This window comes from Scyliorhinus torazame, chromosome 17 (assembly GCF_047496885.1).
Source record: "Scyliorhinus torazame isolate Kashiwa2021f chromosome 17, sScyTor2.1, whole genome shotgun sequence".
Taxonomy (NCBI): domain Eukaryota; kingdom Metazoa; phylum Chordata; class Chondrichthyes; order Carcharhiniformes; family Scyliorhinidae; genus Scyliorhinus; species Scyliorhinus torazame.
Genome location: NC_092723.1, coordinates 136,021,302 through 136,843,955, shown reverse-complemented (window position 1 = coordinate 136,843,955; position 822,654 = coordinate 136,021,302). Strand labels below are relative to the sequence as shown.

General features: G+C 46.6%; 1 protein-coding gene and 1 long non-coding RNA gene across 3 annotated transcripts; one reads left to right on the top strand and one right to left on the bottom strand.

Moving 5' to 3' along the window:
• Positions 1-15,314: 15,314 nt before the first annotated feature.
• On the bottom strand, positions 15,315-547,252 carry LOC140394174 (protein kinase C beta type). Of its 2 annotated transcripts, none has more exons than XM_072481123.1 (17): positions 546,928-547,252; positions 546,801-546,832; positions 252,026-252,108; positions 152,527-152,638; positions 150,867-150,995; positions 145,773-145,929; positions 143,952-144,086; positions 124,040-124,139; positions 117,877-118,023; positions 113,432-113,605; positions 101,870-101,961; positions 98,356-98,418; positions 92,746-92,884; positions 85,293-85,373; positions 84,869-84,976; positions 52,660-52,800; positions 15,315-18,096 (listed from the first exon to the last, which is right to left on the bottom strand). In XM_072481123.1, the coding sequence occupies exons 1-17, from the start codon at positions 547,089-547,091 to the stop codon at positions 17,944-17,946; spliced, it is 2,010 nt and encodes a 669-aa protein (XP_072337224.1). In that variant the 5' UTR covers positions 547,092-547,252; the 3' UTR covers positions 15,315-17,943. The 2 variants fall into 2 exon arrangements, with proteins under 2 accessions (XP_072337224.1, XP_072337222.1); XM_072481121.1 differs by lacking the exon at positions 15,315-18,096 and adding an exon at positions 43,070-44,130 and having other exon boundaries at positions 546,928-547,246.
• On the top strand, positions 368,904-390,882 carry LOC140394175 (uncharacterized). The gene is made up of 3 exons (XR_011935826.1): positions 368,904-368,988; positions 376,673-376,810; positions 390,565-390,882. It is a non-coding gene; the product is annotated as an uncharacterized lncRNA (long non-coding RNA).
• Positions 547,253-822,654: the final 275,402 nt, after the last annotated feature.

The window sequence follows — 822,654 nt, the reverse complement described above, 5'->3', positions numbered from 1 at the left end:
TTCCCCGCTCCCTCCCTCCCCCCTCCCTCCCCGCTCCCTCCCCCTCCCTCCCCGCTCCCTCCTCCCTCCTCCCTCCCCCCTCCCCGCTCCCTCCCCGTCCCCTCCCTCACCCCGTCCCCTCCCCGCTCCCCTCCCTCCCCGTTCCCTCCCTCCCCGCTCCCTCCCCATTACCTCCCTCCCTCCCCATTCCCCTCCCTCCCTCCCCATTCCCTCCCTCCCTCCCCCTCCCCGTTCCCCTCCCTCCCGCTCCCTCCCCATTACCTCCCTCCCTCCCCATTCCCTCCCTCCCCTTTCCCTCCCTCCCTCCCTCCATCCCCGTCCCCTCCCTCCCTCCCTCCCCGTCCCCTCCCTCCCTCCCCTCCCCGTCCCCTCCCTCCCCCTCCCCGTCCCCTCCCTCCAACCCTCCCCCTCCCCGCCCCCTCCCTGCTGCCGCCCCGTCCCCTCCCCCTCCCCTCCCCTCCCCGCTCCCTCCCCCGTCCCCTCCCCGTCCCCTCCCTCCCTCCCCCTCCCCGCTCCCTCCCCCTCCCCGTCCCCTCCCCGCTCTCTCCCCCCTCCCCGTCCCCTCCCCGCTCCCTCCCCGTCCCCTCCCTCCCTCCCCTCCTCCCTCCCTCCCCGCTCCCTCCCTGTCCCCTCCTCCCTCCCGTCCCCTCCCTCCCTCCTCCCCCTCCCCTCCCCGCTCCCTCCCCTGTCCCCTCCCTCCCTCCCCCTCCCCGTCCCCTCCCCGCTCCCTCCCCCGTCCCCCTCCCTCCCTCCCTCCCCCGCTACCCCTCCCCGTCCCCCTCCCGCTCCCTCCTCCCCTCCCTCCCGCTCCCTCCCGCCCTCCCTCCTCCCTCCTCCCTCCCTCCCCTCCCCCTCCCCGCTCCCTCCCCGTCCCCTCCCTCCTCCCTCCCTCCCCCTCCCCCTCCCCGCTCCCTCCCCGTCCCCCTCCCTCACCCCGTCCCCTCCCCCTCCCTCCTCCCCCCTCCCTCCCTCCTCCCTCCCTCCCCCCTCCCTCCCTCCCTCCCCGCTCCCTCCCCATTACCTCCCTCCCTCCCGCTCCATCCCCATTACCTCCCTCCTCCCATTCCCTCCCTCCCTCCCCTTTCCCTCCCTCCCTCCCTCCCTCCATCCCCGTTCCCTCCCTCCCTCCCATCCCCGTTCCCTCCCTTCCCGCTCCCTCCCCCATTCCCTCCCTCCCTCCCCATTCCCTCCCTCCCTCCCATTCCCTCCCTCCCTCCCATTCCCTTCCTCCCTCCGTTCCCTCCCACCCTCCCCGCTCCCTCCTCCCCGTTCCCTCCCTCCCTCCCCGCTCCCTCCCTCCCGTTCCCTCCCTCCCTCCCGTCCCCTCCCTCCCTCCCATCCCCTCCCTCCCCGTCCCCTCCCCCTCGTCCCCTCCCTCCCCGCTCCCTCCCTCCCCCTCCCTCCCCGTCGCCTCCCTCCCACCCCGTCCCTCCCCCTCCCTCCCCCCCACCCCGTCCCTCCCCCTCCCTCCCCGCTCCCTCCCTCCCTCCCCGTCCCTCCCTCCCTCCCTCCCTCCCCGTTCCCTCCCTCCCCCTCTCCCTCCCTCCCTCCCTCCCCGTTCCCTCCCTCCCCCTCTCCCTCCCCTCCCCTCTCCCTCCCCTCCCTCCCTCCCTCCCCGTTCCCTCCCTCCCCGCTTCCTCCCTCCCGTTCCCTCCCTCCCTCCCCCCGCTCCCTCCCCATTCCCTCCCTCCCTCCTCACTCCCTCCCTCCCCGTTCCCTCCCTCCCCGCTCCCTCCCTCCCTCCCTCACCCGCTCCCTCCTCCCTCCTCGCTCCCTCCCTCCCTCCTCGCTCCCTCCCTCCCCATCCCTCCCTCCCTCCCTGCTCGCTCCCTCCCTCCCCGTTCCCTCCCTCCCCGGCTCCCTCCCTCCCGTACCCTCCCTCCCTCCCCCGCTCCTCCCTCCCCCTCCCTCCCTCCCCGCTCCCTCCCTCCCCCTCCCTCCCCGCTCCCTTCCTCCCCCCTCCCTCCCCGCTCCCTTCCTCCCCCTCCCTCCCCGCTCCCTCCCCATTCCCCTCCCTCCCCCGTTCCCTCCCTCCCTCCCCGTCCCCTCCCCGCTCCCTCCCCCCGTCCCCTCCCCGCTCCCTCCCCCGTCCCCTCCCTCCCTCCCCCTCCCCTCCCCGCTCCCTCCCCTGTCCCCTCCCTCCCTCCCCCTCCCCTCCCCTCCCCGCTCCCTCCCCCGTCCCCTCCCTCCCTCCCCCTCCCCGCTCCCTCCCCCGTCCCCTCCCTCCCTCCCTCCCCCGCTCCCCCTCCCCGTCCCCTCCCCGCTCCCTCCCTCCCCCTCCCTCCCCGCTCCCTCCCTCCCTCCTCCCTCCCCGTCCCCTCCCTCCCTCCCTCCCCCGCTCCCCCTCCCCGTCCCCTCCCCGCTCCCTCCCTCCTCCCTCCCCGTCCCCTCCCTCCCTCCCTCCCCCGCTCCCCCTCCCCGTCCCCCTCCCCGCTCCCTCCCTCCCCGCTCCCTCCCTCCTCCTCCCTCCTCCCTCCCCCTCCCCGTCCCCTCCCTCACCCCGTCCCCTCCCCGCTCCCTCCCCGTCCCCTCCCTCACCCTGTCCCCTCCCCGCTCCCTCCCTCACTCCCTCCCCGTTCCCTCCCTCCCCGCTCCCTCCCCATTACCTCCCTCCCTCCCCATTCCCTCCCTCCCTCCCCCTCCCCGTTCCCTCCCTCCTCCCTCCCCGTCCCCTCCCTCCCTCCCTCCCCCGCTCCCCCTCCCCGTCCCCTCCCCGCTCCCTCCCTCCCCGCTCCCTCCCTCCCTCCTCCCTCCTCCCTCCCCCTCCCCGTCCCCTCCCTCACCCCGTCCCCTCCCCGCTCCCTCCCCGTCCCCTCCCTCACCCTGTCCCCTCCCCGCTCCCTCCCTCACTCCCTCCCCGTTCCCTCCCTCCCCGCTCCCCTCCCCATTACCTCCCTCCCTCCCCATTCCCTCCCTCCCTCCCCCTCCCCCGTTCCCTCCCTCCCCGCTCCTCCCCATTACCTCCCTCCCTCCCCATTCCCTCCCCATTCCCTCCCTCCCTCCATCCCCGTCCCCTCCCTCCCTCCCTCCCCGTCCCCTCCTCCCTCCCCCTCCCTCCCCCTCCCCGTCCCCTCCCTCCAACCCTCCCCCTCCCCGCCCCCTCCCTGCTGCCGCCCCCGTCCCCTCCCCCTCCCCTCCCCTCCCCGCTCCCTCCCCCGTCCCCTCCCTCCCTCCCCGTCCCCTCCCTCCCTCCCCGTCCCGTCCCCTCCCCGCTCTCTCCCCCTCCCGTCCCCTCCCCGCTCCCTCCCCGTCCCCTCCCTCCCTCCCTCCCTCCCCCCTCCCCTCCCCGCTCCCTCCCCTGTCCCCTCCCTCCCTCCCCGTCCCCTCCCTCCCTCCCTCCCCCTCCCCTCCCCGCTCCCTCCCCTGTCCCCTCCCTCCCTCCCCCCTCCCCGTCCCTCCCCGCTCCCTCCCCCGTCCCCTCCCTCCCCGCTCCGCTCCCTCCCTCCCCCTCCCTCCCCGCTCCCTCCCTCCCTCCTCCCTCCCTCCTCCCTCCTCCCCCTCCCCCTCCCCGCTCCCTCCCCGTCCCCTCCCTCACCCCGTCCCCTCCCCCCTCCCTCCCTCCTCCCCGCTCCCTCCCCATTACCTCCCTCCCTCCCCGCTCCCTCCCCATTACCTCCCTCCCTCCCCATTCCTCCCTCCCTCCCCTTTCCCTCCCTCCCTCCCTCCCTCCATCCCCGTTCCCTCCCTCCCGCCATCCCCGTTCCTCCCTTCCCGCTCCCTCCCCATTCCCTCCCTCCCTCCCCATTCCCTTCCTCCCTCCGTTCCCTCCCACCCTCCCCGCTCCCTCCCTCCCCGTTCCCTCCCTCCCCGTCCCCTCCCTCCCTCCCGTCCCCTCCCTCCCTCCCTCCCCGTTCCCTCCTCCCTCCCGTCCCCTCCCTCCCTCCCGTCCCCTCCCTCCCTCCCTCCCCGTCCCTCCCTCCCTCCCTCCCCGTCCCCTCCCCCTCGTCCCCCTCCCTCCCCGCTCCCTCCCTCCCTCCCCCGTCTCCTCCCTCCCACCCCGTCCCTCCCCCTCCCTCCCCCCACCCCGTCCCTCCCCCTCCCTCCCCGCTCCCCTCCCTCCCTCCCTCCCCCGTCCCCTCCCTCCCTCCCCGTTCCCTCCCTCCCCCCTCTCCCTCCCCTCCCCTCCCTCCCCCTCTCCCTCCCCCTCCCCTCTCCCTCCCCTCCCTCCCTCCCCGTTCCCTCCATCCCCGCTTCCTCCCTCCCGTTCCCTCCCTCCCCGCTTCCTCCCTCCCGTTCCCTCCCTCCCTCCCCCGCTCCCTCCCCATTCCCTCCCTCCCTCCTCACTCCCCTCCCTCCCCGTTCCCTCCCTCGCCCGCTCCCTCCCTCCCTCCCTCACCCGCTCCCTCCCTCCCCCTCCCTCCCTCCTCGCTCCCTCCCTCCCCATCCCTCCCTCCCTCCTGCTCGCTCCCTCCCTCCCCGTTCCCTCCCTCCCCGCTCCCTCCCTCCCGTACCCTCCCTCCCTCCCCCGCTCCCTCCCTCCCCCTCCCTCCCTCCTCGCTCCCTCCCTCCCCGCTCCCTCCCTCCCCCTCCCTCCCCGCTCCCTTCCTCCCCCTCCCTCCCCGCTCCCTTCCTCCCCCTCCCTCCCGCCTCCCTCCCCATTCCCTCCCTCCCCGTTCCCTCCCTCCCTCCATCCCCGTTCCCTCCACCCGTCCCCTCCCACTCCCTCCCCATTCCCTCCCTCCCTCCCCTCCCCATTCCCTCCCTCCCTCCCCATTCCCTTCCTCCCCATTCCCTTCCTCCCTACCTTCCCCGCTCCCTCCCACCCTCCCAGCTCCCCTCCCAGCTCCCTCCCTCCCTGTTCCTTCCCTCCCCCGTCCCCTCCCTCCCTCCCCGTCCCCTCCCCCCTCGTCCCCTCCCTCCCCGCTCCCTCCCTCCCTCCCCCGTCTCCTCCCCTCCCACCCCGTCCCTCCCCCTCCCTCCCCGCTCACATCCCTCCCTCCCCGTCCCCTCCCTCCCCGTTCCCTCCCTCCCCGCTCCCTCCCCTACCGTTCCCTCCTCCCCCGCTCCCTCCCTCCCTCCCCGCTCCCCTCCCCGCTCCCCCCCCCTACCGTTCCCTCCCTCCCTCCCCCCCCCTCTCCCTCCCCATTCCCTCCCTCCCGCCTCGCTCCCTTCCCTCCCTCCTTCCCGTTCCCTCCCTCCCTCCCCTGCTCCCTCCCTCCCCCTCCCTCCCGTTCCCTCCCTCCCCGCTCCCTCCCTCCCCCCCTCCTCGCTCCCTCCCTCCCCCTCCCTTGCTCCCTCCCCGTTCCCTCCCTCCCCGCTCCCTCCCTCCCTCCCCCTCCCTCCCTCCTCGCTCTCCCTCCCTCCCCCCCCCTCCCCCGCTCCCTCCCTCCCCTCCCTCCCCGCTCCCTTCCTCCCCTCCCTCCCCGCTCCCTTCCTCCCCCTCCCTCCCCGCTCCTCCCCATTCCCTCCCTCCCCCCCGTTCCCTCCTCCCCTCCATCCCGTTCCCTCCACCCGTCCCTCCCCACTCCCTCCCCATCCCTCCCTCCCTCCCCTCCCCATTCCCTCCCTCCCTCCCCATTCCCTTCCTCCCCATTCCCTTCCTCCCTACCTTCCCCGCTCCCTCCCACCCTCCCAGCTCCCTCCCAGCTCCCTCCCTCCCTGTTCCTTCCCTCCCCCGTCCCCTCCCTCCCTCCCCGTCCCCTCCCCCTCGTCCCCTCCCTCCCCGCTCCCTCCCTCCCTCCCCCGTCTCTCCTCCCACCCCGTCCCTCCCCTCCCTCCCGCTCACTCCCTCCCTCCCCGTCCCCTCCCTCCCCGTTCCCTCCCTCCCCGCTCCCTCCCTACCGTTCCCTCCCTCCCCCGCTCCCTCCCTCCCTCCCCCGCTCCCTCCCCGCTCCCCCCCTACCGTTCCCTCCTCCCTCCCCCCCCCTCTCCCTCCCCATTCCCTCCTCCCGCCTCGCTCCTTCCCTCCCTCCTTCCCGTTCCCTCCCTCCCTCCCCTGCTCCCTCCCTCCCCCTCCCTCCCCGTTCCCTCCCTCCCCGCTCCCTCCCTCCCCCCCTCCTCGCTCCCTCCCTCCCCCTCCCTGCTCCCTCCCCGTTCCCTCCCTCCCCGCTCCCTCCCTCCCTCCCCGTTCCCCTCCCTCCCCGTTCCTCCCTCCCGCTCCCTTCCTCCCCCTCCCCCCCCCCGCTCCCTCCCTCCCCCCCCATTTCCCTCCCTCCCCATTCCCTCCCTCCCCGCTCCCTACCTCCCCATTCCCTCCCTCCCTCCCCGCCCCCTACCTCCTCCCCGCCCCCTACCTCCCCATTCCCTCCCCTCCCCCCTCCCTCCCCCATTCCCTCCCTCCCTCATTCCCTCCCTCCCCGCTCCCTCCCCTCCCCCCTCCCCATTCCCACCCTCCCCCGCTCCCTCCCTCTCCCTCCCCGCTCCCTCCCTCCCCGCTCCCTCCCCGTTCCCTCCCTCCCTCCCCGTTCCCTCCCCTCCCTCCCCGTCCTCCCTCCCTCCCATTCCCTCCCTCCCCCGCTCCCTCCCTCCCCCGCTCCCTCCCTCCCCGCTTCCTCCCTCCCTCCCCGTTCCCTCCCTCCCCATTCCCTCCCTCCCCCGCTCCCTCCCTCCCCGCTTCCTCCCTCCCTCCCCATTCCCTCCTCCCCCGCTCCTCCCCCCATTCCCTCCCCCCTCCCTCCCTCCCCATTCCCTCCCTCCCCCGCTCCCTCCCCCCCATTCCCTCCCCCTCCCTCCCTCCCCCGCTCCGTCCCTCCCTCCCCCGCTCCCTCCCCCCCTCCAGTTCCCTCCCCCGCTCCCTCCCTCCCATTCCCTCCCTCCCCCCCTCCCCCGCTCCCTCCCCTCCCCTCCCCGTTCCCATTCCCTCCCTCCCTCCCCGTTCCCATTCCCTCCCTCCCCCTCCCCCCCTCCCTGTTCACTCCCCCTCCCCGTTCCCTCCCTCCCCATTTCCCCCCCCCCCGCTCCCCCCCTCACCGCTCCCTCCCTCCCTCCCTGCTCCCTCCCCGCTCCCTCCCTCCCCCGTTCCCTCCCTCCCTGCTCTCTCCCTCCCCATTCCCTCCCTCCCCGCTCCCTCCCCGTTCCCTCCCTCCCTCCCCCGCTTCCTCCCCGTTCCCTCCCTCCCTCCCCCGCTTCCTCCCTCCCTCCCATTCCCTCCCTCCCCCTCCCTCCCCCACCATTCCCCCGCTCCCTCCCCGTTCCCTCCCCCGCTCCTCCCTCCCCGCTCCCTCCCCTCCCCCGCTCCTCCCTCCCTCCCCGTTCCCTCCCCCGTTCCCTCCCTCCCCGTTCCCATTCCTCCCCTCCCTCCCCATTCCCTCCCTCCCCCGCTCTCCCCCTCCCCGTTCCCTCCCTCCCGTTTCTCCCTCCCCCCCCCCCCCCCTCCCCGTTCCCTCCCTCCCCGTTTCCCCCCCCCCCCCGCTCCCTCCCTCCCTGCTCCCTCCCCCCTCCCTCCCTCCCTGCTCTCTCCCTCCCTCCCCCGTTCCCTCCCCCCTTCCCCTCCGTCCCCGCTCCCTCCCGCCCCCTCCCTTGAAGACACAGGATTCTGCAATGTCTATGAGCTCTGACAAGATTCTGGCAATAGTACTGAAGACTTGTGCTCCAGAATCTTGAATACCCTACACAGCCCTGCACTTACCCAGCAATGTGACAAATCGGCCCCATCAGTCTACTGTTAATCATCAGTAAAATGATGAAAGGTGTCATCAAGTGGCACTTGCTTAGCAGTGAACTGCTCACTGACGCTCACTTTGGATTCGTCCAGGGTCACTCATCTCCTCCATGAAGCTACAATTCAGGACTACTTGCATCGCAAACAGGATAAGCAGCAAGTGACACAACCTTGGTTCAAACATGAGTAAAAGAGCTGAATTCCAGAGTTGAGGGGAGAGTGATTGCTCTTGACATTCAAAGCAGCATTTGATGAAGCATCAAGGAGCCCCAGCAAAACTGGAGTCAAGGGAATCAGGGATGGGAAACTCTCCATTGATTGGAGTCATACTACGCACAAAGGATGGTTGTGGTTGTTGGGGTCAATTATCTCAGTTTCAGGACATCACTGCAGAGTTCATCAGGGTAATGTCTGTAGCACCATCGATCACACACGAGGCGAGACGTAAAGAACTTCAATCGAGGCTTTATTGAGGAGACTTGTTCAGACACGTTCCCCAGCAGCTCAGTCCCAGAATGCAGCTGCGGGGATTAAACCCAGGTTCTTATACCCCTATCTGGGTGGAGCCCAGTAGGTGGAGGATCCAATCGGGATCCAGCATCTGTCCTCCAATAGCTCCTCGGCATTCCTGGTGTACCGTATTACCCCTAATACATACCACCACATTCTCCCCTTGTTAAACAAGAACCCCGGCCGGGTGGTAGGGGTTTACAGGGGTCGGTACCATTAACCATTGAACTATATACAATCATGCCGCTTTTACTGGGCCACCGAATTATTCACATTTTACCCGATTTGCAGCGTTAACTATTTACAACAATGCCGCTTTACTGAGCCACTGAATTATATACATCTTAAGTCGATTCGATGAGTCGAGATGGTGCTCTGGTCACCCTTTCCGATCGTCTCAGCCCGGGTGGTGGTGATGGTGGTGCTGGCTCGGGTCCGGTCGACTCTGGGAGCATCGCGCTGTCCCTTTCTGTTTCCTTACTCCTGGACGGGCCTGGGAGGAGGACCGATCCCCCCAGGAAGGAGGTGCTGTGGGGTGCACCGGCGGGAGTGAGGGGGTGGTGATTGGTGTTGGGGGTGTGTGGGGAGCTCCGGCGGGAGTGAGGGGGTGGTGATTGGTGTTGGGTGGGGGTGGGGAGCTCCGGCGGGCGGCAGGTCCCGCAGAGAGACCGTGTCCTGTCGGCCGTCTGGGTACGCCACGTAGGCGTACTGCGGGTTTGCGTGGAGTAGATATACCTTTTCCACCAGTGGGTCTGATTTGTGCGCCCGCACATGTTTCCGGAGCAGGATGGGTCCCGGGCCGCCAGCCAGGTCGGAAGTGACGTTCCAGAAGCGGACCTCCTAGAGAAGACAAGGAGGCGCTCGTGAGGCGTTTGGTTAGTGGTGGTGCACAGCAGGGACCGGATAGAATGAAGGGCATCCGGGAGGACTTCCTGCCAGCAGGAAGTTGGGAGACTCCTAGACCGTAGGGCCAGAAGGACGGTCTTCCAGACCGTTCCGTTCTCCCTCTCTACCTGTCTGTTCCCCCGGGGGTTGTAGCTGGTCGTCCTGCTCGGTGCTATGCCCTTGCTGAGCAGGAATTGACGCAGCTCGTCACTCATGAAGGAGGACCCCCTGTCGCTATGGATGTAGGCGGGGAAACCGAACAGGGTAAAGACGGTGCCGAGGTCTTTAATGACTGTGGCCGCGGTCATGTCGGGGCAGGGGATGGCGAAGGGGAAGCGGGGGTATTCGTCAACGACATTAAGAAAGTACGTGTTGCGATCGGTGGAGGGGAGGGGGCCTTTGAAATCCAAACTGAGGCGTTCAAAGGGACGGGAAGCCTTTATCAGGTGCGCGCTATCTGGCCTGGAAAAATGCGGTTTGCATTCTGCGCAGATTTGGCAGTTCCTGGTGACTATTCGGACGTCCTCGACGGAGTAAGGGAGGTTGCGAGCCTTTATGAAGTGGTAGAAACAAGTGACCCCCGGGTGGCAGAGGTCCTCGTGGAGGGCTTGGAGACGGTCCACTTGTGCGTTGGCACAAGTGCCGCGAGATAGGGCATCGGACGGCTCGTTCAGCTTTCCGGGACGGTACAAGATCTCGTAGTTGTAGGTGGAGAGTTCTATCCTCCACCGCAAGATCTTGATTTTTATCTTGCCCCGCTGTGCATTATCGAACATGAAGGCTACCGACCGTTGGTCAGTGAGGAGAGTGAATCTCCTACCGGCTAGGCAATGCCTCCAATGTCGCACAGCTTCCACTATGGCTTGGGCCTCCTTTTCTACTGAGGAGTGGCGAATTTCCGAAGCGTGTAGGGTCCGGGAGAAAAAGGCCATGGGTCTGCCCGCTTGGTTGAGCGTGGCCGCCAGAGCTACGTCGGACGCGTCGCTTTCGACTTGGAAGGGGAGGGACTCGTCGATGGCGCGCATCGTGGCCTTTGCGATATCCGCTTTGATGCGGCTGGAGGCCTGGCGGGCCTCTGTCGACAGGGGAAAAGTAGTGGACTGGATTAGTGGGCGGGCCTTGTCTGCGTACTGGGGGACCCACTGGGCGTAGTAAGAAAAGAAGCCCAGGCAGCGTTTCAGGGCTTTGGCACAGTGGGGGAGAGGGAACTCCATGAGGGGGCGCATGCGTTCGGGGTCGGGGCCTATCACTCCATTACGCACTAAGTAGCCCAGGATGGCTAAACGGTCGGTGCTAAACACGCATTTTTCCTCGTTGTAGGTGAGGTTGAGGGCGTTAGCGGTCTGGAGGAATTTGCGGAGGTTGGCGTCGTGGTCCTGCTGGTCGTGGCCGCAGATGGTGACGTTGTCGAGGTACGGGAACGTGGCCCGTAAACCGTGCTGGTCGACCATTCGGTCCATCTCTCGTTGGAAGACCGAGACTCCGTTCGTGACGCCGAATGGAACCCTTAAGAAGTGGTATAGCCGCCCGTTTGCTTCGAAGGCAGTGTACTTGCGGTCACCGGGGCGAATGGGGAGCTGGTGGTAGGCGGACTTAAGGTCCACGGTGGAGAAGACCTTGTACTGTGCAATCCGATTGACCATGTCGGATATGCGGGGAAGAGGGTACGCATCTAGCTGCGTGTACCTGTTGATGGTCTGACTGTAGTCTATGACCATCCTTTGCTTCTCCCCTGTCTTCACTACTACCACCTGGGCTCTCCAGGGACTATTGCTGGCCTGGATTATGCCTTCCTTCAGCAGCCGCTGGACTTCGGACCTGATAAACGTCCGGTCCTGGGCGCTGTACCGTCTGCTCCTAGTGGCGACGGGTTTGCAATCCGGGGTGAGGTTCGCAAACAGGGAGGGCGGTTCGACCTTGAGTGTCGCGAGGCCGCAGCTAGTCAGTGGGGGTATAGGGCCGCCAAATTTGAATGTTAAGCTCTGGAGGTTGCATTGGAAGTCCAAACCCAGGAGGGTGGGAGCGCAGAGGTGGGGAAGGATGTACAGCCGGTAATTTTTGAACTCTCTCCCCTGCACCGTTAGGTTTGTGATGCAGAACCCTTTGATTTCAACGGAGTGGGACCCCGCCGCCAGGAAAAATTTTTGGGTGCTTGGCCGTATTACAAAGGAACAGCGTCTTACCGTGTCCGGGTGAATAAAACTCTCCGTGCTCCCCGAGTCGATCAAACACGGCGTTTCATGGCCGTTCACCAGCACCTTTGTCGTTGTCGTCTGGAGCATCCGGGGCTGCGACTGGTCGAGGGTCACCGATGTCAAACGTGGTTGGTGTATCAGACCCTTGTCGTCAGGCAGTGTGGAGCCGTCCACGCCGGGGTCCTTGCCTGTCAGCCAAGATGGCAGCGTCCATGGATCGCACGCGGTTGGGGGTGGACAAAATGGCCGCTCCCATGAGTCGCACGTGGCTGAGGATGGACAAAATGGCCACTCCCATGGGTCGCACGCGGCCGGGGGTGGACAAAATGGCCGCTCCCATGGATCGCACGCGGCCTGTGGGTAGGAAGATGGCGGCGCCCGTCCCCCCCTCGTGGTGTCCGGGGTCCAAAATGGCGGTGCCCGTTGGCCACCCGTGGGTCGCTGGGGGGGGTGGAGCCCATGGTCCCATTTGTTCCCCGGAGATAGCGGCGACCCCACGGGACTGGCACACCGCTGCATAGTGCCCCTTTTTACCGCAGCTTCTGCAGGTGGCTGACCGGGCCGGGCAGCGCTGGCGGGGGTGTTTTGACTGTCCGCAAAAGTAGCAGCGGGGGCCCCCCGGGTGGTTTGGGATTCTGGCTGCGCACGCTTGCGGAGGGGTTGCCGGGGGTCGGTCGCGGCGGGGGTCCACGGAGCCCAAGGGGCTGCAGCGCGGTCGGGGGCATAGGCGCGGGCGTTTTGGGAGGCCACGTCGTGGGAGGCTGCAAGGGCCCGTACCTCGGTGAGTCCGAGAGAGTCTTTCTCTAAAAGTCTCTGGCGAATTTGCGACGATGCCAAACCTGCTACGTAAGCGTCTCTGATCAGGAGGTCCGTATGTTCGTTCGCCGTAACCGCTGGGCAGTTGCAGTTTCGTCCCAGGATCGTTAGAGCGTTGAAGAAATCGTCTAGCGATTCCCCGGTGATTTGTCGTCTTGTCGCGAGCTGGTAGCGTGCGTAGACCTGGTTGACGGGCTTAATGTAGATCTCCTTCAGCAAGTTGATCGCCTCTGGGAATTCTTCCGCGCCCTCGATGAGTGAGTAAATTTCGGGACTCACCCTGGAATGCAGGACCTGCATCTTCTGGTCTTCTGTTGGTCTGCCGGGGGCTGTTCGGAGGTATCCCTCAAAGCACGCCAGCCAGTGCTTAAACGCCGATGTTGCGTTTGCTGCGTGGGGGCTGATTCGCAGGCACTCCAGGGTGATCAGAGCTCCATATTCCTTTTTAAGTCTGCTCAATAAATTGTAGCACCATCGATCACACACGAGGCAAGACGTAAAGAACTTCAATCGAGGCTTTATTGAGCAGACTTGTTCAGACACGTTCCCCCAGCAGCTCAGTTCCAGAATGCAGCTGCGGGGATTAAACCCAGGTTCTTATACCCCTCCTATCTGGGTGGAGCCCAGTAGGCGGAGGATACAATCGGGATCCAGCATCTGTCCTCCAATAGCTCCTCGGCATTCCTGGTGTACTGTATTACCCCTGATACATACCACCACAGTGTCGTAGGCCCAAACATCTTCAGCTGCTTCATCAATGGCCTTCCTGCCATCATAAAATCAGAAGTGGGGATGTTTGCTGATGATTGCATGGTGTTCAGCACCATTTGCAACTCCTCAGACAGTGAAGCAGCCATGTGCAAATGCTTGGATGTGGACAGTACCCAGGCTCAGGCTGACAAATGGCAAGTAACATTCACGCCACACAACTGCCAAACAATGACCATCTCCAACAAGAGTGAACCTAACCATTGTTCCTTGACATTCAAAAGCATTTCCATAGCTGCATCCCACACTATCAACATCCTGGGGTTACCATTGACCAGAAACTGAACTGGACTAGCCATATAGATACTGTGACTACAAGAGCAGGTCAGAGGCTAGGTATCATGCAGCGAGTAACTCACCACCTGACTCCCCAAGTCTCTCTACAATCTATTAAGTAAAAGTCAGGAGTGTAATGGAATACTGTACACTTGCCTGGATGAGTGCAGATCCACCAACACTCAAGATATCGACACTATCCAGAACCAAGCAGCCTGCTTGATTGGTTCCCTCATCCACAAACATTCACCTCTATGGCCAAAAAGGAAAACTTTTTCCAATGTACCTGGGTCTTGGAACACCAGGCTCAGGGAGACACAAGAGTCCAGAAGGTAATCCGGTTTGAAGCAAGAAAACGCTGCAGAACCTGGTGCACGACATTGTTCCAAATGGGCCATTTGAAGAAATGCTTTCGCAGATTGCTGATGCTTTTGTTGCTGATGTGGTGAATGCTGCATGTAACTGGTTCGTCACCACTGGTTAAACACGCTGGATGTCACGGATGTTCAACTGCACCAGTGCCAGTGGAATATGTGGATGCCAGGATCTAGTTCAGGTGAGACTGGACCATGTGGGAGGGCCTGCACAGCTGCAGCTCCTGGATGGAGAATGGCACTGATACGTGGAACGAGTAACACATTGATGGACAGATCATTTCTACGGCAAAGTTCTGGACATAACACATTCTCAGGCTTTTCCTCCGTTTCTGTTGAGGAGGGGTGATACCGTGTGTTTGATTTTCTTGTGAAAATGAGCTGATAGAGCTTTGTATTGGTACCAATATGGAATGGTGATGTTTCCTAGTTGTTTGATGGTTAGTGTGACATGTGGAATGTTATGTAGTTGATTTTCAAATCTTTGTTACTGTTGATTGTTTAATAAACAATATTTCCACTGAAGCACAGTGGCAGCAGTATGCACCATCTGCAAGAAACCCTGCAGGAACTTACCAAGGCTCCTTAGTCAGCACCTTCCAAACCCACAACTGTGACAATCTAAGACATGGGCAGCAGATGCATGGGAAACATCACCAGCTGGAAGCTCTCCTCGAAGCCACACCATCCTGACTTGGGAATATATCATTTCTTCACTGTCACTGGGTCAAAATCCTAGAACTTCCTCCTAAACAGCATTGTGGGTGTTCCTACATCACATGGACTGCAGTGATACAGAAAGGCAGCTCATCACCACCTTCGCAAGGGCAATTAGGGGTGGCCTAACCGGCTATGCCCACATCCCATCACTGAATAAAAAATGTTTGATTATCCCTTTGATACAGACAAGTGCCACAACAATATCTTCGGAGACTTTCGGGTGACCAGTAGATATATGGAGAGATTAGCAGGCACCCTTGTAGACTATTACCCTTTTAAATTTAATTGAACACTGCAGTCTTATGGTTAGATGTCTGCAAAGCTGACAGTATTTGTATTGTCGAAGGCCACCTAGCAAGGTGACATGTTAAAAAGAATTCTGTCTTGGATGATAGAAAAGTAATATATGCATAGGAGTGTTAGAATACCTTTGCTAGTTCTTGAATTTATTTAGTGCTCTTCAGCTCAAGGGTTTGATTGACTGATCTATCAGGATGTGTAAAATAGAAGTCACTGAAAGGAATATTGGGAACTAAGAAAACGTGGCAATATTGGGAAAAACAATAGATATTTCTGGAACTGAGACCTCAGAATGCAATGTGGCGCTCACCTGTTTCCAATATTGTTGTTGAGATGTGGATTCAATGGTGACCGCACAGCATTTTGCTGTGCGTGTTGCTGTCAATAATAGTTATCACATTTTTAATAAATCTGTGACAATCTACACATTATAATGTGAATCCTATTATTTTGTGGTGTAACATAAGTAACTACATTCACCCTCAATCAGGTGCTCTCACTGAAACCAGTGTAACATTGGGAATATCTTTGTGCTTTGGACCTCTTTCTACAGGAGCTGGCTGAAACTGACCACAGCCTGAAGAGAGGAGACTTTAATTGCCTCAATATGCAGTCAAAGCTGAGGGGGAAATTATTTAACCAACACTGAGTGCTAACTTGTTACTCAGGTATATGGTGACCAATTTAGCCCGATTGCTTGTACCATCTGTGTAATATGCCTCGATTCATTGAGAGACAAAGTTAATTCAGCAGAAGTCATGTTAAAGCATTGCCATATTCAGACCAATACTGATGTCACGTGATTGTAGTTAGTCCCACCAGGTGAAGGCTCTCTACCTTGAGTGAATACTCCAGACTTTGTTGCAAATGTTTCATTATGGAATTTTATTTCATTGTTTGCGATAGAACTCAACATTTTGGAAGCATTCGTGCATGAACATTCTGCCAACAACAGAGACGGACACATAAGTCATGCAAATCAATTCATCCAGTAATTATTGCAATACATTTTTGTTTAATTTTTGGCAAGCTTCAAAACACATTAATTTATTTGCTATCAACTGTACGAACACTCTGTGATCCTGTGAAAAAGGAGATGCATAGACGTCACAATGAAAGAAACCTTCAAGGACATTACACTCCATGAGATGTAACTGAACAGAAAACATTTACATCCATAATATGGAAGACACTTCTTAAAACTTTAGACTTAATTCATCCATGGTTAACCTTGTCTCATTCTCTTTTCATTGCCCATTAATTTTTACCCCAAAGCTGTCCTTAGCACCAAGTCCCATACCTTAAGATTATCATAGAATTTACAGTGCAGAAGGAGGCCATTCGACCCATTGAATCTGCACCAGCTCTTGAAAAGAGCACCCTACCCAAGGTCAACACCTCCACCCTATCCCCATATCCCAGTAACCCCACCCAACATTAAGGGCCATTTTGGACACTAAGGGCAATCTATCATGGCCAATCCACCTAACCTGCACATCTTTGGACTGTGGGAGGAAACCGGAGCACCCGGAGGAAACCCACGCACACACGGGGTGGATGTGCAGACTCCGCACAGACAGTGACCCAAGCCGGAATCGAACCTGGGACCCTGGAGCTGTGAAGCAATTGTGCTATCCACAATGCTACCATGCTGCCCACATGATTGCTTGAATTTTCTCAATATTTGCACCCAGAGCCACACATAACCTATCTGGAAATCAATTATGAAGCCTCAAAGGCTGTGGAATTTTGAACATTGAATCAACTATGCTAATATCCTTTTAAAAAAATTGTTCCTTATTCAACATCTGAATGTATCTCAGCCCATAAACTTGCTTCATCCACACGTTCAGGGTAGGACTGATGGGAGAACCAGGTTCAATTCAGATAAGTGAAGATTGCATTGTGGAATCTTGAACTCTTGTACCCTGGATAATTAGTCCAAAGCATTGGTTTACTAGTCCGTAACATTGGCCATTATACTATTGTATCCAAATATAGGCTATAAACCAAAGAATTTGATTAAATTAAAATAAATTACAAGATCTTACAGAAAACATCTTTAATATTGGAGTTCTTTCTGCTGGTTGGTCTCAGTGGTAGTTAATGAAAGGAAGAGGGACTTCATTACACAATTATGGTAGTATCCAAGGAGGTGTGGGGGGGGGGGAACACTTCAAATAACAATCAAGTATTTTAGGTGTAGGAGAACCAGACCTGCCATATCTTTTTATTAAAACAGTAAAAAATATACACAAGGCCAAACGCTACAAACACTAATTTTGTGTTGGAGAAACAGGGTACCCTCCCCTCAGTACGGGGACGGGGGTGGATACTAGACCGACCAGCACAATTTCATGGTTCAACAAATTGAGTGAAAATAGACAAATTATATGCAACACCTTTCACCTGTTACTGGCAGACCTCCCGATTAGCCATTGACTGATTGCCTTGTGTTTGATTCACATGTTTCCAGCCTTATTCTGATTTGCTGCTGTTTACTGGGTGGCAACCATCAAAGTGTGATGGCTGAAATGAGAGAAAAATAACCGTGATGCTAACAGGAAGTGCATACTCTTGGTAAAGTTTTAAATATATTTTTGCTTGATATAGCTGTAAATACAATATCAAAAATGTTTTTGAAATGTGAATTAATTCCCCCCCCACTTAAAGTGTCTTATGGGGTACAGTTGGCATTATTTGGGTGTTAGGCAGGCAGAAAGCACACGCTCATTACAAGTTGCAAGTGCGCCAGCTGCCATATTCGTGCAGGCATCCAAGGGCTCAGGCCCAAAACAGGCGTTAGCCTTTTACATATGCAAATAAGGGGTCTGAGGTCTGTTTGCCGCTCCCTGTGCAAGATTGAGCAGCTCTGAATGCAGTGGCTTGAAACCTCTTTGCCCACAGGGCCCCCTACCTGCCCCCCCCCCCTCCCAAGTGGGCATTCACTGCTTTCATGTAAGTTGGGCGTGCGCCAGATATTGTTGTCTACACCCACTTTGCACTGGCCTGAATTTCTAGGTATGTTGCTTACAAGATCCTTCCAGAACGACTCTTCTTATTCCAGCTCCAACATTCACCTGGGCTCTGGAGATAGGTACCACTGCCAGTGCAGATCTCTCAATGTTCCATTGAACGGTGGCTACTTTAGAAATTAAAGTTTTGCATTGATTTTAGTCATCACCAGGCCCTGATTCTTCACCCTGCCTTCCCCTATTCTGCCTGTCGGGATTTGGGATCAGCAACAGGTCAGAATTCACGTTCCAATGTCCATTTGTTTATTTCACATGTCTCTGCGATTCTGGCCACTATCCGATTATTATTTACAATCACCGAGACAGAGAATCAGGTATAAAATGTCGAGTGGCGCTGTATTAAAACCTCATGTTGAACTCGGGGTCTGGAGGAAGGAAGATCGATATTTGAAAACATTTGTGTTCTGTGTTTCGGATTAAAAGTACAACTGCAGCTTTGAAGAAATAAGCCTTCACCCGATTCCTTAAACCTGAATAACAAATTCAGGATTCACATAAGAAAATCCTGCAAATTCATTCTGATCCAGGTTCATGATGAAGAGTTTGTCAGTGGGTGTGAGCTCCACAGGCTGGCGCGTGAATTCACGGTCAAAGTTGCCGGTGTCTCTGTGATTTTTCTGTCAGGAGAATAAAAAAAGAATTTTCAGTAAATGCGCTTTTGCAACATGTGTTTGGCAACAGGATTTACTGCTGTCTCACCGTCAGATGACAGTGTAATTCTCCACCGTTTATCCGTCGCTGCAGGAACCTCCCCTCATAAAGGGAGCCAGGGAGACCAGGACTCAAATAAACATCGACCTATAGACCAGGTGCAAGGCCCACTCTGCAAAACGACACAAACCAAGGTGGGTAACATCAAATTGCGCTATGAGTGACCATCTCTGTTAAAAAGGTGGTCTTATTATCCTCCCGAGCTCTCACCATAATTGCATCAACACCTTGCACGTGAAGAGCAGAAATGGGCCAATCGGTCCCTGGAGCCCCCCTCCCCCCATAACCTTTCACCCCCTTGCCTAACAAGAATCTATCTACCTCTGCCTTGATAATATTCAATGACTTCACTTCCACTGTCTTCTGAGGTAGAGAGTTCCAAAATCACACAACCCTTTGATTAGAAAGAATTATCCTGATCTCTGCCCGAGAAGGATGACCCCAAATTTTAAAACAGTGCCCCCTAACCCTGGGCACATCCCAAAGAGGAAACACCCTTTTCATAAGACCATAAGACATAGGAGCGGAAGGCCATTCGGCCCATCCAGTCCACTCCACCATTCAATCATGGCTGATTTCAACTCCATTTACCCGCTCTCTCTCCATAGCCCTTAATTCCTCGAGAAATCAAGAATTTATCAACTTCTGTCTTAAAGACACTCAACGTCCCGGCCTCCACCACCCTCTGTGGCAATGAATTCCACAGACCCACCACTCTCTGGCTGAAGAAATTTCTCCTCATCTCTGTTCTAAAGTGACTCCCTTTTATTCTAAGGCTGTGCCCCCGGGTCCTAGTCTCCCCTGCTAATGGGAACAACTTCCCTACATCCACCCTATCTAAGCCATTCATTATCTTGTAAGTTTCTATTAGATCTCCCCTCAACCTCCTAAACTCCAATGAATATAATCCCAGGATCCTCAGACGTTCATCGTATGTTAGGCCTACCATTCCTGGGATCATCCGTGTGAATCTCCGCTGGACCCGCTCCAGTGCCAGTATGTCCTTCCTGAGGTGTGGGGCCCAAAATTGCTCACAGTATTCTAAATGGGGCCTAACTAATGCTTTATAAAGCTTCAGAAGTACATCCCTGCTTTTATATTCCAAGCCTCTTGAGATGAATGACAGCATTGAATTTGCTTTCTTAATTACGGACTCAACCTGCAAGTTTACCTTTAGAGAATCCTGGACTAGGACTCCCAAGTCCCTTTGCACTTCAGCATTATGAATTTTGTCACCGTTTAGAAAATAGTCCACGCCTCTATTCTTTTTTCCAAAGTGCAAGACCTCGCACTTGCCCACGTTGAATTTCATCAGCCATTTCTTGGACCACTCTCCTAAGCTGTCTAAATCTTTCTGCAGCCTCCCCACCTCCTCCATACTACCTGCCCCTCCACCTATCTTTGTATCATCGGCAAACTTAGCCAGAATGCCCTCAGTCCCGTCATCTAGATCGTTAATATATAAAGAGAACAGCTGTGGCCCCAACACTGAACCCTGCGGGACACCACTCGTCACCGGTTGCCATTCCGAAAAAGAACCTTTTATCCCAACTCTCTGCCTTCTGCCTGACAGCCAATCGTCAATCCACGTTAGTACCTTGCCTCGAATACCATGGGCCCTTATTTTACACAGCAGTCTCCCGTGAGGCACCTTATCAAAGGCCTTTTGGAAGTCAAGATAGATAACATCCATTGGCTCTCCTTGGTCTAACCTATTTGTTATCTCTTCAAAGAACTCTAACAGGTTTGTCAGGCACGACCTCCCCTTACTAAATCCATGCTGACTTGTCCTAATCCGACCCTGCACTTGCAAGAATTTAGAAATCTCATCCTTAACAATGGATTCTAGAATCTTGCCAACAACCGTTGTACATATTGGTACTAACGACATAGGCAGGAAGGGGCATGAGGTCCTGCAGCAGGAGTTCAGGGAGCTTGGCAGAAAGTTAAAAGACAGGACCTCGAGGGTTGTAATCTCGGGATTACTCCCTGTGCCACGTGCCAGTGAGGCTAGAAATAGGAAGATAGAGCAGCTAAACACATGGCTAAACAGCTGGTGTAGGAGGGAGGGTTTCCGTTATCTGGACCACTGGGAGCTCTTCCGGGGCAGGTGTGACCTATATAAGAAGGACGGGTTGCATCTAAACCGGAGAGGCATAAATATCCTGGCCGCGAGGTTTGCTAGTGTCACACGGGAGGGTTTAAACTAGTATGGCAGGGGGGTGGGCACGGGAGCAATAGGTCAGAAGGTGAGAGCATTGAGGGAGAACTAGGGAATAGGGACAGTGGGGCTCTGAGGCAGAGCAGACAGGGAGAAGTTGCTGAACACAGCGGGTCTGGTGGCCTGAAGTGCATATGTTTTAATGCAAGAAGTATTACGGGTAAGGCAGATGAACTTAGAGCTCGGATTAGTACTTGGAACTATGATGTTGTTGCCATTACAGAGACCTGGTTGAGGGAAGGGCAGGATTGGCAGCTAAACGTTCCAGGATTTAGATGTTTCAGGCGGGATAGAGGGGGATGTAAAAGGGGAGGCGGAGTTGCGCTACTGGTTCGGGAGAATATCACAGCTGTACTGCGGGAGGACACCTCAGAGGGCAGTGAGGCTATATGGGTAGAGATCAGGAATAAGAAGGGTGCAGTCACAATGTTGGGGGTTTACTACAGGCCTCCCAACAGCCAGCGGGAGATAGAGGAGCAGATAGGTAGACAGATTTTGGAAAAGAGTAAAAACAACAGGGTTGTGGTGATAGGAGACTTCAACTTCCCCAATATTGACTGGGACTCACTTAGTGCCAGGGGCTTAGACGGGGCGGAGTTTGTAAGGAGCATCCAGGAAGGCTTCTTAAAACAATATGTAGACAGTCCAACTAGGGAAGGGGCGGTACTGGACCTGGTATTGGGGAATGAGCCCGGCCAGGTGGTAGATGTTTCAGTAGGGGAGCATTTCGGTAACAGTGACCACAATTCAGTAAGTTTTAAAGTACTGGTGGACAAGTATAAGAGTGGTCCTAGGATGAATGTGCTAAATTGGGGGAAGGCTAATTATAACAATATTAGGCGGGAACTGAAGAACATAGATTGGGGGCGGATGTTTGAGGGCAAATCAACATCTGACATGTGGGAGGCTTTCAAGTGTCAGTTGAAAGGAATTCAGGATCGGCATGTTCCTGTGAGGAAGAAGGATAAATACGGCAATTTTCGGGAACCTTGGATAACAAGAGATATTGTAGGCCTCATCAAAAAGAAAAAGGAGGCATTTGTCAGGGCTAAAAGGCTAGGAACAGATGAAGCCTGCGTGGAATATAAGGAAAGTAGGAAGGAACTTAAGCAAGGAGTCAGGAGGGCTAGAAGGGGTCACAAAAAGTCATTGGCAAATAGGGTTAAGGAAAATACCAAGGCTTTTTACACGTACATAAAAAGCAATAGGGTAGCCAGGAAAAGGGTTGGCCCACTGAAGGATAGGCAAGGGAATCTATGCGTGGAGCCAGAGGAAATGGGCGAGGTACTAAATGAATACTTTGCATCAGTATTCACCAAAGAGAAGAAATTGGTAGATGTTGAGTCTGGAGAATGAATACTTTGCATCAGTATTCACCAAAGAGAAGAAATTGGTAGATGTTGAGTCTGGAGAAGGGTGTGTAGATAGCCTTAGTCACATTGAGATCCAAAAAGACGAGGTGTTGGGTGTCTTAAAAAATATTAAGGTAGATAAGTCCCCAGGGCCTGATGGGATCTACCCCAGAATACTGAAGGAGGCTGGAGAGGAAATTGCTGAGGCCTTGACAGAAATCTTTGGATCCTCACTGTCTTCAGGGGATGTCCCGGAGGACTGGAGAATAGCCAATGTTGTTCCTCTGTTTAAGAAGAGTAGCAAGGATAATCCCGGGAACTACAGGCCGGTGAGCCTTACTTCAGTGGTAGGGAAATTACTGGAGAGAGTTCTTCGAGACAGGATCTACTCCCATTTGGAAGCAAATGGACGTATTAGTGAGAGGCAGCACGGTTTTGTGAAGGCAAGGTCGTGTTTCACTAACTTGATAGAGTTTTTCGAGGAGGTCACTAAGATGATTGATGCAGGTAGGGCAGTGGATGTTGTCTATATGGACTTCAGTAAGGCCTTTGATAAGGTCCTCATGGTAGACTAGTACAAAAGGTGAAGTCACACGGGATCAGGGGTGAGCTGGCAAGGTGGATACAGAACTGGCTAGGTCATAGAAGGCAGAGAGTAGCAATGGAAGGATGCTTTTCTAATTGGAGGGCTGTGACCAGTGGTGTTCCACAGGGATCAGTGCTGGGACCTATGCTCTTTGTAGTATATATAAATGATTTGGAGGAAAATGTAACTGGTCTGATTAGTAAGTTTGCAGACGACACAAAGGTTGGTGGAATTGCGGATAGCGATGAGGACTGTCAGAGGATACAGCAGGATTTAGATTGTTTGGAGACTTGGGCGGAGAGATGGCAGATGGAGTTTAATCCGGACAAATGTGAGGTAATGCATTTTGGAAGGTCTAATGCAGGTAGGGAATATACAGTGAATGGTAGAACCCTCAAGAGTATTGAAAGTCAAAGAGATCTAGGAGTACAGGTCCACAGGTCATTGAAAGGGGCAACACAGGTGGAGAAGGTAGTCAAGAAGGCATACGGCATGCTTGCCTTCATTGGCCGGGGCATTGAGTATAAGAATTGGCAAGTCATGTTGCAGCTGTATAGAATCTTAGTTAGGCCACACTTGGAGTATAGTGTTCAATTCTGGTCGCCACACTACCAGAAGGATGTGGAGGCTTTAGAGAGGGTGCAGAAGAGATTTACCAGAATGTTGCCTGGTATGGAGGGCATTAGCTATGAGGAGCGGTTGAATAAACTCGGTTTGTTCTCACTGGAACGAAGGAGGTTGAGGGGAGACCTGATAGAGGTCTACAAAATTATGAGGGGCATAGACAGAGTGGATAGTCAGAGGCTTTTCCCCAGGGTAGAGGGGTCAATTACTAGGGGGCATAGGTTTAAGGTGAGAGGGGCAAGGTTTAGAGTAGATGTACGAGGCAAGTTTTTTTACACAGAGGGTAGTGTGTGCCTGGAACTCGCTACCGGAGGAGGTGGTGGAAGCAGGGACGATAGTGACATTTAAGGGGCATCTTGACAAATACATGAATAGGATGGGAATAGAGAGATACGGACCCAGGAAGTGTAGAAGATTGTAGTTAGTCGGGCAGCATGGTCGGCACGGGCTTGTAGGGCCGAAGGGCCTGTTCCTGTGCTGTACATTTCTTTGTTCTTTGTTCTAATCGAGGTTAGGCTAATTGGCCTATAATTTTCCATCTTTTTCCTTGTTCCCTTCTTGAACAGGGGGGTTACAACAGTGATTTTCAAATCCTCTGGGACTTTCCCTGACTCCAGTGACTTTTGAAAAATCATAACTAACGCCTCCACTATTTCTTCAGCTATCTCCTTTAGAACGCTAGGCTGTAGCCCATCTGGGCCCGGAGATTTATCAATTTTTAGACCTTTTAGTTTCTCTAGCACTTTCTCCTTTGTGATGGCTACCATATTCAACTCTGCCCCCGACTCTCCGGAATTGTTGGGATATTACTCATGTCTTCTACGGTGAAGACTGACGCAAAGTACTTATTTAGTTCCTCAGCTATTTCCTCGTCTCCCATCACAAAATTACCAGCGTCATTTTGGAGCGGCCCAATGTCAACTTTTGCCTCCCGTTTGTTTTTAATGTATTTAAAGAAACTTTTACTATCATTCCTAATGTTACTGGCTAGCCTACCTTCATATTTGATCCTCTCTTTCCTTATTTCTCTCTTTGTTATCCTCTGTTTGTTTTTGTAGCCTTCCCAATCTTCTGACTTCCCACTACTCTTTGCCACATTATAGGCTTTCTCTTTTGCTTTGATGCATTCCCTAACTTCCTTTGTCAGCCATGGCTGCCTAATCCCCCCTCTGATAACCTTCCTTTTCTTTGGGATGAACCTCTGTACTGTGTCCTCAATTACTCCCAGAAACTCCTGCCATTGTTGTTCTACTGTCTTTCCCACTCGGCTCTGCTCCCAGTCGATTTTCGTCAGTTCCTCCCTCATGCCCCTGTAGTTACCTTTATTTAACTGTAACACCTTTACATCTGATTCTACCTTCTTTCTTTCAAATTGGAGATTGAATTCGACCATATTATGATCACTGCCTCCTAAGTGCTCCCTTACTTTAAGATCTTTAATCAAGTCTGGCTCATTACATAACACTAAGTCCAGAATGGCCTGTTCCCTCGTGGGCTCCATCACAAGCTGTTCCAAAAAGCCCTCCTGTAAACATTCAATGAATTCCCTTTCCTTGGGTCCACTGGCAGCATTATTTACCCAGTCCACCTGCATATTGAAGTCCCCCATGATCACTGTGACCTTGCCTTTCTGACATGCACTTTCTATTTCGTGGTGCATTTTGTGCCCCCGGTCCTGACCACTGTTAGGAGGCCTGTACATAACTCCCATTATGGTTTTTTTGCCTTTGTGGTTCCTCAACTCTACCCACATAGACTCCACATCATCTGACCCTATGTCGTTTAGTGCTATTGATTTAATTTCATTCCTTATTAACAAGGCAACCCCGCCCCCTCTGCCCACCTCCCTGTCTTTTCGATAGGTTGTGAATCCCTGGATGTTTACATGCCAGTCCTGAACCCCCTACAACCACGTCTCTGTGATGCCTACCACATCATACCTGCCAGTCACAATCTGGGCCACAAGCTCATCTACCTTGTTCCGTACACTGCGCGCATTTAAATATAGCACCTTTAATTCTCTATTGACCGTCCCTTTTTGTTTTCTTAGTGTGGTGGACCTTGGTTTACTGAGCCTTTCCATACACTGTGTCATATTTTGTGGGATGGGGACAATCGTAACCACTCTTGAGTTTTGTCTGTTCGTGTTTTTTTGTATTCCTAAGCAGCTACGCTTCCCACTGATTACTTCACCTCTTGGTTCCCTGACTTTCCCTTCCCCCCCAATCTTTAGTTTAAAGTCCTCAGTTTAATGTTTCCCCATCCACCTCGTCAATAGCATTCAGAATCATATACACTTCAGTCAAGTCACCCCTCACTCTTCTGAACTTTAATGGAAACAAGTCCCTCTGCCTGCCCTCATTCCAGCTATCAATCTAGTAAACCTCCTCTGAACCGTCTAAAATGTATTTGCATCCTTCCTTAAATAAAGAGACCTAAACTGAACATAGTATTCAAGTTGTGGTGTCACCAATGCCATCGTCTAACATCCTTACTTTCATGTTCAATTCCTCTGGTGGTAAAGGATAACATCCCACTAGCCTTCTTGATCACACGCTGTACTTGCATACTATCTTTTCTGACTCATTCATGAGCATACCTAGATCCCTCTGCACCTCAGAATTCTGAAGTCATTCTTCATTTAAGTGGCTTAAATGATAATTTATCCAGATCGGCCATCGATATTCGGACAAACCCTCACAAAAATTCAGTCACAATTCGTGCAATACCTGTACTATTTAGAGGACAATATATCTGTCCTGTATTATGTCAAACGTCTTAACTGGTTGAAAATTACCGCATTTCTCATGAACTTGAATACAAACATAATTGATCCATATTCATGGCCAGTTCCGTCTTTGATTAACTTCTATTCCTGGGAGCAGTAGAGTTGAAAATTGGGCTTGCTAAACATTTCAGCACTGAGCCGCTTGGCAGTGGGCAGTACCTGAAAGTAACATTTCAGACTGCAATCAATTGAGTGTTTGTGTGAGTGCTAGTGGACCAACAAATTAACTGAGGAAATGAAATGAAATGAAAATCGCTTATTGTCACAAGTAGGCTTCAATGAAGTTACTGTGAAAAGCCCCTAGTCACCACATTCCGGCGCCTGTTCGGGGAGGCTGTTACGGGAATTGAACCGTGCTGCTGGCTTGCCTTGGTCTGCTTTTAGCCCTGTGCTAAACAGGCCCAAGGACTGGGGCAATGGGTCCCTCTGGAAACTAGCAAATACTGGGTAATGGGTTATCCGAGAGCCAACTAATGTGGTTATCCGGAAGCTGGCTCTGAGGTACTGTGATTGGTTGGGAGCTGATACCGAGTACTGTGACTTTCTGGGGACATTATTGGGTAATACGTCTGTCTGGGAGTGACACTGGGTAACGGGGCAGCCTGGTGGCAGACACTGGGTAACGGGACGGCCTGGTGGCAGACACTGGGTAACGGGACGGCCTGGTGGCAGACACTGGGTAACGGGAATGCCTGGTGGCAGACACTGGGTGACGGGAATGCCTGGTGGCAGACTCTGGGTAACGGGACGGCCTGGTGGCAGACACTGGGTAACGGGACTGCCTGGTGGCAGACACTGGGTGACGGGACGGCCTGGTGGCAGACACTGGGTAACGGGGCGACCTGGTGGCAGACACTGGGTAACGGGACGGCCTGGTGGCAGACTCTGGGTAACGGGGCGGCTGGCGGCAGACACTGGGTAACGGGACGGCCTGGTGGCAGACACTGGGTAATGGGACGGCCTGGTGGCAGACACTGGGTAACGGGACGGCCTGGTGGCAGACACTGGGTAACGGGACGGCCTGGTGGCAGACACTGGGTAACGGGACGGCCTGGTGGCAGACACTGGGTAATGGGACAGCCTGGTGGCAGACACTGGGTAATGGGACAGCCTGGTGGCAGACACTGGGTAACGGGACGGCCTGGTGGCAGACACTGGGTAACGGGACGGCCTGGTGGCAGACACTGGGTAATGGGACAGCCTGGTGGCAGACACTGGGTAACGGGACGTCCTGGTGGCAGACACTGGGTAACGGGACGGCCTGGTGGCAGACACTGGGTAACGGGACGGCCTGGTGGCAGACACTGGGTAACGGGACGGCCTGGTAGCAGACACTGGGTAACGGGGCGGCCTGGTGGCAGACACTGGGTATTGGGACGGCCTGGTGGCAGACACTGGGTAATGGGATGGCCTGGTGGCAGACACTGGGTAATGGGATGGCCTGGTGGCAGACACTGGGTAACGGGACGGCCTGGTGGCAGACACCGGGTAACGGGACGGCCTGGTGGCAGACACTGGATAACGGGGTGGCCTGATGGCAGACACTGGGTAACGGGACGGCCTGGTGGCAGACAATGGGTAACGGGACGGCCTGGTGGCAGACAATGGGTAACGGGACGGCCTGGTGGCAGACACTGGGTAACGGGGCGGCCTGGTGGCAGACACTGGGTAACGGGACGGCCTGGTGGCAGACACTGGGTAACGGGACGGCCTGGTGGCAGACACTGGGTAACGGGACGGCCTGGTGGCAGACACTGGGTAACGGGACGGCCTGGTGGCAGATACTGGGTAACGGGACGGCCTGGTGGCAGACACTGGGTAACGGGACGGCCTGGTGGCAGACACTGGGTAACGGGGCGGCCTGGTGGCAGACACTGGGTAACGGGACGGCCTGGTGGCAGACACTGGGTAACGGGACGGCCTGGTGGCAGACACTGGGTAACGGGAATGCCTGGTGGCAGACACTGGGTAACGGGACGGCCTGGTGGCAGACACTGGGTAACGGGACGGCCTGGTGGCAGACACTGGGTAACGGGGCAGCCTGGTGGCAGACACTGGGTAATGTGGCAGCCTGGTGGCAGACACTGGGTAACGGGACGGCCTGGTGGCAGACACTGGGTAACGGGACGGCCTGGTGGCAGACACTGGGTAACGGGACGGCCTGGTGGCAGACACTGGGTAACGGGACGGCCTGGTGGCAGACACTGGGTAACGGGGTGGCCTGGTGGCAGACACTGGGTAACGGGGCAGCCTGGTGGCAGACACTGGGTAACTGGACGGCCTGGTGGCAGACACTGGGTAACGGGACGGCCTGGTGGCAGATACTGGGTAACGGGACGGCCTGGTGGCAGACACCGGGTAACGGGACGGCCTGGTGGCAGACACTGGGTAACTGGACGGCCTGGTGGCAGACACTGGGTAACGGGACGGCCTGGTGGCAGACACTGGGTAACTGGACGGCCTGGTGGCAGACACTGGGTAACTGGACGGCCTGGTGGCAGACACCGGGTAACGGGACGGCCTGGTGGCAGACACTGGGTAACGGGGCAGCCTGGTGGCAGACACTGGGTAACGGGGCAGCCTGGTGGCAGACACTGGGTAACGGGATGGCCTGGTGGCAGACACTGGGTAACGGGGCAGCCTGGTGGCAGACACTGGGTAACGTGGCAGCCTGGTGGCAGACACTGGGTAACGGGACGGCCTGGTGGCAGACACTGGGTAACGGGACGGCCTGGTGGCAGACACTGGGTAACGGGACGGCCTGGTGGCAGACACTGGGTAACGGAACGGCCTGGTGGCAGACACTGGGTAACGGGACTGCCTGGTGGCAGACACTGGGTAATGGGACGGCCTGGTGGCAGACACTGGGTAATGGGACGGCCTGGTGGCAGACACTGGGTGACGGGACGGCCTGGTGGCAGACACCGGGTAACGGGACGGCCTGGTGGCAGACACTGGGTAACGGGGCGGCCTGGTGGCAGACACTGGATAACTGGACGGCCTGGTGGCAGACACTGGGTAACGGGATGGCCTGGTGGCAGACACTGGGTAACGGGACGGCCTGGTGGCAGACACTGGGTAACGGGGCAGCCTGGTTGCAGACACTGGGTAACGGGGCAGCCTGGTGGCAGACACTGGGTAACGGGACGGCCTGGTGGCAGACACTGGGTAACGGGACGGCCTGGTGGCAGACACTGGGTAACGGGACGGCCTGGTGGCAGACACTGGGTAACGGGACGGCCTGGTGGCAGACACTGAGTTACGGGACGGCCTGGTGGCAGACACTGGGTAACGGGACGTCCTGGTGGCAGACACTGGGTAAAGGGACGGCCTGGTGGTAGACACTGGGTAACGGGACTGCCTGGTGGTAGACACTGGGTAACGGGACGTCCTGGTGACAGACACTGGGTAACGGGACTGCCTGGTGGTAGACACTGGGTAAAGGGACGGCCTGGTGGTAGACACTGGATAACAGGACGCCTGGTGGCAGACACTGGGTAAAGGGACGGCCTGGTGGTAGACACTGGATAACAGGACGCCTGGTGGCAGACACATGGGTGACATTCTCCGGGCTCCCAGCCATGTGGTTCTCTGCGGCGGGAGTCAGCGCACCGTTCGCTGGCAGTAGGAGTCTTTGCTCCCGCCACTGTCAATGTGAATTCCCATTGAAGCTAACCCATGCCACTGGGAAACCCGCATGTGGGGTTGTGCTATCGGCAGAACGATTGAATCCCGACGCCAGTCAGTGGCCGGAAATACCAGCCTGGGTTATCGGACTGCCTTGCGGCAGGCCCTGGGTGGCGGGACGGCCTTGCGGCAGGCCCTGGGTGGCGGGACGGCCTTGCGGCAGGCCCTGGGTGGCGGGACGGCCTTGCGGCAGGCCCTGGGTGGCGGGACGGCCTTGCGGCAGGCCCTGGGTGGCGGGACGGCCTTGCGGCAGGCCCTGGGTGGCGGAACGGCCTTGCGGCAGGCCCTGGGTTGTGGGACGGCCTTGCGGCAGGCCCTGGGTGGCAGGCGGCCTTGCGACAGGCCCTGGGTGATGGGACTGTCTTGCGGAAGGCCCTTGGTGATGGGACTGTCTTGCAGCTGACCCTGGAAATTTACTTGGTTCTATTTCCAAGAATCGCACAGTATCACTGACTCATTAACCGTATGATCTCCCCGCACATCACACAAACATAGGAAATAGGAGCAGGAATAGGACATTTGACCAACCGTGCTGTACCATTCAACTAGGTAGTGGATGATCTTCTACCTCATTCTCACACTATTTCCTTTTCCTTTATATCTTTAACCTAATCAACCTTATATCTGGAATCAATTCACCGTGACCAATATTTGGTTTATCAGACAGGATCAGGAAATGTATATTCTCAGAAAAGAAATTTTCAATGCAAATGATTTCGTAAGGGAGACTAATTTAATTTCAGGTGATGCAAGATCAAATGCTTGTCCTATTCCTGCCCCCCAAAAACTTTAAATTATTCACTTACCTGTGCTGTTGTATTTCCTGCCCTAAATGTAGTCCTTGGTGCGACCCATTCTGTGGCTCAGCTTGAAGAGTTGGTGGAATTAGGGTCATACAACATGCACAGGACCTTGATTATGGAGGCACGGGCTGCCTGCAAACCAATGGGCCCTGATACACAGATACAGAATAGAGCCCCCTAATAAACACAGAGCAATGATGCTTCCAATAAGCAGATTAGAGAGCCCCTTCCCCCCAAAAGATAGGAATCCTCAAAAATGACTTGAGAGAACCACAAAGAACACAGAACTGACGCTTCTAACAAATAATCACCAAAGACTCCATTAAAAACAGACAGGAATCCCTAATACTGATGTACAAGAAAACCCTGATAAGCATAGAGTAGACACACCTCACAAATAACATCAGACACCCATTAAAAACATATTAGACATAGTGTGAAATGGCCAGCTGGAAAAGGAGGCGGAACTGGACAGCACAATATTATTCGTATCCACCTTCTTTTACGAGAACCCTGATGAATCATCCCACGCTCTTTCAGGGCTGCCATTTCATCCCTGACAAGTCATCAATTACAAAACGACCAGATATAGTCTCATAAAAACATACTGAACAGACCATAATAAAGGGACCACAGAAACCCCATACATACACAAGCTGGAGTGACATAAGAATGAAGATCTGCCACAGACTCAGGGCAAACACAGAAACACAGACGAGCCCCCAATCAATGCAAGTAAGCCACAATAATGTAGATTTTTAAAAAAACTTACAATAAACGTACACTAGAAATATTGCCAGTGAGGAAAAGATCAGAGCCTCCAAGAAAGAAAAATCAGTGCAATCAAAAAATGACCTAGCAGATAAACCCAACTAAATATCTCAATGGATAAAGGCCAGAGAATCCAAAAAAATAGACCAGGAACCACCCAATAATGACAAATGAATACCCCTAATATACAACTAACATGGGCGGCATGGTGGTGCAGTGGTTAGCACTGCTGCCTCACAGCACCGCGGACCTGGGTTCGATCCCGGCCCTGGGCCACTGTCCGTGTGGAATTTACACCTTCTCCCAGTGTCTGTGTGGGTCTCACCCCCACAAACCAAAGATGTGCAGGTTAGGTGGAATGGCCACGCTAAATTGCCCCTTAATTGGAAAAAAATAATTGGGTACCCCAAATTTAAAAAAATATATACATCTAACATATATCGACCAGAGACACCAAGATATACAGAGCAGAGACCCCCAAAAACACTGATTTGAAACCCAACATATAAAGGTGAGGGAGCCAGAGAAATATAGACCACACATCAACATAGACTGACTATACACCTCAACATATTTAGATTAGACACCTCAACAAATATATAGAATACAAGCCCCAAGATATATAGACCCAAAGATATACAGAGCAAAAACATCACAGATCAGAAATTCCATAACATGCAGACCAAATTTCTCAATAATTACAGATGACAAGCCCCAACATTTACAGACCAGAGACCCCGGGATATAGAATTGTGGAACCAAGGCGCCCAGATATAAAGGCCAGAGACACCAAGATATACATATGAGATCAGACGAGAGATCTCAACATACACAGACCAGAGATCCGAACACATACAGACTAGACATCCCCAGACCAGAGATCTCAACATACACAGACCAGAGATCCGAACACATACAGACTAGACATCCCCAGACCAGAGACACCTAGATATACAACAAGAGATACTTTCCTGATCTCAACATATACACATCAAAGACCCCAAAATATATACATCAGAGACACTGGATATAAGGACCAGAGATCCCAAGATATTAAACCCCAAGATGTACAGACACCAGAGATGTCAACATATACAGATCATAAATCCAAGATATACAGAACAGACCTCAAGATTTACAGATCAGAAATATCAACATATACAGATCAGAGACTCCAGGAGAATATCGATCAGAGACACAACATATATAGATTATACACCCAAGATAGATTAAATAAAAGCCTCAAAATATCCAGATCAGGCAGTCCAAGGTATGCCACCAGACCTCAAGATATACAGACAAATCAACGGATCCTTAGAAATACAAAAATCTCAACCATATATAGACTAAAATTCCCAAGATATACAAACCCAAAGTTATACACTCCAGAAACAGCAAAATGTACAAACTAAAGACTTCAGAAATTCAGACGAGATATACCAAGAATTACAGAACAGATACTCCAACAAGTACAGATTTCAGACCGTAACAAAGCCAGTTGAGGGATCCATTAAAATATAGCATACACTTCTCAACATATAGACTACAAACCTCAACATATACAGATCTGACACCTCAACATATACTGACCAGAGACCAAAAATATATAGAAAAATCAATGTATACAGACCAGAGACACCAAAAATATGTAGACCAGAGAACAGAACATGCACAGGCTACAAAAACCCACGGTATACTGATGAAACTTCTCAAGATATACACACCAGAAATCTCAACACATATATATCAGAGATCTGAACATACACAGACTAGACAACCCAAGATATACAGACCAAAGAATCCAATATACACAGTCCAGACACCCCAAGAAATACAGATGAGAGACAGTAAGATATACATACCTGAGATCTCAACATGTAAAGATCAAAGATCCCAAGAGACACAGACCATGGAAGTTCAACATATACAACATAGCCTAATATACATACAAGACCCAAGATTTACAGACCAGGGACCCCTAAGTGGACCAGAGAACTCAATATTTTCAGACCACCAACTTCAAGATATACAGAACAAAGAACCCAGGATATAAAGACCAGAGATCTCAACATACACAGACCAGAGATATCGAGAAATACACTCTAGAGTCACCTAAACCAGACAGAAAGAGATATATACCCAAGATCTCAACAGATATAACACAGAGATCCCAAAGGTATGAACACCAGAGATCCAAGATATCCAGACCAGAGACCCAAAAATACAGACCAGAAACATCAACATATACAGATAGCAGCCCCCCCCCCAATTTATATACACCAGAGAATTCAATATATACAGACCACACCCCCAAGGTGACCATGACCTATATAGATCAGTGGAATCAAGATAGATTAAAAGCTTCAGGGTATGCAAACAAGACAACCTAAAAAAAACCACCAGACTTCAAGATACATCCATATATACAGATCAAAGATCTCAAGATATACAGACCAGAGATCTCAACATGTACACACACCAGTGACCCCAAGACAGGCCTGACACCAAGATAAACGGACCAGAGACCCCAAGACATACACACCAGACACTGCACAAATTACAGGCCTAAGATTTCAACATATATAGACCAGAGGCATCAACATCACAGAGCCCTAGAAATACAGACCAGGACTCACAACATGTACAGCCACAGACCCCTAGATATATAGACCAATGATCTGAACATATAGACCCAAAACGGGCCAAGAGCTCTACATATATAGATTGCAAGACCCAACATATACAGACCAAGGATATCAACATAAAGAGACCAGAGAGATATATAGAGCAGACACTTCAACATATATAGTGCAGGATCATCAACATATATATACACCAGTGACCTCAACATATACAAACCAGAAATCCCCCAATGTACAGACCACAGGTCTCAACATATACATATCAGTGACATCACACAAACAAAATCTCTCTCAACAAATACGGACCACAATTCTAAAGAAATACAGGTTAGACCAGATCAGAGACTGCAAGAAATATAGACTAGAGGCTTCAACATACACAGATCAAGACCTGAACATGTACAGACCAGAAATTCCACTTCCAAAATACAGACTGGAGCAAGTGTTCCTCTGCAGTATCCATGAAAAGAAGGGATATTCATTCACGGTGTACTAGATTAAAAGGGGCATTGATGCATTGCTTCCTAAGAGGAGACAGTTAGTTATTACATGGTGCACTTCCACCTCTTCTCACACTCTTAGATGAGACATTGATAAATATGAGAGATAAAAGAAAGCATTTAAAATTCAAGATTGTTAAGAGGGGCATTCTTTTAGTGAACTTAGGTATGGTGATGTCCCTTACTGAGTAAGGAATGTAATTTGTTCTGTGTATTCTGGATAGCAAGTGGGATTCCTGGAGTGCATGCTGGGCATATAAGGATATAAACACAGAATAATGCATGTTGTGTCATGAAAAATTATTTATACTGTAGACATTAGTTAACAGTATATCCTGAGGGGGAGACTGTCAAATAGTGCAGATCAGGTAATATTATACCATTGGTGCCATTTGCACTAATTAATAACACAAACTAAATAATAAGAAATAACTAATACTGCATACACTTGAGAAACAGAAAATGGCCCATAATATACACAAAGTGACAATGCAAAGTACAGGAAATGCTTAATAATGTACATATGGTGTAATGAGAAACTATTAATACTGCATACACAAAATAATAGGGAAAATTGTGATAACATGCTCACAGTAATGATGCAAACTGAACAGGAAAGGATTAATACTGCATACAGGAAACTGTATGTACTGAATAACAATACAAAATGAGTAACAGAAAATAATATTGTACATGAGCAACAGGAAATTATTTTTGAAGTACCACAGACAGCAACACTGCAAATGGGCATCAGAAAATAATATTGTATAAAGCGGTAAAAAAAATGATTGATAACATACATATTGAGCAAAATTCAGTATAACATAAATTAATACTGTACATGAGTACAAGAAAAAATGATAATGTACGTATTAATAATACAAACTGAGTAACAAGATGTAATTGATACCATATATACGGTGTTAAATCAGGGTGAGGACATATTGTTACATTTGTGTTATATTTGTTAAAGTCTGGGTGAGGTAATTGAGGGTGTGGTAAGTTATTAAGGATGTTTACATCAATCAGACGTAAGTTATGTTTGTGTCAGTGTATTTTATATTTGAGTGATATCAGTGAGGGATGGTGTTACACAATTTAGGGTGTAGTCTTCATTGCTATGTCTATGAGAGTTTTCATGTTAATAAAGGAGTGCGTCATATATTCACTAGAACATTATGAAAGGGTTTTGAAAGGGTAAATAGTGACAGATTGCGTTGAGTTCATAATAAAGGCACAGATAATGGTTATCATTAGAAGAATGAAGACGGAAGTTTGAATAAACCTTTTCACAGAGAATGCTATTAGAGCACAGATTGATTTACCATAAGTGACCATTGAAAGGGAATTTGATATGTATTTGAAAAGGAAGGATACAGGAGGATAATGGAAAGGACAGGGAAATGAAATTAGAGTAAATGGCCCCAGTTGATGAACTCGTACTGGTACAGGTGGGATCACTGAATGGATTCTTCCAGCGCGGTAAATTCTGCAATGCAATGTAATACTTTGCATTATATGTATTAAATTTAATCAATTTTAATAACGCATGTGTACAGATGACTGCCTGCAAATTCTCATGGTCCAGAAAGGACCTCATTAGTTAAAGCATCTCCACTCAGTCGAAACTGCATTAGGCATTGGAGCCTATACTGCATTTGACATTGTTCTTTTGTGAGGTCCAGTTAGTTATGTCCATTGAGTAGATCCACCATCTGGAGTAGCTGTGCATCCTCTGCGCCTGGACTCTGGCATCACTGTCTCTTCAATGTCCCACTGTGTCCTTGTTACGAGGATAAAGGTCCATTGAAATATTCAGTGCTCTGTTCCAACTCTGGAATCTAGCCTTCCTTCAGAAGGCTATATTTTTCATGTCTGGAACGATCTGCCTGGACTGTATGCAGAACAATACTTTTCACTATATAAATCTAAATCTTATTCTCACTGTGAATAGGGAACTACTTGATAATCCCACGCCGAGCTAACATGCATGAGTTTAAGAGGAAATAGACTTTTAGAATGTTCTTTTAGCTCGGCATTCCATTCCTGGGTGAACCTTTACAATCACAGTATGCCTGAGTGTGCAAGACTTGATTGAAGTAGAGAAACTCACAAAAGGAAACATGTTCTTGATAAGTTTCTAACTTTTTTATGTTCTTTACCCATCTCTACCTCTTTAAACAAAGCTCTACCCTTACCTATCACACTGTTAAATTCTACGCTTCTTTATCCGTCTCTTTACCACTCTTCCCTTCCATCTCTATCCCTTCATGTGTTCCCCTCTCTATCTCATTCTCTACATTTTCTGCAGCATTGTCTACTTTCTCAACCACCACTCTACTGCTTACTCACCTGGTTATTAATCTTCACTGACAACATGATGTAACCCCAATCATTTCAGACTGCGCGGACGGACGGGAGCAAAAATATTTTTTAAATAGCGGCACATCACCATGAGGCTGTTTCTTTAGCGACTCCTTTACTAGGATGTTGGCGTCTACTGGAAACTAGGGGCGGCACGGTGGCTCAGTGATTAGCCGAGGACCCGGGTTCGATTCCGGCCCGGGGTCTTTGTCCATGTGGAGTTTGCACATTCTCCCCGTGTAGGGCCAACCCAAAGATATGCAGGGTATGTTGATTGGCCACGCTAAATTGCCCCTTTATTGGGAAAAAAGTGGGCACTTTAAATTTAAAAAAACGTGTACTAGAAACCAGAAACCAATGAAACGGTGCACACCGGGTAAAGGGTGTAATTTGTGTTGTGTATTCTCGATTGTCAGAGGTATTCCAAGCAGACTTCTGGTTGCGGCTATGCGGAGCTAAGCCGCACGATTTGGCAGCTCACGCTACTACGGACTTTCGGGCTCATTGGAGGAGCCCCAACGGAACTTTTTTGACGACAACACGTGGGGAAGTGAAGAGAGAAGTCCCCCTCCAACTTTTATGGACCGGACCAGAAGTGCAACGGCCAACAAAGCGGCATTGGAGCAGCGGGAGAAGCGAGGGAAAAAAACAAAATGGCGGCGGCCGGGGACAAAGCGGAGTGCGGGCCGGAGCTGCAGGAATTCATCAAGCGCTGCTTCGAGGAGCTGCGCAAGGAGATGCTGGCGCCTATGCTGGCGGCAATTGAAAGACTAGGGATAACCCAGAAGGCCCACGAGGTGAAGATCCAGGAGGTACAGAAAAGAGTGAGTGAGAATGAGGATGAACTCTTGGGCTTGGTGGTGAGAGTGGAGCGGCACGAGGCGCGACACAAGAAGTGGGCGGGAAGACTCGAAGACCTGGAGAACAGGTCGAGGAGAAATAATCTGCGGATCCTGGGTCCTGAAATGGGCCAAGAAGGAGCGAAGCAGGATGTGGGGCAATGCAGAGACCCGAATATACCCGGACTGGAGCACGGAGGTTGCAAAGCGGAGAGCGGGTTTCAACCGGGCCAAAGCGGTGCTGCATCGGAGTGAAATTTGGAATGCTGCAGCCAGCGCGACTGTGGGTCACATACAAGGGCCAATACTACTACTGCGAAACGCCTGAAGAGGCGTGGACCTTTATACAAACTAAAAAGTTGGACTCCAACTGAGGGTTTGTGAGGGTGGGGGGTGTTTGAGGGTTGATGTGTGATGGTTGTTGTATATAGGAGGTCAATCACGCGCAGGAAATGTTACATGGGCTGGGGGAGAGAGACAAGGCCACGACAGGAGCAGCGCCAGAGGGGGCGGGGCGGGCTTTGGAAAGCGCGGGGTTTTCCCCGTGCGCGGGAAGAAAGGCGGGAAGGGGAACAAAGGAACGTATATTGATTGGGAGACTACCACACGGGGGGGTCAAAGGCTCAGCGGGGGAAGCCGGGGTCAGCAGGTGTCAGCTGACTTACGGGAGTGATATGGGGGGAGCAAAAAAGCTAGACAGGGGTCTAGCGGGGGAGAGGGGAGGGAAAGGGGGGGGGGAAAAAGGGTTGCTGCTGCATTCGCCGAAAGGGAATGGGACACAGAAGATGTGGTCGGGACGGAGGTCCCCCGGCTGGGGGACTGGAGGGTGAGGGAGACGCGGACACGGGACTGGCCCAGAAAAGGAGATGGCTAGTCGGGGGTGGGGGGGGGGGGGGGGGGGGGGGGGGCGGGGTGAGAGCCCCTCCAATCCGGTTGATAACGTGGAACGTGAGGGCCGGTGAAGAGGGCTCGAGTGTTCGGGCGCTTGAAGGGACTGAAGGCGGACGTGGCCATGCTCCAAGAGACACACCTGAAGGTGGCGGACCAGGTCAGGTTAAGAAGGGGATGGGTAGGACAGGTATTCCACTCGGGACTGGACGCGAAGAATAGAGGGGTGGCAATTTTGGTGGGAAAGCATGTGTCATTTGAGGCTAAGACTATCGTAGTGGATAATGGAGGGAGATATGCGATGGTGAGCGGTAGGTTGCAAGGGACGTGGGTGGTGTTGGCAAATGTATACGCCCCGAACTGGGATGATGCTGGATTTATGAAGCGCATGTTGGGGCGCATTCCGGACCTGGAGGTAGGAGGCCTGATAATGGGAGGGGACTTCAATACAGTGCTGGACCCAGCACTGGACCGCTCCAGATCAAGGACGGGAAAGAGGCCAGCGGCGGCCAAGGTGCTTAGGGGGTTTATGGATCAGATGGGGAGAGTAGACCCATGGAGGTTTGCAAGACCGCAGGCCAGGGAATTTTCTTTCTTCTCCCACGTGCACAAAGCCTACTCCCAGATAGATTTTTTTGTTCTGGGCAGGGCGCTCATCCTGAGGGTGGAGGGGACGGAGTATTCGGCCATAGCCGTTTCGGACCACGCCCCGCACTGGGTGGAAATGGGGCTGGGAGAGGAGAGGGACCAACGCCCGCTGTGGCGGCTGGATGTGGGACTGCTGGCAGATGAGGTGGTGTGTGGGACGGTGAGGGGGCGTATCGAAAGGTACTTGGAGGCCAACGACAACGGAGCGGTGCGAGTGGGGGTGGTATGGGAGGTGTTGAAGGTGGTGATCAGGGGAGAGCTAATCTCCATCAGGGCTCATAGGGAGAGGACAGAGGGCATGGAAAGGGAGAGGTTAGTGGGGGAGATTTTGAGAGTGGACAGGAGATACGCAGAGGCCCCAGAGGAAAGATTACTTGGGGAAAGACGACGGCTCCAGACGGAGTTTGACCTGTTAACCACGGGGAAGGCGGAGGCACAGTGGAGGAAGGCGCAGGGGGCGACCTACGAGTACGGGGAAAAGGCTAGTCGGATGCTGGCACACCAGCTCCGTAAGAGGACGGCAGCGAGGGAAATAGGGGGAATCAAACATGGAAGGGGAGCCACAGTTCGGAGTGTAACGAAAATAAACAAGGTATTCAAGGCCTTCGATGAAGAGCTGTACAGATCCCAGCCCCCAGTGGGGGAAGGGGGGATGAGACGATTCCTAGACCAACTGAGGTTCCCGAGGGTGGAGGAGCAAGAGGTGGCTGGTTTGGGGGCACCAATTGGGTTGGAGGAGCTGAGCAAGGGTTTGGGGAGTATGCAAGCGGGGAAGGCCCCGGGGCCGGACGGGTTCCCGGTGGAGTTCTACAGAAAGTACGTAGACCTATTGGCCCCGCTACTAGAGAGGACCTTTAACGAGGCAAGAGAGGAGGGGACCTCTCTTGACAATGTCGGAAGCGACAATTTCCTTGATTCTAAAGCGGGACAAGGACCCACTGCAATGTGGATCGTACAGGCCGATTTCGCTCCTCAATGTGGACGCTAAGTTATTGGCAAAAGTGCTGGCCACGAGGATTGAGGACTGTGTCCCGGGGGTGATCCATGAGGACCAGACGGGATTCGTAAAGGGCAGGCAATTGAACACTAATGTGCGGCGGCTCTTAAACGTGATAATGATGCCATCGGAGGAGGGAGAGGCGGAGATAGTGGCGGCTATGGACGCGGAAAAGGCTTTTGACCAAGTAGAGTGGGAGTACCTCTGGGAGGTGCTGCGTAGGTTTGGGTTCGGGGGAGGGTTTATCAGCTGGGTTAAGCTCCTTTACAGAGCCACGGTGGCGAGTGTAGTGACGAACCGGCGGAGGTCGGAGTACTTTCGGCTGTACCGAGGAACGAGGCAGGGGTGCCCCCTGTCCCCCCTGTCGTTTGCATTGGCGATCGAACCCTTGGCCATGTCACTGAGGGAGTCTAATAAATGGAGGGGGGTGGTCTGAGGGGGAGAAGAGCATCGGGTGTCGCTATACGCGGATGACCTGTTGCTGTACATGGCGGACCCAATGGAGGGGATGGTGGAGGTCATGCAGACTCTAAGGGAGTTTGGGGAGTTTTCGGGCTATAAGCTCAATGTAGGGAAGAGTGAGCTCTTTGTATTACAGGCAGGGGACCAAGAAAGAGGGATAGGGGACCTACCGCTGAGGAGGGCGGCGGGGGTTTTTCGGTATCTGGGGATCCAGATAGTCAGGAGTTGGGGGGCCCTACATCAACTGAATCTGACGAGGTTGGTGGAGCAAATGGAGGAGGATTTCAAAAGATGGGACATGTTACCGCTCTCGCTGGCGGGTAGAGTGCAGTCGGTCAAAATGGTGGTCCTTCCGAGGTTTCTGTTCGTGTTTCAGTGCCTCCCCATCGTGATCACCAAGGGCTTTTTTAAGAGAATAGGTAGGAGTATTATGGGGTTTGTGTGGGCGAATAAGACCCCGAGGGTAAGGAGAGGGTTCCTGGAACGCAGTAGGGACCGAGGAGGGTTGGCGCTGCCAAACCTAGGGAGCTACTACTGGGCAGCAAATGTGGCAATGATCCGCAAGTGGGTTATGGAGGGAGAGGGGGCGGCATGGAAGAGGATGGAGATGGCGTCCTGTAAAGGAACGAGCCTGGGGGCATTGGTGACGGCACCGCTGCCGTTCTCGCCGTCAAAGTATACCACGAGCCCGGTGGTGGCGGCAACGTTAAGGATCTGGGGCCAGTGGAATCGGCACAGGGGTGCAGTGGGAGCCTCGGTGTGGTCCCCGTTCAGGGGTAACCACCAGTTTGTCCCGGGGAAGATGGACGGGGGCTTCCAGAGCTGGCATCGGGCGGGGATTAGAAGAATGGGGGACCTGTTCATTGACGGGACATTTGCGAGCCTAGGGGCACTGGAGGAGAAGTTTGAGTTACCCCCAGGAAATGCCTTTAGATATATGCAGGTGAGGGCTTTCGTGAGGCGACAGGTCAGGGAATTCCCGTTGCTCCCGGCACAAGAAATTCAAGACAGGGTGATCTCGGGTGTATGGGTCGGGGAGGGCAAGGTGTCGGCAATACACCAGGAGATGAAAGAAGAGGGGGAAGCGCTGGTAGAAGAGCTGAAGGGTAAATGGGAGGAGGAGCTGGGGGAGGAGATCGAGGAAGGTCTGTGGGCTGATGCCCTAGGCAGGGTTAATTCCTCCTCCTCGTGTGCCAGGCTCAGCCTGATACAATTTAAGGTGGTTCACAGAGCTCACTTGACAGGGGCGAGGTTGAGCAGGTTCTTTGGGGTAGAGGACAGATGTGGAAGGTGCTCAGGGAGCCCGGCGAACCATGTCCTATGTTTTGGTCATGTCCGGCACTGGAGGGGTTCTGGAGAGGAGTGGCGGGAGCAATATCTCAGGTGGTGAAAGACCGGGTCAAGCCAAGCTGGGGGCTAGCAATATTTGGAGTAGTGGACGAACCGGGAGTGCAGGAGGCGAAAGAGGCCGGCATTCTGGCCTTTGCGTCCCTAGTAGCCCGGCGAAGGATCTTGCTAATGTGGAAGGAGGCGAAGCCCCCTAGCGTGGAGGCCTGGATAAACAACATGGCTGTGTTCATAAAGCTGGAGAGGATTAAGTTCGCCTTGAGAGGGCCTGCGCAGGGGTTCTACAGGCAGAGGCAACCGTTCCTAGAATATCTCGCGGAGCGTTAGAGGAAGGTCGGTCAGCAGCAGCAGCAACCCTGTGGGGGGGACGTCTTGGGAAGGGGGGGGGGGGGTGGGAGAGGGAATGGGGGATGTGCTTGGGTGGATGGATGAGCAGGAGATAACATGAAGGGTGGGGGAAACTGGCATGTGCGGGAGAGAGCCAGTGCATAAAGCTATGTAAATATACCATTTTGCCATGTATATATCTTGCTCAGTGCGATTTCGGGTTATTTTGTTACGGGGGGGGTTATTGTTTGTAAGGGGAAAAAATTGTGTTGTTAAAAAACTTTAATAAATATATTTTTTTTAAAAAGAGGTATTCCAAGCAATGGAGAGCTCAATAGATCAGAGCCAGATGAATAGTGTGCACTTTACTCAAAGCTATCAACCATTTTGTTTAGTCCATGTGAATTATTTTTGTAAACTTGGAAAGTGTGGGTTGATGAGTGACTCAGGCTCTGTAAATCAACTCTTAACCCCCATTTCTTCTTCAAAATAATGACTACTTAATGTACCACAGTGCAGTTTCTGTTTATTCAGCAGAGTAAGGATTACTTTGGGATTGTGCAGAGAGCTGCTATCTATTTAGTGGGCTCAGGGTTACAGAGGGTTACGTGGAATTGCTGGTGGCTGGTACTTGAATGCCTACGTCTTCTCACCGGGTTATTACTTCCTCTGCTGGTTGATGTATTTTGTAATTTATACTGGAGGTTGTGGGGCAGAGGATTAAAATTGAGTAACTGTTTAAAGAGACTGAAAGCAGCGTGTCAGTGGGCTGACCTGTTTGGAGCTGATAGGACTCAGAACTTCTGATAAGCACTCAGCGTCAATGTGAGACAGATTTAATTAATTTACTTCCTGGAAAAGCCCTGTGGTACGGAAAACATCCAAACAGAAAATATAAGCGGCTGTTAAATAGGTGACTAAAGTGATGCTGAGTTTTTTTTTCTTTTGGGTGCGATTTTCTTTATTGTATATCAATACTGGAAAAATGTTTGGCACATCAACTGCAGGTGTTGTTAGCAACATACTACAGACAACAGTCATGCATCACTTTATTTCTTTTAAAGATTTCTTGCAAGGTTTCATGATCAGTTAAAACATGCCAGTGCCCTCCTGAAAAATTCACCAACACCCAGGCCAGTCCAAGCAGGTTAGGAGGGGGGAGACTGGCCTTCCAAATATCATTCAGCCCAAAGAGAGAGGAGGTTACTGCTTCACAGCAACATGGAAAAGGACACAGTCACAATCACTTCTAGAACTGAGCAGATTTTACAAACACTACTTTTGATTCGAACAAACACGTCAACCGTCAGGATTACATTATATTGGGAATAAAACATTTAGAAAGGAGTTTGTTTGACACATTTTAGAACAGCTGAGATTGACATCCTAAATCTTTTGACAAAGATTTTCCTGGTTCGAATTTTGCACATGGCCACAGACAGATTTCGCGAGAAACATCAACCAGAGGAAACTTTCACCAGCATACTTGCGATGTCATGGCAAGTCTCACTCTGCAGTAACAAAGTGTTATGGGGGGGGGGGGGGGGGGGGGGAATTACCATTGTGTTTTGCAAAAAGTCAAGTGAAAGAAAAGCCACTGGGTTGAGGCAGTTACATAGTACAGCTTTTGGCAATCAGGCAGCAAATAATTTTGCAAAACATCTTCATACATACTGAATATAAAGGGAAGCACCTGCGATATGAACTGGTCAGCAGCACCTGTCACAGCCGCTGTGTGCACTCTATCTCGCTGTGTGATGAGGTGATGGATGAAATACCGCAATCCCAACACGCTTTGAGAGATTTTGCAAAGCAAACATGACGGCACAGTTAACAGCCTCTGAACATGCTGCACAACCCAGAATAAGGGCCCCTATTCTGAAGGGGACATCTGACCCCCCTCTCTTTTACCCCCCATTCTTCCTCAGGCGCTTTTTAACATGTAACATCAGGATTTAGAAATTCCGTGTTAATAAAGGAGAACCCCTCGAACTCTGCCTGGTCAATATTCATGATGACCTCTTGGTCAGGTGGAGTTAAGACTGGTGGATGACGGGTGAAAAATCGATCGAAGTTCTCGGCGTTGCGCCCGCACTGTGGGAGGAGAAAGAAAAAGGATGATGGGATGGAGTGCCGCGGATTTCAAAATGGGTTAGTTCCGTATAAAACAAACTAATCTTGGAGGGTGATTAATGCAATGGACACAGATGTCATCAATTATTAACATCCCACCGTCCCAGAATAATACCAGTTACACTCCCATTCACACTCCGCTCGATCACAGTTGTCAAACTGACCAGTTATCATTTGTATCTTTTTTGTTTCCAAACTATAGCTGAACATAGGACCAGGAGGTGGCCTTCCAGCCCCTCAAGACTGTTCGGCCATTCAACGCCATTTACCAAACTCCATTCGCCTGAAGGTCTCACTAGTTCTGGGTGGGGACAGTGCGATGGACATTCAGTGCCTCTGTCCAGTGACCAATCTTCATTTAAGGGTAGGGCAGTGGATATTCACATTATAACTTTAGATTTATGGAACTTACCATTCAGCATTTCTGACGAAAGGTCATCGACCTGAAACATTGATGCTTATTCTCTCCATAGGTGCTGCCGGATCTGAGGATTTCCAGCATTTTCTGTTTTTATTTCAGTAGTTCAAAACTTGTGGCATGAAGTGGACAAGGGGGAAGAAGAGTAAGGGGGAGGTTAAACTCCCCAGGGAATGAACTGGGATGAGCCTTCACTGGGATTGTGTTGCTCTTCTGGGGCAGCCAGTGGAATGGCATCTCGAGGTGATATCCATGCAAAGCAGAGCGTCTCCTCTGGGAGGGAGTTGTAAAGGCAAGGTCAATTGACAAATCACATTGGATGTGGAACTGAGAAGACATGTTGTAAAATGGGAGCAGAGGAAAATGGAATAATGGAAGACAGACTCAGGTAAACAGGAGATGATCTGAACAGAGGTAGAAACACAAGGTGTCCAAGTCTGCAATGATAATCAATTTACATGTTCTATCAGCATGTATTCCACATTCCACTGTATATATGTATATATAAAAAAATTATATATATTATACATGTGTATACATATATATCCCTCAATTTCTTACATTCTTAATATAAATCTTCCACTTTTCATATATTACACTTCTTCATCCCTTAAGAGTACAAAAGCAAGGAAGTTATGTCAAACCCATATAAAACACTGGTTTGGCCAACTACATTTGTCTCTCTGGTTCATCGAACCCATCTCAATCCTGCTCTCCATAACTCAACAGCACACTCATGCTCCCCTCGAACCCAACCACTCCAATGCCCTCTTTCATAGATTTTACAGTACAGAAGGAGGCCATTCGGCCCATCGAGTCTGCACCGGCTCTTGGAAAGAGCACCCTACCAAAGGTCCACACCTTCACCCTATCCCCATAACCCAGTAACCCCATCCAACACTAAGGGCAATTTTGGACTCTTAAGGGCAATATAGCATGGCCAATCCACCTAACTTGCACATCTTTGGACTGTGGGAGGAAACCGGGGCACCCAGAGGAAACCCACGCACACACGGGGAGAATGTGCAGACTCCGCAAAGACAGTGACCCAAGCCGGGAATCGAACCTGGGACCCTGGAGCTGTGAAGCAATTGTGCTATCCACAATGCTACTGTGCTTTCTCCCTTCTAACCTAACCATTTACACCTCTAAAACTATAAATTGCAGCTCCTTCACTTTTCTAACTGAACCGTTCCCACATCTCATTTACATCTTACTCCTGCTCCTCCCTAACCCAGTCACGTCTCTCACTTGCTCCTCTCAAGCCCAGTCACTCCTATCTCCTGCCTGCTCCTTTCTAATCCACTCACACCTAACTCCCTCAACGTTTCTCTCAAACTCAATTGCTCCCCTCTCCCTCCTGCTCCTAACTAACCAAACTGTTTCCATGTCCTGATACCTGGACATTGCCACTTTCTTCCTCATCCTTTAAGCCACTTTCAAATCTGTCGACTCTCTTCTGACCTAATCATAATAATCATGGCAGAGAACGAGAGAGAGAGACACACACGCACACACACACACACAGAAGCGGACAAACATAACTGATAAAGATACTGATACAGGTCTAAACATTCCAAGCATGTGTTTAGATTTCACTATTGCCAACACAGATTCGGAAGCAGCTGTTGATGGGTGAAGTACTTTACTGCTGGAACCCACTTAGAAAATTACTCTTTAAGACACACACACACTAAGGTTATTATTCCTCTAGATTGTCCTGAAGCCTCCAGGAATTAAAGATTAGTACCCCTGGAAATAGCTAGGAAATGCCCAGGAGAAAATAAGTGTTTTAAATTTTCTTTGAACATTTTTGTTTATTAGTCACAAAAATATTGGAGATAGGGAAAAATAGTGAATGGGTAGGATGGCGGGGATGAGAGGTCATGTGATGAAATCTCCATGAATATGTCCATTAAAGTTGGCAACTGTAATGCATGCTCTTATACACAACACAGCCAGCAAGGCTGATCCAGGGATTCAGAATCTCAGTGAGGCCAGTACTCAGTTTAACATTCTGAGTGTTGGGATGATGTTATCCATTGTGCTGGAGCGAATTCAATGAGAGCAATGAGAGTTATTATAAAACTGCAGATTATATTTCACAGTGAACCTATGGTAAACATTCTGCTGAACATCCTAAAATCACACTGAAACATCAGGCAGATTTCAACCCATTTAGTGATTCGCTTCTACTATACGATCAGATTTTCTTCAGAACATTCAGGAACTCTCCATCCCTCCACGTCCTTATCAATTGCAAAGTATTTTAAACATACTTTGTAATTTTATATTTGTAAGACAATCGCACTGGTGTGTAAATGACTGAAATACAAAACCTTGTCCTCACAAGAGGTGTCTGCAATCACAAGTTGCAGACTCAGGTTCACACTGACCTTGAAAGCTTCAATGACTAAGCTGAGGGAATTCAAGGAAATCACAAGCCACTACAATAGGCTCTCAAATTCTATGAAATAACACATACTAGAAAGCCAGGTTTTCCTCATGTACTCACTTTCACCCAGCATTTTAAAACTGATGCTTAACTCAGTGTTCGACTTGCACAGAGAGTCCACACCTGGTGGCATGAGACAGTGGCATTACCAGGTTGTATGGTAATTTGGTGCTCTACAGTCTGTGGGGGGGTGTACGTTTGCTGGGGCATCTGCACTGGGTGCCTGTTTGTACAGGAGTCAACATGGGGTAGATGGTTATTGGGAATGGTACACTGGACTTCCGGTGGGGGCCATGGTGTGAGTGGTTGCAGGCATAGGAAAGAGCTCTTTTTACCCGATATTGGGTGTAATTTCAACAAAAAGGTGGAGTTGATGGTTGGAATAGTTTCCCCCAGGAGTGGTATGTCCGCTGGCTACCAAACCCGGCAGATGATGGCGAGAGACCTGGCCAAAGAGTTGGAGCAAACTAGTGGCGCAGAGGGGGAAGGATTGGTGCAAGGTGGAAAGCCCCAGATGGAGCAGTTGATGGCTTTCATTAAGGAGGAATTCCGCCAGCAGAGGAAAGAAATGCGAAGGCCATCGAAGGAGCTGTGGCACCCCTGAAGAGTTTGATGGAACGGGTGGAGAAATGCTTGGAGGTGCAGGGGTCACAGATTCGAGATATCGAAGGAGTGATCTTGGACCACAGCGATTATGTAGTGGCACGGGAGGCGGAGGTGGGGCTCTTGGGAAACCTTTGCAAAACATTGAGGGCAAAGATGGAGGAGCAGGAGAACACCTCGAGAAGGAGAACTTGCGAACTGAAGGAGTGGAACGTGTGAGTGCCATGAAGTACGTCTCGAGGATGCTGGCGGGGCTGGTGGTGGTGCTAGATAAGGCCCCTTAAGTGGACAGAGCACACAGGTCCCTGAGGCAGAAGCCTAGAGCTTGGGAGCTGCTGCGGGCAGTGATCGTGATACTCCACAAATTTGTGGAGAAAGAGAAGATCTTGCATTGGGCCAGGGAGAAGCGCACCTGCGAATGGGAGGGGAACAGGGTCCGAATATATCAGGACATTGGAGCCGAGTTGGCGAAACAGCAGGAAGGGTTCAACAAGGCCAAGGCGGTGCTGTACCAACGGCGGTTCAAGTTTGGGGTGCTCTACCCGGCAAAATTATGGCTGAATATTACTTCGGGACCCCAGAAGCGGCAAGGAGCATAAATTGGGGGAGAACTGAGTGGACAATGTTTGGGAACCAGGTTGCTTGTATTTTGTGATGGTTGGGAATACGTTTGAACTGGGGGTAGGGATTGGGGGATTTTCACTCCCTCCGGTTTCGAGGGGGTTCTTTTTTGGGTTTGCTGTTACTGTTGGGATTTAAGGGATGGTGGGGTGAAAAGTTTATGTGGGGATGGATGTTCCCATCCCCCTCCCTTCTGTTTTATGGGGCTATTTGTGTTTAGCGTTTGTTTGTTTGATGCAACGTGGCAGGGGGTGAGGCATGACATGGTCAGGGACGGATAAGGGGGCCATCTGGGATGGGCTAGGTACAGGGTGGAATTAATGGGGCTGGAGTTAAGTGGGGAAGATGACGGACGGTAGAGGGGAATGGAGGTGTAAACCTCCAGTAAGGTTGGAAATGTGGAACATCCGAGGACTTAATGGAGCGGTTAAAAGATCCTCACGAGCTTGAAAGCGGAGGTGTTCTTTCTGCAGGAGACACACTTCTGAGTGAAGGACCAGGTTAGGTTAAGGAAGGGGTGGGTCGGGCAGGCTTCCCACTCCCGGTTTGATTTGAAATCGAGGGGAGTGGCAATTTTAATGACCAAATAAATAGGATTTGTGAGCGTGAAGTAAGTGAGGGATCTGGGTGGGAGATATGTGATTGTGAGTGGGGTATTGGAAGGGATGCCAGTGGTGTTGGTAAACGTGTATGTCACAATTTGGTGCAATGTGGGTTTTATGAGGGGGTTGCTGGCAGCGATCCTGGATTTTGCCACGCACCAGTTGATCATGGAAGGAGATTTTAATTGTGTCCTAGAGCCGAGGGTGGATAGGTCGAGCCCCAGGTCAATGGGTAGGGTACGAATGGCAAAGGAGCTGGGTGGGTTTATGGAAAAGATGGGTATGGTGGAACCCAGGGGGAAGAGAGTATTCCTTTTTTTCGCACGTTTATAAGGTGTATTCGAGGATTGATTATTTTGTGGTGAGTTGGGAGATTTTGGTTGGGGTGGAGGGAGCAGAGTACGCAGGCATAGTTAATTCGGATCATGCGCCCCACTAGCTGGAGATTCGGCTTAGACCGGGACGAGAGCAGAGGCCGGGGTGGAGGGTTGCTTGCGGATGTAAGATTTTGTGACAAGTGCGGGCGGTGATTAAGGAGTATGTGGAGTTGAATGAGAAAGGGGAGGTGTCGGCAGCCATTTTTTGGGAAGCGCTGAAGGCAGTGGTCCGGGGGGAAATTATCTCGTTCAAGACACGCATGAACAGGGAAAGGAGGGAAGAATATGACCGCCTAATGAGCGAGATAGTGGAGGTGTTGACGCCCTCCTTTCTCCCTCGCCCTCCTTTCTCCCTCGCCCTCCTTTCTCCCTCGCCCTCCTTTCTCCCTCGCCCTCCACAATGGGGAGGGCGGTTGGGCAACTACGTATGGCAAGAGGGGTGCAATGTGAGTATCGGGAGAAGCCGAGTCGCATGCTGCCACATCAGTTGCGGAGGCAGGTCGTGTCCAGGGAAATATTGAGGATACGGAATGGGGCTGGGGATGTGGGTCGGAGCCGGGGAAGATAAATGAGGCATTCAGGGAGTATTACCAGGGATTGTACAAGGCGGACCAGGGGGGAGAGGAGGGGGACATGGGACGGTTTCTGGACAAGCTGGAGTTTCCCCAGTTGGAGGAAGCAAAGAGGCATGTGTTGGAGGAGCCCCTGGGACTGAGGAAGGTGCTGGATAGTATCAAGGGTATGAAATCAGAAAAGACCCCGGGGACGGATGGGTATCCGGCGGAATATTGCAAGGAGTTTGCGACGGACTTGGCACCTCATCATTTGGGGGCATTTAATGAAGCATTGGAGAAGGGAAGCTGCCGGAGACGATGATGCAGGCAGTGATTACGTTAATCTCGAAAAAGGGGAAAGACTCGAGGAATGTGGGTCGTATGGGCTCATATCACTGTTGAACACGGATGTGAAAGTTTTGGCTAAATTGTTGGTGGGGAGGATGGAGGATTGTGTCCCGAGGGTGGTTGCAGAGGATCAGACAGGCTTTGTGAAAGGCAGGCAGCTTGTGAATAATATAAGAAGGTTATTGAATGTAGTTATGAATCCGTGGGGAACCCTGATACCGGAGGTAGTGGATGCATGGCGGCACTTGTTCGAGCTTTAGGTCTGGGCCGAGATTTGTGGCATGGGTGCGGTTGCTGTATGTGGCACCAAGGGCAAATGTGAGTACGAATGACGAGTGCTGCAAAGCTTTGAATTAAACGGGTACGAGGCAGGGGTGCCTGCTGTTCTTTGTGCTGGCCTTAGAAAGTTAGCGGAGTGGCAGGGGACTATGAGGGGACAGAGGGAACATCGGGTGTTGCTCTATGCTGATGACCTATTGTTGTATATTTCAGACGCGCTGGAGAGTATGGGAAGGATCGTGGGCTTGTTGGGAGGTTTGGGGAGTCTCGGGGTATAAGCTGAATGTATCTTCTATGTATCTATAGGCTATTGAGTTGGATGATCAGCCATGATTATGATAAATGGCGGAGCAGGCTCGAAGGGCCTAAAGGCCTCCTCCTGCTCCCATCTTATATGTATCTATGTAAGGAAAAGTGAAGTTTTCCTGGTGAATGAGCTGGGACAGCGAGCCAATTTAGGGGGGATGCCATTTAAGGTGGCGAGGGATATGTTCAGATATTTGGGGATTCAGGTAGCGAGGGAATGGACGGGGCTCCATAAGTGGAACTTAACGAAGCTGGTGGAGGAGATGGGATACACTGCAGTTGACTTTGGCAGGGGGGGGTCCAAGTGGTAAAAATGAATATTCCGAGGTTCTTGTTTATTTTTCAGACACTCACAATCTTTATACCAAAGGCCTTTTTTCGGAAACTGGACATGATTATTTCAGACTTTGTATGGAAGGGGAAGGTGCCGAGGGTCAGGAGGACAATGCTACAGAGGCAGCAGGAGGGGGGGTGCGGGGGGGCTGGCGTTGCCGAACATGCTTCATTATTACTGGCGGCGAATGTGGAAAAGGTGTGGCGATGGTGGGAAGGAGAAGGGGTAGAATGGAGGAGGAATCTTGTAGGGGGTCCAACTTAAGGGCCATGGGGATGGCAGTGTTGCCAATGATGCAGAGTAGATATTCAGGGAGCCTGGTAGGGCAGTTCACGGTGAAGATTTGGAATCAGTTGAGGAGGCATTTTAGGGTGGAGGGGATGTGGGTGTTAACATCGCTGTGCAAGAATCATGGGCTTGATGGATAGTGTATATAGGAGGTGGAGGAAAGTGGGGCTGACCAAGATGAGGGATCTGTATTTGGAGGAAGGGTTTTCCAGTTTGGAGGAGCTAAGGGAGAGGGTAGAGCTCCCGAGAGGGAGTGAGTTCAGGTATCTGCAGGTTAGGGACTTTGCGCGAAAGGTCTGGAAGGAGTTCCCTAGGTTGCCGAGATACACCCTGCTGGAGCAACTGTTGCTTCCGGAGGTGGAAGGGGAGGGAAGAATTGGGGATATATACAGGTGGCTGGGGGAACAGGGTGGTGAGCGGATGGTGAAGATCAAGGCAAAATGGGAAAGGGAGTTGGGAGGGGAGATCAATTGGAGAGTATGGAGTGAGGCACTGCATAGGGTGAACGGGACCTTCTCATGCGCAAGGATGAACCTGACACAGTTTAAGGTTGTACACAAGGGTACATATGACTTGGGCGAGAATGAGTGGGTTCTTCCAAGGGGTGGCAGATGTGTGAGAGAGGTGTGGGCGAGGGCCAGCGAATCACGTGCACATGTTCTGGGTTGTGAAAAATTGGAGAGATTCTGGGTGGGAGTGTTCCCAGTCCTAGCAAGGATAATGGGGGAGGAGGTAGATCCGGATGCTTTGCTGGCAATGTTCAGGGTTTCGGAGAAGCCGGAGCTCATGGAGAGGAGGAAGGCCAATGTCGTGGCCTTCGCCCTCCGATTGCCCGGCGGTGAATTTTACTGGAGTGGCGGTCGACATCGCCACCAGGTTAACAACATGGTTGGGTGACCTGTACGACTTCCTGTGCTTGGAAAAGATTAAGTATGAGCTAAGGGGCTCAATAGAGGGGTTTGAGAAAAGGTGGGGGATGTTCATAACCGTTCCTGAGGAGCTGTTCGTCACAGCGGGTGGTGGGTGAAAAAGGGGGAAAAGTTGTACAAATTGTATAGTTGACTGTTGGGAAGTATGTTTCCCAGGGTATTTATGTGCTGTAACCTGTTTTGATACACGTTTGTAATGAAATACATGTAAAAAATGGGAATGGTATTATAAGACAGTACCACCCGACAGGCAAGGAGGTGCTATTCCACCGTTGTTTTCTGTGCCTCTGTCACTATAAGTTAGGACAACTGTTCAATGTTTGCAGCGTCATCTCCTGGGACAGTGTCTGGAGAAGGGCAGCTAAATACAACTTACCGCCTTTGGTTTGAATGGAGGCTGAATCTCCATGCGTTCCAACTTTTCCCAATCAATCCATCGGAAAAAGGCATGTTCCTTGATGTCTCGCTCACCCTCAGGCCCACACCCCAGACGTTTCGCTGGATGTTTCGTTAAAAGCTGTGTCCAAAAAGTATATCACAAAATAAACACAGGTGAAAATTAGCCATCCCACACATCTTAGCATACCCATCCAGAATAACTTACATTAACAACCATGTGATCCAATATCTTGAATGACAGGGTTTCACCTCAATTACCCAATCTGAAAATCCCTTCAACAATTCTTCACTTTTTCTACGAAGAAATGAAATAGTACATAAATGTTCTTGTACCGGTTTTAAATCATGCTCATTCCTGCAAGGCCTTGTCATTCTTTGTCAGCTAACTTTTGGCTGAGACATTAAACCAAAGCCCCATCTGCTCTCTCGGGGGGGGGGGGGGGATGTAAAACATCCCATGTCATTATTTTGAAGAAAAGCAGGGACTTTTCCCAGGAGTCCTGACCAATATTTATCCCTCAACAAATATCACTAAGAAACAAATTATCTGGTCATTTGCTCTTTGCAGAGGCTTGCTGTGTGCAAATTTGCTGCCACACGTGCTACATTATAACTGTGACTATATGTAAAGTAATTTTTCAGCAGTAAAGCACTTTGGGCCATTTTAATAACTGGGGGAGGCCATCTATCCCCTCGTGCCTGTTCTACCATTGAATGAGATCGTGACTGATCTGCAACTCAATCCGTATACCTACCTTTTTACTATATTGGTAACACCTTCGGCTAACAAAAATCTGTCAATCTCCGTTTTTAAATCAACAAGTGATCTAGCATCAATTTCCATTTACAAAAGAGAGTTCCAAACTTCTAGCACCCTCGTGTGAGGAAGTGTTTCCTAAGTTTACTCCAGAAAGGTCTGGCTCTAATTTTTGACATGACACCTAGTTCTGGACTCCCCCAATCAGTGGAAATTGTTTTTTTCCCCAATCCACCCTATCTGCTCCTCGAAAGATCTTGAAAACCTCGATCAAATTACCTTCCATCTCTAAATTCCAAGGAATGCGACCCTAATTTGTTTACTTTCTTGCAGCTTAACCCTTGGGAGTGCAGATATAATTCTAATAAAACTACGTTGCACTCCATCCAAGGCTAATATATCATCTCTAAGTTGCAATTCCCAGAACTGCTCACAGTCCTCCAGGTGTGGTCAAAACAGGACTTTGTATATCTGAAACACGACTTATCCTGCCTTGTATTCTATTCCGCTAACTATAAAGACTATTAGCCTTTTTGATTATTTTCTATACTAATTCCTGACATATTAATGGTCTGTATACATGGACCCAAAGTTCTTTTATCTGCAGCTTCGAATTTTTCTCACCATTTAAGAAGTATCTTGTTCTGTCTGTTTTAGAAGCAGATGACATCATGTTTGCTACATTGAAAGCCATTTGCCACAGTTTTGCCCACTCACTTAATCTATCAATATCTCATTGTACTTTTATGCTTTCATCTACACAGCTTACAATACCCCCTCTTATGTCATCAGCAAATTTGGATATGTGGCTCTCTATCTCACCACCTAAGTCATTAATAAATACAGTGAATAGCTGAGGCCTTAACACAGATCCTGGCAGGATGCCACTAGTAACATCCTGCAATTACAGTTAATGTTCATTATCCCTATTCTCTGTCTCCTGCTCAATAATTTGCCTTCAGTTCCATAAGCTTCAACCATAGCTAGCAGTCTCTAATGAAGGACTTTTGGAAGCTCAATAATATAACATCCATAGACATTCCCTTATCCACCACTCATATCCTCACAAAATGCAATTATCTACATTTGTAAATGTACAAAACTATTGGTTTTCTCTGATCCACTGATAATTTTCAAGGCATTCATAAGACCAAAAGACATAGGAGCAGAATTAGGCCACTCGGCCCATCGAGTCTGCTCCACCATTCAATCATGGCTGATATTTTTCTCCTCCCCATTCTCCTGCCTTCTCCCCATAACCCTGATCCCCTTATTAGTCAAGAACTTATCTATCTCTGTCTTAAAAGACACTCAGTGATTTGGCCTCCACAACCTTCTGCGGCAACGAATTCCACAGATTCACCACCCTCTGGCTGAAGACATTTCTCCTCATCTCGGTTTTAAAGGATCGTTCCTTTAGTCTGAGACTGTGTCCTCTGCTTTTAGTTTTTCCTACAAGTGGAAACATCCTCTCCACGTCCACTCTATCCAGACCTCACAGTATCCTGTAAGTTTCAATAAGATCCCTTATAAACTCCAACGAGTACAGACCCAGAGTCCTCAACCATTCCTCATACGACAAGCTCTTCATTCCAGGGATCATTCTTGTGACACTTTCCAAGGCCAGCACATCCTTCCTTAGATATGGGGCCCAAAACAGCTCGCAATACTCCAAATGGGGTCTGACCAGAGCCTTCTATTGCCTCAGAAGTACATCCCTGGTCTTGTATTCCAGCCCTCTTGACATGAATGCTGACATTGCATTTGCCTTCCTAACCTGCACGTTTATCTTAAGAGAATCGTGAACAAGGGCTCCTAAGTCCCTTTGTGCTTCTGATTTCCTAAGCATCTCCCCATTTAGAAAATTGTCTATGCCTCCATTTCTCCTTCCAAAGTGCATAACCTCACACTTTTCCACATTATATTCCATCTGCCTCTTCTTTGCCCATTTTCCTAGCCTGTCCAAGTCCTTCTGCTGCCTGCCTGCTTCCGCAATACTACCTGTCCCTCTACAGATCTTTTTACATCTGCAAACTTAACAACAGTGCCTTCAGTTCCTTCTTCCAGATCATTAATCTATATTGTGAAAAATTGTAGTACCAGCACTGACCCCTGAGGCACACCACTAGTCACTGGCTGCCATGCTGCAAAAGATACTTTTATCCACACTCTCTGCCTTTTGCCAGTCAGCCAATCCTCTATCCTTACCCTTAACCCCATGAGCCCTTAACTTATTTAACAGTCTCCTATGCGGCACCTTGTCAAAGGCCTTCTGGAAATCTAAATGAATCACGTCCACTTGTTCTCCATTGTCAAACATCCTTGTTACTTCTTTCAAGAATTGTCAGACATGACCTCCCCCCTTGATGAAGCCGTACTGACTCAGTCCTATTTTATCATGCACTTCCAAGTACACCGCAATTTCATCTTTAATAATGGACTTTAAAATCTTACCAATGACTGATGTCAGGCTAACCGGCCTATAATTTCCCGTCTTCTGCCTCTCTCCCTTTTTAAACAGCGGTGTTACATTAGCCACTTTCCAGTCCTCTGGGATGCTTCCTGCCTCCAGTGATTCCTGAAAGACCACCAATGCCTCCACAATCTCCTCAGCTATCTCTTTTAGGGCCCTGGGGTGTAGTCCATCCAGTCCAGGTGATTTATCCACCTTCAGAACTTTCAGATTCCCCAGAAACTTCTCCTTGCTGATGGTCACTGCACTCACCTCTGCTCCCTGTTTCTCCTGGAGCTCTGGCATCCCACTGGTGTCTTCCACCATGACGACTGATGTAAAGTAACTATTCAGTTCCTCTGCCATTTCTTTGTTTCCCATTATTACTTCTCCAGCAACATTTTCCAGTGGTCCATTGTCTATTTTTGCCTCTCTCTTACCTTTTATATATTTGAAAAAAAATCTTCCTATCTTCCTTTATATTACTAGCTAGCTTGCACTCATATTTAATCTTCTCCCCACTTATTGCTTTTTTAGTTGTCCTCTGCTTGCTTTTAAAGGCTTCCCAATCCTCTGGCTTCCCACTAATGCTCACCACTTTGTATGCTGTTTCTTTTGCTTTTATGCTGTCCTTGACTTCTCTCATCAGCCATGGATGCCTTGTCCACCCCTTGGCATGTTTCCTCCTCCTTAGGATGAATTTCTGTTGTGCCTCCCGAATACCCCCCAAAACTCCTGCCATTGCTTTCCACTGTCTTCCGTGCTAGGCTCCTTTTCCAATCAACTCTGACCAGTTCCTCCCTCATGTCTTTGTAATTACCCTTATTTAATTGTAATACCATTACATCTGATTGCAACTTTCCCTCTCAAACTGCAGGGTAAATTCCATCATATTGTGGTCACTGCTCCCTAAGGGTTCCTTTCACCTTAAGTTCCCTAATCAAGTCTGCTTCATTACACATTACCAAATCCAGAATTGCCTGTTCCCTAGTCGGCTCTGCCACAGGCTGCTTCAAAAAACATCTCTTAGACATTCCACAAATTCCTTTTCTTGGGATCCACTACCAACCTGATTTTCCCAGTCCACCTGCATATTGAAGTCCCCCATGATTATATGCCTTTCCTATCTCCGGATTCATTTTCTGCCCCACATCCTGACTACTGCTAGGGGGCCTGTACATAACTCCCATCATGGTCTTTTTACCTTTTCCTCAACTCTACCCACAGAGATTCTATGCCTTCTGATCCTATATCGCTCCTTGCTATCGATTTAACTTCATTCCTTACTAACCACCCCCTTTGCCCATCTGCCTGTCCTTTTGATAGGAAACATCTCCTTGGATATTTAGATCCCAGCCCTGATCTCCTTACAGCCACGTTACTATGATGCCCACATTCAGTTACCATATTCTTAATTACAGCTTCAAGCAATTTCCTCACAACAGGATGTTTGGTTAACTAGCCTGAAGAAAACAGGGATCCTTAGAGCAGGAGGAAAATCAGGAAGAGGGTGTTGGCTAGAAGAGATAGAAACAGAAAGTTATGGGGTCTACATTTCCCCGATTTCTCCTCTCACCGTTTCTTTTTTTTTTAGAAAATATTTTATTGAGGCATTTATAATTTTAACATTTTAAACAGAGATCCAACACACACAAAAAACCCACAATAGCATACGCAACCCCCCTCCCCACCCAAGCATAGACCCTAATTACCCATACATTAGATTCCCTACCTTATTCGTCACTTCCATGCCTCCCCTCCCCCACCCCCCGCTGACAGTCAATTTTCCTTGAAGAAGTCGATGAACGGCTGCCACCCCTGCAGTGAACCTCTTAAGGCGAACTTAATTTTCTCTAGCCTAAGAAACCCTGCCATGTCACTGACCCAAACACCAGACTTTGGAGGCTCCAAGTCCCTCCATCCCAACAAAATCCGTCTCCGGGCCACCAGGGAGGCAAAGGCCAAAATGTCAGCCTCTCTCCCCCTCTGGTCTCCTGGATCTTCCGACACTCCAACTATTGGCACCTCTGGACTTGGAGTCACCCTCTCTTCCAGGACCTCTGACGTGACATCTGAAAATCCCTGCCAAATTCCCCTCAGCCTTGGACACGCCCAAAACATATGTACGTGGTTCGCAGGACTCCCCCCCCCACCCCCCCACCCACATCTGTCCTTCACCTCCTCAAAAAACCTACTCATCCGGGCCACAGTCGCTCTGTGGACCACCTTGAATTGGATAAACATAAGAACATAAGAACTAGGAGCAGGAGTAGGCCATCTGGCCCCTCAAGCCTGCTCCACCATTCAATGAGATCATGGCTGGTCTTTTGTGGACTCAGCTCCACTTTCCGGCCCGAACACCATAACCCTTAATCCCTTTATTCTTCAAAAAACTATCTATCTTTAGCTTAAAAACATTTAATGAAGGAGCCTCTACTGCTTCACTGGGCAAGGAATTCCATAGATTCACAACCCTTTGGGTGAAGAAGTTCCTCCTAAACTCAGTCCTAAATCTACTTCACCTTATTTTGAGGCTATGCCCCCTAGTTCTGCTTTCACCCGCCAGTGGAAACAACCTGCCCGCATCTATCCTATCTATTCCCTTCATAATCTTATATGTTTCTATAAGATCCCCCCTCATCCTTCTAAATTCCAACGAGTACAGTCCCAATCTACTCAACCTCTCCTCGTAATCCAACCCCTTCAGCTCTGGGATTAACCTAGTGAATCTCCTCTGCACACCCTCCAGTGCCCGTACGTCCTTTCTCAAGTAAAGAGACCAAAACTGAACACAATACTCCAGGTGTGGCCTCACTAACACCTTATACAATTGCAGCATAACCTCCCTAATCTTAAACTCCACCCCTCTAGCAATGAAGGACAAAATTCCATTTGCCTTCTTAATCACCTGTTGCACCGGTCAACCAACTTTTTGCGACTCATGCACTAGCACACCCAGGTCTCTCTGCACAGCAGCATGTTTTAATATTTTATCATTTAAATAATAATCCCTTTTTCTATTATTCCTACCAAAATGGATAACCTCACATTTATCAACATTTTATTCCATCTGCCAGACCCTAGCCCATTCACTTAGCCCATCCAAATCCCTCTGCAGACTTCCAGTATCCTCTGCACTTTTTGCTTTACCACTTATCTTAGTGTCGTCTGCAAACTTGGACACATTGCCCTTGGTCCCCAACTCCAAATCATCTATGTAAATTGTGAACAGTTGTGGGCCCAACACTGATCCCTGAGGGACACCACTAGCTACTGATTGCCAACCAGAGAAACACCCATTAATCCCCACTCTTTGCTTTCTATTAATTAACCAATCTTCTATCCATGCTACTACTTTCCCCTTAATGCCATGCATCTTTATCTTATGCAGCAACCTTTTGTGTGGCACCTTGTCAAAGGCTTTCTGGAAATCCAGATATACCACATCCATTGGCTCCCCGTTATCTACCGCACTGTTAATGTCCTCAAAAAATTCCACTAAATTAGTTAGGCACGACCTGCCCTTTATGAACCCATGCTGCGTCTGCCCAATGGGACAATTTCCATCCAGATGCCTCGCTATTTCTTCCTTGGTGATAGATTCCAGCATCTTCCCGACTACCGAAGTTAAGCTCACTGGCCTATAATTACCCGCTTTCTTCCTACCTCCTTTTTTAAACAGTGGCGTCACGTTTGCTAATTTCCAATCCGCCGGGACCACCCCAGAGTCAAGTGAATTTTGGTAAATTATCACTAGTGCATTTGCAATTTCCCTAGCCATCTCTTTTAGCACTCTGGGATGCATTCCATCAGGTCCAGGAGACTTGTCTACCTTTAGCCCCATTAGCTTGCCCATCACTACCTCCTTTGTGATAATAATCCTCTCAAAGTCCTCACCTGTCATAGCCTCATTTTCATCAGTCACTGGCATGTTATTTGTGTCTTCCACTGTGAAGACAGACCCAAAAAATCTGTTCAGTTCCTCAGCCATTTCCTCATCTCCCATTATTAAATCTCCCTTCTGATCCTCTAAAGGACCAATATTTACCTTAGCCACTCTTTTTTGCTTTATATATTTGTAGAAACTTTTACTATCTGTTTTTATATTCTGAGCAAGTTTACTCATAATCTATCTTACTCTTCTTTATAGCTTTTTTAGTAGCTTTCTGTTGCCCCCTAAAGATTTCCCAGTCCTCTAGTCTCCCACTGATCTTTGCTACTTTGTATGTTTTTTCCTTCAATTTGATACTCTCCCTTATTTCCTTAGATATCCACGGTCGATTTTCCCTCTTTTTACCGTCTTTCCTTTTTGTTGGTATAAACCTTTGCTGAGCACTGTGAAAAATCACTTGGAAGGTTCTCCACTGTTCCTCAACTGTGCCAGGCTAAGCCTGGCACACGATGAGGATGCATTGACTCTCCTCAGGGCCTCCTCCCATAACCCGACTTCCAACTCCTCTCCCAATGCTTGCCTCACCTTAAATAGCATTGTGACGTGTGCAATTTTCCAATCTATAGGAACATTTCCTAGGCTGAGAATACTTCGGAAGATTATCGTTGGAGCATCTAAAGCGTTCGCACCTACTTCTTTTAAAATCCCTGGACGGAAACCATCTGGTTCTGGGATTTGTATCTCTTTAGTGCCATTATCGTTTTCATTCGTTATCTTGCTTAAATTATTATTGTTCTGCCTCTGTCCCAATAACAGTTTCCATGCAATGGGGTAGCACAAGTGGATATCACTGTGGCTTCAGAGCGCCAAGGTCCCAGGCTCGATTCCCTGCTGGGTCACTGTCTGTGCGGAGTCTGCACGTTCTCCCTGTGTCTGCGTGGGATTCCTCCGGTTTCCTCCTGACACCATTCCTGACTGTTACTTTACACTCAGTTCGGCTTGCTTAAATACTATTCATATGACCTTTTTCACCCGAGCCAACTCTCTGAAACCTATTATTTAAAGCCCTATGCCTGTCCTATTTATCCTTTCTGTGAGGATCCTGGTCCAAGCATGGTTCAAGTGAGGCAATTGCAGTGATAGAGTTCCTTTCTGTCCCAATGTTAGTACCAGTGCCCCATGAAATGGAACCTTTGTTTTACGCCCCCCTTCAACCACATGTTTACTTGCATGATATATTTATCCCTCTGCCAATTTGCATGTGTTTAGGTGAGGTCCTTTTGTTGAGCTTCTAGTTCTGGGTATTCTCCTACATGGACCATAACAATTGGATCCTCCTCCCACTCTCCAATATTCTTTTCAGCTGCTACAAGATGTCCCTCAATCTGGCACCAGGTGGGCATAAATCATGCGAGACTCTCAATCCTGCCAAAGGGTTCTATTTGTCTCACTGAATACTTCACAACAGTTATATTAGGCTTCCCCCTCCTCCTGCCGTCCCCCACACTTGGCCAGCATGCTTGCTGTGCTTCTGACGGTCTTTATTCATATATTCACATGTAGCAAGTTAATTGTAGCTATTGATTAGAATAACTCTTGTGCTTCCTTATTCTCCAACTTACCGGGCTCCCCTATACACAGTTGGTCATAAGACATAGGAGTAGAATTAGGCCACTTGGCCCATCAAGTCTGCCCCACCATTCAATCATAGCTGATATTTTCTCATCCCCATTCCATTGTCTTCTCCCCATAACCCCTGATCCCCTTATTAATCAAGAACCTATCTATCTCTGTCTTAAAGACACTCAGTGATTTGGCCTCCACAGCCTTCTGCGGCAAAGAGTTCCACAGATTCACCACCCTCTGGCTGAAGAAATTCCTCCTCATCTCTGTTTTAAAGGATCGTCCCTTTAGTCTGAGATGGTATCCTCTGGTTCTAGTTTTTCCTACAAGTCGAAACGTCCTCTCCATGTTCACGCTATCCAGGCCTCGCAGTATCCTCAATAAGATACCCCCACATCCTTCTGAACTCCAACGAGTTCAGACCCAGAGTCCTCAACTGTTCCTCATACGACAAGTTCTTCATTCTAGAGATCATTCTTGTGAACCTCATCTGGACCCCCATACCAACCTAATTCTGAACCTATGCCTCTCTGCAACTTGTGACAGTCTGGATCAAATTGTTCAAATACCACTCCCCCTTCTCTTATATGTTGGTGTGTCTCCAACTCAATGATGCTGAGCTAGAGAGGTTAAAGACAATCTACTGCAGATATGTTCACTCGGGACAGTCTCGCTGTCCACAAACTCCGACAGGTCAAGACACATTATTTATAGAACATAGAACGATACAGCGCAGTACAGGCCCTTCGGTCTACGATGTTGCACCGAAACAAAAGCCATCTAACCTACATTATGCCATTATCATCCATATGCTTATCCAATAAACTTTTAAATGCCCTCAATGTTGGCGAGTTCACTACTGTTGCAGGTAGGGCATTCCACGGCCTCACCACTCTTTACGTAAAGAACCTACCTCTGACCTCTGTCCTATATCTATTACCCCTCAGTTTAAAGTTATGTCCCCTCGTGCCAGCCATATCCATCCGCGGGAGAAGGCTCTCACTGTCCACCCTATCTAACCCCCTGATCATTTTGTATGCCTCTATTAAGTCTCCTCTTAACCTTCTTCTCTCCAACGAAAACAACCTCAAGTCCATCAGCCTTTCCTCAGAAGATTTTCCCTCCATACCAGGCAACATCCTGGTAAATCTCCTCTGCACCCGCTCCAAAGCTTCCACGTCCTTCCTATAATGCGGTGACCAGAACTGTACGCAATACTCCAAATGTGGCCGTACCAGAGTTTTGTACAGCTGCAACATTACCTCCTGACTCCGGAACTCAATCCCTCTACCAATAAAGGCCAACACTCCATAGGCCTTCTTCACAACCCTATCAACCTGGGTGGCAACTTTCAGGGATCTATGTACATGGACACCTAGATCCCTCTGCTCATCCACACTTCCAAGAACTTTACCATTAGCCAAATATTCCGCATTCCTGTTATTCCTTCCAAAGTGAATCACCTCACACTTCTCTGCATTAAACTCCATTTGCCACCTCTCAGCCCAGCTCTGCAGCTTATCTATGTCCCTCTGTAACCTGCTACATCCTTCCACACTGTCGACAACACCACCGACTTTAGTGTCGTCTGCAAATTTACTCACCCACCCTTCAGCGCCTTCCTCTAGGTCATTGATAAAAATGACAAACAGCAACGGCCCCAGAACAGATCCTTGTGGTACGCCACTTGTAACTGAACTCCATTCTGAACATTTCCCATCAACCACCACCCTCTGTCTTCTTTCAGCTAGCCAATTTCTGATCCACATCTCTAAATCACCCTCAATCCCCAGCCTCCATATTTTTTGCAATAGCCTACCGTGGGGAACCTTATCAAACGCTTTACTGAAATCCATATACACCACATCAACTGCTCTACCCTCGTCTACCTGTTCAGTCACCTTCTCAAAGAACTCGATAAGGTTTGTGAGGCATGACCTACCCTTCACAAAGCCATGCTGACTATCCCTGATCATATTATTCCTATCTAGATGATTATAAATCTTGTCTCTTATAATCCCCTCCAAGACTTTACCCACTACAGGCGTGAGGCTCACCGGTCTATAGTTGCCGGGGTTGTCTCTGCTCCCCTTTTTGAACAAAGGGACCACATTTGCTATCCTCCAGTCCTCTGGCACTATTCCTGTAGCCAATGATGACATAAAAATCAAAGCCAAAGGTCCAGCAATCTCTTCCCTGGCCTCCCAGAGAATCCTAGGATAAATCCCATCAGGCCCCGGGGACTTATCTATTTTCAGCCTGCCCAGAATTGCCAACAGCTCTTCCCTACGTACCTCGATGCCATCTATTCTATTCGCCTGGGTCTCAGCATTCTCCTCCACAACATTATCTTTTTCCTGAGTGAATACTGACGAAAAATATTCATTTAGTATCTCGCCTATCTCTTCAGACTCCACACACAACTTTCCATCCCTGTCCTTGACTGGTCCTACTCTTACCCTAGTCATTCGCTTATTCCTGACATACCTACAGAAAGCTTTTGGGTTTTCCTTGATCCTACCTGCCAAATACTTCTCATGTCCCCTCCTTGCTCGTCTTAGCTCTCTCTTTAGATCCTTCCTCGCTACCTTGTAACTATCCATCGCCCCAACTGAAACTTCACACCTCATCTTCACATAGGCCTCCGTCTTCCTCTTAACAAGAGATTCCACTTCTTTGGTAAACCACGGTTCCCTCGCTCTATGCCTTCCTCCCTGCCTGACCGGTACATACTTATCAAGAACACGCAGTAGCTGTTCCTTGAACAAGCTCCACTTATCCATTTATCATCTGCATTTTTAGTTTGTTGTTTTTGCGATGCATTAACTTGAACTAAGCAGTGGACAAAATTTTAAGTACTGCTGCTAATTTCCATTGCATGTATTGGAGATTTAAAACAACAGTGGGCTAGATTCTCCTCTTTGCGACGCCAGAAGCAAGAATCACGATCGGGCGGAGAATCGCTCAAAATGGGAAAATAATCGTTTTTGTGCCTGTGCTGATGCAGACGCAAAGCTGTGGTCCCTCACTGGCGACGATATCGAAGTTTGTGCCCCCACGCCGGCAGATCCATGAAAAACCATCATTTGCATGGATTTTATCATTAATGGTTTGGACATTTCATGCTCCCCGCAATGCTCTGCCCCATTTAGGCGGAAGTCTTGCTGGTGTGAATTAGCGCAAGTATTTACAAGCAAGGTCTGGATATCATGGCTGCAGAGGGGCGAGTGGGAGGCTAACAGAACTGTGAAAAAGCCTCAAATATTTTCTGGCTTGCTGGCGGGTGGCTGTCTGGGTCGGGGCAGTATTAGGAACAACTTTGTGCCACGTCTATTCTCGGGGTGTCCACCTAGGGATTGGGATGGCCTGGCTCAGACCGTCATTGCTGCAGTACTTGTTTTAAAAGGAACCCTCTATTGCTACTTGCTGGCTCCCGGCTGCTCACACTGCTGAGTGCTCACTGCGTCCTATGAATGCTCAGAGAGCCTCTGGTCATTGCTGCAGTACTTGTTTTAAAAGGAACCCTCTATTGCTACTTGCTGGCTCCCGGCTGCTCACACTGCTGAGTGCTCACTGCGTCCTATGAATGCTCAGAGAGCCTCTGGTCATCTGGAAGCTCATCCAGGCCGCCCTTCTGGATACCCTCGGATCCCAGCTGCATCATCAAGGGGATAGGCGTGGCCAAGCTCAATCAGAGGCCCACCAGGTGCTGTCACTCCTCTGAAGTGCTGCCCCACTGCATAGGAAGCAGGGGATTAGCAGAGCTCACCCCAAACAAAGGCCACCTGCACCGTTACAGTAGATGATTTGGCCTTTAATCTCTTTGGAACCCTCCATGGTTCTCCTACCCCTCTCAAGGCAGAGGCTTTACCTGTGATCCCTACCCCTTAGGATCACCAGCTGTTTCCTCCTGGTGAGGCTGGCAGCCCTGACTGCCTCTGCTACCACCTCCCAGGCATTGTTCAGGAAGGCAGGTTTGGGTCTGCAGCCCTTCCTGGGGAAGGTGTCTCTCCTCACCGGTATGGAGCTGTGGGTCTACCTCGGACTCTCAAACTCAGGAGGCACATCTTCACTGAGCCACCTTCGCGGCTGCAGTGTGTGTGAGATAAGTGGTGCACTTAAAAACACAGCTCCATTTGTGAGCCTCTTTGGCGCTAATTCTGGCCCCAGCAGTTACAATGCCCGCAGGGCAGGGAGATATTTTCCTTTCGCTCCGGCAGAGTACTGACCCGTTTAAGTGTCGTGACTTGCTTACCGAACAGCACCCGCTACAGAAGTGAATCTCACACTATTCAGTCCTGTCGGGAACACTGGGTGCAATCGAATCGTAAAGGTTCACCAAAAAGCAGCACACCAAGGCACAACATGGCACATAGAAGCCAGGAGACCCCGCTTGCAGAATCTACTCGGATCACGTCTCGCGAAATTTAACGCAATCTCATAAGACGTTGCGATGTGAATCTCGCCCATTGTGTGCAGGATCACGTTTCGGCAAATATGCATATTGGAGCGAGACATCTGGTCACACTTTACTGTGCAGTTTCCTCAGGCACCTGAGGCATTCGGATCTATCCCCTTTACCACAGCGACCGCGGGTAAGCGCTGCTCAGTTCTCGACTCCAAAACGGCATCGTGGGGGTCTCCTAGGGGATCGGAGACCCCCAGGTGCTTGCCCTCTGGGCAGGGTGATATCCTTGCACTGCTGGTGCCACCTGGACACTGCCAGCCTGCCACTGCCAAGATGGCACTGCCAGTTGGCAGGGACATTGCCAACGTACCAGGTTGGCCGTGCCAAGCTGACATTTTACGCGTGGCGGAGATTGGGCTGGGGTGGCCTGAACAGGTGTTAGGGTAGGTGCGGGGTTCCCGGGGACCCCCTTAAAGTGAGTTGAGGCTTGGTGGGAGCATCCTGATCTCTCGATGCACTGATGTCCGGCGAGCGAAGCTCCTCAGTGCAGAAAACGAGGCTACGTGCAGCCTCGGCCGCTCATTACATGGCTAAACGTGCTCACTATGGGACTTATTCCATTTTAGTTAAATTGCGCCTGCTGTCTCCTAAACGGAGAATCCTGGCCAGCATCTTTATTTCTTTCTGCACCAAATTCTCACTTGTAACAAATTCCCATTCTATCTTGTCTACATTGTCACAAAAATGTGCTTTTTGTCAAATAATGATTTTTAATTTGCTGGCTGGAAACCCAAATTGAACTTCTTAAAAGCAGTGACTAAAGGTGACTTGAGCTTACAGCAAAGATGGCTACCCAATTTGCATCACTGCATCTTTCACATTTCAATCCATTTAGATGAAGACACCATGACCGCAAAGACCCGACAAGGAAAATGAGCCAATGAATATATGAGTGAACCGCATACCCTGGGTGAAATTCTCCCCAAACGGCGCGATGTCCGCTGACTGGCGCCCAAAACGGCGCCAATCAGACGGGCATTGCGCCGCCCCAAAGGTGCGGAATGCTCCGCATCTTTGGGGGCCGAGCCCCAACATTGAGGGGCGAGGCCGACGCCGGAGGGATTTCCGCCCCGCCAGCTGGCGGAAACGGCCTTTGTTGCCCCGCCAACTGCCGCCGAAATGACATGTCGGGGCGGCGCATGCGCGGGAGCGTCAGCGGCCGCTGACAGTTTCCCGCGCATGCGCAGTGGGGAGAGTCTCTTCCGCCTCCGCCATGGTGGAGACCGTTGCGGAGGCGGAAGGGAAAGAGTGCCCCCACGGCACAGGCCCGCCCGCGGATCGGTGGGCCCCGATCGCGGGCCAGGCCACCGTGGGGGCACCCCCCGGGGTCAGATCGCCCCGCGCCCCCCCCCCCCAGGACCCCGGAGCCCGCCCACGCCGCCTTGTCCCGCCGGTAAATAGGTACTCTAATTTACGCCGGCGGGACAGGCAATTTATCGGCGGGACTTCGGCCCATCTGGGCCGGAGAATCCAGCGGGGGGGGGGGGCTGCCAACCGGCGCGGCCCGATTCCCGCCCCCCGCCGAATATCCGGTACCGGAGATTTCGGCAACTGGCGGGGGTGGGATTCACGGCGGCCAACGGCCATTCTCTGAACCCCTGGGGGGTCGGAGAATGACGCCCCCTGTCTCCATTAGCAAGGCATCAAGGCAATCACTTGAGATATTCAAGTGGTGAAGATGAGCCATTAAACCTAATAATCACTTCAACAATAGGACCCTAGCTGAGAGGGTTCTTAGACACTAACTCAACAAGCTTCAATGGGAATGCCTTAAACCCAATCACTTTAACAACGGTAACCTAACTGAGAGGGGTTTTTTCAAACATGAACTGATTAAGTTACAAGAGGGAATATACTGGGTGGTCATGTGACAGGCCCAGATGACGCTAATATGAGAGAACCTGAGTGGGGACCCTCCTCCTCTCTTCAACCCATCCTGTAAGCTTTTGAGACCTGTTTGCTGACTGCGACCATCTAGGAATGGCCCTAATGAAGTCAGATTTCTTGAAGGAAATCAACCCTGAACTACTGCCTCCAGAAGGACAGTCAAATCAGCTAGCTACATCTTTAAAATCACATCCGCAAGGGAACCAGCAGGACTACCAAAGTCATCCTAAAGCCACTCGTCACCAAACTATGGACTGTATTTCGCTGCACTCAAATTCATTTATCTATCTTTCTTGGTTCTGTAATCTACCCACGCACACACAAAGAGAGAAACCCAGAGTATATTTAAGATGGGGTTATGTATGATGAAGCTAACTTTTTTGTTAAAGAATAGAAAACCTGTCCAATTGGTTCTTTTATGATCAGAGTATGTAAGAGTTAAATACTCACTGAATTAGCAATTTTTTCACAAAAATCCTGTTACAATCCAATGAGGAATTGGAAACATGGCGAGTCATTCGACCCCCTCCTCACATGATCGTAACAATATGGTTGCAGATAGTGATTCTTTATATAAACCTTTGTGAATCACACCTAAATTATAGCTGCTAACTCAGTTTCCAGCGTCCAGTAATGAGCACCCACATCTTACAGTTGATTTGACAGTTTACTGCCACTGATTGGCAGTTTCTATAAACTAGGTAGTTTAAGGCTTGCAGTTTATGTTCACAAATTCTAAATGTTAAACTAAGTTACAAAATTCCTGACTTTAACATGGTGCTCATATCATGACCACTATGCTACCACTCTCAAGAAGTGCTCTATGAATGCATTTCTTGAAGTAATGTTCCCGATTATCTTATCTGTCCCATTTCATGTCTCGTGCACTTATATAAAGTGCTCTTTTAGTCATTTCCTTTAATATTTAAATAGTCCCAAGTTTCTCCAGTCTTTCCTTCCAATTCAGTTCTTTGTTACTCGAGATCAGCCTATTGACCATCTCCTGTCTGAATATTTCCCTTGGGTCTCTGATTTGCTGCATTTTTTTGGTGAGCTCTGGCAAAACACCTGGACCAGGTCCTCCAATGTAGCTTCCAAATTCCTGGACATCAAGACCACGCTTCTTGTGGTAAACCATTGTTGTACTTGTATTAGAGGATGTACGGTAGAACCTGCACTACAGGTTCGACTGTGGCCCCTGCCTGCTGGCTCCGCCCAGGAGGCGGGGTATAAATATGCGTGTCCTCCAGCTCGCAGCCATTTCGCCAGCTGCTGTGGGAGGCCACACATCTGATACCAATAAAGCCTCAGTTTGGATTCAACTTTCGTCTTTAGTCAAATTGATCGTGCCTCAATTTATTGCTATCAGTTTCTAAGGATGGACCTCCGTATTAAACCGGATCGCCTGCAGCTGGATCCGCACTCAAGCGACGCCAGAAAGGACTTCCAGCATTGGCTAGCTTGCTTTGAAGTGTATATCAACGCAGTGCCGACACCTGTTCCGGAACCTCAGAGGATCCAGATCTTATATTCCAGGCTGAGCTCCAAAGTCTTCCCACTGAGCCAAACTATGCCGAAGCCATGACTCGACTCAAGGACAATTACGAGCAGAAGACAAACACGCTCTTCGCCAGGCTCGCGCTCGCAACTCGTTCTCAACTACCTGGTGAGTCCATAGAAGACTTCTGGAGGGCCCTAATCCCACTAGTCCGGGACTGTGACTGCCAGGACGTTACAGCTAAGGAACACTCAGACCTCCTTATGCGGGACGCCTTTGTGACTCGAATTGGGCCAGACATCATACATCAGCAGTTCCTAGAAGGGGCCACGCGCGACCTCACAGAGACTAAAACGCTAGCGCTCTCCATGACGGTCGGCCTGCGCAATGTCCAGTCCTACGCCCCACCCCTCCTACGTTTCATGGAACTCACAGGCAGCCACCCCAGCGGGGGCGCTGCCTACCCAATACGCCTGCGCTACATGCCAGCCAGCAAACCCCGGGGGAGCCCCGATGCTACTTTTGCGGCCAGCAAAAGCACCCCCGCCAACGCTGTCCGGCCCGCGCTGCCCTTTGTAAAGCCTGTGGGAAGGGCCACTTTGCTGCGGTGTGCCAGGCCCGCTCAGTAGCTGCAATCGCCCCCCCCCCCCCCCCAAGTCACGGACAATGGGCGCCACTATCTTCACCTCTCCCCCAGACAATGTGCGACCAGTGGGCGCCGCCATCTCCACCTCCGTGCAACACGTGCGTTTCATGGGTGCTGCCATCTTGCTCCACCCCCGCAACGTGCGTTCCATGGGCGCTGCCATTTTGTAACCCCCAAGATCTTCGGGCGCCACCATCTTGTCTACCCCTCAGCACATGGACACCAGCAGCGTTCGAGGATCTGAACTCAACGGCCGCCCCATTACCCAACGACCAACCAAGGCTTGCCTCCATGTCACACGACCAGTCTCGCCCGCATAACCTGACCAACACATCCACCAGCGTGAAAGTCGACGGCCATGTGACCTCTTGCCTGCTGGACTCCGGGAGCACCGAGAGCTTTATACACCCAGATACGGTAAGTCGCTGCTCCCTCACGATACACCCCGCCAATCAAAAAATCTCCCTGGCCTCCGGATCTCATTGCGTAGCGATCCGGGGGTACTGTACGGTCACGCTCACGGTCCAGGGTGTAGAATTCCACGGCTTCTGCCTCTACTTTCTCCCTAACCTCTGCACTGCACGTATCCTCGGCCTGGATTTCCAGTGCAACCTCCAGAGCCTGACCCTCAAATTCGGCGGACCCTTACCACCCTGTGGTGAACCACTGTAATAGGAGATGTAAGGTAGGACCTACACGACAGGTTCGCCGGTAGCTTCTGCCGGCTGGCTCCGCCCACGGAGAACTGTATAAATATGCATGACCTCCAGTGCCCTGCCATTTCGCCAGCTGCAGCAGGAGGCCACGCATCTGACTAATAAAGCCACAGTTGTACCCAACTTTAGTCTTTGTGCAATTGATCGTGCATCAATTTATTACAGTCAGATTTTCCACAGAATGGATATCAGAATTAAGCCCGATCGCCTGAAGCTGGATCCGCACTCGCCAGACGCCAGAAAATACTTTACTCACTGGCTAGCATGTTTTGAGGCCTACATCAAGGCTGCGGACCCCGAGCCAACGGAGGCTCAGAAGATAAACGTCCTGTACTCCAGACTGAGGTCCAGCGTGTTCCCCTTGATCCAAGACGCCACGAATTACACAAAAAAATGGAACTCCTTAAGGAACAATACGCGCAGAAGGCGAACACGCTCTTCGCCAGGCGTGTACTCGCCACCCGCTCGCAACTACCTGGTGAGTCCATCGAAGACTTCTGGCGGGCCCTAATTCCACTCGTCCGGGACGGTGACTGTCAGGCCTTCATGGCCGCCGAACACGCGAATCTCCTCATGCGCGATGCCTTCGTGACGGGGACTGCATCGGACCGCATCCGAGAATGATTACTGGGAGGAGCCATGCTTAAACTGGCGGAGACTAAAACCATTCCGCTCTCCATGACGGTCGCATCCCGTAAAGTACAATCGTACCCCTCCCGCCGCACTGCCCACCCTTCTACTTCCTACCGCTCCTGGACCCCGCCGATGACCTCCTCAGCCGGGGCCCTGCCTTCCCAATACGCCTGCACCGCACGCCGATCCGCGCACCCAGGGGGTCCCCGCTGCTACTTCTGCAGTCAGCAAAAGCACCCCCGCCAACACTGCCCGGCCCGCGCTGCAGTTTGTAAAGCCTGCAGTAAAAAGGGCCACTTCGCGGCGGTGTGCCAGGCCCGGGCAGTCGCTGCGATCGCGCCCGCTATCGCCCCCTCCCCCACGCCAGACGCACAACAATTGACCTGAAATCCGCCTACCACCAGCTCCCCATCCGGAAGTCGGACCGGCCATACACTGCCTTCGAGGCAGACGGTCGCCTCTACCATTTCCTTAGGGTCCCTTTCGGTGTCACAAATGGGGTCTCAGTCATCCAAAGAGAGATGGACCGAATGGTCGACCAGTACGGTTTGTGAGCCACCTTTCCATACTTCGATAATGTCACCATCTGCGGCCATGACCAGCAGGACCACGATGCCAACCTCGATAAATTCCTCCGCACTGCCACTCTTCTCAACCTGACCTACAACAAAGAGAAGTGTGTGTTCAGCACGACCCGGTTAGCCATTCGCGGCTATATAGCCCAAAACGGACTTCTCAGGCCCGATCCCGACCGCATGCGCCCCCTCATGGAACTTCCCCTCCCCCACTGCCCCAAGGCCCTCAAACGCTGCCTGGGGTTCTTTTCCTACTACGCTCAGTGGGTCCCAAACTATGCAGACAAGGCCCGCCCACTCATTCAGTCCACCCAATTCCCCCTCGCGGCCGAGACACAACATGCTTTTCGCCGCATCAGAGCAGACATCGCCAAGGCCGGGATGCGCGCAGTGGACGAGTCACTGCCTTTCAAAGTAGAAAGCGACGCTTCAGACGTCGCCCTTGCCGCCACTCTTAAATCAGGCAGGCAGACCCGTGGCATTCTTTTCCCGCACCCATCATGCCTCGGATATTCGACACTCATCCGTCGAAAAGGAGGCCCAAGCTATAATTGAAGCTGTGCGGCATTGGAGGCATTACCTGGCCGGTAAGAGATTCACTCTCCTTACGGACCAACGGTCGGTAGCCTTCATGTTCGATAATACACAGCGGGGCAAGATCAAAAATGATAAAATCTTGCGGTGGAGAATCGAGCTCTCCACCTATAATTACAAAATCTTGTATCGCCCCGGTAAACTCAACGAGCCCCCAGACGCCCTCTCCCGAGGTACATGTGCCAGCGCACAAGTGGACTAACTCCGGGCCCTACACGACAGCCTTTGTCCCCGGGGGTCACTCGATTGTACCATCTGGTCAAAGCTCGCAATCTGCCCTACTCCGTCGAGGAAGTAAGGACAGTCACCAGGGGCTGCCACGTCTACGCGGAGTGCAAGCCGCACTTCTACCGGCCGGACCGTGCGTGCCTGGCGAAGGCTTCCCACCCCTTTGGACGCCTCAGCGTGGATTTCAAAGGGCCCCTCCCCTCCACCAACCGTAACACGTACATCCTCAGTGTGGTCGATGAGTACTCCAGATATCCCTTCGCCATCCCATGTCCCGATATGACGTCTGCCACCGTCATCAAGGCCCTCAGCACCATCTTCGCTCTGTTCGGTTTGCCCGCCTACATCCACAGTGACAGGGGATCCTCATTCATGAGCGATGAGCTGCGTCAGTTCCTGCTCAGCAGGGGTATAGCCTCCAGCAGGACGACCAGCTACAACCCCCGGGGAAACGGGCAAGTAGAACGGGAGAATGGGCCGTCCAGCTGGCCCTATGGTCCAGGAACCTCCCAGCCTCTCGCTGGCAGGAGGTCCTCCCTGACGCTCTGCACTCCATCCGGTCACTATTGTGCACCGCCACTAATAACACACCCCATGAACGTGTTTTTACCTTCCCCAGGAAGTCCACATCCAGGGTGTCGCTCCCTACTTGGCTCACTGCTCCAGGACCGGTCCTTCTCCATAGGCACGTCCGACTCCACAAGGCAGACCCCTTGGTGGACAGGGTTCACCTGCTCCACGCCAACCCTCAATATGCCTACGTTGAGTTCCCCGACAGCCGCCAAGATACTGTCTCACTCAGGGACCTGGCACCGCCAGGTTCCACCCCAACACCCCCCGAACCAATGCGCCCACCTCCCACCGCACCGCCAATATTGACCCCACCAGACCACCCCCCCTCCCCTTTTCCGCACAAGAGGACGAAGAGGACTTCTGCACGCTCCCAGAGTTCCCCGATGACTGGCCAGCATCAGCACCGCCACCACCGCCATCGGTACCACCTCCACCACCGCCAGCACCGACTTCGCCGCCACCGTTACGCCGCTCCCAACGAAGCACCAAAGCACCGGACCGGCTGAACCTTTGACGGACTCCGGACCATCAACATGGACTTTTCTTTCCCTACCACTGTACATAATTGCACTAATTTTATATAGTTTCACGTCACCCCGCCGGACTCATTTTTAACGGGGTGAATGTGGTGAACCACTGTAATAGGAAATGTAAGGTAGGACCTGCACTACAGGTTCGCCGGTAGCTCCTGCCGGCTGGCTCCGCCCAGGGAGAACTGTCTAAATATGCATGACCTCCAGTGCCCTGCCATTTCGCCAACTGCAGCAGGAGGCCACGCATCTGACTGTAATAAAGCCACACTTGTACCCAACTTTAGTCTTTGTGCAATTGATCGTGCATCACACCCCTTACTGTGTGCGGTCTCGCGACCCTAAAGGTTGACCCACCTTCCCTCTTTGCTAATCTAACTCCAGATTGCAAACCCGTCACCACCAGGAGCAGATGGTACAGCACCCAAGATAAGACCTTCATCAGGTCCGAAGTCCAGCGGTTGCTTCGGGAAGCCATCATCGAGGCCAGCAACTGCCCCTGGAGAGCTCAAGTAGTAGTGGTTAAATCTGGGGAGAAACACCGAATGATCGTGGACTACAGCCAGACCATCAACATGTACACACACGCAGCTCGACACGTACCCCCTCCCACGCATATCTGACATGGTTAACCAGATTGCACAGTACCGGGTCGTCTCAACGGTGGACCTGAAATCCGCTTATCACCAGCTCCCCATCCGTAAATCGGACCGTCCATACACCGCCTTCGAGGCAGACGGCCGGCTATATCACTTCCTTAGGGTCCCCTTCGGCGTCACTAACGGGGTCTCGGACTTCCAAAGGGAGATGGACCGAATGGTCGACCGGTACAGTTTGCGGGCCACGTTTCCATACCTAGACAATGTCACCATCTGCGGCCAGGATCAGCAGGACCACAACGCCAACCTTGCTAAATTTCTCCGCACCGCTACTCTCCTAAACCTCACTTACAACAAGGAGAAGTGTGTGTTCAGCATGAACCACTTAGCCATCCTCGGCTATGTGGTCCAGAACGGAGTTCTGGGGCCCGACCCCGACCACATGCGCCTCCTCATGGAGCTCCCCCTCCCCCACTGCCCCAAGGCCCTCAAACGCTGCCTGGGGTTCTTCTCATGTTACGCGCAGTGGGTCCCAAACTATGCGGACAAAGCCCGCCCGCTCATACAGTCCATCCACTTTCCCCTGACGGCCGAGGCCCAACAGGCATTCGCCCGGATCAGAGCTGATATTGCCAAGGCCGGGATGCACGCAGTAGATGGAACATTGCCCTTCCAAGTAGAAATCGACGCATCAGACGTCGCACTTGCCGCCACCCTCAATCAGACAGGCAGGCCCGTGGCATTCCTTTCCCGCACCCTTCATGCCTCTGAAATTCGGCACTCATCCGTCGAAAAGAAGGCCCAAGCTATCGTTGAAGCTGTGCGGCATTGGAGGCATTACCTGGCCGGCAGGAGATTCACTCTTCTCCATGACCAACGGTCGGTAGCCTTTATATGTTGAACGAGCCCCCAGATGCCCTATCCCGAGGTACATGTGCCAGCGCACAGGTAGACCGACTCCGGACCCTGCACGACAACCTGTCACCCAGGGGTCACAAGGTTGTACCACTTCATTAAGGCACAAAATTTGTCCTACTCAGTCGAGGAAGTAAGGACAATCACCAGGGACTGCCAGGTCTGTGCAGAGTGCAAGCCGCACTTCTACCGGCCGGACCGTGCACGACTGGTGAAGGCCTCTCGCCCCTTTGAACTTCTCAGCGTGGACTTCAAAGGCCCCCTCCCCTCCACCGATCACACATATTTCCTCAGTGTGATCGACGAATACTCCCGGTTCCCCTTCGCCATCCCCTGCCCCGACATGACGTCTGCCACCGTCATTAAAGCCCTCAATTCGATCTTCACTCTGTTCGGTTTCCCCGCCTACATCCACAGTGACGGGATCCTCATTCATGAGTGATGAGCTGCGTCAGTTCCTGCTCAGCAGGGGCATCGCCTCCAGCAGAACGACAAGCTACAACCCCCGGGGAAACGGACAGGTAGAAAGGGAGAATGGGACGGTATGGAGGGCTGTCCAGCTGGCCCTACAGTCCAGAAATCTCCCGGTCTTCAGCTGGCAAGAGGTCCTCCCTGATGCACTACATTCCATTCGCTCATTACTCTACACTGCCACTAACAATACACCGCATGAACGTCTTTTTGCCTTCCCAAGGAAGTCCACATCCAGGGTGTCGTTCCCGACTTGGCTCACAGCTCCGGGAACCGTGCTTCTCTGTAAACATGTCCGACTCCACAAGGCGGACCCGTTAGTGGAGAGGGTACACTTGCTCAACGCAAACCCCCAGTACACCTACGTGGCGTTCCCCGACGTCCGCCAGGATACCGTCTCCCTCGGACCTGGCACCAGCAGGTTCCACCCCCACACCACCCCCGGCGCCACCCTCCTCTCCCCTGTCGATCACACCACCACCCCCCCCAGGACCGCCAGTTCCCCCCACCCCCCCCCCCCTGTCCACGCCCGTCGATGAAGAGGTTTTCGGCACGCTTCCGGAGTCACCTTCGACCAGGTCAGCACCAACATCGCCATCACCGCTTCGCCGCTCTCAAAGGACCATCAAGGCCCCGGACCGGCTGAACCTCTGACCGGTCCACCGGACGCCAAGGGACATTTGTTTTGCTGTGTAAATATTAAAATCATGGGCGGGATTCTCCGCAATCGGCGCGATGTCCGCCGACCGGCGCCAAAAACGGCATCGCGCCGCCCCAAAGGTGCGGAATCCTCCGCATCATGAGGGGCCGAGCCCGAACCTTGAGGAGCTAGGCCCGCGCCGGACAGATTTCCGCCCCGCCAGCTGGCGGGAAATGCCTTTGGTGCCCCGCCAGCTGGCACGAAACTGACTTTGCCATACGGCGCATGCGCGGGAGTGTCAGCGGCCGCTCACGGCATCCCCGCGCATGCGCAGTGGAGGGGTCTCTTCCACTTCCGCCATAGTGGAGACCATGGCGAAGGCGGAAGGAAAAGAGTGCCCCCACGGCACAGGCCCGCCCGCGGATCGGTGGGCCCCAATCGCGGGCCAGGCCACCGTGGGAGCACCCCCCGGGGCTAGATCGCCCCGTGCCCCCCCCAGGACCCCGAAGCCCGCCCACGCCGCCTTGTCCCGCCGGTAAGAGAGGTGGTTTGATTCTCGCCGGCGGGACAGGCATTCCAGCAGCGGGACTTCAGCCCATCGTGGACCGGAGAATCACCGGGGGGGGGGCCCGTCAACCGGCGCGATTCCCACCCCCGCCGAATATCCAGTGCCGGAGAATTCGGCAACCGGCAGGGGCGGGATTCACGCCAGCCCCCGGTGATTCTCCGACCCGGCGGGGGGTCGGAGAATCCCGCCCCAGGATTGTATATAGTTATCCACCACCCCCGCCAGACTCAATTTTAACAGGGTGAATGTGGTAAACCACTGTTGTACTTATATTATGATGTGGAGATGCCGGCGTTGGACTGGGGTGAGCACAGTACGAAGTCTTACAACACCAGGTTAAAGTCCAACAGGTTTGTTTCGATGTCACTAGCTTTTGGAGCGCTGCTCCTTCCTCAGGTGAATGAAGAGGTCTGTTCCAGAAACACATATATAGACAAATTCAAAGATGCCAAACAATGCTTGGAATGCGAGCATTAGCAGGTGATTAAATCTTTACAGATCCAGAGATGGGGTAACCCCAGGTTAAAGAGGTGTGAATTGTACCAAGCCAGGACAGTTGGTAGGATTTCGCAGGCCAGATGGTGGGGGATGAATGTAATGCGACATGAATCCCAGGTCCCGGTTGAGGCCGCACTCATGTGTGCGGAACTTGGCTATAAGTTTCAGCTCGGCGATTCTGCGTTGTCGCGGGTCCTGAAGGCCGCCTTGGAGAACGCTTACCCGGAGATCAGAGGCTGAATACCCTTGACTGCTGAAGTGTTCCCCGACTGGAAGGGAATATTCCTGCCTGGTGATTGCTGCGCGATGTCCGTTCATTCGTTGTCGCAGCGTCTGCATGGTCTCGCCAGCCTCTGATCTCCGGGTAAGCGTTCTCCAAGGCGGCCTTCAGGACCTGCGACAACGCAGAATCGCCGAGCAGAAACTCATAGCCAAGTTCCGCACACATGAGTGCGGCCTCAACCGGGACCTGGGATTCATGTCGCATTACATTCATCCCCCACCATCTGGCCTGCGAAATCCTACCAACTGTCCTGGCTTGGTACAATTCACACCTCTTTAACCTGGGGTTACCCCATCTCTGGATTTGTAAAGATTTAATCACCTGCTAATGCTCGCATTCCAAGCATTGTTTGGCATCTTTGAATTTGTCTATATATGTGTTTCTGGAACAGACCTCTTCATTCACCTGAGGAAGGAGCAGCGCTCCGAAAGCTAGTGACATCGAAACAAACCTGTTGGACTTTAACCTGGTGATGTAAGACTTCGTACTGTACTTATATTAGAGGATGTACGGTAGAACCTGCACTACAGGTTCGCCTGTGGCCCCTGCCTGCTGGCTCCGCCCAGGAGGCGGGGTATAAATATGCGTGTCCTCCAGCTCGCAGCAATTTCGCCAGCTGCTGTTGAAGGCCACACATCTGATACCAATAAAGCCTCAGTTTGGATTCAACTTTCGTCTTTAGTCAAATTGGTCGTGCTTCACTTCTGTGCTGTACTACATTGGCTACATCATTAGACTTCACTTCATACCTCTGCTGCTCAATTAATTTGCAGCCCTTCTGCCAACACTTCGGTGATTGAGAGACTTCAATCTCCTACTGAGTTTATGATAGGTCTCTGGCTATACTGGTTTTTCAGGTTCAATCAGTCACTTGGCCAGAGAATTACTCACCTGGACAGTACAAACCTTTGCAGCTTCAGGATTTTATGGTGACCTCCAACTTTGCCATCATCTTTCTGCCCTGAAACTGATTGTGTACACATCCTGGATCTTAATTCCCAAGGGAATACCTCCATCATTGCATCCTCTGATTCTCTATTTTGAAATAGCCTCATCTGGACTTAACTCGTGACATTTGTCTCTGAACTTCGACAACAATTCATCAATGATCCAGGCTGACTCCATCCTACCTAATTTAACGTTATCTTACCATGGTACCTGTTGAAACCAAAAAAGAAAACACTGGAAAATTTCAGCAGGTTTGGCAGCATCTGTAGGGAGAGAAAAGAGCTCACGTTTCGAGTCCAGATGACCCTTTGTCAAAGCTTAGTGTTGGACAATGTATTTACCTTACCAAGACTCGCTTCCACAGCCATATCTCCTTCCTTAGTGATTGTCTTCATCTCCGACTTACCCCACGAGGATTGACAAAGGGTCATCTGGACTTGAAACGTTAGCTCATTTCTCTCCCTACCGATGCTTTTAGACCTGCTGAGATTTTCCAGAATTTTCTTTTTTGGTTTCATGGGACCTATTGACTTCGGACCGGATTTTAGCTACATAGGCAGGTAGCTCAAGTCGAGAAATCCCCAGACTCATCTCAGTTTAAAAGGCCCGAATTGCATGAGTTTCCCTCCAAAAAGGTGGGTGCAGCATGGGACCGGATCTGCCAATCTCCGAAGTGGATCCTACATGGCCACAGGAAGTTGAGTGCCAAGGCTCACCTGGGTTCTTTGATCCAGTTGTAATTAAAGTAGTTGAGCCCCTATTCCTCATATCCCCCCAACAGCCACCTACTCCCATCTCCCATGGCCCCTCATATCCTCCATGTTAACCCAGTCCCTGCCAGCCATCTCCCAAAGCCACTCATTTTCTCCACACCAACTCATGCCTGCCCCCCCCCCCCAACTACTCTTCATGGCCCCATATACTGTATGCCAACTCAATGCCCTTCCATGCTCAATTATCAAAAAATAATATACATATCAATGAGCCATTGAACAACAATGTGTGGAAATACTGAAAGAAAAACCCAACCGTTCAGAAATGGTTTGGCCAGACATCTGGGGTTCTACCTGTCCTCATTATGCACGCTTGACTGAGAGCCCAGACCAATAAAAACATGAGCTCATCAGGGATTCTGTTTTGACAAGTGAATTGTTGACTTCGCTTGATCAACATCTTTAAGTGGTTATGATAAGTTCTTTCTGTGATTTTTTTTTGTCAATATCTCTTTATGTTGACAAGATTGAGTTGTAAAGTATTTGAAGCGTCTCATTGATAATTTAATGGTCTATCTGACTGACACATTTATCGGATTGTAAGATTAAACACGTCATCCTTCAACTGTACAGAACCTTTCACTTGTATGTTGGCAGATAGTATTTGATACAGATAGGTTTCATCAAACACTTGTGCAGGTTTATGGTTTTGTCCAAATTAACTAGCCCAACCGTGAATCTGTCTGTTTTCTTAGAGTTTGTACCTGACTAAAAAGATAGAATGGAAGCAGTCAAGGGGCAGGATAGTCCCATGGGGTATCTCACTATCTGCACACAAACATAACTCTCCTAACAACAGTCAAATGCTGCATACCCCTTCTGTCAATTCCTTATGTACACCAGATTGAGAAACATAGGAAATAGGTGCAGGAGGAGGCCATTCAGGCCTTCGAGCCTGCTCCACCATTCATTATGATCATGGTCGATCATCCAACTCAATAGCCTGACTTCACCTTCCCCCGCCCCCCCCCCCCCCCCCTGCCCGGCCATATCCTTTGATCCCCTTCGTCCCAAGTGCTTCTTGAAAACAAAATGTTTTGGCCTCAACTACTTTTTATGGTAACAAATTTCACAGGCTGACCACTCTCTGGGTGAAGAAATTTCTCATCTCAGTCCTATATGGTTTACTCCTACTGTGACCCCTGGTTCTGGTTCTGGACACCCCCTCCATCGGCAACATCTTTCCTGTATCTACCCGGTCTAGTCTGCTAAAATTTTACCCGTTTCTATGAGATCCCCCTCATTCTTCTGAGCTCCAGCGAATACAATCCTAACTGACTCAATCTCTCCTCATATGTCTGTCCTGCCATCCCAGGATTTGATTTGTCACATGTACCGAAGTACAGTGAAAAGTATTTTTCTGCGGCTGAGAGAACGTACACAGTACGTACATAGTAGACAAAAAGAATAATCAACAGAGAACATTGGTAAATGGTACTTCGACAAACAGTGATTGGTTACAGTGCGGAACAAGGAGCCAAACAAAGCAAATACATGAGCAAGAGCAGCATAGGGCGTCGTCAATAGTGTTCTTACAGCGAACAGATCAGTCCGAGGGGGAGTCGTTGAGGAGTCTTAAAGCAGTGGGGAAGAACCTGTTCCTATGTCTGGATGTGCGGGTCTTCAGACTTCTGTACCTTCTGCCTGATGGAAGGATCTGGAAGACGGTAATTCCTGGGTGGGAGGGGTCTATGATCATGCTGTCTGCCTTCCTGAGGCAGCGGGAGGTATATACAGAATCAGTGTGGGGGTGGCAAGCTTATGTGATGCGTTGGGCTGAGTTCACAACACTGCAGTTTCTTGCAAAAGTCTGGTAAACCTTCTCTGCACTCTTATGTATAGCAAGTACACCCTTCCACAGATAAGGAAACCAAAATTGCACACAATATTCCAGGTGTGGCTTCACCAAGGCCCCCGAATAATTGCAGCAAGAAATCCCTGCTCCTGTACTCTAATTTTCTTGCTATGAAGGCCAACATACCATTTGCCTTCTTTATCGCCTGCTACCTGCATACTTACCTTCAGAGACTGAGGACATGCACATCTTGTTGCACATTCCCCTCTCCTCCTTCCCATTTTTGCTATTAAGGTGGATAACTTCACACTTATTCAAATTATACTGCATCTGCCATTCATTTGCCCACTCAATCAACTTGTCCAAATCACACTGAAGGATCTCTGCATCTTCCTCACAGCTCACCCACCCACCCAGCTTTGTGTCATCTGCAAATTTGGAGATATTACATTTTGTTCCCTCATCTAAATCATTAATATATGTTGTAAGTATCTGGGGTCCCAGCACCGATCCGTGCGGTACCCCACCTAGTCACTGTCTGCCATTTGGAAAAGGACCCATTTATACCTACTCTTTGTTTCCTGTTTGTCAATCAGTTTTCTATCTATCTTAATACACTACCCCCAATCCCATGCACTTTAATTTTACACGCTAATCTCTTATGTGGGTCTTTGTTGAAAGCCTTCTGAAAGTCCAAATAAACCACATCACCGGCTCCGCTTCATCAACTCTACTAGTTACCTTCAGTTTAACTTGATTTTCAGTAGAATTTAAAAAAAACTTTCAACAGATCCCATGGAGTTGATTTAGTTTTTGATTAGTTTTGTTTTTAGCTTTTAACACTCCCTAAGCCTTGTAGAACCAGACTGCGTGTAGGAATTTCCAATCAGTAATATAGTGATGTTGAGATATAAATGTGAATAGCACTTTGGATTGGTAGAATGGACTCTTCTCAATGTGACCCATGAATTTGTGTGCTTTAACATCTTTTTTTCTCATTCTCCACCCTCCCAAGAAGCAGATTCTACCATATGATAGACAGTTGTGTTTGGTTAGGCTACTGTTGGCAACAAATAGGTTAAACTATCATGAATAGCTGCACCTTTCTCACACGGGATACATGGAAAAAAATGATGCGGCACTTTGGTTAGCAATACATTTCACTGGTCAGTTATTGACAGTTTTATTGGTCCAGACACAGGTACTTGGTAGATTGTTCATTTATCTTTCCCTTCATGCTTGAATGCATCTCCAATACCCTGCTTTGAAGCTAACTACAATGTTTATAAACACTCTTGCTATGACTGACAGCTCCTCACCACATCAAAAGCAGCTAAGTGATTTCTGCTCCTCACCACATCAAAAGCAGCTAAGTGGTTTCTGCTGTGAAAACGAGGAAGTGAAGCTACTTTGCTGCTTTTGATGTGGTGAGAAGCTGTCAATCATAGCAAGAATGTTTATAGACATTGCCTCTGAGACTTGTAACAGCTGCTGCTTTAAATAAGTTTGTCTGCAGAAGCAGGTGTTCGGAAAGGGTAAGTGAAAACGCAATGGTCTTTCACTATACTGCTTGGGCAGCTCATCAGCTTTCAGGCAGCAGTGACTGATGGGGGGGGGGAACCCACTCTCAGGACTCTTGTGGGACCCCTCCCTCTGCAGCCTGGCAGGAGCTGAGGGGTATTCCATCAGTGCCCTGACCTCCTTGATCCCCCCTCAGGCTCCATAGCACGTTGGCGCCAAACCTGCTTTCCAGGCTACTCGCCATTATCCACCCGATATCAGTGTCAGTTAACCTAACTCCCGTGTACAAGCTCTTAGTATTCAGGACTTTATAGCAAATCCCAAAAGTCACAACCATGGGTGATATTTTCCACGCACCCCGCAGTGTGTTTCGTGGAGGCAGCCTACCATTGGTTGGTGGTGGGACCTTCTGGTCCCACCGATGTCACTGGGGTTTTCTGTTGTTTGCTTGCACACACACACACACACACACGCACACACACTTCGCTGGGGAACCTGTGGCAGGGGTTTGCCGTCAGTAGATCCTGCTGGCAGGAATGGCCAGAAAATTCCGGCCCGAGAATTGCCCGAACCTTTTGGAATGATGAGCAGCTCTAGTGGTGAGGAACTGAATGGAGTGGTTTAATTCATACCATTTTGGGTAATGCTTCACTTTCACTCCGACACCATGGTGTAATATATTTGTCTGGTTGGAATAGTTACCAAGAGGAAAGAGTTGACAGCTGAAAGGGCTAATCCTAGAGCTGAGTGCACCTTCATAAGAAATGAATGAATAAGCCAGTGACATGTGTGACTAAAACAGGGATTCGACACAGACATTGCATGATGTTTAAAGAACTTGCAGCCAAGCGGACTAAAGTAACAGCTACAAACACGAGAATGCTTTCAGAGAGTGATTAATTTCTATTTGTTTCACATAACATACAATTATATTAAAGAAATCTTTATCTATTTGTGTCCTATGTTTAATTTTGTTGTAAGAATCAGTTTGTTAAAGAGTTGACAGTAAGTTTTTGATTTTTATATAGTGTTCAATATTACTCAAGAGTGAGTGTTTAAAGATTTCCCATGCCACACTTATCTACTTTCCTCCTACACTTCAACTTTAATAGACCTGCAAACACGAACTTGGCCAATTCACGAAGTTAAACTGCTGACTGTGCAACTTTTTTGTTTTATTTTTGCAGCAGCTGATTCTACAGCCATGTGAGAAGTCATTGCATTATGGATAACAGATGCTGCAATGATCATCTCTTTGTTGACAGCATTCTGCTTTCCGGTTTGAATGACACTATGGGAAATAAAGCTGACAGATAGGATTTAATGTTGTTCCAATTTGCAATGGCTTCTGGGCGATTATCCCAGAAGACCTGTGCCAAAATTCACTTCAGCCTAAGAGAGCAGCAAGCTACTTAGTGCTCCGATTTGCCAGCAGATGAGTAGAAGCAGATTGGATGCAAATCCCTGGCAAGTTGTCTATCCATGCTGGGTACTCCCTGATGTCTTCCATGTGCACAGCCCATGTGTGCACCTTGTTATGCAGATTGATGGCTAACCCATCTGGGATGTTTAAACCTCCAGATTTATTTCAGAAGATGCTGCTGTCTGCTGTAAATTGCACAGTATTATAATCTGTTGTATAAGAACATGAGTTGTATACTCTATAGTTTTATAACCTAATGTATAACATGTATTGGCTACTTATTGCATTGTATTAAAAACTATACAATAAATGTATCAGTATATATTACATAGCATTGTAGTGTATAATCACATATCCAATGTATCGTACACCTCCATAGCATACCCCATGAAAGCAAAAAACACGGCCAAGAAATTCTTCAGAGCTGCTTCTACTTTGAATCCTGATTCACAGTAGCAGGGAGGAGATGTCAATGAGAGTATTTATATAGAGCTGAGGGCTGACCTGGTTTGGATCTGGGTTGAAAATTGCAACCAGAATGATGAAGAGATTTTTTTGTTCAACGTTCATCCTGAACTTCATAACATTTATCACCTTGCTGAGCTACACCAATGGTTTCCTTCGACTGAATGTGGGACTCACTAGAGAGCAGTTTGAACCAGAGATCAATCAACACTTACTCCTTTGCAAATGGACACCGCTTCTTTGGACATCGATTTGGGGTAAGTTACGTTGTGCTCCATGATAGATTGGAAAAGTTCATCTTCATCCTCACCATCAAAAGGGGGCTGGAGAGAAGAGGAAAAATTAAAGTTAGTAATGTGTTTGTAAAGGGCATGAGTGGAGAAACATGGACCCAGACACACACACAGAATCATATACAAATGGATATGCACACTGACTGGGACAAATGGGCATGCACACACAAACCCAGACATGCACAAACACAGATCTCTATGCACCACCCAAATGTTTGATATAAAAGCCATTTAAAAAAAAAAAATTCTGTTCCTCCAGCAGTCTCTACTCCCTCCATCCGACTGCCATAAACATTTATTCCAATCACACAAACCATACTGAAGACTTCAACGAATTAAACATTACCTGTCCCGCCAGCATTTCATACAGTAACACTCCGTATGCCCACCAATCCACAGACTTTCCATATGGCTGATAGGCAATGATCTGGAAAGACAGAAATTATTGCAATAGTTTGCCAGATGGTGCAGCAACTACACAAAACAAATATTGATTTAAAACATAGGACTATCTGTCCATGCTCCAATAAACTGTGCCACCATGTGCCAAGACAAGGTACATTCCTGGAAGATATGTCAGGACAAGGTAATGAAGTGTTATCTCAAGTCGTTGATATGACCAGGCTGGGCTGTAGAAACATAGCAACTATTAGCAAGTTCGACAGGAAGTGACAGATGACACTACAATCTCCATCTTTTCTTTCTCCCAGTATGGTTGTATGGAAATAGTTTGAGCAGAAAGATGAGGCGTAATTCAAGAGAAACTTTTATATGAGAGACAAAGAAAACATACTCCAAATCAATGGAAATCAGCCAGGTAACAGCTAGAAGCTTGAGGTAGGCTGGTTAAGGTTTCATTTGTTCCATTGTGATAAGGCCCATTTCTGAATACAACACAGTCCAGGCCTCGGGCACCATCATTTGCTACTTCTGATCAGCAGATTTTGAATTTGCAGTTACAGCAGAAAAAAGGCTGTGGTATTATAGGTATTACGGTACCTGATAGACTAAAGCACCATTGGTTGAAACTGTATGCTTTCTATTGGTTGGAACGTATGATAGCTCCGCCCTGCTAGGTGGAGTATAAGAACCAGTGCCACCCCAGCAGCCTTCATTCTGTACCCGAGCTGCTGGGAGAAACATCTAGCTTATTAAAGCCTTCAGTTGGACTACAACCTTGCTTTAGTGGTCATTGATTGTGCATCAATTTAATAAGCTAGTTTTTTTAAGAAGAAAGGATGGAGCTCCGAATCAAGCCGGAGAGTCTGCAACTGAGCCCCCACGCGGCGAACTCAGCGGCAATCTTTAAGCACTGGCTGGCGTGCTTTAAAGGGTATCTCGGGATGGCCGAAAACGCACCCACGGCAGAGCAGAAACTGCACGTCCTGCACTCAAGGGTGAGCCTGGAGATTTACACCCTCATCGAGGAAGTGGAAGACTTCGATGCAGCAATAGAGCTGCTAAAAGGACACTATATTCGCCCGGTAAACCGGTCTACGCCCGGCACCTGCTTGCAACAAGGCGACAAACCCCTGGGGAAATCGCTGGAGGAATTCTACCATGCACTCCTGGTGTTGGGAAGAAGCTGCATCTGCCCGCAAGTTTCGGCAAGCGAACACACGGACGCTTTCGTGGCAGGTATGCTATCTTCACAAATCCGCCAGCGTCCGTTAGAAAAGGACACCCTGGGTCTCAGGAAGGCACAGGCCCTTGCAGGCTCCCTGGACATGGCCTCCAGAAACGCCCGCCCTTACGTTCCTGACCGCGTGGCAGCGCCCTGGGCAGCGTGGAACCCCTCCGCGGCTGACCCCGAGACTTCCCCCATTCCCCCACAGGCCTGCGCTGCAAGGCGGCCTGGCAATCCCGAGGGGCCCCGCTGCTACTTTTGCGGGCAGGCCAAGCACCCCCGCTAGCGCTGCCCGGCCCGCACATCCACCGGCAAGGGATGCAGCAAAAAGGGCCATTTCATGGGGGTATGCCAGGTCCGTGCGGTTGCCGCGGTCTCCGCCGGCGAATGCGGACTGCAACCACAAACTTCTCCACGGGCCTCGTGCGGCCAGTGGTCGCTGCCATCTTCATATTCCAGGGCCACGTGCGGACCCCGGGTGCCGCCATCTTGTTCCGCGGCCACCATTTTGTGCACCCCCAGCCATGTGTGACCAATGGGAGCTGCCATCTTGGATGAACCCCCAGGACCATAGCTCGGCTGACCACGCACTGCCCGAAGAGAACTCTCAACTACTGCGATTAGCCTCGGTGACTCTGGATCAGTCTCGGCCTCGAACACTCTCAACTGCTACGACGACCGCATTCATCAACGGGCACGAGACGTCCTTCCTAATCGACTCTGGGAGCACGGAGAGCTTCATACACCCTGACACGGTAAGGCGCTGTTCACACTCAGTGGAGATAAAGGGGTTTTGTGTAGCAAACCTCACAGTCCGGGGAAGGGTGTTCAAAAATTTCCGTCTCTGCGTCCTTCCCCACCTCTGCGCGGCTACACTCCTGGGTTTAGACTTCCAGTGTAACCTTCAAAGTCTGACCTTCAAATTCGGCGGCCCTATACCCCCCCCCCCCTTACTGTCTGCGGCCTCGCGACCCTTAAGGTCGACCCGCCTTCCCTGTTTGCGAACCTCACCCCGGATTGCAAACCTGTCGCCACCAGGAGCAGACGCTACAGTGCCCAGGACCGGATCTTTATTCGGTCAGAGGTCCAAAGGCTACTGAGGGAAGGGGTCATTGAAGGCAGTAACAGCCCCTGGAGAGCTCAAGTAGTGGTGGTAAAGACCGGGGAGAAGCATAGGATGGTCATCGACTCCAGTCAGACCATCAACAGGTTTACGCAGCTGGACGCGTACCCTCTCCCCCGCATATCCGACCTGCTAAACAGGATCGCGCATTATAAGGTCTTCTCCACGGTGGATCTCAAGTCCGCCTACCACCAGCTCCCCATCCTAGTGACCGCAAATACACTGCCATCGAGGCAGATGGGCGGCTCTATCACTTCTTAAGGGTTCCCTTCGGTGTCACCAACGGGATCTTTATTAGGTCTTCCAGTGTGAGATGGACCGAATGGTTGACCGGTACGGTTTACGGGCAACATTCCCGTATCTTGATAAAGTCACCATCTGAGGCCATGACCAGCAGGACCACGACACCAACCTCCGAAAATTTCTCCAGACCGTTAAAATCCTTAACCTTACATACAACAAGGATAAATGCGTGTTTAGCACCGACCGCCTAGCCATCCTCGGCTACGTAGTGCGAAATGGAGTTATAGGCTCCGACCCTGAACTCATGCGCCCCCTTATGGAGTTCCCCCTCCCTCACTGCTCCAAGGCCCTGAAACGTGCCTAGGGTGTTTTTGCTACTACGCCCAGTGGGTCCCCAACTACGTGGACAAGGCCCGTCCCCTGATCCAATACACAGCTTTTCCCCTGTCGATAGAGGCCCACCAGGCCTTCAGCCGCATCAAAGCAGACATTGCAAAGGCCACTATGCACGCCATCGACGAATCCCTCCCCTTCCAGGTCAAGAGCGATGCATCTGACGTAGCTCTGGCGGCCACCCTCAACCAAGCGGACAGACCAGTGGCCTTCTTCTCTCGTACCCTCCATGCTTCCGAAATCCACCACTCCTCAGTCGAAAAGGAGGCCCAGGCCATATTAGAAGCTGTGTGACATTGGAGGCATTACCTGGCCGGCAGGAGATTCACTCTCCTCACAGACCAACGGTCGGTTGCTTTCATGTTTGATAATGCACAGCGGGGCAAGATAAAAAACGACAAGATCTTGCGGTGGAGGATCGAACTCTCCACCTACAACTACGAGATCATGTATCGTCCCGGGAAGCTAAACGCGCCTCCTGATGCCCTGTCCCGCGGCACATGTGCCACTGCACAAGTGGACCGCCTCCGAGCCCTCCACGAGGACCACTGCCATCCGGGGTCACTCGCTTTTTCCATTTTGTCAAGACCCGCAACCTGCCCTTCTCCATTGAGGAGGTCAGGACAACCACCAGGGACTGCCAAATCTGCGCGGAGTGCAAACCGCACTTCTACCGACCAGAGAAAGCGCACCTGATAAAGGCTTCCCGTCCCTTTGACCGCCTCAGCATGGACTTCAAAGGCCCCCTCCCCTCCACCGACCGCAACACTTACTTTCTGAACGTGATTGACAAGTACTCCCGGTTCCCATTCACCATACCCTGCCTCGACATGACCGCAACCACCGTCATCAAGGCCCTCCATAGCATTTTTGCATTGTTCGGGTTTCCCGCTTACATACACAGTGATGGGGGTCCTCCTTTATGAGCGACGAACAGCGTCAATTCCTGCTCAGCAGGGGCATTGCCTCGAGCAGGACGACCAGTTACAACCCCCGGGGTAACGGACAGGTAGAGGGGGAGAACGGAACGGTCTGGAAGACCGTCCTACTGGCCCTACGGTCCAGGAACCTCCCAGTCTCCCGCTGGCAAGAAGTCCTCCCGGATGCCTTCCACTCCATCCGGTCACTGCTTTGTACGACCACCAATCAGACACCTCACGAACGCCTCCTTGTCTTCCCTCGGAAGTCCTCCTCTGGGACCTCGCTCCCGACCTGGCTGGCAGCACCCGGACCCATTCTGCTCCGAAAACACGTGCGGGCGCACAAGTTGGTTGAGAGGGTCCATCTGCTCCATGCTAACCCCCAGTACGCCTATGTGGCGTACCCCGACGGCCGACAAGATACGGTCTCCCTACGGGACCTGGCGCACGCCAGAACCCCAGGCACATCCCAGCCACCATTCTCACCCTCCCCTCCACCGCAGCGCCTTCCAGGAGGATCGGTCCTTCCGCCGGCCGCGTCTAGGCCCACCCACCCACCGACTCCCCCCGCAGGCGCTCCCTTCCCAGGTCAACCGTTTTCCCCACCAGCGCTGTCTAGGGATGCCGAAGCTGCCATGGAGATCGAAGCCATGCTCCCGGAGTCAAAGACGCCCGAGCCGCCACCGGAGTCACCACCGAAGCTCCGACGATCACAGAGGACGACCAGGGCCCCCAATCGACTGATTGCTTCATTTTAATTGTAAACTGTAAATATAAACCATCAAATGTACATAGCTAGCAGAATTGTAAATAGTTACTAAACACTGTACGGAGGTATTACGGTACCTCCATAACTAATTATACCACGTTGCCATGTTTTGTAGTTTCAGGCCACCACACCCGCCAGACTCTTTTTTAACAGGGGGTGAATGTGGTATTATAGGTATTATGGTGCCTGATAGGCTAAAGCACCATTGGTGGAAACTGGATGCTTTCGATTGGTTAGAATGTATGATAGCTCCGCCCTGCTAGGCAGGGTATAAGAACCAGTGCCGCCCCAGCAGCCTTCATTCTGTACCTGAGCTGCTGGGGGAAACATATAGCTTATTAAAGCCTTCAGTTGGACTACAACCTCGCTTTAGTGGTCATTGATCGTGCATCAAAGGCCTACAATCACAGACAGAGCCAACAGCTCACAGCAAGCACGACTCTATTGCCCATGTATCAGGTTAATTTCAACTGTATAATAATATCAGAGTGAGAGAATTGCTAATGAGGGAGCAAGAAAATGGAGCGGGGGACACACGAAAAAGGAAGGGCAGCGGGAAAGAGAAGATGCGAGCAAAAGAGGGAGAACGAGTGCAAGCGCACGAGAGAGGACATGCAAGGGAAAGGAGTTTAGTCACAAAAAGAACAAGGGAGAGAAAGAAAGAAAAAGAGACTTGGGTCTGCCCAATGAGCTACTGCTGTCAACCTGCTCTTTAATGCTTTGGATTTGGAACATGTAGAGTAATGGGACTCCATATTGGGCAGCAAATTCTACATCTATTTCCTTGGTCAGAGGTTTATATGGATCGGGCAGGCGGGTGGAGGTGCGCCAAACCCTGAAGCACCCAAACTTGTTGGAGAAAATAGCGGGTGTGCATCCTGCCACCATCGCGCACTATTTCAGTTGGCAAACACACACGAGTGTCGAAAGCATGCCTGCCAAAAATCAAGCAGGCAATTTAACATATTAAGGGGACAATCAAACACAATTTTACGTGGCCGTCTGCTTCTACGATTGGCAGGTGGGCCAATTGGCAAGGCGGCCTTTACATTTCAGCTGCAACCTCAATCCAGGGACAGGGTGAATTTTCAGGGTTGAAATAAAACTAACAAAGGGCAGCACGGTATCATAGTGGTTAGCACTGCTGCCTCACAGCGTCAGGGACTCGGGTTCAATTCCAGTCTCGGGTGACTGTGCGGAGTTTGCCCATTTTCCCCATGTCCGCGTGGGTTTCCTCCCACAATCCAAAGATGTGTAGGTTAGGTGGATTGGCCAATCTAAATTGCCCCATAGTCACCAAAGATTAGGTGGGGTTATGGGGATAGGGCAGGGATGTGGGCCTAGGCAAGGTGCTCTTTCAGAGGGTTGGTGCAGACTTGATAAGCCTAATGGCCTCCTTCTGCACTGTAGGGATTCTAGAATTCTATGAAATGTGTCCGGGGACTGAGCTTTGTGCTGCCGAGACACTCATGGCATAGTTTTGAAATCAATATTTATTTTTTACGGGTCAGCAGCTCCCCGAGACACATCCGCAGTGGTTCTCCCCCTGAGGGAGTGCATTAGAAACACCAGCTAGCCCCCTCCCTTTTCTTGGCACCCACCCTGAATCATGTCAACAATGGATGTCAAGTGGTGCTTGGTTCCTCTAGCCTTCTAAAAGGAAAATGGCAGCTTTTAATAATGGCAGTGCTTAGCCTTTCACAGAGAGCATTTCACACTGGGTGACCATTAATTGGCCAGCTAGTGTGAAATTACACTCCGGACTGACCAGCTTCCTGGTCCGCCGGGTACGCACCCTGACGGGCCAAAAATTCAGACCTTGTATATCAGATACCCAATTGATTCCATCTTCTCTAAATAAAATCTAGTTCTGAGTAAGCAGAAAGTGACTTCAACATTCCAAGCATAAAAATATCCAATCGCTGCATCTCTTCTGAACACTACTGGAACAAAGTCTGAAATAAGACCTTGAAATAAGTATCAAAACTCATTCAGTCAGATCAATGGTAAAACAAAACACACACACCCAGAAACTGGGCACTGATAGTTCAGCTGCAACTTGGATCTTGAGAGTGACGAGCTCCTTATCCTAGATATTGCACTTGTCCACAGGATAAACATACCCCATCTGATCCTCTTCCTGGTTAACACCTCACACTCTAGTGTTTGGTTGAATGCACAGATACTGGCATAATCAGCGAGATCTCAACCATGACAACCAGTCTATACAATATTGGTTCCCCAGCCACATCCAAGGGAGGGAGTAATAAAGATCTGCAATCACTCTTTCAGAGAGCAGAAGTTGTGCATGTCTAAGGAGAAAGACTGCTCAATATTGATTGTCCCATTTCCATTGTAATGCCGAAGGAATAAAAGTCAGCAGACATTTTTATACAAAGGGTAATGGAAGTCAAAATTGTCTTTTTCAAAAGCTGCAGAATCGAATCAATCGATAAATTTCATAATTAGGATTGATAATTTTTCTTGTTGGGTAAGGGTATTCAGGAATATGGAGCTAAAGTGGGTTAAAGGAATTTAGATACAGATCAATCATGATCTAATCGAATAGCAGAACAGGCTCAAGGAATTGAATGGCCTATTCCTGTTCCTAAGTAAGCCTTCTAATAATGCTCATATTCTTCGTATTGCTCACATGCAGGAGTCAGTACTTGTTCAAAGTTAGTGTGACGCCAATGGAAAAGTAAATATTAAGTTAATCCATACCTCAGGTGCGATGTAGTCAGGTGTACCACAGAAGGTTTTGGTTGTTACCGCATCCCACATGTTCTCCTTGCACATACCAAAGTCAGCTATTTTTATATGTCCTTCTGAATCCAGCATCACATTATCCAACTTTAGGTCTCTGTTAGGAAAGTAACAGCAGTTAAAGTGCAGATAGTCATCTGTAAACATATGCTTACGTTACTTGTACAGAGAGGACACATAGAGCATGCACCTTCCCTTCTGACCGTGCCAGAACTCGGAGACCTGCTGCCTTGGTTGAGGTTCTTCGTAGATACCTGATGGGCTGCCGACAGAATCCCCATTGCTGAGATGGAGCCTGCCGTTGCCCAGTAACAAAGATCTGGCGATACTGTATTAAAAACAGAAAATGTTGGAAATACTCAGCATGTTGCGCAACATGTGGAGAGAGAAGTAGAGTTAATGTTTTGAGTCCAATATGACTCTTCTTTTCCTGGTGATACTGTGGGGCGCCATCACATGAAGCGTCCTGGAAATTAAAGGGGCAGAAATACCTGGAAACTGGCAACTTAGTCTGCTTTGATGGAGATAGAGGTCTCAAAGACAGCGGGTTGGAATGGAGAGAGAAGCTGCTGTTAAGACCATCTCCCTCTACAGATGGACCTCTTGTGGTAGATTGCAGAGAAGAATTTGTCGCGCATAAACTAAAACTATGGCTTCTCTGGAAGGGGCTGTGGGATTGTCTATGCTACAGGAAGGAAGCCTGGCTAAAGGAGGGGCAAAATTGGCAGCTCAATATCCCTGGTTATATAATCTTCAGATGCGATGGAATGGGAGATAAAAAAGGGAGGAGTAGCACTAATGGTTAAATGATCAATTCCAGTTATGAGAAGGATAATATACTAAACTGCTCCACAAACAAGGCTTCATGGGTTGAGCTTAGAAATAAAACAGAGACAGTCACACGACTGGGCACATACTATAGATCCCCAAATAGTGAAAGGGAGATAGAAGATGAAATATGTTGGCAAATTTCTGCCTGTAAGAACAAGAGGGCAACAACAGTAAGAGACTTTAACTATTCCAATATCAACTGGGATTCAAACAATACCAGGAGAAATGAGGGAGAAAAATTCATGCAGTGTGCCCAGGAAAATGTTTTCAACCTATTCGTGACAAACCCAATGAGAGGACATGGAATTCCTGACCTAGTCTTGGGGAAAGAAGAAGGGCAAGTGGGCGAAGTGACAGTTGCCGACCATATCGGGGATAGTGATTGCAATTCAGTTAGATTCAGTGTTACCATGGAAAAGGACACAGATAAAGCAGGATTAAAAACTTTTAACTGGGGAAGGCAATGTTTTCAGAAATGAGAAGGGCCTTGACTGAGGTGAACTGGCCAACACTGAAGGAGGATAAATCAGTGGGAACCACTAAAAAACCTGATCCTAAATGTACAAAGTAGACATCTCCCCTCCAAAGATAAGACTGGTACTGCTAAATCTAGACCTCCCTGGTTTTCTAGAGAACTACAGGGGAAGATCAACAGAAAAAGAAAGCATACAATAGGCGTAAAGAACTAAGTACTGCAGATAGCTTAGATGAGTATAGGAAGTGCAGGGACGAAGTCAAAAAGAAAATAAGGAAATCAAAGAGAGGGCATGAAAAAAGATTCACAAGTAAAGTTAAAGAAAACCCAAAGATGTTTTACCAATGGTGAAAGGTTAGCTAAGGAAAAAGTGGGACCTATCAGAGATGAAGAAGTGAATTTGTGTGTAGATGCAGAGGCTGTTGGAAAGGTTTTAAATGAATATTTTGATGCCATGTTTACAAAGGAAATGGATGATGCCGATATAGTAGTACAGGAGGAAGTGACATATTGGATGGGATAATCATAAAGAGAGAGGAATTACTCGAAGGGTTGGAATCCTTTGAAAGTTGATAAGTCGCCAAGGCTAGATGGATTGTTTGTAAGGCTACTGGAGGAGGTCAGGGAGGAGTTTGCAGATGCTTTGAGGACGATTTTCCAATCCTCACTGGATACAGGGGAGGTACTGGAGGACTGGTGAAATGCAAATGTGGTTCCATTGTTTAAAAAGGGATCGAAGGAAATTACAAACAATTATAGGCCAGTTAGTCTTATGTCGGTGGTGGGCAAATTACAAGAATCAATCCTGAGAGAGAGGATTAACTGTCACTTTGAAAGGAATGGACTAATCAGGGATAGTCAGCATGGATTTGCTTAACAAAAGTCTTGCCTCACAAATTTGACTGAATTCTCCGAGGAAGTGACAAGAAGGGTTGATAAAGGAAGTGCAGTGGATGTTGTGTGCATGGATTTTAGCAAGGCGTTTGACAAAGTCCACATGGCAGATTGGTCAAAAACGTAAAAGCCCACCGGATACAGGGCAATGTGGCAAACTGGATAAAAAGTTGGCTTAGTAACAGAAAACAAAAGGTAATGGTCGATGCCTGCCCTTGCAAATGGAAAGTTGTTTCAAGTGGTGTTCCACAGGGCTTGGTGTTAGGACCCTTACTGTTTGTTGTTCTATATTTGGACGTGAAGTGGGGGGCACAATTGGGAAATTTGTAGACGAGTGGTGGACAATGTAGAGGATAGCTATAATCTCCAAAATGATATAGACAGGTTGGTGCAGTGGACGATAAAGTGACAGGTGGAAATTAACACACAGAAATGTGAGGTCACGCATTTAGGGAGGTCAAACCGTTATAGGGAATACACAATAAACTAAGTGGGGTAGATGAAGTGAGAGATCTTGGCGTACAAGTGCACAGGTCCCTCAAGGCAGCAGTTCAAGTAGACAAAGTTGTAAAGAAAGCGTATGGAATTCTCTCCTTCATTGGCAGAGGTATAGAACATAAAAGTAAGGACATAATGTTAGAATTGTATAAAACGCTGGTGATGCCACAACTAGAGTATTATGTGCAATTCTGGTCACCACATTAAAGGAAGGTTGTAATTGCTCTGGTGAGAGTGCAGAGGAAGTTTACAAGAATGTTGCTAAGGCGAGAAAAATGTAGCTACGAGGAGAGATTGGAAAGGTTAAGGTTATTTTCCTTGGAACATAGGCGGCTGAGGGGTGAACAAAATTATGAAGGGAAGAGATAGAGTGGACAGGATAAAATTGTTTTCCTTGGTGGCGAATTCTACAACTGGGGGCATAGATTCAAGATAAGTGGCAGAAGGGGTTAGAGGGGACATGAGGAAGAATGTTTTTATGCAGAGGGTAATGAGAGTCTGGAATTCACTGCCTGGGTTGGCAGTGGAGGCAGAGACCCTAAATCCTTTAAAAAAGCATCTGGATCTGCACCTTAAGTGCTGTAAGCTACAGGGTTATGGACCGGTGCAGGAAGATGAGATTAGAAAGGGCACCTGGGTGTCCCTGGGCTGGCATGGACAAGATGGGCCGAATGGTCTCCTTCTGAATTGTAACTTTTCTATGGTGAATGGAGTGATGGTCACTTTGACCATGATGGTTTTTAGTTTCTCTCTTTTTAAAAAAAAATATTTTTATTCAAGGCATTTTCATATACAGGAACCAGAAGAAAACAATTCAGTAAAAAAAAAACCACACCCCACCTGCTCCCTTGACGCCAACCCCACCTCATATCCCACCTTCCCCGTTTTAACCCCATTACCTCCCCCAAACCAACCCCCCCCCCCCTTGCTGACCCCTGAAACCTCCTCAAAGAAATTAATAAACGGCTTCCACCTCTGAGTGAATTTCTCTGCCGACCTCTTCACAGCGAACTTGACCTCCTCCAGCCTCAGAAATTTTGCCAGGTCGCTCACCCACACTCTCGCTTTCGGCGGCACCGAGTCCTGTCACCCGTGCAAAATTCGTCTCTGGGCTGTCATGGAGACAAAGGCCAAAATATCGGCGCCTCTCATCCCCTGGACTCCCGGGTCCTTCGACATCCCAAATATCGCCACCTCTGGACCCAGCACCTCGGACATCACATCTGGGAATCCCTGCCAGAACCCCCTCAGTCTCGGACACACCCAGAACATGTGGATGTGATGCGCGGCCCCCCCGTGCACCACCCACACCTATCCTCTACTGCCGCAAAGAACCTACTCATCCTCGCCACCGCCATATGAGCCCTGTGTACTACGTTAAACTGGATGAGGCTTAACCTCGCACATGACAAGGATGCGTTTACCCTCCACAAGGCCTCCACCCATGTCTTGGCCCCTACCTCCCCTCGCAGCTCCTTTCATTTACGTTTAGTATCCCCCACCAGGATTCCCTCCCACTCCATCAACTCCTTATAAACATCCAACACCTTTTCCTCCCCTATTTCGTCCTTCGACAGCACCTTGTCCTGCAACCCCAGGAGCAGCAGCCCAGAAAAGGATGGCAGCCCTCTCCATACAAAGTCCAGAACCTGCAGGTACCTAAAGCCATTCCCCTTGGGCAATTCATACACTTCCTTCAGATCCTGCAGCCCTGCAAAGCGCTCAATCCCTGCCTGCCGCCACCCCCAAACCACTCATCCAGCCCCGCCGGTGCAAACTCATGGTTATTACAGATCAGTTCCCACACCGAGGCACCATCCAGCCCCAGATGCTGTCTTCTTTGCCCCCACACCCTTCGGGCCAAGACCACTACTGGGCTTGCGGAGTACCTCGCCAGCGAAAATGGTAAAGGCTCCAACAACAATGCCATTTTGGGAGATCATAATTAGTCCCAGGGAGCATACTGACCCTGATTTATATCACAAGATACCGAGCTCTTGTACAAGGTGAACTCCGCTCTAGTCAGCTGAAGTCTGAAATGCAGATAAAGATCGGTTTGACAGCTGGTCCAGATTTATAAAGAGAAGTCAAAAGATGTGCTGCCAGCTTGATGTGAAAGTTGAGTCAGTGTGATCCAGACCCCTCTCAACCACAGTATGATGTTACTAGTGAAGGCAGTTGCACACATCAGTGATACATTGCATTCATCAGCTTTTGGTGAGGCTTCCTGGAGAATCTAAGCAGGTGAGACACAAATAAGTATTTTCTAAAGAGTCCCAACATGTGGGGGCGGGGGATTGGGAGGAGCTATCTGCTTCATCCATCTGGACTATGTGAATATTAAATGCCATCAAGATTCACAGTCATGCACACCTGCTCGTCTCCAATATCACGGTGGCACAGTAGTTAGCATTGCTGCCTCACAGCTCCAGGGACCGGGTTCAATTCAGGCCTCGTGTGACTGTCTGTGTAGAGTTTGCACTTTCTCCCTGTGTTTGCGTGGGTTTCCACCGGTGCTCCGGTTTCATTCCACAGTCCAAAGATGTGCAGGTTAGGTGAATTGGCCACGCTAAATTGCCCCTTAAGAGTCCAAAGGTTAGGTGGGGTTACTGGGTTACGGGCATAGGGTGGAGGTGGGAACTTAAGTAGGGTGCTCTTTAAGGGCCGGTGTAGACTCGATGGGCCAAATAGCCTCCTTCTACATTGTAAATTCTATGATCATAAACGTAGCCCCGACCCTTGGGATTATTAGATGAATAGACCATCATTAGTGAAGACTTGCACATTTTTTTCAGTTAACTATTGATTAGCTGCTTAGTCAGCAATGATTTGTCATATGTTCCATTGGAATAAGCTGCTATCACACTCACCTATAAACGATTCCGTGACTGTGGAGAAAAAATAGACCAACAGCAATCTCAGCTGCATAGAATCTAAAAATTGAGAGACAAGTGTAAGGAATATTGCAAAGTAGACCAGTTTTTCCCAAACCTTTTCCCGATGTGACATCATTTTAACACCTAAGACTTTGCATGCTCCGCCCATCTCAGCTGTCCATCTTCACGCTCCCCCCATCTCCCCCATCCACCTTCACGCCCCCCCCCCCATCTCGGCCATCCACCTTCACGCTCCCCCATCTCCCCCATCCACCTTCACGCTCCCCCCCATCTCTGCCATCCACCTTCACGCTCCCCCATCTCCCACCACACTCCCCCATCTCGACCATCCACCTTCACGCTCCCCCCATCTCCCCATCCACCTTTACGCTCCCCAATCTCCCCACCACGCTCCCCCATCTCTGCCATCCACCTTCACGCTCCCCCATCTCCCCACCACACTCCCCCATCTCGACCATCCACCTTCACGCTCCCCCCATCTACCCATCCACCTTTACGCTCCCCAATCTCCCCACCACGCTCCCCCATCTCGCCCATCCACCTTCACGCTGCCCACATCTCCTCCATTCACCTTCATGCTCCCCATCTCCCCATCCACCTACACACTCCCCATCCACCTTCACGCTCCCCCATCTCCCATCCACCTTCACGCTCCCCCATCTCCTCCATCCACCTACACGCTCCCCATCTCCCCACCACGCTCCCCCATCTCCTCCATCCACCTTCACGCTCCCCATCTCCCCACCACGCCTCCCCATCCACCTTCACGCTCCCTCATCTCCCCACCACGCTCCCCATCTCCCCATCCACCTTCATGCTCCCCCATCTCCCCATCCACCTTCACGCTCCCCCATCTCCCCACCACGCTCCCCCCATCTCCCCCATCCATCTTTATATTCCCCCCATCTCCCCATCCACTGTCACACTTCCCCCATCAGCCCCTCCACTTTCATGCTCCCCCCCACCATCACCTCCTCCCATCTCCCCTACCGTCACGCCTCCCCACCCCCCCCACACCTTCACGCTCTCCCCATCTCCCACCCCCCCCCACCTTCACACTCCCCCATCTCCCTTCACGCTCCCCCCATCTTCCTCCCACCTTCACCCCCCATCTCTCTCCACCTTCACGCTCACCCATCTCCCCATCCACCTTCACCATCACCCCCCCCACCTTCACACTCCCCCATCTCCCTTCACGCTCCCCCATCTTCCTCCCACCACCCCCCATCTCTCTCCACCTTCACGCTCCCCCATCTCCCCCATCCACCTTCACCATCACCCCCCCCCCCACCTTCACGCTCCTCCATCTCTCCCATCCACCTTCACGCTCCCCCACCACCTTCACGTTCCCCCATCTCCCCCCTACGTGCACGCTCCCCCCCACCTTCACGCTCCCCCCATCACCTTTACGCTCCCCCTCACCTTTACACTCTCCCCTCACCTTTACGCTCACCCCTCCACCTTCACGCTCCCTCCCTCACCTTTATCCTCACCCCTCCACCTTCACGCTCCTCCCATCTCCGTCCCCACCTTCACGCCCCTCCCAACACCCCCGCCACCTTCACGTTCCCCCATCTCCCCCCACGTGCACGCTCCCCCCCACCTTCACGCTCCCCCCATCACCTTTACGCTCCCCCTCACCTTTACGTTCTCCCCTCCACCGTCACGCTCCCCCCCTCACCTTTATGCTCACCCCTCCACCTTCACGCTCCTCCCATCTCCGGCCCCACCTTCACGCCCCTCCCATCTCCGTCCCCACCTTCACGCTCCCCGATCCCCACCCCCCCTTCACTCTCCCCCTCCATCTCCCCAGTGACCCGAAAATCTCATCTAAAGACCACATTCAGGGACCAGGGCCCATATTTTGGGAAGCCACGAGGTAGCTATTCCGCGGTTAGGCACTCTCAGTCAACTGTAGCCACGGGAAAGCCATAGATTAGCTTTAAACGAGCTCTAACATTGAAGAATTATAATTCCATGATGTGGGCATTGCTGGAAAGGATGCCGTTTATTGCCTATCTCTAATTGCCTGAAGATATCACATTATTTTGCCAGGCCATTTCAGACAGTGATTAAGAACGACAATACTATGGGACTGGTATCATATATAGGCTAGACAGGGCAGCTCGGTAGGGGAGAACGACAGATTTCCTTCCCGAAAAGACGTTAGTGAGTAGCTTAGTTTATACAACAATCTGTATGGGTCACTTTTACTGATGCCAGTCTTTATAAAATTGAATTTAAATTCAATTTGGTGTGGGTCAGTGGGTATATATCTCGTCTAAAAGTCAGAATGGGTTTAAGTATCACTCTAGAGACTTCAGTACAAAATCACAACTGACACTTGTGTGCAATGCTGAGGCAATACTGTCCTGGAGGAGGTGCTGGGATTCAAACAGGACATTAAACCGAAGCCGTGTCTGCTTTTTTCAGCTGGACTATTTTGAAGAAGAGCAAGGAACGTCTCCCTGGATCCTGGCCAGTATTTATTTCTCAACTAATGTCACTAAAAATAAATGATCTGATCATTACCTCATTGCTGGATGTGAGATCCTGCGGTGCACAGTTTGGCTGCTATACTCCCCTAAATTACAACAGTGGCTACACACAAAATATTTAATTGGCTGTTAAAAATGCTTTGGGATATCCTGAGGTTGAGAAAGGCACTATAAAAATGCAAGTCTTTTTCTTTCTTCTCATACTGTCATGATGGAATTTGAACGCGCAAACTTTGGATTATCAATCCAGGCCCGTGGATTGCTAGGGCAAGGATGGCAAGTGGGAGCAGAAGATTGGCAGACAGGAGAGGGAACCAAGCACTGGAGAGGAGTAAAAAATTAAGGACTGGGAACAAGACACAACCCATGTGAACAACAACATATAGAATAGCAACTGACTCGCATTGTGCTGCAAGTCTGTAGCTACATTGCAATAAAGATTAGATTGCTTTTGTACAGCACATTCCACACAGACAGAGACTTCATTTCTATAACAGTTTACAACCTGTATGCCTCACAGGGTTTTACAGCCAATGAAGTGCTTTTTGGTGTAATCACTGCTGCAACATTGGAAACACAGCAGGCATTTTACGAATAGTCAGGTCGCACAAATAGCATTGTGATAATGACCAGATCATAAGTGACTCAGGTTGAGGGATAAATCTTTGCCAGGATAACTCCCCTCTCTTTGAATAGTGTCTTGGGATCTCTAATGTCTGCCGAAGAAGGCAGACATGGCCAGAGTTCAACAGCCCATCCAAAACATGGTGCCTCTTTTAGTACTGCCCTGGCTACACAAGGTGTCAGGCGGGATTATGTGCTCAAGTTTCTTTATTTTACAAGCTTCTCACTTAGAAGCATGAGTATTACCACTGAATCATGGCTGTGACTTTGCCTTAGGAGACTGATGGATGAAACTAGACAAATTCTGGGCTATCCATTCGGAAATGAAAAGCAAAGGGGTATTCTGCACTGAGGCAGATACTTACACCGCATGGGGCTCCTTGAATCTGCCAACCTGCTGGATCTGATACATGAGATCACCTCCATTAACATATTCCATTACAAAGTACAAACGCTCCTGATAGAGGAATAAAGAGACAGTGACAAATTAATTGTTTATACAGAAGGCAAGCTGATCATGAATTCATACATGGCTTTACAACGTAATACACTATGGGCAGAATTTAATGCTCTACCATGTGGTGTGTTTGGTGGCTGTGGCCACTTAATCAGGCAAGAGGGTGGAGACTCTACTGCCCTCGTGTCTCCAGCCCGTTTGAGGCCGTGGTGAGGAAGGTCTGTGGATGCTCTTCCCAACCCATTGCCAATTAATACCCATTACGTGGATCCCGGCCCTGGGCCACTGTCCGTGTGGAGTTTGCACATTCTCCCAGTGTCTGCGTGGGTTTCACCCCCACAACCCAAAGATGTGCAGGATAGGTGGATTGGCCACGCTAAATTGCCCCTTAATTGGAAAAAAAATAATTGGGTACTCTAAATTTATTTTAAAAATTAAAATAAAGCTGCCAGCCTCGGTTTGCACGGCAGCTCTTGTCAGGTGAAATTTCTGTCCCTGGGGTCCTTGATCCTAGGGAAAGGCCTGCCTGCCACTATTCAGTGGTACTTAATTTGGCAAATCTTTCCAAAAAGAGGGGACATGGAGCTCTCACTGATGCTCCAGCCAGCAGGTGAGATGCCATTGCTTCCACTGAATATCACCCTATGGCACCTTCAGCATTCATTGCCCAATTTCCATCTTCAGTTTGAACATGGGGTGGCACAGTGGTATAATGGTTAGCACTGCTGCCTCACAGCTGCAGGGATCCAGGTTCAATTCCAGCCTTGGGTGACTGTCCGTATGGAGTTTACATATTCTCCCAGTGTCTGCTTGGGTTTCCTCCGGGTGCTCCGGTTTCCTCCCACAGTCCAAAGATGTGCAGGTTAGGTGGATTGGTCATGCTAAATTGCCCTTTAGTGTCCACATGTTAGATGGGGTTAGGGGGATGGGCAGGGTGTTGACACTCTTCCGTACACTTCTTAGAAGCGCAGCCCGACTGCAGGGGGAGCAAGACATTCAAAGAGCTTACCCTAAACAAAGGACACATGCATCGGTGCCACTGGAACCCTCCCAAGCACATCGCCCCTTTCAGAGCCAAAGCCTCAGCAGTGACACTATCAACTCTTCCACTCCTGAGTATCATGAGCGATGAGCAAGCCACTACGCCCCTGATCCCATCCAGCCCGCCCCAGCCAGGAAACATGGCCAGCTCTCTGTCACAACCTATGTGTAGAACCCAGGCTCCACATCACACTGCAGCTAAGATCCCAGCAAACACACACGCCCTCGCTCACCCCAATCTGTAGGACCTGCCTGCCTGCACACCAGTATCTTAAGCTTAGAGCCGTATGCCTGCACTATGAACGTTTCCACCATACAACCAGTTGCCACTATCTGACAGGACAGCTCAAGGCTCACCCAGTGAGGAGACCCACAGTAGACCCCACTGGGAGAAACAGGACAGGGGATGGGATTCTCCGCAATCGGCGCGATGTTCGCCGACCGGCGCCAAAAACGGCGTGAATCAGTCCGGCATCGCGCCGCCCCAAAGGTGCGGAATTCTCCGCATCTTGAGGGGCCGATCCCTCACCTTGAGGGGCTAGACCAGCGCCGGACTGAGTTCCGCCCCGCCAGCTGGCGGGAAAGTCCTTTGGTGCCCCGCCAGCTGGCGCGGAAATGACTTTGCCGGGCGGCGCATGCGCGGGAGCGTCAGTGGCCGCTCACGGCATCCCCGCGCATGCGCAGTGAAGGGGGTCTCTTCCGCCTCCGCCATAGTGGAGACCATGGCGAAGGCGGAAGGAAAAGAGTGCCCCCACGGCACAGGCCCGCCCGCGGATCGGTGGGCCCTGATCGCGGGCCAGGCCACCATGGGGGCATCCCCCGGGGCCAGATCGCCCGCGCCTCCCCCCAGGACCCCGGAGCCCGCCCGCGCCGCCTTGTCCCGCCGTTCAAAAGGTGGTTTGATTCTCGCCGGCGGGTCAGGCATTCCAGCAGCGGGACTTCGGACCACCGCGGGCCGGAGAATCGCCGGGGGGGGCCTCGCCAACCGGCGCGCCGCGATTCCCACCCCCGCCGAATATCCGGTGCCGGAGAATTCGGCAACCGGCGGGGGCGGGATTCACGCCTGCCCCCGGCGATTCTCCGACCCGGCGGGGGGTCGGAGAATCCCGCCCAGGAGCCTCAAAGCTTTGAAAAAGAATCATCCACGCTTGAAATGTTAGCTCCCCCTCTCTCCACAGATGCTGTCAGACCTGCTGAGATTGTCCAGTATTTTCTGTTGTTACTTCAGATGCTAGCATCCACTGTAATTTGCTTTTATACTAGCTGCCTACCTGGTCACTGCTGCCATCGTGGATGCATGGTGGTGAGAGCCCAGGGAAGAACCTGTATGGCAGGAGCCTGCCCCGGAGCAGCAGGGGCCAGCTGGTGAAGCTCAAGTGCTAGCTGGCCACCAGGCCAAAGAGACAATAAGTTGTCTTTCCATTTTTTTGACCAAAATGCATGACCGCACACTTATCCACGTTAAACTCCATCTGCCACATGTTGGCTCACTCGCCTAACCTATCTATATCCATTTGTAACATTCTTATTTCCTCATTACATCAATGTGGGCTGCATGCTGGCTCATTTTCAGAATATGAATTGATCCTCTATTTAAAAAAAATAAATTTAGAGTTCCCAATTCATTTTTTCCAATTAAGGGGCAATTTAGTGTGACCAATCCACCTACCCTGCACATCTTTGGGTTGTGGGGGCGAAACCCACGCAAACACGGGGATAATGTGCAAACTCCACATGGACAGTGACCCAGAGCCGGGATTGAACCTGGGACCTCGGCGCCATGAGGCAGCAATGCTAACCACTGCGCCACCGTGCTGCAGGAATTGATCCTCAATTGAGTCACCCTATATTGAGTCACGTATGTTCATCCTTTCCTGATAAGTATAACCTCACTGTTCTGGTTATCATCCTGGTCTCCATTGGTTCTAATGCAGTGACCAGCAATGTATGCAGTGCAGTCTAACCAAAATTCAATCCAAGTTTAGCATAAATTCTGTGCATTTTATCCTACTGGAAATAAAACAAGTGCTTGATCTGCTTTTATTTTTACTGGTCTTATTAAACTGTGTTGGTACTCCCAAGAGTAATTTATTTATTTGTACTCCAAGATCCCTTTTGTCTTCTAGCCCTTTAGGTAATTATTTTCCAATTAACATGTGACCTCCTTAGTTTGTTGATCGCTTCCCTCGTTTCCACAAGTTTACCAGGCTAAACTTCCTCTAAAGCTACCCCTGACCTGACCATGAACTTGTATCTTTCGCTGATTTCTCGCTATCCTCCTCTCAGGCCTTCTCCAAGCTCATCTAATCCATGAGAGCCACCTCCTGCTCCCTCGATTCTATTCCCACTCGGGTGCTAGCTATCCAACTTCCTTGGCTGGTCTCCCTTGTAGCTGATATTTTGTGGTTTACTCCCTTCAGCCACTGTCCCTCTTCTTCAAATGTCTCCTCAAAAATCCAAACCTTGACCTCACCGTCCTTACAAACTGTTGCCCCATCTCCAAGCTCCCTATTTTCTCTAATGTCCTTGAATGTGTTCCTGATCCCCAAATATCTCCCTAATTTCCAGGGATTTCACATATCAATCCCTCTGATCAGGTTTCTATCCCTGTCACAATACTGAAACTGCTATTATCCAAGCCGTAAATAACATTCTATGTCACTATGACAAGGTAAACTGTCCCACCTCATCTTTCTCAACATATTTTTAGCTATTGACATGGTTGACTACACTATCCTCCTTTCTTCTTTTTCTGTTGGGTAGAATGGTGCTCACCTGGTTCCATTCTTATTAATCTAATATAGCTATACAAACTCAGGCTATGGCTTCTTTTCCCTCTCCATTATGTCTGGTGCCCCTACGGAGGACCTATCCTTGACCCCACTCTATTTCCTATCTCCATGCTGTTCCTTAGGAACATCATCCAAAAACATTAGCTTTCACATGTGTGACCAGCTGTCTGAACTCCTCCACTATGGCTAAATTGTTAGACTGCTTGTTGACATACAGTACTGGATGAGCAGAAATATTTTCCTATTGAATATTGGGAAGACCAAAGTCTTCAGCCCAGCTCAAAATCTTTTCACTAGCCATGAACTCCATCTGGAGGCTGAACCAGACTGTTTTTCAACCTATGTGCCATATTTGACCCTGATGTGAATCTCTGATCACATATCCACACCATGAAAACCACCTATTTTCACCAACTGATTTGCCTGTTTTAGTGCATTTTCTCATGAAACTCTCATTCATGGCTTTACTACCTCTGTACCTGACTATCTTCCCTCCATACCTGACTATCTTCCCTCCATACCTGACTATCTTCCCTCCATACCTGACTATCTTCCCTCCATACCTGACTATCTTCCCTCCATACCTGACTTATCTTCCCTCCATACCTGACTTATCTTCCCTCCATACCTGACTATCTTCCCTCCATACCTGACTATCTTCCCTCCATACCTGACTATCTTCCCTCCATACCTGACTATCTTCTCTCCATACCGGACTTATCTTCCCTCCATACCTGACTATCTTCCCTCCATACCTGACTATCTTCTCTCCATACCTGACTTATCTTCCCTCCATACCTGACTATCTTCTCTCCATACCTGACTTATCTTCCCTCCATACCTGACTATCTTCCCTCCATACCTGACTATCTTCCCTCCATACCTGACTATCTTCTCTCCATACCTGACTATCTTCCCTCCATACCTGACTATCTTCTCTCCATACCTGACTTATCTTCCCTCCATACCCGACTTATCTTCCCTCCATACCTGACTGCAGTTCACTGGTGGGCAGCCTTCCACTTTCTACTCTTGGTAACCTTGAGGTCATCCAAAACTCTGCTGCCCATGTCCTTACTCACACCAAAACCCTTTTAACCATCACCACTGTGCTTGATGACCTACACGGACTGTCAGTCAAGTAATGCCTCAATTTTAAAAGTCTCATTCTTAATTTCAATTCTCTCTGTGGTCTCATCCTTCCATATCTCAGTCATCTCCTCCAGCCCTATAATCCTCTGAGCAATCTGCACTCACCTAATTCTTGAACATTTCCGATTTCAATCGCTCCCGCATTGGTAGCCAGAATTTCAGCTGCTGAGGTCCTAAACTTTGAAATTCCCAACCTGAACCTTTCTGCCTCCCCTTTCCTCCTTTAAGATGTCCCTTAAAAGCCTACCTGTCTGACCAAGCTTTTCACCATCTATCCTAATGTCACCTTGTGGTTCGGTGACAATTAAGATATTTTATTATGGCAAAGATGTTATATAAAAACAAGTTGTCATTATTTCCCAAAATGTAATACCTCACACGTATCTGTGTTGACATTCATTTGCCAATAAAATGCCAATTCTTTTATAATAATAATCTTTATTGTGACAAGTAGGCTTACATTATCACTGCAATGAAGTTACTGTGAAAAGCCCCTAGTTGCCACATTCCAGCGCCTGTTTGGGTATACTGAGGGAGAATTCAGAATATCCAAATTACCTAACAGCACATCTTTCGGGACTTGTGGGAGGAAACCGGAGAACGTGCAGACCCCGCAGTCCGTGGCCCAAGCCGGGAATCGAACCTGGGACCCTGGGGCTGTGAAGCAACAGTGCTAACCACTGTGCTACCATGCCGCCCTGCACATTTATTGATATCTTGCAATTTGTTGCAGAACTCCTCAGTATTGACTACCTGCCACCAATTTGGGGTCACCTGCAAACTTAGAAATTATGTTTTAGACTGCTAAAGTCTAAGTCATGAATATAAGTCATAAACAGTGTTAGCTCCAGCACTGATCCTTGTGGAGCCCGTGTTCTATTTCTGTTACTTTGTATAGCCACTCAACACTCCAGCTATCCATTCTGCTACTTGTCCCCTGATTTCATTAGCTGTGATATTATTAATTGCTCTCTTATATGGTAAAGGCCTTTTTGGAAATCTAGATAAATTACATCCAGGACATAACTCTTGTCTACTTTCTCTCTTACTTCTTCAAAGAATTCAGGGGGTTGATCAAGTAAGACTTTCCCTTTTGAACTCCATGCTGACTGTTATATTATTTTGGTTTCTAGATGTTATCCTAAGGTGAAAACACTTTCACAATTGAAGGAGTTCCTTTGAACATTTCTTATCGCACTTAATCACGAGCATTTAATGTGGTACAGGAATAAAAATCATAGAAAAAGAAAGGGACATGGGAGAGTGAGAGATAGAGAAATAGAAACAGTGAGACATGGGAGGAGAGAAAGAGATGGAGGATGCGATGGGGGGGGGGGGGGGGGGGGGGGGGACACAGGTGACTAGAGGTAGATGAAGAGAAGACAAAACAGTTAAAGTGTGGGTAGACAGCTAGAGGCAGGGATGAAAGAGGCAAAGGAATCAAGGGAAAGAGATGGTAGGAGAGAGACAGATAAATAGCAAGAGAAACAGAAAACCAAATAGAACGTAACGAGATAAGGCAAAATTGCATTTAATAGACCATGATATGAAGGGCCGGTTAAATTGGAGTGGTGAACTCACCCATTGATTTGCTGCACCTATCTAGCTGACTCAAATTTTAAGTTCTTCAACGTCAGGGCGTTCACTGAAACCTGCTGGCCCCACATTGGGTCTTCTCTGCTCAAAACCCCCAGAATGCTGGGGACAATTCCCCTGGCCCTAATAGCTGCCCCCTGTCACTTGATCTTCAAACCCAGGCAGATGCTATCCACCAGCAGCATGCTAATGAGGCTGATCATTAAAATCATAGAATTTACAGTGCAGAAGGAGGCCATTCGGTCCATCAAGTCGACACTGGCCCTTGAAAGAACACCCTACTTAAGCCCAGTAACCCCACCTAACATTTGGACACTAAGGGGCAATTTAACATGGCCAGTCCATCTAACCTGCACATCTTTGGACTGTGGGAGGAAACCAGAGCACCCGGAGGAAACCCACGCAGACACGGGGAAAAAGTGCAAACTCCACACAGTCACCTGAGGCCGGAATTGAACCGGGATCCTGGAGCTGTGAGGCAACAGTGCTAACCACTGTGCCGCTGGCTAGCTGGCCTCTCTGCTAAGCCAGGCTAATCTAGTGAAAGAGGACAAAGAACAAAGAATACAGCACAGGAACAGGCCCATCGGCCCTCCAAGCCTGCGCCAACCATGGTACCTGCCTGAAGTAAAACCGTCTGCACTTACAGAGTCCGTATCCTTCCATTCCCACCCTATTCATATATTTGTCTCGATGTCCCTTAAATGCTGCTATCGTACCTGCTCCCACCACCTCCCCAGGCAGCGCATTCCATACATTTACCACCCTCTGTGTAAAATACTTGCCTCGCACATCTGCTCTAAACTTTTCCCCACGCTTTAAACCTACGTCCCCTAGAACTGGACTCTCCTACCGAGGAAAGAGCATCTAACTATCCACTCTGTCTATGCCACTCATAATCTTGTAGACTTCTATCATGTCGTCTCACAACCTCCGTTGTTCCAGTCAGAACAGACAGAGTTTATCTAACCTCTCCTCACCGCTAATGCCCTCCATACCAGGCAACATCCTAGTAAACCGCATCTACACTCTGTCCAAAGCATCCACGTCTTTCTGGTAGCATAGCGACCAGAATTGTACACAATATTTCAAATGAGGCCTTACTAAGGTCCTGTACATCTGCAACATGACTTGCCAATTTTAATGCCCCGACCGATGAAGGCCAGCATGCCGTATGCCTTCTTGACCACCTTATCCTCATGCGTTGCCACTTTTCAGTGATCGGTGACATGCAAGCCCAGATCTCTCTGCCTGTCAGTACTCGCAAGAGTTCTACCATTTACTGTATTTCTTGGTATGAAGCGATCCAGAAAAGCAGGATCATTTATCACAGAATTATCTAGTACAGAAGGGGCCATTTGGCCCATCGTGCACGTGCCAGTCTTGGGTGGAGCCATCAAATTAGTCTTGCTATTTCCCTTTGTAGATTTTTTCCTTTCAAGTTTGTGAAGTTACAAATAATGTTCTTGTCCAAAGTAAAAATAAAAATGCTTTATCTCCAGCTCTAAAACAATGTTCAAGTGCTGAGACCTCCCCAGGTCCTGCCCTCTCAATATTCTGTAGTACTGCATATCTACCACCAGAGGTCCCCATGGTAGCTCAACAGATAACTCACAATTTGCCCTGGTGGATGAAACCTGGTACTGCATAGTTTAAATTTCATCTGCAATCCTGGATCTTGGGCCTCGACAAATTTTGTATCCTTTTCACAAACTAACAATTAAAAGATAAACACACATGTTTGATGGTCACAGGCAGTACAGGCAGTTTGAAGGCAAAACATTTTCCGAGTATAATTTCCACATCTGGAAGTTATGAATTTCACTTATGGACGATTGCAAGTTACAATCTGCAACTACCAGTAAATGTTTAATTTATACTTCATGTTCAGTTATTCTAGGAATCTGTTTTCTCCTCTTCTCTCCCCCTCTTGCTGAGGTGCAATTCTTTGATGTGCACAGCTAGTTAGTAAGCGTCAGCGAGCAATTCAATCATGGGAGGAACAGTTGAGACCAAAGCTGCTCTTACCTAAAGTGCACACTATTTCCTAAATAACATCAGACTGAGAAACCTCTCATTACCTCTCAGGAGCAGAGAGGGTAAATGTAGCATTTCCTCTGGCCTAGGTCAGTTAACATCTCATTGGCCAGGCAATGAACCCAGGACTACTGTTCTGTTTGACTTAACCAGGCACAGGTTTAACCAAACTAGACCTCAAGTATAGTCACCCTGGCATTCTTAATGCTGATGTATGAAGTGGGGAGAATGGACTAGATGATTTTCCTAGACTCAACGAGGAGTTCTTGTGGTAGCCTACCCGTAAACACACAGAACACTAGCAAAGTACACCTCAGCTTCAAATGTTTTGTCATTATGTAGTTAAAATGATCACAATGATCAGGTACTACATTGTCTTAGTTTATTACACAAAAACCAATGAGGTGCATACTGTGAATAAAATTGTTTCCATAATGATCACATGACTCAATGTTCAGACTCGATGTGCTGAATAGCCTCCTTCTGCACTGTAAATTCTATCATCTGTGACAAATTTGAAATGTAAATTTTATACCAGCTGAAATCTTTGAATGAAGCACTGGATACACTGTATTGTTCTGATGAGACACAGGCTCATTGAAACACATCACAACAGGTCAGGGATCAAGAAAGATGGATTGGTTAATTACCCACACTGCAGCCACTGGAGAGATGGGATTTGTTCAAGGTCATTTTGCAGCTGATTTAAGCGGATTAATTTGGTGCTGGTTAGAGGTAGCGCTGATGTAAATGAGTTGTCGTGTTTCCATTTAATGAAGTACGTGTGTGTGTAATGTTAGCAATAACTAATGACAACAATTATGTGACTCACTGCCACTGATGCGATCGTAACAGAAGCTCTGAAATGAATGCAAATTCGCATTTTACCAGCATCTGTTTTATGTCGGGTGGGTTTTTAGCGAGTGTTCAGTTCCCTCATTCTCAGAAGTGCATTACTGGGCCCTATCTACCCCGCTCTGCTCTAAGGAGTCATGTGATGACTCACACGCCCTTTGAACCACTACAGTTAATCTCAAAATGACTGCTGCCCATAAACATTGAACACTTTTGTAAGGCATTCACCAGCTACTAATGATACTAGTACATTCCACCTCAAATTTCTTTCTCCTTTAACGTTGATATTTTGCTTGATGTAAGGGTGTGGTGTGCAAATCATTAATAACAAAAATTAACAATGCCTCCCTCATCTGAAATAGTGGCAGAGCTAAAATTAATAAAGAAACAAGGAATGTGGGGTGCTGGAGACAATACTAAAAGGAGAGAGAATTATAGTGTGATAATCCTCATGAGGACCACGAAGGATCACTTACTGATCTCCCCGTGGGGCTTGTGGAGTACAAGATCCCATGGTAACGGGTGGAGGCCCGTCCGGCTGGGTCTTGCTAGCAAGCCTTTTAAATACCATCCCAGACTCGGATTGGGAGTTCCTGTTAGTCCTGGCTGGGACACTAGTGTTGTACAAGTTAAAATAAATGTTATCTTCATGTCTCCTGGATGACTACAGATAGCATGTGTTGGGACTCTTATGTTACCTTCTAATAAGAATCGGTAGTCTGGTGGTTGGTGGGAGATGTCAAAAATATGACTTTACTGTTAATTATTCATTGCTATACAATTGAATAAGAACCAAATTAGAAAATCTCGCAACAAAAAAATCAAACAATGCAATAAAAAAGTCAAGCACATGGAAAAAAGCATAAAGCACAAAAGAAATGACTGTAAGCACAAACAGATAGATGATTCAAGAATTCAGGAACAAAGAACCTCGGCCACGAGGTTCTATTTTTAAGGGCATTCCTATCTCTAGTTTAACCCCTCATTTATGTTCATTGGCTTCTAATTTTCAGTTGAGACCTCCTGGTTTGCTCAAATGAATGTCTGTTACTCAGAGGATGATTTGTTAATCAAACATTGGACATTACTTAAGATTGACTAGTGCCTATCAAAACTAGCTTAGCTTCTGCGTGCGCAGTCTTAGGAAAGTACTGGATGTGTTTCCTCACATTTTGCTATGTTTCATAGCTTGGCAGAGACCTAGCTAAAATTGATTAGTTGATTAGACAGAGAACAATACATTCTCAGCTCTGAATACACTGGAATACAATGGTTAATTCATTATATGAGAAAATGACTTGGTCCCCACAGTCAAGACACTTTTAATATTTGCTTCTTTAGCTATATGCATTCAATTAGCCCCTCAGTATGTCTGAAAGCAATGTTTCCACATAGAAGGGTAACAGCCAATCACCTCTACCCTGAGCCCTGATGTGTATGCAGAATGGAGCAGAGGACAGGACTGAGGTCAACATCATGTACAAATTCTGAAGGGCGTGAAGTATCCATGCCTGTTTGCAGTTTGTTCAAAAGGCTCCATGAAACCCTCAAAGAATCTTGACATGTCTGTGTTGGGGCAAAAGGAAGCAACTCCTATCTTCCCAGCCTTAACTGGCCCCATCCCCAGGATGTGTGGCTGCGTCCGGAGAGTGGGTTGTAAATTTCCCCTACAATGTTGTGAATCCAAGCAATGTAGCCTCTAAGATGTGCATGTGTGGTGTGCAGCAATCTGGAATACACCCCACTTTGAAATAAACAGGCACTCACAAATTTTGACAGTTTGTCTGGAGACATTTTCGGACTAAAGTCAGTCATGACCATTAAAATATAAAGTTCCAGTGTACAAAAAGGTAGAGAAAGAACTTTGTAGACCAGCCAGCACAAAGAAAATTTAGAGAACATATTGGACCCAATCAATGCAGTTCACTCCCAAAACTGTTATTTGCAATAATGCAACTAGTAAGGGCACATTGCTTCCTTCTGCCTCCCTGACTTACCATCGTCTGGAAGCAGGAGTGGAGTTGAGTCAGGAACTGGGGCTTTCCAGGAGCAGCCAGAACTCTCTTCTCCACCATGGTGCATTCCACATCATCATCCTGGATCACCACATCCTTCTTCAGGATCTTGATAGCATAGAGCTCATCAGTGCCTTTCCTTTCAGCCAGCATCACCTGCGAGGCACAGAGAGAACATACAAACATCCTGAGTCCATGTTGGCACACTGCTGGTGAACACTACTTATGCTGGGGAATGAATTAAACACGGTTGCCAATTTCCTCCCTCCCTTCACCTTATCTCTGAATTCTGGACACCTGCTTACTGCTTGGTACTTACTGGCCATACTTCACTGTGGAGCTAAGCACTGGGTGTCTTCAGCATTGGAGGATATTACAACTGAGCTTGAATTTGTCTTTACTTAACATTTACAGATCCAAAACTTGGCAGAGTGGGTTTCTAAATTATAAAGCAGGAATCCTGACACATTTTTCGAGACAGGAGCACAGAGATCAACAGTAACATTTGCACTGCTGCCCCATCTCTCAATGAGGCTATTGCAGCACAAACCAAAGATCAAACCTGGGACTTGCTGTGTTGTGTGGCTTTGTGCTACACCAGGCCACACCTTTGACCCTTGAAATACTAAGGTGAGCTACATTGTCTGACCTTGGTAAGAAGGGTGTGGTAGATTGGAGCGTGTGGCATACCAAAACAGATGCCGGAAGTAACTTCACTGCAGTGTTAATGTAAGCCTACTTGTGACAATAAAGATTATTATTAGTAGTATACAACATAAACACAGAGGGCTTGCAGGGTAGTCTGATTCAAATGTAGAGGCTGGCTGGATTTCTGCTTTTGGAAAATGCAATTATAAACTCTTCCCTGGAATGCTGTGAACTGTTTACACCAATTCTTTGGAGTTTCCCCAGATTTTCCATTGGGGTTACAGTAATGAAATTCCCCTCGATTGCTTAGCCATCAGAAACACATTTATCTTTGAACTTTCTACTTTTCCAGCAGTACTGAATCTGTGAACATGGTCCCCACTAAATGCATTTCTTTACACTGGTGTTCCAGCTCTGTTACCAGCAACACATCACACTGCAATACTATAACACTGCCACAAAACATAATATAGCATTATATCAGCAACATGACATTGAACAACACAAAATACCAGTGACACAGCAACAAATAAAATGCAATAGAGCATCAAGCCAGCACAAAATAAAAGACATGACATAATAAAATGTAACATTATGTAACTACATACAAAAATGGACCACAAACACATCAACTAATACCACAATAAAATGACTAGAATATAACAGAATAAAATATTAAAACCTCACCATATGACACTAGAATACGAGACCAGGGATGTACTTCTGAGGCTGCATAAGGCTCTGGATCAGACCCCATTTAGAGTATTGTGAGCAGTTTTGGGCCCCATATCTAAGGAAGGATGTGCTGACCTTGGAAAGGGCCCAGAGGAGGTTCACAAGAATGATCCCTGGAATGAAGAACTTGTCGTATGAGGAATGTTTGAGGACTCTGGGTCTGTACTCGTTGGAGTTTAGAAGGATGAGAGGGGATCTTATTGAAACTTATAAGATACTGCGAAGCCTGGATAGAGTGGACGTGGTGAGGATGTTTCCACTTGTAGGAAAAACTAGAACCAGAGGACACCATCTCAGACTAAAGGGACAATCCTTTAAAACAGAGATGGGGAGCAATTTCTTCAACCAGAGGGTGGTGAATCTGTGGAATTCTTTGCCACAGAAGGCTGTGGAGGCCAATTTGTTGAGTGTCTTTAAGACAGATATAGATAGGTTCTTGATTAATAAGGGGATCAGGGGTTATGGGGAGAAAGCTGGAAAACGGGGATGAGAAAATATCAGCCATGATTGAATGGTGGAGCAGTCTCGATGGGCCGAGTGGCTTAATTCTGCTCCTATGTCTTATGGTCTTATGGCACATCATCAATGCTGATTCTCAGAATCTGGACCATTTGCCACACACATAGCCCCTCTTGCCCCTGCACATATCATATGTTTTTTTTCCATTTACTGTTACCATAGACCTTTTATGATAATGGAAGAATGTCTGTTGAGGATAGCATTGTAATTTGCAATGAGTTTCAGTGAATCCACAAGTTTGTTCTTGGGACAGTGCAGAGGGAGCTTTAGTCTGTGTCCAACCTGTGCTGTACCTGCCCTGGGAGTGTTTGGTGGGAAAGTGCAGAGGGAGCTTTATGCTGTGTGTAACCTGTGCTGTACCTGCCCTGGGAGTGTTTGGTGGGAAAGTGCAGAGGGAACTTTATTCTGTATTTCAACAACACTGCTCCTTTTAATTCATTCATTGGATGTGAATGCCACTGGCAAGGCTATTTATTGCTATTCCCTACACTACTGAATAGTTTGCTCGGCATTTCAGAAGCAGGTGGATTTCTACAATAATCCAATAGTTTCATGTGGTGGGATTTTCCGGTCACAACAAAGTCGCTGGACTCTTGAGCGGCGCTCTCCCCCACCACAACAGAACTGGAAAATTCCACCCAAGTCACCATTCCTGATATTAGCTGCTTGATTGAAATTTATTTAATTAACGGAATTTAAAATTTCCCAGCTGCATTGGTGAACGCTGGATTATTAGCTCAAGCCTCTGTATTACTAGTCCATGAACTTAACAACTATGCTACTGGACAATGCAATAGTACACCACAAATACATCAACCAATACAATAACACAAAATAACTAGAACATGCAGAATAAAACATTAATATCTGATATATGATCAATGTTGATACTCAGAATTTGGACCATTCATCTGTACTCTTGCTCCCACAGGGCTGCTTTGGGGACTGTTTGATGGGATAATGTGAAGGGAAAGTGTTTGAATGGAGATTCATGAGCAGGCCTCTCAGCATTTGGTGAGCCTGACTCAGGATCTTGCCTTGGCTGATGCGAAAGCTACCCCCAAATTAACCAAAGTGTCATTTAATTTTCCGTTTTATTCAACAAAATGATTCTGTCCAATTTGTGAGTATAATATCTCAGGATCATCAAATCTAAAAACCAAAGAATCTGGAAATTAACCAGACGATTGACTTGTTTGATTATAGGGCATCAGTAGGACATTTGGGAAAAGAGACTGGCAGGTAATGAAAATATATTCATATCTGGATCAGAGTTAATGAGATTTTAGAACAGAGAACCCTGAAGCTCCTCCTGGGCACACTACTGATTACAAACATCAATTCAGAGCCATCTGCTTGGAACAAATGCGGTGGATGTGAATGATAAACTTGAGGCCCAACTCTTGTTCATCCAATTTGGATTCATACCCTCAGGATGTGGAGTGAATGTCATGAATCCAGCTATCGATGCAGAATGTGTACCTCATTCCTCACAAAACGCATTGGAAAGATTCGGTGAAACTCCCCACGGTGCACAAAAGGAGGCACTTTTCTCTTACACATTAAAACCTGAGAATGTACAAATTACTTTCAGCTATGTCACTGCCTCACAGCCCTCTACCAATTCATTGGCTTAATCAATGTTGTATCTATTAAATGATAGGTGGTACATGCACCATGACTTTTCTCCATCATTTCCCATCTGCCATATTGAAGGTCAGACATGATTCAGTGGGTAGCAGATTTCTGTCCATATCGGGCATTAATGAAACAGGTGGATTTTTACAATAATCCAATGGTTTTGTGTGGTGGATATTCTGGTCCTAACAAAGTTGATGGACTCTTGAGCAGTGCTCTGCATTTTCTGAATCTCTCCCCCCACCTCCCCCCCCCCGCAACAGGACTGGAACATTTCACCCAAATCACCATTCCTGATATTAGCTGCTGGATTGAAACTTATTTAATTAACAGAATTTTAAATTTCCCAGCTGTATTGGTGAACGCTGGATTATTAGCTCAAGCTTCTGTATTACTAGTCCATGAACTTAATAATTATGCTACTGTACAATGCAATAGTACACCACACACATCAACCAATACAATAATACAACACAATAAAATAACTAGAACATACAGAATAAAACATTAAAACCTGATATATGACCAGAGTCAAAAGCTTGCGGTTTCCAGGCCGACACACTGGCTCAGTACTACAAGGGGGTTACACAGTCGGCGGTGCAGTCTTTTGGATGAGACGTTAGACTGAGGCCCTGTTGGCTCCCTCAGGTAGATGTAAAAGATTCCACGGCACTATTTGGAAGAGAAGCAGCAGGTTCTCCCAATTTTTGACCAAACATTTATCCCTCAACCAATCATCACTAAAACAAAAGATCTGACTCCTGCTACAATTTGGGAATGTTCCCCCCATTTGTAACGCATTGGGGAGAGCTTGTGCAAGTGTATATTGGACAGGTTACTTCCTAAATACAATAGAAACTGAACCAATGGTGCAGTGTAACTCTTACTTTCCCAAAGCTGCCCTTCCCCAGCACCATCAAGAAGTTGAAGTCAGCCAGCTTCATCCGATCCCGATTGCCATTGTTGTCAATTTTGGACCACGAGCTGGATCGTTTCTCCTCGGCTGCCTTAGAACCTGGCCCAATTCTGGCTCTCTGCAAATAAAATAAAACAGCAGCTAAAACTAAAGCTGTGGGAGGCACTTGGGATAGCCCATAGAGTGAGGGTGGCTATTACAGACTCCCAAATGTAGAAGCAGTTGGGTGTGGAGCCAGTATAGTGTGGGGGCAGGGGGGTCGCGAAGATGGAGACACAGGAGTGGACCACAAGGATGGAAGTACAAATGGGAGGCGTTGGAACAGAGCTCCAAGAACTGCTGGAAAGATACAGCCCAAGATATACTGGGGGAGGGGAATACTGTTACATTAGTGACCGGCACTGGGGGCATAGCCTCAGGATAGGAGGCACCATGGAAAATGCTGAAGATGGAGGATCAGGAGTGGGCTGGTAATGTGTGAAATGGTTTTGTAGTGCTGCATGGGATCCAAGGAGTACGAATGGCTGCGATCCCAGAAGTGACATTGGATGGGACGGCTGGGAGTCACTGGATGCGTTTGTGAAGAGATGCCATCAGTAGTTCCGAGATTAAGCTCCAGGAACGATGGGGAAGAGGACGCATGTCGAAAGAAATGCTGAGGATGTGGGGATACCGAGAGTGGTTAGAAACCATTGTGTGAGGATGCAAGATGTACACTGTTAAAGTTACCCCAGTGCAACACCACAGACAGCAGGGTTATGCAAGCAATAAAATCAAAAATAAAACAATGAATGTTGCACAACTCAATAAGAATAACATTTTTAAATTATCCAAAACCTTTGATCAGCATCCATCAGACAAGCTCAGCACTCAATGCTGTTTCTCTCCTTCGCAGAATTTGAGTAACATAAACAACAGTGTCATCTTCCTGAATGTTTTACAGGAATTCTTCCTCATTCTTCCAGCGGAGTGGGCAGAGAGGGGAGCGATTTTTGGAGGGGAGAGCTGGAAGGTAAGCTGCGTTTTTGATTTTTAAACTTACTTTTTGGAGCTTTTTTTTTCTCAGAACAGCAGGAAGTTGGCCGTGGGGAGACCTGGGAAGGTTTGTATTACCCAATAAATTTGAACGGTGAGGAAACCCGACACACTACACGTGTAGTGTCTCCCACCCTCCCTCCTCCTCTAACCTAAAAAAAACTCAGTTCTGTGAGCAGGTAAGCTATTTACTTTTTTTTTTCTTCTCTTTCTTTTTTATTGGGAGACTAAGTCGAGGCGATGGCAGCTAGGGCAGTGGAATGTTCCTCCTGCAGAATGTTCGAGGTAAGGGAGACCACCGGTGTCCTTCCTTCCTGACATCACCTGCGGGAAGTGCAGCCATCTCCAGCTCCTCACAGACCGTGTTAGGGAACTGGAGCTGGATGAACTGAGGATCATTCGGGAAGCTGAGGGGGTGATAGATAGAAGCTACAGGGACATAGTTACACCTGAGAACAAAGGTAGCTGGGTAACAGTTAGAGGTGGGAAGAGGAGGAAGCAGTTAATGCAGGGATCCCTGTGGTCGTTCCTCTCAACAATAAGTATACCGCTTTGGATACTGTTGGGGGGATTACCTAGCAGGGGTAGGCTGCAGTGACCGGGTCTCTGGCACGAGGTCTGGCTCTGGGGTACAGAAGGGAAGGGGGGAGGTAGGAGAGCACTATTTATAGGGGACTCAATAGTTAGGGGTACAGAAAGGCGGTTCTGTGGGCACAGGCGAGACTCTCGGATGGTTTGTTGCTTCCCGGGTGCCAGGGTCCATGACGTCTCGGATCGTGTCTTCAGGATCCTTAAGGGGGAGGGGGAGCAGCCAGAAGTCGTGGTGCACATTGATGTAGGTAGGAAAAGGGGTGTGGATGTAATAAACTAGTTTAGGGAGTTAGGCTGGAAGTTAAAAGCCAGCAGACAGAGTTGTCATCTCTGGTTTGTTGCCGGTGCCACGTGATAGCGAGGCTAGGAATAGGGAGAGTGCGCAGTGGAACACTTGGCTGCAGGAATGCTGTAGGAGGGAGGGCTTCAGGTATTTGGATAATTGGAGCGCATTCTGGGGAAGGTGGGACCTGTACAAGCAGGATAGGTTGCATCTGAACCAGAGGGGCACTAATATCCTGGGAGGGAGGTTTTATAGTACCCTTCGGGAGGGTTTAAACTAATTTGGCAGGGGAATGGGAACCGGATCTGGAGTCCAGCAACTAAGGTAGCCGATGTTCAGGACACCCAAGCGTGTAGTGAGGTAGTGGGGAAGGTAACACTGACAAAGGAGAGTAACTTGCAGGCACGGAGATGGGTTGAAGTGTGTATACTTCAACACAAGAAGCATCAGGAATAAGGTGGGTGAACTTAAGGCATGGATCGATACTTGGGACTACGATGTTGTGGCCATCACGGAAACTTGGAAAGAAGAGGGGCAGAAATGGTTATAGATGTTTCAATAAGATTAGGAAGGGTGGTAAAAGAGGTGGGGGTGGCATTGTTAATTATAGATAGTATAACAGCTGCAGAAAGGCAGTTCGAGGAGGATCTGCCCACTGAGATAGTATGGGTTGAAGTCAGAAATAGGAAAGGAGCAGTCACCTTGTTGGGAGTTTTCTATAGGCCCCACAATAGCAGCAGAAATGTGGAGGAACAGATTGGGAAACAGATTTTGGAAAGGTGCAGAAGTCACAGGGTAGTAGTCATGGGTGACTTCAACTTCCCAAATATTGAGTGGAAACTCTTTAGATCAAATAGTTTGGATGGGGTGGTGTTTGTGCAGTGTGTCCAGGAAGCTTTTCCAACACAGTATGTAGATTGTCCGACCAGAGGGGAGGCCATATTGGATTTGGTACTTGGTAATGAACCAGAGCAAGTGATAGATTTGTTAGTGAGGAGCACTTTGGAGATAGTGACCACAATTCTGTGACTTTCACTTTAGTAATGGAGAGGGATAGGTTCGTGCAACAGGGCAAGGTTTACAATTGGGAAAAGGGTAAATACGATGCTGTCAGACAAGAACTGAAGTGCATAAGTTGGGAACGTAGGCTGTCAGGGAAGGACACAATTGAAATGTGGAACTTGTTCAAGGAACAGATACTACGTGTCCTTGATATGTATGTCTCTGTCAGGCAGGGAAGAGATGGTTGAGTGAGGGAACCATGGTTGACGAGAGGTTGAATGTCTTGTTAAGAGGAAGAAGGAGACTTATGTAAGGCTGAGGAAACAAGGTTCAAACAAGGCGCTGGAGTGATACAAGATAGCCAGGCGAGAACTGAAGAAGGGGATTAGGAGAGCTAAGAGAGGGCATGAACAATCTTTGGTGGGTAGGATCAAGGAAAACCCCAAGGCCTTTTACACATATGTGAAAAATATGAGAATGACTAGAGCGAGGGTAGGTCCGACCAAGGACAGTAGCGGGAGATTGTGTATTGAGTCTGAAGAGATAGGAGAGGTCTTGAACGAGTACTTGTCTTCCGTATTTACGAATGTGAGGGGCCATATTGTTGGAGACGACAGTGTGAAACAGACTGGGAAGCTCGAGGAGATACTTGTTAGGAAGGAAGATGTGTTGGGCATTTTGAAAAACTTGAGGATAGACAAGTCCCCCGGGCCTGACGGGATATATCCAAGGATTCTATGGGAAGCAAGAGCCGTTGGCAATGATCTTTTCGTCCTCACTGTCAACAGGGGTGGTATCAGGGGATTGGAGAGTGGCGAATGTCGTGCCCCTGTTCAGAAAAGGGAATAGGGATAACCCTGGGAATTACAGGCCAGTTCGTCTTACTTCGGCGGTAGGCAAAGTAATGGAAAGGGTACTGAGGGATAGGATTTCTGAGCATCTGGAAAGACACTGCTTGATTAGGGATAGTCAACACGGATTTATGAGGGGTAGGTCTTGCCTCACAAGTCTTATTGAATTCTTTGAGGAGGTGACCAAGCATGTGGATGAAGGTAAATCAGTGGAAGTAGTGTACATGGATTTTAGTAAGGCATTTGATAAGGTTCCCCATGGTAGGCTTATGCAGAAAACAAGGAGGCATGGGATAGTGGGAAATTTGGCCAGTTGGATAACGAACTGGCTAACCGATAGAAGTCAGAGAGTGGTGGTGGATGGCAAATATTCAGCCTGGTGCCCAGTTACCAGTGGAGTACCGCAGGGATCAGTTCTGGGTCCTCTGCTGTTTGTGATTTTCATTAATGACTTGGATGAGGGAGTTGAAGGGTGGGTCAGTAAATTTGCAGACGATACGAAGATTGGTGGAATTTTGGATAGTGAGGAGGGTTGTTGTCGGCTGCAAAGAGACATAGATAGGATGCAGAGCTGGGCTGAGAAGTGGCAGATGGAGTTTAACCCTGAAAAGTGTGAGGTTGTCCATTTTGGAAGGACAAATATGAATGCGGAATACAGGGTTAACGGTAGGGTACTTGGCAATATGGAGGAGCAGATAGATCTTGCGGTCTATGTTCATAGATCTTTGAAAGTTGCCACTCAAGTGGATAGAGCTGTGAAGAAGGCCTATGGTGTGCTAGCATTCATTAGCAGAGGGATTGAATTTAAGAACCGTGAGGTGCTGATGCAGCTGTACAAAACCTTGGTAAGGCCACATTTGGAGTACTGTGTGCAGTTCTGGTCGCCTCATTTTAGGGAGGATGTGGAAGCTTTGGAAAAGGTGCAAAGGAGATTTACCAGGATGTTGCCTGGAATGGAGAGTAGGTCTTACGAGGAAAGGTTGAGGCTGCTAGGCCTTTTCTCATTAGAATGGAAAAGGATGAGGGGAGACTTGATAAGAGGTTTATAAGATGATCAGGGGAATAAATAGAGTAGACAGTCAGAGACGTTTTCCCCCGGGTAGAACAAACCATTACAAGGGGACATAAATTTAAGGTGAATGGTGGAAGATATAGGGGGGGATGTCAGAGGTAGGTTCTTTACCCAGAGAGTAGTGGGGGCATGGAATGCACTGCCTGTGGAAGTAGTTGAGTCGGAAACATTAGGGACCTTCAAGAGGCTATTGGATAGGTTCATGGATTACAGTAGAATGATGGGGTGTAGATTAATTTGTTCTTAATCTAGGACAAAAGTTTGGCACAACATCGTGGGCCGAAGGGCCTGTTCTGTGCTGTATTTTCTATTTTCTATGAACAGGATTCCAGCCTCCAACTCACTCTTCAAGTATCCATTATTCTAAATGGAAGCACCTGACCCTGCAAATAGATTCCAGCATTTAATTCACTTCCAGGTATTTGTTATTCTATACATAAACTTTGCTGTAGTATTTCCGCAGCAGTGTGGTTCATATGGAGTGATAGATACAGTGGACTGTCAGGCTGAAGAATAATATCCTCACCTCTAATGAATAGAATTATTTGCATTGTCCCAACATTCCTGTCCCTTTGAATTGAGTACAGTCAGTTATCAGCAAGCAGCCAGCAGCAATCACGGAGCAACACCAGGGTAAATGAGAAGTGTGAGGCAGCAAGTACAGCAAATAAAGGTTACTTAGCAGACTGATAGACAGAGATGGGTGATGTGTGTGCAGACAGAATTTCAATTAATTGTATAGATAAATGCCGCAGGCCGCAAAATCCATTTGTCTGAAGTACTGACAATAAATGCTGCTCCTCTGGGTCATTCATTGGACAAACAGTCCATCATCAGCATTTTCGTACATTATAAATAACACAGGAAAGAATAACTTTAAACTGCTTGCAACATACACATTTTAAGAAGGGTTCTTTTCAAATGTCCCACTGATCCTTCTGGTCTTGAAATCCAACATCCTGCATGGTTTCCCTAGTGTCTCATATTTCCCACGTAATATATTGACAGTCCAACTTTGAACACCCATCAAACAGTTCAGTGAGAGTTATAGGTGGGAATGTAATTGAGAGGCACCTGTGGCCTATGTGTAAAATAATGGATACCCAGGAGTGAGTTACAGGCTGGAATCTAATTGATGGATTTGGCATGAGTTACAGGCTGAATGTTAAGATTGTGTACTTACATAATTCTCCATTTGCAAGACGGTCAGCTCTCTCTGCCTGTGTTAGTTATTTATTGTATGTTGTTAAAAGAACCACTTCATCCAGCTATCCTGAATCTGATTTGTCCTGAGACTTACCTCAAACTTCTGCCTGAGCTCCTCATTTCCTTCAGAGTCCTCTTCCGGTGGCACTGGCACATTGTAATATTCACCTTCCTCCTGGCTCAGCAACTTGTACCTGTGTAAGAGGGAATTTAGTTTCTTTTTGGAACTGGCTGCATATTTTTGAAGCATTCGCAATCCTGCAATCTCAGCTTTTGAAATATTTCATAGTGTGTGAAGGCAAATTCATATCTTGAATGTAAAACATTTAGTATTAATGCAATATTTCCTGATTGTGACTTTGGAGGCGATTTAACGAAAAAAACAACTGAGACCATTCTGGGCGGGATGCAACAGGAACGACTACGCTATTGAACGACATACGGTGCGAGTCAATGGAAAGATTTCGAAGTGAATTTGTGACGGGTTTTCAGGGAACCCGCTCTGCTGGCGGGTTCCCCACCACTATCCAAGGACATCTGGTCACTTTTTTAAAACTCTGGTTCCACCAGTTTCGCCCACACTTAGGGTGCGTTCCACCGGCCGCGTTGCACTCTTGCTCGAGCGCAGTGTGGCTGGTGAATCCCAGGAGAGGCCTCTTACGGGATTCCTGGCAGCCTTCATGCCTCGCGGGATCCACCCAAGTCCCGCGAGGTATCGGAGTCAGGATCCCACCCAAAAGGAGCAGGGCAAAACGGCACGTGCCAAAGTCGGTTTAAAACGGACTTCAGCAAATTTTACCGGCCTCCCAGGATCTACCGGCCTCCCCAGGAAAGCCGCAGCCAGATGCCATTCAGCACTGGTCCACACAAACGTGGACCAGGCGGAATGGCACCTGGGGGGTCGCCTTGGCTATCGAGATCCCTGGGGGATCAGGGTCAGTGCAGGGTAGCTCCCTGGCCCTCCCCCTGGAACGTGGGCACCTTAGCACTGCCACCCTGGGACTGCCAAGGTGCCCAGGTGACACTGCCAAGCTGGCAAGAACACTGCCAGCGTGGCAGTGCATGGGTGCCCGAGTGCCAGAGTGGCACTGCCAAGGTTCGGGGCCGAGGCGGGCCATGGCCGTAAAAGAAGGATGGATGGGGGTATGAATGGTTTTGGGGGGGGGGGGGTACCTGAAGAGTGGGGACCCTCAGGGACCCCATAGCGAGGTGTCCCCACTTGGGGGAAGTGCCCTTATGTGTGAGGGGTGACTTTACTCATGGTGGGGAGTATGGGGGACCCACAAGCTCACTTAGAGATCGGAGCACCCTTTCAAAATGGTGGCTCGATCTTGGGGTTCAGCTCCTATTATGGGCCAGGGCTTTGAGAACACCAAAGTATATCATGGAGTTCACCTGACCTACAACTTTTAATAGATTTTGGTTATGGGGAGCACAAGGCCCACATTACAGGTGTAATGCAACAGAGATCTAAAGTATTTTAAAAACAAAACAATGTTTTTTCTATGAATCCGGTTAACATTTTATAAACACACAGTAAACATCTTATCAACTACCAACACTGATAACTCCCCAAAAAGATACAGTACTCTATAGGTAACCCTTAGTAACTTTCCGAACAACATCCATAAGTCAAAAAACCCTTTTTAACAAAGACAGTAGGTTTGAATTCTCTACAGAAACAGGTATTACTTTGAAATCATCAAGTGATCTGGAAACATTCTTTCGAGAGAGACAGAGATATTCACCTTTTTGTTTGAATGCAGCTCTCCAACTGAAAACGAAACTAAAACACAGAGCCAAAAAGAGCTTCCAACTCAAAATGAAAGTAAAAAGCAAAATCACATTCTAGCTCCACCCACACAATGACATCACTGCAGCCATTTGATAAAACACACTTTTCTTAAAGGGACATTCACATGACACTTCCCAGTGCTGAAAAAAAATTGTCGATTCTCCGGAAAAATTTCTAAATTCATTTATGCCGAGTTTTTCAGGGAGTTTCCCATTCAGCCCATCAAGACTACACAAACCCTCTGAAAGAGCACCCTACAGGCCCACTCACGCACCCTATCCATGTAACCTCATTACCCCACCTACCGAACAATTTCGCATAGCCAATCCACCTAACCTGCATATCTTTGGACGGTGAGATGAAACCAGAGCACCTGGAAAAAACCCACGTAGACACGGGGAGAACATGTAAACTCCACACAGACAGTCACCTGAGGTTGGAATTGATCCCGGGCCCCTGGTGCTGTGAGGCAGCAGTGCTAACCACTGTGCCACCACTTAATTAATGTGAAAGTGCTCAGAAATATTCAACTGACATAGGCATCAAAAATTATATAGCTCTTAAGCAAAATCATTTCTGATCATTGAGCATCATTTTTTTGCCTTCAAAGCACTCAGAAGTACTCAACTGACTTCAAAAGTGATAATAAATTATTCTTCAATGTGATACCCCCATGAGATCCACCCGATTGACCTCCCGTGGGGCTCGTGGAATACGAGCTCCTTGCTGAGGGGCGGAGGCCTGAGAGTGGGACTGGTTAAAATCTGCCAATGAAGGACGACCAGGAAGGGAACCGGCATTTTCTGATGGCTCCGGCTGGGACTATTTGTACTCCCCGTCACTTTGCGGCTTGAATTGACTTTTGGAATAAAACAATCTGCTTTGAACCTCTTTGGAACTCTTGTGATTGTAACTGTCATAAACAAGTTCTAGTGATCACAACCGAATTTGACCAAGTTTCAGGCATCAGTTGATATAAACAATATCATACCATGGATTTTTTGAATTCCCAGCTGATGCAGTCTGTTATGCATGCATTGTGTAGATTGCATTCATCCAGAGCCCATTGAGGCACACTATAATTTCCGGGCTTTGGTTCAAGTGGGACTGCCGGAGGTTGCAGTGCTATTGTGACCCACCATGGCAGTGAATGTCTCAGCATTAACTACTTTTGGTAAAGGAAACTCAATGGGAAAAGCCATTGACAAAGATAGACCTCACTGAAATTAGGTTCTTGAGAGGCAACACCCCAAGATTAACACTGCCACCATCACAGCCACATTAATTCTCTATTATTTCAAAGTTAATTCGGGGATATAGATAATAGAATTTGGGTAAATAGAATTGAGCTTGAAGATCAGCCATGACGTAACTGAATTTCAGAACAGGCTTTTGAGGGCTGAATGTTCTCCTCCAATGCTAGGAACCAAAAAGGTGACTGCAAAATAACCTTGCCCCGGACTATGGCCGGTGTGGTTAAACCATTCTTTCTTAACTTCCAGTGGCAGCCATGCACGAGGCAGTTTTTTTGTCCTTTTCCCTGTTTGTTGGACAGATGTTTTGGTGGAAAAAGGTGTAGAGGTGGTCGAGGGAAGTTAAACTCCACTGGTGTGGCTGGTGGATGGATCCACGGACCAGAAGTGGGTCGAGAAGAAGGGAGCTGTTAGAGCAAGAAATTCTTTGTGCGCCACAGGTGAAGATGATGGAGGGTAAAGGGTCAGCCCTGCCTGCGCAGTGGTCAACAAAGCAGCTGGTGGACCTCTTAAATGAGATGTTCACCTGGCAGAGGAGCGAAGTCCAGGAGGACCTAGCCAAGGCAGTGGAACCACTACAAGCTGGAATTGATTGGGTGGAACAGATGCTGGAGTACTATGGCCAGGCTATTCAGAAGGTGGAGGAGGCGGTGGGAGAGCACGAGGGGCAGCTTGCCTCGTTGGCGGCAAAGATTGGAATGATGCGCGAGACCCATTAGCGGCTAAAGGACAAAAGGCGGAGGATCTGGAGAACCACACTTGGAGGCAAAACCTAAGAATTGTGGGATGCCTGAGAACATCAAGGGAGCGGATGCTGGCTCATATTTAGCCAAGATGTTGGAGAAGCTAATGGGGGAGTGGGCCTTTGACCGACTCCTGGAGGTCGACTGGGCGTATTGGGTGCTGATGAGGAAGCCGCATGCAAATGAGCTGCCGAGGTCGATGGTGGTATGGCTCCACCGATTCTGCGACAAGGAGAAGACATAGCGGTGGGCAAGGCAGACGAGGTGGTACACCGCGGAAGGTAATGAGCTCCGGGTGTACCAGGACTTGGGCACAGAACTGGCGAAGAGGGGAGCCGGGTTTAATCGAGTGAAGGCTGCCATCTTTAAGGGGGTGAAGTTTGGGATGCTGTACCCGACCTGCCTCTGGGTGACTCACAGCGGCCGATTATTTTGGTACACCAGAGGAGTCGATGGAGTTTGAAAGGAAAATGGACTGGCAGGAGGTGGTGTACATTGAACTGTGGAGGTGTGAGGAGATGTTGGTTTTTTTTTCTGCCTTCTTCGTTTTTGTTGCCTTTTATTTGTTGATTATGGGAAAACCTCTTTTTTGAGAGGTCTTGTTGGGTTCTGTGGCGGGGTCTTTGGGAAACATGGAGGATGAGTGCACCTTTTTCTTATTTGATTGTTGTTTTTGATATGGAGGTGTGAGAGCGGCGGGTGGTGAATCAGTGAGGCCTCGGAGGTTTGGCACCATGTGCGGGGTGTGCCAGGCTAGCTGGGCAGGCTAGCTAAAGCCAGGGCAGTGGGGGGTGAGCAGGTGTTAGTGCAGCAGAGGGAGATGGGATTATTGTTCTGCTTGGGGGGGGGGGGGGGGGAGAGAAGAGGGGATGGGGGCTGCTGACAAAGGAGTGGTTGCTGTGGCACAGAAAGAATGGAGGTGGTGACAACAGATATCTGAGGATGGGCCTGGAGGATTGCATCATACGGGCTGGGGGCTGGCCCAAGAATGGATATTGTGGACTGGCGGCGGGTGGGGGGTGACCAGGTTGGTCACATGGACTGTGAGCGGGCTGAATGGGCCAGTCAAACGGTTGCGTGTGTTTGCTCACTTGAGGAGCTTGAACGCAAACATGACCTGTTTGCAAAAAACGCACTTGAAGGTCGGGGATCAGACTAGACTAAGGAAAGGGTGCATTGGGCATGTCTTTCATTCGGGATTAGATATGAAGACGCGGGGATGGCAATGCTGATAAACAAATGGGTGGCCTTTGAGGTGGGGATCATGGGAGGGAATTTTAACACAGTCATTGAGCGAGGGATGGACTGGTCAAACCAGAGGTCGGGGAGGGTGTCGGCGGTGGCGAAGGAGAGGAAGGGTTTCATGGAGTGCAAGGGGTGGAGGGGGTAGATTGGTGGAGGTGTCGGAGGTTGAGTGCGAAGAAGTTTTTGTACTTCTCCCATGTGCACAGGGTGTACTTGCGGATTGATTATTTTAGACCATAAGACCAGTAAGCATTGCGCAGGTCAAGGACACACAGCCTGAGTGAGAGAGATACAGACCGAGTGAGAATTTGGTAATTTGGTGCAGTGAGGTAATTCGGTGAAGAGTGGGAGAAGGTGCTTTTTCCCTACTGTTTTGTTCTCTCTCTTTCTTCGGGCCTAATTTCGGGAGCCGTTCGGAGGAGGAGGAGCAGTCTCTGTGAGTATAAAAACCTTACGGAAACTTCCTGTTTTCCAGTTTGTTTCCCAAAAGTGACGTCAGAGGGAAGCTGTGATCTGAGTGGTTGATAGCAAATCTGCCGCAAATTTTAAAAAAAACACAGCTAAACTCATAAACTTAAATTAAACTAATTAATTAATTAGTGATGGCTGGTCAGGTGATGTGCTTGAGCTGCTTGATGTGGGAGCTGGCAGATCCCATTGCGAGCTGCAGCGACCACATCTGCAGTAAGTGTTGGCTGCTCGAAGAGCTCCGGCTCAGAGTTGATGAGCTGGAGTCTGAGCTTCAAACACTGAGGCACATCCGGGAGGGGGAGACTTACCTGGACACTGTGTTTCAGGAGGCAGTCACACCTGTCAGAGTAAGTAGTTTAAATCCTGCCAGTGGCCAGGGACAGCAGGGTGTGACTGCAAGTCAGGCAGGTAAAGGGAACCAGCAGTCAGGAACTCAGGAGCCTCAGCCCTTGACTCTGTCCAACAGGTATGAGGCACTTGCTCCCTGTGTGGATGGCGAACAGGGCTGCAGGAAGGATCAGTCAGCTGACCAAGGCACCATGGTTCAGCAGGCCATTCAAGGGGAGGGAGTAAATAGGCAAGTTGTAGTTGTAGGGGATTCTATTATCAGGGGGATAGATAGTATCCTTTGTGAGCAGGATAAAGAGTCCCGCATGGTATGTTGCCTGCCCGGTGCTAGGGTTCGGGACATCTCTGACCGGCTTGAAAGGATGCTGGAGAGGGAGGGGGAGGATCCAGTTGTTGTGGTCCATGTCGGTACCAACAACATAGGCAAGTCTAGGAAAGAGGACCTGTTTAGAGATTATAAAGAGCTAGGATTCAAATTAAAAAACAGGTCCTCAAGGGTCATAATCTCCGGATTACTGCCCGAGCCACGTGCAAATTGGCATAGGGAGGCAAGAATAAGGGAAGTTAACACGTGGCTGAAAGAGTGGTGTGGGAAAGGGGGGTTCCTTTTCATGGGACACTGGCATCAGTTTTGGGACAGGGGGGACCTATACCGTTGGGATGGTCTCCACCTGAACCGAGCTGGGACCAGTGTTCTGGCGAAAAGAATAAATAGGGTGGTCAATAGGACTTGAAACTAAAGATTGGGGGGGGAAGGGAAAGTCAGGGAACCAAGAAGTGACGTAATCAGTGGGAAGCGTAGCTGCTTAGGAATACAAAAAAGCACAAAAAGACAAAACTCAGGAGAGGTTACGATAGTCCCCATCCCACAAAATATGACACAGTGTATGGAAAGGCTCAGTAAACCAAGGTCCACCACACTAAGAAAACAAAAAGGGACGGTCAACAGAGAATTAAAGGTGCTATATTTAAATGCGCGCAGTGTACGGAACAAGGTAGATGAGCTTGTGGCCCAGATTGTGACTGGCAGGTATGTGGTAGGCATCACAGAGACATGGTTGCAGGGGGATCAGGACTGGCATTTAAACATCCAGGGATTCACAACCTATCGAAAAGACAGGGAGGTGGGCAGAGGGGGCGGGGTTGCCTTGTTAATTAGGAATGAAATTAAATCAATAGCACTAAATGACATAGGGTCAGATGATGTGGAGTCTGTGTGGGTAGAGTTGAGGAACCACAAAGGCAAAAAAACCAAAATGGGAGTTATGTACAGGCCTCCTAACAGTGGTCAGGACCGGGGGCACAAAATGCACCACGAAATAGAAAGTGCATGTCAGAAAGGCAAGGTCACAGTGATCATGGGGGACTTCAATATGCAGGTGGACTGGGTAAATAATGCTGCCAATGGACCCAAGGAAAGGGAATTCATTGAATGTTTACAGGAGGGCTTTTTGGAACAGCTTGTGATGGAGCCCACGAGGGAACAGGCCATTCTGGACTTAGTGTTATGTAATGAGCCACGCTTGATTAAAGATCCTAAAGTAAGGGAGCACTGAGGAGGCAGTGCTCATAATATGGTAGAATTCCATCTCCAATTTTAAAGAAAGAAGGTAGAATCAGATGTAAAGGTGTTACAGTTAAATAAAGGTAACTACAGGGGCATGAGGGAGGAACTGACGAAAATCGACTAGGAGCAGAGCCTAGTGGGAAAGACAGTAGAACAGCAATGGCAGGAGTTTCTGGGAGTAATTGAGGACACAGTGCAGAGGTTCATCCCAAAGAAAAGGTTATCAGAGGGGGGATTAGGCAGCCATGGCTGACAAAGGAAGTTAGGGAATGCATCAAAGCAAAAGAGAAAGCCTATAATGTGGCAAAGAGTAGTGGGAAGTCAGAAGATTGGGAAGGCTACAAAAACAAACAGAGGATAACAAAGAGAGAAATAAGGAAAGAGAGGATCAAATATGAAGGTAGGCTAGCCAGTAACATTAGGAATGATAGTAAAAGTTTATTTAAATACATTAAAAACAAACGGGAGGCAAAAGTTGACATTGGGCCGCTCCAAAATGACGCTGGTAATTTTGTGATGGGAGACAAGGAAATAGCTGAGGAACTAAATAAGTACTTTGCGTCAGTCTTCACAGTAGAAGACATGAGTAATATCCCACCAATTCCGGAGAGTCAGGGGGCAGAGTTGAATATCGTAGCCATCACAAAGGAGAAAGTCCTAGAGAAACTAAGAGGTCTAAAAATTGATAAATCTCCGGGCCAGATGGACTACATCCTAGAGTTCTAAAGGAGATAGCTGAAGAAATAGTGGAGGCGTTCGTTATGATCTTTCAAAAGTCACTGGAGTCCGGGAAAGTCCCAGAGGATTGGAAAATCGCTGTTGTAACCCCCCTGTTCAAGAAGGGAACAAGGAAAAAGATGGAAAATTATAGGCCAATTAGCCTAACCTCGGTTGTTGGCAAGATTCTAGAATCCATTGTTAAGGATGAGATTTCTAAATTCTTGGAAGTGCAGGGTCAGATTAGGACAAGTCAGCATGGATTTAGTAAGGGGAGGTCGTGCCTGACAAACCTGTTAGAGTTCTTTGAAGAGATAACAAATAGGTTAGACCAAGGAGAGCCAATGGATGTTATCTATATTGACTTCCAAAAGGCCTTTGATAAGGTGCCTCACGGGAGACTGCTGAGTAAAATAAGGGCCCATGGTATTCGAGGCAAGGTACTAACATGGATTGACGATTGGCTGTCAGGCAGAAGGCAGAGAGTTGGGATAAAAGGTTCTTTTTCGGAATGGCAACCGGTGACGAGTGGTGTCCCGCAGGGTTCAGTGTTGGGGCCGCAGCTGTTCTCTTTATATATTAACGATCTAGATGATGGGACTGGGGGCATTCTGGCTAAGTTTGCCGATGATACAAAGATAGGTGGAGGGGCAGGTAGTATGGAGGAGGTGGGGAGGCTGCAGAAAGATTTAGACAGTTTAGGAGAGTGGTCCAAGAAATGGCTGATGATATTCAACGTGGGCAAGTGCGAGGTCTTGCACTTTGGAAAAAAGAATAGAGGCGTGGACTAATTTCTAAACGGTGACAAAATTCATAATGCTGAAGTGCAAAGGGACTTGGGAGTCCTAGTCCAGGATTCTCTAAAGGTCAACTTGCAAGTTGAGTCCGTAATTAAGAAAGCAAATGCAATGTTGTCATTCATCTCAAGAGGCTTGGAATATAAAAGCAGGGATGTACTTCTGAAGCTTTATAAAGCATTAGTTAGGCCCCATTTAGAATACTGTGAGCAATTTTGGGCCCCACACCTCAGGAAGGACATACTGGCACTGGAGCAGGTTCAGCGGAGATTCACACGGATGATCCCAGGAATGGTAGGCCTAACATACGATGAACGTCTGAGGATCCTGGGATTATATTCATTGGAGTTTAGGAGGTTGAGGGGAGATCTAATAGAAACTTACAAGATAATGAATGGCTTAGATAGGGTGGATCTTGATGCCTCCCAGTGTGTCCGAAATATAAAGCAACGGGTCGTCCACATATAACGTCCACAAACAACTAGAGAAGTTGTTTCCATTAGCAGGGGAGACTAGGACCTGGGGGCACAGCCTTAGAATAAAAGGGAGTCACTTTAGAACAGAGATGAGGAGAAATTTCTTCAGCCAGAGAGTGGTGGGTCTGTGGAATTCATTGCCAGAGGGCGGTGGAGGCCGGGACGTTGAGTGTCTTTAAGACAGAAATTGATAAATTCTTGATTTCTCGAGGAATTAAGGGCTATGGAGAGAGAGCGGGTAAATGGAGTTGAAATCAGCCATGATTGAATGGCGGAGTGGACTCGATGGGCCGAATGGCCTTACTTCCGCTCCTATGTCTTATGGTCTTATGCTGGCCCACCAACTTAGGAAGCAGGTGGTGGTGAGGGAGATCAGAAAGGTGAAGGATGAGGGCAGCACGGTGGTGCAGTGGTTAGCACACCTCACGCGCCGAGGTCCCACGTTCGATCCCGGCTGTGGGTCACTGTCCGTGTGGAGTTTGCACATTATCCCCGTGTCTGCGTGGGTTTCGCCCCCACAACCCAAAGATGTGCAGGGTAGGTGGATTTACCACGCTAAATTGCCCCTTAATTGGAAAAAATGAATTGGGTACTCTAAATTTATTATTAAAAAAAGCAGGGTGAAGGATGGGAGGGGAAGGATGATTCTGGACCCGGTGGGGGTAAATGGGGTTTTTGAGGAGTTTTTTTAGGAGACTTTACGAATCGGCGGGGGGAGGGAATACGGTGGTTCCTGGACAGGTTGGAGTTCCCCAGGATGGAGGAGGACTTGGTGGAGGGGCCCCCATTGGACTGGGTTTCGTTATATGTGGACGACCCGTTGCTTTATATTTCGGACACACTGGGAGGCATCAGGGGAATTATGGGTGTTTTAGAGGAGTTTGCCCGGTTTTCCGGATACAAGCTAAACATGGGGAAGAGTGAGGTCTTCTCGATCGAGGCCAGGGGGCAGGAGAGGAGGTTGGGTGAGCTGCCGTTTAAGGTGGTGAGCTTCAAATATTTATCCAGGTAGCACAGGGATGGGAACAACTTCACAAATTGAATCTGGCACGGTTGGTGGAACAGATGAAGGGGGATTTTAAGAGGTGGGATATGCTGCCGCTGTCGCTGGCATGGCAGGTGCAGACAGTGAAAATAACAGTGCTCCCGAGGCTTTTATTTGTTTTTCAGAACCTTCTGATCTTCGTCCCAAAGATCATTCTTTAGTAAAATGAATTTGTTGATCTCGGGGTTTGTGTGGGCGGGGAAAGTCCCACGGGTTAAGAAGGTTCTGTCGGAGCAGGAGAGTGCGGGCTGGCCATGCCAAACGTAATGAATTATTATTGGGCAACGAATATCGCTATGGTAAAGAAGTGCGTTGTGGGGGAAGGGTTGGCATGGGGGCGGGTGGAGGCAACCTCTTGCAGGGGTACAAGTCTGGGGGCATTGTTGACAGCGCCTCTGCCTTCCTTGACAGCCAAGTACTCCACGAGCCCGGTGGCAGGCGAGGAGACAGTGGCAGCAGCATTTGAGGTTGGAAGGTGCCTGGAGGTTGTGGGCACCAATTTGCGGTAATCATAGATTTGCACTGGGGGGCTGGATCGATTTGGAGACCTGTTTGTGGGGGGCAGCTTTTCGAGTTTAGAGAAATTGGACGAGGAATATGAGCTGCCCAGCGGGAGCAGGTTTAGCTACTTACAGGTACGGGACTATGTGAGGAAGCAGGTGACATCTTTTCCCATCTGCCATCCCGGGACTACAGGTCAAGGATGTGTCGAAGGAGGGTATGGGGAGGGCAAGGTGTCCAAGATTTACAAGGAGTTAACGGACTGGGAGGGAGCCCCGATAGGAGAGGTCAAGAGGAAATGGGAGGAAGAGCTGTGTGTGTGTGGGGGGGGGTTTGGGCATGTCCGAAGCTGAAGGCGTTCTGTCAGGGCTTCGCGGACATCATGTCCGAGGTGCTGAAAAAGGAGACATGCTGTCGAAGCATTTTGTCTTGCACTCATCGCAAGAGTACAAAATGTCAAAGGGAACAATATATATTGCATAATAAGTGGGTGCGGATTGGTTGGCAAGTCCACTCTGATTAAGTGTTGTCATGGCGAATGCATCAGGGAACAGTTAAATGTCAAGCTTTTGTTGAAATTCAAACTAGACAGGTCGACTCTGATTGGTCAAGGCATTGCCATAGGGAGTGGACCAGAGAATGGCTGTCCCCCAAGCTTCTCTTCAGTTGGAAAAGACGTGTGGCCATGCTCCTTCTGTCTGCAAAGGGCTGTGTGTAAATATATGCACCTTTAATTTTAATAATCTTTATTGTCACAAGTAGGCTTACATTAACACTGCAATGATGTTACTGTGAAAAGCCCCGAGTCGCCACATTCCGGTGCCTGTTCGGGTACACAGAGGGAGAATTCAGAATGTCCAAATTACCTAACAGCATGTCTTTCAGGACTTGTGGGAGGAAACCGGAGCACCTGGAGGAAACCCAAGCATACACAGGGAGAACGTGCAGGCTCCGCACAGACAGTGACCCAAGCCGGGAGTCGAACCTGGGACCCTGGTGCTATGAATCAACAGAGCAAACCAGTGTGCTACCGTGCCATCCCTTTCTAGCATGTGTAAGTGGGCCACAGTGGGCCCAACTGATAATCTTAAATTGTTTTTCAGTGTAATTCTTAGTACAATCAGGATTGTTTAGCAAGTGTTGTCTGATCGTGGAATCACATCTAATGCTGGACACTATGGGTGGGATTTAGTGGCCATTCAAGCAAATTATGTAATGGCCGCTAAATCTCACGAGGGGCCAAAGATGGGATTTGCACCAGCGAGATTTCGGGACGTAACCTTTCTGTGCCCTTCTTGATAACGCGATCAAGTTCACGCCCAGGAAGGACGCAAACATGATTGTCATGAATCTGAATCCATTATAATATACTTAGCGTGGTTAATGTCACAACTTCAGCCCTCATTGAATCTTCCCATCCAACCGACTTGATGTCACGCTGGCTCAAATTCTACTGCTTTTTATAAACGGGAGCTAGGCACCATGATCTCTGAGAGGGAGTAAGGAGGTGAGCACTGTTTCCACCAGCACCAGGGGTCTGTTCCCCAGCTGTGGTATTACAATTATGGACACGTGGGTTTTTAAACACAAAACAATGTTTATTCCATGAACTCAACTTAACCTTTTAAATAAACATTGGATCACTTAACACCCCTTACTGCAAAGATAACCCCGAAAATAATACAACACTAAATAATCTTTCAGTTATTGCTTTCAACATCCAAGAGACTGAACACCTTTAAACAGAAACACATCAGGTTAAAGGCATTACTATTATGAGTTTAAATCACCCAAATGATCCAGAGATAGTCTTTCATGGCAGAGATTACAGCAGATCCAGCTCACTGCAAACACAGACACACCCAAGCTCTTTTTCTCAGAACTGAAACTAAAACTGCAAAATGGCTGATCTAAAGCCCAGCTCCACCCACACTCTGACATCACTGCATTTCTTAAAGGTACATTGCATAAACATCCATTTCCTAAAGGCACTCTCACATGACAGCAGTCTGAGTAAGATGGGTGCCTCTAAGTATTTTCTATCCCTGAAGTAGAAAGCAATTATGCCCTCTACCGTCCGGATACTCGTGCTCGTCACACTAATTGGCCATCAAGAGTTAACGCTTAACAATGCCAGCTGGTGTGGCACGTGGCACAGTGGTTAGCACTGGGACTGCGGCGCTGAGGACCTGGGCTTGAATCCCAGCCTTGGGTCACTGACTGCGTGGAGTTTGCACATTCTCACTGTCTGCATGGGTTTCAGCCCCACAACCCAAAGGTGGATTGGCCACACTAAATTGCCCCTTAATTGGAAAAAAAGAAATAATTGGGTACTCTAAATTTATCCAAAAAAAAAAACCAATGCCAGCTGCCCACATTTTCAAAGTGAAGGGATTAGATGAATACTCGGGCTTCAAGGCTAAATGCTTGGGTGTACGGGATCAAGAGTCAATATAAATAGTTCCCTTTGAGATATGGTACTCTTGCAAATCTGCCCTGCTGAGTGCAAGTCATAAAGCTTTGACAGCATGGGCACAATCCAACCGTCACACTGCGCCTTAAAAATAGCTTGCTGTGGCGCAGCATGGTCGATAAAAGCCATGAGAACCCACTCCCGGTATCTACCCGGCTTGCAAAACCTACTGAGATCCAATGCGATCTCACGAGACATTGTGATATAAATCCTGCCCATTGTGGGCAGAATCACTTTTTAGCAAATCTGCATATTAAAGCAAGACTCACTTTCTAAAAAAAATATTTTTATTAAGGGTTTTTCAAATTGTACAGAAAAAAGGCAAGCGTGACCAGAACAAAAAAAACCAAACACATATCACATTATTTACATCAGTTAACGTTTGTTATTTACAATAGTTAAGGCTTCTCTTTTGACTTTCTCCAGTAGGCGTTAGTTCGAGCTGGGTCCCCTGCCTCCCTCTTCCCCTTTTCTTCCTGATCCCCCTCCCCTTCTGGTCTTCTGGCATGCCCTCTTCCTTGACCAGTTTTTATGTCTTATTCCTATTTAGTTGGCGTGACGCTGTGTATTATGTTGTTTGCTATGCATGTTTGGCCTCTATGTCTCTTTATTCACCCCCCTCCTCCCCACCTTTTGTTTGCGTTCATTGTTATACTGTGGCTTCCCTCTCCCTTCCTTTGGCTTATTGGCTGTTGGCTACAAACAAGTCTTGGAACAACTGGATGAATGGCTCCCATGTTTTGTGGAAGCCTTCTTTGACTCCCGGACGGCAAATTTAATTTTCTCAATCTGGAGAAATTCCGATAGGTCGGCCAGCCAGCCTGCAGCTTTGGGTTGTGCCGATTGCCAACCGAGCAGGATTTTCCGTCAGGCAATTAGGGAGGCAAAGGCAAGGGGTCGGCCCTCTTCCCCATGAAGTGATCTGGCTGTTCTGACACCCCAAAGATTGTCACTCTCGGGCATGGCTCTACCCTCATCCCGACGACCTTCGACATTGCCTCGAAGAAGGCTGTCCAGAACTCGACAAGTCTGGGGCAAGACAAGAAAATGTGGGTGTGGTTGGCCAGCTTCCTTGGTATCGTTCGCATTTGTCCTCCCCTTGTGGGAAGAACCTGCTCATTCGGGTTCTGATTAAGTGGGCTCTGTGTACCACTTTCAGCTGCATTAGGCTCTGCTTTGCGCACGTGAAGGTGGAGTTGACCCTGTACAGTGCTTCGCTCCAGAGTTCCCACCCCACTTCAAACCCTAGGTCTTCCTCCCACTTTTCCCTGGTCTCGTCCAGTAGTGTGCCTGCCCTTGCCCATACAGGTCGCAGCAGTCCCCCCTCCCCAGTATGTCCGCATCTAGGAAGTCCTCTAACAGCGATTGTTGCAGTGATTGTGGGTACGCTTTTGTTTCTCTATGTAGGATGTTTTTGGCTGCATGTATCTCAGCTCATTAACCCACATCAGCTGGACATTCTGCTAGTTCCTTGAATGTTGCCAGTCTGCTGTCAGCGTTGAAGTCCCAAACTGTCAACTACCTCCCATCTTGTCTCCACCTTTTGAAGGTGGTGTCCATTATGGCTGGCGCAAACCTGTGGTTGCTGCAGATGGGGGCTTTAACTGACATTTTGGTTAATCCGAAGTGCTGTCACAGTTGGTTCTACGAGCAGAGTGTTGCAATCATCACTAGGCTCGTTGAGTGTTTGTTTGGTGGGGATGGGAACGCAGCTGTGGCCAAGGCCCGAAGGGAGGCCCCGTGCATAATTCCTCCTCCATTCGCACCCACTTAGTCCCCCCCCCCTCCCCCGCGCCCCCCCCCCCCCCCCCCCTGGCAAATGGTTCTCGTTCTCTAATGTACCTTTTTGGGGATCCTAGGATTCTTCCCCCCCGACACAAACGCCATGATCAGTTTTTCTAATGAGTTGAAGGTGGCCTTGGGGATGTAGATCGGTATGGATCTGAACAGGAAGAGGAACCTGAACAGTACGTTCATCTTGATCGTCTGCACTTTCCCTGCCAGGGAGTGTGTGAGTGAGACCCACCTCTGCGAGTCCTTTTTTACTTCCTCCACCAGAATGGTCAGGCTCCATTTGTGGATCAGTGCCCAGTCATGGGCGATTTGGATCCTCAGGTAGCTGAATTTGTATCGGGCTCGTTTAAATGGCAGCCCCTCCAGCTCTGCCCCACTTCTGATTGGTTCACGGGAAGATTTCACTTTTGCTCAAGTTGAGTTTGTCGCCTGAGAAGGCTCCAAACCCTTTCAGGAGCTTCACGATTCCGTCCATGCTGCTTTGCGGGTCCGGGATGTAGTGAAATGTAGAAAATAGGTGCAGGAGGTATCAACATGATCATGCAAATTCAGTATCCCACTCCCGCTTTCTCTCCATACCATTTGATCCCTTTAGCCACAAGGACCAGGTCCAGCTCCCTCTTGAACGAACTCTATACAACGAACTGACCCCAACAGCTTTCTGTGGTGGAGAATTCCACAGCTTCACATCTCTGAGAGAAAAGAGTTTCTTCCTTATCTCAGTCCTGAATGGTTTTCCCTTTATTCTTAGGCTGTGACCCCTAGTTCTGGTTGGCCCCAACATCGGGAACATTCTTCCCGCATCTAGCTTGTCTAGTCCCATCAAGATTTTATCAGTTTCTGAGATCCCCTCTCATTCTTCTAAACTTCAGTAAGTACAAGCCCAATCGATCCAGTCTTTCTTCATATGTCAGTCCTGCCATCCCGGGAACTAGTCTGGTGAACCTTCGCTGGACACCCTCAATAGCATGAATGTCCTTCCTCAAACTAAGAGACCAAAACTGCACACAATAATAAAGGTGTGGCCTTACCAAGGCCCTGTATAACTGCAGCAGGACATCCATACTCCGATACTCAAATCCTCTTGCTATGAAGGCCAGCATGCCATTAGCGTTCCTCATCGCCTACTGTACCTGCATGCCAACCTTCAGCGACTGTTCCATCATGACACCCAGGTCTCGTTGCATTTCCCCTTTTCTTGAACTGCCATCATTCAGATAATAACCTGCCTTCCTGTTTTTGCCACCAAAGTGGATAACCTCACACTTACCCACATTATATTGCATTTGCCAAGTATTTGCCCACTCAGCCAGCCTGTCCAAGCCACCCTGCAGCCTCTCTGTATCCTCCTCACAGCACACACTGCCACCCAGCTTAGTGTCTTCTGCAAATTTGGAGATATTGCATGCAATCCCTTCGTCCAATTCATTAATGTATATTGTGAACAGCTGGGGTCCCAGCACTGAACCCTGTGGTACCCCACGAGTCACTGCCTGCCATTCTGAGAAGGACCTGTTTATTTCCACTTTCTGCTTCTCGTCTGCCAACCAGTTCTCTATCCACGTCAATACATCACCCCAATACCATGAGCTTTAATTTTGCTCATTACTCTTGTGTGGGACCTTGTCAAAAACGTTTTGAAAGTCTAGGTACACAACATCTGCTGGTTCACCCTTGTCTACTCTACGGGTCACATCCTCAAACAATTCCAGAAGATTTGTTAAGTATGATTTCCCTTTAGTGAATCCATGCTGACTTGGACCGATCCCATCCCCACTTTCCAAATGCTCAGTTATTTCATTCTTAATAATTGACTCCAGCATTTTCCCCACTACCAATGTCAGGCTAACCGGTCTATAGTTCCCCATTTTCTCTCTCCCTCTTTTTTTAAAAAGTGGGGTTACATTAGCTACCTTCCAATCCATTGGAACTCTTCCAGAGTCTGTAGAATGCTGGAAAATGATCACCAATACATCTATTATTTCTAGGACCACTTAAGTACTCTGGGATGCAGAACATCAGGCCCTGGCGACTTATCGGGTTTTAATTCCATCAATTTCCCCAATGTAATTCCTGACTAATAACAATTTCCTTCAATTCCTCCTTCATGCTAGACCCTCTGTCCCCTAGTATTTCCGGAAGGTTATTTGTGTCCTACTTAGTGAAGACAGATCCAAAGGTGCAGGTCATCTGCATAGAGCGAGACTTTGTGGTCTCAGTCTCCTCTCCGGATCCAATTCTTTGACGCCCTGAGCGCAATCGCAAGTGGTTTGATCGCTAGGGAGAACAGCAGCGGGGACAATGAGCATCTCTGCTTTGTGCCTCTGTGCAGCTGGAAGTATTTAGAGCTGGTGGTATTTGTCCACATGCACGCTATGGGAGCACTATAAAGGAGTTTCACCAGGCGATGAACCCTGCTCCAAACACAAACCACTCCAGTACCTCTATGAGGTGCTGCCATTCAACTCTGTCGAAGGCCTTTTCTGCAACCAGGTAGATGATCACCTCTGGTGTTCTCTCCCCGATGGAGTCATTATCACATTCAGCAGGCGCCTGATGTTTGAGGTTAGCTGTCTACCCTTGACAAAGCCCATTTTGTCCTCTGCTACCACCTCTGGTATGCAGTCCTCCAATTGCCTGGTTAGGATCTTGGCCAATATTTTCACGTCGACGTTTATCACCACAATGGATCTGTAGGACCCACATTCTGTTGGGTCTTTGCCTTTTTTGGGTATCAGTAAGATTGAGGCTTGTGCTAGCACAGGTGTCCCTCGCCTGCGAGTTCGTGAACATCTCCCTCAAGTGCGGGGCCAGTAATGTAGAATTTATTTTTGTAGAGGTCCACCGGGAATCCATCTGGGCCCAGTGCCTTCCCCGCCTGCATGGAGTTGATACTCTCCATGATTTCTCCCAGTTCTAGTGGTGCCTCCAGCGCCCGTTTTCTGTCTTCCCCCACAACTGGCACGTGCAGTCCATCAAGGAACTGTCTCAACCCCAAGTGCCCTGCAGGGGTCTCGGAGGTGTACAGCCCCAGGTAGAATGTCTCCAATGCTTCGTTGACCTTTTCCGGCTCCGCTACTAGTTTGCCGTTGTTATTTCTAATCTGAACTATTTCCCTCATGGCTGCCTGCTTTCTCAGCTAGTGAGCCAGCAGCCGGCAAGCTTTGCCTCCATGCTAGTACAGCGTACCCCGTGCGGAGTTGGTGCACTGCATCCTTGTGGAGAGCAGATCAAAGTCCATTTGTAGATTTTTCTTCTCTGTCAGGAGCTCTACGGTCAGGGCCTTGGGGTGTCGCCGGTCTACCTCCAGTATGGAGTCGACTAGTTGTTGCCTAGCCATCCTCTCTTCCCTGTCTCTACATGCCTTGTAAACAATGTTCCTTCCCCTCATTGTTCCCGTTGCTGACGTGTACCCCCCCCTCTTTGCCAGGCGCTCTTTCCCTTGTGGGAGATGCGCCGCGGCCCCTCTCTTGCTCATACTTTCTGGTACTAGCTTTCCCGCTAGTGTGGTGGCCCCCCTCCCAGGGTCACCCGCTGTCTATTCTCCCTAACTGCTATTCTCCTCACCCTGTCCTGCACTCTGCTGCCCTCGCTCTTTCTTTCCACCGTTGCAATTTCCAGTCCCCAGAACGAGGCAGTACTTCGAGTGTCCTTCGAGAAAGTTAATTAAATAAAGAAAGTCTCTTTGGGTGTTCTTTTCATCGCTGTCCCTGCTGCTGTTTCTCCAGCCTATTCTCCGGTCTTGATACCAGTGCATTTTAGCGATTATCGCCCTTGGTTGTTCTCTAGCCTTGGATTTTGGATGGAACGACTGGGGGGCTCTGGCTATTTATGGTGGGTTGGGGAACCAATCCATTCCCACCAGATTGGCCAGCACTTGGGACACATAGTCCGTGGGGTCTCTGCCTTTGATCCTCTCCGGCAGGCCACCTATCCCCAGGTTTTGGCGCCTTGATAGTTTTTCCCGATCCTCTATCTTTCCTGTCAGTCTCCTCTGCATCGCAACCAACCTTGTTATCTCTTTCTCCAGGATGGCGATCCAGTCGCTCTGATCTGTTGTGGCCTTTTCTGGCTCTTTTATGGTGCTCTCCTGGGCTTCCAGCCACCTCTCCACCTTGTCCAGGGCTACCTGCGTGGTTACCAGAGCTCCCCAAGCTGCCGCCCTGACTGCAGCCTTAATATCGTTTTTTTGTCTCCTCTCTAGGTTCTCTCAGTTCCCTTGAGAGAAAAGCCCTCCATCCACCCTCTGGCTCCTTGTGCAGAGTCTCCTTGCAGGAGGGCCTCCTGCCAGTCGGAAGGTATATTGTAGCCCGCCTCTCCATCACGGCGTTCAACAAACTACCAAGGACCCCCTCAGTAAATCTAGGAGCTGGTTTCCTCACAACCACCCTCCTGGTTTGAATGAAAGTGCCGTGGAGCCGTTTAAATGCACTTTGTCATTTTTCTAAAGAAAATTCCACCCTATGTTTTGAGTTTTGCGAACATGAGTTGGGTGGGTATGGTCGGTTCTTTCCCTGTTGCAAACAACCAAAGAGATGTGCTGCTTGACATGACCAACCAGTCATTGAGACTTACAGCCTACATTCCTGGCATCACCCCGGCATTGAAATTCATATACCACATTACTCATTTGTGTGGTAGGCACAACGTCTTTGTGGCGTGTTGGCAGCATTTCTCTTTTCTCAGCAATACATTAAACAGAGTTTCGTAGTTACCATCACCTTCCGTCAGAGAGAAAGGGTGAACATCACAATGCATTAAAGGAACACTCATCCACCTACCAGCCATTGGCCCCAATTTTCTGCAGCTCTGAGATTCCAAAAGACAGGGATCCCATGAAATCATTTCTGGTGGTTAGATCCCAGTCCCATATCCCAATGGAAAGCCTCCGATCCTTATCAGAATCCTTTAGATTGCTGTTGGCGGCAAACAGACGTGAAGATTCAGTTAGAGGGAAAGGAAGTTATTGGAGGAACTGCAGAGAGACTAACTAGAGTACTAAATTTGGACCATGAACATAGAACTAGAGCAACACAGTCTGCAGTGAATAAATCTTTCACAAGATCACGACCATCAATTGTGGACGTAAAACTAATTCACACTTGGAAAGCAGTTGAGGCCAGGTTTAAAAAATAACTCAGACGTAGGTATAGCTGGAAATTCTGGCATTTATTGCCGATTGCTAGTTTCCCCATGGGAAGGTGATGGTGAGCTTTTGCCTTAAACTACTGTGGCTCATGTGCTCCCATATTGCTGTTAGGAATGGGGCTTCAAGATTTTGACCAGCCATGATCAAGGAACTGCCGATATGCCTCCAAGTCAGGATGGTGCAACTCCTTCTGGGCAGTAAAGGTCACAATTATCAAAGAAGCCTTGGTGAATTGCTCCATTACATCCAGTTGATGGGGTACCCTGCAGTCATGGTGTGCAGTTTTGGAAGGAGTGAATGTATAGATGGTGGGTTGGCTGCCAATCAAATGGACTGACTTAGACCTGGATGGATAATTTGATCAAAGAAAAGGGAGCCGGATAAATATTGAGTTAAGATTTGGACTAAGGTTGATAAATGAAGTGAGGACACCAACACAGTCAGGTTCAGAGCTCGGATGTTTTGGTGCAGTTCAGACCGGTATTCACCCACACTTAGTCATTTTTTGGAGCATGGGCAATTTCTCCACGGTAAAAGCCACACTTAGAATTTGTTTTCTGCAGTGGGGAACTAAAGACACCAGCTCCTCAGAGATCGGAGATCCGTTGTTAAAGGGTGGTCAGATCTCAAAGTGAGGTTAAGGGTCCCCCCCCCCCGCCTGTCAGACATAGGCAACATCCTCAACCCTTGACGCCGAGGGACAACTTCCTCCCCCACCATCACTCAGTCCATGTGAACCCCCCCCACCCCCATGAGGGTGACCCGGCCCCACAACCATCCATCCTCATGGGCATCGGGGCATGCCCCCCCCCCTCCCCACCCCCAAGTGATCAAACCTGCTATGTGGTGACTGAGGGACCCCCAGCTTTAGAGCCTCACATTCACCCACCCCACCCTTCATAACCACCCTTCACCCCTTTCATGGGCATGGCCCACTCAGGCACTGCCCTGGCACTGCCAACATGGCACCCCTGCATGTGTCACCAGGCACCCATGCAGTGCCAGGGTGGCAGTACTAGGGTGGCACTGTCAGGGTCCAACCGGTGAACTCCAATGGCCACCGAGCTCCCGTCATGGCCATAACGCCTGGTCTCAGTTTGTGGAGACCAGTACAATTCCGCGCCTAAGTGAGGCCTCACCGATGCAGCTGGTTACTACTGGGAGCATGTGGCCTCAAACGGACTGCACATATTTAAATGAGTCTAATGGTTCATTTGAATATGACTATCTGGATTATGCCCAGTGAGTGCATGATCCAGATCACAGCGGGGATAGTGAGCCGGGTACATCGCGGTCAGCTTGGCGCCTGGCACAAAACCAGTTTTGGGCTTCTCCAGCTATGCACCAGGCACAACAGGATCAACGCTGGGCACAATTGGGAGGGAAAATCGTGCCCAATTAACTCTCTTTATTTCTAAAACTTTGTATATAATTTGGATGGTTATGTCCTTACAATGTGAAACTCTCATTCCAGGCTGGATTCAAGGAGCATTTGATGGTCTTGGTTTTCTGTTTGCTCTCACTCTTAGGATCAGGGATCAGTTTCAGCTTCACATATGGATCAGAGAGACCATTGGGGTCCATTGGAACCAAGTTCTTAGCTTCCTTCACTGTTAAAAATACAATTCAAAGAGGAAGCAAAAGATTTAAAGTAAGATATAATTTATCTTAGTATTGTCAATGTTGTTTTATTTCAATAAATATTAACTTTAGACATCAGTTTGAATGTTAGGAACTATTTCCTCCACCAAACACCCAACGACAACAATCGTAGAACTGATAGCACAGAAAGTCACTATTCAGCCCATCAGCAAGTGCTGAATCAATTAGTTTAGAGACTGGGTTCCTAGCTTTCATTTATTCTAATCATTATGTCATATTATTTGAGATGTCAGCAGGACAATGTAGAGAGAGTTTAACTCTATCTAGCCCATTCAGTTCCTGTCCTGAGAATGTTTGATGAGGCAGTATAAGAGGGAGTTTATCTCTGTATCTACCCTAGAAATGTTTGATGGGATAGTACAAGAGGGAGTTCAACTCAGCATCTAACCCAGTGGTGGGAAACCTGTGGCCAGGGGGTCACATGTGGTGCATCTGGATTCTGAGTGTGGCCCACGAAACATTTTGTTGACCGTTGCCCAGGCACAGAGTAGCCACATTCCACTGGTTTCTATCCGGTATAAAGTGGAGTGATACGCACGTAAAGCAAGGGCGTCATGATAGCACAGTGGTTAGCACTGTTGATTCGCAGCTCCAGGGTCCCAAGTTCGATTGCCGGCTGGGTCACTGTCTGTGCGGAGTCTGCACGTTCTCCCCTTGTCTGTGTGGGTTTCCTCCGGGTGTTCCGGCTTTCTCCCACAGTCCAAAGATGTGCAGGTTAGGTGGATTTGCCATGATAAATTGTCCTTTGTGTCCAAAAAGGATAGGTGGGGTTACTGGGTTACGGGGATAGGGTGGAGGTGTGGACCTTGGGTAGGGTGCTCTTTCCAAGGGCCGGTGCAGACTCGATGGGCCGAATGGTCCCCTTCTGCGCTGTAAATGCTCTGAAAAGTGAAGTGAGGTACATGCTGATTGCGCAACATTGACAAAGAGCCATGCGCTCCCTCTGCATCCAAAGTGTAATTCGTTATTTGGTTTTCACCATTTGAAATTGATGACAGTTGCATTAATATATGAATGATTAAGCATTTTCTATAACTCATTATGAAATACTCGGTGTGTATTAAATTTATTTATTCATGGGGTCATGGTTAGTGAATTTGCCGATTTCAATCTTGTGGCCCACTGAGATGAAGGAGGGCCATTCATATGGCTCACCCACTAGCATAGGTTGTCCACTGATCTAACCCATGCAGTACCTAAACTAGGAATGTTTGATGGGGCAGTGTTGGGCAACCTGCAGCCTCTGGACCGTATGCAGCCCATCAGACATTTTGTTGACCATTGCCCATGCGCAATGTTGACAGATTCCACTGGTTTCTGATGGTGTGGCCTTTTTCCTATTGGTATTACCAAAGTGATATCTACTGAAATGAGGTGCAAGCTGCTTGCATACAACATTGACTGAATGCCATGCGCTCCCTGTGTGTCCAATCAGATTGCACTGTGCAAGTAAACATAAACTTTTCCTTTTAGAATCATATAATCATAGAGTTTCTAGAGTGCAGAAAGAGGCTATGCGGCCCATCAGGTCTGCACCGATCCTCAGAAAGGGCACCCTACCTAGGCCCTATCCCCAGCCCTATCCCCCTAACTCCATAACCCCACCTAACTTGTACATCTCTGGGCTGTGGGAGGAAACCTGAGCACTCGGGAGGAAAACCACGCAGACACGGGAAAAACATGGAAACTCCACACAGGCACCCAAGGTGGGAATTGAACTTGGTTCCCTGGCACTGTGAGACAGCAATGCTAACCCATTGTGCCACTCTGCCGCCATTTGAAGTTGGAAGGTTTTTACCATTTGAAGTTGATGACAGTTTGATTAATATATGAATGAGTAAGCATTTTCTATAACTCATTATGAAATATTCGACACGTATTAAATGTATTTAATCCTATTCACGGGGGTCACAGTTATTGCTCTTGCCCAATTTAAATCTTGCAGCCCACTGAGATGAAGGAGGTCCACTTATGTGGCCCGCTCCCCAGCCTAGGTTACTTATTATTGGTGTAGAGGGAAATTGTATCTAACCTATATTGTACCTGCCTGGGAGTAAAAACAGAAAATGCTGGATCAACTTAACAGGTCAGACAGCATCTGTGGAGCAAAACAGTTAACGTTTCGGATCTAAACGACCCTTCTACAGAAACTTGCCTGGGAGTGTTTGATGATTATGATGCTCTGATTTTTAAATTATTGTTCTACTGCTAGTATTAAAACACCATCAGTCAGAAGGCCTCAGGTAGCTGAAATGGAAAGTGTCTGGTCCAACATTGTCCATTTTAGAATGCACAACACAAATCACTAAAACAAGTATCACATTTTGCAGAATTTAAATAGTTAAATGATTATCTAGTTTGATAAAGAGCTGCTTGAAGAATCTGTCCCCATTTTGTTTCAAAACATTTTTCGAGGTTAAAATTCAAAAGCAGCAGAGGGAACGCATGTTGAAAAAGAGGCAAATGTGATACTGATGTCAGAGGCTCTTCATAAAAGACCAGCAAGCAAGCGGAATGGAATTATGAATCGGGAGATGGAGTTAAAACTCTGAAACACAGAGTGAAATCTTGTGACGGCCACGCTCAAACACATCCCAGAGACTCTGCATGCAGGTTCTATGCTGTTTGAACCTCTAGTGGTGGTTTTGGGACATAAGATGGAAATCTTCAGCAACAAACCCCAAAACATTAGGAAGCAGCTCATCACATCTCTCAGAAACATTCAACATATCTCCGACACAACAGGAATGTAGTGAATGACCCATTAATCGGTTCTCTGGAGGTATTAGATGAGAGGGGAACCCTGGATGAACTAACTCACTGTTGATTACCAATGCAGCAAATGGGACCTTTAACATTGACCTGAACCATCAGACACGACCTTGATTTCATTTCACAATCTGGTGTTGGAATTTTTTGCCACATCCAGATTCAGGAGCAGCTCAGCCCAACACCTATTCCAAAATGAAGCATTGCCATCTGCTGGCTAGTTTTCAAATTACACCACAAGAAATGTTTTCTTTAAATTACATCATAGAACATACAGTGCAGAAGGAGGCCATTCGGCCCATCGAGTCTGCACCGACCCACTTAAGCCTTCACTTCCACCCTATCCCCGTAACCCAATAACCCTCCGAACCTTTTTGGTCACTAAGGGCAATTTATCATGGCCAATCCACCTAACCTGCACGTCTTTGGACTGTGGGAGGAAACCGAAATACCCCTGAGGAAACCCACGCAGACGCAGGGAGAACGTGCAGACTCTGCACAGGCAGTGACCCAGCGGGGAATCGAACCTGGGAACCTGGCACTGTGAAGCCACTGTACTGCCCCATCTTTACAGCCTAACGGGTGATCAAATCATGAACTTTTTAAAGTGTAGTCAGGGTTTTGGAGCAGATGTCTCCTCTCACCCCAGGCCCATACAATTGTACACTCTTAATTAATCCCTTAATTTTAAACTATTAATTTTCAAATATATCCAATTAAATTTTGTGTGAGATTTCTTTGATCATTCCTGCAGGTCCGCCTCATTTGTTTACAGCTGGATAAATATTTCACTAACTATGAGTTAAAGGGAAAGACAGCTGATCCAACCTGATGTGGATCACTTGCTGATGGGAAGAGGTGCAATTGGCAGTATTGCAAGCTGCAAGACAAGATCCTTCAGCTTTTCTCAAATACCCTTCAGCTCGATTTTACTTGCATTTATTTAACTACCTGAAATAGTGTGAAGAGGAGTCCACAATGACACAGGTTGTTAGAGAGCAGAAGGTGGGGCGGGAAGAGGGAGCGAGAAAAGGAATGAATTTGGGGTCGAAAGATAGAAGGAAGAAAATGGAGGGGCAATAAGTGGAGGAGTGGGACATGATGTTAATTCTTTCAACTTAATGATGAATGCTTAATCTGTGAGCCAAACCTTCAACCCAGAATTGTAAATCTACTCATCATTCCAGGTTCAATAACAAAAAGCCTTTGCATTTATATTGCAACTTTCATGACCGTGGCACATTCCAAAGTGCTTTACAGTCAATAAAGTACTTTTTTTTACTGTTGTAATGTAGAGAAATGCAGCAGTTATTATGCATGTAGAAAGATCTTAATTGTGATAATTATCAGATCACTTGTTTCAGCAGTGCACTGAAATGTGCACCTGGATTTTGTGCTGAAGTCTATGAGGCGAGAATTGAACCCACCTTTTTTGATATTCACACTAACCCCACTCAGACACATCCCAAGAGTGGTGTCATAACCCCCATGAGGACCATGGGGAAACCACCATTGATCTCCTTGTGAGACTCTTGGAATACGAGCTCCCTAGGTAGGGGGCAGAGACCAACCACCTGGGGCTCATTAAGGTAGGCGACAAAAGCAGGCCCAACTCAGGGCCTGATCAGATCTGTCCTCCAGCAAGGTCTGTACTGGGAGTGAGATGCAGTACTAAGCATGTAATTGTAAATAAATTCACCTTCGTTTATGACAGCTTCCAAACTTATTATAAGTATCAGCATGCACAAACCTTTCTGACCGAGTCAGTACAGCCCACTGAGCCACAGCGGACAATGTAGGATGCCAGTTGAGGTTACCCCATGATCTAAAGATTATCATTTTCAGGACATGTGCAGGAATGGGGACATTGCACAGCTGACCCTGCAGGTATTTTCTGCACTGCTTATGAATGAGCACGATGTTTAGTTGTATTAATATATTTCTTCCACAAGATGGCACCAATACACCACCAGTTGCTATGGTCTATTAATGTGTGCAGGTCAGAAATCTATTTGCACTGATTCCAGATACAGATTGGGCCTGGTGTAAACAGGTCCGAAGGTCAGAAACAGATTCTAAACAGTCTATGATCCCAGAAAAACCATGTTGTACTTACCTAACACAGTGAGTAGATCTTTGACTATCTCAGCCTTAATGAAAATGCGGCCCCTTCGTTCAGTGTGATCCATCCCGCACATGCTGGGCACATTGGATACGCATCGCTTGTGCACATTCATCATACAGGCTGAAAAACAAAATCTCTTCAATTTTTTTACTTTCCTCTTTTTATCATCCATCAGTTTGCCTGGTTCTTTCCTGAGAGTGCCTACCTATGCTGGAGCCAGCTGTCCTCTGGGACCTCACAGAATTGCCAGTTCTCCATGTATGATCTTAAGTCAGCAGATGTGGGCTGTTGGATCGGATCTAGACCTCACCTAACTGGGACACATATCACTATCCAGCAGAGGTCACAGGGTAGTGATCAGGCCTGGTCATTAAACTACCTTTCCACAATGCACAGATAGTCATTACCCACCCTTCCCCCTGAATAGTTGCAACTCTCCATAAGCACTCAGGATAACTGCATTGGTCTGAATTCATTTGAGTGAACTTAGCTAACACAATACAGGCCTCAATGTGGGGCCCCGTGATCAGGACCCAAATCCCCAGAATACTGTTGCTTTTTTGTTTCTCTTCCCACACTTGGTGTTGCACAGGGCTTACTTTCTTCTGTTCCCATAGCCAGTTTTTCCTCAAAGGCTTATAGCTCGAGGGACATAGCTGATTCGGAGACTCTCTCACTCTTACCACCTGTCCACCTGTGTGTTGGAAGGATTTCAATGCTCGCCGCATTATGAACGCACCTTCAAGTCCTGGAGTCGGACTCGAATCTGGAGCTCCTGGCTCAGAGGCAGGGGCGCCACCCACTGAGCCACAAGACCTTTGTACAATTACGTAAATCCAGAATCTTAATCTTCCCTAAACAAGAATCCCAAATCCCCGAATATTAGCCACACATTAATCTAAAAATATTCATCTCCAACCACAGAAACATTACCATTTAAACCCAAAAATATTAACCCCAAAACATCAAACATATCCTTCTAAGGCCATTCGGCCCTAACAGATCAATCCCCAAATTCCCAAACATTAACACTCAAGCTCAAAAATATTAACCCCCTAAACCTCAGCAAAACCTTCTCATTGCTTTAGTGAACCTGTAGTTATTGTGTATTTGTAAAAACTCCACTGTACATTATGGCATGTTTGAGACAGGAGGCTCCATTGTTCCACCCAATTATCCTCATTCCCGGTGACCCCTGTACATTCTTCATTAAACATGAAGCTTTTCAGATGTAATTGTATGGTGGTGTAGTGGTTTATTACTGCTCTAATATTCTGAGAACATGAAAATTCATATCTCACCGTGGAGAATTTGAACATAGTTTAAAACAAATCTGGAAACACTTATAAAGGAAACTTGCCATCCTCATTGGTCTGGCCTATGTGATTCCAGACTGTACCAATGTGGTTGACCATTGACTGTCCTCTTAAGTGGCATAACAATGTACCCACTTATATCTAACAATTATCAACAGTTCAGGAAGCTGGTCCACCATCACCTGCCCAGCTCTAGGGATGGGCGATAAATGCTGGCCTTGCAAGTAATACTCACATTCTCCTTTGTAAAATCTTTGCATTTTCCGATCTCTATCTGCAGCTCAGTAAGCAAGAGTGATAGGACCTAAATTTCAACCTGAATTTTTGGCACTTACTGTCACATTTCATGCCCTGGTGAATGAGGCCATACAGCAGTGAACCACAGTGGTCACAGAACGTTGGGCTGGAATAGGTGTGAACCTTAAAACCATGTTTGTTCCGGGGATCCTGGAATCAAAAAAGAAAATCAAGAAATGGGGTTAGAAGTCAGCAACAAGTAAAAGGAGCCTTTGAGGGTGATGAATGGGGGGGGGCGGAGGTGGAGAAGAGGCATTGCAGGGAAGAACACATATATACTGTTGGCTCTGAACCCATTAAAACTCATGATCGATGTAACCTAAAGCTAAACATCACAGAAAAAACAAGAGCTTAAGGCAGTAAAAGCATTGACAGTTGGTTAACAAACTGGTTTGATAGACCAAACATTCCAGTGCTTCATAGGGAGAGGTCGGCATTGAGGGTGAGGAGTTCTAAAGATAGCTGCCAAACAAATGGCCAGCAAGCAGAGTTTTGAATGTGAAGAGAGAGGTAGCTTGACAATGAAAATTATGAAGCTTGCTCAAGAGACTGAATGGTTTGCACATGTTCATAAAGTGTAAGTCATCCTAGTCCCAGGTGACCATAGGCTGCTTTCCCTTTGAGGGAATTTAACTTCTCTTTCCAGAGTTCTTGAGCTTTTCTCAAGTCCACCATTATTGTAAGACCCTAATAAAGCTGCTGGTTTTATGGCCGTTACCATAGCGATTCCAGTCAGGTAGAGTAAATGGAAACATAGATTATGGAGTATAACTACTAACATAGATCTATTGGCTGAGTGGCTTATTTCTTTGCTGTATGTTCCAAATACTCTCTGGCCCCCGAGGATCTATCTTTGTCACTCTCCAATTTCTCCACCTCACCACCATCTTGCTTGCCTCCTCCGCTGTAACTAAATGATCAGACAGCTTATTCTACATCCATACTGGAAGAGCTGAAATTTCCTCCGATAAATATTGGGAAGACGGAGGCAATTGTTTTCGGCTCCACTCCAAATTCAATTCCTTAGCAACTGAATCCATGGCTTTCCGTGACAATAGCCTGCAATTTAGGCAGTCGATTCACACCTTTCGATGTCACATTTGACCCCAAGATGAGCTTCGTTTATATTCACTGTGGTAGTATGTATTAGGGGTCATGTGGGACTGGAAGCCCTAATGTCATTGGCTGACAGATCCCGGGTCCTGGTTGGCCGTTGACCTCTAGCTCCGCCCTGAAGGCGGAGTATAAGAAGCCGGAGTCCTCCCCCGCAGGCCATTCTACTATCGAGCTGCGGGGGAACAGACACGCTTAATAAAGCCTCATCGACTTCACTCTATTCGTCTCACGGAGTCTTTGTGCGCTACATTCACATCATCGCGATGACCACCTATTTCCACAACTTAATTCCTCCCTCATGTACTGAAACCCTCACTCGTCTTTGTTATCACTAGATGGACTATCCCGGTGTACTCCTGGCTGGCCTCCCACATTCTATTCCCTGTAAACTTTAAGCAATCCAAAGATTTGCTGCCCATGCCTCAACTTGCCCAAGTCCTGTTCCCCTACCACCTCGGTGCTCGCTGACCTACTTTGGCTTCCAGTAAAGCAACATCTTGATTGAAAAATTCTCATCCTTGTTTTCAAATCCCTCCGTGGTCTTGCTCCTTTTCTTTCCCATCTCTGTAATCTTTTTCAGCCCACAATCCTCCGAGGTATCTGAGCTTCACTTAATCTGGACACTTGAGTATCCTTGAATTCAATTGCTGCACCATTGGTGGCTGTGCCTTCAGCTTCCTAGGCCCCAAGCTCTGAAATTCCCTCCTTACACCTTTATCCCTTTCTTCATTTAAGACACTCCTTAAAACCTACCTCTTTGACCAAAGCTTTGGTCATCTGACCAAATATTTCCTCCTTGTGTTATACTTTGTTTTATAAACACTCCTGTGAAACACCCTGGAGGTTTTATTACATTAAAAAACACAAAGGTTGGTGGAATTGCGGATAGCGATGAGGACTGTCAGAGGATACAGCAGGATTTAGATCGTTTGGAGACTTGGGCGTCAAGATGGCAGATGGAGTTTAATTTGGTCAAATATGAGGTGATGCATTTTAGAAGGTCTAATACAGGTAGGGAATATACAGTGAATGGTAGAACCCTCAAGAGTATTGACAGTCAGAGAGATCTTGGTGTACAGGTCCACAGGTCACTGAAAGGAGCAACACAGGTGGAGAAGGTAGTCAAGAAGGCATAAGGCATGCTTGCCTTCATTGGCTAGGGCATTGAGTATAAAAATTGGCAAGTCATGTTGCAGCTGTATAGAACCTTAGTTAGGCCACACTTGGAGTATAGTGTTCAATTCTGGTTGCCACACTACCAGAAGGATGTGGAGGCTTTAGAGAGGATGCAGAAGAGATTTACCAGGATGTTGCCTGGTTTGGAGGGCATTAGCTATGAGGAGAGGTTGAATAAACTTGATTGGTTCTCACTGGAATAATGGAGGTTGAGGGGCGACCTGAGAGAGGTCGACAAAATTATGAGGGGGATAGACAGAGTGGATAGTCAGAGGCTTTTTCCCACGGTAGAGGAGTCAATTACTAGGGGGCATAGTTTAAGATGCGAGGGGCAAGGTTTAGAGGAGATGTGCGAGGCAAGTTTTTTTTACGCAGAGGGTAGTGGGTGCCTGGAACCTGCTGCCGGAGGTGGTGGTGGAAGCAAGGACGATAGTGACATTTAAGGAGCATCTTGACAAATACATGAATAGGATGGGAATAGAGGGGTACGGACCCGGTAAGTGTAGAAGATTTGTTTAGACGTGCTGCATGGTCGGCGCAGGCTTGGAGGGCCGAAAGGTCTGTTCTTGTGCTGTACTTTTCTTTGTTCTTATTATATAAATATAAGGTGCTGTATGACAGCTGACAAATGTGAGACAGAAAGAAAAATGGAGCGAGAGGAAGCGAATAAGGTGACTTAAAGAAAGAACAAGACACATTGTAGTCAGAGAGGTACCGACACAGAGACGACAAGGAGACATGGAGAGAAATGGAGAGAGACAGTGAAAGACAAAACTGTCAGAACAAATATGTGGATGGCGTTTTAATGGGATGGATGATCACCTCCTGATCCTCTCTGATAGTGGAGAGAGTTAAAGATATAGAAAGAAAGAGACTCTGAAAGACAAAGAGCAAAGACAGAGTAAGACAGAAAACAAGAATGTGCCAAAGACAGATGATAAAAAGGGGAATGGAGGTAGAGACAATGAAATAGCGGTCAAGAATTCACAAGAATGTGAAAGAAGGTGTGTATCTTTGTTCTGAAAGGGTTGGAGCTGAAATTGAAGGTTGAACCGTCGGTAATTTCAGAAGATATTTGAAACTGAAAAGCCCAATCATTGAAGAGCAGCTCTTTTGGTTCATTTCATTTCGGACTCAGTTGCTGTCTTTCTGAAAACAGATTGGTCAAAGGAGCAGCAACGTTACAGCACAGATTCACTCTCACACACACACATGCAAATGTATACGCACAGGTACAATTCCTAGCTTAACAGCAGATTACTTCTTGCTAGCCTGTGACTTGCAGCAAAGTCAGCCCTGTGAATACTAGAACAGAGTAAACCCGTGCAGTAGTGACAATCGGTGCTCAGACTGTGTGTTCATTGATATCTAAAACCAGTACAAATCGACTGGCAAGAAGTAAAATTGTACATTCTTGAGAACAATCACTGAGAATTGAGGGACAAATGATGTCTGGGAAAATAAAGCAGACATTGTTGACAGGGATCGCTCATGCAGCATAATATACTGTAGTAATATAATCAGAGCCTAGTTTTAAGGCCGATTAAATTGGATATCTTAAATCTTAAGTCCCACTTAAACAGCTAAATCGCTGGCTGTGAAAGCAGACCAAGGCAGGCCAGCAGCACGGTTCAATTCCCGTAACAGCCTCCCCGAACAGGTGCCGGATAGGGGCTTTTCACAGTAACTTCATTTGAAGCCTACTTGTGACAATAAGCGATTTTCATTTCATTTCATTTTCATTCAAGAATTGGGCACTTCAAAAACCAGAGTCTGCAGAATCCAAATATACAAAACTCAGACAGGTTGCCGGGGCTTATCTGAAGCCGCCCCTGAATAACTCATCAAGTAATTATCGCTGCTACTTGAGATGCATTGGCCTATTGTCCACAGTTCCTGATAACCCATCAAGCAATCATCGCTCCTCCCAGGGCAGGCTCAGTTGCCCTGTCAACAGGACCATTGGGCACTGAGACCCTGTGTAGCCACCTAAGTTGGCCAACTCCCGATTTAAAATGGCGAACGGCAAAGGCTGAAGGGAAATTCAGCCAACACAGGCAGAAACCAGCAGGTGCAGGTTTGCTGTGTATTAAAACTCTGCAAAAGCCCAGACAGCATCGATACCAGCGACCATCAGCATAATAATGTAGCAGCCATCTACATACTAATGAGTATTCCCCGGGGACAAGAGCAACATTTGGGACACACAAAATTAAGCCAGACTCCCCGGCGCCAGCAGGAGCCAACACAAAAGAGGTTAACGAACACTTCAAGACCGCCCATCGATCAGGGAACCGCTCCAGTATTGGAGAAATCGAACCAAGCGATTGGAACGGAGTCCAATCACCGAGAACCAGGTACAGGGTCCGCCCCGAAAGGCGGGAAGCCCCTGGGGACTATAAGGTTAAGCCCCCAAGTTCAACTCGCTCTCTTCTTCCTGCCCGGGTCACCCAGCAACGCGAACCAACCTTGACCGTGACCGGTGCAGTGACCGCCGAAAGACCGTAAGTCTTAATTCAACGCTCGCTACGAGATAGGCGCTCCTAGCTACCAATCCGTACCAACTTCGAATCCCGCAGACTCAGAACCCAAACGAAAGGCCATTTGTTCATCTGACCTGGTGGGCCAGTCCGAAGTTAAGTATAGGCCTGTTAGTTGTAGAAGTAGCTTAGATGTAGAATTTGTGCATGAGTAGCGATTACAGTGTATAATAAATGTGCTTTGATTTGAATCTTACTAATCGGTGTATTGAGTTATTGATCATTACTTGGACTTGAATCTCATGGCGGTATCATAAAGATACCTGGCGACTCGAGAGAAAAGGTAATAAAACAGAGCAATTGAACCAACCAAAAAGTTAGCAACATTATTTGGCGACTCTGGTGGGACCCGATCTAGAAGTGGCATAACCACTCCGGCAGAACCCAGAATCTGAATTAGCGATCCAATTGGGAACAGAAAACCACAAGCGTTCAAGCAGTTCTGATCAATCCTCATAATTCGCAAGTGTGTGTATGCATGCGTAACTAACAGGGCGATAAGGTAAAACTGATAGATTTTTTTATGCAACAAAACTGTTGGGAGTTTGTATTTCGGAAAGTAGCGAAAGCCGTACCCGTATTTACAGCACCGCCTTAATACCCCTGTCACAAATTTGAAGAGCAGCATTCAGATAGGAAAGATGGCAATGCAGGCAATGCAACGCCTCATGAACCCTGAGGAATTTGCGGTCTCAGCGAACAGCAGCAGTAGAGTGGGACAATGTCCCATTTGGGAAGAGGAGATCAGGAAATATCTGAAAGGGAAAGGATGGCCCCTTTGGAGAGAATTCTGTAACAATGAGGAAACAGGTCCCGGGAGTATAGGACATACTTGGTGGGAGAACCTGAGCGAGATCCACAAGAAGAGCTGAAGGAAAGCTCGCAAGCCACTGGCAATTGTGTCCTGCTTGGCACAATTCCGAGGCACAGAGGAGGTCGTTAGGACGCTCCGGAAAGAGGTAGAAGGCATACATCGATTGAGTAAGGTCGATGTAAGTGAGGTAGAAAGAGAGAACGTAGAGTTAAGGAGGAAGTTGGCAGCAAAAGACGGAGAGGTGGAGGATGCCAAGAGAGCACACCAGTCTTGTCTGGCGCACTTGAGCAGCTTCCAGTCCCAGTATGAAAAGGCCTATCAGGACACGCAACGTGCATTCCTGGTACGTGAAGAAACCGAAAAGCAGGCAGAGACATTGCAGAGGCAGTGTAGTGACCTGAAGGCAGCGTTAAGAGCACTCCATGCTGCCACCACAGAGCAAAGACAAAGCTCACGAGACCACACAAAGTGCCGGAAGCAGATTGCAGAACTGCAATCGCTGCTTTCAGTCCAGGAAACCAGGAAAGGATTCCAGGAAACCTTTGGAGCAAAATTAGATCAGGACGATGGCCCTGATTGGGAGGAATTAAATGAAACAGCGCAGAGACATGTTCAGGTAACATGTGCGCAGGGAAAGCCACAGAAGAGGAAAGCGCCCCAACCCCCCACAGAGCAGATAGTTCAGGCTCCAATGAACCCACTAACCACCCACCGCACAGCCATATCGGACGACGCGGAATTTCTATACACCCCCCCCTTAACAGTGACCCAATTACGGGATGCATGCGATAAAATCACACCGTTCCTCCCACCTCAGACCCCCACCATTTCTTGGCCAGAGAAAAGCAGGAGGCGACCATGTACAGCCTGGATGAGCGCGAGCATGTAAAGCTCACAGTTTTGAGTCCAGACCCTTCGGTTGTAGCAGCCCTTCCCAACCCACAGAATGTAGGAGGAGGCACCCTTGCAAAAATGCATACCGCGATCCTGGATGCGATCAGGTATAACCGGGGTGACCCCGTAGATGGCCTCAATAAAGGCAGGCAAAAGAAAACCGAGCACCCCACAGCGTTCGCTGGACGCCAGTGGATCCACTTTGCAGCAGTCTTTGGAGACGTAGACCGCACCCATTTGTCCCCAGACAACATGGTCAAATGGAACCGCATCTTTATCTCCCATGCCTCAGAAACAGGACAGAAAGCATGCGCAAATTATGATCCCTCAGAGGAGACTCATAACAAAAAATGGGTAGTAAAAAGATTGTCCCGCGCCTGGGAGCAGTCTGTACAAAGCAAACCCGCAGTTAAAAATCCCGAAGAAAAGCAGGCCGACGCAGATATACAGGCAGTTACAACACACCAGAACCCCGCATGGGTGAGTGAAGGAAAGAACAGCCCCCCACCCAAGTCACAGGAGTGTTACAACTGTGGACAGTTGGGACACTTTGCAAGAGAGTGCAATGCCCCACGAAAGCCACAGAGAGCCCAGCAGACGGGCACTCTGAGTAAGAAGAAGACAGAGCCCATACATAGTGTGAGCACCCGTTCAGATCCAACGGACCTGACCGGAACGGACTGACGGTGTTCGGGCTCCCCAAATTGGGTCTGCGACACCCTTTGGGATAGGTCCGGACGACCGGTAGTTGCAGCGAAAATTTGGGGACAGCCCATCGAATTTCTATGGGACACAGGAGGGTCCCGCACCACAATAAATTCCTCCACCCTGTTTCAAAAAGACACATGGCCCACTACAGCCACCATCACCCGCAGCAGCTTTACAGGCCACTCACAGCAGGGACACATCACAGCCCCTGTACCCATTCAAATCGGCAACATCACCACCAAGCACCCCGTGCAGAACGCATTCTAGGAATAGACTTCATGAATTCCCACAATCTTTCATTTGATCCAGTCAACCAGTGTGTCTGGAAAATGGCAAAGTCTGCAAGAGCCCCCGCAACGCTCAACATAGGAGAATACGCCAACAAAATTAGCGCAGTAGGCAAATTTTGGTTCAACCCGACCACGCTGAGCACGGACAAGCACGTTAGGGCAGTTCTGCAAAAGAACAGGGCAGCATTCGCGACCCACAAACACGACTGTGGCCAGATGACTGGCTCCGTGCAAATCACAGGACCTGACCCTAGACCCCAAAAACAATATGGATGTCCCCAAGAGGCAGAGGGAGAAAGCTTATTAGAGCAGTAGCCACCACTAATAATGCCACGATTTGGCCAGTGAGAAAGCCAGATGGATCATGGCGACAGACCATCGATTACCGGGAACTCAACAAAATCACCCCCGCAACAGCCCCCACAGTAGCCACAAGTCCCGAGACCATGCTCAAGCAGGGACTCAATTCCCGATTCTTTACGGTTTTGGATGTCAGTAATGGATTGTGGTCCATTCCATTGGCAAAGGCGTGTCAGTACAAATTTGCCTTCACTTTTAAAAAATCAGCAGTACACGTGGACATGTCTGCCACAAGGATTCCACAACTCCCCCTCCATTTTCCACAGACAGCTGGCAAATGGTTTAGCCAAATTCTCTCGCCCCGAATGTCTGGTCCAGTATGTAGACGACCTACTACTGCAGACAGACACCAAGGAAGAGCACATCGAGCTTCTGTCCGAACTCCTGGAACTCTTACACTCAATTGGTTGTAAAGTTAACCCCAAAAAGGCCCAGATTTTGGAAGACAAGGTGATATATTTGGGAACAATTATCACGCACGGTAAACGTGTGATCGAGCATAAAAGGATTGACTCGATTGCTAAATTGGCCCTTCCCCAGAACGTTTCAGCCCTCCGGTTGTTTTTAGGACTGGTTGGCTACTGCCGAAACCACATTGACGGTTTCGCCAGCAAGGCAGCACCCCTCTCAGACCTCCTAAAGAAAGGAGCCCCCTGGGAATGGCTTCCGCAGCATACGGATGCTGTGGACTCTTTGAAAAGAGCACTCATAGTAGCCCCCACACTACAAGTTCCAGACCCGCTTTCCCCTTACGCTATAGAGGTAGCAAGCACAGACCGCACCCTTTCGGCCATGCTCCTCCAGGAACGGCACGAACAGTTAAGGCCCGTAGCTTACGCCTACAGAATTTTAGATGCTGTGGAGCAGGGATTTTCAGCCTGTGAGAGGCACCTGCTCACAGTATTTTGGGCAGTTCAGTATTTTTCATACATTACCGGACTGAACCCCATCACAATCCTCACAGAACACACCCCCACCCAACTTTTACTGGACGGACGACTCTAGGACGGTACGGTAAGCCAAATAAGAGCAGCCAGATGGACCCTTCTTTTGCAGGGACGGGACATCACTGTTAAAAGGACAAAGACTCACACTTTTTAAGCCGACAACCTACAGTACCCCGGAACCCCCCATAAATGTGAAATTATCTCTCCACACCACAACACAGGCCCCTTTATTGCGAACCCCCCCCCAAAAAAGATAGGTAGTTCAACCCAGAGCCCCAAGCACACAGACACGTGCGAGCCCATAAAGATATATGTGGATGGATCTTCCACAGTATTGGAAGGCAAGCGCATAACAGGATGCGGTATTTATGTCGAGGACGCGCAGGGACGCGCCCTAGAGGAAATATCATTAAAACTTCCAGGCCACTTAGGCGCGCAGGCAGCAGAGCTTGCGGCCATCGCGTATATAGTGGAACACCCAGATTCCTTCCCCAGCCCAGCAGACATATACTCGGACAGCCTCTAAGTCTGCAACAGCCTTACGGAATTCCTGCCCCTCCCTTCAGCCCCATTGCTCTGTCACATCTTAGAGAGAGCACAGAACATGACTTTTGGTATAGTCAAAGTTCGAAGTCACCATCGTTCCGCCCCCCCTGGAAATGTAAAGGCCAACGCACTGGCTAAAGCAGGTTCCAGACATGGATATTTTTGGACACCCCCCGAAAGCGCACCAGTAATTGCAGTTCAGGTCTCGCAGACTAATATCGAGGATTTAGTGCAGGCCCAGAAGCAGGACAGCAATCTCAGGGAGATTTTGAAAGGAAACTATCCAGCACCCTACGAGAGGTTTAAAAATGCTCTGACCACACATGACGGTGTGGTGTTAAAAGACACCAATTATGTGGTTCCTGAACAGGACAGGAATCAACTGATTTGTTTGTTCCATGACGGTCATGAACATCAGGGTATCGATCCCACTACAGCCCACCTCAGGCAGCTTTGTTGGTGGCCGAATTTAAAGGATGATGTAAATCACTACATCGAGAATTGTCTTATCTGTGCCCAGAATAATCCGGACAGATATGCCAAAAAGGCTGAGCTTAGTCACACCCGACCCGTTAATGGCCCCTGGACTAACCCCCAGATCGATTTTATAGGACCATTGCCCCCTTGCAGGAATGGTTATAAATATGTACTCGTGGTGATAGACACGTTTACAAAATGGGTGGAAGCATTCCCATCCAGAACAAACACGGCAAAGACCACAGCCAAGATTTTAACCCACCACATCTTTACGAGATGGGGACTCCCCCGCAGCATTGAATCCGACCAAGGTTCCCATTTTACGGGACGTGTCATGAAGAACGTCCTCACGATATTTGGCATTACCCAAAAATTCCACATTGCATACCACCCACAGTCGAGTGGTATCGTGGAGCGCATGAATCGGACCCTAAAATCCACCCTCAGAAAAATGGTCCAACAAAACACCACTTGGGATTCAGTCCTCCCTTTTGTGCTGATGTTTTTGCGAAATACAGTTTCAACTTCCACAGGTTACACCCCACACAACTAGACACCACCTATTGGCACAGAGATAATTCGTGCAGACTCGTCCGGAATGACGAGAGCGATCCAAAATCACACCATGCAGCCCCATCAGCCCTGATACATTTGAGAGTTTGGCATCCGGGAGAAGATGACAACCTTGAGTCTGACTCCCAAAACGAGAACCCCTTTGCGACCCTGTTCGCAACCGATAACTGAGGTGTCCAGATGATGTTTTAAAAGGAACCGCTTGGGAGAAAACGGTGTCCTTTCTGATGGAACCTGTAGCATGTTTTATGTTGTTTATAGTGTTTTGTTACATGTTGTTTGTCAGACCGGAATTTTTTTTTCCACAGCCCCACGCCCTTTCAGCAGAAACCTCTGAGAACTTGCCCGCAGAGACTTGTTAAGGTCCCAGGCGCCAGTTCAGAGGAACTCGTCTGTCGACGGAAACACAGACCCCCGTTCACTGCCCTTCTGGTTCGAGGGAAGAACCACTACGGCAACCCCCCACGATGACTACATTTCTTGCCCGTTCTTGTCGGTTGCTCAGGCAGTGGAGAAACGGCTTGGGACCCGGCCTGCCTGGGAACCCCCCTCTGGTCAGCTACGCTTGGGTAGGGGACACACGACATTGGTCACCGTCCTACCCGGGGACTCCATCCAACTCTTACCCGTCGCAGCCCATACGCACCTCATTTTGGAAAGTTTTAGTTCAAAAAGTTTTGTTTTGTTTTAGATAACCCTTAGGTTGCCAACTACATGCTATTTACATCCTCAAACATTTGGATGGTAAATCGCACAGTCTGTGAGACGGCTCGCACTGGTTCATTATTTGTAAGTGTGTCTTGTCCTGAAATTCATTTTTTTTTTTTTTTAAATGAGGGAGTCACACATTGTGACCAATTATAAAGGGAGTAATTGGCACTAAAGGACAGACAGGCTATCATACGAGATGTTACACCAAGATATAAACAGACACTATGCTTGTTTCCACAGAACTCCAGAAACTCCAGGACCGGAGAAGAGAAGAGAAAAGAGAAGAGAAGTGAAAGAAGAAGAACCATGAGGACATCCTCCGCGTGGTTCATCGTTATAGTGGACATTTGGTTGCGCGTGACCGTGAACCCCATGACCTCAAGCCCCCCCCAGCCGTTAATGATTCACTTCCCCACAGTACCCAGAGCCCAGACACCAGCGACACCACACCATCTTGGTGAGCCAGGTTTATAACCTGGTACTCCCTGTCCTACTTGATAGAATCCCTATTGGTATTGGCGATACTCTGCTGCATCGTGCAGATTATTCATCTGAGAAAATGGAGAAGGAGAGCCTACCACACTCGCACCCCGGTATATAGGATCAGATCCCCTATTTTCGGATACGACCAGACCCCCGACCCCCGTAATTTATAATAAAGAGCATTCGTTTGCGTTTTTGTTGTAAATAAAGAAATGTTCATGAGCAATTGTACGATCCTGAGCTTGACTGCCAAGCCAGGAAAAATGTGTATAAACTGCTATGATTTTGTTTGGATGGTCGAGGAAGTTAGAGTGATGAAATGTTTAACTGAGTGTAGTGTATTAAGGATAGTTAGAGGTTCCCATTTTCTTGTTTTGTAATGCATGTCCCTGTTTGACATAGCGCCCCTTAGAATTGTCAGTTAAACATTTTTTGTATAGTTATGGTCAGTGCAGAGGCCATGAAAGAAGTGCTCACCGGGTCAGGGAATGAAGCCAACGCAGTTATGTGATCCTTCACGCTTCGCGTTAGGATCACAAGGAGGATGTGTAGCCACCTAAGTTGGCCAACTCCCGATTTAAAATGGCGAACGGCAAAGGCTAAGGGAAATTCAGCCAACACAGGCAGAAACCAGCAGGTGCAGGTTTGCTGTGTATTAAAACTCTGCAAAAGCCCAGACAGCATCGATACCAGCGGCCATCAGCATAATAATGTAGCAGCCATCTACATACTAATGAGCAATCCCTGGGAACAATAGCAACATTTGGGACACACAAAACTAAGCCAGACTCCCCGGCACCAGCAGGAGCCAACACAAAAGAGGTTAACGAACACCTCAAGACCGCCCATCGATCAGGGAACCGCTCCAGTATTGGAGAAATCAAACCAAGCGATTGGAACGGAGTCCAATCACCGAGAACCAGGTACAGGGTCCGCCCCGAAAGGCGGGAAGCCCCTGGGGACTATAAGGTTAAGCCCCCAAGTTCAACTCGCTCTCTTCTTCCTGCCTGGGTCACCCAGCAACGCGGACCAACCTTGACCGTGACCGGTGCAGTGACCGCCGAAAGACCGTAAGTCTTAATTCAGTGCTCGCTACGAGATAGGCGCTCCTAGCTACCAATCCGTACCAACTTCGAATCCCGCAGACTCAGAACCTGAACGAAAGGCCATTTGTTCCCCTGACCTGGTGGGCCAGTCCAAAGTTAAGTATAGGCCTATTAGTTGTAACAGTAGCTTAGACGTAGAATTTGTGCATGAGTAGCGATTACCGTGTATAATAAATGTGCTTTGATTTGAATCTTACTAATCGGTGTATTGAGTTATTGATCATTACTTGGACTTGAACCTCGTGGTGGTATCATAAAGATACCTGGTGACTCGAGAGCAAAGGTAATAAAACAGAGCCAATTGAACCAACCGAAAAGTTAGCAACACCTGCCTCCTGAGACTCCATTAGCCGAAGGCGAAGGGCAGGTGGAGAAAGGAGGTGGGTGGCGACCGGGGGATAGAAATAGGCATTCCAGACATCTAGGGAGCAAAAGACTGGAAGCAAAAGACTGGAAGCAAAAGTCTGGAAGCAAAAGACTGGAAGCAAAAGACTGGAAGCAAAAGTCTGGAAGCAAAAGACTGGAAGCAAAGGACTGGAAGCAAAGACTCGAAGCAAAGACTCGAAGCAAAGACTCGAAGCAAAGACTCGAAGCTTGGTGTGTGAGGTGACTTTGACCAGACCAGAAGGAAGGAAGCAAGCAAGCAAGCCAGTGAGAATCACCTTTACAAAGAGGAACCAGAGGAACTCAGGGATCGGATCTGCAGCTTACCAAATCACTGCGGGTAGCATAGTCAAATCCTGGGTGTTTCTTGTATGTATATGGGGTAATTTATGGGTTAACTATATTTAATAAAGAGTGTTGCATTATATCTGTGTCCTACTTTGTTCTACTCAGAAATAAAGACACCGGTGTAAACTTTAATTGAAGAGCTGGTTGAAGCATCTGAATTGGACAGATACAACAATGTATTTCCAGCCCTGCCTGGGCACCTTTCCCGAGTGGAACCTCAGCAGCATTGTGATGATATGCCTGTAGATAATATTACATGTACTCAGCAGTGTGACCTCCCACCAGCCAGTGGCCATGTACTCAGCAGGGTGACCTCCCACTAGCAGGTGGTGTCCGATATAAGTCAGGTGACTTCCGGCTACCAGCAGAAGGTTGTAGGATATACATGAGGACAGTCGTGCATAAGGGTAGTTCCAGGCGAGTCTAATGTAACTCTATGATAACTTGTTCTGTAACTGCTCATTACCTTAGCACGTGTGCATTAATAAATCCTACTTCTGGCTAAGTCACCAGCAGTTCTGTAGATTCATTGCTAGACAAGAACACAGAGCACAACATGGTACCAGAGTGAAGGTTTGAGGGTAACGTCGGAAGAGACAAAGTTGAACCTAACTGGTGAACTGCGCCCTTTGGTGACTCAGCGCAGTAGCAGATACCAAAGTTTGAGATGGACGTTTTGAAGCCACCCCACCAGCTTAAAGTATCAGCTAATGCAGACGGAAACCTGCATGTCTTCAAGCAGCAGTTTAAGCTCTATGTTTTGCCTCTTGGCCTGCAGGCACAGCCTGACGAAAGACGAATTGCATTGCTGCTCACGGTGGCGGGTCCGCAAGTAATTGAAATATATAATACTTTTGCTTTTGACAATGAGGAGGACACCAACAGATACAATGAAGTAATTTGGTACTTTGATCGACATTGCTACCCCAAAAAGAATGAGACACTTGAGAGATACATATTCCACGTGTGTACCCAGAAACCAGGCAAATCTTTGAACAGTTTTGTCACTGACTTGAGGTTGAAGCCCAATCCTGTAATTTCAGTAGCCCGAAATCGTCTATGATCTGCGACCAATTTGTGTTTGGTATATCAAATGATAGGCTACGTGAGAGGTTGCTGCGGGAAGAAGATTTGGTATTGGAACAAGCAATAAAGATTTGCCATGTGAGTGAGTTGGCTGCACATCAAATCAGCACACTCAGCTCAAAGCATTTTGGCGCTAACATAGAGGAAGACGCCAGCGCCATTAGCACGTCATAAAGAAACGTGGTCTCAGTGCGGGCGGACATTTTAAGCGGCCGAGCGAGCCGCCATCTTGTACCAGAAATGTGGCAATCGACATGGCCCACCACAATGCCCAGCCTTTGGAAAAGTTTGTTCCATGTGCGGCCATGTTGGTCATTTTGTAAGACAGTGTTTTGCACGTCCTACAGTGGATCAAATCAGATCAATCGACACGGTGGATGAGATTTCTCTGGACGAACAGTTTTTCATCGATCTCATCACAACCAAGGACCTGAACAGTCCGACCGATAAAGATGGAGCGATAATCTCAAAAAATAACAACCTTACTAAGGACAAACCTGAAGTCATCAAAACTAGATGGAAAACAATGGTGTTATTGAATGACTCATTACAATCTCGACATCGAACGAGAGCCAACCTCATCAGTTGGTCCGCTTTGCACAGGCTGGACGTGCAGCTGAAAGACTTTGATCGGCCACGACTGCCGATACACCACGGCACGAAAAAGATGGAGATGATCGGTGAATGTGAACTTGAGCTTTGCATAGAAGACACGACATACATGTTACCGTTTGATATAATGGGCATGAAAAATCAAGTCCATCATAGGAGTGGATGCATGTGAATCCCTGAACTTAGTTGAATGACTGTACATTCAAGGCGATGGGTGGCTAGCGAGTTCAACAGATCCCAGCGAGATATAATAGTGCAGTTATTCGATGATGATTCAGCAGAAATTCAGGCAGAAGACAACGAATCAGAAGAAGAAAAGGAAGAGCCAAAGAGCATTCCAGATTTCTGGTTAACAGTCTTCAAGAAGGTGTATGTACTTAGTGGCATGATACAGAAGCACGATGAGCCCATATTAAAATATCTACAAGACGTGAATGTTAAATGTTCAGAGCATGAAAAGCCGAGGAGCCTCACTCTGGAGTTTAAGTTCGAGCTTAATGAGTGCTTTACAAATGAGGTAATAACGAAAATATACCAGTTGGAATTGCAGCCTGACAAGCCTGAATCTTCATTCTTTGACAAACTGGAAATAATGGGGTGCACAGGCTGCAAGTTTGACTGGAAGAAAGGAAAAAATGTCATGCTGAAAACAATTAAAGCCAAGGCGAAGCACAAACGTCGAAGTACTTGCAGAACAGTTATGAAAACTGTACTAAATTACTCATTCTTTAATTTATTAGGTCCTCCTGAAGTTCCCCAGCGTGTAATGTTAAGTAAATGTTCGGCAGCAAACCTCTTTGAAATTGGTTGCCTTCTGCACGAACACAGAATACCGTCTGTGATGTTGTATTTTACAGGAGAAATCATTGCAGACGATGCTGAATCAGATGATGAATACTACAAAGACATATGATGACTTTGAAGATGATGCGCATATGAAAGACATGGAAGGTGAGCCAGACGAAGACGAATATGAAATGTTCGTAAATCTATTTTGCAGGAGCAATAATGGGAATGATGAGGTGGTCACAAGGGATGCCCAAACCATGCTGGACACGGAGAAGGGCGAGAGCTCTAAGATGGCGCACTCTAAAATAAAAAGCGAGATCACAGTGGCTGTTACCTCAGAGGAACAGCTTTTGAACAAGCTAGTAACAGACAACATCGTACCAATCTTAGAGAAGTTTGCTCCAGAGGCACTGGGTGAATCGTTTCAGGCCTCAGAAGTGGTTTCGATAGTCGACTCCCTGATCCTCGAGGTGACTCCACCGGAAGATGAGATGGAGGAGCTGATGACTATCTCACTATGCAGCTCGGCTGCTCACGTAAATAGTCAATCAAGACCATGGTGACCCAACGCCTGAATCATCAGGGCCAGAGAGTGTTTGCATCATCATTTCTAGTGATGATGAGCCATTGATCATTACTCCAACAAGCCAAGAAGGGACAGACCTGCTGTCGTCGATGTGACTTCCATCCAGTCACCATAGAGCGAGGCGCTCCAGCCTGCAGAGGAGGGTGCAGAATTGGGCGTGGCCACACAAATACATGGAGACACGCTGGCGCCTCAGGTCCCAGCTGAGGATCCGCATAATTCTATGCACAGGGTGCAGACCAGCACTGAAATAGGGGTTACCAAACCCAAACATAAAAAGAAAAGAATTTGCAAAATAATCGTTAAAGCAAAAAGGCGGAAGAGGAGAAGAGTGGGAGAGCTCGCTCATCCCACTAACACAAACAAACGAGAAGAACTTGATATTATGAGTGACAAGCCAGAGACAGAAAACTTACAATGAAGTGGCAAACAGCCTCATGGCAAGAAACAAAAAAAGGTGGTGACACACGGCTGACCATTAAGGAGGCATCCCTCCAAAAGGCATAATTTTCAAAGGAAATGAAGCAAGAGATCGGCGTGCAAACTGGTCTTTGGAAAGGCTGGCAACAGCCCAAATGATCACGGAGTGATCCCATAAGGGAGGCGAAAGTGATGGACTCTGACCAGACATATCATGTCTATGGAGACCCTAGTTAAATCTGTTTATATTGTTTATGCTTATCACAAATGTATAAAGTAAAGACCATAAGACATAGGAGCAGAATTAGGCCACTCGGCCCATCGAGTCTGCTCCGCCATTCAATCATGGCTGATATTTTCTCATCCCTGTTTTCCTGCTTTCTCCCCATAACCCCTGATCCCCTTATTAATCAAGAACCTATCTATATCTGTCTTTCAGACACTCAGCGAATTGGCCTCCACAGCCTTCTACTGCAGAGTTCCACAGATTCACCACCCTCTGGTTGAAGAAATTGTTCCCCATCTCGGTTTAAAAGGATCGTCCCTTTAGTCTGAGATGGTGTCCTCTGGTTCTAGTTTTTCCTACAAGTGGAAACATCCTCTCCACGTCCACTCTATCCAGGTCTCGCAGTATCCTGTAAGTTTCAATAAGATCCCCCCCATATCCTTCTAAACTCCAACGAGTACAGACCCAGAGTCCTCAAACGTTCCTCATACGACAAGTTCTTCATTCCAGGGATCATTCTTGTGAACCTCCTCTGGGCCCTTTCCAAGGTCAGCACGTCCTTCCTTAGATATGGGGCCCAAAACTGCTCACGATACTCCAAATGGGGTCTGATCCAGAGCCTTATGCAGCCTCAGAAGTACATCCCTGGTCTAGTATTCTAGTGTCATATGGTGAGGTTTTAATATTTTATTCTGTTATATTCTAGTCATTTTATTGTGGTATTAGTTGATGTGTTTGTGGTCCATTTTTGTATGTAGTTACATAATGTTACATTTTATTATGTCATGTGTTTTATATTGTGCTGGCTTGATGCTCTATTGCATTTTATTTGTTGCTGTGTCACTGGTATTTTGTGTTGTTCAATGTCATGTTGCTGATATAATGCTATATTATGTTCATTCTTGTGAACCTCCTCTGGACCCTTTCCAAGGCCAGCACATAAAGAGAGTAATCATGTCTGTATATAAACATCAATGTCTCCTGAGGAAGGGCGATGTGGTAATATGCCTGTGGATTATACTCAGCAGTATGACCTCCCACCAGCAGGTGGCCATGTACTCAGCAGGGTGACCTCCCACAGGCAGGTGGCATCCGATATAAGTCAGGTGACTTCTGGCTACCAGCAGAAGGTTGTAAGGCGTACGTGAGGGCAGTCGTGTATAAGGGTTATTCCAGGAGAGTCCAATGTAACTCAATGATAACTTGGTCTGGATCTGCTTGTTACCTTACCACGTGTGCATTAATAAATCTTAGTTCTGGCTAAGTCACCAGCAGTTCTGTAGATTCATTGCTAGACAAGAACACATAACATAACCAACCTCACTGCCACCAACCTCATAACATGGAGGTGGGGAGCTCAAGGGTTAGCACAAGTGAGTCACAGTGCACAGGTGAAGGAAAAAGCAAAAGGACAGTGGTCCAGAGGTTAGTTTGATTCCCTGTTCAGCTGCTGTACCTTGAGATTTGGATCTCAAAGGGGCTGCACAGAAAAGGTGATTTTGTAATGTACCTAACTGTAGGTATGTCTATGTATGTGAACAAGTTGTCATGCGAGAGTCCTTTTAAGAAAAGTGTGTTTTATCAAATGGCTGCAGTGATGTCATTGTGTGGGTGGAGCTGGAATGTGATTCTGCTTTTTACTTTCGTTTTGACCTGGAAGCTCTTTTTGGCTCTGTGTTAGTTTCGCTTTCAGTTGGAGAGCTGCATTCAAACCAAGCAGATGTATACTGGTCTCTGTTAAACAAGGTGTTTAGATAACTTGATAATTTAAAAGTGATAACTGTTCTCTGTCGTGAATTCAAATCTACTGTCTCTGTTAAAAAAGTGTTTGGGCTTATGGATGTTGTTCGGAAAGTTATTAAGGGTTACCTATAGAGTATTGAATCTTTTTGGTGGGTTATCAGTGTTGGTAGTTGGTAAGATGTTTACTGTTGGTTCATAAAATATTAACTGGATTCATAGAATAAACATTGTTTTGTTTTAAAAATACTTTAGATCTCTGTTGCATCACACCTGTAAAGTGGGCCCCTATGCTCCCCATAACCAAAATCTATTAAAGGTTGTGGGTCAGGTGAACTCCATGACATACTTTGGTGTTCTCTAAACCCTTGCCCATAACAAAGTACTTCTGCAAGCATGTGAGTCGACTGGTACGTGTGCATGTGTGTGAAACTGAGTAGTCTGTGACTACATGCATTTACATAACCACAGATACCTGGAGAATTGTTACTTCAATGTAAAGGCTTTCCCTGTAGATCTGACATTTAACTGGTGGTTACATTCCTCAAGATTCCCATCAGCCATCCTGCCTACAGCCATTCAAACCTCTAAAAATCCCCTTGCATTGCATATTCAACAAGCAATCATTTTCTGATTGAAAAAAGGCAGAATGGTCAGCATAAGTGCACTTAACACAATGGTTCATTCAAATGTGCCACTCAATAGAGTCTTGATGCACAGGTTTATAAATAAAAAGTCTAGCAAACATTGGGAGGGTTACTGGGAACTTTCAAATGTTTCTCATTATTTTTTCAGACTAGTTCTTGGTTGTAAAGAAACAACCTCACAGTAGCCAGGTATTGCTAAGACTACAGTAAGTCAACCAACACTGACAGATTCAATTATGCTTCTGTGATGTTCATTAGGGAGGTAGTGTATCTACCAACTGTTTGAAGAAGTGGGAAAAAATCCTAAGTTTTAAATGGCACAGCACACTAGAGGACTGAACCACTAGAGTTCGGTATTCATGAGCATATCACATTTTTTTAATGCATTAAGATAGAGAACCTCAAGCAGCTGCTCATAATTTCCCAAGGCTTCCCCAACTGCATGAACTCAGAAAACTGACCCGAATAATTGTTTTATTTTTATTAGTCCCGCTACATGTAGAATTGTGTCCTCATCTTGATTCACTGCCTTTGTTTCACATTTGCTCAGAGAATTCAAGACAATCAGAGACTTGTAATCTGACACAGCATTGAGAATTTTAGTAATGCACCCTAATCTCTAGCTTATTACTCAGTGCAAAAAAGTTTAGAATGAAAAAGGAGTGTTTCAACCATCAAACCCTTTCTCTCCTTCCACATCTGTCATTGGGAAAATGCTAGAATCTATTATTAAAATGATGGTAGAAGGACATTTAGAAAATTATAGTGCAATCAGGCAAAGGTCAACATTGTTTATGAAAGGGGAATCATGTTTGACAAATTTATCAGAGTTTTTTGATGATGTAACAAGCAGGGTAGATAAAGAAGAATCAGTAGATTTAGTATATTTATCTTTACAAAAAGCATTCAATAAAGTGCCAAAGATTACTGCATAAGATAAGACCTGATGGTGTTGGGGTGATGTATTATCATGGATAGCAGACTGGCTAACTAACAGGAAAAAAAGAGAGTTGGGATAAATGGGTAATTTTCACAATGGCAAACTGCAACTAGTCTGGCGCCTCAACTATTTGCAATCTATATTAATAACTTGGATGAAAGGACCGACTGTATGGAGCCAAATTTGATGATTATATGAAGATAGTAGGAAAGCAAATTATGAGGAGGGTACATAGAGTCCGCAAAAGGATATGGATAGGCTAAGTGAGTAGGGAAATAATTGGCAGATGAAATATAATGTGGGAAAATGTGAAGTTGTCCACTTTGGCAGGAAGAATAAAATAGCAGAATATTATTCAAATGGAAAAAGAGACTGAATAATGCTGTGGCACAGAGAGACCTGGGTGACCTTATACATAAATCACAAAAACTGAGTATACAGATAAAGCAAGCAGTAAGGAAGGCAAACATAATGTTGTGCTTTCTTGCAAGGAAGATGGAGTATAAAAAATAGGGAATTTGTGTCCCAACTGAACAGGGCACTGGTGAGGCCACACCTAGAGTACTATGTGTACTTTGCATTCTTTAATTAAAAACAGTTCAGAGAAGGTTCACTAGGCTCATTCCTGGGATAAGATTGGATTGGTTTACTGTCACGTGTACCGAGGTACAGTGAAAAGTATCATTCCATACATGAAAAGAAAATACATAATAGGGCAAACATAAAATACACAATGTAAATACATAGACACAGTCATCGGGTGAAGCACACAGGAGTGTAGTACTACTCAGTAGAGAAGACGTGTGAAGAGATCAGATCAGTCCATAAGTCCATCAGTCCCTGAGAGGGTCGTTTAGGAGTCTGGCAACAGCGGGGAAGACGCTGTTTTTTAATCTGTTACTGCATGTTCTCAGACTTTTGTATCTCCTGCCCGATGGAAGAAGTTGGAAGAGTGAGTAAAGCGGGTGGAAGGGGTCTTTGATTATGCTGCCTACTTTCCCAAGGCAGCAGGAGGTGGAGATAGAGTCAATGGATGGGAGGCAGGTTTGTGTGATGGACTGGGCTGTGTTCACGAGTCTCTGAAGTTTCTTGCGGTCTTGGGCCAAGCAGTTGCCATACCAGGCTGTGATGCAGCCAGATAGGATGCTTTCTATGGTGCACCTGTAAAAGTTGGTAAGAATCAAAGTGGACATGACAAATTTCTTTAGTCTCCTCAGGAAGTATAGGCGCTGTTGTGCTTTCTTGGTCGTAGCGTCGATGTGGGTGGACCAGGACAGATTTTTGGTGGTGTGCACACCGAGGAATTTGAAGCTGTCAACCATCTCCACCTCGGCTCCGTTGATGCAGACAGGGGTGTGTACAGTGCTTTGCTTCCTAAAGTCAATGACCAGCTCTTTGGTTTTGCTGACATTGAAGGAGAGATTAAGGGCATGGCTAAGGAGGAAAGATTGAGCAAGTTGTGCCTAATACTCGCTGGAGGTTAGGAGAATGAGAGGTGATCCTATGGAAACATAGGGTGGATACTGAGAGGATGTTTCCTCGCATGAGGGAATCTAGAACTAGAGGGGATAATTAAAAAATATAGGGTCTCCCATTTAACACAAATGAGGGGGGATTTCTTTTCCCGGGATCATTAGTGTTTGGAATTCACTTTCCCATTGAGGAACGAAGACTGGGTAGTGTGTGTATTCAAGGCTGAGTTACCAGAAAGGTGAGAGCCCACTCAACAGCAACTACGTCAACACAAACTGGGCCCCAGACCGGTCAACTCTGACCACCCCGAACAAACACGGATTTTAGCATTTTATCTCTAAAATGTAAATACTATCCATAAATTTTAGTAGAAGAGTTAATCCACCATTGGTATTCTAAATCCAACTCCAAAAATACTTACAATCTTACTTCTTCCTGACCGTAATAAAGCCATACCTTGCTTTCTCTTGAAGAATGAAGTAACTCAGTCCCACATTTTCACCTCATCCAGTTCAGACTCCACAAAAACAGGGGGATGATCAGACTTGAGAATTTACATCGAGCATCAGCCATTTTGAACCAGATGTTGATAGGAACAGAGCTTGGGCCCAAAGATAGAGACAAAAATTTCTTATTCAGCTCTCAACCACCAAAGCTCGATGTTCATCCTCTCTCCTGAAAGTCAATTCCACCCCCTTTGACTGTGAGCAGCCACCAGTTTCACAGGTGAAGGGTATTTCAAATGAGGACTTCACACTTCTGAACTCTCAAGTGCTTCCTTGAAGACCATGTCTCAGAGGATGATTAGTGCATTGTATGTTCAGCAACCTTGGATGCCTGAACAGTGTATCTGGATTCTAGGAGCGTCAGCACCATAGAGGCAGCTGCCAACAATCAAATACTAAAGTTCAGGACTTTACCACTGAGGACTCCCTAATATTCCCAGCAGAGGTCTGGGGTCTAGGGGCTCCTGATGTGGCTGGGGGCAAGTGCGCAGCGCACGGTTTGCCAGCACAACTGTTTGCTGGATGGCACTCGAGAGAAGGCGGGACCACATCTGCAGGGGGCTGCCCCACACCATGAAGACCTGGCCACCCATCAGGCAGAGGAGGGGGCCAGAAGGGGAGGCCAGCAACAGTCCAAGGTGTATAGGCATTGCTGGTCTTTCCATGAGCTGATGGACAGCATTTCCGGCATAAGACTTTGTCTCAGCAGGGAGACAGTGCAGCACCTGCGCAATGTCCTCACTGATATGGCATTCCAAGGAGGAGGATGACACCTGTTCCCGGAGGCCGTGATAGTCAGTACAGCACTAAACGTCTATGCCACCAGGTCATCCCAGGGCTTGAACAGGGACCTGTGTGGCATCTCGCAGTCTTCAGCCCACAGATACATCTGGGAGGTGACGGATGCTCTGTATGCCCGGGCATCAGACTATATCATCCTCAACCTGGACCAGGCCCACCAAGATCCCCGGGCTTCGATCGATGGCATGCATGTTACCCTGCAAGCACCGGGGCATTAGGGAGTGCCCATTATGAACAGGAAGGTTTCCACAGCCTGAATGTTCAGATAGTGTACGACCACCGCCTCAGAATTATACTACCCTGTGAGCATGCATGACAGCTACATCCTGGGGCATTCAGAAATCCCCGGTGTCTTAGAGGACAACCCCAGGATGACAGGTTGCCTCTGGGGGGACAAGGTATACCCTCTGAAGATATGGCTGATGATGCCGATGCAGAGGCCTGAGACCGTGATGGAGACCCAATACAATAAGGCCCACTTGCCACCCGTGTTGACATTGAGTAGTGTATCAGGCTGCTCAAAATGCAGTTCAGATGCCTGGACCATTAGGGCTGTGCCCTGCTGTACACCTTCCAGAGGGTCTCTCCCTTTTTGGTGGTCTGCTGTGCCCTCCACGATCTGGCACAGCATCTGGGCGACATGCTGGAGGAGGCAGACAGGGGGGTGACCAACAAGAGGAGCCGGAGGATGGAGGACATGCTGCAGCGAGGGTCTGCCATGCCAGGAGAACCAGGGAGGCCCTCATCATCTCCAGCTTCTCCCTGGACATGGCTGCGTCCACCAGCTTAACACCCCCCCCCCCATCACTATTCAAGGCAGGAGAGTGATGATTACTCGCTGTGAAGAAAGCTCTGGCGGTCTTGCTAAAGCCTGACTCCTGTCTTTTTGCTGACGGTGTAATCACACCCATCCTTATGACGGAGCCTGCATCGAGAGCATAACCTCGAACCCCGTAGCCGGGGTGGGGGGGACGTGCAGAGACTTTACATCTATCAGGTGTGACCAAGTTTTAATAGTGAACATTTTAATGTGACCGATTTCAATTCCCCCTAACCACAGTGACCTCACCAGTGCCCACTCGGTGCTCCCCACACTTCTTGATCTTCCATGGTCTCGTGCTGTGTCTAGATGTGTCCCTAGGATGCACATAAGAGATCGAGGCAGCCTTCTGCTTTCAGCACCCCGTGGACTTTGATTCCATTGGTGGATGTCTTCTGGAGAGCCTGGAGCTGGAGGTGCCAGCTGACTTACTGGTGTCACTGGCACCGCCGTGCCATCTGTTCTGCCTGCTGTCCTTGAGATGCTCCAGTGTCAGGAGGGAGGAGGGTGGGGAGAAATCCATAAGAACTGGACACCACCGTAGTCTCCTTGGTGGTAGTTCCCGGTTGGGCTCCAGTGCTACTCCTCCCAGAGGGTGCCCGTAGGGTCCTGGGTGACTCCATGGGATGGAGGGGCAGCTGGAGTGAGCTCCAGAAGCCTCAGAGTAATCTGGTTCTGCCAGTCCTGGAGGCTCCCCATTGCCTGCACCATGGTGTCGCGCTCTCAGCGATGGCCCTCAGTGACTGAGCCATGATCTGGAGTGCCTCGGCAATGTCCACCTGCAACTTCGATGTGTTTCTCATTGACTGGGTAATGACATCAAGGCCCTCAGCCATAGTCGTCACAGACTGCCCCATGCCTTGGACAGCACCACACAAGACAATGACCTTGTGCTCCAGGTTTCCCACGGTGGTCGGCATCCTAGCAGTGTTGGTCGGCATGACACACATTGCTGGCACCATCTCCTGTGCCTGAAGGCTTTGGGACTCCTCCAGTCGGCCTTGCAGTCGCTGTAACGACATCCCCTCCTGAATATTATGGCCCAGGCTTATTATCTGCATCAACTCTGGGAGAACCTTGTTCAGAGGCTCGACATCTAGCTGGGACCCTGCTGAGTCCTATGATCCAGCAGACCTCTGACTGCCGATTCCCTTGGATGTTCCTGTATCCTCCTTATGTGCATCAGCAACTGTGCGGTGCTTACCAGATAGTACCCTTGAAGCCTGCCCACTAATGTCACCACGGAGGTGTGTGTCTTTGCACTGGAAGGTGTGGGTGATAGCTGTGGCAGATCGCCAGTGTGCTCCTCGGAGCTCTCCTCCAAGATTTTCTCTTGGGTGACCGGGCATTGGGGGGTGCAACTCGAGATGGCCTGGCCTCATCAGATGGCGATCCTGCAAGACAATGCGCATGTGTTCAGTGAGAGGGAAGGATATTTTTGTGAGACATCAACAACTCACTTGGCACAGGTCATCTGGGTGAAGGAACAGTGGATCCTCACTTCTCTGCGGCAGGCCGACCTCGCTCTCGGTCACTGCTCTCTCCTTGGGTTGGGGGGATCTTTTGCAGGTGGCATGTTTGGGCACCGCACCTAGACATGTGCGAGCACCACACCTAGACATATGCTGATGGGTGCCAGGGGGTTCTGAGGAACAAGATTGAAGATCAGATGTTGGGAGGGTGCGAGGTGTAGCTAGTTGATTGGGAAGTGAGGAGGGGGTTTGGAAATGAATGGGCAGAACTGATGCCAGGAGAGAGGTGGTAACTTACCCTTGCAGCTCGTTGGAGGTCATTCATTTTCTTCCTACATTGAACGACAGCCCTCCTGGTCATGCTGCCCGCACTCACTGCAGCTGCCACTGCCTCCCAGTTAGCATTGCTGACCCTGCTGCTGGTTCTCTGAGACCTTCAGGGGAACAGGGTGCACTGTCTGTCATCAACATTGTCAAGATGCCTGGTCAGATTGGCATCGCCAAAGCGAGGAGCAGGTCTGCACGCTTGTGTGTTGAGTGGGAGTCAGTGGTGGGGGGGGGGGCATTTAAAAGCAGCTCCCCCATGAGAGCAGCGAGCAGCTGAGGAGCAAGTCGGACAAATCAGATGGTGATGGAGTGAGGCATGTCGAGATTTTCATGGGGACCCATTTTTGGGATGCGGTTAAATACAGGCTGCGATCTCACCAATGCGGCCGATGTGAAAAACCCCGCCAAACCCGCCCAAAATGACAGGAAGTAGCATAAACAAGCCTTTTACAGATTCCTCCTGTCTACCAATAAACTTAGAACATGGTGAGAACTCCTCAGCAATTTTGGGTGCTATGAACCCTGCAGATACTCAATATGAAGGCATGTCAAATCCCAGAAGGGAAACTTGGAATGCTTGTTCTTAACTGTTTATTTTTATAATTTGGAAAAGATGTGAGGAAACAGATGAAACCTGGTGGGGGAAGGGGTCCGTCTTGTTGCAAATTATTCAAATAACAAAAGGTTTATGAAACTTTAAAATACACAAGAAAAGTGACAGTAACGAACCTCATTTACAATTAACTACAATAATGGTTACCCAGGCAGTATACTTAAATTACCACCCCCACCCAAATCTATCTACTTTCCTAAACTCCGAGAATACATCTTCCCAAAACAACACCCATGAGCCAAATCCAACAAATAATTACCACAGTATCTGCAGCTTTCCTTTGGCAACCTTTATTTTAGTTTAGGGTAGAACTTATGGGGTGTCATGTGAGAGTACCTTTAAAAAAATAGGTATTTAAGAAATGTACCTTTAAGAAATGGGTGTTTATCAGTGATGTCAGAGTGTGGGTGGAGCTGGGCTGCCTGTCAGCATTTTACTTTTGTTTTAGGCTGTTTGCTGCAGGGTGTGTTTTAGTTTTGTTTTCAGAGCTGGATAGCTGCAGTCACTGCCAGAAGGTGTATTAGTCTTTCTCTCTGTAATCTAAAAACTGTAAATCGATCCTTTGGTGATTTAAAACTAATAACTGCTCGCAGTAGTGACTTTATCCTGATGCGCTTCTGTTAAAGGTTTTGTTTTTAAATCGTATGGCTGTTAAAAGGAAAGCTTAAAGGATTACTTAGTGTTGTAGTCTTTGGGGGTTGTATTTGAATTAATGGGTGCTTTTAAAAAGGTTAACTTGAGTTCATAGAATAAACATTATTTTTTTAAAGCAAAACACTTTTCCACTTCTGCTGTACCACACCTGTAGAGTGGGCCGTGTGCTCCCCATACCACAATCTATTAAAAGTTGTGGGTCAGGTAAACTCCACGATACACTTTGGGGTTCTCTAAACCCTCGCCCATAACAGGGGTTTCACACAGACAGACTTCTTCTGCTCTCCTTTTCTGCACACCAACTGGATTTTGAGAGAGCCCCACTTAGCAATTGGATACGGCTATGATCTAGGTCCTTAGACTGCTAGTCTCCACTTTGCTGAACAAAGTATCTGTATCACCCTGCTACCATGCTAATGTCCTCGGTTCAGCTAAATTCCTATCAGTTCCTTTGTCATCCAATTCTTTACTTTTCATTTCATCCCAACTTCTGAACGGGGTGAAAATATTTGTAACTTTCTTTGCCAAGTGGTTATTTTTGGTGTTTGAGCAATTGATTTATTGGAAGCACACTTTTCTCCTTTTCAAAAAAACATAGTCCCCCTTTCTTTCCTGAAGGAGCTTAACCCCTGCTGGGGTGGAGGTTCCACATCTAGCCATTAGACTCCGAGGAAAACTGTGCACCCAGTCATATCAAGGTGGATTAAAGGTAATAATTTTCCAAATCAGAGAATCTAACAGCATAGAAGGGGATCATTTGGCTCAACCATCATGCCTGGTAAAATATACATCATGGTTGGTGTCATAATATACACCAGTATATCATGGTGCAGACACACACTGATGGACACACAGCAAGACCAATCAACACACAGAACACCGCAGCCAATCACCAGTTAGAGCACACTCACTATGAAGCCAGGAGGCATCAGAGTTCCTGCTCATTCGGGATGTAGCCTCTCAGAAGGACAGAGCTCACAGCTTACAGCACAGATCTTCACCATGTGCTGAGTGCATAGATGGTCAGGACAGGCATAGGTCTTTAGTTTAATCTAACATCGTGTTAACCCACAGTGAAAGTATGTTCAACGGTTTCTAACTTAATAAAATAGTGTTGCACTATTTTAAGTGTTGGTGGCCTGTATGTGTTCCATGGATCCAGAGCACCCAACACATCAGTTGGGATTCTGTGATGGGAGTCCACCCCGCTATCAGTGACGATGGTGAATTTGGCACTCAGCCAAATCTTCCATTAACTGCAGTGGGACCGGAGAATCTCGCTGCTGTGAACGGATGGAGAATCCTGCCCCATATTCCTAACTTTCACAATACAGACTTTATTCAATGTAGAATCTTAGAAATTGATTTTTCCTTTAAAAAGTGGACAGTGTGCTGCAAAGATGGCTGCTGAGGTCAGGTGACTTTTTGCGACTGCTGGGCAGATGAGAATTCATTAATGTCCGAACGTGATTCTGGAAAGTCATTAAATGCAAATGACCATGGGTGGAGTGCCCTCCCTTGAATAGGTATGCTGGACATAAAACCAGCTGAAAATTTACACGTCCTATTGTCTGGGTGTTTACTGAAGCTCAAATCAATGGTCCTACCACTCCTACCACCCCCCCGCCCACTGCAACCCAGTTTTAAAAAAAGAGCCCTATAGCTCTTTCCTTACACCTCTTCATCTCCCCATACTCGCCATGCCCCATCCATGCCACCCCCACTCACCTCCCCAGCACATCAAACACTCCATACCGCCCTATATCTATCCACCCACCTTCCAGTGTCCTTCATACCCACAATGCAAAGTTATATCCTTCCACCCACCCCTATGGCCCTTTATAGCCCCATGCCAACTTGGTACCAAATCATGCCCTCCACCCTTAGCCCTTAACCGCCATGCCAACTCACCCAGTATCCACCATGGGCAGATCTCAGGATCCAGGCGGAGATGAAATGAAATAAATTCCTACTGTCAGAATTTTTACTACAATGAAGAACTTCCATTATAGTGAAAATGGCTGATGCGGCCAGAAATTGGAAGTCCCTCCTACGAGCACAGCACCTACTATTTGCACAGGAGTGGGAATAGGCCTGGATCCGGGCCTTTATGTATGTGTTTCATGGAGGCAGCTGCCTGCATAGATCAGCAGCTGTCTTCACCCACGTCAGATTTTGGTCCCTCAGGTGTTTAAAATACCATGGGCGGGATTCTGTGATCCGGAGGCTAAGTGTTGATGCCGTCGGAAACGCCGTCGCATTTCTCGACATCATCAACACGGCCTCGGTATCAGCAATTCTGGCCCCTTTCGGGGGCCAGCACGTCACTGGAGCGGTTCACGCCACTCCAGCTGCTGATCCCGGTGTGAACAGGACGTCACGGGCCCGTGCATGCGCAGTGGCACGCCACCAGCGCGCGCATGCGCAGCGGCTTCCTTCAACGCGTCGGCCCCAACACAACATAGCGCAGGACTAGAGGGGCCTGCGCGGAAGAAAGGAGTCCACCAGCCAGAGAGGCTTGCCTGCCAATCGGTGGGCCCCAATTGCGGACCATGCCACATCGGAGGCCACATCAGAGGCCAGCCAGCCCCCCCCCCCCCCCCCGGACCCTTGCACGCCGAGTTCCCGCTGGCTGAGAGCAGGTGTGGACGGTGCCGACGGCCGCTCGGCCCACCCCGGGTTGAGAATCGGTGGGCCGGCTGCGTAGAACGGCTCCCGGCCGGCGGCGCACCAACCACGCCGGCGCCAATGGCGCCGATTCTCCACTCTGCGGATAATCTCATGCCGGCATTGGGGCGGCGTGGCGCAATCCGTGCCGGTCGCGAGGATTCTCCGGCCTGGTTCCGGGCTGAGATAATCCCGCTCCATGTGTGTAGAGAAGACCTGGTAGGTGTAGGTTTGAACTTTGTGCATTTCCATGGATAGCCAGGGAATCCCCTTTGGAGAGATCAGGTACCCGTGTGGAATCAGCTTTAAACTTCTTTTAATTATTGAGTAATTGGCAAAAAACCCAGTTCGAGCTCTCTTACTTTAAGCCAAGAGTGCCGGAGGATGGATATGCTGGACTTGCAGGGCCATTTTATTTGCCCCAACTGACATGTACACCCAAGTACCTGGAAGAACCTCTGTTTGAGAAGGTTGCATTGTGCTTTGTGCAAAGGAAGATACAAGATGGGAATGGCACTCGTGCACATTAACGCCACAGAGCCAGCCGATGTGCGCAGCCCAGAGAGAGGGTAGACGGTCAGGAGGAAGAGGTAGCACCACCGGAATCAGAAAAGAGAGGCAGGAAAACCAGGCGCTACCCTATGGGAAGGGTGTACATTCCTAGGACGTCGTACTTCAATATGACGGTGAACCATTGCGGATGGTGAAATACAAAGGTAGCATGGTCCAGAAACAACTCAAGTCACATTCTATTGACCCCAGTGGCTATACAAGGTAACCATAACTCTCAGTTTTTATGCCTCCGGTTCTTTCCAGAGCTCAGCAGGGGAACTGTCTGGTACATCCCAGTTAACAGCACACATATGTATTAAGGTGGTAACTAATACCTTGTTGGCTCATGTGGAAGTTCACTTTAGTTTCCCTGTGGATTTGCTGTCTCAGATTCAAAGAGCCTTGACCTCTCGGGTGCTGGTGTAACTGACTGCACCCATATTGCCACAAAGGCTCCAACTGACTATGTAGACACCTTCATCAACCAAACGTCCTCCCAATCATTCAATGTACAGGTAGTTTACGACCACAACGAGGTCTTCTTTGAAGTGTATGCAAGGTCCCTTGGCAGCTGCCATGACTCGACATACTAAGGAATTCCTAACTCCTTCAGCTATTTCAGCCACACCGTGTAGGTTTGTGATTGGCTTCTGGCCTTCCCATAAGAACCTGGTATTATGGGCCAGGGTTTAGAGAACCCCAAAGTGTATCATGGAGTTCACCTGACCCACGACTTTTACTAGATTGTGGTATGGGGAACACACGGCCCACTCTACAGGTGTGGTACAGCAGAAATGGAAAAGTATTTTTTTAAGCAAAACAATGTTTATTTTCTGAACTCAAGTTAACGTTTTTAAAACAGTGAACATCTTAGCAACCATTAATTAAAATACAACCCCCAAAGAATACAACACTAAGTAATCCTTAAGCTTTCCTTTTAACATCCATAAGACTTTAAAAAAACTTTTCACAGAAGTACATCAAGTTTAAATTCACTACTGAGAACAGTTATCACTCTGAATTCACCAAATGATCAAGAGATAGTCTTTACATGGCAGAGAGAACAACATTACAGCTTCTGTGGCTGACTGCAGCTCCAACACTGAAACAAAAACCAAAAAAACAGACACACCCAAGCTTTTCTCAAAGTGAAACTAAAAGCTGACAGACAGCCCAGCTCCACCCACACTCTGACATCACTGCAATAATAAACACCCATTTCTTAAAGGTACACCCACTACAGTTATTCTATAAAAACACCCATTTCTTCAACGTACTTTCACATAACACTGAGGCAGAGCACGACTATAACAGCAACAATGTTGTCAAAAGGAATACAATCAAGCAGGAAATTGTCATTTAAAAAATGTGCTCCAGGTGCCTCTGTCACTCTAGTTGGGGCCTGAGGTACGCCCTACCAAGGATATCAAGAATAGTAGTGGTGTGCTGCATGCTACACAAAACTGTGCAGTTGAGGGGCCTAGAAATCAATAACAATGAATCCATGGGCATGGGAGGAATATTATTCTTTATTGTGTCCATGCATCACAGTACTCATTCCAACGTGTTCTCTGCACACCTACAGGAGCTGTGTACATACACAAGCCTCAATTCTGATGCCGAAATATGTACCAGGGTCGCACCTTAGTCGCAGTATGCAGATGTGACCCTTCTCTTGCACCTCTGCGTAGATATGCCAAGCTACTCACCTTGCCGGAGCGCACCAGGTCTTTGAACCTTTTCCTGCACTGAATCATGAACACTGATGGACTTCTGCTTGTGGTGTTCTTCGTGCTGCTGTACTCAGGGTGGATTTCATAGTGTACACAGAGACCACAAAATGCCAAGAGTAATAAACAATGCTAAATTTATTACACTACTTATTATACAGTTCAATCACAATTCTTAAAGCAAGCAACATTATAACTACAATCTACACTGTACTCACATCTGTCTCATGCACTCTATCTTAAATTGTTCTCTGAACTTCTTCTTTCAGAGAGTTGTGAAGTTTTGGAATTCTCTCCCACAGAAGATGTTGGGGCCAGTTTGTTGGATATATTCAAGAGGGAGCTAGATGTGGCCCTTGCGGCTAAAGGGAAAGGAATATGGAGAGAAAGTGGGAGTGGGATACAGAATTTGCATCATCAGCCATGATCATTATCATAGATTATCATAAAACAAAATCCAGGGGGGGGCTTGCCCTCCCAAACCTACAACTTTACCACTGGGCAGCGACGGCCGAGCGAATAAGGGGATGGATCAAGGAGCCAGAAGCCGAGTGGGTGCGCGCGAAGAGGCCTCCTGCATGGGGACCTCCCTCTGGGCCCTCGCCACGGTGGCACTCCCATCCCCATACAAAAAACACTCCAGCAGCCCGGTGGTAATAGCCACCCTCCAGTCCTGGAACCAACTACGGCAACAATTTGACCTGACCAGAATGTCGGGTAAAGCTCCCATCTGCAACAACCATAGGTTCACGCCAGCACTGACTGACGCCACCTTCAAAAGGTGGGGACAGGACAGAAGGACACTGACAGTCAGGGACCTATACACGGACGGCAGGATCGCAACACTGGGCGAACTGACAGAGAAATTCCAGCTAGCCAGGGGGAACGAGCTAAGGTACCTGCAACTAAAAATCTTCCTACGAAAGGAGACAGGGACATACCCACAACCACCATGACAGACACTACTGGAAGAGTTACTGGACCAAGCATACTAGATAAAGAAAACTGTAGTGACATGTATGACTGACTGGTAGAAGGGGCCGACACCGTATTGGACGCAACAAGAATGAAGTGGGAGGAGGACCTGGGGATCGAAATAGGGTGGGGACTCTGGGGCGAAGCACTGCATAGGGTCGACTCCACCTCCACGTGCGCAAGGCTCAGCCTGATGCAACTAAAAGTGGTACATGGAGCCCACTAAACAAGAACCCATATGAGTAGGTTCTTCCAGGAGGTGGAGGACAGATGTGAGCGGTGCCAAGGAGGCCCAGCCAACCACGCCCACATGTTCTGGTCCTGCTCCAGACTTGTGGAGTACTGGACAGCCTTCTTCGAGGCAATGTCCAAGGTGGTGGGGGTGAGGGTGGAGCTATGCCCGAAAGTGGCGGTCTTCGGGGTTTCAGACCAGCCAGATCTATTTCTGGGGAGGAGGGCGGACGCCCTTGCCTTTGCCTCCCTGATCGCCCGCCGTAGAATCCTGTCCGGCTGGCAGTCAGCAGCACCACCCAAAGCTGCAGACTGGCTGTCCGACCTCTCGGAATCTCTCCAAATGGAGAAAATCAAATTCGCCATCCGAGGGTCATACGACGGCTTTCACAGAACGTGGGAGTCATTCACCCAATTGTTCCGAGACCTGTTTGTGGCCAACGAACAAGCAGAAGAATAGCCAGGTAGCCAAGAAACAGGGGAGAGTAGCCAAAGCATGAGAGGGAGAGATAGACCGGGAGAGGGGGGGTGGGGGGGGGGGGGGGGAAGACAGCTAAATTGCTGTTATATATTCTCTTTTTGCACTATGTTAATGTTCACTCTATTTTGCTGTGTTAGGATTATTACTATTTATTATGCAAAACTTTAATTAAATTTTTTTTTTTAAAGTCTGCACCGGCTCTTGGAAAGAGCACCCTACCCAAGGTCAACACCTTCACCCTATCCCCATAACCCAGTAACCCCACCCAACACTAAGGGCAATTTTGGACACTAATGGCAATTTATCATGGCCAATCCACCTAACCTGCACATCTTTGGACTGTGGGGGGAAACCGGAGCAAACCCACGCACACATGGGGAGGATGTGCAGACTCCGCACAGACAGTGACCCAAGCAGGAATCGAACCTGGGACCCTGGAGCTGTGAAGCAATTGTGCTATCCACAATGCTACCGTGCTGCCCTATAATAATTGCTTATTTCACAAGTAGGTTTCAATCAAGTTACTGTGAAAAGCCCCTGGTCGTCACATTCCGGTGCCTGTTCGGGGAATGGTGGTGCAAGCTCGAAGGGCCGAATGGCCTACTCCTGCACCTATTTTCTATGTTTCTATGTTTTTTTTTTAAATCAATGTCGACCCCTTTTTTTTCCACATTATAGTCCATCTTAAAAAATTTTGCCCATTATTTCACTTAACCCATCTATATTGTAAAAACTTACTTTCCTACCTATCTTCGTATCATCAGCAAATTTACTTAATACAATTGGTCCCTTCATCCAAGGCTGATGTGCCAGTTCTCTGAAAGAGCTATCCAATTTCTCCCATTCCCATGCTCTTCCCCCATAGCCCCGTATGCATTTTTGTTCCAGCATTTATCCAATTCACTTTTGAATGTTATTATTGAATCTACTTCCATCACCCTTTCAAACTGTGCATTCCAGATTTAAACAAATTGCTGCAATGGACGTTCTTATCTTGCCTCTGGTTCTTTTGCCAATTATCTTTAAACTGTGTCCTCGGGTTACCAATGCACTTGTCAGTGGAAACATTTTCCCCATATTTATTCGATCAAAAACCGTCTTAATCTCTACCATGTTATTGTGAGGTTTTCAATTCTTGCATTTGAGGAAAATAAACTTATATATGCAGATGACTAAATGACAGAGTACAATGTGTAAGAGTCATTCAGTAGGGTGCTTTGTGAATGTAGAGACCTCATAGTCGACAGTCCAATGTTGGGAAATCCGCAAAGTACGGAAATTGTCGCTTTAAACTTATTCTGCAACTCGGTCCTGCAACAACCCCTTTGGGGCTTGGGAGAAAGCAGCATGAGAGATTAAGCAGGAGTTTTCTAGATGGATCTTTAAATTGTTGTTTGTGAAACCTCTGACAGGTTGTGCAATTGAGCACCATGTTGGCTATGTCTTCATTAATACCAGGCCAATATACCGCCTCTCGGGCCCTTCGTCTGCATTTTTCGACGCCCAAGTGGCCTTCGTGTAGTTGATTAAGAATCATCTGGCGCATGCTGTGCGGAATAACGATCCTGTCTAATTTCATAAGGACCCCGTCTATGTTGGTAAGGTCATCTCGCACATTATAAAACTGGGGGCACTGCCCTTTGAGCCACCCTTCCGTCATGTGGCGCATCACTCGCTGCAGAAGGGGGTCAGTCGCCGTCTCTGCGCGTATGTGGGCCAGACTTGGATCATCAGCTGGCAGATTTGCTGCTGTCAGAGTCACGTGTGCCTCAATTTGACGCACGAACCCCTCCGCATCTGGTGGTGTGCTCACTGCTCGGGAGAGCGTGTCCGCCACGATGAGATCCTTCCCCGGAGTATAGATCAGTTCGAAATCATACCTCCTGAGTTTAAGTAAGATGCGCTGAAGGCGAGGGGTCATGTCGTTCAGGTCTTTGTTAATGATGTTGACCAGGGGGCGGTGGTCAGTTTCAACCGTAAATCGTGGCAGGCCATACACGTAGTCGTGGAACTTGTCCAGTCCAGTTAACAAGCCCAGGCATTCTTTTTCTATTTGCGCGTAGCGCTGTTCGGTAGGGGTCAAGGCTCGTGAGGTATATGCAACCGGGGCCCATGACGACGTGCTGTCTTTTTGCAGGAGTACCGCTCCAATACCAGATTGGCTGGCGTCTGTTGAGATCTTTGTAGGGCGAGTCGTGTCAAAGAACGCCAGCACTGGTGCCATGACCAGTTTGTGCTTGAGCTCCTCCCATTCCAGCTGATGCGATTGCTGCCAGTGGAATTCTGTTGATTTTTTTTACGAGATGGCGCATATTCGTTGTACGAGAAGCCAGGTTGGGAATGAACTTCCCAAGGAAGTTGACCATGCCCAGGAATCTTAGGACAGCCTTCTTGTCAGCCGGCCGTGGCATGGCATTGATGGCGCTAACTTTGTCTGCATCGGGACGGACCCCTGATCGTGAGATGTGGTCCCCGAGGAATTTCAGCTCCATCTGGCCGAAGGCAGACTTGGCGCGGTTGAGACGCAGGCCATTTTGTCGTATGCGGGTGAAGACACGTCGTAGACGATGCATGTGTTCCTGCGGAGTGGTGGACCAAATGATGATATCGTCCACATATACACGTACCCCTTCGATGCCTTCCATCATCTGCTCCATAATGCGGTGGAAGACTTCAGATGCTGAAATGATGCCGAATGGCATCCGGTTGTAGCAGAATCTGCCAAAAGGGGTGTTGAACGTGCATAGCCTTCGGCTGGCCGGGTCCAATTGGATCTGCCAAAATCCTTTGGACGCATCCAATTTGGTAAATATTTTGGCTTGCGCCATCTCGCTGGTGAGGCCCTCTCGTTTCGGGATGGGATAGTGTTCCCTCATGATGTTGTTATTCAGATCTTTAGGATCTATACATATGCGGAGCTCGCCAGAGGGCTTCTTTACACAGACCATGGAGCTGACCCATGGCGTGGGCTCCGTGACCCTGGATAGGACCCCTTGGTCCTGAAGATCCTGCAGCTGCAACTTGAGGCGGTCTTTGAGTGGCGCAGGAACCCTGCGAGGTGCGTGAACGACAGGGATGGCGTCCGGTTTGAGTCGAATCTTGTACGTGTATGGCAATGTCCCCATGCCTTCAAAAACCTCCTGGTTGTGAGCAAGGAGGGAATGGAGATTTGCGTGGAACTCAGCATCCGGGAAGTCGGATATCTCATCTGGAGAGAGAGACATAATGTGCTGTACCAGGTGAAGGACCTTACACGCCTGTGCGCCCAGTAACGAGTCTTTTGATGAGCCGACAACTTCGAAGGGGAGTGTGGCCGTGTGCATCTTGTGAGTTATCTGTAGCTGGCAAGATCCTATGGACGGGATGACGTTCCCGTTATAATCAACCATCTTGAGCCGGGATGGCGTGATGGGTGGTTTGACCTTCATGGCCTGGAATGCAGAATATGCAATCAGGTTGGCGGATGCGCCGGTGTCCAGACGGAAGGTGACGCGCGATCGGTTGACCGTCAGGGTGGCACACCACTCATCGGCTGGATTGATGGCATTGACCTTGTTGACATCGATGACGGAAACGCGGAAGGCATCCTGGTCATCTGCATCACTTAACTGGAAGTCTTGATGCGTGGGCTGGACGGTCCTGACTTGTCTGCGAGATTGTCGGGGATGTGCAGGATCCATGGGTTGAGCCGAACGACAGTGGGCAGCATAGTGGCCCATCTTGCCACATCTGAGGCACTGTCGGTTTTTAGCAGGACATTGCACTTTTAAGTGTACAGCTCCACAATTGGCGCACGTCATGACGTCACGGCGTTCGTTGCGCCACTGCGCAGTGCGATCTTGCGGTGGGCGCGCCTGCGCAGTGCGTCCCTCGATGTGGCCGTTATTTTTGGCGCGCACCAGCGCGGGAGACCGCGAAAAGCGGCCGCTGTATTCCGGGCCGTGGGTCGGGAAGTAATCGACGGCCTGGATGCGTTCGGCGTCGTGGGCGGCCTGGCTTGCCGATTCGACGGCTGGGGACCCCCTCTGTGCCAATTCGGACGCCTGAAATCGGGCAAAACGGCAGGTTGCATTCTCGTGGAGGACACAGGCTTCCACAGCAGACGCTAAGGTGAGGCTTTTTATTTTAAGAAGCTGCTGGCGTAGGCCACTAGAGGCGACGCCAAAAACAATCTGGTCCCTGATCATGGACTCTTCCAGACCCTTCCATCAGGCAGAAGATACAGAAGTCTGAAGACCCACACATCCAGACATAGAAAAAGCTTCTTTCCCACAACTACTAGACTCCTCAACGACTCTTCCTCGGATTGATCTGTTCCCTGTAAGAACACTAGTCATGTTGCCCTATGCTGCTCTTGTTTGGCCCTTGTTCCACACTGTAACCAATCACTATTTGTTTATGTACCATTTGCCAATGTACTCTGTCAATTATTCTTTTGTCTACTATGTACGTACTGTGTACGTTCCCTTGGCTGCAGAAAAATACTTTTCACTGTACTTTTGTACATGTGACAATAAATATCAATCAATTGTGACCAACTTTACAATAATACTGAAAAGTACAAAGTTCGACACTTGATAAAAGATATGGATAAAGTAGACGTGGAGCAGATGCTTCCTCTTGTGGGGCATTCTAGAACCATAGAGAGGTCATAGTCTTAGGAGAAGAGGTAGCAAATTTAAAACAGGGTTGTAAACCTGTGGAATTCGCTATACCAAAGTGCGGTGGATGCTGGAACAGTAAGTAAATTTGAGGAATTAGACAGATTTTTAATTGGTAATGGGTTGAAGGGTCATGAACAATGGGCAGGTCTGTGGAGTTATGGCCAGGAAGAGATCAGCCATGATCGAATGGCAGAGCAGACGTGCTGGGCCAAATGGCCTAATTCTGCTCCTATATCTCATGAACACTACAAGTTTTACAGACATTTTTTGAAAGGAGGTTAATAAAAAATGGAATGAAAGGAAATATAGGATTGTCAAGTCAGGTTGGATGTCTTCCTAAAGGTTTCATCACAAAACCTTCTGTCTCCAAAGCCCTGGATAATCAGTTTCATTTCCAATACTTATGTAACTCATAGACACAAGTATTCAAAGAAAAAAATAACAATGTCCCTGTGATTTTTCTCTTGACTTTTTCCACAGTCGTGTCCAGGAGATTAATCTTTAATTCCTGCGGATTTTAAGACAATTCTGGAGCGGTGGAAACATTACAGAGGAGATACACAATAAACTTTTTTCCACTGTTGGGAAAGGAAGAATTGAGGTTTGTTTTGAGAACAAGCATTTAAACAGTAGGAAACAGATGGGTCCAATGAGGTTAATGTGCAGACAACACACTTACAGGACAGTCTTAAATTATTCCTACCATTGCCTCTGCCAACACTTGGGATAAAGGTTTGGTGACTGAATCAGAATTGTGGGGGTAGTTTTGAGGCCACACTAGACATGGGTAGGATCGCCAGCAAAGGCGCAAATCCTGCGCAAACAGGGAAATGTGATTCTCAACAGCGATTGTGTTTCCCAATTTTCTCTGCCCCTCCCCATCGACGTAACATACATTTCCATCAATTTACATCTTATTAGCGGGCCCCCGCCACATAATACCCCCCTCACTGAACATTCATACTGTGCCAGGTTTGGCTAGACATAAGGCAGTCAAGGGAATGGATACCTCCAGGGGTGTAGAGGTAAATATATCCCGGGGGGGAGGGACATTAATGTGTGTGAGAGTGGGATGGGGGAGCACCAGCTATATCTCCGCGGTGTTGGTGGGGATGGAGGGGGTGGAATGCCGGCATTGAATACCGGGTGGGGAGAATGCCAGCAAGTATTGTCGGATTGGGGGGCCACTAGGCTATAGCACTGATTGGGGCACCCTTTAAAGATGGTGTCTCGATCTCTGTGGAGCTGCTTGCCGTCTGAGGCCCCACCAGAGTGACAGCATAAACCATGTCCACTCATATTTTTCTCTTTAAGAGGCTCAATATTTGGAGAGAAACCTGGTCTGTGCAACAGGAGGTTTACAGACTAGTTTTCAGTCTGAGCCTGACACTTGGCCAAATTCTAGCAAGATTCAGTCTCATTAGAAAATTATCACACAAGGAGGCCATCATGTTTGTGATGACTGGAAAAAAACTATCTTAATCCCACTTTTTAGACCTTGGTCTGCAGTCTTGTAGTTCTGGCACTTCCATGTTCATATTCAAGTACTTTTTAAATGCGACGAGGGATTTTGCCTCTACTATCATTTTAGGCTAAGTTCCGAACTCCTCTAACCACTGGGTGGAAAAAGCTTTCAACTTCCCTCTAATCCTTTTACCAATTACTTTAAATCTACGTCTCCCTGGTTACTAACTTGTGCCAACGGAAACTGGTCCGCCCTATCCATTCTCTCTTGGTCCCTCACAATCTTATACATCTCAATTAAAATCTCCTCTGAGCCTCACTGCATTCTAAGGAAAATGACCACAGTCTATGCATTTTCCATTCTCAGCAGCATCCTTGTAAATCTCCTCTGTACCCTTCCCAGTGCATGCTCATCCTTCCCATAATTCGGTTGTCGAAACTGTATGCGATACTCTAGCTGCGGTCTAATTAGTGTTTCATGCAGTTCTATCATAACCTGTCTGTTGTTAGACTCTATGCCTCGGACAATGAAAGAAAGTACTACATGTGCCTTTTTAACCAACTTACCTACGTGTCCTGCTACCTTCAGGGATTTGTGGTACTGCACTCCATGGTCCCTCAGTTCATCTGCACTTTTCAGTATCCTATCAATTATGGTGTGTTCCCTGGTCTTGCTTGCCCTCCCCAAATGCATCATCTCACACTTCTCCCAATCAAATTCCATTTCCTAATTTTCTGCCCACATGACGAGTTGATTGATAGCTTCCTCAGGCTGTAGCTTTATTCCTCATTGTAACAACAATGTCAATTTTTGTATCATCAATAAACGTCTTAATTATGCTGCTAGGTTCAAGTATAAATCATGGCTATAAGGCACAAAAAGCAAAGGACCTAGGTGCTGAGTCCTTCAAAATCCCAATAGAAACAGCTTTCCAGTCACAAAAACACGCGTCGACTAATACCCTCTGCTTTCTGCCAATGAGCCAATTTTTGATTCAACCTGTTCCTTCAAATCCCAGGGGTTTGTAATTTACTGATATTTCTGCCAAGCGGGATTTTGTCAAAGCCTTGTGAAAATCCAAATAGACTGCCTCAAAACGTGCTACTCTCTTGTTATCTTCGCAAAAAATCCAATCTACCTAGTCAGACACAACCTTCCTTTATCGAATCTGGTGCTGACTGTCCCAGATTAATCTGTGCCATTTTATATGCTGATTTATACTGTTCCTCATAATTTGTTTCTGATAATTTTCTCCTGACTGAGCTTAGGTTGATGAACCTGTAATTACTCAGACTATCCTTGCCTCCTTTTTAAATAATGACACAATGTGAGCAGTTCCCCAGTACCTAGTCAGAGAAAGTTGGAAAATGACGGTCAGAGCCTCCATTGTTTCTTCCCTTGCTTCTATTAGCAGCCTGGGTTACATTTCATCCAGACCTGAGAATTTATCCATTTTGAAAGATTCTAAACCCCTTAACATTTCCCCCCTCACTATGTTTATCCACTCCTTCTGGTGGTTGTGGGATGGAGTTGGGCCCATCATCCCCAGACACAGGTCAGAGTGGTTACAGGGGCTTCAGAGTGCCCAACAGGCTGGTTAACAGGCCGACCTTTGGTTTTCTGGAACTTTATCCCAGTTGTTTTCTGAAACATTAAGCCCTCTAGACTTCACCCCTCACATTCTCTCAAGCCCCACCCACACCCCATACATGCCAACTCCACTCATCCCCATGGTCTCTTCTAGCTCCTATGCCAACTTAGTGTCAACTTATGCCCTCAGTTACCCCCATGGCCCCTATTCAAATTTATGCAGTATCCACAATGGAGAGATCTCAGGAGCCATGCAGAGATGAAATAAAATAACGTTCTAAATATTTATTATGACTTCACTATATAAAAAACATTAATTAAGGCAATCCCATTTAATACATTAAAATTGTTTCAAGTACTTAATTCAAAAGAAAAGCAAACATTTGTATTCATAATCCCACAAAGACAGCTGAACCTTTCATAACTTCTTTTAACTGTGAATTTACACAATCCCCGACTGTGATCATGATAGTTCCTGGAAAGCAGTCAAGCAGTAATAATGCTACAATGATAGCACTTAGGGTTATATCAGCAAATATCTATTGAAAGTGCTAACATGGAGTGTTTTAACTCTCAGACACAGGCAGGCAGTTTTATTTTTCCATTTTTAAAAGGTAGGCCATTTAAATAATGGCCTTCTACACTTGACACTTCTACAGACCTTGGGCGGGATTCTCCCAGCCCTGGGCCGGGCCGGTGAATCCCCGTGAATGGGCCCCGATACGCGATTCTCCGCAGAGTGGAGACTCGGCGCCATTGGCACCGGCGTGGTTGGGGCGGCGCCGGTCGCGGCTGCACTACGCGGCCAGCCCGCCGATTCTCTGACTCATATGGGCCGAGCAGCCATAAGCAAAGAGCTGAGTCCCGCCGGCGCCGTTCTAACCTGCTCTGGGCCGGCTGGACCTCGGCATGTAAGGGTCGTGTGGCGGCCTTTGGGGGGTGGGGGGGGTCCGACCCCGGGGGGACCTCTGATGTGGCCTGGCCCACGATCGGGGCCCACCAATCGGCGGGCCGGCTTCTGTGGCTGGGGACCTCCTTTCCTTCGCGCCGGCCCCTGTAGTCCCGCGCCATGTTGCGTTGGGGCCGGCACGTTGAAGGAGGCCACTGCGCATGCGCGCGTTGGCGCCGGTGCCACTGCGCATGTCCTTGTTGGCGCCGGCGCAACTGCGCATGTCCTTGTTGGCGCCGGAGCAACTGCGCATATGCGGATTCCGCGGCGCACAGTTCGCGCCGGGATCTGCAGCTGGAGCGGCGCGAACCGCTGGCCCCCTGTAGGGGCCAGAATTAGTCATGGGAGCGGCCCGTTCACGCCATCGTAAAATGCGATGGCGTTTACGACGGCCTGGACACTCTGCCGCGGGATTGGAGAATCCCGCCCCTTGTTCGTCCTTCATAAGCATTTATGTCTCTTCTAAATATTTGTAACTCACAAACTGCAGGATACGGTCCTTACTCTCGTAAACATTAGGTCTGTTTGAACTCAGCACTGTGTTTAAATGGCCTTGAGTTTGGATTTCCCCATGTGTGAGACACATCCACCCCGTACCCACCTGGTGAAAATAGGATCTGCTAGAAATTGAGATGGGACTTTGTATCTGCGTCCTGCCTGCCATTTGTAAAGGGCCCGGAGTCTCCAAAACTCAGAAGATCTGGGCCTACATGTCCAACATATGCCCCACCTTTGTGAAAATAGATGCAAGTTATTCCTTCAGAACCTCTTCACGCCTTCTGCCCGGCACACAAGTTGCCTTTTTCATCTCATCAGTCTTACTTTCCTCAGTTATTCTCTATTTGTGTTTATAAACACATCTTTGGGCTTTCCTGAATTTTACTTGACAATATTTTTTAAAGTCCTCCTTGTCTTCCCGATTTCCTTTTGAATTTCATCTCTGCGCTTCCTCTCGGTTTTTTAGGGTGTTGCGCTTTTGGCATTTGACACATGCTTCCCTTTTTTACAATACAATAGACTTGGTTTCTTAGTGGAAATCAACGTGTTCTGAACCCTCCATCTGCTCCGTGAATGCCTTCCACTCCTGACATTGAAGGGCAAGAGAAAGCAACAAAAAGGCGGTTGCAGGATAAATTTAAACGATCAAAAGCGGTGGTAAAAGGATAAGTAAAGAAACAACAGATGGGTCTAGAGTAGCTATAAAATCTGGGTTATTAATTCAGTTTGTCTCTACACAGATGCTCCCTGACCAAGGAGTATTTTCAGCATTTTCTGTCTATATTGCCAGAATCCTCAGTATTTTGCCTGTTAGATTATGGTCTATTATCTGTACATTCCTCATTTGTTTCCCCAATTTAACAAACTTAATTGACACCTGCCCACATGAATCAGTAAGCAATTTACCAGGAATTTGTGGGAGAAAACATAGGGACAGGTTTAGGCAACTCAGCCCCTTGAGCCCGCTCAATTAGATTATAACTAATCTGAACCTATTTAGTGTCTTTGTTCTATATCCCTTACCTAACTTTTAAAAAACACGACTGATTGCTGTAATGATATGTATATATGTACATAACTAAAGGGTTAATTATAACATCTAGCTGTAACACTACCACTAGAGGGCATTACAAGATCCAGTATAAATAGCAGCTCCTAAAGGATTTTGGTCTCTTTCTATCCAGGAGTGTTTAGTAAGCAGTTGTGTATTTAGATAGCTCCCAGTATAGTTAGTATTGATAGTTGTGAATCAGTTAATTCAATCATATTCAATTAATTGATTTCTGGAGATAGTTCTGTAGAGTGTCGAACTCAGATATAATCAATTGTTACTTTAAATAAATTAGTTTGCTTAAGTTGAAGACTTGTGGTTTCTTCAGGATCACACTATCGGCATGAACAGCAACTAGTAATGATACATATTACTAGACCCAGTAATATAACATGGTACCAGGGTTGACTACAGTGAACTACCTAGAATAGATTAGTTAAGTTAGAAAGGAAGAAAAGATTTTTGCAACTTTCGGCAACAGAAGCATCACTTTCCGAAAAGATTTGATGATTCCCAGCTCGACGGACAGAACACAAGCTCCTCGACACCTGTAACTTAAGTGTAAACTGCCGTTTGTTTAAACAACAATTTCAGCTTTACTTAGAAGCTTCTGACTTAAATAACGCCACAGATGCTCGCAAAATAGCACTGTTACTAACTATGGCTGGTCCATACGCGATAGAGTTCTACAATTCATTTAATTACACAGAAGGTCAAAACAAAACAAAGTTTGAAGTAATCCTTGACAAATTCGATAGCCACTGTAAGATTCAAACCAATGAAACTTTTGAGCGCTACATATTGAAGAAGAGATTGCAAGGAAAAGATGAATCCTTTAACAGCTTTGTAACAGATCTTAGGCTACTAGCACAATCCTGTAACCTTTCTGCACTTCATGATTCAATGATTCGTGACCAAATAGTGTTTGGCATTACTGATGAACATTTAAGAGAAAAATTACTAAGGCAAAAAGCATTGACTTTAGAAATTGCAATAGAAATGTCTTTGGTTCATCAACAATAAAAAACTCAGTCCCAACAGTATTTTCTCCGTGAAAGGGCATGAAAATACCCGACAAGGCAGAGTGTGTAACGGCAGTGACGCAGATGGAGAAGATGCACATTTTGGATGGCAGCCATCTTGCGCGTGCGCATTCTAGCACCGCATATGCGCACTTCGCTCAGAAATGCGAGACGGCCGAAAACCAATCTGTGCATGCGCAAAGAAATATCATGCGTCATGACGTCAATGCAATGACGTGTACAGTGTGTGGAACCTCCCACTTTCAGAAAAAAATGCCCTGCCAGAGGAAAACAATGCTCACAATGTGGCAAATGCAATCATTATGCAGCACAGTACAGATCGACATTCGCATTTAAAACTTCCAAACCGATTTCAAGGCAGATAAATGTTAGGAGTGTACAATCAAAAGTAGAAGAGTTAGAGCAAAACTTTTCGACAGATTAAAATAGTTACTCCCTAGAAAATACATTCCTTGTAGGGATCATTGAAAAATATGAAAACTCCACAGAAGTAACTTCGCCTACCAAACCAAATAAATTCCATTACTTCAGATTCTGAATGGAACACAGTACTCAAAGTAAATGAATGCCCAATAAATTTTAAACTGGACACAGGCGGGTCAGCTCATTTGTTATCCAAGCTCGACCTCTCAAGACTCAAGTGACCTCCAAAAATTCTTTCAGCTGCCTGTAAACTTACAAACTATAATGGCAATGTTATCTCATCCATGGGATCGTGCTATTTACTTGTTTTCAACTAGGATATTGAAACAAAATAAGACTTGAGATTGTCAAGTCAGATAAATCGTTACTCTTAGGTGCACAAGCCTGCAAGGAGCCACGCCTAATTCAGCGTATTTATTCTGCAACCTCATCTCATCCTGATCTACAAAAGGATATCCAAACAGTCCTGTTTGTGTTCTGCTGCTTTTGTGTTCTGCTGCTTCATGTAGCATAAGCTGCTTCCTTGATGTATGCTTTGACAAAGGAAGTTCCAGACTATGAAATGAGTTCAACGTGTTTATTGAACTATTAACACAGTTCTTAAATGAGTTTGACTCTCTGCTAATCGAACTGTAGTAAGTCAGTCTATCTTTACAGCCTGCTCTAAGCCACGGGCTGGGTGTGATGCTGTTGATCAACCCTGATGTACTCTCTTGATGTCTGTCTGTGGAATGAGACAGAGCATGTGTGCCCTGTCCTTTTATATGGGTTGTGTAATGACCCCTTGTGGTAATGCCATCTCTGGGTGTCTTGACTGCTCATTGGTGGTGTCCTATTCTAAGTGTTCATTAGCTACATGTTTGCATATCATGACATCTCCGGTGCTCCCTCTAGTGTTTACTTAGTTGTAGTGTATTTACATTAACCCCTTGTGTATATACGATGATGCATATCACCACATCCCCCCTTTTTTCATGTTACATATTTTGTACTTTATTAAAGAAAATTGAACAAAACAGGTAGATAAGTGATGTAATGTACAAGTTATGACATTGATGAATATACAATACAAAATATTTATGAGTCCAAAATTTATGAATTGGTACAGTCGAGTGGCTTTCTTCTTTTGTTCCTGAAGTGGCGATGTTGATGTTGTCATTGCTTTGTGAACGCCGTCAGTGTTCCTGCGCTTGAGTAACCAAAAAGTCATCATGAGGTGTTCAAATGGACAAATCACTTCGTTGTCTGATTTGGACTCTTTTTTTTTTAATGCTTATGGTAGCGATTCTGTATGTCATCTTTCCTGAAAGCCAATTTGCTTGTTTGTAGTGGAGCAATCGTGAGGTTGTAAGATTCGTTGTCATGCCACGGTATTTTTGTGCTCTTGCCAGTGTTTTGAGCTGTGCAGTTACATTGTCCGTCATGTGCAGAGTTGTACCAGGGCGGACAAGCTGTTGTCCTATTGTTGTTGTTGCTTTTGTTGTTTTTGTCGTTCTGGCTGTTGCTGCCTTTGTTTCGCTTCTTGGTGTTGTTTTTGTTGTTGTTTTTGGAGGTTTGTTGTTGTGCTTGTTGCGCTCAATGACCATTCCGAGTGGAGAATTCGAGTCCTTCACAAAATTACTTGTGTTAGTGTCCTTTGTGGCATCTGCTGTTTCATTGAGCGTTTCGTCTTTGATTCCTCGGTGCTCCCCGTCTGGAGTCATGTCCGGTTCACTTGAATCATCTTTGGCTTGTTGATGCTCCCCGTCTGGAGTCCTGTCTGGTTCACCTAAATCATCTTTGGTTTCTTGATGCTCCTCGTCTGGAGTCAAAATGTTCAAAATTTCATTTTCTTGTGGAGAGGCTCGAGTGGATGAGGTTTTAATTGACGTGGTCTCACTGGACGCACTAGTAGTCTCACTTTGATCATCGAGTGCCTCTGTACATAGGAGCTGAGATCTGTCAGTCTCGCTGTGATGTTGCACACCTTGTATGGGAATTGTGAAGCCTTTGTCACTGTCTCACATACAGTGGGTAGACCTGCAGTGTCTTCTTGTTGGTTAGACAAGCTGGGTAGACTGTCAGAGTCTTCTTCTGGTGGCTCAAGTAATTTGGGTAGACTGTCATAGTCTTTCTGTTGTTCACGTGAGCGTGGCAGACTTGCATCATCTGCTACTGGTTGCTCAGATAAGGTGGATAGACCTTCATGGTCTTGTTCATGCATTGACTGCGCTTTGGAGTCTTGAGTTGCTCCCATTGTGGAGTCTGTCAACGATCTCGCTGTGGAGGCTTGTATCGCTCTGTCTGTGGAGTCTGGCATCGTTCCGTGTGTGGAGTTGTGCAGTGGTTGAGCAGTCAAGACACTCGGGTGGTATCTCACTATAGAAGGGATGAGGCACTCACACCCCGCGTCTTTCCACAGACCAATACCTACAGAGTGAGACAGGGTGTATCCTCAGCATCACACCCCAGCACGTGGCTTAGAGCAAGGCTGGTTCAGTTAGACCGAGTTACTACATTTAGATTAGCAGAGAGTCTAATTCATTGAGAACTGTGCTAATAGTTCAATAAAACACATTGAACCCACTTCAAAGCCTGGAGCATCTTTTATTCAAAACTGCATCAAGTTGCAGCTTGTGTTATTCCAAATTACACAACACAACATGATACCAGGAGTCTGTTCAATCTAGTTCGTTCAACTCAGCAAGATCCGTGATGACCAGCGAACATATACCGGCACAATGGAAAAGATTCAGGTTCCTCACCAGCTCAGGACCTCCGACAATCTCAGTGCCAACTGGTGGACATTCAAGCAGAAATTTCAGCTTTACGTCAAAGCATCAGACCCCAATGGTGCGTCTGATGCACGGAAGATAGCTCTTTTCCTCACCACAGCGGGTGATCACGCCTTGGAAATATTCAACTCCTTTCACTTCGCCGAAGACCAGGACAAGACGAAGTTTCAGACCATCCTGGACAAGTTTGACAGCCACTGTGAAGTGGACACCAACAAAATCTTCGAGCGCTACATATTCCAGCAACGATTGCAAGGTAAAGACGAATCCTTCAACTCATATTTAACTAACCTTAGACTGCTAGCGCAATCCTGCAACTTCAGTGATACCACTGACTCCATGATCAGAGACCAAATCGTTTTTGGAATTCACTCTGATCCTCAGAGAGCAGTTACTGAAGATCAAGCATATGACCCTGTCAGTCGCGAGCACGCTGAAAATCGCTATTCCCAATACAAGACGGCAGAAAATGATGGACAAGCCTCCCACGAGGCAGAGTGTGTGCAGGCCATCTCTCGGTTGTTGCGCCTCAACATTGACGAAAGCGGCCATTTTGCTGAATTGGAGTTTGGTTTGGGGGAATAAATAAAGAAAACAGTTAAAAGGGTTGGGTTAAAATGGATGCTTCAGGGGAACTTTGTGCAATTTTCTTCTGTGTCTTTATGGGAAGGACTGAAGAGTGCCTGTTATTTCTGATCTCTTTTTTTCTTGTTTAACTTGAATTGTGCTATTGTGGGGGCTGTTTATGACTTGTATAGAGTGTTTGCTTAAGTAGGGCTGATCTGGGGAAGTGGTGTGGAGGGGTCGGGGGTCGGGGTGACTGGGAACAATCGGTGGGAGACGGGCTGGAGCCGAGGCTGGGAGCCCCAGGCTCGGTGAGTGCAGCTAGTCAATGGGAGCCGAGGTGGGGGGTGTCCATATAGTTAGATTAGAGCAGGGGTTAGGTGATAGGATGGTGTTGTTGGGGGGGAGGAAAGAGAGAGTGTTGTTCTGCTGACGGGGATGGAAACTGGGCATGGTAACAGTGAGGAGGTCATGGGTGGAGCTGGCCAGGGGGCGGGCCAGAGGAAGCACGACACATGGCTGGGGGGTTGGCTGAGCAAAGGGGATGGCTGATCGGCAAAGGGCCCCCCAACCAGGCTGATCACCTGGAACGTTAGAGGGTTAAACGGGCCAGTGAAGAGGGCGCGTGTGTTTGCACATCTGCGGGTTCTGAAGGCGGACATAGTCTTGTTGCAGGCGACGCACCTGAAAGTGGCAGACCAGGTTAGGTTAAGAAAGGGCTGGGTCAGTCAGGTCTTTCATTCGGAGCTTGATTCTAAGTCGAGGGGGGTTGCGACCCTGATTAATAAAAGGGTACAATCGTGGATGGGGATGGCAGGTTCGTTATGGTGAGGGGTAAGCTCAAAGGGGTGAGAGTAGTCCTGGTCAGTGTGTATGCCCCTAATTGTGACGACATGGATTTTATTAGGAGGATGCGAGGGAAGACCCCTGACTTGGATTTGCGCAAGTTGATCATGGGCGGGGACTTTAATATGGTCCTGGACCCGAGCCTGGACCGGTCATGCTCAAAAACGGGCAGTTTGCCAGCAATGGCAAAGGAACTGAGAGGGTTCATGGAGCAAATGGGGGGAGCAGATCCGTGGAGATTTAGCCGGCCAACGGCGAGGGAGTTCTCGTACTACTCCCACGTCCACAAGGTGTATTCCCGAATTGACTACTTTGTTGTGAGTAAGGACCTGCTGGCCGGAATGGTGGGGGCAGAATATTCGGCAATTGCCATATCGGACCATGCTCCGCACTGGGTAGACCTGCAGTTTTGTAAGGACAGCTTTCAGCGCCCACCATGGAGGCTGGAAGTTGGACAACTCGCAGACGAGGCGGTGCGCGAGAGGCTGAGGAAATGCATGCAGGTGAACAATACTGGAGAGGTCTCGGCAGTGGTGCTCTGGTAGGCACTGAAGGCAGTGGTGAGAGGGGAGCTGATTTCAATCCGCGCGTACAGGGACAGGACAGATAGGGCACAGACGGACCGACTGATTAAGGAAATTCTACGGACAGACAGGAGTTATGCGGAATCCCCGAGGCCAGAGTTACTCAGAAAACGACAGAGGCTGCAGGCCGAATTTGTGGTGCTGACTACAGGCAAGGCTGTAGAGTAGCTGAGAAAGGTAAAAGGCACGATTTATGAGCATGGGGAGAAGGCCAGTAGAATGCTTGCGCAGCAACTGAGGAAGAGGGAAGCGGCTAGGGAAATAGGGAGGGTAGTGGATGGGGAAGGTAATCTAGTGGGTGATCCAGCAGGGCTGAACAAGATCTTTAGGGACTTTTATAGGAACCACCCGGGGGGGGGGGGGGGGGGGGGGGGGGGGGGGGGGGAAAGAGAGAGGGGAGGAGGAATGAGGCGGTTCTTGGATGGACTGACCTTCCCAAGAGTGGGGAGGGGGTTGGTGGACGGACTGGGGCCCTGGTCAGGATCGAAGAGGCGTTGGGGGGCCTGAAGGTCATGCAGTCGGGTAAAGCCCCGGGGCTGGATGGGTATCCGGTGGAGTTTTACAAATGATTTGCCGGGATAGTGGGGTCGGTGCTGGTCAGGGTCTTTAACGAGGCAAGAGACAGAGGGAGTTTACCCCCCAACGATGTCGCAGGCCACCATCTCGCTCATTCTGAAACGGGATAAGGACCCGGAGGCCTGTGGGTGAATCTCTTTGATTAACATAGACGCCAAGTTACTGGCCAAAATTTTGGCGACCAGAATTGAGGACTGTGTACCGGATGTAATTGTGGAGGACCAAACCGGGTTTGTAAAGGGGAGGCAGCTGGTGGCCAACATAAGAAGGCTGCTCAACGATTATGATGCCCCCGGAGAGTAGGGAGGTAGAGATAGTCGTAGCCATGGATGCTGAAAAGGCTTTTGACTGGGTCGAGTGGGAGTGATCTGTGTGAGGTACTCGGACGGTTCTGGTTCAGGGGGGGGGGGAAATCATCGACTGGGTTAGGCTATTGTATCAGGCCCCGGAGGCGATTGTAAGGACGAACAGGACGACATCGGACTACTTTAGACTGCACCGTGGGACAAGACAGGGCTGCCCTCTCTCCCCACTGCTGTTTGCGCTGGCCAGAGAGCCGCTGGCAATTGCACTGAGAGCTTCTAGGGGCTGCAAAGGGCTGGTCTGGTGGGGAGTGGAACATAGAGTCTCGTTATATGCGGATGATCTGCTGTTATATGTATCGGACCCAATGGTGGGGATGGACAGTATTATGGCAACCCTGAGGGAATTTGGCCGGTTCTCCGGATACAAACTGAACATGGCTCAGAGCGAATTGTTTGTAATTCAGGTGAGGGGGCAGGAGAGTAGGCTGAAGGGGTTGCCGTTCAGGCTAGTGAGGGAGAGTTTCCGAATTTGGGGATTCAGGTGGCACGGGACTGGGGCAGGTTGCATAAGCTCAACCTGTTCCGACTGGTGGAACAAGTGAGGGAGGAGGTCCGGAGGTGGGATGCGCTCCCCGCTGTCATTGGCGGGGATTGGTGCAGACTGTTAAGATGACGATTCTCGGGCAGCACGGTGGCGCAGTGGTAGCACTGCAGTCTCACGGCGCCGAGGTCCCAGGTTCGATTCCGGCTCTGAGTCACCGTGTGGAGTTTGCACATTCTCCCCATGTTTGCATGGGTTTCGCCCCCACAACCGAAAGATGTGCAAGGTAGGTGGATTGAACACGCTAAATTGCCCCTTAATTGGAAAAAATTAATTGGGTACTCTAAGTTTAAAAAAATGACGATTCTCCCGCGGTTCTTGTTTGTTTTTCAGTGTCTCCCCATCTTTATCCCGCGGTCCTTCTTTAAGAGGCTGAATAAAATTATTCTGGGATTTGTATGGGCAGGGAAGTCCCAGGTGAAGAGGGTGATGTTTGAAAGGAACAGAGGAGAAGGGGGGCTGGCGTTGTCGAACTTCAGCAACTATTATTGGGCGGCCAACATAGCGATGATAAGGAAATGGATGGTGGGTGGGGGGTCGGCTTGAGTGCACGCCAGTTAGCACTGAGATTGCCGTGGTACCTGAGTCGATTAGGAACCAGAATCTCGATCATCGTGCCTGGGTTCGGTTGTCACAGATCTTGCTGAGTTGAACTAAATTGATGTCACAGGCACTCCTGGTATCATGTTGTGTTATGCTGCTTCGTGTAGCATAAGCTGCTTCCTTGATGTATGCTTTGACAAAGGACGCTCCAAACTATGAGTTCAACTTGTTTATTGAACTATTAACACAGTTCTTAAATGAGTTCGACTCTCTGCTAACCTAGCTGTAGTAAGTCAGTCTATCTTTACAGCCTGCTCTAAGCCACGTGCTGGGTGTGATGCTGTTGATCAACCCTGATGTACTCTCTAGATGTCTGTCTGTGGAATGAGACAGAGCATGTGTGCCCTGTCCTTTTATATGGGTTGTGTAATGCCCCCTTGTGGTAATGCCACCTCTGGGTGTCTTGACTGCTCATTGGTTGTGTCCTATTCCAAGTGTTCATGAACTGCATGTTTGCATATCATGTCATCTCCGGTGCTCCCTCTAGTGTTTACTTAGTTGTAGTGTATTTACATTAACCGCTTGTGTATATACAGTGATGCATATCACCACAAGTTCTTGATCAGTATCCAGATGTCTTCAAAGGAATGGGCACTCTACCATTTAAGTACAAAATTTTACTTTGATTGGATGCTAAGCCAGTAGTCCATCCGCCAAGGAGAATTCCTGCTCCACTAAGAGAAAGGTTGAAGTTGGAATTAGAAAGGCTACTGCAACAAGGTACACAATCAAGAGTCACAAAACCGACTGACTGGGTCAGTTTGATGGTTTGTGTGAAGAAACTGTCAGGTGATCTGCGGATATGTATTGATCCCAAGAATCTCAATGTGAACATAATGAGGGAACACTATCCCATACCGAAGAGAGAGGAAATCACCAGCGAAATGGTGAATTCTCGCATCTTCACCAAGTTAGATGCATCACAAGGTTTCTGGCAAATTCAATTGGAAGAGTCAAGCAGAAAGCTCTGCACTTTTAGTACACCTTTTGGCAGATTTTGCTACAATAGGATGCCTTTCAGAATTATCTCTGCATCTGAAATATTCCACCGCATTATGGAACAGATGACTGAGGGAATAGACGGTGTACGTGTCTACGTAGATGACATCATCATATGATCATCAACACCAGAAGAGCATGTCTCGAGACTGAGTAAAGTCTTTCAATGCATACATAAGTATGGCATCAAGCTTAATCAAACCAAATGCAGTTTTGACGTTTCTACTCTTAAGTTCCTAGGAGACCAAAATTCAGAAAAAGGCGTGTGACCTGACACTGACAAAATCGCAGCCATTCAAGGAATGAAAGTTTCGGAGGTCAAAAAAGCAGTTCTTCATTTTCTTGGCGTTGCGAACTTCCGAGGCAAATTAATCCCGAATTTGTCCAACCAAAAAACAGCTCTGAGAAACCGGATTAAGGAATCAACGTTGTTTGAATGGCAGGTGTGTACACCAAGTTGAAGTCACCATTGCACCGATCTTAGCATTCGTCGATCCAAATAAGGAGACAAAAATTTCGACTGACGCGTCAGAACAGAATTGGAGCAGTTTTGTTGAAGAAGGATGACAACTCGTCTTGGGTTCCTGTCGCATATGCATCGAGGGCGATGATGGCAAAAGAATGTTGCTACGCTCAAATCGAAAAATAATGTTTGGATCTACTAACCAAAATTTTAAAGTTCCATGATTACGTTTATGGACTACCCACTTTCACTGTGGAGACCGACCACAGACCATTGGTGCACAGTATAAAAAAGGATCTCAATGACATGTCTCCACGACGCCAAAGAATTCTAATGAAACTCTGCCGTTATGATTTCGACCTCATCTTCACACCTGGGAAGGATCTGATAATAGCAAATGCGTTATCACGCTCCATTACTTTGCAAAGTGAACCACTGGAATTCATTCAACACATTGAATCTCAGGTACAGATATGTGCAGACAACATTCCAGCATCAGATGAAAAAATCAATTTAATAAGACAGGAGACTAAAAAGGATGCATTGCTACAACATGTCATTCACCACATCAATAATGGGTGACCGAAAGGGCAATATCCATAATTTCACAATGTTCAAGCAGATTTAACGGTGATAAATGGTCTACTTCTGAGACTCAATAGGATAGTCATTCCACTGTGTCTCAGGCCCATGATACTAAGCCAGATTCATGAGGGACACCTTGGGATTGAAAAATGTAAGAGACAGGCTAGACAAGCTGTCTACTGACCAGGCATAAATCGGGACATCACTAACATGATTTTGGGATGTGAGACGTGTCGAAAGTTCCAGCCTGTGCAGTGCAAGGAGGCTTTGCAGCAACACGAGTTGGAAATCTCTCCTTGGGCCAAAGTAGGCATTGGCCTATTTCATTCCAATGGTCGTGACTCTGTGCTCATTATCGATTATTTCTCGAACTATCCAGAGGTATTGAATCTACTGGATCTAACCTCCAAACCGGTGATAAAAGCAAGCAAAGAAACATTTTCCAGACATGGAATTCCAACCACTGTCATGACAGACAATGGACCATGCTTCGATAGCAATGACTGGGCTGAGTTTGCAAGGCTCTACAATTTTAAACACATAACATCTAGTCCACATTACCCACAGTCGAACGGGAAAGTAGAAAAAGCAGTACATATTATTAAACAACTGATTAATAAAGCTCTGGATTCTGTATCAGACATCCATCTTGCACTGCTCTCTTACCGAGCAACTCCATTACAAACAGGTTTGTCACCAGCACAAATGCTCATGAGAAAACGTTACCTGCGTTACAGTTTCCAAATCCTGATCATCTTCCAGCACTACAAAAAATGCAACAGCTACATGATTGTCAAAGATTATATTATAACATGCATGCTACCTTCTGGACTCATTATCTCCAGATGACACCGTTAGGATAAAAATTCTTGATGGAGGTTGGTCTGCTCCTGCAAAGATCGTCAGACAAGTAGCACCCAGATCACACATAATCAAAACAACTGACAGTAACATTCTACGTAGAAATCGTAGACAACTCAAAAAGATTCAACCTCAGAAAATTTTTACGGATCTACATCTGAACGAAATCATCTTTCCAGATATGCTAATCAACACTCAAAAAAACACTGACACTCAAAGTAACATTGACATGCAAAGAACTGTCAAGAAATCAGAATCACCACCTTGTTTGCTCAGAAGGTCTACGAGAAGAAGAAAGATACCTACTAGACTTAACCTTTAAAGGCTCCATCGTCAGTTTGTGTATTTGTTACTCATTTTGCTCTGCACTACATTATACATATCATGCTTTGGTTTACTTACAGTTTTACATTTTTCCTTTGTTAAAACAAGTCAGAAATGTAAAAAAAAAGGGGATGAAATGATATGTATATGTGTATATAACTAAAGGGTTAATTATAACATCTAGCTGTAACACTACCACTAGAGGGCATTACAAGATCCAGTATAAATAGCAGCTCCTAAAGGATCTTGGTCTCTTTCTACCCAGGAGTGTTTAGTAAGCAGTAGTGTATTTAGATAGTCTCAGTATAGTTGGTATTTATAGTTGTGAATCAGTTAATTCAATCATATTTAATTACTTGATTTCTAGAGATAATTCTGTAGCGTGTCGAACTCAGATATAATCAATTGTTACTTAAATTAAATTAGTTTGCTTAAGTTGAAGACTCGTGGTTTCTTCAGAATCACACTATCAGACCATCGGCATCAACAGTAACTAGTAACGATACATATTACTAGACCCAGTAATACAACATTCTCGGTCTTGGAAATTTCAAATGGCCCCCAGCATTCACAGCTTTTTATGGGGAATGTGTTGTGGATTTCCATGACCCTCTTGTGAGAAAAAGTGCTTCCTGATTTTATTTCTGAACAACCTTGCTCCAATTTAAATTTTTATCCCTTCTTGATCTGTACTCCCCCCTCCAGAGAATATGGATTCTCTCCACCTCCCCTATTGAATCCTTTTGAACTCCTCAATAAGGAGCTATGTTTATGTGACCATGTCATAATTTAATCCTCTCAGTCCCAATTAATTCTGATGAACCTGTTGAGTTATGAATCCTTTGAAGAAGCCCTGACCATAAATTTAAAATATATTGTAATAAATGTTATTTACCCAAGAAGCCCAAGTTTACATGATTATTTATACTGAGCTAGAACAAAACTATGAATCAGGTTTTAATTCCAAGGAATTAGGCCCTTGGTTTGAGAGAGAAGTTACAAAATAACTACTAAACTTCAGTCAGGATTTAATGATTAAATGAGAGAGTGGGATTTAGAAATACTGAAAACACTCAAGTGTTTTTATTAACTAAAATGAAAATGAGGAGCATTGATGGTGGCAGATTGTAAAATATAATGTTCGAGCAGGGATGACCATCCTGCTGTCCTAAGGGAACCTCCTCATAAATCAGTGCAACATTCAATACTCTGCAAATCTTATCAGCAGCTACCATACAGGAAAACAAATGAATTACTGCATACAAGGAGCCTAGAATGGCTTCCCCTCAATCATTAATGCATCCTGACTCCAGTTACTGACCTCAGTTCCTGCCTCATGTTTTGCAGTCCCAGCCTCGGGATAGAGGCCCCTGTCTCTGCACCAGATGGTGTGCAATACAGAAGGATTCTGTATACTCCAATACAAGTCCTGAACTAAGCCAATACTTTCTTTTAAATGCTGAGTTTTCTGACAGTTTCACACTTCTATGTTCCAGTAACTTATATATTCTGGAAATGTTTCAATTTTTTTTCTAATTCTGCTTCATCTGTTATGAACAATACCCTGATCACACCTCCGCTCTGTTTTTAAACAAAGAGAATCATCCAAGTTCCCAAGCTTTTGAAGTAGCTGTGATTCTCTTCTGTTCCAAAATTCTAGTCAATCAAAACACTTCCAGAAATTATCTGAAGAAATGTCCTGGTTACTGGAATAGTAATTGTTTAGTGTTACTCCAGAAACCTGGACTATTGTTCCAAAAATGCAAATTCAAATTTCACCATGGCAGTTTGAGAATTTGAATTCAGTGTTTTAAGAATTTGGAAATAAGAATTTGGCATCTTTAAAATTGATCAGGAAGCTCTTGGATTGTCATTAAAAAACTAACTGGTTCACGAATGTCCATTAGAGGTGGAAATCTGTCATTCTTACCCTGTGTAGCCAATATGTGACTCCAATCCAGCTCTAAAATCGTTGATTCTTAATTGACTTAAGTGGCCTATCAAGATTCTCAGTTGTATCAAAACAGATTTTCAAGTGGCTCACGCACCATCATCTCAAGACATTCAGAAATGGCAACAAGTGCTGACCTTGCCAGCAACATCTACATCCTGTACATTAATTGCGGATTAAGTTCATTAAGTGACGAGCTCCAGCAGATGACAATCTAGCACAGTAACAGCAGAGACACCCACATCTTGGAGGTGGGTAGAGTGGAGGGCACAGGGCTCTACACGGGGACTGTGGAGGATAAGGGTTGATTATTTACTGAATGGAAGCAGGAACTGAAGTGGTAACTTCACATCTTATACTTAAGAGATAAAATTGGAATGCAAAGTGGCTGTACATTTACAGAGATATACAGTACAAAATTAAGATTGAAATGGCTGCTTCTGACACATGATAGCAACAACAGCCCTGACCGTGTAAGATATGCAGAGTTACACTGGGTGGAGCAGAGTTGGTGGACTTCTTGATTCTAGGCTAGATTTCCTATGGATACTTCAAATACCATGGGCAGGATCTGCATCAAAAAAGTCACCGTAAAGCTTGCCTCTGCTCTGGCAGGCCACCCGCTGTCATTTAATGCTCTGAGAGGGACATGGGTTCTCGGTCTGTGGCTGGAGGCGTGGACAACCGGTGAGAAAAGAGGGCCTGTGAAAGAGGATTTTCCCACCTGAAGCTCAAACAGGTTTACTTGCCTAGCTTTCCGTCCATCATAACCTCCTTCTACTGGACTGGAAGTAGGCATTAATTGGCCATTCAAGGGCGTCAATTGTCCCAATCGTAGACTGGCCACCCAATGCCTCATCCATCACCTGATAAATTGCATTCAGACAGGGGGAGGGATAGCAAAGGCACCCTCAAAGTTTTATGTACTGCCCAGTCTCCAAACCTGTCCACAGAGGATTTTAAATTCTGTTGCATTAATGCATATTGGAAAACAGAAGAAGAATTATAGGCAGCCAGTCTTTTGATGCTATGAGATTTCTGCGTCCCTCCAGTTCTGGCCTCTTGCCCTTCCTAGATTTCTTTTCAACTTCCATTAGCAGTTGTGCCTCAAGCAACCTGGCCCCAACATCCAGGACTTCCCTCTCTAAACCACTTCATGTCTCCACACCTTTTTCCTCCTTTAAGATGCCCCTCAGAACCTATGCCCATGATCTAACTATTAGCTGTCCGTCGTATTTGTCCCAATGTATAACTCAGTGTCAAATTTTTATCTGAGGTCCTGAGAAGTACATTTGGGACATTTCATTATATTAAGGTGTTTTACAAATGGAATTTGTTATTATGTTGAATTGATTATAAAATCCCCGAAACAAATTGTTTCCTTCATTGCTGGGGCAATAATCTGACAGGGTGGATCAGTGATTTTTACAGAACCTGCATTTCAATTGGAATCATAACCAGACAGTTTCTGTAAAGGGCAGGGGATCCATTATTAAAGGTGAACATTTACGTTGCTCACTCTAGAATGGAACCCACCTGTTATAGAAAGCAAGCTATGTAATAGTGTATCAGCCAATGGACATCTAGTACAGTTTTGACTTCACCACCTACTGGGAACAGCTTGTGTTTAACCCTTTTTTGATGGAGCTTCTGTCCCTCACACTTTAGGGGAAGAATCCAACAGGAAATTGCATTCAAATAGTACCTTTAACTTAGAAAACACCTGAATCTAGTTCATAGGGGAGAGAAGTGGACACCAAGCTGCAGTGAGGAAACTCAGAGAAGATTGAAAGCATGTTCAAAAGGACAAATCTTGAGGAAGGGAGAAGGAGGCAAAGTGACTTAGGGAGACTGTTGCATTACCAGTAGCAGCTCAGATAAAGGATATTTCATGTTGGTAACTCTGAGGAGCTAAAGAAAGCTCAAATGCAATAATGTCTGAGATTGCTAAAATCAGACGGCCCGACCTCCCAGCATTAATTAATAGGAGATAAAAACAGGAACTAATCAGAAAATGGGAAACTAGCAAATCAGAATGCCTGCCCTTCAGCCACTGCCTTTTCCATAGGATACATGTTTACCATTTGAAGACGAGTCAAGTAGATGTAACTAACCAGGTTATCGTAATGCCGGTTTATGAACCTTGAAACCACATTCTGCTTCCTAACTTTCCAACTAATTTCTTTTCCTAACCTTTCCATAACACTAGCTGGGGAACACTGCACAACAAAGCATGTCTAATGATGATGATGCTAATCAGTAACATTACAGAGGGAACCAATACTTGTCTCAAATAGATTCTCTGTCGGAACATGAATGTATGTATATCCTCTCCTTTCCTTCAGCTACCCCAAACATGGGCTGGTGGAAACCAATGAAATTTATGGACCAAATACAGAATTTCTAATGAACTGTTCATTAAACATGTCAGTGGGTACAGTACTAGGGTTTCTATGAGCTGGGGATCAACAATGTGATTAATTTTCACAACATCTGGCAACCAGTATCCATTCGAAATACAAATCTGTCTCAGTTGTATGCATGTACACTCATATATATGTAAACACACACAATTACATACACATAACTTGCATTTATACAGCGCTTTTAATGTAATAAAATGTCCCCAGGTACTTCACAGGAACATTACAAAGCAAAGTTTCAAACTGAGCCACAGAAGGAGCTATTAGGGCAGATGATTAAAAGCTTGGCCAATGCGTAAAGTTTTAATGGGGAAAGGAGATGGAAGGGCAGAGAAGTTTAGGAAGTAAGTTCCAGAGTTCTAGGATCTTGGCAGCTAAAGGCAACGCCACCAACAGCGGAGCGATTAAGATTTATAATATTCAGAAGACCAGAGTTAGAGGGCCATGGATATCATGGAAGGATGTAAGGTTGGAGGGAATTACAGAAATGCGGAGGATGAAAGTTTGGAGAGGTTTGAAAACAAAGATGAAATTTTAAAATCAAGGCACTACTTAACTGGGAGCCAGTGTTGGTCAGTGAGTAAATGGGTGAATGAGAACTGGTGAGAGTTAAGACGCAGAAAGCAGACCTTTGGGGGTTGGCCTTAAGCTTATGGAGGATAGAATGATGGAACAGAGATTGTCATGGGGATTGAGACATTGGATTCATTCCTCCCAATACTGCAAAGGCAATGGGCCCTGACAATGTCCCAGCAATAGGCCGTACCCCTAGCCAACCTCTTCCAGTACATCTACAACACTGGCATCTACCTGGCAATTATGAAAAATTGCCCAGGTGTGTCCTGTACACAGGAAACAAGACAAATCCAACCTAGCCAATTACCTAGTCTACTCTCCATCATCAGCAAGTGATGGAAGGAGTCATCAACAGTGCTATCAAGTGTCACTTACTCAGCAATAACCTGCTCAGAGATGCTCAGTTTGGGTTCCGCCAAGGTCACTCAGCTCCTGACCTCATTACAACCTTGGTTCAAACATGGACAAAAGAGCAGAATGCCAGAGGTGAGGTGAGAGTGACTGCCCTTGACATCAAGGCAGCATTTTACTGAGTGTGGCATCAAGGAGCCCTAGCTAAACTGGAGTCAATGGGAATTAGGGGGAAAACTCTCCACTGGTTGGAGTCATACCTGGCACAAAAGAAGATGGTTGTGGTGGTTTGAGGTCAATCATTTCAGCTCCAGGACATCACTGCAGGAGCTCCTCAGCGTAGTGGCCTAGGCCCAACTATCTTCAGCTGCTTCATCAATGACCTTCCTTCCATCATGAGGTAAGAAGTGGGGATGTTTACGGATGACTGCACAATATTCAGCACCATTCGTGATTCCTCAGCTAATGAAGCAGTCCATGTCCAAATGCAACAAGACCTGGACAATATCTGGGCTTGGGTTGACAATTGGCAAGTTACATTCGTGCCACACAAGTGCCAGGCAATGACCATCACCTTCAAGAGAGGATCTAACCACCGCCCCTTGAAATTCAATGGCATTACCGTGACTGAATTCCCCACTATCAACATCCTGGGAGTTACTACTGCTCGCTCAGAAACAGAACTGGACGAGCCATATTAATACTGTGGCTACCAGGGCAGGTCAAAGACTAGAAATCTTATGGCGAGTAACTCACCTCCTGACCCCACAAAGCCTGTTCACCATCTACAAGGCACAACTTGGGTCACTGTCTGTGCAGAATCTGCACGTTCTCCCGTGTCTGCATGGGTTTCCTTTGTGCACTCTGGTTTCCTCCCACAAGTCCTGAAAGAAGTGCTTGTTAAGTGAATTGGACATTCTGAATTCTCCCTCACCCGAACAGGTGCTGGAGTGTGGCGACTAGGGGATTTTCACAGTAACTTCATTGCAGTGTTAATGTAAGCCTACTTGTGATACTAATAAAGATTATTATTATTAATGGAATATGCTCCACTTGCCTGGGTGAGTGCAGCTCCAACTACACTCAAGAAGCTCGACACCATCCAAGACAAAGCAGCCCACGAGACTGTTCCCCCTTCCACAAACATTCAAAACCTCCAACAATGATGACCAGTGGCAGCCTAGTGTACCATTTACAAGATGCCTTGCAGTAACTCAACAAGGTTCCTTAGACAGCATCTTCCAAACCCACAGCCACTACCATCTAGAAGGACAAGAGCAGCAGATACCTGGGAACCCCGCCACTGGAGGTTCCCCTTCAAGTCACTCACCACCTCGATTTGGAAATATGTTGCCGTTTCTTCACTGTCGTTGGGGCAACATCCTGAAACTCCCTCCCTACCAGCCCAGTGGGTGTATCTGCACCTCAAGGACTGCAGTGGTTCAAGAAGACAACTCACCACCACCTTCTGAAGGGCAACCAGGGATGGGCAATGAATGCTGGCCTAACCAGCGACGCCCACATTCCGTAAGTGAATTAAAAAATACTCAATTGGAGGAAAATTCAGCTCATCGAGTATTAGATGCTGGGCAACCAGTCACATTCACAGAATTGTATGCACACATACTCATATATGTGTGCATACTCATATAGCTGCCATAGCAAACAGTTCCCCAGTCCTTATGCTCTCTAACAGGACATGAAATTCAGCAGCATTAGACAGAGATAAGAATCCAATCTCTACAGATCCAGGATAAATACCACTGAAGATACATGAGAATAATTAAAAATTCTACTACTAGAGTAGTTCCACTTGGATAGTTATGCTATTTTCACGTTCAGTACTTCTAAGAATCTGAAAGAAAAGCAGATTCAACAATCATAAGATTGTATCTGATTACAAGTATTTATTATGTAGCTTGAAACTTCAGCTGTGATTAGTGATAACATCCCATCACCAGCTAATTATAATATTTTACAAGGAGTCAGTTTAAGAACACACTTCCCTTTATATTCCCATGTGTCAGCACAGTTTTCTTGCAAGACGTTTTACTTTAACACACGAGCTTGTTGTCAGAAACAGATGGTGAAAGAGAGGCAGAACAACTTTTGCAATACTGACACACTAGACTGAGAACTTTGTGGATTTAGAAATGACAGTGTGGGAGGAATTCCTTAATAAAAGGAAAACATTCCCATCGAGTTTAAAACCATACTTGTCAATAACCCAATAGCTAATGGACATGACTGGATACACTAAGTGTGTTCAAGATGATGTTTTCCTCGGGTCTTCACACCCTCTGTGGGGTTCCATTTAACATCTACTTAACCCTCTGCGTAGTGGTTAGACTGGATGTGGCAAGGCTTCACATCTTTGATCTAATCTGTTGGTTGTGGGATTGCACAGCTGGCTACAGAATGCTGATCCATTGTTTAGACAATAAGACCATAAGTTATAGGAGCAGAATTAGGCCAGTTGGCCCATTGAGTCTGCTCCACCATTCCATTGTGGCTGATATTTTCTCATCCCTATTCTCCTGCCTTCTCCCCATAACCCCATATTAATCAAGAAATCTCCTTATTAATAAAGAACACCAGATTTGTGCTCGAGATGCTGTTACCTACAGGGTTACAGACCAAGAACTGGAAGATGGAATTAGACAGAATAGTTCTCTCTTAGAACATAAGATCTAGGAGCAGGAGTAGGCAATTTAACCTCTCGAGCCTGTTCCACCTTTCAATACGATCTCATTCTCCTTAACCCTTCAACCAATTACTAATTAAAAATCCGTCTAACTCGTCAAATTTACTCACTGTCCCAGCTTCCATTGTACTCTGGGTAGAGAATTCCACAGATTCACGACCCTTTGGGAGAAGTAGTTTCTCCTCATTTCGGTTTTAAATTTGCTACCCTTTATCCTGAGACGATGGGCGTGATTCTCTGGCCTCGTTACGGTCTTGCTCAAGCGAAACGAGGCTGGTGAATAGCGAGAAAGGCAGAAAATGAGAACTGCGACAGGCGGCAAACAGTTTGCGACGCAACCGGCCCGTTCTCCAAGGAAAAATCCGGACCTCGCCATAGCGAGGTGAGAAACCAATTATTACCACTTAAGCCCAATTTCCATACCATTAACAGGAGCCACCCCTTATCCTGAGGCCTCTCGTCATTCATCGGCCTTCCTTCAAGTAGTCACGCTGGCGCCGATTAATACTCCTTTTTAAAAATGTGAACCTGGCTGAAGGGCTTCTGTGGAGAGCCGAGGAGGTGAGTAGCTATCTTTGCTCGCAGGCAAAGAGCACGGGGGCACAGGGCTTACCGCTCCAGTGCTCACCAGGAGAGGGAGAACCTTCGGCTAGGGGTGGGCCGCCATGGGAAAGGGGGGGGGGGTGCAGGGGAGGTGCTGTGGGGTGCAACCGCTCGCCGCACCACCATGCCAACCCTTGGATTGTGTTTGTGGTAATATGCATTGATGCATATATGTATATAGCTGTAGAAATGTACAAAGTTGTTTATCAGTACATGCAATGATAGATATGACCTCCTGCCAGTGGATGGCGCCAGACATGCATCACGTGACTTCAAACAGCAGTTTGGACTCTTATGTCTTCGCCCTTGACATACAGGCACAGCCTGCTGCTCATGGTAGCAGGTTCTCAAGCAATTGAACTCTATAATATCTTAATTTTTGATGGCGGAGGGAACAGGACTTATGATGAAGTGATTAATTACTTCAATTGTCATTGCTCACCGATAAAAAACGAGACATCTGAAAGATACCTATTCCGTACATGTACCAAAAAAGCTAATGAATCATTCAATAGCTTTGCGACAGACTTGAGGTTGAAGGCCATGTCTTGTAATTTCGAAAATCTGCATTCATCGATGATCTCGGACCAAACAGTTTTTGAAACTGTTGAAACAAATCGAATGATAGACTTAAGAGAGAGATTGTTGCGGGGGACGGGACGGGGGGGACGGGGGGGACGGGGGGGGACACACAACCTCACATTAGAGAGTGCCATCAAGATCTGCCAGGCAAGTGAGTTAGCTGCGTAGCGGATCAGCATTCTCAGCTCAATAAATGTTGGCGCCAATCTCGGAGAAGACGCTGGCGCCATAAGCACTGAGACGCAGTCCGAAAAGAACCATGGTCTCCGTGTTGGCAGCCATTTTAAGGGCACTGTGACATAGTCAAAGAAGAACTGTGGTCTCAGTGCGAGTGGCCATTTTGAGCACACCATTTTGAGCATTACGCAGCATCCAAAAAAACAAGGTCTAATTGCGGGCGCCCATTTTGGCCAATAGACCAAATCCGCCATTTTATGTCAGTAATGTGGGAATGGACATTTGCCACAACGATGGCCTGTATTTAAGAAAGTTTATCACAAGTGTAGCAGAAAGGGTCATTTTCCAGGTGATGCACCCTCGGTCCGACAGTTCTCCGAACAGAAGCGAAGAGTTTAAGTAAGGATAAATGCATCGGTACAGGGGTGCTGGAGGGTAGGTTAGTGGCGCTGTTAAGTGTAAACAATTGGGACAATGTGGGATTCGCAAAGAAGGTGTTTGGGCCCATCCTCGACTTGGACACACACTAACTGATAGTGGGGGCGGGGGGGACTGGAACTTGGTGCAGGAGCCAAGGGTGGACAGGTCACGGCCATGCTCGCTGGTCCCACCAGGGGGGCAAAGGCGTTGGCTGGGCTAATGGTGGAAATGGGAGGGATGGACCCTTGGAGGTTTCTGCACCCGAGGGAACGGGGGTACTCATTTTTCTCAGCAGTCCATAAGGTATACTCGCAGATCGACGTTTTCGTGGTGGGGAAGGCTCTGCTGGCTGGGGTTAAGGGGTCGGAATATTCGGCAATTGCAGTGTGAGATCATGCTCCGCATTGGGTGGATATGGTGCTGGAGAAGGGGGTAGCTTAGAGGCCGGGGTGGAAATTAGATGTGGGACTTTTGGGGCACCAAGTGTTCTGTGACAAAATTGAAAAGGTAATTAAGGAATATGTAGGTTTCAACTGTATTGGTGAGGTGTCGAAGGCAGTTGTCTGGGAGGCTCTAAAGGCAGTGGTGAGGGGGGAGGTGATTTTGTTTAAGGCCATGGTGGACAAAGAGGAGAGGTTGAAGCAGCAGAGGGTAATAGATGAGATGTTGGAGGTAAATAGGAGTTATAAAGATGGGGGACCCAGCAAAGCTGTTAAAGAGGAAGGAACTATAGGCGAGCTTTGACCAACCATCTACCAGGAAGGCGGTGCGTCAACTGAGACGAGCAAGAGGTGCAGTTTACGAACATGGAGATAAGCTCCGGAGGGAAGCAGCAGCAAGGGAAATTGTGCAGGTGAGGGATAGGGCAGGGAAGTTGGTGGTGGCTCCGGATGTGATTAACAAAGATTTTGATGAATATTATGAGAGGTTGTACAGGTCAGAGCCACCTGGGGGAGACCGGGAGATGCAGGAATTTCTAGATGGGCTGGAGTACCCAAGGTTAGGGGAGGGGGACAGGGCTACATTAGATGGAGCGATTGTGGAGCAGGAGATAAAGGATGCGATTGGGAGGATTCAGTCGGGGAAGGTGGCAGGGCCGGATGGGGTTCCAGTGGAATATTCAAGGATAAGCTGGCACCCCTGATGGTGGGGATGTTTGAAGAGGCAATAAACCTTGGGGCAGGCATCGATTTCCCTGTTGATAAAAAAAGATAAGGATCTGACGGAGTGTGGGTTGTATAGGCCCATATCGCTTCTGAATGTGGACGCAAAAGGTATTGGCGAAGGTACTGGCGAGTAGGCTGGAAAGTGCCTCCCAAAGGTGATAGGTGAAGATCAGACGGGGTTCATGAGAGGGAGGCAGCTCTTTACGAACGTTAGAAGGGTATTGAACGTCGTTATGGCACCGGCAGAGGGGAAGGAAACAGGTGGTTGTGGCTCGACGCTGAGAAGGTGTTTGACCGGGTAGAATGGGGTACTTGATGGCAGTTCTGGAGCGGTTTGGGATTGGAGCAAGATTTCTGGACTGGGTAAAGCTACTATACAAGGAGCCGAGGGCGAGTGTCCGTACAAACAACATCAGCTCGAGATACTTTTCTCTCCACCGTGGTACTAGGCAGGGATGTCCTATGTCCCCCTTGCTGTTTGCACTCGCGATTGAGCCGTTGGCCATCGCATTAAGAAGTTCGGGGGTATCGAAAGGAATAGTGCGGGAGGGGGGGCGGGTAGAGCATAGGGTGTCCTTATATGGTGTCTCAGCCGGGGGTGGGGGCAGCGGTGGGGGGGGGGGGTGCTGCCATTCCGTAGGGCAGGGACTCACATTTGGTACCTGGGGATGCAGGTTGCCCGGGAGTGGGGGGGGACTCCGCAGGTACAACATTTCTAGTTTGGTGAGGAAAGCGAAAGCTGATCTGGCAAGGTGGGATGGTCTCCCTCCGTCACTGGCGGGTCGGGTACAGGCGGTTAAAATGAACGTGTTGCCGTGATTTCTGTTTATTTTTCAATGCCTGCCAATTTTCCTGCCAAAGGCTTTTTTCAGAGAGACTGAGGGAAGGATTATGTCGTTCATATGGGGAGGGAAGGTGGCCAGAGTTAGAAAGGTGCTGCTACAGAGGGGAAAGCAGGCTGGGGGTCTGGGTCTTCCGAACTTGATGTATTACTATTGGGCGGCGAAGTAGAGAAGGTGCGGAGCTGGGTCAGAGGGGTTGACTCCCAGTAGGTCAGAATGGAGGCGAGTTGGGCAGGAGGTCAGTATAGAAAGCGCTAGCAACAGCGCCACTCCAGATAGCCCTGGGGAAATACACAGGGAGTCCGGTAATAATAACTTCATTGGGAATTTGGAGGCAGTTTCGGCAACACTTCAGGTTGGGGCAGGATCAAGGGAAATGCCGATTCGGGGGAACCACAGATTTGAGCCAGGGAGGTGGGATGGAAATTTTCAGAAATGGGAGGAGAAGGGAATTAAGACACTGAAAGATTTGTTTCTTAGGGGTTGGTTTGCAGGACTTAAGGAGCTGGAAGCGAAGTATGGGCTGGAGCAGGGGAAAATGTTTAGATACATGCAGGTTCGAGATTTTGCCAGAAAGGAGATACATGGCTTCCCGGTGGAGCCGGCCTCCACATTGCTGGAGGAGGTGCTGACGACAGGGGGACTGGAGAAGGGATAGTGTCAGCGGTGTACGGAGCTATTTTGGAAGAGGAAAAGGCACCACTGGAAGGGATCAAAGCAAAGTGGGAGGAAGAGTTGGGAGAGGATATGGAGGAGAGGTTCTGGTGTCAGGTGCTCCGGAGAGTGAATGCCTCCACCTCGTGCGCGAGGTTGGGGTTGATACAGCTGAAGGTGGTATACAGAGCACACCTCACAAGGGCGAGGATGAGCCGATTCTTTGAAGGAGTAGAAGATGTGTGTGAACATTGCCGGGGGGGGGGGGGGCTAATCACGTTCATATGTTTTGGTCCTGTCCAAAGCTAGAGGATTACTGGAAGGAGGTTTTTAGGGTAATTTCTAAAGTGGTGCACGTGAAACTGGACCCGGGCCCCGGGAGGCCATATTCGGGGTATCGGACCAGCCAGGGTTGGAAACGGGTGCGGAGGCAGATGTTGTGGCCTTCTCCTCGTTGATCGCCCGAAGACGGATCCTGATGGGTTGGAAAGCAACCTCTCCACCCTGTGCCCTGGTGTGACGGGGGGCCTTGTTGGAATTCTTGACTCTTGAGAAGGTTAAGTTTGAACTGGGGGGAAGGATGGAGGGGTTCTACAATTCATGGGCATTATTCATCATGCACTTTCAAGAACTGGATAACATCGAACATTAGTTGGGGGGTGGATGGGTGGGAGGGTTGGGGGTAGGGGGGCGGTGTGTGCTGATGGTTAGTATGGGTGATTTCGGTTTTCTTTTTGTCATTTGTTTATGTGAACATGCAGGCTAATGTTTGGGGTTTGGTGGGAGGATGGGATCGTTGTTATTGATATGGGGATTGACATATTTGTTACTGATTATTGTTTATTGTTGGTGGGTGTAAATTTGGGAGAAAATGTGAAAGAGGAGGAGAATAAAACATTGAAAAAAAAGGAAGCATCGACAACCAGGCTAATGTGAGCATGATTGTGGATAGCGACACAATCAGTTCGACCAGCCAAAACAAATACGTTTTTCTGGATATTTGCAGCCACAGTGAGGCAAATGCGGGGACCATTGAGGACATGTGGGTAATCCTACTAATGGTCAATGGCACAGGAGCAAGGGCCAAACTGATCCCATTAACGGAGGTGCAACGGCTAAATGTCAGGCCAAGAATCGTCCCATTACAATGGTCATCAGATCCTAACAAAAGGGGCATGCGAGCTCGAAATCGCCGTCAAGGATGCAACATGTAATATAGTATTCTCCATAGTGGAGACAGACCATGAATCTCTCATTGGAGCTGCAACATGTGAAGAACTGGGGCTCGTCAAGAGGGTGTATGCTGTAGCACACATGATGCCCCGCAGACACATCTCAGTGGAATCGATTTTGAAGACCTACTTGGAGGTGTTCCAAGGTTTTGGCATCCTGCCCTTTACATATTGCATCCAGCTAAAAGAGGATGCGAAGCCGGTCGTGCATGCACCCAGACAGGTGCCGGCTCCGCTCAGAGGCAAGCTGAAGGCTGAATTACAGAGAATGACAGCCTTAGGCGTCATTAGGCACATAGAAGTGCCCACTGACTGGGTCAACTCCATGGTGGGTGTAAAAAAGAGAAATGGCGACCTGAGGATATGTATGGGCCCCAAGAATCGCAACCTGAACATTAAGAGGGAGCACTACCTTATCCCGAAGAGGGAAAAGATCACGTCCAAAATGGCCGGAGCGAAGTGCTTCAGTAAACTGGATGCATCACGAGGCTTCTGGCAGCTTAAGCTCGATGGTGCAAGCACAAGATTGTGTACCTTCAACACACCCTTTGGGCGTTACTGCTTCCAACGAATACCGTTCGGCATAATCTCGGAGTCTAAAATTTTTTATCGTATCATGGAGCACGCAGTGGAAGGACTACCAAGTATTTGCGTCTAAGTAGACGATATTATAATCTGAGGGTCCACGCGTACGGAGCATGATGAAAGGCTTCTTCAAGTCCTCCGAAAGGTAAGCAAGGATGGCCTCAAGCTCAATCAGAAAAAATGTCAAATCGGAGTTGACGCCAGCACCTTTTTCGGGGATAGGCTCTCGGCAAAAGGTGCGCAACCAGATAATGAAAAAAATCAAAGCCATTCTAACGATGCCATGGCCCACGGACAAAAAGGGCAAAAATTAAACTGCAAAATGGCTGACCTGACCTCAGCCCCACCCACTCTCTGACATCACTGTTTTCTTAAAGGTACATTGCTTAAACATCCATCTGGCAGAGCAGAAACAGCTAAAGACGCAGTCCTGCAAAAGGTCGTCAAATGTCTCAGAGAGGGCTGGCCTGGAGGCTCCTTCTCTGCATACTACAATGTACGTTCCTAGCTTAGTGAGGCAGATGGTCTGCCGCAGACAGAATTGTCATCCCACATTCATTGAGGCGACTCGTACTTAAGAAACTGCACGAAGGGCACTTGGGCATTGAGAAGTACAAGCGCAGGGCCAGGGAGACGATCTATTGGCCGGGTATCACCCAACTCATTGCAGGCAAAGTCGACCACTGCGACATATGCCAGAAATTTTGCTGTAAACCAAGCAAGGAGCTGATGCATGTGGGTGACATCATTGCCAGTCTGTGGCAAAAAAGTGGGTATGGACTTGTTCCATTTCAATGGAAGTGACTACCCAGTTGTAATTGACTACTTCTCCAACTATCCAGAGGTGGCGCCGTTGGCGAACGCGACTGCTCGCTGTGTAATACAACATGCCAAAGCGATCTTTGCCCAGCCTGGCGTGCCATCTATTATCATGTCAGACAATGGGCTGTGTTTCAATAATTATGAATGGACTGAGTTTGCCCGCCTCTATGACTTCAGACACATCACCTCCAACCCGCTGTGTCCTCAATTGAATGGAAAGACGGAAAGGGTGTACACAACGTGAAGGAGTTGCTGACGAAGGCTCTTGATAGTAAGGGAGATATGTATTTGACACTACTCGGTTATCGCTCGGCAGTACATGTAAATAGACTGTCGGCAGCACAGCTGCCCATGAACAGACAACTGTGAACAACCCTGCCTTCCATGGTGGCTCCCACTGTAAATCGGTGATTCAAGGGGAAGCTGATCCTTCAGAAGTAAAGCAGAAAGGGATTTATGACAGGTCTACGAGGACGCTCCGGCCACTGCAGCTAAAGGATACCGTCAGAGCTGAAGACCCCAGTGGAAAGGGCTGGGCAAAACTGGTGAAGGTCGTGCGACAGGCAGGTCTGCACTCATTCATGGTGATCACGGAGGAGGTTCACTACTGCGTCGGAACCAATGAGCGCGATTAAAAGTACAACAACCTTTCGAGCCGAACCCAGTGGAAGAATTTGGGTGTAATCCTAAACTTGTGGAAGGCATCGACGGTCCAGCAGAGCCAAGAGTTAATGATGCATCTGCAGCGACGCATGGGGAGAGACCTGCAACAGATGAAAGTGGGGCACGCTCACCAGATCAGCCATTGCTCAGGAGGCCGACCAGAGTAAGGCGCAAAGTCTGACAGGCTGAACTTATGACACAATGTGTATCACATATGTTTGTAAATATCAATATCTCCAAAGGGGGTTGTGGTGATTATGCATACATGTCTGTAGCTGTATAAATGTACAAAGTGGTTTATCAGTACATGCAATGATAGATATGACCTTCTGCCAGCAGGTGGTGCCAGACATGCATCACGTGACTCGGCAGTTGGTAGTAGGATGTACAGTAGGACAGTCACACTTAGAGTAGCTCCCGAGGAACTGGAGTAAAATTGTTTGAATATAGAAGTGTTAGCTATCTTCCCACGTGTTTGACAATGAATCATCGTTCTGGTTGAACTATCATATGTTCTGAATGTGTCTTTATCATCGGGGGATCCATGGAACACAAGTGTTTACCCATTCCAGGGGCAACCTTTGTCCCTGCCAGTCAGGCCACTGTCCATCCATAACTCCCACCGACTACCGAGGCCTCTGGCCATGCGGCTGAAGGCTATTGCTAATAGGGAGTTGGCAATCGTTAAGTGAGCACTTCACACAACCCAAGTGGATTCCCATGGGTAGGTGGGCCATGTAGCAAGTGGGAGTCATTGCCTAGCATCCCAATCAGACCGTGATGCCTGGACACTGTGCCTGAACACTGCGGGAGGCAACATCACACACGCAACAGCCAACACCCAAACACCCAGGGAATGGAACACAGCTCCAGGGACATGTCCACGGGGAGCGAACCAGCGGTCCAGGTGGCGTTACGAGTGGGGTCCAGGGTCTGGAGTCCTGTGAGTAGGGGGCCCGCTGCAACTGGAAGTGTGTGGGCAGGCCGTTCAGAGTTGGGAGGAGAGTGAGGGGAGGGATCAACGGGGCAAATAAAGGGTCCCGGGGTGGGAGCAACTGCTGTTTGTCAGTCTAACACCCTCTCCCAATTCCTTAGATATTGATTGCTATGGCAGGGATTTTGGACAGCAGAATTTTCCCTAGTGGTGCTGCTGCTTGGCCGTGTGGCCAGATGCTGGAGAGAGAGGCAACAGCAACGCCTGCAGATGCTCGGGGCGTTGGCCCATGTGCTGGATCCCGTTCTACATCCTGAGGATCCGGCCACTCATCAAGCCAGGGAGGGACCCAGAGGAGTCGTCCCGCGACGGCCCACGGTGCACAGACGTCGCTGGTCATTCGAATAGATGACAGACAGTGGTGCCGCAGGAGACTCCGCCTCAGCAAGGAGATGGTGTGGCACCTGTGTCATGTCCGTGTGGACCTGGAAACACATGAAGGAGGACGACACCTGCTCCATGTGGCCGTCAAGGTCACCGCAGTTCTGAACTTTTGTGTCTTGGGATCATTCCAGGGCTTGAGCAAGGACCTGTGTGGCATCTCGCAGGCCACAGTCCACAGGTGCAGCCGACAGGTCATGGATGCCCTATATGCTCTGGCGAAAAATTAAATAAACTTTGACAAGATGCCCAGCCAGCAGATTTCTCTGCCATCATTACGATGCCCCAGGCCCAGGGGGTCAGGATGGCACGCATGTTGCCCTGCGCTCACCGGGCCATCTGGGGGTGCCCGAAGTTAAGCGAAAGGGGTTCCACTCCCACAACCTACTGCTCATGTGCAACCACCAGATGAAGATCATGCATGTGTGCACACACTTCCCGGGGAGTGTCCGTAACAGCTACATTTTGTGGCAGTGGCTCATCCCCGGCCTCTTCTGGCGCACCCTCGGCTGGGCGGCTGGCTCTGGGTGTCTAAGGGATACCTGCTGAGCGAAGACATTGCAGGGTTTGTTGTGTTTGGTCCTTTGTACTTTACGAAGGAATCCACCAAACACTTTGACTTGTCCGAACCAGAATCTTTTATTGAGTCTCGTGTGGTAAGATAGCAATCTGATACAGAGTACGTTATCATGGAGTCTGCGAACTACTCCTCTGGAACTCGCACCTAGCACTGACTATTCACATGTACGTCGTATTACCCTTTCAATCTTCGTCTGAAGATGGCGGGATGTGTCTCCCCTTATATCGGAGCCTCAGGCCATGTGGCCTTAGCCTAAAGACCGCATGGTGCGCCTTTACCGCCACCTGCTGGTTGGAGGTCACACACCTTCCAACTATGATATAGTCCAAAGGTATATCACCACGGGGTTGACTAAGCTGCGTGAAACATTGTTGTGACTGCTGTCAAGGTTTGATATTGGGTGGTCCATTTGGTTTTATTCTTATTATAGTTTTGTGTTGCACTTTGATACAACAGAGTCGCTTGGTGGACCATTTCAGAAGGCAGTTCAGAGTCAATCACATTGCTGTGGGATTGGAGTCACTTGTAGGTCAGATCAGGTAAAGATTTCCTTCCCTAAACGACATTAGCAAATCAGATGGGGTTTTTGTATGACAATCCTATAGTTCGATGATCACCATGACTGGTGGTGGTTTAAAAAAAAAAGATACTTGTTTTTAATTAGGTGCATTGAAATTAAACAGCTGTCATGGTGAGATTTGAACTCATGTCACTAGATCATTAGTCTAGCCCAGAACATGACCAACATGCATTTTGAAATTATCTCGTCACTCCTACCCGCTGGGCCTACAATTCTTTGTCCATGTATACAAAATAACAGCAATCAACAGGAAGACACTAGAACCCTATCTGATACTCCTACCTGCTGGGACTTGGCAGTTTTTCTTTTTACTCTGGCCACTGCACATTGCGACAGTCTTGCTTTTCTTTAGCCTGACTTGTATTGGTCAGTGTTGAGTTACTGAACGGGTATATCCAATTAGCTCCATTGATGCAATAATGCTCCCAATATTGCAGCAGCTCAGTAACAGCAAGTAAGAAACACTGGCCCAATTGCCAGATACCCAGGATACCAAGTCAAGCTGCTATCAGATAGGGTTTTAGTGTCTTCCTGTTGATTGCTGTTAGTTTGTATACATGGACAAAGAATTGTAGGTCCAGTTAGCACCTTGTTTCAGCTTAGGTCCCCATGTTGATTACATTTGAGCAGAAGAGGAGGCTGGGAGAAGTGAAATGGTGGAGGAGGACAAGGCGAGGGGGACAAGAGAAGGTGAATGAGGGAGGGGGAGATGAATGAAGGGCGGAGGAGACTGTAGACCGTGTGCTTCTTACTCAGGCGCTGTACTGTAGGCGGCATTAAATTCTTGGTTTTACTCCAGCTCTGGGCCGTGGGAGTTTTTGATAATCAGGCTGAGAAACCTGCTGTCATTATCAAGAGAACATTTGCAATATTTGAGAGGAAGAGGGGCAGATGCATTAGAATGTCGGCTCGTGCCTATTTAATGATTTTCCTGAGGATTCTGACAGATCCTTTCTGTTCAGGAAATGTGGAGGCATCAGCTGCTCAGTCCCTGACTTGATGGCTTTTAACCAGACAAGAAAGGATTTATCTTTCCACTAGAACTCCTACAGATAAATATATAAAGGAATTATGAGTGGATTTCCTGTTCACTAATGTCCCACTTGTACTGGAGGTTTAAACTATCGCACAAACCCTGTCCCCCATGCTGCTGTGTCCTAGTACTGCTTGAGCCACTGCCATCCATGTGCCAGCAGAAACTTCTCAAATACTTTTTATTTTTCTCTCTTTAAAACTCAAAACGCAAGTTGGTGCAGAGAAAGAGGAGAAGCATTAATGTTCACCAATTCTCTTCTACAGACCCAGCTACAGTTTTCAAGCCTGATTATTTGGACCAGTATTTCCTTACTGAGGAGCTATTGTGCTTTCCACAAATAATGGCAATCTTTAATACATAGAAATTGCCCCTGTTTACCGCAGTCTCTCTAACCATCAGTGAAAACCAATTAACTTGCACAGCTTCACACCATCATGTGCCAGGGCAACAAGACTATTTTAAAACTTGAATCTTGCAGCCTTCTAACCCATTGGTTAGGTTTCCTTTCCAGATTGTGAAATGATTGTTATAATGTTTGCCAGCCCACTATGGATTCTCAGCCATTGTACGATGCTAATTGGACAGCTAGTAACAGAAAAAGAGCAGAGTTCAGTCGTGTGATTTCTCTGCCCACATTTTCAGCCTGGTGTTGTTTTTGCTGGGACAAGGCATCTGTGCTTAGTATACTCGGATTTGAAAATTCCTGTCTGTCACACAGCATTCAGTTCAGGACCCTACAATTCATGAAGGATATATGGATATTGAGGGGGTACAGTGCAGAATGCCCGAGAAAGTCCTGCTAGCCATAATTCTTGACCAAGAAGGTTTCAGTGAACCTGCAAGCCAGTCATGTTGTCCCTTTAAGAGCCCTTGTGTTTAAATGCTCAATCCCAGTTCTCACCGGATAGATGTACAACTCTATTCAAAGTGAGCAACTGATCCCCGATCAACTTTTTGAGAGTCTGCATCACATGCCTTCACTCGTGGAGTGAAATGCTCAAAATCAAATTTGTTTGGCTTTTGTATTTTGTAGATATGCCCCCAGATCCATACTCTCATTATTTTCAGGTTGAATTTCATATTTCAACCTCACCTGTACCAAATTAACTAAACGTGGGGGTGGGATTTTCTGGTCCTTCCTGCTGGCGGGATTTACATGTGTCACTGAAGTCAATGGCGGAATTTTTCCAAAATTGCACAAAGTGCTTGATCAGGTGATAAAGCGGTGTGAAAGTCACTGGCTTCACAGATGCCTTTGGTCACTTGATGCAACAGCATTCTGTGCAATTTCAACGTGCTGGCAAAGATCTCACAGCAAGAATAGCAGGATGGCTGGCACTGCTGCCTCACTGCACCAGGGGACTCGGGTTCGATTCCGACCTTGGGTGACTGTGCAGAGTTTTGCACTTTCTCCCAGTGTCTGAGTGGATTTCCTCCAGATGCTTCGGTTCCTCACACAGTTCCAAAGATGTGTAGGTAAGATGGATTGGCCATGATCAATTTACTGGTTATGGGGATAGATGGGTGGAGTGGGCCTCTTTTGGAGGGTGATGCAGACAATAGGCTGAATGGCCTCTTTCTGCACTGTCGGGATTTTGCAGGCGGGGGGGGGGGGGGGGGGGGGGGGGGGGGGGGGGGAACCTGGCTGCCCCCTCACGCCTCGCTGTCATCAGGGCTCTCATCCTTTTCTCCCCCCCCCCCCCCCCCCCACCCCCCCCGCCGAAAATGGAGGAGGGTTACCTCCCCTGCTAGAGCCCCCTTGACACTGCCCCTGGCACTGCCAGGGTTCCAGAGGGCAATGCCCAGCCTTTTTCCCTGAACCACTGAGGCCTCAAGGAAGCTTTCGCCCTTGGCATGATCATCACAGATGTTGTCTGCTTTTGAAAACCAGTAGTGGTTTGCGCCACCATAATGTCTTGGAGGTGGGTGGGGAGATATGCTGTGGATGGACCCTATGACATAAACCTGTTTAATTATACTAAAGTTAATTCAAATTAATGGAAATAATGTTCTCATGATCACATCAGTGGTGCGTGGGGCTAGGAAGATCTCAAACCAATATTTCACTGGTGTAAATCCCATTTTGGCTCTCTTGAGAGTTTTAGCGGCCATAACGGATTTGCGCCTGCAGCAAACAAGGCCGCTAGCTCTTGCCCAATGGATTTGAAGTTTCAACAGCTTCCAATATTATGTCAAACTAAGATATTAATTTGACTCATAGTATGATGGACGAATAATACAGCAGTTGGTCTTTTACCTTCAGCAAATTCTACATACAGCTTAGTAGAGATACAAACTCCTTATAACTCCCCCACCACAACTGTTTCGGCTGTGTCCATTTGTACTCTTTTGGAGGCTGATCCAATAATCATTACCTGTCATTAATAAGGCAATTTAGCTTAACAATGCACTTGCTGATACAGTGATAGCAGAGAACAACAAAACATTTGAGGCCAAAATGGTGGATCATAACTTCCAAGCTCCAGGGTGTCATCGCTAAGTGGGTACTTCAAAGATGTGCTAGAGAGGGAGTTTCCCTCAAAGATGTGCTGGGGAATCCCCCTACGCCACCCTGGGAGGTTCCAAACAATGTTTGCACAGTAATTGCCTGGACAATTGCCCCGCACCGTGAACCATCTGAAAATTGTGATTTCATTAACAAACTTTGGATGGTTTTGACTGTGTTACATCAATAGTTATCCAGGAAGAATTAAACCACTCAGGACAGGACATCCCATCCACATGGGACTTCCTCCAACCCCCAACTATGCCCCCATAAAAGACCTGGCCAGACTTCCCACGCCAAGGCCTGACCCCAACCCTCTTCCCCTTGAGGCCCGATCCAACATCCTCCCTCCAAACTCAAGGCCTTAGCTGACCTGGCCCAGACAGACCAGACCAACTCCCCACTCCAAAGCCTACCCACCTACCCAGTATACATTGTGTCAAAGACCTTTAACCTTGGCTGAATCTTTAAAATTACCTGGTTTATGTCATCTAGTGCTATGACTCCACAGCCCTCGATGCAAGGCCCTTGGAGCACATTGCGCTTCCCAGACCTTATCCAACCCGCGTTAGGAGTCAGGTGAGATAGGATTGCCTGGACTTCAAGGTAAGAACTTTAAAACAAGAGTGGCAACTTGACTCAAATGTCACCATTGGAAGTTACAGCAGTATCCTAATTGCAACAAATGCAAGATTCCAGTTAGTCTTTCACCAAAAACTTTAAAGGAATCAAAACTGCCCACCGTGGAACATGAATCCATACATGTAAGTGTCATTTTTGGTGAGTTTGGCGGGATGTTTCTCGCCGGCTTTTTCGGTGAGATCCAACCCAGTATTTATCCACTTGGGGGCCTTGGGGAGTTTCTCCCAATCTAGCCACACTTAGAAATTTTTTCAGCAATGGGGAGCCAAACTCACTGCGAGACCAGCTCCTCAGAGAGTGGACTGCCATTTTGAAAGGGTTCCCCAAAGTCGAAGTGAACTTGAGACTACCCCACACCCCATTGGCAATGGCACTCCATGCGCATATTTTGAAAAAATAAATTTAATGTACCCAATTCTTTTTTTTTCCAATTAAGGGGCAATTTAGAGTGGCCAATCCACCAACCCTACACATCTTTGAGTTGTAGGGGTGAGACCCACGCAGACACTAGGAGAATGTGCAAACTCCACACGGACAGTGACCCGGGGCTGGGATCGAACCCGGGTCCTCAGTGCCATGAGGCAGCAGTGCTAACCACTGCACCACTGTGCCCCCCAGCCTCCCCCCCCCCCGCCCCCTGGGCATCACCCCACTACGGGATTGCTGAGGGGGGGGGGGCCCCACTTTTCAGGCCTCCCAATCCCTTTTGGGCTCACCCTTTCAAGACCCCCAACCTTCAGGAGGACTGCCCTTCACCCCCCCCTCCCTTCACGCCCCCCTCATCCCCCTTTCACGGACATGACTCCTCTCACGCCCCAGCCCTTGGCAGTGCCACCCTTGGGAGTGCCACTCAGGCACCTTGAAAGTGCAGGGTAACAGTGCCAAGGTGCCTGGATGCCAGAGGGAAAGCTAGGGTGCTACCATACCCTGCCCATGACCATTCAGGGCCTCCATTGGGCTGGGAGACCCCCCCAGGTGCCGCTACCTCTGGCTCACATTTGTGTGGACCAGTGCTAAACAACACTGTGGCGAAGTCTCCCTGACATGGGCGTTAGTTCTTGAGCCACGGGAGAATCTGGGTGCGACATATTTAAATGAGCTTAATGGCTCATTTAAAAATGTATGGGCGTGATGTAACCAAAAATAATCAGAGTCTGTTCTGGGTGGGATTAGTGGGGTTGTTCCTGCTTTTTAATGGCACTCTGTTCCATCGGGTCCCAGAAAGAATGTTTCTCCCCCTCCCCCACTGCACTTTGGCGTAATTTCCTGCACTGAGCTCAGACGAGCGGAGCTCCTCAGTGCAGGAAAAGATCGGGATGCTATTTTTAAATGGCACCCCAATCTCGCGACCCCCTGGCACAACCCCCGGACTCCCCAACTCATCTGTAAGAGGGTCCTCAGGCCGCACGTACTCACATCATACGGGCAGGGCACCCCCGGGCCCGATCCTCAGCACTGGACCAGCAGCGCAAGGGTGCCAGCCTGTCCAGAACCCGATCACCCGGGGGTCTCCGATCACATGGGAGATTCCCCCAAGTGCCATTCTGCCTGGTCCTCGTTAGTGGGGACCAATGCTGATCGTCGCCCGGCTGTGGCGAGGCTGATAGATGCCGGGTCGCTATTCGACCCGGTGCTAGCACGCCCAAGTGGTTTTCCAAACACATTTAGCGGGTTCCAGATTGCGTCATTGCGTGAGATCTGATTAGATCTCGCAAGGTGTAATGGCTGTCGGGAATCCCGTGGAGACATCTCCCAGGGTCTACCAGCTGTATCCCGTTGATTCCGACCAGATGCAGCCAGTAAATCGCGTCCGAAATCTGGATCTCGTCCAACGAGGGTGAGATCCAGATTGTGAGATCTCGTTAGAGGCCGTTCGATCGCACCCATACATACTAATTTTGTTAAGAGTTTGGTGTTGTGATTGATTTATAGTTGTAGAATATAGAAGTCTGATTGGGAACACTTCCCTCCCGAATGGAAAAGATATGGGCTGAATGAGGACATTACAAGCAAGGTGGACAACGAGGAACAGGTGGATGTGGTGTATCTGGATTTCCAGAAAGCATTCGACAAGGTGCCACACAAAAGGCTGCTGCACAAGCTAAAGGTTCATGCGTTAGCATGGGTAGAGGATTGGTTAACTAACAAAAAGCAAAGAGTGGGGATGAATGGGTGTTTTTCTGGTTGGCGATCAGTGGCTAGTGGTGTGCCTCAGGGATCAGTATTGGAACTGTAATTGTTTACAATTTACACGGTTGATTTGTGTAATGTGTGAAAGTTCTCAGATGATACTAAGATGAGTGGTAGAGCAAACTGTGCAGAGGACACAAAGTCTGCAGAGGGATTGAGATAGTTTAACTAAGTGGGCAAGGATCTGGCAGATGGAGTACAATGTTGGTCATGTGAGGTCATCCATTTTGGTAGGAATAACTGTAAAATGGATTATGATTTAAATGGTAATTTTTTTTAGCATGCTGTTGTGCAGAGGGACCAAGGTGTCCTGTGCATGAATTGCAAAATGTTGGTTTGCAGGTGCAGCAGGTAATTAAAAAGGCAAATGGAATATTGTCCTTCATTGCAAGAGGGATAGAGTTTAAAAATAGGGAGATTATGTTGCAGCTGTAATAATCTTTATTATAATAATAATCTTTATTATTGTCACAAGGAGGCTTACATTAACATGGCAATCAAGTTGCTGTGAAAATCCCCTAGTTGCCACATTCCGGCGCATGTTTGGGTGCACTGAGGGAGAATTCAGAATCTCCGATTCACCTAACAGCATGTTGTTCGGGACTTGTGGAAGGAAACCAGGGGTGCTGGTGAGGCCACTCCTGGAATACGGTGTACAGTTTTGGTCTCCTTACTTGAGAAAAGATGTACTGTTACTGGCACTGGAGGAGGTGCAGAGGAGATTCACTCGATTGATTTCGGAGTTGAGAGGATTGGCTTATGAGGAGAGACGGAGTAGACTGGGACTATACTCATTGGAATTTAGAAGAATGAGGAGGGACTTTATGGAAACATATAAAATTATGAAGGGAATAGATGAGATAGAAGCCGGGAGGTTGTTTCCACTGGCGGGTGAAAATAGAACTACGGGCATAGCCTCAAAATAAGGGGGAGCAGATTTAGGACTGAGTTGACCTCTTCGCCCAAAGGGTTGTGAATCTGTCAAATTCCTTGTCCAGTGAAGCAGTTGAGGTCACCTTGTTGAATGTTTTTAAGGCAAAGATAGATACATTTTTGAACAGCAAATAAATTAAGGGTTATAGTGAGCAGGCGGGTAAGTGGAACTGAATACATGAAAAGATCAGCCACGATCGTATTGAATGGTGGAGCAGGCTTGAGGGGCCGGGTGGCCTACTCCTAGTTCTTATGAATATCATTGAAGGAATAAACATTCGATTGTCTTTGAGATTTTCCTGTTATAAGTCAGAATCTATCATTGAAGAAACAGCTTCCCAACTATATATTATTGTTAAAGGTCTTGATTAGAATTCAAGTTTCAGAGTGACATTTTAACTGTTCCTTTTGTGTTATGTTACATTGTGTAACATAAGCTGCTTCCTTGATGTAGTCTCTACGAAAGGATGCTCCAGACTATGAAATGAGTTCAACGTGTTTATTGAACTATTAACACAGTTCTTAAATGAGTTTGACACTCTGCTAATCTACCTCTCTAGTAACTCAGTCTAATTATACCAGCTTGCTCTAAGCCACGTGCTAGGGTGTGATGCTGCTGCTGATCGACCCTGTCTAACTCTCTAGGTGTCTGTCTGTTGTCATGTGAGAGTACCTTTAAGAAATGGGTGTTTAAGAAATGTGCCTTTAAGAAATGGAACTGCTTATGTTACTGAAGTGATGTCAGAGTGTGGGGGGAGCTGAGCTTTTTGAGTTTCAGTATGAGAGAGCAGCTTGGGTGTGTCTGTGTGTTTCCAGTGAGCTGCATGAAGAAAACAAAGGGGCTGTAGCTGAAGTATCCAAAAGCAGCAGCACGGTTGAACCCTTTCTCACTATATATATATTGAATGTAACCTAATGTGCTCCTGTTTGAAGGTTGGTTAAGTCTTTTGGCTGTTAAAAGGACAGCTGAAACGATTACTTAGTCTTTGGGGGTTATCTTTGAATTAATGGGTGTTAAGATATTCAATGGTTGTTTTAAAAGGGTTAATTTGAGTTGATAGAATAAACATTGTTTTGTTTTTAAAAACACTTGTCCATTTATGCTGTATCGCACCTGTAGAGTGGGCCGTGTGCTCCCCACACCACAATCTATTAAAAGTTGTGGGTCAGTTGAACTCCATGCTACACTTTGGGGTTCTCTAAACTCTGATCCATAAAACTGTGGAAGAGGCAGAGCCTGTGTGCCCTGTTCTTTTATATGGGTTGTGCAGTGCCCCCTTGTGGTACTGCCATCTCTGGGTGTCCTGATTACCCATTGGTTGTGTCCTGTTCTAATGATCCATTGGTTGCGTGTCTGCATGTCATGACATCTCTGGTGCTCCCTCTAGTGGTTACTTAGTTGTAGTGTATTTACATTAACCCCTTATGTATATGCAGTGATGCATATCACTACAGCTCCTTCCTTGAATCTTAGTTTACATGATGGCATTCTGATGACTCTGGACTGTTGTGATCATCTTCATCTATAGTATTGATCCTGATTTATTCACTTAACTTATCTGACAGCTTTAAAACAGAAAGTTCAGATAATTGTCCTGCCATTTTGCCACATTTAACCAATTACATTTATTACGATCCCAGACCAGACCCCAACAGTGACTAGTATACTGGACCAAACCCCCAATATTTTAGTTTATTTTAAGACTGATTTATGAAAATGATTGCATGAAAAAAAAAAAAAAAAATAGGGCTTCGATATGTCTAAAACAAAACTTAAAGGAGGCGGGAACCCTAAACCATGTATAGTTATCTGCTGTACAAAGTTGGCCGGTTTGGGTACCAGCGGGAGAGACTCTGCTGGGATATTTTGTGCTGTGTAAATAATAGTTATTGTAATAACCTTTATTTCTTCTTAACAACTCGGTGTGGTCTCCTTTGTGGTCTACAAAAGTCCAATAGCTGATGACATCACTGTGAGGCAAGAAGTAAATGAATCTTCAGGTAAGTTGGACCGTGTTCAGAAATTCTCGAATACCTACTTTAATTTAAGCAGCAATAACATTTTAAAGTGAGGAAAGGTGAACAAGTGAATAGCCTAGAGAAGCTGGTGAAACTTTCATAAACAAATTTTACAGATTGACCGAAGGCTGTGACTACAGCACCATGAAGTCAGAACTCATATGAGACTGAATAGTAGTCGGAGCGGCGTTGGCGAAAGAAAATCTGACTCTGGATAAGGCAGTCTGAAATTCAGCAAGAATGAGAGTCCATTTTAAGTAGTGAGGTGAAACCATGACATAGAAAATACCCAACTGTCCAGCTCATAAAGCAACATAAGGGCAGGTACACACCATGTCAAGGAAGGCAATACTCAAACAGACCACATGATGGTGAGAGACTATGTCAGAGTTGTGGAGCCAAAAGAGCAATGTCCAGCAATCTCAACTGCAATGTTTCAATTGCAACCAGCTGGAACACTTTGGAAAGTTGTGCAAGTCTAAGACATCGAGGTGTGGAGGATCCCAAAATGTTCATGCTAGGAGAAAACTGGACTAGCCTATGGTCTCGGAATAAAGCAGATGGATTGTTGATAAGGCAAAGTTCAACGCAAAGAGCACAAACAGTAAATCAGAGGGAGACAGTCAAGTGCTGGAAACACAGAATACGACGATTTCAACTCCAAATCATCAAAGTTTGCCCAAAGTAACCAAGACTATAACTCCTCAAAATGAGACCAGAATGACTGAATTTATAAAGTCAAAGACTTGAGGGTGAGAGAAGGGGTAGCACTAAAAGAAAGATTACACTGTAAACATGTTGGGTAAAGACTTGAGGGAAGTATAGTAGTGGGTGTTTGGCATAGCGAGGATAAGTTGGAGCTGGAGAACAGGAACACCCAGTATAATGGATTGGATTGGATTTGTTTATTGTCACGTGTAGCGAGGTACAGTGAAAAGTATTTTTCTGCGAGCAGCTCAACAAATCATTAAGTACATGGGCAACACAAGATATAAAATGAAACGACATAAAAGCACTGGCATCGGATGAAGCATACAGGGGTGTAGTGTTAATGAGGTCAGTCCATAAGAGGGTCATTTAGGAGTCTGGTGACAGTGGGGAAGAAGCTGTTTTTGAGTCTGTTCGTGCGTGTTCGCAGACTTCTGTATCTTTGCCCGATGGAAGAAGTTGGAAGAGTAAGCCGGTTGGGAGGGATCTTTGATTATGCTGCCCGCTTTCACCAGGCAGTGGGAGATGTAGATGGAGTCAATGGATGGGAGGCAGGTTCGTGTGATGGACTGGGCGGTGTTCACGACTCTCTGAAGTTTCTTGCGGTCCTGGGCTGAGCAGTTGCCGTACCAGGCTGTGATGCAGCCAGATAGGATGCTTTCTGTGGTGCATCTGTAAAAGCTGATAAGGGTTAATGTGGACATGCCCAATTTAGTAATCACATGATGAGGGACCTGGGTTAGTCTAAAAGTATGCAGATCATGTGTAGCATCATGGAGCTAGGTCATAGTTTGGGCTATATTGTATAGTTTGGGCTATATTGTGTACATACGTAAATAGTTGTGTTATTAATAAACAGTACCATTCAACTGTACAAACCTCTGAGACCTACAAAATAAATCCTTACAACAGAAAAGAGTGTGAGGGAGAAGAGGGAGAGAGATAATAGTGGGAGAAAATGGAAATAACAATCATGCGATATGTAAAATGAGTTGAAAACCCACTACAACTCATTTTACACCATCACATAATGTCATTTATCCTCCAGAAAGAGGCCCACAGATAAAAGCTATCTAGCTCTCTTTCTCAGAGACGCCTGACATTGAAACCAGGAATAAGCTCTACTGATGAGCAAAGATCCTCATGGGCTCTTGAGGTGGGTTTAAACAAAAAAGTTTAGGGGGATAACAGCAAACGGAAGTGGCATAGGCTGCTGGGAAGGGAAGGTAAGCTTTGGCTGTACAGGTAACTCCACATCAGTAGAAAGGTTGAATGAAAGGTTGAATGAAGTTAAAAAGGCAGGGTAGTAGAAAAGAAAATCAGAATGCGAGAAGATAAACAAGAGTTGTTAGCACATCGAGAAAATACAAAAAAAAACACAAAACACAATCAAAAGTATATAAATGCATAGATCAAATGAGGGAAATTGTGTTATTGCATGGGATTAACCATTTACTAGATGTCTGGTACAAAGTTGGTGTAGAGGGCTTTATTGCCTTTTCGTAGCTTTTTCTAAAGCCTTTTGCTGGTTTAGTCCTTTACAAATATATTTTGGTAGTTCTGCTGATTATACTGGGGACCCCCTTATGGGAAATAACTAGATGGCTTTGCTGCAAAACATTCTCCTGCAGCAGACTGAAGGCTGTGTGACCCAGCTAGACAGTGGTATGTAAGGGCCTCAAGAACCTTACTGCAAAACCTGACTGAGTGGGTATCAACCACAGTTGATTGTGCTCACTGGGGAGGATCATTTACATTTTAAACCCCCTGGATCCTTCTTCAAAATGGCTGCTACAGTCCAGGCTGTTGTGATGCCTTTAAACCCAGTCTCTACTTGAAGTCCCACCACCATTCCATCAGTTCTGACTGGCTGCCAAACCCACCCCCCCGTCAATTATCTCTGTCAAAATCTCAAACTGTGACAAATTTCCTCCTGAGGCTAGGACCTCAAAATGGCTCTGATGTTGGCTTCTTGAGTTTGAAGGCAAAATCCTGCCCAAGTCTCATCCACCAAAAATTAACCAACAATTACGTCGGGGCCTTTATCTTGGGTTTCATCAATGAGTCGGAAATAGGAATGGTAGAAACACAAGAGTGTGTAGTGTTGCTAACTTTTGGTTGGCTCTTAATTCGTTGCCCGTTGGGTCTTTACTGAATTTGCTCTGTTTCTATGACCTTTGCTCGAGAGTCGCCACGTATCTTTATGATACCGCCACGAGGTTCAAGTTCAAGTACTGATCAATAACTCAACACACCAATTAGTAAGATTCAAATCAAAACACATTTATTATACACAGCAAATCACTATTCATGCATAAACTCTACTTTCTAGACTATTCTCCATCACTAAAAGACCTATACTTAGCTTCGGAATTGGCCCACCAGGTCAGGGGAACAAATGGCCTTTTGTTTGATCTGAGTCTGCAGGATTCAAAAGCTGGTATGGACTGGTAGCTAGGAGCGCCTATCTCATAGCGTGCGTTGACTGGAGACTTACTTGGTTGATGCGGCAGCTTGGGAAGTTCACTCTCAAGGGTTGATTCGCGGCTGAGTGACCCTGCCAAGGAGGACGATTTGAGCTTGGGGACACTATTTTACAGTCCCCAGGGGCTTCCCACCCCTTTGGGCGGACCCCGTACCTGGTTCCAAGTGATTGGACTGCGTTCCGATCACTTGGATCGATTTCTCCAATACTGGAGTCATTCCCTGATCGCTGGGCGGTCCCCGAGTGTCCGTTGGCCTTCCTTTGTCTTGGCTCCTGCTGGCGCCGAGGAGTCTGGCTTGGCCTTATTCACCTTAAATGTTTTGATTGTTCCCGGGGATCGCTCATTAGTATGCAGATGGCTGTGAGTTTCAGTGCTGTCTGGGCTTTTGCAAGTTCTAATACACAGGATTTCTGCACTTGCTAGTTTTTGCCTGTGTTAGCTGAATTTCCCTGTAGTCTTTGCGTTTCTCCATTTTAAGTCGGGAAGTGGCCAACCCAGGTGGCTACAGTAGTGAAGGTTATTATTCTGGGAGAGTTGCTACTGAAGAGATTACTCACATTAAAGACAACTCACTGTAGCCTAGTGGTTTACAGCGGAGGACCCTGAGGTAAGCAAAAAAACCATGCAGGTCCTAATTATGACTCAAGCAAGATTTTGTGGAAAGGAACACAAGGCTAGAGAAGGGCAAATATGTTTCCTCTCGTCTAAAAGTGAGATTAGTTCTGGATCACCCGTCTTCAGCAATTGGCTAATTACTACATCTGGGATGTAATTATAAAATAAGGTATGAAATAGGAGTTGGAGTTAAAGAGAATGAGCTGGGTACTAAAAATGTAGGCCATTCTTCACCAACCTTGTTGAATTATTTGAGGGAACAGACAAAAGAGAAAAAGATAGGCCGGAATTTTCCGTCGGAATCTTCCAGTCTGGCTAATGGCGCACCCCTGCCGCAGGTTTCCCGACAGTGAGGGGTGCATTCAATGGAAAACCACCGTTGACAATGGTGGGGCCAGAAGATCCTGCTGCCAGCCAATGGCAGACTGCCTCCACTGCCGTGAAACAGTCGGCAGGTTGCGCAGAAAATCCCTCCCGCAATTTGATACAGCTCACTAAGATTTTGAAGGGTTAAGATAAATGGTGGTAGATGGTTCCACTGTGAAAAGTCAGTAATGAGAGACCACAAATTTAAAATGATCTCAAAAACAAAGGAGAAATAAGAACAAAAATGTCTTTCTGCAGAGGGTAGCTAGAATGTGAAATTCTCTGCCACGTAAGGTTACTGAAATGGAATCCATAAATTCTCTTGAAATTTAATTCGGCAGTGCTTTAAAAAAAAAGGAATAAAAAGGAAATGGGTGCGCAGGAGAATGAGATTTGATTAGAGCTCCATGTGCTGAAACCAATGTTTAGTTTTTGTTGGATCCAATAAAATTTCAGCCTCTTTTGTGTTCTGAGTTAATGGAGACAGAAAACTGAAATGACAGCATCCTTGTGCAAACATTGCTGTGTTTGTCCAAGGTTAGTACTATTTCTTACAGTCAATTTCAGCAACTGATCTGTCATTCTCTGAAAGACCCCAGTGGGTCTGGAATTGATGTCTGGGAGAGGACTTTTTGCTAATATTATTTATGAACATTGAATACAGATTTGAGATTACAGCATTTAATTGGAGTTCGGTGCCACATGTAAAGAAAATTTAAGGAACAATCCTCTCGTGACAAAGCCAAAAAATTAATATTGACTTTGCTTCTGTGGTACATGGCTATTATAAATGCAAGGATTGTAAGCTGATCTCAGCAAATCAGTTCGGCACCAACCTCAGATTCTATTCAAAGGTGACACATTTGTATAGCTCTCTGCTGCTCCAGCACTGCCTAATTCAATTTCAAGAGGATTTATGTTTTTTGTTTTTGTAATCCTATGTGGCAGAGAACTTCACCAGTACACAACATCATAGTACATGTGGAATCATAGCACAGAGGGAAAATTGAAGGAGTATTTATGTGCCCTTGGCTATGATAAAGAAGGAGCCTGTCATAATATCCACTCATGTATATAATGAGATGCAGACAGGCAGTGATTGACACACAGGATGACCAGTAAGCACACACCACAGTGCAGCCAATCACCAGACAGGACACTACTACTATAAAGCCAGAGTGCATTAGGTTTCCCGCTCTCTCGCGACCCTGCCACTGAGACAGTCAGAGTCCACGAGCGAGCAAGTGCAAACGCCATGCGGTAGTTAGTAAGTCTGGTCAGGCTACTAACAAGGTCTCTAGTCAGTTCGGTATAGTGTCGACCCACAGCTGAATATGTATATCAGTTCTATTGTTGAATAAAACAGTGTTGGATCTTCTCCAGCATTAGACGTCCGTTTCTAGCTTCCCTGCATCGAGTGCAGTCCACATCGAACCTACCTGCCTAACACATCAGAGCCCACCATTTTTGGAATGGTGAGGAAGGTAGTTTTGATACTGTTGACTTAAGGTTGTAGACTGCAGCACGGAGAAATGTTTTAGCTTGATACTCACTGGTGTTCAAACTTGGAAGTGCCATCTCTCTTTGCTGCATTGCTGGGTTAGCACCAAATTTTCATAATCATTTTGAATTCTTTCTTTGCCACAGTTACCTTGATTTCCCAGAAACCATCTTTGCACTTTCTCTCTTCACATTCAGATAAGGATGACACAAAAGGCTGCCTTAAATGAATGGGCAGTGCGGTAGCACAGTGGTTAGCACAGTTGCTACACTGCTCCAGGGTCCCAGGTTCTATTCCCAGCTTGGGTCACTGTCTGTGCGGAGTCTGCACGTTCTCCCCATGTCTGCGTGGGTTGGTTCCGTGTTCTCTAGTTTCCTCCCACAGTCTGAAGATGCGCAAGTTAGGTGGATTGGCCATTCTAAATTGCCCTCAGTGTCCAAAAAGGTTGGGTGGGGTTGCTGGGATGGGGTGGATGTAGGGGCTTGGTAGGGTGCTCTTTCCAGGGGCCAGCGCAGACTCGATGGGCCGAATGGCCTCCTTCTGCATTGTAAATTCTACGATTCCATAAATGCTTCATTTCAGCTTCTAGGGAAGGCACTGTCCTGTGCAATTCTTTTAAAAAAAATTTAGAGTACCCAATTCATTTTTTTCCAATTAAGGGGCAATTTAGCGTGGCCAATCCACCTAGCCTGCACATCTTTGGGTTGCGGGGGCGAAACCCACGCAGACACGTGGAGAATGTGCAAACTCCACACGGACGGTGACCCAGAGCCGGGATTGAACCTGGGACCTCGGCGCCGTGAGGCAGCAGGGCTAACCTACTGTGCCACCGTGCTGCCCTGTGCAATTCTGTGCATTGTCATGTACCAGCCGGTGAGTGAATAATGTCCCTTTTGGTTCACATTCGGGATTGCTTTGCACAGGAAACTCTGGTGAGTGAAAGCAATAGCACCATGGATTTAGGGAGAGCCAGCAGCTGTCTTCTCTCAATTTGTTCAGTGGCAAACATGATAAAGATTTTGGCCCTGGTACGTGATACATCTGTCATCGCCTGACACAGCACATATCCCCATTATTAACAGCAAAAGGAGTTGGGTGCAAATTCAGCCTCTTTGAAGTATTTTTTTGAAGGAGATGGCACAGTTGCACAGCTAAACCTCAACCACTTTAAGCACACAATGTCCATAATTACTGGATGGCTGTACATGATGCACTAGGCCTCAATTGGATTCCTCTTAGTATTTTCCTGATCCTATAGAATTTCCTCCACCAATGGTGTGGCAAAGGGAGGGAGGTACATAAAGATCGGAGTTAAAGAAAGGAAGCAAGGATGAAGGAGGTTGTGAGATTGATTGGGGAGAGAAGGGTTGGCAAGTGGGTCTGGACTTATCCAATGACCCCAGTGGAAGAATATATCATTTTATAATATTTATCTCATCAAACCAACCAAAATCAACATAAATCAAGCATGAATTAACAGTCAAATTGTATTCAAGAGAAATGATAAATTACATTTTAAATAGCCCCAACAAAGATAGATCTCTGATTTACTGGCTGTCCCCTTAACACAGGCCACCACACTCAGCCACACAGTCCTTCAACATTGTCTTCCTCAGGTAGCTCAACTCCTCTTGATGAAAAAACTGATCATAGAGTTTCCTCTGACAACAGCCTTACTTCACCGGGATCCACGATACAGTCATCAATAAAAGAATGCACTTCTTAGTTCAGCTCACAGTTATTCTGACAGCAGGAGTTCACCAAAATAACTGAATCAGCACTCTCCCTGATACAAGATTCAGCCTTCAGGTACCACTCTTCTTAGCTGTCACACAGACACACCCACACACATACACAGACACACCCACACACATACACAGACACAGACACATGCCAGCCTGCTCTGACCGCCTGCTGAAATTTTATTTCTGAGCCCTGTGTTTTCTCCTTTTGGTTTCAATCAGCGTTCATTGCCTTGGCAAGCTGAGGTCATGGTCTGATTTCCCAGAAATCTGATGTCAGATAGGACACAAACTTTCAGGTCCAGAGTTTTGCTTCTGGGTCGGGTGCCGAGACAAAAGGACATTTCCCGACTCTGTAAACCCAATCTTTAAAAATGGTGGCCTGCAGTTCGATTTCTGTCTTGGGGGGGGGGGGGGGGGATTTCCTCGTATCCCTTTATAATCCCTATGCTGATTTAGTGCCAACTTAATGCCAACCCATGCCCCCACCCACCATCCTTTCCCCTTGCCCCCCCCTCCATGCCAGCCCACCTGGTATCTACCATGGGCAAACCTCAGGAGCCATGCTGACATAAAATAATGTCCATTAATTACGCCACTATGTTAAACAAAAATCACTTGGTAGAATACATTCAATACACATATTATTTAAACGAATCTCTTCTAAAATCAAAAATTTCTATAACCACTTGGAGATGTCAATCAAACTAAGCTTAACAAACACCCTACTGTGATAATGTTAGTTTGTAAAATCAGTCATTGCAGCACTAATCTGATACGGAAACATCAAGCACTAATTTTTCTTTTGAACACCAGACATTTTTTTTTAATTTAAAGCCCAGAGTTAAATCCATTGACAGCTCCAATGAGTTTTCACAGTTCTAATGACTTTATGCACTTGAGTTTATGCACTTTTTACACACAATTATATTTACTTTAAATAATCCTAAAAGGGTACCTGACCTCTCCAAAAGGTTGCCTTTCCAAGGGTGTCCCAAGCCATATTCGAAGGTGTACCGGGCTATCCAAAGGAATCTTCCAAGATTAGATCACCAAAGTGGTCTAATCTGCACATGCCAGGTTTAACACTCCTGGGTTACCAAGATCCCACTTCAGTGGAGGCAGTTGATGATTTAAATGGCCAGCTGCCTCCACGAACCACGGGCGAGGTTTTCCGACCCCCCGCCGGGTCGGAGAATCGCCGGGGGCTGGCGTGAATCCCGCCCCCGCTGGTTGCCGAAGTCTCCGGCACCGGAGATTCGGCGGGGGCGGGAATCGCGCCGCGCCGGTTGGCGGGACCCCCGCTCGATTCTTTGGCCCATCCGGGCCGCTAAAATGCCTGTCCCGCCGGCGTAAATTAAACCACCTACCTTACCGGCGGGACAAGGCGGTGCGGGCGGGCTCCGGGGTCCTGGGGGGGGGGCGTGGGGCGATCTGGCCCTGGGGGGTGCCCACACGGTGGCCTGGCCCGCGATCGGGGCCCACCGATCTGCGGGCGGGCCTGTGCCATGGGGGCACTCTTTCCCTTCCGCCTCCGCCACGGTCTCCACCATGGCGGAGGCAGAAGAGACTCCCTCCACTGCGCATGCGCGGGAAACTGTCAGCGGCCGCTGACGCTCCCGCGCATGCGCCGCCCGGAGATGTCATTTCCGCGCCAGCTGGCGGGGCACCAAAGGCCTTTTCCGCCAGCTGGCGGGGCGGAAATTTGTCCGGCGCCGACCTAGCCCCTCAAGGTTGGGGCTCGGCCCCCAAAGATGCGGAGCATTCCGCACCTTTGGGGTGGCGCGATACCCGTCTGATTTGCGCCGTTTTGGGCGCCAGTCGGCGGACATCACGCCGTTTCCGGAGAATTTCGCCCCACATGTGCGTGAACACTGGCCCAACTCCAGTCTCACAAACTCTCTTCCCACCCCCTCCCCTCTCCCCAGTCTTACAATCAGAGGGTTTGATCACAATAGGATGCAATAAATTTACAGAGAGTGGAGAATGGGATGCTGTCACATGAAATATTGGAGGATCCAGTCAAAAGCTGACAGAAATATTATTGGGGGTTTCAGGGACAGAGGTGTCGAGGTAGGGTTCAAAGAGATCTATCTACATGATGGAAGCAATGTAGGGTTTGAACTAGAGCTCCAAGTCAAGCAAGGTCATTGTCATAATACTACAGCACAGAACAAAACCTTCTCTCAAAAGCAAAATGTAATGGGTAACCTATCAATATCACAGTAGTTGGGCTCAATGCAATAATAATTGACAGGTTTAAGTATTGAATTAATCTTATCAGATAATAAATCTATCAAGGACGAAGCGATAAAACTTCCACTGCAACTCTTAGAAGACTGTTTTAAACTCCGAAGACAAACTTTGATCTTCCTAAGACAACTTTGATCTTTCTAAGACAAACTTTGATCTTTCTAAGATAACAGTTTCTACATTTTGTTTCATATTCTGCAGAAACGTAGCTGTCCCAAATTATTCAGTCCACAAATCAACTTCCCACAGATGCCTCACTGGATTTTTTTTTTTCTTGATCACCTATTCATACACCTTACAGCGCAGCATACATGTTTACACACTATCCAGATCCTTTGGTGACACCAGGTTTAAATTGTTCGGCTGTTGCAACAGACCTCTACTCTAACCTCAGAGCAATGACCAGCTTACCTTGTCTTCAGTCTAGAGGGAGGCAAGCTGGACCATATTGACACTATGGAGCTCATTTCACCCTCGCCACCTGGGGGGTAGATCTAGTAGAACAAATCATCTGAACTGTTATAGATTGGGTTGATTTTCATCCCATTGGTTTCAGCTTTAGGGTTCCATAATGGGCAAACAATCTGCTCCACTAAATTTCCACTTCGGTGAAGGTAAAAACGATCCCTCCAGGGGTCTGGCGAGCTGAGATTGTGGAAACGTTTACATTGCAAAGCAACTAGAAGCAGCTGAATAGGCTGTAACATTTTAATAAGAGCTGGGACTTTGCAAGTTTAACACAGCATGGTGTCGTTTTATATTTTCTGCTGATTAATTAACCCTTTTATGATAAATAACCAAGCAGGATCTAATGCAAGGCAATTTACAAGCTGATAAGTTAAAGCCTTTTTCTGTTTCAGATTGACCCATCTTAACTTGTGATAAACTCAGCAATTATCAGGCAGCAAATATTGGTTATTTTTTCCACCAATTGTTAATTTAAGCGAAAACGTTGCTTTGAACATGTGATCATTCCACCCACACCTATGGTGGAATCATCCCAGAAATCAGCAACGTCCAATTTCGGGCAAGGAAAATGGCTCTTGACTCAGCTTCGATAATGGGGGCTCTTTTCCGGAATATTGTGCAACATATCGTAAAAAAAAAAATGAGCAGGCATGGGCTTCAAGTCAGATTGCTTGATTCGCCAACCTCACCATCACCGCAGTGTTCCAATCGCCCGGGAGCCATATTTAAATGCTGCCCCAACACACAGATGTCAGACTTCAGGAAGTCACTGTGAAGTTATGGCTGCCAAAGCTAAGAAACATACAGCCCCAAAATTCTCTGGAGCCTCCCTCAAGCACCTGCTACTGGATGCAGTTAAGGCCCGCCACGATGTTCTATTCCCACTCTCCAGGTGAAGACCCGCATCCAAGGTGATCAATCCAGCATGGGAGGTGGTGGTGGCAGTGGTCAGTGCCAACACAATGCAGAAGAGGATACCCAGCCAGTGCTGCAAGAGGATGAATGATCTCTGTTTTCATCACTCTTAACCCACACACACATCAAGGATTTCACTTAATGCCAGCTCAAGGGACACCACCACTTGTCCTCCCATACACATCTTCGCCTCTCTGTGGGTCACGTTCTCATCACCTCCATGATCCCACTCAACATCCACACGTACCAGGCACCCTTATCATTTGCCCTGGCACCCATTCGGTTTACACTTTCTCCAACTGTCTTCCTTCAGGACAAACTGGCACTCAACAAATGGGAAAGATGCCAGATGAGTCGAGGGATGCCAGTACTCAAGATCCTAACAGACTCTGAGAAAAGAGTCCTTTGGCTGGCCAATCAGGACGTGGACCGTTCCTGTGCTGATGGCGAGGTCGGCGGTGCTCAACCAAGTGAGGATCCAGCACTATAACATCCATCAAACAATCCTGCTAGGAGTGCTGGTACCGGTTTCCCAGGCCCCTGCATGCACTAAAGGACAGTACAGTAGCATAGTGATTAACACTGTTGCTTCACAGCACCAGGGACCCGTGTTCGATTCCCAGCTTGGGTCACTGTCTATGTGGAGTCTGCACGTTCTCCCCATGCCTGTGTGGGTTTCCTCCGGGTGCTCCCAGTTTCCTCCCACAAGTCCCAAAATTGAACATTCTGAATTCTCCCTCAGTGTACCCGAACAGGCGCTGGAATGTGGCAACGAGAGGATTTTCACAGTTACTTCATTGCATTGTTAATGTAAGCCTACTTGTGACACCAATAACATGGGATCTTTCCCATGTTTTCCGGTAGCACAAGTGGATAGTACTATGGCTTCACAGCGCCAGGGTGCCAGGTTCGATTCCCCGCTGGGTCACTGTCTGTGCGAAGTCTGCACATTCTCCGTGTGTCTGCGTGGGTTTCCTCCGGGTGCTCCGGGTTCCTCCCACAGACCAAAGACGTGCAGGTTAGGTGGATTGGCCATGCTAAATTGCCCTAAGTGTCCAAAAAGGTTAGGAGGGTTATTAGGTTATGGGGATAGGGTGGAAGTGAGGGCTTAAGTGGGTCGGTGCAGACTCGATGGGCCGAATGGCATCCTTCTGCACTGTATGTTCTATTATTATTAATGACCGCTCCTTTCTGTCGCAGGTACATATGGGAAGCAGCTCCATGAAGCAGGTCTCTGACTTCAGCCTCGAGAGCAGCAACAAATAAGACTTCACATACAATTAAGACCTGTCATAGCGCTCACCCACACCCTCCACCAGCGCAGAGACACACTGCTAGGTGGGACCTAGTTCTACAGTAGCCTCAGGGTCACAATCTGGTAAGCACATCACAATGGCTGATCCATAGCTGGCGGAGGCAGGGGCATCCAAGGATTTTGGTAATCGGAGGAGTAAGAGAGGCCAGGATTTTTCGGAGTTCATGTCAGATGACGTACCTGTGGACTCAATCATGTCTCAGTTGCTGGAGCTCCTAAGGCAAAGTATGGAAAATCAGGAAGGGTTAACTGTTGCACTCAAGGTTCCATGGAGGCGTTTGTCCACCTTCTGTCAGAGATGACAGGGTGGCAGGCCAATGGAATGAGGTCAACACTGATAGGCTGGTGGCCATCATGGAAAACCTGGCCCAAGATCTCTGTCCTGCACTGCTGCACTCCATGGCAGTAGCACTTGCTGGTGTCTATCAGTGTCAATGTCAGAGGGGGCAGGGCTGTTTGCGCTCATTCCAGCTGTCCCTCCCTCTCAAAGAGGCAGCCATAGACCCTCAGGCACCCATAGGGAGGAGGATCATCTGGTGCACCCCGTGGGGTCATCCATCCAGGTGACTCTGCGTGTCCCACCCATCCGAATAACCTATTCCTGTGACCGCTTCAGCTCCAGCTCTACAGGCCTAGGAGAGTGGCACTGTCACACAGGAACCTGAAAGCAGGCTAGGGCCCTCCAGGTCTTGGTCCTCCAGAGAATGCCCACCAATGGTTTAACAGACAACAGGACATGGCAGACAGCAAGCACCAGGATGTAACGGCAGGGTAATGGAAATGTAGTTGCACAGAATGGGCACAGGTGTTAAAACCACATCTACATAATATTCACTTCTGTAAATAAACTCCCATTAATTACACCCTTACTATGGCTCCTTGTTATTATGAGCTATGTTACTGCCAGTTTGAAGTGTAAACCTGATAGCTGCACAAGATCAAGGCAGGGGTGTTAGTCCAGGGCTTCTTCCCTGTGCTTTGTTCAACCTTCCCAGCACATCATGACATTCCTTCACAGTGACTGAACACATCAGCCATGCCTCAGTGGGAATTACGATTTCTTCCACAATGTCCTAGCCTGGCGTCACAGAGTTCAGTCGTTCTCCCAGTGTGCTCTCTGCACCTCTGAGGTGCAGCCGACACCCCCATCCCATTCGTTTCTGCCTCCAGTCACACTGTATTCCTGCAAGGTTCAGCTTATGAAGGATGCCATAGGATCAGGAGAGGTTAAACGTTCCCCACTGTATTGCCATTGAGAGCAAGCAAGCTGCCACCAGCCAGAGAGGAGTCAGACATTTACATAAGCACCGTGTGCCTCAATGGACTGACCCCACTGCAAGTCGTCATCGTCCTCCCGGAATGTAGAGACTATGGGCATTCGCTGTATCTCCATGACTGGAGCCTTAGAAGAGGGTGTGCAATCAATCAGATGCAAGTGTAATGCTCACAGATGCCATGTGAAGATAATGGGATGTCATCATTACCCTCCACAAATCTAGCAGCTATGAGCACATCTCAAGCTCATCTGCTCATCTGGACATCATCATGGCCTCAAGGCCGACATCCTGGAGGACCTCCTCAGCCTCATCCACATTGATGTCCTCCTCATCGGAGATGTGCTGCACTTCTGTGCCATTGCAGTGCCAGGTTGTTTTGGGCACAGCATGCGACAACGATGTGAGAGACACCATCTGCGAATTGTATTGCAGGACTCCACCAGATTGTTCCAGGCTTCAGAACCTTATCAGCATCCCTATGGTTTGCTCGATCAAAGTGTGAGCTACAGCATGTGCCTCGCTGTATCTAGTCTCAGCTGTACAGTGGCCACTGCACAGGCTTAATCATCAGTGCATAGCCCTTGTCCCTGAAGAGCCAACCCTGCAGCTTGTGTCGACCCTGAAGCATGTCAGGGATCTGAGCGCGGTTGAGAAGGTCGGAGTTGTGGACATTCTCGAGACTCGTGCACACACTTGCAGGATGCATTTGGTATGGTCGCAGACCAGCTGAACATTTGATGAAGCCCTTGCTATTCTCAATTGGCAGCTTGATGCCACGGTGTTCTGAGTGCTCTGTGAATGCAGTTAATGGCACCCTACACCTGTGGAAAACCAGAGATCTACACAAATCCTATTGTTCTTGCTGCCTGGCTTGCCTGATCCTGGTCACAATGTGTCCAGGATGTGTTTTCTATGGTCGCAAATCAGCTGAACATTCAGCGAGTGGAAGCCCTTGCTGTTTACATAGTTGACAGATTGATGCCACATTGCTGCCCACATGGGTGCAGTCGATGGCACCCTGCACTTGTTGAAAACTAGACGTGCTCAAATTCCATTGCTCTTGCTTTCTGACTTTCCTGATTCTAGTCGAAATGCATGGAGTTGTGCGCCCTCAAAAGATTTTGTCTGTGACCTCCTGGATGCAGTTGTGTGCAGAAGCTTGCAAAATCTCACAGTGGTCACCTGTGGAGTCCTGGAATGAGCCACTGGCCTAAAAATTGAGTGCCACAGTCACTTACAGTGACACTGGCAATAATCTCCGACAAGTTACCATGGCACTAAATCCTGCAGCAGGCGGCAGATGTGACTCACCAGTTTCCTGGACATGCAGTGACACTAGTTCTCAGACAACTGCAGGGCAGCATGGTGGCGTAGTAGTTAGCACAGCTGCCTCAAGAGTAAATAGTGTGGACACATTCCAGGGAAATACTACAGAATGAAATTGGTATTGTGTGCCACCCCACCACTCACTCCACCTGCCAGCTGTGGGAAACATGTTTGCATCATCATGTCCAGTAAACATCTAATCATTGTATGAAATGAATCACCCGGTCATTCAGGAAGAGCATAATGCTCAGCATTAATGAGAATGAATGCAGATTTTCTTTAAGAAAGCAAGAAAAAGAAGGTAGCCTCCTATTGCTCACTGGGTAGATTTAATAACCATTTCTTTTCTTTTTTAATGGACCTCTTATCTCTCTTGGTTTTTAAAAAAACAGTAGTGCACTCAAAAAGGGTGGGATTTTCCAGTCCTGACTGAAGTCAACAGATCTTTTCCTGGACCATCAAATTTTAGGTCCCGCCCGCGATGATTCCTGCAGCGAGGGAAGCAGAAAATACCGCCGTGAATAGAAGGGGCTAGGTGTTATTGATAGTAACACCAAGCCCCACACATTCCTAATTCCACTCCAAGCAGGCAAAAGTATGACCACTGTTCTCACCAAATCACAATCACTGCACACCTCTCAAATAGTTTATCTGGTGGTGAGCTCCTTAACACTGGAGAGAGATCTCAGTCAGATCTCCATTACCTGGAAGGAACAGAAAGATGAGGCAGCATCACAGCAAACAGAGGATGGCCTCAAAGAGGATACAAGAATTCTGAAGATAGGAATAATATTCTTATGGAATGATTGAATTGGTAAGCAGATGGAGGTGGGGTGGGGTAGGGGCAATACTAAGCCCTCGCCTCTGTAGAGTGGTGAGAACGATTGTCACCATTATCCAGGAGCTACTGAAACCCATCTCTTGAAAATGACAGTAGCAAAGGAAATCATGCAGAAGCCTGGGTACCACACTTCTGCTGTCATTAACATGTGGTGGATGAGGAAGAGATAGTGATGGCCTTCCTGGCACAGAAAGAAAATTATAGTTAGAGCCTAAAAGCAATGAATGGAAATTACTCATTTGAACAATCTACTACCCACTCCATTTGAGCATCCTCAAAAATCCATTACACTCCCACATTTATCACTACAATGCAAACATTACTGACAGTGCACCAAATCTCTACAACCTAGTCATCACTGAAGCTGCATTTTGAACTCCACACAATTCCATCGTAGCAATGCACCTTTTTCAACCCGGTGTCCTGTAGTTCAGCATTTATAAAACTAGTAGCACACTCACTCCTACACAATCATCAATGGATATACTTGAAATCTGTTGAGCATTGACGAAAATGTTCTTACCTCAGAGGCTGGTCCTATATCTGCACCTGGGCAGGAGAAGGTGACAAATTCATGACATCGTTTGTGGACTACAAAGGAGCAAACTGTAAATGAGAACATAGAATATTATCAGTGAAATGATACACCAATTAACCAGCCAACACCTATCCAAGTGCATCAACCGACACATCAATCAAAATATACAAACCAATCAATGCACATCAACCAATCAGTGGCATTAGAACAGATAATTGAGTGTTTACTGCACTTGGGATTCATATGACTCTGAAATGAAAATTTGAACTGATTTACACATGAAGTTGAAAATTGGCCTCAATGTTTGTGAAAGTGAAAGGGGGAGAAAAGGTGAGAAACATACTGCACCTTTTTCTCACTTTAATGCAAAATTGATTTTACTTGCATTGTTTAAGCTTTGCTCAATCCCCATCTTAACCATTTACAGTGCAAAATAACAATGAACACCAACAGAGCATCCAGAATATCTCTGCAAATAATGTGCATGAAATAATGGGTCCTCTTTGTGAGAGTTCAATTACAACTGAAACAAATTATTTCATTAAGCTGAAGAAACAATTGTACCCGTCAGCTTTTGACAAAGCTTGGAGAGCTCGGGATAATAACTACCAGCTGCATACACTGACTGCTTCTGAACCACCAGCCAATTCATTAGGTGCATTTGGCCAATTCATGAGGTGCATCGGGCTCATGACAATTCATTAGAATTGCCTCCCAGAGGACTTCCGGTGATGAGGATCTGCTGAGAAGTCGCACATCAGGTGGCTCTCCTCCCATAAATCTGAAAAGTAGGCTCGTCGCCCGAAAAAGCCTGCTGACACCAAAGAAACCATCCCCACACCACTACCAACAGCACGACGAGAAGAAAATGCCAAATAGCAGTCATTCCAGAAGACATGTAGAAACCAGGAGCGGAAAAAGCCTGGACAAACAAAAGACCGAACCAACTGACGCACGTGGCAGCGAAACCCGAGCCTTGCCAGAGCGAGGGGACCGGGCCACCGCTCAAGACTCCCCCGCACCAGGAGATGGGTGGAGAATGTTTCTCTCAAGAGAATTGAGAGAAACATCAGGAAGAGACAAAATCAGGCATCCAAGCTGCGGTCAAGGGTTTGGTTGGCGAGGCTCTGGTGACCATGCGGGCGGCCCTAGATAAAGCAGAGAGGCGACTGGAAGCCCAGGAGAATGCGATCAAAGAACTGGAAAAAGCTGCAACAGACCATGGTGACCGGATTGTCGCCCTGGAGAAAGAGGTGGCAAGGCTGGTCGGGACATGGGAATTTGAAGGGGAAAATCGAAGACCGGGAGAATCGATTGAGGCGTCAAAACCGACAGATCATGGGCCTGCCGGAGGGGACTGAAGGTAGGAACCCTATGTGGCCCAAATTCTGGGCAACCTGGTGGGAAGGGTTAGCTTCCCCAACCCACCAGAAATCAACAGAGTACATTGGTCACTTCGCACAAAGCTCAAAGCCAAGGAGCAGTCAAGGACAATAATCGCCAAAATGCACTGGTACCAGGGCCGGGGACGAATCCTGCACTGGGCGAGACAAACTGAAAACTGTAATTGGGAAGGCCACCAGATTCGGACATACAAGGACATTAGAGCTGACCTGGCCCAGCGCCGGGCAGAATTTAATAGGTCAAAGGCCGCGCTGTACAAAACGGTACAATGTTTGGGATGCTGTGCCCAGCCAATCTCTGGGTCATGCTGCTAGGCAGTGAGCACTTCCTCACGGCCTCTGCGGATGTGAACAAGTTCGTCACAGAGAACGGACTAGGGAAGATGCAGCAGGGACAGCAATGAACAGGACGAGACTCTTATTGTTTCTTTTCTACTTTCCGAATTGCCAACTGTGACCCATCATGTTGATCACTTAGTGTGGGATTGTACTGCCTCATTCTGGGGACGAGGGAGGAAAAAGAAGAAGATAAGAATGAGAGCAGCAGAGCACAGAAGGTGGTGAGGGGAATGGCAGACACGAAGCTCAGGGAACGGATGATGGGAGGATGCACAACTAGCCTCGGGAGAGGGGCCACAACACTGGTGGGGTAGCTAGCACTGGGAAGCATTCAGGAGAGGCCGCGGTGCATCTCCCGCAAGGGGGAAAGCGCCAGGTGAGCGGGGGGGGGGTCAGACATCGGTAACAGGGGGACAACTAGGGGAAGAAACAGAGGGAAGGGAGAAGGGGGGCAGCTACAGGGCGGGGGGGAAAGGAAGATGAGGGGGGGAAAGAAAACACAAGTGAAAAATGGGTAAAAATAGAGTGAGAGCATTAGGTTGGCTACAACAGGCCTCACATAGCAACCTGGAACAAAATGGCTCTGCAAGCAAACATTTTGCTGGGTTGCTGAACAAAGGGAAACGCTGGAGTGCAGGGGCTCACCTACATGGTGTACTCACAGTGGGCGGCCATGTTGGGTGCTACCGGGACAAAGGGAAACCCTGGAGCACAGGGACCCGACCTCACGGGGAGAACGATGCCCGTGGCTATCTTGGATGGCCCCTTAACAAAGGGAAACCACGGAGTGCAGGAGCACGTCCACAAGCTAAGTATGGTTGATCCTGCAGGAGCAGGGGCATAAACACCCCCCCTCCCGCAAATCAGGACAGTCACCTGGAACGTCAGAGGACTTAATGGCTCAGTGAAAAGATCCAAAGTCTTTGACCACCTGAAAAGTTTGAAAGCCGACATTGTCTTCCTCCAAGAAAATACACCTGAGGGAGAAGGACCGACTGCAAGTAAGGAAGGGCTGGGTGGGACAGACCTACCATTCCTGCTATGGGACAAGGGCCAGGGGGACAGCCATACTGTTAAATAAGAGGATGATGTTTACGGCGACAAGGACGGTTACGGATCCAGGGGAACGTGGTCAGAGGTTTTCTGGACAGGACACTCATACTGGTGAACGTGTACGCTCCCAACTGGGATGACACGGAGTTTATAAAGAAGACCATGGCAGGAATCCCCGACAGACCCACACCAAATCATCATGGGGGAGACCTTAACTGTGTACAGGACCCACGGACAGACAGGTCGAATCCCAAAATGGGGAAGACCACCAACATGGAAAAAGAACTTGGCAGCAGATGGGGGCAGTGGACCCATGACGGTTCACCCACCCAACGGAGGAGTTCTTCTTCGCCTCCCAAGTACACAAGGTATATTCACAGATCAACTTCTTTGTAGTGGGGAAATCTGTGCTTCCAGGGCTCGTAAAAGCCATCGTTATCTCAGTCCACGCTACATGGATGTGAGGTTGGAGTCGGGCTGTGTCCAATGCCCTCCATGGAGGTTGGACACGCCCTCCTGGCCGATAAGGCTTTCTGCGAGAAAATATCACAGGCTATAGACGGATATTACTAATAACCAGAATTGGGAGGTCTCACCCTGCACATTCTGGGATGTGCTGAAGGCTGTGATCAGGGGAGAAATTATCACATAGAAAGCATGGAGAGATGGGGAAGAGAAGGTGGCTAGGTAACAGTTAGTCGACTCCATACTGGAAGTAGTCCGGCGATACTCCAAGGCCCCGACCGTAGAAGTCCTAGCAGAGAGGGAAAAACTACAGATGGACTTTAACCTGCTCTACACAAGGAAAGCAGTGCACCAACTCCGCCAGCACGGTGGACCCTGTACAAGCACGGACACAAGGCTAGCAACCTGCAGGCTCATCAACTGAGAACGCAGGCAGCCACGAGGGAAGTTGCCCAGATTAGGGACAACAAAGGTAAATTAGTAGAGGAGCCGGATAAGGTCAATGAGGCATTCGAAACCGTCTACCGGGAGCTGTACAACTCCGAGCCACCAGCAAGGGACTTGAGGATGAAGCAGTTCCTCGATGGACTGGACATGCCAGTCGTGGGGGAGGATGGGAGATGGGGTCTGGAAGCACAGCTAGAACTGGGAGAAGTCATGGAGAGTATTAGCTTCATGCAGGCAGGGAAGGCGCCGCGACCGGACAGTTTCCCGGCAGATTTTTACAAAAGATTCACGATGGCACTGGCCCTAAACCAGCGGGAGATGTTCACCGACTCACTGACGAGGGACACCCTGACGCACAATCCTCAATCTCGCTGGTACCGAAGAAAGACAAAGACCCAACAGAATGCAGTTCCGACAGACCCATCTCGCTGCTAAACGCAGATGTAAAAATACTGGCCAAGATCCTAGCCAAGAGGCTGGAGGACTGCGTATCAGAGATGGTAGCAGAAGACCAAAAGGGCTTTGTCAAGGGTAGACAGCTAACATCAAACATTAGACGCCTGCTGAACGTTATGATCCCATCCAGGGAGAGAACACCAGAGGTGAGCAGGGAGACATGGAATCCAACCATGCCCAACAAAAAACACGAGACATAGCACCACACCAACGTAACTGGAGCAGGGTACAAGAACAGACGAGGGAAGAAGGCACGCCAGACAACTAGGGTTGTGGGGGATTGGGGGGTGGCGGGGTGGAGGAGAGAGAGAGAGAGAGAGAGAGAGAGAGAGAGAGAGAGAGAGAGAGAGAGAGAGAGAGAGAGAGAGAGAGAGAGAGAGAGAGAGGAGGACCCAGGAAGGAAAATGGGAGGGGGAACAGGGAAACCAGCCAGAATCAAAAAACTACTGGAAAACAAAAAGCAGGAAACCGTAGCCACTATTGTAAATAATGTAAGACAACTGATGTAAATGATCAAAACAGACCGATGTGCAAATATTTTTCTTTATCCTTTATCTCCTAATGTGTGTTCACACTTATCCTTGCTTTATATCCAAAAATCTCAAAAAGATATTTAGAAAAAAATTATATCCCAGTGGCAACCCAGGAATGAAATAAGGAAAGAATTATTTAAAATACTGTAATTGTTATCACTGCGCAAAAGGAGTATTCCAGGGCAATGGTTTTAGCAAAAGATGAGTATTGTATAATATTAAAGCTATGCCACTAAATAAAGAAGATGATAATTCTGGTTGGTATGCAAGAGGAAAATGGATGAAAGCAGCTGTAACTGACAACTGCTGAATGAAATGATTGTGCCCCCATTCCGCAACATCTGCTTGGGTAGTTTTAAAAACACAACTTGTTTAAATATGTTCTTTTTCCTAAAGTGTGTACCAATAGTACCAATATGGTAAACATTTCTAGTGATAACTTTGCAGAACTGAAAATCCCACCAAATCTATTTTAGCCCATGAAGGATAACCGAAACACAGAATGATTCTTCAACCAGTGGTTGGAGTTGCCTCTGCTATCATTCCTTACATACATTGGGATCTTTTACCTCTTCCTATTTCACCCTTAACCCATCATCCAAGTGCTGGGGACATTTATTTGAGGAAAATGTTCTGCCTTAACACTCACCATGTGTTACTCAACGGACAACTTTAAAAGTTGCTCAAAAGAAAATCCCCATCAAATAGAACAAACAATAATAGGATTTAACAAATGGAAAACATTGGATCTCAGGAGGTAAGAATAACAAAGCAATTCTGCCAGACACCCACCGTGGAAGATTGACACAATATTTAATGGATGCAACAGCAATTACTTACTGCTGCTCTGTGCTTTAAACATCTTCCTCTTACCTCTCAGAACCAGACAAAATAATTGCCTTCCTTATCATAAATAGGAATCTTTAAAATTAACTCATTGGGTTCAAAATTCAGAATCATAGTGCAGCTGGAGACCTTCCAAATCAGAGAAGGTCTCCAGTTTCCCTGCACTATGCCGGGAAGGATGAGCAGATATGCATCCACTGCTTGCGCCAGTAATCTCTGAACTAGTGCTATCTTGACATCACTCAGCCATTCTGGTTGATTTGGAGCTTTATAAAATAAAATATAAAATAAAGGATACACTTTTCAAGGTAGTGCAAGAACAGAGATTTAATGGGATATGTACAAAACTTGAAAGTGACAGGGAAGGTGGAGAAAGTGGTTAAAAGCCGTTCATGATCCTGGGCTTTATAAATAGAGGCATAGAACTCAAGACATCCATTACAATTGCCTCGATGAGTGCAGCTCCAATAAAACTCAAGAAGCTCATCATCATCCAGGACAAAGCAGCTGACTCATGTGGCACCCCATCCACTACTTTAAACTTTCATTCTCTCTACCATTGATGCACAGTGACAGAAATGAGTACCATCTACAAGATGCACTGCAGCAGCTCACCAATGCTCCTTTGACAGCACCTTCCAAAGCAGTGACCTCTACCACCTAGAATGACAAGGCAGCAGATGCGTGGGAACATCACCACCTGCAAGTCATACACTACTCATACTTGGAACTATATCGCTGCTCCTTCACTGTTGATGGGTCAAAATCCTAGAACTCCCTTCCTAACAGGAGTGTGGGTGTTCCTACAACACATGGGATGCAGCGGTTCAAGAAGATAGCACACCACACCACATTCCATGAATTAATCTAAAATAAGCTTAAGTGGTTTTGAAGGTTTGTGGTTTTTGATATTTTAAAGGGTCTGGATGATTGCCACTTGTATTGTCTTCCAAGTGAAATTACATATTTTTAAATAGCTAAAAGTTATGGATGCATTACTTTTTATAAAGCAAATTACAATGGATGCTTTGACAAAGTGATCTGAGTCGGAACATTAGCTCCCTTCTCTCTCTCCGCAGATGTTGTCAGACCTACTGAGATGTCCAGTATTTTCTGTTTTTGTTATTTTTTATAAAGCTTTTTTTACACATACTATGTAGGGTTCATTGATTTTGTACAGTGTATAGTGAGTGGGTCAATAGGCATGGAAGTGCCATAGCTTGGAATTGGGGACATGATGGGCCATAGTGGGTTGGGTGGAAGAGCAGAGCTCGGTATAGGGGCCATGTGGACGACCTTTTGAACTCGCCTTTTGAAAGATTTACTCATGCAGCCTGGGGTTCATAACGCCTCTGAGGGGCTGTGAACCATTACTCTTAAAACATGGCCTGAATTCATGAAAATTGCGAAGGAGTAGGACATGTTTATCTCTACAATGGAACCAGCCTACTACCTTAAAAGGCACTCCCGAAAATCAGACAACCTGGAAAAGGGGCCGGGAATCTGAGAATTTGGCCAGACCCCAATCAGACATTTTTACAGGACTCCTGAGTCATACATATTAACTTGGTGAAAGGCCAGGCTTTTGTATCCAGTTCTGAGCACCTGACTTTCAGAAGGATGTGAACGCTTTAGAAAGGGTTAAAAAAGATTCACGAGTCTGATTACAGGGATGAGGGACTTTAGTCAGGTGGGTAGAGTGGAGAAGCTTGGGTTGGTCTTCAAAGGTTGAAAGAGATATAATTGAGGTGTTCAAAATCATGAAGAACCTTGACAGAGTAGATGGAGAGAAACTGTTCATTTGGCAGGATAATTGAGAATCAGAGGACACAGTTTAAGATAATTGACAAACGAACCAACAACAGAAGGGACACTTTTTATGCATTGAATGGTTAGGATACGGAATCACTGCCTGAGAATGTGGTGGAGGCAGATTCAATTGTGCTATTAGACCTGGGGAAAACATTTAGAGGACTACATGGAATGGGCATGGAACTGGGACTAGCAGGGTTGCTCTCACAGAAAGCTGCCATAGACTGGTGTCAATGGTCTCCTTCTGTTGCAGCTATTCTATGATTCCATTTGCAAACGTAGACCTCACAGGATCTATCAAAGTATCTGCTCGTCAGTCACCTAACAAGATGTGTTTAGCAGCAAGAGGGTTCAGAACTGGTATTACTTAAAGGGTCAGGCACCCAACTTTCATGTTAGATAAATTAGAATAGCTTCTGCCAACTGTCTCTGGAAGTACAATGTTTTTGGAAGTGTTGTGTTTAGTTCCAGAGTTCTGTGAGAAGTGTTGCTGCATTCTCACAAGAAGGGAAGAGGATTTGGTAGCCTGTCCACATAAAGGCCTCAATATGTACAGAGGCCACAGTTGTAATTCATCAGGGTCTGCAACATGACAGGAAGACTGAGCAGAAGTGTGGAGAGCGGGTGTTCTATATATGATGGCAGAGCTGGATTCCTTCATGCTCCTCGACAGTGACAGGAGGCTGCAGGCAGGCCAGCCAATACACCCAACATCTCTACATGCATTCCATTGTCTGCTGCCCCATTGAGGCCTTTATCTGGGCTCACCATAACAGAACATAAATGTGATCTCACTCTTTGGTGGGCTTGCATACAAACGATCAATTTATCCTGGTCCAGCTACAGCCCAGTGTTTCACCAGGTACAAATTCCAACACTACTCGGTATGTGCTGCCCAGTATCTGAGCTGATAGCTCTGTGTTTCACTGTTGCTCTGTGTTGCACTGTTGCTCTCTTCCTTCCTCCTGTGTGTGGTGGGCAGGCAGGCAGACAGTTTTTGTGTGTCTGAAAGCAGGAAATCTGAAAGGGAAAAGGTCAATATGAGGGAAAGGGGGGAGCAGAGGAAGGCAGGGGGTCCATGGTCACACCATCATGCCAGACAGGAGGATGTGGGCGAGCTGGAATTTGAGAAGGTTCATACAGCATGAACCGCCATCCTCAAATTTTCTTAGCATGAACCGCCATCCTCAAATTTTCTTAATGATATGATGCAGCTCTCCCCATTTTGCAGAGAACCATCTCCTCCATCGGACTTAGGGAGATAGATGCATTTTCTTTTTTATTCATTCAGGGGAGTGGGCGTCGTTGGCTAGGCCACCATTTATTGCCCATCCCTAATTCTCTGTAAACTGAATGGCTTGCTGGCCATTTCAGAGGGTATGGAGCCATGTGTAGGCCAGGTTAGGTAAGGACAGCAGATTTTCTTCCCTAAAGGACATGAGTGAACCAGGTGGATTTTTACCCCAATCGATAATGGTTTCTTGGTCAGATTTTTATTGAATTCAAATTTCACCATCTGCCATGGTGGGATTCAAAACCAGGTCCCCAGAGTAGTACCCTGGGTCTCTGGGTTACTAGTCAAGTAACAATACCACTTCACCACAACATCATTGTCTCCCAAGGATTCTGCTTTGTGCTCTTCTGTCGTGCGCTACCTTGTCCTGCAAGAAAGCGGGCAGAATGTCAGTAATTGTGTTGTACTGTGGTGATGTGTCAACCACGACAGCGGAGTAGTTGGATGTATGCACAAGCAGTGGGAACTGGGTGTGAAGTGAGTATCATTGGAATGTGTGTGAGGGTGGAATGAGGTGAGAGTCCTGAGTGTCAGAGAATGTTAATGTGTGAGTAATGGGAGTGTGATGCCATTGAGCAGGTGAGAGGTTTGTTGTGTGGTGAGTAGGAGGTGCTGTGCAAAGATGCATTCACTGACTCAAACACACTTGTTCTTTCGTTAAGCATCTTTTGGCACATCTGTCAGGTCCTCAGGTCAGACTTCCGAAATTCTGAGAGTGGTGTTTGAGGACTTCCTGCCACTTCCACCTGCCAATCCACACAGAACCATGGCATCTCTCCTTCTGTCCACCTCCATAGCTAAAGTCTCCGGCCTCGCAGCCATGTATCTGCCTGGCGTTTCATTTCAAAGTGCAATAAGAGAACTCCACAGGGTTCACTGGGTTTACACTTTTGCAAGTATTTCTCGTCAGTTATCACAACTTTGCCTTCTTCCCACTGGTTTTTTAAGGTTTGAGCATTCCCTAATAAGAAAGTTAGGCAGAAATGTTTGCACCACTAGGAGATGAGAGCCAAGACAAGCTGAATTGATTCACTGAAATTTCCTCTGCATCTTTGAGCATGACTAGCTGACCTTTCACGACTTGGCTGAGGTCAAAGGAACTAAAGGAATTGTGAACCGAGTGTTAGTATATGAATAGACTGCAGGGGCAGCACGGTGGTGCAGTGGTTATAAGTGCTGCCTCACGGCACCGAGATACCAGGTTCGATCCCGACTCATGGTCACTGTCCATGTGAAGTTTGCACATTCACCCCGTGTTTGCGTGGGTTTCGCCCCCACGACCCAAAGATGTGCCAGGTAGGTGGATCGGCCATGCTAAATTGCCCCTTAATTGGAAAAAATGAATTGGGTACTTTAAATTTATGGGGAAAAAGTATATTAATAGACTGCAATATCCCTGAAATGAAGAACTTGTCGTATGAGGAATGGTTGAGGACTCTGGGGCTGTACTCGGAGTTTAGAAGGATGGGGGGGGGGGGAAATCTTATTGAAACTTACAGGATACTGCGAGGCCTGGATAGAGTGGACGTGGAGAGGATGTTTCCACTTGTTGAAAAAACTAGAACCAGAGGACACCATCTCAGACTAAAAGGGACGATCCTTTAAAACAGAGATGAGGAGCAATTTCTTCAACCAGAGGGTGGTGAATCTGTGGAACTCTTTGCCGCAGAAGGTTGTGGAGCCCAAATCACTGAGTGTCTTTAAGACAGAGATAGATAGGTTCTTGATTAATAAGGGGATCAGGGGTTACGGGGAGAAGGCAGGAGAATGGGGGTGAGAAAATATCAGCCATGATTGAATGGCAGAGCAGACGCGATGGGCCGAGTGGCCTAATTCTGCTCCTATATTATGGTCTTATTAGGCTGCACCAGAGTTAGTGCAGTTCAATGAGCAATAGTAGAAACTATTTTGGGTTTAAGTTCACAGAAATAGAACCTCTTAATATTTCTGCAGGAAGTCAAAGAGGAACTATGGGAGGTTCGGCCGTAATTTGTCAAACCTCCTTGGATATGGAAGTTGTGACAAGGTTGCCAATTTATTACCTCTATTCAGGAAGGGAGAAAGTCATGAACCAGATAATTATACATCAGTCAAGCTAACACCGTAGTGGGTTAGCTTCTCGAGATTATGACGTGATAAATGTAATCATCACTCAGAAAGACATAGGTTAATGAAGAACAGCTAGCACAGGTTAGATAAAGTCAAGTTACACCTGATAAATTCAATACAGTATAATGTGCTTACACAATGAAGACACAATAGTGTACTTGTACAATTGCGGTTGGTTTAGCTCAGTTGGTTGGACAGCTGGTTTGTGATGCAGAGCAAAGCCAACAACACGGGTTCAATTCCCGTACCGACTGAGGTCATTCACAAAGGCCCTGTCTTCTCAACCTGAGGTGCGGTGATCCTCAGGTTAAATCACCACCAGTCAGCTCTCCCCCTCAAAGGGGAAAGGAGCCTATAGTCATCTGGAACTTTGGTGACTTTACTTTGTACCTCATTTGGTGTAACATAAAAATTACAGTGTGGTATGTGGTATGATATACTTAGTACTAGGTAGTACATGGTACAACACAACATGTATACTGTGGGTACATAGTGGGCTATATATCATATATTATGATAATTTCTACACACAGTACATCATAGTATTGCATAAAGATCAATGTAGTACATGTTTCTGATTTCAGCCAGGTCTTTAAAGGCAAGCTAGTCATAACCACACATTTCCTGGGATAGAGGAAACATTGGCACAAATCTTCCGGTCTCCAGATTGTCAGATGCTGGAGATACGATGGAAGATGCACGTCAAGAACCGGTGGAAATTCTGATGCACAGACCTATGTGGGAATTGCCCAGGATGTTTAAGCTTCCGGTGGACAATTCTCCTGCTGCTTGGGACTCTCTGTAAATGTCTCAGACTTTGAGACTTGGGACAGGCACAGATCCATGCAATTTACCTTAAGAGTTATCCAGGATATGTTAAACAGATTAAAACCTAGTCTAACATCTGAGTAACTCTGCAATTGACACCTCCTCCCACTGCCTCCAATCACCTCCTTTTTCAAAAAATATTTTTATTCTCCTCCTTTTTCACATTTTCATCCAAATTTACACCCACCAACAAACAATCAACAATAACAAATACAATATCAATCCCCTGGCCAACAATTCCTTCCCCCACACCAACCCCCAAACAACCCTCAACATTTTAAATACAAACATCAAAGAAAAGGAATCAGGAATCCACCATCAACCCATACATAGTCACCAACAACATACACAGTCCAACCCTACACCCTAATGTTCAATGTCATCCAATTCTTGAAAGTGCATAATAAACAAAGCCCATGAATTGTAGAATCCTTCCAGCCTTCCCCTAATCTCAAACGTCACATTCTCAAGTGTTAAAAACGCTCAACAGATCCCCCCCGCCTCACCAGGGTGGGGAAACTGACCTCCACCCCAACAGGATCCGTCTTCGGGATCCCGCACCCACTTCCAACCCCGGCCGATCTGATACCCCAAATGTGGCCTCCCGAGGACCCGGCTCAAGCCTCACATGTACCACCTTCGAAATGACCCTGAACACCTCCCTCAATACCCCTCCAGCTTTGGGCAGGACCAAAACATATGAACGTGGTTTGCGGCCCCACCCCACCCGCCCCCGTAACATTCACAAACATCCTCTATCCCTCAAAGAGTCAGCTCATCCTCGCCTTTGTGAGGTGCGCTCTATACACCACCTTCAGCTGTATCAGCCCCAACCTCGCACACGAAGTTGAGGCATTCACCTTCTAGAGCACCTCACACCACAACCCCTCCTCCATGCCCTCTCCCAACTCTTCCTCCCACTTTGTCTCAATCCTCTCCAGCAGTGCCTTCTCATCTCCCAGCCGACACCACCCCCTTCTCCATCATCAACACCTCCTTCAACAGTTCGCCACTGGAAAGCTCTGTATCTCCTTCTTTGCAAAATCTCAGACCTGCCTATACCTAAACATTTCCCCCTGCCCCAATCCATATTTCACCCCAGCTCCTTCAATCCCGCAAACCGTCCCGCGAGAAACCCTGACTCCCTTCTCCCATCTCCGAAAACCCCCATCCCACTTCCCTGGCTCAAATCTGTGAATCCTCCGAATCGGCATTTCTCTTGACCCCACCCCCAGCCTAAATTGCTGGCACAGCTGCCTCCAGATTTTCAGCATCGCTACTACTACCAGATTTCCTGAATATTTCCCTGGAGGCGTCGGGAGCGGGGCTTTTGCCAACGCCCTCAGCCCCGACCCCTTATACACTCTCCTCCATTCTAACCCACTGGGAGTCTCCCCCCACCCCCCCTAACCCAGCTCTCTTACCTTCTCCGCTTTCACTGCGCTGTAATAATATAGTAAATTCGGAAGACCTAACCCCCCTGACTACCGTCCTCTCTGCAACAGCACCTTCCTCATCAAAACCACCACCACCAACCCCCCGCCCCCATATAAACAAGGTAATCATCTTTTCAACCTCCTTGAAAAATGCCTTTGGCAGGAAGATCGGCAGGCATTAAAAAATAATCAAGAATCGCGGCAACACGTTCATTTTAATTGCCTGCACCCGACCTGTCAGCGACAGAGAGAGACCATCCCACCTTGTCAGATCTGCTTTCACCCTCCCTAAGACTAGTAATGTTGTACCTGGGGAGCACCGCCCCCCCCCACAAATCACGTGCCACCTGTACCTCCAGATACTCCAATCACCTCCTTGATCAGATCTGACTACACCCCTGACCCAACACAACTACCTCCTGGCCCAGCTTGTAACTCCCACATGACCTGATTAACCTCCTCCATAATTGGACTACCCAGCACAACCTCACACCCCGTTGGATCTACTAACTGTTTGGGGTTCTTTAAAAAATCAACTAAACACATACTGGGAAATAAAATGATACTCAGAAATGCTGAGTCTGCAAAAGTATAGTCAACTTATTAAAAAACGAGTGAACTATTGAATCCTTAATGTCATGTCTACGGATTCTAACAATGTTTCAAAGGATGTACCATGTAAACCCTACTGAAAGAAACAATATGAAGCCATATTCAGCAAATTGCAACAAACTAGTAACATAGTAAGGCTAGACTAGTCATGTAGTAAAGACTTTAGCCGTGAGAGAGAGTACATGGGAAACTGTACTGTCAGGGGAATAATAATTAATCTTGTGATTACTGTCTAATTAACTAATTGTCTATTAAGTGATTGACACCTTTCTGAACGAATCAGGGAAGGGTCTCAGCTGAGAGGAAAAAAAATAATGAAAAATGAATAAGGGACTAAACGATAGATAAGGATTTACTTAAGAATATGATCGTAAGAAATTTTTTTTTTAAAAAGAAAAGATTCGTAAGAATCATGTGCAGTGTAAAACAGGTTAATGATTCACCTTGAGCCCATTATGCACTCCTGTCCTGGAAATCTCACCCCATGAAGCCCATAGTAAACTTTTACTTGCAACAAAATAAACAGAACTGCAGCCATGATTCCACTTTTTGTTTGCAAGATAATTATGGACGCAAAAGCCATCTAACTCCATTCATCTCATCTATCCCAGAATGACATCCTGACATACATAGTTGGGGCAGGAGTAGGCCATTCAGTCCCTCAAGCCTGCTGTCAGTCAATAACATTGCTACATCATACCAGTCACTACAACCCAAAAGTACTTAATTGGCTGTAAAGAGATTTGGGACATCATGAAAGGTGCTGTCTAAACATAGGGACAGAATTCTCCCATCTGGGAATAAGTCTGTTGGCAGGAAAGGGAATGGAGAGTTTTCCCCAGTGCGGAGTCCGGTGAGAAACCACACCACATTTTCTGACATTAACCATATTAATTATGTAGCTGGGAATTTAGCGCCATATTCCATGGCAGGACAGGCATGATGCCGCAGGTCCAGCTGTCATGTCTCTGTGCCATAGGATCATAGAATCACTGCAGTGAAGAAGGCCATTCATCCCATCGAGACCACACCGACCCTCTGAAAGAGCACCCTATCCAGGTCCATGCCTCAATCCTATCCCCGTAAAGCAGTAACCCCACCTAACCTTTTTTATGAACACTAAGGGCAATTTAGCACAGCCAATCTACCTAACCTGCACATCTTTGGACTGTGGGAGGAAACCGGAGAACCCGGAAGTAACCCATGCAGACACAGGGAGAACTCACAAACTCCACACAGACAGTGAACCAAGGCTGGAATTGAACCCGGTCCCTGGCGCTCATGCAGCTGTGCTAACCACTGTGCCACTGTATTAAGAAGGCACTCATTATAACTGACCCAACATTGAAGAAAGAAGATGGACCTCCTGAAAAAGATGGATCTTCAGGAACACGAAGGCTGGAAGATGGCCCTCCTCAATGATACCGAACCTGAGTGATTCACCTGTCGATGCTCTCGCCCACTGCTGTGGAATTCCAGAGTCCAAGTTTACTGGCAGCCTCCATCCTGAACTCCAGGCACAACCCAAGCATTCTTCAGGTGAGCCCCGACTTCTGCATGTCTCGTTGTTTCAGACATGTTCTGGACTTTTTGCTCCCTGCTGATGTAGCAGAGAATTGGGTGTGGGTGGAAGATTCCGGTTGGGCCTTCATCTGCATCCCATTAAAAGGATAAGAATCATTCTAATGCCAGTTTCCAGCAGGTTTCATGGAGAATACTAGCGAAAGATCCCGTGGGAAATTCAACCAGCATAAAACCGATTTTTGGACCCCAGCTGAAATCACTCCGCCCCCGCCCCCCCCCCCCCCCCCTTCATGGAACCCACCAGTGGCGACAGGGGAGAATTCCACTGTACGGTTCGTCTTTCTTTCATGACACCAGTGTGCAGTAGGCAGAGATTGTAACAATGGTGAAACTAGAGGCCTAATCCTGATTCTCCAAGGATAATTCATCACAGTGCAATTGACTGATGTTCGCAAAGTGGTGAAAAAGAAATAACTGAATTTACAAATCTTCAGTTAATCTCCCACCAAAGCCCCCAACCTCCTCCAAATCCCCCCCCTCCAACTTCCCCCCAAACCTATGACCCCCTTCAACTTTCCCCCAAACTCTCCTCCGACCTTCCTCCAGACTCCCCCAAACCACCCCACATAGCATCCAATTGGTTGCAAAATTACAGGGATTTGACTGATCATTTTTCAGGCAGGACCACTCAGTTACTGCTGCTGCTTGTCACCTTTAGGCAGCTGTGTGGTTTCCTAGCAGGCATTTAAAAAAAACAATTGCAAAACTGCCAGAAAGTCGGAAGCAACAGTAGCAACTAGTGAAATTGACCTGACACTGACAGGTCGGCATAGAAATATCGGAATTATCAATCGGACAGATCTATTCTAATGCCTGTCTTTCGGATTTGCAGCTCCGGCTGCTCAGCGTAGACGAGAAGCTGTTTGAAACATTTTTAGCCGCCGGACCCTGGTATTTGGCTGTACCCTCCCCATCTGGGTCCTGGAGCCAGTTAGCCACTCACCCACCTATCCAATCATTCACCCGTTCACTAACCCACACTGAAAGACTTTAAATTTCCCTGGCTCTACTCCACTCAATGGAGCGCCATGACAGATGCTGCACTGCACATTTCTTTGACAGCTGGAATTGGAAGATCCCAGAAGAAATCCTCGCCATCAATGACAACTCTCATAGCATTGCTGCTGACTGGAGGATTCAGGCCATTGTGGTAGACAGGATACCACAATGTACCATGTACACGAACCATTTATTGCATATATTATATGCCATAATGTTCAGAAACTGTTTACTATATCACATACTACAATTCACTGTATGTACTGTATCTGTTGCACAATCTACTGCGCATACTTTACCACATGCAACAAAAAAAAGTTTCCATACAAGAATCATTCTCACCAGAGGGAAACAGAACCTCCACGTGGTAGTTCAACTTGAAAACATGCAAACTAATTCAGTGAAGTACCCCCAGTCTAAACACGGAAAACCTACTGAAAATTCTATCATGCAAAGTGATGCAAATAGATATTGATAAGTTCGGTGAGTAAGAAACAAGATGGAGGATAGGGTATAATGTAAGGAAATTTGAGTTACTGACTTTAGCAGTAAGAATAGAAAGCATAATGTGTTTACAAGGCGTGAAACTTTTAATGTTGATGTTTAGAGAGACATTGGCTGTACTCGCACAAGGAATACAGGTAAAGGTACAGCAAAAAATCAAGGCAAATAGAATGTTGGCCTTTACTGCGAGGTTTCCATATTGAAGGGAGGATATGCTTGCCTTGGAGGTAGCATAGTGGCACAGTGAAGGTTCCCTTGGTTGGTTACTGGGTTAAATAGGTTGTCCTTTGTTGAGAGGCTGTATAAATTGGGCCTATACTCTTCAGAGTTTAGAAAATGAAGATGGGATCTCATTGGAATATACAAGATTCTGAAGGAGCTCAACAGAGAAGGCACAGATATTATTTCCCTCGATGGCAGAACCTAGAATATGGGGGCACAGTTTTAGGATAAGGGGTTGAACTTTAGGAGCGAGATGAGGAGAAATGTCTTTCCCAAGAAGGTTGTGGATTCTACCCAAAGGGTCCATTACTGAGTACATTTAAAACTGATAGATTTCTGGTCTCAAAAGTATCCAGGAATATGGGGATCAGGCAGGAGAATGGAGGTTTTTTTTGAAAAATATTTGTATTCAAATTTTAACATAACACGCATAACATTTACCAAATAAAACCAACCCAAACTAAAACAAAACCCCCAGCCCCACTTCCTAAAGCCCCCCCACCATCTTCCCCACCTCTCCCCTCCCCCCTAGCAGCTGGCGACAACCAGCTCCCCACAATGTAATACAAACAAACGCCATCTCTTGTGGAACCCCTCACTCACCCCACTCAGAGCAAATTTCACCTTCTCCAAATACAAGAATTCCATTAGGACTCCAGCCGTGTAGACGCACAGGGTGGAGAAGCTGACTTCCACACCAACAGAACCTGCCCATGAGCGATCAACGAGACGAAGGCTAAATCACTGCCCCGGTCCTGTCTGCAACTCCAGCATGTCTCACACCTCAAGTATGGCCCCCAGGGCACTGGCTCCCAAGTCCACATGTAAAATTGCCGACATGGGGCTGAAGAACGACCCCTAAAACTTCTCCAACTTCGGGCAGGACCGAAACACGAGCACATAATGTTCCAGAAGATGGCGTCAGAGCGAGGCGACACTCTGCGAGCTCTCCCCAACAGATCCACTTTTTACTCAACTTATACTCGTTCTAATCTTTTAAAATTTAATTCCAAGACTAACATTATTACGAACCTCTCTCTTTTATCTTTTCTTGCAGGCTTGAACATCTTCCGAGGCCCGTGGAGACATTTTGACCCGACCCGACCTCTGCGACCTGGAAGTGGATTGGGCTCAAACCGGAAGTGAAGCCCTGACCTCGATTTGGAGCTGACACGGAGCTCGGAGCTGCCATCCCGGCCTAACAACCGATGCCAGGCCCTGGATCGCCAGGCCCAGTCCTCGGAGCTCCCAACCCGACCCTCACCAACAAGACCCAGCCCAACTCGACCCCGAGAGACCCGCCCAGCAACCCGACCTACCTGGAGATGGAAGAAAGAAAAATCCACGTGGAGTCCCGACCGGGCCTACTTCAAGACCCGACCCCAGGAGCGCCCAGGGAGGGAACAGAACACGAGACTCAGCCCAACCTGCCCCAGGAAGCCCCTGCCCACGGCCCAGGACCCCCGAAATGGCAGAGACCCCGTGCAAGGACCCAAACGCGCTGCAAGGTATTCACGTGCCGCAGAACACCGGGACCCATCTGGATCGCAAACATGTCCCCCTAGCAACCCCTCTACCTCAACCATTGCCCGGGACCCTGCCAGACGCGACCCCGGAAACGTAACCAGCGCCCTGGTTCCCGCCAGCACCCTGGACTCCGCCAGACGCAACCACCTACCTTCCACAAGGTCAGACTTCTCACATCGGATCCCAGGATTATCCAGCCGCAGCCGCCGACCGTGGAAGCGAGGGAAACGTGGTGGTCTGCAGGTTAGACTGAAGCAACGCGGTTTCAAGACCCCTCTCCCCAGCATACTCCTGGCAAACGTCCAAGCGATCGAAAACAAGCTGAATGAACTTAATGCCAGACTTACCTCTCATAGGGAAGTAAGAGACTGCTGGGTGTTCTGTTTCACAGAGACATGGCTCACCCCCGCCTCACCAGACTGTGCCATACAACCTGAAGGCTTCTCAATTCACCGGGCGGTGGAGATTTCTCTGGGGACAAGCTTAATATGGGGAAGAGTGAGTTGTTCGTAGTGCACCCGGGGGACCAGGAGAGGGGGATTGGTAAGCTCCCGCTAAAAAGGGCGGAGAGGAGTTTCAAGTACTTGGGGGTCCAGGTGGCTAGGAGCTGGGGGTCCCTACATAAGCTTAACTTCACGAGGCTGGTGGAACAGATGGAGGAGGAGTTAATGGGGTGGGATGTGCTGCCACTCTCCCTGGCGGGTAGAGTGCAGTCAGTTAAAATGACGGTGCTCCCAAGGTTTTTGTTCCAGTTCCAATGCCTCCCCATCCTGATCCCTAGGGCCTTCTTCAGGCAGGTTAACAGGAGCGTTATGGGGTTTGTATGGGCGCAGAAGACCCTGAGGGTGAGAAGGGTGTTCCTGGAGCGGTGCAGGGATGGGGGGGGGGGGGGGTCGGCGCAGCCTTACCTCTGTGGGTATTATTGGGCCGCCAACGTGGCAATGGTGCGTAAGTGGGTGATGGAGGGGGATGAGGCGGCATGGAAGAGGCTGGAGATGGCGTCCTGTGTGGGCACGAGCCTGGAGGCGCTGGTGACGGCGCCGCTGCCGCTTCCTCCGACGAGGTACACTACGAGCCCGGTGGCAGCGGCTACCCTCAAATTTTGGGGGCAATGGAGACATCACAGGGGGGAGGTGGGGGCCTCGGTGTGGTCCCCGATTCGGGGGAACCACCGGTTTGTCCCGGGGAGGATGGACGGAGGGTTTCTGAGCTGGCACAGGGTAGGTATTAGAAGGGTGGGGGACCTGTTTGTGGACGGGAAGTTCGCGAGCCTGGGTGAGCTGGAGGAGACGTTCGGGCTCCCCCCAGGGAACACCCTCAGATATATGCAGGTAAGGGCGTTTGTTCGGCGGCAGGTGGTGGAGTTCCCACGGCTGCCGCCACGCGGGGTCCAGGACAGGGTGCTGTCAGGGGTGTGGGTTGGAGAGGGAAGGATCTCGGCAACATATCAGGTGATGCAGGAGGAGGAGGAGGCCTCGGTGGAGGAGCTGAAAGGTAAGTGGGAGGAGGAGTTGGGCGAGGAGATTGACGAGGGGACGTGGGCAGATGCCCTGGGGAGGGTGAACTCTTCCTCCTCTTGCGCGAGGCTCAGCCTCATACAATTTAAGGTGCTGCATAAGGCTCACATGACCGGGACAAGGATAAGCCGGTACTTTGGGTGCGAGGACAGGTGTGTTAGGTGCTCAGGGAGCCCAGCAAATCACACCCACATGTACTGGGCCTGCCCAGCGCTGGAGGACTTTTGGAAGGGTGTGGCGAGGACGGTGTCGAGGGTGGTAGGTTCCAGGGTCAAGCCGGGCTGGGGGCTCACAATATTTGGGGTGGCAGTTTAGCCAGGAGTGCAGGAGGCGAAAGAGGCCGGTATTCTGGCCTTTGCATCCCTGGTAGCCCGACGAAGGATTCTTCTTCAGTGGAAGGATGCGAGGCCCCCAAGCGTGGAATCCTGGATCAGCGATATTGCGGGGTTTATTAAATTGGAGAGGGTGAAATTCGCCTTAAGGGGATAGGTACAAGGGTTCGTCAGGCGGTGACAACCGTTCCTAGACTTCCTGGCAGAACGTTAGAAGATGGTCAGCAGCGGCAGCAACCCCGGAGGGCGGGGGGGCTGGTTTGTTTGTCTCGAGTGGGCGTGTATTTTTGCCTTTGTGTTGATGAAGGCTGTTAATTTATTATTTATGTATATGGGGGGGGGTTGTTCTTTTCTTTCTGTATTTTGTTGTTGATATTTTGTGAAAATTTGAATAAAAATTATTTTAAAAATAAAAAAAATCACCGGCCGGACCGCACTGCGTCATCAGGCAAAGCGAAGGGTGGAGGGTATGCCTCCTCATCAACTCCTCCTGGTGCTTGGATGTGGCGACCCTGGCGACCTACTGCTCCCTGGACCTGGAATACCTGACCGTGACGTGTTGCCCATACTATCTTCCACGCGAGTTAACTTCAGCCATTATCACAGCGGTCTACATCCCACCGCAGGCAGAAGTGAGGAAGGCGCTGGACAGACTGTACACAGTAATAAACAACTACGAAACAGAACTCCCGGAGACCTTGTTCATCGTGGCCGGAGACTTCAACAAGGCCAACTTCAAGAGTGTACTGCCAAAATTCCACCAGCACATCTCCTGTCCCACCAGGGACGACAACACTCTTGACCACTGCTACTCAAAAATCAAGGACGCCTACTGTTCCATCCCCCGACCGCACTTTGGGAAATCAGAACATAAGACGGTGCTCCTTCTCCCAGCATACAAGCAGAAACTCAAGCGGGAGAATCCAGCTAAGAAGGTCGTGCATGCTGGTCCGAGGAAACAGAAGAGCTCTTACGTGACTGCTTCGAGACAGTGGACTGGTCCATATTTAAGAACTCAGCGATCAACTTAAATGAGTATGCCACCATCGTCACAGACTTCATCAGCAAATGTGTGGACGACTGCGTGCCAAAGAAAGCAGTACGTACGTTCCCCAAACGGAAACCATGGCTCAATCGCGAGATTGACTCCCTACTGAAGGACAGATCGGAGGCGTTCAAGTCAGACACAGAACATAGAGTGCAGAAGGAGGCCATTCGGCCCATCGAGTCTGCACCGACCCACTTAAGACCTCACTTCCACCCTATTCACGTAACCCAATAACCCCATCTAACCTTGTTGGTCACAAAGGGCAATTTATCATGGCCAATCCAACTAACCTGCACATCTTTGGACTGTGGGAAGAAACCGGAACACCCGGAGGAAACCCACGCAGACACGGGGAGAACGTGTAGACTCTGCACAGACCGTGGCCCAGCGGGGAGTCGAACCTGGGACCCTGGCGCTGTGAAGCCACAGTGCTATCCACTTGTTCGGGCAGCTACCGTGCTGCCCGAACAGACGACCCTGACCTACACAAGAAATCCAGGTACGACCTCTGCAAAGCCATCCGAGATGCCAAGAGAGAATATCAAACCAAGCTAGAGTCACAGACTCTCGGCGATTGTGGCACGGACTAAACAACATAACGGGCTACAAAGCGAAGCCGAGCAGTAGCTCCGGCAACAGCGCACCCCTCCCCGATAAACTCAATGCATTCTATGCTCGGTTCGAGCAGGTAACGAACAATCCGCTGTTGAGTGCCCCAGCAGCCCATAACTCACCCATACCCACCATCACAGCTTCCAAAGTCAGATCGGCCTTCCTGAAAGTGAATCTTTGGAAGGCGACGGGCCCGGACGGGATCCTCGGTCGTGCACTCAGAGCCTCAAGAAGACCACCATCATACCGGTGCCAAAGAAGAACCAGGCAACGTGCCTCAATGACTACCATCCAGTGGCCGACTTCAGTCGTAATGAAATGCTTCGAGAGGTTGATCATGAAGCGCATCACCTCCATACTCCCAGAACGCCTTGATCCACTGCAATTCGCATACCGCCGCATGCGGTCCACAGCAGACGCCATTTCCCTGGCCCTACACTCATCCCTAGAGCACCTCGACAACAAGGACTCCTACTCAGACTCGTATTTATTACCTACAGCTCCGCCGTCAACACCATAATCTCAGCCAAGCTCGTATCAAAGCTCCAAAACCTAGGACTTGGCTCCCCACTCTGCAAGTGGATCCTCGATTTTCTGACCAACAGACTAGAATCAGTAAGAATGAACAACAACACCTCCTCCACAATAGTCCTCAATACCGGGGTCCCGCAAGGCTGCGTACTTAGCCCCCTACTCTACTCCCTGTACACACACAACTGCGTGGCAAAATTTGGTTCCAACTCCATCTACAAGTTTGCTGAAAGCGAACCCTCAGAAGGCAACGGGCCCGGACGGGATCCTTGGTCGTGCACTCAGAGCCTGCGCGGACCAGCTGGCAGAGGTATTCGCGGACATCTTTAACCTGTCCCTACTCCACTCCGATGTCCCCACCTGCTTCAAGAAGACCACCATCATACCGGTGCCAAAGAAGAACCAGGCAACGTGCCTCATTACGACTGAAGTCAATTGCTGATACGACCACAGTGGGCCGGATCTCGAATAACGATGAGTCAGAATACAGGAGGGAGATTGGGAACCTAGTGGAGTGGTGTAGCGACAACAATCTCTCCCTCAATGCCAGCAAAACTAAAGAGCTGGTCATTGACTTCAGGAAGGCAAGTACTGTACACGCCCCTGTCAGCATCAACGGAGCCGAGGTGGAGATGGTTAGCAGTTTCAAATTCCTGGGGTGCACATCTCCAAAAATCTGTCCTGGTCCACCCACGTCGATGCTCCCACCAAGAAAGCACAACAGCGCCTATACTTCCTCAGGATACTAAGGAAATTTGGCATGTCCACATTAACCCATACCCACTTCTACAGATGCACCATAGAAAGCATCCTATCTGGCTGAATCGCAGCCTGGTATGGCAACTGCTCGGCCGAGGACCGCAAGAAACTTCAGAGAGTCGTGAACACCGCCCAGTCCATCACACGAACCCGCCTCCCATCCATTGACTCCATCCCGCTGCCTGGGGAAAGCGGGCAATATAATCAAAGACCTCCTCCCACCCGGCTTACTCACTTTTCCAACTTCTTCCATCGGGCAGGAGATACATAAGTCTGAGAACACGCATGAACAGACTCAAAAACAGCTTCTTCCCCGCTGTTACCAGACTCCTAAATGACCCTCTTATGGACAGACCCAATTAACACTGCACCCCTGTACGCTTCATCCGATGCCAGTGCTTATGTAATTACATTGTATATGTTGTGTTGCCCTATTATATATTTTCTTTTCTTCCCTTTTCTTCCCATGCACTTAATGATCTGTTGAGCTGCTCGCAGAAAAATACTTTTCACTGTACCTTGGTACACATGACAATAAACAAATCCAATCCAATCCATAATTGGCTGGGCCCCACCCACAAATATCCTCCACCCCCTCAAACAACCACCTCATCCTCGACTTCGTTAGGTGCACTCCGTGTACTACCTTTAGCTGCATCAACCCCAGCCTCGCGCACTAGGTTGAAGCATTCGCCCTTCGCAGCACCTGACACCACAGTCCTTCCTCCAGCGCCATCCCCCGCCATCTTCCCACTTGACCTTAAACCCGTCTCCAGGGAGGCCCTATCCTCCTCCAAAATCTTAATCCCTCCCTCCAACCCCATCCACCTCCCTCCAGCAAAAAGGAGGGCAGTGCAACCGGAAAGGTCGGACCATTTTCACAAAATCCCACACCTGCATGTACCCGAATCCCTCCACTCACCTCAAACTTTACCTCAGCTCCTCCAGACTTGCAAACCGTCCTTCTAGGAGCAGATCCTTGATTTCCACCACCCCTTACTCCTTCCATCCCCAAAATCTCACATCCATCCTCCCAGACTCAAACCCATGGTTCCCCCGAATCACCATCAACTTCAAGCCCGCCCCCAACTTAAAAGTGCTGCAGAAACTGTCTCTATATTTTCAGCGTGGCCACGACCACTGGACTCCCTGTGGCAAACGGAAGCGGCACTGTTGCCAATGCCCGCAACCCCGACCATTTACAAAAACCTGCCTCCATCTTCATCCACAAAGCCTTCCGTTTCCCTACTCTACCTTCTCAGCGATCGCTGCCCAGTAATAGTATAATAAATTTGGAAGGGCCAAGCCCCTGAACTGTCGCCTTTTCTGGAGCACTGACCTCCTAATCCTTGCTACCTTACCTGCCCACACAAATGACAAAATCAGCCTCTCCACCCCCATAAAAAACATTTTGGGCAAAAAGACCAGAAGGCACTGAAACAGGAATAAAAACTGCGGCAAAATGTTCATCTTAACCACCTGCACTCAGCCTGCCAAAGATAGGGGAAGGCGCAAATCCGGCTTAACCCTGTCACCAAACCCGTGAAGTTCAATTTACGGAGCCGAACTTATTCCCAAGCCATTCTCAGCTACCTAAAGGGGGTTGTTGGCACCCAAATGGCAAACTCCCCGCCCCAACTCCCACCCTTGAAGATACCACAAAATACTCACTTTTTCCTAAATTTAACATGTAGCCTGAAAACACCCCAAATCTCCTAAGCAGTCCCCCACTGACGAGACCATATTTAAGATGTACAACAGATCATCACTGTAAAGGGACACCCCATGTTATGCCGCGTCCCCCCCCCTCCCCCTGCTCACTATTCCTCTCCATTTATCGGAGCACAGTGCAATGGCCAAGGGCTCTATTGCCAGTGTGAACAGAAGGGGTGAAATGGGCACCCCTGCCTCTTCCCCTGTGCTGAGGAAAGTATCCCAAATTCATCTTGATTGTACGCACATGGGCCATCGGGTCCTTATACAACAGTTTCACCCAAACCACAAACTTAGGCCCAATCCAAAACCTCTACAACACCACATGATCAAACACCGTGTCTGCACCCACGCCACCACCACCTCAAACTCCTTCCCTTCTGCCAGAGAAAGCATTCCACAGACACCGCACATTGAACGACAACTGTCTGTCCTTCACAAACCTGGTCTGTTCTTCCCCAATCACCTTCGGGAGGTACTCCTCCAACATAAGGGCCAACACCTTCAGCAGAATCTTGGCATCCACATTCAATAACGATATTGGCCTGTACGACCCACACTCTATCTGGGTCCTTAGCTTTTTTCAGCAGCAGAGAAATGGATGCTTGTCCCATAATCTCCGCATCCTCGAACATCCCCACCAGCAACGGCACCAACCCATCCAGAAACTTCTTATAAAACTCCACTGGAAAGCCATCCGTCCTGGTAAGTTATCTGTCTGCAACTTCCCTACCACCACACTAACTTCCTCCATCCCACAGACTCCTCCAACCCTACACTCTCCTCCTCTCCCACCTCAGGACATCCAACTGCCCCAGAAACTCCCTCATGTCTGGTTCATCCTCTGGAGACTCGGACTTATACAGGTTCTTCTAAAACTCTTCAAACACCACATTGACCTGCGCCACCAACTCCCATCCTGTCCTGAACCATCTCGCTCGCCGCCACCTGCCGGCGGAGCAGGCCCACCAAGAATGCATAAAGGCTGGCTTTCTCCCGATACTCATATACAACCCCCTTTGCCCACCTTAATTGCTGGGAGAGGTTGAATAAACTCGGTTTGTTCTCACTGGAATGATGGAGGTTGAGGGGCGACCTGATAGAGGTCAACAAAATTATAAGGGGCATAGACAGCTTGGATAGTCAGAGGCTTTTCCCCAGGGTAGGAGGGTCAATTACTAGGGGGCATAGGTTTAAGGTGCGAGGGGCAAGGTTTAGAGGAGATGTACGAGGCAAGTTTTTTTTTTTTACAAAGAGGGTAGTGGGTGCCTGGAACTCGCTGCCGGAGAAGGTGATGGAAGCAGGGATGATAGTGACGTTTAAGCGTCTAGACAAAGACTTGAATAGGATGGGAATAGAGGGATACGGCCTCTGGAAGTGTAGAAGATTTTAGTTTCGACGGGCAGCATGGTCGGCGCAGGCTTGGAGGGCCGAAGGGCCTGTTCCTGTGCTGTATTTTTCTTTGTTCTTTGATTGCCTTTCCCATGGATAGCAGCTTGCCCGCAGCTCCTTCCTCCTCACCTGAAGATCCGGAGTCGGATGCTCCACATACCTTCCATCCACCTCCACAATCTCCTCGACCTCCTGTTGCTGCTCCTCCCTTGCCTCCCTGTCAACCTGAGCCTTAAACAAGATAGCTTCACCCCTCACTACTGCTGTCTTACGCTTCCCACACCACTGACGGTGACACCTCTCCATTCCTGTTAAATCCTACATAATCCTCAATCACCTTTCCCATTTTGGTGCAAAAGTATGGGTCCGCCAACAACCCCACATCCAACCTCCAGGCAGACCTCTGTGCCAACCCCTTTTCCAGGTTCACATCTACCTAATGTGGAGCATGGTCCGAGATTACAATCACAGAATATTTTGCCTTCCTCGCCCCTGCCAACAGCGCCTTTCCCATAACAAAGTCGTCTATCCTCGATTACACATTGTGTACTGGCGAAAAGAATGAATACTCCCTCTCCTGTGGGTGCAGAAACCTCCAAGGGTCCAACCCCGCCCCCATCATCTCCCTCATGAACACAGTCAACATCAGCGCCGCTGGTGGGTTTCCAAATTTGGTATGGCAGCCAACATCACTTTTGTAAATCCTACATCATCACAATTTGGGGCATATATGCTAACCAGCATCACCGACCTCCCCTCCAAAGCACCCATTACTTTTACTATTACCCCCCTAATCCGCCACCACGTCCTCCATCTGGAACCTCACTCTTACCCACCAGTATTGTGTCATGTGAGAGTACCTTTAAGAAGTGGGTGTTTATAAATGGGTGTGGATATAAATATCTGTAGTGAGAGTACCTTTAAGAAATGGGTGTTTACTACTGCAATGATGTCAGAGCGTGGATGGAGCTGGGCTGTCTGTCAGCTTTTTACTTTCGTTTTAGGCTGTTTGCTGAAGGGTGTGTTTTAGTTTCGTTTTCAGAGTTGGATCTGAAGCCAGACCAAGCAGGTGTACTACTGTTCTCTCTGCCATCAAAAGACTATCTCTTGATCATTTGGTGAATTCAGATTTGTAAATGTTCTCAGTAGTGAACGTAAACCTAATGTGCTTCTGTTGAAAGGTGTTTCTTCTGTCTTCTGGATGTTGTTTGGGAAGTTAAAGGATTACTTAGTGTTGTATTTGAATTAATGGTTGCTACGATGTTCACTGTATGTTTTGAAAAGGTTAACTTGAGTTCAGAGAATAAACATTGTTTTGCTTTAAAAAACACTTTTCCATTTCTGCTGTGTCACACCTGTAGAGTGGGCCGTGTGCCCCCCATACCACAATCTATTAAAAGTTGTGGGTCAGGTAAACTCCATGATACACTTTGGGGTTCTCTAAACCCTGGCCCATAACAATTGCTATCCCCGGGCCTTGCTATCAAAGCCAGAGTGGAATTCCTGACTTACCGACCCTTCCGCAGCCTCACCTGATCCCTCACTCTCTTGCAACAACACGACGTCAGCTTACAAACTCTTCAAATGTGAGAAAACACTTGCTTGCTTTATGGGTCCCTCCAAACCTCGCACATTCCACGTCACCACCCAGATTGGGGGGGGGTCTCTCACCCCCCCCTTCTGTCAGTCATAACCATCATCCCGGCCCCACCCGGGAAGCGGAACCCAGACCTTCCCCTAGTCACCGTCAACTACCTGCCCCATCTCCTTCCCAGAAACCCCCCAGCGACTTCCTCTCAAAACCACCTCACCCAGCATCATGCCCATTCCCACCATTCACACCTTCCAGGCTCATAGAGACCTGTCCATACAGGTTTCAATGGCAGCGGCCCCTCCCCCACCTTGCTTCCCTTCACTAGCCGACTTGCGTCTGCTAGCACAGCGGCCCCTGTTAGAGCCTCCTCCCCCACATAGTAAAAACAAACCAACACCCTAACCCCCCACACCCAAACCTTCCAAACTCCCAACATAATAATCCCTCAAACCCAAAAGCAACAAATCCCAACCGATAAAACCCAAACCATTCCTTCCCAAACACCACTTAACAATAGAAAAAAAACAAAGAGAAAAAAACAGCAACAATGCCAAAAGAAGTAAAAGAAAAAAAGCATAACACCGACAAAGTCCAAACTCAAATCAGTCCCTGTTCTTCAGCTTTCAAGAACACGTCCGCCTCCCCAAAAATAGTAGCCTTTGGAATTGTGTGTGACCCTCAGCCTCACCGAGTAGACCATCCCAAACCTCACATTGCTTTTATACAATGCCGCCTTTATACAACGCCGCCTTCTCCTGACCAAAGGCCATCCGTCTTATTGCCAGCTCCGCCGTGAGATCCTGTTATGTACGTATACCACTACCGTCCCACATCAGGGGCTGGTTTAGCACAGGGCTAAAGAGCTGGTTTTTAAAGCAGACCGAGGCAGGCCAGCAGCACAGTTCAATTCCCGTACCAGCCTCTCCGAACAGGCGCCGGAATGTGGGGACTAGGGGCTTTTCACAGTAACTTCATTTGAAGCCTACTTGTGACAATAAGTGATTTTCATTTCATTTCACCTCTAGTCTCAGCTTCGCCCATCTCAGCACCTTCTCCTTCACCTGATAGCTGTGGAGGCAGATGATCACAGCCCTTGGTGGCTCATTCACCTTTGCTTTCAGCTGGAGCGACAGGTGGGCGCTGTCCAAATAGTAGAGGGAGGGAGCCTCCTCCTCCCCCATCAACTTAGCGAACATCTCCACAAAGTACTCTGTCGGCTTCTGAACCTCCAGCCCCTCAATCAGTCCCACGATCCTTAGATTATGCCTTTGTGACCTGTTCTCCAGGGCCTCCACCTTAGCTCTTAGCCCTTTGTTACTTTCCACCACCCTCGGCAGCTCCTCTCCCATCGGGGCGAACTGATACTCCTCCACCCCCTCCAACACCTCTCCTTGCTCCCGCATTACCGTCAACATCTAGATGGATGGATTGATTTGTTTATTGTTGCGTGTGCCGAGGTACAGTGAAAAGTATTTTTCTGTTAGCAGCTCAAACAGATCATTAAGTGCATGAAAATAAAAGAAAAGAAAAAGAAAATACATAATAGGGCAACACAAGGTACACAATGTAAATACATAGACACCGGCATCGGGTGAAGCATACAGGAATGTAGTATTAATCAAGTCAGTCCATAAGAGGGTCGTTTAGGAGTCTGGTAACAGTGGGGAAGAAGCTGTTTTTGAATCTGTTCGTGCGTGTTCTCAGACTTTTGTATCTCCTGCCCGATGGAAGAAGTTGGAAGAGAGTAAGCTGGGTGGGAGGGGTCTTTGATTATGCTGCCCGCTTACCCCAGGCAGCGGGAGGTGTCTTTGCCAAAGCCTCCTTCATCGGAGTATTCCTTGAGCAAAGTCACCATCTACGTTTGATGCTGATCAAAGTGTTTCAAACTCCCCCATCATCACTTTGACCAGTTTGTCCACTGTAATGGGTGCGGCCCCACATGGTGAGTTCAGTCCTGCCATCTTTCCTCCCACTGAACTCCCCACCAAAAGTGCCGGTGGACTTTAGCTCACCCCCTTTCTCCCTGTATTCTTTTTCTGGATTTTCGGCATCCTTTAGTTGCCTTCAGCTCTCCCACGAATGATCAAATAAAATTCTCCCCAAAAACTGGGTACAAAGAGCCAAACAAAACATGGCTCCAGCTGGAGTCACCAAACGTGCGACCTCCACAGGAAGTCCCCAGAGAGTGGAGTTGAGGCAGAGGATAAGCTATGATCACATTTAATGGCGGAGTAGGCTCAAGGGGCCAGATGGTCTACTCCAGTTTCTGATGTACCACATTGTACTGGGTATACTATATCATGTTCCACAATGTCCTGTGCATATTCCAGCACTAGAAATGATGCAGAGGGGATTCACCAGGATGTTGCCTGGGCTGGAGTGTTTCTGCTGTGAAGAAAGGCTGGAGTTGTTTTCCTTAGAACAAGAGAAGACCGAATGGGGACCTCATCGAGGTGTGCAAAATTATGAGGGATATAGACAGGAAGAACCTTTTCCCCTTCGTAGAGGGGTCAACAACCAGCGAGAATGTATTTAAGGGAAGGAGCAGAAGATTTAGAGGGGATTTGAGGCAAAGCTTTTTCAACCAGAGGGCGTTGGGAGTCTGGAACTCGCAGCATGACAGGCTGGTAGATGTGGGAACCCTCAACATTTAAGAAGCATTTAGCTGAATACTTGAAATATCATGGCATACAAGGCTATAGATCAAGTACTGGAAAATGGAATTAGAATAGATAGGTGTTTGATGGCCGGCACAGACATGATGGGCCTAAGAGCCTCTTCCTGTGCTGTAAAACCCTACATCTCTGTGACAAGGCACCATGTACATTATATCATATACCACAAGGTACTGTCTGACACGATATAGAACAAAGAAAATTACAGCACAGGAACAGGCCCTTCGGCCCTCCAAGTCTGCACCAACCATGCTGACTGTCTGAACTAAAAATCCCGACCGTTCCGGGGCCAATATCCCTCTATTCCCATCCTATTCATGTATTTCTGTTCTTCTCTTTTTAAAAATAAATAAATCTAAGAGTACCCAATAATTTTTTCCCAATTAAGGGGAATAATAATAATAATAATCTTTATTGTCACAAGGAGGCTTACGTTAACACTGCAATGAAGTTACTGTGAAAATCCCCTAGTCGCCACATTCTGGCGACTGTTCGGGCACTTAAATTCAGACTGTCCAAATTACCTAACAGCACATCTTTTGGGACTTGTGAGAGGAAACCAGAGCACCCGGAGGAAGCCCACGCAGAGAGAACATGCAAACTCCACACAGACAGTGACCCAAGCCGAGAATTGAAACTGGGCCCCTGGCGCTGTGAAGCAACAATGCTAACGACTGTGCTACCGTGCCGCCCATTAGCGTAGCCAATCCACCTAACATGCACATCATTGGGATGTGGGGGTAAAACCCACACAGACACAGGGAGAATGTGCAAACTCCACACAGTGACCTGGGGTCGAGATCGAACCTGGGTCCTTAGCGCCATAGGCAAAGGTGCTAACCACTGCGCCACCGTGCCGCCCACGATTCATCTGTTTGTCAAGACGCCCTTAAACATCACTATCGTATCTGCTTCCACTACATCTCCCGGCAGCAAGTTCCAGGCTCCCACCACACTGTAAATAAAACTTGCCTCGTACATTTCTTATAACCTTGCCCTTCGCACCTTAAACCTATGCCCCCTAGTAATTGACTCTTCCACTCTGGGCAAAAAGCTTCTGACTAACCACTCTGTCCATGCCCCACATAGTCTTGTAGACTTCGTTCCACTGAGAATGAACCACGTTTATCCAACCTCCCCTGATAGCTAATGGCCTCCATACCAGACAACATTCTGGTAAATCCTTTCTGGACCCTCTGCAACACCCCCACATCCTTGGGTAGTGTGGCGACCAGAATTGAACACAATATTCCAAGTACAGCCTAACTAAGGTTTTATAAAGCTGCAACACGACTTCCCGCTTTTTAAACTCAATGCCCCGGCCGACGAAGGCAAGCATGCCTTATGCCTTCTCCACCTGCATTGCAACTTTCAGTGACCTGTGTACCTGTACACCCAGATTCCTCTGTCCATCAATCCACTAGTAGGAAAAACTAGAACCAGAGGACACAATCTCACACTAAAGAGACAATCCTTTAAAACAGAGAGGAGGAGGAATTTCTTCGGCCAGAGGGTGGTGAATCTGTGGAACTCTTGGCCGCAGAAAGCTGTGGAGGCCAAATCACAGTGTCTTTAAGACAGCGAAAGATAAGTTCTTGATTAATAAGAGGATCAGGGGTTATGGGGAACTGACATGATTGAATGGCAGAGCAGACCCGATGGGCCGAGTGGCACAATTCTGCTCCTACGTCTTATGGTCTTATTGACTGTATATTTCCCATCTGTCCTTCTAAAATGCATTACCTCACATTTGACCGGATCAAACTCCATCTGCCATCTCTCCGCCCAAGTCTCCAACCGATCAATATCCTGCTGTATCCTCTGATGGTCCTTATCGTTATCCGCAATTCCACCAACCTTTGAGTCGTCCATAAACTTATTAATCAAGCCAGTTACATCTTCCTCCAAATCATTTTTATATATTACACATTTTCCTCCAAATCATTTATATATATTACCAACAGCAAAGGTTCCAGCACTGATCCTTGAGGAACGCCACTACCACTGTTACTCTCTGTCTTCCATGACTGAGCCAATTCTATATCCAGCTTGCCAGTGTCATGATATGCAAACATGCAGCTAATGAACACATAGAATAGGACACGACCAATGAGCAGTCAGGACACTCAGGGGTGGTATGTCACTATAAAAGGGATGAAGCAGGGACTTCCGGGTGCGGCGATGACCAGCTGAGTCGCACGTTTCGGCAGCTCCCGGTGGAACGGACTTTTGGGCTCTTAATAAGAGCCCCAACGGCAATTTTAACGGCTAAAAGTACTGTGCGGTGAACCAGAAGGGAATCCCCCCTGGATACGGATGAAAAAAGGAGAGGAAGGTGGCCGGATTGCGGTGGATCCTTTAGAGCAGCGGCAAGGAAGGCAAGCAAAAACCAAGATGGCGTCGGAAGGTGGCAGTTTAATATGGGGCCCTGAACAACACGAGTTTTTGAAACGCTGCGTGGAAGAACTCAAAAAGGAAATGAAGAAGGAGCTGTTGGCCCCGATATTACAGGCGATCGAAGGGCTAAAGGAGGAGCAAAAGAACCAGGAACGAGAGCTTCGGGTCGTGAAGGCAAAGGCTGCTGAGAATGAGGACGACATACAGGGCCTGGTGGTGAAGACGGAGATGCACGAGGCACACCATAAACGATGTGTGGAAAGGCTGGAGGCGCTGGAGAACAACGCGAGGAGGAACAACCTAAGGATTCTTGGTCTTCCTGAAGGTGCGGAGGGAGCGGACGTCGGGGCATATGTGAGCACGATGCTGCACTCGTTAATGGGAGCGGAGGCCCCGGCGGGTCCGCTGGAGGTGGAGGGAGCATACCGAGTGATGGCGCGAGGACCGAGAGCAGGAGAAATTCCTAGAGCCATAGTGGTGAGATTCCTCCGTTTTAAGGACAAAGAGATGGTCCTTAGATGGGCAAAGAAAACTCGGAGCAGTAAGTGGGAGAACGCGGTGATCCGCGTATACCAAGACTGGAGTGCGGAGGTGGCGAGAAGGAGGGCGAGCTTTAATCGGGCCAAGGCGGTGCTTCACAAAAAGATAACATTCGGAATGCTGCAACCGGCAAGACTGTGGGTCACATATCAAGGGAGGCACCACTACTTTGAGACGGCGGATGAGGCGTGGACTTTTATCGTGGAAGAAAAATTGGAATGAGCGGGTTATTAAAAAAAGAACGTTTGAAACAAAGTGGTGGGGCGAGTATGGGGGGCGAAGAGGGGGGTAAAAAGGGGGGAAAGAGGAGTTTTATGTTATTAATCCTGCGATGTGGTAACTTTTCTCTCTTCCACAGGAGGTGGTGGGGGGAGGAAAGGAGGTGGAGGAGATGGGGCGTTGACCATTGGGGGCGGGGCCAAAGGGGAAGCGCGGGCTCGGTTCCCGCGCTATGATAATCATGGCGGGAATAGGGAAGCAGGAAGGAGGGGGCGTCGCACGGTGCGAGCCGAGGTCACGGGGGGAAGCCGAGGTCGGCCAGAGTTTGCTGACTTCTGGGAGCAACATGGGGGTGTAACTACGCTAGTGGGGGATCTAGCGGGGGGTGGGTGGGAGGGGGGAACTATTGGGCTGCTGCTGCTGGGGAGAGGGGGGAGCTGGTATGGGGTGGGATGGGCGGGGGGGCACCGCCTGGGGGGGACACAGCTGCGTGGGAACCGGGTGAGGAGCTGGAAAAAGGGGATGGCTAATCGACAAGGGGGGGGTAATAAGCCCCCCAACCCGGCTGATCACGTGGAACGTGAGAGGGCTGAACGGGCCAATAAAGAGGGCACGGGTACTCGCACACCTTCAGAAACTTAAGGCAGACGTGGTTATGTTACAGGAAACGCACTTGAAACTGATAGACCAGGTGAGACTACGCAAAGGTTGGGTGGGGCAGGTGTTCCATTCGGGGCTAGATGCGAAAAACAGGGGGGTGGCTATATTAGTGGGGAAGCGGGTAATGTTTGAGGCAAAGACTATAGTGGCGGATAGCGGGGGCAGATACGTGATGGTGAGTGGCAAACTACAGGGGGAGACGGTGGTTTTGGTAAACTTATATGCCCCGAACTGGGATGATGCCAATTTTATGAGGCGTATGCTAGGACGCATCCCGGACCTAGAGGTGGGAAAGTTGGTAATGGGGGGAGATTTCAATACGGTGTTGGAACCAGGGCTGGACAGGTCGAGGTCCAGGACTGGAAGGAGGCCGGCAGCAGCCAAGGTGCTTAAAGATTTTATGGAGCAGATGGGAGGAGTAGACCCGTGGAGATTTAGCAGACCTAGGAGTAAGGAGTTTTCGTTTTTCTCCTATGTCCACAAAGTCTATTCGCGAATAGACTTTTTTGTTTTGGGAAGGGCGTTGATCCCGAAGGTGAGGGGAACGGAGTATACGGCTATAGCCATTTCGGATCACGCTCCACATTGGGTGGACTTGGAGATAGGGGAGGAAACAGAAGGGCGCCCACCCTGGAGAATGGACATGGGACTAATGGCAGATGAGGGTGTGTGTCTAAGGGTGAGGGGGTGCATTGAAAAGTACTTGGAACTCAATGATAATGGGGAGGTCCAGGTGGGAGTGGTCTGGGAGGTGCTGAAGGCAGTGGTTAGAGGGGAGCTGATATCAATAAGGGCACATAAAGGAAAGCAGGAGAGTAGGGAACGGGAGCGGTTGCTGCAAGAACCTCTGAGGCTGGACAGGCAATATGCGGAGGCACTGGAGGAGGGACTGTACAGGGAAAGGCAAAGGCTACACGTAGAATTTGACCTGCTGACAACGGGTACTGCAGAGGCACAGTGGAGGAAGGCACAGGGTGTACAGTACGAATATGGGGAGAAGGCGAGCAGGTTGCTGGCCCACCAATTGAGGAAAAGGGGAGCAGCGAGGGAAATAGGGGGAGTGAGGGATGAGGAAGGAGAGATAGAGCGGGGAGCGGAGAGAGTGAATGGAGTGTTCAAGGCATTTTATAAAAAATTATACGAAGCTCAACCCCCGGATGGGAGGGAGAGAATGATGGGCTTTCTAGACCGGCTGGAATTTCCCAAGGTGGAGGAGCAGGAAAGGGTGGGACTGGGAGCACAGATTGAAATAGAGGAAGTAGTGAAAGGAATTAGGAGCATGCAGGCGGGGAAGGCTCCGGGACCGGATGGATTCCCAGTTGAATTTTACAGGAAATATGTGGACCTGCTCGTCCCGCGACTGATGAGGACCTTTAATGAGGCAAAGGAAAGGGGACAGCTGCCCCCGACTACGTCTGAGGCATCGATATCGCTTCTCCTAAAGAAGGAAAAGGACCCGCTGCAATGCAGGTCCTATAGACCTATTTCCCTCCTAAATGTAGACGCTAAGATTCTGGCCAAGGTAATGGCAATGAGGATAGAGGATTGTGTCCCGAGGGTGGTCCATGAGGACCAAACTGGGTTTGTGAAGGGGAGACAACTGAATACGAATATACGGAGGCTGCTAGGGGTAATGATGATGCCCCCACCAGAGGAGGAAGCGGAGATAGTGGTGGCGATGAATGCCGAGAAAGCATTTGATAGAGTGGAGTGGGATTATCTGTGGGAGGTGCTGAGGAGATTTGGTTTTGGAGATGAATATGTTGGATGGGTACAGCTGTTGTATAGGGCCCCAGTGGCGAGTGTGGTCACGAATGGACGGGGATCTGCATACTTTCGGCTCCATAGAGGGACAAGGTAGGGATGCCCTCTGTCCCCATTATTGTTTGCACTGGCGATTGAGCCCCTGGCAATAGCATTGAGGGGTTCCAAGAAGTGGAGGGGAGTACTTAGAGGAGGAGAAGAACACCGGGTATCTCTGTATGCGGATGATTTGTTTTTATATGTAGCGGACCCGGCGGAGGGGATGCCAGAGATAATGCGGACACTTCGGGAGTTTGGAGAATTCTCAGGATATAAACTGAACATGGGGAAAAGTGAGTTGTTTGTGGTGCATCCAGGGGAGCAGAGCAGAGAAATAGAGGACTTTCCGCTGAGGAAGGCAACAAGGGACTTTCGTTACCTGGGGATCCAGATAGCCAAGAATCGGGGTACATTGCATAGGTTAAATTTAACGCGATTGGTGGAACAAATGGAGGAGGACTTCAAGAGATGGGACATGGTATCCCTGTCACTGGCAGGGAGGGTGCAGGCGGTTAAAATGGTAGTCCTCCCGAGATTCCTCTTTGTGTTTCAGTGCCTCCCAGTGGTGACCACGAAGGCTTTTTTCAAAAGGATCGAAAAGAGTATCATGAGTTTTGTGTGGGCCGGGAAGACCCCGAGAGTGAGGAAGGGATTCTTACAGCGTAGTAGGGACGGGGGGGGCTGGCACTACCGAGCCTAAGTGAGTACTACTGGGCCGCCAATATCTCAATGGTGAGTAAGTGGATGGGAGAAGAGGAGGGAGCGGCGTGGAAGAGATTGGAGAGGGCGTCCTGTAGGGGTACTAGCCTACAAGCTATGGTGATGGCCCCATTGCCGTTCTCACCGAAGAAATACACCACAAGCCCGGTGGTGGTGGTGGCTTTGAAAATTTGGGGACAGTGGAGACGGCATAGGGGAAAGACGGGAGCCTTGGTGGGGTCCCCGATAAGAAATAACCATAGGTTTGACCCGGGGAGAATGGATGGGGGATTTGGAATATGGCAAAGAGCAGGAGTAACGCAACTGAAAGATCTGTTTGTGGATGGGAAGTTTGCAAGTCTGGGAGCGCTGACCGAGAAATATGGGTTGCCCCAAGGGAATGCATTCCGGTATATGCAACTGAGGGCTTTTGCGAGGCAACAGGTGAGGGAATTCCCGCAGCTCCCGACGAATGAGGTGCAGGACAGAGTGACCTCAAAGACATGGGTGGGGGACGGTAAGGTGTCAGATATATATAGGGAAATGAGGGACAAGGGGGAGATTATGGTAGATGAGCTGAAAGGGAAATGGGAAGAAGAGCTGGGGGAGGAGATTGAGGAGGGGCTGTGGGCGGATGCCCTAAGTAGGGTAAACTCATCGTCCTCGTGTGCCAGGCTAAGCCTGATTCAATTTAAGGTGTTACACAGGGCGCATATGACTGGAGCACGGCTCAGTAAATTTGTTGGGGTAGAGGATAGGTGTGCGAGATGCTCGAGAAGCCCAGCGAATCACACCCACATGTTCTGGTCATGTCCGGCACTACAGGGGTTCTGGGTGGGGGTGACAAAGGTGCTTTCGAAAGTAGTGGGGGTCCAGGTCGAACCAAGCTGGGGGTTGGCTATATTTGGGGTTGCACAAGAGCCGGGAGTACAGGAGGCGAGAGAGGCCGCTGTTTTGGCCTTTGCGTCCCTAGTAGCCCGGCGCAGGATACTGTTGATGTGGAAGGAAGCCAAGCCCCCGGGTGTGGAGACCTGGATAAATGACATGGCAGGGTTTATAAAGCTGGAACGGATTAAGTTCGTCCTAAGGGGATCGGCTCAAGGGTTCACCAGGCGGTGGCAACCGTTCGTCGAATACCTCACAGAAAGATAGAGGGAATGGAAAAGAAGAAGGTAGCAGCAGCAGCCCAGGGGGGAGGGGCGGAACCAGAAGGCCTCTCAGGGTTGTTAATATATATGTATAATATGCATAGGTCGTTGCTATAAATAATTGTATATTGGACTGTTAAATCATATTTTTGGAGAATGTTTATCCGAGACAAGGCAGTTGCCATTTAGTTTTAGTTTTCGTTTTTGTTATATATTATTTATTCTTTGTTTATAAAACAGGTCATTGTTATTTCTACGGTTATATTATTGTGTAAAGGATACACAATGTACTGTGATGGTTGACCAAAAATTTTCAATAAAATATTCTTTAAAAAAAAGGGATGAAGCACTCACACCCCGCCTCTTTCCACAGACCAACATCTGAAGACTGAGACAGGGTGTATCCTCAACATCACACCCCAGCACGTGGCTTCGAGCAAGGCTGGTTCAGTTAGACTGAGTTACTACATTTAGATTAGCAGAGTCGAACTCATTGAGAACTGTGCTAATAGTTCAATAAAACACATTGAACCCACTTCAAAGTCTGGAGCATCTTTTACTCAAAACTACATCAAGTGGCAGCTTGTGTTATTCCAAATTACATAACACAACATGATACCAGGAGTCTGTTCAATCTAGTTAGTGCAACTCAGCAAGATCCGTGACGACCAGCGAATGTATACTGGCACAATGGAAAAGATTCAGGCTCCTCACCAGCTCAGGACCTCCGGCAATCTCAGTGCCAACTGGCGGACATTCAAGCAGAAATTTCAGCTTTAAGTCGAAGCATCAGACCTCAATGGTGGGTCTGATGCACAGAAGACAGCTCTTTTCCTCACCACAGCGGGTGATCACGCCTTGGAAATATTCAACTCCTTTCACTTCGCCAAAGACCAGGACAAGACAAAGTTGCAGACCATCCTGTACAAGTTTGACAGCCACTGCGAGGTGAACACCAACAAAATCAAGAGCGCTACATATTCAAGCAGCGATTGCAAGGTAAAGACAAATCCTTCACCTCATATTTAACTAACCTTAGACTGCTAGCGCAATCCTGCAACTTCGGTGATATCACTAACTCCATGATCAGAGACCAAATCGTTTTTGGAGTTCACTCTGATCCTCTGAGAGAGCAGTTACTGAAGACCAAGCATACGACCCTGTTGGTCGCGATTGAAACATGCACAGTGCTTGAGCATGCTAAAAATCACTATTCCCAGTACAAAATGGCAGAAAATGATAGACTAGCCTCCCACGAGGCGGAGTGTGTGCAGGCCATCTCCCGGATGCAGCGCCTCAACATTGATGAAAGCGGCCATTTTGCGCGCTCTTCCCGGGGCCTGATGCACTGCGCAGGTGCAGACTTCTGAGAACCGCACTGCGTATATGCAACGACGCACGGAGCGTCAGGACAGCGATGTCATGATGTGTTCAAACTGTGGCACTGCCCATTTAAAGAAACACTGCCCTGCAAGGGGCAGACGCCGTTTAAACTGCAGGAAGCCAGACCACTATGCAGCCCTGTGCAGATCTGCACCATCAGTCAGGAGCCAGCGCTCCCAATTCAGACGACGGCGCATCCGGAGTGTGCAACAAAGCCTACAGGATTCTGATCCCGGCAGTGCAACGGATCCAGATGATGAATGCCTGGACAACGCCTACCGTGTGGTCATTATTACAACATGTGAATATGCCACACCAGACATCGCAAGTCCAACCCATCCTAGGATTCCAAGGACGAATGGCGAGCAGTGATGAAAGTCAACCACTGCCCCATCCTGTTCAAGCTGGACACAGGTGCCTCTGCCAACCTCCTCTCACAGGCACTCTTCAGACGCATTAAGAAGCCCCCCACGGTCCTTCCAGCTGCCTGAAAGCTCCTGGATTACAACGGGAATGCCATCACGGCACTGGGATCCTGCCATCTGCACGTATCCAACCGACGCACGGTTACGCTTTGAAATTGTTAAGCCGGACAGGGCATCCCTACTAGGTGCGCACGCCTGCAAGCAGCTGAACCTCATTCAAAGGGTTTACACTCGACATCCTCCCATGTGGATCTTCAGGCCGGCATCGACGACATCCTCGCCCAGGATCCAGATGTGTTCAACAGGATGGGCACGCTGCCATATCGATACAAGATTCTGCTACGGCCTGATGCCAAGCCAGTGGTCCATGACGAGTCCCTGCTCCACTGAGAGGGCGCCTGAAGGTACAGCTCAAGAATCTGCAGCAAAAAGGTAACAAGGTCACTGAACCGACTGAGTGGGTCAACTCGATGGTGTGCGTAAAGAAGCCTTTGGGGGACCTGTGCATCTGCATTGATCCCAAGGATCTCAATAAGAATATCATGCGAGAACACTACCCCATCCCGAAGCGGGAGGAACTCACGAGTGAGATGGCACACGTGCGCTTCTTCACCAAATTGGATGCAAGACAGGGATTTTGGCAAATCCAGCTGGAAGAATCCAGCAGAAGGCTCTGCACCTTCAACACGCCTTTTGGCAGATACTGCTACAATCACATGCCATTTGGCATCATCTTGGCATCGGAGATATTCCATCGCATCATGGAGCAGATGATGGAAGGCATTGAAGGGGTTTGTGTGTACGTGGACGACATCATCATATGATCCACGACCCCTAAAGAACATGTGTCCCATCTCCAGAAGGTATTCCGCCATGTACATGCCAATGGCCTAAAGTTAAACGGGTCCAAATGTTGTTTTGGCACATCGATGCTCAAGTTCCTAGGCGACCAGATCTCACAGCATGGTGTGCGCCCGGACACAGACAAAATCAAGGCCATCGAGGCGATGAAGGTCACGGAGGACAGAAATGGTGGTGCTGCGCTTCTTGGGTATGGTCAGTTTTCTGGGCAAGTTCATTCCAAACATGGCCACACACACCACGGCCCTACGCAACCTGGTGAAAAAGTCAACTGCCTTTGAGTGTAAGGCGGCACACCAGACAGAGTGGCTGGAGCTGAAAGCCAAGCATTCTTCGACCCGGACAGGGAGACAAAGGTATCCACAGATGCGAGTCAGGATGGCATTGGTGCGGTGTTGGTTCAACGAGATGATACATCATCCTGGGCATCAGCAGCATACGCATCGAGGGCGATGACGCCCACTGAAACCAGATATGCACAGATTGAGAAGGAGTGCTTGGACCTTCTCACCGGCATCCTCAAATTTTATGATTATGTCTATGGCTTGCCGACATTCACTGTCGAGACGGATCATAGGTCTCTTGTCCACATCATCCACAAGGACCTGAATGACATGACGCCCCGGTTGCAGAGAATCCTGCTTAAACTTAGGAGGTATGACTTCAACTTGGTGTACACACCTGGCAAGGAGCTCAACATCGCTGATATATTGTCCTGCTCCGTCACCTCGCACAGTGAGCTGCTGGATATCATCCAGCACATCGAATCGCAGGTACAGCTGTGTGCTAGCACTCTCCAGGTGACAGATGAGAAGGTAGTTCTCATCCGTGATGAGATAGCCAAAGACCCCCTCTTGCAGCGCGTCATCCACAACCTCACCAATGGCTGGCAGAAAGGGCAGTGCCCACAATTCTACAATGTGAAGGATGACCTGACGGTGATTGATGGTACCCTCCTCAAGCTGGACAGGATTGTCATTCCACTCAGTCTCCAGAGCTTGGTGCTGCGCCAGATTCATGAGGGACACCTGGGTGTCGAGAAGTGCTGATGCAGAGCCCGGCAAGCTGTCTACTGGCCCGGCATCAGCCAGGACATCACGAACATGGTCCTGAACTGTGCTACCTGTCAGCGGTTCCAGCCAGTGCAGAGCAAGGAGACGCTCCAACAGCATGACATAGTGACCTCTCCGTGGTTCAAGGTTGGCATCGACCTCTTTCATGCGAATGGTCGCGACTACGTATCGATCATCGACTATTTCTCAAATTCTCTGAGGTGCTGAATCTCTCGGACCTCACCTCTCGGACTGTCAGCAAAGCCTGTAAGGAGACGTTCTCCAGGCATGGCATCTCAATCACCGTCATGAGCGATAATGGCCCGTGCTTTAGAAGTCGAGAATGGTCCACGTTTGCCAGGCCATACAATTTCCAGCATGTCACCTCCAGTCCGCACTATCCGCAGTCCAATGGAAAAGTCGAGAAAGGGGTGCACATTGTGAAACAGCTCATCTGCAAGGCCGCGGACTCTGCTTCCAACATACACCTTGCACTGCTCGCATACAGGGCGACTCCATTGTCCACTGGCATGTCACCAGCTCAACTCCTGATGAATAGGGACCTGCAGACGTCGCTTCTAGCCATACACCTGCCAAACCTGAATCACCTCCCAGTGCTGCAGAAAATGCAGCAGCTCAGAGACCATCAAAAGCAGGGCTATGATGCCCATGCCACCGATCTGGCCGTGCTATCCCCAGCAGACACTGTCAGGATCAAGATACCGGATGGTGAGTGGTCTGCCCCGGCTGTCTTGTTCGACAGGCCGCGCCCCACTCTTATCTTGTACATATGGCTGATGGCTCCATCGTGCGAAGGAATCGACGGGCACTGGGCAATGTTGCCTGCCCGCAACCACTTTCTCCTCCATTTCCGTATGTTGAATTGCCACCTCCTGATACCTCGCACCATGAGACCACCAGTCAGGCTTCCATCCCGCCTGTCAAGGCGCTGTCGTCCCCTCCGCCACCTCTCCGGCAGTTGACCAGGTCAGACGCCAGCCTCAGAGACTGGACTTGTTGAATGTTTGTTTTGTTTACTCTGTTCTGTTGTCCTCCGTCAGTCACGTTAGACAGACTCATTCACATGTAAATACATTCACATATGCCAACAAAACATTAAAAAAAGGGGAGATGTCATGATATGCAAACATGCAGCTAATGAACACATAGAATAGGACACGACCAATGAGCAGTCAGGACACTCAGGGGTGGTATCTCATTATAAAAGGGATGAGGCACTCACACCCCGCCTCTTTCCACAGACCAACATCTACAGAATGAGACAGAGTGTATCCTCAGCATCACACCCCAGCACGTGGCTTAGAGCAAGGCTGGTTCAGTTAGACTGAGTTACTACATTTAGATTAGCAGAGAGTCGAACTCATTGGGAACTGTACTAATAATTCAATAAAACACATTGAACTCACTTCAAAGTCTGGAGCATCTTTTACTCAAAACTGCATCAAGTGGCAGCTTGTGTTATTCCAAATTACATAACAACAGTCAGCTCACCTCTGATCCCATGCAACTTCACCTTCTGTACCAGTCTGCCATGAGGGACCTTGCCAAAGGCCTTACTGAAGTCGATGTGGACAACATCTCCTGTCCTACCTTTCATAAGTCATCTTTGCCATTTTCTCGAAAAACTCGATCAAGTTAGTGAGACACCACCTCCCCTTCACAAAACCATATTGCCTCTCGCTAATACGCCCACTTATTTCCAAGTGGGAGTTAATCCTGTCTCTAAGAAACATTTCCAATAATTTCCGTACCACTGACGTAAGGCTGACTGGCCTGTAATTACCTGGATTATCCTTCCTACCATTCTTAAACAAAGGAACAACACTGGCTATTCTCACATCTGGAGCTTTCCATGTAGCCAGTGAGGATACAAAGATTTCTCTCAAGGCCACACCAATTTCCTCCCTTGCCTTTCTCAGTATTCTGGGGTATCTCCCATCAAGTCCTGGGGACTTGTCTACCTTAATGTTTTTCAAGACCCCCAATACCTCCTCCTTTTTGACCTCAACATGACTCAAACTATCTACACACCCTTCCCCAGACTCATCATCCACCAAGTCCATCTCTTTACTCTTGAGCAAAATACTCATTTAATACCCCGCCCATTTCTTCTGGCTTCACGCATAGCTTCCATCCCCTGACCTTGAGGGGGACAACCCTCTCCCTGGCTACCCTCTTGCTCTTTATAAATGTGTAAAAAGCCTTGGTATTTTCCTTAATCCTGCTGGCCAATGACTTTTCGTGACCCCCCTTTAGCCCTCCTGACTCCTTGCTTCAGTTTATTTCTACTTTCCTTGTATTACACACTTGCTTTGTGTGTTCCCAGCCTCCTAGCCTTGACAAATGCTTCCTTTTTCTTTTTGACGAGGCTTACAATATGTCTCGTTATCCAAGGTTCCCGAATGCTCGAGTATTCTCTACCATATAGCTCAATTTGCTGTGTATATACAATGCATTTTGTATACTATGCCATGTACCACAATGTAGAGCAAATATCCCACGTACTGCATAAAGAGCAGCACGGTAGCAGAAGTGGCTAGCACTGTGGCTTCACAGCGCCAGGGTCCCAGGTTCGATTCCCCGCTGGGTCACTGTCTGTGAGGAGTTTGCACGTTCTCCCCGTGTCTGTGTGGGTTTTCTCCGGATGCTCCGGTTTCCTCCCACAGTCCAAAGACGTGCAGGTTAGGTAGATTGGCCATGATAAATTGCCCTTAGTGACCAAAAAGGTTAGGAGGGATTACTGGGTTAGGGTGGAAGTGAGGGTTTAAGTGGGTCGGTGCAGACTCGATGGGCCGAATGGCCTCCTGCACTGTATGTTCTATGTTCTAACTACACCATGTACCACAACATACTGTGTATACCATTCCAGCATGCTAAACCTTAAAGGGTTGAAATCAAACAGCAATTGTAACAAAAGCAAATTGTGGAAAGCGAATGAAGAAGGCTCAAACCTGCACATATTTTGGACACACAGCAATGGACAAAGCAATGGCCAGAATAACATGTGGTTGAATCACTATGGGCTTCTCTGGCATACCTCCGGATGCCCTCTTCAGAGAGGCTGCATCACCATTGGTTGTTTTCAATTCAAAGAACCTCCACGTTTGGCAGTAAATACATTAAAGAGAGACAGCTGTAAGGACTGTGAAAAAATTGGATGAAGGAAACTGTCAGGTTGGCAAATGGATATACTAAAGAAAATAGACAAGTTAAATGAACGGGAACTGACAAGAGGGACAGGAGGAAGAGTAGTTTTGCAGAAGAACGGTTATGGGAATAGAAAATGAAAACAATAAAAGAGATCATCAATTCTGCAACAGAGTTAATTACAACATTAACAAAATCTAGTCAAACAGTTAAAGCTGAAATAAATGGTAAAACAGCACGGGGTAAAGAAATAGCATATTAGTAAAACAGTAGTGCAGAATAAAATATACTGAGAACTGTGTGCTGGTGATCACTTTAAAGTACGTAACTTATACTCAACGGTGTCAGTCTTGGCATAACACACTTACCTTCATAAGACATAGGAGCAGAATTAGGCCACTCGGCCCATCGAGTCTGCTCCGCCATTCAATCATGGCTGATATTTTCTCATCCCTGTTTTCCTGCCTTTTGCCCGTAGCCCCGATCCCCTTATTAATCAAGAACCTATCTATATCTGTCTTAAAGACACTCAGCGAATTGGCCTCCACAGCCTTCTACTGCAGAGTTCCACAGATTCACCACCCTCTGGTTGAAGAAATTGCTCCCCATCTCGGTTTAAAAGGATCGTCCCTTTAGTCTGAGATGGTGTCCTCTGGTTCTAGTTTTTCCTACAAGTGGAAACATCCTCTCCACGTCCACTCTATCCAGGCCTCGCAGTATCCTGTAAGTTTCAATAAGATCCCCCCTCATCCTTCTAAACTCCAATGAGTGGAGACCAGAGTCTTCAAACTTCCTCATACGACAAGTTCTTCATTCCAGGGATCATTCTTGTGAACCTCCTATAATAATAATATCTGGACCCTTTCCAAGGCCAGCACATCCTTCCTTAGATATGGGGCCAAAAACTGCTCACAATACTCCAAATGAGGTCTGACCAGAGCCTTCCACAGCCTTAGAAGTACATCCCTGTTCTTGTATTCCAGCCCACTCGACATGAATGCTAACATTGCATTTTGCCTTCCTGACTGCCGACTGAACCTGCACGTTAACCTTAAGAGAATCTTGAACAAGGACTCTCAAGTCCCTATGTACTTCTGATTTCCTAAGCCACAGCCCCCTCTGCGTCCTCAATACTACCTGTCCCTCTACATACCTTTGTATCATCTGCAAACTTAGCAACAGTGCCTTCAGTTCCTTCTTCCAGATCATTAATGTATATTGTGAAAAGTTTTGGTCCCAGCACCGACCCCTGAGGCACACCACTAGTCACTGCCTGCCATCCTGAAAAAGACCCCTTTATCCAAACTCTCTGCCTTCAGCAAATCCTCTATCCATGCCAGGATCTTATCCTTAACACCATGGGCTCTTAACTTATTTAACAGTCTCCTAAGCGGGACCTTGTTAAAGGCCTTCTGGAAATCTAAATAAATCACCTCCCCTGGTTTTCCTTTGTGTGCAAATTGGTTTCCACATTTCATACATTTCAACAGTGATCACTTAAAAAAAAGTTGGTCTCAATCTTCCCAAAAAGGAACAAAGTCCCCTCATGGGTGGGGTCCTGGAAGGGGAGGGGCATGTAAGTGGCCGTGGGGGGTCCTGAAGAGGGGGGGTTCTAGAACGGGGTGTCCTCACTTGAGGGGGGGGGGTTGTGCCCATATGTGTGGGGGTCACATTGCTCAGCGGTGGGGGCTGTGAGGGACTCACAAACTCATCGGAGCACCCTTTCAAAATGGCGGTTCAATCTCCGAGTTCAGCTCCCCAGTGCTAAAAAAATTCTAAGTGTGGGCGAAACCGGTGAGAAACTGCCCAGGTCCCCAAAAAGTGACCAAGAATCATTGAATAGCGGTGGGGAGCTCATCGGCGGGGAACTCCTTGAAAAACCCACCACAAATTAACTTAGAACTTTTTTGGATGAATCGCATCCACTATTTTTTTAGCAATTTTTTAAGCCTCTTTTAATCTAATACCAGCCTTAACCTCTTCAGTTAAATTCAGATGGATCACTTTTCCGATGGAATTTGTAATTTTTAATGAAATGTATAAGGCGGCTTGGTAGCACAATGGGCAGCATGATAGCACAGTGGTTAGCACTGTTGTTTCACAGCTCCAGGGTCCCAAGTTCGATTCCCAGTTTGGGTTACTGTCTGTGCAGAGTCTGCACGTTCTCCCAGTGTCTGCGTGGGTTTTCTCCGGGTGCTCCGGTTTCCTCCCACAGTCCAAAGATGTGCAGGTTAGGTGGATTGGCTATGCTAAATCGCCCTTTAGTGTCCAAAAAGGTTAGGGGGGGTTACTGGGTTTAGGGGATAGGGTGGAGGTGTGGGCTTAAGTAGGGTGCTCTTTCCAAGGGCTGGTGCAGACTCGATGGGCCGAATGGGCCTCCTTCTGCACTGTAAATTCTATGACTCTATGATATTCGCATGAAATTCTGAAATATTTCTTTAACTGCTCACCATTGATTATCTACCGTAATAACTTTAAGGCACGATTTTCTGGCCACGTCCACCCGGCAACCAGAAAATCCCGCCCAAGGTCAATGGATTTTTCCATCATCGGCGTCTCTCCTGTGGCGTTCTTGTGGTGGGCGTGGCGGGAGAATCCAGCCCTTAATTTCATTTCCCACCCTATCTTAACCCCTCATATCGGTGCAATTAGTTTAACTTAAGTCTAATAATGTTGTTTCGGACTAATGCCGGGCACTCTAAAATTCAAAATGCGAAGTAACACTTAGTTCCTAACCTCGGTAAATATGCAACCACATCTCTATAACAGCTATTAATTCAAACCCATTGTCTCTATTTGCACCAATTTATCCAACTTATTATCAACGCTTTGTGTTTTTAGATAAAGAGTCTTTACTTTTAAATTGTTACCATTTTCCTTGAGCTAAGATTACTCAATGATGCATTATCATTGTTAAACTTTGTCCCTTTGTTCCACAGTCTGCTTTTTAAAAAAAAAAATGTTTATTCAAATTTTCCAGCAACATTTTTAACAAAACCCCCCCCCCCAATAACAAAAAGAAAGAAACGCAAACACAACAGTCAAAAATGATACAAAACTTTTACATTGGGTTTCCCCGTATACAGTAACCCCCCCATATGACATTCAAAGATACCCGTAGGGAAGCCCCCCCCCCCCACCCACCCGAATTCCCCCCTGAAAGAGACCCCCCCCCCCCACCTTCGGTTGCTGCTGCTGACCTGCTCCTAACTCTCCACGAGGTAGTCTAGGAACGGTTGCCACCGCCTGAAGAACCCCTGCACAGACCCTCGTAAGGCAAACTTTATCGTCTCCAGCTTAATGAACCCTGCCATGTCATTTATCCAGGCTTCCACACTGGGTGGCTTCGCGTCCTTCCATAATAGCAAGATCCTCCGCTGGGATACCAGGGACGCAAAGGCCAGGATACCTGCCTCTTTCGCCTCCTGCGGCTCATCCGTTACCCCAAATAGTGCCAACCCCCAACTCGGCTTGACCTGGACTTTCACCACCTTGGACATAGTCCTCGCGAAACCCCTCCAAAACCCATCCAATGCCAGGCACGACCAGAACATGTGGACGTGATTCGCCGGGCTTCCCGAGCACCTCCCACATCCATCCTCCACCCCAAAGAACCTACTCATCCTCGCCCCCGTCATATGCGCTCTGTGAACAACCTTGAATTGTATTAGGCTGAGCCTGGCGCAGCCCACAGGGCATCAGCCCACAGGCCCTCATCTATCTCCTCCCCAAGCTCCTCCTCCTACTTGCCCTTTAACTCCTCTACCAAGGCCTCCTCCTCTTCTTTCAGCTCCTGGTAGATCACCGAAACCCTGCCTTCTCCAACCCATACACCCGAAATCACCCTGTCCTGAGTCCCCTGTGCCGGGAGCAGCGGGAATTCCCTCACCTGCCACCTCACAAACGCCCTCACTTACATATACCTGAAAGCATTTCCCGGGGGTAACCCAAACTTCTCCTTCAGCGCCCCCAGGCTCGCAAACGTCCCATCCATAAACAGGTCCCCCATTCTTCTAATCCCTGCCCGATGCCAGCTCCGAAATCCCCCATCCATCCTTCCCGGGACGAACCGATGGTTTTCCCGAATCCGGGACCAAACCGAGGCTCCCACCTCGCCCGTGTCGTCTCCACTGCCCCCAGATCTTCAACGTCGCCGCCACCACCGGACTCGTGGTGTACCTTGTCGGCGAGAACAGCAGCGATGCCATCACCAGCGCCCTCAGGCTCGTGCCCACACAGGACGCCATCTCTAGCCTCTTCCACGCCGCCTCCTCTCCCTCCATTATCCACTTACGTATCATCGCCACATTGGCTGCCCAATAATAGTTGCACAAATTCGGCAGAGCCAGCCCTCCCCTGTCCCTACTACGCTCCAGAAACACCCTCTTTATCCTCGGGGTCTTATTTGCCCACACAAAACCCATGATACTCCTACCTACCCATTTGAAAAAAGCCTTGGGAATCATAATGGGAAGGCACTGGAACACAAAGAGAAACCTCAGGAGGACCATCATTTCAACCGACTGCACCCTGCCCACTAGTGAGAGTGGCAGCACATCCCATCTTTTGAAATCCTCCTCCATCTGCTCCACCAACCACGCCAAATTGAGTTTGTGCAGGGCCCCCCAACTCCCAGCCACCTGGATCCCTAAGTACCGAAAGCTCCTTTCCGCTCTCTTCAACGGCAGGTCGTCTATCCCCCTTCCCTGGTCCCCTGGATGCACCACAAAGAGATCACTTTTCCCCACATTCAGCTTGTACCCCGAGAAGTCCCCAAACTCCCTTAAGATCCGCATGACCTCCGCCATCCCCTCCACTGGATCTGCCACATACAGCAACAGGTTGTCCGCATACAGCGACACCCGATGTTCCTCTCCCCCTCGGACCAGTCCCCTCCATTTCCTGAACTCCCTTAGTGCCATGGCCAGAGGCTCAATTGCCAATGCAAACAGCAAGGGGGACGGGGGCACCCCTGCCTCGTCCCTCGGTACAGCCGAAAGTACTCCGACCTTCGCCGATTCGTAGCCACACTCGCCACTGGGGCTCTATATAGCAGCCTGACCCAACTGATGAACCCCTCCCCGAACCCAAACCTCCGCAACACTTCCCAAAGTTACTCCCACGCCACCCGGTCAAAGGCCTTCTCCGCGTCCATAGCTACCACTACCTCCGCTTCTCCCTCCACCGAGGGCATCATAATCACATTGAGGAGCCTCCGCACATTAGTGTTTAGCTGCCTGCCCTTTACAAATCCCGCCTGGTCCTCATGAATCACCCCCGGGACACAGTCCTCAATTCTCGTAGCCAGCACTTTTGCCAGCAACTTAGCATCCACATTGAGGATCGAGATCGGTCTATACGACCCACACTGCAGTAGGTCCTTGTCCCGCTTCAGGATCAGAGAGATCAGCGCCTTGGACATTGTCGCGGGCAAGGTCCCCCCCCCTCCCTTGCCTTATTGAAAGTCCGTACTAGCAACGGGCCTAGCAGGTCCACGCATTTCCTGTAAAACCCGACCGGGAACCCATCTGGACCCGGGGCCTTCCCCGCCTGCATCCTCCCCAATCCTTTAACCAGCTCCTCCAGCCCAATTGCCACCCCGAAACCAGCCACCTCCTGCTCCTCCACCCTCGGGAACCTCAGCTGATCCAAAAATTGTCGCATCCCCTCTTCCCCCGCTAAGGGCGCAGATCTGTACAGATCCCCATAGAAGTCCCTAAATACCTAATTTATTCTCACCGCACTCCGCACTGTATTCCCCCCCGCTATCCTTAACTCCACCTATCTCCCTCGCTGCCTCCCTCTTATGAAGCTGGTGTGCCAGCATCCGACTCGCCTTCTCCCCATACTCGTACGTCGCCCCCTGCGCTTTCCTCCACTGTGCCTCTGCTTTCCCTGTGGTCAACAGGTCAAACTCCGTCTGGAGGTTCCGCCGCTCCCCGAGTAGTCCCTCCTCGGGGGCCTCTACATATCTCCTATCCACCCTTAAGATCTCCCCCACCAACCTCTCCCTCTCCCTGCACTCTCGCTTCTCCTCGTGGGCCCTGATGGAGATGAACTCTCCCCTGACCACCGCCTTCAGCGCTTCCCAGACTACCCCCACCTGTACCTCCCCATTGTCATTGGCCTCCAAGTATCTTTCAATGCACACCTCCTCATCCGCCAATAATCCCACATCTAGACACCACAGCGGGCGCTGGTCCCTCTCCTCTCCTAACTCCAGCTCCACCCAGTGCGGGGCGTGGTCTGAGATGGCTATGGCCGAATACTCCGTTCCCTCCACTTTCGGGATTAGCGCCCTACTCAAAATAAAAAAATCTATCCGGGAGTAGGATCTGTGGACATGGGAAAAGAATGAAAATTCCCTGGCCTGGGGCCTGACAAACCTCCATGGATCCACTCCCCCCATCTGGTCCATAAACCCCCTAAGCACCTTGGCCGCAGCCGGCCTCTTACCCATCCTGGAACTAGAGCGATCCAGTGCTGGGACCAGCACCGTGTTGAAATCCCCCCCCATTATCAAGCTTCCTACCTCCAGGTCCGGAATCCGACCCAGCATGCGTTTCATAAATCCGGCATCATCCCAACTCGGGGCATATACGTTTACCAGTACCACCTGCACCCCCTGCAACCTACCGCTCACCATCACATATCGACCTCCATTATCTACTACAATATTCATTGCCTCTAACAACACCTGCTTCCCCACCAGTATTGCAACCCCTCTGTTCTTCCAACCCTGAATGGAATACCTGTCCTACCCATCCCTTTCTCAGCCTAACCTGATCTGCCACCTTCAAATGTGTCTCCTGAAGCATAACCACGTCTGCCTTCAGTCCCTTTAAGTGCGCGAACACCCGGGCCCTCTTGACCAGCCCGTTCAGGCCCCTCACATTCCAAGTTATCAGCCGGATTGGGGGGCTGCTCACCCTCACCCCCCCCCGGCCGACTAGCCATCTCCTTTTCTAGGCCAGCCACGTGCCCGCGCCTCCCACACCCCCAGTCCCCCAGACGGCAGTACCCGCCCCGACCACCTCTCCTACTTCCAGCACCCCTTTGGCCAATGCAGCAGCAACCCTATACCCCCCCCTCTCCACCCGCTAGATCCACATCGAGCCCTTTTGCTCCCCCATAACACTCCCATAAGTCAGCTGACTCCTGCTGACCCCGGCCTCTCCCGCCATTCCATCGATCCCCTCCAATGTGAGAATCCTCCCTCCCCCTCCCTGGCAGTCAGTGTGCACTCCTCTCCAGCACCACCCATCCCCCCCCCCCCCCCCCCCCCCCCCCCGGCCCCCACCCCCGTCCTTCCCTAGGGCGGGAAAAAGCCCGCGCTTTGCTGAGCCGGCCCCGCCCCCTCTGGCACAGCTCCTTTTGCGGCCTTACCCCAATTCCCCATCCCCGGGCCCCCACTCCCTTCATGGGGGTCTGCCCCTCCAACACCGACGCCCACACTCTCCCCATCCAATCCCTTCACCCATCCCCATCCAGCAATCAAACCAGAGGAACATTCCCTAAACGTAATAAACACTATATACACAGTAAACATCCAACAACAAACCCTCAATTTGAGTCCAACTTTTCAGTCCGTATAAAACTCCATGCCCAACTGGCGTTTCGAAATAGTGGTGCCGATCCTGGAACGTGACCCACAATCGCGCTGGCTGCAGCATACCGAACTTCACCCCCTTTCGATGGAGCACCGCCTTAGCCCGATTAAAACCAGCTCTTTTCTTAGCCACCTGTGCACTCCAGTCCTGGTAGATTCGGATCTCCGTGTTCTCCACCTGCTGCTCCGCTCTTTCTTTTCCCATCTCAGGACACACTCTGTCCGTAAAGCGGTGAAACCTCACCACTACAGCCCTTGGCGGCTCGTTGGCCTTGGATCTCCTTGCTAGGACCCGGTGAGCCCCATCCAGCTCCAGATGCCTCGGGAAGGCTCCCGTGCCCATCAGCGAATTGAGCATCGTGCTCACATATGCCCCAGCATCGGGCCCCTCCACTCCTTCGGGGAGACCCAGAATCCGAAGATTCTTCCTCCTCAACCTATTCTCCAGGTCCTCAAATCTTTCCACCCACCTCTTGTGCAGCGCCTCGTGCGCCTCCACCTTCACCGCCAGGCCCAAGATCTCGTCCTCATTCTCCGAGGCTTTTTGCGTTCCTCCCGGATCGCCACCCCTTGGACCTTCTGGGTCTCCACTAGCTTCTCAATCGCTGTTTTCATTGGCGCCAGCATTTCGGATTTCAGCTCCTCAAAGCAGCGTCTAAGAAACCCCTGCTGCTCCTGCGACCACTGCGCCCATGCTGCTTGGTCTCCACCTGCCACCATCTTATTTTTTCTCCCTCGCACTTTTCGCTGCTCCAAGATCACTTTTTTCACCGCTCCACTCCTGGTCCAATCCATACAATGTTGGGGGGACCTTTCTGTCACCTTCCCACACTGGAAGTCGTCGAACAATTGCCATTGGGGCCCCTCAAGAGAGCCCAAAAGTCCGTTCCCGGCGGGAGCTGCCGAGCCTGCGATCTACCTATGCATAGCCGCAACCGGAAGTCTTCCACAGTCTGCTTATGTTTATTCAAATTGCAACACTGTTATATAGCATTAAGAATAATAAATTGGAAGTACGTTCCCTCGGCCGCAGAAAAATACTTTTCACTGTACTTCGGTATATGTGACAATAAATCAAATCAAAATCAGGACAAATTACCCATCGACTTTGTCACTAGAACAAGAAAGACACACTGTGTCCAGTCATCTCTACAAAGTCCTTCTCAGTAACATCTGGGAACTTATGACAAAATTGGGAGAGCTGACCACCAGTTTAGTCAAACAACATATAGAATATAAAACATAAAAACAGAAAATGCTGGATAAACTCAGCAGGTCTGGCAACATCTGTGGAATGAAATTAGCATAGAAGGTCATTTAGACTTGAAACATTAACTCTACTTCTCTCCACCGATGTTGTCAGACTTGCTGAGTTTATGCAGCATGTTCTGTTTTTATTTCAGATTTGCAGCATCCACCGTATTTTGCTTTTATTTGTCAAGCAACAGCCTACAGTCATACCCATGAATCATACCTTACAGTCAATGTCCCAGACTCCTCCATCACCATCCCTGAGCATGTTCAGTCCCAACAGCAAGGCTGACTCTGGCCCCATACAGTCAGGAGGGAGTGATCCTGGGAGTTCTCAACATTGACTCTGGACTCCATGAGGTTTCCGGATATCAGGTCAAACATGGGCAAGGAAACCTCTTACTATTAAATTACCACAATACACTCCCTCCAACTGATATTGGTGCTCCATCATGTTGAATGTCACTTGGAAGAAACACTGAGGAGAGCAAGGACACAGTATGTACTGTGAATGAGAGATTTCAATGTCTAAGTGGCTCTGCAAACCATGACTAACGGTGCCAGTCAAGTCCTGAAGGACATGTCGAGCCCGAAGCAGGTGCTGAATCAAAACAGTAGGAGAAACCGACTTGACCTCATCCTCCCCAATCCACTGGAGACTTATAATTGATGAAGTATTTGTAGGAGTGACCGCTGCACAGTCCTCATGGAGAGGAAAAGCCATCTTGACTATCGTGTTGTCTGGCACTCCCTCGGTGCGAAATGGGATCGATTCAGAACAGCTCAAAATGGGCCATCAGCAGCAGCCATATTTTATTCAACCACAATCCGTAATTTCACGGTCTGCACATCATTAATATCAAGAAAGGGGATCAACCCCGAGGAGATCAATGTTGATTCAATAAGGAGTGCAGACGAGCATGCCAGGAGCAGCAACAAGGATACAAAAAATTGAGATGTCAACCTGGCGAAGCTACAACATAGGACTACATGTATGCTAAACAACAGAAGCAGCACGGTATAGTTAGAGTTAAGCAATCTCACAATCAACGGATCAGATCAATGCTCTGCAGTCCTGCCATATCTAGTCATGAATGGTGGTGGACAATTAAACAACTAACTAGAGGAGGAATAGCCCAGAACATCAGTGCAAAATACAAGACTGAAGGTTATGCAAAATATTCAACAATAAATGTCAAGTGGATGATCCATCTCAACCTCCTCTTGATGTCCTCAGCATCACAAATGCCTTCTTTACCCAACGTGATGCATTCCATGTGATAAATAAATGGCTAAATCCACTGGACACATCAAAGGGTGTGAGCCTCCACATCATCTCCTTGTAGTAGTGAAGAATTGCGCTTTCAAACTAATCGGACTCCTTGCTAAGTGAAATGAAATGAAATGAAATGAAAATGAAATGAAAATCGCTTATTGTCACAAGTAGGCTTCAAATGAAGTTACTGTGAAAAGCCCCTAGTTGCCACATTCCGACACCTGTTCGGGGAGGCTGTTACGGGAATTGAACCGTCCTGCTGGCCTGCCTTGGTCTGCTTTCAAAGCCAGCGATTTAGCCCTGTGCTAAACAGCGTGTTCGAATACAGCTACAATACTGCCATTGACTGATAATTTGTAAATTCCCCAGGTATATCCAGTCCACAAAAAGGACAAATTCAATTAATGCTCATCAGTTTTGTCTCAATCATCAGCAAGGTAACAGAAGGCAGTTTTTCAAATAGCACTTACTCAGCAATAATAACCAGCTCACCAATGCTCGGTTTGGGTTGGGTTAGCGAACGTCATACTGCCATGGTCCGAAAATGGAAGAAGAAGAGTTGAATTCCAGAGGTTACATGAGAATGATCGCCTTTGACATCAGGGCAGGATTTGACGGAGTGTGGCGTCAAAGAGCCTGAGAAAAACTGAAGTCAATGAGCATCATGGGGACAACTGTCCATTGGTTGGAGTCATTTTTAACATAAAGGAAGATAGCTATGATTATTGGAATCCAATCATCTCAGCCCCATGATATTGTTGTAGGATTTCCTCAGTGTAGTGTCCTCGGCCCAACCATATTTGGATGCTTCATCAATGACTTTCCCTCAGTTCAGAACTGGAAGCATTCAATAACGATTGCGCAGTATTCCATATCATTCATAATTTGTAAAATACTGAAGCAGTTCATCATTGCATGGAGCAAATCTATTATAACATTCAGCTTCCGCTGATAATTGTAAACAACATTCATAGAATCAAAGAATGGTTACAGCACTGGAGGCCAGCTGGCCAATCCTCTCCACATCGGTTCTCTGTAAGAGCAATGGGAATCAGGCGGCTAGACACGCTCGCTAGGGGACTTTGTTCCTTTTGGGAGAATCGAGCCCTATGTATTTGGCACATTAATGGTTAAAAGTCTGGGTTAGTGTGTGTATGACTGCTGCAGTGGTGTTTTTAAAATCCTGGTTTGCAAGACAGCTAGGCTTTTTGGGAACAAGAAGTGCAATTAAAGCATCATAAAAGCCTGGGCTAATGGATTTTTGTTTGTTTTAAGAGGGTTCCCTCTGGAATAGTCCGTGAGAGACATTAAGGAGAATTCCCCCCTGGCGTGGGGGTAGCTACAATGGGAAATCCCATTGGCCAGCGACAGAACTGAGTGTCCCACTGCCAGCGACAGTTCACTGCCGAGAAACACTCAGCTGGGGAGACGGAGAACTAATGGGAGAAGTTAGATTATCAAGCATTTTGCAGAAAAGCAGTTTAGCTTTAGATTGGGATGTGAACAGAAGTCAAGCATCTGCCTGTAGACAGACAAGGAGTTTCTTTCCAAACAATTCAGAGTTTAAGTTGGTTCCTGGAAGTCAAGCTATGAAGACAGTTTCTGAAGAAAGGCAGCCAGAGAGATCCTGCATAGTTCTGACAGGGTCATGTCTCTTTCTTCAAAACAGTCAACTAACTAGAGGAGGAATAGCCCAGAACATCAGTGCAAAATACAAGACTGAAGGTTATGCAAAATATTCAACAATAAATGTCAAGTGGATGATCCATCTCAACCTCCTCTTGATGTCCTCAGCATCTTTCCCAAAGTGGAGTATCCAGACATCTCTGTACAGCAGGTATTCCTGAGTGCTAACTGTATTTTAAAAAGTGGATTTGGGTCAGAGATGATTTTGTTGTTAGAGTGAAACAAATATAGCAGTTAGGGTTATTGTGTCACTGTATCGATTAGCATTGTTTAAGGGTTTTTTTCTGTGATCAAATAATAGAATCCCTACAGCGCAGAAGGAGTCCATGCAGCTCATCGAGTCAGCACCAACCCTCCGAAGGAGCACCCCACCTAGGTCCATGCCCTAACCCTATCCCCATAACCCCACATAACGTTTTTGGGGACACAAAGAGGCAATTTAGCTGGGCCAATTCACCTAACCTGCACATCTTTGGACTATGGGAGGAATCAGGAGCATCTGGAGGAAACCCACGCAGACATGGGGAGAACATACAAACTCCATAGAGAGTCATCCATGGTTGGAATTAAACCCAGGTCTCTTGCGCTGTGAAGCAGCAGTGCTGGCCCGTGCCACCATGCCACCCAATGTGATGTTAAAGATATTTTAATACTGTGTTGGTAATAAAGTTTGCTTTAATACACTATATCCGTATTTTGCATGAAATCACTCCTGGAGCAAGGTATCCTTTCTTCACAGTCTTATAAAATCAAAGTAAAATGTTGGGGTTTCTGTCCAGTGTCCGAGCCACTGTTGGGGTCTGGTCCGGGGTCGTAATATCGGAGCCTTCTCGTCTAAGGAGAACAGCCTGAGCTTTGCTATCTATCCACATAACTGAAGTGTCTCATTCCCAGGACCATTTTCATAAATCCTTTCTGCATCTTCTCCAATGCCATCCTTCCTAAGTGATGTCCAGAATTGGAAACAATGTTCTAGTTGAAGTGGAACTAGTGTTCACTATAACTTCATTGTTTTTGTATTGTATGGTCAAGATTTTCCGGCTCTAGCACGGCAGATGGATGTGGCAAGCCAGGCAAAAGGCCACCGACTTAGACTGGAAGATCCCACCAATGGGCGAGGCCAGAAAATCCCATCCTATGCTCTGTTTATAATGCCCAAGATTCAGTATGACTTAATAACAACTTATTCTAGCTGCCCCGCCATATTTAACCAAATCCCTCGACTCCAGCATTCCCTTTAGAATTTTACCCTTTACTTCATATTGTCGTTCCTCATTCTTCTTACCAAAATACATCAATGCCCACTTCTCTGCATTAAATTTCATTTACCATGTATCTATCCATTCCATCAGCTTGCCTCTATTCTCTTAAAGTCTATCATTGTTTGCCTCACAGTTCACAATGGCTCAGATTTTCACTCCCGGGTCAGGTGTGCAGGACAAGAGAATTCCCTGCTACATGAGCCTCACCTTTAAAAATGGCTGCCCGGATGTCAAGTTTTCAGTCTGAATATGTGAGCTGGATAGGAAGCCAGGGGTTGAGCAATCTGGGAAGAACTTAAAAAGATGACGGCTGCGGAGACAGTCTGGACAGAAGAACTGCTGCTGGGGTCCTACCTGTCATAATATACACACAAGTATATGATGGTGCACAGACAGACAGTGAGTGACACAAAGGATGACCAATGAACATACAGAACACATCAGCCAATCACCAGACAGCATACGGCCACTATATAACCAGGGGGCACTAGTTTTCCCGCTCACTTGGGATGCAGCCTCTGAGACAGTCAGAGCCTGTGAGCAACAACTAGAACATCCACCATGTGGTAATAAGATAGTCTGGTCAGGTTAGCCTCAGGTCTCCAGTCAACTCAGCATAGTGTCAACACACAGTTCAAGCAGGTTAATAGTTGAGTTTAATAAAATAGAGTTGCATTTCTTCAAGTGTTGGAAGCCTGTCTCTCTCTCTCTGCTACAGTAAACGCAGTCCTCGCAGACCCAGCTTACCCAACACATCACTACCCAGAGTCCAAAGTTTAAAAATAAAGATTAGAAAATGAAATATCCATCTAGTCGTCAGCCATTCCATGCCCCAGCCATGTAAATCCAGGACACCTGCTGCCTTCACACTGCATAACCTCTCATACCCCACATGTCAACCTCCACCTACCACCCATTGTCCTTTATAGCGCCTGTGCCAACCTATATCCCTCCATCCATGCCGATGGCCCTTCTTAGCCCCTATGCAGTGTTAATGTAAGCCTACTTGTGACACTAATCAAGATTATTATTGCCAATTTAATTAATCTATGCCTCCCATCCACCACCCTTTGCTCTTACTCATTCCAATTCACCTAGTATCTACCTTGAGCTGACCTCAGAGCCCATGCAGAGATGAGAGAGAAACTTATTTTATACAATTTCAGGAGGGGAATGTCTACTCCCATTTTCGTCTGGTGGGATCGGTGAGGGAAGTGGAAAGTCTGATGAGATTTCCAAACAGTGTTTCACTGCTCCATAAATGCGTGATGCAATTGTCCCTACCCCCCACCAGTAACATAACAGATTTCCATATATTTACATCTAATTATCTCATTACAACTGGGCAGGAAAACCACTTCAGGTGAACCGAAGAGTGTGGCAGTCAGAGCATGAAGGTATTCAGATAGAATGTGAAGGAACGTCTGTCAAACATTGCATCAAGGGCAGCACAGTGGCGCAGTGGTTAGCACTGCTGCCTCACGGCGCCGAGGTCCAGTTTCGATCCCGGCTCTGGGTCACTGTCCATGTGGAGTTTGCACATTCTCCCCGTGTTTGCGTGGGTTTTGCCCCCACAACCCAAAGATGTGCAGGCTAGGTGGATTGGCCACGCTAAATTGCCCATTAATTGTAAAAAAAAAAACGAATTGGGTACTCTAAATTTATAGAGAAAAAAAAGTTTGCATCAACATTTGAGATTTTGTTTTAGTCAAACGTGAAGATGAGCATCAACCACATACAGCTAAACTGCTAAAGTTGTTTGAGGATGGTAACCATTCCACCAATTTGCGGCGGTCCAGTGGTTTTCTCGTATTGAGGAAATACCCAAAACAAAGCAGAAGCTATTGGGAAGGGAGACTCACCCTAAGTCTTGTATGGAGTTGCAATGTATGGAGTCCCTGACTGTGGTGATCATATCAGTGCAGAAACCCTTGTTGAGGCTGTAAAGGTGTTCCAGATTGGTCTCAAGGAACCATTTCCTCCCATTGAACCTGATGATGATGTCATGTTTGTTAAATTAAACTGGGATGGAAAGAATTTTAACATCTTACCTAAAAATACATTCCTTGACAAGAAAGGCAATGATGACGATCATCACAAAAAGTTGGATTCCCTATGCATAAAAGAAGGTGGCTGATGTGAATTATTTTCCAAAGCAGACTATTGTTGGGAACTGCTGTGATTTAGTTTCACAGTATAGCTAATGGAGATGGAACACTTGGCAGAAATTCTATTAACCACAAGTGTCAAAATGGCATTGTCAAGATGATTACTGAAGGGAAATCTAACTATTCTGATTTTAAAATTCCAATGATAAGAGGATTACACAAATCATGAATGTGGAAAACGGCAAATCCAAAGTTCAGAGGAAACTTCCATTTTGTGATTCCAGCAAAACCTCCGAAAGTCAGCTGAGGAATGTTTTGTCAAAATTTTGAAATGATGCTGATGATGGTAATGTTTTTGCTAGGAAACGTTGTCAGGTGGTTGTGGTAGTCACCACTGATGTATATATTAGGTAATTTGTGGTAAGGCCCTGTACTACAGGTACGGGAGTAGTTCCCTGCCTGCTGGCACCGCCCAGTAGGCGGAGTATAAATGTGTGTGCTCCCCATACAGCAGCCATTTCACCAGCTGCTGTAGGAGGCCACACATCTTAGTGTAATAAAGCCTCAGTTGCATTCAACTCTCGTCTTTGTGTAATTGATCGTGCATCAATTTACTACACTAAGGTTTTCAGAAGATGGACACCGCATCAAGCCGGATCGCCTGCAGCTGGATCCGCAATCAGGCAACGTCAAAAAGGACTTTGAACATTGGCTAGCCTGTTTCGAAGCTTACATCAGGTCTGCAGCAGACTCAATTCCGGAAGCTCAGAAGATTCAGATCCTCTGAGCTCCAACGTCTTTCCGCTTATCCAGGGCGCGTCGGACTACGACGAAGCCATGGCGCTGAAAGAAAACTACGCTCAGCGGACTAACACGCTTTACGCGAGACACATCCTCTCCACGCGCTGTCAACTCCCTGATGAGTCAGTAGAAGACTTCTGACGTGCTCCAATTCCCTGAGTCAGAGACAGGGGCTGTTTAGCACACTGGGCTAAATCGCTGGCTTTGAAAGCAGACCAATGCAGGCCAGCAGCACGGTTCAATTCCCGTAACAGCCTCCCCGAACAGCCGCCGGAATGTGGCGACTAGGGGCTTTTCACAGTAACTTAATTGAAGCCTACTTGTGACAATAAGCAATTTTCATTTCATTTTCATTGTGACTGTCAGGCTGTCACGGCCACGGAACACTCGAACTTGCTTATGAGGGACGCTTTTGTCATGGGGATAAGGTCAGATTACATTTTAGAAAGGGCCACGCTCGACCTCGCGGCAACCAAAAAGCTTGCGCTCTCGCTGACGATCACCTCGCGCAACATCCAGGCCTACACCCCCGGCCGCGTGGCCCACCCCTCCTACGCATCGTAGACTCCGCAGACGGCCGCCCCACCAGGGACCCCACTCAGCCAACTCCACGCCTGTGCCGCACGGCAGCCAACCAACCCCGGGGGCCCCAAATGTTACTTCTGTGGGCAGCCAAAACACCCCCGACAACGCTGCCTGGCCCGGAGTTCCCTTTGCACGGCCTGCGGCAAGAAGGGGCAATTCGCGGCGGTGTGCCAGGCCCGTTCAGTCGCCGCTATTGTTCCGAACCCCCCCCCCCCCCCCCCGTACGGCCAATGGGCGCCGCCATCTTCCCCTCCTCGGACCATGCACGGCCAGTGGGCGCCGCCATCTTCCCCTCCTCTGACCACATGCGGCCCGTGGGCGCCGCTATCTTGTTCAACCCCCACCACGTGTGGCCCATGGGCACCGCCATCTTGTCCTCCTGAGGAACATCAAACGCCGCCATCTTACCAGGACCCATGCCCTCCGGGCACCCCATCGTCTGCCACCATCGACAATCAGCCGCGTCTCGCCTCAGTCACAATTGACCAGACTCGCCCACACAACCGAGCAACCGCCTCTACAAACATGAAAATCAATGGGTATGAGATCCCCTGCTTGCTGGACTCCGGGAGCACCGAGAGCTTTATTCATCCCGATACGGTAAGGCACTGCTCCCTCGCGGTACACCCCGCCAATCAGAGAATCCCCCTGGCCTCCGGGTCCCACTCAGTGGCGATCCGGGGGTACTGCATAGCCACTCTCACTGTCCAGGGCGTGGAGTTTACCAGCTTCCGCCTCTACGACCTCCCCAACCATTGCGCTGCCTTACTACTTGGCCTGGACTTCCAGTGCAACCTCCAGAGCCTAACATTGAAATTCGGCGGGCCTCTATCACCCCTTACTGTGTGCGGCCTCGCGACCCTAAAGGTCGACCCACCTTCCCTATTTGCAAACTTAACCCCAGATTGCAAACCCGTTGCCACCAGGAGCAGACAGTACAGCGCCCAGGACAGGACCTTCATCAGGTCCAAAGTCCAGCGACTGCTACGGGAAGGCATCATCACGGCCAGCAACAGCCCCTGGAGAGCCCAAGTGGTAGTGCTGAAAACTGGGGAGAAGCACAGAATGGTCGTGGACTACAGCCAGACCATCAATCGGTACACGCAGCTCGACGCGTACCCCCTCCCACGCATATCTGATATGGTCAATCAGATTGAACAGTACCGGGTCTTCTTAACTGTGGACCTTAAATCCGCCTACCACCAGCTCTCCATTCGTAAGGCGGACTGCCCATACACTGCCTTCGAGGCAGATGGCCGCCTTTACCACTTCCTCAGGGTTCCTTTCGCCATCACCAATGGGGTCTCGGTTTTCCAACGGGAAATGGACCGAATGGTCGACTGGTACGGGCTGCGGGCCACTTTCCCGTACCTTGACAATGTCACCATCTGCGGCCACGATCAGCAGGACCATGACGCCAACCTTGCCAAATTTCTCCGCACCGTAACTCTCCTCAACCTCACTTACAACAAGGAGAAGTGTGTGTTCAGTACGAACCGCTTAGCCATCCTCGGTTATGTGGTCCAGAATGGAGTTCTGGAGCCCGATCCTGCCCGCATGCGCCTCCTCATGGAACTCCCCCTCCCCACTGCCCCAAGGCCCTCAAACGTTGCCTGGGGTTATTTTCTTACTACGCCCAGTGGGTCCCAAATTCTGCGGACTGGGCCCGCCCATTCATCCAATCCACTCTTTTTCCCCTAACGGCCAAGGCTCACCAGGCCTTCAACCGTATTAAGGCAGACATCGCTAAGGCTGCGATGCACGCGGTTGACGAGACACTCCCCTTCTAAGTCGAGAGCGATGCATCAGACGTCGCTCTGGCCGCCACCCTCAACCAGGCAGGCAGGCCCATGACATTCTTTTCACGAACCCTTCATGCCTCCGAAATTCGGCACTCCTCTGTCGAAAAAGAGGCCCAAGCCATCGTTGAAGCTGTGCAGCATTGGAGGCATTACCTGGCCGGCAGGAGATTCATTCTCCTCACTGACCAATGGTCGGTAGCTTTCATGTTTAACAACACACAGCGGGGCAAGATCAAAAATGATAAAATCTTGAGGTGGACGATCGAGCTCTCCACCTACAACTACGAGATTTTGTATCGCCCCGGTAAGCTCAACGAGCCCCCCGATGCCCTATCCCGAAGTACATGTGCCAGCGCACAGGTGGACTGAATCCGGTCTCTGCACGACAACCTTTGTCACCCAGGAGTCACACGTTTGTACCACTTCATCAAGGCCCGCAATCTGCCCTATTCCGTCGAGGAAGTCAGGGCAATCACCAGAGACTGCCAGGTCTGTGCGGAATGCAAACCGCACTTCTACCAGCCAGACCCTGCGTGCCTGGTGAAGGCCTCCCGCTCCTTTGAATGCCTCAGCATGGACTTCAAAGGGCCCCTCCACTTCACCGACCGTAACACGTACTTCCTCAGTGTGGTTGATGAGTACTCCAGATTCCCCTTTGCCATCCCATCCCCCGATATGACGTCTGCCGCCGTCACCAAAGCCCTCAACACCATATTCGCTCTGTTCGGCCCCCACCAACGTCCACAGCGACAGGGGATCCTCATTCATGAGCAAGTTCCTGCTCAACAAGGCTATCGCCTCGAGCAGGACGACCAGCTATAACCCCGGGGGAAACGGGCAGGTGGAGAGGGAGAATGGGACAGTCTGGAGGGCCGTCCAGCTGACCCTACGGTCCAGAAATCTCCTGGCCTCCCGCTGGCAGGAGGTCCACCCCGTCGCACTGCACTCCATTCGGTCACTCCTATGCACTGTGACTAATGACACACCCAATGAACGTCTCTTTGCCTTCCCCAGGAAGTCCACCTCCGGGGTATCGCTCCCGACTTGGCTGGCAGCTCCAGGACCCGTACTCCTCCGTAAGCACGTACGACTCCACAAGGCGGACCCGTTGGTTGAGAGGGTACAGCTACTCCACGTCAACCCGCAATACGCCTACGTAACGTACCCCGACGGCCACCAAGACACTGTCTCCCTCAGGGACCTGGCACCAGCTGGTTCCACACACGCACACACCCCTCCGACCCAGCGCCACCCTCCCCTTCCCCGGCGCACCCCACCGCAGCCCCCGCCCCAGGTCAATCCGTCCTCCCCCTGCCCACGCCCGAGGATGACGATGATTTCAGCACGCTCCCGGAGTCACCGAGGACCAGACCGACACCTGAATCGCCACCACCACTGCGGCGTTCCCAACGGCAGATCAGGGCTCCGGACCGACTGAACCTGTAACTTGATCGGGGCTCCATTTTTTTTCTCTGTAGTTAAAACATGTACTTGTATATAGTTCTCCACCACCCCGCCAGACTCAATTTTAACAGGGGGTGAATGTGGTAGTCACCACTGATGTATATATACGGTGATTTGTGGTAAGGCCCTGTACTACAGATACGGGGGTTGTTCCCTGCCTGCTGGCTCCACCCAGTAGGCGGAGTATAAATATGTGTGCTCCCCATACAGCAGCCATTTTGCCAGCTGCTGTAGGAGGCCACACATCTTAGTGTGATAAAGCCTCAGTTGCATTCAACTCTCATCTTTGTGTAATTGATCGTGCATCAGTGGCAAAAAGCTTTTAAATGGTATTTCAACTGATGCTTTTTCGCCCTGGAAGTTGCAAAATAAGACTACTGCAATTAATAGCATGTCTCCTCTCTGACCAGAGGCAAAGTGAGCGGCACAGTGGTTAGCATTGCTGCCTCACCGCGCCAGGATCCAGGTTCATTTCGGTCCTTGGGTGATTGTCTGTGTTTTCTCCCCGTGTCTCTCTGGGATGCCTCCCACAGTCCAATGATGTGCAGGTTAGTTGGAATGGTTGATGTGTAGGTTAGGTAGGATTATGCGGTTTCAGGGATAGGGTGGGGGATTGGTGATAGGGTGCTCTTTCACAGGGTTGGTGCAGACTTGATGGGCTGAATGGCCCTTTTCTGCACTGTAGGCGTTCTATGCCTGAATCACTCCCCACTGTAAGAAAGTCCATTCATGTCGGCATGAATTACAACCTGCCAGAGGAACTCAGGTGAGTACATTCCTCAGGAGAGGAAGAGGGTCATACTGGGGCACCATTAAAGTAGTGTGTGGGGGTGGGTTGCATATGAACTTTGTGCATTGGGGCGGCCTTTAAAAACAACGCCCCGATCTTTATAAAACTAAGTTGCTGGTGGGGCTTGTTCTGATTGAGCCTGCTCCGCCAGTGTGGTGGTGTGGGACCTGCCCATTTACGTATTTTGCTCTCTGTTTGGGACGATACAACAGAGAAAGCTGTCATTTGTGCCAGCAGCCTCAACACTGCTTTTCCTGCCCTCTTTAGGCCTTTGCCAATATTCGGGACAATTCCACCCCAAGTGTCTCTTGCCAACTTCACTATATTGAAAAAAATCCATTCATAAAAACCCATTTACTGTATTTACATTCCTTCAACCAAAAAAAGCCTATAACAAACATTTCATTCAAGGGCACAATCCTTATAACAACAAGCATTGGAATTCATTGCCCCACAAGAGTCTACAACCAGACTTCCGGTTGCGGCTATGCGGAGCTAAGTCGCACATTCGGCAGCTCCCGCTAAAAACTGACTTTTGGGCTCTTTCAGGGTCCCCAACGGAAGCTTTTCGACGTTTCCCAGTGTGGGAAGGAGATTGCAATAGTTCCCCGACAGTGTATTGCTTGGACCAGGAGCGGAGCGACTAAAAAAGTGGTGGTGAACCCAAAGAAGGTGTGATTGTAGAAGAGCAAAATGGTGGCGGGCGGGGACCAGGCAGCGTGGATGCAGTGGGCGCAGGAGCAGCAGGAGGTTATCCAGCGCTGCTTCAGAGAGATTAAAGCGGACCTGCTGGAGCTGATGAAGGCTTCTATAGACAAGCTGCTGGAGACCCAGATGGCCCAGGGGCTGGCGATCCGCGAGGTCCGACAAAAGGTCTCCGACAACGAGGACGAGATCTTGGGCCTTGCGGTAAAGGTGGAGGTGCACGAGGCGCTCCACAAGAAATGGCAGGAACGGTTCGAGAATATATTCCAGAATCGTCTTACTATATTATTACAGATCTATCAACCCCCTTCCCTATCGCCTTCTCAAACATCCCCACCAATCCTTGAATTTTTTATAATATTCCACCAGAAACCCAACAGGCCCTGCCACCTTGCCCGACTGCATCCTCCCAATCGCATCTTTTATCTCCTGCTCCACTATCGCTGCTTGTAATGTAGCTCTGTCCCCCTCCCCTAACCTCGGGTACTCCAGCCCATCTAGAAATTCCTGCATCTCCTGGTCTCCCACAGGTGGCTCTGTTGTTTCAAAGATTTAAAATGCCGAGAGAGCTCCCTTTAACTAGTGCTTCTGACAGTTTGACAACTCCCTTTGTCAGGTGTTTCTGACAGTTTGACATGTCTCTGTGACACATTCTTCTGACACTTTCAGACAGTTGATTTTGACATGTCAGTTGACAGTTCTAATCAGCATTTTCCACACATTTATGCCTACTTTAATAATTCCAAAGGCATCTGACCTCAACCAAAGGGCACTTTACCTCCACAAAGGTGTCCTGGCACCAGATTTAAAGGGGTACCATACCTCTCAAAAGGTTATCCTGGTTATCCAAACAAATCCACAAAGTTCAGACCAGCTCTTGCCTAATTTAACTTTCACATTCCTGGCCTACCAAGATCCCATTTCAATGGAGGCAATTGATTATTTACATGAGAAGAATCTTTAGTAGTATCACAAGTAGGCTTACGTTAACACTGCAATGAAGTCACTGTCAAAATTTCCTAGTTGCCACACTCTGGCACCTGTTCAGGTACACTGAGGGAGAATTCAGAATGTCCAATTCACCTAACAAGCACTTCTTTCGGGACTTCTGGGAGGAAACCGCAGCAACCGGAGGAAACCCACACAGACACAGGGAGAACAGACAGCGACTCAAGCCAGGAATCGAACTCGGGTCCCTGACACTGTGAAGCAACAGTGCTAACCACTTTGCTACCGTACTAATCAGCTGACTCTGTAAACCACGTATGCACGAAACATGCCCCATCTCCAATCCTGCCCCCGTGAAAATTGGAAGTGCTGTGTTCAGGGGATAGAGAGCTTCACTATCATGAATGAATAAAACAATTTTTATTGAACATTGAATGGCCTTATGGCATATTCTGATATGATCTCCTGGTGGCCAAGGCTTCTTGCTGTTACTGCAAGTTGGAGAATCAACCAAGTATGTATATGTATGTGACAGCGATATTTGAGTAATAATTATTCATGAAAAATTCAAAATTTGGTTATTTAAACATAGTTTAGGACTTCCGGTTGCGGCGATGACCAGCTAAGCCGCACGTTTCGGCGGCTCCAGCTCGAACGGACCTTCGGGCTCTTTTAAGAGCCCCAACGGGGAATTTTTTCGGGACGAAACCCGGTGTGGGGTGAGGCAACAGGGAGTCCCCCCCAGCGGAAAAGAAAAATATCGGCGGCGGCGGCCAGATCTCGGAGAATCCTCGAGGACAGGGGCAGAAGGAAAAAGGAGCAAGATGGCGGCGGAGGGAGCCCAGGCGACATGTGGGCCGGACCAAGACGGATTTTTGAGACGGTGCGTGGAGCTGCTTCAGGAGGTGCTGGCCCCGATGCTACAAGCAATTGAGGGGCTTAAGGAGACACAAAAGACCCAGGAGATGGAGCTCCGCGTAGTGGAGCAGAAGGTGACGGACAACGAGGACGAGATCCTGGGCCTGGCGGTCAAAATGCAGACGCACGAGGCGCTCCACAAAAAGTGCATTGAAAGGATTGAAGTCCTAGAAAACAGATCACCGAGAAAGAACCTTCGGATCCTGGGTCTCCCCGAGGGAGTGGAAGGAGCGGACGGCGGGGCTTACGTGAGCACGATGCTACGCTCGCTAATGGGAGCTGAGGCCCCCTTGGGCCCCTTGGAAGTGGAAGGGGCCCATCGGGTCCCTGCGAGGAGACCACAAGAGGGAGAACCACCTAGGGCAACGATCGTGCAATTTCATCGCTTCAATGACAGAGAGGTGGTTCTGAGATGGGCCAAAAAGGTACGAAGTAGTAGATGGGAGAATGCGGTCGTACGGGTGTACCAGGATTGGAGTGCGGAGGTGGCGAGAAGGAGGGCGAGTTTTAATCGAGCCAAGGAGGTGCTACACAAGAAGAAGGTGAAGTTCGGGATGTTGCAGCCGGCGCGACTGTGGGTCATGCACCAGGAGAGGCATCACTACTTCGAGACGGCGGAAGAAGCATGGACCTTTATTAAAAATGAGAAACTGGATCAGAACTGAGGGACTGATGTTGGAGGGGAAACGACAATGCTGATGTATATAGAGATGTAAACTGGGGAGGGGGGACACTGAGAAATGTGGGCGCCGGTGGGGGGGGGAAGAAGAAACATAGGCGGGGGATGGGGAATGGGAGTGGGGCGGCAGAGGGAGCTGCGCCACGAGGGGCGGGACGGCTCTAGAGAACACGGGCCTTATTGTTCTTGTTCCCGCGCCAGAAAGATGATGGCGGGAAGATAGGCGCAAGGTAGATGGGAGTTCCCCACACAGGGGGGTCAAGGAGAGAGCGGGAGAAGCTGGGGTCAGTTGACGTCAGCTGACGTTCGGAAGCAATATGGGGGGAGTAATCATGCTAGATGGGGATCTAGGGGGGGGGGGGGGAAGGAGGATAACTGGGTTGCTGCTGCAGAGATCGAAGAGGAACTGGTAAAAGAAAAGGTGGTCGGGGCGGGAATGCGTCGCCTGGAGAACGGGTGGGTGCACGGAACCGGGACGTGGGACTGGCCTAGAGAGGGTGATGGCTAGTCGACAGGGGAGGGGGGCAGGCAGCCCCCCAGTTCGGCTGATCACGTGGAACGTGAGAGGCCTAAATGGGCCGATTAAAAGGGCCCGCGTGTTCGCGCACTTGAAAGGACTGAGGGCAGACGTGGCCATGCTTCAGGAGACGCACCTGAAGGTGGCGGACCAAGTTAGGTTAAGGAAAGGATGGGTGGGACAGGTGTTCCACTCAGGGCTGGATGCAAAGAACAGAGGGGTGGCCATACTGGTGGGGAAACGGGTGTCATTCGAAGCTAGGAACATTGTAGCAGACAGCGGAGGCAGATATGTGATGGTGGGTGGCAGACTGCAGGGAATGGAGGTCGTGTTGGTTAACGTATAGGCCCCGAATTGGGATGATGCGGGATTTATGAAGCGGATGCTGGGACGTATCCTGGACCTGGAGGTAGGAAACCTGATAATGGGGGGGGACTTCAACACAGTGTTGGACCCAGGTTTAGATAGATCTAGATCTAGGACCGGAAGAAGGCCGGCAGCGGCCAAGGTGCTTAGGGGTTTATGGACCAAATGGGGGGAGTGGACCCGTGGCGATTTGTTCGGCCGATGGCCAAAGAGTTCTCCTTCTTCTCCCATGTTCACAAGGTGTACTCCCGGATAGATTTCTTTGTTTTGGGAAGGTCACTGATCTCGAGGGTGGAAGGAACGGAGTACTCAGCCATAGCTGTTTCAGATCATGCCCCACACTGGGTGGACCTGGAACTAGGAGAGGAGAGGGAGCAGCGTTCACTCTGGCGACTGGATGTGGGATTACTGGCGGATGAGGGAGTCTGCGGAAGGGTGCGGGGATGTATCGAAAGGTACCTGGAGGCCAATGATGATGGGGAGGTCCGAGTGGGAGTAGTATGAGAAGCACTAAAGGCGGTGGTCAGAGGAGAGCTGATCTCCATCAGGGCCCACAAGGGGAAAATAGAGGCCAAGGAAAGGGAAAGACTACTGGGGGAGATTTTAAGGGTAGATACAAAATATGCGGAGGTCCCGGATGAAGGACTATACAGGGAGAGGTGACGACTCCAGACGGAGTTCGACCTGTTGACCACAAGGAGGGCGGAGGCACAGTGGAGGAAGGCACAGGGGATGAGATATGAATATGGGGAAAAGGCGAGTCGCCTGTTGGCCCATCAGCTGCGAAAGAGGACAGCGGCGAGGGAGATAGGGGGAATTAGGGATGAAATGGGAGCTACGGTACGGAGAGCAGGGAAGATAAACGAGGTGTTTAAGACCTTTTACGAGAGACTATATAGGTCCCAACCCCCGGAGGGAAAAGAGGAGATGCGGCAGTTTTTGGACCAATTAAGGTTCCAGAGGGTGGAGGAGCAGGAGGTGGAAGGCCTGAGGGCGCCGATTGGGGTGGACGAGGTTACCAAGGGGCTGGGGAACATGCAGGCAGGGAAGGCCCCGGGACCAGATGGATTCCCGGTGGAATTCTATAGAAAATATGTGGACTTGTTGGCCCCGCTGCTGGTAAGGACCTTTAACGAGGCCAGAGAAGGGGGGACCCTACCCCCGACAATGTCGGAGGCGACGGTATCGCTAATCTTGAAGCGGGATAAAGATCCGCTGCAGTGCGGGTCCTATAGGCCTATCTCACTGCTAAATGTGGACGCCAAGTTGCTAGCAAAGGTCCTGGCAACGAGGATAGAGGATTGTGTCCCGGGGGTAGTGCACGAAGACCAGACAGGGTTCGTAAAGGGGAGACAACTAAATGTCAACGTGCGACGGCTATTAGGGGTGATAATGATGCCCCCAGCAGAGGGGGAGGCAGATATAGTGGCGGCAATGGATGCAGAGAAGGCATTTGATAGGGTGGAGTGGGAGTATCTATGGGAGGTGCTGAGGAGGTTCGGGTTCGGGGACGGGTTTGTCAGCTGGGTTAAACTCCTCTATGGGGCCCCAACGGCAAGTGTGGTCACAGGTCGGCAAAGGTCGGAGTATTTTCGGTTACACAGGGGAACAAGGCAGGGATGCCCTCTGTCCCCATTACTGTTCGCGCTGGCAATTGAACCACTGGCCATAGCGCTGAGAGACTCCAGAAAATGGAGAGGGGTGATTAGAGGGGGAGAGGAACACCGAGTGTCACTCTACGCGGATGACCTACTGCTGTATGTGATGGACCCAGTGGGGGGGTTGACAGAGGTCATGCAGATATTGAGGGAGTTTGGAGATTTCTCGGGATATAGGCTTAACATGGGAAAGAGTGAGCTTTTTGTGATACACCCTGGGGACCAGAGTAGAGGGATAGATGGCCTACCGCTAAGGAGAGTGGAAAGAAACTTCCGATACCTGGGGATTCAGATAGCCAGGAGCTGGAGAACCTTACACAGAATCAATCTGACACGGCTGGTGGAACAAATGGAAGAGGATTTCATAAGGTGGGACATGCAGCCGCTGTCACTGGCGGGCAGAGTGCAGGCAATTAAGATGATGGTCCTCCCGAGGTTCCTATTTGTGTTCCAATGTCTCCCTATACTGATCACGAAGGCCTTCTTTAAAAAAAATAGATAGGAGCATCACGAGCTTAGTGTGGGCAGGGAAGGCCCAGAGGTTAAGGAGGGGGTTCCTACAACGTAGCAGAGACAGAGGGGGACTGGCGTTGCCGAATTTGGGCGACTACTGCTGGGCCGCCAACGTGGCGATAATTCGTAAATGGATGATAGAGGGAGAGGGAGCGGCGTGGAAAAGGTTGGAGATGAAGTCCTGCAAAGGGACGAGTTTAAAAGCGCTGGTGACGGCGCCACTACCGCTCTCCCCAAAAATATTTACCACAAACCCAGTGGTGGCGGCAACATTAAGTATCTGGGGGCAATGGAGGCGACAGAGGGGTGTGCTGGGAGCCTCGGTGTGGTCCCCGATCAGGAACAACCATAGGTTTGCCCCAAGGAGGCTGGACGGAGGATTCCAGAGCTGGCACCGGGTAGGAATCAGGACAGTGGGAGATTTATTTATAGACGGGACGTTTGCGAGCTTGGGAGCGCTTGAGGAAAAGTATGAGCTGCCCCAGGGAAATTCCTTTAGATATATGCAGGTGAGAGCGTTCACGAAACAATTGGTGAGGGAATTTCCGCTGCTCCCGACACAAGGGATCCAGGACAGGGTGCTTTCGGGGGGGTGGATCGGGGAGGGCAAAGTGTCAGAGATATACCGGGAGATGAGAGAAGAGGGGGAGGAGCTGGTGGGCGAACTGAAGGGAAAATGGGAAGAAGAGCTCGGGGAGGAGATTGAGGAGGGTTTGTGGGCTGATGCCCTAAGCAGGGTAAATTCCTCTTCCTCGTGTGCCAGGCTTAGCCTGATCCAATTTAAGGTGCTGCATAGAGCACACATAACGGGAGCAAGGTTGAGCAGGTTCTTCGGAGTGGAGGACAAGTGTGGGATGTGCGGGGGAAGCCCGGCGAACCACACACATATGTTTTGGTTGTGTCCGGCACTGGAGGGGTATTGGAGGGGAGTGACGGGAGTAATCTCGAAGGTGGTGAAGGTCCGGGTCAAGCCAAGCTGGGGGTTAGCTATATTTGGAGTAGCGGATGAGCCGGGAGTGCAGGAGGCGAAAGAGGCCGATGTCATGGCCTTTGCGTCCCTAGTAGCCCGGCGTAGGATTTTACTCATGTGGAAGGAAGCGAAACCCCCCCGGACTGGAGGCCTGGATAAACGATATGGCGGGGTTCATAAAACTAGAGCAGATGAAGTTTGCTCTGAGAGGATCGGCTCAAGGGTTCACCAGACGGTGGCAACCGTTCCTCGACTACCTAGCGGAACGTTAGAGGGAAGATAGATGGCCAGCAGCAGCAACCCAGGGGGGGAGGGGGGGGGGGGGGGGGGGGGGGGGGGGGGGGAGGGAGGGGGGGGGGGGTAAATTGTTTGGGTTTTTGGAGGGGGAGAGGGGGCGGGGGGAGGGGGGAGTATTACTTCGTGTTATTTGGTTAGTTTACCATGTTAGTTAAACAACGTTATATTGCAGTTATCATGTTACCTTTTTTTTTGATTTGTAAGGGAAATAATTGTGTTTGAAAACTTTAATAAAATATATTTAAAACAAAAATAAATAAAAATAGTTTAGACTGAGCTGAACAGACTACATGCTTTCACACCCCATATCCTATCTTTCCTGAACTACATAAGCTCATATGTTTGTTTGTATGCTCACTACAATCAACATGCCCCACTCTGCACTACGAAACAGTAAATCAGCTAGGGGTGCTGTTCCTGATTGTTATCCAGTGAACCCTGCTTAAAGTACATGCATGTGGGCCTCAAGTGAGGACAGGATTGGTGTCAGCTACAGTGCTCCTTGCAATCAAATACCATGCAATAATTATGGTGAAAGATCAACGGTGGAGAATGGTAATGGCCATTAAAGGGAGATACTGCTGGGTGCATATTGCGCATAGGAGAAGTCAAACACACCAGAAGGGAAGGGTGAATATTTCATAATGGAGTGATTTAGCACAGACCATCAGGTTTGGGTTGGGTCTCACCCACTGACCAACCTCATTGGGAAAAGGGTAGATCCAAAATTCCAAAGCTGGCTATAGCCATTTGTATTGGCAGGATTCTTAGGTAGTCTCTCATATTCTCAGCTGGAGCTTGAAGGGCGTCATGGGATAAAGAAGCAATGGCGCGGAGGTAAAATTGACTGAACGAGAATATTACTGGGCGGGATTATCTGGTCCGCCAGCCGTGTGTTTCTTGGTGGCCCGCCGTTCACTGGTGGCATGATTCTCACAGCCGATTGTCAATGGGATTGCCCATTGGAACCATCCCATGCCACCACGAAACCTGCTGGCGGGTTTGCATTCCGGTGGGAAAATTGAATCACAATGACCGGAGAATTCTGGCCAGTATTTGTACTGTGTATGAATTTCTCCAAGTCTGCTCCATCCAATTCCATAAAGTAATAATAATAATAATAATAATAACCTTTTATTGTCACAAGTATGAAGTTACTGTGAAAAGCCCCTAGTCGCCACATTCCGGCGCCTGTTCGGGTAAGTTGCTACAGGAAATGATGTTGCTTTGAAAGCCTGATAACTGCAGCATTTCATGGAGCTAAAGGTTGAATAAGGTTGAGTTGTTCCACCTGCTATGGGCATAATTGGTGGCTGCCAAATTTAGCTCACTCTGCAATCTCTATCTAGAGTGTTCTACTTAAGATTTGAAAGGTCTTAAAGCAGTCAGCAGTTGTTTTTTTTTGTAAAATATTTTTATTCTCCATTTTCACATTTTCTTCAAAATTTACACCCCAGCAACAAGCAGTAAATGGTAACAAATAAAAAGTCAATTCCCTTATTAACAACAACGATCCCATCCTCCCACCACTCCAAACAACGACCCACCTGACAATATAAGCATCAAATAAAACAAACCCTCCCATGGTGGGACAAACAAAGGAGAAAAAAAAAGAAAAAGGGGTCAGGAATAGTCTATGGTCACCGCTGACCAAAAGAGTCCCCCCCCCTCCCCTCCCCCTAACATTCAATGCCATCCAATCTCCGAAAGAGTACCGTAAATGACACCCATGCATTGCAAGCCCCTCCCCCACTCCCCAAATTCTCCCCTCCACTTTCTCTTACAAAACTCCTTCCCCCAACCTCTAATTCCTTCCCCCCATTTTTCCACCCCGGCTAGTCTCATCGGAACCTGTTCTGCCGGGCTCCGATGGCCGCAGCCCCTCCCCCCACCTCACTGCCATTCACTGGCCGGCTTAAACCGGCCAGCGTGGAGGCCCCCGCCCGGGTCTCATTCCCCCTCTCTTGGTCCCAGGAAAACCAAGAAAAACCCCTTTAGCACACAAACTCCGCACACACACCCAAGCCCCAAAGAACCATCATTGCAAGCGAAAGTCCCATCTCTTCCCTTGTCCAAGTATACACAACATTAGCTCATTTAGCACATACACCTGCCGCAGTGAAAAAGTACAGCTACATGAGGCTACATTGGTACATGACCACTTCTCAATTCAGCCACAGTCCTTCTGCCTTCGCAAACTCCTCCACTGCTTCCGCCGTCCTGAAATAAAAGTCCTTGGATTTGTAGGTCACCCATAACTTAGCTGGGTATACTATGCCGCACTGCACCTTACTGATGTACAGTGCCTTCTTCACCCGGCTGAAAGCAGCACGCCTCCTCGCCAGCTCCACCGTATAGTCCTGATATGTGCGTATACCAGCTCCAGCGCACTGCATCTCCCGCTTCTGCTTTGCCCAGCACAGGGCCTTCTCCTTCACACTGTACCTATGAAAACACAAAGTTACTACTCTTGGCAGTTCACTCTCCTTTGGTACAGACATCCACGACTGATGAGCCCGATCCAGTTCATATCGGGAGGGATCACCCCCCTCCCCCAATAGCTTTGCCAACATCGTGGCAAAATAGTCAGTCGGCCTCGGGCCTTCCACTCCTTCGGGAAGACCCACAATCCTCAGATTCTGTCGCTTGGATCGGTTTTCCAAGTCGTCCATTTTGGCTCTCAAATCCTTGTTGATCTCTATCACCTTCCGCATCTCCTTCCCCATCGAGGTAATTTGATCACTGTGCTGCAATAATGTCTCTTCCACTTCCTTCAGCGCCTCCCCTTGCTCCCGAACCTCCGCCACTGCGCTCAATACCGCCACCCTCACCGGGGTAACCGCCTCCTCCACCAACACTTGCAATACCGCCCCCATCTCCTTGCTCATCGCCTCCATGTGCTTAGTGAACTGCCTTTCGAGTTCCGCGGCCATCACCTCAGTCATTTCTTCAGCCGTGGGCAATGCGGCCTCCCCTGGTGCCCCAGCCTCCACCTTTCTTGCCGTCCTCGCGGTGACCTTTCCACTCCCCGACGGACTTTCAGCTGCTTTTTTCACAGCCGTTTTTCTAACTTGTTTTTGACATTTTCCTTCACTGTACCTTCTCTCTGCTTTTGCCGCCTCTGTTGCCCCTGGGACCGGGCATTAAACCCTGAAAATGCCGTTCCTGCAAGAGATCCCTCCAATGTGCGGCTGCCTCCCGCCCGCCGTCACCGGAAGTCCCCCAGCAGTCAGCATTTGTTAAACGTACACAAGGGGCCAAAGTCACGAACGACATTGTCACGGTATCCACATTAGTATATCATGGTGCAATCACACACACACTGATGGACAGGTAGTTGGACCAACCAACACACACACAACATCGCAGCCAATCACCAGTGAGAGCACACGCACTATAAAACAGGGAACACCACAGTTCCCGCTCATTCTACCAGGAGATAGCTCAGAGCACAGAGCTCACAGCGTGCCACTCAGATATACACCATGTGCTGAGTGTCTCACCAAGATAGTGAAAGGGCTGGGTCCACAGGTTAGCTGGTGAAGCACGAAACTCAGCCAGCAGTTATTAGTTGTTATTGTTTAAGACAATAAAACAGAGTTGTACCATCTACAACAGTGTTGGATCATGTGTGTATCGGAACACCCAACACGACAGACATCTGTCAGACAATGACCTGGAATGTTTACACATGGCATCATGCTACATCTCCGTGCAATCCTGATTGTTAGATCCAGGATCACTGTAAAATAAAACAAACCTACAAATATTTATAATAATTCCCTGTGCGCTTTAGAATGTTTGCATCAGACAGATTTCCCAACAGCTACTAATACTGAATCATTTTTTCTGTTTTGCTAATTACAGGCAACAGTTTAAATTAACTTAGATTTCAAAATATCTAATTACATTCTAATTTAATAGAACACAACATAATTTACACATCTGATAAACATGAAATAGGGAAGAAAATGAGCCATTCAGTCACCTTGGTCACTTCGATTCATATGCTCGTTCCCTCCTACCTTAGTTTCACATTCATATCCCTAGATACCTGGTTTGATCAGGAAACCATTTAAGATGGGAATATTTCCAGTGAATCTGCATTCACAGTGTACATGAAAGTTCCATTATTTTAATGCTTAAGATGTTGTTTCTAAAGTTATCTTTAGAATGAGCTTCCCTTCATTTCTCATCATGTCCTCCACTCCTGGTTCAATGCTGAAAACTATCCCCTCCCTCCCAACTTTAAATGCTTGCATCATGTTGCCTCCCCAGTATCAGTTAGTTTGTTCATACCTTGGCCCCTTTATTGTACCACACTGTAACAACCACAGTTTGCATATAATGAACTTAATTAATGTAGTAAATAGAAGACTATTCATGAAACCGGAGCTGGAAAGGAGCGAAAGGTTGGCTAAAGGTTCTAAGTATGGTTTAAGGAGGTTTTTGAAGTGGGAGAGAGATGAAAGCAAGCTGGAGAGGTTTGAAAACAGTTCCAGAGTTTGGGGACATGAAGACTGTGATGCCAGTGGTAGAACATTGGGTCTGAGCCTTCCCAGAGTGGCAGACAGTGTCAGATTGCCACTCCGTCCCTAGCTTCTCACCCAAAATCCAGTCTCCCCCGACTTTCCAACTCGGGCTGGGTGAGTAGTGTACCCCATCCTGGGGCTAAGCATCAAAGGGACGCGGAGTCAAAAGGGCGGAAGCCACCACCCTTTTTGTACAGCACTAGAACATAGAACATAGAACGATACAGCGCAGTACAGGCCCTTCGGCCCACGATGTTGCACCGAAACAAAAGCCATCTAACCTACACTATGCCATTATCATCCATATGTTTATCCAATAAACTTTTAAATGCCCTCAATGTTGGCGAGTTCACTACTGTAGCAGGTAGGGCATTCCACGGCCTCACTACTCTTTGCGTAAAGAACCTACCTCTGACCTCTGTCCTATATCTATTACCCCTCAGTTTAAAGTTATGTCCCCTCGTGCCAGCCATATCCATCCGCGGGAGAAGGCTCTCACTGTCCACCCTATCCAACCCCCTGATCATTTTGTATGCCTCTATTAAGTCTCCTCTTAACCTTCTTCTTTCCAACGAAAACAACCTCAGGTCCATCAGCCTTTCCTCATAAGATTTTCCCTCCATACCAGGCAACATCCTGGTAAATCTCCTCTGCACCCGCTCCAAAGCCTCCACGTCCTTCCTATAATGCGGTGACCAGAACTGTACGCAATACTCCAAATGCGGCCGTACCAGAGTTCTGTACAGCTGCAACATGACCTCCCGACTCCGGAACTCAATCCCTCTACCAATAAAGGCCAACACTCCATAGGCCTTCTTCACAACCCTATCAACCTGGGTGGCAACTTTCAGGGATCTATGTACATGGACACCTAGATCCCTCTGCTCATCCACACTTTCAAGGACTTTACCATTAGCCAAATATTCCGCATTCCTGTTATTCCTTCCAAAGTGAATCACCTCACACTTCTCTACATTAAACTCCATTTGCCACCTCTCAGCCCAGCTCTGCAGCTTATCTATATCCCTCTGTAACCTGCTACATCCTTCCACACTATCGACAACACCACCGACTTTAGTATCGTCTGCAAATTTACTCACCCACCCTTCTGCGCCTTCCTCTAGGTCATTGATAAAAATGACAAACAGCAACGGCCCCAGAACAGATCCTTGTGGTACTCCACTTGTGACTGTACTCCATTCTGAACATTTCCCATCAACCACCACCCTCTGTCTTCTTTCAGCTAGCCAATTTCTGATCCACATCTCTAAATCACCCTCAATCCCCAGCCTCCGTATTTTTTGCAATAGCCTACCGTGGGGAACCTTATCAAACGCTTTGCTGAAATCCATATACACCACATCAACTGCTCTACCCTCGTCTACCTGTTCAGTCACCTTCTCAAAGAACTCAATAAGGTTTGTGAGGCATGACCTACCCTTCACAAAGCCATGCTGACTATCCCTGATCATATTATTCCTATCTAGATGATTATAAATCTTGTCTCTTATAATCCCCTCCAAGACCTTACCCACTACAGACGTGAGGCTCACCGCGGTGTCTATAGTTGCCGGGGTTGTCTCTGCTCCCCTTTTTGAACAAAGGGACCACATTTGCTGTCCTCCAGTCCTCTGGCACTATTCCTGTAGCCAATGATGACATAAAAATCAAAGCCAAAGGCCCAGCAATCTCTTCTCTGGCCTCCCAGAGAATCCTAGGATAAATCCCATCAGGTCCCGGGGACTTATCTATTTTCAGCCTGTCCAGAATTGCCAACACCTCTTCCCTACGTACCTCAATGCCATCTATTCTATTAGCCTGGGACTCAGCCTTCTCCTCCACAACATTATCTTTTTCCTGAGTGAATACTGACGAAAAATATTCATTTAGTATCTCGCCTATCTCTTCAGACTCCACACACAATTTCCCATCCCTGTCCTTGACTGGTCCTACTCTTTCCCTAGTCATTCGCTTATTCCTGACATACCTATAGAAAGCTTTTGGGTTTTCCTTGATCCTTCCTGCCAAATACTTCTCATGTCCCCTCCTTGCTCGTCTTAGCTCTCTCTTTAGATCCTTCCTCGCCAACTTGGAACTATCCATCGCCCCAACCGAAACTGCACACCTCATCTTCACATAGGCCTCCTTCTTCCTCTTAACAAGAGATTCCACTTCCTTGGTAAACCACGGTTCCCTCGCTCGACGCCTTCCTCCCTGTCTGACCGGTACATACTTATCAAGAACACGCAGTAGCTGATCCTTGAACAAGCCCCACTTATCCAGTGTGCCCAACACTTGCAGCCTACTTCTCCACCTTATCCCCCCCAAGTCACGTCTAATGGCATCATAACTGCCCTTCCCCCAACTATAACTCTTGCCCTGCGGTGTATACTTATCCCTTTCCATCATTAACGTAAACGTCACCGAATTGTGGTCACTGTCCCCAAAGTGCTCTCCTACCTCCAAATCCAACACCTGGCCTGGTTCATTACCCAAAACCAAATCCAACGTGGCCTCGCCTCTTGTTGGCCTGTCAACATATTGTTTCAGGAAACCCTCCTGCACACACTGTACAAAAAACGACCCATCTATTGTACTCGAACTATATCTTTTCCAGTCAATATTTGGAAAGTTAAAGTCTCCCATAATAACTACCCTGTTACTTTCGCTCATATCCAGAATCATCTTCGCCATCCTTTCCTCTACATCCCTAGAACTATTAGGAGGCCTATAAAAAACTCCCAACAGGGTGACCTCTCCTTTCCTGTTTCTAACTTCAGCCCATACTACCTCGGAAGAAGAGTCCCCATCTAGCATCCTCTCCGCCACCGTAATACTGCTCTTGACTAGCAGCGCCACACCTCCCCCTCTTTTGCCTCCTTCTCTGAGCTTACTAAAACACCTAAACCCCGGAACCTGCAACATCCATTCCTGTCCCTGCTCTATCCATGTCTCCGAAATGGCCACAACATCGAAGTCCCAGGTACCAACCCATGCTGCCAGTTCCCCTACCTTGTTTCGTATTCTCCTGGCATTGAAGTAGACACACTTCAAACCACCTACCTGAACACTGGCCCCCTCCTGCTACGTCAAATCTGTGCTCCTGACCTCTAAACTCTCATTCTCCCTTACCCTAAAACTACAATCCAGGTTCCCATGCCCCTGCTGCATTAGTTTAAACCCCCCCAAAGAGCACTAACAAATCTCCCCCCCAGGATATTTGTGCCCCTCAGGTTCAGATGTAGACCATCCTGTCTGTAGAGGTCCCACCTTCCCCAGAAAGAGCCCCAGTTATCCAAAAATCTGAATCCCTCCCGCCTGCACCATCCCTGTAGCCACGTGTTTAAATGCTCTCTCTCCCTATTCCTCATCTCACTATCACGTGGCACGGGCAACAACCCAGAGATAACAACTCTGTTTGTTCTAGTTCTGAGCTTCCATCCTAGCTCCCTGAAAGCCTGCCTGACATCCTTGTCCCCTTTCCTACCTATGTCATTAGTGCCAATGTGGACCACGACTTAGGGCTGCTCCCCCTCCCCCCTAAGGACCCGGAAAACACGATCCGAGACATCACGTACCCTTGCACCTGGGAGGCAACATACCAAACGCGAGTCTCTCACGCTCCCACAAAATCTCCTATCTGTGCCCCTGACTATAGAGTCCCCAATTACTAATGCTCTGCTCCTCTCCCCCCTTCCCTTCTGAGCAACAGGGACAGACTCCCATAAGACTCCCACTAGCTCCCATAAAGCACATAAGGTAAAGGCCCAGTGAAGTTTAACAGTCCTTGACTGGCCAGGGAGAAGGTAAGTGCATAAAGGGATGAGGATAAGATTCCAGGGGGCGGTGGGGAATGTTGGGACTCAGGGTTGGGGATTAGGTGCTGAGTGTCAGGCCTGGTAGTTGTTGGTGGATGGGGGAAGTGTCCCCATGGGGATGGGGAGAATCCAGTGGTTTGGCATGTGTCATATCGCACACGGGACAGGAATGATCATCTTCTCTGTAGTTCCCGTGGAGTACGAGCTTCCTCACTGAGGGGCGGGGGAACTTCATGCAGCTTTGTATAAAAGGTCAGCCAGTAAGGCACCTTATTGTCCGTATCAAAGCATACTCGAGACTGAGGGTTCCATGGGAGTGAGGGGAGTCTTGTGTGTGTGTGTGTGCGTGTGTGTGTGGGGGGGGGGTGTTGGAGGGAGACCCCTGGGGGTCAACGGGTATCCCATGGGATTGTTGTGGGGAGAACGGTGGGGGTAATGGAGTCCTGTGTGAACGAGTCATGTGTGGGGGCGTGTTGGTCTGTACAAAGTTTCACAGAAATTTGAAGACGTTTTAATTCTAACTTTTTCGACGTAACTATTGGTGTAACCCAGTCGGAAACATCCAAAGTCCACGACTTAAGTTGCATTCTTAGATGGCTCCCAGTGCCAGGCAACTGCCCACGGGAGGTTTGTACTTGTGAGCACTGCTGTGCAAACCTTAGCTGTGAATTTCCAAAGGCATTTCTGTGGGATATCCTTCAACATTAGACTCAGCCCAAAGATAAAATACACACTGTAGACCTGTGTTAGGTTAGCAGAAAGTACAAGGACAAAATTGGAACAAATTAATTCAGTGAAATGATGTTGAACAGTTATGCTGTGGGAAAGGAGCCAATGCAAGTAACAGGATGTGTGTCGTTAAAAACCCAGATGTGTTGGAGCTCAGCTGTGTGGGAGAGGGGAAATAAACAGTAAATGGCAAAACCCTTAAGAATATAGAAAGTCAGAGAGATTTGGGCGTGCAGGTCCACAGATCTTTGCAAGTGGCAACACACGTGGACAAGGTAGTCAATTAAGCATACGGAATGTTCCAATGGCGACCAAGGAGTGAGCAGTCGTACATTTGGTGGCTCCCACTCGTGGTGGACTTTTTGGACCTTTTCCCCGGCTAACGGCGGAGCTGAGTGATGGTATAAGGTGCAGGAGAGGTGGAAGAAGAGAGTATCCCACCGGTTTATGGATTCATGGACCAGAAGTGGTCGAAAAAGGAGGAAACAACTGTTGAAAGCTGGTGTGGAGTCTGCGACACAGGGGAAGATGTGGAAGGTCAGGGTCCGAGCCTGCTTGCCCAGTGGTCGACAGAACAGTTAGGGACCTTTCTCCACAAGAGGAGAGCCCAACAGAGGAAGGAGACCTTGGCGAACCTGGCCAGGGTGGTGGATCCTATAAAGGTGGGGCGGGGGGGGGGGGGGGGGGAGAAGAGAGAGGAGGAATCAGTAGGGGGTAGGCTGCTTGACATCATGGGCAGGGGCTACCAGGCTAGCTGGGTGGGCTAGTTCACAAATGTGCCGTCAGGGGTGAGTAGGTGGTGAATGTGTTGATGGGGGGTTGGGATTGTTATTTTGTTATGGGATGGCGGAGAGGGAGGGGGAGGGATGAAAGGTGACAGGGTGAGGATCGGTGACGCTGGGCGCCCGAGTGCGGGCCTGATGAGGTGCGGGACGCGGGCTGGAGGCTCGCCGAGGAGGCTGATCACATGGAATGTGAGGGCTGAATGGGCCAGTCAAGAGGGCCGGTGTGTTCACGCATGTGAAAAGCTTAAAGGCGGCCGTGGCAATGATACAGGAGACACACCCAAGGGTGGTGGATCAGACTAGGCTGAGGAAGGGGTGGGTTGGGCAGGTATTCCATTCGGGGCTAGAATCTAAAACATTTGAAGTGGGAAGTATACTGGCGAACTCAGGGGGCACATACATTATGGTGAATGGGAAGCTGGGGGGGGGGGGGGGGGGGGGATGCCGCTGGTGCTGGTGAACATCTACGCACTGAACTGGGACGATGAGCAGTTATGAGGCGGAAGATCCCTGATCTGGGCTTGCACGGCTAACTATGGGGGGCGGGGGGGGGGAAATTTAATATGATCATGGATCCAAGGCTGGATCGGCCATGTTCAAAAACTGGGAGGGGGTCAGCGGCTGCGAAGGAACTAAATGGGTATATGGAACAGATGGGAGGGTAGATCCATGGAGGTATGGGCGGCCGAGAACGAAGGAATTTTCTTTTTTTTCCCCAAGTGCACAAAGTGTACTCCCAGATTGACTGTTTCGTTATGGATAGGACGTTGCTGGCGGGGGGTGGTGGAACATTGAGCACTCGTCGATGGTAGTGTCGGAACATGCCCCACACTGGATGGTTTATGGGTGAGCAAGGAGGGGGGCCAGCGCCCGCACTGGAGATTAGATGTAGGATTATTAGCAGAGGAGGAGGTGTGTATGCGGGTGAGGGAGGCCATCTGGAGATTAGATGTAGACTATTAGCGGAGGAGGAGGTGTGTATGCGGGTGAGGCAGGCCAGTCGGAGATATGTGGAGATAAACGATACGGAGGAGGTTTCGGCAGCTACAGTATGGGAGGCGTTGAAGACAGTGGTGAGAGGGGAGTTTATCTCGATACAAGCGCACAAGGGGAAGTTGGGGAGGCGGAGATGGATAGATTGGTGAGGGAGATCCTCCAGATCGACAGGAGGCATTCGGAGGCAACGGAGGCAGGGTTGTTGAAGGAGCGGCAAAAGCTGCAGCTGGAGATTGGGTTGCTATCTACAGGAAATGTGGTGCGGCAGTTGAGAAAGACGAGAGGGGGGATGTATGAATATGGGGAGAAGGCTAGCAGGATGCTGGCACACCAGCTAAGGAAACAGGAGGCCCGGTGCGGGTAAACAGGGTGTTTAGGGACTTTTATAGTAGGCTATACGAGTCAGAACCCCAGCCGGGGTGGAGGGTATGAGGCAGTTTTTGGAGGGACTGCAGTTCAGAGGGTAGAAGAAGAGCTGGTGGAGGATCCAGAAGCCCGATTGGGCTGTTTGAAGTGGTGATGGGGCTGGAGGCGATGCAGCGGGGCAAGGCCCCGGGGCCGGATGGGCACCCGGCGGAGTTTTATAAAAAGTTTCCAGGAGTGTTGGGGCCCTTGCTAGTAAAGGCATTTAATGAGGCAAGGGAGCGATGGGTACTCCCCCCAAATGATGTCACAGGCCTCGATATCTCTTATCCTGAAGCGGGATAAGGACCTGGAACAATGCGGGTCGTACAGGCCAATCTCCTTTCTAAATGTAGACGCCAAGTTGGTGACCAAGACCTTGGCCTCGAGAATAGATGATTGTGTGCAGGGGTGACCGGGAAGGACCCGACGGGGTTTGTGAAAAGGAGGCAGTTAACGGCTAACATCAAAAGGCTACTAAACGTGATTCTGATGCCCTCCGAGGGAAGGGAGGGAGAAATGGTGGTCGCCATGGACGCAGAGAAGGCCTTTGATCGGGTGGAGTGGGAGTGTCTGTAGGAGGTCCTGAGGCGGTTTGGGTTTGGGCAGGTTCCGATTGCTGTACCAGGCACCGGTGGGGAGCTCAGATTATTTTAGGCTACTCCAGGGGACGAGGCAGGGATGTCCACTGTTATAACCTGCCTGCTTACCATTGGCTGGGGACTAATGACAATCCCACAATCCTGTGGGAGTATGAGCTTCCCCAATGAGGGGGGCGGAGAAACCATTAGTAAACTCCTAGTATAAATAAAGGGGGCAAACAATATCACCGAAAACGAGCGGCAGGTGGTCATATTGCTCACCGCCTGCAGCCCGCATACGTTTGGGGTGATTAGGAGCCTTAGGTACCCAGCTGCGCCGGACACCAAAACGTTTGATGAACTTGTGAATATAGTGGGGTAACATTTTAACCTAACCCTGTCCGCAATAGTCCAGCGTTACCGGTTTAATACCGCTGAGTGGACCCCTGGAGGATCCCTTGACTATTTTCTATCCAGGCTACGCAGGATTGCGGAGTACTGTGACTATGGTGAGACCTTGTCAGAAATGTTACTCGACCATTTGGTTTGCGGTATTAACAATGCGGCCACCCAGAGAAAGTTGTTAGCTGAGCCAACATTGACTTTTCAACAGGCCATTCAAATAGTATTGTCCCGAGAGAGCGCAGAACGAGGAGTGCAGGAGATACAGGGAATGGAAGGGCATGCCTTGGGGCGCAACCCCTTCCATCCGAAAACGTCCCCCCGCACTCCTGCGGTACCTTGGGCGAGGCGACGTCCGGAACGACGCCAGTGGCCGTCGGACATTCCTCCCCGAAGGGAGCCTTCTCCAGAACCAATGGATGAGGAGCCATGTCCATGTCAGACTTGTAGGCGGCGACCCCGTTGCGGACGCCGGTCCTGGGGGCTCCAGAGGCGCCGTCGTTCTGACCGAAACTGGGACCAGCCCAGGGGCCGTACCCACCATGTGGGTGAACCTGCGGCGACTACTCCTGAGGACGTGGAGACGGAGGACGACTGCCTGCAGCTGCATTGTGTGGCAGCTCCCTATGTGGCCCCCATTAAGGTGACAGTACGGGTCAATGGTCACCCGCTTGAGATGGAGTTGGACACTGGCGCAGCGGTCTCCGTGATCGCCCAGAGGACATTCAACCGCATCAAGCAGGGTATACAGACCCTTACATTGACCAACTCACAGGCCAGGTTGGCCACCTACACTGGGGAACCACTGGACATTGCAGGGACTACAATGACCCCTGTTGTTTATGGACGCCAGGAGGAGCGTTTCCCACTTATCGTGGTGCGTGGCCATGGGCCCAGCCTGTTGGGTCGGCACTGGTTGCGCCATTTGCGGTTGCAATGGCAGCACATCCTCCAAACAGTTTCTGAAGGGTTGACTGAGGTGCTAGGACGATACCCAGATGTATTCCAGCCTGGTTTGGGGAAAATAAAAGGGGCCGTAGCCCGTATCCAAGTCGAACCAGGAGCCACGCCGCGCTATTTCCGGGCGCGCCCTGTGCCTTACGCCTTGCTCGAGAAGGTAGAAGGGGAGCTCACTCGTTTGGAGAGTTTGGGTACTATCAGGTCCGTCCGTTTTGCTGACTGGGCAGCACCAATTGTACCTGTAATGAAGCCAGATGCCACAGTTCGCTTGTGTGGCAACTATAAACTTAGTGAATACGGCTTCCCGACTCGACCGATATCCAATGCCTCGCATAGAAGATCTCTACACGAAGCTTGCAGATGGACTCTCGTTCACAAAATTAGATATGAGTCACGCCTACCTGCAGTTGGAGCTGGACCCTGCCTCCCGACCATATGTAACGATTAATACACACCGGGGCCTGTATGAATATACACTGTTGCCCTTTGGAGTATCCTCTGCCTGCGCTATTTTTCAACGTGTTATGGAGGGCATTTTGAGAGGTTTACCCCGTGTTGCTGTCTACTTAGGTGACGTTTTGATTACAGGGACATTTGGAAAATCTGGAGGTTGTCCTTAGACGCTTTTCGGAGGCTGGAGTCCGTTTACGTCACACAAAGTGCGTATTTCAGGCTAAGGAAGTAGTCTACCTTGGTTATCGGGTGGACCGCGAAGGTTTGCACCCCGTCGCAGAGAAGGTGCGTGCGATTCAACAGGCAGACTGACACCTCGCATCTTCGTTCTTTTCTCGGTCTCGTAAACTATTACGGAAAGTTCCTCCCCAATCTGGCAACTACGCTGGCCCCGTTGCACCTTCCGGTAAAGAAAAATCACACCTGGGTTTGGGGTCAGCCGCAAGAAACCGCTTTCCGGCGGGGAAAGCAACAATCGTCGTCGGCTGGGTTACTAACCCACTATGATCCAGGAAAGCCTTTGCTCGTCACATGTGATGCATCCCCGTATGGTATTGGGGCCGTCCTGTCCCACAAGATGGAGAACGGGGCCGAGCGACCGATAGCTTTTGCCTCCCGCACATTAACTGCAGCGGAGAAAAAGTACGCGCAGATCGAGAAGGAGGGCCTGGCAGTGGTTTTTGCGGTGAAACGCTTCCACCAGTACGTGTATGGCCGCCATTTCACTATCGTGACTAATCATAAGCCTCTGCTGGGACTTTTCAGAGAGGATAAGCCAATACCGCCCATTGCTTCCGCACGGATCCAGTGCTGGGCTTTGCTGCTTGCTGCATACGAGTATTCTCTGGAGCACAAACCAGGAACGCAGATAGCAAATGCCGATGCACTGAGCCGATTGCCTTTATCGACCGGCCCCATGTCGATCCCCACGACCGGTGAGGTGGTTGCAACCCTAAATTTTATGGACACCTTGCCTGCCACGGTATCACAGATCCGTGAGTGGACCCAGACGGAGCCAGTCCTGTCAAAGGTTCGGCACATAGTCCTGTATGGTGGGCAGCATAGACAGCTCCCAGGCGAGTTGCGGGCATTTTCCTCCAAGCTGTCAGAATTCAGCATGGAAGACGGCATCCTCTTGTGGGGGACACGTGTGATTGTCCCGGAAAAAGGCCAGGAGCTGATACTAAGAGACTTGCACAATGGGCATCCAGGTGTGACCAAAATGAAAATGTTGGCCCGGAGTTATGTCTGGTGGCCAGGCCTCGACACCGACATAGAGAAGGTGGCCCAAAACTGCTCCATTTGCCAGGAGCATCAGGAGCTTCCGCCGGCCGTGCCCCTACATCACTGGGAATGGCCAGGGCGGCCTTGGGCACGCTTGCATGCAGATTTCGCAGGCCCTTTTCAAGGATCCATGTTCCTTCCATTAATCGACGCCCAGTCTAAATGGCTAGTGGTGCATAAGATGCAGGGGACAACATCCTGTGCAACAATTGAAAAGGTGCGTTTGTCTTTTAGTGTGCGTGGCCTCCCCGAGGTGCTGGTCACGGATAACGGCACTCCATTCACGAGTGAAGAGTTTGCGAGGTTCATGAAGATGAACGGCATACGCCATATCCGCACTGCCCCTTACCACCTGGCTTCAAATGGGTTGGCAGAGCGCCCTGTGCAGACATTCAAAAGAGGCCTAAAGAAGCAGTCTTCCGGATCAATGGACACGAGACTGGCTCGCTTTTTGTTTACGTATCGGACCACCCCCCCCCCCATGCGGTGACTGGGGTAGCTCCTGCAGAACTCCTAATGGGCCGGAGACTTCGCACCCGCCTCAGTATGGTTTTCCCGGACATTGGCGCAAAAGTACGCCACACACAAGAACGGCAGGGACAGGGATTTTCTCGTCATCGGCCGATTCGGCAGTTTGCGCCCGGTGACCCAGTGTTCGTTCGGAATTTTGCTGATGTTGCCCAGTGGGTTCCTGGCGTAATCTTTTGCCAAACGGGCCCTATATCTTACCAGGTGCAAGCCCAGGGTCCTCTCCAGCGCAAACATGTAGACCACGTTCAGTCCAGAAGACTATCCCCTCAAAAGATTCCCTGCCCCCGGAGATCATTTCGACAGCCGCAGAGACCTGAGACAAGGGAAGGTAGTCCTCACAATCTTCCACTGGTGCCTCACTCGAAGCCTGCGCAGGTCGTTACAGAACCGAATGGAGATAGAGACGCTGACATGATGGAGGCAGCAGACTCTGACTCCGAGATGGAGACACAGGACGCATCAGAGGGGGAATCCTCGGGTCCACGGGCCGTGAATGTACAACCGTTACGCCGTTCATCACGGAAGCGCCGGTCTCTGTCTCGTTACACGCCACCTGATCCAGCGCCGCGTGCAAATGGTGTCCGGCCTGCGGCAAAAAGAGTCCGACGCCCTCCTTCGCCAGGGTCTTCGGTGGATTCCTTGGACTTTGCGGGGGGGGGGGGGGGGGGGGGGGGATGTTACAACCTGCCTGCTTACCATTGGCTGGGGTCTAATGGCAATCCCACAATCCTGTGGGAGTATGAGCTTCCCCAATGAGGGGGGCGGAGAAACCATTAGTAAACTCCAAGTATAAATAAAGCTGGCCAGTTTTGGAACCAGCAGGGAGGAGTGTGCAGCAAGGGAAGTTGCTGCTGCTTTTATATATATATGTTATTGTAAATAAATGTTATTACTTTGTATCCTTAAAACTCGAGCTGGATTCTTCGTGGCCCTCACAAAATCCACTCTCCCCACTGTTGTTTGCCTTGGCTACAGAACCACTGGCGATGGCGCTGAGAGCGTCAAAGGACTGACAGGTGATAGTACGGAGGAGGGGGGTGGAGCACAGGCTCTCGCTACTTTTGTATATTTCTGACCCGCTTGGTGGTGGTGGTGGTGGTGGTGGTGGTGGTGGTGGTGGTGGGGGGGGGGGGGGGGGGGGGGGGGGAGGACTTTAGAAGGTGGGATATGCTCCCGTTGTCACTGGCAGGGAGGGTGCAGATTGTAAAGATGACGGTTCTCCTGAGGTTTTTGTTTGTATTTCAGTGCCTGCCTATTTTTAATCCCAAAGGCTTTTTTCTTTTTTAAAAAGAGGGTGAACACGGTGATCTATGGGTTTGTATAGGCGAGTAAGGAATATGCTGCTGGAGCAGGGTCGGGTGCGGGGGGCGGGGGGGGCGCTGGCCACGTCCAAATTTTAGGAACTACTATTTGGCACCGAACATAGTAGCAGCGAGCTGGGATTGAGCGGTTAGGGGACCTGTTTATTGACGGCAGCTTTCTGTGCTTGGAGGAGGGGTTTGGGCTGCCCGGTGAGAATGGGTTCCGCGACCTGCAGGTGAGGGACTTTTCACCGAGGCAGGTTTTGGTCTTTCCGCACCTACTGCCAGCACCTGTACTGATACAGGACAAGGTAGTGTCGAAAACGGGCGTGGGGGAGGGGAAGGTCTTGGAAATTTATAAAGAGCTCATGGAATAGGAGGGAACCCCGATAGGGGAGGTAATGTGAAAATGGAAGGAGGAACTGGGCAAGGAAATAGAGGTAGGATTGTGGGAGGATGCCCGGAGTAGGGTTAACGCATCCTCGTCGTGTGCCAGGCTGAGCCTGATACAATTCAAGGTGGTCCACAGAGCACATATGACTGTGGCCCACATAAGCAGGTTCTTTGATAGGGTGGAGGATAGGTGTGGGTGGTGTGCAAGAGGGCCTGCGAATCGTGTCCGCATGTTTTCGGCATGTCCGAAGCTTAGTGGATTCTGGCAAGGGTTTGCCGATGTCCTATCCATGGTATTGAAGATACGGGTGGTTCCGAGTCCAGAGGTGACGATTTCTGGTGTGTCGGAAGACCCGGGAGTCCAGGGGACGAGAGAGGCCAATGTTTTGGTCTTTGTCTCCCTGGTAGCCCGGAGACGGATCTTATTGACGTGGAGGGACTCGGAACCCCCGAAACCTAGTTAGTGTTGGCCGGGTTTCTCAGGCTTGAGGAGATCAAGTTCGCCTTGAGAGGATCAATGCAAGGGTTTGCCCAGAGGTGGCAGCCATTTATCGAATTCTTTGGGGAAAATTAAGCTGTCAGCAGATACAAAAGGATGGGGGGGGGGGGTTAAGGGAGGGAGGGAGGTAGAGGGACATTAGTTGAGGTGGGAAATAGTTAGTGGGGGAGGGGGACTGGGGAACTGTGTATGTAAACCACATTGGCTGGGTGGGGTTGTTGGCTGGGTGGGGGTCATTCACTTTGTTGTTTTTCCTCTTGAAAATTGCTGTTAAAAATTTATACATGCCTTAATAAAAATATTTTCAAAAAAAAAAAAGAAAGCATACGGAATGCTTGCCTTCATTGGACAGGACATAGAGTATAAAAACTGGTAAGTCAAGCTACTGTTGTATAGAACCTTGGTAAGGCCGCACTTGGAATATTGCGCACAATTCTGTTCACCACACTACCAGAAGAATGTGGAGGCTTTGAAGAGGCTGCAGAGGAGATTTACCAGGATGTTGCCTGCTCTGGAGGGTGTTAGCTATGTGGAGAGGTTGAATAGACTCGGACTGTTTTCATTAAAAACGTCGGAGGTTGAGGGGCGACCAGATAGAGGTCTACAAGATTATGAGGTGCATGGATGGAGTAGATGGGTCAGTCACCGGGGGCATAGGTTCAAGGTCCGTGGGGCAAAATTTAGAGGAGATGTGCGAGGCAGGTTTTATTTTTTTTATACAGAGAGGGTGGCAAGTGCCTGGAACGCGTTGCCAGGGAAGGATGTGGAAGCAGATACATTAACGCCGTTCAAAAGGCATCTTGACAAATGCATGGATAGGATGGGTATAGAGGGATACGGCATTAGGAAGTGCTGAGCGTTTTGACCAAGGGTGGCATCATGACCAGTAGAGGCTTGGAGGGCTGAAGGGCCTGTTCCTGTGCTGTATTGTTCTTTCTTAGGAGACTGGCAAAGAGGTGGTTAGGGAAGTCCACCTCAAAAAGTGATAGAGTTGTGAATGAGTGCTTCAGAGGCAGCATGGCTAACTTAAGGATTGAGACGGGAAATGTCTCTTAGATGAAATTGAGCAACCTTAGTGATGAACTGAGTGTGAATTTGAATCTAAAGTCAAGTTAAGGCAGGGCACTGAGACTGAGACAGGGTACATCATCAGCGAATCATGCGCACATGTTTTGGAGTTGCGAAAAATCGCAAAGATTCTGGGCAGGAGTGCTTGCGGTCTTAGCTTGGATAGTGGAGGAGGAGGTGGATCCAGACCCTTTGGTGACGATATTTGGGGTTTCAGACAAACCGGAGCTCATGGACAGGAGGAAGGTCGATGCCGTGGCCTTCGCCTCGGATTGCACGGCGACAAATTCTACTGGACTGGCGGTTGGCATTGCCACCGGGAGTGGCGGCTTGGTTGGGTGACCTGTGCGGCTTGCTGTGGTCATAGAAGATAAAGTATGAGTTAAGGGGCTCTGCAGGGGGGTTTGAGAAAAGGTGGGGGATGTTTGTGACCGTGTTTGAAGAGCTGTTCGTCGGGGGGGGGGAGGGGGGGGGGGTGTAGCCATGTAAAATGGCTGCGTTCCGATTAATGTGGCCAAAACCCAGTTTAAAACGGCTAACCCGAAAGACTGCTGGGAAAAGCAGCTAACAAGACACATGCAGGCAGCTGCAGACAGTTTTGCATATTCAGCTCTGGGAAGGTAGCCCAGATCGATACACAGGGCTATCAACAGCCCATCAACCCAGGTATTCGCAGTTGCATTCAGGACTGTTTGCAGCCAATCTATTCAGACATCCACAGTTAAATCAGATATCCCCGGGAACAATTGCAACATATTAGCAATTGAATACTGGACCAGACCTGTCGGCGCCTGCAGTGGCCGAAACAAAGACAGGTGAGCGACCACCCCCCGATCGAGGAATCGCCTCACCATTGGACACATCGACCCCAGAGACTGGGGACAGATCCAATCACTTGGGACTCAGGGTCAAGGGCCGCCCCGGGAGGCGGGAAGCCCCTGGGCCCTATAAAAGTGAGGGTCCAAGTTCAGAACTCGCTCTCTCTCCTCTTCGCCTGCTTGGGACCTTCGCAAGACCAGCCACCGGCAACTGTAAGTTTGAATCCAGCGATCGCTATCCGGTAGAGACATCTAGCCACCGACCTGTAGCAGCCTTTTGAATCCCGTGGGCCAGATTTGATTGGACAAGCCATTCGTTTCCCTGACCTGGTGGGCTCTTCCTAAGTTAAGTACTGGCCAGTAGTGATAGGTTTATTATATAGAAAGTAGTATTAGGGTATTAACATTGCTTGTTGTATATAATAAATGACCGTTGTTTTAATCCTTACTAAGCGGTGTGCTGTATTATTAATCATAACCTGAACTTGAACCACGTGGCGGTATCATAAAGATACCTGGCGACTCATGAGCAAAGGTGACGTAAACAGAGCAAATAGACCAAGGTTTAAAAAGAGCAACGGGAGGATCTGTATAGTTGATTGCTGGGAAATATGTTTCTCGGTGTGTTTATTTGCTGTAACCTGTTTTGATACATGTATGTAATAAAATATATATTTTTTTAAATAGGGACTGTACATCAGGTTAAGCTTGAATGGGAACCAAGAGAGTAATTAAAAAAAAAAAATGTATTGGGATCTAAATGCACTGGCAAGCCAATATTTATTGCCCATCCAGAATTGTCTTTGAGAAAGTAATGGTGAAGTGCTGTGTTCGAGGTACACGGAGTGGTATTAGAGAAGGAGTTGCAGGATTGAAGGGACAATTATATTGTTGTGACTTGGAGGGTAACTTGCAGTTAGTGATGTTCCCATCTGTCCATTTCCCTTGTCCTTCTAGGTGGTAGAGGTCATGGGTTTAAAAGGAGATGCTGAAGGAGCCTTGGAGCATTGCTGCAAAGCATCTTGTAGCTGGTACACACTGCCACTACTGTACACTGGTGGTGGATAGACTTGACAGGATGTAGGATTGATGGCAGGTTTGAACAAGATGCTTTTGCTCCTGCCAATAAATTCTGCACTGCAGAAATAAATCACCGATATGAAACAAGCAACACACTGGTTTAGCACAGGGCTAAAGAGCTGGCTTTTAAAAAGTAGACCAAGGCAGGCCAGCAGCATGGTTCAATTCCCCTACCAGCCTCCCCGAACAGGCGCCGGAATGTGGCAACTCGGGGCTTTTCACAGTAACTTCATTTGAAGCCTACTTGTGACAATAAGCGATTTTCATTTAATTTCATTTCACTGTTCACCTTGGGCTATTGCAGATCTGAGTCTATGTCATCTGAAGTATTTTCAACAACAAAACTAGTCCGAGTGTCATGAAAAGAATAAACTAGAGCTTCTGACAGGACCAGTCCATGGGTGGTAGAGAGGGAGCTGTCTTGTAATGAGAGACTTGAAGCAGTTAATAATAACCAGCTTCTATTGCATCACCCCTGTTGTGACATTAGCACCTCCACTGTCTTTGTGCAGCCTTCAGTTAAAATGAAAACATACGGCTTGATGCTGAATTTGCCACAGGTGCGTAGCAAAGTGGGTGTGTTAATTTTTATCATCGAAGATTCTATTAGCAGTTCAAATGCATCAAGCAGTATCACATAGCGTCTTCTCACTGCATGCTTTTTAAGGCGTCACTCATAATTGAATTATTAATAAATGCATTCAGTATTGATGGGATTAACACAAGCCTCTAAATGACACACTAGTGTGTTATTTTTGAATTTTAAAACTCACATGCCACATAGCAATTTAAATTTGCATTTCGTTGGAAATTTAAAAGGTTAGAAATAGATCCCACTGCTGTTCGGTTCAAAATGAATTTTATTGCATTACAGCAAGATTCAAGGAGGATATAAACCTAGCATCTTACATAGAAGGAATAAGGGAGGGGATTGTTAACAGATGGACACCCTTAAGTTTAAAAGACCATACTGTACAGGACCATAAGAGATACTGAATTTCTAACTCTTCAAATTGTCAGCTGTAAAACACAGGGGCATACAGGCTAAATACTGCAACAAAATATCTCAATTATATATATATTTAATGGTTGGGGAAGAGATACAGGATTTTACATACCAGAGCTCTAAAGCTTTGCGCAGCATTGAGTTTCAGGCAGGAGAGAGACACACTAGCATGTATTATCAAGATGAAAATGAATTAAATCAAGATCAGAACAGGGTTGAATTAAATGTTGACACTCAAGGCCATTTACAGAGTTCACAAGCACATTTTAAAATCGATCAATTGGTCAATAGTTGATCAGGCAACTCAACTGTTACGCAAAGAAAAAGGGTAAAAACTTTATTTTGCCTGCCAGCTTTCCCTGGTGAAGACCTTGTTTCAAAGATGGAGGTATTTGCATCAAAGTGGCAGGCATACACAAACCCAGTCCACAGCAGTAAGAGGACTTTGAAAGTCCACCTCAGCACGGAGGCAGGTGTGACCAGAACAGCTAATGTGCTCTATAGTTGATTTTCCACTTAACTTAAAATATTTGATTTCTGTTGAGTGCATCCCGATTGCAGTATTTGCACAGCAAGTGTGTTCACATCATTCACCGCCACTGACTATTTGCTGGAAGGGATTGGTAGATTTCTGGAGGCAAGGCAGTCCAACTTCCAAATGTGATGACAACATGGAGAGAACCGGTGGACTCACTATCCTTCCCTGCAAAACATTTACTTCTGACATGGTTCCCACCTCAAATTCCTCCCTTCTGCCTGGAATGCGCCATTCCCACACTATAAACAGGCAAGAAATTATAGTACAACATCTTTCAATCCTATCTTTGTTAAAGTTCACTGCCAAAAAGACAGGGTGCGATTCTCCAGAAGTGTGGAAGTGAGTGGGAACTATCATGAGCTTCCCGGCTCTCTGCCCGGAAAGACCGGCAACGCTATTCAATGTTAATCTCTATAGCTATCATGACCTGAAGTTTTTTAAATGCCCCTTTTTCAAACATTTATAAAAGGCTGAAGCTATCAATAACAATTACAATATCCACCACTGGACTGTTTTGATTAACAGGCCATCTGGTGTAGTTTATAAAAAACACTTCTGGTTTAGTCGAGGACTTTGTTGACATTCCTTCGAGGGTTATTATTATGGCATTATGGCCAGAAGGCCCACCTTGATTCTTTGTCTACAACTGCTGTAAACCAAACTAATCTAGGGTTATTTTTGTTCCCCTGATGGCATAAAGTGCAACTGTAAAATTGTTTAATGGTTAACATTAACCCAGCCATCGCCTGTTTGACTTCCCTCAATAACCTTGGCTGCAGTCAAGGTACAACCTCAGATTGATTCTCTGGGGCATTGTCCCAATTGTTTTACAAGCAGTTAGGCTTTCAAATGCTCACCCTTCACACACCCTTACCGCTTGTCTTATAGCCTCTCAAACCAGTCATGTTAACGCATGCCCCCTTATCGTGCCCATTCCATCTCCATTGCCACTCACCACAGATCCACCATGTGCAGACCACGGGTGACGAGGCTGTTGAATCTCACGAGAGGCTGCTCGAGATGTCTTGCAAGATGCAACCAAACCTCGCAATCTGGATCTCGCCCGCACTGGGTGTGGTTTAATTACTGGTCCCCACAAATATGGACCAGGTGTAACAGCACCTGGAGAGTCTCCCAGGCCAGTAGTGACCCCTGGGTGGTCAGGAACAGGACAGGATGGCACCCTGGCTCTCCCTATGGCACCCGGGCACCTTGCACTGCCACTGCCAGGCTGGAGGGGGTACTGTCAGGGTGGCAGTTCCAGGATGCCCAGGTGACACTGCCAAGGGGCAAGGCCTGAGGGGGGGGAAAGCTAATGGGGCTAAAGGTAGACATGTCTCCTGGCCCTGATAGAATGCATCCCATGCCCCAGGGTACTAAATGAGATGGCTAGGGAAACTGCAAATGTGCTCGTGATAATTTACGAACATTCACTAGACTCTGGGGTAGTCCCAGCGGATTGGAAATTAGCAAACGTGATACCACTGTTTAAAAAAGGAGGTAGATAGAAAGCGGATAATTATAGGCCAGTTAGCTTAACTTTGGTAGTAGGGAAGATGCTTGAATCTATCATCAAGGAAGAAATAGTGAGGCACCTGGATGGAAATTGTCCCATTGGACAGATGCTGCATGGGTTCATAAAGGGCAGGTTGCATCTAACTAATTTAGAGGAATTTTTTGAGGACATGCCAGTGTGATAGACAACAGGGAGCCAATGCATGTGGTATATCTGGATTTCCAGAAAGCTTTTGACAAGGTGCCACACAAAAGGTTGTTGCATAAGATAATGATGCATGGCATTAAGGGTAAAGTAGTAGCATGGATAGAGGATAGGTTAATTAATCAAAAGCAAAGAGTGGGGATTAATGGGTGTTTCTCTAGTTGGCAATCAGTAGCTAGTGGTGTCCCTCAGGGATCAGTGTTGGGCCCACAACTGTTCACAATTTACATAGATGATTTGGAGTTGGGACCAAGTGTAATGTGTCCAAGTTTGCAGATGACACGAAGATGAGTGGTAAAGCAAAAAGTGCAGAGGATACTGGAAGCCTGCAGAGGGATTTGGATAGTTTGAGTGAATGGGCTAGGCTCTGACAGATGGAATACAATGTTGACAAATGTGATGTTATCCATTTTGATCGGAATAATAGCAAAAGGGATTATTATTTAAATGAAAAAATGCTGCTGTGCAGACGGACCTGGGTGTCCTGGTGCATGAGTCGCAAAACGTTGGTTTACAGGTTCAACAGGTGATTAAGAAGGTGAATGGAGTTTTGTCCTTCATTGCTAGAGGGATGGAGTTTAAAACATGGGAGGTCATGCTGCTACTGTATAAGGTGTTAGTGAGGCCACACCTGGAGTAGTGTTCAGTTTTGGTCTCCTTACCCGAGAAAGGACGTATTGGTGCTGGAGGGTGTGCAGAGGAGATTCACTAGGTTAATCCCAGAGTTGAGGGGGTTGGATTATAGTGAGGGGGTTGGATTACGAGGAGTGGTTGAGTAGTCTGGGACTGTACTCGTTGGAATTTAGAAGGATGCGGGAGGGGATCTTATAGAAACATATAAAATAATGAAGGGAATAGATAGGATAGATGCGGTGAGGTTGTTTCCACAGGCGGGTGAAAGCAGAACTAGGGAGCATAGCCTCACAATAAGTGGAAATAGATTTAGGACTGAGTTGAGGAGGAACTTCTTCAACCAAAGGGTTGTGAATCTATGGAATTCCTTGCCCAGTGAAGCAGTTGAGGCTCCTTCATTAAATGTTTTCAAGATAAAGATAGATAGTTTTTTGAAAAATAAAGGAATAAAGGATCATGGTGTTACGGCGGGAAAGTGGAGCCGAGTCCACAAAAGGTCAGCCATGATCTCATTGAATGGCGGAGCAGGCTTGAAGGGCCAGCTGGCCTACTCCTGCTCCTAGTTCTTATGTTCTCATGCCCATGAAAGGGGGCATGAAGGGTAAAGGAACGGTATGAAGGGGCCTCAAAGGTTAGGGGGGGTTTAAGGGTGGGGAGGCCTGACCCAGGGGGGTGGAAGAACCTCAGCGACCCCATAGCAGGGTGTCATCACTTTGGGGGGGGGGGGGGGGGGGGGGAGGGAGGAGAAGAGGGGTCCAATGCCATGTGTTCAGGGGGTGACAATATCCATGGATAGGGATGTGGGAGATCCTCAAGCTCACTTAGAGGTCAGGGCAGTCTTTCAAAATAGCAGGTCTCGCCGGTGAGTTCAGGTCCCCATTGCTGAAAACATTTCTGGGCTGGAATGGGGAGAATCTCCCCCAGTGGGAGGCACAATAGCACAGTGCTTAGCCCTGTTGTGTCACAGCACTAGGATCCCAGGTTCGATTCCAGGCTTGGGTCACTATGCGGAGTCTGCACTTTCTCCCAGTGTCTGCATGGGTTTCCTCTGGGTGCTCCAGCTTTCTCCTACAAGTCCCGAAAGACATACTATTCGGTACTTTGGACATTCTGAATTCTCCCTCCGTGTACACGAACAGGCGCTGGAATATGGTGACGAGGGGCTTTTCACAGTAACTTCGTCGCTGTGTAAGCCTACTTGTGACAATAAAGATTTTTAAGGCCCAGAAAATTACTATGTATGGGTGAATACCGGTGTGGATCTCACCCAAAAAGCCAACGGAAAACACCTCGCCAAACCCGCCCAAAATGACACTGACATTTTGTGGTTGAATTCCGCCCTACATCTTTTGACTAGGCCCACCTGAGTCTCCAGATCTTCCTTTGTGCTGCCTAGTAGTGTGATGTTATCTGCTTACCTGATTTTGCATACACTATGACCTCCTATGATGCAGCCACACTTCACTGGTAACTCTGCTTGCACCATCCTCAGTACCTTCTCTCCCATAGCATCAAATGTATGGGTAACATAAGACACACTTGCCTGATTCTCTTCTCAAAGTGGAATTGGTTTATATGCTCGCTTCAATTAAGACCCTTAACGGCCACTTATGGGCATTTTCCTGCCCACCCTCATTTTTAGGGTTTGCAGGCAAATGATAGATCCTGGGGGGGGGGGGGGGGGGGGGGGGGGGGGGGGGGGAACCAATGTGATTTTTGAACAATTCATTGACAGGATGTGGGCATTGCTGGCTAGGCAAGCATTTATTGCCCATCTCTCGTTGCCCTTAGGTGGTGGTGGTAAGGTGCATTCTTGAACTGCTGCTTCCACAAGGTGTAGGTACACCTACATGGCTTCTTTTAGGGAGGGAGTTCCAGGATTTTGGCCCGCAAACAATGAAGGAATGGCGATATATTTCCAAGTCGGAGTGGAGTGTGACTTGGAGGGGAACCTCCAGGTGGTGGGGTTCCCAGGTATCTGCTTTTCTTGTTAACTAGATGGTAGTGGATTTGAATTTGAAAGGTGCTGCCTAAGAAACCTTGGCAAGTTACTGCAGTGCATCTTGTAGATGGTAATAGTAATAATCTTTATTGTCACAAGTTGGCTTACATTAACACTGCAATGAAGTTACTGTGAAAATCCCCTAGTCGCCACATTCTGGCGACTGTTCCGGTACACAGAGGGAGAATTCAGAATGTCCAATTCACTCTCCCATAGTGCGTTGGGGCTTGGGGTTGGTCGGTGGTTGCTTTGAGGGCTCCAGAGATTGGGACACCATTTAAAAACTCTGGCGAGCGGAGCTCCTCAGCGCACAACAGGGCTATGTGCGGCCTTGGCTGTGCAGTCCCTGCTGAGGCCCCTTATCGAACGAGTATCATTTAATAGCGTTATTTTCTCAAGTGCTGTGAGCACTGGGAAACTCACAGCTAACCGTGCTCGTTATGGTACTTTTTTCCCATTTAGTTAAATCCCGCCCAATGTCAATGGTCCCACTAAGACTATGGTGAAAGTGAACGAACAAACTTGGGGACTGCCTGTAGTGATCCACTGTAATAGGAGATGTAAGGTAGGACTTGCACTACAGGTTCGCCGGTAGCTCCTGCCGGCTGGCTCCGCCCAGGGAGAACGGTATAAATATGTATGACCTCCAGTGCCCTGCCATTTCGCCAGCTGCAGCAGGAGGCCACACATCTGACTGTAATAAAGCCACAGTTGTACCCAATTTTAGTGTTTGTGCAATTGATCGTGCATCACTGCCGGAAACAAGCTAGTGATAAATCCTGGAATATTGGAGTAATACCCCGATATCGCTACTGGGAGGAATAGGCCTCTTCTTTTTCCAAGGCACGAAAAATGCCTAAAATCAAAACATTGGCTTGCAGTACAGGGGTCCCAAAAACTCCCAACAGTTTCTGCTCAGACTCCAGCAGTAGTGGTGGGCACCCTCTTTGCGATAAGGAATTCAATCCGTCAGGTCAGCTCTGTCCCAACAAAATGGAGGCAAATTTGTGCAGCAGATGCAAGTCCTTCATCACTACTATGTGCCAAGAGAAGATTCTGGCTCCTCCTACCTCTCAGTGGGTTTAGTCTTTCAAGTGAATCCCCCCTATTTTTTTCAAATTTTGAGTATCCAATTGCTTTTTCCCAATTAAGTCACAATTTAGCATGGCCAATCCACCTAGCCTGCACATCTATGGGTTGTGGAATCCCCAGAATGTTTTTATATTTATAAACTCTCAAATGAAATCAATTAACTAATGCTCCACCGGGCTATTTGATTAATACCAGTGTAAAGAAAGGGTGAAAACATTTGATTACTTGCTGGAACAGAGAACTTTAAAAATGGCCAACTGAAGAAACACAGAATAAACAAACAGGTGTACAGTTACGAGGCAAGCTCGATGAACAGGTGGAGCAACAGATATCATTCTAGTCACTCGGAAGTAGAGATAAAGTTTCAAACTGTCCACACTCCCCACAAATTCAGCTGCCACAAGATGCCCAGTAACATTGCTTGCTAAATCTGCTTCCTTCTTCATGACGAATTCCTAAGGCCAGGTTTTCACTGCTGAAGTGGATAAGCTCAAGTTGGGAAATCTCCTGGCTCCCCAGACCCTCCTCAGTAGAATGTTACCCAAATGTCATAATCTTTGCTTTGTGGAGAAGGTGTGGGACAGAGTTGGGCGTGGCAACCCGGAAGCAGAGACGGACCCAGTGTCTGGAACACATCTCAGGCACAGTATAAAGAGCCTACCTGTAGGCAGTCCACGCTGTGAGGCAAGAAGCTGGGGGGGGGGGGGTGCTGTTGGATCTTGCGAGGCCATCATGGGCCATAGGAAAATAGAGATTAATGTTGCCTATTAGCCTTGAAGGAGAATACAGCAATAACTTAAGGCTGGCAATATTTCACAAGACCCAGCCATGGAGATGGCAGCATCTTGGCAGAATCAGCTGGTCCAGACACATGCATTAACTGATTAGCAAAATATCACAGGGCTGCAGAATTTTTACCCTTCCACTTTCTCTTTCACCACCCATCTATCAGGGTGTGGGCGTCCAATTGTGTCTTTCTCATTACCCTCAAAGCATCACACTATCATCAAGAGTGACGTAGAAGGAGAAAGATAGCAGGGTCTTGTGCACTCAGTAGCACAGCGTGTCATGGTGATGTGACAGCAACATCTGTCAGGCCACCCTGCATTCACACAACATCAGTCAGTGCTTAACTAGAGAATCAGGTTGCTGTAAAGGAGAGGATCTAGGTTATATGTGGTGACAAATGAAGCATACTTCTCCACATGCTTTCTTCATGCTAGAATGTCATAGAGGAGGCCAGCTGCTTCAGCTACTGGAACCTCCAGATTCTGGTCAAAGAGGAGCAATGGAGGCGTGAGATTATATACTCTAGAGGAAGGAGGAATGTGCCTAGCTAGTGTGATGAAGAGAGCATGGCAAGAGATTGCATCCTTCATAAGCACAGTAGATGAACATCAATCCTCTAGGATCCAGGAGGTTCTACAAGCTGCTGCTGTGCTCCAGCAAGGCGAGTTGTTTGGCAGAAGCATACAGAGGTCTTCATGATGGATGACATCTAAATACTGAGCCAGTAGGGGCAAACTTGGCAGCAAACTTGGCACATACCTCTCCTACAGCATGGATTATTGTATGTCAAGGTACTAATGTAGGTCCAAACAGTTAAGGGTCAATGTGTGAATTGATCCTGGAGGCACAATTGAATGGGCTTACATTACTCAATGTTGTACTTACAAGAGGACCCACAGTGCCAGAGGGATGGCCCAGACTGGGGTCAGGTCTGCAAGGTTATTTGCACTGTCAAAAAGACAGCAATGGAAATAGCAAGGGGACAAGCCAGGCTTATTATAAGTAATGGACAATTGCCACAGCAGGTGCCAGGCAGTGTCAGAGGCACATTTAAACATTGTGCTAAATGTGGAGGTGATGGTGTCGGAGCATTAAGCAGAAGGTGAAAGGGGGCGGGGTGGGGAGGAGAAGAGCGTGAATGTTAAGGATTCCACAAGAGAAGTTGCACGTTAAGGATTCCACAAAGATGATTGAAGACGATAACCTGATTCTACGCTAGGGCTTACTCGAATTACATTCTTTTGCATCTCAGATAGGTCCCAATGGCAATTGCCCCAAAACATCCCCACCCCAAGGCTGGTTCATCCCTCAGCATCAGGAGGAGGCAGAGCTGTCGGAGGGTGAAATGTCACACCTGGCCAATCAACTACCTATCAACACAAACATTAGCACTTCTGAGGGATGTGGTGTACGAGTCAGTGTCACTTGGTAAAGGGCACCACACCAGAGTGCATAAGGAGGTGTCAACATCAGAGCTACCTGTGCACAGAGCCTCTTGGAGAATGGAGGACAGTGGCAATAACGCTTTAGTAGGAACTGAAATAAGGCTTCAGGAGTTATCTGATGGAGCACAGTAACTGGAGCATCAACAGATATCCGGTAGAGTTCACTGAAGCAATGCAAGCTCATACACTTCAATGGAGGAGCCCATTCTAGTGATAAACTTCATCTTATCTCAGGGTTTTGATAGCATGAACACCGACAAGGTGAGAATGGCCAATCTGTTGGAGAGACACATTCAGCATCGTAGAATGCATGCAAAAGCAGTGTGATGCCCTGCGGACGGTTCCAGGTTCATCCAGTAGCCTGGAGAGGGCCATTCACAGCATGATCATGGATCAGTATGTGAGGAGCTGTGGACCTATAACAGGATGCTTAACTGGTAGAACAAATGTGGCTGGAAGGAATGGCTACTGCATCCCATCAACCAGCCCCACCTATCTCATGTGAAAGTCAGCCAGGTCTGTGAAGGTGGGTGAGAAAAATGAGGATACAGAGAACATCTAGGCCCCTCATCTTCTAGTGCTTCCCCATCCCCTCGGTGAGAGTCCTCTCCTGCAGTACATGTCCTAGCGTACCAGCTCACCATGAAGAAATGCAGAGTCTGCTGTCTCAGGTAGATCCCCATTGGATTATTGTATGATGAGGCCAGGCAAGATGCTCCTCAATACCATATTGCAGGAGAGGTGAGAAGCCCTCCTCCACCTCCTCAAGGCAACATAGGAAGCACTTTGTTAAGAGTGACGAGCACAGAACACCGTGGTGAATCGCTCAATGGTGCATCCACTGTGGTGTTATTTAATACCACTATGTTAAAGGTAGTTTCAAGCACTTTTCAAACAGGCGCACTACCTTCAATGACTGTTTTCATTTGACATTGTACATTAATAGCTTCAATTACCAGTTTAACAGAAAACAGCAGGTTCTTACCAGAGGCACTGGATACTGCTGACAGGGGTCATACAAGTAATAGTATGAGTGTCATACAAGTAATAGTATGAGTGTCAAGGGTGTGCCCAAGCATGTTCAGCATTGGAAGGTGGTTCATTATCTAGATGTTCAGAGAAGGTAGTTCCCCAAGGGGCATTGGATCTCCCGTGCAATTGAAGCCTTTTCCCATCCAGGTAGCAGAAGCCATTGACGGTGAGTTGCAGCACTGCAGGTTGTAGATGTCACATTTTGTATGTCAATGATGGATGGAATGTGCCAATGGCAGGTGGAACATGTGGAAGATAGTTAAAAGGTATATGTGTGGCTTATACATAGTTCCATTGACCTCTTGCACTCATATCTGCAAGTCTTATAACTTAACTCGTGCTGCTTACATGCATTCTTGACATAGGAGACATACTTTGGCAAAGCACAAGGTGAAGCCTCTGATTATTTGCCAGTCTTTAACAGAAATTTGCAGGCTTAGAATGTCTCAAGGTAAATTTGTGGACAATGTTGAAGAAAGGGTGATCAAGATGCTGGATTCAGCCATGCTGATGGCACTGTTTCCAGTTGGTATTTCCTCCTGTTGGGGTTGGGCATTTCCTTGAAAATATGTGGCTCCAATGTAGAACGGCAACTTTGTGTCTCACCAAGAACCTGCCGAGAGATTTGCTGCGAGATCTGAAAAACCGGTTAGGTGAATATCTTCTACATTAAGATATCTCTGGTGATAATGGCGCTCCATGTGGCTCACCCCTCAGGTTTCTCCCAGTGTCTCTCTCCTGCTCCATGCCATCTCAATCAGATTGTGTTGGGTGGGGTTACTGGGTTATGGGGATTAGGTGGAGGTGTTGATCTTGGGTAGGGAGCTCTTTCTAAGAGCCGGTGCAGACTCGATGGGCCAAATGGCCTCCTTCTGCACTGTAAATTCTATGATAATCTATGAAAAGAGGTGCTCCTCCTCCAATGTGATAGCTCTCTGGCCAGCTTCTGTCTACTTGATGTGGAGGTCCCCTCCAGTGCATCGTTTGTGTAACATGCAGCAAATGACTACTATTCACATGCAGATTCTGCCAATTATTCCTTCAGTATAGTTAAGGCTTCTAAACTGCAACTTCAGAAGCTCAATAGCCTGCCTAATGATGTCCCACATCTACATATGACTGTTGTTGTATTGACATTCAGGCCCCATCTCTGGTCACCTCAAGGGAGTCAGTAGTCAACTCCTTATGGGGTACCCTTTGTTGCCCAGAAGCCAACCCATGGACCGGTGTGTGGACTGGAATAGCTAGGGCAATCGTGAATGCCTCAGGGTAAAAAAAGTCTGCTGCCTAGAAAATGTGCACATTGGTGCCAGAAGGATTGGGGACAGGGACTAAATAAAATTAACCTAAGTAAAACATTGATAATGAGGAAACAAATGGAACTAAAAAGAATGACAAATCCCCAGGACCTGACTGTTTCCATCCACAGGTGTTAAAGGAAGTAGGGGAGCACATTGAAAGATTAGTCAGGGCATCTACAGAGTTCCTGAGATGCAGGACTCGTCCCCCTGGATTGGGAAATTGTTCATGTCACTCCACCTTTTAAGAAGGGCGAAAGAGGAAAACCAGGGAATTACAGACCAGTTGGCCTAACATCTGTGGTAGGGAAATTATTGGAGTCTATACATAATCAAGGATAGGGTACATTGGGTAAGTGAATACCTCAAAAATTTTCAGTTAATCAGGGAGAGTTAATCATGCATTCATGACAGGTAGGTCATGCTTGACAAATCTCACTGAATGTTTTGAAGAGATGACTAAGGTATTGGACAGGGCAACATCTATGGATGTTGTTTATGTGGACTTCCTGAAGGCATTTGATGAAGTCCCACATAAGAGACTGCTAACTAAGCTGAGGCCCACGGAATTGAGGGCAAATTACTGACGTGGCAGGGAAGTTGTGAGTGGCAGGTGATAGAAACACGAGGATAAACTGTTTCCACTGGTTGGAGATTCGAGAATCAGGGGACATGGCCTAAAAATTAGGGCCAGACCATTCAGGAGAGATGTTGGGAACCACTTCTACACAAAGTGTGGTAGAGGTTTGTAACTCTCTTCCACAAATGCCAATTGATGCTAGATCAGTTGTTAATTTTCAATCTGAGATAGAGATAAATATTTGTTAAGCAGTGGTATTAAAGGATAGAGACTGAATAGTGGAGCAGGCTCGAGGGGCTGAATGGCCTACTCATGTTCCTATGTTTTAAGGCCTCGGCTTGATTGGATGGAAAGATTTCCTGTTTGTAGCGCACAAAGTCTCCGAGAGACGAATAGAGTGAAGTCGATGAGGCTTTATTAAGCGTGACTGTTTCCCCCGCAGTTCAGTAGTAGACTGCCTGCGGGGGAGGACTCCAGGTACTTATACTCCGCCTTCAGGGCGGAGCTAGAGGTCAACGTCCAACCAGGACCCGGGATCTGTCAGCCAATGACATCATGGCTTCACAGTCCCACATGACCCCTAATGCATACTACCACATTCACCCCTTGTTAAAAATGAACCCGGCGGGGTGATGCTTCGCATGGTGGCAAGGGTTTACAAGGCTGGTCCTGGGAGGAAAAACTTTCGCATGTTATTACAGTATGTACAAGGTTTTTTTTTCTCAAACTATTTACAGTAATCGTCAGGAAAAGACAAAATGTTCTCGTTAAAAGTCCACATAGTGTACTGTTAGATCGACGCCACGAGTCGGTGGGGCGGTCTGGTCGTCCGTGTCGATCGCCTCGGCCCCGGTGGTGGTGGTGGTGCTTGTTCCGGTGTTGTCGTCTCCGGGAGCCTTACGGTTTCAGCTTGGGCTTCATTCCTGGTCGGGCCTGGGAGGAGGACTGATCCTCCTGGGAAGGGGGCGGTCGCGGGGTGCGGCGGTGGCAGGAAGGGGGGTGGTTGGGTGATTGGTGTCGGGGGGGTGTGTGTGTTGCCGGCGGGCGCCAGATCTCACAGAGAGACCGTGTCCTGTCGGCTGTCGGGGTACTCCACGCAAGCGTACTGCGGGTTCGCGTGAAGGAGGTGAACCCTTTCGACCAACGGGTCCGACTTGTGCGCCCGCACGTGCTTTCGGAGCAAGATGGGTCCTGGGGCCGCCATGCATACTACCACACTGTTCACAAAGTTTCCAGCTGCTAAATTGGTGTCCTTATAGCCAAGTGTGTACAGTCAACCACTCCCTGAACTTGAGAATGCAGTTGTATCGGTAAAGTCCTTAGCTCACTGTATCTGTGATGCCGCATCTGTGATGCCGCATCTGTTGGAAAGTTGATGTGATCCCCATCTGAGAAATGGGCATATCCGTGATAGTGGAGATGCACTGGTGGGCGGTTGATTGGGAAATGCCAGAGTAAGCCTGGAAGGTGCCAGCTGCATAGTAATTGATATGTGCAGCTGGTAGTGCTTGGGGATGAGTTGCGTATGGCGCCAGATCTTGATTCACCATGGCATATCTCTCTCCAATGACTTCCCTTGAGACTTGTAGCTTTTGCCTGCACTGGGTCAAGATAGAGCCTTACCTCAGGGTGATAGGTCATGTTCCGCCTTCTTCCTACCACACGCTGTGTTGACTGTGTCAACCTTTGGCTATGTCCTCTGTCTCTGGCAGCATGTTTACACTGCTGGTCTGGCTCTAGGGTCTCTATGTGGGATGATGCCATGTCCATTTTTTCCACTTCTTTCAGTATATCCTGCCTCAGGCAAGGAATTATTCTAATGGGCCACACAGATATGCTCTTCGAATTCCACAAGCCCCATTGCCCCTGGACACCACAATTCCCTTGGGACAAACCACAAACCTCTATCTGCGGTCGAAAACAGTGTTCAAACTTTAAATTCTCTGCACAAGGAAAATATACCTTTCTGGAGGCCTGCAGAAGCATTTACAACTTGTCAATGATGTTGCGAGTCACACACTACAGGTTCAGTTACTTCGAGCCACAAAACTCATCTGTTTGAACTAAATCTCCTGGCTGATTCGAGAAACTCGGTGTGTAACATTTTAGTAGGCCCCTTTCTCTCTCAGCAAAAATAGAGCACGGTTTAACAGAAATGGAACAGTCCTATGTCTAGTACCTTTAGCCGGGTGTTTCAAGTTGCTGGCAGTGCCGAGAACGGCTCCGCTATTAAACTGCTTCATTTCATGGCCTCAGCAAGGAACACCCCTCTGAGGCCACACTTAGTCCCATTTCCTGCACTAACAAGCTCCGCTAGCCAGTACAGGAAGAGATCAAATGGCGCCCCGATCTCTAGAACCCCCCCCCACCCCTGCGGCCTGCGGCCACCGGATCCCCCCCCCCCATGTCCCAATTTACGATTGAGGAGATCAAGCCTCCCCCACATCCCACCTCATAAGGGCAGGGCATTCACGGACCAGATCCCCGGTATGGGCAAGAAACCACTCAGACAGGTATCAGGGTGCCACTCTGTCCAGGGCATGAACCCTGTTATGTTCTTGTCGGGTGGTCTGATTTATAGTACAAGAACACTTGTAGCTAAAGCTATAAATGATGTATTAGCATTAACTGTGGGTCAACTATATACAAAACAACAAATAACAGTATGATCATGCGCAAGCCTCTTCCAGCTCTTCAGTCAATCTGAGGTCACCTGACTTTAACATTCACATATACTAATGAGACTCCTAGTGGTCAGTCGTAGAATTACAACACGATATCACCACACACCCAGGGGCCCCGCCAAGTTCTGAGCCTGACTGCACACTGGAATACGGAAGTCGGGATCCCGTCCTCAATGGGCAGGATCCAAATCGCAATGCTTCGCAAGGTCTCGCAAATCATTGCGAGACTCTCACGAGAGGCCTCATGTGAGATTTAATGGCCTTGTCATGTGCCAAGTCGGGCGCGATGAATCCGGTAGATTGTGTCCATATTTCTACTAGAAATGGGGACCGAACTTACAAATGTGGATCCCGGCTGTTATTGTGAATGCTCTGTGGAGTGTAAAACCCATGTGAAACTTGGTTTTTGGGCCACTACATTTTCTCAGACAACACTGGCAAATACCAGCTGGTTACCAAATGAAAACAGTTTGGACCAGTATTATTATTTCGTAGATGTTGCTGTTTTTTCCTTAGAGTAATCTGGTGTCAAAACCACATGTGCATGATCCTGTTTGCAATAAGTAATACAAAGAGTTACCCAAATAATCAGGGATCAGCTATTATTAGTATTCACGTCGCCTTCACTGATTCCACTCCAGACCTATACAATTGACTATGTTGTTCAATCCTACCACTGTTTCTGGAAAAAGGTTGTTGCCTTTCTATGTACCACTAAAAATATCCCTTAGCTACACATTTACTGCTCATTTAGGAAATGGGCAGCTTAAATTTCTATCTTTTTGGAACCTAACAATACAAAATTAATTATTGCAAAAATGTTTGTAATTTTAGGCAGGGTAACAAATTCCTCAAAATGCCACTTTTAAACATTAAGTCAAAAGGAGAACGTAATTTTGACTTTGGGTGTAAGTGTAAAATAGGCAAAATTAGATCAATTGTCAATTATACATCTTTCCTGATTTTCATTTCAATTGGTCAATTGTTTCACCCAATCACCCAAAGTCAAAATTATCCTCCAATGTCCGGTCCAGATTACGATGATCAAGCGTTAAACTTTCAGGCAGAAGGGGCAGCACAGTGGGTAGCACTGTTGCTTCACAGCTCCAGGGTCCCAGGTTCGATTCCCGGCTTGGATCACAGTCTGTGGAGACTGCACATCCTCCCCGTGTCTGCGTGGGTTTCTTCCTGGTGCTCCGGTTTCCTCTCACAGGTCCCGATAGACATGCTGTTATTTGGACATTCCGAATTCTCCCTCCGTGTACCTGAACAGGCACCAGAATGTGGCGACTAGGGGATTTTCACAGTAACTTCATTGCAGTGTTAATGTAAGCCTACTTGTGACAATGAAGATTATTATAATAATAGAGCTGTGAAGATGGATGACTATTCTTTAATGTTCCTTTACAAGTACTCTTTGATTCCAAAGACAATATAGAACTTATCCTCAAAAGACAAAATGGATGGGTAAAATAAATGGAGATTGTAAATGGGGAATGGAAGGTGATTCATTGGGTGGGTAGAGTCAATTATAGGGAAAATGTGCATGGAGTGTGAACGGAACAGGATTGAGGATTGACTGGTATCTTCTCATTTCATGTTTTCTTGTGTTAGGACTGAGAGATTAGGGACACATTAGGAGCAGGAGTAGGCCAGTCAGCCTTTCAAGCCGGCCCCGGCTTTCAGTAGGAGCATGGTTTCTCTGATTGTGGTCTAAATGCCACTTTCTGGTCTTCCCCCATAATCCTCGACTCGCTTGCTATCAAAAATCTACTAAACACAAACTTGAATATATTCAAAAGACCCAGCCCCACAGATTTCTGGGGAAGAAATTCCACAGGCTAATGACCCTCTAGAGAAAAAAAAAAACCCTCTTTCTCCCCAAGTTAAAAGACTGCTTATTCTTAAACTGTGTCCCCTAATTATAATCTCCCCAATAAGAGGAAACATTCTCCTTGTGTCGATCCCAGGAGCATCTTATATGTTTCATTAAGATCCACCTCCCATTCTTTGAACTTCAGTGTGCATAGGCCGAACCTGTTCAGCCTTTTTACATAAGATAAGCCCTTCATCTCAGGAATGAGTTCAGTGAACCGCCTCTGGACTACTTCCAAACACAATTATATATTAATTCAGTACTCTATGTATGGTCTCATAAGGCTCTGTCTGTACAGTTGCAGCAACTCTCTCCTACTTTTATATTCTATTCTCCTTGCAATAAACACCAGCATTCCATTTGCCTTTCTATTTTATTGAAAATATTTTATGAAGGCACATATAATTTCAACATCAATTTTCAAGAGGAAAACACAACAGAACAAATAACACCCACCCAACCAACATCCAAACCCAGCCAACGTGGCTTACATACACAGTTGCCCAGTCCCCCTTTCCTACTAACTATTTCCCACTTCAACCATAGCCCCATGTCTCCCTCTTTCCTTTTACACCCCCCCCCCCCTTATATCTGTTAACAGCTTAATTTTCCCCAAAGCAGCCGATAAACGGCTGCTATCTCCGGGTGAACCTTGGCATCGATCCTCTCAGGGCGAACTTGACCTTATCAAGCCTGAGAAACCCGGCCATGTCAGTAACGCATACCCCCGATTTTGGGGGTTCCAAGTCCCTCCACGCCAATATGATCCGTCTCCGGGCTACCAGGGAGGCAAAGGCCAAAACATCAGCCTCTCTCGCCCCCTGGACTCCCGGGTCTTCCGACATACCAATAATTGCCACCTCTGGACTCTGAACCGCCCGTACCTGCAACACAGTGGACATGACATCGGCAAATCCTTGCCAGAATCCCCTAGCTTCGGACATGCCCAAAACATGTGGACATGATTTGTGAGCCCTCCTGAAAACTGCCTACACCTATCCTCCACCCCTTCAAAGAACCTGCTCATACGGGCACAGTCATATGTGCCCTGTGAACCACCTTGAATTGTATCAGGCTAAGCCTGGCACACGATAAAGACGCGTTAACCCTACTCAGGGCATCCTCCCACAATCCTGCCTCTAATTCCTTGCCCAATTCCTCCTCCCATTTTCACTTCACCTCTCCTATCGGGGTTCCCTCCCATTCCATGAGCTCTTTATAAATTTACGAGACCTTCCTCTCCCCCCACTCCTGTTTTCAACACTAACTTGTACCCCCTGGGGCAGTAGGTGTGGAAAGGTCGAAACCTGCCTCCGTGCAAAGTTCCTCACCTGCAGGTAACGGGACCCATTCCCCCCGGACAGCTCAAACTCCTTCTCCAAGTCTTCCAATCACGGAAAGCCGGCGTCAATAAACAGGTCCCCAAACCACTAGATCCCAGCTCGTTGCCACCTCCGAAACCCTCCATCCAGTTCCCCTGGTGTAAACTGGTGGTTGCCACAAATAGGTGTCCATACCGACACCCCCTCCAATCCCATGTGCTTCCGCAACGGTCTCCACACCCTCAAAGCTGCCACTACCACCGGGCGTATGGAGTACCGAGCCGGCGAGAACAGCAAAGGTGCCGTTACCAGTGCCCCTAAACTTGTGCTCCCCCCCACTACCCACTTCCTGATCATTGCTATGTTCGCCGCCCACTAGTAATTTCTAAAATTTGATTGGGCCAGCCCCCCCCTTCCCTTCGACCCTGCTCCAGCAGCACCTTCTTAGGGTCTTAGCTGCCCACACAAACCCTGAGATCACCGTGTTCACCCTCTTAAAGAAAGCCTTTGGGATAAAAATAGTCAGGCACCAAACTACGAACCAAAACCTCGGGAGAACTGTCATCTTTACCGTCTGCACCCTCCCCGCCAGGTGACAACGGGAGCATATCCCACCTTCTGAAGTCCAAACCGCCCCAGGATCTCCCACAAATACTCCCATTCCACTCGATAAAAGGCCTTCTCCGCATCCATGCCGGCCATCACCTCCACCTCCCTTCCCTCAGAGGGCATCATAATCACATTTAGCAGCCTTCTAATGTTCGCCACTAAATGCCTCCCTTCACAAACCCCGTCTGGTCCTCCCCTATCACTCCTGCCCCACAATGCTCTATTCTCGAGGCCAATATCTTGGCGTCTACATTTAGAAGAGAGATTGGCCTGTACGGCCCGCATTGTTCCGGGTCCTTATCCCGCATCAGGGTGAGAGAAATCAAGGCCTGTGACATTGTTGGGGGTGCACCCCTCGCTCCCTAACCTCATTGAACCTCCTTACCAGCAGGGGCCCCAGAACTTCTGAAAACTTTTTATAAAACTCCACTGGTACCCCTACGGCCCCGAGGCCTTGCCCGACTGCATCGCCTTTAGCCCCTCCACCACTTCAAACAGCCCAATTGGGGCTCCTAGGCCCTCCACCAGCTCTTCTTCTACCCTTGGAAACTCCAGTCCCTCCAAAAACCGCATCATCACCTCCACCCCGGCTGGGGGTTCTGACTCGTATAACCTGCTGTGCAAGTTCCGAAACACCCTGTTCACCCCCACCGGATCGAAGATCGTATTCCCCCCTTTGTCCTTCACTTTCTCTATCTCCCTAGCCACCTCCTGTTTCCTTAGCTGGTGTGCTAGCATCCTGCTAGCCTATTCCCCATATTCATACACTGCCCCTCTCGTCTTTCTCAACTGCCGCACCACATTCCCTGTAGATAGCAACCCAAACTCCAGCTGCAGCTTCTGCCACTCCTTCAACAACCCCTCCTCCGGGGCCTCCTGTCCACCTGGAGAATCTCCCTCACTAATCTATTCATCTCCGCCCACTCCGCCTTCTCCCCGTGTGCCCGTATCGTGATTATCTCCCCTTTCACCGCTGCCTTTAACGCCTCCCATACTGTAGCTGCTGAGACTTCCCTCGTATCATTCATCTCCACATACCTCCGAATGACCTCCCTCACAAGGGACTGGTTTAGCACATTGGGCTTAATCGCTGTCTTTTAAAGCAGACCAAGGCAGGCCAGCAGCACTGTTCAATTCCCGTACCAGTCTCCTCGAACAGGCGCTAGAATGTGGCGACTAGGGGCTTTTCACAGTAACTTCATTTGAAGCCTACTTGTGACAATAAGCAATTTTCATTTTCATTTCATTTCACCCGCATACACATCTGATCCTTCGCTAATAGTCCTATATCTAACCTCCAGTACGGGCGCTGGCCCCCCTCCTTGCTCACCTAAGTCCATCCAGTGCAGGGCATGATCCGACACTACTATCGCCGAGTACTCAACGTCCACCACCCCCGCCAGCAACGTCCCATCCAGAACGAAAAAGTAAATCAGGGAGTACACTGTGTACATGGGAAAAGGAGTACTCTTCCGCTCTCGGTCGCCCAAACCTCTACAGATCCACCCACCCCCATCTGTCCCATAAATCCCTTTAGCTCCTTCGATGCCCCCGGCACCCTCCCTCAAACTCGACCGATCCCGGTTTGGATCCATAACCGGATTAAAGTCTCCCCGCATAATCAGCCGATGGGTGTCCAGATCAGGGATCTTCCCCAATACCTGCCTCATGAACTCTACGTCATCCCAGTTCGGTGCATAAATGATCAGCACCACTGGCATCCCCTCCAGCTTACCACTCACTATAACATATCTGCCCCACCAAGTCAGCCACTATTCTTCCCACTTCGAACGCCTCCCGCTTATTAATCAGAATTGGCACTCCCCTTGTTTTGGAATCTAGCCCCGAATGGAATACCTGCCCTACCCATCCCTTCATCGGGTGTGTCTCCTGTATCATTGCCACATCCACCGTTAAGCTTTTTAGATGTGCGAACATACAGATCCTCTTGACTGGCCCATTCAGCATACCCTTCAGAGTTCAATGTCCTCTTTCTCCTGCCAGTTCATTGTCTCCAACAAATTCCATCGCCTCCTCTGGCGACCCAAAGTACAGTTCCCGGCCTTCATACGTTACCCACAAACGCGCTGGGTATAACATGCCGAATTTCACCCCCTTCTTAAAGAGGGCCGTCTTGTTGAAGCTCGTCCTCCTTTTGGCCAGCTCTGCACCCAGGTCCTAGTAGACACGCAGCTCACTGCCTTCCCAAGTAGAGTGCCTCGTTTGCCTGGCCCAACTCAAAATCCGTTCCTTATCCCGGAACCGGTGCAATCGCACCACCATCGCCCTCGGCGGCTCGTTTCCTTGCGGCTTCCTCATAAATGCTCTGTGCGCCCAGTCCACCTCCAAAGGCCGAGCAAATGCTCCTTCACCCAGCAGCTTCTCGAACATCCGCGTCATAAATGCACCGCCGTCAGCTCCTTCACTGCCCTCCGGCAGGCCCACGATCCTCAAGTTCTGCCTGCGCGATCTATTCTCCAGGTCCTCCACCTTGTCCTGCAGCCTCCTCTGTTGATCTCTCATCGACCCCATCTCTGCAGCCATCGAGGCAAGTTGCTCCTCGTGCTTCCCCACCATCTCCTCAACCATCTGGATCGCCTGGCCCTGGGCCTCTAACCTCATCTCCATGCGGTAGATCCCTGCCTTTATCGGATGGTCCACCCTGGCCAGGTCCTCCAAGTTCTCCTTCCTCTGCTGGAATTTATACTGTGGTGGAGGGTGGGGCTGGTTAGGGAGCCAGCAACAGGTGGAGATAGACAAAGATGTTGAGGACAGAAGGAAAAAAGAATGTAAATGGGGGTGATTAAGGCTAAGATGGATGATAGTGGCACATAGAGATTAAAGTGCTCTCCACCACCTTTACCCCATTGTTATTTCTATCAATTTATTTTAATTGTAATTTCTTCCATTAATCTGTTTTTCCCTCCCCATTGTTCCCCTCTCACCCCTTCCCTCCCCATTGTTCCCCTCTCACCCCTTCCCTCCCCATTGTTCCCCTCTCACCCCTTCCCTCCCCACTGTTCCCCTCTCACCCCTTCCCTCCCCACTGTTGCCCTCTCACCCCTTCCCTCCCCACTGTTGCCCTCTCACCCCTTTCCTCCCCACTGTTCCCCTCTCACCCCTTCCCTCCCCACTGTTCCCCTCTCACCCCTTCCCTCCCCACTGTTCCCCTCTCACCCCTTCCCTCCCCACTGTTCCCCTCTCACCCCTTCCCACCCCATTGTTCCTCTCTCACCCCTTCCCCCCCCACTGTTCCCCTCTCACCCCTTCCCTCCCCATTGTTCCCCTCTCACCCCTTCCCTCCCCATTGTTCCCCTCTCACCCCTTCCCTCACATTGTTCCCCTCTCACCCCTTTCCTCCCCACTGTTCCCCTCCTCCCCACTCCACTTGGGCCAACTGTTCATTGTTGCCCTTTACACACTGCTCACCTTTGTCTGCCATTCACACATTCTAATCTCTTTATGTGACACCATCAACAGCCTTCTTAGCCTTAATCACCCCCTTTTACATTCTGTCCTTGATATCTTTGTCCACCTAGAGCCGGTGCAGACTCGATGGGCCGAATGGCCTCCTTCTGCACTGTAAATTCTATCTATCTCCACCGATCGCTGGCCCCTTATCTAACCCCACCGCTCCACCACAGTATAAATCTGACCCAATTTCCAGTTCTCTTTGGCTTTAACAAAGAGCCATCCAGACTTGAAACATTAGCTCCCTTTTCTTTCCGGATGCCGTCAGACATGCTGAGATTGTCCAGTATTTTCTGTTTTTGTTTCAGTAATCCCATGCAGTCTTGTTTCTTCATACTTGGTGATTAACTTTATTGACGACAGCATCACAAACAATTGGATACTTTTAATGAATGTTTGATAATCACATTCAAACCCTTTTCTTTTTCCTCGGTCAGTCGGTACTTATCCACTGTTCAGGCATGTTTCACATTTCATGAATCCATCCACATCACCTTACGTTTGTCCACATTGAATTCCATCTGCTATTTCTTAGCCCTACCTCTGGAATCCAGAACTCTTTGAATGCCATCATTCACCAACAGATCACTGACATTATTCAACAACAGCACAGGACCCAGAATATATCCCAAACTTAAATTGTTATTCCATATCAAAGTTTTCTGTATTAACCACCATCATTCCTTTCCATTGCAAAACTAATTTTCAAACCAGCAACCTAATGTACCATTACAATCATTAAGATATGATTTATATCTGCACTAAATGCCTTCAAAAAATTTAATTGTTCCTGCATCTTATTCCTCAAGCACCAGTGATTCATTCACCTGAGAAACGAGTCCGAAAGCTAGTGATTCGAAACAAACCTGTTGGACTTTAACCTAGTGTTGTAAAACTTCTTACTGTGCTCACCCACCCCAGTCCAACGCCGGCATCTCCACAACAGTTTAATAGAGGCGTTCTTCTAAAACACGGCTTCTTCTAAAATCCAAGCAACTGCTCCTACTCGATTAACAGGTACATTTCTTATGATTTCCACTCTACTGAGGTTGGACTAAAAAGATAATTTATAAGCTTGACCAACCCTACAGGAATCCTAATCGTTTGTGTAAAAGGTTAGTTTCAGCTGAATTAGTCATTAATAAAAGGAAGCAAGGGAGAGATGTCTAAACTGGTTCATTATTTGTGCTTTAGAAATTCTGAACTATCACAGACTAAAAATTGGATAACCCTTTTTCTCAGCAGAGGTTGTGATCTGAGATCAGCCCATGACCATTCACAGAGAGATGGGGAACAAAATATTTGGTGTGTCCATTTCATCTAAATCAGGCATTTTCAAAGTGGTGGTCGCAACCCGCGGATGGGTCGCAGGCGGGTGTCGGGATGGTCGCAGAGCCGTCCATCGCGCCGTTCCCAATCGCGTGAATTCACGCGCAACAGAAGCAGCAGCCGGCTTTTAACAATGCCGGCTGCCAGCGGCTTGGAAAGTGATAGCAGCGACCATATTAAAAAATGCGGCTGCATGGCGCCCACTCATCAGTGCGCATGCACGGAAACAAGCAAGAAGTACCGCTTCCTCCTGTCATCAGCGCGCTGCCGCAGGAGAAGATTTAAAAAAAAATTCAATGTAATCTTCCTGCCTGAAGCGAGGCAGAGAGCAGGTCACGCGGCCTGAATTCCCATGTCATATGATTTGGACACGATTGTGATTCCTCCATTTTATCAGCAGCAAACAATTAAAATTTAAAATGGATTGTTTTGTTATAAGGACGAGAGGGCAAGAGACACAAACAGGCCAGAATCTCACAACTAAACCTGCTGGAGAAAGTGGCTCAGGAGAATGCACAGCAGGACAAAGCAGTGGCGGTGTGAGCTGTTCAGGAGGGTCCACAACATGACAAAGCATTGTGAGCTCCAGGGCCACTGGTGAACAGCACGTTAAGAAGAAGCTGAAATCAGGCACAAAGCTGTATTATGATTTTTTTAAGGTATGGATTTATTAATTGTGCCAAGGTCGGCCGGCGTGGGTCACAGAGGTCAGCCGGCGTGGGTCCCGAAGGTCGACTGGCGTGGGTCACAAAGGTCGGCCGGCGTGGGTCACAAAGGTCGGCCGGCGTGGGTCACAGAGGTCAGCCAGCGTGGGTCCCGAAAGTCGACTGGCGTAGGCCCAGAAGGTCGACTGGCGTGGGTCCCGAAGGTCGACTGGCGTGGGTCACAAAGGTCGGCCGGCGTGGGTCACAAAGGTCGGCCGGCGTGGGTCACAGAGGTCAGCCGGCGTGGGCCCCGAAGGTCGACTGGCGTGGGTCCCGAAGGTCGACTGGCGTGGGTCACAAAGGTCGGCCGGCGTGGGTCAAAGGTCGGCCGGCGTAGGTCCCGAAGGTTGATTGGTTGGTAAAAATGGGTCCCCGGAAAAAAGGTTTTAAAAACACTGACCTAACGCTCCACGTTACTCTACTCTACTCTCCTAAGCACTGCCAGCAGCCTTTGTGCTTGCAGCGGAGCCAGGCAGCATTGTTAGCAAACCATGTTTCCCAACCAGCCTTCACTTCTTAAAAGGTAAACTGACTTTCAAAGGGAAGTTGCACTGCTGAAGTGAAGACCAAGTCATTCGACTGGGAAGACGACATGAAGCAGAATGGCACAATAACAAGAGAGCACACAGTGGCTATGTACATTCAGCTTCTTGGGGGATTGGCTGACTGTGGTGATCCACTGTATTAGGAGATGTAAGGTAGGACCTGCACAACAGGTTTGCCGGTAGCTCCTGCCGGCTGGCTCCGCCCAGGGAGAACTGTATAAATATGCATGACCTCCAGTGCCCTGCCATTTCGCCAGCTGCAGCAGGAGGCCACGCATCTGACTGTAATAAAGCCACAGTTGTACCCAATTTTAGTGTTTGTGCAATTGATCGTGCATCACTGACATGCCAGACAGCCTCATGTCACAGTCAAGGGGCATGGCTGCTAGTTGGCATGGAGCATTGTGCAGACTTAGGAGACATCCTATGCAGCATGGAATAAGTGGCAACTAAATGAAAACACGAGCAGACCCATCCGAGAGGCAGAGCTCGATCGCTGCTGCACACCGCTTCCACTGGAGCACAAGCAGAATCCTCCTGACATCTCAGTATTGCCATGGAAACTCTGCTTTGGAGGCTCTGGTGATCAAGGTGGAATCAGGTAGAGAGGTTATGTTTCCTTAGGTGGGCTGGAAGCTCGATGCAGTAACCTGATACGGTAATGGGAACACGTTGCCAGAGAGACCAATAGCTGAAGTCTGGAGTTGACATGAAAGCGATGCTGGCAAAAGTACAATGACCTCACATTGTTGGTCATGGTGAATAAAAGATTTCTCACATTACACTCCATGTCCATATTGTGATCAAGCGAGGGGAGTCCAACGAGTTTCTTAAAAGTCCTTTATTTCAGCAACAGCATCTTACATGCACAGGGCCCGGTTACCTTTCACCGGTTCCTCATTCATTTTTAGCTGGCTCTACAGCTGCCGGCCTTTTATGCTTGTGCCGGGTTAACTCAGTCCAATTGAGCACAGGGAACAATCATCTCCAGCTGGATGAGTCCTGTGCAGGTTATTAGACCCCTCCCCCGAAAGTCTAAAACCCTTCAGAAGGACGACCATTGAAGAGGAGAGGATAGGAGAGGACTAAACCGATGCAAACCCCAGACAACAAATGCAAAAAACCAAATTGGTTCGGATAAGGCACCACCGAACAGGGAAGCAGAACGGGCCGGCGTGTACTCCACCAAGCATTATGTCCGGCCCGACACCCTCACCATTCACACAGGGGGCAAAGCAGCTAACAGCCGAACCCGGGGACGGCGCGCACCATGGCATCGGACCATCAACCCAAGGCCCAATCGGCGTGGCATGCCTTCCAGCCACAGAGGGAACAGGTGGGGGGTCGGGAACATCAGACAAATCCACCTCAACGTCCCGTAACTCCCAAACACCCCTTAATTAAAAAAATTATCAGGCAGTCTAAATTTTACCTAAAATTAAAGCACCTACCAAAATTTTTATTTTTTATTTTGTTTTTTTTAAAATAAATTTACAATACAGAATTTTTTTTTTCCCAATTAAGGGGCAATTTGGCGTGGGCAATCCATCTAATCTGCATATCTTTGGGTTGTGGGGGTGAAGCCCACGCAGACACTGGGAGAATGTGCAAACTCCACACGAACAGTGACCTAGGGCCAGGATTCGAACCTGGGTCCTCAGTGCCGCAGTCCCAGTGCTAACCACTGTGCCACCCTAGCACCTACCAAAATGCCCAGGGAGCTGTCACCCCAATATTCTTACAGTACCTCAACACAGGCAAATAAACACACAGCACAAATTAAAAAAAACAGCAGGGCTCCATGTAAGCTGCCACAGGATCAGAAGTCACATATGGAATGCCCAGTCAATTCAACACCATCAGAGTCTCTAGGCACAAAACCTGCAGTTGTACAATAACTGTCAGCTCGCAGGCAAAACATCACTGTTGCAAATCCCACAGTCCGAGCAGCCTCAGAACAGTCTTCCAAACACTGCTGCACTCACAACCAGAATGATGTTCCAAAAGGGCAACTCGAGAACGGACTCCCCGGTGGACCACTCTGCCAGCATCACGAAACGATGGCAGACAGACAGACGAAACGTGAAGTGCATATGTTTTAATGCAAGAAGTATTACGAGTAAGGCAGATGAACTTAGAGCTTGGATTAGTACTTGGAACTATGATGTTGTTGCCATTACAGAGACCTGGTTGAGGGAAGGGCAGGATTGGCAGCTAAACGTTCCAGGATTTAGATGTTTCAGGCGGGATAGAGGGGGATGTAAAAGGGGAGGCGGAGTTGCGCTACTGGTTAGGGAGAATATCACAGCTGTACTGCGGGAGGACACCTCAGAGGGCAGTGAGGCTATGTGGGTAGAGATCAGGAATAAGAAGGGTGCAGTCACAATGTTAGGGGTTTACTACAGGCCTCCCAACAGCCAGCGGGAGATAGAGGAGCAGATAGGTAGATAGATTTTGGAAAAGAGTAAAAACAACAGGGTTGTTGTGATGGGAGACTTCAACTTCCCCAATATTGACTGGGACTCACTTAGTGCCAGGGGCTTAGGCAGGGCAGAGTTTGTAAGGAGTATCCAGGAGGGCTTCTTAAAACAATATGTAGACAGTCCAACTAGGGAAGGGGCTGCACTGGACCTGGTATTGAGGAATGAGCCCGGCCAGGTGGTAGATGTTTCAGTAGGGGAGCATTTCGGTAACAGTGACCACAATTCAGTAAGTTTTAAAGTGCTGGTGGACAAGGATAAGAGTGGTCATAGGGTGAATGTGCTAAATTGGGGGAAGGCTAATTATAACAATATTAGGCGGGAACTGAAGAACCTAGATTGGGGGCGGATGTTTGAGGGTAAATCAACATCTGACATGTGGCAGGCTTTCAAGTGTCAGTTGAATGGAATTCAGGACCGGTATGTTCCTGTGAGGAAGAAGGATAAATACGGCAATTTTCGGGAACCTTGGATAACGAGGGATATTGTAGGCCTCGTCAAAAAGTAAAAGGAGGCATTTGTCAGGGCTAAAAGGCTGGGAACAGACAAAGCCTGTGTGGAATATAAGGAAAGTAGGAAGGAACTTAAGCAAGGAGTCAGGAGGGCTAGAAGGGGCCACGAAAAGTCATTGGCAAATAGGGTTAAGAAAAATCCCAAGGCTTTTTATACGTACATAAAAAGCAGGAGGGTAGCCAGGGAAAGGGTTGGCTCACTGAAGGATAGGCAAGGGAATCTATGTGTGGAGCCAGAGGAAATGGGCGAGGTACTAAATGAATACTTTGCATCAGTATTCAACAAAGAGAAGGAACTGGTGGATGTTGAGTCTGGAGAAGGGCGTGTAGATAGCCTGGATTGAGCATTGAGATCCAAAAAGACGAGGTGTTGGGCGTCTTGAAAAATATTACGGTAGATAAGTCCCCAGGGCCAGATGGGATCTACCCCAGAATACTGAAGGAGGCTAGAGGGGAAATTGCTGAGGCCTTGACAGAAATCTTTGGATCCTCACTGTCTTCAGGTGATGTCCCGGAGGACTGGAGAATAGCCAATGTTGTTCCTCTGTTTAAGAAGGGTAGCAAGGATAATCCAGGGAACTACAGGCCAGTGAGCCTTATGTCAGTGGTAGGGAAATTACTGGAGAGAATTCTTCGAGACAGGATCGACTCCCATTTGGAAGCAAATGGACATATTAGTGATTGGCAGCATGGTTTTGTGAAGGGGAGATCACGTCTCACTAACTTGATAGAGTTTTTCGAAGAGGTCACTAAGATGATTGATGCAGGTAGGGCAGTGGATGTTATCTATATGGACTTCAGTAAGGCCTTTGACAAGGTCCCTCATGGTAGACTAGTGCAAAAGATGAAGTCACACGGGATCAGGGGTGAGCTGGCAAGGTGGATACCGAACTGGCTAGGTCATAGAAGGCAGAGTAGCAATGGAAGGATGCTTTTCTAATTGGAGGGCTGTGACTAGTGGTGTTCCGCAGAGATCAGTGCTGGGACATTTGCTGTTTGTAGTATATATAAATGATTGAGGAAAATGTAACTGGTCTGATTAGTAAGTTTGCAGACAACACAAAGGTTGGTGGAATTGTGGATAGCGATGAGGACTGTCATCCTCAGGAGGGCATACAGCAGGATGTAGATTGTTTGGAGACTTGGGCGGAGAGATGGCAGATGGAGTTTAATCTGGACAAATGTGAAGTAATGCATTTTGGAAGGCCTAATGCAGGTAGGGAATATACAGTGAATGGTAGAACCCTCAAGAGTATTGAAAGTCAGAGAGATCTAGGTGTACAGGTCCACAGGTCACTGAAAGGGGCAACACAGGTGAAATGAAATGAAAATGAAAATGGCATATTGTCACAAGTAGGCTTCAAATGAAGTTACTGTGAAAAGCCCCTCGTCGCCACATTCCGGCGCCTGTTCGGGGAGGCTGTTACGGGAATTGTGGAGAAGGTAGTCAAGAAGGCATACGGCATGCTTGCCTTCATTGGCCAGGGCATTGAGTATAAGAATTGGCAAGTCATGTTGCAGCTGTATAGAACCTTAGTTAGGCCACACTTGGAGTATAGTGGTGGTGGTGGAAGCAGGGACGATAGTGACATTTAAGGGGCATCTTGACAAATACATGATTAGGATGGGAATAGAGGGATACGGACCCAGGAAGTGTAGAAGATTGTAGTTTAGTCGGGCATCATGGTCGGCACGGGCTTGGAGGGCCGAAGGGCCTGTTCCTGTGCTGTACTTTTCTTTGTTCTTTGTTCTTTGCTATGCGATCATCACCAGAAGTCTCTCAGAAGATACCGCATCCGGTAGTGCCGGACACTTCAGACTCCAGATCACTCCCAACGGACACACTTCACAAGCCGGCGATAAAAACTCGACCCGGCGCTTGCCTTCCATAACATTACAAGCTCCGAAAAAAAAAACAACAAAAAAAAAAAACTGTGTACCGTAGTCCACTCGTGAAGAAAAAATTCCGGGGATGTAGCTCAGTCGAACAAGCAGCACGCCGACAGCTCCAATTCATCATCGTCGCCAATGTGATCAAGCGATAGGAGTCCAACGAGTTTCTTAAAAGTCTTTTATTTCAGCAACAGCATCATACATGCACAGGGCCCGGTTACCTTTCACCGGGTCCTCATTCCTTTCTCACTGGCTCGACAGCTGCCGGCCTTTTATGCTGGTGCTGGGTTAACTCAGTCCAATTGAGCACGGGGAACAATCATCCCCAGCTGGATGAGTCCTGTGCAGGTTACAGGTTTATACACATATCACGGATCTAGTAACAGCAGCAATATGAATTTAACACGGCATGATAATTAAAAAGTAATTAAATTAAAATTGCTTATTGTCACAAGTAGGCTTCAAATGAAGTTACTGTGAAAAGCCCCTAGTTGCCACATTCCGGCGCCTGTTCGGGAAGGCAGGTACGAGAATTGAACCGTGCTGCTGGCCTGCCTTGGTCTGCTTTAAAAGCCAGCTCTTTAGCCCTGTGCTAAACCAGATAGGATGCGATTTGTCGAGCAACAGGTAGAAATCTGCTCGTAATAGCGGTAGCCAGTATTAAAGGCATGGCGAGATGCAATTTTCCCAGTAACAAGATTAGCAGGCATCTAGCATCTGGTGTAAATTGTCTATTAGTAGGAAGAACCTACCTGGACGATTGAAATATCAGTGGAGGTATACACATGCTAATTTCTAGAGTCAAAGAATTTTAGAGAGGCAGACAGCCAAATACACAGAATGAAGATTTAAAGGGGATAAAATAGTATAATTTCCAGCACCCTCAGAAGCAGATAAGCCAGTTCACATTTAACAGCTGAGAGGCCAGCCCAAAATTCAGGGGACTAGGCCCACATCAAACTCTTAGAACCATGCTAACGCAGAAACCTTTATAAAGGCAGTTTTGACTTACAGATTTACCTAATTTGGCTGCGCAGGCCATGCAGGAAGCATCTGGTAGTGCACTGTGCCCCATAGAAGGGGCATTAGGTATGTTTAAGCATCATTCAAGATGGCATTACACCAAATTTCTAGTTTTATATATCTTACAGAATGGTGAGTATGTTATTTATGTCAAATATATGTTATGGTTCAATGAGCACTATATCCTGGGGCTTGCTTCTGTATTCCCCACGCAGGTCCCTGGAAATGGCGGCAACAGAGGAAGATTGAAGAAATGGGGAGAAAGTACAAACTCCGCACATGGACAGTCACCCAAGACCAGAATCTTAATAACAGAAAAACCTGAGTGGTTCAAGGCAAGGTGGTATGTTATGGTATGTCAATTGTATCTCATGGTTTGGCGCGTATGCATTAAAGAGAAGAGAAAGCAGCAACAGGACTAATTCAGTGTAACAGTAACAATCTCTAGAATCGACAGAAGGTTTAATGGAAGACCTACTGAAGGACGGAAATGGGATGGTTAAGGGAGGCCTTGAGTGTTGCTGCAGAGTAAATTAGAAAGATGAGTAGAAATAAATGGAACTCAATGAAAAGCAAATTTAGAACTCAATATTAGTCTGACATGCAGCAGACAATAAGGGAGAGTGTCAGAAGTGACATCAGCTGTCATGTCATGTCACTATCCAAACTATACCACTCCTATCACTCACTCCCTGGTCAAGATGCTATTGATCTCTTCTTTCTCATCTGCCACAAGTAAAACATTTTTCTTCAATCTTCCTCTGTTGCCGCCATTTCCAGGGACCTGCGTGGGGAATACAGAAGCAAGCCCCAGGATAGAGTGCTATTGGACCATAGAATTCCTGGAGTGTAAGAGGCCATTTGACCCATTGAGGCTGCACCAATCCTGTGAAAGAGCACCCTACCTAGGCCCATTCCCCTCTATACCAATAACCCCACCTAACTTGCACATCTTTGGGCGCCTTTGGAATGGTCAATCCACTGTTTTAATGGTCTGTGGGAGGAAACTGGAGGAACCGGAGGAAACCCATGCAGACACGGGGAGAAAGTGCAAATTCCACACATTGACAGTCACCCAAGGCCGGAATTGAACCCGGGTCCCTGGCGCTGAGAGGCAGCAGTGCCTTAGGCTGAACGGTAACAGTGGTTAGAACTGTTGCTTCACAGCTCCAGGGTCCAGGTTCAATTGCCAATTTGGATCACTGTCTGTGTGGAGTCTGCACATTCTCCCTGTGTCTGCGTGTTCGGGTGCTCTATTTTCCTCCCACAAGTCCCGAAAGACGAGCTGGTAGGTAATTTGGACATTCTGAATTCTCCCTGTGTATCCAAACAGGTGCCAGAATGTGGCGATTAGGGGCTTTTCACAGTAACTTCATTGCAGTGTTAATGCAAGTCTACTTGTGACAATAAAGATCATTATATTATGAACACTGTGCCGCCTAATCCACTGAGACACCATGGGCTGAAAATATTTTGAAGCAGCCTCCTCTCCCTCCAGTTACTTACCCCTGCAATTTGTATTTATAAAGAATCTTAATAATAGAAAAATCTGAGTGGTTCAAGGCAAGGTGGTTTGAAGGTCACATAAAATTTGACATCAAGCCAAAGGAGATATTCGAACTATTGATCAAAAAGATAGAGATTGGCAAGAGATAGAAATATTAAGGAGTATCTTAAAAGAGGATAGAGAAGTTGAGGAAGGGAGTTCAAAGGTTTAGGGCCTAAGACAGCAGAAGGCATGGCTATCAATGGCTGAACAAAATTAGTTGGGGATGCAATAGGCCAAAATTGGAACAATAGAGATGAGAGAGGGCTGTAGGGCTGGTAGAGGTTACAGTAAGAGGGGTAAGGCCGTAAATGGACTTGAAAATCAGAAGCTCAGGTATACAGAGCTGTAAAATAAAATGCGAGGAACAGGTAATAATAATGTGCTGTCTGAATAGTGTAAACTCAGAGCAATAGAACAGGATTACAGCCCTAATCAAAGCGGTGATTATTAAAGAGTGAACGTGACAGGATACCAAGCAGGGTGTGTGTGACTATTGCAATCAGGTTCAGCCATTTTCTCAACACGGAGTTGTTTTATCATTTTTATGATGACTAATTATTGAAGGTCTGCAGAGCAAATGAATATGCACATACACAACAACTGCAGACTGTATAAAACGGTGTTTACACAAAAGGTTTAAGAAGGCAGCCTTGCCTCAATTTGTTTACAAGAATGGACATCATGTCGTCCATTCTGGATGCTACTGCTTTAAGGAACAATTAGTTTCCTTTCCTGCAGTTGTTATTTGTATGACTATATTGGCTTTAACATGATTACTAGGCAGTGGAATATTTCACTCAATTTCAATTCTAGAAAATTTAACAATGGAACAAAAACAAAGGGAAAAAAAGTAATTATCCAGTTGTGGCATTTTCTCTATTTAAATAAAAGAGCAAAATATTGGTGGAAAATGTGTTGTTTCTCAGCAGAGGTTTGTGTGGATGTGAAGAAAATGAGAAAAGGTTTATATTTGGAATATTCTCTCAGGAGAATTCACATTCAAAAAATTTCATATGTACAATGGTATTTTCTTGAGACACAGCCAGAGGCAATCTCTCAGAACGTAGGCAAGAGCAGGCAGAATTACGGAAAAGGTCCACACTGCACTTCACAATGAAGGGCCACAGCTCAGCGCTGTGGAGGCCAGAAACCTTGACATAAAAGGGGGGTGCAAACAAAGTAGAGGGAACATCAAGCCCAAGAACCTCACTGGTGCCAACAGGAAAGCAAATATTGCATAGGTGGAAATCTGAAATTAAAACAGAAAATGCTGAAATGCTCAGCAGATCAGACAGCACTTGAGAGAAACAGAGTTAATGATTCAGGTTGTGAATTATCCTGAGACTTGAGGCTTCAAGTGGTAAGAAGATGGTTGGCGAATTGAAAATTATTGGAGCAGCATTTGTTTTATTGTCAAGTAACCGAGGTACATTGAAAAATATTGTTCTGTGTACAGTCCAGATAGATCATTCCATACATGAAAAAAAAACATAGGACATACATAAATACACAATGTAAATATATAGGCACAGGCAATGGGTGAGCATACGGAGTGCAGTACTACTCAGGAGAGAAGATGTGTGAAGAGATCACTTCAGTCCATAAGAGAGTCATTCAGGAGCATGGTAACAGTGGGGAAGAAGCTGTTTTTGAACCTGTTAGTGCTTGTTCTCAGAATTTATCTCCTGCCCGATAGACGAAGTTGGAAGAGTGAGTAAGCCAGTGGGGGAGCCGCCGAGGGCAATGGTGGTCCAGCTGCATCGCTTTTTGGATAAGGATAAGATCAAGATCCTACATTGGGCGAGGCAGACCAAGAAGTGTGCCTGGGAAGGGAGTGGGCTGCAGGTCCATCAAGACCTGGGTGCGGAGGGCTGGGTTTAACCAGATAAAGGCGGCCCTCTTTGAGGAGGGTGAAGTTTGGAGCTTTATACCTGACCCGCCTGTGAGTGACATTCCAACATATCAGAGGAAGTGACGGACTTTATGAGGGACAATGGACTGGGAGGACATTGAACTGCAAAGCGCACAAATCTCCTCTTAAGTAGCTGGGGGGGGGGTACTCTGGGATAGGTGTTGGCAGGGGAGTAGTGACGGTGAGTGTGCCTTTTGTTACTCTGTGTGTTGGCGGTTGGGATAATTGGGGAGAACTGGTTTGTTTGATTGCGGGGGGCGGGGGGTTGCTGACAAGGGTGTGGTTGGTGTGGCCCAGTTAGGAAGGGATTGATGGCAGTGGACATCTGAGGGTAGGCCTGGACGGGCACATGACGTGGGCCGGCTCAAAAAGGGGCAAGGTTGATTGGCAGGGGAAGGGGGTGGGGAGGGTGAGGCAGGGTGGGCCCCCCTGAATGTGAGGGGGTTGAATGGGCCATTAAACGATCGCGGGTGTTGACGCATCTGAGGAGTTTGAAGGCGGATATGGCATTTTTGCAGGAGACACATCTGAAGTTGTGGGATCAGACGAGGCGGAGAAAGGGATCGGCTGGGCATATGTTTCATTCGGGGCTAGATATGAAGACGAAGTCGGTGGCAGTGTTGGTCAATAAGAGGTTTGCTTTTGAGTGGGGAGCATTGTGGCCGATCTGGGGGGTAGGGATGTGCTGGTCAGTGGGATGTTGTAGAGGATGCCGGTGGTTCTGGTAAATGTTTATACCCCAAATTGGGACAATGTGGATGTTATGAGGCAGGTGTTGGGGAAGATTTCTGACCTGGACTCGCATCACTTGATTATGGCGTGAGTTCAATACGTTTATAGATCTAAATTTGGGCTGGTCGAGTCCCAAGTCGTTGAAGGTACTACCAGTGGCGAGAGAGCGGAGGGGGTTCATGGAGTACATGGGGGGCAGCAAGTGGACCCATGGAGGTTTGGGAGGCCGAGGGCAAAGGAGTTTTCATACTTCTCCCATGTGCACTGGGTGTACTCCTGGATTTACATTTTTTGTGATGGACAGGGCGCTGCAGGTGGGGGTGGCCGACCTGGGAGTATTCAGTGATTGTGGTTCTCGACCACTCGCCACATTGGCTGGATTTGCGGGTGGCTTAGGGGGCGGCCCAATGCCCGCAGTGGAGGCTAAACGTGGGGCTTGCTGGTGGTGTCTGAACATATGTGGGTTGCCATTTGGGGCATTGTGGAGTTGAAAGACACATGGGAGATCACAGCCACCACATTGTGGGGGGCAAGACTGTAGTTGGAGGGAGTTTTGATTCGGGCGCACAGGGAGAAGGTGGAGTGGCAGGAGAAGGCAAGGTTGCTAGATAAAATGATGAGGGTGGACAGAAAGTATTCAGAGTTGAAGAAGAAGCAGAAGCTCCAGGTGGCGTTTGGGCTCGTCTCCGCGGGGAAGGCGGTGGGACAGTTGCGGAGGGCCAGAGGGGCAATGTATGAGTACGGGGAAAAGGTGAGCAGGATGTTGGCCGAACAGTGAGGAAACGGACAGCGGCGAGGGAGATTGGTACAGTGAGGGATGATAAGGGTAAAGTGGCGATGGACCCGGAGGGGATGAATGGGGTATTTGAGGCCTTTTATAGGAGGCTGTATGAGTCTGAGCCCCTGACCGGGGAAGAGGGGATGCAGTGGTTCCTGGATGGGTTAGGGTTTCCCAAGGTGGTGGAGGGGCTGGTTCAGGGCCTGGAGACTGTGGGAAGTGAGAGATGGTGTGGGGGCGGTACAGACAGGGAAGGCCCCAGGACCAGACGGGTTCCCAGTGCAGTTTTATAAAAGGTTTGGGGCGAACCGTGGCCACTGCTGATTAGGGCATATAATGAAGCGGGGGAGGGGGTGTGGGGGGAGCTCCCCCTACATTGTTGCAGGTTTTCATCTTCCTGATTCTAAAGAATGATAAGGACTCCGGAGCAGTGTGGGTCATACTACCCGATATTGTTATTGACGTAGATGCCAAGTTATTGGCGAAGGTGCTTGCATTGCGAATTGAGGACTGTGTGCCGGGGTGATAGATGAGGATCAGATGGGGTTTGAAAAGGGGAGGTAGTTGTCGGCGAATGTGCGGAAGCTACTCAATGTAATTATGATGCATTCGGAGGGGCAGGAGGTAGAGATGGTGTTGGCAATGGACGCAGAGAAGGCTTTTGATCAGGTGAAGTGGGTGAATTTGTTGGAGGTGCTGGGGCGGTTTGGGTTCGGGCAGGGTTTTGTAGATTGTGGCTATATAAGGCACCAGTGGCGAATGTGTGGACAAACCAAGTGAGAGAGTTTGGGAGACTTGGGGTACACTGTGGCACAAGGCAGGGATGCCCACTCTCCCCATTGCTTTTCGACTTGGCGATAGAGCCATTGGCAGTGACACTTGGGGCTTCGGGGGACTGGAGGATTAAGCCCCAGAAGTTGGGGGGGGGAAAACATAGGGTATCGCTTTTCTTATTCTCCTTTGTGTTTTCTCTTGTTCACGATTCCCCCTACTCGAAATCCTTAGATAGGTTCCCATTCCCCTGCCATATCAGTTTAAACCCTCCCCGCCCCCTGTCATATTAGTTTAAACCCTCCCCGCCTCTGTCATATTTTAAACCATCCCCACCGTTGTAGCAAGACCCCCTGCAAGGACATCAGTCCCAGTCCTACCAAGTTTGTACAGGTTCCACCTCCCCAGAACTGGTCCCAATTCACCAGAAATCTGAAAGCCTCCCCCTCACACCATCTCTTCAGCCACATATTCATCTGATCTATCCTGCTAGTCCTACTCGGACTAGCATGCGGCACTGGTAGTTATCCTGAAATCACTACCTTTGAGGTCAGACTTCTCAACTTTTTTCCTAACTCCCTATATTCTGCTTTCAGGACCTCATCCATTTTTTAAAAAACCTATACCGTTTATACCAATGTGTACCACGACCACTGGCTGTCCACCCTCCAGAATATCCTGTAACCGCTCCGAGACATCCTTGACCCTAGCACCAGGGAGGCAACACACCATTCCGGAGTCTCATGTGTGACCACAGAAACACCTATCTATTCCCCTCACAATTGAATCCCCCATGACTATTGCATTCCCACAATTTTTACTCCTCCCATCTGCAGCAGAACCAACCATAGTGCACAAATTTGGTTGTTGCTGCTTTCCCCGGAGTGGCCATTCCCCTCAACAGTAACCACCAAGTGGTAGATCTGCTTTGCAGGGGAATGGCCAGAAGAGATTCCTGCACTGCCCGAATAGCTCTCTTGCACTGCCTAGTGGTCAACTATGCCCTTCCTGCCTGTGGAGTCGGAGCCTGCGGTGTGCCCACCTCTCTACGTGCTATCCACGATACTCTCAACTCACTCCAGTGTCCCCAGCCGCTGCTCCAGCTCTGAAATGCGGGGTTCCTGGAGCTGCAGCTGGAGACATCTCCTGCACGCATGGTGGTCCTGGGAATTGGAAACAGTCCTGGTCTCCCACATGGAGAAGGAAGAGCAGACCACGGCTTGGGAGCTCTGCTGCCATGTCTTACCCTTTAAATTATTATTATTTTTTTAATATAAAATAATATCAACTAGTATTAGCTAATATTAACTAGTGCCCTCCTTTTCTGCTCCTTGTTATTATAGAATATATAAATGTACTCATCCAATCAGCTCGTCTGATTTCCTGGTTCTACTTTCAGATTCACTTTGCCTTTATCCTCCAAGTTTGGTCCCCTAACTATTAGTTTGAAAAATTATTTAAGTTTCAGCTATTTAGACAGTCCCTAATATCAGTTACCACTTTCCTGTGACGTCACTGTTGATTGTTCTCTACAAACACAGCATGCTGCTTGAACGGCTCCTGAGTTTTGAGAAAGCTGTCCCTCACAGGTCAAAGGTCCGGTAACCGGCTTTCTGCTGCCTGAAGGGGAGTCAGCAGAACCAAAAGATCTGCTGCTGGGAAGAGGCAGAAAATCATGCTCTATATTTTTGTCAGAATGTCTTACTCTCATGCAAGGAGAAACTAAAATTAATTTAATTGACATATTTCTTGTCCAACTACAATCAATCTGGGATCATCTGCATTACAGCGCAGGAACAAACCTCGTGGGTGAAGATATGGGACTGGGAAGTCTGAATTTTAAAAAATAATTTAATTGGATGTGGACGTTACTGGCAAAGCAAGCATTTGCTGCCCATTCCCACATCACCTTGAATTGAGTGGTTTGCAAGGCCATTTCAGAGATGCTGATTCTTATCAGCTTTGTTAATACTTCCAAAGTCCATTCGGCAATCTAGAGAAACATGGATTTCAACATAATTAATCAAAATCAATATAATTGAATTCTGACTGTAGGTCAAAATACAGTCAACCAGTATGTGGGATTTCAAACATCTGTTCTTCATGCACCAGACTCCTCGAGAGTGGGTGTGGCAGGGTGCAAGGGTGGGAGAGGGTAACAAAAAACAAAAATCAGCCTTCGAGAGCTAATAAAATAGGATGAAATTAGTGAGCACTTACAAAGTAAGGGGCCATGGAAATGGATTTTTAACAGGCTTGTTATGCTAGACTTACTTAATTTTTGAGGTAGCCAGACAATAGGAATGTAGAGTATTCTGTCAATGATCAAAGGTGAGCAAGAACACAACTTGCAAGTGTGCTATGTGCCTGCATGCCAATCCAATGTAAAGGTGCTGAGCAGAGCAAGGGTTAACATGGGACTGGAGAATAGCATCACCCATGATATAATGGATAAAGTCAAATGGGAATAGGCTCATAATAATAATAATCTTTATTGTCACAACTAGGCTTACATTAACACTGCAATGACGTTACTGTGAAAAGCCCCTAGTCGTCACATTCCGACGCCTGTTTGGGGACACTGAGGGAAGAATTCATAATGTCCAAATTATCTAACAGCACGTCTTTCGGGACTTGTGGGAGAAAACCCACGCAGACACAGGGAGAACGTGCAGACTCCGCACAGACAGTGACCCAAGCCAGGAATCGAATCCGAGATCCTGGAGCTGTGAAGCAACAGTGCTACCCACTGTGCTAGAGTTTCAGAGAACACTCTAGGAGCCTACCTGCATGGAGAAGCAGCACCATGCATGATGATATCTGGGATTAGTAAATAGTTGAAGATTAACAATAAATGTTTCATGTTTACCCAAACAAAGTCTCAAGGTCTCATCATGAGTTATCTACAGAATCCATATTACAACAGTAGGTACAGTTCAATACAGAAGAATGTAAAATACTTTGGGGATGCTTTGGGAAAAGAATAATGAAAGAAAAGATCCTAAAATACAATGAAAGGATCCCATAACTGGTCATATCCTGGCAGAGTAGAGGGGCATACTGGGAGCAATTTTAACGGTACTCACTGGGCATAAAACCTACACGGGTGAAGGGAAACACCAATTTTACCCCGGCCAATATTGTTCTGCACTAGGGTAGGTTAAAACTTTCCCAATTGATCTTTACCCTACATCATCAGTGCTCTCCTCAAATAAAAAGTCAACCTGGACCCTCCATTCTTGCAAACTATCACTCCATCTTCGACCTTTCGTTTCACTCCAAAGATCTTGAATGTGTTGTCAACTCCCAAATCTAGCCTATCGATTTCCCAATCTATGTTTGAATCCCTCCATACTGTTTCCCTTAAGTGTACCAAAATTGCCCCACATCCTATTGACAAATGAAGAGTTAGCACTGCCCAAATACAATGGGGCAAATTCTATGCTGCAATTCTGTAGCTTTAACACAGACCAGGGAAACACGAGCCTATTGAGTGTGTGAAAATTCCGCTCATTCACCAGCCGTATCTACTCGAGCGCAATTTCCTTGCACGTTCCTCAACTTCATATTCTTCTGCAAACGTTTACTGAATTTCATTTCAAATGCAGTGACTTGAGTGAACCTCAGTAGTCTTTTAAAGCAACTTACTCCAATTTCTAATTACCATTCACATAGAAGAAATTGTTTTAAGCCCCACACCCCCACACCCCCAATCAAGTGCACCTAGTACTTTTCCTAAATGTGTATTGACTCACATAATTCACAGGGAAATAATGCTTCCCTGTTTATCCTCTCAAATCATCTCATATTTTAAACACTTCTATTTGTTCCTCTGTAACCTCCTCCCCCCCACCACACCCAGTGTTGTGCCCGGTTCACATCCTGCTATTCCTGGAGTATAGCAGGTGAACCCCGAAACGGGTTTCATGCCTGGCACCAATGGAGCATGATTTTCCCAGCCTGTGGCATTGGACTCAATCTGGTTCATGCCCTCCCTGGGTGTGAACTATATTTAATGAGATTTAAATCCACTCAGTCCGTTTCAAACCAGAGTCTCCCGGCTCCCGGTATTCTCCGCCACTGCCAGCAAAGCGCACACCTGGGGCGGGATGCTCCGACCCCCCGCCGGGTCGGAGAATCGCCGGGAGCTGGCGTGAATCCCGCCCCCGCCGGTAGCCGAATTCTCGGGCACCGGATATTCGGCGGGGGTGGGAATTGCGCCGCGCCGGTCGGCGCCCCCCCTCCCCCACCCAAGGCGAAGTCCCGCTCTGGAATGCCTGTCCCGCCGGCGAGGATCAAACCACCTCTCTTACTGGCGGGACGTGGTGACGCGGGCGGACTCGGGACGATCTGGCCCGGGGGGGGGGGGGGGGGGGGGGGGGGGGGGTGTGCCCCCACGATGGCCTGGCCCGTGATCGGGCCCCACCGATCGGCGGGCGGGCCTGTGCTGTAGGGGCACTCTTTTCCCTCCGCCTCGGCCACAGCATTTACCATGGCCGACGCGGAAGAGATACGCGGACTCGCGCCGGCTGGCAGAGTCCTTTCGGCCCCGGCTGGCATGGCGCCAAAGGCCTTCCACGCCAGCCGGGGGAGCGGAAACCAGTCCGGTGCGGGCCTAGCCCCTCAAGGTTCGGTTTCTCCGCACCTTTGGGGCGGCCTGACACCGGAGTGGTTCCCGCCGCGACCCCCTGCCCCGCTGGGTAGGGGAGAATCCCGCCCCTGGTGTCAATCACAACTTGTCTCCCATCAACAGAGACCATGCATGATGACCATGCCAGGGAGCTCAGAGGCCATTGGAGCCCCCCGTTGATCGGGGATAGGGCAGGGTGCCCCCAACAACCTGCCACTGCCAGTGCACTAAGGAGCACCAGCAAGGGGCAGGGTTTGTTAAGGGGGTGCGGCCATGAATGGGGCAAGAGGGTGGGGGAAGAAGTGCAGGGTTATCTGGAGATCAGGGTGCCATTTTTAAAAGGCACCCCAATCTCGGAGGAGCCAACCTGGCCTGCGTCTTTGGGTCCTGCACATCACTTTCCCAGCAGAAATCACTCCAACAAGAGTGGATGGATTGCGATTTGGATCACACCAACCCACCCAGTGATCTCACCAATTTTCCCACCGAGGACAACACTTACAAATTTTTGGGGAGAGTATAAGGGGATCTCACCAATTTTCCCACCGAGGACAACACTTACAAATTTTTGGGGAGAGTATAAGGGGCATCTTGACAAATATATGAACAGGATGGGAAGAGAGGGATATGGTCCCTGGAAGTGTAGAAGATTTTAGTTTAGACGGGCAGCATGGTCGGTGCAAGCTTGGAGGGCCGAAGGGCCTGTTCCTGTGCTGTGCTTTTCTTTGTTCTTTGATCTAGTTCTACCCTAAGGAATTACAATTGTAGCTTTCAAATACACAATTGAAACCCAACAAATTAAAAGTACAAAATGAAACAGCTCCACATAGTGCAGGGGGTGGGGTAGTGCAGGGGGTGGGGTAGTGCAGGGGGTGGGTAGAGGGTTTGTGACCTATTTAATTTCCAGTGGCAGTTGGTTGGTGTTTGGTACATTTTGATTTGTTTGAATCACAACAATCTTTCTACAAGTCTCAAAGGTCAGTGCAAAGCTCATGGCCGGGATTCTCGGAGCCTGTGCCGAAATCGCGCTCGGCGCGGGGGTGGAAAATGGGGCGTCGGACTGGAGAATCAGCGCCAGTCGGGGGCCATTGAAAGAGGCCCCCACAGCGATTCTCCACAGTCGACCGGCCGAGTTCCCACCGGCGTGATTCCCGTATAGTTCCACCCAGTGGGAACTCGGCATCGCAGCTGCGGTAGCCGCCCTGGTGGGGAGGGTGGATCAGTCTCCCGGGGTGGGGGTGGGGTGGCCTCCACGATGGCCAGGCCCGCGATCGGGGGTCACCGTTTGGCGGATAGGCACGATCGGAGAGGCTACCTTCTTCCACGCTGGCCCGCTGTGTGGGTCCGCCATGTCGCGCGGAAGCAGCCGCCGTGCGCATGTGCGGACCTGTGGCCAGCAGTGCAGGGCCGCGTATCGGCAGCTGGACCAGCGCGGAGCACTCCGGCGTTGAGCTGGCCCCGTGGGCCACAGAATCACTGGGCCAAGAGACCCGTTGACGCCGGCGTCAACACTTAGCCGCGTTTTTGGAGAATCCCGGCCCATATCTGTGACTCTACATTGATTATACAGCACAGAAACAGCCCATTTGGCCCAACTGTGCCAATGCATATGCTCCACACGCGCCTTTTCCAATTCTGTTCATTTGGTTCCACCGTAACGTTTTCTCCTATTCCTCTCTCCCATCTACTTATTTAGGTTTCTGTGATGAATGTAGGAATTTCAGATACATTCTATTTCAAGTATTTGGTGAAGTAAGGGTTAAAAACCTGGGCTGGAGTGTGTTTGACTGCTGATGTTTTAAAATAATCTTGGTTTAAAATGCAAAGATTTTAGGAGCCAGTGGTGCAATCTGCCACCATAAAAAGCTTGGGATAATGCAATTTTGTTTTGATTAAGGGGATTCCCTGGGGAGTTAATTCGTTTTCAACTTGGTGAGATGATGTCATTGCTGGGTGGAGCTAAGGCATCAGCGTTTTTGAGAAACCATTTTCAGTTCAGTTCTGATCTGGCTGAAGCTGTGGGCACAGTGAAACAGTTCTGTTCTCACTATGTTAGTTAGAAGAAATGAACAGTATTTAAAGCAGTGCAGACCTGTCTGTGGACAGGGGGCAGATGAAACAAGCCAGTTGATACAGCTTTTGAAGACATATAGACAAAGTTCCTGCATGGTTTTGACCAGAGTTGTAAAAGTATCAAAAGATCTTTTCTCAAAGAACTCTGTAAAGCAAGTATTCCTCTGTGCCATTGGTATTTAAGGTGGATTGAGAGCAGAGATGGTTATTTTCTGGTTGTCAAGTGAGAATAAAGATAGCAATTAAGGGTATTGTATTCACTATAAGTAGTAGTATTGTTTAACGGATAATTGCAAGCTATTGGGTGCGATGTTAAAGCTTTTAATAGTTCGTAATAAGTCTGCCTTTAATATATCACATCCCTAGTTCTTCATTCAATCATGCCTGGAGCGAAGTATCCTTTCCTCACAGTCTTACAAAATTAAAATTAAATATTGGGGTTTCTGTCCATTATCCTAGCCACTGTTGGGGTCTGGTCTGGGATCATAATAATTTCCCTGAAATGCAGCCGACTCTGACCATTTAGACAGGTTATTGATAAAGCAAACATTTAGTAACACCAGTTTTGTGCCACATCAGTGTACTTCTCCACATTGATGATCACTTTGCCTGTAGCAGTGACCTGTTAGGACAATAAACCACGTGTCGCAGAATTTGATTGCCACAACAACAAATATACTTGTAATTAAATTTAAGGATCGATTTTCAAAGCTTTCTTCGCTGCAGCTCAGAGGTCCAGCTGCTTTGTCCTGGAGTTTTGAGGCTTCCTGACATGCTTGATTAACATGCAGTAAAACTTTCCAAATACATCAAAAGTTTCAAACAACAGCAGATTGAAGACCAGACAAAAAACCAAGCAACATCCCAAGTTGTTTGTGTGTACCTTCCCTGGGAGTTTTATTTTGAGAACCCAAGTTACAAGACTAAATAACTTACTGTAGTACACTACAAAAGGCTGAAAGAAAACCCTGCATTCATATAACATCTCAGGAACATCTTTGGAAATGTTTGACAATGCATTGCATAAATTACTTATGAATTGTAGGTGTAGGTGTTTTTTTTTTTTTTTTTTGAGTGTACCAACATCAATGAGAAAAACAAGTTATTTTTGATTGAAGGATGAATGTTAACCAGGACACCAGATGAGTGGTTCTCAAACTGGGATTGCAGCACCAGGTTGAGGATCGTAGACACTTTTCATGGGACCTGTGAAAGAATCTCTTGAGAAATATGGGCATGAGAGAGAGGGAGAGCGAGAGATGCCCACTTTGAATAAATCAATGGTAGTTTGTGTTAGTAGTCTTGCATGAGTAGCTGATTAAGATGTCGACTCACATCTCCCGAATGCCCAGCCTTCTTTGCAGTGATATGCATCCCATTTTCAGGACATGGTTTTCACACTCGTATTTGCTTTTGAAGGGAAATGGAAAGTCAGCAGCTGCTGTGTTATTTCAGTGCATTCAACTTGGACTCACACAATGAACAAGTGTCATCATAACACTTTCTGGCCTGCTGAGTATTTCCAGCATTTTGTTTATTACATGTTGGTTTAATTTTTGAAATAGTGGAAAAGCTGTCAATTGGACTTTCTTAAATCTTCCACTGTGTTGCCTGATTAAATAACACTAAAAAACTGGATGTGGTTGTACACTCTCTCTTCAGGTTGCCATTGTCGAAGGGTTGTTAATCATGGTTCTTCACACATCACAATGCCATGATGTCACAATAGGACAAAAGAAAAAGGAGGCAGGTCCCAAGGGCTACCTCAACCAGTACAGGGGCTGAACCCACACCATCAATGTCAATAAATACCACTCTCTAGCCAACTGAGACTCTGCTGAGCTTGAATGGATCTGTAAAATACTTATGTTTTTTTAAAACGTTTGTTTATTGGAATTTTCAGTTTTTACACAAAAATTGCACAAAACAACACAAGCAAGTTGGCTTTTGTGTTTTTCTTCCTTGTTTTTCTTCCTTGTTATGTATATATTTAAAAATGCCTCCAATAAAATGTTTTTTTTAAAAATACACACAAAGCTCAAGAAGATAGCTACAGGTGTCTATGTATAACAGTTATCACAACGTTGGGAATTAGGCCGGATAAATCAGGGTCAAAATCCCTAGCAAGTTTCCTCCCACAGATAAATGACCCATCTGCACCCAAACAGGATACATGCAACAATTCAAATCTTCATCACAGCCAGAGCTTGAAAGTAGAATGACAGAAGGGCAAAACAATAGCCGAGAGCACCAGTACCAAGGGATTTCGCCTACTCTTACAGCACAACTTGAACTCTCTTCCAGAGCCAGACTGGAACAGGGAGCCACCCACATTCTTGAGATGACAAAAGATAAAGACAAAATCAAGAAGAACTGGGAAAAACCAGACCCATGTTAACAATCCATGATCTGCCATATTATGATAAAACAAAGATCAGCCAACCAACTACCACGTGGGAATTAACTAAGGATAAAGATTGGGTCCTGTCGTGTTAATCACCCTGGGGTAACACGGACTGCAACTGCATGCAGTTGTACTGGAAAGTAGACTCAAACATTGATGGCCATTCAACATGTTTTATTGAACCTGCTAAGCAGTGCACACAGTTCGCTGTGGGTTTGACACTACTAACCTAAGCGTGCTTACTATCACTTTAGATCAGACTAGCTCTGAGCCACGTGTAGAAGGTGTTAACTGATATATAACACCTGATTGTCACTACGTTGTCACTTGTGGAAAGAGGCAGAGTGCTGATGCCTCGTGTGTTTTATAGTGGGAAACCCTCTTCCAGTGTTCTGCCTGGTGATTGGTTGTGTTCTGTCCTGTGTGTTGATTGGTTGTACTGAGTGTCTGTCACTGCCTGTCTGTATCTCATTATGTGCATGAGTGCATATTATGACAAGTCCTACCTTCAGACCTACCCAATCTCAATGTCTTTCCAAATGTGCATTGGCCTGCCCTAGCCCAGCACCGTCACAATGCACGAACTAGCCCCAGGACTATTATAACTCCACTAGCCTCCCCCTTAAAGCGGAGCTCAACAAAACCGTCTGCAATTGGATCAAACATAGTCCGGTTGGGCCCGAAGAATAAGTGCAGGCAAAAAAGATACAACTCACACGGGAAGGACCTTCCTCGGACATAGCGAGGACAGAACTAATGCTATTAACCTCTCCCCTCCACCCCTCGTCCCCCCACAAGGGATACATTAGGATTAAGAAACTATGCACACATCCCAAACTCAACACGTGGCACAGCATGATATAAATCATGATACCCAACGGTACAGGACATCATACCCATACATTCCATCTCCCTTCAAGCAAATATGTGGACAATAGTGACATCATCAACAAATAACAACATGATTATCAGAGTGAAGTCCGGGATAAGAATTGAGATGCGAGGCCTTCAACAGGATCAAACATGTCCACTGGTGCACAAAGGAAGTAGAATCAAGGATAAAAGCAGGATCGAAAACAGTGAGCAAACTTGAGGAAACTCCATGGATTCCAATGATCGAAGCATGAAACCTCATTGTTTCCGACATGCTGCCTCACCCAAACCCAGGCAGCCCACAACTTAGGTTCCAGCAGGAAGTGGGGGGGGGGGGGGGCCTCAGGAAAACACAGGGGCTCCTGCGCTCATGTCACGTGACCCTCCAGTGACAAATTATTTTTTAAAAATAGTAACCTACTTTAAGCTTGTTGAACATCTAAATATAGGCTGACAGCTGTTGATTGATTTGCCTAAAGGCTGTCTGTATTGGATGTCACCAAAAGGCCAATAAATACCCAATTATGTTCACTGGAGCCTAAAGCGAATAAGCAATACCAAGTAGCCCTGTACCATACACCCGAAGAATATTTTGCAATGCAAAGCTTCCAGCATCTTCCTGTACAATTATTTTCTCAGAGACATTGAGCTAAAAATTCTGAAGTTAAATTTGTGGTCAAATTATGTGAACAGGTAACAGAAAAAAAATGATTTGTGGCACAGTTAAAACTCTAAAAGAAAATAAAAAAATTTCCTGCATCTTTCTTGCATAGTTTCTGCTGAGCAGGATTGAAGGTAGATTAACACTCTCTTTATCCTATCCTCGGTTCAACGAGTGCACGCAGAGTCAGCCGTGGTTCAATTGGTAGCATTCTCACTTACAGGTATGGGTTCAGATCTCAGTACAGGGCTTGGGTACAAAAATCAAAGCTGGCAATTCTCTGCAGTAGTGGAGAAAAGCTGCACGGCGAGGAGTGGCTGTCCTTCAGGTGAGATGTTAAATTGAGGTCCTGTCTAAACTCAGGTGGACATAAAAGATCACAGTACTATTTTGAAGAGGATAACATATATCCCACTCTCCTCAATATTTATCCCTCAAATCAACATCATAAAATCAGATTGGTAATACTTTGATGGAATTTGCTGTGCACAAATTGGCTGTCGCATTTCCTACATTACAACAGCGATTATAGTCCAAAAGTACATAATTTTATGTAAGGTGTTTGAAGGCATCCTGTGGTTGTGAAAGAGGCTATGAAAGGGTCTTTCTAATATGGCAGGAACCATATTCTGTTGCCTGATCTTTTTCCTGGTAGAGAATATAGATTGCAGGGAACCGAAGCAGGTTGACAATTTAAGTAGCTGAAAAGCAAGTCTTTAAGCTTCTCTTCTGCAATGAATACTTGCTGATTTCAGGGCTGTCTAATGTGATTAGAGCAGAGGGATCCAATATCACAGCAACACTGACAGCGACTGTAGACTGTGGTGATAAATTTCTCTCTACACAGGCTTTCTGTGAAATGCTGTTAGATTATACTGTGATAACATCAAGATCACTTCTTTCTCGGTCTTTCTCCCCCTCTCCCTCCTTCAGATTGCTGCCTGGAAATCTGCCAAACTCACAAGCAGCATAGAACAATTACTCCGCATTCAGTTGTCTAGAAAAGATTTTCTTTCTTCCTCAGCAGAACAGATGCAAATAGACGTTCTGAATCAAATCTCATCATTAACATTTTCATCCCTTCGAGTACAGTATAGCCGCAATACTTTACTTACCATGGTTTTGATTATTCTCAATGTTTCGAACAATCCATTGTTTTCAATAATCCTGCTACATTTCAGGAGCTTTTCTGAACATTTTCCCCACTGAATAGATTTGAGGAAAGAAATTATGTTTAATGCTCAGCTGCTAAAAACAATGGAATCAGTTTTGATGCCTGGTGTTAAGAGGGCAGTATCAAACCTCAAAATGGGTTTGATAGCCTTACCATCCTGTTAACACTGACAGAGGGCTAGTTAACAAAGTGACATATCGCTTGGTGCCCAAAAGACCTGCCCGTCTCAGGCTGAACAAGTGTATGTTACAGTACTGCCTCACTGCTAAAATTTCAAGCTGAACTAATTACACAAACCAATTATTTTGCATTGGTATTCACTTTCCTTTTTACAGTTAACTGAAGCAATTTTGCCATCAATGCAACATCCTCTAAAAGGATACAGTTAAGAATTTAAATCTGAAAATAAAACCTCACTGTCTCAAGGTTTAATGGTAAGGCCAGGCATGTAGGATGCCAACAATTCACAGTTGATACAGCCTACCTCGGAGGAATTATGGAATTTTCAAAAGCTTCCAATGGTTTCCCTGGACACTCCTGTTTGTGTTGAACCAACATTTTCCCGATTCCTTAACATCTCACTGTATTCCCAAATTTCCAATTACTGCTTTCAAGAGTAGAACTTCTCAGTGAACATTGATCAAAACATAAGTGGGAAACCAAAAATCCTGCTCTTCAGGACGACTGTACCACAATGAAAATTTTGAACAAAGAGGATTTCTTAAATCTCAATTCGAAGTTATTTTCTGTAGCATTGATCCTGGGGCAAAATAAAACAAAACCATGGGCGGAATCTTATCATATTTTTTTAGTGTTAGTTCTGGTGAGAAAACTAGGGAAAATTCTGCCAGCATCAATGGCGGGAAACCTCACTAAACATTCAGCCTCTTTAATTAAATGATTTTTTCCCCCCCTCACGCGAAACAGGCAGCGCTCGTGGTGGCTTGCCTCTGATATGATCACCCTAAGAAAGCTTAATCTCTGTAGGGTGCTCTTTTAAACACACCCCAGCATGTGATTCAAGTCCAGTTGGGGGATGGCTGCCAAGGAGGTAGCGCCACAATTCAAGGAGGGAGTAGTCACCAAACTCCAGGATGGTGTGAAACAGAGACGTGACATCCTCTACCCGCGATTGGGCAGACGTCCATTCCCCCCCCCCTCACCACCCCCCCTCCAACCCCACCCCACCCAATAGATAATCTGCTCCTCACATCCCTGCTCCCATTCCCAACCCAAGCATGCCAGCCTTCATCATCATCTGATCCGGCAGGACACCTGCCTACACCCTCCCACCTGTCCCATTGCAGGACAAACTAGAGCACAACAGGCACGAGCAAGCACAGCCTGCTGGAGTCATGCTCGAGCTGAGAACCCTAATGCTCTTTGAGGAGAGCGCCCTTGAGTTGGCAGGTCAAAGACCAGGACCACACCTGCGCAGAGGGCAAAGTGGGGGCAACAGGTAAAAAAGTGAGAACCCTCAAGACATGCAGCAATGGTGCAAGCCTCACACAAGTTAACTTTCTCCCATCATTCATCCCTCATGATGCGATAATGCCATCTTGCTTTGCTTTCAGATCAATCAGTCGACCAGCCCAGACCATTCTCGCACCCTCTGGAGATCACAGACCAGGGTAGCTCGGAGGGAGACATCTCAAAGGCATCACAGGAGGCGTCCCAGCTGTCACCTGTACCGTCCACCAGCACAGATAATCACACCTCGGTGGGATTATCTAGTAGGCAGGCTTCTGGGTCACTCACTGGTGCGCATTTCACAGCTGAAGATATACAGCAACAGCACGCAGAGAAATGAACATTCCAGGGACCTGGCATTTGGAGGGATGCCGGAGCCCAGGATTCTGTTGAGTCCCAGGCAAATGATGTGCCCCTGGGTCCAGTTATCCCAGAGCTACCATAGCTACAAAGGCAGAGTCGCAAGCATCAGGGAGGGATGGCAGCATCCATCCTAGGACGACAAGACTGGCTGAAGGATTCCCATCGCCTTCTGCCAAAGGAGATGGTGCCGTCACTCCAATGCAACGAGGCAAACACTGAGGCGTTGTCTGCAGTAGAGATCTTGGCGCAGAACGTGCATTCCATGGCAGGGTATGTCCTTTCCATGGATCATGACCTCCATGGCTGAGGGCCCTAGCTCCATGGTGCAGGGCTTCAAATGCATGGTGCAGGCATTAGTGGAAATCCACGAGTGTCAGCGCGGGAGGACAGCGGGGTTCTGGATCTCACTCCAGCTCCCTCTCTATCCCACGCAGGAGCCCAGGGACTCCCGGGGACCCAAAGGAAGAAGGACAGGCAGGAACACCAAACTGGGCCTTCTAGGAGACACTGGAGGTGACCAGCCCATTGACATCTCCAGCCCCGGACACAGAAGAGGGCAGCACTGCAACACCCATGTAGCCTGAAAATAAAGTAAGCCTCAAGGTCCAGGCCACCCAGGAGACGTCCGCCAAGGGCATCTCGGGCAACTGGGCATGGAAGGCAGCAGGCCACCTCAATCTCAGCCGTGGATCCTGGGGATAAACCTAGACAAAGCGAGGGTGAGGAAGAGTAAGAAACTGTAGGCATCTCGTGGGCACAGGTGAACCAAAGCGCAAGTAGATATAAGTGATTGGTGTAATATCGCACTTATTAAAAAAATCACTTTGTTCATCATACAACTCCTCCACGCCGTCATGTCATGGCGCCATGCTCCGCAAACCACACGCACTTGGTGCTTCATCCCTGTTGGATGAGAATGGCAGCGCTATATCTCCCACATCCCCCACACGGAACGACTCAGTAAAGACATGCCACTGCTGGCACAGGGCCCCCTGCCCCAGAGAGAGAGGTCTTCACACCTGGACGTCGCCAAATTGAGAGTCAATGTGAGCCCTGGCCATTACCTGAAGTCATTCCTCCTCCACAGGCTGCCCCTCGCCACCCTCTTAGACAACCTCATCTGAGGAAATGTGGTACTCGTCATGTCCTCTTGGTCCAGCTGCTCTCCTGTGTGCAGTGTCAGGTTGTGCGGTTGTGCAAGACCATATGATGCAGGGTTATCCTCTGGGGGCTCTAATGGAGGGCTTCCCCTGACCGGTCCAGGCACTGGAACCACATCTTGAGGAGTCCAATTGCCTGATCAACCAGCGGCATGTTGATGCATGGACCTTGTTATAGCGAGTCTCAGCGGTGTTTGTGGCCTCCTCACTGGCGTCATCTGCCACCCAGAGTGGGTATCCTTTGTTCCTGAGGAGCCATCCCTCCAGCTGCTGCTCTCCATCAAAAGCAACTGGATCTGCGAACGCCCCAAGATGTAACTATCATGGGTGCTCCTCAGTAAACGGGCGCATACCTGCATCTTGAGGATCGAGTGGTCACAGGCGATCTGGACATTGATGGAATGGAATCCCTCGTGTTTCAAAAATGGTGCCCCATGCTGCTATGGGGAGTGCAGCACCATGTGGGTGCACCTGGAGCATGCCTGCTATGCGGGCAAAGTTAAAGAGTTGTGGCTCACCTGATCCTGGTTGATGTACATATGGGCCCTCGCAAATAGCGCATCTGGGGACCTCCCTTATGAATTAGCGCACTGCTGACTGGGGTATGTTGCACAGGTCACCGGTGCAGTCCTGTAATGAACCGCTGGCATAGAGGTACAGAGCGGCAGTAACTTTCAGGACAACAGGCAATGGGTGACCTCTCCGTCCATGTAGTGCCAACTCCTGCATCACCTGGCACATGTAGTCCACCATCCCCAGGACAGACGCAATCTTCTCTGGCACTGGACCCCTGACATTTGGAGGTAGGAAATTCTACGTTGGAATACCCATGGTCAGTAGTCTTCTCTGAGGCTCTGCTCCTGGAAGATCAATGGGCTCTGCCTCCCCCTCCTCTGGAAGGCACTGTTCCTGATACATCAAAGACGCTAATGCTGGTCGGTCACAATCAAAAGAATTGCTGGCTCAACTGGTTTGATGGGTCTCCAGAATCAAAAACTGGAAGGAAGAGAACATGCCAGCGATGAGGAGTCCTGACAATGCCCTGACTCACTGCCCTCTCAGGGTCTGGAACATCCAACAATGCACATTCCCCAATGTGAGCACCACTCCCTCCCCTGTTGGACACTAGCTACTTCCCCATAGTTGTTGCTCCCATCACACAATAGCTACTTCCCCACAGTTGTTGCTCTGAACTCCACACTTTGACCATCGAGAACCTCAGCGGGCCCGTAACTCCCCCAAAGGTGAGGATTTAGGACAGTTGAGTGCATTCAATGGACCTGCGTTCTAACCTCATGGGGGAACAAGACACTGCCCCCTCCACAACCTCCCAGTCATCCCTTGAATCACTTAACCATAATGCCTTGCATTGGGAATCACATCCGTGGCACCTCTCTGTTATGCAGATGCAGGTATCAGCCTTGGAGTTCAATGCTTGGGTGCTAGCCATCTAAAGGGCTAAATATTGGGCGCCAATCAGTAGCAGACTCGTGCATTACAATGCTGACTAAATTGATAAAATTGACTCATCGAGGGAGGGTGAGGGAACTAATTAGGTAACTGGCATCCCCTTGTAGCAGGCAAGGCACACCTGATGAATGAGAAGTCTGTAATTAGCATGTCAACATCATCCTTGGAGGACAGCCTCATTCCCCCAGTCCTGATGGGCTGCAGATTAAACAAGTCTTCCAACTTGACAGTTAGCCATTCAGATACTATCCCGGACAGCCTGGCCTCCGTAAACAATGGCTTAAACTTCCATTTAGCTCTTGCCTAGTGGCTTCATAGTGCTGCCTGAAGTGGGGATTCATTATAACTGCAGTTCACCTGACCGAGGTGAGGGTCTTAAGGCCTCATTAGGCTGGAAAACACCCCTTGCCACAGAGTCCCCACTCTGCTCATTCAGCCTTGCCTCTCATGGGAACCTCAGTCACTCCTGCTCCCACCCACAATCCAGCTGCCACTCTGGAAGGGCAATCCCTCAGCAGATATATTGCCACAAGCCCAGCAGGACACGGGAAGCACTGCCTGCATACCAGCCACGCGGCTCCTTTAAACTGATGAATATTAATCGAGGGGAAAGTTGGCTCTCTAATTATATTATGTATTAAAATGAGGTTCCTGGCCTTCTGTGGCATTTTTCTCGATAGGGGCCTGGAAAAAAAACCAAAATCGGAAATCGCAACCTTGCCGGCAAGAACCATGTTTTCTGATTCTCGCCGAATTTTCCACCTGCAATGCCATTCTTGTTGACTGCGAATGTGGGATCAAAATTGTCCCCCATATATTATGCAGCTGACTTAGAAATCCGAATAGTATGGCAAATCTGAATCCTTGCCTAATTTTGGCTACATGGAACAGGATTTCAAACATCAGTATTTCCATGAAATATAAAAAGGTGAAATACAAGAGTTATAGAGAAAGTGAAAGCTAACACCGTGGAATTGCACAATCAGGAATATGAAATCCTGGGTAACTTCCTGGTTACAAATATTTCTGAGATAAACTACCTATGAGATAACCTCTCAATAACCTAATCTTCCACAACAGCACAGTAGGTTTATCAATTCTCTAGAGTCTTCAGCAATGAAAATCTAATCCTCTGAACATTGCTGTGAGAAACCAGGGAGAATAAAAATCACTGTGGCATTAAAAAAGGAAGAATTTCATTTAATGGTTATAAAAATATGGGAAATGAAGAAAAACAATCGAATGGGAAGGTTGGAGACCATACAATGTTTACAGCACAGAAGGGCGCCATTTGGCAAACCAACTCAGCTTGTCCTATTCCCCTGCCTTTTCCTCATAACCCTGCAAATTATTCTTTTCAGATAACCATCCAAATCCTTTTGAAAGCCACAACCAAATCTGCCACCACAACACTCAAGGCAGTACATTCCTGATATTAACCATGCACAGTGTCAAGCAGTTTTTCTTCATGCCACCTCTCGTTCTTTTACCAATCACCTCAAATAGGTGTCCTCTGGCTCTCGACTCTTACATCAATGAGCAAAGTTTCTCTCTATCTTCTCTGTCAGCTCCAGTTTCACCAATCTATCCACATAACTGGCGTCTCTCATCTGCAAACCTAGCTCGTAAAACTTTTCAGCACCCTTTCCAATGCCTTCCTTTCCTTCCTAAAGTGGAGTGCCAAACCAGTATTTTATAAATGTTCATCATCCAGGGTCATAGGTTAAATGTTTTCTCAACCTGTCCTATCAACTTCAATGATTTGTTTACATTTGCCCCACATCCCTTTGCTCTGCACTCCCTCTGGAACTGTAACCCTTTGATTTACATTTCTTTCCTCATCCTTACAACCAAAATCTTTCACTTCACACTTCTCTGTATTAAATTCCAATTGTCACCTGTCTACCCATTTCACCAGGCTCGTTATGCCCTCTTGAAGTTTATCACTGTTCACAACATCTTTGCCATCCTCAAACTTTGAAACTGTACCCTCCCATTATGCTTACCACCTATCTGCCTCCGCTGGTATTGTATTGGTGCAGGGGTAAATTCTGAGTTGCCTCACTGCCTTGGGCCAATTGAGGTCCTTAAGTTGCCAATTAATGGTCATTTAAGGGTCTCCTCCCACTCCACTGGTATCATGATATCTGGCATACACCATCTGTCCAAGCATCCTGTGACTAATTGAGGCCCCACAACAGAATTAAGGCCCCTGTTTGCTCACCTCAGGCCTTCTGATCACTGCCTTCTCCTGTACCTCATCGCTGGGGCCTGCCTGACTAGCCCGGATGAGGCCATTCCACACTGCTCACCATTGGGGACTGACTACGGACCCAGCAGTGGCCACCACTCCTGGTGGCACTGCTGGGACTGGAGAGCTACAGGTCATCTGATTGCCCAGCAGCTCTTGGAGTTGGATACTCTCCCTCATGAAGGCAGAAGCCATGACCCAAGGCAGTTAACAATTGGACTGCTGCAAAATATGGCCGTACCTTACTAAGCTAGTGGAGGCAAGCCTCATATCCGAAGAGGATTAAAAGATTATGACCATTGTCTCCCAATGTTAACCCTTACTTCCTTCAATATCTTCGGATGCATCTGATCCGGTCCTGGTAACTTGTCAACAATCAGGGTATTATCAATTTTAGGTCATTCTGTGTCTCAACTACCTTCTCTTTCATTATTTACCAAGGAAGAAGATGCTACCAAAGACATCATTTAGTACCTCAGCCATACCCTCTGCCTCAATGAATAAATCCCCTTTTTAGTCTCTAATTGGCCCTACTTTTTCCTTCTTTTACCACCTTTTCACTGTGCACAAGTAATGATGAAACTTCCTGTAATACATCCAGGGCTGGTAACACCACAGCATTGGAAGGTTTGGCTCAAGTGGGGTCAATGAGAAACATGAAAAAAAAACCTGACCCCACAAGACACATGGGGCGTCATTCTCTGACCCCCCAGCGGGTGGGAAAATGACTGTTGGCCGCCGTGAATCCCGCCTCTGCTGGTTGCCGAAGTCTCCGGTACCGGATATTCGGCGGGGGCGGGAATCAGGCCGCGCCGGTTGGCGGACCCCCCCGCTCGATTCTCCGGCCCGGATGGGCCGAAGTCCCGCCAATAAATTGCCTGTTCCGCCGGCGTAAATTAAAGTACCTATTTACCGGCGGGACAAGGCGGCGTGGGTGGGCTCCAGGGTCCTGGGAAGGGGGGGCGCGGGGCGATCTGACCCCGGGGGGTGCCCCCACGGTGGCCTGGCCCGCAATCGGGGCCCACTGATCCGCGGACGGGCCTGTGCCGTGGGGGCACTCTTTCCCTTCCGCCTCTGCCACGGTCTCCACCATGGCGGAGGCGGAAGAGACTTACCCCACTGCGCATGCGCGGGAAACTGTCAGCGGCCGCTGACGCTCCCGCGCATGCGCCGCCCCGACATGTCATTTCCGCGGCAGTTGGCGGGGCAACAAAGGCCGTTTCCGCCAGCTGGCGGGGCAGAAATCCCTCCGTCGTCAGCCTAGCCCCTCAATGTTGGGGCTCGGCCCCCAAAGATGCGGAGCATTCCGCACCTTTGGGGCGGCGCGATGCCCGTCTGATTGGCGCCGTTTTGGGCGTCAGTCGGCAGACATCACGCCGTTTGGGGAGAATTTCGCCCCTGGTGTCTTCTTCCTGGGATAAGATAAGCCACATTGGGACAGCAGCTGGGAAAAGAATGAAATGGAGACAACAAATTAAACAACATGCAGGACTATCAGAGTGCAAATATGTTCAGCTCCAAGCCCATCTGAACACCAGCTCGTCGCCGGCTTTTAATCACAGGCCTTTCAGTGGATGAGCATATCTTTTCCCTCTTGTATCACTTTTGTTATTCCATTTCTTTTTCACTATTCAACTCTTCTACTCTTCGGTTTCTTGCTACACCACAGGCCCAATCCCTCTCACTCAGTGAAATGCTGTCCGTGACAGTGCAGCATCCATGTGCATTGCTGACACTATTGCCATGCACAGGGAGGTGATTCTTTGTACTAAGTTTTAATACCAATGCTATTTTAGAATTTAATGTTACAAAGTTTAATTATGTTTGAAAAGCAATGTTGATGTATTGAAATGGTGACAGAGCAAGGAATCATATTTAAGTCCCTTGGACACCAAACTGTACTGGGCAAAACTGAAAGGATCAGCATATGTACAGAACAAAGTTTCAGACAAATATTCTTAATTAGATTAATGTTGATAGTCACACAGACACACTTTAAGGCAGTTCAATTAAAACCTCAAGACCTCGCTTACAAGAACCAACAGTAACAATGGTCACTACCATTATGTTAAAAGCCACTCTGCACTGCTAAATTACAGGTATTTGCATATTTTGCAACAAAGAGACAGAAATTATGATGATTGGAAGTTGGATAACACCACAGCTGACAACAAATGCACAGATCTGGCCATTTGAGATTTACTGTCCCTGGTACTCGAATATGATTCATTGCTCTGTCACCATTTCAATACAGCAATATTGCTTTTCAAACATAATTATCTGAACAATTGTCGCCTCCACGGAGGAGATAATTGCCTTCAAAATAAAACATACTTTTCCATCTATGTTTTAAATTCTAGAGATCTGAAACCTGTCAAAGTAATAAGGGGAGAGACTGACAGAACGCAGCATTCCACGCAACCCACTGAATGGTTTTCATCCTAAAAGTGATGAAGAGAAAATTGAGAGCAGCGGGGGTGGAGTGGGAGGTCTTCTTATAATGTACAATATCTCAATGCTGTATTACTATTGTGGAGGTGGGGGCAAGGGGAGTCAAGTTGAAAGTCAATTCTACTGAAATAAATTAAAATATTAAAAGTTTCCATTAAATGCACCCAGATATCAAATCATCACTGTTATAGCCAAACCCCATTCAATACTGGGTCCTGTTGCAATCAAACCCCATTTAACAGGGTCCTAATGCAGCCACACTCAAATCAATACTGGATCCCATTACACCAAAACATTGGTTTGGGTGGCAAGGTGGCTAGCACTGTTGCCTCAGTGCCAGGGACCCAGGTTCAATTCTGGCCTTGGGTGACTGTGTGGAATTTGCACATTCTACCTGTGTATGCGTGGGTTTCCTCTAGGTGCTCCGGTTTCCTCCCACAGTCCAAAGATGTGCAGGTTAGGTGGATTGGCCATGATAAATTGCCCTTAGTGTCCAAAATTGCCCTTAGTATTGGGTGGGGTTATTGGGTTATGGGGATAGGGTGGAGGTGTTAACCTTTGGTAGGGTGCTCTTTCCAAGAGCCAGTGCAGGCTCGATGGGCCGAATGGCCTCCTTCTGCACTGTAAATTCTATGATAATCTATGAATCCAAAGATGTGCAAGTTAGGGGGATTGACCATACTAAATTGCCCCTTCGTGTCCAACGGTTAGATGGGGTTACAAGGATACGGGGATAGGGAGGAGAAGTGGGCCTAGGTAGGGTGCTCTTTCAGGGGGCCGGTGTAAATTTGATTGGTTTTGCCTCCTTCTGCATTGCAGGAATTCTATGATTCTTCTATGATTAGTCACAAGGACCTATCACACCCAAAACTTCTATCATCAATGAGCCTTGTATTACAACAAAATCCCATTTGAGACTGGATCCTATTGCAACAAAACCTCATTCAAAAATGGATCCGATTACAGTAAAACCCAATTCAACATTGGATCCTATCACAGTATAACCCTATTCTTCACTGAGCCCCATTACAGTAAAACACCAGTCATCGGTGCATTCAAACTCCATTGGTGACTGATACATTACAGTCACATCCTAGTTTAGAATTGGCTTTATTAGTTCACTGCCATGTTATTATTCCTTGCATCTGCAGTAATTTAGGACAAGTGCACACCAAGACAATTCCCTGCAGCACCACGGACTTTAAAAACACACAGCTCTGCAGTACACAGTGTCCGACATTTGACCATTCCTACTGAGGCAAATGTAGATAAATGTCAACTTGTGTACATTTACAGTATGCAACAGTTGAGAGAAAATAAACGGTCTGGTACTGTTTGCCTGAGGGAACAAATCCATACCTGTACTACTGTATTACTGCTATGGAGGCTTATAATTAGCTTCTATGCATGTACACCAGGCACTAGGTAATAAATAAAAACATTTCACTCCCACCTTTGTATTTTACAATTTCTGTGGTCCTCAGCATTTAGTAGTTTTGCATGCCATTGAAAATAATGCCCTTGGAGAGGGATAGTTTATGTTAGTGTAAGTGAACACAAGAACCATGAGAGGTTCTTGAAGAAGGTTGAAGACCGTGGGCTGAACTTTCATTGTCCCAATTGGTACCAAAATGAGGCAGGGTATGGAAACATTGGCAGCCAGATTCCGGATCTGGCAGTCCTGCCTCCATTCCCAGTGCTAGACTATTTTCAGCAGCACAGGAAAGCAGGCAGGTTGTGACCCTCGGTTACCTGTTGTTTAAATTTGCGGCCCTGTTTTAAAGATAGCCAGTTCAGATCACCCATGATTTTTATGGCGACGACTACTTTCGGAAAGGCCTCCTGATTTACATCTGATAAGTGAAGTCATAAACGGTGATCTTGAGATAAGAAGAATGTTTCCCGCTATTACGATCCAGGTCCAGACCCCAGCAGTTGCTAGGATACCAGACAGAAACCCCAATATTTTATTTAATTTGTAAGACTGAGGAAAGAATACTTCAGGAGTAATTCCACGCACAAATCGGGGTATGGTATTAAAAACAAACTTTATGCAGTATTACTAACTTAAGCATAAAGAAAATAGCTTACAATTATCCATGAAACAATGAAAATGAAACACTTAACTCCTGTTATCTTTCTTCCCCACTCAAGCCAAAATCCGCTTTTAAAATACAGTTAGCCAACCCAGGAATACGTGCTGTAAATGATGTCTTGGATAAACTAATATGAGAAAGAGATCCTTCAGGACCCAGCATACAGATTCTTGGCCGTCAAACCACTGATTAATCTGCCAGCTTTGTCAGAAACTGCTATTCTGTTTGCAGGCAAAGCTGCTTTGAGAGAAACTGCTGGTCTGTTCAGAGACAGATGAAAACTCATTGTTTCTCCAGAAATTACTAGTCTGTTCACAGACGGATCTAAACTGAACTCAACACTGACTGCTTCAGCCCCTGGCTCCACCCTCTACCTACATCATCTTGCTAAACTCACAATGGGCATGATTGAAAGGAAACATTTCTAAATGTCTTTTGGGCACGATTGGTGGGGTGCTTCCTGACAGACGCATTGGCGAGATCGTGACCCGTATTTAACGGCATTTAGTGCTGGAAATGATCTCTCATGAGCTTCTCGTCATTACTGACTGTCTCGCCTGACTCGCACCTCAGCGCCTCGTCGCTAACAGGGGGGGGGGGGCTGCTTTTAAACACTCCCTCACCACTCATTCCCAGTCAACACACCAGCATGGTAGTGTGCAAACCTGCTCCTCACTTCGAGGATGCCAACCTGGCCAGGCTTCCTGATGCGAGACGAGACATCTTGATCACCCGAGAGGGTCGGAGGCAGAGCAGCAGGGTCACCAATACCACCTTGGAGTCAGTGGCAGTGGCTGCAAATGCAGGCAGCATGACCAGGAGGACCGCCGTATAATGTTGGAAGACCAACGACCCCCACCGAGCAACGGTGAGTTACCACCTCCCTCCTGGCATCAATTCTACCTGCCATCCCTCAGATTCCCAACCTGCACCCTCACAAATCACTGCTTGACACCTCGCACCCTCTCCACATCTGATCTTTGTACTTTCTCCTCAGAACCCACTAGCACCCACCAACATAACCCCTTCACGTCCAGGTGTGGTGCCTACACATGGCACATGTATAGGCCTCCCCCCCCAACCTATCAAGTATGCCGCTCACAATGTCCTCTGTCCCTGCAGTAGCAGATAGCCCATAATAAGCAGGAAAGGGCCAGGATCGTGGTGGGAGCGGAGTAGCAGAGATTAGAATCCTCACCCCCTATGAGGAATGAGCCATGGAAATCGAGGGGGTTGGCCGAGGAGAGGAGTCATCATCAGCGAGGTTGGCCTGTGCCGCAGAGGTGAGGCTCCACTATCTCTTCACCCAGGTAACCTGTCTCAAGTGAGTTGTTCATGGCAGACAAAATGATCCCTCTCACTGACCACCATCTCGCAGGATCTAGATCTGATGGGGACGGGCCACGATTTGGACCCAACCCAACCCTTGGAGCACCCGGTCCGGCCAAAGAACTGATGCCAGCTCCCGGTTCTAACTGATCCAACCGCCGGGGCACCCGGCCCGGCCCAACCCGGAGAGTCCCGCCCAGTGACCCAACTTACCGAAGGATGGAAAAAAGAATCCATCTGGAGGCCCGACTCCAGGAAGGGCAGCACGGTAGTATAGTGGTTAGCACAGTTGCTTCACAGGGTCCCAGGTTCAATTCCCGGCTGGGTCACTGTCTGTGCGGAGTCTTCACGTTCTCCCCATGCCTGCGTGGGTTTCCTCCGGGTGCTCCGGTTTCCTCCCACAATCCAAAGATGTGCGGGTTAGGTGGATTGGCCATTGTAAATTGCCCTTAATGTCCAAAAAGGTTAAGTGGGGGTTACTGGGTTACGGGGATGAGGTAGATACATGGGCTTGAGTAGGGTGCTCTTTGTCAGGGCCGATGCAGACTCGATGGGCCCAATAGCCTCCTTCTGCACTGTAAATTCTATGATCTATGATCTTTGACTCCAGGAACACTCGACCAGATGACCAACGTTGGAGCAGAAGACGTGACCCGGCCCAACCTGACCCAGGAAGCCGCTGCCTATGACCCGGCCCCGGATTAAAGACCCCCGAAACGGCGGCGACCCATGAAACGGCAGAGACCCCATGCGAGGACTCAAACACACAAGGGCGACTGCCCTCGCAGAATGCCGGGACCGACCGGATCGCAAACATGCCCCCCTCCCAGCAACTCCAAAATCGCAACCAGCACCCAGGATCCTGCCAGACACGACCCCCAAAACAAAACCAGTGCCCCGGCCCCCACCACGTGCAACCACCTACCTTCCACAAGGTTAGACTTCTCTCATAAGATCCCGGGAATATCTAGACGCAGCCGCCGATTGAGGAAGCAGGTGAGACGAAAAGAACGTGGTATCAGGACTCCTCTCCCCAGCAAACATCCAAGCGATCGAAAACAAGCTTGACAAACATAACGCTAGACTTACCTTGAAGTAAGGGACTGCTGTGTGCTCTGTTTCACAGAGACATGGTTCACTCCTGCTTCACTGGACAGTGCCATATAACCTGATGGCTTCCCAATACACTGGGCAGACTGCACGGCATCATCAGGGAAAGTAAAAGGATGTGGTGACCCTGGCGACCAACTGCTCCTCGGACCTGGTATACCTGACCGTGAAGTGCCGCCCGTACTACCTTCCACGTGAGTTCACTTCAGTCATTATTTTATTTATTTTCTTTATTACTTTTATTCTCCTCCTTTTTCACGTTTTCATCCAAGTTTACACCCACCAACAAACAATCAACGGTAACAAATACAATGTCAATCCCCTAGCCAACAATTCCTTCCTCCCACCAACTCCCAAACAATATTCAGCATTTTGAATACAAACACCAAAGAAAAGGATTCAGGAATCCACCATCCATCCATACATGGTCACCAACAACAAACACAGTCCAACCTCATTAATATTATTATTATTACAGCAGTCTACATCCCACCCCAGGCAAAAGTGAAGAAGGCACTGGACGAATTGTACACAGCTATAAATAACAATGAAACAGAAAACCCGGAGGCCTTATTCATCGTAGCTGGGGACTAACAAGGCCAACCTCAAGAGTGTACTGCCAAAATTCCACTAATGCATCTGCTGTCCCATCAGGGGCAACAACACTCTCGACCACTGCTACACAAAAATCAAGGGCGCCTACTGATCCATCCCCCAACTGCACTTCGGAAAATCGGGCCATAAGACGGTGCTCCTTCTCCCGACATACAAGCAGAAACTTAAGGGAGAATTTGGTTAAGAAGGTTGTGCAGTGCTGGTCTGATCAACAGAAGAGCGCCTACGTGACTGCTTAGAGTCAGTGGACTGGTCAATGTTTAAGAACTCGGCGACCAACCTAAATGAGTATGTTACCACTGTCACAGACTTTATCAGCAAATGTGTAGACGATTGCGCGCCAAAGAAAGTAGAACGCATGTTCCTCAACCATGGCTTAAGTCGGGAGATTGACTCCCTACTGAAGGCCAGGTCCGAGGCGTCAGGCGACCCTGACCTATACAAAAAATCCAGGTATGACTTCCGCAAAGCCATCAGGGATGCCAAGAGACAATCAGACCAAGCTAAATCGCAGACTGTCGTCGGCTGTGGCAAGGCTTAAACGCCATAATGGGCTACAAAGCGAAGCAGAGCAGAATCCCCTGCAGCAGCGCACCCCTCCCCAATGAATTCTATGCTCAATTCGAGCAGGAAACCATCAAACCACTGTCGACTGCCCCAGCAGCCCTGGACACACCCATACCCACCGTCACAACTTCCGAAGTCAAGTCGGCCTTCTTGAAAGTGAACCCTCGGAAGGCGACTGGTCCGGACCTGGTTCCTGGTCGCGTACTCAGATCCTACGCAGACCAGCTGGCAGATGTGTTCGCAGACATCTTCAACCTATCCTTACTCCGTTCAGAGGTCCCCACCTGCTTTAAGACGACCACCATCATACCGGTGCCAAAGAAGAACCAGGCAACGTGCCTCAACGACTATCTTCCGGTGGCCTTGACATTGATCACAATGATGTGCTTCGAGGGGTTGGTCATGACGCACATCAACTCCATATTTCCAAAATGCCTTGATCCACTGCAATTCACGTAACGCCACAACCGGTCCATGGCAGATGCCATCTCTCTGGCCCTACACCCATCCCTGGAACATCTCGACAACAAAGACTCCTATATCAGACTCCCATTTATTGACTACAGCTCCGCCTTCAACACCATAATCCCAGCCAAGCTCATATCAAAGCTCCAAACCTAGAACTTGGCTCCTCACTCCAACTGGATCCTCAACTTTCTCACTCATAGATACAATCAGTAAGGATAAACAACAACATCTCCTTCACGGTAGTCCTCAATACCGGGGCCCCGCAAGGCTGCATACTTAGCCCCTACTATACTCCCTATACATGCACGACTGCGTGGCAAACATTGGCTCCAATTCCATCTACAGGTTTGCTGACGACACAACCATAGTGGGTTGGATCTCAAACAACGACGGGTCAGAATACAGGAGGGAGACAGAGAACCTAGTTGAGTGGTGTAACAACAACAATCTCTCCTTCAATGTCAGCAAAACTAAAGAGCTGGTCATTAACTTCAGGAAGCAAAATATTGTACACATCCCTGTCTGCATCAACAGGGCAGAGGTGGAGATGGTTGACAGCTTCAAACTCCTAGGGGTGCATATCACCAAAAATCTGTCCTGATCCACCCACGTCTATGACCAAGCAAGCACAACAGCACCTATACTTCCTCAGGAAACTAAGGAAATTCAGCATGTCCACATTAACACTTACCAACTTTTACAGATGCACCACAGAAAGCATCTTATCTGGCTGCATCACATCCTGGCATGGCAACTGCTCGGCTCAAGACTGCAAGAAACTTCAGAGAGTCATGAACACAGCCCAGTCCATCACACAAACCCGCCTCTCATCCATGACTCTGTCTACACTTCCCACTATCTTGGGAAAGCGGGCAGCATAATCAAAGACTCCTCCCACCCGGCTTACTCACTCTTCCAACTTCTTCCATCGGGCAGGAGATACAAAAGTCTGGAGAACACGCACGAACAGGTTCAAAAACAGCTTCTTCCCCGCTGTTGCCAGACTCCTAAACGCCCCTCTGATGGACTGATCTGATCTCTTCACACCTCTTCTCTACCTAGTAGTACAGTATACTTCAGAAGCTTCACCTGATGCCTGTGTCTATGCATTTACATTGTGTATTAAAAAAAAACATTTTATTAAGGCATTTATGGTTTTATAACAACAAAAGATACAAATTGTGGTACGTAACACCGCCCCCAACCAACAACCAGCCAACATAGCTTATATACACAATTCCCAAGTCCTTCCATCTCCTCTCGCTGAACTAGCATCCCCTACCCCCCTCCTTTATTGTATCTGCTAACAGTTTAGTTATCCCTGAGGAAGATGGTTCTTCCTGAAGATGGCGCCGGAGCGAGGCGACTCTCTGCGAGCTCTCCCTAACAGATCCTCTTTTTATTCATTCATCTTATAATCGTTCTCATCTTTTCAAATTTAATTCTAAGACTAACATTATTACTAACCTCTCTCTTTTATCTTTTCTTGCAGGTTTGAACATCCTCCGAGGCCCGTGAGACCATTTGACCCGACCCGACCTGACCTCCACGACCTGGAAGCGGATCGGGCCCAAACCGGAAGTGAAGCCCCGACCTCGATTTGGGCCTGACCCGGCCTACCTGACGCCAGCCCCTGGATCGCCCAGGCCCAGTCCCCAGAGGCCCTGATGTGGCCCAACTCGACCCTGACAGGCCCATCCAGCGACCCGAACCGTAGAGGCGTGCCCAGCAACCCGACCTATCTGAAGATGGAAGAAAGAAAAATCCACATGGAGGCCTGACCGGGCCTACTCCAAGACCTGACCCCAGGAGCGCCCAGGGAGAGAACAGACCACGAGACCCAGCCCAACCTGCCTCAAGGGGCTGGTTTAGCTCACTGGGCTAAATCACTGGCTTTTAAAGCAGACTAAGGCAGGCCAGCAGCATGGTTCAATTCCCGTACCAGCCTCCCCGAACAGGCGACGGAATGTGGCGACTGGGGTCTTTTCACAGTAACTTCATTGAAGCCTACTCGTGATAATAAGCGATTTTCTTTTTTTTTTCAGGAAGCCCCTGCCCACGACCCAGGACCCCCAAAATGGCGGACCTGAATGCGCCGCAAGATATTCCCTTGCCCACGGAACGTCGTGACCCGACCGGATCGCACATATGCCCCCCTAGCAACCCCTCTACCTCAACCAGTGCCCAGGACACTGCCAGAGGTGACCCCGGAAACGTAACCAGCGCCCTGGTCCCCGCCAACGCCCTGGACCCCGCCAGACGGAACCACCTACCTTCCACAAGGTCAGACTTCTCCCATCGGATCTCGGGACCATCCAGCCGCAACCGCCGACCGAGAGTGAGGGAAACGCAGTGGTCTGCAGGTGAGAGTGAAGCAACGCGGTTTCAAGACCCCTCTCCCCAGCATACTCCTGGCAAACGTCCAAGCGATCGAAAACAAGCTGGATGAACTTAATGCCAGACTTATCTCTCATAGGGAAGTAAGAGACTGCTGGGTGCTCTGTTTCACAGAGAAATGGCTCACCCTCGCCTCACCGGACTGTGCCATACAACCTGAAGGTTTCTCAATTCACTGGTCGGACTGCACCGCATCATTAGGCAAAGCAAAGGGTGGAGGGGTTTACCTCCTCATCAAATCCGCCTGGTGCTTGGATGTGGCGACTGACTGCTCCCCGGACCTGGAATACCTGACCGTGAAGTGCCGCCCATACTATCTTCCATGCGAGTTCACTTAAACCATTGTCACAGCGGTCTACATCCCACCCCAGGCAGAAGTGAGGAAGGCGCAGGACGGACTGGACACAGTTATAAACAACTACGAAACAGAACTCCCTGAGGCCTTGTTCATCGTGGCCGGGGACTTCAACAAGGCCAACCTCAAGAGTGTATTGCCAAAATTCCACCAGCACATCTCCTGTCCCACCAGGGGTGACAACACTAATGACCACTACTAGTCAAGGGCACCTAACGTTCCATCCCCTGACCGCACTTTGGGAAATCAGAACATAAGACGGGGCTCCTTCTCCCAGCATACAAGCAGAAACTCAAGCGGGAGAATCCAGCTAAGAAGGTCGTGCATGCTGGTCCGAGGAAACAGAAGAGCTCCGACGTGACTGCTTCGAGACAGTGGACTGGTCCATATTTAAGAACTCAGCGACCAACTTAAATGAGTATGCCACCACCGTCACAGACTTCATCAGCAAATGTGTGGACAACTGCGTGCCAAAGAAAGCAGTACGTACGTTCCCCAACTGGAAACCATGGCTCAATCGTGAGATTGACTCCCTACTGAAAGACAGGTCTGAGGCGTTCAAGTCAGACGACTCTGACCTATACAAGAAATCCAGGTACGACCTCCGCAAAGCCATCCGAGATGCCAAGAGACAATATCAAACTAAGCTAGAGTCAGAGACAGACTCTCGGCGGTTGTGGCAAGGCCTAAACAACACAACGGGCTACAAAGCTAGGCCGAGCAGTATCTCTGGCAGCAGCGCACCCCTCCCCAATGAACTCAATGCATTTTATGCTCGGTTCGAGCAGGAAACCAACAATCTGCTGTTGAGTGCCCCAGCAGCCCATAACTCACCCATACCCACCATCACAGCTTCCGAAGTCAGATCGGTCTTCCTGAAAGTGAACCCTCGGAAGGCAATGGGCCCGGACGGGATCCCTGGTCGTGCATTCAGAGCCTGCGCGGATCAGCTGGCAGATGTGTTCGCAGGCATCTTTAACCTATCCCTACTCCACTCCGAGGTCCCCAATTGCATCAAGAAGACCACCATCATACCGGTGCCAAAGAAGAATCAGGCAACTTGCCTCAATGACTACCGTCCGGTGACCCTGACTTCAGTCATAATGAAGTGCTTCGAGAGATTGGCCATGAAGCGCATCACCTCCATACTCCCAGAACGCCTTGATCCACTGCAATTCGCATACCGCTGCAACCGGTCCACAGCAGAGGCTATTTCCCTGGCCCTACACTCATCCCTCGAGCATCTTGACAACAACAAGGACTCCTACATCAGACTCCTATTTATTGACTACAGCTCCACCTTCAACACCATAATCCCAGCCAAGCTCATGATCAAAGCTCCAAAATCTAGGACTTGGCTCCTCACTCTACAAGAGGACCCTCGACTTTCTGACCCACAGGCCACAATCAGTAAGAATAAACAACAACACCTCCTCCACAATAGTCCTCAATACCAGGGCCCAGCAAGGCTGCATACTTAGCCCCCTACTATACTCCCTGTACACACACGGCTGCGTGGCAAAATTTGGTTCCAACTCGATCTACACGTTTGCTGACAATACGTCATAGTGGACCGGATCTCGAATAATGACGAGTCAGAATACAGGAGGGAGATAGAGAACCTAATGGAGTGGTGCAGCGACAACAATCTCTCTCTCAATGCCAGCAAAACTAAAAAGCTGGTCATTGACTTCAGGAAGCAAAGTACTGTACACACCCCTGTCAGCATCAATCGGGCCGAGGTGGAGATGGTTAGCAGTTTCAAATTCCTAGGGGTACACATCTCCAAAAATCTGTCCTGGTCCACCCACGTCGACGCTACTACCAAGAAAGCATAACAGCGCCTATACTTCCTCAAGAAACTAAGGAAATTCGGCATGTCCACATTAACTCTTACCAACTTTTACAGATGCACCATGGAAAGCATCTGGCTGCATCACAGCCTGGTATGGCAACTGCTCGGCCCAGGACCGCAAGAAACTACAGAGAGTCGTGAACACCGCCCAGTCCATCACACAAACCTGCCTCCCATCCATTGACTCTGTCTACACCTCCCGCTGCCCGGGCAAAGCGGGCAGTATAATCAAAGACCCCTCCCATCCGACTTACTCACACTTCCAACTTCTTCCATCGGGCAAGAGATACAGAAGTCTGAGAACACGCACGACCAGACTCAAATCAGCTTCTTCCCCGCTGTTACCAGACTCCTAAATGACCCTTTTATGGACTGACCTCATTAACACTACACCCTCTATGCTTCATCCGATGTCGGTGCTTATGTAGTTACATTGTGTACCTGGAGTTGCCCTGTTATGTAATTTCTTTTGTTTCCTTTTCTTTTCATGTACATAATGATTTGTTGAGCTGCTCGCAGAAAAATACTTTTCACTGTACCTCGGTACACGTGACAATAAACAAATCCAATCCATCCAAGAAGTCGAAAAACGGCAGCCACCTCCGGACGAATCCTAACATTGATCCTCTCAGGGCAAACTTAATTTTCTCAAGCCTGAGAAACCCGGCCATGTCGCTAACCCATACCCCCGATTTCAGGGGCTCCAAGTCCCTCCACGCTAATAAGATCCGTCTCCGGGCTACCAAGGAGGCAAAGGCCAAAACGACCGCCTCTCTCGCCCCCTGGACTCCTGGGTCTTCCGACACTCCAAGATCACCACCTCTGGACTCGGCACCACCCTCGTTTTTAGCACCGTGGACATGACATCAGCAAATCCCTGCCAGAATCCCCTAAGCTTCGGACATGCCCAAAACACATGATTTGCGTGCCCTCCTGCACATCTCGCACACCTGTCCTCTACCCCAAAAAACCTGTTCATCCAGGCCACCGTCATGTGTGCCCAGTGACCACCTTGAATTGTATCAGGTTGAGCCTGGTACATAATGAGGGCGTGTTGACTCTATTCAGAGCATCCTCCCACAGACCTGCCTCTCGCTCCTTATCCAGCTTATCTTCTCACATGCACTTCACCTCCCTTTCTGGGTTCCCTCCCACTTGCGCTTCACCTCCCTATCTGGCTTCCCTCGCGCTTCACCTCCCTATCTGGCTTCCCTCCCACTTGCGCTTCACCTCCCTATCTGGGTTCCCTCCCACTTGTGCTTCACCTCCCTATCTGGGTTCCTTCGCGCTTCACCTCCCTATCTGGCTTCCTCGCGCTTCACCTCCCTATCTGGCTTCCCTCCCACTTGCGCTTCACCTCCCTATCTGGGTTCCCTCCCACTTGCGCTTCACCTGCCTATCTGGGTTCCCTCCCACTTGCGCTTCACCTCCCTACCTGGGTTCCCTCATAGTCTATAAGCTCTTTATAAGTTTCCGAGATTTCCCCTCCCCCACCCCCATTTTCGAAACTACCTTATCCTGTATCTCCTGTGGCGGTAGAAGCAGAAAGATCAAAACCTGCCTTCGTACAAAGTCCTTCACCTGCAGATAGCGATACCCATTCCCAACCGGCAATTCAAACTCCTCCTCCAAGTCCTCCAAACAAGGAAAGTTCCCATCGATAAACAGATCCCCCAGCCCCTCAATACCTGCCCCCTGTCACCTCCGAAACCCCCCATCCAACCTCCCCGGGACAAACTGGTGATTACCACAAATTGGAGCCCACACCGACGCTCCCTCCACTCCCATACGCTTCCGCCACTGCCCCCAGACTCTCCGAGCTGCCACCACCTCTGGGCTTATGGGGTGGCTGGCGAGAACGAAGTGCAGTTACCAGTGCCCCTAAGCTTGCCCCTCACCCCCGCTCCCCACCCCATTTCCTGATCATGTCTATATTTGCTGCCCAGTTGTAATTTCTAAAGTTCGGCAGGGTCAAACCCCCCGCCCCACCCCGCCTCGGCTCTTCAACAGCACTTTCCTTTTTACCCGCTCACACAAATCGCATTAACCCGCTTAAAAAAAGGCCTTTGGTATAAAAATAGGGAGACTCTGGAAAACAAACAAATATCTCAGGAGAACCGTCATCTTTATGGTCTGTACCCTCCCCACCAGTGACAGCGGAAGCATGTCCCACCTCCGAAAGTCCTCCTTCCAATTGTTCAACTAACCAAGCCAGATTTAATTTATGCAACTGCTCCCATCCCCGTGCCACCTGAATTCCCAAGTATCGAAAACTCCCTCAGCCTCCTCTCCTGCCCCCTCGGCTGGATCACAAAAACCTCACTTATACCCATATTCAATTTGTACCTCGAGAACCAGCCAAATTCCCTCAAGATCCACATAATCTCTCCCATTTCCCCCGAGCGGGTCAGAAATATACAGGAGTAGCTTGCCCGCATACAACGAGACCCTGTGTTCCACCCCCCCCACCCCCGGACTCGCCCCTTCCATCCCTTTGGCGCTCTTAGCGCCATCGCCAATGGCTCTGTAGCCAAGGCAAACAACAGCGGGGAGAGTAGACATCCCTGCTAAGGCATGGCCCAGTCACTGAGGGTCATCACCGGCTCCGTCAATGCCATGTTGCAGACAATGAGGAGCCACCAGTACTGAGAGCCAGGTGACTCAGAGGCCTCGGGAGCTCACTCCAGCTGGCCCTCCATCCCACGGAGACTCCCAAAGCCCCCGTCAAGGAGGAGGAAGTGCTGGAGACCAACCGGGGCCTGCCACTAAGCAGACAATGGTGGTCCCCAGTTCTTCCGAATCCCCCCCTTCCTAACACCAATGCATCTCAAGGACAGCAGGCAGAACAGGGGTGGCACAGTGATGTCAGTGACACCGGTAAGCTGGCCAAAGGGCCCCCCATCTCCAGAGGATGTCCACCGAGGGCAAAAAACCACAGGGCACGGAAAACTGCAGGCTGCATCCACCTCTGCTTTTTTACTCTGGGGACACACCTAGACCTGGCTGTAGGTCACGAAAGATTCAACAAGAGAGATCACTGAATGAGTACGGGAGCACTACCTGTAGCTAGGGGGAATGGAAATGTTCAGAATTCAAACATGTTACATCCGATACATCGGATGCCTGTCATGTTAATCTTCACAACAGACGAGCCTGCACATCTATCCCCGTTTCCCCCCCGCAGTGGTCCAAGATCAAATGTCCCAGACGCAGACACCGTTCAGAGGATGGGTGTGAGGTCGCTGTCACTAGAAAGTCAGGATTCAGGCTTTAGCATAATCTGAGGAGCACCCGACCTAACCACATAGTGAGTTATCACTCTACTGCCTTCTATATTGAAGCGCTGATAGTGCCGACACAGGGCCATGATGTTGGGACAGTCCCTTGGAGGGTGAAACAGAATAGTCGGGGAGAGAGGGAAGGAAGTGAGGGGAATGGGAGGAGTGGAGTGATTAGGGTAAAGAGGGGGGTGGTGAGCTGATGGACACGCCTTATCCTCTGAGAATCTGCTACTCACCTCCTTAGTTCCCCTCAGCAGCCATTGCGCCAGCTTCAGGTTTGTAAAAAGGAGTACTAAACGGCGTCCACGTGATTTCTCGCTGGGGAGTCGTTAATTCCCAGGAAGCCATTGCATTTGAGTTCAATCTCGCAAATGTGATGGAAATGAATGAGAATGAGGGTTAATGATATGCTCAACATATTTGGGCATGATCTGGAATTTGTTTTCGGGAGCAGTTAAACAGCAAACTGATTTGTGTCTGTCCTGAATCTTGATTTTGGCCTTTCCTGCTATTTAACCAGGGTGCCCAAATCTGCACCAGTTGCAACACGCTGGTTAAATTGCACCCAATGTCTCTACTCCCCAGGGAACACTCTTTATATAAAGAAAATTCCATTAGCCCAACTTTTACAATGCTTTAATTGCACCGTTCTCCAAAAAGCCATCTGTCTTTCAAAACCCGGATTTTAAAAAAAAAAAGAGGACTGCAGCAGTCACACACACACACACCAATCCAGGAATTTAACCCTTACTGCACCAAATACATATCATACAATATATCTGAAATTCCTGCATTCACAGTGCATCAGGGAATGCTGCAACCTGTGGTGTATCCCTATTCAGATGTGCAAAGGCTTTGTAGAGCGGACGTATTTTCCCCCCCCAATGGTTTATTTGCTTTTTATTTTGACAGCTCTGTGGGCATTTGAAGGGATTGCAACATGTTATTATGGGAGCAACGGTGAATATTTGGGTGAGTTTGTTTGGTTGGGAGGGGGGGGGGGGGGGGGGATGGCAGCATAAAACTGATCAATCTGCATTGTTTTATTGATCAAGCTGATCTTCTCATCCATGAAGACAGGCCTTGAAACCAGGCTTCATCAACATGGACCCACTTTGGTTTCTGGGCCAATTTCTTCTTCCGACCTTTTGAGGTGGCAGGCTCAACTCCAGCTTATGCCCGCCTCCTTGACACAAAAATGAGGCAGGTGGCCTCCCTCCAGGGACAGGGTTGTGTGGTAGGGAAAATTCCTATCTCCCTATCAATTTCACCCACAAAACCCCAGACCAATGTGTCACAAATGTCTACTAAAATTGAGCCCATCATTACTTTTATATATTAATTAACGAAAATCATGGTTTGCATTAAATATCTTTTGGTGGAATAACAGCATGTGTCACCTTAGACTCGAGGAGGAAAGCAGGAAGCCCAAAATAAAAACCAATAATGCAACAGTAGAGACAGCTGTCAGGGTCCTAACCGAATGCCCTGGGATCAGCGGCACTGCGATCCAAGTAATTATACTCTTCTCTCAGAGATTTACTCCAGCTGGCAATTGAAACTGTCAGATGCGTATCTTCAAACAGCAATTAATTCAACAAGTTAATGTCTGGGTCACATCTTAAACAATATAGCATGTGGGTCGTCTTCAATGCAATACGATATCCATCTGGTTTGAAGGATGTGAGTAGGTGGCAGAGGGAAGAAATACTGAGCCCAAAATAATCCCCAAGATATAGCAACTAAATTGGTTATAAATGAATACACATTAGGAGGAGCTAAAGCTCCATATCCATGATATTGTAAATGTTTAAACCTTTCTGAAGCCATTATTCATGAATGAAACCCGGTGGTAAAGGTCAAATTACAACAAGAATAAGGAGCTTGTTGATGTCCAGTCTTGATTTCTCAATTTTCGGTAATATTCATGTAAATAAACAACGTTTGGTTGGATTAGAAGAGTTAGATATTATAAAAAGAGAAAGAGGGTGTCAGTAAAATTAAGAGGAACGGATTGTTGTGGTTTTACAATGATAAGTTACCAATTGCTCATATGGGATTGGATAAGCACATTGCGAGTCCATTTATTGAGACCAGGTACATTACAACAGATACAGATTGGAAGCTTGAAAACTGCAACGGCAACGGCGGGCATCCCTGCCTCGTACCCCTGTGAAGTCAAAGCTTTGTGAGCTCATATCATTTGTCCTCACCCTTGCCCTTGTTGCCACATACAAACAACCACACCCATGCCACAAGTCTCAGCCCAAACCCAAACCCTCGAACAAGTACCGCCACTCCACGTCCATGGACACCACCGCCTCCAGTACCAGAGTTCCCGACAGATTCATCACCACATTCAACAGCCGTCTTATATTACTCGCGAGCTGCCTGCCCTTCACGAAACCTGTTTGATCTTCTGCAACCAACCCCGGGACACACTCCTTCATTCTCCCCGCCAACAACTTAGCCAATACTTTCACACTCAATACTTTCACATCCGTGTTCAATAGTGATATGAGTCGATGTGACCCATATTCCACCGGGTCCTTCCCTATTTTGGGGATTAGTGTGATTACTGCCTGCGTCATCGTCTCCGGCAACTCCCCCTTCTCCAGTGCTTCATTAGCCTGCTTCATCATCTATGGCAACTCCCCCTTCTCCAGTGCTTCATTAGCCTGCTTCATCGTCTCTGGCACCTCCCCCTTCTCCAGTGCTTCATTAGCCTGCTTCATCGTCTCTGGCACCTCCCCCTTCTCCAGTGCTTCCTTAAACGCCCCCAACATATGTGGTGCCAGGTCAGTCGTAAATTCCTGATAAAATTCTGCCGGGTACCCATCCGGCCCAGGGGCCTTCGCCAGCTTCATACCCCTGATACTATCCAGCAACTCCCTCAGCCCCAGGGACTCCTCCAACACCTGCCTCTTTGCTTCCACCACGTGGCGAAATTCCAGCTCATCCAAAAACCTCCCCATGTCCCCCTCCTCTCGCTCTCTCTCATATTGCACCCCTCTTGCCCCTACGCAGTTGCCCTACCGCCTCCCTGTTGTCAGCCGGTCAAATTGCCCCTGCAACTTTTTCCTCCTCGCCAATCCCTCCACGGTGGGCACCCGTGAATATTCCCTGTCCACGTCCACTATCTCGCTCATTAGGCGGTCATGTTCCTCCCTCCTTTCCCTATCCGCACGAGCCTTAAACAAAATAATTTCCCCCCGGACCACTCCCTTCAGTGCTTCCCAAAATTGGCCGCCGTCACCTCCCCATTCCAGTTCAATTCCTCATACTCCTGAATCGCCACCCGCCCTTATCACAAAAACTCCATCCGCCAACACCCCCGAGCCAAACCTTCACCCGGCCTTTGCTCTCGTCCCGTTCGAAACAGAATCTCCAGCCAGTGGGGCGCATGGTCAGAGATAACTATCCCTACATACTCTACCCTCTCCACCCCAACCAAAATCTCCCAACTCACTGCAAAATAATCAATCCTTAAATACACCTTATGGACGTGTGAAAAGAAGGAATACTCCCTTCTCCCTGGGTTCTGAAAGCACCATAGATCCATGATACCCATCCTCGCCATAAAATCCTCCAGCTCCCTCGCCATGTGTATCCTACCCATCGACCTGGGGCTCGACCTATCCACCCATGGCTTCAGGACACAGTTTAAAATCTCCTCCCATGATCAACAGGTGCGTGGCCGAATCCAGGATCGCTGGAAGCAACCCTCTCATAAGACCCACATCATCCCAATTTGGGGCATACTCATTTACCAATACCCCACTCACAATCACATATCTCCCACCCAGATCCCTCACCTCCTTCGCACTCACAAATACCATTTTTCTGCTCATTAAAATCGCCACTCCACTCAATTTCAAATCAAACCCCGAGTGAAAGATTTGCCCGACCCAGCCATTCCTTAACCTAACCAGGGGCGAAATTCTCCCCAAACGGCGCGTTGTCCGCCGACTGGTGGCCAAAACGGCGCCAATCAGACGGGCTCCGCATCTTTGGGGGCCGAACCCCAACATTGAGGGGCTAGGCCGGCGCCGGAGGGATTTCCGCCCCGCCAGCTGGCGGAAACGGCCTTTGTTGCCCCGCCAGCTGGCGTGGAAATTACATCTCCGGGCGGCGCATACGCGGGAGCGTCAGCGGCCGCTGACAGTTTCCCGGGCATGCACAGTGGGGAGAGTCTCTTCCGCCTCCGACATGGTGGAGACCGTTATGGAGGCGGAAGGGAAAGAGTGCCCCCACGGCACAGGCCCGCCTGCGGATCGGTGGGCCCCGATCGCGGGCCAGGCCACCGTGGGGGCACCCCCCGGGATCAGATCGCCCCACGCCCCCCCCCAGGACTCCGCCCACGCCGCCTTGTCCCGCTGGTAAATAGGTACTCTAATTTACGCCAGCGAGACAGGCAATTTATCGGCGGGACTTCGGCCCATCCGGGCTGGAGAATCCAGAGGGGGGGCCCGCCAACCGGCGCGGCCCGATTCCCGCCCCCGCCGAATATCCGGTACCGGAGACTTCGGCAACCAGCGGGGGCGGGATTCACGGCGGCCAACGGCCATTCTCCGACCCGCTGGGGGGGTCGGAGAATGACGCCTCTGGTTCTTCACACAGGAGGTGCGTCTCCTGCAGAAAGACCACCCCCGCTTTCAAGCTCGTGAGGTGCGTGAACACCAGTGACTTTAAAAAATAAAAAAAAATTATTCTCCTTTTTCACATTTTCTCCCAAATTTACACCCACCAATAAACAATAATCTGTAACAAATGTAATGTTAATCCCCATATCAATAACAACGATCCCATCCTCCCACCAAACCCCAAACATTAGCCCGCATGTTAACATAAACAAATTTTTTTAATGGATCAGGAATCACCCATAGACACCTTTAACACACAGTCCCCCACCCCCAATGCTCCTTCCCCGCACCCCCCTAATGTTCGATGTGATCCAATTCTCGAAAGTGCCTAATGAATAACGCTCATGAATTGTAGAACCCCTCCATCCTTCCCCCTCAGTTCAAATTTGACCTTTTCAAGCGTCAAGAATTACAGCAGGTCCCCCCACCACGCCAGGGCACAGGGTGGAGAGGTTGATCTTCACCCTAACGGGATCCGCCTTTGGGCGATCAACGAGGCGAAGGCTACAACATCTGCCTCCGCGCCCGTTTCCAACCCCGGCTGGTCCGACACGTAAGGCCTTCCGAGGGCCCGGGTCCAGTTTCACATGCACCACTTTAGAGATTACCCTAAAAACCTCCTTCCAGTAATCCTCCAGCTTTGGACAGGACCAAAACATATGAACATGGTTTGCGGGGACCCCCCCGCCGCCCCCCCTTTTTTTAGTGTCCTAATTCCTTTCTCCTCCCATCTCCAAAAATTTCCATCCCACTCCCCTGGCTCAAATCTATAGTTCCCCTGAATCAGCATTTCCCTTGATCCTGCCCCCAACCCGAAGAGCTGTCGAAATTGCCTCCAAATTCTCAACGAAGCTATTACTACCGGACTCCCCGAGTACCTCCCCGGGGCCGTCAGGACCGGCGCTGTCGCTAGCGTCTTCAATCCTGACCCCCTACCCAAACTCTCCTCCATTCTGACCCATTGGGAGTCAACCCCTCTGACTCAGCTCCGTATCTTCTCCATATTCACCGCCCAGTAATAATACAGCAGGTTCGGAAGACCTAAACCTGCCTTCCTCTTTGTAGTAGAATCTTTTTAATTCTGGCCATCTTCGCTCCCCATATGAACGTGGTAATCATCCCTTCAATCTCTCTCGAAAATGCCTTTGGCAGGATAATCGGCAGGCATTGAAAAATAAACAGGAGTTGCGGCAGCACATTCATTTTAACCGCCTGTACCCGACCCGCCAGTGACAGAGGGAGACCATCCCACCTTTCATCCTCCCCACCAAACTACGGAGTCCCTCCCAATCTCGAGCAACCTGCACCCCAGATATCTAAAGTGAGTCCCTGCCCTACAGAATGGCAGCACCCCCACCCCTGGCCGAGACACCACAAAATACTCACTCTTGTCTATATTTAATTTGTACCCCGTGAAAGACCCAAACACCCTAAGCAGCTCCAGTATTCCCCCTATTACCCGTAACCTTTTAACCGGCCCATTCAGTCCCCGGACGTTCCACATTATCAGCCTTACCGGAGGCTCATGCCTCCAATCCCCTCTACCGTCCGTCATCTTCCCCACTTAACTCCCGCACCCTTAATTCCACCCTACACCTAGCCCATCACAGATGGTACCTTCCTCCGCCCCTGACCATGTCATCCCTCACCCCTGCAATGTCACAACAACCCCCCCCCCCCTCCAACGGCCTTCTCCCCCACCTCACTTACGTTCACCAGCATCACCTGCCAGTGCGACAGCCCGTCCAAAGGCACCACCCACTGGCCTCCCCTTCCCCCCACCCCAAAACTCCTCAGTTCAAGGAGGAAGGCTCCCTGCTGATCTTACTCTCCCCCACCCAAACAAGGACTTCTCCTGAACTCCAGGCAGCCTTCTCCAAAAGCAAACAAACAAATGTTAAACACAAACAGTCCCATAAAACAGGAGGGGGGTGGGGGGTGGGAACATCCATCCCCACATAAACTGTTCACCCCTACAACCCCTTACAATCTCAACATTAAACAGCAACCCCCTTCCCCCAAAAAGCCAAAAATCCCCCAATCCCTACCCCCACTTCAGACATGCTCCCAACCATTACAAAGTGCCAGCACCCCAGTTCCCAAGCATTGGCTGCTCCGCTCTCCTCCCATTTATGCTCCTTAATGAAGTCTTCGGCCACTTCTGGGGTCTCAAAATAATAGTCCCGGCCTCCGAACGTCACCCATAATTTCGCCAGTCGAGCACCCCAAACCTGATCTGCCGCCGGTACAGCACCGCCTTGGCGAAGCCTGCCCACCGCTTTGCCAACTCGGCTCCGATGTCCTGATAAATTCACACCTTATTCCTCTCCCAGTTGCAGTTACCCTTCTCCCTGGCCCACCACAGAATTTTCTCTTTCTCCACAAATTTGTGGAGTCTCACGATCATCCCCCGCGGCGGCTTCCCAGCTCTAGGCTTCTGCATCAGGGGCCGATGCGCTCGGTCCACTTCATGCACCTTATCCAGCACCCCTTCTGCCACCAGCATCTTTGAGACGTACCTCATGGCACTCTCACCCTCCACTCCTTCAGGCAGGCATTCTCCTACTCCTCCACTTTTGCCCTCAACGTTTTACACAGGCCCCCTATGTGCCTTCAGAGCCACCATACGGTTGCTGCGTTCAGAGGTCACTCCTTTGATTTCCCGAATGTGCGAACCCTGCACCTCCAAACACCTTTCCACCCGTTCCAGAGAACTCCTCAGGGGTGCCATAGCTCCTTCGATGACCTTTGAGCGATCCTCACACATTTCCCTCCTCTGCAGGCAGAATTCCTCTTCAATAAACGCCATTAGCTCCTCCATCTGGGGCCTTCCAGCTTGCATCAACCCTTCCCCGGCCTGCATGTTTACAGTGGGTGCCGCAGCAAAGGCTCCCTCCAATGTTTCAGCCAACTCTCTCACTGTTTTGCCAGCAGACATACCACTCCCGGGGGAAAACTACTCCTCCAACATTCTCCTATGCCTTTTCATCAAATTTTCACCCAGTATTGGGTAAAAAGAGCTCTTTTCTATGCCTTCAAGCAGGAGCCGCCCAGTGTGTGACCACTCACTCCATGGACATAACTGGAAGTCCATGCTGCTATCTCTTAAAGACATATCACAACTCCCTTTTATTTAAAGATATAGGGCGAGATTCTCCACTCCCGCGCCGGTTGGGAGAATCGCCTGGGCCGCCAAAATTTCCCGGGGCGCCGATCCGACGCCCTCCCGCGATTCTCACAAGCGGCGGGAACGGCCCCGTCTCGTTCCGCGGGCCGGCAAATCGGCGGAGACAGCCAAAATGGCGATTCTCCGGCACCCCCGCTATTCTCAGGCCCGGATGGGCCGAGTGGCCAGGCCAAAACGGCAGGTTACCCCCGGCGCCCTCCACACCTGATCGCTGCCGTCGGGAACACCACGGGAACGCTGGGGGGGGGGCGGGATCCTGCACCGGGGGTACCTCAAATGTGGCATGGCCCGCGATCGGTGGCCACTGATCGTCGGGCCGTCCTCTCTGGAGGAGGACCTCCTTCCTTCCGCGGCCCCGCAAGATCCGTCTGCCATCTTCTTGCGGGGCGGACTCAGAGAGGACGGCAACCACGCATGCGCGGGTGATGCCAGTTATGGGGTGCCGGCCGCGTCATCTATGCCTTTACGCGGCGACAAGGCCTGGCGCATGTAGATGACGTGGCCCCAATCATAGCCCATTGTCGGGGCCGGAATCAGTCGGGATCGGGGCCATTTTGCGCCGTCGTGAACCTCGACGGCCTTCACGACAGCGTGGGCACTTCGGCGCGGGAGTGGAGAATCCCGCCCATGTTCTCCACTTCCAAAGAAGTATAACTATTTACAGTACATGCTCATGTTTAGTTACCATTACATGTACAATCAAAGTGTAGGTACAGAATTGCCAGGTTTAGAGTTGATGCCATAAGTTCGCAACCAGAATCCCAGCTGAGATGACAAGGATTTGTATAGTGTCATGATATCCAGATCAGCATATCATGGTGCAATCACACACACACTGATGGACAGGCAGTTGGACCAACCAGCACACACATAACATCGCAGCCAATCACCAGTGAGAGCACACGCACTATAAAACAGGGAACACCACAGTTCCTGCTCATTCTACCAGGAGATAGCTCAGAGCACAGAGCTCACAGCGTGCCACTCAGACTTAGACCATGTGCTGAGTGCCTCACTAAGATAGTGATAGGGCTGGGTCCACAGGTTAGCTGGTGAAGCATGTACCCAAGCCAGCAGTTAGTTGTCACCGTTGTTTAGACAATACAACAGAGTTGTACCATCTACAGCCATGTTGGATCATTTGTGCATCAGAACACCCAACACGACATATAGAACTGATGCATCTGAGGGCTGGGACACCTGTCCACTTGTCGGAGGCTTATTTAATTGTTCACAGTATCTGTGGGATTGTCATTCTTAAATGTTGTTCCTGTTTCCATCTTTCCCTAAATGCAATAGGACTGTTCAGTGGTAGGGCAGCATGGAAGCGCAGTGGTTAGCACCGCTGTCTCACGGCACCAAAGTCCCAGGTTCGATCCCAGCTTTGGGTCACTGGCCATGCGGAGTTTGCACATTCTCCCCGTGTTTCTGTGGATTTCACCCCCACAACCCAAAGATGTGCAGGGTAAGTGGATTAGCCACACTAAATTGTCCCTTAATTGGAAAAAAGGAATTGGGTACTAAATTTATTATTAAAAAAAAGGACTGTTCAGTAGTTGAGGAAGTGGAATGGATCCGATTTGTCCTCGGTTGCACCTCACCATTGCTCCAATGTCTGTGCTGCCTGCATAGGTCCTTAGCTCCAAACAAATCCTTGTCATCTCAGCTGGGATTCCGGTTGCGAACTTATGGTATCAACTCTAAACCTGGCAATTCTGTACCTACACTTTGATTGTACATGTTGGTCACCTTCTCTTGCTCACTAGTTTCTGAGAGCAGATGGGTAAAATGTAGGCAAATTGGTGCTCATTGGTCTGCCAAACATGAGCTCTGCCGGTGATGAAATAGTTGTACTTAAAAGGCGTCCCTCTCAGATGTAACATTTCAATGTGCAGATCTTGTCTGGTACATTTCAGAATTAGGGATTTCACCATGCGAATCATTTGTTCAGTTAGGCTGTTAGATTGAGGGTAATGAGGAAAAAATGTAATACGACTGATATTCCACTTCTTGCATGTACCCTGAAATAGTTCGATAAATTGCACTCCGTTATCCATAATGATCTGTCCAGCCACACCAAATAAACTCAATTTAGCACTTGAGTGCATGACAATTGTGCTTGATGTATTGTGCAATTGCCGAATAATGAGGTACTTGATAAAGTAGTCAACGAAGGTGAAGAAATCAGTTCCATAGGCATGAAAGAGGTCAAATGCAATTTTGGGTGAAGGATGGGTAGAACTTCATGTGGAATCAGTGGTTCTTTGTGCTGACTTGGCACATGCTCTTGACATGTTTCACACTTCTTGACAATGGCCTCAATGCCATTGTTCATATCTGGCCAATAGACTATCCTCTTGCAAGTCTTTTTGTTTGCCACTTTTTCTTGTAGCTACTAGCATTTGCATTGTACAAAATGCACCATATCAGATGACAGACTTGCATTCACTTGCAAGTGTAACATTGCAACTCCCCAGAAACAGCCAATTTTGTTGAAACAGTCTGGATAGTTCGATGTTAGGATAAGGAACCGAGGTAATAGAGGTAATTTGAGGTTGATCTGCCATACGAGATCTAACTGATACCATGGACTATTACTTGTGTGAGATCATGCTATGCCAGTAGGCCTGCGATTGCTGGGCCTTAGATTCCACATTACAGAACATCCACGACACCCAGAAGGATTGATTGTACTTGCACTTCAGGACTGTGGATCCTGCACATGTATTAGTGAACCATTGTACATCAAAAGTTGCACAATGGTAGGATTTGCCATGGCCTTCCATGTCTGTGGAAACATGTCTTTTAGAATCCACAAAAGTAGTATGTTGGCACTTGCTCCTGTGTCAATCTCGACTTGGTCAATAATGAATAGTTATCAACTTCCTTAGATCAAATAATTCAAATCTTGGCAAACAATTCAGATGGTGTGACAGCATCTATGTTTTCCACTAGATTGACAGTGTGAAACTAGTGTTCACTGCTCATCTTGTCATGCACATCATCATAATTTTCTGGTTCATCAATCACCTCATGTAAATGTTGGTGATGGGATACCAGATGGTCATTTCCATTGCTTGAATGTACCAGTGTTGTACAGTCTGCTTGGATTAGTGCATGGCCCTTTCCCCCACATGCCTTGCAGAATTGATGGAAAGCAGGACATTTCCTTGTTACAAGCAGAAGGCCATACCATCCATAGGTCTTGCTAGGTTTGGGTATTCTAGTGAGTACCTCAACAATTGAGGACCTGTAAACTTAATTGATTTGCAAAGATCACTTTATACATATTTCCATTCTTGACTAGCATTCTTGATTCAGGGCTGGTTTAGTACAGTGGGCTAAATAGCTGGCTTGTAAAGCACACCAAGGCCAGCAGCACGGTTCAATTCCCGTACAAGCCTCCCCGAACAGGCGCCGGAATGTGGCGCCTGGGGGCTTTTCACAGTAACTTCATTGAAGCCTACTTGTGACAATAAGCGATTTTCATTTTCAAGCAATAAGGGTACAACTGTAATCATGGGTAACTTAAATTTACATATAGATTAACACACAAACTAGCAATGGTATAGTGGAGAAGGGGTTCCTGAAGTGTGTACATGATGGTTTTTAGAATAATCTGTTGAGGAACCAACCAGAGAACAGGTTATTCTAGACTGGGTGTTATGCAATGATTAAAATCATGTTGTGCAGGGCTCGTTGTGGAAAGGCACATAATACGCTAGAATGACCTCATTAAGATGGAGTTGAATAGTTGAATCTAGGATCCCGAATCTAAATAAGGGGAACTATGAGGGTGTAAAACACGAATTGGAAGGATAGATTGGGGAACCTTACTAAAGGGGTTTACGGTGCATAGGCAACGATGCATATTTAAAGAACATGTGCATGAATAACAATTATTCATTCCTGGCTGGCACAAAAATAAAAGAGGTAAAGTGGCTCAACCATGGCTTACAAAAGCAAGTGATAATATTTAGTCCAAAGTGGAGACATATAAAATTGCTGGAAAAGCAGCAAGCCTGAGGTTTGGGAGCATTTTAGAATTCTGCAAAAGAAAACAAGAAAATTGATCAAGGGGGAAAAAAAATAGAAAACTGGAGTAAAATTGCAGGGAACATAGAAACTGATCACAAAAGCTTCTATAAATATATGAAGAAAAAGGATTAGAAAAGACAAAACCTCAGAAGCTGGGGAAATTATAATGGGGAACAAAGAAATGACAGAAGAATTGAACACATACTTTGGTGCTGCCTTCACAAAAGAGGGCACAAATAATGTCCCAGAAATGTTAGGGAACACAGGTTCTAGAGAGAAGGTAGTAAGAAGTCTTACAACACCAGGTTAAAGTCCAACAAGTTTTCGAATCACTAGCTTTCAGAGTACAGCTCCTTCCTCAGGTGAATCCTGAGGTCAAGGAGCTGTGATTCGAAACAAACCTGTTGGACTTTAACCTGGTGTTGTAAGACCTCTTACTGTGTGTGGTAAACCACTGTAGTATGTGTATTGTGGTAAACTGCTACTGTATTATATGTAATGTGGTAAACCACTGCCCAATGACTCCACCTCCCCTCGGGCCCGGTATAAAGGTGGCTGGTCTCCGCCTCTGATCCAGTTCGGGATCAGAGGCCAGGAGGCTTTCTGTTTAGTTTATTAAAGCCTCAGTTACGTTCACTACTCGTCGTGTGTTCATTGATGGCATATCACTGTGCTCACCCCAGTCCAACGCCGGCATCTCTACATTATAGAGAGAAGGTGGAATTGAAGGAAATCAGTATTGGTAAAGAAATGGTACTGTCATGAGAATGTCGCTTTAAAAAATGGTTAGGTGCTCATGTTACTGCAGTGATGTCAGAGTGTGGGTGGAGCTGAGCTCTGGTTCTGCTTTTAGTTTCACTTTGAGAAAAGCTTGGGTGTGTCTGTCTTTTTGGTTTCGTTTTTCAGTGTGAAGTCAGCCAATGCAGCTGTACTGTTGATCTCTCTGCCATGAAGGACTATCGCTTGATCATTTGGTGAATTCAGAAATTTAAATATTTTCAGTATTGAATGTAAACCCTGATGTGTTTCTGTTTAAAGGTTAAGTCTTTTGGATGTTAAAAGGACAGCTTAAAGGATTACTTAGTGTTGTATTCTTTGGGGGTTATCTTGGAATTAATGGTTGCTAAGATATTCACTTGAGTTCATAAAATGAACATTGTTTTGTTTAAAAAAATACTTTTCCATTTCTGCTGTACCACACCTCTAGAGTGGGCCGTGTGCTCCCCATAACCACAATCTATTAAAGGTTGTGGGTCAGGTGAACTCCATGATACACTTTAGGGTTCTCTAAACCCTGGCCCATAACAGTACTGGGAAATTAATTGGGTTAAAGGTTGACAAATCACCAGGGCCTGATAACCTACTTCCCAGAGTATTAAAACGAAGTTGTCCTGGAAATACGTAGCAATGCTTCAGAAGACACATCTAAAGATTATTGACCAGACGAGGGAAAGGGGTGGGTTGGTCAGGTCTTTCACTCGGGGCTGGACTCAAAGACCAGGGGGGTAGCGATATTGATCAGTAAGCGGGTGGCGTTTGAAGCTGGAAGAATTGTGGCAGATAAGGGGGTAGATATATAATGGTGAGTGGGAAGTTGGAGGGTGTACGGGTGGTGTTTGTGAACGTATATGCACCGAACTGGGACGATGTGGGATTTATGAGGCGGGTGTTAGGCAGGATCCCGGACTTGGAGTCTCACGGCCTGACTTTAACACAGTCATTGACCCCATCTGAACCGATCAATATCTAGGACTAGAAGGAGGCCTGCCGTAGCAAAGGAGTTGAGGGGTTTTATGGAGCAGATGGGGGGTGTAAACCCATGGAAATTCGAGCGGCCGAGGGCGAAGGAGTTTTCGTTTTTTTCCCATGTCCATAAAATTTACTCCAGTATTGATTTTTTTGTTCTAAGCAGTCCGCTAATTCCGAAGGTGGCGGGGACGGAATATTCGGCGATTGCAGTCTCTGATCATGCCTCGCATTGGGTGGATTTGCGGTTGAATGAGAGAGGGCCGCGCCCGTTGTGGAGATTAGATGTGGGATTGTTAGCGGACAAAGAGGTCTGCGGGCGGGTGAACAACGTTTTAAAATAATATTATAGCAAATTATATGATTCGGAACTCCCAGCTGGAGCAGAAGGGATAAGGCAATTCCTAGATCAGTTGAGGTAGACAGATTATAGAAAAATATAGGAGAAATAGGGTGGCCTTGATGGGAGATTTTAACTTCCCCAACATTGAATGGGACTCGTGTAGTGTTGGAGGCATAGATAGAGCAGAATTTGCAAGGACCATCCAGGAGAGTTTTTTTTAAGAGCAGTATGTAAATAGTCCAACTCGGGAAGGGGCCATACTGGACCTGGTATTGGGGAATGATCCCGGCCAGGTGGTTGAAGTTTCAGTCGGTGATTACTTTGGGAATAGCGATCACAATTCTGTTAAGTTTTAGAATACGCATCGACAAAGACGAGAGTGGTCCTAAAGGAAGAGTGCTAAATTGGGGAAAGGCCAAGTATAACAAAATTCGGCAGGAGCTTGTAGCCATGCAAAATGGCTAACTCCCGATTAGAATGGCCAAACCCCGATTTAAAATGGCGAACTGAAGAGGCTGATGGAAAAATCAGCCAACAGGACTCAAACAGATAGCTGCAGGTAAAACAGTGTATTCGCCTCTGGGGAGGCCAGACAGAATCGATACCTGCAGCCATCAACATAACACACCAGCCATCTGCATATAAATTAGCAATCCCCGGGAACAATATGCTACAAATTAGACACACAAAGCCAACACAGACTTTTTGGCGCCAGCATGAGATTACACAAAGAGAGGTGAATGACTACCTCGAAACCGCCCATCGATCAAGGAATCGCTCCAGCATTGGAGAATATCGAACCAAGTGATTGGGACCAAGTCCAATCACTTGGAATCAGGTACAAGGTCCGCCCAGAGAGGCGGGAAGCCCCTGGGGACTATAAGAATAGGGGCCAAGTTCAAATCGACCCCTCTTCTCCTCTCCGCACCCTTCTGCTGACCCTCTACAACAGCCACAAGAAACAGTAAGTCTTACTCCAATGCTCGCTACGAGATAGGCACTCCTGACTATCGGCCTGTACCAGCTTTGAATCCCGCAGGCTCAGAACCCATACGAAAGGCCATTCATTTCCCTGACCTGGTGGGCCATTTCCAAAGTTAAGTATTGGCCTGGTAGTTGTAGGAAGTAGCTTAGAAGTAGAATTAATGTATAAGTATTGATTACTGTATATAATAAATGTGCGTTGATTTAACTCTTACTAAGCGGTGTGTTGGATTACTGATCATTACTCGGACTTGAACCACGTGGCGGTATCAGAAAGATACCTGGCGACTCAAGAGCAAAGGTGATAGAACAAGAGCAATTAAACTAAGGCTAAAACGAGCAACAAGCTAGGGAATGTGGATTGGGAGCAGCTGTTTAAGGGTAAATCCGCATTTGAAATGTGAGAGTCTTTTAAGGAAAGGTTGATTAGAGTGCAGGACAGACATGTCCCTGTGAAAATGGGGGATAGAAATGGCAAGATTAGGGAACCATGGATGACGGGTGGAATTGTGAGACTAGCTAAGATGAAAAAGGAAGCATACATAAGATCTAGGCGACTTAAAACTGATGAAGCTTTGGAGGAATATCGGGAAAGTAGGACAAATCTCAAACGCGCAATAAAGAGAGATAAAAGGGGTCATGAAATATCTTTGACTACAAGGATTAAGGAAAATCCCAAAGCCTTTTATTCGTATATAAGGAGCAAGAGGGTAACTAGAGAAAGGATTGGCCCACTCAAAGACAAAAGAGGGAATTTATGCGTGGAGTCAGAGGAAATGGGTGAGATTCTTAATGGGTACTTTGCATCGGTATTCACCAAGGAGAGGGACATGACGGATGTTGAGGTTAGGGATGGATGTTTAAATACTCTAGGTCAAGTCGGCATAAGGAAGGGGGAAGTTTTGGATATTCTAAGAGGCATTAAGGTGGACAAGTCCGCAGGTCCGGATGGGATCTGTCCCAGGTTACGGAGGGAAGCGAGGGACGAAATAGCTGGGGCCTTAACAGGTATCTTTGCAGCATCCTGGAGCACGGGTGAGGTCCCGGAGGACTGGAGAATTGCTAATGTTGTCCCTTTGGTTAAGAAGGGTAGCAGGGATAATCCAGGGAATTATAGACCTGTGAGTTTGACGTCAGTGGTAGGCAAACTGTTGGAGAAGATACGGAGGGATAGGATTTATTCACATTTGGAAGAAATTAGACTTATCAGTGATAGGCAGCATGGTTTTGTGCAGGGAAGGTCATGTCTTACAAACCTAATAGAATTCTTTGAGGAAGTGACAAAGTTAATTGATGAGGGAAGGGCTGTAGATGGCATATACATGGACTTCAGTAAGGCGTTTGATAAAGTTTCCCATGGCTGGCTGATGGAAAAAGTGAAGTCATATGGGGTTCAGGGTGTACTAGCTAGATGGATAAAGAACTGGCTGGGCAACAGGAGACAGAGTGGTGGTGGAAGGGAGTGTCTCAAACTGGAGAAAGGTGACTAGAAAGGTGAGAGGAGGAAAGTTTAAGGGAGACGTGCGTGGGAAGTTTTTTTACGCAGAGGGTGGTGGGTGCCTGGAATGCTTTGCCAGCGGAGGTGGTAGAGGCGGGCACGATAGCATCATTTAAGATGTATCTAGACAGATATATGAACGGGCGGGGAACAGAGGGAAGTAGATCCTTGGAAAATAGGCGGCAGGTTTAGATAAAGGATCTGGATCGCACAGGCTGGGAGGGCCGAAGGGTCTGTTCCTGTGCTGTAATTTTCTTTGTTCTTTGTTTCCGAGGGTGGAGGAGGACCTGGTGGAGGGGCTGGGGGCCCCGTGAAGAAATTGGCGGGGGCTGGTTCGGGCGGGGGGGGGGGGGGGGGGCACTGGGGTTCGCTGTACGCGGACGATCTGCTCTTGTATATCTCGGACCCGGTGGAGGGGATGGGGGAGGTTATGCAGATCTTGGGGGAATTTGGCAGGTTTTCGGGGTATAAATTGAACATGGGAAAAAGGGAATTGTTCATGATCCAGGCAAGGGGGCAGGAGAGGAGACTGAAGGAGCTGCCGCTCAGGGGGGTAGAGGAACTTTCGTTACCTGGGAATACAGGTGGCTTGGAAATGGGAGGCATTACACAGGCTCACCTAACCCGGCTGGTAGAGCAAATGCAAGGGGACTTTAAAGGATGGGATATGCTCCCGCTTTCGCTGGCGGAGAGGGTACAGACAGTGAAAACGACGGTCGTCCCCAGATTTCTGTTGGTCTTCCAGCGCCTCCCCATCCTCATCCCCAAGGCCTTTTTTAAGCGGGTGAATAAGATTATTTCAGACTTTGTGTGGGCGATTAAACCCCACGAGTGAAGAAAATGTTGTTGGAGCGCAGTCGGGGGAGGGTGGGTTGGCGCTGCCGAACTTCTGCAACTACTACTGGGTGGCGAATATAGCGATGATTAGGAAGTGGTTGGTGGGAGAGGGGTCGGCATGGGAGCGGATGGAGGCGGCGTCATGCAAAGGCACCAGTTTGGGAGCACTGGTAACGGCACCTCTGCCGTTCTGTTACTCCACGAGCCCGGTGGTGGTGGCAGCATTGAAGATCTGGGGGCAATGGAGGAGGTACAAGGTGGTGGAGGGTGCGTCTGTCTGGACCCCGATTTTCAATAACCACAGGTTCGCATCGGGCAGGATAGATGGTGGGTCCCGGAGCTGGCAAAGAGCAGGGATTAGACGGATGGGGAATCTATTCATAGACCGGAGTTTTCCCAGTCTGAAGGCGCTGGAGTACAAGTTCAAGCTGCCGCCAGTGAACAGTTTCAGATATTTGCAAGTGCGGACTTTGAGGAAACAGGTGTTGGCTTTCCCGCTGATGCCGCCACGGGGGATACAGGATAGAGTGTCCGGTACCTGGGTGGGGGAGGGGAAAGTGTCGGATATCTATCAGGAGTTGGAGGCAGAGGAAACCCTGGTGGAGGAACTGAAGGGCAAGTGGGAGGAGGAGTTATGTGGGGAGATGGAGGCGGGTCTGTTGGCGAACGCCCTAAGCAGGGTTAATTCCTCCTCATCATGTGCCAGGCTCAGTCTAATACAGTTTAAAGTGGTACACAGGGCACACATGACGGCAGCAAGGATGAGCACGTTTTTCGGGGTAGAAGATAGATGTGCGAGGTATGCGGGAAGCCCAGTAAACCACGTCCACATGTTCTGGGCATGCCCGAAGCTTGGAGGGTTCTGGCAGGGGTTTGCCAAGGCAATGTCCAAGGTGCTAGGTACCCGGGTGGTGCCAAGTCCAGAGATGGCGATCTTTGGAGTGTCAGAAGACCCGGGAGTTCAGGGAGTGAAAGAGGCCGACGTTCTGGCCTTTGCCTCCCTGGTAGCCCGGAGAATGATCCTTTTTAATTTGGAGGGACTCGAAGCCCCCGAATGTGGAGACTTGGGTCAGTGACATGGCTGGGTTTCTCAAGCTGGAGAAAATAAAGTTTGCCTTGAGGGGGTCAATGCTGGGGTTCTCTCGGAGGTGGCAGCCGTTCGTCGACTTTCTCAGGGAAAATTAAATTGTCAGCAGAAGCAGCATTCTGAAGGGCGGGTTGTTGCAATATGGTTAAGGGATGTACAGAAGGGGTTGGGTGGGAAATGTCTATTTTACCATGTTGTTGTTTATGTCATTACTATTTCGTTTGTTATTGTTATAAAAATTTTTGCAAATACTTCAATAAAAATATATATATTTTTTAAATGAATAGCAACCTTCTCTGGTGCAATTTCTATGATGGCACGGTTTGCTTTTTTTTTTGTTCGATTCTCTATTGCTCATTTTTTGTCTGGCCCAGACCTCGGGTCACTTGCCTCTCCAATTGAGCTAACCCCATGCTGACCCTCTTGATGTGCTGTCCCACTCACAGAACTGGCAGGATAAGTGCTGCACTCTCACAACAAGGGACCACATGGGGCAGCACGGTGGTTCGCACTGTTGCCTCACAGCGCCAGGGACCCGGGTACAATACCAGCCTTGGGGGATAGTCTATCTGGAGTTTGCACATTCTCCCCGTCTGCGTGGGTTTCCTCCGGGTTGCTCCCACAGTCCAAAGATATACAGGATAGGTGGATTGGCTGCGCTAAAATAGCCCCTTAGTGTCCAGGGTTATGGGGATAGGGTGGGGGGAGTGGACCAAGTTAGGGTGCTCTTTCAGAGGGTCAGTGCAGATTAGATGGGTTGAATGGCCTCCTTCTGCACTAAGGGATTCTATGATTCTACTTGCCGGCTCTTTACTTTGACACTATCTCTGCATTGTGTCTTCAAAGCTTTTCTTTGCAGTCACTGCAACTTCAATACTGTCGGAGGCTGAAATTCTATTGCAGTCTGACCAGGACATCAAGGGCAGTCTCATGTCATGTAGCATGCTGAGATAGTGAAAGAAGAAATCAAGAGGCAGTGAAAAAGAGGCAATAGGGGCCATTCTCCTGCCACATTGCTCCCGGCGGGAGAATTCTGGTAGAGGCCCGAAACAGAATTTGAGCCCAGCGCCAAAAGATTTCCAATACTCTGGCCCGCTCCAACTGGCATGATCTGGTTCACGCCCTCACTGGTTATGAACCAGATTAACGTATTTAAATCTTCATTTAAATATGTAGGATCTATTTCAAGCTGGATTCTCCCAGCTCCTGCAATTCTCACACTCACTGGCACAAATCACTACTGGTCTCCACAAATGGAGACCAGACACGATGACCACACCGAGGGGGTGGCTCCGAGGCAATTGTAGCCCCCTGGGTGTTCGAGGACATGACAAGTTACATTCTCGCCAGTCAATGACCATCTCCATTACGAGAGGTCTAACCATCTCCCTTTGGCATTCACTGGCATTACCATCGCTGAATCCTTCACAATCAACATCCTGAGGGTTACCATTGATCAGAAACTGAACTGGACTAGCCATGTTAATACTGTGGCTACCAGGACAGGTCAAAGGCCGAGAAGCCTATGGTGTAAGCAGCAAGTAATAGACAGCTAAGCGATTCCGCAACGAATGCATCAGATCCAAGTTCTGCAGTCCTGCCACATCCAGAAGTGAATGGTGGTGGACAATTAAACAACTCACTGGAAGGAGGAGGCTCCGCAAATATCCCCATCCTCAATGATGGAGGAACCCAGCACATATGTACAAAGGCAAGGCTGAAGCATTTGCAACTATCTTCAGCCAGAAGTGCTGAATGGATGATCCATCTCTGCCTCCTCCGGAGGACCCCAGCATCAAAGATGTCAGTCTTCAGCCAATAAATTCACTCCACAGGATATCAAGAAATGGCTGAAGGCACTGGATTCTGCAAAGACTATGGGCCCTGACAATATTCCCGCAATAGTACTGAAGACTTGTGCACCAGAACTTGCCGCACCCCTAGCCAAGCTGTTCTAGTTCACTTACAACACTGGTATCTACCTGGCAACGTGGAAAATTTTCCAGGTGTGTCCTGTACGCAAGAAACAGGACAAATTCAACCCAGCCATTTACCGCCCTCTCAGTCTACTCTCCGGCATCAGCAAAGTCGTGGAAGGAGTCACCAAAAGTGCTAACAAGTGGCACGTACTCAGCAATAACCTACTCATGGAATCTCAGTTTGGGTTCCGCCAGGGTCACTCAGCCCCTGACCTCATTACAGCCTTGGTTCAAACATGGACAGAAGAGCTGAATGCCAGAGGTGAGGTGAGAGCGACTGCTCTTGACATCAAAGCAGCATTTGACCGAGTATGGCATCAAGGAGCCCTAAGAAACACGAGGTACATGCGGACCTGGATAAGGCTGATCGCAGTGGTTCCAGGAGACTAGGGGGTGGATTCTCCGTTGCCCTAATCTGGTACTGAGTCGGGTGGAGAATGGAGCTTGGAGGGTTCCCCTGCCAGTGGCCTCAGCGCACTACCTGCCTCGCGCCAGCAGGAAGATGCAAATTAAGCCTCTGGAAAAGGTGATCCCATCACTGGTCAAGATGCAAATGCAGAGCCAGGCTTTCCACGAGGGGGTGTCAGCGACATTCCAGCAAATGCCAGGCCAACTGGAGGAGCCCAGAAGCCTGCTTTCACAGGATTGAGTGGCACCAGGCCAAGACTACAAGGATGGGTCCACAGTGGAGAGCCTGGCGCAAGGCGTCAGAGCAAAGTCTGATGATGTCCAAGGCTTGGCTCTTTCTGTGATGTCCATGGCTGAGGCCAACAGCAGACATGTCCCAGGCACAGATAACGGTCCTCCCGGCCCACTTGCTGAGGGGCATGCCCCAGTCACAGAGGACTATTGTGGAGGGCTTCAGCACTGTGGTTCAGACAATGGCGGTCTCCAGGACTTTAAAAAAAATATTTTTATTCTCCTCATTTTCATCAAATAAACCGAAGAGAAGAAAAACAGTACCAATCCCACAAACAGCATCCCATTCAGTACACAGACCAAAACATCAACCGTACATTCCAAGTAAAAAACAAAATTAACAATCAGTAAACAGTGTACTCAAGAACAATAACTCTAACCCCAACCCCTTTTTGTTTGATGGCAACCAATTCTCCAAAGTGCACAATAAACAGTCCCCATGAATTGTAGAACCCTTCCTTCATCCCCCTCAGCTCAACCTTCACCTTCTCGAGAGTCAAAAATTCCAGTAGATCCCTCCAAGCCGAGGCACAGGGCGGAGAAGCTGACCTCCATCCCAACAGGGCCCGCCTTCGGGTAATCAGCGAGGCGAAGGCTAAAACATCTGCTCCCGCACCCGGCTGCAGCCCGGGCTGGTGCGACGCCCCCAAAATGGTTTGGTTCCAAGTTCACGTACACTACCCCGGAGATAACACTGAAAACCTCCCTCCAACACTTCTCCAGCTTCCGACAGGACCAAAACATATGTACGTGGTTTGCAGGGCCCCTCCCACATCACTCACATACGCCCTCTACTCCCTCAAAGAGTCGGCTCATTCTCACCCTCATGGTGTGCTCCCTATACACAACCTTCAGCTGTATCAGCCCTAACCTCGCACACGAGATTGAGGCGTTCACCCTCCAGAGCACCTCATATCACAACCTCCCCCAAATCTTCCTCCCATTTGGCTTTGATCCCTTCCATGGGCTTCCCGTGCTCCCCCAAAATCCTCCCATAGATGGCCGACACCACCCCATTCCCCCTGCCATCAATGCCCCTTCCAACAAAGATGGGGTGGCACTATCAGGAAGCTCTGAACCTACTTCTTAGCGAAGTGTCAGAGATGTAGGTACCTAAACCTTTCCCCTTGCCCCAGTCCACATTTCTCCCCCAACTTGGCAAAACCCCCCAGTAACAGGTCGTTTAATACCATAACCCCTTCTCCTCCCATCTCCGAAACCTCCCATCAGCTTTCCCTCGCTCAATCATATGGTTCCCCTCAATTGGCATCTCCCCTAACTCAGCCCCCAGCTTAAAGTTCTGCCTTAACTGCCTCCAAATCTTCCGCGTTGCCTCCACCACCAGGGCCTTCAGGACTCCAGCTGCCCTGCATCATGGCACCTTCCACCAGGGAAACTCTTGCAATCGCCAGCCCTTTTGAATCCCCTCTCCTGACACCTGCACATCTCCTCGGCAGCAGTCAGAACAAGGTGACACCATGACTTCCAGTTATCAGGGGCAGGTCTAGATCCACCAGAGGATGCCCACCAAGGGCATCACAGGCCAGATGAGGCAGCTTGCTCTGTATTCTGCACCATGACAAATGTGCATTCTGGTTTGCGGGGGCGGGGTTGTGAGATAGGAAAAAAGATTGATGGGAAAGGGAGGCAAGCTAAGGTTTGAGGAAGTGGTGGTGGTTGGGGGGGGGGGGGGGGGGGGGGGGGGGCAGATCAGGTTTCTGGCAGGGGCGAGTATAGAATAGAACAAGAGAAATGGGATGGGGGGGGGAAAACAAGGGATCAGTCAAGGCAGGGTTTGAGGATAATGGGGGTGGTGGGGTTAGACGTGCCAGACAAAGACCCTCCCAGTTGCTCAATCAGGATGCTATGAGGCTTTCCTTGGTCCTGTAGGACCCTAATTACTGTTTGTCCAACGTCCTCCAGGTCCTCCTCGACCCCATCCTGGACCTCCTCCTCCATCATGTCACCTCTCGACTGTGCCAGGTTGTGGAGGACACAGCATGTGACCAAGGTCTGCGAGAGCCTCGCCAGAGCAGTCGAGGCATTGGAACCGCATCTTAAGAAGACCCATGCACCGCTCAATGATGCTCCTGGTGGCAGAGTGGTCTTTACTGTAAATCAGGTTTGCACACCAGTTTGGGCCGCCACACTGGCGTTATTAGCCATGACATTAGCGGGTAAGCCATGCCCCCCACTAGCCAACCTCTCAGCCGAAAGTGACCCTTGAAAACGCCGGGTACGTAGAATGTGCCAGGATGCAAGCATCACAGACATGGGCGAACGCGACCTGGATGTTAAGGGAGTGGAACCTCCTTCCAGTTAACAAAGGGCTCCCCCTGGCAAGACAGTGCTCCAAGGGCACCCTGGATCGCCCCCTGTATCTGGGGCATTCCGTCAATGGCAGATAATCCTGCTGCCCGGAGGTTCCGGTGAGTCTGGTCCAGGTCAAATGCAAGATAGTCTGATGCCTGGGCAATCTGATGTCTGGGCATACAGGGCATCAGTCACGTCGCGGATGAACCTGTGGACTTGTGGGTGATATACCGCACAGGTCACCGATCGAGCCCTGGAAAGAGCCAGAAACACAAAATTCATGGCAGCCAAGGGTTTCATGGCCACCGGGAGTAGGTGTCCTCCACAAGTCTGTGAGAACCTAGCTGAGGCACGACCCATTTGACTGGAGACGAAGTTGAATCCAAACTGAGGCTTTATTAGTATCAGATGTGTGGCCTCCCACAACAGCTGATGAAACGGCTGAGAGCTGGAGGCCACGCATATTTATAACCTGGCTCCTGGGCGGAGCTAGCATGCAAGGGCCCAGGTGAACCTGTAGTCCAGGTTCTACCGTACAACCCTGAATATAACACACTGGTTTACCATACTAGCACTGGTGCCTCAGTCTCTCCCTGTGAAGCCTGAGTCTGCGTCAGCACATGTTGTCTGACAGCTCGTTAAAAGACCAGCGGCTCTTGTAGACATGTGGCCTACAGTAGTGCGGTCTTCTAACCCACTCCTAGGCCTGATGGGAGGCCAGCACTTGAGCCTCAGCGGAGCCCCCTCATGTTCAGGTGCAGGCTCAAGCCTAGACTTGCTCTGGCGCTCTTGCCACCGTGTATCTGCCTCGGCAGCAGTTATCAGGAATATTACTAGCTAGACTGGCTGTAATCCAAAATTCATCTTTAATCTGTGAGGCAGTGGAGGAGAGTTTGAGACAGTCAGCAAGGTCATCCATCCCTTGGCCCTTATGTCCTCCCAAATCCCCAAGTCATGCTGCCTGTGAAGGAGGACCAACCCTCACCATTTCCGCCATCCAGCATAGTCTTAAGGGGCTGCTGTCCAGAGCAGTTAGCTTGTATGATCATGGACATTAACCAATGTCCCTATATTTTCATCCATGGCCCTCCGGTCCGGATGATCCCTCCCTTCACTTCAACAGTAATGGTGTTCATCATGTTTTGCGAGAATGACCCAGCTTATGACTTCCTCTTCCCCTGAGCCAAACTGAATATTGAACCTGGGGGGATAGCTGGTTTATCATTGATGATGGACAGTTGATAGGAGGCTCAAGGTTAGCAGCAATGTGAGATGGCACATGTGCTCTCAGAGGCAAAGCAGGATACCTAGTCAATAATCAGGATTGAACATCACGTCATCTTCTTCCTAGCAGGTAGCCACACTCCAAATGGCAGGGCAACTACTGTAGGACCTGACATATTAAGAACGAATAGCAGCCCATTATGCAGACTCGATAGCCTGAATGGCATCCTTCTATACGGTAGGGATTCTATGCTTTCTATTCGAAAGCAGTTCTGCTCTGTAGTAAGGGTCCAAGATTTTTTTTAAAATGCAGTGACATGGACTGTCTGCCCAAAATGCTGACAGCAGCTACTGGTGCACCTGTTCCTTGCGGAAATGAACCTATGCTAATGCCATCCCTCATCTTCTCTAGAGCTGTCAATCAAAGGTGATCAATGAGGTCTGCCAACACCTGGGGTTCCTGAAATTAACCAAGATGTCCCACTCTTTAAATGGAGTCTTGGGACAACTATGAAGGTTTCCAGATGTTCAGAGTGCATGGAATTCTAAGTGAACAGGAGACCTCACAGCTCTTACGTGAAACAGACAGGAATCAGCACCATCACTGGTCAGGTTCCTGAAAGTAACACCCAAGGACCGAGACTGAGCTTTAACCGTACAAGGAAGAATGGCCCCCCCCCCAAAGTCATGGCCCCCCCCAAAGTCAACCCCTACTCACCAGCACCAGCACCCCCACCTAGCCCCAGGTCACTTGATAAATCTCCTTCCACACCCCAGAGTACAGTTCAGAATGTCACTTAGCTCCTTGCTCCCCCTTGGGAATCCTTGACATCTAGTCGCCGCTTTTCAGGACCTGCACCAAATTGCGCCATCGTGACTTCTGACTGGGGGAATGGAGGCATTGGGCTTAAGACCATAAGGCCATAAGATATGGGAGCTGAATTATGCCACTTGGCCCATCGAGTCTGCTCCGCCATTCAATCATGGCTGATATTTTCTCATCACCATTCTCCTGCCGTCTCCCCATAACCCCTGATCCCCGTATGAAATCAAGAACCTATCTATCTCTCTTTTAAAGACACTCAGTGATTTGGCTTCCACAACCTTCTGCAGCAAAGAGTTCCACAGATTCACCACCGTCAGGCTGAAGAAATTCCTCCTCATCTCCGTTTTAAAGGATCATCCCTTTAGTCTGAGATGGTGTCCTCTGGTTCTAGTTTTTCCTACGTGGAAACATCCTCTCCACGTAGGAAGGGCAGCACGGTAGCACAAGTAGATAACACTGTGGCTTCACAGCGCCAGGCTCCCAGGTTCGATTATCTGCTGGGTCACTGTCTGTGTGGAGTCTGCACGTTCTCCCAGTGTCTGCGTGGGTTTCCTCCAGGTGCTCCGGTTTCCTCCCACAGTCCAAAGATGTGCAGGTTAGGTGGATTGGCCATGCTAAATTGCCCTTAGTGTCCAAAAGGTTAGGAGGGGTTATTGGGTTACGGGGGATAGGATGGTAGTGAGGGCTTAAGTGGGTTGGTGCAGACTCGATGGGCCGAATGGCCTCCTTCTGCACTGGATCCTTAAGGGAGAGGGGGAGCAGCCCCAAGTCGTGGTCCACATAGGTACCAACGACATAGATAGGAAAAGGGATGGGGTTGTAAGGCAGGAATTCAGGGAGCTAGGGTGGAAACTTAGATCTAGGACAAACAGAGTTATTATCTCTGGGTTGTTACCCGTGCCACGTGATAGCGAGACGAGGAATAGGATGAGAGAGGAGTTGAACACGTGGCTACAGGGATGGTGCAGGTGGGAGGGTTTCAGATTTCTGGATAATTGGGGCTCATTCTGGGGTCGGTGGGACCTCTACAAATGGGATGGTCTGCATCTGGACCAGAGGGGTACCAATATTCTGGGGGGGGGAAATTTGCTAATGCTCTTCAGGGGGGTTTAAACTAGTTCAGGAGGGGCTTGGGAACCTGAATTGTAGCTCCAGTATACAGGAGGTTGAGAGTAGTGAGGTCATGAGTACGGTTTCAAAGTTGCAGGAATGTACTGGCAGGCAGGAAGGTGGTTTAAAGTGTGTCTTCTTCAATGCCAGGAGCATCCGGAATAAGGTGGGTGAACTTGCAGCATGGGTTGGTACCTGGGACTTCGATGTTGTGGCCATTTCGGAGACATGGATAGAGCAGGGACAGGAATGGTTGTTGCAGGTGCCGGGCTTTAGATATTTCAGTAAGCTCAGGGAAGGTGGTAAAAGAGGGGGAGGGGTGGCATTGTTCGTCAAGGACAGTATTACGGTGGCAGAAAGGACATTTGATGAGGATCGTCTACTGAGGTAGTGTGGGCTGAGGTTAGAAACAGGAAAGGAGAGGTCACCCTGTTAGGGGTTTTCTATAGGCCTCCGAAAAGTTCCAGAGATGTAGAGGAGAGGATTGCAAAGATGATTCTGGATAGGAGCGAAAGCAACAGGGTAGTTGTTATGGGGGACTTTAACTTCCCAAATATTGACTGGAAACGCTATAGTTCGAGTACATTAGATGGGTCCGTTTTTGTCCAATGTGTGCAGGAGGGTTTCCTGACACAGTATGGAGATAGGCCAACGAGAGGCGAGGCCATATTGGATTTGGTACTAGGTAATGAACCAGGACAGGTGTTGGATTTGAAGGTAGGTGAGCACTTTGGTGATAGTGACCACAATTCGATTACGTTTACTTTAGTGATGGAAAGGGCTAGGTATATACCGCAGGGCAAGAGTTATATCTGGGAGAAAGGCAATTATGACGCGATGAGGCAAGACTTAGGATACATCGGATGGAGAGGAAAACTGCAGGGGATGGGCACAATGGAAATGTGGAGCTTGTTCAAGGAACAGCTACTGCGTGTTCTTGTAAAGTATGTACCTGTCAGGCAGGGAGGAAGTGGTCGAGTGAGGGAACCATGGTTTACTAAAGCAGTCGAAACACTTGTCAAGAGGAAGAAGGAGACTTATGTAAAGATGAGACATGAAGGTTCAGTTAGGGCGCTCAAGAGTTACACGTTAGCTAGGAAGGACCTAAAGAGAGAGCTAAGAAGAGCCAGGAGGGGACATGAGAAGTCTTTGGCAGGTAGGATCAAGAATAACCCGAAAGCTTTCTATAGATATGTCATGGAATAAAAGAATGACGAGGGTAAGAGTAGGGCCAGTCAAGGACAGTAGTGGGAAGTTGTGCTGGGAATCCGAGGAGATAGGAGAGTTGCTAAATGAATATTTTTTGTCAGTATTCACACAGGAGAAAGACAATGTTGTCGAGGAGAATACTGAGATTCAGGCTACTAGACTAGAAGGGCTTGAGGTTCATAAGGAGGTGTTAGCAATTCTGGAAAGTGTGAAAATAGATAAGTTACCTGGGCCGGATGGGATTTATCCTAGGATTCTCTGGGAAGCTAGGGAGGTGATTGCTGAGCCTTTGGCCTTGATCTTTAAGTCATCTTTGTCTACAGGAATAGTGCCAGAAGACTGGAGGATAGCAAATGTTGTCCCCTTGTTCAAGAAGGGGAGTAGAGATAACCCCGGTAACTATAGACCAGTGAGCCTTACTTCTGTTGTGGGAAAAATCTTGGAAAGGTTTATAAGAGATGTATAATCATCTGGAAAGGAATAATTTGATTAGAGATAGTCAACACGGTTTTGTGAAGGGTAGGTCGTGCCTCACAAACCTTATTGAGTTCTTTGAGAAGGTGACCAAACAGGTGGATGAGGGTAAAGCAGTTGATGTGGTGTATATGGATTTCAGTAAAGCGTTTGATAAGGTTCCCCACGGTAGGCTACTGCAGAAAATACGGAGGCATGGGATTCAGGCTGATTTAGCAGTTTGGATCAGAAATTGGCTAGCTGGAAGAAGATAGAGGGTGGTGGTTGATGGGAAATGTTCAGACTGGAGTCCAGTTACTAGTGGTGTACCACAAGGATCTGTTTTGGGGCCACTGCTGTTTGTCATTTTTATAAATGACCTGGAGGGCGTAGAAGGATGGGTGAGTAAATTTGCAGATGACACTAAAGTCGGTGGAGTTGTGGACAGTGCGGAAGGATGTTACAGGTTACAGAGGGACATAGATAAGCTGCAGCGCTGGGCTGAGAGGTGGCAAATGGAGTTTAATGCAGAAAAGTGTGAGGAGATTCATTTTGGAAGGAATAACAGGAAGACTGAGTACTGGGCTAATGGTAAGATTCTTGGCAGTGTGGATGAGCAGAGAGATCTCGGTGCCCATGTACATAGATCCCTGAAAGTTGCCACCCAGGTTGAGGGTTGTTAAGAAGGCGTACGGTGTGTTAGCTTTTATTGGTGAGGGATTGAGTTCAGGAGCCATGAGGTCATGTTGCAGCTATCCAACACTCTGGTGGGGCCGCATTTGGAGTATTGCGTGCAATTCTAGTCGCCGCATTATAGGAAGGATGTGGAAGCATTGGAAAGGGTGCAGAGGAGATTTACCAGAATGTTGCCTGGTATGGAGGGAAGATCTTATGAGGAAAGGCTGAGGGACTTGAGGCTATTTTCGTTAGAGAGAACAACAACAAACAAAGAACAAAGAAACGTACGGCACAGGAACAGGCATTTCGGCCCTCCAAGCCCGTGCCGACCATACTGCCCGACTAAACTACAATCTTCTACACTCCCTGGGTCCGTATCCCTCTATTCCCATCCTATTCATGCATTTGTCAAGATGCACTTAAATGTCACTATCGTCCCTGCTTCCGCAGCCCGTACCGGTCAACCATTTGGTCCATTTCCCGTTGGAAGACAGAGACCCAGTTGGTGCCAGATCCCTTAGGGTTCCTTTTGGCATCTTGGTCTTCCAACGTGAGATGGACCGGTCCGGTCTGTGGGCCACTTTCCCGTACCTGGACAACGTCACCATCTGCGGCCATGACCAGCAGGACCACGACGCTAACCTTTCCAAATTTCTCCGCTCCGCCACACTCCTCAACCTAACTTACAACAAGGAGAAGTGTGTTCAGCACAAACCAATTAGCCATCCTCGGCTATGTGGTTCAGAACGGAGTTCTAGGGCCCGATCGCATGCGCCCAATCATGGAACTCCCCCTCCCCCACTGTCCCAAGGCCCTCAAACGATGCCTGGGGTTCTTTTCGTATTACGCCCAGTGGGTCCCAAACTATGCGGACAAGGCCCGCCCACTCATTCAATCCACCGCTTTCCCACTGACGGCCGAGGCTCACCAGGCCTTCAACCGTATCAAGGCCGACATCGCCAAGGTCGCGATCGATGAGACGCTCCCCTTCTAAGTCGAGAGCGATGCATCAGACGTCGCTCTGGCCGCCACCCTCAAACCAGGCAGGCAGGCCCGTGGCATTCTTTTCCCGCACCCTCCATGCCTCCGAAATTCGGCACTCCTCCGTCGAAAAGGAGGCTCAAGCGATCGTTAAAGCTGTGCGGCACTGGAGGCATTACCTGGCCGGCAGGAGGTTCACTCTCCTCACAGACCAACGGTCAGGTGCCTTCATGTTTAACAACACACAGCGGGGTAAGATCAAAAATGATAAAATCTTGAGGTGGAGGATTGAGCTCTCCAGCTACAATTACGAGATTTTGTATCGCCCCGGTAAGCTCAACGAGCCCCCCGATGCCCTGTCCCAGGGTACATGTGCCAGCGCACAAGTGGACTGACTCCGGACCCTGCACGACGATCTCGGTCACCGGGGAGTCACCCGCTTTTACCACTTCATTAATGCCCGCAATCTGCCCGACTCCATCGAGGAAGTCAGGGCGATCACCAGAGACTGCCAGGTCTGCGCGGAGTGTAAACCGCACTTCTACCAGCCATACCGTGCGCGCCTGGCGAAGGCCTCCTGCCGCTTTGAACGCCTCAGCGTGGACTTCAAAGGGGCCCTCCCCTCCACCGACCGCGACACGTACTTTCTTAATGTGGTCAACGAGTATTCCCGATTCCCCTTCGCCATCCCATGCCCCAATATGACGTCTGCCATCATCATCAAAGCCCTCAACACCATCTTCGCTCTGTTCGGTTTCCCCGCCTACGTCCACAGCGACCGGGGATCCTCATTTATGAGCGAGGAGCTGCGGCAGTACCTGCTCAACAGGGGCATTGCATCGAGCAGGACGACCAGCTACAACCCCTGGGGAAACAGGCAGGTGGAGCGGGAGAATGGGACCGTCTGGAGGGCAATCCAGCTGGCCCTACGGTCCAGAAATCTCCCGGCCTCCCACTGGCATGAAGTCCTCCCCGACGCACTTCACTCCATTCGGTCGCTCCTGTGCACCGCGACCAATAAAACGCCCATGAACGTCTCTTTGCCTTCCCCAGGAAGTCCACCTCCAGGGTTTCGCTCCCAACGTGGCTGGCAGCTCCAGGACCCGTTCTCCTCCGCAAGCACGTACGGCTCCACAAGATGGACTCGTTGCTTGAGAGAGTACAGTTACTCCATGCAAACCCGCAGTACGCCTACATAGCGTACCCCGACGGCCGCCAAGATACAGTCTCCCTCAGGGATCTGGCACCAGCTGGGTCTTTTCTCCCCGCCCCCCCCCCCCCCCCGCCCCCCCAGGGCGCCACCCTCCCCTCCCCCGGCCATCCCACCGCAGCCCCTGCTCCAGGACAATCCGTCCTCCCCTTGCTCCCACCCGGGGATGAAGATAATTTTGACACGCTCCCTGAGTCACCGAAGACCCCCGAGTCGCCACCAGCACTGCGGCGCTCTCAACGACAGATCAAGGCGCCCGATCGCCTAAATTTATAACCTTCTCTGTCATTTTAAAACCAACCTGTACGTATCTAGTTTTCCACCAGCCCCGCTGGACTCATTTTTAACAGGGGGTGAATGTGGTAGTCACTACTGTTGTATTATATTGTATATATGGGTATTACGGTAAGGCCCCTGTACTACAGGTACAGGGGTAGATCCCTGCCTGCTGGCTCCACCCAGGAGGCGAAGTATAAATGTGTGCGCTCTCCGAACAGCAGCCATTTCGTAAGCTGCTGTACGAGGCCACACATCTCTGTGTAATAAAGCCTCGATTACATTCTACTCTCGTCTTGTCGTAATTGATAATGCATCAGGGAATAGATAGTAGATTCTGTGGTGGGGAGCGAGTCTCCCGGAAGGTATGTTGCCTCCCGGGTGCCAGGGATGTCTTGGATCGTGTCTTCAGGATCCTTTAGGGGGAGGGGGAGCAGCCAGAAGTCGTGGTGCACATTGCTACCAATGACGTAGGTAGGAAAAGGGGTATGGATGTAATAAACGAGTTTAAGGAGCTAGGCTGGAAGTTAAAAGCCAGGACAGGCAGAGTTGTCATCTCTGGTTTGTTGCCGTTGCCACGTGATAGCGAGGCTAGGAATAGGGAGAGAGTGCAGTTGAACACGTGGCTGCAGGAATCGTGTAGGAATGGCTTCAGGTATTTGGATAATTGGAGCACATTCTGGGGAAGGTGGGACCTGTACAAGCAGGACGGGTTGCATCCGAACCAGAGGGGCACCAATATCCTGGGAGGGAAGTTTTCTAGTACTCTTCGGGAGGGTTTATACTAATTTGGCAAGGGAATGGGAACCGGATTTGTAGTCCAGCAACTAAGGTAGCCGATGTTCAGGACGTCAAAGCGTGTAGTGAGGCGGTGGGGAAGGGAACACTGACAAAGGAGAGTACTTGCAGGCACGGTGATGGGTTTAAGTGTGTACACTTCAACGCAAGAAGCATCAGGAATAAGGTGGGTGAACTTAAGGCATGGATCGATACTTGGGACTACGATGTTGTGGTCATCACGGAAACTTGGATAGAAGAGGGGCAGGAATGGTTGTTGGAGGTTCCTGGTTATAGATGTTTCAATAAGATTAGGGAGGGTGGTAAAAGAGGTGGGGGGTGTCATGATATTCAGATAAACATCATGGTGCAAACATACATACACACTGATGGACAGATCAACGGACCAATCAATACACACACAACATCACAACCAATCACAGGCAAGAGCATACACACTATAAAACGGGGAACACGACACTTCTCGCTGATTCCAGCAGGAGTCAGCTCAGGGCACAGAGCTCACAGCAAGTCACTCAGACATTCACCATGTGCTGAGTGCTTCTCCAAGATAGTGTTCGGGCTAGGTCCACAGGTTAGAGGGTAATGAACGAACCACAGTAACCAGTTTACAGATGTTGTTATTGTTAGTAATAAAACTGCGTTGTACCATCCGCAACCGTGTTGGTTTGTCTATGTAACAGAGCACCAAACACGACATGGTACCAGGTTTGGAACCCAGTAACTGTGAGACATATCTACGCATCTTAAGGAATCCGCCATCCTGCGCCATGGACACCAGCAGCCCAACGCAGCCGCTCCAAATCGCTGGTAACCTCGGCGTCAACTAGAATCTGTTTAAACAGCGCTTCCAGTTCTTCCTAGAAGCCACAGAAAGGGAGAACGCTTCGGACACCAGGAAAATCGCCCTCCTCCTCTCCACGGCAGGGCAACACGCCATCCACATCTACAACTCCCTGGTGTTCGCGGAATGTGAGGACAAGACGAAGTACAAGATGGTCCTTCTCAAACTCGGGCAACACTTCAGCGTCGAGGTAAATGAGAGTTTCAAGAGGTACTTCTTCCAGCAGCACCTTCAGGGCAAGGATGAGCCCTTTCAATCTTTCCTAACACACCTCCGTATCCTCGCGCAGTCCTGCGGTTACGAGGCCACCTCCGATTCCATGATTCTGGACCAGATTGTTTTTGGGGTCACCTCGGGCACCCTACGCCAGCAGCTCCTCAAAATTAAAAGCCTCACCCTAGCCACCGCCATCGAAGCCTGCGTCCTCCGTGAAAACGCAACCAGCCCTCTGGCGAACTCCGGATCTGCATCGACCCGAAAGACCTGAACAACAACATCATGAGGGAACACTACCCCATACCCAAACGGGAAGCGATCACGAGCGAAATGGCCCGGGCTAAAATTTTCACAAAGCTTGATGCCTCGAAGGATTTTTGGCTGATCCAACTGGATCAGTCCAGCAGGAAGCTGTGCACCTTCAACACTCCTTTCGGCAGGTTCTGCTGTAACAGAATGCCGTTTGGCATCATCTCTGCATCAGAGGTATTTCACAGAATCATGGAACAGATGATGGAGGGCATCGAAGGGGTGTGCGTCTATGTTGACGACGTCATCATCTGGTCCACCACACCACAGGAGCACATCAGTCGTCTCCAGCGTGTCTTTGCGCGGATACGGGAACACGGCCTGCGCCTCAACCGAGCCAAGTGTTCTTTCGGCCAAACTGAGCTAAAGTTTCTGGGGGACCACATAGCCTGGTCAGGAGTGCGTCTGGATGCAGACAAAGTGAGCGCCATTACAGCCATGCCGCAGCCGGCAGGCAAGAAAGCAGTGCTGCGCATTCTAGGCATGGTCAACTTCCTGGGGAAATTCATTCCCAACCTTGCCTCCCACACAACGGCTCTTCGCCACCTAGTCAAGAAGTCCACGGAGTTCCAGCGGCTGCCCGCACACCAGAAGGAATGTGAGGAGCTCAAAATTAAGCTCATCACAGCCCCGGTATTGGCGTTCTTCAACACCTCTCGTGATACGAAGATCTCGACTGATGCCAGTCAGTCAGTCATTGGGGCGGTACTCCTGCAACAGGATGACACTGCATCATGGGCCCCGGACGCCTATGCCTCGCGGGCCATGACTCCCACAGAACAGCGCTATGCGCAGATCGAGGAGAGCCTGGGTTTGTTAACCAGCATAGACAAGTTCCACGACTACGTGTATGGTCTCCCCCAGTTCACCGTGGAAACCGACCATCGCCCCCTGGTCAGCATCATACACAAGGACCTGAACGAGATGACCCCGCGCCTCCAGCGCATCCTGCTCAAGCTCCGGAGGTATGACTTCCAACTGGTCTACACCCCAGGAAAGGACCTCATCATTGCGGATGCCCTATCCAGAGCAGTGAGCACACCGCCCGATTCGGAGAGGTTCGTCTGTCAGGTTGAAGCGCAGGTGGCCTTCACATCAGCAAATCTGCCAGCTGATGATTCAAGTCTGGCCCGTATTTGCTGGGGGACTGTGGCTGACCCACTTCTACAACGTGTGATGCGCCACATGATGGGAGGGTGGCTCAAAGGACAGTGCCCACAATTCTACAATGTCCAGGACGACTTGGCCGACATTGACGGTGTCCTCCTAAAGCTGGACCGGATTGTGATTCCACACAGCATGCACAAGCTGGTCCTCGACCAACTACACAAAGGCCATTTGGGGGTTGAGAAGTGCAGATGGAGGGCCCGAGAATCTGTATACGGGCCGGGCATCAGTGATGACATTGCCAACATGGTGCTCAACTGCCCCACCTGCCAAAGGTTTCAGCCAGCGCACCCCCGAAGATGCTTCAGCCCCATGAGTTGGTGACGTCCCCCTGGGCGAAGGTGGGTGTGGACCTCTTTCATGCACTTGGCAGGGACTAAGTCATCATCATAGATTACTTTTCGAATTATCCAGAGGTCATACGCCTGCACGATTTGACATCGTCCGCTGTCACCAGGGCATGCAAAGACACCTTCGCTCGCCATGGCATTCCGCTTACTGTCATGTCGGACAATGGGCCCTATTTTGCAAGCCAAGAATGGTCTTCTTTTGCTGCTTCTTATGGCTTCACACACGTAACGTCCAGCCCTCTGCATCCCCAGTTAAATGGCAAGGCGGAAAAGGGCGTTCACATCGTCAAGCGGCTCCTCTGCAAGGCTGCTGATGTTGGATCGGATTTCTGCTAAGCCCTGCTGGCATATCGCTCGTCCGCACTAGCCACTGGCCTCTCACCAGCGCAGCTATTGATGGGTCACGCCCTCAGGACCACTGTGCCATCCATTCTGGTCCCTACACCCAACTATGCTCCAGTACTGCAAAGGATGCGACAGCAGCGTGCTCAGCAGAAGGTGGCACATGACACTCGGGCAACTGATCTTCCTGCCCTGGCGCCTGGAGACAACGTCCGCATCCACCTACCAGAGGGTGGCTGGTCGGCAACTGCCGAAGTTCTCAGACGGGTGGCTCCCTGCTCGTTTCAGGTTCGCATGCCTGATGGCTCCATTCACCGGTGCAATCGTCTGGCTCTTCGCCTGTTTCCGCGCTCGCTACGTGATCATACACCAGTGCCACGTCCTCCTGTTGTTCCTGATGTCAACTTTGTGGAGCTTCCTGCCACCATGCCCATTCCTCTGTCGCCTGTGGCCAGGCCCATTCCTCAGCCGGTGGATCCTGACCCACCCTTGAGGCGGTCAACCCAAATTCGTCGCCCTACTACTAGGCTGGACTTATGAGCCTGTTTGAACATTGGACTCACTGATGTATTATGCCACAATGTTAATATGTTTCCCTTTTTGTCGTTACACGAGTTTGTTTTGATGCTTGATGTTTACACTTGTTTTGTTTATGGTACAACCTCGTTGCTATGTTGCACCTGACACCTTCCTATGTATATAGTTTAGCCTCATGTACATGTTGTAGATATTGCACACACACATTCAGCTGCACTCAGTACACATCTATATTTATTACCACATAGGCACATATTCTTGTAAAAAAGGGGGGGGATGTTATGATATTCAGATAAACATCATGGTGCAAACATACATACACAACGGACCAATCAATACACACACAACATCACAGCCAATCACAGGCAAGAGCATACACACTATAAAACAGGGAACACGACACTTCCCGCTGATTCCAGCAGGAGACAGCTCAGGGCACAGAGCTCACAGCAAGCCACTCAGACATTCACCATGTGCTGAGTGCTTCTCCAAGATAGTGTTCGGGCTAGGTCCACAGGTTAGAGGGTAATGAACGAACCACAGTAACCAGTTTACAGATGTTGTTATTGTTAGTAATAAAACTGAGTTGTACCATCCGCAACCGTATTGGTCCGTCTATGTAGCAGAGCACCCAACACGACAGGGGGGTTGCATTGTTAATTAGAAATAGTATAACAACTGCAGAAAAGCAGTTCGAGGAGGATCTGCCGACTGAGGTAGTATGGGTTGAAGTCAGAAATAAGAAAGGAGCAGTCACCTTGTTGGGAGTTTTCTATAGGCCCCCCAATAGCAGCAGAGATGTGGAGGAACAGATTGGGAAACAGATTTTGGAAAGGTGCAGAAGTCACAGGGTAGTCGTCATGGGTGACTTCAACTTCCCTAATATAGAGTGGAAACTCTTTAGATCAAATAGTTTGGATGGGGTGGTGTTTGTGCAATGTGTCCAGGAAGCTTTTCTAACACAGTATGTAGATTGCCCGATGAGAGGGGAGGCCATATTGGATTTGGTACTTGGTAATGAACCAGGGCAAGTGATAGATTTGTTATTGGGGGAGCATTTTGGAGATAGTGACCACAATTCTGTGACTTACACTTTAGTAATGGAGAGGGATAGGTTCGTGCAACAGGGCAAGGTTTACAATTGGGGGAAGGGTAAATACGATGCTGTCAGACAAGAACTGAAGTGCATAAGTTGGGAACATAGGCTGTCAGGGTAGGACACAATTGAAATGTGGAACTTGTTCAAGGAACAGATACTACGTGTCCTTGATATATGTATGTCCCAGTCAGGCAGGGAAGAGATGGTCATGTGAGGGAACCATGGTTGACAAGAGAGGTTGAATGTGTTGTTAAGAGGAAGAAGGATATTTATGCAAGGCTGCGGAAACAAGGTTCAGACAGGGCGCTGGAGGGATACAAAATAGCCAGGCGAGAACTGAAGAAAGGGATTAGGAGAGCTAAGAGAGGGCATGAAAAATCTTTGGCGGGTAGGTTCAAGGAAAACCCCAAGGCCTTTTACACATATGTGAGAAATATGAGAATGACTAGAGCGAGGGTAAGTCCGATCAAGGACAGTAGCGGGAGATCGTGTATTGAGTCTGAAGAGATAGGAGACGTCTTGAACGAGTATTTCTCTTCAGTATTTACGAATGAGAGGGGCCATATTGTTGGAGAGGACAGTGTGAAACAGACTGGGAAGCTCGAGGAGATACTTGTTAGGAAGGAAGATGTGTTGGGCATTTTGAAAAACTTGAGGATAGACAAGTCCCCCGGGCCTGACGGGATATATCCAAGGATTCTATGGGAAGCAAGAGATGAAATTGCAGAGCCGTGGCAATGATCTTTTCGTCCTCACTGTCAACAGGGGTGGTATCAGGGGATTGGAGAGTGGCGAATGTCGTGCCCCTGTTCAGAAAAGGGAATAGGGGTAACCCTGGGAATTACAGGCCAGTTCGTCTTACTTCGGTGGTAGGCAAAGTAATGGAAAGGGTAGTGAGGGATAGGATTTCTGAGCATCTGGAAAGACACTGCTTGATTAGGGATAGTCAGCACGGATTTGTGAGGGGTAGGTCTTGCCTCACAAGTCTTATTGAATTCTTCGAGGAGGTGACCAAGCACGTGGATGAAGGTAAAGCAGTGGATGTAGTGTACATGGATTTTAGTAAGACATTTGATAAGGTTCCCCATGGTAGGCTTATGCAGAAAGTAAGGAGGCATGGGATAGTGGGAAATTTGGCCAGTTGGATAGTGAACTGGCTAACCGATAGAAGTCAGAGAGTGGTGGTGAATGGCAAATATTCAGCCTGGTGCCTAGTTAGCTGTGGAGAACCGGAGGGATCAGTTCTGGGTCCTCTGCTGTTTGTGATTTTCATTAATGACTTGGATGAGGGAGTTGAAGGGTCAGTAAATTTACAGACGATACAAAGATTGGTGGAGTTGTGGATAGCGAGGAGGGCTGTTGTCAGCTGCAAAGAGACATAGATAGGATGCAGAGCTGGGCTGAGAAGTGGCAGATGGAGTTTAACCCTGAAAAGTGTGAGGTTGACCATTTTGGAAGGACAAATATGAATGCGGAATACAGGGTTAATGGTAGGGTTCTTGGCAATGTGGAGGAGCAGAGAGATCTTGGGGTCTATGTTCATAGATTTTTGAAAGTTGCCACTCAAGTGAATAGAGCTGTGAAGAGGTCCTATGGTGCGCTAACGTTCATTAGCAGAGGGATTGAATTTAAGAGCTGCGAGGTGATGATGTGCAACTGTACAAAACCTTGGTACGGCCACATTTGGAGTACTGTGTGCAGTTCTGGTCGCCTCATTTTAGGAAGGATGTGGAAGCTTTGGAAAAAGTGCAAAGGAGATTTACCAGGATGTTGCCTGGAATGGAGAGTAGGTCTTATGAGGAAAGGTTGAGGATGCTAGGCCTTTTCCTAGGAGAAGGATAAGCGGCGACTTGATGGAGGTTCATAAGATGATCAGGGGAATAAATAGAGTAGACAGTCAGAGACTTTTTCCCCGGGTAGAACAAACCATTACAAGGGGACATAAATTTAAGGTGAATGGTGGAAGATATAGGGGGGATGTCAGAGGTAGGTTCTTTACCCAGAGAGTAGTGGGGGCATGGAATGCACTGCCTGTGGAAGTAGTTGAGTCGGAAACATTCGGGACCTTCAAGCGGCTATTGGATAGGTGCATGGATTACGGTAGAATGATGGGGTGTCGATTAATTTGTTCTTAATCTAGGACAAAAGTTTGGCACAACATCGTGGGCCGAAGGGCCTGTTCTGTGCTGTATTTTTCTATGTTCTAATACTCCAAATGGAGTCTGACCAGAGCCTTGTACAACCTCAGAAGTACATCCCTGGCCTTGTATTCTAGCCCTCTTGACATGAATGCTAACATTGCATTTGCCTTCTTACCTGCTGACTGAACCTGCACGTTAACCTTAAGAGAATTGTGAACAAGGACACCCAAGTCCCTTTATGTTTCTGATTTCCTAAGCATTTCCCCATTTAGAAAATAGTCTATGCCTAAATTCATGTTTCCAAGGTGCACTTTTCCACATTGTATTTCATTTGCCACTTCATTGCCCACTCTCCTAGCTTGTCCAAATCCTTGCATCCTCAATAGTACCTGTCCCTCTACAGATCTTTGTATCATCTGCAAACTTAGCAACAGTGCCTTCAGGTCCTTCTTCCAGATCATGAATGTATATTGTGAAAAGTTGTGGTCCCAGCACAGACCCCTGAGGCACACCACTAGTCACCGGCTGCCATCCTGAAAAAGACCCCTTTATCCCCTATCTGCCTTCTGCCAGTCAGCCAATCCTCTATCCATGTCAGGATCTTACCCTTAACGCCATGGGCTCTTAACTTATTTAACAGTCTCCTATGCGGCACCTTGTTAAAGGCCTTCCGGAAATCTAAATAAATCACGACCACTGGTTCTCCTTTGTCTAACGTCCTTGTTACCTCCTCAAAGAACTCTAACAGATTTGTCAGACATGACCTCCCTTTGACAAAGCCGTGCTGACTCGGTCCTATTTTACCATGCACTTTGCGATCTCATCTTTAATAACAGACTCTAAAATCTTACCAATGACCGAAGTCAGGCTAACTGGCCTATAATTTCCCGTCTTCTGCCTCCCTCCCTTCTTAAACAGCGGTGTTACATGAGCCACCTTCCAGTCCTCTGGGACCGTTCCTGCCTCCAGTCATTCCTGAAAGATCACCACCAATGCCTCCACAATTTCTTGAGCTATCTCTTTTCGGGCCCTGGGGTGTAGTTCATCCAGTCCAGGTGATTTATTCACCTTCAGACCTTTCAGTTTCCCGAGAACCTTCTCCTTACTGTGGCCACTGCACTCACCTCTGCCCCCTGGTTCTCCTGGAGCCTTTCACCGTGAAGACTTATGCAAAGTAACTACTCAGTTCATCTGCCATTTTTTTGTGTCCTATTAATACTTCTCTAGCCACGTTTTCCAGTGGTCCAAAGTCTATTTTTGCCTCATATATTGAAAGAAACTCTTCCCATCTTTTATGTACTAGCTAACTTGCACTCATATTTTATCTTCTCTCCCCTTATTGATTTTTTTAGTTGTCCTCTGCGCGCTTTTAAATGATTCCCAACCCTCTGGCTTACCACTAATCCTTGCCACTTTGTAAGCTTTTTCTTTTGCTTTTATGTGGTCCTTGACTTCCCTCATCAGCCATGGATGCCTCGTCCACCCCTTAGTCTGTTTCGTCCTCCTTCGGATGAATTTCTGCTGTGCCACCCATATAACCCCCAAAAACTCCTGCCATTGCTGTTCCACGGTTTTCCCTGCTAGGCTCCTTTTCCAATCAACTCTGGCCAGCTCCTCCCTCATGTCTTTGTAATTACCCTTATTTAACTGTAACACCACTATATCTGACTCCAGCTTCTCCCTCTCAAACTGCAGGGTAAATTCCATCATATTGTGGTCACTGCTCCCGAAGGATTCCTTCAGCTTAAGATCCCTACTCAAGTCTGCCTCAATACACATCGCCAAATCCAGAATTGCCTGATCCTTAGTGGGCTCTACCACAAGCTGCTCCAAAAAATCTCTTAAACATTCCACAAATTCCTTTTCTTGGGATCCACTCCCAACCTGATTTTCCCCGTCCACATTGAAGTCGCCCATGATTATTGTGATATTGCCTTTTTTACATGCTTTCTCTATCTCCGGATTTATTTTCTGTCCCACATCCTGACTACTGCTAGGGGGCCTGTACATAACTCCCATCAGGGTCATTTTACCTTTGCGGTTCCTCAACTCTACCCACAGTGATTCTATATCGCTCCTTGCTATCGATTTAACTTCATTTCTTACTAAGAATGCAACCCCACCCCCTTTGCTCATCTGCCTGTCCTTTTGATAGGACACATATTCTTGTATATTGAGATCCCAGCCCTGATGCCCTTGCAGCCACGTCTCTGTGATGCCCACAACATCGTACTGGGCAATTTCAATGTGCGCAACAAGCTCATTTACCTTGTTCAATATACTGCGCACATTAAGGTACAATACTCTCAGTCCTGCATTAACCACCTCCCTTCTCACACTGGTCACCTTTTTTGTTCTTCCTGATGGTGATGTTCTATTATTTTTGTTCTCTATATCCCCTTCAGTTATGACACCTTCTAAGCCAACACTCTGGTTCCCACACCCCTGCCATATTAGTTTAAATCCTCCCGAGGGACACTAGCAAACCTCCAAGTCAGGATATTGGTGCCCCTCGAGTTTAGATGCAATCCGTCCTTCTTGTACAGGTCACACCTGCCCGGAAGAGATCCAATGGTCCAGAAATTTGAAAGCCTCCCTCTTACACCACTGGTTTAGCCACGTGTTTAGCTGCATTTTCCTCCTATTTCTAGCCTCATTGGCACATGGCACAGGAAGTAATCCTGAGATTACAACCCGAGAGGTCCTGCTTCTCAGCTTACTGCTCAACTCCCTGATCTCCTTCTGCAGGACCTCATCATTCTTCCTGCCTATGTCATTAGGACCTATGTGTACTACGACCTCTGGCTGTTCACCCTCCCCCTTCAGGGTGTCCTGTGTTCGTTCAGAGACATCCTTGACCCTGGCTCCAGGGAGTCAACACACCATCTTGGAGTCTCTTTCACTTCCACAGAAGTGCCTATCTGTGCCCCTTACTATCAAGTCCCCTATAACTATCGCTCTCCTGCACTTTGCCCTCCCCTGCTGAGCAACAGAGCCAGTTGTGGTGCCACTGTTCTGGCTGCTGTTGTTTTCCACTGCAGTATCCAAAAAGGTATACCTGTTAAAGAGGGCGTCAGCCACAGAGGATTCCTGCACGGACTGCCTGTCCTTTTTCACAGTCACCCATCTGTCTGCTTGCACCTTGGTTGTGACCACATCTCTAGAACTCCAATCTATGACGCTTTCCGCCACCTGCATGCTCCCAAGTGCATCCAACTGCTGCTCCAACCGAACCACGCGGTCTGTGAGGAGCTGCCATTGGTTACACTTGCTGCAGATGTAGTCGACCGGAACGCTGGAAGAGTCACAGATCTGCTACATCTCACAGTTGGAGCACTACACCCCACTGAGTGACGTCTTGACCGATAATGACATTCAAATGAATGTAAATTCATGGTCTGCATCGCCTTGACTGCTTTGGGCCAGCAGACTCACGAATGGCAGGAATCCTTTTTGGCCCTCTTGATTCCTGCCTGGGGCTAGCAGCCCTGGAGAGTCTCTCCCATGGTGTGTTTCTGTGATCAATACTGGTTGATCATGCTCCTGTATATTGGATACATTAGAAATTGTCAAAATACAGATTGTTTGATAATGGACCCTATGGTTGTGTTCCTTTAATGGAAACTCTTAGCACAAGACTGCTTAGGTGAAAAGTTAACGGTTTTCAAATCTCCATTTCAATTTCTCCTATCTTGGTCCTCTGGGTCAAATGCTTGCTTCCAGCTTTTTGCCGATGTTGCCCTCAAGAGGATTTGCTCTTAGAACTCCTGACTCACTCATCTTCCTATAATCCTCAGCGCCTCAACCGAACAGGTTGCCATGCATCCTACTCATCCAACCCCACAATGAGGCAGGAACATACTTCTACTTTATCTCAAAAGCAAAATGCTGGAAATCTGAAATAAAAATAGAAAATGTTGGAAAAGCTCAGCAGGTCTGGCAGCATCAGTGGTATAAAGCGTGCGGCAGTGGTTAGCACTTGTCACTTCACAGTGCCAGAGTCCCAGGTTCAATTCCCAGCTTGGGTCACTGTCTGTGTGGTGTCTGCACATTCTTCCAGTGTCCACGTGGGTTTCCTCCCACAAGTCCCGAAAGACGTGCTTGTTAGCGAATTGGACATTCTGGATTCTCCCACAGTGTACCCAAACAGGTGCCAGGATGTGGCGACGAGGGGATTTTCACAGTATCTTCATTGCAGTGTTAATGTAAGCTTACTTGTGACACTAATATAGATTATTATAATATAAGGAAGATAATATATCAGGCATGCCAGAAACACTCCTGGATCACGTTTTTGCCTTCATTCCCCAATCTACCAATTTTCATAAGAGCGAAGGGGGGGGGGGCGGGCGGAGAGAGAGGAGAGGAGAGTGGGTGGGTTGAACGTAGGAGGAATAGCAAAGTCGCCCACATCATTAATTAGGCACCAATGTGAAGTGTCAAGCTGAACAGTTCCAGCCTGTCTGAACGGGGTCAGCAATGTGGTTTTATTTTGATTGAAAAAAGTGAAGTGTTTCAGAAAATATATTCTACAGCAATGACATTTTAATAAACATGAACATTTCTTTACCTGGGTTACAGATCTCCATCTGCCCATGTCAATTTGAAGATTTGAATGCCTTCATATTTTGCAAATCATGCACAAATGGCTGCCACAGCAATGGCTTCCGAGTCAGGCCAGAATGCCACCCACTTCTTTGGTGTCCCACCTCTACTTCCAAACCCCTGGCTGCTAACTGACCACCACTGCTGATCTCTCAACAATCAACCCCTTGCCTCCACCAAAATCAGAAGCTTTGTGATTCCCATTGGGGATGGGTTGAAGATCCATTGTGAACATCTCTTGAATCCTCTTTCCTCCTTCAAAATTCAATCCTCTGTTTATCTCTCTACAGATGTTGCCAGACCTGCTGAGTATTGTTCATCAAATTAAAAGTTATATGAATAAGAAATCTTGCAGACCTTTATTCCACAGAATTGTAAGGAGTCATAACATAGTCCATATTACTGTAAGAGGCTGACCAGAAAGAAAATGATGAAAATAAGCAAGAAATAAGGGAAGCTTGAGAAGCAGAAGTTGTTTAACAACAAATGCACTACATTAGGTTGCTACAACAAATTTAACATTCTTTTAAGATCAACCCTCTCATAATGCAAAGTGTTTACAAGTGGCTTATACCTCAAATTGTTCCCAAGTTGCCAGTGTCCTCCAATGAGAATATTTATTGCATTGCACCCTTGTAAAATGAAAGTATCTTCACAACAGTGGTAGCTACAGTAAATTCAAATGTTAATTATGTCCTGGTTATAATGGATTCCTTATTAGATTTACAAAGGTTTTCATTATATTACTAAATCAATATGGTGTCATCCCACTGTCAATGGATTGTTGGATAAGATCAGAGATCTAGCTGCAGCCCATCTCCAACTGGTATCTATTCAATGTAAGATATCATTCACAGGAACAGCTTCCGCTGGGGATGAAATGCACAGATCGAGTGTTCAGAGCGCTGGATGTGCCTAAAGATTTATGAATACATTTCCTCCATTTACTAATACTAGCAAAAGTTGCTTTATATTCACAGTGGCTTTTGCTAATGGAACAAATGGAGGAGACTATTAAATGTCAAGGATACAAACATTTTGCTTATGAATTTACTACATTGCAATGGGAAGTCTTTAACATCACTACTTTGACATTTTTGGCACAAGCTATGTTGTCAGTGTTAGATAATGCACCAAAGCGGAAGGCAACAAAACGAAAACATATTTTAAAGACTTTCTGCAGATGGTATACATAACTTACATTTATATAGTGACTTTTGTGATCTCAGGATATCCCAAGACATTTTACAGCTAATTAAGTACTTTTGAAGTGTAGGTCACTATTGTAATGGAAAAAATGTGGTAGCCAATTTGTGCACAGCAAGGCCAAACAAATATGATAATGACCAGCAAATCTGTTTCAGTGAGGTTAACAGAGAGATAAATGGACACTTCCGGTGGCAGCTATAAAGGAGTAGGTCGCACATTTGGTGGCTCCCGCTCGGGTCGGATCTTTTGACATTTTCCCCCGATTTTTTACCGGACTGGATTTGGAAAATTGATGGGAGGGACAATTGTTGATTGGATTCCCACATCGGTGCATGTAGAGGTGGACTAGAAGTGTTCGCAAAGGAGAAACAGACAAACAGAGAAGGCTTGGGCTGAAGCAGGAGAAAGCATGGCGGATGACCGGAGTTCTGGCTTGTCGACCAGTGGTCAATGGAGCAGCTGATGCAATTTATCCAGGAGGGCTTCGCCAAGCAGAAGCAGGAATGCTTGGGACCTGATTAAAGGATCAATTGCACGGCTGGAGCTTAGATTGGATGCCCAAGATCGGGCGATCCAGAAAGAGAAGGCGCTGGCTGAGCAGGCGGAACATCAAATTGCGGTGGAGTCGGAGGTGGGGGTGCTGAGAGACCAGTAGAAAAGGCTCCTGGGGAAGGTGGAGGACCTAGAGAACAGAACCTGAGAATCGTCAGTCTCCTGGAGGGGTCCGAAGGAGCGGACGCTGGGGCACACATAGCGGGCATGTTCGAGAATTTTCTGGGGGATGGGACGTTCTCCCGATCCTTGGAGGTGGACAGGGCTCACAGAGCGCTCGCGAGGAAGCCGCAAGTGGGGGACCCCCGAGGTCAATGGTGGTGAGATTCCACAGGTACTTGGACAAGGGGCGTATTTTACAGTGGGCCAGGCAGACACGGAGTTGTAAATGGGAGAACAGTATCCTGTGGATCTATCAGGACCTGAGTGCAGAGGTGGCCAGGAGAAGAGTGGGGTTCAACCAGATAAAGTCAACCCTTTTTAAGAAAAAGGTGAAGTTTGGACTGCTGTATCCGGCCCGTCTCTGGGTCACGTATGAGGAGCAACATTTTTATTTTGAGTCGCCCGAGGGAGCGATGGACTTCGCGAAAAGGAAAGGATTGGTGGCGGACTGAGGACTGCGAGCTTTGCTGCAACGTTCATGTTAAAAACGTTTCTTGTTCTTCGGATGTTATTTGTAATGCCTTCTGTATTGATTTGAGGCCAGTTGCAGAGCTGAGTGAGTTAAAGTTTACATTTGCACTGATGGGGAATGGAGGTGTGAATGTTAGATGTTGGATCTTCTGTTTGATCTTTTCTTTGTTTATCGTTTTTTTTCTGGGGCAATTGTGTTGGGACTGGTTTTTCGTTTGAATGCGTGTGAATGAGCGGGAGGGGGGAACAATAGGTGGGAGAATGTCTGGTGCCATGGGCAGGGGTCACCAAGCGAGCTGGGCGGGTTAGCTCACGGAAGCGCAGTGGGGGGTAAGCAGATGTTATGCTTATCGAAGGGGTCGGATTACATTGTACTGTTACTAGGGGGGGGGGGGGAATGCTGTGCTGATGAGGGAGGGACTTTTGCTGAGGGACAGAAAGCGGAAGCTGCCTGGGGGCAGGCCAGTGGATGCGTGGGGTGGGGACTGGCCAGAGAAAGGCGATGGCTGATCACCGGGGGGGTGGGGGGATGAGCCCCCCCCAGCTCGGCCAACCTAGAATGTAAGAGGGCTAAATGAGCCGGTTAAGAGGGCACGTGTGTTCGCACATCTGAGAGGACCGAAGGCGGACGTGGTAATGCTACAGGAGATGCACCTTAAAGTAGCTGATCAGATCAGATTAAGGAAGGGATGGGTCGGACAGGTTTTTCCACTCGGGCTGGTCTCGAAGACTAGAGGCGTCAAGATCCTGATTAATAAGTGAGTGGTGTTTGAGGTGGGAAGAATAGTTACGGATGTGGGAGGCCAGTACATTATGGTCAGTGGGAAACTGGAGGGGGTGCAGGTGGTACTAGTAAATGTGTATGCGCCAAATTGGGATGATGTGGAGTTTATAAAGAGGATGCTGGGGAAGACCCCAGACCTAGATTCGCACAAGTTGGTCATGGGAGGGGACTTCAACAGTTATTAACCCTGGTTTAAACCGGTCGAGCTGATGGGCAGGGTGCCAGCAATGGCAAAAGAGCTAAAGGGGTTCATGGAGCAGATTGTGGGGAACGGGGACGACCCATGGAGATTTGGGCAGCTGAGAGTGAAGGAGTTTTCCTTCTACTCACACGTGTATAAAGTGTACTCCCGGTACGATTTTTAAAATTTTGAACAGGGCTCTACTGACGGGGGTGGTGGACACAGGATATACAATCACAATCTCAGATCATGCCCCGCACTGGGTTGACCTACAGGTTAGCAAGGAGAGTAGCCAGCGCCCGCCCTGGAGGCTGGACATGGGACTTTTAGCTGACGAAGTGGTGTGCGAGCGGCTGAGGAAATGTATTCAGAACTACCTGGAAGTCAACGACACGGGTGAAGTTTCGGCAGCGGTGGTGTGAGAGGCATTGAAGGCGGCGGTTAGAGGGGAGCTGATCTCGATACGGGCCCACAGGTAGAAGGTAGACATAACAGAGACGGACCGACTGATAAAGGAGATATTGCAGGTCAACAGGAGGTAGGCGGAGACCCAAGAGGCAGGGCTTTTAAGGAACCACGGAGGTTACAGGTGGAGTTTGGCTTGTTATAATAAGAATAATCGCTTATTGCCTTCAATGAAGTTACTGTGAAAAGCCCCTAGTTGCCACATTCCGGCGCCTGTTCGGGGAGGCCGGTACGGGAATTGAACCCGCGCTGCTGGCCTTGTTCTGCATTACAAGCCATCTGTTTAGCCCACTGTGCTATACCAGTTCAGATTTGGGCGGGGCTTTATTGACTGGTCAGGTTCTTGTATCAGGCTCCTGTTGCGAGCGTACGGACGAATAGGACAACATCAGACTATTTCAGGCTGCATCGGGGGACGAGACAGGGATGCCCCCTCTCCCCACTGTTGTTTGCGTTAGCCATAGAGCCGCTGGCAATTGCGCTGAGAGCCTCAAGGGGCTGGTCCGGAGGGGAAGTGGAACACAGTCTCGCAATACGCAGACGACCTGCTCCTATATGTATCGGACCCATTAGAGGGGATGGAAGAAATTGAGGATTCTGGGGGAATTTGGCCGGCTTTCGGGGTATAAACTTAATATGGGGAAAAATTAGATGTTTGTGGAGCAGGCAAGGGGGCAGGAAAGGCGACTGGGGGAACTGCCGTTTAGAGTGGTAGGGGGAAGCTTTCGGTACCTAGGCATCCAGGTGTCACGGGAATGGGAATGGCTGCACAAGCCAAATCTGGCCCGACTAGTAGACCAAATGAAGGACGATTTTCGGAGGTGGGATGCGCTCCCGTTGTCACTAGCTGGGAGGGTGCAGTCAGTGAAAATGACTGTCCTCCCGAGATTCCTGTTTGTGTTTCAGTGTCTCCCCATCTTTATTCCGCGGTCCTTTTTTTAAATGGGTCAATAAGGTAATCACTGGCTTTGTTTGGGCGGGTAAGACCCCGCGAGTAAAAAAAAGGGGATGCTTGAGCGGAGCGGGCGCTACCGAATTTCAGTAATTTCTATTGGGCGGCGAACATAGCCATGATCAGGAAGTGGGTGCTGGGGGGGGTTGTGTGTGTGGTATGGGAGCATGTGGAGGCGGCTTCATGCAAGGGCACCAGCTTGGGGGCATTGATAACAGCGCCTTTGCCGTTCCCGCCAGCACGGTACTCCACCAGCCCCGTGCTAGTGGCGGCCATGAGGGTCTGGGGGCAATGGAGGAGGCATGTGGGAGCATTGGTGTGGTTTCCAATCTGTAATAATCACTGGTTTGCTCCGGGAAGGATGGAGGGTTTCGGAGATGGCAGAGAGCAGGGATTGAGAGGATGGGGGATATGTTTATAGAGGGGAACTTTCCTAGCCTGAGGGAGCTGGAGGAGAAATTTGGATTGGAGAGGTGAAACAAATTTAGGTATAATGCAGGCAGGTTTCAACCTTCCCGCTCCTACCACCAAGGGGGCTACAGGACAGGGTAGTTTCTAGAGTGTGGGTGGGAGAAGGGAGGGTCTCTGACATTTACAAGGAACTCATGGGGTCAGAGGAGACGCAGACTGAGGAGCTGAAGCACAAGTGGGAAGAGGAGTTGCAAGGAGAGATAGAGGATGGTCTCTGGGTGACATGATGAGTAGAGTCCACAACATGTGCCAGGCTCAACCTGATACAATTCAAGGTCGTTCATCGGGCTCACATAACGGTGGCCCAGATGAGCAATTTCTTTGGGGTAGAAGATAGGTGCGCAAGGTGTGCGGTGCGCAAGGTGTGCGGGAAGCCTGCAAACCATGTCCACATGTTCTGGACATGCCCAAAGCTTAGGGTATTCTGGCCGGGGTTTACAGATGTCATGTCCACGATGTTAAAAACAAGGGTGGCACCGATGTCCAGAGGTGGCGATTTTTGGAGTGTCGGAAGATCCAGGAATCCAGGGGGAGAAAGAGGCAGACGTTCTGGCCTTTGGTTCCCTGGTAGCCCGGCGACGGATATTATTAGCTTGGAGGGACTCAAAGCCCCCGGAGACCTGGCTATCCGACATGGCTAGCTTTCTTTGCTTGGAGAAAATCAAGTTCGCCTTGAGAGGGTCAATGTTAGGGTTCACCCGGAGATGGCAACCGATCGTCGGCTTCTTTGTGGAAAATTAACCGTCAGCAGAAAGGGGGGGGGCTGGGGTTAGGTCAGTTTAGAGTAGGGGGTTAGTAAAGGTGGGACCTATAAGGGAGGAAGACGGCTTTTGCACTATGATTATAATTCATGTACATTGTTTATTTTGTTGTTGTTGTAAAACCATAAATACCTCAATAGAATGTTTATAAAAAAAAGAGGGATAAATATTGGCCAGGACACCAGAGAGAATTCCCCTGCCGCTATTACATAATGTTCAAATTGATGTCCACCAGTGAGTGTAGATGAGACCTCAACGTAAACCTCATTAGGGCATTTCTGGCTAAGATGCAATCCCTCTTTTTACTACTATACGGAGGTGCCATCCTAGATTTTGTGCTCGAGTCTCGAGGAGTGGGATTTGAATCGACCACCTCCTGATCCATAAGAATATAAAAGAGTACATGGATAAGGAGTAGGCCATTTGGCCCCTCCACAATTCAATAAGATAATGGTTGATTGTGGCCTTAACACCACATTCCTGCCTGCCTGCATCCAACACTTTCCCTCCTCCTCCTCCCCACAACCACCGCCACCATCTCCCACCCCATAACCCTCAACTCCCTCGTAGATCAAAAATCTGTTCAACTCAAACTTGAATATATTCAATGGGGCAGATTGCATTAATACCTGGGATAGAGAATTCCAAAGATCCATGACCCTCCGAGAAGAAATGTGTCTTTGTCGCCATCTTAAATGGGAAACTCCTTGTACCCCTAGTTGTACATTTCCCCCATGAGGGAAAACAGCCCCTCAACATCTACCTTGTCAAGCTTCATCAGAATCTTGCATGTTTCAGTAAGATTACCTCTCATTCTTCTATAGGTCCAAGCTTATCAACCTTCCCTCATTAGACAACCATTTCATCCCAGGAATCAATCTTCTCTGAACTGCTAGTGCCTTAACTAATGGCCAATACCGTGCAGAGTATTCTAGGTATGGACACAACAATGCTCTGTATATTTGTAGCAAGACTTCCCTACTTTTGTACTCTCCTTTGCAAGTAAGGCATTCCATTTATTTGCTGTATTTGGATGCTAAATGTTTGTGACTCACGCATAAGATCATGCTCTGTACCACAGCATTCTGTAATCTCTCTCTATTTAAATATTCAGCTTTTCTATTCCCCCACCAAAATGAACATCTCACATCCCCACATTAAATATCTGCCAGGTTTTGCCCACTAATGTATCTGTAACTTTTTTCAAACTCTTTTGGCCAGATTTTGGCTGCTGAAGAAGTAGCTACAAATCACTCGACTCACCAGACCCATCTCAGTAAAAAGTACCCTGAAACCCACAATTTCCCCTCCAGAGTTTGGAACGTCAGCCACGCCCCACCTGAGAATCGGAGCATAGACAGCCATAGATTGGCTGTGCCAAGGTAGTCTGGTTATATGGCTTGTCTAGGTTCTCTGGGTTTTCATTCCAATTGTTCTAATTCTCATCCTTCACACCTCATGCCCCACCCATCTCCCATGGCTCCTCAAACCCTTAATGTCAACTTATGCCCCACCCACCCTACTCATGGCTCCTCATATCCTCCTTGCCGCCTCCACAGCTCCTCACCCAGTATCCACTATGAGCAGACCTTAGGAGCCTTGTGATGTGGAAGAAAATTTACAGAATCCATAGGGCAGAAGGAGGCTATTCAGCCCATCAAGTCTGCACCAGCCCTCTGAAAGAGCACTCTACCTAGGCTCATTCCCCACCCTATCCCATAACCTCACCTAACTTGCAGCTCTTTGGACAATAAGGGGCAATTTTCTGTGGCCAATCCATCTAAAGTGCACATCTTTTGGCTGTAAGAGGTAACCGGAGCACCCGGTGCAAATCCACGCAGACACAGGGAGAATATGTAAACTCTACAGACAGTCACCCAAGGCTAGAATCGAACCCGGGTCTCCAACCCGGAGCCACCATGCTGCCCTGATTCTAACAATCTAATATAGTTCTCACTCCTACACACTTGATAAGTGAAACTCGTAGAACCCGCTGTTACCTCTGCTCAAGTGGTTAATTTATTTTAAAAACAAACAAACATCTATCCAGACCCCACAAAGACAGCTAATCCTTTAATAGACTCTAAACTTTCAAACTGAACTCCGAACACCCCTTGCTGAGATAATTGCAACATTTGAAACTTGGCCAGGCATTCATAATGACATTATAATAATACAGTAAGAAGTCTTACAACACCAGGTTAAAGTCCAACAGGTTTGTTTCGAATCACTAGCTTTCGGAGCACTGCTCCTTCCTCAGGTGAATGAAGAGGTGGGTTCCAGAAACATATGTATAGACAAAGTCAAAGATGCGATACGATACTTTGAATGCGTTCAGAATGCATCTTTGACTTTGTCTATAAATGTGTTTCTGGAACCCACCTCTTCATTCACCCAAGGAAGGAGCAGTGCTCCGAAAGCTAGTGATTCGAAACAAACTGTTGGACTTTAACCTGGTAATGTAAGACTTCTTACTGTGCTCACCCCAGTCCAACGCCGGCATCTCCACATCATTATAATAATGGCCCTTGGGGAAATGTCAACAAAGAGCACTATTGAAACTGCATGACCAGATGCTGCATTTTTCTAACTTATGCCTGTCAACCAAAGCCGTCCAGCAAAAGATTTTTTTAAAAACTCTTACTGACAGCAAAAGCCTGTTTTTTTTTTAAAGTTTAAAGAGGGGCATTTTAAAAAAAACTTCAGGGCAGCTATACAGGTGTTGTCTACCCTTCAGAGCATTTGCATCTACTAAACTCCATCAATTTGGGACTTCCAAATTGCAGGTTATGTATGCCTTTGTAATAGCCAAAAGTGTGTGTGTTTGAACTCAGCATTAAGTTCAAATTGCCCTGCTGAGTTCAGATTTCCCCCCTCAAGACCCATATCCTATCCCATTTTCTCTGTTGACAAAAATGGGATCTTCCACATCCAGACCCCGCCCATCATTTTTAAAAGGCCAGAGAGTTCCTGTGTCCTTCTCAGAACTTGCTTTCCTACCTTTGTATTGTCATAACATTTTCTTACAATACACGGTCTTTTCATCCAGATCATTAATATAGATCATAAATAGTTGGAAGGTCCAACACTATATCCTGTGGCGTATTACAGTTGGCCAATTTGAAAATGACCCAATTATCCCAAATCCGGCCAAAACTTTACACTCCCACTCCTCCTCTGCCTTTCCCCACCCCACCCCCCCTCCGGCCCACCTTCTTGCAGGTTCTGAGGTGGGGGAGGGGAGCATAAAAAAGAGCATGGACGGGATTCCCTCTGGGATCCCATCCGCCCTGGTTCAGACACGATTTTGCAGTGGGGCGACAAGGAATTGGATAGGAGGCGCACGCATGCCCCAAGGCCATTTAAGGGCCTTTTCCCACCTAGCATCAATTTTTAGGTTGATGACGAGGATGGGAAGAAGCAAAAAAGAGACATATGCCAAGCGCTCTCCATCCTGAAAATTCAGGCTTTTATATTAAAACAAAATTTAATTTATAAACAGTTCTTAAATAAAAGGAAAAACTTGAACTTACTATATGGACCTGCCAATAATTCCAATTAAGCAACCCAATACAGTTCAGATGTCACTTACGAATAAAGTTAAACATTTTGACTTGCTTAGCTGTGCAGACTTTTGTAGAGAGTTCCTTTCAAGAGCAGACCCAGTATACTTCTGCTCAGCCTAACAGCATTTGGCAAAACCGCTGTTCAACTTAAAATTCTATAACAGACTGCAAAACTATAGAAATACCTGGCCCCTCCCATTAATTACATAATCTGTATCAAGTTCCATGACCTACTTAGCTAGGACTAAACACAATCCCTCAAATCAGCTACACTCCAGGGAACCTCCAGCAATCAAAACACTATTCCATTAGCCCTTTATCTGCAGAGGAGTAACTGCTTGCAATGAGTGATCACCTCACCTTTCATACTCCTTAATTACAGCTTTAGCAGACATACTGACTATATGTATTTTAAACCAGGGTTTACTGCAACAGAATACAAAATATAATATATAACAATTTCTACATTCATCACACCACATGGACTCGGATTGATTGGTCTATAATTTCCTGCTAGCTACCTCCTTTCTTTAGTGTGTTACATTTGTGGTTTTCTAATCCACCGGGGTCTTTTCAGAATCTAGAGAGTTTTTGAACATGCAACTAACACATCCACTAAAAGAAAGACCCGAAGATGCAGGCCACCAGGCCCAGGGGTCTCATAGTTCTCTCTAGTGAAAAGTTCCTCCCTCCCCTTTGCCCTCTGATCTACTATTTTTGGGATGCTATTTGTGTCTTCTGCTGTGAAGGCAGAATTCTGGTATTTCTTGGTTTTTCATTAATTCCCCAATGTCATCCTCTAAATGACCAGCATTTATGTTAGCTACTCTTCCTTTATACACTTGTAGAAGCTCTTACTGCCTTTTTACATTTCTTGCCAGCTCTCTCTCATATTCTAATTTCTCCATTTTTTTTTTAAGTCATCCTTTGTTGGTTTTTAAAATATTCCCAATCTTTTGGCCTACAACTAATCTTAGCAGGTTTTTATGACTATGCTTTAAATTTGACACAACCCTTAAATTTCCTTGACTAGCCATAGATGGTGCATCCTTCTGGTGGAGATTTTCTTTCTCAGTGGAATATATTTACGAACTATCCCTTTAAATATTTGCCATTACTTTGCGACCATCTTATCTTTTAGCCGATACCCCCAGTCCACTGTCTTCATACCTTTGGAATTACCTTTTAAGTTTAAGGCACCAGTTTTATGCCCAGGTTTCTCACCCTTAAACTGAATGTGGAATTCTGTCATGCTATCGTCCTTTCTTGCCTCGAGGATCCTTTACTATGAGATCTCATTACACCATTCGGTCTCATTACACCTTACCAGATCTAAAAAGGCATATTCCCTGGTTGATTCTGGAACATACTGTTCCAAGGAACTTATTACATGAACACATCCTCAAGGCTACCGTTGGCAATTTGATTTGTCAAATCTCCAAGAAGATTAAGATCAGCCTCGACTGTTGCAGCACGTTTCTTACAAGTCCCCGATAATTCTTGATGTATACTCTGTCATACATGGCGCAATCTGACCAAAAACAGAATCTGCTCTGGGCAGTGTTAGCAGGGTCCTTCTTGGCACTTGCAGTGTCGGGAACAACCCTGCTATCTAACGGCACTCTGGGGGAGGCGGTGGGGGGGGGGCGGTAAGAGAGAAGAGAGTTTGGCCCTTAGCGGGGAACACCCTGTCGAGGTTGCACTCAAGTCGTATTTCCTGCACTGAGGAGCTCCGCTCGGCAGTGCAGGAAGAGATCGGGGTGCCATTTTTTACACAACACACAACCCTCCTGACACAACCCCTGGATCCCCCAATGCCCCAACTTGGCTGTTGGGGAGTCCTTGAGCCCCCCGTACACCACCTTACACGTGCAGGACCCCCCCCACCCGGGTCAGGTACTCAGCATGGGCAAAATACCACCTGGGCACCTTGGCACTGCCCACCTGACAGTGCCCGTGCCAACCTGGCAGTGCAATCTGGGCACCCAGGCAATGTCAGTCTGGCACCTGGATGGCACTGCCAAGGGTGCCCAGCTGGCATCAACAGTGCTTGGGTGCCACCCAAGGTAGATACCAGCCGCCCAGGAGCCTCCAATCGCCTTGGAGGTGCCACCCTCATTCCACCCGATCCCCGTTTGTGGAGACCAATGCAAACTGGCGCCTGGCTGCCGTCTCCTTGTCGATGCCGAAGATCCCAGGCGCTGGTGCGATCTGGCATCAGCAGAGTTAACTCTGCAAGTCTGTGTCCCGCCCATTTTGAGCAGAATCCAGATCACAACGTTGTGAGGTCTCATTATATCTCGAGGCCTAACAACCATTGAGAATCCTGGAAGAGTTCTCCCGTGATCTAACAGCCGCGTCCCGTCGGGATGCTGCCGGTAAATCGTGCCCACAGCGAAGCAACTATTAGAGGCCTATAAACTATTCCCACCAGTGACTTTATTCCCTTACTAGCCCTCTTCATTCAAATGGATTCTACATCTTGATCTTCCAAGCCAAGATTACTTCTCACTACACTATCCTATCCTTTATTTCAGAGCTGCCCCACTCACTTTTCCTTTCTTCGTACCTTTTTAAAATGTCAAAAATCCTGCAACATTCAGTTCACAGCCTTGGTCCTTTACAACAAAGTACAAGTGATAGCCATCACAGAGTCAATCAATTCATTCATCTTGTTTTGAAAGCTGCTGCATTCAGATAAACAGCCTCCGATTCTGCCTCATCATTTTTCCCGTCTCCGACCTTAGTTGCTGGTGCATTCTTATACGAGCACACTTTGTCCCTTCCTGTAACATTCTGGTTATTATCCATTATCCATATTGCTACCCTGCACAGTTATCTTGTTAACTTCTAAAACATCCCTCAAGTGAACCCCCCCCCTCCACCCTCACTATTTAGTTTAAAAACCTCAAGAGGCCAACAGTACTGCCAACGAGCCACTGCTTGCAGCAGAATAAACAGTGAATGACTCAGAATCACATCACATTTGGAACTGGATTGTTCACTAACACCACATAACAGGGCAGAAGAACCTTCGTACATAATCAGTATCTTTTATGTACCATAGGGACTGATATCTGATAGGGGGCTGTGACAGTGGAGCTAGTATTTGTTTTATTGGATTTCTGACATGCACCACAATCGTGTAACTGGGACTCCCTTTCAGCACAAATCTCTCGTAGGACAGGCGTAATAGTGTCAGTTTTCACACACCCTGCACTGTATCCCAAAACCACATCTACTATCAGCCATGGGTTATTTTTTACCTACTTCAGTATGAGCCACTTGTCACTCAGGGATGACTTAAACTGAAGGTACATGGACACCAGCTGACATCTGAGAAGGTTCCCAAGGCAGGAGTTGTAAAACATAGTAATACGTGCTGTAATTCATACGATGCCTCAATGACGTGTATTAAATTTAAAACCGTAGCAAAAAATTAGACCTTCTGCACTTTCAACACTTTACCCACAGAAATAAAGTTTGGAGCTTTTAATGTGGATCCAAGTACACACTTGCTTGTTGCATGCACACCTTTGTTTATTTTATACACTTCCTCTTTTTTATGGAGATATCCAATTGAAGGGTTCAAACCCGTAGTGCACGATGACACCAAAACTGAAGGATAAGACAAAATAAATCAAGTAGCATTAATCATGCCTCACCAAGATCAAGTTCTAAAAGCATGTAGGTTGCAGGAAGAAAGGAATGGTGAATGAGAAGAGTAAAGAAACCCATAGTTCTGATGTTGAGACAAAAATGTATTGGAGTCGGAACAGTATGACAAGCCTCAATACCAATACAATGGGGGTTCAAGCAGTGGTATCATGTGTCTTTGTACCTGAAGGAAAACAAGAGAGTTCCATTCAATGGAGCAAAATCAAATAAATATATCAATAAAAGGAAGAAAGATTGAGGCAAGGGAAGACTGATTTGTCACCAAATGGTTAGCAGAAAAGGGGAATCCCAAGGTTTTCTATAAGCATATAAATAATAAACAGAGGGTAAAAAGTAGGGCCAATTAGAGAAAGAAAGGGAACTTTCAAGTGGAGGCAGGAGAAACAGCGGAGTATTAAACAGGTACTTTGCATCTGTCTTTGCAAAGGAAGATGCTACCCAGGCTGAGGGGAGAGAGGAGGTAACTGGTACACTTGAAGAATTTACAATTGAGGAGAAGGAGGTGTTAGAAAGGCTATCTTTACTTAAAATTGGCAAGGTACTAATTCCAGTTGAGATGCATCCAAGGATACTGGAGGAAATGAGTGGACATTGCAGAGACACCAGGGATAATCTTCCAGTCTTCCTTGGACACTGGGTGGTGTCAGAGGGCTGGAGTGTCATGATATGCAGATAATGATATACAGACAGGCAGATAATAAACACAGAGAACAGGACATGATCAATGAGCAGGCAGGACACACAGGGGTGGTATCTCACTATAAAAGGTTTGAGGCACTCACACTCCGCCTCTTTCCACTGATGAACATCGACAGAGTGAGTCAGGGTGTATGTACAGTATCACACCTCCAGCACGTGGCTAAGAGCTAGTCTGGTTCAGTCAGACAGAGTAACCACACTTAGGATAGCAGAGAGTCGAACTCAGCAAGCCAGTGATGCCAGCCGGGTCCCGGCTCCGCTGAAGGAGCGCCTGAAGGAACAGCTCAAGGAGCTGCAGCAGCAGGGTATCATTTCCAGGGTAACTGAACCGACTGACCGGGTCAGCTCAATGGTGGTGGTTAAAAAACCCTCTGGAGACCTGCGCATCTGCATTGATCCCAAGGATCTCAACCAGAATATAATGTGTGAACACTACCCCATCCCGAAGCGGGAGGAACTTACCAGTGAGATGGAACATGCACAGTTTTTCACAAAGTTAGATGCGTCACATGGATTCTGGCAAATCCAGCTGGAGGAGTCCAGCAGAAGGCTCTGCACCTTCAACACACCGTTTGGCAGGTACTGCTATAACCGTATGCCGTTTTGCATCGGAGATATTTCATCGCATCATGGAGCAGATGATGGAGGGCATCGAAGGGATTTGTGTGTACGTGGACGACGGTCGTGATTACGTGTTAATCATTGATTACTTTTCCAATTACCCTGAAGTCGTGAAGCTCTCAGCCCTCATACCTCGGACCGTCATCAAGGCCTGTAAGGAGACGTTCCCCAGGCATGGTATCCCACTCACTGTCATGAGTGACAATGGCTCGTGCTTCAGCAGCCATGAATGGGCTCTGTTTGCCCAGTCATATCAGTTCAAACACATCACTTCCAGCCCACACTACCGCAGTCAAACAGAAAAGTTGAGAAAGGGGTGCACATAGCGAAGCAGCTCATCTGCAAGGCCGCGGATTCTGCATCTGACATTCACCATGCGCTGCTTGCGTACGGAGCGACCCCACTGTCCACTGGCATGTCGCTGGCTCAACTCCTGATGAGCAGGGACATGCGAACGACACTTCCACCCAACAGGGCTATGATGCTCATGCCACCGATTTGCCCGTGTTATCCCCGTCAGACACTGTTCGGGTCAAGATCCCTGATGGAGGCTGGTCAGCTCCAGCTGTCGTTGTTCGACAGGCTGCCCCCCGCTCATATGTTGTGCGTCTGGCTGATGGTTCTGTTGTGCGACGAAACAGACGGGCACTGAGCAAAGTTGCCTGCCCGCAATCACATTCTTCTCCGTTTCCTTCTGTTGTTTTACCACCTCCTGATACCTCGACTCACAAGGCCACCAGTCAGGCTTCAATCCCACCCCATCAATGCGCTGTCGTCCCCACCACCACCTCTCCAGCGGTCGACCAGGATCAGACGCAAGCCACAGAGACTGGACTTATGAACATATGTTCTGCTTGCTATGTTCTGTGTTCTCGCATTAGACAGCTGTTTTCACATGTACATATGGTCACATCCACTGCATGTATATATGTTAATATTGGCCTATTCTTGTACATACGTTCACGTATGTCATCCAAACATTAAAAAAAAGGGGAGATGTCATGATATGCAGACACACACAATGATATACAGACTAATATCAAGCAGCTAATGGACACAGAGAACAGGACATGACCAATAAGCAGGCAGGACACTCAGGGGTGGGATCTGACTATAAAAGGCATGAGGCACTCACACTCCACTGATGAACATCTAGAGAGTCAGTCAAGGGTGTGGTTATAATCTCACACCTCCACCACGTGGCGAAGAGCTAGTCTGGTTCAGTCAGACAGATTAACCACACTTAAGTTAGCAGAGAGTCGAACTCACAGAGAACTGTGCTAACTGTGCTATTAGTTCAATAAACCTGATTGAACTAACTTCAAGGTCTGGAGTATTTTTCTGATCCAAGCTGCATCCAGTTGCAGTCAGTGTTAGACCAGTGTACCTAACACGACAGGCACTAATTCCAGTTGAGATGCATCCAAGGATACTGGAGGAAGTGAGTGGACATTGCAGAGACACCAGTGATAATCTTCCAGTCTTCCTTAGACATGGGGTGGTGTCAGAGGACTGGGGAATTGTGAATTTGACAAAGGGGTGCAAGGATAAAGCCGACAGCCAAAGACCAGTCAGTTTAACTTCAGTCTGAAATAAACTTTCTGAAAAGGGTGGTAGAAGTAGGTTTCATAGAGGTATTCAAAAGGGAATTGGATTGACATCTGAAAAGAAAGAACGGGCAAGGTTATGGGGATAATGCAGGGGAGTGCAACCTGGCAGAACTGCTCTTTCAGAGAGTCAGTGCAGACTTCATGGGCTGATGACCTCCTTCGGCACTGTAAAGATTCTGTAATTCTGTTGAGCACGAACATGTCATAGACATGCATGACTCTTTTTCGCAACTTGAAACCAATTATTGCACTAACCAGATTGCAGATTCACACAAAAAAGAAAAATTACATAGATGACAAAGATACCACATCATGTAAATGGAGGAATCTCAAATACCTTTTGTTCAGAACTAACTCAGCTCAGGTTGGTAGCAAAAACATCCTTTGAAATGAGAACATTTGAAAATTGCTAGTCTAGTTTTTAAAATGGTAAAAATTGTGAGCACAGAAACCAGCTGCTATTAAACAAATCTCAGGAAGAACATTCATGAAAGCAATAATTTCTTTTTTAGAAAATCAATATGTACAATGACCTATATGTCCTCCTGCATTTGTGATGTGCTGTTCCTAATTCCTGCAAACATAAAAGTTCTGGCGCAACCTTTAAAGGGCAACCCCATTTCTCAAAAAGACGGTAGAAGGTGCAATAAAGCTTGTGGTAAGTGTCAGTGTGCATGGAGTTGCTGCTAGGCCAAGAAAGAATGTCCACTGGGTACTGAGGTTAGAGGTCCCTTCAGCAGGTAATACAAGCCATCTGAACAAGGTGGCAATGGCAAAAATGCAACCTTCTCTACCCACAAACTGCTAGAGAGCATAGAAAAGGATTCAATTATCTCTGGAAGCGAAGGTTCTGCTGAAAGTGCACATCCTCTTTACAACTCACAGCTTTGCTCCCCTCCATATTTACCGCATTATTTTTCTCTCAGCACCTGGATAGCACAGAACCTTCCATCTGTGAAGAGTAACCTCTCCCAAACGCTTTGGGCTCGATTTATCCCCAACAAAGTCATGGAGCGGTGGAGATTTGCTGGGTGTTTCCTGGCGCTAGGAGCACTGAGAAACATCCCGCTATCCAATACGTACCCGGGATGAAAGGGGGCCTCAGCAGGAAAATCCTCCATAGCCCCATTTTTTACACTGAGGAACCCTGCTCACCAGAGCTCCTCAGTGCAGCGATGGATCGGGATGCCACTTTCAAATGGCTTCACGATCTCGAGCCCCCAATGCAACCCACGTATCCCAATCTGTAAGGAGGTTTCTAGGTTCCATCACCCCTCCGACCTGATCACCACTGCGCAAAAATTGCCAGCTTGTTACCTTGACAGTGCCAGCCAGGCACCCTGGCAGTACCCCTGCCAGCACCACCTGGGCACCTTGGCAATGCCAGGTGGGCACTCATTTGGCACAGCCAGGGTGTCAGGCTGGCAGTGCTAGGGTGCCACCCTGCCCAGAGAACATGCACCTGGGGACCTCCAGTCCCATGGTGATCCCCCATGACTGCTGTTCTGTCTGGTCCCATTTGTGGTGCATGCCCTCTGGGCAGGGTGGCACCCTGGCTGTGTCAAATGAGTGCCCTCCTGCACTTGGCCAAGGTCTCTAAAGCAAGGGGGGTTAGATCTCATGCCTTGGTTAGATCTCGGGAACACATATTAAAGTGAGACTAGCTCCAAAGATGTGCAGATTAGATGGATTGGCCTTGCTAAATTGGGTGTCGTGTCCAGGGATGTGCAGCTTAAGTGGGGTTACAGGGTTGCAGGGTAGAAGGCGGGAGCCTGGTTAGTGTGTTCTTGCAGAGGATCGGTGCAGATTTGATGGGACAAATGGCTCTCTTCTGCATTGTAGTGATTCTATGATTCAAGATGTCTCACTAATATGCAGATTTGCCAGAAAGTGATCCCGCCCACAATGGACAGGATTCATACAAGTGCCTCAGCACTGCACTTGAATGTCATATTTTTTAACGTTTATATTCAAAATGTGAAGATTACAATGGAGATGCATGTGCAGAGAATGGAGAAATCCAGAAGTCCTTCGGTGGCCCTGTTGAGTGAGCACTGTCATCAGGAAAGACAGACATCATACAACCAGACATCGTGCATGCAGGACAAGGAGGATTTGAAAACCAGTGACTCAGAATTTCAGTTCAAATTTCTGCCAGAAACTGTTATCTACATTTTTTTTTAAGCCAGCAATATCAACTGAGAGGTTGCAGAAGTTAAACAGGAACTTAAAACAAGAATGTGGTTGAACAGCTGTGAAATCTGCAGTTGTATCTTACCTCGTGGGTAAGCAGCATTGCAATGCAAATTGGGTTGCTGTACGGGTTAGATTGCAACTTTTTCTGACCAGATATTTTGACATGAAAACAAAATTTAAATAAAGGCTAAGGCTAAATAGCCAAATGCTGCGAGAGCTCAGAGATGACAATGGGTCAGTTAAGAGCTCTGACATGTGATAGCTGCTACGAAACGGATACTCAGTTCTTCCCCACAGTAGGTTATTATAGGGGACTCTTTTTGTCTTTTTAACATGTAATTTAGTTTCAGGATTAGAAGTGTCCCTAGCAAGCCCAACAAAATTGTTGCCTTTAAAAAGAATTAATTTACGGGACGTGGGCATCGCTGGTTAGGTCAGCATTTATTGCCCACGGCAAGTTGCCCTTCAGAAGGTGGTGGTGATCTGCCTTCTTGAACCGTTCCAGTCCATGAGGTGCAGGTACTCCCACAGTGCTGTTAGGAATGGAGTTCCAGGATTTTGACCCAGTGACATTGAAGGAACGGCGATATATTTCCAAGTCAGCCCGAGTGGCTTGGAGGGGAATCTCCAGGTGGTGGGTATCGACTGCTCACCCTTCTAGATGGTAATGGTTGTGGGTTTGGAAGGTGTTGCTGAACGAACTTGGTGAGTTCCTGCAGTGAATCTTATATATGGTACTCATGGCTGCCACAGTTCAAAGAAACAGAAAATAGGTGCAGGAGTAGGCCATTCGGCCCTTCGAGCCTGCAGCACCATTCAATATGATCATGGCTGATCATGCAAATTCAGTATCCCATTCGCACCTTCTCTCCATACCCCTTGACTCCTTTAGCCACAAGGGCCATGTTAAGCTCCCTCTTGAGCATATCCAACAAATTGGCCCAACAGCTTTGTGGTAGAGTATTCCACAGCTTCACAACTCAGAGAAGAAGTTCTTCCTTATCTCAGTCCTGAATGGCTTCCCCTTTATTCTTAGGCTTGACCCCTCGTTTTGGACGTTCCCAACATTGGGAACATTCTTCCCACATCTAGCCTGTCCAGTCCCATCAGGATTTTATATGTTTCTCGTAAACTCTAGTGAGTACAAGCACAGTTGATCCAGTCTTTCTTCATATGTCAGTTCCGCCATCCCAGCAATTAGTCTCGTGAACCTTCGCTGGACACCCACAATAGCAAGAATGCCCTTCCTCAAACTAGAAGACCAAAACTGCACACAATACTAACGGTGTGGCCTCACCAACTGTAGAATTGCAGCAAGACATCCTTACTCCTTTCCACAAATCCTCTCGCCATGAAGGCCAGCATGCCATTAGTTTTCCTCACCACCTGCTGTACCTGCATGCCAACCTTCAGCCACTGTTCCATCACAACACCCAGGTCTCGGTGCACTTCCCCTTTTCATAAACTGCCACCATTCAGACAACAATCGGCCTTCCAGTTTTTGCCACCAATGTGGATAATTTCACACTTACCCACATTATATTTCATTTGCCAAGTATTTGCCCACTCAGCCAGCCTGTCCAAGTCACCCTGCAGCCTCTCTGCATCCTCCTCACAGCACACATTGTCACCCAGCTTAGTGTCGCCTGCAAATTTGGAGGTATTACATGCAATCCCATCGCCCAAATTCTTAGCGTATATTGTGAACAGCTGGGGTCCCAACACTGAACCCTGCGGTATCCCACGAGTCACTGCCTGCAACTCTGAAAAGGACCCATTTATTCCCACTCTCTGCTTCCTGTCTGCCAATTAGTTCTCTATCCACGTCAATACATTACCCCAATACCATGAGCATTAATTTAGCTCTCTAATCTCTTGTATGGGATCTTGTCAAAAGCCTTTTGAAAGTCTACATTCAGAACATCCGCTCGTTCACCCTTGTCCACTCTACGGGTCACATCCTCAAACAATTCCAGAAGATTTGTTAAGTATAATTTCCCTTTAGTGAATCCATGCTGACTTGAACTATTCCCACCCCCACTTTCCAAATGCTCAGTTATTTCATCCATAATAATTGACTCCAGCACTTTTCCCACCACCGATGTCAGGCTAACCAGTCTATAATTCCTTGTTTTCTCTTTCCCTCCTTTTTTAAAAATTGAGGTTACGTTAGCTACCCTCCAACCCATTGGAACTCTTCCAGAGTCTATAGAATGCTGGAAAATGATCATTATTTCCTTAAGTGCTCTGTGATGCAGAGCATCAGTCCCTGGGGACTTATCAGGTTTGAATCCCATCAATTTCCCCAATACAATTCCTGACTAACAAGTATTTCCTTCAGTTTCTCCTTTATGCTAGACTCTCTGTCCCCTAGTATTTCCGGAACCACTTGTGTCCTCCTTAGTGAAGATAGATCCAAAGTATTTGTTCAACTGATCTGCCATCTCTTTGTTGCCGATTATGAATTTATCTGATTTTAACTGTAATGGACCTACATTTGTCTCCACGAGTCTTTTTCTCTTCACATATCTATGCAAGCTTTTGCAGTCAGTTTTTATGTTTTCTGCAAGCTTACTCGCATATTTTATTTTCCCCTTCTGAATTCAACCCTTGTCCTCCTCTGCTGAATTCAAAATTTTTCCCAGTCCGCATTTGCTGCTTTTTCTGGCCAATTTAGATGCCTCCTCTTTGTCTTTAACACTTTCCCTTATTAGCCCAATCAATATGCAGATTGAAGTCACCTGTAATAACTGCTGTACCATAACTGCATGCATCTCTAATTTTATGCCATCCCCAACCCGACAACGACTGTTTGATGGTCTGTACATAATTCCCACTAACATTTTTTGTCCTTTGGTGTTCCGCAGCTCCACCCATACAGATTCAACATCGCTTAGGCGAATGTCCTTCCTTACTATTGTGTTAATCTCCACTTTTTAAACAGCAACGTTAGCCCACCTCCATTTCCTTTCCTTCTATCATTCCTGAATATTGAATACCCCTGAATGTTGAGTTCCCATCCTTGGTTACCCTGCACCCAAGTCTCTGTGATCCCAATTACATCATAACCGGTAATGATAGTCAGCGCAGTTAATTCATCAACCTTATTACAGATGCTCCTTGCATGGAGACTGTAGCCATCTGGGATGGCCACTTCCACCTAGGTACAGAGAAACTCGCAAAGCCTGGCGGGTAAAATGGACAAGCCAAGAATCAGGCAGGCTCAGAGCCTGAAATGCATATTTGTCAGCAAAAAGTCCAGACAGTATCGAAACTCCGTCCAATCAGCATGTTAATCAGGCTGATTAACATTTGATGGCCCATCTTCACCAAAACAAAGGACTGGTACTCAAGCAATCGGGACAGTCCCAGACATTTCAGTGCCACTCCCTGTTCAAGGGAAAAGCAAACAATGGGGTCAGTGACCGCTTGGGACACGCCCAGCCATCCCCCCCCCCCCCCCCCACCCCCCGAGTATAAGAAGAAGAGTTTGCCATATGTTCGCTCTCTCTTGTCCTTGGTATCCCGGTCACGGCCATCTCCAATTGCAGCAACACCAGAAGTGAGTCCAAGTTCAACGCCCGCTACCAGACGGATGAGCCCAGCTGAGCAGCAGTTACTCCTTCGAACCCGAGAGATCCAGAATTGAACAGCGGTCACTGTTTTCTGACCTAAGCCAGGTGCCCGAAATTAAGTACAGCTTAGTCGATAGGTGTAGTTAACAAGTAGTGTTTATGTTGCATGACTAATTGTGGGTAAATAAAGTACCCTTGACCTTGAACTACCTAACTGGTGTTTTGCTCTTTGAGTGATAGCTAATTGAAACTTGTGGTGGTATCATTCGATACCTGCCGACTCTAAGTATTCGGGCATAGATGACATAAAAAGTGCAAACTCACTGATTGCCATAATTGGAACAGAGCTACAGAAAAAGACAGAGTAAAAGAAACTCACACTTGGTGACATCTGACGGGATTCGACCCAGAAGTGAGCGTGTCACTCCGAGAGAACCCACAAAAGCATTAGAATTAGAATCCAAATTGGCAAAATAAAAGAAACCACAAGCGAAACCAGTATCAATCAAACCTCCAGAATTCGGAAGTGTGTAATTTGCATGCGTACTAACAAAGGGCTATAAGGTAAACTCGATAGATTTTATTGTGTGAAACTTTCGGGAGTTGCGTAAACCGGAAAATAGCTTGAGCCGTACCCGTGTTTGCACCACCGCTTTATTCCCCCTTGTTCCAAATTTCCAGGAGTCAGAAGTATTTGTAGGGTTGGCCATGAAGGCAGTGGAACGCCTTATTCATCCACAAGAGCCCGAGGTCGCAGCGATCAATAGATCATAATAGTGTGCCTTATGGGAAGAAGAGATTAGGAGGTACCTAAAGGGGAAAGGATGGTCCCTATGGTCTGAGTTTTGCACGAGTGAAGAGACAGGTCCTGGCAGCATAGGACAGACTTGGTGGGACAGCCTGACCGAGATCCATAAAAAGAGTTTGACTAAGGTTCGTAAGCCGATGGCAATTGTGTCCTGTCTGGCACAGTTGCGAGGCACAGAGGAGGTTGTGAGGGTGCTCCGCAAGCAGCTAGAGAAGGAGAAAGAGAAAAGTAGAGAGGGAGATTTACGTGAAAGCGAGAGATTAAATGTACAGCTCTGGGAGCAGTTAGCAGCGAAGGCCAAGGAAATGGATTATGTCAAGAGGGCACATCAATCCTGTCTCGCCCACCTTTGCAGCTTCCAAATCATATATGACAATGCCTACCAGGACACACAGCGTGCTGTAATGGTAATAGAAGAGACAGAGAATCAGGTACAGCAGTTAAAGAAACAGTGCGATGATCTAAAAGTAGCCCTCCGAGCACTCCACAGTTCCATCACGAAACAGAGACAGAGTTCGGTGGACCACGTCAAATGCAGCCAGCAAATTGCAAGGTTGCAATCCCTGCTATCAGTTCAAAATGGGTTTAGAGACACCTTTGGCCCACAGCTAGACCAAGACGGCCCCGATTGGCAGGAACTCAGTGAAACGGCCCAACGGTACGCAAGCGAGACTGAGAATCAAAATAAAGCCCCCCAGGCCCCGAAAAGAAAAGCACCCGCACCAGCATCCAACCCAATGAACCCCATTACCACACTGCGCAGTGTTACCATGGAAGGCCAACCCGATTTAGTGTACACCCCCCATTAACGATCACCCAGTTACGAGATGCCCGCGAGAAGGTAGATATTTTCCACCCCACATCGGACCCACATCACTTTTTCGAGTTGGTGAAACAACAAACCCTCACGTATGGTTTAGATGAGCCAGAACAGGTTAAGCTCATAGTTATGTGCTTAGACCCCTCAGTTAGTTCAGCCCTTCCCGACCCACAAAATGTAGGAGGAGGTAGCCTCCAAGAAATGAAAACGGCCATTTTAGACGCCATCGGATATAACAGAGGAGATCCGGTAGACGGACTCAACCGGTGCAGGCAGAAAAAGGGAGAGCATCCAACAGCGTTTGCTGGACGCCTTTGGATCCATTTTACTGCTGTATTTGGCGAGTTAGCCCGCGCCGTTTATCAGCAGACAATACGGCCAAATGGACCCGTACGTTGGTATCCCATGCCACAGAAGCAGGACAGAAGGCATGTGCCAGTTACGACCCCTCAGACCCAGCACACAATGAAGTGTGGATTCTGAAACGATTGTCCAGAGCTTGGGAACAGTCTGTACAGAAAAAGACAGAGCATGAGAGTAGACGCAACAATGAATCCAGTAAGGGCACACCAAGACCCCGCATGGGTAAATGAAGGCAGAGGTACAGCGCAGCACCCCAAGACACAGGAATGCTATAATTGTGGACACTAAGGACATTATGCCCGAGAATGCAATGCCCTGCCAAAGCAGCAAAGGAATCAGCACCCAAACGCCCCCCAGAAACAATGCCCGACCCATTCACAGAGTTAGCGCCCAACCAGATAATTTGGCCATGAGTGGCACCGATTGATGGTGTTCGGCTCCCCAACTTGGGTCTGCGACCATTTGGGATAGGTCCGGAAGACCGGTAGGTGCAGGCACTCCGAGAACACCCCGTAGAGTTCCTTTGGGACATAGGAGGATCCCAAACCATGTTAAACTCCTCCACCATGTACCAGAAAGAGATATAGCCCACTACGGATACCATTACCCTTAGTGGCTTTACAGGTCACCTCCAGCAGGGACACATCACAGCCCCTGTGGACGTACAGCTTGGTAATATTAGGACAAAACATTCGGTTGTTTTAGTAGACTTGCCCCAGGCAGCAGAACACATCCTAGGCATCGATTTCATGAGCGCACACGACCTTTCATGGTCGTGGACGTGCCCAGTCAACCGATGCGTATGGAAAATGGCTAGAGCGGCGTGAGCCTCCGCCATGCTCACAGTAGGAGATTATGCACATTGAATCAGCTCGGTAGGAGAGCACTGGTTTGATCCACAAACCATTACCACAGACAAAGTGGTTATAGAGGTCTTGAAAAGACATAAAAGAGCACTTGCCCAGCTCAAGCATGGCTGCGGCAAAATCCCAGTAGTAGTAAACATTACAGGTCCCGATCCCAAGCCCTAGAAACAGTACGGCTTCCCCCAGCAAGCCGAGGGAGAGATAGCCAAGGTAATTCAAAATTTATTTAATCAAGGCGTGAATCAACCCGTTGCATTGATAAATAATGCCCCGATTTGGCCAGTAAGAAAACCCGATGGATCATGGAGACTGACCATCAACTACAGAGAACTGAACAAAACGAGTCCCCTAGCAGCTCCCACTGTTGCCACAAGTCCCGAGACATGTTGAGACTGGGACTACAGTCAAAAAAAAATTTCGGTATTAGATATCATTAATGGCTTTTGGTCCTTTCCACTGGACAAAGCATGCCAGTATAAATTTGCGTTTACTTTCCAGGGACAGCAGTACACGTGGACGTGCCTTCCACAAGGCTTCCACAACACCCCCTCCATTTTACAGACAATTGTCAAACGGATTATCTAAATTTTTCCGCCCTGAATGCCTTGTTCAGTATGTGGACGGACACCAAGGAAGAACACATCTCACTTCTTTCATAATTACTAGAACTCCTTACAACGATTGGATGCAAAATTAACCCGAAGAAAGCCCAAATCCTTCAGGAAAAAGTCACATAGTACGGTCATCACGCATGGGAAGCGTGAAATAGAACTCAAACGCATTGATTCCATTGTAAAATCACCCTTGCCCCAAAACATCACAGCACTCCGGTCATTTTTAGGACTGGTGGGATATTGTCGGAACCATGTAGACGGATTCGCCACAAAAGCAGCCCCACTTTCCGAGCTACTAAAGAAACAGGCCCCATGGAAATGGCTTCCACAGCACACGGATGCAGTGGATGCATTGAAATGCGCCCGGAGCACAGACCCCGCTTTGCAAGCTCCAGATCCCCATTCCCCATACGCAATAGAGGTAGCGACCACAGACCGAACCCTTTCAGCCGTACTCTTGCAGGAAAAGCACGATCGTCCAGAACCCGTAGCCTATGCCTCATGAGTCTTAGATCCGGTGGAACAAGGATTTTCAGCTTGCGAAAGGCACCTGTTAGCAGTTTTCTGGGAGGTACAGTACTTCCCATACATAACCGGACTCAACCCAGTAACCATTTTGATCGAGCACACCCCAACACAGCTTTTATTGGACGGCAGACTAAAAGACGGCACAGTAAGGCAAACCCGATCAGCATAATGGACCCGACTCCTACAGGGACGCAACATCACTGTAAAACGGACAAAAATGCACACGTTTCTGGCCGATAATTTGCACTACGCAGGAACCCCACGAGTGCGAGCTTATAGCCCCAACGCACAGCACAGGCCCCTTTGTTCTCAAGTTGGTACCAAGAAAGACAGGTATCGAACCCCAGCCCACAGACAAAGCACTGAGAATTTACGTAGTTGGCTCCTCCACAGTCCTAGAGGGAAAAAGGATAACAGGCTGTGGTATTTATGTAGAGGAAGCGCAGGGCGCGCTTTAGAAGAGATAACTAAAGTTGCCTGGACACTTAGGTTCGCAGGCAGCCGAGTTAGCGGCCATTGCTTACATTGTCCAGCACCCCGATTCATTCCCGAACCCTGCAGACATATATTCGGACAGTTTGTACGTCTGCAACAGCCTAACGGAATTCCTACCCCTGTGGGAATCGAGAGGATATATTTCCGGTGACGGAAAACCTGTACCATCAGCCCTACTGCTCAAACATATCCTTCAGACAGTTAAAGACAGGAAATTTGGCATCGTCAAAGTAAGAAGTCACCATCGTTCCTCCCCACCCGGTAATGTGAAAGCTGGCGCCCCAGCGAACGCAGGCTCACGACATGGCCACTTTTGGCAAACCGCCCCCCCCCCACCCCCGAGAGTGCCCCAGTACACGCAGTTCAGGTCTCACAGACCAACATCCAAGGCCTAGCCCAGGTACAGAAAGAAGACGAAGCGTTAAAAGACATTTTAAAAGGTAACTTCCCAGCTCCCTATGAAAAGTTTAGGAATTCTTTGACGGTCCATGAGGGAATCATTTTAAAAGATGGAATTTATGTAGACCCCACCCAGGACAGGAATGAGATAATTTGTAAGTTCCATGATGGACATGGACACCAAGGGATTGAATCCACCCTTGCCCACCTCAGACCCCTCTGCTGGTGACCTGATTTGAAAACCGACATGTCTCATTACGTCCAAAACTGGTTAATTTGTGCTCATAACAACCCCGATAAGTATGTGAAAAAAGCCCAGCTACGCCACACCCGCCCTGTAAATGGCCCGTCGACAAACCTTCAATTGGATTATATTGGTCCCCTCCCCACCTGCAGAAACGGTTACAAGTATGTGTTCGTGGTGATATACACATTTACAAAATGGGTTGAAGCGTTTCCCTCGAGAACAAACACAGCCAAGTCCACGGCAAAGATCTTAACAGAGCAAACTTTTACGAGATGGGGACTCCCCTGTAGTATTGAGTCGGACCAAGGTTCCCACTTTATGGGAAGGATCATGAAAAATGTGATGACGATATTTGGGATTAAACAAAAGTTAGGTAAATTAGGTAAATGTTTTTGACCCATTGGACAGAGTAGACTAGAAAATGTCCTTGGTTAAGGGTACCCGGCATTTCAGAGAACAAAGAAGACCCAGTATTGTAATCTTTCACACTTCGCGTTGAGGATCAAGAGGACGGAGTGTAGCCATCTGGGATGGCCACTTCCAACAAGGTACAGAGAAACTCGCAAAGCCTGGCGGGTAAAATGGACAAGCCAAGAATCAGGCAGCTCAGAGCCTGAAATGCATATTTGTCAGCAAAAAGTCCAGACAATATCGAAACTCCATCCAATTAGCATTTTAATGGGGCCGATTAACATTTGATGGCCCATCTTCACCAAAACAAAGGACTGGTACTCAAGCAACCGGGACAGTCCCAGACATTTCGGCGTCACTCCCTGTTCAAGGGAAAAGCAAACAACGGGGTCAGTGACTGCTTGGGACACGCCCAGCCATTCAGATCCCCGCCCACTTATTGGCTAAGGAATCGAACGGAGTGATCAGGGATCACCCAATTAGTAAGGCCCAAATCGAAGGACTGCCCAAAACAGCACGAACCCCCCCCCCCCCCGAGTATAAGAAGAAGAGTTTGCCATATGTTCGCTCTCTCTTGGCCTTGGTACCCCGGTCACGGCCATCTCCAATTGCAGCAACACCAGAAGCGAGTCCAAGTTCGACGCCCGCTACCAGACGGATGAGCCCAGCTGAGCAGCAGTTACTACTTCAAACCAGAGAGATCCAGAATTGAACAGCGGTCACTGTTTTCTGACCTAAGCCAGGTGCCCGAAGTTAGGTACAGGTTGTCTTAGTTGATAGGTGTAGTTAACTAGTAGTGTTTATGTTGCATGATTAATTGTGTGTATAAAGTACCCTTGACGTACCTAACTATGTTTGGCTCTTTGATCGATACTGGTTGATACTTGTGGTGGTATCATTCGATACCTGGCGACTCTAAGCGTTCGGACATAGATGACATAAAAAGGGCAAACTCACCGATTGCCATAATTGGAACAGAGCCACAGAAAAAGACAGAGTTAAAAAAAACTCACAACAAGACAGAGCCTTCAGGCTTGTTTTCTTTACATCATAACTCTAAAAAGGCAATAAATGTCATGTGGCCCTTTTTGATTTTTGTCTTTGGTTTCTCTGCCTTCCACTTTTCTCTTTGCTGTCTTTTATTTCTGTCCCCACATTACTTCCCTCCAACCTCCTGCTTCGGTTCCCGTCCCCCTGCAACTAGTTTAAACCCTCCCCAACAGAACTAGCAAACACTCCCCCTACAACACTGGTTCAGGTCCTGCCCAGGTGCAAACAGTCCATTTTGTATTGGTCCCACCTCCCCCAGAACCGGTTCCAATGTGCGAGGAATTTGAATCCCTCCATCTTGCAGCATCTCTCAAGCCATATATTTATCTTATCCATCATGACATTCCCACTCTGACTAGCACTTGGCATTTGTAGCAATCCTGAGGTGACTACCTTTGAGATCCTACTTTTTAGTTTAAATCCTAACTCCCTAAATTCAGCTTGTAGGACCTTATCCATTTTTTACCAATATCTTTGGTGCCTATATGCACCACGACAGCTTGCTGTTTATCTTCCCCCCTCCTGAATGTCCCACAGCTGCACTGAGGCATCCTTGACCCTTGCACCAGGGAGGCAACACACCATCCTGGAGTCTCGTTTGCGGCCGCAGAAACGCCTATCCATTCCCCTCACAATTGAATCCCCCATCACTATAGCTCTGCCCTCCTGTGCAGCAGAGCAAGCCCCGGTGCCATGAACCTGGCTGCTGCCACCTTCCCCTGGTGAGCCATCTCTCCCAACAGCATCCAAAACGGCATATCTGTTTTGGAAGGAGATGACCACAGGAGACCCTTGCACTGCCTTTCTACTCTTCCTCTGTCTGGTGGTCACCCATTCCCCATCTTCGTCAGTAATGTTATCTGCAGTGTGACCAACTAACTGAACTTGCTATCCATGATTTCCCCAGCATTGTGGATGCTCTGAAGTGAATCCACCTGCAGCTCCAAAGCTGTTAAGCTGTCTGACAGGAGCTGCAGTTGGACGCACTTCCTGCACGTGAAGGAGTCTGGGACACCAGAAGGGTCCCTGAATTCCCATTTCGCACAGGAGGAACATAATATGGGTCTGGGATCTCCTGCCATGTCTTAACCCTTAAATTCAATTTACAACAACACCAAGAGAGAATAAGAGAAAATAAAATAAAAAACAAAAATAACTACTAACTAGTCACCAGCCAATCAATCACTTACCTGCTGGCCATTATATTCTTCTTTACCCTTGCTTGACCTTGTCACAGTGCCTTTTTTGGGGGGTTAGAGGAGGATGGAGGGAGGGAAACACTAATGTAGTGATTTGGGCTTAACCGCTGCTTGACACCAGTTATTTGGCTCACAGTACAGTCGAGGTGAATGAGTTGACTTCTCCAAGAATACTCTTCTGCCACCTCTACTCAATGAACTTCCTCCAGTTTGTCTCTGGAGAGGCTCTTCGGCTATCCACAGTACTGTCGAGGTGACTGAGTTGACTTCTCCCATAAGCATCTTCTGCCGCCTCTACTGGATTGTCGATGGTGGAGGAATTAAATGTTTGTGGAAGGGGTTGGAATCACACGGGTTGTTTTGTCCTGGATGGTGTTGTTGAGTGTTATTGGAGCTGCACTCATCCAGGAAAGTGGAGAATATTCCATTACACTCCAGACTGGTGTCTTGTAGATGGTGGACAGGCTTTGAGGGGTCAGGAGGAGAGTTACTCGTGTAGGATTGGGTCAGCCTAAGCTTGGATATTGTCCAGGTCTTGTTGCATTTCGACATGGACTGCTTCATTATCTGAGTCGTGAATGGTGCTGAACATTGTAAGAACTCCAGTGGAGGTGATTGGCCTCCAACCACCACAACCATCGTCCTTTGTGCCAGGTTCGACTTAAAACCAATGGGGAGTTGCCCCCCTCCCCCCGATTCTCATTGACTCCAGTTTAGCTGGGGCTCTTTGATGCCATACTCGGTCAAATGCTGCTTTGATGTCAAGGACAGCCACTTTCACCTTATCTCTGGCATTCAGCTCTTTGATACATGTTTGAACCATGGCTGCAATGAGGTCAGCAGCTGAGTGACCCTGGCGGAGTCCAAACTGAGCATCGGAGTAGATTATAGCTGAGTAATTGCCATTCCTTCCATTACTTTGCTGATGGAGAGTAGACTGATAGGGAGGTAATTGGCTGGGCTGGATTTGTCCTGTTTGTGTGCAGGACATACCTGGGCAATTTTCCCCATTTCCAGGTAGATGCTAGCATTGTAGCTGTACTGGAACAGCTTGGCTGGGGTTACTTCAGTACTATTGATGGAATATTGTCAGGGCCCATAGCCTTTGCAGTATCCAGTGCCGTCAGCCATTTCTTGATACCATGCAAATCCTATTGGCTGAAGACTGACATCTGTGATGCTGGGACCTTCAAAGGAGACCGAAATGGATCATCCATTCAGCACTTCTGGCTGAAGATTATTGCAAATGCTTCAGCCTGGTCTTTTACACAGATGTGCTGGGTTCCTCCATCATGGAGGATGGGGCTATTTGTGGAGCCTCTTCCTCCAGTGAATTGTTTAATTGTCCACCACCATTCACGGCTGGATGTGGCAGGACTGCAGAGCTTAGAGCATTTGTTGTGGAATCGCTTAGCTGACTATTACTTGCTGTAGGCGGTTTGGCACTGTAATCCTGCATTATAGCTTCACCAGGTTGACACCTCATTGTTAGATATACCTAGTGTTGCTCCTGGCATGCCCTCCTGCACTCTTCATTAAATAGGGTTGATCCTCTACTTGGTAGTGGTAATCATAGAGTGGGAGATATGCTGGGCCATGAAGTTGGTTGCGTATCATTCTGCTGCTGCTGGTGGCTCACAGAGCATCGTGGATACCCAGTCTCGAGTTGTTAGATCGGTTCGACATCGATCCCATTTAGCACAGTGGTAGCATCACACAGCATAATGGAGGGTATCGTCAATGTGAAGACAGGACTTTGTCTCCACAGGGTGGCCACTTCTACCGATACCGTCATGAATAGATGCTCTGCAGAAGGCAGGTAAGTGAGGACGAGGTCAAGTATGTTTTTCCCTCTTCCCTCACCACCTGCTGCAGTCCCAAGTTGGCAGCTATGTTCTTTAGGACCAGCCAGTCTGTGGGGGTGCTATCTAGCCACATTGAAGTTCCCTACCAGAGTATATTGTGCACCCATGTCATCCTCAGTGCTTCCTCCAAGTGGTGTTCAACATGGAAGAGTGCTGATTCATCAGCTGATGGTGCTGGTACATGGTAACCAGTAGGAGGCTTCCCTTCCCATGTTTAATCTAAAGCCAAGAGACTTCATGGGGTTTAAAGTCAATGTTGAGGACTCCCAGGGCAACTCCCTCCCGACTGTGTACCTCTGGTGAAGCTACCTTTGCTGGATCTGTCCTACTGGTGAGAAAGGACAGACCCAGGAATGGTGATAGTAGTGTCTGGGGCATTTTCTGTCAGGTATGATTTGGGAGTATGATTATGTCAGGCTGTTGTCTGTCAGGTATGATTTGGGAGTGTTGCTGGACTTGTCTGTGAGACGGTTCTCCCAACTTATGGCACAATCCCCCAGATGTTAATATGGAGGACTCTGCAGAGTCGAAGGGCTGTTGTCATTTCCGGTCAATGTTAGTTGGTCCATCCGGTTCCATTCCTTTTTGTGTTTTCGTAGCTGAATAAAACGGAGTGGCTTGCTAGGCTATTTCAAAGGGCATTTAAGAGTCAGCCACATTGCTGTTGGTCTGGAGTCACATGTAGGCCAAACCATGTACGGATGGCAGATTTCCTTCCCTAAAGGACATTAGTGAACCAGATGGGTTTTTACGACAATGGTTTCATGGTCATTATACTTTTAAACCAGATATTTTATGGAGTATAAATTCGACCACCTGTCATGGTGGGGATTCAAAGCCTGGTACCCAGATCATTACCCTGGGTCTCCAGTCCAGCTTCACAGAGGTCCGGGTGCCCTAGGCACCTCCCGAACATGGAATGCTGGTCAAATTGTTTCCCCTCCGAACCGCCAGCATCAAGGTCCTCCCAATAGGTAGCTCTTGATGCCTTATCCCCGTTGGGCCTCACTCTGCCCTGCCATGTCCCCGACCACCCAGGGATATAATGGCCTCTGGCACTCCCTCCCCCGTCATTACATCTGGTCTAGGTTTGTGGAGATCAGTAGTGATTCGCCGTGGCTTCACGCTGCGCCGATGGGTGAAGCATTACAGGAGCCAGGAATACCTGGGGTAAAACAGATCCTGCATGCTTAAATGAACAGCATGGGCATGGACCAGATTAAATCTGCTGGGAGAGCCCGGGAACATCATGCATTGTTTGGCTCCTGCGCAAATCCAGTTTCTAGGTTCACCAGGTATTTTCCAGACATAGGAGACCTTGTGCTGGGCACAAGTCGTAAAATTGCCCTCAATATATCTAATCGGTCAAAGTTGTAACCAGATTATGAAACAGTCCTTCTATTTGCACGATTGAAGACCTTTTAGCTAAAAATGTGGAAGGAAGCCATCTGGCTTATGGTTTAAATGTTGGCGCAAGAATCAAGACTTCTTGCTCAGCACCGGCAGTAAAGCTTCACATTAAGTAAATAAAACAAAAATAATGTTTCATTGTGCAACTAACTCATATGCAGAATATTTATATTTATGGGGGTCTGTGAACCTTAATTTGGAGGTGAGCTTCCAAAGCAGAAAGTAGAGGACCTCTGCCTTATATGGTCTTATTGAAAATAATTCTTACCCTTCCTTCCGATTATATACAGATAGAAATCAACAAAACTAGATTCATCTTTGCCCATTCCCGCTGTGTTTGCCTTTCTTACTGATCACATATTGTAGATGGCCACTCAACAGTCACAGCAACAATTAATGCCTTATTGCTAAGGATAAGTAAATGCAGCAAAATCCATCTATTTCCCATGTTGCCAGCATGCAATAGAAAGTGAGACGTCGAAGGGCGAGCAAAAGAGGAGAAATTTTTGCCCAAGTGATGTGCGTGTGCTACATACCACATTAACATAGGAAAAGTGAAACATTTCCTTCTGAAGAACTGCCTGCATTCCATCGAGTTATCAAACTGTTGTGTTTGGTCCCTTGTATGATTATGAAGAACTCACCAAACACTTCAATCTGTCCAAACCAAGATCCTTTTATTGTGTCTCATGTAGTAGGATAGCACTTGTATATAGTAGGAACATGACATGAAGCTGCAAGTGCCTAGTCTCTACCATTGTTATGGACATAGAAGTTTACTTTTGAAATTTGGGAGAAAATAATGAAAAAGCAAACAGAAATTCAGCAACACTGGAGTGCTGTGTAAACAGGCATTTATTGAACGACATTACATTTCCCACACTACTGCCTCATGATAGTGGAACACAACTTTTAAATCTCCATACTCCATTCAATTACTGATCTCAGCTGCAGAGTTGAAGACATGAAAAAGGCAAAAATCAGAGGCTTGGCCAGTTACTTTACCGATCCTCATACCTTGTTTAACGGCAATATTGTCAGAGACTGTGAGCATGTCAGCAATTAGCTATTTACCTATAATCAGTCTACAGCCCAAGGTGAAGAGAAAAATATCAGAAAAATATACAATAGGAACTAACATTTGACTTCTGTGTATGCTTCCCCATTGCCCAAGAGCAGGTATTATGTTGTCCTTCAATCATTAAAATCAGGGGAATCAAAAATTATAAGTAACAACAACGGAGTCGGGTTGAGATGAACAGAGGCAGTTATGTTGAGAACACTCCAATGTCTCATTATGTAACTTTCCCAGCCAATTCTTTACAAAGTGGCAGAAAACAGCTTATTGCTGCACTACAAATGAGATTCAGTGTTTGAAAGGGTTAGATTTCCACCCACACTAACTCATGTATTTGCCTCTCACTCAGCACCCAGATGCAATTAACACGCCTACTGAATTCTAATCGATCAAACCAAGAATAAAGAGTGATTGTTCAATTACATTCTGGCCGCCCCCCCACCGCCTTACTATCCTTTAACATTTTTTCCCAGTATTCCTCCCTTCTATATGATAGCCATACTGCAGGAGTACACCTCGGAGGGCTCATACAAGGAGGCAATCTGGGTAGAGCTCAGGAACAGGAAGGGGGCAATCACAATGTTGGGGATTTATCACAGTCCCCCCCAACTGTCAGCGAGAGATAGAGGAGAAGATAGATAGAGAGAGCTTGGATAGGTGCGAAAGTAACAGGATTGTTGTGGTAGAGGATTTAATTTCCTCTATATTGACTGGGACTCACTTACTGGTAGGGACTTGGATGGGATAGAGTTTGTAAGGTGAATCCAGGAAGGCTTCTTGATGCATATGTAGATAGTCCAACTCGGGAAGTCGCAATTATGGATCTGATATTGGGGAATGAGCCTGGACAGGTGGTTGAGGTTTCAGTAGGGGAACATTTTTGGAGTAGTGACCACAATTCTGTAAGTTTTAGGGTACTTTTGGATAGGGATGAGGTGCTAAACTGGGGAAAGGCAAAGTATGATAACATTAGACAGGAATTGAAGAATTTAGATTGGGTATGGCTATTGGGTGGTAAATCAAAATTGTACATGTGGGAGTCTTTCAAGCGACAGTTGATTAGGATTTAGGAAAGTCATGTTCCAGAGAGAACAAAGGATAAGTATGGGAAGTTTAGGGAGCCTTGGATAACGAGGGATATTGTGAACCTTGTCAAAAAGAAAAAGGAGAATTTTGTACGGTCTAAAAGGGTGGGGACAGTCGAAACCCTTGAGGAGTATAAAGAAAGTAGGGAAGTACTTAAGCGGGAAATTAGGAGAGCTAAGTGAGGTCATGAAAAGTCCTTGGCAAGTAAGATTAAGGTGAACCCCAAAGCTTTTTATTTATTTGTAAAATGCAAGGGAAAAGACCACTTAAGGACAGTGGGGTGGGGGGGGGGAAAAAGAGAATCTGTGCGTTGAGTCAGAGGAAGTGGGCAAAGTACTAAATGAGTACTTTGCATCAGTGTTCACCAAAGAAAAGGAATTTGTGGAAGATGATTCTTGGACAGTCTGGATCATGTTAACATCGAAAAGGAGGAGGTATTGGGTCTTTTAAAAGATATTAAGGTAGATAAGTCGCCTGGGCCGGATGGGATTTACCCCAGAATACTGAGGGAAGCAAGGAAGGAAATTGCTGGGGCCTTGACTGACATCTTTGTATCCTCATTGGCTACAGGTGAGATCCCAGAGGACTGGAGAATAGCTAATGTGGTACCGCTCTTTAAGAAAGATAGCAGGGATAATCCTGGAAACTATAGGCCAGCAAGCCTCACGTCAGTAGTAGGTAAATTATGGGAGAGAATTCTCAGGGTCAGGATTTATACCCATTTGCAAACAAATGTACTCATTAGCAATAGTCAGCGTGGTTTTGTGAAAGGAAGGTCGTGCATCACTAACTTGATCGACTTTTTGAGGAGGCGATAAAGATGATTGATATGGGGAGGGCAGTGGATGTTGTTAACATGGACTTCAGTAAAACCTTTGACAAGGTACCTCATGGCAAACTGGTACAAAAGGTGAAGTCACACGGGATCAGAGGTGAGGTGATAAGATGGCTCGGTCAGTGAAAGGGTGTTTTTCTGAATGGAAGGTTGTGACTAGTGGTGTTCCACAGGGATCTGTGGCTGGGGGTTTGGTTGTTAATATACATAAACGATTTGGAGAAAAATGCAGCTGGTGTGATTAATAAGTTCGCTGATGACACCAGGGTTGGTGGAGTGGCAGATAGTGTTGAGGATTGTCAGAGGATACAGCAGGACTTAGATAGGTTGGAGACTTGGGCAGAGAAATGGCAAATGGAGTTTAATCCAGACAAATGCGAGGTAATGTATTTTGATAGGCCTAACATAGAGGGGAAATATACCGTAAATGGCAAAACTCTTAGGAATATAGAAAGTCAGAGATCTGGGTGTGCAGGTCCACAGAGCTTTGAAGGTGGCAACACAAGTGGACGAGGTAGTCACGAAAGCATACAGAATGCTTGCATTAATTGGACGGGGCATCGAGTATAAAAACTGACAAGTCATGCTCTAGTTGTATAGAACCTTGGTACGGCCGCACTTGGAATATTGCGCACAATTCTGGTCGCCACATGACCAGAAGGATGTGGAGGCTTTGGAGAGGGTATAGAGGTGGTTTACCAGGATGTCGCCTGGTCTGGAGCATGTTAGCTATGTGGAGAGGCGGAACAGACTCGAACTGTTTTCATTAGAACGACGGAGGTTGAGGGACGACCTGATAGAGATTTACAAGATTATGAGGGGCATGGATACAGTGGATGGGCAGGCACTCTTTACCAGGGTGGAGGGGTCAGTCACTAGGGGCATAGGTTTAAGGTCTGTAGGGAAACGGTTAAAGGAGATGTGCAAGGCAGGTTTTTCCTTTTTTTTTTTTTTTTTATACACAGAGGTTGAGGAGTGCCTGGAACGTGCTGCCAGGGGAGGTTGTGGAAGCAGATACATTAACAGCGTTCAAAAGGCATCTTGACAAACACATGGATAGGAAGGGTATAGAGGGATACAGAACTAGGAAGTGCTGAGGGTTTTGGCCAAAGGTGGTACTATGACCGGTACAAGCTTGGAGGGCCGAAGAGCCTGTTCCTGTGCTTATTGTTCTTCGTTCTTTCTTTTGAATAGTCGTTTGGCACATAGATCCACTACTGAACGTTTCCCACATTCTACGAAAGCTCGACCTATGGCTGGATGATTTTTGCTTCTCGGTCTACTCCCAAGACAGACTACTTCATTCAAATTGTCCACAGGTTTTTTGCTCATAGGATCCTCTAGTTATTTCACAGAGCAAGCATGCTGGTACATGTTTCGGTTTGTTTGAGCCCACGCAACATAAAACCTGGCCAATCACAATGATTAAAAGCAGTGAATACACAATACTAAAAACATGATTACAAGCAGTACTGGGCGGCACAGTAATACATTGGTAGCACTGTTGCTTCACAGCGCCAGGGTCCTAGGGTCGATTCCCGACTTGGGTCACTGTCTGTGCGGAGTCTGCACGTTCTCCCTGTGTCTACATGGATTTCCTCCAGGTGCTCCAGGTTCTTCCCACACGGCATTGCGAGTCGCCTAGATCCTGGGAGCGGGGTCTCCCGGCTTTCATGGGCCGTGCTGCACCGCAGCGAGCTGCTTTCCTGGTGCAGCATGGCTAGTAGATCACACCCAGAGTATAAAGTCGATCTGTGAAGTATGTTTTCAATTGTGCTATAAGGTGACTATACTGTTCTGTGGTTTAAAGTATAAGTTCCCTATAAAGATAACGGTTTCAGCAATGTTTGTTACAGTAAAAGTCTTAAAACATGAAACCTTGTGCTAACCTTAAGTTATCAACTGGGAGTTTGAATTTCTGTTAAAAAAAGGTTAATAGTCTCGACGGGGTTCTTAACATTTGCTGTCATTTACAGGTCCTCTAGCCCCAATTTATTTATTTATTTTACTTGACCCCATTACAACCCCTTTTGTTATTATATCAAGCTCTGATGTCCTGCCTTTCATCTTATTCTGGACCTTCTCATTCATCTCTTCTTCCCCTCCACATTTCCCCTCCGTTGTCCTTGCTCTTCCCCTTCTTTGTACTCGTTTAAAATTTGTTACACCTGTAACATCTTCCAATTCCGATGCAAGTTAGATCAGTTTCGGTCTGCACAGATGCTGCCTAATATGCTGAGTATTTACAGCACATTATATTTATAATAATAATAATCTTTATTATTGTCACAAGTAGGCGTACATTAACACTGTAATGAAGTTACTGTGAAAATCCCCCTAGTCGCCACACTTCGGGCATGCTGCTCCATAAAAATAGCTCGCCGCGGTGCAGCATGGCCCATGAAAGCCGGTACACTGAGGGAGAATTCAAAACGTGCAGACTCTGCACAGACAGTGACGCAAGCGGGAATCGAAGCTGGGACCCTGCCGCTGTGAAGCAAGTGTTAACCACTGTGCTACCAAATTATTTCTTGATGTAGATGGAGTGAGTTGGGATCACCATGTTCATGTGTGTACTTAAACTTTATTGAATAACGGACTTCCGGTGGTGCCATGGAGTGAGTGGTTGCTTATTTGGTAGCTCCCGCTCATGGTGGACCTTTGGGACCCTTTCCCCCCCGATTTACAGTGGATTTGACCGACAAAACAGGAGACTGGTGAAGTAGAGGAAAAGGATTCCCCACCAGTGTATGGATTTGTGGACCAGAAGAGTCTGCAGCACTGGAGAATACGGCGGAGGGTCAGGGACCGAAATTGCCGGCCCAGTGGTCAACGGAGCAACTGGTGGCCTTTCTCCAGAGAGCTTTGCTCAGCAAAGAAAGGACTACCACCTTCAGATTAAGATGGAGATTGACCATGCGGAGCAGAGATTAGAAGCTCAAGGCCAGGTGATCCAGAAGGTGGAAGAAGCGGTTGCTGAGAACGATGAGCAGCTAGCCGCGGTGGAGATGGAGCTGATGAAGGACCACCAGAAGAGGCTGCAAGAGAAAGTGGAGGATTTGGAGAACACATCGTGCAGGCAGAACCCGAGACTTGTTGGCCTCCCGGACCGGGGCAGTGAGGGATCGGACACAGGGGCATATGTGGCACATATGTTCAAGAAGATGCTGGGGGAAGGTGCGTTTGCTCGACCCTTGGAGGTGATCAGGGTGCAAAGAGCACTGATGAGGAAGCGCTGAGGAATGAGCCGCCGAGGGCAATGGTGGTACGAATGCACTGGTTTGTGAACAAGGAACAGATCTCGAGGTGGGCCAGGCAGATGAGGTGCCGCATATGGGAAGGCAATGAGCTGCGTATTTACCAGGGCTTGGGTGCGGAACTGGCCAAAAGGGAGAGTTTCAAAAAGGTGAAATCGGCCCTCTTCAGAACAGGGTGAAGTTTGGTATGCTGTACCAAGCGCGTTTGTGGGTCACCTATGAGGGCCAGGAACGTTATTTCGGATCGCCAGATGAGGCTCTGAACTTTAAGGATAGGGGACTGGCAGGTGATGGAGGACATTGAACTTGGGGCGAGTAGTTGTGTTCTTGATATGTTGCTAAATTTCTTTTCTCTTTTGGTTTTGTATCTATTATTTTGCACTAAGTTTGGGGTGTTGCTCCATTTTGTTTGTTCTTAATGGGGGAAATGGTGGGTGGAATTTTCTTCTTCGTTATTGATCATAGAATTTACAGTGCAGAAGGAGGTCATTCGGCCCATCGAGTCGGCACCGGCTGTTGGAAAGAGCAACCCACCCAAGGTCCACACCTCCACCCTATCCCCATAACCCAGTAACCCCACCCAACACTAAAGGGCAATTTTGGACACTTAGGGCAACTTAGCATTGCCAATCCACCTAACCTGCACATCTTTGGACTGTGGGAGGAAACCGGAGCACCAGGAGGAAACTCACGCACACACGGGGAGGATGTGCAGACTCTGCATAGACAGTGACCCAAGCCGGAATCGAACCTGCGACCCTGGAGCTGTGGGGGATTGTGATGTTTTGCATATGTATGTTCGAGTGGGAGTCAGTGGGAGGTAGGGTGCTTGGCGCCATGGGCGGGGGCTACCAAACTAGCTGGGCGTGCTAGCTCACGGAGGCGCAGTGGGGGGCGAGCAGATGATCAGCTTGTTGAGGGGGGATGGTAAATGCTACAGGAGGCACACCTGAGTGTAGTGGATCAGACTAGGCTGAGGCAGGGGTGTTTGGGCAGGTATTCCATTCAGGGTTGGACTATGAAACTAAGGGGTGGGGGTAGGGATCTTGATCAATAAGCGGGTGTCATTTGAGGTAATGACTTTAGTGGGAGACTTGGGGGGGGGGGGGGGGGGGGGTTAGGTACGCTATGGTGAAGGGGATTGGAGAATATCTATGCACCAAACTGGGACGACGTGGAGATTGAGGTGGGTGTTGAGGAGAATCCCGGACTTGGGCTCACATTGGCTGATCATGCGGGGGGGGGGGGGGGGGGGGGGGGGGCATCCAGAATTATTTGGAGATAAATGACACAGGGGAGGTTTCGGCAGCAACGGTATGGGAGGCACTGAAAGCAGTAGTTAGGGGAGGGGGGGGGGGGGGGGGGGGAAAGGAAGGAACTGATTTCAGTACGGGCTCATAGGGAGAAGGTGGAGCGGGCAGAGATGGATTGGCTGGTTCGGGAGATCTGTCAGGTGGATAGAACGTACTTGGAAGGCCTGGAAGCAGGGTTGTTGAAGGAGCGGCAGAAGCTGCAGATGTAGTTTAGCCTGATATCCACAGAGAGGGGGTGGGGCAGTTGAGGAACGTAAGAGGGACGGCATAAGAGTATGGGGAGAATGCTAGCACACCAGCTCAGGAAAAGGGAGTCAGCCAAGGAGATAGGAAGAGTGAAGGATAGAGGGGGAAAACACGATTTTGAACCTCACAGGAGTGAACAGGGTGTTCAAGGAATTTTACAGTCGACTGTATGAGTCGGAGCCCCCAGCTGGGGTGGAGGGGATGAGGTAATTCTTGGAGGCTTTGGAGTTTCCGCAGGGTTGGCGGAGGGGTTGGGAGCCCCGATCGGGATTGTGGGAGTAGTAGAGGGATTGGAGGCTGTGCAGTCGGGCAAGGCCCCGGGACCGGATGGATACGCAGTGGAATTTTATAAAATGTTTTCTGGGGTGCCGAGTCCGCTGCTGGTGAGGGCATTTAATGAGGCTAGGGAGCGGAGTGTTCTTCCCCCAACTATGACACAGGCTTTGATCTCATTGATCCTTAAGCGGGATAAGGACCCAGAACATTGCGGGTCAGACAGACCAATCTCCCTACTAAATGTTGCACCAAATTGCTGGCCAAGATTCTGTCCTTGAGAATGAGGATTGTGTTCTGGGGGTGATAGGGGAGAACCAGACGGGATTTGTCAAAGGTAGGCAGTTAATGGCCAACGTTAGAAGCTCGAATGTCATCATGATGCCCTCCAAGGGGAAGGAGGTGGCGGTTGTGGTCACTGTGGACGCAGAGAAGGCCTTCGACCGGGTGGAGTGGAAGTATTTGTGGGAGGTCCTGGGGCAGTTTGGGTTTGGGTCCGGTTGCTGTATCAGGCGCCAGTAGAGAGTGTGCGGACGAACCGGGTGAGCTCGGATTATTTCAGACTGAGCCGAGGGATGAGGCAGGGATGTCCACTCTCCCCATTGTTGTTTGCAATGGCACGGAGAGCGTCAAAGGACTGGAAGGGGCTAGTTCGGGGGGGGGGGGGGGGGAGGTGGAGCACAGGGTCTCGTTATATGCGGACGACCTACTCATGTATATTTCTGACCCGCTGGGGGGACGGGCGAGATTAAGCGGATGTTAGAGGAATTTGGCTGGTTCTCAGGGTATAAATTGAATATGGAAAAAAGTGAGGTTTTTGTGATCCAGGCGAGGGGGCAAGGGACGAGGCAAGGGGAGTTGCCGTTTAAAGTGGTGGGAGGAAATTTTCGATACTTGAAAATCCAGGTGGCACGGGGATGGGAGCAGTTGCATGAATTAAATCTGGCCCAGTTAGTTGAGCAAATGAAGGAGGTGGGACATGCTCCCCTTGTCACTGGCGGAGAGGGTGCAGACTGTAAAGATGACGGTTCACCGGAGGTTTTTGATTATTTTCCAGTGTCTCCCTATTTTTATATCAATCAAAGGCTTTTTTAAGCAGGTTAATGCGGTGATCTCTGGGTTTGAGTGGGCTGGTAAAACCCCGCGAGTCAGGAAAGTGCTGCTGGAATGGAGCCGGGGGGGGGGGGTTGGCCCTGCCGAACATTAGGAATTACTATTGGGCGGCAAATATAGCCATGATTTGGAAGTGGGTAGTGGGGAGGAGTCAATATGGGAGCGGGTAGAGGCAGCATCATGCAGGGGCACAGGTTTAATGAAGCGCAAATGCGAAGGTGAGCTGGTCAAGGAGCTGGAGGCGGGTCTGTGAGAGGTCATGTGCCATGCTCAGCCTGATACAATTCAAGGTAGTTCACCGGGCACACATGACAGTGGCCCGGATGAGCAGGTTTTTGGGTGGAGGAAAGGTGTGTGAGGAGTGGAGGAGGGCCCGCAAATCATGTGCACATGTTTTGGGCATGTCCGAAGCTTAGGGGATTCTGGCAAGGATTTGCCGATGCCATGTCCACGGTGCTAAAAACGAGGGTGGCGGTCTTTGGAGTGTCGGAAGACCCGGGAGTCCAGGGGGCGAGAGAGGCGGACGATCTGGCCTTTGCCTCCTTGGAGACGTATCTTATTAGCGTGGAGGGACTCGGAGCCCCTGAAATCAGGGGTATGGGTTAGCGACATGGCCAGGTTTCTCGGGCTTGAGAAAATTAAGTTCGCCCCGAGAGGATAAATGTTAGGATTCGTCCGGAGGCGGCAGCCGTTTATCAACTTCTTCGGGGAAAACTAAACTGCTGGCAGGTACAATAAGGGGGGGGGGGGGGGGGCGGGGTAAGGGGGGGAGTTAGTTTACTTTAGTTCAGTTTAGGTGGGATCAGTGAGGGAGACTTGGAAATTGTGTGTATAAGCTTGTTGGAGGGGTATGGTTGTTGGTTGGAGGGGTGTTACGCACTGAATTATGTTTCCATTTGTATCTTTTGTTTTTATAAAACCATAAATGCTGTCATTTTTAAAAAAAAATATTTTTATTCTCCATTTTCACATTATCCTTCAAAATATACACCCCACCAACAGGCAACAAACGGTAACAAATACAAAGTCAATGCCTTTAACATCAACAACGATCCCATCCTCCCACCACCCCACCCAACTGTCAATATATGCCTCAAATAAAACAAACCGTCCCACGGTGGGAGAAAAAAAAACAAAAGCAAAAAAGAAAAACGAGTCCGGAATCACCCATGGCCACAATTAACCAATAGGGTGCCCCCCCCCACCCCACCCCCTCCCACCCCCTCCCCACCCCCTCCCTCCCCCCACAACGACAACACTATCCAACCTCCAAAAGAGTACCTGAAATGACACCCAAGAGTTGTAAACACCGCCCTCCCCAACCTCTGTTCCTTCCCCCCAACTTCCACCTCGGCTAGACCACTCGCCTTGTTCTGCCAGGCTCCGATGGCCGCAGCCCCTCCCCCCCCCCCCCACCTCGCTCCCGTTCACTGGCCGGCTTAAACTGACCAGCGTGGAGGCCCCCGCCCGGGTCCCTTTCCCCCTTGCCTGGCCCCAGGAAAAACCCAGAAGTCCCCATTTAGCACACAAACCCCGCATATCCATACCTATACCCCAAAGAGCCCTCATTCCGACTGGAAGTCCCATTTCTTCCCTTGTCTAAATATACACAACGTTGGCTCCTATTGCCCATACACCCGCACGCAGTGAAACAAAAAAGACAAAAATACAGTCATGAGGCTACATTGGTACATGACCATCTCTCAATTCTGCCACAGTCCTTCTGCCTTCGCAAACTCCTCCGCTGCTTCTGCCGTCCCGAAATACAAGTCCTTGAACTTGTAGGTCACCCTCAGCTTCGCTGGATATACAATGCCGCACTGCACCCTGCTAATGTACAGTGCCCTCTTCACCCGGTTGAAGGCAGCCCGCCTCCTCGCCAGCTCCACCGTAAATTCCTGATATACGCGTATACCAGCTCCAGCCCACTGCACCACCCGCTTCTGCTTAGCCCAGCACAGGACCTGCTCCTTTTTCCTGTACCTACGGAAGCACAGAGTCACTACTCTTGGCAGCTCACTGTCGTTTGGTACAGGCCTCCACGACCGATGTGCCCGATCCAGCTCATATTGGGAGGGATCCTCCCCCTCCCCCAATAGTTTCGCCAACATCGCGGCAAAATACTCAGTCGGCCTCGGTCCTTCAACTCCTTCAGGCAGCCCCACAACCCTCAAATTCTGTTGCCTGGATCGGTTTTCCAGGTCTTCCATTTTGCCTCGCAGATCCTTGTTGATCTCCATCACCTTCCGCATCTCCTTCCCCATCGAGGTAAGTTGACCACTGTGCTGCAGTACTGTCTCTTCCACTTCCTTCAGCGCCTCCCCTTGCTCCCGCACCTTCGCCACTGCGCTCGCCACCGCCGTTCTCACCGGGGTAATCGCCTCCTCCACCAGCACGTTCAAAATCGCCCCCATCTCCTTCCTCATTGCCTCCATATGTTTCGTAAACTGCCTTTCGAATTCCACGGCCATCACCTTAGTTATTTCTTCAGCCGTAAGCAATGCGGCTTCCCCTTCCATTTTCTTTACTGACCCCGCGGTGACCTTTTCACTCCCCGACGGACTTTCAGCTGCTTTTTTCCACGGCCGTTTTTTTTTGCCGGTCTTCGACATTTCCCTTCTTTGTGCTGTCTGCCGACTTTCACTGCCTTCGCTGGCCCTAAGACCGGGCGTTAACCCCCGACAATGTTGTTCCCGAACGGGAGCCCTCCAACGCACAGCTGCCTCCCGCCCGCCGTCACCGGAAGTCCCACAGAGAGGGAATCCTTTTGGCAATGTTCTCTTCACCAATCTACCCCAAAACGTCTGTGAAAACTCCTGAAAAAGGTCTGAGAGTCTGTTCCAGACGAGAGCTGCCGAATGCGTGACCTACTCCTCCATGGCCACCATCGGAAGTCTTGTCCTCGCTTCTTCAATGGCCTTGGTGAGATCTTTACACAGTTGTTCCCTCTGCTGCTAGAATTCACCTTTAATAAAGGCCCTCAAGTCAGCTTGAAGCCTTTAAGCTTGCCCTTCCCCTGCCTGCATGCTGGAAGAGGCTTTTGTCTTTACTGCAGCTCCAGCCAAATCTTTTACTGTTTCTGCCGGGTCTGGTAACCAAGAGACATACCATTCCTGGGGGAAAGTACCCCTCCAACATTCACCTACGTCTTTTCATCAAAATTCCACCCCGTTTTGATTTTTTTAAAAAAGAGCTCTTTTCTGTAACCTTGGGCAGGAGCTGCCTTGTGTGTGACCACTTACTCCATGGTCCACACTGGAAGTCTATAATGCTGTCATAATATGCACCCATGCACATCATGAGGTAAAAGCAGGCAGTGACAGACACCCAGGTGAGCCAATCAATATACAGAACAGAACACGACCAATCACCAGACAGAACACCAGAGGGGGGCTTCCAACTATAAAACACACAAGGCATCAGCACTCTGCCTCTTTCCACTGGTGACAACTGTAGTGACAGTCAGGGTGTGCAAATCATTCAACACCTTCTACATGTGGATCAGAGCTAGCCTGGTCTAGATAGTTAATGTTAGTTTACTTAGAGTAGTAGAGAGACAGGCAGCTGTGTGCTTCGTTACTGAAGTTCAATAAATCTTATTGAACCAACGTCTATGTTTGGTGTATGCTTGATCATTTAACTGCACCGTGTTGCAGTCCGTGTTACCCCAGGGTGAATAACACGACAAATGCCTTAATAAAATGTTTGATAAACTTTATGTAATAACCATAACCCTTCCTCCAGTCACCAAAATAACTTCAGAAGGCTCAAATTTCAATTTCAAATCGAATCATTTAGCATCAAACTAGCCGAATGTTTCAATAAAAAATAGAATGTGAAACTTCACTGATCAATACCATTTAATATGGTGGACTCAATTACATTTCTATGTATCTCACAGCAGTTTGGGAAAGAACCATAGCACAGATGAAAATCACTTTTAAGCCTATCACAGCTTCTATTTTGAGTTACTAGTAAAAATGATCGAAACCGACACTGAAACAGGTCATGTGACTAATCAATCAAAATCCCCCATGGCTTCTCTATAAAGAAATGGAGCTTCAAGTTGTAAACACACATTTGATATTCTAAAAGGCATCATTCAGTTGGCATGTGACGGGAAATGACTCCACAGCAATTTATCACCATAAGATGATAAGCAGCTCAAAGAACGATAAACTAACCAGGGTTCTCCTACATTTAAAGTCACTAAGTCCCCAGCATTTACATTCATCAGAGGTCTTTCTTTCTATATTCACCACACCTCCCACATTTATAGTTTACAGCACTTAATGGTCAAATAGAATTGCACAGTTTACGCAATTTACCAGAGCCTACAGCATTTAGTCATCGGAGCTTCCACAATTTAATCAAAGCTCTCACCATTTCCACAACCAGAGTTCATAATTTACACAATCATCAACATGCATTTAATTCACTCAAATCACCTGGATCACTTAATTATCAAGTTGCCATATTAGTTACATAATTGTCGGGCCCTCATCATTTATATAATCCCTTGAGCTCACATAATTTACACAATCAGCAGAGCCTACATTATTGACAGACACCAAAGTCTTGACCATAAACACAATTGCCATTGGCACCTACCATTACAATGGTGTCTTCATGTATTTAGTCAGCACAGAATTCACCACTTTTATCAGTGCCCTCACTATTTGCATCATTCACAGCCTAATCAGAACTCCTGTCATTTATGTAATCAAATCGCTCAATATGTACAAAAACCTATAGATCACACCACTAATGCGCTTACCATAAGACAGGACCATGCAAAATTACTGGAGCCACTCCATTCAGAAGCAACTGAGGTTCTACCATTTTAACTCACCATTTACTGTTACAACTCAACAGTTATAAACATCAGAACTGTCACTATTTACACTAGAGATCTATCATTTAGTTGCCAGAAACCCACTAGAGCTTCTTCTATTATAGAACCAGAGCCCTCGCCATTTACTTAAATCACAAAACCATCAACATTTACATACTAGAATACTGGGTGGCATGGTTGCACAGTGGTTAGCACTGCTGCTTCAGTGCCAGGGACCCAGGTTCAATCCCGACCTTGGGTGACTGTCTGTGCGTGTAGAGTTTGCACATTCTCCCAGTGTCTCCATGGTTCCTTACGGGTGCCCCGGTTTACTCCCACAGTCCAATGATGTGCAGGCTAGGTGGAGTGGCTATGATAAATTGCCCCTAGGTGTCCAAAAGTTAAGTGGGGTTCCAGGGATGGGGTAGGGGAGTGGACCTAGGTGGATGTTCTTTCCAAGCGTCAGTGCAGACTCTATGGACCGAATGGCCTTCTTCTGCACTGTAGGGGCTCTAATCTACTCAGCACTGAAGACCACTGGAGCCCCTTCCACCATTTGCAATAACAGCTGCTTTTATAAGAAAGCAAAAAGCATCTAAAAATGGTGTGAAAATCAGAACAATGGGAAAAATCATTTATTTTTCCAAGGAGGTTTTTAATGATATGATGAGATGATGCAAGGTGGAGGGGTTTAGGGAGATAATTCTAGATTGTAGGGCCATGATGAATGAAGTCTCAGCTACCAATTATGCAGTGACGGGAAATGTTCACAAAGGTCAGGGATGATTGAGCTCACTAACGGGAAAGATGTGAGCAGTATATTTCAGGTTGACCTGGAACTCGTATGGAGCTCAGGATAGTGAACACATCAGAGAAATTATGCCTGGAAGTGACCAGATCCTCCACTACTCCCCTACCAACAGCCCCTCGATATGAAATCAATTTCTGTTTCTAATTTAGAAATATATTATAGTGAAGATACATTAAGTTCCCTCAGATTTCCAGTTTGAGGAAGTCAACCATTATTCAAATCTAACTCTTATATAATCAGTGTATATGAGCAACTAGTTGAGGTCACTATGCTTCAGGTCCTGGAGGTCCAGAGACACTCCAGTAACATTCTGCGATAGCAAGATAAAATTTGCTTTTGATCCCCAAAATTAGTCAGTTTCAAGGAAATGCCATACTACGCAACTCTAATGAACCCCTTGAAGTCTTAGAGGGACTGTGGAGAGGATAGCACTCATCAGCACATACTCAGAGTAATGTTTTTTTAATCTGAGGTTTGAAATCAGCCACAAAATGCAAGACAGTACGCCAAGGTTTATTCTTCCACTGACCAATATTTTTCTTTGATCAGGCTATGGGGGACTATTAGTTTCCATATTTATACTAGAGTTGAGAATAGAATCACAAATGTTACATTGCTAAAATGTGTTTGGTTTTCATTTGATAGTTACTGCAACTGTTCTTCCATGCCTCTAGTGAAGAGAAACAACAGCAAGTGGCCTATTCTAAAAAGGTACAAACAAAAGTCTCTGTTCACCATTTCCGGTTCACCATAATTAGATTAGGAAACAGAGGCATAATGAAATACAACCTATCTTGGCATATTCCATTTTTCTCATGAATGCTCTGATTGTTGCTATGGTTGCTTTGAGTTCAAGGTTCCATCCAGTTAATCGAGGCTGCATCAACCCACACAGAAATGATTACAAATAACAAAGGGAAGGAATTCTGACACCTGCATGCCCAGTGTTCTTTACACAGATCAAGTTGGCAGTCATTTAGCACTCCACAAACAAATGCAGACATTGCTTCTGAAAACTCAAAAAAGGAGTTCTGTAAAAAAAAAAAGTTGTATCAGGATTCACCACAGAAACAAACTGGAGGCTTGTTGAACCCCTTGAAGCTGAACAGTTCACTGCTTCCGGAGATTAGGATAGATTGAGAAGTTGAATTGTTCTCCTTCAAGAGGGGTTTAGAGGATTTCAGAAAGTTGAAGAGGAACAGCGAATTTAAGGTTTTAAGAACAAAGAATACTTTAAGATAGAGACCATGACAATATGGTTTTTTAAAAAATATATTTTATTGAAGTTTTTCAAACAAAGATTTTCATTTTTACAACTTAATAAAGGAATATACATTAAACGTTATTTAAATAATATATTAAACTAACAACAGATGGAAAAAGAAACAAAAAGCAAATATCAACAACTAAGAAAAAAAAAAACACGGAATAATACTCCCCCCCCCCCCCCCCCGCCCCCCCCCCCCCCCCCCCCCCCCGCCCCAACCCCCGCCCCGGGTTGCTGCTGCTGTCTTTTCTCTTTTTCCATTATCGTTCCGCGAGATAGTCAAGGAACGGTTGCCACCGTCTGGTGCCCCCCTGAGCCGATCCTCTTAAGCCATATTTTATTCGTTCCAGTCTTATGAACCCTGCCATGTCGTTTATCCAGGCCTCCACGCCCGGGGGCTTCGCTTCTTTCCACAGAAGTAGAATCCTTCGCCGGGCTACTAGGGACGCAAAGGCCAAGACGTCGGCCTCTTTCGCCTCCTGCACTCCGGTTCTTCTGCAACCCCAAATATAGCCAGCTCCAGCTTGGTTTGACCCAGACCCCCACCACCTTGGAGATCACTCTTGCCACACCCTCCCAGAACTCATGCAGTGCCGGACACGACCAGAACATGCCAGTGTGGTTCGCCGAGCTTCCCGAGCACCTCCCACACCTGTCCTCCACCCCAAAAAACCTGCTCAGTCTTGCTGCAGTCATATGCGCTCTGTGTAGAACCTTAATAGAATCAGGCTAAGCTGGCACACGAGGACGAGGAATTTACCCTACTTAGGGCATCTGCCCACAGCCCCTCCTCAATCTCTTCCCCTTACTCCTCTTCCGATTTTCCCTTCAGCTCTCTACCATCACCTCCCCTTCGTCTCTCATCTCCCTGTATATTTCGGAGACTTTACCTTCTCCAACCCATGCCCCCAAAATCACTCTATCCTGGACCCCTTGCATCGGGAGCCGCGGAAATTCCCTCACCTGTTGCCTCGTAAATGCCCTCACTTGCATGTATCGGAAAGCATTCCCTGGTGGCAACTTATATTTTTCTTCCAATGCTCCCAAACTCGCAAACGTCCCGTCCACAATAGGTCCTTCAGCTTCCTAATCCTGCTCACTGCAACATGAAATCCCCCATCTATCCTCCCCGGGACGAACCTGTGGTTATTCCTTATCGGGGACCACACCGAGGCACCCGTCACTCCCCTATGTCGTCTCCACCTGCCCCCAGATCTTCAAGGTCGCCACCACCACTGGGTTTGTGGTGTACCTTTTCGGGGAGAACGGCAGCGGCGCTGTCGCCAGCGCTTTTAGGCTCGTTCCCTTACAGGACGCCATCTCCAGCTTTTTCCACGCCGCACCTTCTTCTTCCCTCATCACTTACAGACCATTGACACATTGGCGGCCCAACAGTAGTCACTCAGACTCGGCAGTGCCAATCCCCCTCTGTCCCTACTGCGCTGCAGGAACCCCCTCTTTACCCTCGGGGTCTTTCCCGCCCACACAAAGCTCATAATGCTCCTGTCTATTTTTTTGAAGAAGCCTTTGTAATCAGGATGGGGAGGCACTGTACACGAAAAGAAACCTCGGGAGGACCACCATTTTAACCACCTGTACTCTGCCCGCCAATGACAGGGGCACCATATCCGACCTCTTAAAGTCCTCCTCATCTGCTCTACCAATCGCGTCAGGTTATGTTTATGTAGGGTTCCCCAGTTCCTGGCCACCTGAATCCCCAGGTATCGAAAATCCTTGCTACTCTCCTCAGCGGTAGAGCGTCTATCCCCTGCCCTGTTCCCCGGGGTGCATCACAAAAAGTTCGCTCTTTCCCATATTTAATTTGTATCCCGAGAACTCTCCAAACTCCGAGTATCTGCATTACCTCTGCATCCCCTCTACCGGGTCCGCCACATATAGCAGTAAATCATCTGCATATAGTGACACTCGATGTTCCTCTCCCCCTCGCACCCCCCTCCACTTCTTAGAGTCCCTCAGCGCTATGGCCAATGGTTCAATTGCCAATGCGAACAGTAACGGGGACAGGGAGCATCCTTGTCTTGTACCCCTATGTAATCAAATGTATCCCGATCTTTGCCGGTTTGTAACGACGCTTGCCACCGGGGCCGCGTACAAGAGTCTAACCCATCTAATGAACCCCTCCCCGAACCCAAATCTCTTCAGCACCTCCCACAAATAGTCCCACTCCACCCCATCGAATGCCTTTTCTGCATCCATCGCCACCACTATCTCTGCCTCCCCCTCCGGTGGGGGCATCATCACCCCCAGCAACCTTCGTACATTGGCATTCAATTGTCTCCCCTTAACAAACCCTGTCTGGTCGTCATGTACCACCCCTGGGACACAATCCTCTATCCTTGTCGCCATCACTTTGGCCAGCAGTTTGCGTCTACGTTTAGGAGGGAGATGGGCCTGTATGACCCGCACTGCAGCGGGTCTTTGTCTCGTTTCAGAATTAGCGATATCGTCGCCTCCGACTTTGTTGGGGGTAGTGTCCCCCTTTCCTTAGCCTCATTAAAGGTTCTCGCCAAAAGCAGGGCCAACAGGCCCATATATTTCCTATAAAATTCCACCGGGAACCCATCTGGTCCCGGGGCCTTCCCTGCTTGCATGTTCTCAATTCCTTTGATCACCTCATCCACCTCAATCTGCACCCCCAGACCTGCCACCTCCTGCCCCTCCACCCTCAGGAACTCTAGCTGGTCCAAAAAGTGTATCATTCCCTCTTTCCCCTCCGGGGGTTGGGACTTGTACAGCCTCTCATAGAATGTCTTGAACACCTCGTTCACTTTCCCTGCTCTCTGCTCCATCTTTCCCGTTTCGTCCCTAACTCCTCCGATCTCTCTCGCTGCCCCCCTCTTCCGAAGTTCTTGGGTCAGCAGCCGGCTTGCCTTTTCCCCATATTCATATTGTATCCCCTGTGCCTTCCTCCGCTGTGTCTCTGCCTTTCCCGTGGTCAGCAGGTCAAACTCAGTCTGTAATCTTCATCTTTCCCTGTATAGCCCTTCGTCTGGGGCCTCCGCATACTTCCTATCCACCCTCAAAACTTCCCCCACTAATCTCTCTCTTTCTTTACCCCCTTGTGGGCTCTGATGGAAATCAGCTCTCCTCTAACCACCGCCTTCAGCGCTTCCCACACTACTCCCACCTGGACCTCCCCATCGTCATTGACCTCCAGGTATCTTTCGATACATCCCCTCACCCTTCCGCATACCCCCTCGTCTGCCAGTAGTCCCATGTCTAATCGCCAGAATGGGCGCTGGTCCCTTTCCTCTCCTAGTTCCAGCTCCACCCAATGTGGGGCGTGATCTGAAACGGCGATGGCCGAGTACTCCGTTCCTGCCACTTTCGGGATCAGTGCCCTTCCCAAAACAAAAAAGTCTATCCGGGAATATACCTTGTGGACGTGGGAGAAAAAGGAAAACTCTTTACCCATCAGTCTGGCGAATCTCCACGGATCTACTCCCCCCATTTGCTCCATGAATCCCTTAAGCACCTTGGCCGCTGCCGGCCTTCTCCCGGTCCGGTCCAGCCCTGGGTCAAGCACTGTGTTGAAGTCCCCCCCCATTAACAAGTTTCCCACCTCCAGGTCCGGGATACGTCCCAGCATTCGCTTCATGAATCCCGCGTCATCCCAGGTCAGGGCATATACGTTCACCAGCACAACCGCCTCACCCTGCAATCTGCCACTCACCATCACATACCTGCCCCCACTATCCACCACGATGGTCTTGGCCTCGAACGATACACGTTTCCCCACCAGTATTGCCACCCCTCTGTTTTTCGCATCCAACCCGGAGTGGAATACCTGTCCCACCCATCCTTTCCTTACTCTAACCTGATCCGCCAACTTCAGGTGCGTCTCCTGGAGCATAAAGAGACTGAAGGCGGACGTAGTTAAGTGTGCAAACACCCTTGCCCTCTTAATCGGCACATTTAAACCTCTCACATTCCACGTGATCAGCCGGGTTGGGGGGCCATTTGCCCCCCCCCCCCCTCGTCGACTAGCTATCCCCTTTTTTAAACCATCTCCTCACCTAGGTCTCACGCATCAGTCTGTCCCCCAGACGGCACCCTCCCGTTCCGACCACCTCGTCTTGTATCAGCTCCCCCTTACTCTCAGCAGCAGCAACCCAGTTAATCCCCCCCCTACCCCCCACCTCCCCTAGATCCCCCCTCTAGCTTGATTACTCCCCCCATATTGCTTCCGGAAGTCAGCTAACTCTGGCTGACCTCGGCTTCCCCCGTTCATCCTTTGACCTCCCTGCGTGTGAGGCTCCCTTCCTTCCTGCGCCCTTTTTCCCGCCACAGTTTCCATAGCGCGGGAAAATACCCGCACCTTCCTCTCGGCCCCGCCCCTAATGGCGCAGTTCCCTCATTCCCCTTCCCTGTCCCCTTTTCCACCGGCGCCCACATTTCTTCATGTCCCCCACATCGGGGGGAGAAAAATTCCCCGTCCAACATTATTATACATTAGCCCTCCCCTCTTGACATTTCTATGCCACCACCTCGCTACCCCGCTCCGGGCATCAATTTCTCAAGTCTAGTCCAATTTCTCTTCCTGAATGAATGTCCATGCCTCCTCCGCCGTCTCAAAGTAGTGGTGTTTGCCCTGATGTGTGACCCACAAGCTCGCCGGCTGCAGCATTCCAAATTTGACTTTCTTCCTATGGAGCACCGCCTTGGCCCGGTTGAAACTCGCCCTCCTTCTCGCCACCTCCGCACTCCAGTCTTGAAACACGCGTATCACTGCGTTCTCCCACTTGCTACTCAGTGTCTTCTGAGCCCAGCTCAGGACCATCTCCCTGTCCCTGTAGCGATGGAACTTCACCACTATTGCTCTTGGCGTTTCCCCTGCCTTTGGTCTTCTCACGAGGACCCGGTACGCTCCCTCCACTTCCAGGGGGCCCGTTGGGGCCTCAGCTCCCATTAGAGTATGGAGCATCGTGCTCACATACGCCCCAGCATCAGCTCCCTCTGTTCCTTCGGGGAGACCTAAAATCCGTAGGTTCTTCCTCCTCCTCGAGCTGTTCTCTAGGGCTTACAGCCTTTCTATGCACCTCTTGTGTAGTGCCTCGTGCGTCTCCGTTTTTACCACCAGGCCCTGTATCTCGTCTTCGTTCGCGGCTGCCTTTGCCTTCACTCCACAAAGCTCCATCGCCTGGACCTTTTGTGTTTCCTTTAGTCCCTCGATTGCCAGTAACATCGGCGCCAGCACCTCTTTCTTGAGCTCCTCCACACATCGTCGGAGGAACTCCTGCTGTTCCGGGCCCCATACCATCTGGGCTCCCTCAGCCGCCATCTTGCTTCTCCCTTCTCTTCTCTGCCGCTGCTCCAAAGGATTCTCCACAATCTGGCCACTACTGTCGCTCCTTTCCATCCACACCCAGGGGGACTCCTTCCTTTGTCACCTCACACTGGGTTTGGCCGCAAAAAATTTCCATTGGGGCTCCCGATAAGAGCCCAAAAGTCCGTTGAAATGGGAGGTGCTGAAACGTGCGGCTTAGCTGGTCATCGCCGCAACCAGAAGTCGACAATATGGTTTTAAGTTAGTTTTCAGTATTTGAAATGGTAAAACATAAGGAGGTTGGGTTCGGGGAAAGTGTGAGGAAATTGGGTTTGAATAAACAGGTCCAGGCAAAATGTTTGTCACAGCATGATCGATTGAAGAGAGAATGACTTGCATTTGTACAGTCCCTTCCATGGCCTCAGTATGTCCATATTGCTTCACAGCCAATTAAGTACTTTTGAAGTGTAGACACTATAACAATGGAACAGCCAATTTACATGTAGCAAGGACCCAGAAACAGCAATGTGATAATGACCAAATAATCTAGCGTGTGTGATGTTGATGGAGGAATAAATATTGGCTAGGTCACCTGGAATAACTTCCCTGCTCTTCTTTGAAATAGTACATTTTACACCCACCCAAGAACACAAGATGGGAACTTGGTTTACTGTCTCATTTGAAAGACAGCACCTCTGACAATGCAGCATTCCCTTGTACGGAATTAAGATTGTTAACATTGAAATTAAAGAGGAGAACATTAAAACTAGAGTAGAAAATCAAAGGACTCTAGACGGTAACTTCTTTCTATGACTTGGTACAGTGATATCCCACGAATGGGGGAAAAAGAGCAGAAGGCTGTATAAATCAAACTCCCCCACCAACTGAGTCAGAGGCCAGGTAGTTTGCTATTTCACAATCATTGAATCAAACAGCATGAAAGAAGACTGTTCAGTCCAATATAACTGTGCCAGCTCTTTAGAAGATCAATCCAATTAGTCCCACTCCTCAGGTCCCCATGCGTCCTGTATTTTTTCTTTTTAAAATATATATTCAATTCCATTTTGAAAGATGCGCTAGCTAATTGTGTGCCAATGGACGGCCACTCTGTATCAACAATTAGAAAATAAAATGTGTTAAATTATCAAGGGTTGAATAAATAAATATTGATATCAATATTGCAGTGTGATGTGACATACTGGAAAGCTATTTCTCCTTTTCCAGTCTTTGCTGTAATAATAATAATCTTTATTGTTACAAGTAGGCTTACATTAACACTGCAATGAAGTTACTGTGAAAAGTCCCTGGTCGCCACATTCCTGTTCGGATACACTGAGGGAGAATTCAGAACGTCCAAGTTACCCAATAGCAAGTCTTTCGGTACTTGTGGGAGGAAACCGGAGGAAGCCCACACAGACACGGGGAGAACGTGCAGACTTCGCACGGACAGTGACCCAAGCCGGGAATTGAACCTGGGACCCTGGCACTGTGAAGCCATAGTGCTAACCACTATGATACTGTGCTGCGCAAGTTCAAGTTTTCCGATGTGCTGCATTTCACCGTTCGGAGTGGAGGCCCCTGTAGGCCTGGATGAAGTGGGTTGGCGGTATAATACATGGCGGCTGCAGCACCTCCACTTCACCCTTGTTGCCAGTGTAGAAACTGACAGGAGACACAACAAGAACGCATGGTAGGGTAGAAATGAACAACTGTTTTATTACGATGTACCCAAATACCAAAACTGCAACTCCTCTCCCCAAAGAGCCACCCCCCTGACCTGCACCCAGGACAGGGTTTTTATACAGAGTGGTTCCCCCTTGTTAAGGGGAAACCCCACCCCCAATTACCAGAAGCATTCATATTCAGGTGTGTAAGGGGGCAAAATTGTATAGAGCACAGTCCTTGTCCCCCAAAGAGGTCCTAACAATTTTGCTTTTTCACGACCTCCTGATGTTTCAAAGTGCTTTATGCCAATGAAGGGGTGAGAAACAGTTAATCTTGGAAGTCTATGATCTTTGCATTTGAACCAATTTCTGATGCTCCTCAAATCCTGGCCAACCTGCTGAGTATTTCCAGCATTTACTGCTTTTATTGATGTTATAGTGTTCTTTGATGCCAGCAGTCACACTCCCAGTACCCAATGTATATAACGGTTGCAAAAATCTTGTTTTTTGTTTACAAACATAGGCAAACTTGGCAATATATTCTAAATTATCACCAATGCAATCTATTGCAAGACTAAATATCCATCCAGCTTTAAAATTTACTGGTTCAAATGAGGCTCAAAAGATATTCGATGGTTTTGGGGAGACATGGTGTAGGCATCTGTGAATGTCTTATTGTACTGAACCTAACTGAATCAGAGAGAGCATTATCCTAGCTAAACGGATAGAGACTGCGACACAAACCTCCAGAGCTCCCAGTCTCAGCATGAATGGATGAGATAGGGTGAAAAACAGAGTCAACCAAATATTGTCCTCCGCTCATGTGCAACCTCGAAAGTTCATTTGAAGACATAGGATTCATCGGTATATTTAGCTACAGGCAAATATCTCTGTAGGTATTAAAAAGGAAAACTGCAATGCAGCTAAAGCTTGTTAAATTAAACCTCTGTTCTCCACAGACTGTCCTCTAGATTGGCACAATATTCCAGTCGTCCAACATGTTCCATCACTACCTTTTTAAAAATAAAGCTCCAGTTGGCATGAAACAAACTGCCCATCTGGTCATTCACAGACACAAGAATGGGTATGAATTTAAAACAGGCCAAAGTATTTGAAAAGACATCCCATGGACATGGACCAGGTTATACAAGTGGTGATTTATCCCAACACTTCCCTCAGTGACAGGAATAGCCATTCAATGTCAGTTTGATCACAGGGGCACATTACAAGGCATTAATGCTTACTAGATTTGATTATAGTCATTTGAAGCCAGTTATAACTCTTGACATGGTCCAAAGTGGGATATGTTATCACCATAGAATCATCAGCATTTACAGCACAGGAGGCAGCTGTTTGGCCCATCATGTACCTGCTGGCACTCTGCAAGAGAAATTCACCTAGTGCATCCTCCCTCTCGCAAATTTTCTTCTTTTCTGATAAAAGCCTGATCCCCTTTTGAATTCTGACAGTGGTGTAGATAGATTCAATCAGGCAGTGCACTCAGACCATATAACCATACACTGAATAAAAAAAAGTTCTCTTTGTGTCACCATTGCTTCTTTTGCCAATTACTTTATCTTGAACCCTTTGGTTCTCCTTTTGATATCTATTAAATGTGCTCTAAACCTTCTCTTCTCCAAAGAGAATAGTCCCAGCTTCTGCAATCTGATGCAACTAAAACCGCACCTCGGGTATCCTAGCAGTTCGTTTATTCTACAGGCAATTCTGAATCTCTTCAGAAACATGATGGACAGGTGGCATAATCAAGACTTCAAATAGAAAACCTAAAAAGCCTTGTTGGGTCTGTGAGCATCCAAACAATAGGGCTTGGTGACACAGGAGCTTCCTTCCACAGCTGTGCTCGAACACAGGACCTTTCTACTTTAATGTCGCCAATATGGGGCGAGGTATCAATCGAAGACATCAAATGTACAGGAAAGAGAGCCAGTTTAGTTGCTTCTGTACTGTAATAATATCATAGTTATCATAGAATTTACAGTGCAGAAGGAGGCCATTCGGCCCATCGAGTCTGCACCGGCTCTTGGAAGGAGCACCCTACCCAAGGTCAACGCCTCCACCCTATCCCCACAACCCAGTAACCCCACCCAACACTAAGGGCAATTTTGGACACTAAGGGCAATTTATCATGGCCAATCCACCTAACCTGCACATCTTTGGATTGTGGGAGGAAACCGGAGCACCCTGAGGAAACCCACGCACACACGGGGTGGATGTGCAGACTCCGCACAGACAGTGACCCAAGCCGGAATCGAACATGGGACCCTGGAGCTGTGAAGCAATTGTGCTATCCACAATGCTACCGTGCTACTGCTGGTAAAGAATCAACCATGAAACAGCTAGAGGACAGGCAAAGAAAACACGATCAGCCAGAGCATTATTCTACCATACAACACTAAACTTTATTTGGAAAGCGGACAATTGTAGCTGGAAGGTCTGCTCCTAGCTACACAAAAGAAGTTGTTCGGCTGTACAGCGGCATTCTTGGATTTTTCACTGAGGTCCCAGTATTGGGTGACATATTACCCCATATGATTCCTGAACTTCACAACAGGCCCATCCTAGCAGCTGGTTCACAGCAAAAGGACTGAAAGGCAAGGCAAGATCTCAACCCCTGGACACCAGAGTGGGGGGGAAAAAATGTACAGAACCAGAAATGAATACACACAGGAGAGGATACACAGACACTGTGGTTGTGGTACAATTTTGAGCTAAATGTCCAGTCTACAAGGACTGCATTTGGAGGAGCCTACCTCTACAGCAGCGTATTTTCCAAGTAGCTAGCAAACTCTGCTCCAAGATAAAATGTCATTTGAGTGTTAATCGGGTATTCCCATTTATTAATATACATCCAGCAGCCGATCACTCATTGGTAGTTGTCAATATGTGCAGCACGGTAGCATAGTGGTTAGCACTGTGGCTTCACAGCGCCAGGGTCCCAGGTTCAATTCCCGGCTGGGTCACTGTCTGTGTGGAGTCTGCACGTTCTCCCAGTGTCTGCGTGGGTTTCCTCCGGGTGCTCCGGTTTCCTCCCACTGTCCAAAGATGTGCAGGTTAGGTGGATTGGCCATGCTAAAATTGTCCTTAGTGTCCAAAAAATGTTAAGAGGGGTTATTGGGGTTTGGGGGATAGGGTGGAAGCAAGGGCTTCAGTGGGTCGGTGCAGACTCGATGGGCCGAATGGCCTCCTTATGCACTGTATGTTCTAATATATTTATGACGTGGAGATGCCAGCGTTGGGACTGGGGGGGGGGGGCACAGTAAGAAGTCTTACAACACCAGGTTAAAAGTCCAACAGGTTTGTTTCAAATCACTAGCTTTCGGATCACCCGAGGAAGGAGCAGTGCTCTGAAAGCTAGTGATTTGAAACAAACCTGTTGGACTTGAACCTGGTGTTGTAAGATTTCTTACTGTAATATATTTATGGAACTGGCTAATACAGGGAATATTTATCAGAATGACTACATTTCAAAATGTATTTGACTGGAAAGCATCCTGGGCCATTCCGAATAGCGCCCATAAATACAAGTCTTTCTTTTTTCTTCCGTTGAATTGTGACATGGACGTGCCAAATTTGTAGAGACTTGAACAAATTATTGGGAATTTTAGGCAGTTTGAACAAAGATCGGCATTGGCCCGGAAACTGCAAATGAAAGTACCACCTGGATAATGTGGGATGGTTTGGTGGTTTAAGGGTGCAAGCTGCATAAGCGGGAGACAAACAGCATCGATGAAGAATAACCCCACTGCAGTGAGGATGAAAAAAACAACCTGAGAATTCACCGAATGGCTCTGTGCAAAGTGCTTCTTCCAGGTACACGATATAGTTTTTTAAAAATGAGCCAACAAACCAAAGTGTAATTGTTTTTAAATGGGAGGCACGATGTCAGTGGTTGGCACTGCTGCCTCACAGTGCCAGGGATCGGGTTCACTTCTGGCCTCGGGTGACTGTGAAATTTGTACTTTCTTCCGGTTTCCTTTGTCAGTCCTAAGATGTGCAGGTTAGATGAATTGGCCATGCTAAAATTGTCCCTTAAATATCCAAAAAGTTAAGTGGGGTTACTGGGATAGGGTTGGGGTGTGGGCCTAGGTAGGGTGCTCTTTCCAAGGGTTGGTGCAGACTTGATGGGCTGAATTGCCTCTCTTTGCACTGTAGGGATTCTATGATTCTATGAAACCACTGCACCAGGACTCCACAAAAACATCTGGTAGGATCACACCATTAGCAGGTTCTTAAATATGAAATGGGTTTTTGTGAAGCTCAATGTCATGAAGAGTATTATTTTCTTAATTAAAAATTTACAGCCCTGGAGATGAGGAAAATAATAGCAAGCATTTCAACTAAAGACAAGACTGTTCCACCGTAATGAATTCCTGCTCTCTAGCTCAGAGCTACAAGTCTATGAATCATAATAGTGGGACTATGGGATAGAGCAGGGTTAGTCTACATTTGATCTCAGTCTAAAGTTTAGTTCAATGGGTATTAACTTATAACATGTGCAAAGCATTTCCATTTCAGAATAATTAACTCCAAATGATTCAACAAATATCACATATATGCCACCCGCTTCAACAAGCTGTGATCAGAGAACCATTTCTGGCATAAGGATGGCTCCAGAAATGTTCAGAATGCAAATTAAACACAAATAACATGCGTCAACTGGATTTCAAATCAGCAATCTCATTCTGCTGTTCAAAAGTCAATGACAAACCACACAAATCTATTCTCAAAAGTCATTACAACATTGTAATCCACCCCCCACCCCCGGGGCAGCACAGTGGCGCAGTGGGTAGCATGGCACCAAGAGCCCAGGTTCGATCCGGGCTCTGGGTCATTGTCCACGGGGAGTTTGCACATTCTCCCAGTGTTGGTGTGGGTTTCACCCCCACAACCCAAAAGATGTGCAAGTTAAGTGGATTGGCCACGCTAAATTGCCCCTTAATTGGAAAAAAAATGAATCGGGTACTCTAAATTTATTTATTTTTTTAAAACATTGCAATCCCCGGATTAAATTATAAATGGTAACTCAATCCTGGGTGTCGTTCTGCACATAAACCACTCTAACCCCTCGGTTAACTCACAACCTGGAATTTTCCTCATGTTCAAATCATTTAAACCTATTAAATCTCAAACTGTAACTCACTCCCTGGTATCATTTTATATGTAAACCACCCAAATTCCTTCATTGTTCTGATTAATTTGATCTTGGGAGGTATATATTTCTGTCTGGACCTGCATTTATTGCCATCCACACATACCCAGAACCTCGGACATAACATCTGAGAAACCCTGTTGGAGCCCCATCAGCTTTGGGCACGCCCAAAACTGGTAGACATGATTCGAGGGCCCTCCCCCGCACACCGCCTATACCCATCTTCCACCCTCACAAAGAACCATCTCATCCTCACCAGCATCATGTGAGCCCTATTCACCAGCTTAAACTGGATGAGGTGTAGCCTCGCACACAACGAGGATGAGGTTTGCAGCCTCGCACACAACGAGGACGCGTTCACCCTCTGCAAGGCCTCCACCCCACCTTCCCTTCACCCAAATCCCAGCCCGCACCTCCCCTCCCAGCTCCTCCTCCCATTTACGCTTAATCCCCTCCACCGGGGCACCCTCCTTCTCCATCAATTCTTTGTAGATATCTGGCACCCTCCCCTCCCCCATATCCTCCTCCGACAACAACCTGTCCTGCAATACTGGAGGCGGCAGCCCCGGGAACAACAGCACCTCTATCCTAACAAAATCTTTCACCTGCAGGTACCTAAAGCCGTTCCCTTTGGGTAACTCATACAATTTCTCCAACCCCAGTTCTCCAACTCCAACTCCTCCAGCCCTGCAAACTTGTCCCCGATGAACAAATCTCTAAAGTACTCCATCGCCACCTGCTACCATCCCCGGAACCTCGCATCCAATCCTGCCGGCACAAACCTATGGTTGTCATATATTGGCGCCCACAACATGCCCTCCAGCCCAAAACATGGCCTGCACTGGCTTCACACCTGTAACACCAAAACCACCACTGGATTCACAGAGTCCCTTACCGGCAAGAACGGAAGAGATGCCAACAACAGTGCCCTCAAATTCTTCCCCTACAAGGCACCACCACCATTCCTCCAATCCTGCCCACTGGGTCGGAGATATATAATAACAAATCGTCCGCATATGGCAAGACTCTAGGCATGGCAACCCCCGTCCCCGCCACAATCCCTCAACATCCATAAGTGCCATAGCCAACGGCTCTATCACCAAAGCAAAAATCAACCTGGAGAGCAGGCACCCGTCTCGTCCCACGACGTAACCCCGAACTCATCCGGTTCATCCGCACACTCGCCACCCTGTACAACAGCCAAACCCAATCCACAAACCCCTGCCCAAGCCCCAACCGCCCTAGCACCTCCAACAAATATGGCCAGTCCCCCCGATCAAAGGCCTTCTCCACGTCCATTGCCACTAGTACTTTTACCTCCTGCTCTTCAGAGGGCATCATAATTACATTAAGCAGCCTGTGCCATTCGCCAACAGCTCCTGTCCATTCACAGACCGTGTCTGCTCCTCCCCATCACAGTCCTCTATTTGCAATTCCAACACCTTCGCCAACAACTTTGCATCGACATAGTGTGCTACGACCCACACTGCTCCAGGTCTTTATCTTTCTTTTAAGATCAGGGAGATGGAAAGCCTGCAACATATGGGGGAGGGGGAGAGGGGGGGAAAACTTCCTATAAAGCTCTACTGGGACCCCACCCCGGCCCAGGGACCGCCCTGCCTGCATCACACCCATGCTGCCCATCACCTGCCTCGGCCCAATCGGGGCCCCCAGCCCCTGCACCCTCTCCCACTCCACCTTATGGAACTCCAACCTGGAATCATCTCATCCCCTCCTCCCTGGCCGGAGGCCTTATAGAAGGCCTCAGATGTCCCATTCACCCCACCCCCCCCGGGTCCATCACCACCCTACCACTCTCATCCCTCACCCTCCCAAACTCCCTCTCCGCTGCCTCCTTCCCCAGCTGATGGGCCAGCAGCTTGCTCACCTTTTCCCCGTACTTAGAAACTGGCCCTCTGCAACTGCCTCACCACCTTCCCTGTGGACACCAACACAAACTTCATCTGGGGCCTCTGCCTCTCCTTCAATAACCACTCCTCCAGTGCCACCGAGTACCTCCGATCTACCCTCAATCTCCTCTACCAGCCTCACCTTCGCCTCTCTCCCTGTGTGCCTGGATCAAAATAAATTCCCCCCTAACTACAGCCCTAAGTGCCTCCCATAGCATGGCGGCTGTGACCCCCCCCCCCCCCCCTCCCCCCCGTATTGTAGTACAGGGGTTAACGCTGTTGCTTCACAGTGCCAGGGTTGATTCCCGGCTTGGGTCACTGTCTGTGCGGAGTCTGCACGTTCTCTCAGTGTCTGCGTGGGTTTCCTCCGGTTGCCTCCCACAAGTCCTGAAAGACATGCTTGTTAGGTGGATTGGACATTCTGAATTCTGTCTCGGTGTACCCGAACAAGTGCTGGAGTGTGGCGGCTAGGGGCTTTTCACAGTAACTTCATTGCATAGTTAATGTACGTCTACTTGTGACAATAAAGATTATTATTATTGCGCACCGGGTGTATTCCCAGATCAACATTTTTGTTTTGGACAAGGCACTGCTGCAGACGGTGGCAGACTCGGAATACTCGCAATTGTGGTTTACGACCATGCGCCACATTGAGTGGATTTGCGGGTGGTGCAGGTAGCGGCCGAACGGCCGCAGTCAAGGTTAGATGTGGGACTGTTGCCGGTTGAGGGGGGGGGGGGGGGGGGGGTGAGCAGGTGAGGGCTGCCATTCGGGGTGGATGAGGGCATGTGTGAGCGGGTGGGGGCTCCAGAGATGATATAGTATAATATATAATCATCTTTATTGTCACAAGTAGGCTTACATTAACACTGCAACCAAGTTACTGTGAAAAACCTTAGTCGCCAAATGACCAAACAGCATGTCTTTCGGGACTTGTGGGAGGAAACCGGAGCACCTGGAGGAAACACACACAGACACAGGGAGAACGTGCAGACTCCACACAGACAGTGACCAAAGCTGGGAATCGAACCTGGGACCCTGAAGCTGTGAAGTAACAGTGCTACCCACTGTGCTACCGTACATGGGTGAAGTATAGGAACTCCTTCGCCTTCCCAAACAGTTCTGGCCCCCGTGCGCTCCATGAACCCTCTCAACTCTATATCGCCACCGCGACACCCTCGCCGACTTTGGACTCAACCAGTCCAAACTCTGATCTGGGACCGTATTGAAATCACCACCCATAATCAGCTGATGTGTGTCCTGCTCCGGGATCCTTTCCAACACCCGGCTCAAAGTCCATGCCTTCCCAACTGTGCTCCAACCAAAGAAAGAACCAACCCAAAACCACCATCCCCCAACCTCACTCACATTAACTAGCCCACACAGCTATCATGGTGTCCCCCGCCCAGGGTCTCAGCCTTCCCCATACCCTTCCATTCCACCCCTCCCCCAAACCTTCCCAATCAACAACAAAAAGAGAAACAAAAGGCACACACCATCACCGCTCCGCCATCGAAACAGACCCCCAATTCTCCCAACCAATGTGCCCCACAATTCACACAAAACTCCTCCCAAAGGTCAATGTCCACACACTTTCCCAGTCCATGGTCCCTCAAGTCCACCGCCTTCTCCGGGAAGTCAAAATAAAATTCCTGTTTTTGAAGAGTCACCAACAAGCGGGCAGGGTACAAATCCCCAAACCTCACCCCCTTCTTGCAGAGAGCAGCCTTTATCCGATTGTATCCGGCCCTCCGCTAAGCCAGCTCCGGACCCAGGTCCTGGTAAATCCGCAACTCACTCCCTTCCCAGGTGCACTTTGTTTGCCTCGCCCACCTCAGAATCTTTTCTTTATCCAGAAATCGATGCAGCCTCAACACTATCGACCTCGGCGGTTCCCTTACCTGCGGCCTCCGTCTCAACGCCCTGTGCGCCCGATCCACCTCAAGGGGTCAGTGAAAGGCCCCCTCCCCCATCAGCTTCTCCAGCATGTTTGCCACAAACTTGGAGGGTTCCGTTCCTTCGATGCCTTCAGGCATCCTAACAATCCTCAAATTCTGCCTCCTTGCTGGCTCTTCGGCTCCTCCAATTTCTCTCTCTGGCTGCCTATTGCCGTCCCCTATCTCCACCGCAGCGAGGTCAGACGATCCTCATGCTCCACCACAGAATCCCCAGGCCTCGAGCCTCCTGCCTCTGCTCCATTCACTCAATCACCACCCTAAGCGGCTGTACAACCTTGGCCAAATCCTTAGGCCTCTTTCCTCTGCTGCTGAAATTTGCAATTTAAAAACTCCACCAGCTGCTCCATCGACCACTGGGCACGTAGTGCTGCCCCCTTGCCCTCCGTCACCTTCACCTGTGTCACACCACAAAAACCTTCCTGCTCCAACTGGTCTCTTTTACTCGTGGCGCTTCTCACCCTCTGATCCATACACCAACCTCACCAGAGGATTATTACACCTTCCCTCGGCACTCATACATCTTTTGCCCTCAAACATCACAACATTCGGGAGGAAAGGACCAGAAAAATCCACTTGAGCGGGAGCCATCAAATTGTGCGACCACTCACTCCATGGCCGCCACCAGAAGTCCCGTTCCCCAGGATGTTCTTAATGTGGGATTTGACAATGGCAACGTCATTGAAACGAGTGGGGAAATGGTTAGATTGCCTTTTGAAGATTTTCACTGCGGGGCATGTGTGGGTGAATGTTACTTGCCACATATCAAGCCAAGCTGGACTGTTGTACAGGCCTTGCTGCATGCAGTATGGACTGATTCAGTATCGGAGTTGGAATGGTACTGAACATTGTACATACAGCAGCAAATATCCTCACTTTATTATTCTTTCATGCCATGTGGGAATGGCTAGCAACTCCATCCCTAATTTCCCCATGCGGAGGGGTGGAGTTACACCTGCATTGTGAGGAAGTTTTGGGATTTTGATCCAGTGACAGTGAAGAAATGGCAATATAGTTCCAAGTCAGGGTGGTGCATGGCTGGACGGGAACTTTCATGTAGCGTACAAGCATCTGCTGCCTTTATCCTTCGAGGTGGTGGAGGTCACAAGTTTGGAAGGTGTTGTTGAAGTTCATCTTGTGCACCAATGGTGGAGGGAGTGAATGTTTAATTTGGTGAATTGAGTGCCAATTAGTGGACTGCTTTGTCCTGGATGATGTCAAGTTTCTGGAATGCTGTCGAAGCCACATTCATTCAGGCAAGCACTCCTGACTTGGGCCTTGTAGATGTTGAACAGGCTTTGGAGAGTCAGGAGGAGAGTTTCTCACCTCAGAATTCCCAATCTCTGATCTGCTCTTGCAGCCACAATATTTATATGTCAGTCCTGTTAAATTTCTGGTCGATGGTCACCCCAGGAGGATAATAGTGGGGGAATTCAGCAATGGTAATGCTATTCAATGTTGATGAGTGATCCCAATCTCTGACCTGTTCTTGTGGACACAATACTAATATGGCAGGTTCAGTTACATTTCTGGTCAATGGTAACCCCAGGATGTTTATAGTGGGGGATTCAGCAATGGTAATGCTATGGAGTGTTGACAGGTGATGTCAAGGCAAGATGCTAGATTCTCGCTTGTTGGACAGTCATTGTCTGGCACTTGTGTGGCATGAATAGAACTTGCCACTTATCAACTCAAGCCCGAATATTGTGCATCATGTGGATACTGATTGCCTCAATATCTGAAGGGTTGCAAAGGGCACTTACGAGCACAATCAACTGACCTTAAGATGGAGGGAAGGTCATTGAAGCAGCTGAAGATTATTGGGACTCGGACACTATCCAGAGGGACTCCTGCAGTAATTTCTAGTGGATGAGGTAATTGGCCTCCGATTACAATCACCTTCCTTTGAATTAGGTGTGAAGTCAATCAGTGGAGAGTATTCCCTTGATCCCAATGGTTTCAATTTTGCTTGGGTTGTTCTGATGTCATACTTAGTAAAATGCTGCCTTGATGTGAAGGACCACTCTCACATATCCTGTGGAATTCAACTCTTTTGTCTGTTTTGGACCAGACTGCAATGGGGTCTGGGAGTGGTCCTAGTGGAGCTCAAATGGAGCATCAGCAAGCAGATTATTGTTGCGTAAACACTGCTTGATTCTCAATGCATTCTCAATGACAGCTTTGGTTAGAGCTCTTCGATTAACAGATTGACAGGGCAATATTATTATTTGCTCTGCTTTTTGTGGACTGGACCTATGTGGGCAATTTTTCATATTGTCGGGTAGGTTCCAGTATTTTTCCTATACTTGAATAGGTTGTCTTGGGGGAAGGCTAGTTCTGGAGCACAAATCTTCAGTACCACAGCCAAGATGTTGTTTGGGCTGTACCCAGTGCCTTTGGCCATTTCTTTAAAAAAAAAAAAAAAAATTTAGAATACCCAATTAATTTTTTCCAATTCAGGGGCAGTTTAGCGTGGCCAGTCCACCTATCCTGCACATCTTTGGGTTGTGGGGGTGAAACCCACGCAAACACGGGGAGAATGTGCAAACTCCACACGGACAGTGACCCAGAGCCAGGACCTCGGCGCTGTGAGGCAGCAGTGCTAACCACTGCCACCATGCTGCCCCACCTTTGACCATTTCTTGATATGGCATGGAATATATTGCATTGACTGAAGACCAATATCTCCGATGCTGGAATCCTTATGAAGCAACTGAGATGGTTCATCCAGGGAGAGGGAGTGGTTTTGAGAAGAGATGGCTGTGGGGTCTCTGGGAAGGCAGGGTAGGGGGCTAATGGGGACTAGGGCCAGGGCTGAGTCCCACCTGTTGGGCAGAGACAGGAGTAGAAGCAATGATTGATAGGAGGAGCAAGGAGGTGAGAGACCTCCAGTCCGGGCGGTGATGTGTGCGGGCTCGGGAGACCAATGAAGCGAGCAAGAATTTTCTTGCATTTCAAGAGCTTGAAAGCTGACGTAGTGCTGCCACAAGAGACCCACATGAGGGTGAAGGACCAAGTGATGCTTCGGAAGGGCTGGGTGAGTCAGGTGTTCCACTCGGGCTCTGATATTAGGACCCGGGAGCTCGCGATTCTGGTGGGTAAGAGGGTGATGTTCCAGATGGCGGTGTTGGTGCTGATCAGGGGGGGTTCGGCAGTTTACGCAGGCTTGGGGGTCAGTGTAGGAGTATGGAGAAAAGGCCAGCCTCTTGTTGGCGGGCCTGCTCCATTGGTAGGTGGCTGCGAGAGAGATTGTTCAGTTCCGGGATGAGACAGGGGAGCTGGTGGTGGCACTGGAGCAGGTGAACAAGGCATTTGAAGAGTTCAACAAGGATTTGTAGAAGTCAGAGCCTCCGGGGGATGAGTCAGACATCAGGCAGTTTTTGAGGCGATTGGAGTGTCCTGAAGTAGGAGAGGGTAGGGTTGGAGGAGCCAGTAAGGCTGTAAGTAGCACAGCTAGCGATGGGGAAAATGCAGACAGGTAAGCCACCGGGGCCGAATGGCTTTCCGTTTTAAAAATTGTTTATGTATAAGTTGGCGCCGCTGTTGGTGGAGATGTTTGAGGATGCGGTGGCCAAGGGGGCATTGCCAGAGACAATGGGACAGGCATCCATATCATTACTGCTTAAAAAGGACAAGGTCCTGTACAATACTCCCAAAGCGAGCATCCAAACTAACACCACCGCTCTGAGTACTTTCAGCTGCAGAGAGGAACAAGACAGGGCTGCCCCCTGTCCCCACTCTTGTTCGCGCTAGCGGTCGAATCCCTGGCGATAGTCCTGCGGGATGCAAAAAGCTGGAAGGGAATCCAGAGAGGAGACAGAGCACAGAGTCTCACTCTATGCAGATGACCTGCTCCTCTATGTCTCGAAACCACAGGAGGGACTGAAGGCAATACTGCAAATACTGAAAGAGTTTGGAACCTTCTCGGGCTACAAACTTAACCTGGTCAAAAGAGGCATTCCCAGTGAATCCAAACGGGGGAAGGAAGAGAGCTGGAGGGGCTCCCGTTCAGAACGGCCCAGGACAGATTCCGTTACCTGGCGATCCAGATAGCCAGAGACTGGACACAGATCCACAAGTGGAACCTGACCAGCCTGGTGGAGGAAGTAAGAAGAGACCTTCAAAGGTGGGGCTCACTCCCACTCTCCCTGGCGGGGAGAGTGCAGACGATCAAGATGAACGTACTGCCAAGGTTCCTCTTCCTGTTTAGATCCATTCCGATTTTCATCCCCAAGGCCTTTTTCTAAAACATAAGACAGGCTAATCATGGCGTGTGTGTGTGTGTGTGTGTGTGTGTGTGTGTGTGTGTGTGTGTGGTAAGAACCCAAGAATTCTCATAGAGACACTTCAAAGAAGGAAATCAAAGGGGTCTTGGCCTTACCAAACCTACAATACTACCACTGGGCAGCAACGGCAGAAAGAGTGAGGGGATGGATACAAGAACTCAACACAAATTGGGTACAAATGGAGGAGGCATCCTGCAAAGGAACAACCCTCCGGGCCCTAGCCACAGCAGCACTCCCATCCTCTTCAACAAGATACACAACGAGCCCAGTGGTAGCGGCCACGCTAAGAACGTGGACCCAGCTGAGACAACACCTCGGGATAACCAAAATGTCCCCACGGCTCCCATATGCGGCAATCACAGATTCCCCCCAGCCATGCTGGATACCACCTTCAAAAGATGGAGGCGGGACGGGGGCACACTGATGGTTGGGGATTCTACGTAGGGCACAGACTGAAAACACTGGACGAACTGACGAGAAAGTGGAAACTAGCAAAAGGACAGGAAACGAGACACCTCCAAATAAAACACTTCCTCCGCAAAGAGACAGTAGGGTACCCCGGGGTCCCAGAAACCACACTAGTAGAGGTCCTTGTGCCTATGTAGGAAAATATACGGACAGAGCCCGGACTCCACTGGACAAGTCCACACAAAAATGGGAGTGTGAGACCACGGTGTTCTGATATTAGAGGTTGTACGGTAGAACCTGCACTACAGGTTCACCTGGGCCCCTGCATGCTAGCTCTGCCTGGGAGACAGGGTATAAATATGAGTGGCCTCCAGCTCGCAGCCATTTCACCAGCTGCTGTGGGAGGCCACACATCTGATACTAATAAAGCCTCAGTTTGGATTCAACTTAGTCTCCAGTCAAATTGATCGTGCCTCAATTTATTAGTATCAGATTCAGAAGATGGACTTCCGTATTAAACCAGATTGCCTACAGCTGGATCCACACGCAAGCAATGCCAGAAAGGACTTTCAGCACTGGCTAGCTTGTTTTGAAGCGTATATCAACGCGGCGCCGACCCCTGTTCCAGAGGCTTAGAAGATCCAGATCTTATTCTCCAGGCTCAGCTCCAAAGTCTTCCTGCTGATTCAGGAAGCGCCAAACTACGCCGAAGCCATGACTCGACTCAAGGACAATTACGAGCAGAAGATTCATTGTAAATTCAATGATAATCTATGATTAATCTAGGACAAAGGTTCAGCACAACATCGTGGGCCGAAGGGCCTGTTCTGTGCTGTATTTTCTAAGACAAACACGCTCTTCGCCAGGCACGCACTCGCAACTCGTGTTCAACTACCTGGTGAGTCCATCGAAGACTTCTGGAGGGCCCTAATCCCACTAGTTCGGCACTGTGACTGCCAGGATGTTACAGCTAAGGGAGCACTCTGATCTCCTTATGCGGGACTCTTTTGTGACGGGGATTGGATCCGATATTATCAGGCAGCGGCTCCTAGAAGGGGCCACGCGCGACCTTGCAGAGACTAAAACACTAGTGCTCTCCATGATGGTCGCCCTGCACAATGCCCTACGCCCCCAACCGCGTGGCCCACTCTTCCTCTGCTTCATGGGCCCCACACGCAGCCGCCACAGCGGGGGCGCTACCCACCCAATATGCCTGCGCTACGCGCCAGCCAGCGATCCCCGGGGGGCCCCAATGCTATTTCTGCAGCCAGCAAAAACACCTCCACCAACGCTGCCCGGCCCGCGCTGCCCTTTCTAAGGCCTGCGGGAAGAAGGGCCACTTCGCTGCGGTGCGCCAGGCCCGCTCAGCGGCCGCGGTCACCCCCATCCCCCCGCCACGGACAATGGTCACCGCCATCCTCCTCTCCTCCCAGGCCATGTGCGACCATTGGGCGCCGCCATCTTCTCCTCCGCACAACATGTGCATTTCATGGGCGCCGCCATCTTGCTCCTACCCTGCAACGTGCGTTCCATGGGCGCCGCCATTTTGTAACCCCCAGGATCTCCGGGTGCCGCCATCTTGTCCACCCCGCAGCACATGGACACCAACGGCATTCCAGGACCTCAACTCAACGGCCGCCTCACTACCCGACGATGAACCACGGCTCGCCTCCATGGCACTCGACCAGATGGCCTGGCCAACGCATCCGCCAGCGTGAAAGTCAACGGCCATGTGACCTCCTGCCTACTGGACTCTGGGAGCACAGAGAGCTTTGTACACCCAAATACGGTAAGGCGCTGCTCCCTTAAGATACACCCTACCATTCAAAATATCTTCCTGGCCTCTGGACCCCATCGCGGAGCGATCCGGGGGTACTGCACGGTCACGCTCAAGGGCATAGAATTCCACAGCTTTCACCTCTACCTCCTCCCTAACCTCTGCGCTGCACTTATCCTCGGCCTGGACTTCCAGTGCAACCTCCGGAGCCTGCCCCTTAAATTCGGCGGACCCTTACCACCTCTCACTGTGTGCGGCCTCGCGACCCTAAAGGTCGATCCTTCTTCACTCTTTGCCAATCTAACTCCAGATTGCAAACCCGTCGCCACCAGGAGCAGATGGTACAGCACCCAGGATAAGGCCTTCATCAGGTCCGAGGTCCAGCGGTTGCTTCAGGAAGGCATCAGAGGCCAGCAACAGACCCTGGAGAGCTCAAGTGGTAGTGGTTAAATCTGGGGAGAAAAACCGAATGGTCGTGGACTCCAGCCAGACCATCAACAGGTACACGCAGCTCGACACGTACCCACTCCCACGCATATCTGAAATGGTTAACCAGGTTGCACAGTACCGGGTCTTCTCAACAGTGGACCTGAAATCCACTTACCACCAGCTCCCCATCCGTAAATCGTCCATCCACCGCCTTCGAGGCAGACGGCCGGCTATATCACTTCCTTAGGGTCCCCCTTTGGCGTCACCAAAGGGAGATGGACCGAATGGCCGACCGGTATGGTTTGCGGGCCACGTTTCCGAACCTAGACAATGTGACCATCTGCGGCCATGACCAGCAGGACCACGACGCCAACGTCGCTAAATTTCTTCGCACCGCCACTCTCCTCAACCTCACGTATAACAAGGAGGAGTGTGTGTTCCGCACAAACTGCCTAGCCATCCTCGGCTACGTGGTCCAGAACAGAGGTCTGGGGCCCGATCCCGACCGCATGCGCCCCCTCATATGGAGCTTCCCCTCCCCCACTGCCCCAAGACCCTCAAACATAGCCTGGGGTTCTTCTCATATTACACGCAGTGGGTCCCAAACTATGCGGACAAGGCCTGCCCACTCACTTCCCCCTGACGACCAAGGCCCAACAGGCCTTCGCCCGGATCAGAGCTGATATTGCCAAAGCGGGAATGCACGCTGTAGACGAAACACTTCCCTTCCAAGTAGAAAGCGACGCATTGGACGTCGCCCTTGCCGCCACCCTCAACCAGGCAGGCAGGCCCGTGGCATTCTTTACCCGCAGCCTCCATGCCTCTGAAATTCGCACTCGTCCATCGAAAAAGAGGCCCAGTCTATCGTTGAGGCTGTGCGACATTGGAGGCATTACCTGGCCGGCAGGAGATTTACTCTCCTCACTGACCAACGGTCGGTAGCCTTAATGATCAACACACAGCGGGGCAAGATCAAAAATGATAAAATCTTGCGGTGGAGAATCGAGCTCTCCACCTATAATTACGAGATTAAGTATCGCCCTGGCAAACTCAACGAGCCCCCAGACACCCTATCCTAAGGTGCATGTGCCAGCACACAGGTAGACCGACTCCGGACCCTGCACGACAGCCTTTGTCACCCAAGGGCCACTCGGTTGTACCATTTCATTACGGCGCAAAATTTGCCCTTCTCCGTCGAGGAAGTAAGGACAATCACCAGGGACTGCCAGGTCTGTGCAGAGTGCAAGCCGCGTGTGCCTGGTGAAGGCCTCCCGCCCCTTTGGAAGCCTCAACGTGGATTTCAAAGGCCCCCTCCCCTCCACCGATCGACACACACATTTCCTCAGTGTGATCGATGAATACTCCCGGTTTCCCTTCGCCATCCCAGGCCCCGACATGACGTCTGCCACCGTCATTAAAGCCCTTAATTCTATCTTCACCCTGTTCGGTTTCCCCGCCTACATCCAGTGACAGGGGATCCTCATTCATGAGTGATGAGCTGCGTCAGTTCCTGCTCAGCAGGGGCATCGCCTCCAGCAGAACGACGAGCTTCTCCCCCCGGGGAAACAGACAGGTAGAAAGGGAGAATGGGACGGTATGGAGGGCCGTTCAGCTGGCCCTGCGGTCCAGAAATCTCCCGGCCTCCCACTGGCAAGAGGTCCTTCTTTGTGCACTACATTCCATTTGTTCATTACTCTGCACTGCCACTAACAGTACACCACATGAACGTCTTTTTGCCTTCCCCAGGAAGTCCACATCTGGGGTATCGCTCCCAACTTGGCTTACAGGTCCGGGAACCGTGCTTCTCCGTAAACATGTGTGGCTCCACAAGGCAGATCAGTTGGAGGAGAGGGTGCACCTACTCCACGCAAACCCACAGTACGCCTACGTGGCGTACCCTGATGGCCGCCAGGGTACCATCTCCCTCAGGGACCTGGCACCAATAGGTTCCACCCCCACACCACCCCCGTCGACCTGGCGCCACCCTCCCCTCCCCTGTCCATCCTCCCCCTGCCCACGCCCGTCGACAAAGAGGATTTTGGCACGCTCCCGGAGCCAACTTCGACCACGACAGCGCCAACATCGCCGTCACCACTTCACCGATCTCAAAGGACTATCAAGGCACCGGACCGGCTGAACCCCTGACCGGCTGCCGGATGCCAAGAGACATTTTTTTTGCTGCTCTGTAAATATTTCTAATTGTATATAGTTATCCACCAACCCCACCGGACTCAATTTTAACAGGGGGTGAATGTGGTAAACCACTGTGTTCTGATATTAGAGGTTGTACAGTAGAACCTGCACTACAGGTTCACCTGTGGCCCCTGCATGCTAGCTCCGCACAGAAGGTGGGGTATAAATATGCGTGGCCTCCAGCTCGCAGCCATTTCGCCAGCTGCTGTGGGAGGCCACACATCGGATACTAATAAAGCCTCAGTTTGGATTCAACTTAGTCTACAGTCAAATTGATCGTGCCTCAGGGAAGACGAACTGGGGACAGAGGTAGGGCGAGGACTCTGGAGCGAAGCACTGAGCAGGGCTAACTCCACCTCCTCCTGTGCAAGGCTAAAAATGCAGCTCAAAGTGGTGCACAGAGCGCACCTGACCAGAACCTGAATGAGCAGGTTCTTCCCGGCGGTGGAGGACAAATGTGAATGGTGTCAAAGGGGCCCGGCCAACCACACCCACATGTTTTGGGCTTGTCCCAAACTTCCTGCGTTCTCGGCAACCTTTTTCGAGGCAATGTCCAAGGTTATGAGGGCGAGAGTGAAGTCGTGCCCAAGAGGGGCAATCTTCAGAGTATCAGAGCAGCCAGAGATACACATGGGGAAGGGGGCCCAGAAGGCACCCCCTTTTTCATTTTTTTCTCCATTCGGTCCAGAAAATAAAAGAAAAGCACAGGCGAAGTCGGTTGGGGGGGGGGGGGGGGGGGTGCGTGTAGCATAGTGTGGCTTTGGCTTTGTATGCTGATGGGCTGTTGCTATGCATCTCTTACCTGGGTTCTTCACTGGGAGATATAAATGGGATTGCTTAAGAGATTTGGGGCTTTTTCAGGCTAAAAGTTAAATTTGTGATAAAGAGAGTGTTTTGTGGTGTCTTCTCCAGGGGCGGGAGTTGACATTTGGGGTGGCAATAACCCATTTTAGGTATTTGGGAGTGCAGGTGGTTTGGGACTGGGCTCGGCTCTGTAAGATTGAACTTTACGAGTCTGGCAGCCAGGGTCAAGGCGGATCTATTGAGGTGGGATAGTCGTCCCCTATTGTTGGTAGGTCGTGTGCAGGCAGTTAAGATGAACATTTTGCCACGGTTTTTATTTTATTTCAGTGCTTACCGGTCTTTTTGCTGAACGTTTTTTATGGGGTTGGATGGGTTGGTTTTGTGGTTTGTGTGGATAGGGAAGGATTAGGAGGACGGTACCTCAGAGGGCGACAGTCAGGGGGCTTGACCCTTCCGAACCTGTACTACTATTATTGTGCGGCGACGGTGCAGGGTTGGAGCAGGGAGACAGAGGCTTTGTGGGGGAGGATGGCAGGCTCTTGCAAGGGGTCGGTGTTGCAGGCGCTGGCAACAGTGCTGCTCCCATTTGCCCCAGGGACGTTCTGGAGCAGTCCTGTGGTGGCGGCCACTCTAAAAATATGGATGCAATTTGGGCAGCACTTTAGGTTTGGGGCGGGATCGAAGTTGATGCTGATCCAGGGAACCATGGGTTTGAGCCAGGGTGGATGGATGCGAGGCGCAAGGGGTGATGGAGCTGAAGGACTTGTTTTTGGAAGGGTGGTTTGCTAATTTGGAAGTGTTGGGGATGAAGTTTGGGGTCCCATGTAGGCGCAGGATTTAATGAAAAAGGTTTATTTGATCTTTCCAGTGGCACCACCCTCCTCATTGCTCGAGTGGGTATTGTCAGTGATGGGGTTGGAGGGAGGGGTCAACTCGGCAATCTATGGGTGGATTTGAGGAGGATAAGGCATCTCTGGAGGGGGTTAAGGCCAAGGGGGAGCAGGAGCTGTTTGAGGGGGTGGAAGATACTTGTCAGCAGTGTGGGAGGGGCCGAGCCAATCATGTTCTGGTCATGCCCAAAAGTGGAAAAATTTTGGAGGCTGTTCTTCAGCACCATGTCGCCGATCGTGCATGTCGATTTAGAGCCCAATCTCCTGGGGGCCATACCGGGGTGTCAAAATTGCCGGAGTTGCGGACGTAAGCGGGGGCAGACTTCGCCTCATGGATCACTTGCAGGTTCTGTTGGGGTGGAGGTCAGCTTCTCCACGCTGTGCCCAAGTGTGGCTGGGGGATTAAATGGAGTTCTTGCACTTAGAAAAGGTGAAATTCGGGCAGCACGGTGGCGCAGTGGTTAGCACTGTTGCCTCACGGCACCGAGGTCCCAGGTTCGATCCCAGCTCTGGGTCACTATCCATGTGGAGTTTGCACATTCTCCCCGTGTTTGCAGGGGTTTTGCCCACAACCCAGAGATGTGCAGAGTAGACGGATTGGCCACACTAAATTGCCCCTTAATTGGAAAAAATTAATTGTGTACTCTAAATTTATAGAAAAAAAAATAAATGGTGAAATTCACTCGGGCGAGTAAGGGGTTCCGTAAAAGATGTGGCCTGTTTATACTATATTTTGGGGAGCTGATTGCCGTCAGCTGCCAAGGGGAGGGGAGAGGGCAGGTTTGGCATTGTGTTGGGTTTATTTTCTTTTGCAACGTTGTGTTCTAAATGTTAAAATTTGAAGAAATATGTTTTTTTTCAAATCTGCACCTCAGGCTGAAGATGGTTACAAATGTTTCAACAGACACTTTCCCATCATGGAGGATAAGGATGTTTGTAGGGCCTCTTGCTCTGGTTAGTGGTTTAATAATGTACTACCATTCATGACTGGATACAGCAGGACCAGCTGGGCTTTGACCCGATACGTTGGTTGTTGGGTGCCCTCTCTTATTTGCCCAAATAACTATTAGCACACTAAAGTAAGTCCAAAATTGGTTAGGTATAGATAAAGAAAATCTTTCAGTCCACCTGATCTACTCTTTCACGTTCCCAGCACAACATTCTATCATGTCTGGATAGGTTTTTCTACAACTGGCTCACAGGCATGGCACAACTTAACAGCCTTGCTCACTGCATTAACAAAGATTCATTTTTTCTTGATGATAATCCTTACTGAAAGATGTTCCCTGGGCCAGAAGTGTGAAATTTTATCCACAAATCCAGACTCCGACTTTCAGCTGTACGACCAATTTAGCAACGGGAATTCATTTTTATTTAAGCAAATACTCATCTGCTGATGAATTCTACACAAGAACAAAAACAGAAAATACTGGACAATCTCAGCAGGCCTGACAGCATCTGGGGAGAGAGAAGGGAGCTAACATTTTGGGTATGGATGACTCTTGTCAAAGTCATCCAGACTCAAACGCCATCTCCCTTTTCTCTCCAGATGCTGTCAGAACTGCCAAGATAGTCCAGTATTTTCTGTTTTTGTTTCAGATTCCAGCATGTGCAGTAATTTGCCTTAATTCTAATCAATATATTAATTTCCTTCATCAATGTCACATTTTATAACAAAGTTTAGATTTAGCTGTGCAGTTAGCTTGAAAGCAGTACAGGAAATAGTCAGCTCTGGTGGCAATTTGGCTCAGTAGATAGCATGTCAGGAGACTGAAGAATAATCTCAGGACATCATATGGTTAGACTGCAAGTGTAACATTGAAAGTGTGCTGCATTACCAGCAGTGCAGTCATTTGGGTGAGCTGGTGAAAGTGCAGTGATTCTGGTGCTATCCTCTCTGGTATCTGTTAAAGATCTCACAGCATCGCTTGAAAGAGAACAGGAAGTTCTCCGTGAAGTCTCAATTAACATTACCAAACAATGGTTATTTATCTCACTGCTGTTTGTGCAATAGGCTGTTATGTGTGTACATAACAGTTACTGCACTTCAAAAAATAACTTCTTATCCGTGATGATTTGGAGGCTTTTCGGGGATTTGAAAAGGAGTTTCATTAATGAAACTTATTAATCCTAAAATAATGACTTGCAGTGTTAAAATGGACAGCGGCCTGAATTTTAAACCCAATATAAAATTGGACACTAAATTAAGAATTGGACATTGATGTGTTGGGTGTTCTGGATCACAAACAGGTCACCAACACTGGAAGTGGTGCAACTCTATTTTATTATAAGGTTAACTATATTAACATACTTGAACTGTGGGTAAATGCGATACGAGCTTTAACTGTTGACCCTTGCCTAGTCCTAACCAGGTGATGCACTCAGCACATGGTGAATGTCTGTGTTGCAGGTGTGAGCTGTGCTCTGAGCTGGCTGCTCCTAGAATGAGCGGGAACTCTCCTGTCCCCTGTCTTTATAGTGCGTGTGCTCTCACTGGTGATTGGTTGCGGTGTTGTGTATGCTGATTGGTCCCACTGCATGTCTATCAGTGTGTGCGTGTGTCTGCACCATAATATACTGGTGTATATTATGACAGACATTTTAAATTAAACCCACAGTCATCTCCAGGCAGGCCTGCTGGGATTTCGAACTTGGACAAGATCAGACGGCCAGGACATGTCTGGGCCTGCCCTGTCAACAACACATCAGGAGATAATTGGTCCTATTCATATGGATCGATCGTTTTGGGTTCCTAGATAGAGCTAGACATCCTGACACCCAGTTCTCCCACCATTACCATATATGGAGTAAGGTTACATGCAAACAATACACCTAGAAACGGATCCCTGGGGGTGAGTTCCTGGTGTGCTGCAATCGGCTACACCATTGCGTATTACAATCCCACCCAGAGACATAATTGGCTATGGGGAAAGGTGCAAAGAGGGGGATAAAGGTCGATACCAGACCCTACCCAAAGAAGACTTGGCACAGAGGTTGCAGAGGGGATTGGATGACCGACCAGAGATGAAGGAAGCAACGTGCAACAAAGACAAACTCACACTGTCAACCTGCAAAGTCCTTCTTACTAACAGCATTGGGAGGGGGGGGTGGGGGGTTGTACAAAAATTGGGAGTGCTGTCCCAATGACAGTCATACTCACGGAATCATACCCGAATGACAAGGTTCCAGACACCATCATCCCCATCCCTGGGTATGTTCTGTTCCATTGTCAGGTAAAAATCTACATTGCCATAGTCCCAAATGACCATAGGCTACCTTTTCCTCTTTTGGGAGGGGGAAAAAGAGATTTGACTGGTGATGGTGATTTAACCCAAGGATCACCACACCTCAAGCGAGGGGTAAGGTTGAGAAGGCAGGCATTCAGGAGTAGTCTCAACTGGTATGGAATTGGACCTATGCTGCTAGCGTTGCTCTGCACCATGGCCCAGCTGCCTAGCCTACCGCGCTGACCCAGCAGAGGTGGAAGCACAGTGGTTACATAGTGGGGAGGCAGTTGCGCTGGAAATCCTCAACATCGAAGTCTCATGGCATCAGGTCAAATATGGGCAAGGAAAGCTCCTGCTGATTATCACCTCGGGATGGGGGGGGGGGGGGGGAAAGAGAGAGAAGAGACTCTCCGCTGGTTGGAGTCATATCTGGCACCAAGGTGTTGTGGTTGCTGGCAGTCAATCATCTCAGTTCCAGGACATCACTGCAGCAGTCCCGACTATCTTTCCACCATAGGTCAGAAAAGGGGATGTTCGTTGATGTTGCACCAGCACCATTTGTAACTCCTCAGATACTGAAGCAGTCGATGTCCAAATGCCACAAGTCATAGACAATATCTAGGCTTGGCTGATAAGTGGCAAGTAACATTCGCACCACACAAGTGCCAAGCAATGACCATCTCCAAGAAGAGAGAATCTAACCATTGCCCCTTGACATTCAATGACATTACCATCACTCAATCCTCAACTATCAACATTCTGCGGGTTACTATTGACCAGAAACTGAACTGGACTAGTCATATAAATACAATGGCTACAAGAGCAGATCAGAGGCTAGGAATCCTGCAGTGAGTAACTCACCTCCCGATTCCCCAAAGCCTGTCCAATATCTACAAGACACAAGTCAGGAGTGTGATGGAATACTCTCCACTTGTCTGGATGAGTGCAGCTTCCTCACTGAAGTAGTTAGACACCATTGAGGCCAAAGTAGCACATTTGATTGGCACCCCATTCACAAACATTTACTCCCTCCACCACCAACGCACAAGGGCAGTGCGTATCATGTACAAGATGCACTGCAGGAACTCACCAAGCTGCCAAACCATCTAGAAGGACAAAGGCAGCAAACAGATGCAAATACCACTACCTGGAAGTTCCCCTACAAGCCACCCACCATCGCGACTTGGAAATTTATTGCCATTCTTTCACTGTCCCTGGGTCAAATTCCTGGACATCCCAAACAGCACTGTGGGAGTTCCTAAATCACATGGACTGCAGCAGTTAAAGGCAGCAGCTCATTGCCACCTTTTCAAGGGAAATAAGGATGGGCATTAAATGTGCGGCCATGCCCACAGCCAGGAATGAGTAAAAAACAATGGGATAAATGCATTTGGTCACAGATCAACTATGATTTCATTGAATGGTCGGCGAGGCTCAAAGGGCTGAATGTTTCTTAAATACAGTATGGCAAAACTGTTAAATCAGAACGAGCAACTAGTCTAACTCATCTCCATTCGCTTTTCATAATACATGTAACAAGACTAGTCTTTTGAAATATCATTCTACACATATTAGCCCATATTTGATTAATATACAGCTCCGCCTTCAACACCATCATCCCAACAAGACTAATAACCAAACCCCGCAACCTTGGACTTGACCCCTCCCTTTGCAGCTGAGTCCTCGACTTCCTCACCAACAGACCACAATCTGTCAGGATAGGTAACAGCACCTACTCCACAATAGTCCTCAACACCGAGGCCCCGCAAGGATGTGTACTCAGCCCTCTCCTGTACTCCCTATACACTCACAACTGTGCGGCAAGATTCAACTCCAATTTAATCTATAACTCTGCAGATGATACGACTGTGGTGGGTCGTATCTCAAACAACGACTGATCAGACTACTGAAGGGAGATAAATCACTTGGTTGCAGTGTACCGAAAACAACCTCTCACTAAATGTTGGAAAGACCAAGGAACTGATCATTGACTTCAGGAAGTGTAGTATGACCCACCCCTCCCCCTCTCTACATCAATGGCTCCGAAGTGGAGATGGTCGATAGCTTTCCTGGGGGGTCACCATCACCAACAGTCTGTCCTGGTCCATTTACATTGATGCAACAGTCAAGAAAGCCCAACAACGTCTCCACTTCCTACGGAAGCTAAAGAAATTGGGCATGACTGCATCAACAGTCACAAACTTCTACTGATGTGCCATAGAGAGCATCCTATCCGGCTTCATTACAGTTTGGTATGGCAACTGCTTGGCCCAAGATCACAAGAAACTGCAGAGTGTGGTGAACTCAGCCCAGCGCAGCACACAAGCTTGCCATCCTCCCATTGATTCGGTCTACACCTCCCGCTGTCTCAGGAAGGCAGACAGCATTGTCAGAGATCGCTCACACCCAGGCTTTGCCCTCTTCCAGACCTTTCCATCAGGCAGAAGATACAGACGTCTGAAGACCCGCACATTCAGACATAGGAACAGCTTCTTCCCCACAGCTACTATACTCCTCAATGACTGTCCCTTGGACTGATCTCTTCCCTGTAAGAACACTATTCACGACACCCTATGCTGGTCTTGTTTGGCCCTTGTTCTGCACTGTAACCGATCACTATTCGTTGATGTGCCATTTGTAAATGTACTCTGTGGATTATTCTTTTGCCTACTATGTACGTACTGTGTACGGTCCCTTGGCCGCAGAAAAATACTTTTCACTGTACTTGTGACAATAAATATCAATCAATATCAATGTCAAAAAAAAAGAGGTGGAGAGAATCCGGGACTATAGGCCAGTTAGCCAGACATAGTAGGGAAAATGCTGAAACCTTTTATTGCGGACGTGATAACAGAGCATTGAGAATAACAACACGATTGGGCAGAGTCAACATTAATTTACTGAAGAAAGATGATATTTGACAAACCTGTTAGCGTTTTTTTATTTTATAATTAGCAGGGCCGATAGTATATTGGACTTTCAAAAATTACTCGCTAATATGCTAATAGGTTTTATTACACAAAATTAGGGTTCCCGGTATGAGGGGTTAATATATTTGAATAGATTGAGGGCTGGTTAAAAAGATAATAACTGATTCAGGATAAATAGCTGTAAGTTGTGCCATGCCAGTGAGTCAATTACAGAAACACCTGTCAGGACAAGACAGGATATTGTACTGGTAACATGAAAGGATAATCAGATGGACCATAAGGCCTCCCTTATCTATAATTCAGCATTTATGGACTTACTTTTGTGCATCAGTGACTATTTGGGCAGGTACAGTGCAAGAGGAGGGACATCCCACAGCCAAATTTTCAGGTTAGTAGGCTGTAACAAGTGAAGTACTGCAAGGATCGGTGCTTTAGCCTCAGCTGTTTACAATCTATATCAATTACTTAGATGAAGAAACGGAATGCAATGCAATATAGAGTTTTCTGATGATACAGAGTTGGTGGGAAAGCAAGCTGTGAGGAGAATGCAAAGAGCTTGCAAAGGAATTTAAGTGAGTGGGCAAGAACATGACAGGTGCAACATAAAATGTGGGAAGTATAGAATTATGAATTTTAAATGAGAATAAAAACAGAATGTTATTCAAGTGGTAGGAGACAGGGATATGTCGGTATTCAAAGGGATCTGTATGTCATTGCACACTGATCACAGAAAGTTAACATGAAGGTACAGCAAGCAATTAAGAAAGCAAATGGGATGTTATCCTATACTGCTTATGGATTGGAGCACAAGAGTCCAAACGTCTTACTGCAATTTTATAGGGCATTTGTGAAAGAACATTTGGCGTACCATTTATAGTTTTCTCTCTCGGAAGGCTAAATAATAATAAATCGCTTATTGTGACAAGTAGGCTTCAATGAAGTTACTGTGAAAAGCCTCTAGTCACCACATTCCGGCGCCTGTTTGGGGAGGCCGGTACGGGAATTGAACCCGCGCTGTTGCCTTGTACTGCATTACACGCCAGCTGTTTAGCCCACTGTGCTATACTTGCTTTGGAGGGAGTGCAACAAAGTTTCACTGGACTGATTCCTTGGATGAGGGGACTGTTTTATAGACTAAACTTATATTCCCTAGAAATATAAGATTGAAAGGCAATCCAATTAAACATGCCTCTTAGATCAGGTAGATTCTCAGAGGATCTTTCCCTTGTTTGGGGAATCTAGAACGAGGGATCATAGACTCAGAATAATGAGTTTACCATTTAGGAATCAGATGAAAATTTCTTGACTACCAGGGTTATGAATCTTTGGGATTCTTTACTCCAGGAGGCTGTGGGCACTCAGTCATTGAGCGTACTAAGGACAGAGATTGATAGATGTTTGGAAACTAAAGCAGATGGGAACAGCGCAGGTATGTTGAGTTGAAGCAGAAGATCAACTATTATACTGAACAACATAGCAGGTGCAAAGGGCCAAAAGGCCTATGCCTGTACCAACTTATGTTTTTATATTCTTGCTCTGAAGAATTATTTAATAACGTGAATAACAAGAAATTTCAAAACAGCAGAATTTTGTTGCTCATTACCAACTTCACGAGTGAAAATAAAACTCCCAGAGGTTTGTGGCCAGAGGGAATTACAAATTGCAATTTGATCCATTCTATTTTGGAGTTCTAAAGGGATTAAAATGTCAATATTTTATAAACAAGAACACACCACGTCTGTTCACACAGAGTCTGTGAAGCATATACAAATGAATAGCACCATGACATCACTCACTCACAGTCAGAATTAGCCTAAACAGATGGAGAAATCTCCTGCAGAAAGAGTATAAATTTCAGCACAAGAAAAAAGGTGTAATCTTTCTTTACCGAGTATAATTCCCCTTCCCTCTATCATCTTGATGATGGCATGATTGGGAATTGATGTTAATCTAAAGTATTTGCCACCCGAGAAACAATGCAGTATACCTCCTCTGTAATGTCAGCCATGTTGATAACACTTTGATAGCATCTTGCCTCTGAGTCAGAAGGTTGCAGGTTTAAATTCCATTCCCAAGACTAGAATACAAAAATCCAGGCTGACACAAGTGCAGTACTGAGGGAGGTGCTGTCTTTTACACGAGATGTTAAACTGAAGCTCCACCAGCCCTCTCAATGGAATGTAAAGATGCTATGGCACTATTTTGAAGAGCGGGGGAGTTATCACCACAGTCCTAGCCAATACCTAGCCCTCAAACAACAGGACAGGGGCGGCATGGTGGCGCATTGGTTAACACTGCTGCTTCATGGCACCAGGGACCCGGATACGTTCTCTCATAAATCACCAGATGCTCAAAGTAATTCCAACATATATCGCAAACTCATCCTCACATTTTGAAGGAAAGTCCCTCCTCCCAGATGATGACCAAGTTGAAATTGTGACAGTTACACCTCAAAGGTCTCAGAAATACCTTCGGTTCATCTACATCAGTTGCCGTTCTGCTACTGAACATGTGCAGAGGGCTCTATTCTCAAGCCTCTTGCCAATTTCACTCTACCACAATGCTAGTTGACTCCCCATCTTTCCAGTACAGACCTCACCTGTGCCACCAACTGTACAGGGTCAACTTGATTTTCAAAAATGTCTTTAGAAAGTGTAGAGAAGAGCAGGGATCCAGTGTAATCTGTAGTGATGATTGCACACTCACCAACCATCTTGTCAGCCAAACTGGAAAGCTTCTCCCATAGAGTGGGAAAGCAGATAATGTGGGAAATAGATTTAAAGCCAAGGATATAGGAGCCAGCCAATTCTAGACACACGTGGGATGCGAGATGGTTATCTGTCCCTTAGTTAGCTGTGGACCCGTCCATATTCCATTACCAGCACCACCATCTAATGATGACACCCCTCTTCAGAACGTGAGGTACGAAACTAACTTCTCTATTTTTATGTATCAGGCACACTTGACGTTTCCGCTCAAAGACGGGAAAGGGTGGGGTTAAGAAATAGACTTTTGACAACCGTCCTCGCAAAAAAATGGTTGCACGTTGTTACAAAAAAAGAAAGTGAGGCGGTTCAACAACTGATATTTGTAAAATGGGCAGAAAGACAGTAAAGAAAAATTAAAACTGAAGGAACATTATAAGTGGATTCAACTTTCATAAAACACGCGCCAATATGAATTCGGAAGGAAGCATCACAACGGGAGAGGTACACAGACACTCGAGCGAGAAGGCTGCCTTATTAAGACTGTAACTAGGATAACTATGTTCAGATTAGGAGTCACTGAGGAACTGTCTTTTTTTTTTGCTTACACGCGGCTCCACCTGGCGGGTTCGGAAAATTGTCAAGTAAAGGACCCCCACCTGCATCCGGCTGATTAACGAAAATACAACACAATCTTCAGTTAATCTGTCTGCCAGTATGTACAAAGGTTTTGCACTTGATATTAAACAACCAAGGGACGTTCCGACACAGATATTACTTCAAAATTGATATCGATAAAACAGGTTACAGCAAATCGCCTAATGGCTACCATTTGAATTTATTAAGTTACTCAGATTTGTAATGCTGGAGTTCTCTCCATCTGAGCAAACTGCATCGCCGCTCAATCCTCACAAAGCATCACGTGAGCGCCGACTAAACTATTCGTGATTTTGGTGCAGATAGTGTCCCGAGGACAAAACTGCCCAAAAACACCAAGTTGACACTTAAGACACTGTTGCTACTGTACCCGAGGGAACGCCCACCTTGACATTGGAATCCCTGTTTCCCGAATCCCCTGTTAAAACAAACAGAAACCAAATTAATATTAGAAGCGATACATTTTAGGCATGATAATGCTATAATGTGGCAGCATCGAGACTGTGCTCTCACCAGATAAAGTCGGTGCAGTGGCTGCAGAATGTGGGCTGCTTGAAGAAGCGAGCGGTGAATTTGTGGTCCTTCACTTCGTGAACGTTTTTCTGCCTCAAAGCGCCTTTGCGGGCGAAGCGAACGGTGGTCTCCTCGCTCTCCATCGCATACACAGTATCGGACATCCTTCCAACGCCGAGACACTGCTCAATGGTCACAGCGACAATTAATCGCGAATCAACTCCTTGCTGGACTTCTCCGGCTTTTGGTGAGCCCACCGGTCAACGAACCAAGCGAACAGAAAGCTAGCAGCAGAGTGATGAGCTGAGGCTGCGCCTTCTCTACACAAACATACAACGTCAGCACGCCCCGCCTCTTCTAAATCGACCCACTTTCTATTCACATAACCATACCTAGCTACCATTTCTATCAACGGCACAACATCTGCATTCTTTACACGCTTTTATCTATTATATAAACCCCTAAATCACCACGAGAATAGCAGCTGAAGACCCGGCTCACAGCAAAGCGCTCAACAGGTTTGCTAATGTGGATAGTTGCTGGTGAGAAGTGGATTAGTCACAGTGCATTTCAGCCTCGACCACAAGGAAACGGCGTATCTATGATCTGATTAGTCGCAGCAGCCAGTGAGAGTGGCAATCTTGCAAGGTTCTTCCATTTTCAGTTCTATAAAGATTTGGCAGTTCAGCCACACACTCGCTCTATTTCTGAAAGCTTGCTCTGTTTACTGTAAATAGGGCGAAGTAAAGAAAGATTAATAGAAACCCCAGAATCATTGCATCGGTGCAAAACAATTAAGAGACTGAGTTGACAAATTGTCAGTGTGATATTTCAGGCGTTTTTAATGACCATGTGAACTTCGGCATGGATTAAATGCTGGAACTATTTTAATGTATCCATATTTTATATTTTAAAAATTGATATAGACCTAAGAAAAGAACCATTGTGGCTACTCCTGACAGCTATATGTATACATTACATTATTTTATATCTATTTGCATAGATGTATTAATTCCCTATTAAATAATAATGTATGGGCTTAGAGTTGCCTCCGTGGGTGCAATAGGGAAATCGGGAATAGGAAACAGGAATATTCTCACAAATAAATCATCACAAAGATGGAGTGTAAAATCAGTGCAATATCCGTGTGGAGTTGAAGCGTAATTGGAACTGAATCAAAAGGCTTCTTCTAGTAGCTCGGATTTTGGGGGAGAGGCTGTAAAAGTGCAGGGGAAACATTTTCGGATTGAGATTGAAGACGGCAAGGCGCACTCGGGTCTCCCGCAGATCCATTTTCATTAATTTTAACTGTTCTGCTGCGAATTTGAACTGTCTCAATCTTTTCCATTTTTTCAAACGAATAACTGTCTGGACACATGTGCATGGAAGAGGGAGATATTACTTTTTTGGGAATGAACTTCAATCCCTGTCGGATCAGGAGAAGGCGAACCAACAATTCCTCATTGACTCCTTGATATCCCAGTCTTCGTCCTCATGTACAGTGGAGTAAACGGTGGCAACAGATATGCTGTGTTCCTTTTAATTATCTCAAGCATGAAAGGCCTGACAACAGCTGGTAAATTCATGATAAGAGGCAATCCTGGTGATATGAAGGATATGGAGGATGATTGGTGTTGTGTTCGGTGTTCAATGTCTAGCAAGGAATCTACCAAATGACGTGACTTGTCCAAACCAGCATCTTTATTGAATCAGACATGGTAAGATAGCGATCTGAGACAGAGCAAGTTATCATGGAGTTTTGTTGTACCCTTCTGGAACTACACCTAGCACAACGGTTCACTTGTACGTCCTACAACCATCTCCTGATGGCTGGATGTGTCCCCCACTTATTTAGCACAGTGGGCTAAATAGCTGGCTTGTAATGCAGAACAAGGCAGCAGCGCAAATTCAATTCCCGTACCAGCCTCCCCGAACAGGCGCCGGAATGTGGCGACGAGGGGCTTTTCACAGTAACTTCAGAGAAGCCTACTTGTGACAATAAGCGATTATCATTATTATACTGGAATGCCTTGTGACATGACCACTGTCCTGAGACCGCATGGTGTTTGTACCACCAGCTGCTGGTTGGAGGTCACACTACTACCCATCTATGATATTGTTTACAGGCATATCACCACATCCCCCTTCCTTAGAAAACATTAAGAATTGTTTACAACCAGCATTGATTTTTTTAACTTTATACATTGATGATATGCCTAACAAGGTGAATATTTTTAACTAGGGTGTCCATAAACATGATATGCCTGGCCAGTGTCTGTCTCTTTCGCACAGGTCATTGTGCCTCCCTCATGGGATCACTTCTGTGGTCATTTGGGCTGTTGCCAGCCTCTTCGAAGACTGGTTTATGTGCCGGCCTGTTGCTTCTTCTCCTCTTTGCTTTGTGCCTTTGGAAGGCCTGTTTCCATGATTGCCATGCTTGCGTTGACAATATTGAATTCTTTACCTGTCAGTCTGGCCTCAATAAAACTCGAGATGGATTTGTAGGTATAGTATTATTTATTTTAACCAACGTTCAAGGCTGACTCGCTTCACAGAGACTCAGAACACAGAAGCTGTCTCCTGGACCCCTCGAAAACGAATGAGGTCGGCGACAAAGAGATCTCTGCAAATACATTCAAATGGCATCAAGTTTCACATACATGATTCCCATAGGTCATCCTACACGCCTCCTGACCTGGCCATGCATCCTGATTGGCTCACTTCGCATTCGTTCGCATTCCTTAACCCTGGGCCTCTTGTTACCCAGCATCCTTTTCCCCATCTTCCTTGCCATGCTTTCTGAATTCCTTTGTCCTTTTTGAACTCACTAGAATTAAACTGGCCCACATCTACATTACTGTAACTAATATTTGAACTAACTATTTTATATCACATTCGTCATTCCTTCCTTTTATCATGTCATGATAACCTATCTATTCAATCCGTAGCTACCGCCCCTCATCTAAGGAGATTCGTCGCTGCATTTCCAATTCCTGTTGCAGTACCCCATCATCTGCTGCACCCTCGTGGATCCTAACAGCCAAGATTCTAGGGGCGTCAATCTGTTCCAGTGCACCCTGCATTCTACCCATCACGCATTTAAGGATGGCCAGGCCCACAAAGATGCAGCCGAGTGCCACTGCTAAATACATGGCCATATTTATCAACCAGTCCTTCCAACCTCCGTATCCCCAGTTACCCCAAGTGCCAGGGTCCTGCATACCGTCCAGGTCATCCCGTATGCGATCCATAAATTTAGTGATGTTAGCGGTTAGGTCTTGAACTCCCATGATTCGCTTGCCCTGCACTATGGCGCATACCCCACCCTCACGGTCCAGAAGATAGTCAAGAGCATACCGGTTCTGCATTGCAAACAACCGCAGCTGAGACAATTCCTTGGTTATTGCCCCGAGGGCTCCCAAGGTTTCGTTTCTCAGGATGGTAAGGCCACAAATAAAATAATTCCTATCGCTGACCGCCAAGGAACCCCCCACACCTCCCAGTGTCAAGACGCTCAGAATTCCCTATCCGGCTGAGTGGCCCCGGTTGGGTGCGAGAACTTGAGGTTTTTTCCAGTTCTCGCAGAATTCGGCTGAGACTGCCCGGCGTGCCAACTGATTGTGCAGTATCCACGCCAAGGGGCAGGGGACTGTGGTAGGGACTAGAGTCCCGATAGCAATTTGGCGGGGAAATGGGAGTGACAAAACATTGGTCGCTGTGCCATTAAAAAAAAAAGTAGTATCCTTGCTCCGTGTACAGGCTAGCATCACAATCAGTATATCGGCTGCGTAGGGATCCCCCAGTAGCCCAGTTTATCCAGCTTTGGAACGTCCATTCGGGCCTCCCAGCAATGCGGAAAGCCCTAGTCCCAACAGTGATGTGAGAGACATTCGCCCAGCCACAAAGGAGCTGGTGGCCGGCGTTCAATGGAACGCAGGTGGTGTTGTAACAGACGCAGTGGCCGGATGCCTGAGTGATATGACATCTCTTGTCCGTACAGGTGGGGAACAGACATGTTATATTCGTTTCCACCTCTACCAGCAAACAGCCGTACCCGTCACTGCTGAAACAATTCTCGTACGACCGGGAGTCTCTATTGGGAGTGAAATGGCTAGGTATGTACGCCCTCCACCTTTTGCAGCCTATCATACTGTGAGTGGGAATTATCCCGAGGAAGGGGAAGGAAATAGCCGATGGTGCTTAACCCGGATCGTAAGGAAGAGTGACTTGCTCGGGCGGTGGCTCGGAACGCTGACAATGAACCACCGTTTGGGGAGTGCCCCAAAGCGGTGAAACAGAAAATAACCTAGACACCGCTGCGGGGTTCGGGTAGCAGACAACCCGTCCCTGGCCATACAAGCGGTGGTAGATCTGGTAGAAGAAATTCATACTACCCAGGTTTTCCTCATTCTGGGTCCTAAATGAATTAAGTATATCTCCTGATAACCTACGTTCTAGTTGTACTCCCCTTCTCACACGCTCCGTCCTCTCTCTAGTCCCCCTCTCTCTCTCACAACCTCTTCCTACCCTCTCCTGACGGTCTGACTTTACCTTTATGGCACCAATCTTAGCACATCCAAAATCAAATTTACATGCATTCCAAAAACAAGGCAATGTCCATGTAATGTTCCCTTCCCATCGCCGGGACCGGTGCAATTGCTTCATGAGTCCTGCATTGTCCGTTAACCTGATGACCTTCCATGAGTCGTTACCATGTCCTCGTATATGGGGACAGCGAAGAACGTCACCTCTGCATAAGTGAAATGTCCTTATAGTTTGGTTGGGGTTACAGATGTAGATGATATTTCCCTTTTCCATGTCCATCGCTGATGTCACTCCAAGCGAGGCGAGGCCGAAGATTACACAGGCGGTGCGTAGCCACACCATCATGCTTCACACCTGTAAAACAGCACTGGGGAAGGGAGGCAGGTTAGTGACCGATCTTTTTACAGTGGTGGAGGTGGACCCAAGCACTCTGCCCCTCCACTTTAACTGCAGTGGGGGTGGTAAGGAGAACTTGGAAGGGCCCCTCCCATCGTGGCTCCGACCCTTTCTGAGTCCAATTTTTGACCATGACATAACTACCAGGCTGCACTGAAAGTGAACTAGGTAATGGGGACGGTGGCGGGTGAGCCGCGCAGACCTGGCCATGGAGCTCCTTGAGGGCCTTAGTGAGGGCTAGAACATAGGTGGTAATTTCTTCAGTCATATGGTGAAACTGAACCAGTCTGGGAACATGCAGGCTCCAGGGAGTTCTAAGGGGCCTGCCATAAAGGATCTCGGCAAGAGAGAGCCGGGCCGGTCCCGCAGGTGTAACCCACAGCTGGAAGAGGGCAACGGGGAGCAACTTAAGCCATGTCAGTCCCGTGTCTGCTCTTAATTTAGCCAATTTAGTTTTGAGGGTCTGATTGTGCCTCTCAACCAACCCGGCCGCCTGCGGTCTGTACGCACAGTGTAACTGCTGGCGTATGCCCAACTGGGAGCAGAACTCTTTGTTAATCGGTCCAATAAAATGAGGCCCATTATCAGAACTTAACTGAGCTGGTATACCGTACCGGGGAATGATTTCCCGCATCAGAACTTTAACCACAGTAGCAGCCTTATTATCGGTAGTCGGATACGCCTCAACCCATCTGCTGAACACATCCACAATGACCAAAACATATTTATAACATTGACACCTTTCTAACTCAATGTAATCCATTTGGAGCGTCTCAAAGGGACCACTGGGCAACGGGGTTTGCCCCATACCACAAGGGTTATATTGCCGGTGTTGTATTGCTGACAAATCAAACACCGATTACTGATACTCTGGGCCAGCCCCTGCATTTTAGGGTGCCACCAAGTGTCCAGCAACAAATCACTAGTCCCCCGACCCCACAATGAGTTGCAAAGTGTACACATTCGATGACCCATAAAGCCAGTACATCAGACATACAAGTCTGAGGTGCTGGCGTGGTCCATAAAGAGGAAACAGAATCATATGTACAACCTAACCTTTTCCACATTTGTTTATCACTCTCAGGAGCGTCCTCACGTAACCTTATGATGTCTTGGATGGTTGGCATTGGCTTGTCAGAAGCAGACCTATTTATAGCAGATCGTTTAGTCTGACTTAACATTTTAGGCACCATCACTTGCTGAATTTGCGCGGCAAACTGCTCGTTCATTACCAACGTCAACTGGGGTCTTACCGTTTGTATGGGCAGCGCATTTAATGACGGAAATCTGCGCGGGCATAAGGAGAGCCTGCAGTAGGTCAATAACTAAACCCCGGTGGGATATTTCTGTGCCGGCTGAGGTAATGAATCCCCTATTCTTCCAGAGCTGTCCGAAGTCATGAACTACCCCGAAGGCGTATCGGGAGTCAGTATAAATATTTACTCGACGATCTACCCCAAATATAAATGCACGGGTAAGGGCAAAAAGTTCGGCTTGTTGGGCTGAATAAGGGGTCTGAAAAGCAGCCGCTTCTAGAATCAGACCATCCTGATCTACGATTGCGTAACGGACAGTCTCCGGCCAGTGGGGCTTATTAATGCACGACCATCAACATACATAATCATGTCAGGTTGTTCTAACGGAATATCGCTCAGATCGTCCCTTATTGTGGTAGTTTCCTGAATCAAGGCTAGACAGTCGTGGCCAGGTGCGTCTTCATGGTCAGGGGGACCGTTAAGAAAACAGGCTGGATTGATAATGGTACAGTATTTAAATGTCAGACGTGGATTGTTCAAAAGGTATATTTCATACCTATTCTGACGAGCTGCGGTAAGATGCTGAGTCTGCAGTTGCCCCAGTAGTGCAATGACCGAGTGGGAGCTATACACCGTAATATCCTGTTGGAGAGTGATATTGGCAGCAGCCTGCAAACTATTGTATATCGCTGCCAAGATCTGGGTGCAAACAGGGTGACCCAACGCCACTGGATCAAGTTTGGAAGAGTAATATGCCACGGGCCGGTGCTTATCCCCATGTTGCTGGGTGAGTACCGCTGTTGAACACCCTTCCAGAACAGTACAGTATATCTGGAACGGTCGGTCGTACAGGGGCCTACCGAGGGCCGGTGCTTGTAACAAGGCCTGCTTTAGGCAATGGAAGGCTTTGAGTGCCTCGGTGGTGAGAGTAAAATTCCCCCTTCACTAGTGTAAGGCGTCAGCAGCTTTGTATAGACAGCGATGTTTGGTATCCACTGCCTACAATAATTCACCATACCCAACTAATGACGGACCTCCTTGGCTGTGGTAGGGGCGGGGAATTGGCATATTGGTTCAATCCTTTTTAAAAAAATATATATTTATTAAAGTTTTTTAACACAATTTTTCTCCCTTACAAACAATAACCCCCCCCTCCCACGGTAACAAAAAAAAATGAGAAATCGCGCAGAGCAAGATATATACATGGCAAAATGATATATTTACACAGCTATGTACACTGGCCCTCATCCGTACGTGCCAGTTTCCCCAACCCTTCATGTTATCTCTTGCTCATCCACCCTCCCAGGCAGTCCCCCCTCTCCCACACCCCCACCCACCCCCTAAGGTTGCTGCTGCTGCTGACCGACCTTCCTCTAACGCTCCGCGAGATAGTCTAGGAACGGTTGCCACCGCCTGTAAAACCCCTGCGCAGACCCTCTCAAGGCAAACTTAATCCTCTCCAACTTTATGAACCCAGCCATATCATTTATCCAGGCCTCCAGGCTGGGGGGCTTCGCCTCCTTCCACATTAGCAAGATCCTTCGCCGGGCTACTAGGGACGCAAAGGCCAGAATGCCGGCCTCTTTCGCCTCCTACACTCCCGGTTCGTCCACTACTCCAAATATTGCTAGCCCCCAGCTTGGCTTGACCCAGGCTTTCACCACCTGAGATATTGCTCCCGCCACTCCTCTCCAGAACCCCTCCAGTGCCGGGCATGACCAAAACATATGGACATGGTTCGCCGGGCTCCCTGAGCACCTTCCACATCTGTCCTCTACCCCAAAGAACCTACTCAACCTCGCCCCCGTCAATTGCGCTCTGTGGACCACCTTAAATTGTATCAGGCTGAGCCTGGCACACGAGGAGGAGGAATTAACCCTACCTAGGGCATCAGCCCACAGACCTTCCTCGATCTCCTCCCCCAGCTCCTCCTCCCATTTACCCTTCAACTCTTCGACCAGCGCTTCCCCCTCTTCTTTCAACTCCTGGTATATTTCCGACACCTTGCCCTCCCTGACCCATACACCCGAGATCACCCTATCTTGAACTTCTTGTGCCGGGAGCAACGGGAATTCCCTCACCTGTCGCCTCACAAAAGCCTTCACCTGCATATATCTAAAGGCATTTCCCGGGGGTAACTCGATCTTCTCCTCCAGTGCCCCGAGGCTCGCAAACGTCCCGTCGATGAACAGGTCCCCCATTCTTCCAATCCCCGCCCGATGCCAGCTCTGGAACCCCCCGTCCGTCTTCCCCGGGACAAACCGGTGGTTACCCCTGATCGGGGACCACACCGATGCTCCCATTGCACCCCGGTGCCGTCTCCACTGGCCCCATATCCTTAGCGTTGCGGCCACCACCGGGCTCGTGGTATACTTTGTTGGCGAGAGCGGCAGCAGTGCCGTCACCAACGCCCCCATGCTTGTTCCTTTACAGGACGCCATCTCCATCCTCTTCCATGCCGCCCCCTCTCCCTCCATAACCCACTTGCGGATCATCGCCACACTTGCTGCCTAGTAGTAGCTCCCCAGGTTTGGCAGCGCCAACCCTCCTCGGTCCCTACTGTGTTCCAGGAACCCTCTCCTTACCCTCGGGGTCTTATTCGCCCACACAAACCCCATAATACTCCTACCTACTCTCTTAAAAAAGGCCTTAGTGATCATGATGGGAAGGCACTGAAACACAAACAGAAACCTCGGAAGGACCACCATTTTGACCGACTGCACTCTACCCGCCAGCGAGAGCGGTAACATGTCCCATCTTTTGAAATCCTCCTCCATTTGCTCCACCAACCTTGTCAGATTCAGTTTATGTAGGGTCCCCCAACTCCTGGCTATCTGGATCCCCAGATACCGAAAGCTTCCCTCCGCCCTCCTCAGCGGTAGGTCCCCTATCCCTCTTTCTTGGTCCCCCGCCTGTAATACAAGGAGCTCACTCTTCCCTACATTGAGCTTATAGCCCGAAAACTCCCCAAACTCCCAAGAGTCTGCATGACCTCCACCATCCCCTCCATTGGATCCGCCACATACAGCAACAGGTCATCCGCATTTCGCGACACCCGATGCTCTTCTCCCCCTCGGACCACCCCCTTCCATTTATTAGACTCCCTCAATGACATGGCCAATGGTTCGATCGCCATTGCGAACAACAGGGGGGACAGGGGGCACCCCTGCCTCGTCCCTCGGTACAGTCGAAAGTACTCCGACCTCCGCCGGTTCGTCACTACACTTGCCATCGGGGCTCTGTAAAGGAGCTTAACCCAATTGATAAACCCTACCCCGAACCCAAACCTGCGCAGCACCTCCCAGAGGTACTCCCACTCTACTCGGTCAAAGGCCTTCTCCGCGTCCATAGCTGCAACTATCTCCGCCTCTCCCTCCTCCGATGGCATCATTATCACATTTAAGAGCCGCCACACATTGGTGTTTAGTTGCCTGACCTTTACGAATCCCGTCTGGTCCTCGTGGATTACCCCCGGGACACAGTCCTCAATCCTCGTGGCCAGCACTTTTGCCAGCAACTTTGCATCCACATTGAGGAGCGAGATCGGCCTGTACGATCCACATTGCAGTCGGTCCTTGTCCCGCTTTAGGATCAAAGAAATTGTCGCTTCCGACATTGTCGGGGGCAGGTTCCCCTCCTCTCTTGCCTCATTAAAGGTCCTCACCAGTAGCGGGGCCAACAGGTCTGCGTACATCCTGTAGAACTCCTCCGGGAATCCGTCCGGTCCCGGGGCTTTCCCCGCCTGCATGCTCCCCAAACCATTGCTCAGCTCCTCCAACCCAATTGGTGCCCCCAAACCAGCCAGCTCTTGCTCCTCCACCCTCGGAAATCTCAGCTGATCTAGGAATTGTCTCATCCCCTCTTCCCCCGCTGGGGGCTGGGATCTGTACAGCTCTTCATAAACGGCCTTGAATACCTCGTTTATTTTCGTCGCACTCCGAACCGCGGCTCCCCTTCCATCTTTGACTCCCCCTATTTCCCTCGCTGCCATCCTCTTACGGAGCTGGTGTGCCAGCATCCGACTAGCCTTTTCCCCAGACTCGTAGGTCGCCCCCTGCGCTTTCCTCCACTGTGCCTCCACCTTCCCTGTGGTCAACAGGTCAAACTCCGTCTGGAGCCGTCGTCTTTTCCCAAGTAATCTTTCCTCCGGGGCCTCTGCGTATCTCCTGTTCACTCTTAAAATCTCCCCCACTAACCTCTCCCTTTCCATACCCTCTGTCTTCTCCCTATGAGCCCTAATGGAAATTAGCTCTCCCCTGATCACCGCCTTCAACGCCTCCCATACCACCCCCACCCGCACCTCCCCGTTGTCGTTGGCCTCCAAGTACCTTTTGATACACCCCCTCACCTTCCCACACACCACCTCGTCCGCCAGCAGTCCCACATCCAGCCGCCACAACAGGCGTTGGTCCCTCTCCTCTCCCAGCTCCAGTTCCACCCAGTGTGGGGCATGGTCCGAAACGGCTATAGCCGAATACTCCGTCCCCTCCACCCTCGGAATGAGCGCCCTACCCAGAACAAAGAAATCTATCCGGGACTAGGCTTTGTGTACATGGGAGAAGAAAGAAAATTCCCTGGCCTGCGGTTTTGCAAACCGCCATGGGTCCACTCCCCCCATCTGATCCATAAACCCCCTAAGTACCTTCGTGCCGCCGGCCTCTTTCCAGTCCTTGATTTGGAGCGGTCCAGTGCTGGATCCAACACTGTATTGAAGTCCCCTCCCATTATCAGGCCTCCTATCTCCAGGTCCGGAATGCGCCCCAACATGCGCTTCATGAATCCTGCATCATCCCAGTTCGAGGCGTATACGTTTACCAACACCACCCACATCCCTTGCAGCCGACCGCTCACCATTACATATCGCCTTCCATTGTCCGCTACAATAGCCTTGGCCTCAAATGACACCCGCTTTCCCACCAATATTGCCACCCCTCTATTCTTCGCGTCCAGTCCCGAGTGGAATACCTGTCCTACCCATCCCTTTCTTAACCTGACCTGGTCCGCCACCTTCAGATGTGTCTCTTGGAGCATGGCCACGTCCGCCTTCAGTCCCTTTAAGTGCTCGAATACCCGAGCCCTCTTCACCGGCCCATTCAGGCCCCTCACATTCCACGTTCTCAGCCGGATTGGAGGGGCTCTCTCTCTCCCCCCACGCCCCGCCGACTAGCCATCTCCTTTTCTGGGCCATTCCTGTGTTCACGCCTCCCTCACCCTCCAGTCCCCCAGAGGGGGGATCCCCGTCCCGACCACCTCTTCTGTGTCCCATTGCCTTTCGGCCAGTGCAGCTGCAACCCTTTTTTACCCCCTTCCCCCCTCCCCTCCCCCTGCTAGACCCCTGTCTAGCTTTTTTGCTCCCCCCATGTCACTCCCATAAGTCAGCTGACGCCTGCTGACCCCGGCTTCCTCCGCTGTCCCATTGACCTCCACGCGTGGGAGTCTCCCAATCCATATGCATTCCTTCGTTCCCCTTCCCGCCTTTCTTCCCGCGCGCGGGAAAACACCCCGCGTTTCCAAAGCCCGCTCCGCCCCCTCTGGCGCAGCTCCTGTCGCGGCCTTGTCTCTCTCCCCCAGCCCATGTAACATTTCCTGCGCGTGATTGACCCCTATATACAACAACCATCACACATCAAACCTCAAACATCCCCCGTACCCTCACAAACCCTCAGTTAGAGTCCAACTTTTCGGCTTGTACAAAGGTCCACGCCTCTTCAGGCGTTTCGAAGTAATAGTGTTGGCCCTTGTCTGTGACCCACAGTCGCGCTGGCTGCAGCATTCCGAATTTCACTTCTTTCCGGTACAACGCCGCTTTGGCCCGGTTGAAACCCACTCTCCGCTTTGCAACCTCCGTGCTCCAGTCCGGGTATATTCGGATCTCTGCATTGTCCCACTTACTGCTCCGCTCCTTCTTGGCCCATCTCAGGACCCACTCTCTGTCCGTGAACCGGTGGAACCTCACCACCATCGCCCTTGGCGGCTCATTTTCCTGGGGCTTCTTCGCCAGCACCCGATGTGCCCCGTCCAACTCCAGCGGCCTCGAAGGGGCCTTCGTGCCCATCATCGCCTCGAGCATCGTGCTCGCGTATGCCCCGGCATCAGCCCCCTCCGCTCCCTCAGGGAGACCCAGGATTCTCAGATTCTTTCTCCTCGACCTGTTCTCCAGGTCTTCGAGTCTTCCCGCCCACCTCTTGTGTAGCGCCTCATTCTGCTCCACTCTCACCGCCAGGCCCACGAGCTCATCCTCGTTCTGACTGACTCTTTTCTGTACCTCCTGGATCTTAGCTTCGTGGACCTTCTGGGTGATGCTGAGTCCTTCAATTGCCAAAAGCATAGGCGCCAACATCTCCTTGCGCATCTCCTCGAAGCAGCGCTTGATGAACTCCTGCAGCTCCCCTTTGTCCCTGGCCGCCGCCATTTTGTTTTCTTTCCCTCGCTTCTCCCGTTGCTCCAGTGCCGCTCCTTTGGCCGTTACACTTCTGGTCCGTTTAAAAAGTCTATGGAAACTCCTGAAAAAGGCCTGAGAGTCAGTTCCAGACGGGAGCTGCCGAATGCGCAACCTACTCCTCCATGGCCGCCACCGGAAGCCTCGTCCCTGCTTCTTCAATGGCCTTGGTAGATCTTTTCACAGTTGTTCCTTCTGCTGCTAGAATTCACCTTTGATAGAGTCAAGTCAGATTGCAGCTTTAAGCTTGCCCTTCCCCCGCCTGCATGCTGGAAGAGGCTTTTGTCTAAACCTGCAGCCAAAGCCAAATCTTTTACTGTTTCTGCCGGGTCTGGTAGCCAAAAGACATAACATTCCTGGGGGACACTGTCAGGGGAATGCTGCAGTCTTCTTGCCACACCGGGAAATGTCAAACAAATGCCGTGGGGGCCCTGTAAAAGAGCCCAAAAGTCCATTCCAAGCGGGAGCTACCGAATATGCGACCTAGCTCTGCATAGCCGCACCCGGAAGTCGCCTATTGGTTCAATCCTACTGGCTTTGAGACTTCTTTCTGTGGCTGTAAGTAAAACTCCTAAGAACTTGACCTTTGTCTGAGCCACCAGGACCTTTGATTGTGAAACAACATAACCCAACGAGGATAGGTGGTTTAATAACTGGATCACATCATCCCTGTGTAGCCACCTGGGTTGGCCACTTCCCGACTTAAAATGGAGAACCGCAAAGACTGAAGGGAAATTCAGCCAACACAGGCAAAATTGAGCAAGTGCAGAAATCGTGTGTATTGAAACTTGCAAAAACCAGACAGCACTGAAACCAGCAGCCATCTGCATAGTAATGAGCAATTCCAAGGCACAATTGCAACAGTTAAAGTGAATAAAGCCAAGCCAGACTCCTCGGCGCCAGCAGGAGCCAAGACAAAGGAAGGCCAACGGACATTTACAGACCGCCCAGCGTTCAGGGAACAACTCCAGTATTGGAGTAATCGATCCAAGTGATCGGGACGCAGTCCAATCACTTGGTACCAGGTACGGGGTCCGCCCCGAAGGGCGGGAAGCCCCTGGGGACTATAAAGTAAAGCCCCCCAAGTTTAAATAGTCCTTCTTTGGAAGGGTCACTCAGCAACTTGAATCAACCCGTGAGAGTGACCTGTCCAAGCTGCCGCATCAACCAAGTAAGTCTCCAGTCAACGCTTGCTACGAGATAGGCGCTCCTAGCTACAAGTCCATACCAGCTTTTGAATCCTGCAGACTCAGGACCTGAACGAAAGGCCATTTGTTCCCCTGACCTGGTGGGCCAATTCTGAAGCTAAGTATAGGCCTTTTAGTGATAGGAATAGTCTAGAAAGTAGAGTTGATGCATGAGTAGTGATTTACTGTGTATAATAAATGTGTTTTGATTTGAATCTTACTAATTGGTGTGTTGAGATATTGATCATTACTTGAACTTGAACCTCGTGGCGGTATCATAAAGATACCTGGCGACTCTAGAGCAAAGGTTAAACAAACAGAGCAAATTATGATTTAAGAGCCAACCAAAAGTTAGCAACACCTGTTATTGGGCTCGTCGGGACTCGCTACCAATATGTCATCTACATACTGCACTAGAGTGGAACCATGCTCCAATGTCAAGGCCTGGAGTTGGGTCTGCAGACATCTGGAGAAGAGCGTAGGTGAGTTGACGAACCCCTGAGGCAGTCGGGTCCAGGTATACTGCTGTCCATTGTAAGTGAAGGCAAACAAATATTTGCTTTCAGATGCGAGTGGAAGGGCAAAGAAAGCATGCTGGAGGTCAACTATGGTGAAGACCCGGGCTCGAGCTGGAATTTGAGCCAGTATGTGGGCAGGATTAGGGACGAGAGCATGTAACGACTGTGCAATGGTATTGATTGAACGTAAATCCTATACTGATCGGTACTGGTCTGGTTTGGCTGGTTTAGGCACAGCAAGTATGGGGGTGTTACATTCTGATTGGCAAGGGACCAGAATTTGTCGATAGACGGGGCAGCTTGGGGTTTCAGGGGGTATTGCCGAATGGAAGGCAGCTTTATATGGTCCTTAATCGTTACCTTAATGGGTGTAACATTTGCCTGTCCCAATTGTGGTGGGTATTCCGCCGAGACCTGTGGGTTGACATATTCCAAAACGTCACGTCCCAGGTGATGCTGAAGTCGAGTGTTAATCGTTTCAGGGACCTCAAAATATTTTATGGAAGTGCCGTCTGGCATGACTTGAAGTGCGTACTCTGTTGGATCTGAATGATCCACTGCCCTCCTTACCATAGGCCCCAGATCCTTGGCATGGTACTGGTCGTGGACCTGACGTGTAATATGAGGGCCTACAGATGCTGACTGTGGCCATAAATGTGGTGGTATTGTAACAAAATCGGCTGTACCTTTTTTTCCCGTGACTGTGGCTGTAATCTTGACTGGTCATTCGGTCCCAATTAATGGCCGGTATTTGTCCTCCAACTCCCTGTTTTGTCCGGTTCTGTCATAGGCCAGGGTAACGTGGTGCAGTGAATGTTCAATGTCTAACGTCCACCACTGGTGGGCGATAGAAATATAGCACTGTTGTCTCATCCTCCATGATTGAACCGTTATCCCTTCGTCTCTGCACTCTATCTGTAGCTGGAAGATACACAGTAAATCTCTGGCCAACAAGTTACAGTCCAATCCAGTAGTCACCACAAACTGATGACCTGCAGACGTATTCTCATCAGTGACTGTCACAGGTTCAGAAATAGGATACTCACACAGCTGTCCTTAGAACCCCGACAAATGCTGGGTGTGGTCAGATAGTGGTAGCCGAAGTTCTGATTGCACCGAAGACATGGCTGCTCCAGTGTCGATTACAAATGGGCAGTGTTGATCTCCTATTTGCTAACCTATATATGTCTCTTTGCAGTTTCTTGCAATTTCTCTCTGTGTCACACCTTTAATTTGGTATCATCAGCAAAGTTTAATATTATTCCTCTTGTATCAATATTCAAATAATTTATATAAATGGAAAATTAAAGTCTCAAGACAGATCCTTGGGGCACAGAACGTAACACATCCTACCAATCCAAAATAATTCTGTTTATTTTCCATGCAGCTACATTCCATTGAACACCATGTGCGGGATTCTCCGTCGGTCGACGGCAAAATCAGGAAAGGTGATTGGGCAGAGAATCGTTTTTGATGGCGAAATTGTGGCGGGTGCCGGGTTCATGCCAAATTCTACGGTGCCTCGACAGCAGCACGTACAGTAAGCGCGTTTGCATACAATTAGCAGGTATGACCGGTATTCTTCGGGGCCTCCTTGATGCTTTGCCCCCACTGGGGGGAACTCCGAATGGTGAGGTTTACTTGTCCTTTTAAAAAATCGGTAAACAGGTACTGTGGCGGACGAGGGAGAGACAGGAGTTAGGACACGGAGAGGCGCAGCCATGGGCTGCCGGTCCTGACACTGGCCGGGCTGTCCGTGGGAGGGGGTGCTTGCCAAGGTCGGGGGGGGCGAGGGGGGCAATGGGCCATGGGGTCAGGGTGACCCCCATGCGACTGGGCAGTGTCCAGGCACAGACCGCCATTGCCATCGCCTGCAAGACGGCCATCCCGCCGACAATGTCGAGTGCCCTCTGCTCAGCCACAGTGAGGGTACGCAGGTCATCCGGTCCTTCTCCGGTCTTCTCCCGCTCCCGACGGTTATGCGCAGACATCTCCTGGGGGTGGGTGGGGCAGGGTTGCAAACACAAACAGCAACAGTGTTAGATGGTCCGACGCATGCAGACCAGGGGTTGGGTCTCTGATGGCATTAGTGCACAGGGCACCCAGCCATTGCTGCTGGCATGGGTGGGTGTAGCCATGTGGGTCAGGATGGGGGCGGGACCATCCCCCTTGGGGAGTGGGGGCCGTGTCACATGTGTGTGGGGGTAGGGGGTGGTGCCAGCAGCAGTGCTGAGTACTCACCCTGGCTGCCCTGAGGAGGTCGTGCAGCATCTTTCTGCAGTTCGGGCCACCACCCCAACGGCGTTGACGGCGTCTGCCACCTCCGCCCAGGCACGGCGAATGATGGCACCTGCTGTCCTCCGTCCCAGCCCGGGGGTACAACACCAGCCTCCTTTCCTCCACAGTGTCCAGGAAGGTCTCGAGTTCGCCATCCCAAAATCGCGGCACTGCTCTCCTGGTGGCCATCTTGCCTGCGACGCTGTGTGTGTGGGGGGAGAATACTAAGTTCAGCGGCGGCGGCGGGTCATTGATGGAACCGGCGAATCGGCGGCTGGTCCGTCGTGCATTACACGATGCGCCCATGCTAGCCCCTTGTGGACCGTTGAATAGCTCCACCTGGGGCCCCTTGACGCCGTCGTGATACTCTCATTTTGGGAGAATCCAGCCCAGTGTGTTTGGTTTTCTTTGTACAAATGAACTGTTTGATGCACAATCAATTAAACAAAGACGAGAGTAGGATGTAATCGAGGCTTTATTACACTGAGATGTGTGGCCTCCTACAGCAGCTGACGAAATGGCTGCTGTACTGGGAGCACACATATTTATACTCCGCCTACTGGGCGGAACCAGCAGGCAGGGATCTACACCGTACCTGACGTACAGGGGCCTTACCGTAAAGCACCTATATCAACATCCTATATATACATCAGTGTTGACTACCACACTGTTGTAGCTTTGTGCTTGTATTGATACTCTGTAACGGAAAGGTACTTGTTTATGGCACAATGTCTTTCCCTTGTTGATTAATGGTTAGTGTGATTTATGAAATGTTAAATAGTTGGTTTCCATCGTTTTGTATAAAGATCCTGTTCACCGTTTAATAAAAAGAATATTCTCAAGTGCATTTGCATGAATACACCTGCCATGTCTCAGGCGTGTGTTATTGCCGACATTCCAATCATATTGTGAGGTCTGGACACTTTGCCTGAACACTGGAGGCATCAGCACCACATAGGTAGCAGCCAATAATCAAACACTCTTCAGCTGGGCTTCAGCACTGGGGATATCCCCGCAACCAGAGAGTGAGTGTGTGGATCGGGGAGGGCACCTAATCACAGTCTCCCCAATGTTCCCGGCAGGGGTCTAGAGTCCAAGGCCTCATGCTGTGGCCGGAGGCGTGTGTGTGTAGAGCAGGGACCTCCGGGAGAACTGGCTGGGTGGATGGCACCCTGAAAGAAGGAGGGGCATGTAAGGGTGGGGGGGAAGGGCCTGTGGATGTGTGGGTCCCGGGGTTGAAGCCCCAACTGATTGTTGGTCTTTCTCCTTCTCCAGTTCCTTAAGGCAACCAAGATGAATGGTGTTGTTGACCCCGCAGTGGCAGGCCTCAAAATGCTGGTGGCAGCCCAGGTGTCCAGATGCCGGGGAAGGCAATAGTGTCGACGCCTTCTGGAGGGAGCACACTTCGTGCAGGGGGTCAGCGCATACCCTGCAGACTCGGCCACCCATCAGGCCAATGAAGAACCCAGAGGGGGTCACCAGCGACGTTCCCAAGGTGTACAGGCATCGTTGATCATTTGAGAAGGTGACAGACAGTGTGTGCCGGAGGAGGCTCCGACTCAACAAGGAGAATGTGCAGCACCTGTGCGTGTCCTTGTGGACGTGTCACTCCATGGAGGGGAACACCTGGTGTCTGTCACCGTAGGTCACCGCAGCCCTGAACTTTTATGCAATGGGTTCATTCCAGGGCTCGAGCAGGGACTTGAGCGGCATTTCCCAAGAAACAGTCCACAAGTGTATCCATGAAGACACGGATGCCCTGTATTCCTAACCAGCTGACTATATTAACTTTGAGCTGGACCAAGCCTATCAAGAGGCCCGGGCAGCAGGATTCTGCACCATCGCCGGGATTCCGCAGGTCCAGGGGGTAATAGACAACCCGCATGCCGTTTTGCACACACCGGGGCCTCTGGGAGTGACCTTCTTAAACAGGAAGGTGTTCCACTCCCTGAATGTTCAACTCATGTGCGACCACCACCTCCTGATTATGCACGTGTGTGCATGCTTCCCAGGGGCCGGGCATCACAGCTACATCCTGGGACACTCGGAGATCCCCGGTGTCTTTGAGGACCACCCCAGGATGCCAGGTTGATTCTTGGAGAATATGGCGTGCCCGCTGAAGTTCGAGCTGTGGCGCCAGTGTGGAGGATGGAAACCGATGTCGAGACTCGATATAACGAGGCCCATGTTGACCGCCTGTGCTGTCATTGAGTGGTGCATCAGACTGCTCAAAATGTGGTTTCAATGCCTGTATTGCTCTGATGGCACCCCCCCCAGAGGGTCTCTCATTTTGTGGTGATCTACTGTGCCCTACACAAACTGACACAGCAACAGGGTGATGTGCTGGAGGAGGAGGAGGAGGAACATGCAGCCGCATCTCAGGAGGGGCCGGAATAGGAGCGGCTGGAAGACGAGCCCAGGGAGGACAGGCAATGGCGAGGATCCGGCTTGCCCAGAGGGTCACAGAGGCCCTCATCCTCACTGGCTTCTCATAGGGTGAGGCTTTGTCAGTCAGTTCACCCCCTTTCTGGATGTGCAGGCAGGTCCACGGTTAAGAATAACGTGACAGAAGCTTCACAAGTATCAGGCATCAAGTATCATAACAAACATTCAAAACCCCCATTTTCCCTAGCTACAGATGATGAACCCCCCCCCCACACACCTCCAGTGCCTGCTCACTGATTGTTATAACCTGCCTACTTACCATTGGCTGGGGACTAATGACTATCCCACAATCCTGTGGGAGTATGAGCTTCCCCAATGAGGGGGGCGGAGAAACCACTAGTAAACTCCCATTATAAATAAAGCTGGCCAGTTCAGGAGCCAGCAGGAAAGAGTATGTAGCAAGGGAAGTTACTGTTATGTATATATGTTATTGTAAATAAATGTTATTACTTTGTATCCTTAAAACTCGTGCTGGATTCTTTGTGGCCCTTACAAAACTGGCGATGAAGGTTAAAGTGAATAGCTGTCTACACTGCTGAAGCCACCTCCCTGGATTTTTGTTGGATACAGGTTGGAAGTTGTTTTCTATTATACCATGCCTCTGTACGGACGTTTGGATGTTTTTGATGCTGCGCTGGAAAGCTGGAACCAGTACACACAACGGATGCGTTACTATTTCAGGGCAAACAATATCACTGAAAACGAGTGCCAGGTGGTCATATTGCTCACCACCTGCGGCCCGCATACGTTTGGGGTGATTAGGAGCCTTGCGTACCCAGCTGCGCCGGACACCAAAACGTTTGATGAACTTGTGAATATAGTGGGGCAACATTTTAACCCAACCCTGTCCACGATAGTCCAGCGTTACCGGTTTAATACCGCCGAGAGGACCCCTGGAGAATCCCTTGCCGGTTTTCTATCCAGGCTACGCAGGATTGCGGAGTACTGTGACTATGGTGAGACCTTGTCAGAAATGTTACGCGACCGTTTGGTTTGCGGTATTAACAATGCGGCCACCCAGAGAAAGTTGTTAGCGGAGCCAACATTGACTTTTCGACAGGCCATTCAAATAGTATTGTCCCTAGAGAGCGCAGAACGAGGAGTGCAGGAGCTACAGGGAATGGAAGTGCATGCCTTGGGGCGCAACCCCTTCCGTCCAAAAACGTCCCCCCGCACTCCTGCGGTACCTTGGGCGAGGCAACGCCCGGACCGACGCCAGTGGCCGTCGGACATTCCTCCCCGAAGGGAGCCTTTTCCAGAGCCAATGGATGAGGAGCCATGTCCGTGTCAGACTTGTAGGCGCCGACCCCATCGCGGACGGCGGTCCTGGGGGCGCCAGAGGCGCCGTCGTTCCGACCGAAACTGGGACCAGCCTAGGGGCCGTAACTGGGACCAGCCCAGAGGCCGTACCTTTCATGTGGATGAACCTGTGGCGACTACTCCTGAGGACGTGGAGACGGAGGACGACTGCCTGCAGCTGCATTGTGTGGCAGCTCCCCGTGTGGCCCCCATTAAGGTGACAGTACGGGTCAATGGCCACCCGCTTGAGATGGAGTTGGATACTGGCGCAGCGGTCTCCGTGATCGCCCAGAGTACATTCGACTGCATCAAGCAGGGTATACAGACCCTTACATTAACCGACTCACAGGCCAGGTTGGCCACCTACACGGGGGAACCACTGGACATTGCAGGAACTACAATGACCACTGTTGTTTATGGACGCCAGGAGGGGCGTTTCCCACTTATCGTGGTGCGCGGCCATGGGCCCAGCCTGTTGGGTTGGGACTGGTTGCGCCATTTGCGGTTGCAATGGCAGCACATCCTCCAAACAGTTTCTGAAGGGTTGACTGAGGTGCTAGGACGATACCCAGATGTATTCCAGCCTGGTTTGGGGAAAATAAAAGGGGCCGTAGCCCGTATCCAAGTCGAACCAGGAGCCACGCCGCGCTATTTCCGGGCGCGCCCAGTGCCTTACGCCTTGCTCGAGAAGGTAGAAGGGGAGCTCACTCGTTTGGAGAGTTTGGGTATTATCAGGTCCGTCCGTTTTGCTGACTGGGCAGCACCAATTGTACCTGTAATGAAGCCAGATGCCACAGTTCGCGTGTGTGGCGACTATAAACTTACAGTGAATACGGTCTCCCGACTCAACCGATATCCAATGCCTCGCATAGAGGATCTCTACGCGAAACTTGCAGGTGGACTCTCGTTCACAAAATTAGATATGAGTCACGCCTACCTGCAGTTGGAGCTGGACCCTGCCTCCCGACCATATGTAACGATTAATACACACCGGGGCCTGTATGAATATACACGGTTGCCCTTTGGAGTATCCTCTGCCTGCGCAATCTTTCAACGTATTATGGAGGGCATTTTGAGAGGTTTACCACGTGTGGCTGTCTACCTAGATGACGTTTTGATTACAGGGACGTCGGAGCAGGAACATTTGGAAAATCTGGAGGCTGTCCTTAGACGCCTTTCGGAGGCTGGAGTCCGTTTACATCGCACAAAGTGCGTATTTCAAGCAAAGGAAGTAGTCTAACTAGGTTATCGGGTGGACTGTGAAGGTCTGCACCCCGTCGCAGAGAAGGTGCGTGCAATTCAACATGCCCCCGCCCCGACTGACACTTCGCATCTTCGTTCTTTTCTCGGTCTCGTAAACTATTACGGGAAGTTCCTCCCCAATCTGGCAACTACGCTGGCCCCTTTGCACCTTCTGCTAAAGAAAAATCACACCTGGGTTTGGGGTCAGCTGCAAGAAACCGCTTTCCGGCGGGTAAAGCAACAATTGTCGTCGTCTGGGTTACTAACCCACTATGATCCTGGAAAGCCTTTGCTCGTCACATGTGATGCATCCCTATATGGTATGGGGCCGTCCTGTCCCACAAGATGGAGAACGGGGCCGAGCGACCGATAGCTTTCGCCTCCCGCACATTGACTGCAGCGGAGAAAAAGTACGTGCAGATCGAGAAGGAGGGCCTGGCAGTGGTTTTTGCGGTGAACCGCTTCCACCAGTACGTGTACGGCCGCCATTTCACTATCGTGACTGATCATAAGCCCCTGCTGGGACTTTTCAGAGAGGATAAGCCAATACTGCCCATTGCTTCTGCACGGATCCAGCGCTGGGCTTTGTTGCTTGCTGCATACGAGTATTCTCTGGAGCACAAACCAGGTACGCAGATAGCAAATGCCGACGCACTGAGCCGATTGCCTTTATCGACCGGCCCCATGTCGACCCCCACGACCGGTGAGCTGGTTGCAACCCTAAATTTTATGGACACCTTGCCTGTCACGGCATCACAGATCCGTGAGTGGACCCAGACGGAGCCAGCCCTGTCAAAGGTTCGGCACATTGTCCTGTATGGTGGGCAGCATAGACAGCTCCCAGGCGAGTTGCGGGCATTTTCCTCCAAGCTGTCAGAATTCAGCGTGGAAGACGGCATCCTCTTGTGGGGGACACGTGTGATTGTCCCGGAAAAAGGCCAGGAGCTGATACTAACAGACTTGCACAATGGGCATCTAGGCGTGACCAAGATGAAAATGTTGGCCCGGAGTTATGTCTGGTGGCCAGGCCTCGACACCAACATTGAGAAGGTGGCCCAAAACTGCTCCATTTGCCAGGAGCATCAGAAGCTTCCGACGGCCGCTCCCCTACATCACTGGGAATGGCCAGGGCGGCCTTGGGCACGCTTGCATGCAGATTTCGCAGGCCCTTTTCAGGGATCCATGTTCCTTCTACTAATTGACGCCCAGTCTAAATGGCTAGAGGTGCATAAGATGCAGGGGACAACGTCCTGCGCAACAATTGAAAAGATGCGTTTATCGTTTAGTACGCATGGCCTCCCCGAGGTGCTGGTCACGGATAACAGCACTCCATTCACGAGTGAGGCGTTTGCGAGGTTCACGAAGATAAACGGCATCCGCCATATCCGCACTGCCCCTTACCACCCAGCTTCAAATGGGTTGGCAGAGCGCGCAGTGCAGACATTCAAAAGAGGCCTAAAGAAGCAATCTTCCGGATCAATGGACACGAGACTGGCTCGCTTTTTGTTTACGTACAGGACCACCCCCCATGCAGTGACTGGGGTAGCTGCCACAGAACTCCTAATGGGCCGGAGACTTCGCACCCGCCTTAGTATCGTTTTCCCGGACATTGGCGCAAAAGTACGCTGCACACAAGAATGGCAGGGACAGGGATTTTCTCGGCATCGGCCGATTCGGCAGTTTGCGCCCGGTGACCCAGTGTTCGTTCGGAATTTTGCTGGTGGTGCCCAATGGGTTCCTGGTGTAATCTTTCACCAAACGGGCCCTATATCTTACCAAGTGCAAGCCCAGGGTCGTCTCCAGCGAAAACATGTAGACCACGTTCAGTCCAGAAGACTATCCCCTCAAAAGATTCCCTGCCCACGGAGCTCATTTCTACAGCCGCAGAGACCAGAGACAAGGGAAGGTAGTCCTCACAATCTTCCACTGGTGCCTCACTCGAAGCCTGCGCAGGTCATTACGGAACCGAATGGAGATAGAGACGCTGACATGACGGAGGCAGCAGACTCTGACTCTGAGATGGAGACACAGGATGCATCAGAGGGGGAATCCTCGGGTCCACGGGCCGTGGATGTACAACCGTTGCACCGTTCATCACGGAAGCGCCGGTCTCCGTCTCGTTACACGCCGCCTGATCCAGCGCCGCGTGCAAATGGCGTCCGGCCTGCGGCCAAACGAGTCCGCCGCCCTCCTTCGCCAGGGTCTTCGGTGGATTCCTTGGACTTTGGGGGGGGGTGGGATGTTATAACCTGCCTACTTACCATTGGCTGGGGACTAATGACTATCCCACAATCCTGTGGGAGTATGAGCTTCCCCAATGAGGGGGGGCGGAGAAACCACTCGTAAGCTCCTAGTATAAATAAAGCTGGCCAGTTCAGGAACCAGCAGGAAGGAGTATGTAGCAAGGGAAGTTACTGCTACTGTTATGTATATATGTTATTGTAAATAAATGTTATTACTTTGTATCCTTAAAACTCGTGCTGGATTCTTCGTGGCCTTACAAAACTGATCCTCAATCTTCTTCATCTTCCGTGCTCTACCACTACGTCTAGATGGATCTCCAGAATGCACACTGGAGGAGGTGGCAACCTGCTGTTCCGCACACCCTGTGTCCTTTGATGCCCTGGGTGGGAGTCCTCGGGGGGGGGTTCTGGAGCTGTAGGGGTCCCCGCCGACTTACTAGTGTCACTGGCATTGCCGTGCCACCCTGTTCTGCCTGCTGACCTTGAGACACGCCAGTGTCGGGGTGGGGGGGGGGGGGGGGGGGAGGGTTTCAGTCGAGGTAGAGACAGCTGTCGTCTTCCTGGTGGCAGCCCCGGGTTGGCCACCAATGCTCCCTCCTCCTGGACAGTGCCCGCAGGGCCCTGGGAGTCTCCATGGGATGGAGAGGATGCTGGAGTGAGCTCCAGAGGCCCATGCATCATCCAGCTTTGTCAGTCCTGGTGCTTCACTGTTGTCTGCACCATGGTGTTGATGCCCTCGGCAAAGCTCCTCAATGACTGGGCCACGCTTCGCAGTGCCCTGGAAATGTCCACTTGCATCTGGGACACATTCCTCAGTGACTTGGACATGCTCTTCTGTGCCTCGGCAATGTCCACCTGCAACCGGGACACATCCCTCAGCAACTGGGACATGATGGTGATTTTGATTTGATTTATTGTCACATGTACCGAAGTACAGTGAAAAGTATTTTTCTCTGGCCGAGGGAACGTACACAGTATGTACATATTAGACAAAAGAATGATCAACAGACAACATTGGCAGATGGTACATCAACAAACAGTGATTGGTTACAGTGTGGAACAAGGGGCCAAAATGTGTGGAACAAAGCAAATAAATGAGCAAGAGCAGCACAGGGCGTCGTGAATAGTGTTCTTACAGGGAACAGATCAGTCCGAGGGGGAGTCGTTGAGGAGTCTAGCAGTTGTGGGGAAGAAACTGTTCCTATTTCGAGACCCTCAACCATGGTCGTCGCTGACTGAGCCATGCCTTGGACAGCACCACTCATGATGCAGACGCTGTGCTCCAGGCTTTCCATTGTGGTCGCTACTCTAGCAGTGTTGGGCATGGTGCCACGCATTGCAAAGACCATCTCCTGTGCCCGTAGTCATTAGGACTCTTCCAATCAGTTATACACTTGCTGGAGTGTGGTTGATATTCCCTTCCTGAATCTCACAGCCGTGTCCTAGCATCTGCATCAGCTCTGGGATAACCTTACCCAGAGGCTTGGTGTCTGACTGGAGCCCAGCTGATTCCTGGGATCCAGCAGACCACCAATTGCTGACACCTTTGGATGTTCCTGCTTCCACCTGATCTGCATCAGCAACTGTGCGGTGCTCACCAGATTGTGCCTCAGAAGCCTGTCCTCTCATGTCACCCACCGAGGTGTGTGCCTTTGTCTGGTGGAAGTGATAGCTGTGACACGTTTATGGTGGTCTCCTCGGAGCTGTCCTCTGAGGTGTCCTATTGGATGGTGGGGCGGAGGGGACACACCGGATGGCCCAGTCCCTTCAGGTGGAGATCCAGTGAGAGAATGGACATGTCGTCATTGAGAGGGAAGAATAATTTCTGACATGAACATCTGGGTGAAGGGGCAATGGATCCTCACCTTTGCGATGCAGATCAGCCTTGTTGTCGGTGACAGCTCTCTCCTCAGCCAACCCATGATCTCCAGGGCCTGTTCCCCATAGCGGGTGAGGACTGTGATGTCCGGAATCCCTCCGTCCGTCAATATCCTTTCCTGCCTGTTATGGGCCAACTTCACCTGCGGGAACAGAGGGGAAATTGTGAGCCGCACGCTTGATGCATCGTCAAACTGGCGCCGCCCCCGATTTGGGCATCAGAAAGGATTCTCTGCCCAATCGCCGATTACGATATCGGTGTCGGGCAGCAGAGAATCCCGCCCATTAAATCAGGCACACAGCTAATACCAAACAAGAAGACCCAAGATGGCCACAGAGCCAAGCCAGATGACTCGATAAAGAGAGACCAGCAGACACTGTCAGCAAGCTAAAACTAAAACTCATCCCACTCCCTCTCCCCACCCCAAAGACATCATCACAGTTGAGTATAACCACACCCAAAAGTAAATGGAACAGTGGCAAACAATAACTTAACCTAAAGCCTACAATTAACAAAACCTAAATAAAGACAACTTTAAGCTCATTTAAAAACTATTGCTATGAGCTGCAGAAAACCCTCTAATATCACTCCTGTTAACTAACACACCTAACTGGAGTGAAAACTTATTTAACTTATAACACCACGCTGACAACTAAAAGTTACGCCAAATGATAAAAATTAAAAAAGGAAAAGGAAAGATGGGTTAATGTAAGGAACAAACAGCAGAAATCTGTCAAATATAATTAAGGACATCAAGAATACACCCAAACAATGACCATGAAAAGAAGTGAAATACAAAGGACGGGATTCTCCTGTCGCCAATGCCGAAATCGCGTTCGGCGATCGGCCGGAGAATCCCTGTTCACGACCGAATCTGGGGCGGCGGCGCTTTCACGATGATCCGCCCTCTCCAAACAAGAACAACAACAAGAATGTATCGACGGCCTCAGGACAATGCCTGAAGCCCACCCCCCGATACTCCACACCCGACCGGCCAAGTTCCCAACGGCGTCTGTCGCGTGTGGTCTCATCCTTCGGGAACTCGCCGTGGCAGCATGCTGACTCAGGCCAGCACCACAACAGTCGGGGGAGGGCTGATCCGCGGGCAGGGGGGACTTTGCCAGGGGCTCGGGGCACTGTTGGGTGGTCGGATCCACCCCGCAGGCCAGGTCCGCGAGCGACCACCTTGCTGCGCACGACGCGGCCGCTGCAGACTTCTGGCATGCGCATGCGCAGCCACGGACCCGGAAATTCTCCGGGCTGTATCGGCAGCTAGAGCCGAGTGCTCTACGCTACTTTGATGCTAGCCCTCACCCAAACGGAGGATCGCTGACCATTTTACGCCATTTGTTCTGTCGTAAAACGCCACCGTTCCCACGCCGGCGTGGGGACATGGCCTCAAAACCAGAGAATCCAGCACAAAGTGCCCAAATACAGAACCAAATAACAGATTAAACAGAGCGTAACTTGTGCCTTTGGACAAAGGAATCAGCATCTCCTCGTGAGTCAAAAAGTGCTCTTTTTCTTGGAACGTAATTACTTTTTTAAGGGGCAGTTTAGCGCAGCAAATCCACCTACCCTGCACATTGTTGGGTTGAGGGGGTGAGACCCACGCAGACACGGGGAGAATGAGCAAACAGTGATCCGGGGCTAGGATGAAACCAAGGTTCTCGCCGCCATGTCCAACGTTACTCAAAGGCGAGCAGGATAAACCATCTCAAGCTTGATTTCACCAGATACAGGATGGACTTCACTCCATCAAAAGCGGTGTAGAAGGGACTTTAGTTGGTGGATTAGCTGCCTTAAATACCTTGTATTATTTTAATCGGCTGCTTGACTATATTTCATGGAAATAGGCACTTAGTGAAGCATGATGGATATATAGCCTTATTTTTAGTTTAAAAGTTTGAAGTTCTGTATGAAACAGTCGGAAGGTCACACCATGTAAATAGGCGTACAGCTGCACATTGTTTTGCTTCGGCGAGGAACTCAAGGCCTGTTATTAAACTTTGCTCGCTTTCTGTCTCCTTGTTTAATCTCAAGAATGCCTCTCTGTCCTAGATATTACTTACGATATTATAGAAAGAACTCGCCTTACCTTTGTAAAGCAGGGACATTTGGAAAGACTGCAGTCATTCTAATTCCCTCCACGATCTTCGTGTTAAATAAAGGACCTTTTGCGAAAACTCGAAGTGCTGACTATTTTTTTCTGCAACAATTGGCGGAGTCGTTGCAGTTTCCCTAATTTAACGGGAAGTGAACCCCGAAAGGAATCTCTAAACAGGACTCTCTCAGCTGAAAGGGAGAGAGCCATAGCACGATCCCAGCTGAAAGGGGGGGTCTGCGGCTCGGCAGCCTTAATTACTGGCCAGTGACTCATGCTAGGAGAGTTATCTTAATGAATAAATTAATGCATGCTGCATGAGAAGATAAAGGTGCCTGAGAGAAAAAAAAAAAAACTGAACAATAAACAGGCTTCGAGATTCGCAAAAGGGCTAACACCAGTGAGCGCTCATTATAGTCTTTGTTAATAATTTGCCGCGGCCCTTGTTGTTACTTGTGTGTGCTTTGAAGTGTTTTCCAGAGGCCACGATGGGCAACGAACTCGGTCGCCCCCTTACAAGTCACTCCAAAGCCATGGTACAGACTTCCGGGGCGATAAGGAAGGCGGACTCTGCCAACGAGATGGATAAGGGAGTGAAAATGAGTAAAATAACAGAACAGCTGATAAAAACAATTGTAAGGCAACAGAGAAAGGTAGGAGATCCCCTTGTCCCGCCGGGATCACCAGCTGACACTGTGAGAAGAGAACCCGGAGAACTTCGATATGCGGTAACATTCAGTAGCGATTTGTATGGGTGGTCCCACAGAGCTTGGCCGTATGGGGGTAGTTTTAAAATACTGCTGATTGAAACGTGGGAAGCTTTGACAAGAAATGGGAGTGGAGTGAGTAAAGGATCAGTAAAAAATGAGAACCCAAAGATCAAATGTAAGAATAGTGGAGAGAGTAGAGATACAGTAAAGAATGAAAATATCAATAATCAAGGAGGGTTAAAGTGGGTGAAACAAGATGAAGGAGGGTTAACAAGAGTGAAACAAGATGAAGGAGGGTTAAAGAGAGCGAAAGAAGGCGAAGGAGGGTTAAAGAGAGTGAAACAAGATGAAGGAGGGTTAAAGAGAGTGAAAAAAGACGAAGGAGGGTTAAAGAGAGTGAAACAAGATGAAGGAGGGGTAAAGAGAGTGAAATAAGACGAAGGAGGGTTAAAGAGAGTGAAACAAGACGAAGGAGGGTTAAAGAGAGTGAAACAAGATGAAGGAGGGTTAACGAGAGTGAAACAAGAGGAAAGAGGGTTAAAGAGAGTGAAACAAGATGAAGGAGGGTTAAAGAGAGTGAAACAAGACGAACGAGGGTTAAAGAGAGTGAAACAAGATGAAGGAGGGTTGAAGAGAGGGAAACAAGATGAAGTAGGGTGAAAGAGAGTGAAACAAGATGAAGGATTGTTAAAGAGAGTGAAACAAGATGAAGGAGGGTTAAAGAATGTGAAACAAGACGAAGGAGGGTTAAAGAGAGAGATACAAGATGAAGGAGGGTCAAGGAGAGTGAAACGACGAAGGAGGGTTAAAGAAGTGAAACAAGGGGAAGGAGGGTTAAAGAGAGTGAAACAAGATGAAGGAGGGTTAAAGAGAGTGAAAAAAGACGAAGGAGGGTTAAAGAGAGTGAAACAAGATGAAGGAGGGTTAAAGAGAGTGAAACAAGATGAAGGAGAGTTAAAGAGAGTGAAACAAGATGAAGGAGGGTTAAAGAGAGTGAAACAAGATGAAGGAGGGGTAAAGAGAGTGAAACAAGATGAAGGAGGGTCAAGGAGAGTGAAACGACGAAGGAGGGTTAAAGAAGTGAAACAAGGGGAAGGAGGGTTAAAGAGAGTGAAACAAGATGAAGGAGGGTTAAAGAGAGTGAAAAAAGACGAAGGAGGGTTAAAGAGAGTGAAACAAGATGAAGGAGGGTTAAAGAGAGTGAAACAAGATGAAGGAGAGTTAAAGAGAGTGAAACAAGATGAAGGAGGGTTAAAGAGAGTGAAACAAGATGAAGGAGGGGTAAAGAGAGTGAAACAAGATGAAGGAGGGTTAAAGAGAGTGAAACAAGATGAAGGAGGGTTAAAGAGAGTCGAACAAGATGAAGGAGGGTTAAAGAGAGTGAAACAAGACGAACGAGGGTTAAAGAGAGTGAAACAAGATGAAGGAGGGTTGAAGAGAGGGAAACAAGATGAAGTAGGGTGAAAGAGAGTGAAACAAGATGAAGGATTGTTAAAGAGAGTGAAACAAGATGAAGGAGGGTTAAAGAATGTGAAACAAGACGAAGGAGGGTTAAAGAGAGAGATACAAGATGAAGGAGGGTTAGAGAGAGTGAAACAAGATGAAGGAGGGTTAAAGAGAGAGAAACAAGATTAAGGAGGGTTAAAGAGAGTGAAACAAGATGAAGGAGTGTTAAAGAGAATGAAACAACATGAAGGAGGGTGAAAGAGAGTGAAACAAAATGAAGGAGGGTTAAAAAGAGTGAAACAAGTTGAAGGAGGGTTAAAGAGAGTGAAACAAGATGAAGGCGGGTGAAAGAGAGAGAAACACGAAGAAGGAGGGTTAAAGAGAGTCAAACAAGATCAAGGAGGGATAAAGAGTGTGAAACAAGATGAAAGAGGGTTAAAGAGAGTTAAAAAGATGCAGGAGCGTTAAAGGGAGTGAACCAAGATGAAGGGGGGTTAAAGAGAGTGAAACAAGATGAAGGCGGGTTAAAGAGAGTCGACAAGATGAAGGAGGGTTAAAGAGAGTGAAACAAGATGAAGGAGGGTTAAAGAGAGTGAAACACGATGAAGGAGGGATAAAGAGAGTCAAACAAGATGAAGGAGGGTTAAAGAGAGTGAAACATGATGAAGGAGGTATAAAGAGAGTCAAACAAGATGAAGGAGGGTTAAAGAGAGTGAAACAAGATGAAGGATGGTGAAAGAGAGTGAAACAAGATGAAGGAGGGTCAAAGGCAGTGAAACAAGATGAAGGATGGTCAAAGAGAGTGAAACAAGATGAAGGTGGGTCAAAGACAGTGAAACAAGAGGAAGGATGGTCAAAGAGAGTGAAACAAGCGGAAGGATGGTTAAAGAGAGTGAAACAAGATGATGGAGGGTTAAAGAATGTGAAACAAGATGAAGGAGGGTTAAAGAGAGAGAAACAATATTGAGGAGGGTTAAAGAGAGTGAAACAAGATGAAGGAGTGTTAAAGAGAGTGAAACACGATGAAGGAGGGTTAAAGAGAGTCGAAGAAGATGAAGGAGGGTTAAAGAGAGACAAACACGATGAAGGAGGGTTAATGAGAGTGAAACAAGATGAAGGAGGGTTAAAGAGAGTCGAAGAAGATGAAGGAGGGTTAAAGAGAGACAAACAAGATGAAGGCGGGTTAATGAGAGTGAAACAAGATGAAGGAGGGTTAAAGAGAGTGAAACAAGATGAAGGAGGGTTAAAGAGAGTGAAACACGATGAAGGAGGGTTAAAGAGAGTCAAACAAGATGAAGGAGGGTTAAAGAGAGTCAAACAAGATGTACGAGGGTTAAAGAGAGTGAAACAAGATGCAGGAGGGTTAAGGGGAGTGAACCAAGATGAAGGGAGGTTAAAGAGAGTGAAACAAGATGAAGGTGGGATAAAGAGAGTAAAACAAGATGAAAGAGGGTTAAAGAGAGTGAAACAAGATTAAGAAGGGTTAAAGAGAGTGAAACAAGATGCCGGAGCGTTAAAGGGAGTGAAACAAGATGAAGGATGGTGAAAGAGAGTGAAACAAGATGAAGGAAGGTTAAAGAGAGTCGAAGAAGATAAAGGAGGGTTAAAGAGCGACAAACAAGCTGAAGGAGGGTTAATGAGAGTGAAACAAGATGAAGGAGGGTTAAAGAGAGTCGAAGAAGATGAAGGAGGGTTAAAGAGAGACAAACAAGATGAAGGAGGGTTAATGAGAGTGAAACAAGATGAAGGAGGGTTAAAGAGAGTGAAACAAGATGAAGGAGGGTTAAAGAGACTCGAAGAAGATGAAGGAGGATTAATGAGAGTGAAACACGATGAAGGAGGGTTAAAGAGAGTCAAACAAGATGAAGGAGGGTTAAAGAGAGTGAAACAAGATGAAGGAGGGTTAAAGAGAGTGAAACAAGATGAAGGAGGGTTAAAGAGAGTGAAACAAGATGAAGGAGGGTTAAAGAGAGAGAAACACGATGAAGGAGGGTTAAAGAGAGTCAAACAAGATCATGGAGGGATAAAGAGAGTCAAACAAGATGAAAGAGGGTTAAAGAGAGTGAAACAAGATGAAGGAGGGTTAAAGAGAGTGAAACAAGATGCAGGAGGGTTAAAGGGAGTGAACCAAGATGAAGGGGGGTTAAAGATAGTGAAACAAGATGAAGGACGGTTAAAGAGAGTGAAACAAGATGAAGGCGGTTAAAGAGAGTCGAACAAGATGGAGGGTTAAAAAGAGTTAAACAAGATGAAGGAGGGTTAAACAGAGTCAAACAAGATGAAGGAGGGTTAAAGAGAGTCAAACAAGATGAAGGAGGGTTAAAGAGAGTCGAACAAGATGAAGGAGGGTTAAAGAGACTCGAAGAAGATGAAGGAGGATTAATGAGAGTGAAACACGATGAAGGAGGGTTAAAGAGAGTGAAAAAAGATGAAGGATGGTTAAACAGAGTCCAACAAGATCAAGGAGGGATAAAGAGAGTCAATCAAGATGAAAGAGGGTTAAAGAGAGTGAAACAAGATGCAGGAGGGTAAAAAGGGAGTGAACCAAGATGAAGGGGGGTTAAAGAGAGTGAACCAAGATGAAGGACGGTTAAAGAGAGTAAAACAAGATGAAGGAGGGATAAAGAGAGTCAAACAAGATGAAAGAGGGTTAAAGAGAGTGAAACAAGATGAAGGAGGGTTAAAGAGAGTGAAACAAGATGCAGGAGTGTTAAAGGGAGTGAACCAAGATGAAGGAGGGATAAAGAGAGTGAAACAAGATGAAGGAGGGTTAAGAGAGTGAATCAAGATGAAGGAGGGTTCAAGAGAGTGTAACAAGATGAAGGAGCGTTAAAGGGAGTGAAACAAGATGAAGGATGGTGAAAGAGAGTGAAACAAGATGAAGGAGGGTTAAAGAGAGTCGAAGAAGATGAAGGAGGGTTAAAGAGAGACAAACAAGATGAAGGAGGGTTAATGAGAGTGAAACAAGATGAAGGAGGGTTAAAGAGAGTTGAAGAAGATGAAGGAGGGTTAAAGAGAGACAAACAAGATGAAGGAGCGTTAATGAGAGTGAAACAAGATGAAGGAGGGTTAAAGAGAGTGAAACAAGATGAAGGAGGGTTAAAGAGAGTGAAACAAGATGAAGGAGGGTTAAAGAGAGAGAAACACGATGAAGGAGGGTTAAAGAGAATCAAACAAGATCAAGGAGGAATAAAGAGAGTGAAACAAGATGAAGGAGGGTTAAAGAGAGTGAAACACGATGAAGGAGGGTTAAAGAGAGTCAAACAAGATGAAGGAGGGTTAAAGAGAGTCAAACAAGATGTACGAGGGTTAAAGAGAGTGAAACAAGATGAAAGAGGGTTAAAGAGCGTGAAACAAGATGCAGGAGGGTTAAGGGGAGTGAACCAAGATGAAGGGAGGTTAAAGAGAGTGAAACAAGATGAAGGTGGGATAAAGAGAGTAAAACAAGATGAAAGAGGGTTAAAGAGAGTGAAACAAGATTAAGAAGGGTTAAAGAGAGTGAAACAAGATGCCGGAGGGTTAAAGGGAGTGAAACAAGATCATGGACGGATAAAGAGAGTCAAACAAGATGAAAGAGGGTTAAAGAGATTGAAACAAGATGAAGGAGGGTTAAAGAGAGTGAAACAAGATGCAGGAGGGTTAAAGAGAGTCAAACAAGATGAAGGAGGGTTAAAGAGAGTGAAACAAGATGAAGGAGCGTTAAAGAGAGAGAAACACGATGAAGGAGGGTTAAAGAGAGTCAAACAAGATCATGGAGGGGTAAAGAGAGTCAAACAAGAAGAAAGAGGGTTAAAGAGAGTGAAACAAGATGAAGGAGGGTTAAAGAGAGTGAAACAAGATGCAGGAGGGTTAAAGGGAGTGAACCAAGATGAAGGGGGGTTAAAGATAGTGAAACAAGATGAAGGACGGTTAAAGAGAGTGAAACAAGATGAAGGCGGTTAAAGAGAGTCGAACAAGATGGAGGGTTAAAAAGAGTTAAACAAGATGAAGGAGGATTAAACAGAGTCAAACAAGATGAAGGAGGGTTAAAGAGAGTCAAGCAAGATGAAGGAGGGTTAAAGAGAGTCGAACAAGATGAAGGAGGGTTAAAGAGACTCGAAGAAGATGAAGGAGGATTAATGAGAGTGAAACAAGATGAAGGCGGGTTAAAGAGAGTCGAACAAGATGAAGGAGGGTTAAAGAGAGTGAAACAAGATGAAGGAGGGTTAACGAGAGTGAAACACGATGAAGGAGGGTTAAAGAGAGTCAAATAAGATAAAGGAGAGTTAAAGAGAGTGAAACAAGATGAAGGAGTGTTAAAGAGAGAGAAACACGATGAAGGAGGGTTAAAGAGAGTCAAACAAGATCAAGGAGGGATAAAGAGAGTCAAACAAGATGAAAGAGGGTTAAAGAGAGTGAAACAAGATGAAGGAGGGTTAAAGAGAGTGAAACAAGATGCAGGAGGGTTAAAGGGAGTGAACCAAGATGAAGGGGGGTTAAAGATAGTGAAACAAGATGAAGGACGTTTAAAGAGAGTGAAACAAGATGAAGGCGGTTAAAGAGAGTCGAACAAGATGGAGGGTTAAAAAGAGTTAAACAAGATGAAGGAGGGTTAAACAGAGTCAAACAAGATGAAGGAGGGTTAAAGAGAGTCAAACAAGATGAAGGAGGGTTAAAGAGAGTCGAACAAGATGAAGGAGGGTTAAAGAGACTCGAAGAAGATGAAGGAGGATTAATGAGAGTGAAACACGATGAAGGAGGGTTAAAGAGAGTCAAACAAGATGAAGGACGGTTAAACAGAGGCAAACAAGATCAAGGAGGGATAAAGAGAGTCAAACAAGATGAAAGAGGGTTAAAGAGAGTGAAACAAGATGCAGGAGGGTTAAAGGGAGTGAACCAAGATGAAGGGGGGTTAAAGAGAGTGAAACAAGATGAAGGACGGTTAAAGAGAGTGAAACAAGATGAAGGAGGGTTAAAGAGAGTGAAACAAGATGCAGGAGGGTTAAAGAGAGTCAAACAAGATGAAGGAGGGTTAAAGAGAGTGAAACAAGATGAAGGAGCGTTAAAGAGAGAGAAACACGATGAAGGAGGGTTAAAGAGAGTCAAACAAGATCATGGAGGGGTAAAGAGAGTCAAACAAGAAGAAAGAGGGTTAAAGAGAGTGAAACAAGATGAAGGAGGGTTAAAGAGAGTGAAACAAGATGCAGGAGGGTTAAAGGGAGTGAACCAAGATGAAGGGGGGTTAAAGATAGTGAAACAAGATGAAGGACGGTTAAAGAGAGTGAAACAAGATGAAGGCGGTTAAAGAGAGTCGAACAAGATGGAGGGTTAAAAAGAGTTAAACAAGATGAAGGAGGATTAAACAGAGTCAAACAAGATGAAGGAGGGTTAAAGAGAGTCAAGCAAGATGAAGGAGGGTTAAAGAGAGTCGAACAAGATGAAGGAGGGTTAAAGAGACTCGAAGAAGATGAAGGAGGATTAATGAGAGTGAAACAAGATGAAGGCGGGTTAAAGAGAGTCGAACAAGATGAAGGAGGGTTAAAGAGAGTGAAACAAGATGAAGGAGGGTTAACGAGAGTGAAACACGATGAAGGAGGGTTAAAGAGAGTCAAATAAGATAAAGGAGAGTTAAAGAGAGTGAAACAAGATGAAGGAGTGTTAAAGAGAGAGAAACACGATGAAGGAGGGTTAAAGAGAGTCAAACAAGATCAAGGAGGGATAAAGAGAGTCAAACAAGATGAAAGAGGGTTAAAGAGAGTGAAACAAGATGAAGGAGGGTTAAAGAGAGTGAAACAAGATGCAGGAGGGTTAAAGGGAGTGAACCAAGATGAAGGGGGGTTAAAGATAGTGAAACAAGATGAAGGACGTTTAAAGAGAGTGAAACAAGATGAAGGCGGTTAAAGAGAGTCGAACAAGATGGAGGGTTAAAAAGAGTTAAACAAGATGAAGGAGGGTTAAACAGAGTCAAACAAGATGAAGGAGGGTTAAAGAGAGTCAAACAAGATGAAGGAGGGTTAAAGAGAGTCGAACAAGATGAAGGAGGGTTAAAGAGACTCGAAGAAGATGAAGGAGGATTAATGAGAGTGAAACACGATGAAGGAGGGTTAAAGAGAGTCAAACAAGATGAAGGACGGTTAAACAGAGGCAAACAAGATCAAGGAGGGATAAAGAGAGTCAAACAAGATGAAAGAGGGTTAAAGAGAGTGAAACAAGATGCAGGAGGGTTAAAGGGAGTGAACCAAGATGAAGGGGGGTTAAAGAGAGTGAAACAAGATGAAGGACGGTTAAAGAGAGTGAAACAAGATGAAGGAGGGTTAAAGAGAGTGAAACAAGATGCAGGAGGGTTAAAGAGAGTCAAACAAGATGAAGGAGGGTTAAAGAGAGTGAAACAAGATGAAGGAGCGTTAAAGAGAGAGAAACACGATGAAGGAGGGTTAAAGAGAGTCAAACAAGATCATGGAGGGGTAAAGAGAGTCAAACAAGAAGAAAGAGGGTTAAAGAGAGTGAAACAAGATGAAGGAGGGTTAAAGAGAGTGAAACAAGATGCAGGAGGGTTAAAGGGAGTGAACCAAGATGAAGGGGGGTTAAAGATAGTGAAACAAGATGAAGGACGGTTAAAGAGAGTGAAACAAGATGAAGGCGGTTAAAGAGAGTCGAACAAGATGGAGGGTTAAAAAGAGTTAAACAAGATGAAGGAGGATTAAACAGAGTCAAACAAGATGAAGGAGGGTTAAAGAGAGTCAAGCAAGATGAAGGAGGGTTAAAGAGAGTCGAACAAGATGAAGGAGGGTTAAAGAGACTCGAAGAAGATGAAGGAGGATTAATGAGAGTGAAACAAGATGAAGGCGGGTTAAAGAGAGTCGAACAAGATGAAGGAGGGTTAAAGAGAGTGAAACAAGATGAAGGAGGGTTAACGAGAGTGAAACAAGATGAAGGAGTGTTAAAGAGAGAGAAACACGATGAAGGAGGGTTAAAGAGAGTCAAACAAGATCAAGGAGGGATAAAGAGAGTCAAACAAGATGAAAGAGGGTTAAAGAGAGTGAAACAAGATGAAGGAGGGTTAAAGAGAGTGAAACAAGATGCAGGAGGGTTAAAGGGAGTGAACCAAGATGAAGGGGGGTTAAAGATAGTGAAACAAGATGAAGGACGGTTAAAGAGAGTGAAACAAGATGAAGGCGGTTAAAGAGAGTCGAACAAGATGGAGGGTTAAAAAGAGTTAAACAAGATGAAGGAGGGTTAAACAGAGTCAAACAAGATGAAGGAGGGTTAAAGAGAGTCAAACAAGATGAAGGAGGGTTAAAGAGAGTCGAACAAGATGAAGGAGGGTTAAAGAGACTCGAAGAAGATGAAGGAGGATTAATGAGAGTGAAACACGATGAAGGAGGGTTAAAGAGAGTCAAACAAGATGAAGGACGGTTAAACAGAGGCAAACAAGATCAAGGAGGGATAAAGAGAGTCAAACAAGATGAAAGAGGGTTAAAGAGAGTGAAACAAGATGCAGGAGGGTTAAAGGGAGTGAACCAAGATGAAGGGGGGTTAAAGAGAGTGAAACAAGATGAAGGACGGTTAAAGAGAGTGAAACAAGATGAAGGAGGGATAAAGAGAGTCAAACAAGATGAAAGAGGGTTAAAGAGAGTGAAACAAGATGAAGGACGGTTAAAGAGAGTGAAACAAGATGAATGAGGGATAAAGAGAGTCAAACAAGATGAAAGAGGGTTAAAGAGAGTGAAACAAGATGAAGGAGGGTTAAAGAGAGTGAAACAAGATGCAGGAGTGTTAAAGGGAGTGAACCAAGATGAAGGAGGGATAAATAGAGTGAAACAAGATGAAGGAGGGTTAAGAGAGTGAATCAAGATGAAGGAGGGTTCAAGAGAGTGTAACAAGATGAAGGAGCGTTAAAGGGAGTGAAACAAGATGAAGGATGGTGAAAGAGAGTGAAACAAGATGAAGGAGGGTTAAAGAGAGTCGAAGAAGACGAAGGAGGGTTAAAGAGAGACAAACAAGGTGAAGGAGGGTTAATGAAAGTGAAACAAGATGAAGGAGGGTTAAAGAGAGTCGAAGAAGATGAAGGAGGGTTAAAGAGAGACAAACAAGATGAAGGAGCGTTAATGAGAGTGAAACAAGATGAAGGAGGGTTAAAGAGAGTGAAACAAGATGAAGGAGGGTTAAAGAGAGTGAAACAAGATGAAGGAGGGTTAAAGAGAGAGAAACACGATGAAGGAGGGTTAAAGAGAATCAAACAAGATCAAGGAGGAATAAAGAGAGTGAAACAAGATGAAGGAGGGTTAAAGAGAGTGAAACACGATGAAGGAGGGTTAAAGAGAGTCAAACAAGATGAAGGAGGGTTAAAGAGAGTCAAACAAGATGTACGAGGGTTAAAGAGAGTGAAACAAGATGAAAGAGGGTTAAAGAGCGTGAAACAAGATGCAGGAGGGTTAAGGGGAGTGAACCAAGATGAAGGGAGGTTAAAGAGAGTGAAACAAGATGAATGTGGGAAAAAGAGAGTAAAACAAGATGAAAGAGGGTTAAAGAGAGTGAAACAAGATTAAGAAGGGTTAAAGAGAGTGAAACAAGATGCCGGAGGGTTAAAGGGAGTGAAACAAGATGAAGGATGGTGAAAGAGAGTGAAACAAGATGAAGGAGGGTTAAAGAGAGTCGAAGAAGATGAAGGAGGGTTAAAGAGAGACAAACAAGATGAAGGAGGGTTAATGAGAGTGAAACAAGATGAAGGAGGGTTAAAGAGAGTCGAAGAAGATGAAGGAGGGTTAAAGAGAGACAAACAAGATGAAGGAGGGTTAATGAGAGTGAAACAAGATGAAGGAGGGTTAAAGAGAGTGAAAAAAGATGAAGGAGGGTTAAAGAGACTCGAAGAAGATGAAGGAGGATTAATGAGAGTGAAACACGATGAAGGAGGGTTAAAGAGAGTCAAACAAGATGAAGGAGTGTTAAAGAGAGACAAACAAGATGAAGGAGGGTTAATGAGAGTGAAACAAGATGAAGGAGGGTTAAAGAGAGTCGAAGAAGATGAAGGAGGGTTAAAGAGAGACAAACAAGATGAAGGAGGGTTAATGAGAGTGAAACAAGATGGAGGAGGGTTAAAGAGAGAGAAACACGATGAAGGAGGGTTAAAGAGAGTCAAACAAGGTCATGGAGGGATAAAGAGAGTCAAACAAGATGAAAGAGGGTTAAAGAGAGTGAAACAAGATGAAGGAGGGTTAAAGAGAGTGAAACAAGATGCAGGAGGGTTAAAGCGAGTCAAACAAGATGAAGGAGGGTTAAAGAGAGTCAAACAAGATGAAGGAGCGTTAAAGAGAGTGAAACAAAATGAAGGAGGGTTAAAGAGAGTGAAACAAGATGAAGGAGGGTTAAAGAGAGTCAAACAAGATTAAGGAGGGTTAAAGAGAGTCAGACAAGATGAAGGAGTGTTAAAGAGAGTGAAACAAGATGAAGGAGGGTTAAAGAGAGAGAAACACGATGAAGGAGGGATAGAGAGAGTAAAACAAGATGAAAGAGGGTCAAAGAGAGTGAAACAAGATGAAGGAGGGTTAAAGAGAGTGAAACAAGATGCTGGAGGGTTAAAGGGAGTGAAACAAGATGAAGGATGGTGAAAGAGAGTGAAACAAGATGAAGGAGGGTTAAAGAGAGGGAAACAAGATTAAGCAGGGTTATAGAGAGTTAAACAAGATGAAGGAGTGTTAAAGAGAGTGAAACAAGTTGAAGGCGGTTAAAGAGAGTCGAACAAGATGGTGGGTTAAAAAGAGTTAAACAAGATGAAGGAGGGTTGAACAGAGTGAAACACGATGCAGGAGGGTTAAAGAGAGTCAAACAAGATGAAGGAGGGTTAAAGAGAGTCAAACAAGATGAAGGAGGGTTAAAGAGAGTGAAACAAGATGAAGGAGGGTCGAAGACAGTGAAACAAGATGAAGGAGGGTTAAAGAGAGTCGAACAAGATGAAGGAGGGTTAAAGAGACTCGAAGAAGATGAAGGAGGATTAATGAGAGTGAAACACGATGAAGGAGGGTTAAAGAGAGTCAAACAAGATGAAGGATGGTTAAACAGAGTCAAACAAGATCAAGGAGGGATAAAGAGAGTCAAACAAGATGAAAGAGGGTTAAAGAGAGTGAAACAAGATGCAGGAGGGTTAAAGGGAGTGAACCAAGATGAAGGGGGGTTAAAGAGAATGAAACAAGATGAAGGACGGTTAAAGAGAGTGAAACAAGATGAAGGCGGGTTAAAGAGAGTCGAACAAGATGAAGGAGGGTTAAAGAGAGTGAAACAAGATGAAGGAGGGTTAAAGAGAGTGAAACACGATGAAGGAGGGTTAAAGAGAGTCAAATAAGATAAAGGAGGGTTAAAGAGAGTGAAACAAGATGAAGGAGGGTTAAAGAGAGTGAAGCAGAATGAAGGAGGGGGAAAGAGAGTGAAACAAGATGAAGGAGGGTTAAAGAGAGTGAAACAAGATGAAGGAGGGTCGAAGACAGTGAAACAACATGAAGGGGGGTTGAAGAGATTGAAGCAGAATGAAGGAGGGTTAAAGAGAGTCGAACACGATGAAGGAGGGTTAAAGAGAGTGAAACAAGACGAAGGAGGGTTATGAGAGTGAAACAAGACGAAGGAGGGTTAACGATTGCGAAACAAGATGAAGGAGTGTTAAAGAGAAAGAAACACGATGAAGGAGTGTTAAAGAGAGTGAAACAAGATCAAGGAGGGATAAAGAGAGTCAAACAAGATGAAAGAGGGTTAAAGAGAGTGAAACAAGATGAAGGAGGGTTAAAGAGAGTGAAACAAGATGAAGGAGCGTTAAAGAATGTGAAACAAGATGAAGGAGGGGTAAAGAGAGGGACACAAGATTAAGCAGGGTTATAGAGAGTTAAACAAGATGAAGGAGTGTTAAACAGAGTGAAACAAGATGAAGGAGGGTTAAAGAGAGTCAACCAAGATGAAGGAGGGTTAAAGAGAGTCAGACAAGATGAAGGAGTGTTAAAGAGAGTGAAACAAGATGAAGGAGGGTTAAAGAGAGAGAAACACGATGAAGGAGGGATAGAGAGAGTAAAACTAGATGAAAGAGGGTCAAAGAGAGTGAAACAAGATGAAGGACGGTTAAAGAGAGTGAAACAAGATGCTGGAGGGTTAAAGGGAGTGAAACAAGATGAAGGATGGTGAAAGAGAGTGAAACAAGATGAAGGAGGGTTAAAGAGAGGGAAACAAGATTAAGCAGGGTTATAGAGAGTTAAACAAGATGAAGGAGTGTTAAAGAGAGTGAAACAAGATGAAGGAGGGTTAAAGAGAGTCAGACAAGATGAAGGAGGGTTAAAGAGAGTGAAACAAAATGAAGGAGGGTTAAAGAGTGAAACAAGATGAAGGAGGGTTAAAGAGAGTCAAACAAGATGAAGGAGGGTTAAAGAGAGTCAGACAAGATGAAAGAGGGTTAAAGAGAGTGAAACAAGATGCTGGAGGGTTAAAGGGAGTGAAACAAGATGAAGGATGGTGAAAGAGAGTGAAACAAGATGAAGGAGGGTTAAAGAGAGAGAAACAAGATGAAGGAGGGTTAAAGAGAGGGAAATAAGATTAAGCAGGGTTATAGAGAGTTAAACAAGATGAAGGAGTGTTAAAGAGAGTGAAACAAGATGAAGGAGGGTTAAAGAGAGTGAAACAAGATGAAGGATGGTGAAAGAGAGTGAAACAAGATGAAGGAGGGTGAAAGAGAGTGAAACAAGTTGGAGGAGGGTAAAAGAGAGAGAAACACGATGAAGGTGGGATAAAGAGAGTAAAACAAGATGAAAGAGGGTTAAAGACAGAAACAAGATGAAGGAGGGTTAAAGAGAGTGAAACAAGATGAAGGAGGATTAAAGAGAGTGAAACAAGATGATGGAGGGTTAAAGAATGTGAAACAAGATGAAGGAGGGTTAAAGTGAGAGAAACAAGATTAAGGAGCATTAAAGAGAGTGAAACAAGATGAAGGTGGGTCAAAGACAGTGAAACAAGAGGAAGGATGGTCAAAGAGAGTGTAACAAGATGAAGGTGGGTTAAAGAGTGAAACAAGATGAAGGAGGGTTAAAGAGAGAGAAACAAGATGAAGGAGGGTTAAAGAGAGTGCAACAAGCGGAAGGATGGTTAAAGCGAGTGAAACAAGATGATGGATGGTTAAAGAATGTGAAACAAGATGGAGGAGGGTTAAAGAATGTGAAACAAGATGAAGGGGGGTTAAAGAGAGTGAAACAAGATGAAGGACGGTTAAAGAGAGTGAAACAAGATGAAGGACGGTTAAAGAGAGTGAAACAAGATGAAGGCGGGTTAAAAAGAGTCGACAAGATGAAGGGGGGTTAAAGAGAGTGAAACAAGATGAAGGAGGGTTAAAGAGAGTGAAACACGATGAAGGAGGGATAAAGAGAGTCAAACAAGATGAAGGAGGGTTAAAGAGAGAGAAACAAGATGAAGGATGGTGAAAGAGAGGGAAACAAGATGAAGGAGGGTTAAAGAGAGAGAAACAAGATGAAGGAGGGTTAAAGAGAGGGAAACAAGATTAAGGAGGGTTAAATAGAGTGAAACAAGATGAAGGAGTGTTAAAGAGAGTGAAACAAGATAAAGGAGGGTTAAAGAGAGTTAAAAAAGATGAAGGGGGATTAAAGAGAGTCGAACACGATGAAGGAGGGTTAAAGAGAGTGAAACAAGACGAAGGAGAGTTAAAGAGAGTGAAACAAGATGAAGGAGTGTTAAAGAGAGAGAAACACGATGAAGGAGGGTTAAAGAGAGTGAAACAAGATGAAGGCGGGTTAAAGAGAGTGAAACAAGATGAAGGACGGTTAAAGAGAGGGAAACAAGATGAAGGCGGGTTAAAGAGAGTCGACAAGATGAAGGGGGGTTAAAGAGAGTAAAACAAGATGAAGGAGGGTTAAAGAGAGTGAAACACGATGAAGGAGGGATAAAGAGAGTCAAACAAGATGAAGGAGGGTTAAAGAGAGTGAAACAAGATGAAGGATGGTGAAAGAGAGGGAAACAAGATGAAGGAGGGTTAAAGAGAGAGAAACAAGATGAAGGAGGGTTAAAGAGAGGGAAACAAGATTAAGGAGGGTTAAATAGAGTGAAACAAGATGAAGGAGTGTTAAAGAGAGTGAAACAAGATAAAGGAGGGTTAAAGAGAGTTAAAAAAGATGAAGGGGGTTAAAGAGAGTCGAACACGATGAAGGAGGGTTAAAGAGAGTGAAACAAGACGAAGGAGAGTTAAAGAGAGTGAAACAAGATGAAGGAGTGTTAAAGAGAGAGAAACACGATGAAGGAGGGTTAAAGAGAGTCAAACAAGATCAAGGAGGGATAAAGAGAATCAAACAAGATAAAAGAGGGTTAAAGAGAGTGAAACAAGATGAAGGAGGGTTAAGAGAGTGAATCAAGATGAAGGAGGGTTCTAGAGAGTGTAACAAGATGAAGGAGCGTTAAAGCGAGTGAAACAAGATGAAGGAGGGTTAAAGAGAGTGAAACACGACGAAGGAGGGTTAAAGAGAGTCAAACAAGATCAAGGAGGAATAAAGAGATTGAAACAAGATGAAGGAGGGTTAAAGAGAGTGAAACACGATGAAGGAGGGTTAAAGAGAGTCAAACAAGATGAAGGAGGGTTAAAGAGAGTCAAACAAGATGTACGAGGGTTAAAGAGAGTGAAACAAGATGAAAGAGGGTTAAAGAGCGTGAAACAAGATGCAGGAGGGTTAAGGGGAGTGAACCAAGATGAAGGGAGGTTAAATTGAGTGAAACAAGATGAAGGACGGTTAAAGAGAGTGAAACAAGATGAAGGCGGGTTAAAGAGAGTCGAACAAGATGAAGGAGGGTTAAAGAGAGTGAAACAAGATGAAGGAGGGTTAAAGAGAGTGAAACACGATGAAGGAGGGTTAAAGAGAGTCAAACAAGATGAAGGAGGGTTAAAGAGAGTCAAACAAGATGTACGAGGGTTAAAGAGAGTGAAACAAGATGAAGGAGGGTTAAAGAGAGTGAAATAAGTTAAAGGAGGGTTAAAGAGAGTGAAACAAGATGAAGGAGGGTTAAAGAGAGTGAAACAAGATGAAGGAGGGTCAAAGGCAGTGAAACAAGATGAAGGATGGTCAAAGAGAGTGAAACAAGATGAAGGTGGGTCAAAGACAGTGAAACAAGAGGAAGGATGGTCAAAGAGAGTGTAACAAGATGAAGGCGGGTTAAAGAGTGAAACAAGATGAAGGAGGGTTAAAGAGAGAGAAACAAGATGAAGGAGGGTTAAAGAGAGTGCAACAAGCGGAAGGATGGTTAAAGAGAGTGAAACAAAATGAAGGAGGGTTAAAGAGAGTGAAACAAGATGAAGGATGGTGAAAGAGAGTGAAACAATATGAAGGAGGGTGAAAGAGAGTGAAACAAGATGAAGGAGGGTAAAAGAGAGAGAAACACGATGAAGGTGGGATAAAGAGAGTAAAACAAGATGAAAGAAGGTTAAAGACAGAAACAAGATGAAGGAGGGTTAAAGAGAGTGCAACAAGCTGAAGGAGGATTAAAGAGAGTGAAACAAGATGAAGGAGGGTTAAAGAATGTGAAACAAGATGAAGGAGGGTTAAAGTGAAAGAAACAAGATTAATGAGCGTTAAAGAGAGTGAAACAAGATGAAGGAGTGTTAAAGAGAGTGAAACAAGATGAAGGAGCGTTAAAGAGAGTGAAACAAGATGAAGGAGGGTTAGAGAGAGTGAAACAAGATGATGGAGGGTTAAAGAATGTGAAACAATATGGAGGGTTAAAGTTAGAGAAACAAGATTAAGGAGCGTTAAAGAGAGTGAAACAAGATGAAGGGGGGTTAAAGAGAGTGAAACAAGATGAAGGAGGGTTAAAGAGAGTGAAGCAGAATGAAGGAGGGGTAATGAGAGGGAAACAAGATGAAGGAGGGTTAAAGAGAGTGAAACAAGATGAAGGAGGGTTAAAGAGAGAGAAACAAGATAAAGGAGGGTTAAAGAGAGTTAAAAAAGATGAAGGGGGGGTTAAAGAGAGTCAAACAAGATGAAGGAGGGTTAAAGAGAGTGAAACAAATGAAGGAGGGTTAAAGAGAATGAAACAAGATGAAGGAGGGTTAAAGAGAGGGAAACAAGATTAAGCAGGGTTATAGAGAGTTAAACAAGATGAAGGAGTGTTAAAGAGAGTGAAACAAGATGTACGAGGGTTAAAGAGAGTGAAACAAGATGAAAGAGGGTTAAAGAGCGTGAAACAAGATGCAGGAGGGTTAAGGGGAGTGAACCAAGATGAAGGGAGGTTAAATTGAGTGAAACAAGATGAAGGACGGTTAAAGAGAGTGAAACACGATGAAGGAGGGTTAAAGAGAGTCAAACAAGATGAAGGAGGGTTAAAGAGAGTCAGACAAGATGTACGAGGGTTAAAGAGAGTGAAACAAGATGAAGGAGGGTTAAAGAGAGTGAAATAAGTTAAAGGAGGGTTAAAGAGAGTGAAACAAGATGAAGGAGGGTTAAAGAGAGTGAAACAAGATGAAGGACGGTTAAAGAGAGTGAAACAAGATGAAGGCGGGTTAAAAAGAGTCGACAAGATGAAGGGGGGTTAAAGAGAGTGAAACAAGATGAAGGAGGGTTAAAGAGAGTGAAACACGATGAAGGAGGGATAAAGAGAGTCAAACAAGATGAAGGAGGGTTAAAGAGAGAGAAACAAGATGAAGGATGGTGAAAGAGAGGGAAACAAGATGAAGGAGGGTTAAAGAGAGAGAAACAAGATGAAGGAGGGTTAAAGAGAGGGAAACAAGATTAAGGAGGGTTAAATAGAGTGAAACAAGATGAAGGAGTGTTAAAGAGAGTGAAACAAGATAAAGGAGGGTTAAAGAGAGTTAAAAAAGATGAAGGGGGATTAAAGAGAGTCGAACACGATGAAGGAGGGTTAAAGAGAGTGAAACAAGACGAAGGAGAGTTAAAGAGAGTGAAACAAGATGAAGGAGTGTTAAAGAGAGAGAAACACGATGAAGGAGGGTTAAAGAGAGTGAAACAAGACGAAGGAGAGTTAAAGAGAGTGAAACAAGATGAAGGAGTGTTAAAGAGAGAGAAACACGATGAAGGAGGGTTAAAGAGAGTGAAACAAGATGAAGGCGGGTTAAAGAGAGTGAAACAAGATGAAGGACGGTTAAAGAGAGGGAAACAAGATGAAGGCGGGTTAAAGAGAGTCGACAAGATGAAGGGGGGTTAAAGAGAGTCAAACAAGATGAAGGAGGTTTAAAGAGAGTCAAACACGATGAAGGAGGGTTAAAGAGAGTGAAACAAGATGAAGGAGGGTTAAAGAGAGTGAAACAAGATGAAGGATGGTGAAAGAGAGGGAAACAAGATGAAGGGGGTTAAAGAGAGTCGAACACGATGAAGGAGGGTTAAAGAGAGTGAAACAAGACGAAGGAGAGTTAAAGAGAGTGAAACAAGATGAAGGAGTGTTAAAGAGAGAGAAACACGATGAAGGAGGGTTAAAGAGAGTCAAACAAGATCAAGGAGGGATAAAGAGAATCAAACAAGATAAAAGAGGGTTAAAGAGAGTGAAACAAGATGAAGGAGGGTTAAGAGAGTGAATCAAGATGAAGGAGGGTTCTAGAGAGTGTAACAAGATGAAGGAGCGTTAAAGCGAGTGAAACAAGATGAAGGAGGGTTAAAGAGAGTGAAACACGACGAAGGAGGGTTAAAGAGAGTCAAACAAGATCAAGGAGGAATAAAGAGATTGAAACAAGATGAAGGAGGGTTAAAGAGAGTGAAACACGATGAAGGAGGGTTAAAGAGAGTCAAACAAGATGAAGGAGGGTTAAAGAGAGTCAAACAAGATGTACGAGGGTTAAAGAGAGTGAAACAAGATGAAAGAGGGTTAAAGAGCGTGAAACAAGATGCAGGAGGGTTAAGGGGAGTGAACCAAGATGAAGGGAGGTTAAATTGAGTGAAACAAGATGAAGGACGGTTAAAGAGAGTGAAACAAGATGAAGGCGGGTTAAAGAGAGTCGAACAAGATGAAGGAGGGTTAAAGAGAGTGAAACAAGATGAAGGAGGGTTAAAGAGAGTGAAACACGATGAAGGAGGGTTAAAGAGAGTCAAACAAGATGAAGGAGGGTTAAAGAATGTGAAACAAGATGAAGGAGGGTTAAAGTGAAAGAAACAAGATTAATGAGCGTTAAAGAGAGTGAAACAAGATGAAGGAGTGTTAAAGAGAGTGAAACAAGATGAAGGAGCGTTAAAGAGAGTGAAACAAGATGAAGGAGGGTTAGAGAGAGTGAAACAAGATGATGGAGGGTTAAAGAATGTGAAACAATATGGAGGGTTAAAGTTAGAGAAACAAGATTAAGGAGCGTTAAAGAGAGTGAAACAAGATGAAGGGGGGTTAAAGAGAGTGAAACAAGATGAAGGAGGGTTAAAGAGAGTGAAGCAGAATGAAGGAGGGGTAATGAGAGGGAAACAAGATGAAGGAGGGTTAAAGAGAGTGAAACAAGATGAAGGAGGGTTAAAGCGAGAGAAACAAGATAAAGGAGGGTTAAAGAGAGTTAAAAAAGATGAAGGGGGGGTTAAAGAGAGTCAAACAAGATGAAGGAGGGTTAAAGAGAGTGAAACAAATGAAGGAGGGTTAAAGAGAATGAAACAAGATGAAGGAGGGTTAAAGAGAGGGAAACAAGATGAAGGAGGGTTAAAGAGAGTCAGACAAGATGAAAGAGGGTTAAAGAGAGTGAAACAAGATGCTGGAGGGTTAAAGGGAGTGAAACAAGATGAAGGATGGTGAAAGAGAGTGAAACAAGATGAAGGAGGGTTAAAGAGAGAGAAACAAGATGAAGGAGGGTTAAAGAGAGGGAAATAAGATTAAGCAGGGTTATAGAGAGTTAAACAAGATGAAGGAGTGTTAAAGAGAGTGAAACAAGATGAAGGAGGGTTAAAGAGAGTGAAACAAGATGAAGGATGGTGAAAGAGAGTGAAACAAGATGAAGGAGGGTGAAAGAGAGTGAAACAAGTTGGAGGAGGGTAAAAGAGAGAGAAACACGATGAAGGTGGGATAAAGAGAGTAAAACAAGATGAAAGAGGGTTAAAGACAGAAACAAGATGAAGGAGGGTTAAAGAGAGTGAAACAAGATGAAGGAGGATTAAAGAGAGTGAAACAAGATGATGGAGGGTTAAAGAATGTGAAACAAGATGAAGGAGGGTTAAAGTGAGAGAAACAAGATTAAGGAGCATTAAAGAGAGTGAAACAAGATGAAGGTGGGTCAAAGACAGTGAAACAAGAGGAAGGATGGTCAAAGAGAGTGTAACAAGATGAAGGTGGGTTAAAGAGTGAAACAAGATGAAGGAGGGTTAAAGAGAGAGAAACAAGATGAAGGAGGGTTAAAGAGAGTGCAACAAGCGGAAGGATGGTTAAAGCGAGTGAAACAAGATGATGGATGGTTAAAGAATGTGAAACAAGATGGAGGAGGGTTAAAGAATGTGAAACAAGATGAAGGGGGGTTAAAGAGAGTGAAACAAGATGAAGGACGGTTAAAGAGAGTGAAACAAGATGAAGGACGGTTAAAGAGAGTGAAACAAGATGAAGGCGGGTTAAAAAGAGTCGACAAGATGAAGGGGGGTTAAAGAGAGTGAAACAAGATGAAGGAGGGTTAAAGAGAGTGAAACACGATGAAGGAGGGATAAAGAGAGTCAAACAAGATGAAGGAGGGTTAAAGAGAGAGAAACAAGATGAAGGATGGTGAAAGAGAGGGAAACAAGATGAAGGAGGGTTAAAGAGAGAGAAACAAGATGAAGGAGGGTTAAAGAGAGGGAAACAAGATTAAGGAGGGTTAAATAGAGTGAAACAAGATGAAGGAGTGTTAAAGAGAGTGAAACAAGATAAAGGAGGGTTAAAGAGAGTTAAAAAAGATGAAGGGGGATTAAAGAGAGTCGAACACGATGAAGGAGGGTTAAAGAGAGTGAAACAAGACGAAGGAGAGTTAAAGAGAGTGAAACAAGATGAAGGAGTGTTAAAGAGAGAGAAACACGATGAAGGAGGGTTAAAGAGAGTGAAACAAGATGAAGGCGGGTTAAAGAGAGTGAAACAAGATGAAGGACGGTTAAAGAGAGGGAAACAAGATGAAGGCGGGTTAAAGAGAGTCGACAAGATGAAGGGGGGTTAAAGAGAGTAAAACAAGATGAAGGAGGGTTAAAGAGAGTGAAACACGATGAAGGAGGGATAAAGAGAGTCAAACAAGATGAAGGAGGGTTAAAGAGAGTGAAACAAGATGAAGGATGGTGAAAGAGAGGGAAACAAGATGAAGGAGGGTTAAAGAGAGAGAAACAAGATGAAGGAGGGTTAAAGAGAGGGAAACAAGATTAAGGAGGGTTAAATAGAGTGAAACAAGATGAAGGAGTGTTAAAGAGAGTGAAACAAGATAAAGGAGGGTTAAAGAGAGTTAAAAAAGATGAAGGGGGTTAAAGAGAGTCGAACACGATGAAGGAGGGTTAAAGAGAGTGAAACAAGACGAAGGAGAGTTAAAGAGAGTGAAACAAGATGAAGGAGTGTTAAAGAGAGAGAAACACGATGAAGGAGGGTTAAAGAGAGTCAAACAAGATCAAGGAGGGATAAAGAGAATCAAACAAGATAAAAGAGGGTTAAAGAGAGTGAAACAAGATGAAGGAGGGTTAAGAGAGTGAATCAAGATGAAGGAGGGTTCTAGAGAGTGTAACAAGATGAAGGAGCGTTAAAGCGAGTGAAACAAGATGAAGGAGGGTTAAAGAGAGTGAAACACGACGAAGGAGGGTTAAAGAGAGTCAAACAAGATCAAGGAGGAATAAAGAGATTGAAACAAGATGAAGGAGGGTTAAAGAGAGTGAAACACGATGAAGGAGGGTTAAAGAGAGTCAAACAAGATGAAGGAGGGTTAAAGAGAGTCAAACAAGATGTACGAGGGTTAAAGAGAGTGAAACAAGATGAAAGAGGGTTAAAGAGCGTGAAACAAGATGCAGGAGGGTTAAGGGGAGTGAACCAAGATGAAGGGAGGTTAAATTGAGTGAAACAAGATGAAGGACGGTTAAAGAGAGTGAAACAAGATGAAGGCGGGTTAAAGAGAGTCGAACAAGATGAAGGAGGGTTAAAGAGAGTGAAACAAGATGAAGGAGGGTTAAAGAGAGTGAAACACGATGAAGGAGGGTTAAAGAGAGTCAAACAAGATGAAGGAGGGTTAAAGAGAGTCAAACAAGATGTACGAGGGTTAAAGAGAGTGAAACAAGATGAAGGAGGGTTAAAGAGAGTGAAATAAGTTAAAGGAGGGTTAAAGAGAGTGAAACAAGATGAAGGAGGGTTAAAGAGAGTGAAACAAGATGAAGGAGGGTCAAAGGCAGTGAAACAAGATGAAGGATGGTCAAAGAGAGTGAAACAAGATGAAGGTGGGTCAAAGACAGTGAAACAAGAGGAAGGATGGTCAAAGAGAGTGTAACAAGATGAAGGCGGGTTAAAGAGTGAAACAAGATGAAGGAGGGTTAAAGAGAGAGAAACAAGATGAAGGAGGGTTAAAGAGAGTGCAACAAGCGGAAGGATGGTTAAAGAGAGTGAAACAAAATGAAGGAGGGTTAAAGAGAGTGAAACAAGATGAAGGATGGTGAAAGAGAGTGAAACAATATGAAGGAGGGTGAAAGAGAGTGAAACAAGATGAAGGAGGGTAAAAGAGAGAGAAACACGATGAAGGTGGGATAAAGAGAGTAAAACAAGATGAAAGAAGGTTAAAGACAGAAACAAGATGAAGGAGGGTTAAAGAGAGTGCAACAAGCTGAAGGAGGATTAAAGAGAGTGAAACAAGATGAAGGAGGGTTAAAGAATGTGAAACAAGATGAAGGAGGGTTAAAGTGAAAGAAACAAGATTAATGAGCGTTAAAGAGAGTGAAACAAGATGAAGGAGTGTTAAAGAGAGTGAAACAAGATGAAGGAGCGTTAAAGAGAGTGAAACAAGATGAAGGAGGGTTAGAGAGAGTGAAACAAGATGATGGAGGGTTAAAGAATGTGAAACAATATGGAGGGTTAAAGTTAGAGAAACAAGATTAAGGAGCGTTAAAGAGAGTGAAACAAGATGAAGGGGGGTTAAAGAGAGTGAAACAAGATGAAGGAGGGTTAAAGAGAGTGAAGCAGAATGAAGGAGGGGTAATGAGAGGGAAACAAGATGAAGGAGGGTTAAAGAGAGTGAAACAAGATGAAGGAGGGTTAAAGAGAGAGAAACAAGATAAAGGAGGGTTAAAGAGAGTTAAAAAAGATGAAGGGGGGGTTAAAGAGAGTCAAACAAGATGAAGGAGGGTTAAAGAGAGTGAAACAAATGAAGGAGGGTTAAAGAGAATGAAACAAGATGAAGGAGGGTTAAAGAGAGGGAAACAAGATTAAGCAGGGTTATAGAGAGTTAAACAAGATGAAGGAGTGTTAAAGAGAGTGAAACAAGATGTACGAGGGTTAAAGAGAGTGAAACAAGATGAAAGAGGGTTAAAGAGCGTGAAACAAGATGCAGGAGGGTTAAGGGGAGTGAACCAAGATGAAGGGAGGTTAAATTGAGTGAAACAAGATGAAGGACGGTTAAAGAGAGTGAAACACGATGAAGGAGGGTTAAAGAGAGTCAAACAAGATGAAGGAGGGTTAAAGAGAGTCAGACAAGATGTACGAGGGTTAAAGAGAGTGAAACAAGATGAAGGAGGGTTAAAGAGAGTGAAATAAGTTAAAGGAGGGTTAAAGAGAGTGAAACAAGATGAAGGAGGGTTAAAGAGAGTGAAACAAGATGAAGGACGGTTAAAGAGAGTGAAACAAGATGAAGGCGGGTTAAAAAGAGTCGACAAGATGAAGGGGGGTTAAAGAGAGTGAAACAAGATGAAGGAGGGTTAAAGAGAGTGAAACACGATGAAGGAGGGATAAAGAGAGTCAAACAAGATGAAGGAGGGTTAAAGAGAGAGAAACAAGATGAAGGATGGTGAAAGAGAGGGAAACAAGATGAAGGAGGGTTAAAGAGAGAGAAACAAGATGAAGGAGGGTTAAAGAGAGGGAAACAAGATTAAGGAGGGTTAAATAGAGTGAAACAAGATGAAGGAGTGTTAAAGAGAGTGAAACAAGATAAAGGAGGGTTAAAGAGAGTTAAAAAAGATGAAGGGGGATTAAAGAGAGTCGAACACGATGAAGGAGGGTTAAAGAGAGTGAAACAAGACGAAGGAGAGTTAAAGAGAGTGAAACAAGATGAAGGAGTGTTAAAGAGAGAGAAACACGATGAAGGAGGGTTAAAGAGAGTGAAACAAGACGAAGGAGAGTTAAAGAGAGTGAAACAAGATGAAGGAGTGTTAAAGAGAGAGAAACACGATGAAGGAGGGTTAAAGAGAGTGAAACAAGATGAAGGCGGGTTAAAGAGAGTGAAACAAGATGAAGGACGGTTAAAGAGAGGGAAACAAGATGAAGGCGGGTTAAAGAGAGTCGACAAGATGAAGGGGGGTTAAAGAGAGTCAAACAAGATGAAGGAGGTTTAAAGAGAGTCAAACACGATGAAGGAGGGTTAAAGAGAGTGAAACAAGATGAAGGAGGGTTAAAGAGAGTGAAACAAGATGAAGGATGGTGAAAGAGAGGGAAACAAGATGAAGGGGGTTAAAGAGAGTCGAACACGATGAAGGAGGGTTAAAGAGAGTGAAACAAGACGAAGGAGAGTTAAAGAGAGTGAAACAAGATGAAGGAGTGTTAAAGAGAGAGAAACACGATGAAGGAGGGTTAAAGAGAGTCAAACAAGATCAAGGAGGGATAAAGAGAATCAAACAAGATAAAAGAGGGTTAAAGAGAGTGAAACAAGATGAAGGAGGGTTAAGAGAGTGAATCAAGATGAAGGAGGGTTCTAGAGAGTGTAACAAGATGAAGGAGCGTTAAAGCGAGTGAAACAAGATGAAGGAGGGTTAAAGAGAGTGAAACACGACGAAGGAGGGTTAAAGAGAGTCAAACAAGATCAAGGAGGAATAAAGAGATTGAAACAAGATGAAGGAGGGTTAAAGAGAGTGAAACACGATGAAGGAGGGTTAAAGAGAGTCAAACAAGATGAAGGAGGGTTAAAGAGAGTCAAACAAGATGTACGAGGGTTAAAGAGAGTGAAACAAGATGAAAGAGGGTTAAAGAGCGTGAAACAAGATGCAGGAGGGTTAAGGGGAGTGAACCAAGATGAAGGGAGGTTAAATTGAGTGAAACAAGATGAAGGACGGTTAAAGAGAGTGAAACAAGATGAAGGCGGGTTAAAGAGAGTCGAACAAGATGAAGGAGGGTTAAAGAGAGTGAAACAAGATGAAGGAGGGTTAAAGAGAGTGAAACACGATGAAGGAGGGTTAAAGAGAGTCAAACAAGATGAAGGAGGGTTAAAGAATGTGAAACAAGATGAAGGAGGGTTAAAGTGAAAGAAACAAGATTAATGAGCGTTAAAGAGAGTGAAACAAGATGAAGGAGTGTTAAAGAGAGTGAAACAAGATGAAGGAGCGTTAAAGAGAGTGAAACAAGATGAAGGAGGGTTAGAGAGAGTGAAACAAGATGATGGAGGGTTAAAGAATGTGAAACAATATGGAGGGTTAAAGTTAGAGAAACAAGATTAAGGAGCGTTAAAGAGAGTGAAACAAGATGAAGGGGGGTTAAAGAGAGTGAAACAAGATGAAGGAGGGTTAAAGAGAGTGAAGCAGAATGAAGGAGGGGTAATGAGAGGGAAACAAGATGAAGGAGGGTTAAAGAGAGTGAAACAAGATGAAGGAGGGTTAAAGCGAGAGAAACAAGATAAAGGAGGGTTAAAGAGAGTTAAAAAAGATGAAGGGGGGGTTAAAGAGAGTCAAACAAGATGAAGGAGGGTTAAAGAGAGTGAAACAAATGAAGGAGGGTTAAAGAGAATGAAACAAGATGAAGGAGGGTTAAAGAGAGGGAAACAAGATTAAGCAGGGTTATAGAGAGTTAAACAAGATGAAGGAGTGTTAAAGAGAGTGAAACAAGATGTACGAGGGTTAAAGAGAGTGAAACAAGATGAAAGAGGGTTAAAGAGCGTGAAACAAGATGCAGGAGGGTTAAGGGGAGTGAACCAAGATGAAGGGAGGTTAAATTGAGTGAAACAAGATGAAGGACGGTTAAAGAGAGTGAAACACGATGAAGGAGGGTTAAAGAGAGTCAAACAAGATGAAGGAGGGTTAAAGAGAGTCAGACAAGATGTACGAGGGTTAAAGAGAGTGAAACAAGATGAAGGAGGGTTAAAGAGAGTGAAATAAGTTAAAGGAGGGTTAAAGAGAGTGAAACAAGATGAAGGAGGGTTAAAGAGAGTGAAACAAGATGAAGGAGGGTCAAAGGCAGTGAAACAAGATGAAGGATGGTCAAAGAGAGTGAAACAAGATGAAGGTGGGTCAAAGACAGTGAAACAAGAGGAAGGATGGTCAAAGAGAGTGTAACAAGATGAAGGCGGGTTAAAGAGTGAAACAAGATGAAGGAGGGTTAAAGAGAGAGAAACAAGATGAAGGAGGGTTAAAGAGAGTGCAACAAGCGGAAGGATGGTTAAAGAGAGTGAAACAAAATGAAGGAGGGTTAAAGAGAGTGAAACAAGATGAAGGATGGTGAAAGAGAGTGAAACAATATGAAGGAGGGTGAAAGAGAGTGAAACAAGATGAAGGAGGGTAAAAGAGAGAGAAACACGATGAAGGTGGGATAAAGAGAGTAAAACAAGATGAAAGAAGGTTAAAGACAGAAACAAGATGAAGGAGGGTTAAAGAGAGTGCAACAAGCTGAAGGAGGATTAAAGAGAGTGAAACAAGATGAAGGAGGGTTAAAGAATGTGAAACAAGATGAAGGAGGGTTAAAGTGAGAGAAACAAGATTAATGAGCGTTAAAGAGAGTGAAACAAGATGAAGGAGTGTTAAAGAGAGTGAAACAAGATGAAGGAGCGTTAAAGAGAGTGAAACAAGATGAAGGAGGGTTAGAGAGAGTGAAACAAGATGAAGGAGCGTTAAAGAGAGTGAAACAAGATGAAGGAGGGTTAGAGAGAGTGAAACAAGATGATGGAGGGTTAAAGAATGTGAAACAATATGGAGGGTTAAAGTTAGAGAAACAAGATTAAGGAGCGTTAAAGAGAGTGAAACAAGATGAAGGGGGGTTAAAGAGAGTGAAACAAGATGAAGGAGGGTTAAAGAGAGTGAAGCAGAATGAAGGAGGGGTAATGAGAGGGAAACAAGATGAAGGAGGGTTAAAGAGAGTGAAACAAGATGAAGGAGGGTTAAAGAGAGAGAAACAAGATAAAGGAGGGTTAAAGAGAGTTAAAAAAGATGAAGGGGGGGTTAAAGAGAGTCAAACAAGATGAAGGAGGGTTAAAGAGAGTGAAACAAATGAAGGAGGGTTAAAGAGAATGAAACAAGATGAAGGAGGGTTAAAGAGAGGGAAACAAGATTAAGCAGGGTTATAGAGAGTTAAACAAGATGAAGGAGTGTTAAAGAGAGTGAAACAAGATGTACGAGGGTTAAAGAGAGTGAAACAAGATGAAAGAGGGTTAAAGAGCGTGAAACAAGATGCAGGAGGGTTAAGGGGAGTGAACCAAGATGAAGGGAGGTTAAATTGAGTGAAACAAGATGAAGGACGGTTAAAGAGAGTGAAACAAGATGAAGGCGGGTTAAAGAGAGTCGAACAAGATGAAGGAGGGTTAAAGAGAGTGAAACAAGATGAAGGAGGGTTAAAGAGAGTGAAACACGATGAAGGAGGGTTAAAGAGAGTCAAACAAGATGAAGGAGGGTTAAAGAGAGTCAGACAAGATGTACGAGGGTTAAAGAGAGTGAAACAAGATGAAGGAGGGTTAAAGAGAGTGAAATAAGTTAAAGGAGGGTTAAAGAGAGTGAAACAAGATGAAGGAGGGTTAAAGAGAGTGAAACAAGATGAAGGAGGGTCAAAGGCAGTGAAACAAGATGAAGGATGGTCAAAGAGAGTGAAACAAGATGAAGGTGGGTCAAAGACAGTGAAACAAGAGGAAGGATGGTCAAAGAGAGTGTAACAAGATGAAGGCGGGTTAAAGAGTGAAACAAGATGAAGGAGGGTTAAAGAGAGAGAAACAAGATGAAGGAGGGTTAAAGAGAGTGCAACAAGCGGAAGGATGGTTAAAGAGAGTGAAACAAAATGAAGGAGGGTTAAAGAGAGTGAAACAAGATGAAGGATGGTGAAAGAGAGTGAAACAATATGAAGGAGGGTGAAAGAGAGTGCAACAAGCTGAAGGAGGATTAAAGAGAGTGAAACAAGATGAAGGAGGGTTAAAGAATGTGAAACAAGATGAAGGAGGGTTAAAGTGAGAGAAACAAGATTAATGAGCGTTAAAGAGAGTGAAACAAGATGAAGGAGTGTTAAAGAGAGTGAAACAAGATGAAGGAGCGTTAAAGAGAGTGAAACAAGATGAAGGAGGGTTAGAGAGAGTGAAACAAGATGATGGAGGGTTAAAGAATGTGAAACAATATGGAGGGTTAAAGTTAGAGAAACAAGATTAAGAAGCGTTAAAGAGAGTGAAACAAGATGAAGGGGGGTTAAAGAGAGTGAAACAAGATGAAGGAGGGTTAAAGAGAGTGAAGCAGAATGAAGGAGGGGTAATGAGAGGGAAACAAGATGAAGGAGGGTTAAAGAGAGTGAAACAAGATGAAGGAGGGTTAAAGAGAGAGAAACAAGATAAAGGAGGGTTAAAGAGAGTTAAAAAAGATGAAGGGGGGGGTTAAAGAGAGTCAAACAAGATGAAGGAGGGTTAAAGAGAGTGAAACAAATGAAGGAGGGTTAAAGAGAGTGAAACAAGATGAAGGAGGGTTAAAGAGAGTCAAACAAGATTAAGGAGGGTTAAAGAGAGTCAGACAAGATGAAGGAGTGTTAAAGAGAGTGAAACAAGATGAAGGAGGGTTAAAGAGAGTGAAACAAGATGAAGGATGATGAAAGAGAGTGAAACAAGATGAAGGAGCGTTAAAGCGAATGAAACACGATGAAGAAGGGTTAAAGAGAGTGAAACAAGATGAAGGAGGGTTAAAGAGAGTGAAACAAGATGAAGGAGGGTTAAAGAGAGTCAGACAAGATGAAGGAGGGTTAAAGAGAGTGAAACAAAATGAAGGAGGGTTAAAGAGAGTGAAACAAGATGAAGGATGGTGAAAGAGAGTGAAACAATATGAAGGAGGGTGAAAGAGAGTGAAACAAGATGAAGGAGGGTAAAAGAGAGAGAAACACGATGAAGGTGGGATAAAGAGAGTAAAACAAGATGAAAGAAGGTTAAAGACAGAAACAAGATGAAGGAGGGTTAAAAGAGTGCAACAAGCTGAAGGAGGATTAAAGAGAGTGAAACAAGATGAAGGAGGGTTAAAGAATGTGAAACAAGATGAAGGAGGGTTAAAGTGAGAGAAACAAGATTAAGGAGCATTAAAGAGAGTGAAACAAGATGAAGGAATGTTCAAGAAAGTGAAATAAGATGAAGGAGGGTTAAAGAGAGTCAAACAAGATGAAGGAGGTTTAAAGAGAGTCAAACAAGATGAAGGAGGGTTAAAGAGAGTGAAACAAAATGAAGGAGGGTTAAAGAGAGTCAAACAAGATTAAGGAGGGTTAAAGGGAGTCAGACAAGATGAAGGAGGGTTAAAGAGAGTGAAACAAGATGAAGGAGGGTTAAAGAGAGGGAAACAAGATTAAGCAGGGTTATAGAGAGTTAAACAAGATGAAGGAGTGTTAAAGAGAGTGAAACAAGATGTACGAGGGTTAAAGAGAGTGAAACAAGATGAAAGAGGGTTAAAGAGCGTGAAACAAGATGCAGGAGGGTTAAGGGGAGTGAACCAAGATGAAGGGAGGTTAAATTGAGTGAAACAAGATGAAGGACGGTTAAAGAGAGTGAAACAAGATGAAGGCGGGTTAAAGAGAGTCGAACAAGATGAAGGAGGGTTAAAGAGAGTGAAACAAGATGAAGGAGGGTTAAAGAGAGTGAAACACGATGAAGGAGGGTTAAAGAGAGTCAAACAAGATGAAGGAGGGTTAAAGAGAGTCAGACAAGATGTACGAGGGTTAAAGAGAGTGAAACAAGATGAAGGAGGGTTAAAGAGAGTGAAATAAGTTAAAGGAGGGTTAAAGAGAGTGAAACAAGATGAAGGAGGGTTAAAGAGAGTGAAACAAGATGAAGGAGGGTCAAAGGCAGTGAAACAAGATGAAGGATGGTCAAAGAGAGTGAAACAAGATGAAGGTGGGTCAAAGACAGTGAAACAAGAGGAAGGATGGTCAAAGAGAGTGTAACAAGATGAAGGCGGGTTAAAGAGTGAAACAAGATGAAGGAGGGTTAAAGAGAGAGAAACAAGATGAAGGAGGGTTAAAGAGAGTGCAACAAGCGGAAGGATGGTTAAAGAGAGTGAAACAAAATGAAGGAGGGTTAAAGAGAGTGAAACAAGATGAAGGATGGTGAAAGAGAGTGAAACAATATGAAGGAGGGTGAAAGAGAGTGCAACAAGCTGAAGGAGGATTAAAGAGAGTGAAACAAGATGAAGGAGGGTTAAAGAATGTGAAACAAGATGAAGGAGGGTTAAAGTGAGAGAAACAAGATTAATGAGCGTTAAAGAGAGTGAAACAAGATGAAGGAGTGTTAAAGAGAGTGAAACAAGATGAAGGAGCGTTAAAGAGAGTGAAACAAGATGAAGGAGGGTTAGAGAGAGTGAAACAAGATGATGGAGGGTTAAAGAATGTGAAACAATATGGAGGGTTAAAGTTAGAGAAACAAGATTAAGAAGCGTTAAAGAGAGTGAAACAAGATGAAGGGGGGTTAAAGAGAGTGAAACAAGATGAAGGAGGGTTAAAGAGAGTGAAGCAGAATGAAGGAGGGGTAATGAGAGGGAAACAAGATGAAGGAGGGTTAAAGAGAGTGAAACAAGATGAAGGAGGGTTAAAGAGAGAGAAACAAGATAAAGGAGGGTTAAAGAGAGTTAAAAAAGATGAAGGGGGGGTTAAAGAGAGTCAAACAAGATGAAGGAGGGTTAAAGAGAGTGAAACAAATGAAGGAGGGTTAAAGAGAGTGAAACAAGATGAAGGAGGGTTAAAGAGAGTCAAACAAGATTAAGGAGGGTTAAAGAGAGTCAGACAAGATGAAGGAGTGTTAAAGAGAGTGAAACAAGATGAAGGAGGGTTAAAGAGAGTGAAACAAGATGAAGGATGATGAAAGAGAGTGAAACAAGATGAAGGAGCGTTAAAGCGAATGAAACACGATGAAGAAGGGTTAAAGAGAGTGAAACAAGATGAAGGAGGGTTAAAGAGAGTGAAACAAGATGAAGGAGGGTTAAAGAGAGTCAGACAAGATGAAGGAGGGTTAAAGAGAGTGAAACAAAATGAAGGAGGGTTAAAGAGAGTGAAACAAGATGAAGGATGGTGAAAGAGAGTGAAACAATATGAAGGAGGGTGAAAGAGAGTGAAACAAGATGAAGGAGGGTAAAAGAGAGAGAAACACGATGAAGGTGGGATAAAGAGAGTAAAACAAGATGAAAGAAGGTTAAAGACAGAAACAAGATGAAGGAGGGTTAAAAGAGTGCAACAAGCTGAAGGAGGATTAAAGAGAGTGAAACAAGATGAAGGAGGGTTAAAGAATGTGAAACAAGATGAAGGAGGGTTAAAGTGAGAGAAACAAGATTAAGGAGCATTAAAGAGAGTGAAACAAGATGAAGGAATGTTCAAGAAAGTGAAATAAGATGAAGGAGGGTTAAAGAGAGTCAAACAAGATGAAGGAGGTTTAAAGAGAGTCAAACAAGATGAAGGAGGGTTAAAGAGAGTGAAACAAAATGAAGGAGGGTTAAAGAGAGTCAAACAAGATTAAGGAGGGTTAAAGAGAGTCAGACAAGATGAAGGAGGGTTAAAGAGAGTGAAACAAGATGAAGGAGGGTTAAAGAGAGAGAAACACGATGAAGGAGGGATAAAGAGAGTAAAACAAGATGAAAGAGGGTCAAAGAGAGTGAAACAAGATGAAGGAGGGTTAAAGAGAGTGAAACAAGATGCTGGAGGGTTGAAGGGAGTGAAACAAGATGAAGGATGGTGAAAGAGAGTGAAACAAGATGAAGGAGGTTTAAAGAGAGGGAAACAAGATTAAGCAGGGGTATAGAGAGTTAAACAAGATGAAGGAGTGTTAAAGAGAGTGAAACAAGATGAAGGAGGGTTAAAGAGAGTGAAACAAGATGAAGGATGAAGAAAGAGAGTGAAACAAGATGAAGGAGCGTTAAAGCGAGTGAAACACGATGAAGGAGGGTTAAAAAGAGTCAAACAAGATGAAGGAGGGTTAAAGAGAGTGAAACAAAATGAAGGAGGGTTAAAGAGAGTGAAACAAGATGAAGGAGGGTTAAAGAGAGTCAAACAAGATTAAGGAGGGTTAAAGAGAGTCAGACAAGATGAAGGAGGGTTAAAGAGAGTGAAACAAAATGAAGGAGGGTTAAAGAGAGTGAAACAAGATGAAGGAGGGTTAAAGAGAGTCAAACAAGATGAAAGAGGGTTAAAGAGAGTGAAACAAGATGAAGGATGGTGAAAGAGAGTGAAACAATATGAAGGAGGGTGAAAGAGAGTGAAACAAAATGAAGGAGGGTAAAAGAGAGAGAAACACGATGAAGGTGGGATAAAGAGAGTAAAACAACATGAAAGAAGGTTAAAGACAGAAACAAGATGAAGGAGGGTTAAAGAGAGTGCAACAAGCTGAAGGAGGATTAAAGAGAGTGAAACAAGATGAAGGAGGGTTAAAGAATGTGAAACAAGATGAAGGAGGGTTAAAGTGAGAGAAACAAGATTAATGAGCGTTAAAGAGAGTGAAACAAGATGAAGGAGTGTTAAAGAGAGTGAAACAAGATGAAGGAGGGTTAGAGAGAGTGAAACAAGATGAAGGAGGGTTAAAGAATGTGAAACAATATGGAGGGTTAAAGTTAGAGAAACAAGATTAAGGAGCGTTAAAGAGAGTGAAACAAGATGAAGGAGTGTTAAAGAGAGTGAAACAAGATGAAGGGGGGTTAAAGAGAGTGAAACAAGATGAAGGAGGGTTAAAGAGAGTGAAGCAGAATGAAGGAGGGGTAATGAGAGGGAAACAAGATGAAGGAGGGTTAAAGAGAGTGAAACAAGATGAAGGAGGGTTAAAGAGAGAGAAACAAGATAAAGGAGGGTTAAAGAGAGTTAAAAAAGATGAAGGGGGGGTTAAAGAGAGTCAAACAAGATGAAGGAGGGTTAAAGAGAGTGAAACAAATGAAGGAGGGTTAAAGAGAGTGAAACAAGATGAAGGAGGGTTAAAGAGAGTCAAACAAGATTAAGGAGGGTTAAAGAGAGTCAGACAAGATGAAGGAGTGTTAAAGAGAATTAAACAAGATGAAGGAGGGTTAAAGAGAGAGAAACACGATGAAGGAGGGATAAAGAGAGTAAAACAAGATGAAAGAGGGTCAAAGAGAGTGAAACAAGATGAAGGAGGGTTAAAGAGAGTGAAACAAGATGCTGGAGGGTTAAAGGGAGTGAAACAAGATGAAGGATGGTGAAAGAGAGTGAAACAAGATGAAGGAGGGTTAAATAGAGGGAAACAAGATTAAGCAGGGTTATAGAGAGTTAAACAAGATGAAGGAGGGTTAAAGAGAGTGAAACAAAATGAAGGAGGGTTGAAGAGAGTGAAACAAGATGAAGGAGGGTTAAAGAGAGTCAAACAAGATGAAGGAGGGTTAAAGAGAGTCAGACAAGATGAAGGAGGGTTAAAGAGAGTGAAACAAAATGAAGGAGGGTTAAAGAGAGTGAAACAAGATGAAGGATGGTGAAAGAGAGTGAAACAATATGAAGGAGGGTGAAAGAGAGTGAAACAAGATGAAGGAGGGTAAAAGAGAGAGAAACACGATGAAGGTGGGATAAAGAGAGTAAAACAAGATGAAAGAAGGTTAAAGACAGAAACAAGATGAAGGAGGGTTAAAGAGAGTGCAACAAGCTGAAGGAGGATTAAAGAGAGTGAAACAAGATGAAGGAGGGTTAAAGAATGTGAAACAAGATGAAGGAGGGTTAAAGTGAGAGAAACAAGATTAAGGAGCGTTAAAGAGAGTGAAACAAGATGAAGGAGTGTTAAAGAGAGTGAAACAAGATGAAGGAGGGTTAAAGAGAGTGAAACAAGATGAAGGAGGGTTAGAGAGAGTGAAAAAAGATGATGGAGGGTTCAAGAATGTGAAACAATATGGAGCGTTAAAGTTAGAGAAACAAGATTAAGGAGCGTTAAAGAGAGTGAAACAAGATGAAGGAGGGTTAAAGAGAGTGAAACAAGATGAAGAATGGTCAAAGAGAGTGAAACAAGATGAAGGAGGGCTAAAGAGAGTGAAACAAGATGAAGGAGGGTTAAAGAGAGTGAAACAAGATGAAGGAGGGTTAAAGAGAGTGAAACAAGATGAAGGAGGGTTAAAGAGAGTCAAACAAGATGAAGGAGGGTTAAAGAGAGTCAGACAAGATGAAGGAGGGTTAAAGAGAGTGAAACAAAATGAAGGATGGTGAAAGAGAGTGAAACAAGATGAAGGATGGTGAAAGAGAGTGAAGCAAGATGAAGGAGGGTGAAAGAGAGTGAAACAAGATGAAGGAGGGTAAAAGAGAGAGAAACACGATGAAGGTGGGATAAAGAGAGTAAAACAAGATGAAAGAAAGTTAAAGACAGAAACAAGATGAAGGAGGGTTAAAGAGAGTGCAACAAGCTGAAGGAGGATTAAAGAGAGTGAAACAAGATGAAGGAGGGTTAAAGAATGTGAAACAAGATGAAGGAGGGTTAAAGTGAGAGAAACAAGATTAAGGAGCATTAAAGAGAGTGAAACAAGATGAAGGAGTGTTAAAGAGAGTGAAACAAGATGAAGGAGGGTTAAAGAGAGTCGAACAAGATGAAGGAGGGTTAAAGAGACTCGAAGAAGATGAAGGAGGATTAATGAGAGTGAAACACGATGAAGGAGGCTTAAAGAGAGTCAAAAAAGATGAAGGAGCGTTAAAGAATGTGAAACAAAATGAAGGAGGGTTAAAGAGAGAGAAACAAGATTAAACAGGGTTATAGAGAGTTAAACAAGATGAAGGAATGTTCAAGAGAGTGAAATAAGATGAAGGAGGGTTAAAGAGAGTCAAACAAGATGAAGGAGGTTTAAAGAGAGTCAAACAAGATGAAGGAGGGTGAAAGAGAGTGAAACAAAATGAAGGAGGGTTAAAGAGAGTCAAACAAGATTAAGGAGGGTTAAAGGGAGTCAGACAAGATGAAGGAGGGTTAAAGAGAGAGAAACACGATGAAGGAGGGATAAGGAGAGTAAAACAAGATGAAAGAGGGTCAAAGAGAGTGAAACAAGATGAAGGAGGGTTAAAGAGAGTGAAACAAGATGCTGGAGGGTTGAAGGGAGTGAAACAAGATGAAGGATGGTGAAAGAGAGTGAAACAAGATGAAGGAGGTTTAAAGAGAGGGAAACAAGATTAAGCAGGGGTATAGAGAGTTAAACAAGATGAAGGAGTGTTAAAGAGAGTGAAACAAGATGAGGGAGGGTTAAAGAGAGTGAAACAAGATGAAGGATGATGAAAGAGAGTGAAACAAGATGAAGGAGCGTTAAAGCGAGTGAAACACGATGAAGGAGGGTTAAAGAGAGTGAAACAAGATGAAGGAGGGTTAAAGAGAGTGAAGCAGAATGAAGGAGGGGTAAAGAGATTGAAACAAGATGAAGGAGGGTTAAAGAGAGTGAAACAAGATGAAGGAGGGTCGAAGACAGTGAAACAAGATGCAGGAGGGTGAAAGAGAGTCGAACAAGATGAAGGAGGGTTAAAGAGACTCGAAGAAGATGAAGGAGGATTAATGAGAGTGAAACACGATGAAGGAGGGTTAAAGAGAGTGAAGCAGAATGAAGGAGGGTTAAAGAGATTGAAACAAGATGAAGGAGGGTTAAAGAGAGTCAAACAAGATGAAGGAGTGTTAAAGAGAGTCAAACAAGATGAAGGAGGGTTAAAGAGAGTGAAACAAGATGAAGGAGGGTTAAAGAGAGAGAAACACGATGAAGGAGGGTTAAAGAGAGTCAAACAAGATCAAGGAGGAATAAAGAGAGTGAAACAAGATGAAGGAGGGTTAAAGAGAGAGAAACACGATGAAGGTGGGATAAAGAGAGTAAAACAAGATGAAAGAGGGTTAAAGAGAGTGAAACAAGATGAAGAAGGGTTAAAGAGAGTGAAACAAGATGCAGGAGGGTTAAAGGGAGTGAAACAAGATGAAGGATGGTGAAAGAGAGTGAAGCAAGATGAAGGAGGGTTAAAGAGACTCGAAGAAGATGAAGGAGGATTAATGAGATTGAAACAAGACGAAGGAGAGTTAACGAGAGTGAAACAAGATGAAGGAGGGTTAAAGAGAGTGAAACAAGATGAAGGATGGTGAAAGAGAGTGAAACAAGATGAAGGAGGGTTAAAGAGAGTGAAACAAGATGAAGGAGGGTTAAAGAGAGAGAAACACGATGAAGGTGGGATAAAGTGAGAGAAACAAGATTAAGGAGCATTAAAGAGAGTGAAACAAGATGAAGGAGTGTTAAAGAGAGTGAAACAAGATGAAGGAGGGTTAAAGAGAGTCGAACAAGATGAAGGAGGGTTAAAGAGACTCGAAGAAGATGAAGGAGGATTAATGAGAGTGAAACACGATGAAGGAGGCTTAAAGAGAGTCAAAAAAGATGAAGGAGCGTTAAAGAATGTGAAACAAAATGAAGGAGGGTTAAAGAGAGAGAAACAAGATTAAACAGGGTTATAGAGAGTTAAACAAGATGAAGGAATGTTCAAGAGAGTGAAATAAGATGAAGGAGGGTTAAAGAGAGTCAAACAAGATGAAGGAGGTTTAAAGAGAGTCAAACAAGATGAAGGAGGGTGAAAGAGAGTGAAACAAAATGAAGGAGGGTTAAAGAGAGTCAAACAAGATTAAGGAGGGTTAAAGGGAGTCAGACAAGATGAAGGAGGGTTAAAGAGAGAGAAACACGATGAAGGAGGGATAAGGAGAGTAAAACAAGATGAAAGAGGGTCAAAGAGAGTGAAACAAGATGAAGGAGGGTTAAAGAGAGTGAAACAAGATGCTGGAGGGTTGAAGGGAGTGAAACAAGATGAAGGATGGTGAAAGAGAGTGAAACAAGATGAAGGAGGTTTAAAGAGAGGGAAACAAGATTAAGCAGGGGTATAGAGAGTTAAACAAGATGAAGGAGTGTTAAAGAGAGTGAAACAAGATGAGGGAGGGTTAAAGAGAGTGAAACAAGATGAAGGATGATGAAAGAGAGTGAAACAAGATGAAGGAGCGTTAAAGCGAGTGAAACACGATGAAGGAGGGTTAAAGAGAGTGAAACAAGATGAAGGAGGGTTAAAGAGAGTGAAGCAGAATGAAGGAGGGGTAAAGAGATTGAAACAAGATGAAGGAGGGTTAAAGAGAGTGAAACAAGATGAAGGAGGGTCGAAGACAGTGAAACAAGATGCAGGAGGGTGAAAGAGAGTCGAACAAGATGAAGGAGGGTTAAAGAGACTCGAAGAAGATGAAGGAGGATTAATGAGAGTGAAACACGATGAAGGAGGGTTAAAGAGAGTGAAGCAGAATGAAGGAGGGGTAAAGAGATTGAAACAAGATGAAGGAGGGTTAAAGAGAGTCAAACAAGATGAAGGAGTGTTAAAGAGAGTCAAACAAGATGAAGGAGGGTTAAAGAGAGTGAAACAAGATGAAGGAGGGTTAAAGAGAGAGAAACACGATGAAGGAGGGTTAAAGAGAGTCAAACAAGATCAAGGAGGAATAAAGAGAGTGAAACAAGATGAAGGAGGGTTAAAGAGAGAGAAACACGATGAAGGTGGGATAAAGAGAGTAAAACAAGATGAAAGAGGGTTAAAGAGAGTGAAACAAGATGAAGAAGGGTTAAAGAGAGTGAAACAAGATGCAGGAGGGTTAAAGGGAGTGAAACAAGATGAAGGATGGTGAAAGAGAGTGAAGCAAGATGAAGGAGGGTTAAAGAGACTCGAAGAAGATGAAGGAGGATTAATGAGATTGAAACAAGACGAAGGAGAGTTAACGAGAGTGAAACAAGATGAAGGAGGGTTAAAGAGAGTGAAACAAGATGAAGGATGGTGAAAGAGAGTGAAACAAGATGAAGGAGGGTTAAAGAGAGTGAAACAAGATGAAGGAGGGTTAAAGAGAGAGAAACACGATGAAGGTGGGATAAAGAGAGTAAAACAAGATGAAAGAGGGTTAAAGAGAGTGAAACAAGATTAAGAAGGGTTAAAGAGAGTGAAAAAGAATGAAGGAGGGTTAAAGAGAGTCGAACACGATGAAGGAGGGTTAAAGAGAGTGAAACAAGACGAAGGAGGGTTAAAGGGAGTGAAACAAGATGAAGGATGGTGAAAGAGAGTGAAACAAGATGAAGGAGGGTTAAAGAGAGTCGAAGAAGATGAAGGAGGGTTAAAGAGAGACAAACAAGATGAAGGAGGGTTAATGAGAGTGAAACAAGATGAAGGAGGGTTAAAGAGAGTCGAAGAAGATGAAGGAGGGTTAAAGAGAGACAAACAAGATGAAGGAGGGATAATGAGAGTGAAACAAGATGAAGGAGGGTTAAAGAGAGTGAAACAAGATGAAGGAGGGTTAAAGAGAGTGAACCAAGATGAAGGGGGGTTAAAGAGAGTGAAACAAGATGAAGGACTGTTAAAGAGAGTGAAACAAGATGAAGGCGGGTTAAAGAGAGTCGAACAAGATGATGGAGGGTTAAAGAGAGTGAAACAAGATGAAGGAGGGTTAAAGAGAGTGAAACACGATGAAGGAGGGTTAAAGAGAGTCAAAGAAGATGAAGGAGGGTTAAAGAGAGTCAAACAAGATGAAGGAGGGTTAAAGAGAGTGAAAAAGAATGAAGGAGGGTTAAAGAGAGTCGAACACGATGAAGGAGGGTTAAAGAGAGTGAAACAAGACGAAGGAGGGTTAAAGGGAGTGAAACAAGATGAAGGATGGTGAAAGAGAGTGAAACAAGATGAAGGAGGGTTAAAGAGAGTCGAAGAAGATGAAGGAGGGTTAAAGAGAGACAAACAAGATGAAGGAGGGTTAATGAGAGTGAAACAAGATGAAGGAGGGTTAAAGAGAGTCGAAGAAGATGAAGGAGGGTTAAAGAGAGACAAACAAGATGAAGGAGGGATAATGAGAGTGAAACAAGATGAAGGAGGGTTAAAGAGAGTGAAACAAGATGAAGGAGGGTTAAAGAGAGTGAACCAAGATGAAGGGGGGTTAAAGAGAGTGAAACAAGATGAAGGACTGTTAAAGAGAGTGAAACAAGGTGAAGGCGGGTTAAAGAGAGTCGAACAAGATGAAGGAGGGTTAAAGAGAGTGAAACAAGATGAAGGAGGGTTAAAGAGAGTGAAACACGATGAAGGAGGGTTAAAGAGAGTCAAAGAAGATGAAGGAGGGTTAAAGAGAGTCAAACAAGATGAAGGAGGGTTAAAGAGAGTGAAATAAGATAAAGGAGGGTTAAAGAGAGTGAAACAAAATGAAGGAGGGTTAAAGAGAGTGAAGCAGAATGAAGGAGGGGTAAAGAGAGTGAAACAAGATGAAGGAGGGTTAAAGAGAGTGAAACAAGATGAAGGAGGGTCGAAGACAGTGAAACAAGACGAAGGAGGGTTATGAGAGTGAAACAAGACGAAGGAGGGTTAACGATTGCGAAAGAAGATGAAGGAGTGTTAAAGAGAGTCAAACAAGATCAAGGAGGGATAAAGAGCGTCAAACAAGATGAAAGAGGGTTAAAGAGAGTGAAACAAGATGAAGGATGGTTAAAGAGAGTGAAACAAGATGAAGGAGCGTTGAAGAATGTGAAACAAGATGAAGGAGGGTTAAAGAGAGAGAAACAAGATTAAGCAGGGTTATAGAGAGTTAAACAAGATGAAGGAGTGTTAAAGAGAGTCAAACAAGATGAAGGAGGGTTAAAGAGAGAGAAACACGATGAAGGAGGGATAAAGAGAGTAAAACAAGATGAAAGAGGGTCAAAGAGAGTGAAAGAAGATGAAGGAGGGTTAAAGAGAGTGAAACAAGATGCTGGAGGGTTAAAGGGAGTGAAACAAGATGAAGGATGGTGAAAGAGAGTGAAACAAGATGAAGGAGGGTTAAAAAGAGGGAAACATGATTAAGCAGGGTTATAGAGAGTTAAACAAGATGAAGGAGTGTTAAAGAGAGTGAAACAAGATGAAGGAGGGTTAAAGAAAGTGAAACAAGATGAAGGATGATGAAAGAGAGTGAAACAAGATGAAGGAGGGTTAAAGAGAGTTAAACAAGACGAAGGAGGGTTAAAGAGAGAGAAACACGATGAAGGTGGGATAAAGAGAGTAAAACAAGATGAAAGAGGGTTAAAGAGAGTGAAACAAGATTAAGAAGGGTTAAAGAGAGTGAAACAAGATGCCGGAGGGTTAAAGGGAGTGAAACAAGATAAAGGATGGTGAAAGAGAGTGAAACAAAATGAAGGAGGGTTAAAGAGAGTCGAAGAAGATGAAGGAGGGTTAAAGAGAGTCGAACAAGATGAAGGAGGGTTAAAGAGACTCGAAGAAGATGAAGGAGGATTAATGAGAGTGAAACACGATCAAGGAGGGTTAAAGAGAGTCAAACAAGATGAAGGAGGGTTAAAGAGAGTGAAACAAGATGAAGGAGGGTTAAAGAGAGTGTAACAAGATGAAGGAGGGTTAAAGAGAGTGAAACAAGATGAAGGAGGGTTAAAGAGAGAGAAACACGATGAAGGAGGGTTAAAGAGAGTCAAACAAGATCATGGAGGGATAAAGAGAGTCAAACAAGATGAAAGAGGGTTAAAGAGAGTGAAACAAGATGAAGGAGGGTTAAAGAGAGTGAAACAAGATGCAGGAGGGTTAAAGGGAGTGAACCAAGATGAAGGGGGGTTCAACAGAGTCAAACACGATGAAGGAGGGATAAAGAGAGACAAACAAGATGAAGGAGGATTAAAGAGAGTCAAACAAGATGAACGAGGGTTAAAGAGAGTAAAACAATATGAAGGAGGGTTCAAGAGAGTGAAATAAAATAAAGGAGGGTTAAAGAGAGTGAAACAAGGTGAAGGAGGGTTAAAGAGAGTGAAGCAGAATGAAGGAGGGGTAAAGAGATTGAAACAAGATGAAGGAGGGTTAAAGAGAGTGAAACAAGATGAAGTAGGGTTAAAGAGATTGAAGCAGAATGAAGGAGGGTTAAAGAGAGCGAAAAAAGATGACGGAGGGTTAAAGAGAGTCGAACACGATAAAGGAGGGTTAAAGAGAGTGAAACAAGACGAAGGAGGGTTAAAGAGAGTGAAACAAGATGGAGGCGGGTTAAAGAGAGTCGAACAAGATGAATGAGCGTTAAAAAGAGTTAAACAAGATGAAGGAGGGTTAAACAGAGTGAAACACGATGAAGGAGGGTTAAAGAGAGTCAAACAAGATGAAGGAGGGTTAAAGAGAGTCAAACAAGATGAACGAGGGTTAAAGAGAGTGAAACAATATGAAGGAGGGTTCAAGAGAGTGAAATAAAATAAAGGAGGGTTAAAGAGAGTGAAACAAGACGAAGGAGGGTTAAAGAGAGTGAAACAAGATGGAGGCGGGTTAAAGAGAGTCGAACAAGATGAAGGAGGGTTAAAAAGAGTTAAACAAGATGAAGGAGGGTTAAACAGAGTGAAACACGATGAAGGAGGGTTAAAGAGAGTCAAACAAGATGAAGGAGGGTTAAAGAGAGTCAAACAAGATGAACGAGGGTTAAAGAGAGTGAAACAATATGAAGGAGGGTTCAAGAGAGTGAAATAAAATAAAGGAGGGTTAAAGAGAGTGAAACAAGATGAAGGAGGGTTAAAGAGAGTGAAACAAGATGAAGTAGGGTTAAAGAGATTGAAGCAGAATGAAGGAGGGTTAAAGAGAGTGAAAAAAGATGAAGGAGGGTTAAAGAGAGTCGAACACGATAAAGGAGGGTTAAAGAGAGTGAAACAAGACGAAGGAGGGTTAAAGAGAGTGAAACAAGACGAAGGAGGGTTAACGAGAGCGAAACAAGATGAAGGAGGGTTAAAGAGAGTGACACAAGATGCAGGAGTGTTAAAGGGAGTGAACCAAGATGAAGGATGGTGAAAGAGAGTGAAACAAGATGAAGGAGGGTTAAAGAGAGGGAAACAAGATTAAGCAGGGTTATAGAGAGTCGAACACGATAAAGGAGGGTTAAAGAGAGTGAAACAAGACGAAGGAGGGTTAAAGAGAGTGAAACAAGATGGAGGCGGGTTAAAGAGAGTCGAACAAGATGAAGGAGGGTTAAAAAGAGTTAAACAAGATGAAGGAGGGTTAAACAGGGTGAAACACGATGAAGGAGGGTTAAAGAGAGTCAAACAAGATGAAGGAGGGTTAAAGAGAGTCAAACAAGATGAACGAGGGTTAAAAAGAGTGAAACAATATGAAGGAGGGTTCAAGAGAGTGAAATAAAATAAAGGAGGGTTAAAGAGAGTGAAACAAGATGAAGGAGGGTTAAAGAGAGTGAAACAAGATGAAGGAGGGTCGAAGACAGTGAAACAAGATGAAGGAGGGTTAAAGAGAGTGAAACAAGATGAAGTAGGGTTAAAGAGATTGAAGCAGAATGAAGGAGGGTTAAAGAGAGTGAAAAAAGATGAAGGAGGGTTAAAGAGAGTCGAACACGATAAAGGAGGGTTAAAGAGAGTGAAACAAGACGAAGGAGGGTTAAAGAGAGTGAAACAAGACGAAGGAGGGTTAACGAGAGCGAAACAAGATGAAGGAGGGTTAAAGAGAGTGACACAAGATGCAGGAGTGTTAAAGGGAGTGAACCAAGATGAAGGATGGTGAAAGAGAGTGAAACAAGATGAAGGAGGGTTAAAGAGAGGGAAACAAGATTAAGCAGGGTTATAGAGAGTTAAACAAGATAAAGGAGTGTTAAAGAGAGTGAAACAAGATGAAGGAGGGTTAAAGAGAGTGAAACAAGATGAAGGATGATGAAAGAGAGTGAAACAAGATGAAGGAGGGTTAAAGAGAGTGAAACAAGATGAAGGAGGGTTAAAGAGAGAGAAACACGATGAAGGTGGGATAAAGAGAGTAAAACAAGATGAAAGAGGGTTAAAGAGAGTGAAACAAGATTAAGAAGGGTTAAAGAGAGTGAAACAAGATGCCGGAGGGTTACAGGGAGTGAAACAAGATAAAGGATGGTGAAAGAGAGTGAAACAAGATGAAGGAGGGTTAAAGAGAGAGTCGAAGAAGATGAAGGAGGGTTCAAGAGAGTGAAACAAGATGAAGGAGGGTGAAAGAGAGTCAAACAAGATGAAGGAGGGTTAAAGAGAGTGAAACAAGGTGAAGGACGGTTAAAGAGAGTGAAACAAGATGGAGGCGGGTTAAAGAGAGTCGAACAAGATGAAGGAGGGTTAAAAAGAGTTAAACAAGATGAAGGAGGGTTAAACAGAGTGAAACACGATGAAGGAGGGATAAAGAGAGTCAAACAAGATGAAGGAGGGTGAAAGAGAGTCAAACAAGATGAACGACGGTTAAAGAGAGTGAAACAAGGTGAAGGAGGGTTAAAGAGAGTGAAGCAGAATGAAGGAGGGGTAAAGAGATTGAAACAAGATGAAGGAGGGTTAAAGAGAGTCAAACAAGATGAAGGAGGGTTAAAGAGAATCGAACAAGATGAAGGAGGGTTAAAGAGAGTGAAACAAAATGAAGGAGGGTTAAAGAGAGTGAAACAAGATGAAGGAGGGTTAAAGAGAGTCAAACAAGATTAAGGAGGGTTAAAGAGAGTCAGACAAGATGAAGGAGGGTTAAAGAGAGTGAAACAAGATGAAGGAGGGTTAAAGAGAGTGAAACAATATGAAGGAGGGGTAAAACGAGTCGAAGAAGATGAAGGAGGGTTAAAGAGAATCAAACAAGATGAAGGAGTGTTAAAGAGAGTGAAACAAGATGAAGGAGGGTTAAAGAGAGTGAAACAAGATGAAGGAGGGTTAAAGAGAGAGAAGCAGAATGAAGGAGGGGTAAAGAGAGTGAAATAAGATGAAGGTGGGTTGAAGAGAGTGAAACAAGATGAAGGCGGGTCGAAGACAGTGAAACAAGATGAAGGAGGGTTAAAGAGAGTGAAACAAGATGAAGTAGGGTTAAAGAGATTGAAGCAGAATGAAGGAGGGTTAAATAGAGTGAAAAAAGATGACGGAGGGTTAAAGAGAGTCGAACACGATAAAGGAGGGTTAAAGAGAGTGAAACAAGACGAAGGAGGGTGAAAGAGAGTCAAACAAGATGAAGGAGGGTTAAAGAGAGTCAAACAAGATGAACGAGGGTTAAAGAGAGTGAAACAATATGAAGGAGGGTTCAAGAGAGTGAAATAAAATAAAGGAGGGTTAAAGAGAGTGAAACAAGGTGAAGGAGGGTTAAAGAGAGTCGAACACGATAAAGGAGGGTTAAAGAGAGTGAAACAAGATGAAGGAGGGTCGAAGACAGTGAAACAAGATGAAGGAGGGTTGAAGAGATTGAAGCAGAATGAAGGAGGGTTAAAGAGAGAGAAACACGATGAAGGAGTGTTAAAGAGAGAGAAACACGATGAAGGAGTGTTAAAGAGAGTCAAACAAGATCAAGGAGGGATAAAGAGAGTCAAACAAGATGAAGGAGGGTTAAAGAGAGAGAAACAAGATTAAGCAGGGTTATAGAGAGTTAAACAAGATGAAGGAGTGTTAAAGAGAGTGAAACAAGATGAAGGAGGGTTAAAGAGAGAGAAACACGATGAAGGAGGGATAAAGAGAGTAAAACAAGATGAAAGAGGGTCAAAGAGAGTGAAACAAGATGAAGGAGGGTGAAAGAGAGTGAAACAAGATGCTGGAGGGTTAAAGGGAGCGAAACAAGATGAAGGCTGGTGAAAGAGAGTGAAACAAGATGAAGGAGGGTTAAAGAGAGGGAAACAAGATTAAGCAGGGTTATAGAGAGTTAAACAAGATGAAGGAGGGTTAAAGAGAGTCGAAGAAGATGAAGGAGGGTTAAAGATAGTCGAACAAGATGAAGGAAGGTTAAAGAGACTCGAAGAAGATGAAGGAGGATTAATGAGAGTGAAACACGATGAAGGAGGGTTAAAGAGAGTCAAACAAGATGAAGGAGGGTTAAAGAGAGTGAAACAAGATGAAGGAGGGTTAAAGAGAGTGAAACAAGATGAAGGAGGGTTAAAGAGAGTGAAACAAGATGAAGGAGGGTTAAAGAGAGAGAAACACGATGAAGGAGGGTTAAAGAGAGTCAAACAAGATCATGGAGGGATAAAGAGAGTCAAACAAGTTGAAAGAGGGTTAAAGAGAGTGAACCAAGATGAAGGGGGGTTAAAGATAGTGAAACAAGATGAAGGACGGTTAAAGAGAGTGAAACAAGATGGACGAGGGTTAAAGAGAGTCGAACAAGATGAAGGAGGGTTAAAAAGAGTTAAACAAGATGAAGGAGGGTTAAACAGAGTGAAACACGATGAAGGAGGGATAAAGAGAGTCAAACAAGATGAAGGAGGGTTAAAGAGAGTCAAACAAGATGAAGGAGGGTTAAAGAGAGTCAAACAAGATGAACGAGGGTTAAAGAGAGTGAAACAATATGAAGGAGGGTTCAAGAGAGTGAAATAAAATAAAGGAGGGTTAAAGAGAGTGAAACAAGGTGAAGGATGGTTAAAGAGAGTGAAGCAGAATGAAGGAGGGGTAAAGAGAGTGAAACAAGATGAAGGAGGGTTAAAGAGAGTGAAACAAGATGAAGGCGGGTCGAAGACAGTGAAACAAGATGAAGGAGGGTTAAAGAGAATGAAACAAGATGAAGTAGGGTTAAAGAGATTGAAGCAGAATGAAGGAGGGTTAAAGAGAGTGAAAAAAGATGACGGAGGGTTAAAGAGAGTCGAACACGATAAAGGAGGGTTAAAGAGAGTGAAACAAGATGCAGGAGTGTTAAAGGGAGTGAACCAAGATGAAGGAGGGATAAAGAGAGTGAAACAAGATGAAGGAGGGTTCAAGAGAGTGTAACAAGATGAAGGAGGGTTAAAGCGAGTGAAACAAGATGAAGGAGGGTTAAAGCGAGTGAAACAAGATGAAGGAGGGTTAAGGAGAGTGAAACACGATGAAGGAGGGTTAAAGAGAGTGAAACAAGATGAAGGAGGGTCGAAGACAGCGAAACAAGATGAAGGAGGGTTAAAGAGAGTCAAACAAGATGAACGAGGGTTAAAGAGAGTCAAACAAGATGAAGGAGCGTTAAAGAGAGTGAAACAAGATGAAGGAGGGTTAAAGAGAGTGAAACAAGATGAAGGAGGGTCGAAGACAGCAAAACAAGATGAAGGAGGGTTAAAGAGAGTGAAACAAGATGAAGGAGGGTTAAAGAGATTGAAACACGATGAAGGAGGGTTAAAGAGAGTGAAACAAGATGAAGGAGGGTTAAAGAGAGTGAAACACGATGAAGGAGGGTTAAAGAGAGTCAAACAAGATGAAGGAGGGTTAAAGAGAGTGAAACAAGATGAAGGAGGGTTAAAGAGAGTGAAATAAGATGAAGGTGGGTTAAAGAGAGTGAAGGAGAATGATGGAGGGTTAAAGAGAGTGAAACAAGATGAAGGAGGTTTCAAGATAACGTAACAAGATGAAGGAGGGTTAAAGCGAGTGAAACAAGATGAAGGAGGGTGAAAGAGGGTGAAACAAGGTGAAGGAGGGTTAAAGAGAGTGAAGCAGGATGAAGGAGGGATAAAGAGAGTGAAACAAGATGAAGGAGGGTTAAAGAGAGTGAAACAAGATGAAGGAGGGTCGAAGACAGTGAAACAAGATGAAGGAGGGTTAAAGAGAGTGAAACACGATGAAGGAGGGTTAAAGAGATTGAAACACGATGAAGGAGGGTTAAAGAGATTGAAACACGATGAAGGAGGGTTAAAGAGACTGAAACAAGATGAAGGAGGGTTAAAGAGAGTGAAACACGATGAAGGAGGGTTAAAGAGAGTCAAACAAGATGAAGGAGGGATAAAGAGAGTGAAACAAGATGAAGGAGGGTTAAAGAGAGTGAAATAAGATGAAGGTGGGTTAAAGAGAGTGAAGGAGAATGATGGAGGGTTAAAGAGAGTGAAACAAGATGAAGGAGGTTTCAAGATAGTGTAACAAGATGAAGGAGGGTTAAAGCGAGTGAAACAAGATGAAGGAGGGTTATAGAGAGTCAAACAAGATGAAGGAGGGTTAAAGAGAGTGAAACAAGATGAAAGAGGGTGAAACAAGGTGAAGGAGGGTTAAAGAGAGTGAAGCAGAATGAAGGAGGGGTAAAGAGAGTGAAACAAGATGAAGGAGGGTTAAAGAGAGTGAAACAAGATGAAGGAGGGTCGAAGACAGTGAAACAAGATGAAGGAGGGTTCAAGAGAGTGAAACACGATGAAGGAGGGTTCAAGAGAGTGAAGCAGAATGAAGGAGGGGTAAACTGAGTGAAACAAGATGAAGGAGGGTTAAAGAGAGTGAAACAATATGAAGGAGGGGTAAAACGAGTCGAAGAAGATGAAGGAGGGTTAAAGAGAGTCAAACAAGATGAAGGAGGGTTAAAGAGAGTGAAACAAGATGAAGGAGGGTTAAAGAGAGTGAAACAAGATGAAGGAGGGTTAAAGAGAGAGAAGCAGAATGAAGGAGGGGTAAAGAGATTGAAACAAGATGAAGGAGGGTTAAAGAGAGTCGAACAAGATGAAGGAGGGTTAAACAGACTCGAAGACGATGAAGGAGGATTAATGAGAGTGAAACACGATGAAGGAGGGTTAAAGAGAGTCAAACAAGATGAAGGAGGGTTAAATAGAGTCAAACAAGATGAAGGAGGGTTAAAGAGAGTGACACAAGATGAAGGAGGGTTAAAGAGAGAGAAACACGATGAAGGAGGGTTAAAGAGAGTGAAACAAGATGCAGGAGGGTTAAAGGGAGTGAAACAAGATGCAGGAGGGTTAAAGGGAGTGAACCAAGGTGAAGGGGATTGAAAGAGAGTGAAACAAGATGAAGGACGGTTAAAGAGAGTGAAACAAGATGAAGGAGGGTTAAAGAGAGTGAAGCAGAATGAAGGAGGGGTAAAGCGAGTGAAACAAGATGAAGGAGGGTTAAAGAGAGTAAAACAAGATGAAGGAGGGGTAAAAAGAGTCGAAGAAGATGAAGGAGGGTTAAAGAGAGTCAAACAAGATGAAGGAGGGTTAAAGAGAGTGAAACAAGATGAAGGAGGGTTAAAGAGAGTGAAGCAGAATGAAGGAGGGGTAAAGAGATTGAAACAAGATGAAGGAGGGTCGAAGACAGTGAAACAAGATGAAGGAGGGTTAAAGAGAGTCGAACAAGATGAAGGAGGGTTAAACAGACTCGAAGACAATGAAGGAGGATTAATGAGAGTGAAACACAATGAAGGAGGGTTAAAGAGAGTCAAACAAGATGAAGGAGGGTTAAAGAGAGTCAAACAAGATCAAGGAGTGATAAAGAGAGTCAAACAAGATGAAAGAGGGTTAAAGAGAGTGAAACAAGATGAAGGAGGGTTAAAGAGAGTGAAATAAGATGCAGGACGGTTAAAGAGAGTGAAACAAGATGAAGGAGGGTTAAAGAGAGTGAAACAAGATGAAGGAGGGTTAAAGATAGTGAAACAAGATGAATGAGGGTTAAAGAGAGTCGAACAAGATGAAGGAGGGTTAAAGAGAGAGAAACAAGACGAAGGAGGGTTAAAGAGAGTGAAACAAGACGAACGAGGGTTAAAGAGAGTGAAACAAGACGAAGGAGGTTTGAAGAGAGGGAAACAAGACGAAGGAGGGTTAAAGAGAGAGAAACAAGATGAAGGAGGGTCTAAGAGAGTGCAACAAGCTGAAGGATGGCTAAAGAAAGTCAAACAAGATGAAAGAGGGTTAAAGAGAGTGAAACAAGATGAAGGAGGGTCTAAGAGAGTGCAACAAGCTGAAGGATGGCTAAAGAGAGTGAAACAAGATGAAAGAGGGTTAAAGAGAGTGAAACAAGATGAAGGAGGGTTAAAGAAAGTGAAACAAGATGAAGGAGGGTTGAAGAGAGTGAAACAAGATGAAGGATGTTTAAAGAGAGGGAAACAAGATGCATGAGGGTTAAAGAGAGTGTAACAAGATGAAGGACGGTTAATGAGAGTCAAACAAGATTAAGGAGGGTTAAAGAGAGTGAAACAAGATGAAGGAGGGTTAAAGCGAGTCGAACAAGATGAAGGAGGGTTAAAGAGAGTGAAACAAGACGAACGAGGGTTAAAGAGAGTGAAACAAGACCAAGGAGGTTTGAAGAGAGGGAAACAAGATGAAGGAGGGTAAAAGAGAGTGAAACAAGATGAAGGAGGGTTAAAGAGAGTGAAACAAGATGAAGGAGGGTTACAGAGAGTGAAAGAAGGTGAAGGAGGGTAAGAGAGAGTGAAGCAGGATGAAGGAGGGGTAAAGAGAGTGAAACAAGATGAAGGAGGGTTAAAGAGAGTGAAACAAGACGAAGGAGGGTTAAAGAGAGTGAAACAAGACGAAGGAGGGTTAAAGAGAGTGAAACAAGACGAACGAGGGTTAAAGAGAGGGAAACAAGACGAAGGAGGTTTGAAGAGAGGGAAACAAGACGAAGGAGGGTTAAAGAGACAAACAAGATGAAGGAGGGTTAAAGAGAGTGCAACAAGCTGAAGGATGGCTAAAGAGAGGGATACAAGATGAAGGAGGGTTAAAGAGAGGGATACAAGATGAAGGAGGGTTAAAGAGAGTGAAACAAGATGAAGGAGGGTCAAAGAGAGTGAAACAAGATGAAGGAGGGTCAAAGAGAGTGAAAGAAGGTGAAGGAGGGTTAAAGAGAGTGAAGATGGATGAAGGAGGTTAAAGAGAGTGAAACTAGATGAAGGAGGGTTTAAGGGAGTGAAACAAGATGAAGGAGGGTTAAAGAGAGTGAAACAAGATGAAGGAGGGTTAAAGAGAGTGAAACAAGGTAAAGGAGGGTTAAAGAGAGTGAAACAAGATGAAGGAAGGTTAAAGAAAGTGAAACAAGATGAAGGACGGTTAAAGAGAGTGAAACAAGATGAAGGAGGGTTAAAGCGAGTGAAACAAGATGAAGGAGGGTTAAAGCGAGTCGAACAAGATGAAGGAGGGTTAAAGAGAGTGAAACAAGACGAACGAGGGTTAAAGAGAGTGAAACAAGACCAAGGAGGTTTGAAGAGAGGGAAACAAGATGAAGGAGGGTAAAAGAGAGTGAAACAAGATGAAGGAGGGTTAAAGAGAGTGAAACTAGATGAAGGAGGGTTCAAGAGAGTGAAACAAGATGAAGGAGGGTTCAAGAGAGTGCAACAAGATGAAGGAGGGTTAAAGAGAGTGAAACAAGATAAAGGAGGGTTAAAGAGGGTGAAACAAGATAAAGGAGGGTTAAAGAGAGTGAAACAAGATGAAGGAGGGTTACAGAGAGTGAAAGAAGGTGAAGGAGGGTAAGAGAGAGTGAAGCAGGATGAAGGAGGGGTAAAGAGAGTGAAACAAGATGAAGGAGGGTTAAAGAGAGTGAAACAAGACGAAGGAGGGTTAAAGAGAGTGAAACAAGACGAATGAGGGTTAAAGAGAGTGAAACAAGACGAACGAGGGTTAAAGAGAGGGAAACAAGATGAAGGAGGGTTAAAGAGAGTGCAACAAGCTGAAGGATGGCTAAAGAGAGGGATACAAGATGAAGGAGGGTTAAAGAGAAGGATACAAGATGAAGGAGGGTTAAAGAGAGTGAAACAAGATGAAGGAGGGTTAAAGAGAGTGAAACAAGATGAAGGAGGGTTCAAGAGAGTGAAACAAGACGAACGAGGGTTAAAGAGAGTGAAACAAGACGAAGGAGGTTTGAAGAGAGGGAAACAAGACGAAGGAGGGTTAAAGAGAGAGAAACAAGATGAAGGAGGGTCTAAGAGAGTGCAACAAGCTGAAGGATGGCTAAAGAGAGTCAAACAAGATGAAAGAGGGTTAAAGAGAGTGAAACAAGATGAAGGAGGGTCTAAGAGAGTGCAACAAGCTGAAGGATGGCTAAAGAGAGTGAAACAAGATGAAAGAGGGTTAAAGAGAGTGAAACAAGATGAAGGAAGGTTAAAGAAAGTGAAACAAGATGAAGGACGGTTAAAGAGAGTGAAACAAGATGAAGGAGGGTTAAAGCGAGTGAAACAAGATGAAGGAGGGTTAAAGCGAGTCGAACAAGATGAAGGAGGGTTAAAGAGAGTGAAACAAGACGAACGAGGGTTAAAGAGAGTGAAACAAGACCAAGGAGGTTTGAAGAGAGGGAAACAAGATGAAGGAGGGTAAAAGAGAGTGAAACAAGATGAAGGAGGGTTAAAGAGAGTGAAACTAGATGAAGGAGGGTTCAAGAGAGTGAAACAAGATGAAGGAGGGTTCAAGAGAGTGCAACAAGATGAAGGAGGGTTAAAGAGAGTGAAACAAGATAAAGGAGGGTTAAAGAGGGTGAAACAAGATAAAGGAGGGTTAAAGAGAGTGAAACAAGATGAAGGAGGGTTACAGAGAGTGAAAGAAGGTGAAGGAGGGTAAGAGAGAGTGAAGCAGGATGAAGGAGGGGTAAAGAGAGTGAAACAAGATGAAGGAGGGTTAAAGAGAGTGAAACAAGACGAAGGAGGGTTAAAGAGAGTGAAACAAGACGAATGAGGGTTAAAGAGAGTGAAACAAGACGAACGAGGGTTAAAGAGAGGGAAACAAGATGAAGGAGGGTTAAAGAGAGTGCAACAAGCTGAAGGATGGCTAAAGAGAGGGATACAAGATGAAGGAGGGTTAAAGAGAAGGATACAAGATGAAGGAGGGTTAAAGAGAGTGAAACAAGATGAAGGAGGGTTAAAGAGAGTGAAACAAGATGAAGGAGGGTTCAAGAGAGTGAAACAAGATGAAGGAGGGTTAATGAGAGTGAAACAAGATGAAGGAGGGTTAAAGAGGGTGAAACAAGATAAAGCAGGGTTAAAGAGAATGAAACAAGATAAAGGAGGGTCAAAGAGAGTGAAACAAGATGAAGGAGGGTCGAAGAGAGTGAAAGAAGGTGAAGGAGGGTTAAAGAGAGTGAAGATGGGTGAAGGAGGTTAAAGAGAGTGAAACTAGATGAAGGAGGGTTAAAGGGAGTGAAACAAGATGAAGGAGGGTTAAAGGGAGTGAAACAAGATGAAGGAGGGTTAAAGAGAGTGAAACAAGGTAAAGGAGGGTTAAAGAGAGTGAAACAAGATGAAGGAGGGTGAAAGAAAGTGAAACAAGATGAAGGAGGGTTAAAGAGAGTGAAACAAGATGAAGGAGGGTTAAAGAGAGTGAAACAAGATGAAGGAGGGTTGAAGAGAGTGAAACAAGATGAAGGAGGGTTAAAGAGGGTGAAACAAGTTAAAGGAGGTTTAAAGAGAGTGAAACAAGATGAAGGAGGGTTACAGAGAGTGAAAGAAGGTGAAGGAGGGTTAAAGAGAGTGAAGCAGGATGAAGGAGGGGAAAAGAGAGTGAAACAAGATGAAGGAGGGTTAAAGAGCGTGCAACAAGATGAATGAGGATTAAAGAGAGTGTAACAAGATGAAGGAGGGTGAAAGAGAGTGAAACAAGACGAAGGATGGTTAAAGAGAGTGAAACAAGACGAACGAAGGTTAAAGAGAGTGAAACAAGACGAAGGAGGTTTGAAGAGAGGGAAACAAGACAAAGGAGGGTTAAAGAGAGAGATACAAGGTGAAGGAGGGTTAAAGAGAGTGCAACAAGCTGAAGGATGGCTAAAGAGAGTGAAACAAGATGAAGGAGGGTTAAAGAGAGTGAAACAAGATGAAGGAGGTTTGAAGAGAGTGAAACAAGATGAAGGAGGGTTCAAGAGAGTGAAACAAGATGAAGGAGGGTTAATGAGAGTGAAACATGATGAAGGAGGGTTAAAGAGGGTGAAACAAGATAAAGCAGGGTTAAAGAGAATGAAACAAGATTAAGGAGGGTCAAAGAGAGTGAAACAAGATGAAGGAGGGTCAAAGAGAGTGAAAGAAGGTGAAGGAGGGCTAAAGAGAGTGAAGATGGATGAAGGAGGTTAAAGAGCGTGAAACTAGATGAAGGAGGGTTAAAGGGAGTGAAACAAGATGAAGGAGGGTTAAAGAGAGTGAAACAAGATGAAGGAGGGTTAAAGAGAGTGAAACAAGGTAAAGGAGGGTTAAAGAGAGTGAAACAAGATGAAGGAGGGTTGAAGAGAGTGAAACAAGATGAAGGAGGGTTAAAGAGGGTGAAACAAGATAAAGGAGGTTTAAAGAGAGTGAAACAAGATGAAGGAGGGTTACAGAGAGTGAAAGAAGGTGAAGGAGGGTTAAAGAGAGTGAAGCAGGATGAAGGAGGGGAAAAGAGAGTGAAAGAAGATGAAGGAGGGTTAAAGAGCGTGAAACAAGATGAAGGAGGGTTAAAGAGGGTGAAACAAGTTGAATGAGGGTTAAAGAGAGTGTAACAAGATGAAGGAGGGTTAAAGAGAGTGAAACAAGACGAAGGAGGGTTAAAGAGAGTGAAACAAGACGAACAAAGGTTAAAGAGAGTGAAACAAGACGAAGGAGGTTTGAAGAGAGGGAAACAAGACGAAGGACGGTTAAAGAGAGAGATACAAGATGAAGGAGGGTTAAAGAGAGTGCAACAAGCTGAAGGATGGCTAAAGAGAGGGATACAAGATGAAGGAGGGTTAAAGAGAGGGATACAAGATGAAGGAGGGTTAAAGAGAGTGAAACAAGATGAAGGAGGGTTAAAGAGAGTGAAACAAGATGAAGGAGGGTTCAAGAGAGTGAAACAAGATGAAGGAGGGTTAATGAGAGTGAAACAAGATGAAGGAGGGTTAAAGAGGGTGAAACAAGATAAAGCAGGGTTAAAGAGAATGAAACAAGATAAAGGAGGGTCAAAGAGAGTGAAACAAGATGAAGGAGGGTCAAAGAGAGTGAAAGAAGGTGAAGGAGGGTTAAAGAGTGTGAAGATGGATGAAGGAGGCTAAAGAGTGAAACAAGATGAAGGAGGGTTAAAGTGAGTGAAACAAGATGAAGGAGGGTTAAAGAGAGTGAAACAAGATGAAGGAGGGTTAAAGAGAGTGAAACAAGGTAAAGGAGGGTTAAAGAGAGTGAAACAAGATGAAGGAGGGTTAAAGAGAGTCAAACAAGACGAAGGAGGGTTAAAGAGAGTGAAACAAGACGAACGAGGGTTAAAGAGAGTGAAACAAGACGAAGGAGGTTTGAAGAGAGGGAAACAAGACGAAGGAGGGTTAAAGAGAGTGAAACAAGACGAACGAGGGTTAAAGAGAGTGAAACAAGACCAAGGAGGTTTGAAGAGGGGGAAACAAGATGAAGGAGGGTAAAAGAGAGTGAAACAAGATGAAGGAGGGTTAAAGAGAGTGAAACAAGATGAAGGAGGGTTCAAGAGAGTGAAACAAGATGAAGGAGGGTCGAAGAGAGTGAAAGAAGGTGAAGGAGGGTTAAAGAGAGTGAAGATGGGTGAAGGAGGTTAAAGAGAGTGAAACTAGATGAAGGAGGGTTAAAGGGAGTGAAACAAGATGAAGGAGGGTTAAAGAGAGTGAAACAAGATGAAGGAGGGTTAAAGAGAGTGAAACAAGGTAAAGGAGGGTTAAAGAGAGTGAAACAAGATGAAGGAGGGTTAAAGAGAGTGAAACAAGATGAAGGAGGGTTGAAGAGAGTGAAACAAGATGAAGGAGGGTTAAAGAGGGTGAAACAAGATAAAGGAGGTTTAAAGAGAGTGAAACAAGATGAAGGAGGGTTACAGAGAGTGAAAGAAGGTGAAGGAGGGTTAAAGAGAGTGAAACAAGATGAAGGAGGGTTAAAGAGAGTGAAACAAGATGAAGGAGGGTTGAAGAGAGTGAAACAAGATGAAGGAGGGTTAAAGAGGGTGAAACAAGATAAAGGAGGTTTAAAGAGAGTGAAACAAGATGAAGGAGGGTTACAGAGAGTGAAAGAAGGTGAAGGAGGGTTAAAGAGAGTGAAGCAGGATGAAGGAGGGGAAAAGAGAGTGAAACAAGATGAAGGAGGGTTAAAGAGCGTGCAACAAGATGAATGAGGATTAAAGAGAGTGTAACAAGATGAAGGAGGGTGAAAGAGAGTGAAACAAGACGAAGGATGGTTAAAGAGAGTGAAACAAGACGAACGAAGGTTAAAGAGAGTGAAACAAGACGAAGGAGGTTTGAAGAGAGGGAAACAAGACGAAGGAGGGTTAAAGAGAGAGATACAAGGTGAAGGAGGGTTAAAGAGAGTGCAACAAGCTGAAGGATGGCTAAAGAGAGTGAAACAAGATGAAGGAGGGTTAAAGAGAATGAAACAAGATGAAGGAGGGTTGAAGAGAGTGAAACAAGATGAAGGAGGGTTCAAGAGAGTGAAACAAGATGAAGGAGGGTTAATGAGAGTGAAACATGATGAAGGAGGGTTAAAGAGGGTGAAACAAGATAAAGCAGTGTTAAAGAGAATGAAACAAGATTAAGGAGGGTCAAAGAGAGTGAAACAAGATGAAGGAGGGTCAAAGAGAGTGAAAGAAGGTGAAGGAGGGCTAAAGAGAGTGAAGATGGATGAAGGAGGTTAAAGAGCGTGAAACTAGATGAAGGAGGGTTAAAGGGAGTGAAACAAGATGAAGGAGGGTTAAAGAGAGTGAAACAAGATGAAGGAGGGTTAAAGAGAGTGAAACAAGGTAAAGGAGGGTTAAAGAGAGTGAAACAAGATGAAGGAGGGTTGAAGAGAGTGAAACAAGATGAAGGAGGGTTCAAGAGAGTGCAACAAGATGAAGGAGGGTTAAAGAGAGTGAAACAAGATAAAGGAGGGTTAAAGAGGGTGAAACAAGATAAAGGAGGGTTAAAGAGAGTGAAACAAGATGAAGGAGGGTTACAGAGAGTGAAAGAAGGTGAAGGAGGGTAAGAGAGAGTGAAGCAGGATGAAGGAGGGGTAAAAAGAGTGAAACAAGATGAAGGAGGGTTAAAGAGAGTGAAACAAGACGAAGGAGGGTTAAAGAGAGTGAAACAAGACGAAGGAGGGTTAAAGAGAGTGAAACAAGACGAACGAGGGTTAAAGAGAGGGAAACAAGACAAAGGAGGGTTAAAGAGAGGGAAACAAGACGAAGGAGGGTTAAAGAGACAGAAACAAGATGAAGGAGGGTTAAAGAGAGTGCAACAAGCTGAAGGATGGCTAAAGAGAGGGATACAAGATGAAGGAGGGTTAAAGAGAAGGATACAAGATGAAGGAGGGTTAAAGAGAGTGAAACAAGATGAAGGAGGGTTAAAGAGAGTGAAACAAGATGAAGGAGGGTTCAAGAGAGTGAAACAAGATGAAGGAGGGTTAATGAGAGTGAAACAAGATGAAGGAGGGTTAAAGAGGGTGAAACAAGATAAAGCAGGCTTAAAGAGAATGAAACAAGATAAAGGAGGGTCAAAGAGAGTGAAACAAGATGAAGGAGGGTCAAAGAGAGTGAAAGAAGGTGAAGGAGGGTTAAAGAGAGTGAAGATGGATGAAGGAGGTTAAAGAGAGTGAAACTAGATGAAGGAGGGTTAAAGGGAGTGAAACAAGATGAAGGAGGGTTAAAGAGAGTGAAACAAGATGAAGGAGGGTTAAAGAGAGTGAAACAAGGTAAAGGAGGGTTAAAGAGAGTGAAACAAGATGAAGGAGGGTGAAAGAAAGTGAAACAAGATGAAGGAGGGTTAAAGAGAGTGAAACAAGATGAAGGAGGGTTAAAGAGAGTGAAACAAGATGAAGGAGGGTTAAAGAGGGTGAAACAAGATAAAGGAGGTTTAAAGAGAGTGAAACAAGATGAAGGAGGGTTACAGAGAGTGAAAGAAGGTGAAGGAGGGTTAAAGAGAGTGAAGCAGGATGAAGGAGGGGAAAAGAGAGTGAAACAAGATGAAGGAGGGTTAAAGAGCGTGCAACAAGATGAATGAGGATTAAAGAGAGTGTAACAAGATGAAGGAGGGTTAAAGAGAGTGAAACAAGACGAAGGATGGTTAAAGAGAGTGAAACAAGACGAACGAAGGTTAAAGAGAGTGAAACAAGACGAAGGAGGTTTGAAGAGAGGGAAACAAGACGAAGGAGGGTTAAAGAGAGAGATACAAGATGAAGGAGGGTTAAAGAGAGTGCAACAAGCTGAAGGATGGCTAAAGAGAGTGAAACAAGATGAAGGAGGGTTAAAGAGAGTGAAACAAGATGAAGGAGGGTTGAAGAGAGTGAAACAAGATGAAGGAGGGTTCAAGAGAGTGAAACAAGATGAAGGAGGGTTAATGAGAGTGAAACATGATGAAGGAGGGTTAAAGAGGGTGAAACAAGATAAAGCAGGGTTAAAGAGAATGAAACAACATTAAGGAGGGTCAAAGAGAGTGAAACAAGATGAAGGAGGGTCAAAGAGAGTGAAAGAAGGTGAAGGAGGGCTAAAGAGAGTGAAGGTGGATGAAGGAGGTTAAAGAGAGAGAAACTAGATGAAGGAGGGTTAAAGGGAGTGAAACAAGATGAAGGAGGGTTAAAGAGAGTGAAACAAGATGAAGTAGGGTTAAAGAGAGTGAAACAAGGTAAAGGAGGGTTAAAGAGAGTGAAACAAGATGAAGGAGGGTGAAAGAAAGTGAAACAAGATGAAGGAGGGTTAAAGAGAGTGAAACAATATGAAGGAGGGTTAAAGAGAGTGAAACAAGATGAAGGAGGGTTGAAGAGAGTGAAACAAGATGAAGGAGGGTTAAAGAGGGTGAAACAAGATAAAGGAGGTTTAAAGAGAGTGAAACAAGATGAAGGAGGGTTACAGAGAGTGAAAGAAGGTGAAGGAGGGTTAAAGAGAGTGAAGCAGGATGAAGGAGGGGAAAAGAGAGTGAAAGAAGATGAAGGAGGGTTAAAGAGCGTGAAACAAGATGAAGGAGGGTTAAAGAGGGTGAAACAAGTTGAATGAGGGTTAAAGAGAGTGTAACAAGATGAAGGAGGGTTAAAGAGAGTGAAACAAGACGAAGGAGGGTTAAAGAGAGTGAAACAAGACGAACAAAGGTTAAAGAGAGTGAAACAAGACGAAGGAGGTTTGAAGAGAGGGAAACAAGACGAAGGACGGTTAAAGAGAGAGATACAAGATGAAGGAGGGTTAAAGAGAGTGCAACAAGCTGAAGGATGGCTAAAGAGAGGGATACAAGATGAAGGAGGGTTAAAGAGAGGGATACAAGATGAAGGAGGGTTAAAGAGAGTGAAACAAGATGAAGGAGGGTTAAAGAGAGTGAAACAAGATGAAGGAGGGTTCAAGAGAGTGAAACAAGATGAAGGAGGGTTAATGAGAGTGAAACAAGATGAAGGAGGGTTAAAGAGGGTGAAACAAGATAAAGCAGGGTTAAAGAGAATGAAACAAGATAAAGGAGGGTCAAAGAGAGTGAAACAAGATGAAGGAGGGTCAAAGAGAGTGAAAGAAGGTGAAGGAGGGTTAAAGAGAGTGAAGATGGATGAAGGAGGCTAAAGAGAGTGAAACAAGATGAAGGAGGGTTAAAGTGAGTGAAACAAGATGAAGGAGGGTTAAAGAGAGTGAAACAAGATGAAGGAGGGTTAAAGAGAGTGAAACAAGGTAAAGGAGGGTTAAAGAGAGTGAAACAAGATGAAGGAGGTTTAAAGAGAGTCAAACAAGATGAAGGAGGGTTAAAGAGAGTCAAACAAGATCAAGGAGGGATAAAGAGAGTCAAACAAGATGAAAGAGGGTTAAAGAGAGTGAAACAAGATGAAGGAGGGTTAAAGAGAGTGAAACAAGACGAAGGAGGGTTAAAGAGAGTGAAACAAGACGAACGAGGGTTAAAGAGAGTGAAACAAGACGAAGGAGGTTTGAAGAGAGGGAAACAAGACGAAGGAGGGTTAAAGAGAGAGAAACAAGATGAAGGAGGGTCTAAGAGAGTGCAACAAGCTGAAGGATGGCTAAAGAGAGTCAAACAAGATGAAAGAGGGTTAAAGAGAGTGAAACAAAATGAAGGAGGGTCTAAGAGAGTGCAACAAGCTGAAGGATGGCGAAAGAGAGTGAAACAAGATGAAAGAGGGTTAAAGAGAGTGAAACAAGATGAAGGAAGGTTAAAGAAAGTGAAACAAGATGAAGGAGGGTTGAAGAGAGTGAAACAAGATGAAGGATGTTTAAAGAGAGGGAAACAAGATGCATGAGGGTTAAAGAGAGTGTAACAAGATGAAGGACGGTTAATGAGAGTCAAACAAGATTAAGGAGGGTTAAAGAGAGTGAAACAAGATGAAGGAGGGTTAAAGCGAGTCGAACAAGATGAAGGAGGGTTAAAGAGAGTGAAACAAGACGAACGAGGGTTAAAGAGAGTGAAACAAGACCAAGGAGGTTTGAAGAGAGGGAAACAAGATGAAGGAGGGTAAAAGAGAGTGAAACAAGATGAAGGAGGGTTAAAGAGAGTGAAACAAGATGAAGGAGGGTTCAAGAGAGTGAAACAAGATGAAGGAGGGTTCAAGAGAGTGCAACAAGATGAAGGAGGGTTAAAGAGAGTGAAACAAGATAAAGGAGGGTTAAAGAGGGTGAAACAAGATAAAGGAGGGTTAAAGAGAGTGAAACAAGATGAAGGAGGGTTACATAGAGTGAAAGAAGGTGAAGGAGGGTAAGAGAGAGTGAAGCAGGATGAAGGAGGGGTAAAGAGAGTGAAACAAGATGAAGGAGGGTTAAAGAGAGTGAAACAAGACGAAGGAGGGTTAAAGAGAGTGAAACAAGACGAAGGAGGGTTAAAGAGAGTGAAACAAGACGAACGAGGGTTAAAGAGAGGGAAACAAGACGAAGGAGGTTTGAAGAGAGGGAAACAAGACGAAGGAGGGTTAAAGAGACAGAAACAAGATGAAGGAGGGTTAAAGAGAGTGCAACAAGCTGAAGGATGGCTAAAGAGAGGGATACAAGATGAAGGAGGGTTAAAGAGAGGGATACAAGATGAAGGAGGGTTAATGAGAGTGAAACAAGATGAAGGAGGGTTAAAGAGGGTGAAACAAGATAAAGCAGGCTTAAAGAGAATGAAACAAGATAAAGGAGGGTCAAAGAGAGTGAAACAAGATGAAGGAGGGTCAAAGAGAGTGAAAGAAGGTGAAGGAGGGTTAAAGAGAGTGAAGATGGATGAAGGAGGTTAAAGAGAGTGAAACTAGATGAAGGAGGGTTAAAGGGAGTGAAACAAGATGAAGGAGGGTTAAAGAGAGTGAAACAAGATAAAGGAGGGTTAAAGAGAGTGAAACAAGGTAAAGGAGGGTTAAAGAGAGTGAAACAAGATGAAGGAGGGTGAAAGAAAGTGAAACAAGATGAAGGAGGGTTAAAGAGAGTGAAACAAGATGAAGGAGGGTTAAAGAGAGTGAAACAAGATGAAGGAGGGTTGAAGAGAGTGAAACAAGATGAAGGAGGGTTAAAGAGGGTGAAACAAGATAAAGGAGGGTTAAAGAGAGTGAAACAAGACGAAGGATGGTTAAAGAGAGTGAAACAAGACGAACGAAGGTTAAAGAGAGTGAAACAAGACGAAGGAGGTTTGAAGAGAGGGAAACAAGACGAAGGAGGGTTAAAGAGAGAGAGACAAGATGAAGGAGGGTTAAAGAGAGTGCAACAAGCTGAAGGATGGCTAAAGAGAGTGAAACAAGATGAAGGAGGGTTAAAGAGAGTGAAACAAGATGAAGGAGGGTTCAAGAGAGTGAAACAAGATGAAGGAGGGTTAATGAGAGTGAAACATGATGAAGGAGGGTTAAAGAGGGTGAAACAAGATAAAGCAGGGTTAAAGAGAATGAAACAAGATTAAGGAGGGTCAAAGAGAGTGAAACAAGATGAAGGAGGGTCAAAGAGAGTGAAAGAAGGTGAAGGAGGGTTAAAGAGAGTGAAGATGGATGAAGGAGGTTAAAGAGAGTGAAACTAGATGAAGGAGGGTTAAAGGGAGTGAAACAAGATGAAGGAGGGTTAAAGAGAGTGAAACAAGATGAAGGAGGGTTAAAGAGAGTGAAACAAGGTAAAGGAGGGTTAAAGAGAGTGAAACAAGATGAAGGAGGGTGAAAGAAAGTGAAACAAGATGAAGGAGGGTTAAAGAGAGTGAAACAAGATGAAGGAGGGTTAAAGAGAGTGAAACAAGATGAAGGAGGGTTGAAGAGAGTGAAACAAGATGAAGGAGGGTTAAAGAGGGTGAAACAAGATAAAGGAGGTTTAAAGAGAGTGAAACAAGATGAAGGAGGGTTACAGAGAGTGAAAGAAGGTGAAGGAGGGTTAAAGAGAGTGAAGCAGGATGAAGGAGGGGAAAAGAGAGTCAAACAAGATGAAGGAGGGTTAAAGAGCGTGAAACATGATGAAGGAGGGTTAAAGAGGGTGAAACAAGTTGAATGAGGGTTAAAGAGAGTGTAACAAGATGAAGGAGGGATAAAGAGAGTGAAACAAGACGAAGGAGGGTTAAAGAGAGTGAAACAAGACGAACGAAGGTTAAAGAGAGAGATACAAGATGAAGGAGGGTTAAAGAGGGTGCAACAAGCTGAAGGATGGCTAAAGGGAGTGAAACAAGATGAAGGAGGGTTAAAGAGAGGGATACAAGATGAAGGAGGGTTAAAGAGAGTGAAACAAGATGAAGGAGGGTTAAAGAGAGTGAAAGAAGGTGAAGGAGGGTTAAAGAGAGTGAAGATGGATGAAGGAGGTTAAAGAGAGTGAAACAAGATGAAGGAGGGTTAAAGGGAGTGAAACAAGATGAAGGAGGGTTAAAGAGAGTGAAACAAGATGAAGGAGGGTTAAAGAGAGTGAAACAAGGTAAAGGAGGGTTAAAGAGAGTGAAACAAGATGAAGGAGGGTGAAAGAAAGTGAAACAAGATGAAGGAGGGTTAAAGAGAGTGAAACAAGATGAAGGAGGGTTAAAGAGAGTGAAACAAGATGAAGGAGGGTTGAAGAGAGTGAAACAAGATGAAGGAGGGTTAAAGAGGGTGAAACAAGATGAAGGAGGGTTACAGAGAGTGAAAGAAGGTGAAGGAGGGTTAAAGAGAGTGAAGCAGGATGAAGGAGGGGAAAAGAGAGTGAAACAAGATGAAGGAGGGTTAAAGAGCGTGAAACAAGATGAAGGAGGATTAAAGAGGGTGAAACAAGTTGAATGAGGGTTAAAGAGAGTGTAACAAGATGAAGGAGGGATAAAGAGAGTGAAACAAGATGAAGGAGGGTTAAAGAGAGTGAAACAAGACGAACGAAGGTTAAAGAGAGTGAAACAAGACGAAGGAGGTTGAAGAGAGGGAAACAAGACGAAGGAGGGTTAAAGAGAGAGACACAAGATGAAGGAGGGTTAAAGAGAGTGCAACAAGCTGAAGGATGGCTAAAGGGAGTGAAACAAGATGAAGGAGGGTTAAAGAGAGTGAAACAAGATGAAGGAGGGTTCAAGAGAGTGAAACAAGATGAAGGAGGGTTAAAGAGGATGAAACAAGATAAAGCAGGGTTAAAGAGAATGAAACAAGATGAAGGAAGGTTAAAGAGGGTGAAACAAGATGAAGGAGGGTTAAAGAGAGTGAAACAAGGTAAAGGAGGGTTAAAGAGAGTGAAACAAGATGAAGGAGGGTGAAAGAAAGTGAAACAAGATGAAGGAGGGTTAAAGAGAGTGAAACAAGATGAAGGAGGGTTAAAGAGAGTGAAACAAGATGAAGGAGGGTTGAAGAGAGTGAAACAAGATGAAGGAGGGTTAAAGAGGGTGAAACAAGATAAAGGAGGTTTAAAGAGAGTGAAACAAGATGAAGGAGGGTTACAGAGAGTGAAAGAAGGTGAAGGAGGTTTAAAGAGAGTGAAGCAGGATGAAGGAGGGGAAAAGAGAGTGAAAGAAGATGAAGGAGGGTTAAAGAGCGTGAAACAAGATGAAGGAGGGTTAAAGAGGGTGAAACAAGTTGAATGAGGGTTAAAGAGAGTGTAACAAGATGAAGGAGGGTTAAAGAGAGTGAAACAAGACGAAGGAGGGTTAAAGAGAGTGAAACAAGACGAACAAAGGTTAAAGAGAGTGAAACAAGACGAAGGAGGTTTGAAGAGAGGGAAACAAGACGAAGGACGGTTAAAGAGAGAGATACAAGATGAAGGAGGGTTAAAGAGAGTGCAACAAGCTGAAGGATGGCTAAAGAGAGGGATACAAGATGAAGGAGGGTTAAAGAGAGGGATACAAGATGAAGGAGGGTTAAAGAGAGTGAAACAAGATGAAGGAGGGTTAAAGAGAGTGAAACAAGATGAAGGAGGGTTCAAGAGAGTGAAGCAGGATGAAGGAGGGGAAAAGAGAGTGAAACAAGATGAAGGAGGGTTAAAGAGCGTGCAACAAGATGAAGGTGGGTTAAAGAGGGTGAAACAAGTTGAATGAGGATTAAAGAGTGTGTAACAAGATGAAGGAGGGTTAAAGAGAGTGAAACAAGACGAAGGATGGTTAAAGAGAGTGAAACAAGACGAACGAAGGTTAAAGAGAGTGAAACAAGACGAAGGAGGTTTGAAGAGAGGGAAACAAGACGAAGGAGGGTTAAAGAGAGAGAGACAAGATGAAGGAGGGTTAAAGAGAGTGCAACAAGCTGAAGGATGGCTAAAGAGAGTGAAACAAGATGAAGGAGGGTTAAAGAGAGTGAAACAAGATGAAGGAGGGTTGAAGAGAGTGAAACAAGATGAAGGAGGGTTCAAGAGAGTGAAACAAGATGAAGGAGGGTTAATGAGAGTGAAACATGATGAAGGAGGGTCAAAGAGAGTGAAACAAGATGAAGGAGGGTCAAAGAGAGTGAAAGAAGGTGAAGGAGGGTTAAAGAGAGTGAAGATGGATGAAGGAGGTTAAAGAGAGTGAAACTAGATGAAGGAGGGTTAAAGGGAGTGAAACAAGATGAAGGAGGGTTAAAGAGAGTGAAACAAGATGAAGGAGGGTTAAAGAGAGTGAAACAAGGTAAAGGAGGGTTAAAGAGAGTGAAACAAGATGAAGGAGGGTGAAAGAAAGTGAAACAAGATGAAGGAGGGTTAAAGAGAGTGAAACAAGATGAAGGAGGGTTAAAGAGAGTGAAACAAGATGAAGGAGGGTTGAAGAGAGTGAAACAAGATGAAGGAGGGTTAAAGAGGGTGAAACAAGATAAAGGAGGTTTAAAGAGAGTGAAACAAGATGAAGGAGGGTTACGGAGAGTGAAAGAAGGTGAAGGAGGGTTAAAGAGAGTGAAGCAGGATGAAGGAGGGGAAAAGAGAGTCAAACAAGATGAAGGAGGGTTAAAGAGCGTGAAACAAGATGAAGGAGGGTTAAAGAGGGTGAAACAAGTTGAATGAGGGTTAAAGAGAGTGTAACAAGATGAAGGAGGGATAAAGAGAGTGAAACAAGACGATGGAGGGTTAAAGAGAGTGAAACAAGACGAACGAAGGTTAAAGAGAGTGAAACAAGACGAAGGAGGTTTGAAGAGAGGGAAACAAGACGAAGGAGGGTTAAAGAGAGAGATACAAGATGAAGGAGGGTTAAAGAGAGTGCAACAAGCTGAAGGATGGCTAAAGGGAGTGAAACAAGATGAAGGAGGGTTAAAGAGAGGGATACAAGATGAAGGAGGGTTAAAGAGAGTGAAACAAGATGAAGGAGGGTTAAAGAGAGTGAAACAAGATGAAGGAGGGTTCAAGAGAGTGAAACAAGATGAAGGAGGGTTAATGAGAGTGAAACAAGATGAAGGAGGGTTAAAGAGGGTGAAACAAGATAAAGCAGGGTTAAAGAGAATGAAACAAGATAAAGGAGGGTCAAAGAGAGTGAAACAAGATGAAGGAGGGTCAAAGAGAGTGAAAGAAGGTGAAGGAGGGTTAAAGAGAGTGAAGATGGATGAAGGAGGTTAAAGAGAGTGAAACAAGATGAAGGAGGGTTAAAGAGGGTGAAACAAGATAAAGGAGGTTTAAAGAGAGTGAAACAAGATGAAGGAGGGTTACAGAGAGTGAAAGAAGGTGAAGGAGGGTTAAAGAGAGTGAAGCAGGATGAAGGAGGGGAAAAGAGAGTCAAACAAGATGAAGGAGGGTTAAAGAGCGTGAAACAAGATGAAGGAGGGTTAAAGAGGGTGAAACAAGTTGAATGAGGGTTAAAGAGAGTGTAACAAGATGAAGGAGGGATAAAGAGAGTGAAACAAGACGATGGAGGGTTAAAGAGAGTGAAACAAGACGAACGAAGGTTAAAGAGAGTGAAACAAGACGAAGGAGGTTTGAAGAGAGGGAAACAAGACGAAGGAGGGTTAAAGAGAGAGATACAAGATGAAGGAGGGTTAAAGAGAGTGCAACAAGCTGAAGGATGGCTAAAGGGAGTGAAACAAGATGAAGGAGGGTTAAAGAGAGGGATACAAGATGAAGGAGGGTTAAAGAGAGTGAAACAAGATGAAGGAGGGTTAAAGAGAGTGAAACAAGATGAAGGAGGGTTCAAGAGAGTGAAACAAGATGAAGGAGGGTTAATGAGAGTGAAACAAGATGAAGGAGGGTTAAAGAGGGTGAAACAAGATAAAGCAGGGTTAAAGAGAATGAAACAAGATAAAGGAGGGTCAAAGAGAGTGAAACAAGATGAAGGAGGGTCAAAGAGAGTGAAAGAAGGTGAAGGAGGGTTAAAGAGAGTGAAGATGGATGAAGGAGGTTAAAGAGAGTGAAACAAGATGAAGGAGGGTTAAAGGGAGTGAAACAAGATGAAGGAGGGTTAAAGAGAGTGAAACAAGATGAAGGAGGGTTAAAGAGAGTGAAACAAGGTAAAGGAGGGTTAAAGAGAGTGAAACAAGATGAAGGAGGGTGAAAGAAAGTGAAACAAGATGAAGGAGGGTTAAAGAGAGTGAAACAAGATGAAGGAGGGTTAAAGAGAGTGAAACAAGATGAAGGAGGGTTGAAGAGAGTGAAACAAGATGAAGGAGGGTTAAAGAGGGTGAAACAAGATAAAGGAGGTTTAAAGAGAGTGAAACAAGATGAAGGAGGGTTACAGAGAGTGAAAGAAGGTGAAGGAGGGTTAAAGAGAGTGAAGCAGGATGAAGGAGGGGAAAAGAGAGTGAAACAAGATGAAGGAGGGTTAAAGAGCGTGAAACAAGATGAAGGAGGGTTAAAGAGGGTGAAACAAGTTGAATGAGGGTTAAAGAGAGTGTAACAAGATGAAGGAGGGATAAAGAGAGTGAAACAAGATGAAGGAGGGTTAAAGAGAGTGAAACAAGACGAACGAAGGTTAAAGAGAGTGAAACAAGACGAAGGAGGTTGAAGTGAGGGAAACAAGACGAAGGAGGGTTAAAGAGAGAGACACAAGATGAAGGAGGGTTAAAGAGAGTGCAACAAGCTGAAGGATGGCTAAAGGGAGTGAAACAAGATGAAGGAGGGTTAAAGAGAGTGAAACAAGATGAAGGAGGGTTCAAGAGAGTGAAACAAGATGAAGGAGGGTTAAAGAGGATGAAACAAGATAAAGCAGGGTTAAAGAGAATGAAACAAGATGAAGGAAGGTTAAAGAGGGTGAAACAAGATGAAGGAGGGTTAAAGAGAGTGAAACAAGGTAAAGGAGGGTTAAAGAGAGTGAAACAAGATGAAGGAGGGTGAACGAAAGTGAAACAAGATGAAGGAGGGTTAAAGAGAGTGAAACAAGATGAAGGAGGGTTAAAGAGAGTGAAACAAGATGAAGGAGGGTTGAAGAGAGTGAAACAAGATGAAGGAGGGTTAAAGAGGGTGAAACAAGATAAAGGAGGTTTAAAGAGAGTGAAACAAGATGAAGGAGGGTTAAAGAGCGTGAAACAAGATGAAGGAGGGTTAAAGAGGGTGAAACAAGTTGAAAGAGGGTTAAAGAGAGTGTAACAAGATGAAGGAGGGTTAAAGAGAGTGAAACAAGACGAAGGAGGGTTAAAGAGAGTGAAACAAGACGAACAAAGGTTAAAGAGAGTGAAACAAGACGAAGGAGGTTTGAAGAGAGGGAAACAAGACGAAGGACGGTTAAAGAGAGAGATACAAGATGAAGGAGGGTTAAAGAGAGTGCAACAAGCTGAAGGATGGCTAAAGAGAGGGATACAAGATGAAGGAGGGTTAAAGAGAGGGATACAAGATGAAGGAGGGTTAAAGAGAGTGAAACAAGATGAAGGAGGGTTAAAGAGAGTGAAACAAGATGTAGGAGGGTTCAAGAGAGTGAAGCAGGATGAAGGAGGGGAAAAGAGAGTGAAACAAGATGAAGGAGGGTTAAAGAGCGTGCAACAAGATGAAGGTGGGTTAAAGAGGGTGAAACAAGTTGAATGAGGATTAAAGAGAGTGTAACAAGATGAAGGAGGGTTAAAGAGAGTGAAACAAGACGAAGGATGGTTAAAGAGAGTGAAACAAGACGAACGAAGGTTAAAGAGAGTGAAACAAGACGAAGGAGGTTTGAAGAGAGGGAAACAAGACGAAGGAGGGTTAAAGAGAGAGAGACAAGATGAAGGAGGGTTAAAGAGAGTGCAACAAGCTGAAGGATGGCTAAAGAGAGTGAAACAAGATGAAGGAGGGTTAAAGAGAGTGAAACAAGATGAAGGAGGGTTGAAGAGAGTGAAACAAGATGAAGGAGGGTTCAAGAGAGTGAAACAAGATGAAGGAGGGTTAATGAGAGTGAAACATGATGAAGGAGGGTTAAAGAGGGTGAAACAAGATAAAGCAGGGTTAAAGAGAATGAAACAAGATTAAGGAGGGTCAAAGAGAGTGAAACAAGATGAAGGAGGGTCAAAGAGAGTGAAAGAAGGTGAAGGAGGGTTAAAGAGAGTGAAGATGGATGAAGGAGGTTAAAGAGAGTGAAACTAGATGAAGGAGGGTTAAAGGGAGTGAAACAAGATGAAGGAGGGTTAAAGAGAGTGAAACAAGATGAAGGAGGGTTAAAGAGAGTGAAACAAGGTAAAGGAGGGTTAAAGAGAGTGAAACAAGATGAAGGAGGGTGAAAGAAAGTGAAACAAGATGAAGGAGGGTTAAAGAGAGTGAAACAAGATGAAGGAGGGTTAAAGAGAGTGAAACAAGATGAAGGAGGGTTGAAGAGAGTGAAACAAGATGAAGGAGGGTTAAAGAGGGTGAAACAAGATAAAGGAGGTTTAAAGAGAGTGAAACAAGATGAAGGAGGGTTACAGAGAGTGAAAGAAGGTGAAGGAGGGTTAAAGAGAGTGAAGCAGGATGAAGGAGGGGAAAAGAGAGTCAAACAAGATGAAGGAGGGTTAAAGAGCGTGAAACAAGATGAAGGAGGGTTAAAGAGGGTGAAACAAGTTGAATGAGGGTTAAAGAGAGTGTAACAAGATGAAGGAGGGATAAAGAGAGTGAAACAAGACGAAGGAGTGTTAAAGAGAGTGAAACAAGACGAACGAAGGTTAAAGAGAGTGAAACAAGACGAAGGAGGTTTGAAGAGAGGGAAACAAGACGAAGGAGGGTTAAAGAGAGAGATACAAGATGAAGGAGGGTTAAAGAGAGTGCAACAAGCTGAAGGATGGCTAAAGGGAGTGAAACAAGATGAAGGAGGGTTAAAGAGAGGGATACAAGATGAAGGAGGGTTAAAGAGAGTGAAACAAGATGAAGGAGGGTTAAAGAGAGTGAAACAAGATGAAGGAGGGTTCAAGAGAGTGAAACAAGATGAAGGAGGGTTAATGAGAGTGAAACAAGATGAAGGAGGGTTAAAGAGGGTGAAACAAGATAAAGCAGGGTTAAAGAGAATGAAACAAGATAAAGGAGGGTCAAAGAGAGTGAAACAAGATGAAGGAGGGTCAAAGAGAGTGAAAGAAGGTGAAGGAGGGTTAAAGAGAGTGAAGATGGATGAAGGAGGTTAAAGAGAGTGAAACAAGATGAAGGAGGGTTAAAGGGAGTGAAACAAGATGAAGGAGGGTTAAAGAGAGTGAAACAAGATGAAGGAGGGTTAAAGAGAGTGAAACAAGGTAAAGGAGGGTTAAAGAGAGTGAAACAAGATGAAGGAGGGTGAAAGAAAGTGAAACAAGATGAAGGAGGGTTAAAGAGAGTGAAACAAGATGAAGGAGGGTTAAAGAGAGTGAAACAAGACGAACGAAGGTTAAAGAGAGTGAAACAAGACGAAGGAGGTTTGAAGAGAGGGAAACAAGACGAAGGAGGGTTAAAGAGAGAGACACAAGATGAAGGAGGGTTAAAGAGAGTGCAACAAGCTGAAGGATGGCTAAAGGGAGTGAAACAAGATGAAGGAGGGTTAAAGAGAGTGAAACAAGATGAAGGAGGGTTCAAGAGAGTGAAACAAGATGAAGGAGGGTTAAAGAGGATGAAACAAGATAAAGCAGGGTTAAAGAGAATGAAACAAGATGAAGGAAGGTTAAAGAGGGTGAAACAAGATGAAGGAGGGTTAAAGAGAGTGAAACAAGGTAAAGGAGGGTTAAAGAGAGTGAAACAAGATGAAGGAGGGTGAAAGAAAGTGAAACAAGATGAAGGAGGGTTAAAGAGAGTGAAACAAGATGAAGGAGGGTTAAAGAGGGTGAAACAAGATAAAGGAGGTTTAAAGAGAGTGAAACAAGATGAAGGAGGGTTACAGAGAGTGAAAGAAGGTGAAGGAGGGTTAAAGAGAGTGAAGCAGGATGAAGGAGGGGAAAAGAGAGTGAAACAAGATGAAGGAGGGTTAAAGAGCGTGAAACAAGATGAAGGAGGATTAAAGAGGGTGAAACAAGTTGAATGAGGGTTAAAGAGAGTGTAACAAGATGAAGGAGGGATAAAGAGAGTGAAACAAGATGAAGGAGGGTTAAAGAGAGTGAAACAAGACGAACGAAGGTTAAAGAGAGTGAAACAAGACGAAGGAGGTTGAAGAGAGGGAAACAAGACGAAGGAGGGTTAAAGAGAGAGATACAAGATGAAGGAGGGTTAAAGAGAGTGCAACAAGCTGAAGGATGGCTAAAGAGAGGGATACAAGATGAAGGAGGGTTAAAGAGAGGGATACAAGATGAAGGAGGGTTAAAGAGAGTGAAACAAGATGAAGGAGGGTTAAAGAGAGTGAAACAAGATGAAGGAGGGTTCAAGAGAGTGAAGCAGGATGAAGGAGGGGAAAAGAGAGTGAAACAAGATGAAGGAGGGTTAAAGAGCGTGCAACAAGATGAAGGTGGGTTAAAGAGGGTGAAACAAGTTGAATGAGGATTAAAGAGAGTGTAACAAGATGAAGGAGGGTTAAAGAGAGTGAAACAAGACGAAGGATGGTTAAAGAGAGTGAAACAAGACGAACGAAGGTTAAAGAGAGTGAAACAAGACGAAGGAGGTTTGAAGAGAGGGAAACAAGACGAAGGAGGGTTAAAGAGAGAGAGACAAGATGAAGGAGGGTTAAAGAGAGTGCAACAAGCTGAAGGATGGCTAAAGAGAGTGAAACAAGATGAAGGAGGGTTAAAGAGAGTGAAACAAGATGAAGGAGGGTTGAAGAGAGTGAAACAAGATGAAGGAGGGTTCAAGAGAGTGAAACAAGATGAAGGAGGGTTAATGAGAGTGAAACATGATGAAGGAAGGTTAAAGAGGGTGAAACAAGATAAAGCAGGGTTAAAGAGAATGAAACAAGATTAAGGAGGGTCAAAGAGAGTGAAACAAGATGAAGGAGGGTCAAAGAGAGTGAAAGAAGGTGAAGGAGGGTTAAAGAGAGTGAAGATGGATGAAGGAGGTTAAAGAGAGTGAAACTAGATGAAGGAGGGTTAAAGAGAGTGCAACAAGCTGAAGGATGGCTAAAGAGAGTGAAACAAGATGAAGGAGGGTTAAAGAGAGTGAAACAAGATGAAGGAGGGGTCAAGAGAGTGAAACAAGATGAAGGAGGGTTCAAGAGAGTGAAACAAGATGAAGGAGGGTTAATGAGAGTGAAACATGATGAAGGAGGGTTAAAGAGGGTGAAACAAGATAAAGCAGGGTTAAAGAGAATGAAACAAGATTAAGGAGGGTCAAAGAGAGTGAAACAAGATGAAGGAGGGTCAAAGAGAGTGAAAGAAGGTGAAGGAGGGTTAAAGAGAGTGAAGATGGATGAAGGAGGTTAAAGAGAGTGAAACTAGATGAAGGAGGGTTAAAGGGAGTGAAACAAGATGAAGGAGGGTTAAAGAGAGTGAAACAAGATGAAGGAGGGTTAAAGAGAGTGAAACAAGGTAAAGGAGGGTTAAAGAGAGTGAAACAAGATGAAGGAGGGTGAAAGAAAGTGAAACAAGATGAAGGAGGGTTAAAGAGAGTGAAACAAGATGAAGGAGGGTTAAAGAGAGTGAAACAAGATGAAGGAGGGTTGAAGAGAGTGAAACAAGATGAAGGAGGGTTAAAGAGGGTGAAACAAGATAAAGGAGGTTTAAAGAGAGTGAAACAAGATGAAGGAGGGTTACAGAGAGTGAAAGAAGGTGAAGGAGGGTGAAAGAGAGTGAAGCAGGATGAAGGAGGGGAAAAGAGAGTCAAACAAGATGAAGGAGGGTTAAAGAGCGTGAAACAAGATGAAGGAGGGTTAAAGAGGGTGAAACAAGTTGAATGAGGGTTAAAGAGAGTGTAACAAGATGAAGGAGGGATAAAGAGAGTGAAACAAGACGAAGGGGGGTTAAAGAGAGTGAAACAAGACGAACGAAGGTTAAAGAGAGTGAAACAAGACGAAGGAGGTTTGAAGAGAGGGAAACAAGACGAAGGAGGGTTAAAGAGAGTGAAACAAGACGAAGGAGGTTTGAAGAGAGGGAAACAAGACTAAGGAGGGTTAAAGAGAGAGAGACAAGATGAAGGAGGGTTAAAGAGAGTGCAACAAGCTGAAGGATGGCTAAAGAGAGTGAAACAAGATGAAGGAGGGTTAAAGAGAGTGAAACAAGATGAAGGAGGGTTGAAGAGAGTGAAACAAGATGAAGGAGGGTTCAAGAGAGTGAAACAAGATGAAGGAGGGTTAATGAGAGTGAAACATGATGAAGGAGGGTTAAAGAGGGTGAAACAAGATAAAGCAGGGTTAAAGAGAATGAAACAAGATTAAGGAGGGTCAAAGAGAGTGAAACAAGATGAAGGAGGGTCAAAGAGAGTGAAAGAAGGTGAAGGAGGGTGAAAGAGAGTGAAGATGGATGAAGGAGGTTAAAGAGAGTGAAACTAGATGAAGGAGGGTTAAAGAGAGTGCAACAAGCTGAAGGATGGCTAAAGAGAGTGAAACAAGATGAAGGAGGGTTAAAGAGAGTGAAACAAGATGAAGGAGGGTTCAAGAGAGTGAAACAAGATGAAGGAGGGTTCAAGAGAGTGAAACAAGATGAAGGAGGGTTAATGAGAGTGAAACATGATGAAGGAGGGTTAAAGAGGGTGAAACAAGATAAAGCAGGGTTAAAGAGAATGAAACAAGATTAAGGAGGGTCAAAGAGAGTGAAACAAGATGAAGGAGGGTCAAAGAGAGTGAAAGAAGGTGAAGGAGGGTTAAAGAGAGTGAAGATGGATGAAGGAGGTTAAAGAGAGTGAAACTAGATGAAGGAGGGTTAAAGGGAGTGAAACAAGATGAAGGAGGGTTACAGAGAGTGAAAGAAGGTGAAGGAGGGTTAAAGAGAGTGAAGCAGGATGAAGGAGGGGAAAAGAGAGTCAAACAAGATGAAGGAGGGTTAAAGAGCGTGAAACAAGATGAAGGAGGGTTAAAGAGGGTGAAACAAGTTGAATGAGGGTTAAAGAGAGTGTAACAAGATGAAGGAGGGATAAAGAGAGTGAAACAAGACGAAGGGGGGTTAAAGAGAGTGAAACAAGACGAACGAAGGTTAAAGAGAGTGAAACAAGACGAAGGAGGTTTGAAGAGAGGGAAACAAGACGAAGGAGGGTTGAAGAGAGTGAAACAAGACGAAGGAGGTTTGAAGAGAGGGAAACAAGACTAAGGAGGGTTAAAGAGAGAGAGACAAGATGAAGGAGGGTTAAAGAGAGTGCAACAAGCTGAAGGATGGCTAAAGAGAGTGAAACAAGATGAAGGAGGGTTAAAGAGAGTGAAACAAGATGAAGGAGGGTTGAAGAGAGTGAAACAAGATGAAGGAGGGTTCAAGAGAGTGAAACAAGATAAAGGAGGGTTAAAGAGAGTGAAACAAGATGAAGGAGGGTTGAAGAGAGTGAAACAAGATGAAGGAGGGTTAAAGAGGGTGAAACAAGATAAAGGAGGTTTAAAGAGAGTGAAACAAGATGAAGGAGGGTTACAGAGAGTGAAAGAAGGTGAAGGAGGGTTAAAGAGAGTGAAACAAGTTGAATGAGGGTTAAAGAGAGTGTAACAAGATGAAGGAGGGATAAAGAGAGTGAAACAAGACGAAGGAGGGTTAAAGAGAGTGAAACAAGACGAACGAAGGTTAAAGAGAGTGAAACAAGACGAAGGAGGTTTGAAGAGAGGGAAACAAGACGAAGGAGGGTTAAAGAGAGAGATACAAGATGAAGGAGGGTTAAAGAGAGTGCAACAAGCTGAAGGATGGCTAAAGGGAGTGAAACAAGATGAAGGAGGGTTAAAGAGAGGGATACAAGATGAAGGAGGGTTAAAGAGAGTGAAACAAGATGAAGGAGGGTTAAAGAGAGTGAAACAAGATGAAGGAGGGTTCAAGAGAGGGAAACAAGATGAAGGAGGGTTAATGAGAGTGAAACAAGATGAAGGAGGGTTAAAGAGGGTGAAACAAGATAAAGCAGGATTAAAGAGAATGAAACAAGATAAAGGAGGGTCAAAGAGAGTGAAAGAAGGTGAAGGAGGGTTAAAGAGAGTGAAGATGGATGAAGGAGGTTAAAGAGAGTGAAACAAGATGAAGGAGGGTTAAAGGGAGTGAAACAAGATGAAGGAGGGTTAAAGAGAGTGAAACAAGATGAAGGAGGGTTGAAGAGAGTGAAACAAGATGAAGGAGGGTTAAAGAGGGTGAAACAAGATAAAGGAGGTTTAAAGAGAGTGAAACAAGATGAAGGAGGGTTACAGAGAGTGAAAGAAGGTGAAGGAGGGTTAAAGAGAGTGAAGCAGGATGAAGGAGGGGAAAAGAGAGTGAAACAAGATGAAGGAGGGTTAAAGAGAGTGTAACAAGATGAAGGAGGGATAAAGAGAGTGAAACAAGATGAAGGAGGGTTAAAGAGAGTGAAACAAGACGAACGAAGGTTAAAGAGAGTGAAACAAGACGAAGGAGGTTTGAAGAGAGGGAAACAAGACGAAGGAGGGTTAAAGAGAGAGACACAAGATGAAGGAGGGTTAAAGAGAGTGCAACAAGCTGAAGGATGGCTAAAGGGAGTGAAACAAGATGAAGGAGGGTTAAAGAGAGTGAAACAAGATGAAGGAGGGTTCAAGAGAGTGAAACAAGATGAAGGAGGGTTAAAGAGGATGAAACAAGATAAAGCAGGGTTAAAGAGAATGAAACAAGATGAAGGAAGGTTAAAGAGGGTGAAACAAGATGAAGGAGGGTTAAAGAGAGTGAAACAAGGTAAAGGAGGGTTAAAGAGAGTGAAACAAGATGAAGGAGGGTGAAAGAAAGTGAAACAAGATGAAGGAGGGTTAAAGAGAGTGAAACAAGATGAAGGAGGGTTAATGAGAGTGAAACAAGATGAAGGAGGGTTGAAGAGAGTGAAACAAGATGAAGGAGGGTTAAAGAGGGTGAAACAAGATAAAGGAGGTTTAAAGAGAGTGAAACAAGATGAAGGAGGGTTACAGAGAGTGAAAGAAGGTGAAGGAGGGTTAAAGTGAGTGAAGCAGGATGAAGGAGGGGAAAAGAGAGTGAAAGAAGATGAAGGAGGGTTAAAGAGCGTGAAACAAGATGAAGGAGGGTTAAAGAGGGTGAAACAAGTTGAATGAGGGTTAAAGAGAGTGTAACAAGATGAAGGAGGGTTAAAGAGAGTGAAACAAGACGAAGGAGGGTTAAAGAGAGTGAAACAAGACGAACAAAGGTTAAAGAGTGTGAAACAAGACGAAGGAGGTTTGAAGAGAGGGAAACAAGACGAAGGACGGTTAAAGAGAGAGATACAAGATGAAGGAGGGTTAAAGAGAGTGCAACAAGCTGAAGGATGGCTAAAGAGAGGGATACAAGATGAAGGAGGGTTAAAGAGAGGGCTACAAGATGAAGGAGGGTTAAAGAGAGTGAAACAAGATGAAGGAGGGTTAAAGAGAGTGAAACAAGATGAAGGAGTGTTCAAGAGAGTGAAACAAGATGAAGGAGGGTTAATGAGAGTGAAACAAGATGAAGGAGGGTTAAAGAGGGTGAAACAAGATAAAGCAGGGTTAAAGAGAATGAAACAAGATAAAGGAGGGTCAAAGAGAGTGAAACAAGATGAAGGAGGGTCAAAGAGAGTGAAAGAAGGTGAAGGAGGGTTAAAGAGAGTGAAGATGGATGAAGGAGGTTAAAGAGAGTGAAACAAGATGAAGGAGGGTTAAAGTGAGTGAAACAAGATGAAGGAGGGTTAAAGAGAGTGAAACAAGATGAAGGAGGGTTAAAGAGAGTGAAACAAGGTAAAGGAGGGTTAAAGAGAGTGAAACAAGATGAAGGAGGGTGAAAGAAAGTGAAACAAGATGAAGGAGGGTTAAAGAGAGTGAAACAAGATGAAGGAGGGTTAAAGAGAGTGAAACAAGATGAATGAGGGTTGAAGAGAGTGAAACAAGATGAAGGAGGGTTAAAGAGGGTGAAACAAGATAAAGGAGGTTTAAAGAGAGTGAAACAAGATGAAGGAGGGTTACAGAGAGTGAAAGAAGGTGAAGGAGGGTTAAAGAGAGTGAAGCAGGATGAAGGAGGGGAAAAGAGAGTCAAACAAGATGAAGGAGGGTTAAAGAGCGTGAAACAAGATGAAGGAGGGTTAAAGAGGGTGAAACAAGTTGAATGAGGGTTAAAGAGAGTGTAACAAGATGAAGGAGGGATAAAGAGAGTGAAACAAGACGAAGGAGGGTTAAAGAGAGTGAAACAAGACGAACGAAGGTTAAAGAGAGTGAAACAAGACGAAGGAGGTTTGAAGAGAGGGAAACAAGACGAAGGAGGGTTAAAGAGAGAGATACAAGACGAAGGAGGGTTAAAGAGAGAGATACAAGATGAAGGAGGGTTAAAGAGAGTGCAACAAGCTGAAGGATGGCTAAAGGGAGTGAAACAAGATGAAGGAGGGTTAAAGAGAGGGATACAAGATGAAGGAGGGTTAAAGAGAGTTAAACAAGATGAAGGAGGGTTAAAGAGAGTGAAACAAGATGAAGGAGGGTTCAAGAGAGTGAAACAAGATGAAGGAGGGTTAATGAGAGTGAAACAAGATGAAGGAGGGTTAAAGAGGGTGAAACAAGATAAAGCAGGGTTAAAGAGAATGAAACAAGATAAAGGAGGGTCAAAGAGAGTGAAACAAGATGAAGGAGGGTCAAAGAGAGTGAAAGAAGGTGAAGGAGGGTTAAAGAGAGTGAAGATGGATGAAGGAGGTTAAAGAGAGTGAAACAAGATGAAGGAGGGTTAAAGGGAGTGAAACAAGATGAAGGAGGGTTAAAGAGAGTGAAACAAGATGAAGGAGGGTTAAAGAGAGTGAAACAAGGTAAAGGAGGGTTAAAGAGAGTGAAACAAGATGAAGGAGGGTGAAAGAAAGTGAAACAAGATGAAGGAGGGTTAAAGAGAGTGAAACACGATGAAGGAGGGTTAAAGAGAGTGAAACAAGATGAAGGAGGGTTGAAGAGAGTGAAACAAGATGAAGGAGGGTTAAAGAGGGTGAAACAAGATAAAGGAGGTTTAAAGAGAGTGAAACAAGATGAAGGAGGGTTACAGAGAGTGAAAGAAGGTGAAGGAGGGTTAAAGAGAGTGAAGCAGGATGAAGGAGGGGAAAAGAGAGTGAAACAAGATGAAGGAGGGTTAAAGAGCGTGAAACAAGATGAAGGAGGGTTAAAGAGGGTGAAACAAGTTGAATGAGGGTTAAAGAGAGTGTAACAAGATGAAGGAGGGATAAAGAGAGTGAAACAAGATGAAGGAGGGTTAAAGAGAGTGAAACAAGACGAACGAAGGTTAAAGAGAGTGAAACAAGACGAAGGAGGTTTGAAGAGAGGGAAACAAGACGAAGGAGGGTTAAAGAGAGAGACACAAGATGAAGGAGGGTTAAAGAGAGTGCAACAAGCTGAAGGATGGCTAAAGGGAGTGAAACAAGATGAAGGAGGGTTACAGAGAGTGAAAGAAGGTGAAGGAGGGTTAAAGAGAGTGAAGCAGGATGAAGGAGGGGAAAAGAGAGTGAAACAAGATGAAGGAGGGTTAAAGAGCGTGAAACAAGATGAAGGAGGGTTAAAGAGGGTGAAACAAGTTGAATGAGGGTTAAAGAGAGTGTAACAAGATGAAGGAGGGATAAAGAGAGTGAAACAAGATGAAGGAGGGTTAAAGAGAGTGAAACAAGACGAACGAAGGTTAAAGAGAGTGAAACAAGACGAAGGAGGTTTGAAGAGAGGGAAACAAGACGAAGGAGGGTTAAAGAGAGAGACACAAGATGAAGGAGGGTTAAAGAGAGTGCAACAAGCTGAAGGATGGCTAAAGGGAGTGAAACAAGATGAAGGAGGGTTAAAGAGAGTGAAACAAGATGAAGGAGGGTTCAAGAGAGTGAAACAAGATGAAGGAGGGTTAAAGAGGATGAAACAAGATAAAGCAGGGTTAACGAGAATGAAACAAGATGAAGGAAGGTTAAAGAGGGTGAAACAAGATAAAGGAGGGTCAAAGTGAGTGAAACAAGATGAAGGAGGGTTAAAGAGAGTGAATGAAGGTGAAGGAGGGTTAAAGAGAGTGAAGATGGATGAATGAGGGTTAAAGAGAGTGAAACTAGATGAAGGAGGTTTAAAGAGAGTCAAACAATATGAAGGAGGGTTAAAGAGAGTGAAACAAGATGAAGGAGGAGGGTTAAAGAGAATGAACCAAGATGAAGAAGGAGGGTTAAAGAGAGTGAAACAAGATGAAGGAGGGTTAAAGAGAGTGAAGCAAGATGGAGGGAGGGTTAATGATACTGAAACAAGATGAAGGAGGGTTTATGAGAGTGAAACAAGATGAAGGAGGGTTAAAGAGGGTGAAACAAGATAAAGGAGGTTTAAAGAGAGTGAAACAAGATGAAGGAGGGTTACAGAGAGTGAAAGAAGGTGAAGGAGGGTTAAAGAGAGTGAAGCAGGATGAAGGAGGGGAAAAGAGAGTGAAACAAGATGAAGGAGGGTTAAAGAGCGTGAAACAAGATGAAGGAGGATTAAAGAGGGTGAAACAAGTTGAATGAGGGTTAAAGAGAGTGTAACAAGATGAAGGAGGGATAAAGAGAGTGAAACAAGATGAAGGAGGGTTAAAGAGAGTGAAACAAGACGAACGAAGGTTAAAGAGAGTGAAACAAGACGAAGGAGGTTGAAGAGAGGGAAACAAGACGAAGGAGGGTTAAAGAGAGAGATACAAGATGAAGGAGGGTTAAAGAGAGTGCAACAAGCTGAAGGATGGCTAAAGAGAGGGATACAAGATGAAGGAGGGTTAAAGAGAGGGATACAAGATGAAGGAGGGTTAAAGAGAGTGAAACAAGATGAAGGAGGGTTAAAGAGAGTGAAACAAGATGAAGGAGGGTTCAAGAGAGTGAAGCAGGATGAAGGAGGGGAAAAGAGAGTGAAACAAGATGAAGGAGGGTTAAAGAGCGTGCAACAAGATGAAGGTGGGTTAAAGAGGGTGAAACAAGTTGAATGAGGATTAAAGAGAGTGTAACAAGATGAAGGAGGGTTAAAGAGAGTGAAACAAGACGAAGGATGGTTAAAGAGAGTGAAACAAGACGAACGAAGGTTAAAGAGAGTGAAACAAGACGAAGGAGGTTTGAAGAGAGGGAAACAAGACGAAGGAGGGTTAAAGAGAGAGAGACAAGATGAAGGAGGGTTAAAGAGAGTGCAACAAGCTGAAGGATGGCTAAAGAGAGTGAAACAAGATGAAGGAGGGTTAAAGAGAGTGAAACAAGATGAAGGAGGGTTGAAGAGAGTGAAACAAGATGAAGGAGGGTTCAAGAGAGTGAAACAAGATGAAGGAGGGTTAATGAGAGTGAAACATGATGAAGGAAGGTTAAAGAGGGTGAAACAAGATAAAGCAGGGTTAAAGAGAATGAAACAAGATTAAGGAGGATCAAAGAGAGTGAAACAAGATGAAGGAGGGTCAAAGAGAGTGAAAGAAGGTGAAGGAGGGTTAAAGAGAGTGAAGATGGATGAAGGAGGTTAAAGAGAGTGAAACTAGATGAAGGAGGGTTAAAGAGAGTGCAACAAGCTGAAGGATGGCTAAAGAGAGTGAAACAAGATGAAGGAGGGTTAAAGAGAGTGAAACAAGATGAAGGAGGGGTCAAGAGAGTGAAACAAGATGAAGGAGGGTTCAAGAGAGTGAAACAAGATGAAGGAGGGTTAATGAGAGTGAAACATGATGAAGGAGGGTTAAAGAGGGTGAAACAAGATAAAGCAGGGTTAAAGAGAATGAAACAAGATTAAGGAGGGTCAAAGAGAGTGAAACAAGATGAAGGAGGGTCAAAGAGAGTGAAAGAAGGTGAAGGAGGGTTAAAGAGAGTGAAGATGGATGAAGGAGGTTAAAGAGAGTGAAACTAGATGAAGGAGGGTTAAAGGGAGTGAAACAAGATGAAGGAGGGTTAAAGAGAGTGAAACAAGATGAAGGAGGGTTAAAGAGAGTGAAACAAGGTAAAGGAGGGTTAAAGAGAGTGAAACAAGATGAAGGAGGGTGAAAGAAAGTGAAACAAGATGAAGGAGGGTTAAAGAGAGTGAAACAAGATGAAGGAGGGTTAAAGAGAGTGAAACAAGATGAAGGAGGGTTGAAGAGAGTGAAACAAGATGAAGGAGGGTTAAAGAGGGTGAAACAAGATAAAGGAGGTTTAAAGAGAGTGAAACAAGATGAAGGAGGGTTACAGAGAGTGAAAGAAGGTGAAGGAGGGTTAAAGAGAGTGAAGCAGGATGAAGGAGGGGAAAAGAGAGTCAAACAAGATGAAGGAGGGTTAAAGAGCGTGAAACAAGATGAAGGAGGGTTAAAGAGGGTGAAACAAGTTGAATGAGGGTTAAAGAGAGTGTAACAAGATGAAGGAGGGATAAAGAGAGTGAAACAAGACGAAGGGGGGTTAAAGAGAGTGAAACAAGACGAACGAAGGTTAAAGAGAGTGAAACAAGACGAAGGAGGTTTGAAGAGAGGGAAACAAGACGAAGGAGGGTTAAAGAGAGTGAAACAAGACGAAGGAGGTTTGAAGAGAGGGAAACAAGACTAAGGAGGGTTAAAGAGAGAGAGACAAGATGAAGGAGGGTTAAAGAGAGTGCAACAAGCTGAAGGATGGCTAAAGAGAGTGAAACAAGATGAAGGAGGGTTAAAGAGAGTGAAACAAGATGAAGGAGGGTTGAAGAGAGTGAAACAAGATGAAGGAGGGTTCAAGAGAGTGAAACAAGATGAAGGAGGGTTAATGAGAGTGAAACATGATGAAGGAGGGTTAAAGAGGGTGAAACAAGATAAAGCAGGGTTAAAGAGAATGAAACAAGATTAAGGAGGGTCAAAGAGAGTGAAACAAGATGAAGGAGGGTCAAAGAGAGTGAAAGAAGGTGAAGGAGGGTGAAAGAGAGTGAAGATGGATGAAGGAGGTTAAAGAGAGTGAAACTAGATGAAGGAGGGTTAAAGAGAGTGCAACAAGCTGAAGGATGGCTAAAGAGAGTGAAACAAGATGAAGGAGGGTTAAAGAGAGTGAAACAAGATGAAGGAGGGTTCAAGAGAGTGAAACAAGATGAAGGAGGGTTCAAGAGAGTGAAACAAGATGAAGGAGGGTTAATGAGAGTGAAACATGATGAAGGAGGGTTAAAGAGGGTGAAACAAGATAAAGCAGGGTTAAAGAGAATGAAACAAGATTAAGGAGGGTCAAAGAGAGTGAAACAAGATGAAGGAGGGTCAAAGAGAGTGAAAGAAGGTGAAGGAGGGTTAAAGAGAGTGAAGATGGATGAAGGAGGTTAAAGAGAGTGAAACTAGATGAAGGAGGGTTAAAGGGAGTGAAACAAGATGAAGGAGGGTTACAGAGAGTGAAAGAAGGTGAAGGAGGGTTAAAGAGAGTGAAGCAGGATGAAGGAGGGGAAAAGAGAGTCAAACAAGATGAAGGAGGGTTAAAGAGCGTGAAACAAGATGAAGGAGGGTTAAAGAGGGTGAAACAAGTTGAATGAGGGTTAAAGAGAGTGTAACAAGATGAAGGAGGGATAAAGAGAGTGAAACAAGACGAAGGGGGGTTAAAGAGAGTGAAACAAGACGAACGAAGGTTAAAGAGAGTGAAACAAGACGAAGGAGGTTTGAAGAGAGGGAAACAAGACGAAGGAGGGTTGAAGAGAGTGAAACAAGACGAAGGAGGTTTGAAGAGAGGGAAACAAGACTAAGGAGGGTTAAAGAGAGAGAGACAAGATGAAGGAGGGTTAAAGAGAGTGCAACAAGCTGAAGGATGGCTAAAGAGAGTGAAACAAGATGAAGGAGGGTTAAAGAGAGTGAAACAAGATGAAGGAGGGTTGAAGAGAGTGAAACAAGATGAAGGAGGGTTCAAGAGAGTGAAACAAGATAAAGGAGGGTTAAAGAGAGTGAAACAAGATGAAGGAGGGTTGAAGAGAGTGAAACAAGATGAAGGAGGGTTAAAGAGGGTGAAACAAGATAAAGGAGGTTTAAAGAGAGTGAAACAAGATGAAGGAGGGTTACAGAGAGTGAAAGAAGGTGAAGGAGGGTTAAAGAGAGTGAAACAAGTTGAATGAGGGTTAAAGAGAGTGTAACAAGATGAAGGAGGGATAAAGAGAGTGAAACAAGACGAAGGAGGGTTAAAGAGAGTGAAACAAGACGAACGAAGGTTAAAGAGAGTGAAACAAGACGAAGGAGGTTTGAAGAGAGGGAAACAAGACGAAGGAGGGTTAAAGAGAGAGATACAAGATGAAGGAGGGTTAAAGAGAGTGCAACAAGCTGAAGGATGGCTAAAGGGAGTGAAACAAGATGAAGGAGGGTTAAAGAGAGGGATACAAGATGAAGGAGGGTTAAAGAGAGTGAAACAAGATGAAGGAGGGTTAAAGAGAGTGAAACAAGATGAAGGAGGGTTCAAGAGAGGGAAACAAGATGAAGGAGGGTTAATGAGAGTGAAACAAGATGAAGGAGGGTTAAAGAGGGTGAAACAAGATAAAGCAGGATTAAAGAGAATGAAACAAGATAAAGGAGGGTCAAAGAGAGTGAAAGAAGGTGAAGGAGGGTTAAAGAGAGTGAAGATGGATGAAGGAGGTTAAAGAGAGTGAAACAAGATGAAGGAGGGTTAAAGGGAGTGAAACAAGATGAAGGAGGGTTAAAGAGAGTGAAACAAGATGAAGGAGGGTTGAAGAGAGTGAAACAAGATGAAGGAGGGTTAAAGAGGGTGAAACAAGATAAAGGAGGTTTAAAGAGAGTGAAACAAGATGAAGGAGGGTTACAGAGAGTGAAAGAAGGTGAAGGAGGGTTAAAGAGAGTGAAGCAGGATGAAGGAGGGGAAAAGAGAGTGAAACAAGATGAAGGAGGGTTAAAGAGAGTGTAACAAGATGAAGGAGGGATAAAGAGAGTGAAACAAGATGAAGGAGGGTTAAAGAGAGTGAAACAAGACGAACGAAGGTTAAAGAGAGTGAAACAAGACGAAGGAGGTTTGAAGAGAGGGAAACAAGACGAAGGAGGGTTAAAGAGAGAGACACAAGATGAAGGAGGGTTAAAGAGAGTGCAACAAGCTGAAGGATGGCTAAAGGGAGTGAAACAAGATGAAGGAGGGTTAAAGAGAGTGAAACAAGATGAAGGAGGGTTCAAGAGAGTGAAACAAGATGAAGGAGGGTTAAAGAGGATGAAACAAGATAAAGCAGGGTTAAAGAGAATGAAACAAGATGAAGGAAGGTTAAAGAGGGTGAAACAAGATGAAGGAGGGTTAAAGAGAGTGAAACAAGGTAAAGGAGGGTTAAAGAGAGTGAAACAAGATGAAGGAGGGTGAAAGAAAGTGAAACAAGATGAAGGAGGGTTAAAGAGAGTGAAACAAGATGAAGGAGGGTTAATGAGAGTGAAACAAGATGAAGGAGGGTTGAAGAGAGTGAAACAAGATGAAGGAGGGTTAAAGAGGGTGAAACAAGATAAAGGAGGTTTAAAGAGAGTGAAACAAGATGAAGGAGGGTTACAGAGAGTGAAAGAAGGTGAAGGAGGGTTAAAGTGAGTGAAGCAGGATGAAGGAGGGGAAAAGAGAGTGAAAGAAGATGAAGGAGGGTTAAAGAGCGTGAAACAAGATGAAGGAGGGTTAAAGAGGGTGAAACAAGTTGAATGAGGGTTAAAGAGAGTGTAACAAGATGAAGGAGGGTTAAAGAGAGTGAAACAAGACGAAGGAGGGTTAAAGAGAGTGAAACAAGACGAACAAAGGTTAAAGAGTGTGAAACAAGACGAAGGAGGTTTGAAGAGAGGGAAACAAGACGAAGGACGGTTAAAGAGAGAGATACAAGATGAAGGAGGGTTAAAGAGAGTGCAACAAGCTGAAGGATGGCTAAAGAGAGGGATACAAGATGAAGGAGGGTTAAAGAGAGGGCTACAAGATGAAGGAGGGTTAAAGAGAGTGAAACAAGATGAAGGAGGGTTAAAGAGAGTGAAACAAGATGAAGGAGTGTTCAAGAGAGTGAAACAAGATGAAGGAGGGTTAATGAGAGTGAAACAAGATGAAGGAGGGTTAAAGAGGGTGAAACAAGATAAAGCAGGGTTAAAGAGAATGAAACAAGATAAAGGAGGGTCAAAGAGAGTGAAACAAGATGAAGGAGGGTCAAAGAGAGTGAAAGAAGGTGAAGGAGGGTTAAAGAGAGTGAAGATGGATGAAGGAGGTTAAAGAGAGTGAAACAAGATGAAGGAGGGTTAAAGTGAGTGAAACAAGATGAAGGAGGGTTAAAGAGAGTGAAACAAGATGAAGGAGGGTTAAAGAGAGTGAAACAAGGTAAAGGAGGGTTAAAGAGAGTGAAACAAGATGAAGGAGGGTGAAAGAAAGTGAAACAAGATGAAGGAGGGTTAAAGAGAGTGAAACAAGATGAAGGAGGGTTAAAGAGAGTGAAACAAGATGAATGAGGGTTGAAGAGAGTGAAACAAGATGAAGGAGGGTTAAAGAGGGTGAAACAAGATAAAGGAGGTTTAAAGAGAGTGAAACAAGATGAAGGAGGGTTACAGAGAGTGAAAGAAGGTGAAGGAGGGTTAAAGAGAGTGAAGCAGGATGAAGGAGGGGAAAAGAGAGTCAAACAAGATGAAGGAGGGTTAAAGAGCGTGAAACAAGATGAAGGAGGGTTAAAGAGGGTGAAACAAGTTGAATGAGGGTTAAAGAGAGTGTAACAAGATGAAGGAGGGATAAAGAGAGTGAAACAAGACGAAGGAGGGTTAAAGAGAGTGAAACAAGACGAACGAAGGTTAAAGAGAGTGAAACAAGACGAAGGAGGTTTGAAGAGAGGGAAACAAGACGAAGGAGGGTTAAAGAGAGAGATACAAGACGAAGGAGGGTTAAAGAGAGAGATACAAGATGAAGGAGGGTTAAAGAGAGTGCAACAAGCTGAAGGATGGCTAAAGGGAGTGAAACAAGATGAAGGAGGGTTAAAGAGAGGGATACAAGATGAAGGAGGGTTAAAGAGAGTTAAACAAGATGAAGGAGGGTTAAAGAGAGTGAAACAAGATGAAGGAGGGTTCAAGAGAGTGAAACAAGATGAAGGAGGGTTAATGAGAGTGAAACAAGATGAAGGAGGGTTAAAGAGGGTGAAACAAGATAAAGCAGGGTTAAAGAGAATGAAACAAGATAAAGGAGGGTCAAAGAGAGTGAAACAAGATGAAGGAGGGTCAAAGAGAGTGAAAGAAGGTGAAGGAGGGTTAAAGAGAGTGAAGATGGATGAAGGAGGTTAAAGAGAGTGAAACAAGATGAAGGAGGGTTAAAGGGAGTGAAACAAGATGAAGGAGGGTTAAAGAGAGTGAAACAAGATGAAGGAGGGTTAAAGAGAGTGAAACAAGGTAAAGGAGGGTTAAAGAGAGTGAAACAAGATGAAGGAGGGTGAAAGAAAGTGAAACAAGATGAAGGAGGGTTAAAGAGAGTGAAACACGATGAAGGAGGGTTAAAGAGAGTGAAACAAGATGAAGGAGGGTTGAAGAGAGTGAAACAAGATGAAGGAGGGTTAAAGAGGGTGAAACAAGATAAAGGAGGTTTAAAGAGAGTGAAACAAGATGAAGGAGGGTTACAGAGAGTGAAAGAAGGTGAAGGAGGGTTAAAGAGAGTGAAGCAGGATGAAGGAGGGGAAAAGAGAGTGAAACAAGATGAAGGAGGGTTAAAGAGCGTGAAACAAGATGAAGGAGGGTTAAAGAGGGTGAAACAAGTTGAATGAGGGTTAAAGAGAGTGTAACAAGATGAAGGAGGGATAAAGAGAGTGAAACAAGATGAAGGAGGGTTAAAGAGAGTGAAACAAGACGAACGAAGGTTAAAGAGAGTGAAACAAGACGAAGGAGGTTTGAAGAGAGGGAAACAAGACGAAGGAGGGTTAAAGAGAGAGACACAAGATGAAGGAGGGTTAAAGAGAGTGCAACAAGCTGAAGGATGGCTAAAGGGAGTGAAACAAGATGAAGGAGGGTTACAGAGAGTGAAAGAAGGTGAAGGAGGGTTAAAGAGAGTGAAGCAGGATGAAGGAGGGGAAAAGAGAGTGAAACAAGATGAAGGAGGGTTAAAGAGCGTGAAACAAGATGAAGGAGGGTTAAAGAGGGTGAAACAAGTTGAATGAGGGTTAAAGAGAGTGTAACAAGATGAAGGAGGGATAAAGAGAGTGAAACAAGATGAAGGAGGGTTAAAGAGAGTGAAACAAGACGAACGAAGGTTAAAGAGAGTGAAACAAGACGAAGGAGGTTTGAAGAGAGGGAAACAAGACGAAGGAGGGTTAAAGAGAGAGACACAAGATGAAGGAGGGTTAAAGAGAGTGCAACAAGCTGAAGGATGGCTAAAGGGAGTGAAACAAGATGAAGGAGGGTTAAAGAGAGTGAAACAAGATGAAGGAGGGTTCAAGAGAGTGAAACAAGATGAAGGAGGGTTAAAGAGGATGAAACAAGATAAAGCAGGGTTAACGAGAATGAAACAAGATGAAGGAAGGTTAAAGAGGGTGAAACAAGATAAAGGAGGGTCAAAGTGAGTGAAACAAGATGAAGGAGGGTTAAAGAGAGTGAATGAAGGTGAAGGAGGGTTAAAGAGAGTGAAGATGGATGAATGAGGGTTAAAGAGAGTGAAACTAGATGAAGGAGGTTTAAAGAGAGTCAAACAATATGAAGGAGGGTTAAAGAGAGTGAAACAAGATGAAGGAGGAGGGTTAAAGAGAATGAACCAAGATGAAGAAGGAGGGTTAAAGAGAGTGAAACAAGATGAAGGAGGGTTAAAGAGAGTGAAGCAAGATGGAGGGAGGGTTAATGATACTGAAACAAGATGAAGGAGGGTTTATGAGAGTGAAACAAGATGAAGGAGGGTTAAAGAGAGTGAAACAAGATGAAGGAGGGTTAATGAAAGTGAAACAAGATGAAGGAGGGTTAAAGAGAGTGAAACAAGATGAATGAGGGTTAAAGAGAGTGTAACAAGATGAAGGAGGGTTAAAGAGAGTCAAACAATATGAAGGAGGGTTAAAGAGAGTGAAACAAGATGAAGGAGGGTTAAAGGGAATGAAACAAGATGAAGGAGGGTTAAAGAGGGTGAAACAAGATGCATGAGGGTTAAAGAGAGTGTAACAAGTTGAAGGAGGGTTAAAGAGAGTGAAACAAGATGAAGGAGGGTTAAAGAGAGTGAAACAAGACGAAGGAGGTTTGAGGAGAGGGAAACAAGACGAAGGAGGGTTAAAGAGAGAGAAACAAGATGAAGGAGGGTTAAAGAGAGTGCAACAAGCTGAAGGATGGCTAAAGAGAGTGATACAAGATGAAGGAGGGTTAAAGAGAGTGAAACAAGATGAAGGAGGGTTAAAGAGAGTGAAACAATATGAAGGAGGGTTAAAGAGAGTGAAACAAGATGAATGAGGGTTAAAGAGAGTCGAACAAGATGAAGGAGGGTTAAAGAGAGTGAAACAAGATGAAGGAGGGTTAAAGAGAGTGAAACAAGACGAAGGAGGGTTAAAGAGAGTGAAACAAGATGAAGGAGGGTTGCAGAGAGTGAAAGAAGGTGAAGGAGGGTTAAAGAGGGTGAAGCAGGATGAAGGAGGGGTAAAGAGAGTGAAACAAGATGAAGGAGGGTTAAAGAGCGTGAAACAATATGAAGGAGGGTTAAAGAGGGTGAAACAAGATGAAGGAGGGTTAAAGAGAGTGAAACAAGATTAAGGAGGGTTAAAGAGAGTGAAACAAGATTAAGGAGGGTTAAAGAGAGTGAAACAAGATGAAGGAGGGTTAAACAGAGTGAAACAAGATGAAGGAGGGTTAAAGAGAGTGAAACAAGATGAATGAGGGTTAAAGAGAGTTAAACAAGATGAAGGAGGGTTAAAAAGAGTGAAACAAGATGAAGGAGGGTTAAAGAGAGTGAAACAAGATGAAAGAGAGTTAAAGAGAGTGAAACAAGACGAAGGAGTGTTAAAGAGAGAGACACAAGATGAAGGAGGGTTAAAGAGAGTGCAACAAGCTGAAGGATGGCTAAAGGGAGTGAAACAAGATGAAGGAGGGTTACAGAGAGTGAAAGAAGGTGAAGGAGGGTTAAAGAGAGTGAAGCAGGATGAAGGAGGGGAAAAGAGAGTGAAACAAGATGAAGGAGGGTTAAAGAAAGTGAAACAAGATGAAGGAGGGTTAAAGAGAGGGAAACAAGATGAAGGAGGTTTAAACAGAGGGAAACAAGATGCATGAGGGTTAAAGAGAGTGTAACAAGTTGAAGGAGGGTTAAAGAGAGTCAAACAAGATTAAGGAGGGTTAAAGAGAGTGAAACAAGACGAAGGAGGTTTGAAGAGACGGAAACAAGATGAAGGAGGGTAAAAGAGAGTGAAACAATATGAAGGAGGGTTAAAGAGAGTGACACAATATGAAGGAGGGTTCAAGAGAGTGAAACAAGATGAAGGAGGGTTCAAGAGAGTGAAACAAGATGAAGGAGGGTTAAAGAGAGTGAAACAAGATGAAGGAGGGTTAAAGAGGGTGAAACAAGATAAAGGAGGGTTAAAGAGAGTGAAACAAGATGAAGGAGGGTTACAGAGAGTGAAAGAAGGTGAAGGAGGGTTAAAGAGAGTGAAAGAAGGTGAAGGAGGGTTAAAGAGAATGAACCAAGATGAAGAAGGAGGGTTAAAGAGAGTGAAACAAGATGAAGGACGGTTAAAGAGAGTGAAGCAAGATGGAGGGAGGGTTAAAGATACTGAAACAAGCTGCAGGAGCGTTTATGAGAGTGAAACAAGATGAAGGAGGGTTAAAGAGAGTGAAACAAGATGAAGGAGGGTTAATGAAAGTGAAACAAGATGAAGGAGGGTTAAAGAGAGTGAAACAAGATGCATGAGGGTTAAAGAGAGTGTAACAAGTTGAAGGAGGGTTAAAGAGAGTGAAACAAGACGAAGGAGGGTTAAAGAGAGTGAAACAAGACGAAGGAGGTTTGAAGAGAGGGAATCAAGACGAAGGAGGGTTAAAGAGAGAGAAACAAGATGAAGGAGGGTTAAAGAGAGTGCAACAAGCTGAAGGATGGCTAAAGAGAGTGATACAAGATGAAGGAGGGTTAAAGAGAGTGAAACAAGATGAAGGAGGGTTAAAGAGAGTGAAACAAGACGAAGAAGGGGTAAAGAGAGTGAAACAAGACGAACGAGGGTTAAAGAGAGTGAAACAAGACGAAGGAGGTTTGACGAGAGTGAAACAAGATGAAGGAGGGTTAAAGAGAGTGAAACAAGATGAAGGAGGGTTAAAGAGAGTGAAAGAAGGTGAAGGAGGGTTAAAGAGAGTGAAACAAGACGAAGGAGGTTTGAAGAGAGGGAAACAAGATGAAGGAGGGTAAAAGAGAGTGAAACAAGATGAAAGAGGGTTAAAGAGAGTGAAACAAGATGAAGGAGGGTTAAAGAGAGTGAAACAAGATGAAGGAGGGTTACAGAGAGTGAAAGAAGGTGAAGGAGGGTTAAAGAGAGTGAAGCAGGATGAAGGAGGGGTAAAGAGAGTGAAACAAGATGAAGGAGGGTTAAAGAGCGTGAAACAAGATGAAGGAGGGTTAAAGAGGGTGAAAAAAGATGAAGGAGGGTTAAAGAGAGTGAAACAAGATTAAGGAGGGTTAAAGAGAGTGAAACAGGATGAAGGAGGGTTAAAGAGAGTGAAACAAGATGAAGGAGGGTTAAAGAGAGTGAAACAAGATGAATGAGGGTTAAAGAGAGTTAAACAAGATGAAGGAGGGTTAAAAAGAGGGAAACAAGATGCATGAGGGTTAAAGAGAGTGTAACAAGTTGAAGGAGGGTTAAAGAGAGTCAAACAAGATTAAGGAGGGTTAAAGAGAGTGAAACAAGATGAAGGAGGTTTGAAGAGAGGGAAACAAGATGAAGGAGGGTAAAAGAGAGTGAAACAAGATGAAGGAGGGTTAAAGGGAGTGAAACAATATGAAGGAGGGTTCAAGAGAGTGAAACAAGATGAAGGAGGGTTCAAGAGAGTGAAACAAGATGAAGGAGGGTTAAAGAGAGTGAAACAAGATGAAGGAGGGTTCAAGAGAGTGAAACAAGATGAAGGAGGGTTCAAGAGAGTGAAACAAGATGAAGGAGGGTTAAAGAGAGTCAAACAAGATGAAGACGGGTTAAAGAGAGTGAAACAAGATGAAGGAGGGTTAAAGAGAGTGCAACAAGCTGAAGGATGGCTAAAGGGAGTGAAACAAGATGAAGGAGGGTTAAACAGAGGGATACAAGATGAAGGAGGGTTAAAGAGAGTGAAACAAGATGAAGGATGGTTAAAGAGAGTGAAACAAGATGAAGGAGGGTTCAAGAGAGTGAAACAAGATGAAGGAGGGTTAATGAGAGTGAAACAAGATGAAGGAGGGTTAAAGAGGGTGAAACAAGATAAAGCAGGGTTAAAGAGAATGAAACAAGTTAAAGGAGGGTCAAAGAGAGTGAAACAAGATGAAGGAGGGTCAAAGAGAGTGAAAGAAGGTGAAGGAGGGTTAAAGAGAGTGAAGATGGATGAAGGAGGTTAAAGAGAGTGAAACAAGATAAAGGAGGGTTAAAGGGAGTGAAACAAGATGAAGGAGGGTTAAAGAGAGTGAAACAAGATGAAGGAGGGTTAAAGAGAGTGAAACAAGGGAAAGGAGGGTTAAAGAGAGTGAAACAAGATGAAGGAGGGTGAAAGAAAGTGAAACAAGATGAAGGAGTGTTAAAGAGAGTGAAACAAGATGAAGGAGGGTTAAAGAGAGTGAAACAAGATGAAGGAGGGTTGAAGAGAGTGAAACAAGATGAAGGAGGGTTAAAGAGGGTGAAACAAGATAAAGGAGGTTTAAAGAGAGTGAAACAAGATGAAGGAGGGTTACAGAGAGTGAAAGAAGGTGAAGGAGGGTTAAAGAGGGTGAAACAAGTTAAATGAGGGTTAAAGAGAGTGTAACAAGATGAAGGAGGGATAAAGAGAGTGAAACAAGATGAAGGAGGGTTAAAGAGAGTCGAACAAGATAAAGGAGGGTTAAAGAGAGTGAAACAAGATGAAGGAGGGTTAAAGAGAGTGAAACAAGACGAAGGAGGGTTAAAGAGAGTGAAAGAAGGTGAAGGAGGGTTAAAGAGGGTGAAGCAGGATGAAGGAGGGGTAAAGAGAGTGAAACAAGATGAAGGAGGGTTAAAGAGCGTGAAACAAGATGAAGGAGGGTTAAAGAGGGTGAAACAAGATGAAGGAGGGTTAAAGAGAGTGAAACAAGATGAAGGAGGGTTAATGAAAGTGAAACAAGATGAAGGAGGGTTAAAGAGAGTGAAACAAGATGAAGGAGGGTTAAAGAGCGTGAAACAAGATGAAGGAGGGTTAAAGAGGGTGAAACAAGTTAAATGAGGGTTAAAGAGAGTGTAACAAGATGAAGGAGGGATAAAGAGAGTGAAACAAGATGAAGGAGGGTTAAAGAGAGTGAAACAAGACGAACGAAGGTTAAAGAGAGTGAAACAAGACGAAGGAGGTTTAAAGAGAGGGAAACAAGACGAAGGAGGGTTAAAGAGAGAGAAACAAGATGAAGGAGGGTTAAAGAGAGTGCAACAAGCTGAAGGATGGCTAAAGAGAGTGATACAAGATGAAGGAGGGTTAAAGAGAGTGAAACAATATGAAGGAGGGTTAAAGAGAGTGAAACAAGATGAATGAGGGTTAAAGAGAGTCGAACAAGATGAAGGAGGGTTAAAGAGAGTGAAACAAGATGAAGGAGGGTTAAAGAGAGTGAAACAAGACGAAGGAGGGTTAAAGAGAGTGAAACAAGATGAAGGAGGGTTGCAGAGAGTGAAAGAAGGTGAAGGAGGGTTAAAGAGGGTGAAGCAGGATGAAGGAGGGGTAAAGAGAGTGAAACAAGATGAAGGAGGGTTAAAGAGCGTGAAACAAGATGAAGGAGGGTTAAAGAGGGTGAAACAAGATGAAGGAGGGTTAAAGAGAGTGAAACAAGATGAAGGAGGGTTAATGAAAGTGAAACAAGATGAAGGAGGGTTAAAGAGAGTGAAACAAGATGAATGAGGGTTATAGAGAGTGTAACAAGATGAAGGAGGTTTAAAGAGAGTCAAACAATATGAAGGAGGGTTAAAGAGAGTGAAACAAGATGCATGAGGGTTAAAGAGAGTGTAACAAGTTGAAGGAGGGTTAAAGAGAGTGAAACAAGACGAAGGAGGTTTGAAGAGAGGGAATCAAGACGAAGGAGGGTTAAAGAGAGAGAAACAAGATGAAGGAGGGTTAAAGAGAGTGCAACAAGCTGAAGGATGGCTAAAGAGAGTGATACAAGATGAAGGAGGGTTAAAGAGAGTGAAACAAGATGAAGGAGGGTTAAAGAGAGTGAAACAATATGAAGGAGGGTTAAAGAGAGTGAAACAAGATGAATGAGGGTTAAAGAGAGTCGAACAAGTTGAAGGAGGGTTAAAGAGAGTGAAACAAGACGAAGGAAGGTTAAAGAGAGTGAAACAAGATGAAGGAGGGTTAAAGAGAGTGAAACAAGACGAAGGAGGTTTGACGAGAGTGAAACAAGATGAAGGAGGGTTAAAGAGAGTGAAACAAGACGAAGAAGGGGTAAAGAGAGTGAAACAAGACGAACGAGGGTTAAAGAGAGTGAAACAAGACGAAGGAGGTTTGACGAGAGTGAAACAAGATGAAGGAGGGTTAAAGAGAGTGAAAGAAGGTGAAGGAGGGTTAAAGAGAGTGAAACAAGACGAAGGAGGTTTGAAGAGAGGGAAACAAGATGAAGGAGGGGAAAAGAGAGTGAAACAAGATGAAAGAGGGTTAAAGAGAGTGAAACAAGATGAAGGAGGGTTAAAGAGAGTGAAACAAGATGAAGGAGGGTTAAAGAGAGTGAAACAAGATGAAGGAGGGTTACAGAGAGTGAAAGAAGGTGAAGGAGGGTTAAAGAGAGTGAAGCAGGATGAAGGAGGGGTAAAGAGAGTGAAACAAGATGAAGGAGGGTTAAAGAGCGTGAAACAAGATGAAGGGGGGTTAAAGAGGGTGAAACAAGATGAAGGAGGGTTAAAGAGAGTGAAACAAGATTAAGGAGGGTTAAAGAGAGTGAAACAGGATGAAGGAGGGTTAAAGAGAGTGAAACAAGATGAAGGAGGGTTAAAGAGAGTGAAACAAGATGAATGAGGGTTAAAGAGAGTTAAACAAGATGAAGGAGGGTTAAAAAGAGGGAAACAAGATGCATGAGGGTTAAAGAGAGTGTAACAAGTTGAAGGAGGGTTAAAGAGAGTCAAACAAGATTAAGGAGGGTTAAAGAGAGTGAAACAAGATGAAGGAGGTTTGAAGAGAGGGAAACAAGATGAAGGAGGGTAAAAGAGAGTGAAACAAGATGAAGGAGGGTTAAAGAGAGTGAAACAATATGAAGGAGGGTTCAAGAGAGTGAAACAAGATGAAGGAGGGTTCAAGAGAGTGAAACAAGATGAAGGAGGGTTAAAGAGAGTGAAACAAGATGAAGGAGGGTTAAAGAGGGTGAAACAAGATAAAGGAGGGATAAAGAGAGTGAAACAAGATGAAGGAGGGTTAAAGAGAGTGAAACAAGATGAATGAGGGTTAAAGAGAGTCGAACAAGATGAAGGAGGGTTAAAGAGAGTCAAACAAGATGAAGGCGGGTTAAAGAGAGTGAAACAAGATGAAGGAGGGTTAAAGAGAGTGCAACAAGCTGAAGGATGGCTAAAGGGAGTGAAACAAGATGAAGGAGGGTTAAAGAGAGGGATACAAGATGAAGGAGGGTTAAAGAGAATGAAACAAGTTAAAGGAGGGTCAAAGAGAGTGAAACAAGATGAAGGAGGGTCAAAGAGAGTGAAAGAAGGTGAAGGAGGGTTAAAGAGAGTGAAGATGGATGAAGGAGGTTAAAGAGAGTGAAACAAGATAAAGGAGGGTTAAAGGGAGTGAAACAAGATGAAGGAGGGTTAAAGAGAGTGAAACAAGATGAAGGAGGGTTAAAGAGAGTGAAACAAGGGAAAGGAGGGTTAAAGAGAGTGAAACAAGATGAAGGAGGGTGAAAGAAAGTGAAACAAGATGAAGGAGTGTTAAAGAGAGTGAAACAAGATGAAGGAGGGTTAAAGAGAGTGAAACAAGATGAAGGAGGGTTGAAGAGAGTGAAACAAGATGAAGGAGGGTTAAAGAGGGTGAAACAAGATAAAGGAGGTTTAAAGAGAGTGAAACAAGATGAAGGAGGGTTACAGAGAGTGAAAGAAGGTGAAGGAGGGTTAAAGAGGGTGAAACAAGTTAAATGAGGGTTAAAGAGAGTGTAACAAGATGAAGGAGGGATAAAGAGAGTGAAACAAGATGAAGGAGGGATAAAGAGAGTGAAACAAGATGAAGGAGGGTTAAAGAGAGTCGAACAAGATAAAGGAGGGTTAAAGAGAGTGAAACAAGATGAAGGAGGGTTAAAGAGAGTGAAACAAGACGAAGGAGGGTTAAAGAGAGTGAAACAAGATGAAGGAGGGTTGCAGAGAGTGAAAGAAGGTGAAGGAGGGTTAAAGAGGGTGAAGCAGGATGAAGGAGGGGTAAAGAGAGTGAAACAAGATGAAGGAGGGTTAAAGAGCGTGAAACAAGATGAAGGAGGGTTAAAGAGGGTGAAACAAGATGAAGGAGGGTTAAAGAGAGTGAAACAAGATGAAGGAGGGTTAATGAAAGTGAAACAAGATGAAGGAGGGTTAAAGAGAGTGAAACAAGATGAAGGAGGGTTAAAGAGCGTGAAACAAGATGAAGGAGGGTTAAAGAGGGTGAAACAAGTTAAATGAGGGTTAAAGAGAGTGTAACAAGATGAAGGAGGGATAAAGAGAGTGAAACAAGATGAAGGAGGGTTAAAGAGAGTGAAACAAGACGAACGAAGGTTAAAGAGAGTGAAACAAGACGAAGGAGGGTTAAAGAGAGAGAAACAAGATGAAGGAGGGTTAAAGAGAGTGCAACAAGCTGAAGGATGGCTAAAGAGAGTGATACAAGATGAAGGAGGGTTAAAGAGAGTGAAACAATATGAAGGAGGGTTAAAGAGAGTGAAACAAGATGAATGAGGGTTAAAGAGAGTCGAACAAGATGAAGGAGGGTTAAAGAGAGTGAAACAAGATGAAGGAGGGTTAAAGAGAGTGAAACAAGACGAAGGAGGGTTAAAGAGAGTGAAACAAGATGAAGGAGGGTTGCAGAGAGTGAAAGAAGGTGAAGGAGGGTTAAAGAGGGTGAAGCAGGATGAAGGAGGGGTAAAGAGAGTGAAACAAGATGAAGGAGGGTTAAAGAGCGTGAAACAAGATGAAGGAGGGTTAAAGAGGGTGAAACAAGATGAAGGAGGGTTAAAGAGAGTGAAACAAGATGAAGGAGGGTTAATGAAAGTGAAACAAGATGAAGGAGGGTTAAAGAGAGTGAAACAAGATGAATGAGGGTTATAGAGAGTGTAACAAGATGAAGGAGGTTTAAAGAGAGTCAAACAATATGAAGGAGGGTTAAAGAGAGTGAAACAAGATGCATGAGGGTTAAAGAGAGTGTAACAAGTTGAAGGAGGGTTAAAGAGAGTGAAACAAGACGAAGGAGGTTTGAAGAGAGGGAATCAAGACGAAGGAGGGTTAAAGAGAGAGAAACAAGATGAAGGAGGGTTAAAGAGAGTGCAACAAGCTGAAGGATGGCTAAAGAGAGTGATACAAGATGAAGGAGGGTTAAAGAGAGTGAAACAAGATGAAGGAGGGTTAAAGAGAGTGAAACAATATGAAGGAGGGTTAAAGAGAGTGAAACAAGATGAATGAGGGTTAAAGAGAGTCGAACAAGTTGAAGGAGGGTTAAAGAGAGTGAAACAAGACGAAGGAAGGTTAAAGAGAGTGAAACAAGATGAATGAGGGTTAAAGAGAATGAAACAAGACGAAGGAGGTTTGACGAGAGTGAAACAAGATGAAGGAGGGTTAAAGAGAGTGAAACAAGACGAAGAAGGGGTAAAGAGAGTGAAACAAGACGAACGAGGGTTAAAGAGAGTGAAACAAGATGAAGGAGGGTTAAAGAGAGTGAAAGAAGGTGAAGGAGGGTTAAAGAGAGTGAAACAAGACGAAGGAGGTTTGAAGAGAGGGAAACAAGATGAAGGAGGGGAAAAGAGAGTGAAACAAGATGAAAGAGGGTTAAAGAGAGTGAAACAAGATGAAGGAGGGTTAAAGAGAGTGAAACAAGATGAAGGAGGGTTAAAGAGAGTGAAACAAGATGAAGGAGGGTTACAGAGAGTGAAAGAAGGTGAAGGAGGGTTAAAGAGAGTGAAGCAGGATGAAGGAGGGGTAAAGAGAGTGAAACAAGATGAAGGAGGGTTAAAGAGCGTGAAACAAGATGAAGGGGGGTTAAAGAGGGTGAAACAAGATGAAGGAGGGTTAAAGAGAGTGAAACAAGATTAAGGAGGGTTAAAGAGAGTGAAACAGGATGAAGGAGGGTTAAAGAGAGTGAAACAAGATGAAGGAGGGTTAAAGAGAGTGAAACAAGATGAATGAGGGTTAAAGAGAGTTAAACAAGATGAAGGAGGGTTAAAAAGAGGGAAACAAGATGCATGAGGGTTAAAGAGAGTGTAACAAGTTGAAGGAGGGTTAAAGAGAGTCAAACAAGATTAAGGAGGGTTAAAGAGAGTGAAACAAGATGAAGGAGGTTTGAAGAGAGGGAAACAAGATGAAGGAGGGTAAAAGAGAGTGAAACAAGATGAAGGAGGGTTAAAGAGAGTGAAACAATATGAAGGAGGGTTCAAGAGAGTGAAACAAGATGAAGGAGGGTTCAAGAGAGTGAAACAAGATGAAGGAGGGTTAAAGAGAGTGAAACAAGATGAAGGAGGGTTAAAGAGGGTGAAACAAGATAAAGGAGGGATAAAGAGAGTGAAACAAGATGAAGGTGGGTTAAAGAGAGTGAAACAAGATGAATGAGGGTTAAAGAGAGTCGAACAAGATGAAGGAGGGTTAAAGAGAGTCAAACAAGATGAAGGCGGGTTAAAGAGAGTGAAACAAGATGAAGGAGGGTTAAAGAGAGTGCAACAAGCTGAAGGATGGCTAAAGGGAGTGAAACAAGATGAAGGAGGGTTAAAGAGAGGGATACAAGATGAAGGAGGGTTAAAGAGAGTGAAACAAGATGAAGGAGGGTTAAAGAGAGTGAAACAAGATGAAGGAGGGTTCAAGAGAGTGAAACAAGATGAAGGAGGGTTAATGAGAGTGAAACAAGATGAAGGAGGGTTAAAGAGGGTGAAACAAGATAAAGCAGGGTTAAAGAGAATGAAACAAGTTAAAGGAGGGTCAAAGAGAGTGAAACAAGATGAAGGAGGGTCAAAGAGAGTGAAAGAAGGTGAAGGAGGGTTAAAGAGAGTGAAGATGGATGAAGGAGGTTAAAGAGAGTGAAACAAGATAAAGGAGGGTTAAAGGGAGTGAAACAAGATGAAGGAGGGTTAAAGAGAGTGAAACAAGATGAAGGAGGGTTAAAGAGAGTGAAACAAGGTAAAGGAGGGTTAAAGAGAGTGAAACAAGATGAAGGAGGGTGAAAGAAAGTGAAACAAGATGAAGGAGGGTTAAAGAGAGTGAAACAAGATGAAGGAGGGTTAAAGAGAGTGAAACAAGATGAAGGAGGGTTGAAGAGAGTGAAACAAGATGAAGGAGGGTTAAAGAGGGTGAAACAAGATAAAGGAGGTTTAAAGAGAGTGAAACAAGATGAAGGAGGGTTACAGAGAGTGAAAGAAGGTGAAGGAGGGTTAAAGAGAGTGAAGCAGGATGAAGGAGGGGAAAAGAGAGTGAAACAAGATGAAGGAGGGTTAAAGAGCGTGAAACAAGATGAAGGAGGGTTAAAGAGGGTGAAACAAGTTAAATGAGGGTTAAAGAGAGTGTAACAAGATGAAGGAGGGATAAAGAGAGTGAAACAAGATGAAGGAGGGTTAAAGAGAGTGAAACAAGACGAACGAAGGTTAAAGAGAGTGAAACAAGACGAAGGAGGTTTAAAGAGAGGGAAACAAGACGAAGGAGGGTTAAAGAGAGAGAAACAAGATGAAGGAGGGTTAAAGAGAGTGCAACAAGCTGAAGGATGGCTAAAGAGAGTGATACAAGATGAAGGAGGGTTAAAGAGAGTGAAACAATTTGAAGGAGGGTTAAAGAGAGTGAAACAAGATGAATGAGGGTTAAAGAGAGTCGAACAAGATGAAGGAGGGTTAAAGAGAGTGAAACAAGATGAAGGAGGGTTAAAGAGAGTGAAACAAGACGAAGGAGGGTTAAAGAGAGTGAAACAAGATGAAGGAGGGTTGCAGAGAGTGAAAGAAGGTGAAGGAGGGTTAAAGAGGGTGAAGCAGGATGAAGGAGGGGTAAAGAGAGTGAAACAAGATGAAGGAGGGTTAAAGAGCGTGAAACAAGATGAAGGAGGGTTAAGGAGGGTGAAACAAGATGAAGGAGGGTTAAAGAGAGTGAAACAAGATTAAGGAGGGTTAAAGAGAGTGAAACAAGATGAAGGAGGGTTAAAGAGAGTGAAACAAGATGAAGGAGGGTTAAAGAGAGTGAAACAAGATGAATGAGGGTTAAAGAGAGTTAAACAAGATGAAGGAGGGTTAAAAAGAGTGAAACAAGATGAAGGAGGGTTAAAGAGAGTGAAACGAGATGAAAGAGAGTTAAAGAGAGTGAAACAAGATGAAGGAGGGTTAAAGAAAGTGAAACAAGATGAAGGAGGGTTAAAGAGAGGGAAACAAGATGAAGGAGGTTTAAACAGAGGGAAACAAGATGCATGAGGGTTAAAGAGAGTGTAACAAGTTGAAGGAGGGTTAAAGAGAGTCAAACAAGATTAAGGAGGGTTAAAGAGAGTGAAACAAGACGAAGGAGGTTTGAAGAGACGGAAACAAGATGAAGGAGGGTAAAAGAGAGTGAAACAATATGAAGGAGGGTTCAAGAGAGTGAAACAAGATGAAGGAGGGTTCAAGAGAGTGAAACAAGATGAAGGAGGGTTAAAGAGAGTGAAACAAGATGAAGGAGGGTTAAAGAGGGTGAAACAAGATAAAGGAGGGTTAAAGAGAGTGAAACAAGATGAAGGAGGGTTACAGAGAGTGAAAGAAGGTGAAGGAGGGTTAAAGAGAGTGAAAGAAGGTGAAGGAGGGTTAAAGAGAATGAACCAAGATGAAGAAGGAGGGTTAAAGAGAGTGAAACAAGATGAAGGACGGTTAAAGAGAGTGAAGCAAGATGGAGGGAGGGTTAAAGATACTGAAACAAGATGCAGGAGGGTTTATGAGAGTGAAACAAGATGAAGGAGGGTTAAAGAGAGTGAAACAAGATGAAGGAGGGTTAATGAAAGTGAAACAAGATGAAGGAGGGTTAAAGAGAGTGAAACAAGATGAATGAGGGTTATAGAGAGTGTAACAAGATGAAGGAGGTTTAAAGAGAGTCAAACAATACGAAGGAGGGTTAAAGAGTGAAACAAGATGCATGAGGGTTAAAGAGAGTGTAACAAGTTGAAGGAGGGTTAAAGAGAGTGAAACAAGACGAAGGAGGGTTAAAGAGAGTGAAACAAGACGAAGGAGGTTTGAAGAGAGGGAATCAAGACGAAGGAGGGTTAAAGAGAGAGAAACAAGATGAAGGAGGGTTAAAGAGAGTGCAACAAGCTGAAGGATGGCTAAAGAGAGTGATACAAGATGAAGGAGGGTTAAAGAGAGTGAAACAAGATGAAGGAGGGTTAAAGAGAGTGAAACAATATGAAGGAGGGTTAAAGAGAGTGAAACAAGATGAATGAGGGTTAAAGAGAGTCGAACAAGATGAAGGAGGGTTAAAGAGAGTGAAACAAGACGAAGGAGGGTTAAAGAGAGTGAAACAAGATGAAGGAGGTTTAAAGAGAGTGAAACAAGACGAAGGAGGTTTGACGAGAGTGAAACAAGATGAAGGAGGGTTAAAGAGAGTGAAACAAGACGAAGAAGGGGTAAAGAGAGTGAAACAAGACGAACGAGGGTTAAAGAGAGTGAAACAAGACGAAGGAGGTTTGACGAGAGTGAAACAAGATGAAGGAGGGTTAAAGAGAGTGAAACAAGATGAAGGAGGGTTAAAGAGAGTGAAAGAAGGTGAAGGAGGGTTAAAGAGAGTGAAACAAGACGAAGGAGGTTTGAAGAGAGGGAAACAAGATGAAGGAGGGTAAAAGAGAGTGAAACAAGATGAAAGAGGGTTAAAGAGAGTGAAACAAGATGAAGGAGGGTTAAAGAGAGTGAAACAAGATGAAGGAGGGTTACAGAGAGTGAAAGAAGGTGAAGGAGGGTTAAAGAGAGTGAAGCAGGATGAAGGAGGGGTAAAGAGAGTGAAACAAGATGAAGGAGGGTTAAAGAGCGTGAAACAAGATGAAGGAGGGTTAAAGAGGGTGAAACAAGATGAAGGAGGGTTAAAGAGAGTGAAACAAGATTAAGGAGGGTTAAAGAGAGTGAAACAGGATGAAGGAGGGTTAAAGAGAGTGAAACAAGATGAAGGAGGGTTAAAGAGAGTGAAACAAGATGAATGAGGGTTAAAGAGAGTTAAACAAGATGAAGGAGGGTTAAAAAGAGGGAAACAAGATGCATGAGGGTTAAAGAGAGTGTAACAAGTTGAAGGAGGGTTAAAGAGAGTCAAACAAGATTAAGGAGGGTTAAAGAGAGTGAAACAATATGAAGGAGGTTTGAAGAGAGGGAAACAAGATGAAGGAGGGTAAAAGAGAGTGAAACAAGATGAAGGAGGGTTAAAGAGAGTGAAACAATATGAAGGAGGGTTCAAGAGAGTGAAACAAGATGAAGGAGGGTTCAAGAGAGTGAAACAAGATGAAGGAGGGTTAAAGAGAGTGAAACAAGATGAAGGAGGGTTAAAGAGGGTGAAACAAGATAAAGGAGGGCTAAAGAGAGTGAAACAAGATGAAGGAGGGTTAAAGAGAGTGAAACAAGATGAAGGAGGGTTAAAGAGAGTGAAACAAGATGAATGAGGGTTAAAGAGAGTCGAACAAGATGAAGGAGGGTTAAAGAGAGTCAAACAAGATGAAGGCGGGTTAAAGAGAGTGAAACAAGATGAAGGAGGGTTAAAGAGAGTGAAATAAGATGAAGGAGGGTTAAAGAGAGTGAAACAAGATGAAGGAGGGTTAAAGAGAGTGAAACAAGATGAATGAGGGTTAAAGAGAGTCGAACAAGATGAAGGAGGGTTAAAGAGAGTGAAACAAGACGAAGGAGGGTTAAAGAGAGTGAAACAAGACGAAGGAGGTTTGAAGAGAGGGAAACAAGACGAAGGAGGGTTAAAGAGAGAGAAACAAGATGAAGGAGGGGCAAAGAGAGTGCAACAAGCTGAAGGATGGCTAAAGAGAGTAAAACAAGATGAAGGAGGGTTAAGGAGAGTGAAACAAGATGAAGGAGGGTTAAAGAGAGTGAAACAAGATGAAAGAGGGTTAAAGTGAGTGGAACAAGATGAAGGAGGGTTAAAGAAAGTGAAACAAGATGAAGGAGGGTTAAAGAGAGTGAAACAAGATGAAGGAGGGTTAAAGAGGGTGAAACAAGTTGAATGAGGGTTAAAGAGAGTGTAACAAGATGAAGGAGGGATAAAGAGAGTGAAACAAGATGAAGGAGGGTTAAAGAGAGTGAAACAAGTCGAACGAAGGTTAAAGAGAGTGAAACAAGACGAAGGAGGTTTGAAGAGAGGGAAACAAGACGAAGGAGGGTTAAAGAGAGAGATACAAGATGAAGGAGGGTTAAAGAGAGTGCAACAAGCTGAAGGATGGCTAAAGGGAGTGAAACAAGATGAAGGGGGGTTAAAGAGAGTGAAACAAGATGAAGGAGGGTTCAAGAGAGTGAAACAAGATGAAGAAGGGTTAAAGAGGGTGAAACAAGATAAAGCAGGGTTAAAGAGAATGAAACAAGATGAAGGAAGGTTAAAGAGGGTGAAACAAGATAAAGGAGGGTCAAAGTGAGTGAAACAAGATGAAGGAGGGTTAAAGAGAGTGAAAGAAGGTGAAGGAGGGTTAAAGAGAGTGAAGATGGATGAATGAGGGTTAATGAAAGTGAAACAAGATGAAGGAGGTTTAAAGAGAGTCAAACAATATGAAGGAGGGTTAAAGAGAGTGAAACAAGATGAAGGAGGGTTAAAGGGAATGAAACAAGATGAAGGAGGGTTAAAGAGGGTGAAACAAGATGCATGAGGGTTAAAGAGAGTGTAACAAGTTGAAGGAGGGTTAAAGAGAGTGAAACAAGATAAAGCAGGGTTAAAGAGAATGAAACAAGATGAAGGAGGGTTAAAGAGAGTGAAACAAGATGAATGAGGGTTAAAGAGAGTGTAACAAGATGAAGGAGGTTTAAAGAGAGTCAAACAATATGAAGGAGGGTTAAAGAGAGTGAAACAAGATGAAGGAGGGTTAAAGGGAATGAAACAAGATGAAGGAGGGTTGAAGAGGGTGAAACAAGATGCATGAGGGTTAAAGAGAGTGTAACAAGTTGAAGGAGGGTTAAAGAGAGTGAAACAAGATGAAGGAGGGTTAAAGAGAGTGAAACAAGACGAAGGAGGTTTGAAGAGAGGGAAACAAGACGAAGGAGGGTTAAAGAGAGAGAAACAAGATGAAGGAGGGTTAAAGAGAGTGCAACAAGCTGAAGGATGGCTAAAGAGAGTGATACAAGATGAAGGAGGGTTAAAGAGAGTGAAACAAGATGAAGGAGGGTTAAAGAGAGTGAAACAATAGGAAGGAGGGTTAAAGAGAGTGAAACAAGATGAATGAGGGTTAAAGAGAGTCGAACAAGATGAAGGAGGGTTAAAGAGAGTGAAACAAGATGAAGGAGGGTTGCAGAGAGTGAAAGAAGGTGAAGGAGGGTTAAAGAGGGTGAAGCAGGATGAAGGAGGGGTAAAGAGAGTGAAACAAGATGAAGGAGGGTTAAAGAGAGTTAAACAAGATGAAGGAGGGTTAAAAAGAGTGAAACAAGATGAAGGAGGGTTAAAGAGAGTGAAACAAGATGAAAGAGAGTTAAAGAGAGTGAAACAAGATGAAGGAGGGTTAAAGAAAGTGAAACAAGATGAAGGAGGGTTAAAGAGAGGGAAACAAGATGAAGGAGGTTTAAACAGAGGGAACCAAGATGCATGAGGGTTAAAGGGAGTGTAACAAGTTGAAGGAGGGTTAAAGAGAGTCAAACAAGATTAAGGAGGGTTAAAGAGAGTGAAACAAGACGAAGGAGGTTTGAAGAGACGGAAACAAGATGAAGGAGGGTAAAAGAGAGTGAAACAATATGAAGGAGGGTTAAAGAGAGTGAAACAATATGAAGGAGGGTTCAAGAGAGTGAAACAAGATGAAGGAGGGTTCAAGAGAGTGAAACAAGATGAAGGAGGGTTAAAGAGAGTGAAACAAGATGAAGGAGGGTTAAAGAGGGTGAAACAAGATAAAGGAGGGTTAAAGAGAGTGAAACAAGATGAAGGAGGGTTACAGAGAGTGAAAGAAGGTGAAGGAGGGTTAAAGAGAGTGAAAGAAGGTGAAGGAGGGTTAAAGAGAATGAACCAAGATGAAGAAGGAGGGTTAAAGAGAGTGAAACAAGATGAAGGAGGGTTAAAGAGAGTGAAACAAGATGAACGAGGGTTAAAGAGAGTGAAACAAGACGAAGGAGGTTTGAAGAGAGGGAAACAAGACGAAGGAGAGTTAAAGAGAGAGAAACAAGATGAAGGAGGGGCAAAGAGAGTGCAACAAGCTGAAGGATGGCTAAAGAGAGTGAAACAAGATGAAGGAGGGTTAAAGAGAGTGAAACAAGATGAAGGAGGGTTAAAGAGAGTGAAACAAGATGAAAGAGGGTTAAAGTGAGTGGAACAAGATGAAGGAGGGTTAAAGAAAGTGAAACAAGATGAAGGAGGGTTAAAGAGAGTGAAACAAGATGAAGGATGTTTAAAGAGAGGGAAACAAGATGCATGAGGGTTAAAGAGAGTGTAACAAGATGAAGGACGGTTAATGAGAGTCAAACAAGATTACCGAGGGTTAAAGAGAGTGAAACAAGATGAAGGAGGGTTAAAGAGAGTGAAACAAGATGAAGGAGGGTTAAAGAGAGTGAAACAAGACGCACGAGGGTTAAAGAGAGTGTAACAAGACCAAGGAGGTTTGAAGAGAGGGAAACAAGATGAAGGACGGTAAAAGAGAGTGAAACAAGATGAAGGAGGGTTAAAGAGAGTGAAACAAGATGAAGGAGGGTTCAAGAGAGTGAAACAAGTTGAATGAGGGTTACAGAGAGTGAAAGAAGGTGAAGGAGGGTTAGAGAGAGTGAAGCAGGATGAAGGAGGGGTAAAGAGAGTGAAACAAGATGAAGGAGGGTTAAAGAGAGTGAAACAAGATGAAGCAGGGTTAAAGAGGGTGACACAAGTTGAATGAGGGTTAAAGAGAGTGTAACAAGATGAAGGAGGGTTAAAGCGAGTGAAACAAGATGAATGAGGGTTAACGAGAGTGTAAGAAGATGAAGGAGGGTTAAAGAGAGTGAAACAAGATGAAGGAGGGTTAAAGAGAGTGAAACAAGATGAAGGAGGGTTAAAGAGAGTGAAACAAGATGAAGGAGGGTTAAAGAGAGGGATACAAGATGAAGGAGGGTTAAAGAGAGTGAAACAAGATGAAGGAGGGTGAAAGAGAGTGAAACAAGATGAAGGAGGATTCAAGAGAGTGAAACAAGATGAAGGAGGGTTAAAGAGGGTGAAACAAGATAAAGCAGGGTTAAAGAGAATGAAACAAGATAAAGGAGGGTCAAAGAGTGTGAAACAAGATGAAGGAGGGTCAAAGAGAGTGAAAGAAGGTGAAGGAGGGGTAAAGAGAGTGAAGATGGATGAAGGAGGGTTAAAGAGAGTGAAACAAGATGAAGGAGGGTTAAAGAGGGTGAAACAAGATAAAGCAGGGTTAAAGAGAATGAAACAAGATAAAGGAGGGTCAAAGAGAGTGAAACTAGATGAAGGAGGGTTAAAGGGAGTGAAACAAGATGAAGGAGGGTTAAAGAGAGTGAAACAAGATGAAGGAGGGTTAAAGAGAGTGAAACAAGATGAAGGAGGGTTAAAGAGAGGGATACAAGATGAAGGAGGGTTAAAGAGAGTGAAACAGGATGAAGGAGGGTTAAAGAGAGTGAAACAAGATGAAGGAGGGTTAAAGAGAGTGAAACAAGATGAAGGAGGGTTAAAGAGAGTGAAACAAGATGAATGAGGGTTAAAGAGAGTTAAACAAGATGAAGGAGGGTTAAAAAGAGGGAAACAAGATGCATGAGGGTTAAAGAGAGTGTAACAAGTTGAAGGAGGGTTAAAGAGAGTCAAACAAGATTAAGGAGGGTTAAAGAGAGTGAAACAAGATGAAGGAGGTTTGAAGAGAGGGAAACAAGATGAAGGAGGGTAAAAGAGAGTGAAACAAGATGAAGGAGGGTTAAAGAGAGTGAAACAATATGAAGGAGGGTTCAAGAGAGTCGAACAAGATGAAGGAGGGTTAAAGAGAGTCAAACAAGATGAAGGCGGGTTAAAGAGAGTGAAACAAGATGAAGGAGGGTTAAAGAGAGTGAAACAAGATGAAGGAGGGTTAAAGAGAGTGAAACAAGATGAAGGAGGGTTAAAGAGAGTGAAACAAGATGAATGAGGGTTAAAGAGAGTCGAACAAGATGAAGGAGGGTAAAAGAGAGTGAAACAAGACGAAGGAGGGTTAAAGAGAGTGAAACAAGACGAACGAGGGTTAAAGAGAGTGAAACAAGACGAAGGAGGTTTGAAGAGAGGGAAACAAGACGAAGGAGGGTTAAAGAGAGAGAAACAAGATGAAGGAGGGGCAAAGAGAGTGCAACAAGCTGAAGGATGGCTAAAGAGAGTGAAACAAGATGAAGGAGGGTTAAAGAGAGTGAAACAAGATGAAGGAGGGTTAAAGAGGGTGAAACAAGTTGAATGAGGGTTAAAGAGGGTGAAACAAGTTGAATGAGGGTTAAAGAGAGTGTAACAAGATGAAGGAGGGTTAAAGCGAGTGAAACAAGATGAATGAGGGTTAACGAGAGTGTAAGAAGATGAAGGAGGGTTAAAGAGAGTGAAACAAGATGAAGGAGGGTTAAAGAGAGTGAAACAAGATGAAGGAGGGTTAAAGAGAGGGATACAAGATGAAGGAGGGTTAAAGAGAGTGAAACAAGATGAAGGAGGGTGAAAGAGAGTGAAACAAGATGAAGGAGGGTGAAAGAGAGTGAAACAAGATGAAGGAGGGTTCAAGAGAGTGAAACAAGATGAAGGAGGGTTAAAGAGGGTGAAACAAGATAAAGCAGGGTTAAAGAGAATGAAACAAGATAAAGGAGGGTCAAAGAGAGTGAAACAAGATGAAGGAGGGTCAAAGAGAGTGAAAGAAGGTGAAGGAGGGTTAAAGAGAGTGAAGATGGATGAAGGAGGGTTAAAGAGAGTGAAACAAGATGAAGGAGGGTTAAAGAGGGTGAAACAAGATAAAGCAGGGTTAAAGAGAATGAAACAAGATGAAGGAGGGTTAAAGAGAGTGAAACAAGACGAAGGAGGGTTAAAGAGAGTGAAACAAGACGAACGAGGGTTAAAGAGAGTGAAACGAGACGAAGGAGGTTTGAAGAGAGGGAAACAAGACGAAGGAGGGTTAAAGAGAGAGAAACAAGATGAAGGAGGGGCAAAGAGAGTGCAACAAGCTGAAGAATGGCTAAAGAGAGTGAAACAAGATGAAGGAGGGTTAAAGAGAGTGAAACAAGATGAAGGAGGGTTAAAGAGAGTGAAACAAGATGAAGGATGTTTAAAGAGAGGGAAACAAGATGCATGAGGGTTAAAGAGAGTGTAACAAGATGAAGGACGGTTAAAGAGAGTGAAACAAGATGAAGGAGGGTTAAAGAGAGTGAAACAAGATGAAGGAGGGTTAAAGAGAGTGAAACAAGACGCACGAGGGTTAAAGAGAGTGAAACAAGATGAAGGAGGGTTAAAAAGAGGGAAACAAGATGCATGAGGGTTAAAGAGAGTGTAACAAGTTGAAGGAGGGTTAAAGAGAGTCAAACAAGATTAAGGAGGGTTAAAGAGAGTGAAACAAGATGAAGGAGGTTTGAAGAGAGGGAAACAAGATGAAGGAGGGTAAAAGAGAGTGAAACAAGATGAAGGAGGGTTAAAGAGAGTGAAACAATATGAAGGAGGGTTCAAGAGAGTGAAACAAGATGAAGGAGGGTTCAAGACAGTGAAACAAGATGAAGGAGGGTTAAAGAGAGTGAAACAAGATGAAGGAGGGTTAAAGAGGGTGAAACAAGATAAAGGAGGGTTAAAGAGAGTGAAACAAGATGAAGGAGGGTTAAAGAGAGTCGAACAAGATGAAGGAGGGTTAAAGAGAGTCAAACAAGATGAAGGCGGGTTAAAGAGAGTGAAACAAGATGAAGGAGGGTTAAAGAGAGTGAAACAAGATGAAGGAGGGTTAAAGAGAGTGAAACAAGATGAAGGAGGGTTAAAGAGAGTGAAACAAGATGAATGAGGGTTAAAGAGAGTCGAACAAGATGAAGGAGGGTTAAAGAGAGTGAAACAAGACGAAGGAGGGTTAAAGAGAGTGAAACAAGACGAACGAGGGTTAAAGAGAGTGAAACAAGACGAAGGAGGTTTGAAGAGAGGGAAACAAGACGAAGGAGGGTTAAAGAGAGAGAAACAAGATGAAGGAGGGGCAAAGAGAGTGCAACAAGCTGAAGAATGGCTAAAGAGAGTGAAACAAGATGAAGGCGGGTTAAAGAGAGTGAAACAAGATGAAGGAGGGTTAAAGAGAGTGAAACAAGATGAAAGAGGGTTAAAGTGAGTGGAACAAGATGAAGGAGGGTTAAAGAAAGTGAAACAAGATGAAGGAGGGTTAAAGAGAGTGAAACAAGATGAAGGATGTTTAAAGTGAGGGAAACAAGATGCATGAGGTTTAAAGAGAGTGTAACAAGATGAAGGACGGTTAATGAGAGTCAAACAAGATTACCGAGGGCTAAAGAGAGTGAAACAAGATGAAGGAGGGTTAAAGAGAGTGAAACAAGATGAAGGAGGGTTAAAGAGAGTGAAACAAGATGAAGGAGGGTTAAAGAGAGTGAAACAAGACGCACGAGGGTTAAAGAGAGTGAAACAAGACCAAGGAGGATTGAAGAGAGGGAAACAAGATGAAGGACGGTAAAAGAGAGTGAAACAAGATGAAGGAGGGTTAAAGAGAGTGAAACAAGATGAAGGAGGGTTCAAGAGAGTGAAACAAGATGAATGAGGGTTACAGAGAGTGAAAGAAGGTGAAGGAGGGTTAGAGAGAGTGAAGCAGGATGAAGGAGGGGTAAAGAGAGTGAAACAAGATGAAGGAGGGTTAAAGAGAGTGAAACAAGATGAAGCAGGGTTAAAGAGGGTGAAACAAGTTGAATGAGGGTTAAAGAGAGTGTAACAAGATGAAGGAGGGTTAAAGCGAGTGAAACAAGATGAATGAGGGTTAACGAGAGTGTAAGAAGATGAAGGAGGGTTAAAGAGAGTGAAACAAGATGAAGGAGGGTTAAAGAGAGTGAAACAAGATGAAGGAGGGTTAAAGAGAGGGATACAAGATGAAGGAGGGTTAAAGAGAGTGAAACAAGATGAAGGAGGGTGAAAGAGAGTGAAACAAGATGAAGGAGGGTTCAAGAGAGTGAAACAAGATGAAGGAGGGTTAAAGAGGGTGAAACAAGATAAAGCAGGGTTAAAGAGAATGAAACAAGATAAAGGAGGGTCAAAGAGAGTGAAACAAGATGAAGGAGGGTTAAAGAGAGTGAAGATGGATGAAGGAGGGTTAAAGAGAGTGAAACAAGATGAAGGAGGGTTAAAGAGAGTGAAAGAAGGTGAAGGAGGGTTAAAGAGAGTGAAACAAGATGAAGGAGGTTTGAAGAGAGGGAAACAAGATGAAGGAGGGTAAAAGAGAGTGAAACAAGATGAAGGAGCGTTAAAGAGAGTGAAACAAGATGAAGGAGGGTTTAAGAGAGTGAAACAAGATGAAGGAGGTTCCAAGAGAGTCAAACAAGATGAAGGCGGGTTAAAGAGAGTGAAACAAGATGAAGGAGGGTTAAAGAGAGTGAAACAAGATGAAGGAGGGTTAAAGAGAGTGAAACAAGATGAAGGAGGGTTAAAGAGAGTGAAACAAGATGAATGAGGGTTAAAGAGAGTCGAACAAGATGAAGGAGGGTTAAAGAGAGTGAAACAAGACGAAGCAGGGTTAAAGAGAGTGAAACAAGGCGAACGAGGGTTAAAGAGAGTGAAACAAGACGAAGGAGGTTTGAAGAGAGGGAAACAAGACGAAGGAGGGTTGAAGAGAGAGAAACAAGATGAAGGAGGGTCAAAGAGAGTGAAACAAGATGAATGAGGGGCAAAGAGAGTGCAACAAGCTGAAGGATGGCTAAAGAGAGTGAAACAAGATGAAGGAGGGTTAAAGAGAGTGAAACAAGATGAAGGAGGGTTAAAGAGAGTGAAACAAGATGAAAGAGGGTTAAAGTGAGTGGAACAAGATGAAGGAGGGTTAAAGAAAGTGAAACAAGATGAAGGAGGGTTAAAGAGAGTGAAACAAGATGAAGGATGTTTAAAGTGAGGGAAACAAGATGCATGAGGGTTAAAGAGAGTGTAACAAGATGAAGGACGGTTAATGAGAGTCAAACAAGATTACCGAGGGCTAAAGAGAGTGAAACAAGATGAAGGAGGGTTAAAGAGAGTGAAACAAGATGAAGGAGGGTTAAAGAGAGTGAAACAAGACGCACGAGGGTTAAAGAGAGTGAAACAAGACCAAGGAGGATTGAAGAGAGGGAAACAAGATGAAGGACGGTAAAAGAGAGTGAAACAAGATGAAGGAGGGTTAAAGAGAGTGAAACAAGATGAAGGAGGTTTCAAGAGAGTGAAACAAGATGAATGAGGGTTACAGAGAGTGAAAGAAGGTGAAGGAGGGTTAGAGAGAGTGAAGCAGGATGAAGGAGGGGTGAAGAGAGTGAAACAAGATGAAGGAGGGTTAAAGAGAGTGAAACAAGATGAAGCAGGGTTAAAGAGGGTGAAACAAGTTGAATGAGGGTTAAAGAGAGTGTAACAAGATGAAGGAGGGTTAAAGCGAGTGAAACAAGATGAATGAGGGTTAACGAGAGTGTAAGAAGATGAAGGAGGGTTAAAGAGAGTGAAACAAGATGAAGGAGGGTTAAAGAGAGTGAAACAAGATGAAGGAGGGTTAAAGAGAGGGATACAAGATGAAGGAGGGTTAAAAAGAGTGAAACAAGATGAAGGAGGGTGAAAGAGAGTGAAACAAGATGAAGGAGGGTTCAAGAGAGTGAAACAAGATGAAGGAGGGTTAAAGAGGGTGAAACAAGATAAAGCAGGGTTAAAGAGAATGAAACAAGATAAAGGAGGGTCAAAGAGAGCGAAACAAGATGAAGGAGGGTTAAAGAGAGTGAAGATGGATGAAGGAGGGTTAAAGAGAGTGAAACAAGATGAAGGAGGGTTAAAGAGAGTGAAAGAAGGTGAAGGAGGGTTAAAGAGAGTGAAACAAGATGAAGGAGGTTTGAAGAGAGGGAAACAAGATGAAGGAGGGTAAAAGAGAGTGAAACAAGATGAAGGAGCGTTAAAGAGAGTGAAACAAGATGAAGGAGGGTTTAAGAGAGTGAAACAAGATGAAGGAGGGTTCAAGAGAGTCAAACAAGATGAAGGCGGGTTAAAGAGAGTGAAACAAGATGAAGGAGGGTTAAAGAGAGTGAAACAAGATGAAGGAGGGTTAAAGAGAGTGAAACAAGACGAAGCAGGGTTAAAGAGAGTGAAACAAGGCGAACGAGGGTTAAAGAGAGTGAAACAAGACGAAGGAGGTTTGAAGAGAGGGAAACAAGACGAAGGAGGGTTGAAGAGAGAGAAACAAGATGAAGGAGGGTCAAAGAGAGTGAAACAAGATGAATGAGGGTTAAAGAGAGTGAAAGAAGGTGAAGGAGGGTTAAAGAGAGTGAAACAAGACGAAGGAGGTTTGAAGAGAGGGAAACAAGATGAAGGAGGGTAAAAGAGAGTGAAACAAGTTGAAAGAGGGTTAAAGAGAGTGAAACAAGATGAAGGAGGGTTAAAGAGAGTGAAACAAGATGAAGGTGGGTTACAGAGAGTGAAAGAAGGTGAAGGAGGGTTAAAGAGAGTGAAGCAGGATGAAGGAGGGGTAAAGAGAGTGAAACAAGATGAAGGAGGGTTAAAGAGCGTGAAACAAGATGAAGGAGGGTTAAAGAGGGTGAAACAAGATGAAGGAGGGTTAAAGAGAGTGAAACAAGATTAAGGAGGGTTAAAGAGAGTGAAACAGGATGAAGGAGGGTTAAAGAGAGGGATACAAGATGAAGGAGGGTTAAAGAGAGTGAAACAGGATGAAGGAGGGTTAAAGAGGGTGAAACAAGATGAAGGAGGGTTAAAGAGAGTGAAACAAGATGAAGGAGGGTTAAAGAGAGTGAAACAAGATGAATGAGGGTTAAAGAGAGTTAAACAAGATGAAGGAGGGTTAAAAAGAGGGAAACAAGATGCATGAGGGTTAAAGAGAGTGTAACAAGTTGAAGGAGGGTTAAAGAGAGTCAAACAAGATTAAGGAGGGTTAAAGAGAGTGAAACAAGATGAAGGAGGTTTGAAGAGAGGGAAACAAGATGAAGGAGGGTAAAAGAGAGTGAAACAAGACGAAGGAGGGTTAAAGAGAGTGAAACAAGACGAACGAGGGTTAAAGAGAGTGAAACAAGACGAAGGAGGTTTGAAGAGAGGGAAACAAGACGAAGGAGGGTTAAAGAGAGAGAAACAAGATGAAGGAGGGGCAAAGAGAGTGCAACAAGCTGAAGGATGGCTAAAGAGAGTGAAACAAGATGAAGGAGGGTTAAAGAGAGTGAAACAAGATGAAGGAGGGTTAAAGAGGGTGAAACAAGTTGAATGAGGGTTAAAGAGGGTGAAACAAGTTGAATGAGGGTTAAAGAGAGTGTAACAAGATGAAGGAGGGTTAAAGCGAGTGAAACAAGATGAATGAGGGTTAACGAGAGTGTAAGAAGATGAAGGAGGGTTAAAGAGAGTGAAACAAGATGAAGGAGGGTTAAAGAGAGTGAAACAAGATGAAGGAGGGTTAAAGAGAGGGATACAAGATGAAGGAGGGTTAAAGAGAGTGAAACAGGATGAAGGAGGGTTAAAGAGAGTGAAACAAGATGAAGGAGGGTTAAAGAGAGTGAAACAAGATGAAGGAGGGTTAAAGAGAGTGAAACAAGATGAATGAGGGTTAAAGAGAGTTAAACAAGATGAAGGAGGGTTAAAAAGAGGGAAACAAGATGCATGAGGGTTAAAGAGAGTGTAACAAGTTGAAGGAGGGTTAAAGAGAGTCAAACAAGATTAAGGAGGGTTAAAGAGAGTGAAACAAGATGAAGGAGGTTTGAAGAGAGGGAAACAAGATGAAGGAGGGTAAAAGAGAGTGAAACAAGATGAAGGAGGGTTAAAGAGAGTGAAACAATATGAAGGAGGGTTCAAGAGAGTCGAACAAGATGAAGGAGGGTTAAAGAGAGTCAAACAAGATGAAGGCGGGTTAAAGAGAGTGAAACAAGATGAAGGAGGGTTAAAGAGAGTGAAACAAGATGAAGGAGGGTTAAAGAGAGTGAAACAAGATGAAGGAGGGTTAAAGAGAGTGAAACAAGATGAATGAGGGTTAAAGAGAGTCGAACAAGATGAAGGAGGGTAAAAGAGAGTGAAACAAGACGAAGGAGGGTTAAAGAGAGTGAAACAAGACGAACGAGGGTTAAAGAGAGTGAAACAAGACGAAGGAGGTTTGAAGAGAGGGAAACAAGACGAAGGAGGGTTAAAGAGAGAGAAACAAGATGAAGGAGGGGCAAAGAGAGTGCAACAAGCTGAAGGATGGCTAAAGAGAGTGAAACAAGATAAAGGAGGGTTAAAGAGAGTGAAACAAGATGAAGGAGGGTTAAAGAGGGTGAAACAAGTTGAATGAGGGTTAAAGAGGGTGAAACAAGTTGAATGAGGGTTAAAGAGAGTGTAACAAGATGAAGGAGGGTTAAAGCGAGTGAAACAAGATGAATGAGGGTTAACGAGAGTGTAAGAAGATGAAGGAGGGTTAAAGAGAGTGAAACAAGATGAAGGAGGGTTCAAGAGAGTGAAACAAGATGAAGGAGGGTTAAAGAGGGTGAAACAAGATAAAGCAGGGTTAAAGAGAATGAAACAAGATAAAGGAGGGTCAAAGAGAGTGAAACAAGATGAAGGAGGGTCAAAGAGAGTGAAAGAAGGTGAAGGAGGGTTAAAGAGAGTGAAGATGGATGAAGGAGGGTTAAAGAGAGTGAAACAAGATGAAGGAGGGTTAAAGAGGGTGAAACAAGATAAAGCAGGGTTAAAGAGAATGAAACAAGATAAAGGAGGGTCAAAGAGAGTGAAACAAGATGAATGAGGGTTAAAGAGAGTCGAACAAGATGAAGGAGGGTTAAAGAGAGTGAAACAAGACGAAGGAGGGTTAAAGAGAGTGAAACAAGACGAACGAGGGTTAAAGAGAGTGAAACGAGACGAAGGAGGTTTGAAGAGAGGGAAACAAGACGAAGGAGGGTTAAAGAGAGAGAAACAAGATGAAGGAGGGGCAAAGAGAGTGCAACAAGCTGAAGGATGGCTAAAGAGAGTGAAACAAGATGAAGGAGGGTTAAAGAGAGTGAAACAAGATGAAGGAGGGTTAAAGAGAGTGAAACAAGATGAAGGATGTTTAAAGAGAGGGAAACAAGATGCATGAGGGTTAAAGAGAGTGTAACAAGATGAAGGACGGTTAAAGAGAGTGAAACAAGATGAAGGAGGGTTAAAGAGAGTGAAACAAGATGAAGGAGGGTTAAAGAGAGTGAAACAAGACGCACGAGGGTTAAAGAGAGTGAAACAAGATGAAGGAGGGTTAAAAAGAGGGAAACAAGATGCATGAGGGTTAAAGAGAGTGTAACAAGTTGAAGGAGGGTTAAAGAGAGTCAAACAAGATTAAGGAGGGTTAAAGAGAGTGAAACAAGATGAAGGAGGTTTGAAGAGAGGGAAACAAGATGAAGGAGGGTAAAAGAGAGTGAAACAAGATGAAGGAGGGTTAAAGAGAGTGAAACAATATGAAGGAGGGTTCAAGAGAGTGAAACAAGATGAAGGAGGGTTCAAGACAGTGAAACAAGATGAAGGAGGGTTAAAGAGAGTGAAACAAGATGAAGGAGGGTTAAAGAGGGTGAAACAAGATAAAGGAGGGTTAAAGAGAGTGAAACAAGATGAAGGAGGGTTAAAGAGAGTCTTACAAGATGAAGGAGGGTTAAAGAGAGTCAAACAAGATGAAGGCGGGTTAAAGAGAGTGAAACAAGATGAAGGAGGGTTAAAGAGAGTGAAACAAGATGAAGGAGGGTTAAAGAGAGTGAAACAAGATGAAGGAGGGTTAAAGAGAGTGAAACAAGATGAATGAGGGTTAAAGAGAGTCGAACAAGATGAAGGAGGGTTAAAGAGAGTGAAACAAGACGAAGGAGGGTTAAAGAGAGTGAAACAAGACGAACGAGGGTTAAAGAGAGTGAAACAAGACGAAGGAGGTTTGAAGAGAGGGAAACAAGACGAAGGAGGGTTAAAGAGAGAGAAACAAGATGAAGGAGGGGCAAAGAGAGTGCAACAAGCTGAAGGATGGCTAAAGAGAGTGAAGCAAGATGAAGGAGGGTTAAAGAGAGTGAAACAAGATGAAGGAGGGTTAAAGAGAGTGAAACAAGATGAAAGAGGGTTAAAGTGAGTGGAACAAGATGAAGGAGGGTTAAAGAAAGTGAAACAAGATGAAGGAGGGTTAAAGAGAGTGAAACAAGATGAAGGATGTTTAAAGTGAGGGAAACAAGATGCATGAGGGTTAAAGAGAGTGTAACAAGATGAAGGACGGTTAATGAGAGTCAAACAAGATTACCGAGGGCTAAAGAGAGTGAAACAAGATGAAGGAGGGTTAAAGAGAGTGAAACAAGATGAAGGAGGGTTAAAGAGAGTGAAACAAGACGCACGAGGGTTAAAGAGAGTGAAACAAGACCAAGGAGGATTGAAGAGAGGGAAACAAGATGAAGGACGGTAAAAGAGAGTGAAACAAGATGAAGGAGGGTTAAAGAGAGTGAAACAAGATGAAGGAGGGTTCAAGAGAGTGAAACAAGATGAATGAGGGTTACAGAGGGTGAAAGAAGGTGAAGGAGGGTTAGAGAGAGTGAAGCAGGATGAAGGAGGGGTAAAGAGAGTGAAACAAGATGAAGGAGGGTTAAAGAGAGTGAAACAAGATGAAGCAGGGTTAAAGAGGGTGAAACAAGTTGAATGAGGGTTAAAGAGAGTGTAACAAGATGAAGGAGGGTTAAAGCGAGTGAAACAAGATGAATGAGGGTTAACGAGAGTGTAAGAAGATGAAGGAGGGTTAAAGAGAGTGAAACAAGATGAAGGAGGGTTAAAGAGAGTGAAACAAGATGAAGGAGGGTTAAAGAGAGGGATACAAGATGAAGGAGGGTAAAAGAGAGTGAAACAAGATGAAGGAGGGTGAAAGAGAGTGAAACAAGATGAAGGAGGGTTCAAGAGAGTGAAACAAGATGAAGGAGGGTTAAAGAGGGTGAAACAAGATAAAGCAGGGTTAAAGAGAATGAAACAAGATAAAGGAGGGTCAAAGAGAGTGAAACAAGATGAAGGAGGGTTAAAGAGAGTGAAGATGGATGAAGGAGGGTTAAAGAGTGAAACAAGATGAAGGAGGGTTAAAGAGAGTGAAACAAGATGAAGGAGGTTTGAAGAGAGGGAAACAAGATGAAGGAGGGTAAAAGAGAGTGAAACAAGATGAAGGAGGGTTTAAGAGAGTGAAACAAGATGAAGGAGGGTTCAAGAGAGTCAAACAAGATGAAGGCGGGTTAAAGAGAGTGAAACAAGATGAAGGAGGGTTAAAGAGAGTGAAACAAGATGAAGGAGGGTTAAAGAGAGTGAAACAAGATGAAGGAGGGTTAAAGAGAGTGAAACAAGATGAATGAGGGTTAAAGAGAGTCGAACAAGATGAAGGAGGGTTAAAGAGAGTGAAACAAGACGAAGCAGGGTTAAAGAGAGTGAAACAAGGCGAACGAGGGTTAAAGAGAGTGAAACAAGACGAAGGAGGTTTGAAGAGAGGGAAACAAGACGAAGGAGGGTTGAAGAGAGAGAAACAAGATGAAGGAGGGTCAAAGAGAGTGCAACAAGCTGAAGGATGGCTAAAGAGAGTGAAACAAGATGAAGGAGGGTTAAAGAGAGTGAAACAAGATGAAGGAGGGTTAAAGAGAGTGAAACAAGATGAAAGAGGGTTAAAGAGAGTGGAACAAGATGAAGGAGTGTTAAAGAAAGTGAAACAAGATGAAGGAGGGTTAAAGAGAGTGAAACAAGATGAAGGATGTTTAAAGAGAGGGAAACAAGATGCATGAGGGTTAAAGAGAGTGTAACAAGATGAAGGACGGTTAATGAGAGTCAAACAAGATTACCGAGGGTTAAAGAGAGTGAAACAAGATGAAGGAGGGTTAAAGAGAGTGAAACAAGATGAAGGAGGGTTAAAGAGGCTGAAACAAGATAAAGGAGGTTTAACAAGAGTGAAACAAGGTGAAGGAGGGTTACAGAGAGTGAAAGAAGGTGAAGGAGAGTTAAAGAGAGTGAAGCAGGATGAAGGAGGGGAAAAGAGAGTGAAACAAGATGAAGGAGGGTTAAAGAGCGTGAAACAAGATGAAGGAGGGTTAAATAGAGTGAAGATGGATGAATGAGGGTTAAAGAGAGTGAAGCAGGATGAAGGAGGGGAAAAGAGAGTGAAACAAAATGAAGGAGGGTTAAAGAGAGTGAAACAAGATGAAGGAGGGTTAAAGAGAGTGAAACAAGATGAAGGAGGGTTAAAGAGGGTGAAACAAGATGAAGGAGGTTTAAAGAGAGTCAAACAATATGAAGGAGGGTTAAAGAGAGTGAAACAAGATGAAGGAGGGTTAAAGGGAATGAAACAAGATGAAGGAGGGTTAAAGAGGGTGAAACAAGACGAAGGAGGGTTAAAGAGAGTGAAACAAGACGAAGGAGGGTTAAAGAGAGTGAAACAAGACGAACGAAGGTTAAAGAGAGTGAAACAAGACGAAGGAGATTTGAAGAGAGGGAAACAAGACGAAGGAGGGTTAAAGGGAGAGAAACAAGATGAATGAGGGTTAAAGAGAGTTGAACAAGATGAAGGAGGGTTAAAGAGAGTGAAACAAGACGAAGGAGGGTTAAAGAGAGTGAAACAAGACGAAGGAGGGTTAAAGAGAGTGAAGCTAGATGAAGGAGGGTTAAAGAGAGTGAAACAAGACGAAGGAGGGTTAAAGAGAGTGAAACAAGACGAATGAGGTTTGAAGAGAGTGAAACAAGATGAAGGAGGGTTAAAGAGAGTGAAACAAGATGAAGGAGGGTTAAAGAGGGTGAAACAAGATAAAGCAGGGTTGAAGAGAATGAAACAAGATGAAGGAGGGTTAAAGAGGGTGAAACAAGATAAAGGAGGGTCAAATAGAGTGAAACAAGATGATGGAGGGTTAAAGAGAGTGAAAGAAGTTGAAGGAGGGTTAAAGAGAGTGAAACAAGACGAAGGAGGGTTAAAGAGAGTGAAACAATATGAAGGAGGGTTCAAGAGAGTGAAACAAGATGAAGGAGGGTTCAAGACAGTGAAACAAGATGAAGGAGGGTTAAAGAGAGTGAAACAAGATGAAGGAGGGTTAAAGAGGGTGAAACAAGATAAAGGAGGGTTAAAGAGAGTGAAACAAGATGAAGGAGGGTTAAAGAGAGTCGAACAAGATGAAGGAGTGTTAAAGAGAGTCAAACAAGATGAAGGCGGGTTAAAGAGAGTGAAACAAGATGAAGGAGGGTTAAAGAGAGTGAAACAAGATGAAGGAGGGTTAAAGAGAGTGAAACAAGATGAAGGAGGGTTAAAGAGAGTGAAACAAGATGAATGAGGGTTAAAGAGAGTCGAACAAGATGAAGGAGGGTTAAAGAGAGTGAAACAAGACGAAGGAGGGTTAAAGAGAGTGAAACAAGACGAACGAGGGTTAAAGAGAGTGAAACAAGACGAAGGAGGTTTGAAGAGAGGGAAACAAGACGAAGGAGGGTTAAAGAGAGAGAAACAAGATGAAGGAGGGGCAAAGAGAGTGCAACAAGCTGAAGGATGGCTAAAGAGAGTGAAACAAGATGAAGGAGGGTTAAAGAGAGTGAAACAAGATGAAAGAGGGTTAAAGTGAGTGGAACAAGATGAAGGAGGGTTAAAGAAAGTGAAACAAGATGAAGGAGGGTTAAAGAGAGTGAAACAAGATGAAGGATGTTTAAAGAGAGGGAAACAAGATGCATGAGGGTTAAAGAGAGTGTAACAAGATGAAGGACGGTTAATGAGAGTCAAACAAGATTACCGAGGGTTAAAGAGAGTGAAACAAGATGAAGGAGGGTTAAAGAGAGTGAAACAAGATGAAGGAGGGTTGAAGAGAGTGAAACAAGACGCACGAGGGTTAAAGAGAGTGAAACAAGACCAAGGAGGATTGAAGAGAGGGAAACAAGATGAAGGACGGTAAAAGAGAGTGAAACAAGATGAAGGAGGGTTAAAGAGAGTGAAACAAGATGAAGGAGGGTTCAAGAGAGTGAAACAAGATGAATGAGGGTTACAGAGAGTGAAAGAAGGTGAAGGAGGGTTAGAGAGAGTGAAGCAGGATGAAGGAGGGGTAAAGAGAGTGAAACAAGATGAAGGAGGGTTAAAGAGAGTGAAACAAGATGAAAGAGGGTTAAAGTGAGTGGAACAAGATGAAGGAGGGTTAAAGAAAGTGAAACAAGATGAAGGAGGGTTAAAGAGAGTGAAACAAGATGAAGGATGTTTAAAGAGAGGGAAACAAGATGCATGAGGGTTAAAGAGAGTGTAACAAGATGAAGGACGGTTAATGAGAGTCAAACAAGATTACCGAGGGTTAAAGAGAGTGAAACAAGATGAAGGAGGGTTAAAGAGAGTGAAACAAGATGAAGGAGGGTTAAAGAGAGTGAAACAAGACGCACGAGGGTTAAAGAGAGTGAAACAAGACCAAGGAGGATTGAAGAGAGGGAAACAAGATGAAGGACGGTAAAAGAGAGTGAAACAAGATGAAGGAGGGTTAAAGAGAGTGAAACAAGATGAAGGAGGGTTCAAGAGAGTGAAACAAGATGAATGAGGGTTACAGAGAGTGAAAGAAGGTGAAGGAGGGTTAGAGAGAGTGAAGCAGGATGAAGGAGGGGTAAAGAGAGTGAAACAAGATGAAGGAGGGTTAAAGAGAGTGAAACAAGATGAAGCAGGGTTAAAGAGGGTGAAACAAGTTGAATGAGGGTTAAAGAGAGTGTAACAAGATGAAGGAGGGTTAAAGCGAGTGAAACAAGATGAATGAGGGTTAACGAGAGTGTAAGAAGATGAAGGAGGGTTAAAGAGAGTGAAACAAGATGAAGGAGGGTTAAAGAGAGTGAAACAAGATGAAGGAGGGTGAAAGAGAGTGAAACAAGATGAAGGAGGGTTCAAGAGAGTGAAACAAGATGAAAGAGGGTTAAAGAGGGTGAAACAAGATAAAGCAGGGTTAAAGAGAATGAAACAAGATAAAGGAGGGTCAAAGAGAGTGAAACAAGATGAAGGAGGGTCAAAGAGAGTGAAAGAAGGTGAAGGAGGGTTAAAGAGAGTGAAGATGGATGAAGGAGGGTTAAAGAGAGGGAAACAAGATGAAGGAGGGTAAAAGAGAGTGAAACAAGATGAAGGAGGGTTAAAGAGAGTGAAACAAGATGAAGGAGGGTTTAAGAGAGTGAAACAAGATGAAGGAGGGTTCAAGAGAGTCAAACAAGATGAAGGCGGGTTAAAGAGAGTGAAACAAGATGAAGGAGGGTTAAAGAGAGTGAAACAAGATGAAGGAGGGTTAAAGAGAGTGAAACAAGATGAAGGAGGGTTAAAGAGAGTGAAACAAGATGAATGAGGGTTAAAGAGAGTCGAACAAGATGAAGGAGGGTTAAAGAGAGTGAAACAAGACGAAGCAGGGTTAAAGAGAGTGAAACAAGGCGAACGAGGGTTAAAGAGAGTGAAACAAGACGAAGGAGGTTTGAAGAGAGGGAAACAAGACGAAGGAGGGTTGAAGAGAGAGAAACAAGATGAAGGAGGGTCAAAGAGAGTGCAACAAGCTGAAGGATGGCTAAAGAGAGTGAAACAAGATGAAGGAGGGTTAAAGAGAGTGAAACAAGATGAAGGAGGGTTAAAGAGAGTGAAACAAGATGAAGGAGGGTTAAAGAGAGTGAAACAAGATGAAAGAGGGTTAAAGAGAGTGGAACAAGATGAAGGAGTGTTAAAGAAAGTGAAACAAGATGAAGGAGGGTTAAAGAGAGTGAAACAAGATGAAGGATGTTTAAAGAGAGGGAAACAAGATGCATGAGGGTTAAAGAGAGTGTAACAAGATGAAGGACGGTTAATGAGAGTCAAACAAGATTACCGAGGGTTAAAGAGAGTGAAACAAGATGAAGGAGGGTTAAAGAGAGTGAAACAAGATGAAGGAGGGTTAAAGAGGCTGAAACAAGATAAAGGAGGTTTAACAAGAGTGAAACAAGGTGAAGGAGGGTTACAGAGAGTCAAAGAAGGTGAAGGAGAGTTAAAGAGAGTGAAGCAGGATGAAGGAGGGGAAAAGAGAGTGAAACAAGATGAAGGAGGGTAAAAGAGCATGAAACAAGATGAAGGAGGGTTAAATAGAGTGAAGATGGATGAATGAGGGTTAAAGAGAGTGAAGCAGGATGAAGGAGGGGAAAAGAGAGTGAAACAAAATGAAGGAGGGTTAAAGAGAGTGAAACAAGATGAAGGAGGGTTAAAGAGGGTGAAACAAGATGAAGGAGGTTTAAAGAGAGTCAAACAATATGAAGGAGGGTTAAAGAGAGTGAAACAAGATGAAGGAGGGTTAAAGGGAATGAAACAAGATGAAGGAGGGTTAAAGAGGGTGAAACAAGACGAAGGAGGGTTAAAGAGAGTGAAACAAGACGAAGGAGGGTTAAAGAGAGTGAAACAAGACGAACGAAGATTAAAGAGAGTGAAACAAGACGAAGGAGTTTTGAAGAGAGGGAAACAAGACGAAGGAGGGTTAAAGGGAGAGAAACAAGATGAAGGAGGGTTAAAGAGAGTGCAACAAGCTGAAGGATGGCTAAAGAGAGTGATACAAGATGAAGGAGGGTTAAAGAGAGTGAAACAAGATGAAGGAGGGTTAAAGAGAGTGAAACAAGATGAAGGAGGGTGAAAGAGAGTGAAACAAGATGAATGAGGGTTAAAGAGAGTTGAACAAGATGAAGGAGGGTCAAAGAGAGTGAAACAAGACGAAGGAGGGTTAAAGAGAGTGAAACAAGACGAATGAGGTTTGAAGAGAGTGAAACAAGATGAAGGAGGGTTAAAGAGAGTGAAACAAGATGAAGGAGGGTTAAAGAGGGTGAAACAAGATAAAGCAGGGTTGAAGAGAATGAAACAAGATGAAGGAGGGTTAAAGAGGGTGAAACAAGATAAAGGAGGGTCAAATAGAGTGAAACAAGATGATGGAGGGTTAAAGAGAGTGAAAGAAGTTGAAGGAGGGTTAAAGAGAGTGAAACAAGACGAAGGAGCTTTGAAGAGAGGGAAACAAGATGATGGAGGGTGAAAGAGAGTGAAACAAGATGAAGGAGGGTTCAAGAGAGTGAAACAAGATGAAGGAGGGTTCAAGAGAGTGAAACAAGATGAAGGAGGGTTAAAGAGAGTGAAACAAGATGAAGGAATGTTAAAGAGAGTGAAACAAGATTAAGGAGGGATTAAGATAGTGAAACAAGATGAAGGAGGGTGAAAGAGAATGAAACAAGATAAAGGATGGTTAAAGAGAGTGAAACAAGATGAAGGAGGGTTAAAGAAAGTGAAACAAGATGAAGGAGGGTTAAAGAGAATGAACCAAGATGAAGAAGGAGGGTTAAAGAGAATGAACCAAGATGAAGAAGGAGGGTTAAAGAGAGTGAAACAAGATGAAGGAGGGTTAAAGAGAGTGAAGCAAGATGGAGGGAGGGTTAAATATACTGAAACAAGATGAAGGAGGGTTAAAGAGAGTGTAACAAGATGAAGGAGGTTTAAAGAGAGTGCAACAAGCTGAAGGATGGCTAAAGAGAGTGATACAAGATGAAGGAGGGTTAAAGAGAGTGAAACAAGATGAAGGAGGGTTAAAGAGAGTGAAACAAGATGAAGGAGGGTTAAAGAGAGTGAAACAAGATGAATGAGGGTTAAAGAGAGTCGAACAAGATGAAGGAGGGTTCAAGAGAGTGAAACAAGACGAAGGAGGGTTAAAGAGAGTGAAACAAGACGAAGGAGGGTTAAAGAGAGTGAAACAAGACGAACGAGGGTTAAAGAGAGTGAAACAAGACGAAGGAGGTTTGAAGAGAGTGAAACAAGATGAAGGAGGGTTAAAGAGAGTGAAACAAGATGAAGGAGGGTTAAAGAGGGTGAAACAAGATGAAGGAGGTTTAAAGAGAGTCAAACAATATGAAGGAGGGTTAAAGAGAGTGAAACAAGATGAAGGAGGGTTAAAGGAAATGAAACAAGATGAAGGAGGGTTAAAGAGGGTGAAACAAGACGAAGGAGGGTTAAAGAGAGTGAAACAAGACGAAGGAGGGTTAAAGAGAGTGAAACAAGACGAACGAAGATTAAAGAGAGTGAAACAAGACGAAGGAGTTTTGAAGAGAGGGAAACAAGACGAAGGAGGGTTAAAGGGAGTCAAACAAGATTACCGAGGGTTAAAGAGAGTGAAACAAGATGAAGGAGGGTTAAAGAGAGTGAAACAAGATGAAGGAGGGTTAAAGAGGCTGAAACAAGATAAAGGAGGTTTAACAAGAGTGAAACAAGGTGAAGGAGGGTTACAGAGAGTGAAAGAAGGTGAAGGAGAGTTAAAGAGAGTGAAGCAGGATGAAGGAGGGGAAAAGAGAGTGAAACAAGATGAAGGAGGGTTAAAGAGCATGAAACAAGATGAAGGAGGGTTAAATAGAGTGAAGATGGATGAATGAGGGTTAAAGAGAGTGAAGCAGGATGAAGGAGGGGAAAAGAGAGTGAAACAAAATGAAGGAGGGTTAAAGAGAGTGAAACAAGATGAAGGAGGGTTAAAGAGAGTGAAACAAGATGAAGGAGGGTTAAAGAGGGTGAAACAAGATGAAGGAGGTTTAAAGAGAGTCAAACAATATGAAGGAGGGTTAAAGAGAGTGAAACAAGATGAAGGAGGGTTAAAGGGAATGAAACAAGATGAAGGAGGGTTAAAGAGGGTGAAACAAGACGAAGGAGGGTTAAAGAGAGTGAAACAAGACGAAGGAGGGTTAAAGAGAGTGAAACAAGACGAACGAAGATTAAAGAGAGTGAAACAAGACGAAGGAGTTTTGAAGAGAGGGAAACAAGACGAAGGAGGGTTAAAGGGAGAGAAACAAGATGAAGGAGGGTTAAAGAGAGTGCAACAAGCTGAAGGATGGCTAAAGAGAGTGATACAAGATGAAGGAGGGTTAAAGAGAGTGAAACAAGATGAAGGAGGGTTAAAGAGAGTGAAACAAGATGAAGGAGGGTGAAAGAGAGTGAAACAAGATGAATGAGGGTTAAAGAGAGTTGAACAAGATGAAGGAGGGTTAAAGAGAGTGAAACAAGACGAAGGAGGGTTAAAGAGAGTGAAACAAGACGAAGGAGGGTTAAAGAGAGTGAAGCTAGATGAAGGAGGGTTAAAGAGAGTGAAACAAGACGAAGGAGGGTTAAAGAGAGTGAAACAAGACGAAGGAGGGTTAAAGAGAGTGAAGCTAGATGAAGGAGGGTTAAAGAGAGTGAAACAAGACGAAGGAGGGTTAAAGAGAGTGAAACAAGACGAATGAGGTTTGAAGAGAGTGAAACAAGATGAAGGAGGGTTAAAGAGAGTGAAACAAGACGAAGGAGCTTTGAAGAGAGGGAAACAAGATGATGGAGGGTGAAAGAGAGTGAAACAAGATGAAGGAGGGTTCAAGAGAGTGAAACAAGATGAAGGAGGGTTCAAGAGAGTGAAACAAGATGAAGGAGGGTTAAAGAGAGTGAAACAAGATGAAGGAATGTTAAAGAGAGTGAAACAAGATTAAGGAGGGATTAAGATAGTGAAACAAGATGAAGGAGGGTGAAAGAGAATGAAACAAGATAAAGGATGGTTAAAGAGAGTGAAACAAGATGAAGGAGGGTTAAAGAAAGTGAAACAAGATGAAGGAGGGTTAAAGAGAATGAACCAAGATGAAGAAGGAGGGTTAAAGAGAATGAACCAAGATGAAGAAGGAGGGTTAAAGAGAGTGAAACAAGATGAAGGAGGGTTAAAGAGAGTGAAGCAAGATGGAGGGAGGGTTAAATATACTGAAACAAGATGAAGGAGGGTTAAAGAGAGTGTAACAAGATGAAGGAGGTTTAAAGAGAGTGCAACAAGCTGAAGGATGGCTAAAGAGAGTGATACAAGATGAAGGAGGGTTAAAGAGAGTGAAACAAGATGAAGGAGGGTTAAAGAGAGTGAAACAAGATGAAGGAGGGTTAAAGAGAGTGAAACAAGATGAATGAGGGTTAAAGAGAGTCGAACAAGATGAAGGAGGGTTCAAGAGAGTGAAACAAGACGAAGGAGGGTTAAAGAGAGTGAAACAAGACGAAGGAGGGTTAAAGAGAGTGAAACAAGACGAACGAGGGTTAAAGAGAGTGAAACAAGATGAAGGAGGTTTAAAGAGAGTCAAACAATATGAAGGAGGGTTAAAGAGAGTGAAACAAGATGAAGGAGGGTTAAAGGAAATGAAACAAGATGAAGGAGGGTTAAAGAGGGTGAAACAAGACGAAGGAGGGTTAAAGAGAGTGAAACAAGACGAAGGAGGGTTAAAGAGAGTGAAACAAGACGAACGAAGATTAAAGAGAGTGAAACAAGACGAAGGAGTTTTGAAGAGAGGGAAACAAGACGAAGGAGGGTTAAAGGGAGAGAAACAAGATGAAGGAGGGTTAAAGAGAGTGCAACAAGATGAAGGAGGGTTCAAGAGAGTGAAACAAGATAAAGGAGGTTTAACGAGAGTGAAACAAGATGAAGGAGGGTTACAGAGAATGAAAGAAGGTGAAGGAGGGTTAAAGAGAGTGAAGCAGGATGAAGGAGGTTTGAAGAGAGTGAAACAAGATGAAGGAGGGTTAAAGAGAGTGAAACAAGATGAAGGAGGGTTAAAGAGGGTGAAACAAGATAAAGCAGGGTTAAAGAGAATGAAACAAGATGAAGGAGGGTTAAAGAGGGTTAAACTAGATAAAGGAGGGTCAAAGAGAGTGAAACAAGATGAAGGAGGGTTAAAGAGAGTGAAAGAAGGTGAAGGAGGGTTAAAGAGAGTGAAACAAGACGAAGGAGGTTTGAAGAGAGGGAAACAAGATGGAGGAGGCTAAAAGAGAGTGAAACAAGATGAAGGAGGGTTAAAGAGAGTGAAACAAGATGAAGGAGGGTTCAAGAGAGTGAAACAAGATGAAGGAGGGTTCAAGAGAGTGAAACAAGATGAAAGAGGGTTAAAGAGAGTGAAACAAGATGAAGGAGGGTTAAAGAGAGTGAAACAAGATGAAGGAGGGTTAAAGAGGGTGAAACAAGTTGAATGAGGGTTAAAGAGCATGTAACAAGATGAAGGAGGGTTAAAGAGAGTGAAACAAGATGAATGAGGGTTAAAGAGAGTTGAACAAGATGAAGGAGGGTTAAAGAGAGTGAAACAAGACGAAGGAGGGTTAAAGAGAGTGAAACAAGACGAAGGAGGGTTAAAGAGAGTGAAGCTAGATGAAGGAGGGTTAAAGAGAGTGAAACAAGACGAAGGAGGGTTAAAGAGAGTGAAACAAGACGAATGAGGTTTGAAGAGAGTGAAACAAGATGAAGGAGGGTTAAAGAGAGTGAAACAAGATGAAGGAGGGTTAAAGAGAGTGAAACAAGATAAAGGAGGGTCAAATAGAGTGAAACAAGATGATGGAGGGTTAAAGAGAGTGAAAGAAGTTGAAGGAGGGTTAAAGAGAGTGAAACAAGACGAAGGAGCTTTGAAGAGAGGGAAACAAGATGATGGAGGGTGAAAGAGAGTGAAACAAGATGAAGGAGGGTTCAAGAGAGTGAAACAAGATGAAGGAGGGTTCAAGAGAGTGAAACAAGATGAAGGAGGGTTAAAGAGAGTGAAACAAGATGAAGGAATGTTAAAGAGAGTGAAACAAGATTAAGGAGGGATTAAGATAGTGAAACAAGATGAAGGAGGGTGAAAGAGAATGAAACAAGATAAAGGATGGTTAAAGAGAGTGAAACAAGATGAAGGAGGGTTAAAGAAAGTGAAACAAGATGAAGGAGGGTTAAAGAGAATGAACCAAGATGAAGAAGGAGGGTTAAAGAGAATGAACCAAGATGAAGAAGGAGGGTTAAAGAGAGTGAAACAAGATGAAGGAGGGTTAAAGAGAGTGTAACAAGATGAAGGAGGTTTAAAGAGAGTGCAACAAGCTGAAGGATGGCTAAAGAGAGTGATACAAGATGAAGGAGGGTTAAAGAGAGTGAAACAAGATGAAGGAGGGTTAAAGAGAGTGAAACAAGATGAAGGAGGGTTAAAGAGAGTGAAACAAGATGAATGAGGGTTAAAGAGAGTCGAACAAGATGAAGGAGGGTTCAAGAGAGTGAAACAAGACGAAGGAGGGTTAAAGAGAGTGAAACAAGACGAAGGAGGGTTAAAGAGAGTGAAACAAGACGAACGAGGGTTAAAGAGAGTGAAACAAGACGAAGGAGGTTTGAAGAGAGTGAAACAAGATGAAGGAGGGTTAAAGAGAGTGAAACAAGATGAAGGAGGGTTAAAGAGGGTGAAACAAGATAAAGCAGGGTTAAAGAGAATGAAACAAGATGAAGGAGGGTTAAAGAGGGTGAAACAAGATAAAGGAGGGTCAAAGAGAGTGAAACAAGACGAATGAGGTTTGAAGAGAGTGAAACAAGATGAAGGAGGGTTAAAGAGAGTGAAACAAGATGAAGGAGGGTTAAAGAGGGTGAAACAAGATAAAGCAGGGTTAAAGAGAATGAAACAAGATGAAGGAGGGTTAAAGAGGGTGAAACAAGATAAAGGAGGGTCAAATAGAGTGAAACAAGATGATGGAGGGTTAAAGAGAGTGAAAGAAGTTGAAGGAGGGTTAAAGAGAGTGAAACAAGACGAAGGAGCTTTGAAGAGAGGGAAACAAGATGATGGAGGGTGAAAGAGAGTGAAACAAGATGAAGGAGGGTTAAAGAGAGTGAAACAAGATGAAGGAATGTTAAAGAGAATGAAACAAGATGAAGGAGGGTTTAAGATAGTGAAACAAGATGAAGGAGGGTGAAAGAGAATGAAACAAGATAAAGGAGGGTTAAAGAGAGTGAAACAAGATGAAGGAGGGTTAGAGAAAGTGAAACAAGATGAAGGAGGGTTAAAGAGAATGAACCAAGATGAAGAAGGAGGGTTAAAGAGAATGAACCAAGATGAAGAAGGAGGGTTAAAGAGAGTGAAACAAGATGAAGGAGGGTTAAAGAGAGTGAAGCAAGGTGGAGGGAGGGTTAAATATACTGAAACAAGATGAAGGAGGGTTAAAGAGAGTGTAACAAGATGAAGGAGGTTTAAAGAGAGTGCAACAAGCTGAAGGATGGCTAAAGAGAGTGATACAAGATGAAGGAGGGTTAAAGAGAGTGAAACAAGATGAAGGAGGGTTAAAGAGAGTGAAACAAGATGAAGGAGGGTTAAAGAGAGTGAAACAAGATGAATGAGGGTTAAAGAGAGTCGAACAAGATGAAGGAGGGTCCAAGAGAGTGAAACAAGACGAAGGAGGGTTAAAGAGAGTGAAACAAGACGAAGGAGGGTTAAAGAGAGTGAAACAAGATAAAGGAGGGTCAAAGAGAGTGAAACAAGACGAATGAGGTTTGAAGAGAGTGAAACAAGATGAAGGAGGGTTAAAGAGAGTGAAACAAGATGAAGGAGGGTTAAAGAGGGTGAAACAAGATAAAGCAGGGTTAAAGAGAATGAAACAAGATGAAGGAGGGTTAAAGAGGGTGAAACAAGATAAAGGAGGGTTAAAGAGGGTGAAACAAGATAAAGGAGGGTCAAATAGAGTGAAACAAGATGATGGAGGGTTAAAGAGAGTGAAAGAAGTTGAAGGAGGGTTAAAGAGAGTGAAACAAGACGAAGGAGCTTTGAAGAGAGGGAAACAAGATGATGGAGGGTGAAAGAGAGTGAAACAAGATGAAGGAGGGTTCAAGAGAGTGAAACAAGATGAAGGAGGGTTCAAGAGAGTGAAACAAGATGAAGGAGGGTTAAAGAGAGTGAAACAAGATGAAGGAATGTTAAAGAGAATGAAACAAGATTAAGGAGGGTTTAAGATAGTGAAACAAGATGAAGGAGGGTGAAAGAGAATGAAACAAGATAAAGGAGGGTTAAAGAGAGTGAAACAAGATGAATGAGGGTTAACGAGAGTGTAAGAAGATGAAGGAGGGTTAAAGAGTGTCAAACAAGATGAAGGAGGGTTAAAGAGAATGAACCAAGATGAAGAAGGAGGGTTAAAGAGAGTGAAACAAGATAAAGGATGTTTGAAGAGAGGGAAACAAGATGAAGGAGGGTAAAAGAGAGTGAAACAACATGAAGGAGGGTTCAAGAGAGTGGAACAAGATGAAGGAGGGTTCAAGAGAGTGAAACAAGATAAAGGAGGTTTAACGAGAGTGAAACAAGATGAAGGAGGGTTACAGAGAATGAAAGAAGGTGAAGGAGGGTTAAAGAGAGTGAAGCAGGATGAAGGAGGTTTGAAGAGAGTGAAACAAGATGAAGGAGGGTTAAAGAGAGTGAAACAAGATGAAGGAGGGTTAAAGAGGGTGAAACAAGATAAAGCAGGGTTAAAGAGAATGAAACAAGATGAAGGAGGGTTAAAGAGGGTTAAACAAGATAAAGGAGGGTCAAAGAGAGTGAAACAAGATGAAGGAGGGTTAAAGAGAGTGAAAGAAGGTGAAGGAGGGTTAAAGAGAGTGAAACAAGACGAAGGAGGTTTGAAGAGAGGGAAACAAGATGGAGGAGGCTAAAAGAGAGTGAAACAAGATGAAGGAGGGTTAAAGAGAGTGAAACAAGATGAAGGAGGGTTCAAGAGAGTGAAACAAGATGAAGGAGGGTTCAAGAGAGTGAAACAAGATGAAAGAGGGTTAAAGAGAGTGAAACAAGATGAAGGAGGGTTAAAGAGAGTGAAACAAGATGAAGGAGGGTTAAAGAGGGTGAAACAAGTTGAATGAGGGTTAAAGAGCATGTAACAAGATGAAGGAGGGTTAAAGAGAGTGAAACAAGATGAATGAGGGTTAACGAGAGTGTAAGAAGATGAAGGAGGGTTAAAGAGAGTCAAACAAGTTGAAGGAGGGTTAAAGAGAATGAACCAAGATGAAGAAGGAGGGTTAAAGAGAGTGAAACAAGATAAAGGATGTTTGAAGAGAGGGAAACAAGATGAAGGAGGGTAAAAGAGAGTGAAACAACATGAAGGAGGGTTCAAGAGAGTGGAACAAGATGAAGGAGGGTTAAAGAGAGTGAAACAAGATGAAGGAGGGTTCAAGAGAGTGAAACAAGATAAAGGAGGTTTAACGAGAGTGAAACAAGATGAAGGAGGGTTACAGAGAATGAAAGAAGGTGAAGGAGGGTTAAAGAGAGTGAAGCAGGATGAAGGAGATGAAAAGAGAGTGAAACAAGATGAAGGAGGGTTAAAGAGCGTGAAACAAGATGAAGGAGGGTTAAAGAGGGTGAAACAAGTTGAATGAGGGTTAAAGAGAGTGTAACAAGACGAACGAATGTTAAAGAGAGTGAAACAAGACGAAGGAGGTTTGAAGAGAGGGAAACAAGATGAAGGAGGGTAAAAGAGAGTGAAACAACATGAAGGAGGGTTCAAGAGAGTGGAACAAGATGAAGGAGGGTTCAAGAGAGTGAAACAAGATGAAGGAGGGTTAAAGAGAGAGAAACAAGATGAAGGAGGGTTAAAGAGAGTGCAACAAGCTGAAGGATGGCAAAAGAGAGTGAAACAAGATGAAGGAGGGTGAATGAGAGTGAAACAAGATGAAGGAGGGTTAAAGGGAGTGAAACAAGATGAAGGAGGGTTAAGGAGAGTGAAACAAGATGAAGGAATGTTAAAGAGAGTGAAACAAGATTAAGGAGGGTTTAAGATATCGAAACAAGATGAAGGAGGGTTAAAGAGAGTGAAACAAGATAAAGGAGGGTTAAAGAGAGTGAAACAAGATGAAGGAGGGTTAAAGAAAGTGAAACAAGATGAAGGAGGGTTGAAGAGAATGAACCAAGATAAAGAAGGAGGGTTAAAGAGAATGAAACAAGATGAAGGAGGGTTAAAGAGAGTGAAGCAAGATGGAGGGAGGGTTAAATATACTGAAACAAGATGAAGGAGGGTTTATGAGAGTGAAACAAGATGAAGGAGGGTTAAAGAGAGTGAAACAAGACGAAGGAGGTTTGAAGAGAGGGAAACAAGATGAAGGAGGGTAAAAGAGAGTGAAACAAGACGAAGGAGGGTGAAAGAGAGTGAAACAAGATGAAGGAGGGTTCAAGAGAGTGAAACAAGATGAAGGAGGGTTCAAGAGAGTTAGACAAGATGAAGGAGGGTTAAAGAGAGTGAAACAAGACGAAAGAGGGTTAAAGAGAGTGAAACAAGACGAACGAGGGTTAAAGAGAGTGAAACAAGACGAAGGAGGTTTGAAGACAGGGAAACAAGATGAAGGAGGGTAAAAGAGAGTGAAACAAGATGAAGGAGGGTTAAAGAGAGTGAAACAAGATGAAGGAGGGTTCAAGAGAGTGAAACAAGATGAAGGAGGGTAAAAGAGAGTGAAACAAGACGAAGGAGGGTGAAAGAGAGTGAAACACGATGAAGGAAGGTTAAAGAGAGTGAAACAAGACGAAGGAGGGTTAAAGAGAGTGAAACAAGACGAAGGAGGTTTGAAGAGAGGGAAACAAGACGAAGGAGGGTTAAAGAGAGTGAAACAAGATGAAGGAGGGCTAAAGAGAGTGCAACAAGCTGAAGGATGGCGAAAGAGAGTGATACAAGATGAAGGAGGGTGAAAGAGAGTGAAACAAGATGAAGGAGGGTTAAAGAGAGTGAAACAAGATGAAGGAGAGTTAAAGAGAGTGAAACAAGATGAAGGAGGGTTCAAGAGAGTGAAACAAGATGAAGGAGGGTTAAAGAGAGTTAAACAAGATGAAGGAGGGTTAAAGAAAGTGAAACAAGATGAAGGAGGGTTAAAGAGAGTGAAACAAGATGAATGAGGGTTAAAGAGAGTGTAACCAGATGAAGGAGGTTTAAAGAGAGTCAAACAATATGAAGGAGGGTTAAAGAGAGTGAAACAAGATGAAGGAGGGTTAAAGGGAATGAAACAAGATGAAGGAGGGTTAAAGAGGGTGAAACAAGACGAAGGAGGGTTAAAGAGAGTGAAACAAGACGAACGAAGGTTAAAGAGAGTGAAACAAGACGAAGGAGTTTTGAAGAGAGGGAAACAAGACGAAGGAGGGTTAAAGGGAGAGAAACAAGATGAAGGAGGGTTAAAGAGAGTGCAACAAGCTGAAGGATGGCTAAAGAGAGTGATACAAGATGAAGGAGGGTTAAAGAGAGTGAAACAAGATGAAGGAGGGTTAAAGAGAGTGAAACAAGATGAAGGAGGGTGAAAGAGAGTGAAACAAGATGAATGAGGGTTAAAGAGAGTTGAACAAGATGAAGGAGGGTTAAAGAGAATGAACCAAGATGAAGAAGGAGGGTTAAAGAGAATGAACTAAGATGAAGAAGGAGGGTTAAAGAGAGTGAAACAAGATGAAGGAGGGTTAAAGAGAGTGAAGCAAGATGGAGGGAGGGTTAAATATACTGAAACAAGATGAAGGAGGGTTAAAGAGAGTGTAACAAGATGAAGGAGGTTTAAAGAGAGTGCAACAAGCTGAAGGATGGCTAAAGAGAGTGATACAAGATGAAGGAGGGTTAAAGAGAGTGAAACAAGATGAAGGAGGGTTAAAGAGAGTGAAACAAGATGAAGGAGGGTTAAAGAGAGTGAAACAAGATGAATGAGGGTTAAAGAGAGTCGAACAAGATGAAGGAGGGTTCAAGAGAGTGAAACAAGACGAAGGAGGGTTAAAGAGAGTGAAACAAGACGAAGGAGGGTTAAAGAGAGTGAAACAAGACGAACGAGGGTTAAAGAGAGTGAAACAAGACGAAGGAGGTTTGAAGAGAGTGAAACAAGATGAAGGAGGGTTAAAGAGAGTGAAACAAGATGAAGGAGGGTTAAAGAGGGTGAAACAAGATAAAGCAGGGTTAAAGAGAATGAAACAAGATGAAGGAGGGTTAAAGAGGGTGAAACAAGATAAAGGAGGGTCAAAGAGAGTGAAACAAGACGAATGAGGTTTGAAGAGAGTGAAACAAGATGAAGGAGGGTTAAAGAGAGTGAAACAAGATGAAGGAGGGTTAAAGAGGGTGAAACAAGATAAAGGAGGGTCAAATAGAGTGAAACAAGATGATGGAGGGTTAAAGAGAGTGAAAGAAGTTGAAGGAGGGTTAAAGAGAGTGAAACAAGACGAAGGAGCTTTGAAGAGAGGGAAACAAGATGATGGAGGGTGAAAGAGAGTGAAACAAGATGAAGGAGGGTTCAAGAGAGTGAAACAAGATGAAGGAGGGTTCAAGAGAGTGAAACAAGATGAAGGAGGGTTAAAGAGAGTGAAACAAGATGAAGGAATGTTAAAGAGAATGAAACAAGATTAAGGAGGGTTTAAGATAGTGAAACAAGATGAAGGAGGGTGAAAGAGAATGAAACAAGATAAAGGAGGGTTAAAGAGAGTGAAACAAGATGAAGGAGGGTTAAAGAAAGTGAAACAAGATGAAGGAGGGTTAAAGAGAATGAACCAAGATGAAGAAGGAGGGTTAAAGAGAATGAACCAAGATGAAGAAGGAGGGTTAAAGAGAGTGAAACAAGATGAAGGAGGGTTAAAGAGAGTGAAGCAAGATGGAGGGAGGGTTAAATATACTGAAACAAGATGAAGGAGGGTTAAAGAGAGTGTAACAAGATGAAGGAGGTTTAAAGAGAGTGCAACAAGCTGAAGGATGGCTAAAGAGAGTGAAACAAGATGAAGGAGGGTTAAAGAGAATGAACCAAGCTGAAGAAGGAGGGTTAAAGAGAGTGAAACAATATGAAGGAGGGTTAAAGAGAGTGAAACAAGATGAAGGAGGGTTAAAGAGAGTGAAACAAGATGAAGGAGGGTTAAAGAGGGTGAAACAAGATAAAGGAGGTTTGAAGAGAGGGAAACAAGATGAAGGAGGGTAAAAGAGAGTGAAACAACATGAAGGAGGGTTCAAGAGAGTGGAACAAGATGAAGGAGGGTTAAAGAGAGTGAAACAAGATGAAGGTGGGTTCAAGAGAGTGAAACAAGATAAAGGAGGTTTAACGAGAGTGAAACAAGATGAAGGAGGGTTACAGAGAGTGAAAGAAGGTGAAGGAGGGTTAAAGAGAGTGAAGCAGGATGAAGGAGGGGAAAAGAGAGTGAAACAAGATGAAGGAGGGTTAAAGAGCGTGAAACAAGATGACGGAGGGTTAAAGAGGGTGAAACAAGTTGAATGAGGGTTAAAGAGAGTGAAACAAGACGAAGGAGGGTTAAAGAGAGTGAAACAAGACGAACGAAGGTTAAAGAGTGAAACAAGATGAAGGAGGTTTGAAGAGAGGGAAACAAGACGAAGGAGGGTTAAAGAGAGAGAAACAAGATGAAGGAGGGTTAAAGAGAGTGCAACAAGCTGAAGGATGGCTAAAGAGAGTGAAACAAGATGAAGGAGGGTTAATGAGAGTGAAACAAGATGAAGGAGGGTTCAAGAGAGTGAAACAAGATGAAGGAGGGTTAAAGAGAGTTAAACAAGATGAAGGAGGGTTAGAGAGAGTGAAACAAGATGAAGGAGGGTTAAAGAGAGTGAAACAAGACGAAGGAGGGTTAAAGAGAGTGAAACAAGACGAAGGAGGGTTAAAGAGAGTGAAACAAGACGAACGAGGGTTAAAGAGAGTGAAACAAGAGGAAGGAGGTTTGAAGAGAGGGAAACAAGACGAAGGAGGTTAAAGAGCGAGAAACAAGATGAAGGAGGGTTAAAGAGAGTGAAACAATATGAAGGAGGGTTAAAGAGAGTGAAACAAGATGAAGGAGGGTTAAAGAGTGCAACAAGATGAAGGAATGTTAAAGAGAGTGAAACAAGATTAAGGAGGGTTTAAGAGAGTGAAACAAGATGAAGGAGGGTTAAATAGAGTGAAACAAGATAAAGGAGGGTTAAAGAGAGTGAAACAAGATGAAGGAGTGTTAAAAAAAGTGAAACAAGATGAAGGAGGGTTAAAGAGAATGAACCAAGCTGAAGAAGGAGGGTTAAAGAGAGTGAAACAATATGAAGGAGGGTTAAAGAGAGTGAAACAAGATGAAGGAGGGTTAAAGAGAGTGAAACAAGATGAAGGAGGGTTAAAGAGGGTGAAACAAGATAAAGGAGGGTTAAAGAGAGTGAAACAAGAGGAAGGAGGGTTAAAGAGAGTGAAACAAGATGAACGAGGGTTAAAGAGAGTGAAACAAGACGAAGGAGGTTTGAAGAGAGGGAAACAAGATGAAGGAGGGTTAACGAGAGTGAAACAAGATGAATGAGGGCTAAAGAGAGTCGAACAAGATGAAGGAGGGTTAAAGAGAGTGAAACAAGACGAAGGAGGGTTAAAGAGAGTGAAACAAGACGAAGGAGGGTTAAAGAGAGTGAAACAAGACGAACGAGGGTTAAAGAGAGTGAAACAAGATGAAGGAGAGTTAAAGAGAGTGAAACAAGATGAAGGAGGGTTCAAGAGAGTGAAACAAGATGAAGGAGGGTTAAAGAGGGTGAAACAAGACGAAGGAGAGTTAAAGAGAGTGAAACAAGACGAAGGAGGTTTGAAGAGAGGGAAACAAGACGAAGGAGGGTTAAAGCGAGTCGAACAAGATGAAGGAGGGTTAAAGAGAGTGAAACAAGAGGAAGGAGGGTTAAAGAGAGTGAAACAAGATGAACGAGGGTTAAAGAGAGTGAAACAAGACAAAGGAGGTTTGAAGAGAGGGAAACAAGATGAAGGAGGGTTAACGAGAGTGAAACAAGATGAATGAGGGCTAAAGAGAGTCGAACAAGATGAAGGAGGGTTAAAGAGAGTGAAACAAGACGAAGGAGGGTTAAAGAGAGTGAAACAAGACGAAGGAGGGTTAAAGAGAGTGAAACAAGACGAACAAGGGTTAAAGAGAGTGAAACAAGATGAAGGAGAGTTAAAGAGAGTGAAACAAGATGAAGGAGGGTTCAAGAGAGTGAAACAAGATGAAGGAGGGTTAAAGAGGGTGAAACAAGACGAAGGAGAGTTAAAGAGAGTGAAACAAGACGAAGGAGGTTTGAAGAGAGGGAAACAAGACGAAGGAGGGTTAAAGAGAGTGAAACAAGATAAAGCAGGGTTAAAGAGAATGAAACAAGATGAAGGAGGGTTAAAGAGGGTGAAACAAGATAAAGGAGGGTTAAAGAGAGTGAAAGAAGGTGAAGGAGGGTTAAAGAGAGTGAAGATGGATGAAGGAGGGTTAAAGAGAGTGAAACTAGATGAAGAAGGGTTAAAGGGAGTGAAACAAGATGAAGGAGGGTTAAAGAGAGTGCAACAAGATGAAGGAATGTTAAAGAGAGTGAAACAAGATTAAGGAGGGTTTAAGAGAGTGAAACAAGATGAAGGAGGGTTAAAGAGAGTGAAACAAGATAAAGGAGGGTGAAAGAGAGTGAAACAAGATGAAGGAGGGTTAAAGAAAGTGAAACAAGATGAAGGAGGGTGAAAGAGAATGAACCAAGATGAAGAATATGGGTTAAAGAGAGTGAAACAATATGAAGGAGGGTTAAAGAGAGTGAAACAAGATGAAGGAGGGTTCAAGAGAGTGAAACAAGATGAAGGAGGGTTAATGAGAGTGAAACAAGATGAAGGAGGGTTAAAGAGGGTGAAACAAGATAAAGCAGGGTTAAAGAGAATGAAACAAGATGAAGGAGGGTTAAAGAGGGTGAAACAAGATAAAGGAGGGTCAAAGAGACTGAAACAAGATGAAGGAGGGTTAAAGAGAGTGAAAGAAGGTGAAGGAGGGTTAAAGAGAGTGAAGATGGATGAAGGAGGGTTAAAGAGAGTGAAACTAGATGAAGGAGGGTTAAAGGGAGTGAAACAAGATGAAGGAGGGTTAAAGAGTGCAACAAGATGAAGGAATGTTAAAGAGAGTGAAACAAGATTAAGGAGGGTTTAAGAGAGTGAAACAAGATGAAGGAGGGTTAAAGAGAGTGAAACAAGATAAAGGAGGGTTAAAGAGAGTGAAACAAGATGAAGGAGGGTTAAAAAAAAGTGAAACAAGATGAAGGAGGGTTAAAGAGAATGAACCAAGCTGAAGAAGGAGGGTTAAAGAGAATGAACCAAGCTGAAGAAGGAGGGTTAAAGAGAGTGAAACAATATGAAGGAGGGTTAAAGAGAGTGAAACAAGATGAAGGAGGGTTAAAGAGAGTGAAACAAGATGAAGGAGGGTTAAAGAGGGTGAAACAAGATAAAGGAGGTTTGAAGAGAGGTAAACAAGATGAAGGAGGGTAAAAGAGAGTGAAACAACATGAAGGAGGGTTCAAGAGAGTGGAACAAGATGAAGGAGGGTTAAAGAGAGTGAAACAAGATGAAGGTGGGTTCAAGAGAGTGAAACAAGATAAAGGAGGTTTAACGAGAGTGAAACAAGATGAAGGAGGGTTACAGAGAGTGAAAGAAGGTGAAGGAGGGTTAAAGAGAGTGAAGCAGGATGAAGGAGGGGAAAAGAGAGTGAAACAAGATGAAGGAGGGTTAAAGAGCGTGAAACAAGATGACGGAGGGTTAAAGAGGGTGAAACAAGTTGAATGAGGGTTAAAGAGAGTGAAACAAGACGAAGGAGGGTTAAAGAGAGTGAAACAAGACGAACGAAGGTTAAAGAGTGAAACAAGATGAAGGAGGTTTGAAGAGAGGGAAACAAGACGAAGGAGGGTTAAAGAGAGAGAAACAAGATGAAGGAGGGTTAAAGAGAGTGCAACAAGCTGAAGGATGGCTAAAGAGAGTGAAAAAAGATGAAGGAGGGTTAATGAGAGTGAAACAAGATGAAGGAGGGTTCAAGAGAGTGAAACAAGATGAAGGAGGGTTAAAGAGAGTTCAACAAGATGAAGGAGGGTTAGAGAGAGTGAAACAAGATGAAGGAGGGTTAAAGAGAGTGAAACAAGATGAAGGAGGGTTAAAGAGGGTGAAACAAGATAAAGCAGGGTTAAAGAGAATGAAACAAGATGAAGGAGGGTTAAAGAGAGTGAAACAAGACGAAGGAGGTTTGAAGAGAGGCAAACAAGACGAAGGAGGTTAAAGAGCGAGAAACAAGATGAAGGAGGGTTAAAGAGAGTGCAACAAGCTGAAAGATGGCTAAAGAGAGGGATACAAGATGAAGGAGGGTTAAAGAGAGCGAAACAAGATGAAGGAGGGTTAAAGAGAGTGAAACAAGATGAAGGAGGGTTCAAGAGAGTGAAACAAGATGAAGGAGGGTTAAAGAGAGTGAAACAAGATGAAGGAGGGTTAAAGAGGGTGAAACAAGATAAAGCAGGGTTAAAGAGAATGAAACAAGATGAAGGAGGGTTAAAGAGGGTGAAACAAGATAAAGGAGGGTCAAAGAGAGTGAAACAAGATGAAGGAGGGTTAAAGAGAGTGAAAGAGAGTGAAAGAGGTTGAAGGAGGGTTAAAGAGAGTGAAATAAGATGAAGGAGGGTTAAAGAGAATGAACCAAGATGAAGAAGGAGGGTTAAAGAGAGTGAAACAATATGAAGGAGGGTTAAAGAGAGTGAAACAAGATGAAGGAGGGTTAAAGGGAATGAAACAAGATGAAGGAGGGTTAAAGAGAGTGAAACAAGATGAAGTAGGTTTAAAGAGAGGGAAACAAGATGCATGAGGGTTAAAGAGAGTGTAACAAGATGAAGGAGGGTTAAAGAGAGTCAAACAAGTTTAAGGAGGGTTAAAGAGAGTGAAACAAGATGAAGGAGGGTTAAAGCGAGTCGAACAAGATGAAGGAGGGTTAAAGAGAGTGAAACAAGAGGAAGGAGGGTTAAAGAGAGTGAAACAAGACGAACGAGGGTTAAAGAGAGTGAAACAAGACGAAGGAGGTTTGAAGAGAGGGAAACAAGATGAAGGAGGGTTAACGAGAGTGAAACAAGATGAATGAGGGCTAAAGAGAGTCGAACAAGATGAAGGAGGGTTAAAGAGAGTGAAACAAGACGAAGGAGGGTTAAAGAGAGTGAAACAAGACGAAGGAGGGTTACAGAGAGTGAAAGAAGGTGAAGGAGGGTTAAAGAGAGTGAAGCAGGATGAAGGAGGGTTAAAGAGAGTGAAGCAGGATGAAGGAGGGGTAAAGAGAGTGAAACAAGATGAAGGAGGGTTCAAGAGAGTGAAACAAGATGAAGGAGGGTTCAAGAGAGTGAAACAAGATGAAGGAGGGTTAAAGAGGGTTAAACAAGATAAAGGAGGTTTAAAGAATGTGAAACAAGATGAAGGAGGGTTACAGAGAGGGAAAGAAGGTGAAGGAGGGTTAAAGAGAGTGAAGCAGGATGAAGGAGGGTTAAAGAGAGTGAAGCAGGATGAAGGAGGGGTAAAGAGAGTGAAACAAGATGAAGGAGGGTTAAAGAGGGTGAAACAAGATAAAGCAGGGTTAAAGAGAATGAAACAAGATGAAGGAGGGTTAAAGAGGGTGAAACAAGATAAAGGAGGGTCAAAGAGAGTGAAACAAGATGAAGGAGGGTTAAAGAGAGTGAACGAAGGTGAAGGAGGGTTAAAGAGAGTGAAACAAGATGAAGGAGGGTTAAAGAGAGTGAAACAAGATGAAGGAGGGTTAAAGAAAGTGGAACAAGATAAAGCAGGGTTAAAGAGAATGAAACAAGATGAAGGAGGGTTAAAGAGGGTGAAACAAGATAAAGGAGGGTCAAAGAGAGTGAAACAAGATGAAGGAGGGTTAAAGAGAGTGAAAGAGAGTGAAAGAGGTTGAAGGAGGGTTAAAGAGAGTGAAATAAGATGAAGGAGGGTTAAAGAGAATGAACCAAGATGAAGAAGGAGGGTTAAAGAGAGTGAAACAATATGAAGGAGGGTTAAAGAGAGTGAAACAAGATGAAGGAGGGTTAAAGGGAATGAAACAAGATGAAGGAGGGTTAAAGAGAGTGAAACAAGATGAAGTAGGTTTAAAGAGAGGGAAACAAGATGCATGAGGGTTAAAGAGAGTGTAACAAGATGAAGGAGGGTTAAAGAGAGTCAAACAAGTTTAAGGAGGGTTAAAGAGAGTGAAACAAGATGAAGGAGGGTTAAAGCGAGTCGAACAAGATGAAGGAGGGTTAAAGAGAGTGAAACAAGAGGAAGGAGGGTTAAAGAGAGTGAAACAAGACGAACGAGGGTTAAAGAGAGTGAAACAAGACGAAGGAGGTTTGAAGAGAGGGAAACAAGATGAAGGAGGGTTAACGAGAGTGAAACAAGATGAATGAGGGCTAAAGAGAGTCGAACAAGATGAAGGAGGGTTAAAGAGAGTGAAACAAGACGAAGGAGGGTTAAAGAGAGTGAAACAAGACGAAGGAGGGTTACAGAGAGTGAAAGAAGGTGAAGGAGGGTTAAAGAGAGTGAAGCAGGATGAAGGAGGGTTAAAGAGAGTGAAGCAGGATGAAGGAGGGGTAAAGAGAGTGAAACAAGATGAAGGAGGGTTCAAGAGAGTGAAACAAGATGAAGGAGGGTTCAAGAGAGTGAAACAAGATGAAGGAGGGTTAAAGAGGGTTAAACAAGATAAAGGAGGTTTAAAGAATGTGAAACAAGATGAAGGAGGGTTACAGAGAGGGAAAGAAGGTGAAGGAGGGTTAAAGAGAGTGAAGCAGGATGAAGGAGGGTTAAAGAGAGTGAAGCAGGATGAAGGAGGGGTAAAGAGAGTGAAACAAGATGAAGGAGGGTTAAAGAGGGTGAAACAAGATAAAGCAGGGTTAAAGAGAATGAAACAAGATGAAGGAGGGTTAAAGAGGGTGAAACAAGATAAAGGAGGGTCAAAGAGAGTGAAACAAGATGAAGGAGGGTTAAAGAGAGTGAACGAAGGTGAAGGAGGGTTAAAGAGAGTGAAACAAGATGAAGGAGGGTTAAAGAGAGTGAAACAAGATGAAGGAGGGTTAAAGAAAGTGGAACAAGATGAAGGAGGGTTAAAGAGAATGAACCAAGCTGAAGAAGGAGGGTTAAAGAGAGTGAAACAAGAGGAAGGAGGGTTAAAGAGAGTGAAACAAGACGAGCGAGGGTTAAAGAGAGTGAAACAAGACGAAGGAGGTTTGAAGAGAGGGAAACAAGATGAAGGAGGGTAAAAGAGAGTGAAACAAGATGAAGGAGGGTTCAAGAGAGTGAAACAAGATGAAGGAGGGTTAAAGAGAGTGAAACAAGATGAAGGAGGGTTAAAGAGGGTGAAACAAGATAAAGCAGGGTTAAAGAGAATGAAACAAGATGAAGGAGGGTTAAAGAGGGTGAAACAAGATAAAGGAGGGTCAAAGAGAGTGAAACAAGATGAAGGAGGGTTAAAGAGAGTGAAAGAGAGTGAAAGAGGTTGAAGGAGGGTTAAAGAGAGTGAAATAAGATGAAGGAGGGTTAAAGAGAATGAACCAAGATGAAGAAGGAGGGTTAAAGAGAGTGAAACAATATGAAGGAGGGTTAAAGAGAGTGAAACAAGATGAAGGAGGGTTAAAGGGAATGAAACAAGATGAAGGAGGGTTAAAGAGAGTGAAACAAGATGAAGTAGGTTTAAAGAGAGGGAAACAAGATGCATGAGGGTTAAAGAGAGTGTAACAAGATGAAGGAGGGTTAAAGAGAGTCAAACAAGTTTAAGGAGGGTTAAAGAGAGTGAAACAAGATGAAGGAGGGTTAAAGCGAGTCGAACAAGATGAAGGAGGGTTAAAGAGAGTGAAACAAGAGGAAGGAGGGTTAAAGAGAGTGAAACAAGACGAACGAGGGTTAAAGAGAGTGAAACAAGACGAAGGAGGTTTGAAGAGAGGGAAACAAGATGAAGGAGGGTTAACGAGAGTGAAACAAGATGAATGAGGGCTAAAGAGAGTCGAACAAGATGAAGGAGGGTTAAAGAGAGTGAAACAAGACGAAGGAGGGTTAAAGAGAGTGAAGCAGGATGAAGGAGGGGTAAAGAGAGTGAAACAAGTTGAAGGAGGGTTCAAGAGAGTGAAACAAGATGAAGGAGGGTTCAAGAGAGTGAAACAAGATGAAGGAGGGTTAAAGAGGGTTAAACAAGATAAAGGAGGTTTAAAGAATGTGAAACAAGATGAAGGAGGGTTACAGAGAGGGAAAGAAGGTGAAGGAGGGTTAAAGAGAGTGAAGCAGGATGAAGGAGGGTTAAAGAGAGTGAAGCAGGATGAAGGAGGGGTAAAGAGAGTGAAACAAGATGAAGGAGGGTTAAAGAGGGTGAAACAAGATAAAGCAGGGTTAAAGAGAATGAAACAAGATGAAGGAGGGTTAAAGAGGGTGAAACAAGATAAAGGAGGGTCAAAGAGAGTGAAACAAGATGAAGGAGGGTTAAAGAGAGTGAACGAAGGTGAAGGAGGGTTAAAGAGAGTGAAACAAGATGAAGGAGGGTTAAAGAGAGTGAAACAAGATGAAGGAGGGTTAAAGAAAGTGGAACAAGATGAAGGAGGGTTAAAGAGAATGAACCAAGCTGAAGAAGGAGGGTTAAAGAGAGTGAAACAAGAGGAAGGAGGGTTAAAGAGAGTGAAACAAGACGAGCGAGGGTTAAAGAGAGTGAAACAAGACGAAGGAGGTTTGAAGAGAGGGAAACAAGATGAAGGAGGGTAAAAGAGAGTGAAACAAAATGAAGGAGGGTTAAAGAGAGTGAAACAAGATGAAGGAGGGTTCAAGAGAGTGAAACAAAATGAAGGAGGGTTCAAGAGAGTGAAACAAGATGAAGGAGGGTTAAAGAGAGTGAAACAAGATGATGGAGGGTTAAAGAGAGTGAAACAAGATGAAGGAGGGTTAACGAGAGTGAAACAAGATGAAGGAGGGTTAAAGAAAGTGAAACAAGATGAAGGAGGGTGAAAGAGAATGAACCAAGATGAAGAATATGGGTTAAAGAGAGTGAAACAATATGAAGGAGGGTTAAAGAGAGTGAAACAAGATGAAGGAGGGTTCAAGAGAGTGAAACAAGATGAAGGAGGGTTAATGAGAGTGAAACAAGATGAAGGAGGGTTAAAGAGGGTGAAACAAGATAAAGCAGGGTTAAAGAGAATGAAACAAGATGAAGGAGGGTTAAAGAGGGTGAAACAAGATAAAGGAGGGTCAAAGAGAGTGAAACAAGATGAAGGAGGGTTAAAGAGAGTGAAAGAAGGTGAAGGAGGGTTAAAGAGAGTGAAGATGGATGAAGGAGGGTTAAAGAGAGTGAAACTAGATGAAGGAGGGTTAAAGGGAGTGAAACAAGATGAAGGAGGGTTAAAGAGTGCAACAAGATGAAGGAATGTTAAAGAGAGTGAAACAAGATTAAGGAGGGTTTAAGAGAGTGAAACAAGATGAAGGAGGGTTAAAGAGAGTGAAACAAGATAAAGGAGGGTTAAAGAGAGTGAAACAAGATGAAGGAGGGTTAAAAAAAGTGAAACAAGATGAAGGAGGGTTAAAGAGAATGAACCAAGCTGAAGAAGGAGGGTTAAAGAGAATGAACCAAGCTGAAGAAGGAGGGTTAAAGAGAGTGAAACAATATGAAGGAGGGTTAAAGAGAGTGAAACAAGATGAAGGAGGGTTAAAGAGAGTGAAACAAGATGAAGGAGGGTTAAAGAGGGTGAAACAAGATAAAGGAGGTTTGAAGAGAGGGAAACAAGATGAAGGAGGGTAAAAGAGAGTGAAACAACATGAAGGAGGGTTCAAGAGAGTGGAACAAGATGAAGGAGGGTTAAAGAGAGTGAAACAAGATGAAGGTGGGTTCAAGAGAGTGAAACAAGATAAAGGAGGTTTAACGAGAGTGAAACAAGATGAAGGAGGGTTACAGAGAGTGAAAGAAGGTGAAGGAGAGTTAAAGAGAGTGAAGCAGGATGAAGGAGGGGAAAAGAGAGTGAAAGAAGGTGAAGGAGAGTTAAAGAGAGTGAAGCAGGATGAAGGAGGGGAAAAGAGAGTGAAACAAGATGAAGGAGGGTTAAAGAGCGTGAAACAAGATGACGGAGGGTTAAAGAGGGTGAAACAAGTTGAAGGAGGGTTAAAGAGAGTGAAACAAGATGAAGGAGGGTTCAAGAGAGTGAAACAAGATGAAGGAGGGTTAAAGAGAGTGAAACAAGATGAAGGAGGGTTAAAGAGGGTGAAACAAGATAAAGCAGGGTTAAAGAGAATGAAACAAGATGAAGGAGGGTTAAAGAGGGTGAAACAAGATAAAGGAGGGTCAAAGAGAGTGAAACAAGATGAAGGAGGGTTAAAGAGAGTGAAAGAGAGTGAAAGAGGTTGAAGGAGGGTTAAAGAGAGTGAAATAAGATGAAGGAGGGTTAAAGAGAATGAACCAAGATGAAGAAGGAGGGTTAAAGAGAGTGAAACAATATGAAGGAGGGTTAAAGAGAGTGAAACAAGATGAAGGAGGGTTAAAGGGAATGAAACAAGATGAAGGAGGGTTAAAGAGAGTGAAACAAGATGAAGTAGGTTTAAAGAGAGGGAAACAAGATGCATGAGGGTTAAAGAGAGTGTAACAAGATGAAGGAGGGTTAAAGAGAGTCAAACAAGTTTAAGGAGGGTTAAAGAGAGTGAAACAAGATGAAGGAGGGTTAAAGCGAGTCGAACAAGATGAAGGAGGGTTAAAGAGAGTGAAACAAGAGGAAGGAGGGTTAAAGAGAGTGAAACAAGACGAACGAGGGTTAAAGAGAGTGAAACAAGACGAAGGAGGTTTGAAGAGAGGGAAACAAGATGAAGGAGGGTTAACGAGAGTGAAACAAGATGAATGAGGGCTAAAGAGAGTCGAACAAGATGAAGGAGGGTTAAAGAGAGTGAAACAAGACGAAGGAGGGTTAAAGAGAGTGAAACAAGACGAAGGAGGGTTACAGAGAGTGAAAGAAGGTGAAGGAGGGTTAAAGAGAGTGAAGCAGGATGAAGGAGGGTTAAAGAGAGTGAAGCAGGATGAAGGAGGGGTAAAGAGAGTGAAACAAGATGAAGGAGGGTTCAAGAGAGTGAAACAAGATGAAGGAGGGTTCAAGAGAGTGAAACAAGATGAAGGAGGGTTAAAGAGGGTTAAACAAGATAAAGGAGGTTTAAAGAATGTGAAACAAGATGAAGGAGGGTTACAGAGAGGGAAAGAAGGTGAAGGAGGGTTAAAGAGAGTGAAGCAGGATGAAGGAGGGTTAAAGAGAGTGAAGCAGGATGAAGGAGGGGTAAAGAGAGTGAAACAAGATGAAGGAGGGTTAAAGAGGGTGAAACAAGATAAAGCAGGGTTAAAGAGAATGAAACAAGATGAAGGAGGGTTAAAGAGGGTGAAACAAGATAAAGGAGGGTCAAAGAGAGTGAAACAAGATGAAGGAGGGTTAAAGAGAGTGAACGAAGGTGAAGGAGGGTTAAAGAGAGTGAAACAAGATGAAGGAGGGTTAAAGAGAGTGAAACAAGATGAAGGAGGGTTAAAGAAAGTGGAACAAGATAAAGCAGGGTTAAAGAGAATGAAACAAGATGAAGGAGGGTTAAAGAGGGTGAAACAAGATAAAGGAGGGTCAAAGAGAGTGAAACAAGATGAAGGAGGGTTAAAGAGAGTGAAAGAGAGTGAAAGAGGTTGAAGGAGGGTTAAAGAGAGTGAAATAAGATGAAGGAGGGTTAAAGAGAATGAACCAAGATGAAGAAGGAGGGTTAAAGAGAGTGAAACAATATGAAGGAGGGTTAAAGAGAGTGAAACAAGATGAAGGAGGGTTAAAGGGAATGAAACAAGATGAAGGAGGGTTAAAGAGAGTGAAACAAGATGAAGTAGGTTTAAAGAGAGGGAAACAAGATGCATGAGGGTTAAAGAGAGTGTAACAAGATGAAGGAGGGTTAAAGAGAGTCAAACAAGTTTAAGGAGGGTTAAAGAGAGTGAAACAAGATGAAGGAGGGTTAAAGCGAGTCGAACAAGATGAAGGAGGGTTAAAGAGAGTGAAACAAGAGGAAGGAGGGTTAAAGAGAGTGAAACAAGACGAACGAGGGTTAAAGAGAGTGAAACAAGACGAAGGAGGTTTGAAGAGAGGGAAACAAGATGAAGGAGGGTTAACGAGAGTGAAACAAGATGAATGAGGGCTAAAGAGAGTCGAACAAGATGAAGGAGGGTTAAAGAGAGTGAAACAAGACGAAGGAGGGTTAAAGAGAGTGAAACAAGACGAAGGAGGGTTACAGAGAGTGAAAGAAGGTGAAGGAGGGTTAAAGAGAGTGAAGCAGGATGAAGGAGGGTTAAAGAGAGTGAAGCAGGATGAAGGAGGGGTAAAGAGAGTGAAACAAGATGAAGGAGGGTTCAAGAGAGTGAAACAAGATGAAGGAGGGTTCAAGAGAGTGAAACAAGATGAAGGAGGGTTAAAGAGGGTTAAACAAGATAAAGGAGGTTTAAAGAATGTGAAACAAGATGAAGGAGGGTTACAGAGAGGGAAAGAAGGTGAAGGAGGGTTAAAGAGAGTGAAGCAGGATGAAGGAGGGTTAAAGAGAGTGAAGCAGGATGAAGGAGGGGTAAAGAGAGTGAAACAAGATGAAGGAGGGTTAAAGAGGGTGAAACAAGATAAAGCAGGGTTAAAGAGAATGAAACAAGATGAAGGAGGGTTAAAGAGGGTGAAACAAGATAAAGGAGGGTCAAAGAGAGTGAAACAAGATGAAGGAGGGTTAAAGAGAGTGAACGAAGGTGAAGGAGGGTTAAAGAGAGTGAAACAAGATGAAGGAGGGTTAAAGAGAGTGAAACAAGATGAAGGAGGGTTAAAGAAAGTGGAACAAGATGAAGGAGGGTTAAAGAGAATGAACCAAGCTGAAGAAGGAGGGTTAAAGAGAGTGAAACAAGAGGAAGGAGGGTTAAAGAGAGTGAAACAAGACGAGCGAGGGTTAAAGAGAGTGAAACAAGACGAAGGAGGTTTGAAGAGAGGGAAACAAGATGAAGGAGGGTAAAAGAGAGTGAAACAAGATGAAGGAGGGTTCAAGAGAGTGAAACAAGATGAAGGAGGGTTAAAGAGAGTGAAACAAGATGAAGGAGGGTTAAAGAGGGTGAAACAAGATAAAGCAGGGTTAAAGAGAATGAAACAAGATGAAGGAGGGTTAAAGAGGGTGAAACAAGATAAAGGAGGGTCAAAGAGAGTGAAACAAGATGAAGGAGGGTTAAAGAGAGTGAAAGAGAGTGAAAGAGGTTGAAGGAGGGTTAAAGAGAGTGAAATAAGATGAAGGAGGGTTAAAGAGAATGAACCAAGATGAAGAAGGAGGGTTAAAGAGAGTGAAACAATATGAAGGAGGGTTAAAGAGAGTGAAACAAGATGAAGGAGGGTTAAAGGGAATGAAACAAGATGAAGGAGGGTTAAAGAGAGTGAAACAAGATGAAGTAGGTTTAAAGAGAGGGAAACAAGATGCATGAGGGTTAAAGAGAGTGTAACAAGATGAAGGAGGGTTAAAGAGAGTCAAACAAGTTTAAGGAGGGTTAAAGAGAGTGAAACAAGATGAAGGAGGGTTAAAGCGAGTCGAACAAGATGAAGGAGGGTTAAAGAGAGTGAAACAAGAGGAAGGAGGGTTAAAGAGAGTGAAACAAGACGAACGAGGGTTAAAGAGAGTGAAACAAGACGAAGGAGGTTTGAAGAGAGGGAAACAAGATGAAGGAGGGTTAACGAGAGTGAAACAAGATGAATGAGGGCTAAAGAGAGTCGAACAAGATGAAGGAGGGTTAAAGAGAGTGAAACAAGACGAAGGAGGGTTAAAGAGAGTGAAGCAGGATGAAGGAGGGGTAAAGAGAGTGAAACAAGTTGAAGGAGGGTTCAAGAGAGTGAAACAAGATGAAGGAGGGTTCAAGAGAGTGAAACAAGATGAAGGAGGGTTAAAGAGGGTTAAACAAGATAAAGGAGGTTTAAAGAATGTGAAACAAGATGAAGGAGGGTTACAGAGAGGGAAAGAAGGTGAAGGAGGGTTAAAGAGAGTGAAGCAGGATGAAGGAGGGTTAAAGAGAGTGAAGCAGGATGAAGGAGGGGTAAAGAGAGTGAAACAAGATGAAGGAGGGTTAAAGAGGGTGAAACAAGATAAAGCAGGGTTAAAGAGAATGAAACAAGATGAAGGAGGGTTAAAGAGGGTGAAACAAGATAAAGGAGGGTCAAAGAGAGTGAAACAAGATGAAGGAGGGTTAAAGAGAGTGAACGAAGGTGAAGGAGGGTTAAAGAGAGTGAAACAAGATGAAGGAGGGTTAAAGAGAGTGAAACAAGATGAAGGAGGGTTAAAGAAAGTGGAACAAGATGAAGGAGGGTTAAAGAGAATGAACCAAGCTGAAGAAGGAGGGTTAAAGAGAGTGAAACAAGAGGAAGGAGGGTTAAAGAGAGTGAAACAAGACGAGCGAGGGTTAAAGAGAGTGAAACAAGACGAAGGAGGTTTGAAGAGAGGGAAACAAGATGAAGGAGGGTAAAAGAGAGTGAAACAAAATGAAGGAGGGTTAAAGAGAGTGAAACAAGATGAAGGAGGGTTCAAGAGAGTGAAACAAAATGAAGGAGGGTTCAAGAGAGTGAAACAAGATGAAGGAGGGTTAAAGAGAGTGAAACAAGATGATGGAGGGTTAAAGAGAGTGAAACAAGATGAAGGAGGGTTAACGAGAGTGAAACAAGATGAAGGAGGGTTAAAGAAAGTGAAACAAGATGAAGGAGGGTGAAAGAGAATGAACCAAGATGAAGAATATGGGTTAAAGAGAGTGAAACAATATGAAGGAGGGTTAAAGAGAGTGAAACAAGATGAAGGAGGGTTCAAGAGAGTGAAACAAGATGAAGGAGGGTTAATGAGAGTGAAACAAGATGAAGGAGGGTTAAAGAGGGTGAAACAAGATAAAGCAGGGTTAAAGAGAATGAAACAAGATGAAGGAGGGTTAAAGAGGGTGAAACAAGATAAAGGAGGGTCAAAGAGAGTGAAACAAGATGAAGGAGGGTTAAAGAGAGTGAAAGAAGGTGAAGGAGGGTTAAAGAGAGTGAAGATGGATGAAGGAGGGTTAAAGAGAGTGAAACTAGATGAAGGAGGGTTAAAGGGAGTGAAACAAGATGAAGGAGGGTTAAAGAGTGCAACAAGATGAAGGAATGTTAAAGAGAGTGAAACAAGATTAAGGAGGGTTTAAGAGAGTGAAACAAGATGAAGGAGGGTTAAAGAGAGTGAAACAAGATAAAGGAGGGTTAAAGAGAGTGAAACAAGATGAAGGAGGGTTAAAAAAAGTGAAACAAGATGAAGGAGGGTTAAAGAGAATGAACCAAGCTGAAGAAGGAGGGTTAAAGAGAATGAACCAAGCTGAAGAAGGAGGGTTAAAGAGAGTGAAACAATATGAAGGAGGGTTAAAGAGAGTGAAACAAGATGAAGGAGGGTTAAAGAGAGTGAAACAAGATGAAGGAGGGTTAAAGAGGGTGAAACAAGATAAAGGAGGTTTGAAGAGAGGGAAACAAGATGAAGGAGGGTAAAAGAGAGTGAAACAACATGAAGGAGGGTTCAAGAGAGTGGAACAAGATGAAGGAGGGTTAAAGAGAGTGAAACAAGATGAAGGTGGGTTCAAGAGAGTGAAACAAGATAAAGGAGGTTTAACGAGAGTGAAACAAGATGAAGGAGGGTTACAGAGAGTGAAAGAAGGTGAAGGAGAGTTAAAGAGAGTGAAGCAGGATGAAGGAGGGGAAAAGAGAGTGAAAGAAGGTGAAGGAGAGTTAAAGAGAGTGAAGCAGGATGAAGGAGGGGAAAAGAGAGTGAAACAAGATGAAGGAGGGTTAAAGAGCGTGAAACAAGATGACGGAGTGTTAAAGAGGGTGAAACAAGTTGAATGAGGGTTAAAGAGAGTGAAACAAGACGAAGGAGGGTTAAAGAGAGTGAAACAAGACGAACGAAGGTTAAAGAGTGAAACAAGATGAAGGAGGTTTGAAGAGAGGGAAACAAGACGAAGGAGGGTTAAAGAGAGAGAAACAAGATGAAGGAGGGTTAAAGAGAGTGAAACAAGATGAAGGAGGGTTAAAAAAAGTGAAACAAGATGAAGGAGGGTTAAAGAGAATGAACCAAGCTGAAGAAGGAGGGTTAAAGAGAATGAACCAAGCTGAAGAAGGAGGGTTAAAGAGAGTGAAACAATATGAAGGAGGGTTAAAGAGAGTGAAACAAGATGAAGGAGGGTTAAAGAGAGTGAAACAAGATGAAGGAGGGTTAAAGAGGGTGAAACAAGATAAAGGAGGTTTGAAGAGAGGGAAACAAGATGAAGGAGGGTAAAAGAGAGTGAAACAACATGAAGGAGGGTTCAAGAGAGTGGAACAAGATGAAGGAGGGTTAAAGAGAGTGAAACAAGATGAAGGTGGGTTCAAGAGAGTGAAACAAGATAAAGGAGGTTTAACGAGAGTGAAACAAGATGAAGGAGGGTTACAGAGAGTGAAAGAAGGTGAAGGAGAGTTAAAGAGAGTGAAGCAGGATGAAGGAGGGGAAAAGAGAGTGAAACAAGATGAAGGAGGGTTAAAGAGCGTGAAACAAGATGACGGAGGGTTAAAGAGGGTGAAACAAGTTGAATGAGGGTTAAAGAGAGTGAAACAAGACGAAGGAGGGTTAAAGAGAGTGAAACAAGACGAACGAAGGTTAAAGAGTGAAACAAGATGAAGGAGGTTTGAAGAGAGGGAAACAAGACGAAGGAGGGTTAAAGAGAGAGAAACAAGATGAAGGAGGGTTAAAGAGAGTGCAACAAGCTGAAGGATGGCTAAAGAGAGTGAAACAAGATGAAGGAGGGTTAAAGAGAGTGAAACAAGATGAAGGAGGGTTAAAGAGGGTGAAACAAGATAAAGCAGGGTTAAAGAGAATGAAACAAGATGAAGGAGGGTTAAAGAGAGTGAAACAAGACGAAGGAGGTTTGAAGAGAGGCAAACAAGACGAAGGAGGTTAAAGAGCGAGAAACAAGATGAAGGAGGGTTAAAGAGAGTGCAACAAGCTGAAGGATGGCTAAAGAGAGGGATACAAGATGAAGGAGGGTTAAAGAGAGCGAAACAAGATGAAGGAGGGTTAAAGAGAGTGAAACAAGATGAAGGAGGGTTCAAGAGAGTGAAACAAGATGAAGGAGGGTTAAAGAGAGTGAAACAAGATGACGGAGGGTTAAAGAGGGTGAAACAAGATAAAGCAGGGTTAAAGAGAATGAAACAAGATGAAGGAGGGTTAAAGAGGGTGAAACAAGATAAAGGAGGGTCAAAGAGAGTGAAACAAGATGAAGGAGGGTTAAAGAGAATGAACCAAGATGAAGAAGGAGGGTTAAAGAGAGTGAAACAATATGAAGGAGGGTTAAAGAGAGTGAAACAAGATGAAGGAGGGTTAAAGAGAGTGAAACAAGATGAAGGAGGGTTAAAGCGAGTCGAACAAGATGAAGGAGGGTTAAAGAGAGTGAAACAAGACGAAGGAGGGTTAAAGAGAGTGAAACAAGACGAAGGAGGGTTACAGAGAGTGAAAGAAGGTGAAGGAGGGTTAAAGAGAGTGAAGCAGGATGAAGGAGGGTTAAAGAGAGTGAAGCAGGATGAAGGAGGGGTAAAGAGAGTGAAACAAGATGAAGGAGGGTTCAAGAGAGTGAAACAAGATGAAGGAGGGTTCAAGAGAGTGAAACAAGATGAAGGAGGGTTAAAGAGGGTTAAACAAGATAAAGGAGGTTTAAAGAATGTGAAACAAGATGAAGGAGGGTTACAGAGAGGGAAAGAAGGTGAAGGAGGGTTAAAGAGAGTGAAGCAGGATGAAGGAGGGTTAAAGAGAGTGAAGCAGGATGAAGGAGGGGTAAAGAGAGTGAAACAAGATGAAGGAGGGTTAAAGAGAGTGAAACAAGATAAAGCAGGGTTAAAGAGAATGAAACAAGATGAAGGAGGGTTAAAGAGGGTGAAACAAGATAAAGGAGGGTCAAAGAGAGTGAAACAAGATGAAGGAGGGTTAAAGAGAGTGAACGAAGGTGAAGGAGGGTTAAAGAGAGGGAAACAAGATGAAGGAGGGTAAAAGAGAGTGAAACAAGATGAAGGAGGGTTAAAGAGAGTGAAACAAGATGAAGGAGGGTTCAAGAGAGTGAAACAAAATGAAGGAGGGTTAAAGAGAGTGAAACAAGATGAAGGAGGGTTAACGAGAGTGAAACAAGATGAATGAGGGCTAAAGAGAGTCGAACAAGATGAAGGAGGGTTAAAGAGAGTGAAACAAGACGAAGGAGGGTTAAAGAGAGTGAAACAAGACGAAGGGGGGTTAAAGAGAGTGAAACAAGATGAAGGAGAGTTAAAGAGAGTGAAACAAGATGAAGGAGGGTTACAGAGAGTGAAAGAAGGTGAAGGAGGGTTAAAGAGAGTGAAGCAGGATGAAGGAGGGTTAAAGAGAGTGAAGCAGGATGAAGGAGGGGTAAAGAGAGTGAAACAAGATGAAGGAGGGGTAAAGAGCGTGAAACAAGATGAAGGAGGGTTAAAGAGGGTGAAACAAGTTGAATGAAGGTTAAAGAGTGTAACAAGACGAAGGAGGGTTAAAGAGAATGAAACAAGACGAACGAGGGTTATAGAGAGTGAAACAAGACGAAGGAGGTTTGAAGAGAGGGAAACAAAACAAAGGAGGGTTAAAGAGAGAGAAACAAGATGAAGGAGGGTTAAAGAGAGTGCAACAAGCTGAAGGATGGCTAAAGAGAGTGATACAAGTTGAAGGAGGGTTAAAGAGAGTGAAACAAGATGAAGGAGGGTTAAAGAGAGTGAAACAAGATGAAGGAGGATTCAATAGAGTGAAACAAGATGAAGGAGGGTTAAAGAGAGTTAAACAAGATGAAGGAGGGTTAAAGAGAGTGAAACAAGATGAAGCAGGGTTAAAGAGAGTGAAACAAGACGAAGGAGGGTTAAAGAGAGTGAAACAAGACGAAGGAGGGTTAAAGAGAGTGAAACAAGACGAAGGAGGTTTAAAGAGAGTGAAACAAGACGAACGAGGGTTAAAGAGAGTGAAACAAGACGAAGGAGGTTTGAAGAGAGGGAAAAAAGACGAAGGAGGGTGAAAGAGAGTGAAACAACACGAAGGACGGTTAAAGAGAGTGAAACCAGATGAAGGAGGGTTAAAGAGGGTTAAACAAGATAAAGGAGGTTCAAAGAATGTGAAACAAGATGAAGGAGTGTTACAGAGAGGGAAAGAAGGTGAAGGCGGGTTAAAGAGAGTGAAGCAGGATGAAGGAGGGTTAAAGAGAGTGAAGCAGGATGAAGGAGGGGTAAAGAGAGTGAAACAAGATGAAGGAGGGTTAAAGAGGGTGAAACAAGATAAAGCAGGGTTAAAGAGAATGAAACAAGATGAACGAGGGTTAAAGAGGGTGAAACAAGAGAAAGGAGGGTCAAAGAGAGTGAAACAAGATGAAGGAGGGTTAAAGAGAGTGAACGAAGGTGAAGGAGGGTTAAAGAGAGCGAAACAAGATGAAGGAGGGTTAAATAGAATGAATCAAGATGAAGAAGGAGGGTTAAAGAGAGTGAAACAATATGAAGGAGGGTTAAAGAGAGTGAAACAAGATGAAGGAGGGTTAAAGGGAATGAAACAAGATGAAGGAGGGTTAAAGAGAGTGAAACAAGATGAAGGAGGTTTAAAGAGAGGGAAACAAGATGCATGAGGGTTAAAGAGAGTGTAACAAGATGAAGGAGGGTTAAAGAGAGTCAAACAAGATTAAGGAGGGTTAAAGAGAGTGAAACAAGATGAAGGAGGGTTAAAGCGAGTCGAACAAGATGAAGGAGGGTTAAAGAGAGTGAAACAAGAGGAAGGAGGGTTAAAGAGAGTGAAACAAGATGAGCGAGGGTTAAAGAGAGTGAAACAAGACGAAGGAGGTTTGAAGAGAGGGAAACAAGATGAAGGAGGGTAAAAGAGAGTGAAACAAGATGAAGGAGGGTTAAAGAGAGTGAAACAAGATGAAGGAGGGTTCAAGAGAGTGAAACAAGATGAAGGAGGGTTCAAGAGAGTGAAACAAGATGAAGGAGGGTTAAAGAGAGTGAAACAAGATGAAGGAGGGTTAACGAGAGTGAAACAAGATGAATGAGGGCTAAAGAGAGTCGAACAAGATGAAGGAGGGTTAAAGAGAGTGAAACAAGACGAAGGAGGGTTAAAGAGAGTGAAACAAGATGAAGGAGAGTTAAAGAGAGTGAAGCAGGATGAAGGAGGGTTAAAGAGAGTGAAGCAGGATGAAGGAGGGGTAAAGAGAGTGAAACAAGATGAAGGAGGGTTAAAGCGAGTCGAACAAGATGAAGGAGGGTTAAAGAGAGTGAAACAAGAGGAAGGAGGGTTAAAGAGAGTGAAACAAGACGAACGAGGGTTAAAGAGAGTGAAACAAGACGAAGGAGGTTTGAAGAGAGGGAAACAAGATGAAGGAGGGTTAACGAGAGTGAAACAAGATGAATGAGGGCTAAAGAGAGTCGAACAAGATGAAGGAGGGTTAAAGAGAGTGAAACAAGACGAAGGAGGGTTAAAGAGAGTGAAACAAGACGAAGGAGGGTTACAGAGAGTGAAAGAAGGTGAAGGAGGGTTAAAGAGAGTGAAGCAGGATGAAGGAGGGTTAAAGAGAGTGAAGCAGGATGAAGGAGGGGTAAAGAGAGTGAAACAAGATGAAGGAGGGTTCAAGAGAGTGAAACAAGATGAAGGAGGGTTCAAGAGAGTGAAACAAGATGAAGGAGGGTTAAAGAGGGTTAAACAAGATAAAGGAGGTTTAAAGAATGTGAAACAAGATGAAGGAGGGTTACAGAGAGGGAAAGAAGGTGAAGGAGGGTTAAAGAGAGTGAAGCAGGATGAAGGAGGGTTAAAGAGAGTGAAGCAGGATGAAGGAGGGGTAAAGAGAGTGAAACAAGATGAAGGAGGGTTAAAGAGGGTGAAACAAGATAAAGCAGGGTTAAAGAGAATGAAACAAGATGAAGGAGGGTTAAAGAGGGTGAAACAAGATAAAGGAGGGTCAAAGAGAGTGAAACAAGATGAAGGAGGGTTAAAGAGAGTGAACGAAGGTGAAGGAGGGTTAAAGAGAGTGAAACAAGATGAAGGAGGGTTAAAGAGAGTGAAACAAGATGAAGGAGGGTTAAAGAAAGTGGAACAAGATGAAGGAGGGTTAAAGAGAATGAACCAAGCTGAAGAAGGAGGGTTAAAGAGAGTGAAACAAGAGGAAGGAGGGTTAAAGAGAGTGAAACAAGACGAGCGAGGGTTAAAGAGAGTGAAACAAGACGAAGGAGGTTTGAAGAGAGGGAAACAAGATGAAGGAGGGTAAAAGAGAGTGAAACAAGATGAAGGAGGGTTCAAGAGAGTGAAACAAGATGAAGGAGGGTTAAAGAGAGTGAAACAAGATGAAGGAGGGTTAAAGAGGGTGAAACAAGATAAAGCAGGGTTAAAGAGAATGAAACAAGATGAAGGAGGGTTAAAGAGGGTGAAACAAGATAAAGGAGGGTCAAAGAGAGTGAAACAAGATGAAGGAGGGTTAAAGAGAGTGAAAGAGAGTGAAAGAGGTTGAAGGAGGGTTAAAGAGAGTGAAATAAGATGAAGGAGGGTTAAAGAGAATGAACCAAGATGAAGAAGGAGGGTTAAAGAGAGTGAAACAATATGAAGGAGGGTTAAAGAGAGTGAAACAAGATGAAGGAGGGTTAAAGGGAATGAAACAAGATGAAGGAGGGTTAAAGAGAGTGAAACAAGATGAAGTAGGTTTAAAGAGAGGGAAACAAGATGCATGAGGGTTAAAGAGAGTGTAACAAGATGAAGGAGGGTTAAAGAGAGTCAAACAAGTTTAAGGAGGGTTAAAGAGAGTGAAACAAGATGAAGGAGGGTTAAAGCGAGTCGAACAAGATGAAGGAGGGTTAAAGAGAGTGAAACAAGAGGAAGGAGGGTTAAAGAGAGTGAAACAAGACGAACGAGGGTTAAAGAGAGTGAAACAAGACGAAGGAGGTTTGAAGAGAGGGAAACAAGATGAAGGAGGGTTAACGAGAGTGAAACAAGATGAATGAGGGCTAAAGAGAGTCGAACAAGATGAAGGAGGGTTAAAGAGAGTGAAACAAGACGAAGGAGGGTTAAAGAGAGTGAAGCAGGATGAAGGAGGGGTAAAGAGAGTGAAACAAGTTGAAGGAGGGTTCAAGAGAGTGAAACAAGATGAAGGAGGGTTCAAGAGAGTGAAACAAGATGAAGGAGGGTTAAAGAGGGTTAAACAAGATAAAGGAGGTTTAAAGAATGTGAAACAAGATGAAGGAGGGTTACAGAGAGGGAAAGAAGGTGAAGGAGGGTTAAAGAGAGTGAAGCAGGATGAAGGAGGGTTAAAGAGAGTGAAGCAGGATGAAGGAGGGGTAAAGAGAGTGAAACAAGATGAAGGAGGGTTAAAGAGGGTGAAACAAGATAAAGCAGGGTTAAAGAGAATGAAACAAGATGAAGGAGGGTTAAAGAGGGTGAAACAAGATAAAGGAGGGTCAAAGAGAGTGAAACAAGATGAAGGAGGGTTAAAGAGAGTGAACGAAGGTGAAGGAGGGTTAAAGAGAGTGAAACAAGATGAAGGAGGGTTAAAGAGAGTGAAACAAGATGAAGGAGGGTTAAAGAAAGTGGAACAAGATGAAGGAGGGTTAAAGAGAATGAACCAAGCTGAAGAAGGAGGGTTAAAGAGAGTGAAACAAGAGGAAGGAGGGTTAAAGAGAGTGAAACAAGACGAGCGAGGGTTAAAGAGAGTGAAACAAGACGAAGGAGGTTTGAAGAGAGGGAAACAAGATGAAGGAGGGTAAAAGAGAGTGAAACAAAATGAAGGAGGGTTAAAGAGAGTGAAACAAGATGAAGGAGGGTTCAAGAGAGTGAAACAAAATGAAGGAGGGTTCAAGAGAGTGAAACAAGATGAAGGAGGGTTAAAGAGAGTGAAACAAGATGATGGAGGGTTAAAGAGAGTGAAACAAGATGAAGGAGGGTTAACGAGAGTGAAACAAGATGAAGGAGGGTTAAAGAAAGTGAAACAAGATGAAGGAGGGTGAAAGAGAATGAACCAAGATGAAGAATATGGGTTAAAGAGAGTGAAACAATATGAAGGAGGGTTAAAGAGAGTGAAACAAGATGAAGGAGGGTTCAAGAGAGTGAAACAAGATGAAGGAGGGTTAATGAGAGTGAAACAAGATGAAGGAGGGTTAAAGAGGGTGAAACAAGATAAAGCAGGGTTAAAGAGAATGAAACAAGATGAAGGAGGGTTAAAGAGGGTGAAACAAGATAAAGGAGGGTCAAAGAGAGTGAAACAAGATGAAGGAGGGTTAAAGAGAGTGAAAGAAGGTGAAGGAGGGTTAAAGAGAGTGAAGATGGATGAAGGAGGGTTAAAGAGAGTGAAACTAGATGAAGGAGGGTTAAAGGGAGTGAAACAAGATGAAGGAGGGTTAAAGAGTGCAACAAGATGAAGGAATGTTAAAGAGAGTGAAACAAGATTAAGGAGGGTTTAAGAGAGTGAAACAAGATGAAGGAGGGTTAAAGAGAGTGAAACAAGATAAAGGAGGGTTAAAGAGAGTGAAACAAGATGAAGGAGGGTTAAAAAAAGTGAAACAAGATGAAGGAGGGTTAAAGAGAATGAACCAAGCTGAAGAAGGAGGGTTAAAGAGAATGAACCAAGCTGAAGAAGGAGGGTTAAAGAGAGTGAAACAATATGAAGGAGGGTTAAAGAGAGTGAAACAAGATGAAGGAGGGTTAAAGAGAGTGAAACAAGATGAAGGAGGGTTAAAGAGGGTGAAACAAGATAAAGGAGGTTTGAAGAGAGGGAAACAAGATGAAGGAGGGTAAAAGAGAGTGAAACAACATGAAGGAGGGTTCAAGAGAGTGGAACAAGATGAAGGAGGGTTAAAGAGAGTGAAACAAGATGAAGGTGGGTTCAAGAGAGTGAAACAAGATAAAGGAGGTTTAACGAGAGTGAAACAAGATGAAGGAGGGTTACAGAGAGTGAAAGAAGGTGAAGGAGAGTTAAAGAGAGTGAAGCAGGATGAAGGAGGGGAAAAGAGAGTGAAAGAAGGTGAAGGAGAGTTAAAGAGAGTGAAGCAGGATGAAGGAGGGGAAAAGAGAGTGAAACAAGATGAAGGAGGGTTAAAGAGCGTGAAACAAGATGACGGAGTGTTAAAGAGGGTGAAACAAGTTGAATGAGGGTTAAAGAGAGTGAAACAAGACGAAGGAGGGTTAAAGAGAGTGAAACAAGACGAACGAAGGTTAAAGAGTGAAACAAGATGAAGGAGGTTTGAAGAGAGGGAAACAAGACGAAGGAGGGTTAAAGAGAGAGAAACAAGATGAAGGAGGGTTAAAGAGAGTGAAACAAGATGAAGGAGGGTTAAAAAAAGTGAAACAAGATGAAGGAGGGTTAAAGAGAATGAACCAAGCTGAAGAAGGAGGGTTAAAGAGAATGAACCAAGCTGAAGAAGGAGGGTTAAAGAGAGTGAAACAATATGAAGGAGGGTTAAAGAGAGTGAAACAAGATGAAGGAGGGTTAAAGAGAGTGAAACAAGATGAAGGAGGGTTAAAGAGGGTGAAACAAGATAAAGGAGGTTTGAAGAGAGGGAAACAAGATGAAGGAGGGTAAAAGAGAGTGAAACAACATGAAGGAGGGTTCAAGAGAGTGGAACAAGATGAAGGAGGGTTAAAGAGAGTGAAACAAGATGAAGGTGGGTTCAAGAGAGTGAAACAAGATAAAGGAGGTTTAACGAGAGTGAAACAAGATGAAGGAGGGTTACAGAGAGTGAAAGAAGGTGAAGGAGAGTTAAAGAGAGTGAAGCAGGATGAAGGAGGGGAAAAGAGAGTGAAACAAGATGAAGGAGGGTTAAAGAGCGTGAAACAAGATGACGGAGGGTTAAAGAGGGTGAAACAAGTTGAATGAGGGTTAAAGAGAGTGAAACAAGACGAAGGAGGGTTAAAGAGAGTGAAACAAGACGAACGAAGGTTAAAGAGTGAAACAAGATGAAGGAGGTTTGAAGAGAGGGAAACAAGACGAAGGAGGGTTAAAGAGAGAGAAACAAGATGAAGGAGGGTTAAAGAGAGTGCAACAAGCTGAAGGATGGCTAAAGAGAGTGAAACAAGATGAAGGAGGGTTAAAGAGAGTGAAACAAGATGAAGGAGGGTTAAAGAGGGTGAAACAAGATAAAGCAGGGTTAAAGAGAATGAAACAAGATGAAGGAGGGTTAAAGAGAGTGAAACAAGACGAAGGAGGTTTGAAGAGAGGCAAACAAGACGAAGGAGGTTAAAGAGCGAGAAACAAGATGAAGGAGGGTTAAAGAGAGTGCAACAAGCTGAAGGATGGCTAAAGAGAGGGATACAAGATGAAGGAGGGTTAAAGAGAGCGAAACAAGATGAAGGAGGGTTAAAGAGAGTGAAACAAGATGAAGGAGGGTTCAAGAGAGTGAAACAAGATGAAGGAGGGTTAAAGAGAGTGAAACAAGATGACGGAGGGTTAAAGAGGGTGAAACAAGATAAAGCAGGGTTAAAGAGAATGAAACAAGATGAAGGAGGGTTAAAGAGGGTGAAACAAGATAAAGGAGGGTCAAAGAGAGTGAAACAAGATGAAGGAGGGTTAAAGAGAATGAACCAAGATGAAGAAGGAGGGTTAAAGAGAGTGAAACAATATGAAGGAGGGTTAAAGAGAGTGAAACAAGATGAAGGAGGGTTAAAGAGAGTGAAACAAGATGAAGGAGGGTTAAAGCGAGTCGAACAAGATGAAGGAGGGTTAAAGAGAGTGAAACAAGACGAAGGAGGGTTAAAGAGAGTGAAACAAGACGAAGGAGGGTTACAGAGAGTGAAAGAAGGTGAAGGAGGGTTAAAGAGAGTGAAGCAGGATGAAGGAGGGTTAAAGAGAGTGAAGCAGGATGAAGGAGGGGTAAAGAGAGTGAAACAAGATGAAGGAGGGTTCAAGAGAGTGAAACAAGATGAAGGAGGGTTCAAGAGAGTGAAACAAGATGAAGGAGGGTTAAAGAGGGTTAAACAAGATAAAGGAGGTTTAAAGAATGTGAAACAAGATGAAGGAGGGTTACAGAGAGGGAAAGAAGGTGAAGGAGGGTTAAAGAGAGTGAAGCAGGATGAAGGAGGGTTAAAGAGAGTGAAGCAGGATGAAGGAGGGGTAAAGAGAGTGAAACAAGATGAAGGAGGGTTAAAGAGAGTGAAACAAGATAAAGCAGGGTTAAAGAGAATGAAACAAGATGAAGGAGGGTTAAAGAGGGTGAAACAAGATAAAGGAGGGTCAAAGAGAGTGAAACAAGATGAAGGAGGGTTAAAGAGAGTGAACGAAGGTGAAGGAGGGTTAAAGAGAGGGAAACAAGATGAAGGAGGGTAAAAGAGAGTGAAACAAGATGAAGGAGGGTTAAAGAGAGTGAAACAAGATGAAGGAGGGTTCAAGAGAGTGAAACAAAATGAAGGAGGGTTAAAGAGAGTGAAACAAGATGAAGGAGGGTTAACGAGAGTGAAACAAGATGAATGAGGGCTAAAGAGAGTCGAACAAGATGAAGGAGGGTTAAAGAGAGTGAAACAAGACGAAGGAGGGTTAAAGAGAGTGAAACAAGACGAAGGGGGGTTAAAGAGAGTGAAACAAGATGAAGGAGAGTTAAAGAGAGTGAAACAAGATGAAGGAGGGTTACAGAGAGTGAAAGAAGGTGAAGGAGGGTTAAAGAGAGTGAAGCAGGATGAAGGAGGGTTAAAGAGAGTGAAGCAGGATGAAGGAGGGGTAAAGAGAGTGAAACAAGATGAAGGAGGGGTAAAGAGCGTGAAACAAGATGAAGGAGGGTTAAAGAGGGTGAAACAAGTTGAATGAAGGTTAAAGAGTGTAACAAGACGAAGGAGGGTTAAAGAGAATGAAACAAGACGAACGAGGGTTATAGAGAGTGAAACAAGACGAAGGAGGTTTGAAGAGAGGGAAACAAAACAAAGGAGGGTTAAAGAGAGAGAAACAAGATGAAGGAGGGTTAAAGAGAGTGCAACAAGCTGAAGGATGGCTAAAGAGAGTGATACAAGTTGAAGGAGGGTTAAAGAGAGTGAAACAAGATGAAGGAGGGTTAAAGAGAGTGAAACAAGATGAAGGAGGATTCAATAGAGTGAAACAAGATGAAGGAGGGTTAAAGAGAGTTAAACAAGATGAAGGAGGGTTAAAGAGAGTGAAACAAGATGAAGCAGGGTTAAAGAGAGTGAAACAAGACGAAGGAGGGTTAAAGAGAGTGAAACAAGACGAAGGAGGGTTAAAGAGAGTGAAACAAGACGAAGGAGGTTTAAAGAGAGTGAAACAAGACGAACGAGGGTTAAAGAGAGTGAAACAAGACGAAGGAGGTTTGAAGAGAGGGAAAAAAGACGAAGGAGGGTGAAAGAGAGTGAAACAACACGAAGGACGGTTAAAGAGAGTGAAACCAGATGAAGGAGGGTTAAAGAGGGTTAAACAAGATAAAGGAGGTTCAAAGAATGTGAAACAAGATGAAGGAGTGTTACAGAGAGGGAAAGAAGGTGAAGGCGGGTTAAAGAGAGTGAAGCAGGATGAAGGAGGGTTAAAGAGAGTGAAGCAGGATGAAGGAGGGGTAAAGAGAGTGAAACAAGATGAAGGAGGGTTAAAGAGGGTGAAACAAGATAAAGCAGGGTTAAAGAGAATGAAACAAGATGAACGAGGGTTAAAGAGGGTGAAACAAGAGAAAGGAGGGTCAAAGAGAGTGAAACAAGATGAAGGAGGGTTAAAGAGAGTGAACGAAGGTGAAGGAGGGTTAAAGAGAGCGAAACAAGATGAAGGAGGGTTAAATAGAATGAATCAAGATGAAGAAGGAGGGTTAAAGAGAGTGAAACAATATGAAGGAGGGTTAAAGAGAGTGAAACAAGATGAAGGAGGGTTAAAGGGAATGAAACAAGATGAAGGAGGGTTAAAGAGAGTGAAACAAGATGAAGGAGGTTTAAAGAGAGGGAAACAAGATGCATGAGGGTTAAAGAGAGTGTAACAAGATGAAGGAGGGTTAAAGAGAGTCAAACAAGATTAAGGAGGGTTAAAGAGAGTGAAACAAGATGAAGGAGGGTTAAAGCGAGTCGAACAAGATGAAGGAGGGTTAAAGAGAGTGAAACAAGAGGAAGGAGGGTTAAAGAGAGTGAAACAAGATGAGCGAGGGTTAAAGAGAGTGAAACAAGACGAAGGAGGTTTGAAGAGAGGGAAACAAGATGAAGGAGGGTAAAAGAGAGTGAAACAAGATGAAGGAGGGTTAAAGAGAGTGAAACAAGATGAAGGAGGGTTCAAGAGAGTGAAACAAGATGAAGGAGGGTTCAAGAGAGTGAAACAAGATGAAGGAGGGTTAAAGAGAGTGAAACAAGATGAAGGAGGGTTAACGAGAGTGAAACAAGATGAATGAGGGCTAAAGAGAGTCGAACAAGATGAAGGAGGGTTAAAGAGAGTGAAACAAGACGAAGGAGGGTTAAAGAGAGTGAAACAAGATGAAGGAGAGTTAAAGAGAGTGAAGCAGGATGAAGGAGGGTTAAAGAGAGTGAAGCAGGATGAAGGAGGGGTAAAGAGAGTGAAACAAGATGAAGGAGTGTAACAAGATGAAGGAGGGTTAAAGAGAGTGAAACAAGACGAAGGAGGGTTAAAGAGAGTGAAACAAGACGAACGAGTGTTATAGAGAGTGAAACAAGACAAAGGAGGTTTGAAGAGAGGGCAACAAAACGAAGGAGGGTTAAAGAGAGAGAAACAAGATGAAGGAGGGTTAAAGAGAGTGCAACAAGCTGAAGGATGGCTAAAGAGAGTGATACAAGTTGAAGGAGGGTTAAAGAGAGTGAAACAAGATGAAGGAGGGTTAAAGAGAGTGAAACAAGATGAAGGAGGATTCAATAGAGTGAAACAAGATGAAGGAGGGTTAAAGAGAGTTAAACAAGATGAAGGAGGGTTAAAGAGAGTGAAACAAGATGAAGGAGGGTTAAAGAGAGTGAAACAAGATGAAGGAGGGTTAAAGAGAGTGAAACAAGATGAAGGAGGGTTAAAGAGAGTGAAACAAGACGAAGGAGGGTTAAAGAGAGTGAAATAAGATGAAGGAGGTTTAAAGAGAATGAAACAAGACGAACGAGGGTTAAAGAGAGTGAAACAAGACGAAGGAGGTTTGAAGAGAGGGAAACAAGACGAAGGAGGGTGAAAGAGAGTGAAACAAGACGAAGGAGGGTTAAAGAGAGTGAAACAAGACGAACGAGGGTTAAAGAGAGTGAAACAAGACGAAGGAGGTTTGAAGAGAGGGAAAAAAGACGAAGGAGGGTGAAAGAGAGTGAAACAAGATGAAGGAGGATTCAATAGAGTGAAACAAGATGAAGGAGGGTTAAAGAGAGAGAAACAAGATGAAGGAGGGTTAAAGAGACTGCAAGAAGCTGAAGGATGGCGATAGAGGGGGATACAAGATGAAGGAGGGTTAAAGAGAGTGAAACAAGATGAATGAGGGTTAAAGAGAGTGAAAGAAGGTGAAGGAGGGTTAAAGAGAATGAACCAAGATGAAGAAGGAGGGTTAAAGAGAGTGAAACAATATGAAGGAGGGTTAAAGAGAGTGAAACAAGATGAAGGAGGTTTAAAGGGAATGAAACAAGATGAAGGAGGGTTAAAGAGAGTGAAACAAGATGAAGGAGGTTTAAAGAGAGGGAAAAAAGATGCATGAGGGTTAAAGAGAGTGTAACAAGATGAAGGAGGGTTAAAGAGAGTCAAACAAGATTAAGAAGGGTTAAAGAGAGTGAAACAAGATGAAGGAGGGTTAAAGCGAGTCGAACAAGATGAAGGAGGGTTAAAGAGAGTGAAACAAGAGGAAGGAGGGTTAAAGAGAGTGAAACAAGACGAACGAGGGTTAAAGAGAGTGAAACAAGACGAAGGAGGTTTGAAGAGAGGGAAACAAGATGAAGGAGCGTAAAAGAGAGTGAAAAAAGATGCATGAGGGTTAAAGAGAGTGTAACAAGATGAAGGAGGGTTAAAGAGAGTCAAACAAGATTAAGAAGGGTTAAAGAGAGTGAAACAAGATGAAGGAGGGTTAAAGCGAGTCGAACAAGATGAAGGAGGGTTAAAGAGAGTGAAACAAGAGGAAGGAGGGTTAAAGAGAGTGAAACAAGACGAACGAGGGTTAAAGAGAGTGAAACAAGACGAAGGAGGTTTGAAGAGAGGGAAACAAGATGAAGGAGCGTAAAAGAGAGTGAAACAAGATGAAGGACGGTTAAAGAGAGTGAAACAAGATGAAGGAGGGTTCAAGAGAGTGAAACAAGATGAAGCAGGGTTAAAGAGAGTGAAACAAGATGAAGGAGCGTTAAAGAGAGTGAAACAAGATGAAGGAGGGTTAAAGAGAGTGAAACAAGATGAATGAGGGCTAAAGAGAGTCAAACAAGATGAAGGAGTGTTAAAGAGAGTGAAACAAGACGAAGGAGGGTTAAAGAGAGTGAAACAAGATGAAGGAGGGTTAAAGAGAGTGAAACAAGACGAACGAGGGTTAAAGAGAGTGAAACAAGATGAAGGAGGGTTAAAGAGAGTGAAAAAAGATGAAGGAGGGTTAAATCGAGTGAAACAAGATGAAGGCGGGTTAAAGGGAGTGAAACAAGATAAAGGAGGGTTAAAGAGAGTGAAACAAGACGAACGAGGGTTATAGAGATTGAAACAAGACGAAGGAGGTTTGAAGAGAGGGAAACAAAACGAAGGAGGGTTAAAGAGAGAGAAACAAGATGAAGGAGGGTTAAAGAGAGTGCAACAAGCTGAAGGATGGCTAAAGAGAGTGATACAAGTTGAAGGAGGGTTAAAGAGAGTGAAAAAAGATGAAGGAGGGTTAAAGAGAGTGAAACAAGATGAAGGAGGATTCAATAGAGTGAAACAAGATGAAGGAGGGTTAAAGAGAGTTAAACAAGATGAAGGAGGGTTAAAGAGAGTGAAACAAGATGAAGCAGGGTTAAAGAGAGTGAAACAAGACGAAGGAGGGTTAAAGAGAGTGAAACAAGACGAAGGAGGGTTAAAGAGAGTGAAACAAGACGAAGGAGGTTTAAAGAGAGTGAAACAAGACGAACGAGGGTTAAAGAGAGTGAAACAAGACGAAGGAGGTTTGAAGAGAGGGAAAAAAGACGAAGGAGGGTGAAAGAGAGTTAAACAAGACGAAGGACGGTTAAAGAGAGTGAAACAAGATGAAGGAGGGTTAAAGAGGGTTAAACAAGATAAAGGAGGTTCAAAGAATGTGAAACAAGATGAAGGAGGGTTACAGAGAGGGAAAGAAGGTGAAGGCGGGTCAAAGAGAGTGAAGCAGGATGAAGGAGGGTTAAAGAGAGTGAAGCAGGATGAAGGAGGGGTAAAGAGAGTGAAACAAGATGAAGGAGGGTTAAAGAGGGTGAAACAAGATAAAGCAGGGTTAAAGAGAATGAAACAAGATGAAGGAGGGTTAAAGAGGGTGAAACAAGATAAAGGAGGGTCAAAGAGAGCGAAACAAGATGAAGGAGGGTTAAATAGAATGAATCAAGATGAAGAAGGAGGGTTAAAGAGAGTGAAACAATATGAAGGAGGGTTAAAGAGAGTGAAACAAGATGAAGGAGGGTTAAAGGGAATGAAACAAGATGAAGGAGGGTTAAAGAGAGTGAAACAAGATGAAGGAGGTTTAAAGAGAGGGAAACAAGATGCATGAGGGTTAAAGAGAGTGTAACAAGATGAAGGAGGGTTAAAGAGAGTCAAACACGATCAAGGAGGGTTAAAGAGAGTGAAACAAGATGAAGGAGGGTTCAAGAGAGTGAAACAAGATGAAGGAGGGTTCAAGAGAGTGAAACAAGATGAAGGAGGGTTAAAGAGAGTGAAACAAGATGAAGGAGGGTTAACGAGAGTGAAACAAGATGAATGAGGGCTAAAGAGAGTCGAACAAGATGAAGGAGGGTTAAAGAGAGTGAAACAAGATGAAGGAGGGTTAAAGAGAGTGAAACAAGATGAAGGAGAGTTAAAGAGAGTGAAGCAGGATGAAGGAGGGTTAAAGAGAGTGAAGCAGGATGAAGGAGGGGTAAAGAGAGTGAAACAAGATGAAGGAGTGTAACAAGATGAAGGAGGGTTAAAGAGAGTGAAACAAGACGAAGGGGGGTTAAAGAGAGTGAAACAAGACGAACGAGTGTTATAGAGAGTGAAACAAGACGAAGGAGGTTTGAAGAGAGGGAAACAAAACGAAGGAGGGTTAAAGAGAGAGAAACAAGATGAAGGAGGGTTAAAGAGAGTGCAACAAGCTGAAGGATGGCTAAAGAGAGTGATACAAGTTGAAGGAGCGTTAAAGAGAGTGAAACAAGATGAAGGAGGGTTAAAGAGAGTGAAACAAGATGAAGGAGGATTCAATAGAGTGAAACAAGATGAAGGAGGGTTAAAGAGAGTTAAACAAGATGAAGGAGGGTTAAAGAGAGTGAAACAAGATGAAGGAGGGTTAAAGAGAGTGAAACAAGATGAAGGAGGGTTAAAGAGAGTGAAACAAGATGAAGGAGGGTTAAAGAGAGTGAAACAAGACGAAGGAGGGTTAAAGAGAGTGAAATAAGATGAAGGAGGTTTAAAGAGAATGAAACAAGACGAACGAGGGTTAAAGAGAGTGAAACAAGACGAAGGAGGTTTGAAGAGAGGGAAACAAGACGAAGGAGGGTGAAAGAGAGTGAAACAAGACGAAGGAGGGTTAAAGAGAGTGAAACAAGACGAACCAGGGTTAAAGAGAGTGAAACAAGACGAAGGACGTTTGAAGAGAGGGAAAAAAGACGAAGGAGGGTGAAAGAGAGTGAAACAAGATGATGGAGGATTCAATAGAGTGAAACAAGATGAAGGAGGGTTAAAGAGAGAGAAACAAGATGAAGGAGGGTTAAAGAGACTGCAAGAAGCTGAAGGATGGCGAAAGAGGGGGATACAAGATGAAGGAGGGTTAAAGAGAGTGAAACAAGATGAATGAGGGTTAAAGAGAGTGAAACAAGATGAAGGAGGGTTCAAGAGAGTGAAACGAGATGAAGGAGGGTTAAAGAGAGTGAAACAAGATGAAGGAGCGTTAAAGAGGGTGAAACAAGATAAAGCAGGGTTAAAGAGAATGAAACAAGATGAAGGAGGGTTAAAGAGGGTGAAACACGATAAAGGAGGGTCAAAGAGAGTGAAACAAGATGAAGGAGGGTTAAAGAGAGTGAAAGAAGGTGAAGGAGGGTTAAAGAGAATGAACCAAGATGAAGAAGGAGGGTTAAAGAGAGTGAAACAATATGAAGGAGGGTTAAAGAGAGTGAAACAAGATGAAGGAGGTTTAAAGGGAATGAAACAAGATGAAGGAGGGTTAAAGAGAGTGTAACAAGATGAAGGAGGGTTAAAGAGAGTCAAACAAGATTAAGAAGGGTTAAAGAGAGTGAAACAAGATGAAGGAGGGTTAAAGCGAGTCGAACAAGATGAAGGAGGGTTAAAGAGAGTGAAACAAGAGGAAGGAGGGTTAAAGAGAGTGAAACAAGACGAACGAGGGTTAAAGAGAGTGAAACAAGACGAAGGAGGTTTGAAGAGAGGGAAACAAGATGAAGGAGCGTAAAAGAGAGTGAAACAAGATGAAGGAGGGTTAAAGAGAGTGAAACAAGATGAAGGAGGGTTCAAGAGAGTGAAACAAGATGAAGCAGGGTTAAAGAGAGTGAAACAAGATGAAGGAGCGTTAAAGAGAGTGAAACAAGATGAAGGAGGGTTAAAGAGAGTGAAACAAGATGAATGAGGGCTAAAGAGAGTCAAACAAGATGAAGGAGGGTTAAAGAGAGTGAAACAAGACGAACGAGGGTTAAAGAGAGTGAAACAAGATGAAGGAGGGTTAAAGAGAGTGAAACAAGATGAAGGAGGGTTAAAGAGAGTGAAACAAGATGAAGGAGGGTTAAAGAGAGTGAAACAAGATGAAGGAGGGTTAATGAAAGTGAAACAAGATGAAGGAGGGTTAAAGAGAGTGAGACAAGATGAAGGAGGGTTAAAGAGAGTGAAACAAGATGAATGAGGGTTAAAGAGAGTGTAACAAGATGAAGGAGGTTTAAAGAGAGTCAAACAATATGAAGGAGGGTTAAAGAGAGTGAAACAAGATGAAGGAGGGCTATAGAGAGTGAAACAAGATGACGGTGGGTTAAAGAGAGTGAATCAAGATGACGGAGGGTTAAAGAGAGTCAACCAAGATGAAGGAGTGTTAAAGAGAGTAAAACAAGACGAAGGAGGGTCAAAGACAGTGAAGCAAGACGAAGGAGGGTCAAAGAGAGTGAAACAAGATGAAGGAGGGTTGAATATAGTGAAACAAGATAAAGGAGGTTTAAATAGAGAGAAACAAGATGAAGGAGGGTTAAAGGGAGTGAAACAAGATAAAGGAGGTTTAAAGCGAGTGAAACAAGATAAAGGAGGGTCAAAGAGAGTGAAACAAGATGAAGGAGGTCTACAGAGAGTGAAACAAGATGAAGGAGGGTTAAAGAGAGTGAAACAAGTTGAAGGAGGGTTAAAGAGAATGAAACAAGACTAAGGTGAGTTAAAGAGAGTCAACCAAGATGAAGGAGAGTTAAAGAGATTGAAACTAGATGAAGGAGGGCTAAAGAGAGTTAAAGAAGATGACGGTGGGTTAAAGAGAGCGAAACAAGATGGAGGAGGTCTAAAGAGAGTGAAACAAGATGAAGGAGGGTTAAGGAGATGAAACAAGATGAAGGAGGGATGAAGAGAGTGAAACAAGACGAAGGAGGCTTAAAGAGCGTGAAACAAGATGAAGGAGGGTGAAAGACAGTGAAACAAGATGAAGGAGGGTCAATGAGAGTGAAGCAAGACGAACAACGGTCAAAGAGAGTGCAACAAGATGAAGGACGTCTAAAGAGAGTGAAACGAGACGAAGGAGGGTTAAAGAGAGTGAAACAAGATAAAGGAGGGCTAAAGAGAGTGAAATAAGATGACGGTGGGTAAAAGAGAGTGAAACAATATAAAGGAGGGTTAAAGAGAGTCAACCAAGATGAAGGAGAGTGAAAGAGTCAAACAAGACGAAGGTGGTTTAGAGAGTGAAACAAGATGAAGGAGGGTTAAAGAGAGTCAAACAAGACGAAGGAAGGTGAAAGAGCGTGAAACATGATGAAGGAGGGATAAAGAGAGAGAAACAAGATGAAGGAGGGTCAAAGACAGTGAAACAAGTTGAAGGAGTGTCAAAGACAGTGAAGCAAGATGAAGGAGGGTTAAAGAGAGTGAAACACGATGAAGGAGGGTTAAAGACAGTGAAACAAGATGAAGGAGGGTTGAAGAGAGTGAAACAAGATGATGGAGGGTTAAAGAGAGTGAAACAAGATGACGGTGGGTTAAAGAGAGTGAATCAAGATGAAGGAGGGTTAAAGAGAGTCAACCAAGATGAAGGAGTGTTAAAGAGAGTCAAACAAGATAAAGGAGGGTTAAAGAGAGTGAAACAAGATGAAGGAGGGTCAAAGAGAGTGAAACAAGATGAAGGAGGGTTAACGAGAGTGAAAAAAATGAAGGAGGGTTAAAGACAGTGAAACAAGATGAAGGAGGGTTGAAGAGAGTGAAACAAGGTGAGGGAGGGTTGAATATAGTGAAACAAGATAAAGGAGGGTTAAAGAGAGTGAAACAAGATGAAGGAGGGTTAAAGACAGTGAAACAAGATGAAGGAGGGTTGAAGAGAGTGAAACAAGGCGAGGGAGGGTTGAATACAGTGAAACAAGATAAAGAAGGGTTAAAGAGAGTGAAACAAGATGAAGGAGGGTCAAAGACAGTGAAACAAGATGAAGGAGGGTCAAAGACAGTGAAGCAAGATGAAGGAGGGTTACAGAGAGTGAAACAAGATGAAGGAGGGTTGAATATAGTGAAACAAGATAAAGGAGGTTTAAATAGAGAGAAACAAGATGAAGGAGGGTTAAAGGGAGTGAAACAAGATAAAGGAGGTTTAAAGCGAGTGAAACAAGATAAAGGAGGGTCAAAGAGAGTGAAACAAGATGAAGGAGGTCTACAGAGAGTGAAACAAGATGAAGGAGGGTTAAAGAGAGTGAAACAAGTTGAAGGAGGGTTAAAGAGAATGAAACAAGACTAAGGTGAGTTAAAGAGAGTCAACCAAGATGAAGGAGAGTTAAAGAGATTGAAACTAGATGAAGGAGGGCTAAAGAGAGTTAAAGAAGATGACGGTGGGTTAAAGAGAGTGAAACAAGATGGAGGAGGTCTAAAGAGAGTGAAACAAGATGAAGGAGGGTTAAGGAGATGAAACAAGATGAAGGAGGGATGAAGAGAGTGAAACAAGACGAAGGAGGCTTAAAGAGCGTGAAACAAGATGAAGGAGGGTGAAAGACAGTGAAACAAGATGAAGGAGGGTCAATGAGAGTGAAGCAAGACGAACAACGGTCAAAGAGAGTGCAACAAGATGAAGGACGTCTAAAGAGAGTGAAACGAGACGAAGGAGGGTTAAAGAGAGTGAAACAAGATAAAGGAGGGCTAAAGAGAGTGAAATAAGATGACGGTGGGTAAAAGAGAGTGAAACAATATAAAGGAGGGTTAAAGAGAGTCAACCAAGATGAAGGAGAGTGAAAGAGTCAAACAAGACGAAGGTGGTTTAGAGAGTGAAACAAGAAGAAGGAGGGTTAAAGAGAGTCAAACAAGACGAAGGAGGGTGAAAGAGCGTGAAACATGATGAAGGAGGGATAAAGAGAGAGAAACAAGATGAAGGAGGGTCAAAGACAGTGAAACAAGTTGAAGGAGTGTCAAAGACAGTGAAGCAAGATGAAGGAGGGTTAAAGAGAGTGAAACACGATGAAGGAGGGTTAAAGACAGTGAAACAAGATGAAGGAGGGTTGAAGAGAGTGAAACAAGATGATGGAGGGTTAAAGAGAGTGAAACAAGATGACGGTGGGTTAAAGAGAGTGAATCAAGATGAAGGAGGGTTAAAGAGAGTCAACCAAGATGAAGGAGTGTTAAAGAGAGTCAAACAAGATAAAGGAGGGTTAAAGAGAGTGAAACAAGATGAAGGAGGGTTAAAGGGAGTGAAACAAGATGAAGGAGGGTCAAAGAGAGTGAAACAAGATGAAGGAGGGTTGAAGAGAGTGAAACAAGGTGAGGGAGGGTTGAATATAGTGAAACAAGATAAAGGAGGGTTAAAGAGAGTGAAACAAGATGAAGGAGGGTTAAAGACAGTGAAACAAGATGAAGGAGGGTTGAAGAGAGTGAAACAAGGTGAGGGAGGGTTGAATATAGTGAAACAAGATAAAGAAGGGTTAAAGAGAGTGAAACAAGATGAAGGAGGGTCAAAGACAGTGAAACAAGATGAAGGAGGGTCAAAGACAGTGAAGCAAGATGAAGGAGGGTTACAGAGAGTGAAACAAGATGAAGGAGGGTTGAATATAGTGAAACAAGATAAAGGAGGTTTAAATAGAGAGAAACAAGATGAAGGAGGGTTAAAGGGAGTGAAACAAGATAAAGGAGGTTTAAAGCGAGTGAAACAAGATGAAGGAGGTCTACAGAGAGTGAAACAAGATGAAGGAGGGTTAAAGAGAGTGAAACAAGTTGAAGGAGGGTTAAAGAGAATGAAACAAGACGAAGGTGAGTTAAAGAGAGTCAACCAAGATGAAGGAGAGTTAAAGAGATTGAAACTAGATGAAGGAGGGCTAAAGAGAGTTAAAGAAGATGACGGTGGGTTAAAGAGAGTGAAACAAGATGGAGGAGGTCTAAAGAGAGTGAAACAAGATGAAGGAGGGTTAAGGAGATGAAACAAGATGAAGGAGGGATGAAGAGAGTGAAACAAGACGAAGGAGGCTTAAAGAGCGTGAAACAAGATGAAGGAGGGTGAAAGACAGTGAAACAAGATGAAGGAGGGTCAATGAGAGTGAAGCAAGACGAACAACGGTCAAAGAGAGTGCAACAAGATGAAGGACGTCTAAAGAGAGTGAAACGAGACGAAGGAGGGTTAAAGAGAGTGAAACAAGATAAAGGAGGGCTAAAGAGAGTGAAATAAGATGACGGTGGGTAAAAGAGAGTGAAACAATATAAAGGAGGGTTAAAGAGAGTCAACCAAGATGAAGGAGAGTGAAAGAGTCAAACAAGACGAAGGTGGTTTAGAGAGTGAAACAAGATGAAGGAGGGTTAAAGAGAGTCAAACAAGACGAAGGAGGGTGAAAGAGCGTGAAACATGATGAAGGAGGGATAAAGAGAGAGAAACAAGATGAAGGAGGGTCAAAGACAGTGAAACAAGTTGAAGGAGTGTCAAAGACAGTGAAGCAAGATGAAGGAGGGTTAAAGAGAGTGAAACACGATGAAGGAGGGTTAAAGACAGTGAAACAAGATGAAGGAGGGTTGAAGAGAGTGAAACAAGATGATGGAGGGTTAAAGAGAGTGAAACAAGATGACGGTGGGTTAAAGAGAGTGAATCAAGATGAAGGAGGGTTAAAGAGAGTCAACCAAGATGAAGGAGTGTTAAAGAGAGTCAAACAAGATAAAGGAGGGTTAAAGAGAGTGAAACAAGATGAAGGAGGGTTAAAGAGAGTGAAACAAGATGAAGGAGGGTCAAAGTCAGTGAAACAAGTTGAAGGAGTGTCAAAGACAGTGAAGCAAGACGAAGGAGGGTCAAAGAGAGTGAAGCAAGACGAAGGAGGGTCAAAGACAGTGAAACAAGATGAAGGAGGGTCGAAGAGAGTGAAACAAGATGAAGGAGGCCTAAAGAGAGTGAAATAAAGTGAAGGAGGTTTGAAGAGTTTGAAACTAGATGAAGGAGGGCTAAAGCGAGTTAAACAAGATGACGGTGGGTTAAAGAGAGTGAAACAAGATGGAGGAGGTCTAAAGAGAGTGAAACAAGATGAAGGAGGGTTAAAGAGAGTGAAACAAGATGAAGGAGGGATGAAGAGAGTGAAACAAGATGGAGGAGGTCTAAAGAGAGTCAACCAAGGTGAAGGAGAGTTAAAGAGAGTCAAACAAGACAAAGGTGGTTCGAGAGAGTGAAACAAGATGAAGGAGGGTTAAAGAGAGTCAAACAAGACGAAGGAGGGTGAAAGAGCGTGAAACATGATGAAGGAGGGTTAACGAGAGACAAACAAGACGACGGAGGGTTAAAGAGAGTGAAACAAGATGAAGGAGGGTTAAAGAGAGTGAAACAAGATGAAGGAGGGTTAAAGAGAGTGAAACAAGATAAAGGAGGGTTAAAGAGATTGAAACTAAATGAAGGAGGGCAAAAGAGAGTTAAACAAGATGACGGTGGGTTACAGAGAGTGAAACAAGATGAAGGAGGGTGAAAGACAGTGAAACAAGATGAAGGAGGGTCAAAGAGAGTGAAGCAAGACGAACAACGGTCAAAGAGAGTGAAACAAGATGAAGGACGTCTAAAGAAAGTGAAACAAGGCGAAGGAGGGTTAAAGAGAGTGAAACAATATAAAGGAGGGTTAAAGAGAGTCAACCAAGATGAAGGAGAGTTTAAGAGAGTCAAACAGGATGAAGGATGGTTAAAGAGAGTCAAACGAGACGAAGGAGTGTGAAAGAGTGTGAAACATGATGAAGGAGGGTTAAGGAGAGTCAAACAAGACGACGGAGGGTTAAAGAGAGTGAAACAAGACGGAGGAGGGTTAAAGAGAGTGAAACAAGAGGAAGGAGGTCTAAAGAGAGCGAAACAAGATAAAGGAAGGTTAAAGAGAGTGAAACAAGTTGAAGGAGGGTTAAAGAGAATGAAACAAGATGAAGGTGAGTTAAAGAGAGTGAAACAAGATAAAGGAGGGTTAAAGAGAGTGAAACAAGATGAAGGAGGGTTAAAGAGATTGAAACTAGATGAAGGAGGGCTAACGAGAGTTAAACAAGATGACGGTGGGTTAAAGAGAGTGAAACAAGATGGAGGAGGTCTAAAGAGAGTGAAGCAACATGAAGGAGGGTTAAAGAGATTCAACCAAGATGAAGGAGAGTTAAAGAGTGTCAAACAAGACGAAGGTGGGTTCGAGAGTGAAACAAGATGAAGGAGGGTTAAAGAGAGTCAAACAAGACGAAGGAGGGTTAAAGAGAGAGAAACAAGATGAAGGAGGGTCAAAGACAGTGAAACAAGTTGAAGGAGTGTCAAAGACAGTGAAGCAAGACGAAGGAGGGTCAAAGAGCGTGAAACAAGACGAAGGAGGTCTAAAGAGAGTCAACCAAGATGAAGGAGTGTTAAAGAGAGTGAAACAAGACGAAGCAGTGTGAAAGAGAGTGAAACACGATGAAGGAGGGTCAAAGAGAGTGAAACAAGACGAAGGAGGGTGAAAGAGAGTGAAACACTATGAAGGATGGTTAACGAGAGTGAAACAAGATGAAGGAGGGTCAAAGAGAGTGAAACAAGATGAAGGAGGGTTAACGAGAGTGAAAAAAATGTAGGAGGGTTAAATAGAGGGAAACAAGATGAAGGAGGGTTAAAGACAGTGAAACAAGATGAAGGAGGGTTGAAGAGAGTGAAACAAGATGGCGGTGGGTAAAAGAGAGTGAAACAATATAAAGGAGGGTTAAAGAGAGTCAACCAAGATGAAGGAGAGTTAAAAGAGAGTCAAACAAGACGAAGGTGGGTTAGAGAGTGAAACAAGATGAAGGAGGGTTAAAGAGCGTGAAACATGATGAAGGAGGGTTAAAGAGAGAGAAACAAGATGAAGGAGGGTCAAAGACAGTGAAACAAGTTGAAGGAGTGTCAAAGACAGTGAAGCAAGACGAAGGAGGGTCAAAGAGCGTGAAACAAGATGAAGGAGGTCTAAAGAGAGTGAAACAAGATGAAGGAGGGTTAAAGAGAGTGAACCAAGATGAAGGAGGGTTAAAGAGAATGAAACAAGATGAAGAAGGTCTAAAGAGAGTCAAACAAGACGAAGGAAGGTTAACGAGAGTGAAAAAAAATGAAGGAGGTTTAAATAGAGGGAAACAAGACGAAGGAGTGTTGCAGAGAGTGAATCAAGATGAAGGAGGGTGAAAGAGAGTCAACCAAGATGAAGGAGTGTTAAAGAGAGTAAAACAAGACGAAGGAGGGTGAAAGAGAGTGAAACAAGATGAAGGAGGGTTAAAGAGAGTGAAACAAGACGAAGCAGTGTGAAAGAGAGTGAAACACGATGAAGGAGGGTTAACGAGAGTGAAACAAGGTGAAGGAGGGTTAAATAGAGTGAAACAAGATAAAGGAGGGTGAAATAGAGTGAAACAAGATAAAGGAGGGTTAAATAGAGTGAAGCAAGACGACGGAGGGTCAGAGAGAGTGAAATAAGATGAAGGAGGGTTAAAGAGCGTGAAACATGATGAAGGAGGGTTAAAGAGAGAGAAACAAGATGAAGGAGGGTCAAAGACAGTGAAACAAGTTGAAGGAGTGTCAAAGACAGTGAAGCAAGACGAAGGAGGGTCAAAGAGCGTGAAACAAGATGAAGGAGGTCTAAAGAGAGTGAAACAAGATGAAGGAGGGTTAAAGACAGTGAACCAAGATGAAGGAGGGTTAAAGAGAATGAAACAAGATGAAGAAGGTCTAAAGAGAGTCAAACAAGACGAAGGAAGGTTAACGAGAGTGAAAAAAAATGAAGGAGGGTTAAATAGAGGGAAACAAGACGAAGGAGTGTTGCAGAGAGTGAATCAAGATGAAGGAGGGTTAAAGAGAGTCAACCAAGATGAAGGAGTGTTAAAGAGAGTAAAACAAGACGAAGGAGGGTGAAAGAGAGTGAAACAAGATGAAGGAGGGTTAAAGAGAGTGAAACAAGACGAAGCAGTGTGAAAGAGAGTGAAACACGATGAAGGAGGGTTAACGAGAGTGAAACAAGGTGAAGGAGGGTTAAATAGAGTGAAACAAGATAAAGGAGGGTGAAATAGAGTGAAACAAGATAAAGGAGGGTTAAATAGAGTGAAGCAAGACGACGGAGGGTCAGAGAGAGTGAAATAAGATGAAGGAGGGTTAAAGAGAGTGAAACAAGACGAAGGAGGGTGAAAGAGAGTGCAACACTATGAAGGATGGTTAACGAGAGTGAAAAAAATGTAGGAGGGTTAAATAGAGGGAAACAAGATGAAGGAGGGTTAAAGACAGTGAAACAAGATGAAGGAGGGTTGAAGTGAGTGAAACAAGATAAAGGAGGGTTAAAGAGAGTGAAACAATATGACGGTGGGTTAAAGAGAGTGAATCAAGATGAAGGAGGGTTAAAGAGAGTCAACCAAGATGAAGGAGTGTTAAAGAGAGTAAAACAAGATAAAGGAAGGTTAAAGAGAGTGAAACAAGTTGAAGGAGGGTTAAAGAGAGTGAAACAAGACGAAGGTGAGTTAAAGAGAGTGAAACAAGATAAAGGAGGGTTAAAGAGAGTGAAACAAGATGAAGGAGGGTTAAAGAGAGTGAAACAAGATGAAGGAGGGTTAAAGTGAGTGAAACAAGATAAAGGAGGGTTAAAGAGATTGAAACTAGATGAAGGAGGGCTAAAGAGAGTTAAACAAGATGACGGTGGGTTAAAGAGAGTGAAACAAGATGGAGGAGGTCTTAAGAGAGTGAAACAAGATGAAGGAGGGTTAAGGAGAGTGAAATAAGATGAAGGAGGGATGAAGAGAGTGAAACAAGACATGGGAGGCTTAAAGAGAGTGAAACAAGATAAAGGAAGGTTAAAGAGAGTGAAACAAGATGAAGGACGTCTAAAGAGAGTGAAACAAGACGAAGGAGGGTTAAAGAGAGTGAAACAATATAAAGGAGGGTTAAAGAGAGTCAACCAAGATGAAGGAGAGTTAAAGAGAGTCAAACAAGACGACGGTGGGTTAGAGAGTGAAACAAGATGAAGGAGGGTTAAAGAGAGAGAAACAAGATGAAGGAGGGTCAAAGTCAGTGAAACAAGTTGAAGGAGTGTCAAAGACAGTGAAGCAAGACGAAGGAGGGTCAAAGAGAGTGAAGCAAGACGAAGGAGGGTCAAAGACAGTGAAACAAGATGAAGGAGGGTCAAAGAGAGTGAAACAAGATGAAGGAGGTCTAAAGAGAGTGAAATAAGGTGAAGGAGGGTTAAAGAGATTGAAACTAGATGAAGGAGGGCTAAAGCGAGTTAAACAAGATGACGGTGGGTTAAAGAGAGTGAAACAAGATGGAGGAAGTCTAAAGAGAGTGAAACAAGATGAAGGAGGGTTAAAGAGAGTGAAACAAGATGAAGGAGGGATGAAGAGAGTGAAACAAGATGAAGGTGGGTTAAAGAGAGTGAAACAAGATAAAGGAGGGTGAAAGAGAGTCAACCAAGATGAAGGAGAGTTAAAGAGAGTCAAACAAGACAAAGGTGGTTCGAGAGAGTGAAACAAGATGAAGGAGGGTTAAAGAGAGTCAAACAAGACGAAGGAGGGTGAAAGAGCGTGAAACATGATGAAGGAGGGTTAACGAGAGACAAACAAGACAACGGAGGGTTAAAGAGAGTGAAACACGATGAAGGACGGTTAACGAGAGTGAAAAAATGAAGGAGGGTTAAGTAGAGTGAAACAAGATAAAGGAGGGTTAAAGAGAGAGAAACAAGATGAAGGAGGGTCAAAGTCAGTGAAACAAGTTGAAGGAGTGTCAAAGACAGTGAAGCAAGACGAAGGAGGGTCAAAGAGAGTGAAGCAAGACGAAGGAGGGTCAAAGACAGTGAAACAAGATGAAGGAGGGTCAAAGAGAGTGAAACAAGATGAAGGAGGTCTAAAGAGAGTGAAATAAGGTGAAGGAGGGTTAAAGAGATTGAAACTAGATGAAGGAGGGCTAAAGCGAGTTAAACAAGATGACGGTGGGTTAAAGAGAGTGAAACAAGATGAAGGAGGGTTAAAGAGAGTGAAACAAGATGAAGGAGGGATGAAGAGAGTGAAACAAGATGAAGGTGGGTTAAAGAGAGTGAAACAAGATAAAGGAGGGTTCAAGAGAGTCAACCGAGATGAAGGAGAGTTAAAGAGAGTCAAACAAGACAAAGGAGGGTTAATGAGAATCAACCATGATGAAGGTGGGTTAACGAGAGTGAAACAAGACGACGGAGGGTTAAAGAGAGTGAAACAAGACGAAGGAGGGTTAAAGAGAGAGAAACAAGATGAAGGAGGGTCAAAGACAGTGAAACAAGTTGAAGTAGGGTCAAAGACAGTGAAGCAAGACGAAGGAGGGTCAAAGTGAGTGAAACAAGATGAAGGAGGTCTAAAGAGAGTCAACCAAGATGAAGGAGTGTTAAAGAGAGTCACACAAGACGAAGGAGGGTGAAAGAGAGTGAAACACGATGTAGGAGGGTTAACGAGAGTGAAACAAGGTGAAGGAGGGTGAAATAGAGTGAAACAAGATAAAGGAGGGTTAAATAGAGTGAAGCAAGACGACGGAGGGTCAGAGAGAGTGAAATAAGACCAAGGAGGGTTAAAGAGAGTGAAACAAGACGAAGGAGGGTTAACGAGAGTGAAAAAAATGAAGGAGGGTTAAATAGAGGGAAACAAGATAAAAGAGGGTTAAAGAGAGTGAAACAAGATGAAGGAGGGTTAAAGAGAGTGAAACAAGATGAAGGAGGGTTAAAGCAAGTGAAACAAGATGAAGGAGGGTTAAAGACAGTGAAACAAGATGAAGGAGGGTTGAATATAGTGAAACAAGATAAAGGAGGGTTAAAGAGAGTGAAACAAGATGAAGGAGGGTCAAAGACAGTGAAACAAGATGAAGGAGGGTCAAAGACAGTGAAGCAAGACGAAGGAGGGTTACAGAGAGTGAAACAAGATGAAGGAGGGCTAAGGAGAGTGAAACAAGATGACGGTGGGTTAAAGAGAGTGAATCAAGATGAAGGAGGGTTAAAGAGAGTCAACCAAGATGAAGGAGGGTGAAAGAGCGTGAAACATGATGAAGGAGGGATAAAGAGAGAGAAACAAGATGAAGGAGGGTCAAAGACAGTGAAACAAGTTGAAGGAGTGTCAAAGACAGTGAAGCAAGACGAAGGAGGGTTAAAGAGAGTGAAACATATTGAAGGAGGGTTAAAGACAGTGAAACAAGATGAAGGAGGGTTGAAGTGAGTGAAACAAGATAAAGGAGGGTTAAAGAGAGTGAAACAATATGACGGTGGGTTAAAGAGAGTGAATCAAGATGAAGGAGGGTTAAAGAGAGTCAACCAAGATGAAGGAGTGTTAAAGAGAGTAAAACAAGATAAAGGAAGGTTAAGGAGAGTGAAATAAGATGAAGGAGGGATGAAGAGAGTGAAACAAGACATGGGAGGCTTAAAGAGAGTGAAACAAGATAAAGGAAGGTTAAAGAGAGTGAAACAAGATGAAGGACGTCTAAAGAGAGTGAATCAAGATGAAGGAGGGTTAAAGAGAGTCAACCAAGATGAAGGAGTGTTAAAGAGAGTAAAACAAGATAAAGGAAGGTTAAAGAGAGTGAAACAAGTTGAAGGAGGGTTAAAGAGAGTGAAACAAGACGAAGGTGAGTTAAAGAGAGTGAAACAAGATAAAGGAGGGTTAAAGAGAGTGAAACAAGATGAAGGAGGGTTAAAGAGAGTGAAACAAGATGAAGGAGGGTTAAAGTGAGTGAAACAAGATAAAGGAGGGTTAAAGAGATTGAAACTAGATGAAGGAGGGCTAAAGAGAGTTAAACAAGATGACGGTGGGTTAAAGAGAGTGAAACAAGATGGAGGAGGTCTTAAGAGAGTGAAACAAGATGAAGGAGGGTTAAGGAGAGTGAAATAAGATGAAGGAGGGATGAAGAGAGTGAAACAAGACATGGGAGGCTTAAAGAGAGTGAAACAAGATAAAGGAAGGTTAAAGAGAGTGAAACAAGATGAAGGACGTCTAAAGAGAGTGAAACAAGACGAAGGAGGGTTAAAGAGAGTGAAACAATATAAAGGAGGGTTAAAGAGAGTCAACCAAGATGAAGGAGAGTTAAAGAGAGTCAAACAAGACGACGGTGGGTTAGAGAGTGAAACAAGATGAAGGAGGGTTAAAGAGAGAGAAACAAGATGAAGGAGGGTCAAAGTCAGTGAAACAAGTTGAAGGAGTGTCAAAGACAGTGAAGCAAGACGAAGGAGGGTCAAAGAGAGTGAAGCAAGACGAAGGAGGGTCAAAGACAGTGAAACAAGATGAAGGAGGGTCAAAGAGAGTGAAACAAGATGAAGGAGGTCTAAAGAGAGTGAAATAAGGTGAAGGAGGGTTAAAGAGATTGAAACTAGATGAAGGAGGGCTAAAGCGAGTTAAACAAGATGACGGTGGGTTAAAGAGAGTGAAACAAGATGGAGGAAGTCTAAAGAGAGTGAAACAAGATGAAGGAGGGTTAAAGAGAGTGAAACAAGATGAAGGAGGGATGAAGAGAGTGAAACAAGATGAAGGTGGGTTAAAGAGAGTGAAACAAGATAAAGGAGGGTGAAAGAGAGTCAACCAAGATGAAGGAGAGTTAAAGAGAGTCAAACAAGACAAAGGTGGTTCGAGAGAGTGAAACAAGATGAAGGAGGGTTAAAGAGAGTCAAACAAGACGAAGGAGGGTGAAAGAGCGTGAAACATGATGAAGGAGGGTTAACGAGAGACAAACAAGACAACGGAGGGTTAAAGAGAGTGAAACACGATGAAGGACGGTTAACGAGAGTGAAAAAATGAAGGAGGGTTAAGTAGAGTGAAACAAGATAAAGGAGGGTTAAAGAGAGAGAAACAAGATGAAGGAGGGTCAAAGTCAGTGAAACAAGTTGAAGGAGTGTCAAAGACAGTGAAGCAAGACGAAGGAGGGTCAAAGAGAGTGAAGCAAGACGAAGGAGGGTCAAAGACAGTGAAACAAGATGAAGGAGGGTCAAAGAGAGTGAAACAAGATGAAGGAGGTCTAAAGAGAGTGAAATAAGGTGAAGGAGGGTTAAAGAGATTGAAACTAGATGAAGGAGGGCTAAAGCGAGTTAAACAAGATGACGGTGGGTTAAAGAGAGTGAAACAAGATGAAGGAGGGTTAAAGAGAGTGAAACAAGATGAAGGAGGGATGAAGAGAGTGAAACAAGATGAAGGTGGGTTAAAGAGAGTGAAACAAGATAAAGGAGGGTTCAAGAGAGTCAACCGAGATGAAGGAGAGTTAAAGAGAGTCAAACAAGACAAAGGAGGGTTAATGAGAATCAACCATGATGAAGGTGGGTTAACGAGAGTGAAACAAGACGACGGAGGGTTAAAGAGAGTGAAACAAGACGAAGGAGGGTTAAAGAGAGAGAAACAAGATGAAGGAGGGTCAAAGACAGTGAAACAAGTTGAAGTAGGGTCAAAGACAGTGAAGCAAGACGAAGGAGGGTCAAAGTGAGTGAAACAAGATGAAGGAGGTCTAAAGAGAGTCAACCAAGATGAAGGAGTGTTAAAGAGAGTCACACAAGACGAAGGAGGGTGAAAGAGAGTGAAACACGATGTAGGAGGGTTAACGAGAGTGAAACAAGGTGAAGGAGGGTGAAATAGAGTGAAACAAGATAAAGGAGGGTTAAATAGAGTGAAGCAAGACGACGGAGGGTCAGAGAGAGTGAAATAAGACCAAGGAGGGTTAAAGAGAGTGAAACAAGACGAAGGAGGGTTAACGAGAGTGAAAAAAATGAAGGAGGGTTAAATAGAGGGAAACAAGATAAAAGAGGGTTAAAGAGAGTGAAACAAGATGAAGGAGGGTTAAAGAGAGTGAAACAAGATGAAGGAGGGTTAAAGCAAGTGAAACAAGATGAAGGAGGGTTAAAGACAGTGAAACAAGATGAAGGAGGGTTGAATATAGTGAAACAAGATAAAGGAGGGTTAAAGAGAGTGAAACAAGATGAAGGAGGTCTAAAGAGAGTGAAATAAGGTAAAGGAGGGTTAAAGAGATTGAAACTAGATGAAGGAGGGCTAAAGCGAGTTAAACAAGATGACGGTGGGTTAAAGAGAGTGAAACAAGATGAAGGAGGGTTAAAGAGAGTGAAACAAGATGAAGGAGGGTTAAAGAGAGTGAAACAAGATGAAGGAGGGTTAAAGTGAGTGAAACAAGATAAAGGAGGGTTAAAGAGATTGAAACTAGATGAAGGAGGGCTAAAGAGAGTTAAACAAGATGACGGTGGGTTAAAGAGAGTGAAACAAGATGGAGGAGGTCTTAAGAGAGTGAAACAAGATGAAGGAGGGTTAAGGAGAGTGAAATAAGATGAAGGAGGGATGAAGAGAGTGAAACAAGACATGGGAGGCTTAAAGAGAGTGAAACAAGATAAAGGAAGGTTAAAGAGAGTGAAACAAGATGAAGGACGTCTAAAGAGAGTGAAACAAGACGAAGGAGGGTTAAAGAGAGTGAAACAATATAAAGGAGGGTTAAAGAGAGTCAACCAAGATGAAGGAGAGTTAAAGAGAGTCAAACAAGACGACGGTGGGTTAGAGAGTGAAACAAGATGAAGGAGGGTTAAAGAGAGAGAAACAAGATGAAGGAGGGTCAAAGTCAGTGAAACAAGTTGAAGGAGTGTCAAAGACAGTGAAGCAAGACGAAGGAGGGTCAAAGAGAGTGAAGCAAGACGAAGGAGGGTCAAAGACAGTGAAACAAGATGAAGGAGGGTCAAAGAGAGTGAAACAAGATGAAGGAGGTCTAAAGAGAGTGAAATAAGGTGAAGGAGGGTTAAAGAGATTGAAACTAGATGAAGGAGGGCTAAAGCGAGTTAAACAAGATGACGGTGGGTTAAAGAGAGTGAAACAAGATGGAGGAAGTCTAAAGAGAGTGAAACAAGATGAAGGAGGGTTAAAGAGAGTGAAACAAGATGAAGGAGGGATGAAGAGAGTGAAACAAGATGAAGGTGGGTTAAAGAGAGTGAAACAAGATAAAGGAGGGTGAAAGAGAGTCAACCAAGATGAAGGAGAGTTAAAGAGAGTCAAACAAGACAAAGGTGGTTCGAGAGAGTGAAACAAGATGAAGGAGGGTTAAAGAGAGTCAAACAAGACGAAGGAGGGTGAAAGAGCGTGAAACATGATGAAGGAGGGTTAACGAGAGACAAACAAGACAACGGAGGGTTAAAGAGAGTGAAACACGATGAAGGACGGTTAACGAGAGTGAAAAAATGAAGGAGGGTTAAGTAGAGTGAAACAAGATAAAGGAGGGTTAAAGAGAGAGAAACAAGATGAAGGAGGGTCAAAGTCAGTGAAACAAGTTGAAGGAGTGTCAAAGACAGTGAAGCAAGACGAAGGAGGGTCAAAGAGAGTGAAGCAAGACGAAGGAGGGTCAAAGACAGTGAAACAAGATGAAGGAGGGTCAAAGAGAGTGAAACAAGATGAAGGAGGTCTAAAGAGAGTGAAATAAGGTGAAGGAGGGTTAAAGAGATTGAAACTAGATGAAGGAGGGCTAAAGCGAGTTAAACAAGATGACGGTGGGTTAAAGAGAGTGAAACAAGATGAAGGAGGGTTAAAGAGAGTGAAACAAGATGAAGGAGGGATGAAGAGAGTGAAACAAGATGAAGGTGGGTTAAAGAGAGTGAAACAAGATAAAGGAGGGTTCAAGAGAGTCAACCGAGATGAAGGAGAGTTAAAGAGAGTCAAACAAGACAAAGGAGGGTTAATGAGAATCAACCATGATGAAGGTGGGTTAACGAGAGTGAAACAAGACGACGGAGGGTTAAAGAGAGTGAAACAAGACGAAGGAGGGTTAAAGAGAGAGAAACAAGATGAAGGAGGGTCAAAGACAGTGAAACAAGTTGAAGTAGGGTCAAAGACAGTGAAGCAAGACGAAGGAGGGTCAAAGTGAGTGAAACAAGATGAAGGAGGTCTAAAGAGAGTCAACCAAGATGAAGGAGTGTTAAAGAGAGTCACACAAGACGAAGGAGGGTGAAAGAGAGTGAAACACGATGTAGGAGGGTTAACGAGAGTGAAACAAGGTGAAGGAGGGTGAAATAGAGTGAAACAAGATAAAGGAGGGTTAAATAGAGTGAAGCAAGACGACGGAGGGTCAGAGAGAGTGAAATAAGACCAAGGAGGGTTAAAGAGAGTGAAACAAGACGAAGGAGGGTTAACGAGAGTGAAAAAAATGAAGGAGGGTTAAATAGAGGGAAACAAGATAAAAGAGGGTTAAAGAGAGTGAAACAAGATGAAGGAGGGTTAAAGAGAGTGAAACAAGATGAAGGAGGGTTAAAGCAAGTGAAACAAGATGAAGGAGGGTTAAAGACAGTGAAACAAGATGAAGGAGGGTTGAATATAGTGAAACAAGATAAAGGAGGGTTAAAGAGAGTGAAACAAGATGAAGGAGGGTCAAAGACAGTGAAACAAGATGAAGGAGGGTCAAAGACAGTGAAGCAAGACGAAGGAGGGTTACAGAGAGTGAAACAAGATGAAGGAGGGCTAAGGAGAGTGAAACAAGATGACGGTGGGTTAAAGAGAGTGAATCAAGATGAAGGAGGGTTAAAGAGAGTCAACCAAGATGAAGGAGGGTGAAAGAGCGTGAAACATGATGAAGGAGGGATAAAGAGAGAGAAACAAGATGAAGGAGGGTCAAAGACAGTGAAACAAGTTGAAGGAGTGTCAAAGACAGTGAAGCAAGACGAAGGAGGGTTAAAGAGAGTGAAACATATTGAAGGAGGGTTAAAGACAGTGAAACAAGATGAAGGAGGGTTGAAGTGAGTGAAACAAGATAAAGGAGGGTTAAAGAGAGTGAAACAATATGACGGTGGGTTAAAGAGAGTGAATCAAGATGAAGGAGGGTTAAAGAGAGTCAACCAAGATGAAGGAGTGTTAAAGAGAGTAAAACAAGATAAAGGAAGGTTAAGGAGAGTGAAATAAGATGAAGGAGGGATGAAGAGAGTGAAACAAGACATGGGAGGCTTAAAGAGAGTGAAACAAGATAAAGGAAGGTTAAAGAGAGTGAAACAAGATGAAGGACGTCTAAAGAGAGTGAAACAAGACGAAGGAGGGTTAAAGAGAGTGAAACAATATAAAGGAGGGTTAAAGAGAGTCAACCAAGATGAAGGAGAGTTAAAGAGAGTCAAACAAGACGACGGTGGGTTAGAGAGTGAAACATGATGAAGGAGGGTTAAAGAGAGAGAAACAAGATGAAGGAGGGTCAAAGTCAGTGAAACAAGTTGAAGGAGTGTCAAAGACAGTGAAGCAAGACGAAGGAGGGTCAAAGAGAGTGAAGCAAGACGAAGGAGGGTCAAAGACAGTGAAACAAGATGAAGGAGGGTCAAAGAGAGTGAAACAAGATGAAGGAGGTCTAAAGAGAGTGAAATAAGGTGAAGGAGGGTTAAAGAGATTGAAACTAGATGAAGGAGGGCTAAAGCGAGTTAAACAAGATGACGGTGGGTTAAAGAGAGTGAAACAAGATGGAGGAAGTCTAAAGAGAGTGAAACAAGATGAAGGAGGGTTAAAGAGAGTGAAACAAGATGAAGGAGGGATGAAGAGAGTGAAACAAGATGAAGGTGGGTTAAAGAGAGTGAAACAAGATAAAGGAGGGTTCAAGAGAGTCAACCAAGATGAAGGAGAGTTAAAGAGAGTCAAACAAGACAAAGGAGGGTTAATGAGAATCAACCATGATGAAGGTGGGTTAACGAGAGTGAAACAAGACGACGGAGGGTTAAAGAGAGTGAAACAAGACGAAGGAGGGTTAAAGAGAGAGAAACAAGATGAAGGAGGGTCAAAGACAGTGAAACAAGTTGAAGTAGGGTCAAAGACAGTGAAGCAAGACGAAGGAGGGTCAAAGTGAGTGAAACAAGATGAAGGAGGTCTAAAGAGAGTCAACCAAGATGAAGGAGTGTTAAAGAGAGTCACACAAGACGAAGGAGGGTGAAAGAGAGTGAAACACGATGTAGGAGGGTTAACGAGAGTGAAACAAGGTGAAGGAGGGTGAAATAGAGTGAAACAAGATAAAGGAGGGTTAAATAGAGTGAAGCAAGACGACGGAGGGTCAGAGAGAGTGAAATAAGACCAAGGAGGGTTAAAGAGAGTGAAACAAGACGAAGGAGGGTTAACGAGAGTGAAAAAAATGAAGGAGGGTTAAATAGAGGGAAACAAGATAAAAGAGGGTTAAAGAGAGTGAAACAAGATGAAGGAGGGTTAAAGAGAGTGAAACAAGATGAAGGAGGGTTAAAGCAAGTGAAACAAGATGAAGGAGGGTTAAAGACAGTGAAACAAGATGAAGGAGGGTTGAAGAGAGTGAAACAAGGTGAGGGAGGGTTGAATATAGTGAAACAAGATAAAGCAGGGTTAAAGAGAGTGAAACAAGATGAAGGAGGGTCAAAGACAGTGAAACAAGATGAAGGAGGGTCAAAGACAGTGAAGCAAGACGAAGGAGGGTTACAGAGAGTGAAGCAAGATGAAGGAGGGCTAAAGAGAGTGAAACAAGATGACGGTGGGTTAAAGAGAGTGAATCAAGATGACGGAGGGTTCAAGAGAGTCAACCAAGATGAAGGAGTGTTAAAGAGAGTAAAACAAGACGAAGGAGGGTTAAAGAGAGTGAAACAAGAGGAAGGAGGGTTAAAGAGAGTGAAACAAGACGAAGGAGGGTTAACGAGAGTGAAACAAGACGAAGGAGGGTTAAAGAGAGTGAAACAAGATGAAGGAGGTCTAAATAGAGTGAAACAAAATGAAGGAGGGTTAAAGAGAGTGAAACAAGATGACGGTGGGTTAAAGAGAGTGAAACACGACGAAGGAGGGTTAACGAGAGTGAAAAAAATGAAGGAGGGTTAAATAGAGGGAAACAAGATAAAAGAGGGTTAAAGAGAGTGAAACAAGATGAAGGAGGGTTAAAGAGAGCGAAACAAGATAAAGGAGGGTTAATGCGAGTGAAACAAGATGAAGGAGGGTTAAAGAGAGTCAACCAAGATGAAGGAGTGTTCAAGAGAGTCAAACAAGACGAAGGAGGGTTAAAGAGAGTGAAACAAACTGAAGGAGGGTTAAAGAGAGTCAAACAAGACGAAGGAGGGTGAAAGAGAGTGAAACAAGATAAAGGAGGGTTAAAGCGAATGAAACAAGATGAAGGAGGGTTAAAGACAGTGAAACAAGATGAAGGAGGGTTGAAGAGAGTGAAACAAGGTGAGGGAGGGTTGAATATAGTGAAACAAGATAAAGGAGCGTTAAAGAGAGTGAAACAAGATGAAGGAGGGTCAAAGACAGTGAAACAAGATGAAGGAGGGTTAAAGCGAGTGAAACAAGATGAAGGAGGGTTAAAGAGAGTCAACCAAGATGAAGGAGTGTTAAAGAGAGTCAAACAAGATAAACGAAGGTTAAAGAGAGTGAAACAAGATGAAGGAGGGTTAAAGAGAGTGAAACAAGATGAAGGAGGGTTAAAGAGAGTGAAACAAGATGAAGGAGGGATAAAGTGAGTGAAACAAGATAAAGGAGGGTTAAAGAGATTGAAACTAGATGAACGAGGGCTAAAGAGAGTTAAACAAGATGAAGGAGGGTTAAGGAGAGTGAAACAAGATGAAGGAGGGATGAAGAGAGTGAAACAAGATGAAGGAGGGTCAAAGAGAGTGAAGCAAGACGAACGACGGTCAAAGAGAGTGAAACAAGATGAAGGACGTCTAAAGAGAGTGAAACAAGATGAAGGAGGGTTAAAGGGAGTGAAACAAGATAAAGGAGGGCGAAAGAGAGTGAAACAAGATGACGGTGGGAAAACGAGAGTGAAAAAATATAAAGGAGGGTTAACGAGTGAAACAAGACGACGGAGGGTTAAAGAGAGTGAAACAAGACGAAGGAGGGTTAAAGAGAGAGAAACAAGATGAAGGAGGGTCAAAGAGAGTGAAACAAGATGCCGGTGGGTTAAAAAGAGTGAAACAAGATGAAGGAGGGTTAAAGAGAGTCAACCAAGATGAAGGAGTGTTAAAGAGAGTCAAACACGACGAAGGAGGGTTAAAGACAGTGAAACAAACTGAAGGAGGGTGAAAGAGAGTCAAACAAGACGAAGGAGGGGGAAAGAGAGTGAAACACGATGAAGGAGGGTTAACGAGAGTGAAAAAAATGAAGGAGGGTTAAATAGAGGGAAACAAGATAAAAGAGGGTTAAAGAGAGTGAAACAAGATGAAGGAGGATTAAAGAGAGTGAAACAAGATAAAGGAGGGTCAAAGACAGTGAAACAAGATGAAGGAGGGTTAAAGCGAGTGAAACAAGATGAAGGAGGGTTAAAGAGAGTCAATCAAGATGACGGAGGGTTCAAGAGAGTGAAACAAGGTGAGGGAGGGTTGAATATAGTGAAACAAGATAAAGGAGCGTTAAAGAGAGTGAAACAAGATGAAGGAGGGTCAAAGACAGTGAAACAAGATGAAGGAGGGTTAAAGCGAGTGAAACAAGATGAAGGAGGGTTAAAGAGAGTCAATCAAGATGACGGAGGGTTCAAGAGAGTCAACCAAGATGAAGGAGTGTTAAAGAGAGTAAAACAAGACGAAGGAGGGTTAAAGAGAGTGAAACAAGACGAAGGAGGGTTAACGAGAGTGAAACAAGACGAAGGAGGGTTAACGAGAGTGAAACAAGACGAAGGAGGGTTAAAGAGAGAGAAACAAGATGAAGGAGGGTCAAAGACAGTGAAACAAGTTGAAGGAGGGTCAAAGACAGTGAAGCAAGACGAAGGAGGGTCAAAGAGAGTGAAACAAGATGAAGGAGGTCTAAATAGAGTGAAACAAGATGAAGGAGGGTTAAAGAGAGTGAACCAAGATGAAGGAGTGTTAAAGAGAGTCAAACACGACGAAGGAGGGTTAAAGACAGTGAAACAAACGGAAGGAGGGTGAAAGAGAGTCAAACAAGACGAAGGAGGGGGAAAGAGAGTGAAACACGATGAAGGAGGGATAACGAGAGTGAAAAAAATGAAGGAGGGTTAAATAGAGGGAAACAAGATAAAAGAGGGTTAAAGAGAGTGAAACAAGATGAAGGAGGGTTAAAGAGAGCGAAACAAGATAAAGGAGGGTTAATGCGAGTGAAACAAGATGAAGGAGGGTTAAAGAGAGTGAAACAAGACGAAGGAGGGTTAAAGAGAGTGAAACAAACTGAAGGAGGGTTAAAGAGAGTCAAACAAGACGAAGGAGGGTTAAAGAGAGTGAAACAAGAGGAAGGAGGGTTAAAGAGAGTGAAACAAGACGAAGGAGGGTTAACGAGAGTGAAACAAGACGAAGGAGGGTTAAAGAGAGTGAAACAAGATGAAGGAGGTCTAAATAGAGTGAAACAAAATGAAGGAGGGTTAAAGAGAGTGAAACAAGATGACGGTGGGTTAAAGAGAGTGAAACAAGATGAAGGAGGGTTAAAGAGAGTCAACCAAGATGAAGGAGTTTTAAAGAGAGTGAAACACGACGAAGGAGGGTTAACGAGAGTGAAAAAAATGAAGGAGGGTTAAATAGAGCGAAACAAGATAAAGGAGGGTTAATGCGAGTGAAACAAGATGAAGGAGGATTAAAGAGAGTCAACCAAGATGAAGGAGTGTTAAAGAGAGTCAAACACGATGAAGGAGGGTTAAAGACAGTGAAACAAACTGAAGGAGGGTGAAAGAGAGTCAAACAAGACGAAGGAGGGTGAAAGAGAGTGAAACACGATGAAGGAGGGTTAACGAGAGTGAAAAAAATGAAGGAGGGTTAAATAGAGGGAAACAAGATAAAAGAGGGTTAAAGAGAGTGAAACAAGATGAAGGCAGGTTAAAGAGAGTGAAACAAGATAAAGGAGGGTAAAAGCGAGTGAAACAAGATGAAGGAGGGTTAAAGACAGTGAAACAAGATGAAGGAGGGTTGAAGAGAGTGAAACAAGGTGAGGGAGGGTTGAATATAGTGAAACAAGATAAAGGAGGGTTAAAGAGAGTGAAACAAGATGAAGGAGGGTCAAAGACAGTGAAACAAGATGAAGGAGGGTCAAAGACAGTGAAACAAGATGAAGGAGGGTCAAAGACAGTGAAGCAAGACGAAGGTGGGTTACAGAGAGTGAAACAAGACGAAGGAGGGTCAAAGAGAGTGAAACAAGATGAAGGAGGTCTGAAGAGAGTTAAACAGATGACGGCGGGTTAAAGAGAGTGAAACAAGATGAAGGAGGTCTAAAGAGAGTGAAACAAGATGAAGGAGGGTTAAAGAGAGTGAAACAAGATGAAGGAGGGATGAAGAGAGTGAAACAAGATGACGGTGGGTTAAAGAGAGTGAAACAAGATGAAGGAGGGTTAAAGAGAGTCAACCAAGATGAAGGAGTGTTAAAGAGAGTCAAACACGACGAAGGAGGGTTAAAGACAGTGAAACAAACTGAAGGAGGGTGAAAGAGAGTCAAACAAGACGAAGGAGGGTGAAAGAGAGTGAAACACGATGAAGGAGGGATAACGAGAGTGAAAAAAATGAAGGAGGGTTAAATAGAGGGAAACAAGATAAAAGAGGGTTAAAGAGAGTGAAACAAGATGAAGGAGGGTTAAAGAGAGTGAAACAAGATAAAGGAGGGTAAAAGCGAGTGAAACAAGATGAAGGAGGGTTAAAGACAGTGAAACAAGATGAAGGAGGGTTGAAGAGAGTGAAACAAGGTGAGGGAGGGTTGAATATAGTGAAACAAGATAAAGGAGGGTTAAAGAGTGAAACAAGATGAAGGAGGGTCAAAGACAGTGAAACAAGATGAAGGAGGGTCAAAGACAGTGAAACAAGACGAAGGAGGGTTACAGAGAGTGAAACAAGATGAAGGACGGCTAAAGAGAGTGAAACAAGATGACAGTGGGTTAAAGAGAGTGAATCAAGATGAAGGAGGGTTAAAGAGAGTCAACGAAGATGAAGGTGTGTTAAAGAGAGTGAAACAAGACGAAGGAAGGTTAAAGAGAGTGAAACAAGACGAAGGAGGGTCAAAGACAGTGAAACAAGATGAAGGAGGGTCAAAGACAGTGAAGCAAGACGAAGGAGGGTCAAAGAGAGTGAAACAAGATGAAGGAGATCTGAAGAGATTGAAATAAGATGAAGGAGGGTGAAAGAGAGTGCAACAACATAAAGGCGGTCTAAAGAGAGTGAAACAAGATGACGGTGGGTTAAAGAGATTGAAATAAGATGAAGGAGGGTTAAAGACAGTGAAACAAGATGAAGGAGGGTTGAAGAGAGTGAAACAAGGTGAGGGAGTGTTGAATATAGTGAAACAAGATAAAGGAGGGTTAAAGAGAGTGAAACAAGATGAAGGAGGGTCAAAGACAGTGAAGAAAGACGAAGGAGGGTTAAAGAGAGTCAACCAAGATGAAGTTGTGTTAAAGAGAGTAAAACAAGACGAAGGAGGGTTAAAGAGAGTGAAACAAGACGAAGGAGAATTAAAGAGAGTGAAACAAGATAAAGGAGGGTTAAAGAGAGTGAAACAAGATGAAGGAGGGATAAAGTGAGTGAAACAAGATAAAGGAGGGTTAAAGAGATTGAAACGAGATGAAGGAGGGCTAAAGAGAGTTAAACAAGATGACGGTGGGTGAAAGAGAGTGAAACAAGATGGATGAGGTCTAAAGAGAGTGAAACAAGATGAAGGAGGGTTAAGGAGAGTGAAACAAGATGAAGGAGGGATGAAGAGAGTGAAACAAGACGAAGGAGGTTGAAAGACAGTGAAGCAAGATGAAGGAGGGTCAAAGAGAGTGAAGCAAGACGAACAACGGTCAAAGAGAGTGAAACAAGATGAAGGGCGTCTAAAGAGAGTGAAACAAGATGAAGGAGGGCTAAAGAGCATGAAACAAGATGACGGTGGGTAAAAGAGAGAGAAAAAATATAAAGGAGGGTTAACGAGAGTCATACAAGACGACGGAGGGTTAAAGAGAGTGAAACAAGACGAAGGAGGGTTAAAGAGAGAGAAACAAGATGAAGGAGGGTCAAAGACAGTGAAACAAGTTGAAGGAGTGTCAAAGACAGTGAAACAAGATGAAGGAGGGTTAAAGAGAGTGAAACAACATAAAGGAGGTCTAAAGACAGTGAAACAAGATGAAGGAGGATTAAAGAGAGTCAACCAAGATGAAGGAGTGTTAAAGAGAGTCAAACACGATGAAGGAGGGTTAAAGACAGTGAAACAAACTGAAGGAGGGTGAAAGAGAGTCAAACAAGACGAAGGAGGGTGAAAGAGAGTGAAACACGATGAAGGAGGGTTAAAGAGAGTGAAAAAAATGAAGGAGGGTTAAATAGAGGGAAACAAGATAAAAGAGGGTTAAAGAGAGTGAAACAAGATAAAGGAGGGTAAAAGCGAGTGAAACAAGATGAAGGAGGGTTAAAGACAGTGAAACAAGATGAAGGAGGGTTGAAGAGAGTGAAACAAGGTGAGGGAGGGTTGAATATAGTGCAACAAAATAAAGGAGGCTTAAAGAGAGTGAAACAAGATGAAGGAGGGTCAAAGTCAGTGAAACAAGATGAAGGAGGGTCAAAGACAGTGAAACAAGACGAAGGCGGGTTAAAGAGAGTCAAACAAGACGAAGGCGGGTTAAAGGGAGTGAAACACGATGAAGGAGGGTTTACGAGAGTAAAACAAGATGAAGGAGCGTTAACGAGAGTGAAACAAGATGAAGGAGGGTTAAATAGAGTGTAACAAGATAAAGGAGGGTTAAAGAGAGTGAAACAAGATGAAGGAGGGTCAAAGACTGTGAAACAAGACTAAGGAGGGTTAAAGAGAGTGAAACAAGATGAAGGAGGGCTAAAGAGAGTGAAACAAGATGACGGTGGTTAAAGAGAGTGAAACAAGATAAAGGAGGGTTAAAGAGAGTGAAACAAGACGAAGGAGGGTTAGAGAGAGTGAAACAAGACGAAGGAGGGTTAAAGAGAGTGAAACAAGGCGAAGGAGGGTCAAAGACAGTGAAACAAGACGTAGGAGGGTCAAAGAGAGTGAAACAAGACGAAGGAGGGTTAAAGAGAGTGAAACAAGATGCAGGCATGTTAAAGAGATTGAAACAAGATGACGGATGGTTAAAGAGAGTGAAACAAGACGAAGGAGCGTTAAAGAGAGTGAAACAAGACGAACGAGGGTTAAAGAGAGTCAAACAAGATGAAGGAGGGTTAAAGAGAGTGAAACAAGATGAAGGAGGGTTAAAGAGGTGAAACAAGATGAAGGAGGGTTAAAGAGAGTGAAACAAGATGAAGGAGGGTTAAAGAGAGTCAAACAAGACGAAGCAGGGTGAAAGAGAGTGAAACACGATGAAGGAGGGTTAACGAGAGTGAAACAAGATGAAGGAACGTTAAAGAGAGTGAAACAAGATGCAGGCGTGTTAAAGAGAGTGAAACAAGATGAAGGAGCGTTAAAGAGAGTGGAACAAGATGAACGAGGGTTAAAGAGAGTGAAACAAGATGAAGGAGGATTATAGAGAGTGAAACGAGATGAAGGAGGTTTAAAGAGAGTGAAACAAGATGAAGGCGGTTTAAAGAGTGAAACAAGACGGAGGAGGGGGAAAGAGAGTCGAACCAGGTGAAGGAGGGTGAAAGAGAGTGAAACAAGATGAAGGAGGGTTAAAGAGAGTGAAACAAGACGAACGAGGGTTAAAGAGGGTGAAACAAGATGCAGGAGGGATAAAGAGAGTGAAACAAGATGAAGGGGGGATAAAGCGAGAGAAACAAAACAAAGGAGGGTTAAAGGGAGTGAAACAAGATGAAGGAGGGTTAAAAAGAGTCAACCAAGATGAAAGAGTGTTAAAGTGAGTCAAACAAGACGAAGCAGGGTGAAAGAGAGTGAAACACGATGAAGGAGGGTTAACGAGAGTGAAACAAGATGAAGGAACGTAAACGAGAGTGAAACAAGATGAAGGAGGGTCAAAGAGAGTGAAACAGGATGAAGGAGGTCTAAAGAGAGTGAAACAAGATGAAGGAGGTCTAAAGAGAGTGAAACAGGATGAAGGAGGTCTAAAGAGAGTGAAACAAGATGAAGGAGGGCTAAAGAGAGTCAAACAAGATGACGGTGGGTTAAAGAGAGTGAAGCAAGATGAAGGAGTGTTAAAGAGAGTCAAACAAGACGAAGGAGAGTTACAGAGAGTGAAACAAGATGAAGGAGGGTTAAAGAGAGTCAAACAAGGCGAAGGAGCATGAAAGAGAGTGAAACAAGATGAAGGAGGGTTAAAAAGAGTCAACCAAGATGAAGGAACGTTAAAGAGAGTGAAACAAGATGCAGGCGTGTTGAAGAGAGTGAAACAAGATGAAAGAGCGTTAAAGAGAGTGGAACAAGATGAACGAGGGTTAAAGAGTGAAACAAGATGAAGGAGGATTATAGAGAGTGAAACGAGATGAAGGAGAGTTAAAGAGAGTTAAAAAAGGAGAAGGAGGGTTAAAGAGAGAGAAACAAAGCGAAGGAGGGTCAAAGAGAGTGAAACAAGATGAAGGAACGTTAACGAGAGTGAAACAAGATGAAGGAGGGTCAAAGAGAGTGAAACAGGATGAAGGAGGGTTAACGAGAGTGAAACAAGATGAAGGAGGTTTAAAGAGAGTGAAACAAGGTGAAGGCGGGTTAAAGAGTGAAACAAACCGAAGGAGGGTTAAAAAGAGTCAACCAAGATGAAAGAGTGTTAAAGTGAGTCAAACAAGACGAAGGAGGGTTGAAGAGAGAGAAACACGACGAAGGAGGGTTAACGAGAGTGAAACAAGATGAAGGAACGTTAACGAGAGTGAAACAAGATGAAGGAGGGTCAAAGAGAGTGAAACAGGATGAAGGAGGTCTAAAGAGAGTGAAACAGGATGAAGGAGGTCTAAAGAGAGTGAAACAGGATGAAGGAGGTCTAAAGAGAGTGAAACAGGATGAAGGAGGTCTAAAGAGAGTGAAACAAGATGAAGGAGGGCTAAAGAGAGTCAAACAAGATGACGGTGGGTTAAAGAGAGTGAAGCAAGATGAAGGAGTGTTAAAGAGAGTCAAACAAGATGAAGGAGAGTTACAGAGAGTGAAACAAGATGAAGGAGGGTTAAAGAGAGTCAAACAAGGCGAAGGAGCATGAAAGAGAGTGAAACAAGATGAAGGAGGGTTAAAAAGAGTCAACCAAGATGAAAGAGTGTTAAAGAGAGTCAAACAAGACAAAGGAGGGTTGAAGAGAGTGAAACACGATGAAGGAGGGTTAACGAGAGTGAAACAAGATGAAGGAACGTTAAAGAGAGTGAAACAAGATGCAGGCGTGTTGAAGAGAGTGAAACAAGATGAAAGAGCGTTAAAGAGAGTGGAACAAGATGAACGAGGGTTAAAGAGTGAAACAAGATGAAGGAGGATTATAGAGAGTGAAACGAGATGAAGGAGAGTTAAAGAGAGTTAAAAAAGGAGAAGGAGGGTTAAAGAGAGAGAAACAAAGCGAAGGAGGGTCAAAGAGAGTGAAACAAGATGAAGGAACGTTAACGAGAGTGAAACAAGATGAAGGAGGGTCAAAGAGAGTGAAACAGGATGAAGGAGGGTTAACGAGAGTGAAACAAGATGAAGGAGGTTTAAAGAGAGTGAAACAAGGTGAAGGCGGGTTAAAGAGTGAAACAAACCGAAGGAGGGTTAAAAAGAGTCAACCAAGATGAAAGAGTGTTAAAGTGAGTCAAACAAGACGAAGGAGGGTTGAAGAGAGAGAAACACGACGAAGGAGGGTTAACGAGAGTGAAACAAGATGAAGGAACGTTAACGAGAGTGAAACAAGATGAAGGAGGGTCAAAGAGAGTGAAACAGGATGAAGGAGGTCTAAAGAGAGTGAAACAGGATGAAGGAGGTCTAAAGAGAGTGAAACAGGATGAAGGAGGTCTAAAGAGAGTGAAACAAGATGAAGAAGGTCTAAAGAGAGTGAAACAAGATGAAGGAGGGCTAAAGAGAGTGAAACAAGATGACGGTGGGTTAGAGAGTGAAGCAAGATGAAGGAGTGTTAAAGAGAGTCAAACAAGACGAAGGAGAGTTAAAGAGAGTGAAACAAGATGAAGGAGGGTTAAAGAGAGTCAAACAAGACGAAGGAACATGAAAGAGAGTGAAACAAGATGAAGGAGGGTTAAAAAGAGTCAACCAAGATGAAAGAGTGTTAAAGAGAGTCAAACAAGACGAAGGAGTGTTGAAAAGAGAGAAACAATCTGAAGGAGGGTTAAAGAGAGTCAAACAAGACGAAGCAGGGTAAAAGAGAGTGAAACACGATGAAGGAGGGTTAACGAGAGTGAAACAAGATGACGGAACGTTAAAGAGAGTGAAACAAGATGCAGGCGTGTTAAAGAGAGTGAAACAAGATGAAGGAGCGTTAAAGAGAGTGAAACAAGATGAAGGCAGGTTAAAGAGTGAAACAAAACGAAGGAGGGTTAAAGAGAGTGAAACAGGATGAAGGAGGTCTAAAGAGAGTGAAACAAGATGAAGGAGGGCTAAAGAGAGTGAAACAAGATGACGGTGGGTTAAAGAGAGTGAAGCAAGATGAAGGAGTGTTAAAGAGAGTCAAACAAGACGAAGGAGAGTTAAAGAGAGTGAAACAAGATGAAGGAGGGTTAAAGAGAGTCAAACAAGACGAAGGAACATGAAAGAGAGTGAAACAAGATGAAGGAGGGTTAAAAAGAGTCAACCAAGATGAAAGAGTGTTAAAGAGAGTCAAACAAGACGAAGGAGGGTTGAAGAGAGAGAAACAAGATGAAGGAGGGTTAAAGAGAGTCAAACAAGACGAAGCAGGGCGAAAGAGAGTGAAACACGATGAAGGAGGGTTAACGAGTGTGAAACAAGATGAAGGAACGTTAAAGAGAGTGAAACAAGATGCAGGCGTGTTAAAGAGAGTGAAACAAGATGAAAGAGCGTTAAAGAGAGTGGAACAAGATGTACGAGGGTTAAAGAGTGAAACAAGATGAAGGAGGATTATAGAGAGTGAAACGAGATGAAGGAGAGTTAAAGAGAGTTAAAAAGGAGAAGGAGGTTTAAAGAGAGAGAAACAAAGCGAAGGAGGGTCAAAGAGAGTGAAACAAGATGAAGGAGGGTTAAAAAGAGTCAACCAAGATGAAAGAGTGTTAAAGTGAGTCAAAGAAGACGAAGGAGGGTTGAAGAGAGAGAAACAAGATGAAGGGTGGTGAAAGAGAGTCAAACAAGACGAAGCAGGGTGAAAGAGAGTGAAACACGACGAAGGAGGGTTAACGAGAGTGAAACAAGATGAAGGAGGTCTAAAGAGAGTGAAACAGGATGAAGGAGGTCTAAAGAGAGTGAAACACGACGAAGGAGGGTTAACGAGAGTGAAACAAGATGAAGTAGGTCTAAAGAGAGTGAAACAGGATGAAGGAGGTCTAAAGAGAGTGAAACAGGATGAAGGATGTCTAAAGAGAGTGAAACAAGATGAAGGAGGTCTAAAGAGAGTGAAACAAGATGAAGGAGAGTTAAAGAGAGACTGTAACAAGATGAAGGAGGGTGAAAGAGAGTCAAAAAAGATGAAGGAGGGTTAAAGAGAGTGAAACCAGATGAAGGAGGTTTAAAGAGAGTCAAACAAGATGAAGGAGGTTTAAAGAGAGTCAAACAAGATGAAGGAGGGTGAACGAGAGTGAAACAAGGTGACGGCGGGTTAAAGAGAGAGAAACAAAGCGAAGGAGGGTCAACGAGAGTGAAACAATATGAAGGAACGTTAACGAGAGTGAAACAAGATGAAGGAGGGTCAAAGAGAGTGAAACAGGATGAAGGAGGGTTAACGAGAGTGAAACAAGATGAAGGAGGTTTAAAGAGAGTGAAACAAGGTGAAGGCGGGTTAAAGAGTGAAACAAACCGAAGGAGGGTTAAAAAGAGTCAACCAAGATGAAAGAGTGTTAAAGTGAGTCAAACAAGACGAAGGAGGGTTGAAGAGAGAGAAACACGACGAAGGAGGGTTAACGAGAGTGAAACAAGATGAAGGAACGTTAACGAGAGTGAAACAAGATGAAGGAGGGTCAAAGAGAGTGAAACAGGATGAAGGAGGTCTAAAGAGAGTGAAACAGGATGAAGGAGGTCTAAAGAGAGTGAAACAGGATGAAGGAGGTCTAAAGAGAGTGAAACAGGATGAAGGAGGTCTAAAGAGAGTGAAACAAGATGAAGGAGGGCTAAAGAGAGTCAAACAAGATGACGGTGGGTTAAAGAGAGTGAAGCAAGATGAAGGAGTGTTAAAGAGAGTCAAACAAGATGAAGGAGAGTTACAGAGAGTGAAACAAGATGAAGGAGGGTTAAAGAGAGTCAAACAAGGCGAAGGAGCATGAAAGAGAGTGAAACAAGATGAAGGAGGGTTAAAAAGAGTCAACCAAGATGAAAGAGTGTTAAAGAGAGTCAAACAAGACAAAGGAGGGTTGAAGAGAGTGAAACACGATGAAGGAGGGTTAACGAGAGTGAAACAAGATGAAGGAACGTTAAAGAGAGTGAAACAAGATGCAGGCGTGTTGAAGAGAGTGAAACAAGATGAAAGAGCGTTAAAGAGAGTGGAACAAGATGAACGAGGGTTAAAGAGTGAAACAAGATGAAGGAGGATTATAGAGAGTGAAACGAGATGAAGGAGAGTTAAAGAGAGTTAAAAAAGGAGAAGGAGGGTTAAAGAGAGAGAAACAAAGCGAAGGAGGGTCAAAGAGAGTGAAACAAGATGAAGGAACGTTAACGAGAGTGAAACAAGATGAAGGAGGGTCAAAGAGAGTGAAACAGGATGAAGGAGGGTTAACGAGAGTGAAACAAGATGAAGGAGGTTTAAAGAGAGTGAAACAAGGTGAAGGCGGGTTAAAGAGTGAAACAAACCGAAGGAGGGTTAAAAAGAGTCAACCAAGATGAAAGAGTGTTAAAGTGAGTCAAACAAGACGAAGGAGGGTTGAAGAGAGAGAAACACGACGAAGGAGGGTTAACGAGAGTGAAACAAGATGAAGGAACGTTAACGAGAGTGAAACAAGATGAAGGAGGGTCAAAGAGAGTGAAACAGGATGAAGGAGGTCTAAAGAGAGTGAAACAGGATGAAGGAGGTCTAAAGAGAGTGAAACAGGATGAAGGAGGTCTAAAGAGAGTGAAACAAGATGAAGAAGGTCTAAAGAGAGTGAAACAAGATGAAGGAGGGCTAAAGAGAGTGAAACAAGATGACGGTGGGTTAGAGAGTGAAGCAAGATGAAGGAGTGTTAAAGAGAGTCAAACAAGACGAAGGAGAGTTAAAGAGAGTGAAACAAGATGAAGGAGGGTTAAAGAGAGTCAAACAAGACGAAGGAACATGAAAGAGAGTGAAACAAGATGAAGGAGGGTTAAAAAGAGTCAACCAAGATGAAAGAGTGTTAAAGAGAGTCAAACAAGACGAAGGAGTGTTGAAAAGAGAGAAACAATCTGAAGGAGGGTTAAAGAGAGTCAAACAAGACGAAGCAGGGTAAAAGAGAGTGAAACACGATGAAGGAGGGTTAACGAGAGTGAAACAAGATGACGGAACGTTAAAGAGAGTGAAACAAGATGCAGGCGTGTTAAAGAGAGTGAAACAAGATGAAGGAGCGTTAAAGAGAGTGAAACAAGATGAAGGCAGGTTAAAGAGTGAAACAAAACGAAGGAGGGTTAAAGAGAGTGAAACAGGATGAAGGAGGTCTAAAGAGAGTGAAACAAGATGAAGGAGGGCTAAAGAGAGTGAAACAAGATGACGGTGGGTTAAAGAGAGTGAAGCAAGATGAAGGAGTGTTAAAGAGAGTCAAACAAGACGAAGGAGAGTTAAAGAGAGTGAAACAAGATGAAGGAGGGTTAAAGAGAGTCAAACAAGACGAAGGAACATGAAAGAGAGTGAAACAAGATGAAGGAGGGTTAAAAAGAGTCAACCAAGATGAAAGAGTGTTAAAGAGAGTCAAACAAGACGAAGGAGGGTTGAAGAGAGAGAAACAAGATGAAGGAGGGTTAAAGAGAGTCAAACAAGACGAAGCAGGGCGAAAGAGAGTGAAACACGATGAAGGAGGGTTAACGAGTGTGAAACAAGATGAAGGAACGTTAAAGAGAGTGAAACAAGATGCAGGCGTGTTAAAGAGAGTGAAACAAGATGAAAGAGCGTTAAAGAGAGTGGAACAAGATGTACGAGGGTTAAAGAGTGAAACAAGATGAAGGAGGATTATAGAGAGTGAAACGAGATGAAGGAGAGTTAAAGAGAGTTAAAAAGGAGAAGGAGGTTTAAAGAGAGTGAAACACGACGAAGGAGGGTTAACGAGAGTGAAACAAGATGAAGGAGGTCTAAAGAGAGTGAAACAGGATGAAGGAGGTCTAAAGAGAGTGAAACACGACGAAGGAGGGTTAACGAGAGTGAAACAAGATGAAGTAGGTCTAAAGAGAGTGAAACAGGATGAAGGAGGTCTAAAGAGAGTGAAACAGGATGAAGGATGTCTAAAGAGAGTGAAACAAGATGAAGGAGGTCTAAAGAGAGTGAAACAAGATGAAGGAGAGTTAAAGAGAGACTGTAACAAGATGAAGGAGGGTGAAAGAGAGTCAAAAAAGATGAAGGAGGGTTAAAGAGAGTGAAACCAGATGAAGGAGGTTTAAAGAGAGTCAAACAAGATGAAGGAGGTTTAAAGAGAGTCAAACAAGATGAAGGAGGGTGAACGAGAGTGAAACAAGGTGACGGCGGGTTAAAGAGAGAGAAACAAAGCGAAGGAGGGTCAACGAGAGTGAAACAATATGAAGGAACGTTAACGAGAGTGAAACAAGATGAAGGAGGGTCAAAGAGAGTGAAACAGGATGAAGGAGGGTTAACGAGAGTGAAACAAGATGAAGGAGGTTTAAAGAGAGTGAAACAAGGTGAAGGCGGGTTAAAGAGTGAAACAAACCGAAGGAGGGTTAAAAAGAGTCAACCAAGATGAAAGAGTGTTAAAGTGAGTCAAACAAGACGAAGGAGGGTTGAAGAGAGAGAAACACGACGAAGGAGGGTTAACGAGAGTGAAACAAGATGAAGGAACGTTAACGAGAGTGAAACAAGATGAAGGAGGGTCAAAGAGAGTGAAACAGGATGAAGGAGGTCTAAAGAGAGTGAAACAGGATGAAGGAGGTCTAAAGAGAGTGAAACAGGATGAAGGAGGTCTAAAGAGAGTGAAACAAGATGAAGGAGGTCTAAAGAGAGTGAAACAAGATGAAGGAGGTCTAAAGAGAGTCAAACAAGACGAAGGAGAGTTAAAGAGAGTGAAACAAGATGAAGGAGGGTTAAAGAGAGTCAAACAAGACGAAGGAACATGAAAGAGAGTGAAACAAGATGAAGGAGGGTTAAAAAGAGTCAACCAAGATGAAAGAGTGTTAAAGAGAGTCAAACAAGACGAAGGAGTGTTGAAAAGAGAGAAACAAGATGAAGGAGGGTTAAAGAGAGTCAAACAAGACGAAGCAGGGTGAAAGAGAGTGAAACACGATGAAGGAGGGTTAACGAGAGTGAAACAAGATGACGGAACGTTAAAGAGAGTGAAACAAGATGCAGGCGTGTTAAAGAGAGTGAAACAAGATGAAGGAGCGTTAAAGAGAGTGAAACAAGATGAAGGCAGGTTAAAGAGTGAAACAAGACTTCCGGGTGCGGCGATGACCAGCTGAGTCGCACGTTTCGGCAGCTCCCTGTGAAACGGACTTTTGGGCTCTTGATAGGAGCCCCAACGGCAATTTTAACGGCTGAAAACACCGTGCGGTAAACCAGAAGGGTGTTCCCCCTGGACACGGATGGAAAAAGGAGAGGAAAGTGGCCGCATTGCAGCGGATCCTTTGGAACAACGGCAAGGAAGGCAAGCAGAAACCAAGATGGCGTCGGAAGGTGGCAGTTTCATATGGGGCCCTGAACAACAAGAGTTTTTGAAACGCTGCGTGGAGGAGATAAAAAAGGAAATAAAGAAAGAGTTGTTGGCCCCGATATTACAGGCGATTGAAGGGCTGAAAGAGGAACAAAAGACCCAGGAGCAGGAGCTTCGGGTCGTGAAGGCGAAAGCAGCAGAGAATGAAAACGACATACAGGGCCTGGTGGTGAAGTCGGAGATACAGGAGGCACAGCAGAAACGATCTGTGGAGAGGTTGGAGGCACTGGAAAATAACGCAAGGAGGAACAACTTGAGGGTTCTTGGCCTTCCTGAAGGTGTGGAGGGGGCGGACGTCGGGGCATATGTGAGCACGATGCTGCACTCGTTAATGGGAGTGGAGGCCCCGACGGGTCCGTTGGAGGTGGAGGGAGCATACCGAGTTATGGTGCGAGGACCGAGAGCAGGAGAAGCTCCCAGAGCCATAGTGGTGAGATTTCTCCGTTTTAAGGATAGAGAAATGGTCCTTAGATGGGCGAAGAAAACTCGGTGTCGTAAATGGGAGAACGCGGTGATCCGCGTCTAGCAAGATTGGAGTGCGGAGGTGGCGAGAAGGAGGGCGAGCTTTAATCGGGCCAAAGCGGTACTTCACAAAAAAAAGATAAAGTTTGGAATGCTGCAACCGGCAAGACTGTGGGTCACATATCAAGGGAGGCACCACTACTTTGAGACGGCGGATGAAGCGTGGACTTTTATTGTAGAAGAAAAATTGGAATGATTGGACTACGAAAATGAACGTTTGGACAAAGTGGTGGGACGAGTGGGGGGGGGGGGCGAAGAGGGATTGTATGATTAATCCTGCGGTATGGTAACTTTTCTTTCTCCCACAGGTGGTGATGGGGGGAGGTGGGGAGGGAGAGGAGATGGGGCGTTGGCCATGGGAGGCGGGGCCGAGGGAGAGGCGCGGGCTTGGTTCCCGCGCTATGATAATTATGGCGGGAATAGAGAAGCAGGAAGGAGGGGGCACCGCACGGGGCGAGCCGTGATCACGGGGGGAAGCCGAGGTCAGCCAGAGTTTGCTGACTTCTGGGAGCAACATGGGGGGAGTAATTACGCTAGCGGGGGGTCTAGCGGGGGGGGGGGGGAGGGGGGAATTACTGGGTTGCTGCTGCTGGGGAAAGGGGGGAGTGGGTGCGGGAAAGGATGGGCGGGGGGGCACCGTCTGGGAGAAATACAGCCGCGTGGGAACTGGGCGAGAAGCTGGAAAAAGATGATGGCTAACCGGCAAGGGGGGGGGGTGGGAAGCCCCCCAACTCGGCTGATCACGTGGAACGTGAGGGGGCTTAACGGGCCGATAAAGAGGGCACGAGTACTCGCACACCTTAAGAAACTTAAAGCAGATGTGGTCATGTTACAGGAAACGCACCTGAAACTGATAGATCAGGTTAGGTTGCGCAAAGGATGGGTAGGGCAGGTGTTCCATTCGGGGCTGGATGCGAAAAACAGGGGGGTGGCTATATTAGTGGGGAAGCGGGTAATGTTCGAGGCAAAGACTATAGTGGCGGATAACGGGGGCAGATACGTGATGGTGAGTGGCAAATTACAGGGAGAGATGGTGGTGTTGGTAAACGTGTATGCCCCGAATTGGGACGATGCCAATTTTATGAGGCGAATGCTAGGACGCATCCCAGACCTAGAGACCGGAAAGCTGATAATGGGGGGAGACTTTAACACGGTGTTGGAACCAAGGCTGGATAGGTCGAAGTCCAGGACTGGTAGGAGGCCGGCAGCAGCCAAGGTGCTTAAGGATTTTATGGAGCAGATGGGAGGGGTGGACCCGTGGAGATTCAGTAGACCTAGGAGTAAGGAGTTCTCGTTTTTCTCCTATGTCCATAAAGTCTATTCACGCATAGACTTTTTTGTGTTGGGTAGGGCATTGATCCCGAGGGTGAGGGGAACGGAATATACGGCTATAGCCATTTCGGATCATGCCCCACACTGGGTAGACTTGGAGATAGGGGAGGAAACAAGAGGGCGTCCACCCTGGAGAATGGATATGGGACTAATGGCGGATGAGGGGGTGTGCTTAAGGGTGAGGGGATGCATTGAAAAGTACTTGGAACTCAATGACAATGGGGAGGTTCAGGTGGGAGTGGTCTGGGAGGCGTTGAAGGCGGTGGTTAGGGGGGAGCTGATATCAATAAGGACACATAAAGGGAAGCAGGAGAGTAAGGAACGGGAGCGGTTGTTGCAAGAACTTTTGAGGGTGGACAGACAGTATGCGGAAGCACCGGAGGAGGGACTGTATAGGGAAAGGCAAAGGCTGCATGTGGAATTTGACTTGCTGACCACAGGCACAGCAGAGGCACAATGGAGGAAGGCGCAGGGTGTACAGTATGAATATGGAGAGAAGGCGAGCAGATTGCTGGCACACCAATTGAGGAAAAGGGGAGCAGCGAGGGAAATAGGGGGGGTGAGAGACGAAGATGGAGAGACGGAGCGGGGAGCGGAGAGAGTGAATGAAGTGTTCAAGACATTTTATAAAAAATTGTATGAAGCTCAACCCCCGGATGGGAGGGAGAGAATGATGGAGTTTTTGGATCGGCTGGAAATTCCCAAGGTGGAAGAGCAGGAAAGGATGGGATTGGGAGCACAGATCACGGTAGAAGAAGTGGTGAAAGGAATTAGGAACATGCAGACGGGAAAGGCCCCGGGACCGGACGGATTCCCAGTTGAATTTTACAGAAAATATTTGGACTTGCTCGCCCCGCTACTGACGAGGACCTTCAACGAGGCAAAGGAAAGGGGACAACTGCCCCCGACTATGTCAGAAGCAACGATATCGCTTCTTTTAAAGAAGGAAAAGGATCCGCTACAATGCGGGTCCTACAGACCAATCTCCCTCCTCAATGTAGATGCCAAGGTCTTGGCCAAGGTAATGGCAATGAGAATAGAGGAATGTGTCCCGGGGGTGGTTCATGAGGACCAAACTGGGTTTGTGAAGGGGAGACAGCTGAACACGAACATACGGAGGTTGTTAGGCGTAATGATGATGGCCCCACCAGAGGGTGAAACGGAGATAGTAGTGGCGATGGATGCCGAGAAAGCATTTGATAGAGTGGAGTGGGATTATCTGTGGGAGGTGTTGAGGAGATTTGGGTTCGGAGAGGGGTATGTTAGATGGGTGCAGCTGTTGTATAGGGCCCCAGTGGCGAGTGTGGTCACGAATGGACGGGGATCGGCATATTTTCGGCTCCACAGAGGGACAAGGCAGGGATGTCCTCTGTCCCCATTACTGTTTGCACTGGCGATTGAGCCCCTGGCGATAGCGCTGAGAGGTTCCAAGGGATGGAGGGGAATACTTAGGGGAGGAGAAGAACACCGGGTTTCTTTATATGCGGATGATCTGCTACTATATGTGGCGGATCCAGCGGAGGGGATGCCAGAAATAATGCGGATACTTGGGGAGTTTGGGGATTTTTCAGGGTATAAATTGAACATGGGAAAGAGTGAGCTGTTTGTGGTGCATCCAGGGGAGCAGAGTAGAGAAATAGAAGACCTACCGTTGAGGAAGGTAACAAGAGACTTTCGTTACCTGGGGATCCAGATAGCTAAGAATTGGGGCACATTGCACAGGCTAAATTTGACGCGGTTGGTGGAACAGATGGAGGAAGATTTCAAGAGATGGGACATGGTAGCATTGTCAATGGCAGGGAGGGTGCAGGCAGTTAAGATGGTGGTCCTCCCGAGATTCCTTTTTGTGTTTCAGTGTCTCCCGGTGGTGATCACGAAGGCTTTTTTCAAAAGGATAGAAAAGAGTATTATGGGTTTTGTTTGGGCCGGGAAGACTCCGAGAGTGAGGAAGGGATTCTTACAGCGTAGTAGGGATGGGGGGGGCTGGCACTACCGAGCCTAAGTGAGTATTATTGGGCCGCTAATATTTCAATGGTGAGTAAGTGGATGGGAGAGGAGGAAGGAGCGGCGTGGAAGAGATTAGAGAGGGCGTCCTGTAGGGGGACCAGCCTGCAGGCTATGGTGACAGCCCCATTGCCGTTCTCACCAAGGAACTATACCACGAGTCCGGTGGTGGTAGCTACACTGAAGATTTGGGGACAGTGGAGACGACATAGGGGAAAGACCGGAGCACTGGGGGGGTCCCCGATAAGAAACAACCATAGGTTTGCCCCGGGGGGAATGGATGGGGGATATGGAATGTGGCAAAGAGCAGGTATAACGCAATTGAAAGATCTATTTGTGGATGGGAAGTTTGCGAGTCTGGGAGCGCTGACCGAGAAATATGGGTTGCCCCAAGGGAATGCATTCAGGTACATGCAATTGAGGGCTTTTGCGAGGCAGCAGGTGAGGGAATTCCCGCAGCTCCCGACACAAGAGGTGCAGGACAGAGTCATCTCAAAGAAATGGGTGGGGGACGGTAAGGTGTCGGATATATATAGGGAAATGAGAGACGAAGGGGAGACTATGATGGACGAACTAAAAGGGAAATGGGAAGAAGAGCTAGGGGAGGAGATTGAGGAGGGGATGTGGGCAGATGCCCTAAACAGGGTAAACTCGTCGTCCTCGTGCGCCAGGCTAAGCCTGATTCAGTTTAAGGTATTACACAGGGCACATATGACTGGAACACGGCTCAGTAAATTTTTTGGGGTGGAGGATAGGTGTGCGAGGTGCTCGAGAAGCCCAGCGAATCATACCCATATGTTTTGGTCATGTCCGGCACTACAGGGGTTTTGGATGGGGGTGACAAAGGTGCTTTCGAAAGTAGTAGGAGTCCGGGTCGAACCAAGCTGGGGGTTGGCTATATTTGGGGTTGCACAAGAGCCGGGAGTGCAGGAGGCGAAAGAGGCCGATGTTTTGGCCTTTGCGTCCCTAGTAGCCCGGCGCAGAATATTGCTAATGTGGAAAGAAGCCAAGCCCCCGGGGGTGGAGACCTGGATAAATGATATGGCGGGGTTCATAAAGTTAGAGCGGATTAAGTTCGTCCTAAGGGGGTCGGCTCAAGGGTTTACAAGGCGGTGGCAACCGTTCGTCGAATATCTTGCGGAAAGATAGATAGGGGAGAACAAAGAAGGCAGCAGCAGCAGCCCAGAACTTGGGGGGTGGGGGGTGGGGGGGGGGGGGGGGGGGGTGGCCTGAGACAAGGCAGTTGCCAATTAGGGCTAGTTTTTTTTTATTTTTGTTATTTAATATTTATTTATTTGTTGTTGTTTTCTTTTGTTCTTGTTTAAATAAAAAAGGTCATTATTATCTGTATTGTTATAATGTTGTGTAAAGGATGCACAATGTACTGTGTTGGTTGACCAAAAATTTTCAATAAAATATTATTAAAAAAAAAAAAGAGTGAAACAAAACGAAGGAGGGTTAAAGAGAGTCGAACCAGGTGAAGGAGGGTTAAAGAGAGTGAAACAAGATGAAGGAGGGTTAAAGAGAGTGAAAGAAGAGGAAGGAGAGTTAAAGAGAGTTAAAAAAGGTGAAGGAGGGTTAAAGAGAGAGAAGCAAAGCGAAGGAACATGAAAGAGAGTGAAACAAGATGAAGGAGGGTTAAAAAGAGTCAACCAAGATGAAAGAGTGTTAAAGAGAGTCAAACAAGACGAAGGAGTGTTGAAAAGAGAGAAACAAGATGAAGGAGGGTTAAAGAGAGTCAAACAAGACGAAGCAGGGTGAAAGAGAGTGAAACACGATGAAGGAGGGTTAACGAGAGTGAAACAAGATGACGGAACGTTAAAGAGAGTGAAACAAGATGCAGGCGTGTTAAAGAAAGTGAAACAAGATGAAGGAGCGTTAAAGAGAGTGAAACAAGATGAACGCAGGTTAAAGAGTGAAACAAAACGAAGGAGGGTTAAAGAGAGTCGAACCAGGTGAAGGAGGGTTAAAGAGAGTGAAACAAGATGAAGGAGGGTTAAAGAGAGTGAAAGAAGAGGAAGGAGAGTTAAAGAGAGTTAAAAAAGGTGAAGGAGGGTTAAAGAGAGAGAAGCAAAGCGAAGGAGGGTTAAAGAGAGTGAAACAAGATGAAGGAGGGTGAACGAGAGTGAAACAAGGTGACGGCGGGTTAAAGAGAGTGAAAGATGATGACGGTGGGTTAAAGAGAGTGAAGCAAGATGAAGGAGTGTTAAAGAGAGTCAAACAAGACGAAGGCGGGTTAAAGAGTGAAACAAGACGGACAAGGGGGAAAGAGAGTCGAACCAGGTGAAGGAGGGTGAAAGAGTCAAACAAGATGAAGGAGTGTTAAAGAGAGTGAAACAATATGAAGGAGGGTTAAAGAGAGTGAAACAAGACGAACGAGGGTTAAAGAGGGTGAAACAAGATGCAGGAGGGTTAAAGAGAGTGAAACAAGATGAAGGGGGGATAAAGCGAGAGAAACAAAACAAAGGAGGGTTAAAGGGAGTGAAACAAGATGAAGGAGGGTTAAAAAGAGTCAACCAAGATGAAAGAGTGTTAAAGTGAGTCAAACAAGACGAAGGAGGGTTGAAGAGAGAGAAACAAGATGAAGGAGGGTTAAAGAGAGTCAAACAAGACGAAGCAGGGTGAAAGAGAGTGAAACACGATGAAGTAGGGTTAACGAGAGTGAAACAAGATGAAGGAACGTTAACGAGAGTGAAACAAGATGAAGGAGGGTCAAAGAGAGTGAAACAGGATGAAGGAGGTCTAAAGAGAGTGAAACAAGATGAAGGAGGTCTAAAGAGAGTGAAACAGGATGAAGGAGGTCTAAAGAGAGTGAAACAAGATGAAGGAGGGCTAAAGAGAGTGAAACAAGATGACGGTGGGTTAAAGAGAGTGAAGCAAGATGAAGGAGTGTTAAAGAGAGTCAAACAAGACGAAGGAGAGTTAAAGAGAGTGAAACAAGATGAAGGAGGGTTAAAGAGAGTCAAACAAGGCGAAGGAGCATGAAAGAGAGTGAAACAAGATGAAGGAGGGTTAAAAAGAGTCAACCAAGATGAAAGAGTGTTAAAGAGAGTCAAACAAGACGAAGGAGGGTTGAAGAGAGAGAAACAAGATGAAGGAGGGTTAAAGAGAGTCAAACAAGACGAAGCAGGGCGAAAGAGAGTGAAACACGATGAAGGAGGGTTAACGAGTGTGAAACAAGATGAAGGAACGTTAAAGAGAGTGAAACAAGATGCAGGCGTGTTAAAGAGAGTGAAACAAGATGAAAGAGCGTTAAAGAGAGTGGAACAAGATGTACGAGGGTTAAAGAGTGAAACAAGATGAAGGAGGATTATAGAGAGTGAAACGAGATAAAGGAGAGTTAAAGAGAGTTAAAAAAGGAGAAGGAGGTTTAAAGAGAGAGAAACAAAGCGAAGGAGGGTCAAAGAGAGTGAAACAAGATGAAGGAGGGTTAAAAAGAGTCAACCAAGATGAAAGAGTGTTAAAGTGAGTCAAAGAAGACGAAGGAGGGTTGAAGAGAGAGAAACATGATGAAGGGGGGTGAAAGAGAGTCAAACAAGACGAAGCAGGGTGAAAGAGAGTGAAACACGATGAAGGAGGGTTAACGAGAGTGAAACAAGATGAAGGAGGTCTAAAGAGAGTGAAACAAGATGAAGGAGGTCTAAAGAGAGTGAAACAAGATGAAGGAGGGCTAAAGAGAGTGAAACAAGATGACGGTGGGTTAGAGAGTGAAGCAAGATGAAGGAGTGTTAAAGAGAGTCAAACAAGACGAAGGAGAGTTAAAGAGAGTGAAACAAGATGAAGGAGGGTTAAAGAGAGTCAAACAAGACGAAGGAGCATGAAAGAGAGTGAAACAAGATGAAGGAGGGTTAAAAAGAGTCAACCAAGATGAAAGAGTGTTAAAGAGAGTCAAACAAGACGAAGCAGGGTGAAAGAGAGTGAAACACGATGAAGGAGGGTTAACGAGAGTGAAACAAGATGACGGAACGTTAAAGAGAGTGAAACAAGATGCAGGCGTGTTAAAGAGAGTGAAACAAGATGAAGGAGCGTTAAAGAGAGTGGAACAAGATGAACGAGGGTTAAAGAGAGTGAAACAAGATGAAGGAGGATTATAGAGAGTGAAACGAGATGAAGGAGGGTTAAAGAGAGTGAAACAAGGCGTAGGAGGGTCAATGACAGTGAAACAAGACGTAGGAGGGTCAAAGAGAGTGAAACAAGAGGAAGGAGAGTTAAAGAGAGTTAAAAAAGGTGAAGGATGGTTAAAGAGTGAGAAACAAAGCGAAGGAGGGTTAAAGAGAGTGAAAAAAGATGAAGGAGGGTGAACGAGAGTGAAACAAGGTGACGGCGGGTTAAAGAGAGTGAAAGATGATGAAGGAGGGTAAAAGAGAGTGAAACAAGATGAAGGAGGTCTAAAGAGAGTGAAACAAGATGAAGGAGGGCTAAAGAGAGTGAAACAAGATGACGGTGGGTTAAAGAGAGTGAAGCAAGATGAAGGAGTTTTAAAGAGAGTCAAACAAGACGAAGGAGAGTTAAAGAGAGTGAAACAAGATGAAGAAGGGTTAAAGAGAGTCAAACAAGGCGAAGGAGCATGAAAGAGAGTGAAACAAGATGAAGGAGGGTTAAAAAGAGTCAACCAAGATGCAAGAGTGTTAAAGAGAGTCAAACAAGACGAAGGAGGGTTGAAGAGAGAGAAACAAGATGAAGGAGGGTTAAAGAGAGTCAAACAAGACGAAGCAGGGTGAAAGAGAGTGAAACACGATGAAGGAGGGTTAACGAGAGTGAAACAAGATGAAGGAACGTTAAAGAGAGTGAAACAAGATGCAGGCGTGTTAAAGAGAGTGAAACAAGATGAAAGAGCGTTAAAGAGAGTGGAACAAGATGAACGAGGGTTAAAGAGTGAAACAAGATGAAGGAGGATTATAGAGAGTGAAACGAGATGAAGGAGGGTTAAAGAGAGTGAAACAAGGCGTAGGAGGGTCAAAGAGGGTGAAACAAGATGCAGGAGGGTTAAAGAGAGTGAAACAAGATGAAGGGGGGATAAAGCGAGAGAAACAAAACAAAGGAGGGTTAAAGGGAGTGAAACAAGATGAAGGAGGGTTAAAAAGAGTCAACCAAGATGAAAGAGTGTTAAAGTGAGTCAAACAAGACGAAGGAGGGTTGAAGAGAGAGAAACAAGATGAAGGAGGGTTAAAGAGAGTCAAACAAGACGAAGCAGGGTGAAAGAGAGTGAAACACGATGAAGTAGGGTTAACGAGAGTGAAACAAGATGAAGGAACATTAACGAGAGTGAAACAAGATGAAGGAGGGTCAAAGAGAGTGAAACAGGATGAAGGAGGTCTAAAGAGAGTGAAACAAGATGAAGGAGGTCTAAAGAGAGTGAAACAGGATGAAGGAGGTCTAAAGAGAGTGAAACAAGATGAAGGAGGGCTAAAGAGAGTGAAACAAGATGACGGTGGGTTAAAGAGAGTGAAGCAAGATGAAGGAGTGTTAAAGAGAGTCAAACAAGACGAAGGAGAGTTAAAGAGAGTGAAACAAGATGAAGGAGGGTTAAAGAGAGTCAAACAAGGCGAAGGAGCATGAAAGAGAGTGAAACAAGATGAAGGAGGGTTAAAAAGAGTCAACCAAGATGAAAGAGTGTTAAAGAGAGTCAAACAAGACGAAGGAGGGTTGAAGAGAGAGAAACAAGATGAAGGAGGGTTAAAGAGAGTCAAACAAGACGAAGCAGGGCGAAAGAGAGTGAAACACGATGAAGGAGGGTTAACGAGTGTGAAACAAGATGAAGGAACGTTAAAGAGAGTGAAACAAGATGCAGGCGTGTTAAAGAGAGTGAAACAAGATGAAAGAGCGTTAAAGAGAGTGGAACAAGATGTACGAGGGTTAAAGAGTGAAACAAGATGAAGGAGGATTATAGAGAGTGAAACGAGATGAAGGAGAGTTAAAGAGAGTTAAAAAAGGAGAAGGAGGTTTAAAGAGAGAGAAACAAAGCGAAGGAGGGTCAAAGAGAGTGAAACAAGATGAAGGAGGGTTAAAAAGAGTCAACCAAGATGAAAGAGTGTTAAAGTGAGTCAAAGAAGACGAAGGAGGGTTGAAGAGAGAGAAACATGATGAAGGGGGGTGAAAGAGAGTCAAACAAGACGAAGCAGGGTGAAAGAGAGTGAAACACGATGAAGGAGGGTTAACGAGAGTGAAACAAGATGAAGGAGGTCTAAAGAGAGTGAAACAAGATGAAGGAGGTCTAAAGAGAGTGAAACAAGATGAAGGAGGGCTAAAGAGAGTGAAACAAGATGACGGTGGGTTAGAGAGTGAAGCAAGATGAAGGAGTGTTAAAGAGAGTCAAACAAGACGAAGGAGAGTTAAAGAGAGTGAAACAAGATGAAGGAGGGTTAAAGAGAGTCAAACAAGACGAAGGAGCATGAAAGAGAGTGAAACAAGATGAAGGAGGGTTAAAAAGAGTCAACCAAGATGAAAGAGTGTTAAAGAGAGTCAAACAAGACGAAGCAGGGTGAAAGAGAGTGAAACACGATGAAGGAGGGTTAACGAGAGTGAAACAAGATGACGGAACGTTAAAGAGAGTGAAACAAGATGCAGGCGTGTTAAAGAGAGTGAAACAAGATGAAGGAGCGTTAAAGAGAGTGGAACAAGATGAACGAGGGTTAAAGAGAGTGAAACAAGATGAAGGAGGATTATAGAGAGTGAAACGAGATGAAGGAGGGTTAAAGAGAGTGAAACAAGGCGTAGGAGGGTCAATGACAGTGAAACAAGACGTAGGAGGGTCAAAGAGAGTGAAACAAGAGGAAGGAGAGTTAAAGAGAGTTAAAAAAGGTGAAGGATGGTTAAAGAGTGAGAAACAAAGCGAAGGAGGGTTAAAGAGAGTGAAAAAAGATGAAGGAGGGTGAACGAGAGTGAAACAAGGTGACGGCGGGTTAAAGAGAGTGAAAGATGATGAAGGAGGGTAAAAGAGAGTGAAACAAGATGAAGGAGGTCTAAAGAGAGTGAAACAAGATGAAGGAGGGCTAAAGAGAGTGAAACAAGATGACGGTGGGTTAAAGAGAGTGAAGCAAGATGAAGGAGTGTTAAAGAGAGTCAAACAAGACGAAGGAGAGTTAAAGAGAGTGAAACAAGATGAAGAAGGGTTAAAGAGAGTCAAACAAGGCGAAGGAGCATGAAAGAGAGTGAAACAAGATGAAGGAGGGTTAAAAAGAGTCAACCAAGATGAAAGAGTGTTAAAGAGAGTCAAACAAGACGAAGGAGGGTTGAAGAGAGAGAAACAAGATGAAGGAGGGTTAAAGAGAGTCAAACAAGACGAAGCAGGGTGAAAGAGAGTGAAACACGATGAAGGAGGGTTAACGAGAGTGAAACAAGATGAAGGAACGTTAAAGAGAGTGAAACAAGATGCAGGCGTGTTAAAGAGAGTGAAACAAGATGAAAGAGCGTTAAAGAGAGTGGAACAAGATGAACGAGGGTTAAAGAGTGAAACAAGATGAAGGAGGATTATAGAGAGTGAAACGAGATGAAGGAGGGTTAAAGAGAGTGAAACAAGGCGTAGGAGGGTCAAAGAGGGTGAAACAAGATGCAGGAGGGTTAAAGAGAGTGAAACAAGATGAAGGGGGGATAAAGCGAGAGAAACAAAACAAAGGAGGGTTAAAGGGAGTGAAACAAGATGAAGGAGGGTTAAAAAGAGTCAACCAAGATGAAAGAGTGTTAAAGTGAGTCAAACAAGACGAAGGAGGGTTGAAGAGAGAGAAACAAGATGAAGGAGGGTTAAAGAGAGTCAAACAAGACGAAGCAGGGTGAAAGAGAGTGAAACACGATGAAGTAGGGTTAACGAGAGTGAAACAAGATGAAGGAACGTTAACGAGAGTGAAACAAGATGAAGGAGGGTCAAAGAGAGTGAAACAGGATGAAGGAGGTCTAAAGAGAGTGAAACAAGATGAAGGAGGTCTAAAGAGAGTGAAACAGGATGAAGGAGGTCTAAAGAGAGTGAAACAAGATGAAGGAGGGCTAAAGAGAGTGAAACAAGATGACGGTGGGTTAAAGAGAGTGAAGCAAGATGAAGGAGTGTTAAAGAGAGTCAAACAAGACGAAGGAGAGTTAAAGAGAGTGAAACAAGATGAAGGAGGGTTAAAGAGAGTCAAACAAGGCGAAGGAGCATGAAAGAGAGTGAAACAAGATGAAGGAGGGTTAAAAAGAGTCAACCAAGATGAAAGAGTGTTAAAGAGAGTCAAACAAGACGAAGGAGGGTTGAAGATAGAGAAACAAGATGAAGGAGGGTTAAAGAGAGTCAAACAAGACGAAGCAGGGCGAAAGAGAGTGAAACACGATGAAGGAGGGTTAACGAGTGTGAAACAAGATGAAGGAACGTTAAAGAGAGTGAAACAAGATGCAGGCGTGTTAAAGAGAGTGAAACAAGATGAAAGAGCGTTAAAGAGAGTGGAACAAGATGTACGAGGGTTAAAGAGTGAAACAAGATGAAGGAGGATTATAGAGAGTGAAACGAGATGAAGGAGAGTTAAAGAGAGTTAAAAAAGGAGAAGGAGGTTTAAAGAGAGAGAAACAAAGCGAAGGAGGGTCAAAGAGAGTGAAACAAGATGAAGGAGGGTTAAAAAGAGTCAACCAAGATGAAAGAGTGTTAAAGTGAGTCAAAGAAGACGAAGGAGGGTTGAAGAGAGAGAAACATGATGAAGGGGGGTGAAAGAGAGTCAAACAAGACGAAGCAGGGTGAAAGAGAGTGAAACACGATGAAGGAGGGTTAACGAGAGTGAAACAAGATGAAGGAGGTCTAAAGAGAGTGAAACAAGATGAAGGAGGTCTAAAGAGAGTGAAACAAGATGAAGGAGGGCTAAAGAGAGTGAAACAAGATGACGGTGGGTTAGAGAGTGAAGCAAGATGAAGGAGTGTTAAAGAGAGTCAAACAAGACGAAGGAGAGTTAAAGAGAGTGAAACAAGATGAAGGAGGGTTAAAGAGAGTCAAACAAGACGAAGGAGCATGAAAGAGAGTGAAACAAGATGAAGGAGGGTTAAAAAGAGTCAACCAAGATGAAAGAGTGTTAAAGAGAGTCAAACAAGACGAAGCAGGGTGAAAGAGAGTGAAACACGATGAAGGAGGGTTAACGAGAGTGAAACAAGATGACGGAACGTTAAAGAGAGTGAAACAAGATGCAGGCGTGTTAAAGAGAGTGAAACAAGATGAAGGAGCATTAAAGAGAGTGGAACAAGATGAACGAGGGTTAAAGAGAGTGAAACAAGATGAAGGAGGATTATAGAGAGTGAAACGAGATGAAGGAGGGTTAAAGAGAGTGAAACAAGGCGTAGGAGGGTCAATGACAGTGAAACAAGACGTAGGAGGGTCAAAGAGAGTGAAACAAGAGGAAGGAGAGTTAAAGAGAGTTAAAAAAGGTGAAGGATGGTTAAAGAGTGAGAAACAAAGCGAAGGAGGGTTAAAGAGAGTGAAAAAAGATGAAGGAGGGTGAACGAGAGTGAAACAAGGTGACGGCGGGTTAAAGAGAGTGAAAGATGATGAAGGAGGGTAAAAGAGAGTGAAACAAGATGAAGGAGGTCTAAAGAGAGTGAAACAAGATGAAGGAGGGCTAAAGAGAGTGAAACAAGATGACGGTGGGTTAAAGAGAGTGAAGCAAGATGAAGGAGTGTTAAAGAGAGTCAAACAAGACGAAGGAGAGTTAAAGAGAGTGAAACAAGATGAAGAAGGGTTAAAGAGAGTCAAACAAGGCGAAGGAGCATGAAAGAGAGTGAAACAAGATGAAGGAGGGTTAAAAAGAGTCAACCAAGATGAAAGAGTGTTAAAGAGAGTCAAACAAGACGAAGGAGGGTTGAAGAGAGAGAAACAAGATGAAGGAGGGTTAAAGAGAGTCAAACAAGACGAAGCAGGGTGAAAGAGAGTGAAACACGATGAAGGAGGGTTAACGAGAGTGAAACAAGATGAAGGAACGTTAAAGAGAGTGAAACAAGATGCAGGCGTGTTAAAGAGAGTGAAACAAGATGAAAGAGCGTTAAAGAGAGTGGAACAAGATGAACGAGGGTTAAAGAGTGAAACAAGATGAAGGAGGATTATAGAGAGTGAAACGAGATGAAGGAGGGTTAAAGAGAGTGAAACAAGGCGTAGGAGGGTCAAAGACAGTGAAACAAGACGTAGGAGGGTCAAAGAGAGTGAAACAAGATGAAGGAGGGTTAAAGACAGTGAAACAAGAGGAAGGAGAGTTAAAGAGAGTTAAAAAAGGTGGAGGAGGGTTAAAGAGAGAGAAACAAAGCGAAGGAGGGCTCAAGAGAGTGAAACAAGATGAAGGAGGGTTAAAAAGAGTCAACCAAGATGAAAGAGTGTTAAAGTGAGTCAAACAAGATGAAGGAGGGTGAAAGAGAGTCAAACAAGACGAAGCAGGGTGAAAGAGAGTGAAACACGATGAAGGAGGGTTAACGAGAGTGAAACAAGATGAAGGAACGTTAACGAGAGTGAAACAAGATGAAGGAGGGTCAAAGAGAGTGAAGCAGGATGAAGGAGGTCTAAACAGAGTGAAACAGGATGAAGGAGGTCTAAAGAGAGTGAAACAAGATGAAGGAGGTCTAAAGAGAGTGAAACAGGATGAAGGAGGTCTAAAGAGAGTGAAACAAGATGAAGGAGGTCTAAAGAGAGTGAAACAAGATGAAGGAGGGCTAAAGAGAGTGAAACAAGATGACGGTGGGTTAAAGAGAGTGAAGCAAGATGAAGGCGTGTTAAAGAGAGTCAAACAAGACGAAGGAGAGTTAAAGAGAGTGAAACAAGATGAAGGAAGGTTAAAGAGAGTCAAACAAGGCGAAGGAGCATGAAAGAGAGTGAAACAAGATGAAGGAGGGTTAAAAAGAGTCAACCAAGATGAAAGAGTGTTAAAGAGAGTCAAACAAGACGAAGGAGGGTTGAAGAGAGAGAAACAAGATGAAGGAGGGTTAAAGAGAGTCAAACAAGACGAAGCAGGGTGAAAGAGAGTGAAACACGATGAATGAGGGTTAACGAGAGTGAAACAAGATGAAGGAACGTTAAAGAGAGTGAAACAAGATGCAGGCGTGTTAAAGAGAGTGAAACAAGATGAAGGAGCGTTAAAGAGAGTGGAACAAGATGAACGAGGGTTAAAGAGAGTGAAACAAGATGAAGGAGGATTATAGAGAGTGAAACGAGATGAAGGAGGGTTAAAGAGAGTGAAACAAGGCGTAGGAGGGTCAATGACAGTGAAACAAGACGTAGGAGGGTCAAAGAGAGTGAAACAAGATGAAGGAGGTTTAAAGAGAGTGAAACTATACGAATTAGGGTGAAAGAGAGTGAAACAAGACAAATGAGGGTTAAAGAGAGTGAAACAAGATGCACGCGTGTTAAAGAGAGTGAAACAAGATGAAGGAGGGATAAAGAGAGAGAAACAAAGCGAAGGCTGGTTAAAGAGAGTGAAGCAAGATGAAGGAGGGTTAAAGAGAGTGGAACAATCCGAATTAGGGTGAAAGAGAGTGAAACAAGACAAATGAGGGTTAAAGAGAGTGAAACAAGATGCACGCGTGTTAAAGAGAGTGAAACAAGATGAAGGAGGGATAAAGAGAGAGAAACAAAGCGAAGGCTGGTTAAAGAGGGTGAAAAATGATGAAGGAGGGTAAAAGAGAGTGAAACAAGATGAAGGAGGGTCAAAGACAGTGAAACAAGATGAAGGAGGGTCAAAGAGAGTGCAGCAAGATGAAGGAGGTCTAAAGAGAGAGAAACAAGATGAAGGAGGGTCACAGAGAGTGAAACAAGATGAAGGAGGTTTAAAGAGAGTGAAACAAGATGAAGGCGGGTTAAAGAGTGAAACAAACCGAAGGAGGGTTAAAGAGAGTCGAACCAGGTGAAGGAGGGTTAAAGAGAGTCAAACAAGATGAAGGAGGGTTAAAGAGAGTGAAACAAGATGAAGGAGGGTTAAAGAGAGTGAAACAAGATGAAGGAGGGTTAAAGAGAGTCAAACAAGGCGAAGGAGCATGAAAGAGAGTGAAACAAGATGAAGGAGGGTTAAAAAGAGTCAACCAAGATGAAAGAGTGTTAAAGAGAGTCAAACAAGACGAAGGAGGGTTGAAGAGAGAGAAACAAGATGAAGGAGGGTTAAAGAGAGTCAAACAAGACGAAGCAGGGTGAAAGAGAGTGAAACACAATGAAGGAGGGTTAACGAGAGTGAAACAAGATGAAGGAACGTTAAAGAGAGTGAAACAAGATGAAGGAACGTTAAAGAGAGTGAAACAAGATGAAAGAGCGTTAAAGAGAGTGGAACAAGATGAACGAGGGTTAAAGAGTGAAACGAGATGAAGGAGAGTTAAAGAGAGTTAAAAAAGGAGAAGGAGGTTTAAAGAGAGAGAAACAAAGCGAAGGAGGGTCAAAGAGAGTGAAACAAGATGAAGGAGGGTTAAAAAGAGTCAACCAAGATGAAAGAGTGTTAAAGTGAGTCAAACAAGACGAAGGAGGGTTGAAGAGAGAGAAACAAGATGAAGGAGGGTGAAAGAGAGTCAAACAAGACGAAGCAGGGTGAAAGAGAGTGAAACACGACGAAGGAGGGTTAACGAGAGTGAAACAAGATGAAGGAACGTTAACGAGAGTGAAACAAGATGAAGGAGGGTCAAAGAGAGTGAAACAGGATGAAGGAGGTCATTAAGAGAGTGAAACAGGATGAAGGAGGTCTAAAGAGAGTGAAACAGGATGAAGGAGGTCTAAAGAGAGTGAAACAAGATGAAGGAGGTCTAAAGAGAGTGAAACAAGATGAAGGAGGGCTAAAGAGAGTGAAACAAGATGACGGTGGGTTAGAGAGTGAAGCAAGATGAAGGAGTGTTAAAGAGAGTCAAACAAGACGAAGGAGAGTTAAAGAGAGTGAAACAAGATGAAGGAGGGTTAAAAAGAGTCAACCAAGATGAAAGAGTGTTAAAGAGAGTCAAACAAGACGAAGCAGGGTGAAAGAGAGTGAAACACGATGAAGGAGGGTTAACGAGAGTGAAACAAGATGACGGAATGTTAAAGAGAGTGAAACAAGATGCAGGCGTGTTAAAGAGAGTGAAACAAGATGAAGGAGCGTTAAAGAGAGTGGAACAAGATGAACGAGGGTTAAAGAGAGTGAAACGAGATGAAGGAGGGTTAAAGAGAGTGAAACAAGGCGTAGGAGGGTCAATGACAGTGAAACAAGACGTAGGAGGGTCAAAGAGAGTGAAACAAGAGGAAGGAGAGTTAAAGAGAGTTAAAAAAGGTGAAGGAGGGTTAAAGAGTGAGAAACAAAGCGAAGGAGGGTTAAAGAGAGTGAAACACGATGAAGGAGGGTTAACGAGAGTGAAACAAGATGAAGGAACGTTAAAGAGAGTGAAACAAGATGCAGGCGTGTTAAAGAGAGTGAAACAAGATGAAGGAGCGTTAAAGAGAGTGGAACAAGATGAACGAGGGTTAAAGAGAGTGAAACAAGATGAAGGAGGATTATAGAGAGTGAAACGAGATGAAGGAGGGTTAAAGAGAGTGAAACAAGGCGTAGGAGGGTCAATGACAGTGAAACAAGACGTAGGAGGGTCAAAGAGAGTGAAACAAGATGAAGGAGGTTTAAAGAGAGTGAAACTATACGAATTAGGGTGAAAGAGAGTGAAACAAGACAAATGAGGGTTAAAGAGAGTGAAACAAGATGCACGCGTGTTAAAGAGAGTGAAACAAGATGAAGGAGGGATAAAGAGAGAGAAACAAAGCGAAGGCTGGTTAAAGAGAGTGAAGCAAGATGAAGGAGGGTTAAAGAGAGTGGAACAATACGAATTAGGGTGAAAGAGAGTGAAACAAGACAAATGAGGGTGAACGAGAGTGAAACAAGGTGACGGCGGGTTAAAGAGAGTGAAAGATGATGAAGGAGGGTAAAAGAGAGTGAAACAAGATGAAGGAGGTCTAAAGAGAGTGAAACAAGATGAAGGAGGGCTAAAGAGAGTGAAACAAGATGACGGTGGGTTAAAGAGAGTGAAGCAAGATGAAGGAGTGTTAAAGAGAGTCAAACAAGACGAAGGAGAGTTAAAGAGAGTGAAACAAGATGAAGAAGGGTTAAAGAGAGTCAAACAAGGCGAAGGAGCATGAAAGAGAGTGAAACAAGATGAAGGAGGGTTAAAAAGAGTCAACCAAGATGAAAGAGTGTTAAAGAGAGTCAAACAAGACGAAGGAGGGTTGAAGAGAGAGAAACAAGATGAAGGAGGGTTAAAGAGAGTCAAACAAGACGAAGCAGGGTGAAAGAGAGTGAAACACGATGAAGGAGGGTTAACGAGAGTGAAACAAGATGAAGGAACGTTAAAGAGAGTGAAACAAGATGAAGGAGGTCTAAAGAGAGTGAAACAAGATGAAGGAGGGCTAAAGAGAGTGAAACAAGATGACGGTGGGTTAGAGAGTGAAGCAAGATGAAGGAGTGTTAAAGAGAGTCAAACAAGACGAAGGAGAGTTAAAGAGAGTGAAACAAGATGAAGGAGGGTTAAAGAGAGTCAAACAAGACGAAGGAGCATGAAAGAGAGTGAAACAAGATGAAGGAGGGTTAAAAAGAGTCAACCAAGATGAAAGAGTGTTAAAGAGAGTCAAACAAGACGAAGCAGGGTGAAAGAGAGTGAAACACGATGAAGGAGGGTTAACGAGAGTGAAACAAGATGACGGAACGTTAAAGAGAGTGAAACAAGATGCAGGCGTGTTAAAGAGAGTGAAACAAGATGAAGGAGCGTTAAAGAGAGTGGAACAAGATGAACGAGGGTTAAAGAGAGTGAAACAAGATGAAGGAGGATTATAGAGAGTGAAACGAGATGAAGGAGGGTTAAAGAGAGTGAAACAAGGCGTAGGAGGGTCAATGACAGTGAAACAAGACGTAGGAGGGTCAAAGAGAGTGAAACAAGAGGAAGGAGAGTTAAAGAGAGTTAAAAAAGGTGAAGGATGGTTAAAGAGTGAGAAACAAAGCGAAGGAGGGTTAAAGAGAGTGAAAAAAGATGAAGGAGGGTGAACGAGAGTGAAACAAGGTGACGGCGGGTTAAAGAGAGTGAAAGATGATGAAGGAGGGTAAAAGAGAGTGAAACAAGATGAAGGAGGTCTAAAGAGAGTGAAACAAGATGAAGGAGGGCTAAAGAGAGTGAAACAAGATGACGGTGGGTTAAAGAGAGTGAAGCAAGATGAAGGAGTGTTAAAGAGAGTCAAACAAGGCGAAGGAGCATGAAAGAGAGTGAAACAAGATGAAGGAGGGTTAAAAAGAGTCAACCAAGATGAAAGAGTGTTAAAGAGAGTCAAACAAGACGAAGGAGGGTTGAAGAGAGAGAAACAAGATGAAGGAGGGTTAAAGAGAGTCAAACAAGACGAAGCAGGGTGAAAGAGAGTGAAACACGATGAAGGAGGGTTAACGAGAGTGAAACAAGATGAAGGAACGTTAAAGAGAGTGAAACAAGATGCAGGCGTGTTAAAGAGAGTGAAACAAGATGAAAGAGCGTTAAAGAGAGTGGAACAAGATGAACGAGGGTTAAAGAGTGAAACAAGATGAAGGAGGATTATAGAGAGTGAAACGAGATGAAGGAGGGTTAAAGAGAGTGAAACAAGGCGTAGGAGGGTCAAAGACAGTGAAACAAGACGTAGGAGGGTCAAAGAGAGTGAAACAAGATGAAGGAGGGTTAAAGACAGTGAAACAAGAGGAAGGAGAGTTAAAGAGAGTTAAAAAAGGTGGAGGAGGGTTAAAGAGAGAGAAACAAAGCGAAGGAGGGCTCAAGAGAGTGAAACAAGATGAAGGAGGGTTAAAAAGAGTCAACCAAGATGAAAGAGTGTTAAAGTGAGTCAAACAAGATGAAGGAGGGTGAAAGAGAGTCAAACAAGACGAAGCAGGGTGAAAGAGAGTGAAACACGATGAAGGAGGGTTAACGAGAGTGAAACAAGATGAAGGAACGTTAACGAGAGTGAAACAAGATGAAGGAGGGTCAAAGAGAGTGAAGCAGGATGAAGGAGGTCTAAACAGAGTGAAACAGGATGAAGGAGGTCTAAAGAGAGTGAAACAAGATGAAGGAGGTCTAAAGAGAGTGAAACAGGATGAAGGAGGTCTAAAGAGAGTGAAACAAGATGAAGGAGGTCTAAAGAGAGTGAAACAAGATGAAGGAGGGCTAAAGAGAGTGAAACAAGATGACGGTGGGTTAAAGAGAGTGAAGCAAGATGAAGGCGTGTTAAAGAGACTCAAACAAGACGAAGGAGAGTTAAAGAGAGTGAAACAAGATGAAGGAAGGTTAAAGAGAGTCAAACAAGGCGAAGGAGCATGAAAGAGAGTGAAACAAGATGAAGGAGGGTTAAAAAGAGTCAACCAAGATGAAAGAGTGTTAAAGAGAGTCAAACAAGACGAAGGAGGGTTGAAGAGAGAGAAACAAGATGAAGGAGGGTTAAAGAGAGTCAAACAAGACGAAGCAGGGTGAAAGAGAGTGAAACACGATGAATGAGGGTTAACGAGAGTGAAACAAGATGAAGGAACGTTAAAGAGAGTGAAACAAGATGCAGGCGTGTTAAAGAGAGTGAAACAAGATGAAGGAGCGTTAAAGAGAGTGGAACAAGATGAACGAGGGTTAAAGAGAGTGAAACAAGATGAAGGAGGATTATAGAGAGTGAAACGAGATGAAGGAGGGTTAAAGAGAGTGAAACAAGGCGTAGGAGGGTCAATGACAGTGAAACAAGACGTAGGAGGGTCAAAGAGAGTGAAACAAGATGAAGGAGGTTTAAAGAGAGTGAAACTATACGAATTAGGGTGAAAGAGAGTGAAACAAGACAAATGAGGGTTAAAGAGAGTGAAACAAGATGCACGCGTGTTAAAGAGAGTGAAACAAGATGAAGGAGGGATAAAGAGAGAGAAACAAAGCGAAGGCTGGTTAAAGAGAGTGAAGCAAGATGAAGGAGGGTTAAAGAGAGTGGAACAATACGAATTAGGGTGAAAGAGAGTGAAACAAGACAAATGAGGGTTAAAGAGAGTGAAACAAGATGCACGCGTGTTAAAGAGAGTGAAACAAGATGAAGGAGGGATAAAGAGAGAGAAACAAAGCGAAGGCTGGTTAAAGAGAGTGAAAAATGATGAAGGAGGGTAAAAGAGAGTGAAACAAGATGAAGGAGGGTCAAAGACAGTGAAACAAGATGAAGGAGGTTTAAAGAGAGTGAAACAAGATGAAGGCGGGTTAAAGAGTGAAACAAACCGAAGGAGGGTTAAAGAGAGTCGAACCAGGTGAAGGAGGGTTAAAGAGAGTCAAACAAGATGAAGGAGGGTTAAAGAGAGTGAAACAAGATGAAGGAGGGTTAAAGAGAGTGAAACAAGAGGAAGGAGAGTTAAAGAGAGTTAAAAAAGGGGAAGGAGGGTTAAAGAGAGAGAAACAAAGCGAAGCAGGGTGAAAGAGAGTGAAACAAGATGAAGGAGGGTGAACGAGAGTGAAACAAGGTGACGGCGGGTTAAAGAGTGTTAAAAAAGGTGAATGAGGGTTAAAGAGAGAGAAACAAAGCGAAGGAGGGTTAAAGAGAGTGAAACAAGATGAAGGAGGGTGAACGAGAGTGAAACAAGGTGACGGCGGGTTAAAGAGAGTCAAACAAGACGAAGCAGGGTGAAAGAGAGTGAAACACGATGAAGGAGGGTTAACGTGAGTGAAACAAGATGAAGGAACGTTAACGAGAGTGAAACAAGATGAAGGAGGGTCAAAGAGAGTGAAACAGGATGAAGGAGGTCTAAACAGAGTGAAACAGGATGAAGGAGGTCTAAAGAGAGTGAAACAAGATGAAGGAGGTCTAAAGAGAGTGAAACAAGATGAAGGAGGTCTAAAGAGAGTGAAACAGGATGAAGGAGGTCTAAAGAGAGTGAAACAAGATGAAGGAGGTCTAAAGAGAGTCAAACAAGACGAAGGAGAGTTAAAGAGAGTGAAACAAGATGAAGGAAGGTTAAAGAGAGTCAAACAAGGCGAAGGAGCATGAAAGAGAGTGAAACAAGATGAAGGAGGATTATAGAGAGTGAAACGAGATGAAGGAGGGTTAAAGAGAGTGAAACAAGGCGTAGGAGGGTCAATGACAGTGAAACAAGACGTAGGAGGGTCAAAGAGAGTGAAACAAGATGAAGGAGGTTTAAAGAGAGGGAAACAAGATGAAGGCGGGTTAAAGAGTGAAACAAACCGAAGGAGGGTTAAAGAGAGTCGAACCAGGTGAAGGAGGGTTAAAGAGAGTGAAACAAGAGGAAGGAGAGTTAAAGAGAGTTAAAAAAGGTGAAGGAGGGTTAAAGAGAGAGAAACAAAGCGAAGGAGGGTTAAAGAGAGTGAAACAAGATGAAGGAGGGTGAACGAGAGTGAAACAAGGTGACGGCGGGTTAAAGAGAGTGAAAGATGATGAAGGAGGGTAAAAGAGAGTGAAACAAGATGATGGAGGGTTAACGAGAGTGAAACAAGATGAATGAGTGTTAAAGAGAGTGAAGCAAGTTGGAGGTGGGTTTAAGAGAGTGAAACAAGATGAAGGAGAGTTAAAGAGAGACTGTAACAAGATGAAGGAGGGTGAAAGAGAGTCAAAAAAGATGAAGGAGGGTTAAAGAGAGTGAAACCAGATGAAGGAGGTTTAAAGAGAGTCAAACAAGATGAAGGAGGTTTAAAGAGAGTCAAACAAGATGAAGGAGGGTTAAAGAGAGTGAAGCAAGATGAAGGAGGGTTAAAGAGAGTGGAAAAATACGAATTAGGGTGAAAGAGAGTGAAACAAGACAAATGAGGGATAAAGAGAGTGAAACAAGATGCACGCGTGTTAAAGAGAGTGAAACAAGATGAAGGAGGGATAAAGAGAGAGAAACAAAGCGAAGGCCGGTTAAAGAGAGTGAAACCGGATGAAGGAGGTCTAAAGAGAGTGAAACAAGATGAAGGAGGTCTAAAGAGAGTGAAACAAGATGAAGGAGGTCTAAAGAGAGTGAAACAGGATGAAGGAGGTCTAAAGAGAGTGAAACAAGATGAAGGAGGTCTAAAGAGAGTGAAACAAGATGAAGGAGGGCTAAAGAGAGTGAAACAAGATGACGGTGGGTTAAAGAGAGTGAAGCAAGATGAAGGCATGTTAAAGAGAGTCAAACAAGACGAAGGAGAGTTAAAGAGAGTGAAACAAGATGAAGGAAGGTTAAAGAGAGTCAAACAAGGCGAAGGAGCATGAAAGAGAGTGAAACAAGATGAAGGAGGGTTAAAAAGAGTCAACCAAGATGAAAGAGTGTTAAAGAGAGTCAAACAAGACGAAGGAGGGTTGAAGAGAGAGAAACAAGATGAAGGAGGGTTAAAGAGAGTCAAACAAGACGAAGCAGGGTGAAAGAGAGTGAAACACGATGAATGAGGGTTAACGAGAGTGAAACAAGATGAAGGAACGTTAAAGAGAGTGAAACAAGATGCAGGCGTGTTAAAGAGAGTGAAACAAGATGAAGGAGCGTTAAAGAGAGTGGAACAAGATGAACGAGGGTTAAAGAGAGTGAAACAAGATGAAGGAGGATTATAGAGAGTGAAACGAGATGAAGGAGGGTTAAAGAGAGTGAAACAAGGCGTAGGAGGGTCAATGACAGTGAAACAAGACGTAGGAGGGTCAAAGAGAGTGAAACAAGATGAAGGAGGTTTAAAGAGAGTGAAACTATACGAATTAGGGTGAAAGAGAGTGAAACAAGACAAATGAGGGTTAAAGAGAGTGAAACAAGATGCACGCGTGTTAAAGAGAGTGAAACAAGATGAAGGAGGGATAAAGAGAGAGAAACAAAGCGAAGGCTGGTTAAAGAGAGTGAAGCAAGATGAAGGAGGGTTAAAGAGAGTGGAACAATACGAATTAGGGTGAAAGAGAGTGAAACAAGACAAATGAGGGTTAAAGAGAGTGAAACAAGATGCACGCGTGTTAAAGAGAGTGAAACAAGATGAAGGAGGGATAAAGAGAGAGAAACAAAGCGAAGGCTGGTTAAAGAGAGTGAAAAATGATGAAGGAGGGTAAAAGAGAGTGAAACAAGATGAAGGAGGGTCAAAGACAGTGAAACAAGATGAAGGAGGTTTAAAGAGAGTGAAACAAGATGACGGCGGGTTAAAGAGTGAAACAAACCGAAGGAGGGTTAAAGAGAGTCGAACCAGGTGAAGGAGGGTTAAAGAGAGTCAAACAAGATGAAGGAGGGTTAAAGAGAGTGAAACAAGATGAAGGAGGGTTAAAGAGAGTGAAACAAGAGGAAGGAGAGTTAAAGAGAGTTAAAAAAGGTGAAGGAGGGTTAAAGAGAGAGAAACAAAGCGAAGGAGGGTTAAAGAGAGTGAAACAAGATGAAGGAGGGTGAACGAGAGTGAAACAAGGTGACGGCGGGTTAAAGAGTGTTAAAAAAGGTGAAGGAGGGTTAAAGAGAGAGAAACAAAGCGAAGGAGGGTTAAAGAGAGTGAAACAAGATGAAGGAGGGTGAACGAGAGTGAAACAAGGTGACGGCGGGTTAAAGAGAGTCAAACAAGATGAAGGAGGGTTAAAAAGAGTGAACCAAGATGAAAAAGTGTTAAAGTGAGTCAAACAAGACGAAGGAGGGTTGAAGAGAGAGAAACAAGATGAAGGAGGGTGAAAGAGAGTCAAACAAGACGAAGCAGGGTGAAAGAGAGTGAAACACGATGAAGGAGGGTTAACGTGAGTGAAACAAGATGAAGGAACGTTAACGAGAGTGAAACAAGATGAAGGAGGGTCAAAGAGAGTGAAACAGGATGAAGGAGGTCTAAACAGAGTGAAACAGGATGAAGGAGGTCTAAAGAGAGTGAAACAAGATGAAGGAGGTCTAAAGAGAGTGAAACAAGATGAAGGAGGTCTAAAGAGAGTGAAACAGGATGAAGGAGGTCTAAAGAGAGTGAAACAAGATGAAGGAGGTCTAAAGAGAGTCAAACAAGACGAAGGAGAGTTAAAGAGAGTGAAACAAGATGAAGGAAGGTTAAAGAGAGTCAAACAAGGCGAAGGAGCATGAAAGAGAGTGAAACAAGATGAAGGAGGATTATAGAGAGTGAAACAAGATGAAGGAGGTCTAAAGAGAGTGAAACAGGATGAAGGAGGTCTAAAGAGAGTGAAACAAGATGAAGGAGGGCTAAAGAGAGTGAAACAAGATGACGGTGGGTTAAAGAGAGTGAAGCAAGATGAAGGAGTGTTAAAGAGAGTCAAACAAGACGAAGGAGAGTTAAAGAGAGTGAAACAAGATGAAGGAGGGTTAAAGAGAGTCAAACAAGGCGAAGGAGCATGAAAGAGAGTGAAACAAGATGAAGGAGGGTTAAAAAGAGTCAACCAAGATGAAAGAGTGTTAAAGAGAGTCAAACAAGACGAAGGAGGGTTGAAGATAGAGAAACAAGATGAAGGAGGGTTAAAGAGAGTCAAACAAGACGAAGCAGGGCGAAAGAGAGTGAAACACGATGAAGGAGGGTTAACGAGTGTGAAACAAGATGAAGGAACGTTAAAGAGAGTGAAACAAGATGCAGGCGTGTTAAAGAGAGTGAAACAAGATGAAAGAGCGTTAAAGAGAGTGGAACAAGATGTACGAGGGTTAAAGAGTGAAACAAGATGAAGGAGGATTATAGAGAGTGAAACGAGATGAAGGAGAGTTAAAGAGAGTTAAAAAAGGAGAAGGAGGTTTAAAGAGAGAGAAACAAAGCGAAGGAGGGTCAAAGAGAGTGAAACAAGATGAAGGAGGGTTAAAAAGAGTCAACCAAGATGAAAGAGTGTTAAAGTGAGTCAAAGAAGACGAAGGAGGGTTGAAGAGAGAGAAACATGATGAAGGGGGGTGAAAGAGAGTCAAACAAGACGAAGCAGGGTGAAAGAGAGTGAAACACGATGAAGGAGGGTTAACGAGAGTGAAACAAGATGAAGGAGGTCTAAAGAGAGTGAAACAAGATGAAGGAGGTCTAAAGAGAGTGAAACAAGATGAAGGAGGGCTAAAGAGAGTGAAACAAGATGACGGTGGGTTAGAGAGTGAAGCAAGATGAAGGAGTGTTAAAGAGAGTCAAACAAGACGAAGGAGAGTTAAAGAGAGTGAAACAAGATGAAGGAGGGTTAAAGAGAGTCAAACAAGACGAAGGAGCATGAAAGAGAGTGAAACAAGATGAAGGAGGGTTAAAAAGAGTCAACCAAGATGAAAGAGTGTTAAAGAGAGTCAAACAAGACGAAGCAGGGTGAAAGAGAGTGAAACACGATGAAGGAGGGTTAACGAGAGTGAAACAAGATGACGGAACGTTAAAGAGAGTGAAACAAGATGCAGGCGTGTTAAAGAGAGTGAAACAAGATGAAGGAGCATTAAAGAGAGTGGAACAAGATGAACGAGGGTTAAAGAGAGTGAAACAAGATGAAGGAGGATTATACAGAGTGAAACGAGATGAAGGAGGGTTAAAGAGAGTGAAACAAGGCGTAGGAGGGTCAATGACAGTGAAACAAGACGTAGGAGGGTCAAAGAGAGTGAAACAAGAGGAAGGAGAGTTAAAGAGAGTTAAAAAAGGTGAAGGATGGTTAAAGAGTGAGAAACAAAGCGAAGGAGGGTTAAAGAGAGTGAAAAAAGATGAAGGAGGGTGAACGAGAGTGAAACAAGGTGACGGCGGGTTAAAGAGAGTGAAAGATGATGAAGGAGGGTAAAAGAGAGTGAAACAAGATGAAGGAGGTCTAAAGAGAGTGAAACAAGATGAAGGAGGGCTAAAGAGAGTGAAACAAGATGACGGTGGGTTAAAGAGAGTGAAGCAAGATGAAGGAGTGTTAAAGAGAGTCAAACAAGACGAAGGAGAGTTAAAGAGAGTGAAACAAGATGAAGAAGGGTTAAAGAGAGTCAAACAAGGCGAAGGAGCATGAAAGAGAGTGAAACAAGATGAAGGAGGGTTAAAAAGAGTCAACCAAGATGAAAGAGTGTTAAAGAGAGTCAAACAAGACGAAGGAGGGTTGAAGAGAGAGAAACAAGATGAAGGAGGGTTAAAGAGAGTCAAACAAGACGAAGCAGGGTGAAAGAGAGTGAAACACGATGAAGGAGGGTTAACGAGAGTGAAACAAGATGAAGGAACGTTAAAGAGAGTGAAACAAGATGCAGGCGTGTTAAAGAGAGTGAAACAAGATGAAAGAGCGTTAAAGAGAGTGGAACAAGATGAACGAGGGTTAAAGAGTGAAACAAGATGAAGGAGGATTATAGAGAGTGAAACGAGATGAAGGAGGGTTAAAGAGAGTGAAACAAGGCGTAGGAGGGTCAAAGACAGTGAAACAAGACGTAGGAGGGTCAAAGAGAGTGAAACAAGATGAAGGAGGGTTAAAGACAGTGAAACAAGAGGAAGGAGAGTTAAAGAGAGTTAAAAAAGGTGGAGGAGGGTTAAAGAGAGAGAAACAAAGCGAAGGAGGGCTCAAGAGAGTGAAACAAGATGAAGGAGGGTTAAAAAGAGTCAACCAAGATGAAAGAGTGTTAAAGTGAGTCAAACAAGATGAAGGAGGGTGAAAGAGAGTCAAACAAGACGAAGCAGGGTGAAAGAGAGTGAAACACGATGAAGGAGGGTTAACGAGAGTGAAACAAGATGAAGGAACGTTAACGAGAGTGAAACAAGATGAAGGAGGGTCAAAGAGAGTGAAGCAGGATGAAGGAGGTCTAAACAGAGTGAAACAGGATGAAGGAGGTCTAAAGAGAGTGAAACAAGATGAAGGAGGTCTAAAGAGAGTGAAACAGGATGAAGGAGGTCTAAAGAGAGTGAAACAAGATGAAGGAGGTCTAAAGAGAGTGAAACAAGATGAAGGAGGGCTAAAGAGAGTGAAACAAGATGACGGTGGGTTAAAGAGAGTGAAGCAAGATGAAGGCGTGTTAAAGAGAGTCAAACAAGACGAAGGAGAGTTAAAGAGAGTGAAACAAGATGAAGGAAGGTTAAAGAGAGTCAAACAAGGCGAAGGAGCATGAAAGAGAGTGAAACAAGATGAAGGAGGGTTAAAAAGAGTCAACCAAGATGAAAGAGTGTTAAAGAGAGTCAAACAAGACGAAGGAGGGTTGAAGAGAGAGAAACAAGATGAAGGAGGGTTAAAGAGAGTCAAACAAGACGAAGCAGGGTGAAAGAGAGTGAAACACGATGAATGAGGGTTAACGAGAGTGAAACAAGATGAAGGAACGTTAAAGAGAGTGAAACAAGATGCAGGCGTGTTAAAGAGAGTGAAACAAGATGAAGGAGCGTTAAAGAGAGTGGAACAAGATGAACGAGGGTTAAAGAGAGTGAAACAAGATGAAGGAGGATTATAGAGAGTGAAACGAGATGAAGGAGGGTTAAAGAGAGTGAAACAAGGCGTAGGAGGGTCAATGACAGTGAAACAAGACGTAGGAGGGTCAAAGAGAGTGAAACAAGATGAAGGAGGTTTAAAGAGAGTGAAACTATACGAATTAGGGTGAAAGAGAGTGAAACAAGACAAATGAGGGTTAAAGAGAGTGAAACAAGATGCACGCGTGTTAAAGAGAGTGAAACAAGATGAAGGAGGGATAAAGAGAGAGAAACAAAGCGAAGGCTGGTTAAAGAGAGTGAAGCAAGATGAAGGAGGGTTAAAGAGAGTGGAACAATCCGAATTAGGGTGAAAGAGAGTGAAACAAGACAAATGAGGGTTAAAGAGAGTGAAACAAGATGCACGCGTGTTAAAGAGAGTGAAACAAGATGAAGGAGGGATAAAGAGAGAGAAACAAAGCGAAGGCTGGTTAAAGAGGGTGAAAAATGATGAAGGAGGGTAAAAGAGAATGAAACAAGATGAAGGAGGGTCAAAGACAGTGAAACAAGATGAAGGAGGGTCAAAGAGAGTGCAGCAAGATGAAGGAGGTCTAAAGAGAGAGAAACAAGATGAAGGAGGGTCACAGAGAGTGAAACAAGATGAAGGAGGTTTAAAGAGAGTGAAACAAGATGAAGGCGGGTTAAAGAGTGAAACAAACCGAAGGAGGGTTAAAGAGAGTCGAACCAGGTGAAGGAGGGTTAAAGAGAGTCAAACAAGATGAAGGAGGGTTAAAGAGAGTGAAACAAGATGAAGGAGGGTTAAAGAGAGTGAAACAAGATGAAGGAGGGTTAAAGAGAGTCAAACAAGGCGAAGGAGCATGAAAGAGAGTGAAACAAGATGAAGGAGGGTTAAAAAGAGTCAACCAAGATGAAAGAGTGTTAAAGAGAGTCAAACAAGACGAAGGAGGGTTGAAGAGAGAGAAACAAGATGAAGGAGGGTTAAAGAGAGTCAAACAAGACGAAGCAGGGTGAAAGAGAGTGAAACACAATGAAGGAGGGTTAACGAGAGTGAAACAAGATGAAGGAACGTTAAAGAGAGTGAAACAAGATGAAGGAACGTTAAAGAGAGTGAAACAAGATGAAAGAGCGTTAAAGAGAGTGGAACAAGATGAACGAGGGTTAAAGAGTGAAACGAGATGAAGGAGAGTTAAAGAGAGTTAAAAAAGGAGAAGGAGGTTTAAAGAGAGAGAAACAAAGCGAAGGAGGGTCAAAGAGAGTGAAACAAGATGAAGGAGGGTTAAAAAGAGTCAACCAAGATGAAAGAGTGTTAAAGTGAGTCAAACAAGACGAAGGAGGGTTGAAGAGAGAGAAACAAGATGAAGGAGGGTGAAAGAGAGTCAAACAAGACGAAGCAGGGTGAAAGAGAGTGAAACACGACGAAGGAGGGTTAACGAGAGTGGAACAAGATGAAGGAACGTTAACGAGAGTGAAACAAGATGAAGGAGGGTCAAAGAGAGTGAAACAGGATGAAGGAGGTCATTAAGAGAGTGAAACAGGATGAAGGAGGTCTAAAGAGAGTGAAACAGGATGAAGGAGGTCTAAAGAGAGTGAAACAAGATGAAGGAGGTCTAAAGAGAGTGAAACAAGATGAAGGAGGGCTAAAGAGAGTGAAACAAGATGACGGTGGGTTAGAGAGTGAAGCAAGATGAAGGAGTGTTAAAGAGAGTCAAACAAGACGAAGGAGAGTTAAAGAGAGTGAAACAAGATGAAGGAGGGTTAAAAAGAGTCAACCAAGATGAAAGAGTGTTAAAGAGAGTCAAACAAGACGAAGCAGGGTGAAAGAGAGTGAAACACGATGAAGGAGGGTTAACGAGAGTGAAACAAGATGACGGAATGTTAAAGAGAGTGAAACAAGATGCAGGCGTGTTAAAGAGAGTGAAACAAGATGAAGGAGCGTTAAAGAGAGTGGAACAAGATGAACGAGGGTTAAAGAGAGTGAAACGAGATGAAGGAGGGTTAAAGAGAGTGAAACAAGGCGTAGGAGGGTCAATGACAGTGAAACAAGACGTAGGAGGGTCAAAGAGAGTGAAACAAGAGGAAGGAGAGTTAAAGAGAGTTAAAAAAGGTGAAGGAGGGTTAAAGAGTGAGAAACAAAGCGAAGGAGGGTTAAAGAGAGTGAAACACGATGAAGGAGGGTTAACGAGAGTGAAACAAGATGAAGGAACGTTAAAGAGAGTGAAACAAGATGCAGGCGTGTTAAAGAGAGTGAAACAAGATGAAGGAGCGTTAAAGAGAGTGGAACAAGATGAACGAGGGTTAAAGAGAGTGAAACAAGATGAAGGAGGATTATAGAGAGTGAAACGAGATGAAGGAGGGTTAAAGAGAGTGAAACAAGGCGTAGGAGGGTCAATGACAGTGAAACAAGACGTAGGAGGGTCAAAGAGAGTGAAACAAGATGAAGGAGGTTTAAAGAGAGTGAAACTATACGAATTAGGGTGAAAGAGAGTGAAACAAGACAAATGAGGGTTAAAGAGAGTGAAACAAGATGCACGCGTGTTAAAGAGAGTGAAACAAGATGAAGGAGGGATAAAGAGAGAGAAACAAAGCGAAGGCTGGTTAAAGAGAGTGAAGCAAGATGAAGGAGGGTTAAAGAGAGTGGAACAATACGAATTAGGGTGAAAGAGAGTGAAACAAGACAAATGAGGGTGAACGAGAGTGAAACAAGGTGACGGCGGGTTAAAGAGAGTGAAAGATGATGAAGGAGGGTAAAAGAGAGTGAAACAAGATGAAGGAGGTCTAAAGAGAGTGAAACAAGATGAAGGAGGGCTAAAGAGAGTGAAACAAGATGACGGTGGGTTAAAGAGAGTGAAGCAAGATGAAGGAGTGTTAAAGAGAGTCAAACAAGACGAAGGAGGGTTGAAGAGAGAGAAACAAGATGAAGGAGGGTTAAAGAGAGTCAAACAAGACGAAGCAGGGTGAAAGAGAGTGAAACACGATGAAGGAGGGTTAACGAGAGTGAAACAAGATGAAGGAACGTTAAAGAGAGTGAAACAAGATGAAGGAGGTCTAAAGAGAGTGAAACAAGATGAAGGAGGGCTAAAGAGAGTGAAACAAGATGACGGTGGGTTAGAGAGTGAAGCAAGATGAAGGAGTGTTAAAGAGAGTCAAACAAGACGAAGGAGAGTTAAAGAGAGTGAAACAAGATGAAGGAGGGTTAAAGAGAGTCAAACAAGACGAAGGAGCATGAAAGAGAGTGAAACAAGATGAAGGAGGGTTAAAAAGAGTCAACCAAGATGAAAGAGTGTTAAAGAGAGTCAAACAAGACGAAGCAGGGTGAAAGAGAGTGAAACACGATGAAGGAGGGTTAACGAGAGTGAAACAAGATGACGGAACGTTAAAGAGAGTGAAACAAGATGCAGGCGTGTTAAAGAGAGTGAAACAAGATGAAGGAGCGTTAAAGAGAGTGGAACAAGATGAACGAGGGTTAAAGAGAGTGAAACAAGATGAAGGAGGATTATAGAGAGTGAAACGAGATGAAGGAGGGTTAAAGAGAGTGAAACAAGGCGTAGGAGGGTCAATGACAGTGAAACAAGACGTAGGAGGGTCAAAGAGAGTGAAACAAGAGGAAGGAGAGTTAAAGAGAGTTAAAAAAGGTGAAGGATGGTTAAAGAGTGAGAAACAAAGCGAAGGAGGGTTAAAGAGAGTGAAAAAAGATGAAGGAGGGTGAACGAGAGTGAAACAAGGTGACGGCGGGTTAAAGAGAGTGAAAGATGATGAAGGAGGGTAAAAGAGAGTGAAACAAGATGAAGGAGGTCTAAAGAGAGTGAAACAAGATGAAGGAGGGCTAAAGAGAGTGAAACAAGATGACGGTGGGTTAAAGAGAGTGAAGCAAGATGAAGGAGTGTTAAAGAGAGTCAAACAAGGCGAAGGAGCATGAAAGAGAGTGAAACAAGATGAAGGAGGGTTAAAAAGAGTCAACCAAGATGAAAGAGTGTTAAAGAGAGTCAAACAAGACGAAGGAGGGTTGAAGAGAGAGAAACAAGATGAAGGAGGGTTAAAGAGAGTCAAACAAGACGAAGCAGGGTGAAAGAGAGTGAAACACGATGAAGGAGGGTTAACGAGAGTGAAACAAGATGAAGGAACGTTAAAGAGAGTGAAACAAGATGCAGGCGTGTTAAAGAGAGTGAAACAAGATGAAAGAGCGTTAAAGAGAGTGGAACAAGATGAACGAGGGTTAAAGAGTGAAACAAGATGAAGGAGGATTATAGAGAGTGAAACGAGATGAAGGAGGGTTAAAGAGTGTGAAACAAGGCGTAGGAGGGTCAAAGACAGTGAAACAAGACGTAGGAGGGTCAAAGAGAGTGAAACAAGATGAAGGAGGGTTAAAGACAGTGAAACAAGAGGAAGGAGAGTTAAAGAGAGTTAAAAAAGGTGGAGGAGGGTTAAAGAGAGAGAAACAAAGCGAAGGAGGGCTCAAGAGAGTGAAACAAGATGAAGGAGGGTTAAAAAGAGTCAACCAAGATGAAAGAGTGTTAAAGTGAGTCAAACAAGATGAAGGAGGGTGAAAGAGAGTCAAACAAGACGAAGCAGGGTGAAAGAGAGTGAAACACGATGAAGGAGGGTTAACGAGAGTGAAACAAGATGAAGGAACGTTAACGAGAGTGAAACAAGATGAAGGAGGGTCAAAGAGAGTGAAGCAGGATGAAGGAGGTCTAAACAGAGTGAAACAGGATGAAGGAGGTCTAAAGAGAGTGAAACAAGATGAAGGAGGTCTAAAGAGAGTGAAACAGGATGAAGGAGGTCTAAAGAGAGTGAAACAAGATGAAGGAGGTCTAAAGAGAGTGAAACAAGATGAAGGAGGGCTAAAGAGAGTGAAACAAGATGACGGTGGGTTAAAGAGAGTGAAGCAAGATGAAGGCGTGTTAAAGAGACTCAAACAAGACGAAGGAGAGTTAAAGAGAGTGAAACAAGATGAAGGAAGGTTAAAGAGAGTCAAACAAGGCGAAGGAGCATGAAAGAGAGTGAAACAAGATGAAGGAGGGTTAAAAAGAGTCAACCAAGATGAAAGAGTGTTAAAGAGAGTCAAACAAGACGAAGGAGGGTTGAAGAGAGAGAAACAAGATGAAGGAGGGTTAAAGAGAGTCAAACAAGACGAAGCAGGGTGAAAGAGAGTGAAACACGATGAATGAGGGTTAACGAGAGTGAAACAAGATGAAGGAACGTTAAAGAGAGTGAAACAAGATGCAGGCGTGTTAAAGAGAGTGAAACAAGATGAAGGAGCGTTAAAGAGAGTGGAACAAGATGAACGAGGGTTAAAGAGAGTGAAACAAGATGAAGGAGGATTATAGAGAGTGAAACGAGATGAAGGAGGGTTAAAGAGAGTGAAACAAGGCGTAGGAGGGTCAATGACAGTGAAACAAGACGTAGGAGGGTCAAAGAGAGTGAAACAAGATGAAGGAGGTTTAAAGAGAGTGAAACTATACGAATTAGGGTGAAAGAGAGTGAAACAAGACAAATGAGGGTTAAAGAGAGTGAAACAAGATGCACGCGTGTTAAAGAGAGTGAAACAAGATGAAGGAGGGATAAAGAGAGAGAAACAAAGCGAAGGCTGGTTAAAGAGAGTGAAGCAAGATGAAGGAGGGTTAAAGAGAGTGGAACAATACGAATTAGGGTGAAAGAGAGTGAAACAAGACAAATGAGGGTTAAAGAGAGTGAAACAAGATGCACGCGTGTTAAAGAGAGTGAAACAAGATGAAGGAGGGATAAAGAGAGAGAAACAAAGCGAAGGCTGGTAAAAGAGAGTGAAACAAGATGAAGGAGGGTCAAAGACAGTGAAACAAGATGAAGGAGGTTTAAAGAGAGTGAAACAAGATGAAGGCGGGTTAAAGAGTGAAACAAACCGAAGGAGGGTTAAAGAGAGTCGAACCAGGTGAAGGAGGGTTAAAGAGAGTCAAACAAGATGAAGGAGGGTTAAAGAGAGTGAAACAAGATGAAGGAGGGTTAAAGAGAGTGAAACAAGAGGAAGGAGAGTTAAAGAGAGTTAAAAAAGGGGAAGGAGGGTTAAAGAGAGAGAAACAAAGCGAAGGAGGGTTAAAGAGAGTGAAACAAGATGAAGGAGGGTGAACGAGAGTGAAACAAGGTGACGGCGGGTTAAAGAGTGTTAAAAAAGGTGAATGAGGGTTAAAGAGAGAGAAACAAAGCGAAGGAGGGTTAAAGAGAGTGAAACAAGATGAAGGAGGGTGAACGAGAGTGAAACAAGGTGACGGCGGGTTAAAGAGAGTCAAACAAGACGAAGCAGGGTGAAAGAGAGTGAAACACGATGAAGGAGGGTTAACGTGAGTGAAACAAGATGAAGGAACGTTAACGAGAGTGAAACAAGATGAAGGAGGGTCAAAGAGAGTGAAACAGGATGAAGGAGGTCTAAACAGAGTGAAACAGGATGAAGGAGGTCTAAAGAGAGTGAAACAAGATGAAGGAGGTCTAAAGAGAGTGAAACAAGATGAAGGAGGTCTAAAGAGAGTGAAACAGGATGAAGGAGGTCTAAAGAGAGTGAAACAAGATGAAGGAGGTCTAAAGAGAGTCAAACAAGACGAAGGAGAGTTAAAGAGAGTGAAACAAGATGAAGGAAGGTTAAAGAGAGTCAAACAAGGCGAAGGAGCATGAAAGAGAGTGAAACAAGATGAAGGAGGATTATAGAGAGTGAAACGAGATGAAGGAGGGTTAAAGAGAGTGAAACAAGGCGTAGGAGGGTCAATGACAGTGAAACAAGACGTAGGAGGGTCAAAGAGAGTGAAACAAGATGAAGGAGGTTTAAAGAGAGGGAAACAAGATGAAGGCGGGTTAAAGAGTGAAACAAACCGAAGGAGGGTTAAAGAGAGTCGAACCAGGTGAAGGAGGGTTAAAGAGAGTGAAACAAGAGGAAGGAGAGTTAAAGAGAGTTAAAAAAGGTGAAGGAGGGTTAAAGAGAGAGAAACAAAGCGAAGGAGGGTTAAAGAGAGTGAAACAAGATGAAGGAGGGTGAACGAGAGTGAAACAAGGTGACGGCGGGTTAAAGAGAGTGAAAGATGATGAAGGAGGGTAAAAGAGAGTGAAACAAGATGATGGAGGGTTAACGAGAGTGAAACAAGATGAATGAGTGTTAAAGAGAGTGAAGCAAGTTGGAGGTGGGTTTAAGAGAGTGAAACAAGATGAAGGAGAGTTAAAGAGAGACTGTAACAAGATGAAGGAGGGTGAAAGAGAGTCAAAAAAGATGAAGGAGGGTTAAAGAGAGTGAAACCAGATGAAGGAGGTTTAAAGAGAGTCAAACAAGATGAAGGAGGTTTAAAGAGAGTCAAACAAGATGAAGGAGGGTTAAAGAGAGTGAAGCAAGATGAAGGAGGGTTAAAGAGAGTGGAAAAATACGAATTAGGGTGAAAGAGAGTGAAACAAGACAAATGAGGGATAAAGAGAGTGAAACAAGATGCACGCGTGTTAAAGAGAGTGAAACAAGATGAAGGAGGGATAAAGAGAGAGAAACAAAGCGAAGGCCGGTTAAAGAGAGTGAAACCGGATGAAGGAGGTCTAAAGAGAGTGAAACAAGATGAAGGAGGTCTAAAGAGAGTGAAACAAGATGAAGGAGGTCTAAAGAGAGTGAAACAGGATGAAGGAGGTCTAAAGAGAGTGAAACAAGATGAAGGAGGTCTAAAGAGAGTGAAACAAGATGAAGGAGGGCTAAAGAGAGTGAAACAAGATGACGGTGGGTTAAAGAGAGTGAAGCAAGATGAAGGCATGTTAAAGAGAGTCAAACAAGACGAAGGAGAGTTAAAGAGAGTGAAACAAGATGAAGGAAGGTTAAAGAGAGTCAAACAAGGCGAAGGAGCATGAAAGAGAGTGAAACAAGATGAAGGAGGGTTAAAAAGAGTCAACCAAGATGAAAGAGTGTTAAAGAGAGTCAAACAAGACGAAGGAGGGTTGAAGAGAGAGAAACAAGATGAAGGAGGGTTAAAGAGAGTCAAACAAGACGAAGCAGGGTGAAAGAGAGTGAAACACGATGAATGAGGGTTAACGAGAGTGAAACAAGATGAAGGAACGTTAAAGAGAGTGAAACAAGATGCAGGCGTGTTAAAGAGAGTGAAACAAGATGAAGGAGCGTTAAAGAGAGTGGAACAAGATGAACGAGGGTTAAAGAGAGTGAAACAAGATGAAGGAGGATTATAGAGAGTGAAACGAGATGAAGGAGGGTTAAAGAGAGTGAAACAAGGCGTAGGAGGGTCAATGACAGTGAAACAAGACGTAGGAGGGTCAAAGAGAGTGAAACAAGATGAAGGAGGTTTAAAGAGAGTGAAACTATACGAATTAGGGTGAAAGAGAGTGAAACAAGACAAATGAGGGTTAAAGAGAGTGAAACAAGATGCACGCGTGTTAAAGAGAGTGAAACAAGATGAAGGAGGGATAAAGAGAGAGAAACAAAGCGAAGGCTGGTTAAAGAGAGTGAAGCAAGATGAAGGAGGGTTAAAGAGAGTGGAACAATACGACTTAGGGTGAAAGAGAGTGAAACAAGACAAATGAGGGTTAAAGAGAGTGAAACAAGATGCACGCGTGTTAAAGAGAGTGAAACAAGATGAAGGAGGGATAAAGAGAGAGAAACAAAGCGAAGGCTGGTTAAAGAGAGTGAAAAATGATGAAGGAGGGTAAAAGAGAGTGAAACAAGATGAAGGAGGGTCAAAGACAGTGAAACAAGATGAAGGAGGTTTAAAGAGAGTGAAACAAGATGACGGCGGGTTAAAGAGTGAAACAAACCGAAGGAGGGTTAAAGAGAGTCGAACCAGGTGAAGGAGGGTTAAAGAGAGTCAAACAAGATGAAGGAGGGTTAAAGAGAGTGAAACAAGATGAAGGAGGGTTAAAGAGAGTGAAACAAGAGGAAGGAGAGTTAAAGAGAGTTAAAAAAGGTGAAGGAGGGTTAAAGAGAGAGAAACAAAGCGAAGGAGGGTTAAAGAGAGTGAAACAAGATGAAGGAGGGTGAACGAGAGTGAAACAAGGTGACGGCGGGTTAAAGAGTGTTAAAAAAGGTGAAGGAGGGTTAAAGAGAGAGAAACAAAGCGAAGGAGGGTTAAAGAGAGTGAAACAAGATGAAGGAGGGTGAACGAGAGTGAAACAAGGTGACGGCGGGTTAAAGAGAGTCAAACAAGATGAAGGAGGGTTAAAAAGAGTGAACCAAGATGAAAAAGTGTTAAAGTGAGTCAAACAAGACGAAGGAGGGTTGAAGAGAGAGAAACAAGATGAAGGAGGGTGAAAGAGAGTCAAACAAGACGAAGCAGGGTGAAAGAGAGTGAAACACGATGAAGGAGGGTTAACGTGAGTGAAACAAGATGAAGGAACGTTAACGAGAGTGAAACAAGATGAAGGAGGGTCAAAGAGAGTGAAACAGGATGAAGGAGGTCTAAACAGAGTGAAACAGGATGAAGGAGGTCTAAAGAGAGTGAAACAAGATGAAGGAGGTCTAAAGAGAGTGAAACAAGATGAAGGAGGTCTAAAGAGAGTGAAACAGGATGAAGGAGGTCTAAAGAGAGTGAAACAAGATGAAGGAGGTCTAAAGAGAGTCAAACAAGACGAAGGAGAGTTAAAGAGAGTGAAACAAGATGAAGGAAGGTTAAAGAGAGTCAAACAAGGCGAAGGAGCATGAAAGAGAGTGAAACAAGATGAAGGAGGATTATAGAGAGTGAAACGAGATGAAGGAGGGTTAAAGAGAGTGAAACAAGGCGTAGGAGGTGTAGAGGGTGCCATCTCCGCTACTCCACTACTGGGCCGATATCTGGGGTTTGAGTATCTGTGTGTGTCTCTCTCCAGCTGGCACTGAAACTTCAGAGGCCAGGGGATGCCGCACTGGGACACTTCCACTGAAGAGAGCACTGATTCAAGCCTGCCGTTTATTCCTAACCGGCAGCCTGAGACTTATATCACACAGATCTCCAGACCCCTACCAATACCCAGGTGATTCTCTCTCTTGCCGGTGGTGCAACAGCCACCCGGTTCCTACTTCGCTGGAGTAGCTTTCCCAAGAGAGAGAATAGGACACTGCTGTTTATTCCCTAACCAGCAGTCTGTCCTGAGTGAATCGCTCAAGATGACCCTCGATTCCTGAACCCGGAATTAAGGTGAGGAGTATTTTAACAATGACTTGGTCAGAGATCGCTGGTGAAGGATTGAAGAATTTAAACGACTCCAATTAGCATCAAATCAAGATTTATTGTAAACCCAGGTCAAAATCATCAACAGAAGAAACACAGTAAAATCTTATGCTCTAATACAACTAAGTCTATTCAAAAGGTAATATAGCGGACACAACGAAAATTCTTACAGTTACACAGGTTTTAGCAAAATCACAAGACACAAAACAAGTTCCCTTCCCCAAAGCCTCAACCACTATTAAGATCAAGGGAGTTTCGCAAGCTGCTGCAGGGTACTTACGGTCACAGGCTGCAGAGGTCAAGACAGGGTTGCAGAGGTCGAGCCAGGAACCAAGAGACCCCTCTCGAAAACACAGCCCCTTTTATATAGTTATACCTGGCTTTGTTCTGTGATCGGCCAGCCCCTTTTGCATTGAGAAGGTAAGTTTTTAAAAGTTCCCGCTGGTCCCGCCCCCTTTGGGCCGGTCAGAGCTGTATGTTTCCGGGGTATTCCTTGCAGGTCCGCTTCTTCCAGCTGGGCAGACCTGCGCGATTTGAATTTGGCGCTGGCTCCGCCCCCTTCCTTCAGTGAGTTTCAGCCGGCAGCTTCTGTCAAGCTTGGAGTACCTCCCCCAGGTCCGCCTCCAACTTGGTTTTTCTGCCGGTAGCTTCTGTCAAGCTTGGAGTACCTCCCCCAGGTCCGCCTCCAACTTGGTTTTTTTCAGACTTGCGCGATTTGAATTTGGCGCTGGCTCCGCCCCCCTCCTCCCAGTGAGTTTCTGCCGGTAGCTTCTGTCAAGATTGGAGTACCTCCCCCAGGTCCGCCTCCAACTTGGCTTTTCTCTACCGCTGATTTTCTAGGGGCTTTTCCAGCGCAATATGCTGGACTCAGACAGTCTGATTTCTAGTTTTAATGAGGTTAGGCTCTTCTGTGGAGAATTTCAGTGTCTTCCAGCTGCTCCGGAGATGGCTGCTGTTCTCACCTCGCTATGTTGATGGGGTGCTAATTGGATTCTACTCTGGTGGAGGCCAGGTCATTTACATTTGCATGGGGCTATGACCATCCCATTGTCCTGCTTGCATGCAGGCCCCCTGTGTATTCCCGTGCCCCTTTGTCTGTGTCTTGATGTTATCTTGTTTGTCTGGCCCCTTCTTCCTTGTAGCTCCTAGGGGGGTGTTTGTAAATGTTTATGTATTTATGCCCTTACTCGGCTCAGCGGGCCAAGCCTGCTGGGAAAACTGGTTCTGTTCCCTTGGCTGGAAAGTCGGTTTAAAGTCTCTGAGTTTCTCCGAAAAGGGCCGAATTGCCCGAAAACCTTACAGATGCCCCTTCGATACGTCCCTACCTGCTTGGATCGTATCGACACAGGTGAAGGGCAATTGTGTGCCTTTGTGTGGACCGTAGGTCCCCCCCTCAGCAACATGCGAAATTACAATTCCCAAGACAGTTCCCTTAGTCTAGGCTACCCCTGGTTTCAATGAAAGGGAGAGACAAGACCATATCTAATTTAAACACACAGTAACATATACACATTTCACCGGAACCCCAAACGTAAGGGTCCCTGTACATATATCACAATCAAGTACACATTTCACCGGAACCCCAAACGTAAGGGTCCCTGTAACCCGCGAATCCATACAACTATTTCATCTGTTTATTTCACCAAGGATCCTCCTTTCTTGGCTGCACTTCGCTTCTTCCCGATGAGGGCTCTTCATTTACTCTCCATCGTCGATACCTGCAGCTGAGAGGTTTAGTCCAACTGAGGCGGCAGCATAATGTACCCCCTGTACAACATTTCCTTTGTGGGGGCAAACACTAAACCATTCTCAGGCTCCCCCCTGGTGGTGATCGGACAGTTGTGAGGGTCGATCGGTTGGGCTGTGGGCAGGGGTCGCTTTACCTGAACCAGCAGTTCGGTAGCTTCTACAGTCATCCCTTCCCTGGGCGTTACACATCCCTCCCCACTGTGGTCAATTTATCCCGTTCCCTGGGTTCTGCCACCACCTTACAAAAGTGATTAATGCCCCTTGTGGACATGCCTTGGTAGATCCCCATGAACACCAATAAATGCCCCGGTCAGAAGCCCACCCCTTATCCCCGCAAACGGTGATCCTACCCGGTGACCCCGTGATGGTCCGTTAGGTGTTGTCCAGTCCGTTCCCAGTCCGAGGACCGATCCCTCATGTCCAGCCTCAGCTTCCTGGGCCACCACCGTCTCCCCAAAGGAAGGTCCCCCTCACAGGTTAAACACACCCGCCTGCCCTCAGTCACCCTAACCCGGTCAGTCGAAGGACTCTTCTGTCTCGCCTCTGCGGAGTTCTCCCGGTCCCACCATCGCCAAGATCAGCAAACTCCACATCGTCGGGTGCCCCATCTGTAAAAACAAAACACATTCTTGCCTCTATAGCCCTACCTACCTTGAAGTGCATGGGTGCTATCCAGTGGCAGCAGCAGCTCCTGCTTTGAAGTTGCCGCAGCCTGTCTGGGGTTCTGTGTTTACAGCCCGGCTCCCCAGGGTCCTAGTGCCTGCCGCAATCCGGTGGCAGCAGCAGCTCCTGCTTTGAAGTTGCCGCAGCCTGTCTGGGGTTCTGTGTTTTACAGCCCGGCTGCACCAGGGTCCTAGTGCCTGGTGCTTCATCATTTTACCCTTGCACCAGGCGCTTCTGTGTTCCCACGATCCTAAATACTTCACACACAACTACACACTAATTAGAACTAACAGGGGGGGAATGCTATATACAATGCCACCCGTCTCCGGGTGGCCAAATTAAAACTGTGCCCCGCTAAACTGGGGCAGTTCACCTGTTTGGTCCAATGGCTCGGGCCAGACCGTCCCCTCCCGGGGGTTCGGGCTGCCCCTTGCCTCTCCTTTCCCAACAGGGTTCGGTGATCCCTCATCGCTCCCTTCCACTCGGGCCCCCTTACTGCGGGACCGGGTGACAGGGAGGTGTGATGGGGACCATCTTACCGGGGGCTTGGAGACCCGATTGCTCCCTCGTCCCCCGACTGGTTCCCAAGCCCAAGGTGATACCTTCACTTCCTCCGCCTCCTTAGCCTCTATACTAAGGCAGGCTACCTGACCCACAGGTAAGGGCTTGGGAATCCTTACTGTCCCTGGGCTGGGTGCTTGCAGCACGGTCGGTTTCTTTGGGACTGCCCCTTCGGGACAGCACCTTGTCACCGGTTTTGTGACCGTGGAGTCAGGGACCTCCCCCACCGTCGTTAATTCTACGGGGGGTTTCTCCACTACCACCCCCCGTCTTCCCCCCACCTTGCTCTTTTTTGTCCTTATGGGGTGGAACAATTTAAATTGACTGATGTGGCGTTCGCATGGGTCCCACCTTAAGGGATTTAAACTGCAAATAGCCCCTGAGGCAGCCTCCAGAATGGGACCCTGCACCTGGACCGGACCAGGGTCTGGGGCTAGAACTACCCCTGCGCTCCCTTTTTCCTGAGGCTGCTCCCTGGGTAGTCATACGGGTTCTTGTGGTGTGGGTGCGGGCAGGCCCTGGCCCGTTGCCATTGCCACCTGTCCTGAGCCTTGCAAAAGGGCTAAAATTTTACTTATTTCGATGGTTCCCGGGGCAGCTGCTCCTACCGCCGGGGTCTGACTCTCTACTGCGGGAGCCCTCTCCTGCTTGCTAGGGTTTCTACATTCCCTCTTGAAATGCCCGGCCTTCCCACACCCGTAGCATACCGGTTTCTCGTCGGAGGTCCGGGTGCCCACATGCTTCCACTCTCTCTTAGGGCCTGCTGGCGCGATTTCATGCACCCTACCCTTAAGGGGCTTGTCCTCACCCCTCTCCCCATTACGATATGCAAGGGTGAGTTTCCTAAGGACCTCTGCCTCATTAAGGTCCGGACTCTGCGGGTCGAACCAGTGTTCGGCCTTTGCCCTAACGTGAGGGAGACAGTTAGCTACGAGGGTCTTCAGCCAGTGGGCTGTTCTCTCATCTAAATTCTGCCTATCCGCGGGAGCCCCACACGCCTCCACATAGACAGTCCACAGCCTGTCTGCGAACATAGTGGGAGATTCCCCTGGTTGCTGCTTGGTTTCCCCCACCCTCATGAAAGGGCTCCCCAGATTCAAGCCCATTGCCTCCAGAACAGCAGTCTGTGCTGCCGCCCAGGTGTCAGGTCTTCCCCCATTCCCAGAGGTCACTGTCCTGCATAGCTGGGCATCTAGGGTTATCAGGAGCATCTTTATTTGCTCCCCTTCATCGCAGTCATTGATGTTGGCAGCCTGTTCCACCTCCATAAAATGCAGCGACGGATCCCCCTTTGGAGTTAGTCTGGGAACGTGGGCCACCATCCCCCTGAGCGCGGATGCCCCATGAGGAACGATAATGTCGCCCTCAACCGGTCCCCTGTTTGCCATCCCCGCCGGGGGACCATACCTTCTTTGTCTGACAGGGCACATCCGCCCTACCTGGGGTTCCTGCTCCTCCTCCCCACTGTCCAGCTCTCTTGCCCCGTTGGGTAGCCCCCCTGTCCCCGGGCTAACTACCCATATAGGAGACGCCGCTATCTGGGGATACACCACTGACCCCCCTTGGACCTGCCCCTGACCGGGCGGTCCAAACCCTACCTGCTGACCCGGCCCCATCACCGGCATCCCAGGCAGCGGTCTGTCCCCATCCCATGGGGACCCACATACGAAACCAGGCGGACACGCCGCCAGTTGGGGGTACCCTGCCGACCCCCCTTGGACTTGCCCCTGAACATGCAGTCCGATCCCCCCCTGCCGGCCCGGACACAATCCCGGTGCCTCAGGAGGCGGTCTATTCCCCTTGGCCTTTGGGGAATCATCCGCTGCGAGGAGCACCTTGCCCCTAGGGAACCCCCCTGGACCTACCAGGTGTATCTGTCCCCTGACCTTGGACAAGGCCTCCTCTAACTCCGTTATTCGTGCCTGGCACGGCCCATGGGCACAGTCCCCTACTTCCTCGCGAGCCACTCGGTATGCTGCCTGGATGTCCCGGAACTTCCCCTCCAGCTTCCTACACTGCTCTGTACTCCGAGCATAGAGTTCCTGGAGCCTCCGTTCCTTTTCTTTCCCCTCCACTATCTGGCAGTGGAGATAGTCCTTCTCACACCGGTTAGACTCGCTTTCCTGTTTAATTTCTGCCATTTCTTCCCGCAGTCGTTCCGCTGCGCTAGCGCTGTCCCCTGCGCTGGCCCTCACTTCTCTCAACTCCTGCTCTAACTCTTCGACCCTATCCTCTGTCTTGACTACCTGCTCGGACAGGCAAACCAGCCAAACTGCCTTCTCCAAGTGCCTTTTGTGCGCCTTGCTTTCTGTCCATGCAGCAGCTGCCATTACCGGTTGCTCCGCATTGATCAATTCTGAGACCCAAGGTTTGGTGAGGTTGACCTTTTGCCACAAATATGAGGATATTCTCTCCTCCATTTTGCTTCGTTCCCTCACCCCCTCTGCCAAGTCACATACTCCAAACCACCGGGCTCCTGCCGCGGTCGCCACTGTAGAGGGTGCCATCTCCGCTACTCCACTACTGGGCCGATATCTGGGGTTTGAGTATCTGTGTGTGTCTCTCTCCAGCTGGCACTGAAACTTCAGAGGCCAGGGGATGCCGCACTGGGACACTTCCACTGAAGAGAGCACTGATTCAAGCCTGCCGTTTATTCCTAACCGGCAGCCTGAGACTTATATCACACAGATCTCCAGACCCCTACCAATACCCAGGTGATTCTCTCTCTTGCCGGTGGTGCAACAGCCACCCGGTTCCTACTTCGCTGGAGTAGCTTTCCCAAGAGAGAGAATAGGACACTGCTGTTTATTCCCTAACCAGCAGTCTGTCCTGAGTGAATCGCTCAAGATGACCCTCGATTCCTGAACCCGGAATTAAGGTGAGGAGTATTTTAACAATGACTTGGTCAGAGATCGCTGGTGAAGGATTGAAGAATTTAAACGACTCCAATTAGCATCAAATCAAGATTTATTGTAAACCCAGGTCAAAATCATCAACAGAAGAAACACAGTAAAATCTTATGCTCTAATACAACTAAGTCTATTCAAAAGGTAATATAGCGGACACAACGAAAATTCTTACAGTTACACAGGTTTTAGCAAAATCACAAGACACAAAACAAGTTCCCTTCCCCAAAGCCTCAACCACTATTAAGATCAAGGGAGTTTCGCAAGCTGCTGCAGGGTACTTACGGTCACAGGCTGCAGAGGTCAAGACAGGGTTGCAGAGGTCGAGCCAGGAACCAAGAGACCCCTCTCGAAAACACAGCCCCTTTTATATAGTTATACCTGGCTTTGTTCTGTGATCGGCCAGCCCCTTTTGCATTGAGAAGGTAAGTTTTTAAAAGTTCCCGCTGGTCCCGCCCCCTTTGGGCCGGTCAGAGCTGTATGTTTCCGGGGTATTCCTTGCAGGTCCGCTTCTTCCAGCTGGGCAGACCTGCGCGATTTGAATTTGGCGCTGGCTCCGCCCCCTTCCTTCAGTGAGTTTCAGCCGGCAGCTTCTGTCAAGCTTGGAGTACCTCCCCCAGGTCCGCCTCCAACTTGGTTTTTCTGCCGGTAGCTTCTGTCAAGCTTGGAGTACCTCCCCCAGGTCCGCCTCCAACTTGGTTTTTTTCAGACTTGCGCGATTTGAATTTGGCGCTGGCTCCGCCCCCCTCCTCCCAGTGAGTTTCTGCCGGTAGCTTCTGTCAAGATTGGAGTACCTCCCCCAGGTCCGCCTCCAACTTGGCTTTTCTCTACCGCTGATTTTCTAGGGGCTTTTCCAGCGCAATATGCTGGACTCAGACAGTCTGATTTCTAGTTTTAATGAGGTTAGGCTCTTCTGTGGAGAATTTCAGTGTCTTCCAGCTGCTCCGGAGATGGCTGCTGTTCTCACCTCGCTATGTTGATGGGGTGCTAATTGGATTCTACTCTGGTGGAGGCCAGGTCATTTACATTTGCATGGGGCTATGACCATCCCATTGTCCTGCTTGCATGCAGGCCCCCTGTGTATTCCCGTGCCCCTTTGTCTGTGTCTTGATGTTATCTTGTTTGTCTGGCCCCTTCTTCCTTGTAGCTCCTAGGGGGGTGTTTGTAAATGTTTATGTATTTATGCCCTTACTCGGCTCAGCGGGCCAAGCCTGCTGGGAAAACTGGTTCTGTTCCCTTGGCTGGAAAGTCGGTTTAAAGTCTCTGAGTTTCTCCGAAAAGGGCCGAATTGCCCGAAAACCTTACAGGAGGGTCAATGACAGTGAAACAAGACGTAGGAGGGTCAAAGAGAGTGAAACAAGATGAAGGAGGTTTAAAGAGAGGGAAACAAGATGAAGGCGGGTTAAAGAGTGAAACAAACCGAAGGAGGGTTAAAGAGAGTCGAACCAGGTGAAGGAGGGTTAAAGAGAGTGAAACAAGAGGAAGGAGAGTTAAAGAGAGTTAAAAAAGGTGAAGGAGGGTTAAAGAGAGAGAAACAAAGCGAAGGAGGTTTAAAGAGAGTGAAACAAGATGAAGGAGGGTGAACGAGAGTGAAACAAGGTGACGGCGGGTTAAAGAGAGTGAAAGATGATGAAGGAGGGTAAAAGAGAGTGAAACAAGATGATGGAGGGTTAACGAGAGTGAAACAAGATGAATGAGTGTTAAAGAGAGTGAAGCAAGTTGGAGGTGGGTTTAAGAGAGTGAAACAAGATGAAGGAGAGTTAAAGAGAGACTGTAACAAGATGAAGGAGGGTGAAAGAGAGTCAAAAAAGATGAAGGAGGGTTAAAGAGAGTGAAACCAGATGAAGGAGGTTTAAAGAGAGTCAAACAAGATGAAGGAGGTTTAAAGAGAGTCAAACAAGATGAAGGAGGGTTAAAGAGAGTGAAGCAAGATGAAGGAGGGTTAAAGAGAGTGGAAAAATACGAATTAGGGTGAAAGAGAGTGAAACAAGACAAATGTGGGTTAAAGAGAGTGAAACAAGATGCACGCGTGTTAAAGAGAGTGAAACAAGATGAAGGAGAGATAAAGAGAGAGAAACAAAGCGAAGGCCGGTTAAAGAGAGTGAAAAATGATGAAGGAGGGTAAAAGAGAGTGAAACAAGATGAAGGAGGGTCAAAGAGAGTGAAACAAGATGAAGGAGGGTTAAAGAGGGTCAACCAAGATGAAGGAGTGTTAAAGAGAGTCAAACAAGACGAAGGAGGGTTAAAGAGAGTCAAACAAGACGAAGCAGTGTTAAAGAGATTGAAACATGATGAAGGAGGATCAAAGACAGTGAAACAAGATGAAAGAGGGTCAAAGACAGTGAAACAAGACGAAGGAGGGTCAAAGAGAGTGCAGCAAGATGAAGGAGGTCTAAAGAGAGAGAAACAAGATGAAGAAGGGTCACAGAGAGTGAAACAAGATGAAGGAGGTCTAAAGAGAGAGAAACAAGATGAAGGAGGGTCAAAGAGAGTGAAACAAGATGATGGAGGGTTAACGAGAGTGCAACAAGATGAAGGACTGTTAAAGAGAATGAATCAAGTAGAAGGTGGGTTTAAGAGAGTGAAATGAGATGAAAGAGATTTAAAGACAGTGAAACAAGATGAACGAGGGTTAAAGAGAGTCAAACAAGACGAAGCAGGGTGAAAGAGAGTGAAACACGATGAAGGAGGGTTAACGAGAGTGAAACAAGATGAAGGAACGTTAACGAGAGTGAAAGAAGATGAAGGAGGGTCAAAGAGAGTGAAACAGGATGAAGGAGGTCTAAAGAGAGTGAAACAAGATGAAGGAGGTCTAAAGAGAGTGAAACAAGATGAAGGAGGGCTAAAGAGAGTGAAACAAGATGACGGTGGGTTATAGAGTGAAACAAGATGACGGATGGTTAAAGAGAGTGAAACAAGACGAAGGAGCGTTAAAGAGAGTGAAACAAGATGAACGAGGGTTAAAGAGAGTCAAACAAGATGAAGGAGGATTAAAGAGAGTGAAACAAGGTGAAGGAGGGTTAAAGAGAGTGAAACAAGATGAAGGAGGGTTAAAGAGGTGAAACAAGATGAAGGAGGGTTAAAGCGAGTGAAACAAGATGAAGGAGGGTTAAAGAGAGTGAAACAAGATGAAGGAGGGTTAAAGAGAGTGAAACAAGAAGAACGAGGGTTAAAGAGGGTGAAACAAGATGCAGGAGGGTTAAAGAGAGTGAAAAATGATGAAGGAGGGTAAAAGAGAGTGAAACAAGATGAAGGAGGGTTAAAGAGAGTCAACCAAGATGAAGGAGTGTTAAAGAGAGTCAAACAAGATGAAGGAGGGTTAAAGAGAGTGAAACAAGACGAAGGAGGGTTAAAGAGAGTGAAACAAGACGAAGGAGCATGAAAGAGAGTGAACCAAGATGAAGGAGGGTTAAAAAGAGTCAACTAAGATGAAAGAGTGTTAAAGAGAGTCAAACAAGACGAAGGAGGGTTGAAGAGAGAGAAACAAGATGAAGGAGGGTTAAAGAGAGTCAAACAAGACGAAGCAGGGTGAAAGAGAGTGAAACACGATGAAGGAGGGTTAACGAGAGTGAAACAAGATGAAGGAACGTTAAAGAGAGTGAAACAAGATGCAGGCGTGTTAAAGAGAGTGAAACAAGATGAAGGAGCGTTAAAGAGAGTGGAACAAGATGAACGAGGGTTAAAGAGAGTGAAACAAGATGAAGGAGGATTATAGAGAGTGAAACGAGATGAAGGAGGGTTAAAGAGAGTGAAACAAGGCGTAGGAGGGTCAATGACAGTGAAACAAGACGTAGGAGGGTCAAAGAGAGTGAAACAAGATGAAGGAGGTTTAAAGAGAGTGAAACAAGGTGAAGGCGGGTTAAAGAGTGAAACAAACCGAAGGAGGGTTAAAGAGAGTCGAACCAGGTGAAGGAGGGTTAAAGAGAGTCAAACAAGATGAAGGAGGGTTAAAGAGAGTGAAACAAGAGGAAGGAGAGTTAAAGAGAGTTAAAAAAGGTGAAGGAGGGTTAAAGAGAGAGAAACAAAGCGAAGGAGGGTTAAAGAGAGTGAAACAAGATGAAG

Excerpts from the sequence above, each read along its gene's own strand:
- LOC140394174 (XM_072481121.1), bottom strand. The coding sequence starts at position 547,091 with ATGTCCGATACTGTGTATGCGATGGAGAGCGAGGAGACCACCGTTCGC. Across the intron at positions 98,419-101,869 it reads TTCAAGGAGCCCCATGCGGT|ATTCTATGCAGCTGAGATTG; the intron begins GTAAGTATCTGC and ends CTCAATTTTTAG. Across the intron at positions 44,131-52,659 it reads CTCCATTCAAACCAAAGGCG|TGCGGGCGCAACGCCGAGAA; the intron begins GTAAGTTGTATT and ends CTCCTCCCACAG.